Source organism: Mobula hypostoma, chromosome 22 (genome assembly GCF_963921235.1).
Source record: "Mobula hypostoma chromosome 22, sMobHyp1.1, whole genome shotgun sequence".
Taxonomy (NCBI): Eukaryota; Metazoa; Chordata; class Chondrichthyes; order Myliobatiformes; family Myliobatidae; genus Mobula; species Mobula hypostoma.
In genome coordinates this window covers 25886811-26840648 of record NC_086118.1, presented here as the reverse complement: position 1 = coordinate 26840648, position 953838 = coordinate 25886811, and the positions used below count along the sequence as shown (strand labels likewise).

The 953838-nt window shown below is 41.0% G+C and overlaps 5 protein-coding genes and 1 non-coding gene across 8 annotated transcripts; 5 read left to right on the top strand and 1 right to left on the bottom strand.

The window, feature by feature from the left end:
• Positions 1–14336: 14336 nt before the first annotated feature.
• On the bottom strand, positions 14337–14408 carry trnaq-cug (transfer RNA glutamine (anticodon CUG)). Its single transcript has one exon. It is a non-coding gene; the product is annotated as a tRNA-Gln (tRNA).
• Positions 14409–14857: 449 nt separating this feature from the next.
• On the top strand, positions 14858–95960 carry cfap52 (cilia and flagella associated protein 52). Its single transcript, XM_063030773.1, has 14 exons — positions 14858–14961; positions 22739–22938; positions 36500–36636; positions 43815–43943; positions 44733–44832; positions 47911–48027; positions 50189–50289; positions 51206–51376; positions 52679–52827; positions 52927–53072; positions 58128–58279; positions 73731–73833; positions 89127–89238; positions 95347–95960. The coding sequence occupies exons 1-14, from the start codon at positions 14901–14903 to the stop codon at positions 95520–95522; spliced, it is 1854 nt and encodes a 617-aa protein (XP_062886843.1). The 5' UTR covers positions 14858–14900; the 3' UTR covers positions 95523–95960.
• Positions 95961–167163: 71203 nt separating this feature from the next.
• Positions 167164–651892, top strand: usp43a (ubiquitin specific peptidase 43a). The gene is made up of 16 exons (XM_063074321.1): positions 167164–168080; positions 179637–179774; positions 289797–289882; positions 363016–363108; positions 446894–447029; positions 450716–450863; positions 564935–565067; positions 586261–586372; positions 598269–598372; positions 619593–619670; positions 624329–624458; positions 628551–628670; positions 633667–633895; positions 643119–643277; positions 648612–648770; positions 650106–651892. The coding sequence occupies exons 1-16, from the start codon at positions 167451–167453 to the stop codon at positions 651365–651367; spliced, it is 3717 nt and encodes a 1238-aa protein (XP_062930391.1). The 5' UTR covers positions 167164–167450; the 3' UTR covers positions 651368–651892.
• Positions 651893–685007: 33115 nt separating this feature from the next.
• On the top strand, positions 685008–787360 carry pik3r5 (phosphoinositide-3-kinase, regulatory subunit 5). Of its 2 annotated transcripts, XM_063074319.1 has the most exons (19): positions 685008–685202; positions 710274–710380; positions 728912–729012; positions 737139–737207; positions 738169–738307; positions 748233–748302; positions 750638–750812; positions 752826–752979; positions 759494–759577; positions 760556–761246; positions 762721–762865; positions 764848–764979; positions 768285–768413; positions 769672–769765; positions 776314–776390; positions 779032–779125; positions 779422–779504; positions 780823–780938; positions 782092–787360. In XM_063074319.1, the coding sequence occupies exons 2-19, from the start codon at positions 710287–710289 to the stop codon at positions 782237–782239; spliced, it is 2595 nt and encodes an 864-aa protein (XP_062930389.1). In that variant the 5' UTR covers positions 685008–685202; positions 710274–710286; the 3' UTR covers positions 782240–787360. The 2 variants fall into 2 exon arrangements, with proteins under 2 accessions (XP_062930389.1, XP_062930390.1); XM_063074320.1 differs by lacking the exons at positions 685008–685202; positions 710274–710380 and adding an exon at positions 721698–723013.
• A 36891-nt stretch (positions 787361–824251) lies between these two features.
• On the top strand, positions 824252–941576 carry LOC134360230 (phosphoinositide 3-kinase regulatory subunit 6-like). Of its 2 annotated transcripts, none has more exons than XM_063074317.1 (21): positions 824252–824384; positions 862478–862631; positions 872745–872828; positions 873583–873690; positions 878792–878883; positions 880394–880459; positions 881987–882119; positions 886500–886569; positions 891756–891939; positions 894332–894488; positions 895031–895117; positions 897267–897726; positions 899015–899117; positions 904813–904935; positions 906850–906960; positions 907597–907687; positions 920846–920916; positions 924683–924773; positions 926810–926880; positions 937555–937673; positions 940590–941576. In XM_063074317.1, the coding sequence occupies exons 2-21, from the start codon at positions 862619–862621 to the stop codon at positions 940741–940743; spliced, it is 2388 nt and encodes a 795-aa protein (XP_062930387.1). In that variant the 5' UTR covers positions 824252–824384; positions 862478–862618; the 3' UTR covers positions 940744–941576. The 2 variants fall into 2 exon arrangements, with proteins under 2 accessions (XP_062930387.1, XP_062930388.1); XM_063074318.1 differs by having other exon boundaries at positions 862478–862707.
• A 4618-nt stretch (positions 941577–946194) lies between these two features.
• mfsd6l (major facilitator superfamily domain containing 6-like) lies at positions 946195–952742 on the top strand. The gene is made up of 2 exons (XM_063030772.1): positions 946195–946313; positions 947465–952742. The coding sequence occupies exon 2, from the start codon at positions 947507–947509 to the stop codon at positions 949415–949417; it is 1911 nt and encodes a 636-aa protein (XP_062886842.1). The 5' UTR covers positions 946195–946313; positions 947465–947506; the 3' UTR covers positions 949418–952742.
• Positions 952743–953838: the final 1096 nt, after the last annotated feature.

The following is a 953838-nucleotide window of genomic DNA, read 5'->3' as shown; positions in this document are numbered from 1 at the left end:
GAGCAATCAATATGGGAAACAGAGTCATAGATTCAAAAGAAGATCAGGCCAAGGGTGGAGGTGAGGAAGCTTCTGATGAGTTTAAATTTGAGTCTCAGTGAGTTAAGGCAGAATGGGAAGCAGATTTGATGACTTTAAAAAGAACAAAGCTAATAGCTTTCTGGTGAGCAGGTGCCAAGGAAAAGCAGCCTGCGAAGTGAAAGTATCTGGTGTAGCAAATATAACAGAAAAATAAAGTTCATAGCAGTTCCCTGGATGTGAAAACACAAGAGGGGAAATACCAGGAACAGTTGTTTGAAAAGCAGGCAGGGATTCTGATGTATTCAATGGGCATGTGATCAGAGAACGATTGTAAGTGAGAAAGATGGGGACAATCAGAGACCAAAACTGAAACTTATTTAAAAGCGTTGCTGGATATGGCTGAGACTCCTTGAGTTATTTCCCTCAATCTTCATCAAGAAAGAAGATGCTCCTGGATTCTCAGCAAAGTATGACAGAACTGCTATTCTGCTTGGCTGAAAATTGATGCTGAAGAGATACCAGAAAGGCAAGCTGCATTTAAAGTGAATGAATAAGCTGATCTAAATAGGCTGCATCCTAGGTTACTGTGGAAAGTGGGGAAGGCAGGTGCAGAGGTCCAGGGATGGTGGAACGGAACTGGAAAATTGCAAGTGTACCTTCCTTGATCAAAAATGGAATAGAGATAAAACTGGTAATTAGAAACCAAACTTTTTGTGATCCATAGGTTCTTCAGAAGTCAAGAATAAGGTATTTTTGCTTACGCCTATTTTATCAAATGTTACAAGAACAAAGAACAAGAAGCACCATCAAGAGAACAAAGGAATCACCAGCCTACAATGCTGCCAGTGCTATGTGACAGTGATGGTAAGAATTGGAGGAGATGGCAGTTGAATGTATGGCTGAGGAGTTGGTGCAGGGAGCAGGGTTTTAGATTTTTAGATCATTGGGCTCTCTTCTGGGGAAGGTGGGACCTATACAGATTGGATGGGTTGCACCTGAACTCAACGGGGAGCAATATCCTTGCAGGTAGGTTTGCTAGCATGGTTTGGGAAGGTTTAAACTAATTTGTGAGGGGAATAGGACCCAGAGCAATAGAGCAGTGAAAGAAGTGCATGGAGTAAAGCCAGATCTAACATACAGAGAGGCTTTGAGGAAAGAGAAGCAGAATAAACGGTGTAAAGACAGTAAGGTAGAAGGGCTGAAATGTGTGTACCTCAATGCAAGAAGCATCAGGAACAAAGGTGATGAACTGAGAGCTTGGATACATACATAGAATTATGATGTAGTGGCAATTACAGAGACTTGGCTGGCACCAGGGCAGGAATGGATTCTCAATATTCCTGGATTTCAGTGCTTTAAAAGAGATAAAGAGGGCGGAAAAAGGGGAGGCAGGGTGGCATTACTGGTCAGGGATACTATTACAGCTACAGAAAGGGTGGGTAATGTAGCAGGATCCTCTTTTGAGTCAATATGGGTGGAAGTCAGGAACAGGAAGGGAGCAGTTACTCTATTGGGGGTATTCTATAGGCCCCCTGGTAGCAGCAGAGATACAGAGGAGCAGATTGGGAGGCAGATTTTGGAAAGGTGCAAAAAATAACAGGGTTGTTATCAGGGGTGACTTTAACTTCCCTAATATTGATTGGCACCTGATTAATTCCAGGGGTTTAGATGGGGCAGAGTTTGTTAAGTGTGTCCAGGATGGACTCCTGTCACAGTATGTGGACAGGCCGACCAGGGGGAATGCCATACTAGATCTAGTACTAGGTAATGAACTGGGTCAGGTCACAGATCTCTCAGTGGGTGAGCATCTGGGGGACAGTGACCACTGCTCCCTGGCCTTTAGCATTATCATGGAAAAGGATAGAATCAGAGAGGACAGGAAATTTTTAATTGGGGAAAGGCAAATTATGAGGCTATAAGGCTAGAACTTGCGGGTGTGAATTGGGATGATGTTTTTGCAGGGAAATGTACTATGGACATGTGGCTGATGTTTAGAGATCTCTTGAGGGATGTTAGGGATAAATTTGTCCCAGTGAGGAAGATAAAGAATGGTAGGGTGAAGGAACCATGGGTGACAAGTGAGGTGAAAAATCTAGTCAGGTGGAAGAAGGCAGCATACATGAGGTTTAGGAAGCAAGGATCAGGTGGGTCTATTGAGGAATATAGGGAAGCAAGAAAGGAGCTTAAGAAGGGGCTGAGAAGAGCAAGAAGGGGGCATGAGAAGGCCTTGGCGAGTAGGGTAAAGGAAAACCCCAAGGCATTCTTCAATTATGTGAAGAAAAAAAGGATGACAGGAGTGAAGGTAGGATCGATTAGAGATAAAGGTGGGAAGATGTGCCTGGAGGCTGTGGAAGTGAGCGAGGTCCTCAATAAATACTTGTTTTCGGTATTCACCAATGAGAGGGAACTTGATGATGGTGAGGACAATATGAGTGAGGTTGATGTTCTGGAGCATGTTGATATTAAGGGAGAGGAAGTGTTGGAGTTGTTAAAATACATTAGGACAGATAAGTCCCCGGGGCCTGACGGAATATTCCCCAGGCTGCTCCATGAGGCGAGGGAAGAGATTGCTGAGCCACTGGCTAGGATCTTTATGTCCTCGTTGTCCACAGGAATGGTACCGGAGGATTGGAGGGAGGCGAATGTTGTCCCCTTGTTCAAAAAAGGTAGTAGGGATAGTCCGGGTAATTATAGACCAATGAACCTTGCATCTGTGGTGGGAAAGCTGTTGGAAAAGATTTTTAGAGATAGGATCTCTGGGCATTTAGAGAATCATGGTCTGATCAGGGACAGTCAGCATGGCTTTGTGAAGGGCAGATTGTGTCTAACAAGCCTGATAGAGTTCTTTGAGGAGGTGACCAGGCATATAGATGAGGGTAGTGCAGTGGATGTGATCTATATGGATTTTAGTAAAGCATTTGACAAGGTTCCACATGGTCAGCTTATTCAGAAAGTTAGAAGGCATGGGATCCAGGGAAGTTTGGCCAGGTGGATTCAGAATTGGCTTGCCTGCAGAAGGCAGAGGGTGGTGGTGGAGGGAGTACATTCAGATTGGAGGATTGTGACTAGTGGTGTCCCACAAGGAGCTGTTCTGGGACCTCTACTTTTTGTGATTTTTATTAACGACCTGGATGTGGGGGTAGAAGGGTGGGTTGGCAAGTTTGCAGACGACACAAAGGTTGGTGGTGGGTTGTAGATAGTGTAGAGGATTGTCAAAGATTGCAGAGAGACATTGATAGGATGCAGAAGTGGGCTGAGAAGTGGCAGATGGAGTTCAACCCGGAGAAGTGTGAAGTGGTACACTTTGGAAGGTCAAACTCCAAGGCAGAGTACAAAGTAAATGGCAGGATACTTGGTAATGTGGAGGAGCAGAGGGATCTCGGGGTACATGTCCACAGATCCCTGAAACTTGCCTCATAGGTGGGTAGGGTAGTTAAGAAAGCTTATGGGGTGTTAGCTTTCATAAGTCGAGGGATAGAGTTTAAGAGTCGCGATGTAATGATGCAGCTCTATAAAACTCTGGTTAGGCCACACTTGGAGTACTGTGTCCAGTTCTGGTCACCTCACTATAGGAAGGATGTGGAAGCATTGGAAAGGGTACAGAGGAGATTTACCAGGATGCTGCCTGGTTTAGAAAGTATGCATTATGATCAGAGCTTAAGGGAGCTAGGGCTTTACTCTTTGGCGAGAAGGAGGATGAGGGGAGACATGATAGAGGTGTACAAGATAATAAGAGGAATAGATAGAGTGGATAGCCAGCGCCTCTTCCCCAGGGCACCACTGCTCAATACAAGAGGACATGGCTTTAAGGTAAGGGGTGGGAAGTTCAAGGGGGATATTAGAGGAAGGTTTTTTACTCAGAGAGTGATTGGTGTGTGGAATACACTGCCTGAGTCAATGGTGGAGGCAGGTACACTAGCGAAGTTTAAGAGACTACTAGACAGGTATATGGAGGAATTTAAGTTGGGGGCTTATATGGGAGGCAGGGTTTGAGCGTCAGCACAACACTGTGGGCCGAAGGGCCTGTACTGTGCTGTACTATTCTATGTTCTATGTTCTAAAATATAATTGTTGTCTTCTCATACTCAGATTAGGAATAACAAAATTCCATTAACAACAACCCATGAAATAGCCACATTCAAGTTGTGTGACACTTGCTACTGAAAGCTAAGAAGTGATATCTGAAATAATATGGAAGCAACTATACTGCATTATTGGAAGATTCACTGAGTACAGTAATTACATGTATATAGGTGATTATATAAAAATACAAGCAAGTGCAGGAAAGTTAAACTACAAGAAAATTATAATTCTACACCCCAATTCAAGAGTAGTGAGGAAAGTTCTAAAATAATCTTCAAGAATAGCATTTGAAATCACTTTGATTTCTAAAAAATACCAGCACAGGTTTGTTTATTAAAGGCAAATCATGCTTCACTAACTGATAACATGTTTTGAAGAAATAGAAAGGGTTGATGAGATAATTACTGCTCAAGTATGTAGACTTGCAGAGGGCATTTAATGAAGTGCCATCTGATAAGTTTTTTAAGAGGTTGAAGTCTATGAAATATAAGGAACTGTATAAATTAAAATTTGTATCTTGGACTGGAGGGGAGAACGCGCTGGGGTTCCCCTGGACTTGGTAGACAGGCAGGATGAATGTGCGGCTGGATGAGTAACTGATCCTACAGTACATCAGGAACAGAAGCAAGAACTGGCCATCCAGATACTGAGCCATCTTCACTGTTCTGCTGTGGCTGATCTTCAACCTCAGTGACATTTTCAGCATTAACGTCCTGAAATCTGTTGTTGTATTCATCCAAACTAGATATCAACTGATACTACGCAACAATCTCAGGTATAAAATTCCAAAGGTTTTCCATCCTATACAATCTGAAATTGTGCCTCCTAGTCCTAGACTTATCACCTAGTGGTGGGGCAGGAGGAACCTTCCCTGCATTTGGCACAGCAAACTATTTAAGAATGTTTCAGGAGATCCCTTCTCAGCTCTGAAAGTACACTCAGTGACCACTTTATTAGGTACACCTGTTTGTTAATGATCACTCAGTGTAGAGACCTATCTACTCAATCCTGCCCCATACTATTTGAGAAATACAATTGTCTTACAAAGTAGACAACTACATATCGTTCCTCATTGTAATCCATCTGTTGTATTGTCTACCACTCACTCCTATTTCTCATAACCGTTCAAAGTCTCTTTACATCTTCCTCCTTATTCTCAAATACACCCAGTTTTGTACTTCCAACAAGCTTGGAATTGCCTCCTTCAGTGAAAAACTGGAGCCCAAGCACTAATCTCAGAAGTCCAACCTGGTAACCTTCCTTCCTCCTAACCCTATTTACTCTCACAGTCAAGCAACTTCCAAGTGCACAATATTTATTGCTTCATCCTTGTCTTTTCTACAAGTCACATGCTCAAAGAATTCCAGCATATTGGTCATGCATTATATTCTTAAATCTATGTTGACTTTGCTCAATCCTATTACTCATTTCAGAGGGTTCTGTTACTTCACCCTTATGGATTTCAGGCTTTTCCCTGATGTTAATGTTGGTTGGTAGTGCTGCAAAATGTGAATTAATGCATTGTTGGTTGGAAATAATGGCAGTATAGTCAAGAGCGCGTAATTCTAACATGGATACAAGTTCATTGAAAAAGACATGAAAGTGATTAATAAAGCATACACAATCCTGGGCTTATGAGAGGTAGAGCAATAGCAAAAAGTTATGATGAACTTTAATAAAACACAAGTTCCACTCCAACGAACTGGGAGATCACTCTTTTCTGAAGTGTTGGTCTGCTGCATTCAAATCAGGTGACCCTAACCTTTACAAGGAGTCAAGGTAATTACCTCTGCAAAGTTATCAGAGAAGCTAAGAGACAGTACCAGTCCAAAATTGAGTCCTAGTGCAGCCGTCAGATATGTTGGGACTTACAAAGTGTAACAGGTTACAAAATGAAGTCGGGCAGCATAGCCAACAACATTCTATGCATGTTTTGAACAGAAGGAAATGGGTATGTCACCATCTAGCCCGAGATTCACCTGAATGTAAGATGTCCTGGATGTGTCTTTAAGTATATGTAAGTTTTCCGAAGGGTGAATCTGCGGAAAGTATTAGGCTCAGATGCTGTCCCTGATATGTCCTTAGATCCAACCAGATCAGTTGACAGGGGCATGAACCCTAATCCACTCCCTGTGTGCTCAAGACTGTGTGGCCAGATTCAGCTCCTCCATCTATAAGTTTGCAGATGATATGATAGTGGGCCTTGTATCAAATAATGATGAGTCAGAGTACAGGAAGAGGATAGAGAGCAACCTTTCTCTCAAAGTTAACAAAACAACAGAACTGGTCATTGACTTCAGGAAGGAGGAAGTGCACATGCTCCTCCCTACACCAACAGTGTCGAGAGCTTCAAGTTCCATAAGACCATAAGACAAAGGAGCAGAAGTCGGCCATTCGGCCCATCGAATCTACTCCACGAAGTTCCTAAGAGCGAATATAACCCATAACCTGTTGTGGTTCAACTACATCGATGTAACGGCCAATAAACTTTACCAAGGCCTCTATTTCCTCAGGAGGCTAAAGAAATTTGGCATGTTTCTGTCAATTCTTACCAATTTGTATTGATGCACCATATCTGGATACATAACAGATTGTTATAGTAACTGCTCTGCGCATGACTGCAAGAACCTGCACAGAGTTATGCACACGGCTCAGCACGTCGCAAAAACCAACCTCTCCTCTATTGACTCTGTCTATACCTCTCATTGCCTCAGTAAAGCAGCTAGTATAATCAAAGACCACACCCAGCCTGGATGTTCTCTCTTCAGCTCTCTCCCATCAGCAGAAGATACAAAAGCCTGAAAGCACATACCAGCACCAGGCTCAAGCACAGCTCCTATCCCACTGTAATCAGATCCTCGAACAGAACTCTTGTATGATAAAATGGACACCTGACCTCATAATCTAGCTTGTTCTGATCTTGTAATTTATTGTTCACCCGCACTGCATCTTCTCTGACTTTTACACTTTGTTCTGCATTTTAACTTGTTCTTCCTCAATGCACTGCGCAATGATTTATTCCATATGAACAGTATGCAGGACTAGCTTTTCACTTTATCCTGGTACAAGTGACAATAATAAACCAGTACCAACAAAATAATACCAAATGAAATAATATGTTCAGTACTGGGTAGCACAGTTCAGGAAAGATACGAGCGATTTTGAGAGGGTGAAGAAGGGATTTTACAGAATTATTCCTATAATGGAGGAGTTCATTATGTGGTGGACTAAATGAGCAGGGTCATTTTCTCCACCGAGAAGAGAAAATCCCCACGAAATCTGATCATTAAAACCATGAAGACTATTCTAATGAAAAACTATTTTCATTGGCAGAACGGCCAAAAATCAGGGAACATAGACTGAAACTTCTTTCAACAAAAGAACTAAATGTAACATGAGGAAAAATATATTTTCGTGACAGGTGTTATGTTTTGTAACTACAGAAACCTATCAAGAGAAAAACACAGGAGCCCGGGATGACTTGTCTACTTAGTTTTTCTTTAGTGAGGCTCTCATATATGAATGCCATTCATATACTTCTTATACATAACCCATAATGAATTATGTAAACAAAGATTGCTTAATCAAATAATATATTTACAAGATTACTCAAATATTACTGAAATATTAAATACACTACACTCTTCCCTGCTTAACTATAAACTCCAAATCAAAATAGAATTCATCTCAACTCAAATATGTAGTGTATTGCTCTCTAGTCATCTATGTATATTATACCATATAATACAACTACTATCTCTATAGATATTGACAGCATAGTGAATTTTAAATTGTCCCATTCAGGCCTGAAGATTAAATTTCTGTGGAGGATTTCTAACTCTTGTAGGGTAACATTTTTCCTGACAAGGGGGATCGCTCTGCTTGACGGGTGAGACTTATGTCTGTGAAACAATCTCAGGTTCTGGGGCCTCCTCTGTGGTGGTTGTAGGAGTTGTCTCTGGGACTGCCAGAAGTGGTTCTGAATACCTTTCTTCTGGATGTGTTGGCATCCCGAACAATGCACGGCAAGCCACTTGATCTGCTGATCTATCTCAGGCCACTAGAAAAAGCTTCGAGCCAATACTTTCATCTTGACTACGCCTAGAAGACCGGCATGTAGTTCCTCCAACTCTTTAGCTGTCAGTTTGAATGGTTCTAACAACGCTCAATCCCCAAATAAGGCAACCCCCATCAAGGGCAAGTTCATCCCAGTGCTGGTAAAAATGGGGGAAATGGGGCTTCTGCTCTATATTCCAGCATTTTCAGTGGCCCTGTAGACCTGAGATAGTTCGGAGTTTTTTCTTTCTGGTTTCCTTTTGGATCATCTCTGCCATAATAGGGAAATTTTCAATTTACGTCAAGGGGAGTGTTCACTTTTGTAAATTTTCCGGGTATTTCCTTTTCCAGGGCCAAATGGCACAATAAGTCAGCACTTCCATGATTAGTTGTCCTCTTGAGTTTGATCTTGAGTCCTCCAAGTAACAGAGCCCATCACTGCATTTGCGCTGCTATTAGTGGAACACCCTTCTGTGAATTGAAAATGGATACTTGGTTGTTACATACACCTGTTAGGGTGCATTCTCCAGTTACCTTATAAGGTAACCGTAGCCTTCAGCCAGGAGCAGATGTCATCAGATGGTTCCCAACCTTCACCGAATGTTTCGACCCTTAACTACGACACTCTCCAGTTGGTGGGCCGGCAGGGCTGGCCAAGTCACTGCCCATCTGCTCCTGGCTTCCAGCTTCCCTCCTCTCGCCTACTCCAAATCCAACAAGAGGCGCGTTCTGCCTCTTCCCCCAACCTACGAGCTGCTTGTTTTTCACTCCTTTCGTCCATGCCCAGATCTGACAACAACTGCCATGCTGATTTGGCTGGAAAACCTCTGCAGACGATCTCCACAGGGAACAACCACGCCTGCCATCCCTTGTCTTTACACTCCTGCAGTAAGGCTTGGTACTTCAAGGCCTTTCTCTTTTGGGCCTAGATGTTGATGACCAGTAATGAGGGTAAACTCTCGCCTATACAGCTACTGGTTAAAAAGTTTTACACCCAAAAGAACCTCAAGGCCTCTTTGTCAATCTGTGCATAATTTTTCTTGACAGCAGCAAGGGAACATGATGCAAAGGTTATGGGGAATTCACTTCCATCACTCATAACATGTGACATAACTGCACCCATACCATAGCGCAAAGTGTCACAGGCAAGTTTTGCTGGATGATGTGGATTATAAAGTGTGAGTGTAGTGTCTGATGCCATTACTTCCTTTGCCTTTTGAAAGCCACCTCACACTGCTTTGTCCATTGCCATTCCTTCCCGATCTGTAGTAATGAGATCAAAAGGTGGAGCACAGTAGACAGGTTTGGCAGGAACCTGTTATAGTACCTGACAAATCCTAAAACAGACTGCGACCATGGCCTTGGGGCGTCCGCCACTGCTTGAATTTTCTCAGCACACTTATGCAATCCTTGTGCATCAGTAGTGTCACCCACACTTGTTGCATCACGCTCTGAGTTCACAATCCTCTAATATTGTTAGCACTGTCTTGATGTTTTGGAGATACTCCTTGTCATCCTGACAACACTGAGTTCCTGGGCAGCCTTCCAGCACCTGGTTCATAGCTTTCTGCCAGAGTGCAGGTGCATACGTGACTCCAAAAATAACCCTATTATAGTGATAAACCCTTTGTGAATGCTCATGGTAAGAGCAGGTGTTTAGAATTGGAATACATTATTGGGAGTGGTAGTGGTGTCAGATTTCATCTTTGTATTGAAAAGGAGTGTAGGATAATTTTTAAAGAAATGGTAAGTTTATGGAGGGAAAGCAAGCAAGTGGGACTGAATTGATTGTTTTTACATTGAAGACACAAGAGACAGTTGATGCTGGAATCTGGAGCAACAAACAATTTGCTGAAAGAACTCAGTCGTTCAACCCACTGTACTCCTCCAGCAGATTGTTGTTCTTACATTAAACTGGTTTATGAGCTGAATGGTCGAGAGTACACTATTTCATTGTACTCACATTATGCTTTGAATTATTTTGGAACGTATTCTTTGTGTGCTGCTAAATTTAATTGAAAATAAAAAGAGCTTTATGGTAATCAAAGTATTTAGTAAAGGATCATCATTTTTTTTTAACTGCTACATTGTTTACTCATCTGAATTGTTAATTATCTTTCCTGTTATTTTGTAGCTACTCTTTGAATACTTCCTTGCTGCAACACGCATCAAAGTTGCTGGTGAACACAGCAGGCCAGGCAGCATCTCTAGGAAGAGTTACGGTCGATGTTTCAGGCTGAGACCCTTCGTCAGGACTAACTGAAGGAAGAGTTAGTAAGAGATTTGAAAGTGGGAGGGGGAGGGGGAGATCCAAAATGATAGGAGAAGACAGGAGGGGGAGGGATGGAGCCAAGAGTTGGACAGGTGATTGGCAAAGGTGATATGAGAGGATCATGGGATAGGCGGCCCGGGGAGAAAGACAAGCGGGGGGCGGGGGGAACCCAGAGGATGGGCAAGGGGTATAGTCAGAGGGACAGAAGGAGAAAAAGGAGAGAGAGAGAAAGAATGTGTGAATGTGTGTATGAAAATGAATAACGGATGGGGTACGAGGGGGAGGTGGAGCATTAGCGGAAGTTAGAGAAGTCAATGTTCATGCCATCAGGTTGGAGGCTACCCAGACAGAATATAAGGTGTTGTTCCTTCATCCTGAGTGTGGCTTCATCTTGACAGTAGAGGAGGCCATGGATAGACATGTCAGAATGGGAATGGGATGTGGAATTAAAATGTGTGGCCACTGGGAGATCCTGCTTTCTCTGGCGGACAGATCGTAGGTGTTCAGCAAAGCGGTCTCCCAGTCTGCGTCGGGTCTCGCCAATATATAAAAGGCCACATCGGGAGCACCAGACGCAGTATATCACCCCAGCCGACTCACAGGTGAAGTGTCACCTCACCTGGAAGGACTGCCTGGGGCCTTGAATGGTGGTAAGGGAGGAAGTGTAAGGGCATGTGTAGCACTTGTTCCGCTTACAAGGATAAGTGCCAGGAGGGAGATCGGTGGGGAGGGATGGGGGGGACGAATGGACGAGGGAGTCGCGTAGGGAGCGATCCCTGCGGAAAGTTGGGGGGGGGAGGGAAAGATGTGCTTAGTGGTGGGTTCCCATTGGTACAAGGATAAGTGCCAGGAGGGAGGGGTCTACTTGACTGCAAGTGCTGGCCCATTTATGAAGTGCTTCCTTTGCTCACCGGGGGCTTGCTGACCACCCTTCAACCAAGGATCTCTTTGGAGATATGTGAGTTAGGCATCTGAATGGTATAACCATTCCGTCGGATTTGGTGATGCTTTATCTTGGTGGAGATCTGGTTCATGTTGGCCTCCTCCAATAGGCTGGTGTTAGTGTGTCCATTCTTCCAGCTGATCCTCAAAAACCTTCATAAGGCTCTCTGGTGGTATTGCTCCTGGGCTTTCAAGTGGTCCATGATTCAGTTCCATATTGAAATGTTAGAACGAAGACTGCTTCATTTATTCATATGTTTTGGACGTGCCCAAGTCTTGGAAAATATTGGAAGGAAGTATTCCAAACTTTTTCTGTACTCTTTAAAGTAAATTTTAAATCTAATCCTTTGACTATACCTAATCCTATTTGGTATTGTTGGAAGGAAAGATACCATTTTAAAGACATCTGATCTGCTTTTATCCCTCTTATGGCTCGGAGGGCGTTTTTGTTTAAATGGAAGGATGCTGTTCTGCCTAATCATGCTCAGTGGTTATGGGATGTTATGGCATGCCTAAATTTGCAAAAGATTCGTTGTCCAGTTTCTGAATCTAACCGAGATTTTCAAAATTTGTGGGGGCCGTTTTTAAATTATTTTCATAATCTTTGACTTCTTGTTAAAGTACAGAAGTTGGTTAATAGTATATTTTATTATCTGATAAGTTTTTTTTCTTTTTTTTTCCCAAACAGCTTTGACTTTGGTAGTGGGTGTAGATCTTTTTTTAAAATAAAATTGTTTATGTTCTAATACACGAATTAATCTAATCTATATGAATATAGAGTATGGAGTTTGTTAATGTGATTCAATATACTGTATCTGGTATTATTATATTTTTGTTCTTTTGTTTTATGATATGTATTCTCTTGGACTCTGTATTCTTCTATATAGAAATCAATAAAAAATATTGGAAAAAGAAGGATGATTGCTCCATTGATTAAAAGATTTGTTTGGAGCTGTAGGTCACGGTCTTCAATGACTCTTTTCCTTAGTCTTGCATGGGCTCCACTAGCACTACTCAGGCGGTGATTGATCTCTGAGTCTATGTCTGCCTTTGAGGAGAGAGTGCTGCCTTGGCAAAGGCATTCAGGATACATTGGAGGTCTTCTTCGGAGTGTGCTATGATGGCATTTTCATCCACATACTGAACCTCCATGATAGTGGTTCAATGGTTTCATTTAATATCAGAGAATGTATACAGTATACGATCCGAAATTCTTACTCTCCGCAGATATCCTCAAAACAGAAAGACCCCAAAGAATGAGTGACAGGAAAAAAACGGAAGAGCCCCAAAGCCACCTGCCCCTATCTGACGCACGAACAGCAGCAAGCAGCACCAACCCTCCCCTCACTTATTTTCGTGGAGAACGTCAGCACTCTCACCACCCACCACGCAAGCAACAGCAAAGACCCAAAGAGAGTCTTTCGAAAACTACTGTTCATCGCAACAGTTCAACATCCCTCAGGCTATCTCTCACTGACAAGACAGAGTGAGATATCACTCCTTCCACAGCAACGGAGGCGCCAAACAGCCGCTGGCTCGATGTTAGAGTCTGTCTGTGGTGTGTTTTGATTTCGAGTTCCCCTGACTTGAGAACCGGTAGCAAACTCTTACTCACCATTGAGGGAGAGAGAGAGAACGATCAACTGAGTGCAGAGGCCTCCCACAGCCACACTCACTGTCACTTCAAAGTACATTTATTTGTCAAAGTATGTACGCAGCCTTGCGATTCATCCCTCACAGACAGCCACAAAAGAAAGAAACCCAAAAGAACCTGTTCAAAAAAAGACCATAAGACATAGGAGCTGAATGAGGCCATTTGGCCCATTGAGTCTGCTCTGGCATTGAATCATGGCTGATCCTTTATTTTTCTCCTTCTCAGCCCCCACTCCCCAGCCTTCTTTTATTTGCTCTGTATGTGTGTTTTTAAAAGCTTCCCAGTCCTCTGTCTTCCCATTAATTTTTGCTTTGTTGTATGCCATCTCGTTTGCTTTTACTTTAACTTTGATTACCTTCGTCAGGCACAATTGTACTAATTTGCCATTTGAGTGTTTCTTTGTATTTGGAATACACCTATCCTGCACCTTCCCATTTTCCCAGAAACTCAAGCCTTTGTTGCTCTGCTGTCATCCCCGCCAGCATCTCCTTCCAAGTTACTTTGGCTAACTCCTCACTCATACCATTGTAACTTCCCTTACTCCACTGAAATAGAGCTACATCAGACTTTACTTTCTCCCCATCAAATTTCAAGTTGAACTCAATCATATTGTGATCACTGCCTCCTAAGGGGTCTTTTAACTTAAGCTCCCCAATCACCTCTGGTTCATTTCATAACACTCAATCCAATATAGCTGATCCCATGGTGGGATTGTCAAATACCCAATGTGCAGAGGAAGAACAAATAAATCAGGCCAATAATAAAAGCAAGCAAGCAAAAAGCAAGGATGAAAGATCTTGGTCCAAAATATCGTCTGTATACTCTTTGCCACAAATGCGGTTTGGCCTGCTGAGTTCCTCTTGCATTTGTTTTGCTTGGATTTCCATCATCTGCAGATCTTCTCTTGTTTGTGGAAGCAAGCAAATAACTTTCAGAACTGAGGTCCACAAAGAGAGTCCGTTCAAGACCAGCAGTTCAGCAGCAAAGCCGTGTAAACATCATGGAACAGGTTCTTAACCTTGAACCAGTCGAGGCTGGAAATCCTGTTGTCCATTCCATACACGTTTGGGATTCCCCGAGGCAGCTCTTGGACAATGAGGCAAAGAAAGACCGCAATAAAGATGATTCCATTGGGTGGGTGTAATGTGATACAGGCCTGTTTGACTCCTGTCTTGAACAGTGAAGAGTTATGAATCAGCGCCGCTAACCGTAGCTATAAGTGATCTTCCAAATCACCGGTAGTGACTTTATTTGTAAGCATTTTGTCGATAGACAGACAGACTCAAAAGAATGGCGCAGGTTCATTAAAGGTTCCACCGAGATTTGAACTCGGATCGCTGGATTCAGAGTCCAGAGTGCTAACCATTACACCATGGAACCCCCGCTGTTAACATTCAGCATGTGTAGCCCTTTCGATAAATCATCGTCACAATGTTTCGTTTCATTTTATTTAGATTTTGAGATAGAATTAAACATTTCATTGCACATAAGCGTGCAAAGACATATTTTATTACAATTATGGCAGATCAGGCTCTACTGATAAATGGATTTTTTGTTTCAAAATGTGTGTATTCTTACAGGAACTCATGAATTATTTTCTGCTTTAACCTTTAAAAATTTAAAGGCTATTTCCATCATCTGAGTAGTTACTCACATGACTTACGCAAGAATTTTAAAATTTATTTTATCAGTCTGCTTGTCATTAGAACAGCGATCTCAGCGGGTCAACAATATGCAGCCCTCCCCAGTGCGCATGTCTCTGTGGAACATCATCGGAACGGGGCGGGCGAGCACTCAGTCGCACTGCGCATGTGCACGGTCGCCTAGCAACTGTCCGTACACAAGGAGCCGGCTCCCTCTAGCTCGACAACCATGGCCGGGGAAAACGGGGACCTCTCTCAGTTAGAGCTGGAATCAATCATAGGGTTCAACGGTAAGAGGGGCTGGCTGGCTGGCCGTGTGGTCGTTGCGATGCCTGAGTCCAGCTGGCAATAGGCAAGAGCCGGGTTCCTCCAACTGCGAGGGTGCAGCTGCCGACCCGAGACTCAACCCTTGCTGCAGCATCGTGATCTGCTACCTTAGATATTGCTTGCCTCCCTGTTCCCTACTTTTGTGACTCTCACGTGTCTCCACACTTTAAGGGAACTAAAGAAGCTCTTCTGAGTTTTGCGAGGGACGCATTAGAGCAGGCAGATTGTATTTTAAATTTTGAAACGTCAAAAAAAGATGTTGTAGATGTTGGAAATCTAAAATTAAAGCAGAAAATGACGGAAATATTCAGCAGGACAGGCAGCATCTGTGGGAAGAGAAACAGAGATGAAGTTTTGTGTCGGAGACCCTTCGTCTACCTGGGAATGAAATAAAATAAGCTTGTTAAGCTTATTGGAGCATTTTCTTTTTAAATAGTTAATTCACGAAAGACGAGCTAGATAACTGGAGGGCAGCAAGTGTAGTTCAAGAAGGGGGAGTCGGAATAAGTCAATTGATTACAGATGAATGAAGTTAACTTAGTAATACTGAAGTTATTGCTGAAAAGTTCATGGGACATGCATGATTAATCTATATTTGGAAATGTTGGAATTAATCTAAATTGTCAGCATGATTTTATTAGGGAAAGCTGTACCTAACAACATGGGCACTGTATGTATATTCTTTTAGAGCAGAAAAGCTCAGCAGGACTCAAACATTCAAAAACTCAGAAGGGAAAGCGGGAGAAGATGAATGGAGTAGTGATAGGGGATTGCATAGTTAGAGGAGCAGTTGGAAGTGAAAAAGGTACCCAGATGGTCTTTTGCTTCCCAGGTGTCAGGGTCAGGGATATCTTGGATTGTGTCACAGCATTCTAAAGGAGAAGGATGAGCAACCAGATGTCATGATACATACTGGTACCAATGACATGGATAGGAAATGGGTGGAGGTTGTGAAGAGAGAATACAGGAAGATAGGTAGAAAGCTGAAAAGCAGGACCTCCAGATTAGTCATCTCTGTCACGTACCAGTGAGGGTAAGAACGGGATGGTCGGCCAGATGCATATGTGGCTGAGGAATTGGTGGGGGTGACAGGGTTTCAGATTGCTGGATCATTGGGATCTCTCCTGGGGAAGGTACAATGTGGGTACCACTGAGCTGTGACCAAAAAAAGATCATAGCAGGAAGCTTAACATCCAAGGATACACATTCTACAATGGGATGAGAAAATGGCGTGGCTCTGTTGGTAAAAAAAAATGAAATCATTTCCTTAGAAAGAGGTGACATAGGATTGGAAGGTGTAGAATCCTTGTGAGTAGAGTTAAGAAACTGCAAGGCTGAAAAGACCCTGATGAGAGTTTTATATATAATGTGTCTCTAAACAGTAGCCAGAATGTGGGGTACAAATTACAACGGGTGATATAAAAGGCATGTAAAAAAAGGCTATTGTAGTCATGGGGATTTCAATGCGCAGGTAAGTTAGGAAAATCAGGTTGGTGATCGATCCTAAGGACACAAAATTCTAGAATGCCTACAATATGGCTTTCTAGAGCAGCTCATGGTTGAGCCCACTAGGGGAAAGGCAGTTCTGTAGTAGGTGTTGTGTAGTGCTTCAGATTTTATTAGAGAAGTTAAGGTGAAGGAATCTTCAGGAGGCAGTGATCATAATATGATAGAATTCACTCTGCGGTCTGAGAGGGAGAAAGTAAAGTCAAATATTACAGTGGAGTAAAGGGAATTACAGAGACATGAAAGAGGAGCTAGCCAAAGTGGTTTAGAAGGAAATGCTAGCAGGGATGATGGCAGAACAGAAATGGGTGGAGTTTCTGGGGGCAATTTGGAAGGTATCGGATAGAAACATCCTAAAGATGAAGTACTACAAAGGGAGGATGAGGTAACTGTGGCTTGACAAGGGAAGTCAAAGACTGCATATAAGAAAGAGAGAGGGTATTTAATATAGCAAAAATTTGTGGGAGGTCAGAGGATTGGGAAGTTTTTAAAAACCAACAGAAGGCAACTAGAAGAGCTATAAGGAAAGAAAAGATAAAATGTGAAGGAAAGTTAACCAATAAAATAAAAGAGGATACCAAAAAGTTTTAGATATATAAAGCATAAAAGAGGGGCAAGAATGGGTATCAACCGTCGAAAAATGACCATGGAGAGGTAGTAATAGGGGGACAAAGAAATGGCAAGTGATCTTAATAACTATTTTGCATCAGTCTTCACTGTGAAAGACATCAGCCGTATGCCAGAAAATTTTAGAGTGTTAGGAGGCAGAGGTGAGTGTAATTTCTATTATTAAGGAAAAGGTGCTTGGGATGTTGAAAGTTCTGAAGGTAGATCCATTGTTCTGAAAGAAGTAGCTGAAGAGATTGTGGAGGAATTACTAATGATCTTTCAAAGATCATTAGATTCTGGAATGGTTCTGGAAACTGTCACTCCACATTTTAAGAAGGGAGGGGGGCAGAAGTAAGGAAATTATAAGCCACTTAGCCTGACTTCAGTGGTTTGAAAAATGTTGGAGTCCATTATTAAGAATGAAGTTTCAAAATACTTGGAGGCACATAATAAAATAGTCCAAAGTCAGCATGGTTACCTTCAAGGGAAATCTTGCCAGACAAATCTGTTGGAATTCTTTGAGGAAATAACAGCCAGGATAGACAAAGGAAAATCAATACATGTTGCTTACTTGTCAGAAGGTCTTTGACAAGCTGCTGCACATGAAGCAACTTAACAAAATAAGAGTCCATGGTATTTCAGGAAAGATACTAGCATGGATAGAAGATTGGCTGACTGGCAGGAGGCAAAGAGTGGGAATAGAGGGAGCTTTTTCTGATTGGCTGCCAGTGACTACTGGTGTTCCACAAGAATTTATGTTGGGATTGCTTCTTTACATGTTATATGCCAAAGACTTGGATAATGAAATTATAGAGTCATGGAGAAGTACAGCACAGAAACGTGCCCTTCGGCTCATCTAGTCCACGCTGAAACCATTTAAATGGCCTACTCCCATCAACCTGCATCTGGATCATAGCCTTCCATACCCCTAATATCAACTTCACTTAAATGTTGAAATTGAGCTTGCATGCACACTTGTGCTGGCAGCTCATTCTATATTCTCACGATCCTCTGAGTGAAGAAGTTTCCCCTCATGGTCCCCTTAAACTTCTCACCTTTCACGCTTAGCCTATGACCTCTGGTTGTGGTCCCATGCAACCTCAGTAGAAAAAGCTTGGTTGCATTTACCCTATCTATACCCCTCATAATTTTGTATTCCTCTATCAAATCTTCTACATTATAAAGAATACAGTCCAAACCTATTCAATCTTTCTTTACATCTCAGGCCCTCCAGACTCAGCAATATCCTTGTAAATTTTCTCTCTACACTTTCTACCATGTTTGCATCTTTCTTGTAGGTAGGTGACCAAAACTACACACAATACTCCAAATTAGGCCTCACCAATCAACTTCAACGTAACATCCCACCTCCTGTACTCAATACATTGATTTATGGCCAATTGCCAAAAGCTTTCTTTATGATCCTATATACCTGTGATGCCACTTTCAACTAATTATGGACCTGTAGTCCCAGATCCCTTTGTTCTACCACACTCCTCAGTGCCCTACTGTTCACTATGTCAGACCTACCCTGGTTGGTCTTACTAGAGTGCACACCTCGCACTTGTCTGTATTAAATTCCATTCGCCATTTTTCTGCCCATTTTTCCAGCTGATGCAAATCCAGCTGCAAGCCATGATAGCCTTCCTCATTGTCCACTACACCCACAGTCTTGGTGTTATCCGGAAATTTGCTGATCTAGTTAACCACATTATCATCTAGATCATTGATATAGATGACAAACAACAAAGGATCCAGCACCGATTCCTGTGACACACCACTAGTCACAGGCCTCCAGTCAGAGTAACATCACCCCACCTTCTTTAATCTCTTCTGCTGTGTCACATCTAAAAAAAAAGAACACCGAATATTGAGCTGCCAGCCTTGCCCCTCCTGCAATCAAGTGGCTGCAACATCATAACTCTGGGTGTAGATCCATGCCTGAGCTCTTTCAACTTTCCTATGATACTTCTTGCATTCAAATATACACGCTCAACCTTTTGATTCCTGACTTTGCCTGAGGTCTTATCAACACCTGTCTCCACAACGTCTCCACTAACTGTTCTGGTACTCGGGTTCCTATCCTCCTGCAACTCTAGTTTAAACTCCACCGTGAAGCATTAACAAACCTTCCTGCTAGGGTATTAGATCCCCCTCCAGTTCAGGTGAAAACCATCCCTTTTGTATAGGTCCCACCTTCCCTGGAAGAGTACCCAGTGATCCGAAAATCCTATACCAACTCCTTAGCCATGTGTTAAAATGCATAATCTTCCTACTTCTGGCCTCACTAGTGTAAGGGGGTTTCGTCTTTTACTGCGTAGGCTAATTAAAATGGCTTCTTTGTTATGTTATACTTGGGAATGCTTCTTTGTTATATTAAACGCTGAGAAAGTCCTTCCCGCTAGCAGTTTGTTGATTGCGATAGTTGTTATGTTGTTGGTGTACCTGTAAGATATTGTGTGCGCCGGGTTTGGGGGGAGAAGGCGGGAGAGAGAGACAGAGGATAGAGCAGGTGCTGTGAGTCCGCTAACGGGGTCGGACCCCAAGCGGGGCATTCGGCGAGGAGAGGAGATGGAGATGGACTTGTGTGGAGCGTCTGATCGACCACCGTTGTTGGTCCCAGGCAGCCAGTCGAGGCGGTCTGAGGGGTCGCAGGGTGAAGAAGAAGGGTCCCGAGCTCCAACTGTTTGTGCATGAAGAGACTGAACTTTGATAAGTGTGGCGCCTTTTATTTTCCTTTTATATTTTATTCTCCATTAATTATATAGTTCCGATAATATCTATAAACTGTAAATCATTTAATCGTATCTGCTGTATTGTCTGTTACTTGGGCGGAGTGGGTTACATCACACAGCATCCACACAAACTATTGCCCAGTTTGCCGGGGCCGAGGGCTGTTTCCCTAGACGACAGCGAGCCGAGCAACCCTGAGGGTGGCCAGGGGAGCTACACTAGCATATGGCACGGGTAGCGATCTGGAAATGACAACCTTGGAGGTCTTGCCCTTTAACGTAGCACCTATATCCCTGAATTCCCTATGTAGAACCTCGTCACTCGACCTACCCATATCATTATTCCTACATGGACCATTACCTCCGGCTGTCACCCTCCCACTTTAAAATGTTGAGGATGCAATCTGGGGTGTTCATACCACCCAGGAATTTCTTTCTCGCCTTCAGATGGCTTTGTGGCCAAGTTTGCAGATGATATGAAGATAGGTGGAGGAGCAGGTAGCGTTGAGGAAGCAGGAGTCTGCAGAAGTATTCAGACAAATTGGGAGAATGGGCAAAAAGCGGCAGATGGAATATAGCTTAGGGAAGTGTGTGGTCAACCACTTTGGTAAAAGGAATAAAGGCATAGGCTATTTTTTAAGTGGGGAGAAAATTTTAAAACTCAGAGGTGCAAAGGGAATTGGGAGACCCTGTGTAGGATTCCCTGAAGGTTAACTTGGAGGTTGAATTAGTAGTAAGGAAGGCAAATGCAATATTAGCATACATTTTGAGAGGACTAGAATATAAGAGCAAGGATTTCATGCTAAAACTTTATAAGGCATTGTTCAGACTGTACTTGAAGTATTATAAACAGTTTTGGGGTCCTTATCAGAGAAAAGACATACTGGTATTGGAGAAGGTCCAGAGGTGGTTCTTGAGAATAATTTCAGCAATGAAAGGATTAATATATGAGGAGCGTTTGATGACTCTGGGCTTGTGCTCAATGGAGTTTAGAAGAATGAGGGAAATCTCATAGAAACCTATGAAATATTGAAAGAGTGGATGTGGAGAGGATATTTCCTATAGTGAGTGAGTCGAGGACCAGAGGGCCCAGCCTCAGAGTATAGGGACATCCATTTAGAACAGAGATGAGCAGGAAATTCTTTAGCTAGAGGTCAGAGAATCTGTGGAATTCATTGCCACAGACGGCTGTAGAGGCCAAGTCACTGAGTATATTTAAAATGGGGGTTAATAGGTTACTGATTAGTCAGGGTGGCAATGATTGCAGGGAGAAGGCAGGAGAATGGGGTTGAGAGGGATATTAAATCAGCCATGACGGAATGGTGGAGCAGACTCGATGGGCCAAATGGCCTAATTCTGCTCCTATTTCTTATGGTCTTATTGTCTAGGAAAACTGATCTGTGCTTCACTGAGTGGTGGAATTAAGGATAGTATTAAATTAAACGATTACAAAGTTGCCACCAATAGCAATCGGTCTGAATTTCAGGAACATTTTGGTATTCAGCAAAGGATGAAAAAGAAATTGATAAAGAAAGGGAAGGTGTTGTGATTAAAATATCAAGAAAGTTAAATTAGATTGTGAGAGGTCTTCCATGTACTCGCAAGGACAAAAGTGTATTCCTTGCGGATATAATTTGGAGAAATTGTAATGATGGAATAAGGAAAGGCAGAAATATTAAACAATTACTGGTTGTCACAGAAAAAGTCTCCACCAGAAGTCTGAGAGAATCAAGCATCCAGCAAGAATATAACACTGAAAGGAATTAGTAAAGCAAAAGGGCTGGGGAGGTGGTGAAACTGAAAGACCTGATGACCCATATTCTGGAGTTTTGAAAGAGGGGTCGATAAAGAGTGGGTACTTTGCATCATCAAATCATTGAATTGCTATAGTCATTCAGCCCATTGTGTCCATGCTGGATTACTTCCAGAGGAATTCATTAATTCCAACCTGGACTTTTCTCTGTCATCTTAAAAATATTTCTTCACAATATATTTATCAGACTTCCTTTTGGACTCACAATGAAAACTGCTGCTACCACATCCACAGGCAGTACATTCCAGATTCCAAATAAAAATTGCACAACTGCTATTTCATGATACTGTCATTAATTATCTTTCCATTGGTTATCATATTGCAAAATCCTGTAGATTGGGAACTATGTGTGTTAAGTGAAATCTATGTTGAGGGATGTAAGCACAAAGCAAAGAATAATAGGATTGAGCAAAGTCATTGTGAATTTGTTAAATGGAAATAATTTTCGTGGGAATTATTTACAAATACAATTATTAGAGTAAGGAAATACAGAAACCTGTGAATCTTCTGTATTTGAATTTTGGTGAACCTTTTTGGCAAGGTCCCACACAGGATATTGGTCAGAAACATCAGAGGCACAACGTATCAGGGGTAATCTATTGACATAGATTAAGAATTGGTTAACAGACTGAAAGTAAATGGTTAAAATGAACTTGCCATTGTCAGTTTCACAGGCTATGTGGGCGTCTGCAGGGGCCAATGTTTGGACCTTAGCTGTTCACAATCTACATCAATAATTTGTTGAGGGAATGAAATATTATATATCCAATTTGTTGATGATGTAAAACAATATGTGCAAGATAAATGAGTGGGTGAGAACACGGCAGTTGGAATATAATATAGTATCTCTCATGCATCATCATTACCTTTATTATATGTGTTATATTTTGTTCATTATGTTACTTACAGTATTTATTAATCTTTACATGTATATTATATTTCTTTGGACTATTTGCTATTCTTGGGATTTGCAACCATTTCTGGAAGTCCCTTCTGCAAAATATTAAGTGTTGAATGTAATCAGGGATTCTTATATCTGATTCAGATCAAACAGCACGCCACTCTATTTTTGTATTGCAGGCAAGGTGCCTAGTGGCTTATCTGTGCACCCTGATGGTGAAAATATAATTTACCCCCTGGGATGTACAACTATAATACAAAATTTGAACAGTAGCCAACAAGCTTTCCTGGAAAGTCACACAAACAATATCTCCTTTGTTACGGTTAGTAAGAGTGGAAAGTATATTGCCACTGGACAAGTCACCTACATGGGTTTCAAGGTAAGAATAATGTACTCTTTAAAAAAAGCAATAAATAGCAAATTCTAGAGATGTGAAATGAGAAAAAACATACTGTTTCATAGACTTTATGATGAGAAAATTTAATACAGTCAATGATGGGGAATGTAGAACATTAGGAACTTGTTTTTATTTTACAAAATGCCATGGTTTATGACAGTGAGTGGGAAGAAAATATAAATGGGATTTGTTTGTCAGGGATTATAAAATCTGTTACATTTTCATTTGCTATTCTGATGATTAGCTCTACAATCTTTAACCAGTACGAGTAACCATGTGGAATTAAAGTTATTTGCAAACAGAGGCAAATGGAAAGTATTTAGTTCTTAAAACCTATTAACTTATGGTTTTGGTTTTGCAATACGAAGCCAAAAGTAGGGATCAAAGATGATTCAGAACTTAGTTAATAATCATGAAATATTTGTTTTCCAGCAGTAATGCAGTGAAAAAACATGAAAGTTACAAAAAGAGTTCAAAATAGGAGCAACTAAGTTGTGTACATGATGTTGTGTATTTAATATTCAGTAGTATTTGAGTCATATTGTAAATATATTGTTTGATTATGTATCTTGTTCGATTAAATAATTCACTGTGTGTGCATGTCCATCGCGAGCAATGAGGACCACTGACATCCTTGGGTGGGCGTGTTTGTTATTTGTGTTTCGGGAGGTGATTGATGAGTCCAATCTGGGCTAGGAAGTACCTCCTGCACATGGGGTAAGTGTGTAAAGGTTCTGTAGTTGAGGTGCCTGCTGCTCATTCTTTATGCTGTTGTTTCAATGTTGTTACTTGCATGTGAATTTGATGGAAGTGAGGGAGAGTTTTCAAGTTGTCAACCTCACTCTCTCATCCTAGCCTATTTGGATTGAGTGGCACGATGAGAGTCAAGATGGCTGGAGATAAGTGAGGATGCAGTGGACGACCAGGGCTATTTATGTGTCTTGCCATGCTCTTTGCGCTCCATAACGTGTGCTGGGAAACCAGCTGGTGGTGGTGGTTTCCTCCATGCAGTCCACTGAACTCAGCCTGCACATGCTTTGGGTAGACAAGTCTGAAGTCATCGAGGGTTCAGAAAAACCCAACAGCCACTCTCACCTGGTTTGTCTGGCCTGTCGAAACTGTTGCCCAGGGTGTGGCCTCCGTTGCATGCAAACAGCTTACTTGGAGTCACAGGTGAGAACTGTGTGCCAGGTGAGGACCAATGGTGGAGGACCTACCTCGGAAGGTACGACAGGTCTTCACACAAGAGGTGCTACCCCTCCCTGACACCCCATACACCCTAATTCATTAAAGGTTATATGTAAAAATACGTGAAATGTATGGGTCATACATGTGATAAGAGCGTGCTTTGCTTAAAGTAAAAAACAAACTAAGAATTGCATCTCACGGCTTCCTTGTTTTATAAGACATAACAGTGGCGATGAGGAAGTTTTAAACAAATCCAAGATGACTACCTACCTGTTGAAATGCAGCCAGACATCTGAGTTTTTAAAAAAAAGCATTGCATGTTTTCTTCACAAAAGGAAAGGCGATTGAGTTAAAAAAAAGTCAGAAAGCAGAATAATTCATGAGTTCAGTTACAGTGAGTACCTGGTGATAATAATCATTAAAAAAAAGAGCAGAAATGGTTAGCTGCATCGGAAAGATTGTTATGTTTGAGAGCACAACATATAACTGGAATATGTATACTGAGCTAATTGGGCAATATTTTAAAGCAAATGGAATAGCCAATAAGAAACAAGTACTAGTTTTGCTGAGTGCATTGGGTGGAAAAACATATAGTTTGCTTAGGGGTTTGATGACTCCAACCAAAAAAGCTGAAATGAGCTTTACTGATATTATGAAAGTAACACAGGAACATTTATAACCAAAGCCATTGTTGACTGCAGAATGCTTTAGCTTCCATAAGCAGAATCAAAAGGAAAGGGATCAAAAGAAAAGGAATCAAAAGAAAAGTTCTATTCAAAAGATTCAAAAGAACATCTAAACAAGCCTGATGCATCTTGGAAACAAGTCCTGTGGACTGATGAAGTTAAAATAGAACTTTCTGGCCGCAATAAGCAAAGGTATATTTGGAGAAAAAAGGGTGCAAAATTTCATGAAAAGAACCCCCCTCCAACTGTTAAGCATGGGGGTGGATCGATCATGCTTTGGGCTTGTGTTGCAGCCAGTGGCACAGGGAACATTTACTGGTAGAGGGGAGAATGAATTCCATTAAATACCAGCAAATTCTGGAAGGAAGCATCACACTGTCTGTAAAAAAGCCGAAGATGAAAAGAGGATGGCTTCAACAACAGGATAATGATCCCAAACACACCTCAAAATCCACAATGGACTACCTCAAGAGGCGCAAGCTGAAGGTTTTGCCATGGCCCTCACAGTCCCCTGACCTAAACATCAACAAGAATCTGTGGATGGACCTCAAAAGAGTAGCGCATGCAAGACAGCCCAAGAATCTCACAGAACTAGAAGCCCTTTTCAAGGAAGAATGGGCGAAAATCCCCCAAACAAGAATTGAAAGGCTCTTAGTGTTTACAAGCTGTGATACTTGCCAAAGGGGGTGTTACTAAGTACTGCCATGCAGGGTGCCCAAACTTTTGCTTTGGGCCCTTTTCCTTTTTTGTTATTTTGAAACTAAAAGATGGAAATGAAAAAGTTTTCTTGCTTAAAATATTAAAGAAATATGTCATCTTTAACTTTATGCCGTTTGGAAATCAGTTCATGTTTTACTCGTTTAGCTATTCACAGTAACAGAAATTTTGACCAGGGGTGCCCAAAGTTTTGCATGCCACTGTATATATTTCTAGTAGTTGCGTTATATAGTATATTTTATTTATATACAGGTTTCCCCCGCCATCCGAAGGTAGAGTGTTCCTATGAAACGGTTCATAAGCCGAAATGTCATAAAGCGAAGAAGCAATTACCATTTATTTATATGGGAAAATTTTGTGAGCGTTCGCAGACCCAAGAATAACCTACCAAACCATGCCAAATAACACATAAAACCTAAAATAACAGTAACATATAGTAAAAGCAGGAATGATATGATAAATACACAGCCTATATAAAGTAGAAATACTTTTCCACAATCATTACTGAACTGTTCTCCGTAGCGAAAATCTCACGCAAGCGCCTTCGGCAGAAAATCTCACGCAAGCGCTGTTGGCAAAAACACGGCGCAAGCGCTCTCCAGTATTCTTTAAACTATGAAGCTGCCAAATCATATCAAATAACACATAAAAATACACAGCCGATATAAAGTAGAAATAATATATGTACAGTGTAGTATCACTTACCGGAATTGGGACACCGCAGAGCACACTGATGATGATGTGTTAGGCTGAGTCGGAGGTTGGGTGGTGCAGTGTCCCCCACCCTCCGGGCCACCAACTAATACATTGCCGCGAAGCGCACAGGGGTCCAGCGGTAGCCGGGACACACCCAGCACATCTTTAAGAAAAAAGCCGAAATAAACATGCTAATTAATTACGTGCTGCCGGACACATAATTGTCGGCCCAGATCAGTGCCAATTGCCGATTGCATCGCCTCTGATCTGGGCCAACAATTACGTGTGGGGCGGCACCTAATTAATTAGCATGTTTATTTTGGCTTTTTTCTTAAAGACGTGCTGTGTGCCTCCTGGCTACTGCTGCATTCTCCGCGAATCGGTACAGTATCTGTCCGCAACCTGGGTGTTGGAGTGGTAGGACACGGGGTGTCATCTCATCGTCGATCAGGGCAGGCAGCTCATGTTCTCCTATGCCTGCCCACCTCGATGTCGAAGGTCGAGGTTCGTCGTCTGCTGTGGCTGATGTGGAAGGCTTGCTTCACTGCTGAGCCTCGCGCATTTTTCTATCACACAGTTCTTTGTAAGGACTCAAAGAATCTTGCAAATATCCCCTAAACCTACATACCCTTTCAAAATTAAAGTCGTACTTTATCATTACTCATTCGGTTTGGATTGTTATCCTTTCCTCTTCCAATTGCATCAGCTCTTCATCTATCAGTTCTTGGTCATGGGATGCCAAAACCTCTTCAACATCATCTTCGTCAGCTTCCACAAGCCAAACTCATTTTGTCCTTGCTTCGTTCACCACGATCGAAACGCTTAATTATGTCTAGTTTTACGCTAAGTGTAACGCACTTACGAGCTCTTTCAGGCTTTTCCGATACCTTAGAACTCATCTTGCAAACGACTGCTCACAGGCTCGTGTTAAAGCAATGCTGGCGAGAATGCCGTTCCGTATCCGGGTAGAGCGGCTGCTCGGGGTGCGCGCTGCTTTTTATCCCGTGCTGATTTTTTTCGCTTGCTGAGTTTTTTTGGGAACAGTGAAAACACCTTCTGAAAGCGAAAACAGGGTACTAATGTAGGTCTTTTGTAACGGTGAGGTTTCGTAGAGCGAACGTTCGAAAAGTGGGGGACACCTGTATATATTTCTAGTAGTTGTGATATATTTCTGAACAGACAATGAACCAACCCATGAATACTGTCCCATTATTTTTGCTCTCTTTTGCATGATTTATTTATTTAATTTATTTTTCATATAAATATATTTAATGTATTTTTGATGTATTGCACTGTACTACTACTGCAAAACAACAAATTTCACATCATATGTCAGTGATATTAATCCTGATTCTGACTCATACCAAATCTCCTCAAACTCCTAATAACTTGGAGCCATTGGTATGCCTTTTTTTATGATTACGTCAATATGTTGGACCCAAGATAGAACCTCTGAGATGTTAACGTCCAGGAACTTGAAGCTGCTCAGTCTTTCCACCACTGACCCCTCAATAAGGATTGATGTGTGTTCTCCAAAATTCCCTTCATGAAGTCCACAATTAATTCCTTGGTCTTGCTGATGTTGAGTGCAAGGTTGTAATTGCAACACCACTTGACCAGCTAATCTGTCTCACTGTTATAAACCTGTTGTTGCTGTCTGAGATTTTACCAACAACAGTGTTGCGAACTGCAAATTTATAGATGGTATTTGAGATGTGCTTAGCAGCATGGTCATGTGTAAAGAGAGCAGAGTGGTGTGCTAAGCACACATCTTTGAGTTGAGCCCGTGTTGATTGTCAGTAATGGAGAGATACTCTTACTGATCTGCACTGAATTTGGTCTGATAAGGAAAATGAGGATCCAGTTGCCAACAGAAGTATGGAGGCCCAGGTCTAGAAGCTTGTTAATTAATAATGAGGGGATGATGGTATTGAATGGTGATCTGTAATCAATATACAACTATCTAACATACAGTATGTTTTGCTGTTATCTGGTTGCTCCAAAGCAGAGTGGAGCGCCAGTAAGATTGCATCTACTGTAGATTGGTATTGGCTATAGGCAAATTGTAGTGGATCCTGGTCCATGCTTCAGACAATAGTTAATTCTAGCCATAATCAACCTTTCAAATCACTTCATCACAGTAACTGAGTGCCACTGGGCAATAGTTGTTGAGTCAGCTCACCCTGATCTTCTTGGGCATCAGTACAATTACCGCTCTTTTGAAGCAAGTGAGAACCTCAGACTTTAGTGAGAGGTTGAAGATATCCTTGAACACTTCAGCCAGTTGGTGGCACAGGCTTTAAGTACCATTGGGACCCAATGTCTTGTGGAGCTTCACCATCTTGAAGGATGTTCTAATAATTGGTCTCCAAGATGGAGATCACGGTGATTTGCACAGATCTAGTGTTATTGTCCCTTTCAAAGCATGCACAACAAGCATTCAGGTTATCAGAGAATGAAGCATCACTGCCATTTATACTGTTAGGTTTCGCCTTATAGGAAGTAAAAATGGCATGCAAATCCTGCCATAGCTGTTGGGTATCTGATTATATCTCTAGTTTCACACAGAGTTGCCTTTTCACTGTCATGATGGCCTTCTGTAGGTTGTACCCGGAGGACTTGTTGGATTCTGCTCACTGGCCTTGAGTGCCACAGATCCAGTCCTCGGCAAAATGTGACTCTCCTGGTTCATCCAGGCTTTCTAGTTTGAGAAAACTTTTTTTTTCTCCAGGACACAGATTCATCCATGCAGGTCTTGATGAAGTTGGTGAATGCTGTGACATTCATTCAGATCTGAAGATGAATTCCTGAACATGGTGCAGTCCATTGATTCAAAGCAACCCTGTAAATGCTCCTCCGCCTCCGTTGACCATATCTTGTACAGTATATATATTGAAGGAACTATGTACTTCTGTTATGTTTGAAGTGTTGTTTTTTTATTCAATATTTCAATGAATGGCATTGTTGGGGAGATGTTTGCTGTGATCGGGGAAGTGTGCATGGGGATACAGGAGTAAAACATAAAATAAATTGTGGAATCCAGATATGACTTACTAACATACAGTAAGTTGTTATCTATTAATCAGATGTGATATATATGTTTAGAAACACACTACTGCTTTTGTTTGATGTGCATAGTTCATTTCACAGATTCCTAAAACTCCCATTATCTTCTATGCTCATGATTTTAGTGACAGAAACATTGAAAACATAGAAAACCTGCCGCACAATACAGGCCCATCGGCCCACAAAGCTAAGACCAAAAGATTTTCTGAACTATTGAATAGTATTCCAGTTTATACTTCAATACACTTTTAATTCACTTCTTCTAGGTTTTTTTTTCTGTAATCTCGGTAAGTTTAAAGGGAGTAGGGATAAGGAGTATAAGTTTGAAGGGAGTATGGGAAATAACTCTTTTCCAGCAAACCTGACCAACGGTTGGATTTGTCTAGATTTGCCATTTTACAGACACCTCCATGGCATCACTGACATTCTCAGGTTTCATTTCACAGGAGGAATTACAGGGTTCATCACCAACGATTAATGCCCTTAGGGTTTATCATGGAGCTATAGTCCTAATGTGATTTCTTCTGAGAATTTACTGTTTTCTATGCAGGCTGTAGGGTATCTCCACTGATATCTGTAGCTTTACATGATCTCAAATACAAGTTTACACATGTACACAGTCTTTTTTCACAGTCAGTCATGGCTGATCTCAATTTCCCAGGTGAGGATCATTGTAGGTCCCAGCTACAGATGCCATATATCATTTATAGCTGTACAGTGCTGTACTAGAGATATCACTCATGCTCTCCTCCCGAAGTGAAAAGTTAATCATTTCAACACAAGTTGATGAGAAAAGCTCAGCAGGTCAGGAATTTATGATGAAAGACCTTGGAGCTCAAATTTTAACTGTGTCCCTTTCCATAGACGCTGCCCATCCCTATGACTGTTCCAGCATTTTCTGATATTATTTCAGATTTACAGCATCCATGATTTTTAATGAGTTTCCACCCCTTCCAGCATTCTCATTCACAAGTCACTAACACACTCGCAGGATCTTTTTAGCCACAGTAGTGTATTAGTAATGTCAGTTTTACCGTTACAGTATAGCTTTACTAGAACTATTAATGATTTTAGAAAGCTGCTTAATTTAAAATGGACTTTCTCTTTCCTAAGCAGCAGTCTGAAGATCCTGATTCAATTTTGTCTCAGTAAGTCCTTGCAAAAAAGACTTTTGCATTATTACAAAATAACACTTAGTAAATCAATATTAAAGGATTGTACAATAATGTATGTTATTCTCCATTACTCATACACTTTTCTCACTTTTCATGCATATCTCTTGTTACATTTTAATCAATATCATTGGAGACTGAGTGCAAGTGTTTAGTTCTTTCCATTTCTAAACCTCACACATGAGCATCAAAACAGCTACCTAAGAAGGTTTGCAGGCAAACGCTATAATGGATGCACAGGATGGGAGTAATACAAAGGAGTTCAGAAGGAGACATAATAATTTTCTTTTAATTAAATGGAATACTTAATTATCAGCTGCAAATGGCCTTGCCACATGATCAAGAAATACATTTGTTAATCTGCTAAATCTGTAGGCACATCTTTAACATTTGGCCTGTTAAACTAAATAATTATTGATTATCACACTTGGGTTCAATCTTGCTCTAACAAAAGAGCATGGCATTGAAACTATACTTACATGTGCTTCAAGCAAACTTCTTCCACTATGACATTCAAATGATAATCGTTTCTAAAGTCAAAGTAAGGTAGGAGAAATACTTTACTTATATTTGACAACTTGTAGTGTAATGACAAAACTGAACTCATACTCACATTTCTAGAGGCTTCTTAACTTATTTGGGCATCACGGTTAGTGGTTAGCATGACATTATTACAGTTTGGGGTGACTGAATTTGGAGTTTAGTTCCAGCGTTGTCTATAAGAAGTCTCTGTACATCCTTCCCGTGGGATATGTGGGTTTTCCCTGGGTGCTCTGGTTTCCTCCCACAGTCCAAAGATGTACAGAGTAGGTTAATTGATCATTGTAAATTGTCCCTTGATTAGGTTGGAGTAAGTTGGGGTTATTGGGGTTGCAGGGATGATGTTGCTCGAAGCACCGGAAGGTCCTACTCTGTGCTATATCTCTAAATAGAATAACATTTAAAATACTGTTGGCTTTTTGAGTAAATCTATGGCATTGGTAACTGCTGTGATTTGGCAGGGGACAGAGAACAAAGTGTAGGAATTAATGACCATTTTTTTGGGTTGGAAGATTATGTCAACATGGATCCCTGCTGGGAACCCAGTTATTCATAAAGTAAAATCAGTGATTGGCATGAAGTTAATATTTACCATACCAAGATGAAGATAAGCCTTCAAAGGTATAGAGGTGAGTCAAGTCAATGTCAAACACTTGTGGAATAATATGAGGTCATCTACTTTGGAGGAAAATAATAGAAGGCTGTGTTTTAAAAAAATTGTAATGATTTTTAAAAAGCAGAATAAGCAGCCAATTGACAGGGACCCCTTCCGCAACCATTCACTCACTCACCACTGATGAGCAGTAACGACAGTTTATCATTGACAGGAACTGCAGCAATTCTCCAGGCACCTTAGACAACTCCTTCCAAACCTCTCCAGTACTATTACATAATTTCAATACTGTGCTGGCCAAAACTACCCACAGTATACCAGCTATAGCCGTTAACTCTTTGGAAATTTTTAGTCAAATTGGACAGGCATGATCACCCCTAATAAAGCCATACTATTTTGATTAATCCCTGCATTTACACATGCAGATTAATTCTGTCCATCAGAATTTTTAAAAATATTGCCAATCACTGACAATAGACACACCAGCTGTTATCACTTGGTTCATCCTTTATGACCTTTTCGAATAAATGCGCTGAGGTAAACATCAGCCCTTACTCAATGAAGCAGGCACAGAAAAACCATATGTCTTACTTCTATTTATTATATTCTAAAATTTCTTAGTCTATTTCTTTCATTCATTTTAGTCTATTTTTCATTGACATTTTCCATACCACAATTCCTGAGGAGACATTAAATTGTGTAGAGGGAGAGAAGGAGTTTTAAAGAGGCGAATGGGGCAGTTGGCACATTTTGTGTGTGACAGTTCCCCAGGAGACATTGGATTGTATAGAAGGAGAGGGTTTAAAAGAAGTGAGCGGGAGCAGTCAGCATATTTTGCGCATCACAGTTCCTGAGGAGACATTGGATTGTGTATAATCAGGTGCTTGGCAAATTCCAATAAAAAGAGCTTAGGTAGTTTTTATTTGTTACGTATTCCTTCTTTGTTTCTTACTGCACATTTAGAGCAGTGGGGATGCCAGGCAGGATAGTGGAATGCTCTTGCAGGATGTGGGAAGACAGACCTGCGGTGTCTTGACATGGACACCAGCAAGAAGTGTATCCAGCTGCAGCTTCTAACTGACTGTGTTAAGGAGTTGGAGCTGGAACTGGATGAACTCCAGATCATTCAGGAGGCTGTTGGGTTGATAGACAGGACATACAGGGAGGTAGTTATGCCCAAGGTGCAAGGCACAGGTAACTGGGTGAGAGGAGGGGGAAAAGGGGGTAGGTAGCCAGTGCAGAGTACCCCTGTGGCCATTCCCCTCAACAACAGATTGGATACAACGTGCTCTGGATACTGTTGGGGGGATGACCTAGCAGAGGAAAGCCGTAGCGGTCAGTTCTCTGGTAGTAGTATGAGTGGAGGGGTGACGAGGTCCTGCAAAGAGAGTTCAGGGAGTTACGTGCTAAGTTAAAGGACATGACCTCCAGGGTTGTGATCTCAGGATTGCTGCCCATGTCATATGCTAGTGAGGCCAGAAATAGGAAGATCATGTAGTTTAACACGTGGCTAAGGAGATGGTGTCAGATTTTTGGATCGTTATGCTCTCTTCCAAAGAAGATGAGACCTGTAGAGAAGGGACAGTTTACACCTGAACTGAAGGTAGACTAATATCCCAGCAGGAAGGTTTGCTGGTGCTGCATAAGTGGGGAGTGGGGGCGGTTTTAAACTAGAGTTGCAGGGGGATGGGAACCATAGTGCCAGAACAGAAAGTGGAATGGTTGTGGAGAAAGATGTTGCTAAGCGTTCATACAAAGTCAAGAATCAGGGTGGGACTAATGTTCTGTATATTTAAATGCAAGTATTATAAGAAAGGTGGATGAGCTTAGAGCATGGATCAGCACATGGAATGATGACGTTTTAGCCAATACTGAGTCTTGGTTGCTGGAGGGGTAGGACTAGCAGCTCAATGTTCTAGGGTTCCATTGTTTTATATGTGATTGAGTGGGAGGGGTGGCATGACTAGTCAGGGAAAAATATCAAAACAGTACTCAGACAGGACATGCTGGAGAGCTCGTCTAATGAGACTGTATGGGTAGAACTGAGGAATAAGAAAGGTAGGACCACATTAATGGGATTATATTATAGACAACTCAATAGTGCACGGGATTTAGAGGAGCAAATTTGTAGAGAGATCGCAGACTGTTGCAAGCACCATAAGGCTGTGATACTAGATGATTTTAACTTCCCACCTATTGACAGGGACTCCCATAGACATAAAAAGGGTGGTTGGAAAAGAGTTTGTCAAAAGTGTTTGGGAAAGTTTTCTTAAACTGTACATAGAAGTCCCAACTAGAGAGAGTGCAATACTAGCAACACACAAAATGCTATGACCCAAAAGGTTTTCAGCCCAAAACATCGACTATACTTTTTTCCATAGATGCTACCTGGCCTGCTGAGTTCCTCCAGCATTTTATGTGTGTTGCTGTCTTTTAAATGTTGTATTGTACCTGCCTCAACCACTTCCTCTAGCAGCTCATACCATACATGCCTTAATCTCCATGTAAAGAAGTAGCCCTCACTAACAGATTTGCAGATTTTCTCTTGTAGAGTGCAATCTCCTATTAGGGAATAAGACAGGGCAGGCGACAGAAGTCTGTGTAGGGGAATGCTTAGCATCTAGTGATCACAATGCTATTAGTTTCAAGGCAGTTATGGAAAGGATAGGTCTGGTTCTTGGACTGAGATTCTCAGTTGGAGAATGGCCAATTTTGATAGTATCAGAAAAGATCTGGCAAGTGTGGATTGCAACACGCTGTTTTCTGGCAAATGTGTAATTGGTAAGTGGGAATTCAGAAGTGAAAGTTTGACAGTACAGAGTTTGTATGTTTCTGTCAGATTTAGGGAACTTTGGTTTTCAAGAGATTGTGAGGCCCTTGTTAAGAAAGACCTGCATAGCAGGTAAAGACATTTAGGAACAAATGAAGTATCCGAAGAATATAAGAAACGCAAGAGAACACTTAGACAGGACTAAAAGAAGGCATGAGTTTCCTCCTGCATACAAAGTAAAGGAGAATCCTAAGGGCTTCTACAGATACATTTGGAGCAAAAGGATAGAAAGGGACAAAATTAGTCCTTTGGAAGATCAGAGTGGTAATCTATACATGAATCTGGAAGAGATGGGTGAGATCTTAAGTGGATTTTTTTTGCATCTGTATTTACTCGGGAGATGGACACAGAGTCTATAGACATGAGGCAAAGCAGCAACGAGGTCATGGACCCTATACAGATTACAGAGAAGGAGATGTTTGCTGTCTTAGGGTGCATAAACTTCCTGGCCTTATAATGTGTTTCCTCAGATCCTGTGAGAGGCTTGTGCAAAAATTATAGAGGCCCTAGCAGAGTTATTTAAAATATCTTTAGCCACAGGTGAGGTGCCAAAAGATTGGAGAATAGCTAATGTTGTTATATTTAAAACGTTACTGAGGGCTACTTCTTTACATGGAGATTAAGGCATGTATGGTATGAGCTGCTAGAGGAAATGGTTGAGGCAGGTACAATACAACATTTAAAAGACAGCAACACACACACAAATGCTGGAGGAACTCAGCGGCCAGGCAGCATCTATGGAAAAAAGCTGACATTTCGGGCTGAAAACCTTCAGCAGATGCTTGGGCAAATATATGGAGAGGAAAGGTTTAGAGGGATGTGGGCCAAATGGACCCAACTCAGATGGTCAAGATGGGCCTGTTTCCTTGCTGTATATGTTTAAAACATCTACACATGTATATAATGCAGAACTTCCATGCTGTCATTTTTAGTGTAAGCCTCATCATTCTATTTTCATTACATTGATATGATATCAATATCTTCCAGGTCAAATGTCTTCTTTAAAGTCAAAAAGGTTTAACACATGTCCTAATTCCTCAGTGTATAAAGGTAGGAGAGCCTTAAGCTGTGGCCTTCCTGTAATGTATTTGCAGACATCTCACCTCTCCCGGAAGTTCCTGGAGTCTCCCGCATATTAATAGTGGCTCCCTGATGCCCGCAAATTATATACAATGTCCCAGAAATCAATTTTTTTGAGAGTGAGCGAGTGGGGGGGGGGGGGAGGAGAGAGAGAGAGAGAGAGAGAAAGAGAGAGAGAGAGGAGGGAGAGAGAGAGAGAAAGAGAGAAAATGCCAATGCCGTGGGAGAGTGTTTCAAAAAAAGAAAATATAAAATGTACGTCACCCCAGACTACCCTAAAGTGTACCCCTGCCTAATAGGGGTCAAAAATAATGACAGTGTTGCTCACTGCACTGTTTGCAACAGTGACTTTTCTATTACCCATGGTGGGTTAAGACTGTAAAAGACATGTTGAGGTGAGTTTAACAGGTGTCATTTGTTCATTAGCATAGCTAACGTTATTTAAACTAGCTGGCTATTTTCAAAGGAGCTACTCTATTGCAGACATCCCACCTCTCCCAGAAGTTCCGGGAGTCTCCTGCAAATTGATTGTGCTACCTCCCTGAAATGAATTTTTGCGGGGTGGGATGTCTGTATTTGTAGTAGCTGAACAAAATGTCGGTGTTCAGTCATCCTGGATCATGGGATGTACTCATTACACTGGAAGACCAGTAAGTTTCAGCCAGATTGCAAGTGTGAGTGGTTAGTCTTCTAGCTGTAGTCATTATTTGCCTTTAATGTGTGTAACACTAAATAGAACACGGAGTCCTGTATTACACTGCTTTCTGAAATGCACCTTGACCTGACTGTTTTATCTCTTTTCAGAGCAAATCGGCAATACTCTCAAGTATAGATTTTCTTATCATTTAAAAGACACTTAAAGGGGGAAATGTAGAATATGCCCCATATAAAGTTTTAACATGGCAGTTAGTTAATATATCCTAGACTGAAAGCCAGGCATTCCTTTTCTTTCCAGGCTGATATCCTTATCTACGATTATTTTAAAAAAGCAGTTCATGCAACTATGACTCTTCACCAAGCCAAAGTTGAAGCATTAGCATTTTCCCCAAATGATCTCTATTTGGTATCTGTTGGAGGTCAAGATGATGGCAGGTAATTATGAGAATTGCCAATCTACATATATCCTTTAATAGACAGTACTGTAGAAAAGCTGCAGATGTAACAAAATGTCATTGTTATTTTTAATATAAGTTTGTGAATAAATTTAAAAGGTAGGGATAATTCATTTATTCTAGACTAACATAAAATATATGGAATGAAAATGGGAATTTACCAATATAATACACTTTTAATATTATTAATTTATCAATAGTAATTATTTACTGAATTATCTGTTGGGCAATCACAAGTGAAAATAGAAGACTGATCCAAATTCCCCAGGGTCTTTACCCATATTTATTCCATCAACATGATTATCTTGTCATTGGAACTCATCAGGCCAGGCAGCATCTATGGAAAAGAGTAAACAGTGGAAGTTTCAGACAGACACCCTTCATCAGGACTCCTGTTTACTCTTTCCCATAGATGTTGCCTACTGAGTTCCTCCAGCATTTTGTGTGTGTTGCTTTGGATTTCCAACATCTGCAGATTTTCTCAAGTTTATCATCTTGTCATTACCACTTTGGTGTTTTTGGGAGCTTACTTTTGCCCAGCATCCTCTATTACAACACTAACTGCACTTCAAAATATTTTGAGAGCTACAAAGATTTGACATGTGCCAAGGTAATGAAAATTGTCATCCAAATGCAAGCTTTTCTTAATTCAGTTGTTAAAATGTTTAGTCACCAATTAATCACACTATATTGTAATAATTTTAAACACTGATTTAGAACAAATTTATATTCATTGAAGAGCTACTATTTTGATGGGTATGATGAATGTTATTGATCTGCAAGTTGCTAGCTAATCTGCTGAATATTTGTTTTGTGCAGCGTTCTGGTTTTAGTTCAAGCATCTATGGTACTTTCACAGAATCATACATTTATTGTGAAACAGAAATGGGTCGTTCAGTGAATTGAGTCCATATCAGTTCCATGTAGTGTAGTGCAATCCAATCAGTTCCCTGTGGGTGGCTCTGCAAGTTCCTTTCCTTTGCATACTTCTTCAGTTCTTTTGTGAAAGCCATGATTGACCAGCTTCTATCGCCCTTTCAGTCCATGAGTTCTCATATCATTGCTACTCTCTGATTTGCCTTATATTTATTCCTCTTCAACTACTATTGTGGACTGCCAAGTAATCAATCATGCAATCTTCTGCTAATCTTTACTCTGCTTATCCTATCTAAAGTCATCATGGCTTTGTATAACTCACATTTAATGTTTTAAAGGTCTGATATATTGGAACAGTCCCTGTACTCATTTTATCTATGTTGTTAATTAATTATGCCCACTTGAAGGAAACTGGAACTGCTCAATGGTTTAAACAGCATCTGTGGAGGAAGACATGTAGCTAATGCTTCTAGTCAGTGACCTTTCTCCAGAACTCTGTTTAATGACTGATTCATTCATTTGACAGTATTCCAGTATTTTTAACTGTGACTTATCAACTAATTACTAATAGCTAGCCGTTCATGACCACACTGTGCTCTTTGGTAAATGGCAAGAAAAGGTTAATTTATTCAGTCAGATCAGTAAATTGGAAGTGTAAATGCTAATGCAATCTATGCTATTTGACATAAAGATGGTATGGTGAATCACTATTTAAACTTAAATATAGGCAATTATGAGGACATGAAAGCCACACTACCAAGAGTGAACTGACAAATTAGGTTAAGAGATCCTTCAGTTGAGAAAAATATTAAGCACAATATAAAGTTTAAAGGAAATGCATAATTACATTGGAAAGTGGCAGAAGATAAGATTGGACAGAAAATTTAAAAAATTGGCAGAATGTGACGTAGGGCAATAAAGAAGGAAAATATAAAAATGGACATTAATAAATTATATAGATATTTTAAATAGGATTACCAAAATAAGCATCAATCATATAGAAAATACACGTGAGCAATTAGTAATGAAAGACAAAACTGTGACAGATAAATTGAAAAAACTATTTTTGCATCAGTCTGCACAATAGGGGACAAAAGTAACCACAGAAACAACATGAAATCAGGATTTGGAAGAGAGGGATGAATTTGGGAAAATTATAGGCAGGAACTGGTACAGAACAAATTGCAGGTAGGCAAAGCTGTAGATTATACTGGACTTCATCCAAGGGTCCTAAAAGCTGTGGTTGGTGACATAATAGATTCTTTGGTTTTAGTTTCACAAAATTCCCTAGATTTGGGGAATTTTCCATCCACAGAAAATATTGTATGTTACTACTTTATTTGAAAAGGGAGGGAGACAGGAAGTGGGAAACTACAGACCAGTTAGTTTAATATCTATCATAGGGGAAATGTTAGAAAGAGTTATTAAAGGCATTATGACAGACAACTTAGGAAAAAAAATACGGCAGTCAGGCAATCTCAACTTGGTTTTGTAAAAGGGAAATCACCCTGATCAATTTACTGGAGTTTTACCAAAATTTTTAAATGGCACTTACTCAGCTGATATATTAAAAGTTACTGTGAAAAAAATAAAACAATAACATGGTGCAGGAGATAACGTATTGATGTGGATAGAAGAATGTGAAGGGCAGATCATGTCTAACAAGCCTGATAGAGTTTTTTGAGGAGGTGACCAGGCATATAGATGAGGGTAGTGCAGTGGATGTGATCTATATGGATTTTAGTAAGGCATTTGACAGGGTTCCACACGGTAGGCTTATTCAGAAAGTCAGAAGGCATGGGATCCAGGGAAGTTTGGCCAGGTGGATTCAGAATTGGCTTGCCTGCAGAAGGCAGAGGGTCATAGTGGAGGGAGTACATTCAGATTGGAGGATTGTGACTAGTGGTGTCCCACAAGGATCTGTTCTGGGACCTCTACTTTTCGTGATTTTTATTAACGACCTGGATGTGGGGGTAGAAGGGTGGGTTGGCAAGTTTGCAGACAACACAAACGTTGGTGGTGATGTAGATAGTGTAGAGGATTGTCGAAGATTGCAGAGAGACATTGATAGGATGCAGAAGTGGGCTGAGAAGTGGCAGATGGAGTTCAACCCGGAAAAGTGTGAGGTGGTACACTTTGGAAGGACAAAATCCAAGGCAGAGTACAAAGCAAATGGCAGGATACTTGGTAGTGTGGAGGAGCAGAGGGATCTCGGGGTACATGTCCTCAGATCCCTGAAAGTTGCCTCACAGGTGGATAGGGTAGTTAAGAAAGCTTATGGGGTGTTAGAACATAGAACGTAGAATAGTACAGCACAGTACAGGCCCTTCGGCCCACAATGTTGTGCCGACCCTCAAACTCTGCCTCCCATATAAGCCCCCACCTTAGATTCCTCCATATACCTGTCTAGTAGTCTCTTAAACTTCACTAGTGTATCTGCCTCCACCACTGACTCAGGCAGTGCATTCCACGCACCAACCACTCTCTGAGTAAAAACCTTCCTCTAATATCCCCCTTGAATTTCCCACCCCTTACCTTAAAGCCATGTCCTCTTATATTGAGCAGTGGTGCCCTGGGGAAGAGGCACTGGCTATCCACTCTATCTATTCCTCTTATTATCTTGTACACTTCTATCATGTCTCCTCTCATCCTCCTTCTCTCCAAAGAGTAAAGCCCTAACTCCCTTAATCTCTGATCATAACGCATACTTTCTAAACCAGGCAGCATCCTGGTAAATCTCCTCTGTACCCTTTCCAATGCTTCCACATCCTTCCTATAGTGAGGTGACCAGAACTGGACACAGTACTCCAAGTGTGGCCTAACCAGAGTTTTATAGAGCTACATCATTACATCGCGACTCTTAAACTCTATCCCTCGACTTATGAAAGCTAACACCCCATAAGCTTTCTTAACTACCCTATCCACCTGTGAGGCAACTTTCAGGGAACAGTGGACATGTACCCCGAGATCCCTCTGCTCCTCCACACTACCAAGTATCCTGCCATTTACTTTGTACTCTGCCTTGGAGTTTGTCCTTCCAAAGTGTACCACCTCACACTTCTCCGGGTTAAACTCCATCTGCCACTTCTCAGCCCACTTCTGCATCCTATCCTATTCTGCATGTCTCTCTGCAATCTTTGATAATCCTGTACAATATCTACAACACCACCAACCTTTGTGTCGTCTGCAAACTTGCCAACCCACCCTTCTACCCCCACATCCAGGTTGTTAATAAAAATCACGAAAAGTAGAGGTCCCAGAACAGATCGTTGTGGGACACCACTAGTCACAATCTTCCAATCTGAATGTACTCCCTCCACCACCACCCTCTGCCTTCTGCAGGCAAGCCAATTCTGAATCCACCTGGCCAAACTTCCCTGGATCCCATGCCTTCTAACTTTCCGAATAAGCCTACCGTGTGGAACCTTGTCAAATGCCTTACTAAAATCCATATAGATCACATCCACTACACTACCCTCATCTATATGCCTGGTCACCTCCTCAAAGAACTCTATCAGGCTTGTTAGACACGATCTGCCCTTCACAAAGCCATGCTGACTGTCCCTGATCAAACCATGATTCTCTAAATGCCCAGAGATCCTATCTCTAAGAATCTTTTCCAACAGTTTTCCCACCACAGACGTAAGGCTCACTGGTCTATAATTACCCGGACTATCCCTAATACCTTTTTTGAACAAGGGAACAACATTCACCTCCCTCCAATCCTCCGGTACCATTCCCGTGGACAACGAGGACATAAAGATCCTAGTCAGCGGCTCAGCAATCTCTTCTCTCGCCTCGTGGAGCAGCCTGGAGAATATTCCGTCAGGCCCCGGGGACTTATCTGTCCTAATGTATTTTAACAACTCCAACACCTCCTCTCCCTTCATATCAACATGCTCCAGAACATCAACCTCACTCATATTGTCCTCACCATCATCAAGTTCCCTCTCATTGGTGAATACCGAAGAGAAGTATTTATTGAGGACCTCGCTCACTTCCACAGCCTCCAGGCACATCTTCCCACCTTTATCTCTAATCGATCCTACCTTCACTCCTGTCATCCTTTTTTTCTTCACATAATTGAAGAATGCCTTGGGGTTTTCCTTTACCCTACTTGCCAAGGCCTTCTCATGCCCCCTTCTTGCTCTTCTCAACCCCTTCTTAAGCTCCTTTCTTGCTTCCCTATATTCCTCAATAGACTCATCTGATCCTTGCTTCCTAAACCTCATGTATGCTGCCTTCTTCCACCTGACTAGATTTTCCACCTGACTTGTCACCCATGGTTCCTTCACCCTACCATTCTTTATCTTCCACACCGGGACAAATTTCTCCCTTACATCCTGCAAGAGATTTCTAAACATTGACCACATGTCCATAGTACATTTCCCTGCAAAAACATCATCCCAATTCACACCTGCAAGTTCTAGCCTTATAGCCTCATAATTTGCCTTCCCCCAATTAAAAATTTTCCTGTCCTCTTTGGTTCTATCCTTTTCCATGATAATTATAAATGCCAGGGAGCGGTGGTCACTGTCCCCCAGATACTCACCCACTGAGAGATCTGTGACCTGTCCCCGTTCATTACCTAGTACTAGATCTAGTCTGGCATTCCCCCGGTCGGCTGTCCACATACTGTGACAGGAATCCATCCTGGACACACTTAACTAACTCTGCCCCATCTAAACCCTTGGAACTAATCAGGTGCCAATCAATATTAGGGAATTTAAAGTCACTCATGATAACAACCCTGTTATTTTTGCACCTTTCCAAAATCTGCCTCCCAATCTGCTCCTCTGTATCTCTGCTGCTACCAGGGGGCCTATAGAATACCCCCAGTAGAGTAACTGCTCCCTTCCTGTTCCTGACTTCCACCCATATTGACTCAAAAGAGGATCCTGCTACATTACCCACCCTTTCTGTAGCTGTAATAGTATCCCTGACCAATAATGCCACCCCTCCTCCCCTTTTTCCACCTTCTCTATCCCTTTTAAAGCACTGAAATCCAGGAATATTGAGAATCCATTCCTGCCCTGGTGCCAGCCAAGTCTCTGCAATGGCCACTACATCATAATTCCATGTATGTATCCAAGCTCTCAGTTCATCACCTTTGTTCCTGATGCTTCTTGCATTGAGGTACACACATTTCAGCCCTTCTACCTTACTGTCTTTACACCGTTTATTCTGCTTCTCTTTCCTGAAAGCCTCTCTGTATGTTAGATCTGGCTTTACTCCATGCGCTTCTTTCACTGCTCTATCGCTCTGGGTCCCATCCCCCTCGCAAATTAGTTTAACCCCTCCCGAACCATGCTAGCAAACCTAGCTTTCATAAGTTGAGGGCTAGAGTTTAAGAGTCGCGATGTAATGATGCAGCTCTATAAAACTCTGGTTAGGCCACACTTGGAGTACTGTGTCCAGTTCTGGTCGCCTCACTATAGGAAGGATGTGGAAAGGGTACAGAGGAGATTTACCAGGATGCTGCCTGGTTTAGAGAGTATGCATTATGATCTGAGATTAAGGGAGCTAGGGCTTTACTCTTTGGAGAGAAGGAGGATGAGAGGAGACATGATAGAGGTGTACAAGATAATAAGAGGAATAGATAGAGTGGATAGCCAGCGCCTCTTCCCCAGGGCACCACTGCTCAATACATGAGGACATGGCTTTAAGGTAAGGGGTGGGAAGTTCAAGGGGGATATTAGAGGAAGGTTTTTTTTACTCAGAGAGTGGTTGGTGCATGGAATGCACTGCCTGAGTCAGTGGTGGAGGCAGATACACTAGTGAAGTTTAAGAGACTACTAGACAGGTATATGGAGGAACTTAAGTTGGGGGGTTATATGGGAGGCAGGGTTTGAGGGTCGGCACAACATTGTGGGCCGAAGGGCCTGTACTGTGCTGTACTATTCTATATTCTATGTTCTGTGTAACAGGAAGCAGTGAGTAGACGGCAATGGGTCAATTTTTGATTGGCAATAAGTAATAAAATGAAGGTAATTTTAATGGCATTTGGGTGAAGTGAAAGGGTTACCAATTCCCATGCTGGCTTTGATGGACATTTCTGTCAGAATATTAATTTCCGTGTTATTATACTGCCCTGTAATATAACAAATGGAATTAAATCTGTGTTGTTGTAACAAAATTCAAAGTAAGGTTTGAGAAATCTTTTTTGAGAAATCTAATTTTTTTTAAACTATTCAAATGCTTGAGGTACTATAGTTTCTGTCTCTGCTGGACTTGATGACTGAAACAATGAAACAAATTAAGTTTTGCTTTGTCATTTTACAGTGTTGTTATTTGGAATGTTGAAACAAAAACATCTATCTGTGGCCATCCTGCTACTGTCCCCACTGCAGGAAATGCACTAGCTGTAAAATTTGCCAGCCACATGGATGATGTCTTCATTACAGCAGGAACGTAAGTTGGAAAAGACTTCCTAAGTATGCTTTGTGCTGAGTTTATTTGGAAATATACTGAAAATTTCTTTGTTAGTTTTCCTGTTGGCAACTTATACTGAGCTTCATTGAGAATTTCTTTTAATATATGCTGTAACCAAAACAGTGGTTTAAAGCAAGCAGAATCATTGCAGACAATCTGGGAACTCATAAAACACACACTATTATAAGATGCTCTCGATCTTTAATGTTATGAAAATTAAGTATTGATGTGCTAGTATACGTCAATACTTAATACATTCAGCACATTCCATTTAAGAAAATCCAGCTGTGGAAACTATCCTGTGTTTAATGTAATATAAAAATATAACAAGGGTTAAAAAATCCAGTACCATTCACAGTAATGTAACATTGCTAAAAATGTTAAATAAAGGATATTTAGAAATCACTTATAATGCTGATACTAGATACAGATAGCCTTTAGTATAAATTTATACCTATTTCAAATGGGAAGCAATGTAGAAAACTCAAATTAGATTTTTTTGCCATTTGTTTGAATTATGTTTATTAGCTGAGTAGGGTTTCAGTAAATCTTGCTTGGGAGAAAATAATAGAGGAAGTTTATCTATAATTGTCTTTTGAAACAAATCACGATCAATGTGCATTTCCATAGATTAAGCTGAAAATTTAGATCCATTCTTTGGCTGTAATTATATTGAAATGTTACAGGGAATTCTCTTCTAATTTATTGCCATACAGCTGCAAAATCACAAAAATAATGGAATTCTCCAAACTTGCTTTATTTTTGTAGTGGTACACTTCGTCTCTGGCTGCTGGATTTACCCAACAGAAAGATTCGTCCCACTGAGTGTCAGACTGGAGTGTTGAAAAGAATGATCAACTGTGTTGAAGTGAGCTGTAGTTTATAAAGTCCAATTTGTTAAAAGTACAGCTATAAATCAAATATTATCATGAATGAGTACTATTTTGCATCTTGTATTGTTTGCATTAATGCATTGTTTGAAACAGAAGAATGCTAGAAATTCCAGAAAATCCAGTTCCTTTTAATGGATGAATCAGATGTGTCTATCCTACCAATTGGGAAATTTACACATCTGATAATTTTCCCATGTGACCTTATTAGAACAGAATTTTACCTTGAGTTTGAAATTGATTTATTTCAATGCAAGACTAAGTTCTTAAATCCAGACAAAGAAAACTGTATATTTGAGGGCCAAATTGGCTGTGCTTGATTAAGGGTCTATTACAAATTATCATGATGGTACACAAGTAATGGTGAGCAATTAAAGAAATAATACCTGATTTATATAAAAAAGACTTGTTCCTCTGTGTTACAAAATCCTCAGGAGAAGTGGCCCATCTGTAGCTGACAGAAAAAAAATTAGGGAAGCACTAAATCAAATGGCCAAAAATATCAGTGGACTTGGAAGCACTGGGAGCAGTATAGAACTTGGTAAAGGAAGATAAAGAAACTGATAAAAAAAAAGGGAAGGTAGAATATGAAATATAAGTGGCAAGAAAAAGATAAGAATAAACTGAAAGTACTTTCTGCAGCTAGAAATCTAGGTTTATAGCTTTGGATATGCAACTAAGTACCTCGGGCATTTGACCCTTGGCTCCTTGATTCCGAGTTCCATGAACACATTTAATTACAGTGACCTCTAGCTCCAGCTTCATAATGATTCATGTCAACACCTCGCTCCTCCGACCTTCGTACCTACCTGCATTTCAATGACAACTCTGGTCACACAACTCTAGCTAACCTTGTAGATCCCCAGCAAGAATATAGTTGGGTGTAGTTCCAGACCAGGTACTATTGTGTCAGTCACACTTGTATTAGAGACACTGCGTTGAGTACTGATGAAAGGTTTACTTACTAACTTTATTCAAACTCTAACTGCAAGGTACAAGATCTCATAATCCACACTGTACAAAACCCATCAAGATACAAGGTCTTAGAATTGTGACGCTCAAATTGCTCAAATCCAGACTTGGGGCTCCTCTTTTCTGAGTGTTGGTCCCAGGTTCTTCTGCTCTTCTAGAATTCTGTAAGATAAACCTGTTTCTAAAACCTATTTCTAAAACCTATTTCCCTCTTCTGCCTTCTATAAGGAGATACCACATCAAATGTTCTTTTCCAGGTGTAACCCACTTTGTTCATCTTTGTCCTGATACAAGCAAAATATTGGTTGCTATAGTATTGCCTCAAATTTTCCACTGCCTGTCAAGTTCAGGGGAATCCATGGAATTTATTTCTATGTACTGTTTAAGGATCTTGTTTCCCACATGGATCTGATGACCAAATGGCTTCACTTAGGTATTTTGCTCTTTTAGCCTAGAGTTCTGTTTATTTATTATTACCATCTTTGAGACATGGCTGGCATAACAGATTCCTTGCAGTGGGCCCAGTTTTTCTTATTTCATCCAATGTATAGTTTCTACTGAATGTAACTAAGAAAATGTTGTGTTGCATTTTTGTCCCTTAACTCATGCCAGGCGAGATCATCCTATGCTTAATTAATCCTTGAGGTTCACTCCTTCCATTAAGTTATTATTAATCTCCTTGTTTACATTTTCTTAACAGTCTCAGAGAACTTCAGGCACTACTAGCCAACTTTGTATATGACAATGTCCAAACTCTGTTCTTTGATAGCTGTTTTAAACCCATTGATTATCGCAAGGGTCAGGAAAGATGTATATGTCTGGAACTGGGAACTGTGAGCATGGTTAAATGTTGGATGTTACCATGTTATAACCTTAACTCCTGTTGCGATTAGGAATTGTTGACTCACTCTACAGTAAATTGTATGTCTTATACTAGGAATACTGCTTTTCCTCTTTGAGTTTATTTATCCATTATATTACTCTTTTCTTTTACTTTGTCTAATATCGGAGAAAGTCAAATATTTTGTATGAAGTCAAAATATGAAGATGCTGGAAATCTGGAACATGAAAAGAAAAGCTAGAATCAGGCAGAGAGAAACATTGTTTGTGCTTCAGTGTTTCTAGAATGTTCTTATTTTGTCTGAGATATTTGGTTGATATTGATGTTTTTATTATGTTGTTCTATAATAGTGTAGATTTATTAACAAAAATTTAAACAGTACATTTTCCTGCTGCAGGCCAGGCATGACTCCATCAGATATGGACTTTACTTTCAGTATCTGTCATCTTGAAAGCCTATTAAGTATCTTCTTCAACTGCTCTGCCACCAGCCTTCCTTAGCTGCACATCCAGAGGGGGTTAATCTTTCAAATCTGCCTTCCGTCCCATTCATCCCTTGAACTGGAGACCCAGTGGAATCTGCCACTGGATTGCGTGAAAAGTATCCAGTGTTATCCTCAGGTGTTAAGAAATATCTAAGTGCATATTGTTATGGCACTGGGAAGCAAAATTGAGATTTTACTGCACTATAAGATTTTGGATGGTATAGCTGTATTTGTATACTATTTAGCTTTGCTCATTTTAATTAGAAATTATAATCATTTTATGTGATTCAACCAAAACAATGGAAGTTCAGATTGGATTCAGCCACATTCTTAACAGGACAAAGGCACCAGTCTGAGGCATTGAATAAAATGAAAGCAAGATAAATCAATCTTAATTGATTCTGTTTTTTATAAATTTCTTAAGTGTTCACTCTCACTTAAGCTACTTACTTGGCTAATGATTATTCAACAAAGCAGGCTCAAGGACCTGAGCAGCTTATTTCATTTCCTAAAGTAAGGGGTCATACTATTGAAGAAAGTTTTGCTTCAGTCACATTTCTATGTTATCATTTTTAAGTACAGAGCTGTCAAATGTTACATTAGACTGGAGGCAAAATACATCTAAATGTTTTTTCCTGTAAAAATAAAGCTTATGTAATTATTTAGCTGAAGGTATGTTTTTTTTTTCTGCTTTTAATTAAGTGTGACATTTGGAAAGGAAGGCTAACTGACCTGATTTATTCACTTGCCCACTAATAGGTGACAAAGGATGATAGTTTCTTCTATTGTGGAACTACTACTGGTGATATTTTGATGGTCAGCATGAAAACTGGCCTCCTTAACAATTATGGGCCTATTAAGAATAAATTCAGTTTGGTAAGTTGGAATAATTAGTATTTTTATAACAAAAGACATTGATTTATGTAGACAACAGGAATTCTGCTGGATGCTGGAAATTCAAGCAACACACATAAAAGTTGCTGGTGAACGCAGCAGGCCAGGCAGCATCTCTAGGAAGAGGTGCAGTCGACGTTTCAGGCCAAGACCCTTCGTCAGGACTAACTGAAGGAAGAGTGAGTAAGGGATTTGAAAGTTGGAGGGGGAGGGAGAGATCCAAAATGATAGGAGAAGACAGGAGGGGGAGGGATGGAGCCAAGAGCTGGACAGGTGATAGGCAAAAGGGATACAAGAGGATCATGGGACAGGAGGTCCGGGAAGAAAGACAAGGAGGGGGTTGGGGGGACCCAGAGGATGGGCAAGGGGTATATTCAGAGGGACACAGGGAGAAAAAGGAGAGTGAGAGAAAGAATGTGTGTATAAAAATAAGTAACAGATGGGGTACAAGGGGGAGGTGGGGCATTAGCGGAAGTTAGAGAAGTCGATGTTCATGCCATCAGGTTGGAGGCTACCCAGACGGAATATAAGGTGTTGTTCCTCCAACCTGAGAGTGGCTTCATCTTTACAGTAGAGGAGGCCGTGGATAGACATGTCAGAATGGGAATGGGATGTGGAATTAAAATGTGTGGCCACTGGGAGATCCTGCTTTCTCTGGCGGTTAGAGCGTAGGTGTTCAGCAAAGCGGTCTCCCAGTCTGCGTCGGGTCTCGCCAATATATAAAAGGCCACCTCGGGAGCACTGGACGCAGTATATCACCCCAGCCGACTCACAGGTGAAGTGTCGCCTCACCTGGAAGGACTGTTTGGGGCCCTGAATGGTGGTAAGGGAGGCATGTGTAGCACTTGTTCCGCTTACATGGATAAGTGCCAGGAGGGAGATCAGTGGGGAGGGATGGGGGGGACGAATGGACAAGGGAGTAGCATAGGGAGCGATCCCTGCGGAATGCAGAGAGAGGAGGGGAGGGAAAGATGTGCTTAGTGGTGGGATCCCGTTGTAGATGGCGGAAGTTACGGAGAATAATATGTTGGACCCAGAGGCTGGTGGGGTGGTAGGTGAGGACCAGGGGAACCCTATTCCTAGTGGGGTGGCGGGAGGATGGAGTGAGAACAGATGTACGTGAAATGGGGGAGATGCGTTTAAGAGCAGAGTTGATAGTGGAGGAAGGGAAGCCCCTTTCTTTAAAAAAGGAAGACATCTCCCTCGTCCTGGAATGAAAAGCCTCCTCCTGAGAGCAGATACGGCAGAGACGGAGGAATTGCGAGAAGGGGATGGCGTTTTTGCAAGAGACAGAGTGAGAAGAGGAATAGTCCAGATAGCTGTGAGAGTCAGTAGGCTTATAGTAGGCATCAGTGGATAAGCTGTCTCCAGAGACAGAGACAGAAAGATCTAGAAAACGGGAGGGAGGTGTCGGAAATGGACCAGGTAAACTTGAGGACAGGGTGAAAGTTGGAGGCAAAGTTAATAAAGTCAACGAGCTCTGCATGCGTGCAGGAAGCAGCGCCAATGCAGTCATCGATGTAGCGAAGGAAAAGTGGGGGACAGATACCAGAATAGGCATGGAACATAGGTTGTTCCACAAAGCCAACAAAAAGGCAGGCATAGCTAGGACCCATACGGGTGCACATAGCTACACCTTTAAACATTTATGTAGAGCCTTTAATGCATCAAAGCATCCCAAAACTCTTGGCAACTATAAAGCAGCACAAGTTTCAAATGCAAATATAAGAACAAATAATGGAAATGTTTAAAGAAATGTTGAAAAAGAGGTAAGAAAGTTTTTAATGACAAATTATGGGGGTTGAATAAAGGAAATCATGTTTGTCTGGAAATGTCAGGTCTAGAGCTAACACCAGCATAGATAAAGATGTCAGCAGTATGTGAGTTTAGACAGGATGGAGAAAGGCAATGGCTGGAGATAGAAGTACGTTTATTAAGGAATCCTGAAATATATGGGGAATAGACAAAAGTGAACATCTTTACTTAATAAGAGCATTATCTAGATAACTGGAATAATTATTATTTCTCTAGGAATATTGATCTTACAATTTTTCACACAGTAAAGTTGGTATTAGCTATAATTGTATTATTGCTGATGTGAAATTTAAAAATTATAATATTTAATCTGTTTTGTTATCCGAAGGGCGTTACTGCAATAGTAGAACTGAAATCAGGGGATCTTCTTGTTGGATCTGGAGATGGTATTGTAGCTCTATGCAAAACGCCAGGCTTCAAAACACTCAAGTATGTTGGAATATATTCAATTAGCTCTTTAGTAATTTTCTGTAATAACAATTTAACTTTCTGTGACAACAAGTGATAAATAGTGTTTTAAAAAAGGAATTTCAAAAGTGATTAAATGTTACAGTGTTTTATTAAGAAACATAAAATATGCACTTTTAAAATAGTTCAAAATCCTCCAGCCTGAGTTTAGCCTCATCATGTATGGCCTCCTCTACTGCCATGATGAGGCTAAACTCAGGTTGGAGGAGCAACACCTCATATACCGTCTGGGTAGTCTCCAGCCCCTTGGTATGAACACAGAATTCTCCAACTTCCGGTAATTCCCTCCTCCTCCCTTCCCCTATCCCTATGTCACTCTGCTCCCTCCCCCAGCTGCCTATCACCTCACTCATGGTTCCACCTCCTTCTACTACCCATTGTGTTTTCCCCTATTCTTTCTTCACCTTTCCTGCCTATCACCTCCCTGCCTCCCCTCCCCCACCCCTTTGTCTTTCCCCTTACTGGTTTTTCACCTGGAACCTACCAGCCTTCTCCTTCCCACCCTCCCCCCACCTTCTTTATAGGGCCTCTGCCCCTTCCCTCTACAGTCCTTACAAAGGGTTCCGGCCCGAAACGTCGACCGATCTTTTCCACAAGTGCTGCCCGACCTGCTGAGTTCCTCCAGCGTGTTGTGAGTGTTGCTTGTTCAGTTTTGATGTGCTTAAACTATGTAGCAAATTAAATTTGCAGTTAGCCTTTCAATAAAATATTTCTAATACATTTCTGTTTATTAAAAAATGGGTGTATTTTAATATTACTGATGAAAAAAAAGACTTACACGCTAATGAAACTAAACAAAGTTAGATGACCTGTACACAGCATATGTTATACTGTCCTGTCAACTATTGTAGATTCACAACCCTTTTATTAAATACAGAAAAATCCAGGTGGATGGTGGGATTACTTCTATCAGTCTACGTGGTCAAGGACACCAGTTCTTTGTTGGTACCCTTACCTCCCAGATATATCGATGTAACTTCACTGAGTTCAAAGAGGAGCTGATCACAACTTGTCACTGTGACTCTGTCCTTGACGTAACATTTCCCTGGTACGTTCATGAAACATACTCTGTTATCCATCTATATTATTTTAACAGAAAGAATTAATAAAATATTTTATATTCAGACACTTTATATAGAAACCACAGATTATTATATCAACAATTATTGAAGTTTTGATCTCTTTGTGTGGCAGAGGGAAAAATGCGAAGTTAGAGAATCAGGCTTCTGATTAGCTGAGAAATGCCGGAAACATAGTGTAAGAGTGTGATTTTCCTCTAGAGATACCAGTTGAATTAAAAAATAACAATGGAATTGAATTTCACCTGGATGTAATGTGCTAATAGCTGTCAAATTGACTGAGTCACTTAACTCATAGAACATTCACAGAGATAATGGTAGCTTTGAAAGTATAATAAAAATGCTGCTTGTGAGAGATGCATGAAAGTGAAAATTAAGGTTGTGATTATAAAGGTACATTCTACAATGACAGAATTCTGAAAGCCTTTGGAAAGGCACAATAGGCACTTTAATGCTGTTCAGAGTACATCTGATTTGTCACATTACTGCGAAACTTCCTTGATCCATACCAGCAGATTTCCTTGTATTGCAAAGCTCTGTAATACGTTTCCTCTTAACCATACTCTTTGAAAGTCCTTCTTCAAAGTCATTTTCAGGTGGATAAATCAATATCCCTCACAGCTCTCATTAGAAGGTCTATTCATCTCAGTTATGTTGCCAAGGACAAAAAAAACTTCAAGCTGTTGCATCAGAAGTTCAGTGGCAACCAAATGCTAGAAAAATAAAACACACTAAAACGTAGGAAGTCTGAAGCAATAATACAGAAGAACTATTGATTCCGGTTGAGATATAATAAATATAGAGTCTCATTTAAATAGGAAATTGGTCTTAATTAACATAGATAAGTATTAGAGATGGAAAAAGACACAAAATATCAGAACAGTGGTTCTCTGTTATTTAAAAAGTGAAACTGGATGTCAGTATTCTTTTACCTCCTGCTGTTGCATATTTGCATTACGATACGGAATATCAGCCCAGGTTGTCATGAAAGACTGGATTCTGATGACAGAATAGGTTAGGAGACAGATGAAGAAATCTAGTGTATAGGGCTACAAAACATTTTCAGTTTCTTAATCATTATTATTACATATTAATTCATTGCAATTGTCTTTCTTCCAAACCATTCATTTGACAATGAATACCCTTTGCTCATGTTTCTGCAAAAGATCTGAAAGATGCATACATTAAAAAAAAAATTACCATCCTTTGCAACTGATTTTGAAGGCAAGTCTTTAAAGATGGCAACTTCATTTTTTTTTGTTTCAAAATAGTGGAACATCAGACCTATTTGGAACATGTTCCAAGGCAGAAATAAGAATATGGCATACCCCTACCAATAAAGAACTACTGAGAATTGTTGTGCCAAACATGACCTGCAATTCCATTGAATTTATGCATGATGGGAGGAGTATTATCAGTGGTAAGAAACACATTTGTGAAAAATCAAATAAACTTAATTCTAAATTTGAATCCATTCTGCTTATTTAATACATAATTTTTCAATGTGGAATTTCCTTAGCTTGGAACGATGGGAAGATTCGAGCTTTTACACCAGAGACTGGCAAATTAATGTATACAATCAATAACGCTCATCATGAAGGTGTCACAGCAATTGCTGCCACTAGTGATGGCAAGAAAATGATCAGTGGAGGTGGTGAGGGACAGGTCTGTACAAAGAATAATCTTCTTGTGAACAGGCATTTTTAACGTAGTATTGCTAGTTTTCAGTTTTATGCAATTGAAAATTGTTTTTTCTTATAATGGGTGAAACCCAATAATGGCCTTTTTCAGGAAGACTTTTCATCTTTTGGAGTATTTGATGAGCCACATCCTATCATGAACCATTCTTCCAACCCCAACAGCTCTTGTATCATGTCTGCATGGCAAGACCTTTTTTTGGGTATCACTCTTTTTGGACCATTTTAGAACTTGGACCAGGGATGCATATCGTTGGGCAAATCCAGGAGAACGTTCTTATTTTAACAGCCAGGGAGTTCCAGAATACAAGGTGAAATCTATTTAAATCCTTGCATTCACTTTACTGTCCACCACTGCCATAGCACACAATCTCTAGAAGTTTGCCCAGTCTCGATCTATGTCCCCCATGGAGCATTGCTTAGGTAAATTCTTGTTGACCACTGCACAACAATGTTGGGTATTTCAATTCACCCATCCACCACCCACTACAAGAAAAGTGGTAGTAAATCCCAATTCTTATCGCCACTACCTGCCCCCCTTCACTTCAAACTCCTGCCCTCACCATTGCAACTGCTTCAACCTCTAGCACCTAACTTTAATAATAATGCCATAGCTTTTTGCAGCATCAAAGGAAATTGAATCTTGATACCTTAGTCAATGACTACTAGTGTGCCAATAAATCTATGTCATTCTAACCCATGGTTTAGGTGCACTAGAATTTCTAAGCCATAGAATTTTGAAGCAAAGTAGAAGGACATCTTGTCAATCATGCCCGTTTCTATACATTGAAGGAGTTATTTAAGTAATCTCTTACCCTTTTCTTTCCCCATTCCTCTGAAGTCTTTTCTTTGAATTTTTTGTTGAACTCCACAATGAAAGCTTGGCTTCCTCATCGACCCACACAATGTGGATTGGAAATAATGTCGCCTGCATGCTCACAATCAACACTGCACACTTCAAGGATGTGTCCTTTGCCCACTGCTCTACTCTCTACACCCGTAACTGTGTGGCTAGGCACAGCTCAAATGTTGAGGGAACACAAACCACGCCTCATCGAGGGATCAGCAGTGGAAAGGGTGAGCAGTTTCAAGTTCCTGGGTGTAAACATCCAAGTTCTATCCTGAGCTGAACAGACTGATGGAATTGCAAAGAAGGCATGGCATTGGCTATATTTCATTAGGAGTTTGAGGAGAATTGATATGTTGCCAAAGATACTCCCAAATTTCTTCAGATGTACAGTGGACAACATGCGAACTGGTTGCATCAGTTATCAGTGCCTGGTGTGGAGGGGGCATTGCACAGGATTGGAAATGATGCCTCCCCAGCATCAAGGACATCTTCAAAAAGCGATGCTTCAAAAAGGCGGCATCCATCGTTAGGGATCTCCATCACCCAGGACATGCCCTCTTCTCATTGCTACCATCAAGGAGGAGGTACACACTCAACATTTTAGGAGCAGCTTCTTCCCTTCTGCGTCAGATTTCTGAGTGGACAATGAATCCATGTGCACTACCCCACTCTTTTTGCATACTTATTAATTTTTAAAAATATATTTCTCATTTTAATTTATAGTTTTTTATTGTTATGTATTGCAATGTACTTGTCCTCCTTTCTTCCGTATTAGTATGTTGGGCACCTTCAGACCTGTGGGGCTCATCTTCTGGTGTCATTCTCATATATCTCTGGTTACTTTTATCCATAAGGTTTTCTTGGCAAGTTACTGGAGTGGGTTGCCATTTCCTTCTCCAGTGGACCATATTTAGTCTGACCTCTCTGCCATGACCTGTCCCTCTTGAGTAGCTCTACATGGTATAGCTCAGAGCATCACTGAGATACACAGGTCCCCTCACCATGACAAGCTAACGGCCCATGAAGAGGTCCAAGAAGGGAAATGCAAAGGAATGCTCAAATTACTGAACAATTTCACTAGTTTCACATGCTAGCAAGGTAATGCAGCAATGGCAAATTTAGATAGACATAACATTGTCTACGGAGATCCATATAGTCAAGTCTCTGATATTTCCAGTTGTGATGTATGGCTGTGACAGCTAGACTATCAGTAAGGCTGAATACGAAAGAATTGACACCTTTGAACTTGGATGCTGGAGGAAACTGTTAAGAATTTGTTGGACAGCAAGAAGATCCAACAAGTCAATACTTGGAATACAGCCAGATCGCTCCCTAGGAGGTTTGATTATGAGACAAATGCTCAAATATTTTGGCCACATCATGAGAAGATAGGATTCCATGGAGAAAACTCTTGTGTTAGGTAAAACAGAAGGTGAAAGAAGGAGAGGATGACAGTGTATAGATAATATTATTCAATGTGTATGACCTTGAGGAATCTTGGAGAGGCAGTTTCCAACATGAAGGCCGGGTGTGCAGGAGTCCGTGAGGTCACAAAGAGTCGGACTCAACTTAACGACGGAACATCAACAACAATTGCAATGTACTGATGCTGCAAAACAACAAATTTCATGACATACTGTATACCAGTGATATTGAACCAAATTTTGATTCTATTCTCATATGTGCTTCTTTCTCTTTTGTTCCTTCCTACTAATTGTCCAAGAGCTATGTTTTCTTGTTGCTATGCATCTTGCCAGTGGAAACAGTTTATCCTTTTCTTTCTAGGTACAAAGTTCTTCAAAACTTTGAACTGCTCCAACCTTCTTTCTCTAATCTTCTGTGCCGTAAAGGAGAAAAACCACGACTTTCCCAATAATCAGTGTAAAATCTATTTCAAAGACTTTCGCATTTTGTCAAATATATTTTGTCCAAAGTTGGAAGCATTGCTTCAGCTAAGTCTTACCAGTGCTCTGCAAATGCTTGGCATCTTTGCTTTTATACTTGTCTTTTAATAAAGATCGGTATCCTGTGGCGATTAAGTTCTATGGCTGATATCCAGTGGTATCCAATGATTGATCTCGAGATACGAGTTTGAATCACAGCGCACATCTTCAAGGATATGAGTTTAAGTACCGAAATAACTCTGGAAATTGGAAAGCTAATATCAGTCATGGCAATCATGAGATTGTTGTAAAAACCCATCTGGTTCAGAGAAGTAAATTTGCCATTCTTTTCCCTGTTTGCCTTGTATGTGACCAGACACAACAATATGGTTGACTCTTAATAATCCCCTGAAATGAGCTTGGAAACTATTCATTTCAGGGACAATTTCAGATGGGTAATGTATACTGATCTTGCCAGCAATACCTAGGTCTCTTGAATCAATAATAAATTAAACAGCATTGTTCTGCCACCCTCAAAGTTTTATGTGTATGAGCCAATTCAGATCTCTCTCTTTCCTGTCCACGTTTAAAATTCTGCCATTCACTTCACGTTGCTTCATCTCATTCCAATTTAAATCTGTCTCTTCACATTTACTGTTTTACCTTTACCACACTTCCGAGAATTACATCACCTGCACTATCTGAAATTATGCCCTTTTCCCCAGTACTAGCATATAATAAAATGAACTAATATTGTTTCCTATGTATATGCTGAGAAGAACCTATTCACTACTAGTTTTGTTTTCTGTTACTTGGCTCCCTCCTTACTTTATCCATTGTGCCACTGCCTCATTAGTCCAAAGCTGTGAAGACTCTATGACTTTGTGTGATCAAATTCAGTGAATGCATTTTGAAAAGCCTTATTTCACAAATTATACTTGTAGCCTCAGGCAGCAAATAAGTAATCACACTCTATCACGCATGAAGCAACAGGTCTTCAAATTCAGACAATCTTATTTTCATATGTTCCATCGTACATAGAATCATACATATGTATGGCTGCATGACGCACATCAACTTCTCAATAAATCTATATATTGTTGGTTATTACTCAAATACACTGCAGAAAACTCATTGACCCATATCCATGTTTATTCAGGACAAGGTGGTGCACAAACAGCAACTATCTGAAAGGAATTGGTCTGTCTACATGTTTTGATCTCCGAGGAGGAATTGATGTGGCCATCTTAATGGTGCCCACTGCTGAGGCTGTGATCTGTGAAGTTGATTGTTCGGAGATGACAGTGTCCTCATCCCATCTTGGATATCCAAAAATGTAACCTGCCCTGCAGCAGAGGACCTTGTAGCCACCAACTCAATTACTGATGCTTCAAGTAATGTAGAGGATAGATGTGTCTGGTAAAATATGGATATGTAGCAAAATAAATCTTAACACTGAATATCTGCAAGAGAGAGGTCTCTGCTACACTGCACTCCCTCTTCCAATAACAGTTCACAGTGAGCCTGGATAATGTAGACCATTTCCCACAAGCCACATCTTGGCAAAGGCAGGCTAACAATAAAATTCCCCATCACCTTCAATACACCAGCACACCTTTTTGAGATAATGAAGGAAGCTGGAGACCGTAAACTACAATAATTTCATGGTCTGCTCAGCAGAAGTGATATCTGCCCATGTCTAAGTTCTGAGACTTGATTACCAACAGTATCTCAAAACATTGAAAAAGTACTACCAATTCTGTTTCTGCAAAATCCTCCAAATTACTGAAAACTACTAATGTTAGTATCTCTCTCAAAGCAACATTCCCTGTACTGAAGCCCTAGTTACATTTGGTTGGTAATGTCGAGGAGGTTATGTCTCCTGCATGCCCGACATCAGACTCCTGAAATAAGCACTTCATTCTGAGCTCTATCGTAGGAGGAGATGATCAGATGCAGAATTTAGAAACAGATTTAAGTAGTGTTCTTAAAACTTCATTGCCTTTGGAGAAAGTCTGGCTTTAATTACTTGAGAGGGAGAATATGGGTTTGGGAACGTTAGGGCATTGGGCACATAAAGGCCCTGTGTAAATGGTGGATGGATAGATGTTTACAAATTGTACACAACCTAAGAAAACATTAAAACTGAGACTGTTCCAGTCTTTTTAAAGTCTTTCTAAATCCCAGCAGCACCATGACATTCTCCCAAATACCAGGTGGTCAATCATTCTAGTCAAAACAATCTTTAACCATCTTTAAAACAATTTGAAAACAATCTTTTTAATTTCAGGTGCGGGTGTGGGAGATTGGTTCAAAAAGCCAGAGGCTGATTGAAGCTCTGAAGGAACACTCATCTATGATATCATGCATTAAAGTTAAAAAAAACAATCAAGAATGTGTATCAGCAAGTTCTGATGGTACTTGTATCATTTGGGATATAGTGTAAGTGGCTTAAAATCTACTTTCATGATGTAAGGAATATAAATCTGTGTCTATTATAATATTACAGGATTAATCAAATTATTTCAAAGTTTTCAACTTCGTCTCATTGGGTTAATCAGCCATAATTTAACATGCTGTTTCTCTCTTAAAGAAGGAAATCTTGAATTCACATTCTTCTACAATCTCAAAACTGCTCAGTTGATTTTTTTAATCTATTTGACTTTTTTTATGGGTTGCGATGGTTGTAATACAGGAAATAGCGGTAGCCGATTTGGACACACAAAGACTTCTGGGATAATGACCAGGTTTAGTTGATGTAGTTTTATTTGATTCAGGGATAAGTGATGACTGTGAAAGGAGGACTAACATTAGAACTTTTTTTCAAAATGGTGCCTGAGACTTTTAGTTGTATCCTAGTAGAATAACTCACAATGTAACACTTCCTCACTGGAGTTTCAGCCCAGATTCTTTGCTTGTGGTTCTAAACTGAAGCTCAAGGCCCTAACTATTAGAATAAGGAGTGCTGCCAATTGAGCCATACGTAGCTTGCAGAAGTAAATCTTGGTTAATGACATGCAGGAAGAAGAAATTATGGTGGAGAAAATAGTTGAGACAGTGAAATAGTTTGTGCCAATAATAAAAATCTTAATAACCTGTGTTGGGGAATCAGGTTCAGTAAGATGAGGAACAAACACAGGAAGAGACATTTCAAGGACTAGAAGACTGCAGATCCATGTAATCCTGAACAGATAAATACTTTCCCAAACGGTGGATATGTTAATTGGCCATTGTAAATTGTCCCTTGTGTTTAACTAAGTCATAGGGTCTGTGGGTTGGAGTAGGCCTGTTATTGGGAATGTGGGATTAGTGTAAATGAGTGCAGACTCAGTGAGCCGGAGGACGTGCTCATATTCAAATTACTCTAAATTTATTGGCATGGTACATAAAAACAGGTATGGAAAATAACTTCTGGGCTTTTTTTTAAGTCATAGGAACAAATATTGGTAATTAGAGGGAACTTTATGAGTTATTTCATAAATGTAGGAAAACAATCAAGCAAATTAGATAGAAAAATAATAGTTTGGCTTTTAAGTTCAAGGGTAGAAGACAGGTTAGTAAGCAAGAGTGAGATGTGCTGTAGTTGTACAGATGGCTGCAGCTGAGGCTGGTTTGGTCTCCATAACAAAGGAAAGTGCTTTCCTTAGAGATTGTCTAACACAAATTCACTGAACTGAATATAACTGTCTTAACTACTAAAAATCTAGATCAATGCCTCATCTGAAAGGGTTCCCTACAGGTCACCACAACGGTAAGACTGCTAAACAGTTCTGCCCCATGAAGGCCAGAAGTTGGTTATCAGAGGCTAATTTGAGGCACACACCATTGGGAGCACTTTATAGGTAGTGGGAGCTTATCCTCACTACCACCCTGGCTATGACAACCATTTAGAACCATGATGGCTAGGGTCATTGAAAAAGGCTGCACCTCTTCCTAGTAGCTAACGGTGTCAAATAGGGCTGTGTCCTCGCAGCCTACTGTTTGCCATGATGCTATTCTCTGCTCTCACAGACTGATGCAGGAATAACAATTTGCTACAGGACTAATGGATGCTTCGTGGATCTGTAATGCCTCAAGGCCAAGACCAAAGTGCTGGAAGCAATAGTACAAGATTTCCTCTTTGCAGATGACTGCATCCTTACTGCGCACAGTGAAAGGGACCTGCAGGAGCTCGCTAACTGCCTCACTGTGGCAGCAAGATAATTTGGCCTAAATGACAGCCTGCAGAAGACAGAATTTCTACTTCAGCCCACACCCCATACCAACCTTCTGGAACCACAAATTGAGATTGAAGGCACACTTCTCAACAATGTTAACACCTTCACCTACCTGAGAAGCTGCCTCACCTCCTCTTGCAGTCTAGATTGAGAGTCTCAAACAGACTTGCGAAAACTGAGGCATCCTTTGTCAGGCTATGAACATGTGTGTGGGAAGAATGCGGCATCTGGCTGAAGACTAAGAGGGGAGCCTACAGAGCAGTCGTCCTGAATTCTCTGCTGTATGGCTGTGAAACATGGACCCCATACTGTAGGCACTTCAAGATGCTTGACCAGTTCCACCTGCGCTGTCTTCGCAAGATCATGGACATCTCGTGGCAAGGCAGGGTCCCCACCACAGAAGTGCTGCAACGGGCCGAGAACTCTTTCTCAGAGACACTGATCATGAGGGCTCAACTTCGATGGGTTGGACATGTGGTCCGGATGGAAGACAACTATCTTCCAAAGATCCTATTCTTTTCCAAACTGGCACATGGCACCAGAAAGCAGGGAGACTCCACCAAGCGCTATAAAGACTGTGTGAAAGTTTCCTTGATAGCATACAATATCCCTGTGACTGGTTGGAAGGCCTTGGCCAAAGACTGCAATGTCTGGCACCTGGCAGTCTACAAAGGCACTAGCGCATTCAAAGAGCAGTGGCTGAAGGACCTCGATCAAAAGTGCCAGGACCCCAAGGAGAGATGACCCGACCCTTCAATGGCCATAATGTGCCCGACCTTCAGGTGCATCTGTGCTTCCCAGTTCAGGCTTTGCTCTTGTCAGAGGTGTCACTGATGTCATCGTCGTTCCCAACGGATTTCCAAGAAGAAGAAGGCTGCTAAAATGTAGCTAAGATAACGTGCTGAAAGCTCTGGAGTGGAGCTAACTTCTAAGCATTTCTGATTGAAGCTTGCTAACACAATTTCCAGTGTTCCATGAAAACTTACAAATAACTCCTACAGTTTTTCTGGATTTCCCATTTTCATCCCATCTGCTGCAATCCAATGCATTTCATGTTGGGGATTTCAATCCAGCTCTTTTGAAGAAATCCACGCACAATTACCATCAGCATATAACCTGTAGCACCAGGGATCTCAACACTCTAGATCACTGTGATGCTACAATGAGAAATGCCTACTATTCCATACCCAGACCATATTTCGGGAAGTCTGATCACTTGGCGGTCTTCTTACCCGCACACAGGCCGTGGCTAAAGAGCAAGGCCCCAATGTGTCACCAGGTTCGGATATGACCCAAGTGCAGAGTGAGAGACACTGAAGCAGGTCGACATTTCACAGACTTTAATGTGAACAGTATTAAAGGGAAAAGAAAACAATAAACACTAGGCCAAACAGGGCCATTAACCAGCTCTTGAATGGAAAACAAAGCCGACAATACAGCTGAAAAAAAAAACTAAGAATAAAACGAATACTGTTAGTCTTCAGTCAGTTTACCCAACAGTCCAATTTCTCAGGCAAGACCGAATGCAAACAGGCAGTGAAGCATTACTGTGCTATGTCTACGTCTTGACAAATACAACAACGGAATGAATAGAGTTAAATACTATCACAATGAAATAACAATTAGCTGACTTATGCATATTTACGAGCGCAATTGCTGTATCTGCTGCGCTGCTGAATCCGTGGTTGTGACAGGACCCCCTCTCTAGGTGCAGCCCCTGCAGCGCCACAAACCTGTGTCTGCTGGAAGTCCCGGGTGAGGGACTTGTCCAAGATGTCCTTCAGTGATGCTGGTAGATAAGTGCCATGGTGGGTACTGCCAATATCGGAGCCAAAGACTTCCATGTAGAGACTGAAACAAGAGCTTATACAGAGGTAACTCAACCAAGTGACACAGTGAGAGAAATCGTTCTCATAATGAGGGCCCTCTGATTGGAGCTAATCGGGCATCTGCTTCAACAATAAAACTAGCACAGAATCCCTGAGCCTGTCAAAACAAACTTAAACTTAAACAACACACCCGGAAACTGTATTACAAAGTGAGTCGCTCAAGAAAAACACAAGGAACTCTTAAACCATTAATAACTGTTGTTAAGCAAAAATTAACCAATTCAGGCGATCTAAAAACCTCAGAGCCCAATGCTCTGATGCCCTGCACAGGACTGAAGTCACTACATGACCCCCCTCTCTGTAGCTGGCACCTGATGGCCTAGGAAGACCCTGAAAACTCGAGATCCCAGGATGACTCGAGAGACCTGGGAACTTGAGAAGGAGGCATGGAGAACTCGAGAGGCAGGGAGACTTGGCGATCCAGAGAGACTGAGACCAGGGAACCTCAACAGACTGAGAGACTGGGGAATCCAGAGAGACCTAGGAACCCCAACAGACTGAGAGACTGGGGAATCCTAAGTGAGATCAAGAAACCTCGGGCAGGGCCGAGAGGGAGGCGTGGGAGCCCTTGAGTTGGGGGACACATTGAAAAACCCTAAACACATTGAATAAGCCTTGAAAATGACCGGAAAAAGAAAACCCTGGGAACATAGAGAAATGTCCTTGGGAAACCGGAAACCTTGAAATCATGAAACTTGAAACCTAGAGAAGGAACCTTTTCAAATCTTGCTCAGTGTTTTATCTTTCACAATTTTGCCAGAGGCAATTATGATATACTCTCAACTTTACAGATCAAGACAGCATAGACAGATTTCTTTCATTGCTAAGCTCGCTGGTTCTCTGTAGATCTGTTTAATTTGCTACAGAAAAGTTCAATTTTCCCAGTCTGTACCATGACTTTCATCAAGAGGTTAAAAATACTCTTGATAGGGTTACTTTGCTTGTGTATTTTCACACTCCAGCCAGGGATCAGCTTTTGGAGTAGGGCTCTTCCAGAATTTACACTATTGACTTGAATGATGATTTGCTGAATTAATTGAAAAGCTTGCTTGAAGCGCTCATTGGTTATGCAGACCTGAGTCACGGGACCACAAAGCTGGGAACCTGGGTACTTGTGATTTGAAAAACTTGGAATGGATACTAGAGAAACACAATGTAGAATAGAGAAGCTCGGTATGTAGACTTGGGACTCTCGGAATGTAGAGTCAGGACGTGTACTGAGAAAAGAAGGCACCCTCTCTTCAAGCCACCAATGTCACTGTTCAAACTTTGCTGGGTCTTCTTACTTGGCAAGATTCTTCTGTCACGCTGGAGACAGAAACAAGAGTTCATACATAGGAATTCCAATGGAACATTGTTGCCTCGACGAATCAATCTGACCGATGAATCTCATGGCCAAGTTCAGCTGCTGTCTCTTCACTGGGTCTACCTTTGCGTGGTTGAGACTTGCTGCCTCCAGGTTCCGATATGGCCCAAGTGCAGAGTGAGAGACACTGAAGCGAGTTGACATTTCAGAGACTTTAATGCGAACAGTGTTAAAGGGAAAAGAAAACAATAAACACTAGGCCAAATAGGGCCATTAACTAGGTCTCAAATGGAAAACGAAGCCTACTATGCGGCTGAAAAGAACAACTAAGAATAAAGCGAATACCATTAGTCTTCAGAGTCAGTTGACTCAACAGTCCAATTTCTCAGGCAAGGCCGAATGCAAAACAGGCAGCAAAGTGTTACTGTGCTGTATCCAAGACTCGACAAATACTATGACGGAAGGAATGGAGTTAAATACTATCACAATTAAATACTAATTAGCTGACACTTGCATATTCATGAGCGCAATTGCCATATCTGTTGCGCTGCCGAATCCATGGTTGTGGCACAATGATTAGTACAACAAAGAGGTGATCATTGGAGACGGAGGAGCAACCATGGGATCGCTTTGAGTTAGTGGAATGGGCCATGTTTAAGGAGTCATCTGTGGATCTAAATGAATACACCACGGTTGTCACTGACTTCATAAGAACAGTCATAGATGAGTGTGTCCCCACAAAATCATTCAGAGTCCTCCCCAACTGGAAGCCCTGCATGAACCATGAAATCTGCAATGTACTGAGGAGCAGATCAGAGGAATTCAAGTCTGGTGACCAAGAAAGTTACACGAGGTCCATGTACGACCTCTAGAAAGCCATCTTTATACTTTATACTTTATTGTTGCCAAACAATTGATACTAGAATGTACAATCATCACAGCGATATTTGATTCTGCGCTTCCCGCTCCCTGGATTACAAATATTAAATATTAAACATATTAAAATAGTAAAAATTAGTAAATATTAAACATTTAAATTATAAATCATAAATGGAAAATAGAAAAATGAGAAGTAAGGTAGTACAAAAAAACCGAGAGGCAGGTCGGGATATTTGGAGGGTACGGCCCAGATCCTGGTCAGGATCCGTTCAGCAGTCTTATCACAGTTGGAAAGAAGCTGTTCCCAAATCTGGCCATACGAGTCTTGAAGCTCCTGAACCTTCTCCCGGAGGGAAGAGGGACGAAAAGTGTGTTGGCTGGGTGGGTCGTGTCCTTGATTATCCTGGCAGCACTGCTCCGACAGCGTGCGGTGTAAAGTGAGTCCAAGGACGGAAGATTGGTTTGTGTGATGTGCTGCGCCGTGTTCATGATCTTCTGCAGCTTCTTTCGGTCTTGGACAGGACAACTTCCATACCAGGTTGTGATGCACCCTAGAAGAATGCTTTCTACGGTGCATCTATAAAAATTAGTGAGGGTTTTAGGGGACAGGCCAAATTTCTTTAGTTTTCTCAGGAAGTAAAGGCGCTGGTGGGCCTTCTTGGCAGTGAACTCTGCTTGGATGGACCAAGTCAGGTCATTTGTGATATTGACCCCGAGGAACTTAAAGCTTTTGACCTGTTCCACCTGCGCACCACCGATATAAATTGGGTCATGCGGTTCGCTACTCCTTCTGAAGTCAACAACCACTTCCTTCGTCTTGCTGACGTTGAGGGATAGGTTATTGTCTTTGCACCATGCCACCGGGTTCTTAATTTCCTCTCTGTACTCAAACTCATCATTACCCGAGATACAGCCTACAATTGTGGTGTCATCAGCAAACATATATTGAGTTTGATGGAAACTTGGCTACACAATCATGGGTGTACAGTGAGTACAGCAGGGGGCTTAGTACACAGTCTAGTGGGGCACCAGTGCTCAGAGTGATTGTAGAGGAGAGCTTGCCCCCTATTTTTACAGCCTGGGTCCTGTCCGTGAGGAAGTTGAAGATCCAGCTGCAGATCTGAGTGCTAAGGCTCAGGTTCTGAAGCTTAGGAATCAGTTTATTTGGAATGATGGTATTAAAGGCAGAGCTGTAGTCAATGAAAAGGAGCTTTACGTATGCGTCTTTATTCTCCAGGTGTTCTAAGGAGGAATGTTGGGCCGGAGAGATGGCATCTGCCGTTGACTTGTTGCTCTGGTAGGTGAATTGCAAAGCGTCGAGGTTGACCGGTAGGCTGTGGTTGATGTGTGCCATAACCAATCTCTCGAAGCACTTCATAGCAATTGATGTCAGAGCCACAGGTGGATAGTTATTCAGGCATGCCACCTTGCTCTTCTTCGGCACTGGGATTATCGTTGCCTTCTTAAAACACAAGGGGATCTTAGACTGAAGCAAGGAGCAGTTGAAGATGTCAGCAAACACTCCAGCTAGCTCGCTTGCACAGGCCCGGAGAACCTGTCTTGGGATGCCATCTGGGCCCATTGCCTTCCTTGGATTTACCTTCAGGAAGGCCCTGCTAACGTCCTCCTCGGTGACGATGAATCTTGATGCCACCAGGTCCGGTTCATCCGGAGGGAGCAGGACGCTCCTCTTCTGTTCGAATCTTGCGTAGAATACGTTAAGTTCATCAGGAAGAGAAGTGCCACAGTTATTGATATTCCCAACCTTTTCTTTGCGCCCAGTGATCTCATTTAGACCCTGTCATAGTCTACTGGCATCTCTCTGGTTAGCCTGGGCTTCCAACTTGGCTCGATATTGCCTCTTGGCGCCCTTAACGGCTTTCTGGAGTTCACGCTTGGATTCCGTGTAGCGACTGGTATCCTCGGACCTAAAAGCCGCAGCTCTAGCCTTTAAAAGGGACTTGACCTCATAATTCATCCAAGGTTTCCGGTTAGGGAATACCCGGATCGTCTTGCGAGACACACAGTCCTCTGTGCATTTCCAAATAAAGTCCGCAAAGTGGGAATTCCAGACTAAACTTGGATCAATGAAGGATCTTCAACAGCTGTGGCAGAGCTTGCATGTGCAACCAGGTGATGTAAGTAACAGCAGGGCTTTGCTTCCAGATGAGCTCAATGTCTTCTATGCTCACTTTGGCCATCAAAACATGGAGGAACTATCAGGAAATCCCACAGCCTCCGATGATCGTGTGATTTCATTTTCTGATGCTGAAATCACGGAGCATCCTTCAGGAGGGTGGACTCACGGAAGGCATCCTTCTCAGATAGGATACTTGGCGGAGTACAAAAGATCTGTCCTGGTCAACTGGCTGGAGTGTTCACTGAGATCCTTAACCTTTTGCTTCAGCAGTCTGTGGCAGCTACCCACTTCAAGCAGGCTTTAATTATATCAGTGCCTAAGAAGAACATGATAACCAGCCTCAATGACTATTGTCTGGTAGCAGTTACATACTCTACAGTGATGAAGTGTTTTGAGAGGTTGGTGATGAAATATATCAACTTCTGCTTGAGAAATTACTTGGATCCACTCCAATTTGCTTACCAGCACAACAGGTCCACAGCAGATGGCATCTCATTGACTCTTCACTCAACCCTGGAACATCTAGACAGCAAAAATTAATACATTAGGATACTCCTTATTGAGTACTGCGCAGCATTCAATATTATTATCCCATCAAAACTACTCGATAAGCTTCAGGACCTTGGCCTCAATTCCTCCTTGTGCATTAGATCCTTGATTTTCAGTTGAAGGCCTTGGCGAGCAGGATTAAAGAAAACCCCAAGGCATTCTACAAATATGTGAAGAGCAAGAGGATACAACATAAGAGAATAGGACTAATCAAGTGTGACGGTGGCAAGTGTTTATGGAACCGGAGGAAATAGCTGAGGTGCTTAATGAATACTTTGCTTCAGTATTCACTACAGAAAAGGACCTTGGCGATTGTAGGAATGACTTGGTGAGATGTACCCTAGGTTACTGTGGGAGGCGAGGGAGGAGATTGCTGAGCCTCTGGCAATGATCTTTGCATCATCAGTGGGGGCAGGGGAGGTTCTGGAGGATTGGAGGATTGCAGATTTTGTTATTCATGAAAGGAAGTAGAGATAGCCCAGGAAATTATAGACCAGTAAGTCTTACTTCAGTGTTTAGTAAGTTGATGGAAAAGATCCTGAGAGGAAGGATTTGTGAACATTTGGAGAGGCATAATATGATTAGGAATAGTCAGCCTGATGCTGGCTGGTGGCACAATGACATCGGCGCCGGACCCGGGAGCGGAGGTTCCCGGGTTCGAAACCAGTCGGGTCCGCTCTCGAGTACACTTTCCATCTGTGCTGGGTTGAGTGTCGAGATTGCAGCTCGACGTTGTAAAATAAAAGGGAAAAATACTGCAAAATGTCTGTGTGAGGAGCGGTGCACCACACAGTCTCTCTCTCCGCCTTGTAAAAAGCCATGGAACGGACATCATCATGGACGCACACACACTCACGCAGATGCACGCACGCAGGCACACGCCAAAACAAAGGACTAGCATGGCTTTGTGAAAGGCAGGTTGTGCCTTACGAGCCTGATTGAATTTTTTGAGGATGTGACTGAACACACTGATGATGGTAGAGCAGTAGATGTAGTGTATATGGATTTCAGCACAGCTTTTGATAAGATACCCCATGCAAAGCTTATTGAGAAAGTAAGGAGGCAGGGGATCCAAGGGGACCTTGCTTTGTGGATCCAGTGCTGGCTTGCCTACAGAAGGCAAAGAGTGGTTGTAGATGGGTCATATTCTGCATGGAGGTCGGTTACCAGTGGTGTGCCTCAGGGATCTGTTCTCGGACCCCTACTCTTCGTGATTTTTATAAATGACCTGGATGAAGAAGTGGAGGGATGGGTGAGTAAAATTGCTGATGACACAAAGTTTGGGGGTGTTGTGGATAGTGTGGAGGGCTGTCAGAGGTTACAGTGGGACATCGATAGGATGCAAAACTGGGCAAAGTGGCAGATGAAGTTCAACCCAGATAAGTGTGAGGTGGCAACACACATAAAAGTTGCTGGTGAATGCAGCAGGCCAGGCAGCATCTCTAGGAAGAGGTGCAGTCGATGTTTCAGGCCGAGACCCTTCGTCAGGACTAGGGTCTCGGCCTGAAATGTTGACTGCACCTCTTCCTAGAGATGCTGCCTGGCCTGCTGCGTTCACCAGCAACTTTTATGTGTGTTGCTTGAATTTCCAGCATCTGCAGAATTCCTATTGTTTAAGTGTGAGGTGGTTCATTTTGGTAGGTCAAATATGACGGCAGAATATAGTATTAATGGTAAGACTCTTGGCAGTGTGGAGGATCAGAGTGCTCTTGGGGTCCGAGTCCATAGGTCACTCAAAGCTGCTGCACAGGTTGTCTCTGTGGTTAAGAAGGCACACAGTGCATTGGCCTCCATCAACGGTGGGATTGAGTTTAAGAGCCGAGAGGTAATGTTACAGCTGTATAGGACCCTGGTCAGAGCCCACTTTGAGTACTGTACTCACTTCTGGTCACCTCAGTACAGGAAGAATGTTGAAACCATAGAAAGGGTGCAGAGGAGATTTACAAGGAGGTTGCCTGGATTGGGGAGCATGCCTTATGACAATAGGTTGAGTGAACTTAGCCTTTTCTCTTTAGAGCCACGGAGGATGAGAGGTCACCTGATAGAGGTGTATAAGATGATGAGAGGCATTGATCGTGTGGATAGTCAGAGGCATTTTCCCAGGGCTGAAATGGCTATCATGGGAGGGCACAGTTTTAAGGTGCTTGGAAGCAGGTGCAGAGGAGATGTTGGGGTAAGTTTTTTTTACGTAGAGAGTGGTGAGTGCGTGGAATGGGCTGCTGGTGATGGTGGTGATGGTGGTGCAGGGGGACACGATAGGGTCTTTTAAGAGACTCCTGGATAGGTACATGGATCTTAGAAAAATAGAGGGCTATGGGTAACCCAAGGAATTTAAAATTGATGACCCTCTCCACCTCTGATCCCCAGATGAGGACTGGCTGTTGGACCTCTGGCTTTATCCTCCTGAAGTCCAGATCAGCTCCTTGGTCTTGCTCACGTTGAGTAGGAGGTTGTTGTTGTTGTGGCACCACTCAGCCAGATTTTCATAAGACCATAAGATATAGGAGCAGAATTAGATCATGTGGTTCATCAAATTTGCTCTACCATTTCATTATGGCTGATCCTTTTCCTTCTCAGCCCCAACCCCTGCATTCTCTCTGTAACTCTTCATGCCCTGACTAATCAAGAACCTTTCAACGTCTTCCTTAAATATACCCAACAACTTGGCCTCCACAGCTGCCCATGACAATGAATTCTACAGATTCTCCACTCCCTGGCTAAAGGAATTCCTTCTCATCTCCATTCTAAATGGACGTCCCGCTATTCTGAGGCTGGGTTTTCTGGTCGTACACTCCCCCACCATGAGAAACATTCTCCCACGTTCACTCTGTTGAGGCCTTTCAATATTAAATAGCTTTCAATGAGATCTCCCTCATTCTTCTGAATTCCAGTGAGTAAAGGACCAGAGCTGTAAAACGCTTCTAATACGATAAGCCTTTGGATCCCAGAACCATTTTTGTGAACCTGCTTTGAACCCTCTCCAATATCAGCACATCCTTTCTTAGATAAGGGGCTCAAAACTGCTCACAATATTCCAAGTCAGGCCTCACGCTGGTCTTAAAAGCCTCAAACTACATTCTAGTCCTCTTGACATGAATGTTAACATCGCAATTACCTTCCTCACCCCCAACTCAACCTGCAAATTAACATTTAGGGAATCCTACACTGGGACTCCCAAGTATCTTTGCATCTCAGATTTTTAAAATTTCTCTCCACTTAGAAAATAGTCTTTTGTGCGATGAAGTCTTTCCTAACAAAGGGGATCACACTACTTGGAACATGAGACTTGCAACAGTAAAAATAATCTTAGGTGCTGCTTCCTCCTCCATGGTGATTGTAGGAGTTGATTCTAAGATTGCAGGAAGTGGTTCTGACTCTTCTGGACACCTTTCTTCTCATTCCTTTATCTTCTTCTCGTTTGTGCATCTTGATCTTGCAGAGGTGCATTTAGTTCACTAGAATATTACTTATTTATCTTTCTATTGCTTCGTTTACAATCTGATCTTGGTTTCCACATCCATAACGTCATCTGATGAATCCTCTGTTTTTGTATCTGCACTGACTCCTTTCTTTTTAGTCTTCCGTTCATCCAGCTGGGCTTTCGTCTTTGCATCTACTTTTACAAGCAGCTTTTTTCTCCCATTTGAAGTTCATGCAATAAACTAACACATGCAGAATAGATTCAGATTATTTATATTCACAAAAGCTGAAAGCTTGCAACTTTCCTAAAGTTCCTTGATCTCTCTTCCAGCCTAAAACCAAGCCACATTTCACAAGTAACTGCCTGATTAACATATCAAAAGCTTTAAAAACTGTTGTAGCAGAGCACTGCTTTAGTCATTTTCACAATCTCTCTGAGCAGCATGGTCCTTCCTTGGTCCAATATGCTTTCCAACCAAAGGCACAGAATTTGGCATCAACACCTGTTTGCCCTCTGTTGGACCACGGTTTATGGTGTACAGCTTGGAGACAGTTTTGGCAACATCCAATACCTTTCTTAATTCCCCACAATGCTGGCCCTCCTGTTTTTTTTTACCACAATATGGCTTGTTAGTTTTGTATTTCACCATTAAGAATGTCATTCCCACGGGAGTTATCTTTTTTTCCAGTATATGTTCTTAGTTGGGTATCTGCAGGCTTGAGTTTAGTATCTCTGAAATGCCACTCAAGCTCATTTCTGGAATGACAGTAACAACTGAGCTCATCTCCAATTTCATTTTAATTGCCGTTCACTTCTGGCAAAAGACATATTGCTTGTCTGTTATTAATTTTCACACTGTACATCTCAAGCCCACACTGCCCTGCGTCACTCCCATCTTTATCAGATTTTTTCATCAACAGCATGCAGATTATCACTCTTTTCAAACTGCAACTTGACTTTTTATCTTTTTCTGTTCTCTGCGCAGTCCATTTATTTTTGGTTACCCAACATGTTCTTTGCACGTGTCCTACTCTGTTGTATTTTCTGCAAGTGTTGCCTTTAAATTTGCATTGGTCTGGTGTATGTGAGCTCCTTCCATCATGGTAAAACAATTTGTTCGGTCAAGTTGCCCTTTGTCTAGATGGTGCAGTTTTCATTGCTGACTGCAACTCTATTGCATCTGTCTGCAGTTTCCATTGATACAGCAATTTCAACTGCTCTTTTAAATGTGAGGTGCTTCAGTTAGGAGCCATTTTGAATGCTTTCTTGTAAGAGTCTACAAACTAAATAATCTCTTGGTGTATCATCAAGCCCATTACAGAACTGACAAATGCTTAGACAATCTCTTCAATTGAGCCACATATGGTGAAATGGACATGTTTTCTTTTTGATTCTGATTTTGAAACCTAAAGTGTTGTGCAATCAATAATGGCATCAGTTCTAAATGTTCCTGCATTACTTTGACAATATCATCACATTTTATTTCTGCTAGTTTATTTGGAGCAATTAACCTTTGAAGTGAATTGTATACCTTTAAACCCAATGCACTCAGCAAAATTGGCATTTGTTTCTCAATGGCTGTTTCATTTGCTTCAAAATATTTTTTCAGTATACACGAGCCAGTTATCTCTTGTGGAATCAAACATGCAAATCTTAACGATGTAGCCAAGCATTTCTGCTTTTTAAATGATTATTATCACCCAGTACCCATTCTTTATGAACTCTGAATTCACTCATTTACTGCCTTTTTTTAAAACCTGAAATGTACCGAGTTGCATTTTTTTACTTGCCATTCCTTGCTGTGCTTTTTTTTAGTTCAATCGTCTGTCTCACTGTGCTTCAACAGGTCGATAGCCATCTCAGGTTCATTTTTAAAATATCTCATCACCACTGTTATGTGTTGTAACTTCAGAACATTAAACTAATTCAGTGGCAGACATGGAAGTCCAAAATCTGAGCCTACCTTTGTGCTTACTTTAAACAAGATGTGCGCATATATATATAGAAGATTAGTCAAATACGACTGAAATATTAAATGCACAACACAGTGATGCTCCAATTTTCTACATGAACAAATTAGATGAGTTGGTAAGATAATATACAGTATTGCCTTATTACATGATTTTGATTTTTAAATTTTAGTAAATTGTTCACAGGTTTTTGGAATTTTCCTTTTGATTTGACATAATGCACAATGCTTTGTAGATTAGCTCAAAAAATCCTACAATATATTTAAAATTTAGAAAATGAGACAGTAAAATGTGAAAATAATTGTGGGGTCTTAATACTTTTTCAAAGCACTATATTGCTTATTTATTACTACTATTCTTCTTTCTTTTTGTATTGGCATAGTTTGTTGTCTTTCATTGATTCTATTATGGTTATTGGATTTACTGAGTATGCCTACAAGAAAATAAATTTCAGGGTTGTATATGGTGATAAATATGTATTTTTTCTTACAAACTTACTTCGAACTTGAACTATGCTGACTGTGGCGAGCTTTCCACTAAAGTAGAAAAAAGATTTTAATTGAGTCACTTTTCTCTGAGCATAACTTCTACATTTTTAAAAATACTTCTCATTTATTTTTACTTAAACATTATAAACAAGTTGTTGCCCCCATGTTATAATGTGGGAAATGCACAAAAAGATGTGCTCACATTTGCCTACCAGCAGATGGCAATAGTGACCATCTAATGTGAAATGTGCCTCTAAATAATTCCTCTCTCAATGTTGGAATCCAAGGCTAAACTGCAGGTATTATTTTTTGCAGAATAATCATTTGTTTTATATTATGATTCAGCAGGTAAACTCATATCCTTGCATCAAGAAATTGATATATGAGGTTGAATAATATCCAGATTCAAACTGTGGTGCATTTCTTGATTTCAGTTGAAGCAAGAATTCTTATAGAAATAAAAAAAAACAGGTTATGTTGAAATTCCTGAGCAGGTGAGATAGTGTTAATGTTTCAGGATGCTTACCTTTCAGCAACATTCACATGAAATTTCATTGACCTGCAGTGTGAACTCTTCCATACAGTTGCTGTTGGATAATTCACTACCACTATTTGCAACATTTTCTGTTTTTATGTCAGATTTTCAGCGTCCATAATGTTTTGTTTTTATACAGTAATGCTGTAATTAGCCTATTTACACCAGGAGGTATAAAAGCAAAATTAGATATCATCATTCTGACTCAACAATAATGATTGTTAATTCGAGGACTCCATAGTGGAAAGCTTGCCAAGAAATCCTGAATGAAAGGATTGTGATCAAAATGTGCTCTAATGAAAACAGTTTGCTAACACTCAATGCCTAGACTCAAGTGGATTGTGGTATTAACCATATTCCTGAACTATGTGGCTTTTTTAAGAAAAGGAACAAAACATTGAGAGGGTGAAGGGAAGTAAAAAGAATCTCTTTTTAACTGAGCTTTAACACTGTAAAAACTGTATTTTGTATTTTTAAATAATGTGTTTATTTTTACCAGACGGTATGCAAGAAATCAAATGATTTTGGCAAACACCCTTTTCAAATGTGTCTGTTATCATCCTGATGAATATCAGATAATAACCAGTGGAAAAGATAGAAAGGTAAGATCATTCATATTTGACATTCATTTAGTAGGAAAGATTTTCCATTAATAAAAATGACCATTTCAATGTAAGATTGTGATATATTTTAATACCAATATAAACTAAAAATGTTGCATTAAATAAGCATTCAATATTTTTCAAATGTTTTCTCACTGTATTATGAATTTTATTTTACCAAAAGAAAACTTCAGCAAAGCAAAAATTAACAAGAAGATAGAGGATTGGGAAGCTCTTAAAAACCTAGAGAGAGCAAATAAAAGAATCATTAGAAGGGAAGAGATGAAATATGAAAACAAGCTAGCAAACGTTATCAAAGTGCATAGTAAAAGCTTCAGGTCATTGGGTGTATTTAAGGCAGAGATTGATAGGTTTTTGATTGGACAAGGCATCAAAGGCTATGGGGAGAAGGCTGGGGAATGGGGTTGAGGAGGGAAAATAGGATCAGCCATGGTTGAGTGGCGGAGTAGACTCAATGGGCTAATTAGCCTAATTCTGCTTCTATGTCTTATGAACTTATGGTCTTAAGTTTCAGTGACAGTTTTATATTAATCTTTGAACCCCCTTCTTTCCGTTCTTCTGTTACTTGAAGACAATGAGTTTGTCTTTATGCAGAGTTAACCTGGTCCATGCTCTTTACTCTCTAACATCTCCATTTATGTATAAAGTTTGATAATGAGTATTATACTCTATTCCTCCCGTATGTGGGGTACCATATTTTTCATCCAAACAATGGAAGGAAGCTGTATGATGCAAGACGTAGGGTGAATGCACTCAGTCCTTTTGCCAAGGTTGTAGCATCAAGAACTACAGGGCATAGGTGTAAAGTGAGAGGAGAAAGAGTTAATGGGAACTTGAGGGGCAATTTTATTGCACAAAGGATGACATTTATTAGACCATAAGACATAGGAGCAGAATTAAGCCATTTGGCCTGTCAAGTTTGCTCTGCCGATCGATCATGGCTGATTTATTTTCTTTCTCAACCCTATTTTCCTGTTTTATCCCTGTGACCTTCATGCCTTTACTATTCAAGAAACTATAAATCTCCATTTCAAATATATCCAATGACTTAGCCTCCACACGTGTCTGTGGCAATGTACTCCACAGGTTTACCACCCTCCGGCTAAAGAACCTCCTCCTCATCTCATTTCTAAAGGGACATTCTTCTACTGTGAATCTGAGTCTTCTGGTCGTAAACTCTCTCACTATGGGAAACATCCTCTCCATGCCCACTCTATCTTGGCCTTTTAAAATTTGAAAGATTTCAATGAGATCACCTCTCATTCTTATAAACACCAGCAAGTACAGAGCCAGAGCCATCAAATACTCCTCATACATTAACTCTTTCATTTCCTTGGTCATTCTTGTAAACCTCTGGATCAGCTCCAATGCCAATATATCCTTCCTCAGATTTGGGTCTAAAGCTACTCACAGTACTCTAAACATGGTCTGGCCAACATCTTATTAAGCCTCAACATTACATCCTTGCCTTTATGTTCCAGTCCTCTTGAAATGAATCCTAACATTGCATTTGCCGTCCTACTACCAGCTCAACCTGCAAGTTAACCTGGAGGGAATCCTGCACTAGGACTCCCTAGACCCTTTGCAACTCCAATTTCTGAATCTTCTCTCTGTTTAAAAATAATCTATGACTTTATTCCTAGTACCAAAGTACATGATCATACCCTTTTCTACACTGTATTCTATTGATACCGTCATTCTTCCAACATTACCTGCCCCTCTACCTATCTTTGTATCATTTATAGGCTTGGCCACGAAGCCATCAATTTTGTCATCTAGATCATTAACAGGAACACTACAAGCCATCAGCAGCCAACCAGAAAAAAATCCCTTATTCCCACTCTGCTAGTCAACCAATCTACTTTCCATGCTAGTATCTTTCCTGTAAAACTATGGGCTGCTGTCTTGTTAAGCAGCCTCATGTGCTGCACTTTATCAAAGGCCTTCTGAAAATCCAAGGAAACAATATCCACTGACTCTCCTTTGTCTATCCTGCCTGTTATTTTCTCAAAGAATTCCAAAAAATTTGTCAGGCAAGATTTCCCCTTCAGGAAGCAAAGTTCTGCCTATATGCCCCCAAGTTCAGGACTCTACATCTTGCCAGCTAGCCTATAATTTCCTTTATTCTGCCTCACTCCCTTCTTAAAAAGTGGAGTGACATTTTTTGCAATTTTCCAGTTCTCTGAAACAATTCCAGAATCTAGTGATTCTTAAAATATCACTAATAGTTCCTCTTGTCAGAACCCTAGTATGTAGTTCATCTGTCCCAGGAGGAAAATATCTTCAGACCTTTCCACTCCCTGAGTGCATTCTCCTTTGTAATAGTGAGTACACTCACTTGTGCCTCTTGATTCTCTCAATTTTTGCTACGTTGCTGGTGTCTTCCACAGTGAAGCTTAATACAAAATACTTAAATCAGTTTGTCTGGCATTTCTTTGTTCCCATTACCACCTCTCCAATGTTGTTTTCCAATGGTCCGGTGCTCATTCTTGCCTCCCTATATTTCTGAAAAATCTTTTGGTATTCCTTTTTATATTATTAGCTAGCTTACTTTCATATATCATCTTTTCTCTCTTTATGACTTTTTTAGTTGCCTCTGTTGGTTTTTAAAAGCTTCCCAATCCTCTAGCTTCCCACTATTTTTTGCTATGTTGTAAGCCCTCTCTTTTGTTTTTATATTTTCTTTGACTTCCCTTCTCAGCCACAGTTGCTCATCCTCTCTTCTTCTTCTTCTTTGGGATGAACCAATCCTGCATCTTCTGATTTACTCCCAGAATTTCCAGCCATTGTTGCTCCACCATCATCCCTGCTAGTATCCCTTTCCAATCAACATTGGCCAACCCCTCTAATTCCATTTACTCAACTATGTTACCAATATATCCAATTTTAGCTTCTCCCTCTCAAACTGGAGGGTGAATGCTTTTATATTATGATCACTACCTCCCTAAGAATTTATTTACCTTAAGCTTCCAAATCAAATCGGGTTCACAACACAGCCTCGAATCCAGAATTGCCTTAGTGGGCACCACCACGTTGTTCTAAAAAGCAGTCTCATAGACATTCTACAAATTCAACCTTGGAGTTTCTTAACTCTATCCACAAGGAGTCTAAATTTTCTGATTCTACATCACTTCTTTCTAAGGATATGCTTTCATTTTTTTACCCATAGAGCCACCCCAATCTTGCTGCCTAACTGGCTGTCTTTTTGATAGGGTGTTTATGCTTCAATGTTTAGCTCCCAGCTGTGATCTTCTTTCAACTATGACTCTGTGATGTCCCCAGTGACATACCTGCCAATTTCTAGCTGGACTATAAGCTCATCTATCTTTTTTCTGTATACTGTGTGCATTCAAGTATAATACCTTTATTCCTGTATTCACCACCCTTCTTTTCAAATTTGTCTCCTGAAGTTAAATTCTATTCCTTTCAAAACTTTCTGTCTTATTCTTCATTCTGGAGATTTTAATAACTTCTCCTGCACTCTACTTCCCTTTTACTATATCCATACTTTTCCAAGGTATTGAACTCCCCCCACCCCAATGCCACTATTTAGTTTAAAATCCTATCCAGAAGCCTAGTTATGCGATTCAGGTGGAGCCTGGACCGACCGTAACAGCTCCCTCTTTCCCCAATATTGTGCCAATGCCCATGAATTCAAACCCACTTATCCCACACCAGTCATTGAACCAAACATTTAACACTCTGATCTTATTAACCCTGTGCCAATTTGCATGTGGCTCAGGTAATAATCCAAAGATTATCACCTTTTTTGGTTCTGCATTTTAATTTAGTCACAAGCTGCTCAAATTCCCAGAGCAAAACCTAAATACGAGAGATTCTGCAGATGCTGGAAATCCTGAGTAATGCACACAAAAAGCTGGAGAACTCAGCAGGTCAGGCAGCAGTTAACATTTTTGGGCTGAGACCCTTCATTAGGACTGGAAAGGAAGGAGGGGGAGGAAGAAGCCAAAATGAGAAGTTGGGCGAGGGGAAGCTGACAGTGAACCCAGATGGAGGGGCAAGTAGGTGTCTGGCGTAGGGGGAGATGAGGTGAGAAGCCGATGGTGGAAAAGGTAAAGGGCTGCAGAAGAAGGAATCTGATTTGAGAGAGAAGGAGGGAAGAGTGAGTGGTAAATGGAAAAGAGAGAAGGGGGAAGGAGGAACAATTACTGGAAGTTAGGCAAATCGATGTTCATGGCGTCAGGTGGAAAGCTACCCAGGTGTTGCTGCTCCAACCTGAGAGTGGCCTCACTGTGGCAGCAGAGGATGCCACGAACCCACATGTCAAAATGAGAAGGTGTGTGGAGTTAAAATGGTTGGCCAATGGGAATTTGGCAGAGTGAACGTGTTTTGCAAAACCTCTTTCATTGTTCTTCTTACCCATGTGGACCACAGCAATTGTATCTTTCTCCTACCTCTCCATGTTCCTCTGGAGGTCAAAAGAGATGCTTCAAACACGGACACTAGTCAGACAATAGAGCCTTTAGGACTCTTGATCTTTGTGAAAGCAAATTGTTTCTCTTCCCCTATGCTATCCCAATTGTAATTACATTTCTCTTCTTTCCCCTCTCTTGAATGGCCACATTTTGGTCATCCTTTCTATAGCCCCTATTCCCATCTACACAAGGAGCAAGAATCTCAAACCTGTTGGACAAGCTGAAGGGCTGAAACTCCTCTCGCACTCCCTCTTAGATCTCCCAATGTACTTTATTCACAGTCACATCCTCTTGTCCTGACCACAGACTAACTTTGAAGTAGTTAATCTTATTTCAAAGTGGTGCAAAAGGGACAGCTAGAATAACAGTCTTTAAAAGACGGTTGAACAAGTATATGGATAGGAATAGTTCAGAGGTATGGGCCAAATGTGGGCAAATGGGTTCAGCATAAATGAGAACCTTGGTCAGCATGTACAAGTTGGGCTGAAAGGCTTATTTTCATGACGTGTAATTCTATAACTAAAAAGCTGTAGCTAGTGCCCTGCTGAAATCAGATTACTCTATCAAAACTAGTATTCAATGCCTTTTCCTACTTATTAACAAATAAATCTGTTGGCTGAAGCTATTAAATATTCCACACCCTGCCATTTTCTTTGCTATCCTAATCTTTTTGTTTTAAAACAGAGAAGGTGGGGTTTCTCATAGAGCATTGATTTGGTGGAGTTACTGATTGAGCTCAGTCGACATGAATAGGACTGCAATATGTCTTTCTATAGATTTACCCTCACAAGATTCTTGCCACTCTCCACAAGTTTAAATACTTCAGTAAGAAAGATAGCTTAGTTTTCAAGACAGACAGTGATTCACAAATTGCAAATGAATAAGAGCAGAAGCTGAAACTGTGAAATCCAACTCATACTCTGCTTGGCTGATGTACCTCGAAGGCTGTCCTATAGAGTAACAACAGAAGAGCTGAGGAGCACTGGCAGATGTTGTCACCATACTGAAAATGCTATCAGAGAAATTGGAAAGATCTGATGTTAACATAAGTGATTTTGATGTCACTGGTCTTTGAGAGAGTGACTGCATTGAGAATCAAATGCTGGAATCACACAAGTGTGTGCATGACCTGGGAGATTGCATGCTATGATTGGCACTTGAATGGATATTTGATACCATAGCCTTGGCCATTCAGCGGTTCACTTACGTAGAGCAAAATCATAAACACTTCTTGATAGCAGGGAAATTCAGGTTCTCTTTAGATGATGATGCTGAAATGGCTTATTGATGTGGAGGCTGTGATCACCATGCGTCCACTTCTTGCACACAGCCTTTTCCCCAACTTTCGCTCCTCAATTCCTCCCATTTAGCTAGTACCTAGTATTTTTCAGATCCAGTAGCATTATAAGAGCAGCTTCACCAGAGCAATACAGAAGTTCAAGAAGGATGCTCAGAACCAACTTCTCAAGGGCTTTAGAGTTGTGTAGTAATTGTTGGTCTTGACAATGATGCCCATGAGCCTGAATATATTTTTTTAAAAAGCTGCTTGAGCCCTGATGGTTGTGTAGGCTTTTGTAAGCAAAACATGTGAATGTCGTTCAACGTGCTCAACAAAAGCCATAGCTCTTTATTGCCATTACAAAACAAACCAAAAGCAGCCGGGTTTCATTGACGTCATTACATGACTGTCTCTTAAAGTGAACACAACTCAATTACGGTGTTTGTGAATTACGTAGAATAGTTTCTATTATGAACAATATGTGTTCATCTATAAATCATTACATTACCCTACACAAGCCCTCCCCGCCCCCGCCCCAAGAATTCACCAAAACTGGCATTGTGAGTCTGTCTGGAGCTTGTATGAGCCATCTGGTTTGGGTTTTATGTGCCTTGGTTGGAGTAAAAACAGGTGCCTCTGGCTCATCCAGGGGTCTGCTGACATGCACTTGGTTATGTTGTGATGTAGGGGGTATGTAGTGGAGAGCACAAGACCTTAAGACCATAAGACATAGGAGTAGAAATAGGCCATTTGGCCCGTTGAGTCTGCACTGTCATTCAATCATGGCTGATCCTTTTTCCCCTCCTCAGCCCCACTTCCCAGCCTTCTCCCCATACCCTTTGATGCCATGTCCAATCAAGAAACTATCAAGCTCTGCCTTAAATCCACCTAACGATCTGGCCTCCACAGCAGCCTATGGTAACAAATTCCACAAATTCATCATCCTCAGGCTAAAGAAATTTCTCCACATCTCTGTTTTAAATGGACAACCATCTATCCTGAGGCTGTGCTCTGTTGTCCTAGACTACCCCGCCATTGGAAACATCCTTTCCACATTTACTCTACCTAGGCCTTTCAACATTCAAAAAGTTTCCATGAGATCCCCCCTCATCCTTCTAAAGTCCAGTGAGTACAGACCCAGAGCCATCAAACATACTTTGTATGTTAACCCTTTCATTCTCAGAATTATCCTTGTGAACCTGCTCTGTACCCGTTCCAATTCCAGCACATCTTTTCTTTGATGAGAAGCCTAAAACTGTTCACAATACTCAAGGTGAGGCCTCACCAGTGCCTTATAAAGCCTCAGCATTGCATCCCAACCCTTGTATTCTAGACATCTTGAAATGAGTGCAATCATTGCATTTGCCTTCCTCATCACCAACTCAACCAGCAAATGGTCGAATGTGCAAGTGCCATCTCCAATGGGATCCCACCACCAAGCACATCTTTCCCTCCCCCGCCCGCAACTTTCTGCTTTCAACAGGGATCGCTCCCTACGTGACTCCCTTGTCTATTCATCCCTCCCCACTGATCTCCCTCCCGGCACTTATCCTTGCAAGTGGAACATGTGCTACACCTGCCCCTACATCTCCTCCCTCACTACCATTCAGGGCCCCAAACACTTTCCAGGTGAGTCGACACTTCACCTGTGAGTCTGTTGGGCTGATTTACTATGTCCGGTGCTCCCGCTGTGGCCTCTTGTATATCGGTGAGACCCAACGTAGATTGGGAGACTGCTTCGCCAAGCACCTACGCTCCATCTGCCAGAAAAAGTGGGATCTCCCAGTGGCCACCAAATTTAATTTCACTTCCCATTCCCATTCGGATATGTCTATCTATGGCCTCCTCCGCTGTCGTAATGAGGCCACACTTGGGTTCGAGGAACAATACCTTATATTCTGACTGAGTAGCCTCCAACCTGATGGCATGAACATTCATTTCTCAAACTTCTGGTAATGCCTCACCCCCACCTCTCTTCACCATTCTCCATCCCCTTTCCCCCCTCTCACCTTATCTCCTTGCCTGCCCATTGCCTCCCTCTGGTGCTCCTCCCCCCTTTTCTTTCTTCCATGGCCTTCTGTCCTCTGCTATCGTACTTCCCCTTCTTCTGCCCTGTATCTCTTTCACCAATCAACTTCCCAGCTTTTTACTTCATCCCTCACCCTTCAGGTTTCACCTATCACCTTGTGTCTCTCTCTCACCTCCCCCCACCTTTAAAATCTACTCCTCTGCATTTTTCTCCATTCCTGCCAAAGGGCCTTGGCCTGAAATGTCAACCGTACTTTTTCCCATAGATGCTGCCTGGCCTGCCGAGTTCCTCCAGCATATTGTGGGTGTTCTGCACAAGGACTCCTAAGTCACTTTGCATCTCAGATTTTGAGATTGTTTTCTCCATTTAGAAAATAGTCTGCACATTTATATCTACTACCAAAGTGCATGAGCAACATTGTATTTCACTTGCTACTCTCTCGCCGTTTCCCTAATCTGTCTCAATCCTTCTGCAGCCTACCTGTTTCCTTAGCACTACCTGCCCCTCCACTAATCTTCTTATTATCTGCAAACTTGGCAACAAAGCCATCTATTCCATCCTCTAAATCATTGATATGCAGCGTAAGAAGAAGCGGTCCCAACACTCACTCCTGTGGAACACCACTACTCACTGGCAGCCAGCCAGAAAAGGATCGTCTGCCTGGCTGATTGTAGACTATTGGCCATTTTAGCAAGCTCCCTATAGTCCTTCACAGGTGATGAATGAGGAGTGTGCAAACTTGATCAGGCATTTGTTGCATAAAGGGTACTTTAAAAAAAATGATGGTGATTGCATGTGGTCCATTAGTTCTGAAGGCCCAGCATCACCCAGACCAGGCACAGAGAGCAATTGTTTGGCGTGCTCAGAATCAGAAAGTCCTGAAGATTGTAATAGGTGAGTTTTCAGAGTGGCATATTTATCATGCGCAGCATGAACTGGGCTTCCACCTGTCAAACCACGTGGTAGCATGCTGCTCCCAATACTCTTAACAGATTCAAAGCGACTGCACTGGTCAATATGTTGTTGAGTAATTCTGGAATTGCCTGAGAGCATCGGTAACCAATGTAGGATTTTGTTAATAAACCATGTGAGAATAATTTTATATACTTAACAAAAGCCGCAGACCTTTTCTTTGGGGTATGAACAAACCAAAAAACAATCACCTTACACTGACATCATTATGTTAGACACTCCCTTAAAGTGAACACAACAACTCAATGACGGTGTTTGTGAATTATGTAGAACAGTTTATATTATGAACAATAATAACCCATTACATTACCCCTGAGTTGAATGACATCTTATCATAGTGTAGGTGAAGCAGTTTCTGAGCAGTATCACCCAGAACTCCAGAACATAGTGTATAACAATCAAGAGGATCTCTGAAGTCAGGGTAGAAGTCTGTACAGCACCCCTCTGCTTCTTGTGAAACCACAGAGGTTGCACAACGTAAACGTAGTAGGAAGAGAAAATTGTATTCACACAACACACAGTAGTGCAAATACAGTGTTATGTGTTAAATTTTAAAAGTATTTGTTGACACCAATTTTTAAGGTGTAGAGTAAGGGGATTAGGCATTTTTGTGTTGAATAAATCTTGCAATAGTGGGGACAACTTGTGTTGCCACTGCTCTTGCAATACCTGACTATCTTCCTCCTTTTTGCTCTCCCGGTCCTCATCAGCAAGAAGAGTGCTCGTGGGATTGGTGTCTGCTGCAGGTCCATCACTTGCTGCGGTGTATTATTGTGTATCAGCAGCATACCACTACTACCACTCAACTTGTATATTACAACATAGAAGGAAGCTCTCATGCATCAAGCAGAGCATTTCCCTTCTCATTTTCCTACAGTGCTGAAATTTATTCTTGCTCTCGTATACCATTGAATTAGCTGGTATGTACTGAAGGATGCTGTTATGTTTGGTAGCTCCTGAAACTAATTGAAAGTAAAACATAGGGATTGGGATAATGTATCTACTTAGTTTTACTTTTAATGAGGTGCTCAAATATGATGTGGTGCCGTAATGACATATGCCAGTCGTGTACTTCTTACCTATAACCCATAATAAGGTTTCAAAGGTACATGTAATGTCAGAGAAATGTATACAATATACATCCTGAAATTCCTTTTTTTCGTTTCTTTGCAACCATCCACAAAAACAGAGGAGTGCCCCAAGGAATGAATAACAGTTAAATGTTAGGATCCCAAAGCCACCTCAACACTCCCCTCCCACGTGTAAGCAGCAGCAAAGCAACGATCCCTCTCTCCTCCACCAGCAAAAAAACATCAGCGCCCTCCACTGAGCACTCAAGTGTGCAGCAAAGCATGAATAAAGACACAGACTTGCAGTACCCCAAAGACTGCTTGTTCACCTGGTAATTCGACATACCACAGGCTTTCTCTCACCCTAATAAGGGAAAAAGAGGTGTCTCCATTTCATTATGTAAACACAAAGAATTCTTAATCAAGTAATATATTTACAATGTTACTCAAATATTCTGAAAATATTAAATACAGTACAGGTACCTCCATTTTTAATCTGGTATCTGAAAGAATAGACTGCTGCATGTTCATGACAACTCCTTGGGAATCTTATGGAAACTTACACGAATTTTAGAAATGTCATCTTATGATTGCAGACCAGGTGCAAGATGATGCATTGGAAGCACTTAAAGCTGATGAACACTCATGGGCACTGTGGGAGTTTCTTAATATGCAGTTGATGACACTTTGTACTGATGGGAAGCCAGCCAGAATCACAAACCCGAGCACTCTATCAGTCTGACAGTTCTCAGAACAAACTAAGTTTCTGCCAACTGTGGCAAACAATCCTTAACTCAGTCACGTTTCCAATCCATTTGTGTGCAGTCAACTGCAAGATCCTTAGCTTGATGACAGGTGTCAGTTTGACAGCCACCAGCAGACTGGGGCCATCAAGTCGAATAGCCAGCATGTCTTGTTCCAGAAGGCTGTAACTAACTGCCATTACCTGCTCTGCTTCTCTGATCCTCATGAAACATTGATGTTAAAATATATAGAGGCAACTGATTCTAGGTATATACAGCTGTGACAGCTGTACAGACATAGAACAAGTTGCCTCTGGAGATAACATCAGCACAAGAACTTTTCATAAAAGAAGACTCTAGAACACAGATGATGAAGAACTCCATAAACAGCTGGAACAGCAGAAACCTGCTTCTGTCCGCTGAAGCTTCCTCTCTTCTGCAGTGCTAGGTATCCAGAAAAGTAGGGTCCTACTTTTCCAGCTTTTATGGTGTTGTTCACCTTCCAAATTCTACAATCTTCTTTTCTAAGACTTTCCTGTGTTGATGTTATCTCCAGATTTTTGAAAGACAGCAGCAGGATTTGCAAACCCAGTTTTCATTTACATTCATAAATCTGACATAATTTTTAAATTAAGATTTCAAAACAATCTCTCAATGCCTCTTTGATAAGAGTGGCATGATCACTTATGAAAAGATTTGTAAAATTGCTGTGTTTACTTGCATGTCAGTTTTTCTATCCAATACTGCTGTTCTCTTTGGTTTATGAGTTGCAGTCCTAGGAAGCATTTGCAAACTGTTAAAATGAAAATTAATTAACTGCAGATGCTGGAAGTCTGAAATTAAAACCAAAATGCGGGAAATCTGGAGTGGGTCTGGTAGCTTCTGAGGAATAAAGAAGTTAATGTTTCAGGCTGGAAATCCTTTACTCAAATAGGGAAATTGAGAAAACAAGTTTTAAGTTACAAAAATAGTGATGGATAGTGCAGAGGGTGCATCTTAAATAAGGTGAGGCTGAGATGAGGACAGTCAAAGAAAAACTACAAACTAAACCCATGAAATGCAAAACTGTAGAGAATGTTAAGCAGGCCAAGCCATGCTGATGAAGAGAAACACTGAAACTATATTACAGATTGATGACTCTCAGCAGAGTCGGCCTATTCTGATACAAACAGAGAAGGTGAGTTAACTTAACTTCTTGAATTCAGTATTGAATCTAGAAGGCTGTACCTTGCCTAGACATAAGGTGAAGTGTTATTCACAGCCACATGTTGGGTCTCATTATAATATTGCGCAAGAGCAGAAAGAAATCAGGGTCACTCCTTCAGATTATATGCAGGTGTTCTGCAAATTGGTCACCCAATCTGCATTTTGTTCCTCCAGCAGTGAGACCACATTTTGCTCACTGAACACAGTATACTAATTCCTACAAATATTGCTCTTACAAAGCAGGTGTCATGGTGACTTCCAATCTACAGCCAGATGGGCTTGTTAAGTGTTGAGTTGGCAATGGGATTCATTTCCACAAGTTGACATTGGATGTATGAAATGGCATTATTTCTGGTGCATTTAAGCTGAATCCTACCCTACAATCTCCTGACAATCCCAAATCACCCGTGCCTCACCTATGCACAATAGTTAAGCTTTCCGCTGAATTGAGGTATCTGTATGAATGAATTCAATGCACGTAGTAATTCTTCCAGGGTGTTTTCATAAGATATAAGAAAAGATGCAGGCTACTCAGCTACTGTTCCCTGAAATCTACATTCCTGTACTCTTCCTCACTTCACCCAATTATCTCGTGTGCAGCAGTTGACTCTTTCAGACACCAAATCAAAAATAGAGGTACCCTTCAATACACACTAGCTAATTCAAGGGCATATGAACGTGAGAATAAATTCCAAAAATCTGTGTGGAGCTGCACTCCACTTGCAGGTAAGCTCCTTGTGCACACTTTGTTAATTACTCGCATACATCCATATGAACATAATAACTATATATGCATTAGTCCCATTATGAGACTACATCTGCTATATTATGCACAGGTATGATCTCCCAACCCAAGGAAGGATATATTTGTGATAGAAGCAGTGCAGTGAAGGTTCACTCAATTATCCCTAGGATGTAGAGATTTACCTGTGAAGAGATACCGAACCATCTGGGCCTGTAATATCTTAGCTATAGCAGAATGTGACATCATCTCATTGAGAAGTACAAAATACATAAAGCATTTGACAAAGTAGTTGCAGAGATGCCTTTCCCCAAGTAGGGTGTCTCTAACCAGGGTCTACCGCCTAAAATTAAGAGAAACCATTTCAGATTGAGATAAAAGGATATTTCCTCAACCACAGATTAGTGAATCTTTGTGAATTCTCTCCCCTAAAAGACTGCAGTGGCTAAATTCACTGCATCTATTCAAGGCAAACATCAAAAAAATTTTGGATATTGTAGGAATCAAGGAATGTAGGGATAGGGCTGAAAATGGCACGGAGGTAATAATGACAGAGCAGGCATGCCTGTTGCTGCTTCTACTTTTTATGCTGTTGTGAAGGGAACTTGCTCAAAGTACCATCAGTACAGTGTTATAGTCTTGTTTCTATGTATCTTTACAAAATCATTAGTTGTTCATGTGACATCATTGAATTTACAATTTAATTTGAAGAAATACTGCAGTTTGCATTTTCAGCTGTTAATTACTTAAAATCGTCATCATTAATCTCCTAAATCCTCCATATATTTAATTCATAACTTATGCGTTTGCAAGGGAGTGTTCATAATGATTCTTTTGTTATGCCTGGCTTATTCAAATTATCTGCTTCACAGAACATTTGTTTCTGATGTGCTTGAACTACGACACTCCCAGCCTATAAATTTAAGATACGAAATGTGATTATAATTAGTTGGTGTGTCATTCAGCAACCAATTTGGGAGAAATAATATGGACACAGCAATGTTATATGCCTTGCAAAAGTAAATTTTATTCTAATCACAAAACTAAATTTGCAGGTTCAAAATTTCCTGGAGTATTTCTGTAAAGCAATGGAATGAGTACAGGATTCTTCCAGCTTTACATACAGAAAATCAGTTGTAACTGATTTATGCCAGTGTTACCTCAGAATAAACATAAAACCAGGAGCTGGTTGTAACAGTCGACCCCACAATCTGTTCTGCCAAAACAATCATGACTAATCCAATCTTGGCTTCAATGCTACTTTCACACTCTCTCCCCATCTCTTATACCTTATAGTCTTCCTGTCTTTGCTTTAAATAAAATCCATGACTTCATCTCCACAGTACAGCTGTCTGCTGGAGACTTCCAAAAAGACACAAGGTTCTGACTGAGAGAGTAAATCCTTCCTCATCCTGTCTAAAAGGGTGATCCAATATTCTGAAGCTCTAGATAACCCCGCTCAAATATTTTCTACACATGCACCCTTCCAATCCCCTCAATCTTAAAAAATGTATCAAAACTTCTCTATGTTTATATTCACAACCCTTGCAATAAAGATAAGCATTTTATGACCTTTGCAATTACCTTATGTGTTTGCATGCTTTTTGTGTCTCTTTTATTAGAAGCCCTAGGTGCCTTTGTACCAGAAGATTTTATGGTATCACTTCATTAACCAATATTTTATTTTTACATTCTTCCCTTTAAAGCAGATAATGTCACAGTTCCCACACTATACTCCATCTGCCAACTTCTTGCCCACTCACTCAACCTATCCATATCTTTTTGTCCTTTTAGGGAGAACACACCCCTCATACTACAACACATCCTGCCCCCAATTTATCTCCTTAATGAAGTCTTGAATCATTCATCTGAATTTTGGTGCAAGATTCTGGTCTTTCAGATCTAAATTTTGGAAGTTACTGAGAGAACAGTGCTTGATAAAAAGATTGGCAAAGGAAGAAGCAAAATTATAAACAAGTATGAAAGCAGTACTTAAAATTAAACCATGACAGTAGGTCAAAGAGACAAAGTTCATGGAGCAAAGCCAGATCCTTTTACCCTTATCTTCTACTCTACTCTTTCCCATGGGTTTTGAGATGATTTTAGTTCCTCCCTCTCTCCCATCAGACAGAAGATACAAAAGCCTGAAAGCAGGTAGCACCAAGCTCAAGGACAACATTTATTCCACTATTATAAAACTATTGAATGATTTCCTTATACAATAAGATGGAGTCTTGACCTCTTAATCTATCTCATTATGACCTTGCACCTTATTATCTACCAGCACTGCACCTGCCTTGTATCAGTAACATTTTACTCTGTACTCTCAAATCACATTACCTTGTACTACCTCAATGTGCTATTGTAATGAATTGGTCTGTATGGACAGTATGCAAGACAAGTTTTTCACTGTACCTTGGTACATGTGACAATTATAAGCTAATTTATCAATTTAGGAACATGATTTTCCATTTTATCAAACTGTGTTCTATCAGAATGAGACTTTCATACTACCATTGCAGTTAGAAGATGTTATAAAATTACATCCTTGCATGTGATAGGAAGAAATATAATCCTAATTTATGTAATAGACTATTATATAAGAACTGACAGCTAGTTATTTCAATGGGAAATTACATGCTGTTTTGTGGAAAGATAATACTCACTATATGTAAGGATTACTTACAGTCAAAAGTTAAGTCAAGTTTATCGTCATTTAACTATAACAAAAACAAAATGATATTAATGAACTATTATTTCAACAATGTAATGCTACAATTTATTTTTATTTTAAGATTGGGTATTGGGAAGTATTTGATGGATCAGTTATCAGAGAGCTGGATGGCTCCTTATCTGGTTCCATCAATGGAATGGACATCACAGCAAACGGTGACTTCTTTGTAACTGGTAAGAAAAATCCTAAATATCCATGAAATAATTATCTGGCAATTTTAATCATGGGATAATGTAACCAGGCGGTTTAGAGTGTTTCCTAAATTTCCACGTTAATAATTTTCAACTTCTCATGATATTTTCTGTTTCTTTTAAAATTTTTAGTTATATTTCATGTATGATTTTGGCTTTTATTAGCAATTAGGATTGAATTGAATTTATTTAAATCTTACATCCGTCCCACAACGTGAGAGAGTAAAAATCTTTGCATTATGACTCCATCGCAGTGTACAGACATGTGAATTTATAAGTCTATTGGTTTGTAGAAAGAAGCTGTCCCATAGTATGTTGGTCCTGGCTTAATGCTTCGGTACCGTATCCCAGATGGAAGCAGCTGAAACAGGTTCTGGTTGAGGTGACTGGTGTCCCTGATGATCTTCTTAGGCCCTCTTTATGCACCTGTTGCTGTAAATGTCCTCAACGGAGGGAAGTTCACATCCACAGATGAGCTGGGCTGTCCATACCACTCTCTGCAGTTAGTTTTGAAATATAGTTCTTCAACCAGTTCTTACTGGTGGAAGTTGTCAGTCCCCATAGCCTTTGCAACCTCCAATATTTTTATCTGTTTCTTGATATCATGTGGAGTGAATCACATTTGCTCAAGTCTGGCTTCTGTAATGATGGCGACCTCAAGACAAAGCCAAGATTGTCTGTCCACTTGACAGTTCTGCCTGTATATGATTGCAAATGCTTTATTCTTTTCTTTAACACTTAGGTAATGTAGGATGTCATTCAGACTGAAACTGTTCTGACTGAGGCAGTTATGAATTAAATTTCACTGATTTGCACCAAGATTATTTCTCAATAAATTTATTTTAATAATATTAAATATCAGTCTTGGAATATGCATGCATTTATACATTAGTGCAATCAATATATATAGTATCTTAAAATAATATATAAAATTACAACCACAATATGTGGAGAAAATTCCAACTCTCTATGATATACAATCAGTGGCCACGTTATTGGGTATCTCCTGTTCCTAATAAAGTGGCCACTGAGTGTATGTTCATATTCTGCTGCTGCTGCTATAGCCCATTCACTTAAGGTTTAATGTGCTGTGCATTCAGAAATGCACTTCTACACACGTTGTAACATGTGGCTATTTGAGTTACTGTTGCTTTCCTGTCAACAAGAACCAGTCTGGCCTTTCCCTTCTAACCTCCTCTCACATCAACAAGGCTTTTTCGCCCACAGAACTGTCACTTACTGGATGTTTTTTATAACTTTTTCTTACTATCTTCTGTAAGTTCAAGAGATTGCTGTGTATGAAAATCCCAGGAGATCAGTCTCTGAGATACTCAACCCAACCCATCTGCCACCAAATATCATTCCACGGTCAAAGCCACTTAGAACACATTTCTTCCCCATTCTGATGTTTCATCTGAATAATAACTGAACCTCTCTTCTCCATGGATTGTCACCTCATCGCGGTGGAGAAACCTGTGTGGTCCTGAGATCCCGAGAGCAATATTGTCTGGAGCTATGCTCCTGGTAGGGTCACCCATGGTGGTAAGGTCGAGGGTGAGGTCCCTGACAAAGAACAATCCAACAAGACCTCAACGGTGGAACAGGCGGACGAAATTACTTCAAACTCAACGGCTGTGAAGGCGGATGAACAAATCCATCAGCTCCAATCATTGTGGTTTCCATGCCATTGGAATCAGTTGATTGAATTGTGAAGTATCGTGTGCTTCTTGGAGTGCAACATCAAGTACACATTAAACAAATATACGCACAGGCGTCTTTGCTCTGTACGGAATGAAGACCATCATCCTCTACCTCGAGGGATAGCCATGACGAACTGAACCTCTTGACCATGTCTGCATGATTTTATACATTGAGTTGCTGCCACATAATTTGCTGATTAGATACTTACATTAATGTGCGGGTGTACAAGGGTAGCTAATAAGTTTTAACACATTGGACTAATGTCAGTTCTAGGGGCTCAAATTTTCATTGCTCTAATTCAGTAATTGTAGAAATATCTTGTTGATTTACATTGGTGAAAGTCAGGAGCATGCTGGATGTTCAAGTGTCTCCAATGTTCTTCCTCTGGACCCAGCATTCAATCTAGAGGTTTTCGTAGCAACATAGAAGATAGCAACAGGAGTAGACTATGTGGTCCTTCAGATCTGCTCAATTGTTCAATGTGATCATGGCTGATCATCTGTCTCAATACCAAATTCCTAATATCTCCTCGTACCCTTTTCTGTCTTTAACATCCAGAAATTGATCTAATCTCTTAGATATATTTGGTGATTTGATCTCTCCAGACCTCTTACAGAATTCATCGAATTCACCACGGATTCCTCAGTCACTCATCCTGTAACCTGTGACTCTGAGTCCTTATTTGAGACAACAGAAAATGGAAGACATCCTCTTCACGTCCAGTCTACCTGGGCCTGGCAGAACTTTGTACTCTTCAATTAGATCCTCTCTTGTACTTCTAAACACAAAAAATACAGAAAGTTGATCTAATCTCTCTTCATATGGTAGTCCCACCATCTCAGAGTGAACCTTTATTACACATTATTTATGGAAAGTATATTCTTTCTTAGAGAAGGAGACCAAAATTGCCCAGGTGTGGTAAAAAAAAAATAAAGATACTACATGATTGTAGCAGGTGATCCTTGCTCCATACTCAAACCAACATACCATTTTCCTTTTTAACTATTTGCTGCATTTGCATGTTTTGTTTTGTGAATAGTGTACAAGAACACCAAAAATTTCTTTGGATATCAGCACAACCTACTGTAAGGCTATTTTAATATCACACCAACTTTCTATTTTCCCTTGCAAAGTGAACAACCTCATACTAATACATGTTTATGGTATTTACCATAACTTGCCTAATCATTCAATCTGTTTGGATTGCTTTGAAGCCTCTTTACATCCTACAGACAGTTTGCATTGAGCTGAGAGCCAGAACCTGCCATTTACTGTTCTTCGCTTTAAGCCAGCCATTGATAATGCATCCAGTCTGGCTTGAATCATCTGAATGGGGTCATCCGCCATTTTTATTTCATTGTGTGGTAATGTTCTAAATTCATTAGCAGCAAATATTACAATGTTTGTAATATTTTGCTCATCAGACTTCATTCTATAACAATCCAATCCAGCGGGTATCTGTAACTTTAGAGCAATTGGCATTTTGTTCAAGTAATAATGCATTGTAAAATGAATTGATACCAACATGTTATACCAACATGTCTCCTGCCCCACTAGAGGCCCAAATATACTTGACCACTGCTACACAGCAGCCAAGGATGCCTACCGTTCCGTCCCACGACCTCACTTCGGAAGATCGGACCATCAGGCCGTACTCCTCCTCCTGGCTTACAAACAGAAACTAAAGTGGGAGGTCCCGGTGTCAAAAGTGGTGTCGTGTTGGATGGAGGAAACGGATGAAGTCCTCCGTGACTGCTTTGAATCGGTGGACTGGTTAGTATTCAAGGACTCGGCAGCTAACCTCGATGAGTATGCCTCAGTTGTCACGGACTTTATCTGGAAATGCATGGAGGACTGCGTGTCTCGCAAGACGATCCAGGCATTGTCTAACCGGAAACCTTGGATGAATTATGAGGTCAAGTCCCTTTTGAAGGCTAGAGCTGCAGCTTTTAGGTCTGGGGATACCAGTTGCTACACAGAATCCAGGCGTGAACTCCAGAAAGCCATTAAGGGCGCCAAGAGGCAATATTGAGCCAAGTTGGAAGCCCAGCCTAACCAGAGGGATGCCAGTAGACTATGGCAGGGTCTAAATGAGGTCACTGGGCGCAAAGAAAAGGCTGGGAATATCAATAACTGTGGCGCTTCTCTTCCTGATGAACTTAACGTATTCTACGCAAGATTCGAACAGAAGAGGAGCGTCCCGCTCCCTCCGGATGAACCGGACCTGGTGGCATCGAGATTCATCGTCACCGAGGAGGACATTAGAAGGACCTTCCTGAAGATAAATCCAAGGAAGGCGATGGGCCCAGATGTTCTCCGGGCCTGTGCAAGCGAGCTAGCTGGAGTGTTTGCTGACATCTTCAACTGCTCCTTGCTTCAGTATAAGATTTAAGAAGGCAACGATAATCCCAGTGCCGAAGAAGAGCAAGGTGGCATGCCTGAATGACTATCCACCTGTGGCTTTAACATCAATTGCTATGAAGTGCTTCGAGAGATTGGTTATGGCACACATCAACCACAGCCCACCGTTTGACCTTGACGCTTTGCAATTCACCTACCAGAGCAACAGGTCAATGGCAGATGCCATCTCTCTGACCCTACATTCCTCCTTAGAACACCTGGAGAATAAAGACGCATATGTAAGGCTCCTTTTCATTGACCACAGCTCTGCCTTTAATACCATCATTACAAATAAACTGATTCCTAAGCTCCGGAACCTGGGCCTTAGCACTCAGATCTGCAGCTGGATCTTCAACTTCCTTACAGACAGGACCCAGGCTGTAAAAATAGGGGACAAGCTCTCCTCTACAATCATTCTGAGCACCGGTGCCCCACAAGGCTCTGTACTCAGCCCCTTGCTATACTCACTGTACACCCATGATTGTGTAGCCAAGTTTCCATCAAACTCAATATATGTTTGCTGATGACACCACAATTGTAGGCCGTATCTCGGGTAATGATGAGTTTGAGTACAGAGAGGAAATTAAGAACCTGGTGGCATGGTGCGAAGACAATAACCTATCCCTCAACATCAGCAAGACGAAGGAATTGGTTGTTGACTTCAGAAGGAGTAGCGGACCGCAAAACCCAAATTACATTGGTGGTGCGCAAGTGGAACAGGTCAAAAGCTTTAAGTTCCTCGGGGTCAATATCACAAATGACCTGACTTGGTCCAACCAAGCAGAGTCCACTGCCAAGAAGGCCCACCAGCACCTTTACTTCCTGAGAAAACTAAAGAAATTTGGCCTGTCCCCTAAAACCCTCCCTAATTTTTATAGATGCACCGTAGAAAGCATTCTTCTAGGGTGCATCATAACCTGGTATGGAAGTTGTCCTGACCAAGACTGGAAGAAGCTGCAGAAGATCATGAGCACAGCCCAGCACATCACACAAACCAATCTTCCGTCCTTGGACTCACTTTACACCGCACACTGTTGGAGCAGTGCTGCCAGGATAATCAAGGACACGACCCACCCAGCCAACACACTTTTCGTCCCTCTTCCCTCCGGAAGAAGGCTCAGGAGCTTGAAGACTCATATGGCCAGATTTGGGAACAGCTTCTTTCCAACTGTGAACGGATCCTGACCTGGATCTGGGCCCTACCCTCCAAATATCCGGACCTGCCTCTCGGTTTTTTTGCACTACCTTACTTTCCCTTTTCTATTTTGTATTTATGATTTATAATTTAAATTTTTAATATTTCTATGGATTTGTACTCCAGGGAGTGCGAAGCGCAGAATCAAATATCGCTGTGATGATTGTACACTCTAGTATCAATTGTTTGGCGACAATAAAGTAACCTATGATGTGCTTATATAGATGTTTCTTTCAAATATCCTTTTACTCAATATTCTTTCAACCTCACAGTCTAGAACCTCAGTCCCTAAAGAGAAATATAAACTATTAGATAACACAGGCAAGCCTACTTCTATTTGCTTTGATGGTCAGCATGGTTATCTCACTCCGCATTTCCAGCTATGTTCTTATTTGAAGGCTGGTAACCTTTTCTATGTAACTCTCTAATCGCCTAGATGAAACTCAAAAATGTCTAGGAATTCTACACTCCTGCTCACTGCTTGTTACTGCATGACATAAAAATTTGGAGCTACGTTGCTACTTTTCCTTTATTTCGTTTCTCATTTACATATTGAATTAATAATCATCCACTGAAGAAATATCCCCTTAAAATGACTACAAGGGCTTATAATGTGAAAATATTATTGTCGTGGGATAAATTAACAGTTCTATTATTAAAAGTCTTGTGTGTTTTTTTTTAAAACCTAAATTTGCTAATATTCAGCGTGCTTTAAAATTGTTACAATATATTTATAGTTTTATGCAATTTTATAACACTCATTATATTGTTGAATCTCAATCTGTTTAAATCAGGAGGTGAAGATAAATTGATTAAATTGTGGGGATACAATGAAGGTGAAGTTACACATATTGGAATAGGCCACAGCGGTAACATTCAACGTATTAAGATCTCTCCCAATTCGAAACACATAGTAAGTGTTAGTTCAGATGGAGCCATTCTGCGATGGAGATATCCTTATACAGACTAGTGCACAGCACACTTTATGACAAGTGTCAATATTATTTCAAAATGTTAGCTCATTTTCAAATATCAAACAGACAGTGATAACTTTTCAAGAAAATTGTACTCTGTATTTCAGGGAAATAACTTCTATTAACTGTTCTTGCAGAACATCATCTTCCTTTAGAAATTAATTATAATTCTATACCTTGGTCATTTAATGCTGAAGTTGTAATGTTGGAGTAATTGGAGTAATCTCCTACCCAAAAGATGCTAAGTAAATGACATGAAAGTTAAATTGTTAAAATGTATATTGAGATACAACTTGGAAAGTAATTAATCTTTTCTTTAATAACTTGTGATTATATGTTATGAACTAGATTTCTTGTTGCTGTGTATTAGCTTTTCAGTAGGATATTCAACAGCTGGTATCTTGATGTAGCTATGATTTTGAATGATCTCTCATTTTTATTACCATGCAATTTATGGAAGAAATAAAATAAAATTTGACATAATTATATTTGCTATTTTTAAATAATAACTTTTAAAAACATCATTTTATATATAAATAATTGGAAAATGTGGAAAATGTTTCCTCTGTATTGTATGTAATTAAACTTGTTATAAAATGAATTTATGATGTTTCAACACCAAGAAAATTTATCTTTATGCAATTATTGCTTTCCCATAGTCTCAGGGTGAAATAGAGCAAATACTGGAACAAAATAGCAAATAACTTTTTTTAATGGCTTGTATTGATCTGTGACCTGGAAATCTCAATTACCACTGGCTAAAGTGATTTGGTTCATTAAATTACAATAATTGATCGGCCTATTCAAGTTTACTTCAGGATGGATGAGCTGCCGAGCACCCAAAAATGCCAAAATAAGAAAATGGGAAAAAAAAATTAACCAGGCCTACAAACCATCAGCAGCAGGAAATGCAACTTGCATATGACCTCAGCTTTAGCATAACTGTCATATTAGCAATAACAGCTATAGTTAATGTTGGTGTATGTTTAGTAAGTATACATATTAAGAAACTCAAGGCTTTTAAACCAGGAAATGGCACCAATTACTAAATAACCTCAAAATAATGAGTCAGCTTATCAGTACTGAGAAGGGAAGAAATTTCTCTCCCAGAGGTTAATAAATCTGCAATTCTCTACCCAAATTGGTTGAGGAGGCTCAGTCATTTTTTATATTCGGAACAGCAAGTAATATTTTTTTTGGATATTAAGGGAATCAAAGTATTTCAGATTAGTACAGGAAAGAGGCACTGAAGGAAATTATCATCCCTGATCTTGATTAGTGATGGAGCAGAAACAAGGGAGTGAATAGCCTAGTTCTGCTTTTATTTCTGATGTTCTTAAGTCTTCATTTACTCTGCCTCTGTGAAATATGAATGTTATTTTCTCAACATAAACTCATGAGGGGCTGGCCAAGATTACTTATGTCTATTTCATTAATCTCCAGCTGCTTAATCGTATAACGTAATATAATGAGAACTCAAAAAGATACTCTATCCAAGACTGTAGACAGAATTGCAAATTATAAACTCAGGATGTTTTAACCTTCTTTACTTTTTATTATTTTCATTTGCAAGGTATGTCAATGTTTTTAATACCCTTGTGTTTCCTTGATCCATATATGTTTTTATACTTACTAATATAGGAATAATTAAAATGCTCTCTCAATTGTACAGGGGGTGATTGATAAGTTCATGACCTAAGAGAGAAGGAGATGAGTTATACGGCTGTCATTACATGCACGTGCAGGTCAACTCTTTGAGTGATTATGCAGAAAGTTTGAAGTTAATAACGCATCTCCGTCTACATTAGGCCACGAACTTATCAATCACCCCTGCTGTGGACCACTTTCTGGAGGTCCAAGACGTCGACTTCTACAAAGAAAGGATCCGTATACTCCACAAACGCTGGACTAAGTGTGTAAATGTAGGAGGGGACTATGTTGAAAAATAAATGTGCTAGGTTTTCTAAAATTGACTCCTTCTACCTTAGGCCACAAACTTATCAATCATTCCTCGTATATTATTGACTGATTCAATATGTGAATTTGACCTGTCAAATGTAGCTTTTATGTGCAGATCCATGAAGTATTGTTTGCATGGCCATAATGTCCTTAGTACATTTTAGGAAATTCTTTTTTGAGATTTGTTATTTGAGGCATAATGTCCATTTCTAATTTTGAGATATCTGTGAATTATTACAAATCTTTGAAATATGAGTGCTATTGCACGAACACGCGATAGATTCCTCTGCCAAGAAATCAGAACTGTTTCCAAATCACCTATAAAAACAACAAAAATTATCTTTTAGCGTTATTTCTATTATGAAATTGGACAGAGCACAGTATCATTTACCCTGATGCAGGTTTCGTTTGTCCATTGAATGTTCCACACCTCAGATTCAAATTAATTTATTTATCACAAAGTACTATACATTGAAACATAGAATGAAGTGTGTTGTTTATGTTAATAACCAACTCAACTTGAGGATGTGTGGGGTCAGCCAACAAGTGTGGCTACACATTCTGGCACTCGATTAGCTTGCCCACAACGTAGAGCAGAACGACACAAATCATCAGCAGCAACAACAACAAGCCCCTTTCCCACCCTCACACACACCCATTCACACACACACACACACACACACAGGCCACTTCCAGGCCTCTGACCACCAGTCCTTGGCCCCAGACTCTTAGACCACAGACACTGGGCCTCCAACCTCCACACCCTGTAGGTGTTGGGCCTCTGACTTTCAGACACGGTGACTTCAGTCTTCTACTTTTGGGCTTCAACCTCTGGTATTGGCTCTAGTACATACCAGTCATAGAATTTTGAACTCCAGGCCTTGCCCTCCAGACTCGCAAGAACCTCCAACCCCAGGATTTGCTGACTGGGCTGGGCCACTGACCCTCATGTTTCCTAGCTACATGAACCTCTGATCCCAGGACTCTCCGACCTGGGGTAATCACTAGCCCTCACTCACAGGGTCTTTGACCAGGGGCATTGCTGGTCTTCCTCTTCAGCGACTGAAATCCTGACCCCCCCCCCCAACCCCAGTGATTGCTGGCCTTTGACTGTGAGTGCTCCAACTTGGATTCCAACCACTATAAAACTATAAGACTGGATCAAATTAGGTCATTTGGCCCACTGAGTCTGGTCCACCATTCAATCTTGGCTGATTGTGCCCCTGACCTCTAACTCCTCTATGAACCTAAAAAAGCCACAACCTCGATGGACATCGCAGCTCAGCACCATCTTGAACAGAAGATAATGCCGTTAAAGTGAACAGTTCATTTCATTTATTTAACAACTTTGGAATGGTAGATTGTGATGTTTTACCTTTGTAGTTAAGTATTAACTTTGAATATGCATTAAGAATACCTAAAATTCATTTTCTAGACATTATTTTTCAAATGTAATGCTACAAAGTGAAAACAAGCACACTAAGCAATGAAAAGTATGAAAAAATATATTAAAATATTATGATATATTCATTTTGCTTATCAAGTGCTAAGACTCAGCTAAGCTATTTCTTTGCTAGAGGCATATCCCTGTCATAAATAAGGTTGTTTCACTACACACATTACCATGAGATGTGATTTATTTTAATCAGAGTGCCAATACTTCCACAATATTTTAACAGTGTATCACTGTAGGTTAAAATTCAATGACTGGATATTTTATTTCTCAAAAATAACAAGAAATGTGGTTTGCCTGAATTCAGTATAAATGTAAAAATATCTAGGAATATTTTAATAACCTGCTTAGTAAACAGATATGCAATCTGATGGGTGGCTAAATTAACTCAACCTAGTATACACCTAAATTTTATTTCTAACAAGAAAGCTTGTTTCCAGTTATAAAGTCAATTACTGCTGTGGTACATTTCCAATGGGAATGTTTAATTTTTTTTTCCCTCAAGCAGCTTGTACCCTGCCTTAAGTAGTTAGGAAATACTATAAAAGCATATTACTTTGTTTGGTTTATACTCAGATAAATATTTTATAGAGATCTCTAGCATTTGATTCAATAGAAATTGCAAGAAATATACAAATTATGCTCTTGCTGTTGGGATACTTCAAGATGGATGATTGCCATCATTTTCTTGATTCACTATTAAAATATATTTTGTGTTACAGAACAAAAATCTGACTGTAAACTGTTCCATTATCAGAATGGCAACATTCACAGGTGTTGTGAGCCCATTATCATAACAAATTCTTGCAATTTGATTTAGCACTGAGCAGACAATGATTGTTCCCTTCAGAAATATTAATCTTAGTAAAATTCTGGTTGTATAATGATTTTATGATGTGGAGGCCAAGCTCAGAATAACATCTAATATTGCAGATTCAAACAGAATTCCTTCATGTAATGTTAATTAAGTACATCCTTATTTGTTTTGAACACTACTGTCAGTGGATATGTGCAACAAATTGTAGAGTAAATTTTAGGAGATGAGGGTTGTGGCATGGAATTTCACCAAGTAAGAATGTGTATTGGTTAGTCTCAAGCCTGGCTGTGAAAGGAGGAGGATTGAGCAAACCCATCTAGTAAAAACTCAGAGCTACAGAGATGCCAACAGAAGCTCCAAAGACTGCAGCCCTAGGAGATGAAGGTCATCAGAAGATGGGCTACATCTGGGGATAACGTGAAAGACTGGCACGGGACAGGGGACTTTGGTGAGCTGTTGTTCCAAGATTCAAGTATATTTATTATCAAAGAATGAATAAATTACACAACTTTGAGATTTGCTTGCTCACAGTTAGCCACAAAGCAAGAAACCTGAAAGAACCCAATTAACAAAAAAGAAGAATACAAAATAAAAGATGCACAAGGGAAGGGGGAGAAAACACAAATCATGCAAATATTTGAAGCAAGCAACAACATTCCGAACCAAATTGAGTTCTCAGATCCGAACTCCAGAGCAGGCCCAAAGCCTCGCTTATCCGTTCATCAGAAAAGTTGGCACAGAGCACAGCAGCAGGGGCAGTCTTCATAGCATCAGAACCATGGAGAGAGGAGTGACCATTACGGAGAACGAGCAAAATTGGCTCTCACCTCAGATCTCGACACACTGTCTTTTCAATTTATCTGGGCCAGTTTTTAAATTGACCGAACAACAGAACAGCGAAAGTCTCCGGCAGCCTGGAGAGAGGAGTGAACATCGCAGAGAGTGAGCGAAATTGGCTCTCGCCTCTGATCTGGGCTGGCATTTAAGTTGTCTAAACAGCGAATTGTACCTCGCACTAAGGCCCAGCTGCAGTGAAAGGCTCTGGGCCTAGACCACGCTGCCCAGTGACTCACTCCAGGCCCAGATTTCGTCACCCAGCCCAAAGCCATTCTCAAGCTCTTCAAATCAGCTCAGCGCCCAACTTCGCAATCGGGCCAGTTGTATGGGCACCGAATCTCCTCTGCTTGACGGGTCCTGACTTCTCCTCTCAGTATGCTGAGCGATTCAACCTCACACCTGAGCCAGTTGTATGGGCATCAGAACTCCATCTGCAATGATTCTTCAACACACCATCTTGGCTCATCCCCTCAACTTGCTTCACTATTGCTTGCCCCTTTACTGTTTGCAGTGATAATTTAACACAATCTACAAAAAAGGTATTTTTATTGATGGTTTTAGTCGAATTTCTTAGCTTTTAACTATCAGAGAGTTGTTGCACGTGTTCAGTAGTGCCATCTTAACCGGAAGTTATAATATTGGCATCCTATGCCCCAGGAGGGGTGATGGGCTAAGAAGAAGAAGAGGAGTGCATATTGAACATGTAAACTAGCATGCTGATTTGTGGCACTCCTTAATTTTTCAGTGTCTATTTTCAATTTACAGACCTTTTACAAAATTATACCTAGAAATTTATCTGTACGAGATCAAAAGTTGCATTGAAAATATGACAAATTAAGTCAATTTTATACTCATTTTCTGGATGCAAGAACACCAGTCATTTACAGTGTATGTTCACTTTGGTCTGAGAGTCTCTTGTTCTCTAGAGCTACTTTTCTGGCATTCCAGCTCATCCAAAAGGCATTAAAAGTGGTACAGTGCTCAGAATTAGTCATTATTCAAACTCAGCTACATGACAGGTACTCACAGAAGAAATGGTTTCCAACTATTCTGCAGGCTGACAAGGAACCTATTTAAAGGGCCAATGCACTAAATTAGCATTCATTATAAGACGAAGTTATTCCGCACGGTCACAGTTTACTCTGCAAGCTGTTGATACTCAGTGCTTCCATCTTCAAAAAATTTGCTGTAATAAAAAGAACTTAGAATGTCCATTTGTCTCGAACTAAAACACTTTTTGCTTACACTCAGTGGCCACTTTATTAGGAACACCTGTACACTGCATGCTAATGTAAATACATAATCAGCCAATTATGTAGCAGCAACTCAATGCATAAAAGCATGCAGTTGTCATCAGGATGTTCAGTTGTTAGTCAGGCTAAACATCAGAATGGGGAAGAAATGTGATCTAAGTGACTTTGACTATAGGATGGTTGTTTGAGCCAGACAGGGTGGTTTGAGTATTTCAGAAACTGCTGATCTCTTGTGATTTTCATGCACAACAGTCTCTGAGTTTACAGAGAATAGTGTGGAAAAAAGAAACATCCAATGAGCCACTGTCTCACCAGAGAGGTCAGAGAAGAACAAGCAGAGTGGTTCACGTCAACAGGAAGATAACAGTATCTTAAATAATCACATGTTATAACAGTGGGGTGCAGAAGAGCATCTCTGAACACATAACACATCGAACCTTGACGTGGATGAGCTACAGCAGCCTTGAACAAACACTCAATGACAACTCTATTAGGTACAGTGGTGCATATGAAATGGGAATGCAACACACATCTACCAAGCACCACAGGCAGAGTACCCCTGTGGCCATTCCCTTCAATAACAATGCCCACCGCTTTGGATACCATTGAGGGGAGACAACATACCTGAGGGGCTGCAGCAACCAGGGCTCTGGCACTGAGTCTGGTGCTGTGGCTCAGGTGCGAATGGGGGAGGAGAGGACTGCAGCAGTGATAAGGGATTCTAGAGTTAAAGGAATAGATATGAGACTCTGTGAATGTGAAAGAGACACTCAGACGGTATGTTGCCTCCCAGGTGCCAGGGTCAGGAATGTCTCACATCATATCCACGGCTGTCTAAAGAGGGAAAGAGAGAGCAGTCAGAGGTTTTGGTACATATTGGCAACAATGACATAGGTAGGAAAAGGGAGGAGGTCCTGAAGAGAGAACTTAAGGAGTTAGGTAGAAAGCTGAAAAGCATGATCTCCAGGGTAGTAATCACCAGCGATGATAGGAATAAAATGATTTGGCAGATGAATGCGTGACTGACAAATGTGCAGGAGTTTCAGATGTCTGGGTTATTAGGTTCGCTTCTATGACCTGTATGAAAGGGGCGAGTCACACTTGAGCCCTAGGGAGACCAAAATCCTTGTGGGCAGGTTTACTTGAGCTGTTGTGGAGGGTTTAAACTAAATTGACAGAGGGATGGGAACCGGAGAGATAGGGCTGAGGATGGGGCAGTTGGTATAAAATGAGATGCAATCTGCAATGAGTCTATCAGGAAGGACAGGCAGATGACAGGGCGAAAGTGGGGTCAGTGGACTCAGTTGCCGTGTACCATGGGAACAAAATCAAAGAGTGATGAATAAAAAATTGAAGGTGTTATATTTGAATGCACGCTGTAGACTGAATAAGGTAGATGATATTGTAGCACAGTCAGAGATTGGCGGGTATGGCATTGTGGGCATCACTGAGTTATAGCTGAAAGAAGATCATAGTTCGGAGCTTAACGTCCAAGGATACTCATTGTATCAAAAGGACATGCAGGGAGGCAGAGCGAGTGGGTGGCTCTGTTGGTAAAAGTGAGATCAAATTCTTAGAAAGCAGTGACATATAATTGGACAACGTTGAATACTTAAGGGTAGAGTTAAGAAACTGCAAGGGTAAAAGACCCTGATGGGAGTTATATACAGACCTCTGAACAGTAGTCAGGATGTGGGCCATAAATTACAGCAAGAGATAGAAAATGCATGTCAAAAGGGCAATGTTATGATAGTCATGGGGGATTTTAATATGCAAGTCGATTGGGAAAATCAGGTGGTGCTAAATCCCAAGTAAGAGAATTTGTAGAATGCCTACTGGATGTCTTTTAAGAGCAGCTTGTTTTTGAGCCCACTAATGGAAAGACTGTTCTGGATCGGGTATTGTGTAAAGAACCAGATTTGATTAGTTTAATAATTCCATTTAATATCAGAGAATGTATACACTATGCAGCCTGAAATTCTTGTTCTTTGCAGACATCCACAAAAACAGAAGAGTGCCCCCACGAATGAGTGCCAGTAAAACATTAGAACCCCAAAATCCCCTACTCCCCCTTCCCATGCACAAGCAGCAGCAAAGCCTCAACCCCCCTCCTCCCCCACTTCCTTCAGCAAAAAAAGCATCAGCACCCTTCACCCACCAAGCAAGCAACTGCAAAGCCCCCAAGAAAAACTATGATCAGCAGGGAAACAAAAACGAATCATTCACCCGACAATTCAATATACCACAGGCTCTCCCTCTGTCCTTAATAAAGGGACGGAGAGGTGTCCCCACCCCGACCCCCTTCACAGCAACCAGGAAGACCAGCAAAGACAAACAACTCAATGATTTACATGATTAAATTCTGCCGTGTCACCTTTTCCCCAATTTAAGAATCAGCAACAAACTCTCACCACCAACAAGGGAAAGAGAGAGTGCATGATTCACTGAGTACAGAACCCCAACAGCTGATCCGCTGTTCCAATGTTCCATTTTCTCCCACAACATTTCAGTCAGAGGCACCAGCATAGAATTGGCTCGTCCCCAAGACCACGAAGCTTCAGAACCCCAAAGAGACGCTCATCTTCTAGGCCATGTCCTTGGAATGTCAGAAAAATGGCCAGTCGATGAGCCATAAAGAACTGATGTTTGGGTGTAGCCAGAACCCCATCCACCTTGAAAAGGAAAAAGAGAAACAATAAAGGTAGAAATTAAGCTGTTTCTGAAGATGAGCTGAACGGAGTCACCATCGTAACCCCGCTAGGGAGCTTAAAGTAAAGTAGCCCTTAGGAGGCAGTGATCATAATAGTCATAGTCATAGTCATACTTTATTGATCCCGGGGGAAATTGGTTTTCGTTACAGTTGCACCATACATAATAAATAGTAATAAAACCATAAATAGTTAAATAGTAATATGTAAATTATGGCAGTAAATTATGAAATAAGTCCAGGACCAGCCTAGTGGCATAGGGTGTCTGATCATCCAAGGGAGGAGTTGTAAAGTTTGATGGCCACAGGCAGGAATGACTTCCTATGACGCTCTGTGCTGCATCTCGGTGGAATGAGTCTCTGGCTGAATGTACTCCTGTGCCCACCCAGTACATTATGTAGTGGATGGGAGACATTGTCCAAGATGGCATGCAACTTAGACAGCATCCTCTTTTCAGACACCACCGTGAGAGAGTCCAGTTCCATCCTCAGAACATCCCCACAATATGATAGACTTCACCCTGCAATTTGAGAAGGAGAAGTTAAAGTCAGATGTACCAGTATTACAGTGGAGTAAAGAGAATTATAGAGCCCCGAGAGAGGAGCTGACAGAAGTTGATTGGAAGGGGGCAGTAGCAGGGATGGCAGTAGAACAGCAATGGCTGGAGTTTCTGGGAAAAATTTGGAAGATGCAGGATATATACATCCAAAAGAAGAAGAAATATTCTAAAGGAAGGATGATACAACCATGGCTGATAAGGGAAGTCAAAAACATAAAAGCAAAAAAGAGGGCATATAATAGAGCAAAAATTAGTATGAGGTTAGCGGATTGGGAAGCTTTTAAAACCTAACAGAGGACAATTTAAAAAGTAATAAAGAAGGAAAAGATGGAATACGAAGGTAAGCTAGCTAATAATATTAAAGAGGATACCAGATGTTTCTTCAGATAGATAAAGTGTAAAAAAGAGATGAGAATGGATATTGGATTGCTGGAAAATGATGCTGAAGAGGTAATAATGGGAGACAAGGAAATGGTGGACAAACTGAATAAGTATTTTGCATCAATCTTCATTGTGGAAGACACTAGCAGTATGCTGGAAGTTTGAGAGTGTCATGGATCAGAAGTGAGTGTAGTTGCTATTACCAAAGAGAAGGTGCTTGGGAAACTGAAAGGTCTGAAGGTAGATGAGTCACCCGGACCAGATGGGCTACACCGTAGGGTTTGAAAGAGGTAGCTGAAGGGATTGTGGAGGCATTAGTAGTGACTTTTCAAGAATCAATGGATTCAGGCATGGTTCCAGAGGACTGGAAAATTACAAATGTTACTCAAGAAGGAAGAGAGGCAGAAGAAAGGAAATTATAGACCCATTAGTCTGACCTCAGTAGGTGGGAAGATATTGGAGTCAACTGCTAAGGATATAGTTTCAGGGTACTTGGAGGCACTTGACAAAACATGCCAAAGTCAGAATGGTTTCCTTAAGGGGAAATCTTGCCTAACAAATCAGTTGGAATTTTTTGAAGAAATAACAAGCAGGACAGTCAAAGGAGAATTGGTGGATGTTATGTACTTGAATTTTCAGAAGGCCTTTGACAAGGTGCCACCCATGAGGCTGCTCAAGAAGGTAAAAGGCTATTGTATTACAGGAAAGATACTAACATGGATAGAGCATTGGCTGATTAGTTCAACCTGGATCGACAGTGTTTGGACCCAGGTCAGTGTGTTCGGCCCCAAATCAGCGTATTTGACCTGGGTCAGTGCATTTGGACCCGTGTCAGCATGTTTGGTCCTGGATTGATGGCATTCTGACTCGGGTCGATGGTTACGCTCTATGGAAGGGCTGAGTTCATGTGGCTGTTTTCATCGTATGCAGACGAAAAGACGTTTCCCCTATTCTGAGATTTTTGTGATTACTGGACTGTACTCTGTTTTGGTTTCCTGCTTTCTTTCTTGTGGCCAGTTGGTGGGTGGGTGATCTGTTAACTTTTGGTGGTGGGTGCTACTGCCGCTGTTCTTTTCTGAAGTGGGGGTGTCGGGCATCAGGGATTGTTGTGTGTAGCTGGCTGCTGATTGTTATTTTGGCTGCTTTTTTTGCTGTAAGGGAGGGGAGTATTTTGGGATCTGTGAGTTTTGTTTCTTCTTTTTCATGCATGGGGGGGAGTTGACATCTTTTCTTTCATCAACATCCATGGTCTTTCTATATTTCATGACTATCTGGAGTAGACAATTTTCAGAATTGTATTGTACATGCATACTCTGATGATAAAATGAACCTTTGAACCTTTAATTGGCAGGAGGCAAAGTGTGGGAATAAATGGAGCCTTTTCTGGTTGGCTGCTGGTGATTAATGGTGTTCTACATTGGCCTGTGTTGGGACCGCTTTTTACATTATACGTCAATGATTTGGATGTCAGAATTATTGGCATTGTGGCTAAGTTTGCCGATGATATGAAGCTAGGTAGAAGGACAGGTAGTTTTGAGGAAGCAGAGAGGCTACCAAAGGACTTAGACAGATTGGGAGAATATGTTAAGAAGTGGCTGATGGAATACAGTGTCAGGAAGTGTATGGTCATGCACTTCTGTAGAAGAAATAAAAATGTAGACTATTTTCTAAATGGACAGAAAATTCAAACTTTGAGATGCAAAGGGACTTGGGTGTCCTTGGGCAGGATTCCCTAAAGGTTAATTTGCAGTTTGAGTCAGTCGTGAGGAAGGCAAATGTAATGTTAGTATTCATTTCGACAGGACTAAAATATAAAAGCAAGAATGTGATATTGAGGCTTTATAAAGCACTAGTGAGGCCTCACTTGTGTATTTTGAGCTGTTTTTGGCCCATTATCTAAGAGAGGATCTGTTGACATTGGAGAGGTTTCAAAGGAGATTCTTGAAAATAATTGTGGGATTAAAAGGCCTATCATATGATGAGCATTTGATGGCTCTGGGCCTGTACTCACTGGAATTCAAAAGGCGGTGGGGAGGGGATCTCATTGAAACCTATCGAAGGTTGAAAGCTCTCTATAGAACGGATGTAAAGAGGATGTGTCCTATGGTGGGGGAGTCTAAGACCAGAGGACACAGCCTCAGAATAGAGGGATGTCCATTTAGAACTGAGATGAGGAGGAATTTTTTTGCTAGAGAGTGGTGAATCCATGGAATTCGATGCCGCAAGTGGCTGTGGAGACCAAGTCATTGGGTATATTTCAGTCAGAGGTTGATAGATTCTAGATTAGTCAGGGCATGAAGGGATACGGGGAGAAGGCAGGCGATTGAGGCTGAGAGGGAAATGGATCAGTCATGATGAAATAGCAGAGCAGACTTGATGGGCCTAATTCAGCTCCTGTATCTTATGGTCTTACTGCTATTACTAGGGAGAAGGTGTTTGGGACACTGAAAGATCACCTGGACCAGATGGACTGCACCTTAGGGTTCGGAAAGAGTTTACTGGGGTGATTCTGGAGACATTAGTAATGATCTTTCCAGAATCACTAGATTCTGTCATGGTTCCAGAGAAATGGAAAATTGCAAATGTCACTCCACTCTTTAAGAAGGAAGGAAGGCAGAAGAAAGGCAATTATTGGCCAGTTAACCTAATTTAAGTAATCTGAAAGATGTTGGAGTCTATTAATTACTAGGGATGAGGTTTCAGGGTACCTGGAGGCACATGATAAATTCGGCCAAAGTGGACATAGTTTTCTAAAGGGTAAATCTTACCTGACAAATCTGATGGAATTATTTGAGGAAATAACAAGCAGAACAGACAAAGGAGAATCGGTGGATGCCGTGTACTTAGATTTTCAGATGGCCTTTGCCAAGGTGCCACACAGGAGGCTGCTTAACAAGATAAGAGCCCATGGTATTACAGGAAAGATACGAGCATGGATAGAAGAATAGCTGATTTGCAGGAAGCAATGAGTGAAAATAAAGGGAGCCTTTTCTGATTGGCTGCTGGTGACTAGTGGTGCTCCACAGACGTCAGTGCTGGGACCGCTTTTTTTACGCTATATGTCAATGACTTGGAAGATGGAATTGATGGCTTTGTGGCCAAGTTTGCAGACAATACAAAAATAGGTGGAGGGTCGGGTAGCATTGAGGAAGCAGGGAGGCTGCAGAAGGTATTAGACCAATTAGGACGATGGGCATAGAGTGGCAGATTGATAGATAGATAGATAGATATCCTTTATTGATCCCAAGGGAAATTGGGTTTCGTTACAGCCGCACCAACCAAGAGCAGAGCATAAATATAGCAATACAAGAACCACAAACAATCAAACAACAATATGTAAACTATGCCAGATGGAAATAAGTCCAGGACCAGCCTATTGGCTCAGGGTGTCTGACCCTCCACGGGAGGAGCTGCAAAGTTCGATGGCCACAGGCAGGAACAACCTCCCATGACGCCCAGTGTTGTATCTTGGTGGAATATGGCCGGAGTCCAACAGCAAAAAGTTCTATATCCGGTCTACAAACACGTTCCTTGATCGTAATATGACCAGGATTGCACCATCCGTTGTTAACCGGAACAGCAAGCCCCCAACTCCTTTACGCTTACCGCTGTCAGTGCACTTCCGGTCAGCCGGAACGGTCTGGAAGCCATCCATGGAAAAGTTTTGATCGGGTATGTCCTTGTGCAGCCCCGTTTCAGTAAAGCACATAACACTGCACTCCTGAAATGTTCTCTGACTCCTGGCTAGCGCCGTCAACTCGTCCATTGAACGCACCGAACTCCTCTTCTCCATAAGTCTCTATTGTCTCGACCCGGTCCTCTTTCCTTGCCTTTGTGATCCCCCTCTGCACCCTCTGTGTGTTTTCCTCCAGATTTCAGCAGGGGTGTACGCCGCTCTGTTCGCTAAACCGGCCGGCATAAGCGCAATTGGCTGGTCCCTGGAATAAACAATGTGACCATACTGCTGCCCCGCTAATTAGACGTGTCTGAATGTAACTATTTCCAGCGCTAAAAACCCAAATAAAACTCTCTCCACCAGCATGTTAGAGAGGGTGCAGCTTCAACGTATTACCGTGAAAAAAAATACAACAAATAATGTAAGTTAAAAAAGTAAGAAAACTAGTCAGAATGGCTGTAACAGGCTGCATGCACGACCGGCGCATGCACACTATTGAATATGGTGTTGGGAAGTGTATGGTCATGCACTTTAGTAGAAGGAACAAAAGCATAGACTATTTTCTAAATGGACAGAAAATTGAAAACTGGGAGTCCTCTTGCACGATTCCCTAAAGATTAATTTGCAAGTTGAGTCTGTGGTGAGGAAGGCAAATGCAATGTTAGTATTTGTTTCTAGAGGACTAGAATATAAGAGTAAGGATGTAATGCTGGAATATCACTTGGAGTATTGTGAGCAGTTTCGGGCCCTTCATCTAAAAGAGGATGTGCTGACATTGGAGAGCGTTCACGAGGTTCACGAAAATGATTTCAGGAATGAAATGGTTAATGTATGAGGAGCGTTTGATGGCTCTGGGACTATACTCACTGGAATTTTGAAGAGTGAGGGGCGATCTCATGGAAACCTATTAAATGTTGAAAGTCCTGGATATAGTGGATGTGAAGAGCATGTTTCCTATCGTAGGGGATTCTAGCAGCAGAGGGCACAGCCTCAGAATAGAGGGACTTCCATTTAAAATGGAAACAAGGAGGAATTTCTTTAGCCAGAGGGTGGTTAATCTGTGGAATTTGTTGCCACCGGCAGTTGTGGAAGCCAGATCATTGGGTGTATTTAAAGCAGAGGTTTCTAGGTTCTTGATTACTCAGGGCATGACAGGTTATGGGGAGAAAGCAGGAGAATGGGGTTGAGAGGGCAAATAGATTAGCCTTGATGAAATAGCAGAGAGACTTGATGGGCCAAATGGCCTTATTATGCTCCTATCCCTTAAGGTCTTATGGCATCTACAGGACCACTTTCATTGTAGCACAGAAAGGCTCAGCATCTTATCCTCCTGGCCTTCATGGGGATTCCTGGCATCAGAAACCCTAGAGTGTTAGCCAGCAGCAGAGATGACCATGAGAAACCGAGGAAGTGGACAAAGAAATGTGAAGATCCAATCTCATCACATGTTCAACAACAAGAGCCCTACGTCATACTCTCTCAGCATCCTGTGAGACTATGTTCAATTGAAGAAACATTCTCATAACCCTTTTCACATTATCCTTTTCCAACACATTTATTCTCATATCGCACACACATTCTGGGCCTTTCAATCCAACAGAGTTCTATGAATACAATAAATTCCTGTTGCCTACATTTAACCATGCTTCAAATACATCATTCACAAACAAGAGAAAATCTGCAGATGCTGGAAATCCAAGCAACACACACAAAAAAATCTAGAAAAAGAGTACAGTCAACGTTTTGGGGCGAAGGGTCCCCCCAAAGTGTTTCGGCCCAAAACATCGACAGTACTCTTTTCCTAAATGCTGCCTGGCCTGCTGAGCTCCTCCACCATTCTGTGTGGGTTGTTCAGATATACCATGCATGATTTTAAGGAAGTTACCTGTCTTAAAGTGAAGCAGACACATTGACAGAAATAGTCGGCAGAAGCGACCACTTCAAATCTGATTCTCGGCAAAGTGTCACACTAGGAGCTCTCAAATGTCTCTTAGTCACCGTTGAACAGCTTTGCTTATTGTGTACATGCCTTCAGCTTTCAAACGTAACTCATCTGCATCTTGATGAAATCTGAGGCTGAGTACCTTCATAACAAGCATCTCTTTACATTTGTAAATCTCGTATATCAAATGGCCCACTTAAGAAAATACAGTCAAGTACACTTATGAGTATTTTGGAGCAGAACAATACAAAACACCAGAGCTACTCAACCAAAGGAGATAGCAATCTGCAACCTCGTTTTGATTCATTGGAATACCTAGGTAGCAGTTCTAAATATTCACCATTACACCTGTTCAAGATGTACACTCAATAACCCCTTGCTCTCTTTCGAAGATGCAGCTAAACTTCTAACAATGCAACTTATCAGCCTATACATTTAAAGACCTACCTTCATTATATATGTACAGTCAATGCAGGACTTTCCGTCGAGTCTTAGTACTTCAATCCATCTCCACCTTTCCATGATTCTTCAAACATCGGTAACTTTAATGGCAGCTTTCGAGCAGAATGTTTTGGCATGTCGGTAATTGCTGTTTTGAGACCATCTTCACATTCCCAAAGGCATTTAACTCAATGGCTACTGGGATTGTACTTATCATGGTATCGCTCCGTTCTGCTCTAGAATTTCTCGAGAAAACTTACCTATATTGTAAGCCACTTTTATTTCTAAAATATAATTATCATGCAATGATAGCATGTCAATTTAATAATAATAGGCCGTCATGGTGACACTGATCCTTTAATACTAACCTGGATAACTCTAAAAGGCTCAGCACTCGGGTAGTCCTCATCCAGTGAGCTGACTGTCTTTTCCTCTGAGTGACTGTCGTAGTCAAAGGGTCAGTCGCACTATGTGGAAGCACTGACCAATGGGCACCCTTCCATATTAGTTATTGCACTTGGTCCAAATTTTATATACCTAAGTGATTCAAGTGTACATCTCAACACTTCGTAGATGTTGTCACTGACCCAGATTTATCCCCCCTCTTAAGCAGTGCATTCTAATTATTTACTTCTATTTGAGCACAACAATCCCCCCTCATACTCTCTGTAAGCATTTTCCCTCTTATCCTAAATTTGCATCCTTTAGTTTTATTTATCCCTGATATCGATAAAAGATGGCTACAGCCTGCCCTATCTACACCTCTCATAATTTATACACCACACTTAAAACCTCCTCCAATCCAAGAAGAATTGACTTACTTTCTTTAGCCTCTTCTCATCATTGAACCGCTCCATCCCAGGCAGTATCGTGATGAACTGCCTTTGCGCCCTCCCAATTGTTGTCATACCCTCTTGCATGGTGACCTGAATTGTGCACAGTACTCCAGCTGAGAACTAACCAAGGTTTTATAAAATTGAGGTACGACCTACTTCTGCATTCAGTGTCCCAACTAATGAAGGTGAGTGTCACACTTTCTTTCCCAACCACGCTGCCACCTTCAAGGATCTATGGTCTTGTACTTCAAGGTCCCTCTGTTCCTCAGAAATCCCTAAGATCAAAGAAATACAGATTGGTCCAGTAGAAATATTGCCCACAAATGCAACACAAGACTAGGAAATTTTTACATGGTTGAAAACTGCATGGCACTGACGAAGGGTCTCGGCCTGAAACGTCGACTGCGCCTCTTCCTATAGATGCTGCCTGGCCTGCTGCGTTCACCAGCAACTTTGATGTATGTTGCTTGAATTTCCAGCATCTGCAGAATTCCTGTTGTTGGCACTTTAAAGGTTTTTTTTGTAATATGATAATATGGATACTTAGAAGGAAACTTTTAAAAAATCACGTACATTTGATTTCATTTATTAATTGAAGGGTATAATGAAATGCAGTACAACAAAGGAAATCTTCCATGATTTGTAAACTTTTTCTCATCTGTATTTATTACATCTGCATTGCAACAAAAGCTATGTGTACTGGAGTTACTATGTGGACCCTTGCAGCTTAGAGGGAACAGTGTACGAAATCCTACCCAGCAATGCCACACAATCTTGACTAAGTTGTCTGAGGCTCATGCGTCCCACTGTTGATGAATTCCTCTTCTTAAGGAGCTAAACTGCAAAGCTCTGGAGTTTTTTGTGCCAGTCTAGGGCACCACGTGCCTGGTTTATGATCTCTTTACATATAAATGAGCACAATAGCAAGGGATTGGTAAACATGACACTATTCTACTATTCAATAAATAATGGATGATCTTCCACCTCAATACCATTATGCCTACTGGGGCAGTTTCACAGTGGTAACCTCTAAAGACAACATTAAAAGTTTGAAAAGTAAATTCACTCACAAAAAGATTGCAGCATAGTTTATAAAAGAATCAAAGTATTTCAAGATCTACTGCAGCAAGAAATATCTACTCTGAACTAACTTGTGGGTTTCCCAAATATATTTCAACAGCATAAAGAATAAAACTGAACTTTTTTTTGCCAATTTACATCTATCAGAAAAGACATGGAATTTATTCAGGAAAGATAAGTTACATGCTTATATTGAATGAGATTAGATAATCTCATAGGAAATAACTGATACACTGCACAATCTTCATATCCAGCTAACATTGTTTCTAATTAAAGATGAAATGTAGAATCTCCAAACTTGTTTATTTAAATTCTTTCACCTATACACAAAAGACGGAATAGTTGCCAAATTATAATTGAAATTGCATGAAAGTTCCATCAGAAAGGTTTAGCCTTGTTAGAATGTATTCTGGAATTGTGGAATACAGCAAGTATTAGTTTCAATAGCAACCAGTCTTTAGATCTGAATGTGGATTATAGATTGAGTTTAAAATGCAGCTCAGGACAATGATGTTTTTGGAGCTGCAGATTGGTGTTGACTGCAAACCAGGAAATATCTCATTGACCTAAGCTGTCTGCATATGCATGAATGCAGCTCAGAGATAGAGGAACTTAACATTTATTTTGGGTGTCTGGAGTGTTGATGTGACGATCTAGGTGTCTGAAAATTATTTGTAATTCAAAGGAAGCATTGTGGATACATTCTAACTATAGGATTGTCCTGCAGATACCTTTGATCTTCAGCATATAAAAACATCATGTGATATTGTGTCAGAGAGCCTCTTCTTCCAAGATTGTCTCCAGTATGATGCCTGCTTGTTTTGCTGAGTAAAGGCTTCTGTATCCACCAGCTTCAGTGTCTCACCAGTGAATTCGTTCACAGTCCCAACAACCTCAAAATAAACTTATTGCCTCAGTGAGGGAGTCAGACAGTTGTTGACTCCTGAGCTTGGAATTATTCTCATTGGATATCTTCAGCTTCCACAGCCTACCTAAACTATGGTGATTTTGAGAGGGAAATTTTGGTTTATGAAAGACACATCATATAGCTGACACATAAAATGTTCATTTTGTGAACAAAGTGGCCCAGTGGTCTTGACTTTGTACACTTGTGGAGCAGGGTAATCCCAATGATGAAATTCAGAATGGAAAAATGGAAAGATGAATGAAATAGCAAATAAAAATACAAAACGCATTGTGATTAGCATACATATCTTAACTAAGAAATTATGCCTGAAGTGTGACTGTGTACATAGTAACTATGTTTATTTTTAAACTCTGAGTTGTTGGCTTCAAATTCTGTCCTAATCATTGCAATTCAAATTTCCTCCATATATTGGCTGTAAAAATATTATATCAGCTCGTTTTTATCTTGCATTCCGGTATAAAATGTCACTCATAGAGTCCTTCATAGAAAAGGCCATTGTGGGCCAGTGATTGTTGCTCTGCTCTGGGACTATCTTGTTCTTGACCCAAGAGCATCTAATATTCTGCTTTTCACTGTCAGTGCAACCACTAAACCTCTCAACCAGTGCTTTCCATATTCTCAACTTTGATAAGAAGTCAAGGGGAGTGCAAGTTTAAAATTCAAGCGATGTACTTCAAGGATGTGCAATTGTTGCTCAAATATTTATCATACAGAGTGGCACAATTGATTGATTGATGGGTTGGGATGAGGAGTGGACTGGGAGGTTGAGGGTTTGGGCAGGATATCCTGCTGGTTTTATAGTGGAGTTGTGTAGTAGATTGGCAGATTGGGTGGATGAGCTGCAAGAGAGGGAGAAGTTCATATATCAGTATAGTTTGTGGTGGGGGAGACTACAGTTGTGGATTAATGGTCAAGGGGGTGCTTATGAGAAATGCAAACTTCAGAGAGAGATGGGCCTCACAAGTGGATATGGAGTATGTGAGAGAGCCATTGCAATCTATTGAGAGGATCTTTCTGGGACAGAGTCACAATACTGAGTTACAAGGCCTAGAATCAGCACAACTAGTGACATAACATTGTGGCAGGCCTCCAAAGTACTGTGAAGAATTGTTTCTGCGTGTGTAGCCCTAAGAATCTGTGGCCCATATGATCATGGCCCTCAGTCCCCAAAGCAGCCATATTACAGGCTATTGAGGAGTCACTGCTGGGTTCCTCTGTATTATTGTGTGCCAGACACACTGAGAACACAGCAACGGTGGCATCCTCAGTCAGCAAAGTTTTCTTTAATAAATATTTTTGTTAATTAAATTGAGTTATATAGTTCGCAAAGACACGATGCTACATAATCCATTTCTTGGCAATTACAAAGGACTTAGGAGTTAGAATCTAAATATCAAAAACTATATTCTTATGATCAAGTAGTTCTGTAAGAGGTAATTACCACGTTAAAGATACTCACTAAGTTTTCATGGTTTTTTCACAATGAGACTAATTGGTAAATGTCAAAAGTTCACATCAGTTGAACAGATTACTAGAAAAAGCTGTAAGCTGTGTGAGCCGTGTAGCTGGGCTGAATCATTAACATCAAATGTATGGGAATCTTGGAGCTGGTGTCTTCTTCCCACCATAGCATTATCATTCCTACATAGATCATCTTCTTTGGAGATGGTCTGCATTCTCCAAACACTGTTCTTCACTCAACTGCTAATAGCACGTGAGGCTTGCATACCGATATGAGACTAATAGAAGTTCTATAAATGAAATGCCATTGCATAGTGTAGTCTGCTTGTGACTGACACTTTGTATACTCACAGCATTTTCTCCTTTTCATTATTTTCCATTACTGACAGCTATCTAGTGACCTCTGTTGGAGGTGGACACACTGAGATGTTGGGCGAAGAGGTGATCAGGTCTGTTGGCAATGACCTGCAGATGTTTACTGTCAAGGCTCACTCATGAATACTAAGTCCTTGGTGGAAAAGTTCAAAAAATGACTTTCACTTCTGAAACCAAGCCATATGATCCCTGTATTAATGGAGAGGAATGAGAAAATGACATAAACTATAAAAAGTAATGTTACCACTTTTATAAAAATACAGGTACATGCAATTCAGGATGTACTAGCATCATGGTTACAAACACACATACCTGCTTTGAGAAGAGATAATGTGGTTATTCCAAGTGTATCTCTATCTTTCTGCACAATGTTTAATCTTAATTTGAAGGATCATAATTAAAACATCAAAAATATTAGTTCAACTCTTCTGCTGAATTATGTGAGATCTCAATATAAAGAGGCACTAACAGGAAATTATCTTTTTATTCTCTGGGAAGTTATTTCGGTTTTACATTCTTATTTGTAATGTATGCTGTCAAGTACATCCCTAAGTATCGGAAGCAATTTTAATGAGTAGTGTTTTTGTGTCTCTAATTCAGAACAGTGTCATTTTTTCTGATATTATCTACATAAGTTAAATCGAATAATCTGTTGTAATGTCTCTATGCTCATGCCTTCCTAAGTATTTCTTAACATTGAATAGCACAGTTTTATCTTTTCATCAGTACTCAAGTCCTGAACATGATTAGCTAATGAGCAGAACATTGAATTATCAGCAGATACAGTCATTACCCTAAGGTGCTTGAATGATCTTGTCATCCAAATTGTGTATGCTAATTCAGCTTCCTTGCACTCCCTGATCCAGTTTCTTTGTTAAGATATTCATCAGCATTTAAATAAATGTATTTCTGAAAATAGGAACTAAAAGATACAATTGAAAAATATTTGTTGTAATATTAGTTACAAAATAGGGGACCGTGCACAATTCTGATTTGATAGAGACAGACATGAGAGCACAGTGGAACATCTGGAAAACTTCTGAAATGACTGCTTTGCTACCGCTGCTACTGTGTGGTAACCGGAATCTCCGGAGCAGAAGGCCCTGAAATCCTCAGCTTTGCGCGTTTCAGCGGCCAGGGGGAGGGCGGGTTGAAGGCGCTCGGGAGGCTGTATCGGAGAGGCTGCTCGGAAGCTCAGAGTTTTCAGACGGATGGACTCAGTGTCAGCTGGGGTCGGCTGCTTCCAAGGTATCGGCAAGTTGACGGTGCCTGGAGGTTTATGGCAGGGAATTTCTCCCTTTTGCCGCCTGCTATCAGGGACTCGGGAGTCAATCGACTCGGGACTTTGAGAACTTTTTTTAACTGTGCCTATGGTCTTTATCAAATTATGGTATTGCTTTGCACTGCTGTGACTTTATGTTATAATTATGTGGTTTTGTCAGTGTTAGTCTTTGGTCTGTCTTGTTTTCTGTGATATCACTCTGGAGAAACATTGTATAATTTCTTAATGCATGTATGCATTTCTAAATGACAATAAAAGAGGATTGAGTGTTCTCATATTCTAAAAAAAATAAGTCTCCCTCTGCCAAACATAGGTCTCCCTCTGTAACTCATGTAAGCTTTCACATAGTAGCTTAATGGTTAGCGCAATTACTTTACAGTACCAGCGATCACCAATGGGCGTTTGATTCCCGTTGCTCTCCCTGAGGAGTTAGTATATTCTCCCTGTGACCATGTTGGCTTCCTCCAGGGCTCTGCTTTCCTCCTACATTCAGTTAGGGTTGTGGGCCTGTTATGTTGGTGCTGGAAGTGTGGAGACACATGCGGGCTGCAACCTGCACAATCCTCGAATTGTGTCGGTTTAATGCAAAGCAATATATTTCACTATGCGTTTCGATGTTTCAATGTACACATGACAAATAAAGGTAATCTTTATCTTCTTTGAGAATCATTACAGTACTTTTGACATGTCCACAAAGATGCACTATGAGTTTACATTCACTTGTCAAGGCACACTGTACTGTACTTACTATTGGTTATCATGCCAAAGCAAATTTGGAAAGCAGCAACATATCCCATCTTATTGTAGGAAAAGAAATCATAGAATCTCAAGACTTCTGGCCTAGAAAGACCTCCATCTCATTTATTTTGGGTAATTAATTCTACTTAGGTTATTTCTGCTCAGGTAAGGAATGTGATTCATATGGTCCTTGATGAATAGTTGAACTAAGTAATCATTCAGATCATTAAACTCCGATTCAGCTCTATTTGCATCTTAGATGGTTTACAGTTTTTGTCCAACAGTGATATTATTTTATACTTTGCTTCTTCTAGATCCCACTAGTTTAATGTGTTTACTTCTTAATTCCTACTAATGGACAACTTTCCGTTTTCCTTGAGTTTTAATTTAGTTTGTTATTTCTTGTCCTTACATTGATTCATCTGTGAACCCTTTAGACAGATGCTTGTTTACAGTTACCTTTATCGACACGGTAACGCAGCGATTAGTGTCATGCTATAACAGCACCAGCGACCTGGGTTTACTTCCCACTGCTGTCTGTAAGGAGTTTGTATGTTCTCTCCGTGACCACATGTGTTTCCTCCTGGTGCTCTGGTTTTCTCCCACATTCCAAAGACATCCAGTTGAATAGATTATTTGGTCACATGGTGTAATTGGGCAGAAAGGGCTAAGAAACATAGAACACAGAACACAGAAAACCTACAGCACAATACAGGCCCTTCAGCCCACAAAGCTGTGCCAAACATGACCTTACCTTGGAAATTACCTAGGGTTACCCTATCGCATCCACCTCCACCACCGTCAATGGCAGCCCATTCCACGCACTCACCACTCTCTGCGTAAAGCACTTACCCCTGACATTTCCTCTGTACCTACTTCCAAGCACCTTAAAACTGTGCCCTCTCATGCTAGCCATTCCAGCCCTGGGAAAAAGCTTCTGACTATCCACGCAATCAATGCCTCTCATCATCTTGTACACCTCTATCAGGTCACCTCTCATCCTCTGTCGCTCCAAGGAGAAAAGGCCGAGTTCACTCAACCTATTCTCATAAGGCATGCTCCCCAATCCAGGCAACATCCTTGTAAATCTCCTCTGCACCCTTTCCATGGTTTCCATATCCTTCCTGTAGTGAAGTGAGGTGACCAGAATTGAGACCAGTACTCCAAGTGGGCTCTGACCAGGGTCCTATATAGCTGCACATTACCTCTCGGCTCCTAAACTCAATTCCATGATTGATGAAGGCCAAAGCACCATATACCTTCTTAACCACAGAGTCAACCTGTGCAGCAGCTTTGAGTGTCCTATGGTCTCAGACCCCAAGATCCCTCTGAGCCTCCACACTGCCAAGAGTCTTACCATTAATAATATATTCTGCCATCATATTTGACCTACTGAAATGAACCACCTCACACTTAACTGGGTTGAATTCCATCTGCCACTTCTCAGCCCAGTTTTGCATCCTATCGATGTCCTGCTGTAACCTCTGACAACCCTCCACACTATCCACAACACCTCCAACCTTTGTGTCATCAGCAAATTTACTAACCCATCCCTCCACTTCCTCATTCAAATCATTTATAAAAATCATGAGAGTAAGGGTCCCAGAACAGATTCCTGAGGCACACCACTGGTCACTGACCTCCGTGCAGAATATGACCCATCTGCAACCACTCTTTGCCTTCTGTAGGCAAGCCAGTTCTGGATCCACAAAGCAAGGTCCCCTTGGATCCCATGCCTCCTTACTTTCTCAATAAGCCTTGCATGGGGTACCTTGTCAAATGCCTTGCTGAAATCCATATACACTACATCTACTGCTCTACCTTTATCAATGTGTTTAGTCACATCCTCAAAAAATTCAATCAGGCTCATAAGGCATGACCTGCCTTTGACAAAGCCATGCTGGTTATTCCTAATCATATTATGCCTCTCCAAATGTTTATAAATCCTGCCTCTCAGGATCTTCTCCATCAACTTACCAACCACTGAAGTAAGACTCACTGGCCTATAATTTCCTGACCTATCTCTACTCCCTTTCTTCAATAATGGAACAACATCTGCAACCCTCCAATCCTTCGGAACCTCTCCCATCCCCATTGATGATGCAAAGATCATCGCCAGAGGCTCAGCAATCTCCACCCTCACCTCCCACAGTAGCCTGGGGTACATCTCATCCAGTCCCGGTGACTTATCAAACTTGATGCTTTCCGAAAGCCCCAGCACATCCTCGTTCTTAATACCTGCATGCTCAAGCTTTTCAGTCCGCTGTAGGTCATCCATACAATTGCCAAGACCCTTTTCCGTAGTGAATACTGAAGCAAAGTACTCATTAATACCTCTGCTATCTCCTTCAGTTCCATACACCCTTTTCCACTGTCACACTTGATTGGTCCTATTCTCTCACGTCTTATCCTCTTGGTCTTCACCTATTTGTAGAATGCCTTTGGGGTTTTCCTTAATCCTGACTGCCAAGGCCTTCTCATGGCCTCTTCTGGCTCTCCTAATTTCTTTCTTAAGCTCCTTCTTGCTGGCCTTATAATCTTCTAGATTTCTATCATTACCTAGTTTTCTGAACTTTTCATAAGCTCTTCTTTTCTTGTTGACTAGATTTACAACACCCTTTGTACACCACGGTTCCTGTACCCAGTATCCTTTCCCTATCTCACTGGAATATACCTATGCAGAACTCCATGCAAATATCCTCTGAACATTTGACACATTTTTTCCATATATTTCCTTGAGAACATCTGTTCCCAATTTATGCTTCCTAGTTACTGCTTGATAGCCTCATATTTCCCCTTGTTCCAATTACATGTTTTCCTAACTTGTCTGTTCCTATCCCTCTCCAATGCCATAGTAAAGGAGATAGCTTTTTGAACTTTTATATATTTAGCTTTTTTATATACTCTGCTATAACTCCAAATAACAATAAAAATAAAATTATTGTCATAGGAAGAGTGGCGAATCATAAAATAGTTCATCTTGTAACTTTATGGCTCTAACAAAGTAAAGTTCCTTTTGCTTTCTGAGACCAACTGATCGGTAGGGAAGCACCAGTTCATATTCTGTTCACTATATCTTTTCAGGATGCTCTGTGGCACCTGTTGATTGGATGCAATGAGGCCAAAATAGTTCCAATATGACCTTTGGTACTCAGTGTGTAAAAGCATGTATCAACAATGTTCCACAGGGAACCGCATTGCAGTAAGATCAAAGATCGTGAAAAAAATAAGTCAATGTCGGTTCCTTAAGCTGTGATAGAAGTTATGTTTATGTTGGCAGTGTATAAGCAGTAATATATTGCCAATAACACATTACATAACAAAAATTCAATATTCAATCAATTAAAAGTACTCTCTTGCCATCCGAACAATTTTCTAAGCACCCTAGGAGCTAACTTATGGCTTACCTGTACAATTCAACCAGCAGACGCCAATGTATTTTGGAGGAGGAATTGTAACTTAGAAATAATTGTCTTTGCTGATGAAATTTTGATGCATAGATCCCAACAAAGATAAATGAAAGGGAAGAATTCTTTAAATAATTAAAAATTCTGACAACTGTTATTAACGTGAAACGTTAACTTGTTTTTTTTTCCCTTCACACATTATATCTGACCTGCTGTTTGTTTTAATAATTTAAGAATCTATGTTGAAATCTCAAGTTAAAGATTGAAATAAAGAATTCTTTGTACAATACATAATTAGCAAGAATAATTCAAAGCTTTAAGGGTGTCATTCGAGTTTAAGGATGTCATTCCTTGGTGATTGTAACTTTCCAACATTGTTTATGAATGGAATCATTCTAGATTTTGAAATGTGACCAGTATTAAGTTCCTTATGGAAAGCACCCAAAACGTTTGACCTAAGTTAAACAATTTAAAGGCAATTCTACCAAATACTAACAAAGTGTGTGTAAACTTCTGACCCACTGGGAATGTGGTGAAAGAAATAAAAGCTGAAATAACTCATCCTCTCAACTATTATTCTGACCTTTCACATTCTTAGAATAAAGTAGTGATCCTATCTCAGCGGTCCCCAACCACCGGGCCGCGAGGAAATCATATGATTTAGCGATATGAATCAGCTGCACCTTTCCTCATTCCCTGTCACGCACTGTTGAACTTGAACGCACGTGAGGTCATTACCCATGCGTCATCCGTGTCAGCGCGGGAAGAAGATCAACTCCTCGAGCTTACAAATGATGGTGGGCTGAAAAGTACGTTTGACATAACATCTCTGCCGACATTCTGGATCAAAGTAAAGGCTGAATATCATGAGATAGCCACGAAAGCACTGAAAACGTTGCTTCCATTTCCAACATCATATCTCTGCGAAGCGGGGTTTTCTGCAATGAATGCAACGAAAACTTAATTGCAGAATAGACCGGACATAAGGAACCCCCTTCGAGTATCGTTGTCTCCCATTACCCCTTGATGGGACCATCTTGTTGCAGGAAAACAAACCCAGGGCTCCCACTGATTTAGCATTGGTGTGTTGCAATGATTTTATATGTTCATACAGGGAAAATATGTGCTGTGTGTTTAATATCCAAACGTTACTTAAAATGTTATGATACTATTGACTTATAAGTGACTTATAATTGGCTTACCACTATATTCGTGCGAGGAAAATATGCACTGTGTGTTTAATATTAAATTCGTTAGATAAACCCTTTTAGAAATGAAACTGAGTATATTAGCCACTTTTCACTTATATTTCGGTCGTGATTAACACCCCACCACCCCGAACCGAATCGCCAATTTGTAGAAAATGGCGGCATGTACACGCATGCGCACTGGTGCCCGCGCAAGGCTTCATGGTCATGGTAGTCTTTCTCGGGGTAAACTCAACGTATTTGACTGCTACTCTTGTTCGTTGGCAACCCTATCTCCCCCCCCCCCCCCCACCCCCGGTCGGCCGGTCCGCAAGAATATTGTCAATATTAAACCGGTCCGCAGTGCAAAAAAGCTTGGGGACCCCTGTCCTAACTGACCTAAGACAGGGATTGTTTTCTAGGATTAAATTTCAGGAATTGTGAAAAACTGAGTTTAAATGTATTTGGCTAAGGTGTATGTAAACTTCTGACTTCAACAGAACTCACTTTCAAGGACACTTCAACTCATGTTGTCATTATTATTTATTCACATATTTATTTATTATAATTGTTTTTGTATTTGCACATTTTGTCTTCTTTTGCACATTGGTTGATTTTCAATCTTTGTTTGAATGTAGTTTTCCTTGATTCTATTGTACATCTTTGTTCTGCAGTGAATACCTGCAAAAAATGAATCTCTAGGTGACATATACTGTACAAAATTCCATAACAAAATACTTCGAACAGATTCAGGAGAGGCTGAAAAATCTGGTATTGCCTATTAGTGGTAGCTTCTAGAAGGCTACATCACACTGAGAATGTGTAACTCAAGTTAAAGATTGAAATAAAGCCAAATCATTGTGTGAAGAATTCTGCACATGCACCACCATGCGGGAAAACAGCAATCGATTCTTATTCTGCATCCTTTAGAAGTCTAAAAATAATAATTTTAATAAAACCATATAGTGTAAGGAAATCTCAGTGAATCGTCCTTTAAATTCACTAAGGATAATTAACAATCAATAATTGTTTTATATAGCAGCTAATATAGTAAAATTAATATAAAAACTCCATTGGAAAGTTATGAAACAAATGTGACACTAAAATACCAAAGGGATATTAAGGTAGAAAAAAATTCACTATCTGCAGGTGCTGCAAATCTGAAATTAATAAAAAGCTGAAATGCTAAAACATTCAACAGGTCAGACAACATCTCTGAGTCACTGCATTTCCTTGAATCCTAGTATTTTGTTTACTTATTGTCACCTTGTACTTCAAACAAAGCTACAGCACAAATTATATTCAAGTTGAAGGGTGCAAGGCTTCATGCTGCCTGCTACCCATCTCCATTATAATCTGTCTCATTGCAGTAACTGCATGTACTGATGAGCAATTGTTATTAACATTCAGATTTTTTACGTTCTCTGAATATTAGCATGTGAATGATTAGTGAGTTTGCATGGAATTCCTTCATTTCATATTTTAGTGGAGACTTTAAACTTATTAATCTAAATTAATCTATATCCATTAAGAACTTGGTAAAATGTTGTCAACAACAATTACACTTTGCATTAACTTTACACACTTAATGTAATAATATAATTGTACTGTGCATGATTCACGACAGCAGGTATGATACTGAGCAGGAAATAAGTGCTGAGGAATTAACTGACTACAGGATCAATAAAGTAGAATTTGAGTAAGATTTGTAGGCTCCCAAGCTAATATTTCCCTAACTTTAAGGCATTTGACTATAATTACTCTCAAATGCTGTCAGCAAAATTAAATATCACTAAATAATGTTTCTGCTGTTTATTGTAAGGTAGCTGAGCGGGTGCGCGCCAACCAGCTTCCACTGCAGGTCTGCGGAATTCTAGCTTAGCTGATGTGAGATCCAGACACATCATCCCAGCACATGCAGGAGGTATTATGATAAGGTTCTGCGTTTTTTTCACAGCTTATGCTTGGCTTGTCTGAGCACCTAGTGAAGAGACGCGAAGCTTTCTCAGTTGCTCCTTTGCCCTTTTCTTTCCTCGAGGGTCAGGGATATCCACAAATTAGTGAAGATGTGACATTTTTTTCATGGAGGTACTGAGAACAACACTGAACTGTTTCCTGTTTTCTCTTGGCAATCTACTCCTGTGATGGAACTCGAAGTAGAGTGCATATGGATGATGTGGCCTATCTGTCACCAATGTCCCAAACGTATAAATTGAGAGTTAATGTTGTTGGTCTGAGTTAGGATGCTGTCACTGGTTTGCTAATTCCATCCAGGTAATTTGAAAGATTGGTGGTAGTTCTCCAGTGTTTTGGGTACAAATACTCCATGTCTCTAAAACATACAGGAAACGAAGCATCTTTGGTCTTCTGTAGCTCATCAGGTTAGTGCTAGGTTTTCAGTGTTTGAACACACTTCACGTCAGTGAGTCAAAGAATGGTGGTGGTTAATTTCATCTTCCTTGTCTGCCTTAGCTGGAAGGTAACTTCTGAGATATAGTAGCGAGTGAGATGCATTTTCTAGGGTCTCCAAGTGGACCTTTATATATCTGCTGGAGATGGTGTGCAGCAGAAACTGATTAGTAGAGGACCATGAATCTGCTGATATTTACTGAAATCCCCGTTCTTCAATGAATGCCTCAATAATGGCTTGAGCTTGGCCTGTAAATGTGCACGTAATCAAGTGCTCTCCGTACTTGCAGCTCAGTGACAAATAGGAGTGACCTTAATTTTGGATAGGAGGTGATGGATATTCAACGATTTCCCATTTATCCTGAGATTTGTTTCATTCCAGCAGGAAGGCTGCTGGAGGTGAGGTGGTATTTGGCAACAAGTGAGATGAAGAAGAGAGTTGGAGTGGTGATGCAGTCTTGCTGTGTCGGATCCATTGGCTTCTTTGGTCAGAATCATGGCTTGTTTGTTGTCATGTGGTAGATATTCTACGATTTTTCATTTATGTGAAAGGTGTAGATATATTTGGCAGCAACAGTAATTGGAACATCCCAGTGGGAAAGACGTGAATAATTAACAAACTGAAATGCCTCATCCTTCAGACAATCCCAGCAGTAAACTGAGATTCATTTACATACACTATCACTTCTGGGAATTTTGTGTGGAATATGAAACTTCAGATGGTTCTCTGATGCATTTCCCACTAGGTGCAACCTGCTTGTTTGTCATGTGCTTCCTTATGAATTCAGTGTTATTAATGAGGCTGACGTGGCATTTACTTAATCTGGTAAACTGAACTGTGGGCCACGCCAACAGTATACACAAAGCAATTATAAGAAGGGTAAAATTGCTCAGCTGATTAAAATATTGGCATCTTTCTTCTGTGTGTGACTGCCTTGACACTATTGTGGTATAAGTGAGCCTTTGGCACAGAGTCTGGCCCTGTGGCTCAGAAGGGCAGGGAAAGGAAGAGGATGGCAACAGCGATAGGGGACTCTATAGTTAGGGGGTCAGACAGGCGATTCTGTGGACGCAGGAAAGAAGCACAGATGGTAGTTTGCCTCCCAGGTGCCAGGGTCCGGGGTGTTTCTGATCACGTCCACGATATCCAATGACATAGGCAGGAAAAGGGAGGAGGTCCTTTAAGTAGACTACACGGAGTTAGGAAGGAAGTTGAGAAGCAGGACTACAAAGGTAGTAATCTCCGGATTACTGCCTGTGCCATGTGACAGTGAGTATAGGAATAGAGTGAGGTTAAGGATGAATGCGTGGCTGAGGGATTGGAGCACGGGGTAGGGATTCAGATTTCTGGATCATTGGGACCTCTTTTAGGGCAGGAGTTACCTGTACAAAAAGGAGGGGTTGTACTTGTTCCAGGGGGACCAATATCCTGGTGGGGAGGTTTGCTAAGGCTATTGGGGAGAGTTTAAACTAGGATTGCTGAAGGGTGTGAACCAAACTGAAGAGATGGTTGACTCACAAATAGAGAAAGCTTGGAGACAGTGCGAGAGGGAGAATAGGCAGGTGATAGAGAAGGGACGCACTCAGACCGATGGTTTGAGATGTGTCTATTTTAATGCAGGGAGTATTATGAACAAAGCGGATGAGCTTAGAGCATGGATCAGTACTTGGAGCTATGATGTTGTGGCCATTACAGAGACTTGGATGGCTCAGGGGCAGGAATGGTTCCTTCGAGTGCAAGGCTTTAGATGTTTCAGAAAGCACAGGAAGGGAGGCAAAAGAGGTGGGGGCATGGCACTGTTGATAAGAGATAGTGTCACGGCTGCAGAAAAGGAGAGATTGTCTACGGAGTCTCTGTGGGTGCAAGTTAGGAACAGGAAGGGGTCAATAACTCTACTGGGTGTTTTTTATAGACCACCCAATAGTAACAAGGACATCGAGGAGCAGACAGGGAGACAGTTTCTGGAAAGGTGCAATAATAACAGGGTTGTCATGGTGGGAGATTTTAATTTCCCAAATATCGATTGGCATGTCCCAAGAGCAAGGGGTTTAGATGGGGTGGAGTTTGTTAGGTGTGTCCAGGAAGGTTTCTTGACACAATATGTAGATAAGTCTACAAGAAGAGAGGCTGTACTTGATCTGGTATTGGGAAATGAACCTGGTCAGGTGTCAGATCTTTCAGTGGGAGAGAATTTTGGAGATGGTGATCACAATTCTATCTCCTTTACCATAGCATTGGAGAGGGATAGGAACAGACAAGTTAGGAAAGAGTTTAATTTGAGTAAGGGGAAATATGAGGTTATCAGGCAGGAACTTTGAAGCATAAATTGGGAACAGATGTTCTCAGGGAAATGTACAGAAGAAGTGTGGCAAATGTTCAGGGGATATTTGCATGGAATTTTGCATAGGTTTGTTCCAATAACACAGGGAAAGGATACTGGGTACAGGAACCGTGGTATACAAACGCTGTTGTAAATCTAGTGAAGAAGAAAAGAAGAGCTTACGAAAGGTTCAAAAAACTAGGTAATGATAGAGCTTCTACAAGTATGTGAAGAGCAAGAGGATAAGATGTGAGAGAATAGGACCAATCAAATGTGACAGTGGGAATGTCTGTATGGAACCGGAGGGGATAGCAGAGGTAATTAATGAATACTTTGCTTCAGTATTCACTACGGAAAAGGATCTTGGTGATTGTAGGGATGACTTACAGAGGACTGAAAAACTTGAGCATGTACGAGTGTAGATATTAAGAAAGAGGATGTGCTGGAACTTCTGGAAAGCATCAAGATAGATAAGTCACTGGCACCGAATGAGATGTACCCCAGGCTACTGTGGGAGGTGAGGGAGAAGATTGCTGAGCCTCTGGCGATGATCTTTACATCATCAATGGGGATGGGAGAGGTTCTGGAGAATTGGAGTGTTGCGGATGTTGTTCCATTATTCAAGAAAGGGAGTAGAGATAGCCCAGGAAATTATAGACCAGTGAGTCTTACTTCAGTGGTTGGTAAGCTGATGGAGAAAATCCTGAGAGGCAGGATTTATGAATAATTGGAGAGGCATAATATGATAAGGAATAGTCAGCATGGCTTTGTCAAAGGCAGGTCGTGCCTTACGAGCCTGATGGAATTTTTTGAGGATGTGACTAAACACATTGATGAAGGTAGAGCAGTAGATGTAGTGTATATGGATTTCAGCAAGGCATTTGACAAGGTACCCCATGCAAGGCTTATTGAGAAAGTAAGGAGGCATGGGATCCATGGCGACATTGCTTTGTGGATCCAGTGCTAGCTTGCCCACAGAAGGCAAAGAGTGGTAGTTGATGGGTCATATTCTGCATAGAGGTCGGTGACCAGTGGTGTACCTCAGGGTTCTGTTCTGGAACCCCTACTCTTCGTAATTTTTATAAATGACCTGGATGAGGAAGTGGAGGGATGGGTTAGTAAATTTGCTGATGACACAAAGGTTGGGGGTGTTGTGGATGGTGTGGAGGGCTGTCAGAGGTTACAGCGGGACATTGATGGGATGCAAAACTGAGAAGTGGCAGATGGAGTTCAACCCAGATAAGTGTGAGGTGGTTCATTTTGGTAGATCAAATATGATGGCAGAATATAGTATTAATGGTAAGACACTTGGCAGTGTGGAGGATCAGAGGGATCTTGGGATCCAAGTCCATAGGACACTCAATGCTGCTGCGCAGGCTGAGTCTGTGGTTAAGAAGGCATATGATGCATTGGCCTTTATTAAACATGGGATTGAGTTTAGGAGCCGAGAGGTAATGCTGCAGCTATATAGAACCCTGGTTAGACCCCACTTGGAGTACTGTGCTCAGTTCTGGTCACCTCACTACAGGAAGGCTGTGGAAACCATGGAAAGGGTGCAGAGGAGATTTACAAGGATGTTGCCTGGATTGGGGAGCATGTCTTCTGAGAATAGGTTGAGTGAACTCGGTCTTTTTTCCTTAGAGCGACAGAGGATGAGAGGTGACCTGATAGAGGTGTGTAAGATGATGAGAGGCATTGATCGTGTGGATAGTCAGAGGCTTTTTCCCAGGGCTGAAATGGCTAGCATGAAACGGCACAGTTTTAAGACGCTTGGAAGTAGGTACAGAGGAGATGTCAGGGGTAAGTTTTTTACGCAGAGAGAGATGAGTGTGTGGAATGGGCTGCTGGTGACGGTGGTGGAGGTGGATACGATGGGGTCTTTTAAGAGATTCTTGGACAGGTACATGGAGCTCAGAAAAATGGAGGGCTATGGGTAACCCTAGGTAACTTTTAAGGTAGGGACATGTCTGGCACAGCTTTGTGGGCTGAATGGCCTGTATTGTGCTGTAGATTTTCTATGTTTCTATAAATTAAATATTCTAATCCTTATTTTAGTAATCCCAGTTTCCAAGTGCAGTTTGTAATGGGTTCAAATGGGTTGTGGACTGAAGGAAGTGTCTGTTTTTATTTGAAATACTAGAAATTTCAGCCTTCCCTTTGAAAGATTCCCACTGTCAGGTACCAGAGAACTAGCTCAGAGAACGGTCTGATGAAAAAGCTTAATTGTAATTGAAGTCATCATCAATAATGTCTAGACTGCAAGAACAATTCTAAAAAAACCTTATTTCTCATTAATTTCACTGCACTCTTGTATTAATGACTGAAGTATTCACATTATTCCTAATGTAACCCATTTCCCTGTTCACTCATTCCTATTTGCACCCAACAGGAAATATTTTACTTTTGATCCTTTGTAATTTTTCTTGCATATTCCTTGAAACAGAAACACTTATTTCACACTTTGTTACCGAGTTTTTGATGAGATATCTTCAAGAAAAGGTATTCTTTGTTTTGGTGATGTTTAATAATCAGAGTTTGAGTACACAGGCCTTCCACAAATATCTTCCAGAACAGCTTGTTCAAATAGGGAATTACTGCACATGAATGTACACCACAACCATAATTTAAAAAAAAATCCCAGCCCACTGGTAATTGTTTCACAGCAAAATGATTTTGTTTAAAGTTGTGAAACTGGTATAAATTGTGGGAATGTTTGACATCATTGTTGCAGCCATAATGAAATGTCCGCTAATATATTTTCAGTTGATTCTTAGCAACAGCATTTGTTGACAATTGCAGACCTACCAAATGTTTTATTTGGAATGAAATATTTTAAAATAAAACTTTCTGACCTATTCCTTGCTGAAAAACAACCCAGCTGTATCTTCGATCTGCCTGACCGTTTTTGATCATATATCTTACTCCTAGAATTTCACTGTGTTGCCAGTCCTGTCGTAGTCTATAAGAAGGTAAGGAACAAAAATCACATATCCAGCTTTTAATTAAAAGCATTTTGACTCATAACACATTCTGAAACTAAGCGACATTATTTCAATTACTTCAAAGTTCTAAGTAAATTTATTATCGAAGTACATATACTGTATGTCACCATATTTGTATTCCAATGTTTTTTTGTTGTTCATGTGTCATGGAAAATCTATAAGGAATTATGGAGATATTGGTTTGTTTTAGTTTCTTTTTCACATTGATAGAAACTAACCTCTCGAGTCCTCTTAGAATTTTTTTTATGTTTCACTAGGGACATCCTTCATTCTTTTAAACTGAGGGACTGGAGGCCTAGCCTGCTCAATCTCTCCTTATTTAACATGCCTTCCATGGTGAATCATTGCTCTTTCCCTCTGTTGCAAGAAAAGGTAGGAATCCAAACTTGTACACAAATGTCCTGCTGTAGTTTCGTCAAAAGCCTGCATAAAAGAAGTGAGATGTTTTTACTCTTGTGATCAAATCTTCACCTAAAAAAGGTCAATACATCATTTGCTGAGCTAATTTTATGTTGGGCCTGTATGTAATTCAGTGTCCTGTGTAGAAGGACACCCAAGTCATTTCCAACATCAAGATTTCTCAATCTCTCATCATTTACTCAATACATGGCATTTCTATTTTCTGTGAGGAGAGATTAAGTCGCCTGAGACTGTACTCGCTGGAATTCAGAAGAATGACAGGGGATCTTATAGAAACATATCAAATTATGAAAGGGATAGATAAGATCGAGGCAAGAAAGTTGTTTCTGCTGGTAGGTGATACTAGAACTAGGGAACATAGCCTCAAGATCCGGGGGAGTAGATTTAGGACGGAGGTGAGGAGGAACTGCTCTTCACAGAGAGTGGTGAATCTGTGGAATTCTCTGCCCAATGAAGCAGTGGCAGCTACCTCAGTAAGTATATTTAAGACAAGGCTGGATAGATATTTGCATAATAGGGGAATTAAGAGTTATGAGGACATGGCAGGGGGGTGGAGATGAGGGCATGGCCAGATCAGCCATGATTTTATTGAAATGCAGAGCAGGATCAACAGGCCATATGGCCTACTCCCGCTCCTATTTCTTGTGTTCTTATCTTCTTATTCCTTCCTATCAATGTGGATAACCTCACATTTTTCTCTATTGTATTCTATCTGCCATGTTACTGCTCATTCATGTAGCTTCTCAACATCTTCTTGAGGCCTTTTTGTATCTTCATCACCACGCACATACCCACCTAGCTTTGAGTCATCAGCAAACGTTGAAACATTATCTTTGTTCTCCTCACAATATCTTTGATATAGAATGTGAATAAGTGAGGTCCAAACACTGACGTCGGAATCACAGTACAAGGCACAGCCTCCTGACCTGTTTAATCCTACAGTTTGTTTCCTGCCTATCAACAAACTCTCCGTCCATTCCAGTATATTATCCACAATTCCAAGTGCTCTAATCTCCTTCACCAACCTCTTGTGTGGGGCTTTATTAAAAGTCTTCAGAAAATCCAAATACAGCCACTGATTCCCGTTCGCTACTCCGATATATCGTCAAAACCCTCCACTCTTCAAACATGATTTTCTATTCCCAAGTATATTGATTTTGCTCAAGCATATTATTATCTTCAGAGGGTTGTGGGTGCATTGAACCAGCTGCAAGTGGAAGTAGTAGAGATGGTCATGCTTACAACATTTAAAAGGACATTTGGGCAGGTATATGGATAGGATAGGTTTCAGGGAATATGGGCCAAATGCAGGTAAATGGGACTAGTTCACTTAGCTCACTCACTTGGTCAATATGGGTGAATTGAGTCAAAGGGCCTGTTTCCATACAGTATATGAACACATACTTACAATTTCATCAGATACGTGTCTACAGTACATTGCATTTCCAGAAAACAGTCCATTTTGTTATTTTCTATAACATAAAGTCACATCATCTACACATGTATCAGGAAATAGGAGTCAAAAATATGCATTTATTTACTTCCGCATAAATACAGTAACAGAAAATTTTATTCCATATTTCAAATTATTTTAATATAGCAATTTGTAAATTTGGTTAAGTGCAACCTGAACAGCTGTAAAAGTGGGGATGGTCTTTACCATGGCCCAGAATAACCTCAATTTAACTCTGTAACACTGTAACAAGATAAGCGTCCTGAAATCTCCCATGGCAATAGTTTGGATGCTTGGACTTTTTCAGTTTTATTTTCTGCTTTAAATAAAACTTCAGGCTAGCCAGTTCACAGCTGATTTAGAAGATTTTCATGATAAGATCTGAAGAGCTTAAAGCAAATTGTGTGTGCATATGCTCCAAGATGCTGCAGTGGAATTATTCAAATAGATATTAATAGTCGTGCCGACTGCAGCTTTGATATATTATATGTCAATTAAAATTGTCTGGTTTGTGAAAATCTAATTTGTCACTGAGGGATGTGGCGGTAACAGTATCATCTGTCCAGGAGGTAAATAAGATTGCAGAGAAATTGGATCACACATCACTTGTTTTTTGCAGTACTCTATGATGCAAAATTGATCTTATTTGGAATGAATCACATTGGTGGCCTTCTCTGTGTGCTGCTGTGACCTTTGTAAATTGGTCTGAACCCTGAGGTCAGACTTTAGGGAGTGTTATAATGAGTTTTCACAGGACTTTTCTTCCAGGTTAGTACTCTTTTTTAGGAGGGATTTGTATTGGCATTACCAATGCATGCAGCAACATATAATGCACCTACACTCTTGTGGCCTCCTTGTTAGGTACTTCCTCTACCTAATAAAGTGGCCACTGAGTATATGTTTGTGATCTTCTACTTCTGTGGCCCTTTCATGTCGAGGTTCGCCATGTTGTGCGTTCAGAAATGCTCCTCTACACATGACTGCTGTAAGGTGTGGCTACTTGAGTTACTGCCTCCTTCCCGTCAGCTTGAATCAGTCTGGCCATTCTCCTCTGATCCCTCACAAGAACAAAACATTTCCCCCCACAGAATGGCCAACCACTGGATGTATTTTTCAGTTTTTTTGCACCATCTTCTGTAAACTCTAGAGACTGTTGTGCATGAAAAGGCAAAGAGATCAGCAGTTTATGAGATACTCAAACCACCCTGTCTGGTGCCAACAATCATTCCACGGTCAAAGTTACCTAGGTCACATTTCTTCCCCATTCTGATGTTTTATCTGAACAACAACTGAACCTCCTGACAACGTCTGCATGCTTTTACGCATTGAGTTGCTGTTACATGATTGGCTGATTAGATATTTGCATTAAAGAGCAGGTGTACTGGGTATCTAATAAAGTGGCCACTAAGTTGGTTCAGTTCTGTTTTCAGGCTGATGTTTGTAGTTAAGGCCACAGACATAACATCAAATTAAGAATGCATCATCGATCCTCTTGCTTTAAGTATTTGCACTTCACTAAGCTTTCTAGAAAAATAAGTATTTATACCCTATTTTAGTTTAGCTCAATTAGAATACATACATATTCAAGTGCACTTGAACATAAATGGATATTTACATAATGTTGGTTGTTACACTGACATACTAAATCTCAATTAAAATAGTCAAAAGTGAACAAAGATAATTTCCAGTAGCTTACAAAGACTTGGTACAAATGAGTGGCCTTGAAGTTAACCGAGTGGTACCAACAGACAAATTTTTGTCTGCTGCTTTCATGCAGATAGGAACCTGCTTTGCAGTTAATTTCCTCAGATAAAATAAGAGAGGAATTTTAAGTGAAGATATTACACATTTGCCTAATAATATTCTGTGTTATAACACAGTAGTACTTTATAACACAAAATCTTATTAGGCAAATGTGTAATTGTTGAATTAAATAATTCAAGGCACAAATATTTTGAAAGAGTGTCACTAAATTACACTGTACATTGAAGCAGCTGCTGCAAACATGTTTATTTCAAATCAATTATCTTGATTATTCATAATAGAAACTGCTTCATAAATCATAATAATAATCCTGTTGTCAAAGATGTGCATTGCTCTTGAGATGAAAAAATACTCTTGTATATTTATTGGTTTGCTATCCTCCGTACAAATAGCTATGATCTCAGCATAGCTCAGGAGTTTGATCCAGGGTGCCTATTGCTGGCAGCTATGCAGGGCATAAACAAATTCTGTCTGTCCTTTTTATGCCTGGCCTGCTGATTTGTGTCAGATGAGGTTTGTTGTAAATGAGGAAGTTTGATTTGATTCAAAGGTGTACTACCAGAGTTAAAGGCACTGTTATACATTGTTCATTTAGCTTCTGAGTTCACTATGATCATGCTTCCACAGGGCCTCACTCAGTACTTTGCATCGGCTTCGAAAAATACCCTCAGTTGCTGTAATTAGTGTTTTAATAGCACTGATGTTACTGCTGCCGAAGTCAATGCAGCATGATTTCTGGAAAGAATGAGGTTCATCTGCTGATCCTAGATAGAATTTTTATAAGGATGGTCAAAGGGTTTGGAATGAAGTAAAACAACTCCTTTGCTTATACTGTACACTCAGTGGCCACTTTATTAGGATGAGCTGTGCTGAATAAAGTGGCCATTCAATATATGTTTGTTGTCTTCTGCTGCTGTAGCCCATCAGCTTCAAGGTTCAACCTACTGTGTGTTCAGAGATGCTGCTCTGCACGCCACTGCTGTAACATCTGGCTACTTGAGCTACTGTCACCTTCCTGTCAGCTTGAACCTTTTGGCCATTCTCTTCTGACCGCCCTCATGAACAAGAACTGCCCCGCCGCTCACTGGATGCTTCCTTTTGTTTCTCGCACCATTCTCTGTAAACTCCAGAGACTGTTGTGCATTAAAATCCCAGAAGACCAGCACTATCTGAGATACACAAACCAGCCTGTCCAGCACCAACAATCATTCCACAGTCAAAGTCACTTAGCTCACATTTCTTCCCTATTATGATGTTTACTTTAAGACCATAAGACCAAAAGACAAAGGAGCAGAAGTCGGCCATTCGGTCCATCGAGTCTGCTCCACCATTTTATCATGTTCTGATCCATTCTCCCATTTAGTCCCACTCCCCCGCCTTCTCACCATAACCTTTGATGCACTGGCTAGTCAGATACCTATCAATCTCTGCCTTAAATACACCCAATGAATTGGCCTCCACTGCTGCCCGTGGCAACAAATTCCATAGATTCACCACCCTCTGGCTAAAAAAAAATTCTTCGCGTCTCTGTTCTGAATGGTCACCCTTCAATCCTTAAGTCATGCCCTCTCGTACTAGACTCCCCCATCACAGGAAACAACTTTGCCACATCCACTCTGTCCATGCCTCTCAACATTCGAAATGTTTCCATGAGATCTCCCCTCATTCTTCTAATCCAAGGAATACAGTCCAAGAGCGGATAAACGTTCCTCATATGTTAACCCTCTCATTCCCGGAATCATTCTAGTGAATCTTTTCTGTACCCTCTCCAACGTCAGCACATCCTTTCTCAAATAAGGAGACCAAAACTGCCCACAGTATTCCAGGTGAGGTCTCACCAGCGCCTTATAGAGCTTCAACATCACATCCCTGCTCCTATACTCTATTCCTCTAGAAATGAATGCCAACATTGCATTCGCCTTCTTCACCACCGACTCAACCTGGAGGTTAACCTTAAGGGTATCCTGTACGAGGACTCCCAAGTCCTGTTACATCTCAGAACCTTGAATTCCCTCCCCATTTAAATAATAGTCTGCCCGTTTATTTCTTCTGCCAAAGTGCATAACCATACACTTTCCAACATTGTATTTCATTTGCCACTTCTTTGCCATTCCTCCAATCTATCCAAGTCTCTCTGCAGGCTCTCTGTTTCCTCAGCACTATCGGCCCCTCCACTTATCTTTGTATCATCAGCAAACTTAGCCACAAAGCCATCTATTCCATAATCCAAATCGTTGATGTACAATGTCAAAAGAAGCGGCCCAACACGGACCCCTGTGGAACACCACTGGTAACTGGCAGCCAACCAGAATAGGATCCCTTTATTCCCACTCTCTGTTTCCTGCCAATCAGCTAATACTCTATCCACGTATGTAACTTTCCCGTAATTCAGTGGGCTCTTATCTTGTTAAGTGTGGCACCTTGTCAAAGGCCTTCTGAAAATCCAAATATACAACATCCACTGCATCTCCCTTGTCTAGCCTACTTGAACAACAACTGAACCTCTTGACCATGTTTGCCACATGATTGGCTGATTAGACATTTACATTATTGACAGGTGTACAGGTGTACCTAATAAAGTGGCCATGAGTGCTGTTATGTTTCGTAAACACAAAATACTCTGCAGATACTGGGGTCAAAGCAACACTCACAACACGCTGGAGGAACTCAGCAGGTCGGGCAGCATCCGTGGAAACGATCAGTCAACGTTTCGTGCCGGAACCCTTCGTCAGGGCTGTAGAGGGAAGGGGCAGAGGCCCTATAAAGAAGGTGGGGGGAGGGTGGGAAGGAGAAGGCTGGTAGGTTCCAGGTGAAAAACCTGTAAGGGGAAAGATAAAGGGGTGGGGGAGGGGAAGCAGGGAGGAGATAGGCAGCAAAGGTGAATAAGGAATAGGGGAAAACACAATGGGTAGTAGAAGGACGCAGAACTATGAGGGAGGTGATAGGCAGCTGGGGGAGGGGGCAGAGTGGTAGGGATAGAGGAAGGGAGGGGGAGGGAATTACCAGAAGTTGGAGAATTCTATGTTCATACCAATGGGCTGGAGACTACATAGACGGTATATGAAGTGTTGCTCCTCCAACCTGAGTTTAGCCTCATCATGGCAGTAGAGGAGGCCATGTATGGACATATCCAAATGGGAATGTGAAGCAGAGTTGAAGTGGGTGGCAACTGGGAGATCCTGTCTGTTGTGGTGGACGGAGTGGAGGTGCTCGATGAAGCGGTCCCCCAATCTGCGTCGGGTTTCACCGATGTAGAGGAGGCCACACCGGGAGCACCGGATGCAATAGATGACCCCAACAGACTCACAAGTGAAGTATTGCCTCACCTGGAAGGACTGTTATGTTTTGTAACTTCAGAAAATAATCAAAAGGAAAACACAGGAGCTGGGAATATATTTCATCTACTTAGTTTATCTTCTAGTGAGGTGCTCACATATAACCTGGCAGCATATTGGCATATACCATTGACGTACTTCTTACATATAACCCAAAATTAATTATATAAACAAAATAAAATGCTTAATCAACAATATATTTACAATGTTACTCAAATACTATGGAAATATTAAGTACACAACACTTCTCCCTACGTAGCTATAAACTCAAATATGTAAAGTATTGCTCTCTAGTCATTTTATATATAGAGTATGCTATATAATACAACTATTACCTAGACATCCACGGCATAATAAGTTTTATATTGTCCCATTCAGGCTTAAAGATTTTATCATTGTGGAGGATTTCTTACTCTTGTGGGATAATATCTTTCCTGACAAGGGGGGTACACTCTGCTTGGCAGGTGAGTCTTGTGGCTGTGAAACAATCTCAGGTTCTGGGGCCTCCTCTGTGCTGGTTGTAGGAGTTGACTCGGGGACTGCAGGAAGTAGCTCTGACAGCTCTGGCCACCATTCTTCTCTAACAGTTGCCTCTGCTGTCCTGAATTGATTGATGAGTTGTTTCCGGATGATATCAGGACATCTCCACTGTGGAGGAGAGTGGTCCAGTTCTGTTCTTAATCTTTCTAAGTGCCCACTTTTGATCATCTCTGGCCCCTCACCAGGACGGCTTGTCCAGGACCGAAGCATTGAATCTCCTTGTTTGAGGGGCCTTCAATTTGTCTCAGGTGTTTGTCATGCATACTCTTTCTGAGATTGGGTTGGAGGAGATCCAATCGTCAGTGTGAAGGTCGACCTAGGAACAGAATAGCCGGTGAGTTGTTGGTTGTGGAGTGTGCTACACTGAGATATCCGAGGAGGAAATTGATGAGCTTGTGATTCAGTGTCAATGTACTGTATTCTGCTGACATTGCTCGCAGTGTATGCTTTAGGCTCTGGACAAAGCTTTACACCAAGTCATTTGTAGCTGGGTGGTACGGTGCAGATGTAATTTGTCTTATTCCATTCATTTTCAGTAACGACACAAACTGTTCCTCAACAAACAGTGGTCCATTGTCACTGACTAAGTTTTCTGGAACACCAGGTCTTGAGAAGAGGCTTTTCAGCACATCATCAGTGTCTGAGGCTGTTGGGGAGGCTACTGGGACCACTTTTGGCCGCTGTGTAGCTGCATCCACTACTACTGTGGTAAACCATATATATATGTTGTAACTGGGTTAACTGTCTGGACACGCCCCTCTGCTCACTGCCCCTGTGGCTCCTCCCACAGAACCCTGAATAAAGGTGATTTTGCCATTGCTCCTCCTCTCGGTCCAGGGGCAGACAGCATGGAGGTCACGTTTTATTGTGAATAAAAACCTTTCAGTATTTACCCTACTTCAGTCTTTTGGAATTATTGAAGGTGCTTCAACTACCAAGAAACTTTTGCCCATGAATAGTCCTGCAAAATTCACATGAATCCTCTGCCAGGGCATTGCAGGCCACTCCCAGGAGAGGTGCTGCTCTTGGCATCTTTGGGACGTGTTGGCATCCTGACAAGGTGTTCGATCTGCTGATCTATCCCAGACCACTAGACAAAGGTTCAAAACAATGCTTTCATTTTGACCATGCCTAGGTGGCTGGCATGTAGTTCCTCCAGCACTTTAGATCTTAGCTTGGATAGTACAACAAAGCAGTCTCCACAAAAGACAACACCTGGGCAAGTTCATCCCAACGCTGGAAAAATGAGGGAACTGAAAATTTTGGCGCATTCCTGCTATTTTGGGTGGTCATATAGACCTAAGACAGTGTGGGGTCTTTTCTGATTTACCTTTGGATCATCTCTGCCCTAACAGGGAGACTTTCGATATGCATTAGGGAGAATGCATCAAGAAGTGTCCTCTTTTGTAAATTTTTCAAATATTTCCTTTTCCATGGCTAAATGGAACCATCGATGGAGTATTTCCATGATTAGTTGTCCTCTTGAATTTGGTCTTGCAATTGTGTCTTTCAAGAAACAATGCCAATTTTCACATTGGTGTTGCTGCTGTTAGTGAAACACCCTTAAGTGGATTGAAATGGACAGCAGTGGTTGATGATCAGTAATGAGGGTAAATTCTCTCCCATACAGGTGCTGCTTGAAACATTTTATGCAGCAATCCAGACTCAAGAAGTCTTTGTCAATCTGTGTGTAATTTTTTTTCTCTGCAGCGGTAAAGGAACGTGATGCAGAAGCTAAGGGGCGTTCACTTCCATCAGGCATAACGTGACATGACTGCACCTACACCACAAGGTGGGGCACCACAGGCAAGCTTCACTGGATGATGTGGGTCATAATCTGTGAATGAAGTGTCTGACATCACCATCTCCTTTACCTAATGTAAATCCACCTCACACGGCTTTGTCCATTGCCATTTCTTCCCGATGAGTTCAACGAGTGGAAACAGTAGCCAGGTTTGGCTGGAACTTGTTATAGTAATTGACAATTCCTAAAAAGGGCCGCAACCGTGACACATCCTTTGGCCTTGGGGCATCCACCTTTGCTTAAATTATCTAAGCCCGCTCGTGTATCCCTGTGTGTCAATGGTGTGACCACAATAAGTGATGCTTGGTTTAAAGAATTTATACTTGTTGTGTTGTGCTCTGAGCCCTTAATCTTCTAATTTTTTTGACACTGCCTTGAGATTTTGGAGATGTTCCTTACCATCCTCACCAGTAACTATGATGTCATCCAGATAAAACTGAGTGCCTGGGCAGCCTTGCAGTCTCTGGCCCATAGCATTCTGTCAGAGTGTAGGTGCAGATGTTACTCCAAAAAAAAAGACTATTTTAGCAATCAAGTCATTTGTGAGTGTTTATGGTGAGAAATACTTTGGATTCTTCTGCCATCTCCATCTGTAGGTAGACCTTAGCTAAGACCACTTTGCTGAAGTGTTACCCTGCAGAAAGGTTCGCAAAGATATTCTCTATCCTGGGTCAGAGGGTATTGATTTACTCTCAGAATTGGGTAAATGGTAACATTAAAATCTCAACAGATCCTGACAGACCCATCCTCCTTGGCTACTGGAACCACTTGCATTTCCCGTAGGCTCCATTGAACCTTGGAAATAACTCCTTCAGACTCCATGTGATCGAGCTCACTGGCTACTTTATCATGGATGATATAAGGAATTGCACGGGCTTTATAAAACCTGGGTGTGGCATTTCATGTAACACTATTTTACCCTTGATATGTTGGAGATTTCCAGTCTCTTCCTCGAACACTGCTGTGACATCATCCAGTACCTTTTTTAACTCGCTTTCAGTTAATCCTGATGCAGTGAATGTGGCATGCAACTATGCAACTAGTGGATGGATCTCCAAACAAATTGTATTTGTCTCAGCCACTCGTGTACCCACATTGCTGGCCCTCCTGTTTTTACCACATACCAGCCCAATGTGGCTTGTTGGTTGTTACGACTGCCATTCCCAAAGGAGTTATTTTTTCTCTAGCATAAATTCTTAGTTGAATATCTGCAGACTTCAATTCAGTATCTTAGAAATGCAGTTCAAACTCATTTTGAGGAATAACTGAAACAGCCAAGCAAGTGTCCAAATCCATTTTAATGAATTTGCCGTTCACTTCTGGTGTTAGGTGACAGGGTGGAGATATGTCTCTACCAAAGGAGGTGGAAGGTGCTCATTCCCTTGCTATCCTGCAGGTCACACTTGGGCAAGATGTAGCACCCGCTTAGTTCCCCGATCAGGATCATATGAAGCCATGGGAGCAGGTGAGGGATGATCGTATGAGCAACTGGTGCATATCACAAGTCCTGGTTATGTGACCCCTGACGGCAGACAGACAATCTCCAAAGAGTATTTACAATGGCTGGGGTCACCTGTCTTGTAAAAACACTGCCCAGAAGAAGGCCACGGCAAAGCATTTCTATAGAAAATTTTTCCAAAAACAATCATGGTCATGGAAAGACCATGACTTGGCATGTAAAGAACAAACTTCTGGTTTAAGCCACAATGTTTGTCTCCTGTTAGTTTTGATATTCTAAATCTCAAAGCTACCCCATCCTGTGTTACTCTCATCATTATCAGATTTTTCATTAACAGTATTCAGATTAGTGCTCCTTTTGAAACTGTAACTTGACATTTTATCTTTTTCTCCTCCCTGAGCAGTCTATTTATTTTTGTTTGCCCAACATGCTTTTTGCATGTTTTCTACTTTGTTGCATTTTCGAGGTTCACCTTTAAACCTGCCTTGGTCTGGTGTATGTGAGCCCCTGCCACAACAGTAACACAATTTGTTCAGCTGGGCAGGTCTGTTCAGATGCTACAATTTTGTTCACACTCACTTTCGTTCCTGACTGCAACTCAATTGTGTCTCTAGTCACTGCTTCCATCGATACAGTGATTTCAATTGCTCTTTTAAATGTGAGTTGTGCTTCAGTTAACAGTTGTTTTTGAATGCTTTCTTATATAATTCCAGAAACTAAATGATCTCTAAGTGCATATTAAGCCCATCACTAAACTGACATTGCTCATACAATTTCTTCAATTCAGCCACATAAGCTGAAATGGACTCCCCTTCTTTTGATTCTGCAAATGACACCTAAAGCATTCTACAATCAACAATGGTTTTGATTCTGAATGTCCCTGCATTATATTCACAATAGCAGCAAAGGTAATTTCAGCTGGTATGGTTGGAGCAATTAAACTTCTGAGCAAACTATATGCTTTTGCACCTATTGCATTCAGCTACACTGGCACTCATTTCTTATCGGCTATTCCACTTTCTTTAAAATACTACTCAATTTGTTCAGTATATGTCATCCAGTTATCTATTGTGCAATCAAACACATTTATCTTTCCAATGTAGCCAGCTTTTTATGCTTTCTTATTTGTTATTACCATCAACTGGTACTTATTGTTTATGAATTTGTGGCTGTATTTGTTGCTTATTTATTTCTTCCATTTTCTGCCTTTTGTTTAATGCTAACATCTCTCTCCCCTTCCAAAGAAACTTGCTGTGCTTTTGTGCTTTTTTTTTAACTTGAACATCTCTCTTCTTTTCTGAGCTCTGTTTCAACAGGTAGGTAGCCATCTCCGGTTTGTTTTAAAACTAGCTTGTTAACATTGTTATAGAGAATAGACAATAGGTGCAGGAGTAGGCCATTCAGCTCTTCGAGCCAGCTCCGCCATTCACTGTGATCATGGCTGATCATCCACTATCAGTATCTAGTTCCTGCCTTATTCCCATAACCTTTGATTCCACTATCTTTAAGAGCTCTATCCATCTCTTTTTTGAAAGCATCCAGAGACTTGGCCTCCACAGCCTTCTGGGGCAGAGCATTCCATATATCCACCACTCTCTGGGTGAAAAAGTTTTTCCTCAACTCTGTTCTAAATAGCCTACCCCTAATTTTTAAACTGTGGCCTCTGGTTCTGGACTCACCCATCAGCGGAAACATGCTTCCTGCCTGCAGCGTGTCCAATCCCTTAATAATCTTATATGTTTCAATAAGATCCCCTCTCAGCCTTCTAAATTCCTGAGTATACAAGCTGAGTCGCTCCAATCTTTCGACCTATGACAGTCCCACCATCCCGGGAATTAACCTTGTGAACCTATGCTGCACTCCCTCAATAGCAAGAATGTCCTTCCTCAAATTTGGAGACCAAAACTGCACACAGTACTCCAGGTGTGGTCTCACCAGGGCCCTGTACAGCTGCAGAAGGACCTCTTTGCTCTTATACTCAATTCCCCTTGTTATGAAAGCCAGCATGCCATTAGCTTTCTTCACTGCCTGCTGTACTTGCATGCTTGCTTTCAGTGACTGATGTACAAGAACACCTAGATCTCATTGTGCTTCCCCTTTTCCTAACTTGACTCCATTTAGATAATAATCTGCCTTCCCGTTCTTACCACCAAAGTGGATAACCTCACATTTATCCACATTAAACTGCATCTGCCATGTATCTGCCCACTCACCCAGCCTGTCCAAGTCAACCTGCATTCTCATAACATCCTCCTCACATTTCACACTGCCACCCAGCTTTGTGTCATCGGCAAATTTGCTAATGTTACTTTTAATTCCCTCATCTAAATCATTAGTATATATTGTAAACAGCTGTGGTCCCAGCACTGAACCCTGCGGTACCCCACTTTTTACCGCCTGCCATTCCGAAAGGGACCCGTTAATGTTCTGTAACTTCAAAAAGAAAAACATGAGAGCCAGGGATATGTTTTGTCTACTTAGTTTTCTTTTATTGAGGCGCTCACATTTGACCTGATGATGTAATAGCATATGCCAATCACATACATCTTGCATATAACCCATAATAAATAATGTAAATTACAAAATTGCTTAATTAAACGGTATATTTATAATATTACTCAAACATTACAGGAATATTAAATATGCTACGTTAACAGCTTGCTTTCTAGTAAAAGGGCACTTTAAAAGATTTGGAATGATAAGTGTTGTACCAATATTCGAAAAGAATGTCAGACACATAAGGTATTTGAGTTATAACAACACAGTTGTGAGTTGTATAGCATTTTCTGCTTGAGGACATTACAGGTTGATAAACTTGACAAGCTGTTGCCTAGTTCCTAGACAGGATAATGGAGTTACCCTGAACAGGAAAGGGTAATTAGTGCCCAGTCCAGTTCCAGTAATATGGCTGAATTTTCATGAGCTATTAATTAGACTGGAGGATGAAAAAGCCTCTTTTTCTAAATGCTGTAACAGAATGACACATGGTTCAAAGGTTCATTTATTATCAAAGCATGTGTCCATACAGCTCTGAAATTTTTTCTTCTCCAGATAGCCATGAAACAGAGAGAATATGAAAGTCATTCTGAGAGAAACATCAAACCCCCAACAGCCCCCCTGCACGAAACAAAACAGGAACATCAACCTCCATAATACAACCCCTCCTTCACACAAAAAAACTAACAGGATTAAACAGAACATTAAACCCTCAAACAGCCTCCCCTCACACAACAAACAGAAAAGGAATGGGCGATATAAAAACAAAGAATACAAAAAACCACAGTCTGAATGAGTCATAAAGTCCATAAACGCAACTGTCCAATCCATAAACACAGAACCATGATATCACCGACATTCATCGAAAGAGAGGGAGGGACACCACACGAGGCAGAGAGGCCTACCCTCCTGCCACAGCGAGCCACACAGCACTCTTCGGCAGCGATCAAAAGGAAGTCAGTCGGTGCTGAACTCTTGCTCAGCTTCCACATTCGCCTCCATGTCTCAACATTTTAATTGGTGATTAATGCACTCTTTAATTGGCAAGATGGAGTTGAACATCAGCTCACGCCCTACCTTGAAGTTTCTTTGTATAAAGGCCATCTGAGTATGCGCTTGCTTCCCAGAATCTACTAGGAGCCAGCAAACCACCGGATCACTCAATTGTCCTCCAAACTGTAAATCGCAGGCTCTAACAGTCCCAGAAACACATTAAAGGTGAAAAATAGATGTAAAAGAAATAAAAAAGACTTTTCTGTGGGCTATCTTGACAATGTCATCTGAGGGAGCGTTGTACACTGGCGCCATCTTGACCAGAAGTCAAGATGATAGGCTAATTTATGAAACAGAGCCCTATAGGATTGTAAGGTTTGTGTTGGGAACTGGTTAGGGATCGATCCTAAGGTAGAAAAGGAAAAAGTAGTAATTAATTGTAACAGCTCTTTGCTTAAACTGGTCTCATGAGGAGATCAGCAGCTAAACCTCTTCACTATCAGCTTTAGTCAGCTGAAAAGCTGGGCCCCCAGTGGTGAAGTGATTAAAATCATGGACATACCAAATGCCAGAATTGGGTAAGTGTAAGATAGAGATCGACTGGAAAAAGTTAAGGAAGAGAGAATAGGGGTGGTTGGGAATAAAATTGTGGCACAGAAGGACTTGCAAACAAGGGCAAGGATCTGAAAATCAAGGTGCTTTCAGAACTGGAGCCAATGTAGGCCAGGAAGCTTGCAGTTTCTGTTGAACAAGATTCAGACTGAATTAGATCACAGGCATCAGGATTATGAATGGGCTGAATTTTATAGAGGGGGAAATATAGGAGAACCATCTGAGTAACAAAAGCAGCAGAGGGGGATTTCAGCAACTTTGTGAGGAAATGGAAATTCAAACAAAAACACATGCTCTAAGTAAAACATCAGACTTTCAAATGGTCTAGCTTAGCTTCGGAGGTTTACTTGGAAACTAAGTCTGTTAAATTATCCAAAGACAAACCAACCTCCACATACCTAGTTGTAGGAAATTACTGAGCATTAAAACCGTGGGATGTCAAATGGTGAGGTTGAGCTGACTGTTACTGGTAAACATGTGGTATTTGTTCTGTTTCTCCAAGAGATTTTAGAAACATACAAACATAGAAAAGCTACAGCACAATACAGGCCCTTCGGCCCACAAAGCTGAGCCGAATATGTCCTTAGCTTAGAAATTACATAGGGCTACCCATAGCCCTCTACTTTTCTGAGCTCCATGTACCAGTCCAGGAGTCTCTTAAAAGACCCTATTGTATCTGCCTCCACCACTGTTGTCGGCAGCCCATTCCACGCACTCACCACTCTCTGTGTAAAAAAACTTACTCCTGACATCTCCTTTGTACCTACTTCCAAGCACCTTAAAAACATGCCCTCTCGTGTTAGCCATTTCAGTTCTGGGGAAAAAGCCTCTGACTATCCACATGATCAATGCCTCTCATCATCTTATACACCTCTAGCAGGTCACCTCTCATCCTCCGTCGCTCCAAGGAAAAACGGCCGAGTTCACTCAACCTAATCTCATAAGGCATGCTCTCCAATCCTGACAACATCCTTGTAAATCTCCTCTGCACCCTTTCTATGGCTTCCACATCCTTCCTGTAATGAGGTGACCAGAACTGAGCACAGTACTGCAAGTGGGGTCTGACCAGGGTCCTATATAGCTGCAACATTACCTCTCAGCTCCTAAACTCAATCCCACAATTGATGAAGGCCAATGCACCGTATGCTTTCTTAACCACCGAGTCAACCTGCGCAGCAGCATTGAGTGTCCTATGGACTCGGACCCCAAGATCCCTCTGATCCTCCACACTGCCAAGAGTCTTATCATTAATACTATATTCTGTCATCATATTTGATCTACCAAAATGAACCAGCTCACGCTTATCTGGGTTGAACTCCATCGGCCACTTCTCAGTCCAGTTTTGCATCCTTTCAATATCCCACTGTAACCTCTGACAGCCCTCCACACTATCCACAACACCCCCAACCTTTGCATCATCAGCAAATTTACTAACCCATCCCTCCACTTCCTCATCCAGGTCATTTATAAAAATCACAAAGAGTAGGGGTCCCAGAACAGATCCCTGAGGTACACCACTGGTCACTGACCTCCATGCAGAATATGACCCATCTACCACCACTCTTTGCCTTCTGTAGGCAAGCCAGTTCTGGATCCACAAAGCAATGTCCCCTTGTATCCCATGCCTTCTTACTTTCTCAATAAGCTTTGCATGGGGTACCTTGTCAAATGCCTTGCTGAAATCCATATACACTACATCTACTGCCCTACCATCATCAGTGTGTTCAGTCACATCCTCAAAAAATTCAATCAGGCTCGTAAGCTATGTTCCCTCTAAGCTGTGTGCGTGTGCGTGCGCACACACGTTTTTCAACCAGCGCACAAAGGAAATTAATGTGCGCACAAAAGGTTAGTTACCTAAAGTAATGTAGTAATTAATAATTATACTTATTGAAAATAATCTTTCAGCTAAATGTTTCTGTTAACTAGTTAGTCGGTTTTTCAAATACCACAATGCACGCCACTAATTTACATCACCTCACCTTTCCTGTTCCAGGATCCGGGAGACAATGTTTTGTGGAGTGACAAATTTAAAGTTTTGCTAAGCCAACAACGTGAAGGAAACATCATAGTAGATATAAGTTCGCTGTTGACTTTTATAAATAGTCTTTGTGTTCATTTAGAAGAAAGGTTTCCTGAAGATGATGTACAAGAATGGTCAGCTTTTGATTTCTCTGCAATTGCAGATTGTGACTTCACGTTTGGCGATGAACAAGTTAATGCCTTATGTCTAAAATATCATGATTTTCTAGCTGAAAATACTGTAATAGTTAGACAGTTTAATGATTTCAAATTTTCCATGCAAGAAAAAATTAAATCCAAACTGATTTCAAACTTTGCTCAAATGGTGGCATTTGTACTTCAAAATGAACAGTTTTGCAACCATGCACAGTTGATGGACATTGGGGGAACCTTTTTTGTGTCTAGTGTGGACTGTGAGCAAGATTTTAGCCTAATGAATCAACTCAAAAACAAGCTGAGAAACTGTTTAGGTGAATGTTATTTGGATATGTTAATGAGAATCAAAAGCTATCATAGGACCATAGAACATTACAGCACAGAAACAGGCCTTTTGGCCCTTCTTGGCTGTGCCGAACCATTTTTCTGCCTAGTCCCACTGACCTGCAGCTGGACCATATCCCTCCATACACCTCTCATCCATGTACCTGTCCAAGTTTTTCTTTTTGTTTTTTTTTTGTAATTTATTTTTTATTGAATTTCATCATCAAATATTTCCATAAGATGTATTTCAGATACTGTACATATATATTATATAATCATATTTGTCACAAATCCCCACATAATATTTATCTGATAGAAAGGAGAGGAAAGAAAGAACAATCGAAAGAAGAAACTATGTACAGAGTAGGGAGTGATTTTTTTTTTAACAACATATTCACTGACTTGTGAGAATATAATCAGGCCTTTGAGGTGTTATATAGTTAAACCATTTTTTCCAGTATGAATAAAATTGTTCCAACTTATGATTAATAGATGCTGTTATCTTCATTTTGTAAATATCCATTGTAATTTCAATCCATACATTTAGAGTTGGGCTTTCCTGTGATAACCATTTCCTGGTAAGGTCTTTTTATCAGCCACCAGCAGTACATTCATTCAATATTTATCTCTTTTCAACCAGCCTTGAGGTATATACCCAAAATATATAACCCCCCTGTTTGCTGGAGAAATTGTGGAAATCAAAATGCTAACCATTATCATATTTTCTGGGAATGCCCTGTTATCAAAGACTATTGGAATGGGATACATAATGTCCTACAAGACATCTTCAAATGTGAAATACCCTTTGAGAGTAAGACCATATCAATTGGATGGAAGTTCTATTAGTCTAGATAGAGTTTACAAAGAATGGGTAAATGCCAAAGACAAGGGAGAGAAAAAATAACTGAGTGACTTAAATATATTATTTTGTTGTTATTTGGTGCAGTTTTATGTCAAATATTTTGTAAACCTACATAAACTGTGCCATGCGTGCATTCAGTGCGCACATACTTTTGTCACAGGAAAAAAACTTGCACAACATAAGATTTTTGCGCACACTGGCTACTAAAAATTAGAGGGAACATTGCTCGAAAGGCACGACCTGCCTTTCACAAAGCCAGGCTGACTATTCCTAATCATATTATGCCTCTCCAAATGTTCACAAATCCTGCCTCTCGGGATCTTCTCCATCAACTTACCAACTTACCAGATTTTGCCATGAGAAGTTGGAAGGTGACAAGGATAGAATCTTGAAGTGGGAAGAGATGTCATGGGTGATTATCAGGCAAGAATCTGATAACTAAGAAACGGAACCAATAGTGGTCAACCCATCTTAAGTGTGGAGGTGTGGTGGAGGCTTTAGTAGTCAGCTGTGTTGTAGATAGCTGCCAGGTCAGTCAGAATGTCATTTGTAGCCTTGAAAGGATTATTTTAGTATAGTGGCAAGACTGAAGGGATCCAAATATAGGTGTGTAGGAAAGATGGCCTCAGATCTGAGAGGCAGCAAAGCTCTCAGGGACTGGATAGGAAAGGAGCTAGGAGATTGGTCTGAAAACAGTATGGGCCAAGAAACCAATGGTGGATCTTTGACAGAGGTTTTGAGAATGAGATGAACTACTCTATGACTCCGTGACATAGTTGTGTAAAGAAATAAAGCTTGAGCAGATAAACAGTACAGATGCTTCTTTGCTTCAAAAGGTAGAAACCACTAACTTTAATGAGAGAGAGAAGAAGCAAGAAACTGCAAAGCACAGAGATCACAGTAGTAGTTTGGCAGACAGTGCTTTGGACACTGTAGGCCTTCAATTCAAGTATAAAGCAGCAGACCACAGAAGATAGAAAACAGACGAACTGAGACGAAGTCATGCAGGTGAAGGAGTTTAATTGATTTAGTGATTGTAGATTGTGGAACGACATTGACGTCAGTCCCAGGAGTTTTTGTATTGACACTGCCTACTGGAACAAAAACTGTAAGAAAATCTTTGCACCCATTCAGGTAATTGGAGGGAAGATGATATGTTGAGATCTGTATTCTCACCAGTTGTACAATGGTGATTATGTTTTACAGATATAGTTTATTGATGCACCATACTTTGCTTTCCCCCAAATCTCTTTTGAGCAAAGTGCACAAACATTGAGTTAATGATTGGAAACATCCTGGTGTACGTATTTTATAGTTATTGTCACATTTCACAAGAAACATTGAAAAGCTTGTCTTACAAATTGCTTATGCAGATCAAATCATGACACAGTACAGTGAGCTAGAGTAAGGTAAAACAGTAATGTGGAAGAAAATGTGACAGCTATCAAAAACATGCACTACAGGTAAACGATAAAGTGCAAGATCATAACGAGGTTGATTGAGAGTCCAGGACTCCATCTTATCAAACAAGAGTCTGGTAATAGTGAGATAGAAGCTGGCCTTTAGACTGGAGGTACCTGATTGCAGGCTTTTGTATCTCCTGCCCAATGGGAGAGGAGAGAAGATGAGTAGGTCTGGGGTAGGGTCTTTGATTATGTTGGTTCCTTTCGTGAGCCAGCAAGAAGTATAGATAGAGGCCACAGAAGGGAAGTTGGTTCCTGTGATGTGTTGAGCTATGTCCACAACTCACTGCAGTTGCCATACCAAGCAGAATACTTTCTTTGGTTCACCAATAAAAATTGGTAAGAGTCGACGGGGACATGCCAAATTTCTTTAGCCTCCTGAGGAAATTGTCGGAACGTGAGTGAACTTTGAAACTATATGCTGGAAGGGATACAGTATGCAAAAGCAGCCTGCCCAGTAGATGCAGATCTAGTCGTAGAATCTCAATCACAAAGGACATCTTTGGAAGTGTGCCTTTAAATCCTTAAGTGCTTGAAGCAAATATCAAATACCTAAGTGAATGCGATCGTGCACCCTGCAGGCATGATGAGCAGCTTGGATCATCACATAATGGAAAAATTTGGGGGATTTTGGAATTGATTATTAAGTTGATCTATTTTTGGATGATTATTTGGCTAAGATTAGATCCAAAGGAGTAGGCGTGAGGAGGGAAGCTGGAAGCCAGGAGCAGATAGGCAGTGATTTGGCCACCACTGCCGGCCCACCAGCTGGAGAGTGTGTGGTTAATGGTTGAAACACTCGGTGAAGGTTGGGAACCACCTGATAACATCTGCTCCTGGCTGAAGGCTATGGTTACCTTATAAGGTAACTGGAGAATGCACCCTAACAGGTGTATGTAACAAGTAATCTCTGGTTTGTACCAGTGACTTACAGGAAAGACTGGATGGCAACCGAGGAAGGTCAGTGACGCTGGAGAGACAGCTGATCTCCAGGAAAAATTGGCACGGGCTCACAAGGCTAGCAACCTTGTGGGCAGCACTCGCAAGAGGGCACCACTCAAGCTACGATTGAACACAAAGAGCAATACCCCCAGAGTCTCCCGAGAGCAGGGGAGGATGAGAGACTCAACAGGACGGTCATACCGGCAATGGCCAGGACAGGAAACATGACTACGAGGAAGCTAAAGCAAACAGCACTGACCGAAGAGGAATTCACAGTAAGGTGTCATTGTGGGAAAGTCTGCTAAAACATCAGAGGGCTCAAGGTACACCAGAGCAAGACTAGATGTGGATCAATGGTGACCCAAGTGCAGCGCACGGACTTAGTGTCCGGTGAGACGAAGGAGAATTCCAGCCAGGAAGCACCCCACAGAGCTGAAGATCTCTCCGCTCTTGAGTCGCCTCAGTACCGAACAACAGACCTAGTGAGTCCCTCTTCGGTTACCCCAATCCATTCGTCAAGGAAAGACAGGATCAAATGGCCTAGATCGTCAGAACAATGTCGCCTGGATGCAGTTCGATGATGATCTAGATGGCATCCTGGAAGTTGCCTTAGCAGGTCCAGTACACAAAAAGTTCAACTGACTCACAGCCATAGCGTACAATCTAGCTAAGGAACGATTTGGCCCAATAGAGCGGAAAAGCCAGCCCGAGTTGCCGCGGCAACCAAATGGGAGGGAAACGGAGATTCGTTGCTTGAGAGGCGAATTAAAGGGGCTCAACAAGAGGTTTAAAACCAGCTCACTGGCCGAAAAAGATGGTATCAAGGACTTAACCAGTATGCTGTGGGAAAAGCTGTGCAAACTCCGGAGGGCGGAACATCTGCGTCAGCAAAGAAGGAAGAGAGAGAAAAGGCGAGCACAGTTTGTGAGAGATCCATTCAGCTTCACCAGGACTCTTCTCAGCCAACAAAAATCTGGTATACTATCCAGCTCGAAGCCAGAGGTAGAGGAATTCCTGCGGGAGGCACTCTGCGACCCATGGAGGGGGCAGGGACTAGGAACCAATCGGGCTGTTCCATCAAGTTGGAAATTGGCAGAGGGATGCTTTATTCCAAAGGAAGAGGTTTCTTCCACAATTGCCCACTTTAAGACAATTTCTCTCTTGGATGTGGACTGTAAGATTTTCTTTTTTGTGCTCGCAAGAAGGCTGACTTCTTACTTGACGCAGAACTGCTATATCAACACATCCATCCAGAAAGGCGGTATTCCAGGCTTTTCGGGGTGTCTGGAACACACCTCAATGATTAGCCATTTGATCCATGAGGCCAAGCAGAAAAAAGGCGACCTAACAGTTGTCTGGTCAGACCTCGCGTACACCTATGGGTCTATTCCATATGACCTCATCCTAGAAGGACTCGACCACCACTACATCCCAGTGGCTGTTCGAGACATGATCACCAGCTACCTAGGAGAACTCAAACTCAGATTTACATCAGCCCATTTCACAACTGGTTGGCAGGACCTCCAGAAGGGGATTCCAAAAGGGTGCACCATCTCCCCCATCCTATTTATTATGGGAATGAGCCTCCTATTATCAACAGCAGAAGATGTAACCCGCGGCCCAACACTGGAGTCGGGCATTGTTCAGCTGGCCCTACGAGGGCTCATGAACGACATCACTATAACAACTGTGTCACATGTCCAAGCAAGATGGGTATTGGAAACCCTGGACAATGTAGCCACTTGGGCAAGGATGTCCTTCAAGGCCAAGAAGTCCAGGTGCATGGTGATCAGAAAGGGAAAATTTAGCCTCCAGGTTCAGAGTGAGGTCATCCCTTCCATCGAAGACAACCCGATAAAATGCTTGGGGAAGCGGTTTAATGTGTCACTGACAGATGGGGCCAATGTCACCAATGCTGTGAAGCAGACAGACGAATGGCTGAAGAAGATCGACAAATCCCGACTTCCGGGTAAATTCAAGACCTGGCTGTACCAATACGGCATTCTGCCCAGGCTTCTCTGGCTCTTCACACTTTATGAGTTCCCCATGACTGTCGTGGAGGGCATCAAGAGGAAAACCAACAAGCACCTGCGGAGATGGTTGGGAGTTCTCCCAAGCTTCTCTTCAGTGGGCCTCTACATTCGGTCTGGGCATCTTGGGCTTCCCCTGTCATCTGTTGTGGAGGAATTCAAGGTGGCAAAATGCAGAGCCTTGTTAAGCTTGAGAGATTCCAATGATGTCTTGGTAAAGCAAGCAGGCATCACAACCAGATCTGGGCGCAAGTGGGCAACCAACGCAGCTGTGGAGGAGGCAGTGTGTTCTCTGAAGCCGCGAGATATCATCGGCAACCCCTGCATTGGGCGGCAAGGCCTCGGCTCAGTTCACTTCCAGAATTGGGGAAACGCAAGCATAAGGAACAGGCGAGACATGATACAGGCAGAAGTACGGATCTGTGAAGAAGAGAAGCGGATTTCAAAGGCAGTGGAACAAGGGTCCCAGGGTGCCTGGACAAAATGGGATCTGCCTAAACGCAAGATCTCATGGGCAGAGTTATGGAGACTGGAGCCCTTCCGTATTTCCTTCCTCTTGCGATCCGTGTATGACACCCTTCCTTCACCATTACATCTGTACACATGGGCGATGAGAGAGGACCTGAACTGTAAGCTCTGTGGTCAAAAGGGGATGCTGGCTCATATACTGTCCGGGTGTAAAACAGCTCTAACTCAAGGATGGTATAGGTGGCGCATGATAAGGTGCTTCTGGCTCTTGCTTGACACACTACAGCGAGAGAGATGCAAGAAGAGGACGGCTGGCACAGATTTGAGGAAGGCCATCACCTTCATCAAAGAGGGAGCTAGGCCTTTCGTAACCAAACAACCAAAGCCCAATCTGCTGCTAACAGCCAGGTCCTGGGAGATGAGGGTCGAAGTGGGAAGGAGGTTGCAGTTCCCAGATGTGGTGCACACAACCCTACGCTCGGACATTGTACTGTGGTCAACCAAAGACAAGAAAATAATTCTGATTGAGCTGACTGTGCCATGGGAGGAGGGATGGGAAGAGGCCCACGAGAGAAAGGCCTTGAAGTACCAGCCCTTAGTGCAGGAGTGTAAAGACAAGGGATGGCAGGCATGGTTGTTCCCTGTGGAGATCGGCTGCAGAGGTTTCCCAGCCAAATCAGCATGGCGGTTGTTGTCAGATCTGGGCCTGGACGAAAGGAGCTAAAAACAAGTAGCTCTTAGGATGGGGCGGGGAAGAGGCAGAACGAGCCTCTTGTTGGATTTGGAGTAGGCGAGAGGAGGGAAGCTGGAAGCCAGGAGCTGATGGGCAGTGATTTGGCCACCACTGCCAGCCCACCAACTGGAGAGTGTCGTGGTTAAGGGTCGAAACACTTAGTGAAGGTTGGGAACCACCTGATGACATCTGCTCCTGGCTGAAGGCTACAATTACCTTATAAGGTAACTGGAGAATGCACCCTAACAGGTGTATGTAACAAGTTTGGATAATTATTGGCTAAGATTAGACCCAAAGGCAAAGCTAAGCATTCCTATCTGTCATCTAGTACTTGTGAAGAATTCATTAATTTGATGAGGTGGAAAATTAAAATCACGTATGTAGCAGAACTGTAACAAGTCAAATACGTTTTATTGATCATGAATTTATCAGCAGATTTATTATATGTCGATCAGGTTACTTTTGCAGTCAGAATTGTTAATTCAAAGGAGGAATCTGTGGCATGATTAAGAATTAATGATTGCAGATGCAATTCTTGCTGGTTGTGTGCTTGCAATGGTGAACAATTTTGGAAATTCCCACTTGCCATGGGCATATAATGATGCTAGTGGTATGTCAAGGGAACAGTTTACAGGTTTACCTAAAGTAATTACGTTTATTAATATGCTACAGAAACTCAACAGGTCAGGTAACATCTGTGGAAATAAGTAATGTTTCAGGCCAAGACTCTTCATCAGTGCTGGAAAGGAAGGAGGAAGATGCCAGAATAAGAAAGTGGGGGGGAAGAGGGAAAAGTACAAGCTAGAAGGTGATAGGTGAAGCCAGGTGGGGGGTTGGGAATGAAGTAAGAAGCTGTGAAAGGTGGAAAAGGCAAAGGTGCTGGAGGTAAGCCCTCACCTGCATTCTCCATTTCCTGCACATCTGCATTCACCCCATCCTCCTGCCATCTTAACACAGATAGGGATCCTCTTGTCCTCACCTACCACCTCATGAGCCTCCGCATCCACAGCATCTTTCTCTACAACTTCTGCCATCTTCAAGGAGAACCTACCACCAAACACATCTTCACCACCCCCTCCCCTGCAAATCTCCACTTTCCACAGGGATTGCTACCTTCATGATTCCCTTGTCCATTCGTCCTTCCCCAATAATCTTGGTCATGGCACATTTTCCTGCAAGTGACAGAAACGCTACACTTGCCCATTCACCTTATTTCAGGACCCCAAATAATCCTGCCAGGTGAGGCAACACTTCACCTGCAAATCCATCAGAGTCATTGACTGTATCCGGCACTCCCAATGTGGCCTCCTCTACGTTAGCCAGACCTGATGTAAACTGGCGGAACTCCGCTCCATCTGCAAAAAGCCAAATTTCCCAGTGACCAACCATTTAAATTCCCATCCCCATTCCCGTTCCAGCATGTCTGCCCAAGGCCTCCTCTTCTGTCATGATGAGACCACTCCGTATGGAGGAACTACACCTCATATTCTTTCTCGGTAGATGGCACGAACATTGATTTCTCCTTCTGGTATTTTTATTCCCCTTACCTTTCACTCTTCTTCTATTCCTCACTCTGGCCGCTTACCTCTTCTTCTCACCTGCCTATCACCTCCACCTAATGCCCCTCCTCCTTCCTTAACTCCCATGTTTCACTCAACTCTCCTATCAGATTTTCTTCTTCTCCAGCCTTTTGCCTTTTCCACCTGCCACCGTTACTTGCTTCATTCCACCACCACCTTCTGGGCTTCACCTAGCACCATTCTCTCCCCATACCATCTTACTCTGGCATCTTCTCCACACCCTTCCAGTCCTGATGAAGGGTCTCAGGCCAAAATGTTGGCTGTTTATTCATTTCCATAGATGCTGCCAGACCGACTGAGTTCCTCCAACATTTTGTGTGTGTTGCCCTGGATTTCCAGCAGCTGCCGAATCTCTTTTGTGTTTATAATGCGACACAGTCCTTGTATTGCCCATTCTCTAAATTTAGTGAATTTTAACAGTTTTAACAATAACTCTTTGAATGCCATGTCCCTATCTAGCTTGTATGCTTTCTGTTCAAAATTCACATTTCACAGAAACATGTTCACTGAAGTCTGAGGCCAATGGCTCCTAGCACTCATGTCAGTTGGCCACAAGAGGGCGCGGTTGAGCAAATTCCAAGAGCGTGTCCAAACTACAAATCAACAAATTGCAGAGGATCTATCAAAATGGACAAAGAAGACACTTGACACCCAATTGGAAGCTGAGCAAGATGAAACTATTGAAAAACCCCCTCTGGCATCAGTAATGGATTGCAGATTTCAGTAAAAATCAAGAAAACCTGCAGATGCTGGAGATCTAAAATATAATTGGAAACTGCGAGAAAAAACTCAACAGGTTAGGCTGCCTCCTTCGGAACAGAAAATACTAACATCTGCCACAAATGAATGTTGGTTACATTTACTCTGATGATAAGACTTTTGATACAAGTGTGTCTGAAATGCCTCCCTTCTTCCTGAATTATAGTTTCCTCTCTTACCATTGTTAACAAAGCCCTTGACTGCATTTTATGCAGTTCCTGTGCCTCTGCTCTCGCCTCTCTACTCTCGGACAGCACAAGGATAGAGGTACCCTAGCCCTCACCTTCCACCCCACCAGCATCCACATTCAACTCTGCGATTTCCTGGATTTTCGAAGAGATTCCACCACAAGCCTCACCTTCCTCTCCTTCCCTCTTAGTAATTCAAAGACTGTTCCATGAATCCCTTGTCCAGTCCTATGTTCTCACCAATCACCCTCTACCAATGGTGCTTTGCCAGGCATAGCAGGCTATGTAGCGTTTGTCCTTTCAACTCTTCCATTCCCACTATCCAAAGATCCAAATTTCCTTGCACATCTTCCAATCTAGTGTACTGCACTCACAATGTGTTCTCCTCGATGTTGCAGAAATCAGACACTGATTTGGTGAACATTTTGCGGAGCGGCTATACTCAACTCAGAGCAATAATCCTGCTGGCTGCCATGACAACTCCCCATCCCACTCCTTGACCTATCAGTCTGAGGCCTCCCCCGAGTAACACTGAGGCCCAATGCAAGCTTGATGAAAAGAGCTTTATCTTCCAACTGGGCATGTCAAAATTGAAGTGAAGTTTACTGTTGCATCCTTCTGGACTCAATTTTGAATTCTGCAACCGCAGTTTGTATCCACCAACAATCTGTGATTATTGACACTGCTTAATCCCTCTCTCTCTCTTCTTTCTTTGGAAGTGGAGAATATGTCTCTCCTCACCTGCAGTTTAATGAGCTTCCTTTTCCATCCTTCTCTGTTTTAACAAAGAGTCTTCGATCTGCTATGTTAACTTGATTTCTCTTCCAATAGATGTGGCCTGAACGGCTGAATATTTCCAACATTTTCTGTTTTTAGTTTACATTCACCAGTGGTTTTGGAGGACCAGCAATTAGTGGGAGCAAAGTGACAGTGAGCCTCAATTCGATTACTGCACCTGTCTCAATCATTTAAGGCTTCCCTTTGAGATCAATTTCAGCATTTTAAAAGTGGGTCTAAGAGCATATTCAAGGCTGTTTCACAAAAGTATCAAAATGATCTATCTCTCTGTCTATCCATCCCATAATGATCTAATTCATATGCAAAATTAGAAAGTTTGTAGTTGAACATAAGAGATCTGAGAGAAAACTAAATGCTTGCATTGAAACCCTTGTGACCACATGGGTTTCCTCAGGATGTTTCAGTTTCCTCCCACAGTTCAAAAACCTACCGGTCAGGAGGTTACATCGGTATTTGTAAATTGTGCGGTGATAGGCCAGGGTTCAATAGGAGGGCTGCTAGGCGGCAAGGCTCATTGGGCTGGAAGGGCCTGATCTGTGCAGTATTTCTAAATAAATAGACAAACAACATTCTCTCAGTTGAGAATTATAAAGTTATAGAGGCCAGGACAGGATGTAGGTAACTGGGGACACCAGGAAGTGTGCCCAGCTGCAGCTCCTGGTGGACGTGGAGCTGCGTATGGACTTGCTATGGATCATCCGGAATGCAGTGGTTACTTCTCATTCACCCAAATTTGTGAAAGCCCGGGCTCACACTGCTTAATCTCTTCTAATACGTTGAGCCAACCAAATTGCAGCATATCACTCTGCAATTGGACCTTGGACTTTCTGACTAACAGACCCCAATCAGTTAAGTTAGACAACCTCTCCTCCTCCACTCTCACCCTGAACACCAGCGTGCCTCAAGGCTGTGTGCTGAGCCCTCTTCTGTACTCGCTTTTCACCTATGACTGCGTTCCTGTACATGGTTCTAACGTACTCAAGTTCGCAAACGACACCACGGTGGTTGGTCTGATCAGAGGGGATGACAAGACGGCCTACAGGGACGAGGTCCAGCACCTGACGGCGTGGTGTGCTGACAACAATCTGGCCCTTAACACCCAGAAGACCAAGGAGATCATTGTGGACTTCAGGCATGCCAGGAGTCAACTTACGTCCCCATCTACATCAACAGAACTGTAGTGGAGCGTGTATCAAGCTTTAAATTCCTCGGTGTCCACATTTCCGAGGATCTCACCTGGTCCCTGAACTCCTCCATCCTGATCAAAAAGACGCAACAGCGCCTTTACTTCCTGCGGAGCATGAAGAAAGCTCACCTCTGTCCCAGGATACTGACAGACTTTTACCACTGTACCATTGAGAGCATACTCACCAACTGCATCTCAGTGTGGTATGGCAATTGTCCCGTATCAGACCGCAAAGCACTCCAGCGTGTGGTGAAGATTGCCCAGTGGATTATCGGCACCCAATTGCCCACTATTGAGAACACCTACCATAAACGCTGCCTGGGCAGGGCGAAAAGCATTATCAGGGATGCATCTCACCCTAACCATAGACTTTTTACTCTCCTCCCATCCGGTAGGCGCTACAGGAGCCTCCACTCCGGCACCAGCAGGCACAGGAAGAGCTTCTTCCCTGAGGCTGTGACGCTGCTGAACCTCTCATCACAGCGCTAAGCAGTATTGCATCCGTATTGTACTGTCTCAGTACTTTTATATTTGTGTGCTGTAGCACTTCTTTTATTCGCAGTTATTTTGTAAATAACATTTCTGGTCAGATGCTAACTGCATTTCATTGGTTTTATATCTGTACTCGGCACAATGACAATAAAGTTGAATCTAATCTAATCTAATCCTAACATTCAACCTAGCAAATCTTTGTTACACGCTTTCTATTGCAAATATATCCTTCCTTAGTTAGGGAAATGTGACCTGTACTCATGACTCTTGAACTAATGCATTTACAATAAAGACGAGCATACAAATTGCCTTCATAATTGTCTGCTGCCGTTGCATGTTAATGTTCAGTGATTTATCTGCAAGGACACCTCGGCCCCTCTGAAAATCAATACCTTTTAGAAAATACTCTGTGTTTTTACTTTTTCCATGAAAATGGATGACTTCGCATCTACTCGATTAACCATGTTATTGTCCATCCACTTAACCCACCCCAGTCCTTATGAAAAATTCTACGTCTTCTCATGGCTTTGTTTCATCAGCAAACTCGCTGAACTTGTTGTGGTTTACCCCCTTGAGTTGGAATTGAATTTTCCTGACAACCACTTACAATTCAATTCCTTTGTGCAGAAGTCAGATAAATCTATTGCAAAATTACTGCATGTTTTAGCACAAAATGGCTTTCAGCCAGCATTCTCTAACACACCATATTGTTGTTAGACTTTTCCTGACCCTGCCAGTCGCCAACTGTGAAGAACATACCTTATTGATGAGGGCAGGGATAAAAATGAATCTGAGACTTAAGTTCTTTTTTTCTGAAGATGGTCGGATAAGAATTGGTACATAACATTGATTTTAATGCCATTATACGAGACTGTTTTTCTCTCATGGCTCTGATCATTCTGCTGGCACAAAAGATAGTTGAATGAGATTTATATTTGTTTTCTTTCACATTTCAGTTACAACATTATAAGAGAGTGATTTAGTATATGAAGTTTAGTTCTTGTTTGGTGTTTTAGATATTATTTAAAAAGAGGCATTGAGATGAAGGGAATCATTAGGCTAAGTGAATGAGCAACGATCTGGCAAGTGGAGACAATGTGTGAAGATGCGAAATTATATATTTTGGCAAGAAAAATAAAAACAGAATCATATGATATAAATAATGGCGATTGCAGAGCTCTGAGATGTAAAGGGATCTGGGTGTCCAACTGCATTATTCACAGAAGGTTAATATGCTGGTACAGTAATGATATTGTTTATTGCTTAGGAAATTAAACAGAGAAATGAGGAGATTGTGTTTCAGATAGGTAGAATGTCATTGTGGCCACATCTGGAGCAATAATGTACTGTATTGGTGTCATTTGAGAAAGAATGTTAATGCATTGGAAGGCTTACACAACTAATACATAGAAAGGGCACATTGCCTAATGAGGTAAGATTGGATAGGCCAGACATTCATCCATTAAAGTTTGAAAGGATGAAAGAGGAATTGTTTGGCACACAAAAAAAATCCCAAGGTACCTTGACAGGGTGGATGTGGAAAGGATGTTTCCTTATGCAGAAGAATCAAACTAGTGATAAATGCTTAAAAATAAAGTCCACACTTTCAAGTATATATTTTTTTCTCTTAGGATATTGTGAATCTTTGGAATTCGCTGGAAGGATTTTGGTAGCTGAGCCTTTGAGATTTTCGAGGAAAGACATGAAAGGTTATTGTGGCTACAGAGATGTTACAAACAGATCACCTTTGATCTTAAGGATCAGACTTGAAGGCTGATTGACCGATTCCTGCTTCTACTTCAGATTTTTCTGTGTATATTTGTGTGTTTTGTGAGAGTCTACCGCTATATTCCAACAGTACTACCTGTCATAAATTGGGGATAACTTTGTTGAGCACCTCACCCCATCCCTTCTTGGTGACCAAACATTTTAATTCCAATTCCCATTCCCATTCTGAGATGTCGGTCCCTTAGGGTGGAGGAGGAACATCTTATATTCTGTCTGGGTAGCCTCTTTCTCACATCTTCTTCTATTCCCTACTCTGGCCTTTTACTTCTTCTCACCTGCCTATAACTCTCCCTCCCTTTCTCCTAGTGTCCATTCCCCTCTTATATCAGATGGCTTATTCTCCAGCCCTTTATCTTTCCCACCCACCTGGCTTCACCAATCACCTTCCAGATAGCCTCCTTCCCCTCCTCACACCTTTTTATTCTGGTGTCTCCCCCCTTCCTTCTCAGTCCTGAAGAAGGGTCTCGGCCCAAAACGTTGACTGGTTATTCATTTCTATAGATGCTGACTGACCTGCTGAGTGCCTCCAGCATTTAGTGTGTGTTGCTTTGGATTTCCAGTATCTGCAGACTTTCTTGTGTTCATGATTTAGTACTCTTAGAGTTATGCTTGAGTTCATTGGAATGCCTTATATTTTTCCTGTTGCACTTTATTATGGTTATATTTAATGTAAAATGTGTATTAGAATGCTATGCATTTCTGCAATTTTCTCAAGGCAGCTGTTTTCGTAGTTCTGTGTGACAAAATTGAATAATTAATTTCAAGATGATGTATTCAGCTTTATGTAATAATGCACAATTTAAAATATTTAATGCCTTTAAGCATTAATACTTTTTGAAACCTCATATTTGAATGGAGTTGGTGGAATTGATGGACCTCTGATTTACTGCCTGCTCAGGGCCCCCAGATATCTGAATCTGTTTTCTTGTATCTGTGTTGATTACAAATGGATTAGAAAAGCCATATAAAATAGCAAGAGGAAGGGTTGGCTGTGATTTTGGGTAGGACAGTAGATGTATGGGGAGAGATTTAATCAAGAAAGGTTAGTGAAAAAAAAGAGAAACAGAAGCAAATAAAAATCCTTGAGAGGTTGGTCAATGAAAATGCAGAAAACCATTCATTAGGAAACTTGCCAAGTTGTCTGGTGAATGAGAAAAAGCATTTTAAATGAGAGGTGTGATGAATGAAATTGGGTTATCCTCAAGAGATGAGCAGGCTGAAAGGACTGAAGGAAGTGAAAACAAGGAATAACTTAGAGATAAATGCTGTGTATAACAATGTAATAGGTATTTAGTCAGGTGGGGAAACTTAATTCGATGGAATGATATTAGCTTTTCTAAGCCTGTCTCTATTGAGACCAAGATATTAACCACCAATCCACCAATGCTTGTGGTTGACAAGTCTCTTGCCCACCATGCACGACATAGAGACAAACGGAGGGATGGGATGCTAGCCAATTTGTGGAGCTTGCAAGTCTCAGAAGGGGGGTAGGTTTTTGAAATGTGAAGGCTGACTAATTTAGATTAGGGCACATTCACAGGGTGGGAAACAATAAGTCAAGGCACATAGGGGTGGTGTTTGCTCACAGGTCACCAGATACTTTTGGAAAAAGTCAGGAAGCTTGGAGGAAAGCTGTGGGATAATCCAAGTTGGAGACATGGATGGATGTAAGAAAGAGTGAAGGAGCCAGAAGGAAGAGGGAGAGAAGGGAGAGGGAAATAAGATTAAAGAGCATGGCTTCTGAGCAACAGCTAATGTAAACATGCATGTGGACACAGGGATGAAGAAATTAATTCCATATTAATTACTTTAAATTTGTAAATATGGCTGCTTTTAAATCATATTTTTCTTTGAAATTTGGAGAAAGTCTAAGAACCTGAAATCAACAGTAGCATTACAGGTACAGTGCATCAGATGTACAATATTCACAGGAAACTCATAAAGTAAATATAAATGTTTAAAGATATACAAGAAAGAACACAATTAGAACAAAAATTAATTGTAGTACAAAGTGGTCAGAAAGTTGCTACACTGAGGTAGGGATTATGTCTGTACAAGTTGTTTCAAGAATGGAATGGTTGAAGAGAAGTAGCTAACTTCTCTACCCACATTAATTTTTTTTTTATAAATTCCTGGCATCTGACAAAGAAATAGACTCTTGATTTTTAACCAAAGAAGGTGTGATTTCTTTCTTCTAAAGCTTGCCCATTTTACCTGCTCTTGCATTAAATCACTGGATACCATTTCTGAGCCATGTTCAGTTAAATCTCCCAATCTTCGATTTAAAGCAATAGCTCTCTAGTCAAAGAAAACATTTTTCTTCTCATGTTTGAGACTGTATTTTGATATAACATGGAATAAATTGGATAGCACTTGAAAACAGATGCAGGGATCCATATGAACAATTAACCCATTGCCCATCGATTGCAAACGACCCAGCAGGCAGAAGTTTGTGATGCCTGCCAATATGTATAGTTGCAGTGTGACACTATGCCAGCTGTTGAGAAGCTAGGGAAACAAATATCATCAATAGCATCACTTAAAGGAGCAGAGCATTGTAGCCTCAGTGGTTGTTGTTTGTGATTCGGATTTACAAACTAGATTATGGGAAACATGGGAGGGAGTGCACTCTTTGATTATCGCCCTTTGTATTGGAGGTATTAGTGGAGCATATGGAAAGGCAAAGAGATATTTTACATCCACAGAATATTAGGAGGCCCTCAGACCAGTGGACAAAGGTGTTTGGTGGCTTACAGATTAGTGTTATAAAAAGAACAATGACCTCATGAGACATGTTGTCAAGATTAGTGAAACCCACTTCCTTCCAGCTTCACCTGTACCCTCGGACTTTGGACTTTGTAGCATGCTCCTGCCATCCACTTCTCAATGATCCCTAGCTGCGAAAGCTTATCCCCAAGTTTCATGTGTTTCACTTCAGCTTATGTTGCTACAAGCCTCACATCTACATCTCATATCTGTGCCCATTGCTCCCTATTCAGTCATATTGAGGAAATTTGCACATTAGATTCCATATGATCCAAGCATTAGAGGTAGCACTGATTGGTAACAGTGAAACATTGTTGACGGAAATACAAATTGACATACCATAATGTTTAATCATTTTAAACAAATTACATGTAATCCCATCAATCCTGAGCACTCATGTATACAATAGTACTCTAACTTTTAGATTGTTGTTTCCTCTACTACTTCCATTTTGGCTACACTTGTGCCCTATTTTGTAAGGCTTGGATTCTCCTGTTCTAGTCTTCAACATGTGTACTGCTACCACAACCTTGTAATACTGTACTGTCTAATGATGCTATGAAACTATCAAGACTGCAGGAACACATCTATAAAAGACACCTTGAAAAAGGCTACTTATGGTATTACTCAGTTTCAGAAGATGAAAGAAACATTTGAAAAGTGTTGCACACTCGAGTCATTTGCCAAGAAAAGCAGATGGAGCACCATATATGACAGGTCACCATGCTGGTTTAATGGCATTTATGAAAAAAGAAATTCAAAGTCTGTTTGCAATGCATTGTGTAATTCATCATCAATATCTTGCAGCCAAAAACTTCAGTCAGTAACTTTTTTCAAGCATGACTCTAGTAATATCTGCTATCAACAAAATGAAAGCTCATCCATTAAATAGTAGAATATCTTGCCAGTTATGCCAAGGTAACGATGAAGAGTTTGAACGCTTGCTTCTTTACACTGTAGTGCATTGGCTGTCAAAAGGCTGCTGCTTAAAAGGTGTCTTTGATCTTTTTGACACTGGTTGAATTTTTGCTCAAAGTTGACAAGAGCTTCAAAAACAAGATTGAACTTCTACATGGAGATGTGGCATGACTAGCAGATCTGAATGACAAAATGAACATTCTACACATGAAACTACAGGGTGAGAATTTCAATTTAATCCAAGCAAAAAGTGCAGGGTCAACTTTTATCGGGAAATTGGAAATATATAAGCAAAACATTTGGGAGTAGAATGTTCTCACAGTTTCCCTGCGTGGAAAGTATAGCACTCTCTTTCACAAATGGTGATTTGCAAGAGTACTGCTTACACCTGTAGTCACTGAAGAAGAATTTTCAGAACCGATTCAAGGATTTGAATGATCTGGAAATTCTGGACTGGGTAATTAACTCATTTTTTTGCAAAGTGGAGGAACAAGGAGAGCTTGCAAGAAAAAATGATCGGAATTCAGAATGATGAAGAAGCAAAAATGCTTTTCAAAAATGTTGGCTTTTGTGGTATGTGGTTACACTGTCAAATGAAGTTTCCTGGTCTTTGGAGAAGAGCCAAAACTGCTCTTCATTGGATTTCCATCCTCCTACCTTGTTGAAAGAGGCTTCAGTGAAGTGGACCACATATTCATGAAAAACAGAAACCGCTTGGACATTTTTACATGTGGGGACTTAAGGCTTTTACTGTCACAACTTGATGGAAGACATGTTGGCAAGTTTGAAGGTGCTTTTTGGGGGTGTTGGCAAGTATGAAGGTGCTTTATGGGGGTGTTGGCAAGTATGAAGGTGCTTCGGGGCGCGTTGGCAAGTATGAAGGTGCTTTGGGGCGCGTTGGCAAGTATGAAGGTGTTTTGGGGGGCGTTGAGCTGAAAAAAAGGTTGGGGAACACTGATGTGCTGATATTGTGACAGAAAATAACCATTCCTATTTCTCGAAAATAAATTAAATTATATTTTCACCTTTTATCAATAAAATGGAAAACATTCTTTTGTTTTTAGCAATCTCTTTCTGCCTGTCCTGCTTTTCCTATGTTTTAACGAATATTTTCTGTTGAATTTGAAGCATTGCTTCATCGTCAGATCAGGTATGGCAGGCTTGGTTGAAGGAAGGATTTGTGGAAAATTCCTCAGACTGCCGTAAGTCCATCCATGTACCTGGTCACGTGCCCCGTTGTCGACCGTCTCTTGCCTCTTGCCCTGTGCAACAACGATAAACATCCGACTCAGTTTCACGAGACGTTGACCACGAACGATGGTTCATGTTTGTTGACCCCGTTGAACATAAGTGAAAAATGATTTTAAATGTACATAGTGTTGTGAACCTTTGTAGGAGAACATAATGTTTTCCCTTTCCTATGTACTGTGCATTTTGCCACAATGACAGTTGCTCAGCTTAATGTAAGCAGCTAGACCCCGGCGAACAAATTTATTAATATTCCTGGCGGATGTCTCTGTGATAGAAATTTTGTCTGCACCCCCGCTTGGACACAGATACAATCTCGTGGGCACGTCAGACAGTCCCAGTGATCGTGTCAGTGCAAGTACCGAGAAAGGGGCGCGTAGCCCCTAGGATACTGCGATACGGAGAGCCCTTAAAAGGCAACGGGGTGCCCTTCGATGGCATGAGTTGTATAAAACTACCGCATGCAACTCCATACTTTCGAAAAGGCGCCAGTGCGACTCCTACCGTTAGGTTGCATTAACTTTGAAGAGTCTCATTCCAAAGGTGGATTTCTGGATCTTGTGCGGAAAAGATGGATTTGAGTTGCTGACATCTCCGAGAGAGCGCCAACAGCCTTCATATCAACAAGTGGGAACGAACACTTTGAAAATCCCAGTCTCACCCAGAAGAATATATCGTGGAATTAGCTGAAATAGTTACTTCACATGTGCGCGCACACACACCACGTCATTATACCAAATGCATGAGCGTGAAGTACCCACGGTAGAGTCTATCTTGCTCAGGAAAACAAATAAGGAAACATAGCAGAGTGATTCTGCCTCTTGGAAATGAGGTGCTGTCAAGTTTTACCAGTGCCGGGCTGTCCGTGCTGAGGGACAACCGAACCTCCCAGCGGCCGGCCTCCCGTGATGGACTTGAAGGGTGAAGGGGGCCGGACCGGAGGGCGGAGCAACGCGGCACCTCCGCCAAACAGCTGCACCCATTTCAAATGATGGTTCAGCGACAACATGGAGTCAGGTAACAACACACCTAGCCTGCACTGGGAATTTTGTGAAAAATAAGGTGGTGTTGACTGGCGAGAGACCCAGCAATCGCTTCAACTCCGTTTTTTTTCCGGCCGTCGTATCTACAAGGAAGCACGCCAGCCCGTCTGGGTTCGGATCGAGCAAGGGAAGGAGATGGGATGGTGCGGGGGTGCGGCAGTGTGCTCCTGCCGGCAGATATAGCGCGCTGTGCCCAGGTGATGAAGCCACCGAGAGGGTGAAGCCAAGCGATGGAACCGGCCGAGGAGCAGCCGAAGGCGGCCAAAGCCGCCCTGAAGGCGAAGGTGTCCCGGTCCAAGCGGAGGAAGAGCCTGTCAGGCAGGCTGTTCAGGAGGAGATCGCTGAGGTCGGTCGGCAGCTTTGTGAGGGGGGTCTTCAAAACTTTGTTCACTTTGGCACCTTTCGGAGAGGCGGCGCCCGCTGAGGGAGGAGGGGGAGAAGCAGAGGAGGAGGACGACGGGGGGTTCGGGAACGGCGCCGTCACTCTCGCCACCTGCAGCGAAGCGGGCATCGAAGGGCAACAGGAGCCCGGCGCCGCCAGGACTCAGTCCCAGTCCGGGAAGGAGCGTGCGTCCTGGGGCCACGGCAATAAACTCCCCGGCGTGTTGGGCTTGAAGAACCATGGCAATACCTGCTTCATGAACGCCGTGGTGCAGTGCTTGAGCAACACCGAGCTGTTCGCCGAGTACCTGGGCTTGGAGCAGTATCGCTCCGAGCTGAAGCAACTGCGAGCCAATGGCACCCTGGGCAGCAGAGAGCCGGCGTGTCAGGACAGCGCCGAAGTGACCGAGCAGCTCGCAGTGCTGGTCCGGGCGCTCTGGACACTCGAGTACACGCCGCAGCTTTCAGTACAGTTCAAGGTAGGAGCTCCTCCCATTCGGGGAAAGATAAATGGGGAGTAGAATTATTATAGCGATGTTGAACAGCCAGCCAGTCAAATTGTTATAAGAAAGTTCAGGTATTTTACAACTACCAGACAAAGTAACTGCTGAGGAAAAAGTAGCGCAATTTATTACACCGCCGCAGTTGTACTGTGGTGGATATGAAATTAAATGTGTAAGTGGTCTAACACGTTTGAACCAAGGTAATTCAAGTACCACTGAAACAAACCCAATACTTCTAGGACGTGGAAATGAGGCGTGTGTTTCTATCGATGTGATGATGTGCAATATTATTTTCTCTCAGCACCTATTGAGGTGCTTGCTAAATTTTAAGGTTTAAAATCTGTTTCCCTACCAGTAACCGACTCAGCCAACTTTCAGAGCGGTGTGTTAATCTCCCAGTTTTGCTGAATGACTAATGCTGATGTGTAGCATTAAACACAATACTACAGTCTTCGTTTTATTGTGCAGCAGCATTCCGTGTGCAACCCCGCATCCTGGTTCCCCCCCGTCGTATCTAGCCTATCCATTATTTCGAATTTGCGTCAGTCACAGTAAAAATTATCCTACCAGCTATTTTTGGAGGTTGCTTCATTTGAAAGCAAAGCTGCAAGTTTGAAAAGTTAATTATCCTCTTCCTCCTGGTAAAGTAGGAATTGAATCTGCAACTCTTTTATTTTAACTCAAGCAACTGCAGTGTGGCAGGAGGAAATTGTAAAGGTGATGATGTATAGCCACTGATAGTGAGAATGAAAAGTGATACGAAATTTACTTGAAATGAGTGATGCCAGATTTACTTAAAATGGGCTTTTGATTGCATCCTGGAGTTAATTGTGTCAATTATTTGCCATTGAAATAGTTGCATATTTGATTCAGACCACTGTGGAGCTGTGATGTGGCGGGTCTTAGTTTAAATGCAGTTATTGCTCTCCCCAGCAACACGTGCATTTTCCCATTCATAGAGATCTTACCGGCCTCTAGTAAAACGTTAATATAGTGTTACTTAACATAAAATGAATTCAAAGTAAATTTTATTATCGAAATACATATGTAAGCTTATACAACCCTGAGATTCGTTTTCTTTTGGGCATACTCATCAAATCTATAGAATAGTAACTATAACAGGCTCAATGAAAGATCAACCAGAGTACAGAGGACAACAAACTGTGCAACTGAAAGTATAAATAAATAGCAATAAATAAGGAGAACATGAGATGAAGAGACCTTGAAAGTGAGTCTGTTGGTTGTGGGAACATTTCAATGATGGGGCAAGTGAAGTTAGCTCCTTTTGTTCAAGAGCCTGATGGTTGAAGGGTAGCACCTGTTCTTGAACCACGTGGCACAAGTCCTGAGGTTCTTCATAAATTAAGTTTTGGTTCTTTACCAAAAGGTACCTGATAGCAGCAGCGAGAAGAGAGCATGACCTGGGTGGTTGTGGGGGGGGAGATCTCTGATGATGGATGCTGCTTTCCAATTAGTGTTTTTTACACCACCGTAGTTGTGGGTGTGAATTGCAGATGGAAAAGATCTAACATTTTTGAGGCAGGTGAATTTGACATACCGTAGAAAATCAGCTGGGCTGATGTTTAGAGGACATGACATGAGGCATTTGCTTGGGCTCCCATTTTGAAACTGCGTCAGGAAAAGATTGTTAGCTTCCATTGATTTAACAAATTTCATTTTATGTCTTCGGTAGATCTTCCTTGAATTCCAATTTTTACATACTATTAGAAATGTTGAATACTTCCTGGAGTCAGTCTTTTGTTTATGTAACCTTAACCATTCCCAACTTCTTCAAATGTCAGATAATTATTGCTTTTAACATTTTCTAAAGTCATTGCATCAATAATTTTTAAACATCAGGCGGCATTAGTTCACAGTGAAGTTTTTTGATTTGCTACTTTTAAATCTCAGCAAAAAAACAATAAACCAAAGCTTAATTTATGCAACACCTTTCACATTTGAAACATCTTGAATGAGTTCACAATTATTTCATAATATAGATTGAAGTGGAGTGACTCAGCTTTCTGTCATCAGCACTTGCTGGAAGGTGGTTGGCAGCTGTGTGGAAATTGAAGGAAGTTCTGGGCACGCGTTGAACTTTTGTTTCCTTATTTTTTTGTTGCCTTCACTTCCAGCAACACGTGTGTCCCTCCCCACTGATATCCTCCTGGCACTTATCCTTGTAAGCGGAACAAATGCTTTTTCTATGGGACTGTACTCCTTGGAGTTTAGAAGAATGAGGGGGGACCTCATAGAAACATTTCAAATGTTGAAAGGCATGGACAGAGTAGATGTGGCAAAGTTGTTTCCCATGATGGGGGAGTCTAGTACAAGAGGGCATGACTTAAGGATTGAAGAGTGCCCATTCAGAACAGAGATGCGAAGACATTTTTTTTAGCCAGAGGGTGGTGAATCTGTGGAATTTGTTGCCACGGCGGCAGTGGAGGGCAAGGCATTTTATGGCAGAGATTGATAGGTATCTGAGTAGTCAGGGCATCAAAGGTTATGGTGAGAAGGCGGGGGAGCGGGACTAAATAGGAGAATGGATCGGCTCATGATAAAATGGCAGAGCAGACTCGATGGGCCGAATGGCTGACTTCTGCTCCTTTGTCTTATGGTCTTACACCACCACCTTCACTCCCATTCAGGGCCCCAAACCATCCTTCCAGGTGAGGCGAGACTTTACCTGTGAACCTGTTAGGGTCATATATTGTGTCTGGTGCTCCCAGTGTGGCCTCCTGTATATTGGTGAAACCTAGTGTGGATTGGGAAACCATTTCGCCAAGCACCTACACTCCATCTGCCAGAAGAAGAGGGATCTCCCAGCGGCCACCCATTTTAATTCCACTTCCCATTCCCATTCCAATATGTCAATCCATGGCCTCCTTAACTGCCGCGATGAGGCCATACATTCCATCTGGGTAGCCTCCAAGTTGATGGTATGGACATCAATTTCTCGAACCTCTGGTAATGGATCCCCACCCACCTCTCTTTCACAATTCCCCATCCCCTTTTCCCTCTCTCACCTTATCTCCTCGCCTGCCCATCGCCCCCCTCTGATGTGCCTCCCCCCTTTTCTTTCTTCCATGGCCTTCTGTTCTCTCCTAATGGAATCCCCCTTCTCCATCCCTGTATCTCTTTCACTAATCAACTTCCCAGCACTTTACTTCATTCCGCCCCCTCCTGGTTTCACCTATCACCTTGTGTTTCTCCCTCTCCTTCCCCACCTTTTAATTCTACCCCTCATCTTTTTTTTCCCCAGACCTGCCGAAGGGTCTTGGCCTGAAACATTGACCGTGCTTTTTTTTATAGAAGCTGCCTGGCCCACTGAGTTCCTCCAGCATTTTGGGTGTGTTGCTTTCCAGCATCTGCAGATTTTCTCTTGTTGGCAACACTTAGTTATTCATGCCCACCCTTGTCTGTCACTTACTTTTCTAATATCTAGTTACTGATTTTATGATGCCAATGGTTTCTATTTCCACAGATGCTGTCTGATTGGCTGTGTTTCCATTATTTTCCTTTTTTTGTGCCATTGTAACATCTGTAGGATCCTTTTTCATTATTTGCTTACATCAGTTCAAAGAGGAATGCGTGTCAACTAAAGTCACTATTATTCTTTGGAATGTGTTATGGAATGAGTCATAGAAACATGCAAACTGAAACTTTAATTTAGTTTCTTATCAGGTATCCTAAATAGTGTTCTTTTTGATTCTACCACCAATGCATATTGTAGGAAAATAAATTCCATTGACTGAAAAATAAAATATCCATTACTTTTAAATTTGTCAGCATTTCCTTTTCAGTAATAATTATATTGAACATGCAAAAGCATCATTTTTTTTTGCCAACAAAATCACTTTGTGGAGCACCTGCCTGAGCATATTCTGTTGCTTCAAATATTGGACATTGAATTCAAAGATGAATTTGTTTACATTTTTCTTGAATATTTTTAATGGCTGTTTGTTGAAGTTACAGTGATATAATTACTTGTCTAAAGTTCAGCATAAAGCAATACAGGCAGTTGTTATCCAATCCTTGCACTTACCTCTGTATAGATCTCAGTAAGGTGCTTGTACATTAATACACCTCTGCTTGTATAAAGGCAGACCTATTGAGGGACAATGGTGAAAAATTACTCTTCTAACTTTTCCTCCTCACTCCATTTGGTTTCCAGCTGTAGCCATGTTTGCCTGTAGCCAAACCCACACCTGGGCATCATTGCACTCACCCTGAGCAACTTTCCTTCTGTGTTTTCAGCTGTGTCCTTCATGTTCATCTTGAAACCATCTTTAACTGGAGCCCCAGATTTTCTACTTTGGAGCTGTTTAGCAGGATGCTGCCCGGATTAGAGGGCATATGCTACAACGAGAGGTTGAACACACCGAAGTTGCTTTCCCTGGAGTGGCAGAGGCTGAGAGGAGATCTGATAGAGCTTTATAAGATTGAGAGGCACGGATAGAGTACAGACATTATTATTTTCCTATGGTTGAAATGTCTAATACCAGAGGGCATGCATTTAAGGTGGGAGGGAATAATTTTAAAGAAAATGCAAGGGGCAAGTTTTTTTTAACAAAGACTGGTCAGTGCCTGGGATGCATTGTCTGGTATGGTGGTAGAGGTAGATACATTAGAGACGTTCAGGTAGATACACTGATTTGACGAAAATGAAAGGATATGGGTGTTGTTTAGGCAGAAGAGATTAATTTATTTGGATCAGCACAACTTTATGGGCCAAAAGGCCTGTTTTGTGCTGTACTGTTCTATGTTCACTTCCATCAAACTTGGTGAATAATGCTGTGTGTCTGTGTCCTGACCCTTTAACACTATTTTGTTTCAAGTTCATAATCATTTCCTCAGTTGGATTTTTATCCTACCGCTGCCCCAAAACAGCCCTGAGCAACGATGGTAGGATTGAGATTGTGGACATGATCTATCATTGATCCTTATCCAACATGACTGCTACCTTACTGCTGCCCATTTCACAGTGGGTAATACAGTTCTATTTGACATAGGTGATTGACTGAAAGGCTTTTTCTGTAATCACTGAAAGAATCTTAACAATCTTTAGCCCCAGTTACTTTAAAGTTCAGCCTCATAAATATGCAAACTAAATAACAGACTATACATTTGTCACTTGCTGTGTGGTGATTGTTGTTATTTATTAGCAATTTTCAGTGAGGTTACTGAAAACAAATATAGTGGATTTTGGTTAATTGAGCGATCGATTAATCAGGGGAGCTGCTTATTTAGGACAAATAAAGATATCGAGAAAACTGTCGGGATTCCCTTCATTTATTTGGGAAACAGTCTGCTGCATAATTGGGGCAAGAGACTGTTGCCAAACATGTTCTAATTAATGTCAGTTATGCATGGCCTAGACGCTACACTGTGTTTAGAGTGAATGGTTTTTAAATGGTGTCAGTTGTGTTTGCGCACAAAAAGCAAAGATTTTTCGTACTGATAGTTGGTGAGAAATAAGGAATAAGACAATTCTGAATTGTTTTGCTCACTGCGGTTTCAATCATTCAAGCTTGGAGATGCCAGAAACATCCAGGAGTGAAAACATAACGATTTCACTACTTCAACAAGTTAGCAACTATGGCTACGTCCACACTACGCCGGATAATTTTGAAAACGCCGCTTTCGAGTAAAAATGACAGGCGTCCACACTAAGCGTTTTTCAAAATATCTCCGTCCACGTTAGGTGGATATTTGGGCGAATCTCCTCCTACTGGGCATGCGCAGGACACAGAAAGCAAACGAAGAGGAAACGATATACTTAGTGCGCGTTCATCCAGTTACAGAGTAGAAAAACTTTAAAGGAATTGCTCTTGGCTGTCGCGCAGGAGGACTTAAAACTTAAAAAAAACAAATACTGGAGCGTATGGAGGCAACCGACAGGGAGTTCACGGACGGTATAACCCAGCTGACGACGAACATTGAAAAACTGATTAACTCTGTTGCATTAATAAAGCACCTTGTTAAATGTATAAAACGTCTGCATCAGTGTTATCTAGTATTTCCATACAATGTTGCATTAGGCTGTTACACATCTATTGTCAGAGAAGTACTTGCATAAATAGATAAACCACCTTCATACAAGCAAGGACAGAAAACAGGGCGAAGTGAGTATACTTATTCACTTCTTCACTTCGTTGTTAAAACAACGAACATCTGTTCCGGCACGTCATGACAGCGTTTTTAAATAGTCAAAAAAGCTCACTTTACAATTTAACTCTCATGCTGTTCACACCAACTGCGTGTTATAACAGCAATACGGCAGTGCTTGCGCAGTACCAAGCAGAAGCAGAAACAAAGCATTGTTGTTGTGTTGTCATGACAATGTTTTTAAATCTCTCCGGTTATCCCGTACACACTACGCCGGATATTAAGCGTTTTCAGATTTATTCACTCTGGAGAGTGTTTTCGAAAATCTCCGTTTTCGGGGGCTGAAAACGCCGGCTCAGTGTGGACGGGAGGGCAAAACGAAGAGAAAAAGCTTCGTTTTCAAAATTATCCGGCGTAGTGTGGATGTACCCTAAGAAGTGTTTGAAGGTATCGACAATCATCTTGAAAGTTACAATGAAAATAAAGATTTAGAGGGTGCATTCGTCGATTGCATTGTACAGTATCTACACTATCTGCTTCAGGTTTAAGATGGCGTTGGTGAAGTACAGTGACTTGTTGGCAGCAAACAAAACTACTAACTACTTTATTAATCATACTTTTTCTCAGAACCAATCACTGCAACTTCCCTTTTGCAGTTGAGCTTTAGAACCACTTGTATAACCTGTAAGAGGTGTTGGGCCTGAGAGCGAGGAACAACATGTATGGCTGATTTAAGCAACAGGCCAGATTCGAAAGGTTGGGTATGGGCTGAATTGAGGTGATGGCGCCCAGACCCCAGAGTATATTGAAGCAACAGGGCCCGGGTCTGAGATCGAGAAACGAGCTGATGTTTGGCCAGTTAAGTGCTGGGTCACATTGAAAAGGCCAGGGTCTTGGGGCTGGAGGAGAGGGATGGCCTGGCATTCAGCTTGCTGTTCGGTGAGGTTTACTTGTATCTGTGCTTAACTGAGGCTGTTGCCTGCAACTAATGGGCTCCTGAATCGGCTGCAGTGATGACTGGCTTCGTGGACGCTCTTTTGTGAGCTTCAGTTCTGAATGTTATTTGCTTTATTTTATTGTTTGCATAATTTGTTCTTTTTCTGCACATTGGGTGTTTGACATTTTTTTTGAATGGGTTTATTCGGTTTCTTTGTTTTATGGCTGCTTGTAAGGAGAGAAATTTGAAGGTTTTGCATTCTTTGAGCTTTGCACAATTCCTCCATGGACGGTCCCACGCCCGGATGTGAAAGGAGGAGGGTTGGGCATGAGGCTAGCAAACCCATCCTGCAAAAACCCAGAGCTAGAGAAATGCCAACCGAAGTTCAGAAGGCTTCATCCCTGAGAGGAAGGATAGATAAAGAGGGTGGGCTATACCGGCAAGCAACATGAAAGAATGACCCTGGACTGAGGGCTCTGGCGAGGGTCTGTTGGCAGTCTATGTCCCAGCAGGGGTGATACGGAGAAGAAGAAAAGCTGTAAACACGTCTGCAAAGATTTTATTCATTGCATACACTGGATGAATTCCTCCATCAATAACTATTCTTCTTCGGTTGTCCATCGAAATCGGATGACGACACCCACTCCTTTAACGGTGAGATCTTTGATGACTATACTGTCCTATCCTGGACCCACAAGCTCTATTGCAGGTGGGACATGTATATGTGGTAGTGGTGGCAACCATGGCTGCATTTCTCCTGGCTCTCTTCTGCTGTCTTCTGGTTGTTCTTTCCATCTCCAGAATACGAACCCCGCCCCTACACAGCTGTCGCCAAGTGGTACGGTCAGCTGCAACCTCCTCCAGGTCCTCGGGTCTGATCTTGCACTTCCTTAAAGCGTCCTTTATCTGATCCTTACAGCGCTTCTTCGGCCTTCCAGCTGAGCATCGACCATGATGTAGCTGGTCGTATAACACTCTACAGGGTAGCCGACATGGGGGCATCCTTATCATGTGCCCCAGCAACTGCAGCTGATGCTGGGTGATCATGGCCTCAATACTTCTGCAGTTGGTCTTTACAAGTATTTCAGTGTGAGGCTCCCGCTCACGGCAGGTAACTTCCAGGATGCGCTGGAGGCAGCTTATGTGGAAGCGCTCCAAGGACTTGATGTGATGGCTGTAGGTTACCCAAGCTTCACAGCTATAAAGGAGGGTGGTGACACAAACCGCTTGGTATACGGCGACCTTTGTGGAGGGTCGAAAGCTCCTGTTCTGAAAGACTCTACGCCAAAGTCTCCTAAAGGCAGCTGATGCCTGTTTAATGCGGCTCTGGATGTCGTTGTCAATGCCGCTATCCTCAGAGAGAATGCTCCCCAGGTATTTGAAATTTGGCACCACTGACAGCTTTTCATCACCAACAGTGAAGGTAGGTAGAGTGAGTGGGACACTGGTACTCCATTGGCAAACCATTCTGTCTTGGTGGTATTGACAGTGAGCCCCGTCCTGCTGTACGCTCTCACCGCCATAGCAAGGACAGTCTGAAGATCCTCTGGAGTATGGGCCACAAAAGCACAGTCGTCTGCGTACTCCAGCTCTAGGAGCCGTTCTCCATGGAGTTTGGTGGTTGTGCGGAGCCTCCTGATGTCAAAGAGGTTGCCATTTAATCTGACGTCCACTGCCACACCGCTGCTGCCTTCAGTCTCATTGTTGAGAAGCTTGGTAACACACAAGAGGAAGATGTTAAAGAGCACTGGCGCTAGCACACACCCCTGCCTCACCCCTGTGTGTACAAGGAAGGGCTTGGACTCTTGTCCTCCAATGGTCATCCGAGCAGTCATTCCATTGTGGAACTGGCGGAGGACGTTAACTAATTTATTGGGACAGCCAAACTTGAGGAGGACATCCCATAAGAGCTCTCTTTGCACAGTGTCGAATGTTTTGGGGAGGTTGACAAAGGCCATAAACAGGCCCTGATATTCCTAATAACTATTAGAAACTAATACACAGTTTTATAGTACTATTGGTAGTGTTCTAATTTGCTCTGTATTTCATTTAAGTATATAATTTGCCTTTTTATACTTATTAACTATTTCTGTGAAACTTTGGCTAATTGGGGCATCCACTTTTTGGGATCAAAATGTACCGGACCTGATGTGTCCATATTACCTGGAATCCACTGTTTGTTTAAATGTATGTCATGGTACCTTTTGTTTAAACGTATGTCATGGTACCTTTTGTTTTGCTGTTCTGTGGTTCCTCCCCCCCCCCCCCCATTCCCTATTTGTGAAATTTTCATTTTCTTTTCTCATCAGCCTTCAAGTTCATTTGGATAACAATCTGCTGGTATTGATCCATTGGCATGTTCCAGCAATATAGCTATTCCCTCTCCAGAGGTTCAAGGGCACTCAAGGGCAGAACCTTGCTATCCTAATTATGAAATCGTTTGTGGTTTCATTAAATTATTCTTATCTAGATGAATGGTTGAAATATTTACTACGTAAATCTTGAAGGACGAGAATACATGTGTTTTAGCAAATATCCACTTCGCAGTCCAGGTGAAGGATCCTGGCTTAAAATATCAACTGTCCATTTCCCTCTACACACTGCTTGCCCTGCTGAGCTCCTCCAGCAGTTTGCTTTTTGTTCAAAATAACACATTAGTAACATATATCAAGGAATTGATAGTGTAGCTAACAGATTTGCTTCAACACATCCTCAGTGACTGGGATTCAGTTCCGACTTCTGGTACAGTTGGTCTATAGCAGGAGTTTTTTTTTGTGCCATTGGCCAATATCATTAAGTAAGTGCTCTGTGGAACACCTGGTTTAGGGTTTGTGTTACCTTTAATTACTTGGGTTTCTTTCCACATCACAAAGCTGTGCAAGTTGGTATCTGGCCACTCACTGAAGGTGTGTGTTTGTGTGTTTAAGCTCTGGGGTAGTTGGTGAGAATGGAGGGAGTGTAAAATGAGATTAATGCAGGATTAATGCAATTGGATGCTGATGTGAACTTGATGGACTGGAGGGCCTAACTGTATGCTGGATAAATCTGAGAGTCTAAATTGTGAGGTTTGCTCTCAATGTTGAAAATTTTTATTGACATTATTTGGAGTTTTATTTTGTGAAGAAATCTAGTACATGCCACCCCTGAGTAACAAACACCTGACTTTCATAGCTGACTTGCTGAAAGTGGCCACGCATGTTGATATCATAATAAAGGAACACGTGGCATGCTTACCTTTATTAATCGAAGCATTGAGTTCAAGGGTCATAGGGTCATAGAGCACTTAAGCACAGAAGCAGGTCCTTTGATGCATCTAGTCTGTTCTGACCCATTGATCTGCCTTGTCCCATTGACCTGCACCTAGACCATAGCCCTCCACGAACCCCTCTCATCCATGTACCTATCCAAACTTCTCTTAAACATTGAAATCGAGCTTGCGTGCACCACTTGTGCTGGCAGCTCATTCCGCACTCTCATGACCCTCTAAGTGAAGAAATTCCCCTCGTGTTCCCTTTAAATACTTCACCTTTCACTCTTAACCCATGACCTCTAATTGTAGTCTCCCCAACCTCAGTGGAAAAGGCCTGCTTGCACTTAACCCCATAATTTTGTTTACCTCTGTCAAATCTCCCCTCAATCTTCTACATTCTAGGGAATAAAATCGTAACCTGTTCACCCTTTCCTTTTAACTTAGGTCCTCAAATCCTAGCAACATCCTTGTAAATTTTCTCTGCACTCTTTAAATCTTATTGACATCTTTTATGTAGGTGTGTGACCTAAACTGCACACAATGTTTCAAATTAGGCCTCGCCAACATCTTACACAATTTCAACATAACATCCAACTCCTGTACTCTATGCATTGATTTATGAAAGCCAAAGTACTAAAAGCTTTCTTTGTGACCCTATCTACCTGTAATGCCACTTTCAAGGATTTATGGATCTGTATTTCCAGATCTCTCTGTTCTACTGCACTTGTCAGCGCCCTGCTGTAAGTCCTATGTAAGTCCTATCTTGGTTGGTCTTCCCAAGTCAGGAATTTATTTTGCAGCTTTATAAAACTGTGGTTAGGCTGCACCTGAAGGGTTGCATTCAATTCTGGTAACTCCATTATAAGAGAATGTGGAGGTTTGAGAAGGGTGCAGAAGAGATTTACCAGGATGCTGCCTGTATGTCAAGTCAGTCAGTGGAAACACTCAGCTGGTTTGTCAGCATCCACAGAAGAGGTACCTAACATTACACATTTGCTTCAACATTGGATTCACTGAAAAAACTTTCTCTACTTCCAGGGCTTTCCACTTTTGTTTCCAATATCCAGCAATTAACTCTTGCCAGTTTTTTCAATCATCTTCACATAGATGGTGTTTCCAGGGTGGATGAACTGAATTGCTGAATAATTATCTCTGGGTTTTAACAACTATGCATACTCTTTTTTTTTAAACATTGTGATAAATCTTGTTTTAATGAGGAATGATTGTTTTATTTCAGAATATAGTTGCAAAATATGGATCCCAATTTCGTGGAAATTCCCAGCATGATGCACTTGAGTTTCTTCTGTGGTTACTGAACAGAATTCACGAAGACCTCAATTGTTCACCCAACAAAAAGGCGAAGCCTTCTGTAAAGGTACCTTAGTGCAAACTGCACAATTTATTTTATTGCAGAAATCACCGCTTATAATCCACACTTTGTGTTGTTTAGAGGGCGTTTGTCCTGTTGTTAATGTAAGAATAATAAAATAGTCTGATAAACTACCTCAAAATATGCCCTATAAGCCAGTTTGGTACATATGAATGATATGTTCTGGTAATAATTATCTCCCCCATACCACTTTATCTATAAATTTAGTGGAGAAATTTTACAGTCTCAGCATTAAGTGCTTTACTGTTTGCAATGCAGCCGCTCTGTAAAAACGTGAATAAAAACAGACAACGTTGGATATATTTACAAAATAAATGAACTCTTTTGGAGAGAGGCACAGAGTTAACATCATAGACCAGATTTCTTTCTTCTTTTTGATACAAGGCCATCAGCCTGGAATAATAACACGTTTTCCATGGGTTCTTCCTGACTTGTTATTTCCAACATTTTCTGTTTCTATGTTTAGATTTTCCAGCACAGTATTTTGCTTTAGTAGTTAAAATTTTGTTTGAGTAATCAATATTCACATGATGGTCACGTGGAGTGTCATGATTATTGTAGATAAAATATAAGCAATGAATGTAGTTCTTCTGAATACAAAGGTGAAGCATTATTATTTAAATGAAGTTATGGGTTTTGGTACTAAATTTATTTAGAACAGCAATGTCTTTGTTTTTTAACTAAAGTATGTTATAAATATTTGTCAATGATTAACCATTATTAATAGTGGCGTCTTTGTTTTTTAACTAAAGTATGTTATAAATATTTGTCAATGATTAACCATTATTAATAGTGGCAATGGTTAATGCAAAGCAAATTATCAGTGAATTCTTACTAAACGTTTGCAGATTTTGTTGGAAGAAACTTGTTTTTTTAATATATATTTATGAAAGAAAAATAGATGTTTATTGGGGTCTTAAAATAAGCATCCAGATCCGTTCAAAATTCTAATTTGTCATATCTGCCTTGATCACTGGTCATTGCCAGCATATACTTTATACCTTATTGTCGCCAAACAATTGATACTAGAACGTACAATCATCATAGCGATATTTGATTCTGCGCTTTCCGCTCCCTGGATTACAAACTATAACTAACTATAAATATACTAACCCACACTGCAGAATTGATGATGGTCTGTCTGTGTAAGTACCAACATGTGATGTCATGGTGTGCTTGTGGATCAGCACTATTCTTTAATACGTTTTCCACAGCCACCTCAACGGATAGCGAATTTGTGAGTAATCTCTAATTTTCATTTTGTTTTGAGGAAGGTGTGAATTAGCCATTTATTGTAATATTATCACAAGTTCAAACCCTTTAGGTGGAGGAGGTGAAAGTAAAGTATTTCAGACCATAGTAATCCTGCTGCAAAGAATCATGGTCTTTGACTTTCTTGGAACCGAGGTAAATGCTGTGGCAGGATCCAAAACTTCTAAGACTGTTTGTTTGCAAAGGCCCATGTACATGTGCTAACACACTTTTGCTCTATAGTTACCAGTGCAAACAATTGATTATTGGCTCATTATTCCTGCAAGTCAAAACTAGAAGAGTACCTTGCGTTATTTCAAATGTGCATTCGAATTCTGAGGATATTCAGAAATTATTGATGTTTCCATCTTTTCTGTGGAACTGAGAATTAAGTTTATTTTTAGTGTTTTATTTGCCCTATTGTAAAAGAACGCTTTCTGTAAGAACACAGTCATCACTTCATCCATGTAATAAACTTCAACATGTTCTTATTATGCTAGGCAATTGTTGCTGCCATTGATTTCATATGTGAGATGTCATTTATCTCCTATTTGGTAGAATTTGTATTTATTCAGGTGCTATGGCTTTGTAGCCCAGTGAGAAATTTGGAATGATTGTCTCCTGGCAAGGTACAGGTTGGTGGAATAGTGGTTTCCAAATTGTGAACAAATTCACAAAGTGTACCTCAAATCAAGAACGCAAAGGATGTGGTATCCACTTATGTGCTTTGCATGTAGGATTTGTTATCTGAAATAATTTGAGTTCTGCCTTTATCTAAATAAGTTTATACTTCAGTTCATCTTTGTTGCACATTCATTAATATATGTTCTTTGTGCTTAAGAAATAATTCCCAATTTTCTGTTAGGAAAACATGGATTTACACAGTGTGGAGATGAACATTGCATCTCTTTGCTGCAGCTTTTGTAGTAATTCTCTTCATTGTTACAGTATGACAGCTTTTAAATTGTTTTGGCTTTGTAGAAGTACTATTATCATATAAGCAAATTGACTTAATCTATTGTGACAAAGTTCAACAAATCACATTATTTGACTCCAGACTTACATGTTATGTCAGAAGCACATATGCATGATTTAGTGGAAGTATTGTCTTTCTGTTATAAAAAATATTTTTTTTATGAGAAGGTTTCCTAAGCAATTTTAGCCTTTTTTTTTGCCTTCAGTACTATACCATCTGTTCACCACTTATGATGAGATGGAAAGGTAGAGATATGGAAGAGATTAAATGTAGATATATGCAGCTCATGCACAAAGGAGGTGCAATGGGAAAATGGGATACTCCATGATTGGTGTTGCTTTAATAATGTTGAATAAAATCTAGCTAGTTAATAGACTTGATGCTCAAAGTATCAAATCTCTGTTAAAACAGCAAGGTCTGTAACCTACGGATTTATAGGAAAATATTGTCGTCATGATATTATTAATCTGCTTAAATCTCTCCTGGCATGCTGTGCAAATTGGGCCAATGAGGCTTGGGAGCTTATCCAAACAAACCTAACAAGCTGATCACTATTATTAAGGAAATTCTTCTGTGTTGGGGCACTTCATGCTTGGAAGCAGGCAAGTGAGAGTTAATGTTAGGGAGACATAAGCTTGCGATCATATTGGGAAAGTTAAAAGTGGAAACTGACTTCAAGTCAGGTTCTGTTCACAGTGCAGGGAACCAAAGTTTCAAACTCACAAGTAAATTCATGACTAACATCAGGAAGTTGCTTTTGTGACATAAGCATCAAATTTGAAAAAAACGACTTCCAGAACTGTTCCAATATAGAACAAGACCAAAACATATGTGTCAGTGTAGCTATCTCAGTTTTACATCTATCACAATGACTATCAACATTAGAAAAGATTTTAGAAAGTCTCTCCTTCGTTACATGATAATGATGTACAGTTTTAAATTGAATTAATGAATGGCTAGCACAAATTGAAGAAGAGTTAACCAACTTCAAAATCCGCATCCAATCCTCCGTCATAAAAGTCAAATTAAGTTCCTTTTCCCAATCCTGTTTAATCTTAGATAAAGGACGCTTATCCCATTGAAATAATAAATTACAAATTCTTCCAAATTTTCTCAATAAAATTAATCTACAACCTAATAAATTAACTGTGCTTTTTGGAATAATTCCTCAAAATATTCATGGTATTTCTGTGTCTGACCAACATGTTATTGCATTTGTTACATTGATAGCTAGGAGGGCCATTTTGTTGAAGTGGAAGGATACATCAGCTCCCACTTTGTCACAATGGTTCTCTCAAGTGATGCTATGTCTTAGTTTGGAGAAAATTAGAAGTCGAACCTTTGAACCTTTATTTGATTTTGAGAAAAGATGGGGCTCATTTGCTCGTTATTATCATTTGAGCTGATTGATATAATTTTTCCACGATCCAATTGTAAATTTTTTAGTATATTTTCTTTTCTTGCTGGCGGTTTGGTGTTTATTTATAGAAGCTTTTTGTATGACGCATGACTCCGGGGTTGTACACCTAATGGGTTCTTTTGTTTTCTCACTTTTCTGCTTAGTAGGTTTTTTTGTTATCACATTTTTTTTTCAACCTTTAAGATAATGTCTTTTTTGAGAGATTGTAAGTGTTGTTACTTCAATGTACTCATGTTATTTTCTCTGATAATATAACAATAAAAAGATTTGAAAAGAAAAGAAAGACATCAGCATTAGTTTTTGACTTTGTGTAGAATCTGATGTGCATCATCATGAAGTGTGTTTATTACTTTTGATTTATTTGCAAGAGAATAAAAATCGGGAGATGAAGATAAAACATCTTGACGAGTGTTGCTGACACTGTATATTGATATGCAAGATCAAAATCTGCTCACTGACTGAAAATACGGAGAGATTTCCAGTTAGCACATGGGCAAGAAAACATAGCATTTATTTAAGATTTAATAAGGGCGTTGAAAAGGGTGCACGGTCGCTTTAGATGCATGAACCAAATAGTACCTTTCACCTGCAATTATTCAATGACACTATTAATGTCGTGTTGCTCCATGACTTACCCAGTAGAAGGTGGATTTGCAAGTTGACTGGCTTTGTGTATACAGTGGTGCTAGAAAGTTTGTGAAGCCTGCAGAATTTTCTCCATTTCTGCATAAATATGACCTAAAATGTGATCAGATCTTCATGTAAGTACTAAAACTAGATAGAGAACTCAATTAAATAAATAAATCAACAAGTATAATGCCTTTTGTATTATTTATTGAGAAAAATAATCCAATATTTCATGTATTTGTTGGAAAAAATATGTGAATCTCTGGGGTAATGCCTTCTACGAAAGTTACTTGGAGTCAGGTGTTCCAATCAATGGGATGAGACTGAAGGTGTGGGTTGTAGAGGTGTTCTGCCTTATAAAAGCACACACAAAGTCGGGTTACTGACCGAGCCTGCTCTTCTCAAGAAAGATCTGTTTGTGTGTGCTGTGCCTTAATCAAAACAACTTTCAGAGGACCTTAGAAGAATTGTAGAGATGTATGAAGCTGGAAAAGGCTACAAAAGCACTTCTAAAGACCTGAATGTTCATCAGTCAACAGTAAGAAATTGTCTACAAATGGAGGAAACTCAGTACTGTTCCTACTGTCCCTAGGAGTGGGCATCCTGCAAAGGTCACACCAAGAGCACAATGTGTAATGCTGAAGGAGGTGAAAAAGAACCAATGGGTAACAGAAAAAGACCTGCAGAAAACTCTAGAGCTCAGTCATGTGTCCACTATAAGAAAAATACTGAACAGGAATGGTGTTCATAGAAAGACACCACAGAGGAAACCACCATTTTCCAAAAAAAAACACATTGCTGCACATCTCAAGTTTGCAAAAGACCACCTGGATGTTCTACAAAGCTTCTGGGACAATGTTCTGTGGACAGTTGTGACAAAAGTTGGACTTTTTGGCAGAAACACATATTGCTATGTTTGGAGGAAAAAGGGCACTGCACACAATTCACCAAAACCTCATCCCAACTGTGAAGCATGGTGGAAGGAGCATCATGGTTTGGGGCTGCTTTGCTACCTCAGGGCCCGGTCAGCTTGCGATCGTTGAGGGAACAATGAACTCAAAATAGTATCAAGAAATTTTACAGGAGAATGTCAGGGTAGCAGTCCGTCACCTAAGGTTTATGAGAAGTTAGATAATGCAACACGACAATGATCTGAAAGAGAAGAGTAAATCAACAACGGAATGGTTTAAAAAGAAGAAAATTAATGTTTTGGAATGTCTGAATCAAAGTCCTGACCTTAATCCTATAGAAATTCTTGTTGACTGACATGAAGCAAGCAGTTCATGTAAGGAAGCCACCAGAGTAGACAGTTTTGTAAGGAGGAATGGCCTAAACTTCCTCCAAGCTGATGTGCAGGACTCACTAACAGTTACCAGAAGTGTCTGGTTGAAGTTATTGCTGTACAAGGAGGGAGTCACACCAGTTACAGATAGCAAAGGTTCACATACTTTTTGCAACAAATATATGTAATATTGGATCATTTTGCTCAGTAAATAAATGAACAAGTATAATGCTTATTGTAGTTATTTAACTGGATTCTCTGTCTCTAGTTTTAGGACTTGCGTGAAGATCTCATCACATTTTTAGGTCATATTTATGCAGAAACAGAAAATTTTACGAGGGTTCACAAACTTTCTAGCAGCATTGTAGGTTGCCTCTGGATAGTGAATGGTTCTCTTTTTACAGATACCCATAAGTCTATTTTTTTTGTCCTTAAATTGAAAAGTGCAAAAAAAGGCTCCATTGTGTTGGAATGAATGACTTTAAAAGCACATAAGACTGAGGAGAAAGAATAGTTCCTTAAGGTGGAGAGTGAGAGGAACATAGAAAGGAAACTATAAATTACTTTCATTGTAGGACTGAACTTGATGTACATTGGATATTTGAGTTTAATAATATGGGAGCATGTTTGCATGTAAAGGATGACCATAAGTTGAGCATTCATAACATTGGGATGGCCTGTATTCCTTTACTTTTCTACTCTTTAAGCAACTGAAACTGTACCAAAGTGTTCTGTTTGAGGTTGTGTCATTTAAGGCTTGGTGAACAAACAAATCATACTGCATTCAATCTAAACCGCAGATTAAAAGAATTTTTTGCTTCAGGAACTGAAGGCAGTACTTTATAACAGGAGACACTAGAAAGTTTCAGGATGTTCTACTGTTTTGAAATTTATCATTTCTGAAGATAGTTTTGAAGATACTGGGACACAGAATTCTGATATTGTTGTGTTTAATTGATGGATATGATCTTTGTTTGTGAAAGGGTTTCATTTGGGATAATTTGGAGTCGATATTTAATTATGCACATAAACCAGCGAGTTTGAGGTTTATTTCTGGTGCTAACCTCTACTTGGATGATGTCAGTACTACAAATACTGGAGTTGTGGATTACTGTAAAATGTGGTTTCATATACACTCCTGTTAAGTGCTTTGGCAGGCTACTCTACACTAAAGACACAAAATAAATTCAAGCTGGTATTGGAATGCATGACAGTTTTCAGGGCGGTGTGGGGTGGGAAGTGTAATTGGAAGAAGGGATTGATAAGTTTGTAAACTTATCACAATGTAATCAATTAAGGGATGTAGGCATTGTGGACTAATCCAGTAATGACTGCCTGTTTCTAATTTGGGAAGATGAAAACGAGCCATCTGTTTGCTTTCTGCAAACCTTTTGATAAGAACACTCCCACAGCATTGTTTGGGTTAGTAAGTTCAAGGATTTGGACCTAGCAGCGATGGAGGACAGTGATTATATGCTCATTTCCCCCCACCCCATGGCCTTTTTTTTACTCAGTATCTCCCATCACCAGTAAAGAAATGTTACTATGACCTTAAAGGTTATAAACACATTACATGCTTGGCTTAGCTAACAAGCTACATCTATTGACTGAAAATATAGATCAATTTTGAAACTGGAAAATGTGGCTATGAAGGCAAAGTCTCCTCTCCATCAGAACATTGCTCAAGAGAGAGCCAAGTAACGCTGTAGTCTGCAAACTGATCATCGTGCATACCGACAATGGTTCCTCAATGTGTATATGAATATAGATGCATTAACTGAGGACAAATGTGAGCTAGGGTCTGGGGGTAACCTGTTGAATACAGATCAATAGTTAATAAGGACTGAAATAGACACAAAATGCTGGAGGAACTCAGCAGGCCAGGCAGCATCTATGGTAAAGAGTACAGTCAAGTTTTGGGCCAAGACATCGACTGTACTCTTTTCCATAGATGCTGCCTGGCCTGCTGAGTTCCTCTAGCATTTTGTATGTGTGTTACTTGGATTTCCAGCATCAACAGATTTTCTCTTGTTTATAAGGACTGAACGTATTTCAGATACAGAATGGTGTGTGACTTTTGGAGAGGAATAAGAATGAGAATCAGGAGCAGATATAGGCGCTTTGGACCTTCAAGCTGCTTTAAAATCTTATCACACCATTTTCTATACCCTGCAATTTCTCTAATATCCTAAAATCTATTCATGCATTTTGAATGCAATCAGTGACAGAATCTTCATAGTCCTTCATGGTACAGAGTTCCAAATGTTCACTGCCCTTTGAAATATTTCTTCTCATTTCTGTTGTAAATGGCCTTCGATTTATTTTGAGACTATGACACTTAGTTTTAAACTACTTAGCCAGGGAGAATCAACTACCCCATATCCAGTTTGTCAGACCTTGTAAGAACTGTACAGGTTTCAATAAGGCTGGTAGAATATACGGTTGAACGCTAAAGAATAGAGGCATTGTGTTGTCACTCCCTGTGCCTGTAACAGATATGCCACCCTAGGTGAATCTTTGCTGCACTCTTCTTGGAATGAATATAAATATATATATATTTTTTTCCCCATAGGTGGTCTCTTTTCCTTAGATGCTGCCTGCCCCGCTGAGTTCATACAGTGTTAAGTGCATATCCTTTTTTTTTGTTAGGTAGACCTGAATTATACATAATATTCCAGGTCTGGTCACTCCAAGGCCACACTATTACAATGTACACTATGTTTCCATAATTGTGTTAAGGCTTTTGTAATCAAATCCTCTTGCATTTGCAACCAACCTGCAAGTATCTTCCTATTTTTGTGGCACCTGCGTAGTACCCTTCAGTGGCTTTTGTACAAAGACACCCAAATCCTTTTGAACATTTCCCAATCTCTCAGCATTTTAACAACAATTGACTTTACTTCTGCCAAAGTTGATAACCATACATTTTCCCACATTAGATTCCATCTGCCAAGTTGTGACATGGTCATTCAGTTAATCCCTATTTCCATGAGGCATTTGCACTGTCATAACTCATTTCATTCCCCTCGTGTCATCACACTTGCAGGTGTTATATTTCTGAAGGTGTTGTTACCCTTGACTGTCAAAATGGTAGAGATTGTAGGTTTGGAACAGCCTAGTCAAGATAATACACTGCATTTGCAGATGTTGCACTCTGTTTCTTTAGCACATTGAAAGTGGAAGGAGAGAATAATTTGTTTTTGGTTTGAGAGCTTGATCAAACAGGGTTTGCTGTGGATAAAGTTGAGCTCCTACTCCCAGGTAGGTGAAGAATAGTTGATCATGCTCCCGACTTGTGTGATATTGATTACATGGTCAGGATGTGTGTTACTTGCCATTAGATAACCAGTTTCTGACTTGCTCTTATTTGGCTAGTTCAGTTAAAGGTCTTGCTTGGCGTATTAACTTTCAGGTGGTGGATATGTAAGGGGAATTATAATGTCCCCCATCAGTGATGATTATTGTCCAGTACTTGTGCATAGGAATGAATAAAGCTGGCTGCAGTCTGGCAACTGTGATAGTGAGGCCTCAAAAGAAAGTTGACAGGGTTATCCATCACCAGGCTGGAGCTAGTGCTGAGTGTTGTGACCTCATCCTTCACAGTCACATACAGGACTCTTCTGTCCTTTAATCCTACTATTCTTGACTGTTTAATCATTCACCTCCATTCAAGACCAAATGCCATGACAATATGATAAAACTGTGTATTAGTTCCTAATAGTTACCAATGGAGGAATTAATTTGCTGTGCTCTTTTTAATTGACTGTAAATAGACACCCAGCACGAACACCCAATGTAGATAATGGACTGCCTTCATGCAATACTTTAGATTATTGCATCCTCCAAATCTTCATTTTCACTGTGACATTTAAGATGATTGTCTATACCTTCATAACTTGTTGAAGTCGTGAAATTGTTTCATTTTCACTCCAAACAATTTCTGGCATCTCTAAGCCTGAATGCTTGAAACTGCAGCGAGCAAAACAGTTCTGAATTGTCTTTACTGCTTATTTCTCATCGACTATCAGTGGCAAAAATCACTGCTTTTTGAACACAAGCACACAAAACTGAATCCTTTTAAAAACTGATTGCTCTGAGCACAGTGCAGTGTTTAACAGCCCTGCAAGTGCACGTGACTGACCCTAGTTAGAAACTGTTTGGCAACAGTCTCCTGTCCCAATTCAGTGGCATATTATCCCAAATAAATTAAGGGAATCCTGGCTATTTTCTCAATTTAATTTTTGCTCTTTAAGAGTTGTCCAAAATAAATGCCTGCCTCGATGGCCCAATTAACTGGAATCCACTGTATAATATTTCAAAGGGCAGTGAATATTTGGAACTCTGTACCATAAAGGACTATGAAGATTCTGTCACTGATTGCATTCAAAATGCATGAATAGATTTTAGGATATTAGAGAAATTGCAGGGTATAGAAAATGGTGTGATAAGATTTTAAAGCAGCTTGAGGGTCCAAAGTACCTATATCTGCTCCTGATTAAGTTTCAGGTTAGAAACAAATCTGTCTTGATGTTTCCTGTTGTTGAATGTTCTACTAACACTCAATCCTTAACAGTATGCTTGTGTCAGTGGAGTCTTATTGCTCGAGGAGAGAAGGATCAAAATTTAATTTAATTTACTAATAGGAGCCAATCTACCCTTTTTCACTTTTGGCTGGTTGGAGCTATTTATTAGGAAATTAATCCAACACTTCATCTGTGAGGCCATTTTTCAGTCAGTGTTGGCAGGCTTTGTGGCTACGTTAAAATAGCCAGTTGACTTCACCTTCAGTGTCCTTAGCAGACTTAAATTTTGGATATGAGTGGTTGAATGAAAATGACACTAAAAGGAAAATGGTGGGGTGGAAGGGGTGGGAGATGGGAGAAGTGTTCATTCTGTAAGCCTTTGTGTACATATAAAATTTAAACAAAAGCTATTGTGAGAATTCTAGGTAGATTATATTCTTCCAGAAAAAGTAGTGAAGAATATCTACATAATATTGTGGCTGTCATGTGTACAATACAGACAGAAGTATCAATTTAGTGGTTTATTTTCTCACTGAATATGGATTATGTTTAGCATATTGGGCTGAAGTAAATTCTAGACTCATAATGTTCCATTCGCAGCCTTTACCTAGAGATGAAGGTCTTCCCTCCTGAGGTATGGAGAGTGACATGTTTTCTCTAAAACATTTCCTTTATTTATCAAATCCCTCGTACTTGCTTATGGAATGTTAGGCGAGTCGTGAAAAAGTTTCCTTTCTATTTTTGGTTGGCATTTACAACGTACAACTTTTTGTCTCCACTCCCCTCTTTGATTGATGCAGAAGCCATGTTTTAATCAGTACCAAAATTAAGGCATCTTAACCATTCTTGCAGCATTAAGTGCAATCTTTATTGTTTGTTAATGAATAGGATGTGTTGCCTTAGATTCCATCACATCAGTAATGTTGTAGCCTTTTGATACATGTGTGTTGTTGCAAGGGAATTTGGTTTTCTTATAATTATGAGGGTTGATATTGAATAGGCCGCTAACAACTCTTGGACATCTTCCCATTCTCAACCATGATGTATTGAGCAAATGTCATTGCTCAGATATTATTACTAATTTTATTCACAAACTGAGGGCATTTTCTGTGAGGATTTGCATTGTGTTAGCACTTAAATATTCCATGGCCATGGCAGGAAGCAATTGTTTGGTGCTTTCCCCACAATGTTATTTTTTATTAATTTTATTCCTGTTTTCACAAAACATAAAAACCTCACATTATCTGATTTTTCCATACGATGTTTGGTATTGCAGCCAAGCAAGTAAATTTTGATAAACCATTAATAGCAGTCTGACTAAAACAAATCACTGGACATAGTTTATTTCAGACAGAAAGGGATTTTCTTTGTCATCCTTGCAGCTTCAAAGAGTCAAACGATTACTGAATATTAACTCATTACTGGATCAGATTGCTAGAAAATACACTGATGCACCTAGCTTCTTGTATTTGATACCAAAATACTTTGTTGATCATTCAGTTCCTGCAGCCACTGAGAATTTGCGAGCGCTCGGGTGGGGGAGCAGAAAAGGAAAGAATAAGAGGAGAATTAACCCAATATGAACAAACCCAAAAGGTTTTCGTAAGCATAAAAATGTAGTATCAGAGATGTTCGAGAATAAAAAGCTCAAAAAAGAAAACTTGAAGTATTCTAATATATTGCATGAAAACAAATTTTAGTAAAAGTTCTAAAGAAAATATGCCCACAATACAAGCAGCACCAACAAAATGCTGGAGGAGCTCAGCAGGCCAGGCAGTATCTGTGGAAAAGAGTAAATAATCGACATAACCCTTCATCTTGTTCGTGATTCGACCTTTAAATCATTGTCTCTCTAGTTGTCCAATACATAAAATATATTGCTTATACACCACACTCCTCAAATTGTACTCTGTCCTTCCTCATTGATGTGGAGATGTCTCCCTTGTGGGAGAGTCTAGAACTGGGGATTACTGTCTAATAATAAGAGATCACCCATTTAAATTTGAGGTAAATTTTTTTTTGAGGAATCAGTCCCTTTGCAACACTCTTTCGTAAGGCATGGAGAAACATTCTTTAAATACTTCTAAGGTAGAGGTAGATAGATTACAAGGGGATGAAAGGTTACTGTGAGTATACAGATGCAGAGTTGAGATTGATATACAATCAACTATGGTATTAAATCACAGGGCAGGCTTGAGGGACAATAGTCTAATCTTTATTGTCATTTGTGTGTTCTAAACTACATCAAGGTTTTTACTGAATGAATCAATTTTATTCATTGAACTGATGTATAAATGCATAAATGTCATATTTTATTTAGGAGGCTTTGGGCTCCTGAGAAGGTATGATGGAACTCACCTTTATAAATCTAAAATGTACAAGTTACCAAGGCTACCAGCTTTGCGTTTGCACGTGGAAAGAACAATCTTGATTTTTAAATTGGTTCCTCTTCTGCCCTCGGAAACAATCAAAAGACCCTTCAGCAAGAAAATGCTTTTAAAAATAAGTGCAAATAAAATCACAGTGTTAAACCTGTGGTGCAGTTTTGAAAATAAGTATCTTAGTTTGCCATTTCTAATAGAGAGTTCACTCCCATTAAGCTAACATGCATTCTTAAAAATCCAATTTAAAGACGGCAGCACAGCTATTTTACCTTTTGGAGTGTTGCCCTTTCAATACTGAACACAGAACTCACCACATAAATACTGGAAACTAAATGCTCAGCTGCAAAATCTTCCCCAGGCCTCCGCATCAGAAAGATAGTTCCAGCTGCTACCATCCGCAAAACGGTACCACAGCATAAAAGCCAGGACCAACAAGCTCCGGGACAGCTTCTTCCACCAGGCCATCAGACTGTTCCAGCTGCTACCATCCGGGAAACAGTGCTGCAGCATAAAAGCCAGGACCAACAAGCTCCGGGACAGCTTCTTCCACCAGGCCATCAGACTGTTCCAGCTGCTACCATCCGGGAAACAGTGCCGCAGCATAAAAGCCAGGACCAACAGGCTCCAGGACCGCTTCTTCTACCAGGCTATCAGACTGATTAATTCGCCGATACAATTGTATTTCTATGCTACACTGATTGTCCTGTTGCACATACTATTTATTACAAATGACTATAATTTTCACATTGCACATTCAGACGGAGACTTAATGTAAAGTTTTTTACTCGTGAAGGATGTAACAAATAAAGTCAATTCAATTCATTCTGTCACAGTAAACTCTGTGCATTTCTTGTAAATGTGTATCAAAAGAGCACTTGTCTAATTATGAAGAGTTAGTATTGATTTAGCTGTGCTGTATTTATTCAGAGGAATGAGAGGTGTGTTGTTTTCTGCATAGAATGTGATCCAAGGGTAGCTGGTTTTGAGGGGAATGGTAATGAAGGGTTGAGGATGAGCTTCTATCTTGAAGGATCTAGTATTTTCCTGGTGTATATGATGAATAAAGTCTTTTCGGGCTTCTAGATGGGTACCGATGTTTCGATAACAAATTCTGCCATCTTCATTAAGGATGATGCCTGGGCATGTCTAGTCCCCAGTGGTACTAATACTCCCATCATTCCAGATTGGTTAGTCCTCATCCAATCAGGTTTCGGCTGTCCCAACTTGTTTACAATCAAATTCCAGTTCTTAGAGCGAGACCTTCATCTTTGTTAAAATTCATTTCAGATTTTATTTCAGACACTTCCCTCACCAGGCAGTCACAAAAGCCATTGGTGCGGCACAGTAGCTTTGTGCTGTCAAAGTCAACTCTATTGTCCGATTGGCTACAAGGTGAAGGAAGGCATTCTGTAGGAACATCGTCTTATTTCCTCGTAGAGACTCTGGGACAATCACACATGATTTTGTTCTTTTATTTTGCGCTGGATGCCTCTGTAGCGTTGAGGTTAGAGATGTGGGCCATTGTCCTGTTGAGTAAGTAGAAACCTACTGGGTCAATGCCAATGGAAGAATATGGATGGATAAAGTGGCAACTTACTCGGCCTACCCTGCACCCCCCCCCCCCGGTTCTTTCTGAGGCCAAAGGAAAACCTGAATGTGTAAAATCCCATGCACATCGAGAGATATTTGTGATGGCACTATTTTATGCAATGGCAGCAATAAAGCACCATTTATTTTGACTTCTTTATGGCAAAATGCTCCTTTTAATTGATGCAGTCAGAAGTTGTTTTTATTTGATGAAAGTGCGAGATTATCCAATTCTCGATAACATGCAACATGCACAAAATGCTGGAGGAACTCTGCAGGCCAGGCAGCATCTATGCGAAACAGTACTGTTGAGTTTCAGGGCCGAGACCCTTCAGCAGAATTGGAGAAAAAAAAGATAAGTAGATTTAAAAATTGGGAGAGGTGAGGGAGAAACACAAGGTGAAACCAGGACACAGACGGATGAAGTAAAGAGCTGGGAAGCTGATTGGTGAAAGAGATACGGGGCTGGAGAAGGAGGAATCTAATAGCAGAGGACAGAAGGCCATGGAAAAAAGGAAAGGAGGAGGGAGCACCAGAGGGAATCAGTGGGCAGGTAAGGTGATGAGGTGAGGGAGGGAAAAGGGGGTGGGGGGGAGGACATTACTGGAAGTTTGAGAAATTGATGTTCATGCCATCAGGTTGGAGGCTACTCAGAAGGAATGTAAGGTGTTTTTCCTCCAACCTGAGTGTGGTGTCATCGCGACAGTAAAGAAGGCCATGGATTGACGTATTAGAATGGGAATAGGAAGTGGAATTAAAATAGGTGGCCACTGGGAGATCCTGCTTCTTCCGGCGGACGGAGTGCAGGTGCTCGGCAAAAAGGCCGCCCAATCCATGTTGGATCTCCACGGTACACAGAGGTTACACGGGGAACACTGGACACAGTATATGACCCCAACAGACTCAGGTGAAGTGTCGCCTCACCTGGAAGGACTGTTTGGAGCCCTGAGTGGTGGTGAGAGAGGAGATGTAGGGCCAGGTGTAGCACTTGTTCTGCTTGCAAGGACAAGTGCCAGGAGGGAGAGGGATGAAAGGACAAGGGAGTGATCCCTACAGAAAGCAGAAAGTTGGGGGGGTGGGAGAGATGTGCTTGGTAGCGGGATCCCATTGGAGATGGCGGAAGTTCCGAAGAATTGTGTGCTGGATGCGGAGGCTGGTGGGGTGGTAGGTGAGGACAAGAGGAACCCTATCCCTGGTAGGGTGGCAGGAGGGTGGGGTGAAAACAGACGTGTGTGAAATGGAAGAGATGCAGTTGAGGGCGGCATTGGTGGTTTCTCTTGTTTGTGTCTAGATAATAAGTACTTTTACTGAAAACTTGAAGGAGCGTTTTTTCTTACAAATTTTAATCTTGATGAAGAGGTAAAGGGAATTTTAAATTAAAATGTTTGAATGTGCTTTATAAATTGAGAGTATATTCAAAAAGAAGATTGTTTTAAGGTGGGTGAAAAAGGGAACTAAGCTCTAGTTGCAGACAGAAGTTAGCTTTTGAATCAGATGTGTAAAGAAATAATGACGGGAGAATTTGTATTTAAATAACACTTAAATAACTAGGAAGTGGCAAAACGCTTCATCACTGATTCACAACTATTTTAATTTTGCCTCAATGTAGGAAAATATGGCAGACAATCAGCAGCATTAATAGTAATTGATTTGACTAGTGTGAGTGTGTGGGATAAATACTTCTAAAGATGCTGTGGGTGCTCTCTCTCTGTTTTTTTTTCCCCGTAATTACACAGGACTGTGCATCCTTCTGGTGGAATCCTGCCCTAGAGGCCCTCCATTCCATGAAGTTAGTATCTGGGCTAGCTGATTCAATAAGAAATTAGTTGGTCTAATTTCAAACCCTTTTTCCATGCATCAATTATGCCTTATTTGCCTTTAAGTATTTATCCAAAAAATACATTTGAAACTGTGTACTTTAGTATACATGGTTGGGATACACTGCCCTTTCAAGTGGTGTATCCTAATCTCTGTAAACTATTTTTTTCTTTTGTCATCTGTGATTTCTTTGTAAATAACTTTAAAGCCATGGTTTCAGGTTATGAACGTTTCAGTGAAAAGAGGCTACTCTTATTTGTCCATCTAATGCATTTCCATTTGCCTTTCTCTGCTCCAAGGAAAATAACGTTAATCTTCAATGATTGAAAGTGTATCACTAACTTCATCCATGGGATTGTTATAGTAAATCTCTTCTATATCCTCTCCAAACTCTCATATCCTTCCCAATGGGTAGTGCCCAGGATTAGGTAGGGTATTCCATGTAACACACACAAAATGCTGGAGGAACTCAGCAGACCAGGCAGCATCTATGGGGGGGGGAGAAAATACATTCGACATTTTGGGCTGAGACTCTTTGGCAGGACATTTTATCTGTGTTGCTTGGATTAACAGCTTCTGCAGACTTTCTTGTTTGTGAGAATATTCCACGTAGAACATAGAACATAGAAAACCTACAGCACAATACAGGCCCTTTGGCTCACAAAGCTGTGCCAAACATGTCTTTACCTGAGAAATTACCTAGGGTTACTAGACATCCCACCCTGCAAAAACTCATTTCAGGGAGGTACCACCACCATTTCAGGGAGGTAGAACCCCCACCCTCCCGCAGCCCCATATCTCCCTCTACCCCCCCCCCCGTCGACCTCCAAGGGTGTATGTAATACTTTCTTTAGTGATTTTGTCTAATCTGTAAACCAAATTGGGTATATGCAGAAAATGTGACATTAAAATATGTACTTATGTTATATTATCTTGTTTATTCTATTACAACTTTAAGCAACTCTACAGGGAGTTTGGCCTCCTCACATAGGACATCAATAGAGTAGCTCCTTAGCAGCTAGCCAGCTAGTTTAAATAACGTTATCTGTGCTAATGAACAAATGACACCTGTTAAACTCATCTTAACGTGTCTTTTACATTTTAACCCACCATGGGTAATAGAAAAGTCACTGTTGCAAACAGTGCAGCGAGCAACACTGTCATTATTTTTGAGGTTCACTGTAAAGCCCTTCCACAGAGAAAACTGATAGGTCTACTGAGCAGGGGTCTCCAACCTTTTTTGCACTGCGGACCGGTTTAATATTGACAATATTCTTGCAGACTGGCCAACCTGGGGGGGGCGGGGGGGGGGTGTTGATCACGACTGGAATATAGGTGATAAGTCAACTATAAGTAACTTATAAATTACTAATACACTCAATTTCATTTCTAAAAGGGTTTACCTAACAAATTTAATAACACAGCGCATATTTTCCTCGCATGAATATAGTGATAAGTCAATTATAAATCACATAAGTCAATAGCATCATAACATTTTAAGTAACGTTTGGATATTAAACGCACAGCACATATTTTCCCCGTATGAACATATAAAATCATTCCAACACACCAGTATCGCTGAATCAGTGGGAGCCCTGGGCTTGTTCCCTGCAACAAGATGGTCCTATCGAGGGGTGATGGGAGACAGCGATACTCGAAGGGGGATCCTTATGTCCAGTCTATTCCGCAATTTTGTTTTCATTGCATTCATTGCAGAAAACTCCGCTTCACAGAGATACGATGCTGGAAATGGAAGCAACGTTTTCAGTGCTTCCATGGCTCTCTCAGGATATTCAGCCCTGACTTTGAACCAGAATGCCAGCAGAGATGTTATATCAAACATACTTTTCAGCCCGCTGTCATTTGCAAGCTTGAGGAGTTGATCTTCTTCCCGCGCTGACATGGATGACGCGTGGGTAATGACCTCGCGTGAGTTCAAGTTCAACAGTGGGCATGACAGGGAATGAGGAAAGGTGCAGCTGACTCATATCGTTTCATATCGCCAAATCATATCGTTTCCTCGCAGCCTGGTGGTTGAGGACCACTCTTAGCACGAAGGGAGACCAATCAGGATGCTCACTCTTGCTCTCCCTCTCCCTTTCAAAAAAAATCGATTTCCGGGATATTGTATATAATTTCTGGTCTTCAGGGAGCTGCTATCAATATGCGGGAGACTCCTGGAACTTCCAGGAGAGGTGGGATGTCTGGGTTACCCATAGCCCTCTAGTTTTCTGATCTCCATACACCTGTCCAGGAGTCTCTTAAAAGACCCTATCGTATCCGCCTCCACCACCATCGCCGGCAGCCCATTTCATGCACTCACCACTCTCTGCGTTTTTAAAAAAGAACATCAACAACAACTTACTCCTTACATCTCCTCTGCACCTAATTCCAAGCACCTTAAAACTGCCCTCTTGTGCTAGCCACCAGCGCTGGGAAAAAGCCTCTGACTATCCGCATGATCAATGCCTCTCATCATCTTATACACCTTTATCAGGTCACCTCTCATCCTCCATCGCTCCAAGGAAAAAAGGCTGAGTTCACTCAACCTATTCTCATAAGGCATGCTCCTCAATCCTGGCGACATCCTTATAAATCTCCTCTGCATCCTTTTTATGGTTTCCACTTGGTGAGGCGACCAGAACTGAGCACAGTACTCCAACTAGGGTCTGACCAGGGTCCTATACAGCTGCAACATTACCTCTCGGGTCCTAAACTCAATCCCACTATTGATCAAGGCCAGTGCACCGTATGCTTAACCACAGAGTCGACCTGCACAGCAGCCTTGAGTGTTGTATGGACTCGGACCCCAAGATCCCTTTGATCCTCCACACTGCCAAGAGTCTTACCATTAATACTATATTCTGTCATCATATTTGACCTACCAAAATGAACCACCTCACACTTATCTGGGTTGAACTCCATCTCCCACTTCTCAGCCCATTTTTTTTCATCCTCTTAATGTCCCGCTGTAATCTCTGACAGCTCTCCACACTATCCACAACACCTCCAACCTTTGTGTCATCAGCAAATTTACTAACCCATCCTTCCACTTCTTTATGTAGGTCATTTATATAAATCACGAAGAGTTAGGGTCCCAGAACAGATCCCTGAGGCACACCGCTAGTCACCGACTGCCATGCAGAATATGACCCATCTCCAACCACTCTTTGCCTTCTGTGGGCAAGCCAGTTCTGGATCCACAAAGCAATTTCCCCTTGGATTCCATGCCTCCTTACTTTCTCAATAAGCCTTGCATGGGTTACCTTATCAAATGCCTTGCTGAAATCCATATACTGCTCTACCATCATCAATGTGTTTAGTCACATTCTCAGAAAAATTCAATCAGACTCGTAAGGTTATGACCTGCCTTTCACAAAGCCATGCTGACTATTCCTAATCATATTATGCCTCTCCAAATGTTCATAATCCTGCCTCTCAGGATCTTCTCCATCAACTTACTAACCACTGAAGTAAGACTCACTGGCCTATAATTTCCTGTGCTATCTCCACTCCCTTTCTCGAATAATGGAACAACATCTGCAACCCTCTAATCCTCCAATCCTCCAGAACCTCTCCCGTCCCCATTGATGATGTAAAGATCATTGCCAGTGGCTCAGCAATCTCCTTCTTCACCTCCCACAGTATCCTGGGGTACATCTCATCTGTTCCCGGTGACTCATCCAACTTGATGCTTTCCAAAGGTTCCTGCACATGCTCTTTCTTAATATCTACATGCTCAAGCTTTTCAGTCCGCTGTAAGTCATCTCTACAATCGCCAAGATCCTTTTCCGTAGTGAATACTGAAGCAAAGTACTCATTAAGTACCTCTGCTATCTCCTCTGGTTCCTGTTACGTGCTCAAGGAGATTTTTTTTTTGTGAGAATGATGTAATGGTCTTTTGGAGGTCACCTGATGTGATTTTCCCTCCGATGTGAGGTCACGTGATGACGTGCCCCATGACTATATAAGGGTCGACTCAGGTGATGCAGTAGGATTTTGAATTTGTAGATTTCCAGGTAGAACGTGTTGTGCCTCCGTTTCTGTTGCGTGTTTGTTTTTGTGACGTAGTTTCATTTTTAAAACAGAAGGTGCGTTCTCTTACAAGATATTGTATTATTGGACTGGGAATTTTTGGCTGGAAGTGCTAGTTTGCTCAATTCTGATATTTAAAGAGAGAGTGAAGAATTCATCGAAGGATGGAGAGAAGTTGGCATCGTTCGGCATTTTAATAAAAAATCAACCTTATTGAGTCTTCGTTGGAGAGAACCTGCATCGAGATAACTCTTGCAAAAGGGCAATGAGTTCATGCAAAAAAGTGCTCTCTCTCTCTAAAGGAATTTAAGGTCAGTCGATTTGAACTGTTTATTTTCGGCATTGGGAATCCTGTGGACAGAACCAGCAGTAAAGGTGTGTCTGTGAAGAAGTCCTTCTCCAGAGAAGTCTCTCCCAATTGAATGTGTAAAACTGTTGGACTTTCAAAGTTATCGCTTTATGAACTATATCTGACTGTATCACTTTAAGAACTAGTTTCGCATTTAACGCTTTAAGAACCAGAGCCGAGTGAAGTTGGTGAACGGCTGCGTACCTGTTTAACCTCCGGTTAAAGTTTTCCTTTGGTTTTTTTTCCCTATCGTTTATACATGTTTAATAAATGTTTGGTTGTTTTTATATAACCTGTCTTGATTAATATTCATTGTTGCCGGTTATGTAACATTCCATATACGCTTTTCCACTGTCACACTTGATTGGTCCTGTTCTCTCACGTCTTATCCTCTTGCTCTTGACATATTTGTAGAATGCCTTGGGGTTTTCCTTAATCCTGTCTGCCAAGGCCCTCTCATGGCCCCTTCTGGCTGTCCTAATTTCTTTCTTGAGCTCTTTCCTGCTAGCTTTATAATCTTCTAGCTTTCTATCATAACTAGTTTTTTGAACCTTTTGTAAGCTCTTCTTTTCTTCTTGACTAGATTTACAACAGCCTTTGTACACCACGGTTCCTGTACCCTACCATCCTTTCCCTGTCTCACTGTAACGTACCTGTGCAGAACTCCACGCAAATATCCCCTGAACATTTGCCACATTTCTTCTGTACGTTTCCCTGAGAACATCTGTTTCCAATTTACGCTTCCAAATTCCTGCCTGATAGCCTCATATTTTCCCCCTACTCCAATTAAACATTTTCCTAACTTATCTGTTCCTATCCCTCTCCAATGCTATGGTAAAGGAGATAGCAGTGTGATCACTATCTCCAAAATGCTCTCCCACTGAGAGATCTGACACCTGACTAGTTTCATTTCCCAATACCAGATCAAGTACAGTCTCTCCTCTTGTAGGCTTATCTCATGGTGTTTAGCTTGAATTTTCTACGGTTTAACATAATGTTCTAACTTTATAAGGTACAGGAGCATTGTACATGTGATATTAACCCTTGTGTTAAATTTGGCTTTTTCAGTCTCTCCCTGTTTTCTTCCATAAAAATTGTACTATTCCACATTTTTTTGGGTTGCATTTAACTTTCCATTCCAATGTGATCTGGAGCAAGCTATCTTTTACTTTTGTGTATTCTCTGCATTCAAAAGTTCATGACTAATTTGACCTCGAAATGTTTTCTTTCTTTCTTTTCCCCCCATCCCCTGTACAAAGATGTCACTAAAAGTATTGAATATATTCAGTGTCAGCCTCCACAGGTTTTTTTGGGAAGATAACTTCATGAGACAGATATTCTTCCTTCATTTTAGTGTGCTTCTTATTATCCTACTAGACAAATATATCCTGTCAAGCCTTCAGTGAACCTCCCTTGAACTGACTGAACTGGTAGCGTATGCCTACCTGGATACAAACACCAAAACTGCACGGCATTTTGGGTGTTGTCTCAGCAATGCTCTGTAAGTGAATACTAATGATCCTTTCTTTAACATTCCATTGCCTCTACAAACGGGTCAACATTCCAACTTCCTTCATAATAACTTGCTATACTTGTGTGCAAAAAAAAATTGTTTCCCGTATTAAGAACACTCAAATTGCACAATATAGAATAGCTAAGTCTCTTCCCATCAAAACAACCTCTGCTTTTCTCTTCTTTTCATTAGGACTGCAGCACTATACCCACATCATAATTCCAGTAAAATATCTGCCACCTCGCTTAATCTATGTTGCATCACAATTGTGTGTAAATCCTCGCAATGTGCTTTCGTCCTATCTCTTTGCATCTGCAAATCTTTCACTCAAGTCAATAATACAAAGAGAAAATGGTTGAATCTCTAATGCAGATTCCAGTAATATTCTATTCATTACATCTGGCCAATTGGAAAATGACCTATTTTTCGTGAGTCTGTTTTCCATAAGATGGCCAGTCACCTGCGCTCTGGATGACGCCTCGCCTTCTGCAGTAACTTGTTAAGTGGCATCTTTTCCAAGTGCCTTTCACAAATTGAAACACATCACTTACATACTGGTTCGCCTTTATCCACCTTGCTTGTTTGAAGACCTCCAATAAATTTAGCATATTGTTTCACTTTCATAACACTATACTGATTCAGCTTGATTGTGTTATGATTTTGTAAATGTCCCAGTCCTGTTTTTTTATATATGTAAAGTCTAGCATTCTCCTAATGGTAGACATTGGGCTAATTGAGTTAATTTCCTATATTAAAAAAATGCTGGTGAACGCAGCCGGCCAGGCAGCACTTTTTATGTGTGTGGCTTGAAATTCCAGCATCTGCAGATTTCCTCGTGTTTGAGTTAATTTCCTGCTTTTTCTCGCTCACCCTCTCTCAATCGCCTCTTTCTTGTATATAGAATCAATATAGAACCAAATTTGTTTTAGCTATATCTTCCTTTTGTACTAGTTCTTCTGCTTTCCAGGGCAGATAGGAATGTAGTTTATCATCTTCCCTGAAAGATCAGAAGTGGAGAGAGAGCAATTTCAAGTTCCTGGGTGTCAGTATCTCTGAGGATCTAACCTGGTCCCAACATATCGATGCAGCTATAAAAAAGGCAAGATGATGGCTAAATTTCATGAATGGTTTGAGGAGATTTGGTTTATCACTGAAAACACTCAAACTTCTACTGATGTATTGTGGAGAGCATTCTTTCAGGCTGTATCACTCTCTGGTATTGTGGGGGGGGGGGGGTGCTGCACAGAATTGAGTGGCTTCTGTAGTATCCAAGACACCTTCAAAGAGCGGTGCCTCAGAAAGGTGGTGTCCATCACTAAGGACCCCCATCACCCAGGACATGCCCTCTTCTCACTGTTACCATTAGGAAGGAGGTACACACTGAGGGATTCTGGAACAGCTTCTTCCCTTCTACCATCCAATTTCTAAATGGACATTGAACCAATGAACACTATCTCACTACTTTTTATTATTTGTTTTTGCATGACTTATTTCAATTTAACTATTTAATATATACTGTATATATTTTAAATTCAGTTTTTCTATAATTATCATGTATTGCATTGTACTACGTTAACAAATTTCACAACATATTCCAGTGATATTAAACCTGATTCTGATCTCTGGTGCTGAATTCTTTAGCATTGTAATGAAATAATGTTGTTCAGCAGGACTTGAGCCTATGATTTTCTGTCTCAGAATACTACATGTATTACAAAGATGCAAGTACTACAAGAATACAAGTGAAATCTGATACTTGCATAAAGCATCCCGTGGGATTGTACCTGAAACTGGACTTGTGGATGTTGCCATTTGAAATGTTATTGAGTTTCGTGGAATTGGTCGCTGTAACTTGACTATAAACCCATAATGAAATACATAAACAGCCTTCTCTTTGATATTCATTCAGAAATGCAGCAGAAGAAATTCCCAACATGAATCTTTTGCAATAACAATCCTGTTGTATCTGGAGACTACATATTTGTGCTCTCCGGAAAATAGATGCTCCCACGACACAGTTGTACATGTGACATGTTTAGCTACTGGCTCCTATAGTTGCTTCAAACAATAGTAATTACTGATTTATATGCTAATACTTAAGTTGTACAAATAGAATTTTAATATTTCTCATAGATGGTGAAGTCACTTTCCACTGCATTTGTGATATGTTTTCTTTAGTCCAACTAATACCCTACCGTGAAATTTTGTTCTTGCTTGTGAGGAAGGCATTTGCTATCTGAAATTGTTATCTGATATTTGTTGAAATATTCACGAAAGCATTCTTTGGCTTCTGTCATGTATTGTCTTGTAGTTAGAATTGTGGTTGAAACTTTAAAAAGGCACAGTTCTCCTATTACCGTGATATTTGTTACTCCCTTTAATTTCCCGTAAGTTTGATGCTTGGTGATTGTATTGCTTCTTGGAATGGGTTTTGGATTATTCTGATTTTTGTTTTTGTCCGTGATTAGACCTCAGGACTCCTGCAGCCCACTAGCCAATGCAGGGTTGGGAGAATCTGTCGTTTGAATTATTTATACAGTCAATTGTAAACCGGAGCACAGTAGAAATTGGAATCATTCCAATTTACAAGCAGGGTTTGCGAGAGTGCCTATTAGTTTTGTAATGAATGCAGAGCCACACCTTGGAATCTGGGTTCACATTGGCCATCCTTGTATAAAACCGATCATATGACTGGCAATGAAAGGTTACTTACATTAATTGATTTTTTTTTCTTTCTGTATTTTCTCATCTGGCTCCAGAGCTGAAAGGACAATTTGAAGCCTTAGTTAACCTTTATGTTAAACAATCAGGTGGTTATAACTATTATTTTAAAATTTGTAACTTTAGCATTAAAATAAAGAGATGCATTTTGAAGTGGATATTGATTTGTTTTTTAAAGAATAGTTTGGGTTCTTTCCTGCCTTACTCCTGTGTGCTGCAAATCATGCAGTGACATTTAACATATTCACTGTTTACGTTTGCTCACAGGTGATTCTCTGTTGCTGCTTCAGAATGTCTTGTGACCTCGTGTTATTCTTGGATTTTTTTTTTACATGTCTGTCATTGTCCAGAGGGTCACATTTGGAAGATTGGTGTAAGTGATATTCATGGGAAAAAAAAATGAGAGGCGAAGACGAATGAGGTTAACGTTTAATAAATGCCATCTTAAAGATTAGAAAGAAAATGATTAATTTCCTTTTGACCTTCAGTCAGGAATTTGTAAGGAACAGCCAAACTACTGCAACTTTTTTAGCACTGGCAATTGGCCTTAGACCATAGGCTATTCCCATTTGTAATTTGTGGTTTAAAGAATACAGTGCAGAACAGTAGCTCGTTAAATGTGGCAAAACTGCTTACAACAATGCATCTTCTTAGTTACTGTGATTTAATGCTGTGGTGGATCTGATGTGTATGCACATTGGCACAGCATTTTAACTTAATCTAAATGTGATTTAAAAGGAAACAGAGCCACACATTCTGGAGATATGTCGCGTGAGGCTGTGAGCCTGACATTTGGTGAAAGCTGTTTTGGAGCAGGAGTTGTAGATAATGTACTGAATATGCAGATTTGAGATTGGTCTGGCCACCTGGATAATTGATATTTTCAGTGGTTACTTTCATTTTCATTAAAGCAATATTGAACTAATTATGTAAAAAGAAATACAGAGATGGACATTTGAGAACATTAAAACACATTACCAAAGTGAAGAAGTGAGCAAAAGCAAGAAGTAGTAAAGGTGGTACTGGTCATTAGACGACACCTTCGTTTTGGTTGTTTCTGGGTTCAGGAGTTTGCTTGATTTACCTTTCAGCCATTTCTGTATAAATCAGTTATATCTGGAAACTGCATTTCAAGTAATATTTAAATTTCCCCTTCAATTCTAGTTTTGTCACTGGTGTTTGGCTTTGCGTTTAGAATCTAGTTTTTCTGTATTTGGCTTGTTTTGTTCTTTCACAGGCAACTCTGCCAAATGGAAAGTAGATCAGAGTTAATGGTTGAATTTTCTATAAATAAGTACTGCAACACAAGGTTGTGACCTGAATATTTGAGTAATGGAGCTTTTATTACATTGAATTACCTCAGTTACTAATCAATTCCAGGCTCTTTTCTAAATCTCATTTACAAACTCTGCTTAGGAGCAATAACAATCAGGTCTGTTCCAAATAAATGTCCAAACACCTAAATAGACATGATATACTCATTAAAATATTTAACACATTTTATTGGAAGGTAATTTTTTTGCCAGAATAAAAATTCTTTTAAGTGCTGGAAAAATTGCTCCATTGAAGGTAAATTTATGTTCTGAAATGTAACTTGTTGAAAGATTTTTCTTCCCCCACCTTGTTTCAGTTGAGCTGTCTTATCAGCTAATGGGTGACCAAATTGCTTAAGTTAGTTCAAAGTGCTTTGATAGGATTAATTTTGTGCTGAAAAACTGCACTGTGCCACAGCTAAATTGTTTTGATACATTATTAAGCATTAAAAAAAACTTTGCCTTTTAAAAAAAAAAAAATCATTTTCTAGATTATCTCATTTATTTGCAGCCAGTGACTGGCATGACCTTAGTTCTGTGCCAGTGGTTGTCAAATGCCTTGTCTTAGCTTCCTCGTGGATCTTGTATCATTCTTCATTGTACCCTATGTTTGAGAGTTCAGCAGTGGTTATGGGGATAGTTTTCTGTAATTCAGTGTATTTTTCCACGAGGGTCATGCATTAGTCACCTTATGCCAGTGGGTGGGGGAATGTGTGAGGGAAGCACATCGGTAAGGATTCAATTTTTGACACTTGTGTTATAAATTAGTCTGACTGCATTTCTTAATTAAAACTTAAAGATAAATTCAAATTCTGTCTTCATTCCATATAAATGGAATTGGACTCTGGAGAAGGGAATTGTATTATGTTCAGTTAGCTGGTAGAGTAGCTGAAGAATTTCATTATAATTAATAATTACATTCATTGAGGTTCTGTGCAGTTTCTATCCTTACGTTGTCCTGTTTAATTTTCCATGTATTTCATTTCTGCAGTAGAACTCGCCATGCAGCCTTGAACACTGGACTCTCACTGAATTTAAAAATGTAAAAATCTATACTCAGAGGAGACAGTGCAAGAATTCCCCTTTGCTTCAGTGCTCTAGCCAAGGATTTCAGTTTTTGGGGAAAAAAATAGTCCCCACAGTGATCTTTGTCCTCAACATGCTTCTGAGACTTGGCAACCACCTTATGTGTAGGTACCTCATGTCAGTTGAGTCATACCACAAGGTTCTGCAGATTTACTGCAAGGATAAGTGAACCAACAGTCCCCAGATTTGGGGCATGATATTCACATTCTCAACACCAGACCAAGGAAACAGAGAACTGTACACACATCTATCATGGGAAGAGATTACTAGATAGACCATTGAAAATAGTTAAGAATGCTTTTAAGCCTCACTGAGAAAGTTCCATTTCTCATTGTCTTTTGTGTATCCCTGGTCTGTTTTCGCCCGAAGTAGAGGAGCAGCATTTAGGATGGAAGCAGGAAGTAGGGCCCATGTGCAGGAGCACACTGGTCCAGTGTAAACATCCAGAAGGATTCATCCACCCATCCCAACTGTAGAAGAGTCTGTGCTTCTCCCACGGGTCGTATCAGTCACCACATAATGCCCAGAACCAGAGTGGAAGCAGATGAGCTGCAAGCCTGTGTGACTGACTGAGAGTTAGAGTTACCCAGCGTTCTACTTGTATGAGCATGGTGATTTGCCCAATGCTAGGTTGAAGTACAGCAAGAAAATGTAGGCCTGTGCTTTATAGTTGGTCTGGGTTGTTTAATACGCTTATGCACCAGAATTAGCTGCAATTGGAAATCAGTGTCAGGGACATGTGAGAACAGGTCAAGTGCAAAGGTCTGCTGGATGAGTAGAAATCATTCTGGCCCTTTGGTTCAGAGACGTGAGCTTAACATTCTACCATGGGAGCCAGGGAATATGAACTAAAATAATGAAATAAGTCTGCCATTCAACTGCTAGTCTCAGTTATGATGATCATGAATTGTGGTAAACAGGGATTGTGGTAAAAATGCTTCAGTTTTACTAATGTCCTTCAGTAATGGAAATCATTTGTCCTTGCCCAGTCTGACTTGTGTATGACTCCAATCTTGCCACCATGGTTGACTTTTGCTGCCTCGTTGGTTTGGGACAATAAATACCAGCTTTTCTGAGATGCAAGTATTGGCAATGAATTTTAAAAAAAAATCTTATTACTAAGCCATGTAGAGATTGAAATTGTGTGTGTGTGAGAGAGAGAGAGAATATGTAATGGAATGCCAACTAATTCTGTGATACAAAATGAATGGCACGAGATTAAAGGAAGAAAAATTTTAAAACTTGCAACAAGATTTTAAAAAAAAAGAATTCTGAGGCTCTGCATTTCATAAAGTTAACTTTCAGAGCCAGACCAGTTGTTTGTTGGTAGTTCAGACATGATGTCCCTACTTTAAAATTTGATTTGAATGATTAAACCCCAAGTATTTTGTGAATCATGTAAGAATATCAGCTTAGTGCCACTTCACAATAGTTCTGGTTGCTTGATGAGCAATGATTCTGCAGCCAAAATGGCACGTGGCAACTCCTGACTTCCATTTTTAGCTGTTCATGTGCACTTGTGGGATGTAGTCGATGGAGTTACCCGAATAACAGTGATAACTCAAGGTTCAGCTGTTATTTTGACTACAAAATCTTTGTACATCTGAGTAGTAAATAAAAATACAGAAAGTTAATTGATAGAAGCAAAAACAAGATTAGAGTATGGACAATCAAATCACAGTGTACAGTTGGAAAAACCTCTTATGAGGCATTGGGTCATCAGTGCAATCGTAACCTGTTTCAGTCAAATCATTTCAGTTTATTTCTTGCAGCAGTGTCCATAAGTGTATCGTGTTAATTGGTCTAATTATGAACACATACTGAGAACTGAAGTAAAAGAGCCAAGAACAGTTCTCTGATGTGTGTGGCAAAACAATCCTCATTGGTAACTCAAAATAATAAGCTGTGTGGTGAGAAACTTGAACAATATAATTGCATTTGTGTTTAGGGAAATATTCTTTCAGCTATCTTGAAGCCATGAACTTTGTTTTTATGAACTCAGAGCTGTAGTAGGTACCTATTGTAGTTTTGAATAAATTTGCCTCTGTAGATTGGCTCTAATGTAAAAATAGAATTTTCCATGCAGCAACCTAGTTAGTCATCTTTACAAGGCAGTGATATTGTTTAAGGGACTAACCCGCCTGAAGAACAATTATTCACAGGAGCAGAATTAGGCCATTCGGCACATTGAGTCTGCTGCACCATTTAATCATAGCTGATATATTTTCTTTCAACCCCATTCTCCTGCCTTCTCCCCATAACCTCACTCCATGATATTCCCAAGTAGATGTGTTGCCCCAACACATTTTGGATATAGAATCACAAAATTTAAAAGTCTTTTCATTTTAAAATCCATGGTTTCATTAACTAGTCCTTGTTTTTTTTGTATCTGTTATTTAAGTGGTGAGGAAGAGTTTAAAGAACAGGGCAGCTGATGTCTTGTGCCCCAAGTTATTAAACGACACCCTAATATCAATGCAATTCAAGTACATACTTTTGACCTCTGAAAGACTAGTGTTTGCTTTGGCTTTCACATCCAATGTAAAGAGATATTTTATCTTGTGAAGAGGCAGTGTCCAAGAAGCTGGCGTTCTGCTCTGGTGTCCCACTCACAGCAGGAAGATGAATAGCTATGTAATCTGTTTTAGAGGTGCTCTGAGAGATAAATGTTCGGTAGGAAACCTTTTTTTCTCTAAATACTCTCACGGCATTGTTGGCTTTTACTTGAGCAAACCTTTTGCTTTGGTTAAAGTTATGACCATCAGTTGATACTAGTGATCACATAGCACTTTTTTTTCTGGACATTCTTGTAAATGGATTGCTGATTATTGCTCCAAAGCAGCAATGCAGTTTGTGTCCTCTGTGTGTTCTGGGTTCTGGGCTGCTTTATTATCTTTGATTCCACTTCTCCCAAACCGTCTCCTTCCCCTCCCCCTTTGCTCATTTATTTGACTGATGGTTGCATCAAGTTTTGTTTTATTTTGTTGCAATCTGCTCTACTTGCGTGTTGTTGTTCAATTCAGTCTTAAATTGGTTTATATGCAGATGTTGGGGTGTGTGTATCCTAAGGCAGGAAATTAAGGTAAATTTAAATGGTGGCAAAAATAATAAGAGACTTTGATAACTTTTCAGGAAGCTATTTCCATAATAAAAAGGACAGACTCAAAACAAAGGTAATAAGAAAAAGTGAGAGATTTTTAAAAAAATCGGCAACCTGTCATGAGCTGAAATGCGCTGCCTAGGATTTGGTTCAATGTTACCCTTTGAAAGAGAAATAAATATATTTGGAGATGGGTTGGAAAAAATAGGCTGTGGGATTAATTTGATTAATCTTCTGAAGAGGAGGCTGTACAGTAGTATGATTTTAATTTTGAATGAACTTGGAAGTATTTGCAATAAGGGACTAATACTTTTCAAGTCTGTAGAATTAACCTGGTGCTACAGTATAAGTAGAGGGGGAATATCTTGCTCTTTGGCAAACCAACTAATTCTTAAGTCCTTCCATATTCTGACTCACTGTTTTAATATGCACAGTCATTAATTGCACATTGTTTGGAAGACATTCCCTTAAATCAGTTGGTCAGGACCCCCCATCAGCCAGAACAGGCCTTCTTCTCCTTGCTACATCAAGGACATGCAAACACACACACACACCATTACAGGCACAGCTTCTTCCCCTGCACCATCAGATTTCTGAATGGACAATGAACCCATGTGCCCTACCTCACTTTTAAATGTAATATCTTACTGTAATTTATAGTTTTTTATGTACTGCCGGGTACTGCTGCTGCAAACATATTTCATGGCATATGCCAGCGATAGGAAATCTAATTCTGATTAAGTATTAGAGGGAGAGGCAGTAGGGGAAAAACTGAAATTAAACATCATTGATACTCATCAGGCTTGGAAAACACTGAGTAGAATATAGCGTATCTCAACATGCTGACATTGTGAACACCCTTGGCTAGAAATCCAAATCACATCCGATTCTTCTTTACCATCCTAATGCTTCTAAAATCTTTCTGGGGACCACGTAGCTGTTACTTTTTTTTCACTCCTTCCTTCTACTTTTTGGTGTGGATCTAAGTAAAAGTGTAACTGCTGTTGATTAGAAAATCTGCAAACTATTTTTTTAAATTCATGTACTTAATGGGAATACGTTTTATCGCCTATTAAATTGAAGGGAATTGGTACCACCATCCTTTTTCAAAAGGCCATTAGTATCCAGCCATATGCTTCACAAATTATTAGTGGGTATACATTGACTTTTGCTCCTCCTCTGAGCATTGGCCAGCTGGTCCATTGCTATTTAAAGCAATAATTAGAATGATGAGAGTACGGGGTTAATCCCACTGGCGGTGTTCCTCAGGATTAAACAGAATGCTAATGTTCTAATTACATTGCAACTAAAATTAGCCTTTTGTTTAAGTGGTGGTTTTCATGGACTGGCATACTTGTAAGAAGATGTAAGATGATATAGAGGTGTTTCCTGTTGATGTGTGTCAGAATCTTTGCTGTTATATTCAGTTGTACTAACATTTTTCTCCAAAAGCGACTTGGAGAGGTAGAATAATGGACAATACCAGATTAATTTCTGCAGTTAAATTTGTCAGGAAAAATGATAAGGTATCTGTAGAATTATGAACTTCATTTTAAAATTCAGATTGATTATTTAGAAGAGATTTTAAAAATGGTGCAGAAGTGGTTGGATATTTCTTGGAAGTATTACAGGAAACAGACCATTTCTTGGATTGCAATCTAGAGGAAATATGACGAGTTCTGGAAGCCTGTTGTTACTGTTTTTATCAACACTGCCCTTGGCTCAGGCTTTCTTCTCTTTGATATTTCACTGTTTAACTCAGGGCTGATGTTTATTTTTTGGGGGGGGGGATTGAGTGCAGTGAAAATTATTTTCAGGCTCACTTACATTATAGGTTGCAGACGAGTTTCAGAAAAGTTTTCTTAAACTTTTCCTGTACCTTTGATAATTCAAGGAAGGATTGCTGTGAATCAGATTGGGGATAATCAAAGCAAAGTGAGCCTTGAATGGAAGGTGAGCATGGAATTTCCTTCCAAGGCTTTCCAAACTGTCTTGTGCTGTGTAAACACGACTGTCTCATAAGTAAGCAGTGATTGGTTGCTGATGGAGAAGAATAATTTCTCCTCTAATGCTCCAAAAGGAGTGTAACACAAAACTGGCATCATTTGATGTAAGCAACATACATCAAAGTTGCTGGTGAACGCAGCAGGCCAAGCAGCATCTCTAGGAACAGGTGCAGTCGACGTTTCAGGCCGAGACCCTTCGTCAGGACGAAGGGTCTCGGCCTGAAACGTCGACTGCACCTGTTCCTAGAGATGCTGCTTGGCCTGCTGCGTTCACCAGCAACTTTGATGTATGTTGCTTGAATTTCCAGCATCTGCAGAATTCCTGTTGTTATCATTTGATGTAATATTGTTGGAGAAATCTTGTCAGATGTTCTGGCATAATTTGCTTCAAAGTGCCAGGTCAGATTCTCACAATGATGTAGCAAGATCAGTAACTGGCTGTACCCTGTTTCATTTAATCTAGTTCAGGGTTCCCAGTCTTTTTTATGCCACGGACCAATGTCATTAAGCAAGGAGTACATGGACCTGAGGTTGGGAACCCCTGCTCTTGTACTTATTTCCATAAACGTCTCTGATTTAGTTTTGCCCCCCATTTGTAACTTTTTAAAAAACGGATCTGAATATTGCCTGGGGTGGTGGTGATGGGGCTCTTTTAATATGAGCTCTGCTTTTAAAACAGCATGTGTGACAGCCCATGAGCAGACAATTTGTGTCAAATTGAGTGCTGCTTCAGTCATGTCATACAGCTCAGTTCTTGCAGTGTCATGTACAGGGAGCTGGCCACCACCCTCTCTGCCCTTGTGAATGAGATTTTCACAGTGGAAATTCATGATGTTCACAGAAAGAGACCACAAGGCAGTGGCAGGGGATTTGGTGTAATTGAAGTAAAATTCTACGCTCAACATCTGCTCTTGGGCTCACTTTGTCTTAAAGCAGGACTAACGTACCACAGGAGGATTGAGAGAAACATGCAAATATTATAGAAAACAGACTATTTAATATTTTGCATCACTTCCATTTGCTACAGCTCTTAAAAGTAAAGTTCATATTCCAGCAGTGTGTTCAGGCACCAGAACCGCAGGTTGCATTTCAATACAGTACTGATTTATATGTGGTACTTTGTAATTATATTCTATGCATATATTTTCTGCATCATTGCGAATTATTTAATCACCAGATAATATCAAAAAGCTCTTTGCTGCAATACAAGTACTTCTTGAAATGTGCAGAAATTAAAAATATCTGTTAATTACTTTCATCCTTTCAATACACAAAATTGTAATTTTCACACAAGAAGCCCTGGACTGTGGTCACCAGGTTAAAATATATGTATAATATTTGCTGAAGAGGTTGAATTGGATTAAAAGGAGGGAGGGGAAATTTTTGTAATCTCCTTGTCAAAAGAAGTGCCAATTAAGTATTGCAAATGTTTAGTGTAACAAATAAAAGTTATTTAGAAACTAGACTTTTTCTTTAAACAAAGCCATGAAATAATTGTCTATTTTCTTTTCAATGAACTGTATCACAGAAGCTTTATTAAAACTAGGCTCATGTGGAGTGTGGACTGCTTGGGCTGAATAGCTTGCCATGTTCTGTAAATACTTGTGAAGTAGAAATGCTGTTAGCAGGAATGCATCATTTGTTTTGAATGGACAATAAGCACAGATCCCACTTGATAATTCCTGAAACACATTCCTAAAGGAGCTGCTGTGATGGACTTTGCTTTCACTGAATTAAACAGCCTCTATTTCTATAAGGGAATATGCCTCTCTATTTAACTGTTAACCAGGCTTGCTACTGCTTATTTTGTAAAGCTGCACTTGAGCTTTGTGTTAAGAATGCATCTTTTCACTTTCTGGTTTCCGCAGTTTTATTTTGTGTTTTGACTGACAAAGAAGCAGTGGCTAAATTCACCATCGGTAGTCTTGAAAACCTCTCATTTTTCTTTAAACAAAAAGACAATAATTTGAGAGAAAACTAGACTACTTCATGTCTGAAGGGGTAATTTAATTCCACTACCACTTCCCACCCAGGACAGCTTTACTAAACCTATTTCTATCAGCTTCACCCACCCACAGTGTGTGGGTGGTTGTGGGGGCTGGGGGAAGCTGAGAAACTGGTTCTTTTTTGCAACTCTCTGCTCTCCTACTTCCCGCCTACTGGGTTTCCCCATTTTCTTTTATATTGTGGGGCTTAATTGTGTTTTTCCACCAAATATTCCACCTTTTATTGCATGAATCTTATGGGACGAAATCTGCATTTCCTTTACAGGTTTAGAGTTCACCTCTGCAGATCCTACAAGTTCAGTCTTTGTGCACGTGTCTCTGAAGGTAGAAGTCACAAACGTGCTGGCATATTCCAGCTGACGAATCTGCCTGCACACTCTGTTGCTGGACTTTGCACAGTTAAATTGGCACAGAATCTGCAAGTTTGTTTATTGTTTAGAGCGGCTTGGGAGAGACCTAAGAATAAGATAAATTACATTTTAGAAAATAGTTTGTCTTTCCAGCAACATTTCAATGAAGTTTTTAATTTAGTGCAGCAAGAGCTTGACTCCTGTGGCAGACAGCTTAGCTGGCCAGTTGCTTTACTCTCTGTCAATAATTTTCTCGATGCTGGTGCAGGGTTCAATCTGAAATGTCACCCTTTGCCTCCACAGACGCTGCTTGACTTTCTAAGTTCCTTCCGTAGTTTGCTTTTTGCTCTGGATTTCAGCATCTGTAGTTTCTTGTCTGTATTTCCACACCCCGCCCCCGCCCCTGCACTAGTGAGTGTATTGTGGCCTACCAGTGTGACTTGCCTCATGAAACACAGTCATGACAGGCAATTGCAGCCAGGATGCTAAGTAGCACAGAGCTCAGCCTTCCATATCTGAATCAGATAAGTCACTGAGCAGTGTAGGTGATGGCCTGCTATAGTTCTTGTGATTCAAAGTGATTGTGCTGAAATTACTGCTGAAATAAATGCCCAATGCAAGGAAAATGAAAGCAAACAATTAACTTTTGATCCCTGAAATACAATAATAGAATTAGACCCAATAATCGTTAGACCAGAGATTCCCAACCTCTGGACCATGGACCCTTTGCTTAATGGTATTGGTCCATGGTATAAAAAAGGTTGGGAACCCCTTCCTTAAAGCGATCATCTGTGTTGGTTTGAGTTTTAATCAAGATTTGCAGTATTCATTTTTCATGTTGGAACAACTATAAGTAGCCAATATATTCCATATGTTTTGTACACAATATATCACGAAACTATTATCAGGGCGTATCATATAAGGACCTGGCTGGTGGTGTAGTGGCATCAGTGTCGGACTTCGGGACGAAAGGTCCTGAGTTCGAATCCAGCTGGCTCCCGTGCACGCTTTCCATCCGTGCTGGGTTACGAGCTGGTGATCTGGTTGGAAACTCACCTGCAGAAGGCAAAGGCAAACCACTGCTGTAACTTGTCTCGTACGTGGTTCCCCACTACGACAGAGAGGCGTGGAGGGAAATTGTCCGCAAATCGAAGAAACTCCAGATGCGACGTAACTTTCCTTTATCATATAAAGAAATATGATAACATATTTTGTATTGCCTGGAATACTGAATAATCCGTATGGACAGAGAATAGGAAGGTGATTTTCATACTCAGATTAGATCAGCCATCTTCTGCTTATCTACCTAATATGACAGATGCTCTTTTTTAGCTTTAACCAATTCAAAAAGGGTTGATAGCTATAATTTATAAACGGATACTGAATTTATGAATGATATCTAATGATAAAATTAAATGTGCTTGGGTTGGGAATTGGAAGTTCAGGAGTCATTTTCAGATAACAATGGAGTAAAATTCCTCATTTGGTTATAACTCATCTATTTGTGCCCGTCATTCCTTGATACAGTTCAAGGTAGTGCATCGGGCCCATATGTCAAAGGATAAACTAGCACGTATTTTTTCCAACATCAATCCTATTTGTGACAGATGTAATAGTGAGGTGGCCACTTTAACTCATATGTTTTGGTCTTGTATAAAGCCAGGTAATTTTTGGAGAGATGTTTTTAAAACATTATCAAAAGTCTTGGTTCTGGACCTACAACCTAATTTACTTATGGCAATATTTGGGATTATCCCATCAGAAGCAGGAAATATTCCTGTTTCTGCTCAACATATGATAGCCTTTTCAACTTTATTGGGTAGGAGAGAGCCATTTTACTGAAGTGGAAGGATTCTAATCCACCTACCGTCTTTTATTGGCTCTCCTCCATTATGTCCTGTTTAAGTTTAGAGAAAATAAGAAGTTGGACATTTGATATATCCTTTAAATTTGAGCAAATCTGGCGACCTTTTATCCAATATTTTCATTTGATTTGATTTTTTACTCTTCCAAATTTTTTTTTCAAAGACTTGGATTTGATCAGGAAGTCTTTCTTTTTTTTTTCCTGGTCGTATCCTCAGAATGGACTGCCCAGTCTCCTTTTTTTTGTATAGTGTAGTGTTCTTTTTTCTTCATTTAAAATTCAAAGTTTTTTCTTTCCTTTTCATGAACTGATAAGAGGAGAATTGCTGTTTTCTTTTTTATTATACATTATACACTAGCTTAACACTGTGTATATTTTGATAATGTCTTTTTCAATCTGTTTGTATTGTTATTGATATATATATTTGAGATAATTCTCCTCTTGTTTGTATTTATGTTCCTTTTAAATCAATAAAAAGATTAATAAAGAAAGATTAGATCAGCCATGATTTTGTTTGGCAGAGCAAACTTGAGAGGTTGGATTGCTTATTACTGCTTGTATTTATTATTATGAAAGTCATTATTGTTCCTATTTTATAATTCAGACATACTGAAATATTGATGATATCTTGCATTCTTTTAAAATGTTGTTTTTCTGAAGGTGGAACTTGAACAAGATAAAGGATTGCTCTCAGTGGGTTCCAGTAAGACCATGAGATCAAGAACCAACTGGTGCCACTCTGTCCCAGTTGGCCAGAATCCACTGTATTTGGTACCATTCTTACATCTTTGTTAAGAGTACAAGGACAAGGTTACTGACATTTCCAATTCTTGATCTGAATTGGAATGTTTCAGCAATATTGGTTTCAATGTCTAGCTTTACTGTATCATTACAAAGACCTGTCTTTTACTCTTCTATCTCCCCCTTTGGGGAAACACTATTGTCCAATGTCCACTATAAACTCATTAATTCCCACAGCTGCTTTGATTATATTTGTTCCCAAATAGCTTCTCAATCCCTCTTATCTATTGTATCTGTTTTAGTTCTAGTGGCTTCTCATTTCAATACTTCCAATATATTGTTTATTTAAGTTCTTAACCAAGATTTCCACCACCTGCCAATTCAAGGAAATATTCAATTTCCTGCTATTCTCTTTACATCTACTCTCCACTCCTCACCTTCCACTTCTTGGAACCACAACATGACTCTCCTTGCTTTCTGCTTTATCCAGACCATTTCCACCAACTCTTCCTCTCCCATTACAATACCCTATCACAACTTGCATGTCATAATTATTATGCTAAAATTCCCATGATTTGGGAATGATAGTTCAATATAATTTATCACAGGTTTTATGAATTGTATTCAAGATGAAGTAATCAATCGTTATTTGTGAACTGAGTGAAGAAGAATGCTGCTGTATTCTTCTGTATTTCTCCCGTCTAAGCGCACACTCAATAACGTGAATTAGTGGAAACGACAATTGAATAGAACCAAGTGAGTCAGCTCAGCTGGGACATTTAATTACTCTTTATTGCTGATCATTTTCTTGCTACAGCTGTACACTCTATTCTGCCTCATTGTTTTTTTTGTTACCCAAGTGAACTTTTAAGTATAGAATTATTTTTATGTTTTCTCTGAAAACCTTTTAACCTTTTACAAACAAGAGATTCTGCAGATGCTGGGAATCCAGAGTAACACACACAAGATGCTGGAAATCCAGGGTAACACACACAAGATGCTGGAAATCCAGAGTAACACACACAAGATGCTGGAAATCCAGGGTAACACACACAAGATGCTGGAAATCCAGGGTAACACACACACAAGATGCTGGAAATCCAGGGTAACACACACACAAGATGCTGGAAATCCAGGGTAACACACACACAAGATGCTGGAAATCCAGGGTAACACACACACAAGATGCTGGAAATCCAGGGTAACACACACACAAGATGCTGGAAATCCAGGGTAACACACACACAAGATGCTGGAAATCCAGGGTAACACACACACAAGATGCTGGAAATCCAGGGTAACACACACACAAGATGCTGGAAATCCAGGGTAACACACACATAAGATGCTGGAAATCCAGGGTAACACACACAAGATGCTGGAGGATAGAAGGGTCTTGGCCAGAATCTTTAACTATTTATTCCTCACCATAGATGTTGCCTCACTTTGAGTTTCTTCAGCATTTGGTGTGTGTTAACCCTTTACAAGCTTTAGTTCCACATTCCTTGATATCTTTGCAAAGCTAAACCAATCTGCAGCACTTACACTGAGAACTTCCTTTTATCACCTGATTTTTACACGATTTTAGACAAATGGTTGGTGGCTATTTATTTACCCTTGTACATTGTACTTTTGCAGTTCTTCAGTTTTATGACAAAGTGTACTAGTTTGCCAGCATAAGTCTTAAAGTCTTAAATTCATATTTTCAGTTGTGTTTTAGGTCCCTGTGCTCACTAATATACAATTTTTTTATACTTCTGTGAAGGAACTGGGGTTGCTCATTGTGTCTTTTTTTTTATGATACGCAAATGCAGGTTATTGTTCTCATGATTTGTTCTTAATTATTCTCAAGCATGGAGATGTTGCCAGAAGAATCCACATCCATTTGGTCTGCAGTATCCTGTGTGACCTGTTATTTGCTCAGCGGCCTGAAATCTTGAGTACAGTGTGGTTCTAGAGTTCCCCAGCAGCCTCCACATCCAGTATATCCTTTATTCCTTCCGACAGCTCCAACAGTCACACCTCCTTCCCCACTTGCTGCTTTCCACAGGGACCATTCCCTTTGACTCTCTGGTCTGCTCATCCCTTCTTGCCCTCTTCTCCCAGTCCCATGGCACGTTCTCTTGTGAACATGGGTGTTGCAACATTTCCTTCACTGCTATCCGGGGACCTAAACAGCTCTTCTTGATGAGGCCTCGCTCAGCCTGATGTTCTTCATTTAGTGCCTTCAATTAACGTGAACTCTAGGCACCCGTCTGTATCAACCCCATCTTTCAGCCTTCACTGCCGAGATAATACAAGTACTCATTTAGACACCACCTAACTGCTGCCAGCAGCTCTGCTACTCTCACTGATTCTGGCAGTGCAGTCTTGATAATCCTGCTCTGGGTGAGAAAGATCCCTTCCCCCTCTTCCCTCTTCATTAATTATCCCTTACTGTAAATCTATGTCTTCGTGTTTCATTCTCCCGCAGTCTGCCTCTCTGTGCCACCATATATTTTGTATGCCTTTGTCAGAATCAGCCATGATTAAATGGCAGAGCAGACTCGATGGGCCAAATGGCCTAATTCTGCTCCTATGTCGCTTCCTAACCTCTTCCACTCCAGAAAAAGCAGACATAGCTTCTTTGATCTCTCCTTATAACTAAAGTGCTTTATCTGAGGCAGTACCTCTGCTGCCTTCTCTCTAGTGCTATTATATCTTTCCTATGTGTTAAGAACAGAACTGCATGAAGTACTCTAGCTAAGTTATAAATAAAGTTTTATAAAGTTGGAGCATCACCTCCTGGCTCTTGTATTCAAGGTATTTAATGCCCCAGTGTCTCAACTTTTAAACTGTTACGGACTGAAGACACTAATTTAAATTGCATGGCCACCTTTAATACCTGTAATCTTATCAGGACTATAAGAAGAAATGAGAGATTCTGCAGTGCTGGAAATCCTGAGCAACATATGTACAGACACTCCTGTGCCTGCCTAACTAGTATCACTTTATGGATATACATACAATCAGTCTATGTATAGAAGCTACCTTGCATATTTATATTTTTGTGTTCTTTATCCCATGGTGTTATTTTTTGTGCTGCAACGGTTCCAGAGCAATAGTTATTTCACTTGTGTACTGGAAATGACAGGAGACAATCTTGGATCTTGAGTGGGTGCAGTTGGCAGTGAGTATTGATTTGATGGTGGTAAGCTGTGTTCACAGTTCTCAGTGATTTTGTTTACCTTTAAGTCACACATTGATAAGAACAGTTTTATCCTAATAAAAGCTATGTTAGGGTTTGCATCAAGAAAAACTATAGTTGCAAATTATTACAGGCATAACCAGCTAAAGATAAATGAAAGACTGTGTCATCGTGAGAATGTAAGTCATTTCTCCAGAGCCTGTAAATCCTTAACACTCAGCATGTGTGCACACAAATAACTTCTTAAGTTTGTATTACATTTTAAGATGGGGAAAGTGACATTGCAACTGAGCATGCTACTTAACGAGTCTTGGAATCAATTAGAATTTCACGAAACTGCTGAAAACGCAATGTAGACCTCACTTTAATGTTAAACATCACCAGTTCATTTAAGGTGTATCATAGAAGGTAAGGTTACTTAGCTGGGAAATTAAGATTGGGTGCTTGGGAGGATAGGAACACTTGAGTTTGGTATCTTTTGTAAGATGTAGAAATTAAATACATGGCTCAGCACTGCACTTGGGTGTGTGGTCTCTGAGTAACTGGTTTGCAGTTTCCCTTTTGAAGGCTTCAGCAAATGAATTTTGATTTTTCCATGGTGCATATGCATAGTATTGTAAAAGTTTATAGGGTTGTTTGTTGAGCCTGGAGGTTAGTTTGCAAACATTTTACCACCAGTTGAGGTGACATCGTTTGTGTGCATTTGCAAAAGGTTACATGCTGTTCTTGTACATGTATCAGCTAATTTTATCCCCAACTTAACTACAGTTGTTACACTTACCCTTGTCTGCACCTCTAGGTTTGGCTGTCCCAGCAATTGCCATTTGATCAAGCCTGCATAAAAGTGAGATCATTGGAAACTCTGCACCAAAAATTAGAATGGGATTTATTAACACTGACGTCTAATGTGAAATTTGATGTTTTCATAGTCATAGTCATTGTCATACTTTATTGATCCCGAGGGAAACTGGTTTTCATTACAGTTGCACCATAAATAATTAAATAGTAATATGTAAATTACATAAATTGGCTCAGGGCGTCTGTCCCTTCAAGGGAGGAGTTGTAAAGTTTGATGGCCACAGGCAGGAATGACTTCCTATGACACTCAGTGTTGCATCTCGGTGGAATGAGTCTCTGGCTGAATGTACTCCTGTGCCCACCCAGTACATTATGTAGTGGATGGGAGACATTGTTCAAGATGGCATGCAACTTGGACAGCATCCTCTTTTCAGACACCACCGTCAGAGAGTCTAGTTCCATCCCCACAACATCACTGGCCTTACGAATGAGCTTGTTGATTCTGTTGGTGTCTGCTACCCTCAGCCTGCTGCCCCAGCACACAACAGCAAACAGCCAGTGGATGGAGAGAAACGTATCCTTTTGTTCAGTGATGGTTTAAAATATTTCAGGGTTGACGAATGTTTTCAATACTGACACAGTCCTGGAGGCTATTTGCCCACTGCTAGCATTCGAAATCTGAAAACAAAAACAAAGTTAGTGAAACTATGCAGTCAATCCACCAGTTTTTATAATGGAAATCCCAGGATGAGGTTTTGGGTGTAATCATGAGTTGGTGTGAAAGATTAAGCTTGGAACACTAACCCATCTTCACAAGTGCTCAGTGACCTGCCTGTTTTCCCTCGCGTTCTGTTTTCATCCGCTGAGAGTGTCTTGGCTGAAGGAACCATTCTGTTCCTGTGGAACGATCTTTAATTCTGTCTGTAAGGGACTGCAGAAGGGATGGAGGCTGCTTGTCATTTTGACCACCCAACAGAGTTGTTGGAAAGCTAACTCTGTTTACCAGCTGTTGTAAACTGCTTGTAAAAAACCGAATCCAATGGGCAGACTTTGTGCTCTGTTGGACCACAATCCGGATAGTGAGAGTATAATACATACAGAATTCTGAAGGAACTCAGCAGGTCAGGCATTGTCTGTGGAAAAGGAATAAGCATTTAATGTTTCATGCCAAGATGCTTTATCAGGACAGGAAAGGAAAGGAAAGGGGAAGAGGCCGGAATAAGAAGATGGCGGGCAGGGGGAGGAGTAGAAGCTAGAAGGTGATGGGTGAAGCCAGGTGGCTCGGCAGTAGATGTACCTTTGCTTCAAGAAAGTCAGCAATATGTAATATTGACATCAACAGAAGTCTGATTGCTGAGACCCCCAAGAAAGGCTTTTGAAGTGCTTTGTGCAATGCACTCAGGAGAAATCGTCTCGGTGTTCCATTCCTGTTCAAAACTAAGCAGTGACACAATACGACAGATGTAGAGCATCATTTGTACTCAGTGAAACAGAATGATAATATTTCCATCATCAAAGTTGCTGGTGAACGCAGCAGGCCAGGCAGCTTCTCTAGGAAGAGGTGCAGTCGACGTTTCAGGCCGAGACCCTTCGTCAGGACTAACTGAAGGAAGAGTGAGTAAGAGATTTGAAAGTTGGAGGGGGAGAGGGAGATCCAAAATGATAGGAGAAGACAGGAGGGGGAGGGATGGAGCCAAGAGCTGGACAGGTGATAGGCAAAAGGGATACGAGAGGATCATGGGACAGGAGGTCCGGGGAGAAAGACGGCGGGGGGGGGTAACCAGAGGATGGGCAAGGGGTATATTCAGAGGGACAGAAACTAGGGTGCGGGTTTTCAGGAGGGAGATTGGGGCTTGGGGGTCATAGAATGAGGCTTAGTGGTTAGTATTTTAGGCACAAGTATGGGTAGTTTATGGGGCAGATTAAAGTTGGGAAGGCGTGGGAAGATTAGAGCAGTTTGGAGGAATCTTCAAACGGTGTAAGGGGATAGCTTGAGTACAACATTAGTGAGAGCAGTTACTTTGGGACTCCAGGGACAATTTGATCTTTGAAGGGTCCTAGACCTGACACATTAATTGTTTCTCCTTCTACAAATGTTATCTGACTTGCCAAATGTTTCCAGCATTTTCTATTTTTATTTCATCTTTTATCTGGAGTTTTTGATTTTCACTCAATATGCTGTACGTTGTCCTGGGGCGATTGTTCTCTGCTGGATGTGGTGCAAGTTATCCTGCTGTGTCATGACTTCGGAATTGTGTCAGAGGCCAAGGGCAACTTGTATCCAACATTCCTTGTAACTTACTATTTCTGGAGTACTGCAGAGGTATATAGGAATGGTCATCATTGTGTTTCACCTGCAAATTCTGTAAATGCTGAAAAAGATAATGTTATGTGAGTGAATATCCAGGGGCAAAATGCTGCATTCCATTGCCCCAAGCCATACATCTTTGAAAAGGCAGATGAATGCATTCTGTGAAGACACAAGAGACTGAAAATGGACCAACACACTGTCTGCTGGAGGAACTCAGTGTGGTCAAGGAACATTGGTGGGAAGGAAGAACTCATTAATATTTTGAGTCGAAACCCTGCATCAGGACTGAGACGGGATGGATGCGATGTCCTGTGCCGGGAGGAGAAAGGGAATGGCAAGAAACAATTCCGAGGTGACTGATGGACTGAGGATGGTGTCAGGTGACAGGCAGGTGGTGGGCTGTGGTAAGTTGGGGTGGAGTTAAAAGATTATGGCTGGTGAATGATATATAGAGAGGAAAAACTAAAACAAGCAGATGGAACAAGGTGCCCCCCCCCCCCCCAGGGATGCGAGTGTGAAGATAGGAGATAAGCAGGAACTCAAAACTCTACCCAAGCTGGATACAGATAAGTAAAGGAAATAAGAATGATAACCACAGCAACACACACATATTGCTGGAGGAACTCAGCAGGTCAAGCAGCATCTATGGAAATGAATAACCAGTTGGCATTTTGGGTTGAGACCCTTCATCAGGACTGGAAAGGAAAGGGGAAGATGCCACAGTAAGAAGGTGGGTGGTGGGGAAGGATGAGAAGCTAGAAGGTGACAGGAGAAGCCAGGTAGGTGGGGGGGGGATGAAGTAAGAAGCTGGGACGAGGGAGGATCTGATAGGAGAGGACAGTGGACCATAGGAGAAAAGGAAAGAGGAGGGGCATCAGGGGCAGGTGATTGGAGAAGAGTGGGGAATTGAGGAAGAAAGGGGGAGGAGGAAAATTATCAGAAGTTGGAGAAATTGATGTTTATGCCAATGGTATGAACCATTGGAGGAGGAGAAAGAGGTTGAGTAATGGTTGGAACCAGATTTTGGTGGGGGGGGTGGAATGTTGTCTGCAAAGTGGGTGGATGGAACTCCTGAAGCCCTTCAAACCCATCCACAAGTCAGGAATATAGGTACACTCTTCACTTCCCCAGTGAAGTGCAGCTCTAGCAACAGAATCAACGCTAAGCACCATTCGCAAGTGAACCCATGTCTACCACTCCATCCACCGTCTCATTTGTTCATACCATCCACCACAGTGTCTGTAGCGTGTACTCAATGCAAAGTGAATTCAGCAACTAACCGTAGTTTCTTTAAAAGCACCTCGCCAACCTGTGACATTGACCTCCACAAACCTGACTTGGGGCAGCAGGGACATGGAAGTTGCCCTGTGTTTAAAGTCCCCTCGATGTCACAACCATCCTGATATGGGCTTGCATAATCATTCTCTGTCATTGCTGTGTCTAAATATCAGAGCTCAGTACCCAGTAGTTTGGAGAAAATGCCCTTACCAGAAGGACTGCAGTGGGGTATAGGAGTGTGGATAGGGATGGGTAGTAATCAGCGACTTTTGAAATGATGCTAGTCTCTTGAATGAGGGAAAAGCCATTGATTTGTCCAATGAGAGTGATTGCATCATAATTCCTTCCTCCCTGCCTCCTTTCTGCTGTGTACAGAGTCTCCTGGTAACTGAAGGCACTGTGTCCTTAGTCCTTTTCTAGGCTCATAATGTTCCTTATTGGAACAAAATCTGAGCTTTTTTAATTCTGCTTATACAGTGCCTATAAAAAGTGTACAACCCCCACCCCTTGTTTTCATGTTTTCATGTTTTATTGTTTTACAACATTGTCAAAAAAGCCAAATTAAATCCACTGTGATTCAATGTTGTAAAACAATAAAACATGTAAGCTTCCGGGGTGGGGGGGGCGGGGGCGGGTGAATACTTTTTATAGGCACTGTATCAGATACTTGTATATCATCATCGGTGAGTTGCTTCCTTGTAATTACATTTGCTAAATTTTGCATTTCTCCCAGTAGAGGAATATAATCCCAAAGTCTTTGGTTCTTCAAATCCTACAGAGATGTGGAAGTCGAGTTTAGAAATGTGAATGCCAAAAATGGTTCCTAAATATCAATGTCTTGAATTTGACCTATAAAATGAATAGAGGTGATTGATGTACAAGATAGAACTAAAAAAAACTTGCATGAACAGGGCTTGATTTATTTCAGCATTTAGTGTTGAGATGTTATAGCAACATGCAATTAAGTCTTAAGTATGGTGTCTCTGCACTCATCTGCTTTCATTTGGTTAGAGCAAGGTACTATTCCATTTGATTTCATTTTCTTGCTGTATCTTGACTTCCAAAGCCCACATGAAGGATACAAGGGCCCATTGTGTTTTCTTGTGTTCTGTTTATGTGGGTATGCTCTTTGGTGAAACTTTAACTGGATTAATCCACTATGTTTTTGTTATAAACCTGTCTATAGGGCTTTCTGCAACAGAATTACTGATTCTGATGGTTGAACAACCCAATAGCCACCTTGAGTTCTTCCAATCAAGTAATCACTCCTTTGTAAATGGTGAGCGATTTGTTTTAGAAATCCCCATGCAATTGCTGGCAGATGTGAGTTAATTGTTTGCGATTGCTGTCCCACTTGTGACTGATGCCATTGAAGTTGTGTATTTTTTAAAATGAGAGCTCAGTCTGGTGCCCATTGAGCTTTCTAAAATCTGTTTTGATTGACAAGTGTGGTATCCAGGGCTTCCTAACAGAGATAAATAATGCAACCTCTGCTCAGTTTGGCAGGCGGTGTGTTTCAACTATTTAGTTCCATGTCATGGGCATAAACTGGAGCTCCATGGTGTTTAGAGCTCAAGCAGAGCGTATATCTTTAGCTAAAGAAGCCTGATGAAAGAAAACTAATCTCTGAATAATTTATTTTGTTTTATTTGAGAAGTTGATTAAGGTTTGTTAGAAAATAAATTATTTATTCTTCTGTATAATTTTACTTCTTACAAAGGACTGACAATACATAATTTGCCAATGGCTCATCGGTAAAAGAGCTCATTCATCTGATACAGTCGAAAGTGGACATTTTCTGGCTGGTTCAATTCTAGATTAATGGATTAGCTTACTGAACTTTGTATATTAAAAGGAAGCCAGAATTGTGCAGATAAAATTATTTATTACAATATCTGTGACTATCACTCAAAGGGTGAAGAATCATATTATTTAGTATAATGGGAGAAACCATAAAATAATGATTAAGATTATTTTACTGTTTCGATAAGAATTTGGTATTAGAACTTGTACCCTGATGCTGTTGATGATTCTGATCCAAAATGAAAGGTGCTTTGTCTGCCTCCATTTTCAATGCTGCAAAATTTTCATAAATCAGTGTGATCAATAATATTTTAAAGCATTGTTTATTAAAGACAATAAAAGCATTTTTATATTGAGTTGGAGATTGATTAAGGCTACTAAACACTACATAACTGTCACCATACCTGCACTCCTATAAGTAATCTAATTTTTGGAGTGATTGAATGTTAAGAAACGTAAAACTGTTTGCTGATAATTTGGAATATTGTCCCTTTATAAAAATTTTTTTTCCAGAAAAATTCGAGAAGTCATGTTGCGGCTTTACCAAATTCTAGTTGGGCTGCGTTTGGACAATTGCATTCAATTCTGATTTCCTTATTACAGGAAGGAGGCTTCAGAGGATGCAGAAGAGGTTTGCCAGAACACTCCCTAGATTAGAGGGCATGTGTTAACAGAAGAGGTTGCACAAACTTTGATTGGCTTTCCTGGAGTGGTGGAAGCTGAGGGGAAATCTGTTAGAAGTTTATAAAATTATGCGGGCTTGCTTAGAGCAGACAGATAGTATCTTTTTCCCAGGGTTGGAATGTCTAATGCTAGAGCGTGTGCATTTAAGGTGAGAGGGTTTAAGTTCAAAGGAGATGTGGGGGCAAGTTTTATTTTATGTAGAGTGGTAAATGCCTGGAATCGGCTGCCAGAGCAGAGGTGGGGCAGATATGAGAGAGGCGTTTAGACAGGCATGTGAATCTGCAGAGAATGGATGGATATGGACATTATGTAGGCAGAATGGATTAGTTTAAATTTGCATCATTAGTTTAATAACATCCTTGCCATACTATTCTGCGTTCTCATTCTAAAATTTGAAACTAGATCTCTTGGTGTTCTTGAACCCCGAACAAGTGAATATGAAATTAGGAACAAGATTAAGCCACTCAGCCCCTTGAATCCACACCGCCATTTAGTGATGGCTGATCTGGTTGTAACTTCAACTCTCCATTCCTGTCCATCTTCTCTAGCCTTTTCATGTCTTAACTTCTCAGGAGTCTGTCGATCTCTACTTACTTCCAGAATTCCAAAGCCCTACAGCAGTTTTGTGAGGGGGACAAACAATTACCTCACCCTGCCCTAAAATCCCAATGCTTTAGATACTCTCACTCAAGAATACAGCCTTCTAGTAGTAGTCATAGTCATACTATATTAATCCCGGGGGAAATTAGTTTTCGTTACAGTTGCTCCATAAATAATAACTAGTAATAGAACCATAAATAGTTAAATAGTAATATGTAAATTATGCCAGTAAATTATGAAATAAGTCCAGGACCAGCCTATTGGCTCAGGATGTCTGACCCTCCAAGGGAGGAGTTGTAAAGTTTGATGGTCACAGGCTCTGTGTTGCATCTCGGTGGAATGAGTCTCTGGCTGAATGTACTCCTGTGCCCAACCAGTCCATTATGTAGTGGATGGGAGACATTGTCCAAGATGGTATGCAACTTGGACAGCATCCTCTTTTCAGACACCATCGTCAGAGAGTCCAGTTCCATCCCCACAACATCACTGGCCTTACAAATGAGTTTGTTGGTTCTGTTGGTGTCTGCCACCCTCAGCCTGCTGCCCCAGCACACAACAGCAAACGTGATAGCACTGGCCACCACAGACTCGTAGAACAACCTCAGCATCATCCGACAGATGTAAAAGGACCTCAGTCTCCTCAGGAAATAGAGACTGCTCTGGCCCTTCTTGTAGACAGCCTCAGTGTTCTTTGACCAGTCCAGTTTATTGTCAATTCATACCCCAGGTATTTGTAATCCTCCACCATGTCCACACTGACCCCCTGGATGGAAACAGGGGTCACCGGTACCTTAGCTCTCCTCAGGTCTACCACCAACTCCTTAGTCTTTTTCACATTAAGCTGCAGATAATTCTGCTCACACCATGTGACAAAGTTTCCTACCGTAGCCCTGTACTCAGCCTCATCTCCCTTGCTGATGCATCCAACTATGGCAGAGTCATCCGAAAACTTCTGAAGATGACAAGACTCTGTGCAGCAGTTGAAGTCCGAGGTGTAAATGGTGAAGAGAAAGGGAGACAAGACAGTCCCCTGTGGAGCCCCTGTGCTGCTGATCACTCTGTCAGACACACAATGTTGCACGCACACATACTGTGGTCTGCCAGTCAGGTAATCAAGAATCCATGACACCAGGGAAGCATCCACCTGCATCGCTGTCAGCTTCTCCCCCAGCAGAGCAGGGCGGATGGTGTTGAACGCACTGGAGAAGTCAAAAAACATGACCCTCACAGTGCTCGCTGGCTTGTCCAGGTGGGCTTAGACACAGTTCAGCAGGAAGACGATGGCATCCTCAACTCTTAGTCGGGGCTGGTAGGCGAACTGGAGGGGATCTAAGTGTGGCCTGACCATGGGCCGGAGCAGCTCCGGAACAAGTCTCTCCAGGGTCTTCATGATGTGGGAGGTCAATGCCACCGGTCTGTAGTCATTGAGGCCGCTGGGGCGTGGCGTCTTTGGCACAGGGACGAGGCAGGGCGTCTTCCACAATACAGGAACCCTCCGGAGCCTCAGGCTCAGGTTGAATACACGGCAAAGTACTCCACATAGCTGAGGGGCTCGGGCTTTGAGCACCCTGGTACTGACACCATCCGGTCCTGCAGCCTTGTTTGGGTTGAGACGTTTCAGCTGTCTTCTCACCTGTAGAGCTGTGAAACCCACCGTGGTGGTTTCGTGTGGGGAAGTGGTATAGTCATGAGAGCAGAGTGGGGGACTGTGAGGAGGAGTAGGAGGGGAGAGTGGAATATGTGTTGGTTGGGGGCCGACAACAGATGACTCGTGTGGGATGGGCAGGGGCCATACTGTCAAATCTGTTAAAGAACAGGTTAAGTTCATTGCCTTCCGCTCTGTATGTGGCTTGTTGAGAATCTTCAGGATCTAGTGTCTGTTAAGTTCTGTCTCACTCTTCTAAAATCTAGCATACAGAACCCTCGCCTTTCCAAACTTTCCTCATTAAGACAATCCACTGATTCTAGTTAACCTCTGAAGTACTTGCGATGTTTTTTGCTCTTCATTTAATTTGAAACCAATACTGTACATGGCATTCCAGTTCGAACCTCAACAAGGCCTCATACGTAGCTTAGATGCCATCTGACTACTGACTAATTGAATACTTTTGCCTCACGATAAGCAATAAGCGTTAGTTTTCTCAATTACTTGTTGCGGCAGTGTAATATTCTTTTAGTGAATTGTGCATAAAAACACCTAAATCCATGTGCATAGTAGAACATTGCAATTTCTCTCTGATTATTTTTTAAAAATTTCTGTTGCCAAAATGGACAATTTCACAGTTTCCTGCAGATCTATTCTCACTGAATTACTTGAATGCCTTTTAAACATTGTGTCTTTTATACAATTTGCTTTCCTACCTATCTTTGTGTCATTTGAAATGTTAGCAACCATACTTTCAGTGTACTCATTGAAGTCATTAATTTAGATTGTACAAGTTGTGCGCTGGTGCCAATCCCCGTGGCACATCACTCATTATATTTTCTGCTACTACTTGCTGCTTTATTTTGGCCAGTTAATCTTTTCCTCATAATACCTTTTATGCCATGAGCTTTTAGTTCCTCAGTAACCGATGATGCGACATCTTATCAAAGGCCTTCTGGAAATCAAATTTAGTACATTCACCGATTTTCCCCTTTATCCAAGATACATATGGTTTCTTCAAAAAATTCTAATGAATTGGTCAAATATGATTTCCCTTTCAAAAACAGATACTGGCTTTTCCTGATTACTTTGAAATCTTCTGTCTGCTATAACATCTACAAAATAACATTATAACACTCTAGCATTTATGATTCTAACATTTAACATGTACTATGGAAAGGATTCTAACTGGCTGCATCACCATCTGGTATGGGTGGTGGTGGGGGTGGGTTGTTTACTGTACAGGATCGAAGTATGCTGCAGAAAGTTGTAAAATTGGTCATCTCCATCATGGCTATCAGCTTCCATAATATCTAAGACATCTAAACAGAGTGGTGCCTTGGGGAGGTGGTGTCCATCATTAAGGACCCCCACCACCCAAAGGTGCCTTCTTCTCATTTTTACCGTCAGGAAGCGGGTACAGAAGCCTGAAGGCACACACTCAGTGGTTCAGGAACAGCTTCTTCCCCTCTGCCATCTGATTCCTAAATGGACATTGAACCCATGAACACTACCTCACTACTTTTTACTTATTTCTGATTTAATTTAACTAATTATTTTAATTTAACTAAATATACTGTACATATATTCATATTGTAATTCAGTTTTTTCTCTATAATTATGTATTGCATTGTACCGCTGCTACAAAGTTAACAAATTTCATGGCATGTGCTCGTGATGTTAAACCTGATTCTGATTCTAATTGTGCTTCTGACGATTTATAACAACTGACTGACCAAGAGTTTCCTGATTTCTATTTCTTTTACAAAGTGAAGGAGTTATATTTGCTGCTTCCCAATCTAATTCCTGAAATTTCTGTTTCTTGGGAAACATGGAAGTGAGTAGAAACTCCCATTGGTAATAATTTCACATTTGGGTGCAAAGATATGTTCTAGGTAGGGCTTGCTTTGAGTGAATATTCTTAAAACCCCTTCCAGAAATCACTGATGCTTTATTGTATTGAATCTGATTTCTGCTTTAATATTCTAAGATCTTGTGTGACAGTTATGTCAATGTCAAGGGAGGTACTTCAAAAGCAACTCAGTTCAGTAGCAGAAAGGATGCTCTGTGGCATTTCAATTCTAGATTCCAAAAATCACTGCAGCTTTCATTTTGTTTCCACTCAGTGAGATATAGAGTAAATGTAACTGGGAATACATCACTAGACAGCATATATCCATTCAGATGTTTTGAACGAGCAGAATAAAATCAAAGTAGTTGAATCAGTCTCAGCCACTGCTGTAGACGTGCCAGCCTATAAGCTCGCTCTAGGGTAGTTTACGTGGCAGTTTTTGTGAGTGTCTGTCTGGCTTTGTGGTCCACCTGGTTTGTCTGGTATGCGCGATGCTGATGGAATGACTTTAGACGTTAAATGTCAGCTGAACAAAGTAAAATTTCATCAAATGTTTGAGTGGCAGTACACTCCTGATTTGACATCTAGTGTAATAAAAATGCTAATATTATCATTACATAATTGTGCACAGAATATAGAGGTTTTGGGTGTGGGCTCCCAGTTTTGTTGCATTTAATAGGTTGGTTGCAGAACTTCAGTCTTAAATTGTGTACAGCTTATCTCATTTTTCTATTGATGGTTATATAAAAAAAAAGTGTGTGTTTATTGTGAATGATGTTACCTGTCATTGCAGGGGGAGAAACAGAACTGTATTTCAATTGATAACCATGTATTATTAAAGCTTTCTTCAGTTACGACTACAAAATCAAGTTATTGTATATTGTTTTGCACTGCAAGTTATTTTGCCAGCTTGTTGCCTGGAGAATTTTGTAAAATGCGATCACAAGAATTTGCTCAGCCCAGGAAATTATTTTCCCATGATGTAAGGGACTGTGTACAAGAAGCTGTATTGTGACTGTTAAATCAGGGGGCCAGGCATGAGGGGAAATAGGCCGCATTTGTGTGAGGTCTGCAGACTAGAATAATTGATGGCGTATGAGGCCCAAGCTGGGATGCTGGGAGAGAGGATAACAGGAACCAGGTAGTGACAAAAATGGAGTTGAGGAAGATGGGCCTTTGAGGAGGGGTTAGTGCAGACAGCTTTGGAGGTTACAAAGAGTATTTTCAATGAGGAATGGGGACAGGAAGAAGGACTTAAAGATCCTACCTACAACAAGATGAGCATCTCTCTCTCTCTCTCCCCCTGCAGCATGGTGGGTAAATGTATGCTTTCTATAAATAACCTTTGTGTCAGGGCTGCTTCAGTGCATGAGGCCCGTGCTAAATGGAGACCTCGTGCCTGCTATGGCTTCGCTCTTGAAACCAAAATGTGTGCTGCCACTTTAGATGTCGCTGGGCACAGTCGTTGGTGCCATAGGACAGGGGTCCCCAACCTTTTTTGCACTGCGGACCACTTTAATATTGACAATATTCTTGCGGATTGACCGACCGGGAGCGGCGGGGGGGCGACGGGGTAGGGTTGCCAACTTTCTCACTGTGTTTACTCCAAGAAAGACTACCATGACCATGAATCCTTGCACTGGCACCTATGTGCCCATGCGTGTACGTGCCGATTTTTTTTCTACAAATTGGTTTTGGAGATTCTGTTCAGTGAAACTACACTGTACGTACATTATTTCTACTTTATATAGTCTGTGTATTTATCATGTCATTCCTGCTTTTACTATATGTTAGTGTTATTTTAGGTTTTATGTGTTATTTGGTATGATTTGGTAGGTTATTTTTTAGGTCTGGGAACGCTCAAAAGTTTTTCCCATATAAATTAATGGTAATTGCTTCTTCACTTTACGCCGTTTTGGCAAGGAAGGTTTCATAGGAACGCTCTACTTTAGCGGGGGAAATACGGGACAAGGGTGGTCCTGTATGGGACAAACCAATTTAGCCCAATATATGGGATGTTCCAGCTAATACGGGACAGTTGGCAACCCTGGGGGGGGAGCAGGGTATTAATCACGACCAGAATATAGGTGATAAGTCAACTATAGGTCACTTATAAGTGGTTAATACACTCAATTTCATTTCTAAAAAGGTTTATCTAATAAATTTAATATTAAACACACAGCGCATATCTTCCTCGCATGAATATAGTGGTAAGTGAATTATAAGTCAATAGCATCATAACATTTTAAGTAACGTTTGGATATTAAACACACAGCGCATATTTTCCTCGTATGAACATATAAAATCATTGCAACACACCAATATCGCTGAATCAGTGGGAGCCCTGGGCTTGTTTTCCTGCAACAACACCGTCCTATCGCAGGTTGATGGGAGACAGCGATACTCGAAGGGGGCTCCTTATGTCCAGTCTATTCCGCAATTTAGTTTTTGTTGCGTTCAATGCAGCAAACCCCACTTCGCAGAGATATGTTGGAAATGGAAGCAACATTTCCAGTGCTTCCGTGGCTATCTCAGGATATTCAGCCTTTACTTTGATCCAGAATGTCGGCAGAGATGTTATGTCAAACGTACTTTTCAGCCCACCGTCATTTGTAAGCTCGAGGAGTTGATCTTCTTCCCGCGCTGAAATGGATGACGCGTGGGTAATGACCTCGCGTGCGTCCAAGTTCAACAGTGGGCGTGACAGGGAATGAGGAAAGGTGCAGCTGACGCATATCGCCAAATCATATTGTTTCCTCGCGGCCCGGTGGTTAGGGACTGCTGCCATAGGACATGAGTGTAATAATGTTCTTTTGATTTTTTTTGTTTCTTTTGTAAAGTTGAAATGATGATGAAGATGACTTTTAATAAACTTTGAGGATTAATGCTGGTGTCTTTTGCAAGTTCTTGGCCTATGGCCAAGAAGGGCATTTGCAATTATGGCATTGGAAAGGTGCACTGAACATGCTTGAGTGAACACTACCACTACTTTTCTGCAACTTAAATTTTTTTCAGTGTTGAAATGTTTGCAATCCAATCAGTGGTGTCACCTATTATGTTATGGGTTAGGTATCCCGAAAGACGACAGCTAATTTCAAGATTGTCTGTTTTATCTTTGGGAATCCAGAGGTGGTCTTTAACGTTCAGCACTATTAGCTAAAGTGCTATTTTTTAAAAAAGAAATAAAATTATGTTTTCAGTTTATAGGATTCTGGAATTATGTCTTGATGTTTTGAGATGGGGCCCTGCAAATCTACCATCTTGTAATTAGCCCTCCTGCTTTATGGTCAGTGATGAGAATAAATGCTGTTTTTATTGTGAATTAAACAAAAATGTTGCAGAATTTTAAATATATTCTGAGGATATCTGAGAAGAGCCGGCCCATTCATCTTCAGTTGTAGAGGCAGTTCACTGATCTTAACAAATACTGAAGCATTTATCTACTGCTCTCGCAATGCACATGTACAAAGCTATGCGGTGAGTTAAACACCTTATCGGAGCCTCCTTCAAGGTTTTTAATGAGATCTTACTTTATGAAAACATATTGCTTTTTCAAGGGCAAATAGCGGTTGGAGGTGAATGTCTTTCCACCATGTGCTTCAAGTTGAAATCCAAATTTAACCCACACAGGAAATTATACACAAAAAAAAACTGCTTACTTACAGCTTGCAAAGATGCATACATCAGGATGCTCGTCATTGATTATAGAGCAGCATTCAACACTGTTATCCCTCAAATCTAATCAATAAGCTTCAGCACCTAGGCCTTAATACCTCCTTGTGCAACTGGATCCCCAGTTTCCTCAGTTGCAGACCCCAGTGAGTTAGGATTGGTAACAACATCTCCTCCCCAATCTCCATCAGCACTGGTGCACCACAAGGCTGTGTGCTTTACCCCCTGCTTTATATTTCATGTCTGTGTGGCTAAGTACAGCTCCAGTGCCATATTTCCGCTTGCTGATGACACCACTGTCATTATCCAAATCAAAGATGGTGATGAATCAGCATATAGGAGGGAGACTGAAAATCTGGCTGAGTGGTGCCACAACACACCAGTCCTCATTGAGGGATCAGAAGTAGAGAGGGTGAGTAGGGCTCAACATACTGATGCAATTACAATGAAGGCATGACAATGCTATATTCCATTAGGGGTTGGAGGTGAATTGGTATGTCACCAACAATACTCGCAAATGTCTACAGATGTGCCATGGAGAGTATTTTAACTGTTTGCATCAGCTTCTGGTATGGAGGGGCCACAGGATTGGGGGGAAAACTGTAGAAAGTTGTGAAATCTTCCAGCTCCATCACGGGTACTGGTCTCCCCAGCATCCAGGACACTTTCAAAGGTGATGCTTCAGAAAGACGGTATCCATCATTGAGGACCTCCATCACCCAGGATGTGCCCCCTTCTCATTGCTACCTCCAGGGAGTAGGTACAGGAGCCTGAACACACACACACTCAATGTTTCAGGAATGGCTTCTTCCCATCCACCACCTGATTTCTTGAAACTAATAAAAAGATTGAAAAAGTTAAGAAAGAAAAGAAAGATTTCTGAATGGACAGTGAACCCATGAATCCTACCTCTCTTTTTGCTCTACTTATTTAGTTTAATTTTCTCTTTATATGTACTTATTTTAATGTATAGTTTTTATTATTATGCATTGCAATGTACTACAGCTGCAAAACAACAAAATTCATGGCATATGCCAGTGATATCAAACCTGATTCTGGCTCTGATTCTGAACACCAGTCATCTTCTATTAGCAACCTCTGCCACCAGTTGTCCAGTGGTACTTGTAGCCTTAGTCCAGTAAAGTTCAGACAACAGGCTCAATTACAAAATTAGTGTGCTCTCTAAATAGTAGAAGGTAGAACAAGAAAATCCAAATATTTGTGTAGGGTGGAGGAACCAATTCATAAGTGATTACAATTGCACAGGCAGTTAGTGAAGATAATCAAAACGAATCTAAGGGATTGTTGACCTTCATAAACTACCTTGAAGACTAGAAATGTATGAGAAGAAATTATTACACAGTTAAACAAACCCTGATCAAACATCTCTGTATTGTTAGCAGAACCAGGCCCTGCTTCACAGGAAGTATCTCAGCCTAACACTGAATACAGATTGCATTTACGAGAATAGCGCTATGCTTGCAGGAGTCAAAACATAAAGCAATAGTGTAGAAATTAGGGCTGTGTTCCATTTAAGCTGAGATTGAAAGTTTAAAATTTAAGGATACTATATAGTGGAATGTTTTTATGGAGAGAAACTGATTTTGCAGTGCTGGAGTCCAGCATTGAGACATATAAACAGAAAAGTAGAGCCTTGACTCTGGAGAGTGAAATTGGGAAATAACCACGCAAAATGCTGGAGGAACTCAGCAAGTCATAGAATATAGAATAGTACAGCACAGTACAGGCCCTTCAGCCCGCATTGTTTTGCCGACCCTCAATCCCTGCCTCCCATATAACCCCCACCTTAAATTCTTCCATATACCTGTCTAGTAGCCTCTTAAATTTCACTAGTGTATCTGTCTCCACCACTGACTCAGGCAGTGAGTCTGACACGAAAAGTCAGACAGCATCTATGAAAAGGAATGAAGCGTTGACGTTCGGGCCGTGACACTTCATCAGGACTAGAAAGGAATGAGTAAAGAAGCCAGAATAAGATGTTGGGGGCAGGGAAAGGAGTATAGAACATAGAATAGTACAGCACAGTACAGGCCCTTCGGCCCACAATGTTGTGTCGACCCTCAAACCCTGCCTCCCATATAAGCCCCCACCTTAGATTCCTCCATATACCAGTCTAGTAGTCTCTTAAACTTCACTAGTGTATCTGCCTCCACCACTGACTCAGGCAGTGCATTCCACGCACCAACCACTCTCTGAGTAAAAAACCTTCCTCTAATATCCCCCTTGAACTTCCCACCCCTTGCCTTAAAGCCATGTCCTCTTGTATTGAGCAGTTGTGCCCTGGGGAAGAGGCGCTGGCTATCCACTCTATCTATTCCTCTTATTATCTTGTATACCTCTATCATGTCTCCTCTCATCCTCCTCCTCCCCAAAGAGTAAAGCCCTAGCTCCCTTAATCTCTGATCATGATGCATACTTTCTAAACCAGGCAGCATCCTGGTAAATCTCCTCTGTACCCTTTCCAATGCTTCCACATCCTTCCTATAGTGAGGTGACCAGAACTGGACACAGTACTCCAAGTGTGGCCTAACCAGAGTTTTATAGAGCTGCAATCTAGAAGGTGGTAGGTGAACCCTGAACCTTATAGGAGAGGAGAGTGGACCATGGGGATAAAGGGAAGGAGGAGGGGCACAGAGGGAAATGTTCTTTATACAGAGAGAGGTGAAATTTTAAATGAATAATTGCTAAGTAAAGGTGTTGATGGGGAACAGCTTATGTGGAGATGTCATACATCCCATATTGACAATGTCAGGATAGTGATTTTTGACATTGGACTAGTAGTAATAAGGCTTGGTCTAATTTCCCAGACATGCATTCATGTCCCACCGGCTCTTTGGGTAATTTAAAATCATCAATCTGAGATAAAGAAGATTGGAATTAGTAATGGTGACAATGAAACTAGAGACTTGCTGTAAATATCCGTGTATTTAACTAACATCCTTGAGGGAAGGTAATATGTCATGCTTATCTTGTCTGGTCTGTGTGTGACTCAGACATGCACCAATGTATTTGATGCTTTACCAGGTGCTGAAATGATTTAGCAAGCTGCTCAATTAAAGGGAGATGGAGATAGTCAGTAAATGGTGGCCTTGTCAGCTGCTCTCGCGTGCCACGAATGAACCTTAAATAAGTATTATGATCCATCATAGGAGAGCAGGCTCTGGGAACACAGATGCTTTCTCCACCTCCAATGGTAAATAATTTCTAAAATCTACACTCATTAGTAACTTATGTTTTCAAAAATAAGTGGACTTTAACCTTGTATTTGTTACTTAAGTCTGTAGGAATCTAATAAGTCCAAAGTTCAGTTTAACATTGTAACAGATGATCTTCGAAGCAATTGTTTACTCTGCTGGCTGACAGACACAAAATCAACCATTTTTGACTGAATATTATGTAAAATACATGTAAAAGTATTTTCTTAGTTTTTTAACAGTTCTCTAGTAATAATGGAATAAAGTTTACTATCATTCTTATCTGATGTCAAATTTGTGCAGTGCACTGACTTAAACTTGCGTTAAATCATAAAATCATGTAAAAATGGTACAATGCAGTAGTGATCATGGACTGCAGAAATCTGCTGGCAAAGGTGAAGAAGCTGTGTCTGAATAATTGAGTATGGATCTTTGGGCTCGTGCGTCTTTCCTGGTGGTAGTACTGTAATGAGAAGAGGGCATGTCCCTGATGGTGAAGGTCAGTATGATGGACATTCACGGAATAGTACAGCACAGGAATCGGCTCTTTGAACCACATTTGTTGTGCTGAATTTATCTATCAAATGCCCAACTAAATTAATCCCTCTGTCTACACAATGTCCATGTCCCTCTATTCTTAAATTTCCTCTTGTATGCTTCCATTGTATTTGCCTCCTCTACTGCCGCCCTAGGCAACACATTCCAGGCACTGAACCACGCTGTTTTTTAAAAAATGCCCCGTACAACTCCTCCCTTCCCCCCCCCACACCCACTACCACCACTGTAAATGCATGCCGTCTGATATTAGACATTTCAACACTGATATTGTCTGTCTATTGGTGCCTCTGGTGATCTTGTACAGCCTCCGCTGCTCCAGTGAATACAACCCAAGCTTGTCCAATTTCTCCTTGTAGCACATGCCTAGAATCCAAGCAATATCTGCTGTAAGGAAAGATTGGACATGTGGTCCAACTTGTGTTATAAAGCTGCAGCATCACTTCATGTCTCTTAAATGTCGTAGATGAGCGTGTCCCCACGAAATCATTCAGAGCCTTACCCAACTAGAAGCCCTGGACGAATCATGAGATCCGCAATCTGCTGAGGGTAGATCAGAGGCATTCAGCTGTGGCAACCAAGTAAGATACAAGAAGTCCAAAAAACATGTGAATTAATGAAGCTTCTCCATTGTTTCACTTATCTGAAAAGGGAGATATATCCAAATAAAAACAAGATGGCTTATCCTTAATCATATGAGCCCTATGGACCACTTTGAATTGTAGGAGGGAGTGGCGGGCACATAACGAAGTGCTAACCAATTTAAAAATTTCATTCCAAGTTCCCTCAGAAATTGAAGTCTGTAAATGTTGTTCCCAGAGATTTTTAATTTTGTCTAAAGGAGCATTTCTCATTCCCAACAACATGCCAAAAATATTGGATATTGAACCATTATGAAAGGATTTCAAATTAGAAATTACATCAAATAAGTCCTTATGGGGACTATTAGGAAATGAACATAATTGAGAACGCAGTAATTCTCTAATTTGTAGATATCGGAAAAAAGTGGTTTTTTTGGTAAGCTATATTTAGCTGACGATTGCTCAAATGAAAGGAGACTTCCTTGAACAAACAAATCCTGGAAGCATTTAATACCCAATCCATCCCATTCTTTAAAAACTGGATCGGTCATAGAGGGTTTAAAAAATAATTAGAAAAAATGGGACTTGAAAGAGAAAATCCCATTAAACCAAAATATTTTCTAAATTGTGCCCAGATCCTCAAAGTATGTTTAACTACCAAATTATCAGTTAATTTACTTAAGGATAAAGGAAGTGAGGATCCAAGAAGAGAAATGATAGAAAATTTATTAATAGAAGTAGCTTCTAAAGAAACCCATATTGGACAGCCCTCACGGTTAATATAATATGACCAAAACATAAGATTTCTTATATTGACTGCCCAATAATAAAACCTAAAATTTGGTAAAGCTAAACCGCCATTCTTTTTAGCTTTTGGAAGATAACTTTATTTAGTTGAGAATGTTTATTTTTCCATATATAAGAAGATATAATAGAATCAAGAGAGTCAAAAAAGGATTTAGGAATAAAAACGGGTAAGGCCCAAAAAAGGTGTATAAATTTAGGTAAAATATTCATTTTAATAGAGTTAATTTAGCCAATCAATGATAACGAAAGAGGCGACCAGTTTGATAGTGCCCTTTTTACATAATTCAGAAGGGTAAGAAAATTTTCTTTAAGTAGGTGTTTATAATTCTTAGTAATTGTTACACCCAAATGGGTAAATTGATTTCTTACAGTTTTAAAAGGAAGGTTAGTATTAATTGATACCAAATTATTCAAAGGAAAAAGTTCACTCTTATGTAAATTCAGGTTATATCCTGAAAACTGGCCAAAGCAAGAGAGTAAAGAAAGCGCAGGAGGTAACAAAGCCTCGACATTAGAAATAAAAAGCAATAGGTCATCAGCATAAAGCGAAACTTTATGGATAGTACCTCTCCTTAAAATACCAATAATATCATTAGATTCTCGAAAAGCAATGGCTAAGGGCTCTAAGGCCCGAGCAAAGGGCTCAAGGGACAACCTTGTCTGGTTCCGTGCTGAAGTTTGAAAGGTTTGGAATTCTGAAAATTAGTAAGAACCCAAGCAGTGGGAGATAAATAAAGTAATTTAATCCATTGAATAAAATCGGGCCCAAAATTAAGTTTTTCTAAGGTTTTAAATAAATAATTTCATTCAAGCTGATCGAAAGCCTTTTCAGCATGTAAAGGTATCACACATTCTGATATCTCCTTAGACGGAGAATAAATAACATTTAATAAATGACAAATATTAAAGTGGGAATATCGAAGAGGTCCAAGTACGATCTCTGGAAAGCCATCTCACGTGCAAAGTGGCAATCTCTGACAAAACTTAAATTAATGAATGATGCTTGTCAGCTGTGGCAGAACTTGACTGCTATCTCCTCTTACAAAGTGAAATCAGGTGACATAGTGACAACATTGTTTGCTCCCAGATAAGCTTAAAGCTTTCTCTCGCTTTGACCATCAAAACGTGAAGCTATCTTAATGAAATTCCACAGCCCCAGATGATCCTGTGATTTCAGTCTCTGAGGCTGACATGAGAGCATCTTTCAGGAGAGTAAACCCAGACAAAGCACCTGGACTAGTTGGGGTACCTGGCTGGGTGCTGACCTGTCCTGATCATCTGGCTGGAGTGTTCACCAATATCGTTAACCTCACGCTTCGGCAATCTGAGGTTCCCATCTGCTTGAAGAAGGCTTCAATTATACTGGTGCCTAAGAAGAATGTGGTAACCTGCTGCAATGACTATCGTCCACGATCACTTACCTCCACAGTGATGAAGTGTTTTGAGAGGTTGGTGATGAAACATCAACTTCTGCCTGAGAAGCAACTTGGATCTGCTCCAGTTTGTCCATTGGTGCAACAGGTCCACAGCAGATGCCATTTCATTGGCTCTTCACTCAATCCAGGAATATCTCGGCAGCAAAGGTGCATACATAAGGATGCTCTTCGTCAGACTATGGCTCAGTATTCAATACTATAATCCCCCCCAAATCTAATCAATAAACTTCAAGACCTTGACATCAAGCCTCAATACCCCCTTGTGCAATTAGATCTTCGATTTCCTCACTTGCAGACCCTAATCAGTTTGGATTGGGAACAATGTCTTCTCCTCAATTTTCATCAGCGCAGGTACATCACAAAGCTGTGTGCTTAGCCCCCTGCTCCACTCACTTTGCACCTATGACTGGCTGAGCACAGCTCCAATGGCATATTTAAGTTTTGCTCTTGACACCAGTGTCATTGGCCAGTTCAAAGGTGGTGATGAATCAGCATGTAGGAGGGAGATTGAAAATCTAGCTGATCTTCCACAACAACAACATATCACTCAATGTCAGCAAGACGAAGGAACTGATTATTGACTTCAGGAATAGGAAACTGAGGTCCATGAGCCAGTCATCGTTGGAGGATCGGATTTGGAGAGGTTCAACAAATTTAAATTCCTAGGTGTATCATTTCAGAGAACTTGTTCTGGGTCTAGCACATCAGTACCATTACAAAGAAAGCACAACAGCACCTCTGCTTCCTTAAGGAGTTTGCAAAGATTTGCATGATATCTAAAACTGACAAACTTCTATGGATGTGTAGTGGAGAGTATATTGACTGGTTGCATCACATTCTAGTGTGGAAACACCAGGGCCCTTGAATGGAAAATCCTGCACAAAGTAGTGCTTATGCCCCTGTCTATCATAGGTAAAACCCTTTCCACCATTGAGTACATGCACATCTATATGGACCACTGTTGCAGGAAAGAAGCATCCATCATCAGCGAACCCCACCACCCAAGTCATGCTCTCTTCTCACTGCTGTCATCAGGAAGAAGGTACAGGAGCCTCAGAACTCTCATCACCAGGTTCAGGAATGGTTATTGCCCCTCAACCATCAGGCTCCTGAACAAGTAGGGATAACCTCACTCAACTTCACTTGTACCATCATTGAAATCTTCTCACAGCTTATGGATTCACTTTCAAGGATTCCTCATCTCTTGTTCTCAATATTTATTACTTTTTCATTCGGATTTGTACAGTTTTGTCTTTTGCACATTGGTTGATTGTCCGCCCTAGTGGGTGTGGTCTTTCTTTGATTCTGTTAACGTCTTTGGATTTACTGAGTATGCCTGCAATAAAACTCATCTCAAGGTTGTATATGAATTCATATATACACTTTGAAACTCAGTTCCTCAACTAATAAAGACAAGCTTGCCATATGCAAGCCTATCAACCTTTGTATCCACTTTCAGAGAGTTATGGACTTGGGCTACACGATCCCAATGCACGTCTGCAGTGTTAGGGATCTTGCCATTAACTGTGTACTGTCTCTTTACTTTTCATTTTCTGAAGTGCAGCACTTCACAGTTGTCTGGGTTAAACACTGTCTGCCCTTTCTCCACCCATAATATCCAATACAGCTGTAATGGATTTGTATCCACCTGTATCCTTCAGCAGTCTCCTTTGCTGTCTACAACACCACCAGTCTTCATATAGTTGGCCCACTGACTCTCATAACTACCTTGACTATACCTCTTCTCAGCCCGCCACATGCAAAAATGCCATTCCCTATTCCCAGTTCCTCCGTCTCCACCGCATCTGTTCCGAGGATGAGGCTTTCCGTTCCAGGACCTCTCAAATGTCCTCTTTCTTTAAGGATCGTGACTTCCCTTCTGCCATCATCAATGATGCCCTCACCCGCATCTCCTCCATTTCCCGCACTTCGGCCCTCACCCCATCCTCCCGCAACCACAACAGAGACAGAGTTCCCCTTGTCCTTACCTACCACCCCACCAGCCTCCGGATCCAGCACATTATCTTCCACAACTTCTGCCACCTTCAACAGGACCCCACCACTAAGCACATCTTTCCCTCTCCACCCCTCTCCGCTTTCCACAGGGATCGGTCCCTCCACGACTCCCTTATCTGCACGTCCATCCCCACTGATCTCCAACCCGGCACTTATCCCTGTAAGCGTAAGTGCTACACCTGTTCCTACACCTCCTCTCTTGCCACCATTCAGGGCCCCAAACAGTCCTTCTAGGTGAGACAACACTTCACTTGTAAGTCTGCTGAGGTCATCTATTGCATCCGGTGCTCCCGGTGCGGCCTCCTCTACATCGGTGAAACCCGGCGCAGATTGGGGAACCGCTTCGTCAAGCACTTCCACTCTGTCCGCCACAACAGACAAGATCTCCTGGTAGCCACCCACTTCAACTCTGCTTCCCATTCCCATTCAGATATGTCCATACATGGCCTCCTCTACTGCCATGATGAGGCTAAACTCAGGTTGGAGGAGCAACACCTCATATACCATCTAGGTAGTCTCCAGCCCCTTGGTATGAACATAGAATTCTCCAACTTCCGGTAATTCCCTCCCCTTCCTTCCTCTATCCCTATTTCACTCTGCCCCCTCCCCCAGCTCCCTCATGGTTCCGTCTCCTTCTTCTACTACCCATTGTTTTCAGGGCTATGATGTCAATGCTTCCCCTCCCCCACCCCTTTGTCTTTCAAATTACTGGTCTTTCAACTGAAGCTACAAGCATTCTTCAAATCCTTCCCATTTCTTACATTCTTCAGTCCTGACGAAGGGTTCCGGCCCGAAACGTTGACTCATTGTTTCTAACTGATGCTGCCTGACCTGCTGAGTTCATCCAGCGTACTGAAAGTGTTGCTTTGATCACAGCATCTGCAGATTATTTTGTGTTTACTAACTCACCCACCTACAATTTAATCTAGGCCATTAATACACATCATAAACAGCAGATGTTCCAGTACAGATCATTGCAGAACACCCAGAAGAAGTCCATGAACCATTACCCTGTTTTTTTTTATGGGCAAGCAAATTCAGAATCCAAATGTAGTTCCCATACATTTTAATCTTCTTAATTAGTTTGTCATGGGGGGACCTCTTCAAACACTTTACTAAAACCCATGGAGACAGCAACCACATCCTTTTCCTTTGTCACTTCCTCAAAAAACTCAATCCAGTTAGTAAGGCACAATTTGCCCTGCACGGAGCCATGCTGGTTCTCCATAATTAGGCCCTGGTTTTCCCAATTGCTTATAAACCCTATCGTTGAGATTCCTATCCAGTAACATCCCTAGTCACCAGTCTGTAGTTGCCAGGATTATCCCCATTTCCCACTTTAAATAACGGAATAATATTAGCTACTTTTCAGTCCTCCAGTACCTCACCTGTGGCCAGAGAGGACATAAAATTGGTTAGGTGCCATCTCATTTCTTGCCTCTCTCAATAAACTGGAGTATATCCCATCAGTTCCTGGGGTCTTATCCTCCTTGATCTCTAAGTGACCCAACACTACCTCGTCATTAGTCTTAATGCCCGAGCAAGTTAGTGTGCTCCACACAGATCTCCCTATCATCCATGTCCTTCTTGTTAAATACAGATGCAATTAGAAGCTCTCCCACATACTATACTCCCAAACACACATTCCCTCCTTTATTCTGGAGTTTTCCTACCCACTCCCTAATTATCCTCTTGCTCTTAATGTAATATACAAAATGCCTTGAGATTCTCTTTAATCCTACTGGCCAATCACTTTCGTTCTCCCCTTGAGTTCTCCTCTGCCTTCTTTATAATTCTCAAGGCCTCTTTATGATCTTAGCTTTGTAAACTTTGCCTTTCATTATTCTTCTTGACTAAACTCACCACCTCTCCCACCCATCCGAGGTTCCCTTAATTTTCCATCCTTGTCCTGCATTCTTTCTGAAACATAGTTATGCAGTTAGTCTGTAAACTCACTTCCCATGTCAGATATGGACTTGCCCAAGTGCAGGAAGCTCTAATTCAATCTACAAATAATTTGATAGTTTCTTGGCATTGTGACCAAATGCATATTATATATCAAAGAAGACAGATATCCTATATTTCCAGATGCCTTTTAATGTTACAATTAATTTATCTTCACAGTAAGAGGAAAAATATTAAGTGTTATTAAGGATGTAATAAAATAACTTCTGATTATTGTGTACCAGCCTACTGAAGAGTTGAGAGTGTGTGATTTTACGCTGCAGCTGGGTTCATTATTCATCCAGTTACTGGAGTGAGACAGATGCACAGTGATCTCTACACTGCCTCTATGCCCCAGGGGGGAAAAAAAATAAAAGCTTTGTCCCTAATCTGTCTCACTTTACTGACTCTTTGAAAAACATTAAAATTGAAGAGATACAGAAATTCTTTGACTTTTCCTTTTTTTTTGTTTGTTCAGTTCCTTCACAGAATTTTAAGATGTGACAGTACTCCAGCTGAACATCAAAGTCATTCTAATGCATAAGCTACCTATTCAAGAAACAGTTTTTCGGGCTTCATTTCAAATGGAAGCAGTTCTGAATGGCTTTGAAGCATAAAACCTTGTGCGTTCCAGTACCATCGACAGGAGTTTTTGTTCTATTGTAGTGGATGCTAGATTAAGAGATTATTGGATTATGCAAAACTGTTGAAGAGTACATGTATATTTCTGAACAGCAATGTTGTAGTAAAACTCAAGATGAAATTGTTATTTATATTAAGTTAACACTTTTCACTTGTTTTGTATTTGAAAAAAAACCAACGTTGCAAAAGTCTAAACCAATTATCACATTTGTTTTGTGTTCTTCTATTCAACACTTTTACTACTCTCAATGGAGAGTAGTAAAAGTGAAAAACATTAAAATTGAAGAGATACAGAAATTCCTCCACTGAACTTGTCAAAGTAGAAATTCAACTAATTGGATTTCACTGGTTTAATTGTAAAGCAACTTGATTCTGGAGTAATGGCTGATTTCTCTGAGTTCATTCCGTAGCACCATGCAATACAAAGTTTTATAAAACACAGAACATAACACCGCAGTAAACACCCTACGGCCCTTGATGTTTGCCAACTTTTTAACCTACTAGGATCAATCTAACCCATCCCTCTTACATAACCACCCATTTTTTCTATCTTCCATGTGCTATGTAAGAGTTTCTTAAATGCCTCTAATGTACCTCCCTCTACCACCACCCCTTACTCACCATTCTGTGTAAAGGATTTACCTCTGATATCCCCCTGTACTCAAATCACTTTAAAATTATGACCCCCCCCCTTGTATTATTCATTTCAACCCTGGGGGAAAATGTCTCTGGCTATTCACTCTATTCAGGTCACCTTTAACCCTCTTTGCTCCAAAGAGAAAATCTCTAACTTGCTCACTCTATCATAATACACGCTGTCTCATACAGGCAGCATCCCAGTAAATCTCTTCTGCACCTTCTCCAAAGTTCCACATCCTTCCAGTGAGGTGACCACAACTGAACGATATTCCAAGACTGCTCGACCCAAGGTTCTATAGAACTGCAACTTGACCTTGAACTCAAATGTCCAACTAATGAAGGCCAGTGCGCCATGTGCCTTCTTAGCAACCCTATTAATTTATGCGGTAACTTTTAGGGATCTATGGGTGTCAACGCCAAGATTCCTTTGCACACAATTCAAGTAATTGTTGGCTCATTTAAGAAGTGTGATTCGATTTATTTTAAAAGAGGAAGATTCTGATAATTGTGATACATATTTTCACATCCACTGCCATGGGTGGGTCAAGTGTCGATTCTATATCTCAGTAGTAAAGATGTACATTGAGAATGGGAAAGAAGTGCAAGATGGTTCATAACTGAAATCCCATCATTATATTGCTAATCGATTGAAATTTTTATCGACTATTGAAGGTTAGATACTTTGGCATCAAGCCAATGTTTGATAACGTAAACTTGATCAAGTCACCTGGTAAAAATAAAGTTAATAAGAACCGGGGAAGTGCCATGCTTCTGGAGTTGTTCCGAATACAAAGCAAATTGGTTGGGATTGCTGGTGGCCAATCATCTTACCTGCATGGTATCACTGTGGGTGTTCCTTGGACTGATGTCTTTGGTCCAGGCTACTATGGCTAGTCTCATCAATGACTTTCCTTTTCTCCCACAAGGACAGAGGTGGGAGATGGTCATTTAGTGACAGCAGTATTCAAGTTCACTTACTGCTCCTCCTGAGAATGAAGTGGTCTCTGTCACGGGAAGCAAGAGATTTAGGTTGAGATGATAAGTTATGGATGAAATAGGATGACCATCTCCAAAAACAGTGAGTTTAAACTCCTCCTCTTGACAGTCAATAGCATTACCATATAGGTCCAGTCATTAGAGGCTAGTAAAGCAGATCAAATGTTGAGTATCTGTTTTAAGTGATTCCTTTGTTTGCTGACTCCTCAAAGAATTTCCGCCATTTGTAGTTAGTAGTTTGATGGAATACTTTGTACTGCCTGGACGAGCACTGTCCTTATGCTCATACCTTTGATGCCCCATTGAACAAACCACCCAATCCATGTGTTTGTTCTGTCACATCACTATCACACCATGGCTGCAGTTGTATGGTCCCCTAAATGTATCACAATGATTGCCAAGGCTGCTCTTTGCGGCACATCCCAAGCAATCATCTTTCACATTTAGCAACGCATGTGTAGGATGTTTTTGGGAGACCACTTGCAATTCCTTTCAAGAATCCACTCTGCAATAAAATACTCTGTCATCCTGATGATTAGGCACCTGTGCATCCACTTCACTGGAGCCCAGGTTCTGATTCTCCCTCAGGCTCACTGGGGCCCTGGATCCCGTGCGCCCTTCAGACTCACTGGGGCCCTGGATCCTGTATGCCCTTCAGAATCACTGGGGCCCTGGATTCCGTGTGCCCTTCAGACTCACTGTGGCCCTGGATCCTGTATGCCCTTCAGACACACTGGGGCCCTGGATCCCGTGCGCCCTTCAGAATCACTGGGGCCCTGGATTCCGTGTGCCCTTCAGACTCACTGGGGCCCTGGATTGTGTGCTCCCTTCAGACTCACTGGGGCCCTGGATTGTGTGATCCCTTCAGACTCGCTGGGGCCCTGGATTGTGTGCTCCCTTCAGACTCACTGGTTCAGGTGATCCCTTTGGACTCACTGTGACGCTAGTTCCCAGACTCCATTCAGAGTCACTGGGGCACTGGTTGCTGTGCTCCTTTCAGACTCACTGAGGCACTGGATGCTGTGTTCCTTTTAGACTCACTGGGGCACTGGATTCTGTGCTCCCTTTAGACTCACTGGGGCGCTGGTTGTTGTGCTCCTTTCAGACTCACTGAGGCACTGGATGCTGTGTTCCTTTTAGACTCACTGGGGCACTGGATTCTGTGCTCCTTTTAGACTCACTGGGGTGCTGGTTGTTGTGCTCCTTTCAGACTCACTGAGGCACTGGATGCTGTGGTTCCTTTTAGACTCACTGGGGCACTGGATTCTGTGCTCCTTTTAGACTCACTGGGGCGCTGGTTGTTGTGCTCCTTTCAGACTCACTGAGGCACTGGTTGCTGTGTTCCTTTTAGACTCATTGGGGCACTGGATGCTGTGCTCCTTTTAGACTCACTGGGGAACTGGATGCTGTGTTCCTTTTACACTCATTGGGGCACTGGATGCTGTGCTCCCTTTAGACTCACTGGGGCACTGGATGCTGTGCTCCCTTCAGACTCACTGGAACTCTGGTTCATGTGCTCCCTTTAGACTCACTGGCATTCTAGTTCTAATGCTCCCTTTGGGCACACTAGGGCATTGGTGCCCACTATCCTTTTAAACTGTCCTGTATCACTGCTGGGATACATTTTATTAAACAAAGATAAATTAGTAAGTTTGTTGGGGTTTTAGTTGGAGCAATGTCTATAGTCTGGCGCATCTGGAAGTTCAGATTCACCAAAGTCTCAAAGGTGTATTATTATTGAAACTTTACTGTATCTTGACTTGGAAATCTATCTTTAAGCCTCATGAACTTGGGCTGCAGAGCTTTCTGCTCCTTGTATTTGTGTTGATTGCTACTGATGCCAAGTACAGTAGTACAGAACAGCATTTTTTTCTTTAGGGTGGGTGTTTTCCCTTAGTGGGCAGGGTACATGCTTGTCTTTGTAATGCTAAAAGAAGAGGACTGAGGACTGGTGAAAGTATTTCGGTTAATTTTCTAGAAGCTTTTCAGAGCTGTGTGTGGAGTTCCTGCAGCATCTGAAACAGAATCAGTCCTCAGGGCAGATCTCAGGCCATTCCTGGTCTTACAGCACATTCACCTCTGTATTGCCTAGGTATCATGCTCCATGTTTTTTTGGTTTGATTATTTTTTCCTTGGTTTGGTGCAATGAAGCAGGGATAGGTCATTATTGAAAGCGGTCCTCTCATCATTAAGTTGGTAGATTTCCACTTCTGCATCGTTCGCAGTGAAGTCAAAAAGGTTTGTGCAATGAATGTACTTGTTATTCTATTCCTGTCAGCGAGTTCTGATTTTTTATCTATGAAAGCCTCCCTCAGTCTCTGACCCTCATGGCCCTCCTGCAGTGCATGAAGGCAGAGACGTGAAACAAGTATTGATCCAGCTCTTGTTCCTCATAGTTGAGAATTGGAGCATGATATAGAGAGCAAAGAAACTAACAGAAGAGAAAATACAACCAGATTTAACTTGCCCCTACACTTAATTATGTCCAACAAATTTTGTCTGGAAATTTGCTCATTGAATATGAATATCAATTCTAAGATTTTTTTTGTAGCTACTATTTGGCTCTATTTCTGCTTAAGTTGTCCAATGGAAATAAGGTACACTGTTTCAAAAATGTTTCCCCTATCAAGGTTATGGCGATTCTTCCAGGTGGAGAGGGGGCTGTGTAGACTTAGGTTTTATTTTTAAAATGCCAGAAAAATGAACAGTTGTTACAGCTTTCAACTTTTAATTGATGTCCCACTAGTTTTGTTCGGCATGATGTAACTGGTGGTGCCTTCTGCATTGGCCATTTTGGTGTGTCCTTTTTGTGTGGCTGTGATTTGGGTATAGTTTTTAGTTCATTTCCCGGGGAAAAGGCACGTTATTGCTAATTTTCTAAAATCAAAATTTTATAAAAGGAAGGGAAATGTACTTTTAAGTTTTCTGAATAATTGATTGCCTAGTCCTTTTAAAATTTTTTTTCTAGAAGTTGCCTTTGCACATGTAGTGATTAAATATATTGGTGATGGTGAAGGGCTCATTTTAGGGAAAATAAATGTTTATTTGTCAAGTTTTGATTCATACTTAATATGTAGACTGCACTGGCAAGATTAACCTTCATCACCTATCTCCAGTTGCCTTCTTGTATGAACTGCTGTGCTACATTTGACCATTACAGTCACAATCATATGGGTTATATCATAACTGTTTCACTAACTGTTTGCAATTCCATCGCACTGTTACGAGTCTTTATAGCACTTCTGATAATTTATTGTGGAAGGCTAGTGTTACTTGGATGGATAGCTGGGCTCCATTTTGATCTGTATTGGTTCTTCAGCCTCACTGTTCCAGATATTTCAACCTTTGTTAATCAAACTGACCTTCAATCTCAGCCAAAACTACTTCGTTAATAATCAGCAGCTGCAGTTGATGTAGCTGCTGATTTCATTTCTGGTTTTCTTCGTCCCATGCCATGTTTTCTTACTTGTTATTTTGCTACAGAGTACTTGATGAGTCAATCTTGTTGGAGTGCAGGCAAATGCTAAATAATGTAGCCGTTACGTTAAATAGCATTCAAGTGCTTCAGAATCAGTGCATCCTTTATTGAAGACAAACCATAACCAAATGGCACTTGCCTCATGTTTTGTGACAGTGATAAATCATGTGTATATGTGGATTTTTCATAAACAAATGTACTGCGTCACTTTTGCGTTCAAGAATTTTAGAAATTCAGTCTGTTAACTATGTTAAACCCCTTTAACTTTTTTGGGTTTCTGACGTTGTATATACTTTTTGATCTAAAGCAGGGTTTCCCAACCTGCGGTCTATGGACCCTTTGCCTAATGGTGTTGGTCCATGGCATAAAAAAGTTGGGAACCCCTGATCTAAAGAATATGTGACATTCTGACTTGTGTCTCCACATTAGTAGTTTGTTGTGTATCCGCTTGTACGATAAAATTGTCAACCTCTACTGCTTCAATGTTTTGATATATCTCTCTGCCATCACTAGATCAACGTGGATAAAAATGATTTTCCCTGGAGTAGATGATCTTTAGAATTGCAGACTTTTGGCATCTTATTAATTTTTCTGCTGTTATACTTGCTCCTAATCTTCAGTTTCCCATCTTTGAATTTCTTTACTTCTTCCTGGAGATTTGTTTGCCCACAGGTAGCCTCAAAGCAAGAAACCTAAAAGAATCCAATTAAAGAAAAAAATAATGAAAATAAAAGAACAACAGTCAATGCACGAGAGATAAAAATCGTGCAAACAATCGAAGCAAACAACAACATTCCGAACCAAAATTGAGTCCTCAAATCCAACTATTGCAATCAGAACTGAATGCAATATTCCATCTGAGGAAAGACTAATGTTTTACAAAGGTTCAACGTGACTTTCCTCTCTTTGTGCTCTAAGCCTCTGTTGACAAAGTGTGCAGGGTCTGGAACTCTGTACACCTTATCGACCAACTTGCCCTGTGACCTTCAGTGATTTGTACACGTGTGGAAGTTGCAGTAAGGCAAACATAATCTTGGGCAGTTCTAGTCAAGCAAGAGCTTTGAAGTGAAACCACTGGAGATACCTCTGCTCACTATAGACAAGAGTGTGTACTCAAACCAAACGAGTGAGGCCTCTGTAGTGAGCCTCTAACAGAAAGGTCTTCCTAAAACATAGCTTTCCTTTACACAATGGGGGTGGTGGGGGGTGCTGGAGACAAATGAGATAACAGCTGGATGTGAAACGTAACTTTTTAAGAAAGGAGGGAGAGAGAAAACAGGCAGTTGTAGACCAGTTAGTCTGACACCAGTGGTGGGGAAGATGCTGGAGTCAATTATAAAAGATGAAATAGCGGCATATTTGGATAGCAGTAGCAGGATAGGTCCGAGTCAGCGTGAATTTACCAAGGGGAAATCATGCTTGACTAATCTTCTGGAATTTTTTGAGGATGTAACTAGGAAAATGGACATGGGAAAGCCAGTGGATGTAGTGTACCTGGACTTTCAGAAAGCCTTTGATAAGGTCCCACGTAGGAAGTTAGTGGGCAAAATTAGAGAACATGGTATTGGGGGTAGGGTACTGACATGGATAGAAAATTGGTTGGCAGACAAGAAACAGAGTAGGGATTAACAGGTCCTTTTCAGAATGGCAGGTGGTGACTAGTGGGGTACCGCAAGGCTCGGTGCTGGGACCGCAGCTATTTACAATATACATTAATGATTTAGATGAAGGGATTAAAAGTAACATTAGCAAATTTGCAGATGACACAAAGCTGGGTGACAGTGTGAAATGTGAGGAGGATGTTATGAGAATACAGGGTGACTTGGACAGGTTGGGTGAGTAGGCAGATGCTTGGCAGATGCAGTTTAATGTGGATAAGTGTGAGGTTATCCACTTTGGTGGCAAGAACAGGAAGGCAGATTACCATCTGAATGGTGTCAAGTTAGGAAAAGGGGAAGTACAATGAGATCTGGGTGTCCTTGTTCATCAGTCACTGAAAGTAAGCATACAGGTACAGCAGGCAGTGAAGAAAGCTAATGGCATGTTGGCCTTCATAACAAAGGGAGTTGAGTATAGGAGCAAAGAGGTCCTTCTGCAGTTGTACAGGGCCCTGGTGAGACCCCACCTGGAGTATTGTGTGCAGTTTTGGTCTCCAAATTTGAGAAAAGACATACTTGCTATGGAGGGAATGCAGCGTAGGTTCACGAGGTTAATTCCCGGGATGGCGGGAATGTCATTTGTTGAAAGATTGGCGTGACTGGGCTTGTATACACTGGAATTTAGAAGGATGAGAGGGGATCTGATTGAAATATATAAGATTATTAAGGGATTGGACACGCTAGAGGCAGGAAACATGTTCCTAATGTTGGGGGAGTCCAGAGCCAGAGGCCACAGTTTAAGATTAAGGGGTAGACCATTTAGAACGGAGTTGAGGAAAAACTTTTTCACACAGAGGGTTGTGGATCTGTGGAATGCTCTGCCTCAGAAGGCAGTGGAGGCCAATTCTCTGGATGCTTTCAAGAAAGATAGAGCTCTTAAAGATAGCGGAGTCGAGGGATATGGGGAGAAGGCAGGAACAGGGCACTGATTGTCGATGATCAGCCATGATCACAGTGAAATGCGATGCTGGCTCAAAGGGCTGAATGGCCTACTCCTGCACCTATTCTCTATTGTAACCAACAAGTATGGCTGTATTGTCTTTACTAACTTCCGCTCGGTTTAGACTGATTTTTAACACCTTTATTGTGAATGACGATTGATGCTGCCAGGAAGGAATTTAAACACATACAATCTGCAAATGTCAATATCCATAACTGATAAGCCAATTCTGTATAAAAATAGAGGCGGTCTCTTCAGATTTCAGAACGGTGTCGGTGACAGGAGCCATGATCTTCTCCTTGTGCACAAGTAAAATAAAAGGACTGCTTGGATTATAGGGTGATATGTTCTGGGCCCCGTTATTTTAATGATCTTACTTTAGTATTGGCAATGACCCTTACTCCGACACGTGCGCACGGGTCCCTCTGATTCTGCACCCCTTCTAGAACAGTAGCCCTTATTCGATACTGCACTTAATTTAAATCCTCAACTGTTGAGGCAGGCTTTAAACTGTAATCACTGTTTTAATTAAATCTATAGATTACTAATTTGGTACCTTAATTGCTACATTAGCACTGCACCTTGCCTTGTTTGTGTTTTCCCCTTGCTTTACATGCTTACCCTGAACTGAGAAACGAGTTGGAGTTGAACTGCTTGTCAGACATTGCCAGTCAAGGAATTACACAGAGCAGGAGGAGGCCATTAGATTCATTTGCTTGTGTCTGTGCCGGAGCTGTCCAATTAGTTCCACACCCGCGCTCTCTCCCCGTGGTTTTCCAGTTTTGCTTTCTTTTCACTGACATTCACTTTGATTTAATTATGGGAGTTTCCTTGGCACTTTCAGTGCAGTGTGTTCCAGATCATATGGATCTGTAACGAGTGTCTTCTTGTTTTTTCTCTCATTGTTTAGTCAAGATTTTTATTGAACCACTCTCTTGTTCTTATCAGCTCTCCCCCCCCCCGGCATCACCAATGATACTTTCACTTAAATTACTCTCATAAAACGTTTCTTAATTTATAACACCTCTATTTAATCCCTGCCCCCAACCACCTTTACCCCGGGGAGAATTCTCACTGCTTCGTAAAGTAGATGCTCCTCGTTGCTGGTCAGACTGTGATAAATTTCTTCCTCTACGCTCTGAAACTCAGGTTAAGTGGCTTAATTCAGCAATCAAGATCAGATTATTTATTTATTATGTTGTTACCTGTTACTTGGTGAAGCTTTCATATTCATGCTCCCTTCTGCTAGGGAAGGAAGCCATTACAACCTATTAAATTTATGCAAACTAGCAGCGTAATCCTATTTCCCACTAGTGTTCCTTTCTATCTGTTCTCTCTCAATTCTCACTCTTCCTCCCTCCCGCCCAGATTTTGCGCACCAGGGGAAATTTACAATGGTCAATTAAGCAATCAACCTGCATATCTTTGTGATTCTGAGCCAGAATGTTCTGAGTTGAAGTCCCACTCGAGACTTAAGCACAAATATCTAGGTTGACAGTTCATAGCAGTAGTGAGAGTACATGCAAAGTTCAAGACCCACAGAACATCGCCGTGATTTACTGATGCCATCTCAGCATACTATATATTATTATTAAAGGTACATATGTCTTATGTCTGTTTGAGATACATATTTTTTATACTATCTGTATAAAGCAAGGTACAGTCTTTCAGATGAGATGAGGTGGACATCCAGAAGTCCATATTGATATCCAGAGTAACAAGGGCGATGCTTCCAATCCCCATGCCAATATTTGCCTCTTCCTTATCCGTTCATAATTACATTACTGCTTGTGAAACTATTTTGAATGCAAATTGACTGCAGTCCTTCCTATATCAGAGTAGTGACTACACTTCACCAATATTTCATTGGCTGCAAAGTGAGTTTGGATATGAAACTTATAATGCATATTCATGCCTCTTGCAAGCAGTGAATGCATGTAGATCATTAGGTTGAGAAAATAAGAAACTTGTTTTTTTATATGCTGTGAGGAGTTCCAGTGCGTGTATAGACTTTAAAATCAAATCACATTGAAGACAATTAAGGAATGTAATGTTGAAATGTACCTTTGAACTTGATCGGAATGGATTTTGATTCTCCTGTAATCTACAATGGTATGTAAAGGAGATGATCATCAACCATGCTTAATTGACTGGTTATAGTATTCATGGTCTCCAATGGTGCTGATTGTGTAGAATTTGATCACCTGAAGAACACAAGAGCATTACAGTGTAGAACATGTAACATGTTACATGTGGCCCAATTTTTTTTTTACTGAGTAGGCAACCCAAATGAATTTGGCACTGGTGAGATGAGCTAGATCATTTGAGCTTCTTGTTTCCGAAGAGTGCCTCTCAATAACAATCTTCAAGGAACTGGTGCATTTAAAAACTGATATTTAGAAACCCAATTACCCCTTTAATGATTAGAATTTGTTCATTCACACTCAATCAAAAGAACGCAGCAACGTTTGCTGGATGAATTCCGCTGTTGGTAACTATTAGGAGATAATACATGGTTTTATAGTACTGTAGTAGTATTGTTAGTGTACTAATTTGTTCTGTGTTTTCATTTAAATCCATAATTTGTTACTTTGTTAGGTGGTAGTTTGTCTTTTGTATACCTTTTTAACTATTTCCATGAAATTTTGGCGAATTGGGGCAGCCGCCTATTTGGTCTAAAATGTATGGTTTGGATGTGTCCCAATTAACCGGAATCCACTGTACTTTGTTCGTACATTGTTCCTGACAATATTTCCCTGCCATTATCTGAGAATAACCTTTCAAAATATTTTCTAAAAGCAGTCAAATTTATGTCAGATACTATATTGCTAAGATGTGCTCTGGAGACACTTATCTCTCTCTGTCCTTTCACCACAGTCACCAAACCATTACCAAACCAATGCCTGTTAACATTGTTTTTTAAGTATGCTCATTTTAGTTGGCAACTTTTATTTGAGACTTGCTGTGTTTTATATCCTTTTATTATTCCTTCATGCATTGTGCCCATTGATGGTTGGGCCTGTCTTTATTGCCCATCTCTGATTGGTATTGAACTCACTGGCTTGCTTGGTCAAATTGGAGGGCAGCTAAGTATCAACCACATTAATGTCGGTTTAGGGTTGCAGGTCGGCTAAACTGGATACAGACAGTAGATTTCCTTCCCTTAAGGGAGTTAGAGTGGTGGCTGGTTTTTTATAACAGCCTGATTATTTAATGTCTTCTATTAGAGATACACACATTGCACTTTTGGTTTATATAATTAATTACATTTAATTGCACTTGTTTCTGCAGTGGGATTTGAACTTCTGCTTCTAGATCATTAGTTCAGGTCTTAGATGTAATGTAGTTAATACATAAGTTCATGATGTAACTGCTACACAACTACACCCCATTAAAAGATCAAGCACCTACTGGGATTTGCAGAAGTCCAGTTTTACATCAGATTCACTTGACAACAATGTAGGTGCCATTGTTGAACTGACCTATTAATTCCTGTTCGTAGCATTTTACAAAGTGGATGAACCAACACTGAATTCTTTTATTTCACCATTTCCCCTTTTTTCATAGTGTGCAGAGAAAAACTGAGCATTCCTGCCAAAGTGCCTTATTCTATAAAATGTGCAAAACAAAGTCTTATATTGGTGGCATTATTATATTTGGTTGTAAAAGTGAAATCTGCTGTTTTTAATGTAACTGTGTCAACAACAGCTATCTACGATAACATTTACAGTACTGGAGTATAATTGTGAGTGACATTGCTATTAAATCCTGCTAAAAGTAGAAGAAGCCTTCTAAAGTGACTGACATTTTTCCATTTTTAATCAGGCTTCCTTTTCTATTGCATAATTTTTGCTGTGTGAAATTTGCAACACTTCTACTCTGGAAATCGCTTGTGATTTTTAATCAAAATATCCATCAATCACATTTCATAACACCATAGAAGAAGAGTATTTGGCCCATCATGTTTGTGCTGACCCTTAAAACAAGTCCATCCACTTCATTCCCTCTATTCACTCATATGCCTATCAGACTCCTGTGATTCCCCTACATTTGGGGTGTTCAGCTATTAACCTACTAACTAACATAGTCATTGGAGCAGGAGAAGAAATTGGAGCACCTGGGGGATACCCATAGATAATTCGCAACTTTCACACTGTCAGTGCCAGAGGCTAGAATTGAACCCAAGTTCCTGGAATTGTGCCATTGTTGTTTATCTTTAAATATGCATATATTCTGTATTAGATACAGTTGTTTCATCTAACATGTATCAAGCTTTATGTTTTGGAAAAACAATTCTTTGAGATGTGTCTAAGCGAAAAGCAAAATGACTCTTTAAAAGCTTCACTACAACTGTGGAGAAATGTTCACTTTATACAATGGCCTGATTGAGAGAAGGATGTCATTGGGCCATTGACATTGCTCAGGTGCCAAAAATAGGAGGTGACCATTGACAATGTTCAGCCAAGTCCAGCAAGGTCACACAAAGGTGGATCGACTGCTCGTCTACTGAGCAACTGGTTATGACCATTATCATTGTGAAAGAGCTTCAGGTTCTTGATGCTCCTCAGAGATGGGAATGCACTAAAACATCCAACTGCAGTAACATCAAGACAAAATTGCCAAACCACAGGTTCAATGGGCTTAGTGTATAGTGAAAGAAATGTAACCTCTCCGCTGTTGGTTCCGGTGAGAATCTGCATGCTGGTTGACCTTCAGCTGTAATTCCATCAGGAACATGATGCATTGAATCACTTGTTAAATGTATCAATTGTTACACCAGAAAATATCTCTCCCTTTTCTCTGAAATAGTTTCTTCTGATGGTCTACAGGAATTATTTTTTTAAACAACAGATGGATATTCATTTCAAATAAACAGCTGATATGCAAATATTATCGGTTGGAAGTGACTATTGACATATTTGTTGCTGTTTATTACAAATCCAATGGTTAGTACAGTTCATCCATAATTTTTGTTAGAAAGTTGTATACCATTAAGCTTAGGAATTAGTTGAGAAACTACTTCTTCCCAAATATGCTGTAACCAGGACTGCTAGGTGATAACGAATAAAACAAGTCCACCTCTTTTTTTTCTAATTGGAATTCTATTTCACCATTTTTAGATGGGTTAATTTGTCTAAATGTGAACAAAATTGAATGAGTTTGTTAATTTTTTAAATTGAGATCGATATTCAAAATCTTGCCTGCAAAATTCAGATCTATTGTTTCTCCTAATCCAATCACAGGTTTACATTGATTGATTTGCCTCGTTTGGGTATAATATAAATGAGAAATGGGGTGAAGAATGTGGGATTATTGCCTTTGTTGTTTAGATTTAGTTCTGGAAATGAGGATTATTTTGGGTTAGAGATGATCTTGTGTTTAGTAGCTGTGTTCAAGACTCATTAAGTATTTTTAGGTTGAGGACTAGGATACTGTAAAATAGTTGTTCATCTGTTCCTGCAGCCATCTTTTTCCATTTGCTACTTGTTCAAAATCTCTTGTTTGACTTCCATGACAGATAATGCTCAGGATGCGTATTGGTGAGAATCCTTTAATTTTTGCAACAGATTCGATCACCTTGACATAGTAGACCCATGGTGTTGTAGCTACCAATCAATGTAACTTGTTATTCACGTTTCTATGTCAGATGTCAGAGTCTGGATTGTGGGCCTGAGTCCTCAGTGAGAGAAATTCAGAAACTGAGATGATTGTTATCTTTATTGTATTTGTCCACGCATTCTTGGATTATACAAGAAAAACTACCAGATTTGGCCTGGAGTTTGCAGAACCTGTTAGACCTCTTCCCATTGCACCAGCCTTTGCAGATTCTAGTCAACTCCATGGGAAAGGCTTGATGTTTTAATGCCCTCCTCTTTAAATCTGTTTTCAATTTATTCTTGATCATTTCAAAGTTCAGAGTAAATTTATGAACAAAGTACCTGTATGTCACCATGTACTTTGATATATGTCATTTTCTTTCAGGCATTCACATTAAATACAGAGAAATAGTAGAATCAGTGAAAAACTCCATGTAGCAAGACAATCAACTAATGTGTAAAATACAACACGCTGTGCAAATATAAAAAGGTAAAAGAAAACCATAAATATTGAGAACATGAGATGAAGAATCCTTGAAAGTGAGGCCACAGATTGTGGGAACAGTTCAGTGTTGGGGTGAGTGAAGTTGAGTGAGGTTATCCCCTCTAGTTCAAGAGCCTGATCACTGAGGGGCAATAACCTCCTGAACCTGGTGGTGTGGGTCCTGAGGTTCCTGTACCTCCTTCCTAGTGGTAGCAATGAGAAGAGAGCGTGGCATGAACAGTGGGGGTTCTTGATAATGGATGGTGCTTTCCTGCGACAATGCTCCTTGTAGTTGTGCTCAATGGCTGGGAATGCTTTACCCATGATGGACTGGACCGTAGCAACTACTTTTGGAGGCTTTTCCATTCAAGGGCATTGGTGTGCCCATGCTAGGCCATGATGCAATCAGTCAACATATTCACCACTGCACACACACAGAAGTTTGTCAGAGTTTTAGATGACATGCCGAATCTTCACAATCTTCTGAAAGTTTACTACTGAGGAATTTAAAATTGCTGACCCTCTCCACCTCTGATCCCGCAGTGGACCTCTGGTTTCCTCCTCCCGTAGTCAATAATCAGCTCCTTGGTCTTGCTGACATTGAGTGAGAAGTTGTTGTTGTGACAGCACTCAGCCAGATAGATCTCCCTCCTGTATGCTGATTCATCACCTTCTTTGACTTAGCCAGCGAGAGTGGTGTCATCAGCAAACTTAAATATGGCACTGGAGCTGTACTTAGCCTCACAGTCCTAAGTATAAAGTGAGTAAAGCAGGGGGCCAAGCACACAACCTTGTATTGCACCCGTGCTGATGATGATTGTGGAGGAGATGTTGTTGACAATCCAAACTGACTGTGTCTGCAATAGAGGGAATTATGAATCCAGTTTTACGAGGAGGTATGGAGGTATGATTTGGTTTCTTCAGACTTGCAATTAACTCCTTGTTATCCCTGTTTGGTTCAAAGCTTCCTGAGGATACTTGATATATTTTAATGGTATCTCTGTCAAGAATTATAACAGACAGCTAATTATGCTTCTTGGCTTGTGATTTGATATCGTTTAACTATTAAATTCTGTTCAGTTTTAACTATTATTAAATTCTGTTCAGTTTAACAGCTAGTAGTTTTGAGTTAAATTTGTTGTTTAAATTTAACTCGATGCTTAGAACAGATATTTTATCTTCAGTTGCTCTTATGAATTTACAACGTGAATGTAGCATTAAACTGATTTTCTGAATGGTGGTGATTTTCCCACCATTAGATATGAATAAGAAACGGTTTGGTGAGAACCAAACCTTGAAAGGAAGGCTAAAAATTGCACCTGATTTGGGCACAAAGGGAAACCTGAGGGGATATTGTAACGCTATTCCATTTTGTCGCTTGAGAGAAAGATTGTTTTTGGCATTAAAAATATTTGAACTACTTTAAAACCACATAGACTGCCTGTTTGTAGAATCAATATGAGAGGATCAGGTTGTAGGTGCTGACAGCTTGAATGTGTCTCCTGTGTCTACTAATCTTTGTGTAACTGTGATACCATGGAATAAAAGATTAATTTACTAAAAGCAATAACACTGAAAGATGAAAAAAGCATTCAAATACCCACTAGGGATCTTGTATGATCGGTGGCAGGAAGACAAAAAACTGTTGGAATATTCCAAAGACATATTGAAATATTTCAGAGAAGTATTAGAATATTTTATTTAATGTGGGACTAGATCCAAATTGAATGCATACACTTCAGATGGAATGGAGATATTTGGAGAAATAAGCACACTTAAAGTAACAGTTGAAAATCATAAGCATTTAACTTTCTTTGTTAAGTGATGCCATCAGAACAGCTGCAGTTTTGAATTGCATTTCCCTTTTCTTCTGTGAGACATGGCTGAACAGGGTGAAACCAGGAGATGAATGGGGAACGGTATTGTCCTTCAGTTGTATGACTGAGATTACAAACTAACTGCACCAAGCTGAGAACACAATGATGAATATGAGAAAATTCCATGGACAGACCGCACTGTATCCTAGCATGGTTGCACATCACCACAATAAGCTGCTGAGTGAGAGTTCCTGCTTTGCTACTCTTCACAGTTAATTCAACAGAATTGCAGAATATTAATTCACACGTGGATTATCTCCTCTCAGTTCTGCTCAGTTCTCTTTATTGGAAACATTTTCAGAAAAAAATTAAACAGTATTATTTATGATGCAAAATTCAAATTATTAGCTAGCTTACATATGTTCAATACAATATAAAAGGAAACTTTTTGAAGCATATCGAGTGGACTGCATCCTAATACACTGTAAATACATTACCCTCTACACTGTTTCTATGTGGTCAGAGCCCACTGGTGTAACAGTGATGGGTTCAAATGTCTTTAGCCCAGATCTACTGCCAGTGCAATGCATGCTCTTCAGAAGTGCATTTGAAGTTCACTTTGACAAAGATTCTGACAATATTCTGCAGCATTTTTGCCGTGACACCTACAGTGTGCCTTTTTTGATAACGTTATTACCGTTTTTAGAAAGTATATACAGTGGATTAGGCCATTGGTTCATCTGGGCAGCTGCTGATTTGGGACAAATTGTAAAGGACAAAGTCTAATCAAGAAAATAGACAGCATTTCGTTCATTTATTTGAGATACTATGTCACTTAATTGAGACTGGAGACTATTGCTGAAAGCTTCTAGCTAGCATCAGTCACATGCACTTGGGTGGCCGTTTACTTAGAGTGTACGGTTTTTAAATAGTGCCAGTTCCGTGTGTTTGTGTTCAAAAAGCAGTGAATTTTCTCACTGATATTTGGTGAGAAATAATCAGTAAGGCAATTCAGAACAGTTTTGCTCCCTGCGGTTTCAAGCATTCGGACCTGGAAATGCCAGAATTTGGAGGTATTGAAAGTTACAATGAAAATGAAGATTGGTAGGATGCAGTCATCAAAAGTACTGTATGAAGGTAGTCCATTATCTGCACTAGGTGTCTGCACTGATTTTGTTCATTTACAGTCAAACCTCAGTGTACTGGATGAATTCCCCCATTGATAACTATAAGGAACTACAGTTTTATAGTACTGTAGTAGCTTTGTTAGTTTTTAATTTGTTCCCTATTTCATTTAAATACATTATTTGTTGCTCAGTTAAATGGTAGTTTGCCTTTTTTATTACTTTTCAACTATTTCCATGAAACTTTGGCTAATTGGGGCAGCCGCTTAATTGGGCCAAAATGTATTGATCTCGGTATGTCCTAATTAACCGGAATCCACTGTATTCCAAGTTCACATGCAGAGCATCTTCGGAGATCCAAGAACAGTGAACATATTTGATCAGTATCATATCGAATTGAAGACTTAAGAGGGGATAAAGACGAAAGTCTTTCCACTGGGTGCTTCAAATTGAAATCCAAATTACTTGTGCAGTAAATGACATAAAAAAAGCTTAAGTACAGGAAGTGAAGTTCATACGGAGTGAACTGCGCATGTAGTGGCCAGAACAATAACAGTGGAATTGTGAGATTGCAGCATCTGGAAAGCTGAAATAAAAGAACATTAATTTTCCACAGTTTCTGTTCTTATTATTGAAATTGTGAAGTATAGGTTAAATAACCAGGTCAAGGGAAATGAATGCATGGCGCGACAGAGTTTAAAGGTCTAAACTCTGGGTAATGGATGCAATTCAGGAGATAGTTAATATTAACTTGAAAACAGAATAGCAGATGGAAAGATAGTGGCTGAGATATGTTGTCACGTTTTTCAGTATTTCTTAAACTCAGATTTTTTATTACAGTAAAAGTGTGCTGCATTCTGCCGTTATAAACTTATACCTCTCTATTTTGGATGCAACTGTTATAGAATAAATTGCTTTTAGTAATACTGAACAAAACCCTTACTTACACTGTCACAGATGAGTCTCTTAGTCTTCCCTCCTACAATATATGTTATAAACTAAGAATAGCAAATAACTAATGTGTTAAAAGTACCATTTATGAATGGCAGTTATTTCAGATTTTTGTGTTTTACAACATTTTACTGGCTTAAAATCAGAAAGTTTCCATTATTCATTTTGTACAGTTGCATGATCGAAAGAAGGGTTGAAATAAAGAGCAATTTGGATTGAATGGTGGCAAGGTAAAATTTGGATCATTTTTCTGCTTGGGAAACTTTTGGAAATGATCCTATTGTAAAGAAATAATTTGAAGAGTTTGTTCCATTCTGTTTGCAATGATTTCTAAGTCTGCTAAGTCAAAGGGTACTGACCCAGAACCTAGTGCAGGAGTACAGCATTCTCTTTGAAAGAGACTGAGATACAAGCAGAATATCAAAGACACTGAGTTCTTTGTGCTTGCCTTATTGAGAAATTTGGTGGAGTGCTTAGTGAAGCATTTTCTAAGGAGTTGCAATCACAGTGATAGAAATTCTGCACGTTTTAATTGGAATCTTTCTTTATTCTGCAAATTACAAGTGCTATAATTCAAACAGTGATCAGTTAACAATGATTCGTCTGTAATTACAGATTTACATTGTTTTAATTACGATTTTCAACAAGAAGCAATTAATGAGTTTCAGAAATCTTTAAATGTACAGCAGTGAGGAAAATAGTAGCTAATTATAATGTTTACGTAAATGGAGAGAAACTATTTGGCACACAAAAATGTTTTTTTTTCCTCAATTTCTTCTTATTTTGTACTTTATAGACACACAGTTGATGAAATGGTTCTTGGTGATGAATGAAAATATGATTTCTTTACACCTACCTGTTGTTTTTGTAGAATTTGTTAACTACTTCAATCAGGCAGATTTTCTCTTATTAATGTTTACAACAGCTGGTTTTGAAGAGAATGGCAGGAAAGAATGTGTATTCTTAAGGTATTGTCCAGGTTGAAGAGATGAGCAATGCTGCAGATATTTTCATGATAACTATACTGGAAACTAATAGCAAGAAATTGATATTTAGGTCTTGGATTTTTACAGTTTCTCAAGTTGGAATAATCATTTACAAGTCATGCACACACAATGCACAAGCGATATGTTCACAAGAGGTATTCCAAAGGGACACTATAAAGTATTCTTAACCTTCAAACAGATAAAACTTCTAACATTTAAAAGAAAATGTTATAAATACTCATCAGATCAGACTGCAGCTGTGGAGAGAGAAGCAGTTAATGTCTCATGTTGCTGACTTTTCATCTGACGACCACCAAGTATGGAATCATACAGCTATACAACACAGAAAAAGGACTCTTGGTCCAACTCACCAGGTCCAACTGTGATGCCAATCTTTGCCCACAATGTTTGTCTACATTAGGCCCACATACCCTTTTTTTCTTCCTGTCCAGGTACTTGTCTAAATGCCTTTTAAACATTGTAATTGTATCTAACTCTCCCATCTCCTCTGGCAGCTTGTTCCAAATTACTATTGTACTCTGTGTGTGGGAAAGACCTGCTCCTCAGATCTTAAGTTTGTCCCTTCTCACCTAAACTCATGCCCTTGAGTGTTGGACTTCTGTACACAGGGAAAAGGACTCTGAATATGTACCCTGTCCATGACCCCCATGAACCTCTATAACCAGGTGTTCCAATCTGGGGTTCCTGGACCCCTCGGTTAATGGTAGGGGTCCGTGGCATAAAAAAAGGTTGGGAATCCCTGGTCTATAAGATCATTCCTCAGTGTCTGACACTCTACTGAGGACAAACCCAGCTAGCATATTTCACCTTGTAACAAAAGACCCCGATTCCAGCCAAAATCCTAGTGAACCTCTCCAGCAATTTTTGTAATGCTACCACATTCTTTTTTGTAAATATGGTGACAGCGAAGTCCACAGCAATCCAAGGTCAGCCAAACCAACATTGGATACGTCTGCAGCACGACATCCCAATTCTTGTACTCTTAGCCCCAGCCAATAAAGACAAGCATACCAAATGCCTCCTTCACTATCCAGTCATTGAACTGAATCACTAATATGGCTTTTCTTTCCACAGATGCTGCTTGACCTGTTGTGACATTTGAGCAAGTGCCAGAAATGCTCATGTCCAACATCTGCCTTATTTTACTAATGGCTTAAACTCCTGATTGTTAGAATTTTTAATTAATATTTTATAATCAGATTAATTTTTCTCAGGGACTTCATTCATTTAAGAGAATAGACTTGTCTTTGCTGCTTAATTCTCTTCATTGTGACAACTGCTCCAATAACTGAAAAGGTATTTATTTCAGTCTGTTTGTACATAGCCTTCATTGTTTGCCCAGGGAAATCTCACTTTTCCCTTTTGCTGCATTGTGGGATTCACGATCTCCCAATTCTGTCACAAAATTTAGAGCCAGAGGGCAAGTAGCAGAGTGAGGTTGGGATGTGATGGGTGAGGTAATTGTAGTGGTGGGGAGAAAGGAGTTTTGCTCAGCTGTAGTGTAACAGATGCTAATGCCCCACCTCCCCCTTGTACCCCATCTTTTATTTTTATACACACGTTCTTTCTCTCACTCTCCTTTTTCTCCCTCTGTCCCTCTGAATATACCCCTTGCCCATCCTCTGGGTTCCCCCCCCCTTGTCTTTCTTCCCGGACCTCCTGTCCCATGATCCTCTTGTATCCCTTTTGCCAATCACCTGTCCAGCTCTTGGCTCCATCCCTCCCCCTCCTGTCTTCTCCTATCATTTTGGATCTCCCCCTCCCCCTCCCACTTTCAAATCTCTTACTAGCTCTTCCTTCAGTTAGTCCTGACGAAGGGTCTCGGCCTGAAACATCGACTGTACCTCTTCCTAGAGATGCTGCCTGGCCTGCTGCGTTCACCAGCAACTTTGATGTGTGTTGCATGACACTAACGTAGTTCTTTTCACTAATTATACTTCATTAGATTTTGACAATTAAGCTATCAATGGCATCCTTAATATATCAGCTGCCATTGTTAAATATGAATGCTGTGGATTTTATAAATACTCTGGTTTAAAATGAAAAAAAAATGACTATTGCTTACTGACATATTTGGAGCCAGATTATTCTTTCCCACTGAATATATCCGCATAAGAGGAAAAACATACCAGAGGATGCTTGAAGTGTTCAGCAGATTAGGCTACGTAGGAGAGTTGATGTTTTAAGTTGACATTTTCATCAAGTAAATTAATCTATTTGCTGTCAAAATATTGTGATACCTTCCGTAGCTTCTCTTTTCTGCTGGCCCTTGCATACATCTAATTCTGTTTCTATTATGAACAGTTTAGTAGCTCCATAATTGGATTTGAGAAATAAGGGATCGTGTAAGTTGCTGTAATAAATACCCGTATCTCCTAATTGCAGAGTCTTTTAACTACTGTGTTGAGGTGTTTCAAATTGAACGACATTAAATCAATGTCAGCACTCCTGAAAGTTCCACAGTCTGATCAACAGAGTTAAAAACATGCCCTTAGCTAATGCCAGTAATAATTTCACTGTATTACAAATCAGTGCAATTATGATTTTGACTGCAACATTGGAGATGACAGAAAGCATCTATGAGCACGTTGAAATGCAAAAAAAATACTCAGCAGGTCAAGCAGCTTCCCTGGAGAGAATGTCTCAGGCTGATGATGTTTCATCAGAACTAGGAAGGAAATCAAACATGCTTTTAAGGGGCAGAGCAAGTGCAGGCTCGGGGAGACTCATGATGAAGATAATTGATTTACAGCTGACATGCTTGGAAGAGATGCAAAGAGGTGAATGCTAGAACCTGATGCAGTTGCTTGAAACCCATCATAGAAGGAAATTCTGCATGGGTTACTTCCAATACGGTAGTTTACTTTTGCGTTGCAAAGGTGTGCTCATATGTTAATTGCATACTATAAATTAGTCCTTTCTATATGTTGATGGGAATGTGGTATAGGGAATAATTTGTAGGGATACGGAGAAGTACGAAAGGAAATGATCCTGATGTGATGCAAGTGTGGCTACGTGGGAAGGTATCAGTGCAAGAGGAGTGACTGATGATAACAGCAGTAGTGTTGCAATAACAACCTCACACTCAACGTCAGCAAGGCCAAGGAACTGACTGTAGGCAATGAGAAAGGGAGCAAAGCAGATGGATGGGAAATACATAGATGTGAAAACGGATCTAGTGCTTTCCTGGCGTATATGACAACTAAACTCTTCTTGGGCTTCCAGCCCAGTACAGATATCAATTTTAACTGATGCTTCAATGACAAACTCGGTCGTCTTTATCAGGGATAATGCCTGTGCGTGTCTCGTCCGGTGGTATATATACCACCATCATCCATCCCTCCTGATTGGTTAGTTACTTAGGGTGAGACCTTTGTCTTTGTTAAAACTTTTCTTCTAGTTTTATTTCAATGGCTTCATTCCCTGGGCAGACCCAAGACACTTTGGTGTGGCACAGTAGTCTTGTGTTGTTGAAGTCAATCCTATGGCCATTGCAAATGCAATGTTCTCGAAAAGAGTGAAAGAATTTTAACAAAGACAAGAGGTCTTGCTCTAAGCAAGAACTGGAGTTTGATTGTAAACAAGGTGGGGCAGTGGAAACCTGATTGGATGGGGGCTAACCAATCAGAAGAGAGGGACAATGGGGTTATAAGTACCACTGGACCAGACGTGCCCAGGCATCATCCCTGATGAAGATGGCAGAGTCTGCCATCAAAACATCCATACCTGTATCTGACTGGGAGCTTGAGAAGAGTTTATTCACAGTGGATGTGTTTGAGAACCCCAAAAATTATCATTTAGGGAAACTGCGTATGAGGGGAAAAGGAAGACCTCTCAATGGCAGTAACATAGAAGTTATCATCATGTGAAATGATACAGTGAAGCTGGGGAAACCAGGGGAAGGGAAGGCAGATTATGTAGCTGTGGAAGCCTGTGTTCTTGTAATAGAATTGACACCAGCCTTCCCCTCTGAGTTGGAGGCAGGGAAGGAGAAATTAACTCTTCAGTTTGTAAGGCTGGCTCAGATTTTTCAGTTGTCACTTTAATTCCTCATTTCATTCATACCACTGCCTGGCTTCTTGTTATGAAATAATGAATCAACAATGTCAGATAACCAGTCTTTCCAGTTTGTATCAGAACTAACTAGTTTTGGTGAAAGGCCATCAATTTGTAATGTTAACTTTGTCTTTCTCTCCCCATCAATGCTTCCTGACCCGCTTAGCAAGTTCAGTTTTATTTCAGGCTTCCAGAACTGAAGTGTGAATTCAGCTTTGTTTTAATTTCTCCTTTCGATCGCATTTATTGCCCATCTCCATTTAGATCACTGCAATTGAGAGGCTTTTGCCCCCTCTCTCAACTTCATGCCTGGCACCATCACAGTTTTGTTATTCAGATTCTCTTGGGCCCCACCCTATCACAGACATCCCTTTTGTTGTCCCTGTCCCTTGTTCTTTGAAGTTTAAAATAGATTTGTTTTATTACTTTTCCTCTGTTCTTCTCTACAGTTGCTGCCTGACCCTCCAAGCAGTTCTTTATTTCTTTTTTAAATATCAGTTTTCACCATCTTCACCTTTCTGTTTTTTAGTATTGGCGTGAAAATGCCAGAAGTTCAATAGTTCAAGAGTTTTGTTTAATATCAGAGAAGTGATACATTATACATCCTGAAATTTTTGTTCTTCACAGATGTCCATAAGAATAGAAGAGTGCCCCAAAGAATCACGGGGTAAATAAGGAAAAGTAGCTTTTTGATATCAAAGGACATTGAAGTCACAGTGTGAACCTTCATTCCTTCTACCACTCTCTAACTACCCACTACCATTTTAAAACTCCCATCCTTTCATCAAGGTACTCCAAAGTCACTGCTTGTTTTTAACAACTATGAGCTTGCATGCTTCCAGCACCAACATAGCATTGCTCACAACTTGCTAACCCTGTACATGTTGAAATGCAGGGGCATCTGGAGGAAACCATGCAGCCTTGAGGAGAGCGTGCAAACTCCTTATAGACAGTAGCGGGAGTTGAACCTGTTCTCTGATAGAAACATAGAAACATAGAAAATAGGTGCAGGAGTAGGCCATTCGGCCCTTCGAGCCTTCACCGCCATTCAGTATGATCATGGCTGATCATCCAACTCAGAACCCTGTACCAGCCTTCCCTCCATCCCCCCTGATCCCTTTAGCCACAAGGGCCATATCTGACTCCCTCTTAAATATAGCCAATGAACTGGCCTCAACTGTTTCCTGTGGCAGAGAATTCCACAGATTCACCACTCTCTCTGTGAAGAAGTTTTTCCTAATCTCGATTCTAAAAGGCTTCCCCTTTATCCTCAAACTGTGACCTCTTGTTCTGGACTTCCCCAACATTGGGAACAATCTTCCTGCATCTAGCCTGTCCAATCCCTTTAGGATTTTATACGTTTCAATCAGATCCCCCCTCAATCTTCTAAATTCCAACGAGTATAAGCCGAGTCGATCCAGTCTTTCATCATATGAAAGTCCTGCCATCCCAGGAATCAATCTGGTGAACCTTCTTTGTACTCCCTCTATGGCAAGAATGTCTTTCCTTAGATTAGGGGACCAAAACTGCACACAATACTCCAGGTGTGGTCTCACCAAGGCCTTGTACAACTGCAGTAGTACCTCCCTGCTCCTGTACTTGAATCCTCTTGCTATGAATGCCAGCATACCATTCGCCTTTTTCACCGCCTGCTGTACCTGCATGCCCACTTTCAATGACTGGTGTATAATGACACCCAGGTCTCATTGCACCTCCCCTTTTCCTAATCGGCCACCATTCAGATAATAATCTGTTTTCCTGTTTTTGCCACCAAAGTGGATAACTTCACATTTATTTATCCACATTAAATTGCATCTGCCATGAATTTGCCCACTCACCTAACCTATCCAAGTCACCCTGCATCCTCTTAGCATCCTCCTCACAGCTAACACTGCCGCCCAGTTTCGTGTCATCCGGAAACTTGGAGATGCTGCATTTAATTCCCTCGTCTAAGTCATTAATATATATTGTAAACAACTGGGGTCCCCGCACGGAGCAGTGATCACTGGCACTGTAATAGTATTTTGCCAATCATTATGCCTCTGTGCTCTGTACTCAGCCATGGTACATATTTATTTGACACCTTTCACGTAGTAGAGTATCTCACAAGGCAAGTCTTTCTTTCTTTCTTGAGATATAGCGCAGAATAGGCCCTTTCAGCTCTTCAACCCATGACGTCAGCAATCCCCCGATTTTAATCCACACCTAATGGCACAGTTTACAATGACCAATTAAACTACCTACTGGTACGTCTTTGGATTATGGAAAGAAGCCCACACGGTCATGGGGAGAATGTACAAACTCCTTACCAGCAGCTGTGGGAATTGAACCCGGGTCACCTGTACTGTAAACCGTTGTCTAACCACTACACTACTGTGTCACCCCATTATCATGATCACAATTTATCACTGAGCTACACGAGGAGGTATTGGGGCAGGTGAAAAATATCTTGTTCAAAGTGGAAGGTTTTGAAGAGTATCTTAAAAAGGGAGAAAAAGAATATTGTGGTGGAGGGTTTAAGGGAAGGAATTTTGGTATACAGTGTGAGACACAAAACTGCAGATGTTTGAATCTGGAGCAAAAAACAACCTGCTGGAGGAATGCAGCGGCTTCCAAAATGTTGACTCCAGGAATGTTGCCTCCCCGCTGAGATCCTCAGCAGTTTGCTTTAATCGCTCCAGTACACAGAGCCCGAGGCAAGCCAGAGCACGGCTGCCAGTTTGAGAGCAATTAGCATCTATTTGTGGAAGCAGAACTTTCTGTCCTTACCATGAATGTGGGAGTGGCCGGATCACCATGCAGTGGAACTGAGAATTGGCCATAGCACAAAGAAAGTCCCTGTGCTGCCATGTGTGATCTCAGATGGATTGTTGCATTGTACTCTGCAGATTATGCAGAAATCCATTTTACTGCCACCTGTATGGCGCCAAGATGGAAAGGTTCATCTGTAATTGAACTCAATTTATTTGCACAAGTTCCACCTCCCTTGTTACCCTTATCTAAATGAAGCCTAGCCATAGAACGATAGAACGTTACAGCACAGAAACAGGCCTTTTGGCCCTTCTTGGCTGTGCGGAACCATGTTTCTGCCTAGACCTGCACCTGGACCATATCCCTCCATACACCTCTCATCCATGTACCAGTCCAAGTTTTTCTTAAATGTTAAAAGTGAGCCCTAATTTACCACTTCATCTGGCAGCTCATTCCACACTCCCACCATTCTCTGTGTGAAGAAGCCCCCCCTAATGTTCCCTTTAAACTTTTCCCCCTTCACCCTTAACCCATGTCCTCTGGTTTTTTTCTCCCTAGCCTCAGTGGAAAAAGCCTGCTTGTATTCACTCTATCTACACCCATCATAATTTTATATACCTCTATCAAATCTCCCCTCATTCTTCTACGCTCCAGGGAATAAAGTCCTAACCTATTCAACCTTTCTCTGTAACTCAGTTTCTCAAGTCCCGGCAACATCCTAGTAAACCTTCTCTGCACTCTTTCAACCTTATTAATATCCTTCCTGTAATTTGGTGACCAAAACTTGAAAATTTTGAAATTTTTGAAAAAAGCCTTGAAATTTCCAGTTAATCATCATTCAAGGGCTTTCGTTAGAGTGAATTTCACATTGCTTGCCCTTTTAGAGGTTGGGTGCTTCCTGTTTTCCACTTAAGTAGTTAAAATCTGACATTCTAATTATGTATTTTCTTCTGGATTTCACTTTCAGACAAAATACTTTCGGAATAACCACTCAGTCCTGAATCGTTTTAAATATTTCATTTGGATATTACATCCTCCCCCTCCCCCCACCACTGCCCCTCACACATTTAGAGAATTCAAGGCAAATTGATGGCTTCTAATGTAAAAATTTAACCTTTTTTTCTCTGGTATAATGCTAATAAAGTCCCCGAATTACCATCAGGAGGTGTAGTCTCCAATTTTCTAGCTGTAGCCATGCCAGGGTTTTGCTCAAGAGAAACAAAATTTTCTCAGTTTTCCACTCTGTTTATGTTTGAAGTGTTCAATGTCATAAATTTTGATTTCAAAAACAGAAGCCTACAGATACTGGAAATATGAAGAAAAACAGAAAATGTTCAGCAAGGCAGGCAGCATCTGTGGAGTGAGAAAGTGGATTAGTGAACTGGATCTTGCTGGACTAGACTGCAGCCTGTAATTTTCCACGAGGGTGCATCTAAATTTAAGTCTTGATGGGCCTCTGGATCCTGGGAGCACTTAACAAGGCATCATTAGGAAACTGGCTTCAGGCAATGCATGAGTCCCCACCCATCCTTAAACGCCCTGATAAACTTTGATCACTATCTAAACTGTAAATCTTTTCAGAGAAGTTTTAAACTTTATTAATATATAATATGCATCAATATATTAATATAACTGTTTAATTAAATCCAAACATTTTACTGACTTTTTGTTGATTTATGTTTTTACGTTTGTAAATAAAAACTCAGTTGCCTATTCCATTCCTGAAGCCAAGAAACCCGATTGAAATGTATGAGGTTTCTGATCCTCTGCCACATCTTGGTGTGGAATGGTGGCAATACTGTATTGTAGCTTTCCCCTGGGTGATCCTAGTAATATTGAGCTCTGCATGGAACCAAGAGACAGATGTACTGCTGCATGTCCCAATACATAGTTGGACCAGTCCAGAACATTGGTGTGAGTGGCTTGAATGCTAGTGATTCCCTTTTGAAATCACTGACCACTGCCAACGCCGTTAGGGCCAATGTTTTGGGGAGATGCGAGTTCCAATGAATGGCTTTCACCTGATACATATTTTCAGAGCCTGCTGCCAGTGTCAAGCTGCCCAAATTACTGCTGATACACCAGAAAAAGTGCAGGCTTACCTTTTGTCAATTCTCTGATTTCAATTTGCTGGTAACTTAGATTCAAACTGGCAAACCCTGGACGGATGATCCCTTTATCTTTGCTATATGTCACATAGCTCCTAACCAGACTTACTGCAAGGTGGATTTAAGAGACTATAATTTTTGCCAATAAATATTTGTTATTTATTGGCTATAACTTTTGCCAATAAATACCATGGGGGTGCCATGGTAGTGTAGCGGTTAATGTGACACTATTATAGCTCAGCGCTTTGGAATTTGGCCTTCAGCTCCGGCATCTTCTGTAGGAAAGTTTGTATGTTCTTCCTGTGTATGCGAGGGTTTCCTCTGGGTGCTCTGGTTTCCTCCCACAGTCCAAAGGTATATTGGTTAGTAGGCTAATTGGTGATTGTCTCTGTTTAGGCTAGCATTAAGTCTGTAGGTGCTAGGTGGCACAACTTCGTAGCTGGAAAAATGGACTGAAAAATGGCAAATGGAATTTCATGCAGACAGGTATAAGGCTTTGCACTTCAGTAGAACCAACCGAAGTAGGTCTTACACAGTGAATGGTGCGGTACTGTAGAGTATGGTAGAACAAAGGGATCAGGGAGTACAGGTCTATAGTTCATTGAAAGTGCCATCACAGGTAGATAGGGTCTTAAAGAAAGCTTTTAGCACATTGGACCATAAATAGTTGTATGAGTACAGAAGGTAGAATGTTTTGTTGAAGTTGGATAAGAAGTAAGTGAGGCCTACTTTGGAGTACTGTGTGCAACTTTGGTCACCTACCTACAGGAAAGATGTAAACAAGGTTGAAAGAGTAGAGAGAAAATTTACAAGCATGTTGCCGGGTCTGGAGGACCTGAATTTTAGGGAAAGATTAAATAGGTTAGGACTGTATTCTTTAGAATGTAGAAGATTGAGAGGAGATTTGATAGAGGCTTACAAAATTATGAAGGGTGTAGATTGGGTAAATGCAAGCGGGCCTTTTTCCACTGAGGTTGTGGGACTACAACCAGAGGCCATGGGTTAAGAGTGAAAGATGAGAAGCTTAAGGGAAACGTGAGAGGATACTTCTTCGCTCAGGGGGTAGTGAGTGTGTGGAATGAGCTGCTAGTACAAGTGGTGCATGCGAGCTCGATTAGTCATAGTCATACTTTATTGATCCCGGGGGAAATTGGTTTTCGTTACAGTTGCACCATAAATAATTAAATAGTATCAAGCCATAAATAATTAAATAGTAATATGTAAATTACGCCAGGAAATAAGTCCAGGACCAGCCTGTTGGCTCAGGGTGTCTGACCCTCCAAGGGAGGAGTTGTAAAGTTTGATGGGCACAAGCAGGAATGACTTCCTGTGACACTCTGTGTTGCATCTCGGTGGAATGAGTCTCTGGCTGAATGTACTCCTGTGCCCACCCAGTCCATTATGTAGTGGATGGGAGACATTGTCCAAGATGGCATGCAACTTGGACAGCATCCTCTTTTCAGACACCACCGTCAGAGAGTCCAGTTCCATCCCCACAACATCACTGGCCTTACGAATGAATTTGTTGATTCTGTTGGTGTCTGCTACCCTCAGCCTGCTGCCCCAGCACACAACAGCAAACATGATCGCACTGGCCACCACGGACTCGTAGAACATCCTCAGCATCGTCTGACAGATGTTAAAGGACCTCAGTCTGCTCATTTTCCAATGTTTAAGAGAAGTCTGGATGGGTACGTGAATAGTAGGGATATGGAGGTCTATCCAAAGACATATTTGATTGTTATAAATTACAGAATAAAATAAACAGTGGAAAATAAAGGAATAACAAAGTCGTGTTCATGTACCATTCAGAAATTTGATGGCAGAGGGTAGGAAGCTGTTTCCGATTTGTTGAGTGTGCATCTTCAGTCTCCTGTACCTTGTCCCTGGAGGTACTGCTGCAAGAAAATAGGTGCAGATGGTGAGTGTCCTCAGTGATGTCCTTAATGTCCATAATTATCCCAACTCTCAAGTTTGCAAATCCAATTGTAGAGCCTGGATCAAGTCCAGGAATTAATTTAAATAATGGGAGAAACCAGCTACTGAATGAGAAGCAAGTGGCGCTTTTCCCATTTTAGGTGTTTTCAGTGAGAGGTACCGCACTGAGACCAGTCCTCCAACCTACCACATTGAGCATTATGCATGGATTTTTAACACTAACCCTACCCAGCTCATTTTATTCTCCTCACGTCACGTGAATTATGCTTTAAACTTTTAAGTGCTTTTTAAAAATATTTTGCAGATTTAATAAAAAAAACTTCTGAGAGTTTGTTGGTTGAAAACAGAAATGGTGTTTGCAGACGTTGAGTTTAAACAGCAGCTTAGTTGAGCTGGAGTTGGAACTTCAGAGCTCTTTGAAGGACCCACAGTTGATCACGTGCTTTAGGAGAGGCACTGCCTTGGTGTGGAGCTCACTGCTGAGCTGAGTACCTGGCTCCCAGTGGACCTAGAAGTTGCAGGTGACCTTTGGACCACAGACAATTTGCCTTTAAGTAAGTAGAATACGGCATTAGAGAACTTACTAATGGAATTGCACTGAAGGTAAACTGCTCAGTTGAGCAACTTTTCTTTATGCTACCTATCAATCATAGCTGAAGCATTAAATATGAAGCATGGATGTATTAAACACAATCTAAACCTCTTACTTTTGGCATTCCTCATGATGTCTAATCTCTACATTTTCAGAAAAAATGGCATCATGTTGTCACTTACATTGCATCCATCAGAGCAGTGGTCGATTTTACCTTATGATAAGCCTATTGCAATATGCAGTAAGTCTGGATTATGACAACATGTCAATTCTAATGGATAGTTATTCCAGAGTCTCGTATCTATTATACGGAATTGCATGTTAACCATGCTGATGCCTAGAAATCAAGTCATGTAGGCATTTTTGCACCTTTGCCATTTAGTTTCCCAGAGAAAAATCAATCCTTATTAGTTTATTTAGTTATTTGGTTACAGTGCAGAGTAGGTCCGTGCTGCCCAGCAACCTCCCCAGCCTAATCGAGGTACAATTTACAATGATCTATTAACCCACCGACTGGTACGTCTCTGGAATGTGGGAGAAAACTGGAGCACCCGGAGGAATCCCATGCGGTCATGGGGAGAGTGTGCAGGCAGCAGCGGGAAGTGAACCCGGGTCACTGGCACTGTGAAGCATTGTGCCAACCACCGTGCTCCTGTGCCACCCCTTACAGCATGCCACAACTTGCAGAGATGCTGAAGTTGTTCAAGAGGTTGGTGAGCCGAATTTAGTATATTGTGTGCAGTTCTGGTCACCTAACTACAGGAAAGATAGCAATAAGCTTGAAAGAGTGCAAAGAAAATTTACACGGATATTGCTAGGTCTTGAGGACGTGAGTTATAGGGAAAAACAGAATAGATTAGGACTCTATTCCCTGGAACACAGGAGAACAAGAAGAGGTGTTATTGAAACACAGGAAAAACCACAGCTCAATATAGGCCCTTCAGCCCACAATGCTGTGCTGAACGTTTACTTACTTTAGAAATTACCAAGGGTTACCCATAGCCCTCTATTTTTCTATGCTCTATGTACCTATCCAGGAGTCCCTTAAAAGACCCTATCGTATCCACCTCTACCACCATCACTGCCAGCCCATTCCATGCACTCACCACTATAAGCATAAAAAAACTTAACCCCGACATCTCCTCCGTACCTACTTCCAAGCACCTTAATATAAAAGTCATGAGGGGGATGAATAGGATGAAAGCATGAGGCTTTTTCCCTCATGTTGGGTGAGTCTGGAACTGGAGGTCATAGGTTTAGGGTGAAAGGTGAAATATTCAAGGGGAATCTGAGGAGAAACTTCTTTAGTCAATGGGTATTGCAAATATGGAACCAGCTGCCAGCGGAAGTGGTAGATGCACGTTCGGGTGCCGTAGTAGTGCAGATAGTGCGACACGATTACAACTCGGGACATTTGAGTTTGGAGTTCAATTCCGGTGCTGTCTGTAAGGAGTTTGCATGTTCTCCCTGTGAACCATGCAGGTTTCCTCCGGGTGCTCTGGTTTCTTCCCATGAACTAAAGACATGCCTGTTAGTAGGTTAATTGGTCATTGTAAATTGCCCTGTGATTAGGCCAGTGTTAAATAGGTGGGTTGCTGGGTGGTGTGGCTCCTTGAGCTGGAATTGCCTGTTCCATGCTGTATCTGTAAATAATACAAATAATAGTGCGGGTTCAGGTGTAACAATTAAGAGAAGTTTGCGTAAGTAATTGGATGGGAGAGGTATGGAAGGCTATGGTCCGGGTGCATGTAGGTGTGTCTAGGCAGAAGATTGGGTCGGCATGGACTGGATGGGTCAAATGAGTGTATTAATACTCTATATGATTCCATGAGACTTGGGGATTTGGTGTTTGTTGGAAGTTGGTGCCTTTCTTTCATTGAGAAGTTAGGACATGTGCAGTTATATTGCTTACTCGAATGCCAGTTTGGCAATTGTGAACTGTGCACGCATGATCTGCAGGTAACATAGGGCATTTCTTTCAAAGCACACCCTCCCAGCACCTGAATCCTACTTAAAAAAGACCTACCTGCGAGGTCCCTGCAAATTGAGAGCAGGACAGGGAGCCTCTTTCGAGTTGGTCCCTTTTTGAGTCATGGAACTCTCCTTAGTGACAAGAAATATGAAGACTAGGTGATTCTCTGTGGAAGGTCTCTTCTTGGCTTTGTGCATTTTTGAATTTGTGGAAGTAGGATATTTCACACCCTACCTGCTTTGGCCCACTATTGTCCCTTTGCCAGTGTTCTATTGTCATAAAATTGATCTTGCGGAACTCTTAATATTTTTGATGTGAACTCATTATCTTGAAAAATGTACGTACTGTTAGAAGAACTTCAAGTTGCCATTTAATTGGGTGAGAACGGGGTGACAGTTTGCAGGAGTCTGGAATGAAATTGCAAGGGATAGGGGAAACAAGGGAACTGCTTGGTGATAATCAGTTGGTATGTTGTTATTACTGATAATAATGCACCAGTAGGGGTTTCTCATGAATATTCATGAAAGACTGTACATATACATCTCTGTTTTCCAGATGATGGTCTTTGCGGAGATTTCCTTATCTGCATTTCCAGGTTTGAATCTTTATCTTAAATAACCAAACGAATTTCAGAAAATGAAAGTATAAATTTGAATTAAGTCTTTGGTTTTGGAGCTCTCTTTAAGATCAAGTGAAACTTCAAATTTACAATGGATGAGAAATGGAGGGTATTTTTTCCCCCAGTGAGAACCTGATGATCTAAATATAGCATTGTGTGCCATCGGTTTCATTATTGGAAGCTGTTGGAGAAAGTGGTAGAAAAGATAACCTTTTAAAATGCGAAGAGCTGGAAAATGCAATGTTTTCCATAACAATAACAGAGAATCCAAGTAGTTAGCTGGTGACATTTATCATGCAGTTCATTCCATTCACTCTAAGCCACAAGTGACCACTGGGGTGCTGATGACATTAGAATTGTTTCCAGGATAGCACGAATAATTTGCTTGCCAAAGAATAACAGCTTTCACAAACTCTTGTGGTTTTGTAAATATAAACTAGGAAGCCAAGCTCTGTAGAGGGCAAATCCTAGGAACTCTTTCAGCCTGATAATTTAAAGTTTGAAAGGTAACCTACCCATTCTTTAAATTTGTCCATTCCAACTAATTCCTCCCCCCCCCCACTATTCCCCTTTCTGCATCCCCCTCTCACCGTAACCTTCCACCGGCCTCAGAATTTTGCAAAACCTCTACATTGCTCTATCTCCTCTTGTAGCTGGAATCAAATAGAGTTTTGTCAAATGCTCTATTTTCCTCAAAGTTCTTGGAATGTTTTGCCTGTGAAAGATTCTATAGAAGTGAGAGTTGCTTTTGATATAACAAACTATTGTTATTTGTCAGGTCTGAGGTTGCTCCTTGTATTGTAAAGGGTTAATCGTTATGCTTGTCAAATGTCTTCACTACCACCGAGGCCTTGGACATGAGGGAACTGGCTGCAGGAGCTTTGATTACAGCTGTGTGATACAATATAACTGTAAGAATGCAAGACCATGTGAATACAGCTGTGGGAACACGGAAGTCCAGGTGAAAGCACGTGAAGAGTGGTGACAAGTGATAATGCACTTTGAAGTGGTGATTGGTTCTGGTTTGATGGTTTGAGATGGTGCTATGTATTAGTCCACTTTCTTCAGCATTTCGTATCGATGGAAAGGGTTTAAAAGTAGAATGGTTGGGGACTTGAGGTTGGTTCTTTGAGGCCTCACTGAAGGGCTGGTTGTAAACAGCACTGCGGATCGGGTGAGTCGGAGGTGCGCTGCAGAGAAAGGGGCCTGTGCATAGCTAGATAAGTATCTTAATGGTTATTATTCTGTCCTAATAAATAAAGTTTTGTAATTCTAAATAGGTAATTGGTCTCTGTGTTTTTCTGCCTTATTGAGCCATATCCAAGAATCTTTTGGTGTAACGTAACATTTTGGTGTAGTTGGCAAAGGTTCTGGTGAGTGCGAAAGAAACCGATAAAGTTTACAAAAATGTGTAGGAGTAAGGAAATGTGGAGAGACCGGAGGGGTGACGCTGACATACCAGGAAGCCAAAACAGTGGCAGCGAATTGTCCAACGTGCCAGCTGGTGAAGCCAAAGGAATGTCCGGTGGGCCCCGGGAGCAAATCCAGAGTATAACGGGGCAGGACAGATTTGGCCAGTGGAGAACTTGAACTCCAGACCAGCAGGTCAGGGAGGGTTCCTGCTGTCCTGACATTTGGCAGTATCTGAACCCCCAAAGGTAGAGGAGGAAGTGGAATTGGAAGAGGAGTTGGGGAAGGCCTGAGAGCTGCTGGAGAGTGGGGCGACTGTAGTGCAGGGGCCAGGCAGTACGTGGCAGGTAATACTTCTGGGAAAACAGGGAATGGTGTGCCGGACTGATTAACTGAAAGGAAGTGATAGTGTGCTTCCCTCCATTACAGAAATGGCCATGGCATTGCTGCTGCTCCCTTGCTGGAACTGCGACGATGATCTGTAAGACATCATAACCCAATAACTTTCTCAGTGTCGTACAAATATGCTCATCATCTGAACACGTCTCAGTGTTGGGTATGCTCCCAGATTCTGACACACTCAAGCATGGGTGTAGTGATGCAGAAAGATGTAAACTCAGCCAGATCCATCACGGGCACTAGCCCCCCTCGCATTGAGGAACCCTCAAAAGGCAGTGCCTCAAGAAGGTGGCATTCATCATTACGGGCCCCCATCACCCCTGCTGATTGCTACCATCAAGGTAGAGGTACAAGAGCCTGAAGAAACACCCTCAAAGTTTCAGGAACAGCTTCTTCCCCACTGCCATCAGGTTTCTGAATGGACAATGAACTCATGAAAACTACCTTACTATTTTTTTTCTCTCTTTTTGCACTACTTACTTAATTTAATATATATATATATATATGTAAGTATTTCTTCTGTTAATTTAGTTTATTATTATGTACTGCACTGTGTTGCTGCTGCAAAACAACACATTTCACAACATATGCCAGTGATATGAAGCCTGATTCTGAATAACGCTGAATACTGGAGTAGAATGAATCCATCATGGGCCCCTCAGCATTCGCTGTTGATGGGACTGTAAAAGGGGCCAGTTTAAGGGATGGTATGTAACAACATATGATCAGAATAAGACCAAAGTACTAGTGCTGAATGCAATACTGCGATCTGGGAGTAATTGCCATTGTCGTTACGATGGGCAGTTTCTGACGGGGAACGACTTATGTACCTTGATGGTACAGAGCAGTGAAGTGGGAATATACTGATTTGGGGCAGGTTTGTTTCACGTGTTGAATGGCACATACCGGGTGTGCAGCTCCCAGGCCTACCCTCGGCTTCCCACATGCTGATCTGACTGCTGCTGCCTGGGTATCACATTGATGATCTGGCTGACCACCCAACCCGGAAAAGGGGTATCACGGAGGCTGATCGGTTCTGGGTGATAGCTTTTTCCCCCTATCGGTACTGGCCGGTTATCAAGGAAAGTCGTCCTGATAGCCTCAAGTTGTTAGCCAGTGAGACTGTACTGGCTTTGAAGCAAGCAGAGCGGGCACTGGTGCAGGTTTTAACCGAGACAGGAGCCGTGAGGACAGTGGCCCGAGAGTAGAATGGTATTGGGTTATATCGTAGTGAAGGAAGGAGGCACCTGCACCACTTCGGCCCGGAGTGTTGTACATACACCCCTGATGAGTCAGAGAACGTAGCACATTTGGCTGACCATATCCAACCATTGGTAGATAAGATGTATAAGAGATCAATTTCATAATTATTATACCCCGGGAGGGAGTTGGTGGCCCTTTGGAGTACCTGGAGTCTAGTGGGCTACTGCAGTGCACTGGGGTGTTACTAAAACCATTTTGCTTTCATGCTTAGTAGTTTTGCAATTTCCTTGTGATATGGCAGGGTATCTGCAGGAGTTGTATTAAAACCTGTGGGCCGGACCTAATGGGATTTCAACTTTTGACAGTGGAATGTGTTGTAAAGGGTTAGCCTTTGCGCTTGTCGAATGTGTTCACCACTGTGGCCTTGGGCGTACGTGAATTGGCTGCAGGAGCTTTGATGACAATACAACTACGAGAATGCAAGACGATGGGAGTACAGCTGTGGTGAGCATTGGGGCGGGACTCGTGAAGAGTGATGACAAGTTATGATTGGTTTTGATTCCCTGGTTTGAGCCCGTGTTAATGTATTGGTCCACTTACTGCACATTTTGTGTCAGTGGAATGGGATTAAAGGTAGAATGCTTGTGGGCTGAAAGGTATTTGAGGCCTCACTGACGAGCTGGTTGTGAACAGCACTGTGGATCGGCTGGAGTGGGAGGTGTGCTGCAGTGAGAGAGGCCATCCACACCGCGACAGGTATTTTAATGCTCCTGTTCTGACCTAATAAACGTAGTTTTGTAGTTCCAACTAGATAATTGGCATTTGAGGCTTTTGATGTAACGTAACACTCCTTTAACAGAAGAGTAGATATGCATGATCGCCATCACTTAAAACATTGCCATCATCATCATATGCCATCCCTGTTTGGAAATATACTGTATAATTGTTCTTGCATTGCTTTGGACAGAAATTCAAGCTTCATATCCTACACACCATGGTAGGAACTTCAGCTGGAGAATTGCTGTTCAAGAAATTGGCTCACCATTATCTCCAAGGACAGCTAGAGATACATGTGAAATCATGGCTTGGTTTGTTGAGCTTTCGACACTGTTCCAACATTCAGGTTCTTGGACATCATCACTGTACAGGACTTCATATGGGAGATCCATGCCTCCTCCATATACAAAAAGGCTTAGCAGAGGAAATACTTGTGGCATTTTCCCAAAACATACTGGTATAATTCTGCACTGCCATCATAGAGAACATCCTCACATCAGCCATTAGTGCTTGATTTGGTGCGACATCCTCTGACAAGGTCATTGGCTGCAGTCTACCAACACTGAAGGACTTGTATGTGTCCCGGACAAAGGAGCGATCAGGAAAAGTAATTGCGGACACTACTCAACATTGGGAAGGTGCTGTAGGTTTATTAAAACAAAAACTTCATGGCATCTCAAAAGTTTCCTGCCACGGGCAGTTAATCTTATCAACCATTCTTGTTAGCCCCCTCCTCCCATCCCCCCCATTACCTCAGTCATTGTGTTGGACAATAAACCACTTTTTATAATGTTGCTTTCAATGAAAATACATACTGGTATTTATGCATTAATGCACATTTTATTCCACATCTGTATTTCTAACTTATTTTTATATATTTCTTTGTTCTATACAGTTGCTAAATGTCCATTTTGTTGCATGCAGTGCCAACAGATCACAGCATATTTCTAAGGCATGCAGATCTACACTCAAAGGCCACATTATTAGGCACCTCCTGTACCTAATAAAGTGGCCACTGAGTGTATGCTAGTCGTCATCTGCTGTAGCCCATCCACTTCAAGATGCGACATACTATGCTTTCAGAGATGCTCTTCTGCTCACCCCTGTTGTAATGCGTGGTACTTGAGTTACTGTTGTCTTCCTGTCAGCTTGAACCAGTCTGACCATTCTCATTTGACCTCTCTCATTAACAAGGCACTTTATCCCACAACTGCGGCTCACTGGATGAATTTTTTTTCTTTTGCACCATTTTCTGTAACTCTATAGACTCTTGTGTGTGAGAATCCCAGGAGATCAGCAGTTTCTGAGATACTCAAATCACCCCATCTGGCACCAGTAATCATTCCACAATCAAAGCCATTTAGATTATATTTCTACTCCATTCTGATGTTTGGTCTAAACAACAACTGAACCCCTTGACAATATCTGCGTACGTTTATGCAAACTTATGTTACTGCCACATGATTGTCCAATTAGATATTTGCATTAGCAAGTAGGTGTACAGATGTACCTAATAAAATGGCCACTGATCCTTGATTCTGTATACAAATAGGAAAGTAAAACCTTGGATAAAGTAGAACACATTGTTTATTGGTTGTGAGAAAACAAAGCTTCATTGAAGCAAAATATGAAATCTAGTAAGAGAAGAAGAGATGCGCAAATTATGTATGCTGTGTTTGTCTAATTTTATGTCTTTGGACAAAATGGGTCAGGCGTACTAAGTGTAACATTGCCAAAACATGAGCAGAATGGACTCCACAATACTGATGCAAGTTTTAGGAGTTTGTTCTGATGCAGAAGTGTTCTAAATTGGGAACAGGACAGTTTAGGTTATGGCTGGTATTATTCCAAAAATATATATTAGCTCCTCCAAGAGAACCACAACCTTGTCACAGGATTTGGAGGATTGTGTGGCTCAATGGCCTGAGAGCTATGTTGGGTGGAGGCAGGGCCTTGTACTTTGGCTCTTATTAGGGTCACCCGTGCAACAGGTCAAAGGGCGGAGGCCAGACTGAGAGTGCTCCGCTGGTCCTCCAGTTTCAGGAGATTGACAACCCTGACTGGTCAAATAAAAACTTGTTAAGGGAACAAGTAATATATCAGCTCATTAATCTGTTTTAATACACATTCTTATTTTAGCATCTGCGTTATCGAAAGACATGCATCATGGCTTTGCCTATACTGCATAGATATGGCAGGCTCCAGGTTCTGAAGAACTACGTAGTGATTTTTACTTATGCTTAACAGCAGTATTTTGTACTCCATCTCTCTGAATTTCAGTTCCGTTGACTGCCATGGAACTGACTTGGGGTTGTATACACTGGAATTTAGAAGGATGAGAAGGGATCTGATTGAAACATATAAGATTATTAAGGGATTGAACATGCTAGAGGCAGGAAACATGTTCCCGATGTTGGGGGAGTCCAGAACCAGAGGCCACAGTTTAAGAATAAGGGGTAGACAATTTAGAATGGAGTTGAGGAAAAACTTTTTCACACAGAGTGTTGTGGTTCTGTGGAATGCTCTGCCTCAGAAGGCAGTGGAGGCCAATTCTCTGGATTCTTTCAGAAAAGAGTGAGATAGAGCTCTTGAAGATAGCGGAGTGAAGGGGTATGGGGAGAAGGCAGGAAAAGGGTACTGATTGTGGATGATCAGCCATGATCACAGTGAATGGTGGTACTGGCTCGAAGGGCTGAATGGCCTACTCCTGCACCTATTGTATATTGTCTATTGACTTGTGTATGGCATGCACTTCCATTATTGTGTCTTGTGTGCAGTGTTACTGACCAGGAATGAACTTCCAGGGAAAAGTACATGTTAACTTATTTTTTTGTGTGGTTACCAGATGCCATTTTTCATATTCTGATTCAATTGTCATTCAGAAAGTTTAACATGGAGCAAGTGTCATGTTCTGAATGCAGAGTTTACTGTTGGAAAGGCAATGATGATTCTAATTAAGCTAATTGATAACTTGTTATGGATAATTTAAAGAGTGAAGTTGATTAGCAGGCAGTTTTTTAACCTGATTTTCATTTGTTTTTCTTTTGCCTTGAGTTATGCAAATAGGTATTTCATTTTAATAAAGGTACTAGAAAGGTCATGGAATGTTGCAGTGAGGTGAGCAATGGAATCAGACTCCTGTTGGGAAGAAGTCATCTAAGTATGTCACTTCTCCCATAACCCTGTGAATGTATTCCCTCATAAGCATTTACTTACCCGTCTTTTGACAGTGAAAATCAAAAAAAAATTGCAGATGCTGGAAATCTGAAATAAGACAGAAACATAGAAAATCTACAGCACAATACATTCCCTTCAGCCCACAATGCTGTGCCAAACATGTACTTACTTAGAAATTACCTCAGGTTGCCCGTAGCCCTCTATTTTTCTAAGCTCCATGGATCTATCCAGGAGTCTCTTAAAAGACCATATTGTATAACGCTGGATAAATTCAGAATGACTGGTAACATCTCTGGAAAGAGAAAGAGGTCTTCAACTGGAAATACTAACTGTGGTTCTTTGTCTGCAGACGCTGACTTCACAGAAATAGGCCTTTTGGCCCATCTAATGCATGCCAAACTATTATTCTGCCCAGTCTCATCAACCTGCACCAGGATCATAGCTCTCCCATCCATGTAGTTATCCAACACTTTCTTAGGTTTTTCCAAGTGATCCCGCAACAACCACTTCCACTGGCAGCTCGATCTACACTAACGTCACCCTCCGAGTGAAGAAGTTACCCTCAGGTTCCCCTTAAACATTTTACCTTTTACCCTTTTCCTATGACCTCTAATCTAAACTCAGTGGAAAACAAAACTTACTTGCATTTACCCTATCTATACCCCACATAATTATATATACACTTTATAAAATCTCCCTTCATTCTTCTACACTCTAGGGACTAAAATACTAACCTGTTCAATATTTCCCTATAACTCAGGTCCCCAAGTTCCAGCAACATCCTTCGGTCTGTAGTCTTTCAACCTTAGTTCCTTAGTTTTGAAATCCCATATTAATATTTGCTGTTGAACCTGTTTTCATTTCCTTTACAGGAAGTGTATTTAACAAATATTAGCAAACAAAGCAGTAAGAGGAAGCAATTGCATTAAATTTGCAAATGCTGCCTACTGACTCTAGACATGAGACCTCTTTTCTACCCATATATTCTCTCTAGCCCAAACATGACATTTCCATCAAATGGCTACATAAGGTTCCTTGCATGGGGAAAAACACCTGGTACTGGAGTTTCCATTCCTGCTACCATTCGTGCAAATCTATCCATCAGTGGAACCTACATAAAAAAGTAATTCCTTAAAGATTTGCATTAACAAGATCAATCATCTGAAACTTGACAGCACGAGTGGTTATGGAGACTGCAAATAACTATAAACAAAACAAGCCATTTATGCTTTTTTTATGTAGCCACCTTCTTTAACACTAGACGTATTTTTTTTGTTATTGATTTTTAGGAACCTTGTATTCATAGGAGATATGTCTGTCAGACCAGTGAGATAATGTGCATGGCCTTGACTTGACAAACCTACTTGTCTACTTTTGCTGAGAAATTCCTTTCTCTTGTTCCACCATCTATTTTTCTCCTCTGGATCACTGTTTCCCCTTTATGAGATTTCATGAGGGCCCACCTCATCTCTCTTTCTTCATTATTCTGAGGAACCCTAATCAGGCTCATGGTGTGGGCACTGGATGGTGACATGATTTAGTTTAGTCCATAATCACCAGGGACCACCAGGATCCATGAGTATCTGTTTTGCAGGATAATCATGGAGAAACTCTCCGATGACTCAGCAATAGTTGGGTGTATATAGGGAAGATGGGAAGATGAATACAGGGTCCTAGTGGAGGTCTTTGTCAAATGCTGCAAGATGAACATATGCAGCTCAACATCTGTAAGACAAAGGAGATGGTGATGGACTTTAGGAAGACTAAGCCTGCACTGCTGCCTGTTACTATTGATGGCAAGGACGTGCATGTGGTGAGGACATACAAGTACCTGGGGGTGCACCTGGATGATAGACTTGAGTGGTGCACCAACACAGAGGCTGTGTATAAGAAGGGCCAGAGTTGCCTCTACTTCTTGAGGAGACTGAGGTCCTTTGGATTATGTAGGCCTCCTCTTCACATGCTCTACCAGTCTGTTCTCGCCAGTACAGTCTTCTATGCGGTGGTGTGCTGGGTCAATGGCGTCAACACTGGTGATGCCAACAGGCTCTATAAGCTGATTTGGAAAGGCTGGCTCTGTTAGAGGAGTCAAATTGGATACACTGGAGGCTGTGGTAGAACAAAGGACCCTACGGAAAATCCTGGCAATTCTGGGCAATGTTTCTCACCCTCTGCATGCCACCTTGGCTGAACAGAGGAGCACTTTAGTAATAGACTGTGCTGCTCCAGAGAGTGCTCTCTGTGGTCATTCTTACCGTCAGCCATTAGGCTGTATAATGAGTCAACTTATAGCTGGGGAAGAGATGACCCCCTCCTGGTAGACTGTTTAAGGTAACTTATTTTTTATTCTTTCTTACTTCTCTTCTAATATTTATATATCTGTGCACTTGTAATGCTACTGTGACACTGTAAATTCCTTTGGGATCAATGAAGTATCTATCTATCTATCAAAAAGGAAAACTTGTTTATTGAGAGACATCTTGCATAAGATTTTGTCTCCTCCTAGCAATGTGAATTTTTGATGGGACTCACAATCTGGTTTTAGCTGAGTATAATAAAACAGGAGTAACACACACAAAATGCTGGAGGAACTCAGCAGGCCAGGCAGCATCTATGGAGGAAAGAATAGTTGACATTTTGGGCCGAAACCCTTCGGCAGGACTAGAGAAGAAAAGCTGAGGAATAGATTTGAAAGGTAGGAGGAAGGGAGAGAGAAGGGGGTGGGAAATGGTGAAGGGAGTGGGGGGGGCGGGTGGAGGCATTACTGGAAGTTTGAGAAATCGATGTTCGTGCCATCAAGTGGTCAAAGATCATGTCAAACTTCTGGTAATGCCTCCACAAACACCCCCCCCCCCCGCTTCACCATTTCCCATCCTCTTGTCCCCTTCTTATGTTATCTCCTTACCTGCCTATCTCCTCCCTCTGGTGCCTTCTTTCTTCCATGGCCTTCTGTCTCTTTCACCAATCAACTTCCCAGCTCCTTGCTTCATCCCTCCCTCTCCAAGTTTCAAACCTATCATTTCTCCCTCCCCTCCCCCGACATTTCAAATCTACTCAACTTTTTTACTCCAACCCTGCTGAAGGGTTTTGGCCCGAAATATCGACTGCAGTTTTCTCCATAGATGCTGCCTGGCTTTCTGAGTTCCTCCAGCATTTTGTGTGATTTGCTCAGATTTCCATCATCTGCAGACTTCCTCTTGTTTGTGATAATAAAACAGGAGATCGCGACATGTACAAGATTAACCAAGTTTATTTGGCAGCACATTACCACTCCAAAGTTGGTTAGCAGTCCAGCAATGTCACATTTGTGGACCTTTTAAAGTAATTCACCTCATTTGCCTCTGATCAACTCTTTCCATGGTTAAAATATTTATTTATGTACAGTACACTGTATTAGGGATTAATGATTCTGCATGCCTCTATGAAACTAATTAACCCACCATCCCAGAACTCCTTGTACAAGGGAGTGTGTACATAGTATGCATGCGTTCCACTTTATTACCTCAATCCTAATATTTTACAACCCCACACCTGAGGCTCCCACTACTTAATATATTGTTGTGCTTTAGTTATTTAAATCTCCTGCTATTTATGGCTGCAGCAAGGACCTGAATCTTAGTTTAGACTTTCAAAGATGTGTGCACTGGCGCATGGAGGCACATATGATGAGATTAGTCAGGCCACCTCCTTGTAGTTTTGAGATTCTTGCTTCAGTGTTGTGTGCTTTCACAAGAGTAACCATTTTAACCTGAGGAAAGGTACTATACTGCATTCACCACACTGTTCCCTCTAAGCTGCGTGGGTTCGTGGCTGCGCAGTAACTGAAATGCTCCCACGCCATAGCCTTTGTTGCTGCACAGTAGGAATAAAGATAGATGAGAAAAAGTTTATGAAACGTGCAAGGTTTTCTATGTTGTTACTGTATTTCATTATATCCTTCAATTAATTAAAAAAAAGCAAAAGTATGTGATTTTTCACTTTTCATTCTAAATATTACAGGAAAAAAACCAGTTAAGGTGCTGTGTAATTTTCAGGGCTAGTGTTAGAGCAATCGTTGGTCCACTCAGCTGTAAAAAAAAAATCAGTGGGAATGTTGGAGTTCAGTATTCTGAATTTTCAGAAAGATGGAGTGTGAACATAATCTGGTCATGTCATTACCGTTTGCCTGATATACATTGGAACTATGCAAGATCATAGTTTTTGAAAATCCATCCACTGCTGTTTAAAAGAAGGCATTGTATGACAAAGATCAATAATGAATAATTTTTAAAAGAGTCTGTGAATAAACTTGAAATATAATTGTTAACACTTGATTTTTAATCATTTTTTGTTTCAGTCTTCCATTGGTGAAAATTCTACAGGAAGCTCCCAGCAGCCCAGAATTCAGAGTTTTGTTCAAGAACTTTTCCAAGCACAGTACAGGTAAATTAATCAATCTTCTTCCACACAAGAAGATTAAAAAAGAATAGGTTGAAGGATTTTATTTTATGCATCCCTGAAACACAACGGGTAGCTTATCAGCAGGGATTTGGAGATGACACTGCATTTTGACCTGCTAATCCACCACTCCATTGATGTCACGGATGGAGGATGGCACCCTGAAACTGCTGCACAATAAATAATGTTTCACAGTAAATAAATACTGCAGTTCCAGACGTGCCTGAAATTTGTGCGGAACCATGGGACCTTGGAATCCTTGCAGAGAAGAGCAGCTGTGGTGTAATAAGGAGGCTTGATAGAATTTTGTATCTCAGGAGCAGCTCTGAAATCCAAATACTTGCTGTTTCTTGTGGAGCGGCATTTTTCATTCAGCATGTTGTTGGTATGGCTAATTAAGGATGTTTCCAGACTTAACTAGTATGTAGGTGATTTTGTTCGGTACAATGGACAAGCACTTAGAACATTCCTCCCTTCAGCTTATCAAACAGCTGCTGAGACAAAACATAATCAGTTCAGTTTTCTCTATTGACAGACAATGTACTGGAAACGTTGTGCCCAAGTGTATTGATTTAGTTTTGTTTAAAGGCAATATTAATTTAATTATTGATGTAGATAAGAAAATCAGTCAGTAAGTCAAATTTACAAATTAAATTGTTTATTAAATATATGGAGAGGGTTTCTAGTTTAACAGATCTGAAACACCCAGTTGGGGAAACTCAATCCACATTGCCCTGAGTGTCACAATCTGCTACTCATAGTATATTACTGTCATTTGGAAGTCTGACTTAGTGATATATAGACCCTTAATGTTGCCAGGGCATAAACGTACCTGACAACAGCAATCTCAGTTAACCTTGTAGTCAAGTTGGGGCCAAAGAGGGAAGCTTGAAAATCATCATTCTTCTGGAGATTAGATTTTGAGGAAGGGGAGGCAGGAATGTGCTAACAGATTGTAAATGCACTGGATTCTTTTCATTGCACTGACGCACATTCCAGGCATGTCACTAGTAAAAGCTTTGGCAATTACATCTTCCAGAGCAAGGTAGTTTGCAATAAGAGGAGTTAATGCATTTACTTTATAGAAAGCATTTTGACTTTGCTTTATTATAAATTCCTGTTTCTCTTTAAAATGTGACTTTTTTCATATCATCATTGCCTGTGCGTACTCTGCATGATTGCCATATTGATACCTATGCTGAATCACACATTGAATGGTTTGCTGTCAGTTCTTTTCAGAAGGTCTTTACACAAAATGACTTGCTTGTCTTCTATTTCTCTTCAGGTTTTTTTTGCTGTATAAAATAGAAACATTGTGTATTTTAAGGAATTTTATTTTTGTATTTGAGATTTTACAGAATGCTTGAGTATACATTAATCAAGCTGAGAGTGTTTAAATTTAAAGGTAATGGAGTAATTACCTCTGCAAATGCTGCTTGTGTCATAATGTAGAAAGAGCCATGTATATATAATGAGTCACACTGAAGTTAATCAGTAACAGTTCTCACATTATTCAGTATTCTGAGACAGAGCAATGTTATGGCCTTGGTGCTTGGGAGTGTTGCATTATTTGGGTACAGTTAATTGTGGGAAGTCAGGTGGGAAGGCTGGTCAATTTTATTTCATTTAAATTAGTTGATATAGAATCATCTGTATATATCTCCTCCCTCATGTTTTAAGTCACACTTAGTATTACAGGTTGAGCACCTCTTTTCTGAAATGCTTGGGGCCGGAGGTGTTTCAGATTTTGGATATTTTTTAGGAATATTAGCATCTATATAATGAGCTACTTTGGGGATATTACACAAGTCTAAATCTGAAGTCCATTTACAGTACATATACAGCTTGTACATATATTCTGAACAACTCACAAAATGCTGGAGGAACTCAGCAGTCCAGGCAGCATCTACAGAAAAGACTGAACAGTTCTGATGAAGGGTCTTGGCCCGAAATGCTGGCTGTTTACTCTTTTCCATAGATGCTGCCTGGCTTGCTGAGTTCCTCTAACATTTTGTGCGTGTTACTTTGGATTTCCATCATCTGCAGATTTTCTTGATTTTGTGCTACATATATTCTGAAGGTAGTTTTATGTACTATTTTTAATAATTTTGTGCATGAAACTCTAATGTGTGCATTGAACCATCCGAAAGGTAAGCTATCACTCCCTTGGCTGCCCTGCTAGATAGTCAGTGGCTGTTTTGTATCGCAGTCATTCCTGACACTGAATTTATCTGCTGCTGGTAAGCAGGCTTTGTCTTACACTTGTTCATCACGTAATTGTACTGATGCAGCAGTTCAACATGTTAGATTTTCATCAGCAATGATCTTGGCAAACTCATCAATAAATTTCTCTGCTGCTTCGTGATCAGCAGACACTTTATCGCCACAGATCGTTAAAAAATTAATACTGTTCCTTAAATTTCTGCAACCAGCCTGCTGAATATTCACAATTGCCTTCAATTTTCAGTTTGTCGTGATAGATCTTTGCTTGTTTCATGATCAGTATACCGTTAAGTGGCATTTGCTCACTCTGATACTGATAAATCCACACTTTCAATACACAATTGAGATCTTTATATTTTGTTTTATGCAGTGTTTTTCTATTTTCATTAACTTCTGTTCATTACATATGTGAGGTCACTTCTCAGAACTGTCTGTGGTACGCAGAGACCTGTGTATCGACTGGGAACCTTCCTAGCACCTTGTGGAATTTTACATTTGTGATATCATGTCAGTGTTGAAAAAAATTTGGATTTCTTTGCTTTTTGGATTTTGGAATTTCCAATAAGGGGTGCTCAACCTGTACAAAGCGATTCAGTGGAATTGGGCAGAGTGGTCAATGTAATTTAGTAACAATGTAACTGATTCTAGAGAAAGTCCACCTCGTTTGTGTGTTGTCTTGTGTTTTTTGTGTGTGTACTTCATTCTAAATTGAATACCAATAATTTCAGTAGTTCATAATTTTCATGGAAGTTTCATTACTTCAGTGATGCTGTGACTCCTAGTGCTGTGGTTGGTGCTTAATTGATCACTCAAAAGGTCAAGCAGGCCAATCTGTTCTATCAAGGTGCCATTACAAATTATAACAATAATGGGCCACCATCGGTATTGTCCCAAGTGCAAGAATAGCCCAGGATGGCAATGTACCCAACTTAGTTGACCTTGCAAAGTGCTCTTTCCAAACCTCGAGGTTCTGTGTCAGAATTGGGAAAGCTTTTCCACAGACTTACCAAACAAGTCTAGCATGATCATACTCCCGGAATCATTTGAGGATCTTTCAGACCGCATCTCAGGCTGTTTCAGTGCCATTTTTGGGTATGTCCTGGCCCATTTACAAAACAGTATGCTCAAAGATGATGTATATTCAGAAAAGGAGGACTATAGTAATCCCCAGCATGTCTCCACACCCATGAAGTTTCATGGAACTGGATAACACATGACACATGCTTGCTACCCTCCTTGAGAAATGATTATACAACATAGATACAAGTCGCTTGGCCGACCATGTCTATTCCAACCATCAAGAACCTATACTAATCCTATTTCCCAACACTTGAATGACATTCAAAAGGTGCAACTTGAGTGTTGAGTATCTTGCTTCCATTTCCCCTTGAAGTACTCTTCTCCTTTGCTTGATGAATCTGTATACCTACTTGATAAATAACACCTAGAGAAAGCAATGATGGCAGAAATGATAGGACATTTTCATCTCCATTTCCAACAGGGATTATGTAGCTGCAATATATCCAAGCCAACTATGAAAGATGGGATTTAAATATATTTTTAAATATTTGAATCACTTGCTTATTATTTCATAAAAGTAGAAATAGGTCAAAATACTCAGCAAGTTAGGCTGCATCTATTGAAAAAGTAACATATCGGGATGACAATCTTTCATCAGGAAGGTTGGAAAATGCCCGTTTTAAGTTGCAGAGAAGGTGAGGGAACCATGGGAATGATGGGTGGAGACCAGGAAAAAAGGAATGACGTAAATAGCAGTGGTGTGTGCTGAGAACATGGTGAAGACTTGTTGGCTGTAACTGATCTATCTGGAAGAGAAATAGAGGGAGATGAATGAGAATGGAGAAGAGAGAAGCTCTGCTGGAACTATGAGGTACAGGACATAGCTGTTGCTGGAAATCTGAAGTTCTGAAGCAAATGAGACAGCTGGTCAACTAGCATCTATGGGGTAGGGTGGGACGAAATTTCCAAGTTGGTGACACAGAGTGATGACCCTGCATGATTTCAGATAACTATTTCACTCTGATTTGTGTAAGAAAGACTAATTATCTGCAATTGTGAGATTCAGTGTCAAGTCCTCATGATGGTAAAGTGGGAAGCTGTTACTCAGTGATTCATTGGGGTTTATTGGAAGTGTGAAGTCGAAGACACATAGAGGTCAGAGTGAGAACAAGAAGCTTAGAGTCACCTTTATAGAATGAGTGGAGGTCTTCTGCAAAGTGGTCACCCATTCTCCACTTTGTTTCCCCATTGAAGCTGAGACCACATTGTGAATAAAACAAAATACTGTACACTAAATTGAAAGGAGTGCTAGTGAATTGCTACTTCATCAGGAAGGAGTGTTTGGATCTCTGGATGGTTGGAAAGGAAGCGTTAAAAGAATAGGTGATGCATCTATAATTTGTATACAAAGGTGTGATTAGAAGATATGTACAGAGACATCCATTTTCTGCATCTCATGGGTCTAGTGTTGATACCTCTTGCTCATCTCCTTTCACTTACAACACTTCCAGACCTACCTTCGATGATTAGCAAGCATTTTGGGCTCATGATCTTGCATCAGTTTGTTGAGTCTGTTTCTCTTTCCACTGTTGCTGCCTGACTGTCTGAGTATTTCCAGTGTTTATTGCTTCATGGGAGTAATTGAGTCCTGGGGAAGATGGAACAAAACATTGAAGATAAGAGGAATGGACCAGTAAGGGAACAGCAGGTGCAGTGAGTGAAGCAGCCAGAAATATGGCATTTATGTTTTTAAACTTGACTGAAAATGTAATTGTTGGATTATGTATGATTAAAATAAAAAGAGTTTATTATGAATGCCTTTTGTAAGTTGTTCAGATTGTAAATCAATCCTCAGTGCAAAAACATTGTGTATCATTGGTCTTGTCCTCGATATTCCTATTTTTCTCACCTACGTTTCATGAATGATTTTATTTTGATTTTCTTTTGTGCATTTACCCCACCAGTGGTGGATGACTTGAAATCTTCTGCCACTCTAATTCCCTTTTCTCTTTTAAAATTCTCCTTAAACCCATGTTGTCAACCAAACTTTTGATTCTTCTTTGCTGTGGATTTGTTTTAGTCTTGCTAAGGAAATGCATGTTGTCAATGCTGCGTAATTACAGAAAACATGGCAATTTTGGTTTTACATTCATGATTTCCTGCTCACCATGCATATTCCTTTCGTGCTTGGATTTAAAGCAGAAAAAATGCAGAAAATAGTTAATAGGTCAGGCAGCATCTGTGGAAAGTGAAAGCAAGCTTGCACTTGAAGTTGAAAACCGTTGGTTAGAATGAAGACCCTTCACCTATTCAAGATTTCCGGCTGCTGCAAATTTGCTTTGATTTTTATTAGCTTAGGTTGCTTATTTTTTAGTACTGCTAATATAACTAATCCTGAAAATGCACTTCTATGTAAACTAACAGATACCCATGAATTGTTATGATTCCCGGTTATTTTAATCTCAGTTGTTTTGTTGTTGGTCAGTATAAAATCCTAGTTCTTCAAGAACCTTTAGATTTGGGGTAGTGGAGGTATAATTTGTCCATCAGTGCTGATCACCCCATCCTTGGCCAAGCTGTTCCACCGTGAACATGATCTGTTATGAGTCAACATGATTCTTTCAGATCAGGTCATGCATAGCACATACCTCCGCCGCACCGCTCAAGTGTGTTTCTGGGGTACAGGGGCTAGCGACCCGTGTGCCTGTCCTATGTACTTGCTATCGCTGAGCAGCAGTGAACCATCTGATTGGTCTATCAGAGTTCTCTTTGAGAACTAGTTGACTTGATCAGCTTTCTGATCTGGCTATTGTTCACGATTGCACTTAAATTATAAAAAAAAAAAATTCATTTTGAATTGTTCCAGTGAGCCTGCGTAGTCTGCTGCAGTAATGGCGTGCTGTGCCAATATGCTACCTCATCAGTAACAGGATGGACACTTAGTCTCATGCGGATATTTTAACTAGAGACCAGTGCAGGACAGAAAGCACAGGGTGGATGGTAAAAGTTGCTTGTGCATCAGGACACAGTAGCAACGTTTTGGATGACCATGTTTAATAATGAAAGGCTGAAAGCCTGACAGCAGAATATTGGAATACAGTGGATTCTAGTTAATTTGGACACATTGGAACCAGTACATTTTGGCCCAATTAAGTGGCTGTCCCAATTAGCCAAAGTTTCATGGAAATATTTTAAAAGGCATAAAAAAGGCAAACTACCTGTTAACTGAGTAAAAAATTACATATTTAAATGAAATACGGAACAAATTAGAACACTACCAATAATACTACAGTACTATAATACTGTGTATTAGTTCCAAATTTTTTTTTGGCAGAGTGTTTTTTGATTGATTGAAAATGAACAAAACCAGTGTAAACATGGTCTGCCTTCATACAATGGTATCAACGACTGCATCCTCCAAATCTTCATTTTCATTGTAACATTCAAGATAATTGTTGATACCTTGAAATTCTTCACAGTTTCTAACTTGTTGAAGTAGTGAAATTGTTTTATATCCATTTCTGGCTGCCTCTCGCATCTCTAAACCCGAATGCTTGAAACCGCAGTGAGCAAAACAGTTCTGTATTGTCTTGCTGCTTATTCCTTGCCAATTACTGCTGTTTGAACACAAAAACATGCAACTGACGCTATTTAAAAAGTGTTCACTCTAAGCAGTGTAGTGTCTAACAGCCACAAAACTGTACGTGTCTGACGTTAAGTAGAAACTGTTTGTCTACAGTCTCCTGCACCAATTAAGCATCATAGAGTCCCAAATAAACAAAGGGAATCCTGTATATTTTTGATTAGTTTTTGTCTTTGAGAGTTGTCCCTAATAAGCGGCTGCCCCGATTAACCGACAACCGAATTAACTGGAATCCACGTAAACAACAGGAATTCTGCAGATGCTGGAAATTCAAGCAACATACATCAAAGTTGCTGGTGAACACAGCAGGCCAAGCAGCATCTATAGGAAGAGGCGCAGTCGACGTTTCAGGCCGAGACCCTTCGTCAGGAATCCACTATATTTTAATTTAGGCATAATCTTTTCTTGTACTGCATAATCATTGCAAGCCACTTGGGAAATGTATAAGTGAATGAAATGTATTTAGATTGTGGATGGAGTTTTCATTTGCATTAAGTTAATTTCTCTGAGTATGCATTAATATGAGATGATTAAAATTTGTTGGATCTTGGAGAAATGTTGTATGCTTTTATTCAATCAGTTAAACCATTCAATTATTATTTTGACCCAAGCAAGGTATACTCTGAAGATTTTGTTGAAATCAAACTTGCCTACTAATGTACTACCCTCATTTTGAGCTGCAAATAAACCAGTGCTAATTATTTGATATGCAAATATTGCTCTTCTAATATCTGCCAGTATTTTGCATAAATTAAACCATAAAGAAAAATATATCTCTAGCTCTTTGCGCTAATGCATCACTTTTCTTGGAAGGGTATTGGTTGTCATGATTCCAGCACTTACACAAATTTGTTCAATACACTGCATCACTGCCAGCAAATTTATCTTTATGTGGTGTATTTATGACTGCAAACTCTCGAATTGCTTCCCACAATTAATAAGTAATTTTGAAGTGTCATTCACGGTTGTAGCTTAAGGAAATGGGTACTTTCCAACTGCCAGATCCCACAAACAACAATGCATCTGTTTCTGTGGAACTGGTTAAGGGGTGTGTTTTGCCCATATATTAAGGAGAACTTGTATGGTCTTTTCTGGGGTAAAAAAAGAGATGTTAGAAGAAGCGCTGGTTTAAGACTCTTCCAGAAGATGCAATCTTTCAACGGAGTTGTTCTCTTTAATACTATGCTGATCTTTCTGCTGAAATTATGTGCTGAAGTTACTATGGTTATTTTCTGCCACAGCACGAGTGCTACCAATAAGGGAAATTTTACCATCATTTTGTCCACAAGGGACAAAATCCTCCTAATAATTTCACCAAAAAATGTGGCATGTGTTTAATTTTTTTTCATTTGTACAGCTGATGTTTTGAGTAAAATCAATTAATAACATATAAGCAATTCTAAGCAAGCGGTCAGCGATGCTTCAGTGCAGAAGGATGTGTACGTAACATTGACTTTGGACAGGTCGTACTGCAAACCAGTGTAGAGTGCAATGCTTAGTTTATTCTGTATTGATTTGATAATTATCTGCCATCAGATTCAGAAGCCAATCTGAGGACTGTTTGTTCCAGTACAGTGAGTGCACCAATGATGCACAAATCCCAATGCTGTGTCATATCCAGCAGTTCTGACTGTGTTACCGAAGTATTGTAACATTACAAATAACTCTAAAAGCCTCAATAAATTCACCACTGATGAGCCGAAAGAGAAAACTGCCCTGCATTAGTGCTGCCTACCTGCCCAGTGCAAGGATTACATTATCAATGAATCTAGTATTTATGAATGCCTATAGGATGATATTTGCTTTGTCCTGAAAACTACATCTCAGACTCCATTATTTCCCTTCCTTGAGCTGTCTGCCCCTTTCTCCCTTACTGTTTGTCGCTTAGTATCTGCATCTGTGTCTGAATGTGTGGGAGCCCACCTAATGGCCCCTGCCCTGAAGCATTGTCAGATTCTAATACTACTCCTCTGAAATACTTGGGAAACTTTACATCATGAAGCTTTGAATTGTAAATATAAACTTCTGCTGATTTCATCTAGGAATTGAGTGTAAGCAACCATTCCCAGTAGAGTAAATAATGACAGCAACCTGTGTTTTGGAGCTCTCATCAAATACTGTATTCATACTTCAGCCCCCAACTCCAATTATGCCAAATGATTCCAGTTAACAACTATACCCTGATATCCAGCACCCAATTGCTGTGCACTTCTCACTTCTCAGATAATGCTCAGCTATGACTATAAAGCAAAACATGAAAAGAACTTCTAGGAACACAAATAGGACATGCTCTCTTCTTATTAGTGCCATCGGAGAGGAGGTACAGGAATTTGAAGATGCACATTCAACATTTTAGGAGCAGCTTCTTCCCCTTCGTCATCAGATTTCTGAACATACATTGAACCAACTTCTTGAACTCTACTTCATTATTATTGCTGTCTTTTTGCACTACCTATTTAATATTTTAAAAATATATATTTATTGCACTGTATTGCTGCCACAAAAAAAAACTAATTTTGTGACGTATCATCAGTAATATTAATTCTGATTCTGAATGGAAGTTGTTGAGACAGAGGTCAGATATAATGTCATTCAAACATACTATTATGCCAAACAGATGTGATTGCTTCACACCAATATCCTGTGACCTTTTTGTCTCTGGTTAGTTAATGAAGCAGCTTTTGACAGAGCTGTCTAGATATCAAAGTGTTTTGGTAATAGCACTGAAGTAGTCACTTTGCCACCATTCTGCCTGTGTTGAATGATAATGAATGTCATTGGTATGTAGCATTTTGGATAGATGCCCATGGAACTCTGCATTTCTGTGTACATTTTTTGAACTATGGAGTTGGACAAGTGTGCACGATTGCTCGTCAATATATCCAAAATTCATTCCAATACAGACATAACAATGGCTGCAAATGTCTTGCCATTTACCCAACACTTCTGACATGTACTGATGTAGTCTTCCCTTCAGAGCCAAGTGCAACAAATTCTCCTGTAAGTGTTTGGAAGATTCACATCTTCATGTCATGTTTTGGTCTATGGCATTCTAGCTTTTTGGCAGCTTGTATATCGCAGCTGATCAGTATGGAGGAACTGTAAAATAGACGGAAATGACAGAGGACAGAGAAGAGGAAAAATAAAAACATGCTGGAACTGTGGGATATAGAACACTGTAGTTCATGGTGATTTGAATTAAAAGAGAATTGTAGAGCAACATCTGTGAATGGAGAAAACCTGTTGTCATGTCTAGTGTAAGGCACTGCATTGCCGTACTTTGCATTGATTTCTGTTGACTCTCAGTATTTGCATTATTGGCACGTTGGTTCCGTTGATTTAGTTCTGAGCTTAACATTCAGTGCATTGAACATTACGAATCCGATAAGACAACACCCAGAGTTCCTCTGGAACAACAAGATCCTGGGAACTTATTGATGTAAGAGTATTAAATTAAAATATGAAGAAGTAATCAGAAATAAAGAAACAAAGTATTGTGCCTTCGCATCTAAGTGGTCCCATATTCTTCTACTTTATGCAACAAATAATTTTGTCGCTTGGCTGATCGTCTCAGCCTTGGTGCATTTGTTTCATCTTAATTTTTCGTTTGGGCAATATTTTGGCTGATTGCTTTGATCTGTCTTCAATAGTAGTTGGCCTGCTTGAGAAGTAGACATTGTGACATATCATTTTCCCAAGCACAAAAACTCTTCATTTTCTAAGTCTGGCCTGCTGTTCACTGATATCTTTGGCTGATATGTTATCCAACTCAACATACTTACATTTTCCTCCCATCTTCTCCATTTCAAAATAACTTATGTATTTCATATTTAAAGTTGATTCTTAGCTTAATATCAGTTCCTATTCACCAAAGAGAGTTCTAAATATTCAGCTTACTATGCATTTGAAATAATTTCTTAATAGCACTTCAGACAAACCTAACTGTTAATTTTGGACTGTTTCCAGTAGTATTAGACTCTTGAATGAAAGGAGACCATGGTTTTAAGAGTTTATCTACGCTAACACTTTCTCCTTTAATTCTTTGGCAACTTCAATCAAATTGCACTATAGCCATCTGGTTACAAGTTCTGTCCTTGTGCATTTTTACATGAATAGTGGAGAAATCTTGTGTTCATGAAGGTTATAGTAATTGAATGCTGGACTATCATATGGATACCATCAATGAGGTTCCTGGGAAGTTTTCAGTTTGTTCTTGGATTTCTAGGGAAGAATTATTTGAGCTATTTGCCTCATCATTAAGAATTCAACTAACAGTACTGAACCCTTCTCAGTAACTTGGATTGAAGACATTCAGGGACTTTGATGATGTTGGTGGCTGTCAGCAATTCTGGAGATTATCTGAGCAGCAATGTTTGGTTTATGACTGGAGATAACGGGGCATGCTAACCAATGAGCAGGATGTTCTCAATTGTAACTCTCACTTCAGCTAGCAGCTTAATATAGAGGATGTGATAGCCCTTGGCCCAGCTAAACTTAAGAAATCTTGTTTGGGTGGATGCTGCGTGATGTGTCCCCTGTTACAAATCCGTACCACGAAATAACAAATAGTACGCAATATGCGATTAAATGATTGAGCTTTATAATTCTGAATTTGACTATATGGTTAGTAAAGGGAAAAAAAGAAAATGGGCCCATTCTCAGGAAACAAGTCTATTGCGCAAGGGCGGAGCTCACTGATAAGGTCATTTGTCCACCATCAACCTCCTCCGATCGTCGCTGACCTTCGGACTCTCGCTGCAAGTCCACTCCATCTGGCGGTCGACCAACTCTCTCCATTCACGTCTTCTGTCCTCATCTCTCCCGACCAAAAAAACCCTGCGAATTCCCGGCTCCCAGACACACAAGAAAAACAACATCCTGCTCATTGGCTAGCATGCCCCGTTGTCTCTAGTCATAACCCAAACATTGCTGCTACAGAGAAACCATTACCTCAGCAGTGGAACATTACAGAGAAGCAATTACATTAGCAGTGAAACCTTACAGCGTGTTACACGTATGTCAGCTTCAAGGGAGAAGTCACTACTCTCATTGACTGCTTAATGAAATGGAGCCTGCCACGACAGTTTCCTCTGGGGTTCTCAGCTGGATGTGTTTGCATCTTTAAATGCAGAAATCACAAAATGGATGTTCAATTACAAGTGCATCTGCCTCTCATCCTTCCTCCCATAACATTTGTCTCCCCACTCCTTAAGTGAGTCAAGAAATAAATGCTTTCTGAAGTTCTCATATTCAGGTTTTAGACTAGTTATAGACTCTTAAACTTGTACCTAAGCCATTTATTTCTGCCAGTACTCTGGGACACAAACTGCAAGCATTTTCTTTTTTTAAAAAAAAACTGCATATTCCACTGTGGTAAACCCAAATTTAAAATACACTTGGAAATTAAAAATACATTTTTACCCCCTGTAAAACGCTTGTCCGTGTTTCACTTTCAACAACCATTTCCTATAAGCAGAGTACACACTCCCAAGGAAAATGAAGAAACCCATTTATTTTGCAATAACAATTTAGACTTAGCCATGCAAGCAAACTAGAAAATGAAGAAGGCAGAAACCAGGTGGCAGAATTGAGAAAAGTATTTGATTTACTAGTCATAATGTTGCTTGTTCCGCTGGTATCAAATGGGTCATTACGGCTGGTTTGCACTCCTTTAAACCTCAGGATGGAATTTTGACAGTTTTTATAGGAACCCTTGTTTAATATTTGTGGTATCACATTTGGTTCCTCTCTTATATAAATTTATTTTTTAATTACATCCATTTCCCAACACTGTATTACTACCTTTTCCAAAGATGTTACTAGCAGTCGGAAATCACGTAGAAACTTACTGGAGCATTTGTTAATTAACTTTGGTTCTGATCTTTCAATACACATTTTAAAGTTTAGTGATTTTCCTCTTTCTTTTCAACAAAGTCAACATAATTATGAGTTTAAAAGAAATAAATGGGCTCTACAACTCATGTTCTTGGTATTATTTATGTCTGTCTTATTTGCATAATTTGTCCTCTTTTTGCACATCGGTTTTAGTTATGAAATCATGTAGAAACTTATAGTTTTTAATAAATTCTATTGTATTTCTTCATTTTCTTATAAATGCTTGCATGAAAATGTATCTTAAGATAGTATATGGTGACATATAGGTACTTTGATAATAAATTTACTTTGACTTTGAAAAATGCGGGAAGATCGAGAATGCATTCATTTTGCAAACCGGTAAGTCCCCATGTTTAATGAAGCAGTTTTGGAAGTAATGACATTATAGAAAACTGTTTAGGTTTTCCTTGCCTACCCAAAAGATTGAGGTAAAGATATGATTTTTCGGATCATTTGCATACCTTCACTTCTTGCCTCACATAAACATGATTCATATTGACAAGCTTGACAATATCTGGCAGCAAAGTAATTGATGATTGTAACGAAACAATCATTGCTGAGTCTGATTCTGTCTATGTTTATGAGGACTGACATTATTATAGTGGCTGTCCTTCAGAAATACCTCACTGACTGTATAAGTTTTTGTTTGGAATTTGGAGTACCCTATTTAAATGCAAGACTCGCAGGTGTAGAAACTGTTGTATGTTCTCTAAAATCCAATTTAGAGGACACCAACAACTGCTTTGACTGTCTGATTGCCAAGCACTGTGAGACGCAGAATTGTCATTAGACACTTGATGCCCTGCACAGCATGTTAGGGAGTATTCTGGAGCTATGTGAATATAGAAGATATTAATTGAAACAAGAACCAGTCTTCAGCTTTTAATGTGGATTGTGAATTGCAAGCAGTAAATTGAAGATAAAAACATGCCTATGCACTGTCTGTGGAGCACAGGCTGCCCACAGGCTAAGAGATATGCCTTACAAAATAGTGACTGTGAGATGTTTGCAGATACATCTGCCAAACATTAAGACAACATGGCTCTGTTAATTGGTCTGCATCAAAGCAGGCAACATGAGCTAAGTTATTTGTACTATTGTGGCTTGAGTTCAAGCTGGCAGGCCAGATAGATATTGTCACTTAGCATATCAAACATGGTCACAGATGCAGGGAATCAATAGTTTTTTTGTATACTTACCATATTGTATACTCAGAGACAGCCCTGACAACATTAAATTTGGGTGTCTGGGATTTCTGACTTCAGAAACTTTTAGACATTCAATGAGTTTGTCCCACCAGGTGTGCTTGAACATTCAGAGGTGTCTCCCACTGTAGAAAGGTAATTCGAAGGAAGCATTACCACCCCAAAACATTGAACTAAATGATGTCATTGTAACTGCATTGAATTACCTGCGATTACCTTTGATTTTAAGGATGTAAAAACGTTATATACTTTTGGGTTTGTGAGCCTCTACTGAGTGTTTTCAGAAAAATGCCTGTTTGTTATGATGAGTAAAGTCTTCTATTTCCCCAGCTTCACTGTTGCTCTGATGACTTCGAACACAGTTACCTCGCAGCACACAAATTAAAATGTGTCAAGCAAAGATGAGGGAGGAGTAGTGAGGGCTGGATAAACATGGGCTTGGAGGGATGATTTGAAGGCCAGCTGGTTGTTGAACATCTGGAGTCAAGGGGATTTCTAATGGCAAAAGTGGTAATGGCAACTGGGCACATATTATTGTGTGTGGAGGAAATGTTCAGGGCTTGGGCAAGCCTGAGGTTTAGAAGGTGGAGGTCAGTGAGGCAGACTGGTGTTGGAGTTGGAAGGAAAATGTTGATGTAGTAGGACTAAGTTCACAAAGAAGAGGAGGTGAAGTAATGGGATTAACCTCAGGTATTTCATTGTTGAACACCTGGTTGTTCCAGGAAGGCACAATGGATGGGTTCGTTTTGGAACGAAGTGCGCAAATTCTCGAGGTAGTGCCTACGAGGAGAATAATTCCATTTGATGTGCATCTGACATGAAATTTGAGGCACATGCATGAAAATAACTTAAGATTGGATGTGGCTTGTCAAATTTGTTGTGTAGTTTTGTTCATTATGAATTTTTTTTTAAATGTGTGTAGCTGAAGAAACCAGTTTCCAAAATTTTAGACTTTTCTCTGTGTACAGGCTAGGAAGTGATAAACAAACTAAATTCTTCTCTGCAAAAAGCAGGGAACTGGGGCTGACTTGATAGTGATCAGCAGCTTTTCAGAAGGGTTTGGTAAGATATGCTTGAAGAAGTTGTTTCCACTTTCAGAAGAGATAAGATGATGTAAAATAGGAAGAGGAATACCAATTCTGCCATTCAGTACAATCATTGCTGCTCTGATCTTGGATTTTACTAGGACAGGATGAACCAAAGATCTTTAAAGTCAATGAAATATTTGCTATGTGTAACCAGTGAGGCAATATAGGAGTAATTATGGTAATCAAGTTAGCACTGCAAATTATCTACTTTAGACCAACTACAGGGCACTAGAAAACTCTATCTTCAAGGATAGAGAAAAAAGGAACTACCAAAACTTCTACTAATAAGAGCAGGATAATTTTATTCAGAACAAAATGCTATGAGTTGGAGGATGGTTGTTCAATTTCATGTTGTATATCATTAATAATGAACTGATTCTAATAAATTATGTGCATAAAGTAAGTGAAGACACAAACCTGTTTGACAGGGAGATTACTTGGTCATCTACTACCAACATTACATACAGACTTCCCACATATCGTAATTTGATAATGACCAGATAATTATTACGAGGTCTTTATTGGAAAGGCAACAGTAGATTAGATTATGAGAACACTCAGTCCTCTTTTATCATCATTTAGAAATGCATACATGCATTAAGAAATGATACAATGTTTCTCTGGAGTGATATCAAAGAAAACAGGACAAACCAAAGACTAACACTGACAGAACCACATAATTATAACATAGTTACAGCAGTGCAAAGCAATACCATAATTTGATGAAGAACAAACCATGGGCACGGTAAATAAAGTCTCAAAAGTCCCCGAGTCGATTGACTCCCGAGTCCCCGATAGCAGGCGGCAAAAGGGAGAAACTCCCTGCCATAAACCTCCAGGCACTGTCAACTTGCCGATGCCTTAGAAGCAGCTGACCACAGCCGATACTGAGTCCATCCGTCCAAGAACTTTGAGCTTCCGACCAGCATCTCCGATACAGCCTCCCGAGCGCCTTCGGCCTCACCCCATCGCTGAAACATGCAAAGCCGAGGATTTTGGGGCCTTCTGCTCCGGAGATTCCAGTTACCACACAGTCGCAACGGCAGCGAAGTGGGCATTTCAGAAGTTTTCCAGATGTTCCTCTGTACTCTGACGTCCGTCTCCATCAAATCAGAATTGTGCACGGTCCCCTACGTGACAGATACCAGACAACACCACCGAAGTGGCCGCGCGCGCTGCCGTCGTGCCACCATCTTCTCCTCCATTATCATCTACTGCTGTCTGAAATAGTTCAATGAAGATGTTTTATTCCTACCCGGACAGCTGGGACTTTGGTTTTTGTCGCATCAGAAAGAATTCTTCAATTGTAAAGGGCTTCCTCAATGCTGTAGTTCCTTTAACAGTTACGACAAAGAAATGAGTGAGGTAGGTAGGAGTGTGGGCTTCGTCAGATGATGAAATGAAAATTACACTCATTTATTAAAATTTGTTTACAAGTTGGAGAAGGTTTGTCATAATCATTGAAAGTGACAACTGGGAAGATACCATTATTCTTAACAAATAGTGGATGGATGCCATTGAGAGTGTTCAGCCAAGTCATGCTTGTGGGTGCAATAAAAGGAGAAAACAGCCTTTGGCATTGATAAAGTAACGTGATAGTAAGAATTAGCCCTCTTAAATTCGTTATCGTAAGCCAATAAACTGGTACTTGATTACCGTAGCACTAGAATGCTGCCTCGGAAAGGAAATATGACACTCTTCCACACAGAGGCACACAGTCCCAAGTTACTATTTTCTGTTGCAATGAGTTAGATGAACTACAAAGAGAATTGTTTTCAGAGATTGAGAGCAACTGCCTATTGCTCTCCAGGGACCAGATGCAGCATTTGTGTGTGCCCTGCAAGATTGGAGCCAAGGGCAAACGTGCAAGGTATGCACACGTGGAAAAATCGCAAACATAAGCAATAAATCAGCAAACAAGGACAAAGCAGCACTACACATGACTCTTAAAATATTGCTGATTGAAAGCTACTGTTAATCTGCATAGTGTCAGGCAAAGGATTTACAGGATTCCGGAAAGGCATTCCTGGGCTTGCCTGGGTCACCTGATCTGTTATCAGATCAATGCTTTCTTCAGTGCCTGATTGTTTTTGCTGACAGTCTTCCAGAGGTCAATATTTACAGGACATCCTGCAGGATAGTATAAATACATACACGCAAGAGGTACTGCAGATGCTGGAAATCTAGAGCAACTCACATAATGTGCTGGAGGAGCTCAGCAGGTCTGGCAGCATCGATGGATGGGAATAAACAGTTGACATTTTGGGCTGAGACCCTTCATCAGGACTGGAAAGGAAGGGGAAAGAAGTTGGAATAAGAAAATGGGGAGAAAGGAGGAAGAATTACAAGGCGGCAGGTGTTAGGTGAAACCGGGAGAGTTTTAGGGGGTGAAGTAAAGAGATGGGAAGTTGATTGGTGAAAGAGATAAAAGGGCTGGAGAAGGGGGAATCTGATAGGAAAGGGTAGAAAACCATGGAAGAAAGGGAAGGGGGAGGATCAACAGTGGGAAATGATGGGCAGATAAGAAGAGACGGTGTCAGAAGGAAACAAGAATGGGGAATGGTGAAGGTGGTGAGTGGGGGGAAATTGCTGGAAGTTTGAGAAATTCATACCAGCAGGTTGGAGGCTATGCAGACGACATATAAGGTGCTGCTCCTCCAACCTGAATGTGGCCTCATTGTGGCAGTGGGAGAGGCCATGGTCTGACATGTCGGAATGGGAAGTAGACTTGAAATGGGTGGCCACTGGAATTTTCTCTTTTTGTGGTGGACAGAGTAAAGGTGCTCGATGAAACGGTCTCCCAGTCTACATCAGGTCTCACTGATATACAGGAGGCCACACCGGGAGCACTGGATACAGTAGATCACCCCAATAGACTCTCAGATAAAGTGTCGCCTCATCTGGAAGGACTGTTTCGGGGCTGAATGAAGGAGGTGTAGGGGCAGGTGTAGCACTTGTTCCACTTGCAAGGATAAATGCTCAGAGGGAGTTCAGTAGGGAGAGATGAGTGGGCAAGGTAATCGCAAAAGGAGTGATCCCTGCAGAAAGTGGGAGGGGGGTGTGGGGGAGATGATTTTGGTGGTGGGATTGGAAGTGGAGGAAGTTGCAGAGAATTACGAGCTGGATGTGGAGGCTGGTAGGGTGGTAGGTGATGACAAGAGGATTCCTATCCCTGGTGTGGCAGTGGGAGTGAGGGTGGATGAGTGCGAAAAGGAAAAGATGCAGGTGAGGGCTGTGTTGATGGTGGAGGAAGGCAAGCCTCTTTCTTTGAAGCAGGAGGACATCTCATCCTGAGAACAGAGGCAGCCTAGTCGGAGGAATTGAGACTTCACAGTGTGGGAAGAGGGATAGTCAAGATAGCTATAAAATATTTAAATAGATGTACTAACTCCAGAGATGGAGACAGAGCGATCGAGAAGGGGGAGAGAGGTGTCAGAAATGGGCTAAGTTAATTTGAGGGCAGGGTGGAAGTTGCAGGGAAAGTTGATGAAATTGATGAGCTCTTTTTGGGTGCAGGACCAATACAGTCATCAGTGTAGCACAGGAAGAGTTGGGGAAGTGATGCCAGTGTAGGTTTGGATCATGGGCTGTTCCAAATGAGGCAGCACTTTAACTGCAAGTCTGTTGGGCCATCCACTGTATCCAGAGCTTGGGGTGTGGCCTCCTGTATGACAGTGAGACCTGACATACATTGGGAGACCGCTCTGTCGAGCACCTTTGCTCCATCCATCACAAAAAGAGGGAATTCCCAGTGGCCACCCATTTCAATTTTACTTCCCATTCCCATTCCGACATGTCAGTCCATGGCCGCCTCTACTGGCACGATGAGGCCACACTCAGGTTGGAGGAGCAATACCTTATATTCCATCCAGATAGCTCCAGATTGATGGCATGAGCGTTGATTTCTCGAACTTCTGGTAATTGCCCCCTGCTCATCTCCTTTGCCGTTCCCCATTCCACTTTCCCACTCACACCTCCTTACTTGCCCATCACCTCCCTTAGGTGCTTCTCCCCCTTCCCTTTCTTCCACGGTCTTCTGTCATCTCCTATTAGATTCCTCCTTTTCCAGCCCTTTATCTCTTTCACCAATCAACTTTCCAGCTCCTTACTTCACCCCTCCCCCTCTCCCGGTTTCACCGGTCACCTACCACTTTGTACTTCCTCCTCCCCTCCCCCTACCACCTTATTCCAACTTCTTTCCCCTTCCTTTCTCGTCCCGATGAAGGGTCTCAGCCCGAAATGTTGACTGTTTACTCCTATCCATAGATGCTGCCTGACCTGCTGAGCTCCTCCAGCACATTGTGTGTATTGTATAGACAGATATGATGGGTTTTGTAGTTGTAATGATGACAGAACTGTCACTGTAGCCATGAAAGGGCATCAAACGGATGGCAGCACAGAGAGAGTGAACATGCAGAAATTCTGAAGTTATTCTCAGTGATTTCCTGCTGTGAAACTGTGCCTCTTGACAGAGTGCATGGCTTCCCAGCTTCCTAAAGTGTATTCAAGGGAGATAGGTGATCTGTCAAGATGTGAGGAGAAATTTGCAATATATTCTTCCTGTCAGATACCCACTAAGTTTTTACACTTTTTTGCCTAAGGAATATGTAGGTTATGTTGTACTAAACCCAGATTACAATTCAGGAAAACCTCTGGTTCCAAAATATTAAACTAATTCATGTAGATTACAATCTGCTCAAATGCATTTATTTTCAGTGACTGCCACCTTTTCTTGTATCTGTGTAACCGTCTTCATGGTCTGTAGAGCACTTACAGAACAGGTTGTTTGAGCTGATGTGTTACCCATCCATATTCTGTAATCGGCTCTGAGCGGATGGCATCGGAGATGCAGGATGCCATGGGTCCTTTGGGGTTGGCAGAAAGTGGATGTGACTGGATGTTTGTAAGCTGCTTTCATTGAGCCCAGAAGAAACCAACATCACTTAACAACTTGCTGCTCGGCCCAGGCCAAGTTACTGCTGTTATAATTTCTAATCATTGGGCTGTATGGGGGTAAGAAATACTTTCAGAATAAGTTCATGCTAGAATGGAGCAAATGTCTGCTGAGACAGATAATGAAGTGGAAGATGTGAGATGATTTGAACTGTAGAGAAAATGAGTTTAACCAGGTGGGATTGAGGATACAAGTTTAACTAGGTGGGATTAAGGATACGAGAGTATCCAGGTGGGATTGAGGATACGAGAGTAACCAGGTGGGATTGAGGATACAAGTTTAACTAGGTGGGATTGAGGATATGAGAGTATCCAGGTGTGATTGAGGATACGAGAGTATCCAGGTGGGATTGAGGATACGAGAATATCCAGGTGGGATTCAAGAGTAACCAGGTGGGATTGAGGATACAAGAATATCCAGGTGGGATTCAAGAGTAACCAGGTGGGATTGAGGATACAAGTTTAACCAGGTGGGATTGAGGATACGAGAGTATCCAGGTGGGATTGAGGATACAAGAGTATCCAGGTGGGAACGAGGATATGAGAGTATCCAGGTGGGATTGAGGACACGAGAGTAGCCAGGTGTGATTGAGGATACAAGAGTATACAGGTGGGATTGAGGATAAAAGAGTAACCAGGTGGGATTGAGGATACAAGAGTATCCAGGTGGGATTGAGGATACCAGAGTATCCAGGTGGGATTGAGGATAAAAGAGTAACCAGGTGGGATTGAGGATACAAGAGTATCCAGGTGGGATTGAGGATACAAGAGTATCCAGGTGGGATTGAGGATAAAAGAGTAACCAGGTGGGATTGAGAATACGAGTTTAACCAGGTGGGATTGAGGATACAAGAGTATGCAGGTGGGATTGAGGATACAAGAGTATCCAGGTGGAATTGAGGATACGAGTTTAACCAGGTGGGATTGAGGATACGAGAGTAACCAGGTGTGTTTGAAGATACGAGAGTATCCAGGTGGGATTGAGGATACGAGAGTAACCAGGTGGGATTGAGATTACGAGAGTAACCAGGTGGGATTGAGGATATGAGAGTAACCAGGTGGAACTGAGGTTACACAGAGTATCTAGGTGGGATTGAGGTTATGGAGAGTAACTAGGTGGAATTGAGGATATGTGGGACTGATTGTGGAAGAAACAAAGTAAGCTTCTTTTTTCCTGTGCCTCCTTTCTTCTTTTAAATCTTGTAACATCAACATCCAAACTGGAATTCTAGCCTATGTAAAATGAAATGGAGGAAAAAGGTGAATCAATGTAAATGTGAGATTTAAGCTTGGAAGATTGAAAAGTCTGGTTCAATAAAACTTCATTAATTCTGTTGAAGGACTGAACACGCTGTGGACTGAAATGAAGATTGTATTCTATAAACAATTGCATGCCAATTCAGTGCAGTAAAATGTAGTGTTTTTGGAGTCCAAAATGGTTTTGCTTCAAGGGAGTTATCAAATTGTCAAAATATAAGTAGAATTTTATAAATGCATCTTAGAGTGAATCGTGTCTTCTTCTGTTACAGCTGCACAAAAGGGGATTGTGGCTGCTTTTCCATCCATTCAGGAAAAAAAAGTAGTTACTGCAGTTTTTTAAGAATGAAATCTTACTACCTCATATACATTTCCTAAACTTTAAGCTGATGTTTCGAATCATTTCCTTCAAAAACTTCTGTTTGTTTCAGATAAGTAAGCTTTTTTTGTTGAAGTTTTTAATTTCAACTGAAAAATACGGGGATTGAGAATTAATGTATACCAGTTATCATTCAACTGTTGAACAAAATTCAGTTCACTTCAAATTTGTTTATTCATTTGGTGATGCCAGCCAGAAATTTTATCTTTATAAAATACTCCGTTCGTTTGAGCAAGTGATTTAACAAGGTGGTGTTTGGTTCAGCTGGTTTTGATAAAATTGAATGTTTTGATTTGTTCATGAACTGGGGGATTTTATAGTAGGAAGTTATAAAATGATTTATCTGTGGAGTGAAAATAATTGGTATTTGCCTTATAATTCTCAGGCTGTGTGTTAAAGAAGCAAGTTGTTTAAATGCGAGTCAACAATAGGCCGAAGATATTGGTTGCTGCCAAGGGTGAATTTCAAAACTTAAGTATAGTTGTGTAACTTTTTTAACTTTTTCTTTCTTTCTCTCTCTCTCTCTCTCTCTAATGCAACACAGAAGATCCTTTTGAGAAGATTAAAGATGTCTTTATTTTTGAGCAGTTAATTTTATACAAGTGGACTCTCAGAATCCCACCTGGATCTGGTTGCACATGTGACAAGTAATTCTGTGATTGATCTCTATGTTAAGTACTTCAAAGTCTGAATTTTTATGGGTATCAGGATGTGATAATATTACCCATTGTTTGACCCCAGCACTGCAGAGGAGGATTTGAAGTGCCACTTATACGTCCATGTCCTGTTTGGATTCTGTTTAAAACCACCCATATCTCTTGAGGCAACTGCAAACCAGGGAACTTGCAACTGGGGTCATGAATGAGTTCCTTCAATTTCCTTGGTAGATGGTGATCCCACACTCACAACTCATGACTAATGTTATCAAATTAGTGACTGTAAGTTAAAAGATAACTCCTAATCAGAGGAACGTCTTTCGAAGCTTCATAGTAATAATTATTTTTTTCCTTTTGGAGGAGAAGGTGCAGAATTATTCACTATTGGATGAAAAATAGATGACTCGTTTACCCTAAACTCTTGCAATTGGACCCCTCCTAGAATCTGGATATGAAGCAAACCTCCCACTGTAGAAAATAGTTGCAGTAATGAATGCCTTCTCTATTGGAATAGCAGGAGAGATTACAAACCAACTCACAAGAGAACATAAGTGTGTATCTGGCAGGAGATAATATCATAGAAATTTTCAGAACAGGAAGCCATATATCTTCATGTCTGTTCCTACTGTCTGTTTGAACAATATTAAGTAAATCACACTATTTTCTCTCTGTTTAGGTCTATACATTATATACTTAATAGGGTTCAGACTGTGATTGTAGACTTTTTAATAAAGAAACCAAATTGGATTTGAACTCCCACATAGGCGAGAAGTGCCAAATAGATTAGATCATTTTATCCTTGGAAGTCATTCTGTATTTCTCACCAAAGCAAGAAAAGCTGTTTCCTTGGGTAGAGGAATACTTAAACTAGTTATCTTAACAGTACTGAGAGAAAAGAGTTGATTTAACCTCCTGTTCTGATCCTGATTGAGTTTTCAGTTAACTTCACTGGGGGCAGTGTTAAGTGGAGAGCAGCTGTTTTCTTGTAAAGTCAGAAAATTGAAGGCAGTCTGGTCATTGAGCTTCTGATTAATGTCTATAGTCAGCTGGCAGAAGAGTTGTGTTCAAAGATCCTTGAAACCTGGCTTCAGTTTCTTGGCCACGGCGGTGTATTATGGTTGCAAATGAAGTTGGCTCTTGGCCTTGTTTCTCTTGGTTAAACAGAAATACTTTTTGTATTGATTTAATGGTGATGGCTACAGGGTGCTCCTGAAAGTCTAAATAATGATTTAATAATATATTGTATTTCTAAATTGAACCATTTAGCACCTTTTTTATCCCTTGTGAAATACTTCCTGAAGGGATTGAGTAGGATTGTTCCCTTCTGGTATTAGATATTCTGAGGTAACACATGGGCCCAATGTGGGTCCCATGGATGCTGCCAGAAACAGGCCAGCAAATGCCTGAGTGAACGAGCAAGTGGATAATTTATGAGGTGATGTGTTTCTTCTGCCATCTGTGCTGGGCAGTTTCTGAGACTCAAACTCAAGGTTCTCAGGATCACCTTGAACGCTCCTTTTCCACTTTGAGAGAGCATGGGCTTGTGATTTCCACAGAGGCTGGTGAGGATGCTGCAGCTTTGAACAAACCCTTGGAAGCTTTTCTCCCTCTATCTTTCTCTTCCCTTGACAAGGCTTTGAGTTTTTCAGTGTCAGGTGTTAGACGTGCAAAGAGCATCATTTGTGATATTTATAAATGGTATGATTGAAAATGTAGGTGGTCTAATTAGTAACAATAGAAATGACACAAAAAAACTGGTGGAGTTGTAAAGAAGGTTGTCAAAGATATAGCAGGATATAACTCAGATGGAAATTTGGGTGCAGAAATGGCAGATGGTATATGATCCAGACAACTGTAGGATGTTGTGATTAGGAGGTCAAATGCAAGATGCAATTATAAGGAAAGGGTAGGATACTGAAGAGCCCAGATATGCAGAGAGATCTTGTGACACATCGACAGCTCTCTGAAAGCGGCAACACAAGTGGATAGAGTGATAAAGAAGCTGTAAGGCACATTTGCTTTCATCAGTCGGGGAATTAGACAGAAAAGCAAGGAAGTTGCATTGCAGCTGCAAGAAACTTCGGTGGACCACGTTTGGAGTATTGCATATAGTTCTTCCCTCACACTATAGGAAAGATGTCCAGATTTTGGACAAGGTGGAGAGAAGACTCACCAAGATATCACCTGTTTTGGAATGTATATGCTATAAAGAAAGGTTGTCCAAACTTGGATTGTTTTTACTGCAGTGTCAGAGACTGAGGGGCAACCTGATAGACCGGAAAGGCCTAGGTAAGGAAGGTAAGGTATTTTTCATGGGATTGAAAAGGTCATTGTCATATACTGGAGGGCAGAGTTTTGAGGTGAGGAGGGAAGTTTAAAAGGGAGTTGTGAGTTTAAGTTTTTTTTTCACACAAAGAAAACTAAGTGCCTGGAATGTGTGGCCAATGGAGATGGTGGAAGCAAGATTTTAATAGGCATTTAGACAGATTCATTATCAGGCAGGGAAGAGAGGGAAATAGCAGATGGCAGTAGTTTAGATTGGCGTCATGATGGACACAGGCATGGCAGATGGGCCTGTTCCTGTGGTGTCCTGTCATGTGTTCTATATTCTGTGCTGAACAGAGATGACTAATTGTAACTGGGAGCAGCCTCAGTTCTATCCTTGTCTCTGATGAACAGCAAGAATGTTGCAAGCATCACACTCTAGTGCTAGTGAAATGATCTGAAGCGAGTGATAATAAGTTACAATAATTTCTATCTTATTAACCTCTCGTTTACAAAGGAATTGTCTGTTTGGAAAACTTCCCCCCCTATGGAGTAGCAAGCACTATGATTCCATCCTATGTTACATTCTCTGTCATGAACAATCTGCTTTTGTTTCTAAGCAGTTGTATTTTTCATAGTTCATTTCAACGTGTATGGTCTATTCTTCAAATGTAAGAACAGCCTTTGCTTTAATGTCACTTCTAATGCTGCCCACGCGAGGACACTGATTTCAGAACTGTTGCACCCCTCCCAGCCCGTGATACTTGAGGAATACTGTATCATATTGTACAGTGAGCTTGAGAACAATGAAACGTTCTGAATACCTCCAGCCAGCAGCTTACCAGCAGTGGATCACCAAAGGGCAGCCTATATGTCAGTCTGAGTGCACTTCTTTTCATGAAATGACATGCATGAATTGTCCAAAAATCTGTCAAGGAATTGAATGAAAGCAAAATAGACATCTGTATTCCCACGGGCAAAGATCAGTTTTCCATTCATACAGATACACCACACGTGTTCTATGCATTATCTACCTGACCCACACAGACATATATTAGGCTAAAAGCTCGTTTTTTTAAAAAAAAGCAATCCTCTGCAAGAAATTGGTACAAATTGCTTCAGCTAAACATCATTGAAATGGGAATTATGTGATGTAAAGCTTGAGTATCAGACTAGCAGCTTGACTTTCACAGTGTCATCCATCCTCACATCTGTCAAACCTCCTTTGGATCCCAAATCTGTCAGAAACCCTATTCCTTCTCAGGGTTGTATTCAGAGGACCACTGGCCACTCAGCATCCCAGATGAGCTGGGGAATCTCAGTGGAAAGGGAAGCCTGCCTCCCAAGGGTCTTAGTGGGCCCTTAAGTTCCTGGTGGGGTAGGGAGGGATCCTCTTTGCCAGTCTGATGATGGATGGCTTCAGCAATTGGCCCAACTTCCATTGGAGGGTGGGAGTGTGGGAGTTATATTCACAACTGCTAGTCAGTGCTTCAAATTATGTGATGTATAAAATAGCTGCTATTGATGTCGCTTAACGTGAATGTCTTACACCTTCCATCTCATCACATTGACGGTACTCTGAAACAACAGACCATTCCTTCCTTATGCAAGGGAAGGAAAAGATAATGTTGATACCTTCCATGATTATCCCTTGATTGCCACCGCCTAATTTAAAAGAACTTAATTATATTATACTGTTGTTTGTGGAAACTTGTTGCATGTAAATGTTGAGCATAACGACAATAAATCCTTCAAATGTACTTAAATAAAAGCAGAAAATATTGAAGATGCTCAGCTGGATAGTTGGCATCTATGAATAGAGAAACAGAGTAAACATTTGAAGTTTCTTCTGAAGAACAGAAAAGAATAAACAGGTTAGTGTTAAATTGCAGAGAAAGGGAAGATGTGAGGGATAGGACACAGGAAATGTCTCTGCTAAATAGAAGTCAGTGTTGCCTGTTGATGAAATTAGCTGATTGATGGTTTATTGATGGCAGTTAGACTGGGAGAAACTGATCAAAGGAACATTAAAAATGTGAATTAAAGGCTTTTAGAAAGTGAGAATACAATCAAAAGAATGCAAAGGTTGTGGAATGCAGAGTTGCAGGACATGCCTGGCGTGTATTATAGGGGAGAGAAAAACTGAGCCAATATTATTTGATATTGAACCTGGAAAGCTGCAAATTGCCTCGACGGAAGAAGAAGTTTTACTCCACAAATTTGTGTTGGGCTTCATTACAATAGAGCTACAGGGCACAGACAAATGCTTAAGAAGGGGAGTAGGCTGAAGAATCATCGTAGGAAGCTGAGGATCACCCCTGTGGACTGAACTGGGGAGCTCTGCAGGGCAGTCACCAAACCTCCCATTTACTTCCTCCAGTGTAGAGGAGCCCATGTCATGAGCACCAAATGAAGTATACTTGATTAGAAGATGTGCAAGTGAAACACTGCTTCACCTGGGAGGGTGTGGTGTTTCTGGAAGAGAAAAGGTTAGAGGGCTGTGGTTTGGTTGTCTGGGGGAAATGGGTGTCAGAAGCAAAGGTACATGAGGGAGTGACGAAAGGAGTGTTTCAGTGATATTCTATTGTAAGACACATCTTGCACTCCCCTTACTTCCCTTTCAGCATTTTGAAATGATTATTCTTTTTGTGACTGCCAAGACTGTTCTTCTGGCTCCACCAATCACTTTTTCTTGCAACTGCATGAGATGCAATGCCTGTCGTTTTAGCTCCACCATTCCCAGTATTAGGGACCAGGTGTGGGAAGAAAAATGGATTCTTCAATTGGGAGGAAGAGGATGGGAAGAAAAGAATATCTCTAATTCTGAGTTATTTCCCCTTCAAACCTTTGTCTACAGGTAAAAGTATATATTCCTCTAATCACCTTAAAATTATGCCTCCTGGTATTAGTGAATTCCGCCCTGGGAAAAAGTCTTTGGCTCTTCTCTTGATCTATGCTTATACTGTACACCTCTTTCTAGTCACCTCTCATCTTCTTCACTCCAAAGAGAAAAGTACTAGCGAAAAGTACTAGCTCACTCACTCTATCCTCATCAGACATGCTCTGTAATCCAGGTAGCACCCTGGTGAACCTCCTCTGCACCATCTCTAAAACTTCCATATTCTTCCCACAATTAGGTGAACAGAATTGAACACAATATTCCAAGTATGGTCTATCCTGGATTTTGTAGATCTGCATATTCTCTTGCAGCTCATGAACTCAGTCCCCTGACTAATGAAGGCCAACACACCATACACTTCCTGAAAAACCTTGTCAAATCAACTTGTGTGGTAACTTTGAGGGATCTGTGGATGTGGACCCCAAGACCCCTCTGTTCCTCCACACTGCTGAGAATCCTGCCTTTAATCCCATATTCTGCCTTCAAGTTCAACCTTCCAAAGTGAATCACTTCACACTCTTCTGAGTTGAATTCCAGCTGTAATGTCTTGAAGAGCTCTACATCCTGTCATTGTCTCATTGAAACTTATGACAACCTCCGACAGGACCCACAACTCTACCAGTCTTCATGTCATTTTCAAATTTACAAATCCACCCTCCCACTTCCTCATCAAAGGCACATAAAAATCACAAAGTGCAGAGCTCTCAGAATCCAAGTTGAAGGAGGAGTGAATGCCATGTTACTGACAAATGGAGTATGCTCCTCTCCTTTCAGATTCCTTCTCCAGCTCTTCACCTTTCCCACACTCCTGGCCTCACCTATCACTTTCCTCCTTCCCCTCTCTCCCCCCCCCCACCTTTTCATTGCGATGTCTTCCCCCTTCCTTCTGAGGAAGTACCTTGGCTGGAAATGTTGACTGTTTATTCATTTCCATGGATACTGCCTGACCTGCTGAGTTCCTCCAGCATTTTGTGTGTTACAAAAGCAGTATGTTCAGTGAACAGTTATCATCAAACAGCTATAATCTCTGTACAAGAAATGAGGAAAAGAACCCCATTTTTGGTGCTGTTGAATTAATAACAGTATTTTTAAATACACTATTAATTTAAATAATAATACATTCATACCCAAAGCATTTAGACAATGCAAGTTTGTTGTCCTGTTCAAACTGTGATAAAGTGTTCAGAACTGAATTCCAATTGCAACCTAGCCGCAACTCTGTATCATAATTCAACCCCTTTGGAATTTAGACTTCTTGAACTAAATGTCAACTTGCTATTGGACTTTTAAATTACTTTTTTCTCTACCTCTCCACTAGAATTAATAGTTCCTGAACATGGATTCCTAAATCTCATTGCCCATCCACAGTTCCACAGTTCCCAAGTTCCCTTGGATCCAGTGTGAATCTGTCAGTCTCTTTGTAATTTTCTGTTCTTATCTGCACTGTTTATTAGGCTCCTAACTTGATGTTGTCAGCAACCTTCATTTCACAACTTTCTTTTTCTTCACTCAAGTCATTTGTTGATGCAATAAAAGGCTGAGCCCCCAGTGCGGGTTTCCAGAGACCACCATTCAGCATCTTCTGTCAGTTTGAGTCCATGCTCATTATTGTTACTCGCTTATACTTTGCTTCCTAACTGATATCCTATCCAAGGTAATAGGTTTCCTTTAATTGCCAACAATCTCTTGTGCAGTTTCTTGTTGAATGCCTTCTGAAAGGCCATTAAAATGTTACAGACAATATCTTATTTGCTGAATCTTTTACACCCTCAAAAGAATTAGCTTTGTTTATTGAACAAAGCTGCACTCTACACATCCATGCTATTCACGTCAATGCTCATTCACGGATTGTGAAATAAAACAGAAAATGATGGAAAATCTCAGCAGATTGGGTGGAAGCTGTACAAGAGAAACCTAGTTGATGTCCACCGTCGAAGGCCCATTTGTCACAACTTGCGTGTGTTATCAGCATTTTCTGCTTTTATTTGATTCCCAATATCTGCATTTTATTTTTGATATCCAGTATTTTATTATCTGTCCAACAAACCTGTCTGTAATTGTGACTCTTTATTCTGGGTTCTGTTATTATTTTCTCTTGTATGTCCCTGATGCACTGTTGTGTGGACAGTATGCAAAACAGTTCTTTACTGTAACTAAATAAGTGTGACAAAATAAACCAATTTACCAATTTAGTTTACCATTTTAGTGCAATAGTTTCATTTATACAACTAAATACAAAATTGACCGTGTCATTTTTAGATTTGTTAATTTACATTTAGAGTAATGCTGATTAAAGAAATGACTGGCTGGTCATGAATTAGTGAATGGCTTCTCTTTGAGTGGCTTGATTTCATTTTGTTTTGTTTACTAATATTTCCTTGAAGTGCATTCAGATATTTTCTAATTATTACTTTGATTTTTTCTTGTGTGTTGGTTTGTCTCTTCCTACCCTCTTGTTTTAGATTTCTGAATGGACATCTTATAGAAGTGTACTTGGTACAGTTTGATAGGATCTTTGCCTCTTCCTCTCCCCAGCAGTTATGTGCAGTGTCAATAGCTTTTTACAATCTGTAATTACTTCTGGAGTTACCAGCAACCCATAGAGCTTTGAGATGATTGAGAATTGATGCATGCTTGCAGAAGAGCCTGTGTCTTTGAGAATGTCGACCGCGATGTGTTCAACTATATATCAAGTTTGAGAGACTTATTGGAAGTTTGCATTTTTGACCCTTACTTATCAAAAATTAAACTGTTCCAGGGAACAGGGGTGGGGGCGATATATAACAGTAAAACAGAACGCTACTAAAACAATAAAGTCTTCCATAACTGTCAAATCTCAAAATCTCATGAGGGAAATTAAACAAATCTAGATTAACCATGAAGGGCTACATGAATTAATGACATTTTTATGCTGTAAGCCTAGAATGATGAAAAACTGATTTGGGTTTACACTGACATTAAATTTGATGCGTAATATATCAAGTCTGTCTGCCTTCTCACTCTTGCTCTCACAGTACCTGGATATGATAATAGCCTGGGTTCTGATCGCTCTGCTTAATGAATATTTGACATTTTAAAGTTTAAACCATTTTCATGCCAAGTGGAACATCAGAGGAAAGGGGCAAATCACAATCTGAGGGTAGAAAAGAACAGCTTAAGTTGGAATAGACACTTCCTCTGACAAGAAGTTCAGCACAATGTCACTAAACACTAACAAACTTCTACAGATGTACTGTTGAAACTATTTTGGCAGCTTGCGGTATGGTCTGGTACAGAATTCAAATGCCTGTGAACATAGGAAGCTGCAGAGAGCAGTGGACTTAGTTGAATGCACGTAGGCACATCCCTCCCCAGCATGGGTAGCATCTACACAAGGAAGTGTATCAAGAGGGCAAAACATCATCATCAAAGGTCCTCACCATCTGTGTCATGCCATCTATTTGCACCTGCTATTTACATTACAATAGACTTGGTTATTTTTCTGTTCTGATTGTGCTTTTTCTTTATAAAAATTGTGTACTAATGTTTAATTTTATTTTTGTAAATGTAATGCTGCTGTAAGTTTTTCGTTGTACCTGAGTGAACACGTACTTGTTCATACGACAATAAATTCAGCTTTTTGACTGCACCCACCATAAAAATCACCACCTATTAAGAGAATATATGGTTTTAAAAGAAAGCCAATTCTGTTATTCTGTAGCAGCTGAGAAAACTAAGGAACCAGACTGCTGTGCTGTGTGCCCCACCAAGTGATGGATATAGTTAAATGATAAAATAAAAGGTTACATGACGTTAGAATTTAGACCGTGCAAGCAAAATGAATGACTCTTTGATGTGGTAAGGCCAAATGAGACTTCTAGCACATTAAAAAAGAGCAAGTATGAAAGAGAAAACCAAATGACGGTCAGTACTTTGTCTGGAGATGAATTCTGAAAATAATGCAGGTTTTTGGGCAAGGCCATCCATTGGTCTGCAGTCTGTTGAATGAAGGCCTGTGCAACTTCATATAGAATATCTAATTGATTCTCAAAAATTATGCGATGGTGGATGGAGGAAGTGTAAGGAAACTGAAGCTTTGAATGAAAAGGGAAGTGAAGAATAATTTGCTTTTATGTATAGAAGTGGGTGGAGTGGTGGCTGAGGGGGTAATATAACACCAGGTGCAGAGTAGGCGAGGCAGTTTGGATGGAATGAATAGTTTCTTACAGAAGACATTTTTGTCTGCAGACATCAAAGGCTCGAACCAGTACAATAAAGGGGAAAAATCTCAGAATTGAAGCAGCTGAGCGTATCCAGGTCAATGGCCCCAGCTTGACGAGATTCATTATGCTGAAAATACTTGAGCAGTTAGGGAAGGGAGCGGGCTTGGGAATAGACAGATATGTGAAAGGACCTTTACCATTTTCTTTCATTTGCGTATCTTTTCCTTTCATGTCCTTCATCTTCACTGATATTGGGTTAATCACCGTTACCGGTTCTGCTCAGAATCTTTCCACGCGTTGCAGGTGTTGCTTCAGAACAGATGCACACAATTATAATAGTACTGTTGCTTTGGTCTACTCTTAAGTATGTGTTTCTATTCGAACGAAGAAAGATAAAGGCAGTTGTGTTAGCCAGAAACTTCAAAATTAGTAAATATAGTAATGAATGGAATTTCTATGATGCAGCTTTGACCTAGGTGAGACAGAAATAGGTAGTATATTATTAAAGTGACATTTTAATAGCTTCAAATAATTACCTTTAGAGTGCAGGCAAATATATTAATTTGCAGAATGTTATGTTTTAATTAATGCTAAATTTTAAATGTAACTTAAGCATTCACCTTTGATTGTTTACCTTCTCCTGCAAGCAATGCCACAGGAGATATCTGTATTAAAATAGATTATATCAATATTTGTACAAACTTAGAATTAATTTGTTGTGGCTGTTTTAAATACAGGTTTTGTTCTCATTCACAATGCTTTCAGTGAAGTTTTCAACAACAATAAAAACAACATCAGCATAGTACTTTGGTATAGTGAAACATTTCACAGCTCAATACTGAGCCTCCAGCTTTCAGGACAAATGACCAAAAATGTGGTTAAAAGGCAATGCACGAATAATCCTGGAGGAGCTCAGTAAGTCAAGCAGCATCTGTGGAGACAAGGAAGCAGTTGACGTTTCAGATTGAGACCTTACGATTCTCCTCCATAGATGCTGCCTGATTTGCTGAGTTTCTCCAGCATTTTGCGCTTGTTGCTCAAGAGTTCCAGTATCTGCAAAATCTCTTGGGTATACGTGGTTAAAGAGGTAGATTTTAAAAAATGTTAACAGAGTGGAGAGAGTTAAAGTGGATCCTCCAGAGTTTTGAGCATAGCAAATGAAGGCATCTCCAGCAAAGAAAAATGAAGAATGTTGATAAAATTATTAAGTATCCATAAAATAGGAAACTAATGGTGGAAGAATTTTCTGATGATAAGATCTTGTATTCATTTACTAATCTATTCAGACTGAAAGCTTCACTATTTGGGCTGAGCAAAGTCTATAAAGAAAATAGGCTTAGCCAAAATAGGAATAGTGTACAAAGGAAATGCTGGAAATACTCTACATCACACACAAAATGCTGGAGGAACTTAGCAAGTCAAGCAGTATCTACAGAGGGGAATAAACAGTTGAGACCCTTCATCAGGACTGGAAAGGATGGGGCAGAGGCCAAAATAAGAAGGTGGGGGAGGGGAATAGCTGGCAGGTAATAGATGCAAGTGGTAAAGGGTTTAAGAAGAAATAATCTGATAGGGAAGGAGGGTGGACAATGGACGAATCTGATAGGAGGGACTATGGAAGAAAGGGAAAGGGGAGGAAAAGAGAAGGGGTGAGAGGGAAACCAGAATGGGGAATAGAAAAAGAATGAAGGGATAGAGGGAGAGATTACTAGAAGTTAGAGAAGTCTATGTCCATGCTATTAGATTGGAGGTCACCCAGACAGAATGTGGGGTGTTGCTTCTCGAACCTGAGTGTAAGTCAACAGGTCAAGCAGTGTCTGTGGAAAGTGTGACGGTTCCTGATAAGGTCAAAGGCACTCTACAACTTTTATATTCCTTTGTTTATGTTTTTAGTTGCCCTCTTCGTCATCTCAACTGGAAGTCCATGTTCACAGCATATTCTGGCCTTGCTTTACGACAAAATATTACCTTTGTTTTATTTTTTCCCACTTCTCACCTTCTCTGGAACTAAAAAAACAACTTATTTTCTTGTTATCTCAGTTATGAAGAAGGGACTTCAATCTTTTCATGTTTCTCTAGCATTTTCTGTTTTTATTTCAGATTCCCTGCATCTGTAGTTTCTAATTTTTATTCATGGAAGAATTAAATGTTGTTTTTGCGGTTTTCCCCATTTGAACCTTATGGCTAGTCAAATCAATGAACCAGATACACAAAAGTCAGACCATCATCCCTTCTATTCAGAAGTTTTCCCCAAATTTCAGATTGAAGTCTACAATTCCATATTCTATCAATCATTTACTGCTGCTCTAGATTCTGCACATCCCTCTTACCAGCTTTGATCTTTTGTCACTCAGTAATTCCTGCCTTCTTCATGATCTTTACTGTTCTTACCTCCCCTCCTGTCTACCCCCATTTTCCCCAAATCCCGTTCCATCAGTATCATTTCAAATGGAAGGTTCTCTCTTTCACTTTCAGCTGATGTTGCCTGACCTTCTGAGTACTTAAGTACTTTCTGTTTTTGCTTTGGATTTCCAGCATACTTTATACTTTATTGTCGCCAAACAATTGGTACTAGAACGTACAATCATCACAGCAATATATTTGATTCTGCGCTTCACACTCCCTGGATTACAAATATTAAGTATTAAAAATAGTTAAAATTAGTAAATATTAAAAATTTAAATTATAAATCATAAATAGAAAATAGAAAAATGGAAAGTAAGGTAGTGCAAAAAAACTGAGAGGCAGGTCCGGATATTTGGAGGGTCCAGCCCAGATCTGGGTCAGGATCCGTTCAGCAGTCTTATCACAGTTGGAAAGAAGCTGTTCCCCGTACGGGTCTTCAAGCTCCTGAACCTTCTCCTGCATATGCAGGATTTTATATTTTATATTTTATTTTATATTTTCACAGTTTGATGGATCTTGCCTGCATGCTTACATTGGATTTTTCACTTTATCTGTTTCATAATTAATGACTTGTGGTACCAAATATTTAATTGAATTTGCATTTAAGATGAGGTTAGATTAGTCTAAGTGACAATGGTGATATATTACTGCATTAAACTGTTTTATGTGGTTTGAAAGCAAAATGGTAAAAAGAGAAAATTTTGAAAAGGCTCGGCAGGACAGACAACATCTGTGGAGAGAGAAGTAGTTAATGTTTTAAGTTAATTCCTTTCTAAAAAGACCAGAATTGAGAATGAAATCTTGTTCATAGTACTTAACCCTTCCCACTTTGTGGCCTTGAAGAACCCTCCTTGCCAACTGCAAATCAAATTGCGTTAACCTTTCTCTAGCACAGTTCAAGAACACTTCCATTTAAGGATAGGCAGCATATGTACTGTAGTTCTGCAGTGTCCCAGAAACAGATCGATCTAAATATTTAACATTCTCTATCCTTTAAAATAATAACATTAATATTCCACATTAATATTCTTTATTTTCCTTTCTTGAATTTAAAAAGGTAAAAAAGTAAAATAAAGAATGCAGTATGAAATTTATACAAAGCATTCTTCTGAATTGCTTCACAACCTGAAGTGGATCCATATGAGCATAAGACATAGGAGAAAAATTAGGCCATTTCGCCCCATTGAGTCCTCTCCACTATTTGATCATGGCTGATTTATTTTCCTTCTGAACCACGTTCTCCTTCTTTCTGCTTGTAATCTTTGATATCATTACTAATCAAGAACCATCAACCTCCACTTTAAATATATCCACTGACTTGGCCTCCACAGCTGCCTGTCTCAACAGATTCCACAGATTCACCATCATCTGGCTAAAAAAAACTGCTCATCTCTGTTCTAATGTGCGGCTGCGCTCTCTGCTGCTAGACTCTCCACTGTTGGAAACATCCTCTCCACATCCACTCTATCTAGACTTTTCAATATTCGGTAGGTTTCAATGAAATCCCCTTCATTCTTCTAAAACTCAGTGAGTACAGGTCTAGAGCCACCAAACACTCGTCATATGCTAACCTTTTTATTCCCGGGATTGTTCTTGTAAATCTCCTCTGGACCCTCTCTAATGCAGCACATCCTTTCTTAGATATAGGATGCAAAACTGCTTACAATACTCTAAATGGTCTGGCCAATTCCTGATAAAGTATCAGCAGCATTGCTTTTATACTCTAGTCCTTTTGAAATGAATGCTAACATTGCATTTGCTTTCATTACTACTGACTCAACTAGTAAGTTAACCTTTAGGGAATCCTGCACATGAACTCCCAACTTCCCAACTTTGCCTCCAACTTCCACCTTGCCCTTAAGTTCACTTGGTCCATTCCTGAAGCGTTTCTCCCTTTTTTCGATCTTTCTGTCTCCATCTCTGGAGACAGTCTGTCTACTGACATAAATCTATTGATTCCCTTGGCCATCTTGACATACCTCTTGCCACCCTGCCTCCTGTAAAAATGCTATTCTCTTTTATCAGTTCCTTTGTCGCCACTGCATCTGTTCCCAAGACGAGGCTTCCCTTTCCAGGACATCAGAGATGTCTTTCTTTGTCAAAGAATGGGGTATTCCTTCCTCTGCCATTGATACTGCCCTTACCTGCATCTCCTCCTTTTCCTGGATATCTTCCTGCTGTGTTAACAGGGATAGAGTTACACATCTTCACCTAACACCCCACACACCTGCACATCTAATACATCATTCTCCGCAACTTGTGACATCTTCAATGGGATCTTACCATCAATCGTATCTTTACATCCTCTCTCCCCCCCCCCTTGCTTTCTGCAGGGATCACTCCCCCTGTGATTCCTTTGTCCATTTGACTCTCCCCTGTAATCTCCCTGCTGGCACTTACTCCTAAAAGTGATAGAAATGCTACAGCTGCCCACTGACCTCCTCCCTTACCTCCATTCAGGGCCCCAAACAGTCCGTCCAGGTGAGGCAACACTTCACCCGTGAATCTGTTGGGGTTGTTAATTGAATCCAGTGCTCCGATGTGACCACCTCTATGACGCTGAGACCTGATGTAAATTGGGGGACCGTTCTATCCGTTGTAATTCCTATACTCATTCCCATTCTGACATGCTGGTCCATGGCCTCCTCCTTTGCAATGATGAGTCCGCTCTCAGGTAGAAGGAGCAACATCTCCTATTCTATCTAGGTAGCCTCCAACCTGATGGCATCAACTTTGATTTCTCCAAATTCCAGAAATTTTTCCCCTCCCTCTTCCTTCTTCTGTTTCCCACTGTAGCCTCTTACTCCTCCTCCATCCTGCATATCACTTTCCCCCGGTGCCCCTCCCTTTCTCCCATGGTCCACTCCTCTCCTATTAGATTCCTTCTTCACCTGTCCTTTACCTTCCCCACCCACCTGGCTTGACCTATCACCTTCTAGCTAGTCCTCCTTCTCCCTCCCCCCAACCTTTATATTCTGGCGTCTTCCCCTTTTCTTCCCAGTCTCTGTCCAAACTGTCAACTGTTCATTCGTTTCCATAGATGCTGTCTGACCTGCCGAGTTCCTCCAGCATTTTGTGTGTGTTGCACAGGATTTCCAGCATTTGCAGAATCTGTTGTGTCTAGGACTCCCAAGTCCCTTTGTGCCTCTGATTTTTGAATTTCTAATCCTATGTTAGTATGGAAAGTAGCAGTGTCCTACAAATGGCAATGAAACAAATGAGCAGTTAGTTTAGGTGCTGGTTGTAGGATAAGACTTCATCAGGGCAGTGGGAGAGCTCGGACTTGATCAGCGCAGTGTTCCTGTGCAGGATCTGAAAGGGCAAAGAGTTTAGCACCTTGTCTGAAGGAAGACTGCTCTGATAAGTGCAGTGCTCCCTGAACACTTCACTGAAATGTCAGATTGGATACTGAAATGTTTTTGGAATGTAGCATAAACTGAGAGCCTTTCAGTTCAGTGCAGAGAGACCCAGTTTTGGATTGAAATTTCACCTTTATCCTTAAGATGGCCAAGCAGACAAAAAACTGGGCTTCATGGGCACAAAGTGATCAAGTCTCTCAAACAGAGATTTTACATATATAATGGGAAATTCAGGGACAAAAAAACATAATACAGTAGTTTCTACTTTTAGTGTGGACTCTCCTTGTTGCAGGACATAAACTTGCACCTTAGCTTGTAGATAGTGATTATGCAGAGTGAACAGTGATTGGCCATTAGTCTTGGCAATGTATTATGCCGTAATAAAAAAACTCATCATTTACTTAGCTCAATATACCTGGCTTTTCCTCAAATCAATTAATACACATGATTAAAACAAGTGTCTTAATTTATATGTTTAAATGTGATTGTTACCTCTGCTCTTTATGGAAGAGATCCAATTTTTCACCACCCCTTTTTCAATTTTATTCCTGAAAAACTTTCTGGCTTTTGGTTCTGGATACACCAATCACTAAAAGTTATCATTTGATTATCTTAGTTATGCCATCCCTCCATGTATTTTACCTCTTGAAGTCCACATATCCATCTGATTCATTGCATTTCCAGGCAGAATGTGAGGTGCTGTTCTTATACTTTGAACCCCGGCAATAGAGGATACTAAGGACAGACAGGTGGGAAGGGGAAAGGGAAGGGGAAGGGGAAGGGGAAGATACATAGCTTGCAGTAGGGACTTCTAGCTGGCTACTACAGCAGACATCCTACCTCTCCCGGAAGTTTCGGGAGTCTCCCGCATATGAATAGTGGCTTCCTGATGCCCGCAAATTATATACAATATCACGGAAATCAATTTTTTTGAGAGCGAGCAAGAGAAAGCAAGAGAGAGCGAGAGAGAAAGCAAGCGAGAGCAAGAGAGAGAGAGAGTGCGAGAGAGAAAGCAAGCGAGAGCAAGAGAGAGAGAGCACGCACCATGGCAGAGTCTTCCAAAAAAAATGTTCACCCCAGACTACACTAAAGTGTACCCCTGCCTAATAGGGGTCAAAATAATGACAGTGTTGCTCGCTGCACTGTTTGCAACAGTGACTTTTCTATTGCCCATGGTGGGTTAAGACTGTAAAAGACATGTTGAGGTGAGTTTAACAGGTGTCATTCGTTCATTAGCATAGCTAACATTATTTAACCTCGCTGGCTAGCTGCTAAGGAGCTACTGTATTGCAGACATCCCACCTCTCCTGGAAGTTCCGGGAGTCTCCCGCAAATTGATGGTGCTACCTCCCGGAAATGAGTTTTTGCAGGGTGGGATGTCTGCAACAGACAGTAATGCAGCTCCTTGGCATAGCAGCTGCCAGTTCTACATACATGAAGCCCCTTGACTCAGAATCTCCAACTACTTCAAGGCAGCAGGCTCTTGCCTTGAAATTTTCAACTGATGTTTGGTTAGGAGATCCTTAACTCAGACTCCAATAAATTATTAACTGGTCTACAATATTTTGGAATTTCTGCCTCATGCTTCCGATGTAGGAGAGTGACTTTTCACATTTTCCAAATTAAGGCAGTGCTTTCAGATTCTGGAAAGGAATTGTTGATGAAAGTGCAGAGATTTTCAACGTTTTCACCTACTTCTTTTAAAATGCTGAAAGGGGAACTTCTTTTCTAGGGATTTGGTGCTAATTTGCCAGTTTTCTTCATTATTGTTAGTTTGCTTATGGGATTTTATTTTTGTTGTCCTTCAACAATGTTTTAAATTTAATTGGCAAATACATGGATAGGTAGGGTTTAGAGATATTGATAAGAAGTCCAGATCGAAGCCCAAAGGTTGATCAAAGGTCCAGGTCGAAGCCCGAAGGTCGATCAGGAGTCCATAAGTCACACCATGATGGCCGGAGTCTGCGTCTGCAAATCTCTGTGAGTCTGCTGAGGATGTTGGGGCCCAGCGTTTACAAATCCATGATTCTGGTGGAGGCTGAAGAAGATGGCCTGTCCTGGGGTTAGAGGACTGTGGATGAGAGGGCTGGAGGAATGGGGCTTGTTTCACTGTTGTTTCTTTGTTGCTTGTTATGTCCTGTTTAATTGGGTTCCGTGTTGCCCTGTCAAGCTTTGTGGGTGTGTAGTATTTGTGTTGGAATGTGTAGTGAAACTAACGGGCTTTTCCTGGCACATGCATGGGTGTGTTGCTTGTTAATGCAAATGACACATTTCAGTGTATGTTTTGATGTACATGTGATTTAAAAAATCTAATTCTGGATCTGATATAGGCTAAGTGTTGGCAAATTTGTTTGATTATGTTTGATGGGCACCATGGTCACCAATGAGTATTTGGACTGAAGGATTTGTGTCCATGCTATTTCACTCTATGACCATGACTCCTCCCTGTTTCCATATTGGTATACTTGAGATGTCCAATTCAATGTACTTTCATCTGCTCTGAGTTCCGATTCAAAGCCATTTCCATATTTTATTATTTAGTAATCTGAGTATTTCCTCTGGTGAGTTTATACCAGTTCTGCATCACGTTGAATACCTTGGAACACTTCCCACTGCTCTGCTGTGATTTCAGCTATTAGCACTTGTGGCTGATTCACTATGGATATTCGATCTCAAAACTGGCCAGTCTTGAATTTTAGTACCTAATACACCTTTCCTCTTTCCAATGACCATATTACAATTACAATTAGATCAATGCTCGTGAAGCGATTTGCTATTAGTGTAACTTGGCTCATCCCTCTTTTATTGTCTGAACCCATGATGGCTCTTAGAAATATTGCTGCAGAAGGTCCTTTTGAATACCCTCAGGAAATTTCCTTCATTCTGCCATGCTCATCTGCTTTCCTCAAGTTAAGATTTGCTGCTAAAACCATTTCACCTTTACTACGTGCTTGCCTGATCTCTCCATTAATACTCTGAGCAGCCAAGGGGGCTGTACACAATTCCCACTGCAGCCTTCAATCCTCTTTTATTTCTTTGTTCTCCCCATAAAATTTCCTCACTTGCTTCTCTGTTACATCTTATCATAAAAATGTCCTGCTCTCTGAAGAAAACAGAGTAATTTACATGTTCTGTAATTTAATAGCAGTTGTTGTACCTTAGGAAAAAAACCCTCGAAATTACATAGTGGGATAATTTCTTGCATCGTATTTTACAATAAGGGCTAGCACGTTTAACATAAATGCAGTAACATGATTGCTGGAATAACTAACACTGGAGCTCCAGACAAATATATTAAGTGTTAGTATATTGTTACCCTGTAGTGTTATTTCAGGGCAAAATTATTAGCTGCCACTTTGTTAGGGAATAAATCAATAGGTTAATGTAAAATTGAAAGCAACTGAAATTTCCATTAGTGACATGAGCTTATTTCTTGTCACGCTGAACAAGGCCACTTATAACTCTCTGATTTGTAATAATGCCAGGTGTCTGACCTTTATATGTAGTTGAGGTAATGGTGTAAAACAGTACAACTTTACCTTTCCTTGTTATTATGTTTTCAGCTTTTCCTGATTTTAATATTACATATTTGACTATGACAATTCATTGTTCACGACAGGTGTCCTCCCTAATTGGCAGGTAGCAGCTAACAAATTTTGTTCTTTTATAACTTTACTGCAGAGCAAGTATGCAATATTATGGATGTTCAGATTAGTGGGGTTGGTCAAACAGGCAGCATATTTAACATATTTAACAGTCATTTGAGGTAAAAAGTACCTGTGAGCTACTTCACAAAAGGTGGGCTGCAGATGATAATTAATATCAAGTGCATTAATTTGATTAAGAAAGATGCAGGCCATCTGTGCAGCGGATCGAATGCCAGTTTTCCTTCAGACATTATAGAATATTTCTTCCATGAATGACTTTAGGTTGAACTACAGGATGCTTTTTTGAAAAGTAAATATGTCATTAAATTGAACAGGCACTGGTTTTGGAAGGAAAACTTTTCATAGGAGAGGAAGTGACAGGAAACTGGAACAGCAGCAGGGTTGAGAATATCTACAGTTAGTGCAGGATACTACTTAAATAAAATTCACAATAACATCAGCAAGACGTAAGAGCCAATTGAGACCAGTAAGATGGTGGCATGTTTGGATGCAGCAGCTACTCTGGGTCTAATCAAAGGTATATTCATTCATCTTGAATGTCTTTTGTTACAATCACAAGTCACTGCTGGATACTATGACCAACAAGTACTGCAGGACTACCCCATGAGCAAATTGCTCGATAGTGATGGAGCTGGACTTATTGCGTACCATTGTTGTGTTGTCACCTGAACTTGTTGAGTGGTGCATGGTGTGAGTGAGTGGCTTGGGAGTTCTTATTGTGATTGCAAGATCCTGTTGATCATTGGTAATGTAGAATATTGCAAGTGCAGTTCACTGGTTCATTGATGAGACTAACGATGGGGCAGCTACGTTGTGGAGGTAACAAGGCTCACACTGCAGGGGCACCTGTTGTAGCCGACCAGGAGACTAGGATCCAAGGCGGTGTGGGAGAGCCTCTGTGGGGCTGCTGCACTCCATACTTGGGTTGGAGGCTGGCCTCTCCCATTGGTCTGCTCTCCCGTGCTCGCTCGGTGCTGCCCTCCAGTACCCGCTCAGTACTGCTCTCCGGTACCCGCTCAGTACTGCTCTCCGGTACCCGCTCAGTACTGCTGTCCGGTACCCACTCAGTACTGCTCTCCGGTACCCGCTCAGTACTGCTGTCCGGTACCCGCTCAGTACTGCTGTCCGGTACCCGCTCAGTACTGCTCTCCGGTACCCGCTCAGTACTGCTCTCCAGTGCCCACTCAGTGCTGCCTTCTGGTGTTCACTCTATAGAAAAAACAGCTGGACCAGGCCAATTTAATATCATTTCTACAGTTATGCCACTCAGTAACTTGGGCTATATTATGTTTTTTCCCTTGAGACTATATGTTTTTCTGAAATCGTAACATATGCTATTTCAAAGTTTAAAAAGTTCAAAGTAAATTTATTATCAAAGTACGTGTATGTCTCCATAAACATTCATTTTCTTGTGGGCATAGTCAGTATGTCCATAATGGAACAATAACCATTACAGAATCACTGAAGGAGCACACCAGCATGGGCATTCAACCAGTATGCAAAAGATTCAAACTGTGCAAATACAAAAGAAAGGAATAATAATAATAAACAAATAAGTAATAAATACTGAGAACATGAGATGAAGAGTCCTTGAAAGTGAGCCCATAGATTGTGGGAACATTTCAATGGTGAAGTGTTGAGTGAAGTTATTCCTTTTGGTTCAATAGGCTGATGGCTGAAGGGTAATAACCATGCTGAACCTGGTGGTGTGAGTCCTGTCCTTGCTGCTACGTGCAGTGTGCTGTGGGTAATGTGTTTTACACCTTGGCCCCAGAGGAATGCTTTTCTGTTTATTCATGTATAAACAAAATTCATGTACGGTTAAATGACAATTGAACTTGAACTTGAAAATTTGGAATATGTCAATAAATTCAATATTACATAGACCTACATCAAAGTTGCTGGTGAACGCAGCAGGCCAAGCAGCATCTATAGGAAGAGGCGCAGTCGATGTTTCAGCCGAGACCCTTCGTCAGGACTAACTGAAGGAAGAGTGAGTAAGGGATTTGAAAGCTGGAGGGGGAGGGGGAGATGCAAAATGATAGGAGAAGACAGGAGGGGGAGGGATAGAGCCGAGAGCTGGACAGGTGATAGGCAAAAGGGGATACGAGAGGATCATGGGACAGGAGGTCCGGGAAGAAAGACAAGGGGGGGGGTGACCCAGAGGATGGGCAAGAGGTATATTCAGAGGGACAGAGGGAGAAAAAGGAGAGTGAGAGAAAGAAAGTGTGTATAAAAATGAGTAACAGATGGGGTACGAGGGGGAGGTGGGGCCTTAGCGGAAGTTAGAGAAGTCAATGTTCATGCCATCAGGTTGGAGGCTACCCAGACGGAATATAAGGTGTTGTTCCTCCAACCTGAGTGTGGCTTCATCTTTACAGTAGAGGAGGCCGTGGATAGACATGTCAGAATGGGAATGGGATGTGGAATTAAAATGTGTGGCCACTGGGAGATCCTGCTTTCTCTGGCGGACAGAGCGTAGATGTTCAGCAAAGCGGTCTCCCAGTCTGCGTCGGGTCTCACCAATATATAAAAGGCCACATCGGGAGCACCGGACACAGTATATCACCCCAGTCGACTCACAGGTGAAGGTGCCTTTTATATATTGGTGAGACCCGACGCAGACTGGGAGACCGCTTTGCTGAACATCTACGCTCTGTCCGCCAGAGAAAGCAGGATCTCCCAGTGGCCACACATTTTAATTCCACATCCCATTCCCATTCTGACATGTCTATCCATGGCCTCCTCTACTGTAAAGATGAAGCCACACTCAGGTTGGAGGAACAACACCTTATATTCCGTCTGGGTAGCCTCCAACCTGATGGCATGAACATTGACTTCTCTAACTTCCGCTAAGGCCCCACCTCCCCCTCGTACCCCATCTGTTACTCATTTTTATGCACACATTCTTTCTCTCACTCTCCTTTTTCTCCCTCTGTCCCTCTGAATATACCTCTTGCCCATCCTCTGGGTTCCCCCCTCACTTGTCTTTCTTCCCGGACCTCCTGTCCCATGATCCTCTCGTATCCCCTTTTGCCTATCACCTGTCCAGCTCTCGGCTCTATCCCTCCCCCTCCTGTCTTCTCCTATCATTTTGCATCTCCCCCTCCCCCTCCAGCTTTCAAATCCCTTACTCACTCTTCCTTCAGTTAGTCCTGACGAAGGGTCTCGGCCTGAAACGTCGACTGCGCCTCTTCCTATAGATGCTGCTTGGCCTGCTGCGTTCACCAGCAACTTTGATGTATGTTGCTTGAATTTCCAGCATCTGCAGAATTCCTGTTGTTTACATAGACCTATGAAGTTTCAAATGGTTGTTTAAAGTAGCCTGACAGTGTCTCAAGATAGCTTGAATTAAGGACAAGGCTAATGTTCAAAACTGATCTGGACAAACTAGGCAGTTTGAAATAGGAACAAATCGAGATGAATTGTGGACTACCATTTCATGTCCAGGCTGGTAATGTGCATACATATAGCCTGATGCTTTATCGGACAAGCAAATCTTTTGAGGTACATTACCTTTTGAGATGCATTACCTATTTATATTTATTCCAAAAGTATTTTTGAGCTCTCATCTAAACTTTTAAGAAACAACAATATAAAACTGTATCCATGCTGAATTTTGTGTGGTAGGATACCAGAGCCTCCACGGGCACATGTGTCCCAAGTAATCCTGACAATTTAATAGGAAGAGTCATATAGAAGTCTTCTTCTAAATATTTTCTATACTGGAACATGGAAATCAGAAACTATGCTTCAAAATTGCACCTAAGCTCTTTTCTGTAAAGTTTGCTTCAATAGATTTATTAATAAGTTGTTGCAAAAGTAAAGATGGGGTATTAACTAGCAAAGCTGGGATTATGGTTCTCAAATTTTGTGTGGTGTTTAATCCAGTTTTAATTTTTGCCTCTGTCTGCTGCAACCAGCAGCACAACCTATAAATTTACAACTTGTCTGTCAAAGGATCGAAGAGTAACTAACATAGGAGGTACAGTGGCACACCAGTGGATGAATTCAGACGTGATCCCCATCGTAGTGGTGGCAGAGTGACAAGAATTTTGTCACAGTGAAAGGAAATCTGGGAGGCTTCATTATGTGATTCAGCTAATTTGCATCCAGTAGAGACCACCCATCAGTACTTTTTTGGTTAAGTTATGTGTTTGATCAAATAATCTGGTTTGACAGTCTGGTGCATTGCAGAGGAAGTGCTGAATGTGCTGCCACTTGAGTGACTTATTAGACTGTTGTGTACATACATCCACTGATGCTTCTGGACACATCTTCAGTGATGTTCCTGGAATCATCGGGTGTTTCGGGTCTTTCAACATCATACAACCTCCTCCAGATGACCCAGCCGGGGCTGATCAGACCCCAGCTTGTGTCCAGATGGCTAGCTACTTATGACTCCATGGCTCCCCTCTGTTGAGCCACAGCCATCTTGAGGCCCTCTCTGCCGCATTGGTGGTACTGCGGATGGCTCTCCCTCTCTCCCTCGAGGCCCAAAATGCTGAAGGCTCTCACTAAAGAATGGGCTACAAATCCCCTACAACCAACCTCCACTGGGAGACACCTCACTCTCCATCCAGCCTGCTGACAGTTGCTGACCAGTCCTGCGTACTTGGAGAGATTCCTTTCAAAGGCCTCTTCCAAGCTATCTTCCCATGGGACTGTCAGCTCCAGCAGCACCACTTGCTTAGTCAACTCAGACACTAGGACAATGTCTGGTCGCAGGATGGTGGCTGCGATATGGTTGGGGAACTTCAGCTGCCCTTCGAGGTCCACCAACAGCTGCCAGTCCCTTGCAGAGGTCAGAATGCCTGCAGATGTTCTTTTGGCAGGTATTGGCTGCTCCCCAGCTCTGACAAAGGCAGTGGTCTGCTTGGAGGGTTGGGTCCACTTCGCCCACTCAACTCCTGCGCTGATGGCTTCAGCGATGGTCTTCAGGACCTGATCATGCCTCCACCTGTACCGTCCCTCACCAAGTGCCCTTGCACAGCCGCTGAGGGTGTGCTCCAGGGTTCCTCGTTTGGAGCACAGTGGGCACACAGATGACTCTGCCTTGCCCCATGTGTGCAGGTTTGATGGGCTTGGAAGCACATCGTACACTGCCTGGATGAGAAGTTGGATGCGGTGTGGTCCGGCTTTCCAAAGATCAGCCCAGGTCACTTTCCTCTCAACCGCATTCTCCCATCTTGTCCTAGCTCCCTGTTGCTTCATTCCCACTGTCTTGCAAGCTCTCATCTCCTCCACTACTGCTCTCACCTCCTCCTGAACTAGACGACGCCTTTCCTTCCCTCTGGTGTCCATTTGGGGAGTTGGAAAGGATCCTAGCCCAGCTCGGCCTTGTGTGACCACTCCCACCAGCCTCCTGTGACGCAGCTTCACCTCTGCCTCCTGAACAGCTTCCTCTGCCCTCCACTTCCTGCCAGTACTTACTTGGATCCGTGCTCTAGCCACCTTCGGGTCACTTGAGTCCCTGTACTGCAGCACTTCTCTGGCTCTTGTTACCTTGAATTCTTCCTCCAAGGATTTGAATGGCAGTTGCAGTTTGTTGTGGTGTCCATAGAGTGCGATGCTGCTCAGGCTCTTTGGCAGCCCCAGCCATCTTCTGAGGTGGTTGCTAACCCTCCTCTCTAAGTTTTCGACTGTCGAGATCGGAACTGCATAGACGAGGAGGGGCCACAGGATTCTGGGAAGAATGCCATGCTGATACACTCAGGCTTTAAACTTCCCAGGTAGGCCAGACTTGTCCACAGATTTCAGCCAGCCCTCCAACTCGGTGCAGGTTGCCTGAATGGATGTTGTGTCCCTTAAAGAGCTGTCAAAAACTTTGCCTAAGCTCTTGACTGGCTTTTCTGTGATGGTTGGGATGGCTGTGCCTGTGATGCTGAACCGGAACTTGTTCTCCACCTTCCCTTTCCTCAGCACCATCGATCTTGATTTGGCAGGTTTGAAACGCATCCGGGCCCACTCCACCAGCTTTTCGAGCCCTTGCAGAATCCTCCGGCAGCCTGGGACTGATTCTGTGGTGACTGTGAGGTCATCCATGAATGCCCTGACAGGTGGTTGCCGTTGAGCGGAATTCATTCTGGGCCCTCTGCACTCTGGTTCAGCAGACTTAGTGAGCATGTTCATGGCTAGGGAGAACAGTGTCACTGAGATAGTGCACCCTGTGATGATGCCGACCTCCACCTTGTGCCAGGTTGATGTAATTGCTCCTGAAGAGACCCTCATCCTGAAGTTGCTGTAATAATCAGCGATAAGGTCTCTGATTCTGCTGGGGACGTGATATTTAGTCAGTGTGAGCTGCACCAGCTTGTGCGGAATGGAGCCATATGCATTCGCCAGGTCCAGCCACAACACTGACAGGTTGCCCTTGTTCTCTCTGGCCTCCCTGATGAGCTGTGTCACCACACCGATGTGCTCCAGACAGCCCGGCATCCCCAAAATGCCACCCTTCTGGACTGATGTATCAATATAGGTGTTCTTTGCTAGGTAGGTGCACAACCGGTTGGAAACTGCACTGAAGAAGATCTTGGCCTCGACACACAGCAGGGAGATGATGCAAAACTGATCTATCTGGGTGGCATTTTCCTCCTTCGGGATCCACACCCCTTCAGCCACTCTCCACTGTTCTGGGATCTTCCCCCTTCTCCAGAAGATTCTCAGGATCTTCCACAGACGAAGCAGGAGTTTGGGGCAGTTCTTGTACACTTTGTACGAGGTGTTGCTTGGTCCTGGAGCCGAGCTTGCCCTTGCTTTGCGGACGAACTCTCTGACTTCCGTTAGCTGCAGCTCTGACATGTCGAACTGCACTCCCGGTTCAGGTGGGTCTATTAGGATGTTGCACTCTCCCAACTCCTGCTCTCTTTCAGGATCAATGTATATCTTCTTCAGATGTTGGTCTATGTCTTCCTGCGAACAGGCCAGTTTCCCACTGCACTTCTTCCCCAGCAACTCCTTGGTGAACTTGAAGGGGTTGGCGATAAAGGCAGCACGTTTTCAGGCCCTTTCACGACGCCGCCTCCGATGCCACTCTGCCCGGCGGAGGACCCTGATCTTCTTTCATAGTATGCACATCAGCTGGGCCAAGCCAATGCGCTCCTCTTCTCCTGCCTCCTTGTATTGGGACTTACAGTGCTTTCATCTCCTGCTGGATGTTGTGGATCCTCGATGCTCTTTGGTTCTTTGAGTAAGATGTTTTGGAGCCTTCCTTCTCCTCTTCTCCAAACCGTTCAGCTGCGATACTGACGATAATTGTTGTCATGGCTTGCAGCTTCCTATCAACCCCTCTCTTTGCCGTTGCCTCCAGAATTTGGTTAACATCTTCATCAAACTACTTCCACAGTGAAGTCATGTTAGCTGTAGGCCATTTGATCTGCCTCCTGTTAGACTTTATGTTACAGGGATTAGTTTGCAACACTTGGAGGTTCCGGGCACTATGGGGAACTCCTGTAATGTCTTTTCTGATGAACGTTGTTGATATTTTATGAAATATAAGCAGAAAACATTTGAAGTGCTCACCAGGCCAGGAATTGTCGGTGCTGCTTGGAATGGTCAACGTTTCAGGCCAGTGATCCTTTATCTGAACCAGGAAAAGTTAGGAATAAAAGTTGATTTTGTTGTGGAGAATGAGGTAGTGGTGAAAGAACAAAGGGAGCACCTGTGATAGAGTGCAGACCTACAGATATGGAATGGCAAAGCGGTGATAATGCTTGCTGAGCAAAAGTGATGAAGGCTTCTTAATTGCAGTGGATCTAGAAATGAAATAACCTTTTGTGACCTGGCCAATATTTCTTTCTCAATTAATGTCAGACATATAGATTAAGTAGTCATTAATTGTAAATGGACAACGGATGAAGTTTTCTGTACAAAACAAATGTCATTATGGTTTAAAAGAATTTAACAATATCAAGTGCTTTGAAATAATTTAATGCGGAAGATGCTAACCCAGGATAATGTAAGATTTTATGGCCCTGCTATTAATGTTATTAACAGATAAAGACTGTTAGATTCTGAATCAGTTCATTGACTAATGAGTAAATGTAATGTAGAATTGCCTTTTGGTTTTACTGAAGGAATTGAAACTTTTTACAACAATGGAGACAATTTGTCAATAATTCATTGGTGAAGTGAGCTGATGAAATGTACATGGTGCTTGAGTAGTTGAAAATGAATTAGGGATGTACATGCATTTCCAGCTTCAACTTCTTGGGAGATAAGACCATACTACTTAGGAGAAGAATTAAGACATTCGGCCCATCAAATCTGCTCTGCCATACCATCATGTCTGATTTATTATCCCTCTCAACCCTTTCTCCTGTCTTCTCCCCAATGCAGAGATGCAAAGGACCCCCCCCCACCCTCTTTGATATTTCTCTCTTAAATTCAAATGCTGTATATGAAACTTAATTCTTCAGTTTGATTAGAATGGCTTCCAAAATTTGATAAGTTACACATTGCTCTTTTGTAGTTTGATGCATTGCAAATTACTCAAATGAGATAAACTATGCAGTTTGTTTGCAGGGGTAGGCAACCTTAAGCACAAATGATTTTCTAGCATGTGTTATTCATTAATTTGAGGCAAAACATAACTAGATGTATTTAAAGGATAATTCCCATATTTCAAGTTTTTTATGGCATTTATCTGGCCCACCGTTCGCTCATTAATACGCGATCCAGCCCACAGAGACAAAAAGGTTGCTAACCCCTGTTTTAAAGTGACATATTCATCTGTTATTGTATTTTAATCAGAACTTTAACAAGTATGGACAGAGAAAAGTAGTTACATTTATTGAGTGTGCTTTCACACATTATTGAAAGATTTTTTAAAAGACTTACTTTCTCAGCAAACAGTTATGAAGTAAACGTTCATTAATTATTTTATGGTGGTTGCTGAGGGAATGATGCTAGCTGTTCTGTTAAGCGGCGAGGGTATCATTAATATCAACTTGAACAGGCAGGCAGGTTTTTATTGGTTATATATTATTTCATGGCAAGATCAGCATTTATTATTGTTCTCAGTGTCCCTTGAACTGAATGGTCAATTAGGCTATTTTAGGGAGCCTCACTGAAAGAATACCACATTGGTGAGACTGGAGTCTCATTTACTGTATGCCAAAGGATGGCGAAGTTCCTTCCCTGAGGGAATTCAGTGAACTAGATCATCATCATTACAGATACCAGCCTTTTATACCAAATGCATGTATTTTTGTCTGAAGTACAGGATTACTAAACACTCAATGCTGCATCGGGCAGGATTAGTGAACTCCTGGTCCTTTACATGAATTTTGAATATTGCAGAGAAGAAATTTTAAATGGAGTTAATATGTTCAAAAATGCCAGGGCAGAATTTTTCTTCACAAAACATCAGTGTGCTGGCATAGTTATAATTGCTCTAGACATCTGCACTAGCAAAAATTAGTATTTACATAAAATCAACAACACGTGTATTTTTAGACAATTCTTGATTTTTGTCTGATATTTCCCATTTTGGTCTTAATAAAACATTAGTTAGTCTTCTAGAGGTCACATTTGAGTAATTTATTTGCCAATACCATTACATATATTTGTCCAGGGAGCAGTTTTACTTGTCATGCACAGAAATGTCGGTGTTTGTGAGAACCATTCTCTCTAAATTTACTTCCCATATCCAAAGATATGGCTTTGGATGAACAGGTGCCAGGCGCTCCCAGCCCTTATTTTTGTGCCAACATGTGTGAATTGACTGTTTGATCACCAAGATATTGGAGATAAACTTGAATCCATCAGGTAATTAAGCGATGATTCTAGAGGATGTCATTCTCCAATTACATTGGTTCCCAGAGAGATCACATTTGTAATTGTACATACAAGTCTGATCTCCCTACCCAAGGAAGTATATACTTGAAATACAGGAGTGCAGCATGGTTTCACCATATTGATTCCCAGGCTGTGGGGTTGGATGGGAAGTGATGGGCAGGTGGTATAGAGAAAGGAGTTGTTGTATGAGGAGCAATTCAGGCCAATATTAGAAGAATGAGATCCCACTGGAACTTTTACAAGGTTCACCAGATAAGGAACTTAAAACAAGGGTCACAATCTCACATTAGGAAACAGATGAGAAGAAATTTCTTCAGCCAGAAAATAATAACTCTTCGGAATTCAGCTGAGAGTGGTGAAAATTGAGTTGCTGAATATATTTCATGATACATTGATAGGTTTACAAATACTATTATAATGCCCTGGTTAAGATTTTTACTGCTAATGCTGTGGGGTATTTCATTTTGTAGCTTTCTGTAGAAGCAGTGTCTCCTGCTGGTAGTGTTTGGGCTTCAGTTAAAGGTAAGCGGCTGTGATGGTCAACTTAGGAATACTACAAATGGGAAAAGGTTCTCGAGGAAGCCAGGTGGAGAGCGATTAGTGATGGACACTGGTGGAGTTCGTGGTCTTTTGATAGGAGATGGAGAGAGGAGAAGTTTGGGAGAGATGCCCATAGGATCTGATCCGATGGGAAGGCACGATTCGATGGAGTCCAAGATGGGAAGTTCAACTGATGATTGGTGAATAGGAGTCAGTGCCGTGAGTAAGGGACAACCAGCTTTTGGAAGATATGAGCTCCAACACTGTGCACATTTAGACTGGTTTAACTATAATGAAACCTTTTATTTTTTTTCTCTTTTCCTTTTCCAATTAATAACTGTTTGATTAAGCTGAAATTAGTAAATACACATTCTTTATAATTGTATATGGTGGACGATCTGTTATTTCTTGGATAGTTGCATATGGGCAGCATTTACACAGCATTTGCCTCAAATCGGGGGTTCGTTAGTCGAAACATCCCGATTTTCCGGTTTGGTGGGACTCAAATCATAACAACCCTAGATGTACATTGTTTGAGAAAGATGGCTTTCTCACCACTGAGTCCAGTGGCTGTTAGCAGAGTCAGCCAACAAGACAAGTTTCTATACATGCCCGGTGAGGGGGCTTCACTATAAACATATTTATGAAAGGATTTGAGTTTAATTTGGGAAATTTTCAATAAGTAGAAAATCTTCCTTAATTTCATAGAGTAGCAAATCAGTTCCAAGAAGGCAAATGGACTTGTCATTTCTTCTGTTTGTGTTAGTAGTGTGTCACTGAAGGAGGGATTTTAGAATTTGAAGCGAAAAGCAATTCAGTTTGTCTCATTTGCCAAGTTTGCCTTAAATCTTTGATCTGTCTCTTTGAAAACTATCAATGAAATATATTGTAGTGCATACCAAGTCCTAACTGCAAACATCAAATGATGTTTGAGGAGTGTCATGATGAAGGGTCATTCACCTGAAGTACTAAGTTAGTTTCTTTCTCCACAGATGCTGCCTGACTGGCTGAACATTTTCAGTAATTTCTGTCTTTATCTTACATTTCCAATATCAGCAGTCTTTTTTTGGTTTTAGATTGTTAATTATGTCTTTGATTTACTTGTCTTTAGTGCTTTTGAAAGACCAAGGAACTACGTGCTGTTTGGAACTGGCATGAATGACGAGGTGCGATCTAGGGCAGTTCAGTCGTGATTGTGGAGGGCCAACACCTCCTATTTCCATATGTTCTTTTGCCAGACCTGCATGGAGTGTGGAATATGTTTCTAAATGATGAGGTTGTTTGACAGCGAGTTCGGTCAGGTGTGTGTCTGTGCTGGTTGTCAAAGCTTTTCTGTGAGATTTGTTTCCAGAAGGTCCTGTTCTAAGGAGGAAGTTGTTGATTGGTTTAGAGCAAGTTTAATGTTAAAGTTTCCAGTAGGTGACCTGTAATTGGTAAGTGCGGAACTAACAGGTAGGAGCGTGCTTAAGCATGGACAACTTGTCATTCAAAGGAAATCCTAGTCAATCTATATTAACTTACCAACATAACTTAAGTACTATTATGCTGTATAAGAAACAATATTTCAAAGGTACTTAGACAGGTTCATGGATAGGGGAAGGATATAGGCCAGACATGGGCAAGTGGGACAGTTTTGATGGGAATCTTGGTTGGTGTAGATCAGTTGGCTGAAGGGCCCTTTTCTATGCTAACTCTGTCTATGTTGGTGCTTAGTGATTGGGCCATACTTGCTGCTGCCAGATACTAGAAGCCCTTATTTGCTACCAAGATACTTACTGTACCTGAGCATTTTCCAGAGATTCCTAATGTTAACTTTCTGATTCAAAATATTGAGGTTCCTCAGAGCATCAAGGCCTTGTGGAAAGCAATTTCATCAAGTGGAGAGAAGAGGAAGGCAGAAGAATGATATCAGTCTGTGTCAGGTGGCAAAGCCAGTACACTTTGCTTTGCTAGCTGTCAATATATCAAGCAGCCTAAATGTCTGTGAATGTTGCAGCCATTCAGAAACGTTTAAAAACTATGAGAAAACGATTAAACAACTACAATGTGGAAGAAAAACACACTTTCAACAATTTTAAATGATCAAAACATTAAAGCAAATTCAAATATTTCAAGAAAATGTAACTTAAATCATGTTCAGTGTTCTTTCTCTCAGCCGTTCACCAAGGTTTACTGTTCCTGCAGAAGATCAGGGCTGCTACAGGTTTGCTGTGGCTGGGAAATTGACAGTGGAACTTGATGAACAAGTTTGGCTTCTGAATATCTTGATGCTTAAATGGAAAAATGTACATCACTTGTGTCATAACGATAAAATTTGATCCAGTACCTTCTGTTGTTGTCATTAAATTGACCTGCAGCATGACATTAACATCTAATCCTGTTACTAACCTGCATGGACATATGATGAATCATTTGATTCTAACCACAACAATAAATGAAAATCTGTCTTATCTCACACTGATGTTCCTGGATTTATAGAAGGATATTTTACACATTCATACAATACATTTGCGGTTTAACATGTTAAATTACAAGCTAATAACACCATAAGGCATAGGAGCAGAATTAGGCCATTTGGCCCATTGAGTCTGTTCCACCATTCAATCACAGCTGATCCTTTTAATACCCCTCCTCTAAGACCATAAGACATAGAAGCAGAATTAGGCCGTTTGACCCAGTATGGACTAATATTAATAATATGGATTAATCTTGTTTGAGGTAATTGATTGGAACAAAACAGTACAGTATAGGACGAGGCCCTACAGCCCACGATATCTGTGCTGACCATTGTGCCAACCTAAACTAATCCCATCTGCCTGCATACAGTCAGTGCCCTTCTGTTTCTTGCCTCATCTACATAAGTGCTGTAACGCCCTGGTACACTGCAGGTATTTCATTCCAGCGGTTCTGTAAGAGCAGTCTGTTCTGCCTTCAGCCTGGTTGGGTTTGAGCTAAGATAAAGGGCTTTGTTGTTCAATTTAGGAACGTTCGTGGAGAGTTTCCGTGGGAGACACTGGTGTGGGTCGAGGTCTTTTTGGGTGGGAGCTGGGAGAAGGCAGGAGTGAAGATGGCTGAGGATGCTGTCCCTGTTGCACAAAAGTGCTTTGTGTAGATGAATGGCTTCAAAGAGGAAGGACCAGTACTCTCCGTGAGAGCCGTTTGTTTGAGGTGGATTTTGAGCGACATCCGGAAAGTAGTGTGTGCTTTCGCGCAGACCGAGGGTCCAGCGCGTGAAGTTACAGACAAGTTCAAGCTAAGCTCCAACTTAAGTGCACATTTGACTCTTTAATTATCATGATCCCTTTTTGTTTTTTTCTTGATTTCCTTTAGTAACTCTCTGGCTAAGTTAACATTCATAAATATATTCCCTTTATAATTGTATGCAGTGTACGATCTGTTGTTTCTTGCCGACGGACGATTGCAGGGGGCAGTACATCACACAACATTCACACAAACCGGGGTTTCGATGGGTGAGACATCCCAACCTCACAGGTTTGGCGGGACACAAGTCATATACACCCAAGATGTATATCTTGAGAAAGGTGGGTTTCTCGCTACAGAGACCAGTGGCTGTTAGCGAGGGGCTAATGAGCCACATTTCCAGAGATGTCCAGTAAAAAGGGGTTTCGGTGCCTCTTATTAAACATCCCTATCATGTTACTATTACCTTCTTTGGCAGTGCATTTCAGGAACCTACTCATTGTTGCATTGCACATCTCCTTTAAACTTTCCCCTTCTCATCTTAAACCTCTCTCCGGTATATGACCTTTATTGCGCTGGTGACAAAGTCTTTGACTATCTATGCCTTTCATCTTATAAACTTAAATAACGGTGCCTCTCAGTCTCAGACTCCCTAGTGTAAACGGGAGCCACACACACAAAATGCTGGAGAAACTCAGCAGGTCAAGCAATATCTGTAGAGTGAAATGATTAGACAACATTTCATGGCCAAGAGCTTTCTTCCAGTCCTGATAGTTCTCTTCTATACCTTGTCCGAAATCTCCACATCCTTCCTTTAGTATGGCAACCAGCATTTGCACAGTGCTCCAAGTGAGGCCAAATTAAAGTATTCTAGAGCAGCAATACAACTTCCTGAATTTCTACTCAGTGCACTCCCAGTGCCCCAAGCAATGAGGGCAGACATGCTATTTATCTACTTTACCACCCTATCAACTCGTATTGGTGCTTGCAAGGAGCTCTGGTATTGCATCCCACGATCTCATCAGTGCTGCTAAAAATCCTGCCATTTACTGTGCACTTTCTTCATACACTTGACTTTCTAATAGGCAACACCTTTCACTTGCCTGCATTAAACTCCTTCTGCCAATTCTCTGCCCCAGTTTCCAACTGACCTAACCCTATTGTATCTTTGACAACCTTCTTCGCTATGCATAACTAAACTCATTTTCAAGTTAGAGCATAGAACATAGAAATCTACAGCACATTATAGGGCCTTTGGCCCATAATATTGTGCTGACCATGTAACCTACTCTAGAAACTGCCTAGAATTTCCCTACTGAATAGCCCTCTATTTTACTAAGCATATACCTATCTGAGAGGCTCTTAAAAGACCCTATTGTATCTGCTTCCACCACTGCCACCGGCAGTGTATTCCACACACACACCACTATCTGTGTGAAAAACTTAACCCTGCATCCCCTCTGTACCTATTTCCAAGTACCTTAAAACTATGCCCCCTCATGTTAGCCCTTTCAGCCGTGGGAAAAACCCTCTGCCCCTCATCATCTTATACACCTCTTTCGGGTCACCTCTCATCCTCAGTCGCTCCAAGAAGAAAAAGCCAAGTTCACTCAACCTATTCTCGAAAGGTACTCCCTCCAAACCAGGCAACATCTTGTAACTCTTCTCTGCACTCTCTCAATAGTATCCACATCCTTACTTTAGTGAGGTGACCAGAACTGAACACAGTACTCCAAGTGGGGTCTGACTAAGGTCTTATATAGCTGTAACATTACCTTACTGCTCTTGAACTTAATCCCATGGTTGATGAATGCCAACACACCATACACCTTTTTAACAACACTGTCAACCTGTGCAGCAGCTTTGAGTGTCCTATGGACATGGACCCCAAATTCTCTCAGATCGTCCACACTGCCAAGAGTAAGAGTCTTACCATTAATATTGTATACTGTCTTCAAATTTGACCTACCAAAATGAACCACTTCTTAATTTCCTGGGTTGAAGTCGATCTGCCACTTCTCAGCCCAGTTCTGCATCCTATCGATGTCCCGCTGTAAGCTTTGACAACCCTCCAGACTATCCACAACACCCCCAATCTTTGTGTCATCAGCGAACTTACTAATCCACACTTCTACTTTTTCATCCAGGTCATTTATAAGAATCACAAAGAGGAGGGGTCCTAGAACAGATCCCATATAGACTTCCATATAGAATACGAACCATCTATAGCCACCCTGTGTCTTCAATTCTAGATCCACAAAGCAAGGTCTCCTTGGATCCCATGCCTCCTTACTTTCTGAAGGAGCCTTGCATGGGGAACACACGCAAAACAAATTAGAACTCTAAGATTATTACAGTACTTACTCAGTACTATAAAACTGTAGTTCCTCATGGTTATCAATGGAGGAATTCATCCAGTGTACAGTGAACGCTGCTGTATTCTTTTATTTGACTGTAAATGAACAAAATCAGTACAGACACCTAGTGCAGATAATGGACTACCTTCATACAATACTTTAGATGATTGCATCCTACCAATCTTCATTTTCATTGTAACTTTCAATACCTTTAGATTCTGGCATCTCCAGGTCCGAATGCTTGAAACCGCAGGAAGCAAAACTGTTCTGAATTGCCTTCCTGATTATTTCTCACCAAATATCAGTGAGAAAAATCACTGCTTTTTGAACACAAACACACGGAACTGGCACTATTCAAAAACTGTTCACTCTAAGTAGAAAGTGGTTTTCAACGGCCACGCAAGTGCAGATGATTGATGCTAGTTAGAAACTGTTCGGCAACAGTCTCCTGTCCTAATTAAATTGTATAGTATATCAAGTCAGCGAAGGGAATCTTGACTATTTTCTCGATTAGATTTTGTTCTTTACAAGTTGTCCCAAATAAGCGACTGCCCCTATTAACCAATGGCCCAATTAACTGGAATCCACTGTATATGCTTTCTAATAGAAACATAGAAACCCTACAGCACAATACAGGCCCTTCGGCCCACTAAGTTGTGCCGAACTTACCCCTACCGTAGAAATTACCAGGAAATTATAGCCCGCTATTTTTCTAAGCTCCATGTACCTATCCAAAAGTCCCTTAAAAGACCCTATCGTATCTGCCTCCGCCACCGTTGCTGGCAGCCCATTCCATGCACTCACCACTCTCTGAGTAAAAAACTTACCCCTGACATCTCCTCTGTACCTACTCCCCAGCACCTTAAACCTGTGTCCTCTTGTGGCAACCATTTCAGCCCTGGGAAAAAGCCTCTGACTGTCCACGTGATCAATGCCTCTCATCATCTTATACACCTCTATCAGGTCACCCCTCATCCTCTGTCGCTCCAAGGAGAAAAGGCTGTACATTCCTAAACCAAAAGCCATGGATGAACCAGGAGGTACATCGTCTGCTGAAGGCATTCAAGTCTGGTGATCCAGGCCTGTACCAGAAAACCAGGTATGATCTGCCGAGGGCTATTTCAAGGGCAAAGAGACAATTTTGAATGAGGTTGGAGGCGACGTCAGATACACAACAACTCTGGCAGGGCTTGCAAGACATTACATTACTTCCACCAAAGCAAAACCCAATAGCATGAATGATAGCGATGCTTTACTACCAGATGAACTCAACGCCTTCTATGCCCGTTTGAAAGGGAGAATGCAACTACAACTGTGAAGATCCCTGCTACACCTAATAATGGTAATAATGTTATCAAAAAAGGCACACTGTAGGTGTCATGGCAAAAATGCTGCAGAAAATAGTCAGAAACTTTGTCAAAGAGGACTTAAAATGTACTTCTGAGGAATATGCATTGCATTGGCAGTAATTTGGCCTAAAGACATTTGAAACCACCACTGTTACACCAATAGGCTCTGACCATATAGAAACAGTGCAGAGGGTAACGTATTTACTGTGTATTAGGATGCAGTCCACTCCATATGCTTCAAAAAGTTTCCTTTTATATTGTATTGAAGATGTGTAAGTTAGCTAATAATTTGAAATATACATTGTAAATAATAGATTAATTGTTTTTGAAAATATTTCCAATGAAGAGAATTGAGCGGAACTTAGATGAGATGATCCACATGTGAATTAGTATTCTGCAATTCTGTTGAATTAACTGTGAAGAGTAGCAATGCAGGAGCTCTCACTCAGCAGCTTATTGTGGTGATCTGCAACCATGCTAGGATACAGTGCGGTCTGTCTATGGAATTTTCTCATATTCGTCATTGTGTTCTCAGCTTGGTGCAGTTAATTTGTAATCTCAGTCATACAACTGAAGGACAATGCTGTTTCCCATTCACTACCAATACTACTGCAGTACTATAAAACTGTGTATTAGTTTCTAATACTAATTGACGGAGGAATTATTATGTTGCGTTCTATATGTAAATGAACAAAATGAGCGCAAGACACCTAGTGCAGAAAATGGACTGCCTTCAGACATTGCTGTTGACGATTGCTCCACCAGATCAAATGTAACATTCAAGATGATTGTCGATACCTTCAAATTCTTTGTTGTGTCTAACTTGTTGAAGTAGTGAAATTATTTCATGTTCACTCATGGCTGTTTCTGGCATCTCCAAGCCTAAATGCTTAAAACGAAAGTGAGCAAAACAGTTCTGAATCATCTTATTCCTTATTTCTTCCCATCTATCATTGACAAAAAAAAATTACTGCATTTTTAACACAAACACACACAACTGACACTATTTAAAAACTTTTTGCTTTTGTGTCTGACGGCCATGAAGGGGCACATGACTGAGATGAGTTAGAAACTGTTTGGAAGCAATCTCCAGACCCAGTCTGGTGTAGTGTCTCAAATAAACAAATAAACAAAGGGACCCTCAGCTATTTTCTCAATTAGTTTTTTCTCTTTAAGAGTTGTCCCAAATAAGCAGCTGCCCTGTTTAACCAATGGCCCAATTAACTGGAATCCATTGTATTATTTAAAAGTGGGATATCGGTAAAATGCCTGCAGTTCTATTTTGATGCAACATGCTGAATTTATATTAGTTCAGGTCCAAATATTTTTTCTACTACAGAAGATTTATTCTTATTGCTGTATCATTCAGTGAGCTGGAAGCAGGCTGTGTGAGACACAGTCCTTTCTCCAGCAAATGGTATAGTGGTTTGCTTTGATTTAGTTACTTCAGTTACTCAGCCAGCTGATTCTTCTTTGGCGGTGATTTGGGATCAAGAACGACTCGCTTTCATTCTAATCTCGTGGGTTCTGAGGTGACTGATGAGGCCTTTGTGGGAACTGAAAAGTTTTCCACAGATGGGCCTGGTGATACCCGAAGAAATAAGCAGACGGATAGTTTGTAAGATGATGTACAAGTTTTTTTTCCATTACTGTCCTCCTGTTGCATAGACTTAAGCTTCTTGATACTACTTTCACCATTTGCAACAGTTCAAGGGGTCTGAGGAGTTGGTGCATTCTTTTTCAAAGGAGGCTTAAGAATATTGAATTTTTTTCCCCACTGCTTTCCTGATGACCTCTTCCTAACTTGGAAATGAACCTCTTTTTCGTAAATCTGGATATGTGAATGACAGGATTGCAAATGCAACTATCTGAATATAATTGGTTTAGTTCTGGAAATGTAGGCCTGGATGATACTGTTTCCTTAAAGTTCCTGTGCATTTAGAGTATCTGGTAGAGGCAGATTTGTGGCATCCTCCCGGTTCCTGCTGCAGGTCTCAGAACCAATTGGGAGGTGGGAGGTGGGGGGGGGGGGCGGGAATCACTCTGGCGGAGTCAACCATGAGATTTGTGTCAGGATTGAACCCTTTGTCTTCAAGCACTTGTTTAGCTCAGTTAACCAGGATTGGTGCATTTCTGGATGATGGAAAGTTTCATCAGTGAGGTCCTTCACTGACTTCCTTTCTCAGATAAAGGACATTGTTCAGATTTTCAGGCATTTTGGCATGCTTTTCGTTGAAGCTAGTATTGCACAGTGGGCAGGTTGGCCAAAGACCTTTTTTCTTGCAGGTGTTGATTGATCCAGTCATATTTCAGATTTCTTGGTAATTTTTTGCTCGGCTGGTGAAGAAACTAACATATGTGGAGAACATTCTCACTAGTTGCATCACCAGCTGGTAGGGAGCCTCCAATGCACAGGATCACTAGAAGCTGAAAAGGGTTATGGAGTCAGCCAGCTGCATCGCACACAATGTTCCCCACCGTCGAGGATATTTTCAAAAGGTGGTGCCTCAGGAATGAGTTCTCCATCCCTGAGGGCCTGCTTCATTTTGGACATGTCCTCTTTTAGTTACTACCATCAGGGACTCGGTACAGGTGCCAGACGACCAACAGTCAGCAATTCAGAAACAGCTTCTTCCCTTCCACCATCAGATTTCTGAATGGTCCAAGAACTCATCCCTTTGTTTTTCTGCACTATTTATTTATTTTGTAATTTGTAGTGTTTTATGCCTGCACACTGTACTGCTGCTGCAAACCAACACATTTTCATCATTTAACAAGGGATAATAAAGCTGATTCTGATTCTGATCCTGCCAGGACCTGGAGTATTTACCATATGGTTTTGTGCTTACCTCTCTGACAAAATAGGCTGCTGGGTGTGATTAGACTGTTCTAATCATTTTGCCCAGAGAAGGAGCTCACTATTTCTTCCTTGCCAATTACACCTTGGCAAAGCTGGTGTCGCTGTGTATCCTGGTACTATGTCCACCAGGAGGATCAGTATGTTTCTTTTTGGGATTTTCACAAGTTCCCTGGGTCTCATCCATAGGTTCAAGAGTTAGGCATTGCACTGATGACTATAGCACGATTATTCAGTGTAGAAGGAGGTGAAGGTCACAGGGTACTTATTAATTTCTGCAAAAATGTCAGACAAACCGATTTTGATGGTGAAATCCATTTCATGAAGGCGGCTTTCCTCTTCCATTTGGCCCTCTACAAATAAAGTTCTTGTGCTGCCTTGTCCTATAAGCAGGGCAATCTGTGCCCATTATGTCTTGCCTAGAGACAATATTGTAGCTGCTGTTCTTGGCCATTGGTCCAGATAGAAGGGTTTGAATCCCATCATTGCAACTGTGCAGTTATACAAATAAATGTATCTACATTAAAACATCTGGACAGTGTCAATAATGGTAACCACAGAACTGTTTGCTCAGTATAAAATCCCTTCAGGTTTTTTGATGACCTTGAGGAAGGAAGGTCTTCTTCATCTTCCTCGAGGCCCTCCGTTGTGGTTGACTCTAAATTGTTTTCTCAGTTCAGAACAATAAACGTAGCATTGTCACCAACATTCACTCACCTCAAACTCCTGCAGTGAGCAAAGTAATTTTCTCAGTTGATATCAGAATCAGGCTTAATATCACCAGCATATATCTTGAAATTTGATGCCTTTGCAGCAGCAGTACAATGCAATACATAACAATAGACAAATGTGAATTACAGTAAGTATATTACTATTTAATAGTAAATTAAATAAGTAGTGCAAAAATAAAAATAAAGAAATAGTGAGGTATTGTTCATGGATTCAGTGTCCATTTAGAAATTGGATGGCAGAGGGAAATAAGTTGTTCCTGAATCGTTGAGTGTGTGCCTTCAGGCTTCTGTACCTCTTTCCCGATAATAACAATGAGAGCAAGAAAACAAGTCTGTTGAAAAATCAAACTACCAGAACTTTGTCCAGTAGAAGCATAAACAAGAGAAAATCTGCAGGTGTGGGAAAATCAAGCAACACAAACAACATGCTGGAGGAACTCAGCAGGCCAGGCAGCATCTATGGAAAAGAGTAAGCAGTTGACATTTCGGACCAAGACCCTTCATTGGTCCTGTTTTTGTGTGTTCCATTAAAAGCATGGCATTTCTCAGGGAAAAATGCAGCACAAAGGACAGTTGCATATAAACTGTGTGCACAAAATAATTCTCAGTCAGCGAGCTTGATTGACGGTGGAGTTACTCATTCATCTCCCAATCAAGCTGTCCATTGGTTTGTCACCGGTACAATCAAACCCTGATGTGACTCCTCAGTAGAATGTAAATTCTACTGTTTCAGTTTTGAAATGATTGTCTTTGCTTTATTTGCAGTTGAGTAATTAAATGCTTCAGGAGTAATTTACACCTTTTATAATCAGTTTTAGTGAAGGATATTTTAATGAATGGGACATAACTGAAGAGGTAGGCTGAGCTTCACACAATAATTAATCACCCTGAGAATGTGTGGATACTGGCTTCTGGCCACTAGTAATGCAAGAGATTTAGTAGTTAATTGTAACATCTCGGGGGGATTGAAATTAGTTGACAGTCTACCAGCAACATGCTGTAAGTTTCAGTGAATGAAATTTGATGAATGAATGATCACTCCAGTTGATTAATTAAATTGCATTAAGATTAAACAATCTATTTTAATGACTTAGAAAATCTGTTTGTTCTCCGCAATGCCTGTCAAGCAGTGTGCTATCAATCAATCTCAGCGAAATAAAGGCTACCATTGATGTACTTGAGTTATGTTGGGAGTTGACACAATGTTTGTTATTCTATGAAGTGCCTGTTACTCAGCTATTGATCTGCGATGTTGAATTTCAATAAACTAATGTGTTGGAACATTCATCCAGTAGCTGCAGTGCTGCTTTGTAGTGTATCTTGCCTGTTAAGAAAGCAGCAAGGTAGCTATTGAATACTTGAGGAAGGTGGAAAATAGCCTACACAGACCTCAGAATGTCTGGGCTGAACTCTTCCGATTGGGCAGAACTGCAAACTACTGGCAAAAAATTCCAACTCTGTGTCTATTGTCGTAAACATGTTCAGGTGAAGCTGCACAGAAAGCACAATTGTTCTGTTAACTTAAGCCATTTTAGGAAATAACAATTACCTTTGAACTTATACATCACCTTTTATGTAGCAGAGCATCTGAAGTCACTTGAAATTAAAACTATTGGCATTGAGCCAGCTTGGAAGAAAATGCAGGTGACCAAAAAGTTCAAAGTTCAAAGTAAATTTATTATCAAATACAAATACAAACTGTATGTCACCATATACAACCCTGAGATTCATTTTATTGCAGACATTCATATTAGATACAAGAAACACAATAGAATCAATGAAAGACCACCCAACAGGACAAATTATCAACATGCGTAAGACAACAAACGTCAAACACAAAAATAAAAAAAATAGAAATAATAATAATAGCCTCGTTAGCTCTGTTTGTTCCTCAGATTTTACCAGCTTGAACTGAGAAAAAATAAATGAAAATAATAATAATATGCAATAAATATCAAGAACATGAGTTGAAGAGTCCATGAAAATGAGTCCATAGGATGTGGGTACAATTCTGTGATGGGGTGAGTGAAGTTGTCCCCTCTGGTTGAAGGGTAATAACTGTTCCTGAACCTGGTGGTGTGGGTCCTGATGCTCCTGTACCTTCTAACCTGATGGTAGCAGTGAGACAGCCTGGATAGTGAGGGTCCATGATGGTGCATGCTCCTTCCCTGTGATGGCACTCCATGTGAATGTGCTCAGTGGTAGGGAGGATTTTACCTGTGATGGACTGGGTGTATCCACTTCTTCTTATAGGCTTTTCCCTTCAAGGGAGTTGGTGTTTCCATACCGAGCCATGATGTAACCGGTCAATATACTCCCGACACATATCTATAGAAGTTTGTCAAAGTTTTAGATGACATGCTGAATCTTTGCAAACTTCTGAGAAATCAGAGGAGTTGCCATGTTTTCTTTGCAATGGCACTTGTATGCTGGACCAGGACAGATCATCTGAATTGATAACACTGAGGAATTTAAAGTCGCTGACTCTGTCCACCTCTGATCCCCCAGTGAGATCTGGCTCATGGACTTCTGGCTTGCCCAAGGACAGAGATTTTGAAGAAAATTCAAAAAGTGACAGATTTGCATAGGGAATTGAAGAAATTAGTTCCTTAACTACTGCAGCCACTGTTGTCAATCGTAGAAGAAATAAATTTGGATTTGATCTAGAGGCTAGAACTGGAAGACTGTAGTTATTCTGGAGGGGATGAAGGAGAACTAAGTAAAACTTCACTCAAGGATTCTTGTTCAGGATAAACAGATAGAATAAACTTTTCACACAGGACCGAAAGGCAGTAAATTCCATTTTGAAGTTTGAATTCTATAGCCTGTGACTTGTTCCTCCACCAATAACAGAACCTACTCTTAACTGATACCATTTTAACTGGTTAACTGATAAAGGAATAAGATGATCTGAGAGAGCAATAGACCCACGAAACCTGGATTGCACCATGTAAGTCAGATAGTAAACAATGTAGAACAGTTAGGCCGTAAGTCCTTTTACTGTGTTGTAAGTTCTGCTTGGGAATTCCATAACTCACTTAAGTATGTGCCTGGGCTGCTGGTGTCGAGAATTATTATTGAAAAAATTACTCTTTACAGAGGAATGAGATAAATTGATAATAGTATTTTTTTAAGCATTTGTTCCCCCTTCGGCAGTTCAAATGAAGGACCTAGACCTGAAACATTGACTATCTGTTTCCCTCTGTAGATACTGCCTGACCTGCTGAGATCCTTAACACCCTGTGTATTGTTGCTTAAGCAGCTTGGGTGTAGAGGAAGAATGCAGTGTCAACCAGATTTACAACATTGATAAAACTGCACACGTAGGACATTTTTGTTACAGGTGCATGCAGGTGTAACTGGAGAAACTTAACAAGACAAAGTAAAACTAACATTGATAAGGAAAGGTTACAGTTGTCTCAATATTTTACAGATCAAAAAAATTTCATTTTGCGGGCATTTGGCCAATCCTCACAACTTGTTTTGTAGTATAGAGAAACACCTGATTCTGCATATGCCCATTCACCTCCTCCCTCAGGGCCTAAACAGTCCTTCTAGGTGAAGCAGTACTTCACATGCAAATCTGTTGGGGCCGTCTGCTGTATCCGTTGCTCCTCTATGTTGCTCAGACCCAACGAAGATTGGCGGACCGCTTTGTCAAGCACCTCAGCTCTATCCACCAAAACTGGAACCATTTCAATCCCTATCCCCATTCACGTTCCGGCATGTCAGTCCGTGGCCTTCTCTTCTGCCAGTGTTGGAGGAGTTAAAGCTCATATTTCATCCAGGTAGCCTCCAACCTGATAGCATGAACATCAATTTCTCCAAACTCTTGTTATTCTCCCCCCTGCCCCCAACACTTCCCTCTTCTTCATTTCTCCACCCTGGCCTCTTACTTCTCCTCACCCCACCCTCCCACGTGCCCTTCCTCCTTCCCTTTCTCCCATGATCCACTCTCCGCTCCTACCAGATTCCTCCTTCTCCAGCCTTTTCCCTTTTCCAATTGTCACCTCCAGCTCCTTGCATCACCCCCCTCCCCCACCCACCTTGCTTCACCTATCACTTTCTAGCTCAGGGGTTCCCAGCCTGGGATCCACAGATCCCTTGCCTCGTGGTATTAGTCCATGGCATAAAAATGGTTGGGAACCCTTGTCTTGTCCTCCTCCCCTTCCCTGTCCCCCACTTTCTCATTCTGGCTTATTTCCCTTACCTTTCTAGTCCTGCTGAAGTGTCTCGGCCCAAAATGTTGATTTTTAAAATTCATTTCCTCCAGATGCTTGTGCATTTTGCACCATATTTCATCTGCCACTGCTTTTGTCCATTCTCCTAATCTGTCTGGGTCTTTCTGCAGACTTCCTACTTCCTCAACACTACCTGCCCCTCCAGCTACCTTTGTTTTGTCCACAAACTTGGCAACAAAGTCATCAATTCCATCATCCAAATCATTGACATATAACATGAAAAGAAGCAGTCACAACACCGACCCCTGATTACCAGCAACCAACCAGAAAAGGCCCCTTTATTCCCAATCCTTGCCTCCTTGCCAGTCAGCCAGTCTTCTATCCATGCTAGTATCTTTCCTGTCATACCATGGGCTGCTAAGCAACCTCATGTACGGCACCTTGTGAAAGGCCTTCTGAAAACCAAATTAAATAGCACCCACTGACTCTCCTTTCTCTATCCTGCCTGTTATTTTTTCAAATAATTCCAACTGATTTTCAGACAAGATTTCACTTTAAGGAAACCATGCTGACTTCAGACTATTTTATAATGTGTCTCAAGTATCCTGAAACCGCATCCTTAATAATGGACCCTAACATTGTCCCATTGTCTCAACCACTGCAGTCAGATTAATTGGCCAATAATTTCCTTTCATTTGCCTTCCTCCCTTCTTAAAGAGTGGATTGACATTTGCAATTTTCCATTCCTCTAGAAGAATTCCAGAATCGAGTGGTGCTTGAAAGAACACTACTAATGCCTCTGCAATCTCTTTTAGAACATTAGGATGTACTTCTTCCAGTCCAGGTGACTTATCTAGATTCAGACCTTTCAGCTTCCCAAGAACCTTCTCCTTAGTAATAGCAACTGCACTCACTTTTGCCCCTTGCCAATATCTAATTTCTAGGCATACTGCTGGTGTCTTCCACACTGGAGTCTGATGCAAAATACTTATTAAGTTTGTCCACAATTTCTTTGTCGCTCATTACTACCTCTCCCTTGTCATTTTCCAACAGTCTGATATTTCCTCTCTTTTACTTTTTATATATCTGAAAAATCTTTTAGTATTCACTTTTATATTATTGACTACCCTTACCTTCATACTTTACAGTCCTGATGAACGGTCTTGGTTCGAAGTGTCGACTGTTCACTCTCTTCCATAGATGCTGCCTGACCCACTGAGTTCCAGCATCTGCAAATTTTCTCATATTTTTACCTTGGTTTATCTTTTCTCTCCTTATTGTTTTTCTTTTAGTTGCATTGTGTTAGTTTTCAGGCTGGTTTCCGGCATTAGGCCGTTAAATCCAATTCCATTTGTTGGATTTTGAAACTGCTTGCCCTCCAGCATTTTAATGAAACTACATTTGACAGCAGAAATGCTGGGAACTGGCTTTCAGAAATACAGATCCTAAAATACTTAATTATGATTTTAGAATTAGGGTGCAGTTAACTTAAGACGATTTCTACAACAACTGTTATTTTCATGTTATTAAAGGCACCTTAATATGAGACAGGTAAGATTGGGTCTATGCACTCTTGTTTGGCAGTGAACTTCATTGCTATTTTTTACGGCAATTTGAAACTGGAAATTTATTTAATTTGGCTGTCTCATGGTGTTAATTAGTGTAAAATAAAGCTCACTATCCAAGTTATCAGTAATGAAGTATTTAGTCAGAGTTGCTGTTCTGAGTACTTAAACTTGTGGCCATGAATCTGTCTCCAACATTATGTTGAGTGCAGTATTTCTAATACCACTCGGCTGAGGGTAAAAACCTAAATGCAAAATTAGTGGCCAAAAATTGAAATGATCTGATTTGTGAACCAGTACAGCATCAGTTATAATGATTGGAACATTTGCTGCCATATAACGAAGGCATTAAACTTGAATAAATATTGCAATTTTATAGTTTACTTGACAAATTTGGAGTCAACAATTCAGATTTCAAATTTACCTTTTTGCAGAGCTATTTCTTACAATTGACTTGTAGCTCCCAAAGCAAAGATGCATACAAACTTGCCATGAGATATTGGCACCTGGGTCTGCTGAAGATCAATTTGGATCAACTTTATTTACCATATGCATTAACATGTATTTGGAATTTGCTGTGGTGTGTTGGCACGATTTGCAATGAAAACAACATTATTCTACTATTATAAAGAAGTAAGATATATAAAATTATGATAGAAGTATGGATATGGAGTAAAATGTACATAAATACCGGCATACATTTATAATGGAAGCTGCATTAGAAAAAGTGGTTTAGGGTGTTTACAGTGCAGTGACTGAGGAAGGGACATTTTGACATAAGCAGATTGAACCATTCAGCATATCAACATGGCTTAACTTGTGTTGCAGAAAAAACAGTTGTTTCATGTTCCATTGATATTGACTTCCTTCACCTGCGATGTCTGTTTCTCACATCCACCACATTATTTTTTTCTCTTTGACAAGATCTAGATCTTTGCATTAGACGTGCAAAGCCAGCACAAGAAACTTAATTTTGTGTATGCCAAACTGTGTAGCTTTTGGTTTTTGGAAACAGTTTGTACAGCTCTGACACAAAAAAAAACAATAGTAGCAAATCTGCTGCTTTCATTTTCAGCACAGGCAAGTCACTATGTACACCAGTCATTGAATGCTGTGTGACTGCTTTTTTTAATTGTATACCAAATTTGATATTCTATTTTGGAGAAATGTAGTATAATTATTTCTCGTTCTATGCTGCTTCTTTTCAGAACTCCTCAGTGAAACGATGTTATGACAGTAAAGATTATATGAACCACTTTGTGCAAAACGTGACTCAACCAGATTTTCTGAACTACCCACTTGAGAATTGGCTATAAAGAGGCATGTGTCATTAGTTGTGACATGCCTTAATGTACCATTGTAATCTAACTGTCGGCCTCAACACTATAAGGAAGCTGACAGATTTGTAATAAGGTTTGAATTTTTCAGCACTGTATCAAGATCTTCCACTCTGCAATGCTTTTGGAGATGGTCATTGCATTACATGTATTGAAATTTCCCAGGAATTAAGTGCTCCTTTAAGTTCTTTAAAGCTTTGGGTTTAGGGGATTCAAAATAATGCATTAAATTGAATCACACATTTACTGTTTGTATGCTAAAAGTGATCATTGTGAAGAAAATGGAGCTAGTATATAGATTTGTTGATCTGCTGTTTATACCCTGAATAAGCTTCAGGCTTAAATGTATAGAGGGGGTCTGATGAGACTTACGAGGGGTAATTGATAGGTTTGTGGCCTAAGGTAGAAGGAGTCCATTTTAGAAAACCTAGCACATTTATTTTTCAAACTAGTCCCCTTCTACATTTAAACACCTAGTCCAGTGGTCGTGGAGCGTACAGATCTTGGACCTCCAGAAAGTGCTGACAGCAGGGGTGATTGATAAGTTCGTAGCCTAAGGTAGAAGGAGATGAGTTATACAGCTCTTATTACATTCACATGTATTTCAACTCTTGGAGTGATTATGCAGAAAGTGTGAAGTGAATAACTCATTCCAGGTGATTGATAAGTTTGTGGCCTAAGGTAGAAGGAGATGAGTTATTAACTTCAAACTTTCTCCATAATCACTCAAAGAGTTAAACTGCATGTGCATGTAACGAGAGCTGTATAACTCATCTCCTTCTACCTTAGGCCACAAACTTATCAATCACCCCTGCTGTGGACACTTTCTGGAGGTCCAAGATCTGTATACTCCACGACCGCTGGACTAAGTGTGTAAATGTAGGAGGGGACTATGTTGAAAAATAAGTGTGCTAGGTTTTCTAAAATTGACTCCTTCTACCCTAGGCCACGAACATATCAATCACCCCTTGTACATCAACCTACTGCTTAATGGGTTTGTTTGTGGCAGATGGAACCACTTTAGCAAATTGACCAATAATTGCATTCATCAATATACAGTCTTTAATATATCCAAAGGCATTTCAAAGAGGGGAATCAATATGTTAGACAGCAAGTCAAAATATGGATGTTGGAGAAGCACTTCTTGATTTTCCAGACAAACACACATAATAGACGTAGGAGATTTACATCTTAAAGATTCGTACAAGACCTAATTAAAAATAGAACTAAACTATGATTGCTAAGTGGGAACTTGCATGTTATAAACTCCGTTTCTAAGGGAATAGCCTGCATCTGAATGCATGTTGGCAAAGTATGTTCTATTTAGGTGATCACCATCCGCCAGTCATATTAGGACCCCGCTTGAAATAGATTGGTACTACAGAGACCTTATGGTCCATTCATCTGCCATGGATCTTTGATGCAGCTATCAAAATTTATCTGTCTCTCATTTACTTCTTATCCTCAGTCATCCTTCTTTTCAAGAATATATCTCTCTGTTTGCATAGCAATAAGCTATGATGATCTGGTAACTCATTTACTTCACAGTTGACTTGAGTTTTTAGTTACAAAGTACTGAACATAATGATGAAGGGTCTTGGCCCGAAATGTTGTCTGTACCCTCTTCCACAGATGCTGCCTGACCTGCTGAATTCCTCCAGTATTTTGTGTGTGCTGCTCAGATTTCCAGCATCTGCAGATTTTCTCGTTTGTGATTGAATGTAATGTAATTAGCTTTTACTCTCTGCAGATGTTGTTCTCATTGTTTATGTTCCATACAAATCCATTCTGGGGATATATCTTAAATAAATTAACTGATGCAGTTGTAAAAAAGAGGTGATTAAAAATTCTTGATCATGACAAAAGAAGCTAGATGTTAACATATATAGGACCCTGGTCAGACCCCACTTGGAGTACTGTGCTCAGTTCTGGTTGCCTCACTATAGGAAGGATGTGGAAGCTATAGAAAGGGTGCAGAGGAGATTTACAAGGCTGTTGCCTCGATAGGGGAGCATGCCTTGTGAGAATAAGTTGAATAAACTTGGCCTTTTTTCTTTGGTGTGACGGAAGATGAGAGGTGACCTGATAGAGGTGTATAAGTTGATGAGAGGCATTGATCGTGTGGATAGTCAGAGGCTTTTTCCCTGGGCTGAAATGGCTAACATGAGGGGGCACAGCTTTAAGGTGCTCGGAAGTAGGTACAGAGGAAATATCATGGGTAAGTTCTTTACGCAGAGAGTGGTGAGTGGGTTGCCGGCGATGGTGGTGGAGGCGGATACAATAGGGTCTTTTAAGAGACTCCTGGACACTACATGGAACTCAGAAAAATAGAGGGCTATGGGTAACCCTATGTACTGTAATTTCTAAAGTAAGGATGTGTTTGGCACAGCTTTTTGGCCCGAAGGGCCTGTATTGTGCTGTAGGTTTTCTATGTTTCAAGATAAAAACATAAGAAATAGGAACAGGAGGAGGCCATCTGGCCTGTCGAGCCTGCTCTGCTATTCAATAAGATCATGGCTGATCTAGCCATGGACTCATCTCCACTTACCCTGCCTTTTCCCCATAACCCTTAATTCCTCTATCCAACCTTATCTTAAATATATTTATTGAGGTAGCCTCTACTGCTTCATTGAGCAGAGAATTTCAAAGATTCACCACTCTCTGGGAAAAGCAGTTCCTCCTTATCTCTGTCCTAAATCTACTCCTCTGAATTTTGAGACAATGTCCCCTACTTCTAGTCTCACCTACCAGTGGAACCAACTTTCCTGCCTCTATCTTATCTATCCCTTTCATAATTTTATATATTTCTTTCAGATCTTCTCTCATTCTTCTGAGTTCCAGCAAGTACAGTCCCAGGTGACTCGATCTCTGCTCATAGTCTAACCCCCTCACCTCTGGAATCAACCTGGTAAACGTCCTCTGCACCACCTCTGATCTGGGATAGTAGGCAGTTATTCAAGATACTTAGGGCCAGATATCGCTTGACGTGTTTCAGTCAGGTCTGGTGTTAGATTGTCAAAATAATTATGTCCAGATATCCTGAAACCTAGGCAGATTACTGGCATCAAGGGTACAGATATGACAGCAGTTGACTAAATGAGAAGTCTCCAAAATAATCATGTTGAGGGAAGGGCCAATAGCTAATCATTAGGGAACCTTTTTTAAGTGTCTCCAAAGGTAACTAGCTCCCTTCATCTATGGTGTTTACCCCTGTTTTGCATCAACTATTTTTGGATACAGTACAACCACCTTATAAGACCGTAAGAAATTGGAGCAGAATTAAGCCATACTTTGCCATTTGAACATGGGTGATTTATTTTTTCTCTCAACCCTATTTTCCTTTCTCCTCCATGTAACAGTTGACACCTTTACTAGTCAAGAACCTGCTAAATATAACCAATATCTTGGTCTCTACAGTTCTCTGTGGCAATTAATTCCACAGATTCACTCTCTAACTAAAGAAGTTCCTGCTCATCTCTGTTCTAAAGGGATATTCATCTATTTTGAGCTTGTGCCTTCTGTTCCTAGACTCTCCCTCTATTAGAAACATCCTTTCCTTGTCCACTCCATCTCGGCTTTTCTATGTTCAGTTGAGTACAGTGAGATCCCTCTCATTCTTTTAAACTCAGGCAAGTACAGGCCCAGAGCCATCAAATGCTCATCAGACATTAACCCTTTCATTCCCAACCTCATTCTTGTAAATCTCCTCCAGATTCTCTCCAGTGCCAGCATATCCTTCCTCAGACATTGAGCCCAAAACTGCTCACAGATCTCTAAATGTGGTCTGAACAATGTCTTATAAAGTCTCAGCATAAATTCTTTGTTTTTACATTCTACTCCTCCTGAATACAGGACTGGAATATAAAAGCAAAGATGTAATGCTGAAGCTTTATAGATTTTTGTTCTTCAACACATTACCAAGGTAAAATCTGTCTTTGTTAATTGATGTTGTTGCTGAGTATGTACAAATCAATATAGTGCAATAATGATTCTGTAAGATGGTTATGAGCTGTCACATTTCTTGTTATGTATATTGTGAGCATTTAACTTTTCTATTAACTTGTTCGCTTTTTTTCTCCTTCAGGTCATCTTTAACCTGCCCTCACTGCCTTAAACAGAGCAACACCTTTGACCCCTTTTTGTGCATCTCCTTGCCCATCCCCCTACGCCAGACCAGGTACATTTACTGACACTATTTATAATGCAGTTACTTTTTACTGTGACTATTTTTAGTCTGTTTTAGATGAGAAGGACAAAATCTATATAGTTTTGTTTTAGTTTTTTATATCTGGTAATGGCCTCATGTTCTTATTGTCTGCTTATAGGGAAAACGATGCTGTGCTTGCTTATATAGAAGAGAAATTTTGCATTCATTATTACTGAAGTAGCTGGCATTGTCCTATGTTTATCTAGCAAAGGGGAATTTCTTAGTGTGCATCAGCCTGATGCTGTACCTTACCAATTTTGTATGCTTTAAATTTTTGATATACATAAAGCAGATACCACCTTTATACCCAATATAACCACTAAATAAACATTATAATATTCACTGAGAATTAAAATGCATTATTAAACACTAAAATGTTTAAATATATAAAAGGAAAGAATATTAGTGATGTTACTTCCATTGAATGTGTTGATGCAAACCATTGAGGTTTTGAAATCGCACGGCGAATCTGATTAAGGAAAGGCTGCTTCAAACAAGCAAAGAAACCTTTGACAGTCTGAAAACTGACCACAATTTCCAGTCAGTGGCTGCTTTATTAGGCACACCTATGCACCTGCTCGCTAATGCACATATCCAATCAGCCGACCATATGGCAGCCACTCAATGCATAAAAACATGCAGTCATTTTCAAGAGGTTCATTTGTTGTTCAGGCCAAACATCAGAATGGGGAAGAAATGTGATCTAAGTGACTTTGACAGTGGAGTGATTGTTGGTGTCAGACAAGGTGATTTGAGTATCTGAAAAACTGCTGATCTCCTGGGATTTTCGCATACAACGTCTCCAGAGTTTACAGAGAATGGTGCAAAAACAAAGGAAAAAACATCCATTGAGCAGCAGTTCTGTGCAAAAACGCCTTGTTAATGAGAGAGGTCAGCGGAGAACAGCCAGACTGGTTCAAGCTGACAGGAAGGCAACAACAGCTCGAATAACCATGTGTTACAACAGTGCTATGCATTCTTGAGTGCATAACATGTTGAACCTTGATGTGGATAGTCTACAGCTGCAGAAGACCATGAACATCCAGAATACTCTCAGTGCTCACTGTATTAGTTACCGCTTGTAACTGGTAAGTGGCCACTGGGTATATAGAGACAATTATTGTCCCTTAATGTGTGCGTGTGTATAGGTATGTTTCTTTGACATCACCAACCTCACAAGGTGCAGATCTGCTGATAGGAAATCGGTGGATAATGAGGAAGCAGTATTGACATGTTTATATGCAATTTGAAATTTTCATTTTTGATCGAGCCACTAGATCTTCCTAATATCCAGAATATAAAGAGCTTTTAATTTCTTTAGTGTCTTTTAGATTCCTGGAATGTCCAAGGTGATTGACATTGGTTAACTCACACATGTACTAGCAGAGATGGCTGTGCATTTGTGCACAATGGTGCTTTTGAGATAAAACTCTAGTTAATTTGCTTTAATGGTTTGGTCAGTACACTGAATAAATTCCTGATTTTCTTTATAATTGCAATGAAAATTTTCACAAGGGCATGTACTCATTCATTAATGTCAATTGCAAACTAGCAGACTCACTAGCAGACTTCAGTTAATACAGCTTGGCAGATCTCCTCCTTTTCACCATCGGTGCAGGTGCAGCACAGGGCTGTGTACGTAGTCCCCTGCTCTGCTCACACGCTACCGTTCTTGGTTGAATCAAAGGTGGTGACAAATCTGCATTTAGGAGGGAGATTGAAAATCTGGTTGAGTGATGACACGACAATCACCCCTCTATCAACGTCAGCAAATATGAAGAGCTGATTATCGATGACAGGATGAGGAAGTCGGAGGTCCATGAGCCAGTCTTCAATAGGGGAATGGAGGTGGGAAGAGGGTCAGTAGATTCAAATCAGAGATTTGTGCTGGGACCATCACAAACTGCCTGTACTTTCTTAGAATTTTGCGTAGGTTTGGCATGTAACCAAAATTTTTTGATAAACTTCTATGGAGCTGTAGAGTGGGACTGATGGACAGGTGAAGCCAGCTGGGGGAGGGGGTGGTGGAGATAGCGACAGAAGACTGGGGGGAGTGGTGAGACAGCAAAGGGCTGCAGAAAATGGAACCTGGTAAGAATGGAAGGTGGTAAATGTAATCAGATGAAAGAAGCAAGATTGGTGTGGGAGGTGATAGGCAGAATAGATGGGCTGAGGAGAATGGTGTTTCGAAAGGAGGAGGTGTGTGAGAGGATTAGAGTGAATCAGAAGAGAGAATGGAACAGATGGGATGTGTGTTATCAGAAAATGGAAAATATACCATTCATACATTTGGGTTGATGTCTACCCAGTTAGAATGTAAGGTAATACACATAAAATGCTGGAGGATAGAAGGTTTTGGGCCTTACCCTGGGAATGGAGGAGGCAGGGCACAGAAAGGTTGGTGTGGCAATGAGGCGAGGAGTTGAACTGACATACAACTGGGAGTGCAGGATAGTCCCTGCAGACAGAGCAGAGCATTCTATGTATTGCACTGTCCTGCTGCCACAAAAAAATAAACAAATTTCATGACATATGTGAGTGATGATAAACCTGATTCTCATATGGAACTCCATTGTGGACTAAGAGTGGGGAAAGGGGCAGGGAGAGGGGAAGGGATAGGGAAGGAAGCATGAAGCATGTGAGAGAGAGACATTCTGTAATGATCAATAAATCAGTTGTTTGGAATCAAATGAGCTTGCCTGGTTTCTCAGGGCTAGGAGTGTCTGCACCCACGCCTCAACCCGCCCCTGGCACTCATTCTCTGCCATCTGTCCAACGCCTCTCCTGCAGCTCTCCACCCTCAGCATTCCCAGCATCCTTTGCTCCTACCAGATTTACAAACTCGCTCTCCGCTCCAAGCTGACAAATACAGTACTGTGCAAAAGTATTAGGTACCATAGCTATAGTACATATGTGTGCCTACGACTTCTGCACAGTACTGTTCTAAAGCAAATGCCAGCATTTATAATTGATTTTTCTATCTCGTACTACTGCATTGCAGTTATTAGTCTCAAGGTCGGTAATGCTGTTACATTCATATTACAGTACCTGTTTCCTGAATGTGATGCTTAAATAAAATATAGGTTCAATCAATTCAGTGCCGTGTATTTTGAGCCATTAGCGCAGGGTTAAGAAGCACGGAACTGCCAGGCAATATGGGAGTAATTAAGGAAAGTAAGACATTCTTGCCTCGAAATTCACCTCCAGTTAGAAGCACTAAACTCACCGGGCTAGAAATTGCATTATTGCTTTTTAGTGAGATTAAAACATCATTTCTGCTCATGCTAGTATTGTTTTTTGGAAGACTGAGAACTTTGCTTCTAAGGTTCACAGAACTGCTCTGTTAGGTTTCCTGTTATGTTGTCACACTGAAACTGACACCATCTCTTTCAGCGTGGCATTGTATCTTGACACAAGTTTTTGCACTTATACCAGAATTTAGCCCAGCAAATGCAAGTTCTGAAGCTGAGTTTTAAAGGGTCATGCCCAAGTGCAATCAACATTCTTCGTGCTGTTAGGGAGCAATGTGACTACAGAGAGGGAAAGAGAGTGCGCCCAGGGGCCAGAGAGAAGTGGACAGGTTGGTGAAGACGATTGCATGTCCTTTATGCAAGAGGGCCACAGATGTCTTCCAGGACTGCAGGCAGGTTCTTCTGAAAGGAAGTTGTTGGTAAAGTCAAAGTAAATTTATCATCAAAGTATGTACTGTATAGGTTACCATACATACCTTGAAGTTCATGTTCTTGCAGACATTTACAGAAAAATATAGAACTACAATAGAATTTACAAAAACATACATAAAGACTGACACTGTCAATATGCAAAAGAAGAGAAATCTTGAAAATATAAGAATACATGTATTAATAATACCGAGAACATATGTTGTAGAGTCCTTGAAAGAGAGGTGTAGGTTGTGGAATCAGTTCAGAGTTGTAACGAGTGAAGTTATCCACACTGCTTCAGGAGCCTGATGGTTATGGAGTAATAACTGTTCCTGAACTTGATGTTGTGGGATCTGGGCTCCTGCCCAATTGTAGTAGTGAGAAGAGAGCATGGCCTGGATGATGGATGCTGCTTTCTTGTGGCAGTGCTCCACGTATGTGTGTTCAATTGCAGTCATGAGGATGGTCTCTGAATGCTTACGTTTTGGGGAAATATTCAATGCCAGTAATTTGGCTTCCTTCTGTGAGCTGAAGGTAAAGTAGGTGAAGCCTTCATTCCTTGATGCTGGAGTTTGTGGGATTCCCTTCATGCAGCAGTGAACAACAAACTGTGTGGTGTGGCATTCGTCATGGAATGATCCTGAGGATGGGAAGATTGCCTTGATCTTCACTGGCAAATCAGTTCAAACATCTGAGGCACCATTTAAAGTCTCAGGGAGGACAAAGAGTAATCTTTGAGTAATTAATAACGATCATATTTCATACCTGTGAAATTTGAAAATATCACTACAGAGTCTTTGACATTGTTCAGTATGGGAAATTTACCCCGAAAAATAAACAGTATTACCGCAGCAGAAATTCACACTGAAGTTTCAGAATTGAATTTAGTGCTGGGCACTTTGACCTTCGGAAAAGTGTTAAGAATTGTTCTTCTCCAGTTCAAACATAATGTGAAACTCTGATAATTTGTCATTCTGCTTACTTACTTTGTTCCACAACTGGGCTGTTGGAAGTTATGCCTATTAGATTCATAGTCATACAAAAAATACAGCAAAGAAACAAGCCCTTTGGCCCATCTAGTCCATAGCAAACTGCCTGCCCCCATCAGCCTGCAATAACAAGCACCTTTCTCCCCACATACTATGTAGTAATATAGTACACTTAGACTTGTTCAGTTTAAAGAAGGTGGGAATTCGCCAAGCACTCCAGACCCTGGCACCCTGTGACAAACTGACCCAAGTTCCTGATACTGGTGCTCTGGACCCCAAGCCAGACTCATATCACATACATTCTGGACCCTGGCCATACAGTGTACCAGATCTCCAGCTCACATTTTGGTCTAATGAGTGAGCTCAGTACTGAGCCATCAAGATTTCCAAACAATGGAATGGCAAATTATTGGAATTTCCCTGTCTTTTGAAATCTAGACCTATTGTTTACAGTAGAATTGGATTGTTTAAACTGGATTGGACTGGACAGAGCTACTTTATGGCTTATTTTGGAGGATACCTTTCCAGTCTTGTGTTTTCATAATTAGACTAATTTGCAGCAAGTGCACCAGCTCAAGGGGTTCCTTAGAGATGCATGAAACACAAGTACTTACAAATTAGGATTCACCCTCTTTTGCTGCATTTCATCCTAACACACAGTTCAGGGACCACTTATATATAAAAAAAAGTGAAATTAAGAAAAATTTCAGTTTAAAAAAATGTTAAGATGGTTTGTTATGTTAGCATTCTGTACATCCTAAGCACACCTTCCATCAACTACTGCATGCAATGAACACAGTTGATACATCTTTGCCACCAACTTTAAGGGAAACAGGTCTTTGCCTTAAAATATTATCTCTCTCCATGACTGCCACAGTATAGCAACATAAAAGGAAATAAGGGACAACTTGATGAGAGGGAGCACAACTTATTTTTTATGGCCACCAGCAACTTCTACCCACTTCCATCACGTTAACATACTCGAGTCCCCTTCCATGATTGACCCCAACCCCACGGTAAGGCACGAGCTCATTGCTGTACAGAGGCAGTCAAGTCAAGTCAAGTTTATTGTCATTTCGACCATAAGCTGCTGGTACAGTACACAGTAAAAACGAAACAACGTTCCTCCAGGACCCTGGTGCTACATGAAACAACACAAAACTACACTAGACTATGTGAGACAGCACAAGGCTACACTGGACTACGTAAAACAAACAAAAACTGCACTAGACTACAGACCTGCACAGGACTACATAAAGTGCACTAAACAGTGCAGGGCAGTACAATAATTAACAAGACAATAGGCACAGTAGAGGACAAAATGCAATATAATAATAAATGATGTAGATGTCAGTCTAGACTCTTGTGAGTGTTGAGGAGTCTGATGGCTTGGGAGAAGAAACTGTTGCACGGTCTGGTCGTGAGAGCCCGAATGCTTCAGTACTTTTGACAGATGGCAGCAACATGTAATTGTGCTCTGTAAAGCTGCGATTAGCACTTTGAATCCTGGCACTGGTATGTTAGTTGTTTGATGCATTAAAAATAGGTAGGCAGATAAAGACAACAGCAGATCAGTGCTCTAGTAAAGATCCTTTCAATCAGCTTTCCTTGCTGACTTGCTTTAGATTTCTACCTTAATGTAATCAATGGAAAGAGGTTTCAGCTGCGGGAATGCTTAACTCCTTTGATTTAAGATCCCAAGTATTATTATGCTCCTAAAGGAGCTGCAACAGAATTGCATTTTTAGAGATTATATTCTCTGATGAAAAGATTAATTTACCTACCTGGATTAATTCAATATTTCCATTGGAAGAGACGCCAGATTGGTTTAGCCTCAAGACATCACTGTTCATGCGCATGTAGACAGATCTCTTTTCTATTTACTATCGATCTGAATATGTTTTTTAGTAGCTCATTTAGCATGGTGGCCTATTTTGTGTTGTTGCCCGAGAAGACATTGATAAGGATATAGGGAATGTCTTGGAGTTATAATTTAAATAAATAAGATTTCTTATCCAAATATTGGCTTGCCTTCTTATTATTTTCTTACTTTTTGGGGTGGGGGGTGTTAGTCTATGTAGATATTTCATTACATTTTCATGGGCAAATTCAGCAAATGTACAGCAAGCCTAGAAGAATATTTTATGTACAGAGTAGTAGAGTACAAGAAGTTCTGCTATAGCTGTAGAAAGTCTGCGATATCAAACTTCCCTGAGATGCCTGAGAGAAATGTTCTGGATTTGTCTTTATGTACCAACCCACTGGGTAAAGGTTTAATATCTACTATGCAGGGTAAGTTAGTGATTTTGAGGCGTGCTTCTTTCGATAAAGTTAGAACTGCCTGGGAACAAGATCTAATTATCTCTTTATCCGATGCGGTGTGGGATTTAATTCTTAAGTGAGTTAACTCAACCTCTCTATGTGCTCGCCATTGCCTTTTGCAGTTTAAGGTTGTACACAGGGTTCATATGTCTAAAACTAAATTATCGCGGTTTTATCCTGACATTAGTCCTGTTTGTGATAAGTGTAAAGGGGCTGAGGCTTCTCTTATTCATATGTATTGGACCAGTCCTAGTCTTGAGAAATTTTGGAGAGAAGTTTTTTTAACCCTGTCTCATATTCTTAACTGTCATTTAGAACCTAACCCTCTGGCTGCTCTTTTTGGCACCTTGGGTGAAATAGATATGCACTTGAGTACAACTAAATGCCGAACATTATCTTTTGCCTCTCTTTTGGCTAGACGTTTGGTTCTTAGGTGGAAAGATGCTGCCCCACCCACTCATGCTCAATGGCTTAATGATATTATGGCCTGCTTAGACCTCGAAAAGATTAATTATTCACTTCTTAATTTGGACATAAAGTTTCATAAAGTGTGGGGACATTTTCTTGAATATTTTCACAATGCTTCTTTAGGGTAAGTTTATTCATTTTTTTCAGCATGCTACAATCCCTTTCAGTGCTTTTTTTCTTGAAAGTTATACAGTTTTTTGTTATGAATTATACTATGCTTTTGCTAGTCGGCATTATGTTATTTTTATATATATTTACAGTTCTCGGGAGTTGAATGTTCTGATTGATTTTTTTTTAATATATGTAAAGTGGTTGGCCTGGGTTTTTCTTTTTTCAGTGGGAGGTTGGGGTGGATATTAATTTTACATAATTCTCTTTTGGATGCTTTTTTTTTCTTACTGTTATGAACTATATATTGGATTTGTTTGTTTTGCACTGTATAAATTTCCATTTTGTTGCTGGGTTCTTTGTAGTTTCACTGTAGAAATGTATAAAAAAAATTAATAAAAAAAAAAGAAAGAAAGAAAGTTTTGTTTGACCACATCTGTGCACTCTAAGCAGGTCTCAACAATTCCTTCCAAAGCTGTACTGATAACTTTTGAGGGATAGATTTATCTGAATGAAATACCGACTTCAGCAGCCAATTGAAAAGGAGTAATTGAGGGAAGCCAGTATCTTAGGTAGCAAAAAACTATTTCTTGCAAACACAAGGAATTCTGCAGATGCTGGAAATTCAAGCAACACACATCAAAGTTGCTGGTGAACGCAGCAGGTCAGACAGCATCTCTAAGTTCACCAGCAACTTTGATGTGTGTTGGTTGAAAAAAACTATTTCTGATAGTTGGCATATCTCAGCCTGAAATCCTTGTCTAAAAAAATGAAACCTTTAAGTAGTAAACACTCCTAGCTGCGAAGGGTGATGTCACGTAACCGGCAACAATGAATATAGAATTGAGTCAGGTTTTATAAAAACAAACAAACATTTATTAAACTCTGCTCAAAAATAGCAAAATGTATTTAAACGACTAAATTAACCGGAAGTTAACTGCTAAAAGGCAACTCTGGGACAGTTCTTAAAAGTGTAAATGTGAAGACAGTTCTTAAAGTGGTAAATTCGAACACAGTTCTTAGAATGGTAAATTCGAAAGTCCAAGAGATTTATACAGTCAATTAGGAGAGACTTCTCTGGAGAAGGATTTCTTCATAGACGCGATGTTTCTGCTGGTTCTGTCCAAAGGGTACACGACGAAGGAAATAAACGGCTTAAAAGGAACTGACCTTTTCCTGGCGAGCGAACCCTGCACGAATTTCCTTGCTCTTTTGGCAGGAGTTATCTCAGATACAGGCCACTATTTCTTGACTGAAGACTCAATAAGGTCGATCCTTTATGAAACTGCCGAACCTGACACCAACTTTTCTCAATCCTTCGAGTCTCGTACTTTTATAAAGGTCTTCACTCTCCGATACTGAACTGCAAATGTAAAACTAAAACTAAAACGTGGCAGATATTGTTGTAACTGCTGGCACAAAGGTTCTACCTTAAAATAGAAAGTAAAACTCCGGTTTAAAAACAAACTGCGCCATAAGACGAATATGCAGCATAACGGAGTAGCAAGCAACAACTCAACTGAAACTAACTGCGTCACACCAGGGGTCTCCCTTTTATACCTGTCGTGAACATGTCCACATGTGACCTCACACTGGCAGGAAAATTACATCACCCCACCATCACATGACCATTATCTCATGCTCATAAGATACTCAATTACATCATGCTCATAAGACAGTCACAAAATATCCATGAGGTATGTAACAGTGATAATATCTTGGAATTCTTCTGTAAGTAGTAATGCTTGTAGCTGAGCAGTTAGTTTTAAATCTGGTTGAGACATTTTTGTCAGCCATATGGGAATAAGCTGAGTACATTAGAGCAGTGGTCCCCAACCACCGGCCCGCAAAGCATGAGCTACCGGGCCGCGAGGAAACGACATGAGTCAGCTGCACCTTTCCTCATTCCCCGTCATGCACTGTTGAACTTGAACATAGGGTTGCCAACTGTCCCACATTTGCCAGGACATCCCATATATCAGGCTAAATTGGTTTGGCCCATACGGGACCGCCCTTGTCCCGTATTTCCCCCGCTAAGCTAGAGCGTTCCTATGAAACCTTTCGTGCCAAAATGGCGTAAAGCGAAGAAGCAATTACCATTAATTTATATGGGAAAAATTTTTGAGTGTTCCCAGACACAAAAGAACCTACCAAATCATACCAAATAACACATAAAACCGAAAATAACAGTAACATATAGTAAAAGCAGGAATGATATGATAAACACACAGCCTATATAAAGAAGAAATAATGTATGTACAGTATAATCGGAAAGATTAAGCCAAAACCGATTTGTGGAAAAAATTCGGCATGTACGCACATGCGCACACAGGTGCCCGCGCAAGGCTTCATGGTCACGGTAGTCTATCCTGGGGTAACGCAAGTGTCCTGGGATTTGACTGCTACTTTTGTCCCTTATTTGGGAGTGAGAAAATTGGCAAACCTCACTGTAAAAGACATGTTGAGGTGAGTTTAACCCTACTTGAACACCACCACCCCTCCTTCAGTTGGCCGGTCCGCAAGAATATTGTCAATATTAAACCAGTCCGCGGTGCAAGAAAGGTTGGGGACCCCTGCATTAGAGCCATAGAGAGACACAGCATGGAAACAGACCCCTCGCTGATTTAGTCCATGCTGGCCATCGTTCACCAAATTCTGATCAGCTCCCACCCTTGAGATTCTACCGTTCACCAATACACTTGGGCAATTTAGAATGGCCAACTAATTGACCCTCTGTCATGTCTCTGGGACATGGGAAGAAGCCGGAGGAAACCCACATGGTCAAGGGAACAGATAGCACTTGGGGTCAGGATTGAATCTGGATCTCGTGCTTTGTAGCTGGTGACTCTACCAGCTGTCCCACTATCTCTTTGCTGCTGCAGTTTCTTGACCTGTGCTCGAAGAATTCAAATTTCAATGCCTATAACAATCGGAATCACCAATATTTAATGCATGTACTGCATAACTTACAAGAGTTAAATATAAAGGAATATAGTAAGGATAGATTGTTATTTCTGTGCTGCAAATGATGACTATGAGACTTTTTCTGATTTTCTTTGGATTCATTTCCCCCCACCCCCAACCAAAAAAATGAGCTAATTCAGAAACAGTTTCATAGGGACCAGAAAAAGTGGGTCAACAGAGATGGTAACCCTAGTTCTAGATGCAAGGAGGAGGTATTAGTCTTTCCACAGTGATAGTGGAAAAGAACACTGTGTTGAGCTGACAATAATTAGTTCTAAATGTGAAGTAATTAACCATGATAATGAAATGAATGCAAACATTGGAAAAGGAGAAAGAAGTGAAGATTCCTGACCTTTGTGACAAATATTCTCTGGACTTTGCTCTACATTTCAGATTGGAGTATTAGAAAATTATAATGGTCGCCAGAGAAAATGGGAAATATGAATTTTCAGTAAAATACAATTAAGGAAAAGAACAAAAAGAAAATTAATTCTTCCTCCAAGAAAATGGGACGCATAATGAGAAAGGATTTAATTATGGTATACGTAAATGAGGTCTTGAGGTTAGTGGATGGTTATCTGAGATTCTGAGATATGAATTTGCATGACAATATGTAAAGTGTTTTCACTGTTGTTAAAAAGTCCTAAGGTACTTTATGGAAATCATGTAAAGAAATGATAGGGCAGGTGATTGGAGAGTTGGGCTTTAAGGAACATGATCAAGGAAGGAAAAGGAGAGCAGTGGCAGAGAGGTTAAGGGAGGCACCTGAAGGCAGAGGCATCAGTGGTGTAAGAAATAAAACCGAGAATGCTCCACATGCCAGAATGAGAGGAGTGCAAACATTTTGGAGGATTAGAAGTTGGAGAAAATTATTGAGATAGGAAGGGTGAAGGGATTTGAGACGAGAGTAGAATTGTAAAATTGAGCTGCTGCAGAATTAGGAGCCTTTACATTTTAATGAGCCCGAGGATGATGCTGGAGTGGAATTAGATGTGAGCTTTGGATGATCTCAAGTATTTGGAGTGAAGAACGTAGACCTCCAGGTGTGTGTGGAATAGTCAAGTCTAAAGGCGGCCAAAGCATCAAGAACTGAGCAGTGAGTGGCTGCGGCAGAAACAGACTGAGCTGGGGGTAAATTGCCATTTTTAGTGTTATGTGCTCCAAAGTTCTTTAGAATCAAATCTGGAAACAGCCTGATATAAATCTCAAGAAGGGATAGAACGAAATACACAATAGAGTTTGTGGAAGGTTTGAATAAGCTTCGGTTCAGCATTCCTTTTATTTTGTTGAGAAATTTTTTTTTACCTGGAGTTGTAGTAAGTAAAGATGACTTAGAGCTAATGGAGGAGTTGCAAGGAGGTATGAAGACTGGTGTTGTCACGACATGTGGAGAGATAGATCTGGCACTTTCAGAGAATGTTGCCTGAGAAATAGAAGGGCGACAAAGATAGATCTTGATTAAAGGAATGGGATGGGAAACCATTGCATGTAGATCTCTGACTTTGGATAGATGACAAAGACTTCAGGTCATTGGAATCCCACACAGTAGGACAATGCTGTGGAGTGCTTACAAGGTGCTATGATGGTTAATCATTTCAAAAGGTGCAGATAAGCCAAGAGGATGAGGAGGGAGAATTGCATCAGTCATTGTCACAGTGAAAGTGATTTGTGAAGTTAAATTCTCCTGAATCTGATTGGATAGATTTTTGCAGAGAGTTCTGGAAAAGATGGCTGTTGTGTGAGCAGGATGCAACCCACTAGGGACTTTAGATAGAGAATAGAGATTGAGTGATACTGACAAGGAGAGAGATGGTCGGGTTTGATTTCAAAAGGAAGAGGTTACCTGGATAAAATACTGAGCTACTTCAGCTAATTTGGAAGTCAGCACAGGAATTTGGAATAGCAATTTATTGGAAATGTGGTAATTGGATTATTATTGTCACATGTACTGATTCACAATAAAAAGCTTTGCTTTGCATGCTATCCAGTCAGATCATTAAAAATTAGGTACATGAAGTTAGTACAAATGGAAAGATAGTACCAAAATGCAGAACATATATTTACAATTCCAGGTAAGCAGATAAGGTGTAACGGCCATAACAAGGGAGTTGATCTGTATTGCTCAAGATTTCCGTTTAAGAGTGAAATAGAAGCTGACTATAAGCCTGTGGTACAAGTTTTTATGCGTTTGTATCTTCTGCCCAATGGAAGGGGGAGAAGTGAAAATGTTTGGGCTTCTTTGTAGAAGTGATAGAATTAATGAAGTTGAGTCTGGTTTTCGTGATAGACTGGATTTATTTCTTATTTATTTAGAAATACGGTACTGAACAGGCCCGGCTGGCCCATTGAGCCACAGCCCTAGCCTAACCGCAGGACAATTTACAATGGCCAGTTAACCTACTTATCAGTCCGTCTTTGGAACGTGGGAGGAACCTGGACCATCCGGAGGGAACCCACGCATATCATGGAGAGAACGTACAAACTCCTTACAGAGGGTATTGGAATTGAACTCCAACTCCAATGCCCTGAGCTATAATAGCATTGCACTAAGTGCTATGCTACCATGGTGACCCAGCTCTCTGCAAATTCTTGTGCTCTTGTGCAGGACAGCAGCAGGTGATTGGTCCCATGTTTAGAGAAGAAGCAAGAAGAACTTTGGTGCAAATTTGGTCAGGCGAACAACGGGAAGTAGCAAAGAAGTTCAAGGGCCCCTCACTCTTTTTGGTGCTGGAGATGACCTTTTCAGCAAGGAAGCCTGGGGTTGTATATCCAATCCTACATGAGCTTGGAAGGTTGGAATAGTGATCAGTTTTGGCAGACAAGAACTTTATGTCTCAAGTCACATTTGGCTGTGAGCAGTAAAGTTTTATTTGGAGTTTCAATTCTGTGTGGGAAAATTAATGAGAGCCAACCCAAGGGAACAGCCAAGATGCAGGATTATAATGTTAGTATTGCTATGAAGTGCTTCGAGCGATTGGTTATGGCACACATCAACCACAGCCTACCGGTCAACCTCGCCGCTTTGCAATTCGCCTACCGGAGCAACAGGTCAATGGCAGATGCCATCTCTCTGGCCCTACATTCCTCCTTAGAACACCTGGAGAATAAAGACGCATACGTAAGGCTCCTTTTCATTGACTACAGCTCTGCCTTTAATACCATCATTCCAAATAAACTGAATCCTAAGCTCTGGAACCTGGGCCTTAGCACTCAGATCTGCAGCTGGATCTTCAACTTCCTCACAGACAGGACCCAGGCTGTAAAAATAGGGGACAAACTCTCCTCTACAATCGCTCTGAGCACCAGTGCCCCACTAGACTGTGTACTCAGCCCCCTGCTTTACTCACGGTACACCCATGATTGTGTAGCCAAGTTTCCATCGAACTCAATGTATAAGTTTACTGATGACACCACAATTGTGGGCCGTATCTCAGGTAATGATGAGTTTGAGTACAGAGAGGAAATTAAGAACCTGGTGGCATGGTGCAAAGACAATAACCTATCCCTCAACGTCAGCAAGACGAAGGAATTGGTTGTTGACTTCAGAAGGAATAGCGGACCACACGACCCAATTTACATCGGTGGTGCGCAAGTGGAACAGGTCAAAAGCTTTAAGTTCCTTGGGGTCAATATCACACATGACCTGACTTGGTCCAACCAAGCAGAGTCCACTGCCAAGAAGACCCACCAGCATCTTTACTTCCTGAGAAAGCTAAAGAAATTTGGCCTGTCCCCGAAAACCCTCAATAATTTTATAGATGCACCATAGAAAGCATTCTTCTAGTGTGCATCACAACCTGGTATGGAAGTTGTCCTGTCCAAGATCGGAAGAAGCTGCAGAAGATCGTGAACACAGCACAGCACATCACACAAACCAATCTTCCGTCCTTGGACTCACTTTACACCGCACGCTGTCGGAGCAGTGCTGCCAGAATAATCAAGGACACGACCCACCCAGCCAACACACTTTTCGTCCCTCTTCCCTCCGGGAGAAGGCTCAGGAGCTTGAAGACTCATACGGCCAGATTTGGGAACAGCTTCTTTCCAACTGTGATAAGACTGCTGAACGGATCCTGACCCGGATCTGGGCCATACCCTCCAAATATCCGGACCTGCCTCTCGGTTCTTTCATGCACTGCCTTACTTTCCCTTTTCTATTTTCTCTTTATGATTTATAATTTAAATTTTTAATATTTACTAATTTTAACTATTTTTGATATTTTTAATATTTAATATTTGTAATCCAGGGCATGTGAAGCGCAGAATCAAATATCGCTGTGATGATTGTATGTTCTAGTACCAATTGTTTGGCGACAATAAAGTATAAAGTAATATTCTGAGCATTGAAAGAGAAGGTGTGTGATTCAGGGTGCGAGAATCAACTGCAGATCCTTTAATTTACATTTCGTTGGAAGTCTCAGTGAAATGTGCCTCTGGTTGTTTTGTGATTGTTGAATGAAGGCTGTCGTTTGTATGCACAAGTTCTAGTTTTGTACTGGCAATAGTTGAAATATACGATGCTCGACTTGTGAGTTATTGGGTGCATGACCGATGGTAGGAAAATGTAAGACGTGCTCAGGTGAGTTTTGCATAGCCATGCCTGGACAATTTCCCACTGGGGACAATTTCATGCAGAAGTGATTACTAGCACAATTTTGAACTGTGTAAAAATTGCTATTAGGCACGATCCGGACATGAAAAATGTGCATAGATGGGTCTGGTTTCTAGGTTAAGATGTTTCCTTTGTATTGTGAAGTGTGGTAATTACTGTGTGGATGAGAACATAAAGTAATTTTAAGAATGAAAGTGAATGCTATTAAGATATTTTTGAGTGGATGTTGGGCTGCACGTCTTGTGACCGAGGCACTTCTGTGCCTTGCAGTCCTGCTTCAATCATCCAGTTACTTTTGTTCACGAGTTCAAATGTTAAATTAAGTTGCAACAGTGTCAGATGAGTAAAGAATGAGCCTTTTCCAATGACCAAAATTGTTAATAATTTGGGAAGAAGTAACAGTAAAAACAAATACTGGGAATTTCCTCCCCTAATCTTTGCTTCCTCATCAGTAGCTGCTCATTAAGAAGAGTTCTATGACATGCTATTGGTCATCTGTTCACAACTTTCCATGTATGTTGACTGTAAACTTTCATCAGAAAACACTCCCGTGAAGAGCCTTGGGGCATTTCGCCATATTAAAAGCAAGTTGACGTTGGTATCATCAAACTCAGCCAAAAGGCTTCAATAAAAGGACAGTTGATCCTGTGCCAAATTCCCCTCAGAATCCGTGGCTCAGGAGTTACAGAGAGAATATATTGAAGCTTTGAAATGTTATTGAATTATGTACTGTTTTTAAAAGCGGCAGTAAATGATAGAGCAACACACACAAGATGCTGGCAGAACTCAGCAGGCTGGGTAGCACCTATGGAAAAGAGAAAGCAGTCAATGTTTCAGGCCGAGACCTGGTCTTGGCCCAAAACGTTGACTGTTTACTCTTTTCCATAGATACTGCCTGGCCTGCAGAGTTCGTCTAGCACTTTGTTTGAGTTGCTTTGGATTTCCAGCATCTGCAGATTTTCTTGTGTTCGTGAGCATATTGTAGATTGTTGTTTTAAATTTTTGAATGCCTCTGGATGGAATACCTTGTGAGGCCCTTACAAGTTTCTGGATTTTCGTTTCAGTTCCTCCCTGCATATATGGAGACCTCTGCGTTCATTATAACCCACCCAATCCCATACCCATAATAATTTCTCCACCATCTCTCTTTCTCTATAGTGGTGGTAGATCACAGAGAGAAAAAAATTTATGTTCACATTTGCTCAAATAAGATCTACTCTGCTACACATGAATTATCGATCTTTGCATGCAATAGAACATTGAGCTTACCTGGGGCCAAGTATCAATCTGCCTGTTACTTTATCCAATATAAACTTGTGCTGATTAAATTTCATATTTGTGAGAGAAACACATCCAGGTCCTCCCCCAGGTTGAGAATGCCTGACTTTTTTTACAGACTGCACATTAGGAACAAGTGTCTGGGAGACTGGCGAGATAGATTTGTTGGCTATTGTGAGTCTGTAGACTTTTCCTGCTGTGCAAGGCAAAATCCTTGCATCTTGAAGAGAATTCTGAATGGCTGAGTGATGCGCCTTGGTTTACACGTTACCCTTCATTGGCCTCTGCTTTTATTTTTATCTATTGCTGGGTAATTATGTTTCTGACTTCTAGTTGCTCAGATTACAAATGATTCTCAGGAATGGAACCCAAGGAATCTGAACACCCATACTCAACATTTTTAAAGCAGCTTCTTCCCCACCACCATCAGATTTATGAATGGTCTATAAACCCATGAACACTACCTCGTCCTTCAAAAATCGAGATTCAAGCTTATTTAATGTCACTTCCTGTACACAAGTGTAAGGAGAATGAAATACTGTGATTGCTACTCCAATCCGATGCATCACAAGAAAAACACAAAAAGATAAAGAACACAATAATAATGATTTTAAAAGAATGCATCATAAATATATATACTATACATAAGATAGCTTATATACATGTCCGCCCCGGCATGCGAAGCTGTCTCTGGTGGACTGGGCAGATGAGATGAACTACAAGATCCAACAGGCATGAAGGCTGTGCTGCCATGTTTCGTGGAGAGCCAAGAACATGTCAAGGCACAGAAGACATCATGGCTATCCACTGCAGCCAAGGAAATCTCCAGTTGTGACGATTTTTCGTACCATTGGACAAAGATTTTTGAGGCCGAGAGAGTAGAATTGTCCCAATGCAACTGCCTTTTCACGATAAGACTCCTCCCGCACAGATTTTCCTTTGCGCTGCTGATGCACAGACAAATGCGTCGTTGGAAGCGATGGATAACCAACACTTGCATAGATGAATTGAATGTTAATAAGGTGACTGATGGGAATAATAAAGTAGTCATGGAGTTAGTGGGTGGAGGAGTTGATCATCCTTACTGCTTATCGCAAGCAGTAGGGCTGATTAGCTCCTTTCCCCAGTAACTGTTTTCGAGTCTGGTGGTACTGGCGTGGGTGCTATGTAGCTTCCTCTCTGATAGGAGTGGGACAAACAGTCCATGAGTAGGATGTTCATGACGTTCCTGGCCTTTTCCGGCACCTTTCTGTATGCATATATATCTTTGATGTCAGGTAGGCTGGTGCAGGTGATGCGTTGGGCAGTTTTGACTACTCGTTGTAGAACCTTTTTATCTGCTGCAGTGAAGTTTCCATCAAACAGTGATGCAACTTGTTAAGATGCATTCTACTGTGTATCTGTAGAACGACTTGAGTATGGATGTGCAAAGTCCAGCTCTCGTCAGCCTGCTCTTTTGACCCAGTTATTTTTTTAAACTTACACTAATTTTTAGGCCCTGTACTGTAGAGCTGCTGCAAACCAACAACTTTCACAAAATACACAATGTCAGCAATAATAGTTCTGATTCTGATTCACTTTCAAACAGTGGGATGGTTAGGCATAGTGTGTACAATCTGTCAGACACAGGAAATGGAAGTGTATGAGCTATTTGGAGAGGCCTGGGGCTATTTTAAAGAAATTCTTCAGGATTATAAACATAGCTGGTCAGCACCCATAATGCCTCAGGGCTTTCTTACACAATTCCTGTTTGTACAGGGATTTTTACAACAATAGGCAGCAGAAAAGAATGTTTTCAAAAGTCCAAACAACTTTAAGAGGCAGTTAGAAACTTCACAATTGTATGCCACAGTATCAAGTTTTTTTTTTGCGAATGGCCCCATTCCTAATTTTCCTAAAACAAGGGGGGGGGGGAGTGGACACAGGTTCAAAATGTCTTTTTAAAAGAAATTTGCTAATCTGTTCCATTTGCCACATCTTCCCAAAGAAACTTATGTCTTAAAGCATTCAGTTACCTTTACATTTACCATTGAATCTGCTTCTACTCCCTTATTTCAGATCAGAAGTTTGCTACATTTATGTGGAAAAACCTCTTCATTTCACCCATATGAAATGGTAGTCAAAATACGGCAGAGTGAAAACAAAATGTTGGAAACACTCAGAGGCTCAGGCAGCACTTGTGAAATGTTTCAGGTTGAAGTCTCTTTATAAGAGTTGATCAACTGCGAGCTCCTGCATTCTTGAGCTTTTTTATTTCCAGGTGTTGAAGTTCAATTTGTAAAGCTTCAACATATTAAAACCTCTTCTCAAAGCACTAAGTGGTTTAAAAAAAGATCCTTTTCATATCTATGCTGCCTGCTTGAAACCTTGTCTACTGGGAGTGCACATTATAAACTGTTACTATTAATGAGTTGATTCTGATGAAAAATCACAGACCTGAAGCATCGAAGAGCTCTCTCTCTCTTACAGATGATGCCTGTTTTGCTGAGATTTTCCAGCATTTTCCACTTTTTGTTCAGGTTTCCAGCAGATGCAGTTTTGGTTTTATTTATTTTCGCAGATAGAAATGGAAATGGTTGTTAAATGCAAAGAGGTTCTGTGTTATCTGGCTTATAAATTAAGAATTCTTTTCTCTAAGTTGGTCAAGTGTGATAATTTTTAGTTTAGTAGAAATCTTGAAGGGGGGTGCCACATCTGTGAGTGCTGGCTGGTGCTTGGGGAACGGTGGATAGAACAGCTCTATCAGAACAGCCATCTGTTTTGAATCCATCCTGCTGGCAGCACTTTTGGAAACCAAGGCATAGACAAAATTAACCATGGTTGTGGAGAAGTCTGCGGCTCTTTTTCCATCCCACTTGTCGTAGGCTGGGAGCTTAATAGGGTCAAACACAAAACAATGGAAGCAATGAACAAGATCTAGAAGAGGAAAATGAAAATCCTCAGTCACACTGGGACAATGTAGAGGTCGAAGTTATACTATCTATGTTATCTGCATAAAGTGCATCATCTGTTTGGAATGTGCAAAGAATGTCATCAGGACAAACATTCTCTGTTCTAACACTCAGCTTTGCTGCCCTGTTTGTGAAACTGAACAGCGTTTACCAGAGTCGCTGAAATTTTAATATGTTATGAATGAGAAAAATCTTTTCATGGAGATCTTGACAATTGAAGAATGTATTTACTGGTCTGAAGCTCCTCCAACGTACAAGCTGTTTGTTGCCGGTTTTATCCCAAGCCTGTTGAGCCAGATCTTACTTATGTATGGTTAGCAATGGGAGTTGTTCTGTGGGCTGCTGCTGGCAAATGGCTGAATGATTGACCTGCATTTCTGGCAATGCAAACAAATGCAGGGTCAGTTTTTATCAAATTATAGTACTTTATCCATTGACCCCCCCCCCCTTCCCCCAAGGGAAACTGCTTGGAGAAGTAAACTCAACAGGGTATATTTGTACAGCATGTCGTATTATTTTTAGCATTCTTATCTCCGGGTATTAGACACAAAGAGAGATTGTTAAACATGGACTTCTTGTTCTGAATACCAGTAGTTCCAGTCTTTCTGCATTAGTTCACAAAACAGATTGATCCACATACTGGTTCTCATAAAAGAACTTGACTACCTGAGAATATTTCATTCCTTTCCCACGATAATGGATTATCACCTGCAGATAGTAATGAGCAAGCTTATAAAACACTTCAATATGTAATTTAAAATGTTGTCAGTCAAGGATGAGCAGTCTTAAACGGCTGTTGTTAATTTTAGAGTCCGGTTTCTTTATCTCCCTCATCGTTGAGTGGATTTTAAAACAACATATACTGAAGTAGTTGCTACCACCCTTCCAATTGTAGAGAGACTATTTGGTTCAATTCGGTTTTACTTCTGAATTTATTTCAATAACATCTACATGTTTAAGATAGATTTGGACAGCAGCTCCATTACCAGAGCTTACTAAAAATGTTTTGCTTGATAGGCAGTGCAAATGAACATACTTCAAAGTTGATTAGCAATAGATTGGTTCTGAAAAGCAATTCCTTGAACCTGATTTTATTTGCTTTAGCAGACATTGCAACTTTCACAGCTTGTCTGTGACTTAAAACTACAAATTGCATTGTAGTACAACATTTTTATGATGATAACTCAGCATGCCAAACCAGTTATCTGAGGCAGATTTTTTTAAATAAATGAAATTATAGTGTTGTAGTGCCCTGCACCTTTCTTTAAAACGTTAAGAAACCAACCATCTGAAACAGTCTGGCAAGTTCATACAGGGAAACTTAATAAAGATTTTTGCATTTTTTCAAAATTTAATATATGAGATTCCTTTTTAATAAGGAATTATAGTTTTTCTCATGGCTATTCTAGCAACATCCGAAAGAGGCAGCATTTATGTAATATTTGTTTTTACATAGAATTACACAGATGTGGTAACAGTCTAGTCATCCTAACTGGTCAGTGTTGGCATTATCCTCACGTGAATCATCCTAATCTTTTCTGCCTGACCTGTTCCATTATCCCTTTATCCTACTTCCCCCGCCTTTCTTTCAGTCACTTTTCCAACCGATACTTAAATATTTCTGCTTCAGCCACTAACTTAGTGATGTGTGCCTCCATCTAGCATGGGTTTTTATGGGGAAAATGTTTCTTCTTCTCTCGGTTCTAAATACATAAGTTCAGATTTGGTGACAAAAAAAAGTACTCTATTCATAATTTTATAAACTTTGATATAACCACCCTGATAACCTGTTCTGACAAAATAGCCTATTTTCACAAGTCTTTTTTTGTACGTGTCACTTTTTCCTCATGAGACTATCATCCCTGTGAACTTGTATTGAATCATTTGTATAGTTTTGACCTTTTATGTGCAGGTAGGATTAGGTCTTTAACCTATATGGATTTAACTTTAAATTTTGATCTTAAGATTCTACAGCCTAGAAATTCTTACACAACTTTATAATGGGCTAAACAACAGCAGATGAACCACACTGTTTAATGCAGGACTGAGGACACAAAATTTCTAGCAAGCAAGAAGTGCAATGCACCATGCTTGTAAGAATTCCAAATTCTGAGACTTCTGTCAGGTTATGTAAAAATGAAAAATATAGCATTAGCTTTATGTCACAAAGATTTAGTTTTATATGAATAAATTTTATTGACAGATATGTAGAATGTAAATAATGCTCTTATTTAATGATTTTGTTGGTTTATCCCTGTTCCTTTCAATAAAACTGTGGTTTGCCTCAAAGATGATCAAAAGTTTTTTCAGGACCCAGATGATGTGGTTTTAGCTGTGGAGATCAGTGGGGACATAGGTTTAGTGTGGCATGGGTGTGAGAGTGATTCAGTTTTTCGCGGGTCAGAGGATGAGATCAATATCTGAAGAAGCGATGGGTTTAAAGGATGAGAGGGATGGGAATTAGAAAGTGCTTTTAAAACCCAGTTGTCAAGGAGTACCCAATAGTAATATGGAAAATATGGACTGTTGTCTCACGTGACACTCACGGCTCATCCGAGCTACGGAATAGGCTCAGCCTCAATATAGAGGGCCATCCATTGAGAACAGAGTTGAGGAGGAAGTTCTTTAGCCAGTGGGTGGTGAATCTGTGGAATCCATTGCCACAAACAGGAGCAGAGACCAAGTCATTGGGGGTATATTTAAACTGGAGGTCGATGGGTTCTTGATTAGGAAGGGTGTCAAAGAGTACAGCGGGGGGGGGGGGGAGGCAGGAAAATAGGGTTAAGAGGGATAATAACTCAGCTATGATGGAATGGTGGAGATGAATTGATGGGGAGAAAGGCCTAATTCTGCTCCTTTATTTTATGGTCCTATGGTCTCATGTAGCATTGAATTGAGCAGTGCCATGCTTCCTCCCTCACTTGCCTTCATGCTTTGTTGTCAGCTTGTAATTCTTTGGATGCTGTTTCTTATATTACAGTATTCACTCTAAAAATACATTCCTGGACAATCATCAGTACATAACCTAGGGAGAACTGGAATGGAATAAAATCGTCATCATCCATATCCATACATTTTCAGCAGTCAGGTGCTGTAGACTGGTGTTGAGGGTTCTGAGGTGGGTATTGAGGTCACTGTGGGAACTGCAGATTCTTCTTAGAACATACAGTGGTTATCAACTTGACCTACTGCCTCACACCTTCAGTGACCTGGGTTTGATGCTGACCTCTGCTGCAATGTGGAGTTTTACTGCTCTCTTCCAAGTGCATGGATTTCCTCTAGATGTTCCAGTTTCCACCACGGCCCGATGATGTGATGGTAGGTTAATTAGCTACTGTGAGTTGCCCCTCATCCAGATGGGGAAGCCGGAAGATTGAGGGGAGCTCATGAGCATTTGAAAGAGAATAGTTTGGCACTTAAATGGGACTGTTGTGTGTTTTGTGAGACAATGGGCCAGAACTTCCTGGAAGTCATTGGGAATATGGATTTCTTCAGAGGCCATGAGCACATCCTTGAAATTTATCCTCTGCCACCCGGCAGTTGCTTCCTATGACTGAACTCAGAATAGAGTTTAATTTTGGGTGCGTGGTGCTGGGCATATGACTGATAAATGACTTAGTGTCATTTGTTCAGCTCAGCAGTTATATGAATCAAATGAGTCATCAAGTGATTTATTACTTCATCAATAATTTAATATAAATTTGTTAAACATGCGGGCATTTGGTTACTAACAAATGAGAAGGGCAACTTAAATCAGAATCCAAATGAACATTATAATGTGAACAAACTTTGAACTCTTTTATCTGCTTTTTCAGAAGGTGCCAAATTTTGCACATTCTAATCCAACATGTTCTGCTGACTTCATCTTTTCATTAATTCCATCCTTTCTCTTTTTATGATGCCGATCGTTCACTGTCGAGATGTTTTATTCAAATGTAGAAATGTGCTATATTATTTTAGATACCAAATGATCAGGATGCTTCTCTCCCTTCCACTGGTTGAACACCATACATAAATATCCACCAATTAAATTGTTACTGAACTCTCCAGGCATTAGACCTGTCTGGGTGTCAGTGGCATTATCTAATGTACTGTTTATCAGACATAAGATTACCTATTATTCATGTGCAAAAGTATACAATACATCTGGAAGAAAATACAAATTATATAATCTCAACTATTCTAAAGTGACTTAGTGGTCACTTTATTCAGTACTTTTAGATTAGATTAGATTAGTGGTCACCAACCTTTTTAAGCCCAAGATCACCTACCTCGACCTTAGTGAAAGGCAAGATCGACCTACTAAATCATTTAGAGAAAACACAGCTCAGATTGTACTTCCAATTTGAGGCCTTTTATTTGGGCTAAATGTATTTGAATTTCACGAAATACTTTTGTCAAACTTTCAAATTAGTTCAAACAAGAAGACACTGTAACTGGCATATCAAACAGGCCATAGCTGTCTTTCTTTAAGAATATTACAATACTTCACACCTTTACTTCTAAGTTTTATTATTTAGTTTTATTTCAGAACAAAGAATAAATGAATAAAAATTGACTGTTGCACTCTGTGATGACTGGGGCTGAATATTTTCTGCTAATTCCCTGAAATTTGCCTCATAACTATAGACAGCCAGTCTGAGACAGTCTGTGAGGTGTCTGTCAGTAAGAGAGCTCCTGTACTTAGATTTAATAATTTTCATCTGTGAAAATGCAATTTCACACAGATAAGTTGACCCGAAGTGGGCACTGACTTTTAGTGCACATGTGGTGAGATAAGGAAACTTCTCCCTGCTGACAAGCCCCCAAAAGTCACCATCCCCTGATCTTGCTTTAAGCTTGATGTCATTTTGAAAATCAATTATTTCCATTTCAGAATCACTTGGCACACCAAATATTTGCTGGAGTTTGGCTGCTATCTGTTCTATATTGATCGGCAGAAATGGGTTTGAAATAAATACAGCAATATCTTTCATGGCGTTTAACTCCCCAAAACACCGATCAAACTCTATTGCCAGTTTGTCTAAGTGAGCACAGTACTGCTCAGGGCGAAAAGCATTTTTTTCCGTGATGGCTGGTAACATTTTTTCCAAGTTGGGAAAGTGTGTCAGCCTCCCATTCTTTAGATTTGAAATCCAAACACCAAGCTTGGCCTTAAACGCACTTACTGCTCTTATCATGTGGGTTAGGTGTTGGTCTTTTCCCATGAGCTCGTTATTAAGTGTGTTAATGTAGCCGTTATGTCTGTCTGAAACCCTAAATCCAGTAGCCACGCATCATCTGACAGTTTCTTGTGCTCCTAGTTTCCTGTCGACAGAAAAGTCTTTATCTCAGGCAGCAAGTCAACAAATCATTGCAGCACTTTGCAGCCACTCAACCACCGAACATCAGAATGAAGAGGTACGTCTCCGTAAGCGGCATCGAGCTCATCCAATAACGCCTTGAATAAGCGGTGCTGAAGCGCTTTTGCTCGAATCAAGTTTATCAGTTTGACCACCAGTGTCATTACATGAGAAAAGTCCACGACCTTCCCAGCCAAGGCTTGCTGATGAATCACACAGTGACAATCTAGGAAGCTGGGAAAATCAGGGTCATCACGGTCACAAGTGCTATAAAACCAACACGCACACTGCGCATTGCTGGGGCCCCATCAGTAGTAATTGCCACCAGTTTATGAATGGGGATGTCATTTTCACAGATATACTTTTTAAACTCGTTGTAAATATCCTCACCTCTCGTTCTCTCCTTTAATTGCAAAAGCATCAGGAAGTCCTCCTTTGTTGTAAAATCCTGGAAAGCCATTCTGATAAATACAACAATCTGAGCTGTTTGCATTACATCCAGGGATTCATCGAACTGCAGTGAAAAATATTTTTCCTTTAACACTTGTCGATCCACGTCCTCTGACAGTGACTCTACCCTCCTTGTCACTGTTGCAGGGCCAAGCGGTATATTATGTATTGCGGTTGTGATGTCGCTTTTGTTTTTAAAGTAATTAAAAACAGTCTCTGTGGTAATGACCATTGCTTCCTTGAATAAATTGCTATCTGTAAAAGGCTTCTTGTGTTTAGCCAAAAGGTGACTCACACGAAATGATGCTTCAATAGCAGCCTTATTTTGAGCAGCATGTTTTGTGAAAAAGGATTGCTGGGCCTTCAACCACGATTTCAGCTCCTCAACTTTCCTGGCACGAATTGCGCTCTTTGGCGGGGTAGGTGTCTTTAAATTTCTGGTGGTTGGTGTTGTGATACCACTCCAGATTCCCTTTTTTAGTCAGTGCTTGTGTTTGGTGGCACAACATACATACACACTTGTCTTTCACCAAGGTAAATAGAAATTCCTCTTCCCTTTCTGGATGGAAGTTGTATGTTTTCGCCTTCTTTTGTGGAGCCTCCACCATGCTAGCTAGCTACCTTGCAGGATATCACGAGTGAGTGCCGTATATTGATGTTTGCGACAGTCTGTACTCTAATCTAATTGGTCACTTCGATGAAGCATAAGCTATGCTGAAAATGCGGTGCGTGGCAGGGGAGCTATACACACATGTGCACTGGGCAGAAAGAACGGAACTAAAACCCGGCAACCCGGAATCAATCTCTCTTTACAAATAGTTTCCAGTAGCGAAAATATTGCTATATTACCATTATCCTAATTAGTATTACTTATTTTTATAACGCTCACATTACAACAGTATTTGTGTATTTATTTTTCACTTTTTTCGGGATCGACTGGGAAAGTCTCAAAGATCGACCAGTCGATCGCGATCGACGTGCTGGCGACCCCTAGATTAGATTATGAGGACACGCGGTCCTCTTTTATTGTCATTTAGTAATGCGTATCATTTCTTAATGCATAATGTTTTTCCAGAATGATATCACGGAAACACATGACAAACCGACTTAAAAACTAACAAAACCACATAATCATAACAGAGAGTTACAACAGTGCAAAACAACACCGTAATTTGTAAGAACAGACTATGGCACGGTAAAAATCTCAAAGGCTTTTGAAAGTCCCATCATCTCACGCAGACGGTGAACCTCCAGCGCCGCCATCTTGCCGATGCAGCATACTGGAAGCATCCGACCACAGTCCGACTGTGAGTCCATCCAAAAATTCTGAGCCTCCGACCAGCTCTCCGACACCGAGCACCGAGCACCATCTCTGCTGAGTGCTTCAACCCCAGCCCCGGCAACAGGCAATACGCAAAGCCGAGGACTTGGGGCCTTCGTCTCCGGAGATTCTCGATTGCGCAATAGCAGCGGCAGCGAAGCAGGCATTTCAGAAGTTACTCCAGGTGTTCCTCCGTGCTTCTCCCGGCTGTCTCCATCAAATCCGGATTGTGCATGGCCCCCTAGTTAACACATAATCAATATCATTCGGAACGGCCGTGTGCGCTGCATCGCGTCGCCATCTTCTCCTCCCTCCTTTATTAGACTTCCTGTGTCTAATAAAGTGTCCACTGAATGTCTGTTCATTGTCTTCTGCTGCTGTAGCCCATCTACTTCAAGGTTTAGCTGTTGTATGTTCAGGGATCTTCTGCACTCCACTGTTATAACCCATAGTTATTTGTGTTATTGTTGACTCTGTCAGCTTGAACTAGTCTGCCATTACTCCTCTGATTTCTCCTGTTAAAAAGCATTTTGCCGCAGGACTGCTGCTCACTAGTTGTGTTTTTTTTTGTTTTTTGCAGCATTCTCTGTAAGCTCTAGAAACTGTTATGTGTGAAAATCCCAGGAGATCAGCAGTTTCTGAGATACTCAAACCATTTTGTCTGGCACCAACAATCATTCCACAGTCAAAGTCACTTAGATCACATTTCTTCCCCATTCTGGTGCACAACAACTGCACCTCTTGACCGTGTCTGCATGCTTTTATGCATTGAGTTGCTCCCCATGACTGGTTGATTAGATATTTGCATTATCGTGCAGGTGGACCTCATAAAGTGGCCACTGAGTACAGATGCAGAGTGGAGAGTGTCCTGACTGGGTTCCATCACGGCCTACTCTGGAAACACCAATGCTCAGAAGCGAAAAACTACTTCAGGAAGTGAAGAGGAAGTGGAAAAACCAGGGGAGAGAATATATTAGACGTAGTTCATACTAACATTTGTGGATGTGAGTGCCTCCTGAACTCACATCAGATGCTCAGACCACATTTCTATTTTGCTAATCCTTGTGGACAGATCACTGGTGAAACGAGTCAAACCGATTTACGAGGAGATGAGGATCTGGTCAGAAGATATTATCTCAGTACTGCAGGACTGCTTCAAAAGCACAGACTTCAGCATATTCAGGGAGCTGGCTGCCTATGTGCATCACGTCAACAGCGATCAATTTGCAGGGTCATTACATTGAGGACATTATAGTGATTAAACATTGCACCGCCAGGGCAAACCGGAAACTGTTCCTGACTGCAGGGGTTTGTGCACTGCTTAGGGATCGGGAGGCTGCTTTCAGATCGGGAGACAGGATGATTCTCAGGTCAGCAGGAGCCGCTCTTTCCCGTACCAAAAGGAAGGCATAATGTGAGTACGCACAGAAATTCACAGACACCTTTACGACACCGGGGGATGCAACACCAGTGGCAAAACATAACCGATTACAAATCCATCAAGGACAGCGAAGCCTCCCTTCCTAATAGGCTGAATGCCTTCTGTGCATTGAATGACGTGATACTGAGGAAAGTTCTTTCTCCCCCTGAGGAAAAAGCACCCTGTCTGGGCACAGGCACGGTGAGAAGAATCCTAGCCAGGGTAAAACCATGCAAAGCTGCGGGACCTGTGAGCATTCCTGGTCAGGTGTTGAGGGACTGTGCGGCCGATCTAACCGAGGTCTAAGCGGACAACTTTATCATCTCTTTGAAACTCTCCACTGTTCTTGCAGGCTTCAAGGCAGTCACCATCATTGCAGTACCCAAAAGAGTGATGGTAACTGTCCTAAACGATTATTGCCCTGTGACATTGACCTCAATAATTATGAAATGCTTTGAGTGGCTGCTATTGTATTATATAAAATCCCACCTTGCAGCTACATTAGACCCTTTTCAGTGCACCTACTGCTCAAACCAGTCCACTGATGATGCCATAGCCTCAGCCCTCCACGCCGGCCTGTCCCATCTATGAAGCAAAGACTCATATACGCTGGGTCGTTGTTCATCAACTTCAGCTCAGCATTGAACACAATTATCCCTCAGAAGCTGGTGGGCAAACTCTCCTCATTGGGACTCAGCACCCATCTCGTTAACTGGATCTTGGGCTTTTTGACAGAAAGATCCTAGTCAGTCCAGGTTGGGAACAACACCTCAAGCTCCATCACACCTAGTACTGGTGTCTCCACGGCTGTGAGCACAGCCTGCTGCTGTTCACGTTGCTTCCTCATGACTGCACTGCCGGTCCAGCTCAAACCGCATCATCAAATTCGCTGATGATTCTATTGTGGTTGGCCTTATCAGCAACCATGATAAGTTGGCATACAGAGAGGAAGGAGATAGGGAGGCTTATTAAATGATGCGAGAACAACAACCTGAGATGATTATGGACTTCAGGAAGGCACCGGTCGATCACTCCATTGTACGTCAATGGCTCTGCTATGGCAGAGCGAAGAGCACAAAGTTCCTTGGTGTGCACATAACGGACAATCTAACCTGGGCACACAGCACCATCTCACTGGTCAAGAAGGCACAGCAGCATCTACATTTTCTGAGGAGTTTGAGGTGTGCAAGGCTCTCCGCCCCCATTCTAACAACTTTCTCCAGGAGCACTATCGAGGGTGTCCTGTCTGGTTGAATTGTGTGGTACGGAAGATGCAAGGCCTATAGAGAATAGTAAAAACTGTCAAGAGGAACGTCAGGGTCTCCCTCCTCCTATTTGTGACATTTACCACCCATCCCACAATCTCTTTGACCCACTCTATTAGTAAGGAGGTACAGAAGCATCAGGACAAGAACACCTAGACTAGGTAACAGGCTGCAAAACTAATAAGTACCCTGCCGCCACCGAGGTCTTGTCACTAGCAGAGTGAGCTGTTACTATTTACGTGTGTTGAATTATGTTTGATTAACATTGTGGTAATATTTTTGGTTTATGTGCTGTGTGTGATATTCCTTGTCGGTGCGGAATGGTGTTTCATTTCGTTGTATGACAATAAACAATCAGATGCCAATCAACTTGAGGTTGAACATGATAACTCAGTACAGGAGGGTCAAAGAAAGGCCAAGTAAGATCTTTTAGATTAAAAGTTGCTTTCCCTTCACAAGTGTTCGCATTCAAGTGGAACAAAGAAAAAGCTGCCTTTTATATGTTGGCAGTTGTTCCAAAGGTCATTATGGTGACTCACTATTGTTAGAAAGGCGCATTTTTGTGGGTTATATTAACAAACTAACCTTCCTGAAAAATATCAAGTCAAAAATCAATTTACCAGTCTACTTCAGTTTTCTGTGAGATGTTTGATCGGTTTAGGTGCTCCGTGTCTTCTGTCATTCAGATGTGCAGTATTTGCAATGAAAAAATATGACAGATAAGATGCAATTTTTCTGCAAGACGTTAGAACTTTTTTTTGAGAATGTTTAAACTCAGAAGGTGATAATGAAGCGGAAAATAGCAAATGTATGTATAATTGAAGCCACTCTTGACAGATTTTTCAATTGGGTATGGTTTGATTCACAACACATAGTGAATAGAAAAAGATAATGCTGATAGAGCAAAACATGGTTTATTTTTAGTCTGAGTGCTTACAATTCTTATGATAGATCTCTGACATATTGTCTTTTAAGTTATAATAAACTTAGTGCAGGAGTTAAAGATTCTACTAGCCAACAGAGGAAGCTCTAAAATAGAATGATTCAGCAGAAATAAGAAATAGCTGATTGTTTTTTGTATTGACTGGACTATTCTGTCTATACAAACACTTGGAGAGTTGTACATTAAAATAGTGCACAAAGATGGGAAAGTACTGAACGTGAAATTTGGTCCTCCATACTTAAGTCTCCATTTGTTAGTTAATTGAAGTTCCCATCTTTTCAAAATGTTGATGTATGGATGCCATTTACAAATGAGGGAAGTGGTTTAGTCATCTTTACATCTTGTGTATATTGCTGACAGGGCCAGCAGTTATTGGTTATTCCTAACTGGTGTTAAGCCTTTGCCTTGAACAATGAAGTCCTTCTGGTAAGTATACTCGGACAGTGTTGTCACAGGTTAATTGGTCATTATAAATTGTCCCGTGATTAAGCTATAGTTAAATAAGTGGGTGATGTGGCTCTTTGGATTGGAAAGTCCTGTTCCGCACTGTATCTCCAAATAAAACAAAGGCAGTTCCAGAGTTTTGCCCCAGTGACAGTAAAGAAATGCTAACAAAAGAGCAAGCTGTGCCTTTCTTCAAGAGGAATTTGCAAGTGGTGGAGTTCCCGAAGCACAAACACAAATAATATGTCTGCTGTTCTTATCCTTGATGGTAGAGGTCATAGGTCGGGAAGTGTGGCTGGACAGGGCTGAGTGAGTAACTGGAGTATATTTGTTGATGATACTGTGCACCAACTGTGTGAAAGAATGACAGAAGTGTGAAGGATGGGTTCAAATTAGGAGTGGTGTTTCGTCCCAGATGCCACTGGATTGCTCGAGTATGTCTGGTCCCGTTGAGTTTCGGATGCATAGTTGCTGGTATATTTGGACACGATAAAATTAAATATCACGGGTAAGTAACTGGTTTCCCTGTTGTTGGAGATGCTCATTTTCCGACACAATATTTGAAAAATACTTGCTACTTCTCATGCCACACCTATCTTGATGCACAGAAGTGTCAGCTGATTCATTGCTGAGAATTTTTGAGTCTCATACTAAACTGAAGCTTTAACCAAAGCCCTCTTTCTTTCTACCAATGCCCTAAAACTCCTACACCCTTCTGATCATCCCTCATCAGCATTATTCAATCCAAACCTCTTACAAACCCCTCTCTCCTGAATCACCTACCTCTCCTGTCAATACCATCCTCATCTTCCCTAGTTATCTTCTTTACCAGAATTTACTTGTGGCTTCCGTTCTCCATATGGCCTCAGTCCCTGAAGAAAAATCCTTTGTGCAGCATTTATGGTATGAGGCTGCCCATAATGTCCTGAGCTTCATCTTTTGGGGGTCTTGTGTAGCATTTGCAGGTAGCTTGCAACTTTTTAGCAATGGGATATTATAGTAAGGAAATGGGTTTTAAAATCATAATGCCGATACTAACTCAATTTTTTTCCCACCACTTTTTTACAAAATGTGCCTGTCTGAGTTTGATTATGGCATTTGGAGTTCACACCAGTTTCAGCAGAGAAGCAGACAGGAATAACATTTCTGACTTGTTCTTAACTTCTCTCTGTTAGTATTGCCATGCAGTCACTCCAATGTTGCCTGGACAAAATTGACAAAGTTTGATATTAACGTTGGGTGGTGGGATGGAGATGCGTCTCAACCAAAGGAGGTATAGGCGTTTCTTCCCTCCGCTAGCCTGCAGATCACCCATGGGCAAGGTGTAGCACTTGCTTAGCACCTCCCCAAGCAGGGTCATGCGAAGCCATGGGAGAAGATGGTGGATGGTCACATGAGCAGCTGGTGTGTATCGCAAGTCGTGGTGACACGACCACTGACCCCAGGTAGACATTCTCTGAAGAGTATTGGTAATCATTGAGTATTGATAAAGACACTGCCCAGAAGAAGGCAATGGCAAACCACTCCTATAGAAAAATTTGCCAAGAATAATCATGGTCAAAGACCATGATCGCCTACATCATATGACACAGCACATAATGATGATCATCATGATGATATTAAAATCAAATGCCAATCCAGATAGACTGAAACTAGAGGATGTTGGGATTTGAGGCGAGAGTCGATTTTGATTGGTCTTCATGATGGTCACTCCTCTCTTCATGACGCTAAGGCTGTGAAGACTGCCTTGGCTGCTGTGCTCCGTGCCTGCTAACCATATGAACTGGTAAGAAGACTGCTCCAGGCTGCTCCAGGGTTTGGATCTGAGGACTCAGTTTGGTTGGGAATGTTGTTGTTTGCTTCAATTGTCTGCATGATATGTGTTTTGTTTCTTTCTCTTGTGCGTTGGGTGTTGGTCTTTTTTTTTTCTTCTTCTTTAATTGGGTTCTTTTGTGTTTCTTGCTTTGTGTACCTGTAGGCAAGTAAGTCTCGAGGTTGTATAATTTATATATTTTTTTGGTAATAAGTGTACTTTGAATAAGACCAAAAAGCCAGAATGTTTTACGCTTGGCTGTTTCTGTCATAATAACAGTTAGAGCATCTCTATGGGTAATACACTGACAAGAGGTGAGCAACTGGCTTCTGTGAAGAGCATGCAGTTCAAAGGAATAGGGGAATTTTCAAGATGATATGTATGTGGAACAGTAATGTTTGGATTTCCTATAAATGCAATCAAGCTATAATTATTTGGAGTAACATATCTTTAGTTGAATTTAATTGTGATGATACAGGTTTCCCCCGCCATCCGAAGGTGGGGCGTTCCTATGAAATGGTTCGTAAGCTGAAATGTCGTAAAGCGAAGAAGCAATTACTATTTATTTATATGGGAAAATTTTGTGAGCGTTCGCAGACCCAAAAATAACCTACCAAATCATGCCAAATAACACAAAACCTCAAATAACAGTAACATATAGTAAAAGCAGGAATGATATGATAAATACACAGCCTATATAAGGTAGAAATACTTTTCCACAATCATTACTGATCAGTTCTCCGTAGCGAAAATCTCACTCAAGCGCTGTTAGCAAGAACAGTCTCTCCAGTAACCTTTAAGCTATGAAGCTGCCAAATCATACCAAATAACATGTAAAAATACACAGCCAATATAAAGTAGAAATAATGTATGTACAGTGTAGTATCGCTTACGGGAATCGGGAAGACAGCACTGAGCACACTGATGGTGGTGTGATAGACTGAGTCGTCGCAGGTTGGGTGGTGCAGTGGCCCCCACCCTCCAGGCTGCCGAACGATACATTGCCGCGAAGCATGTAGGAATGCAGCGGTAGCTGGGAGGCACACAGCACACCTTTAAGAAAAAAGCCGAAATAAACATGCTAGTTAATTAGGTGCCACCCGACACATAATTGTCGGCCCAGATCAGTGTTGATTGCCGATTGCATCACCTCTGATCTGGGCCGACATTTACGTGTCGGGCAGCACCTAATTAATTAGCTTGTTTATTTCGGCTTTTTTCTTAAAGATGTGCTGTGTGCCTCTCGGCTACCGTTGCATTCTCCGCGAATCAGTATCTGTCTGTGGCCTGGGGGTTGGGGTGGTGGGACACTGGGGTGTCATCTCGTCATCGTCTGTTTCCATTAGAGCAGGCAGCTCATCTTCTCCTATCTCTGCCTGCCTCGATGTTGAAGGTCGAGGTTCGTCGTCTGCTGTGGCTGATGTGGAAGGGTTGCTTGACTGCTGAGTCTCGTGCATTTTTCTATCACATAGTTCTTTGTAAGGACTCAAACCATCCTGCAAATATCTCCTAAACCGACGTACCCTTTCAAAATTAAAGTTGTAATATATCATTACTCATTCGGTTTCGATTGTTATCCTTTTTTCTTACAATTGCATCAGCTCTTCATCTGTCGGTCTTGGTCATGGGATGCCAAAACTTCTTCAACATCATCTTCGTCAGCTTCCACAAGCCAAACTCACGTTGTCCTTACTTAGTTCACCACGATCGAAACGCTTAATTATGTCTAGTTTTATGCTAAGTGTAACACCCTTACGAGCTCTTTCAGGCTTTTCCGATACCTTAGAACTCATCTTGCAAACGGCTGCTCACAGGCTGATGTTTAAGCAATGCCGGTGAGAATCCGGGGGAAGAGTGGCTGCTCGGGGTGCATGCTGCCTTTTATTGCGCGCTGATTTTTTTTTCGTAACAGTGAAAACACCTTCTGAAAGCGAAAACAGGGTACTAATGTAGGTCTTTTGTAACAGTGAGGTTCGTAAAGCGAACGTTCGAAAAGCGGGGGACACCTGTATATCGAAAGGTTGAATAAATTGAATGAACTCGTATTTCTTTGTTATTGAAATAAGAAATTGCTGATACTGTAGCTGAATAATTGTATAAAAATGGTAACTTGCTGTGCTAATTTCATTTTTGGATCAATTGATATTTTAACCTAATTAATTTTAACTGCTGTGAAGGGATGATTAGGTAACCTAAAGGATTTTTGATTTTAATAACACATTCAACAGCCTGTCATTTGCTGACAAAATAATAGTGTGTGAATGCCACTTGCCATCATTATTATGCAAATCAGCCAGCAACTCTGTAGGACGAAGAGATACCCCGTGAATGCAACGCAATGCACGTTAATGGAAAACTTGTGCTGCTTTCGCCATTAGTGAAAACATCACTGTATCCTTAAACACCTTGTGAATTTCAGGAAGTTGTTGCATTTACCCATTAATTTCTCATTAAGCTCACCATGGAAAATTATCTAGTAATTAACTAGAATTACCTGACTAATTACCATTAACCCCTCTTGCCTAGAAAATAAAGTTAAAAATATGGACTGTTTATTAACTTTTCAAGTTATTTTAAATTATAATAATCTCACATGCAATAGTTTCTCCCCTTTTCAATTTCTGTATTTCATTCTCTATATTCCCTTACTTTATAGTGCTGATTTGATATTGAGTTCAGTCATTTTAATTCACACCACTCCTCACCTTTCCCCTGCTTATTTCATAAACCTCAACTCTTGTCGACTAAGTAGCTGGACAGTTGGTTTGTCTCTGTGCCTCACTAAAGTGAAAATTGCATTCATTGCATCCAGCCAACATAATTAAAGACCCCAGTCGCCCCAGATATCCCCTCTTCTTCCCACTCCCATTGGGCAATAGATGCAAAAGCCTGAAAGCACACACCACCAAAGACAAGTTCTGTTGTGAGTATTTAATATTTCATAATATTTGAGTAATCTTGTATATGTATTGGTTGATTAAGCATTCTTGTTCATTTAAATAATTCACTATGGGTTAGATTAGATTAGATTATGAGGACACTCAGTCCTCGTTTATTGTCATGGAGAAATGCATGCATGCATTAAGAAATGATACAATGTTCCTCCAGATGAATATCACAAAAAAAAGGACAAACTAAAGACTAAGGTTATATGTATAAATACATGAATTGCATACATCATCATGCTACCACATGATACATGTACGCTTCGCTTAAAGTAAACTCAAAGTTCAACCTGTATGTCGGACTCCCAAGTCTTCATTTGAATTAATTTAATGTTTTGAAGTTATAAAATATAACATCTTCTATTTGACAGTTATAAGAGTATTGAAAAATATTATAGTCTGTTAAGATGGACTCTTGACCTCACAATCTACCTCACTGATGCCTTGCACATTGTCTGTCTGCGTGATACTTTCGCTATAACTGAAACACTTTGTCCTGCATTCTTTTATTGTTTTCCCTTGTAACTCATCATTGTACTGTTATAATGAAATGATATGTACAGATGGCATGCAAAACAGTTTATCAGTATATTTCGGCACTGTGACAATAATAAACAGACCTGCCAGTTTAGCATTGTTATCATATTATAGTTATAACAGCCTAATGGACTAAAACTATTGAATCAGAAGCCAGCGTGAATAGCTCAGACTAATCTCAGTGAAATACATATTTTGGTCCATTAATTTTTTTTGAGATAAACTTGCACTGATTGCTGCTAGTCTAGGCAGCTAAGTAATAAATAATAAAACTTCTATTATTTTGCTGTCGATTTCAAGTAATCAATGTGTTCATGATAATTAATCTTATTTTAAACTGTGTGAACTAATATTTCAGGAGAATGGTGCAGTCTAACTTGTGTCTTTTTTTAGTTGCTCAGTCCAGGCGACTTACAGCAAACTTTGAAACATCCCTTAGGAATGTAGTAAAAATTCTTCAACCCACATACTTAAAAACTACATTACTTAGCTGCCAGATGTCCAGTACGATTCTAAGGGATTGTGTTGTCTTATTTCCACAGCGGGTTACTTTAGAAAACTCTTAGCAAATGTCCTTAGTGAAGTGTTTAACATGTTTAGTTCTAAAATAAGCTGCAGATTATCTTGGTCGTTTATGGGAGTATAAGTAAATTATATGTGGAATGTGTTAATGGGATTTATGGCATCTATTTTGCTAAGAGTTATCTTTTGCTGTCAGTTCATTATTGATGTTGGTTCTAGATTTCAGGAGGTGCACTTTAGTTGAATGGCTGATAAGGGAATGAATTAAACATGACAGAGGAAGTGTCTGGGAAATTGGAGTCTTAGTCCTTGATTACATATTTGCTATTGGGAGAACATTGCCCTGGTTTCTTTTACAACTCAGCCTCCAAATGTGGCAAGAGGGCCAAAGAGATAAATTTTAGATGCAGTGTCCAATTGATAGGATACTATCTTTAGACATTGTTCAGAAGATCCACAGCTGCAGTGAGTAATTCTTTCAACTTTAACCAGGATTTCAGTATCCTGCATTTGCTATGTACTCCAAAAGCACTACAGGTCTGAATGGTTTGTATGGAATTTTCTCTCAGTGCGTATACTCTGATGTTGAATTAGCAAAAGCATAAATCTTCCAGTGTGCTATTAGGTTAAAGGATCGCATCCTGGAAATTGGCTTATTAGAAAATAAAGAAGCATCTTTCTACAATATTGAACTCTAAAAGTACATATAAATACGGGACATAATTTATCAGCATTTTAAGTGAATGGCTAAAAAAATACTGTGTCAGTGATAATCAAGTTGCTGATATGGGCTACCTGATAGGTAAAGCTTGAATAATCACCCCATGGATCTCTGCCCTCACAAGCAAAGTACGGAATGAGTGATAGAAGGAAATTGTCCCAAAGGCAAGTAATCAGTGCAAAATCTTCTCTAAAGCAACACGCAATCAGCTGGAAGAACTCTGTAGGTCAAGCAGCATAACCATCTGAAATACTGATATCCACTGATGCTGTTGGACCTTCTCAGTTCCTCCAGCAGATTGTATGTTGCTCCAGATTCTAGGATCTGCTGTCTCTTGTGTCTCCTTCTCAAGTATCCTTGGCTACTCGGTGATTTGTTGAAACTTCAAAAGCATATATGCAACTTTATTAACTGTTCCTGATGCACTGGTTCATGATTTTCCCACTCCCAGCACATATCCTTGATAGATCAATCAATGTGGAGGATATCTGAGTCATTTCTACTAACTTCGTAAGTCCTTAAGGAAAATGTTTTTCAGAAATAGCACATTGAACAGGAGTTTGAGAGTGCTATTATTTGCTTGGGCAACCTCTCCTCTCTGAAGGAGCTCCAGGTAGGTAGATCAAGATCAGCTAGTCAACAGCTAATTAATCCCTTTCAAACACAAAAATGCAAATTGAGTTCAAGTGACCTTTTTCAAACAGAGCCACATTTGTATTTTAAATTCAGAATAAAAACATACAGTATATCTGAACTGAAGAAAGAATTCAATTTACCAAGCCATTTCCTATTTAATCTTATTCTATGAATTCCTCATTCAAGCATAAAGTGATCTGTTTAATTTTATTCATTGCTTATGCCACTATTATACCAGCTTTCGCAGAGCATCAATATATTTTAAAACTATAATCACAGCTCTAAAGTTTAACATTATTAGATTTAATTGCTGAAATATTTCAAATGGGTTGTGGTACAAAGATCTGATAATTGATGACTCCACAGCAGTTTTTTGAAATCAGCATGCAGGTGCAGCTTGAATCTATGTGTGAACATTGCTAGCAAACTAAGTATATTGTTGCTAAGTTTTTACGTGATATTGAGACAAATCTTTGCCATCATGAAGGACCAATAGCTCAGCACTTTGTTGAGAATTTTCAAGGCCTGCTGGAGGTGCCGCCTCAAGAAGGCAAGATCAAATATTCCCGTCCTGACCATGCCATCTTTTCAAGGCTACCATTGGGCAGGAGGTACAGAAGTCCAACACCACCAGGTTCAAGAACATCTGCTTCCCCTCGACCATTCAGTTTTTGAACTAACTCTCAGAGACCTAATCATTACAGCTCAGCAACAGTATGATCACCAGGATCACCTTGCACCACTTTTTTTGTTCTAGTTGTGTTTTTCTCGTAAAAATTGTATAGAACTTATTTTTTTTCCTGTGAATGCTGCTTATGTAGTTCTATGTACCTTTGATGTTGCTGCAAGTATGCCTTTATTGCATTTGTGCAAATATGTACTTGCACATGTGACAATGAACTGGATTTTGACTGTCTTTGATTTTAATGTCATTTACTTACATGGTGAGAAGCGTGCAGGAGAATAATTCGGTCACTTCTGTCCCCAGTAGAATTCTCAGGCAATCCTTCAGATGTCACTCTTAGAAAACATGTTGGAAGCTGTTTAACTTTGCCAGAAGGGCATTCCAATCATTTTTCAGGTTTTTTTGACAAATTATAGAGACCAAGGCAAGTACTCACCAAGATTAGTTAAGGCCTTGAGTGCCTCTCGCATCACCTTTTTATTCCATGCCCATAGTTTCATCAATCATAAAAACCTGCAGTAGCATACTCATGAAGCAAAATGTGGTGAATTATCATCGCAGACAGTGAGGAGGCAGGCAGAAGCGAGGCTGTTTCGGGGGAAGAGCTATGCTGGGGCATTGCAAGGTGCAACGTACTTGAGCCAGAGCTGGAGTCCCAGACGGAGTTCGTATCGCTGTCGGAGATGGAGTGAGCACTTTGGAGAGGAGTTGGTGCGGAAGAGTTCCAACGTCCTTCCACCTAACCCGGGCAAAGTTGGATCGTTCCAAACGCCGAGTGGGGCAGCCCAAAGTGTATCAGGGCACCAGGATCCAGGTCCTATTACCTGGCACTATCCGGTGCTTGGACAATTTAACTGTCGGCGCAGATAGAATGGAAGCCCAAGTGTTGGGTGCAGAGGTGAGGGTTGGGCTGATTTCACTCGCTCTTCCATGAACGTTCCTTCTTTTCTCCGCAGCACCAAGGCTGTGAACTGATCTGGCTGCTGTGCATTTCTGCCCTGCTGGTGTGACGAACTGGAGGACTGAAACTTGGCTCTACTCCTGCTGCTCTGGGAGCAGATCTGGTTCTCAGTCTAGTTCCGGGTGCTGTAGGCTTGCTTCTATTGTTTGCAAGATGTGTGTGTTTTTTTCTCTCACTTCCTTGGCACAGTGGTTTTTGGTCTTTTTTTAAATTGGGTTATTCGGGTTACTTGTTTTGTGGCTGCCTGTAAACAGACAGTTTTCAAGTTGTATAATTTATACATTCTTTGATAATAAATCTGCTTTGAATCATTGAATCTTTGAAATTCAGGTGCATGGGGAAATTTTATCTTCCACAGTATATGATTCATGAGTAAATATAATAAAACTTAAGCTAAAGTTTTGCATTTGATAATTGGTATCATAATATAAATGCAATCAAACAAAATTAATAGCCACATCTGGAGTGCTGTGTTGAGTGTGATTTATAAGTCCCCAAGAAATTATTGTTTATGATGGATGTACAGTACAACCTCAATTGACACTGTTTTGAGTTTTGAAACTTGAAGTCTGATCCAAATTGAAGCACTTAAGATGACAAATAAATTCGATAGCTTAGATCAGAGGAACTCCTGCTACCTGCGGGGGAAACCAGAGGACAGTTAAGGTTAGAGCGAGTAGCAAAATCAAATAACAAATTCTGCACATAAAAGGAAGTGAAAATCAGCTACTCTTTTCCACTAGCGCTTTCTGGGCATTGGGTTAACTGAACGCCAAATAGATTTTCAGGTTTGGGAAAAAGGTGTTAAAAGTGAAATGAGTTACACACCTGTCATGATCCAACTGAGTGGTGAAAATTGTTTGAGAAGCTAAGTGGGCTTCTGCTGTTCCTGTACCCAGAGCCATGCCGACTTACTTTGTGCCCTTGTCATTCATTCAGCTTGTTGGAGTGTCTCAATTTATTTTCTTCTTAGTTTTAAGATACTTAACTATCTGAATAGGTCTCTACTCAACTAATTAAGAGCTGCTAATAAAGTTATGAGCCCAAATTTAATGAATTGAATGCAATGCGTTAAGATTGAAATAAATTAATCTAGAGAATTAAATATTGGTAATCAATTAATAAACTGACAGTAACCTCAAGACTGTAATTCCTGAACTGGGAAATTTATTGTTATAAGTGAACAGAACAAATGCAGCCATATCAGAGGTTTGTGTAGCTCTAGTAATACTGGAGATCAATTATTACTGAACATAGTGCTCCTAATAGATTACCACAGCATATCGCTGAAGTTGGGAGAACTGTATTAACTGCTCACCCAGTTAACCTTCTCTGCACGCATTCAATAGAGCTGCATTGAAATTATACAGTTGCCTATCATGACTGTGGTCAATTGTACTGCTGAGGTAATTGCAAAGTTGAAGCACCGTGGATTCAGCAGGCCTTGAATTGGTTGCATTTGCATCCAACACTATCAGAAAGATTAGGCACGTCCATAGGATCAGCCCCTCCATTACTCCCTAACACCTTTCACATTCTTGCCAGTGTCTTTAATCAGGCTAGTTTGAAGGAATCTCTGCCCAGTTACCATCAGCACATCACTGGTAGCACCAGAGGACCCAAAACACTTGGCCACTGCTACACCACCATCAAAAATGCCCACCGTTCCATTACCAGACTGCATTTGGGAAATCTAATTATTTTGGGAGAACATTAAATGAGAGGAAGCTTAAATTCCTGGGCCATGTCATCAGAAAGGGAGAAATAGAATGCCTTACATTACAAGGTCGTATGCCTGGGAGGGAGTTAGATATGGCCCTTGTGGCTAAAGGGATCAGGGGGTATGGAGGGAAGGCTGGTACAGGGTTCTGAGTTGGATGATCAGCCATGATCATACTGAATGGCGGTGCAGGCTTGAAGGGCTGAATGGCCTACTCCTGCACCTATTTTCTATGTTTCTATGAAACGCGGAAGAGGAAGGCAAAGAAGAAAATATATGGACACTGTGAAAGAACTAACCGATCTAGGTGTGCGAGATATCATTGACGCTGCATGGGATCGTTCAATGTGGAAAGCCATGATCGCCCAAGCGTGTAACATGCAAGGCACATGAAGAAGAAGAAGAATTATTTTGGCTGCTCTTGTCCTGCCTGCATACAGGCAGAGGCTAAAGAGCAAGGCACCAGAGGTAAGGACAACAAAGAGGTAGGCCAGTGAGGTGGATGAGTGGCTGTGGAATTGCTTTGAGTCAGTGGAATGGACCTATTTCAAGGGCTCATTAGAGTACCTGATTGAATATGCCACAGTTGTCATGGACTTTATAAAGACACTTGTGAATGAGTGTGTCCCTACAAAAACATTCAGAGTCTTCCCCAACCGGAAGCCTTGGATGAATCAAGAGATCCACAATCTGTTGAGGGGATAGATCTGTGTTGTTCAGGACTGATGACAAGAGATCCAGGTACTCCAGAAATCCATTTCACATGCGATGTGGTAATTCTGGACCAAACTTGAATCACAGGAGGATGCTTAACAGATGTGACAGGGTATGAATGCCATCACCTCCTACAAAGCAAAACCAATACATGACAGCAGAGTTTCACCTCCAGATGAGCTCAATACCTCTTCTGCTCATTTTGACTGACAGAACATGGAATTACCTTAGCAAACTCCCATGTCCCCTGACGACCCTGTGATTTCAGTCTGAGGCCGACATGAGAGCATCCTTCAGGTGGATGAACCCACAGAAAACATCTGGCCCAGACGGTGCACCTGGCTGAGTATTGAAGACCTGTGCTAATCAACTGGCTGGAACATTTACTGACATCTTCAACCTCTTGCTTCAGCAGTCTGTAGTACCCAGTTGCTTCATGCAGGCTTCAATTATACTGGTTTCTGAGAAGGACATGGTAACCTACCTCAATGACTATCCTCCAGTAGCACTTACATCCACTGTGATGAAGTGCTTTGAGAGGTTGGCGATGAAACATATCAACTCCTGCCAGAGGAACAACTTGGATCTGCTTCATTTTGCCAATTGTCACATCAGGTCACCAGCAGATGCCATTTCATTGGCTTTTCACTCAGCTCTGGAACAGCTGGACATTTGAGGATGCATACATCAGGATGCTCATGATTGACTAGAGCTCAGTATTAAACACCCTCAAAACTAATCACTAAGCTCCAAAACCAAGGACTTGATACTTCTCTGTACAACTGGATCGTCAATCCATTGTTGTTACCAATCTGTATTGACCCAAGCCAATCCAGATTGGCAACAACATCTCTGTCACAATCATCATCAGCACAGGTGCACCCCAAAGCCATGTGCTTCGCACCCCCACCCCCACTGTACTCACTTTATACTTATGACTGTGTTGCTAAGTACAGTTCCAATGCCATATTAAAGTTTGCTGATGACGTCACTGTTGTTGGCCAAATGAAAGGTGGTGATGAATTGACATGAGGAGGGAGATCAAAAATCTGGTTGAATGGTACCACAACAACCTCTCACTCAATGTCAGCAAAACCAAAGTGTTGATATTGACTACAGGAGGAAAAAACCTGAGCTCCATGAGCCAGACCTCATTAGGTGATTGGACGTGGAAAGGGTGAGTAACTTAAAGTTCTTTGATGTTATCTTATTAGAGGATTTGCCCTGAGTCCAGCACATAAGTGCCATCATAAAGGAGATATGACAGTGTATCTACTGTCTTAGAAGTTGGCTCATATTGTGCATGTTATCTAAAACTTGGACAAACTTCTATAGATGCACAGTGGAAAGTACACTGACTGATGTGGAAACACCAATGCCCATGATCAGGGAAGCCTACAAAACATGGTGGACAAAACCCAGTCCATCACAGGAAAACCCTCCCCACCATTGAGGATGTCTACAAGGAGTGCTGCCATATGAAAGCAGCATCCATCATCAATGGCATCCCCCCACCCACCCCTCGCCTTGATCTTTTCTGCTTCTATTGGGGAGGAGATATAGGAGCTTTAGGTCCCACACTACCAGGTTCAGGAACAGTTATTACCCTTCAACCATCTGGAACCAGTGTGGAGAACTTCCCTCACCTCAACATATGGACTTACTTTCAAGGACTCACAACTCATGTCCTCATTATATGCAGTGCCGATAAAAAGTATTCACCCCCTCCTTTGGAAGTTTCTGTGTTTTGTTGTTTTACAACATTGAATCACAGTGAATTTAATTTGGATTTTTGACACTGGTCAATGCAAAATATTCTTTCGTGTCAAAGTAAAATCAGATCTCTACAAAGTGATCTAAATTAATTACAAATATGAAACAAAATAATTGATTGCATAATTACTCACCTGTTACAAGTCAGTATTTAGTAGATGCACATTTTGGCAGCAATTACAGCCTTGAGACTGTGTGGATAGGTCTCTATCAGCTTTGCACATGTGGACACTGCAACTTTTCCCCATACTTCTTTACAAAACTGCTCAAACTCTGTCAGATTGCATGGGGATTGTGAGTGAACAGCCCTTTTGAAGTCCAGCCACAAATTCTCAATTAGATTGAGGTCTGGACTCTTGACTTGGTCACTCCAGGACATTAACTTTGTTGTTTTTAAGCCATTCCTGTGTAGCGTTGGCTTTTTGCTTGGGGTCTTGGTGGCAAAAAATCTTCTCCCTAGTTGCAATTCTCTTGCAGACTGTATCAGGTTTTCTTCCAGGATTTCCCTGTATTTTGCTGCATTCATTTTACCCTCTACCTTCACAAGCCTTCCAGGGCCTTCTGCAGTGAAGCATCCCCACAGCATGGTGCGGCCGCCACCACGCTTCACGGTAGAGATGGTGTATCCTTGATGATGTGTGTGGTCTGGTGGCCAAAAAACTCAATTTTGGTCTCATCAGACTATAGAATCTTCTTCCAGCTGACTTCACAGTCTCCCACTTGCATTCTGGCACACTCCAGCTGAGATTTCATTTGCTTTTTTCACAGTGGCTTTCTCTTTGCCGCTCTCCTATAAAGCTGCGACTGGTGAAGCACCCAGGCAACAGTTGTATGCGCAGTCTCTTCTATCTCAGCTTCTGAAGCTTGTAACTCCTCCAGAGTTGTCATAGGTCTCTTGGTGGCCTCCTTCACTAGTCCCCTTCTTGCACGGTCACTCAGATTTTGAGGACGACTTGCTCTAGGCAGATTTACAGCTGCGCCATGTTGTTTCTATTTCTTGATAATTGACTTAACTGTACTCCAAGAGATATTCAGTGATATCACCTGTGCTACTGCTATTGCCATTGCCATTGCCCCAGCACACCACCGCATAGAAGATTATACTGGTGACCGCAGACTGGTAGAACATGTTAAGGAGCAGCCTGCATACTCCAAAGGACCTCAGTCTCCTTAGGAAGTAGAGGCGACTCTGGCCCTTCTTGTACACAGCCTCTAAGTTGGTGCTGCACTCAAGTCTGTCATCCAGGTGTACCCCAGGTACTGGTAGGTCCTTACCATATCCAAGTCCTCACCATCAGTAGTAACAGGGAGCAGAGCTGGCTTAGTCTTCCTAAAGTCCATCACCATCTCCTTTGTCTTACTGATGTTGAGCTGCAGATGATTCAGCTTACACCATTTGTCAAAGTCCTCCACCAGGACCCTGAATTCATCCTCCCATCCTCCCTTTATACACCGAAATATTGCTGAATCATCAGAAAATTTCTGCAGATGATACAACTCAGTATTGCATCTGAAGTTTGAGGTATACAAGGTAGATGGGAAGGGAGCCAATTATGTACCTAAATGCAAGCTCCTACTTTGGTCTTTTCTGGTTGAATACAAATAACCCAATTGCAAGCTGTGTGCTAACAGGCATGTGTTGGACTACAGTGGGTTTACAGCACTTGATTTTCTGGTTTATTGGAGCTTCTCTATTACTGTGGTTATATTGTTGCCAATATTATATTTTTCATTTTTAGTATTGAGTATATCAAAGGAAATTGAACTTTACCTGTCTTGATGTTTGCAGTGAGAAGACTTTGCCATAGTCATGCACTTTATTTATCCTCCGTTTTTGATGGCATAAATTGCTGTTTTGTTCTTCTGATGCACCCATATCCTCTCCATGTTTCCTTCGAAAAGATTTCTCAACACCCCTTGTAATGAACCAAGTTCGTAATTTGTATTTATTGATTGAATTATAAAACTATAGGCACTTAATGACTTGCATAATAGGTTTGTTTCCACATTTCTCTGAACTACGAGAATGTTGATTGCTTTCATTTAATCTCCAAGAATTCTCACCTATAAGGGAAATGTTACCCTATGGTTTTGTTTCAAATATTATTTGATGTCTTTCACATTCCTGGAGAGCAACCATTTTCAGTGTGACCTTTTCCATTGTTGAGTTCCATGTACACAGGGATTGGATTGCAAGCCTGTTTTTTTTTAGTTATACACAAGGATGAAAATTGAGAATATATTCTAGCAGATTGATTTTTGCATGGCCATTCATTTCTGTGGCAGGGCTTTTGATATATCATGTATGTAGCATGGAAAGCACTGATAAAGAAGCAAGAATCTCAAATTAATTTATTACCTCAGGGGCTCTCTAAACAGTGGCTTTGTAGTTAGCTGGAGGTTCATCTTTGCTGGAAAATTTTGCTCTCAACAGCTGGACATCAAGCTGAGTAAAGGTTGGTCTAACGTTTGGACCAGGATACAGCTGTGAGGCATGGCGACGGTTCAAGTGGATTTGTTAGTTGGGATGAGCTGTTTTTTAGATTAGATTATGAGGACACGCTGTCCTCTTTTATTGTCATTTAGTGATGCATGCATTAAGAAATGATACAATATTCCTCCGGTGTGATATCACAGAAACACAGGACAGACCAAGACTGAAAAACTAACAAAAACACATAATTATAACATATAGTTACAACAGTGCAACAATACCATAACTTGATGAAGAACAGGCCATGGGCACAGTAAAAAAAAGTTCAAAGTCTCTGGAAAGTCCCACATCTCACGCAGACGGGAGAAGGAAGAAAACTCTCCCTGCCATGCCCGATCACAGTCCAACTCTGAGTTCTCCGAAAACTTCGGAGCCTCCGACCAGCCCTCCGACACCGAGTACCGAGCACCATCTCAGCCAAAAGCTTCGACCCCAGCCTCGGTCGCCAGCAGCAGGCAAAGCCAGGGATTCTGGGGACTTCCCTCCGGAGATTCTCGATGGCACAGTAGCAGCAGCAGCGAACCAGGCATTTCAGAAGTTTCTCCAGATGTTCCTCTGTGCTTCTGACGTCTGTCTCCATCAAATCAGAATTGTGCACGGCATCCTACTTACAAATACGATATCATTTCACCGGAGAGCTGCGCGCGCTGCGTCACACCGCCATCTTCTCCTCCCACCATCTTCTCCTCCTGCAGTTTTAGAAGCAAATGAGAGAAGTCAAGGTGAAGGAGGTGATGAGAATATTGGCTAGGATGGGGCAAACAAGTTGATAGAAGGAATGCAAAGTTGAGGGGACCAGAATTGGTTGTGCTCCAAATCAATGTTAATAAAGTTTTTTTTTCAATCCTGATTGCAGCTAGCCTGACTCTTGCAATGTTCAGGGTAATAATATTTCTGGTTTTAAGCATTGAACAATCATTAGCTCCACTATTAACATATTGAAGTCTACTACCAGTTCAAGGTGGCAACAGTGGATGAAGCATCGTGGCAGTGAAGATGCACTGGATGAAGAGTGGATTTGGGTGTACCTTAATTTTAATGTATTTTAATTTGTGATGATCGAAATTTACAGTAATCTGACTGAGGAAGATAATGGTGGATGTCACTGTGAGAAGCCTGGATACATTCTGCTGCAATCCTGATCTTTTTGGATGATTTGATAACAGTCCACTGTGCTGAAGGAGTGGATAGTGTTATGTATGTCCACTGTGGGAAGAGAACTAGTTTAAGTCCAGATCACATGACAGTAATGAAGATCATATCAGGCAGGCAGAAGACACAGGCCAATGGCTCAATTTATGTACTTCTAATCTCTGCAGGGTTGCTATTGCTTTACAGGATTAAAATTACTTCAACGTTTTCAACAATCCATCTTCCTTGCATTAAACAAACCAGCATTTTGACAAGTGGTGCTTTCCCCAAAGGTTTATTCTGGACAAGCTCATAAATTTTCGTGGGTAAAGGAAGTAATTTTCCAGCAGTGCAATGGATCTTTTTCAGACTGTTATTGAAATTGCTCTTATGTTAATACTATAAATATTTGAGGACTATTTGCTGCTTTTCTCCCATCTCCTATTAATTGCATGACTTTCACATTTAACAGTTTCACACAGTTACAGCTATATAGGACCCTGGTTAGGCCCCACTGTGCTCTGAGTACTGTGCTCAGTTCTGATCGCCTCACTACAGGAAGGATGTGGAAGCCATAGAAAGGGTGCAAAAGAGATTTACAAGGATGTTGCCTGGATTGGGGAGCATGCCTTATGAGAATAGGTTGAGTGAACTTGGCCTTTTCTCCTTGGAGCAACGGAGGATGAGATGTGACCTGATAGAGGTGTATAAGATGATGAGAGGCATTGAGCCTGTGGATAGTCAGAGGTTTTTTCCCAGGGCTGAAATGGTTGCCACAAGAGGACGCAGGTTTAAGGTGCTGGGGAGTAGGTACAGAGGAGATGTCGGGTAAGTGTTTTACTCAGAGAGTGGTGAATGTGTGGAATGGGCTGCCTTCAACGGTGGTGGAGGCGGATCGATAAGGTCTTTCAAGAGACTTTTGGATAGGTACATGGAGCTTTAAAAAACAGAGGGCTACAGGTAAGCCTAGTAATTTCGAAGGCAGGGACATGTTCGGCACAACTTTGTGGGCTGAAGGGCTGTATTGTGCTGTAGGTTTTCTGTGTTTCTATGTTTTAACATTGGCTGATTATAACATAATCTTCTTTGGAAACTTATTCATTGGTGAACCAGTATGCTTCATCCTCAGTCTGTACCATTTTGCTGCAAAGATATGAACCAGAGACGTTCAACTCCAATCAAATGAATTCAAAAGTAAATAGTTCTGCCCTTTGACTTTACATCAAGAAAATTGTCATTGATTGTTGAAGTATTGTGGAGCATTCCAGTTATGAAATACAAGTCCTGCCTCCTTTGACCCAAAGAGTTAAAGATAGGGCGGTTGATATAACTTTAATATAATTTGAAACAAAATTGGTGGTTTAGATTCTATTCCCAATGTGTCTCACTTCATAGTAGAAAAATGAACAGGTAACCATGTAATTATGGCTAAGATTTACTATCAATTAAGACTTATTTTCTAGCTGCTAATTTCCTTCTTTTCCTCATTCGAAGGGTTTATTTCCATCTGGATTTCACTTTCTAGGGTGCCAATGCAGTCTTTCAACCTGAAATGTCAACAGTTCCTTTCCAGAGATGCTGCTTGACCTGCTGAGTTCTTTCAGCATATTGTTAGCTGACCTTTGATATCAGTTTGAAGTATCCTGATGATTATTGTCAGTTCAAGTGCAGAACGCTTAAGGCTGAACTGCGTCAAATGGACGCTGTAACCTACGCAAGTGGCCTACACGCGTTGTGAGCATGTATACTTGTGCGTTGGGGTGTCTACATCGCTCTGCATGCGCACACACCTGCCCGTGCAAGGCTTCATGGTAGTCTTTCTCGGGGTAAACAAGTTTAAAGCGAGTGTCTTTTTTCGTAAAAGCGAATGTAAAGCTTTATGGAAAGTATTGCAGCCAGAGTTCCTTCCCTGCCCTTCAGTCACCCAATGGGAAGCTATTGCAGCGTAGGAGGAAATGCGATGCTACCAAGTGAACCAATCACAGTGGTTGCAGTCTGCGTTGTTGCAACGCATAGTTACATTTTGGGAGAGGTGCGCGTCAGGCTATGGCGTAGGGATCCAAGTAGGCTCTGCGTAGGGTTCGCGGCTACGCCGTACCTACGGCGTCAATTTGACACAAAAGTATAAATCAGCGTTTAGCAATACAGAATACTGGACAGACACACGTCCAACAATTATCACCAGATAGAGAACACATTATGACTTATTTTTCGACATACCTGAAGATAACCGAGTTCTTGAGCCTGGAGTTAGCTGTTTGCATGGTTCAGCTTGATTACCTACAACATGTGTTAGCCCTAGGTTAATATTTGCAGAGTAATCCTTATATCAATTAACTTTAATCATTCACTTCAGACTACAATGCTCTCTCTACTTCACATGAAGAAAAGAGCACCAGCAGAGACAATTTCCCATTAACTCCTGGCAACATCAATTTTCTCAATATTCTCATTAATACTTACACCTCCTTCTGTGGTATATTGATCAGTATTTGACATACCACTGTAGCTTTGGTTAGTGAAGTCATAGTCATAGTCATACTTTATTGATCCCAGGGGGAAATTGGTTTTTGTTACAGTCGCACCATAAATAATAAATAGTAATAGAATCATAAATAGTAATATGTAAATTATGCCTGTAAATTATGAAATAAGTCCAGGACCAGCCTATTGGCACAGGGTGTCTGACCCTCCAAGGGAGAAGTTGTAAAGTTTGATGGCCACAGGCAGGAATGACTTCCTATGACACTCTGTGCTGCATCTTGGAGGAATGAGTCTCTGGCTGAATGTACTCCTGTGCCCACCCAGTACATTATGTAGTGGATGGGAGACATTGACCAAGATGGCATGCAACCTGGACAGCATCCTCTTTTCAGACACCACCGTGAGAGAGTCCAGTTCCATCCCCACAACATCACTGGCCTTACGAATGAGTTTGTTGATTCTGTTGGTGTCTGCTACCCTCCGCCTGCTGCCCCAGCACACAACAGCAAACATGATCGCACTGGCCACCGCAGACTCGTAGAACATCCTCAGCATCGTCCGGCAGATGTTAAAGGACCTCAGTCTCCTCAGGAAATAGAGACGGCTCTGACCCTTCTTGTAGACAGCCTCAGTGTTCTTTGACCAGTCCAGTTTATTGTCAATACGTATCCCCAGGTATTTATAATCCTCCACCATGTCCACACTGACCCCTTGCATGAAAACAGGGGTCACCTGTATAAGTGTTTTATATGTAAATAATTTGGATGATGGAATTGAAGGCTTTGTTGCAAAGTTTGCAGTTGATATGAAGATAGGTGGAGAGGCAGGTAGTTTTGAAGAAGTAGAGAGGCAACAGAAGGTCTTAGATAGATTAGGAGAATGGGCAAAGAAATGACAGATGGAATACATTGTCGGGAAGTGTATGGTCATGCACTTTGCTAGAAGACATGAAAAGGTTGACTGTTTTCTAAATGGAGAGAAAATACATAAAACGGAGGTGCGAAGAGACTTGGGAGTCCTTGTGCAGAATTCCCTGAAGTTTAATTTGCATGTTGAGTCTGTGGTGAGGAAGGCAAAAGCGATGTTAGTATTCATTTCAAGAGGGCTGGAATATAAAAGCAAAGATGCAATTTTGGGACTTTCTAAAGCACTGGTGAGGCCTCACTTGGAGTATTATGAGCAGTTTTGGGCCCCTTATCTTAGAAAGGATGTGCTGAAACTGAAGAGGGTTCAAAGGAAGTTCACAAAGGTGAGTGGCAGGATTGAATGGTTTGTCATATGAAGAACATTTGATGGCTCTGGGCTTGTATTCAGTAGAATTCAGAAGAATGAAGGGTGACCTCATTGAAACCTGTCGAATGGTGAAAGGCCTTGATAGAGCAGATGTGGAGAGAATGTTTGCTATGGTGGGAGAGTTTAAGACCAGAGGACACAACCTCAGAATAGAGGAGTGTCCTTTTAGAATGGAGATGAGGAGGAATTTCTTTGGCAAAGAACGGTGAATCTGTGGAATTCTTTGCCATAGGCAGCCATGGAGGCCAAGTCCTTGTGTATATTTCAGGCAGAGCTCGATAGATTCTTGATTGTTCAGGGCATGAAGGGATACGGGAGGAAGCAGGAGATTGGGCTGAGAAGCATATTAGATCAGCCATAATGGAATGGTGGAGCAGACTTGATGGGCCAAATGGCCTAAGTCTGCTTCTATATCTTGTGGTCTTATGGTCTTATATAGAACTAGCACTCTTCTATTCTGCTCCATGGCCAATAAAGACAAGTTTGTCAATTTACTGGCTTTGTCTTTGTGTCCAGGATCATTCTGTTCCTCTGTCTGTGCCTTTGCCTCAGTTGCCTCCCTCAGTGTGCCTTCTTGCATATTTCCACAATTAATTCCATTGCTACGTTTCTGCCCCATCCGTTGAATGTTCTCACCATCGTCCATCCACTCAATTTCAATATTGTGACTACCATATTTGCAATGTTTGGTTTTATATCTCAAAGGACAAAGTTCTGGGTCTCGTGGAACTCAACTTCATAAAGTTTTTCAGCCATTGAAATGCTCATCAGTCATTCTGTTTGCTTTCTTTGCAGAGCCACACTTGAAACCAGCTTGTTATTTTTTTCAGGATCCCTTAAATTATTCCTCAAAGTGAAAGCCCAATCTTTGGAACTTTGGCTAGTGTGCTTAAATTTATATAGACTGCATAAAATGCTGTGCCCTGATCAAACCTCTTCATTACCTCTTCAGCAAATTAAATGGCTAGTCAGACATGACAAGCCCTTTACAAATCTCTGCCTACTGAACTTGATTGATGTTGACTTGCACAGTCCCTTTGGGTTTTTTTTCCAGTAATTTTCCTGCCATCAGCATTTGGCTGACTGACATTCAGTCTATCCTTTGCTCCCTTTTTAAAACAATACCACTGCATTTAGCAATCTTTCAGTCCCCATGGTAGCCCAGGCAGATTGGACTGTGATGATCAGAGCATCTGGCATTTGTTCCAATGATTTTTAAGATTCTGGATACCGCAACATACTCCCTTTGAATGATGCTACAGTCACCGGTATTATCTCTCCTCTGTTTATCATAAACCTACACTTAAAGTTCTTCCTTCTCGGTGTATGTATCAACCCCCTTTTCGACAAAGTCAGACACCAAATATTCATTCAGAATGGTAAGTATGTCTTCTTTACCACCTGCAGAAGTTACTATTTTGGCCTCAAACAGGCCCTACTTACTTCCTTTGCTATCCTCTTTTCCAAACTCAATTCAGTTTTATTGCCCCACCCCTCCAGAATTTTTTAAGTGCTAGCAGAAGTAGCTTAAATAACCACTGTGTGGGGATAGTTGTAGGCTTTCCCTGAGGTTTAAATAGCATCCCATCTGATTTCTTTTTACTTTTTCGTTTTGAATCCCTGTACCTACGAAAAACAGGTTGTTTGCAGTATTCGATACGCAATGTTTTTAGTTTCTCTTTGTGTCCTATACTCCAATGTGCAGGGTGGTCTGGATGTGAGAATCCCTCCTTTTGTTTCTTCTGGAATTGCACTTGGTTTGAACTCTCATTATCTCTCCCTTGAATGCTGTGCACAACTCTAACACTGTTTGGGAGTGGGGAATGTAGCTTATGGTGATGGTATCCATTAGTCAACAGAAAGACTGCTCCACATTCTGCTTCAGTAAAAATTATTTCAAACATTATATAAAAACTTGTATTATATTGTACTCATATTGTGTTGTACTCAGTTTGTATCTCTGCGAGTGAGAAGGTCAGGAATTGTTATTGTCGCTGTTTCTGTGAGACAAGGGGTCAGGGATTGTTATTGTCACTTTTTTCTGCAAGTGAGGGGGTTGGGGACTATTATTGTTGCTGGGTTTTTTTGCAGTTGGATATTGGGGACTGTTACTGTCACTGTATATTTCCTGTGAGTGAGGGAGTCAGATTGTTATTGTTGCTGTTTGTTTCTGCGGGAGAGGGGCTGAGGGATTTTGGCACCTGCCAGTTTTGTTTCTTTTCTTTTTTTTGTGCTGAGGGGGTGGGGGGAGGGATTGATTTCATCCATACCTATGGACATTCTGTATTTCATGGCTATCTGGAGAAGACAAATATCAGAGTTGTATTGTACATGCATACGTTGACAATAAAATGAACTTTTGACCCTTTGTACTCAAAATTGTGTTCAACATGCTTTAACTACCTGGACAGATGTCAATACATTTCTTTAAAAAAGTTTTATTTACTTTTGAGTGAAGGAATTGCAAGACTTGTAACCACTTTGAGGGCCTCTTTATAATACAGCATAAACCAATTACAGTTTTAATTTCACAGTTGGAAGAAAAATATCAACACTTTCATGCGAATTGAGCAGTAACTTTTCATTTTCTCTTCATGCATGGCAGTGAAAGAATCTTGTTTGCCTCCTTGGTAGTCATGTGCAAGTGTGTTTGGAGCACCTTAATATAAATATTTCACATGGAAAAAACCATTATAGAAGATTATCCTGTAAACTTCAATTTCAGATCTTGTAATACTTATGCTTGTCGGCTGCTGTTGTTAACTGATGAAGAAGTGGGCAGCTGTTGGATTGCTTGGGCTATACACAGTATTCATAATATTAATAAAGGGAATGGCTCAGTGTAAGAGTTAAGGAAGAATCAAATAGCTTACTCAAATAGGCACATTAAAACAGCAATTCTAGATTTTCCAGCTGATTCATGGTTTGGGGGAGGGGTGGAAATGAGGTAGAGTTTGGGTATCAGCAGAAAATGCTAGAAATTCTCAGCATGTTAGGCAGCATCTGTTGAAAGTGAAATAGAGTTAATGTTTTATGCCCGTGTTAGAGGGCGAGAGGAGAAGATTTTAAGTGTAACATTGCTAGAAGAATATTGGCCTTGAATTCAACAGTAGCTAAAAAATCAAAAACGTTGCAGATGCTGAAAATCTGAAATAAAAACACAATATACTGGAAATAGTCAGTAGGCTAGGCAACATCTGTGGAAGGAGAAAGACAAATGGTCTAGGATGTGGAAAAATTAACTCAGTGATATTAGGTTGATGATTCTGCTGTGTGTGCTGCCTGAAACATCTAATAATTGCTGGGATTTTGTTTGTTGCTGGGCATTGCACCAGTTTCTATCCCAGTGGAGTCCTGACTAAGACTCTGCTCTTGCCTATTTGCATAAGCTCTATGAATTGATGCAAATGAGCAGCATCATTGATGAGAATTGTCTGGAGTAGGAGCTCAAAATGATTGAATTAAACTAGCTTAAATTGATGATTTGTTCAAGTATTTGTTGTGGTTGAAGGAATAGGCTAATCTCTCGTATCATTTCACTGGTGGCTAACAATAATGTTTGTCAAAATCAAAAGAAGTAGGACTTGTATTTCAGAATATTCCAGAACACATCATAACCTATAAAGATTCTCTTGATAGATTGTCAAAGGGGAGGGCTATTGTCTTGGAATTTATTTGATCTTAAATTGAAAGTACTTGTGGGGTCAATATGAGAATTGTTCAACAGCCTTTCACCTACCACCTTGTCTCCATAATATCTTGAAACACTGCTGTCCTTTGTAATACTGCATTCCTCCTTTTCCGATCGTTGTTTAGCCCCAGAGAGTCACCGTTGATAATACTTCTTCCCTTGTTGCCAGTGTCTGAAGCTCGAGAAATTTGTGCCTCTGCCTTTCTGTTGTTGTCTTCTTCTTTAATGTGATTCTTCGTTCAGTCAATGAGGTCAATTCTATCAATCATTTGATTGCATATCTTATTATGTGGCTCAGTATTAAACTTTATCAGGTAACACAGCTGTGATAAGCTTGCAATATTCACTGCGTTAAAAATTCATATGTAGACATGTTCTGTTTCAATTGACAGAACTTGGCACTACAGCTGCACATAATTGATCATAGATAATCAATAATAGATAGTTGGATTGTTAAATCTGTGTGCACTGCCAGAAACAGTCCAACAACAACCAAAGCCCACAGTAGACCTGGAGATACGGCTTTTTGGTTGCCATTTGTTTCTTAAGTGTTAGCCACTATTGTGCTTTTTAATAAAACTACCCAATAAAACATGGTGAACTCGGTTCTGATTCCTTCATAGTTTATTTGGTTAGGATTAAGGATTCTAGTTTCAGACTGAAGTGCTTCACTTTATTTTCCAATGGAAAATTCAATCATGTTATTTATTCTTTCCTAATGGGTCTTGCGTAACAAGATTATCAACTGACCCTTTATTTTGCAAATATTCAATCTGCCTTAATTAGCAGTTTAACGTATTGGTCAAAAACCATAATATCCTCACTCTGGATACTTACACTAAATTTGTCATCAGTGAAAGTCAGAATCCATTTATAATTTACAGGGTGTGTGGAAAGTTAGACAAAACAAACACATGGCTTTCTTCAGTTTATAAATAGAGGCATTGAATAAGAAAACAATGTGATCATGCTAGCACTTATGAATCACTAGTTAGATTTCAGGAGGGGCATTATGGACAATTCTAGGAACTGCACCAGGAAAAACATAGAGGCCTTGAAATCCTGTTGCTTAGCATGAGTTTTTGTGCTCTTTATGCAGTTGCTAGCTGGAACTAGGTACTTTGTGTGCATAGCACATTTCCGTAAATTCTATTATGATTGTCAGTGCTTGTGAGCATGTACTATGATATCAACTTGCATACAAAAAAATGAAGTATTTTTAAGACAAGCTGGCAGAACATCGTAGACCATTCTAACCTTAGAAAGGTGGAAAAAAAATTATGGAGAGATTAAGTCGCATTTTACCTGGGATGAGGGACTTTTGTGATGAAATTGAAAAAAGTTTGGATAATTTTTAAAAGCAAGGCTAGGACATGATTCATTACATGTTTTCAAAGTGAGGAGAAGGATTGATAGAGCAGATAAATTAAACTTGAGTTTTTGAGGATATAGAGTGTTGGATGCTGATTTTGTAACTGATGCTTAGAGTAGTGAGAAGTTTGGGAAATTATAAGCAAAAACAAGGGCTGTGAAATTAATCAGAGCTGCTCTTTCAATGAACTAGCACCGGCACAATTGCTCAAATGACCTCCTTCAAGCAGTAAGTTATCAATAGAGCAAAGACGAAGCAGCAACGTTTCAGAATGGCTAAACTCAAGGTGGATTGGGAGGTATCCTCATGATGTAAGGTGGGTTTTACTGCTCGCTGTTTGAATAGGCTTGAGGTTTCCTTGTTCAGGTTGAATAGAAAAGAGCATTTTATCTTTAATTTGAGGGATAGTAATACTGACAGACAAGTTTAATGAATACATGAAATGGTTAGTAAGCATTCTCCCTTTTCTTCCATCGGAGGTTTTTTCGTTCCCTTACTCATGTTGACATAATAATATGCACAATAACCGAGTAGCATGACATAAAAGAAGTAGTGAAGCAGAAAATGGAAATTTTCAACAACGACCAAGATCTTCTAATGAGCAAGGCAATAAATTTTTCAGCTTAATATATTGAAGTTGGCTGTTGTGAGTAATTATAAACTGAAGCACAATATTGAACTCTTAACCTCACAGTGTGGTGCATCAATACCTCTTCATCTGCAAGAGTTTGCAGTTTAAAGCAAATTTACTACTTTGTGTGTGTGTGTGTGTGTGTGTGTGTGTGTGTGTGTGTGTATCTGTCTGTCTGTGTGTGTGTTTAATCTTGAGATGGTTGGCTATTTCCAGACCTGGAAAATTGGGTCAAACACATGGAGCTGGCAGTGTGCAGTGTGCACTGAAGCTTTAGTATTGACTTCAGTTTCAGGTTTGTGGATCCTGATGAATTTCAAAAAAATAGTACTATGGTTCTTCTGATTTTATTGACTCAATGCCTTTCCTTCTCATCAACTGCAGTTAGTGTAACTTATCAGAAGAATTAAATATTATAAATGCCATCTTGATTAGAAACCTAATTAAGCAGGATCCCATCTTGCAGATTCCATCACAATCCCTAAAAACAATGGTTGAGTTTCTGGTAATGGCTGTCTGAGCCTGGGAGATTTGAATCTGCTGATTTTTACTTCATGTGGAATGGGTGGACCACCCTGGAGGTCTGGCGGAGACTCCAGAATCCAGCTCTACAGAGGCACATGTTATTGGGGCAGTTTCATTGCTGGATCTTGACGGAAGAAGGCTTTTTTTTGTCTGAATTCATGGTTGACGAGTTTTGAATTTCACTCAATGGAAGCTCCTCTATCAGTCTCTTGTGACTCTTTGGAACACAAAGCTTTTTTTATCTTCTAATTCTAATACTTGTGTGCACTTTGGCATCAAGTCAAAGCTGTCTACCAGGGTGCCGGCTGTTTCTACACATGTATTCTTCATGTATGCATATATATTCCACTTCATTTCTCATTCTCCGAACAAAAAGTAGTTTAATAGTTCAGTCAACACACATCAAAGTTGCTGGTGAACGCAGCAGGCCAGGCATCATCTATAGGAAGAGGCGCAGTCGACGTTTCAGGCCGAGACCCTTCGTCAGGACTAACTGAAGGAAGAGTGAGTAAGGGATTTGAAAGCTGGAGGGGGAGGGGGAGATGCAAAATGATAGGAGAAGACAGGAGGGGGAGGGATGGAGCCGAGAGCTGGACAGGTGATAGGCAGAAGGGGATACGAGAGGATCATGGGACAGGAGGTCCGGGAAGAAAGACGGGGGGGGGGGTGACCCAGAGGATGGGCAAGAGGTATATTCAGAGGGACAGAGGGAGAAAAAGGAGAGTGAGAGAAAGAATGTGTGCATAAAAAAGAGTAACAGATGGGGTACGAGGGGGAGGTGGGGCCTAGCGGAAGTTAGAGAAGTCAATGTTCATGCCATCAGGTTGGAGGCTACCCATACGGAATATAAGGTGTTGTTCCTCCAACCTGAGTGTGGCTTCATCTTTACAGTAGAGGAGGCCGTGGATAGACATGTCAGAATGGGAATGGGATGTGGAATTAAAATGTGTGGCCACTGGGAGATCCTGCTTTCTCTGGCGGACAGAGCGTAGATGTTCAGCAAAGCGGTCTCCCAGTCTGCGTCGGGTCTCACCAATATATAAAAGGCCACATCGGGAGCACCGGACGCAGTATATCACCCCAGTCGACTCACAGGTGAAGTGATGCCTCACCTGGAAGGACTGTTTGGGGCCCTGAATGGTGGTAAGGGAGGAAGTGTAAGGGCATGTGTAGCACTTGTTCCGCTTACACGGATAAGTGCCAGGAAGGAGATCAGTGGGGAGGGATGGGGGGGACGAATGGACAAGGGAGTTGTGTAGGGAGCGATCCCTGCGGAATGCAGAGAGAGGGGGGGAGGGAAAGATATGCTTAGTGGTGGGATCCCGTTGGAGGTGGCGGAAGTTACGGAGAATAATATGTTGGACCCGGAGGCTGGTGGGGTGGTAGGTGAGGACCAGGGGAACCCTATTCCTAGTGGGGTGGTGGGAGGATGGAGTGAGAGCAGATGTACGTGAAATGGGGGAGATGCGTTTAAGAGCAGAGTTGATAGTGGAGGAAGGGAAGCCCCTTTCTTTAAAAAATGAAGACATCTCCCTCGTCCTAGAATGAAAAGCCTCATCCTGAGAGCAGATGCGGCGGAGACGGAGGAATTGCGAGAAGGGGATGGCGTTTTTGCAAGAGACAGGGTGAGAAGAGGAATAGTCCAGATAGCTGTGAGAGTCAGTAGGCTTATAGTAGACATCAGTGGATAAGCTGTCTCCAGAGACAGAGACAGAAAGATCTAGAAAGGGGAGGGAGGTGTCGGAAATGGACCAGGTAAACTTGAGGGCAGGGTGAAAGTTGGAGGCAAAGTTAATAAAGTCAACGAGTTCTGCATGCGTGCAGGAAGCAGCGCCAATGCAGTCGTCGATGTAGCGAAGGAAAAGTGGGGGACAGATACCAGAATAGGCACGGAACATAGATTGTTCCACAAACCCAACAAAAAGGCAGGCATAGCTCGGACCCATACGGGTGCCCATAGCTACACCTTTAGTTTAGAGGAAATGGGAGGAGCAAAAGGAGAAATTATTAAGAGTAAGGACTAATTCTGCTAGACGGAGCAGAGTGGTGGTAGAGGGGAACTGATTAGGTCTGGAATCCAAAAAGAAGCGTAGAGCTTTGAGACCTTCCTGATGGGGGATGGAAGTATATAGGGACTGGACATTCATGGTGAAAATAAAGCGGTGGGGGCCAGGGAACTTAAAATCATCGAAAAGTTTAAGAGCGTGAGAAGTGTCACGAACATAGGTCGGAAGGGATTGAACAAGGGGTGATTAAACAGTGTCGAGGTATGCAGAAACGAGTTCGGTGGGGCAGGAGCAAGCTGAGACAATAGGTCGGCCAGGACAGGCAGGTTTGTGGATCTTGGGTAGGAGGTAGAAACGGGAAGTGCGGGGTGTGGGAACTATAAGGTTGGTAGCAGTGGATGGGAGATCCCCTGAGCAGATAAAGTCATTGATAGTGTGGGAGACAATGGCCTGGTGCTCCTTAGTGGGGTCACGATCGAGGGGTAAATAAGAGGAGGTATCCGCGAGTTGTCGCTGTGCCTCGGCAAGGTAGAGGTCAGTACGCCAGACTACAACAGCACCCCCTTTATCAGCGGGTTTAATAATAATGTTAGGATTAGTGCGGAGGGAGTGGAGAGCAGAGCGTTCCGAAGGAGTGAGGTTGGAATGGGGACAAGGTGCGGTGAAGTCGAGACGGTTGATGTCCCGTCGGCAGTTAGCAATAAAGAGATCCAGAGCAGGCAGAAGACCAGAGTGGGGTGTCCATGAAGAAGAGGAGGGTTGAAGACGGGAGAAGGGGTCATCGGTGGGGGTGGAAGAGTCCTTGCCGAAGAAGTAGGCTCGGAGACGGAGACGGCGGAAGAAAAGTTCCGCATCATGGCGAACACGGAACTCGCTGAGGTGTGGGCGAAGTGGGACAAACGTGAGGCCCTTACTGAGAACAGAGCGTTCTGCCTCCGACAGTTGAAGGTCGGAGGGGATGGTAAAGACCCGGCACGGATGAGAGCTGGGATCAGAGGGGGGAGGGGGGAGGCTGGGGGTGTCAATGGAGAGGGGAGGGTTGGGGTGGGAGGAAGATGGAGCCTCTGAGGGCCCAGGAGTTGACGGTGGGATCTGAGGAAGACGGGGCTGCGGAGTGGTGGTGGGGGAAGGGGAGACGGGAGTCACAACAGCAGCACATAAAGACCCGGCCTGGAGTTCAAGGCTGGAGTCGCAGTTGGTGGTTGCGCGATCGCTTTGAATGTCTCCATGGTCGTTGCTGGAGTCCGGGTTTTGAATATGTCCTGAGGTGTTGGAGCCACCGAGATCAACGGCAGGGGCCGCAACCAAAAGTTCATGCCTGCTAGCGTCGGGGCCGGCAGGCTCTGGAGTCCGTAGATGTAAGATCTTGCGATCTTTGCCTAACATGACAAAGTCAAAGAAACGGCGATTGCAGGCGTGGATCCGACGGAGGATGAAATAGCGGGTAGGACCATTACAGACGGCGAAGAAAGTGTCCCGAAGGTGTGGAAGGGAATAGCTCAGTAGTTGAATAGTTCCATTTAATATCAAAGACTGTGTACAATATACAACCTGAAATTCTTGCTCCTCGCAGACATCAGCAAGAACTGAAAAGTACCCCAAAGAATGAGTGACAGTAAAGATGTTGGAACCGCAAAATCCCCTACTCATCCGTCCCACGCACAAGCATCAATCCTCCCCCACTTATTTCAGCAAAAAGCATCAGCAGCCAGCAGCCACCACCCACCAAGCAAGCAATAGCAAAGCCCCCAAGGGAAACCATGATCTGCAGTACAACAAAAACGAAATCGTTCACCCAACAATTTGACGTGCGACAGGCTGAACTGAAATAGCAGCCAGATCTAAATTTCTGGGATAAAAGTAATGCTGCATTTCAATGTTTGCTGCAGGTACAAGAAATACAACTCTGTTGCCATATTCAAAGCAGTGTGAGTGTGAGAAGCAGGTTTAGAAAAGTAGAATTTTGTTGAACAGTTAATGCTTTCTTGGCGTCATATTGTGTTTAGAAGCTTCAGACAGGTTAACTAATTGGCCAGTTAGTGTCACAGAATTTAATACTGAAGGGGACATTCAACCTGTTGTGTTTATCCTGATTCTTATAAAGCTTCCTGTTTTAGTCTCACACCCCTGCTTTTACATTTTCTTCATCAATATTATGTGCCGTGTTGTATGACATGGGTGATCATGGCCTATGACCATTGTTGTTCTTGGCAAATTTTTCTGCTGAAGTGGTTTGCCATTGCCGCCTTCTGGGCAGTGTCTTTAAAAGACGGGTGACCCCAGCCATTATCAATACTCCTCAGAGATTATCTGCCTGACCTCAGTGGTTGCATAACCAACATGTGATATGAACCAGCTGCTCATACGACCATCCACCACTTCTCCCATGGCTACACCTTGCTCTTGGTTGATCTCTAGGCTAGCGGAGGGAAGGAGCGCTTTATACCTCCTTTGGTAGAGACATATCTCCAACCCACCACCCAGCTTTTACCATAAACTCTGCAAATTATTTCTCACCCCAAAACATATCCAAATGCCCTTTGAAAATTTCTGTGGAATCTGATTCTGCCTTCCTTTCACTAATATCCCTCTGTTGGGTATTTAAGTTCAACCATGTTGTAAGTCCAGCATCCTCAACTTTCCACTAACTGTTTCTTGCTGACATCCTTAAATATTCAGTCCTTCAGCATGTTGCTTTTAAGATTATTCCCCTTGCTGACTTCTACCAGTGCAATATTTGCCATTCCATAAAAACAATTTCGTCTTCTGACATTTAGTTAGGAGTATGTTTCTTTTCTCTTCCACTTTGTCAGGAACAGGGCCTCAGCTGAAGTAATCCCATGCGCAGAGTTTCCCTCCAAATTTGTGATAGAGGGCACTCAGTAAGTGCATTCTGTGTACACATACACATATAAACACACACACACACACACACACACACACACACACTCTCTCTCTCTCTCTCTCTCTCTCCCCCCCCCCACACACACACACTCACTCACACTCACACCCTTGCTGTTCTGCTGTCATTGTGCTGAGTGTGCACACTTCAAAGACTTACCCCCAATATATTCTTATAATGGGTTGGTTCTCTAGTGCTTTCCATGAGAGAGAGAGAGAGAGATATCATGATCATACTGGACCAAGTACAGAGCTTTTGTCGAATTTTCTGGTTGAAATTTTTGTAAATTTGATTATTTGATACACCGAATAAACACTCCTGCATGACAGTGCTTAGTAACTCCAGCCATCTTCTTTTCTTTGGTCATAACCCATGTGGAATAATAAATTCTTAACTAAATGTCCAAAATCTGTTCAAGTCCTTGACATTTTCCTCCCTCTTTCCAGCCCACTTCCATGCAGTTTTTGAATGAAAAACAGAATGACTACATCTTTTGAATTTTAGTGACTGCACCTTTTGCATGCTGAATGGGACCAGTGGATTTTAAAGAAATTCTTATTAAAGTCAAAATATGTACTGAAAGCCAAGAATTGACAGGGATGTGGGTATCTCTGTAACTGTAGCACTATATTCTGCATTATGTTACTGCTTTTCCCTTGTACTATCATGTACTTGGATTTTGAAATTATCTGGATGGCCAGCAAAATAAAGTTTCTAATTTTGTCTCAGTAAATTGACAATATTAAAGTAATTACTAATGACTGGTGGAGGTCAAAGCATCTTGGCCCATTTTTAGTTGTCAAAGTGTTTGAGATCAATGAAGGACTCATAATCAAATTTAATGAATACTTAAAAGTGACCTGTTGTCAATGAGAGACTGGAGTTGCATGTTGGCAAAAGCTGGTAAGGAAAGTATTTTTCCTCTTAGAGAAATTAGTGAACCAGTTAGGTTTCTTATGACAGGTAGATTTGTGGCCTCTTGCACTAAAGCAGTTCCAGAAATGTTTTAAAACTGAATTCAAATTTTTGTTTTGACCTGTTGATATCTAAACTTGCATTCATTGAATTTTTAAGCTCATAGCTTTAGGTTACTAGTTAGTGCCAAACAATATACTCCTGAATTCTTCAAATTACAGAAAAATTTTGAGTTTCTCTTGCCCTTGGCCCCAACCTGACTAATAGAATTAAAGTGGCTTTTAAAAGCTTTGTAAAATTAGGACCATCACTTTGAACAGCAAATTCTCTCTAATCATAGCAATGCCTCCCTAAGCATTTGAAGAGTGAGTTGATTTTTGGTCAGAAGCTAAGCTGAAAGATCAAGCCTTGTGGCTGAAGGATGAGATAAAAGAATGCTCAAAGTCAGGAAACAGCTTGCTTCAGTTCTAAACGGCTGAAGAGTGCACCAGAAGGGAGAATCTGAAATGGTTGAGGAGTGCTGCAGTTGGAAGCCTCGCAGGGAGGAAATGAGTGGAATGGGGAACAGAATGAATCATTGATGTTCAACAAACATTGGATGTGGGTAGGATAAAGTGGATGTAAGGACATGCATTTTCCATTTCTCACAGCATCTGTGGTGAGCGCAGGGTAAATCTTTCTCCTGACTGACTTACCTACCTGTTAGCAAAGCCCCATAATTTTCATTCTACATGTGTCAATCAGTGATTATAATGAAAGGCAACTTCACTCTGCCTCATTAAGATCAGATAGCAGTTAGAAAATGCTTTCCATTGGAATGACTCAGAATGCGAGAGAGGAATTGGCCTCATTAAGATCAGATAGCAGTTAGAAAATGCTTTCCATTGGAATGACTCAAAATGCGAGAGAGGGATTGGCTAATATGTAGGAGTGCCTTCGCTATGACTCTGAAAACAGTGCTTGAAGAGATTAAATCTGGAAGTCATGTTCATGATTAGTGGCTTCATATTCAATCAGGCTATTCTGGAGTTTTAAGTGTTTTGTGAGAAAGGAGATTCTGATGGAACATTTTAGAAAGCTTTTAGTTGAATAACTTTGCCCTTGATGTAATGATTTATTAATTTCCATGAAAAACCACAAACATCTCAGAGGTTCCAATGATTTTTATACCATGGATCCCTACCATTAACTGAGGGGTTTGTGGACCCCAGGTTGGCAGCCCCTGTGTATTTCTATTTGTTAAATATGTACACACATATTTCTTACATTGCAGAAATAGTCATTCTTTAAAGTGAGTTCAGTTGGTGCAGACTACAATAGGGCTTTTAAATAGTCCTACATAAATGCAAGTCTTTTTAATGCTGTCAGGGAAATTCTCTGACAGTGCAGCCTCAAATATAAGCAGTAGTTTCCTGCCACAGATATTGCCTATCGGCAATGTGAAGTAACTCAATGAAGTCCAGTGAAAGGTTTGCTTTCAGTACATTACACAAATCTAATCTCAGATGGGTAAAACAGTGCATTTGTCTGAGAGAAAGACACTGTAATCACAAGGATGTCATCTAATAACAGACAGTTCAAATTAGATTTAGCGTTTTGCAGTTCAAACCAAAAGTGATCTCTATCCTAATAGCCAAAAAGTTATCTCTACCCTAATAGCCAGGGAGCATTGGTGCTCTAGAAATCCTAATGGTTGACCAATAGAGAAGGATTGTTGAACACTTGGGAAACATTTGTGAAAGTTTGGAAGTGATTTAGTGAAAAACTGATAAAAGTTAAGAGTTCCCTTAGATTTCAATACTACCTGTATTTCAGAGCAGCTTATTTCATGTTAATTGTTTTGGGAATTTCTGAAACATATGGTTAGGTGTTACATTAATAGTAAGCTTTCTTGCAACATGTGTAAGCAAATAGCCAGTACAATCAGTTTTCAGGTGACGGTTGACTAGAGAGATAAAGCAAACAATGGGGAAAGGAGTTTAACTAAAATGGGACAAACTCAGATTTCAACAGGGCTCAAAAGGAAGCTAACATGAGAAAAGGGAGATTCCTAATCTCATAGATGGCAATAACATAACACAGAGTCACAGAATCATACATCATGGAAATGGGCCCTTCATCCTAACTCGTCCATGCTGATTAAGATGCTCATCTAAGCTAGTCTCACTTGCTTGCATTTGACCAGAATGCCTCTTGAACTTTCCTATCCACATACCTGTTCAAGTGGTTTTTAAACGTTACTGTTGTACCAACCTCAACCGCTTTCTCTTGAAGCCCCTTCCAATGTTGGGGTCAAAATGAAAAGCTGAATTGTCCATACCTATTTGTACCCAAAATTGATTATTTCTTGGTTTGTCCTCAGATCTCCAATTTTTTTAATATGCCAAGGTAGGGACACAATCATTTCAGCCAATTATCATATTTAAACCTGCTCGCAATCATTATGCTAGCTGCTTTGCTGAGGCAGCAAAGAGTATATTCAGAGTCCATAGAGTTCACAGTCATTCTAATATCATTAGACAGGAGTTGGAGACACAGAAGCTGTAATCTGGAACAAAAAAATTTCTAGCACTCCTTGTTTACTAACACTGTAAATCTGCCCTCACCAAAAGATCAGTTGCATATCAAGAAGGCTATCACTACCTCCTTGAGAGCACTTACGGAGCTTGAGAGCACTTACGGAGCTTGAGAGCATTAAATTTTGACCTTGTCAGTGATGCCCAGATTTTGAGAATGTTTGTAATGTACTAACTTTAAATATATTTCAATATTTTAAACTTTATAGAGGAGGAGATTGAGGTTTTTCTTCGTCTGGCGCACCAGATGGTTGGAATATTTAGGAAGTGTGCAAAGTAGGGGATATATTTAAAAATCTGAATGCACTAAGAGTAAATAAAACCTGCTGGATTGATTTGCTTCAGGAACCAAAAGGTGAAAAGGAGAGGACCTGACAAATCCTTCCGTAACTTCTGATGTGAGAAGGAAAACGAGGCTTGATGGTTTCCTAATTCTCATGTTGCCTGTAAGGAGAAAAAAGGCGAGGGAGATATGACGACAATGAATATAATTGTGTGAATCTGTGCTGAACATAGAATGCCCTTATTCTGATTCTTGTCTCCATATCCAGTTGGATTCATTAAACTCTCAGTATTTTGAGTTGCAGCACTTAATATCCAAACAGTATACTTACCTGATATTTTCAAAGCACACTTGATAAAATCCACTTGGATCTGAATAAAAAAAAATAAATCCCATCTGAAAGTGGGATTAATAAATAATTTTACAATTAAATTTGAGAAAATGTCACTCAAATTTCTCAGCAGAGAAGTTCTTTGATTTTTTGATGTTAAAACATCGATGCATGGCTCTTGATTACTCTTCAAAAATGTGTCTGAAATCTGAAAAATAGCGTTGTCAGGATTGTTGGTGTTAAACCACTGTTTAGGAACAGTAGGTATTACTGGATTATTTTCTCACAGTTACCAACACTTAGGCATACAGTCAGAAGCTCATTAGTCAGCTCTTCAAAGTGCAAGCACTTGACACAGCAGTTTACTGGACACTGCTATTTACTTACTGCAGCTGATTCCTGTGTGCACTCCAAGGTTTATTGACAAAGAACTCTGGAGCATTAACAGTGAGAGGATGTCTTCTCTTCAGAACAGTCACCTTGACAAATACCTTACAGTGCTGAAGCCAACAGCTGATGGCAGGAAGTTGGCAGGGAAGGATCACGGAGGACAAGGGTGCAATCTGTGAATACCTACACTTTCGAGAAGCTTGTAATGCTGCAGATTACTGTGTGAACTCAAGATGTTATTGTAGTGCAGGAGGTGATGAAGTGTGGACTGAAGTGTCATTGACCCCCCCCTCCCCCCGCTTATTACAAAAATGATTGGCAAACTAGATGTGAGCTGGAATCCTCCTAAGGCTAGGAAGTTGAAAATGAGTGTGACCTGATCCTCTTGGGTCCCTGTAATGCCTGGCAGATATATTCTCCATGTTCATGTTACAGGAGTTCTATGTCCTGGCAAATGGACGCTGAAAGACAGTCTTGGTTTTAGCAGTCTTGGTATTGAAGGATGCAGGGAAGGGTCGATGAACTGAGTAAGTGCTGAGGGTGTGGAGGAGAGTACAGCAGTCGGATTGTGGCTGCAGGTTGATAGTGATTTGCCCTTTAAGTGACATTCAGCATAAACCTTCAACATCAGTACAAGTTAATTCCTCTAGCAAAGAACAGCATCTGATGTTGTTCAGATTGATGTCGTTGCAATCTCACTGGAGATCCACTTTGGACCTTACACCATTGGGTAAGCTGGATGCAAGAGGGACTAAAATACAGGGTAAGAAAAGCTTGTCATGTAGCACTGTCTTCAGAATCAGATTTGGCATCAATTACTTTGATGACATTATATTTGTTGTTTTGGGGCAGCAGTATTCTGGAAAGGTGTAAATTGACCATAAATTACAAAAGTAAGTAGTGCAAAACAAAAAGATTAATGAGATAGCTGTTTATGTTTTATGGGTTTATGGACCATTCAGAAATCTGATGGTGGAGTCTGAATCATTGCGTGTGGGTTATCAGGCTCCAGAACCCTTTCTGCGATGGTGAGTGTCGTTAGTGATCTTGTTACAAACACCTGTTAGGGTGCATTCTCCGGTTACCTTATAAGGTAACCGTAGCCTTCAGCCAGGAGCAGATGTCATCAGGTAATTCCCAACCTTCACCGAGTGTTTCGACCCTTAACCACGACACTCTCCAGTTGGTGGGCCGGCAGTGGTGGCCAAATCACTGCCCATCTGCTCCTGGCTTCCAGCTTCCCTCCTCTCGCCTACTCCAAATCCAACAAGAGGCTCGTTCTGCCTCTTCCCCCATCCTACGAGCTGGTTGTTTTTTGCTCCTTTCATCCAGGCCCAGATCTGACAACAACCGCCATGCTGATTTGGCTGGGAAACTTCTGCAGCCGATCTCCACAGGGAACAACCATGCCTGCCATCCCTTGTCTTTACACTCCTGCACTAAGGGCTGGTACTTCAAGGCCTTTCTCTCGTGGGCCTCTTCCCATCCCTCCTCCCACGGCACAGTCAGCTCAACCAGAATTATTTTCCTGTCTTCGGTTGACCACAGTAAAATGTCCGGGAACTGCAACCTTCTTCCTACATTGACCCTCATCTCCCAGGACCTGGCCATTAGCAGCAGATTGGGCTTTGGTTGTCAATCCAACTTCTTGAGGTAGTGGCTCCTCAAGATGTACGTAATGGTAGGGAGGCTTGTGCCCATGATGGAGCTGACTTAGTGGTTTTTAAAATCTTAGTAACTTCCATCAAATACAAAATAGTATGTCCTTTTGTTTATGAATTTTCACTGGGTACACTTTTTTTGTATCTTTCTGATGTTTTTGGGCCCTCAACACAACATAACAGATTTGTATTATTCTTTGTCTCACAATTAATTATATAAAAAATGCATTTACAGGCATAAAATTGCAACAACAAATTTTAGAATATTGACACGTACATGGCCCTGACACAACTAGAAAACAAGGAAACTTATGCCAGAATGCTGTTTCGAGATTTCAGTTCAGTATTCAGCACTATTGTCCCACAGACCTTGGTAAATAAACTCCTACTCCTTGCTCGAAATAGACCGCTGTGCACTTGGGTGTTGGGGTTACTAACAGGCCTCAGGTAGTCAGGATGCACAGCTGCTCTTCCCTCCCCATTTTCCTGAACACGGATGACCCCAGGTCTATGTGCGGAGCCCATTGCTGTACATTCTACTTACGTGTAACTGCGCAGACAAACACACGGGCAATCACATGGTCAAGTTCAGTGATGACACAAGAGTGTAGGGGCTCACCACCAGCAATGATGAGATGGCTCACAGAGAGGAGGTGGAAGAGCTCGAGGCCTGGTGTCAGGCAAGTAACCGTTTCCTTAATGTCAACAAGACAAAGGAGATGGTTAGCAACTTCAGGAAAACTCGCACCACTCACACCCCCCGCCCCCTTTACATCAGTAGCACAGCAGTGGAAACTGCAAACAACTGCTGAAATGGTTTCCATTGCCTTTTTCTGGGCAGTGTATTTACAAGATGAGTGACCCCAGCTATTACAATACTCTTCAGAGATTGTCTGCCCGGCATCAGTGGTTGCATAACCGGGACTTGTGATATACATCAGCTGCTCACACGACCATCCACCATCTGCTCCCATGGTTTCACGTGACCCTGATGGGTTGGATGCGGAGGAGGCTAAGCAGGTGTTACACCTTGCCCAGGAGTTTACCTGCAGGCTAATGAGAGTAAGGGGTGCCTTACACCTCCTTTTGGTAGAGACGTATCTCCACCTCGCCACCCCATAATTTACAAATATTTATTGTGCTTTTTTAAAAATTATTACTGTGTTCATTATATTTTGTGTTTTTTTTTGGTGCTGCATTGGATCCGGAGTAACAAATTTTTCATTCTCTTTACGATTGTGTGCAGAAAATGACATTAAACAATCTTGAATCTTATACATCTGGCAATCTAAAGGCCTCAATGGGTATTATTACAGACACGTTCAGATCCCATAGATTTCTGAGTGTTTAAAACCAGTTAATTAAACAAATTTGAAATAAAATTCAGCATCAGTGAGGCTGAAACCTGCTGGTCCAATAATGTCCTTCAGTAAGGAGGGCTACCACTCATAAGTGGTCTGAGCTGCACACTGCACTGGGACTGGCACTGGCAATGGCACCACTCAGCAACCTGGCGAACTCTTAACAGCTTCTTGAATTGGCCCAATGAGCCACTCAGTGGCTGTCATTCAGAGACGGGCATTAAGTACTGGTCCTCCTGGTGACAAACTGCATCTTCTGAGTGGTTTGCACTCGCATTTTCTCTGATGCTGATGGAAATTGTGTAGTTAAGTACTTTAAATAGGCACAGGCGTGCAGACTAAGTACATACTGCATCTAGTTAGATAGCAACATGCAGTAAATGGATAATGAGATGCAGGTTTTAAATTACCATGATTTAATATAGTCTTTGTAGTTATTCCTAAGCTATGATAAAGAATAAGTAAGAAACAAAATTAGCCTGGGTAATATATTGCTCCATATTATGTCCTGGAGAAAATAGTTTTAGTATAATGTGTCTCATCTCCATTTGCTTTATTTTTCAGACTGAGCTCGAAAATCTGAGAAACAATTTCAAAGGCATGGTGCAATGCATTCATTTATACAGTATATTTAGGTTGTGAGGGCATAAAATTCTTTCATTATTTTACTTTGCATGTTTAACAAGAGGGCTTTTAATTATCTATCCACAGATTTCTCCTTGTAATGAAAGTTCCACTATAGGTATTTCAGGAGAGAGTTCATCATTAATTTTGCCTGATAATCGGACAAGTGCTCTCTTAAATCTTGCACCATTTATTGGATAATTAAACAAGCCATTGTGCCAGTTTTTCTTATCTAAACTGCTGAGAGCAAAGAATGGCACTGAGACTGATTCTATGGCATAATATATGTTATTTACATTTAAACCCGTTTCACTTAGGTCTGGGTGACTTCATTTGTGTTGTCCTTGGCAAAATTCTTGCCCAGTAATTTTCCGTTCACACAATCTTTAATATGTGGAATTTATACACATCTTGTTTTTATTTGCATACACATGAAGGAGTTGGTTGGAGAGATACATTAAAGTGGAGCTGCAGAGGAGGCTTGTCATTGCTTTAGGCATAATCTATGAAGCATTGTGTGAGAGAATAGATACAACACAATTTAGACAAAGAGTTCCCTTTGTTCAACTCGCTCTTTCATGGTGGATTGGGATTAATCCTCAATTTGATTTGCGTGTGTGTGGTGTTGTGTGGAAGGGAGGGTGAGAGAGGGATGGGGGTGGGGGTGGTCAGTGCCATTAGCTAATGCGTGAGAAACAGAAATGTGGTATTAATGTACTTGTGCATATACATAGGTGATAGCTGATAGTATTGGTGGGTGCATGGGTATGCGATGTGTTGACATCTAGCTGGTCTTGGGTATAGAACTTGTGATTGTGCTTTAGTGCATATTGGAGTGGGGAAGTAGGGAATGTAGAGGAGGACAGCTAAGTAGGCATAGATACCAAAGATAGTAGTGAAACTGGAACCCATGTGAAGAATGGAGGTTTTAATAGACTCTTTGTAACTGGCCAGATAGGTTTTGACTGCCTACAACTAAGATTGATGCAGTCCTCAGATCTCCATTCTGGTTTGCACGTGATGTCACTGAATGTGTTGCTTACTTGGAAGATCCAGGTGGAATTTGCAAAAAGTCCTGAGTGGTCTCAGATGAAAATCTCTCTTGCGCATTAACGAAAAGCTTTGGCCGTGCTATGTGCTCTAAGCCTATCTTCGGAAATCTAACATGAAGGATGGAAATCGATGCAAATCAGAAATATGTTTTATTATTAAAGGAATATGACTGCAGAAAAATGGTCAAGTCACAAATACATGTGCGTCATTCCTTACAATACTGATTTTACGATGATTAGTTCTGCACCGTACCTTTAAAGTATGTCATTATATTCATAATTTCATATTATCATAACAGAAAAGACCATTCATGTGACATAACATTCTTCATAGCTTTTTCTTCCCAGAATTGTTTCCTGGTGAATGTGGTCAGCTGATTTATTACTATTAAGCTTGTCAAGAATTCTGAAAATAAATCACAACTTTATTGAAAGCAGGTTATTATGGATCAAAATCTTTTGCTTATGCATCTTTATTATTGCAGTAAATGCCATATGAATATATGGCAGAACAGATTCACATACTTCATTATTAAGGTTCTTAAAAAAGATCACCTGTGATGCAGAGTCAGAGGACAAAGGTATCAGGACATTGATGTCCTTCTAACAACCTCTCAGTTTTTAAACCCGAAAGGAAATTGTGGAGAAATCTAGAACAACACACAAAATGTTAGAGGATACGATAGGGTCTTTTAAGAGACTCCTGGATAGGTACATGAACCTTAGAAAAATAGAGGGCTATGGGTAACCCTAGGTAACTTCTAAGGTAAGGACATGTTCGGCACAGCTTTGTGGGCCAAAGGGCCTGTATTGTGCTGTAGGTTTCCTATGTTTCTATGACTTAGCAGGTCAGGCTGCATCTATGGAGAGGAAGAAACAGTCAGTGTTTTGGGCCAAGATCATTCACCAGGTCTTGAAGGGAAGAGAGGAGAGGCCAAAATAAGGAGCACAAGCTGGAAGGTGATTGATGAAGCCAGCTGGTTGGAAGAGGGGTATTGAGATGAGAAGCGGGGAAGTGGTAGGTGGAAAAGGTAAAGTGCTGAACATGAAGGAATCTGATGGGAGTGGAGAGTGGAACATGGGAAACAGTGAAGGAGGAGGGGCATTAGAGGGAGATGAGAGAAAAGGAGAGGAGGAGGAGGAAGGGGGGATGAAAGGAACAAGAGAAGAGGAGAGAGGGAGTAATTACCTGAAGTTGGAAAAATCAATGCTCATGCTGTCTGGTTGGAATATGAGGTATTGCCCCTGCAACCTGAGAGTGGCCTCTTCATGGCAGTAGAGGAGGCCATGGACCAACATGTCAGAATAGGAATGAGAATTAGAATTAAGCCGGGTGGCCATCCATCAGCCCACCTTTTGTGGCGGGTGGAACGAAGGTGCTCGATGAAGCAGTCCCCCAGTCTACGTCGAGTCTCACCACTGTAAATAAGGCTGTACCAGATATAGTAGATGACTGTGACAGACTTGCAGGTGAAGTGTTGCCTCACCTGGAAGGACTGTTTGGGGCCCTGAATGGTGGTGAGGGAGGAGGTGTAGGGGCGGGTGTAGCACTTGTTCTGCCGGTGGGGATAGGTGCCAGGAGGGAGATCAGTTCGGAAGGACAGATTGATACAGGAATCATAGAGAGAGCGATCCCTGCAGAAAGCAGAAGGTGGCGGGGATGGCAGTGGGGGGGGGGGATGTAAAGGTGTGTTTGGTGGTAAGATCACATTGAAGATGGCGGAATTTGTGGAAAATGATGTGTTGGATGTGGAGGCTCATGGGCTGGTAGGTAAGGACAAGATGAACTCTATCCCTGTTACGGCAGCGTGAAGGTGGATGTCTGGAAAATAAGAGGAGATGCTTCACTTGCTTCACTTTGTCAGGGTCATCTACTGTGTCTAGTGTTCCCGGTGTGGCCTCCTCTGTGTCGAGGAGGCCCAGCTTACACTGATGGACTGCTTTGTCGAGTACCTCTGCTCTGTCCGCACCAGGGAGTATTTCCCAGTACCCAACCGTTTTAATTCCATTCCCCATTCCCATTCCGACATACCAGTCCATAGCCTTCTCTACTGCTACATTCAGGGCACTCTCAGATTGGAGGAGCAAGCCCTCATATTCCTTTTGGGTAGACTCCAACCCGATGGCATGAACATTGATTTCTCCAATTTCTGGTAATTTCTTCCCCCTCCCCCTTCTCTTTTCCATTCCCCGTTCTGCTTCCCCGCTTACCCCTTCTCTTCTTAACTGACTATAACCCCCCCCCTCTGATGCCCCTCCTCCTTCCCTTTTTTCCATGGTCCACTCTACTCTCCTATCAGATTCCTTCTTCTTCACCTTCACCTTTTCTATCTTCCATCTTCAAGCTTCTCAATACCCCTCTTCCACCCACCAATCTTCCCCATTCCCTGGCTTCACCCATCACCTTCCAGCTTGTACTCCTTTCCCTCATCCCCCATCTTATTCTTGCTTCTTCCCCCTTCCTTTCCAGTCCTGATGAAGGTTGTTGGCCCAAAACATCAACTCCTTATTCTCGTCCATAGATGCTGCCTGACGTGCTGATTTCCTCCAGCATTCTGTGTATGTTACTCTGGATTTCCAGCATCTGCAGAATCTCTTGTCTTTGTGGAGAAACCGGTTTGTCGTGGTGAAATGGGTGGAGAGTGATGAGAAGGAAGTTAGCCTGAGCTGTCTGCTTCTCCGCTGCCAGCCCCACCTAACATTCTTTTATTCTGCAGTCATACTTCTCAATTTGAACTCTTTTGTTTCTTACTTGAAGGGCAATTATTTCTGTGTGCTACAGGAATAAATTTTTAATGCTGCATTAATTCATTCATTTACAATGGAATGTATTAAAGCCATTGTGCTGTGCAGGGCTTGGAAACCAATAGGGAAGAGTATATCTGGAAGTGCAGGTGTGATGATTTTGTTTTTGGGGGGTGGATTGTGTGGATTGTAGAGTGTATATGAATCACTTGTAATACCACACCCAATAATAAACCATTAGATTGCAGATAAAGCCTCATTTTCACTTTGGCAGGGGTGGACACAAGGGGGAGCAAGGTTGTCAAAATATCAAAGTTCAAAGTTAAAACTTAATTTATTATCAAAGTACGTAGAACCCAGAGATTCATTTTCTTGCAGGCATACTCATTAAGTGCATAGAATAATAACCATAATAGAATCAGTGAAAGACCACACCAAGTTGGGAATTCAATCAGAGTACAAAAGGCAACACACTGTGCAAATACGAAAAAAAAGAAGTCGTAATAATAAATACATGCAGTATGTATCTAGAACATGAGATGAAGAGTCCTTGAAAGTGAGTACATTGGCTGTGGGAACATTTCAATGATAGGGCAAGTGAAGTTATCCCCTTTGGTTCCTGATGTTTGAGGGGTAACAACTTCCTGAACCTGGTGGTGTGAATTCTGAGGCTCCTGTACTGCCTTCCTGATGGCAGCAGTGAGAAGAAAAGAGATTGCGGGTGGGGATTGCACTTTATCTTTAAAGTTCCACTGGGTGTCCCTCCAGCATCTGGCAGATTAGAGTCACTGTGCACATTCATGCATGTCAATATTCCCAAGGTACAAGACTCCCTTCTCATTGAGATAAAAGTAAAAGTAGAGATTTACCATATTCTCACAAGATTTTAGTGACTGATCCATCTCCAGTTAGCAGATTGCATTTATGTACAATCACTTGGCCTCTTGGCCTCCTGAGACCAGACTGGCCACCTGCTTCTGCTGAACCCTAAGTGGGTGGAGTCCAGAAATTTTTCACTTTTGCGTTGAACTAACAAGGTGAGTAATGGGTGACAGATGCAATATAACCCACCCTTCTCTTTGCAAGTAGAACGTTACCTTAACCCACATCTTTGACACGAAGGTTTGCTTACGGGCCAACCTCACCCCACGTCATCAATGCAAATCTAATTCTATACCAACATTTGGAGTTTTTGATGTAGGTTTGAAGCTATTGATTTGCAATAGCTGGTTCCTTTGGTTGTTGTTGATCAAGAAAGTAAATCTATTGCTATTCTTCAGGTACCCAAGCATTATTTCTGAGGGATTCACAATTAAATTAACAAGGAACAAATTAAATTGTTCCTTGAAGCCACTTATATCCATCAATCTTTCGTGTATGGGACTCCATGTGAGAGAATGCAATTAAATATCTGCCACACAGCTGTTGATTACTCTCGTTGACATGAAATGCAGATTTATGATTTGGAACTGTTGGATATGATCGATTGGTTCATGCTCTGGTTCTGCAACAATGAATTCAAATTGGCTAATTTGGGATTTTTGTTCAATGATACAGCTATCAGTGGTTCAACTTATTGTTTACGAATATCATGAACCCTAAATTAAAGTTCATTTGATTTGATTTGGATCAGACAGCTTCATATCAGTAATGTGATTGACACTATTGCAGAGTTTTCAATTTCTACACTTGATTGTGGAATTTACTGTGCAGTGACAGGTCAGGACTTTTGTCTGGGTCATATATTTTTGATCATATACCCAGGCTAAGATGAAATGTGATCAATATTTCTGTAACTGAGGCATCTTACAAATAATAAAATAACTACATTGAACATTGGCCCTGCATATTAATTATAATTATCATCATAAGCTCCTCCATAATTTGAACACATCTTTGATTGCTGTTATTTGTTTACCAATAATGCAGGTTCTATTTCTCTGGCAACTTATTAGAGATTTGTACAAGATTGTCGCTACCTCTTTGGATTTTTCCCAGTTTTTAAAACCTCTTTAAATTACTTACAATTCTTTTTCTTCTTCCCCAACAGTAAGGAGATGCTTCTAACAATTAATTGGCTACAATCACTGAGCACACTGAAAGTTGTTCAAAAATCTATAAACTTTTCTGAAGACCATTCCACATCAGGCATAGACACTTTTTAACCATCGGATACTCCTTTAAATTGACCCTGTTTTCACATCAATAACCCTGCTACTTTTCAAGTATTCTTGCTTTTTAGTCATGTGTGTTTAAAATTTTATTTCAGTCCTTTGTTCCTTTCTGTAGCTTTGCTAAGTTGTTTTATGGCTTTTACCATCTGACATTATTGAAGTCCCTCACTTCCACGACTGTAAGTTGATGGTGCTGGGCCCATACTGCAAACTATCATTATCCTTGGTTCATCACTTGCCAACGTTCAGGGGTTACACTTAATTTCATGGATAAATGGCAATTTGAGTGAATATCCAGTGTAATTCTCTTAAAAGTGAGATTTGTTTCTGTTTGATTTGAATACTTTTGAATATTGATTATGGCAGTGTTTGAGGGGGAAAGTGATTGATGATTAGTGCCAGGAAGTCAAATGATAACATTTTCAAGGATATTTCCAACAAGATCTGGCAAATCTTATACAGGACCTATAGTGAAAACGTGCTGCGCAGGCTATTAGAAAGGAATACGGGCGTCTTTCCTTAAAGTTAGTGAGAGTTAGTGATGCCTCAGATCTGGAAAAGAAGACTATATTTGTGCATGTTGAGCGATATAAGACCATCATTCACAGGAGCAGAATTAGGCCATTTGGTCCATTAAGTCTGCTTTGCTACTCAATCATGGCTGATTTACTTTCTCTCTCAATCCCATTTTCCTGTCTTCTCCCCATAACCTTTAACACCCTTACCAATTAAATATATCGACCAACAGGAATTCTGCAGATGCTGGAAATTCAAGCAACACACATCAAAGTTGCTGGTGAACGCAGTAGGCCAGGCAGCATCTATAGGAAGAGGCGCAGTCGACGTTTCAGGCCGAGACCCTTCGTCAGGACTAACTGAAGGAAGAGTGAGTAAGGGATTTGAAAGCTGGAGGGGGAGGGGGAGATCCAAAATGATAGGAGAAGACAGGAGGGGGAGGGATGGAGCCGAGAGCTGGACAGGTGATAGGCATAAGGGGATACGAGAGGATCATGGGACAGGAGGTCCGGGAAGAAAGACGGAGGGGGGGGTGACCCAGAGGATGGGCAAGAGGTATATTCAGAGGGACAGAGGGAGAAAAAGGAGAGTGAGAGAAAGAATGTATGCATAAAAAAGAGTAACAGATGGGGTACGAGGGGGAGGTGGGGCCTAGCGGAAGTTAGAGAAGTCAATGTTCATGCCATCAGGTTGGAGGCTACCCATACGGAATATAAGGTGTTGTTCCTCCAACCTGAGTGTGGCTTCATCTTTACAGTAGAGGAGGCCGTGGATAGACATGTCAGAATGGGAATGGGATGTGGAATTAAAATGTGTGGCCACTGGGAGATCCTGCTTTCTCTGGCGGACAGAGCGTAGATGTTCAGCAAAGCGGTCTCCCAGTCTGCGTCGGGTCTCACCAATATATAAAAGGCCACATCGGGAGCACCGGACGCAGTATATCACCCCAGTCGACTCACAGGTGAAGTGATGCCTCACCTGGAAGGACTGTTTGGGGCCCTGAATGGTGGTAAGGGAGGAAGTGTAAGGGCATGTGTAGCACTTGTTCCGCTTACACGGATAAGTACCAGGAGGGAGATCAGTGGGGAGGGATGGGGGGGACGAATGGACAAGGGAGTTGTGTAGGGAGCGATCCCTGTGGAATGCAGAGAGAGGGGGGGAGGGAAAGATATGCTTAGTGGTGGGATCCCGTTGGAGGTGGCGGAAGTTACGGAGAATAATATGTTGGACCCGGAGGCTGGTGGGGTGGTAGGTGAGGACCAGGGGAACCCTATTCCTAGTGGGGTGGTGGGAGGATGGAGTGAGAGCAGATGTACGTGAAATGGGGGAGATGCGTTTAAGAGCAGAGTTGATAGTGGAGGAAGGGAAGCCCCTTTCTTTAAAAAATGAAGACATCTCCCTCGTCCTAGAATGAAAAGCCTCATCCTGAGAGCAGATGCGGCGGAGACGGAGGAATTGCGAGAAGGGGATGGCGTTTTTGCAAGAGACAGGGTGAGAAGAGGAATAGTCCAGATAGCTGTGAGAGTCAGTAGGCTTATAGTAGACATCAGTGGATAAGCTGTCTCCAGAGACAGCGACAGAAAGATCTAGAAAGGGGAGGGAGGTGTCGGAAATGGACCAGGTAAACTTGAGGGCAGGGTGAAAGTTGGAGGCAAAGTTAATAAAGTCAACGAGTTCTGCATGCGTGCAGGAAGCAGCGCCAATGCAGTCGTCGATGTAGCGAAGGAAAAGTGGGGGACAGATACCAGAAAAGGCACGGAACATAGATTGTTCCACAAACCCAACAAAAAGGCAGGCATAGCTAGGACCCATACGGGTGCCCATAGCTACACCTTTAGTTTGGAAGAAATGGGAGGAGCAAAAGGAGAAATTATTAAGAGTAAGGACTAATTCTGCTAGACGGAGCAGAGTGGTGGTAGAGGGGAACTGATTAGATCTGGAATCCAAAAAGAAGCGTAGAGCTTTGAGACCTTCCTGATGGGGGATGGAAGTATATAGGGACTGGACATCCATGGTGAAAATAAAGCGGTGGGGGCCAGGGAACTTAAAATCATCGAAAAGTTTAAGAGCGTGAGAAGTGTCACGAACATAGGTCGGAAGGGATTGAACAAGGGGTGATAAAACAGTGTCGAGGTATGCAGAAACGAGTTCGGTGGGGCAGGAGCAAGCTGAGACAATAGGTCGGCCAGGACAGGCAGGTTTGTGGATCTTGGGTAGGAGGTAGAAACGGGAAGTGCGGGGTGTGGGAACTATAAGGTTGGTAGCAGTGGATGGGAGATCCCCTGAGCGGATAAAGTCGTTGATAGTGTGGGAGACAATGGCCTGGTGCTCCTTAGTGGGGTCACGATCGAGGGGTAAATAAGAGGAGGTATCCGCGAGTTGTCGCTGTGCCTCGGCAAGGTAGAGGTCAGTACGCCAGACTACAACAGCACCCCCTTTATCAGCGGGTTTAATAATAATGTTAGGATTAGTGCGGAGGGAGTGGAGAGCAGAGCGTTCCGAAGGAGTGAGGTTGGAATGGGGACAAGGTGCGGTGAAGTCGAGACGGTTGATGTCCCGTCGGCAGTTGGCAATAAAGAGATCCAGAGCAGGCAGAAGACCAGAGCGGGGTGTCCATGAAGAAGAGGAGGGTTGAAGACGGGAGAAGGGGTCATCGGTGGGGGTGGAAGAGTCCTTGCCGAAGAAGTAGGCTCGGAGACGGAGACGGCGGAAGAAAAGTTCCGCATCGTGGCGAACACGGAACTCGCTGAGGTGTGGGCGAAGGGGGACAAACGTGAGGCCCTTACTGAGAACAGAGCGTTCTGCCTCCGACAGTTGAAGGTCGGAGGGGATGGTAAAGACCCGGCACGGATGAGAGCTGGGATCAGAGGGGGGAGGGGGGAGGCTGGGGGTGTCAATGGAGAGGGGAGGGTTGGGGTGGGAGGAAGATGGAGCCTCTGAGGGCCCAGGAGTTGACGGTGGGATCTGAGGAAGACGGGGCTGCGGAGTGGTGGTGGGGGAAGGGGAGACGGGAGTCACAACAGCAGCACATAAAGACCCGGCCTGGAGTTCAAGGCTGGAGTCGCAGTTGGTGGTTGCGCGATCGCTTTGAATGTCTCCATGGTCGTTGCTGGAGTCCGGGTTTTGAATATGTCCTGAGGTGTTGGAGCCGCCGAGATCAACGGCAGGGGCCGCAACCAAAAGTTCATGCCTGCTAGCGTCGGGGCCGGCAGGCTCTGGAGTCCGTAGATGTAAGATCTTGCGATCTTTGCCTAACATGACAAAGTCAAAGAAACGGCGATTTGGACCTTCTGAGGATCCCAGGTACTCACATTTCATTGACTCTGCCTCTCGCCGAAAGAAACGGCGATTGCAGGCGTGGATCCGACGGAGGATGAAATAGCGGGTAGGACCATTACAGACGGCGAAGAAAGTGTCCCAAAGGTGTGGAAGGGTCTGGGATAGGGACACCAAGTACCTCCTCATGGCAGAGAGCGTCGCCTTCAGAGCTTGACGGGAGAAGCGGCGAGAGGCAGAGTCAATGAAATGTGAGTACCTGGGATCCTCAGAAGGTCCAAATCGCCGTTTCTTTGACTTTGTCATGTTAGGCAAAGATCGCAAGATCTTACATCTACGGACTCCAGAGCCTGCCGGCCCCGACGCTAGCAGGCATGAACTTTTGGTTGCGGCCCCTGCCGTTGATCTCGGCGGCTCCAACACCTCAGGACATATTCAAAACCCGGACTCCAGCAACGACCATGGAGACATTCAAAGCGATCGCGCAACCACCAACTGCGACTCCAGCCTTGAACTCCAGGCCGGGTCTTTATGTGCTGCTGTTGTGACTCCCGTCTCCCCTTCCCCCACCACCACTCCGCAGCCCCGTCTTCCTCAGATCCCACCGTCAACTCCTGGGCCCTCAGAGGCTCCATCTTCCTCCCACCCCAACCCTCCCCTCTCCATTGACACCCCCAGCCTCCCCCCTCCCCCCTCTGATCCCAGCTCTCATCCGTGCCGGGTCTTTACCATCCCCTCCGACCTTCAACTGTCGAAGGCAGAACGCTCTGTTCTCAGTAAGGGCCTCACGTTTGTCCCCCTTCGCCCACACCTCAGCGAGTTCCGTGTTCGCCACGATGCGGAACTTTTCTTCCGCCGTCTCCGTCTCCGAGCCTACTTCTTCGGCAAGGACTCTTCCACCCCCACCGATGACCCCTTCTCCCGTCTTCAACCCTCCTCTTCTTCATGGACACCCCGCTCTGGTCTTCTGCCTGCTCTGGATCTCTTTATTGCCAACTGCCGACGGGACATCAACCGTCTCGACTTCACCGCACCTTGTCCCCATTCCAACCTCACTCCTTCGGAACGCTCTGCTCTCCACTCCCTCCGCACTAATCCTAACATTATTATTAAACCCGCTGATAAAGGGGGTGCTGTTGTAGTCTGGCGTACTGACCTCTACCTTGCCGAGGCACAGCGACAACTCGCGGATACCTCCTCTTATTTACCCCTCGATCGTGACCCCACTAAGGAGCACCAGGCCATTGTCTCCCACACTATCAACGACTTTATCCGCTCAGGGGATCTCCCATCCACTGCTACCAACCTTATAGTTCCCACACCCCGCACTTCCCGTTTCTACCTCCTACCCAAGATCCACAAACCTGCCTGTCCTGGCCGACCTATTGTCTCAGCTTGCTCCTGCCCCACCGAACTCGTTTCTGCATACCTCGACACTGTTTTATCACCCCTTGTTCAATCCCTTCCGACCTATGTTCGTGACACTTCTCACGCTCTTAAACTTTTCGATGATTTTAAGTTCCCTGGCCCCCACCGCTTTATTTTCACCATGGATGTCCAGTCCCTATATACTTCCATCCCCCATCAGGAAGGTCTCAAAGCTCTACGCTTCTTTTTGGATTCCAGATCTAATCAGTTCCCCTCTACCACCACTCTGCTCCGTCTAGCAGAATTAGTCCTTACTCTTAATAATTTCTCCTTTTGCTCCTCCCATTTCTTCCAAACTAAAGGTGTAGCTATGGGCACCCGTATGGGTCCTAGCTATGCCTGCCTTTTTGTTGGGTTTGTGGAACAATCTATGTTCCGTGCCTTTTCTGGTATCTGTCCCTCACTTTTCCTTCGCTACATCGACGACTGCATTGGCGCTGCTTCCTGCACGCATGCAGAACTCGTTGACTTTATTAACTTTGCCTCCAACTTTCACCCTGCCCTCAAGTTTACCTGGTCCATTTCCGACACCTCCCTCCCCTTTCTAGATCTTTCTGTCGCTGTCTCTGGAGACAGCTTATCCACTGATGTCTACTATAAGCCTACTGACTCTCACAGCTATCTGGACTATTCCTCTTCTCACCCTGTCTCTTGCAAAAACGCCATCCCCTTCTCGCAATTCCTCCGTCTCCGCCGCATCTGCTCTCAGGATGAGGCTTTTCATTCTAGGACGAGGGAGATGTCTTCATTTTTTAAAGAAAGGGGCTTCCCTTCCTCCACTATCAACTCTGCTCTTAAATGCATCTCCCCCATTTCACGTACATCTGCTCTCACTCCATCCTCCCACCACCCCACTAGGAATAGGGTTCCCCTGGTCCTCACCTACCACCCCACCAGCCTCCGGGTCCAACATATTATTCTCCGTAACTTCCGCCACCTCCAACGGGATCCCACCACTAAGCATATCTTTCCCTCCCCCCCTCTCTCTGCATTCCACAGGGATCGCTCCCTACACAACTCCCTTGTCCATTCGTCCCCCCCATCCCTCCCCACTGATCTCCCTCCTGGTACTTATCCGTGTAAGCGGAACAAGTGCTACACATGCCCTTACACTTCCTCCCTTACCACCATTCAGGGCCCCAAACAGTCCTTCCAGGTGAGGCATCACTTCACCTGTGAGTCGACTGGGGTGATATACTGCGTCCGGTGCTCCCGATGTGGCCTTTTATATATTGGTGAGACCCGACGCAGACTGGGAGACCGCTTTGCTGAACATCTACGCTCTGTCCGCCAGAGAAAGCAGGATCTCCCAGTGGCCACACATTTTAATTCCACATCCCATTCCCATTCTGACATGTCTATCCACGGCCTCCTCTACTGTAAAGATGAAGCCACACTCAGGTTGGAGGAACAACACCTTATATTCCGTATGGGTAGCCTCCAACCTGATGGCATGAACATTGACTTCTCTAACTTCCGCTAGGCCCCACCTCCCCCTCGTACCCCATCTGTTACTCTTTTTTATGCATACATTCTTTCTCTCACTCTCCTTTTTCTCCCTCTGTCCCTCTGAATATACCTCTTGCCCATCCTCTGGGTCACCCCCCCCTCCGTCTTTCTTCCCGGACCTCCTGTCCCATGATCCTCTCGTATCCCCTTATGCCTATCACCTGTCCAGCTCTCGGCTCCATCCCTCCCCCTCCTGTCTTCTCCTATCATTTTGGATCTCCCCCTCCCCCTCCAGCTTTCAAATCCCTTACTCACTCTTCCTTCAGTTAGTCCTGACGAAGGGTCTCGGCCTGAAACGTCGACTGCGCCTCTTCCTATAGATGCTGCCTGGCCTACTGCGTTCACCAGCAACTTTGAAATATATCAACCTCCGCTTTAAATGTACCCAATGACTTATTCTCCACAGCCGTCTTTGGCAATGAATCCCACAAGTTTACCACTCTCTGGCTGAAGAAATTCCTTCTCATCTCTGTTCTAAAGGGATGTCCTTCTATTCTGAGGCTGTGCCCTCTGGTCCCACGATTGGAATTATCCTCTCCATGACCACTCTATATTCAATATTCAGTAGGTTTCAGAGCGATTTCCCCCCCCCACCCCCATTTATTCTTTTAAATAGAATAATTTATTTCTCAGAATTAAGACAGGTTTGGCCTCAGTGCTCCCTTGCAAAGTTTCTAAATTGACTTTGTTCAATGTTGCTGGATGGAATGAAAGCCTATTCCCTTTACTTCATTGTATGGATCATCTCACTGAAACAATGCTGCAACTCTCTTTATGTACATTTATCTTACTAAATGAATTATTTCTGTTTACTTTCAGGGCTTTGAATGTCATTTTGGTTTTCCACTCAAAGAATCAAAGATACCTAAGGATAGGCTTGGCAATCCCACTCCTTGGAACTGTTGCAGCACTTCGAAAAATGGTGGCAGATGAGGGAAAAGTGACTCCAGATCAGGTACAGATGCAGTGTGAGGCCAACGTGATCAATAAATTGTCACAATTATGCTATTGGTGGACTAGTGCATTCATGTTATTGATTAATATTTCCTGTATTTACAAAAGCCAATTGCAAAATATCTTATCATACAGCACTGAGAACATTTGGTTTTATTCATTGGTATTGATTTTCACTAACTGCAGAGCAGACTAGAATTTCAAATTCAGACGTTGTGATGTCACTGGGTAGCAACAGCAAGTTTTAAATATACCCTGCTTGCCTATGGCCAATTCAATTTTAGCTACAGTGGCATGCAAAAGTTTGGACACCCCAGTCAAAATTTCTGTTACTGTGAATAGTTAAGTGAGTAGATGATGAACTGATCTCCAAAAGTCATAAAGTTAAAGATGAAACATTCTTTTCAACACTTTTAGCAAGATTAGTGTATTATTTTTGTTTTATACAATGTTAGAGTGGAAAAAAAGGAAAGGATTACTATGCAAAAATTTGGGCATCCCAAGAGATTTGAGCTCTCAGATAACTTTTACCAAGGTCTCAGACCTTAATTAGCTTGTTAGGGCTATGGCTTGTTCACATTCATCGTTAGGAAAGGCCAGGTGATATAAATGTCAAAGCCTTATAAATACCCTAACTCCTCAGACCTTGTTCCAACCATCAGCAGCCATGGGCTGCTCTAAGCAGCTGCCTAGCACTCTGAAAATTAAAATAAATGATTTCCACAAAGCAGGAGAAGGCTGTAAGAAAATAGCAAAGCATTTTCAGGTAGCCGTTTCCTCAGTTCGTAATGTAATTAAGAAATGGCAGTTAACAGGAATGGTGGAGGTCAAGTTGAGATCTGGAAGACCAAGAAAACTTTCCGAAAGAACTGCTCATAGGATTGCTAGGAAGGCAAATCAAAACCCCCATTTGACTGCAAAAGACCTTCAGGAAGATTTAGCAGACTCTGGAGTGGTGGTGCACTGTTCTACTGTGCAGCGACACCTGCACAAATATGACCTTCATGGAAGAGTCATCAGAAGAAAACCTTTCCTGCGTCCTTACCACAAAATTCAGTGTCAGAAGTTTGCAAAGGAACATCTAAACAAGCCTGATGCATTTTGGAAACAAGTCCTGTGGACTGATGAAGTTAAAATAGAACTTTTTGGCCGCAATGAGCAAAGGTATGTTTGGAGAAAAAAAGGTGCAGAATTTCATGAAAAGAACACCTCTCCAACTGTTAAGCACGGGGGTGGATCAATCATGCTTTGGGCTTGTGTTGCAGCCAGTGGCACGGGGAAGATTTCACTGGTAGAGGGAAGAATTAATTCAACTAAATACCAGCAAATTCTGGAAGCAAACATCACACCGTCTGTAAAAAAGCTGAAGTTGAAAAGAGGATGGCTTCTACAACAGGATAATAATCGTAAACACACCTCAAAATCCACAATGGACTACCTCAAGAGGCGCAAGCTAAAGGTTTTACCATGGTCCTCACAGTTCCCCGACCTAAACGTCATCGAAACCTGTAGACAGACCTCAAAAGAGCAGTGCATACAAGACGGCCCAAGAATCTCACAGAACTAGAAGCCTTTTGCAAGGAAGAATGGGCGAAAATCCCCCAAATTGAAAGACTCTTAGCTGGCTACAGAAAGTGTTTACAAGCTATGTTGCTTGCCAAAGGGGGAGTTACTACGTACTGACCATGCAGGGTGCCCAAACTTTTGCTTCAGGCCCTTTTCCTTTTTAGTTATTTTGAAACTGTAAAAGATGGAAATAAAAAAGTAATCTTGCTTAAAATATTTTAAAAATGTGTCAACTTTAACCTTGTGCCTTTTGGAAATCAGGTCATCTTTTGCTCGCTTAGCAATTCACAGTAACAGAAATTTTGACCGGGGTGCCCAAACTTTTGCATGCCCCTGTATATCACTTTAAATGAAATGAGCTGAAGCGAGGTGCCACAATACAATGGAAGACTGACTGTCCTTCTGAAGTGAGCTCAGCAAATCTTGTAGGATATTTGGTAACTGGCTCTGATCTGAATGGGAGCGGGTTAGTTGTTCACTTTGGCGCATTTGACAATTATCGTAGCAAGGAGAGAATAAATTGGGCAATCAAGGAAGAAGTAGAATTTGAGTGATATCTGTGGCCCTGGTAGCCACTTTCCACTGATGGAGGGTACTGGCTTGGTCCTGCTGAGGAAGAAGTTGCTGCAATGCATCTTGCTGATGGTGTCTACTGGAATGATAGTGTGAGGTAATGCAAGTGTACAAAGTATCGATCTAACTGCCTGCACGTTCTTGCCTTTAATGTAAATTGATTTCAGTCTTGCCAGAGTTCCTTGCACCTATCTTAATTCAGATGCCACCTTAATGAAAAAGAATCTGACTGATACACTGTTGTTCTGTACTTGTATCCATACTTACAGCAAGGCAGTGATAAAAGCTGGAAATGTGTACTTAGTTTATGTTCTTCCATTGATGGTCGGGTTATTGATGAACAGTTCATTTGATAGCACTTCTGTGGATCTTCCTTATTTTAATTAATGGCAAAAATATAAATAAACATGAATTAAAATTAAAATTAGCAGTGTATTTCCTCTTAGCCTCTGAATTATTTGTCACACATGGTAGGGAACTTAAAGCTAGGTTAGAGAAGATGGTTTAAGAAGATTTATATTTGTGTAATGTAGGGATAAATGCAATCATTGTTTCAATAACCTAATCATGAACAAACAGTAAACAGTAGCATTTCACAGAGGCAAATGGGATAGGGACCAAGGTGCGGTGGGGGGGGGGGGGGCGGTCTCTTCAAATAGAAAAAGCACCATTGAAAAATGTAAGAAGTGTTTAAGATGTGAGGGAATTGGTAGAGATTTTAAAATTAAGTGTGTTAGTTTTAGTAACAGGGTTAAATTAATGATGACTCAGCCCAGATTAGCAGTGTAAATGTCGACTGTTCATTTCCCTCCACAGCTGCTGCCTGACACTCTGAGTTCCTTCAGTGTTTGGCTTGTTGATAATGATGATTCATTGCTTATATTAGCTATAAAGAAGATTTGCACAGTATTTATTAATATCCTGTTATACAGCTTTATGTTTAAACTATTCGCTATGGTCGGAAAATTCAAGATAACTGAAATCTTTTGAAGAAATAATCTTGCTTTGAAATTCCAGGGCTCAAGTCACCAGACCTTCTTTTACCAGCTAGGCAAATCTGATTGTCATGGTTACTGAAGTGTTTAGCTTCAGCTCTGTACCTTCGTTAATAAGAGTGAATTGAAAAATGAGCAATGACATCAAATTGAGAGTTTGAAATAAGACTGGCCATTGGTTCTAAACACACTAAATGGTTCGATTAACATCAGAAGAACTAAATTTTGAAGGCAGAATGAAGCGCTGCTGCTACTATAAAGTGGAGTGCTGTGAGAAGTGTGCGTAGTCATTGCCTCATGGGAACTTGTCATAGATCCTCCTTTCTCAAAACTTGTGCTTGATAAAATACTGTGCTGTTCTCTACATAAATTCAAAAGTAATAATCACAGCATAAGGTAGACATATTGAGAGTCCATTGCCCTCCTTAGACGTTAACAGACCCGCTGAGTTCCTCCAGCTCCTTTGTGTGTATCACTGTATAAAAACTGCCGTTTTAAGTTACCCAGCACTTTCAATAATCTTCTGAGCATGGTTTCTTTATTAATGTTCCAGGTAATTTTAACAGAAGTTTACACAAACGGGTTTGAACGCTCCTTTTCGGATGAGGAAGATTTGAACACAGTTGGCGAAGGGGACATTGTGTATGCATTTCAGGCTCCGTTCATCCGAGGCAACTTTAGTGGCTCCACTCAACATACAGGTGTGTGACCAAATCGGATTTGTTCAGCTGTTAATATGATTCATTTCTATTAGATTTATGCTTAATATATTAGACAATTACACATGAAGACATGGAGATAATTTATGCAAAATTAATTGGTGGAAACTGTAACTGAATTGTCTGACCTTTCCACCAGTCTCTGTCCTCATAGTAGAAGCAAATGTTTTTGAGACTATGCTGCCTCTCTACATCCACCCCTTACGTAATACACCTACTGCTCCTTTACACAAGCATCAATACTAAATTAATGTAATTTGGCTTCACACACGTCTGCTGTGTCTACCCACAGTTGAAAAGCAGATCAAGGGTTTTGGCTGCTTAGACGACATTTGATTACAGTCCTGCTTCCTAAGTTGCATTTACACAGGGTGTTAGGTTTACTTTGGATCCAAGTGATCATACATGAGATTGCATTGTGCTGGTGCTTTTCTGTTCTCTTAAACAGTGACCACACTTTACATTAGCATGAGTTGACAAACTGTTTTAGGAGCTGAAGTACAGGTCCGGAGCTGAGAATTTTAGCTCATGGCAACAATCATTTATCATTTAAATTTACAGGTAAGTGGAGAATGTAATCTTGTGGCGTGAGTAAATCTACTGAAGAGGCAGTGATAGCTCATAGATTTTGTTTTGATCTTCTCACTGACACTATTGTGGTTGTTTAAGATCTCCATCTCCAGTGGGAATTCATAATTAGTAATGTTGATCGCTCACCACTTTGGCAAATGATAAATATGTGAGCAGGTTTATAGTTTCAGCATAGATTGATGCAGGCCTGATTTATCCTAGTGAGACCCTTCCTGCTGTTAGTGTTTATCAATAAATTGTTGGTTTTCTCGTCTGTGGCATGCACTCATTAAATTACACTTGTCACTTTATTGCATTTGTGTTTGAAATGGCTGACAGTAAGTGCAGGCTTTCAGTGTGTACTTGCAGCACTGATGCCTGCTGAGTCTGCATGCTAACAGTGTGTGGTCACCTGTTCTAAACCCAACATTTGTTGGGTGCTGCAATGTAATCAAAAAAAAGTACCAGTTTCAGATTTGAAGGCTCTGGCATTCAAAATTCATCAAGGACATGCTGCTTGCTTTAGGAACTCTAATTTATTCAGTCACTTCATGTTGAACGATTGGGGACGGAGCTGAGTACAAATTCATGCTGTGTGGAATAATTTTGTGGATATAATAATTATAATTATATAATACAGGACTGGAAATACTCTGGCATTTAACCATTGGAAAGTGTTATGTATCACACTGCTGCATTAAGATAATATATGATTTACTTCATGTACATTGGTAACTAAGGAGGCACAGATCCAGATTTAGAACCAATGTATAAAGTTTGTGTGAGGGGGTGGGATCGACACATGAGTGAACTACAGGTAGAAAGAGAGAGAAAGGCTCAGGAATAATTTCTGAAGCTACTGATGTGTGGATGCCGTGGAAACTGTAGATTCCTTTCACGTAAATGGTCAGGTCATCACCATTAATGATTTGTGTCGCAAAGAAAGGAGAAAGAAATTGAAATTATTCTAATGACCACTGAGATCTTGAAGGCAGTATTATTTTTTATGTATGACTTCTGTGCCTTTTCTGCTTGTATCTCTCAGTATTACCATACCTATACTGGTTACCCACAAATTGCAGTTTTACATCATGTTTAAACTTTATGCTATATTTCACTTAATAATTGGAAATCATGTAATGTTTCATATAAATATTCTTGTTTCAAGCAACTTCTTGCAGCACAGAGGTCTGATTTTCTTGCAGAATTATCACTAGTATCCTCTCTTACCTCATACACCTGCATATTTTCCTCTGTCATGTGTATTAATTTCCGGGTTAAAAGCTGGCATTGAATCTGTATCCATCTTACTGTTCCAAATCTTAGCCGCTTATGATACAAAAGAAGTTTCTTCATGCCTCTAACTATCTATGGTTGACAATTTAGTGGCATGACCAGAATTGGCCCTACGTGTCGATATTATGACCACGATTTTAAACACCACAATGTTTCGCAATTCTGTATAAGTGTTAGGAATGCGTGAAGCAGTTCGTGCTGCAGTTACATCATTTATGAAAATGGGGCAGCTCGGTAGCGTAACACTTTACCACGCCAGAGACCTGGGTTCAGTTCCTGCTGCTGTCTGTAAGGAGTTTGTATGTTCTCCCTGTGACCGCGTGGGTTTCCTCCGGGTGCTCTGGTTTCTACCACATTCCAAACACGTACAGATAAGTAGGTTAATTGGTCACTTGGGTGTCATTAGGGAATAACAAAATAATTATTGAATTATTAATTTATTAACTTGCAGGATGTGAGGATTAGCATTTAATTGTGGTTATTGACTGCTAGTGTGTGGTGGACAAACGAGCACTAAAGCATGACCTTTGACCATGAATCTTCATGCCTGGGGCAGGTAAACACAGAGTCACTGTACCATGGATGATGAATTAGTGGCTTGGGACTAGATGACACAGCCAATATAAAATTGGTGAGGAGTAGGGAAGAAAGGATATGAGGCTTACTGGTTACCTGTTGCTATGGGACTTACAGGAAAACTCCCACCTCTCCTGGCTGCACAATGCTCCCTTTGACTAGCTGGTTCTTAGTCATCCAATTGGGTTTCCGTTACTAACCTAACATTGCAAATTGGAACCTCACTTATGGCATTACATTACAATTTGTATAGGTAAATGGCTAAGCAACTGATTCACATTGGTGACTCTGGTAAAATAATACCATGCAGTCTGTCACTGTCAATGGAACAAGAAGGCAATTTATCCCTTCTGGGATCAATTACTGTTTCCAATGGCTGTAATTCCTTAGAACCACGCACCAATATATCTGTTCACTTTTACAATACTGTTATTATCCCATACACTTGAAATAGACCTGTGTCTCTAGTGAAATAGCTGATTTGAAGAATTCCAAAAGATCATATAGGGCATTAATCTGCAAATATTGACAACCACATGATTGCAAGGCCTAAATGATTTTTGGGTGTTTTCTTCATTTGGTCCATTATCGTAGTTGAAGAGCTGAGGTAAATGAGCAGCCTGCTCCCATGAATAGCCATTAAATGGCTCCTTTAGAACTGAGATGCTCCTGCGCACGAGAAAAGAAAAGATTGCAAGAATGTGAAGAGCCCAGTTGTACGTAAAGGTAATTTATTTCACTCTGTGACTTAGTTCAAAGAAAAAAATCACAGCTCTGAAGTCATCTATTGCAGAACAAATGATATGCCACATGGGCAGGTTCAAAATTTAAATATTAAAGAACAGATTTTGATTGAAATTATTTGAAATTCTAATCACTTCTATTTTATCTAGCTGCCTTGCGGAAACCAGATTTTTCTTTTCTGGGAAATCAACATAAGAGATACAAATTCATCCCAAATGATGTGTACAGGCACGTGGCAAGCTGCCACTGACGATCAGCCAGCAATATCACATAGATCACAAATCTGTTATTATCTGTTGATGAAAAATGAAACCAGATAGAGGGAGGTTAAGGTTGTTGCTTTCTAGGATTGATCTTCAGGTATTTTTATACTTCAATTCTTCTGGAGAAAGTCATCTCAATGCAGTGATCCTGACTTTTAACATTTGTCTTCCCTCTCTAATATTCCTAGTTTGTCTGATCTTCCTATAGCTCAGAATTGTGCTGCTTCAATTTCTTGACAGTGTGCTTTCCAGCTACTGGTGAATTTACAGCAGATGCCTAGAAGTATTAGGCAACCTGAGCAGGTGTGTATTGTCCAGTTTATTTTGCAGTGTGTGATTGATCATAGGACTATTTTTGGAGAAACTTAAATGATGTCTCCAACCTGGCCATGTCCGTTGCCAAAAATAGATCTGCTTTAAACGGAAGAAGCTACAGAAGTGAGAGAATGCTCTTTGCATGAAATTTGATGCAAAACTAGGAATTACATTTAATTGTTACTAGGATATTTTGCAGTAAAAGGTTAGAAGTGAAATAGGTAATTGTACAGCTAACATCATAAAGTTCGCTGACAGCTCTCTTAAGGGTGATGCTAGTAGTAAATACATTCGATAGCCAGTGTCTAATCATTGTTCTGCCTGGAGCAGGACTTCTGGAAATAGTACACCAAGCATACATATTGCTCCCCTCCTCACTAAGTCTGTTTTTACTAGGATCTCTAAACACCAACCTGGTTCATGAAGTTCAGCAAGACCTTAGCCCTACAGTTCCACCAGACATCGGGTCATCACTATGCAGAACCGCCTATCAAAGTCCTGATACAATTTGCAAGCCCTGATATTGATAGCATCGTGATACATTTATAAGACTGTGAACAAGCGACCACACATTTTTATTTAAGTTGGCAGAAAATTAAAAGTAACACCTTAAAACACTGGGAAAATACACTTAAATATAATTAAAATTAATTTATTTGAAACTCAATTTAAACTGGTGGATAACCTGAAACTTAGGAATGATTGGAATTGAAGAACCTGCGCCAGGTCTGATCCAAGTGAAATGCATGATGTGATCCGAAGAGTCCAACAGCAGAACACTGTCGGGATAATTCTGTGTGAGAATCAATCAAGAAATTTACAGCCCTTAGATAACATTCCGTTGTGGAAAGGAATGTTGACAAATCTACTTAGAACTGCTGTCATTTTGAAGGAAGTTCTGGGCTGTTATTCCTTCAACAAGTCTAAGAGTATCCATTAAAGATTTTCAGTAGACTATACATTTTCATCTCCAAATATTGATTCCAAATCAAAAGCTGCGGTGGAGATTGGAGTTGTCAAGGGAGTGTTAGTCACTGGCAACAAAAAGTGAAAATGAGGATTAAGAAAATTAAGTCCCTATCCCAAATGGGACATAAGGAATTTGTCATGCCTAGTTTACTTCCCTTATTAGCATGATAGGGCTAGGAGAACAAGCATAAAACATTGATCACATACCCACAAAGAAATCCAGATTTTTGCCTGTTTTAGGTTAGAAAATCAGCATATTTGAAAATCTGAGCTTTAAGATAGTCATCTTATCAATCAGTCTTAAATCAGGTTTATCATATCAAATGAATAGTTTAACTTCAGCCCAACTTAAGGTAAGTTCTATCAATAGATTAGTATTGAGCTTGACTATTCTCTCTTGTATTCTCTTCACCTCAGATGCAGTGCTGGGCTGAAAAAAAATCCTTTGCACTTAGAAGCAAATTTTGAATGAGCTTCTTAGGAAATGGGAGGTGGTATGTGTGTTTCAATTAGAATTTTTGCTTTTCATGTTCTGGCATTACCAGAATTGGACCTACTTTAAACCCTTTTTGAAATAAATCAGTGAATGGAATTCTAGCTTTTAGTTAGCCTATGGGATAAAGGTATTTTGAAAAGAGCCTTTCTTTGCTGACAACTTTGGTGAATATGAGAGATTTTGAAATCAGAGCATGGTTTTGAACTTGTATTGCCCCCTTTATGGTAGAACACTCAAGTGCTTTTGCTTTTCTCCAAAGATGGTGAAAAGATATGGATGTATAACTCTCAGTGGAACAATAGATCAGATACATACTTGTCAGTGAGCATGTAGTGTATACCAATGAAGAAACTTCAATGGGTTGGATCTTTGACCCCAAGAGATCAGACATCTTGTCTTCTTGACTACAGCTCCACTTCTGTTATATAATATTTTTCAGGTTTCTTTCTTTTGTTGCTAGTTATATGGATTGATCCAGGACTTTGGACATCACTGCCTTTCCAGAATATTGCTATTCTCTGTACTTGACCTCTATGTGAAAAAGAAACTTCCAGTGAAACAATTTGGAGCCTACCAAAGAATCAATGTAGAAATGCTGAACTGGATTTTACACCTTAGATGAGGAACTCTATCTAATGCATATGCAGTAAAATGTATTACTGAATGCATATTCAATAATCTTTAATACAGTTTTGTCTTATACCAAGAATGAAGAGTTGGCTTGCTTAAATTGCATTTGAACCAAATTTTAATGGTATGAGATAAGATTGTAATACTGTTTATTGAATATGCATTTCTTGCTTTTGGCATAACTCAATCTTTCAAAATAAATTTAACAACTGGATTAGCTTGATTGATTATTAGTTTTTCACATTTAATAATGTACGGCTGAACATGATGGCATCTTGGTAATTTCTGGTGTGTGATAGCAATGCAAGTAAATGGCTTACCCTGTTAACTTTGTTGTCCAGGACATATACTGGTGTATTACCTAATACCAGATCTAATTCATTACATGTCACTGAGCTGGAATAGAGGATTTGAAAGAATCAAAATTGCATGAGTCTAACCTAAACATTGGATTATGGGTGTACGGTGTGATAGACTAACTTGTAATGAAAAGCCTGCTTCCTTTCCAGGGGAAAATAAAATCACATTGTCTATTTACAGTTTTGCATTATTGCAAGGGGCTGGAGGAATGATGTGAAGGTAGAAACCAATGACAGTAGATAACTGTCCTCCTTGATTTTGTTTTTACTCCATTTCAGCAGTATTGACTACAGACACAACAGCAAATTGGAGAGGCATCAGGGACTGGGCTACAGAGTTTGAAGTGTAGCAGCGTCTGCCCAATCAAACACCCTACTCTGACAGAGAACTGCCATTTTGAAAGTTACCAGTTTGTCAAATTATAACATTTAATTTGTGTGCATTGAATCTACAACTCAGGCGTATCAGCAAACCTTCCTTGAAATATGTCTCTTTCTCTACTTTGCATGAGCTTCCTCCCACTCTGATTCATTCAGCTCATCATTTTGTTCTTTATGAATCTATGAAGCTTACTCATAAATGCCACCACACCATTCATCTCAGCAGTTCTCCTTGTTAACAATTTACACTGTCTAGATCAAGAGAGATTTCACCTTAAGCCCTTATTGGATTCATTTGTGAATACAACACTGCCATCTCTTCTCTGTGTATGTCCTTTCAAAATGCTTCAGAACTATGACAACATCTTGCATTACTTCAGCACCAATTTCTGGAGAAAAGAGCCTTGGCAATGCTGCCCGTCCTGATGTATACCACTGCGGTTTGAATTTTTAAGCTGAATCTCCAGTATCTCCTTATCTTTATATTTATATTGACATCTGAACACAGTTTTGATGGTTGTATCTCACACAAAATACTGGAGGAACTCAGGAGGTCAGTTGGCATCTATCACAATGAATACACAGGGCAGCTTTTCAGGGTGAGACCCTTCGTCAGAACTGGAAACGAATTGGGAAGATGCCAGAAGAAGGAGGTAGCGGGAGGGGCAAGTAGGACCAGCTGAAAGGTAATAGTTGAAGCTGGTTGGGTGGGGCAGTAGGGATGAAGTAAGAAGCTGGGAGGTGATAGGTGGAAAAGGTAAAGGGCTGGAGAAGAACAAATTCGATAGGTGAGGAGAGTGGGCTATGGGAGAAAGGGAAGGAGGAGTAGTAGCACAGGGAGTAGGTGAAGAGAAGAGGTAAGAGATCAGAGTGGGGAAATGAAGAAGATGGAAGGGGGAGGGGTGAAAAAAATTACTGGAAGTTGGAGAAATCGATGTTCGTGCCAACAGGTTGGTGGCTACCTAGGCAGAATATAGGTTGCTCCTCCTCCAACTTGAACATGTCCACTTTGTGGTAGAAGGGGAGGCCATGGATGAACACGTCAGAATGGGATTGGGGATGGGAATTAAAATGGTTGGCCGCCGGGAAACCCTGCTTTTTGCAGATGGAGTGAAGGTGCTCAACAAAGCGGTCTACGTCGGGTCTCACAATATAGCGATGATGGTTGTATGTAAGTTTAGCATTAGCTTATTTCTTTTCAATTTTATTCTTAAGAATCAAGGTATTGAAAGTGGCCCTTTGGCCCACTAAGCCTGTGCTGACCATCAATAACTCATTTACTGTCATTCCCATTCTTTTTATTCCTGGAGAAGTGGTGTTTTACTTTTGAAAGAGATGCTGCATTAATATGAATATTTTAATGCTGTGACCTTGGCAATGTATATAGTAGATAAAACAGAAACATAGGCTACAGAACCCAACCATGTTGACTCCTTTACTGCTCCTGTAGCACATTTTAATTCGCAAACTTGACATATTGTCACAGAGGGGGTTGTGAAGCAGTAACACTACCTACCCAGCAGGGTCTACAACCACTTCAGAATTAATATCACTGACAGAGAAGGTCACTTCTGATGCCAACTGCAACATTTTACAAGACTACAAGTAACACAATGATCTTCTCAAAAAAATAAAAGTGCTTAAATATACTGTATGCAAATAAAATGTATAAACATGCACATAGTTAATTTTGCAGTCCTTGGTTTAATATTTTTGGTCCTAATTCATGTTTTTACTTCTCTGCTGATGTATCAGATATATTTTTCATTGTATTTGGTACATTTGATTCCTTGAATTATTTTGTTTAATCCTTGAGCTACTACAATCAGGAGATTTATGTTATTAAGCAAACTGGCCCCATCTGCTTGGCTGTGAACAATGTCTTGTCACCTAAGTGGCTTCAAAACATTCTTTCAATATTAATCCAACTCTATAAATAATATTCTGTCAACAGATACTGGGCTGCTTTGAACAAATAGTCAAGCTGAGAGCAACCCATATGTTTTCTTCTTCTTCCTTTTGGAAGAATTGTGATTGAAGCAATAAGGTCCTGTTTTCTGTTGGATTCTGCCAGCATTCTAATGGATATGGTGCTTGTAGGAAAACATGGAACAAGAAGAATATGTGATCTCATTTGGATATTTTCTTTAATAGCAGGTATGCTGTTTAATAACCTAGAGACACCGGTGTTTAACTTACTGCTGCACTTGTGGAAGCTTCTATTTTGTACAGCAGTGGCAAAGAGTTGAGGTAAACTTCCACACAACCTTTCTAATCTGTCACTTTTTGAAACAAGTGGATCTGAAGAAAACTTGTAAATGTTTGTATTGCACTGATTTTCACATAACAGGTCTGAGTTGGTGTATAGTAGTAAGTGATAGTTAAAGTGCAGTGAATTATAGTCACAGAAAAGTACAGCACAGAAAAAGGCCCTTCGGCCCATCTAGTCCATGCCAAACTATTTAAACAGCCTACTCCCATTGACCTGCACCGGGTCCATAGCCCTCCATGTCCCTACCACCCATGTACCTATCCAAACATCTCTTAAATATTATATTCGAGCTCGCATTCACCACTTGCGCTGGCAGCTCGTTCAGGAGGTGAGGAGCAGTAAGAGACTGCTTGTGACTTTGAATTAACTACACTTTGGATTTAATAGAAATGTTCCATGTACAACTTTTGTAGAAAATTGTAACATTTTCTTAGAGCACCTCAAAAATAGTGAAGTATTGTTCTGAAATGTGGATGATTCCTCACCCACACCCCAACCCCACCACCACTCACCCTAGATGCTACTCAGCTTGCTGAGTTCTTCCAGCAGATTGTTCATGATCAGTGGCATGTTCACAAAAACACCACAGCGTACGATAATATTAACATATTTCACTCCATCCAAAAGTTCTAGGTAAACATCATGTCAGGGCACAAACATATTGCCTGATTCTTAATTTCTTGGACGACAACTCAAGACAAAGGGGCTTCTCTTCTTTCTAAAGTAACAAGTCCATGTTACATTAGAAACATCTGTTTTAAAGACGAGGTTGGCAAAGCCCATTGACAGTCACAGCAGAAGTGATTGTGGGGGTATTGGCACAAGAAATCTCAATGTGGTTGTTCAGTTCCTCATGTGAGGTTTATCGGCAATAGTAGAATAGTAGCCAGTGTGGAAATTGCAACAAGGCAAGGGTTAAGATATCAGAGACAGTGTGCAGACATTGTATAGTCACACTAGCTGACTATGACTACCCTAGGAAATCTCAGACCTTGAGAACCTATCTCCTCTTTTTTCTCCAGTCCTGCCGAAGGGTTTCTGCCCATAGATGCTGTCTGGCCTGCTGAGTTCCTCCAGTATTTTGTGTGTGTTCCTCTTTGCACAGCTTCTTTGTATGGTTTCTTCGCCAAGGCAACCAGACATACCAAGAGATGATTAAGGATACTAATGAAAGCTAGTTGCCATTTACTAGCCATTGGACAGTTATTTTACTAATTCTAAAACATTAGTGATCTTCAGCAGGTGAATTTACTGGTTACTAACACCTAAAATATGTATTACAACTGGCGCTTCTAGATGCAAATAATGGGAGTCAAAGCTGCACGAAGTTTCTATTGAAAATTGACAATCTTGAGCTATAACTTCTGAACAGTTTGGTGATAGGGGCTGAACTGTCCTTCTTTTGCACAAGTAAATAAAGTGCAATTGAAGAACCAGTGTAAATTATCAGAGATTAGGTAATCAGCAATGGCATTAGCACATCTGTGCCCTGGAGACCATTGTGACACAGTGCTAACTAAGGCCACACATAATGTATTCCAATAGCAAAACTACACTGTTAGTATGAAGAAACAAATATGTAGCCAGGCTATTTGTCAGTGAGAAAAAACTTGCATTTATTTAGCATCCTTTGCATGTTCTACAGTCAGTGAATTAATTTTAGATAAATATTTAGACAAATTTGACAGTTTAGGGATGGATATTTGGAGAATACTGGGAATGTTTCAGACACACTGATAGAGAGTGACAATGGGTATGATACATTCCACCCATCTCATCCATGCTAGATGGTACACACACGATTCTGAATAGAACTTAAATAAAGTGCATAGCTGTTTAAAATGTGTGATTGGTTATTAGAAGTCAGAAACTATGGGGAAAAGTACTCACAGAATCCACGTTTAGAAATCTTCTTGTCTAACACTACATTATTTCACAGCAAATCAAGTATATTGTCTTGGGTAGGAAAGTCTATTTAAATATCCTACAGAGAACCAGGATGTGCAGGGCAATGGAGGACTGGGGAAGATGAGGGTAATACTAAACAAGCAAGTTGAGGGAAATATTAGTGTTGGTAAGATAGGCTACAGTGATGGTGGCCATGACGTGGTGCTGTGAAATGGCTACAGGTAGGCAACTTTCTGCATGCTGTAGGTATGTTCCCACCAGTATCACGCACCACGATCACTGTAACCTAGCTTACCAGTTCTAAGACTTCTCTCAACCTACTCTTTGAGTATTACCCTCGTCTCCCCCAGTCCTCCATTGCCCTATACATCCCGGTTTTCTGCAGGCTGTTTAAATAGGCTTTCTTACCCAAGACTGTGTACTTGATTTGCCGTGAAATATGCTGGTCCATGCAGGTGCTGCCTTGAGCCTGAATCCTCTAATAGCTCAGAAGAACTGACAAAGGGTCAATAGATGCTTTGATCAAATTATTTCTCAGTTTTCCATATGTTGTGGCGTTGTTTCCATTTCTCTGTCATTGCCAGCTGTGACTCTTCAGTTATTACTTCTACTGTTTGTGTTCCTCCTTTTCTCTCCTGCATTCTCCAGTAGTTGGCTAGTCGATTGAGCGGCATTCATGTAGGTGACATTGATCCAGATTTTGTAGAAAAATATCAGCAATTCTGTACATAGCTGCTGACATTTCCTCATGTAAGGGTTCCCATACTTCAAATTATCTTTATCCCAGAGTTTATTCTGTAGTAAATCTCATCTGTACATGGTGGAGAGGATTTCTTGGATGCAAAGGTAACTTTCCAAATGGGAGGTATGTTTTTGGAGGAGTGTGGGTCTGAAATTAAGGATCCAATGATATGATCTTGAAGATGCCAGAAACATTGCTCAGAATTTGAGGTTGCTGTTATATTAATATATTCAACCTGTGCCCTCCTGGAACATAGCACAGTACAGAATGGGAAAAGGCCATTCAGCCCACCATGTGTGTACTGGTTGAAAGTTGTCTGTGACTCTCTCCCTCTTCCCTGCCTGTTGATGTATTTTTCCCCATGCTTCCTATATGATGCTTTTAAATTTGCTTCTACCACTTTCCTTGTTCTAGACCAGGGGGTCCCTAACCTATTTTGCATCACGGACCTGTTTAATATTGACAATATTCTTGAGGACCGGCTGACCGGGGTGGCGGGGGGGTGTTCAAGTAGGGTTAAACTCACCTCAACATGTCTTTTACAGTTAGGGTTGCCAACTTTCTCACTCCCAAATAAGGGACAAAAGTAGCAGTCAAATACGGGACACTTGCATTTACCCCGAGAAAGACTACCATGACCACGAAGCCTTGCACGGGCACCCGTGTGCACACACGTGACGTGCGCATATGTGACATGTGCGTACGTGCCAATTTTTTTTCCACAAATCGGTTTTGGCTTAATCTTCCCAACTACACTGTACATACATTATTTCTACTTTATATAGGTTGTATGTCCTGCTTTTACTATATGTTAGTGTTATTTTAGGTTTTATGTGTTATTTGATATGATTTGGTAGGTTTTTTTGGGTCTGGGAACACTCAAAAATTTTTCCTATATAAATTAATGGTAATTGCTTCTTCGCTTTACGCCATTTCGGCACGAAAGGTTTCATAGGAACGCTCTACCTTAGCGGGGGAAATATGAGACAAGGGCGGTCCCATATGGGACAAACCAATTTAGCCGAATTTACAGGATGTCCCGGCAAATACGGGACAGCTGGCAAACCCTATGTTCAAGTTCAACAGTGCATGACAGGGAATGAGGAAAGGTACAGCTGGCTCATATCATTTCTACATTTATCATGTATTGCATTATACTGCTGTTGCAAATGTAACAAATTTCATGACATATGCCAGTGATATTAAACCTGATTCTGATTCTCTGTCCTCTATTTGACACTTCCACCCGAAGGAAAAGATACTGACTATCCCTTAATGGATATGATCATGTTCAGTAACGTACTCTGAGTTTGGGTCAACATCAGTAACATTTGCACACAATAGGCTGTTAAGCCCGGTGCTTATAGATGGAATAAAATAAAATGTTTATTCTACTAAAATATTTTCCTATTTGAACAGTATGGTGAGAACTGTCGATATGAAATTTAGTTAAGAATTTTATTGTTTGCAGATAATTTGAATTGAGTGACTAAGTTAGAAAGGAAATTGTAGGCTATACAAAGGTGTACTTTGGATCATGAACAGGGTCCTGTGCGATGTCTCTCTTGCATTTCAAAAGCTTTCCTTCTTCCTCCATCTTATGCCTTTGGCATTTTTTACTCTCTTCATTGAGGAAGAAATAGTCACATATGTTATTCTAGTCACTGACTTGCCAGCTGGTCATGTTGTTGCATTTTCTGCCTGCAGTCATTGTTTTCGTACACTTTTCATTTGTACCCTGTCCATTCTGCTGTTCAGTTTTACTTAGTCACCTACTGAATTCAGACTCATTGGTATATTGGCTGTAGACATCCAAATGTAAAGTCAGAATAGAAATTGTTGGAAACATGGCTATCCATCAAACGAACAAGCAAGTACCATGATGAGGCAGCCTCAGGGTGGAGCAGCAACACCTTATATTCTGTCTGACTCCAACCTGTTGGCGTGAATATCGATTTCTCCTTCCTGTGAACTAATTCTGTAAGCTAATTACCCTCCCCACTTTCCTCTATTCCCCCACTCTAACCTTTTACCTATTCTCACCTGCCCACTGCTTCCCTCTGGGACCCCTCCTCCTCCTCCTCCTCCTCTTTGTCCTACGGTCCACTCTTCTTCCCTATCAGATTCCTTCTTTTCAAGCCTTTTACCTTTCCCACCCACCTGGCATTACCCATCACCTACGAGAAAATCTGCAGATGCTGGAAATCCCGCCGAAGGGTCTCACCCCAAAACATTGACTGTATTTTCTTCCATATGCGTTGCCCAGCCTGCTGAGTTCCTCCAGCATTTTGTGTGTGTCATCTATCACGTTCCAGCTAGCCTCCTTCCCCTTCCGACCCCACCATTTTATTCTGGTGTCTTCCCCCTTCCTTCTCAGTCGTGAGAAGGATCTCTGCTCGAAACGTTGACTATTCATTTCCAGAGATGCCGCCTGGCCTACTGAGTTTCTCCAGCATTCTGTGTGTGTGTTGCAGTAAATGGCATCAGTCCTTCCCCTTTCCCATGTACAACTCCCACTTACACTCCCACTTGAAGCTTTTAGCTATGTCATGTGTAGTGCTACACACACTTCACACTGAGACACTTCATCAGGCTTGAATGTTCATGAGTAGTGCTTCCTTTATGCCAACAATTGTATTACTGCAGACTCTTTTAAGGTTAATGTCTAAAAGATTGGTATAGAATGGGACCATTGTTTACTTGTAGGAGCTTTGAGTCCACTTGTTGCTAAGTTGATAAGCCCTTGAATAAGGTCTTATCAAGGAGCTCCAGCCAGGAAGTGTTTCTGTATTTTAATTAATACTGGAGTTAAGGGAAGCTGGAAGAAAAGTTGGTATCTTTTTTCTCTCTTTGGATGCTAATGAATCCTGCTGGGTCTGTTTATTTTCTCAATGCTCAGAAGTTTGCAAGATGAAACTGCCACGCTAATCACTTTGATAAACGTTTCAATATACAAAATTGTGTGGCTGCTGCTGTTACTGCTCTGTGCAAACTGTCTACTCTCCAAGTTGTACTGCTGACGGACCAAGTCATTAATTCGTACCAGCTTCTTCATCTGTTGGTCGACATTACATCTATTTAGGGTATCTTTGTAAAGTCCACACAGGTAGAGGCTTCTGAAAGACATCATTAACTGGAAGCAACACATGAAGAATTACAGATGATAGCAATAAATAAAAATGGCTAAAACTACTCAGCAGGCCAGACTGCATCAAAGCGGAAAGATAGTTAATGTTTCAAGTTGATGACTATTCATTAGAAATTAGAGTTTTAATGAAAGTTTAACCACCAGAAATGTTGGGGTGAATAGAGGTAGACCTGTCTGGCATCCCTTATTCATCTCTGGTGAGTCCTTGGGGCTAGATAACTCCCAATTCTTGGAGGTGCCTTTTGCCACTGCTGTTCTACATGGGGCAGCAGTCTGTGAACAGTTAAGCACTGCTTCTAAATGTCTCCATTGTCCTGTTGTGCTTCTTTAGGATAACTATTATCTGTTTTATTTACGTTGAGGTAGGTATTAGATTTACACAGCTAAGAAACAGACTGGTTGGCAAACTCAGCCACGCTGACCTGTCCAAGTGCTTTTAAAATATTGTAATTCTACCCACCTCTGTCATTTCCTCTGGCAGTTCGTTCCATATTCCTAACATTTCTATGTGAAAAAGTTGCCCCTCAGGTCCCTAATAAATCTTTCCCCCTCACCTTAAATTTGTGTGTTTTAGTTTTAGACTCCTATATCCTAGGATAAAGACTGCGACCATTCACCTTATTTACATGATTCAGAATTTTATATACCTCCATAACGTTAACCTTTGTCCTTCTACACTTCAGGGAATCGAGTTCCAGCCTTTCTGGGCTTGTCTTGTAATGCGAGTGCTACAGTTCCAGTAACGACAGCCTTGAGAATCTTTTCTGCATCCTTTACAGCTAATTGACATATTTCCTATCGGTGGGTGACCAGAACCCTGCACAATTTTCCAAGTATCGAGATTTTTAGTTGATTGAGCATAGTCCATAACCTTGGAGAATATCCAACACTCAGTTGTTAAATCCTATTCTTAACAACACACTTGTCCAGAAGGCAGGTTGTGTGGTGCCATGTTTTGATGCACTGCATAATTCAGTTTTAATGGTGAATAAATCAAAGGAAAATTGACTTATTATGAAGTTTTTATCTTAGATCTGTATGCTGCTTTTGGGATTTTCATAGTTATTTGCATTTCTCCAGTGTCAGTCATTTACTATAAACTCTAACATATACATTACACTGATTACAGTGTACTGATTGAACCTTCTTCCCATTTGGGAGGGTTCAAATTAAGAAAATGCTTTTTGGTTTTAAAATACATTTGGCTATTTCTCTGTGAGCTTTAGAAGTGAGCTTTATTTTGAAGTAATAAATAATGAAGCCAAGAGATTCTTAACAATTTCACTGTTGGAAGTAAAATATGAATAAACATGAAGATGCAGTTTAGAAAAATAAAATTTCTGCCAAACTTAATTTTAGCATAGCAACATACTGATGTACAAGTTGTAGAGCTCCTATTGTTACCTCTGTTCAAAACTGCAGGAAGTTTATAATTGCTCCCTCAGCTGTTAAATAACTTTCACTAACCATATCTCTTATTCCCAACCCAATTGGATAATGCTCCAATCAACTGGTTTCTTTTATCTCTTTCTTTTACCGCCAGCCATTGGTTGCATCCCTTCTCATAGTTCCCATGTACCCTTAAAAACACTGTTTCTACAATTTTACCAACAAAAGACTATTAACATCTTAAATAAGTTATATTTACACTCTGTGGCCACTTTATTAGGTACACCTGTACGCCTGCTCATTAATGCAAATATCTAATCAGCCAAATCATGTGACAGAGGCTCAGTTCATACAACCATGCAGACATGGTCAAGAGGTTCAGTTGTTCAGACCAAGCATCAGAATGGGGAAGAATTGTGATCTAAGTGACTTTGACTGTGGAATGATTGTCTGTCCCAGAGTATCTCAGAAACTACTGATCGCCTGGGATTTGTTTGTAGAGTTTACAGAGAATGGTGTGAAAAACAGAAAGAGCATCCAGTGAGTGGCAATTCTGTGGGCAAGAACGTCTTGTTAATGAAAGAGGTAAAGGAGAATGGCCAGACTGGTTCAAGCAGATAGGAAGGTGACAATAACTCAGATAACTGCGTTACAACAGTATTTCTGAACATACAGTATGTCAGTCCCTGAAGTGGATGGGCTACATCAGCAGAAGTCCATGAACATACATTCAGTGGCCACTTTCTTAGGTAAAGGGGGTTGCTGTAATATAGTTACGATTAGTGTAGTTGTTTGTGCAGAATAATCTTGTCATAACAATTAAAATTCTCGGAAAGCAAGAGCTTCTTGTCCTTCCTTGTGCGGTAGCTGAAGACTGAGTTTGCTGCATCACTTGGTATCAGCCTTCAAGAGGAGATGGCTGTCCTGTAATCACACATGTTCACGCTTCAAGAGCTTTGTGTGTCATGAAATGTCATTTTGAAAGCCAGGTGGAAGGAGACCATGTTTACAGCTACAATTGATGCTCAGTCCATAAGCTAATGGCTGTAAGCTTCAGTGGATCACTTGATCTTATCACAATACTGATGATCAAGTGGGGGAAAAATCGCATTTTTAATCACAAGTGGTTCTAAGTGCTGGTATTCTGGTTTTATTTGCACTTGACAGCTGTACTAATTTGAAATTTTATTTGATCTAAACAAATTCTCCCTCACACACAACTGCACATTCTGGACTGTCAGCACACAAGTTTGTGCACTTTTGATTCACTGGAAGTTATCTGTTGGCTTCACTTTGAGTTTTCAAATTGCTTGTTACTTTTGCATGAGACCATGAAAAGAAACTGAATGGGAAGTAGGGCATTCAGCCCCTTGTGCCTACTGAGCTATTCAGTAAGATCAGGGTATTTTTTATTAAGCTCAGCACCACTTTCTTGCACTAACCTTCTGTCCCTTGATTCTTTTTATCCCTTAAAAAATAACAATCTCTATCTTGAATATACTCAATGACTGAGCCTCCAAAAACAATTTTGAGTGGAGAATTCCAAGGATTTAGTGCATACTGGGTAAAGGCACTTCCCAACTTTGTCCTGGATTGCTAACCCAGCCCCTTGTACTGACATGTGATTTCTGGACACTTTTGATGGGATTCTGATGGCCCTTCAAGAATTAAATGAGACGTTCCCTTATTCTCTTATACTTGAGAGTGCTATGCCCTGGTCTACCTAACCTTTTCCTGTGACAGAGTTGCCTTCCTGAGAATGAACATAATGAACCTTTGCTGCTGACATTGACTTTGACTTTTGACTCAATTCCAAGTATGTCCTTCCTTAGAGAGAAGGTCACACTTGTACACAATATTCCAGATGGGGGTATATCAGGGCTTTATTTATTGTTGACACTCTGCCCCTAACATTTCACTGATATTGAGTTTTTTTAATCTGTAATTCTACCAAGATTATTGCCTTTTTCATTCTTATCAATTTGAACATCGACTGCTCTTATTTCTTCAGTGAAACCCCAGTGTTTCCTTTCTTTGCTATTGGTTACCATATGGATCTCTACAACTGGACCTTTTATTTATCAGCTCCAAGGAGAAATTCTTACAAGCACCAAGCAAGCAACACAGGATTCAGAACATGAGTTTGTGGCCAAAGAGAACAGTATGTAGCACTCCAAATGTGCTCAATCCCTATGGCGGAAGTTGCTCTTGCATTTCACGCAAGTCTGCCTTCACCCCATCCTCCCGCCACCCTACCAGAGATAGGGCTCCCCTTGTGCTCACCTTCCACTCCATCAGCCTCCATGTCCAGCACATAATTCTCCACAACTTCTGCCATCTCTAAGGGGACTGCCAAGTACATCTTTCCCTCCTCTCCCCCCCCCCACTTTCTGCTTTCCACAAGGATTGCTCCCTTGTCCATTTGTCCCTCCCTACTGATCTCCCTACCGGCACTTATCCTTGCAAATTGAACAAGTGCTACACCTGCCCCTACACTTCTGCCCTCACTGCCATTCAGGGCTCCAAACAGTCCTTCCAGGTGAGGCAACACTCCACCTGTGAACCTGTTGGGTTCATGTGCTGTGTCCGGTGTTCCCAGTGTGGCCTCCTGTATATCGGTGAGACCCAGTGTGGATAGGGAGACCGCTTCGCCAAGCACCTATGCTCCATACACCAGAAAAAGCAGGATCTCCCAGTTGCCACCCATTTTAATTCCACTTCCCATTCCCATTCTGATATGCCTACCCATGACCTCTTCCACTGTTGTGATGAGACCACGCTCAGGTTGGAGGAACAATACCTTATATTCTGCCTGGGTAGCCTCCAACCTGATGGCATGAACCTTGACTTCTCTTACTTCTAGTAATACCCCCCCCCCACTCTGTCCTTCACCATTCCCAATGCAGTTTTTCCTCTCTCACCTTATCTCCTTGCCCACCCATCACCTCTCTCTGGTGTCCTCCATCCTTCTCTTTCTTCCATGGCCTTCTGTCCTCTTCTATCAGACTCCTACTTCTCCAGTTCTCCAGCTCAGTATCTCTTTCATCAATCAACTTCCCAGCTCTTTAGTTCTTCCTTCCCCCTCCCAATTTCACCGTTCACCTTGTTTTTCTCTCTCCCCTCCCCCACCTTTAAAATCTACTCCTCAGCTTTTTTTCCTCCAGTCCTGCTGAATGGTTTAGGCCCAAAACATCGACTGTACTCTTTTCCATAGATGCTGCCTGGCCTGCTGAGTTCGTCCAGCATTTTGTGTGTGTTCCCAATTTACCAAGATCACATTCTGTGGATGCTAGGTTTTTAGTTGGGACCACAGATTTGTATTCACAAATAACAATACACGTCGCTTGACTTTAATTAACCAGTTCTATCATAGAACTGGATATTCACTTACCTGAAGGACCGAAATGTATGGAGTTAAAAGAACTTAACTTTAAACTGAGTTAAATCAATAAATTGAAAATGAAAATCAAATCACTTCAGCACAGTCAACACTTTGTGGATGCTGAACCATTTTGAATTCAGCAGGTAACTGCGGGTGTCTGTTGATACAGGGCAGCAGAGTAGCGAAACGACATGACGTTACCACAGCACGGTGTTAGAGGAGAATTCCAGCGCCGTCTGTAAGGAGTTTGTACATTCTCCCCATGACCGCATGGGCTTCCTCTGAGTACTCCAATTTCTTCCCACAGTCCAAAGACGTTCCAGTTAATTGGTCATTGTGAATTGTCCTGTGATTATTCTAGTGTTCAATAGATGGGTTGCTGGGTGGTGCAGCTTGTTGAGCTGGAAGGGCACGCTCTGTGCTTTATCTCTAAATTAATGAAATACTGGATAAAGGTGAATGGCTTCCTCATTCATGTCCATTTCAACAGTGGTATGGAAGCTTGGAAGACAACTTAGAAAAAAAAACAAAATAGTAAAAAATGAAATGAAAGAAACTTAATAGAATGTGAAGGAATACTGACACAATGGGGAAAGAACAGCTTTTGATAAGATTAAAAGATTAACTGGGAACTAAGACTAGCTTTACATCAGTGTAATGATGGGAGTAACAGGCAGACCATTTGTCCATTCATTTACTGTTAAAGAGCTTTACACATTGTTCCACGTGCAGTTCTGGATTTTTACAGCAAACTGAATTTTAGTTTAAGATATTCACGTCCATGACCAAATCCTGCTGGAAGAATTCTGCCCCCTCTGGTTTGGGTGCAGAACTTGAATTGTGAGAATTTTTCACGAAACTAAGCGATATTATTGACAACACTGTGTCAGCTGGATGAGAAAGAAGTGGGATCTTTAGTTTGATTTTTGTTTGAGTCAGTGCATTTGTTGAAGAAAATCAGGCATGCTTGTTTAAAAAAAACGTCAAATCTTTCTGTACTGACCATAAGACAAAGGATTAGAAGTAGGCCATTCGGCCCATCGAGTCTGCTCCGCCATTTTATCATGAGCTGATCCATTCTCCTATTTAGTCCCACTCCCCCGCCTTCTCACCATAACTTTTGATGCCCTGGCTACTCAGATACCTATCAATCTCTGCCTTAAATACACCCAATGACTTGGCCTCCACTGCTGCCCATGGCAACAAATTCCATAGATTCACCATCCTCTGACTAAAAAAATTTCTTCGCATTTCTGTTTTCAATTGGGAATCAATAGAGTTATTGAGTGACACAGAATGGGAACAAGCCCTTGGCCACATGAAGTCTGCACTGGCCATGAAACACCTGCTTAAATCAATCCTGTTTATTCTCCCTATATTTCTGTCAACATCCCTTGCTTTCTACCAGGAACCTACTCATTAGAGTCTAATTGTGAATGGTATTAACTATCACTCTGCATAAAAGCCACAAAGAGGGCACATAATAGAGCAGAAATTAGTGGGAAGTTAGATGATTAGGAAGCTTTCAAATACCAACAGAAGACAACTAATAAAGTAATTAAGAAGATAAAAATGAAATACGAAAGTAAGTTAGCCAATAATATAAGGAGGATAGCAAAAGTCTCTTCAGATAAATAAAATGTAAACGAGAGGCAAGAGTGGATATTGAAACACTGGAAAACGATGCTGGAGAGGTAGTAATGGGGTCAAGAAAATGGCGGATGAACTGAAGAAATATTTTGCATCTCTGGAAGACACTAGCAGTATGCAAAAGTTCCAGGTGTCAGGAGTCATGAAGTGTGTGAAGTTATCGTAACTAGAGAGAAAGTTCTTGGGAAACTGAAAGATTTGAAGGTAGATAAGTCACCTGGACCAGCTGGTGTAACACCCAGAGTTCAGAAAGAGGTGGCTGAGAAAATTATGGAGCCATCAGTAATGATCTTTCAAGAATCACTGGATTCTGGAATGGTTCTGGAAGACTGGAAAATTGCAAATATCACTCCACTCTAAGAAGGGAGAGTGGCAGAACAAAGCCAGTTGTTCTATAAGCCAGTTAGTCTGACATCAATGATTGGGAAGATATTGGAGTCGATTGTTAAGGATGTGGTTTCGGGGTACTTGGAGGCACATGATAAAATAGGCTATAGTCAGCATGGTTTCCTCAAGGGAAAATCTTGCCTGACAAATCTGTTGGAATTCTTTGAAGAAATAAAAAGCAGGGTAGACAGAAGAGAATAGGTTGATGTTCTGTTCAGAAGGCCTTTGACAAGGTGCCACATGTGAGGCTGCTTAACAAGTAGCATTACAGGGAAGATTCTGGCATGGATAAAGCAGTGGCTGATTGTCAGGAGGCAAAGTGTGGGAATAAAGGGAGCCTTTTGTGGTTGGCTGCTGGAGGCTATAGGTGTTCCATAGGGGTCTGAGTTGGAACTGATTCTTTTTACACTATATGTTAATGATTTGGATGATTGAATTGATGGCTTTGTTGCAAAGTTTGCAGACGATACGAAGATAGATGGAGGGGCAGGCAGTCTTGAGGAAGTAGGGAGGCTACAGAGGGACATGAGGAGAATGGACAACGAAGTAGCAGATGGGATACATTGTCAAGAAGTGTATGGTCATGTACTTTGTTAGAAGAAATGAAGGGCCTGGCTATTTTCTGAATGGAGAGAAAATACAAAAAAACTGAGGCACAAAAGGACTTGAGAGTGCTTATGCAGGATTCCCTAAAGGTTAATTTGCAGGTCGATTCTGTGGTGAGGAAGACAAATGCAATGTTAGCATTCATTTCAAGAGGACCAGAATATAAAAGCAAAATGTAATGTTGAGACTTTATAAAGCACTGGTGAGGCCTCACTTGGAATACTGTGAGCAGTTTTGGGACCTTTATCTTAGAAAAGATGCACTGAAACTGGAGAGGGTTCAAAGGAGTTTCATGAAAATGATTCTAAGATTGAACGGCTTGTCATATGAAGAACATTTGATGGTTCTGGACCTGTATTCACTGGAATTCGGAAGAATGAGGGGGTGACCTCATTGACACCTATCAAATGGTGAAAGGACTTCATAGAGTGGATGTGGAGAGGATGTTTCCTATGGTGGGAGAGTCAAAGACCAGAGGACAAAGCCTCAGAATAGAGGGGCGTCCTTTTAGAATAGTGATAAGGAGGAATTTCTTTATCCAGGGAGTGGAGAATCTATCAAATTTGTTGCCACAGACAGCTGTGGAGGCCAAGTCTGTATTTATATTTAAGGCAGAGGTTGATAGATTCTTGATTGTTCAGGTCATGAAGGGAAACTGGAAGAAGGTAGAGGATTGGGGCTGAGAGGAAAATTGGATCAGCCATGATGAAATGGCAGAGCAAGCTCGATGAGTCAAATAGCTTAATTCTGCTCCAATATCTTATGGTCTTATGTTTTTGGGATGTGGGAGAAAACCTATGCGGTCAAGGGGAGAACATGCAAACCCCACCCTGAAAGCACTAGATGTTGGAATCAAAACCTTGGTCACTGGAACTGTGAGGCAGCAACTCTACCAACTGTGCCACAATTACTGACCACTTTAAGAGAATGATACTTCCATTGTAAACCAACTCTGATTTCAGGACCACTCCATTTAGGTACTTTTCCATTCTTTTGCTCAGTCACATTCTCAGATTTATAATCCACCACTCCCCATCCCTTTTTCTTTACACTTTCCCTGCTTCTTTCTCTCTTCATTTGCTCCTTCAGGATGTTTCAGATAAACCTCAGTATATTCCCAACTTGATTTGATCAGGAGACAGGATTTGGATTTTGCATCGGTGGTAAACCCAGGAAGACCTATTCCTTGGCTTTGTTGAGTGACCATTTCTGGTGATGTGAAGCTAAGCTCTGAGTTTTAACACCATCAGGGTTACACTACAAATGAAAGGACTGACAACCTTTAATCCAGAATGAAGTATAAAAGCTTTCAGGTTTCTCTGATAATGATTTGAAATAAAATAAGTAGGTTTTGCTGTTACAGCATCTCAGTTGTTGCCGGGCCTCAAATGGGAAAAAAAATCAATGAATGCAGATGCATGGTTCTAGTCATGAAGTTCACATTACTGAATCAATAAAACCTTACCTGTGAGAATATGTTTTTCTACAAAAGTTTTTAAATTAAAAGGCAAGTTAGTATTTACAGAAGTTGCATGTGTTTTTTTCCACCATATGATGAAACAAACATAGAAAAAAAATTGCAACCCTTAGCAACACAGATGGTAGCGGAACTCAGCAGGCCAGGCAGCATCTGTGAAGGGAAATGGACAGTTTTCCTTCATCTGCCTGATCTGCTGAGTTCCTCTAACATCTTGCTTCAGATTCCAGCATCTGCGTCTCTTGTGTCTATAATTCAGACATTATCTTTCTATGCCTTGTATACTAACCAACTCAATGTATTTTGCTTTGGAGAGGTGTGCTGGACTGGAATTTACTGATACTTCCAATCTGTCAAAGATTTGTCACTCTTTCCTGCTGTGTTTATTTGGAATCAAATTGGTTGTGATATGTTATTACAAGGAGCAAACTACTCCCAATCTTGTGTAGGCTATCTTGAGAGAGTTAAGTGATCACCATTCCCTTTATCAACCTTTCTTTCTTTTGGTTATTCTCTTGATATATATGTAACTGGATAACAGGCAACTGACCTTACAGAGGACCAATTAATACCTCTGTTAGTACTCTCAATGTGTTGAGACAGCTTATTCTTCCTTCTTGCCATTGCTCTGTGTGGTACAGTCATAGTTTCATAGAGACTGCAAGTGATATTTCATCAGTTGCAAACCTGGTAGTTAAATGCAAGTGAATATCATTATTTTAATGATATGCAGACTTCTGTTCCTGTCTTTCTGTTGTCAATAAGACTCCTAAAATTCTCTTGAGTCACCATATTTCTTCTGACAGCTGGGATTTTGCTGTAATCCACAAAAGCATAATTAGGCAATTCGAGGGTTTGTAGGGAGATAGTAGGATGAAGTTACCACTGCAGCTAAAATGTTAAACTCAACCAAAGTTAAACAAATTTAACAGCATATATTTTAAATACTGTAAAATTTAGGTTTGGTTTGGAAAAATAAAGAGTGGAGTTCACTCTTCCATTTATACCAACCCATGAAAACTGCAAGATAGACAACACTGATCTTTTTAATGTCAAACTTCCAACATACACTCTCTTTTATTCAAGAGCATGCAGTATTATGTTATCTAGGGCATATGTTAATTAATTAAAAATGGAGCATGGGAAATAATGATTTACTTCTTGTTTTTTTTTCCAATGTAAAGAAAGATGAGATAGAGTATGGTTTACAATTCATCAGGTAACAGGTTATTAATTCAAGTGCAATTGTTATGATAATGCATGTTTGATAAAAAAATTGAAAATGCTAGAAACGTTCAGTTTTTATAAGCAATCATCACTGCTGGTACTATAACAACAGAAGAAAATGTGTGCCTTCAATATACAAAAGTTTTCGAGTCTTTAAGAGGTGTGACATAAAACAAAATTTTATTCCTAACTATGAGGATGTTTGGATAGATTTTAAAGAGACAGATGGTAAAGACTGGTGAACTTTACAGATGGAATCCAGACCCTCGGCTGAAAGCAGCCAGTAGATCATTGAACTTAGATACAATAGAAGCTGCAGATGCTGGAAATGTGGAGCAATGTTCATAGAATGCTGGAAGAACTCAGGAAGTCATGCAGCATTTTTGGAGGGTAATAAACTGTCAGCGTTTCAGAACATTGCTCATTTCCCGCTATCGATGATGCCTGACCTGCTTTTGGCCAAGTGCCTTGGGGGTTTGCAAGCTTTGTTTCTTTTTCTTTGTCATGCGGGAGGGAGGTTGATGTCTTTGAACGGCTTTCATGGTTTTTCTGTATTTCATGGCTAACTGGAGAAGACAAATCTCAGCGTTGTATTCTGTGTACATACCTTGATAATAAAAGGAACCTTTGATCTGCCTCTTTAACCTCTACCCAAACCTTCAGTATTTCAGTGTTTTTATTTCCCTCCATTTCAGTCGAAGCAAGCAGCTGAGAAGGAGTGAAGAAATCGGGTAGAAAAAGTCGTTTTTTTTTTAAACACTGCTCGGGGAGAAGGGTCTGCACTGCGCAGGCGCGTGACGTAGCGCGCCAAGGTTTAAAAAGAGAAATTTTCAACGGTTCTTGTTTCAGTTGAAGCAAGCAGCTGAGAAGGAGTGAAGAAATCGGGTAGAAAAAGTCGTTTTTTTTTTAAGCACTGCTCGGGGAGAAGGGTCTGCACTGTGCAGGCGCGTGACATAGCGCACTAAGGTTTAAAAAGCAGACCACCATATACAGTGGCCATCGTCGGAGTGGACTGAGTCAGAGTGGGACGGCTTTGGCTCAAACAGGCTTCGGCAAGAACAGGCAGAGGCCAGGGTAGGTTCCGGTAAGTTTTTTGTTCAGATTGTTTAGTGCAGTGAGAATGCCAGGCAGGATGTTGGAATGCTCCTCTTGCAGGATGTGGGAAGTCAGGGAGCCCTCCGGTGTCCCTGACAACGACACCTGCAAGAAGTGCATCCAGCTGCAGCTCCTAACAAACTGCGTTAGGGAACTGGAGCAGGAGCTGGATGACCTGCGGATCATTCGAGAGAATGAGGAGATTATAGATAGTAGCTATAGGGAGGTAGTTACGCCAAAGGAGCAGAGGACAGGAAATTGGGTCACTATCAGGCAAGGGAAGAGGAAAGGGCAGGCAGAGCAGGGTTCCCCTGTGGCCATTCCCCTCAACAACGAGTATACCGCATTGGATACTGTTGGGGGGGATGACTTACCTGGGACAAGCTGCAGTAGCCGGATCTCTGGCACTGAGTCTGGCTCTGCAGTGCAGAAGGGAGGGTGTAAAAAGAGAGCGGTGGTGATAGGGAACTCGATAGTTAGAGGTGCGGTAGGAGGTTCTGTGGTCGTGACAGAGAAGCCAGGATGGTTTGTTGCCTCCCGGGTGCCAGGGTCAAGGATGTCTCTGATCGCTTGCATGATATTCTGAAGTGGGAGGGTGATCAGCCAGATGTCGTGGTGCACATCGGTACCAATGACATAGCAAAGAAGAGTGAAGAGGTCCTGGACAGTGAGTATAGAGAGCTTGGTAGGAAGTTGAAAAGCAGGACCTCAAGGGTGGTAATCTCAGGATTGCTACCTGTGCTCCATGCCAGTGAGGGTAGGAATAGGATGCTCTGGAGGATGAACAAGTGGCTGAGGAACTGGTGTAGGGGGCAGGGTTTCAGATTTCAGGATCATTGGGACCTCTTCTGGGGCAGGTGGGACCTGTACAAGAGAGACGAGTTACACTTGAACTACAGGGGGACCAATATCCTTTCAGGGAGGTTTGTTAGTGCTATTGGGGAGGCTTTAAACTAGATTTGCAGGGGGATGGGAACCAGAGTGCCAGAGCGGACAGTGTGGCTGGGGTGAAAATAAATGATGTTGAAAGTTTAAGCAAATCCGCTGATAGAAAGGTTGTGAGTGGTGGTAAAAATCTTCTAAGGTGTATATATTTTAATGCTAGGAGTATTGCGGGGAAGGCGGATGAGTTGAGGGCGTGGATTGACACGTGGAATTATGATGTTGTAGCAATTAGTGAAACTTGGCTACAGGAGGGGCAGGACTGGCAGCTTAATATTCCAGGGTTCCGATGTTTCAGATGTGATCGAGGCAGAGGAATGAAAGGTGGGAGAGTAGCATTGCTTGTTAGGGAAAATATTACAGCAGTGCTCAGGCAGGACAGATTAGAGGGCTTGTCTACTGAGTCCTTATGGGTGGAGCTGAGAAACAGGAAAGGTATGGCCACATTAGTGGGATTGTATTACAGACCACCCAATAGTCAACGAGACTTGGAAGAGCAAATCTGCAGAGAGATAGCAGGCAACTGCAGGAAACATAAAGTTGTGGTGGTAGGGGATTTTAATTTTCCATACATTGATTGGGACTCCCATACTGTTAGGGGTCTAGATGGTTTAGAGTTTGTAAAATGTGTTCAAGAAAGTTTTCTAAATCAATATAAAGAGGGACCAACTAGAGGGGATGCAATATTGGATCTCCTGTTAGGAAACGAATTAGGGCAAGTGACAGAAGTCTGTGTAGGGGTGCACTTTGGTTCCAGTGATCATAACACCATTAGTTTCAATTTGATCATGGACAAGGATAGATCTGGTCCTAGGGTTGAGGTTCTGAACTGGAAGAAGGCCAAATTTGAAGAAATGAGAAAGGATCTAAAAAGCGTGGATTGGGACAGGTTGTTCTCTGGCGAAGATGTGATTGGTAGGTGGGAAGCCTTCAAAGGGGAAATTCTGAGAGTGCAGAGTTTGTATGTTCCTGTCAGGATTAAAGGCAAATTGAATAGGAATAAGGAACCTTGGTTCTCAAGGGATATTGCAACTCCGATAAAGAAGAAGAGGGAGTTGTATGAAATGTATAGGAAACAGGGGGTAAATAAGGTGCTTGAGGAGTATAAGAAGTGCAAGAAAATACTTAAGAAAGAAATCAGGAGGGCAAAAAGAAGACATGAGGTTGCCTTGGCAGTCAAAGTGAAGGATAATCCAAAGAGCTTTTACAAGTATATTAAGAGCAAAAGGATTGTAAGGGATAAAATTGGTCCTCTTGAAGATCAGAGTGGTCGGCTTTGTGCGGAACCAAAGGAAATGGGGGAGATCGTAAATAGGTTTTTTGCGTCTGTATTTACTAAGGAAGCTGGCATGAAATCTATGGAATTGAGGGAATCAAGTAGTGAGACCATGGAAACTGTATAGATTGAAAAGGAGGAGGTGCTTGCTGTCTTGAGGAAAATTAAAGTGGATAAATCCCCGGGACCTGACAGAGTGTTCCCTCGGACCTTGAAGGAGACTAGTGTTGAAATTGTGGGGGCCCTGGCAGAAATATTTAAAATGTCGCTGTCTACGGGTGAAGTGCCGGAGGATTGGAGAGTGGCTCATGTTGTTCCGTTGTTTAAAAAAGGATCGAAAAGTAATCCGGGAAATTATAGGCCGGTTAGTTTAATGTCAGTAGTAGGTAAGTTATTGGAGGGAGTACTAAGAAACAGAATCTACGAGCATTTGGATAGACGGGGGCTTATTAGGGAGAGTCAACATGGCTTTGTGCGTGGTAGGTCATGTTTGACCAATCTGTTGGAGTTTTTCGAGGAGGTTACCAGGAAAGTGGATGAAGGGAAGGCAGTGGATATTGTCTACATGACTTCAGTAAGGCCTTTGACAAGGTCCCGCATGGGAGGTTAGTTAGGAAAATTCAGTCGCTAGGTATACATGGAGAGGTGGTAAATTGGATTAGACATTGGCTCGATGGAAGAAGCCAGAGAGTGGTGGTAGAGAATTGCTTCTCTGAGTGGAGGCCTGTGACTAGTGGTGTGCCACAGGGATCAGTGCTGGGTCCATTGTTATTTGTCATCTATATCAATGATCTGGATGATAATGTGGTAAATTGGATCAGCAAGTTTGCTGATGATACAAAGATTGGAGGTGTAGTAGACAGTGAGGAAGGTTTTCAGAGCCTGCAGAGGGACTTGGACCAGCTGGAAAAATGGGCTGAAAAATGGCAGGTGGAGTTTAATACTGACAAGTGTGAGGTATTGCACGTTGGAAGGACAAACCAACGTAGAACATACAGGGTTAATGGTAAGGCACTGAGGAGTGCAGTGGAACAGAGGGATCTGGGAATACAGATACAAAATTCCCTAAAAGTGTCGTCACAGGTAGATAGGGTCGTAAAGAGAGCTTTTGGTACATTGGCCTTTATTAATCGAAGTATTGAGTATAAGAGCTAGAATGTTATGATGAGGTTGTATAAGGCATTGGTGAGGCCGAATCTGGAGTATTGTGTTCGGTTTTGGTCACCAAATTACAGGAAGGATATAAATAAGGTTGAAAGAGTGCAGAGAAGGTTTACAAGGATGTTGCCGGGACTTGAGAAACTCAGTTACAGAGAAAGGTTGAATAGGTTAGGACTTTATTCCCTGGAGTGTAGAAGAATGAGGGGAGATTTGATAGAGGTATATAAAATTATGCTGGGTATAGATAGAGTGAATGCAAGCAGGCTTTTTCCACTGAGGCAAGGGGAGAAAAAAACCAGAGGACATGGGTTAAGGGTGAGGGGGGGGCTTCTTCACACAGAGAGTGGTGGGAGTATGGAATGAGCTGCCAGACGAGGTGGTAAATGTGGGTTCTTTTTTAACATTTAATAATAAATTGGACAGATACATGGATGGGAGGTGTATGGAGGGATATGGTCCGTGTGCAGGTCAGTGGGACTAGGCAGAAAATGGTTCGGCACAGCCAAGAAGGGCCAAAGGGCCTGTTTCTGTGCTGTAGTTTCTATGGTTCTATGGTTCATTGATGCTGTCTGACCTGCTGAGTTCCATCAGCATTTTATGTATGTTGCTGCAGTAGGCCTGTGAAACTGGACAGAAACATCCTGGTGTACTGCCTGAAAAGTAATTTTAACTTGTAGTTCTTGCAGGAATTTTGTCCTTTCACTGAACTGTGGAGAAACTGATACTTTAATGAGGTTTTTATTGTTCCCAGGAAAGAGTGCCTGAGCCACAGGCAGGGACTGTTGTCTCAAACAATTGGTTGCTGTATTTGGATTCAGATTGTTCATCTGAAAAGGTATACAGTGTAACCAAATGAGAATCATGATGTTCTATCAATGAATGTTTTTTTCAACAAAAATAATCAGTAAGTTTGATTAATGTTTTACAAGGTTAGTAAGCAAATGAGGGTGATAAGTATAATCTGCCAGTGAGGTATGATTGAAAGAATCTGATCAGTACAAAATTCTTTTATAAAGTTTGGGTGGTTGTATTTTAAAAATATATTAGATTAGATTATGAGAACACTCAGTCCTTTTATTGTCATTAAGAAATGCATACATGCATTAAGAAATGATACAATGTTTCTCCGGAGTGATATCACAGAAAACAGGACAAACCAAAGACTAACACTGACACAACCACATAATTATAACATATAATTACAGCAGTGCAAAGCAATACCATAACTTGATGAAGAATAAACCATGGGCACGGTAAAAAAAAATCTCAAAAGTCCCCGAGTCGATCGACTCCTGAGTCCCCGATAGCAGACGGCAAAAGGGAGAAACTCCCTGCCATAAACCTCCAGGCACCGACCACAGCCGACGCTAAGTCCATCCATCCGAAAACTTCGAGCCTCCGACCAGCCCCTCTGATACAGTCTGCCGAGCGCCTTCGACCTCCCCCCCAGCCACTGAAACAAGCAAAGTGGAGGATTCGGGGCCTTCTGCTCCGGAGATTCCCGTTACCACACAGTAGCAGCGGCAGCGAAGCGGGCATTTCAGAAGTTTTTCCAGATGTTCCTCCGTACTCTCACGTCCGTCTCCATCAAATCAGAATTGTGCACGGTCCCCTACTTGACAGATAACAGATATTCGTCACTGGAGAGGCCGTGCACGCTGCTGTCGCGCCGCCATCTTCTCCTCCTCCATTCCATGGCTGGTGAGGTGTAGGGTTGAAGATTTATAATGTCAATTTAGCTGATCCTTTTGTGGGAAAAGATTGAACGGATAGTCAAAAGATTTCTTTTATGGGATATAGTACTTTGATAGAATGTAAAGTTAGGCACATAATTTTTAGACCACACTACCACTGTTCTTGTCAACAGATGCAGAGTTTTGGAGTCAAACTTTTAGGTATAAGCCCAAGAACTGGTTAGTTGAACTGCTCTGTAAGTTAGATTGACTGATAGAGTTACATTCAGACTAGAGTTTTAACTTGTTTTAAACCTTGTCAAGTCTAATTTCAAATACCAAATGTTGCTGCCTCTTCAGCTGTAACATCAAGTTTATGTAGCACTCCCTGTGCTTTGTGAAGAGTTCACTGATGGAATAAATCCAATCTTCGCCATTCTCCTGGCTTAATCTGTTCCAATGACATTGTCATAAATTGCTTCATGTGAGGAGAGAAAAATGACAGTGCTTTAATAACACTCAGATATTGATTTAGAGTTCGATGCCAATGATTTTAATAAAAGGTCTATTACCTAGGGAATTAAAAAGAGATGTCTGATTAGATGAGAGATTTACTTCCTTATTATAGCTTGAAAATAAATTTTTACTTTGGTGTCTGTTGCTGTGAAATACAGTTCGGGATTAGCACAGATTATCAAGTTTAAAGGAAGTTCATATAATTATAGGATGTCGTCTGATTATGTTACCAAAGCACACTTGGTTAGTAATGAGTGGAAGGTCTATTGGTTGTAAAATATATTACTTGGGTAACAAGAGTTCAAATGTTATTTTGCAAACTATGTGCTGACATTTGTCCGGTCACTGTAACTTTGTAATTCAAGTTCCCAAAGTTGTAAAGGGGAAAAAAATTGCTCTGGCATACATAACCTGAATTACAACAGCTAGCTCCATGCAACCAATGACAAACACGAGCCATTTCTGAGTAGATCCGAATTGGCAGGTGCACTAAGCAGAAAGTAAAGAGTTTTACTTGTGAAACTTCATTGGTCAGTGGGCTTTAGCCATGTCACATTTGTACCAGTTTTAGGGAAGGCAGGTTGTACAGATTATGTACAATGATTTCTACAGATCTTGGCATCAATAATTATTTTAACATTTGTGTGAATAAACTAAAGCTTGAATTTCACAGGTGATTTAACGTGGCACATTCAGCTTGTGAAACAGGATTCAATATGAAACTATGGAGATGAATGGTGAGGTTAGGTGTCCTGTAATATTTTGCTGGGTTCTGAGAAATGGACCAGGTTAAATGAAGCAATTATCAGTAGGGGAACAGCTAGGAAATTGCTATTATCGGATGGGGAATAGCTGTAAAAGTTAGTTTTAAGCTGTCTTCGTATAATCATGAAGTCATACCACAATGTAGTATCCTTTTTTTTTACTGTGCTGACATTCTCATGAACTCTTTTCAGATTCTACCTCTCAATTATATTAGGAGCGGTCTGCTGTGGCCAGTTCACCTACCAATCCATGAGCAGTGGAATCTCTGGGAATTAGACAAGATTATAGGGAGAATAAAAAAGTGTGATGAACATAGGACTAATGTAATGAGTCAACAGAGACTCATTTGGTGGAATGGCCTTCTTCTGTTCTGTATATCCCCCGGCTCTATTATTGTGGAGGCTCAGTCGTTGAATTCATTCAAAACCGAGATCAGTACATTTCTAGGTCTTAAAGGAATCAAAATTCTGTGGATAATTGCTGAAGTGGATCAGCCAGGATTCGCATCATGAAGACCAACTCCTGCTTCCAATTCTTCTGTTTGGGAAGAAACTGGAATGCCTGAAAGAAAGCCACATCTGCACAGGGAGACGTGAAAATTCCACACAGGTAGCATCCACAGTCATATCTGAACAAAGTCTGTCGTGCTGTGAGGCAGCAGCTGTCCTGGCTGGTTCAACCACAATAAAATGGTGTACTAATAACTAATGTATGTTGATGTCTTGGTGTCTGGTTACAGAACAGAATTTCCAATATTGCAAATGACACAGAACTCGTAGTGGTATGATGACCTGGTTGATGGAATTGGGGGAGATCACAAAGTAATTTTAATGCTGAATAATACATTTTGATAGGAAGAATGAGAAGAGGCAATAAAAACTAGAGAGCACAATTCTAAAATGGATACCAGAACAAGAAGATCTTGGATATATGGATGTAACTGGAAGTGAGTGGGCTGGTTGAGAAAGTGGTTAAACCAGAATCCCATATGGTCTTCAAAGTAGAGGCACCATCATTATCATCATCATCATCATCATCATTTTCACATGACTCAGGCAATCATGGTAACCGTGATTGTTCTTGGCAATTATTTCTACAGAAATGGTTTACCATTGCCTTCTTTTGGACATTGTCTTTACAAAGTAACACACATAGAATGCTGGAGGAACTCAGCAGGCCAGACAGCGTCTATGGCAATGGTCGACGTTTCAGGCTGAGACCCTTCTTCAGGACTGAGAAAGGAGGGTGATGAAGCCAAAATAAAAAGGTAGGGGTAGGGGAAGGAGGCTAGCTAGAAGGTGATAGGTGAAGTCAGGTGGGTGGGAAAGGTAAAGGGCTGGAGAAGAAGGAATCTGATAGGAGAAGAAATGAACCACAGGAGAAAGGGAAGGAGGAGGGGACCCGGGGGGAAGTAAGAGGTAGGTGAAGAGAAGTGAAAGGTCAGTGTGGGGAATAGAGGAAGAAGGTGAAATTAGTTTACAGGAAGGAGAAATTAATATTCATGCGGTCAGGTTGGAGGCTACCCAGACAGAATATAAGGTGTTGCTCCTCCACCCTGAGGGAGACCTCAGCTTGAGGGCATGGACCAACACGTCGGAACGGGAATAGGAATCAGAATTAAAATGTTTGACCAACGGAAAGTCCCGCTTGTGGATGGCGCAGGGGTGCTTGACGAAGCGGACCCCCAATTTACGACAGGTCTCACCAATGTTAGACGACCCCACAGATATGCAGGTGGAGTGTTGCCTCACCCGAACGGACTGCATGCGGCCTTGAATGGACGTGAGGGGTATCTTTGCAAGACAAGTGACCACAGTCATTATCAATACTCTTCAGATGTTATTTGCCTGGTATCAGTGGTGGCATAACCAGGACTTGTAATATGTACCACCTGCTCCTGTGGCTTCATGTAACCCTGATCAGGGATGGGGGGGCTGCAGTTGCAGCAGGCTAAGCAGCTGTTACACTTTGCCTAAGGGTGACCTTGCAGGCTGACGGAGTGAAGGAGCGCCTTACATCTCCTTTGATAGAGACGTATCTCAAACCCACCATCCAAGGTAGAGGTAGGAAGTACAAAAGCATAAAAAGTTAATGCTAAACATATGTAAAAAAAAACTGGAGTGCCATGTTAAATTCTGAGCAACCCACCTTAGGAAAGATATAAAAGTTTTAGAGGGGGTGCAGAGGCGATTTACTTGAAGGTTTGTGGAGTTGAGGGTCTTCAGTTATTTGTACAGACTGGAAATTCTGTGCTGTTCTTCATGGAGAGGACAGCCTACATGGCCATCTAATAAAGATATTTTAAATTGTGATTACTGGCAGAGTAGACAGAGAGAATCCCTTATCGTTGGTGAAGTTAAAAATTAGAAAATATACAATCAAAATAAGATGAGAAAAAGATGTTAGTGGTTTGGGTCTGGATTGCGCTGTCAAGACTAGTGACGCAGACACGTTCAGCTGCAGTGTTCATGAATGAGCTGGATAAACCTCCAAAAAAGTAAAAGAAAGGTTTCTTGTGGGAAGAGGATAAGAGTCGAATTAGCTGGATTTGTCTTGCTCCGACACAGTAGAACCTGATATGCTGAATGATCTTCTTCTGGACTGCAAACATTCTGTGATTCCATGATGCAGAGCTGCTTTGGCGATTACTACTAAATGATTTGATCCATTCTTTTGCCTTAGATCAAATATAAATTAATTCCATTATGTCACATTGGCAGCAGGGTCATTGTAGAAGTGCTGATATATTTTCTTTTAGTGATGGAAGTGCTGCTGTTGTTCAGCTAGCTTTGTTAGTTTCACTGTAAGATTCCAATTTTGTTCAGTTATTAGACAGGGATTTTGTAACTCAGCACAGTCTTTTAATAAAATATCATAAGTTAGAAATATGTAAAAGGCATTATTTGTAGATCTGATTTCTGAGTGATTCTAACATGAGCACATTCTCTTCAAAACATTCCATTTATTACTGTTTTGGTCCAGATTCAAAACCTGGGGTTCAAATTTTTGAAATGCTCTTCCTTAATAATAAAATAGGTTGCTTGAACATTAATTCCTCCATCACTAATTCTCATGAATAATTCAGCAGTGTGAACCTTCTGTATCTACAGTAAAATGAATCCTGCCACTTTACATCCTACACTGACGTCTTGAATCCAGCAGCCTGCAGTTGATAGCGTGCTTTGGATCATCTTGTTCTTGCTGCTGTGATGTTTGAGCCATTCTGGCACTGCATGCTTGCGTTAACATATTTAAAAAACGACTTATTAATTAATGCATCCAAGGATTAGCCATAATTAGCTGGGTAAAAGTAATTATATGAATAATCTGCAGTGTGTAAATTCATTAAAAGGCCTCTGCTATAGAATGCCCCAAAAGATTTAATATTTGCACATATCACAATATGTTCTTTAAGACTCCACACATCAATTCACAATGAAGTTGAGTTTATCCTGCCATGTGGCATTTGTATGGCTGCAGATGTACAATGTAATTCTTCAGTACATGTATGTACCTGCTGGGAGTTCATCACCTGGGCTGCAAGGAGGTTGGCTGATGCACTGTCTGAATCACGAGCTCTGTTACTTGCTTCACTCCATCTCTGGCTTTGCTATTTCGCTTGCAGGGATTGGTTTCGATGCTGTGCTTTGATTGCTCTTAAACACTTCAATCTTTGATTAGATGTGAAGTGAGGCATGAAAATTATTGCACTAAACATGTGCTTTCCCATCTGCTTTTGCAGCATGCCATTGATGTTTAATGTCTACCCCGCTGGCTAATATTCTCCCCATCACTTGCTTTTAACTCCTCCATGATCTTGCCCCTCCTACTCCCAGTGAATACTTCTCTGCGTCAAGCCCTTTGAAATATCTGCACCTTCCACGTCTAGACACTTACACACTTCCACCCTTACAGACCAAACCTTTAGCTAAGGAATTCCCTTGTGAAACCTCTTCTGTTTGCACCTCCTTTCCTTTGCTTCTTACACCTGTCTCTTTGTGACTTGGGGATTGCTATATTTTATTAAATAATCCTCGTGTACAGTGGTGCAGAGACTTTTCTGGCCACATTAATGCTGCTGCATAAGTAGAATGAACAGTTATAGTGTGGCCCATAAGACCAATTTGACAAGGTGATTGTTTATGAGTGAATAAAACTGGCACGTATCTTTCCTCAAAGGTGGTCAGGACATGCTGCATTGATTTGCACTAGAATAGAAGGTGATCTTAGTCATTTGCAGAGTGATGGAGTTTGTAAGTGAACTGCTCACGTTGACTTTGGCCATGCTATCAATTGGAGGGCTTTGATGTTGACATCTATTTGGGTTATTGACTCCCTGTCAATCTGATATTGAATGCCAAATCCTTTCAAAGTCAATACGATGGGTATTTAGGCCACAAGGATTATAAAAAAAGTGTAGTTTTCAATGGTGTAATATTTGAAAGATCTTCAATCAGAGGATTTAGTGTGTGAATGTGAGCATTTAGATTTCAGCATTAAGACCTATGCTCTTGCATTTCTGAGATAGACATGGAGGCATAAAAAGTGCCATTAATTTTGCTACTGGGAGCCTTCTGCCATTGCATTGGCTGTTGTTCTTTTACCTAGTAGGGGATGTTGTAATTCCTCACATCGCTACTGCTGATGGAACAAGAAGATCACATCGTTCTACAGATGCGCAGTAGACAGCACCCTAACAAGCTGCATCACTGCATGGTACAGAAACTTGACTACGACAGACAGGAATGCGCTGTAACGGGTAGTCATAACTGCCCAATGCATCACTAGCACCAGTCTACCCACCATTAAGGACATATATACAGAAAGGTGCTGGAAAAGGGCCAGTATCCTTATGAAGGATCCCACCCAGTTCATGGGCTGTTTGTCCTACTCCCACCAGACTCAAAAACAGTTATTTTCCCCAAGTGGTCCTGTCAGTCACCTTATGTGCAGCCTAGTTTAACTTTATGGACATACCATCAAACTATGTATATGAACTGTCTTACGTCATATGTTTATTGTGTGTTTTCATGATAATTGCTGTGGTGCATATATATTTGAAATCAAAATTTTAAACAGTAGTGAGAAGGCTATTGTCACACCCCTTCTCTTGCTAGAATCTGTGGGCTGAGCAACAATTAGAATCAGATTCAAATTCATTTTCTTTATCACATGTACATTGAAACATACAGTGAAATGTGTCGTATGTGTTGACTACCAACACAACCTGAGGATTTGTTGAGTGCAGCTTACAAATATGGCATGCCTGAAATGCTTGGCAGAACAACACAGAACACAACAAACATGAAAACAACAACAGCAAAACAAGCCCCGTTCCTTCTTCCCAATCATACACGAACATAAACAGTTCTCCAAATCCAGGACAGGCCATGGGCTCCAGCCTCCAGTGGAATTGGAAATTTACAGATATTGGGCTTCGGCTTCCCCAGTGGACTCGCAGAGGTTTGCAGACTCGGGACTTCTGATCAGCCTTTGGTACTGACCCCAGTGCTCTCCAGTGATGATGAATGAAAACTCTCGATTAGCTCCAGGCCTGGACTCCGGACACTCTGATCACCAAGACCCCAAACACTAGACCTTAATTACCAGATTCTTCAAAGAAAGGACCCCGAACACTAGACCTCAAATTCTGATCTCGCCGATTTGTGTACCCTAGTGGGTACCTCATGCCCACATGGAGCTCCAATCGTGGAACCCACTGATGATTCTCTGACCTGGAGAGCCGCCAGCCTTCATCTTCACTGGTCTGCCAGCGCAACATCCAGCCAAAGATGTTGCTGGTCTTCTAGAGGAGCAGAGGCCTAGACTGTTGCCTGACATCCAATACCCCCACATCACAGTCTAAACCTTAACTTGACACCTAATCCCCTGCTCTGTCCCCAAAGGCATCCCTAAAAATTAAAAAAAATGACTAAGATTGAACCAAGACCTCAACAGAGACCACAGCTCGGCGCCATCTTGAATGGAAGCTGAAGCAATCGATTGATGCCCAGTGTTTAGTTCGCACTGGAGTTAATGGGAGCCCCAGCATGTTCTAGCCCTGATACAGATTCCGATTCAGATTTAGATTTTTCTTTCATATGTACATTGAAGCATACAGTGAATTGCCTAAACAACCAACACACCCAAGGATGTGCTGGAGAAAAGTCCACAAGTGTTACTACATATTCTGGTGCTGACATACCATGCACTTAATGCTCAGTAGAACAACACAGAGCACAACAAAACAGAATATACCAGGCAACAGCAGCAACACAAGCATTGGACCTCCCTCCCTCCCTCCAAAGCTCATACATAGACCTCTAACCCCAGTATCGTGTTCGGCCTCTTGCCTCTTGTGGACTCTTGGATTCCCAGACATTAGATCTTCAGTGGACTTGCAGGGACTGCAGTTCTGCAGGGGACCCGAACTCCGGACTGGCCGATGATGGGGATCCGGACACTAGGCCTCAAATTCTAGTCTCACCGTTTCGCTTACCTTCGTATACCACTGTTGCTCGTATCTCTTGCCCACACAAGTTCCAATCCTGAAAGCTGACAACGACTCACTAACTTTGGCGGTAGGGGAAGTCAGCCCTCATCCTCACTCGTCTGCCAGCCCAACATCTGACTGTGATCGTATCGCTAACCTTGAAATGTGAAGCATAAACTTGGACTCCGGCCTGTCCTCTATTTCTCAAAAACTACTAAAAAACAGGTAACCCTGAGCTGCAACATTGACAGAGTCCACAGCTCAGCACCATCTTGACCAGAATGATAATAATTTTATAATAATAATAATTTGCCTAAAGGCACTTAATACATAAATAAGTTTTTCCATTAAAACAAGATAATGATTGTGTAGGCATTACTCTCTCCTGTCTTTTGGGATCACCTGCCAATGCAGCAATGATGGTAAGCCTGTCATACTGGCATATCCTTGCATTTAGTTCATTAAAACATGAGGTCGGGGTCCCTTAATCTGACAGCAGATCTGTCAATCTTTAATCCAGCTGTTAATTCCTTGCAGGCACTGTCATTCACGTTTCAATGTGAAACAGACAGTTGAGCTGATGAAAGGACATTGGCTCGGCATCTCTCAAGCTAAAAGCCCTTGTGGTGACTGCCAAGTTAATTGACCAGTACATGAAAAGAAGCTCACTGCTTGACAATAGTGTATTGTTATTATTGCTGAGGCAGGAGGTTGAAATTTCAACACTTACTCTTCAACACCATGAAAGGCATAATGTGGTAAAACAAGGCTTCGAGTCACAGACGATCATAAAAGCTTTTCTTCTGTGACTTCCCTGAAGATAATGAATGGTATCAGATTATGGATGGTGTTTGATCTGTACTAGGGAAAGATGGGGGTGAGGAAGGGTTGAGGTTGTGGGTTAAGCAGAGAGGAGAGGAGATGATGCAGAGGAGAGAAGATAAGCAAAGTAGCTGTAGAAATAATTGGGTGATGGTTTGTGGCCAGGTGGATGGTGAGTGAGATGGTGATTGGTGGGACTGGTTACCCATGAGGTGACTGGGGAGTGAGGATGGTGATGGTGGGGTGGTGGGGGCTGGTTACCAGTAAGGTGAATGGTGATTGGTGGGGCTAGTTACCAATGAGGTGATTGGTGGGGCTGGTTACCAGTGGGCTGACTAGGGAGTGAGGATGGTGATTGGTGGGGCTGGTACCAGTGAGCTGATTGGTATGGCTGGTTACCAGTGAGGTGATTGGGGAGTAAGGATGGTGATTTGCGGGCCTAATTACCAGTGAGGTGGATGGTTACTGAGGATGGTGATTGGTGGGGCTGGTTACCAGTGAGGTGATTGGTGGGCTGGTTACCAATGAGGTAGAAGGTGACTGAGGATGGTGATTGGCAGGGCTGATTACCAGTGAGGTGGATGGTGAGTGAGGGTGGTGATTGGTGGGGCTGGTTACCAGTGGGCTAACTAGGGAGTGAGGATGGTGATTGATGGAGCTGGTACCAGTGAGCTGATTGGTGGGGCTGGTTACCAGTGAGCTGATTGGTGGGGCTTGTTATCCATGAGGTGATTGGGGAGTGAGGATGGTGATTGGCGGGCCTGATTACCAGTGAGGTGGATGGTGACTGAGGATGGTGATTGGTGGGGCTGATTACCAGTGAGGTGGATGGTGAGTGAGGATGGTGATTGGCAGGGCTGATTACCAGTGAGGTGGATGGTGATCGAGGATGGTGATTGGTGAGCTGGTTACCGGTGAGGTGATTGGGGAGTGAGGATGATGATTGGTGGGGTTGGTTACCAGTGAAGTGAAAGGGGAGTGAGGATGGTGATTGGTGAGCTGGTTACCGGTGAGGTGATTGGTGGGCTGGTTACCAGTGAGGTGATTGGGGAGTGAGGATGGTGATTGGTGAGCTGGTTACCGGTGAGGTGATTGAGGAGTGGGATGGTGATTGGTGGGCTGGTTACCAATTAGGTGCTTGGTGGGCTGGTTACCAGTGAGGTGATTGGGGAGTGAGGATGGTGATTGGTGGGCTGGTTACCAGTGAGGTAGATGGTTATTGGTGAGCTGGTTACCAGTGAGGTGATTGAGGAGTGGGATGGTGATTGGTGGGCTGGTTACCAGTGAGGTAGATGGTGATTGGTAAGCTGGTTACCAGTGAGGTGATTGAGGAGTGGGATGGTGATTGGTGGGCTGGTTACCAGTGAGGTAGATGGTTATTGGTGAGCTGGTTACCAGTGAGGTGATTGAGGAGTGGGATGGTGCTTGGTGGGCTGGTTACCAGTGAGGTAGATGGTGATTGGTGAGCTGGTTACCAGTGAGGTGATTGAGGAGTGGGATGGTGATTGGTGGGCTGGTTACCAGTGAGGTAGATGGTGATTGGTGAGCTGGTTACCAGTGAGGTGATTGAGGAGTGGGATGGTGGTTGGTGGGGCTGGTTACCAGTGAGGTGACTGGGGAGTTTGGAAAAATTTGGGGGGGTGGGGACAGAGAATATTGAGTGTTTAATGGGAAGGACTGAGGTATTCTTGAGGTGATTGGAAGGTAGTGAGCTGTACTCTCTAGATTGGGCTGGGTGCTGGGAAGGTGATTGGGTGGATTCTGGGGAGGGGTGATAGGGATTATGATTGGGGACAGTTTTTACAGGAAGTTGATTGGGTGAGAGTGGAAACTGAAGAGATCAGACGCTGAAGGTTGCAGTTCAATATTTAGCTGTATCATATGGAGGTGACTAGAGAATTTTTGGGTTCTGGGTTTTTAAGAGAGAATTGTAGATGGTGGTGCTGTGGAGGTGACCATCTGGAGAACATCTGCTACAATATTGAAGATCTGTGCTGATAGCAAACTTGATATGCATAGTGAAATTGTGCACCATATCATTCGAGCATTGCTAGTTGATATTACTTATTTACTTATTGCCCATTACACCTGCTGGCGTTTAGGGAAGCAATGAAGGTCCTCCATCTCTGTCTGCCCTTGGCCATCTTCTCTATCATGCCCCAGGTGTGGTTCAGGGTCCTCATATCTGCCTCTATGATATGGTGCCAAGTTGTCTTTGATCTCCTGCATTTCCTCTGCCCTTCAGGGGGTTCAGTGCAGCCATGCAAGACTCATGAATGCCACATAGATGTAGAGGATTCCTCATTGCTGTTTCCCTGTTTCCATAGCAGTTTAGTTTGATTAATCATGGTTGTTATCCCTGAGCTGAACCCCACCCTCCCCCAAACCTGAAGGGCTGGTGTTCCACTCTTAGTCAGGCCTTCACTCTTTGACCTGTTTGGCATGGATGACCTTACCACAAGCCAAAGCTCCAGCCACCATAGCTCTCTGGGTCATTGAAACAAGCAAGCTTCTGAAACATGACGAGATCGTGATCCTCTTGGAGGATTGATATGATGAGCCACACTTCAAATCCAGACTGAATACCTGGAGTGTGGTGTGTGCGCATGCATAAAATATTCTTTTAAGGTTAAAGCTGTCAATCATTTTAATCCTCAGGTGGTATTTTACTTGTAGGTAACCTTGGGCATATAAAGCTGGAATTTATATCCCCCATGTTTTTTTTGGGTGTAACGCCCCCCCCCCCGCCCATTGGAAAATGTAATTGGGATGAAAATACAGAAATTAGGGCTCCTGCTCATGTTTGATGTCCTTGTTCTGAAATTTACCATCACCTGGAAAGTGTGCAGCTCAGTCATAGCATTACAGGCTCGCATATATTGGATTCAGAATCTAAATCAGGTTTATTATCACTCACGTACTCTGTGAAGCTTGTTGTTTTGTGGCAGCAGTACAGTGCAAGACCTAAAAATTATGAGGTCCCACTTGCCCTGCTCATTGGGACTGTTTGTCCCACTCACATCAGGGAGGAGGCTATGTAGCATCCAAGCCAGGACCACCAGACTCTAAACCAGTTACTTTCCCCATGCAGTAAGGCTGATCAACATCTCCTACCCACCAACTCACCCCTCCACATCCCCACCATCACTACCTACCTTCCTGTTAGTCACCTTATGTACAGGTACTCCTATGCCTAGCATCACTTTACAGACATCCAATCAATCTAGGTATAGAAGTCATTTTATGTATTATATTTATTGTGTTTTGTTTATTATTATTGTGTTCCTTATTGTGTTTTTTTGTGCTGCATCAGATCTGGAGTAACAATTATTTTGTTCTCTTTTACTCTTGTTTACAGGAAATGACATTAAACAGTTTTGAATTAAATAAGTAGTGTAAAATAGGAACGGTGACGTAGTGCTCATTGGTCATGGACCATTCTGAAATCTGATGGTGGAGGAGAAGAAGCTTTTTCTAAAGTGTTCCCTCCTTCATCATCAGACCGGCAGCTGATTGAAGTCTCTACAGCTCCAGTGGGTGAGGCATGCTGGGACAGTGGATGGATTCAACAGACATCTGGTTTTGTGGAAGTGAGAACCTTGGCCCGTGCATCAAGGGCCACTGAATTTGAGGGTTCACGTTTAAGGTCAACTAAAATGTTAGTACTAGCACACCAACTTCTTTTCCCCATAATAATGAGGATTCACTTTGCATTAAAGAGCTGTGTGATGTGGCAATGCTTGATACCTAGAAATCTGTTCTTACCTTAATACATGCATTCATTCTGATGTGGGTTATCAGCAATAGAATTTTTAATAAAATTCGTTATGCCTTTGAAGTTCACCAATGACAAGTATCATTCCCGAAAGAGAGTGATATACAATGGTAGAACGAATTTTGTTACTTAAATCTGAGCATGCACGCATAGTCAGTTACAAAAACCATAAGCAGGTAGCCAAGTAGTGGTAATAACCGTGGATAAATATTATTGTGCTTTCTCTCACTGTATTGCCTTGAGGGATTAATGCCAAATATGTTATACCAAACTAAAGCATTTCATATAAAATCTGTTTATGCCTTTACCTTGTTTAAAAAAAATGTCAATTCCATCCCCAGCTCTCTGTATAAAACCAGTCGCAGCAAGTCACATGACCTGAGCTAAATGTTGCCTTTCTGCACTCAAAATTCTTCATCAGTCGTTTCTGTGAACTATTGAGACAGCTTCCAGGTTACTTTTAAGGCTAATTGCACTTGAATTTAGTTTCCCATTGTTGAAGTGTTCTTGTATAATAAGGGCCATTAATTACATTCATATTGTTAAGCTGACTTGTGTTGAACCCATCTTATTATTCTGAGAGATATTCATGCTTTCACTGCAGCTTATTTGTTGTCTTTCACAGTTCAGAAAGCAGCTTTTCCACCATACACTCACTGTTCCAAAGCTGATTTCCACATAGCAGTTGCATTACCTTACTAATAAATAGGAGACCTGAAGACATAGGAGCAGAATTAGGCCATTTGGCCCATTGAGTCTGCTCTGCCATCCCGTTATGGTTGACCTATTATCCCTCTCAACCCTGCCCTCCTCCCTTCTCCCCAGTAACCTTTGACGCCTTGGCTAATCTGCTTTAAATATACCCAATAACTAGGTTTCCACCGTCTTTTGTGGCAATAAATTCCACATATCACCACCCTCTGTGTAAATTCTAAATGGACATTCCTCTACCTTGAGGCTTTAGATACTGGTCCTAGACCCCTCCACTATATGAAATATCCTCTCCACATCCACTCTGAATAGGCCTTTCAAAATTCGATAGGTTTCAATTAAATCCTCCAGCGAGTACAGGCCCAGGCCCATTAAATGCTGCTCATTCTTTAACCCTTTATTATCAGAATCATTCTCATAAACCTCCTCTGGACCCTCCAAGCACATACACAGTCCTTCAATTCCAGGATAGGCCGTCTTTGGCCTTCAGCTTCCAGTGGATTCACAGATTTGCAGATATTGGACTTAAGCTTCCTCAGTGGACTCGCAGAAATTTTCAGACTTGGGACTTCCAATCAACCTTCAATATTGTCCCCAGGATTTGCCAATGACAATGAATGAATACCACAAACTCCAGGCCTCGACTCCAGACCCTCTGATAATTAGGACCCTCAACACTAGGCCTTGATTGCTGAACTCTCCGATGCAAGGACCCTGAATACTAGGCCTCAAGCTCTGGTGTTTCGGATTCGTGTATATAGAAGCTCACCGTTGCTTGTGCCTCCCGCCCACGCAGAACTCCAATCCCAGGACCTGCTGATGATTCTCTGACTTGGAGGGCCACCCTCCTTTGCTCTCACTGGTCTGTTGATCCAACCACAGGTGCCCCACATCTATATTGCTGGTCTTTGAACAGCGCAGAGGCCCAGGCTCCAGCCTGACCTCTGATACCCTCACGTCCCTGTTCCTAAACCCTAACCTGACACCTAAAACACTGCTCTGTCCCCAAAACCATCCCCACAAATTAAAAAAGAACTAAGGCTGAAGTACAGCCTCAGCAGAGACCACAGCTTGGGGAACAACACTTTATATTCCATCTGGGTAGCCTCCAACCTGATGGCATGAACATTGACTTCTCAAACTTCCGCTAATGCCCCACCTCCCCCCTTGTACCCCATCCGTTATTTATTTGTTTATATACACACATTTTTTTTCTCTCTCTCTCCTTTTTCTCCCTCTGTCCCTCTCACTATACCCCTTACCCATTCTCTGGGTTTTCCCCCCACTCCCCCTTTTCTTTCTCCCTAGGCCTCCTGTCCCACGATCCTCTCATATCCCCTTTGCCAATCACCTGTCCAGCTCTTGGCTCCATCCCTCCCCCTCCTGTCTTCTCCTATCATTTTGGATCTCCCCCTCCCCCTCCCACTTTCAAATCTCTTACTAGCTCTTCCTTCAGTTAGTCCTGACGAAGGGTCTCGGCCTGAAACGTCGACTGTACCTCCTCCTAGAGATGCTGCCTGGCCTGCTGCGTTCACCAGCAACTTTGACATGTATTGCCACAACTTGGTGTCATCTTGAATGGAAGCCAAAATGTTTTGTTTCTGTTGCAAGTCACTGGATGTTGTGGGAGCCCAGAATCATACTCGGGAACCCCCTCTTCACCCATTCCAATGCCAGCAGATCCTTTGTTAGATCAGGGGCCCAAAACTGCTTACAATACTCCATGTGCAGTCTCATCAATGCATTATAAGACTTCAGCACTATCTCCTTGCTCTTATATTCTAGTCCTCTTGAAATAATTGCAAATATTGCATTTGCCTTCCTTTCCACCCACTCAACCTGAAAGTTAGTCTTTAGGGATTCCCAAGTTCTTTTGCACCTCTGATTTTTTTGAATTGTCTCCCCATTTACTCCTTCTACCAAAGTGCATATCTATACACTTCCTGACACCGTATTCCATCTGCAGCTTCATTTTCCATTCTCCTAATCTGTCTAAATCTTTCTGCAGCCTACCTGTTTCCTCAATACTACCTATTCCTCTACCTACCTTCATACTGTCATCAGACTTGACCACAAAGCTATCAATTACTTCATCCAAATTGTTGACATGTACTGTGAGAAGAAGCGGTCCCAATACCAATCCCTGCAGAACTCCACTAGTCACCAGCAGGCAACCAGAATAGGCCTCCTTTATTCCAACTCTTTGCCTCTTGCCAATCAGCAAATGGTCTATCTATGCTGGTATCTTTCCTGTAATACCATGGACTCTGATCTTGTTAAGCAGCTTCATGTGCAGCACCTTGTCAAAGGCCTTCTGAAAATCCAGGTAAACAGCATCCACTGACTCTCCTTTGTCTATTCTGCCTGTTTTTTCCTCAAACGATTACGACAGATTTGTCAGGCAAGTTTACCTTTTAAGGGAACTATGCTGACTTTGGCCTACTTTATCATGTATCTCCAAGTACCCCAAAACCTCATCCTTAATAATGGACTCCCAACATCTTCCCAACCACTGAAGTCAGGTGAACTGGCCTGTAATTTCCTTTTTTCTGCCTCCCTCCCTTCTGAAAGTGTGCAATTTTCAGTTTCCAGGAATCATTCCAGATTCTAGTGATTCTTAAAATATCACAATAAGCATTGAACAATATTGAACATTAAACAGTGAACACTGTATTTTGTTCTTACTTGTGACGAGTGCTTGTATTATTTTCATTATTTTACCATTTTGAACTGTTTGGGTCAGTTATCTCCCAGCCTTTTCCTCTTCTCACCTTGAAACCTTTGCTCAGGCTGTTCCTTGGAACCTGTCTGTGCACCTTGTCCTCAGCAGGAGATGATTAATTGCAACTCAGCCACTTGAAGGGCTTGGAGCTGAACTTGAAACTGACCACATTTGCTGTAATCTACCCTCCTCCTCTCCGTCCACTCCCCTCAACTCTATCCTTTCTATTCACCTCACTTTCCTCTTCTTCATCACCTGTCCCCTCAAATGCTCTCTAGCTCCTTAGCATCGCTCCCTTTCCCACTCTTTCACACTCTTTCACCCTATTCCTATTCTTCCCCTCCTTTCACCTGTCCCCTCAACATTATACTCCTTCCCTTTCCTCCATCCCCTTCTTATTTTTCCCTTTCTTCTTCCCTATCCTCCATTCCCCTCTCCATCCCTCTCCTTGCTTGTATCTTTTCTCTCATTCTACAACTTCCCCGTCATTCCTCTTTTCTGTCCTCCTTCTCTCCACTCACTCTCACCCTTCTTTCCCTTCGCCCTGCAACTCAAATAAAAGAAGAAAATGCAACAGATGCCTTTTTATCCAGACTTGGCTGGAAAGAAGTCTACGAACACAGCAGGGTCATAATCAATGGTATTCCATCACTGGCCAACAAGTTTGAACTTTTAAAGTGATAAGAAAGAAACAGATTCTCACATATACCATCAAGTGGTCTTGCCCGTGCCTTAGCATTGATGATATGCTTGTTAGAATAATGCATCAGTATGCTCTCTGATCTGTACACAGATGCTAACTGTAACATCTGAATTTCTCACTTGTCTATTTTGCAATTTAGCTGTAGATTAAGTAACATTTTTAGTTACTGACAAGTCTAAAGAACTTTTCCAATTCTTTGGATGCATTAACATGGTCTTGAAACCAAACAGTTAGTTGCAAAGCTGTATCTTTAGGAAAGAATATCTTATTCATAATGACACCCAGCAGGAAACTTGCAAGTAATTTCTACTGATGGTTTCATTTCCATTGAAGTTTAATAAATGAGATAATACCAAGTGAAACCAGAGCCAAGCATTGTTGTTAATATTAAAATGATTGCCTGCAGGTTGTAAATGATCTTTGATGTATAGTGTAGTACATAATATCCTAGCATGTCTTGCCAGGTCTCCACAAAGGATCACAAGTCATGTACAACTTAGCACACAATGGCCTGAAGTTTTGTTTGTTTTATTTATTTGAAGCCCAAGTTATTATTTTCCCAATTGAGCTAGCTGTATTCTGGAATATGTAACACATTCGGATTTGCCTCGTAAACCTGTTCAGATTCAGTGTTGTCAGCCATTCCTTTCATCTGATTTTTAGCTTCCCACATCTGGGTATTGTCTAACAGTGTCCTACATTTATGAGAACAACAGCAAGACCTGGGGAGTGTGTTAAAAAAGCTGCCTTTGGTGTTCCAGATTGGATGTTCATGCTGCCTCAAGCAGATGTACTCAGTCTGTCTCCGCAGAGCAAACCAGATTTGAACACTGAGACAAAGCTTGGTTTAAATTGAACCTTGTGCTACTTTATATGGATAGGCAATTGAAACAGCGAAACAGCGAAATCCATAGTGCATTCTATTGCTACTAAAACAGCTGTCTCTCTGCAAGAGCACATATTCTGATAAAACACTCTGAACAGTCATATACAACCAGTACAACTTCTGTTCACATACTTATACATAATAAAAGAAAATGTAGAGGTGCCAGTCCATACTGGTGAGAGCTCCAAGCTAATTTAAAAAAGACAATAACTCCCTTCACCCTGAAACAGAGGTTTCCTCTTTTAGCAGATTCCTGCTGTGAGTCTCTATTTGGTGTCTGCCCTGCTTTTATAAAAAAAAACTCCTCTCAGCTTGTAGATAGACTACCAAAGCCGTTCAAAGCCCAAGTATAAAGACATATACAATAATAATCAGATATTGTAAATGAATTGTCCATCATTTAGCTCTTAGCAAAGTATACTGTATTTAAATTGTAATTTTAATTTGCCCTCCAATCCAAAACCAGCTCGGGAAGCTCATCCCAATTAAATATTTTGGCCGTAAGAAGAGCCCATTTTAGCATACTTTATTGTCGGAATTCTTCTGTTGGGGCAAAAGAAGCACTTTATTCAATGCATGGCAAGGGTATTCCTTTTAGTTTCTGAATGAAATTTAAAATTTAATGCAGTGTCTCTAATAGTACAAATTGAAAATATTATTATTAAGGTTGGAAGACACATGAACTGAAAACTACAAATTAAAGGTTTCTAAGTGCAAGTCAATAGCTGGTATTTTTAAGGTAAATTTACATTTGCTGAGGATTTACGTTTACAGTGATACCACACAAGTATATAAGAAAAAGCCTAATGGGATCTCTTGTTAAGAAGTGGTGTTAGCAGCACTAAATCTGTAGTCATTGGTATCATGCGAGTTACAATAGGCAAAAATTTGACTGGAGAAGAACCATAAATACTGCAGCTAAAAGCATAGTTGAGAACCTGAGTATTCTTCAAAAGACACTTCCTACCACCTAAAGCTTTTCAATCATCAAAAACTTAAGACTTGGCTGAAGACTTGCCTAAGTAATTAGATCTCCAGCTACCTTCAGGAAGGTCAAACTGAAACTGCAGTTCATTTCATCAACAATATACAGTGCCTATAACAAGTATCCGCCACCCCCCACCCTGGAAGTGTTCATGTTATATTGTTTTACAACATTGAATCACAGTGGATTTCATTTAGCTTTCTTTGACACTGATCAACAGAGAAAGGCTCTTCCTGTCAAAATGAAAGCAGATCTCTACAGGGTGATTAAATTAATTACAAATATAAAACACAAAATAATTGATGGCATTAGTATTCACCCCTTTCAAGTCAGTATTTAATAGATGCACCTTTGGCAACAATTACAGCCTTGAGTCTGTGTGGATAGGTTTCCATCAGCTTTACACGTCTGAACACTGCAATTTTCCCCCATTCTTCTTTACAAAACTGCCCAAGCTCTGTCAGATTGCATCGGGATCACGAGGGAAGAGCCCCTTTCAAGTCCAGCCACAAATTTTCAATTAAGTTGAGGTTAGGACTCTGACCTGGCCACACCAGGGCATTAACTTGTTGTTTTTAAGCTACTCCTGTATAGCTTTGGCTTTAAACTTGGGGTTCATTCTCTTAGTGGAAAACAAATCTCACAAGTTACAGTTCTCTTGCAGACTTGATCAGGTTTTTCTCTAGGATGTCCCTGTATTTGCTGCATTCATTTTATCCTCTACCTTCACAGGCCTTCCAGGGCCTGCTATAGTTAAGTAGTCCCACAGCATGATGCAGCCACCACCAGGTTAATGAGGAATGGTGTGTTTTTGATGATGTGCAGTGTTTGTTCAGTGACTTGGAAATTTTCTTGTATCCATCTCATACCTTGTGCTTTTCAATAACCTTTTCATGGAGTTGCTTGGAGTGTTTTTTTTTGCCGTCACGGTGTAGTTTTTGCCAAGATAATAACAGTTGGTCCTTCCAGATACGGGTGTATTTTTACTACAATCAATTGGAACAGCTTGACTGTACAGTAGTGATCTCCATTTAACTAATTATGTGACTTCTAAAACTAATTGGCTGCACCAATGATGATCTGATGTATCATATTAAAGGGGGTGAATACTTATGCAGTCAGTTATTTTGTGCTTTATATTTGTAATAAATTTTGATCACTTTGCAGAGATCTGTTTTCACTTTGATAAGAAAGAGTCTTTTTCTGTTGATCAGTGTCAAAAAAGCCAAATTAAATCCACTGTGATTCAATGTTGTAAAACAATAAAACATTAACATTTCGAAGGGGGTGAATATTTTTTACAGCCACTGTAGTTGAACAACTGGTGAAGGCTTCTTTGACAGCAGCTCCCAAATTTGCAGCCACTCTGACCTAGTGGGACAATGACAGCAGGTACAGTGGTAAACCATTATTTTCAAGTTCCACTCCTGTCTATCTGTCTAGGGACCACATCCGATGCGGACTTTGGTGACCATGGTTTTCCACGTAGATCTATGCTTCGTTTTTTGGATGACTTCCATTTCCTCGATGTGTAGCCGTCTGGCAAGGCTTTTGATGTACATAAGCCGAGGTCTTCCTCTAGGTGTACTCCCCTCAATCTTTCCAGCGAGTATGAGTTTTTCTAGTTCATCTTTCCTCATGATGTGTCCTAGGAATCGGAGTTGTCTTTATCTTATTGTTGGTATGAGTGATCAAACTGCTTGGGCTCTTCTGAGAACGTCTTCATTTGATGTGTGTGTGGTCCATGATATTTTTAACATTCTCCTGTAGAACCATAATTCAGCTGCTTTAGTCTCTTTTCCTTTGCTGGGGAAATGGTCCAGCATTCACTTCCATAAGTCAGGATAGAATAAATGTAGCACTGCAGTATTCTGTTTTTAGTGTATGTGTTCATCTTTCTGTCTGTTAATCTGGTCTTCATTTTTTGGAAAGCTGCTTTCGCCATTGCTATTCTGTATTTGATATCTGTGTCGCACCTGTTATTAGGCTGCCAAGATATTTGAATTTATTGACTTGTTTGATGTTTGCATTTCCGATCTTGATCACACATTGTGGGATGTTTGTCTTTCTGGAGATGACCATGCTTTCTGTCTTGGTGTTGATTGAGAGGCCTCTGCGATTACTTTCTGCTGCCACTATAGTGAGTAGTTCTTGAAGTTTTGTTTCTGAGTCAGCTATTAGTACGATGTCATCAGCATATCTGATGTTATTTATATTATGGCCTCCAATTGTGAATCCTTTGATGTCTTTGATACTTCTCAAGATATTTTCACTGTACAGGTTGAATAAGTCTGGCGAAAGGACACAACCTTGCCTGACTCCTCTCATGATATTCACATACTCACTCACTTCTCCTTCTATTCTGATGGATGCTGACTGGTCCCAGTATAAGTTTCTTAAGAAACATATATCTTTCCCATCTATGCCAAGATCTTGAAGCATTTCCAGAAGATCTTGCTTTCTGACAGCGTCAAAAGCTTTGGTATAGTCAATGAAACATAGGTAGATGTCTTTTTGTACCTGGATGGCTCGTTCACAGATCATCCATAGCATGAAAATTGCATTTCTGGTTCCAGTGTTTTCCACAAAGCCGCATTGTTCTTTATTTATTTCTGGTTTTATACAGCGTCTTGCTCTCATCATGATTACTCCGAGAATAAATTTTGCCACGTGGCTCATCAGGCTTATTGTACGATGTAACTCACATTCTGTTGCTCCTTCATTCTTTGGAAGTGTGATGAACACTGATTTACTTAAATCATCGGGTATCTCCCCTTGATCATAGATTTCATTTGCTATTTCTGTTATTTTCTCTATTCCAAAATCTTCTAAGGCCAGTATCATTTCAACAGTGATGTTGTCTGGACCAGTTGCTCTGTTATGTTTTGTTTTATTTACGGCTGCTCGAATTTCTGATTTTAGAATGCTAGGTCCTTCAAGATTCTTCTTTGTGTTCGGTTTTTCTCCTCTTTCGTCTTCAAAAAGTTCTTTTATATATTCTGTCCAGCTGTTTAGGATTTCCTATTTGTTCATAATTAAGCTGCCATCTTTTGCCTTGATGCATCCACTTGCTGAGCAAGGTAATTTCCCCATTAGTTCTTTAATCTTATTGCGCATCAACTTTGTTCCAGTTCCACTCCATGCTACATATTTGGAACATATTGCAATTCCTTCATTGTTGTTCAAACTCTTATTTTATTTTCCAAGGGCTGTGTAATTCAATGGCTCATGCTTATCTTCTTGAAAACAGTGAGGTACATTTGTACTTCACAAGGCATTATTCGCAGTTAGTATTATTGATGAGCTGCTTTTATACAGAAGTGATTTTTAGTGCACAAGTAGGGTCTGGAGTGATGCACAAGGCCTCTCAAGCCTACCCTGCTAAACTGCTGCTAAAATGAATTTGGTCATTCTGGGGCTAGAAAATGAAATGACATTTTAACTGGACCGGCTTGTGTCTACCTGGGTTTCACTGTGCTTATCAGTTTCAGCTTCACAGTGGAAGCATGCAATATTAATTACTTCACTTTAAAATTAAAAAAATCAGTTCATCAATAATAACTGATTTTAAAACTTTGCTGAAACTAAGCTAAGGTGAGGTAAGCCATTGGAGTTTGACATCTCAGTAAGAAAGCTGGGATGCACAGCTATGCAATTTTTAATGTTTTCTGAATGCAGAAGTAATTTTATTACTGCACATACAGAGCAATCTTGTAGTGCAGTCCAATGTCCTTTCAGCAATGAATTGCTAACTTTTGTCATTGGGGATTGGTGCACTGATCTTAAATTAGAATTCTTAACAGGTTTTATATTAAATGTAGAGACGTCTGCCTGAGAATATATGTAAATGTTATGCAAATCGTGAATAAACTTATGTCAGTAGTGTTACAAAGGAAACATAATCAAAATTCATTGTTGTATATTTATATTTTACCTAGGATGTATGTTTTAAGAATACTTGCACTTCACAGTGTGGTACATTTTAGTTGTGCTTTTACATCAACACAATAAATTGCTCTGTCAACATCACCCATTCATTTTCATTAAATCAACATCATGTGGCTCTATATTTTATACTGCAGCCACCAGACAGCTTGGTGAAACAGCTTTCTGTTTCAATCCTGTCCATTGGATTGTTCGTTTGCTAAATGCCAGCTCAATCCTGCCATTAGTTGAATAAAAACAGAATATACTGGAAATATTCAGCAGGTCAGATATCACCTGTGGACAGAGAAACAGAAAAAGCATCTCAGTTGTCACTGCAGAGAAGGTGGGAAGGAATCAATAGGACAAATGGAATATTTCTCAGAGGGTGAGGTCATGGTATAAACTCCTGATGATGTGATTTGGAAGATAGGTTCATGAGGGCGGTTGAAAAGAGCAAATGCACACAAAGGACCTTGAAAGCTTTAACAATCCGAGTGAAGGGTGAAAAACTGAGCCAACGTTGCGTTTGGATGACCTGCAGCTGAATGGACCAGATCTGATACAAACTGAAATAATGTGCTACCTGAAGCTGTTAAGGAGTCTGCAATGCAGCAACACATCTAGGTGGAGGGTGACGTGTTGTCTCTTAAACTTCTTTTGTACCATTAACAAGTTGGTCAGAGTAGATTGGTCAAACTTACAGCTGCTCTTCAAACTGCAGTTCTTCACAACTGTGGGTTCTCACTTGCTGAGCGACCTAGCATTTTAGATATCTCGAGGAGTGGCCAGGAAGATGAGTGCCTTTGGGGTTTGGCCCTGTGGACGAGCTGGTTCCCTGCCACTTTCGCCGACTGAAGCGCTGCAGGAGATTGAAACATCGAGTCAGCAGTGTATACTGCTGTCAAAGTAAGCAACGCTGCAGATTGTGACATTGAAACAGTGAGCTCTTGGCCCCTCTCTCGCTGTGACAGGAACAGTACCTCTCCCTCGCTTGTGTGAGAGAGCCTGTGAGATGCTGAAGTGTTGGGAAAGACAGTCGCTTTTTTTATGGACTCTAGATTATTGTATCTGCGGGCTTTTCTATTGCGTGCGTGATGGGTGATGGGGGATGATGCATTTGCTGATGCCTGTGCATGGGAGGGGGAGGGCTGATGCTTTTATTGTGGCTTGTGAGGGGGAGGGAGCTTTGGGGTTCGAACATTTTCTGTCATTCACTTTTTGGGGTTTTTCTTCTGTTTCGGATCTGCAAAGAGTAAAAATTTCAGGTTGTATCCTGCGTACATTCCCTGATACTAAATTGAACCATTGAGCTATTGAGAGTGGGAGCAGAATAGAGACTTACAGTGGCTCTGTAAAATGGGCACCCAGATTGCATTTGTTTTCTCCCACATGGGGGAGTCCAGCTGGCAAGCCCCATGCGCAAGTCACTAGACTAGAGAAAAGACAAGTAGACTATTGCTTCACCCGGAAGCACTTTGGGGTGCCTGGAACAGAAGATGTGAAAGTATAGACAAGTGCTGTGAGAAGGGGAGTGGTTGATGGTGATGGAAATATAGGCCAGTAGCCATGAAAGGAAAGGTACCTGTGGAATACTGAAAGAGAAGAGAAGCTGTGCCTGGAGATAGACCCCCAGTGAAAGTAGCAATATTTGCAAAGGATGTCCTCTTGAATGGTGTGATCTATCCTTGCAGTCTTAGGATGGAAGAGGAGGTGGCAGGAGAAGACCTAAGAGAAATAGATGAAATTCAGTTATGGGATCTGTTAACATTGATGGAAGTGAAACCATGTTTCAGAAAGAATAAAGGCATCTCGGAGGTACCTGTGGAAAGACCTGTCACTCAAGCAGATACTACAGAGACCGGGGAATTAGAAGAATGGAATAATTCTAGTTCTAGTTATAAAGAATGCAAGACAGTGGCTATACATTTTTAAGAATTTGAAGAGATTTGGCATGTCAACAAATACACTCAAAAACTTTTGTAGTTGTACCATGGAGAGCATTCTGACAGGCTGCATCACTGTCTGGTCTGGAGGGACTACTGCACAGGACCGAAAGAAGCTGCAAAAGGTTGTAAATCTAGTCAGCTCCACCTTGGGTACTAGCCTACAAGATACCCAGGATATCTTCAGGGAGCAGTGTCTCAGAAAGGCAGTGTCCATTATTAAGGACCTCCAGCACCCAGGGCATGCCCTTTTCTCACTGTTACCATCAAGTAAGAGGTGCAGAAGCCTGAAGGCCCACACTCAGTGATTCAGGAACAGCTTCCTGCCATCCGATTCCTAAATGGACATTGAATCTTTGGACACTACCTCACATTTTTTTAATATACAGTATTTCTGTTTTTGCCAATTTTTAATCTATTCAATATACATAATTGATTTACTTGTTTATTTATTATTATTGTTATTTTTTTCTCTCTCTGCTAGACTATGTATTGCATTGAACTGCTGCTGCTAAGTTAACAAATTTCATGTCACATGCCGGTGATAATAAACCTGATTCTGATTCTGGTATTGTGTGAGGAAGTATAGTTGAGATGGCTTCACAGTCTGTGGGGTTGTGATAGATTAGTGACAAATATCCAGTCTCCTGAGATAGAGACAGATTTACAAAAAGGAGAGTGAAGAATCAAAGATGGATAATTTGAAAGTGAGAGTGGGGTGGAAATTTGGCAGCAGAGGTAAAGAAACTTTTGAGTATTGTACAAGTTCAGGGAGGAGACCTAGTTTGAAGGAAAACAAAGGCTTTATTTTGCCATTACTTGTCAACACAAGCTCAAATATCCAACTGTTCATACATGTAATTGAGAATATTTTAAACCTAGCAGATCTGACTTCACATGTGGGGAAAAACTAAATCACATCTCACTTGGGGCTCAGAATTGCATTTGACAATTTCACATCTCCAACTTTTCTGTTTGAGAAACAACTTGCCAGTTTTGCGATGAATATAGCAAAGCCTAGGAAGTTTATTGCGTAAAGTGTAGTGTTGGCGTTTTAATATTGATGACCTTTTATATTAGAGTTAATGCACCTGGCTCCGCTGCACTCGCTACAGATTTTGCCTGATGTGCTGACTATCCCTGCTGTTTTCATTTTTTGTTTCAGATTTACAGCATCTGCAAAGCTTTGTTTCTCAATACCCAGTGAGTTCTGAAAAGATTCTCTCTCTACAGATGCTGCCTGACATGCTGCGTTTACCCCACATTCTCTTGCATTTCAGGTTGCAGGCAACTGCTGTGTTCTACATCTCTTGGTACCAGTATATTTTCCCCTTTTACTTGATAGATAGATAGACATCTGTTAGTCTCGTGAGACCATGGATTTGTGCCTTGGAAGGTTTCCAGGGCGCAGGCCTGGGCATGGTTGTATGGAAGACCAGCAGTTGCCCATGCTGCAAGTCTCCCCTCTCTACGCCACTGATGTTGTCGAAGGGAAGGGCATTAGAACCTATACAGCTTGGCACCGGTGTCATCGCAGAGCAATGTGTGGTTAAGTGCCTTGCTCAGGGACAAAGCACTCAGCCAAGGCTTGAGCTAGCAACCTTCAGACGAACGCGTTAACGACTTGGCCACGCGCCACACTCCCTTTTATTTACACCTCCATTTGTAAACTATCTCTCCACCAATATCAGTCTGTGTCATACATATTTTTCCTTCTCTTTACCCTCTTTGATCTGCCCATCATAAATCCTCGACTGCACTCCACTTATTCTCCCTCTCCCTCGTCAGCATTTTCACTTATAATTATTAAATTTGGGAATTGGTTTCCAGATTTGCAAGTCATAATTCTTGAAATACAATTCAAGATATTTTTTGACCTTTACTCGGATTGAAAGTACAGCTGCTCCCCAGGATATTGCAGTGTTCACAAGTCAGAAATGTGGCCACAAACCAGGTTCCCACACGGCAGATGGTAACCGCAGCTGCACAGCAGTCAGCCAATCCATACCATTGATCTCCTAAAGGTTTCTAAGCAGGGGACACCTGCAGTTGATTCATCAGCCAGCTGTGAATGCCATTCCAGTTACCCTTACGGTAAATCCCTTCTTACTGATTCTTATCCTCATCAGAGGAACAGAGGTGGAGAAGGTTAGCAGCTTTAAATTCTTGATGTTACAGTTTCATAGGATCTGTCCTGGACTCAGCACGTAAGTGCAATTGCGAAGATAGCATTGGGAGTGCCTCTTCTTCCTTAGGAGTCTGCGGAGCTTCAGCATGACACCTAAAACTTTGAGAAACTTCTATAGATGTGTACTGGAGACTGTATTGACTGGCTGTTTCATGGCCTGATATGAAAACACCAGTGCCTTAGAATGGAAAATCCTACAAAAGATAGTGGATTTGGCCCAGAACATCATGAGTAAAGCCCTCCCAACCACTGAGCACATCTACTTGAAACGCTGTGGTAGGAACACAGCATCCATCATCAGAGATCCCCATCATCCAGGCCATGCTCTTTTCTCGCTGCTGCCATCAGATAGAAGGTACAAGAGCCTCAGGACTTGCACCACCAGGTTCAAGAACAGCTACTACCCCTCAACTGTGAGGCTCTTGAACAAAGGAGTAACTACACTCACTTGTCCATCCATTGAGATGTTGCCACAACCTATTACCTCACTTTAAGGACTCTTTTACTCATGTTAAGTAATTCATGATCTCGTTATTTGTTGCTATTCATTTATATTTGTATATACATAGTTTGTTGTCTTCTGCACTCTGGTTGATCTTTCATTAATCCTGTTACAGTTACTATTCTATAGATTTGCTGAGTTGCCCACAGGAAAATGAAACCCAGAATTGTATATGGTGACATATGTGTACTTTGATCTTATCATTTACTTTTTACTTTGTACTTTTTTTCCTATTTCATAATTTCCAATCTGTTTCTTTAATTATCACCAACTTAATTTTTCAATCACTATTTGAACTCCTCTTGGAACTCGGTTCTTTTGATTTTTCCTTTGGTTGCTTTTCTTCTTTCTGAAGGAGTCTGTTTCTGTTATTGAATCTTTTCCAGTTTGTGTACTATTCTGCCAAAAAAACTCGTGCATCATCTTTAAACTTCAAAGTGATTCAAAGCAACCTGGTTGGCTGACATATATGTTCCAGAGTGTGGCTTGCTCATATCATGTACTGGAGAGAAAAAAAAAAATCAGTGTGTAAACGTTCAAGATTTTATTGATGTCGTTTTGTGTAGCCAAAAAATTCTGCGCACCTGCATGAATAGCATCCATGATTACATGGTTCCATCTTGCAAAATTGTTGGTCTCTAACTTATTAAAGTCTGCCCTCTCCTGGCCAACCTATTGATGATAGAGACCAAAGGAGTAATTTTGATTCTGATCTGGGCCTTTCAAACTTACACATATAGATTACTCTGCATTACAAAAGTTACAATTTTCTATCATCTCAGAATATCCGTATTACTTGAATTTGTTAGATATACTGTAGGCCTTTTAACACGTGAAATAAATGTGATAATAATTCAAGTAACTCTATTTCCCATTGCTGCTGCAAGTCATCCACCTGTGATATTGACTCAGTTGCTTTCCTTCTCCATCAGAAGACTCTGATGAGCCAATTTCCATATATTGCACTTCTTTTTCATCTGATCTGCAAATCGACGATGCGCTGTCAAAGCAATCCTGGTCTCACTCTACCATAGATAATTTCCTCTATCCTCTCTAACCCTCCCACCACATTCTCTGCATTGTAAAGCTAACACATTTCTTTCTTTCCAGTTCTTACCTTTGATCCAAAATGTTAACTTTTTTTCATTCCACTGATAACTGCCTGACTTCTGAACGTTTCCAACGTTTGCTGTTTCTGTTTCTGTTTCACTTTTACAAAGTTATTGCCAATCATTCCACTCCCTTTACTATTGTGTTTGCTGCTCCTTGTTCAGCAAGTAAATTTAGTCTTCATATCTAATCACCAATTCATTCCTTATTTCTCAACTTAGACACTCTCATCCCCTTTCCCTCCTCATCCCCTCTGCTTCTGTTCTCTACTCTGCCCTCTAACCTTTTCTCACCTACCTGTCTCCTCCCCCTGGGCCCTGTCCTCCATTTCTTTCTTCTATGGTCCACTCTCCTCTCCTATCACATTCCTTTCTCTCCGGCTCTTTAGCTTTCCTATCAACGTAGCTTCAACTCTCACCTTCTAGCTGTCTGCCTTCCCCTCCCCCATCTTTTTATTCTGGTCTCTTCCCCCTTCCTTTCAAGTCCTGAAGAAGAGTCTCCGTCTGAAACATCAACTGTTCGTTTATTTCCTGCTGAGTTCCTCCAAGATTTTGTGTGTGTTACTTTGGATTTTCAGCATCTGCAGAATTTCTTGTGTTTATTCTCATTCACTATTCTTCTTGTAACCCAGAGATGTCATTTCCCATTTTTCCCACTTGCCCCATTCAGCACTCTCAATTATTGCTCTACCTCACCAACCAACATCTCCCACACCAATCTCGTACTCCTACCTCCTCTAAAGCCCATATTGCATTTTTTCTACCTCCCTTTCCCCAAAGCTCCTTACCCATTTTCCTTTGCTGGTGTCAACCTCCTTCTCCAGTTATCCAATTCTTCAGTCTCCATATTTAGGGATTCATCCTAATTTCCCAGATATTTGCACTTGTTCCTAACCATGCCCACTCCAGCCACCCCAATACATCAAGTTATGAAGCCTTGTGAAGGGAGGAGGTGGGCTTCTGATGCACTAAGTCAACACTGGAAATGGTAGCAACGTGCACAAAATGCTGGAGGAGCTCAGCAGGCCAGGCAGTATTTATGCAAAAGAGTAAACGGTTGACATTTCCGGTCAAGACCCTTCATCAGGACCCTGCTGAGTTCCTCTGGTATTTTGTGTGTGTTGCTGGGTTTTCCAACATCTGCAGATTTTCTCTTGTTTGTGACTGGAAATGGGTCCTGCATTTCAATTTATTTTATCATAAGATACAGCACAGAATAGGCCCTTCCAGCCTTTTGACCCACTCCAACAACCCCTAACAACAACGATTGAACTCTAGCCTAATCATGTGACAATTTACAATGACTGATTAACCTACCCGGTACATCATTGGACTGTGGGAAAAAACCAGAGCACCTGGGGCAAACCCATGCATTCAACAGGGAGAACGTACAGAGACTCCTTACAGGGGACCCTGGGATTGAGCTCTAAACTCTGATGCCCTGAGCTGTTATGGCATTGTGCTATGCTATTGTGGTGCTCATATTCAACTTTTTGTTCTTTTTCAATGAATTTCCAAATATTTTACAGTCATGATTTTATAAGATATTATTTTCAATAAGAAACATCATGAAGTGGGTGTTTAATTGAAGAATTTATTCTGCATTCTGTTGTCTTGCCTTGTACTACTTTAATGCATTGCTGTAATGAAACGATTTACATATATGGATGGTATGCAAAAAAAGTTTTTCACTGTACCTCCATGCATTTGACAATGAAATAATTTACCGATTTACCAGTATTGTCTCTGTTACCCATCTGTAGAACCACGGGAGAGGGCGAAAGGTTAATGAAATTAAAGCTTTGTTTCTATTTTGAGAAACCTCTGCTTTATGACAACAGATTTTCTCTGTTAGCTATGTTAAATAAAATCCAGATTTCTGGTTGGGTGAGCTGAACCATCAAATCCAAGGTAAGTACTGAACTATAAAAGAAATACCTTGTTATATCACTGTGGACTCAGCACTACTGTTGGCTTTTATATTGTACAAATCCTTGGCTCTTAAACTGGTAATTGAGATTTGATCCTCAAGTGATGTATATGGCTGCCATTCTAAGTTCAAGCACTTAAAATTATTTAACAATTCTTGTAGTGCTTTTGGGCAGATTTTAATTATTTTGAACTGATTTTTGCTGCAGCATGTTGGATGTGAATCAGAATAAAGACTAAAGAAAAAGAGTGAGAATGTATATCTAAATTGTTCTGGATCTGTTGTTTAAATGAACGAAAGCTTTGCAGGAAACACTGTACCTGTTATAAAGATGCCAAAGTTCTAGTCATCCTTCAGATTCATATTTTTAATATATTGGAGGTCAGGCTCTTGGTCCATAGTAGTGAATTTATAAAGACTGGAAAGAATTGTAGTCAGCCTATTTATTTACTGCTAGGTTTGGTCTTTTGAAGATGCAGAAGAAATATAAGAGAAAGGGAACCATAGCTTGAAAATTTTAGGAAAAGAAAGACCTTCAGAAGGACGTAATATAGGCAGGATTAATAAATTATGATACCATTATGATAATTGGTATTAGTTTTTGTTCTCAGTATTCTTCCTCTGTGCCTGAGGATGGTGAGTTTCTCATGGGGTCATATCCTGAGTACACCAGCAAATCAACTAGAAAGCAATTGTAATTTGTCTGGAATACTGTATCTCTCATTCATTGCTTACTCTCTGGCAAGCAAGCGGGGCCATTTTCCTTTTCCACCATTGGCACATTGAGGAGACGTAAAAGACTGTATATGGTGAAATATGAAACGTCGAGCAGGATACTAGAGGAGCTTCACAAGTCAGGCAGCATCTGTGGAGCGGAATGTACATTCAACATTTTGGGGTTGAGACTCCGCATACCGAATGAAAGATAGAGGGGAGGTACCTAGTGCAAAACGGTGAAGGAAAGGGGTGGGGCTAATGCTTGCAAGCAATAGGTAGATCCATGTCTCTCCCCATGTGTTACTTCAAAGTATAAAGTAAATTTATTATCAAAGTGCTTATATGTCACCATATACAAACCCTGACTTTCATTTTCTCACAGGGATACTCACTAAATCCAAGGGCTATAATAGAATCAATGAAAGACTGCACCGAACAGGGCAGACAAACAGCCAATGTGCAAAAGACAAGAAACTGTGCAAATACAAGGAAAAACTAATAAACAAAATAAATAATACTTAGTACATGTGAAGAACCCCCCCCCCCCCGAAAGTGAGTCCATAGATTGTGGGTACAGTTCTGTGATGGCACAAGTGAGCTTGAGTGAAGCTATCCCTACTCGTCCCGTGCTGATAGAGATTGTGGAGGAGATGTTTGCCATTCTGTGGAAGAGTAATAATTGGTCCTAAGCCTGGTGGTGAGAGTCCTGAAGCTCCTGTACCTTCTTCCTGAAGGCAGCAGGGAGAAGAGAGCATGACCCGGGTGGTGGGGGTCACAGACGATAGATGCCGCATTCCTGCAACAGCTCTCCATATAGATGTGCTGAATGTTGGGGAACACTTTACCCATGATTGACTGAGCTGTATACACTGCTTTTTGTTGTATTTTCTGTTCAAGGGCATTGGTGCCTCCATACGGGCTGTGATGCAACCAGTCAATATACTCTCCACTACAAATTTATAGAAGTTTGTCAAAGTTTTATATGTCAGACCAAATATTTTACAAACTTCTAAAGAAGTAGAGACGACGCTGTGCTTTTCTTTGTAATTGTACTGAAGTGCTGCGTCCAGGACTGGTCCTCTGAAATGAATTTAAAATTACTGACTCCCTCCACCTTCAATCCCCCGATGTGGACTGCATCATGGACCTCTGGTTTCTTCCTCCTGAAGTCACTAATCTGCTCCTTGGTCTTACTGACATTAAGAGAAAGGTTGTTGTTGTGATGCCACTCAGCCAGATTTTGTCTATATGTTGATTCGTCACCACATGTTATTCAGCCAACAAAAGTGGTGTCATCAGCAAACTTAAATATGGCATTGGTGCTGTGCTTAGCATGCAGTCGTAAGTGTAAAGCGAGTAGAACAGAGACCTAAGCACACAACCTAGTGGTGTACCTGTGCTGTTGGAGATGTTTTTGGCCAATCTGAACTGAGTGGGTCTGTCTGTAAGTGAGGATCCAATTGCACAAGGAGTATTGAGACCAAGCTCTTGAAGCTTATTCATTAGTTTTGACGGGATGATAATATTGAATGCTGAGCTGTAGGCAACAAAAAGCATCTTTGCTGCCCAAATGCTCCAGGTTGAGTGAAAAGCCAGTGATATGGCATCTGCTGTGGACCTGTTGTGCCAGTAGGCTAATTGGAGCAGATCCTAGTCACTTCTCCGGCAGGAGTTGATGTGTTTTATACCAACCTCTCGAACACTTCATCACTGTGGATGTAAGAGCTACAATAGTCACTGAAGCAAGTTACCACATTCTTCTGAGGTACTGGTATAACTGAAGCCTTCTTGAAGCAGTTGGGTACTTCAGACTGCTGAATTGAGAGGTTAAGGATATCAGTGAACCCTCCGGCTAGTTGATCAACACAGGGCTTTAGTACTTGGCCTGGTACCACATCTGGGTTGGGTGCTTTCCAGGCATTCACCCTCCTGAAGGATACTGTCGTGTCACCAGAGACTGAAATTACAGGGTCCTTGAGGGCTGTGGGAGTTTCTGAAGGTTCCTCCATGTTTTTGCAATCAAAGTGAGCATAGAAGGCATTGAACTCATCAGGGAGTGAAACCCTGTTGTCATCTATGTAACTTGATTTCACTTTCTAAGAAGTCATAACATTCAAGCCCCGCTACAGCTGTCAGGCATCCTTCATTGCTTCAACTTTAGTCCAGAATTACTACTTTGCCAGTGAGGTAACTTTCTGGAGATCGTACCTGAACTACTTATATCTTACTTGATCACCAGACCTGAATGCCTCTGATCTGACCCTCAGTAGACTGAAGATCTTATGGCTCATCCAGAGCTTCTGGTTTGGGGAGAATCTGAATAATTTTGTGGGGACACACCCATATATGACTGTTCGTGACAATTGTGGTGTACTCATTCACTGATGAGTCCTTCAGCACGTTCCAGTCCGCCAACTCCAAACAATCCCATAGCCACTTGTTTGCCTCCCACAACCACCTCTTTGTTCTTATCTCTGGCGCCTTGCTCTTTAGCCTCAGCCTGTGAAGGACAGCCATCTGGACATGGAACTGTAGGCCTTCCTTTTTGTAGTATAGCAGTGGTCTAGTGTGTTGGGACCTCTGGTGGTACAGGTTATATGCTGATGGTAATTGGGTAGAGATTTATTCCTCCACTCCCTTATTTATTGCACATTAATGCCAGCTGTCAATTCTTCCACTATGTGTCTAAAGTTCATAGCTTAGCAGTAGACTTTAAAATAGATAGATAGACCTTTAGAATTTCCTGTTCCTAATGCTCAGCCAATAACTATATTGAATAGTTGAAAGATTAGGAACAGCCAGTTGTATAGATCAAGCCAACTATGTGATGTCTGCACAAATGCCATACATTACTTATACTTAATGGATAGATATTTCCAGCTGTGACTGAGATATTACCGAACAGATGAAAGGTGGATTGAGTGCCATTTACTCCCTGCTTGGCTTGTTTAATGATTCCATCAGACATTGTTGGAAGAATGGAGAATGACAGTTTACATAAGGCAGGTGCCTCTGTAGCCTTGAACAAGGAAAATGTTTTTGTGAAATCAGTTCCGTGGAGACCTATGAATCGTAGGCTTTATTATTGAATAAAGTAAATTGCCAATAATGCTTCAAAGGACTCAGTATAAACATAGCTTTTTAAAATTGTAGTTGTATGTGACCATAAGTAAACAAAAAACACTTAATATAAGTGAAGTTTCTTGGAATACCATACAATGTCTTTTGGGACAGTTTACTTCCTCCATTAACTATATTGCTGATATATAAAGTGAGTTGATAATACTGAAGGGGAAAGCTAGTGAAATAATGTTATCTGGAGCTCTTGAAGTTACATTACAACATTTTTATTACAATGTCTTTAATTATTTCAGGTCAGTTTTCTCTACTCAGATATTAATTGACAGCAGCTCTCATCCCAATGGTGGGGAAATAAACTGCTATCAGTAGGAATAGATGGCCACGCTGATAACCACCGTGGATCTGTAATATACTGTTTCACACTTACTCATGAGGCACAGTGGATTATAAAATGGACAATGACCTGCAGCAATGGGTCTATACATTGTTTTTTCCCAAGGGACTGGGGAAAGGATTTGGGTTACAAAGCTGATTTCGGGGATTTTATTATATTAAATAGCATGAGTGTGATACCACACAAACTCACACTTGAATATACTTTTGTGTGCTCAACGCATGCAGCATTTCAATAATGCACGTCCAGGGAATGTGTAGATGAATTATGAATAAAAATGATGTAGATTGAAGACTTAAGGCCTGTACTCTGTCACTATTTGCTTATTGTTGATTGCTCTTCCTGCTGCACAGCTTGATGAGCAAGTGGGTAAAGTGTTATCAGGGTAAACAACAATGTGAAGGTGAGTTTACACTCAGAGCAGCTAGATCTTATTAAATGTCGGAGTAGACTTGAGGTCAGAGTGGCTGACTCCTGCTCCTCGTGCATTTGTATACAGTGCCATGCAAAAATGTTTGGGCACCCCTGGTCAAAATTTCTGTTACTGTGAATAGTTAAGTGAGTAGAAGATGAAATGATCTCCAAAAGTCATAAAGTTAAAGATGAAACATTCTTTTCAACATTTTAAGCAAGATTAGTGTATTATTTTTGTTTTGTAGAGTTTTAGAGTGAAAAACAGAAAAGGAGCACCATGCAAAAGTTTGGGCACCCCAAGAGATTGGAGCTCTCAGATAACTTCTACCAAGGTCTCAGACCTTAATTAGCTTGTTAGGGCTATGGCTTGTTCACGGTCATCGTTAGGAAAGGCCAGGTGATGCAAATTTCAGAGCTTTATAAATACCCTGACTCCTCAAACCTTGTCCCAACAACCTTGTCCCATGGGCTCCTCTAAGCAGCCGTCTAGCACTCTGAAAATTAAAATAAATGATGCCCACAAAGCAGGAGAAGGCTATAAGAAATTAACAAAGCATTTTCAGGTAGCTGTTTCCTCAGTTCGTAATGTAATTAAGAAATGGCAGTTAACAGGAACGGTGGAGGTCAAGTTGAGGTCTGGAAGACCAAGAAAACTTTCCGAGGGAACTGCTCATAGGATTGCTAGAAAGGCAAATCAACACCCCCGTTTGACTGCAAAAGACCTTCAAGAAGATTAGGAGACTCTGGAGTGGTGGTGCATTGTTCTACTGTGCAGCGACACCTGCACAAATATGACCTTCATGGAAGAGTCATCAGAAGAAAACCTTTCCTGCGTCCTCACCACAAAATTCAGCATCAGAAGTTTGCAAAGGAACATCTAAACAAGCCCGATGCATTTTGGAAACAAGTCCTGTGGACTGATGAAGTTAAAATAGAACTGCCGCAATGAGCAAAGGTATGTTTGGAGAAAAAAGGGTGCAGAATTTCATGAAAAGAACACCTCTCCAGCTGTTAAGCACAGGGGTGGATCGATCATGCTTTGGGCTTGTATTGCAGCCAGTGGCACGGGGAACATTTCACTGGTAGAGGGAAGAATGAATTTAATTAAATATCAGCAAATTCTGGAAGCAAATATCACACCGTCTGTAAAAAAGCTGAAGATGAAAAGAGGATGGCTTCTACAACATGATGCTGAAAATCCACAATGGACTACCTCAAGAGGCGCAAGCTGGAGGTTTTGCCATGGCCCTCACAATCCCCCAACCTAAACATCATCGAAAATCTGTGGATAGACCTCAAAAGAGCAGTGCATGCAAGACAGCCCAAGAATCTCACAGAACTAGAAGCCTTTTGCAAGGAAGAATGGGTGAAAATCCCCCAAACAAGAATTGAAAGACTCTTAGCTGGCTACAGAAAGCGTTTACAAGCTGTGATACTTGCCAAAGGGGATGTAACTAAGTACTGACCATGCAGGGTGCCCAAGCTTTTGCTTTGGGCCCTTCTCGTTTTCTGTTATTTTGAAACTGTAAAGGATGGAAATAAAAATGTAATCTTGCTTAAAATATTAAAGAAATGTGTCATCGTTAACTTCATGCCTTTTGGAAATCGGGTCATCTTTTACTCGCTTAGCTATTCACAGTAACAGAAATATTGACCAGGGGTGCCCAGACTTCTGCATGCCACTGTATATGTTGATCTCCAGGACGCATTTGATTCTTATAACTTAACCACAGTACTGTTCTGATAGGTTTGGTGTCAGGATTACAGGAGAAACTTGAAATGTGCATTGATGAGAACTGATAATGGTGACTGTGTTCTGTTTAATTTCCTTGGTGATAACTGTTTTGTCACTTTGTTAAAAATTGGAAACAGGCAGTTTGGGCAGTAATTGGCTGTTTATTTTATCTTTTAACTGTCTGGAGTTGGTGCGTGGCCAAGTGGTTAAGGCGTTCTTCTAGTGATTTGAAGGTCGCTAGTTCAAACCTTGGCTGAGGCAGCGCGTGTGTCCTTGAGCAAGGCACTTAACCACACATTGCTCTGCGACAACACCAGTGCCAAGCTCTTCCTAATGCCCTTCCCTTGGACAACATCAGTTACGTGGAGAGGGGAGACTTGCAGCATGGGCAACTGCTGGTCTTCCATACAACCTGACCCAGGCCTGCGCCCTGGAAACCTTCCAAGGCGCAAATTCATGGTCTCATGAAACTAACGGATGCCTATAACTGTCTGGAGAATTGTTCGTGATGTTGGTTAGATATCATTATCATAGCTGCTGTTGTCGTTCTATTGAATAGCCCTTCCATACTATGTCCATGATCCTGTCAAAGGCAGTTCTTCACTCTTGTGACTTGTGTGTTCCATCAAATGCATAACGTGCACTTAGCAATATCAAACCTAATGCAAGGCATGATGCAAACTATTATTAGTGTCCTTGGTATATTTTATGTCATTTTATTGATGCTTTGAATATTTCACAAATCTGAACATTTCTTTTCATATATTTTGAGTTTGATTTTGTCCTACTCTGGTAAGCTGTTTTAAAATTCGTGTTTTCACCATCCTTAAGTTTGTAAGCTATCCTAGATGTAAAATTCTTGAATGTGGAACATTCTAAATGATGACACGTGTAACCAGAAACACTGTGTTGAAAAGAAGTGTCTACCTATTAGTGCACAGGAGATGCCATCTCACTAGCTCTTCATTCAACCCTGTAACATCTGAACAGCAAAGACGCATACATCAGGATGCTCTGTATCAGCAAAAAGACTATGGGAACCAGAGTGCTCGAACAGTTAGTGGACAGATTGTGGAGTCAGATATTGTTAAGACCTCAGGCAGAACTAGGAACCAAAAAGTTGAGCATGGTATGATTAATGTTACATCGGTGATTAATGTAGCCATTGGTGAGACTTGGTTGCAGGAGGGGCAGGACTGGAAGCTCAATATTCCAGAGTTCAGTTGTTTTAGAAGCAACAGAGTGGGAGGAATTAAAGGGGGAGGGGTGGCGTTATTAGTCAGAGAAAATGTCAGGGCAGTGCTCAATCCAGTTCAGGACAGATTGGAGAACTCATCTAGTGAGGTGTTATGGGTAGAATAGATAAATAAGAAAGGTATGACCATGTTAATGGGGCTGTTACAGACCACCCAACAGTCTGAGGGATTCCGAGGAACAAACTTGCAGAGAGATTACAGATTGTTGCAAGAAACATAAGGTTGTTATAGTAGGTGATTTTAACCTTCCACGTATTGACTGGGATTTCCATACTCTAAAAGGACTAGATAGGATAGAATTTGTCAAATGTGTTCAAGAAAGTTTCCTTAATTAATCTGTAGAAATCCCAAAGAGAGCGTCTGTGATACTTGATCTACTGTAAGGGAATGAGATAGGGCAATTGCAGAAGTTTGTGTAGGGAACACTTTGCATCTAGTGATCACAATGCCATTAGTTTAAAAATAAATATGCAGAAAGATAGGTCCGGTCCACGGATTGAGATTCTACATTGGAGAAAGGCCAATTTTGATGATATCAAAAAAGATCTGGCTGGTGTGGTTTGCGACAAGCTGTTTTCTGGCAGAACTGTACTTGGTAAGTGGAAGGCATTCAAAAGTGAAATTTTGAGAGTACAAAGCTTTTATGTGGCTATCAGAATAAATGATAAAGATAACAGATATAGGGAACCTTGGTTTTCAAGAGATGTTGAGGCCCCGATTAAGAAAAAAGAGGAGGTGCATTGCAGGTATAGGCAGGTAGGAAAAAATGAGGTGCTACGGAGACAAATGCAAGACAACACTTAGGAAAGAAATCAGGAGGGCTAAAAGAAGACATGGGGTTGCTCTAGCAGACCAGGTGAAGGAGAATCCCAAGTGATTCTATAGACATGTTAAGAGCAAAAGGATTGCATGGACAAAATTGGTCCTCTGGAAGATCAAAATGTTAATCCATTTGTGGAGCCAAAAGAGATGGGGGAGATCTTAAATACATTTTTTACTTAGGAGATGGACACAGAGTCTATCGAAGTGAGGCAAAGTGGCATCAACTTCATGGATCCTATACAGGTAACAGAGGAGGAGGTGTTGCTGTCCTGAGGCAAATTAGGGTGGATAAAGCCTCAGGACCTGACAAGGTGTTCCCTCGGACTCTGCAGAAGGGAAGTACATAAATTGCCAGGGCCTAGGAGCGGTGTCTAAATCACCCTTAGCGATAGCTGAGGTACCAGAGGATTGGAGGATAACCAACGTTGTTCTGTTCCTCATGAAAGGCTCTAAAAAATAAACCACGAAGTTATAGACCAGTGAGTCTGACATCAGTAGTGGGAAAATTATTGGAAGATATTCTAAGGGATCGGATATATAAGTGTTTGGATAGACATGGACTGCTTAAGGATAGGCTGCCTGGCTTCATGCATGGTAGGTCATGTCTAACCAATCTTACAGAGTTTTTCAAGGAAGTTACAAGGAAAGTTGATGAAGGCAAGGCAGTGGATGTTGTCTACGTGGAACTTGGTAAAGCACTTGACAAGGTCCTGCAATAGTGGTTAGTCAAGGAGGTTCAGTTGCTTGGCATTAAAGATGAGGTAGTAAATTGGATTATATATCTGCTTTGTGAGAGAAGCCAGAAAATGGTAGTGGTTGGTTGCCTCTGTGACTGGAGGCCTGTGACTAGTGGAGTATCATAGAGATTGGTGCTGGGTCCATTGTTGTTTGTCATTTATATTAATGATCTGAGTGATAATATAGTTGAGCATGACAACAAGATTGGGGGTGTTTTAGAGAATGAAGAAGGCTATCATGGCTTGCAGTGGGATCTGTACTATCTGGAAAAATGGCAGATGGAATTTAATGCAGACAAGTGCGAGGTGTTGCACTTCTATCCTGGTTGGTCCTACAGGTCTTATGCAGTGAACGTTAAAGCACTGAGAAATGTGGTAGAACAAAAGGAACTGGGAATACAGGTCCATAATTTGTTGAAAGTGGCATCACAGGTAGGTAGGGCAGTAAAGAAAGCTTTTGGCACATTGACCTTCATAAATCAAACTATTCAGTACAGGAGATGAGATGTTATATTGAAGTTGTGTATGACATTAGTGAGGCCTAATTTGGAGTATGGTCTACAGTTTTGGTCACCTACCTACAGGAAATATGTAAATAAGGTTGAAAGAGGACAGAGAAAATTTACAAGGATGTTTCTGGGTCTAGAGCACCTGAGTTATAGGTAAAGATTGAATCGATTAGGACTTCATTCCTTGGTACGTAGAAGATAAGGAGGAGATTTGATAGAGTTATACAAAATTATGAATGGTATAGATAGGGTAAATGCAAGCAGGCTTTTTCCACTGAGGTTAGGTGGGACTACAACCAGAGGCCATGGGTTAAGGGTGGACGGCGAAAAGTTTAAGGGGAACATGAGGGGAAACGAGGGTCATTCAGAGGGTCGTGAGAGTGTGGAACAATCTACCAGCAAAAGTGGTGCATGCAAGCTCAATTTCAATGTTTAAGAGATGTTTGGATAGGTACGTGGATGGAAGGGCTATGATCCCAGTGCAGGTTGATAGAAGCAGGCAATTTAAATGGTTCTGCCCGGACTAGATGGGCTGAAGGGCTATCTATGCTGTACATTCCTATGACTGTGACAACTGTTTAGCATGCAGTACTATCATTGCCTCAAAACTAATTAATAAGCTTCAAGATCTTGGCCTCAATACTTCCTTGTGCAATTAGATTCTCAATTGATTCACATGCAGGCCCCAGTGCATTTGGGATTGGTAACAACATCTCCTCCACAATTTTCACCAGCACAGATGGACCCCAAGGCTGTGTACTTAGCCCCTGCTCTACTCACTTTACCCTTATGACCATGTGACTAAGCACAGCTCCAATGTCTCCCTCCCCACCACTGAGCACATCTACATGGAGCGTTGTCACAGGAAAGCAACATCCATCATTATGGACCCCCACCATCAGCGCTTGCTCTCTTCTTGCTGATATCATCAGGAAGAAGGTACAGGAGCCTCAGTACTCACACCACCAGGTTCAGGAACAGGTATTACCCCTCAACCATCAGTGGATAACTTAATTCAACTTCACTTGCCTCATCATTGAGATGTTACAACAACCTATGGAGTCACTTTCAGAGATTCTTCATCTCATGTTCTTGTTACTTATTGCTTTTGTATTTATTCCCTATTTATTTTTGTATTTGCACGCTGGTTGAGCTCCCAAGTTGGTGCGATCTTTCTTTGATCCTATTATGGTTATTATTCTGTTATGGATTTATTGAGTTTGCCTGCAAGAAAATAAATTTCAGGATTGTATATGGTGACATGTATGTACTTTGATAATAAAGTTACTTCAAACAAGAGAAAATCTGCAGGTTCTGGAAACCCAAGCAACACACACAAAATGTTGGAGGAATTCAGCAGGCCAGGCAGCATCTACGGAGAAAAGTACAGTCGATGTTCTGAACCAGAAGCCGACTGTACTTTTTTCCATAGATTTTGCCTTGCCTGCTGAGTTCCTCTGGCATTTTGCGTGTGTTGCTACTAAATTTACTTCATACTTTTTACTTTGAACTTTAATCATCAGGTATTAGGTGCATTTTTTTATTTAAAGCCAAAAGAATGTTGAATTTTACTTTTACCACATAGTTCATAATGCATTCTGTAGCTTATCAGTATGTCTCAGTAACTTTTAACTGTTGATAATTGTAGAATAGGAGGATACGTGGTACTGCATGAAATTTCAGAAAAAAGGCAGTGCCCTCATTGTCTATGGCCTTTCTAGGTAGCTGACAGAATCATTGAAAGTGACAGCACAGAAAAAGGTCAGTTAGTCTGTTCAAGCACTTCTCTCGCCAAACATCACCTCCCCATCGCATTTTCATTTCAGGTCTTTCCCATCTTTATGTTCTCTTGCAGGTTCTGAAAAGGGGTCTTTTCTTTTGAGTTCTTCGCTGCAAGGACATGTATTCATATTCATGAAAAGAAATTAACCAGATGATAATGAGCCAGAACTTTGAAGCATTGAGTTTCCTAAATGAAACTTCTATAGCAATGGAGGGAAACCAGTTTATTAAAAAAATTAAAATATTTAGCAATACGTATCTATTTTCAAAAATGGTCAGGAACAAAAACTAGTTTTCCAGTAGCATATCAGCTCTGACCAGATGAACAGATTTAAAATGTTTAGCATTGTGTGGTCAGAAGAGAGACTGTTAATCACCTGTTCAGGAAAGACAATACTTGTAGTGGGACACTTAATGCAGATCTGCTGAAGTGTTCGGCAAGTCTAGTGGCAAATGTCTTCTATAAACACAAAATACTCTGCAGATGCTGGGGTCAAAGCAACACTCACAACACGCTGGAGGAACTCAGCAGGTCGGGCAGCATCCGTGGAAATGATCAGTCAACGTTTCAGGCCGGAACCCTTTGTCAGGATTGTAGAGGGAAGGGGCAGAGGCCCTATAAAGAAGGTGGGGGGATTGTGGGAAGGAGAAGGCTAGAAGGTTTCAGGTGAAAAACCAGTAAGGGGAAAGATAAAGGGGTGGGGGAGGGGAAGCAAGGAGGGGTAGGGGAAAGCACAATGGGTAGTAGAAGGAGGCAGAACCATGAGGGAGGTAATAGGCAGCCAGGGGAGGGGGCAGAGTGAAACTGGGATAAGGGAAGGGAGGGAGAGGGAATTACCAGAAGTTGGAGAATTCTATGTTCATGCCAAGGGGCTGGAGACTACCCAAATAGTATATGAGGTGTTGCTTCTCCCACCTGAGTTTAGCCTCATCATGGCAGTAGAGGAGGCCATGTATGAGAATGGGAATGTGAAGCAGAGTTGAAGTGGGTGGCAACCGGGAGATCCTGTCTGTTGTGGTGGACAGAGCGGAAGTGCTCGATGAAGTGCTCCCTGATCATTTCCATGGATGCTGCCCGACCTGCTGAGTTCCTCCAGCGTGTTGCAAATGTCTTCTATAAATGGACTTCAGTAGTCCTTCCCCCCCCCCCGCCCGGCCGGCCGGCCGGCCAGCCGGCCGGCCGATAATACATAGTTAGTGAGCTGAGAATGTGTCCAGAGTTACTGTTATGCTGTTTGTGTGAGATGTGGGAATTTTGGGAGACCTCTAATCTCCCTGATAACTACATCTACATGAAGTGCACCAAGTTGCAGCTCCTTTTAGGCTGTGTTAAGGAACTGGAGCTGCAGCTGGATTATTTTTGGGACTTTTGCCTCATATGGGAGAATGAGGAGGTGATAGGAGCTAAAGGCAGGTAGTTACCTTTAAGTTGCAGGAGGCAGATACCTGGGTGACTCTCTGGAGAGGGAAAGGGAGTTATATACAGGCCTCCAAACAGTAGCCAGGATGTGGACTACAAATTAAAGCGGGAAATAGAAAATATATGTAAAAAGGGCAATGTTGCAATAATCACGGGGGATTTCAATATGCATGCAGGTTGTGAAAATCAAGTTGGTGCTAGATCTCAAGAGAGGGAATTTGTAGAATGCCTACAAGACAGCTTTTTAGAGCAATTTGTGGTTGAGCCCACTAGGGAAAATGACAGTTCTGGATTAGGTGTAATATAATGACCTGGATTTGATTCGGGAGCTTAAGGTAAAGGAACACTTAGAAAGCAGTAATCATAATAAAATAGAATTCACCCTGCAGTTTGAGAAGGAGAAGCCAAAATCGGATGTATCAGTATTACAGTGGAGTAAAGAGGATTACAGAGGCATGCGAGAGAAGCTGGCCAAAGTCGATTGGTTGTGGGCACTCACAGAATAGCAATGGCTGGAATTTCTGGGAGCAATTTGGAAGGTTTATGAAAGATACATTCAAAAGGTGAAGAAGTATTCTAAATGGCAGATGAGGCAAAAGTGACTGAAAAGGGAAGTCAAAAAGAATAAGTGTGATAGAGAGGCCTTATAATATTGCAAAAATTAGTGGAGGCAGAGGATTGGGAAGCCTTTAAAAAAATAAAAAATAAAAAAGCAATAAAGAGAGAAAAGATGAAGTAGGAAGGTAAGCCAGGCAATGATATGAAAGAAGATGTACAATATAAAAAGTTTTTTTCAGATATACTGTATAAAAAGTAAAGGAGAGACAAGAGTGAATATCAGACCGCTGGAAAATGATGCTGGCTAGATAGTAATGTGGGACAAAAAAATGGTGGACAAACTTAATTAGTATATTGCGTCAGTTTTCACTGTGGAAGACACTAACAATGCTAAAATGCGAGAGGGCAGAAGTGAGTGTCATTGCTATTATTATGGAGAGGTTGCTTGGAAATCTTAATTGTCTAAAGGTATATACATCACCGGGACCAAATGGACTACACTTCAGGGTTCTGAAAGAGGTAGCTAAAGAGATTGTGAAGGCATTAGTAAAGATCTTCCAAAAATCACCAGATTCTGGAGGACTGAAAAATTGCAAATGTCACTATACTCTTTAAGCGGGGAGGGAGGCAGAAGAAAGGAAATTATAGGCCAGTTAGCATGACTTCAGTGGTTGGTAAGATGATGGAGTCCATTTTTAAGGATGAGGTCTTGAGGTACTTGAAGACACATGACAAAATTGGCCAAAGTCAGCCAAAAGGGGAAATCTTGCCTGACAGATCTTTTGGAATTATTTGAGAAAGTAACAGGCAGTATAGACAATGGAGGGTCAGTGAATGTTGTTTATTTGGATTTTGAGAAGGCCTTTGACAGGGTGCTGCACATGATGTTGCTTAACAAGATAAGAAGCTATGGCATTACAGGAATGATACCAATAAGGATAAAAGATCGGCTGACTGGCAGCAAGCTGAGTGTGGGAATAAAGGAGGCCTTTTCTTTTTGGCTACAGGTGACTAGTACTGTTCCTAGTAGTGCTGGGACTGCTTTTCATGTTACATGTCAATAATTTGGATTAAGGAATTGATGGCTTTGTGGCCAAGTTTGCGGATGATATGCACTTATATGGAGGAGCAGGTAGTGTTGCGGGTGCAGGGAGTCTGCAAGAAGACTTAGAGTGAGAGAATGGTCAGAGGAGTGGCAGATGGACTACTATGTATGGTCATGCACTTTGGTAGGAAGAATTAGGCATGGACTATTTTCTCAATGGAGAGATAATTTTAAAAATCAGAGGTGCAAAGGGACTTGGGAGTCCTCGTGCAGGATTCCCTAAAGGTTAACTTGTAGGTTGAGTTGCTGGTAAGGAAGGCAAGTAAATGTTAACATTAATTTTGAGAAGACTAGATTACAAAAGCAAGGATGTCATGCCGCCCATGGAGCATTGTGAGCAGCTTTGGGCCCCTTGTCTAAGAAAAGACATGCTGGCATTGGAGAGGGTACAGGGAGGTTCATGAGAATGATCCCAGGATATAAAGGGTTAACATACAAGGAGTGCTTGGCTGTGGACCTTGCTGGAGTTCAGAAAAATGAGGAGAGATCACATTGAAACCTATCGAATATTGAAAGGCCTAGATAGAGTAGATATGGAGAAGGTGTAAACTATAGTGGGTGAGTCTAAGACCAAAGGGCACAGCCTCAGAATAGAGGGACAGCTGCTTATACAGAGATAAGGAATTTTTTTTTCAGCCAAAGGATGGTGAATCTGGAATTTATTGCCACAGACAGCTGTGCAGGCCAAGTCATTGAGTATATTTAACGTGGAGGTTGATAGACTCTTGATTAATCAGGGCATTAAAGGTTATGGGGAGAGGGCAGGAGAAAGGGATTGAGAAGTATAATAAATCAGCCATGATAGAGTGGCAGGGCCGGCTCATTTGGGCCAGATGGCCTCATTCTCCTCCTGTGTCTTATGGTCTTATTCGTAGTAATCAAAAGCCTGCTCATTCAAGAACAGGATGTCTCTGCGTAGTTGACAGGTTGATCAGACATCATTCTTGTTTTGACAGTTCTAGTTTTTAAGCACATTAATATCAGCATCACAATGAATGCATCAGGTCATACATCAACACTGCCATCAATATAATCTGCTCGGAGTAAAAAATATACTGCTGGAAAAACTCTGATGGTCAGGCACTATCTATGAGGGATGTAGTTTCTCAACCAAAAACATCAAATATTCCTCTGCCTCCACAGATGCTTCCTGAACAACTGAGTTTCTATAGCAGCTTGTTTTTACCTCAGGCATCTGTAGTGTTTTGTGTCTCTATAATTTGTCAGGAGCTGGCTTTGTGAATAAAATTCTTCCATCATATCCAAGTAAATTCTAAAAAAACCTGTTTTTTTTTTACTTTAATATTCCCCTAAAACTATCTAACATCAAACCAGCTATTCTAGTACATAAATGATACATAGATTTTTGATATTAGTGAATTAGTTTTTAATCAAGTTCAACCAAGGTCCAATTTCTGACACGTTGAAAATGATCTGTACCTTTACTATCCTCACTGTAATTTCCTTAACAATTTTCCGCTCATATTTGACATGGATTTAGTGTTAAAAGTAATGAGGTTTTGTAGAATTTTCATTCATATTCATGTCACATTTTTAATGTCTCCAGTAAGGAATCAACACCATTGAAAAAGTACACTCAAAATCTAAAATCTTCTGGATTAGACCATTTGCTTCATGTTATGAACTGCAGGAGCTAATGTATCCATCCCTTAAAGGCCATTGCATTATGATGCCATGCCTTGATCTCTACAATTGTTGAAATGGAATATTTATTATGTATTGTGTATGATCTATTGTCTCTCTTGAGCAGTATCATCCTGTTTAACCCGTTAAAAGTGGTTGCTACTAAAGTATGCATTTATTTCACCCATTTAAACTTGAATTTGTATGACTTTTCTGTAGAAGGGCCAGATGTGTGAGTAGTGGGTTCTACTTCTGATTGATTCCCATTTCATTTGCACCTTATGGGAAAGATCTATATTAAACATTCTTTGGGCTTCATCTAAGGCAAAGTCAGTGTTCAGGTTATCATTGTACAGACAAGTACACGTATACACAGGTGCAATGAGAAACTTACTCGTAGCAGTGTCATAGACGCATAGCATCATATGCACACATTCACAAGAAAAACATACATTCATCATAAATTAGACACAATTTTTTACAAGAAAGAGCACAACTAGAACAAAACTTCCATTGCTGTGCAAAGTGGTCTTAGTGTTGCGACACTGAGGCAGTAATTTGGCTTGTGCAAGTTGGCTCAAGAACAAAAAGGATGAAGAGAAGTAGCTGTTCTTGAGCGGTGTTGTGGGACTTCAGGCTTCTGTACCTCCTGCCCTGTGGTAGCTGAAGGAAGGTGGCATGGCCGGGATGAAAAAGATCTTTGATAACAGGTAACGCACATCAAAGTTGCTGGTGAACGCAGCAGGCCAGGCAGCATCTCTAGGAAGAGGTATGGTCGACGTTTCAGGCGGAGACCCTTCGTCAGGACTAACTGAAAGAAGAGCTATCAAGAGATTTGAAAGTTGGAGGGGGAGATCCAAAATGATAGGAGAAGACAGGAGGGGGAGGGATGGAGCCAAGAGCTGGACAGGTGATTGGCAAAAGGGGTATGAGAGGATCATGGGACAGGAGGACCAGGGAGAAGGAAAAGGGAGGGGGGGGGAACCCAGAGGATGGGCAAGGGGTATAGTGAGAGGGACAGAGGGAGAAAAAGGAGAGAGAGAGAGAAAGAATGTGTGTATATAAATAAATAACGGATGGGGTACGAGGGGGAGGTCGGGCATTAGCGGAAGTTAGAGAAGTCAATGTTCATGCCATCAGGTTGGAGGCTACCCAGACAGAATATGAGGTGTTGTTCCTCCAACCTGAATGTGGCTTCATCTTTACAGTAGAGGAGGCCGTGGATAGACATATCAGAATGGGAATGGGATGTGGAATTAAAATGTGTGGCCACTGAGAGATCCTGCTTTCTCTGGCAGACAGAGCGTAGGTGTTCAGCAAAACGATCTCCCAGTCTGCGTCGGGTCTCGCCGATATATAGAAGGCCACATCGAAAGCATCAGAGACACAGTATATCACCCCAGCCGACTCACAGATGAAGTGTCGCCTCACCTGGAAGGACTGTGTGGGGTCCTGAATGGTGGTAAGGGAGGAAGTGTAAGGGCATGTGTAGCACTTATTCCGCTTACAAGGATAAGTGCCAAGAGGGAGATCAGTGGGGAGGGATGGGGGGGACGAATGGACAAGGGAGTCGCATAGGGAGCGATCCCTGCGGAAAGCAGAGGTGGGGGGGTGGGAAAGATGTGCTTAGTGGTGGAATCCCGTTGGAGGTAGCGGAAGTTACGGAGAATAATGTGTTGGACCCAGAGGCTGGTGGACTGGTAAGTGAGGACAAGGGGAACCCTATTTCTCGTGGGGTGACGGGAGGATGGAGTGAGAGCAGATGTGCGTCAAATGGGGGAGATGTGTTTGAGAGCAGAGTTGATGGTGGAGGAAGGGAAGCCCCTTTCTTTAAAAAAGGAGGACATCTCCCTCGTCCTGGAATGAAAAGCCTCATCCTGAGAGCAGACACGGCGGAGACGGAGGAATTGCGAGAAGGGGATGGCATTTTTGCAAGAGACAGGGTGAGAAGAGGAATAGTCCAGATAGCTGTGAGAATCAGTAGGCTTATAGTAGACATCAGTAGATAATCTGTCTCCAGAGATAGAGACAGAAAGATCTAGAAAGGGGAGGGAGGTGTTGGAAATACAGGTATTGCCTTCTTGAGTCAGCGCCTCACGTAGTTACTACTGTGAGAGGGAAAGATACTCGTCAGTCCCATGTTATCATGGAATCACGTCAGAGCAACATCTCCCTTCTCTATGGCTTTGCAAATATTTCCTCAATCTCTATTTTCTAATTCCCTGTCACAGCAGAACCTGCCTCCACCACTACATCTTGGCAGTGCATTCCAAATCCAACCACAAGCAGCATTAAAAAAATTCTTTCTCATATCACAATTAATTCTCTTCACTTTTTGGTTTATCCCAGTGATCTCTGGTCTTTGACCCCCCCCCCCCCACCATTCCCCACCAAATCTAACAGCCTCGCACTATTAACTCTGTTTAGACCCGTCATCATTATATACTTCTGATAGATCTTTGGTCCATCTTCTCTGAAGCCAGACCGATCTTTTAGAAATATTTAGCATAACTTCTCTGCCTTTATACACCAAACCTCCTTTGATATAGCTGAGAATTATGTATAGTAAGTAAACCACTTTGTGAACTTACCTTTTCTCATTCAGTGTTTTCCTCACAGATGCTACTGATCCTGCACCCCTTTTAAACTAAGATACTTTGTTCTACAATGGTGCTAGATAGTTTGTGACCCTGTAGAACTTTCTCTATTTCTGTATACTGTAAATATGACCTAAAATGCGATCAGATTTTCACGATTCCTAAAACTACATAAGGAGAACCCAATTAAACAAATAACACAAAAAATGTTATACCTCTTCATTTACTTATTGAGAAAAATGATCCAATATTACATGTATTTGTTGGGAAAAGTATGTGAACCTTTGCTTTCAGTAACTGGTGTGATCCCCTTGTTCAGCAATAACTTCATCCAAACATTTCCGGTTAACTATTGATCAGTCCTGCACATCGGCTTGGAAGAATTTTAGGCCATTCCTCCTTACAAAACTATTTCTACTCTGGGATGTTGGTGGGTTTCTTTGCATGAACTGCTAGCTTCCACAACATTTCTATAGGATTAAGGTCAGGACTTTGACTCAGCCATTCCAAGACACAAATTTTTTTCTTTTTAAACCATTCTATTGTTGATTTAGTCTTGTCTTTCAGATCATTGTCTTATTGCATTATCCAACTTCTGTTAAGCTTCAGGTGACAGACTGCTACCCTGACATTATCCTGTAAAATGTCCTGGTACAATTTTAAATGCATTGTTTCTTCAATGATTGCAAGCTGCCCAGGCCCTGTGGTAGCAAAGCAGCTCCAAACCATGATGCTCCTTCCAGCATGCTTCACAGTTGGGATGAGGTTTTGGTGTTGGCGTGCAGTGCCCTTTTTCCTCTAAACATAGCAATGTGCATTTCTGCCAGAAGGTTCGACTTTTGCCTCATCTGTCCACAGAAAATTGTCCCAGAAGCATTGTGGAATATCCAGGTGGTCTTTTGCAAACTTGACATGTGCAGCAGTGTTTTTTTGGAGAACAGTGATTTCCTCTATGGTGCCCTTCCATGAGCACCATCCTTGTTCAGTGTTTTTCTTATGGTGGACACATGGATAGGTTCTAGAGTTTTCTGCAAGTCTTTTGCTGTTACCCTTGGGTTCTTTTTCACGGTACTGAATTTCCTCCATTTGTAGACAATTTCTCTTACTGTGGACTGATGAACAGTCGGGTCTTTAGAAATGCTTTTGTAGCCTTTTCCAGCTTCATGCATCTCTACATATCTTCTTCTGAGGTGCTCTAAATGTTATTCTGATCGAAGCATGGTGCACAAAAAGAGATCTTTCTTGAGAAAAGCAAGCTCTGTCAGTAACCTGACATTTTGAGTTTTGTTTCAAGGCAGGGCACCTCTACAACCCACACCTCCAATCTCATCTCATTGATTAGAACACTTGACTCCAAGTAGCTTTTGTAAAAGGCATTACCCCAGAGGTTCACGTATGTTTTAAAATAAATACATGTAATAGTGAATAAATTTTCTCCAAAAATAAATGAACTAGTATAATGTATTTTGTGTTATTTAATTGGGTCCTCCTCATGTAACTTTAGCACTTGCATGAAGGTCTGATCACATTTTAGGTCATATTTATGCAGAAATAGAGAAAATTCTACAGGGTTCACAAACTTTCTAGCACCACTGTACTTCACCTATCCTCATTTTTCTTCCCAAAATACATCACCTTGCTTGTCTCCATGTCACATAATGTGCAAAGCATCTGCTCTTTCATTCTAGCAGCCTGTTTATATCTCATATCCTCCTTGTTGTTGCATCATATTGCCATTGTTCAAAAATGTAGAAATTGTGGCTTACTCCCCTTTGCTGATAAGCCTTTTATATGGCACTTTTGCAAATGCCTTCTGGAATCATGTAAACAAACTGCATTACTCTCTTCAGGTCTGTTATCTCATCAAAAAATCCATCAAACTGGTTAAACAATTTATGCCCTTATCCAGTAGATATTGACTAGCTTCAGTTAATCAATGTTTCTGAAAGTTTTCTATCACTGTGAGAAAGTTGACTGGTCTGCAACAGCAGGACTTACCTTTATTCCTTTTTGAACAGGAGAGGAACATCTATCACTCTCATATTCTTCTAGAATCCCTTGGCTATCCAAAGAGCAATGAAGTATTATGCAAGGTATACCCATGCTGGTGTGAGCATATTCCAAATTTATGGTGATTACTTGGTCCAGCCCAGATCACAATTACTGCAGCGTAATCAGAAGATGTGCCCATTCACATCTGCTGTGCCCCAACACAAAGCTAAACATGTTTTTCAGTTAAATCTGGGGAAAAGTAGTCAATGAGTTAACAGGATCTTCCTGGGAAGTACAGGGGGAAATTGCCAGCTGTAATCCGTCAGGGCTTTTCAGAAATTGTTTCCTTGGTTAAGGCATCAAGGAATTGAAGTTGCAGATGTGAAGCAGGAAGTTCCTGTTCAAGTTCATTTTATTGTCATTCAACTGTACACATGTATACAGGTTTCCCCCGCCATCCGAAGGTAGAGCGTTCCTATGAAACAGTTCATAAGCCGAAATGTCGTAAAGCGAAGAAGTAATGACCATTTATTTATATGGGAAAATTTTGTGAGCGTCCGCAGAGCCAAAAATAACCTACCAAATCATGCCAAATAACACATAAAACCTAAAATAACAGTAACATATAGTAAAAGCAGAAATGATATGATAAATACACAGCCTATATAAAGTAGAAATACTTTTCCACAATCATTGCTGGCACTGTTCTCCATAGTGAAAATCTCATGCAAGCGCCGTCGGCAGAAAATCTCACGCACGCGCTGTTGGCAAAAACATGGCGCAAGTGCTCTCCAGTAACCTTTAAGCTATGAAGCTGCCAAATCATACCAAATAACATGTAAAAATACACAGCCTATATAAAGTAGAAATAATGTATGTACAGTATAGTATCACTTACCGGAATCGGGAAGACAGCGCCGAGCACTCTGATGATGGTGTGTTAGACTGAGTCGTCGCAGGTTGGGGTGGTGCAGTGGCCCCCACCCTCCGGGCCACCAACCCATACCGATCCACGAAGCATGCAGAGGTACAGCGGTAGCTGGGAGGCACACAGCACATCTTTAAGAAAAAAGCAGAAACAAACATGCTAATTAATTAGGTGCCGCACGGCACGTAATTGTCGGCCCAGATCAGTGCCGATTTCTGATTGCGTCGTCTCTGATCTCGGCCGACAATTAGATGTCAGGCGGCACCTAATTAATTGGCATATTTATTTCGGCTTTTTTCTTAAAGATGTGCTGTGTGTTTCCCGGCTACTGCTGCATTATCCGCGAATCGGTATCTGTCCGTGGCATGGGGGTTGGGATGGTGGGACACTGGGGTGTCACCTCGTCATCGTCTGTTTCCATTAGGGCAGGCAGGTCATCTTCTGTCTCTGCCTGCCTCAATGTCGAAGGTCGAGGTTCGTCGTCTGCTGTGGCTGATGTGGAAGGCTTGCTTGACTGCTGAGCCTTGTGCATTTTTCCATCATACAGTTCTTTGTAAGGACTCAAACCATCCTCCAAATATCCTGTAAACCGACATACCCTTTCAAATTTAAAGTCGTACTTTATCATTACTCATTCGGTTTTGATTGTTATCCTTTTTTCTTCCAATTGCATCAGCTTTTCATCTATCAGATCTTGGTCATGGGATGCCAAAACCTCTTCAACATCACCTTTGTCAACTTCCACAAGCCAAACTCACTTTGTCCTTACTTCGTTCACCACAATCAAAACGCTTAATTATGTCTAGTTTTACACTAAGTGTAACACCCTTACGAGCTCTTTCAGGCTTTTCCGATACCATAGAACTCATCTTGCAAACGACTGCTCACAGGCTCGTGTTTAAGCAATGCCGGTGAGAATCCGGGGGAGAGCAGCTGCTCAGGGCGCGCGCTGATTTTTTATCGCGTGCTGCTTTTTTTTCGTAACAGTGAAAACACCTTCTGAAAGCGAAAACGGTACTAATGTAGGTCTTTCGTAACAGTGAAGTTTCGTAAAGCAAACGTTGGAAAAGCGGGGGACACCTGTACTGCCAAACAAAACAATGTTGTTCTGGATCACGGTACACAACACAGTGCATATAAGTCGCATATGTAACACATAAAATAATATTACCACAAATAAATTAACAAATAATAAGGTATATATACGATGCAAGTTGAAAAGTAAACAGTATAACATTATTGGCACTTCATAAATGATTAGACTGTATGATGACATGGTGGCAGGGAGTTCAGTAGTCTGTTTAGAAGCTGTTTTCCAACCTAACAGTTCTGTCCTAATCGTATGGTACCTCCTGCCTGACGGTAGGGGGTCAAAGAGATTGTTGGATGGATGGGAGGGATCATTAACAGTGCTAAGGGCCCATATGCGCAGTGCTCCTGATAACTATCTCTAATAAATGGAAATGGGATCCGGTCAGCATCCCTCACAATCTTTGTAGGGACTTGAAGTCAGATGCCTTGCGATTCCTGCACCATGCGGTGATGCAGCTGGTTAGGTCACTCTCAATGGTGCAACTGTAAAAACTAGTTAAAGTTCTGGGGTGGGGCACCCTCACCAGCCTCATTTCTCCTCAAGAAACAGAGACATTGGGGAGCTTTGTTGACCAAAGAGGTGTTGTTGCGGGGCCAGGTGAGAAACTTGGGGCTCCTAACTCTACCCACAGAGGAGCTATGCATGTGCAGTGAGCCCGCACCTACCTAAGACTGCAGACGTCCGTGTTGAGACTCAAGTTGTTGTGTTTACACCATTCAACCAGTCACTCTGCCTCTGTATGCCATCTCATTGTCACTTTTGATAAGGCCAACCACTGTTGTGTCAGCAGTGGGCTGAACACATGGCCTGTAAATGACATGTGAAAAATAGGATCACCACAGTGGATGGTTGGATTTGGAACACGTTGCCTGAGGATCTGGTTGGAGGCAAGTTCCACTGAAGCCTTTAGAATGAAATTGGTTAAGTATTTGCTGGAGAAAGAATTGCGAGGCTCTGGAAAGTGGTTTGGTGGGTGGAACTAGATGGTTTCTCTTGCAGATGGGTCAGATATCCTCCTCCATTCTGTTCCTCTAGAAATATCATTCAGTTTACTTCTGTAGTGGCCATTGTAAAACTGCAGCACAGCTTTCAGTGGTTTATGCATTAATGCTTCCAAAATGTTTTGCTCCACTGTTTCATTAATTTAAAAAAAGTAATCTTGTTTTCCTTATCACAATAAAATACTTCACACTTATCTATGTTTGCATTCAGATGGCATTTATGTGCCAATTTTCCAAGTTTCTTTATGTATTTGTTTAAGTTTTATGAGAACATTTTGAACAGTTATTGAAGACTGTCAGTTTGATCTTCTTTTCGCTTTGATGAGAAAATTAGGTTTCAAGCATTAAGCTTATTGAACTTCCGCAAAATGAAAGTCAGTGGCTATAGATTCTTCTGCACTCTGAGTTTATATCCATACAAAGAAACCCTTTGTTAACTAGCAGTTCTCCAATTGCGAATCACTTATTTACTGATCTTGCTAACACAGGAAGAAAGGAAAATAAGAACGTTACAAGCAATGTCTCTGTAAGCTCACTGGCCATTTAAATCAACACACACAAAATGCTGGAGAAATTCAGCAGACCAAGCAACTGATGTTTCAGACAAAGACCCTTCAGCAGGTCTGGTGGGAAAAAAGATGAGGAGTAGAGTTAAAAGGTGGGGGGAAGGGAGGGAGAAACACAAGGTAATCGGTGAAATCAGGAGGGGAAGGGGTGAAACAAAGAGCTGGGAAGTTGATTGGTGAAAGAGATACAGGGCTGGAGAAGGGGGAATCTAATAGGACAGGACAGAAGGCCATGGAAGAAAGAAAAAGGGGGAGGAGCACCAGAGGGAGGTGATGGGGTGGCAAGGAGACAAAGTGAGAGAGGGAAAGGGGATGGGGAATGGTGAAGTTGTGGAGCATCACTGGAAGTTTGAGAAATCAGTGTTCATGCCATCAGGTTGGAGGCTACCCAGACAGAATACAAGGTGTTGTTCCTCCAACCTGAGTGTGGCCTCGACGCGACAGTAGAGGAAATCATGGACTGACGTGTCAGAATGGGAATGAGAAGTGGAATTAAAATGTGTAGTCACTGGGAGATCCCGCTTTTTCTGGGGGACGGACGTAGATGCTCGGCGAAGCGGTCTCCCGATCTGCATCAGGTCTCGCCGATATACAGGAGGCTACACTGGGAGCACCAGTCACAGTAAATAACCCCAACAGACTTACGGGTGAAGTGTCACCTCACCTGGAAGGACTGTTCGGTGCGACTGTTCTATTCCATCTGAGTAGCCTCCAAACTGCTGGCATGAACATCAAATTCTCGAACGTCTGGTAATGCCCTCTCCCCGTCACCATTCTCCTTCCCCTTTTCCCTCTCTCACCTTATCTCCTTGCTTGCCTATCGCCTCCCTCTGGTGCTCCTCCCCCCTTTTCTTTCATCCATGGCCTTCTGTCCCCTCCAATCAGATTCCCCCTTCTCCAACCCTATATCTCTTTCCTCAATCAACCTCCAGTTCTTTACTTCATCCCTCCCCCTCCCGATTTCACCTATCACCTAGTGTATCTCCCTCCCCTCCCCCACCTTTTAACTCTACTCCTCACTTTTTCTCTCCAGACCTGCTGAAGGATCTCGGCCGGAAACGTTGACAGTACTCTTTTCCATAGATGCTGCCTGGCCTGCTGAGTTCCTCCAGCATTTTGTGTTTGTCGTTTGGATTTCCAGCATCTGCGGATATTCTCTTGTTTGCCATTTAAGTCAGTGTACACTTACATAGTTTGTTACACGGTGATTTATTAGGACCAGATTGCATTGACAATGCATTTCATCTGGCTGAAGCTTTTATGGCCCGAGGATTCACTCTCCACATCTCTCATTCCCTGGACTATCCTGCTGGCCACCTGACAGTCTAATTATTCAAAAGTAATTAAATAATTGAAACAGTAAACTTAGTTAACATGCCTTTCTTTGTTCCTGTATTGGGAAACTCTGAAAATAAATGTTTTCTGATTATCAGTTTGAATTCTATAAATTAATCAAAAGTATCAAGATTAAATTATCTGCACTTGTCTTTTCCTGTCAAGGCCAGCAGCTCATTTACATCTGGTCCCTCAGCTCAACATGTCTGTGCTGTACCAGTACTCAAAGAACTGTCTGACAGGCTCCCCCATTTTCATAGTCTCAGACCCTTGAGAACATTCCAAGCAATACACAACCTAGTTGACTTTTAGTCAGATATGTTGATAACTTCTTGATTGGTTGGGGGATGAATGGATACGGGGAAAGGCAGGTGATTGGGGCTGAGAGGAAAAACGGATTATCCTTGATGAAATGGTGGGGCAGACTCGATGGGCCAAATGGCCTAATTCTTTTCCTATATCTTACATAATACACACAAAGACATCTTCTGGTCTATTGTTCATTTGCACAGAGAATGGCAGTCCAGCTGTGAGAAATGTTTTGGGGCAATAGAGCTAGACTTACTCTTGCAGCACTGGAGACAGAAAGAATCTTAGTCTGGCCTTATACCTGGCATTTATGTCCTTGAAGACGATGGATTGCTTGATGCAGAACACAATTATTATCAAATTATATATACTGTATCCACACTAAGGGAGCTTCAGGATCAATACCGCAGCAAGCATATTTCTGTGGAAATATGTACTTTGTTTGTGGCCAAAGTCCATTTCTGATCTCCATGAAATGAAAGAGGCCGAGTAGAATTGGTCGCAGATGCACACAGTGAAGGTGAATCACCAGGTCCAAACAGACATGACGTACTTGACAGTGACTTTGGAGAGAATCTTGAACTCCCACCCCCCTTAAGCAATGAGATGAGTCATCAAGTTTGCCCCTTCCCTTGAAGATGATGGTGCTGATATTCCTCCTTAGGTATTCTGACATGTTACCAGAGGAACTGCTTCAGTCCCAGGGAGGTAAGTATAATTTAGGTGGGAAACTACTGCCTCAGAAGTTTTATTTGCCTAACAGGGACAGATCGATTTTGTCGGATCATCCAAAATTAATTATTGATCCAGACTCTCCTATTTGCTGTTGCTTTAAGCCTGTAATTGGATAGTAAGTCCTGGGAGGTTGTAATATCCATGGTTTTCTGATCAAATAGACCAAATTAGAATTATATTTTCCATTCTATCATTTGCTTCACACAAATAGAATAAAGTTCTTAACCTTGCCATTAATTTAAGGACTGACTGGATTTGTACTCTAAAGAAAAAAAGAAATTCACTGCAGAAAGTTAAGCCTGGTAATAGAGAGAGTAAGTACCTTATAAATGGTGTGATAATTGGTAATAAAAAGATATTTAACCTCTCTGGCCTGCAAAGAGCACTATTTAATGGTCTTAGTCTCATTGCCTATGCAGCAATGGAATTGTAAAATTGTAATATTTTTTGCATTTATGGTTTTGTTTCTGGTCATTTTTTTTCTCTCTTTCTCTCAATCCAATCTTCCTGTCTGTACTCTGAGTAACATTATTTTCTAAGTTGTTTCCATCTATTTTTCTGTGTTTCTTGATGAAGCTGATAGTGTGTACTAGCTGCCCCATTGTCCTTATATTTCATTACTCCGGAAAAATGTACTGACAGAAGACAGCAGGAGAAAAGGTCAAACTTAGTGGGATGCTTTGCAAGATGCCAGATCACAGCAAGATCTAGTTCAGTATGGGTGATATTGAGACTTTAACAGTATGCATAGGGATTATTCTCTTTGCTTTCAAAGAGTTTTGCCTCCATTATTAAAAATTACTTGAAAGCATTTGTCAACTGTGTTTTTTAAAAATGTGCAATCAAAACCAAAATACTGGAAATCTGAAATAGGGGCAGAAAATGCTGAACACAAACAATAGCTGAGAGCAAATCCACAGAATGGCAATTGGAGGAATAGAGCCAGATGAAAGAGTGGCGGGGCATAGTGAATAATTAAAGGAAAGGAAAGCCAGGAGAAGTGTCAATGTGTGAGATTACTAGCAGAAAATGGAGGAAACAACTGGGAATAGGCAATTTGAGACACAAAGGCATAAAATCCTCATAATTTAAAAACGACTACAATGTGCCTATTTAGAGGAAGATTCAAGATTCATTTATTCTCAAAGAATGTGTACATTATACAACTTTGAGATATACTTGTTCACAGGTAGCCACAAAGCAAGAAACCTGAAAGATTCAAATTAAAGAAAAAAAAGAATAAAAAGAAAAGACCAACACCCGATGCGTAAGAGAAAGCAAAAATAAAGATCATGCAAACAGTTGAAACGAACAGCAGCACTCTGAACCAAAATTGGTTCCTCAGATCTGAACCCTGGAGTAGCCTAGAGTTAGGCACAAAGCCTTGCTTGACATTTCATCATATTAGTGGGCACAGAGCTCAGCAACTGGGGTAGTCTTCATAGCCACATCACCATGGAGATGATTATGCCGGAGAACAAGTGCATTTGGCTTTCATCCTGACCGACACCCTGTCTTTTCAGTCTACCTGTGCCAGTGTTTAAATAGACCCAATAATGGAACAGCAAAAGGCTCTGGCTCCCTGGAGAGAGGAGTGAAGATCGCCGAGAGTGAACAAAATTGGTTCTTGCCTCTAATCTAGGCCGGCATTTAAATTGTCCAAACAGCATATTGTACCTCGCATTAGGACCCAGCTACTGTGTAAGGCTCTGGGCCTAGACCATGCCGCCCAACTACTTGCTCTGGGCCCAGATTACATCACCCAGGCCGAAGCTGCTCTCAAGTTCTTCCAATCAATCTAGCGCCAAGAGCAATCCAGCCTCACAACCAGGCACCGAATCTCCTCCGCCCAGGCTCCAACCTCCTTTTGGCGCCACGAGCTATCCAACCTTGTACCCTTGCCAGTCATACGGGCACCGAATCTCCTCTGCCCAGGACCCCAACTTCTCCTTTCGGTGCCCCGAGTGATCCAACCTTGCAACCGGGCCAGTTGTACAGGCACTGAATCTCCTCTGCCCAGGCTCCGACTTCTCCTCTTGGTGCCCCAAACTATCCAACCTGGTACCTTTGCCAGTCATACAGGCACCGAATCTCCTCTGCCCAGGGCCCCAACTTCTCCTTTCGCTGCCCCGAGTGATCCAACCTTGCAACCGAGCCAGTTGAACAAGCGTCAGAACTGCTCTGCCTAGGCCCCGACTTCTCCGTTTGGCACCCAGATCAATCTGACTTCACTCCCGGGCCAGCTGTACAGGAATCAGAATTCCATTTGAAACGATTCTGCAACACACCATCTCAGCTCATCCTCTGAACTAGCCTCTCCATCGCTTATCCCTTCACTGTTTGCAGCGGTAATTGAACACAATTTACCTCCGAAAAGGTATTTCTAGTGATGTTTTCAATCTGATTTCTTAGCTTTTTGACGATCGGAAGCTGTCACACACATTTGGTCGCGCCATCTTAACTGGAAGACGATTAACCGGAAAATGAGCTCTTCATTGAGTTAACGTTGGGGTTTTTGTTGAAACTGCACCATGTCAAAGATAAGGAGGTCAGAGAGGGAATAGATTTCAGAAATAAAGTGATGGACATCTGGGATCAAGTATGCATATTGAAAAGGAGTGTATGGCAAAGCAGCCACCCAATCTGTTGTTGTTTTTTTCCCAATACAGAGAAAACCATATCATGAGCTCTGAATGCAATGCGCCAGATGTCTTAAAATGAAACAAAGGTAATTGGCAGATATAACGACATATTTTGCAATGCAAACTTTGTGAAGCTGAGTCAAATTTGCATATGTGACAATATGAAGCCATTGGTATTAAGGCTACACCTCAAAACTTCAGTAATAATGGACATGACATGTTGTTGCTCATAATCAGATATAGGGGAACACATTTGATACATAAGTGGGGAGGGATAAATTTTTAATTATCTTGAATACTTAGGAAATAAATCGAGAATCCCACAGGTACAGCAGCAACAGCTTTGAAGGTTCCTAGGAAAAGTATTTCCCTCTTTATAAGCTTCTAATGCATTTTGTTTTGTTCTCTCTGGAACAGTAAAGGCAAGGTTGGTTTAATGCAAACATAATTGTTTTATCAAATTTACTGACAAATATAGCAGTGAAACATGGATGTTCATTGACTGCAATGAAATTTATTTACCAGATTTAGTCATCTCTGTGATCTGAGCTTCCTTTTTTCCAACATCTGTTGCCATCGATTGTAAGTTCAAAGGGATTCATTAGCTGTAATATCACTGTGACAGCTTAAGTCAGAATCACATAGAATTCTCACAATCATCAATCCAAGGAGGAAAAAGCACTAATTTAATATATTTTAGAACTATTTTACATCGTACAAAATGGAGAACCATTACACATTTACTATGATATATAAAAAAACAATATTAACTCCAAAAATTAAATACAACAAGCTTGCATTGAAATATTGGCTTTCATTTTCACTAACCATTAAATGCTTTTAAAATATGGCCTCTTGCAGAAATATTCCTTGCTGGTTACAATGACAGAGTACCTGTTGAATTTAAATTAATGTCGTGCAACTTACATTGCATTTCTTATTCAAAGCATAATGAAATGTTTCACCCTAGTTTCATCAGAATAGATTTAACTTGTCGGGTTCACTTTCTGTTAATAAAATCCAGTGTTTCAAAATGTGATTTTTGCATATAATTTCTGGACCATAAATTAATCTATTAAAAGAAGTCCTTTGTTTTTAATGTAATGTATGTTTAAGGTGCTGAGTAGGGTTGTTAGTTTGTTTAATGTGAATAGCATGAAAGACCACACAAATAGCAAAGACTATTTAATCATGATTAATTTATTGATTTGTTGATTAGCTATGTCTTCACTCATAAAGAAAAATAATTGAAATGCCCTCTGTATAACTTGCTTTGTTTCTATTTCACTTTCTTATTCTTTCCTGTATATTTATTTACAGGACATAGGTGTGCTGGCCAAGACCAGCACTTAGTGCCTATCTCTAATTCTTTAAGAAGGTGCCGCCCTCTTGAACCTCCTTGAAGGTAGTCCTGTAATAGCGTAGCAGTTAGCGCGATGCTATTAAAGCCGGGATGTCAGAATTCAGAGTTCACTCCCGGCATTCTCTGTAAGGAGTCTGTACATCCCCCGCCCCACCCCGTAGAATGCGTGGGTTTTCTCTGGTTCTCGCCCACTGTCCAAAGATGTACTGGTCATTGTAAATTGTCCCATGGTTAGGTTTGGATTAAATTGAGAGTTGTCAGGGGTTGCTGGGTGATACAGCTCGAAGAGCCAGAGGTTCCTACGCCACACTGTATTTCTAATAAAATAACTACACTCCTCTTGTAGACAATTGTATGAAATAGAAGCAGAAGTAGTTCATTCGGCCTCTTGTATCATTTTCTTCGTGGCACTGCTTCACTTCACAAACACATCGTTCCTTGATTTCCTTAATAAATAGGATTTTACTTCTTAAAATTAGACCAAATGACAGGGAAGATATTGCAGTGTATTTCCAAGTCTGGATGTTGAGTGACCTTGAGGGTGATAGTTTCAGTGCCTTTGTCCATCTTAGTGGTAGAAGTCATGGCCTTGGAAAGTGCTCTAAGCATACGACAGCAGTGTGTCGGTGGTAGAAGGAACGAGTATTTAGAGGGTGGAAGGAAATGAGTGATACGTAAATCAAACAGATTGTGATGACTTAGATGGCTGTGTGGTTCTTGAGCTGAGTTGCAATCACCCAGAAAATTAAACAGTATTCCATCACAGTACAAATTTGGGCTCTTTTTATGTGTTGGAAAGGTGTTGAAAAATAAGAGAGTGATTCCAAGCAACACACACAAAATGCTGAGCTCCTCCAGCATTTTGTGTGTGTTGCTCAGATTTCCAGCATCTGCAGATTTTCGCTTGTTTGTAGAGTTACTCCAAGATTCCTAACCTCTGATATGCAATGTGCCACTGTACTTAATCAGTTGGTCCATTTAATCTTTCATATCATTTATGAAGGTCTTGAAGGTATTCCTATTGAATATCAAGAGTTCTGTAGTTTTCATTCATACAATTCTGGGACAGAGTTTTGAGACATCATGTCCGTGCAGACCATCAATATCCATAAATATTGATCCGTTTCATCAAGAACTTAATTGCCTGGCACCTCCCAGTTTTCACTTACTAGCCATGCCCGAATGTTGTCTGGGGCTTGCTGCATGTAGATTTGGACTGTTTCATTTTACAAGCACCTGAACAAGCACCTTTACATGGACCTGAACACAGTGGAATAATCTGTGAACACCTCTGCTTAGAACATGGTACAGCAGAGGAATGGAATATTTTGCCGAACTGACCTTAAATTCTCCTAAACTTAAGCTTAGCCTAATAGTGGAAGGAAGAAACTAATGAAGTGTTTAGGCTTGAAATTCTGTCCTGAGGAACTCCTGCAGTTAACGAAACAAAAGAATAATAGTCACATGAGGAACAGATCAGACAACTGCCTAATAAAAAAAGGGAGAAAAATGAAGAAATCTTTAAAAGCTGTAGGAACGCTGATGGGGTTGTTGGCAGAAGATAATATTTTGTTTAAGTCACCAGTCTAATGTGAAGCGTGTATTAAAGCAGACAGTAAACCACGTCACTGGAAGAATTATAAATGAAGGATGGCATCTCATTATCGAGGAGGGAATTAGTATCCAAGAGAAAAACCTCACAAAGGTGTTGGTGGCAGTTTCTTTAAAAAAGCAAAACATCTGCATTCCTAGATTGATAATTAAAATGTCAGGATTGAATATCCATCTAGTATTTGTTTTAAACAAACAACTGAATTTATTTTAACCTGATATAAATCTTAACATGTTCAGATTGAAGGAAAATCCAGCACCAGCCATCACACTTCTTACTTCAAGAGAGCAGGGCCAAGGAGCTGATTGTTAATTTCAGGAGGAGTAAACTGGAGGTCCATGAGAACATGACCTGGGTGGTGGTGGGGGTCCCTGATAACGAATGCTGCTTTCATGTGACAACGCTTCATGTAGGTGTGCTCAATGGTGGGGAGGGCATTACCTGTAATGTACTGGTCCATATCCACTACAATTTATATAGAAACAGAAATCTACAGCCCACAATATTGTGCCAACCATCTAACCTACTCTAGAAACTGCCTAGAATTCGCCTACCGCATCGCCCTCTATTTTTCTAAGCTCTCTGTAGCTATCTAAGAGTCTCTTAAAAGATCCTATTGTATCTATGTCTACCACTGCATTCCACACACTCACTACTCTCTGTATGGAAAAACTTACCTCTGACATACCCTTGTACCACTTCGAAGCACCTTAAAACTATGCCCCCTTGTGTTAGCCATTTCAGCCCTGGGAAGAAGCCTCTGGCTATCCACATGATCAATGCCTCACATCATCTTGTACATCTCTATCAGGTCACCTCTCATCCTCCGTTGCTCCAAGGAGAAAAGGCCAAATTCACTCAACCTGTTCTCATAAGCGCACTCTCCAATCCAGGCAACATCCTTGTAAATCCTCTCTGCACTCTGTTTGTATTGTATCCATATCCTTCCTGTAGTGAGGTGACCAGAAGTGAACCCAGTACTCTAAGTGGAGTCTAACTAAGGTAAAAATATTTTGTAGGAGTTTCTGTTCAAGGGCTTTATTGTTTCCACACCAGGTTGTGATGTAGCCAGGCAATATACTCCCCACTGCACATCTTTAGGAAATTGTAAAAGTTTTTGATGTTTTGCAGAATCTTTGCAAACTCCTCAGGAAGTAGAGACACCACTGTGCCTTCTTAGTAATTGTACTCATGTGCTAGGCCCAGGACAGATTACTACAAAAATAGTAAAACGAGGAATTTAAAGTTGCTGATCCTTCGATGAGGCCTGGCTCATGGACTTCTGCTTTCCTCCTCCTGAAGTCAATAATCAGCTCTTTGGTCATGTTGATATTGAGAGAGAGGTTGTTGTTAAGGCACCACTCAGCCAGATTATAAATCTCCCTCTTATATGCTGATTCGTCACCACACTTGATTCGGCCAACAAAAATGGTGTCATGAGCAAACTTAAATATGGCATTGGTGCTGTGTTTAGCACACAGTCATAAGTGTAACGGAGTAGAGCAGATGGCTAACCCCACAGCCTTGTGGTGTACCTGTGCTGATGGAGATTGTGGAGGAGATATTGTTGCCAATCCAAACTAACTAACTGGGGTCTGCAAGTGAGGAAATCAAGGATCCAATTGCCCAACTAAGTATTGAGGCCAAGGTCTTGAAACTTATTAATTAGTTTTGAGGGGAAGATAGTATTGAGTGCCAAGCTGTAATCGATAAAGACCATGCTGATACAGTGCCTATAAAAAGTACTCACATCCCCCCCTCCGGAAGTTTTCATGTTTTATTGTTTTACAACATTGAATCACAGTGGATTTAATTTGGCTTTTATTTTGACACTGATAACTGAAAAAGACTCTTTTATATAAAAGTGAAAACAAATTTCTACAATTTGGTGTAAATTTGTTTCAATTGTTAAACGCAAAACAATTGATTGCATAATTACTCGCCTTCTTCAAGTCAGTATTTAGTAGATGCATCTTTGGCAGCAATTACAACCTTGAGTCTGTGTGGATAGGTCTGCATATCTGGACACTGCAGTTTGTCCCCATTCTTCTTTACAAAACTACTCAAGCTCTGTCAGATGGCATGTGGATCATGAGTGAAGAACTCTTTTCAAGTCCAGCCACAAATTCTCAATTGGATTGAAGTCTGGATTCTGGCTTGTCCACTCCAGAACATTAACTTTGTTGTTTTTAAGCCATTCCTGTGTAGCTTTGGCTCATTATCTTCTTTCAAGTCACAGTTCTCTTGCGGACTGCATCAGGTTTCCCTCCAGGATTTCCCTGTATTTTGCTGCATTCATTTTACCCTCTACCTTCTGCAGTGAAACAACACCACAGCATGATGTAGCCACCACCATGCTTCATGGTAGGAATGGTATGTTTTTGATGATGTGTGGTGTTTGGTTTATGCCAATCAAAGCATCTAGTCTGATGGCCAAAAAGCTCAATTTTGGTTTCATCAGACTGTAGAACATTATTCCAGCTGACTTCAGAGACCCCTTATGCCTTCTGGCAAGCTTTAGCCAAGATTACATGTGAGTTTTTTTTCAATAGTGGCTTTCTCTTTGGCACTCTTACATAAAGCTGCGACTGGTGAAGCACCCGGGCAACAGTTGTATGTGCAGTCTCTCCCATCTCAGCCACTGAAGCTTATAACCCCTCCAGTTTTGTCATAGGCCTCCCTCACTAGTTCCCTTCTTGCATGATCACACCGTATTTGAAAACATCCTGTTCGAGGCAGATTTACAGCTGTGCCATTTTCTTTCCACCTCTTGATGATTGACTTAACTATACTCCAGGGGATATTCAGTGACTTGGAAATTCTCCTGACTTGTGCTTTTCAATAACCTTTTTGCAGAGTTGTTTGGACTGTTCTTTTATCTTCATTGTGCAGTTTTTGCCAGGATACTGACTCACCAGCAGTTGGACCTTGCAGATACAGGTGTATTTTTACTACAATCAGTTGAAACACGGTACACTAGTGATTTCCTTTAACTAATGATGTGACTTCTAAAACCAATTGGCTGCACCAGTGATGATTTGGTGTGTCATATTAAAGTGGGTGAATACTTATGCAATCAGTAATTTTGTGTTTTATATTTATAATTAATTTAGATCACCTTGTAGAGATCTGTTTTCACTTTGACATGAAAGAGTCTTTTTCTGTTGAACAGTGTCCAAAAAAAGCCAAATTAAATCCACTGTGATTCAATGAAGTAAAACAATAAAACTTGGAAATGTTGAAGGGGGATGGGGGCGAATACTTTTTATAGGCACTGTAATATACATCTTTGCTGTCCAAATGTTTCAGGGTTGAGTGAAGAGCCAATGAAATGGATGTGTTGCTCCGGTAAGCAAATTGGAGTGGATCCATATCACTTCTCAGGCAGGAGTTGATATGTTTCATCACCAACCTCTCAAAACACTTCATTACCAACCTCTGAAAACACTTTATCACTGTGGATGTAAATGCTACTGGATGATAGTCATTGAGCCAGGTTATTACATTCTTCTTAGGCACCGGTATAATTGAAGTCTGTTTGAAGCAGGTGGGTACCTCAGACTGCTGAAGCAAGTGGTTAAAAATCTCAGTGAATACTCCAGTCAGTTGAAAAGCTCAGTTTTTTAGTACATGGCCAGGTACTCCATCTGGGCTGGATGCTTTTCATGGGTTCCCCCTCCAGAAGGCTATTCAGCCTCAAAGACTGAAATCACAGGATCATCAGGGGCTATGGGAGTTCATGATGGTTCCTCCATATTTTGACAGTCAAAGCGGGCATCCAAAGCAATGAGCTCATCTATATGCAAAGCCCTGTTTGTCGCCTATGTCACTTGATTTAACATTATAAGAGGTGATATTCAAGCCTTGCCACAACTGTTGAGTATTCTTTGTTAATTCAAGTTTAGTCCAGAATTGCCACTTCTCCTGTGGGATAGCTTTCCAGAGATCGTACCTGGACCTCTTGTAACTTTCTTCATCACCAGACTTGAATACCTCTGATCTGGGCGTCAGCAGATTGCGGATCTTGTGGTTCTTACAGATCTGGGGGATTTTGTGGGGACCATACTGTATTCATTCAGATCCACTGATGAGTCCTTTAACACTGCCCAGTCCACCGACTCGAAGCAATCCAATATCTAATCCTTTGCCTCCAGCGACCACCTCTTCGTTTTCCTAATCTCTGTAGCTTTGCTCTTTAGATTCTGCCTGCATGCAGGTTGGAGAAGGACAGCCAAGTGATCAGATTTCCCGAAATGTGGTCTGGGCACAGAACGGTAGGCATTCCTTATCTTAGTCTAACAGTGGTCTAGTGTGTTGGGACTCCTGGTGCTGCAGGTTATATGTTGTTGGTAACTGGGCAGGGTTTTCTTCAAGCAGGCTTGGTTGAAATACCCAACTGTGATTCGAAATGTGTTGGGATGGACTGTTTCTTGTCTGGAGATGACATCATGCAATTTCTCAAGTGGTCATTATAGTCGGCCGCAAGAAGTATGTAAACTGCAGTCAGGATTATGGAGGAGAACTCCCTAAGTAAGTAGAATGGATGGCATTGGATGTTCAAGGTCAGGGGAATATGGGTTCAACAAAAAAACCACATTGGAACACCACTGAGAGAGTTTATCATGAAACACACACCTCCTCCTTTTGCCTTTCCTAAATCAGCAGTTTGGTCCATTCTGTAAATTAAGAAGCCTTTGGGTGTGATCGCTGTATCTGGCGTGCTGGTGGAAAGCTATATTTCGCTCATACATGGAACACAATAATTTTTCATTTCCCTCCGATACAGCAATCTTGTCCTCAGGTCCTCAGATTTGTTTTCCAGTGACTGCATATTTGCCAGCAGGATTCTGAGTAGAGGGGGCCTCATCCTTCTGTGGAACAGCCTGGCTGTTCACCACCGCCCCCGCCTCACTTCTGGCCATGGCGATGAACCTTTGTCCACTTACAGGTGCTGTACCTGCTTAGTCCACCAAGTCTTTCAGAAATCTGTAGATCATTAAGTTGACTTAAAAGTACATTGCTTAAAGGGAAATTATATGCTGCAGATTGCAGTGAGAGTAATTCTGCTGAGGTGAATTTAGAAGTATTGTACGTAGCCCGCAGAACGTTGCTGTGGTTCACCAGTGTCATCTTGATGAATCTGAATTTAGTCAAATGTGGCTCATTATGTAATTGTAATCCCAGACTTTTGTGTGCATCAGTGTATTCAGGGCATATTTCTGCAGACATACATTATTTATTTACTGAATTAATTTTACTTTACAGTAGCAGTCCACAGGTTAAAATTCTCAAGGTTGTTTCAAGCTCCAAGTAACAAACTATCAGTCGTGCAAGGTAAAGACAACTTAATATTTATTTGCAGTTTGTGCCCAAGACTCCACAAATGGAAGCATTCTCTTGCACCTGGACTGTCAGGTGTGAAGTGGTGACGTCTCCTCACATTAGACATAACTCGAGCAGCACATAGGCTTCTAAATGAATGAATGAGAGGGGAATTAAGTTAGATAGGAACAACATACTATGATTAGGAATAGTCAGCATGGGTTTGTCAAAGGCAGGTCATGCCTTACGAGCCTGATTGAATCTTTTGAGGATGTGACTAAATGCATTGATAAAGGTAGAGCAGTAGATGTAGTGTATATGGATTTCAGCAAGGCATTTGATAAGGTACCCCATGCAAGGCTTATTGAGAAAGTAAGGAGGCGTGGGATCCAAGGAGACATTGCTTTGTGGATACAGAACTGGTTTGCCCACAGAAGGCAAAGAGTGGTTGTAGACGGGTCATATTCTGCATGGAGGCCGGTGACCAGTGGTGTGCCTCAGGGTTCTGTTCTGGGACCCCTACTCTTTGTGATTTTTATAAATGACCTGGATGAGGAAGTGGAGGGATGGGTTAGTAAATTTGCTGATGACACAAAGTTTGGGGGTGTTGTGGATAGTGTGGAAGGCTGTCAGAGGTTACAGTGGGGCATTGATAGGATGCAAAACTGGGCTGAGAAGTGGCAGATGGAGTTTAACCTAGATAAGTGTGAGGCAGTTCATTTTAGTAGGTCAAATATGATGGCAGAATATAGTATTAATTTTAAGACTCTTGGCAGTGTAGAGGATCAGAGGGATCTTGGTGTCTGATTTTATAGGACACTCAAAGCTGCTGCGCAGGTTGACTCTGTGGTTAAGAAGGCACACGGTGCATTGGCCTTCATCAATCGTGGGATTGAGTTTAAGAGCCGAGAGGTAATGTTGCAGCTATATAGGACCCTGGTCAGACCCCACTTGGGAGTACTGTGCTCAGTTCTGGTCGCCTCACTACAGGAAGGATGTGGAAACCATAGAAAGGGTGCAGAGGAGATTTACAAAGATGTTGCCTGGATTGGGGAGCATGCCTTATGAGAATAGTTTGAATGAACATGGCCTTTTTTCCTTGGAGTGATGGAGGATAAGAGGTGACCTGATAGAGGTGTACAAGATGATGAGAGGCATTGATCATGTGAATAGTCAGAGGCTTTTTCCCAGGGCTGAAATAGCTAGCACAAGAGGGCACAGTTTTAAGGTGCCTGGAAGTACGTACAGAGGTGATGTCAGGGGTAAGTTTTTTACGCAGAGAGTGGTGAGTGCGTGGAATGGGTTGCTGGCGACGGTGGTGGAGGCAGATACGTTAGGTTCTTTTAAGAGACTCCTGGACAGGTACATGGAGCTTAGAAAAATAGAGGGCTATGGGTAACCCTAGGTAATTTCTAAGGTAAGGACTGGTTCGGCACAGCTTTGTGGGCCGAAGGGCCTGTATTGTGCTGTAGGTTTTCTATGTTTCTATGTACCTTGAGTAGAGTGAAAATGGCAAAGAGGGTAGTGTAAGGGGGAAATGGCAGTTATATTGTGAGTAGACTATAAATTTAAAGCTGTAATATTGGAATCTCTTGCCTAAAAATTGGATTTTTTTTCTATTTTCGGTGTGTTAAATGGGTATTTCTACATTGGCCAATACAAAGTTGAGGATTAGCGAAATTATTACAAAATTGAGAAATTCTCCCTTTCAGAAAAGATTATTCAAGTTTATCCCTTCAAGAAACATTTGAACTTGATTTACCTGTTCTCAGAGGGCAGCCAGTGCCTGAGGTCATGTCTGCACATTGATCAAGCAATCCCTCGATAGCAGTCGTTGAACTGAGTAAAGGGATGTGTGGAGAAAGGCTGCAGGAAGTGGAAAGTTCCTGAAGAAATCAGAAGCAGGTTTATTATTGTTGACATATAATTGTTAAATTTGTTGTTTTGTGGCAGTTGTATAGTGTCAGGCAAAAATATTACTATAAATTACGAAAATAGAGTAAAACACAAAAAATTAGGTCATGTTCATGGACTCGTGGACCATTCAGAAATCTGAGGACAAAGGGGAAGAAACTTTTCTTAAAATGCTCAGTATTGGTCTGCAGGCTCCTGTGGCTTCTCCTCGATGGTAATAACATGAAGTGGGCCAACCCTGGATGGTGAGGGTCATTGATGATGGATGTCGCCTTCTTGAGGCATCACCTCTTGTCCTCATAGTGGGCAGGGGGTGGGTCTGGGTATTGTACTCATGATAGAATTGGTTCAGTCTACTATTGTGTATTGAATATTTCAATACTATTTGAGCAATCTTGTGTGTATATCTAATATAACAGCCTCTGACAACCAAGCCCAACTCTTAGCCTTCACGTGTGGCTTAGCTAGTTGGCCCAGTGGAACAGTTTCTACTGACAAGAGAAGGGGCAAAGGCGGGCTTCTGGCGCCTCAAAACCAGTTGCTTTGGGCAGGTGGGGCTCATCAGCCTTGGACGGCATCCCGCCTAGGAGAAATTAAACTCTGATTTTAAACCTTTGTTGCCTTTGTGGCCATACCCACCCATGGGAAAGGCTTCGGGAGTAAATCCTGAGGAAGAAATCCGGAGCCAGTTGTTTACAACTTCACTCTGGCAGCCTCTGTGCCGACACTGGTGACAAGCTGTATTGGTGCTTGCCCTTCCCTTGGACTACATCAGTGACGTGGTGACAGGGAACCCACTGCATGGGGGTTTGTTTTCATTTGAATTAATTTAATGTTTTGAAAAAGGATCTAGTGCTTTCCCAGTCTATGTAACAAATAAATTCTTCTTAGACTTCCAGCTGTGCATAGGTATCGATTTTAACCAACTTTTTCATGACAGACTCTGCCTTCTTCATGTCTAATCCAGTGGTATTTATACCCCAGTCATCCGTCCCTCCTGATTGGCTAGTCCTCATCCAATTAGGTTTCCGCTATTCCACCTTGTATTTCTTACTTAGAGAGACCTTTGTCCTTGTTAAAATTCTTTTCCTTTAGTTTTATTTACCAGGTGGTCCCAAAAGCCATTGATGCAGCATAGTAGTTTTGTGCCATCAAAGTCAATCCTGCGGCCATTGCAAGTGCAATGTTCTGCTACTACCGATTTCTCTGGATAACAACAGATACACCTCCTGTGTTCCTTGATGTAGGTTTCCATTATGCGTCCCATCTGGCTCCATATTCACAGGGAATCCTTCTCATCTTTGACCTGCATAAGCTGTAATTTGAGCTACCTTATGGGTTTGTGGATGGTGTTTTTCCAGAATCCTGGCAATCCTTCCAGAAACCTTGGAAATATAGAGAAGACAGGCATTAGCGACAGGCTAACCCTCATTGTTAGGTTTCCTGGTTTTTCCGTCGGCCCTTTTAAGAGCCCAGTTGAGACGGGAAGGGAGGTGATACGGGGTGGTCAAATTACAGCAGGAAGTGTCCAGTGCAGTTTCTCAATGAGTAGGAAATCAACAGGAAATGGGTGCAAAGACTTCAAAACCTGCACACAATATCTTTTACATGTGCTTGAACCATAAATAAAATGTGCTAAATGGTCCGGAAGCCTTTTATTTAATCAGATAAGGACAAATAAAAACATAACACATCTTGCATTTCAATCATTCTGGTTCATGAATTTTCACAGAGGACCCTGTACCAAAGAGGACTATACTGGTGTTTCTAAACCAGAAAGCATGGATGAACCGGGAGGTCCATTCTCTGCTGAAGTCTGTAGCATTCAGATTAGGTGACCTTTATTAGAAATCAAGATATGTACTATAAAACTATAAGAGATGCTAAGAGGTACAAGTCTCAGTCCAGCAATCAGCGGTGGCAGGACTTACACGGTAAAACGGGTTACAAACCAAAGATGGGCAGCATTGCTGACAACAGCACATCCCATCCTGATGAGTTTAGGGAATGGCTATGTCAACACCCACACTACCAGTCTGCAGTGCACCTGAATCTACAGTCACCGTCACAGTAGTAAGATCAGTCTTCTGGAGGGTGTACCTGCAGTAAGCACCAAGCCTAGATCATATCGTTAGATCTTTTAAGGATCAGCTGGCAGGGGTATTTGCAGACATTTTTAACTTCTTCCTGCTTCAGTCCATGGTTCCTCCTGCTTTAAGAAGACCACTATTATCCCAGTACTTGAGAAAAACATGGTAATGTGCCTTAATGTCTACTGCCCTGTGGCTCTAACATCTACCACAGTGAAGTGCTTCAAGAGGCTGGTCATGGCACACATCAACTCCAGCTTTCAAGGCAACCTTGACTCACTGCAGTCTGCCCACCACCAAAACATGGTCTACGGCATATGTCATCTCCTTGGCCCTTTACTCCTCTCTGGAGCATCTAGACTGTAAGTGCATCTTACATCAGACTTTTGTTTATTGAGTACAGTTCTACAAACGTTTGTACTTTCAGTATTATCATTCGAAACAAACTTATTGCCAAAGTCCAGACCCTGGGAATTAATGCTTCCCTTCACAAATGGATCATTGACTGACTGATCAAAAGACTGCAATCAGTAAGGACAGATGGCACTACCTCTCCCATGATTACATTGGTGCTCCACAAGGCTGCATCCTCAGCCCCTACTCAACTCCCTGTACACTCATGACTGTTTGGCCAGAATCTGCTGTGCCACAGTAATAAGCTGAATCTCAAGTAACAATGAGTTCGAGTACAGGACGGAGAGAGAGAGCTTACTGACATAATGCCACGACAAGTTTCCCTCATTGTCAACAAAACTAAAGAACAAAACAAAACAAAAAGTGTTGACTTCAAGAAAAGGAGTGATGTACATGCTCTCGTCTACGTAAATGGTGTTGAGGATTGGAAGGCTTGGGAACCTCAGGTTACCAAGTCTTACCAAAGCCTGTCCTGGTATAAGTGAAATGTGATCTTTGACCTTGGAATGATTGTTGGTGCCAGGCACAGTGGTTTGAGTACCTCAGAGACTGCTAATCTGCTGAGATTTTGATGGAAAACAGTCCATAGAGTTTACAGAGAATGGTGTAAAAAAACATGAAGTGAGTAGCAGTTTTTTGGGCAAAAATGTGTTATTGAGAGAGTTCAGAGGAGAATGGCCAGATTGGTTGAAGCTAAGAGGAATGCGATAGTAACTCAAATAAGCACGTGTTACAACAATGGTATGCACAACACATCCATCCATGAAGTGAATGGGATACAGCAGCAAAATGCCACAAACATACAGAATAGAAATATACTCAGTGGCCACTTTTTTAGGTACCTCCCGTACCAAACTAAGTGCTACTGAGTGTAGAGTCAGGGATCACAGAAACAGGCTCTTTGGCCCATTGTCCACTCCTCTCATTTTAATCTCCCCCACATTCCCACCAACTTTTCTTGGGTTCTATTGTTTAGAGATTTTCACTGAGTTTTAAACAAAGCTTTTCAAATATCTTTACATCCTTACTTACTTTCTCTCTAGTTGTTGCAATCAAACTTGTTTGCTACTGAAAGGTAAATTTCCCTTCATTAGCATTTTGTAATGCGGATGGATTATTCAAATGACCTGGTCCTAATTAAATATATTTGCAGACAAACATGGATGGGATGACTCTCCCTGAGCTGAATATATACTTGGATAATAAATAAGCTAAAATATCAAAACTCTGCATAACTAAACACTCACGTTACTTTTAGCTTGAATGAAGCTTCATAACACACTTTTGATAACTTTAAAAGTAAATTATTTACTAACTAATGAAAGAAAACATATTTCTTGTGCAGATTGCAGTGTAACCTGATCTCTACTACAGATGGTCAATTGTCTTGTGTCATTTCAAAATTCTGCCAATCTTTCAACAAGAGCATAGAACATCTCCTGAAATAAAGCAAACCTTAGAATTCCCTCAGGGTCCTGGCAAACATTTATTTCTCAATCACCAATCACTAAACTAGGAACATGTCATGTCACTTGTTACTCTGTAGACGATGCCAGCTAATTTTTGTTATTTTATTGATGGCAGCGGAATAATTGTCAGGCATGGTCGTGAATGAGCTACCAATTTGCCGTTGCTCATATATGATTCATCCGAAATGCTCCCAGTCAAACAAATATGGACAGTGGTAAGAGGAAAAGCAAAAGATAGACTCGGAGGGAGGACAATACAGAAGGAAGACAAACAGGAGCAAAGATAGTGATGGGATCTAGCGAGTTAAATATAAGCATTGACTGATAATGTAACAAGTTTCCCAAAACAATGAATAAACAGAAAGTGGTCAGAGGTGATCTCAGCTGTATGATCAAGAGTTCATTAATAATGTGCTCAGTTGGGCCGGCTGGTGGCACAACGACATCGGCGCCAGACCCGAGAGTGGAGGTTCCCTGGTTCAAAACTAGTCGGGTCCGCCCCCGCGCACACTTTCCCATCTATGCCGGGTTGAGTGTTAAGATCGCAATTCGGCCTCGTAAAATAAAGGGAAAATACTGTGAAAATGTCTGTGTGAGGAATGGCGCGCCACACAGTCTCTCTCTCTCGCTCCGCGCCTTGTAAAAAGCCACGAAAAAGGCATCATCACAGACCCAGACGCACGCACAGACTCGTACGCACGTAGGCACACACCAAAAAAAATGTGCTTAGTCTGAGTTGTACCAGGATTACATGGGTCCAAACAAGGATAGAAGACCTGAATTCCAGAGGTAAGGAGAATAACTATTAACATCATGGCAGGATTTGGATGTGTGCTTTCCTGGAATCATGATAAAATTAACTAGTTGACAAATCAGCAATGGGAATATCAATAAAATGTGCTACCAATTGACTCATCCATTTTGCACAATTATGCAAAGTCAATCTCAACAACTGTAGGAACTGTGCAGTGTTCTGTTGTACAGATATTCAAATACTGAATGATTTTGATCTTATTTAACATAGATTTGCTTGACCTCTGCTGGTGCAAGTCAGTTGAAAGTAAGATTTATCTATCTGTTCCCAAATCAAAAAATAAAAGTTTATTATTTTACCCCTATTACTGGCCTAGCTGCATATGCACAAACTGTAATTGGAAGTTTGAATCCAAGCGTAACCTCCTGTGACAATTTCCAAAGTTGGATGTGTCAAAATCTAGACTTTTCTTCAGGAAAGATAATTTGGTAAGCAAGTATTCATACTTTCCATATCCTGACATCCAGATCAATGATGATAGTCGTTATTCTGACACCATGTCTGGCCATTGACCAGCAGGAATTTTTGAATAAATGCAGCCATAGGTAAAAGTTATATATTTATTTACTGCAAGAAAATCTTGAAGTTGCTAGCGGTTACTTCATAAATTGGTGGCAATCATCAGTTGTCCATCTTTCATTTTCACTGCAGAATCTGGACCAGTGTTGTTATTTGGTGGTTGATGCGATTTATTTTATGTTGAATTTTGTAGAAAGCAGATTGACTGTTAGCACAGAGAAGTGCTATTGTATAGCACATTTGGCACACACCATTAAGTAAATGGATTATTAACAAATTTCCATTGAATACCATTAAATTTTGATTACTTTTGGAGCAAATATATACTGTATTCTATTACTTTTTTGCTTTTTGATTAAAAGAAAATGTTTTCTATTTTGTATCTAAAAGTGTCAACAACTGGAAATGAGATCTCATTTATGTTTGGTTTTCATAATACATAGACAGGAAAACTGTAGGAGTGAGAAAAGGTACTGCTTGAAGTTGCCTGGGGTAATGATTGAAGCTAAAATGTTGCTTGTCTCAACAATATTTTTTTTAGTATCAAAAATAAGGACATTGATTTTCAGTGTATAAAAATGTAAAGTCAGAAACAAACGTGAGGTCATCAATTTTCAAGTGATATTTTCCAGTGGTTTGAAGCTGCGTTCTGAGAATACAATAAGTCAGAGCACCATGGGCTATTATGCCAACTGTAGTAGAGTGCATTTCTGGATACTTTATCTCTCCTACCCACCTGCGTTCACCTATCACCTTCTAGCTATCCCCTTCCCCTTGCCCCATCTTTTTATTCTGACGTCTTCCCCCTTACTTTCCAAACCTGAAGAAGGCCCTCAGCCCGACGTGTCGACTGTTATTCACTTTCATAGATACTGCCTGACTTGCTAAATTCCTCCAGCATTTTGCATGTGTTGTTCTGGATGCTGTGATACTGTTCAATCGTTGAATATAATCTAAGGCTGCGTGCCAAGGGTTTTGAAGACTGGCCAATTGTCTGCTGAAATATTTTGGTCACATACATAGGCCTACACACTCCATGAAGCAATACCCATTTGCACAAGTAGCCTTTTAGCACTTGCTTTTTTGTTACTTCAAAACACCCAGCTTCATATGAAGTACATTTTAGCTACCTTATATTTTGATGCTCTTTTCACTACATTAAAACACACATGATCTGAATGTTCCCAGTGAATAGACAAAGAAGTTACATTCTTTTTGCTCTCAGAATGAACGATAACTGCGAGAATTGTTCCAGTCAAAACTTGGGTAGTATTTGACCATACTATTTCTAAAGTTTCTGTCTTTGGTTCAGCTTCAAACTGTACTCAGAAGTATGAGCATGGGATTGATAGTTTATTGATTGCTCAGTTTCTGACAAGTGGTGTTGTCAGTCATGAAAATATGCTGTGCCGGTTAATTGTGAGTAACTTCAGGTTTGACAAGCAAAACAGCCAAATGACAATTTGAGAAGCCTTCACGAATAGAAGTCCAGAACTCAAAACACTTTCTTTTAACTGAGTAATGGAAACCTGATGAATAAGCTGTTGTCTTATCTCAATGGTACCACACTGAGTAGGATGGGTTGTGAGTCCAAATCAGCAAGCACATTATCTAATACTCAAATACAGTGATGAGCATTGAGTGCGAGAGGAACAATCATGTGGTTGAGATGTTAAACTGACATTAGTTATTTCATGCAGATATAAAAGATAACGTGACGTAATCCTCAACTAAGTTCCCATAGTGTCTGGGCTAACATTTTTCCCTTGTGATTAATTTGAACAGTACTTCATCACCAGATGCAAGATTTTGCATTTGCTCAGATTTGCTAAAGTGTATCTCTACATTGCAACAGGGAATGTTATAACAATAATTACAATAGTCTGGTCTTTGATTTTAAGAGTTTTTGAGTCATGAGGATATCAAGTCCTTTTCTATACGCAGTAATCTGGATCAACGCTGGCACACCTCAAGGATGCATTCTTAGCCCACTACTCTACTCTCTCTACACCCATGAATGTCTGGCTAGGCACAGCTCAAGTGCTCTCTATAAATTCGCAGATGACATAATTATTATTGGCAGAATTTCAGATGGTGATAAGGAAGTGTACAGTCGCGAGATAGATCAGTGGGCTGTCACAGCAACAACCTTGCACTTAGCGTCAGTAAGATCAAGGAATTGATTGTGGTCTTCAGGAAGGGGAAGTCAAGCAAACACATACCAGTTCTCATCGCGGGGTCAGAAGTGGAAAGTGTGAGTGGTTTCAAGTTTCTGGGTGTCCAACGTCTCTGAGCATCTATCCTGGGCTGAACATATTGATGCAATTACAAAGAAGTCACAAGAGCAGCTATATTTCATTAGGAGTTTGAGGAGATTTGGTGTGTTACCAAAGACACTCACAAATTTCTACAGATGTACCATTGGGAGCATTCCGATTGGTTGCATCATCATTTGGTATGGAGGGTCCACTGCACAGGATCGGGGAAAAAGGTCTGTAGAAAATTGAAAACTCAGTCAGCTCCATTATGAGCAATGCATTGAGGACAGCTACAAAAGGCAATACCTCAAAAAGGCAGCATCCATCATTAAGGATATTACCCAGGAAGCACCCTCTTCTCATTGCTACCATCAAGGAGGAGGTACAGGAGCCTGAGGATACACACTCAACATTTCAGAAACAGCTTCTTTCCCTCCCCCATCGGAATGAGTGAAGACATTTGAGCCAGTACGGAGATTGTTAGAGGCGCAGATGGATGTATGTTAGATGCCCTTGGGTGGCTGTTGTCATGGCAAGAGTTATGGAGGCGCCTGCTTTCAGCAGAGAAAAGGAAGAATGATTATCCAATGGGGAGAAATCAATAAACCTTTGGAATATGACAGGAACAAGAATTTTGTCATGTGTTTGCCCTTGGACTTGTGCCCCGTGGATTCTGAAGTACAGAGATTATTTCTTGGACTTTGGAGGATGAGGATTAAAATCAGGGGAAGGTGATGCAGAGAGGATACAAACAGGTTGGATGTTTACCTGACTTTAACCCCAGTATTATACTGTATGGGTGAAGACCAGCATATCCAAGGAGTGTCCATAGAGAGTGCACTGGAACAAGTGGTGCAGGTTCTCTCTCTGTGTACTGAAAGGAACGTTGTATCATTGACTCAGTAATCATGTCATAGAGATGATTCATACCCAAAGTGCATGTGGTAGAACAACCCATAACAATCACATAATGTTAAAACTAAAGTGTGTTAAGAGATAGGATATTTAGACGATCGCTATAAATCACTTTGCTGAAGCCTGACTAATGTCACATAAAGGTCTATTATAACTTCCTTGTTATTATATTCTATTAATCATCTCAGTGAGGAAAAGGCTTTTTCTGTTGGGCTTTTCAACCTTTCCAGTATCTGGTTCAGGTTTCCCTTTAAAATATACCTTTTATATTGCATTTCTTCTCTCATGCATCTGTCTTTATCTTCCTAGGGTTTGTTCCTTACAAATTTGAGATTTCCTGCATGTTCAAATCCAGGTGTGGACATGATCAGAAGGAGTAATAACCATATAACAATTACAGCACAGAAACAGGCCATCTCGACCCTTCTAGTCCATGCCGAACTCTTACTCTCACCTAGTCCCACCTACCTGCACTCAGCCCATAACCCTCCGTTCCTTTCCTGTCCATATATCTATCCAATTTAACTTTAATCGACAACATCGAACCGGCCTCAACCACTTCTGCTGGAAGCTCGTTCTACACAGCTGCCACTCTCTGAGTAAAGAAGTTCCCCCTCATGTTACCCCTAAACTTTTGCCCTTTAACTCTCAATTCATGTCCTCTTGTTTGAATCTTCCCCATTCTCAATGGAAAAAGCCTATCCACGTCAACTCTATCAATCCCCCTCAAAATTTTAAAAACCTCTATCAAGTCCCCCCTCAACCTTCTACGCTCCAAAGAATAAAGACCTAACTTGTTCAACCTTTCTCTGTAACTTAGGAGCTGAAACCCAGGCAACATTTTAGTAAATCTCCTCTGTACTCTCTCAATTATATTGACATCTTTCCTATAATTCGGTGACCAGAACTGTACGCAATACTCCAAATTTGGCCTTATCAATGCCTTGTACAATTTTAACATTACATCCCAACCCCTATACTCAATGCTCTGAGTTATAAAGGCCAGCATACCAAAATGTTTCTTCACCACCCTATCCACATGAGATTCCACCTTCAGGGAACTATGCACCATTATTCCTAGATCCCTCTGTTCTACAGCATTCTTCAATGCCCTACCATTTACCATGTATGTCCTATTTTGATTAGTCCTACCAAAATGTAGCACCTCACATTTTTCAGCATTAAACTCCATCTGCCATCTTTCAGCCCACTCTTCTAACTGGCCTAAATCTGTCTGCAAGCTTTGAAAACCTACTTCATTATCCACAACACCACCTATCTTAGTATCATCTGCATACTTACTAATCCAATTTACCACCCCATCATCCAGATCATTAATATATATGACAAACAACATTGGACCCAGTACAGATCCCTGAGGCACACCGCTACACACCGTCCTCCAATCTGACACACAGTTATCCACCACTACTGTCTGGCGTCTCCCATCCAGCCACTGCTGAATCCATTTTACTACTTCGATATTAATGCCTAACGATTGAACCTTTCTAACTAACCTTCTGTGTGGAACCTTGTCAAAGGCCTTACTGAAGTCCATATAGACAACATATAGAGTAATGATCCTACTTCTGCTGACAAAGGAACACCATAATTTGCATCCATCCTATCTGGAAAATCAACCCTCTGCTTTCCATCCTTTAGCTGGTTTTGCATCCATCCCATTGGTTCTCTTTAATCCCGCAGGTTTTCTACTTGTATATCAAAATCTGTTTGCTATATTTTTTCAAATGCTTTTTGAAAATCCACATATCATCACCCATGCCATTTTAATCAATATTTTCTGTTAACTCATCAAAAAGCTCCATTAGTCATTCAAATTTAGCCAGGTTTTAACAAATGTTCATTTATTAATCCTTCCCTTTCCACCTCATTGGCTCTTCACTTGATCTTGGAACATCTGGACAAGAAAGATGCATGTATAAGGATGTTCTTTTTTGACAACAGTTCAGCATTCAATACTACTTCTCCTCAAACCTAACCAATAAGCTCCAGGACTTTGGCCTCAAACCCTCCTTGTGCAATTGGATCTGCATTTCCTCACTTGCAGACCCCAGCTAATTCAGATTGGCAACAACATCTCTTTCATGAAATCCATCAGCACAGGTGTACCACAAGGCTGTGTGCTTAGTCCCCTTCTCTACCTGCTTTACACATACGAATGTGTGGCAAAGCACAACTCCAATGCCATATTCAAGTTTGCTGATGACACTACTGTCATAGGCCGAATCAAAGGTGGTGACAAATCAGTATATAGGAGGGAGACTGAAAATCTGCCTGAGTGGTACCATAACAACAACCTCTTACACAATGTCAGCAAGACCAAGAGGCTGATTATTGACTTCAGGAAAAGGAAAACAGAAGTTTATGAGCCAGTCCTCATCAAGGATCAGAGATGGAGAGGGTCAGCAATTTAAAAATCCTCAGTGTTATTATGTCGGAATGCAATTAGGAAGAAAGCATGGCAGCTCCTCTACTTCTTTTTGAGATTGCAGAGATTCTGCATGATATCTAAAACTTTGACAAACGTCTATGAATGTGTAGTGGAGTATATGTTGACTTGCTGCATCACGGCCTGGTATGGAAACACCAATTCCCTTGAATGGAAAATCCTAAAAAAAAGTAGTGGATACGACCTAATCCACCATGGGTAAAGCCCTCCCCTCCATTCAGCACATCTACATGAAATGCTGTGCAGGAAAGCAGAGTCCATCATCAGTGACCCCTACTACCACGCTCCTATTTAGCTGTTGCTATCAGGAAGAAGGTACAGGAGCCTCAGAACTCAAAGTACCAGGTTCAGGAATAGTTATTACCCCTTAACCATCAGGCTCTTGAACCAAAGCAGATAACTTCACTCAGCTTCACTTGTCCCATCACTGAAATGTTCCCACAACCAATGGACTCACTTTCAAGGACTCTTCATCTTATATTCTCGATAGTTATTGTTCATTTATTAATTATTTCTTTCATTTTGTATTTGCACATTTGTTGTTTTCTGCACTGTGGTTGAATTCTCAAGTTGGGCGTCTTTATCAGTGATACTGCTATGACTATTACTCTGCAAGAAAATAAATCTCAGGGTTGTGTATGGTGGCATATATCTACTTTGATAATAAATTTACGTTGAACTTTGAACTTTTTCAAGTGCATTATTCAGAATTGTCCATGAACATCTGGAATCATTCAGCACCACTCTAGATAAAACCAAGAAAGCAGTATGTATGGTTATTAATTAGATATATAATAGGGAGGAGGAGAAGATGGTGGCGTCACGGCAGCGCACACGGCCACTTCGGTGGTGGTATCTGTTATCTGTCAAGTAGGGGACTGTGCAATTCTGATTTGATGGAGATGGACATGAGAGTACAGAGGAACATCTGGAAAACTTCTGAAATGCCCACTTCGCTGCCGCTGCTACTGTGTGGTAACCGGAATCTCGGGAGCAGAAGGCCCCGAAATCCTCGGCTTAGCGTGTTTCAGCGGCCGGGGTGAGGTCGATGGCGCTCCGGAGGCTGTATCAGAGAGGCTGGTCGGAAGCTCTAAGTTTTCGGACGGATGGACTCAGTGTCGGCTGTGGTCGGCTGCTTCCAAGGCATCGGCAAGTTGATGGTGCCTGGAGGAGACTCGGGAGTCGATCGACTCGGAGACTTTTGAGACTTTATTTACCGTGCCCATGGTTTGTTCTTCATCAAATTATGGTATTGCTTTGCATTGCTGTAAATATATGTTATAATTATGTGATTCTGTCAGTGTTAGTCTTTGGTTTGTCCTGTTTTTCTGTGATATCACTCCGGAGGAACATTGTATCATTTCTTAATGCATGTATAAATTTCTAAATGACAATAAAAGAGGACTGAGTGTTCTCATAATCTAATATAGATATTGGGGCAGCACATTAGCATAATGGCTATCACAGCCCTTTACAGTTCAGGCAACCCAGGTTTAATTCCTGCTGCTGCCTGTAAGGAGCTCCTGTGACCGTGTGGGTTTCCTCCAGGTGCTCCAGTTTCCTCCCACAGTTCAAAGACCTACCGGTTGATAGGTTAATTGGCCATTGTTAATTGAATCATGATTAGGCTAGGATTAAAATCAAGGGATTGCTGGGCAACATGGCCAGAAGGACCTATTCTGCACAGTATCTCAATAAATAAAAATAAATAATAAATTATACAACAATAGATAGGAAAAAAATGAAATTTCACTTCAAGTTAATGATGGGAATCAGGTAAAAAGACGGAAGTTCAAGCTGGTGATACGCCATTTAGAAATGATGTCAAGAAAATCCTCCTTACACAAAAATGAAATGAATGACCACAGAATGATAAAGATAAAGAGTCCTTTCAGAGGACACAGGATGATAAAGATAAAAGAGTCTTTTCTACAGGAGAAAATCTACAGATGCTTGAAATAAAAGTAACACACAAAATGCTGGAGGAACTCAGCAGGCCAGGCAGCATCTATGGGAACGAGTACAGTTGACGTTTTGGGCCGAGACCCTTCAGCAGGACTGGAGAAAAAAGATGAGGGGTCAGAGTAAACGAGTGGGGGGAGGGGAGGGAGAAACATAAGGTGATAGATGAAATCAGGAGGAGGTGTGAAGGAAAGAGTTGGAAAGTTGGTTAGTGAAAGAGATACAGGGCTGGAGAAGGGGGGAATCTAATAGGGGAGGACAGAAAGCCATGGAAGAAAGAAAAAGTGGGCAGGCAAGGAGATAAGGTGAGAGTGGGAAATGGGAATGGAGAATAGAGAAGGGGGGGGCATCGATGTTTATGCTATCAGTTTGGAGACTACCCAGACAGAATATAAGGTGTTGCTTCTCCAACGTGAGTGTGGCCTTATTGCTTCAGCAGAGGAGACCATGGATGGACATATCAGAATGGGAATGGCCTGCTGAGTTCCTTCAGCATTTTGTGTGTGTTGCTTGGATTTCCTGCCTCTGCAAACTTTTTGCTTATTTGTGATTCTTCAAGAACATTGTTTTGCTACCATGAAATAAAATGAACTAAAATTTGTTATTACAGTTGAAGAATCTTAATAACATTATCTTCCTGCTCTACAGGGCGCTACCAGAACTCAAGTGCATCTTCCAATAACTTTGAAGGAAATCTAACAGATTTTGTTCAACATGGAGCTTCTGGACAAGTGCTTCTTCTCATCTGCAACACAGCAGGAAATAGCCAACAAGCAGTCAGGTAATGCCTGAAATTTATGCCAGCTGTGCTAAATTCAGTCAGAAGTTAATCATGTAATGTACTGTATTAAAAACACTTCAAATTCTCAGATGAAGCTTTTCCAAAGTTGACAAATACTGGAATTTGTTTTCTCTGAATGCATTGTTGGCAAGGCTAGGATTGTCTATTCCTTTTGGTACTTAGTACAATAACAGAGTATTGAACCACTCTGTACCTCCACATAGTCGGGAAATATACTGCTGGAATACTGAAGATACTTTCACAATGCAATTCGGTAAAGATTTCAAATGATCATGGCCCAGCAATAAAAGAATAGCAGTGTTCAAGATGGTTTGGTTTATAATATCAAAGAATCAAAGTACATTTATTATCAAAGTATGTATGCAGTATACAACCCTCAGACTCACCTTCCCCACACACAGCCACAAAACGAAGCCATGGAACCCTGTCAAAGAAAAACATCAAACGCCCTCCCATGCGTAAAACAAAAAAGTAAACCGTGCAAACAGCAACAAACAAAAAGTGAGCAGAATATAAAACACAAAATCAAAAGAGCCCTGGCATGTTCAGTTCAGCTCAGTAAACTATCTGCCAGTTGTGCTTATCAAAATCCCCCACAGTAGCACCAAAAGAAGTGACGAGAAACCAGAAACACATCATGATGTGTACTACAGAGTCCAGTCCACAAACTGTGTCACAATCTTGCTCAAGAAACAGAAATCTAGCACCATCTTCCAACAGCATTGAGGGAGAGGGAGTATTTGAATGCAGGGGCCTTTCTTCAGGAGGAGAGGGAGTGAGAAAGAGTGTCTGTCACACACAGACACTTTCCTTTAGCATCGGTGAGCGAGAGACTGGGAGACGATGCTGAACATATCATCACCTTCTGCCCTCACCAAGATGATATCAAACTTCCTCGATGCTTTAATTGGCGGGAACTGGAGTCATTAGTGGCCTTGGGCCCTGTCTCCAGGTTCTTGGCCACGTAGTTCGCTCAGAGCATAAAAGCACTCTCTTGGAGGTAGCAGAGCACCAGATTGGTCAGTCAGCCCGAAAGCACATCATTAAAATGTAGATCCTAGAACCACATTTGAAAGAAAGAGAAGACGTTAACAAAGTGAAAGAAGTAGTTTCATCTGAAGATTGTTGCTCTTGGTCATGTTGTTCGTTGGCGCCGTATTTTTCTGGAATATCAGGGGGAAATCTGCAGTTGATAGTGCTCCCATTTGTTTATATCCCTTGGTTTTCCAGGTCATGGTTGTCATAGCATTTGGTAGATGCAGTCAAGGAAGCTTGAAGCTCTACTTTACTACTGATGGAGGGTGAATTGAAATTTGGGGTGTTGGATAGCTATCAATCCAGTGGGAAAACGGTGATGAACTTCTTATGAGTAGTTGGAGCTGAACTTGTCCAGGAAGGTGGAAAATCCATCCTACTTCTGACGTGTGCCTTGAAGATGGTGCAAAGACTAGGAAATCAGGAAATAAGTCATCCACCACAGTGCTCCAGTCTCTGGCTTATCCTGTTAAGCTCCTAGTCAAATATGACTCCCAGGATATTGATGGTAGGAGGTTCAATAATGGTGAAGCTGTTGTCTGTGGTTGTTGGACTCAGCTTATTGGATGTGGCTTGAAAAGCAACCGTCACCTATAGTGTCAATTTTTAATAGCAGACTAATTTATTATTTTGTGAACTACAAGTGGAACCAAGCAATGTGCATTCATCAGCAAATGTTCCCAATGCAGAGATCTAAAGTCGTAACAAAAAGAAGATTTATGATGAAACAATTGATGTCCTGAGATTAAGACATTTGAATGAGTTATAACTGAAGGCTGTGGATTGTTCTACCCCACTGACCTAAGTCACAGGCTGTCTCACTGTCCTTTTGAGACTTATTTATGTTGGATCTTTGGAATTCACCTTAATCATAGGCTTGGTCTTAATGAAGCCTGGAGGGGAGTAATCCTTCCAGAACCCAAATTAAGCAGGTTATGATGAATCAATGTCTTCCAGCACTTTAATAATAATTAAGAGTAAACTGATCAGGTGGGAGGGATTTGTTCTGTGTTTTCTAGACAGGATATAGTTGAACAAATTAATATTTTTAGGTAATGTTAGTCTTGTAGTTGGACTGGGAGGTGCTGCTAGTTCTCGAGTATCTCTTCAACATGACACACAGGCTGTAGTCAGGCACATGGCCATTGTCATACCCCGTAGACCTGGCCATTTCTTGATAATCATGCACAGTGAATCAAATTATCTGAATACCAAACTTGTTAGATAGTAAGAACTATAGAGAGTGCAGATAGAACATACTCATGGCACTTGTGGTTGATGATGACTGCAAATGCTTCAACTCTGCCTTTGAAAATGAAGCTATTCATGGGGCTACCTCCTGACACTCTGCTGCCATTTATAGCTGTAACATCAGTACTGCAGAGCTTCAGTATAATTATCTGTTGAATGTTATTTTAATGATTTTAGCAATATGTTGTACCTTCATTAAACTGGTGCCTCATTTATGGCTTTGCCTAGTGTTGAACCTCTCATTGACCAGCAAGGCTTGGCAAGGTGTGGTAAACTTTGTAACAAGTTCTTCTGTGTTTGATGTGCATGCACACGATACACTGCCTCCCATTTGTTGTGTGCTAGCGTTTTTCAGTAATTCCATCCATTTTTAATGTTTAGTGTTAAAGAATCTGATGTAATGATTGGAGACAATCATGCACGCAGAGTGTAGACTTCAGAGAGACTGCAAGTTCTGTAGCTGTAAGGTCCCAAAGTCGAGCCCAGCACAGGATCTTGCGGACAGCATACTGTTTATTCAGTAGCTGTCTCAACATTGCCAACTACTTCTCATTAATTAATATTAGTAGAGAGAAAATCAGTGGTAGAAAATATGCATTAGTGGTACAAGGCCTTGTATAATTTTGTATTCATCTTCACTAACTAGGAAAGTGAAGAAAATGCTGTCAAGTAGGGTTAGTATATGTGGATAATAGGTGGGCCAAAGGACCTTTTTCATTGCTGTATGATCCTATAAATATAAATTTAGAATTTAATGTGATATTTAGTTGGAATGCCGCACTTGTATAGATTGTGATTCAGAATATTGAAGTCACCTGTCAGTTGTTCAGCAGTCTGGTAAATTGCTACCTTGTACTAAAAGTGGACAAAGCAGTTTTAAAATGGAAGCAGTTTAAAATCAAAGCTGTTCCCATGTTCACAAGTGTTTCCAGTGACGACGTGCTGAATTTATACCAGGCCTCTCTGTCATTGTTGTCACTGTGTTAGCTCCATGAGAAACGTATGATGCCATTAATCTTTTGCTGTACCTTTTTATTACTAACTATGATAAGAAAGAAATGGTATTTGTCTGCAGCAAGGGTTTTAGTCGTGGGAACACGGAGTGTGCTGGGAGCGGAGGAGTGTCTTCTGGTTAAGATGTTGATCGATATCTGCTTTGAGCAGTATGTGTGTTCCAAGACCAATGAAGAGGCATTTGAACTTTGTCTTCAGAACAGACCTTGCAATTTAGTTGTGTTGTTTGGATCGTTGTGATACATTTCATTTTACTGTTGTCCTGGCCCATTTCCTGTCATAAACATTGATCTGTTTTCATGTTCCTGAATAAATCATTTCAGAAGTTATGTCCTTTCCTTTCAAAAAGATAGAACACAGCAATGTGATGTTGTAAGGCTGCTCAAGATATAATTAGGTTACTTGAGAACCATCTTTTTTCCATTCATTGTCAGGCTAAATAAATGCAGGTTCAATAATTATAGACTCAGTTTAAATTAGTGTAAGCACTTACAAGAGATGTTTTAAATTAAACACCAGAAGTGATTAAAAATATACCATCCAAAAGAACTCTACATTTCTCTTGAAAGATTTTGATATTTTATCCTGCACCTATACTCAAGTTTGCACTGCCATATCGGATTCCCCTTTGAATCAAATGTCACATTTAATAACAATATATCTTTGGAAAGTATTTTATGATAAACAGGGTAAGGTTCAATTTGCTCTGATCCATCACTCTAAGCATCAAGTAGTCATCTTGATATATTGGTTAAATGAGATTCAATCAGTAAAATATCAATATTAAAATATTAATCCACAATGACTATTTTTTGTGTTTTCACTGTTGTTGTTTCGTAAGACAGTTGTTTTTCTCTTCACACTTGTAATTGTTTTTTGTCAAGCCGCTCTTCCAGCTCATGGCTGCATCAATGGACCACAGCAAAGCCGTCCTGGGTCTTAGTGAGAGGGCATGTTTGGACCAAGTGGAGGACATCCTGGGTTGGGGCACCGCAGGGGCAAGCTTTGTCGGGTGCCCCATCGGTGTAGTGTTTGTGCTGTTTTAGCACGTCGACTTCTGAGTCTATTTGCAGCTGTCCAGTTTTTCCAGGTAGTTGTAGTAAAGCCAGGGAGGAGCGAGGTGGGGTCATCGAACAGATCTCCACCGGGGAGCATGTTGGTGTGCCTGTATTGGCGCCATTCAGTGTTTTGGTCATTGGAGTCGAGACTTTTCAAGTTGTGGAAAGGTTTTCGGGATTTGAATCGGGAAGTTGGAGGAGCATTTTTGATGAGTTTACGAACTGGAACGTTGTTGGGCATATTTTGGATACGCTTGTAGAATTTTGCTGAAGCTGCTCTTCTACGGATCTCTGGGGATGCTATTCCTCTCATTGTTGGGAGCCATTGGACAGGTGTGGATTTTAGGGCTCTTGAAATTATTCTCTTGGAAGTATGGAGATGTGTATTGATGTTTGTGTGAGCACTTCTCTCCCAGGTGGGTGTGCAATATTCGGTGATCGAGAAACATAGTGCCAGGCTAGATGTTCATAGGACTGACTGGTTAGCACCCCATTTGGTTCTTACTATCTTCCTGATCATGGCCATTCTGGATTTTAGTTTCTTTGCAATATTTTGAAGGTGGATCTTGTATGAGAGAGTTCAATCTAAGTACTTTGGGTGCGGATTGTTGGGTAGTTGTTTGTCACTTAGTTTGATATTAAGTTTGGTTAGTCAGTTGTCGAGATGAAATATGGAAGTTACTGTGTTGTTGATGTTCATATTCAGGTACCACTTTGAGAAGCAGTTGGATAGGGAGTTAATATCTTGGGTAAAGTTTTTTTCAATGGATTTGACATCGTTCAATTGGAAGGCTATGGCCCAGTCATCAGCATATCCAAATTTAGCAGATTTGGTTTCAGGGAGGTCACTGAGGTACAGATTGAACAAGGTTGGAGCCAGAACTGATCCCTGGGGGATGCCATTGCAGAATTTCATAATGCGACAGGTGTCACTTCCTAGGCAGGAAAAGAAGGAACAGGTGCCTATCATTCTGTGGAGGAGACGTAGGATCTTTTTACATGGGGTGTGTTTAACTAATCTCTCTCTTTGTCCTTAATAAACTGGCTACAACTTCCTTTTCACTTCATTAATGATATTTTTCTTTTTCTGTCTATTCTGTCGGTGAAATAGATGGAAGTTTATCACTGGCATAATATTTCTATGGATAGATTATTGCAGGGTACTAATAGTCACCATAACCCTCAGGCTTGCCCGGCTCGTGTTCGTTTAGGGCAGGGGTGGCCAACCTATGGCGAATGCGCCAAAAGCGGCTCGTTGGATGGTTAGAAGTGGCGCATTGCACCTCAGTGATAATAATAAAAAAGTAAGCCTACTCCTGCAAAAAGTATTAACCAAAAACCAATTTGTAGAAAAAACAATCTATAACAGGAATTCAAGTAGCTTAAAGCTAGAAATGGGTTTTACTGAGAATAAATCTAAAACTTAGCAATTATTTTTAGCGATTTTATTATTTCGTGCACATCTTTTGGCGAATGTTTTCTTCTTTCACATTAATCTGTTTTCAATTTTAAAAAAATGTTCAACGAGTCAAACTAGGAAAGAAGGACTTTTGTTCTGCAGTTGTTCCATAACGGTTCAATACACGTTTGATACTTGTTTGATCCTGAGGCGCCAGGCGTCTGCACCAGCGGTGCGTCGCATGTTTTTGCCAGTCAGTTTACAATTGACACTCGTATGCTACGGAGTTGTGCTTTGTTTGTCCTTTGTGAACATTTGCAGTTTTGTACTTTTTCGAAAATTAAGCCTTGTTTTTACGTTCGGTACAAAAGAAAATGAGCAGAAGAAAAGCAGAAAGTGATAGCGTGAATTCAATTAACCGTGGGAAAATGAGTTCTTATTTATAGTGGGTCCGTCAGGAAAACCGTTGTGCATTGTTGTGAAAACATTTTCAGCCATGAAATTGATTAAAAACAAAACGAGGTCGCGATTGACTGATTCAAATTTGAAGAATTCTCTGCTGCTCTCAGTAACTAATTTAACTCCAAACATTAAAAGCTTGGCAAAATCAAAACAGACTCAAAAGTCTCATTAAGGTAAGTAAGGTAAGTAATGTAGAAAGCATTCTTCTAGGGTGCATCACAACCTGGTATGGAAGTTGTCCTGTCCAAGACCGACAGAAGCTGCAGAAGATCGTGAACACAGTGCAGCACATCACACAAACCAATCTTCCATTCTTGGACTCACTTTACACCGCACGCTGTCGGAGCATTGCTGCCAGGATAATCAAGGACACGACCCACCCAGCCAACACACTTTTCGTCCCTCTTCCCTCCGGGAGAAGGCTCAGGAGCTTGAAGACTCATAAGGCCAGATTTGGGAACAGCTTCTTTCCAACTGTGATAAGACTGCTGAATGGATCCTGACCCGGATCTGGGCCATACCCTTCGAATATCTGGACCTGCCTCTCGGTTTTTTTGCACTACCTTACTTTCTACTTTTCTATTTTCTATTTATGATTTATAATTTAAACTTTTAATATTACTATCAATTTGTAATCCAGGGAGCAGGAAGCGCAGAATCAAATATCGCTGTGATGATTGTACGTTCTAGTATCAATTGTTTGGCGACAATAAAGTATAAAGTATAATGATTATCTTGTTTTTATATTGTCAATATATCATGTAAAAATGCTAAAAGTGTCTATATTAACATAGTTTTACAAGAATTGAATGGGGGTACAAGAGTTGTATGGCGCATCTGAACTTGTGCGTGAAAAAATTGACACATGGAATGTAAAAGGTTGGCCACCCCGGTCTAAGGAAAACAGCTGTTGGCCCCGCCAAACTGAGAAATCACGTTTGTGTGGATGCTGTGTAATGTACCACCTAGTTACAAACCCACAACGCAAAATATCAGACAGTACACCATATGCAGTTAAATGATTGAACTTTATGATTCTTAATCTGAATATAGGGTTAGTAATGAAAATTTTTAAAAAAGGGCCAAATTCAAGGAAAAGTCAAAAGTGCACATTGGAGCTCACTCAGTTGCCATTCTTGCACCATCGATCTCCGAGCGTCGCCGACCTGCGGACCCTCAGATCCCAGTCCACTCCATCCGGTAAAACCTCCTTCCAAATTCACGAGACCAGAGTAACAATCTCTGATTGGCTAACATGCATACCGTAGTCCTGTTATCTCGAGCCATGACCCAAACATTGCTGCTACAGAGAAACCGTTACCTCAGCAGTGAACATTACGGAGAAGCCATTACAGTAACCTTAGCAGTGAAACATTACAAAGAAGCCATTACATTAGCAGTGAATCCTTACAGCGTATTACAGGTCACAGAGTCATAGAACAAAACAGCACAGAAACAGGCTGTTCAGCACATCTAGTCCATGCCAGACTATTAAACTGTTTAGTTCCATCGACCTGCATCCAGACCATAATCCTTCATAACCCTCCCGTTCATGTACCTATTCAAATTTCTAATAAATGCTGAAATGATCCTGCATCCACCACTTTCCGCTGGCAGTTCCTTCCACATTCTCATGACCCTCTGAGTAAAGAAGTTCCTCTTCATGTTCCCCTTAAACATTTCGCCTTTCACTCTTAACCTTTATTACTAATTTCATGCAATGTCACTGGAAAAAGCCTGCTTGCATTTACCCTAATCATACACCTCATAATTCTGTATTCATTTATCAAATCTCCCCTCAATCTTCTACGTTCTAGGGAATGAAGTCCTAATCTATTCAATCTTTTCTTGTAACTCTGGTCCTCAAGTTCTAGCAATACTCTTATAAATTTTCTCTACTGTCATTAAATCTTGTTGAAGGCATTCCAGCATGTAGCTAATCAAAACTGCACACAGTGCTCCGAGTTAGCCCTCACTAATGTCCTATACAGCTTCAACATCCCCACTACTGTTCTCCATACTTGATTATTGAAGGCCAAAGTGCCAAAAGCTTTCTTTACGACCCTATCTACTTGTGATGCCACTTTCAAGGAATTACTGATCAGTACTCCTAGATCCCTGTGTTCTACCACACGCCTCAGTACCTTACCGCTCAGCCAAATAAGTTCCACCCTGGTTTGACCTCCCAAAGCACAGCAGCTCACACTTGTCTGCATTAAATTCCATCTGCCAATTTTCAGTCCATTTTTCTAGCTTGTCAGTTTTAGGATAGTATTTTAATTAGTCGGTTTTAGACTATTTTGTGCTAGTGAAGTGTATTGACACAAGAAACATTAAAAATCAAAACTGAATTTTTGATATAATCTGTGTAATGCCCTAGTTAAGAAACTGTTTTATTGTATTACTACTGTTATGCTGTTAGGTATTTTATTTCCTGTAACTTTTCTGCAGTGTTTTCTGTTAGTTAAGCCTCACAGTCCAGTATGTTGGTTTCTGTTAAAATAAGGAGTTCACTTGCTCAGCTTAGGAATGTTGTGTCAGCCAAGCAGGTTTGTCTTGATAATATTCTATCCCGTGGGATGCCGTGGGGCACTTGAGAGAGCTTGGCGGCATCAGATTTCCTGGAGACGGTGGATTGGTTTTGGGTCTTTGTTGGGAGGTGTTGGAAGAAGAAGGAGGTGTGGGGAAGAGCACAAGGAAAGATGCTTGTGGAACCCTGCTCGAAAGAGAGACCCCATTGTAAGAAGTGTTTTGCGCAGATGAATGGCTCCAAGGAGAAAGTGCCAATATTTCTGAGTTAACCAGTTCAGTCGAAACCATCTTCGAGGGAAGTTTGAAATGTGGCTGGTGTCTTCCATGCCGAACATGGGTTCAGTGCCAAGAATAACTAAAGCAAAGCACCCGACTACCCGGCAATGAGCTCCAATGTTTATGTGCACATTTAGACTGGTTTAACTGTAATGGGCTTTTTTTCTGTTAACTGTTTGTTAAAGTTGAAATATTTGTAAATATGCTTCCATTTTAATTTTATGCCAGTGTAAGGTCTGTTATTTCCTGGGGAACAATAACTTTGAATGTGGTAGTGTTTAAACGGCATTCCCTTGCCAGAACATTCCAACTCTCCTGTTAGGTTGAACCCTAGCTGTGCGTTGCTTACTGAAGGTGGCCTTCTCACTGTTACCCATGCAACGCTGAGTCTCCTGGCTGTTAGCCAGAGTTAGCTAACGAGCAGAGTTTATTTTGAGCCTTAGTGAGAGGGTTACGTCTGTCTCGGACTTAAATGTATTTGAGGTTTGTACACTGATTAGCTTGATCTTAGCCTCAGGGAGGAAGACATGCTCCAATTGCCCTTAGTGCACCTGGGCTGAAGAATAATACATTTGAGCATGATGTTTGCTTCTGGCTTCCTCTTGTTAAGATAGAGTGTGAGGTTGCGTTCTGTTGCTGAACAATTAAATATCCAGCTGGCACTGACTGAGTTCACCATTTAGGATGGTACTAGAAGATCTCTTATCACCCGAGGAATCATATCTGTAATTGGAAGAGAAGAAAATCTGTTGCAAGGAAAAGGGAGAGTGAAGTGAAGGAGCATGCTGTATCAGAGCAGATTGTAGTCCTCCCATAGTGACTATAATTTGACATTGAATAAAGTAGTACTGGCTGAACTGAGACATTGTTTTGTGTGCCAATGGCAGGGAGCTTGTGACAAATGCTTTGCTGAAGGGAAGGGGATACGGAGAGCTTCCTGGATAATGTTAGGTAATTTGATGTACATTAGCTTTGTTGATTTGAGTTGAAAACAAATTGTGGAAGTGACGTTATTACTCAGTATCAGATGATATATAAGTGTTTTATTTTAATGGCAATTCTGCATCATATTTTTCTTGAAGCCCTCTCTATTTGCAAAAATCCCACCGAAGGACTTGGAGATAGCACCCTTTCAGTTCTCTCCCACTTTCTTTAAGTATGCAGAGTCTTAAATACATTTATTTAGTTGTAAGCACTGCAGGGATAGATTTATGGATGCTGTTGGGTATAAGTAACATAGGAGAATTTAGAAGAAAAGTAATGTAATAACATACTTTAACCTGTTCATTCAGTTCCTGAGCAAATTTGCTTGTCCAATTCCAGCAAAATATAGGGTAACATGAGCAGAATTTCACAACTTTAATAATTGTAGATTATAGGAGAAATGGTTGTAAATTTTTGTTATGTTTCTGGTGGGTTTAAAGTAATTTACAAACTCAGTTGACACATACTCTATCTTCAAGTGATCAAAGTATGCCAGTATCCTCCTTTTCAGTCCTACACCGTATATTCCCATCCAGTGCGTATAGGTGCTACATTAGACAGCTGCTAAAATTCCATTAAGGGCACATTTAATAGCCACAGTGGCTTACCCCGAGCATTCTGTTCTTTGGGAATTTGACTACTGATAGCTGGATCTTGGTGTACACCAAGGTAGTCTGTCTACATGGCATTGACAAGGTGACTGAAAATTGTATGTCTAGGAACAGAAAATTGGTAGCACAGAGACGCAAGAGTGCAGATGCTGAAATCTGGGGGAAAATAAACAAACTGCTGGAGGAACTCAGTGGATCGGGCAGAATCTGCAAAGATGATTGACATTTTGGAAAATTGGTACAAATGTTCAATATATTCATGGGTATTAAGTGCCAAATGCCCTATGTAGCAGACAACACAGCTGCATTCTGATTCCCATGTTCCGACTGCCACTAATGATAAAAGTGGCCATCTCTTGAACAGGTGAGAGTTTCTCTGCATGTATACAGAGGATGTAATGCTACTTTGAAATCTGTTTTCCACGAGGAGGACCCTGAACACCACAGGCGATACCAGCTGTAGCCAGGGGAATGTAGCTGATGAGCCACCTTATCAGTAGTCCTTGGAGAGTGAGTTGATTGTGTAAAAACAGAAGGAATTCTGCAAATGCTGGAAATCTAAGGCAATGTACACAAAGTCCTGGAGGAACTCAGCAGTTTAGGCAGCGCTTGTGAAAATGAACAAGCAGTCGACGTTTTGGGTTGAGTCTCTTCTTCAGGACTAGAAAAGAAGGAAGAGGGGATATGGATGCGGCCTGACTTGCTGAGTTCCTCCAGCATTTTGTGATTGTTAAAAATACAGTTCCTCCTTACAGTTCCGCTCCATCTTGCCCTTGCACCTCCAGGACTAAGCTGAGGGCTGATGCTGAGGTTATAGGCACTTAAAACACAGTATTAGTTCACCAGGCAGTCATTTGGAAATGGCCTGCATGCATTTATCTTAATGGACTTTCATTTAAATGTTGCCCAAGCTTCAGTATCTATTGACACTTCAAGCTGCTGTTTGAATGCAGGTCAAATTCCGAGCTCATTTTTCCAGCTATTTAAATTCATGTTTGGCAGACTGGTATGATAATTAGTGCTCATATAATTGACTTTCCAAAGATCTGAATGTACAGAGCTCGTATTGTGTGATGTTCAAAAAGCTTGTCCATATTGAAGATAGCTGGACAATTTCAATGGGAATACAGATGTCTCAAGTAATTATACAGTAGCTTTAAAGCTTCATTTATCTGTGAAATATCATTATGGTGTAAACAAAACATAGACTCGCGGCACTTAAAGTTCAGGAAATAAATGAAAGCATATGCATGTTTTAAGTGGTGCACATTATCCCCTAGAGTGAAACTGTTGGTAGGAAACATGCTGCCTTCTGTTATGTGATTTCTTTAAAAAAAACTCTTCAACCATACTTCCATTTTCTACTCAGTAATGGACTTGGTGCATTGTTCATTGTGAATACAAATTACAAATACGATCAGGAGCTCTTGTCATGGATCTTATTTATAAACTGTTGGCACAGCTCGCTGAAATATATGATACAGGGAACTTAAGTACTTAGAGAAAAAAAAATTCAAAAGTAAAAAAGATTTAGAAATGTCGTGATTTCCCAAAGGCATTTCGTGTATTGTCCCAACTATTTATAGCTTAACAGGTTTGTTTTGATTGGTATTTAAGTTAAGATGGATGACTATCTCCTCCCAGTGAACAAGATTATGGCTGTATCACCTGCCTATGGGAATGATGTTCACAGACCATTGTCCCATTGAGTACTTGTCAGCACTGCCTGTGGCTACTTCTGAAAATATTTTTTTTTATTTGTGGTTGTAGCTTCTTCCATCTGTTCTTTTTCATTCCATAATGACTGGGTTAATTCTCTAAGCACCAAAATGAGCTGTGCACTTCGACTACCTTCTGTGATTTTATGAGTAAGTTAATGTGTCTGTGCCACCACGTGGTAGAGCAATTTTGTCAGTCACATCATTGTGCTCTTTTCCATTGGCTTTTAGTTATCTATACTTCAAGTGCCTAGGCAATTCCCTCTTGAAAACTACAGTTGACTCTGTTTCCATCACACTACAGGCAGTAATTGACAAATCATGACTACTTACAGCTTTTAGCAGTTTCATTACCTCATCTCTACCTTGTTTCTTCACAAAATTATACTTTCCTTATATCTGCCATGGCTTAAGGCAAGCACAATTATTTTGGTGGTATATTTCACTTTTAATTACTTTTTAATCATTTCCTACAGCAACATTGCCAAACATCTTAATGTTAACCTTTAACTGTCAAAATATCAATTAATGCCTTAAGCACCCATTTTCAGGGCATTCCCCTTGGGGATGTGTCAACATTAATTGGAATTCTTTTAAAGCTTTATGTGAATAAATGTTAAACAATGTCATATCCATTTTTGGTTGCTAGAGCAAGATTTGATCTTATGTTGGAATCAAAAGATAACTTAGATTTATCATTTTTACCTGAAAGCCAAATGATTAAGCACAGCAATAAAGGAAAAGTGTGGGAAATATTTATTACATCAGACACATCCTGTCAAGAAATAATGAATGTTTCAGATTGATGACATGTTGAAGGCTTTTTGGAAACTCTGGTGTGGAAGGTGGCACAATCAGCTTGAATATGCAGCTCGTGTTTTCCATTGGACTACCTGTGTTGATCGGGTTTGCTTCACAATGACCAAACGGCTGTGATCCTGTTGTAAATATGGAGTAAGGCTTCTTCCTGAAATGACTAAGTAATAATGGAAAGTATATTTTTACTTCACATGCCTTGCACTCACATGGTGAAGGTTGGAAGACCAATACGGCCCTCCCTTATATGGGGCAGGCAGGATCACTGTACTGGAAAAAGAGACCCAGATCCCAAGAAAAGGAATGGAAAGAATTGGTCTGGTGAGATAGAAGAAGAAGAAAGCCCTTAACTCTGAGTGGAGACATCAGGACACCGTCATGACGGCGTTTTTTTTAGCAGGCTTTCTTATTTTTACGAGGCCAAGTTGCTAGCTCGACGCTCAACCTAGCATGGATGGAAAGCGTGCAGGGGAGCCGGCTGGATTTGAACTCGGGAGCCTTCGCTCCAAAGTCTGGCGCTGATGCCACTACGTCACCAGCCAGCTCTGGTAAGATAACTTTCATGATAATGTCTCAGGTGGCAAACTGCTAAGGGCTTGAACAAGCAAAGCTGGCTCAGCACTTTGGCTATTGGCAAAGCTGTGTAGTTTTAACAATATATAAACATCTCATATCCAAAGATATTTAAACTTTCTTAAAATTTATGTGAATACTTAAAGTTAAGATTTTAAAATATTCAAAAAGATAATTTTAAAACTTAATGAAGTAGTAATAAAATTAAACAAAGATAATTAAACCTCATTAAATAAAAAAAAAAGATCTAAAATATTTTAAAATAATAACTAACCTTTTTCATTCTGCTGATTGGGACTTCTCAGTGCATTCAGTAGAGTTTGACCACATTCAGTCCAGCGTCAGAACAACCAGATTCTGATTGTCAGATTAAGTCCTGGACTTAAAGTGAATCTGTTTAAGGGATGGCTAGAAGCTTTCAGTATCTGGCTTTTGTCTATAAAAAACATTTTCATATCAGTAGATAAACCATTTTTATCCCAGAACCTGTCCTTGTTTGTCATTTCAGTAATCTGGATAGGCTGCACTGGCATTCAGACCTACATTGCCTCTTTTTAGTAGACACAGGAATTTACCACCAACAAACTCTTACACTGTTGTTTTGATTTGGAGAAATGCGACCTGAACAAATGGCTATTTACACTTGTTTCTGCCTGCTCAGTATTTAAATCGGAATCCATTAAGTGAGAGCCAGAGTATGCCTCTTTTATCTTCTTCCAATTCCTTCTTGTTGTCTTTCTCCTTTGGTGGGGCCTCATTTTCTGGATATTCCAGCTGAATCAGCCAGCCATGATGAATTGTTCATACCTCAGTAAAGTTTGGACTGAGAACTCCAGTCATTTGGATACCACTGTGTTTCACTTCCCAGCTAATCACCACTAAGATCAGCAGTGATAACTTGTTGAGGAAAGAAACTAAATGCTCTTTGCACCTGGCACTCAGCTTCGCTCCAGAGAGGGCTGGTGTAGAATGGGAACTCCATCCATTTAGGTATACTGGACTTACTGAACTTTAATATTTTAAATTAATTATTTGTCCTTCCAAAATGTTTTATTAAATGTTATATTTTAAATTTTATTTAATTATTTAAATAAACTAGAATTTTTAAAATGCCACTTGCTATTGGAACCATTTAGGAACTAAAAATAAAATCATTTTAACCTTTGTCCCATAGGCAGCTATTGTCAGCCAAAGAGACATTCTGGAAGTTGGATTCCAGAATATGAAGGCAGAAGCTTAGTTGCTGCTCAAAGCAGCTCCAGTTTAGATGATGTTTTCAGTTTATTCAGTCCTTTGCATTCAGAGGAAGTGAAAGAAATTGAGTAGGATTGTGGCAACTTTGGTAAGGTGGCAGTGTGCTTAGTTGCAGCAGCCTCTGTAAGTCCAGCAAATAGTGCAAATGTTTGTATTAAACTTTTTTCTTGCGATTGCAAGACCCTTTTGGGTATTCGTAATTCATAAAATCCTAGAAGTCCAGTTCATTGATTCGTTGATTAATTGGTGGGACTGACGGTGGGGGAGCTGCATGCCCACAGTAATTGCGCGGATCAGTCCTCATGTCACAGCATCGCCTGTTACAGCCACCCAGGAGAGGAGATATGCGGGAGAGAATAGAGGAGTTGCAGGCACACTGGAACTCGTGCTGAGTTGGGGAGTGGCCCCTGTAAGCCAGCTCTCCCATTGATGCTGCACTCCAGCGCTCGCTCCCTGGAAGACAATCTGGATTGCTTTCATCTGCAGCTGACACAGCACAAGATGAGGAACTGTCGTGTACTTGTTCTTGCAGAAACATGGCTCCAGGACAACATCGGTCTTCAGACTACACTACTCAGGGGCCTGTAATATTATTTTGGGACGATATGTGTGTATGATTGTATGTACTGTGTTTTTCAGTTTGGCCCAGAGGAATGCTGTTTTGTTTATGGTATGTGTATGGTTGAACGACAATTAAACTTGAACTTGAACAAATCCATTCAGCTCGGAGGAACTGCAATACTAGAAATAAGTATCTCTCTGTGCATTGCGGGCGATAATGATTTATACCAACACCTCCTCCTACTGTTAGCTAAGGTGGACATTTGCTTACTCTTTCTACTTAATTTATTGTAAGGTATTAATGATTTTCTAAGGATTTCAATAAATTACTATTTTCTCGTTGGGAAACAGCTAAAAATTTCATCTCGACTTCTCGACTACAACTTATCAGAGTTTGATTTAAGATTAAAGATTAGTCTTATTTGTCATATGTACATCAAAACATCCAGTGAATTGTGTTGTCTTGCATCAAAACCAACCCAGTCCAAGGACTATGGCCGCAAGTGTTAGGGTGCTTCAGGCACCAACGCTGAATATCCACAACTCACAAATCTAACCGTACCTGTCTTTGGAGTGTGGAGGGAACCGGAGCACTTGGAGGAATCCACACATTATGGGGAGAGGGTAAAAATCTCCTTACAGACACCAGTGGCATTTGAATCCCAATAGATAATCACTGGCGTTGTAAAGCGATTGCGCAGAACACTGTGCTTTTGTCCCACCCTGGCTCCACTGGTGTAAAGATTTTGCATAACTATACAATACTTCACTGTATATCATATTGCAATAAATCATTTACTTCCCCATGAGGTATAGCACATTACTTTAATCTTACTCTCAGCTGCATTTGTTTATTTGAGTTTGGAGTGTATAAAGGGTTGCTTTTACAGCATCATGTTACAATGCGTCTGAGTTGTGGCTACCTTTTCTCACCCTTTACTACCTGCTACATTCAGAGCTGTCATAGGAAGGTGGTCATTAGTGCAATGATGCAGTTATTTTTATTTCAGTTCCTTTTTCTATGACCTGTAATTTAATAATAAAAATCCATCTCAAGGGAAAATCTCATTTGTCTAGCATTCAAAGAATACATAAATTAGTAATTGCATAAATTAGTAATTGCTCCATCACCCCGGTCTGAATAATTAAAGTAGTTGGAAAATAAATTCTTTTGCATTTTGGTCTTCATAAAATACTTTTGTAGTTCACTCTTTTGGAGAATGTAATTCTTATGGAAATGTAAAACCAAGCAAGTACCTCCTGTACCTGATAAAATTGCTACCGAGTGTCCGTTCGTGGTCTTCTGCTGCTGTAGCCCATCCACTTCATTGTTCAACATGTTGTGCGTTCAGAGATGCTCTTCTGCACACCACTGCTGTAACATGTGATTTTTCAGTTACTGTTGCCTTTCCATCAGCTTGAACCAGTCTGGAATCCCCCTCTGACCTTGGTTAGTATCAAAGCATTTTAGCCTACTGAACTGCTGTTCGCAGGATGTTTTTTTTACATCATTCTCTGTAAACTCTAGTGTTGTGCGTGAAAATCCTAGATCAGCAATTTCTGAGGTACTCAATGCACCTTGTTGGCACCAGTAAACGGTCCATGATCAAAGTCACTTAGATCACGTTTCTTCCTTGTTTTGATGTTTGGTCTGAGCAACACCTGAACCTCTTGACCATGTCTGCATGCATTGAGTTGTTGACACGTGATTGGAGGATTAGTTATTTGCACTATCATGCGGATGTACCTAATAAAGTAGCCATTGAGTGCGTAGTGTAATGTTTAATTTGTAGTCATTCATAGAAGTTCAGATGCCTATCTCTGTTACCCAGGATTAATAAATGGAAGGTTTTGATCTATGTTCAATCCTCATATAAAGAATAGTGTCAGGTTCTTGTGAACATTTTATCAAATTATTGAACAACTTTCCAGGATGTGGTTTAAGAAAATTCATGGGGTGTTATGTCAAAAGGTTCAAATGCCATGTGTTGGCGCGTGACCAAGTGGTTAAGGTCTAGTGATCTGAAGGTTGCTAGTTCGAGCCTCAGCTGAGGCAGCGTGTTGTGTCCTTGAGCAAGGCACTTAACCACACATTGCTCTGCGACGACACCAGTGCCAAGCTGTTTGGGTCCTAATGCCCTTCCCTTGGACAACACCGGTGGCGTGGAGAGGGGAGGTTTGCAGCATGGGCAACTGCTGGTCTTCCATACAACCTTGCCATGGATTTGCACCTTGGAGGGCATGCCCAGGCCTGCACCCTGGAAACCTTCCAAGGCGCAAATTCATGGTCTCACGAGACTAACAGATGCCTATATATATAATATTTTTTTTATATAGCAAGTTTCCAAGCAGTCTAACAGTAAATGATTTCATAATCCCTTAGTCATTGGTTACAGCATGAGTATTGGCTCGATTGCTGTAAGAATTTTTCCCATTGCCTTTTAAATCATGCAAGTTAAATGTCGTTGTTTTGATAAACACAGATTCTGCAGATGCTGAAATTCTAGAGTAATACACGCAAAATGCTGGAGGAACTCAACGGGTCAGGGAGCACCTATGGAAAGGGATAAAGAGTTGATGTATGTTTCAAGCTGAGAGTCTTCATCAGGACATGCCTCCGTGTGTGTGTGTGTGTGTGTGTGTGTGTCCTTTGTTAAATTTGCAAAAGCAATGAAGTGCTCTTTGCCAGATGTAAACTTTCATATGAGGGTTTGAATTCACAACCTTCTGTATTCAAGGAATAAGTCTTGCCACCACATAAATAAGTAAATGAAAGGTATGGTACAGCCGTGGCAGTCTTGAATCATTGGCAGGAAGGCTTGTCTTAACAAGCTTAAATAGTCCTTTTACCCTTATGAAAGCACATTTATAATGAGACGGGATCCTGAAGTACCCCTATGAACTGTGCTTTTGAAAAGAGAGAGAAAGAGAGTTATTTAACACCAATAGCTTGTTTGTAAAAAAGAGAGCGAGAGAGAGAGACGAAGACTAACGGTTGGACTGTCACTTTAAGGAACGAGAAAGAACTGGTTAACTGTTGGATTTCTGCTGAAGTGGAGATAGCACTGAGCAGCTCGTAAGTTGCCATGGTGACCGAAGGCAGCACAATTTAATGGACACTCGATGTTATGATTTTCAGCAGGTTGTTGATACTTTCTTCAAGGATTTTTGCCTGCTTGCATTTCTTTCACAGAGAGAGGAAGGAGGAGTTATTTGAATGATAGGTGGTACCCAGTACGGGGAGATAAATAGGAGGTCAGATGATACAGACCTCAGACACGTGTTTGAACACTGAATGAGCATTGTTGTGCCCGCAGGGAAAGTGGGTTTTGGAGGATTGATCAGGCGGATCAATCCATCGCTCTTGCAGTGGAAAGAGGTAAAGGGTTGACTGGTGGGGAGTTGTCCATGTGTCCACCCTCGCCTGGGGGATAGCTCCACCACAGAAAACCGGTCCCCTTTGTTAAAGTCACAGTCGGTGACTTTGAAAGGATTTTGAAGGACGACGAGAAGATTGATGGCGTCAGCTCACCTGAAGACTCAAATCTCTCCCTCTCTCTCTCTCTCCACCACTACTCAACTCAATACCATGAACTGAGCTGAACTGAACTGAACTGAACTGAACTTTACTCATCATCGTAAGACTGTATCTCTTTACCCCTAGACCTAAAGAAACTTGGTTTTTCATACATATATTTCCACACTTACTGATATACTTACTTATATATATAATCATTGCTAACCTGTTTGATTTATCTACATTTATATTACTGTATTGCGTAGTTACTAATAAATATTATTAGTTAGTAGCAATACTGGACTCCAAAGTGTTTTCTATCTCTGCTGGTTCTTTATTCCCATCACAGGGTTCGTGACAATAACAACTGGATTTTTTTCCCCCTGTAATGTTTCATTTAACTTGTCAAGTATAATTGCTGTGTGTTTGAGGAACTGCCACAAAAAGGTGCAGAAATCTTAGTCCACATTTTGAAAACAAAATATTGTTTGCTCTTCACCTGTGGATTAATTTCAGTCCTTTGGAGCCTTCCTCCTTCAGCCCTCACTCTGAATCCAGTTCTATGTTTTACCATGTTATTTGCAGATGGCTTCATATGGGTCATAGATCTGAATTATCAAAGTGTGCTGATGACAGAAATAGGCTTTTGAAGCTGTGAAACAACAGAATTAAATGTTAACTACTTTGGCTGCTATTTGATTATAGATAGAGGCTGAAGAAAGTTCTCACCTTGTGGACCTAGTGGCTCAGTAGTTGGATGCACCCTCTGCCTTTACACTGAACTGCACAGTGCAGCAAAGTTTGGAACACCTTACAGAAGAACTTGATCTCATTCAGCACGATGATGGGATTCTCAAAAAATAACATTCTAATCTGTACCTACAGTAGGAAGGAAGAAATTGTGTAGATGTTTTAATCTTCATTACTGTAAGTCACCAACCCATACAGTGGATTTGGCGATAAAGTATTTAGGTCATGTGTCCGCATCTCATTCCTGTGCCTCCAGTTAAATAACACATCGACACTTACTAGTTTGGTTGGATAATAACCATTCTGTGGAACTCTCCCTTGTCACAAATCACTGTTTAACTGCAAAGGGAAAACTGGAGGAAGTTGGTTTATATTGTGTTTAACACATATCTGTTCTTGATTTTCTATGTTTCTATGATAGAAAATGTGGATATTCATTTTAAGATAATTTGACAGAGTATTAGCATTCTAAAACACCTGTTGGCACCTGGTATTTTTATATCAAATTTTTGTGCATCACATTGTGTGTTTTGTCTGCTAAAGCCACTCTGAAAATAGAAATTATTTTTGCTATTTCAAACATTGATCTGTATACTAGTACTGAGTTATCATGCACTGGTCTTTGAGTTTTTGTATCTTTGGAGCCTGGCATTAAATAGCAAACCAATATAAACAAATGGATGCTATTTTGGATTGGAAATACCTTTCAATGTATTTTCACCTGTTGATCTCTTTAGAAACTATTTTTTCATATTAAAAAATTACACACAATAAAGAGAAGAACTCAATCCAAAATGTGAAGAACTAAACAGTAGTGCCTTCTAGTGACATATTTCAAAATTACAAGATTTTTAACATACAGTATTATTGCCTTGAGAAATGTATTCTTTAGCAACAAATTACCTCAGTCCTAGTATCAGTTGCAATTCCTGAATGACTTTATTTCTAAATGAAAATGTAATATATTACAAAGCAATTCATTTCATTTATTTATTTTTGATGAGTTATTTGTATAGATGTTCCGTACTTATGTTAATTAACAAAGCTCCCTTCACAAAGTGTGCAAATAAATGAATAATTCAACCCTTTGTGCTTTTGTACTGTACGCTAGAGAACAGCCACTAAGCTCTGCTCTCCCTTAACGATCTCACTGAGGAATCACTCTGTTGACAAGTTTACCAAGTCCTAATTCAGCTATGAAAGAAAATTACTTGCTGTAGTGAAACCTGTTCTGGTGATACTTTTGCTCTAATAGAATTGAAATGCATTTAACGTGTTTGTCTTGTTTCAACTGTACTAACCAGTGAGTATCTATTAGTCCATCATATTTTACTGAAATAATTCTCTGTTGATCACTTTAGGTTTGGTCCACCGTTTTTGTTACGGGAAGATCGCTCATTAACCTGGGAACAGCTACATCAGTGCATCCTCAACAAAATGTACTATCTGATGAAAAATGAGACACATTCACAGGTCAGTTGAGATAACTGTGAACTGCACAACTCAGGGACTCTGAAGTCAATCAGACAAAAATGAAAGAAAAGATATAAAATGTGGGTAGTAATTTGTTCAGCAAATGTCACTGTTTTATTTTGAGAACATCTGCCATATGATCTGATATGATTCAGATCAACATTCATATCTGGACTGTGTTAGAAGTGGCCAGCAGAAAAGCAGCATTGCAAAAGCAGTCATTTGGAAATGCAGTAGATGTGTTACAAAATGGAAATTATTCATATATTGTTTTACAAAGTGGAGAACTGGGTATTTTTGGACTTGAGCAGATTCCATTTATGTATTCTCATAAACAAAACTGACCAATAGGACCTCTGCTTAGCAATAATGAAGCAGTTCCACAGCAGGTGCAGCTCATCTCCTCGTCAAGCTGCACAGAAAACAATCAGATGATGTAACACCAGCTTTCATCCCCAGGGGAGGTAGGTGGGCTACACAACTGGAAGTCCTTGCGCAATATAAGTCTTTGCCTTTCCTCAGGAAAGTACAACTTCTAAATGTGAGCAAGAAACAAATTCCAATCATTGTTAAAATAAAACACAGGATATGTGCTCGCTCATAAGCCAGTACCTAATGTCATTTCATGAATAGGATTAATGTAAGCTGCCAACTCCTAATGATTGCTTCCTTTCTGAAGGATGAAAGATAAACTCTTGATCTCTCAATCTACATTGTCAAGCCCTTGCACCACACTTTCTGTATATCTATAGCATTATATTCTGCATTCATTTTATTTTCTCCCTTTTCTACTACCTTAGTATACTTATTTATTGAACAATTTGTGTTGTGTGCTGAGGCAGCAGGCTGAGGGTAGCAGACACCAACAGAATCAACAACCTCATTCGTAAGGCCAGTGATGTTGTGGGGGTGGAACTGGGCTCTCTGACGGTGGTGTCTGAAAAGAGGATGCTGTCCAAGTTGCATGCCATCTTGGACAATGTCTCCCATCCACTACATAATGTACTGGTTGAGCACAGGAGTACATTCAGCCAGAGACTCATTCCATCGAGATGCAGCACAGAGCGTCATAGGAAGTCATTCCTGCCTGTGGCCATCAAACTTTACAACTCCTCCCTTGGAGGGTCAGACACTCTGAGCCAATAGGCTGGTCTGGACTTATTTCCTGGCATAAATTTACATATTACTATTTAATTATTTATGGTTTTATTACTATTTAATTATTTATGGTGCAACTGTAACGAAAACCAATTTCCCCCGGGATCAATAAGGTATGACTATGAATTTGCCTAGATGACATGCATACAGTAGTTCACTGTTCCTTAGTGAATGTGACAAGAATAGAAAAAAATCAGTCATCTAAAGTAATATGCATAAATATGTGAAGGATTACTCCATGCTTCTGGAGTTTAGATGACAAGTACTTAATGACTTTCATTCGGGTATTAATTACTTAATTTTGATGTGGCTTGTATTGCACTCTGCACACTGGGCTTAGATGCGGTTATAGACAGGTGGTGAGAGTACGTTCTGAGAATGCACTAGAAATAGAAATGAACCCTACAACCTTGCTCGTAAAAATAAAATGTGAAATCTGAAGTATTTTTACCAGAAAAAGAGTTGAGGCTTCCTAGAGGTCACTCTGCACGCTAGTGCTTACCAGTTCAGAGTAGAGAAGATTTAAAATATTCAGCAATGCCCTTCCTATTAAGCATGTTTGCTAGAACTTGCATTAGGATGGCATAAACGCTATGCTGGTGTCTGAAGGAAAGGCAATTCAAATTGCCCGTAAGGTTCTGACTATTATTACAGAATATAATTTGGATTCATTCAAGGTTGCCAGAAAAATAATAGCGATCAATATCTGCAGGGACCTCTTGAAATCCGAAAATGTACCTGGTTTTTGATTAATTATTACTTATAAGTATTTAATTCTAGTGAATTTGTGAAGAAACCACTGCAATTCTTTTTGTTCTTATAACTTCCGTTACAGCTTCTTCTGCTTCCATGCATCTGGTTGTAGCTGGCAAGCACTTAACTACTTCCTCACTTGAATGGCATAATTTTCTTGCTAATACTAAGAGCAAAATAAGTTGTTTATTTGTTATGTGCCTGGACATGCAGTTGGGTGACTGTAAACTATCCATAGCTCTCCATTAATTTGATCATATTTTGACTGCCTTCCAGTCAGTACTTTTCCACGAATTTTCATTGCCGCTAAGTAAATGCATACCAGCAAAAGGATTGTAAGATTGGTTGAAATTCAGTCTGGGATTCCATCTTTAATCAGACCCTTGTTGCACATTAGATTGGATTTTCTGTAACTTTCCTCATTAATGAAAGAAAAATCATAGAATCATGCAGCGCAGTGTAAAGCCATTCAAACCAACCTGACTCTGCTGCATGTTTGGAAGAGTTTGTAAATGAGTTCCATTTTCCTGTTCTTTCCTCATAGTCCTGCAGTTTCTTTTTCCTCCATTTTGAATATATATATACTTCCATTTAGAAGGTTATTGTTAGATCAATTTCCACTGCCTTTTCAAGTAAAATCAATTCAGATCAGGCAATGAATAAATAAAAATTCTTCTAATTTTCTTTTTGACTTTTTTTTCTGCCAGTCATATCTGCAACCTCTTGTTCCTCTGGACCCTGGAGTCCATTTTGTTCCTTAAATGTGTTCTTACATTTATCGAAATTATGACTAATCTGTGACCTAACTCTATATTCCATAACAAAAATCTGTCACTTTCAGATTTAATATTGGCATTTATTTCACATTATGAATTCTATTATCTCTGAAACAATTCTGGTAAATCTCTTTTATACCCTCTTCAATTCACAGAATTGGATACCATGCATACTCTGATGGTGAATTGGTAATAATGGGCAGTGCTCAGCTTTACATGTGTGTGGCATAAAAGTGAAGAAAGATCATGCAGTAATTTAACTGTATATCATTTGCCCTTCTGTTATGATCTCTACAATGCATTGAACAATAGTTTGCTGCATGTAGTTGTTTGTAGCAGTGACTCGAACAAACCAACAAAACTTGGAGGCTAGGCACAGGGATGTGGGGAGTTAATTCTGGTTGAGGCATCTTCCATAGAATTCAATAATTATAATGTTCAAAGTCAAAGAAATGTATTTGATCCTTCATTAGTAACTAGCAAAACAAGCAAACTTAAAGCAAAAAAAACTAATGAAACTAAAACTAACAAAATTAAGCAGGTTGATCCAGAGATGCAACACACAAAAGTTGCTGGTGAACGCAGCAAGACAGGTAGCATCTCTAGGAAGAGGTACAGTCGACGTTTCGGGCCGAGACCTTCAGTCTCGCCCCGAACCGTCGACTGTACCTCTTCGTAGAGATGCTGCCTGGCCTGCTGCATTCACCAGCAACTTTTATGTGTGTTGCTTGAAATTCCAGCATCTGCAGATTTCTTCATGTTTGCATGATCCAGAGATGAGGGCGTTAGACTATGAGGAGTGATTGAATCGCCTGAAACTTCACTTGCTGGAATTCAGAAGAATGAGAGGAGATCTTATGGAAACATATAAAATTATGAAAGCAATAGATAAGATAGAGGCAGGAAAATTGTTTCCACTGATAGGTGAGACTAGAACTAGTGGACATAGCCTCATTTTGCGAAGGAGTAGATTTTTTTAAATATATAAAAGCTTTTTTTTAATTATATAAAGGGTAAAAGAGAGTTGAGGGTAGATATAGGACCAATACAAAATGACGCTGGAGATATTGTAATGAGAGGTGCAGAGATGACAGAGGAATCGAATGTGTATTTTGCATCAGTCTTCACTGTGGAAGACGTCTGCAGTATACTGGACATTCAAGAGGGTCAGGGAAGTGAAGCTTGTGCAGTGAAAATTACAACTGAGAAGGTGCTCAGGAAGCTTAATGGTCTGAGGGTGGATAAATCTCCTGGATCTGATGGAATGCACCTCAGGTTCTGAAGGAAGTAGCTGGAGAGATTGCGGAGGCATTACCAACGATCTTTCAAAAATCAATAGATTCTGGCATCATACCGGATGATTGCAAATGTTACTCTGCTATTTAAGAAGGGTGGGAAGCAGCAGAAAGGAAACTATAGACCTGTTAGCCTGACATCAGTGGTTGGGAAGTTGTTGGAATCAATTGTTAGGGATACGGAGTACCTGGAGGCACATGACAAGATAGGCCAAAGCCAGCATGGTATCCTAAAAGGAAAATCCTGCCTGACAAACCTACCGCAATTCTTTGAGGAAATTACAAGTAGGATAGACAAAGGAGATGCAGTAGATGTGGTGTACTTGGATTTTCAGAAGGCCTTTGACAAGGTGCTGCACATGAGGCTGCTTTGCAGGATAAGAGCCCATGGAATTACAGGGGAGTTACTAACATGGGTGGAGCATTGGCTGGTCGGCAGAAAACAGAGAGTGGGAATAAAGGGATCCTATTCTGGTTGGCTGCCGGTTACCAGTGGAGTTCCACAGGGGTCGGTGTTGGGACTGCTGTTTTTTATATGTATATAAATGATTTGGACTATGGTATTAATGGATTTGTGGCTAAATTTGCTGATGATACAAAGATAGGTGGAGGAGTGGATAGTGTTGAGGAAACAGAGAGCCTGCAGAGAGACTTTAGATAGTTTAGGGGAATGGGCAAAGAAATGGCAAATGAAATACAATGTTGGAAAGTGTACGGTCATGCACTTTGGTGGAAGAAATAAACGGGCAGACTATTATTTAGATGGGGAGAGAATTCAAAATGCAGAGATGCAAAGGGACTTGGGAGTCCTTGTGCAAGATACCTTAAAGGTTAACCTCCAGGTTGAGTCGGTTGTGAAGAAGGCGAATGCAATATTGGCATTCATTTCTAGAGGTACAGAATATAAGAACAGGATTGTGATGTTGAGGCTCTATAATGCACTTGTGAGACCACACTTGGAGTATTGTGTGCTGTTTTGGGCTCTTTATTTTAGAAAGGATATGCTGACATTGGAGACGGTTCAGAGAAGATTCACAAGAATGATTCCAGGAATGAAAGGGTTACCATATGAGGAACGTCTGGCAGCTCTTGGGCTGTATTCCCTGGAGTTCAGGAGAATGAGGGGGGAATCTCATAGAAACATTCCAAATGTTAAGAGGCCTGAACACATTTGATATGGCAAAGTTATTTCCCATGGTAGGGGATTCTAGGACAAAAGGGCACAACTTCAAGATTGAAGGGCGTCCATTTAGAACTGAGATGCGGAGAAATTATTTTAGTCAGAGGGTGGTAAATCTGCAGAATTTGTTGCCACGAGTGGCTGTGGAGGCCAAGTCATTGTGTGTATTTAAGGCAGAGATAGATAGGTTCTTGATTAGCCAGGGCATCAAAGGGTATGGGGTGAAGGCAGGGGAGTGGGGATGACTGGAAGAATTGGATCAGTCCATGATTGAGTGGCGGAGAAGACTCGATGGGACGAATGGCCTACTTCTGCTCCTATATCTTTTGGTCTTATTTAGGGTGGAGATGAGGAGGAACTGCTTTCCCCAGAGGGAGGTGAATCTGTGGAAGTCCCTACCCAATGATGCAGAGGAAGTTACCTCAGTACAGATATTTAAGACAGGATTGGTTAGATTTTTGCATAGTAGGGGAATTATGGGTTATGAAGAAAGGCAGGTAGCTGGAGATGAGTCCATGGACAGATTAGCCATGATCTTATTGAATAGCGGAGCAGGCTTGACAGGCCAGATGGCCTACTCCTGCTCCTATTTTTTATGTTCTTACAAATGAAGTTAAACACAAATGGTTAATTGAAAATTAAAGGTCAATAAAAAGACATCACCCTGACCTACTCCCTAGTCCTAAGCTAACCAGACTGATTCTAAAAAGTATGAACACGTAATTAAAACTCTTCACTTCTACTCCGTCCCCATCCACATGAGTAACTACCAAAATACACTTAATAAACATGGGACACGGAGTACAAAGCAGATAGAAAACAGATATATGGCTCCTACACTGTCTGTATTGCAAGAAGCAGCACTGGAGATGGTACCAGGGCAGTGGTGGATGCAATCCAAATCTAGAATGGTAGCTCTCCTTTGGTCAGATGCTTAAATTCTTCCTTAACATGTGAACTCTGATGGATGACTCCCTATCAAGATGAAGATTGAAAGCAGCTGCTGTGACATTGGTTGGGTTTGATTGCTTATTCTGCTGCTAATAGTTTATTCAGTTAACACAAAATAATCTGCAGATGCTGGGGTCAAAGCAACACTCACAACACGCTGGAGGAATTCAGCAGGTCGGGCAGCATCGGTGGAAAAGATCGATCGACGTTTTGGGCCAGAACCCTTCGTCAGGACAAAGGGTTCCGGCCCAAAACGTCGATCGATCTTTTCCACTGATGCTGCCCGACCTGCTGAGTTCCTCCAGCGTGTTGTGAGTATTAGTTTATTCAGTTGTCCCCTGTAGTAATATCAGTTGCATGTCAAAGAGCTCATAAAAGTTCTGTAAAGTAAGACAGGAATTGCACTGTCAGTTGAATAATTGAGTGAGAAAGAACTAAAGGCATGTGTGGAAGGCAGGGATCAATATCAAAACTGGAGCTCAGTGTGCAAATGCACATATCATAGTAGACGAGTTGGAAGCATGAATTCAGGTGAAGGGATATATTGTAGTAACCATCACAAGGGCATAACCACTACCTGAACAGCAGTAGGTGCAAGAACTTAATTATGATTGCTTTGGAGAGGCATATTAGTATTGATCTTGATGTGCACTTAAGTATGACTGGGAACTTATGCCTAGTAATTGGTTTCATCTGTTATGGGTGTGCTAAACATGTTTTGTGTGTGGAACTAAAACAAAATCAAAAGTCATCAAAAACAATTGTACACCCTTGTTTTAAGAGAAGACTGTCGTGCTTTTCTCCCATGTTGTTGCAGTCGAACACAACTTCTGCATTTACTGGTCGTCTTTCCTTGCTAAGCAGCCAGCTGTCAGAGTATTCATTTGTTGCCATGGAGACGAATAGCTTCATTCTGCTCCGACACTTTAAGATCTTATGGAGATAAAATAAAAGGCAGGTGGTGCTGCTGGTGAGAAAGCTGGGGGCAGTGGGAGAAGGAAGGAGCACACCCCACCCTTGTCCCTTAGCAGGACGTGGCAAAGGCCGACAATCTTTCGTCACAGGTAGCTAGAAGCCGCTGGGATCAAAGTAGCACAGGACCAGAGATGAAGCTTCTTCCACTGATCAGATCAGTGCTACTGATAATTATATTTTCCTTAATTTAAAATATCTGAGGGAGATGCTACATCCAGCAGTGATGACCCAGTCTTACATCTAGTTCCCAATGTTCTTTATGATCTGTTCCATTTTCTATTGTGAGTAAAAAAAAAACAAAAGTTGCGAGTTATAGACTATGCATCCAGTTTCTCTTGGCAAGAGCCATGCATATTAATGATATGTATCAAAATGATATGCATATTAATTTATCAAAAGGACAGGCAGGTAGGCAGAGGGGCTGGTGTGGCTCTGTTGTTGGCAAAAATTGTTAGCAAGAGGCGACATAGGGTCGGAAGGTGTTGAATCATTGTGGATAGAGCTAAGGAACTGCAAGGGTAAAAGGAGCCTGATGGCAGGGATGACAGCAGAACAGCGATGGTGGGGATTTCTGGGAGCAGTTTGGAAGGCGCAGGATAGATACATCGCAGAGGAAGAAGTATTCTAAAGGCAGGATGACACAACCATGGCTGAGAAGAGAAGTAAAGAAGAAGGGGCTGAGAGAGAAAGTGGATCAGCCATGATGAAATGACGTATCAGGCTTGGAATAAAAATGTGTGGCCACTGGGAGATCCTGCTTTCTCTGGCGGACAGAGCGTAGGTGTTCAGCGAAACAATCTCCCAGTCTGCATCGGGTCTGGCCAATATATAGAAGGCCGCATCGGAAGCACCGGACGCAGTATATCACCTCAGCCGACTCACAGGTGATGTGTCGCCTCACCTGGAAGGACTGTCTGGGGCCCTGAATGGTGGTGAGGGAGGAAGTGTAAGGGCATGCGTAGCACTTGTTCCACTTACAGGGATAAGTGCCAGGAGGGAGATCGGTGGGAATGGATGGGGGGAGCGAATGGACAAGGTAGGGAGGGATCCCTGCGGAAAGCGGGGGTGGGGGGAGGGAACATTCTCCTTGTTGAAATCCTGAAATATGTACTGCTTCTTCCTGCTATGTTTTTAACTTTGTGCTTTCAGTAGAATTGGGGGTATCCTGTCAAGTCTTACTCTTTGTCTTGTTTTCTTTATTTAACAGCCCTGAATCCCTGGTGTGTTTCTACACAGTCAGAGTGTTATCTCCTTGTAGTATTTTCAAACATCAGAACCAAATACAATTCAGCTACTAAATTCCAGTTATCCTCTATTTATCCAACATTCTCTCTGTTAAGAATTTCTCACAATTAGCAGTAGGCTTTATTGATATATTTGTAAAATTGTTTACTATTTGTAATCCTCTTTTGCATTCTTTAGTCATGCTCCCTTGCAGAATTCCTTATATTTTTCCCCATCCTTTCTTGTTTACTGCTCTTTTACTGATACTGGTACATATGGTGCTTTCTTCAATTTTAAAGTCTATCTGACTTGGTTAAGTGCCAGACAAATTGAAAATAGTGTTTTGGGGGAAAATTTCATGCCTTAAAAATATTACAATCATCTTTGGAATAATTGTGTAACTTTGATTCAGTGCTGTTGTGCATTAGTTGATGGAAGCCAATAAAAAGAAAAGCTATTAGGAGGACTAATGGATGAATTCAACACCTTTTGTCTCGGTGGCAGCCACGCTGTAGTACATTTCTTCTTGCAGAACTAGTAATTTAACCTGCACAATGCTGTACTGAACTTTATAAAATGACCTGGGTGCACTACCCCCATACATTAAAATCCCACTTTGGAGGTGGCAGCAAAGGTAATAAAATAAATTCTCCCTTGACAGCAAAGCCATTTAAAAAGTTTGAATGCATTGGAAGCATCTCAGGGAATTAACCCTAAAGTTGAAAACAACTACTTGTGGTGACTGCTTGGATCATTACACACATGGCAGGAAGGAATCTGTGCACTCAATCAAATTCATCTTGCATGTGAAATCTGACTTACAGATGACACCTAGTTTGAAATTGAGTGATATAGACACCAAGAAAACAAAGTTTATTAACTGTTATAGTTTGTAACTCCAAAACATAAAGCTAAATGAAAGCAAAAACACGGAGGCCAGGAATACATTAGTTTTGTTTTATTTTAGCGAGGGATGCGCATATGACATAGTGACGTAATGATGTTTACCATTTATGTACTTTTACATATAACCCATAATGAACTATTTAAACAAAGAATGCTTAATTAAGCAATATAATTACAATATTACTCAAATATTATGAAATATTAAAAACACAACATTAACTTTCTTTTTGCTACTGCTGCTTCTGTCAAAGTTGGTTACTGTTGCTTATCTCACAGGCAAAGATCAATCTGAATTTCTCTGCAGCATTGAGGAAATCTGCAGCACTCCCAGCAACATAAACAGTGCTTCTGTCTATTAATGAAAGTGTATTATGAATTGCACATCAGTGTATTGATCCCCAATTCTACTGCCAAGCAATTATTAAGTGCAGTCTCCATGCATGCTGTGAGAGGGCAGTCCCATCATGACTCACCATCAACACCTGGTCTGCAAGAGCACGAGCAATAACATATTAGCCTTAACATATTTTGATTTCTTTTAAATTAATAGCCAAATTTAAATTGCAAATTAACTTAGCTGTCTCCTGACGAACATACTGCTATCCTAGTTAATATTCTTTGAAAAGTAATGTGTTCCTTTTTTAAAAACAAAAGCCAACCGGAAATAAAGACAGTGTTACAACAGTATACACTAAATGACTCCTGCCAGAAAGAGTAAGATTGGTTAAAACTAGGGGTTATAAAAGAGTTATACTATCAACTTGGCTGTATTGAGTATTTCTGCTGCTTCACCGTTGAATTATACAACTACAAATGTAGTTTAATTAAAATCTGTAGACATTTAATTACTTCCATAAGCTGATGCACACTTGGCAGACAATATAAGAAGTGCCGTCTGAGAAAGAAAGCAATCTTACTGTGCTGATAACGTAACTGCCAGCTTATTTCTAAGATCATCCAATCTCTGACTGTGTAATTAGCTACATGTACATTGAAGTCAAAGAGAATTTAGATTGCAAGCCACATACAGAATTGATATTGCACTGATGAAATAAAACATTTCTGTGTTCACTGAGTGAAACCTTTTGACAGGCTTGATATGAGGTTTGTGTGAGTGACAGGAAATGGAACTCTCATCTCATGAAGTAATATGCAAAATCTGTCAAATTTTTAACTTGCATTTATTTGCAGCCATCTGGTTGAAATTTATTCAGTACCTTGAAAAGCCACAAATGAGAGCTGTCTCACATATTTTCCTCCACTTCAAGAATATTTTTCCCTTCTGATTCCCTTGAGGAGAATGATTTAAAAGTGTATCCTACACTGAGCTAAATATTCATGTATATTGTGCATTAAATTCCAAAATTAGCTTTCATTATCATACCTACAATAAGATGTTTGAAAAATGACTATAAATGTGGACAACACAATACTACATACTTAGTAGAAGCAATCAAGGATGAATTCCCACTCTGTTGACTCCACTAGATAGTAGGTTTTGCAGTCAATCTTCAGACATTGGTTTGGACAGAACCCATTGTCAACTGTTCTGATCATGGGGACCTGATCCTGTTCTCCACAGACATCAACATACTCCCTTTACCAGCAAGCATTGCTCAGTACATCTCACAATAACCTAGTTCGCAGAAATGGGCATAAAGTACTTTTATTCAGTGTGCTTTATTGACATCAGCCCGCCAGCTACTGTCAGGTAAGATTGCTGTTATTGAGAGGGAAAGAAACAGTCCACAACCATGACCCCTAGATGCTTAGGTTCCTCAGGATTGAAGATTGCGTACTTTTTGGTTCTGGGATGACTGACAGAGCTAATTTGGAAGCTACAGACTCTGCCATGGGCAGACGTGCCTGAAGGCTTAGGCAAGTGTAAAATACCATTTATGCTACAACATCACAAGTTAAAGTTTTAGTATAATAATCCTGAAGGTGTGAGAGGAAAAAATAGTAAGGTTTATTTTTAAATTAGGTTAAAGTTTTCTCCAAACTAGGAAGCTCTCACATCCCTGTGGATCCCAACACAGCAGTTGCATAAATTGACATACTATTCCATAATGTGCATTCAACAAGCTGTCAAGATGGAAATGACCAACTGTGTGAAACAAGGCTTGCCACAGGCATACCTGACTCTAGTTATTTTAATCACCGACAGTGATCTGATGGTGCTCAAATTCCAAAATAAGTCTTTTTGCAATATTTCCTGAGGCGTTCTTTCTTATGGAAACAAAATTTTGAAGCAATTTTATATGTTTTTGGCTTTGCTTTTGAAAGAAGTTTTTTTTTCAGTGCAGGTTATTGTTTGACAGGTCTCAATTGTACAACTGAGTTATACTTCAGTGATTTAGCTTGCACCAAATGTAAAGGACTTGCAGGAAATGAAGTTGGAAGTCTCAGTCTTATTTGTTGAGAACTTGTCTCCACTATGCCTAACTCATTGTTAATTTGAGATTTCTTACTATAAGACTGAGTAACAGGATGATGGAAATGGTGATCTGTTGTTGGAGACCCAGTACATTTCATATAAGGTAATAGATTTAATATAATAATGCAACTTTGGTAATATGTTTCTTCAAGCAAATCTGATTGATTTACTGAAACAGCAATGCTTTTTACAAATATAAAAAGTCTGCATGAGCATGACCAAACTTTTTCTTCTATGTCAGAACTTCGGACACTCTTTCCGAATACGAGTGGTTGGAGGATTGACAACCAACTGTTACCTCTCTTCCCAAGAAAATAGACCACTCTGCCAGCCAGCAGCTGACAGGTGAGATATACATTTACCTTATGATGCTTCCATTAAACCCGACTGATGGCTAATTTTCTAATTAACCTTTCTTTAAAATTTTTGCTGTGTTTAGACTTAATTTTAGCAAACTGAAATAAAAACAGAAAATGTTGGAAATGCTCAGCAGATCCAGCAGCATCTGTGGAAAGGGAAACAGAGTTAACATTTCAGATCAAAGACCTTTTATTACAGTTTGTAAGCTTGTTCATTTAATTCTTATTGTGCCTGCTGTTTCATATCAAACATAAAATGCCCTTGATAACATATCAAGCAAACTATCCTCATAATGAAAATGTTGTAGCAATACACATTTTCAAGAATACAGTCTAAGAAGAAAGGAATGAAAATATTTGCTCCAAGATTTCACCATGTAGGAATATATACATTTATTTGTTAAATTTGGAGTACTCATAAGGATTTTATATGCATTTAATATCTAATCTGATACTCCATTGCAGCATTAAGAGGGTGCTGCATTACTAAAGTTTCAGTTTTTCATATCATTCTGGTAGGATTATAATAGGATTTATATATCTTTATAGCTCAGACGTCATTTTTATTCTCTGTATGTTGAAGATTGCCTGTTGATACCAAAGCTGTCCTTTGTTTTGTAAAAAAAAAAGTTCATGTTGAATGCTGGCAAATTGGTAATACATAGACTGCCAGGCAACTGAATTGGATCTTGTTTCTACTGCGCATAACCTCATGAGTACTTCTGCCCATTCGGAATCTGTTTTCTTCATCAAGTTGCCTTTCTGAATCTCTATGTGTTTACCATCAGGACTCAGTCCTGATGAAGGGTCTCCGCCCGAAATATCAACTGTTTATTGATTTCCATAGATACTGTCTGACCTGAACTCCTCCAGCATTTTGTCTGTTTCTATGGTTTTCCAGCATCTGCAGAATCTCTTGTGTTTATGAAATTAACAGTTTGTTGTTGAAATTCATCACTGATGTTATTGAAAAAAGAAGATCAGTCATTTTGACTTGGACTGGCCTCTATGTGACCCCTGAACCACTAATGTGGCTGACTTTTAACTGTTCTCTACAATAACCCTGGAAACCACTTGGGTTTCGAAAAACAGGATACTGACAGTCTCACAGAAGAAATTAAAAATGGTCATGAAAGGTTAGCTCTGCTAGAAAAGACTAGAAGAAAAGGGAGTTATGTTTCTATCATGGGAGAAGTAGGAAGAACTCTGTGATGTGCTTCATCCCATTTCTATAAATGTGACATTGTTTCAGTAGCAAGCTCATTAAATCAACAGGAATGTAAAATGCACGTAGCATAAATTACACCTGCATGTTATAACACCGTTAGCACAATGTTGCAAGGGTGAGAAATTGTCAAAGGTAAAACAAAGCCAAATTTTCGCTCATTTTCAGCCCATTTCAGTCAAGCTCTCTTCCATTTCCATTGTCTTTTTGTCTTATTAGCCATTCATCCATGTGCCTATCTAAGAGTTTCTTAAATGTCCCTAATGTATCTGCCTCTATCACCACCCCTGGCTGTACATTTCGCACATCCACCACTCTCTGTATGAAAAAAACCTACCTCTGACATCTCTCTTATGCTTTCCACCGATCACATTAAAAATCTATCCTCTTGTATTAGCCATTGCCACACTGGGAGAAAGGCACTGGCTCTCTACTCTATCTGTGCTTTTGTCATCTTAAAAGCTTCTATCAAGTCTTCTCTCATCCTCCTTTGCTCCAAAGAGAAAAACCCAAACATGTTCAAACTTTCCTCATAAGACATGTTTCCCAATTCATACAGCATCCTGGCAAATCTCCTCTGCACTCTCTCTAAAGCTTCCACAATCTTCCTACAATGAGGTGGCCAGAACTGGACACAATATTCCAAGTGTGGTCTAACCAGAGTTTTATAAAGCTGCAACATTGCCTTGCAGCTCCTGAGCTTAATCCCATGACTAACAAAGGCTAAAATACCATACATTTTTTTAACCACCCTATCAACTTGTGCAGCAACTTTGGGATATCTGTGGACTTGGACCCAAGATCCCTCTGTTCTGTCACACAGCTAGAAGCCCCGCCATTAACCTTGGACTATGCTTTCAAGTTTGACCTTCCAAAATGTATCACTTCACACTTTTCTGAATTGATCTTCATCTGCCTCTTCTCAGCCCAGCTCTGCATCCTGTCAATGTTCCATCGTAACCTACAACAGCATTCTGCACTACCCACATCCTTCATGTCATCTGCAAACATACTGATCACTTACTCATCAAATTCATTTATAAAAATCACAAAGAGCAAGGGTCCCTGTGAGTCACCACTTTTCACGGAGCTCCAGGCAGAATACACTCCATCTACCACCACCCTCTGCCTCTATGGGCAAGCTAATTCTGAATCCACACCGCCAAATTTCCCTGGATGCCATGCTTTCTGATTTTCTGGATGAGCCTACCGTGGGGAACCTTGTTGAATGCCTTAACAAAATCTATATACACCACATCCACCTTTCTACCTTCTTCAGTTTGTTTTGTCACTTACTTGAAAAAGCGAAACAAGCTTCTGAGACGTGACCTTCCCCTCACGAAACCATGGTATCACTTATCAGAATGTGTTTCTTCAAGTGCTCGTAAATCCTGTATCTAAGAGTTCTCTCCTATAGTTTGCCACCGCTGATATAAGACTTCTTGGTCCTTAATTGCCACGATTATTACAATTACCTTTCTAGAGCAAAGGAATAACATTGGTCATCTTCCAATCTTTTGGTTTTACTCCTATAGAAAGTGAGGAAATAAAGATCATCACCAGCAGCGCATCAACCTCTTCCCGCACTTTCAGGTAACCTTGGGTAGATCCAGTCTGGAACCAGGGACTTACCTCTCCTAATGTTTTTGAAAAGTTCATACACTCCCCCTTTCTGAAGTTCGGCATTAGCCTAGGGTTTGCTGACCCCACACTCGTCAAGGTTCATCTCACTGGTGAATTCTGAAGCAAAGTATTCATTAAGGACCTCCTCTACCTCCTCCAACTTTAGGCATATGCTTCCTCTTTTATACTGTAAGGGGTTTCTTCTTTTATGTTACTGCGAAGGCTAACAAAATGGCTTTTTGTTATGTTATAATCAAAATGGCCCTTCTGTAATAATAACTGCGATGTAAGGAGTTCTCTCTCTCTCTGCTTGTTTGGGTTATGTTATTGATAAGAGAGGGAACTAGCCAATTGGGATAGATGTTATTCTTTCTTGTGTGTCTATAAGCTATTGTTTCGCGGGGTTTTGGCGCAGAAGGCGGACGGGGACAGAGTGAGGAGATGCGATGCTGTAAGTGGGGGTCCAAGGCCCAGGGTCTTTGGCGAGGAGAGGAGACGAAGACAGGCTTGTGTGGAGCATCTGGTCGACCACTGTGGTTGGTCCCAGGTGGTGGGTCGAGGGGGTCAGAGGGGATCGAATGGTGGAAAGAAGACTCCGTTACTTGAGCTTCAACTGTTGTGCATGAAGTGGTTGAACTTTGATAAGTTTGGCGTCTTTTATTTTCCTTTTATATTTTATCTCTGTCAATTACATAGTTCCAGTAAGTAAGTGTAATCTTTTAATCCCATATGGTGTATTGTCTGTTATTTGGCGGGGCGGAATACATCACATTGCATCCACACAAACTTGATTACCCAGTTTGGCGAGGCCAAAGGCTGCTCCCCCGAGACGAAAGCGAGTTGAGCGAGCCTGAGGCTTACCAGGGGGCTACAATACCTAGTCAGTCCTATTCTAACTTTAATCATCTTGTTGTTTTTCATGTACGTGCCTTTAAATTTCCACTAATCTTACCCGCCAATTGCTTCTCTTGGCAAATGTTAAAAATCCATTAGAAATGTTTCTGAAACTGTGAAGGTACAATTTCAGTGCATGAAATCGATTCTCTGTTTTGTTGCCATTGAGAGAAGCCACTGATTTTCAAGTATTAGGAAACAGGGTTGGAAAGCTGGTGCAGAAATATGAGAGTGAAAGGAGTGTAAGCTGACAACATGCATTAGTTGAAATCATTGGTCCAAATATATTTTTAAAAACTTCTTTTCTTTACTATCTTTTGACTGTTATGGATTTGGGCAAAGATACCAGGTAATTTATCTCGCCGGTGTTTCTGAACAAGGGTGAGCACCCTGTCAACACTAGCTGGATTTACAAACAGGAAAATCACACTTCATTTCATCAGCCCTGTAAAGAGAGCTCGTGTGCCTTGCCAGTCTTCTGTGTAGTGCATTGTTGTTAGCCACTACATGAAGAAATCTAATCTCATTTCTATCTGCTAAATATAACCAGGTTCTTTGTGGGCTAACTTAGTTCCTTTTGGTGGCGGGGGGAGAATTGCTGGTGTTATTGGGGAAATTTTATTTTATTTTTACTTATTGAGATACGGCATGGAATTGGCCCTTCTGACCTTTCGAGCCACAGTGCCTAGCAACCGCTGATTTAACCTTAGCCACATCACGGGACAATTCATAATGACCAGTCAACCTACCACCCGGTACGTCTTTGGACTGTGGGAGGAAGTTGGTGTACCAAGACGAAATCCACACGGTCACGGGGAGAACGTACAACTCCTTACAGCCATTGGCTGGAATTGAACGCGTGTTGCCGGTATTGCAGAGCATTGTGTTAACCCTATGCGACTGCACCACCCATATTTAAACTAGCTTGACAGGGATGTAATAATCTGAAGGGAGAACAGCTAAGTTGGAAATAGAAGAAGGGTTTCAGAAGAGGGGATAATTAGGAAGCCAGTAAAAATGGAAAAGGGAATAGTGACTGGTGTAAAAGTAACCACAGTGTATTGTAGCAGGCACAAGCTAAAATGGAAAATAGACTTGAAGTGCTGGGGGAATTCAAAGCTCTTTATCTGAATACATGCAGTATTTCCAACAAGGTAAGTGAGTTGATAGCACAAATAACAGGAATTCTGCAGATGCTGGAAGTTCAAGCAACATACATCAAAGTTGCTGGTGAACGCAGCAGGCCAAGCAGCATCTGTAGGAAGAGGTCCTGACGAAGGGTCTCGGCCTGAAACGTCGACTGCACCTCTTCCTACAGATGCTGCTGGGCCTGCTGCGTTCACCAGCAACTTTGATGTATGTTGATAGCACAAATATTTGGTTTGTGAGTTGATGAGTTATTTTGGTGTGATCTAAGAGCATTTAACATTTTGGAAGGATACACATAAAGGAAAAGGGGTCACAGAGGACAAGGAGGAGATCACAGCAATGCTAAGAAATTACATTGGTTCAGAAGATCAAGATGTTGAATTGGTTTGGTGGAATTAAGAAACAATAAGTTTTAAAATTTCGCTGTTGGGAGCAGAAGCTAGATCCCCTAACAGTAAATATACTATAGGAAAGGAAAGGTACGTCGCATCTGGAGTTTCTCCGGTTAGCGGACGATTTCCCTCCACGCCTCTCTGACATAGTGGGGAACCACGTACGAGGCAAGTTACAGCAGTGGTTTGCCATTACCTTCTGCCGGGTGAGTTTCCAAGGAGAGCACCAGCTCGTGACCCAGCATGGATGGAAAGCATGCAGGGGAGCCGACTGGATTCGAACTCGGGACCTTTTGTCCCGAAGTCCGGCACTGATGCCAGTACGCCACATAGGACAGAGTAAAAATCTAGATATGACTTATAAGAAAAATGGAAGACAGAAAGCCACTTAACCTGGCATCTGTCCTTGGAAAAATGTTAGAATCCATTATTAAGAAGGTAATATGAGGATATATATAAAAAATTATCAGTGAATAAAATCAAAACAAGCCAACATGGTTTTATGAAATTGAAATTGATTTTGACATATTTTCTACTGTTCTTTGAGTGGAATAAAGAGGGTGGATGAAGGGGAATCAGTAGATGGAGTATTTGCAGTTCCAGAAAGTACCACATAAATGATTAATCCAGAAGAGAAGAGTTTCACAGACGTCAGTGCTGGGGCCTCAATTATCTATAATCCATGTAAAGGATTTAAATGAGGGAACTGAATGGCCTGTAGCCAAATCAGTGATGCTACAAAGAGCTGTCAAGATGTTAAGAGGACACAAAGTCCCTGCAAAAGGACATAGTTAAAAGAGTGAGCCAGAAGTTAGCAGTTTGAGTATCATGTGGAATTTTTTTTGATTATTCACTTTGGAAGGAAGAATGAAAAATGGATACAAACAGAATGAGACTACGAACTGTTATGGTACACACATCCCATTGCATGAAAAACAAAAAAAAATGTACCATTGAGCTGCAGCAAGTAACAAGTAGTAACACTGAAATCACAAACTTCGGCCTTTATTGAAGGGACTTAGAATAAGAAGTCAGTCATTTCAAATCGAGGCAAAGAGAAATTCCCTTTCTGAGGATCATGAAGTTTTGAAATTCTCAAACCTAGAGAACTGGAGGGGCCAAACCAGTTAACATATTGAAGATGGATATAGTTAGACATTTGAAAGTACTGGGGAGTCAGGTAGTATGGAGGGAGATAGAGTAGTAGAATGTTTGCTCAATCATGATCTGATTGAATGTCAGAGCAGGCTTGAGGGGCCAAGTAGCTTAGTGCTCTTTTATCTTACGTCCTCAATGTATATGTCACACCTATATTGCAGGCTAATTGCATAGAAACACACACAAAATTCTACTGGAACTTAGCAGGTCTGGCAGCATCTATGAAAACGAATGAACAGTCAACGTTTCAGGCCAATACCCTTCTACAGGACTGGAAAGGAAGAGGGAAGGTGACAGAATAAAAAGGTGGGGGGAGGGGAAGGATAGTTGGAGGGCGATGGCTGAAATCAGGTTTGGTGGAAAAGGTAAAGGGCTGGAGTTTCTCCCTCATTTTGTCTGTTGTTTTGGGTTTCCAGCATCTGCAGAATTTCTTGTGTTTAATCACATAGAAGCCAGTTTAACAAGACATCTGAAGCTTCCTTCTGTATTATTTTAAGAGATGAGGTGAGACTAATTGCCCCCGACATCAAGGCAGCATTTGATCCAGTGCTGCATCAGGGAACTTTGGTAAAATTAAGATCAATAAATATTAGGGATTAAACACTCCAATGATTGTGATCAGACTTCACACAAAGTGGTTCTTGGAGGTCCGTCATCCTGTCTCCAAAACATGACCGTAAGGGTTATGCCATTAAAGTACCAGACAAGATGATTTTTAAAAAGAGTCCAAACAACAACTCTTGACATTCAGTGGCATTGCCATCACTGACACCCTCAGCATCAATATCTTGGGGGTCAGCATTGACATACTGGTGTGAAGAAAAACAGAATTTCTACACCAAGGTCTGAAAATGGACATCTATTTATTTTGTATGATAATATAAGGCAAGCTTAAAATCGTTCTAATTTTGGAGTTGTTGAGTTTCCTCATTGAAAATATCAATGACAATTTAATTATTTTCTGTAATCTAGCTTTCATCTTTATCTTGCCTTATTTAGAAAGGTGCTTGATTTCTGTTTTATCTCCCTCTTTTCCACTATAAATCCAATTTCCCTCTTTTAAGCACCCATCTCTTTTGAGATACTTAATGTCATGTCTATTTTCCCCCACACTTTCTTCCACCCCTCTGTTAACTTTATGACTTAATTATTGGTTTCCAAATGTTGTCGCCTTCCTCCATATTTTTGCTTCTGCCTCCTGTTACAGTCATGAAACTTCTTGGATCTAATCGTGTTCTCTGCAGGATAGAGAAAATTGCAGCATATTTTCATAAGGCCACATATAGGCCGTAGCTGTACAAGATGACTATAAGTAATTACTGCAAAGCACTCAGGCTTTATCAGTTCTGACAGCAACTGGGTTCTTTATTTGAATTTATCATGCAGTAGTTCAAATCTTTGGTTCAGCTCTTGGTTTGTAACTCATTGCAAATGTAGAGACAAGGTAAATTTACAAATTACATAGCGGATCAAAAGTCAAGAATTTAGAGCCTGGAGTAATATCTTCCATTTAATTTCAACTCATCATGAGCCTTTCTAACTTGCAGCATTGGCAGGCATATGATTGATGCAATTTTCAAGTCTTTTGTTAGAAATTTTCAAAAGGCAGTCTGTCTTTTGTCAGTACATGTGCAGAAGGTCTCTGTAGCCTGAATAGAAGGACAATAAAGTGGAAAATCCAATAGTTTTTTGCCATTGTGTGTTGCTTTAGAAATTTCTGTTCTTGCTTTTTAGATTCCAACATACCATCATTTATACTTGTGTAATATAGTTCACTAACATTTGTATAAGACAGGAATGTCCATCTCTGCATGAGAGAGGTGAATAAACACCACAGCAAATGGTCAGTAACTCAGGGTGCTGCAGTTTTCTTTTTGGAAACCCATAATGTCTAGTTCAGTAACTTTGTTTCTCCAGTAATCTGAAACTAAGCTATCTATATGCACTTTTAAATATTTACTGTTCATTATAACCTGTTTAGAATGAGAAATTCATATAACACTCAGTGGCCGTTTTATTAGGTACACCTGTACTCTTGCTTGTTAATGCAAGTGTCAGGCAATCATGTGGCAGCAACTCATAAAACCATGTAGACGTGGTCAAGCTGCTCATTTATTGTTTAAACCAAATATCAGAATGGGGCAAAAATGTGATCTAAGTGACTTTGATAGGGTGGTTTGAAACTGCTGATTTCCTGGGATTTTCAGGCAGATTTTCTCTAGAGTGTACAGAGAATGGTGCAAAAAGAACAAAAAATACACATCCAGGCATGGCGGTAATGTGGGTGAAAATGCCTTGTTAATGAGAGAAATGAGAGCAGAATAGCCAGACTGGTTCAATCTGACAGGAAGGCAATAAAAACTCAAATAAAAACACAATGGAGTGCAGAAGAACATCTCGGAATGCACAATATGTCAAACCTTGAAGTGGATGAGCTACAGCCAGCAGAATACCACACGGTGTATAAAATCTTCTACCTAATAAAGTGGTTATTGAGTGTCTATCTTTTTGTCTAAGTATACAGACACCGTGTATTGGATACTCGGAGATTATTCATGTTTCCATTGCTGAGGACTAAACGTGAGATTTTTAAGGAACTAATTTCCATTGATCTGGTGGGAACAGGATCTCATTTACTCTCGAGCATTATATACTGTTCTGGACTAGTTGATTCTGGCCTGAACTACTAATTGTATAGTATAGCTTGTTTTACAGGTCATAAAGAACAGGACATTCTGTATAGGAAAGTAGACAGAAAAATAATTTCCTCTGGCTAAAGTTCAGATTAGGAAGCATACTCTTAAGATTATAGCTAACTTATTAAGGTGATTTCAGGGATAATAAAATTTGTGGTGGAAATTTGAAATACATTCCACTAAAAAGCTGTTGAAGCTTGGGAAAATGGAGAACCTTAACTGGGGTTGATAATCATTTGTCAGCCAGGGACATAAAGGATATGCAGTTGGTGTAGATCAGTTAGGGCAGGTTCTAATTGCATTGTCAAACAAGCTCAAAAATCTAAATAACCCAATCGTGGATTTGTGATTCTCCTTTGTAACACTTATTTTCTCCTACTCTCCTGAGAAACTTTATTTGCCAACCAACATGAGCATTTTTTCTAAAAGAGAAATCAAAATGAAATTGAAATCCTGTCTGTCTTGGTCTTCGGGGAGTCTTGTTCATGCTCTGAGTTATTAAAGATTCTAATCACAGTTGGTGTTATGGTGCACTAGGTTCTATTTTATGCTATATGGTGCAATAATACAGCTCACTTGGACTAGGGATATCAGTCAGTTCTCCCCTGCCTGAAGAATGGTACTTGAACTGTTGCAATTAATGCGTAACACAGTGCCTTACTGTGACCTTACAGCAGAGCTGTTATACAATATTGACCTACCTTAGGTGTTTAATAATTAGACAAATTCAACTGCATGTTTTAAAACAGTTAATCTTGAAATAAGTATTTTGTTAAAGAGTATCATGTTATTAGATACACATAGAAAGTAAGATTTGAATTTCAGTTATACCTTTCGTAGCCTTTGGCCATCCTGAATTATGGTTGCAGCCAATAATATGGTGAACATTAAAGTTTACCCAACTTTCTTACTCTTTGTCTTTCATCCAGTTATGTTGCCCTCCTTCTCATTTCTCTGTTGGCTCATCTCTATACCTTTCATATAAAATTTAATTCATCGTTAACTGAACTAATGCAGAATGCCAAGAGACTAAGAAAATACAGCTATATCATACATGCTGGTTAACTAGGTAAATGTGTCACTCTGCAAATATACAAACATAATTCTATATACCAATTTTTTAATATTAATTCAGCTTGAAGTCTGAGCAGAATTAACAAATCCATACATTGCCTGCCGAGGAAGGCTGAGATATTTTTAAATGTAAATATTAGTTGACCACCAAAGTGAAATCCAGAGTAATTTTTATATAAAATCGTGACGTCATGAAAGGCAGGATAAATCCAAGCAACTCTTGTGCAAAAAATCACCAGAGTAGTTTTAGGAATGAGGAATTTTCAACAGAAGATTAGGTTGGATAAATTGCAGTCATTCATTTTGAAGCAAAGGAAGTCGAGATGAGATTACATGGAGGTGTAAGTATCATGATTGATTTGGATAAAGAACATGAGAAATAGGGAATGAGTGGGCTAATGAGTCCTTTGAGCCAATTCTGCCATCCAAGGTCATGGCTGATCTTCTACCTCGGAGCCATTTTCGTGACCCAGTCATACTTCCAATCACCAAAAATCTATTGATCTGGGTTTTCATTGAACTCAGTAATTAAGACTCCAGAGTCTTTCCGGATTAGAAAGTTCCAAACATTTACCATTTTTTGCATGAAGGTTGACAAAAAAGGAAAACAAAAAGAAATTACTCTGCTTAATTGCTCACACAGGTTGGAGACGCAGAATTAATGTTTTGGGGAATGTGAGGAAGAACGTTTTTGAACATTTAGTAATGACCTGATGCTAGCGTCCAACAATATTGTGAAAACAAAGTATATCAATGACGTTAGCAAGAGAGAGATTTCGAAAGAAGCTGAGCGAGGACAGTCAGAACATTCTGCGTGCTACACATCACTAGGAGACATAGGAGTGTGTGTAATTAGGCACTTGGCAAGGTACTATAGAAAGAAGTTAGGTTTAAGTGGAGTGGTCATTTTGGGAGTGGGTCAGTGTTAGAGTTGGGAGTTGAGGCTTTGTCTCATGGTGGCTTCAGTGAGGAAAGGCAGAGGCTGTATCTAATTTTTTTTGTTTTTTGTTTTGCCGTTCTTCCTTATTGCATGGTTAGAGCAGTAGAGGTGCCAGTTTGAATGCTGCTCTTGCAGGATGTGGGAATGCAGAATCGTCCCTGATGATTAAACCTGCAAGAAATGCATCCAGCTGCACATTCTTACAGACCATGTTAAAGAATTGGAGATAGACCTGGATGAATTGCAAAGCATTCGGGAGGATGAGGGCTTGATTGACAGGACACACACTGAGGTCGTTACACCCAAGGTTCAGGACAAAGGTGTGATTATTAGGGGGTGTAAAGGGGATAGGCAGCAATGCAAAATACCCCTATGTCCATTCCCCTCAATAGCAGGTATACCGCTTTGCATATTGTTGGAGAGGTTGATTTAGCAGAGGAAAGCCACATCAGCCAGGTCTCTGGCACGGAATCTGGCTCTGTGTCTCAGAGGGGATGAGGAGGGAAGAGGTGAGCTGTAGTGATTCAATGATCAGGGGAGCAAACAGGAGGCTCCGTGGACAAGAATGAGATTCCCGGATGATGTGTTGCTTCCCTGGTGCCAGGGTCAGGGAGATCTTGGTCCGTCACCACAGCATTACTAAGTAGGAAGAGGAGCAGCTGGATGCCGTGGTCCACGACAGCACCATTGACGTGGGCACGAAGGGCGATGAGGTCCTGCAAAGTGAGTTCAGAGAATTAGGTGCTGAGATAAAGAACACAACCGCCAGGGTTGTGATCTCAGGAATGCTACCCATGTTACATGCAAGTGAGGCCAGAAATAGGAAGACAATACAGTTTAACATGTGGATAAGGAGATGGTGCAGAAGGGAGGGCTTCAGAGTTAAGTATTATTGGACTCTCTTCCAGGGAAGGTGGGACCTTACAGGCAGGTCAATTTGAACCTGAACTGGAAGAGACTAATACCCTTACGGGAAGGTTTGTTACTGTAAACTCTGGGGGACGGGAGGTTTCAGCTACAGTTGCAGGGGGATGGGAACCAGAGCACCAGAGCAGGTAGTGGTGTGATTATGGGGAAAGGTGTTGTTTAGCCCACATACAAAGTCAGGAATCGAAAAGTTGAGCAGGTGGGACTAGTGTTTTGAGGAACTAGTGTTTTAGTGTATATTTCAGTGCAAGGATTATTGTGGGAAAGGGCACGGATCAGCTCTTTGAATTAATACATTGTAGCCACTAGTAAGATTTGGTTGCAGGAGGGGCAAGACCAGCAGCTGATTGTTCCAAGGTTCTAATGTTTCAGACATGATAGAGCAGGAGAGATTAAATGAGAAGGTGTGGCATTACTGGTCAAGGGAAAATGTCATGGCAGTGCTCAGACAGGACTGACTAAAAGAGCTTGTCTACTGAGGCTACATTAGTAGAACTGAGGAATAAGAAAGGGGTGACCACATTAATGGAATTATAGACCACCCAATAGTCAGCAGGATTTAGAGGAGCAAATTTGCAGAAGGATTGCAGACTATTGCAATAAACATAAGGCTGTGATTGTAAATTTAACTTACTACACATTGATTTTGACTCCCATACTGTACAAGGGCTGGATGAGATAGAGTTTGTCAAATAGGTTCAAGAAAGTTTCCTTAATCGATACGTGGAAGTCTCAACTAGAAGGAGTACAATAACTAGACCTCCTATTAGGAAATGAGACAAGGCAGTTGACAGAAGTTTTCTTGGGGTAACACAATGCATCTAGTGATCATTAGTTTCAAGATAATAATGGCGAAGGACAGGTCTGGTCCAAGGGTTGAGATTCTAAAGAAGCCAGAGAGTGGTAGTAGATTATTGCCTCTCTGACTGGAGGCTTGTGACTAGTGGTACTCTGCAGGGATTGGTGCTGGGTCTGGTATTGTTTGTCATCTATCTCAGTGATCTGGATGATAATGTAATGAACTGGATCAGCAAATTTGTGGATGATGCCAAGATTGTGTTGTGGTAGACAGCAAGGAAGGCTATCAAAGCGTAGAGTAGTATCTGGACCAGATGGAAAAATGGGCTGAAAAATGGCAGATGGAATTTAATTAGATTATGAGAACACTCAGTCCTCTTTTATTGTCATTTAGAAATACATACATGCATTAAAAAATGATACAATGTTCCTCCAGAATGATGTCACAGAAAAACAGGACAAACCAAAGACTGACACTGACAGAACCACATAATTATAACATATAGTTACAGCAGTGCAAAGCAATACCATAATTTGATAAAGAACAGACCATGGGCACAGTGAAAAAAAGTCTCAAGTCCCGATCGACTCCCGGGTCCCCGATAGCAGGCGGCAAAAGGGAGAAACTCCCTGCCATAAACCTCCAGGCACCGACAACTGCCAATGCATTGGAAGCAGCTGACCACAGCCGACACTGAGTCCGTCCGTCCGAAAACTTCGAGCTTCCGACCAGCCCCTCCGATACAGCCTCCTGAGTGCCATCCTCTGCCGAGCGCCTTCGACCTCGCCCCAGCTGCCGAAACAAGCAAAGCCGAGGATTCAGGGCCTTCTGCTCCAGAGATTCGGGTTACCACACAGTAGCAGCGGCAGCGAAGCGGGCATTTCAGAAATTTCTCCAGATGTTCCTCCGTACTCTCACGTCTGTCTCCATCAAATTAGGATTGTGCACGGTACTTTACTTGACAGATTACAGATATCATTCACTGGAGAGGCCGCACGCGCTGCGTCACGCTGCCATCTTCTCCACCTCATGCAGGCAAGTGTAAGATGTTACACTTTGCGAGGACAAACCAAGGTAGGACTTACATGGTGAGCGTAGGGTACTGAGGAGTGGCATCAAAAATAGATAGAGTCATAAAGCAAGCTTTTGGCATATTGGCTTTCACAAATCAAAGTATTGTGTACAGGAGATGGGATGTTATGTTGAAGTTGGATAAGATGTTGGTGAGGCCTAATTTGGAGTATTATGTGCATTTCTAGAAAAATATCAATCAGATTGAAAGAGTGCAAAGAAAATATACAAGGATGTTGGCAGGATTTGTGGACCTGAGTCAGAGGAAAAGGTTGAAAGGTTAGGACTTCATTCCCTGGAGCATAGGAGATTTACACAATTATGAGGGATATCTGAGGTTGGGTGAGACTGCAACTAGAGATCATGGGTTAAGGGTGAAAGGCGAACTGTTTAATGGGAACATGAGGCGGAACTTCTTCACAGAGTGGTGAGAGTGTTGAATAAGCTAACAGTGAAAGCGGTGGTTTCAAGTTCAATTTCAACATTTAAGATAAATTTGGATAGGTACGTGGATGAGAGGGCGTACGGAGGGCTATGGTCTGAGTGCAGGTTGATGGGAGTAGGCAGATTAATAGTTCAGCATGGACTAAATGGGCTGATGGACCTATTTCTGCGCTGCTGTGCTCCGTGATTCTCTCTGAAAAGAAAATTTATAGGCACTTGAAGGAAGTGAACTTACAGGACTCTGAGAATAGAAGTGGGTCTGAATACCTTGCTTTCCTGACACCTGCTTAGATCTCCTTTTACATTTATAGAAGTGTAAGTCTTTGTATGATTAACCAGTTAAATTTTACATATTGTGCTGTTTTATGTGTATTTGGTATATTGCCTACCCATTTTATCACACAGATATATTATGTATGTGAATATTTTTAATAAAATGCATGCATATAATTCCATACCGAATTAACTTTTATGAATCCTGCAGTGAACTGGAGATCATTTCTATATTTCTCCAACAATAAATATGTCCACGGTAGGATAGAAATTTAATTAGTTGCTTATATTTTATACTGCTTTCCATTGGTCAGGCACTAGGATTATTGTGCTGGTTATACTGCGATTTCTGATGATTTCTTGATAAATCACTTCAGCCCCACCTACTGGCAAAGGGGCAATTATGTCAGACCGATGCATTTGAAATCAGGTATTTTTCACACAATGGTTGAGGATCAGTTCTTCAACTGAGTGCTGGTGTTCCCCAGTGTGATCTCCCAACCTGCATTTCATTTCTCCAGACTAAAGAAGTCTTCAGAAGTCATTATACTTCCTGTTGCTTGAGACCTTAATTCAACTTCCCACTCCCAATCTGCCCTTCCTGCCTGCAGCCTCCTGAAACTGTTATAACAAACCCAATACCAACTTAAAAAACAATACCTCAGCTTCCTTCTGGATTTATTGCAACCAATATGACTTAATGCCAAATTCTCCAACTTCAGATAATTCACTCCTTCTTTCTCTCTGCATCAGAACTAGCCATTTCTGTCTGCCATTGTTTTGGCGCTTTGTTTTCCCCCTCTTTGTGTAGTCTAGCCTGCTGAGGCACATCCAAGAGCTTTACCATTGTCAATCTAGTACACAAATAAAGAAATTTAACCTGACCTCAACTAGTAACATTAGGTCATCCAGTGTTAGCCTGTCAGAGATATTTCCTTTGTTCTGTCTATCTCCTCCCACTTTCTCTGCTACCTAAACTAACTTGTTATCTCCCTTTCTTAATGAACAGATCTGGACCTGTACATTAACTGTTTCTCTTTCCACAGATGCTGCCTACTTAACTTGTTGATCGTTTTCAGTAATTTCTGTTCCTGTTTCAGATTTCCAGCATTTTGATTTTTGAAGGCAGGATGAATTTTGACTAATGACTTCTTAATTCATCAGAATATCTTGAATCTCTGTAAGACTTTATTAACTCGTCAGGATACCTCGAGGTATTGTACGACCGGTAAATTTTCAAATTCGTCGCATTTATGTTTCTTATCAATAGTTGTGACAAATGACATGGCTTCATCAGAGAGGAATTAGTTTCTTTGTTTTTATTGCCAGGTGTAGGGAGGCCAACCAAAGGAAGCTTTCTGATCTTGCTACCCTTTACATCAGCCTTTTACCTTAAATGCCACATGCTTCATCTGCTTCTAATGAGATCAGGCCCTTTTGCCTTTAATTTGCATACTAATGATTTATCTATCAGCAAATTTCTCCTCAGTTCTCTCTATCCCAACAACTTCTCATTTTTCAAAGGACCTCGGACACATGGAGGTGAAGGTAGCTTGATGTCTTCTATTTCTGTTATTATTTTTCCAGTCTGGGTGGGGTGTATGTGCACATTCAGGAAAAAGCAAATTCGTATCAGTAAACAGCAAGGGTTCATTGATTGAGAATACGCAACATAGTGTTCGCATTGAGAGTCAGTGAGAGAACATCAAGTATAAGTTGTTTATTGTCATTTCAACTGTATACATGTATACCGCCAAATGAGACAATGTCCCTCCAGACCAAGGTGCACAACGCAATACTTAAAAATCACACACAACACGTAAAGTAATATTACTACAAATAAATTAACAAATAATAAGGTGCACTTATGTCACAAGTTTAAAAAGTAAACAGTATAACACCACTCGTGATTCATACATGCAATCTCATGGCCTGGGGGAAGAAGCTATTTCCCATCCTTCACAGTTCTTGTCCTAATGCCATGGTACCTCCTTCCTGATAGTGGGTGGTGGTCAAAGAGGTTGCATGTCCCAGCATTGTGTAATGAGAAATTGTTAGTTCTTGTCATTAAGGAATATAGATAATAATACAATAGAACAAAATACACGCAAAATTCCAGATACAGTTCACCACACAACGAATCAGTGACAAGACCCTCACCCTACAGTTGAATTTCCATAATGATGACCAATCAACTGATTGATAAGGATATAAAAGTCAAGCGTTTGGAAGAAACACAACACGTGAACAGCGCACTGAGGATGTCTCCTCATATGGTGATGAAGCATTTGCTAATGGATTGCCAAGATTGGAGAACAACTGATCCAAATCATCAACCACCTGGGCGACACATTTCCTGAGTTATTCCCATACAATAGAACTTGTATACAGGTTGAAGGTGATTTAATTCAATCCAAAACTTGAGGCCATAATCAAAAATAAAGCCAACTATGAAGGTATGAAGTGCAAGTTGGTTATAGTAGATTATAGAGAGAAAAGGAAATAATAAGCCATTTATTCTGACATCATTAAGTGCTGGAATCTATTACTAAAAAATTGTTACCAGTTTACTTGAATAATAATAAATTGATTTAGTAGATTCTGCATGGATTTATGAAAGTGAAATTTGATGTTTTTTTTATCTTGTAACTTGCAAAAGTAAGGGTGAATTCACTGATATGGTGTGTTTGCATTTTCAGAAGGTGTAAAAAGATAAAGTTATTGTGACTAATATAATGATACTGTGAAACAAAAATCAGTTTGTGGGAAGAAAATGATGAGTAAAATTAAGTGGAAGGCTTCTGGGTCATTACAATATCAATGCTGGGCTGCAGCCGTTCACAGTCTACGGTATATCAGAGATCTGGTTAAGGGGACCAAGTATACTATAAAAAAGTTTCTGGGTAGTGAGTCTGATTTAGAGAGATTTCAGCAAATTATATACAGGTTAGACAGGTTGAAGGGAGAAGAGCATGCGTAGAGTCATAGAAAAGCACAGAGCAGAAGTAGGCCTTTTGGCCCATCTAGTCCATGCCAAACCATTTAAGCTGTCTACTCCCATCAACCTGCATCAGGGCCATAGCCCTCCATACCCCCATGTACCCATCCAAACCTCTCTTAAATGCTGAAATCGAGCTCGCATGCACCACTTGTGCTGGCAGCTTGTTCCACACTCTCATGACCCTCTGAGTGAAAAAGATTCCCCTAATGTTCCCCTTAAACTTTTTACCTTTCACCCTTAACTCACGATCTCTAGTTGTAGTCCCACCCAACCTCAGTGGAAAGAGCTTCCTTGCATGTACCCTTTCTGTACCCCTCATAATTTTGTATGTCTCTATCAAATCTCCTCTCAATCATCTACGTTCCAAGAAATAAAGTCCTAGCCTATTAACTCTTTCTATATAACACAGGTCCCCCAGTCAAAGCAACATCCTTGTAAATTTTCTCTGTATTCTTTGAACTATTTTTACACCTTTCCTGTAGGTATATGACTAAAACTGCGCTCAATGCTCCACATTAGGCTTCACCAAAGTCTTGTACAACTTTAACATTACATCACATTTTCTGTACTTGATACCTTGATTTATGAAAGCCAAAGTGCAAAAACTTGGCTTATGGACATGTCTTTGCTTCCTGTTCTGATTCCCTGACTTACTGAATGGGTATCCATGGTGGTAATGGCACATTCAGAGAAGTGTCACTTCTGAGGCACCCATGCAGTCGTATCTCAGAGGGTAGTCTCCAGATTGAGGAAGCACTCGCTGTTAGTGGTAGGACATCCCTTGGATTTTGGAGTGATCTGGTGAGGTCTCCTGTTGTCAATAGTACGCTTCTCTAAATAGCAAGTGAAGTAATGAACTAGCAGGATGTACTGTTTGTTCTGCATTGGGGTTAAAGTCAGAACTTTTGGCAGAAATGGAGGCAGTGTAAATAGCTATGCCATTAGTTACATATCAAAAGCTAGGAACAGGTCATTTGAAATGTCCAATCCTTCCTTTCACTGCATAGGTCCTACCCTGGTTTAGCTGTACACAATGCGACATCTCACACTTATCAAAGCTGAAAGCCATTTGCCATTCCTCACCCCCGTCTTCCTAACAGATCAAGAGCTCCATGTAATTCATTGTAACCTGTTTCACTATCAACAAAGTTGCAACTGGATTCACCTGGGAGATGTTCAGTAAATGGATTTGCTTCAATTGAAATGATTACATAGCACAGCTTTTTTCCCTCTCAGCTGTACACAAGTCATTTTATAAGCCAAACATTTTCAAAATCTTGATCTTATTTTCACACTTTTGCTATGTTCTGGTATACCTGCTGCAAATGTAGCCAAGGAATGTTTATTCAGCTGCCTGGGGTTGCATTTTGCGTAAATTCTCAGCTTGGTGATATTTTCTCTGCAGGCAGATCCTTACCCAGATGATTCAAGGTTGCCTTTTCCCTCAGTTCTTGGCTCATGAACAAACTTGATGCTGCTTGACACTGAAGTGAGTTTCAAGTGCCTCTATCTACGTGCTGCCAACAGCATCTGCTGGCCTCCACCAGTATCACATCCACCGCTAGCCATTGACTCTCGCTACTGCTGATCCTCTCTTTGCCAGCCACAGAACTCTTCCATATGCTTTGTAAATAATCCAAAATTCCTGGCCTGGCTACTGCCTCACCTACCTAAGTTCTTACCACATTTCATTTGGTGCCCTATTTATTTATTATGGAGTTCGGTGTCCTAATTTTCCTCTCCGACATATTGACAGTCTAACTCGGCAACTTCACGGGACTTGTGTGCCCGTTGGTCTTCTCATTTTTTGTCCTTCTAATGTTGCCTTCTTTTCGTTCCTCTTCATGATGAAGACTTTTCAGCTATTGTACCCTACACGTCATTGTCCTCAGTAATCTCAACATTCACCGGTTTAATTTTGTTTTCAGCCATTCTTCCTAATCCTCCTTACATTCCTAATTATGTTGCATCTTTAAAGCCACAGAGATATTTTATTACATGAAAGACTCTATTTAGGATGATAACTGGAAGTATGACCAGAAATAGTTGTTCTGCACTGAACCGCTATGTGCAGGAGATGCGCCCTAGCTGTCAGTTTGTAGGTGAAGTACATTTCTACTCATGCAAGATTAGCTGTGAGTTTTCAAAAAACCTATTTTTGCTCAAGTTTGGTCAGATCCGCAGCTACCTTGTGTCAGTGATGCCAAACTAAATTTTGCACTATGACACCCATATAATGTGAGTGCAGCTAAAAGTGGATCCAAGTGGTTCTTGGATAATGCAATTGAGTCAAAACCAAGAACTGTTTTGCAGCATTCCAAGGTAACCCACTGACAATTGGATAATTACTGTGGCTGAAGGAAAACAGATTCAGATTCATTTATTTATCACAAGTACATCGCAACATACAGCAAAATTCATCATTTACGTTATCAACCAACACAACCTAACGACATGATGGGGGCAGCCTACAGGTGTTGTCACACGTAACGGTGCCAAAACAGCATTCCCACAATGCTCAGTAGAACAACGTAGAACACAGCAAGCAATGAAACTACAACAGCAAAACAAGTCCCATTCCTTCCTTCCACCCTCTGACACCAGCTTAGGCCATCTTCAGCCTCCAGGAGACTTGTGGATTCACAGACATTTTGACTTCCTCAGCAAACTCACAGAGACACTCATACCCAGGCTTCCACAGACTTATGGACTTACAATCAATCTTCAGGCTTAAATCTTTGGTATTGACCGGAGGACTTGCCAATGACGATGAACGATGGCCTCAAACACTAGAGCTTGAACTCTGGTTTCACTGACTGGCTTACTAGGGGGTCACTGGCCCTAGTGCTTACTGCTGCACGGAACTGCAATCTGCCAACGACTCGCTAACCTGGGTGGAGGGGGCAACAGCCTTGTTCCTCACTGGTCTGACCTACGACCACTGATATCTGACAGCTGTGTCACTGACCTCCGAATGTGGAGTGGAGACTTAGACTCCAGCCTGACCTCTAATTCCTCCACATCCCTGTCCCTAAACACTAACCAGACCAAAACTATCCCTTCTAACCTAAAAAAGCAACTAAAAAAATCTGAGGCACCAACTTGAAGGGCCAGCCTTTTCTTGACCAAAAAGATGATGATCGTGTTTTGTTTATTTTCATGTAAGCTCAAAACCGGAAGTAAAGCCAGAGAATGAGGCAGGCATTATCTACAGTGAAAGGAAAGAAATCATCTGATTGGTTCTGTTGTCTTACAAGGGAGAAGCCTTGGACCCTTCCCAATCAGGCTTTAATTGAAAGCTATCACAAGAGTACTCCATAGAGGAATTCATTAATATCAAACATATATTACTGTGTACATCTATTTTCAAGCATAGCACCTTTGAGAGACTGGCAATGGGGCAGCTGTGTATTTGTTGCACTCTTTTAAAACGTGTATTAATTTGGTGTGTGGAAGAATAATTTGCTTTGGTGGTTTTTATATAAGAACCACACATGAAAGATCTGTCAGTAATTCCAATGAATTCTTGTTATTTTAAAGGGCATTGCGTTCTTGTGGTCCAGGTGGGCCCCCGCATATAAAGCTTGTCCTAGAGTGGGACCAAAGGACAAAAGACAGGTAAGTCAGAAGCTACAGATATTGAAGAACTAAGCTTTGAAAATAATAAAAAAACGTAGGCGCAGGAAGTCTGAAATAGAAACAGAAAATGCTGTACAGGAAGTATATGTGAGAAAAGAAACAGTGTTAAGACTTCAGGTTAAAGATCCTTTGTCAGAACTAGAACAGGGAGGTTAAAAGGGTAGCTTTAAGTATCAGGGAAGGTAAGTAGGGCAAAGTAAAGATAGAGAAAATTTAATCTTGATAACTGAGAAGTGTTGCATTTTAGTAGGTCAGAAATGTCATATGCGCAATGAATGGTAGAGTTCCCGAAGGTGGCAGCACAGATAGGTAAGGTGGTAAAAAAGACATACAGGATGCGAGCCACCAATAGTCAGGACATAGAATATAAGAGTTAAGGTACAGCTTTATACAACTTTGATGAAGCCGCTGGAATATTGTGAACACAAGAGATTCTGCAGATGCTGGAAATCCAGGGGCAACACAAACAAAATACTGGAGGAACTCAGCAGGTGAAGCAGCAGGTATTGAAATAAACAAACAGTTGATGTTTCAGGCTGAGACACAACATCAGGACTGGAAAGAAAAGAGGAAGAAGAGGGAGGGAGAAATATTACTGGAAGTTGGAGAAATTGATGTTCGTGCCATCAGGTTGGAGGTGAGGAGAAGAGGCAAGAGAATGGACGAAGGGGGAAGGTGGAGGAGAAAAGGTAAAAAAGAGAAAAAAATACTGTAAGGGGAAATCAATGTTCATACCATCAGGTTGGAAGCGACCTAGAAGGAATATGAGGCCATGGACCAACATGTCGGAGTGGAAATGGGGATTGGGATTAAAATGGTTGGCCACTGGGAAGTCCTGCATTCTGTGCATGGAGCGAAGATGTTTGAAAAATCAGTCCCCCAATCTACATGGGGTCTCACCGGTGTAGAAGAGGCTACATTGTGAACACCAGGTATAGTAGATGACTCCAATAGATTCGCAGATGAAGTGTTGCCTCACCTGGTAGGACTGTTGTGGTCCTGAACTGAGGTGAGGGAGGAGGTGAATGGGCAGGTGTAGCATTTCTTCCACTTGCAGGGATAAGTGCTAGAAGGGAGATTGGTGTGAGGGGTGAATGGACAAGAGAGTCATGGAGAGAGTGATCCCTGCAGAAAGTGGAGAGTGGGGGGGGGGCGGAGAGAGGTAAAGATGTGTTTTTGGTGGTCAGATCCGTTTGGAGATGGCAGAAGTTATGGGGAATGATGTGTTAGATGCGGAGGCTCATGAGGTGGTAGGTAAGGACAGGAACTTTATCCCTGTTAAGGCTGTGGGAAGACGGGGTAAGGACAAATGCCTGGGAATCCCTCACCACATTCAGGGTCCCAAACAGTCCTTCCATGTGAGGCAATGCTTCACCTGCAGGTCTGTTGGTGTCGTCTCTATATAGTGCTCCCAATGCGGCCTCCTCTATATAGATTGGGGGACTGTTTTGTCGAGTGCCTCCTTTCCTCATTCTGCAAAAAGCAAGATTTCCCAGTGGCAAAATTTTCCATTTTAATTCCAAACCCATTGGGCATGTAGGTCCATGGCCTCCTGTACTGCCACAATGAGGCCACTCTCAGGTTGGAGGAGCATTCTGGGTAACTTCCAACCTGATGGCATGAACATTGATTTCTCCAGTTTATGGTAATTTTTCTTCTCTTCTCTGCTGTTCACCTGCTTATCATTTTGTCCTGTTACTCCTGCTCCTTCCCTTTCTCCCACTGCGTTGTCCTCTCCCACCAGATTCTTTCTTCTCTGCTCTTTACTTTGACCTCCAATCACCTCTCAGCTTCTTACTTCACATCGCTCACTCACCCATCCACCCAGCTTCACCTATCACCTTCTAGCTTGTACTCCTTCCACTTCCCCCCACCTTCTTATCCTCACTTCTTTCCATATCCTTTCCAGTCCTGATGAAGGGTCTTGGCTGGAAATGTTGACTGTCTCCATAGATGCTGCCGGAATTGCTGAGTTCCTCAAGCACTTTGCATGTTTTGCTCTGGAATATTATGAATAGTTTTGATCACCACAGTGTAGAAAAGCCATGATGGCTTAGGAGAAGGTGCAGAGGAGATTCACCGTGATGAAACCTGGGATGGAGTGTCTCAGTTATGAGGAGGGACTAGATAGGTTAAGATTGTTTGCTTTATTTGGAGAAGGGAGTAGGTGGAGTGGGGGGCAGTGGACATGATTGATACGTATTATTAGGGCTTAGGTAGTGAGATCAGAACTCTTCCTCATTGCAGAGGGGACTATAGCCTGAGAATATAGTTTTAAACCAAGAAAAACGTTTTCAGAAGTTTAGATAAAGGAGGAATTTTTACAACTGTAGGGTGGTTGGAACCTGGAATGCAGTGCCTAAGAGACAGGGTCTCTCTCAACATTTAAGATTCACACTTGACTCACCAAGTCATAACAGGCCAGGGATCAGGTGCTGGTAAACAGGATTAGTATAGATGGGTCCATGATGGCTAATGTGGACAAGGTATTTAGAAGGGCCTGTCTGTGGTGGGAGGGATGGATAGGACAAAGGAGTCCACGGGGAGATTCGAAAACAATGGAATGGAAACATGGTTGAAAGTTTCAAAGGCTCATTTATTATCAAAGTATACAACTCTGAGATTCTTCTTCTCCAAATAGCGACAAAACAAAAAAAAAGGCACATGATCATCATTCCCCCAACCATCCCTCCCCCGCATGGAACGCAACAAGAATACCTTTCCCCCAAATCCATTTCCCCTGCACAAAAAAAAATGAAAAAGAATGGGTGAAAACGCAGAATGTAAAAAACTATAACACTGGGAAAAAAAAGTCCATAGTCCAAATCCATATCTGTATCCGTAAACGCAGAAAAGCCTTGGTAACATCCTCTGGGTATAGCGGCAGGCCATACAGGTTCCCCTCTCCAGTAGAAGATAAATCCCACCAGCGATCAGAAGGCAGGTACACGGAGCCTACCTTCTGCACCAGCTATAATCGGTACATAGGACATTATAAATTAGGTCATGGCATAAAGTTTTAGATGATCATTGTTTATGCAAGGTAGGTCATAAGAGTTGGCTTGCAAATGCAAGGAATAGTCAAGTATCGAAAAAAACAAAGGGTAACGGAATTGACCTGGTTTGCTGTAGGAATGAGTCATCCAGTCAAATAAGTTAATGAGGGCAGTTAGAGGGTGATTGCACTTTATTGTGTTGCTCGTATCGCATGGCTGCTGATGTGGGCAGGGTAGACTGGATTACCAGGGGAAAAAACTGAGCCAGCATCACAGATTGATGACCTTGAACTAAAGTGACCTGTTCTGATATAAATGTAGAAAGCGAGTTAACTAAGTTTGGAGAACTTGAAGTTGGTTCTGGAAAACTGAAATGTGTCCAGATGAAAGGTGCGATGCTATTCCTGAAGCTTGAAGTGGATCTTGTTGTTACAGTACAAAGCTCAAGGACAAGTATATCAAAATGTGAGTGGGAAAATTAAAGTGGCAAGCAACAGGAAGAGCAGGGTCATTCCTGCAGACTAAATGCAGTCTGTTTGGTTTCTTCATTGCAGAGGAAACAACGATATAAACATCAAAGGCAGTATACTATATTTGAAGGAGAACAAGTGAATTGCTGCTTTAGCTATCTACTTGCGTCCTTCTGTAGCATCAACCTTGGTCTTTTATCTACAGATTTATGTTATTAAAATGTGGTAGAATGTAAATGAGCAGTATGCACGAACTGAAAGAACCAATCCTGACACATTATGAATATGAGTTAGTGGGAACGTTGCCAAGCAAAATAATACAATGCTTCTGATAAAAGTAAAAATAGTAAAGTTCCTTGCTGATCATAAAATCTTGCATAGAGTCAATAGGTCTAACAGCACTGTTACAAATTCTGATCTGACATTAATACCCACATGAGTTTAATGGTTCCAAGAGACCTCTTAAATTTTTATCATCTTGATTTCCCTACACAAGATCCAGAAATGTAAAATGAGATTATCTTGAATTCAGGTCCATAACTCTTGCTTTGTAGAGGCACTTGTAGTCACAATAAATGTAGTCCCAAATTAACACTGGATGAAACGATTTGGGATTCAGTTGAATAGCTTTTCAGTCCCATAACAGGTTAAACATACAAACCAGTGAGTATGTTAAGAGACATTTGGTGCAGCCAATGTAATTTTTTATCCAGGTATCTCTACTGTACTAAGATTACTTTAAGAGCATACATTGATGTGGGGCTTGATTTTTGAGCTCAGAGGAAATGCAGGCTGAACTAACAACTATCACCATGGAGACAAGACAAATCAAAGCTATAGCTATTTAAGATTATAGTTATTCAAGATAGCAAACTCTTGACAGCAGATTCAAATACAGGAATTGTGTGGACAGTTTTGAATTAATGGAGATTGATACCGGTATAAAATAGGTTGACAAGAAAAATTAAAGGACATATAAGAGAACTACATATTTGGTAAGAGACTGCCTGAGGAATACACAGTTGTGTTTGATGTGATATGGTATAAGGATCTAAGGACTGCAATGGTCTTCCAGTGTTGTATGTTCCAATACAGCTATACTGCTCTGTAGGAAGTAAAACAAGATTTATTGAAGCTTGTAACCCCATTGGAATATTCCTTTACTTTTCAGCGTGTTTGGAAGTATTCAGGAAGAAGTAATCCAGGATGCAGAGAGCGTTCGCATCCAGCAGCAGGCACATCAGCAGGCACACAGCTGTACATTGGCTGAATGCTTCGAACTTTATACAAAGGAGGAACAAGTAAGAAGAGTGTTTGGGCTATATGACTTGTAGACCATGATATATATATGCCATACCTCAATGCTGCAGGTTTAGAAATCTTCTTAACATATTGCATTAAAATAACATTGTGCGACAGCTAACAACATTTCCAATAGCCCTGTAAACACTGCAGTTTTTAATAGAAATGTCTCCAGAACAGTATTGCAGGTTTCTCTGTGTCACGTAATGCTGCAGCAGCATCAACATTCACTGATGTTTGATTCACTGGGTGTCTCTTGTAAAAGAGATATTGGAATCACTGGTCTTAGTAACAATGAGCATGAAACCAAGACTGTTGTAAAAACCCATCTAGTTCACTAAGGAAATTCACCATCATTGCCATTCTTGTCCACTTGTGCTCTCTCATCTGCAGCAATGTAGTTTATTTATTTGGAGGTGTAGCATGTAAAGGCCTTCCGACCCAATGAACCGTATCACCCAGCAGCACACCTATTTAATGTTAGCTTAATCACTGGACAATTTATAATGATCAATTAACCTACTAACCGGTATGTTTTTGGAGTGTAGGAGGAAATCAGAGCTTCTGGAGGGAACCCCGTGATTAACAAACCCTTAGCGACAGCGCCGGAATTGAAATCTGAACTCTGATGCACCGTGCAGTTATAGCGTTGCTCTTAACGGCTACGCTACCATAGCGCTTAAATGACCCAGCAAACTTCAACTCAAGTTCAAGTTAAATTGTTATTCAATCATACACATGAATACAGCCAAACACTGCAGTGTTCCTCTGGGGCTAAGGTACAAAACGCAGTACCAACAGTCACACACAGCATAAAGCACACGTTAATATGATAGTAGAAAAACATACAGTTGCAAAAACTATTTTTTAAAAAGCGTATTAATAATATAACCCAAGTCTGTGATTGTTGTGGCCTGTAGATTAATGGTGCATGGATGTTTTCCTGGAGCCACTTTTCTGCAAGAACAGTCCGCAGCAATTCCTCGTCTTACGCAGGTGCGGACGAACACAGCCTGGCTTGTCTTTCCAGGAGCGATCCCTGGGGAAAAGCAGCAAAAGGATGGACCAGTCCCCAACTCAGTACGGAATCCAGCGGCACATGGCCAGCTCCAGCCTCTCTTTCCGGGGTGGCCGCAACAGGCTACCCCGACGCTTGAGGTCCTAGTCCACGCCACAGATGAGGCCATGCAGCAACCCAGCCGTCAGTCACGCCAATGAATCAATGAATCAGACTCGCAGTATTTTACACAACCAACTTTTAGCAGAGTCTTGTGATCACAATGAAAATGTCCAAGTCAATCATTTCCACTGTTGGCTGGATCGCCCACCACTGTTGGTGCCTTTCTCCTGAGGTGGCTGAGGCAGGCTGCCACACAGTGCACAAGTCTAGTTCTACTACTGTTGAGTAACTTGCTAGTTCGGTAGACCTGCCATACTCACTGTTCTTAATATCCAGCAGTGTCTTGCGAATGTAAAAAAAAGTTGTAAAGGACGAACAATTGCACCTTTGTTTGGACCCAGAGAGGCCGCTGCATCAGAGCGCGTCGCCATCTTACCGGAAGCCAGACACAGCTCCACGGCCGCACATTAAAGAACATATTATGTGACAAGCAACACTCTTCCAGCTACAGGGCATGATACTGCTTAAAGCATGGATCCTGCAGGGATCAGTTGTGATGCTTGGGGTTTTCAGGAAGAGAAAATTCTCAGGTTGTACTATGGAACTAGGCAGGCTGGTGCAGAGCAGGAACGGTGCAGGGATCCACGGTGACCTTCCAGAAACTGAGTTAGTCACCCCTGACAGGTTGTTACTTGGCAGGCATCTGTAAGGAAGGTTACAACATGAGCGCAATGTATGAAGGCCTGGCATACAGGCAAATCTCCAAGCCCCCTCTGCTTTTGAGCTCCAAAAGAAAATAAATAATGTATTCTATTCTTCAGTATGGAGCTTGAGTAATCTCCTTTATCAAGCTTGAGCAGCAGCCTGTTTAGACATGGCAGAGTGATCCTGAGGCAAGGAAGCTGAGGGTGACCATGACCTTATTCTCCACACATAAAGTAGTCTAGGTTCACCTGAGCGACTGTATTTGAAGTCATAGGACTTGTTTTGTGAGGGAGAAGTTCTGCTGGGTTTTTTTTAGAGCTTTTGGGCTGAAGGTGACATCAGAAATGAAGATAACCAATTAGCTTTATTTCAAAGTTCAAAGTAAGTTTCTTACTCAAGTTCATATATATCACCATATATAACCCTGAGATTCATTTTCTGGTGGGTATTCTCAGTAGATACAAAGAAACAGCAGCGAATCAATGAAAACTCACACACAAGGCAGGCAAACCACCCAAAAGACAAAAAACTCTGCAATTACAAACATTAAAAAATATAATAAATAAATAAGCAATAAATATCGATGTGAGGAGTTCTTGAGAGTGAACCCATAGGTTGTGGAAACAGTTCAGTGCTGGCTGAGGGATAATAACTGTTCCTGAACCTGGTTTTGTGGGCCCTGAGGCTCCTGTACCTCCTCCTGGATAGCAGCAGCAAGAAGAAAGCAGGGCTTGAATACCGGGGCTCCCTGATGATGGATGTGACACTGCTCCCTGTAGATGGGCTCAGTGGTGGGGAGGTCTTTATCTGTGATGGTCTAGGCCGTATCCGTTATCTTTTGTAGGCTTTTCCATTCAAGGGCATTGGTATTTCACGCCAGGGCGTGATGTAGTCTGTCGATACACTCTCCACCACACATCTGTAGAAGTTTTAGGTGACATGATGAATCTTTGCAAACCTCTTAAGAAAATAGAAGCATTGCCGTGCTTTCTTCGTAGTGGCACTTATGTGTTGGACCCAGGGCAGATCCTCTACAATGATAGCGCCAAGGAATTTAAAGTTGCTGACCCTCTCCATCTCTGAGCCCCAATGACGATTGACTCATGGACCTCTTGTTTCTTCCTCCTGAAGTTAATAATCAGCTAGTTAATAATGCAGAGCTGTAGTCAATGAAGAACATCCTGATGTATGCATCTTCACTGTCCAGATGTTCCAGAGTTGAGTGAAATGGCACCTGCTGTTTACCTGTTGTGACGGTAGGCAAACTGGAGTGGATCCAAGCCCCTCCTCAGGCAGGAGTTGATATCTTTCATCACCAACCTCTCAAATCACTTCATCATAGGGGATGTAAGTGCTACTGGATGATAGTCATTGAGACAGCTTATATCACATTCTTTTTGGGCACCATTTGTCACATTACATCAAAACGTATAGTGAAGTGCATTGTGTGCGTCAAATCGAATCAGCGAGGTTATGCTGGGGCAGCCGCAAGTGTCATCACACTGCTGGTGCCAATATAGCATGCCCACAATTCCTAACCCTATCCCTTATGTCTGTGGAATTGTAGAGGAAACCGCAGCACACAGAGGAAATTCATGTGGTCGCGGAGAACATACAGACTCCTTAATGACGGTGGAGGGAATTGATTGCTGATTGATGATCCCTGCTGTTGTAATGCAACTGCACCAACAGTTACGCTACTGAGCCAGATATTACTACTACTATTGAGTGGTGGGGAGGAAATAAAAAGAATCACACACTGTATATCTTTAAAAAAGTCATTGATGGAAGCTAAATTTTGCATCCTACAAAGGAAATTCTTAACAATGCATCTGGACCTTAATTGGGTTTAGTTTGGCTGCAGGAAAGTCTTTAGTTTACTCTTTTCTCCCATATCATTGAATTGTTCCTCATAAAATCAACCATTCCCTATGGAGGTTTGAGCAAATGGCTTGGTGTCGGATCTCGACCATGCCAGTCCCCATGAGGTTCATGAAAATAGGTCACCCTTCTGTTGGTGCTTGTGAGTTATTGGCACCCAGTTTCCAACAGTCCAGCTGCACACAGCACTTTACCAACTGCTGAACTGCTGCTCATGAATTATTGTTTGTTGATCACTGATGTGGCATCATGTTGTGGCATAGTACTTGTTGCCACATTTGAGGTACAAAGAATGCACACCCTAAACATTAGATCCTATTTTCTGGTACAAGCTATTTCTCAATGATGAAAAGCATGATAATGTGAGTCATTTCTTTTTCTACAGCTGGCTCCAGATGATGCCTGGCGGTGCCCCCACTGCAAAAATCTTCAGCAGGGAATGGTTAAGCTTAATCTATGGACTTTGCCCGACATTCTTATAATTCACCTGAAACGATTTCGCCAGGTATTTATGATAAAAAAAAAAGGAGTAGTTATTTATTTAATATTTATTATTTGATGTGCACTGACTGTCATTGGATGCCATGGTTAAGTGTGTTCTTATTGGCTGTCCGAGCAGTGCACCATTTTGTAAAGAAATTTGTTTCGTTCTGTATTTTTCAATGACTTGGGCCACCAAAATGTGTAGCATTGCTCTTTGTGAATGAGAATGCATAAACTTAAATTTGTCCCGCATTTGAGTTGATTGTGTGCTTAATAATGATGTATTTCAGTCTTGCTATTAAATTCTACTTCTAAAATTAGTGTAAACAAGTTAATGTCTTTTTATTAAAATTGCATCACAATCCAACACACATGTGACCTGTGTACAACCTACAGCCCGTCTCACTGCATGCAGTTCCCATCCATTCAGATACAGAGCATCCTCTGAATGTAAGACCCTGAAGCTCATTTCCCAGAAAATCTTGATGGCCATTTTTCCCTCAAGACATTTATTGACTTTTGGAGTAGATTTAAATAAATTACTATTAGTTGAAAAATATATTTAAAAAAACAGTTTAGTACTGAAGCAAGTAAAATTTTTACCTTCACATCTTTCGTCGGAAGAGCAATGACCATATTCAAAATGGTGTTGCTGCTCCTGCACCAGACAACTTTGGTGTGATGCTGAGGATCCTCTTGCTGAATCCATCCAGCACCTCTGCTCTAATGCCCTACCACTGGGATTGGTGGACACTTGAGCAGTGGAACAAGAGATCAGAACAATATTATCTGATTCTTCTCATCTCGGATTTCTATGTTTGACCACGAGCAGGCGTCCAGGTTGTGTTGAACATGGAGTGTAGGGAGCTGGTTGTTCTCAGTGGAAAGATTAGTCCAGCCTATTATCTCATAATGTGACATTAAAACAGTTTATGTCATTATTTTGAACACTCCGTGGGTACTGTAATTTGCACATCTGTTTAAGAGATTGTACAGGACATGTCTTCAAGAATCATTTAAACAATTACAGCAGCTATCTCTGACTCACATTTGCATCTGGCAAAATTCAGAAATGCTCAACAAGGAGGTGGTTGTCACTTTTCTAGGGTTGTATTACGGACCTCATAACAGTGAACACAAGATAGAGGAGCAGAATTGTAGGCAAATAGCAGAGCAATGTAATAAAAAGGAGAGTTATTGTCCAAGGAGATTTCAAATGCCTGGATGCTAACTGGGATTATTTTAGCATAAACAGCTCGAATAGGTTGGGTTTTTGAGATGTATGCTGGCGAGCTCCTTGTTACAGTAAAGAGATAAACCAACAAAGGAAGGAGCATTCTTGGACAGTGGGAAACATAACTGGTCGAGTGGAGACAGTGTGAGTGGGGGAGCATTTTGGAAATAGTGACCATAACTTCATATATTTCAAAGTGAGTGTGGAAAGGTAGGGGTAGACCAGTGATAAAGGTGACAAATTAGGGAGGGGAAGTCCTATGCCATTAAAATAAGGTTGGAGTTAATATGCCCAAGACTGAGAGCCTTGCAGGTATGTCTTCCTCTACACTGTGAGAATCATTCAAGAGTTCAAGGCCAGCATATTCCTCCGAGGTGAAAGCCAGAGGAAGCAGGTACAGGGAATTCTGGATGTTGAGGAATATTGAAGGTTAGGTAGCGTATGGCTGGTATAGAGAACTAAAGAAGGGGAAGGTCTGCTAAGCTACAGAAAGTATTGGGAGGCAATTAAAAAGAAAATAAGGAAGGCATAGCGGTATGATGAATTATCACTGGCAGACAGGATTAAAGTAAATTTTATTATGTTTTATAATTTTATTAAGGGAAAAGAGTTATTAGGCAAAATATCAGCCCCACTAAAGACAATGGGGGCAATCTATGCATGGAATCAAAAGGTATAGGTGAGGCCCTAAATGAATATTTTTCATCAGGATTCACAAAGGAAAGGGACGTTGTAGATGGTGTACAGCAAAGAAGAAAATGAAATTCTATTCAGGTCTCCATAAATAAAACAGAAGCACTCCATTTATTTGGGTTTACAGGTAGATAAATTCCCAGGGTCAGCTAAAATTTCTCCTAGGCTGCTATGGGTGGCAAAGGAAGAAATTGTTAGAACTCTGACTGAGATTTTTAAACCTTCACTGTCTATCAGATGACTGTGGGACAGGCTAGGTCTGTTTGTCTGGAGTGGAAGAGGTTAAGAGGGTTATGGTTGAGGTGTATAGTTATGAGGGGCATAGATGGGATAGATTGTGGGGAAAATTGGCCCCTTGTCAAAGGTAGGTAAAACTAAAGAATATAGGTGTAGAGTTAAGTGTAAGAGCCTTAGAGGGGATCTGATTAGGGTCATTTTTATCCATAGATTGGTGAGTACTGGGAATGCACTACTTGGAAGTGTGGTGGCAGCAGAATTGCTGGCAGCACCTAAGAATTACTTACATGATAATATGAATCGTTTTAAGTTTAGAAGACCATGGGCAAGCGTTGAGAAGTGGAATTAACATGGATGGGCAGATAGCCTGTTTGCATGCTGTACGTGCTGAATGCGTGGAATGGGCTACTGGCAACGGTGGTGGAGGCAGATACGATAGGGTCTTTTAAGAGACTCCTGGATAGGTACACGGAGCTTAGAAAAATAGAGGGCTATGTGCTGATCTGATGGGGATTTGGGGGGTGGGTGTTGAGCACAAAGTCTCTCTTTATGCTGATGATCTTTTACTTTTTATATCAAATCCAACTACCTCCTTACCCCCAATGTTTTCACTCCTTAACAAATTTAGCCAGTTTTCCGGTGACAAACTTAATTTACATAAGAGTGAACTCTTTCCAATAAACAGAGAAACACAAATATTAGAGTTTCACAAACTCCCTTTTAAAGTAGTGAATAATCAATTTACTTGCCTTGGCATTACAGTAACAAAGAATTATAAGCGTCTTTTTGGAGAAACTTTTACTGATCTCTTAAATCACAGTACAGAGTTTACTACAGTGGTCACCCCTGTCCATGTCCCTAATGGGTCAAATTAATGTCATTAAAGTGTATATCCTTCCTAAATTTTTATACTTATTTCAATCTTTACCAACTTTTATTTCTAAAGCTTTCTTCGACTTGTTAGACTCAATTATTCCATTGACTAAATAAAGCTCACCTTCAAAATCCTAAAAGTGTAGGGGGTATAACCTTGCCCAATTTCCACTTATATTACTGGGCAGCCAACATACGTTGTCTTACCTTTTGGTCTTACTTTCATAATCAGTCTGACTGCCCAAATGGGTGGCAATGGAGTTGAATTTTAATAAGATTTTCTCCATTTCCTTGGATCCGCACTTCCTTGCCGTCCTCCTAAACCAATTGATAATCCTGCTATCAGGCACACTCTGAGAATTTGGGCTCAGTTTAGAAAGTATAATGGTCTTCACGGTTTCTCTCTCTCTAGTCCTATCTTACATAATCATCTCTTTCAGCCTTCTATGCATGATTTAACATTTCAAGTCTGGCACAGACAGGGCATCAGATGTTTTGAAGATCTTTTCATAGACAATTGCTTTGCTTCTTTTGAACAACTGTCTGTAAAGTTCAACGTACCGAACACTCACTTCTTTAGATATCTCCAAATTAGACATTTTATCAACCCTTTATTATCAAACTTCCCTAAGGTATCAGATAAAAATGATGTTGACTTGTTTCTTCATATGAATCCATTGTGTAAAGATTTAATATCTACTATTCGAGATAAGTTAGCGACTTTGAGGTGAGCTCCCCTTGACAAAATTAAAACTGCCTGGGAGCAAGATTTAAATTTTCCTTTGTCCAATGATGTATGGGATTCAATTCTCAAGTCAGTTAATTCAACTTCTTTATGTGCTCGCCACTGCCTGTTATAGTTTAATGTCATACACAGGGCTCATATGTCTAAAACTAAATTATCGCGGTTCTATCCAGATATTAGTCCCTGTTGCGACAAGTGTAAAGGGGGTGAGGCTTCCCTTATTCATATGTATTGGACTTGCCCTGGCTTGGAGAAGTACTGGAGAGATGTCTTTCTAACTTTATCCCATATACTTCATTACCATTTGGAACCTAATCCTCTGATTGCTCTTTTTGGCACCTCAGGAGAGGTTGACACACACCTGAGTCCGACTAAACGTCGTACACTGTCCTTTGCCTCTCTTTTAGCCAGATGCGCAGTCCTTCTTCGGTGGAGAGATGCTGCCCCACCCACTCATGCTCAATGGCTCAGAGACATTATGTCCTTCTTAGACCTTGAAAAGATCCATTATTCACTTCTTAATTCGGACATAAAGTTCCAAAGGGTGTGGGGACCTTTTCTTGAATATTTTCATAATTCCTTCTTAGGTTAAAGGTCCATCCCTTTTCATTTCTTCTGCATATAAATCCCTTACTTCCAGCTTCTTTTGGTTAAGATTTACTGTTTTTGATGTGTAAACATACTATAGCCTAGCTAGTAGGCAACATACCTTCTTTTTATAAATACAGCTCTGTGGAGATAAAAGTTCTGATTAACTTTTCTATATATTGTAAGGTTGGCTTGGAGTTGGGTAATGGGAGGGTGGGGTGGTAACTAACTATATATGATTCTACCATGGGTGCTTTTTTTTAAACTGTTATGAACTGTACATTAGATACCTTTGTTTTGCACTGTACAAATTTCTTCTTTACTGCGTTTGTTTTCCTTCATTCTAGAAACTAATAAACATATTAAATACAAAAAAAAGATTGTGGGTTTAATAATCTTTCAAATAATACAAAGTTGTCAAAATACAGTTATAATTTGTTTTTGCATCAGTATTTTCATGTAACTAACTGGGACATGAGGGAGAAGAAGACATTTTTATTCTCTCCCCATGAATTGTGGGAACTGAAAGGATTATGACAATAATTTGTTCATAATGATGCTGACAAAATTTTTTTCAAAGTTTTTCTTTATTAAAATATCAGACAGACATACAAGTTTAATATATGGTATTATGTTTCCATTTTTCAGGTGGGAGAGAGAAGAACCAAGTTGTCCACCCTAGTGAAATTTCCACTCATTGGCATTGACATGGCACCACATGTAGTGAAGAGAAATCAGAGCACTAAAAACTTCTTAACCCATTGGTCACCATGGCGACGCCCACGTACTCCCTCTGGGAGTAAAGACGAAAGCTTTGTGTATGACTTGTATGCTGTGTGCAACCACCATGGGAGCATGCAAGGAGGTCACTATACAGGTAGGGTCTCGTTATTCTGGCACTTTGGCGCAACATATCCTTGATCAAGATTGTTACATTAACTTATGCAAATGTCACACAACAGGACAGCCTTAAGATCATTAAAAATAATGCAGGGTCTTGTCCTGAAACCATTCTTTTGCCTCCACAGATGTTGCTTGACCTGCTGAGTCCCTCCAACCGTTTATGTTTGCTCAGCCTTAAGATTATGTGTAGATTGAAATGTGCCCAAAACAAACAAGTATACTTCAAGTTTTAATCTTCCTCAGCAAATCAAATTTAACTGGCCTGATTCTTTTTCGTTAGCCTTCAGCTTTTGTGGCCTTAAAAGGGGCTGGCTTACTCCTGTGTTTATACAGAGGATCATCTAATGTATTAACTTCTGTTGAAGGCTAAATACAGCCACCTTAACAAGTATTTTTAATAAGTGCAACCAAGAGAGCTGGTTAGTTGCACAGCTTCAAAGCAGATCAATGCCAGATCCTGACATGAATGAGGACTTCTGATCCCCTATATCTGCAGCACCAAACAACTATTAAGAAATAATTAACCTGGACTCGTATTTGCTTAGAAATACTTTGTGGCTTTTGGCAAGGTTTCAGTTTAACCAACAAGTGTTCTTTTGTGCATAGGCACTGGTTTTCTTAGAATTAGCAGAACACGATCTTCCGTGAGCAACTTCAGTAGCAAGCTGTTTGCTCACGTTTCATTTAGGGCTTTTATTTAGAGCATGCACTTCCTTCAAGCACCAATTTGATCCATTTTGGCTATCACATTTAATCCCTTGACTTCTCACAGTTCACAATTGACCTTCAAGTCTAAGAGCTAACTTCTTAAAAATATATCCCTTCACAGAATCACAGAGTCATACAGCACAGAAACTAGCCCTTCGACTCAAGTGGCCCATGCCGACCAAGATTCCTATTAAACCAATTCCATTTGGGCCACATCCCTGTAAACCTTTCTTATCCATGTACTTGTTCAAATACCTTTTAAATTCTGTTAATGTATCTGCCTGAACTACTTCCTCTGGCAGTTCATTCCATATACAGGTCAATCTCTGTGTGAAAACATTGCCCCTGAACTTCTTATTAAATTTCTTCTCTCTGACTTTAACTTACGCCCTCTAATTCCTGATTCCCTAAAACTAGGGAAAAAGACTGTGCACATTCATCTTATCCTTGCCTCTTTTATTTTTATACACCTCTATCAGATCACCCCTCATTCTCCTGTGCTCCAGTGAAAGAAAGCCAATTTTATCATTGCTCAACCTCTCTCTATAGTTCAGTCCTTCAGGTCTTGGCATCTTCATTAAGCTCCTCGGCACTCTTTCCAGCTTATGGCATACTTCCTGGAGCAGGATGACCAAAACTGAACGCAGGGTTCTAAATGCAGCCTCACCAACGTCTTGCACAACTGCAGCATAACCTCCCAACCTTTATACTCAATGCCCTGAATGACGAAGGCCAGTATGCCAAAAGCTGCTCTCCCCATCCTGTCTAACTGTGGTGCCAGTTTCAGGAAATCATGTACTTCTACTCCTTGGTCCCACTGTTCAGTACTCTACAGGGCCATACCATTCATTGTGAAAGCCCTTTTCTCATTTACCTTCCGAAAATGTAACACCTCGCAATTATTATTCCTTAGCCTACTTACCCAGCAGATCAAGATTCCTCTGTAATTCCAAATACGCTTCTTCACTGTTGATGAAACCACTTTATTTTAGTTTCATCAGCAAACTTACCAACTACGCTAGAATAAGTGGGGCAAGGGTTGATGCTGCTCGTGCATGGGGGGGGGCACGGGGCTTTGTGGCTCTTACATTGGCCTTGGGGAACACCACTAGTCACAGGTCTCCTGTCCAAATCAACCTTCTACCATCTCCCTCTGCTTCATACCTTCAAGCCAATTCTGTGTCCAACTAGCTAGCTTTCCTTGGATGCCTTGAACTCTAACTTTCCACCTTATCAAAGGCCTTACTGAAGTTTGCATATACTCCATCTACTGCCCTGCCATAATCGATCATCTTGGTTACTTAATCAAAAACTCAACCACAATTCTTCAGCAATGATCTCCCACCCACAGAGCCATGCTAACTGTCCCTAATCAACCCATATCTTTCCAAATGCTTGTGTTTCTTATCCCTCAGAATCTCCTCTTCTACTCACCTACTGGGCTAAATATTAGGCCTAATGGTCTGTATTGCCCAGTTTTTCTTTGCAGCCCTTCATAAATAAAGATTCAACATTAGCCACCCTCCAGTCTTCCTGCACTGCATCTGTCACTAATGATGTATTATTATATATGCATGTATTTCAGCCAGGACTCCACAATTTCTTTTCTAGATCTCCACAATGTTCTTGGAAGTTCTTTCCACTTACAGTATAACTTTTAATTTCTTGAATTGTCACTGTTATTTTAACAAAATCATGACACTAATAATACTTGAGGTTATTGCTGCTTGCAGTACCTTTAATTGATTGTGTTGTAATGTGTGTAAAAGTGGCCATTGTACTCCTCAGTAATTACAGTCCTATATTAACAATTAATTGTGGTTCTGTTTACAGAAGTCCATTTCCGTATTTGGTCACATGCAGCTTTGCAGCTGTCAATTGATTAATTAACTAGCATTACATCCTCAAGACACAGTTTGGACTTCATTTAGCTCTTTCATGCAATGATAAATACATCTTCATTTTACAGACCATGGTTCCTGGGACAGCAGGATGGCAGGCAGTTAATTAAATGCCAGCCACTCTGCAAAGATACGCTTCAAGATCAGTCAGGAGTTTGATAGGAACTGACATAATATGCCAAGTGGGATTAGTAGCAGCACTGATTTTTTTCAGCTTTACAGACAGCTCTAGATCTGAGGAGCTTGTGAAGCAGATTCAACTGTCTGGAGGAAGAAGTGGGCAGCAGTGCCTGATGCAAGACTTTGGGACAGCTTATGGGAATCTCTAGAGAGATTTCAGGAACTGAGAAAAGATACCTCAACGTCATTTGAGACTGGAGAGAAGCCAGTGCAGTATTAAAAGTTTTGTCAGCACTGTCAGACAGGATTTGCAGGGCACCTACAAAACTGCAAAAAGATTGAAGGGGTGGGGGGGTTTGGAATCTGATCTGACATTGACAGGATTGAGGGATGGGAGGATTGGTAGCACTGATAGAGGGTGGGAAGAGCTACCTCTATTTGGGAGACTCATTTGCAGATTGTGTCCCACCGGCCTCCTGAGAAGGCAAACATTGGAAGTAGAGCACAGGCCAGGACACAAGAGAATCTGGAGCAGCAAGCAATCTGCTGGAGGAATTCAGCAGTCAAGCAGCATTAGTGGGAGGAAAGAAGATGTTAACGTTTCGGGTTGAAACCCTGAATCCAGACTAAAGTTGGAGAGGTGAGATGGCCAGCATCACAAACTGACAAATTTAAACAACCAAAATAAAACTCTGGCCCTTTCTCTAAATCTGATCGTACCATTTCTGTACACAAGATGGTGGTCTAGAAATTCAACCATATTGCACTCTTCCTCAGTACCCTGCACATGAAATAAAGCATCTTTTTTTGTTTTGGGAATGTGTCATGATTCCAAATGTTTCTAGGTTTACTTGCATCACTGCACCATCAGTCACATATTACCCATTAATATGCTGCACATATTACCCATTCAGAGCGTCAGAGCGTTCACAGGATGTGGGCACAGATGGTCATGGCAGAATTTATTATCTAACCGTAAAGTTCCACGGAAAAGAAGAGGCATCAAAGAATTAACCATATTGGAGAGTCTGGAGTTGCATTTAGGCCGCACTGGGTAAGGAACACAGGGTTCCTTCCTGGGAATATATTAATGAATTGGGTAGGTTTTACATCAGCATAGCAGTTTTAGTATTAATTTTACTCAGGCTAATTTAAATTAAGTTCTGCTTGAGTTCCCCAGATGCCCCAGGTGGGAAGTGCACTTGTGCTCCTAGATTGTTGGTTCGGAACCCCAACTGGGGGACCCTAAATACAACGAAAGCCCAGTTTCTAGACACAGCTGTCTTAACTTGAATAGTTATCAGCTTTGTTAAATTATACAGCAGCTAAGCACAGCAGAATCGGGCAGTAGTGAATGTAAATTGAAATATTGAACCAAAGTTGCTGAATATTGACAAGGAACTTGACCACTGGTGTGAAACATCAGTTTATTTGACATGGTTCTTTATTCTCTGAGTGTATTGTTGTCTGGTGATGAAATATTGTCTCTTACTGAGAGAATCCCAGTCAACATGAGATGTGATAGGCTCAGATACTGTATCCAACATTGGTATGCTGGTCATATCACAGCACATTATAAACCCTTCAAAGAAAAGGTACCTGTATCAAGAAAGAGAGTCACTATAGGGTTAAGACTTAAGGGGTTGAATAGAGTCATTGTATGTCATGTTTCTGATACTCCATTACAAAGACAATTTTTGGGGACTAGTGTTACAGGTCCTCCCAGCTTACGAATGCTGTTCAGCTGGGACATTCCAGTAGGATGGATTTCCCTGTTGCTACCGGGCTTCTTCTGTTGAGTGTGAACTCAGTCCAACAGCCACATGTCCAACTTGCAGACTTTTCAGTTCACGAGTAGTCCACAGGAACTGAACCCTGCCAGAACCTAGGAGTGACCTGTGTTTCAGGATCCGAATCGGAATCAGGTTTAGTATCACCGGCATAGGTCGTGAAATTTGTTAACTTTACGGCAGCAGTACAATGAAATACATGATAAGTAAATATGGAGAAGAAAAACTGAATTACAGGAAGTATATATATATATATGTCTATTAAATAGTTAAGTTAAAATCAGCAGTGCAAGAAAAAACAGAAAACAAATAGTCAGATTGTGTTCCTGGGTTCAATGTCTGTTTAGAAATCCAGAGGAGAAGAGGGGAAGAAGCTGTTCCTGAATCACTAAGTGTGTGCCTTCAGGCTCCTGTACCTCTTGCCCGATGGTAATAATGAGAAGAGGGCATGTCCTGGGTGGTGGGGAGTCCTTCATGATGGATGCTGCCTTCTGACCAGATCTCTATATTATACAGCTACAATGTGATTGATTCCACAATAAATACCATGGACTAGAGCAACTATATCATTGCAGGACAATCTACTGCTTCACCACTATTTTATATAAGAGTGATTATAAAACTGTAGTCTGCCTTAAAAGCAAGTAGAAACGTACAACCAAATAGCTCCTTAAGCATTTCATCAAGTACCAAAACTTGGCTTTTTATGCTGTGCTATTACCAGAGTTGTAATAACAACAGGAAGTCATCTTATCAGATTGCATGTGGAGGAGTCTGTTATCGACTATTTCCCGATCATATCTACACCCAACAAACCACACCCCTGTGCGTCTTTCTTTCTCTGCATAACAAATTATGAAAATGAACTTGCACATCTTTCACAAATTCTAAAGCAAATTTTATTTTGCATCCTGCTACACGGAGAGGGAGGAACCATCAGTCGGTAAATGTGGTTAAAGACAGATGTACGGCTTTACAACTTGTACATAAATGAAGACAAAGGTGATGCACACTAAGTTCAGCATGTTATTTCCACGGTAATAAAAGTGTAACTTTCTCATTCCTCCTTGCAGTAGCCTTTAAATCAGCTGATCAGTACCTTCTCCTTCCTCACTTCTCGATTGTTTACTGGATGGTTTACCTTTAACTCCAGTTTTATATTTTGAATTATAGTCAAAATATCCATAGCAATGACACTGAGAAACCATGAGGCTTTACCCTGGTTCTTCCACTTCATTTATAATGACAGACCACCAACGACAATCTGAAAACATTTGCACTCTGTAGCCACTTTATTAGGTATAGGAGTGGAGCCCAGTGTCGTCTCCTGCTGCTGCAGCCATCCACTTTAAGGTTTGGTGTGTTGTGCTTTAAGAGATGCTCCTCTGCAAACCACTGTTGTAATGCAGTCTGCTGAGTTCCTCCAGCATTTTGTGTGTGTTGCACCATTGTAATGTGTAGTTATTTGAGTTACTGTCACTTTTCTGTTAGTTTAAACTAATCTGGCCATTCTCCTCTGACCTCTCTCATTAACAAGGCGTTTTTCCCCACAAAACTCAAAGGTTTCAAAGGTATATTTAATGTCAGAGAAATGTGTACAAATATACATACTGAAATGATTTTTCTTCGCAACCATCCATGAAAACAGAAGAGTGCCCCCAAAGAATGAATGACAATGAAATGTTAGAACTCCAAAGTACCCCCCCCCCAGCTTCCCTCCCTCCCACTTGTAAGCAGGAGCAAGCAACAATACCCCTTCCCCCACCGGCAAAAAAAAGCATCGGCACCCACCACCAAGTACTCAAGCGTGAGCAAAACAACAGCAAAGCCACAGACTTGCAGTTACCCCAAAGACTATTTGTTCACCCGGTATTCAACATACCACAGGCTCTGTCTCTCCCTAACAAGGGAGAAAGAGGTGTCTCCATTTCACAGCGAGAGGGGAGACAATACAAACAACCAGCTGGTTTACAATGTTAAAGGTCCATTGCGTCGTTTTTTCTGAGCTCTGTGCCCAAAGATCTTGGGTCTCTGGGCACACAGCCAGAGATCTTCCATCTCCAATGACACACTGATCTTCTGCAGAGGCACGGACCTCTGACCACCCCATCTCCAGAGCCACAAAATCTCAGTCTTCCAAAGGCGAGCGAAGCTCTTAGGCCAAGCCCTTGGCGTGCCAAATAACAGCCAGTCGTGAAACCCCGAGAGCGGGTCCCATTCCTGCAAAGAACCATAGTCAGCATGTAACTCCAGGTTGCTGTCTTCAAAAGGACCTTGAAAGGGAAAAACATTAATGATGGAAATAGAGCTGTTTCCGATGATGCAAGCAAAGGAGTCGCCGTTAGGCACCATTAACCCTCCTAAGCTCCTCCCCCTAACTGGCACTCACTTGATTTTTTTTTTGTTTTTCTCACCATTCTCTGTAAACTAGAGACTGTTGTGCATGAAAATCCCAGGAGATCAGCAGTTCCTCAAACCACCCCATCTGGCACCAACGATAATTCCATGATCAAGATCACAGCAATGGAATCTCTTGACCATGTGTGCAAGCTTTTATGCATTGAGTGGCTGATTAGATATTTGCATTAATAAGCAGGTGTAAAGGTGTACCTAATAATGTGGCCACTGAGTATATATCAATGCAGGTCTACCCCTCTGCTATCTTTCACTGACTCTCTGTCAGATTGCTAACCTGACAGAAATGAACAGCAATCGCACAACCAGTGGTATCTGGACAACAGAATCTAACGCTAACATGTCAGCGCTATTAGTCGCACCATTGATTCAAGTGGTGGCTTTATCTGATTTCACAGACCTTCTGATCATTTGAAAAACAGTTTAAAATGTTTCTGGTAGACTGAGACTGTCATTGTTGTCTGGGAAAGTGTTTGGCTTAAATTTGAACATCAGGGACAGAAAGATCCGTTTCTGAGATGCAACAGATTGATTTTGTGTATTATGAAAACCAGCTTGCATCCATTCTTGTTAATGACCTTTATTGTGCTTTGTAACTGTTAGAATGCAAATTCATGAGTTGAATGTTGGAAATATTTATACATTGTGCCTTTGTAGAATATGAATAACAAGATTCCAATCATCTGTAGTTACTCGTAACAAACAATCCACTGAATGAATTTAGTAGGCCAAGCAACATCTGTGCGGCAAAAGGATTTTCAACGTCTCAGCTTGCAGGATTGTAATTGTAGACTCTTGTGAATCCATCTATATTTGTTATCTATTATTATGTCTTTCTCAACATAAGCATTTCCCAAGGTGATTTGTAATCAGTTAATTGTGTACGTCATATGGTATTTTGGTGAAGTACACCGTCCAATTTACAGAAAGAAAGAACAACGATAGCATCGACTGAATGATACATTCATGGTGTGACACCGGGGCAATCCCCTACACTTCCCTACATATCCCCATGTCCATAACAGATGAAATGGGGTCTTGCTTACCACCTTATTTCAAACACAGTATCTGCTCAGTCACTTAGATTATTACTGAAATTAAAGTTGCATCAATGACCTTCAAATTTGGAGGAAATGGTCTTATCAACAAATAAAGATTGATGTCATATGGACTGATTCAGTCGGCTAGCGCACACCTTATCTATTTTGAAACTTCAAAACACACTCTTATGGCCTGCTCTGTGTAGTGACTGCAGAATCAAGAGGATATCTTGTCCCTAAGGTGCAACATTTTTGGAAGAGTAACGGTGATGTTGAGTGATAAACCTGTGTATAAGTTATGTGACTCTTTTTGGTTGGCACCATGGGACAGCTTTGGTGGTATGTTAACAATCCATGCCCATAGAGAGGTGCAAGCTAAAGTCAAAAGGGTAACAGGCGTATAAAGTTAAATTTTTAAAGTTTGATTAATTTTTCTCTCATTCATAAATCTTTTCAAGCACACACTATTCCTGTCAAAGGAGAAAATGAAATGAGTTTAATCTCCAACTTAGCTACTCTAAAGAAAAAAACATTTTTCATTTGCACTGTACCCATCAAAAAGACTAAACTTGCAAAACGTTCTGAGAACTGGTAGGTCAGGGCAGGGTGGGGTGAGAAAGCTCAAAAACATCAACGTTTAAAGTTTTAAAAATCACAAAATATCAACATTGACTTTCATGAGAAGGCCAGTAAGACCATAGGACGTTGGAACAGAAATAGAGTCTGCTCCAATGCCTGATTTATTATCGCTGTCAATCCCATCCTCCTGCCTTCTCCCTGAAAGCTTTGACACCCTTATTAATCATGAACCTATCAACCTCCACTTTTAATCATACCAAGTGGCTTGGCCTCCACGTCTGTCAGTGGCAATGAATTTCACAATTTCACCAGCCTCTTGCTAAAGAGATTCCTTCTCATCTCTGTTCTAAACGGACATCCTTGTCTTCAGAGGCTGTGCCCTCTGGTCCGAGACTCACTTAACAAATGGCCTTCAGCTTCCTGCCGATTCCTTGAGCTTACCAAGTGATAGAAAGCTATATGTGGGATAAGATGGAAGGTCCAAATGTTTGCGCTGCTTCATTAACTGTGTACATATATTATAATTGCAAAATAAATATCTTAAGAGATTTTAACTACTGAATGAGCCTATTGTGCAATTGGAAAGAAATGCATTGGAACAGCTATTTGCTTCTGATTTATTGATTTCACTCTGTGTTTACCAGCATTCTGCAGAAACTCTGTGGACGGGCAGTGGTATGGTTATGATGACAGTAATGTAGAATTGATTCCAGAAGAAGAGATCTGCACACGTAGTGCCTACATACTCTTTTACCAAAAAAGGAACACCATTCCACCCTGGTCAGCCAACAGCTCTGTAACAGGTGCGTGGAGGTTTGTTACAATCATGACATGGTATTCAACGGGCCACTCTTTTCAGTCTAATGTGCTTGGAAGTGTCTACAAAATACGCAAGCAGTTGACCAAATTGGTTTCCTGATAACCTACAAATTGATCATGAAAGGAATGAATTCAAGCACAGGGTGAGTAGAGAGGAGCAGGAGAAGGAGGGTGTGTTAATGATGATTGGGAGAAAGGATCAGAATTAGGAGGCCAGAAAGAAAGATAATGAAGTTAATGGTGAAGAAATTGGAGAGAGAAATCTGCACTGTTGAGAGATGGCAAGGTGGCATTAGAAAGAGGTTTGCAGAATGGGAAGATAATTGGGGAAGGGCAGAAAGAAGAGGGGAATGGTGAGTCGTGAATGGGGAGATGTCTTTTAGTGGCATAATGCTGGTTGGATAATCAGTGCATCGACACCCAGAGACTGGGTGGGATTGATCATTGACAAAGGGAGCTTACCTGGTAGAAGACTTCCTGGTAGCAACCCAGGTAAGACTGAGCACCAAAACTGGTCTCACCCATTAGACCTGCTTCAATCTGTCAGGCATTTCATTTTCAGGCCCAATCTCTTCATAAATTTTGCAGGTAACAACAAAACAAGTTTTTGCGCTGCTTGCGTTCAGTGGCTTTCCTGCATATCTGTGTTGTACACATGGAGAACTCTCACTAGAGCTGTGACTTGAGCTCCAATTATGACCTCATAATGCCAACTTTGGACTACACTAGAAAGGTTGCAGAGGAAATGTCTAAAAACTTCTAGAATTGAAAATTGTAATTATGAGCATAATTCAAATAATATAAAGTTGTTAGAACACAGGAGACTGGGGGCGACTCAATTGTGGATTATACAATTATGAAGAATCTAGACAGAGTCAATAAGAAAGATCTATTTCCCTTCGCAGATGGGTCAAAAAGAGTTGATGTAACTGGTAGAAGGATTAGAGGGCAGGTGAAGAATTTTGTTTTCACCCAGAGTGTCATAGTGGTTTGGAACTTGCTGTCCAATGGTCAAAGCAGAAACCTTCAGCACAATTAAATAGTAGTTGGATGTGTAGTTGAAGAGTCACAAGTTACAATGCCATGGATGTGGTGCTGGTAGATGAGAATAGGTTTGAAATGTCGCTCAGAGAAATTTGGTTATATATACCAACCAAGGTTTCTTTTTAAGGAATTCTATTTTTTAACATATGAAAAATGTTGTGCATGTAGTAGAATATGTAGTTGAGTTAGCACACAACACAGAAAAGGCATAGACTATTGTTTGTACGTGCTACAAATATTTTGACAAGCAATGGCTCTGCAGACAAGTGAACACAGGATGTTACACTTAAGCTTCTGAAATTAAAGATAGGATTTATTTTGGGTGTTGGTTCATGCAGAGTGACTGAGCTAGGTTTAGAGTACTTGAACTGCTGAGGAAGAGGACGTGAGATAGCATTGAGCTGGGAAAGTGGTTGATTGAATTGGGTCTTGATTCATGTTATAGATTGGTCACATTGAGTAAGGTACACTTCTGTCAAAATTGGTTAATGGTAAACAAGCTAACGCCAAGATGTAAGTATGTGGCTATGTAGGACAACAGGTTGTTGTTATGAGCAAAAAGATACGTGAGATAATTTGCAACCTTGGTGAAGAAAGATGCACCCACAAAATGGCTTTATCAATGTACAAGTGCTGTGCCACATGCTTTTAATTTTGAAAAGCAAGCGCAGCTATCACTGAAGCACCAGACAGTTGTTATGTTGCATAAATCAACAATATTTTCACAGAAACAACAAATTACCAATAGATTTTGAAATGGAAATTCTTGATGAATTTTGCACCAATTTTACTTTTTCGTGCTGAACACTGAAAAGTTGACTTGATCTGTCATCCTGAAAGTTGATCATTAATACTGATAACATCTGCTGTTAAGGAACATTTGAATACAACTCTTGCCTTAATGAGGCTGCCTTTTCACATTTGAGAGACAAATGAGCAACTAGCCATACCCATTGTTAACTATGATGATACAATAATATATATGCATTTTATATTTGTAGGACAGAAGTCTCAGAGCAACTTGCTTTAGCTGGGTGTCTGGTTCATTCACAATGATAAGGAGTTAAGCAGTAAGGCCTTCAGTCACTGTTCAAGTTTGCTTGCAGATCTGTAGTTTCCTATGTAATTGCTGTGACACATTAATAAAGTATTTTTCCAAATCAACAAAAAATTATTTCAGAATAAAATCCAAGTGCTTTTATAAGTTAGATTTTTAGCCACGAAAATAACAGAAATATGGAGCTCCTGCTTATAAGTGTTTTTAGTTAGTGTAAACTTTGCCAATTAGTGAATGAAGTATTTGCTCTTCACCAACCTATTCCTGAGAGCTGCCTTCTTCAGAAAGAAAATTGGGTCCTGTTTTACATTTGCAGATCAATTTTACATAACTGAGAAGTGATCTGCAGAACAACCAGAGGTTAAAGTGATGGGGATAAGCCCCTTTGTTCAGCTTCTTTTGCGGGCCCACTTGTGGCTTAAGATCTCTATTGGGTCTGTGGGTTTCTGTAAATAAAATAAAGTGAGGCATTTTATGTTTAAAGAAACTTGTAACACATTTCATTGAACTCCAAAGCCTACACAACAAAAGTGCACTAAAAAAATTTTTCACACAATAACGTCATCACATCAGACCAGCCTCTTAAAGCGAAACCCCACCTCAATATTGGTGGTTATGAATTTTGTACATTTCACCCAGTTATGTTAACCTACACAGCCCCCCCCCCCCTTAGAATTCACTAAAACCGGCATTGTGAGCCTGTCTGGAGCTCGCATGAGCTGCCTGGTTTGGGTCCTGTGTTCCATGGGTGGAGGAATTACAGGTGCTGCTGGCTCGTCCAAAGGTGCATTGATACGCTCATGGTTATGTTGTGATGGCAGGGGTGTGGCAGCGGAACACTGCTAATCTTGGTGGGCCCGTTTAAGGCGACCTACCAAAATACACTTAGGTTTACCCCTCTTGTCTATGATAGAAGTCTTTTTGCCCCGTAACAAAACGGGGAACGGGTCATCGTAAGGGGGCCCAAGGCAATGTTGGTGTGCATCATGACGGACAATAACAAACAAGGCAGAATGTAGGTCAACAGGTACCCAAGAGTGCTGTAAGACATGCTTGTAGTTAGGAATAGGTGAAAAGGAATTGTATTTACTGAGGAGGCTGGAATACTGTTGAGAGGCCAACAAGGCAGTTGTAGCATTAGGAATGAAACCACCTGGCACTTGTAACAGCAGCCCATATACTATCTCAGGTCCTTCTTTGGAGCAGCTCTGAGCTCCAGAACGACCCATGGGAGCCGACAACAGTCAGGGAAGCCCTCAGAGCAGCCTTTAAGGAGCGGTGAAACTGCTTGCATGGGCCATTGGACTGCGGTTGATACGCCGTGGAGTGATGTACCCTAACGCCGAGGTTCTGGGTCCTCGCAGCCCGGAGTTCTGAAATGAATTGGGGACTGTGATCAGAGGAAATAACAGATGGTGTGCCAAACCGAGCAGCCCAGCTGCTGATGAACACTTAAGCCATATCTGCGGCTGTTGTCGATGCTAGAGGGACGACTTCTGGCCACCTGGTGATACGGTTCACCATGGTAAGGAGGTGCGTGAAACCGCCGGACGGGGAAGAGGACCAGCAATTCACATTGACATGATCAAATCATCGCTCAGGGACCTTCTGAACATGATGATTAATTTTTGCCTGATGACACTCCACGCAAACCGCAGTCCAATCATGCACGTCTTTTCTGAGGCCATGCCAAACAAACTCTAGTCCAACCAGTTTCTGTGAGGCCTTCTGGCCCCGATGCGAGAGGCCATGTATGGAATCGAAAACAGTCTGTCTCCAGTTTGCGGGCACGATGGGACAATGGCAAGCAGTTGAGGCATCACACAGGAAAGAAACCCCAGCCCTCCTGAACTTAATGTCAATCAAGCGCAAGCCCGTGTCTATTGTTGGGTAAGCCTGGACCTCTGGGTCGGTAACTTGGTTGGCTGCCATGCCGGCATAAGCCACCCCTATGTGTACAGGCTCAATGGCGGCCGTGAGAGGCAATCGACCACAACATTATTTTTCCCCTCGTTGGAGGCCTTGCTGACGGGGCTTATTGAGGTAGAGAAAGGAGGAGGAATGATGCACCACTGCCCAGCTGAGTGTAGACTATCAGCCATTTTAGCAAGCTCCCTATAGTCCATCATGGGTGCATTAGTGAGGCCTACGTGAACTGGATCAGGCATTTGTTGCATGAAGAGTTCCTCGAAATTAAACAAGGATGTTGATTTGCCAGGACAGAAAGTGTGTGGTCCATTAGCTCCAAAGGCTTACCATCACTGAGACCAGGTAAAGAGAGCAACTGTTTGGTGTGCTCAGACTCCATTAGTCCAAAAGTCTGTAAAAGGTGAGTTTTCAGCGATCAGTATTTATAGTGTTCAGGCTGACTCACCACTCTCACAGCCTTGGAATTGCTGAGCGACGCTGCCACGTAGAAATATTCGGTGTTGTCAGCGGAGGTTTCTCGATGGGCGAGCTGGGCCTGTGCTTGTACAAACCAAGCAATGGCATTTTGCTCCCTAAACTCCAGCAGTTTCAAAGCGACTGTGTTGGCCAACATACTCAATAACTCGGGAATCGTCCTAGAGCATTGGGTTTAACAATGTAGGTTTCCAAAAAGTGAGGCGTTTTATGTTTAACAGAACCCCTAACACATTTTATTGAATTCCAAAACCTACACAGAAAATGTGCTAAAAGCCTTTTACATAATATCATCATCACATCAGACCAGCCTCTTAAAGCAAAACCCCAACTCAATGTCGGCGGTTGTGAACTATGGACATTTCTACCAGTTACGTTATCCTACAGATCTCATAAGACTCTGTGATACTTCCTTAGCCTGGACTACCTGTGCCCTTACACTCCTCATTTCAACCCTGATCATGGGCCCTTATTTCCAACACCTACTAACCCATCACCACTGGCCATGCAATAAACCTGTCCATCAGCTGGACAGGAGGCATAACATCACTAGGACTTCCACGCTCAAGATAGCCAGGATCTTCAGCCTAATACAGCATCACTCACAGCTAAATTTGGTAAGTTATTTAGGAAATTATGAACATCAACTTGTAAAGAAGGGGAAGCTAACGAACTAATTGCTCATTTCATCCCAAAATGTGATTGAGAAATGTAATTTCCAGATTTGGCCAGTGTTGTAGCAGACCCAGAATGCTTCATAGAAGTGCTATGGTTTAATCTCGTTGATCTTATTTAATTATTTCTTATCATGCAGGTTCCACAAGTTCATCAATCTCCGATCATTGGCTTAACCGGCTAACTGGAGACAGCAAACGAGGGAGCCTAGTATCTCGAGGGTCCACGAATTGCACATCCCTTCCTTCATCTCCAGAATCTCCTGTCTTCCCTGATAATCCGATAAAGGATAAAAATGGTACGATGAATTCAAAGTAGGGACCTCTGGTCATTACTGCTAGGGGCAGGGAGAGAATTCCTCAGTACTGCTTAACCATGACTGAGGACACAAGGGAATACAGATGCTGGAATCTGGAACATAAAATGAATTTCTAGGGGAACTCAGCTGGTCAGGCGGCATCTGAAGAGAGAAACGGACAGTTGATAATTCTGGCTGAGACCCTTCATCTAGACTAAAAGAGTGAAGGGAGGATAGTCGGTAGGAAGAGGTGAGGGGGAAGGCTGGGGTAAGAGCTGGCAAGCGGTAGATGGATCCAGAGGAGAATAGATTGATTGGCATTTGAGTCAGGTGGGGGAGGGAAGAGTGGAGAGACCAATAGAGGCTGGGAGATGATCAAAGGGTTTAAGATGACGGAATCTGGTAAGAACAGGGATGGTGGGAAGTTGAGAACAGTGGGAGAGGGGGAGGAGGATAGAAGTTTGCAATGAGTAGACGGAGTAGGTGAGGAAATAGAAGGATACTGGGTTATAGGGGTCATTTGGAAAGAAAGGGGTATATGAGAGGACCTGGATAGTTCAGAAGGAGACAGAAAGAGATAGAGGGTAGCACATTACCTGAAATTTGGGAATTTAGCATTCATTCCATGGCATTGTAGACAACCCAAGTGGAGTATGAGGTGCTACTTTGTTAGTTTGCATTTGGCTTCACCCTGTTAGTGGAGGAGGCTGAGGCCAGACAGATCAGTGTGGGAATGGGGAATGGTAGTGGGAAATTTAAAGTAAAAAACACACAGCCATCTTCTAGTCCACAACATGAAGTTCAGGATATGAATTGTAAGGATTCTCTTTGTCACTCGCATGTGCAGCAGATCTGAATGCCACTCTGCTGTTGTAGATCAGTAACTCAGCGGCTTTGACATCACCTTTTCTGAACTGACTGGGCACATTGAGCTAGAAATGGTCAATTTAGGGAACAGGTTGGGAGGCACACCTTCTCTTGTCAAAACTACTAAACTGCCTGCCCCATAAAATCCACCTGAACTATCTGGAAGAATCGGCTATTCCCACAATGGTCTTATTAGCACCTCAGAACCCATCAAGTTTGCAGGAATCAGTTCATCTTCAATCCCAAAAACAGCTGAAGAAGAAAATATTCAAGTACAAACTCTTGACCCTCTTCCATCTTGTAGTTTTCTTTTCTTCATATAAATGTCATTTTTGCAATTTTGTAAATTTGTTACTAGTAAAAATAATATTCTCTAGTGTGCCAGCTTTTGAAAATATTAACTAGAGAAAGTAAGTTATTTAAGTTGTTTGGAAAACACTTTTACTGACAGTCTTCTGATCTTCCTAGGAGGATTTGAACTACGTCCTTTTGTACGTGGCATTCAAGGAAGGAGCATTAGTATGAAAGGATCATCTTCTGCTGCTGCACCTAAAAATGCAATTCTTAAAAACACAACTCTACGTTGGTCACTGGGATCCAAGGACAGACCAAAGTCAATGCCTGGTGCCCTGGTTGAGTATTTGGAATCCGGCCGTAGACCCAGGTGCACAAAAGAGTCCATTGTCCCAATAATGACAGGTTCTACTGACCTTGACTCTTTGCCAACCACAGACAAGCCAACACAGCTTAATTCAGATAGCTATGTTGACAGTACAAAGCAGACAGGAATGGGATTGAGTGTAGATTACTGCATAAATACTGCTGGAAACAGGGATGGAAATGCGCCCATTGAGCGAACCTCCGACTCTTCAAACAACCTTCAGAGAAGCTGTAGCAAAGAGAATTCCATAGATGAAAAGACGAGTACACTGAAGAGAAATAGTAAACAAAGAGGCCCTGGAACCTTGCAAAGAAAATCATCGAAACTAACAGTTGATAAATCAGAAGGATATAAAGGTACACCACCTGTCAAAACAGAAGAACCTTTACAACCAAGAGATGACAGAATAAGTAAGAGTATTAGTGGATATAGTATTGGTTCTGTGAGCAGCTTGGCTCTAAGTGACACTTTGAAGAGAAGAAAAGGACATCATGGTGTTGAGAAGTTGGAAAAATCTCCCTCCTTGAGGAGCACGGATGTTGAACCAATTTCAGCTTTGATCTTTCAAGAAGCAGAGAAGGATAGTAAAACTGAAGAAGCAAAGCTGAATGATCGAAAGTTTACATTTTTGAAAACAAACTTTTTGAGGAAGGATTCCAAAAAGCAAAGTGAATTTGACAAATGTCGGACTGTTGAAAATATCAGTGGATCATCTAGAATATCTCTCTCCAATGGAGCATTGAGTGGTAAGCAGAGGGCAGACTCTATAAATGAGTGCAGGGCAAAATTAGATGTAAATGGAGCCAAAAACACTGCAAAATATAGAGAAGGATTAAACAATGGCAGACTTGGTATTTCAGGACAAGAAATTCGACGATCACAGAGCTCATCCAATATAGTGGTCAAAGATGACTTGATCTTGAAGAGATCAACATCACTTCAGAAGAATGGACCAATTTCTCACCAAGCTAGAAACCTGCATATGGAAAAGTATGGTACAATGCAGAGGATGAGATACAGTACTTCTTCACTCGGAAGGAAAAAACCTGTGCCTGAATCAAGTTTTTAACAACTGTGGATTGAATGAACATATGAAGTGATTGTAGTTTTATAATTAGCTGCACTATTTTTCTGTTCCTTGTTTTACATTCTTCAATTAATATCCAATATTTGTAAGTAATGTTTGAAATTTTACACCTATCTAAAGACAAATGTAAGATTATATAGATTTGTTAACTTTCTGTGATATGAGCTCAGATGTTTCCCTTTAATATAATTGGCTTATTTTAATCAGAATGCAATAAGATTTTAATGTAGCTGAAACTCAGATAATATTCAAAATCTACAGCAAGCTTATTAACAAATTTTACTCACTAATTTGTTATAAAAGAATACTTTTGTAAAAAAAAAAGTTTGTATTGTAGATACATTTGAATGGTGTAGGTATAAACAAAACTATCAATATTTACTGAAGAGGAAGTCTTTTTGCTGCCTAAAACTGAATGTCATCTGTTAACATCTATAATGTATTAAACCATCTTTATGTAAAGGAACATGGCACAAAGTTTACTATCGATTAAACATTATCAGAGTACTGAACATTTATTGTAAAGTGCCTGTTTTATTCAGGAATGATCCAAGTTCTTCAAACTTTAAAGAGTCATTCTTCCAAGGTTACTTTCATGATGCTCATGGTTAATGTTTGAACTGACATCCACAAACCCATCTGCTGATGCTCTGCCTAAGTTGCGATTCTTTTTCTGCAAGTTTGTTCAAGATATTTCAACTTTACGATGAGATTGGTCTTCACTCTAGACTCCTACAAATGCAGTCTCCAATCAGGAATGAGGAGAGAGAGTTTTGGCCAAGCCAGAGTACAATTCACAATAGAATACTGCCTCACGCAGAACTGCAGTTATTTCAAACAGTCGAGGATTCAGCCCAGTACCTTAGGTTCCTTAATGGACATGGTATTTGGTTGCTGAATCATCAGGTGTATGTAGGCGCCAGTCCATTTGGAACATGATCTAAGTGCTGCTTATATTAAAGTAGTGAATCAAATCATAGTATTTGGAGACATAGGAGCATAATTAGGCCATTTGGCCCATTGTGTCTGCTCTACCATTCCATCATGGTTGATTTATTATCCCTCTCAACCTTATTCTCCTGCCTTCTCCCCGTAATCTTTGACACCCTGACTAATCAAGAATCTATCCAACTTCGCTTTCAATATTCTCAATGACTTGGCCTCCTCACGGCATTAAATTCCATAGATTCACCACCTGGCTTAAAAAGATCTTTCTCATCTCTGTCTGAATGGCACATCATTCTATTCTAAGGCTGTACCCTCTGATCCTAGACACTCTCACTATAGTAAACATTTTCTCCACATCCAGTCTATTTAGGCATTTCAATCTTCGATAGGTTTCAATGTGATCTCCCCTCATTCTCATAAGCTCCAGTGAGTAAAAGCTCAGAACAATCAAACACTCCTCATAAACAAGAGAAAATCTGCAGATGCTGAGAATTCAAGCAACATACACAAAATGGTGGAAGAACTCAGCAAGCCAGGAAGCATCTATGGAAAAGAGTAAACAGTGGATGTTTCGGGCTGAGACACTTTGGCAGTACTGGAGATGTTAACCCTCATATGTTAACCCTTTTATTCACAGAATCACTCTCATGAACCTCCTCTTGATCTTCTCCAATGCCAACACATCTTTTCTGAGATAAGGGGCCCAAAACTGCTTATAGTACTCCAACTGTGGTCTGACCAATGCCTTATAAAACCGCAGCATTGCATCTTTGCTTTTGTATTCTAGAACACTAATAGGCACTGGCAACCAACCAGAGTAGGCTTCCTTTATTCCCACTCTTTGTCTCCTGCCAGTCAGCCAATCTTCTATCCATTGTTAAGCAGCCTAATGTGCATCACCTTGTCAAAGGCCTTACGAAAATCTAAGTAAACCAAATACACTGGTGTGTCTGTTGTTTCCTCAAAGAGCTCCAATAGAATTGACAGGATGAATTTACCTTTAAGGAAACAATGCTGACTTTGGCCTACTTTATCATGTGCCCAAAATCTCATCTTTAAGAATAGACTCCAACATCTTCCCAACCATTGAAGTCAGCATAACTTTCCTTTGTTCTGCCTCCCTGCTTTCTTAAAGAGGGAGGTGACATTTGCAACTTTCCAGTCCTCCAGAACCATTCCAGAATCTAGTGATCCTTGAAAGATCATTACTAATGCTTCCACAATCTCTTCAGCTACCTCTTTCAGAACCCTGGCATGTACTTCGCTGACTTATCTACCTTCAGATCTTTCAGCTTCCCAAGCACCTTCTCCTTAGTAATAGCAACTACAAGCACTTCTGCCCCATGACACTCTCAAATTTCTGGCTTACAACTCTTGTCTTCCACAGTGAAAACTGATGCAAAATTGTTACTAAGTTTACTTGCCATTTCTTTGTTACCCCATTACTACCAGAACAATGTCAATTTCCAGCGGTCCGATGTCTACTCTCGCCTCTCTTTTACTCTTCATATATGTGAAAAATCTTTTGGTATCCTCTTTTATGTTACTGCCTAGCTTACCTTTATATTTCATCTGTTCTCTCCTTATGGTTTTTTTAGTTGCCTTCTGTTGGATATTAAAAGCTTCCCAATCCAGTGTTTTCTCAGCATATATGACTAATAAACCTTGGGCTTTCAGCTGGGCACAGTTATTGATTTTAACCAACGTTTTGATGACAGAGTCTGTCATCGAATTGTCAGTTAAAATGGATACCTGTACCCAGCTGGAAGCCAGGGAAGAGTTTAATTGATTCCCAATCCACTAACTTCCCATTAAGTTTTCCTATATTATATGCCCTCTCTTGCTTTTATGCTGTCTTTGACTTTCCTTGTCAGCCATAGTTGCCTCAATCACCCGTTAGAATACTTATTCATCTTTGAGATGAACAGTAGCCATCTTATGCCTTCTGAATTGTCCCTAGAAACCCTAGCCTTCATCACTGTTAGTGTATCCTACCAATCAACTTTGGCCAGCTCCTCATTTTTGTTCCTGTAATTTCCCTTACTCCACTACAATACTGCTAGGTCTGACTTTACCTTCTCCTTCTCAATTTGCAGGGTGAATTCTATCATACTATGATCTCTGCCTCCTAAGGGTTCCTTTTTCTTAAGCTCCCTAATCAAATCTGGTTCATTACACAATACCCATTCCAGAAATGCCTTTCCCCCAGTGGTCTTAACAACAAGTTGCATTAAAAAGCCACCTCATAGGCTTTCTATAAATTCCCTCTTTTGGGATCCAGCACCAACCTGACTTTCACAATCTACCTGTATATTGAAATCCCCCATGACTATTGCAACATTTCCATTATTACATGCCTTTTCTATCTCTCACTGTGATTTATATCCCACATACTGGCTGTTTGGAGGCCTGTATATACTGTAACTCACATCAGGGTCTTTTTACCCTTACTGTTTCTTAACTCTACCCACAAGGATTCTACATCTTCCAAACCCTATGTCACTTCTTTCAAAGGGATTTGATTTCATTTTGTTTTAGCAACAGAACCACCTCTACCTACTTGCCCACCCTTTCAATACAATGTACACCCTTGGATGTTAAGCTCTTAATTATGATTTTTCACCCCACAACGTCATACCTGCCAATCTCTAACTGCAATACATGATCATCTACCATATTCAGTATACTGTGCACAATCAAATATAACATTTTTCAGTCCTGTATTCATCAGCCTTTTCAATTTTGCCCCATCATCTGCCTGAAACTCCTAACAGACTCGCTACATAATGCACACCACACCGTCCTCAGCCGAAGCACTCTGGTTCCCATTCCCCCGCCAAGTAAGTTTAAACCCTCCTAACAGCAATAACATATCTGCCCACAAGGATATTGGTCCCCCTAGAGTTCAGGTCTAATCCATCCTTTTAGGACAGATCACACCTCTCCCAGAAGAGTTACCAATGATCCAAAAATCTGAAACCCTGCACCACTTCCTCAAACATTCATTCATTTGTACAGATATCCTATTCTTTTCCTGACTCACAGGTAGTACTGGGAGTAATATCGTTATTACTATCAGTCTCTTCTCTAACTCCCTATACTCACTAAATTCCTTTGCTTTTTATAATGTATCTGGACTTGTAGAGCAGCTGGTGCAGGAATAATGTTTTCTCTATTACTGCTTTGTGATTAGATAAGGAAAAGTTCATGGCAATGGCATACTATAGTTGTCTATAAGAGGGAGGGAGGAGAAGATGACAGTGCGATGCAGCGTGCACGGCCATTTGGAATGAATATCGTATGTGTAACTAGGGGGCTGTGCACAATCCAGATTTGATGGGGACAGCTGTGCGAAGCACGGAGGAACACCTGGAGAAACTTCTGAAATGCCTGCTTCACTGCCACTGCTACTGTGTGATCGAGAATCTCCGGAGACGAAGGCCCCAAATCCTCGGCTTTGCATATCGCCTGTTGCCAGGGCTGGGGTTGAAACGCTCGGCAGAGATGGTGCTCGGTGCTTGATGTCAGAGAGCTGGTCGGAGGCTCGGAGTTCTTCGGACGGACTCGGAGTCGGACTGTGGTCGGATGCTTCCGGGATGCTGCATCGGCAAGTTGGCGGCGCTGGAGGTTTACCATCTGCGTGAGATGATGGGACTTTCCAGAGACTTTGAGACTTTTACTGTTCTTATCAAATTACGGTATTGCTTTGCACTGTTGTAACTATATGTTATAATTATGTGGTTTTTATTAGTTTTTAAGTCAGTTTGTCATGTGTTTTTGTGATATCATTCTGGAAAAACATTGTATCATTTCTTAATGCATGTATTACTAAATGACAATAAAAGGGGACTGCGTGTCCTCATAATCATAATCATAATATATACTTTTTCCTATAAATTTCCAAAATAAGACATGTGGAGCCAATATTTCCACTGGAGACACAAGGGACTGAAGCTGCTGGAATCTAGAGCAAAAACAGTCTGGGGGAGGAACTGAGGACTGGTGCAAGGTTTCTTCCCAAAATATCAGCAATTGCTATTCTTCCACAGATATTGCTTAAAACACCGAGCTCCTCCAGCAAGTTGTTTGTTGCTCCAATATTTTCAGAAACAGTTACATGACCAAAAATAGTGAGAACAAGAAGGTGTAGAAAATGTAAATAAATAACTGAAAGTTCAAGTGATAAGAGTGGACAGGGGCTGCTTATTGGAAATTATGCAAAGGTTCACCCAGAGCAGTTCCACCCCCTCCAAACTGCAGTGTTTCTGCACTGGATCAAACATGACATTACCCTGACTGCGTTTTCCAGTATATCACACCTCCTTTTGTAAAGACATTAAGATTGAACTTGGTAAAATGTAATAAATTCTAAGAAAAAGCCAAAAGTAAGACAAGAAAATACATAAATAGAAGGTATCTTATTCAATGTGTCTGGATTTGAGGAATCTGCAGCTTGTAATATAGTTTATTTTGTCTTATAACTTGCAGATATACTGTATACTCAGCAAAGCTCAGGATTACAGTGACAAAAAGCTGCAATAGAATTGCATGAACATTTTAAAGCTATGGTTAAGAAATAAAATTGTTATCTTAATGTGTGTAAGTTAGCAATAGCACATTTTCCGAAAATAATTTCAGAAGATTGATGATAAGTTTGCCTCTGAACCATACTCAGATGTGTGGACAGATCAATTGTTTTACAGCTCTCGAGCGTAGCAGTGCAACAAAATGATAGAATGAGTGGGAACGCCATCCTAACTGATTGATTGTTCCAGTACTGTATGAAGAGTGCCCGTGATAATCCAGTCAGACATCAAAGCAATGGCAGCAAAAACAAAATAAATTTTCTTGATATACAAAACATCTTTTTTTCAGATTTTACCGTCAATAATTGAAAGGCATTCTCAAAAGCTGACATATTTTATGTACTTTCATGCATAAAACCCTGATAATATATCCTAATACTTTTTACTTTAAGAAAGCAGTTTTAGATGCAAATTTGAGCATCGATAACTGACGGCTTGGTTGACACTTAACCCAGTGCAGTAGATAGTGATACGACTGGATAAGAATGGTTAAAAATACTGCTTAATAAATATACAGCTGCTATTTATGGTCATCCCCAATTGAATTGTAGTTTATTATAGGAAATAAACATTGATGTATTTGTCCTAATTTTTAATAAGCCAAAATAACAAAAGTGATCCAAAATTACTTCTTCACTCAGAGTGATGATAGTGAGCCATGAGCTTCCAACAGAAGTAGTGTTGGTGAGATCAATTTCAACATTTAAGAGAAATTTGAATAAGTACGTGGATGAGAGTGGTATGGAGAGATATGGTCCATGTGTAGACTAGGCAGAGTAACAGTTCGGCATGCACTGGGTGGGCCAAAGGACCCACTTCTGTGCTGTGGTGCTCTAGTCAAAGTTGAAAAGTCCAGTCCTACTGAATACAATGAGCGACAAAGCAGCGAGGTTCCTGGCTAAGAGTCCAGGATGCAGTCGGGAAGGTACAGAGCACCCAGTGAAGCATGAAGACACTGGAATGTCTAAATTTAGTCGCCTTCACTGGGAAGTGTAGAACTGGCAGGTGTGCAACAGACACCTGTCGCTTTTGAGATTTTTTTCCAGCAGTCTTTCAATGCCACACACATTTCTAAACTGAGTTCAGTTATAATCTTGTGAGGATTTACCCTTCTTTTCTGAATTTAGGCCATTGCTCTGAATGGAAACAAAACAACCGATAAGATGCTACTGTGCTATCTTACCTGTCTTATAAGTATGTAAATAGCATGGGATAGGTGTGTTAAGAATAGAAGAAATAAACTAAATAGAAGCATGCTCTAGCAATTCTGTGTTGTAACCAGTTCTACTGCTAGTAGTTGTTTCAATGCATGCACTGGTAGATAGTTACACAGTAATAGAAAATTATAAGTTTTAATGAATTTGACTAATCGGGACAAAGTTATAGTTGGTTAAGTATCAAGCAAGATCAATGTAGTTACCAACAGCAAAGATGCTGATTGTGTTGTACACCCTTGGAGACTTTACAAGCCTGCCATTTTACATGACTCACTTTTAAAGATTGAATTGTATTTCCAGTTAGGACAGTGCGCAACTGGAAACTTTCAGGCATGGCATAACCCTGTGGCTGCTTCCCTCATTCTGGGCGGAAGATGGTTGGGATGTTGACTTGTTCTGATAAGCAATGTATTTTGTAGATGGTGCACGCTGCAGCAATAGTGTGTAGATAATGACAGAGATAAATGGTCAGAAATAAGGATGTGGTGGCAGTGCAGGCTACTTAAGTAATGCCAGAACATTATTCATAAGGCCATAAGATATAGGAGCAGAAGTGGGCCATTTGGCCCATTGCATCTGCTCCACCATTCTGTCATTGGCTGATCCAACTCTTCCAGTCATCCCCACTCCTCTGCTTTCACCCCATACCCTTTGATGCTCCGGCTAGTCAAGAACCCATCTATCTCTGCCTTAAATACACCCAATGACTTCGCTTCCACAGCTGCTCGTGGCAACAAATTCCACAGATTTACCACCCTCTTTCTAAAGTAATTTCTTCACATCTCAGTTCTAAAAGGACATCCTTCAATCCTGAAGTCGTGCCCTCTTGTCCTAGAATCCCCTACCATGGGAAATAAGTTTGCTATATCTAATCTGGTCAGGCCTTCTAACATTCGGAATGTTTCTATGAGATCCCCCCTCATTCTCCTGAACTCCAGGGAATACAGCCCAAGAGCTAACCCTTTGATTCATGACACAAATGAAGTAATTGCATTATATATTTGTGCCTTGTAGATGTTTTGAAGTGACTTTGTAGAGTGAGCAAGTGACTCACCCACTTCAGAATTCACATTCTCTGCCCGGCTTTTCTCAGAGAAATTCATAAGGCTTATTCATATAATTTTCTAGTCAATGGTCACCTAACCCAGTACAACCATCACTACCGCCAAATGTTAGGTATTGATGCTAGGGGAATCAATGGCAATAATTCTACAAACATAGAAACATAGAAAACCCACAGCACAAAACAGGCTCTTCGGCCCACAAAGTTGTGCCGAACATGTCCCTACCTTAGAAATTACTAGGCTTACCCATAGCCCTCTATTTTTCTAAGCTCCATGTACCTATCCAAAAGTCTCATAAAAGACACTATCGTATCTACCTCCACCACCATTGCCGGCAGCCCATTCCACGCACTCACCACTCTCTGAGTAAAAAACTTAACCCTGACATCTCCTCTGTACCTACTCCCCAGCACTTTAAACCTGTGTCCTCTTGTGGCAACCATTTCAGCCCTGGGAAAAAGCCCCTGACTATCCAGACGATCAATGCCTCTCATCATCTTACACCTCTATCAGGTCACCTCTCATCCTCCATCGCTCCAAGGACAAAAGGCCGAGTTCACTCAACCTATTCTCATAAGGCATGCTCCCCAATCCAGGCAACATCTTTGTGAATCTCCTTTGCACCCTTTCTATGGTTTCCACATCCTTCCTGTAGTGAGGTGACCAGAACTGAGCACAGTACTCCAAGTGGGGTCTGACCAGGGTCCTATATAGCTGCAACATTACCTCTCGGCTCCTAAATTCAATTCCACAATTGATGAAGGCCAATGCACCATATGCCTTCTTAACCACAGAGTCAATCTGCGCAGCTGCTTTGAGCATCCTATGGACCCGGACCCCAAGATCCTTCTGATATTCTGTTGAATATCAAGAGAAGGTTAGAATTCCTCACATAATGGAGATGTTTATTGCCTGGCATTTGAGTGGCATTTGGCACCAGTCCGTGTCTGAATATTAAAAATTAGCTTTAATTGTCACATGGACACGGAGAGAACAGTCCGTACAGACAGCGGAGGGAATTGAATCCCAATCACTGGCACTGTAATGCGTTATACAAACCACTTTGCTACCATGCCACCTATGGAATTGTCTTGCTGCATTTTCACATGAGGAACTACATTATTAAAGGAATTTGAAAATTAAGTAGAATATTAGTAAAAAATGGCCTCAACTATAGGGATATGTCTGAATGTGACACATGTCATGATACAATAGAAAAGCAGGAAATTAGGCTCAAATTACAAAACACAGGTATTTCACTGATGGAGTATTGCGTCCAGTTCTGGTCTCACAGTTTAGGTGGGATGTGAAAATCATAGATAAGAATACGGAAATGTCTTGATAGAGTAATTGCAGGGTTAAGAAATTTGAACCGCAGTATTGCACAGGATAAGCTGGGGTTGTTCTCCTTGGACAGTGAAATTTGAAAGGAGATTGGCTGGAGGTGTACAAGATTATAACTGGTAGACTGAGAAATATTTGCATTAGCAGATGGTTCAAAGGAATACAGATTTAAAAGTTTGGTTAAAAGCTACAAAGATGCTGTGAGGAAAGCTTTCATTACTAAGCAAATAATTGGGACCTGGAAGTATTGACTGTGAGCTGGTGAAATCAGAATTAATCAGTACCTTCAAAAGGCATTGGATTGACAAGAATGATTAGAGCTATACAGAAAGATAGGGGAATACAACTGAAGCAAAAATCAGAAACAAGCATCAACCGAGCAGTTTGTCCACTCCTGTGAGGTAACATTTTTGTGATGTTATGATTCTCTTAAGTGCTTTATCAAATCAACCTTGTGAATTTGTCTGATCACTGATTTCCCTTTTGAGGTAGATCTGTATTTTTGTCTGTGGATGCATTATGTCAATATTTCAAAAGTTCATTTATTATCAAAGTTTACACCTCTGAAATTCATCTCCAGATAGCCAGAAAACCACAAAAGCAACGAACGGAAGCACGATAATCAAACCCCAAATTCCTCCTCCCTGCACACAAAAAAACCAAACAAAAATGGAACAGGTACATTGACCCCTAAATCCCTCCCACACAGAAAAAACTAAGAACGATCCAGCGAGAAACACAGATTACAAAAAAAACCCGGAAGACTGAAAAAAGTCTACAGTCCAAGTCCACATCTGAAACGCAGAAAACTGGGAAACATTCTCAATTTTTCACAAAAGATATGCTGAATTTATTACAAATGTTCAGATAGTCATAAATCTCCTGTTCAAATGTTTCCAGCAGTGGGCCAGGGGTCAATTTTCACTCAGAAATAGCAAAGAATCTCAGTTCTCAATTGATGATATTGCCCCCAGATAAGCTAAATTTTAACACCTTTTGTGTTTCCTAACAAGATGAATGATTATACACAATACTCAGAATAAAGAGCACCCAGTGTGGGTTCATCATAACATAAACTATCTGAGTAAAGCAGACAGTGATATGGTCCTGTTCTTGGATTGCAGAGGTTTGGCCAATAAACCATTGAATAGCAATACTTTGAAAATAAGTAAATCTGGCAGTCTGTGGGATAGCAGCAGAAAATTGCTATGGTAAATGCACAGTTGTAAATCCCAGCAGAATTTCAGAGCTTCAGAAATTCTTAAAGAATCATATTAGAGATTGTGTTAAGTCCAATAGAGTTTGTATGAAATCGCACAGCTCTAATGTGTACGTAAACTTAATTTCATAGTTCTTGAGGATCCAGTTATTACAGCAGATGCCTGGTGCTTATCAAACCTTTACTTGTTATTTTGGAGAAATGCTTTTCTTTCGTTCTTTGCTGTGATGCCGTTGTGCCTACCTCCTCATCCAAAGGTTGGCTTATCTCTCAGCCAGATCATTTGCCTTGGTTTTGAGAGGAAGCTTTCCCCCTGACCTGCTGCTGTACCAGTCCAGGCAAAATCTCACTTCCGTTCACAGCCTGTTTGATATGGATGTGCGACACCTACAATAAAAAACAGAAGATACTGAGCAGATTGGGCAGCAACTGTGGAGAGAAAAAATGAATTCATATTGCAGCTTAATGGCATTTATTTCCAATTATTGCATTTATTTCCAATTTCCAGCATCTGCAGTTTTTGGCTTTTCAATGTCACTGGTTTGCAGCCTCTGACCTCAGTTGAAGTTCAGGGTTTATTCTGTACGTTTCATGTGGACCAGCACCCAGCCATGGCTGATCCTCAGCCTCAGCATCCTGCCTTCAACTTGATTCCCAACACTTATTTGTGGCACAAACCCAAATACATTTCAAATTCATGGTCTGCCATCTCCGTTGGTTAACACAGTTCTGCCTTGTGATATCCTTGATCTGCAGCAAGACTGCTAGAAAATTCTTGTGCAAGCTTCCCCAAGGGTCTACATTCAAAATGTTTCTGGCTTTTATCTTAAAATAGTTAGCAATATTAAGTTGGAATGTATAAAAATTAAATATCCGATTCACCAAATGATTGAACACAAGCATTTGAAACCAGGAGAGGACTTGCTCCATCACAACTTTACAGCCAATACAATCGAAAGCTAAAACCTGTAAACTAAGTTTCTCTATAATATTGGTTCCTCCATGTCATCTTTCCATTCCTTGCAAACTATACCACCTATTTTAAGATTATTTATCATTAATTTATTTAAGATACTTTGATAAAAGAAGATGAAATATCGAGAAGAGAGAACAAGGAGACAAAATGCTTCATTGTGGTATTACAACTACATATAAACATTATTTTTGGAGGTGTGACATATTTTAGTGTGATGTTCATTTGATTGCTTTTAGACTCTATCACAAGGAACTCCAGACAGCAAGCACAAGGATAGATAATATGAATATTGACCATCATTTTGAAGAATAATGATTCTGCTTGTTGCAATTCAATCTCCAGAAGAAGTCTGGTATTAGACCACAGGAATTATTCAGTGTACTATTTGTGCATTTTAATTGGAATTCCAGCATTATCAACTAACCTTCTTTATAGTTAACCTGGCAGTATTTGATGTCATATTTGAGTTAAGAATTTGGAGAAAATTTCATTTGTAATTTTTATTTCCACATGCATATACATGAATAAAATCCTCAGATTTTTGCTTAATTTTTCAAGTTTTTACACTTCATGTTCAAATATAAGTGTATTATAGTTAAAGAAGAATGTTCAAACTTATTAATCCTTAATTTAATAGATACAAAATGTGCACAGGAAGTTAATGTCTAGACAGATACCCAACCTTTGAAAGTTCAATACAAGATAAAGCAGATGTGTGTTAAGTATCTACTGCAGAGCAATAGAGTACTGCTGTTCTTTTTTCATACAGTAAACGTAGTCTTGGGAATTACAGTCTCATCTATTCAACTCTGAACAAAAGGTTCAATACTTTGTGATATTGGGCAGATTTACTGTATCTTGTGACATTGTCCTGTTTGTTTGCCATGCTCATGCATGCTATTTTGAACAGATTTAGCTTAGGTTTTAAAAGCACAACAACAGTTGTTTGAGATGTATTCGTAATAACAGCACAGCAATGGCAAATAAGTATTTTGGATCTTGGCCAATGATAACGTTAGCAACATGTCTCCTTAGTGAGATGCAAAGATCAAGAAATAAACTAAGGACTGAGCAATGGGAGAATACCGATTCATTCAAATCAGTTACAGAAAGAAAACAGGCAGAAAATTTAAATTATGAGAGAAGTAAAAAAAAACATATAAAGCTTATTGAAAAATTGAGACTTTAACACTTCCTAAGAGGTATTAAATTAATTTGTAACAAAAAAGATTAATTGACAATAGTTAATAATTATCAAGTTATTAAAAGTACACTTAAGTTATTAATTGCTAAACAATATCCTATAATGGGTTAAAGAAGCAATTAAAATGGAAATGCAGAAAATTCAAAAAAATTAATGGCGAGAATAAACAGATTTACTCTATTCATGAAAATAACAACAGAAGTGAAAATTAGCCAACAACTGTAGCAATATACAATTCATGGAGGATTTCTTTCTTGCAACAAGCTACTACCAATTTGAATATCTATGATAGCATATATATCTCACTTCCTACAGTTTTTCAACAAAGTTAAGGTTCAATTAATTAATGATTCTCTTGAAATATGCTCATGTTAATACTGACATTAAACTCCATTGCAATTAATTATGAAAGTTTATAAAAGTAAAACCATTTTTTCTATTTTGAACAGGAGTAGCATGTCTTAATTTTTGGAATATTGAAGTTTAACTGAACTAGTGGCCTGTAGTTATTTTTGTCATGTGGGAAAATATGTTTAGTCTATTTGCACACAGCAAGGATCTGTGAAATTGATCGTCACTATCACAGGTCACTTACCATTATAGTCAGGGATATTGGACATTGCTAGGTGACCCGACATTGTGCTTAACATCTTGATGAATGCAGGTCATTAGGGTGAGTTTTAGGTTCAGCCTCAAATGTACACTTCCAGTTCATTGCTGGACTGGCCCAGAATCAACTCAAGTGAATAAATGAGTAGATGAGTTTAATCTAGAGCTTCACACATAAAAAATGCTGATGAACGCAGCAGGCCAGACAGCATCTATAGGAAGAGGTACAGTCAACGGTTCGGGCCGAGACCCTTCATCAGGACTAACTGAAAGAGGAGATAGTAAGAGATTTGAAAGTGGCAGGGGAGGGGGTGATCCGAAATGATAGGAGAAGACAGGAGGGGGAGGGATGGAGCTAAGAGCTGGAAGGTTGATTGGCAAAAGGGATACGAGGCTGGAGAAGGGAGAGGATCATGGGACGGGATCATAGGTGTGTTGCTTGAATTTCCAGCATCTGCAGATTTCCTCGTGTTTGCGTTTTTGATCTAGAGCTTGTTGGATTCTGATGTTTTAATTCAAAGTTCTTTTAGAAGCCAAAAAAGAGGCACAAACCTGTTACTTCATGATCATTTTATGAACGATTGTTTTATTAAGAAAAATTGAAGCGGTATGTGATAGGTGTTTGCTAAGCCAAGAGAGAGAGAAAGAGATGGAAGAACTAAGAAGATGAGGTCCAGCATGGAGCAACTCTTTTATGCTATATAAATAAGGAAAATTCCATTCAAATATGTAGATGTAAGTTAACCAATGAGAAAGCACTTATTCAAATAACGCAGTACCGAGAGACGCTTCCAGAATTATACCAACATAACCACTAGAGTCATATTAAACTGTTATATACATATAAGAACTACCTAAAATACAAGTAGATAACTAATCATTAAACTGCAAAGAAAATAACAATTAAATAACATGATCTAAGAATTAAACAGTTTGATCTAGCTAGGTCTACATATCAACACATCCTGGTACCCATTCTACTATTTAGATAGTACAAAGTTGAAAAGACTCAGCTCTGCACATTTAACTTCCATGAAATAGGCTTAATGGACCAATGGCACACTCCAAGTCGACCTTAGCATTACTTTTTAATTAAGATTAATTAACTCATGAATAAAGGTGAATTGAGTGCAAGTAACACACCAGATGGAGAATTAAGCTTGTCCAACAAGCCTACTTTGGTTGTTGTGCACGATAATAGTTTTTGACGATTCTTCATGAACTACTCCATCTTACGAATGTTTTTCAGTGAAACATTCTGCTTACACAAGCTCTGATGTTTCACTTCTGGACGGGGAAAAGTATCCATGTGGTGTGGTACTGGGCTTCCTCCTTGTGTTTTATGTATTCTGCCATACTTGTTCCACTTGCTAAGCTTGACATAAAGGAATTCGAAGGAATGGATGTAAGGCTCTCCTGGTTTCAGTGGTGGTTTAGGGAGCTAGATAGAAACTTTATTGATCCCAAAGGAAATTACAGTATCACAGTGGCATGGGAATTTCACAGACATACAAATATTAGAAAAGAATTAATAAAGAATAAAACAAGTTACCACAAACAGTCTAACAGGAGGAGTAATCACTTCTCTGGCTATGGGTTGACTCATTATGGAGCCTAGTGGCCGAAGGCAAGAATAACCTCAGATAGCGCTCTTTGGAGCAGCACAGATGTCTTAGTCTATTACTAATAGTGCTTCTCTGTTCAGCCAAGGTGGCATGCAGAGGGTGAGAAACATTGTCCAGGATTGCCAGGATTTTCCATAGGGTCCTTTGTTCTACCACAGCCTCCAGTGTGTCCAGGTTGATTTCCATAACAGAACCAGACTTTCTAATTGGTTTATTGAGCCTGTTGGCATCACCCGTGTTGATGCCATTGCCCCAGCACACCACCGCATAGATTGTACTGGCAACAACAGACTGTTAGAACCATGAAGAAGAGGCCTGGATACTCCAAAGGACCTCAGTCTCCTCATGAAATAGAGGCAGCACCTCTGGCCCTTCTTGTTGGTGCTCCACTCAAGTCTGTCATCTAGGTGCACCTCCAGGTACTTGTAGGTCCTCATCACATCCACGTCTTCACCATCAGTAGTAACAGGGAGCAGAGCAGACTGAGCCTTCATAAAGTCCATCACTATCTCCCTTGTCTTACTGATGTTGAACTGCAGATAATTCAGCTTGCACCATTTGACAAAGTCCTCCACCAGGGCCCTGTATTCATCCTTCTGTCCCCCCCCCCTTTGCACACCCAACTATTGCTGAGTCATCAGAGGATTTCTGTAGATGTCATATAACCATATAAAATTACAGCACGGAAACAGGCCATCTTGGCCCTTCTAGTCCATGCTGAACTCTCACTCTCACCTAGTCCCACCAACCTGCACTCAGTCCATAACCCTCCATTCCTTTCCTGTCCATATAGCTGTCCAATTTAACTTCAAATGACAACATTGAACCTGCCTCACCACTTCTGCTGGAAGCTTGCTCCACACAGCTACCACTCTCTAAGTAAAGAAGTTCCCCCTCATGTTACCCCTAAACTTTTGCCCTTTAACTCTCAACTCATGTCCTCTTGTTTGAATCTCCCCAACTCTCAATGGAAAAAGCCTATCCACGTCAACTCTATCTATCCCCCTCATAATTTTAAATGCCTCTATCAAGTCCCCCCTCAACCTTCTACGCTCCAAAGAATAAAGACCCAACTTGTTCAACCTTTCTCTGTAACTTAGGAGGTGAAACCCAGGTAACGTTCTAGTAAATCTTCTCTGTACTCTCTCAATTTTGTTGACATCTTTCCTGTAATGACATCTTTCATCTTTAACATTTGCACACAAGAGGTCCGGTGTTTTACCTAAAGTATGTGACTCAGTGTTTTACCTAAAGTCTGAAGTTTACAGGATAAGCAGGAAGGGAACCAATATAGTATTGAAGGCACTTGAGAAATCAAAAAAATGATCCCCACAGTGCTGCCCTGCTTATCTAAATGGGAGTAGGCTCTGTTCAGCAGGCAGATGGCAGCATTGTTGACTCCAGTGTGCTGCAGTTAGGCAAACTGCATGGGATCAAGGTCTAATCTGACCAGGGGTTGGAGGTGAGCCAAGACCAACCTCTCTTGGGTCTTCATGATGTGTGAGGTTAGGGCCACTGGACGGTAGTCATTCAAGATTTTCAGTTGGCCCTCGTTGGGCAATGGGACCACACACGATGTTTTCCACACAGTCAAGACCATTTCCAGGCTGAGACTCAAACTGAAAATGCATTGGAGAACTCCATATAGCTGCTCAGTCCACTCTTTCAGGACCTGGGGGGTTCCCAGCATCCGGTCCCAATGCTTTGCCATGTCTGAGCTTCCCCAGAGCCCTTCTCATGTGCTTAGTAGTGAAGGTGAGTCCATGATGACTGGGGAGTTGGTGGAAGGTGGAGATCAGTGGGGGTGAAGGTGAAGATTGGGACGATAGCAGTTAGTATGTGGAGGTGTGGACAGTAGCTACGGGATGAGGAGGGGATGTAGACGGTTGTAGCCTGTGTTGTTCATCTACGTGTTGATCTGAAGGGGGAGCAGGGAGGAGGGGAGGTGTTGGTGCTGAGGGAGCATTGGTGCCTCGGCACCTGGACTGTTGTGCCGAGAGGGGTGTGAATACAAGAGGGCAATTGCAAAACCCATTGGTTTAACTCATGCAACACACATCAAAGTTGCTGGTGAATGCAGCAGGCCAGGCAGCATCTATAGGAAGAGGCGCAGTCGACGTTTCAGGCCGAGACCCTTCGTCAGGACTAACTGAAGGAAGAGTGAGTAAGGGATTTGAAAGTTGGAGGGGGAGGGGGAGATCCAAAATGATAGGAGAAGACAGGAGGGGGAGGGATGGAGCCAAGAGCTGGACAGGTGATAGGCAAAAGGGGATATGAGGGGATCATGGGACAGGAGATCCAGGAAGAAAGACAAGGGGGGGGCCCAGAGGATGGGCAAGAGGTATATTCAGAAGGACAGAGGGAGAAAAAGGAGAGTGAGAGAAAGAATGTGTGCATAAAAATAAGTAACAGATGGGGTACGAGGGGGAGGTGGGGCCTAGCAGAAGTTAGAGAAGTCGATGTTCATGCCATCAGGTTGGAGGCTACCCAGACGGAATATGAGGTGTTGTTCCTCCAACCTGAGTGTGGCTTCATCTTTACAGTAGAGGAATTCACAACTGTATTCCGAGGGTCCACAGCTAGGCTGGTTGAAGCCAGTGATGATCTTCATGCCTCTCCACACTTGCCATGTGGTACCCAAGCTTGTTCTCCAGCTCTCTCCTGTATTCCTCTTTGGCCACCTTGATCTTCTCCTTTAACTTCTTCTTCACGTGTTTCAATTTCTCCCTGTCCCCTGATCTAAAGGCCATCTTTTTGTGGTTGAGAAGAGCCTTTAGATCACTGGTGACCCATGGTTTGTCGCTAGGGAAGCAGCAAACAGTCCTTGATGTTATTCCAGTGTCCACACAGAAGCTGATGTAGCCAGTGACACAATTAGTAAGTCCATTAATGTCCTCCTCATATGATTCACAAAGCACATTCCAATCAGTAACTTCAAAGTAGCCTTCAAGGCCTCAATGGCCTCTGGAGACTATTTCTTTACTGTCTTGGTGGTAACTACTGTTGCTGTACTTTGGTCTTATATAAGAGCATGAGGCGAACCAGATTGTGATCTGATCTGCCAAGTGGGGGGAGAGCTGTGGAATCGTATGCATCTCTAACATTGGCATACAAGAGGTCCAGTGATTTATTTCTCTTGTATGACACTTGACAAACTGATCGAAGGTGGGTAGGGCTGTCCAGAGAGAAACATGGTTGATATCTCCTGATACTGCAACAAATGCACTGGAGTGTAGACTCTGGCGTTTCGCAATGGTAGTGCGTATGATGTCACACACAGCTTCGGGAAGGCGGAACGTAGACAACGAGCCCTATGGCGTGGCTGAACTCACGCGGTAGATAAAACAAAGACAGTTTTATATAAATTTTGTGATTGGTCTGCTGTTCAGGTGAGACTGAGTTGTTAAAGGTGTCTTTTTTGCCACTTGCTCAAAAACAATAAAAGACCAATGCATTTATCCATCCGTTACCAAGCACACATGTTGCAACTAGAAATCAAATGGTTGTTTCTTGAATAAAAGTGGTTGCTTTCTCACGTAGTCACATAGACTATTCCATATCTTTGTATTTCAGAGAATGTTAATGTAAAGCTGCTGATTTTAGAAGGTGCACATTAGCATGCTGCATCAATACTCTAACCCTAACCCTAAACTGTTGTGCATGCTGCCTGTTGGAGTTCTCTGATAAAAAGCTCCTGTTCTTCAAAAAACTGAAAATGAAATTGAGTGGGCTTCTGAAGGGAGTTGTTTCATGGTGGTTATTTTGGTAAATGTCAAATATACATATCAGCAAAGGACTCGAAAGGTGCCAGATTGTTTCTTCAGACTGGTCATCTGCTTTTAACCATTGGTACAGTACTGATTGTCAATGCAGATATAAGGAAGGCAAGACAAAGACTATACTTCATTCGGAGTTTGAAAAGATTTGGTATGTCAACAAATACACTGAAAACTTCTATAGATGTACCATGGAGAGCATTCTGACGGGCTGCATCACTCTCTGGTATGGGGTGGGGGGGGGGGCGCGCAGGGAGCTACTGCACAGTACCAAAAGAAGATGCAAAGGGCTGTAGATTTACTCGGCTCCATCTTGGGTACGAGCCTACAAAGTACCCAGGATGTCTTCAAGTAGCGGGGTCTCAGTAAGGCAGTGTCCATTATTAAGGTCCTCCAACACCCAGGGCATGCCCTTTTCTCACTGTTACCATCAAGTAGGACGTACAGAAGCCTGAAGACACACACTCAGCGATTCAGGAACAGCATCCTCCCCTCTGCTACCCAATTCCTAAATGGACATTGAACCCTTGAACACTACCTCACTTTTTTAATATATATTATTTCTGTTTTTTTGCACAATTTTAATCTATTCAATATACGTATACTGTAATTGATTTATTAATTATTATTTTTTCTTCTATATTATGTATTGCATTGAACTGCTGCTGCTAAGTTAACAGATTTCACGACACCTGCCGGTGATAATAAACCTGATTCTGATTCTGATTCTGCTGTTCATTTCCATCCAGGGTAAGTATTTTCAATTCGGGATGTATTATATTGAAAAAACAATTATTCATTGCCAGTGTCATATTAACGTTGCCAACTTCCTTGCTGTTAATATATATTTCTAGCAATTTCTGTAACTTATTGATACAATAATATTGCCAATCTGTCTCTGTAGTCAAAACACCAGGTGCAGAACTCATTGACTTTATTAACTTTGCCTCCAACTTTCACCCTGCCCTCAAGTTTACCTGGTCCATTTCCGACACCTCCCTCCCCTTTCTAGATCTTTCTGTCTCTGTCTCTGGAGACAGCTTATCCACTGATGTCTACTATAAGCCTACTGACTCTCACAGCTATCTGGACTATTCCTCTTCTCACCCTGTCTCTTGCAAAAACGCCATCCCCTTCTCGCAATTCCTCCGTCTCCGCCGCATCTGCTCTCAGGATGAGGCTTTTCATTCTAGGATGAGGGAGATGTCTTCCTTTTTTAAAGAAAGGGGCTTCCCTTCCTCCACTATCAACTCTGCTCTTAAACACATCTCCCCCATTTCACGTACATCTGCTCTCACTCCATCCTCCCGCCACCCCACTAGGAATAGGGTTCCCCTGGTCCTCACCTACCACCCCACCAGCCTCCGGGTCCAACATATTATTCTCCGTAACTTCCGCCACCTCCAACGGGATCCCACCACTAAGCATATCTTTCCCTCCCCCTCTCTCTCTGCATTCCGCAGGGATCGCTCCCTACGCAACTCCCTTGTCCATTCGTCCCCCCCATCCCTCCCCACTGATCTCCCTCCTGGCACTTATCCGTGTAAGCGGAACAAGTGCTACACATGCCCTTACACTTCCTCCCTTACCACCATTCAGGGCCCCAAACAGTCCTTCCAGGTGAGGCAACACTTCACCTGTGAGTCGACTGGGGTGATATACTGCGTCCGGTGCTCCCGATGTGGCCTTTTATATATTGGCGAGACCCGACGCAGACTGGGAGACCGCTTTGCTGAACATCTACGCTCTGTCCGCCAGAGAAAGCAGGATCTCCCAGTGGCCACACATTTTAATTCCACATCCCATTCCCATTCTGACACGTCTATCCATGGCCTCCTCTACTGTAAAGATGAAGCCACACTCAGGTTGGAGGAACAACACCTCATATTCCGTCTGGGTAGCCTCCAACCTGATGGTATGTACATCGACTTCTCTAACTTCTGCTAATGCCCCACCTCCCCCTCGTACCCCATCTGTTACTTATTTTTATGCACACATTCTTTCTCTCACTCTCCTTTTTCTCCCTCTGTCCCTCTGAATATACCTCTTGCCCATCCTCTGGGTCCCCCCCGCTCCTTGTCTTTCTTCCCGGACCTCCTGTCCCATGATCCTCTCGCATCCCCTTTTGCCTATCACCTGTCCAGCTCTTGGCTCCATCCCTCCCCCTCCTGTCTTCTCCTATCATTTTGGATCTCCCCCTCCCCCTCCAACTTTCAAATCCCTTACTCACTCTTCCTTCAGTTAGTCCTGACGAAGGGTCTCGGCCTGAAACGTCGACTGCACCTCTTCCTAAAGATGCTGCCTGGCCTGCTGCGTTCACCAGCAACTTTGATGTGTGTTGCTTGAATTTCCAGCATCTGCAGAATTCCTGTTGTTTGACCAGGTTTAAAAGCCTTGTTTACCCTTAGTTCACTGCTGCCAAGTAGTATATCTGCTCCACAGGGTATTTTTATAGCATCAAAGCAAGACATAGATCTTTAACTGTATGTCTATGTTTCGTATTTATTCTCCACCCACCCACCCCAATGTGCTCCTTATTTTGCCTGTTGATTGCTCCATGTTATATTCTAAATAAGCAGGTATTGCACCAATATTCTTGAATCTTACGTGCAGAGTAACTCATCTGAATTTGCACAGGAAGGGCTGTACCTTGTTTGGAGCCATATTTTGAAAACAGCATTCTCTCTCTTGAATGAGATGGTGCTGAGTGTTTGATTTATGCAGAATTCCATTCTCCTTCATCTATTCAATGCAATGACAACAAGGATTTCATCAAAATCCACATTTTTGTACTTTTTAACAGAAATTATTCTTGTGCTAATCCACTAGGTGGTATGCTCGTGCTAACTGGTCAATGTTGACAGGAGAGAACACACGATATACAAAATGTTTTAAAAAAAAGGTTTGGCAGTACAGCCCTTCAGGCCTGCTTTGTTTGAAAAAACAACATTACCACTGATTTTCATGCTCCATTTTCCCGCTTCATTTTTGTGTGCCTAAAATCAAATTATAACCAAAAATCTGTCGATCGAGCTTGGAAGTAGTTGACCAGAGAGCTGGCTGCTGTGCAGTATTCTGGAGATTCATAATCCTTCGAATAAAGAAGCTTCTTCTGAGTGACTCTATCCTGAAACCACACTACCGACCCCTCATCTCCACTCATGGCAGTTTCATCCATCCACTTCCTGGTATTTCAGCTAGAACAAGTCTTTATTATCAAACCTATCAAATTCGCTTGGAATCATTAATTTTAATAAAAACTTTCCATTCTTCTAAACTCCATGAAGTATATACTCATTTCTTTTCATGGAACAATCCTCCTGTCACAGGAATTAATACATTGAGATGTTGTTGCACTAAATACAGTGCATATACTTAGTGGCCACTTTATTAGATGCCTTCTGTACCTAATAAAGCGGCCACTGTGTGTTTATTTATGGTATTTTGCTGCTGTAGCCCATCCACTTCAAGGCTCAACGTGTTGTAGATTCAGAGACTGCCTTCTGCACATCACTGTTGTAACGTGTGATTATTTAAGTTACTGTTGCCTTCTTGTAAGCATGAACCAATATAGTCATTCTCCTCTGATCCCTCTCATTAACAAGGCATTTCTGCCTACAGAACTGTCACTCACTGTGTCTGTCCCGACACAGACTGGGAGACTGTTTCGCTGAACACCTACGCTCTGTCCACCAGAGAAAGCAGGATCTCCCAGTGGCCACACATTTTAATTCCACGTCCCATTCCCATTCTGATATGTCTATCCATGGCCTCCTCTACTGTCAAGATGAAGCCACACTCAGGTTGGAGGAATAACACCTTATATTCCGTCTGGGTAGCCTCCAACCTGATAGCACCAACATTGACTTCTCAAACTTCTGATAATGGCCCACCTCCCCCTTGTACCCCATCTGTTATTTATTATTTTATATACACACATTCTTTTTCTCTCTCTCCTTTTTCTCCCTCTGTCCCTCTCACTATACCCCTTGCCCATTCTCTGGGCTTCCCCCCTCCCCATTATCTTTCTCCCTGGGCCTCCTGTCCCATGATCCTCTCATATCCCCTTTGCCAATCAGCTGTCCAGCTCTTGGCTCCATCCCTCCCCCTCCTGTCTTCTCCTATCATTTTGGAACTCCCCCTCCCCCTCCCACTTTCTAATCTCTTACTAGCTCTTCTTTCAGTTAGTCCTGACGAAAGGTCTCGGCCCAAAACATCGACTGTACCTCTTCCTAGAGATGCTGCCTGGCCTGCTGAGTTCACCAGCAACTTTAATGTGTGTTGCTTGAAATTCCAGCATCTGCAGATTTCCTCGTGATTGTTGTCACTCACTGGATTTTTTTTTCTCTCTGTAAACTCTAGAGACTTCTGTGCGTGAAAATCCCAGGAGATCAGTTTCTGAGATACTGAAACCACCCCATCTGGCAATAACAATCATTCCATAGTCTAAATCATTTAGGTCACATTTCTTCCCCATTCTGTTGCTTGGTCTGAACAACAACTGAACCTCTTGACCATGTCTGCATGCTTTTTTGCATTGAGTTGTTGCCACATGATTGGGTGAATAGATGAGCATTAACAAGCAGGTGTACAGGTGTACCTAATGAAGTGACCGTTGACAGAACTTCCACTGAGATCTCACAGAGCCTTCTCCAATTCTTGCTTCTGATTGTATTCCTTTTGCAAGAAAAAGTCGTAATGCATTCATGTTACCTCATTGTGTTTTATGATTGAAGGTACTCAAGTCCATCTGAATGCCATCATTTAATAATTTCTCACCACTTCAGGTTGCTTAGCCTTTCTACTTATTGAGGTAAATAGTCTCACATTTGCCTATGATACCATTTTCTGCTACGGACCAAGCAAGTTAACTAATTTATTTTGATATGCCATTTAATTATATCAGATAACGACCTTGCTTCATTAGTGTCTAGCAATTCCCTCCAGTTTGGGCTTCAATATATAATTTGGAAATACAATGTAAAGACCATAAGAACCAAGAATGGATTACAACCTTGGACAATGGTTTACCTGCTATTTTGTCCAATTATGGTATTATCCTCAACACTCATTCTGAGACCAGGTAACAACAAATTAAATTGTAACCTCCCTCTTAATATCACCAGTCTTTTAATGATTGTTCAGCCAGATGTTAATTTCTATTGTTACGAGAATACACATAAAATTAAGATGTTTGCTGGCCTGGGCTAGCATCAGTGGCATCAGCAGTTGGTCTGCCACCTGCCCTCAGGGGAAGGAGAGATAAGGAACAATGGAGCAGCGTCTGGAGATGTGTAATGAAGGGATGTGGGAGAGAGAGCTGTCTGGAGCGGCTCCCCCCTTTGAACCCTGAACTGTTTGAAGTGATGGACAGGCGATACCCCAGCAGGGGGATAAAAAGGGACAGGTTCGCTAAGACAGACACACGCCACCCGAGATAACAAGACCCTGGAAGCGGTGCGCCTCTCACGAGTGGGTGAGAAGTGCCAGACAACGACAAGGGTGAAAAGGTACGATCAGCGGGAACCCGGTGTGTGTCCGCCCTTGCCTGGGTGCCGGGTTCACTGCAGAGGATCGACCGCATCTGGAGGAGGGGTCACAGTCGGTGACCTCAGGTGACATCACCAAGGACCCGCCCAAAAGCTGTTTGTGAGTCATCTCGCTGGTCTGTGAGTGAAGCCGTGTTCTGAATGATCAGTTGTTCCTATTCTATGTCTCTCTTCCCCCACCTTGTCCATCGCCATGGCAACGATTACTGCGAACTGAACTACTAACTGGACTGAACTTTGAGTCATTTTGAAATTGGTCATTTACCCCTAGACAACGATAGAGCTTGATTGATGCTGTTATCTTAATTCTGTGCACATGTGTGGTTATCATTGTTGAATTGTTGCATTTATTATCCTTTCGATTACTGTGTTGCTTGTTTCTTTAATAAAACTTTCTTAGTTCTAGTACTCCAGACTCCAACTGAGTGATCCATTTCTGCTGGTTTGGCAACCCAGTTATGGGGTACGTAACACTATATTAAGGCAAATTGGCTTCGATTAAGCTACTATGCATTTCTGTCACAGTATCTGACTGATTTATAGAAGTTAATGCATTAAAAAACCCACCTCAGCATCACTTATCATTTTCATATATCTACGTATTTTACAGGATTACATTTGACTATATCAACTTTCCCTTCTTGCTGTTTGTTAATACCATATTACCAACCCTTTGTGTCGCAGCAGCTGAACATTCAATGGAGTCAAAACCACACGATATTTACACACAAACATTCAAAGTCAGAAATGTCGATGACAATTACAATTTCCTGCAACCAAGTTTCTAAGGAAACCATTTTGCCGAGTCCAATTAAATGGAATCAGAACTGCAATTCATGCGTATTATGTGCAGCCCAGCAATCGCAAAATATTGGTAATGAGTAGAGGTTAAGACACTGGAACATATGATAGTTATCTCATTAGACGTACTGGAGCCCTGACATGGAGAGCTAACCTTTGAAGAGGGAGGCCATGTACAGCTAATCTCCAGGAAGGAGGGATTGTCTAGGAACCATGCCCTCACTGATCTGAATGACATTAACGTCCTGGCTAAAAAAGGTAAGAACTTGCCTTATTTTAATGTGTATTAGTTTGTTGCTATTTTAAAGCTTTTAATTAATTTATTTTTAAATTTTAAAATAATTTATATCTCTTCAAATGATTTTAATGTCTTTACAATATGAGGCAGCTAAATGCTGTCAAAATGGGCTTGGACATTGTGGGAATGGAGCAAGGTTGGGCATTGTAAGGGTGGGGCTGGTTTAGATATTGTGGAGGTGGGGTTTGTTTGGCCATTGTAAGCATGGAGTTGGTTTGGACATTGTGGAAGTGGGGATGGTTAGGAATTTGTGGAGGTGGGGATGGTTTGGACATTGTAGGGGTGGGGATGGTTTAGATATTGTTGGGGTGGGAATGGTTTGGACATTGAGGGGGTGGGGATGGTTTGGATATTGAGGAGGTGGGGATCGTTTGGACATTGTGGAGGTGGGGTTGGTTTGGACATTGTGGAGGTGGGGATGGTTTGGACATGGTGAGGTTGAGGATGGTTTGGGCATTGTAGAAGTGAGGCTGGTTTGGACATTGAGGAGGTGGGGATGGTTTGAGTATTGAGGGGGTGGGGATGGTTTGGACATTGAGGGGGTGGGGTCGATTTGGATATTGTGGTGGTGGGGCTGGTTTGGACATTGTGAAAATTAGTTGGTTTTTGGGCATTTTGGAAGTGGGGCTTGTTTGGACATTGTGGAGGCTGGGTTAGTTTGAACATTGAGGGGTGGGGCTTGTTTGGACTTTGTGGGTTTGGGGATGGTTGATATCTGCTCCCTTGCTCCTTGGTTGCCAGCTGTGGAATGTCAGATCGTTCGGCTCTTCAGATTTGGGGCAATTGTCCCAGTTTGACTCAGAGCAACAACTGATTTATTTTAATTTGTCCTCCTTTCATGTTGTATATTATTATCAACAAATTCATTTCATCTGCCTTGTATTAATTTCTAACCCCAATTCAGATTTGCTGCCTTGCTGTTACAACTTAGGATCTTTGTTAATTTTTATCTGCTACAATCTAGAATTGGAAATCACACAGAACATAGAAGAGTGTAGCAGAAGAAAAGGCCTCTTGGCCCACAACATATGCACAAAACACAATGCCAAATTAAACCCAATCGTCTTCTACCGGTACCTTAATTTCTGTTTACATTTATTAGCAATATAAGTTATTATTTGAATAAACTTTGAAATTAAAATATGTTTGGAAAACCAATGGAGATGTAAATATTTTAATATTTTATCTTCATTTTTTTCAAACTGATATCATATTAATTTGAGCTTTTGGGGATGGTGCTGTCAATCAAGTTTGGCAAAAATCACTTGTGTTTTGTAGTATGTGGAGAGTTTCAGATGTCCATAAAGGCTGTCACTGAAAGGCAACAACTGTTGTAAATCTATCATACATCTCTTAACCTTCTGTTTCTATTTATATTTGCTTCAGTTTGCTCTTCCAAAGGTGTTCTCCTCTTATGGTAAATGACAGCCACAATGAAAACTTGTTAACCATTCTTCATTGTGAAGGAGAATGAACATTTACATTTGTCTCCAATCAAAGCTGGTCTTGTGCTTCCATGACACTATACAATGTGTCCGCTCCAGAAAGTAGTTGGAAAACAATCATGAGTCTTTTCTACCAACTCCTTTGGAATCGATATAATTCTGGGACTGCCAACATTTAAGTTGGAATTAGCTTGTTCAATATAAAGCAAGAAGGTCTGTTTAACTCAGCTCTAATTCTTCCGAAATTCATGATCTTTTCCATATAAAATGCAAAGGAAACAGTCACCACCAACACTACAAATTTTCAGTTGGAAATGCATCTCCTTTCTCTCATCATTTTTGGGTCCAAATGCAGAGACTCCTAATTCTGCAGAACCATGAAGGTACCTTGACTAGAAGGACTACTTTGATTCACAATGGCACATCACTCTCATATATCATCACTACCTCACAGAAAATTAAGGATGGGCAATAAATACCAAAATACCACAGGCTCATGTTCCTTGGAATAATGGAATATACTCTCTAATTTCAAAGCTAAAATACACAATCCAATTTGTTGTAAAGAAATGTTAAAAGAAGCAAGAATTTCACCAAATATTGATAAGTACTGATCAAGGTTTTATCCATCGAAGCACATTACATCTGTAGAAATTGTTTACAAAACTAATCCATTGAAATCGGTGCAGTCAATTTTTAACGGTGTATTTCTGTGGTGGAAATGTTTACAGCAGTTTTCAGATGGTTAGCAGAAGTTCAGAACTGCACGAAACAGTTGCAAATACTTGTCTGGTTTCACGTAGCTTCCTGTTTTTTGAATATTATTCTCACAATTCCTGTTTCTGCCAGTTAGATTCACCCAGGATGCACTTTGCTCTCAACATTAGATATGCAGTTTCCTAAAATAATTTCCACAGATGTTGGTATTAATTAATTTCCCTTTTATGTTAATGAAAATTAATAGGTAGACCATGTGGTTGTCTTTTAGTTTGAAAGATACAACAGCATTCTGTATGACTCATTCTACACGAAACATATTGAAAGAAATCAGTCTTAATGTTTTCTTCCATTTGTGGAAATCCTGGCAGTGAAGTTGAATATAGGCCTTTGATGAATTCCAAAAAGTAGCCACAGCTTTTCTATCATCATTGAGGAATCATTGTGCCTTTTAAAAATCATCAGCTTGTTTGTGTCTCTTGTAAAGAAGTTTTGGAATTGATAAAGCCATTCTGAAAGCACCTTTCATTACAATTTATAGTATTCCTTGAAGATCTAAATCATCTGAAAGCTAACAATAATAGAAAAGAGGATTTATCTTTGCACATTTAAAAACCTGTGCAGAGCTCAGAGTTTGGGGATCCTGGCGAAACGGGTGTTAACGCAATCACAGCACAGATGACTGGCTGAGCAGTGGCAATTAGGTCACATGGATTTGCAAGGATTAGGTGCTTCCTTTGTTCAGGGATTAGTACATTTTATTGGAATGCTATTCTTGAGATCTCCTTTGAGAAACTCCATAAATCACAAAGGTTCCCACCTGGACTAAAGAAGATACTGAATCACGAAAGTAAAGGTGAATCATACAAGTAATATTCACCATGCCATGCTTTATATCGTATCTGCTCATTTCATTTCGGCTTGATAATAAATAAATAGACAGATAAATAAGCAAGGAAGTAAGTAAGTAAGTAAATAAATAAATAAATAATATTGATTGATTGAGATGTAGCAGGGAATCGGTCCTTCCAGCTGTTCAAACTGCACCACCCAGCAACCCCAATTTAACCCTAACCTAACCACAGGACAGTTGACAATGACCAATTAACCTATCAACAGATACGTACTTGGAATGTGAGAGGAAACTGGAGCACCCAGAGGAAACCCACGCGGTCACGGTGAGAATGTACAAACTCCTTAAAGGCAGTAGCCGGAATTGAACCCTGGTCACTGGTGCAGTAAAGTGTTGTGCTAACCACTATATTACCGTGCTCCCCCATGCCGTACCATGTCTTAATGAGGATAAATTTTTGACTACTTCTTCCTAAGGAAAGTAAAAATTCCAGAATCATATGCACATTATTCTTTTCCTGTCTGTAAATAGCTGTTTTCCAACTTGGCTTGTGGAGACAAAAAATCCCTCATTGTGATACAGCCAGGCTTGTGGAAGACAGTGAATTTACAGTGACAGAAGATGTCTCTGGACTTCAATGGCTTGATTGTCTACATTGTCTTGGGTCAAGTGTCTGTGAGCAGATACAACAGCATTGCCAGAGAACCAATGATAGGGTCCAAAGAGAGGTCAATACCTTCCAGCTCCATGGTGCCACTGACCCTGTCCTAGAAGGACTCCCAATGAGCTTTGTCCTGTTATAAACTGCAGTCTTCACAAAGAATACGATCAGTTCCTGGATAGTGCCACTCTGATCTCTGATTGTGGTTGTGCGTTGTCAAGGAGCAACTCTCTGATCCAGCAGAAAACCAGTTTGCTTTAGGTGGCAACAGGAATAACTGAGAAACACTGAAATGAAACGAGTCTGTAGAAACGTATTGACATCAGGTGGCAGGGTAGGGTGGGGGCCTCTTCTGTTATCTCGACAGACCCACAAACTTGCATTATATATGGAACTGTAGTGGCAGTCAGGTGCTCACCATACCCCGACTGTGATGGATGTGTTCCAAGCCACCAGTAGATTAGGAGAGGACCTAACTATGCAAAATGGTTAATTTGGCAAACATATCAATGGAAATCCACAGAAGACTTCCTTATTATAGACCTCACTAGAGTCTTTAAGTGCATGACATCTACTTCTGGGGAGCTGATAAACTAACTTACCTACACCTGTTCTGGTAAAGGTCTTTCCTCATTATTTGTTAGTGTCTGAGACGCTACTTGGTGGTATCGGGCGTTGTCAACATAGTCCTGCTCCTCCTCAAGGACATTCCTCCTAGTTGAAAGGATGGGGTGGGATAGCTGGACAAGTGGTCCTGACTGCACTGCAACGTCAACGTGACCTGAGCATACACAGGCAAACCTTCATTGCTGGCAGAGAACTACCTCACTCTCCAATGAGATAGATATTCACTTTCTGGGACCAAGAGGCTTATCGCTTACCTTAGGCTCCCAGCACAGCAGCATGATCTTTCCATTAGGGTCAGAGTTGCTAGTGACAAAATTAAACTGTTCACAATATTCCTTGCTCAGCTTCATGTTGTAAACAAGAACCAATCTTCCGTTCTTAATGTAGGCTGCAGGCAGCAGTCAATTTGAAGTTAAAAGCCTAGCTTTGAAAACAGCATTGTTTACAGAGCAAACACGAGGAAATCTGCAGATGCTGGAATTTCAAGCAACACACATTAAAGTTGCTGGTGAACGCAGCAGGCCAGGCAACATCTATAGGAAGAGGTACAGTCGACATTTCAGGCTGAGACCCTTCATCAGGATTAAATGAAAGAAGAGCTAGTAAGAGATTTGAAAGTGAGAGGGGGAGGGGGAGATCCAAAATGATAGGAGAAGACAGGAGGGGGAGGGATGGAACCAAGAGCTGGACAGGTGATTGGCAAAAGGGATATGAGAGGATCATGGGACGGGAGGCCTAGGGAGAAAGAAAGGGGGAGGGGGGAAACCCAGAGGATGGGCAAGGAGTATAGTGAGAGGGACAGAGGGAGAAAAAGGAGAGAGAGAAAAAGAATACGTGTGTGTGTGTGTGTGTGTGTGTGTGTATGTATATGTGTGTGTATATATATAATAAATAAATAACAGATGGGGTATGAGGGCTACTGATGTCTACTATAAGCCTATTGACTCTCACAGCTATTTGGACTATTCCTCTTCTCGCCCAGTCTTTTGCAAAAATGCCATCCCCTTCTTGCAATTCCTCCGTCTCTGCCGCATCTGCTCTCAGGATGAGGCTTTTCATTCCAGGACGAAGGAGATGTCTTCCTTTTTAGAAGAAAGGGGCTTCCCTTCCTCCACCATCAACTCTTCTCTCAAACGCATCTCTCCCATTTCACGCACATCTGCTCTCACCCCATCCTCTCGCCACCTGACTAGGAATAGGGTTCCTCCTGTCCTCACCTACCACCCCACCAGCCTCCGGGTCCAACATATTATTCTCCGTAACTTCCGCCACCTCCAATGGGATCCCACCACTAAGCACATCTTTCCCTCCCCCTCTCTCTCTGCTTTCCGCAGGGATCACTCCCTACGGGACTCCCTTGTCCATTCGTCCCCCCCATCCCTCCCCACTGATCTCCCTCCTGGCACTTATCCTTGTAAGCGGAACAAGTGCTACACATGCCCTTACACTTCCTCCTTCGCCACCATTCAGGGCCCCAGACAGTCCTTCCAGGTGAGGCGACACTTCACCTGTGAGTCGGCTGGGGTGATATACTACGTCCAGTGCTCCTGATGCGGCCTTCTATATATTGGTGAGACCTGACACAGACTGGGAGACTGTTTTACTGAACACCTATGCTCTGTCTGCCAGAGAAAGCAGGATCTCCCAATGGCCACACATTTTAATTCCACGTCCCATTCCCATTCTGACATGTCTATCCACGGCCTCCTCTACTGTAAAGATGAAGCCACACTCAGGTTGGAGGAACGACACCTTATATTCCGTCTGGGTAGCCTCCAACCTGATGGCATGAACATCGACTTCTCTAACTTCTGTTAATGCCCCACCTCCCCCTCGTACCGCATCCGTTATTTATATACATATATATATATTCCTTTTCTCTCTCTACTTTTTCTCCCTCTCACTATACTCCTTGCCCATCCTCTGGGCTCCCCCCTCCTTTCTTTCTCCCTAGGCCTCCTGTCCAATGATCCTCTCATATCCCTTTTGCCAATCAACTGTCCAGCTCTTGTCTCCATCCCTCCCCCTCCTGTCTTCTCCTATCATTTTAGATCTCCCCCTCCCCCTCTCCCTTTCAAATCTCTTACTAGCTCTTCTTTCAGTTAGTCCTGACGAGGGGTCTCGGCCTGAAACATTGACTGTACCTCTTCCTATAGATTGTTTACAGAGCACAGCTGCTTGAGAGATAAAGTTTGCAAAGTGAAATAACACTTTCTTATCTGCATTAGCCAAACACAAGACAGTGGGGTTATGTCATGTACCATATCAAACATGGTCACAGGTATGATCAATCAATAATTGGGATATTTGTGTAGTCAGAGAGTCAGCATTAATTTTGGGTGTCTGGAATCTCTGTCCCCAGAAGCTTTTAGACCATCTATGTGAAATACTTTGTCACAACAAACGTATCTAAGAAACATCACATGCAAATAATGTCCACTAGTAGCAAAATAGTATAAATATTTGAAAGCACTGGGGATTGTCAGGAATGACAAGGAGAATGACAGAAAGAAGAATTACAATGCGTTCTTCAACCTTCAGTTTCTGCAACAGGTAGCTCACTTGTACCATTACAGCTGTGCTGAAACAAAAAAAAAAGAATTAAATGGGACAGAACGTCTGGCTCCAAAATAAACACTAAATTTGGACATGGAAAATCTGCTCCTATCCATTCAAGCTTGCGAAGTCTTCCTCATACGCGTGTGAAAACTGGTTTCCTAAATTAGTAAGTGTTGCCTCACGTATCAGTCAAGCAATATCACAATGTAGTTGTATGTGCAGAATCATATCTTCCAAACTGTGTGCCTGACACAGTCCCATCACAATTCCCTGGTTACATCCAGTCCCAGCCCACCTTTCCAAAAGCAATTAAGAATGAGCAATAAATCTAACCTTGCCAATCATGCCCCTATCCAAAATTAAATGAAAGCAGTACTGTTACTAAACAGTAAGCAGTCCTGCCAAAGGATCTTGGCCCGAAACGCTGACTCTACTTTTTTGTCCATGGGTGCTGCCTGGCCTGGTGAGATCCTCCAGAATTTTGTGTGTGTTGCTTGGATTTCCAGCATCTGTAGATTTTCCCTCTATGCTTTGACTAAACAACTACCCTAATTAATTTGATACGGCTGACTGTGACGGTGAGGTGTTGAGGGTGTTAGTGTTATATTGGGGTAGCTAGAGAGATGGCTGCCATAATGTGGGAGTGTATGTTGCTGTGGTGGAATCTGCACATTGCAAGGAAGAATTTGTCAGCTGCAATTATAACAACCAGAATGCTCCACCTGACAAAATGAAAAGAGGTCATGGGATTTTCCTTCCACATTGCTCCCTATTCCTTGTCTCTGGTGTAAACTGATCCAACACCTTTTACCAATATGCTTCTTTTCCTGGAGGCCAAGCACATGTTGTCTCCTCCCCTCCACCTTGTCAGCTGGGATGATCTGCTCCCTGTCCCGGGAGCAGTAATCTCCTTAGCTGAGGTTCCCCTGCAGCTGTCTGTGAAGAGTTGACTATCAGACGCATGTGGTTTCGTGAGCAGGTGTTCCCGAAGGTCTGGTGCTCTCATGTCAAGTGGTAGACAAATGGTTTGACAGGTGCGCATTATTGCGGGATTTATGATCACTTATTGGGCTGTAGTGAAGGAAATTATAAAATCCATACTGAAAAGTGCACTTGTCCCAGGATCGCAATAGAATGTTGTATCCCAGAGGAACCGGTATGAACGGGCATAGGCTCACAGTGCAAGCACAGGATTAGTGCTTCTGTTTAGGGAAGAATAAATTTCTGGCTCATGATTTAATAATTTATCAGGAGCCCTTCTGAATTAGATATTAAATTTAATGAAACAATATTGAAGTACAATAAAAATCGGGGTTAATTTTATTCGAATTTATCACCTGTGCTGCATGTAAAGTAAGCACCGAATGTTATTTAAAACAGATCCACAGGAGATCAGTATCACATGAAAAGCAGATGAGCGATTGGATTAGAACCTTAAACTCCACACCCGCTCCTGACCAGTTAGCACCCTCCACCCCCACTTCCTGTTCTTGAGGCTATATATTTTTTTCAGTTCCTGTTTGTTTTAACTGCATAGATATCAGACAACTTACAGACGGTGGATTTCAGATCCTAGCAGCATTTTCCTTTTACTGAATATCTTCTTCATCAAGGATGTGGTTAAGTTCCAGCTCACTGGGTCAGTACACGGGTGCGAAGCTACACTGCAGTCAATAAAAGAATTAAAGGAAATTATCTGAGTGGGAATGGGAAGTCTCCAGATGTCTTGAAAACTACAGGTTAGTTTAGTAACTTGGTTCATTACATTGTATGCCACCGTGAAACACTTAAGTAAACAACAATGAGTTCTTGGAACTTAATATTGCAGAGAATTAAAATAATATAGGTATATCTCTAAGATCATATGTGACAATACCACTTAAATGCTCCTTTAGGGTACATCTTTCTCAGAAGTTTGACCGCATATTAAACAACAAATTGTTTAAATATCTCAGCCTATATTGAGCTAGAGGTAGGATAGGTCTGGAATGAGGTGTAGAAGACAGGGTATGAGATAACACATTTAGGATTGTGATGAGGAGAAATTTCTTCACTCAAAATAGTAAACGTGTGGAGTTCTCTGCCACAATTACTGAACATCCTTAAGGAGGAGGTGGATCAATCTGCAGACACGAGAAGCTCCAAAAGGTATGGAGAAGAAAAGGAAACTGGTATTGAGACACAAGATACGCAGTGATCTCAGTGATTGGTAGAGAATGGTTGAAAGGCCAAATAGCCACCTGCCACACCTGTTTTCCGTGTTTCTATGTTTAACAATACACTGTGACCACATATTATTTCAAGGTCGTGTAAATTTAAATCATGACTTATTTTTTCAATTTAGTACCTTCAGAAGCAATTTTAGATTTTCAGCACCCACCAACACTCAGAACTATAAGAACGCTAAACTTCACAAAATGGAATATATTGTCGCATATTACTTTCACTACCAGTTCCTAAATTTTAATCCATTGTGCACGTGTGAGAATATTTTCACTTCGCCTGAAGTGGTTCAAAATGATCCATTTTAATGAGGGTGACTTAATCTAAATCTGACCAGGCCTCTGAGTTGCGGAAGTAGTGTAATTATGAAGTTATGATATGGAACCCCAATATAAAAGTGAAAATAATTCAACAGAAAATAGCGAGCATAATTTGGCCGAGCATGGAGTTTGCATATACCAAAAAGACACTTAATGGCACAACAGAGGGTGCAGTTAATTCAGTTAATTAACTGCATCCTCTCGTTAGAAAATTCATATTCTTTAAAAAAGGACATATCATAATTTGTGCTTTGAGGGTGGATCTTAGCAACATCTTACTTACTGCCTTATTCCTTTGACTGAATGGGAAATGTATTCCCTGATTGTAATATTTATCCCTGTAGAAAGACTTTTTAATGGCTTGTTATTCATGAAAAGTGTGGGTTTGAAGCTGAATTTTTGATACCTACATTACTGGGGATTCTCTGTACCAGGCCTGAAACCAGAGATAATGAATTACTCTCTTGTGGTTAACTGGAAGCATTTCTGTGATTCTTCAGGAAGGATCATTATTTTTTTAACTAATTGAAAGGCAAAGCTAAATTGTCCAATGAAATTGGACTGATTAGTTTGGAAAATTGTGGATCTTTTTTGTCTAATTGTCAGAGATGGCAATACACCATAAATCTTCTCATTATGTTATCAGGTACATCAATATTATATTCAATTTGCAGATGCACCTGAACAAAATAAGAATTATTCTACTATCGGGTGAAAAGCTTCATCTACACTAATTGTATGCACTGCAACCACTGAGGTCAAATTGGCTTAACTCATGGTTCTATACACTATATGAATAAAAAAAACAATCACGTTAGATTGAAAAAGGGTTGCAATATGTTCGGATATTGTTTTAGAGAACAAAAACAGTTTCATAAAGAACATTCATAATGCATGCTATCTAAGAGTTTGACTACATAGAAATACTAGACATTAAAATAACGCCAGAGAACTTTTTCACATTAGTGCCAGTTTGCTTGAAGTGCAAACTGATCATTATTTTTCTTCTGGACTCTTCTATCCCTGCCTCCTCTCAGTTACAACAAAAGATTTCCTACATTCTACTCTGCGGAAAGTCAGTCATGCTAATGTTCTCTGGCATTATTTTAATGCCTAGTATTTCTATGTATTCAAACTCATCACCACCACTTGGATGGCAAGTGTCATAGAGATAAAGGAATGTCCACTTGCATGTGGGTGGACTGTGCAAAACTAAGATGCCAGTTAGGCCAGATTCAGAAACAGCTGGCAGAGGTGCTGCTCTCTGCAGCTTAGCCCTCGTATGTAATAAGCCAGATATTCTAAAACAATTATTAATAGCCTTTTGTCTTCCAAGCTTCTTCGATAGGAATTTCATAGTATTGAGATTGAACAGATGAAGAACTCAGTGCAAATGAAAAATTGGAGACTTGAAACTGCTGATTTTTTAATTGTCAATTTTACACTTTCACGATGACAGAATACCCATTTGTCCTTTCCCTTTGATCATACCCACTGTTTGTTAGTAGTTCTACTTTCGGCTTGTGTTAAGTGATGGTCATTACCAGAATATGGGGAATCTATTAAATGGACTTCTTTGGTGATTTGTTGTTGGAGTTATTCTGTCTAGGGCAGTGATCAATAAGCTTCTGGTAAATGGCCCTGACTAATTTTGTGTGACCAGATCTGTCCTTCTCTTTCTGGTGAATGACTTTTAGTTCTTTTCTTAGTATGGTGAAGTTACCGCAAGTGTGACCACACCAACAGTTACCGTCTCATCCAATGACTGATGTGTGGAATGAAACCCTGCCTTTAAAACTTACTTCGATATTCTAATAGACTGCAACTGAGTACGTGTGTTGAGCAAAGACAGACTGTATAGGACATTTCCATAAGTGTTGTCTAATGCATAGATTTTGGTCAAGTCTTATGCCATTACTGCAGAGGAGATTCCCTGTTAATCTATTATGTAGCATTCTTAAATGGACCTAGACCTCTTATTGCTGGCTGCTGGGTTCATTAGTAACATAAATAGCCTTGGAAATTGCTTTATATTTACTGAGATACAGTGTAGAATAGGCCCTTCTAGTTCTTTGAGCCACACCACCCAGCAATTTAACCCTAGACTAATCACGGGACAATTTACAATGACCAATTAACCTACTAACCGGTACATCTTTGGACTGTGGGAGGAAACCGGAGCACCCAGAGAAATCCCACACATTTCACAGTACAGACTCCTTACATATGGCGTCAGAATTAACTCCAAACTCCGATCAGCTGGGCTGTAATAATGTACCGTTAACTGCTACGCTATAGCCATGTGTTATGTTTTGTAACTCCAAAACATAAAACAAATTCAAAGAAAAACAAGGGAGCTGGTTCATTTTTTAAATTCAAAACGAGGCACACACGTATAATGTGGTAACATCATGACATATGCAATTCATATATTTTTACGTATAACCTGCAGTGAACTATTTAAATAAACAAGAATGCTTAATAAAACAATATATTTACAACATTACTCAAATATTACTGAACTATTAAATACACAATATTCCTCCCTGCTTGGCTATAAACTCCAGCTCTATATAGAATGCATCTTCAACAATATCGACAAATACACCATTTAATACAACTAATATGTACAGACGTCCACAGCGTAGTAAATTTTAAATTGTCCCATTCGGGCCTCAAGATTTAATCACTGTGGAAGTTTTCTTACTCTTGTGGGATAATGTCTTTCCTGACAAGGGTGATCACTCTGCCTGGCAGGTGAGACACGGCTGTGAAACAATCTCAGATTCTGGGGCCACCTCTATGGTGTTTGTAGGAATTCACTCTAAGAATGCAGAAAGTGGTTCTGACAGCTCTAAATACCCTCCTTCTGGGTGCGTGGCTCATAATGTGTGAGTACACAGCCGGATGTCTCCATTTCCTTTACCTTTTGGAAAGCCACCTCACACTGCTTTGTCCATTGCCATTTCTTCCTGATCTGTAGAAAGTTGTTCAAAGGGTGGCGCACGGTAGCCAGGTTTGGCAGGAGCCTGTTATAGTCATTGAGAAATCCTAAAAAAAGAATTGGACCTGTAATACATCCTTTGGCCTTGGGGCATCCACCACAGCTTGAATTTTCTCAGCACACTTGTGTAAATCTTGTGCGTCAATGATGTGTCTATATAAGTGATGCTTGGTTTAAAGAAATCACACTTGTTGTGTTGTGTTCTGAGCCCATAATCTTCTAATCTTTTTAACGCTGTCAAGATTTTGGATTTTGTAATCCTTACTGGCAACAATTATGTCATTCAGATAACACTGATGTTATGTCATTCAGATAACACTGATGTTATGTCATTCAGGTAACACTGATGGCCTGAGCAGCCTAGTGGCACCTGGTCCATCGCTTTCTACCAGAGTGCAGGTACAGATGCTACTCCAAAAATAAGCCACGCATAGCAATAAAGCCCTTTGCGAATGTTTATCGTGAGAAACACTTTGGACTCTTCTTTCATCTCCATCTATAGGTAGGCCTCAGCTAAGTCCACTTTGCTGAAGTATTTCCCACCAGAAAGGTTGCAAAGATATCCTCTGTCCTGGGCAGAGTGTATTGATCTACTTTTGGTACTGGACTGATGGTGACCTTGAAATCTCCACAGATCCTGACAGACCCATTCTTCTTGAAGACTGGGGCCACCGGTATTGACCATGGCCTCCACACAGCCTTGGAAAGAATTCCTTCAGACTCCATGTAATCTAGCTCACTAGCTACTTTATCACAGATAGTATAAGGAACCAGACAGGCTTTGTAAAACTTGGGTGTGGCATTTTCATTTAACACTATTTTACCCTTGATATGTTTGTATTTTCCAGTGCCATCCCAGAACACTTCTGTGGCATCATCTAGTACCTTTCTTAATTCGCTTTCAGTTGACTGTATTGCAGGACATGTGGCATGCAGCTGGTGGATGGATCTCCAATCAAGTTGTAGTTGTCTCAGCCAATCATGTCCTCATCATGCTGATCCTCCTGTTTTGACCAAATACTTGTTAGTTGTTGTATTTCACTGTTATGACTACCATTTCCACAGGAGTTATTTTTTGCATCAGCATAAGTTCTTTGTTGGATATCTGCAGGCTTCTGTATCTTTGAAATGCCTTTCAAACACATTTTGTGGAATGACTGAAACAGCCAAGCCAGTGTTGAATTTCATTTTAATTAATTTGCCATTTGCTTCTGGTGTAAGTCATATTGCTTGTCTGTTATTAATTCTTGTATTGTGAATGCTAAGGCTTCTTAGTCCTCTGTTATTCTCATCATTATCATACTTTTCATCAGCAGCATGCAGATTAGTGCTCTTTTTTGAAACTGAATCTTGACTTTTTATCTTTTACTTTGCCCTTTGCAGTCCATTTGTTTTTGTTTGACCAACATGCTCTTTGTATGTGTCCTATTTTATTGTATTTTCTGCAAGTTCGGCCTCTAAACCTGCACTGGTCCAGTGTGTGTAAGTGAGCATCTGTGAGTTCCTGAAGAAGCACGTGCTGGCTCTTTTATTCTTGACCATTTCTCACTGTGCTCTTCTTTTTAACTTGAACACCTTGCTGCACCTTGACATGTAGGTAGTTGTCCTTGTTGCTGCTGTTATTGCTTTGGAACTCTAAAACATAAAACTAACTCTAAGGATGACAAGAGAGCTGAGAGGTATGAGTCTTAACAACACACAAAAAATGCTGGTGAACGCAGCAGGTCAGGCAGCATCTCTAGGAAGAGGTACAGTCGACGTTTCGGGCCGAGACCCTTTGTCAGGACTAACTGAGAGAAGAGATAGTAAGAGATTTGAAAGTGGGAGGGGGAGTACCTCTTCCTATAGGTGCTGCCTGACCTGCTGCGTTCCACCAGCATTTTGTGTGTGTTGCTTGAATTTCCAGCATCTGCAGATTTCCTCGTGAGATACGGGTCTTAGTTCACTTTTTCACTTTGAGAGAGGTGCGCGTATATAATGTGGTAGCCTCATGACATATGCAATTCCTATCACATATTACATATAACCCAAAGTAAATTATTTAAACAAACAAGAATGCTTAATAAAACAAAATATTTACAATATTACTCAAATATTACTGAAATATTAAATACATAACTGCATGTATTGCAACCTTACAGATGTTATGGATAGATGCATCTACCTTCTGCCTGAAATGACTTTGAAGTGTGAAAATTCAAAGCTGTGATGACTTAATTTATCAGATGATTTGTAATGTCAGCTGTGGTAGTAAGCAATAGGTCTTGTTGAACAACATGGCATTTTGTAGATTACAGCAGGATCCAATGAGAATCTTAACCTTCTCCACCAATTTTCCTCATTGAGATTTCTGGGAATTTGTAAATCCTAGGAACAGGTTCAATAAGTCTTTCTACTAATCCCCTTTATAGGGTCAAATGCTGTTTCTTGAAAATGTGGATTCTGTGCATCTCCCTGCACCTAGACGTCATATGACACATTGGTAATAAGAACTCTTTACCCTGGAAGATAACATTACTGCCTGTACAAGGTCATAATGTATCCTGTCACTAAGAATTCTATCAATGTAGGATCAGAATAGAGACAAGTTGGTAAACCAATATTAAAAAAATCACTGCAGATGCTGGAAACCTGTAAAAAAACAAAGGACAGAAAATGTTAGAACCACTCAGCATATCAAGTAGCATCTGTGGAAAGGAAAAGAGAATTGACATTTCAGATCAAAAATCCTTTGTTCTACCGTAATGGTTTTCCCAACATGACAAATTCAGATGAATCTACCTTAAGATTTGAGCTTGAGTTACCAATTAGAATCAGAATCAGGTTTAATATCACTGGCATATATTGTTACGCAGCAGCAATACATTCCCATGCATAATAATTTAAAAACTGTAAATTACAGTACAAGGTATAAAGCTAAGTTAAAGTTTGTTAAATTAGTGCAAAAAAAGTTAAATTAAGTAAGTCGTGCAAGAACAGAAAAAAAGTAGTGAGATAGTGTTCATGGGTTCAATGTCCATTCAGAAGTCTGATGGTAGAGGGGAAGGCTCTGAATCATTGAATGTGTGCCTTCAGCCTCCTGTACCTCCTCCCTAATGGTAACAAGGAGAAGGGGGCATCATGTTCTGGGTGATGGGGGTCCTTAATGATGGATATTGTCTTTTTGAGGCATTGCTCCTTGAAGATGTCCTCACTGCTGGGGAGGTTAGTGCCCATGATGGAGCTGGCTGAGATTACAACTTTCTGCAGCTTTTTCCAATCCTATGTGGTGGCCCCTGCATGCCAGGTGATGCAGCCAGTTTGAATACTCCCAATCTTACATCTGTAGAAACCTGTGAGTGCCTTTGTTGACATACCAAATCTCCTCAAACTCCTAATGTAATGTAGCTGCTGCCGTGACTTCTTTATGACTGCATCGAAACAAGGATGGTGGAATTTATTCCAGACCGTGAAATTTCTACCAACAATGTGTGCTGCCAAAGTCTCTCTAAAATGATTATGTGTCCTCTGGAAACTTGATCTAGTGGTGCAAGTTGAGCTTGTGATATTTGTAAGTTGTAGGTGCCTCAGCAGATAACCCAAAGTTTACAAATTGCTTAGTGGACTCTCAAAGGTCCTTAGGAACTACAGTTGCAGGCTATCAAACTGAGTCTCTAGGCAAGAACTGGGCGGCTGATATTCTTGGGCATTGCTGTTAAAAAGGCTCATAAGGGTGGCTTCATTGTTGAGAAACATGTAAGCTGGTGTAAATTTATCAAATTTTATATATTCAAACTTGGAACAAAGTAACAAGGAAGTGATAGTACAGGTAGTCCCTATATTACAGCAGAGGTCCTGTGAATTTTTCATAACTCAAAGAGTTCACAAGTTGGAAACTGAGTCGCTGTGTTACAATTTGATCTGTATAAACAGTATGCAAGACAAGCTTTTCACTATATCTCAGTACATGCGACAATAAACCAATTCCAAATTCCTGCAGCCCAGAGCAGCCAGTAAATCAACCCTGTTGTCTCCCATACACACAGTCTGTATATAAGTCAGGAACACCTGTAGCATTTCAGTGCACATTTGGTGCAACTTCTCATCTTGACAATGAACATGACAGTAACAACCATTCCTTTACTTTCCCAGTGCACAAGCATTATCAGCCAGTTACACGTCCTCCATTTTTATATTCAAAGGTTCCTTTTCACGCGTGCTATATATTTCAATGTGTAAACATGTCAACCATTAACACTGTGAAAGGAATGTATACTGGGTATTGAGCAATGAGGAAGGGTTAGTTAGTTAGCACTCTTGTCGTGCGAGGCCCCTTGGGTAAGAGTGACCATAATATGGTGGAGTTCTTCATTAAGATGGAAAGTGATATAGTTAATTCAGAAACAAAGGTTCTGAACTTAAAGAAGGGTAACTTTGAGGGTATGAGATGTGATAGACTGGCAAATGATACTTAAAGGCTTGACGGTGGATATGCAATGGCAAGCATTTAAAGATCGCATGGATGAACTACAACAATTGTTCATCCCGGTTTGGCAAAAGAATAAACCAGGGAAGATAGTGCACCTGTGACTGACGAGGGAAATTAGGGATAGTATCAATTCCAAAGAAGAAACATACAAATTAGCCAGAAAAAGCAGCACACCTGAGGACTGGGAGAAATTCAGAGTCCAGCAGAGGAGGACAAAGGGCTTAATTAGGAAAGGGAAAAAAAGATTATGAGAGAAAGCTGGCAGGGAACAGAAAAACTGACTGTAAAAGCTTTTATAGATATGTGAAAAGAAAAGGATTGGTTAAGACAAATGTAGGTCCCTTAAAGTCAGAAACAGGTGAATTGATTATGGGAACAAGGACATGACAGACCAATTAAATAACTACTTTGGTTCTGTCTTCACCAAGGAGGACATAAATAATCTTCCAGAAATAGTAGGGGACCAAGAGTCTAGTGAGATGGAGGAACTGAAGGAAATACATGTTAGTAGGGAAGTGGTGTTAGGTAAATTGAAGGCATTAAAGGCAGGTAAATCCCCAGAGCCAGATGGTCTGCATCCCAGAGTGCTTAAGGAAGTTGCCCAAGAAATAGTGGATGCATTAGTGATAATTTTTCAAAACTCTTTAGATTCTGGATTAGTTCCTGAGGATTGGAGGGTGGCTAATGTAACCCTGCTATTTAAAAAAGGAGGGAGAGAGAAACCGGGGAATTATAGACCAGTTAGCCTAACTTTGGTGGTGGGGAAAATGCTAGAGTCAGTTATCAAAGATGTGATAACATCACATTTGGAAAGCGGTGAAATCATCAGACAAAGTCAGCATGGATTTGTGAAAGGAAAATTATGTCTGACTAATCTCATAGAATTTTTTGAGGATGTAACTAGTAGAGTGGATAGGGGAGAACCAGTGGATGTGGTATATTTGGATTTTCAAAAGGCTTTTGGCAAGGTCCCATACAGGAGATTAGTGTGCAAACTTAAAGCACATGGTATTGGGGGTAAGGTATTGATGTGGATAGAGAATTGGTTGGCAGACAGGAAGCAAAGAGTGGGAATAAACGGGACCTTTTCAGAATGGCAGGCAGTGACTAGTGGGGTACCGCAAGGCTCAGTGCTGGGACCCCAGTTGTTTACAATATATATTAATGACTTAGACGAGGGAATTAAATGCAGCATCTCCAAGTTTGCAGATGACACGAAGCTGGGCGGCAGTGTTAGCTGTGAGGAGGATGCTAAGTGGATGCAAGGTGACTTGGATAGGTTAGGTGAGTGGGCAAATTCGTGGCAGATGCAATTTAATGTGGATAAATGTGAGGTTATCACTTTGGTGGCAAGAACAGGAAAACGGATTATTATCTGAACGCTGGCCGATTAGGAAAAGGGGAGGTGCAACGAGACCTGGGTGTCATTATACACCAATCATTGAAAGTGGGCATGCAGGTACAGCAGGTGGTGAAAAAGGTGAATGGTATGCTGGCATTCATAGCAAGAGGATTCAAGTACAGGAGCAGGGAGGTACTACTGCAGTTGTACAAGGCCTTGGTGAGACCATACCTGGAGTATTGCATGCAGTTTTGGTCCCCTAATCTGAGGAAAGGCATTCTTGCCATAGAGGGAGTACAAAGAAGGTTCACCAGATTGATTCCTGGGATGGCAGGACTTTCATATGATGAAAGACTGGATCGACTAGGCTTGTACTCTCTGGAATTTAGAAGATTGAGGGGGTTCTGATTGAAACGTATAAAATTCTAAAGGGATTGGACAGGCTAGATGCAGGAAGATTGTTCCCAATGTTGGGGAAGTCCAAAACGAGGGGTCACAGTTTGAGGATAAGGGGGAAGCCTTTTAGGACCGAGATGAGGAAAAACTTCTTCACACAGAGAGTGGTGAATCTGTGGAATTCTCTGCCACAGGAAACAGTTGAGGCCAGTTCATTGTTTATATTTAAGAGGGAGTTAGATATGGCCCTTGTGGCTAAAGGGATCAGCGAGTACGGAGAGAAGGCAGGTACAGGGTTCTGAGTTGGATGATCAGCCATGATTGCACTGAATGGCGGTGCAGGCTCGAAGGGCTGAATGGCCTACTCCTGCACCTATTTTCTATGTTTCTATACAACTTTAAAATGGACTGCACTTAGTCTCCTAAACTACTTCAACAGCACCTCCACATCCTGAACCTATAACCAAATAGAACAAGGACAGCAGGTGTCTAGGAACATCAACACCTGCAAATTTCTTTTCAAATCCTTCACCTTGGAAACAAATTGCTGTTCCTTCGGGGCTGCTGGGTGTAAATCCTGGAACTCCTTGGCTGCAGTTTGGGGGTGTCTTCACCAGGACAGCAATAGTGGAGTGAAATCTGTATTTGGGATCAATAACATCAGTTGTTACTCTTATTGCACAAGCTGTAACAACTGAATTGGAAAATAGAAGTGATCTATGTCACCAGACACAAAATTAACGTCTGGAGTTACAATATATGATTACTTGAGTCATCAAAGCTAAAACAAATGGATTTATTACAGAGGGAGTGAATTTAAGACCTATTCATTTAGATAAAACAAAAAAGTATGGTTTTTAGAATATGCTACGTCCTTGAAACAGGAAGTAATTTGAAACTTCCTCTTGGGACAAGAGTCATTTCCCTTTTTCAGTTGGCAAGAGCAGTCCATTGGCCCTTCGCTACAGAAATGAAGAAGTCGGACAGCATGGGGAAAAAAAATCATAAATTAGGTGACATGATTCATCTTGTTGCCCTACTTTAAACAATCTGCATTTGTGCAAATTTGGATTGAGATTACAGGAGCCAGCAGACGAAAACAGAGAAAAAAAGACTGTCGAAGCTGGAAATGTGAAGTAAAAAGAGAAAATGCCAGGAAAGACCAACAGTTAAGGCAGCATGTGTGGCAAGAGAAACAAAGTTAAGATTTCAGACCCCTGTCTCTTCCTCAGAAAGGGCCAAATAAAGGATCTTTGATCTGCAGTGTTAAGTCCATTTCTTTTTCTACAGCTGCCTGTGTGTTTCCAGCATTTGCGGTTCTTTGATTTTCATTTACTGCAGAATTCTCTGCCACTTCTCTTACAAGAATGCCACTTGACGAAGTTCTCCTTTGCTCTCTGGTGTTACCTCCATCTGTGTCTTTTGTCATCTTTACCTTCACCAGTTTCAGTTTCTCTTCTAGTAAGCTGCTGACCAACAATTGTTTTTACTGTCACACCTCTTTCACACAGCCCCTGACTTCAACTCGCCCCATGTGGATTCCAAATGAAATTCTAACTGACACCAACTGGATCATAGGCATGTTCAAACTATCCAGTATTTCTATAAGCTATATTGTTGACACATCCTGAGGTCCATTTTAGTACCGTGCATAAATGCACGTATGTTCTCTGCAGCAACACCACAACACTAATGCTCTATCTCAAAGCTGTCATCATCCACAGTTCCAAATTTGTGCTGGAACCCATGACTTTTTCCTTTCAGATTTTAACATTTCCAAATCAGCTCTTGAAATATAATGTCCTTCCTGGCCTTCTTCCCTCTTCACTTTCCACTGACCCCCTACTTCTCCCATTTCTTCTCACTTCCTGAAGTACTTTCACTATCTCTTCTCATCTTTTACTAACTCTGACCTCGAGTGATTAGCAGTCGGTCGAGACCATATATCCTCCCCCTACTTCTTAACCTTAATTATTTCTGAGTCTGGCATGAACCCTTCCTTAACCTCTGTGTCTAATTGTTTGTCAGGATTCCTGGTGTCAGACTTCCTTTCATCTCCAAAGGTCCAAGTCCACTTGGACACCTCTCTCTGGTCTATTACTCACACTAGATCTATTAATTCCAAACCACCTCTAGGACATTAAATTTTTCTGATCACCCACTAACCTCACTTTAACTTACTCCCTTCTGACCTTGCCAACAGGGTTGGTACTGTTGTGGTCTGGTGAACTGATTTCAATCTTGCTGAGACAAACATAAGCTGTAAGACCCATTCCTGTATCTCTGTCTGAACCATGATCCTTCCACTGAATTTCAAGTTGCTGTCTTCCGGGAGACACTGACTTCATTTCCTCAGGAGATCCTCTGTCACAACATCTCAGTCTCATAGTCTGCTTTTGCTTACAGCTCAACATCCACCAGGTGGTCTGTTCAGGAAGACATAGTGTTTCACCCTGCTCCTGGTCCACCAAACTAATTTCTTTGTGTATTGACTCCACTGTTTCTCCCAGTCTGGCCCTTCCTACTTACATTTCCAAAGCTCTGATAGTGTCTGACTCTTTCCTGTTCACATCTTGATGTACAATCCCTTTATGACTTAATCCTACACTGTGATGCTGTGAGGGCCCTCCACTTCTTTCTTGAAGAGACCCAGTCTGATCCCTGTCAGCAGCACCTGGCTGAGCTGCTTCTTCCATTGAAAAACTTGTCCTCAGCTCTATTCCCTTTTGCTGGATTAAAGGAAGTCACAAGGGGCCTACTTGCACCAGTCATTTTATAAGATACAGGGACCAGTCTTTGTCTCTATTCTATCCCTTTGCTGAACCTCTTTCCTGACCTATCAGTAGCCTCGTTGCTGTTTTCTGCACTCACTCTCTCAGCATTCATTCCAAGTTCTTCCCTGCTCTTGCCTTCACATGGCCCAACCCTTCTATCTCTGGGTCTTGCCGTCTCTATTTCAAGAGATGAGCTAGCGTCAAACATCCATTGCAAATCTACTGACTCCCGCATTATCTTGACTACACTTCCACTTGTAGGTCTTCATTTTATTTTCCCACTTCTGCTATCTCCATTGCGTAGTTTACAGCTGCCTCTGAACTGTTCCTCCTTCCTAAACTGTGGTTTCCCCTCAGCACCAGTGGAGCCGTGTGTTATCTATTTAAAGTCCTCTGCTCTCATCCTGACTCCTCCTGAGCAGTCACAAGCAAGACACAATCTGCAGATGCTGGAAATCCAAGCAACACACACAAAATGCTGTAGGAACTCAGCAGGCCAGGTAGCAGATATGGAAAAAAATTACAGTCGACGTTTCAGGCCGAGATCTTTTGGCAGGCCACCTCTAGAACATTAATTTTTTTGATTATCCACTCACCTCACTCTAATCTACTCCCTTCTGAACTTGGCAACAGGGGTGGTACTGTTGTGGTCCCGTGAACTGATTTCAATCTTGCAGAGATCAAACATAAGCTGTCAGACCCATTCCTGTATCTCTGTTTGAGCCATGACCCTTCCATTGAATTTCAAGTTGCTGTCTTCCAGGAGACACTGACTTTATTTCCTCAGGAAGGATCTCCTGTCCCAACATCTCAGTCTCAGAGTCTGCTTTCGCTTACAGCTCAACATCCACCAGGAGGCCTGTTCCCTGCTGAGTTCCTTCAGCATTTTGTGTGCCCTTGTAAGCAGTGCAAGGATAGAGATCTCCTGATCCTCATCTTTAATCCCACTAACTTCCACATTCAGTATATTATCCTTCGCAATTTCTGCCAAATTCAGAAAGGTTCTACCACCACACCTTTCCAACTATACCCCTCCTTATGACATTCTCCATTCAACATGTGCCCCAATCCTTTTGTCTCTTCTGTGTCCAGTATCCAGTAACCAAAATATTCTTCTCAAGCCAAGCAGTGACTCATCACCACCTCCTCCTAGGCCAGACTTTGCACTCACTGTTCATAATGACAGTCCACTCCAAATCAGATTTACCAAATGTAAATTGGGCGATTGCATTTCACAAGCACCTGTGTACATCTGCAGGGACGGTTCCATGCTTTCTGTTATATAGTCAGAGATTCATAGAAACATACAGCACAGAAACAAGCCCTTTGGCCTATCTAGTTAGTGCTGAACCATTTAAACTGCCCACTTCCACCGACCTACTCCAGGACCATAGCCCTTCGTACCCCACTATCCGTGTACTTATCCAAACTCCCCTTAACTGTTGAAATCAAGCTGGCATACACTGCCACTTTAATTCTTCATCCCAGTTCAATATTGCTGCTTGTGGCCTCCTACACTGAGATGTGGAAGTCATTTTTTTAAAATCACAGCATTGAATGAACAGCCAGTGAAGGTGGTGTAAGCAGGTATGATAACAAATCTTAAGAGGTCTTTAGACAGATACTCGAACAAAGAGGGAATACAGGCCATGTGCAGGTAGATGAGATTAGTTAGGTTGTCGTCATGGTGTGCACAGACATCATGAGCTGATGGGCTTGTTCCTGTGCTGTTTTGTTCATTCAGTGGCTGCTTTATTAGAAATACCTGTACAGTTGCTTGTTAATGCAAATAACTAATCAGCCAATCATATGGCAGCAACTCAATACATAAAAGCATGCAGACCAGGTGAAGCAGTTCAGTAGCAGTGCAATTTCATCAGTGTTGATCACAAATGAATATCTAAATAATAAATGGGGATCGTATCTGAAGATTTTTACTGATGGCTCAGTGGGCCCAGAGAGCAGCAGGGCAGGATTTGGGATGTATGTGTCTCAACTTGGAGTTAAGATTGGTCACTGGGTTTCAGATGGTGTTTCTATCTTTGCAACAGAATTATTAGCAATCCTCTGGGCCTTATGGTGGACGGAAGACTCTTGACTACGTAGGGTTAACATCTATTCGGATTCTGCTACTGCCTTGGAGGCTATAAAAGGGAATAAATCAAAAGCTCGTCCTGACATAGTTATTGAGATTCTCTTAATGTTGTTCAGAGTGGGGAAGATGGGTTGTGCAGTTAGAATTTCATGGATACCTGGGCATGCTGGGGTGAAGGGAAATGAAATTGTGGTTGGCATTGCAAAGTCTTCCTTACAGAGCAGGCAAGTAGAAATTAGAGTTCCCCTAGGCAGAGCAGAATTGAGAAGCAGGATTAAAAAAGGTACAGAGAAGAAGTGGCAGGAAGATTGGAAAAATGAATTAAGGGGCAGGCATTATTTTTCTAGTCAGCCACAGGTTAAAAAGGTCTCAGACTGTTACCTTTTAAGTCATAGAGATATGGTGAAATTAACAAGACTCAGCTTAGGGCATTTTGGACTAAACTATTATTTAAAGATATTAGGAAAACATCCTACTGGATTATGTGACTGTGGTAGTCCAGAGACAGTCCAGCATGTTTTGATGAGCTGTAATCGATACAAAATTGAAAGAAGCATGTTGTTCAAGAGGCTATCTGGCTTAAATTTATTTTGGTTTTCTATTAAATCTTTGTTTGGTCATCAAGAGAATCAACATCTGATTGAAGAGTCTATCATTCAGTTTATATGTGAGACTAGGTTGTATTCGAGAATTTGAGTTCCTTGAAGTTCTATAATTAATTATATATCCTGCGGAGGGCTGTAATACGCCTAGATGCGTCTAAACAGCCGGAAATAGAAGAAGAAGAAGAAGCAGTTCAGTTGTTGTTCAGACCAAGCAACAGAATGGAGACGTAATTTGATCTAAGCGATTTTGATCATGGAATCATAGTTCGTGCCAGATAGGGTGATTTTTGTATCTCAGAAACTACTGATTTCCTGGGATTTTTGTGCACAGCAGTGTCTAAAGTTTACTGAGAATGGTGCAAAAGAACAAAAAATAACACACAGTGAGCAGCAGTTCTTTGGATGAAAACTCCTTGTTAATGAGAGAGTTAGAGGTTAATGGCCAGAGTGGTTCAACTGAGAGGAAAACTTCAAGTTGACAGGAAGGAAGGTGACAATAACTCAAACAACCATATGTTACAACAGTAGTGTGCAGAACATCTCTAAATGCACAACACATTGAACCTTGAAGCAGCAGAAGACCACACTGACTTCCACTCCTGTGCCTAATATACTTAGTGTACGTTTAATGTTAATGCCTATCCTCCAAATCTTGCTTCATTGCTAATATAGCATCTTTCAAAATTTGGTGAATCAAACTGTCACTGCAGGTAGCATTGATGCTAATTCTGATCTTGTGCAAAATACCACAAAACCGACCAAGGTACACCATCACAGTGTTATTCCAAATAAGATGCATTAATATGATAGGGTTGGACTTGTGCAGATGACAATAAACTCAACTGTTGACATCTATAGTCCATAGGTGTCTTTTTCAGTCTTGCACGTTGTTGCCCACAGGGCTTGCGACTTTTAAAATGTTTTGGTAGTGCTTTCCCTGTTTTGCCTTTTATCTCACACTTCATCGTGTGCACTTCCTACTATTGGCCAACCACTATTTTTGTCTGGCTTTGAATAGTTCCACAGCTTTGCATAGCTGGATGAGATTTCCAGATGTAATTCTGTATTATGTGTTAGTCATATCCTCCGATAAACTTTAGGATTCCACAAAGAGTCTTGCCTCCGATAGGCAAATCTTGCAAATTTCCAAATAGATAGATAGATATTTTATTGATCCCAAAAGAAATTACAGTGTCACAGTAGCGTGACGAGTACATAGATATACAAATATACACATATTAGAAGAGAATATTCTTCAAAAATCTGCAAATATTTACAGCTTTGTTAAGAAAGTATCAAAGGTTTCTCTCTATCCGACAATTTCATTTTTGGGTGGGCTGCAATGGTACTTGTCATGCCACCAGTCCATTTTCCAGATTCACATGACAGGGTTTTATGGCATAGTTCAATTATCTGTCCTTGCAACCAAGGAGATATAATCTTTACTTTCATCTGTTCTGGTTTATCTGGTTTATGTTGTTACATATACATAGGAGTATTTTTGTGCAAGATTTTTTCCCTCACTGTCTTCAGTCTTTAGAAAGGTTATTTGCTTGAGTTTGATAAAGGGACATGCGCACACACACACACACACACACACTTAACTGCCTCTTTCCACTAACGCTTCCTGGCCTGCTGAGTTTTCCCAGTGTTTTCCAATTCTGTTTCAAAACTTGTTTTTCTTTTTCATTATTTGTTCAATTCTTATTGGGAAAAGCTGAGTGTATGGTAATCCAAGATAAATGCTTTCCTAACAGAAGTGGAAGCAACTTATTCATTGGCATAAATTGTGCACCTGATTTTCTTTTTTTTGCTGTTGGAAATGTAGTGATGATACTACACATGTAAAGATCATACAAGAACAGTGAGTTTTTTTTTCCCACTGAGATTTGGTGGGACTTCAACTAGAGGTCATAGGTTAAGAGTGAAAGGTGAAATGTTGAAGGGGAACATGAAGAGAAACTTCTTCACTCAGAGGGTTGTGAGAGTGTGGAATGAGCTTGCAGCACAAGTGATGCATGGGAGCTCAATTTCAATGTTTAAGAGAAGTTTGGATAGTTACACAGATAGTAGGGATATGGAGGGCTATGGTCCCGGGGCAGGTCAGTGGGAGTAGGTAGCTTAAATGGTTTCAACATGGACTAAAATGGCCACAGGGCCTGTTTTTGTGCTGTGCTTCTCTATGGAATTTTCACAAGCTACTGGTGAAATGCTAATCTTTCAAGGTAATGAGGCAACATCCTAGTCTAGATGAAGAACCTGTGCTCCAGAACTAATTGCACCTCTAGCCATTGTTATAACAATACCTATCAATGCAGACAATTGTTTAATAATATCCTGTTCACAAAATGCAAGATAAATCCTACTTAATTAATTACTACCCAATGTCTGTTATTAGCAAAGTGATTGACAATGTCATTAATGGTGCTATCAAGCAGCTCCTATTCACCAATAGCTCCCAAAAATGCAGGGAATTAATCAAAGCAACACACAGAAGATACTGGAGGAACTCAGCAGGCCAGGCAGCACCTATTTTGTTTACAAAATTATGAGTGGTATAGGCAGAGTAAATGTGAGTAGGCTCTTTCCACTTAGATTAAGAGAGGTAAGTATAAGAGGACATGGCTTTAGGGTGAAAGGGGAAAGGTTTAGTGGGAACTTCTTCCCTCAGAAAGTGGTGGGAGTGTGGAACAAGCTGCCATCTGATGTGGTAAATACGGGCTCACTCTTAAGTTTTAAGAATAAATCGGATAGATACATGGATGGGAGAGGTCTGGAGGGTTATGGGCTGGGAGCTGGTCAATGGGACTAGCGGAATAAAGTTTCGGCACAGACTAGAAGGGCCGAATGGCCTGTTTTCTGTGCTGTAGTGTTCTATAGCTCTAGGTATAATTAGATCTGTAGAGTGATTGCTCCATTGTGTGTTATTTTGTTCAAATGTCTCCAGGTCCTTTGAATTTACATGCTTTGGTATTAATCTGATGATTTTTAACATATGTTTCTTGAAGGCAATACATCCTTATTCATCCTTGTGTAATGCCTGAATCAGAACTCTGCATGATCAGAACTAAACACCTTTTGTTTTGTTCTCTAGCTTCCTCAAAATAGAGGCTGAAGTTTTGAACCTTTTCATTATGTTTAAATGACATTTTTATTTTATTTGGAGCTCCAGCATGGAATTGTCTCTTCTGGCCCAAAGAGCCTGCACTGCCCAGTTACACACATGTGACCAACTAACCTACTAAAGTGTACATCTTTGGAATATGGAAGGAAACCAGGGCATCTGAAGCAAACCCAGCGGTGGAATTGAACCCAGGTTGTTAGTGCTGTATTAACATTACACTAACTGCTACTCTACCGTGCCACCCCAGAAAGAGGGGAGGAGAAGATGGCGACATGACGCAGTGCGTGTGGCCGCTCTGAAATGATACCGTATTTGTAGGTAGGTACCATCCACAATCCTGATTTGATGGAGACGGACGTGAGAAGCACAGAGGAACATCTGGAAAAACTTCTGAAATGCCCGCTTCGCGGCCGCTGCTACTGTGCGATCCAGAATCTCCGGAGGGGAAGGCCCCAAATCCTCGGCTTTGCCTATCGCCTGTTGCTGGGGCAGGGGTCAAAGCGCTCGGCAGAGATGGTGCTCGATGCTCGGTGTCGGAGGGCTGGTCGGAGGCTCGAAGTTTTCGGATGGACTCGAGTCGGCTGTGGTCGGGTGCTTCCAGGGTGCTGCATCGGCAAGTTTGCGGCGCTGGAAGCTCATGGCAGGGAGAGTTTTTCTTCCTTCTACCATCTGCTTGAGATAATGGGACTTTCGAGAGACTTTGAGACTTTTTTACCGTGCCCATGGTCTGTTCTTTATCAAATTACTTTATTGCTTTGCACCATTGTAACTATATATTATAATTATGTGTTTTTTGTCAGTTGTTCAGTCTTGGTTTGTCTTGTGTTTCTGTGATATCATTCTGGAGGAACATTGTATCATTCCTTAATGCATGCATTACTAAATGACAATAAAAGAGGACTGTGTGTCCTCATAATCTAATCTAATCTAACATGTATGTGCAGCCTTAGACATTTGAGATCTGTTGCTCCTCCAGATCTCATACTGTTAATATTATATTCAGAACCAATGTCTATGATCTTAGAATTTCCCTTACTGACTCAAGCCAGTTTTGCCAGCTCAACAAACCTATCTCTTCACCCAGTAACTAATAGTCTGCCATTGGAGTCAAAACTGGATCCTCACTGTTTGCAATTTAGATGGAGGAACTGAGTCTTCTGCATTCAATTTTACTGAGAGACTAGGATAGGTGGGAAAGGTGATTGTGAGGAGGATACAATTGATTACAAATAGAACTGGACCAATTTCCCATGGCTAAAACTTGACTATATTTAGTGCTAAAGACCAGTTGGGTCACCACATTATTTATCAATATTGGCCTAAATCCAGTTTGAAATGATTTATACATATCAACAGGTAATGAAACAAAACCAGTGCAAGTCCCAGTGCAAACCCACCTTCCTAACAATGCCTTAATATCCAGGGATTAGACACGCCACTCCACAGTAGCTACGCCCTTTGGTTGGGTGGGGCTGTAAGGTAGAGGAAAAAAGTTCCTTAGGGGATTTTAAAGTTCTGGTTAATGAGATAAATAACCAGAGAACGATTCTGTCCAGCAGGTGTTAAGGCGACCTAGTACGCACTCCATAAGAAGTCCTGCAGGATGTGGCGACAAGAGTTTCTACCTGTGGTGAAAATCCCCACACAATGGAGTAATGCTAAAAACCATGATGTCAAAAGCTATATTAAAACAATTGGTAAAACACTCTTTATACCTGTAGCGTGGGGAAGAAAACGTGTCTTATGTGGAAGTCTGATTCCTTTAAGTATTCATCTGGAAGTATGAAGATGCTGCAGGATATATTATTCAATGTTTTTTAAAATTCAGTCAAATGGACCTCCACAGCAGAATGCGAGGGAACTTGATCTGTCATCTGACCTCTCCTGGCCTATATTGATGGATTGTGCTGGTGATAAGCTTTGCATGAAGAGGGGTTAACACAGTTTGCAATGAGAAATTTTATTTTACTGGTAGCTTATAAAAGTTGCCTCTCAGTTTGGAAGGCCTTTATCTCCTGTAGAGATATCACCTGTCTCCTGTGCTCTTCTGAGAGTTTAAACGTTACTTCCCTATAGCCTTTTCCTTCTCCCTGTATCTCCCGCTCTGCCTCAAGTAGATCAGGTTTCAGGGCACTTCTGAAATGATGCAGACAGCAAAATCTCATTTCGAGGATATCAGTGAAACCTTCAAACACTTTCCTCGTACCTGTGTTGCTCTTGGCTCTAATTTTGGTGGTCGCAGCTCCTGAGCTTTGACAGTGTGAGAAGTGGTGAATTAGACAGTATCTCCACTAACAGACTGCTCCAGTAGCATATTCAGTGAGGCACTCATGGAATAATGCCCCAGAGGCTAAATGGAAGAGAAAATAATTGTTTTGTTTTAGCATATTCTTTGCATGTAGAGAAGCCATCAGAATAGCCTATGGTTAGTTTTGAAAGTTCCCAGTCATGTATCCCAATGAGAACATGATGTTCCTTTATATAACAAAACTAGTGACAAATTAATACGCTATATTATTTCTGAATGATGACTGTAGTACGGAACATCTTGCTCCCAATTTATTTTGGTACAGTGGAGATGTACATGATGCAAGTAATCATCAGTAGTGTAATCGGTGCTGAGAAAATATCAGGCAAGTTAATGAGAAAAGCCAGATCTGATCGATGTTGCAATTTAACTTGGAAATGTTCTCCATTATAATCCACTTAAGGTAAAATCAGAATTGTAGCACATAAGATCTGAAGGACAGGAATTTGAAGTCCAATTTCTAGGGCAGAGTCTGCAAAGGAATATAGATGAATTGATTGGTTGAGCAAAAATTTGGCACTGTGGGTTCTATCAGTCGGCAGCTGCAGTTTCAAGATGATTTCAGGATGTATGTTAGGATGATTTATTAAGCTCTTCTTCTGCATATGGAGCTCGTGCTAAAGGAATTAAGTGTGAAAAGCCACAGAGTCAGCTGTTTCTGACAACAGTTGAGATCAGTTGCTATAGAAAGTTTCACTAGTCAGCACAATTCAAAATGCTTCTTTTGTGCCAAATGATATCGAATTATCTTGTAGTTTGAAATGATTGATTTAAAATTAACAGGAATATGAAATGTAGGACAAGTAGTAATTAATATGGTGAAAGAATTTTATTTAATTCATAAATGTAATTCATCTAATATTTTAGTTACTATTCTACCCAATGTTTGTTACAAGGGTCATGAAAGGAGGTGGTTTCCAAGGGGAAATTAAACATTTATTGGCATCATATATAAATCGCCTTATTCACTAACATTTTCTAAGGAATTATCTCAAAAAAACATCTCTACTATTGAAGAAGCAGCCTTCACCCACCTACTTATCAGTCTCTTTGAAAAGTCAGACAATATTATTGTTTTATTTTATGTTACAATCTTCATGTAAGGACTGGCAGGGTAGATGTTGTGAAGTTCAAGCTGGCAAGCCTAGACTGGGGGTTTGGGGTGGGGGTGTAAAAGGGTTTAAGATAAGGGGTTCACTATTTATGACTGTGATTAGGAAAAATATCTTCATGCAGAGCATGTAAATCTTTGGAATTCTGTACCTCAGAGAACTCTGGATGATCAGTCTTCCAATACATTCAGTACTGGATTGCAGGACTTGTGCAGAGTTGATGTCTTCATGCAGAGTTTTGATGTAAAACATCAACAATTTGTTTAGTTCCGCATATGGCGCATAACCCATCGAGTTCTTAACACCATAGGACATAAGAGCAGAATTAGGTCATTTGGCCCATCGTGTCTGCTCCACCATTTCATCATGGCTGATCTAATTTTCCTCTCAGCCCCAATCTCCTGCCTTCTCCCCATATTCTTTCATGCCCTGAGCAATCAAGAATCTATCAGCCTCTGCCTGAAGTATACATAAAGTTTACCTCCACAGCTGTCTGTGGCAAAGAATTCCACAGATTCACCACTTTCTTCATCTAACAGAAAGTCATAGTTCCAGATTCTACTCTCTTGTATCACCATATACTGTATTTTAAAGACCTCCACTGAAATATTATAAGCAACACACATAAAAGTTGCTGGTGAATGCAGCAGGCCAGGCAGCATCTCTAGGAAGAGGTACAGTCGACATTTCGGGCCGAGACACTTCCTTAGTCCTGACGAAGGGTCTCAGCCCGAAACGTCGACTGTACCTCTTCCTAGAGATGCTGCCTGGCCTGCTGCGTTCACCAGCAATTTTTATGTGTGTTGCTTGAAATTCCAGCATCTGCAGATTTCCTCGTGTTTGCGCTGAAATATTATAAGTTGTCTTAGGCACCTCCTTGAAACTGTTAGTTTAATGCTAAGCTTTCCCTTTGAAAAATCCAATTCAGTCCTCAGAAAATGAGTGATTAGTGTGCAACTATTGCAAAGACCACAAGTCAATGGACAAACATAACTTAAGAAGTTAGAACATCCAAGCATAGAACTTCTGTTTGCAGTATTATGTCATTGATAGTAAATGTATTTTTATGAGATTACATTGCCCACTGATTCCACTAAAATAGTGGTCAAAAGAGCATGCTAGAAGTATGGCCTGATAATCAGTTAATATTGAAAGGTAGGAGTGAATCTTCACTTAGATGGTAATGTACTTGTCTCTGAGTGAACATACAATAGGCAGGAACCTGTGGTGTACAACCTCAGAAAGTGGTCTGTATACATTCAGCAATTTTGAACACAATGTTCATGGTCAAAAAGAGTGATCACTCCTTGAGAAAGGCTATTATATGAGAGCAACACATTAATCAAACTAAATAACTTCTGCCAAACTTTATCAGCTTCCTTGCAAAGTGGGGAAATCTTCATAAAGCTGGTTATAAAGGATCTTCTTTGTTTAGTATTTGCAACATGATTTCTTTTATACATACTGTTAATATGTTACTTCCCATTGTGTGTTTAAGAGAAACTCACGTTTCTCAAAGTTCAGCACTTCTTCAGTTCCCTGTGAAACACTAGGAGGTTTCAGGGCAAGTTAATGATGTAGTAGTAGCAGACAGTAACTTCCTCAGTTCCATCTTTATTTCTGCACATAGGGTCACTGAAGAAGATTAGACCAGACACAACAAAGCATTATCATGATCTAGAATGCACTTCCTGAAAGTATTGTGCATGCAGATGCATCTGTGGTTTTCAAAAGGAAATAGGACAAGTATTTGAAGTTAAAGAACATTCAGTGGCCACTTTTTTAGGTACATCTGTATAACTACTCAATAATGCAAATATCTAATCAGCCAATCACTTGACAGCAACTCAATGCATAAATTCATGGAGATATGGTCAAGAAGTTCAGTTGTTGTTCAGACCAAACATCAGAATGGGGAACAAATACAATCTAAGTGACTTTGATCATGGAAAGATTGTTGGTGCCAGATAGGGTGGTTTGAGTATCTCAAAAACTGCTGATCTCCTGGGATTTTCATGCACAACAGTCTTTAGAGTTTACAGAGAATGGTCCCAAAAGAAATCCAGTGAGTGGCAATTGAGTGGGTGAAGAGACCTTGTTAATGAGAGAGGTCAGAGGAGAATGGCCAGACTTTTTCAAGCTGACAGGAAGGTGACAGTAAATCAAATAACCATGCATTACAACAATGGTGTACAGAAGTGCTTCTCTGAATGCACAGCACATTGAACCTTGAAGTGGATGGGCTACAGCAGCAGAAGATCACACCAGAATCCACTATTGTACCTAATAAAGTGGCCACTGAGTGTAATTGTTGGGTTTAGGAGAAAGACAAATGCGACTAGCTACTTTGCTCCTAAGACATGGGTGGTCCTACTGAATTGAATTATACCTGTCGGCCTGGCATTGTTCTTTGAATCTATTTTATGATTCATTGGCAAAAGATTGGATTTGTGAAACCCTCTGCAGTTTCCAGTTTCTTATAATCCTCACACTCAGCCATTTTTATTAGAGTTGATAAATCGGTTCTAACTAAAGAAAAGGGAATTAAGATCTTAAACGTTTCAGTGTCCTCATCCTGTTTATCAGAGTTGCCTGCTTTGAATTGGCTGCATCTATTGATCAAGGATGGAACAATTCTTTCTTTCCTGTGTTTCTTCGGTATGGCTTGTCCAAGTATAAAATGTTGAAATCAACACATCGTTGTAATGTTCTTCTTGACACAGTATACTCAACACCATGACATCAGTTTTTAGCTCTCAGTGTTACATGGGAATTCCTGACTTCAGTAAAATTACTTGAGATTATGAAATTAAGGAAATATCGTCCTTTCCTCCACACAAAAAAACGCTCTTTAAAGGACTCAAAAAATGAGAAAGACAAATCAGAAGACTGAGGCCTCACAGCAGTGGCTCTAAGATTTTAAAATCTGGATTGCTGTAATTCTCCTTTATTATTTTATGGTCACTAACCTGAATACTGTAGTCAGTTTTTCTCGGTTGGAGTACCAGTGGAATTCTTTTTTGTCTTTGGTTTCTTTAGGAGCTGATATAAAATGCAGCATACCTCCTGTACAGAGGATCGTATCCATCACGCCCTGGAGAGATGTTTGCATGGTCTCGACAGAAGTTCCTCTTCTAATTGGAAGGGTAAGCCTCTCCATTTTAAATATATATTCCTGTTGTATGTGAGACCAAAGAGGTTCTTCAGATGCTGGAAATCTTGAACAACACACACAAGATGCTGGCAGAACTCAACAGGTTAGGCAGCATTTATGGAAGGAAATAAAAATTTGATGATTTGGATCGATACTCTTCATCAGATGCTGCCTGACTTGCTGAGTTCCTTCAGCACTTTATGTGTGTTGCTCCTGTTAAATGATTCTGGTGTGTTCGTCTTTCTGAATATTAACTGTTTAATCATGCTTTTCAATAGGATTTACAATGCCTCAGTTAAGATTATGAGCTGGCTGAAACTTTGTTCTCAAAGGGAATTTAATAAATTGTGAAATTGCTGCATAGAAAATATTAAAATGAGATAATTGATGGATGAAACTGTAAAATCATCCTATTTTTGAACGGATTGTAGATATGCACTTTCCTCTGTATTACACTGGTACACTGCTGGTCTAAACAGGAAATGATAAGGGCCTGGTGTGACACTGACCTTTATAACAAAAATCTGCTTAAAGTGGGACTCTGTCCTTGTCACAACAGAATCAGGCGAGGAATGAATTCACAGCATTGGTTTTGTAGATATTCATATTGAAACTTGCTGATTTGATAGGTGCTCATCATTTTCAAACTATGCAATATCCTGAAATATTTCCACATCTCTTTTGGGTGCGTAATAAAAATGAGATCATTCAAGAAAATTAGATATTTCAAAATATTTTTTGTTTTTATATCAGAAGTTCTGATTTTGTTTTTGAAGAGCAGGACAGTTGGGATTACTCAGTGTTTTCCTTATTATCCTGCCAAATAAGTCTCTTCAGATAAATGTCCAAATGTTGTTTGACTGTTCCTGTGGAAACTGCTTCCTCCAGACTTTCAAGTGGTGATTTATTTTGATCTCATTCACATTCTGTATTTGCTAAATTTTCCCTCAAGTTCCTTATAAATCAGTGATCTGTAGATCCATTTGCAAAAGGAAGTAATTTCTCCCAAAATGCTCTATTCAAGCCCTTCATAGTTCTGTATACAGTTCTAAATTTCCCTTAATCTCTTTGCAAAGGGGAACAATCCCAGCTTCAGTCCAGCCAGGGATTTAATGCTGCTCTTTGGTGTTTGTATTAATTGTCTCCACTTAGAAAATTCCTTTGTATTTTCAGCAATTATTCAGTATACACAATCAAGTATACACAATATTTGCTCAAAGTACAAAGTAATTTTGTTTAGTGAAATTTTTTATGGAATGAAGTCGGGGTAAAATTCATTGTGGGTATCTTGATGTGTGTATTCTGATGTGCAGACAGAGTCATGTCTTTTATAGAAAAAGTGGCTTTCACATCAGAAACACACAGAGTCATAGAAAACTACAGCATTGAAACAGACCTTTGGCCCATCTAAACCCCCATGCTGAAACATTTAAACTGTCTACTCCCATCAACCTGCCCTGGGACCATAGCCCTCCATACTCCTACCATCCACGTACCTATCCTAACTTCTCTTAAAAGTTGAAATCGAGCTCCCGTGCACCATATGTGCTGGCAGTTTGTTCCACACTCTCACAATCCTCTGAGTGAAGAAGTTTTCCATCACGTTTCCCCTTAAGTTTTTCACCTTTTACCCTTAACCCATCACCTCTATTTGTTGTCCCACCCAAACTCAGTGGAAAAAGCTTGCTTGCATTTACCCTATCTATACCCTTCATAAATTTGTATACCTCTCTCAGATCTCCTCCCAATCCTAACCTATTCAATCTTTCCTCCAGACCTAGCAACACCCTTGTAAATTTTCCCTGTACTCTTTCAACTTTATTTACATCTTTCTTGTAGGTAGGTGACCAAAACCGCACACAATACTCCAAATTAGGCCTCACCAACTTCTTATATAATGTCATATCCGAAACAAAAACATAAATCACACATTTTTGAACTGTGGAATTACTGTCGACATTCTTACTCAATTTCCTCCAGCTTCTAAAATTTGTGAATGTGCATATTGAAAAACCGCTGTGTTTGCAAATCTTCCCCTCTCCTCCATCCTCCAACTGCCCACCTTTTCCTGTTCTATTTAAATTAAGCAGCCTGTCAAAGGGAGAACCGTCCCTCTTTATTCTTCCATCGTTCTCAGGTCAGAATTAAACTGTATTTGCTGCAAGTTTGTTCATCTTAGCTGCGTTTATTCTGAAGCCCGCTGGCATCCTGCCCACAAGCTACTTACTTTGTGTGATTAATCTTCTGCTTCCTGTATCAAGTATTAAGTCCAGAGAGAAAAAAAATGCTTTTATTACCATTCCACAAGAAACTTTGCCAGGTAAAGTTTGTCAGAAAAGTATTAATTCACTCCACTATTTGCCTCCTGCTATTTGCCTAATTGCCTTAATCCCTTCACTGTTATATTTAAAAAGCAATCTTATTTTTCTGCACTTTGCAAAATAATCTTATCAACAGTTTAATTGCCAGATATGATTGGAGATAATTATATTGTGGTTCATAAAGGTCACCAGATTGCTTCAGGGTCCCCAGTGCACATTTTCTCCTGCGGAGGGGAAAGTGCAGTGACATCCAACAGCTCAGTTTAGAGCTAATATCAACAGAATCCAAGGTAGCCCTTTGATAATGTTAGCTCGTCGTGCAGTAGAGAAAGTTAATTGTGAATTTCTTGCAGAGGCAAGGCTTGAGAGTACCGCACCAGGAGAACCTAAGTCACGTTTAAAGTTTTCTGCAAATCCTGCTTTCGGTACCATTTGGAACCACAACCTAGCCCCTTTTCCCACCTCTCCAACCAATCCAACCCACTTCGCCACCTAACTCTGATCTTGGTCCCGTCACTCTGTGGCAAATTATGAGCCAGGCTAGCACCCTTCCCCTCACAGCGAACTGTGACACTCAGTGTGGGTGGGGCCTCAAATGAACTGTATATGCAGGGCAAAACCAATAACTGAGGCCTAAAGCACACCAGAAATTTACAGTGGAATCTTACACCCAAAGCATACATTGGCAACATGTGTATCATTAATTTTCTGATTCACAGAGCATTGACTGTGAAATTGGTCCAGGCATGGCACAATTTATTTGTTAATGTTTGTGAATAAGACAATCATGCAATACTTTCATGTTTGTACTTACAGCCATTGCACCAAAGAATTCACTTAAACTTGCTGGACGTAACTTACCTTTAAAACACTTGGCCAAGTAAAAATAATACAATTGTTGAGGGCACTTTGAGAATGTCCTTGAAATATTTTCTCTGTCATCCTGGAAACCTCTGGCCAAATTGTTTAGAGTACTTGTTTCCAGACAGGCAACATGTCCTGGTCTCTCTTGGTGAATGAGTCCCTCACATGTGGAGATATTGGTTTCAGAGAGGATGCTGATGATAGTTCACTCATCTGACCAATTAATTTGGTGGATTTGACAGATACAGCAATGATGGAACTTCTCCAGGGCTTTCTGTGTATATGTTGTTTTTCTTTTTTATAAAAAGCCTGTCCAATCTTTCCACATAGCAAAAATGTCTTCTTGTTTTTGGGCCTTGCTCTCAGGTGCCTGAGGTTCTGTCCAAGAATGTTATATTTTGCCATTAATTACCACTCTGAATTTCTTGGTAACCCTCAGTAAACTCATCCCAGTTTTTAATAGAATGATGAGACTTTCAGTCAGGGACTGCAGGCGCCCTGCAGCTCCTGTTGGATTGGAATCATCAAGTTGTTTATGAGGTGCTGACCATGTACAGGTATTTTGAGGACTTCTCGAGTCTTTCCACATTGATTTTGCTGCTGCAGTATTTGATAGCCATTTTTGTTTAGTGATCGTGTTGGTAGAAATAATTGACTGGATTAAGTAGTGGATTGTCCAGTACTTGTTGGCACCAGCCAGGACTCAGTCATGGGGATATCTCCATGGTCCCTCACTCTGTCAGTAATGTAATCTAGTAATTGCCAATACTTGGACATGAGGTCTTCTATTGGTAAAATGGGGTACTGGTGTGACAAGACCATGTTCCAACCAGAGGCCACTGTTGGAGTTAGTTTTCCCTTCTCTATTTTTGCCTGTCACAACTTCATAGAGATTTGTGCCTTTTTTTGACTCTGCCACTGAAGGAAAATACAACACTCACAACACGCTGGAGGAACTCTGCAGCTCGGGCAGCATCCATGGAAAAGATCGGTCGACGTTTCGGGCAGGAACCCTTCATCAGGACTGTAGAGAGAAGGGGCAGAGGCCCTGTAAAGAAGGTGGGGGGAGAGTGGGAAGGAGAAGGCTGGTAGGTTCCAGGTGATAAACCAGTAAGGGGAAAGATAAAGGGGTGGGGGAGGGGAGGCAGGGAGGGGATAGGCAGGAAAGGTGAAGAAAGAATAGAGGAAAACACAATGGGTAGTAGAAGGAGGTGGAACCATGAGGGAGGTAATAGGCAGCGGGGGAGGGGGCAGAGTGAAACTGGGATAAGGGAAGGGAGGGGGAGGGAGTTACTGGAAGTTGGAGAATTCTATGTTCATACCAAGGGGCTGGAGACTACCTAGACAGTATATAAGGTGTTGCTCCTCCAACCTGAGTTTAGCCTCATCATGGTAGTAGAGAAGGCCATGTATAGACATATCTGAATGGGAGTGGGAAGCTGAGTTGATGTGGGTGGCTACTGGGAGATCCTGTCTGTTTTGGTGGACGGAACAGAGGTGCTCGACGAAGCAGTCCCCCCAAAAAATTCAAGGAAGATAGGAACATGGGCCAGAGATTCCTAAGGTTGCACATGACTCCCTTTTATTCCCAACTGTTTCTTCCAGGTTTGGTTTGTGTGACCTGATGACAATGGCACACTGGTTCCACAGTAGAGTGAGCCAGAGGCCGTGTTTGCTTATCCAATGGGAATGTCACTGAGCAACAAGTCAGTGTCGGTTCTCCCTTAAATAACATCATAAAAATGCAAGAGTATCAAGCAGATCGTGCATATTTTCATCCCCCTCACCACAAGTACATTACGGATTAATAGATTCCATTAAGCTCATCGTTATTTTGGGAAATAAATCTGGGCTATTGTTGCAGGTATATCGCTGATTGGGTGAGAAAAACATGTTTTTCAGCGTCATGAATGCTATTGCAAATCCAAAATAATGTCTGAGGTCTGTGTGCGCGCTTTGAGGATGCAATGCCTCATTTGTCATTGCGTCTACTGTAAGAATACAGAGCACAAACATCATGATACTAATCAAGCAACACTGATTTGATGCCACCTCGTCATTTAAACCTTCAAGACCCAGCTGATGACTTAAGTTTGAGCAACTGAAAGCTTGTTAAGCCACATTAAGCACCCACACACCCTCCCATCAGCATTATTTAAAAGGACTATCAAAGGCATGCAGGCTTGTTGCTGTTTTATTTCTTCCTGTTGCTGAGACAATTCTGCAACTCTTGGTGCTTCTCGTGGTCGACTGCTCTTTTGGATGCCTACAGTGGTGCTGCAAACAAAGTAGGTTCTGCTGACTTCAAGGCTTCAAAGAGTTTGCTCGCAGTCAAGGCATCCAAGTTGGAATTGGGAATGAATGGGTGGTCATATAGGATGGGAGTAGTTGCTGGAGGAAGCAGGAGAAAGGCATCTGTGTGATGGCAGCATTATTTTCTGTGGTTGTGTGGGGATTCAGCTTTATTTATTTAGCAAATATACATTGGAACAGAAGTGTGAGATTATATGTTAACTGGTCACCCTAACTTATCTATGTGTGCAGGAGCTAACGGAAATGTGGGGAAAAATGCGATTAGTGTGGGATTGGTATTATTTACTTCTTTATTTATTTAGAAGCTGTTCCAGCTCAGTGAACCGCACCACCACGAAACACACCAATTTAACCCCAGCCCAACCAGAGGGCAATTTACAATGACCAATTAACCTAACAACTGGTACGTTTTTGGAATGCGGGATGGAACGGAGCTCCCGGAGGAAACCCAGGCATTCACAGGGAGGAACGTACAAGCTCCTTACAGATGATGTCAGAATTGTACTCCCAACTCCAACAACCCGTTGTGTAATAGTGTCACACTAACTGCTATGCTACCAGGTGGAGCAAAATAGATGGAGTGATCATGGAGGGTTTTGTGACTGCCCCATGGTGTGAGATAACCACTGACTAAATACACATTAATTTCTGTGTGCTACATGTTGTTTCTGACATGTATTGGTGCTGAAGGATATTCTACTGACTCAATGACCATAGGCCTTATGCAGTTGAATGCTTCTTACCCAGGCAAAAGTCAATCTGTGGTGTTATGCTGCTCCAGATGAACTTTAGACAATGCATGATGACTGGTTTCTGGGCAATAAGAGCTATTATCAGAAAAACTGTACTCAAATTACAGTGAATTCAATCATATCACAACAAATTTGTTGATATTGATTAGTTGCGGAATGATGTGCTCTAGATAAAGCACGCAAGGGAAACCCTCTTCTAGTCCATTAGGTTGCCTTTGGCAATGGTGGTTGCATGTGCCACAGATTTATTACTGTGAAGAAACAAACCTTGTTAAGATACAACAGAGAGGAAACTAAGGAACAGGAGGTGGAGGAGGCAATGGAAGAGAAAGGGTGTCTGCAATGTCAGACATTTCTTTCTGGCAATGCTGCTCATAAAGAACAAAATCAAGCTCAAACCTTCAACCCCAGATTCTCGGTCAGCAGCTCATTCTCCTTATCTTCCCTCTTCTACTAACCATCCCTGTATCCTCTCGGCCACAATTCAAACATGAAAGCCATCACAACGTGAATATTCCAAGCAAAGATATAATTCAAAGCCCTCTTTTTTGCATGCACCTTTTGCATTCTGCTCTTGTCTGCTTTCCTAGTGTTTTTGCTTGTTCTATTCCACTTGAATTGAATTGTCTTTATTTCTTACATCCTTCACATACATGAGGAGTAAAAATCTTTAGGTTATGTCTCTGTCTAAATGTGCAATGTGCAATTTATAGTAATTTGTAATAAATCATATGTACAACAGGACAGTCAATATAGCATAGAAATAAATTCACACTGATATAATTGTATCAGCTTGTTGTCCTGATGGAAGAAGCTGTCCCGGAGCCTGTTGGTCCCGGCTTTAATGCTGCGGTACCGTTTCCTGGATGGTAGCAGCAGGAACAGTTTGTGGTTGGGTGTCTCGGGTCCCCAATGATCCTTTGGGCCCTTTTTAAACACCTGTCTCTGTAAATGTCCTGATTAGTGGGAAGTTCACATCTACAGATGTGCTGGGCTGTCCACACCTCTCTCTGCTGAGTCCTACGATTGAGGGAAGTACAGTTCCCATGCCAGGCAGTGATGCAGTCAATCAGAATGCTCTCAACTGTGCCCCTGTAGAAAGTCCTTAGGGTTTGGGAACTCATGCCAAACTTCTTCAACCGTCTGAGGTGAAAGAGGCACTGTTCTGCTTTTTTCACCACACAGCTGGTATGTACAGACCAGGTGAGATCTTTGATGATGTGTATGCCAAGGAACTTAAAGCTGTTCACCATCTCAACCCCAGATCCATTGATGTCAGTAGGGGTTAGCCTGTCTCCTGCAGATCACAATCAGCTCCTTTGTTTTTGCGACATTGAGGGAGAGGTTGTTTTCTTGACACCACTATGTCAGGGTGATGACTTCTTCTCTGTAGGCTACCTCGTTATTATTTGAGATAAGGCCAATCAATATAGTATTGTCAGCAAATTTAATTAGCAGATTAAATTGTCATTAGTATACAGATAGTAAAGGAAGGGGCTTAGGACACAGCCCTAAGCGGCTCCTGTGTTGCGGATCAGACGGGCAGAGGTGAGGGAGCCTACTCTTACCTCCTGCCGGTGATTTGACAGGAAGTCCAGGATCCAGCTACACAAAGGCAGGGTGAAGGCTGAGGTCTCTGAGCTTTTTGTCAAGCCTGGAGGGAATTATGGTGTTGAATGCTGAACTGTAGTCTAAGAACAACATTCTCACTTAAGCATCCTTCTTCTCCAGATGTTTAGGGATGGTGTGTAGAGCTGCGGATAATGTGTCATCTGTCATTCGGTTGTGTCGGTAGGCGAATTATAGGGGGCCCAGTGTGGGTGGTAGCATGCTGCAGATATAGTCCTTCACTAGCCTCTCAAAGCATTCACTAATTATTGAGGTGAGTGCTTCAGGACACCAGTCGTTCAGGCATGTTACCTTGGTAGTTTTAGGTACGGGGACAATGGTGGATGTTTTGAAGCAGGAGGGCACTCTACACCGGGAGAAGGAGAGATTAAAAGTGTCTGTAAACACACCTGCCAGTTGTGCTGCGCACATCCTGAGTACCCGCCATGGGATGCTGCCTGGTCCCGCAGCCTTGCGAATGTCCACTCGTTGGAAGCACCTGTGAATTTCAGCCTTGGAGATGACCAAGGTGTGGGTCGCTTCGACGGCTCTTCTCGCGGGCTCAGTGTTGGCAACATCGAACCGAGCGTAAAAAAAGATTTAGCTCATCTGGGAGAGAGGCAGCAACGTTGGCAGCACCACTGCACTTAGCTTTGAAGTCTGCGGTGGTGTGCAGACCTTGCCATAAGCTGGGGGCTTAATCACTGTTACCCCACTGGCTGAGGAAGGCATGGTGGAAGATCTCTGGTTTTCAGTGGAGGAGGTTACAGACAGGTTTGGAAGATGGCCTTCTGCGTCTACAGACCTGGAATCGTCAATGACGCATGGCATCTTTCTGACATGTTCGGCAGCAGAGCTGGTTGTTTGGCAGATGGTACCAACAGGAAAAATGGGGAAATAGCGGAGAAGGCAATCTTGAGAAAAGTGGTCTATGATATCACTGCCAGATCACTGGCGGTTTTCCCTCAGCTATTGTGATAATCGGCTGTTGGATATGTTGGACATTGGTAATACTACCATAAAAGCTGAGATTGCATGACTTCACTCTCAGTTTCAACCACAGTTGAAACTCCTTCCCACTTTGATAGGTAGCACTTGTCATGCTGTTGACTAGCTGCTCAGCCGTGCTCAGTATGAATCAGAATCAGGTTTAATATCATTGGCATGTGACGTGAAATTTGTTAACTTTGCAGCAGCAGTACAATGCAAAATATGATGATAGAGAGAAAAAAAAGTACATTACAGTAAACAATATATATAATAGTTAAACTAACTAAGTAGTGCAAGAAGTAGGAAATTAAAAAAAAAGTAGTGAAGTGGTGTTCAAAAGTTCAATCTCCGTTCGGAAATCGGATGGCAGAGGGGAAGAAGCTGTTCCTGAATCGTTAGCTGTGTGCCTTCAGGCCTCCGTACCTCCGTCCTGATGGCGGCAAAGAGAAGAGGGCATGTCCTGTGTGGTAGAGGTTCTTAATGATGGGTGCCACCTTTCTGAGTGGTGCCACTTCATTGCTGAGTCCTCACAAATGGACTCCCAAGTAGGAAAGAATGGGTGGGAGCTGGGAGATACAAGTCACAGGGGTGTGTTGAGATCAGCTCAAATTGGTCCATCATCTTTAAATTCATTAGATTTTAAGCTATCAATAACCTGAAATTGGCATAGTACATTTACTTATTTTATCATCAATAATCTATCTTCCTTCACTTTTTGCAAAAATTTTACAGTCTCATTTATGAAAGTATAAGGTTTTTAATAGAGATTACATAGCAATTGGAAATGATGTCAGACAAAGAGTCCTAGGGTAATATTTTGAAATGCTCAGTTTCACAACACCACTGAATGTTGTCAGTGCTCTTACAAATCACAGTTCGACTGCCAGTTACTTAAATATTGACGTACTTTTTCAAAAGATGAGGAAAGCCTAGCTTCAGTAAGCTTGGTAGTAGTCGATTTCCAAATAACAGGATGCAGGTAGATTGAATGAATAGCTGAAAACATGGCAGGGTTTAAGACTATAAGACCATAAGACATAGGAGCAGAAGTAGGCCATTCAGCCCATCGAGTCTGCTTTTCGCCATTCAATCATGGGCTGATCCAATTCTTCCAGTCATCCCCACTCCCCTGCTTTCACCCCATACTATTTGATGCCCTGGCTAGTCAAGAACCTATCTATCTCTGCCTTAAATACACCCAATGACTTGGCCTCCACAGCCACTCGTGGCAACAAATTCCACAGATTTACCACCCTCTGACTAAAGTAATTTCTCCGCATCTCTGTTCTAAATGGACATCCTTCAATCCTGAAGTTGTGGCCTCTTGTCCTAGAATCCCCTACCATGGAAAACAACTTTGCCATATCTAATCTGTTCAGGCCTTTTAATGTTTGGAATGTTTCTATGAGATCCCCCCTCATTCTCCTGAACTCCAGGGAATACACCCCAAGAGCTGCCAGATGTTCCTCATATGGAAAGATATAAGATCATGCACTTCAGAAAGAGGACTCGAGGTAGGCTATTGTGTAAACAGAAATTACAAATGAGTGAAGTACAGAGTGACCAAGAAGTTCTTGTACATGGAATACAGACGTTAACAATCAATGCTGCAAGTAGTTAGGAAGGCACATGATTAGCCTTTATTGTCACGGGATTGGAGTTCAGAAATTGGGAAGTATTGTTTCAATTGTGTAAGGTACTGGTGAAACCATGCTTGGAAAACGGTGCACTCCTTATTTAAGAAAAGATATGGTAGAATTGAAGGCAGTCGGTTGAGATTCACTAGGCAAATACCTAGGATGAAAGGAATGTCCTATCATGACCCATTGAAGAAGTTGGATCCATGTTTTGGAGCTTGGCAGAATGAATGGAGATCTTATTGTAATAGGAAACAAAACCCTCGGAGAGCTTGACAGGGTTGTTGCGGAGAAGCTTCCAGTCAAGCGAGAAGACGTACTTGCGAGATTAGGGGGCAGTACTTTGAAATTAAGGTGTATAGGAATTTCATCTGACAGAGGCAGGTGAATCACTGGAACTTTCCACCCAAGAAGATTGTGGAGGCTTGATCACTGGAGATGTTTAAAGAAGTGAATACATTTTTGAAAGATCAGGAGATTCGGGGTTATGGGGCTCTGGCACATAAGAAGAGATGAGGACTGGGATATATCACCTGTACTCATAATGAGTGGAGGTGCAGGTCTGATGGACAAAATGGATGACTCCTGTTCCTATTTTAGTATTCTAGTGTTCTATTTCTTCTCAACATATTAACTAGGCTTTGAATGATGCTGCTAACATTGCTTCTTTTGGAATGAGGCCAATATAGAGATTGCATTTTGATCTTTATCACATTGGATTATAATATGAAGAGCTGTTCTCCAGGTAGATGAATCTGACTAAGACACACCATTGGGATTTCATCACAATGTACTGTACATAGTTAATAGTGAATGAGCTGAATTTGATTATGAATAGGTTGTGGTGAAAATTGTGAATTTTTTTTTCACCCAGTTCCGTTGCTGCTGGGAGGTTGGTTCTAGTTATGCCTTAAGGCATCAGGAGGAATGAAATTTAATGACTTTGAACTTCCATAAAATTCAATAAAGTTTAGCCATGTTTACATTGGCAAGTTTGTAGTGGATTGATGAATGCTTAAATTTAATAACACTCACAAATTTGGGTTAAAATAATACATTCAGCATATCTAAAAAGGCTGGACTTGAAACTTAACCTCATGAACTTTTGAAAATGTATTGTTATTCAGTTATCTGTTCACCTGCTCTGTAGGCAAAAAGTGAGGGAATTACTCAGCAACAGTAAAACTGTAACTATAGGAAGCATGAATCTGACTGAGGATGATACACACTGGTTTCCCTTTCCCTTATATGAGGGAAATACCTAATCTCTTCTTCCCACATTTTTCAGATAACATTGTCAAAGCCAAGAAATCCCCATGTGCAAAGTAATTATGAATGCAAAATGGCTTCTCACTTCACAGTTCCTCATTGTGAATAGTCCAGTCAATCAAAACTGTAGTGAAAATGAAAAAGATACGTTTCATTCATGATGCTTATTCTGTGTTCTTTATGTTATGTAAGAACTGAGAAGAAATGAAAATAAGACTAGCAGAATTTGATAATTTAGTACGATTTAAGCTTGTGTTAAGTGGGAAGTGGAGGTAAACAAAGAATAATAGTTCTTCATTGGATCATATGTTCTGCAGTGAGATAACGGTGCTGGTTTGGAAGTCTAAATAAACAAGTGTTTACTCAATGAGCGACCATTTTAATTAGCATAGGTCTTGTAAATATGCAAATGAAAGAAGTTTAATGTTTTTCTCAAGCACTAATTCCACCTTTTCCACATTCCACATTAGGCATGACAACATCCCTCTCACCACTAGTAAATTTTATAGGAGGTGCTGTCCCAAGAAGCAACATCAATCATAAAAGATCCCAACCATTTGCACTTTTGCCCTCTTCCTGCAGTGCTAGTCAGCAGGAGGTTTTTGTTTAGCGTGTCGCACCAGACAGTCAGCCATACTTGTCTGGCGCGTGGTGTCAGGATTGGTCTCCTTTCAGATTAAACAGGTCACGATATGAAACGTTCCTGACTCGACCCTTTTTTTTTCACGAGGCCGAGTGGCTAGCTCGACGTTCAACCCGGCATGGATGGAAAGCGTGTGCGGGGGGTGACCCGACTTGGATTCAAACTTGGGAGCCTTCGCTCCAGAGTCCAGCGCTGATGCTGATTGCGCCACCAGCCGGCCAGCAGGAGGTAAAGAAGTCTGAAGTCCCACATCACCAGGTTCAGGAACACATTCCTTTCCTTCAGCCATTCAGTTCCACAACTAACCAGCACAACTCTAATCATTGCAGATTAGCACCACTTTGATCACTTTGCACAAAATAGAGCCTTTTTAAAAATTATATTTGTATTTTTCTTGTCAGATTGTGTATAATTTATGCTTTTTCCTGTGAATGGTGCTTACATGATGCTATGTGCCTGTAATGCTGCCTCAGGTAAGCTTTCATTGCACCAGTCAATCTTAGCCTAAAAGGGGCACTGCTCAATAGTCTTACAACAGGGAGATAGAAGCTGTCCTTTAACCTGTTGGACTTCGACTCTTAAATCTTGGCCAAAATGTAATACACAGGTTGTATGTCCTGAGTCTTCCATTTTCTGATTTGACAACATATTGTAGCACTTTATTGACTGTCCTACTTTATTTACTGTATCTAGCATTCCCATTTTCTTTTTGTCCCTCTTTAAGCTTGTTCAGCCATCTATTTTTAAGAACACAAATACTTCTCTCTAGCTATATCCCCTCTGCCACTCTTTATATTTTTCCTTCTTTATGTGACTCTGATGCCATGAAGATATACTTAAGGCAAATGCTAAACCAGTGGCTTCCTTCAGAATATGGCCTTTCACATGATCAATATTGATAATCTATCATCAAATTCAGATAACAGTAGGTTAATAGATACATTTAATGTCAGAGGAATGTATACAATATACATTTGAAATTCTTAAAGATAGTGATCAAAAATGTTGTTTTAAAGTGTGTAAATTAAACCAACCAATGCTATTCAGTTAACTACATTAGTAATTGTGATATTCTGCTGTAGATATTTTTCAGAAAATTAATAATATTTTGTCTCTCAGTGAATTTGCATTCATTATACTCTGATTAATCACACTCTCTGTGGGTGTAAGATGGGGAGATTGACAACCGGAAAATGTGTACATATTTTCCTCATTGAAATGATGTGTGATATTAATTATCAGTGTTACAAAGACTATGTTTGCTAAATGCTTTTTGATTGTCAGTGATAAAAGGCCATGTTTGCCAAATGCTATACACAATGTTAATTCATATTTCTATTTAAATATAGACATCCTCTCCTTTTCTAGGAACACATCTGACCCTGCGATATCTCTCACTATCTATCATGCATAGCCATGCATGTTTTGGTCTAATGTCAAAGAGTGGTAAAGACAAATACAAGATTGGATAAAAATGAAGAAATGTTTCTAGAATACTAATCCTTTATTAATTTACAAAATAAAATATGGAAAGTAGAGTTTTGTAGGGTTAATTTTTCACATTTAGTGAAATAGTTTGTATTCTTCATATTTTCTTGTTTTCATAATAGAACAAGGTTTAAATTGCTGCCTTGTCTCAGCAGTACCATACTGAATAAGGAGGTTGTGATTTAATGTTCCCCTCTAAATCAGTGAGCAGGTTGTCTAATACCCAATACAGTGATGAGGGAGCATTGATGTGCCTGAGGTACACTCATTTGGATGAGATGTCAAGCTAACGCTTATTATATCAGTTGGATGTAAAAGATAACTTGAAGTAATCCTTGACTATGTTATCTTAGACCCTCGTGATTAATTTGAACAGCACTTCATCACCATTTGCAAGATTTTTGCAATGGCTTAGATTGGCTGGTGTATCTCTACATTGCAACAGGGAATGTTATAACAATAATTACAATAGTCTGGTTTTTGGTTTGAGACTTTTTTGAGTTTTTTGTAAAGATATCAAGTACTTTTTCTACACACAGTAATCCGGATCAACACTGGCACATCTCAAGGATGCATGTTTAGCCCACTGCCCTGTTCTCTCTGCACCCTTGACTGTATGAATTGGCACAACTCAAACGCAATCTATAAATTTGCTGTTGGCACAACTATTGTTGGATTGTTGGCAGAATTTCAGATGGTGATGAGGAGGCGTAGAGGAGCAAGGTAGATTAGCTAGTCGAGTGCTGTCTCAGCAACAAACTTGCACTCAATGTCAATAAGCCAAGGAATTGACTGGGGACTTCATTAGGGGTAAGTGGACGGAACACACATCGAGCGATCAGAAGTGGAATGGGTGAGCAGTTTCAAGTTCCTGGATGTAAACACCTCCTCAGATCTATACCGGGTCAAGCATATTGACGCAATTACAAGGAAGGCATGACAGCGGCTATATTTCATTAGGAGATTTGGTATGTTACCAAAGATACTCACAAATTTCTACAGATGTACCATTGGGAGCATTCTAACTGGTTGCATCACTGTCTGGTATAAAGGAGCCCCTGCATGGGATCGGAAAAACCCGCAGAAAGTTATAAACTCGGTCAGCTCCATCACGAGCCCTAGCCTCCTCAGCATCAAGGACACCTTCAAAAGGTGATCCCTCAGAAAGGAGGCATCCATCATAAGGATCTCCATCACCCAGGTCGTACCCTCTTCTCATTACTACCACCAAGGAGAAGGTAAGGAGCCTGAAGACACCCACTCAAGATTTCAGGAACAGCTTCTTAACCTCTGCCATCAGATTTCTGAATGGACAATTAACCCATAAACACTTGCTCAGTATTTTTCCCTCTCTTTTGCACTGCTTATATGGAAAACAGCAAGCACAATGAATATTTTCACTTAAGAATGTTAATAAATGCATTCCAAAGGACAAAAACAGTGTAAATTTAGCTCTAAACCTCCAGTAATGAAGTCTATAATTAGTGCTTTGATGGTAAGTAAGACTACTCTTGGCTACATTAATTACTCAGCACTGTAACTACTGGTTTGCATTTGACCATCTGTGTGGAAAATGGGAACTGGATGGAAATGCAATTTTCAACATAGTTATACTTTAAAATAGACAAATTTTTAAGCATGCATCAAGTCATTACTTCTTTGTATTACCCCATGACAAAATAAACCTTTTCCCTAAATGATCCCAAATCAGCAGTTTCCACAATAATCATCAAATTTCCAAAAGATTAAGCATTACATAGATTTAAAGTAACATGTATTCTGCCACTTCAGTTGATTTCATCAAACAGTTTTATTTTAAAGGTGAAACCGAGGAGTTTTGATGTTCAGGAATGGCTGCCCTATTAGCTTCAGGTGCTCCAAAACTCAAGCTTTGTCTGCAATTCCTGTTTGTGCCTTGAGCAGCACTTTTTTGCCATTTCTTAGCATTTGTTTTTCTTTTTACGAGGCTGAGTTGCTAGCCCAAAGCTCAACCCAGCATAGATAGAGAGCATGAAAGGAGCCAGCCAGCTTCGAACTCGGGAGCATATGCCTCCTAGTCCCACACTTATACTTTACTTTACTTTATTGTCACCAAACAATTGAGACTAGAACGTACAATCATCACAGAGATATTTGATTCTGCGCTTCCCGCTCCCTGGATTACAAATATTAAACATAGTAAAATTTAGTAAATATTAAAAAATTAAATTATAAATCATAAATAGAAAATAGAAAAATGGAAAGTAAGGTAGTCCAAAAAAACCGAGAGGCAGGTCCAGATATTTGGAGGGTACGGCCCAGATCCAGGTCAGGATCCGTTCAGCAGTCTTATCACAGTTGGAAAGAAACTGTTCCCAAATCTGTCCGTACGAGTCTTCAAGCTCCTGAGTCTTCTCCCGGAGGGAAGAGGGACGAAAAGTGTGTTGGCTGGGTAGGTCGTGTCCTTGATTATCCTGGCAGCACTGCTCCGACAGCGTGCGGTGTAAAGTGAGTCCAAGGATGGAAGATTGGTTTGTGCGATGTGCTGCACCGTGTTCACGATCTTCTGCAGCTTCTTTCGGTCTTGGACAGGACAACTTCCATACCAGGTTGTGATGCACCCTAGAAGAATGCTTTCTAAGGTGCATCTATAAAAATTAGTGAGACAGGCCAAATTTCTTTAGTTTTCTCAGAAAATAAAGGCGCTGGTGGACCTTCTTGGCAGTGGACCACTACACCACCGGGCAGCAATTCATTGCAATTAGCTGATGATAATCAGAAAACTTCAACAAGCCTTAAAAACTGGATGTGTTATTCTTGGGCATTACGCAGCAAACATAATAAATTAGTTCAGATATATGTCCTATAGTGTCACCTGACATGTGTTTTCATAAAGTAATAGAGGCATTTTAATAAAATTTGTTAAATGAGCTAAGTTTTAATGCAAGTCTTAAGAGCTAAAGAGAGAATGATATTTAGGGAGGGATATCAGAAGGTGCAGTGATTAGTAGTAGAAGCATTAAACATGGGAATGAATAAGAGACGTGTTTGTCTCCTTCTTATCTGGTGACCATCACTGGGAGAAGCTACCTGAAGATAAAGGATGAGCAGGATCTAGATAACCATTTTACATATTGAAGCTGCTGGAAATGAGAATCAACCCGGATGCAAAGCATATGACCAGCAACTCTGATGTGTGTTGCTTGAATTTCCAGCATCTGCAGAATTCCGCGTGCAAAGCAGATGGCCAGTGTTCGTGGCCAAGTTTGTGGGTGATACGAAGATAAGTGGAGGAGCAGGTAGTGTTGTGTCGGCAGGAAGATTTGCACAGATTTGGAGAAGGTGCAAGGGAGTGGCAAATGGAATATAGTGTCAGGAAGCGTGTGGTAAAATCACTCATGCCCAGCTGCAAAAGGAGGAGGGTTGTGTGTGGTAAACCATATATATATATGTTGTAACTGGGTTACCTGTCTGGACATGCCCCTCTGCTGACTGCTCATGTGGCTCCTCCAACAGACCCCTGAATAAGGGCGATTGGGCTATTGCTCCTGCTCTCAGTCCAAGGACAGATACTCAGCATGCTGGAGGTCACATTTTACTGCTAATAAAACCCTTTCAGTATTTACTCTACTTCCAGTCTTTTGGAGTTATTGATAGTGCATCACTGTGCATGGAGCTAGCAAACCCAACACATAAAAACCCAGAGCTACAGAAGCTCCAAGGACTTATTCCCTGGGAGAGGAAAGATTTTTAAAAATGGGCTACATCTGGGGAGAAGTTGAAATACTGGCTTAGGACAGAGTATTCTGGTGAGCTGCTGAATATAGGCATAGACTATTTTCTAAAAGAGGAGCAAATTCAGAAATCAGAGGTGCAAAGGGACTTGGGAGTCCTTGCGCAGAATTCCCTAAAGGTTAACTTGCAGGTTGAGTCAGTTGTAAGGAAAGCAAGTGCAATATTAGCATTCATTTTGAGGGGACTAGAATATAAAAGCAAGGATGATAAGGCATTTGTCAGACTGTACTTGGAGTACTGTGAGCAGTTTTGGGTGCCTTATCTAAGAAAAGATGTGCTGCACTGGAGAGGGTCCAGAGGAGGTTCATGAGAATTATTCCAGGAATGAAAGGGTTAATGTATAAGGAGCGTTTGATGGCTCTGAGCCTGTACTCACTGGGGTTTAGAATCGTGAGGGGAGATCCCTTTGAAACCTATTGAATACTGAAAGTCCGAGATAGACTTCCTAAAGTCAGCAAGTGTAGGACAAAACAGCACAACCTCGGAATAGAAGGATGTCCCTTTGGAACAGAAATGAGAAGGAATTTCTTGAGCCAGAGGGTGGTGAATCTGTGGAATTCTTTGCCACAGATGCCTGTGGAAGCCAAGTCATTGGCTATATTTGAAGCAGAGGTTGATTGGATCTTGATTAGGCAGGGTGTCAAAGGTTATAGAGGGAAGGCAGGAGAATGGGGTTTAGAGGGATGATAAATAAACCATGATGGAATGACAGAGCAAAATTGACAGACTGAATTGTCTTATGGCAATTTCTTCCATTTTTCTTTTGTTTCCATTCAAAAGGACAATTACAATTGATCCCAGCAAATTAATGCAAGGAGTTACTCCTGTTCTTACATTGTGAGTAAACCTGCTTTTCTTTTTCAGCTGGGCTCTGTGTGAACCGTTGGAGCCTGGAAGAACTTGTAAGCAGAGATCCCCAGAGTTTCCTAATCCTGATTGAAAAGATTTTGCTCAAAACTAAAGAGGTAAGCATATTAAAACATCAGCATCAGGGAGGTTTTGGGGGATTTTCTAACTCTGAATTAGGAGATTTGACCTATGAAATTTATAGCATGTTAATCAAGAAATGAAACAAAGTACTAGTTTGATTTTATGTTCACATGTATCTTTAAAAGGCAAAGTTCCAAATCTGTGTCGCAAGCAGTATTTTGCTTGTTGTTGGGCATCATGAAATGAGTTTTTCATTGGAGACTTGAATCTGAGGATTGTAAGTTTATAAAACAATTTTTACATTAGTCATGTGATATGTTTTCACTTGATAATTATCAATTTGGACCAAGATATTTGGAGTGCAAGAATTTAGAGAAATAATGATCAAGGTTATGTTCTGTGATTACTAATCTGGGGCTTTTTTTGCCGAAATTACAGACAAAAACAAATATGTGTAAGAAACTACACGAACAGTTCTGTCATAGGGAAAATAGTGGCTGTGAGTGTTCAGATGTGGGAAATTTCAGCTCTCAGTACTTGATGTTGGACAACCATTCTGTCAAATTTGATGTGGTAGATAGAGTCTGCAGTGAAAACAAAGGTCATTTCAGATGAATTTGTCAAGATAAATATTGAATTACCAGCATCTGAAAGTTAAGTGTTGAATCATTGTAAAATTGAGAAATGTACCAGTTAGAAATGAATATTCTCATCTTCATTTTGTTGACTTAGGTGTAACTATGGCTTGCTGCTGTGAAGAGCAATGTGCAAGAGCATAGTAAGGGCATTGTGTTAGAGATGTGGTGTTGCTGCTCTAACTCCATTCATTAGGCTCCTGAACTAACATGGATACATTCAATGGCAATTATTTATTTATTTGTTGAGCTACAGCATGGAATAGGCCCTCGCAGCCCTTCGAGCCGCACCACCCAGCAAACTGCCAATTTAATCTGAGCCTAATCCCGTGACAATTTACAATGACCAATTAACCTACCAACCGGTAGGTCTTTGGACTCTGGGCGGAAACTGGAGCACACAGAGGAAACCACAGGGTCATGGGGAGAACATACAAACTCCTTAAATGTAGCAACTGCTGCAAACTTTACTTTACTTTACTTTATTGTCTCCAAGCAATTGATACTGGAGCATACAATCATCACAGTCATATTTGATTCTGCGCTTCGCGCTCCCTAGATTACAAATCGATAGTAAATATTAAAAATTTAAATTATAAATCATAAATAGAAAATAGAAAAGAGAAAGTTAAGGTAGTGCAAAAAAACCGAGAGGCAGGTCCGGATATTTGGAGGGTACGGCCCAGATCCGGGTCAGGATCCGTTCAGCAGTCTTATCACAGTTGGAAAGAAGCTGTTCCCAAATCTGGCCGTACGAGTCTTCAAGCTCCTGAGCCTTCTCCCGGAGGGAAGAGGGACGAAAAGTTTGTTGGCTGGGTGGGTCGTGTCCTCGATTATCCTGGCAGCACTGCTCCAACAGAGTGCGGTGTAAAGTGAGTCCAAGGACGGAAGATTGGTTTGTGTGATGTGCTGCACCGTGTTCACGATCTTCTGCACCTTCTGTCGGTCTTGGACAGAACAACTTCCATATCAGGTTGTGATGCACCGAGAAGAATGCTTTCTACGGTGCATCTATAAAAATTAGTGAGGGTTTTAGGGGACAGGCCAAATTTCTTTAGTTTTTTCAGGAAGTAAAGGCGCTGGTGGGCCTTCTTGGCAGTGGACTCTGCTTGGTTGGACCAAGTCACGTCATTTGTGATATTGACCCCGAGGAACTTAAAGCTTTTGACCTGTTCCACTTGTGCACCACCAATGTAAATTGGGTTTTGCGGTCCGCTACTCCTTCTGAAGTCAACAACCAATTCCTTCGTCTTGCTGATGTTGAGGGATAGGTTATTGTCTTTGCACCATGCCACCAGGTTCTTAATTTCCTCTCTGTACTCAAACTCATCATGACAGGGGTGGGGGGAACCCAGAGGATGGGCAAGAGGTATATTCAGAGGGACAGAGGGAGAAAAAGGAGAGTGAGAGAAAGAATGTGTGCATAAAAATGAGTAACAGATGGGGTACGAGGGGGAGGTGGGGCATTAGCAGAAGTTAGAGAAGTCGATGTTCATGCCATCAGGTTGGAGGCTACCCAGACGGAATATAAGGTGTTGTTCCTCCAACCTGAGTGTGGCTTCATCTTTACAGTAGAGGAGGCCATGGATAGACATATCAGAATGGGAATGGGACGTGGAATTAAAATTTGTGGCCACTGGGAGATCCTGCTTTCTCTGGCGGACAGAGCATAGGTGTTCAGCGAAACGATCTCCCAGTCTGTGTCAGGTCTCGCCAGTATATAGAAGGCCACATCAGGAGAACCGGACGCAGTATATTACCCCAGCCGACTCACGGGTGAAGTGTCGCCTCACCTGGAAGGACTGTCTGGGGCCTGAATGGTGGTGAGGGAGGAAGTGTAAGGGCACGTGTAGCACTTGTTCCGCTTACAAGGATAAGTGCCAGGAGGGAGATCGGTGGGGAGGGATGGGGGAGATGAATGGACAAGGGAGTCGCATAGGGAGCGATCCCTGCGGAAAGCGGGGGGTGGGGGGGAAGATGTGCTTAGTGGTGGGATCCTGTTGGAGGTGGCGGAAGTTACAGAGAATAATATGTTGGACCTGGAGGCTGGTGAGGTGGTAGGTGAGGACAAGGGGAACCCTATCCTTGTGGGGTGGCGGGAGGATGGAGAGAGGGCAGATGTGCGTGAAATGGGGGAGATGCGTTTGAGAGCAGAGTTGATGGTGGAGGAAGGGAAGCCCCTTTCTTTAAAAAAGGAGGACATCTCCCTCGTCCTGGAATGAAAAGCCTCATCCTGAGAGCAGATGCAGCGGAGATGGAGGAATTGCGAGAAGGGGATGGCATTTTTGCATAGACAGGGTGAGAAGAGGAATAGTCCAGACAGCTGTGAGAGTCAGTAGGCTTATAGTAGACATGAGATAGTTTGTTCTTGAATTTCAGAATATGCTGAACCATATCAGAAGAAAAATCAAAAGTTGGGACCAGGATTTTTCCAATTAAGGGCTGCTGATTTTCTTTTTTTTAGGATGTCAAAGAACTAGCTGAGTTCATTTCTGGTGACTATTCATAACTTTCATGGTCACTGTCACAAATATTCATTTTTTTGCTTTGTATTTAAATTCCCCAACTTCCTTGGTGAACTCTTGTCCATCTAAGTTTGTTCCTTAATCTTTCATAACCTAACATTGTATTGTTTTTGTCACCATAATCCAGACTAAATAGTTTCATATCACTGAGAACAAACAAACCTTAATAATTACAGAGTTATATGAACACAGAACATAGAACGGTACAGCTGAGAACAGTCCCTTTGGCCCGTGATGTTGTGACAACCCTTTAACCTACTCCAAGATCAATGTAACCTTCCCTCCCACATGGGCTTCCATTTTGCTTTCATCCATGTACCAATGTTTTGTAAGTAACTGAAATATTTAAAGATCAATTTTCCCAATTTGAAATTTTTTGCAAAGCTGCTGAAAGTTCGAATATATTGTGGGGCACGTATTCTGCACATATGCTACTGTGTCTTTATCTTCAAATGCAAACTGGTTGCAAATTTGCAGCTCAGTGATAAACAACACTTTGAATCAGGTATACCTTCCTGTAAGGTCTGTGTGAACATTCTTGGTAAATGGTTCACCGCAGAATGCTTATTTTCGATGGTTCATAGTTTTTAGATGATGTCATAACCACAATAAGTAAAGCAATACCTTACCCATGTGTTTGTTAAGTTTCATCTGGCCTCTTTCAGTGAACACGTTGTATAAATGAGTACTAGAACATCAGCATGAATTGTCATCCATTATGGACAATCTGGCACATCCTCTCCATGACCTACTGAATAAGCAGAGAAGCACCTTTTTGAACAGCCTCATTCAGCTCCACCGTCACGAGGATCGTTACAGAAAATCTTTCCTATAAAATGCAATAAGCATATAGAGCAGATCATCTCTGTGCAACAAGTAATGATAGAGATCTAGAAGATTATAAGGCTAGCAGGAAGGAGCTTAAGAAAGAAATTTGGAGAGCTAGAAGGGGCCATGAAAAGGCCTTGGCAGACAGGATTAAGGAAAACCCCAAGGCATTCTACAAGTATGTGAAGAGCAAGAGGATAAGACATGAGAGAATAGGACCAATCAAGTGTAACAGTGGAAAAGTGTATATGGAATTGAAGGACATAGCTGAGGTACTTAATGAGTACTTTGCTTCAGTGTTCACTACAGAAAAGGATCTTGGTGATTGTAGGAATGACTTACAGCGGACTGAAAAGCTTGAGTATGTAGATATTAAGAAAGAGGAAGTGCTGGAGCTTTTGGAAAGCATCAAGTTGGATAAGTCACTGGGACTGGATGAGATGTACTCCAGGCTATTGTGGAAGGTGTGGGAGGTGAGGGAGGAGATTGCTGAGCTTCTGACAATGATCTTTGAATCATCAGTGGGGACGGGAGAGGTTCCGGAGGATTGGAAGGTTGCCGATGTTGTTCCCTTATTCAAGAAAGGGAGTAGAGATAGCCTAGGAAATTATAGACCAGTGAGTCTTACTTCAGTGGTTGGTAAGTTGATGGAGAAGATCCTGACAGGCAGGATTTATGAACATTTGCAGAGGCATAATATGATTAGGAATAGTCAGCTAGTGGCTTTGTCAAAGGCAGGTCGTGCCTTACGAGCCTGATTGGATTTTTGGAGGATGTGACTAAACACATTGATGAAGGTAGAGCAGTAGACGTAGTGTATATGGATTTCAGCAAGGCATTTCCATGCAAGCCTTATTGAGAAAGTAAGGAGGCATGGGATACAAGGGGACATTGCTTTGTGGATACAGAACTGGCTTGCCCACAGAAGGCAAAGAGTGGTTGTAGATGGGTCATATTCTGCATGGAGGTCGTTCACTAGTAGTGTGCCTCAGGGATCTGCTCTGGGACCCCTGCTCTTCGTGATTTTTATAAATGACCTGGATGAAGAAATGGAGGGATGGGCTAGTACATTTGCTGATGACACAAAGGTTGGGGGTATTGTGAATAGTGTGGAGGGCTATCAGAGGTTACAGCGGAACATCGATAGGATGCAAAACTGGGCTGGGAAGTGAAAGATGGAGTTCAACCCAGATAAGTGTGGGGTGGTTCATTTTGGTAGGTCAAATATGGTGGCAGAATATAGTATTAATGGTAAGACTCATGGCAGTATGGAAGATCAGAGGGATCTTGGGGTTCGAGTCCATAGAACACTCAAAGCTGCTACACAGGTTGACTCTGTTTAAGAAAGCATACGGTGCATTGGCCTTCATCAGTCGTGGGATTGAGTTTAGGATCCGAGAGGTAATGTTGCAGCTATATAGGTCCCTGGACAGACCCCACTTGGAGTACTGTGCTCAGTTCTGGTCGCCTCACTACAGGAAGGATGTGGAAACCATAGAAAGGGTGTAGAGGAGATTTACAAGGATGTTGCCTGGATTGGGGAGCATGCCTTATGAGAATAGGTTGAGTGAACTCAGCCTTTTCTCCTTAGAGCGACAGAAGATGAGAGGTAACCTGTTAGAGGTGTATAAGATGATGAGGGGTATTGATCGTGTGGATAATCAGAGGCTTTTTCCCAGGGCTGGAATGGCTAGCACGAGAGGGCACAGCTTTAAGGTGCTTGGAAGCAGGTACAGAGAAGATATCAGGGGTAAGTTTTTTATGCAGAGTGGTGAGTGCGTGGAATGGGCTGCTGGCAACGGTGGTGGAGGCAGATACAATAGGGTCTTTTAAGAGATTCCTGGACAGGTACATGAAGCTTAGAAAAATAGAGGGCTATGGGTAACCCGAGATAATTTCTAAAGTAAGGACATGTTCAGCACAGCTTTGTGGGCTGAAGGACCTGTATTGCGCTGTAGGTTTTCTATGTTCTATGTTCTAAGTGAACACACATCATAGTACCAGTGACTCTGTTTTATTATTTCGTACATTATTGCACTTTGGTATGCATTTTATGTTACACTATTATTGTTCAATATTTATTATTAGTTAAGCACACTGCTAAGTGTGTTTTTAAGTGTTGCTGTAACAAAAGAATTTTCCACTTGAGATCTATAAAGTATTATTATTAGAATATGAATTATCCTGCAACAATATTGAAACTGATAACTGGTAAATATTGAGAAACACCATTCAAAGTACTTGTTTAAACAAAGTTAAAACACAAAGTATTGCCAATATTGCAATAGAATGGATTAAAGTTTGGTTAAAGCACAGAAAACAAGTTGAAGTTAAAGGGTCATTTTCAGCTCGGGAGTTTATGACTAATGAGATACCGCTGTAGATGGTACTGCATCACAAGCTGTTCATAATCTTGGGTGATGGGATGAAGGCTTCTCAGATTTGTTGATGCAGGAAAATGACATGGAAATATGGGCCATGAATAAATTGAAGACATCTTTTATGGGGATATAAGTGGGTCTATAAGTCAGCAAGGATATGGCAGATGGAAAATTGTGAGCCATCCACTTTGATAGGTAAACAGGAAGGTAGTGTATTTTCTATATGATAAGAGATCAAAAGTTGTTAGGAACCAGTGTCCTTATTGGAAATTAACATGCAGGTTCAAAAAGTAGTAATCTAACTGTAAAATGACATAAGCAATACCATAGGAGTAAATGATGAAAAAGTGTTCAAAATCACTAATGCATTCATGGTTTAAGGAATTATAAGAATCTTATGCTGCAAACCTGGATTAGTATAACTCTATTTATATCCATTATTGAGTCTTAAAAGCAGGTGAAACACAACCCTTGCTGTGTTTTGCTATTATTGCACATTTCCTGGAGAAACCACTAACATTGCAACATTGGATCAGGAACTCTGTGGCGTGTTTCACCAAAACTTCCTTGATGCCATTTCCCTGTTGGGTCTTGTGCACGCAATGATGTCATTAATGTGTGAGTACGTTTTGTGCTCTTACCTGCAAAAAAACGGATTAAGTGGGCCATTGTTATTAGCGATGGTACAATGAGTTGATACGTTGTGATAAAAGTAGTGAAATGATTTTTGTCGTAGTCTGGGGTCTGATTGTAACCTCGTACTCAGCCCATTCTGATTGCTGCTGATCGCGACTCCTGCCTCCTTCCTGATTGTGGACCTAATGCTCCCTGACTAATCTACCTCCCCATATAGACGTTCCATGGCTCTGGGGGCCTGCAGGTTTCCCCCTTCCCATCGCCCAGTCAATTTTTCATTGTCCTTCTTATTTAGTCCTTCCTCCTTCACATTTCCCCCATCCTAGCATGCTATTTCCTGCCCGTGTCACTCCACCCAAAGTTAAGCTACTATGTAGAGATCCTTTAACAGGACTGGGTCATTGCACAGATAATCTGCTTTTGCAAATTTTTTTTTTCTCTCTCTCAGTGACTTCAGATTTGGCATGAGCAGTACATAAGCAATCATTTAACGGACTAAAACATGTACATTTCAGTGCATCGATTTTTCAGTATGAACTTTGACGTTTTATATTTAAGCATTAAAATCATGTTTTAGATTGAGTTTACAGCATCAGATCAGGCCATTAATTTCAAATGAATTATTATATTCCATGTGCCTCACAGGGATGTTTCCTTATCACTGTGCACCTCTTCCAGGTAGGAAACATGTGGCGAATCTGTTCTCAGACATTCTCTCATGGGTCCGATTGATATAGGTAACTTGAATAAGGACCTGCACGTTTACTTATATTATTTTTACCTGCGGTAGATTGGCATGTAGCTAGGTTGACTGCTAACTGCAACTAATTTCTCCCCTGCCTGCAATTGTAATAAATTTCTGAATACATCTTCACAACAAACCAAGGAAGTCCCCTCCCATTATGTGGTTTGCACACATTAACCTGCATCCTGCCCGTTCAAGAAATGGAAAACACAATCACACAATACCCTTTCTAGGCTTTCATATTTTTTTTAAAAAAATGATAAACTGCTTTTGAGCAACTGAGACACAAATAAGTGTCAATTTACTCACAAGTATTATGTACCCATTTGTTTGTATAACATGGCTTTGGTAAATGGTAAATCACTTCAGATGATAATAAAATGTCTTACATGTATGAATAATGTTTTGCAGGTGCAAGAGATGTGTCAATATGAATTACTGGTGCCACTGGCTTTAATGTTTTATTCTTCCGCATTGCGAGTGAGTACTGAAGATATGCCTCATAGCGGATGACTTGTGTTGTGTGATGGTACTTCATAAGATTTAGGAAGTTAGAGTGATTCATAAAATAATCAATTTTTCATCGTGACCGTTTTTGTTTAGTTTTTTTCTTAAGATGGCTTCTTCTCTAAGAAATATTCACACACCTATTTTCTATTACCAGTGCAGTGAACTCCCTTTCACTTCTCCTTTCTGGCTGTCCTTTCAGTAAATTCCTTCGCTAATTTCTCAGCCTCTCATTATAGAGAAGGGACAACAGAGAAACAGGCCATTCAGCCCACTGTGTGCATGTTGACTAACGAACACCCTAATCTTACCGTAACCAATTCCTCTTTTCCTCATATTCTCCTCTGATTCTACCAATTTACAATGGCCAACAACCAACCAACCTGTATATTATTGAGTGTGGGAAGGGCTGAAGCACTTAGGAGGGAGGGACAATGGAGGCAGGGAATGTAGGGGGAACCCACATGGTCACAAGGAGAATGTGCCCATTCCAAACTGATAGTTACAGAGGCAGTAGCTCTACAGAGGGTGCCATTGTACCACCAGGATTTGTAGATCAGAACATTCTCCATCAGATCCTCCAAAACATCCTTCCTTTCATCCAACTTAATGCCCCCTATCATTCTTTAGACTCTGTTTTGGTCACTGTGAAGTCCCCTCAATATAATTTGCTACATTAAAATAATATACTACATTTAAGAAGACTATCAAGAAGAGCAACCTAAGAATTCTGTTGCAATTTCATGTTTAAATCGTAGAAAGTTACAAGTAAGTCAATTAATTTCAAATATTTTACAAGTTATTATGAAAATAGGATGTTTTCCAATTAAATGCACTTTCTTGAAAATATTGCTGTTTCAAAATGATTTTCAGTTTTTGTATTATATATTTAGCCTTTTCACATTTGCTTCATTTTCTGTCTGGTGGCTTGCAGACGCCATATTTTCCTCCAGAATCTAACCTGCTACAAAATGCATACAGCATCTACCACAGTCTCATGACTTGGCCTCTACCTTATTGTCACATCTGTAAGGAGCTTCTGTCATTTATTAATGATGAAATGAAGGCACCAGGTAAGACTAGCTATGGACAATGTAACTATTTTATCGGGCAGCTAATCATGTATTATTTGCTTAAGTTGTTTATGATTTTTCTTATCAAACTTCCATATCACAATGCTTGTAATATTGTGGTGAGCAACACCAAACGTAATAGATTAAAGGCTTATAGTTCAGGTTTTCAGCCCATTGAATATGTACCAGTCATCAAGTTTCCACTAGCATTAATCCTATATCAATTCCATTTTAGTCTCCCAAATACCCACATTTTTCCAATCACCAACACAGAAGGGGCAATTTGCATTAATAGTAAACCTATGTCTTTAGGATGAAGGAGGGAACTGAGACATCCAGGGGAATCCCATGTTGTCACAGCCAGAATATGCAAACTCCTCAGGGTCAGTATCAGAAGTTTGCATTGAACCTGGGTCCCTGGAGCTGTGAGACAGCAGCTTGACTGATTATGCCACTGAGCCACCTGTTGGAAAAGATACACTGAGACAAGCAAGACCTGCAGATGATATGGATCACCGACCAGAAGCAGACCCTGATCATATTCTGTGATTTGGTGAAACATTAAGTGGAGGTGCCTGAGGAGTTTCTGAATTCTGGTTGGGCTTTAAGTATTCATATTTCCTTATGACACAGAAAGCCACTTGGCCCATCGTATTTATACAATCCCATCAGTACTAACCGATACAGAACTGTACAAAAGTCTAAGGCACATGTATATAGCTAGGGTGCCTAAGACTTTTGCACAGTACTGTATTTGCCAGCATGGAGCGGAGAGCGAGATTGTAAATCTGGCAGGAACAAAGGATGGTGGGAATGTTGAGGGTGGGGCACTGCGGGAGAGGAGTGGGACAGGCGGCAGAGGAGGAGTTCCAGGGGCAAGGGGGTGGCGTGGGTGCAGACCAGGCAAGGTCATTTGATTCCAAACAATCGGTTTATTGATCATTACAGGATACTGTATCTCTGGTGCTTCCGGTTTCCTCCCCTCTTCCTTCCCCTTTTCCCAAATGTGATTCCCCTCTCCCTGCCCCCGTCCCACTCTCAGTCCCCCATAGAGACCCATATCAGAATCAGGGTTATCTTCACCCAAATTTGTCATGAAATTTGTTTTTGTTTTGTTGCAGCATTACAGTACAATACATGAAATTACTATAGTACTGTGCAAAAGTTTCCCCACTGATTCTCCTAAAACCAACACACGACTAGGAATGTGGGAGGAAACTGGTGCACCTGCTGGAAACCCACATGGCCAAAGCGAGAACTTGCAAATTCCACACAGACAGCATTCGTGGTCAGGATGGAATCTAGGTCACTGGATCTCTGTTAGCAATCCCACTGTTCCCTCATCCGGAACATTCAATGTAATCTCCTTACTTCCTAAACCTCGTAGACAATTATGTCTCGCACAGCAAGCTCATAGTCATAGTCATAGTCATACTTTATTGATCCGGGGGGAAATTGGTTTTCGTTACAGTTGCACCATAAATAATTTAAATAGTAATAAAACCATAAATAGTTAAATAATAATATGTAAATTATGCCAGGAAATAAGTCCAGGACCAGCCTATTGGCTCAGGGTGTCTGACCCTCCAAGGGAGGAGTTGTAAAGTTTGATGGCCACAGGCAGGAATGAATTCCTATGACACTCAGTGTTGCATCTCGGTGGAATGAGTCTCTGGCTGAATGTACTCTGTGTCCAACCAGTCCATTACGTAGTGGATGGGAGACCTTGTCCAAGATGGCATGCAACTTGGACAGCATCCTCTTTTCAGACACCACTGTCAGAGAGTCCAGTTCCATCCCCACAACATCACTGGCCTTATGAATGAGTTTGTTGATTCTGTTGGTGTCTGCTACCCTCAGCCTGCTGCCCCAGCACACAACAGCAAACATGATTGCACTGGCCACCACAGACTCATAGAACAGCCTCAGCATTGTCCGGCAGATGTTAAAGGACCTCAGTCTCCTCAGGAAATAGAGACGGCTCTGACCCTTCTTGTAGACAGCCTCAGTGTTCTTTGACCAGTCCAGTTTATTATCAATTGGTATCCCCAGGTATTTGTAATCCCCCACCATGTCCACACTGACCCCCTGGATGGAAACAGGGGTCACCAGTACCTTAGCTCTCCTCAGGTCTACCACCAGCTCCTTAGCCTTTTTCACATTAAGCTGCAGATAATTCTGCTCACACCATGTGACAAAGTTTCCTACCGTAGCCCTGTACTCAGCCTCATCTCCCTTGCTGATGCATCCAACTGTGGCAGAGTCATCCGAAAACTTCTGAAGATGACAAGACTCTGAGCAGTAGTTGAAATCCGAAGTGTAAATGGTGAAGAGAAAGGGAGACAAGACAGTCCCCTGTGGAGCCCCAGTGCTTCTGATCACTCTGTCGGACACACAGTGTTGCAAGCACACGTACTGTGGTCTGCCAGTCAGGTAATCAAGAATCCATGACACCAGGAAAGCATCCACCTGCATCGCTGTCAGCTTCTCCCCCAGCAGAGCAGGGCGGATGGTGTTGAACGCACTGGAGAAGTCAAAAAACATGACCCTCACAGTGCTCGCTGGCTTGTCCAGGTGGGCGTAGACATGGTTCAGCAGATAGACGATGGCATCCTCAACTCCTAGTCAGGGCTGGTGGGTGAACTGGAGGGGATATAAGTGTGGCCTGACCATGGGCCAGAGCAGCTCCAGAACAAGTCTCTCCAGGGTCTTCATGATGTGGGAGGTCAATGCCACCGGTCTGTAGTCATTGAGGCCGCTGGGGCGCGGCGTCTTTGGCACAGGGACAAGGCAGGACGTCTTCCACAGCACAGGAACCCTCCGGAGCCTCAGGCTCAGGTTGAAGACATGGCGAAGTACTCCACATAGCTGAGGGGCACAGGCTTTGAGCACCCTGGTACTGACACCATCCAGTCCTGCTGCCTTGCTTGGGTTGAGACGTTTCAGCTGTCTTCTCACCTACTCAGCTGTGAAGCCCACTGTGGTGGTTTCGTGTGGAGAAGGGGTATAGTCATGAGAGCAGGGTGGGGGACTGTGAGGAGGGGTAGGAGGGGAGAGTGGAATATGTGTTGGTTGGGGGCTGACAACAGGTGACTCATGTGGGGGATGGGCAGGGACCACAATGTCAAATCTGTTAAAGAACAGGTTAAGTTCGTTGGCCCTGTCCACACTGCCTTCAGCTCCTCTGTTACTAGTTTGCTGGAACCCAGTGATGGTCCTCATCCCACTCCAGACCTCTCTCATGTTGTTCTGCTGGAGTTTCCACTCAAGCTTCCTCCTGTACCTGTCTTTAGCCTCCCTGATCCTGGCTTTCAGGTCCTTCTGTATTGCCCTCAGCTCCTCCCTATTTCCATCTCTAAACGCCCTCATTTTAGCGTTCAGGATGTCCTTAATGTCCTTTGTTACCCATGGCTTGTTATTTGAATAACAAAGGACAGTCCTTGTCGGAACATTGCAGACCCAGCTCTACTGGTGCCCTGGTCGTCTTTTGTCCTTGGGCCTTGGGCAGAGTAGAATTTTGTAACAAAGCAATATTCATTGGCTTTCCAATCCTTGCACATCTAATGCATTTTTGTGGACACTGAAGAATTTTCTCTGAGGAAAGAAATCTAGGAGGAGATTCAGTGGAGGTTTCAATATTTATGAAAGGTTTCGACAGAGCGGAGACAGAAATTGTGTTATCAGGAGTGGGAAAACTGTAACTCGAGGCCACCATTATAAAATAATCACAAAAAAGTTATGAAGAAAATCTAGAAGCAGCTTACTTACACAAAAGTTGGTATGAATGTGACTCCTTATCGCACAGAGGCAAATAGTTTGGATGCATTGGAAGAGAGGCCTGAGAGATGTAAGTGGGAAACACTGGGTTACACTGACAGACTTCACTGGAAAAGGAGAGATAATGTTTGGATAAAGCATAAACATCAGCCATGTAGAGCAGCATTTTCTAGCGTTTGGCTTCTAAACTCCTGTTGTTTCCTGAAATGCAGCAGTTCTGAAACTATTCATTAACAAAGAAATCTGAGGAACTGATTTCTCATTCTTTGTTGCATTCCTCATATACATGGGAAATGTGTTTATCCACACCAACTTTCCTCAGATAGTCACACCAAGAAAAATCATATTTATTTTCATCGAAAGTAGCATGAACTAACTCAAATATCTATACAATACCAGTTTGGAGATTCATGGCTTACAACATGAATTTTAAAGATGTTCTGAGAAAAATAGAACATCCTGTATAAATATAGGAAGTGCTTGTGGTTGATCTGCCTTAACTAAACAATGTTATATCAGTCACAGCTTTCAAAAGGCCTTATGCAGTATGTGCTTTGCATTTTCACAGATCCAAACAAACCTTATTTAGCTCCCAACAAACTGAATTATTGAACAAGAATCATTGAACCCCAGAACTGGATGAAAGAGGAAGTGCTTCAGTGCAGTTTGCTTCTGAAACAGTACTCCAATTAATCCCTCCCCTTTGCCTTTTCCCGTGTCCCGAAAGATTTTTGTTTTCATGCAGCTCACTCTTAAATGCCATTATTAAATCTATTTTCAGCACCTCTTGAAGCAGGCATCTCAGATCATTTAACTTTCTTTCTAAATGTGGGTGACACGGTAGCCCAGTGCACCAGTGACCCGGGTTCAGTTCCCGTCTTTGTCTGTAAGGAGTTTGTATGCTCTGCCTGTGACCGCATGGGTTTCCTCCAGGTGCTCCGGTTTCCTCCCACATACCAAAGATGTATGGGTTAGTAGGTGATTTGGTGACATTGAGTGCAATTGGGGAGTGCAGGCTCACTGGGCCGGAAGGGCCGGATACTGCGCTGTATCTCTAAATAAAAAAATAAAATAAATATACAGAGCGTCAGGTCACCTCCGGTTCCTTTGGAGCTTCCAATCTGGATGCATATCAGCTTGTTCTGGCACCTCCTCTGCCCAACCCTGCAAGAGAAAGCAGCGGGTCGTGATCATGCAAAACCAGCCTCCCCTCCACTGCCTCGGTCTCCATTTGCTTCCAGAAAGCAACCAACATAACCAAACACTGCTCCCGCCCCTGTCATTCTCTCTTCACCCCTCTCTCGTTAGGCGAAAGATACAAAAGTCTGAAAGCACATGTCACCAGACTCAAAGACAGCTCCCATCCCACTGGTTTCAGATGCTTGAATTGTCTTCTCGTACACTAAAGCTGAATTTGCTATTTCTCACTCTACCTCATTGCAGTCAGTTTATTTGCTTTCCTGCATTGCACTCTCACTGTACACTAAGCACAATATTATGCATTCTATTTTCTTTTGTGACCTTGATGTATTTATATGAGTTTTTCAATATTTCAGTAAACATCCTTATCTTTATTTGCAAAGCTGAAGAATGGGTTTGGTGTCTCGCAGTAGCCTGTTTGATGCTGCCTGCCACCTTCAAACATGATACACACACCAGGTTTCTGTAATCCTGCTCCATTTATAGAGTGAACTATCTATTTCCCATTTCCTGTCCCCATTCTTCCATCCACTTCACCCTTCCCTCAGCTAAGTTTAGCTTGGCCAGCACTTGGTCCTTCCTCTGTTTGTCGCTATCCTCCTGAAGTCAAGTGTTATTCTCATCAGCAGTATTTACAGGCTTTGTGACATCTGCTAGCTTTGAAAACATGTTCTGTAACCACAGGTGCAGATTATAAATCATTTACAACTCAAGTAAACACTGATCGCTGGGGTCACCTTTCCAGTCCAGTCTGAAAGTCACATCAAGGTTTGTGGCCAGAGTCCTCTGAAGAGATGGGAAAACATTCCACTTAGACTGGATGTCCAATCGACCTTGAATATTGTCATCCTTTTCAGTGGCTCCTTCTTATTTTTCATATCCAAACCAACTTGTTTATACTTCTTTTCTTGCTGCAACAATAGAAAACAAGTACAATTTTTTAAAACCTCAGTCGCACCCTTTGTTTCAATAAGGTTTCTTCTCTGGTCAGTAATCACCCCCACCCCACTCCACATCATGTGATTGTTGCTTTATTATTCATGCATGCTTTTTGTAAGACATTTAACTTCCTTTGTACATTGTCTGCAGATCTATTCTCAATCATTCTTCTTCCCTTTGTTATCTGTTTTAGTTATCATATAAAGTATTCGCTATTCAACTTGGTTCTCTGCTGAATAACAAGTTTAGAATTATCTTCCTTTTTCTGTTTCAAAATAATAATTATATCTTTAATCATCTAGGGAACATTGAATGTATTTCCTCAGTTCCCCAGTGTGCCTAGTCTTTGCCTGAACTATACCTTCTTTCAGGGCATCCCACTGGACTTTTTTACGGTTAAATTTGTTAAACTTTGATTCCTTTTTACTGAGGCCAAATTCTTCTGCAAGATATTGGAAATCAGTCATGCTTCAGTTGAGTAATTCTGCAATAAGTGTTTCCTTACTCTTTCCCACAGCTACTCTAATCCCGATGATGCCTGTTTCCTAATCACAAACAAGAGAAAATCTGCAGATGCTGGAAATCCAAGCATCACACCAAAATGCTGGAGGAACTCAGCAAGCCAGGCGGCATCTCCGGAAAAGAGTACAGTCAACATTTTGAGACGAGAGCCTTTGGCAGGACTCAAGTAGGGGTCCTGCTGACGGGTCTCGCCCTGAAACGTTAACTGTACTCTTTTCCATAGATGCTGCCTGGCTTGCTGAGTTCCTCCAGCATTTTGGTGTGTTGCCTGTTTCCTCGCCTGTTTTCTTTTATGCAAGAACACCCAGTATTGCTTCCTTCCATATTGAGTTGACAGTTCCATGCGAATTCCTTCCCTTTCTGTCCTTTACATTGTCAATTCTCAAATTTATATTTAGATAATTGAATATCCCATTATTGTTATTTGAAAGTTCTTGCATGAAAATGTTCTTCTCTGTCTTCTTTCGATTAGTTAACTTTCATTACCTGAAAGTACTAGGGATAGGAAAAGTGGTAGCTCCTTAGGGCTGCTTACTTTTAATGATAAACCTTTTCCCTTTGGACTCCAAGGTATATCTAACTTTCTGATTGCTGATGCTAAACTTTCATTCAATACCTCTGCCATAATCTCTCCACTGTTACCGTCCTTATCTTTCTAATATGTCAGGAATATTAAGTGTCTATTATTAGAGCTTGTCTGTTATTCAGTGTAGGCACTCATGTATTAAATCTGGGCATTTGTATTATAAACACTGTCTAGACTAATTCATTTTCTCCCTGTCTGTTTCCATTTCTGAAACTGACTTTAGTCCCTACTTGTCTGACGTAATTCTCTGACCCCCTTTCCCACGCTTAATCCAGGTGTCACAACTGTGAACCGCAGATAAAATTTCATCTTCAGACTGATTATGCCTTTGAAAAAAAATTGAAGGTTCTAGTTTAACCTTTCTTGTTCCAAGATCAACTGATTGTTGCCCTCTTAAAGCAATTTACATGCCATTTGTCCAAATGAATGAGTGTTTTTCTCTGAACATCTCATTAGTGTTTGTTAACTAATGTTGGTTCAATTGATTTTTAATTAGGAGAGCAAAAACAGCTTTTGATAAAATGTTTATTCACTTTTGCTCCTTCCATCTTAAACTCATAGTTTCTTTTCAATCACTGGAATTGAATTAAATTCAGGCTTATGGATTTTTGCTCTGGCTGGCCAACAGGGCCCCACAGACAGTAAACCTTGGATTCTCATTATGAAGATGACAGCGCTCTTCATATTCTTCACCTAAATACCTAGCTTAATCTGTAAAACTCTACACACCAGCCCTGACTGTATCCATGCCTACAATATAAAAAGTGGGAGAATATCTGAACTCTTCATTAGCGTCTGTGGATCTTTATCACCCATTACTGTTATGCAATCTGGAGCTCATAGATGTGTAAACTTCCTTGCATTTCAAGGACTTGGCCAGTGATGGCAGTGTGATTGTTCTGGTTTGATGTTGGTAACAGAATCTCTTGAGTTAATTCTGTGGTCTCCAATTTCACAATTCTCCATTTGAATTTGTATGCATGTATGCAATCAGTGATGTTTCTAGAATACCAGATTGTAACTTACTTCCCACAATTCGATGATCATGAATTTACCGAATTTCATAATTTGAAGTGAATGACATATCCGTTAGATGCTAAATCTCTCGGAAGGTACATCAGAATTATAAAACAAGATGGAGCGACTAAGCGAGTTTTTCAACCTGTTTATTTACTACATTTTGTCCAGGTTGCTCCATTCCACATGTAAGTTCCCCATGGACCCATCTTTACTTGTCTAGTTCCTGCCGCCATAACCATACATCCCTTCTTCCCTAACTCCATATCCAGTGGTCCTTGAATCCACCAATAATGCTGACTTCAACCATGACTGGCATCATGAAGGATTAATTTATTTTACATGAAATGTTTGGAGGACATTTGGAAGATAAGAGTTCAATGTGTATCTGCAAGCAGGTTGGCCCTCCCCATTCTGAATTGTAGCTGGACATAACCAGAATCTATTCAAAGAAACTGCAAATTTACACCCCCAAAGCATAATTTATTCCTCTTATCCTAAGTTAAAATCTTAAAACAGGAAGCAGAAGTGAAAAATTCCAAACTATAGAAAATCGGGTATGCAAATAATCTTTATCAATGGCAAACAACATGCTGTTTATTTAGGGGAATTCTCAGTCCTTTTTATACAGTTTAGATTTATCTCCTGCAACAGAACATGCCTTGTCATGCTGTCCTTCCTGATAATCTCTGATAATGAGATTCAAAATACCCTGTAATTATGCTGTGTTTAGTCTTTAGTTTCATGGGTCAACTGGGATCATTTGAATGTTATAAAAGGAACGTGAACATCCCACATATTGAGGCCATTGGTATACTGAATCAACCGTGTTAGACAGGCCACAGACTGCCTAAAATGCACTCTATTTCTTATCTTTTATAGGAAGAGATTACCAAATGGATAAAGAAAAATATTCTGTGTTTTGCTTAAAGCCTCCTCCAAGAGCTCTGTCAGGAGTTTGTACATTTTCTCCGTGACCACGTGGGGTTCCCCCCACATTCCAAATGAGTACTGCTTAGAGTTAGCAAATTGTGGTACTGGAAGCATGTAAAAATTTTGATCTGACCAGTACACTCCTCACTGATTTGCTTTGATGCAAACAGTGCCTTTCATTTTATATTTTGACGTACATGAGACACATAAATTGAATCTGTACCTTTAAGAAATGCCATATTCCCATTGAATCCTGGGGATTTCTGGCCCATATTTGCTAAAAAAAAAAATGAGGAGCATTTTGGGATGTTACTGAGAACATTGAGGCCATGCTATAGAAACTCACATAATTCTTGCATAAGTTGGAAGGTTTAGATCCTCTCATAACTGCTGCAGAGGTGCATCACTAGCTATTGGCTGCCCAGCTCATGCAGAGACTGTAATTTCCACTTACTGGCCTCAAATCCCACTCAGCCAGTGTGAAAGCAAGTCACTCTCAAACCTGAGGGACTGCCTAAGAAGAAAACTTGGGGAATATAGCATACTGCTCCTCAGTCATCTGCACGACACTGAAATACTGGGATACTTAACAAAATAGTCTTTCGGACTGACAAGAAGTTTCAGAAAGATTTACTTTCTTGGTATTCACCAGATTTTACATGATAGAAGAAGGTCCTTAATATTTTTTTGAATGGGATTGATGAATAACAGTAATGTTGATGGTATTCAAAATCAGGAAAAGTTTTAGAAATGGAATTGAATTATTTCACAGTTCAGGATGAACAGATCTCCCATAATTTATATTTCAGAATATACTGCTCAATGTGATGTTTCATGATATTAATAAATTATTTTGAAAACTATTTGTCTTCTAATCGACAGTGATTTTAATTTGAAGATTATTTTGCCTCTTAAGTTTTACTCATATTAATGAAATTATTTCACCTTTAGGAATCTCATTCCAGAGGCTGGTGAGAGCCGAACAAGGATTGACAACGAAAAATCTTCAAAATAAAACACTGTAAGGGCCAACTGCTTCAAGGAGTACTTTCAACATAAATGTAACATCATGGCCAAATACTTCAATCTGACTAGATCGTCCCTTTTTTTTTGACCTTGTCAAAGTATGTTCTATTGAGGGGAGCGGAGCAATGAGATGTTTGCAACATAACAGGATAAATTTCTTTACATGTTTCTGTATGTGCTTTTCCTTTCCCTGTGCTAAAGGAAGTTCTAAGTGGCAGTGTACATGATGGCTTATAAGCAGATCTGAATTATAACATTTCACCTACTTGGGTGCACATATTTAGAAATTCAAAACAATACAATTTTACATTGCTCTGGGCAGCCACCCAATGAATACTCAATATCGAAGTATGATTGAGATCCCAGTGAGGGTAGATACTGTAATCCGCAGTAAAAAAAAGAAACTGCTGCAAGGACTCAACTGGTCAGACACCATCTGTAAGTCAGAGAGATGGGTGATATTTCCGGTCACAACCCTGCATCAAATAAGGCCATTGTCATTATGGAGGAAAAATGCAGCAATGATCTATTTGTGAAAGTCCTTGAATACTTTTTTTTTGTCTCAATTCTGCCATCTACTGGCCTTGTTGCATTGCTTTCTTATTGAATGCATAGCTTCTCCTTTGAAAAAATTAATTGTTCTGGATTTGAAATTTTTAACCTTTTATGAACTTAAACCAGTTTAATGAAATCTTGAGGCTTACTGTTCCAGTGGATCCTTATGCAACTTCAGTTATTGAATTCTATTTTAATTCAAAGTTCTGTGTTTTTAAATTATTCATACAATGTTTGCTTTGAAAAATTACAGACTAGAAATTTTGGAATAGTGTAATGTTTTTGAACATAACATGGGCGCATTTTACCTTGAGTCTAGTTATCTGCTTTCTAAAACTTTCTGGGAATGCTGTAAACCATTTATCCCAATGTAAAGAATGGAAATGTAAAAAAAAATATGCTTTTTGAGTATCTGAACTAACAGTAGAAAATGCTGGAAGCACTCAGTAGGTCAGGTAGTAGCTGAGAAACAGAGTTAAAGGTCTTTTCATCTGGTTCTGATGAATGGCCATGAACCTGAAATGTTAACTCTGTTTCTCTCTCCATAAATGCTGCCTGGCCTCCTGCATTTTCTGTTGTTATGCCAGCTTAATTTGAGGGTACTAGCAATTGTTTCATACCTTGAAAGAGCCACCACACTTTCTGGACCCTTGGTTCTTTTGTGCACGATATACTTCGACAAATTGAGTCTGGGTTATCTGTATATAGTAAAGGAGTAGACGGAGATTTCTAAGCATGTACAATGATGAGAAAAACAAACCACAGGTGTTTTGACATTGTGCGCAGGAGAGAACTGAAGCCTCCTCCACCATTGTTTAAAAACTGCTCATCATTTTCTCACAAAATTATTGAATTCAGTTTTGTAGTTTTCTCAGCATTCTTAACAACTTCCCAAGTTTCCCCTCACCCTTCCACTTCTGTGTTCTGCAGGCTTCTCCCATGCATCATACAGATGACACTTCCCACGCTCGATTGACCTGATGAAAGCATCCAACCCCTATTCCTCACTAACATTAATTTGCACGACTGACCATCCTCAACCCCAGTTCCTATTGGTGCCTTTTTCTTCTGACAATCCCGCCTGGACCCCAGCTCCAAATTCTGTTCATCCCTCCCAGATTTTCTACCATCTCTGCCCTAATATCTCCAATCAGCTCCAACATGGCAACCCACTACAGAGCGCCACCTTAACATGGCAGAAATTCCAGCAGGTGCATTTCCTTCTAAAGTCTTACAATATCAGCTAAGGACACAGAGGAACAAGACCAGAACTAAAGTGGCAATTAAATAAAGGATTTCCAAGTTTAATTGTATTCTTTCAGCTACTTCAAGCAGTCAGCTCTGTTGTTTGGAGCTCCATGTCTTAGCTCAGGCATCAGTCCCCCTATCACTGAATTTTAAATTTCCACAATGTTTTCTTCAGACTGAATCTTTCAACTTCTCAAGTATAACATCTCAGGGATGAACCCTGGTTTGGACGCATCTTTGTCTTCATTATTTACGTTAGCAGTCAGGATGAATAGACTAAGCTAGATTTGAAACAGTAATTCAGTGCTGAAGTAACAGAATGCTTGGCCCCTTGACACACCCAACTCACAGCCGGCAAGTCTTGATTCTTTGCTACTTTTTTCATGCAACAGCTTCCAGTTAAATTAGATTTAATGTCAAAAATAAAGACACCTTTTCCAAATATTTTTCTTCAAATCCTTTATTGTCATGGCAATTGAATGTGTGCCTGAGACCTCATATATATTTTTCTTTTCTCTCCCTTACAGAACAGTCCTTCTGCTTAATTCCTCTGAAGTATCCAGTGACTTTATGTCAGTCGCCAAGAAGATAAGCAGCAAACGTCAGCCCCCAGGAGATTCTTACATCACCCTGATTAAGCACATGTACCAGGCAGTTTTTGGTGCTAAGTACAACTTGAATGATATTCAAAGTGCCCTTGAGGTAAAGAAGCTTCCTGTTAATGGGAATGAATATGAAATGATTCCATTATGTGATGACGGTGATTTTAAATAATAATACACCCTTGAGAAGAGCAGCAGAATTTTTATTAAGGTTATATAATATGATCACATTGACTCAGTCCGGATGTTACTCACTCATAGAATAATGTGAGGTAGATTTATGTTAATGCTGAAGGCCAAAAGCATGTAGATGAAATAAATCAAATATGAATATTGACACAGAAAAAGAGACAGGTAACTGAATGAACCAACCTGCATTGTCCTTTCAAAATAAAACATTACAGATGACAAAAATGTGAAGTAAGAAGAGGAACACGAGAAGAACTCAGTAGGTCAGGTCACCTGTGTCCAATATTTGTTGAATGTTGACTGTATGAAAGAACCACAAGTAACAAAACCCTGAGTAAGAGCTGTCCACTTTTGGGATATGCCCTGATACAGTATTACTGAGGACTTGTTGTGTAAGATTCTGATCTAGTGTAATGCATTTATTTAATTTCAAATTGCATCATGGCCAGTGGTTGCTTTACTGGACTAGAATTCAATTTGCACCGGTGATCCAGAGTTCAACTCACAGAAATAAAGCAATCCTCCGATGGTGAAATCCTCAAATAATGTAGAGAACAGTTTTTGGTCTACAGAGAAGAACTGTGGCAAGTTTTCCAAATGCTTGGAACAACCTACCAGCTGATTTTCTCATAAAACTGCACGATGGTGTACCTGAGAGAATTGATGCAGTTTTAAAGACAAAGCATGGTCACACCAAATACTGAGTTGATTTACTTTTTAACTGTTCTTTATAGTAAATTTTTTGATATTTAGAAACTTTTCATTTCATTATTTTTGAAAGCATCTTTGCACTAGCTTTTTTTTACATGTGCTTAGGACTTTTGCACAGTACTGTACTTGTAATTTATGGTTTTTATTGCTATGTATTGCAATGTACTGCTACCACAAAACAACAAATTTCACGACATAATGATATTCAACCTGATTCTGATTGTAACAACTCTGAAGATCAATCTGTAGATTTGTACGATAAGGTGGATTCTTGGCTTCACGATCTACCTCGTTATGATCTTGCATTTTTTCATTTACCTGCACTTTTTTTTCAGTAGCTTTTGCACTTTATTCTGGATTGTTATTGCTTACCTTATTCTAGCTCAATGCACAGCATAATGATTTGACCTGTGTGAGCAGTACTCAAGGTTACTTTTGGTACATGTGACTATACTATGCCAATGCCAATAAAAACTGGCATTTCCATCAATCCCAATAACCTCAGAATGACCAAAACTGGTTTTTCACTGGCCCACTTCCATCCATGTAGGTTGTGGAGGGAGTTTCATGCATAGCATTTCCATAGGATGTGAAGTAATCTGATTCTGGAATGGAAGAGTCGTCTTGCACAGTCAATGTCAAGGGCCAATGGTGTTGGTTGGCATGTGGTGTTCTCAGGGACCAATGGTGTTGGCTGACATGTGGTATTTACAATGGAGCTTCTGCAAGTGCTGGTTTAATGGCAATGTGCCCCTACCCACGGCCACTGTCACTAGTTATCAGCTATAGTTTCTCACTAGTCTTCACCATTGCTGAAGAATTTGATTTCCCTTTCACCTATATTTTTAAAGCTGAGTTTTGGCTCCCCGTCTGGTCATTAGCTGGAGCCACTTCCCTTCAATTCATCCTTGAGAAAGAGGCAACCCTACTTCTGAAGAGTGATCAGCAACATTTTGCAATCAATATGGTTGCCAAATGGCACGTAGCAGGAGCCCACAAGAGGGACCAGTAACATCTATATTACTGATGCTAGATCCACAATAAACATGGGTCATTTTAGCAGGCAAACTCTGATGTTTCATTTTGCATCCATGTGAACAGTCAAGTGGTTATTTGTTATTAAGTTGTGGTAGATCTATTACTACTTAACCTTATCAGTAACAATATTCCTTACATTAATTGTACATGAAACTGTTCTGCCTTTTTTTTCCAGTGTAAAACTGCAAGTGAACTCCTGGAAATTTTTTCAAACTGTTCTGATACTATGGAAATTGCAGCTACTACGAAGGACGTTACCAAAGCCAAAGAACATTTAGTGGCCAAATTAGAGGAGTTTAAAGAAAGATACGGGCTTCTCGCAAAATCAGGTATGTAATTCATTGCCAACATCATGAATAATTTGCATTTTATGCTCCAAACCTATTGCAAGCACATAGAGCAAGAAGTGCTGTGAAGGTAAGAATTAGAAGCATTTTCATAGGCCATATTGACTTTTTAATCTTCCTCCAATGTTCAACAAAATAATTATCACCTTCTGTACTTATTAGATTTCAGCATAGGTAGCTTTTCTGTTCCAGCTTCTATTCTTCAGCTGCGGTCTTCATCTCTAGCCTCCCCTCACCCAGTCTAGCTCCACTCTCTTTCTTTTTGTCTGCCTCCATTCACCATACACTTGTCTTTTGTCTCACAACCCTGCCCCTTCCCCTACTTGGCTTAATTTGCCCACCATCAAACACCTCCCCCCCACCTCGCTCTCCCCACAGTAAACTAATCATCACTCTCTCCCCACCCCCACTCTAGTTTTATATCAGCTGTCTGCTCTCTTCCTACTCAGTCCTAATGCAGAGACATTGACCTACTTAATTCTTCCTGCCCATCGCTCCAGATTGGTCACTTCTGTCTTAGGTAGAATAATGACTGACTTAATCTTGACCTCATCATCACTCCCCTACCTGTTCCTCGCAATCTCTAACTCTCCCGTCGGACAGAAAAATCATCTCAGACATGATTGTAGAGCCCCCTCCTGGTTAATGGAAAGGTAAAGTTCACAAATAATCATTTGTATTGCAAAAATCTCTACCAGAAGGTACAGTAAACCTCAACTTTCAAGGCGTATATGCTGTAAAACAGCCATGGATTCTGAGAGTCGCAAATCACACAATCATGTGTTGTGCTGGTAATGTTCTGTTTGCTGTTCAGCTATCAGCTGCCATGGATGGTGGAAAAGTCAAGGGCTAGTCGCTCCTCATTTTAAGGATGAAGTGCATCAAAAGCAAACGGTACTTGATTTGATAAGCTGAGAGATGCAATTCATTCATCAAATGGCCATTATTGCCAGGTGGAAGAGCACGGGTGTTCAAGAGAGCTGTTTTCACCATTTTAAAAGCCTTCTTCATATAACAATCTCCTTTCCACTGACCTGACAATTAAATACAACTGATGTTCAGGGACCAGTGTTTGAAAGATAGTCTCCAAATGCTCTCACGTCCCTAAATGCAATGAATCAAACCTTGATATGTGCTAAAATAAATTAAACAAAACCCCTCGTTGTCGCAAAGATTCATCAAGTGAGTGTCTGCTAGGCAGGGGAGAGTTGCATTGAGTGATTTGCCCTCCAGAATTCTTTGGGATAGTAAAAGAAGTTCTTCCTTAATCTCAATCTTAAATAGAAGATTGAACTTTTGTTCTCAATTCCCCAATACATGGAAACATCTTTGTAGAATCATGCCATCTGCATAAACTTGGAATGAAGGCAAAAGATGTGATAATTTTTGAGGAGAACCGTTAGCATCTGAATAGGGCGGGGTTGGGGTAGCAGCTTTGCAAGGGTGAGCTGGGATTTTCTGATCAACACAATCTTCATTACAGAAAAGTGAACAATATTAAAATAACCCAGATCAGAACAACTAGGCTTCAGACTTTTTCCTTTCAGTTGATGCTGCACCACCATTATTTATTATCTAACCTTCCCAATGATTTGCTATAAATTTTCTACAATATTACTAGTGTTATTAAATCTGTGTTGATCAAGCAATGACAATGGAAACCATTATAAGGGCATGAAATTAACAAGTTCCTAAATTCTTAACAACTTTGAGTACATTAAGTTTGAACAAACAGTACTGGTTTATGCCTTAATAGCCTTCAGAAAAAAAATATATTTTTAATTTCTTTGTTTTAAATCTCCTTGTCCTACTGCCAAGTGCAGGCACCTCCTTAATCTTCTGGTCCTTGAGCCAACCACAGGTAAAATGGGGCTAGCTCAGATAGGCAACTTGGTTGGGCAATTTGCTTCTGTGCTGTATAATTCTATGACTATGGAATTCCAGTTGGAGCCCTTGAAAATGAGTCCAAAGATTGTGGGAACAATTCAATGATAGGTCGAGTGATGTTATTTCTTCTGTTTAAGAGCACGATGGTTGAAGGGTAATAACTATTCCTGAGGCTCCTGTATCTCCTTCATGATGGCAGCAGTGAGAAGAGAGCACGGTCTACGTGGTGGGATCCTTGATGGTGGATGCTGCTCTCCTGCAACAATGCTCTGTTTAGATGTACTCAGTGGTGGGGAGGGCTTTACCTGCGACGGAGTGGGCCATATTCACTACTTCTGATTTTCCGTTCGAGGGCATTGGTGTTTCCATACCAGCCCATGATGCAAGTAGTCAAGGTACTCTCCACCATACATCTGTAGAAGTGTGTCAAAGTTTTAAAAGTCATGCTGAATCTTTGCAAGCTTCGAAGGAAGTAGAGGTGTTGTCACGCTTTCTTTATAATGGCACTGAACGTGCTGGGCCTAGGACAGATCCTCTGAAATGATAACACAGAGGAAGTTCATGTTGCTGTCTTTGTACATAACATGTACTGTGGTAGAGTGAAAAGCTTATCTTGCACACTTTTTATACAGATTTGATCATTATACAGGACATTGAGATGAATGACAATGTAGAATGAAGTGTAAAGCTACAGAGAAAGTGCAGTGCAGGAAAAAATAAGATGCAAATCATAATGTAGATTGTGAGGCCAAGAGTCCAATTTATCATACTCAGGACCTATTTAGTTGTTTTATAACAGTAGGATAGAAGCTGTCCTTCAGTCTGGTTGTATATGTTCTCAGTCTTTTTTATCTTCTGCTGAATGGAAAAGGAGAGCAGAGAGAATGTCTGGGCTGGGTGAAGCCTATGATGGTGCCGGCTGATTTACTGAGACAGTGGGAAGTATTACACAAAGCGGAAGGCTAGATTCCATCATGTACTGAGCAGTGGCCACAACCTTCTGCAGTTTCTTGTGGTCACATGCAGAGCAATTGCCGTATCAAGACCTTATGCATTCAGAGAGGATGCATTCTATGGTGAATCAACAAAAATTGGCTAGGGTTGATGTGGACATGCCACCTGAGGAAATAGAGGCATTGGTGAGCTTTCGTGGTCGTGACATCTCTGTAGTTGGACCGGGACATGCTACTGGTTCCTCCCACCCTCATATTTCATGCAGCAGTTAGCAATTCACTGGATGCAAGTAAGTCTATCAAACAGTTTATTTTTGCAGACCTTTTGTCTTATGATTTTCTACCTCAGTCAAAATCACGTCAGTGTTACGGGTTTAATACTAGAGTTCAATGTCAGTAAACAACAGGAATTCTGCAGATGCTGGAAATTCAAGCAACACACATCAAAGTTGCTGGTGAACGCAGCAGGCCAGGCAGCATCTCTAGGAAGAGGTACAGTCAACTGTCAGTTAGTCCTGACGAAGGGTCTCGGCCTGAAATGTCGACTGTACCTCTTCCTAGAGATGCTGCCTGGCCTGCTGCATTCACCAGCAACTTTGATGTTCAATGTCAGTATTTCTTTTGCTCAAGATAACGATTGATTCTGCCGAGATTTTACAAATATCATAGTAGCTAACACAATTATTCAGACAAAATGTATATCAGGTGGTGAATGCCAAATATGAGTCTTTTCAAGTTTGGTCCCTTATTAAGTGTTGGCTCTTGGTAGCCGCAAATATACCTGTAATCGGTTTCAGTGAACTGGATTTCCCTTTCCTGATCACAGTCCAATTCCAAAGCGCACTTGTGTTTAACAGCTCAGGACAAGCCCAAGTTCATCTGTCTTGGCCCACAAGTTGGCGACCAGCCTCAGAGAACATACATTTGAGCAGGGTAATAGGCATGGATCCACTTTGAACCATGGCCCAGGCAAAATCTTGGAGAGAACGAGGAGGTAGCATTCTTGTTGGGGGGAAAAAAAGACATTAATTTACCTCAGCTTCAGTGATGGGAGTGATGCTGGGTTGGCTTGATGTGGTGGTGGTGGGGAGGTAGTTGTTGAGAAGACAGGCTGTGTGTGCATTGATTAAGATATTGGATATTAGTTCAGCACAGATGGTGACAGGCACACACTTCAGTGGTGGGTAATGAGATATATGATGAGACGGAGCATAGAGCTGACTGCATGAGTTATTGTCATATTATTCTTCCCTCTTAATCTGTGATCATAGTTAACATTTTACAAGACAGTTTTATTCCTAAACATTGAGATGTTGTTTCCCTAGATCACCACTTAGTGGTGATATTGATTTTTCAAACAGATACGACACTGAATGACACCTCAATCTGGTTAACAGAGCTTCTTGAATTCTGCATTAAATCAAACACAATAGTAAGTTACATAATGTATCACATTGCTTGAAAGCCTCAGCTCTATAAAATCAAAGTACACCCATAGAGTTAGTGCCTGAAGCTGAAGTACATAAAATCTCAACATAGTCACATGTAAATTTCTATTTGTGCATCTATTGTAACAGATACCATATTTATATTAATGAACAATATTGGCAAATCTTCAGCCCTTGGCTACACTACCCAATGTAGCCACTAGGGGTGATGAAGAGCTATACATCCAGATCTCTAACTGATCTGCAATTGCAAAACAGTCTTCTGTGTGAAGCATTCAGAACTAGTTTCAATAGGGAAAAAACGAGGAAATTGCTTGAAATCGGGTATAATTCCAGTGGTATGCAGCACCAGAGAATCTGAGTCCTCATCCTAAATTGGTTGACTGGATTAATTTCAATTCAAAGGTACAGAGTTTTATTTATTATCAAATTGTGCACCTCTGAAATCCTTCAGTTCTCCAGGTAGCCATGAAACCAAGAAAGAAGAAGAAACGAAAGGCAGCATTATCATCAACCCCCGCCAAATCCCACCTGCCCACAAAAAAAGAATGAATAAAAACGGAACAGGCATGTCAACCGAAAGTCCCACCTCCCCACAAAAAAAGAACAAACAAAAACGGAGCTGGCGCATCAAACCCTAAGTCCCCTCTCCCACTCAAAGAACGAGCAAAATGGATCAGGCACATTGACCCCCCAAATCCCTTGTCCTGCACAAGAATGGAACAGCCTCATCGATCCCCAAATCCCCCTCACTGCACAAAAAATGAACAAAATGGATCAGCCACATTGACTCCCCAAATCCCCCACCACCCACAAAAAAATATCAAGATCATCGGGCAAAAAAGCACAAATGTAAAAACTATAAGACTGAAAAATAGAGACTGTAGTCTGAAGTCCAAATCCAAAATGCAGAAAAACCCTGGACAATACACTCCGGGCCCAGACACATTTAGTTAATAGTTCATAGTTAATATACATCACCATATACAACCCTGAGATTTGTTTTCCTGTCGGCATATCGCAATAAATCCAAGAATCAATAGAATCACTGAAAGACTGCACCCAACAGGATGGAGAAACAACCAATATGCTAAAGACAATAAACTGTGCAAATACATACAAATAAATAAATAAATGAGACCAGATTCCATGTTTGTCAAGCCCTAACCAATTTTGGGTGGCAAAACATAATTTTTCTATATTTGTACTTCAGAATATAGAGAAGTATATTTTATCTTTGTTAAAGGTATGGTGTACTGTTACTATTGTTGATTTTCTATCCACGAACATCGGTAGCTGGGCTATTAGAGAGTTTGCATGCACTAGTCTGCTGGCTGTCCTGGGTAAAGTCAACCAAGGATGTGGGTGTTTTTGAAAGATTCTAATTACTTCAAAAATTACAGCCATTGTGAAAAAGGGACACCTTTATAACAATCTTACTCAAGACCTCTGGGGTATTGATGTACAGAGGGTTCTTGAGGTCCAAGTCCACTTTGGTTCCTGAAAGTAACAACACAATTAAGTAGGGTGGCAAAGAAGGCATGAGGCATATTGGCCCTCATCATTTGGGGCACTGAGTACAAGAGTCAGGAAGTCATGTTGCGGCTGTATAAATCTTTTGATAAAGCCACATTTGGAGTATTGTGAGCATTTCCTATCACCACAATACAGGAAGGATGTGGAGGGTTTGGAGAGTGGTGAATCTTTTCTGCACAGAATGCTGTACACTTTAGACTTTAATGTACACTTTAATGCTGGCCAAATTTAGATAGATTTCTGTCTGAGTGGAGACCATATATAGGTTTATAAAATCATGAGCAGTACCGATAGGGTAGATAGTCTTTTTGCCAGAGTAGAAATGACAAGTACTAGAGAACACAGCTTTAGTACAAGAGGGGGAATGATTAAAGTAGACTTATGAGCAGGTTCCCTTTTTTGTACAAAGACTCAAGTTGGTGCCTGGAATGTATGCACTGCCAGGGTTAGTGGTGGATGCAGATACAAGCATTTAAGTGGCACATGAACAAGCAGATGGGGTTGATTTAATCTGATATCATGGTCAGCACAGGCATCTCATTCCAAAGGCTCTGTTCCTGTGTTGAGCTGTCCTATGTTCAATCTAAGTACGGTTTGAAACAGAATTACTTATTGGTTTAGTATTTGCCACTATATTAAATGAAATGTCTATTTTCTTGTTACATTCAATAGCCCAGAATGGGATGGCTAAACTGCAAACAATTCCACTGCCAGTTGCAAATTGCTACAGTTATCACTGGGACCAGGACAACTTCGGTAAGCACACAGCAACACAATAACATTCAAGCAATTCTATATATCAAAGATTTAACAGGGGCAGGGGAGCTATACAATTAATGCTAAGACTGCAATGTGGATTGAATTCAAACCCTTGTAATAACCTACACCTCTATGTGCTTGTTTATGCTATCCTATTAGCATTGAATTACTCCTCAAATTGTGCAAATTAGCCTCTTCATACCTTGACAAATATACTTAAATTTTGCAAGTATGCCAATTCACAATCTAACAAATGAATGGATAGCTTATTCATTTAGAATTTGTAGATTGAGGTGAATTAAGATTTTTAGATTATCTTTCACTGATTCGTGTATAATGCTACCCGAGTCAGTTTGGACACAAGTACTTTTCAATCTTTCACCATTTAATAAGTATTCTGCCTCTCCTTATTTCTACCAAAGTAAATTACTTCACTATAGTCCGCCGTGTTCATTTTTCCTGTCTATATTCCCCTCAGTCCTCTTTGCATCTTCCTCACAGCACACATTGAGTCAGCAGCAAACTTGAATAAATTACACTATTCATGAACTTCTAAAATTGTAAAGCTTCACTGCTGCAGCAGTAGGACTAACTGAAGTAAGATTAAAAAGGACAAAATTAACTGTACTGCAGTGCAAAGATGTGAAGAGTCCTGTTTATTTAACTATTTTGAAGCTGTTTTCCACTCAATGGCTCACAAGCAATGGCAACAGTCATTTTTCCCATGGGTTAAAGTAGGATTGGTAGAGACGGGGTGCTCAATGGCCAACATCACTTTGATGGGCTGAAGAGCCAATCTCTGTGCTGTATCGCTCTTTGATTCTGTAGCTATACTTGAGACAGACAGAAAAAGCCCGATTTAACGCAACACTCTAGGTTTAGGGTGAATTATTGAAATGGCGTTCTTGAATCTGTCAAATTTTCGAATCAATTTCTCTGCCACAAGATAATTCAGTATCTTAATTTTTATTATAGATATTTTAAAGGACGTTCTCCTGAAAGAGTGTGAGATTCCTGACAGTGTCGTACTTCCTTTGCACAACAAAAATAATGAGATGGAGGAAGACAACAATGTTGAGGAAGAGGACGATGCAATCGAAAGTGAGCGCGATTCTGTGCTCTCTACAATATCTCTAACATCCAAGGACTATATGAAATCTTTCGTCTCAAATCTCTCAGATTATATGGACAGTGGTTATGTAGAAGATGGAGATGAAAGTTCATATGAAACAATAGGGATGTTAGAGCAGAAAGAAGAAAAGCAAAGTACTGTGGGAAATAAATTGGCAAAAAAACTAACGAACTTCTTCAAAACCAGAAATTCCCTGACACACAAAGCAGATCCAAAATACAGTTTAAACAATTCTTACTCAAATCTTTGTAAAGGGATAACTGTGTCAGGCTCCCTACCTCTTCGTCGAGCAGAAAGTTTGGGCTGCACTGAAGTGAAATCCAAACCTCCAATGAAGTCCAGGCGCTCAAACTCATTGCCACAGCATGCAAGCTACAATTGCCAGTCTGAACGATATTTACAACAGTCAACATGCTTCAAACGCCGGCCATATCTCAGCTTTGAGGATGATTGTAAAACCATGACACTGCGTGTTGTTGTATTTGGTACTGACAGGATTTTAGGAAAAGTTGCAAGAGCCTACAGCAACCTTAGGTAAGAGATACGTACTTCTTTAACCTGTCTAGTTCTGTATAAAGTTAACATCTTTTTCAGAACAAACACTAACCATTAATGGTCAATTTAGGGTTGCAATCTATTTCTGTGCTCCTATAGATAACAGCACAGGAGAATTCAACTTGTTTAAGATTGTCAAGTGAATCCAGAGATCAAATCAAATCCATTGCTAGCTCTCCTGCAACATTCTCTCTCCATGTGAAATGTGATCTTTGGGATTTCAGGATGGAGCTGAGTGTGCATCACTCCTCTCCAAATTGATTTTACATTTGTTATTTTAATGGATGTAAAGTCCTCCAAGATGTGAAATCACCATGCTTACAATGCCAGTATTCACTCCTACTGGTAGAAGTGTAGCTTTGTATTCTGCAGCTTACCCACTTCATCAGTGGGAGATGATGTGTATCTTTGGAAATTCTTCTAAAATCACACAGTATATGATGGCTCAGAATAGTATGTTTTCTTATTTAGTTATTTTAATTTAAATTTGTGGACACATTAAATTGCCTGCAATAATTAATAATCTCTCATCCGAGCCCAATATCATGTCTGAGATTATGAAGTTCTAGCAACAAGCCTTGCGTTATATTATATTGGAAGAGTTATATATAATAGTCTTGAGAGTTATACAAGTATTTTTTACTTTGTCCTTCACTCTGCATGTTCTACATGTGTGGTTTGAAAATAGAAAACCTGGAAGCTTTGTCTACATCTCTGATTGTGCCTACACACACGAAACATCGAAGTCCTAATAACAAGAACAAGAAACACAAATTCCATGTCATTTCTTCTTGGAGTAAATGAGCAGAAAATTAATAGCATAACAAATGAGTTAGGATTGTGACAGCAAATCACACAGACTTTTAGCTGTGTTAAAGTTCTGTAGAAATCAAAGACAGTCAAGTAAATTCCATGGAAATCACAAAAATCACCCTGACGGAAAATGACTAATGTACTTATGAATGAATCTAAAAAGCGATGTATTCTTGTCAAAAGAGCTACCTCATCAAAGGGTGAAAAGTTGTTCAGAGAATTCCCCCAAAGCTGTAAACAAGTCACATTACCATTGTCCTCAGCTGTCCTTGGCAGTGGATAACCATAACTGTAACATTAGCTGACCTACAGTTTTTTCATCTTGCCTACTTTGAAAGGGTTAAAATATTTTATAACACAGACACAAAATGCAGGAGGTCATGCATCATCTATGGGAAGAAATATAGAGTCAATACTTCATGCCATGACCCTTCATCAGGACAGTCCTGGTGAAGAGTCTTGGCCCAAAATGCCAACTCTTTATCCCTTTCCTTGAAGCTGCCTGACCTGCTGAGTTCCTCCAGCATCTTGTCTGTGTTACTCTGGATTTCCAGCATCTGCAGAATCTCTTGTGGCTAAAATCTTTTGGCTTTTTTAGAAATTTGGTGGATATCAAATTACAAATCTTTTCATTTTTCAGATTACAAGAAAGCAAAGCACCTTTTTTAACAAAATACTTCAAGATGCAATTCTTTCACATTCCTCTCCAAAGAAATTCAATCAGCAGCCCTGTGCAGAGCACAAACTTACCCTCAGACAATCAACAAAAACCATTAATGCAAATGGTAAGTAATTTGACTTCTGTTGCATAGAACAGCAACTAATAGTTGGATTGCTTTTAGACTCAATTATTAATGACCAATTTTTAGGTAGCTGTGTTTATCTTCCAAGCCAACAAATGGTATTTCATTGAAGTTATCATTACATTAAGGATATAAATTCAGCAATATTCTCCCTCAGACTCTCCGGCTTCCCAAATTTTCTGGAAAAAGAAAATAGTTCCCCAAAAAGGTGTGCCTTCAGGGTCCTGTACCTCCTCTCGAAAAGTAAGAATGAGAAGAGGGCATGTCTTGGGTATTGAGGGTCCTGAATGATGGATGCTGCCTTTTTGAGGCATCACCTCTTGAAGATGCCCTGGATGTTGGGGAGGCCAGTGCCCATGATGGAGCTGAATTTACAACTTCCTGCTGCTTATTTCAGTCCTACGTAGCGCCCCCACCCCCCCTATCAGGTGATGATGCAGCCCGTTAGAATGCTCTCCACAAAACACCTGTAGTAATTTGCGAGTGTCTTTGGTGATAAACTAAATCCTAAAGAAATATAGCTGCTGTCATGCCTTCATTGACCTGTTGAGCCCAGGAAAGATCCTGAGAGAGATTGACAGTCAGGAATTTGAAATTGCTCACCCTTTTCACTCAATGCGGACTGGTGTGTCTTCCTTCATCTTACCCCTTATGAAGTCCACAGTCAGTTCTTTCCTCTTACTGAAGCTGAGTCCAAGGTTTTTGCTGTGACAGCACTCAACCAGCTGATCTATCTTGCTCCTGTACATCACCATCTGAATTTCTGCCAACAATAGTTGCAAAATGTTAAAAAGTAATAGAAAATAGCTTTTTACTTCCTGCTTTCCTGGTGAACTCAATTAATTTCCATAGCCGTTGATCTAACGATTACTTTTCTACTGTTGCTTACCATGGATTCCCATAATTTTCTGGAACAAAAAAAGAATACTTTCCCAAAAGGGTTTCTTGAGGTCATAGACATTTTTGTTACAGTGTGGAATTCTAGACCAATTTTAAGTGGCAGTATTGGAGTAGACTGGATTTGTTTTCTCAGGAGAAGAGATGGCTTGAGAGAAATGATAAAAATTTCTGATGAAATGATTAAATTGCTTTCTAATTATGCATTTGCATTTCTATCAAACTCTATAACATGAGCTGGGAGAAGATCTGTAGGTGCTTTAAATTTCATTGAGTAAATCCACTACACAGGCAAAGAGTAGAGAGAGATAACTTGGAGAAGCTTAAGTGAGAATTGGATTTTTAAGTCAACTGTGTATTTCAGGAAATGTCAAAATCAGCTTGATTGATTTTCTATTTTCCTGTGCAGGTTTATAACAGACACCAAAGATCAGCCATCAGCTAGAGAAATCCCCAGGTTTTCTTTCGTAAAGTCAAAGGGACAGAGTTGTAGAGCATGAAAGCAGGCCTTTTGGGTAACTGGGTCATGCTGATCACCAGGCGCACATTTACTCTATTTCCATTTGATTTTCTCTACATTCCCATTAGCTCATTCCAGATTCTAACACTCACCTATATAGGGGCAATAATGGTGGTAATTAACTAACCAAGCAGTACAAGTTTGGAATTTGGCTGGAAACTGCAGCACCCAGGTGAAACGCAGGGAGAACGTGCATAACCCTAATGCAGACAGTACCAGAGGTCAGGATCAAACTCAGGGGCTGGAGCTATGTGATAGTAGGTCTACCAGCTGTGCCACTGCGCTGACTTTCAACGTGGCTTTGTGATCTTCTCTAAGAACAAGCAAATAAGTGCACGTGGAAGACATAAGGGTTTTCTTCCCAAGCAATAAATGGGAAACTCCGGTGTAACATGAAATTTGTTCACTTATTTGCTTAAACTTGAATTGAATGCTTATTGGTGCCAGCAATTCCGAATATGTTTAACAAAAGGAATAATTCAAGATGAAATGCAGTTGCATAGATATTGTTCTTCAGTAGCTTATTTTGGGTTTATGATTACTTTAGGATTTCAGCTCACTTGAGCCTGCAGAGAAAGATAGCACCAATAACATTGCCCGATACATTGGCATGTTGGATTCTTGGTATGAGAGAAATATTCTAGATTTACTGACCTTGCCAACAACTCTTCTTTGCCAGGTAAGCATAAAGGCACTTAAATGCACAGTTAACATCATGATTATTTGTACTGTACTCAGAGTTTTTATTCTTTGTTCTCTTGCTAAGTTTCCATTTCTCTGTATTTGCCTTCCTCATGCATTCAAAGGGAAACAACTACGTTGCCCAGATCTTCCCCAGATGAGCTTGCTACTTAAAGAATTCTTCTTAATTATTTGATTTTTGTATCTGGTGAATATGGAATTGGAATTAGATTTGGTTCATTTACTGGGATACAGCGAAAGCTCGTCTTGCATGCTGTTCATACAGATCAAATTATTACACGTTGCATTGAGGCAGAATGAGGTAAGGCAATAACAGTGCTGAATGAAGTAGAGCAGCTACAGACAAAACGTAATGCAGAGAAGCAAGATCATGATGAGGTAGATTGTGAGGTCAAATGTCCAACTTTTTGTACGAGAGAACCCTTTTATCGTCTTAAAGCAGTGGAGCAGAAGCTGTCCTTCAGCCTGGTGGTAAAGCTTTCAGCCTGTTGTATCTTCTGCCTGATGGAAGAATAGAGAAGAGAGGATGACTGGGAGGATGGGGTTATTGAACATGCTAGCTGCTTTGTGAAGAACTGAGGAAAGAATTGATCTGCAGTGACAAGACAATAGTTGGTGAAATAAATAGAATACAAATCCAACTTTATAGCTGGTTCAGGAAGTTGTATTTGATTATTTAAATGTGCTGCATGTCCAGATACATTGTACGAAAATCATTTGGAATATTCTAGATGCCTTAACTTTGTTCTCTTTAAACTGTTTGTAATTTGTGGTCCCGACAAATACCGAGTTCAGGGTGACTGTTGGCCCTGCTTGAATATTGGACCCTACCACTAGAAATATTATTAATAATTGTCTCTGCTGTTCGTAGGATACCAAGATTGTACCTCATTATCAGCTTTTTCTTGATAGGTCTATTTTGGGAAGAGATACTGCATACTCTGCATTTACAATGTGAAATCTTCCGTCTTTATCTTGTACTAACTAAATGGCTAGGATTTCTTAAAGGATCATTTCACAATTGTACTGCTTGCTTTTTATTCCTATTATTGCATGACAACAAACAGCACATTTGATATGTATTTTCCAACAATATAAGGTAATTGTGAATTGTTAAAATGAGAGCCGCATAGTTGTGATATTTCGATAGATGTTTTATAAAATTTCCGTACCATTCATTCATGCCAAACCTTCTACTTAATTAAATGACAGTTTGACCACAGCCTTGGTCTATGACTCATTCTCTGCATCCACTACCAGGCCATCAATCCCCTGGTTGCGTTTTCTCATAAATGCTATAGCAGTATAATGATGAGTAAAACCATAACTTCAGACCAATGCAAAAGATGTCAGAAGGCAGTCAGTACAGAGTCCAGGTCTCCCTCAGCCTCAATTCTGGCACTACTGGCCCCATTCATTTTTATAGATGCACCATAGACAGCATCTTATCCATGTGCATCACAGCTTGATACGTCAACTGCTCTGCTAAACACCATGAGAATTTGTAGAAAGTTGTGACCACAGCTCAGTCTATTATTAAAATGAGTTACTCTTTCATTGAATCTGCCTATACTTCTTGCTGCCTCCAGAAAGCAGCCAACAGAACATAATCTAAAAAAAACATAATTAAAGGCCCCTTCCCCCTCAGTCATTCACTCTTCTACCCACTTCCATTGGGCAGAAGATACAAATGTTTGAAAACATGTACACCAGGCTCAGGGAGAGTTTCTATTGACTGTAGACACTTCGAACTGACTGACTGTGATGAAGATGAATTTTTGATCTCTCAGTCTATCTCATCGTGGTCCTTGCACCTTATTTGGCCACTCTGCACTTTCTGTCTAGCTGTAACATTATATTTGCATCCTGTAACTGTTTTCCCCTTTGTACTTTTATTGAAATAATCTGTCCAGATGGCATGCAAGCAAAAAGCTTTTCACTCTATCTCGATTACATGTGACAATAATGAAGCCAATTATCAATTACTAAACCCACTTAACATCTGGTTCAAATCTTTCCCACTTTCCTTTCTTTGTCCTTCAACCTGCCTCTGACTTGAGAGACATACTATGACCTTGTTGCCAGTCCTAGTCTCTCAGCTCTCATTTAATCTAGGGTATTCATGGAGGGACACCTAATAAAAGTACTGTGTGCCTCCAAACCCTTGTGAGAAGAAAATGCACAAACAAGAGGCATAAAGATGGGGTTAGTGAACTATATGTGGAATAGAAAAGGTATTTTTAAAAACTGCAGGCACTGGCAAACTGAAATAAAAGTAGAAAATGCTGGAAAAGCTCAGCAGGTCAGGCAGCTTCTGTGGAGAAAGAAGCAGTGGGTATTTGAAGTCTTGGATCCTTGAGTGGAAATGGGAAACAGAAACAAGTTAGCCTAGTAGAGAAGTTGGGGAGCGTAAGAGATAGAGCAAAAGGAAATTTCTCTAATGTAGTAAGTTAGGGGGTGAAGTTAAGATAAAATTAACCTTTGTGTAATTTGTTGCTAATGCTGTATAATCTGTGTAAAGTGAAACAAATACTGTACAACTGATGATTCTAGTTTCCCACATTCAAGGCAGGAAGATGGGCTCCAAAACTGGAGAAGTTGTGCAGCTTAATTGTAATGCAAACTATTATCAGTGCATCCCACAAAATTGGTTTTAAGGATCACTCTTATGGAATGTGTGAACTGAAAGAGGGAGGACCTAACGAGAAAGCAGGAAGGTGAAAGAATGGGCTTGGTTGATTACAAATAAAGAGTCACAAAGATTCCAAAAAATTGGAAGCTTTCTCTTGACAAGAATAAAGCAAGAGATGGAAGGAGATGCAGCGGGGTGGGGGGATTGGGAGAAACACAATAAAGGCTGATTTTTAAATTGTTGCTGGCTATTGTCATGGACCTACTGATGCTCACCACTAAAATCGAGGCGAGGAGACTACAACTAGCGGGGCACTGTCTACGCCACCCCGAGCTACCTGCCAGCCTAGTCATCATATGGGAGCCCAAGCATGGGAGGATGAACCCTGGGCGCCCTCCCAAGACTATGGTCAACACGCTCATTGAAGACAGCAGCGCGGCTAATGTAGATGAACCAAACACACTGATGAGGGAGAGGGAGAAGTGGAGAGTCCATCATCGTGCCCGATGCCAGCCCCCTAGGCCTGAGTCGACGTAGTAGTAGTAATCATGGAGGTGTTTACTGAATTACTAATAAACATTAAATGTTATTGACTAAAGTTTTCTGATGAATCTTACTGCTACCATATCTTTGTAATCTGTTTCCTGTAGGAGCCTTCCAAGCCGGAGAATTGTCCAGCTGAAAGGGTACCAGAGAAACTTCCCATCATGGCTGACCTTATCCTTTACTATTGTCGAAATGCTACTCACCCAGTGTTAATCCAGCTTTACCAAGCAGAGGTAAATCTTGCACATGCATTTGTCAAATTTGCACTTTTTGACAATGACTAAATGATGGGAAATCAGAGATCAAAGTCTGACCAGGGCAAGATTATATTTATTTCTAGAAGCAAAATACACTGCCACTTTAATCAATATAGTTGGCGCATTAATTTGTATATATATTTATGTCTACGTGGTTTGCATATTATATTCTGTTAAAATGTGTATTTTGGGAAATATCTGTGTTTTTATGCAGTGTAAAGTGAGTTTTCCATTATTTTACTCTCTAATAGAACTTCCTCAGATAACTTTATTGCATTTCCTGAACTGCCTGACTGAAACGGAACATTAGAGCCCAAAGTAACCTTCCATTTCACAAATCAAGAGATTTACTTGTGGAATGAAGAAAGAATTGTTTATAGTTATATAAAGGTTGTGGTGCAGATCTGATCACCCAGACAGCTTGGTGAGCCAGTAATTAAAGATTCACTACCATTTTCTCAAACTATCAAGGTGACAAAAAAAAACAAAAGTTGTCAGCGTAGGAGACTCCCTGCCTGTCTTTGATTCTCCGCTGTCCCAATAAAACAGTGTAGAGCAGAACTTTCTGAATCCACTTGTGCAAGACTTGGCACAATGGTTATACTTCTCACATGAGTCATCGGGCTGTGAACTAAAGGACCGTCAGAGACCTGAGAACATGCTATCAATTCAGGGTAGATGGTGCTGAGCTGAGATTACTGCTTTACTAATGAGTGGGCATAAAATATCCCACACCAATATCCATAATAGGGCAGAAAGTTCTCCCTATGCCTAGGCCTAATATATCATCTCTATAGTAACAAATCTTTTGTTTCAAACTAAGTAATGCAGTCATTGAGCTAATATCTAAACTCATGACATTACTTCCTTTTTTCTTCTTTCAGATTGGACTCTACATATAAAAGAATTCATAGCTAATGCAACTCCCCCAGTCAAAAAATGATAAATGACTAATCAGTTACTTTTAGTTCAAAAATTGCAATATAACTTTGATTCAGCAGTCTTTATTGCCACGCGCAATTTAAGCATCTATTCAAACCATCCACACTATTCATCTGCAGTTAATCCATTTCAGGTATACAATGTGAACCAGTTAAATTGTTCAGTCTATCCCCTGACAATGTTGATTGACTTGACTTGTTCTTGACTTTTTGCAAAGGCAAGTTAGAAAAAATTGTGTTTTTAAGCATAAAATATGAAAATAATTAGGGTGAATTACTTCTTTGTTTGGCAGTTAACGCTGGCTGGAGGAGAAAAGAGATCTGAAGTGTTTGTTTATTCCCTTGAGCTTGGACAATCAGCAGCTACAAGAGCAATTAAAGCTTCAGGTGTGCTTTATTTTCTGTGATTTCAGAAGAATTGTTTCCTGTATCTTTGAGAAAGGCTGATATGCTACCCTGGTAGGTCTATATATATCCAATTAGCAATTCCTTGATGCTTAGATGGAGTTGCCCTGGAGAACAGTTGGAAGTTTGAATACACAGAGCCTGCCTATCCCCAAAGGCCATTAGGGTGACCATGAAAATAATCATATTTTGCTACACTGGGATTATCTTTTGATTATATTTTTGAAGTCAGTGATAACCTTTAAATGCAAATAATGATATTCAATGAGCTCATTCACTCTCTTTATTTTATGAAAGTGTGAATTCTTCTCACAAAACCTTTCTCAAATAGCTGGAAATGTAGAATTATGAACTGTAGTGTTATATTTAACTTAGTTTTACATTTAAACTTCTGTCTAGCCAGAATTCTAACTGAGATTAGACCAGTTTCGTTTTGTTAAAATATGCTAGTCCGTTTCCGGTTGGCAGCAACATGGAGCAGTCGCAGAGAACGAGCACTCCATCCTTCTCTTTATCTCCACACTCCTTCTTCCCCCTTTTTTCATACCACACTGTTGGACCTTTTGCTCTTCCCCCTGCCTGCGACTATGCTCGCTTCACAATGACCTCAAGGAGTACTAAATCAGGGAAACAAGACGTTTTGGCGGCTGGCTTGACGGTAGAGGCTATCTCTAGACCAACACAGTGAGGCGTTAGCGGCCGAATTTTAACCTTCTTTCAACCTGCTGGAAACGAAACTCGACCAAATCCAAGGCAAAGTGGAGGACCATGGACTCTTGAGCTTGCTACGAACGATCTGAGCCAGTGTGTCAGTGAGCTGGAAAACATCTGCTCCAGCTTGCGTGAAAACAATATCAAGCTATTGGCTTAAGTTACTGACCTGGAGGGCCGGAGCAGACGGCAGAACCTACGCATCCTGGGCCTGACGGAATCTATTGAAGGCGGGCGTCCTACTGAATTTTTTTTCCAGTCTGCTTTGTGAGATCTTCGGGAAGGAGACGCTGCCATCCCCGCCGGAGATTGATAGAGCCCACCGTTCACTAGAAGCTAAACCAGCCCCAGGACAGAGACCGCGTCCGGTCATTCTTCGCCTGCAGCGCTACCAGATTAAAGATCTCCTGGTTAAAGAGGCCTGGTGGAGAGGGAAGCTAGAATACCGCGGCTGGCAGATTTGGGTTGTGGAGGACTACTCTCCCAATGTTTTGAGCCTGTGAGCTGAGTACAGAGAAGTAATGATGGAGCTATACAACCGAGGACTCAGGCCTTCCCCACTATACCCTGCATGGCTCCATATCACACTTCCCAGCGGTGACAAGAAGTGGCTACGCTCAGTAGACGAAGCACAGAAATGCATCGACAGCCTCCCCACTACACCGAATTCTTCATAAAATAGTTTTCTCCCATACCCTCTGCCAGGTAACGTTAGCAGTGCTTGGATAGTCATGTCTGGTCTGATTTGGCTGGGTTAGGTACTGACTACCACGATAGGTGGAACAATATTCACTCAGACTGCTCTCTCTCTCGACAGTATTTCCTTTTACCTCCAATTCATGGGAAGAGCACTGGGTAAAGTCTGTTTTTTTTTTCAAATATCTGTTTATGTTTCTCTTTTATGTTTTATCTTTCAGAGCCATGTTTAATAAACTTTGGGGGAATTGTTTTGTCTCTCACTAAGCACAATGTCAGTTTAGGAGTGTTGAATGCTTACTGTTTCCTTTAAATATCAATAACGGAGTTGAAGATGATGCTACGAGTGATAGAAAGTTGTACTGTTGGGTGATTATTGTCCTTAAGAGCTTGCTGCTATGTTCTCCGGCAGCCGGCTTGTTGTGGGTTTGGGTGGGGTGGGGGTAGGATACACCAATGCCGGTACTGTTTTTGGAACCCTTAGAAGTCCTTGTTATACAGGATTCATTTCTGCCCTGTTTCTTTTTGTTTTACATTTTTGCCTCAGAGCTGGTACCCGAAATCTTGACACCACTTATGCCTATCAACCTGTATCTCTTTTAAAGGAGAATAGTTAGTACAGTAAATTTTGTAAGCTGGAATGTCAAGGGGCTGAATCACACTGTTAAAAGAAAGAAGGTGTTCTCACATCTCAAACAGTTTAATACAGCAACTGCATTTCTACAAGAAACACACATTCGCAGTTCTGACAATTCCTGTCTTATGTCACGATGGGTGGATCAGTACTTTCACTCCACTTTTCAGGCTAAAGCTAGGGGGTCTCAATTCTCATAAATCAAAACATTCCCTTTGAGTTCCACAATACAGTATCAGATGCAAATGGCTGTTTTGTCATTGTCTCAGGGAAATTGTATAATACATTGGTAGTGTTGGCTAACATATATGCTCCTAACTTGGATGATGTGGACTTCTTTGAATGTTTTTTTTCTGCACTGCCTGATCTGAGTTCATACTCTCTAATACAAGGTGAAGACTTCAACTGTTGGTTAGATCCAATGCTGGATCGATCGTCTCCTATTCCCAGAGTATTAGGCAAATCTGTCTTATTAATTCAGTCCTTCCTCTCCAACTATGGCATTTCTGATGTATGGCGCTTTCTCCACCCAAATAAGAGACAATATTCTTTTTTCTCACACGTCCATCATGCCTTTTCTAGCATTGACTACTTTCTAATTGATAACCAGCTGATTCCATCGGTCCGTTCCTGTGTTTATCAGAGTATAGTGATATCAGACCATGCTCCAGTTGTCCTGTCTATAATTCTTCCTGGCCTTCCTCGAATAAATAAGCATTGGCATTTTAATTTGAACTTACTGTCGGATAATGATTTTGTAAAATTTATGGAGGACCAGATAATCTTTTTCCTTAACACCAATACGTCACCTGAAACCTCAAGCCTGGTTGTTTGGGATGCTTTGAAAGCATACCTCAGGGGTCAAATAATTTCCTACACTACGAACATGAAAAGAAAGACCCATAAAGAATGACTAGATCTGGCCAATCAAATTAAAGAAATAGACCAACAATATGTCCAAATTAAAAATCCGGAGCTGTACAAAAATCAAGTGGAACTCCAAACTAAATTTGGTCTTATTTCCACTAACTCAATTGAATGTCTACTTTTGAAGAGCAAGAGCCGGTTCTATATCCATGGTGACAAATCTGGCAAATTTTTAGCCAATCAATTAAGGGGCCTCAAGGCCAAAAAACACGTCACAAAAATTCGAATGCAAAATGGAAGCATCACCTCAAATCATTCTGAAATCAACGACCCATTCAGGAAGTTTTACTCCCGACTTTACACTTCTGAATCCCCAAATGATAACATTTTGGTCAAGAATTTTTAAAACAGTTTAAATATCCTCACACTTTCTCCTGATCTCAAAATGAGACTGAATGAGCCAATATCATTAGAGGAAATATCCTCAACCATCTCGTTACAGCAGACTGGTAAATCTCCAGGACCCAACAGGTTCCCTGTAGAATTCCTTAAATCATTTTTGTCACTGCTCTTACCTCAACTAACCTTGGTTCTATCTGATTTGTTTAAACAAGGTAAACCGCCAGCATCATTTAATGAGGCATGCATCATTCTTCTAGCGAAGAGAGACAAAGATCCAACAGAGTGCTCCTCATACAGGCCAATATCTCTGTTAAATGTCAAAGTCAAAATCTTAGCTAAAGTTTTGGCCCGTAGACTGGAGAACATCCTACCTGCAATTATTTCTGAAGACCAAAGCAGTTTTGTCAAAAACTGCCTCCCTTTTTTAACGTACGCCGTCTATTAAATATTTTATATTCACCTTCAGTTGGGATCCCTGAATGTGTCATCTCCTTAGACGCAGAGAAAGCGTTCGATCATGTGGAATGGAATTACCTCTGCTGTTATAGAAAAATTTGATTTTGGACCAAGTTTTATCATGTGGGTTAAACCGTTATATTCACATCCCACCGCCTCTGTTTTGACCAACTCTCAGCAATCCCAACCTTTGAACCTCAAACGTGGAACCCACCAAGGGTGCCCTTTAAGCCCTTTACTTTTCGATCTGGCCATAGAGCCACTGGCGATTACATTCCACAGTCGTGCGGATCTGATGGGGACTTGGAGGGAGGGAGTTGAGCACAAAGTCTCCCTTTATGCTGATGATCTTTTACTTTTTATATCAAACCCTATCACCTCCTTACACCCCCATGTTCTCACTCTTTAACAAATTCAGCCAGTTTTCAGGATACAAACTTAACTTACACAAGAGCGAACTTTTTCCAATAAATGGAGAAGCACAAGCATCAGAGTTCCATAACCTCCCTTTTAAGGTAGTGAATAACCAATTTACTTACCTTGGCGTCACAGTAACAAGGAAACATAAGCGTCTGTTTGGAGAAAATGTCATTAATTTGTTAAATCATACAAAACAGAACCTAGCACAGTGGTCACCCCTGTCCATGTCCCTGATGGGCCGAATTAATGTTGTCAAAATAAACATCCTTCCTAAATTCTTATACCTTTTTCAATCCATACCAACTTTCATTCCTAAAGCCTTCTTTGACTTGCTAGACTCAGTCCTATTGTCCAACTTATGGAAGGGCAAGCGTCCCCGACTGAACAAAGTCCGACTTCAAAAATCTAAAAGTGTTGGGGGCATGGCTTTGCCCAATTTCCGCTTATATTACTGGGCAGCTAACATATGCTGTCTCATCTTTTGGTCTCATTTTTACAACCAATCTGACTGCCCAATATGGGTGGCAATGGAGCTGAACGCTATTAAAAGTTTCTCTATCTCCGCACTTCTTGGATCCGCACTCCCTTTTCTTACGCCTAAACCAATTGTTAATCCTGTTATCAGGCACACCCTGAGAGTATGGGCTTAGTTCAGAAAGCATAGTGGTCTCCCTGGCTTCTCTCTTTCAGGTCCTATTCTGTATAATCATCTCTTCCAGTCTTCTATACATGATCCAACATTTCAAGACTGGTACAGAAAGGGCATCAGGCTCTTTAAAGATCTCTTTATAGACAACTGCTTTGCATCATTTGAACAACTGCCTGCAAAGTTTAGCCTACCCAACAATCATTTCTTCAGATATTTGCAAACTAGACATTTTATCAGCCCCTTGATATCAAACTTCCCTGAGGCACTCGACACAAACATCGTCGATATGTTTCTCTGCATGAATCCATTGCGCAAAGGTCTAGTATCTACCATTTGCGACAAGCTAGCGGCCCTGAGGCGAGCTCCCCTTGACAAAATTAAAACTCCCTGGGAGCAAGATCTAAATTTCTCACTGTCAGACGATGTATGGGATTCAGTTCTTAAGTTAGTTAACTCAACCCCTTTATGTGCCCGCCACTGCTTGTTACAGTTCAAGGTCGTACACTAAATTATCTCGCATTTACCCAGATGTTAATCCCTGCTGCGACAAATGCAAAAGGGGCAAGGCTTCCCTTATTCACATGTACTGGACATGCCCTAGCTTGGAGAAATGCCGGAAAGATGTTTTCCAAACTCTATCCCAAATACTTAATTATAATTTGGAACTTAACCCTTTGATTGCTCTTTCGGTGCCTCCGGAGAGGGGCACACGCACCTAAGTCCGACCAAAGGTCGCACATTGTCTTTTGCCTCTCTTTTGGACAAGTGCACAGTCTTACTCAGGTGGAGTGATGCTGTCCCATCCATCCACGCTCAGTGGCTCAGGGACATCATGCCTAGTCTACACCTTGAGAAGATCCATTATTCAATTCTCACTTCGGACATAAAGTTCCAAAAGGTGTGGGGACCCTTTCTTGAATATTTTCAGAATTCCCAGCCAAACTAAAGGCCCATCCTTTCTTCCTTTCTTCTGCACATAAATCCCTGACCTCCAGCATTTCCTGGTAAAATTCTACTGACCCAGACTTGTAAACGTACAACAGTCTATGTATTAGGAAAATACACCTTTTCTATACCAATGCAGCTCTGTGGGGACAAAGGTTCTGTTTAACCCTTTTTGCTAATGTAATGATGGCTTGGAGATGGGGATTGGGAGGAGTGGGTCGGGGCAGGGAGGCAACCAAAGCATGACTGTACTATGGGTGCATCTCTTTCATAGATGTGAATTGTACATTTGATACATTTGTTATGAACTGCACAAACCTCCTTTATACTATGCTCTCTTTATTTAAAAAACTAATAAAAATATTAAAGAAAGAAATATGCAAGTCCCTGTTTGAAGTCAATTCAGTTAGAATTCCTAGAATAAGCTTCGTAATGATTTTGTTGTGTTGAAATAAGAGATCTATAATGAAGCTGGGTGTAACTGTTCAGAGGCCATGAGGTGCGACCACATCCTATGCCTGTACCAGCCTAGATCCCAGCAGCTTATTCAATTATAGTAACTTCCTGAATGTTGAAATGCCAACTTAGAGCAATTCAAAGTTATAATTGAGGAGATCTGAATACTGACCAAATTTATTGTATAAGCTATATTGCTAGAAAAGGCAAAAGAACAACTGCACAGCTTTATTCTGTTGTGATTTGCTGATTTCTGTATTTAATTTGATTTTTATTTATTCTTAAATAATATAGGTCCCGGATGTAAAAGACTTGGGATTGATGATGACAGAGAAGCGGTACCATTAGCACTGCAGATTGCCTATTGCAAGGTACGTTGTGATATGTACCCTTCAGTTAGAATTCCTGGAAAAGTTTGGCATAAGTTTCAGAATTAAATTGTAACTTGCAACAAAGATGATATCATTGGGAAATGAAGTGCATGGCATACTAAGGAAGAGTGGTATGATGTCAAACTGGAAAAAAAGGCACTTAATATCAAAGATGAACGAAAGATGGAGAACTATTTAGAAAAAAAGCAAAGGATGACTAAAAACATAGAGGAATAAAACGTGAGGATTAACAAGTAAGAAATATAAAAACAAACAGAGGGTGCTCCTACAAGTCTATAAATAGGAAGGACACAACTAATGTAAATGTTGTCCTTCAGGATAATAAGACTTGGGAAGTAATTGTGGGAAAAACTAAATAGAAAAGACTTTGAACAAATAGACATATTCGTGCATGCTTCTGACTAATAGTAGAAAATCGGGAGTAAAAGGGAGGGAAGAGTTTAAAGCAATCATCGTTCCACAGAAAAGGTACTGAGTAAATTAATGGGAATAATGATTGACAAAGGCCCTGGATTTAGTGATCTACTTCTTTGGGTCTTAAAGGAACCAGCTGCAGAAATGGTAGATATATTGACTAATATTCCAAACTTTCCTTGATTCTGGGTGGATCCCAGCAGATTGTATAATATAAGAGCTCTATTCAAAAGAGGAGGAGTGAAGAAGGCAGTTAGGTATTGGCAGTTAAACTGATCGCCAACATTGATAAGCTGCTGGAATCCCTATCAAAGAAATAGTGATAAGACACTTTGCAAATCATAGCTAAGTTGTGAAAATGAAATAGTGTTTGAAAAATAGCATTAATTAAAAGGAAGCAAAAAGGGCAGGTAGTAGGCAGACTACTTGTGGACTTCTGAAAGACAATTCAGTAAAATTCTGTATTGATCATTACTGCACAAAGGAAGAAGTCCTGGAGCAACAAGAAATCTGTTAGAGAAACTCAGCAGGTCCAATGTGGGAGGAAAGGAATTGATGATGTTTTGGGTCGAAGCCCTGCATTAGGACTGCATTTGCTGTTACTAATTTTAATTACTGATTTTATCTGATATTAATATGTGTTGTAGATTTCATGAAACAGAAGTATAGAAATCATATTAATGATGTTGGGATCACATTCAGAAAAAAATAGTTCCAGAATTCAAATAAGTAGAAAGAGTTTACTAGAGCCTCTATAGCAGATTTATATTAATGATTTAGATCGCTGGCTGAGCAGCCACTATGGTTCCTGTTCCTGGACTTGCAACTGTAGAGGTTTAATGATGAAGCAGTCATGGTACAAGTCAAAGTTTAAAAAAAAAGGATGCTTCTGTAATATTTTTGATTAAATATTTTAAGATTGAGTGATACTTGATCATTTAATCTGGAACACATAATTTAAATGCATAATTTTTAAAGATATATATCTGTAAAAAGAGGAACTGGAGGAATTGTTCCTGTTTTCATGCAGTCTATTTTGCAATAAGTTTTTGCTTGCAACGCAGCCTCCTGTTCATTGGAAAGCTAACTGTCTGAATAGCTGAAGCAGTTACATTATGCAAAAAATGAACAGAATAACATTTAATTTTAATATCACTCCCGAGTTGACAAATGTACATGCCCTGATAATCAAAAGTAGGAAAAATGCTACACAATATAGAAAGTAGTATTTATAACTGTTTTATTTTGCTCTTTAAGAGCTGCAGAAATAAAATGCACACCTTGGTTTAAATTGAGCTTCAACTGAGTTAGAAGGTTTCATGTTTGTCTAGAGACCTGAGCACTTTAAGAGAAATAGTATACTGGAAATACTCAGCAGATCAGGCAAATCTGTGGAGAGATTGAAAGTTGAGACCCATGGCATTTGATCAGAACTGTGATATGTTAGTAATCGCATTAGCAAAAACGTTAAGTTGTAGTGAAAAGTGATGATAACAAAGGCAATGTCTGTAACAGTTTGGAGACCAGGAGAGATTAAATAGCACAGATAATCTTAGTGCCAACTGAGGAAGGGTGATGAAGGTTTATTCATTACAACTGATCTGTAACTGGGATATAGTAGAAGATGAATAGGGACAGAGGATAAAAGAAGGTCTGGGATCATGGCCAAATGGACCTGCCGGAAATCTGAAATAAAAGTGAATGCTGGAAACACCCAGTAGATTGGGCAGCATCTGTGAAGGTAGAACAAATCAAAACTGAATTACTGCTTATAGTTTGATGACAACTCCTCAGATCTTGTCGTACATAAACCAGTAGAGAAGCTATCAAAGATTATATTGTCAATGAATATAGCAGTAAGATTAGTAACTCACTTTCACATTCTTTCACATTTGAAATAAGTTTTTATCCATTTTAAATTAATGGTGACAGGAAGAGATCAGAGAACATCCGTAGATGATGAAGGTTCACTGAAACATTAACTGTTTTACCCTCCCTACCGAGTGTTTCTAACATTTTCTGTTTTTGTTACAGCTTTCCATTTTCTGCGAATTTATTTTTGACTTTCGTATAGTGATATGCTGCTCTAAAATTGCAACACCAAAAATTATTGTTCAAACACCTATTTTAGAAAGAAAAATCTGTCAGCAGCATGTCATTTATCTCACATTCTAATAGTTTATAATCGATGTTTCTCTTCCACTAGGCAACAGTCAGCAGAAGAAACCAATGGAACAATGTGGAGAAAAAATGCACATCTGTAAATCTAAGCAAGGCTTGTAAGAAATATGACGAGCTAGGTAATATTTATAATGCAAACATGTTGCTTTTCTGAAATGAAAACAGGACCTTAGCCTTTTGCTGCTGCAAAAAAAAAATGATAATGTGTAAATAGCGTGTAATGTGATAATGTGTAATTTGATTCATTCTATGCCAGATCATTACTTAACAGTTTACAGATACAAGTGCTATTATTGCCATTCAGCCCTCATACACAAGATAACTACATATTTTAAACAAAATTCTATATCTTACAGTTTTATTATTTTTAGCCAAAATAACTAGCTTCTAAAATAAATTCCTATATTTTTGTTAGAATCTAATACAGAGTCTCTTCATCTTTCCATGACTGAGGTCGTAAAGCGTCAGAACTCAAAATCCAAAAAAAGTTATAATCAGGTAAGCATAAGCTTATTTTGCAATTAAGAACTCAAGGAATTTGCTTTGAAGAACCGCGATTGATGAGAAAAGCTTAGCCACTGCGTTGGGTAATGCAGGAAATGAAACAATATTCAAAGATGTTTTGACTTACTATTTCACTGACATTGAACTTTGTGATCTGGTGGGGAATATTATCTACTGCAAGCCCAGATCAAGTGCAATACATGGTCATAATATACACAGGCAATAACATACAAGTTCTTGGTGTCTTCTTATTTATAATGGGAATAATGAAATCTTTATTTAAAGCACAGTAAATGACATTAGCATATTTAACTGAAATGAAGTTGCGGGTTTTAATTGTTTTATGGTATTGGCAGCAACTTGCCAGAAGTAACGTGCTTTTAGTTGTATCTGTTTATACAAAATGGCATGGCTTGTTTTGATAAAATCAACCCCCAAAAAGTGTAAAGAATTAGGTATTAAATCATGTCATTTACATATTAGCAATGGAACAGAGCTAACACATAGTTAATTTTTTTATAACAAACTTTATGACGCTCCAAATAAATGATAGTTTATATTGTTGCGAAATAGAATTTCTGAAGTAAAAATCCTAAATTTTTGCCAATTGGAAAGCTCTATGTGAATGTGTTTGACATAGGCAGAACTAAATATTTCTGCTGGGTGAAGGAAATTATCAAACAGCCTTCCAAGTCTGCCTCAAAGGTAAAAAAAACATATTTCACCCCAATTTCTATTATTATCATCTTTCTGCAAAATCTATTCCCCGTAACCTCAATTTTTCATGTTATCACTGAAGTGCATTTCTAACATTTGTGGTTATCCTGATGCACAAGTGACCTTTATTCCCATATTACACTTGACTATGATTGCCATGGGTTTTCTGCTAGTAAGGATATCATGGCTGGGTGAAGCACTGATAACTCTCAATCATCATCCCATGAGTAATTGATGTGTGCCACAGAGAAGCAGGAAGTGTACTTGATAATACCCTTCAAAATTTAGGCACTTCATTGAGACTTAACTGAGATATAACATGCATTTAGCCAGCACAAACAGGAAAAGCAGAAAAATATTGTATCTACCATCCCAGAGGCAAAAATTTGTTACGTTTGTCCAAGGGAAATAAACATAATTTATAAATAACCTGAATTAAAGTTTATGGTTGCTAAGCTAAAGCAAACAATTGCTTTAAAAGGTAAATTAATTAATGGTGAATAGTCCATTTGGTGATAAATACATCTTCCACAGAATGATTGTTCAATCTATATATGATCACAATTATTTCAAATGATTTTTTCTGATATTTCAGCAAATAAATATAACACAGATCAAAATTGACAAGGTACAGATAATCGGAATTAATAATACCACATTTGCAGTTTGTCTGGACCAGGATGAAAAAAAAGTTATTCAAAGCGTAACCAGGTGGGAGAATTATTTCATCATTTTCACCTGTTAATTTTTTCAAATTCATTTTAATATATAAAAACATGGTCTTACTGTGATGGTTTGGTATTACTTTTGTGCAGGTATAACATTTCAACATAATGTTTTGTAGGCATCCGCATTTTTTTTACAAATTCAGTAAGTAGGTAGTCAATCCAATCTCTGGGATCTTATTTGAAGCAGTATTGATCAGGACAATTGATCCTCCAATGTGTCATGAATTACTTAACACCCTTTCACGTTATTTAATATTAGTTTAACTCTCCTCAGAGTACACGCCTATAATAATGCAGTAATCCTGTCTCCCCCAGTTCTGTTCCGGATGTTAGCCTTATTTACATGTAGGGAGGCCAGCATCTTTAGACTTCTGATCCAGAGACAATAGTGAGGAGACAACAAAATCAGCCTTCAAGGGTTAGCTTAGACAGCTTTACCACTGTATTCCACAATCTCCAGTGTTCGATTTGCAAGTTATTGCATTATTTTAACTTCACATACGGCACATCCACTGATCAGAATCAATAAAATGTTTTTTGCTTTGGTATTTTTTTCATAGATTCAGGATTAAAAAGCAGTTATAAGTGATAAAATTGACACTTGTGGGAGCCAAATACAAGAAGCCCAAATAACAATGGTCACTAATATCATAAACAGAGTTTAGAAAACTTTATTTAAGAGAGTGATAAGAACCCGAACCTACTTTACACCTCTAAGTTACCATAAAGGCAATTGACTGCATAAATGTCATCATGTTGGAATAGTGACATGTATTTAGCTTTTTCTATATTTATCTCATGTTCTGTGTGTTGGTACCTTGTATCTTACTGGGACAATCACAAATACATACACAGTGATAACTAGGAAATTGCCACCTTTCAATGTAGGATCCTCTGTATCCCATACATATGTACTTTGTAGCCGATGAACAATCATGTGACAAGTTGATGCGTTGTTATACATAAGCATCTTAAAAACAAGTTAAGTATTGCTGGAACATCAGACATTTTTTGGTGAAACTGTATTAAATTGTTCAAGCAGTAACATCTGTAACATATTAGTTTAAGATATGCCAAGTTTTACTAATTTGAATATTTTAAATGAAATGGTATTTATTAATCTTTGTTTTGTTTAGGTGTGAGGTTTCTGTATGTTACAAGCCTGAAGACAGGATGCCACAGACACTGAGCAAAAAAACTTCATTCCAGAAATGGCTGCATACATCAAAGTCCTACTCACTTCTCTGCCTTCCAATTGTAACCTTCAGCGGAGCTTTACCTTAGGGAAGGCAGATAATGACTTATTGTCTCTACTGACCAAAAATACTGCCAAAACAATGGACCTGATTTTATATTTTGTTCTGGCACTATTACAACTATTTATTAGGCCATAAAAAGGCACTACCAATTGAAATTGAACTCCAACTGGTAGAAATGGTTTAGCATAAGCTGTTTAATGTCCATTGCAAATGGGGCTGCTTGCGAAGGAAGAAGGAAAATGGTTCCTTGATAAGTTGTGGCTATTTGTTCCCATACTATTTCAGAAAATGAAACTTTAAGTGTCATAGCAGAGGCCAGCTTATGCTACAACTTAAATGCAAAGTAACCCATTCTTTTTTCATATTGATGAACTGAAGCAAATGGTGCATCTAGAGGTCAAAAGGTTGATTGAATAACTTAGCTAAATTAGAATTAGATGAGGATAAGAATTTGGTGCAGAGGAAAAAAAGGTGCTTCTTTTCATTTTTAACACTTTAAGCAATTAGAAGATAAAACAAAATTCTACAGAGAAAGCTTAAAGGTAAATACTGAAAGATTTAAATAATGCAAAAATAAAAGATTAGGGTATCTAAATTACATTTCACAAATCACAAGGTTTACCATCAGCTTCCATTGAAATGAGGTAAATTTCTGGTCCTGATGATACTGCACGACCATAGTTGATAGGTTGTCGAGTAAAATGGATTTATCAGTCCTTTTGCAAGTAAACATTAAGAAAATTACTTTTCGTAGGTATAGATATCAAAGCTGCACACAGTACTCCAGATGATGTCTCACTATAGTTCTCTCGACAATGGTAGCAATTTCTTCTCACTTTTGTGCTCTAACACTCTTACAAAAAATGCTCAGACACTGTTATCCCTTCTTGAGTTGCTTGCTCCTCTTCTAAATACGTTTTAGCTCAGGTTCTTGCACTAACTGCATATCCATACATCATTAAATATTGGAAAATAAATGGAGGAGGAAATATACAAGTAAACTGAAGACATGTATTAAAACATAAAATGATGAATTATTCCGAAATTAATTGGCCGGAACAAATGATTACCTGTATAAAGGAAATTTCTCCCTGCAATATGTAGAGGACTCCTTTTGAACTCAGGATTTTGATCAACAAAAATGGAAGACTTTATTATTGAAGTGAATAATTAATGAAATAGACATTTAGATATTAATTCAAAGAATATAAGTATAAATGAAGATGAGGTGGTGGATTGGGCGAAATTTGATTGTGAGATATTTAGATTAAAAGTTGAAAAAGTGAAAAGGATGAAGTAGCAGCAAAACCATACTACAGAACACTGTACTAAACAACATACCAAAAGCAAACCTATACACTGAATGAATAAGGACATAGAGGAAAATAACTGAAGATAAGCAAGATAGACAGCCATGTAAAAGAGCAAGAGAGATCTTGTCAGTGATGAATATGATTAGATCCAGTGAGAAGTCAACAAGAATAATCTGACCATGAGGATCTTTGGATTAAATTATCAAAGGACATAAACTGGTAAAAAAATAAATGTAGCACATACATTTAAAGCGAGCTGAATGGATATAGATTCAAATTAATAGGAAGGATAAATATGATGGGCAAAGACAGCAAAACGGCAGGAATATTAAATAATTACTTGGGTTCAGTATTGACCCAAGAGACAGATCACATTGCCAAGTCTTTGGAAGGCAAGATTAGAATTAATATAATTACATTTAATCCAAAAGGACTAATAATATTAAATGAAATAATCAAAGTCAAAGTGAAAAATCCTTCAATCCAGAGCATTTCTCAAAAGGAAAGTTAGTCAAGACATCAGATAATACTTGATTCTAAAATAGATGCAGGCCAGAAAGCAGGCAGATAGCTAACACCTTCTGCATATCTGAAAGGGAGACAGAGTTTCTCCAGGGATTAGAGACCAGTAAAGGAAACATAGAATTCCACTAAAATAACAAAAATAGAAAGATACTTGCAAATAAATATTCTTGTAATTAAAAGACTGCATGGATTTCATGAAAGAAGTCTGGTCTTATCAATCTCAATGAATTCTTCAACTAGCTGAGAGATGGGATAATTAAAGGTGGTGTAATTAATCTAACATACGAAGAGCTCCCAAAGGGCTTCTAACTACTTTATGATAGATTGAAATATAAGGTCAGTGCATCTATATTAGATTTTGATATTAAAAATTTGTTATAAAATTTGTAGATGACACCATGTGTCAGTAACAGCAGTGGTTGTGAATTAGGGAACGGTAGTGCGGTTTTGAGTGGTGACTTTGAAGAGATAATGATAAATAAAGGGTTAATTCATAAATTTGCTGAAGAGGAACATGAATTAGTAAGTTAATCACAACACAGATAATAAGAATAATGAGGAGTTTACAACTCATTTGGTAAAATTGTACTCATCAAAGATGGTGAATCTTTGTAACCCGGGAGTATAAATACAAAAATTGCTAAATATAGCAAAATTGTTATTAGATTCATTAAAAGTGCCAAACCAAGCACTGCTTTTTTGCGTCTCAATGGATATCACAGAAAGATAGAAAAATTATGCTAAGCTTGTATCAAACCTTTGTGAGACTTCACCTGGAGTATTGCACACGGTTCTGATCTCTAAATACATTCATGGAATGAATATTGATACACTGCGAAGGATGAATAAATGTAAAGTTATAATCAGAATCAGTTTAATATCACTGGCATATGTCGTGGAATGTGTTGTTTTGCGGCAGCAGTATATTGAAATACATAATAATAGAACAATCAATCACATTAAAAAGTGTATATATAAAATTTAAATTAAGTAGTGCAAAAAGAGAGCAGAAAAATAGTGAAGTAGTGTTCGTGGGTTCATTGTCCATTCAGAAACCTGATGGCAGAGGGGAAAAAGCTGTTCCTGAAAAGTTGAGCATGTCTACGTGCCCCTGCGCCACCTCCTTGATGGTGCCAATGAGAAGAGGGCATGCCCTGGATGATGGGGGTCCTTAATGATGGATTCCGCCTTTTCGAGGCCTCGCCTTTTGAAGGTCCAGTGTCTATGATGGAGCTAGCTAAGATTACAACTTTCTGCAGCTTTTTCTGATCCTGTGCAGTGGCCTCTCCATACCAGATGGTGATGCAACCAATTAGAATACTGTCCACAGTGCATCTGCAAAAATTAGCGAGAGTCTTTGGTGACATACCAAGTCTCCTCCAATTCCCAATGGAATATAGCACTGTCACGCCTTCTTTGTAATTGCATCAATATGTTGGGCTCAGGATACATTTTCAGAGATGTCAATGCCCAGGAACTTGAAATTGCTCACCCTTTCCACTGCTGATCCTTCGACTCCCCCCTTCTTGAAGCCCATAATCAATTCCTTGGTCTTACTGACATTGAATTCAAGGTTGTTGTTCTGACACCACTCAATCACTCAAGATCTATCTCACTCCTGTACGCCGCTTCGTCACCACCTGAAATTCTGCCAACAATAGCTGTGACATTGGCAAATTTATAGATGGCATTTGAGCTGTGCCCAGCCTCACAATCGTGGATGTAGACAGGGTAGAGCAGTGGGCTAAGCACACATTCTTGAGAAGCACCAATGTTGATTGTCATTGAGGAAGAGATGTTATTTTTGATTTGCACTGACTGTGTCTCCTGGTGAGGAAGTCAAGGATCCCCTTGCAGGGGGAGGTAGAGAAGCCTTGGATTTGGAGCTTGTTGATTAGAATTGAGGGTATGATTGTGTTGAAAGCTGAACTGCAATCAATAAACAGCAGACTGATATAGGTATTGCTATTGTTCATGTGGTCCAAGCCCAAGTCGAGAGCCAGTGAGATTTTATTGACCTATTGTGGTGATAGGTGATAGGGTCCAGGTTCTTGTTTAGGCAGAAGCTGATTCCGGCTATGACCAAGCGCATAAAACACTTCATCACTTTAGATGTGAGTGCAACTGGTCAATAGTCATTGATACACCTCACTCTGTTCTTCTTGGATACTGATTTGATTGTCGCGCTTTTGGGGCAAGGGGGACCCTCCCTTGCAGCTATGAAAGATTAAAGATGTCCTTGAACATTCCTGCCATTTGGTTGGCATAGGATTTCAGTACCCAACCAGGTACACCATCATGCAAGGGTTCACTCTCTTGAAACGCGTTCTAACATCGGCCCCTGAGACAGAGGTCACAGGGTCACCAGATGCGGCAGGGATTCTCACAGATGTAGTTTTACTCTCCCTTTCAGAGCATGCCCAAAAGATGTACATCTCATCTGTGAGTGAAGCATCACTGCCACTCAAGATGTTAGATTTTCATTTGTAGGAAGTAATGGCCTGCAAACCCTGCCTGAGCTGATGTGCAACCAATTCTGTTTCTAACTTCAGTCGGATCATGATACATCAAGCACTCTGGATCTCCCTGTAAATGAAAAGAGAAAGCTGAAGTGGGACCATCCAGAGGGCTTTAACATTTCTGGGTAGCAAAATCAGGAGTGCATTACTCTAACATACGAAATCTTCCCTTGTCTGTAAAGCTTGCATCTTCCTCCAATTCTTTTCCCTAGTAATTTGCATCAACATGTCAACTGATTGTACTAGAATTTATCAAATTGCTCCGTGTACATTTTGAATATGAATGTTACTCTAGATGATCTACATGTAGTAATTTTTAACCTGGTATTTGGAGGTTTGGAAAGGTTAAACATGATGGAATTGTGGCCAGGCTGATTGTTATCTACTGCCAATCCAATCGAAAGCAGACTGGGGAAAATTCCTGACTGTGTTAAACAAATCTGACCTCTTTTCGATTGACCACTTTCATTTGATGTTTGTAAATAGAATATTATAAGCCAGTGGCATGATGTGTCTATTCCTGTCTTGGCAGAGATAATATAACATGTGCAATAAAATATCCTGACTTCTTACTAGTTCTGACTTCTTGCTGGTTTTCCCCAGAAGCTGCAGAGAGTGCATTGGCAGTTTATTACTTTCCCTTATTGAAGGGCTGTACATAAAATGTCCAGTGATTCAGATGAATTGCACTGCTTTGTGATACCCGATTGCACACTAAACTGTAAATATTTGTATAATTAAGGTACACTATACGATACTTTACTGCAGCATTGATTTGATAATATTAAAATTTACACAACATGTGCAAATGTGTTTGATTGCTTTTGTTAAAATATGATGCAATCTTTGATTGTACCTGAGAATTAGTGATTGGATCTGATAGCTTTGGAAAGGCAGGATGAGAAGAAATGTTTAATGGGTTCTGAACATGGGAAATGGATCAATGCTCCTTAATGCCATGTTCAGTCAAATATTGTATAACAAGGTTATTTCTCTCTGTGCCTCTGGAATTCAGCGCTCTTTTCCAGATTTGCAGATAAACTTACATGATCTTTTCCTCTCCATCTGTCTGTGTCAGATGTAGTATCTATCCATGATTGCATTGATAGCACTGCCCTTGTGTAGTGGAGCACCCTCTGTCTTGTTATGTGACACTATAATAATGTTAATAGTTCTAGCCACTTAAAACTGGCCATCCATGTGGTGCTGCAGCTGGAGTGTGCTTCACTACAGTTTTGGGACTCCACATAACCCCCTTTCTAGCATTAGATTGGGCCTAAGGAGTGAAATTTGGTTCAAAGAGTGTAGAACAGCATGCAAGGAGCAACATCAATCATAACTAAATATGCAGTACCAGACTGAAGCTGTAACACTGGACCAAAATGCATCTTAAACAGCAAAAACACATGCAAAGGACAGAGGAAGGCGATCTTAAAACCTAACAGATCAGGACAAAGTTCTCACATGTCACCATGAATGGTGATGGAAAATAAACAGCCACTTGGAGAAGGAGGCTTTAAGGATATTCCTGTTCCCTGTAATGGTGGCTTCTAGGTTGTGAGTCCTAAAGAAAAGTCAATGCATTTGCAATCATATTTTAGTAGAAGTTCTGAGTGGATATCACCCTTCTGAGAACTGCACCAGATAAGAAACTGACAAGACCCAAATATATCAAAGTGTATTTCAGAGGTGAGGTGAGAGTGTGAAACCTTGGGGCAACAGCCTTTCAACTAATGTCGTATCAAGGTATGAGATAAAAGAAAAACACTTCAATATTTAGAATCGTGATGCATACAGAGCGTGGTTGCTGGATATTAATCATTCTAGCTTTAAGATTTCAATATAGGAGTTTTTTAGGGGTCAATATGTTTGGCCTAATCATCTTCACCTCCTTCATCAAAGATCCTTTTTCCATAATATCATAAGTTTGAACATCCACTGCTCATTGTACAATGTTCAGTAGCATTTGCAGCATCTGAGCAAATGAGGCAGTGGGTGTTGTGTTTGACAAGATCTAGATAGCATTCTGGCATGAGCTGATCAATGATAGCTAATTAACAAACCACAAAAAAAGGCTGGAGCTAACCATTTACATTAAATATTAATAGCATCAACACCTCAAAGTCACCATAAGCCAGAAGTATAATTAGACAAGCCATATAAATACTGTAGCTACAGGAACAGGTCACACTTGGTTATCCTGCAACAAGTGACTTAAGTTCTAACCAACAAAACACCCCCCTCCCCATGCCTTTACACCATCTGCAAGGCACAAGTCAGTTGTGCAATGGAATACCCTGCACTTCCTGGATGTCAATTATGATGGACTGTAGGGTATGGTGGGTTTCAATTTGTAAAGTGTCCTTAAGCAGCTGATTCCCTGATGGGTTCTTTGTGAGCTCGCGGCAATGCTTCTGTTGGCACTGATGTTTCGGGGACAGGCTGCTCTGGGGAATCTGGCATCAGTCTGTCCAATAGTTCTACCGTGTGGGATGTGAGAACCTTCGCAGTTTCTGGCTTGAGTAATGGTATAATCTAATAGGTGCCTGTGATTGGACTGGCTGGTATTGCAATTATACTTTGTGCTTGTCTCTAATGAAAAGCCATCCAACTTAGCCATTTCTCCTCCCTGCTTTTTCAGGTGAGAGCCAGGGAACAGTCATAGGCCCATTAGCCCCTTAAAGCAGCCCTGCCTTTCAGTAAACGCAAACACGAGGAATTCTGCAGATGCTGGAAATTCAAGCAACACACATCAAAGTTGCTGGTGAACGCAGCAGGCCTGGCAGCATCTCTAGGAAGAGGTACAGTCGACGTTTCAGGCCGAGACCCTTCGTCAGGACTAACTGAAGGAAGAGCTAGTAAGAGATTTGAAAGTGGGAGGGGGAGGGGGAGATCCAAAATGACAGGAGAAGACAGGAGGGGGAGGGATGGAGCCAAGAGCTGGACAGGTGATGGGCAAAAGGGATACGAGAGGATCAAGGGACAGGAGGCCCAGGGAGAAGGAAAAGGGGGGGGGGGAAACCCAGAGGATGGGCAAGGGGTATAGTCGGAGGGACAGAGGGAGAAAAAGGAGAGAGAGAGAAAGAATGTGTGTATATAAATAAATAACAGATGAGGTACGAGGGGGAGGTGGGGCATTAGCGGAAGTTAGAGAAGTCAATGCTCATGCCATCAGGTTGGAGGCTAGGCCTGCTGCGTTCACCATCAACTTTGATGTGTGCTGCCTTTCAGTAAGATTGTGAGTAATTTGTGACCTAACTCCATATACCTGATTTTTCACTAATATTTTTATTACATTTGGTTAATAAGGATCAATTTAACTCAAACCAGAAATCACAACCGACCAAACTTGCAAAAGAGAGTTCTACATTTTCTTCCACCCTACTCTTGCACAAAGGTTCACAGAAATAATTTCACTCCAGTAAAGCACACGCAAGAGAAAATCAGCAGATACTAGAAATCCGAGCAACTCACACAAAATGCTGGAGGAACTCAGCAGGCCAGGCAGCATTTGTGGAGAAAAGTACAGTCGATGTTTCGGGCTGAAACCCTTCCTATGGAAAAAAGTACAGTCGACATTTCGGGTCGAAATATCGACTGTACTTTTTTTTCATAGATGCTGCCTGGCCTGCTGAATTCCTCCAGCATTTTGTGTGTGTCACTCCGGTAAAGCTTAGCTTTTGTTTTGTAAATTATATTCCTACTTTTCCCCAATTACAGTTACAGAAATGGCTTTTCTCTACACAGCCTGTCTCTCAGTTGCCTTCTAATATCTCAGAAATTTCAGTTGAATCATTACCTTATTTTCTCAGTTTCAGGGAAGATATTTCAGTTTCTGAAAACTCTCTTTTTGGTTTAACCAAGAAATGCTGACGACAAAGCCAAATACACTTTATCTAAGGGCAACATCAACCACATACACACCATACAGGATGGTGTTCACAAGGCTGTTGAATAGGAGAAAGGCCTAAAACTTACAGTGAAACATTCCCTCAAGAAACTTCACTATTGGGGAAGTAAGTAAGGTGTTGGGATGCCTTGCCTTGATACTTAAAATAAAACATTATTTTCTGTAAAATCATTGGCCCCATTATGAATACGACATTTAACATAACTCTTCTCCCATGACATGCAATTTAAGATTTCTAAAAAAAAAGAGGTTCAGCGACAATGATAAGATTGAAACCTAGATTAATGGAGATCTACGGACAGGGCTTCTGACTTTGAATAAATGTAAACTGGGAAATTATTGGATTGACTCAGTTGCATTTAGAAAAGGATTGCAACTTATCCAAAAAAAATTCAAACAGCTCAAAAAAAATCAGCTATGCACTCTCCTCCACAGATGCTGCCTAACACACTGAGTTGCTCCAGCAGTTTGTGTTCTGCTCCAGATTCCAGCATCTGCAGTCTCTTGTGTCTCCATTACAAATTGCTGCAGTTGGATATATTGGTGAAGATAGGTGAATATAAATGCACAGAACTAGAGGGCACTAGAAGGCAATGTCAATATTGTTTTCTTTTAAGGGAGATCTGGGTGCATTTTCTCAAAGACTGACATCTCTGATTGTTAAAAAGTAGCCCAGTCATTTGCTGTGATGTCACCCAGTTGCTGGGATCCCTCCAGTCTTTTGGGAATCAAGGTGAAGTTTTCCTGACATGAGCTAGATTAGCCAAATATTTTCCTCCGAGCCAACTATATTTAATGATGCATTTGAATTAAAAAGGAAAATAAACAGAAGAAAGAACATCTATATGTGATGATTTTAATATCACTGTTTTGATATTCTTTCTTATTTATTGTACTTAGGAATATTTTAATGCTTATGGAATGATAAGCGCTAAATGGAATGGTATATCATAAAGGTTCAGCTATTCAGATTCTACACTCTTCAACGTAGTGCACTAATTACAAGTCAATTCATTATCACACATCCATCCAATGGGCACCCTGGTATAGGTTGGTTGGCTCATTCATTATGTGCCATATCATGAGATGTGGGCAATCATGGTATTCCTATGACCATGATAGTTCTTGGCAAAATTTTCTACTGAACTGGTTTGCCATTGCCTTCTGCTGGGCAGTGCCTTTACAAGCCCGGTGACCCCAGCCATTATCAATACTCTTCAGAGAATGTCTGCCTGGCATCAGTGGTCGCATCACCAGGACTTGTGGTATGCACCAGCTGCTCATACGACCATCCACCACCTGCTCTCATGGCTTCACGTGACCCTGCTTGAGGGGCTAATAAGGTCCTACACTTTGTGAAGGGTGACGGGCAGGTTAGCGGAGGGAAGGAGCACCTTACACCACCTTTACTAGAGACAGATCTCCACCCCACCAGCCAATATGTTGGTATTTATAGTGAAATAGATCAAAGGATATGTCGCCAGGCTGAGCAAGATACAGAAGATGAGCAGTTTGTTAAATCTATACAGTACTTTGGAGACAGAAACCACAAGTGCCTGATCTTTAGCAGACAGTGGAGGTCCTTAATAAATATTTTCCTTCAGTATTCACCAGTGAGAAGGAACTTGATGAGTGTGAGATCAGTGTAGAACAGGCTGGAACATGTTGAGGTTAAGAAAGAGGAAGTGTAGAATAAGGGACATTGACATTTGTGAGAACAGCGGAAAGGAGGCTGATATGCTGGAACGTGTTGATGTTTATAAAGATGAGATTCCGGAACTTTAGAAAAAACATTAGGACAGTTAAGTCCCCAGGATCAGATGGAATATGCTCCAGGTTACTACAGGAAACAAGGAAAGAGATTGCTGCATCTTTGGCAATGATCTTTGTGTCCTCACTAGCCACAGGAGTTGTAGCAGATGACGGGAGGGTGGAAAATGTTATTCCTTTGTTCAAGAAAGGCAATAGGGATAATGCTACAAATTACAGACCAGTGATTCTTACATCAGAGGCTGGCAACTATTAGAGAGGGTTCTTATAGGCACGATTTAAGAGTGTTTGGAGAAGCAAAGTCTAATTAGGCATAGTCAAGATGACTTTGCGGGGAGCAGGTCATGCCTCATGAGGTCTGAGGAAGTTACAAAACAAATTAATGAAGGTACAGCGGTGGATGTGGTGTATATGGATTTTAGTAAGGCTTTCGACAAAATTCCTCATAGTGGGCTCATTCATAGTCAGGAGGCATGGTAGCCAGGGAAAATTAGCTGTATGGATTTAGAATTGGCTTGCTTGCAGAAGGCAGAGGGTGGTAGTAGGTGGGCTGTATTCTGCCTGGAGATCCAGAAATAATGTTGTTCCACAGGGATAGGTGGGATCCATGCTGTTTGTGATTTTTTAAAATGGCTTGTATGAAGAAGTGGAAGGGTAGATTAGTAAGATTGCGGATAAAATGAAGGTTGGTGGTGTTGCTGGTGGTGTTGTGGATAGTGTAGAATGCTATCGTAGGTTATAAGACCATAAGATATAGGAGCAGGATTAGGTCATTTGGCACATCAAGTCTTCTCCGCCATTTCATCATAGCTGATCCAATTTTCCTCTCAGCCCAATTTCTTGTTTTCTCCCTGTATCCATCAAGCCCTGACTAATCGAGAATCCATCGACCTCTGCCTTAAATATACATAAAGATTTGGCCTCCACAGCTGCCTGTGGCAATGAATTCCACAGATTCAACACTTTCTGGCTAAAGAAATTCCTCCTCATCTCCGTTCTATTCTGAGGCTGTGTCCTTTGGTCTTAGACTCTCCCACCATAGGAAACATCCTCTCCACATCCACCCTATCAAGGCCTTTCACCATTCGATAGGTTTCAATTAGGTCACCCCTCATTCTTTTGAATTTTAGCGAATATAGGCCCAGAGCCATCAAATGCTCTTCATATGACAAGCCATTCAATCCTGGAATCATTTTCATGAACCTCCTTTGAACCCTCTCCTGTTTCAACATATCATTTCTAAGATAAAGGGGGCCAAAACTGCTCACAATACTCCAGGTGAGGCCACACCAGTGCTTTATAAAGTCTTAACACTACATCGTTGCTTTTATATTCTAATCCTCTTGAAATCAACACTAACATTGCATTTGCCTTCCTCACCACAGACTCAACCTGCAAATTAACCTTTAGGGAATTGTGCACAAGGACTCCCAAGTCTCTTTTGTGCCTTGGTTTTTTAAAAAATTTTCCCTTCACTTGGAAAATAGTTAACCCTTTAATTTCTTCTACTAAAGTGCATGACCATTCACTTCCTGACACTGTATTCTATCTGCCACTTCTTTGCCCATTCTCCTAATCTGTCTAAATCCTTTTGTAGCCTCTCTGCTTTCTCAAAACTACCTGCCCCTTCCCTTATATTGTCTGCAAGCTTTGCAACAAAGCTTTCAATTCAATCATCCAAATCATTGACATATAACAATATTGACTATAACTATTGACATAGAATTGGTCCCAACACAGACGCCCGTGGAACATCACTAGTCATCGACAGCCAACCAGAAAAGGTTCCTTTTATTCCCATTCTTTGCCTCCTGCCAATCAGCCACTGCATTATCAATGCTAGAATCTATGTTATAATGAGACATTGACAGGATGCAGATCTGGGTTGAGAAGTGGAAGGTAGAGTTCAGTTAGGAGAAATGTGAAGTAATGCACTTTGGAAGGTCAAACGAAGGCAGAAAACAAGATTAATTTCAGGATTCGCAGCAGTATGGAGGAACAGAGAGATCTTGTGTTTGACACCCATAGATCCCACAAAATTGTCATATTTAAGAAGGTGTATGATAAGTTGCCCTTCATCAGTCAGGGGTTTGAGATCAAGAGCTATGAGATAAAATTTCAGCTCTATAAAGCTATGGTTAGACCAGACTTGGAGTTTTGTGTTCAGTTCTGACTGCCTCATTACAGGAAGGATGTGGAAGCTTTAGAGAGGGTGCAGAGGAGATTTACCAAGATACTGCCTGGATTAGAGAACATGTCTTATGAGGAAATGTTGAGTAAGCTAGGGCTTTTCTCTCTGGAGAGGAGAGTGAGAGGTGACTTGATAGAGTTGTATAAGATGATAAGATACGTAAATAGATTGGACCACTTTCCCAGACCAACAATGAATATAATGAGAGGACTTACTTTTAAGGAGATTGGAGGAAAGTATGTGGGGGTGGTGGTAGGTTAGAGATGGGATTTTTACACAAGAATGGTAATTGAATGGAAAGCTATGCCAAGGGTGATAGTTGAGGCTGATACATTAAGGACATTTAAGAGACTATTGTATAGGCACATGCATGAAAGAAATACGGAGGGCAACGAGGGAGTGAAGTGTCAGATAGTTCTTGTAGTCAATTAAAAGGTCACCTCAACGTTATGGTTTGAAGGGCTTGTACTGTTTTCAGCGTTCAAAATTCTATGAGAAAATATAGCCACATAATAGTGTCAAACACCCGTGTGTTTGGGAGTTACAGTTTCTTCGTTTTCTGCTATTTCCATGCCTGTCTTCTGAGGGGGCTGATCCCGGCTCTGGTTGCTGAGATATTTTTAACTCTTGAAGGTTTATGGGCGGTACATGTGAAGCAGCAGAAGGGGAAGGGCTCGGTTTGGGGTTCCTGATTCCATTTCCTCTGACATTATTGATCCTTTTCGGGGTTAATCCTAATTCATTTTTACTATAATGCTGAAAATTTGTGAATGGTAAGATGGTGTAAGTTCTATTATCGTACCTAAAATAGCACCTGGTGGTATTCAAAATTTGGAATTAATAAATCTCAATGCGACTTAAATTAATCACTTATAAATGCTCTATGCTCTCTTTATTGTCTTTTTTAACTTGACTTTATCTTTAAGCTTGATTGGTTCAGGAGAAAACTTCTCTCCACAGATGCTGCCTGGTTTGCTGAGTTCCTCCAGCAGTTGGTTTTTTGGACAAATTGCAATTCTTTTATAAATGTAACAGACCTAATCATATCCCTTCAGAGTTTACATTTATCCATAAAATGCCAAAGGCCCCTAACACTGTGCAGAGAACTAACCATCTTAAATTACATTTCAATTCTATGGACCCTCTCTGAACCTTCAGAGTTCTTATAGCGTTTGTAATGGAGGGGGGATGGATGCTGGATGCTGGATGCCGTATTCATGATCAGGCTTGACCAAGGGTTGACTCATGTGCAAGCTCATATTCAAACTTAGTGGAGTGAGATCCTCTCTTCCTTAATGTAGAACTTCCTACCTCTCTGATCCAATAATCCAGTAGACATTATGTTAAGCTCTGCCATCCACTATGTTAATGGGGAAAGTATCCATAGCTCATTTATGAATTACTGATTCATCTCTGGCATACTTCTCAATAATAGTCTCCAGGATTCAGCATCTACCTATATAGGTGTGGAAATTATTCTACCACCTTGTCTGTTCATCATGTCACTGATAGGTGTTCATACATACACGAGGTAGAACCAAAATCAGGTTCAATATCATTGGCATATGACATGAAATTTGTTGTTTTACAGCAGAAATACAATGCAATACATATTTAAAAACACAAATTACAATAATATATAAAGTGGATTCTGGTTAATTGAGCCATCGATTAATCAAGCCAGCTGCTTATTTGGGACAACTCTTAAAGAACAAAAATAAATAGAGGAAATAGCGTGGATTCCCTTCATTTATTAGGGCCACTATGCCAATTGATTGGGTGGGAGACTGTTGCCAAACTTTTTCTAACCAGCATCAATCATATGCATGTCATGTGGCCATTAGACACTACACTGGGCAGTTTTTAAATAGCATCATTTGCATACTTATGTTTTTGTCACCGATCATTGGCAAATAATAAACAGTAAGACAATTCAGAACTGTTTGCTTGCTGTAGTTTCAAGCATTCAGGCTTGGAGATGTCAGACACAGCCAAGAGTGAAAACGAAACTATTTCACTACTTCCACAAGTTAAGAAAGGAACTGTGAAGAATTTGTGGCATTGTATCAAAGGCCTTCTGAAAATCCAAGTACGCAACATCAACCAATTCTCCTTTGTCTATAATGTTTGTTATTTCTTCAACAAATTCCAACAGATTTGTTGGGCAAGATTTTCCTTTGAGGAAACTATGCTGACAATGGCCTATTTTATCACATGCTTCCAAGTACCCTGAGACCTCATCCTTATTAATTGACTCCAATATCTTCCCAACCACTGAGGTCAGACCAACTGGCCTATAGTTTCCTTTCTTCTGCCTCTCTCCCTTTTCAAAGAGTGGAGTGACTTTTGTAATCTTCCAGTCTTCCAAAACTATTCCAGAATCTAGTGATTCTTGAAGGATCATTATTAATGCCTCCACAATCTCTTCAGCCACCTCTTTCAGAACCTTGGGGTGTACACCATCTGCTCCAGGTGGTGTTCACCCCAGTCCTTCAGTCCTTTCAGTTTCCCAAGAACTTTTTCTCTGGTTATGGTAACTTCACACACTTCATGACCCTTAACACCTGGAAATTCCACCATACTGCTAGTGTCTCCAACAGTGAAGACTGCCGGGAAATACTTATTCAGTTCATCACCCATTTCATCCCCAGCATCGTTTTCCAGCAGTCCCACTCTCGCCTCTCTTTTATACTTTATCTATTTGAAGAAACTTATGGTATATTTAATATTATTGGCTAGCTTACTTTTGTATTCCATCTTTACCTTCTTAATGACTTTTTTAGTTGCTTTCTGTTGGTTTATTAAAGCTTCCCAATCCTTTAACTTCCCACTAATTTTTGCTCTATTCTATGCCCTCTCTTTGGATTTTATGTTGGTTTTGATTTCCCTTGTTAGCCATGGTTATGTCATCTTTCTTTTTGAATACTACTTCCTCTTTGGGATGTATATATCATGTGGCTTCTGAGTTGCTTCCAGAAATTCCAGCCATTATTGCTCTGCCGTCATCCCTGCCAGTGTTCTTTTCTAATCAATTCTGGCCAACTTCTCTCTTATGCCTCTATAATTCCTTTTACTCCACTGTAATACTGATACATCTGACTTTAGCTTCTCCTTTTCAAATTTCAGGGTGAATTCGATCACATTATTATCACTTGTCCCTAAGGATTCTTTTACCTTAAGCTCTCTAATCAATTCTGCTTCATTGCACAATACCCAATCCAGAATAACTGATCCCCTAGTGGATTCAACCACAAGCTGCTCTGAAAAGTCATCTCAGAGGCACTCTGGAAACTCCCCTCCTGGAATCCAGATTTTCCCAATCTATCTGCATATTGAAGTCCCCCATGATTATTTTAACATTGCACTTTTAGCATGTATATTCTATCTCCTGTTGTAATTTGTAGACCACATCCTTACTACTCCCATGAGGGTCTTTTTATCCTTGCAGTTCCTTAGATCTATCCATAATGATTCAACACCTATGTCACCTCTTTCTAATGATTTGATTTCATTTTTTTACCAACAGAGCAATGCTGCCTCCTCTGCCTTCCTGCCTTTCCATTTGATACAATGTGTATCCTTGGACATTAAGCTCCCAACTATAAGCTTCTTTCAGCCATCATATGATGCCTACAACATCATACCTGCTAATCTGCAACTATGCTGCGAGTAGATCTACCTTATTCTATATACTGCACACATTCAATTACAACACCTTCAGTCCTGTATTCCCCCTTTTCGATTGTGTCCACCTTTTAAGTTCCAACTCATTCTGTTGACTGCAATTTTTCCCCGTCAGCAGTCTCTCCTCACTACACATTGCCTCTGTTTGTGAACCTAATACCTCATCTTTAGCAGAATTATCCGCTTTTCCTACTATACTCTTTGCATTCAAATATATGCAGCTTAGGACACTAGTCACACCATGCTCAACTTTCTGATTCTAAACTTTGTCTGAAGTCTTACCAACATCTGTCTCCACAAGCTCTCCATTAACTGTTCTGACACTCTGATTCCCATACCCCTGCAGCATTAACAAACCTTCCCACTAAGATATTAGTCCCCCTCCAGTTCAGGTGCAAATTGTCCCAACTGTACAGGTCCACCTTCCCTGGAAGTCAGCCCAATGATCCGAATGTCTTATGCCCTCCCTCCTACACCAACTCCTTTGCCGTGTATTAAACTGTATAATCTTCCTAGCTCTGGCCTCACTAGCATGTGGCACGGGTAGCAATCCTGAGATCACAACCCTGGAGGTCCTGCCCTTTAACTTAGCACCTAACTCCCTGAACTCCTCATGGAGAACCTTGTCACTTATCCTACCCATGTCACTGGTACCTACATGGACCACATCTTCTAGCTGTTCACACTCCCACTTAAGAATGCTGAGGACTTGATCTGAGATATCCTGGACTCTGCCTCCGGGAGGCAACGTACCATCTGGGAATCTTGCTCTCACCGACAGAACCTCCTGTCCGATCCTCTAACTAACGAATCCCCTATCACCACAGTGTGCCTCTTCTCCCCCTTTCCCTCCTGAGTCACATAGCCAGACTCAGTGCCAGAGACTTTCCTCTGTTAGGTCACCCACCCCCCCATTACACTGCACTGGCTACTTAAACCCTTTTCCCCCCCTGAGTGTCATCCAGTCTCCTGTGTCCTGCACCTTGGGTGTAACTATCTCCCTATATGTCCTATCTATCACCATTTCAATCTTCTGAATGTTTTGGAGTTCATCCATTTCCAGCTCCAACTCCTTAATGTGGATTATTAGAAGTTGCGACTGAATGCACTTCTCACAGCTGTAGTTGTCAGTCTCCCTGCCTTCTCACATCCGCAAGAGGAGCATTCTACCCTCCTGCCTGGCATCTCTACTGTCCTCACTGAGCAGATATAAAGAAGAGAAAGAAAAAGAACTTGAGCTTTTCTTTTGCTTTCTCTGACTGAAACCTCTCTTCATAGAAGCCTCAAAGAACTAAAGCCTCAAGATCACCACTCTGTCCAGTCAGATGACAGCCTCTACAGTGCTTGCCCCTGCCTTCCTTTAATCTGATCTTGCTAATCAATCCAATTAGTCGCTGGTCAAAGCACTTTTTCGCCGTAGCAACCCGTTGCTGCCTTTTGTACTCAGGCAGTGGACCTGATTGAAACCTTCTCCTCTCAAAACCTTCAATGCTGGATTGGTAACTGGTCAAACCTCTTTTTTTTGGCAGTGATTCAAAGAGCTGATGAGACAGCCATGGATTATGCAGAACATGAATATTGAGCATATCGGGAGTATTCAGGATTGGATAATCCAGGGAGGGACAAGCCAGACTTCCTGAAAATGATGAAGAAAAGCCTGAGGTCAGCCTACTAGGAAGTTTTAGATTTAGGGATAGTGGTGAGGTCAACCTACTCTGCAATAGTTTCATTAGCCGGTCAGATAGACCAAAGGAAGTTCAAGAGAAGTCGTAAGTGCCCATAGTGAATGCAGCTGCTGTGACATCACAGAGGGTTTTCTTTGTGTGCCAGCAACCAGTGCACATAGCAAGGAACTGATGGTATAGACATGGGAGGGTAAAGGAGTTGATATGTTACAGGTGCAGGGACATGGTTGGAGGTAGTGTCCATAAAAAAGGAAAGTAAAACAGATGAAAGTCACACCGACAAGCAATCTCTGACCCCATCAGTGCCCAGTCTGACCAATCTGACTGTCGAACAGATCATAGAGCTGGTGAAGATGGCTTCTAGGTCAGAAAAAGATGTGGTGGCAGCTCCCACTGCCAGTGCTGGTAACCCACGGACGTACACAACAGCATTGTTAGGGGGCCAGCAATGTGATATGTTAGTTGACACAGGGACATCAGTATTGATAACTGACCTACCCTTGCCAACAACCAGACAGGCTATTTCTATTTTGGGTGCAGGAGTGAAAATGGTGAAAGCTGAAAGAAGTGAGTCGCAAATGTTCGAAATCAGCGGGGTGCAGCTTCCAGTGTATATCAGGGTCTGTCCAACTAATGAAGGAACCATCTTTGGAATAGACATCCTAAGGGAAGCAGGGCCCATTATAGATTCAGGAAATGGAGAAATAATATGGACAAGCCAGGGGCAGTGAACACGTACAACCAACAAATAGCCAGTGTGGCCACAGCAGCTGTGAACATCAGAGACTGGAGTCAGGATGGTGGCTATGGGTTACTTTGTCAGCAGTTCACAGCAGTGTGGACAAGACACAAGCAAGACTGTGGTTGAGTAAAGATAAACCCAGTTAAATAGAGGGGTGCCTGCAGAAACCACATAAGCAGTTGTCGTCGTCGTCGTCGTTAGGTCGCATCTGGAATTTCCAGTTGGTGTACGATTTCCCTCCATGCCGCCCTGACATATTGGGAAATCATATACTTGGCAGGTTACAGCAGTTGTTTGCCTTTGCCTTCTGCCGGGTGAGTTTAAAGAGATCACCACCCCTTGCGGTGGATGACCAGGACGTCTACGTGTCTTGTTGTGTTCTTAGTGCTCCACCAACACCTGCTGGGCCTGCCTCCTTGACCGTTGGACCATTAATCGGTCTCCTCCGCTCAATCCGTCAGGGCCGGACTTCACACGCTGGGACAGACAAATCCCCTACCTCATCAAGGGTCGAAGGTCTGTCGGCTACCCTCACCTGGTTTGGCCTATCTGCTGAGACGGTCAACCGGGATGTGGCCACTGCGGGTGCTACAGCTACTTGGAGCCACAGGTGAGAGCTAAGTGCCAGGTGGGGACCAAAGGTGGATGAGCTGCCCTGAAAAAGGGCATGGCAGGCCCCCCACCAGAGGTGCTACCCCTCCCTAGACACTCATACACCCCACATAAGTAGTACACTATAAAAACTGATGCAGAGACAGCCCCTCACAAGTAAGTTAGGGACACTGGAATGAATCCAGCAAGCACCATCCTAACAAAGGGGGAGGCACACGAGTGCAAAATGGAATCAAATTTTCTTATCAAAAAGGCTCAGCAGAGGTTGTATTTCCTACGTCAACTCAGGAAGTACAACCTGCCTCAGGAGCTGCTGATTCAATTCTATTCAGGAATAATCCAGTCTGTTCTCTGTTCGTCCATCACTATCTGGTTTGGATCAGCTACCAAACAAGACAAGAATAGACTCCAAAGAACCATCAGGGCTGCAGAAAGGGTTATTGGTGTGAAGCTGCCCTCGATCCAGAACTTATATGCATCTAGAGTCAGGAAGCGAGCAAGCAGCATCATTGTAGACCCATCACACCCTGGACATCACCTGTTCCAACTCCTTCCTTCTGGTAGGCGCTTTAGATCACTGTATGCCAGGACAAAGAGGTACAAGAACAGTTTCTTTCCGTATGCCATCAGTCTTAGGAACACTTGAATTTTAGCCTATTATAAACCAAGTTCACCTGTACATACACAGGTATACCTCATTGTATATAGTTCACGATTATTTGCACTATTGTTTTGTTTGCTTTTTGATTCTGTACGGCGAGAGCTCAGGGAAACGGGCATCAAATTCCCTGTATGTGTCCACATACTTGGCGATAATAAAGGATTCTGATTCTGAAATAGAGCAGAAGGAAGATACCGGTGTGATAGAAACACTTCTTAAAGGGGAAGCAGAGGAAATTTTTATGGATGGGTTTCAGAGGTACATAGACGGGAAGCCACAGACTGGGTGGGCCATGGTGAAGGAAACATGAGAAGAATTAGCTTCAGGAGCACTGCCGGGGGCTGCTCAGCTCAGGTGGCGGAACTGGTGGCCCCAATAGAAGCACTGCGCTACAGTAAAGGCAGACGGTATGGCTTCGGGGTGGTACATGATTATCTGATGGCAGGGGCACGATGAGGATTTGTAACTTTATCAAGGGCAGGTATTCAGCACGGGTGCCCAATACAACAGCTAGTGGAAGCAATGAGTCTGCCAGCCAAGGGGTCAGTAATTAAAGTAAAAGCTCACCAGAAAGCGGACAGTAAGGAACAGAAAGGAAATGAGTGGGCAGACATCAGTGTGAAGAAGGCAGCAGAGGAACAAGAGGCAATTGCAATTGTAAGCATACAAGAAGAAATGACTGAAGCCATTTTTCTAAATTTATATGAAGAGGTGGAGGCAGAAGAGAAGGAGAAATGGAGCAAAGGAGGGACCAGATGGGAGATGGACCCATGGGGAGGAAGAAGTCGTGGTGGCGCCATCATGTATTAGGCAGATATTTCTGAAGTTTTATCTTGGGGTGATGCGTCAGGGAAGGCAGAGCATGATCACAACCGTCCGGTGGTGGCTGGGATGGGCGGGGATGATGAGAAATTCTGCTGCCGTTGTATCATTTGTGCCCAGCATAACCCTGGTAAGGGCATAAAGCTACAGATGGCAAACCAGCCATGGCCGAGGGGGCCCTGGGAAAACGTCCAGATGGAATTCAAGGGGCTTCTGCCAAAAATGCTGGGGAAGAAGCCGTTGTCTTGTAATTATGGATCACATCACCGGGTGGGTAGAGGCTTTCCCAACAGGGGACTGCACAACCAGCACGGCTGTGTATGGATGCTAGTTCAGGAAATACTCTGAAGGAGGGGAACCCCAGTCCAGGTGGACTCAGATCAGGGAGCACATTTCACAGGGAAAGTGATGAAGGAAGGGAGCTGGCTCTTAGAGATTCAACAACAGTTCCACGTACCCTACCACCCTCAGAGCTCAGGGACGGTAGAAAGGATAAATCGAACAACCAAGAATACCTTAACCAAAGCTATAACTGAGACAGGAAAGATGTGGGCTGATAACCAGGAAACCTGATGAGATTGCAAGCAATCCCAAAATGCACACTGGGTCTCAGCCCCTACGAATTATTGATGGGGCGAGCAATGCGACTCCCCTATGGGGTAATTATGGGTTGTGGTGAGCCTGGGGCCTACAGCAATAGACTGACACTGTAATGTATGGACCTATTTCTTTTAGAACAATGATCTCCCCCTTAGCACTACGCATTGATCTGTTGTCTGCACCTGCGGTGTTGTCTACACACTGCGCACTGTTCTTTCTCTCCCGCTGCAATGTGAATACACCAGTTAAAGCCATCTCCCACGCCCGTGCTTTTATTTAATATATATGTAGATGTGCACAGACACAACAGACGCAGTATGTGAAAGGCCTTTGTCAGCAACTTAAATTGTTGAAGGACCCAGAAAAATAGCAGCAGCACATTGCTGATCAGAGAGAGTCAGAGGGAAAGGAGATAGTCCTCCCACAAGCAAAATGCTGGAAGAGCTCAGCAGGCCAGGCAGCATCAATGGAAAAGAGTACAGTTGACGTTTCAGGCCGAGACCCGTCAGCAGGAAGTCCTGCCAAAGGGTTTCAGCCTGAAACGATGACTGTACTCTTTTCCATAGATGCTGCCTGGCCTGCTGAGTTCCTCCAGCATCTTGTGTGTGTTGCTTGGACTTCCAGCATCTGCGACTTCTCTTGCTTGTGATTAGTCCTCCCACAGCCAGGTGACCAAGTCATGGTGAGGTTGCTAAAAGGGCAGGGTTTGCTCCCAGATGGTGCTTGTGACAAGTGACAGTTGTGTCTGTGTGCAGATTCAGTGAGGCAGCCAGTGGAAACACTGGACCCAGGTTCTACCATATGACTCACCTCGTTGCCCCCACAGATAGAGCGGGGGTCAAGTGTACCCAGTAACCATGTAATTGCAGAGAACCTAAGATACACCAGACCTGGCCACAGTTGATGGAAATACACCCACAGCATACGCGAAGGCTGACGACTCCAAGAGTGTGACAGAAACCTGTGAACAGCATGCTGAAGTGTGATTGTAACGGTATTCTGCAATGAAGCTGGTTGCTGAAGGTAGTTGATTAGTTGAATAGCATAGAATAGAAAAATTTTTTGGGAAAGTAAATGGGGAGGGATTTAAGTTAAAGCAGAGACAGCAGGTTGCACAACTTTGATGGCATGGCAGAATGAGAAAGATTGCACACGGCATCTCTTGGCAGTCACACCCAGCCTGAATGTGGAGTGATTACAAATGAGCTGGGCCCTTTCAGCAGTTGGGCTAGCGATTGACTGGACAGTTTGGAAGTGGGTGCCACCGGGGAGAGGCTTTTGCAGTCACTCAAATGGAGACCACCCCAAACCCTCCTGTGCGTCGATGAGAGGGCCTGTGAGCCTGATGCACTTACCTCTCCGGTGTGCCTGGAAAGAGGGTTTTAGCTAGAGAGAATGAAGGGTTGAAGACAAGGAATATGACAAAGCTGGATTCAGCCAGCAGGGACCGAACCAAGAGGCATATGAATGAAGCTGCATTTCTAAAGACTGTTCAAATTTCTGGTACAATCTCTCTGCTTGGCATTTTGTAGGTAGCCTTTAGGAATGATAGGGTAGATGTAGATGCACATAAAGTAACTGGGGGAAATTCCGAGGCAGGGCATTCTTGCTTGAGTAGATCCTCCTTAAGGTTGGCCTTTCCTGGTACGATTTTATTTTTGTCCTGGAGTGCCAAGAGGAGGGACTGTTAGAGTGATTTTTGGGGTTAGCACATACAGCAATTAACTAACCAACTTCAGCCACTAGCCTTCAGATTCGAACATGCATTGAAGATCACATCTAAAATGCAGACCAGGCAGACAGGAAACAGGTAATTAACTGTCTACAAGCAACACACATCAAAGTTGCTGGTGAACGCAGCAGGCCAGGCAGCATCTCTAGGAAGAGGTGCAGTCGACGTTTCAGGCCGAGACCCTTTGTCAGGACTGTAAAATTAACTGCCTACATACTGTTTGCCAGATTCCAATCAACTTCCCATTGCATGAATATGACAGTAATTAACACTTATTTTGCATGTGATAGTAGGAAGATCCAGGTATTTGAAACTGTTACATGTAGTTCAAATGAAGCACTGTTAATATGTTTGAATTGTCCTGAATTTTCTCTGATCTTTAGCACATAGAATCTGTGTAGTGTTGTGGGTCAACCAGACCTTTTTTAACCGTAGGTGTCTCAATATGATGCCAGCAGTATCATGCTTTGTTGAATAAAGAGGCTACTTCATAGCTACCAGTACCTTCCTCCGGTGACTTGATTCACACAACAACAGATTTAATTGAGTATGCCCACAAGAAAATGAATCTCAGCGTTGTACATGGTGACATATATGTAATTTGATAATAAATTCACTTTGAACTTTTGAACTTTGAACTTAGAACTTTGAACTTCGAGTGCAAGGTTGTTACTGCAACACCACTCAAGCAACTGATCTATCTCACTCTGGTACGCCTCCTCATTACCATTTGAAATTTTGCCAATAATAGTTGCACATTTATAGATGGTGTAGGAGTTGTGCCTAGCCACAGAGTCATAGGTATGAAGAGTAGAGCAGTGTTGACTGTAAGCGAGGAAGAGTTGTTATTTCCGATACGCACAGACTGCGGACTCCCGCTGAGGAAGCCAAGGATCCTATTGCAGATGGAGGTACAGAGGCTCAGGTTTTGGAGCCTGCGGATAAGAACTGAAAGTATGATCGTATTGATCACTGATTGCACTGGTTGCTGTGAGCCAGCTCTACTCCTGCCCCTTTCTCTACATGTTGTGCTCCATTGTCCCATTAGGAGCAAGGAAACAGGCTGCTAACTGTGTAATGCTGCGTTGTGGTGGATTCAGGGTGCAATATTTTGTAACTCCAAAAACTAATTGAAAGAAAAACGCATGTCCCCTTATAGCTCTCTTAAATCCATTCTTAAGCTCCTTCCTGAATACATTGTAATTTTCAAGATTCCTATCTAATCCTTGCTTCCTAAACTTCAATTGTGCTTCTATCTTGCTTTTGACTAGATGTCCCATATCTCTTGACAACCATATTTCCTTCACCCTACCAACTTTTCCCTACCTCAATGGAACAAACCTTCCAGAACCCCATGCATGTGTTCCCTAAACATTCTTTACATTTCCATTATGCATTTCCATACATAAATCTCTTCCCAACTTATGCTCCCATGTTCTTGCCTAATTCTGTAGGTTTTCACAAATAAAACAAGGTGAGGCATTTTATGTTTAATGAAATTCGTAACACGTTCTATTGAACTCCAGAACCTAAACATAGAACGTAGAACATAGAATAGTACAGTACAGTACAGGCCCTTTGGCCCACAATGTTGTGCCGACCCTCAAACCCTGCCTCCCATATAAGCCCCCACCTTAAATTCCTCCATATACCTGTCTAGTAGTCTCTTAAACTTCACTAGTGTATCTGCCTCCAGTACTGACTCGGGCAGTGCATTCCATGCATCAACCACTCTCTGAGTAAAAAACCTTCCGCTAATATCCCCCTTGAACTTCCCACCCCTTACCTTAAAGCCATGTCCTCTTGCATTGAGCAGTGGTGCCCTGGGGAAGAGGCGCTGGCTATCCACTCTATTCTTCTTATTATCTTGTACACCTCTATCATATCTCCTCTCATCCTCCTTCTATCCAAAGAGTAAAGCCCTAGCTCCCTTCATCTCTGATCATAATCCATACTCTCTAAACCAGGCAGCATCCTGGTAAATCTCCTCTGTACCCTTTCCAATGCTTCCACATCCTTCCTATAGTGAGGTGACCAGAACTGGACACAGTACTCCAAGTGTGGCCTAACCAGAGTTTTATAGAGCTGCATCATTACATCGCGACTCTTAAACTCTATCCCTCGACTTATGAAAGCTAACACCCCATAAGCTTTCTTAACTACCCTATCCACCTGTGAGGCAACTTTCAGGGATCTGTGGACATGTACCCCGAGATCCCTCTGCTCCTCCACACTACCAAGTATCCTGCCATTTACCTTGTACTTTGCCTTGAAGTTTGTCCATCCAAAGTGTACCCACCTCACACTTCTCCGGGTTGAACTCCATCTGCCACTTCTCAGCCCACTTCTGCATCGTATCAATGTCTCTCTGCAATCTTTGACAATCCTCTACATTAGCTACAACACCACCAACCTTTGTGTCATCTGCAAACTTGCCAACCCACCCTTCTACCCCAACATCCAGGTCGTTAATAAAAATCACGAAAAGTACAGCTCATACAAAATAGCTCTAAAAACCTTTCTGTAACAACATTAACAGCTCAGACCAGCCCCTTAAAGCAAAACCCCAACTCAATGTTGGTGGTTGTGAATTGTTTACATTTCACCCAAGACCTTGATGACGAGGATGGTGTCTACATTCGATACCACACCGATGGCAGCCTGTTCAACCTGAGGCGACTACAGTCCCACACCAAAACACTGGAGCAACTCATCCGAGAGCTACTCTTCACCGATGATGCTGCCCTTGTTGCCCACACAGAGACAGCCCTGCAGCGTATAACATCCTGCTTCGCAGAGGCTGCTGAGCTCTTCGGACTGGAAGTCAGCTTGAAGAAGACAGAAGTTCTCCATCAGCCCACACCTCAGGAAGATTACCACCCTCCCCGCATCACCATCGATGAGGTAGATCTGAAGACAGTCCACCAGTTCAACTACCTGGGCTGCACCATCTCGTCAGATGCCAAAATCAACAAAAACATTATGTCCATACATGGCCACCTCTACTGCCATGATGAGGCTAAACTCAGGTTGGAGGAGCAACACCTCATATAACGTCTAGGTAGTCTCCAGCCCCTTGGTATGAACATAGAATTCTCCAACTTCCCGTAATTCCCTCCCCCTCCCTTCCTCTATCCCTATTTCACTCTACCCCCTCCCCCATCTCCCTCATGGTTCCGCCTCCTTCTTCTACCACCCATTGTTTTCAGGGCTATGACGTCAATGCTTCCCCTCCCCCACCCCTTTGTCTTTCAAATTACTGGTCTATCAACTGACGCTACAAGCATTCTTCAAGTCCTTCCCCATCTTTCATTCTTCAATCCTGACGAAGGGTTCCGGCCCAAAACGTCAACGCATCATTTCTGACTGATGCTGCCTGACCTGCTGAGTTCATCCAGCGTACTGAAAGTGTTGCTTTGATCTTTTACAGCATCTGCAGACTATTTTGTGTCAACAAAAAGATTGACAACAGACTGGCAAAGGCAAACAGCGCATTCATCAGGCTGTACAAAAGAGTCTGGAACAACAAGCATTTGAAGAAAGGCACAAAGATCAGCGTGTATGGACCGTTGTACTGACCACCCTCCTGTATGGCTTCGAGTCGTGGGTCACCGACCATCACTTCCTACGACTCCTTAGCGTTTCCATCAGCGCTGCGTCCGCACCATCTTCAACATCCATTGGAGTGACTTTGTCACAAACATCGAAGTCCTCGATTAGGCAGAGGTCACCAGCATCGAGGCCGTGCTGTTGAAGACGCAGCTGCGCTGGGCAGGGCACGTCTCCAGGATGGAGGATCATTGCCTGCCCAAGATTGTGCTGTATGGCGAACTTTCCACTGGCCACTGTGACAGAGGGGCACTGAAGATGAGGTACAAGGACTCTCTGAAGAAATTCCTTAGTGCTTGTCACATTCGCCATTGCCAGTGGTTTAATCTAGCCTCGATCGCGAGGCCTGGCGACACACCATTCACCAGTCTGTCTCCTCCTTCGAGAATGCGCGCAGCGTTGGCATTGAGGACAAAAGGAGAAGGAGGAAGAATCGTGACACAGCAGCACCAAACCTAGAACAGAATTTCCCTTGCAGCCGCTATGGCCGGGCCTGCCTGTCCTGTACTGGCCTCGTCAGCCACCAGCGAGCCTGCAGCAGACATGGGCAGCCCCCTTCCTAAATCTTCGTTCGCGAAGCTAAGCCATGATGATGATGATGACATTTCACCCAGTTATATTACCCAACATAGTCCCCCCCGCTCAGAATTCACTAAAACCAGCATGTGAGTTTATCTGGAGCTCAAATGAGCTGCCTGGCTCAGGTCCTGTGTTCCATGGGTGCAGGAAACGCAGGTGACTCTGGCTCATTCAGAGGTGCGTGTGTTGACACGCTCTTAGTCATGGGCATGGCAGCGGAATTCTCCAAACCTTCGTGGGCTGGTTTAAGGCGATCTATTGGAATAGGTTCAGGTTTACCCCTCTTATCTAATGACAAAAGTCTTTTCTCCCCATTCGAAAACATGGAATGGGCCATCATAAGGGGGCCTAAAGGGGATGTTGGTGTACGCCATGGCGGACGAAAATGAGGCAACAGGAACCCAAGAGTGCTGTATGCCATGATGGGAGGTGGGAATAGGTGAAAAGGAATTGGATTTATTGAAGAGGGAGGAATGCTGCCATGGCATCAGGAATAAAATCACCTGACACTCTTAAAGGCTGCCTGTATACCAACTCTGCCACGGATGACTGCAGGTCCTCTTTTCCGGCAGTTCTGAGCCCCAGCAGGACGACGGGAAATGATCATGCCAACACTCATCGGTCAGGGCCCCCAGAACGTTCTTTAAGGAGCGGTGAAACTGCTCACACAGGCCATTGGACTGTGGGTGATACGCCATGGTGTGATGTAGCTTCATGCCGAGGTTCTGAGCCATCACAGCCCGAGGTCTGAAATGAATAGGGGACTGCGGTCAGAGGAAATATCAGGGGGGGGTGCCAAACCAAGCCATCCAGGTGCTGCTGAACGCCCGAGCCTCGTTTGCAACTGTTGTCAGTGCTAGAGGGATGACCTCTGACCTTCAGGTGGTACAGTCCACCATGGTAAGAAGGTGCGTGAAACCAAGGGGTGGAAGAAAACCATCAAGGTCCACGTTGACATGATCAAATCATTGCTCAGAGACCTCAAGAGGTGCCAATGGCACCCGAACATGACAGTTAATTTTTTTCCCGCTGGCATTCCATACGGGTTGCAATCCAATCGTGCAATCCTTTCTGAGGCTGTGCCAAACAAACTTTAGTGCAACCAGTTTTTGTGAGGCCTTCCAGCCCGGATGCAAGAGGTCATAAATGGAGCGGAAAGCAGTCTGCCTCCAGTGTGCAGGCACAAAGGGGCAAGGACGGCTGGTTGAGACATCGCACAGGAGAGAAACCCCAGCTTCCGCAAACTTAATGTCAGCCAGCCACAGGCTAATCTCTGCTGTTTGGTAAACCTGGACTTCTGGGTCAGTAACTTGGCCAACTGCCATGCTGGCATAGTCAACACGTTATGTAAATTATGTAGGCTTATGTAGGCACGTTATGTAGGCTGGCCGTGAGAGTCAATCAGTCAAGGCATTATCTTTCCCCTTGATATGTTGTATGTCAGTTGTGAACTTGGACATGCAGGCCAGGTTGTTGTGCTGCCATGCGGACCGAGGGGCTGATATTTTTGGCCATTGCGTGCATGAGGGGTTTGTGGTCAACGGACACTGTGAAATGGCGACCCTCTAGAAGCAAACAAAAATAGCAGAAAGCCAGATAGATACTGAGAAGCTCACAGTCAAATGTGCTGTACTTTCTTTGCAGCCGAACAAGGCAAGTGGCTGCCACATGCCTCTGACCAGCTGTTCATGCACAGCACCCAGAGCAAAGTCTGGGGTGCCAGCAGTAATAGCTATGGGTGCATTGGGAAGCAGGTGCGGCAATAGAGTTGCGTTAGAAAAATCTCGTTTGGTGTCATCAAATGTCCTGGTTGTGCCCACTGACCAGTCAAGCACTTGATTAGGGGGATTACTTTTAAATGCAATATACAGAAGGAGCTTAAGTTCAGCATCTCACAGAATGATGCGATGATAGAAATTCCACATGCCTAAAAACTCCTGTAGTTTTTTTTGTAGTGCGGGGTGGTGAGAAATCCATACTAGCAGCTACTTTTGATGGGAGGGGTTTCGCACCTTCTGCGGAGATGTGATGGCCAAGGAAGGCAATGGTTGACAATCCAAACTGGCATTTAGCATGGTTAGTAATCAACCCCGTTGGCTTTAGCATTCGAAAAGTGTGCAGAGATGAGATACGTGTTCAGATTTGGATGCACTGGCAACAAGTATGTCATCCAGGTAAACAAAAAGAAAATCGAAGCCTTTTAATACTGAGCCAATCAGCCATTGGGAAATCTGTGCAGCATTTTTCAGCCCAAATGACATGCACAGATACTCAAAAGGATCAAATGGGGATATCACAGCTGTTTGGGCAATGTCCTCCAAACACACAGGCACCGGATAATATCGAGTTTGGAAAAAATTAACTTTCTGGCTAAGCATACTGAAGAGTTTTGGATGTGTAGGACCGGCTAACGATTGGGGAGGCAGGAGCATCATGGTGGCTTCATTAAGGCATCAGTAATCGCCACATGGAAGCAACCACCATCAGACTTAGAGACCATATGGAGGGGTGAAACCCAGGGGCTTTTTGACCGGCATACAATGCCGAGTCTTTCTATGTAGGCAAACTCAGCCTTCATGGTTGGCAGCTTTTCTGGATCTAGTCTACACGTGCGGGCATGGATTGGTTGGCCAGTTGTGGGACTGTGATGCTCTTTACCATGTTTTGTGACTGTAGTTGAGAAGGTGGGCTTGGTGAGGTCTGGCAATTCGCCAGCAATCGAGTGAACTCACATTCCATGGTGCATGTGCTTGACAGAATCATTGTGGGGAACTTTCTGGAGGAGCAGGCTAACAACCCAAAATCCTTGACATCCACAAGCTGGCAGTTCTTAAGATTGACTAACATTCCTTCGGCTCACAGGAAATCCACATCGAACAGAGGTCCAGGCACTTTAGCCAGGACAAAGTCCCCCGTGTAATGTCACCCACTGAAGCAGAGCTTCACCCGTGATGTTCCATAAGCCTGGATCTTGCTGCTATTGGCGGCCTTCAGTGAGGTCTCATTGCTCTTCAAAGTTCAAAGGTTAATGTATTATCAAAGCATATATCCATATACAATACTGAAATTTGTCTCCTCTAGGTAGCCACAAAACAAAAAAGGAACTTGAAAGTCATTCAGAGAGGAACATCAAACCTACACTGCTGCACACAAAAAAGAAAACGGCATCCCAATCATCAACTCCGAAGTCCCCTCTCACCCTGCACAAAATCAGAACAGGAACATTGACCCCCAAAAAACAACCCCTCCACCACACAAAAAACTAACAGAAAATTAACCTCCAAACACCCTCCACTCACACAAGAAAACGGAAAAGGAATGGGCAATAAAAGCACAGAACATAAAAACCATAAGTCTGAAAATTTCCACAGTCTATAAGCACAATAGTCCAATCCATAAACACAGAACCACTGTACCATCCTCCGATATCACCGACATCATCAAAAGAGAGGGACACCGTATGAGCGCAGAGGCCTACCTGCCTGCCACAGTGATAGGCCACTCACAGACTCCTGCTCGGCAGTGATCAAAAGGAAGGCCTCGTTGTCTCAATTGTCCTCAATGCTTTAATCGGCGATTAACGGATGCTTTAATTGCCAAAATGAAGTCGAACTTTGGCACACGCTTCGTCTCAAAGTCTCTTCGCATCGAGACTGTCCGAGTGTGTGCTCACCTCCTGGAATCTTCAAGGAGACAGCAAAGTGCTGCGTCACTCAAATGATCACCAATCTGTAAATCCCAGGCTCTAGCAGTCCCAGAAAAACACTTAAGGTGAAAAACAGACGTAACAGAAGTAGAAAAGGAAATTTTTGGAGTTATCTGGAAGATGTCGACCAAGGGAGCGTTGTACACTGGCACCATCTTGAATTAAAGGCTCTGTGCCTTTTCAACAATAAGCGATGTTGGCAGCACACTCACTTGAGCACCCATGTTACACAAGAAGAATCGCCCTGAAAGGGTGTCCGTAATGAACAGTAGATGACCCTCTCCAAGTCTATGGTAAGGATCAGGAAGTTGTGGTCACGGTCTATGAAATGTTCACCCCCTGCGAAATCGGACACCTGACCAGGTTCATTGTCTGATACCAGATCTAGTATGGCCTCTCCTCTAGTCAGCCTGTTTATATATTTTGTCAGGAATCCTTCCTGGATGCAACAAACAACTTCTACCCCATCTAAATCTTTTGCACAAAGGAGGTGCCAATGTGTATGAGGGAAGTTGACATCATCCATGGTATCAACCCTGTTATAGAAACATAGAAAACCTACAGCACAATACAGGCCCTTCGGTCCAAATTCTGCCTCCCAATCTAACCCTCGGGTCTCTTTTGCTGTCGGGGGGGGGGGCGGTGCGGCTTTCCCTTGGTAGGTCGATTCCCCTCATAATATCCAAAGCGATACACATGATACACATGTTATAGAGGGGAATGGCAACAGTGTTACTCTGCAATATCTGCCTATTATCTTTCCCTCTGCTTTCTCAATCTATATGTACCACTACTTCTGGCTGCTCACCCTCCCCTTTTTAGAATGCTCTGAACCTGATATGAGACATCCCTGACCCTGGCACCTGGGAGGCAACATACCATCCAGGAGTCTCTTTCACGTCCAGAGAATCTCTTATCTGCTCTTCAAACGATGGAATCCCCTATAACCACGGCTCTTTTCTTCTCCCCCTTTCCTTCTGAGCTACAGAGCCAGGCTCAACGCCAGAAACCTAGATGCTGTGGCTTTCCCTGGTAGACTGTTCCCCTGAACAATATCCTAAGCGGTATACCTGTTACAGAGGGAAATAGCCACATAGTTATTCTGCACTATCTGCCTATTCCATTTCCCTCTCCTGGCAGTAAATATATTTTCTTATTGTTTGATATGAAAATAATTTGTTGTAATAATTTGAAAAAGCATTCAAATTTTGGCAAAAGCATAGCAATGAAATGGTACAGAAATCCTTGCATAAAGGTTTAAGCTTGAGTGATACAGGAAATAACTATGAAACTAAAATAAACTTAATTTTAAAAACAAAAAGGTGTTGAACCTACTCAGTAATTCAGTCAACATTTATGGAGAGAGAAACATTTCAGGTTTATGATCTTTTATCAGAGTTGCAAAGTTAGAGAACAAACTTCCTTTAAGTTGCAGAGGAGGGGAGAGGTTTACAGAACAATGATCGAAGACTGCGTGGAGAGCAAAAGAAATAGATGGTGGTGGCAGTTAAAAGAGGATAATGAGTGCTTGTTAATTATTGTTTGGGATTTTTCTGGAGTTAGGAAATTATGGATATAGGATATTAACTAAAATGACAACCAGCCTTCAGGAAATAAAACTTGCTCATAATTTAGCTTCAACTGATACTTTAAGGCTATTGAAACCAATGATTGGATGGGAGACATTCTGGACCATTGAAACTATACAGGAAAAGTCAATCAAGAAATGGTCAATTTGTGGTCATTGTAAACTTCAGGGTGAGATCAGGGAAGGCATTATGTAGCATTGTTAAAGTGGCATCCCTGCCAATTAATGCACAATTCAGGACAGATCTGTTTTATCACTGGCCAACTGTATATTCAGGGATCTTTCCCTCAAACAAAGGAGTTTATTTTGGGTATCTGGAGATTTGCTCAGGGGCTTTTGAACCAGCCACGAGTATTGAATATTCAATGATGTTCTGCGAGTTGGGACTTGCTAGCATTGTAAATATATAATTCAACAAAATTGGCTGTCTGCATTCAAAATATTAAAGTTAAGTAGGTAATTATATCCAGTGAAACTGTGGTTAATCGTTTATGTTCAAGAAGTATTGAGCACTATGTCAGGAGAGGAGAACTAGATTCTCTGTGGAAGATCCCGCTGCTGTTAGTAAGGAGCTTGCACGTTCTCCCTGTCACCACTTGGGTTTCCCCCGGGTGTTCTGGTTTCCTCCCACATTCCAAAGGCATATGGGTTAGAAGGGTAATTGGTCAGATGGGTGTAATTGGGCAGCACAGGCTCCTTTGATTGGAAGTGCCTGTCAACATGTTGTCTCTCTAAATAAAAATAAAATAAATCAAAAAGATCTACAGTGTGAAATAAAGATTTTTATATATCCCAGTTACAGCTGCCACATGGCTCACTTTAGTCAGTCACAGCAATTCTAACTAAACTGTCTGGAGGAGATGAACTGGATATAGAAAGAAATAAATGAGGGCAGAGGTGAAAGCTTTGTAAGACATATGCTAGGACCGTGAGCTGCAAAGTACAACACTGCAGTTGCTAGTAATCTTAAATGCAAGAAAATAGTGGAAACACCTACCAGCTCCTGTGGTGGAGAGAAATAGAATAGGCATCACTGATTTCATGGGACTTATCAGTTCTCATGCAAACTGTAGCAGTGTTTACCTGAAATAGTTGAATTCAACATTGAGTTGAATGTACCTGGAGCAGGGGTTCCCAACATGGGATCCACTGACCCTTTGCTTGATGGTATGGGTCCATGGCATGAGAAAAGGTTGGGAATCCCTAATCCAGAGGAAAGGTAGGGTACTGGTCCTTGATCTCACAGCAAAAAGACAGAGATTGCGTCCAGAGTGGAATTGAAACTGAGAATCCAAGTAATGCCTGACTGAAATCTCCTGGTTGCCCTACTGAAATCTCCTGGTCGCCTTACTGAAATCTCCTGGTCGCCCTTCCTGGCTAAAAGGAAGTGTTCTACAAAGTGGTCGTCATATCTGTGATTGGCTTCCCCAAGTTATAGTAGAGGAGACCACATTATGAGCACTGAGTATATAGAATGGAAGAAAAACAAGTGGATTGCTACTTCACTTGGAAGGAGGTATCTCTGGATGGTAAAAAGTGAAAGAATAAAGGGTCAAGGGTGCACCTCCTCTGATTACACGGGAGGGTGCTGAGGGATGAGGTGTGTTGGTGGAGCTAGAAGAAGTGAGTAATGCTAAAGGGGAGTGTTTGGAAGGATTGGACATTACAGAGGATGATCTGTGAACGTAATTTCTGGTGCGGTGGAAAGTAAAGACATGTGATTCCTATTCTTGTTCTGCGTGAAGGAGAGAACACAAGGACAGAACGGCAAGAAATGGAACAGATACAGAAGAGATAATAATAAAGAAGAATTTGTGGTTAAGGTAAAATGAATAGAAGATGGAACTGCAAATATGGAGAATGTTATCATCAGAGTGGAATTTAACAGAAACACAGAAACTGGAAGAATTCAATGGAGTCCTCACAGGAAACAGCTGGAGAAGAGGTATAATCAGGATGGGTGTGTAAGACATTTAATTAATTTTACTCTGACTTATCCCCTGAAATGGAGATGGAAAATTTGGGTAATGAAAAGAAAGTTCGATGTGTTAAATCCTCATAGAGGGATTAGAAGTGGAGAGAGTGAGCAGTTTCAAGTTCCTGGGTGTCAAGATCTCTGAGGATTTAACCTGGTTCCAACATATCGATGCAGTTATAAAGAAGGCAAGACAGCAGCTATACTTCATAAGAAGTTTGAAGAGATTTGGTACGTCAACAAATACACTCAAAAACTTCTCTAGATGTACCGTGGAGAGCATTCAGACAGACTGCATTACTGTCTGGTATGCGGGGGTGGTGGTGGGGGGGTGGCTACTGCACAGGACCAAAGGAAGCTGCAGAGGGTTGTAAATTTTATCAGCTTCATCTTGGGCACTAGCCTACAAAGTACCCAAGACATCTTCAAAGAGCGGTGTCTCAGAAAGTCAGCGTTCATTATTAAGGACCTCCAGTACCCAGGCCATGCCCTTTTCTCACTGTTACCATCAGGTAGGAGGTACAGAAGCCTGAAGGCACACACTCAGTGATTCAGGAACAGCTTCTTCCCCTCTGCCATCTAATTGTTAAATGGACATTGAACCCTTGAACACAACCTCACTTCTTAAATATATATTATTTCTGCTTTATTGCACGATTTTAATCTATTCAATATACATATAATGTAATTGATTTACTTATTTATTTTTATTATTATTACTATTTTTTCTTTGATATTATGTATTGTATTGAACTGCTGCTGCTAAGTTAACAAATTTCATGACACATGTCAGTGATAATAAACCTGATTCTGATTCTTTGACTCCTGCCTTACCGCACTTACATGAAACAATTATCATGTAACAGTCCATGAAGTCTTGGGTGGAAATTGGCAGCAAAACATAGAAAACATAAAAAACCTACAGCACAATACAGGCTCTTTGGCCCACAAAGCTGTGGCAAACATGTCCTTACTTTAGAAATTACTTAGGGCTACCCATAGCCCTCTATTTTGCTAAGCTCCATGTAACTATCCAGTAGTCTCTTAAAAGACCCTATCATATCCGCCTCCACCACCGTTGCCGGCAGCCCATTCTACGCACTCACCACTCTCTGCGTAAAAAACTTACCCCTGACATCTCCTCTGTACCTACTTCCAATCACCTTAAAACTGTGCTCTCTTATGCTAGCTATCTCAGCCCCGGGAAAAAGCCTTTGACTATCCACACGATCAATGCCTCTCATCATCTTATACACCTCTATCAGGTCACCTCTCATCCTCCTTCGTTCCAAGGAGAAAAGGCCGAGTTCACTCAACCTATTCTCATAAGGCATGCTCCCCAATCCAGGCAACAGCCTTGTAAATCTCCTCTGCACCCTTTCTATTGTTTCCACATCCTTCCTGTAGTGAGGCGACCAGGATTGAGCACAGTACTCCAAGTGGGGTCTGACCAGGGTCCTACATAGCTGCAACATTACCTCTCTGCTCCTAAACTCAATCCCACGATTGATGAAGGCCAATGCACCGAATGCCTTCTTAAGCACAGAGTCAATCTGCGCAGCAGCATTGAGTGTCCTATGGACTCAGACCCCAAGATCCCTCTGATCCTCCACACTGCCAAGAGTCTTACCATTAATACTATATTCTGTCATCATATTTGACTTACCAAAATGAACCACCTCACACATACCTGGGTTGAGCTCCATCTGCCACTTCTCAGCCCAGTTTTGCATCCTATCAATATCCCGCTGTAACCTCTGACAGCCCTGCACACTATGCACAACACCTCCAACCTTTGTGCAATCAGCAAATTTACTAACCCATCCCTCCACTTCCTCATCCAGGTCATTTATAAAAATCATGACGAGTAGGGGGTCCCAGAACAAATCCCTAACATACACCACTGGTCCAAACAGAAAATGACCTGTCTACAACCACTCTTTGCCTTCTGTGGGCAAGCCATTTCTGGATCCACAAAGCAATGTCCCCTTGGATCCCCTGCCTCTTTACTTTCTCAAGAAGCCAAGCATCAGATACCTTATCACATGCCTTGCTGAAATCCATACACACTACATCTACTGCTCTACCTTCATCAATGTGTTTAGTCACATCCTCAAAAAATTCAGTCAGGCTTGTAAGGCACAACCTGCCTTTGACAAAGCCATGCTGACTATTCCTAATCATATTATACCTCTCCAAATGTTCATAAATCCTGCCTCTCAGGATCTTCTCCATCAATTTACCAATCACTGAAGTAAGACTCACTGGTCTATAATTTCCTGGGCTATCTCTACTCACTTTCTCGAATAAAGGAACAACATCCACAACCCTCCAATCCTCTGGAACCTCTCCCGTCCCCATTGATGATGAAAAGATCATCGTCAGAGACTCAGCAATCTCCTCCCTCGCCTCCCACAGGAGCCTGGAGTTCACCTTGTCCAGTCCCGGTGACTTATCCAACTTGATGCTTTCCAAAGGCTCTAGCACATCCTCTTCCTTAATATCTACATGCTCAAGCTTTTCAGTCCACTGTAAGTCATCCCTACAATCGCCAAGGTCCTTTTTCATAGTGAATACTGAAGCAAAGTACTCATTAAGCACCTCTCCTCTGGTTCCATACACACTTTTCCACTGTCACACTTGATTGGTCCTATTCTCTCACATCATATCCTCTTGCTCTTCCCATATTTGAGGTAACTAAAAAGACAATACGCGGAGAAAAAATGAGGTACGAAGATAAACTAGCCAAGAATATAAAGGAGGATAGTAAAAGCTTCTTTAGGTATGTGAAAAGGATAAAAATAGTTAAGACCAAAATTGGGCCTTTGAAGACAGAAACCGGTGAATTTATTATGGGGAACATGGAAATGGCAGACGAGTTGAACAGGTACTTTGGATCTGTCTTCACTAGGGAAGACACAAACAATCTCCCAGATATAATAGTGGCCAAAGGACCTAGGGTAATGGATGAACTGAAGGAAATTTATATTAGGCAGGAAATGGTGTTTAATAGACTTTTGGGTCTGAAAGCTGATAAGTCCCTGGGACCTGATGGTCTGCATCCCACGGTACTTAAGGAGGTTGCTTTAGAAATCGTAGATGCATTGGTAATCATTTTCCAATGTTCTATAGATTCAGGATCAGTTCCTGTGGATTGGAGGGTGGCTAATGTTGTCCATCTCTTCAAGAAGGGAGGAAGAGAGAAAACAGGGAACTATAGACCGGTTAGCCTGACGTCTGTGGTGGGAAAGATGCTGGAGTCAATTACAAAAGATGAAATTACGACACATCTGGATAGCAGTAACAGGATTGGTCCGAGTCAGCGTGGATTTACGAAGGGGAAATCGTGCTTGACTAATCTTCTGGAATTTTTTTAGGATGTAGCTATGAAAATGGATAAGGGAGAGCCAGTGGATTTTAGAAAGCCTTTGATAAAGTCCCACATAGGAGATTAGTGGGCAAAATTAGGGCACATGGTATTGGGGGCAGAGTACTGACATGGATTGAAAATTGGCTGGCTGACAGAAAACAAAGAGTACCGATTAACGGGTTCCTTTCGGAATGGAAGGCGGTGACCAGTGGGGTACCGCAGGGTTCAGTGCTAGGACCGCAGCTGTTTACAATATATATTAATGATTTAGATGAGGGAATTAAAAGTAACATTAGCAAATTTGCCGATGACACAAAGCTGGGTGGCAGTGTGAAATGTGAGGAGGATGTTATGAGAATGCAGGGTGACTTGGACAGGCTGGGTGAGTGGGCAGATGCATGGCAGATGCAGTTTAATGTGGATAAATGTGAGGTTATCCACTTTGGTGGTAAGAACAGGAAGGCAGATTATTATCTAAATGGAGTCAAGTTAGGAAAAGGGGAAGTAAAACGAGATCTAGGTGTTCTTGTACATCAGTCACAGAAAGCAAGCATGCAAGTACAGCAGGCAGTGAAGAAAGCTAATGGCATGCTGGCCTTCATAACAAGAGGAATTGAGTATAAGAGTAAAGAAGTCCTTCTCCAGCTGCACAGGGCCCTGGTGAGACCAGACCTGGAGTACTGTGTGCAGTTTTGGTCTCCAAATTAGAGGAAGGACATTCTTGCTATTGAGGGAGTGCAGCATAGATTCACAAGGTTAATTCCTGGGATGGCGGGACTGTCATATGTCGAAAGATTGGAGTGACTGGGCTTGTATACTCTGGAATTTAGAAGGCTGAGAGGGGATCTTATTGAAACATATAAGATTATTAAGGGATTGGACACGCTGGAGGCAGGAAGCATGTTCCCGCTGATGGGTGAGTCCAGAACCAGAGGCCACAGTTTAAGAATAAGGGACAGGCCATATAGAACGGAGTTAAGGAAACACTTTTTCACCCAGAGAGTGGTGGATATATGGAATGCTCTTCCCCAGAAAGCTATGAAGGCCAAGTCTCTGGATGCCTTCAAGAAAGAGTTGGATAGAGCTCTTAAAGATAGTGGAATCAAAGGTTATGGGGATAAGGCAGGAACTGCATACTGATTGTGGATGATCAGCCATGATCACAGTGAATGGCGGTGCTGGCTCGAAGGGCTGAATGGCCTACTCCTGCACCAATTGTCAATTGTCTATGGTCTAATGAATGCCTTGGGGTTTTCCTTAATCCTGTCCGCCAAGGCCTTCTCATGGCCCCTTCTGGCTCTCCTAATTTCATTCTTAAGCTCCTTCCTGGTAGCCTTATGATCTTCTAGATCTCTATCATTACCTTTTTTTGCAAGCTCTTCTTTTCTTCTTGACTAGATTTATAACAGCCTTTGTACACCCCAGTTCCTGTACCTTACTATCCTTTCCCTGTCTCATTGGAACGTACCTTCGTAGAACTCCATGCAAATACCCCCTGAACATTTGCCACATTTCTTCCGTACTTCTCCCTGAGAACATCTGTTTCCAATTTATGCTTCTAAGTTCCTGCCCGATAGTCTCATATTTCCCCTTACTCCAATTAAATGCTTTCCTAACTTGTCTGTTCCTATCCCTCTCCAATGCTATGGTAAAGGAGATAGAATTGTGATCACTATCTCCAAAATGCTCTCCCACTGAGAGATCTGATACCTGACCAAGTTCATTTCCCAATACCAGATCAAGTACAGCCTCTCCTCTTGTAGGCTTACCTACATACTGTGTCAAGAAACCTTTCTGAACAAACCTAACAAACTCCACCCCATCTAAACCCTTCGCTCTAGGGAGATGCCAGTCGATATTTGGGAAATTAAAATTTCCCACCACAATAGCTCTGTTATTATTACACCTTTCCAGAATCTGTCTCCCAATCTGCTCCTCAATGTCACTGTTACTATTGGGCAGCCTATAAAAAACACCCCGTAGAATTATTGACCCCTTCCTGTTCCTAACTTCCACCCACAGAGACTCTGTAGACAATCCCTCCATGGCTTCTTCCTTTTCTGCAGCTGTGACACTATCTCTGATCAGTAGTGCCATGCCCCCACCACTTTTGCCTCCTTCCCTGTCCTTTTTGAAACATCTAAAGCCTGTTCACTCGAAGTAACCACTCCTGCCCCTGAGCCATCCAAGTCTCTGTAATGGCCACAACATCATAGCTCTCAAGTACTGATCCACGCTCTAAGCTCATCCGCTTTGTTCATAATACTCCTTGCCTTAAAATAGACACATCTCAAACAATCGGTCTGAGTGTGTCCCTTCTCTATCGCCTGCCTATCCTTCCTCTCGCACTGTCTACAAGTTTTCTCTATTTGTGAGCTAATCGCCTCTTCCTCCATCTCTTCAGTTCGGTTCCCACCCGCCCCCCCCCCAGCAATTCTAGTTTAAATGCTCCCCAATAGCCTTAGCAAATCTCCCCGCCAGGATATCGGTCCCCCAGGGATTCAAGTGCAACCCGTCCTTTTTGTACAGGTTGTGTCACACCCATAAGAGGTCCCAATGATCCAGAAATCTGAATCCCTGCCCTCTGCTCCAATCTCTCAGCCACGCATTTATCCTCCACCTTATTCTATTCCTATACTCACTGTCGCGTAGCACAGGCAGTAATCCCAAGATTACTACCTTTGAGGTCCCGCTTCTCAACTTCCTTCCTAACTTCCGGTAGACTGTTTTCAGGAGTTCCTCCCTTTTCTGACCTATATCGTTGTTACCAATATGTACCACAACCTCTGGCTGTTCTCCTTCCCACTTCAGGATATCGTGGACACAATCAAAAACATCCTGGACCCTGGCACCAGGGAGTCAAACTACCATCCGTGTTTCCTTCCTGCGTCCACAGAATCGCCTGTCTGACCCCCTAACTATGGAGTCCCCTATCACTGCTGCCACCCTCTTCCTTTCCCTGCCATTCTGAGCCACAGGGCCAGACTCTGTGCCAGAGGCATGGCCACTGATGCTTCCCCCAGGTAGGCCATCCTCCCCAACAGTACTCAAGCAGGAGTACTTATTGTAAGGGGGACAGCCACAGGGGTACTCTCTAGTATCTGACTCTTGCCCTTCCCTCTCCTGACTGTTACCCATTTATCTGTCTCACGAGGCCCTGGTGTGACTACCTGCCTATAGCTCCTCTCTATCACCTCCTCACTCTCCCTCACCAGAAGAAGATCATCGAGCTACATCTCCAGTTCCCTAACCCGGTCCCTAAGGAGCTGCAGCTCGATGCACCTGGCGCAAATGTGGCCGTCCGGGAGGCAAAGGTGATGAAACCTTTGAATCCTGTATGAGGAAAGGAAAAGTAATTAATATACTCTTTAGGGTACTGGAAAAAATGCGATGGAGGATATTGAATGGGACAGAAACAAAGATTGCACCACATAACAAATAACATATTATGACAGCTGTAACACATCTAGGTTCCCATGGCTACCTTGATTTCAAGGAAGTGAAATTAAAGGAAAAGTTTTTTCAGTTTAAGAACATGTTTTGTCTGGTGAAAGATATCCATTCAAGGAAGAAGCAGGTGGCACTTGGGGCATCCTGGTATGGGATAGAAGAATAGAGGGAGCAAACATCTGTAGAGGAAATGAGCCAGTTGGTTTCATATCAATAGCACTATATTTTATATTATTTCAGAAAAAGAAGGAAACAGCCATAAGCAAAACAGAATAAAGTTATCAACTTTATCTCTTTATAACTTCATCAACATCAAATCTGCACAGTAAGCCTTTTCCTTTTTCCTATCCACCTCTCCCTTTCCGCACCTGTCATCTGACACAGACAATTTCTGCGACTTGAAAACAATTTACATTTCATTCCCAGTTCTGATCCTAGGCTCCTTGATGTGAAACGTAAATTGCTTCATTTTCCACAGACGTTGCCATCTGCCGAATGTTACCAGAATTTTTTTTTCATTTCGTACTTCCAGCATCTACTGTACTTTTTGTGTTTTCAGACAATTCTAATTTTCTGTCTCTATCTGGCACAGATTTATTTTTAAAGTTGACTTAATGGACATGTTTCGATGAATTTCGCAGAAATCTGCCCTGTATTATAACTTCTAAAACGATGTTTAGATGTTTTCAACTGAAAAAACTATGGAGCGTTCGGTGAACTTCAATTTTGGATTGGGCTGCAGTTTGATTAAACCCCGCACCACACAAACGCCGCCAAAGTTATAACATCTTTCAAAGCTGGGGGATTCTGGAATTGCTTGTTTAAATCCAGGCGTTGTCTCTGATTTGAAAAGCATGCACAGGAAAGTGACAAAAATATCGACTAACATTCATTCTGCGAGATGTCTAAATTTACTTCCTGAAACGAGTTCGACCAATGAGAAGCTGCGGTTAGATTCACTGCCATTCTCTTACACCAGTGAGCTCGGCTTGTTGTCCGACCTCGCTCATAGTAAGTTGAGATGTGTCTTTGGGCTTTCGATCCAGAATTGATTAGGTGTGGCGTTGGCTTCATTAAGTCGGAACTGGGAATCAAAGACAATTGCAACCTATTGACATATTCATCCAGTGAGTTATGTTTTGATTCGATTTATGTTTTGGTGTGAAGCTATTGATTCTCCCTTTTGCTGTGCAATCTTTATTTTAAATCGCTTCATAATTCGGCCCAAGTCGTGGTCACTCGTAGGATTGTCTTGAGAAAGATGTTTAAGTAATAGAAAAACAATGAGAACAAGTGTAAGTGAAGCCATGCAACTGTTTTGGCTTTGTTATTGTTGTTCAGAAGCACGGTCCCTGTCGGCAGCTAAAAATTTTTTTGCAGAAAACGTGTGGTAAATAGATTCTGTCATGATAAGTAAACGCCCAGATTTCTGGAGGTGCCGTTTGACTGTTAAACCGGCGTCATTATCACATTTGGTTCTCTCAGCGGGGTGGAAAGGTTAAGAGCAACTGAAAATATCACCATTGCATGTGTTAAAACTGTACTTGAACAGTTTAGCTCGTAGTCTAGACAGGTATTTTCAACTGGCGTTATCGAATATGTCCGACTTTACTTTGGAGATGTTTCGTTATTTGTGCCCAGCCCGCGATTCTTGGTTAACTTACATCTGCTTAGCGATGGCAAACTGGCGTTTCCATGGGGAAATGTTGAACGCTTTAAAAGTTAGTTTATGGTAAAGTGACACCTTAGTGATCATAAAATTATACACAATACGTCAGACTCCCGACATAAGTAGCTGGTTTATGCACTCCAAAAGGGTCTGAGTCTTGCTTTCCTATTCAGAGTTAAATAATATTGATGTCAAACGCGACTGTTGCTGGTAGCACGCTTGGGTGAAGAAGAAATTTTGATTAGGATTTCTACTTCTGATATGTGAAGAGGGTAGAGTGTAAGGAATATGAGTGTGTATGCCAGAGAGGGAGTATTAGGTAATCAGCCTACCAGTCCTCAAACAACAGGAGTTCTGCAGATGCTGGAAATTCAAGCAACACACATCAAAGTTGCTGGTGAACGCAGCAGGCCAGGCTGCCCGGCCTGCTGCGTTCACCAGCAACTTTGATGTGTGTTACCAGTCCTCAAGTGGTTATTTATTCATATGTTGACGAGTCCTGTGTCCCAAGAGTGGTTACCAGCAGTAGTGAAAGACTTGGTCCAACACCTGCTGGTTCTGCACAGGGGTTATTACAGTATATCTGAAAGAGAAGTTTTTGGCTTTGAAATTGTAACTTTTTATTCCAAGCCCTGAGAATCCTCATCTTCTAATGCAGACTGGAGTTTCCAAAAACAGTGCTTTATGTCAACAGAAATACAGTATTTAGCAGATCGACTTATTGGATCAATATAAGACTTAACAATTAAACGATGCTTTATAATAATGATATGCTAAGATTCCCAGTGAAGACATAAAATACAGAAATCAAAAAAATTCAGAACCTAAAATGAAAAGAGAAATGTTTGAAATACAAATGTTTGTACTTGGGGGTAGCATCTGTGAAAGAAGTAGAGTAGAGCTACTAGGACTTGATGTTTCAATCCCTATGGTAAGTTGGCACCCTCGATGTTGGCAGTGGGCTTGGGTTCATCAGGTGGGCACCCTCCTTCTTTGACGTTTCGTTGATAAGCCCACGACATCCCCAGAGGGCTCAACGGTGCTACCTGGCGTCCCAGATACACCCCCCTCAGTTCCATACACTCCTGTCTTCATGAAGTGAGTTTACGTTTCAGCTCAATGAGTTCTGGTCAAAGACCATTGATCTGAAGCATTAATTTTGTCTTCTCTCTCTCTACTGCTCTGTCTCTCTCTATCTTAATATTAGCTCTATAAAATTCTATAGTGCATATACAGAAACCTTGCTTTAATGCAGTTTTTATTTTTGGGGAATACACTCTTAGATTTTATGCCTTTACTTCAAATAAATTCTTAATACAACTGAGACAACTTGAACTTCTAAGACACCTGGATTTGTATATTTTCCCAGTTTTGATCAGGAGCATTAAACTGAAATGTTAACACTTCTTTCTCTGTCTACAGATGGTGTTTGATTGCTGAGGGTTTCCTAATGTTCTGGTTTTTATTTAGGTTTCCAGCTTCTACAGTTCTTTTTACATTTTTTTGATAAGTTGATATGATCTTGCTGAGATACCTGACTTCCTACACTTTGAATTAAGCTTAATTAATATGTATGCATAACAGATTCTGGTTGTGAAATTTTCCACTAAGAATGAGCAAATTTACAGTGAGGATACCACAATTGAGAATATCATGTTAATATTCAATTTAGTTGGTTTCACAAAGGATTTAGCAGGTAAGTGCATTGTGTTGCATGACATGTCACTGAATTAAACAAGGTGCAATGTTTTGCATTCAGTTCCTCAGCACATGTAGGTATGGTGAAATGCAATCAGTCAGCCTTCGGGTTTTGGCCCAAAACGTCGACTGTACCTCTTCCTAGAGATGCTGCCTGGCCTGCTGCTTTCACCAGCAACTTTTGTGTGTGTTGCTTGAAATCAGAGCATCTGCAGAATTCCTCGTGTTTGCGCTTCCCATTATCTGTTGTTAAATGAAGCGAAGTCTGGGGGTATGTTCAGATATAAACTCAAATCTGACCTGACAATGTATGAAGCAAAACTAATGCAAGCCTCAGATCCTATAATATTCCTTATTATCTGACCTGTCCTGAACTTGGAGTATATAAGTGGGTTAAATTGGGCTTGGGTTATATACCTAGGCTGTGGTGAAGTGTGGCTAATGGCAGTGCTCACTGGATAGCTTTATACCTAAAGAATTCTCACTGGGCAAAGAGCAAAAGCCTGTTAGGACTGGAACACACACCACAGAGTAAGCTACCAAAGTCAGGGGGAAAATTCAGTGGCTCACTGTTGCAGAAACAACAAAGCTGGATATAGTTAAACTGGGGCCTTCTTAGTGCAAGAGGTTTAGATGGGATAGAATTTGTAAGGTGCATCCAGGAGGGATTCTTAAATCAATGTGTGCATAGTTTAACAAGAAGAGGAGTTGTACTAGATCTGGTGTTGGCTAATGAGCCTGGCTAAGTGATTGACCTTTGAGTGGGTGAGCAGTTGGGGAACAGTGATCACAACTCCTTGCGTTTTAAGATAGCTGTTGTAAGGATAAGTATAGACATTGTGGAAGCGTATTAAATTGGAGCAGGATAAATTATGAGAGCATTTGGCAGGAACGAGAGAGAGTTAATTGGAAACAATCGTTTTTGAGCAAGTTCATATCCGACATGTAGCCTTTGAACTACTTCACTGAGTATAGGACAGGCAAGTTCCAATCAGATGGAAGAACAGGATGCAAACGTAAAAGAACCTTGAGTGTGGTGATAGGTGATGAATTTAGTCAAGAAGAAAAAGGAAAAGTATGTTAAGAAGCTAGAATCGAACAGATAACTTGAGGATTATGAAGAAGCCAGAACAAAAACTCGAAAAAAGAAATTAGGAAAACCAGGAGGTACAATGAAAATTCCCTGGCAAGTTGGAGTAAAGAGAATACCAAGGCATTCTATACATACATCAAGAGCAAGAGGGTAAAGAGGGAGGTGATGAAGTCCTTAATGTGTACTTTACATCAGTATTTACCAAGGAGAAGGACATGGAGGATAGGGAGAGCAGTGCCAAGCATATTGATATGCTAGGGCATTTTGGGGTAAAGGAGGAGGTAGTGTTGAGTCTTTTAAAGAGGATTAATGCGGATCAGTCCCCAGGGCCTGATGGAATATACCCTAGTTTATTGAAGGAGGCAAGAGAAGAGATTGCTGGGGTCTTGACCAATATCTTTGTGGCTTCTCTAGCCACATTTGAGGTCCTGGAGGACTGGCAAGTATCTAATGTTGTTCCATTGTTCAAGAAGGGGACCAGGGAAAATCCTGGAAACTATAGACTAGTGAGAATCACGTCAATGGTATGGAAGTTACTGGAGAGAATTCTTAGCAATAGGATTTATGAGCATTTGGAAAGCCATGCCCTAATTAGAGAGAGCCAGAATTGCTTTGTACAGGGCACGTCATGTCTTACGAAGGTACTTGATGAAGGTAGAGCTGTTGATGCTGTCTACATGATTTTAGTAAAGCATTTGACAAGGTCCCTCATGGAATGCTCATCCAGAAGATTAAGATGCATAGGATCAATGGTGAATTGGCCATTTGGGCTCACAACAGGCTTGCCCATAGAAGACAGAGGGTGGTGGTCAAAGGGATTTATTCTCGTTGGAGGTTTGTGATTAGTGGTGTTCCTCAGTGATCTGTACTGGGACCTTTGCTGCTTGTGCTGTATATTAATGACCTGGATGAAAATGTAGGTGGGTTGTTTAGTAAGTTTGCCAAAGGTATGAAGATTGGTGGTGTTATGGATAGCATAGATGACTGGCAAAAAATATCATTCAGGTGCCTTGCCTTTTGGCGTGGGCGATCATGTCTCTCCATCCATCACGGTCCTTGACCCTCTGAATTGTAGTTGTTGCCTCCCCTGTTTCTAACCATGATGTTATTCCATCTATCATTTTCATTCTCTGTCTGCCCCGCTTCTTTTTCCTTCCAGCTTTCCAGTTGTAACTAAATATCCTAATGTCTCTCCTTGCATGATGTGTCCAAAGAATTCTGATTGCTGCTTTCTGATTTTTTTAAGTAATGTACGTTTTGTTTTCGTTCTCTGTAGAACTTCTTCGTTGTTATCTTGTCCGTATATGATATGCATAGCATTCTTCTGAGGAACCACATCTCTGCTGCATTGATTCTTTTTTCCACTGCATTTGTGATGGTCGATTACTCGCAGCCATACATCGATATAGGAAGAATGTAGCAGCTGAGAGTTCTAAGGCGGATGTCAATTGCTATTTTCTTGTTCGTTAGGATGTTTCTCATTTCTGTAAATGCTGTTCTTGCCATTGCTATTCTTGCTTTTATGTCTGTTTCGCATTTGCCATCAAATATTACCCATGATCCAAGGTACTTGAAGTTGTGAACTTGTTTCAGGATTTCATTTCCCAATACGATCCTACAGTTTGGGATATCAGGTTTCTTTGATATTACCATTACTTCAGTTTTCTTTTTGTTTAAGGTTAGGCCAAGTCTTTCGCTCTGTGTGTTGATGGTAGATACTAGTTTCTGTAAATTTACTTCACTGTTTGCTATCAATATTGTATCATCCGCATAGCATAGGTTGTTGATATTGTATTCTCCTATACTTATTCCATGTAGGTCTTGTATGGTTCTCATGATGCTTTCACTGTACAAGGAGAACAGGTCTGGTGATAGAACACAACCCTGTCTGCCTCCTCACTTTATTGGCTGATATTCACCAATCTCATTGTCTATCCATATGGCTGCACTTTGTTGCCAGTAGAGTTTCCTGATTATTCTTAGATCTTTTCCGTCGATATTAATATCTTTAAGCATTTTCATGATGACTTGGTGTTTCACTGTGTCAAAGGCTTTTGTGTAGTCAATGAAACAGAAATATAGGTCTTGTTGTACTTCTATTGACCTTTCGATATTTCTGAGAATATAAGTGGTGTTTGATGTTCTCTTGCCTTCGACAAAGCTGCACGGTTCTTCACTGATCTCTGATTTAATTTTGTTTCTTATTCTGAGCATGATGATTCTAAGTAGAATTTTTGTGAGGTGGCTCATTAAACTAATTGTTCTGTGTTGTCCACACTCTGTTGCACCTGGTTTCTTTGGCAGTGCAATGAATACTGCCTTTAAAAGATCTTCTGGTACTTTGCCACTGTTGTACATTCTATTCAATAAGATTGTTAATTTCTCTACACCAAAATCTTCTATCGCTTCATACAGTTCAACCAGAATGTTATATGGTCCTGATAATTTCACCTTTCGCATTTTCTTCATAGCATTTTCCACTTCTTCTTTCAGTATTGCTGGGCCTTCGTTGTTGTTGCCAATATCAAAGTTGTCCTCTCGGTCTTTGTCGTCGTATGGGTCTTTGATGTATTCTGACCATCTTTGCACTATTTTTCCTTTTTCCATAATTGTAGAGCCATCTTTTGCTTTTATACATCCTGTTGTTGCCCCAGTTTTCTTCCAATTAGTGACCTCTTTGATCTCGTCGTGCATACGTTTGCTGTTGTTGGTCTTCTGCAATTGTTCTATTAACTCACATTTGTCCTTAAGTCACTTTTCTTTTGCTTCCTTGGCCGTTATCTGTGCATGCAAAGATATGTAGGCTTTTTCGTTTTCCTTACATTTTCTTCTTTGTTCCATAAGATTCAGAATTTCTTCTGTCATCCATTTCTTTTTAGCTTTTTTCTGTTGTTTGGGGATCACCTCTTGTGCTGCTTGTGTTAGCTGTCTCTAAGGTTTTCTCACTGCTGTTCCATAATAGTGATGCTTTGTAGAGCCTTGAATTTGTTCTTCACTGTTATTTGGAATTCATTTTTGAAGTCACTGTTTTTTCTCAAAAGTCCCAAATTCAGCTTTGGCTCTACTCTTGGCCTTTTAAGCTTTCTGAGTCTCAGGTACTTCACGCTGATTATTGATATGTGATCACTGTAGCAGTCTGCACCCAGATATGTTTTGCATGATTTCAGAGCATTTCTATATGTTTTGCATGATTTCAGAGTATCTCAGATTACAATCATGAACTCAAAAAAATATAGTGAGATGTAAATCATTTGCAGATATGGGCAGAGAAATGACAGATGGAGTTTACCCTGGCCAAATGTAAACTGATGCACCTTGGTAGGTTAAACGTAAGGCGATAGTACACAGTTAACAGCAAGACTTTTAACAGTGTTGATGAATAGAGGGATCTTGGGGTCCAAGTTCATAGCTCCAGGTTGGTTAACAGGGCATATGAGCTGTTTGATTTTATTAGTTGAGGCACTGAGTTCAAAAGTCAGGAAGTTAAGTTGCAATTTTATAAAACTCTAGTTATTAGACAACATCTGGGGTATTGAATGCAGTTCTGGTCACCTCATTTTAGGAAAGAAATCAAGGGTTTGGAGAGGATGCAGAGGAGGTTTACCTGGATCAGAGCGTATGTGCTATACAAGAGGTTGGACAAACTTGGGTTGTTTTCTTGGAGTGATGGAGGCTAATGGAAGATCTGATAGAGTATTGTAAGATTATGAGGGGCACAGACAGAGTAGACAGTGTTTAATAACAGAGGGCAGGCATTTAAAGTGAGAGGGTTAATTTCAAAGGAAATGTGAGAGGCAAGCTTTTTTACACTGAGTGGTAGGTGCCCACTGTCTGGGGTGGTGGTAGAGGAAGATACATTAGGGACTTTAAGAGATGTTTAGACAAGCACTTGAATGTGAGGGAAATTGTGTAGGCATAAGGGATTTGTTTGTTGGCCATTTGTTTACCGGTTATTTGGTTCAGCACAATATTGTAGGCTGAAGGGTCTGTTCCTGTGCGGTACTGTTCGATTTTCTATGTTCTATATTCTGATTGTGTGTGCTGAGAAGCCTTGGATGTCGGTATGTAGACTTAGAAGGTAGATCTGTAGCACAGGGATTAGAGGGCCGGTCATATAAATTTGAGGTTGTGAGTTCACATTTCACTGGGACTGCAGCTCTTCCCTGCAATATGTGTATGGGTTATCATATTTAAGGAGGTATGTACTGGCTTTGGACTATATATGGAAGATATTCCAGGTTGAGTCCCGTGGCGAAAGTATTGACTTATAAGGAAAGACTGAACAGATTTGGCCTGTAATTTAGAAAAATGAGAGGAGATCTTATTGAAATATGTAAAGCTCACAGGGGACGTGGCAGGATAGATGTTGAGAGACTGCAGGATAATCAAGAATTAATGAGCATAATTTCCAAAGAGGAGATGATCCATACTATGTGGAAATAATGAGCATTTTTTTCTCTCTTAAAATATTGTATTTCTTTGGAATTTTCTACCCTAGAGAGCTGTAGAGGCTGAAGCATTAAATAAGGTTGAGGCGGGCACATTTTGAGCTATATGGGATTGAAGGCCAATGGTGACCAAACAGGAAGATCAGATTGAAGACAGAATTGGATCAATCATGACCTTACTGAATAGTGACCTACTCCAAGTAACATCATCTAACGATTACACTTAATTTTGAATTGCCATCTCTACCGGTTTGGGCAATGCAGCAGATATATTAAAAGTAGTCCTACAATTCATATTTCCCCTCCTTCTCATGCAATTATCTGCAACACAATTATTTGTCTCCTCTTTCTAACTATTGGCGTTTTCTTCCTAAGTGGTATCTTGCTTTCTCTTTGTTCCATTTCCCAAGGGGGGGCGGAGAACATCGACTCAGACCTTGAGGGGCCTGCGTTGGGCATTTTCATGCCTTACAAGGTGCAGATTGGAAGTCTGTGTGGGGCGCCACTCCTCACACAGACACTAGAGCAATATGTGGTTAAGTCCCTTGCTCAAGGGCACAAACACGCTGCCCCAGCTGAGGCTTGAACTAGTGACCTTCAAATCACTAGACGAATGCCTTAACCACCTTGACCATGTGCCCAACGAGGTGAAATGTTAAACCAGATTTCATACATTTGCGAGGTAGTTGTATATCATAGGGCAGATGAAATTGTCCAGCATTCCCAATGGGATAAAAAGCATGCTGTTTTTATCTTTCAATTTAATTAATTAAATATACAACACAGGAACAGACTCTTTCAGCCCAATGGGCCTGCATTGTCCAATTACACCCATGTAAATAATTAACCCATTCTAGCCTGTACATCTTTGTAATGTGGGAGGAAACCCACATGGTCATGGAGAGAACATGTAAACTCCTTATTGGCAGAGGTGGGAGAAATTAACCCTTTATGACTCCTCAGTTGGGTGCAGCATTTAAAATGTATTTCATTCCTCTCAATTTCCTGTCCATTCCTAAGTTTTTGACTTTGACTCAGTTGGGAATGACACTGATAATGTTTCCCTTTATTAGACTTGCTGGATGGGGGACAAAGCTTTCCATTTTTTAAATTAGGCCAAGCCTGACAGTTTGAGAACGAAAGCAGCTTAAGGTTACAGTTGCGATGATATAATAATAATAAATATGTAAATAAACATTACTGAGAACATGAGTTGTAGAGTCCTTGAAATTGAGTTCATAGGTTGTATTCAGTGTTGTGGTGATTGAAGTTGTCCATTCTGGTTCAGAAGCCTGATGAATGAAGGGTAATAGCTGTTCCTGAATCCGGTGATGTGGTTCTTGTACCTCCTTCTCCAGGGTAGCAGCAAGAAGAGAGCATGGCCTGGATGGCGGGAGCCCTTGGTGATGGATCCTGCTTTCTTGTGGCAGTGCTGTTTGTAGAGGTGCTCAATAGTTTGGAAGTCTTTCCTGTGCAGAACTGAGCTATATCCACCACTTTTTGGAGGATCTTTCATACTTGCACACAAGTGTTTCCACACCAGGCTGTGATGCAACCAGTCAGGATACCCTCCCTTGTGCATCTATAGAGGTCTGTCAAACTGCCTGCATATGGTGAGAAACCCTTACTTCCCTGCCTGTTCATGCGTCTGTCCAAATGGTTCTTAAGTGAAGGAAGAAACGAGAAGCAGCATGGAATTATTTTGGACACAGCCAGAGACAGCAATAAGAAACAAAGTTGAAAGGTAGGGAATGAATTGGGAAGATGGTCAATGGGGTAAAAAAAAAACAAATGTGAGACATTGGGAGTTAAATTTTAGACCAAATACTTTTTGGCATTGCTGCGCTTGGGCAAAAGCAAAAGGAAGAAAGGATTTGGAAAAGATGGCAAGAGGAAAGATAATCAGTACATGGGAAGCATGCTATTGCAATCTAGTAAGACTGGTTTTCAAGATGGCACCGGTATCTGGCGACTCTGCGCATGCTCTCCCGAGCAAACTACACTATCCTGAATTTGTATCTTAAAGGTTGTGAATTTTAATCCTACCATAAAGAAATAATCAATTTTAGCTGGAGAATGGTGAGTCTATGGAATTCGTTGCCATGGGCAGCTGTGGAGGCCAAGTCTGAATGTATATTTAAAGCAGAGGTTGATAGATTCTTGACTGGTCAGGGCAGGAGGGGATACAGGGAGAAGGCAGGAGATTGGGGCTGAGAGAAAAATTGTATCTACCATGATGAAATGGTGGAGAAGACTCAAAAAGGCCAGATAGCCTAATTCTGCTCCTGTATCTTATGGTCTTATGGTTAAATTAATCTGACAGTAGGAAACAAAAATAACACCAGAAAATAATCTCAAAAGTGAAGATTGGTAAATAACAATTTATTGATTGCTGTCCTTCAAAAGACCCTTAAAACCATGAACAGCAAGTGTTTTCAAAACAGTTGGTTGACCTTCGAGTAAGGCAATGTTAATTTCCTAATTGTGTCATTTGTCTCACATGGTGCAGCCATCTCACAGCTTCCAGTGATCCAGATTCATTTCTGACCTATGCTTTTATCTGTGTTCTTCCTGTGTTTTCCGTTTTCCTTCAATAGTTCAGAGGTATTGGTCGGTAGGTTAATTGATTATTGCAAATTGATCCTAGTGCAAATGGCTGGACTACAGGGAGAAGGGGTGTTAATGGCCACATGGGAGGGGGCAGGCTATAGTGAAATAAGTGGCTGGATGGGGTAGATGGAAGTGTCTGGAATTGTCTCAATGGACAGAATGGCCTCATGTCATAACATCATAGAAAAGAAAAAATGAAATAACCTTAGTATAAGTTGCTGGATAGGCAAAGGCAGCAGATGTATGGGCACACTACCACCAGCAGTTCCCCTCTAAGTCTCACACTATCCTACATTGCAAATATTGTCACAGCATTGTGGCAGGAAGAGCTGCTGCCTCACTGCCTCAGTAATCCAGGGTCAAGCCTGACTTCCAGCATTCTTTGTGTGGAGTTTACACATTCTCCCTCCTCCATGTTGGTGTTCTCCAGGTGCCCTGGTTTCCTCCCACATTCCAAAGGCCTGTGAGTATGCAGGTTAATCGGATGCTGTAAATCGTTCCCAGTAAGTAGTAGAATTTAGAGGCGTTCCAATGAAAATATGGGGAGAAAAAAAGGGATTGGCTTAGGACTTGTTTCTGCACTTTGTGACTCTGTAATTCTATTCTTTTGGGGTTCATTTGTTATGTTTCAATAATTGAGCTCAGTTTTCATTCCTAAATCAAAAAGCAGGCTTATAGGTATGCATTGAAGTGCCACAGTGAGATCTCTAGATTGGTTTGAAAGACTTCAATGAGTAAGAGTTATACTGGTTAGAGCACTGTTTGAAAGTCTGAAGAAGAGTTCTAGTATAGGCAACTCAAAGGTTAAGAAGTATGCAATGTAAAGCTTGAGTGCTATATGTTAAACTAGGCAAGTGGAGGAAGATTGCGCAGCTAACCACATGTTGAAAGAATGGTGGAGGAGGAAACTTTTACTGAGGCACTGTGACCTGCTTTAGAACAGTGTATGGTTGTGCAGGAGGGAGTTACTCCACTGACAGAATCACTTAACAAGGAAACTGAGGATAAATGATAAATAGAGATTTTACTGGCAATGGGCATATTTGTAAAAAGAGTTTAAACAAAAAAAAATCATTCAGCTGTTCCAACACATTTCACAAGTAACTACTTTTGAATTAACCGTGCAATGGAAGAAATAATAACCAATTTTCAAACAGTAAACACAAACAAAAATGCAATATATAACTTGGAAATCTGTTTGGTTGAAGGGTATGAGTTTGGCCAGGACACTGCGAATAATCTCAATCTCTATTTTGCTTTAAATGGTGCATTGGGATTGCATACATTGAGTTGAAATTGAAGATGTGGTCACATAAACTTCTCTGAAATGTGGTATCACTGATAAATTTGTACTTCCTTAGTAGAGGGTTCAAATGACAGCCTAGATTATATGCTGATACATCTGGAGTGATGACTAAACCCTTGACCTTCTGACTCATTGGTGGAAATGCTTCAGAAGCTGTGGCATATGAATGCGAATTTAGACCAGTGGACTGGAGCATCAGACCTTGGGCCATTGAGTAAAGAGCTTCTGAACAAATTTAAACAGGCAAGCGTAAGGAGGAACACAGAGAGGCATTTTATAAGAGGTAGATTAAGGAGTAACTATGGGATAGTGGAAGAGAAATGATTAAAAAAAAGTACAGGGAGAAAAGGCACCAGAGAATTTAAATGCCAATGATGAGGATGGGAATATTCAAGATATGATTAGTAAATTTGTGGATGACACTAAAATAGGCATGCTGTAGACAGTGAAGATGATTATCAGCATTTACGGAGGGACCTTGATCAACTAGGTAAATAGTCTGAAAAAGAGTTTAATTTGGTTAAGTGCAAGGTGATTTGTTTTTGGAAAACATGAGGGTGTGGCATTCACAGTGAATGCAACAAGGTTCTGGGGAGTGCTGTAAAACAGAATACCAGTGCTTTCGACTGTACTAGAAGTACAAGTACATGGTTCTCTGAAAGTGTACTAGTAGGTAGACGGGGTGATGAATAAGGCTTTTGACACACTGGTCTTCATCAATCAGGGTGCTGAGTAAAAAAATAGTTGGGAGGTTGTGGCGCAGTTGTATAGGACGCTGGTGAGGCCACATTAGGAATACCGTGTTCAGGAGAATGAAAGTGATCTCAAAGAAGTGTACCAAATTATGAGAATCACAGATAATGTTAGTACTCCCAGTCTTTACCCCAGTGTTGGGGAATCAAGAACTAAAAAGCTTAAGTTTAAGATGAGAGGTGAGAGATTTAATAGGAATCTGAGGGGCACCTTTTTCACCTTGGGGATGGTCTGTTTATGAAGTGAGCTGCCAGAGGAATTGGTTGTGGCAGATATATTAACAACATGAAAAAGAAGCATGGACAACTACAAAAGATTTAGAGAGATATGGCCAAATGGGACCAATCTGGATGGAACTATTTGTTTGCATGAACCTGATGGGCCAAAGGGCTGTTTCTGTGCAGTATGTATGACTGTGATGGGAATTTAATTTAACCTTTAATGTCAGTTTTTTAAAAAAAGTACAGTTACTTAATGAGGGAGGAGTATCTTTTTGTAGTGATAAGAACTGTAAGTTCTAAAATGGCACCTGTAGAAAGAGAAACCAAGTTAATATTTCAGTTTGGGATGCTTTGCTAGAACTGACAAAAGGGTTTTGGGTCTGAAATATTGACACTTGATACAGATATAGTTGACCTGCTGAGTGCCTACAGCATCCTTTTTGCTTCTAATCTACATTTCCAGCAACTACAATTTTAATTTTCATGCGCCGTCCCAGCATTTAATGCTCAAATCTGTAATCCATGTGAGACGTTTGTAGTATTCTCACTTGGACGGTTAATTAAAGTGGCCCGATCTCGGCAGATGGTGTTAAACTCTATAAACTGATAACCAAATTAGTAATATTGTTGTATGTACTTCCTTCTCAGTAAAAATGTGGCTTGATGTCGGGGGAGAGCACTGCATGTTATTCTATTTATCAGGCCTTCATCCTGGTCAGCATCAGATCAATTTCTTGGGGGCCAAGAGGTCAAAGAAAATAAATGTCCATTTTGTGCTTTTAATGTGACACTAAATAAGGTGAGAACCAGAAAAGGGTGTGGCATGGAAATATTAATTTATGTAGAGGACTAGTTTTATGTCAGGTCGTTTTCCTGTGTGGTCCGTTATTAAAATATATTCCAAGTGAGTGTGGACTGATGGAAATGTAATGCCAGGAATCCATGCAAGGTTTATTTCTCACAAAATTGACTAAGTAATTACTTGCAGATCGGTTGTTAGAAATGCTGTCTTTGTAACGTTTGTGTAATTGATGAATTTGGTGGTTGTGATGCAGTGAGTTGTTCAGGCCGTGTTTGACAGGCACATAGTTAGTGAGGGAGCTGCACTGAGATAAAGCTGCATGCCTGACCATTCTGTATTCTCCTGTTTGTTATTATTGTGGGTGCTTGGCATTAGTGAGCTTGTGTAACAGTGTAAGAGTCGGAATTTGAAATGAAAAAAGAAACCTGTGATGGTAATATTCCAGTGATTTACAGGGATTTGAGTATGGGACTAGTAGCAGCCAACTTGCCCTCAGGCAAAACAGATTTTCAACCCACACTAAATCCTTGTTATCCAAGAGACTACACGTACCTTGCCTCCCAACACTTGGTATCATGGCCTTGGGACGAGGCACAGTCCTTTTCTCTCCTGCTCTCAGGGATTAACCACAACCTCTTCCTGTGACCCCCCCTCCCCCCACCCACCCAACGTACACTCCCTGGGGTCCACGCACACCACAGATTAAACCTCCTGATATATTACAAATGCACAAAGAGCCAATCCTGGGATACATTGCCAGGCGCAAAACCTATATCCTGAGGAGACTGTCATTCAGTTTTGAAGGGCAATTAACTGAAATACTTTTAGAACAACTACCAAGGTCACCATTTGAGGATGAATGGAGATGCCTTTGTGGCTCACTATGTTCACCTATCAGCACAATGCCCAAATCATACTTATTTCAGGATTTGCCACATTCTCAAATGGCCAACATGAGCTGAAGTTGGCAACATTCTACTCTTACCTTGTCAATTTGAAGATATTGTAACCTTACTATTCGTGAGAGCAACATGGCATACAGGTATTACTTTCAAAGCAACACATACAAAATGCTGGAGGAACACAGCAGGACTGACCTACTTTTTGTGTGTGTTGCTCTGGATTTCCAGCATCTTCGGAATCTCATAGCTTTATATTACTTTTAGAGACCTGGAATCAACAATGGATGTAGCTAGGGTAACCAAACTTCTTTGTTTATTCCTCAACAGGGTTGCTTGTCCTGTTCACAATCGACCTCTTTGGGAGCTAATGTCTCTTTTCATAATCTACAGGTGTCAGCAGGATGTGGAGGGATTAGTAGAATTGTTGGTTACTGGTAGTTTGGAAACACCAGTCTAAAATTGTAAATGTATTTTTGGGGAAAGGAAAAGTTTCAAATTAAGATTGTTGAGCTTTGTATCTCAATATTGGACGTGAATTTGCTTTGCCAGCAACTGAACAATTGGGAATGGAAAACTGATACTTAACTCCGGATTCAAATTACATGGAATAAAGAATCATTTTGTGGTTTTTACCAGGAAATAGATACTTGTGTGTATGCTACAAGTAGTCATGGGCAACCCAGTAGTTTAAAAGGGGAATAGTGCAGTCAAGATTTCACTGAATTAGTTTACGTTGAAGTAAGTGGTAAATAAATTAATTAACTGTGTTTGTTATCCATTTACAAAGATGTTCATAGTGAACCCTTGGTTACATTAGGGAAGGTTACCATTCAAATGTTCACAGAAAACATGCATATATTTGAAGTTTAATATGGAGTCATGCAGCACAGAAAACAGTTCAAAGTAAATATTTTTAATCGAAGTACATATATGTCATCATATACAACCCTGAGGTTCATTTACTTGTGTGCATACTTAATTAGTCCATAATAGAATAATAACCATAATAGAATCAATGAAAGACCACACCAACCTGGGCCTTCTATCCAACTGATCCATGCCAACCAAGATGCCTATCCAAATTAGTCCCATTTGCCTGTACTTGGCCCATATTCTACTTTTTTTTCAGAAATTGCTATTATACCTGCCTCAACTACTTTCTCTAGCTGCTCATTCCATATACACACCACCCTTAAAAAATTAAAACTGCACCTTCTGGATCTGGTGACCCTGTGATCTGTGAATAGCATGCCGACGTCAGAACATCTTTCAAGAGGGTGAACCCTCGCAAGGCGTCAGGCCCTGATGATGTACTAGGTAGGGCTCTGAAGACCTGTGTCAACCACCTGGCAAGTCTGTTGAAGGACCTCTTGATGCACTATCAATTACTCCAAAAGACTGGAAGTAGAGTAAATACTAAAAGGCTTTTACTAACAGTAAAATGGACCAACGTCCGAGCTGAATATCTGTCCTGGACTGAGGGAGGAGCAGTGACACAATCGCCTTTATTCAGGGGTCTGTGGGAGGAGCCCCAGGAGCAGTCAGCAGAGGGGCGTGTCCAGACCGGTAACTCAGTTACAACCTATATACATGGTTTACCACACCTCTTCAATCTCTCAGTGCTGCAGTTGGATGTTCCCACCTGCTTCAAAAGGGCAACAATCATACCAGTGCCCAAGAAGAGCAGGGTGAGCTGCTTCGATGACTACCACCCAGTGGAACAACTTCTGTAACAAAGTGCTTTGCGAGGTCATGGATAGAATCACCTCCTGCCTAAGTAAGCACCTGGACCCACTGCAATTAGCCTACCGATATAAGAGGTCTACAGTGGATGCAATCTCACTGGCTCTCCACTAAGTCTCAGATCACTTGGACAACAGCAATACTACATCAGGCTGATGTGCATGGATTACAACTCAGCGTTCATCAGAATAGTGCCCTCATTTCTCATCAATAAGCAAGAAAACCTGAAACGCTGTACCTCCTTTTGCAACTGGATCTTTGATTTCCTCATTGGAAGAACACAGTGTGGATCAGAAATAATATCTCCACCTCGCTGCCAATTGGCACTGGTGTACCTCAAGAATGTGTACTTAGCTCACTGCTCTACTCTCTCTCCACCCACAACTGTGTATCTAGGCGCAGCTCAAACACCATCTATAAATTGGCCGACAGCTCAACTATTGTTGGCAGAATTTCAGATGACGACAAAGAGGCATACAGGAGCAAGATAGGTCAGCTGGTTGCGTGGTAACAACCTTGCACTCAATGTCAGTAAGACAAAAGAATTGATTGTTGACTTCAGAAAGGGGAGGTCAAGGGAACACACCACTTCTCATCGAGGGTTCAGAAGTGAAAAGGGTTTCAAGCTCCTGTGTGTCAACATCTCTGAAGATTTATCCTAGGCCTATCATATTGATGCAATTACCAAGAAGGCACAACAATGTTGTATTCCAGTAGGAGTCAGGGGAAACTTGGTATGTCATCAAGGACTCTCAAATTTCTACTGATGTACCATGGAGAGGATTCTAACTGGTTCCATCACTGTCTCGTATGGCAGGGACACTCTACAGGAGTGGAATAAGTTGCAGAAAGTTATAAATATACATAGCTTCATTATGGGCACCAGCCTTCTCAGCATCTAGGCCACCTTCAAAAAGCGATGCCTCTAAAGGGCAGAGCCTGAACACATAACTCAATGTTTCAGGCACAGCTTCTTCCCCTCTGCCAACAGGTTTCTAAATGGACAATGAATCCATAAACGCTACCTCACTTTTTTCCTCTTTTTATGCTAGTTATTTTTATATGTATATATATTTCTTAATGTATTTTATAGTATTTATTATGCATTGCAATGTACAGCTGCTACAAAACAAATTTCATGACAGTTGAGCTGATCTGGGAGTGAAGCATCATAGCTATTCATGATGTTAGGTTTCACCTTGTAGGAAGTAATGGCCTGCAAACCCTGCCAATTCAGGCATGTATCTAATTCCATCTCTAACCTCAATCAGAATTGTTTTTTCACCCTTAAAATAGCCTTTCATAGGCCGTACCAGGACTTCTTGTATAGCTCTGCATCAGTGGTCTTAAATGCTACAGATCTAGCCCACAGCAGACTATAAATCTCGTGGTTCATCGATGGCTTTTGGTTTGGGTATGTCCAGTATGTCTCCAAAGACACACACTCATCCACAGATAGAAAACATAGAAACATAGAAAATAGGTGCAGGAGTAGGCCATTCAGTATGATCATGGCTGATCATCCAACTCAGAACCCTGTACCAGCCTTCCCTCCATACCCCCTGATCCCTTTAGCCACAAGGGCCATATCTAACTCCCTCTTAAGTATAGCCAATGAACTGGCCTCAACTGTTTCCTGTAGCAGAGAATTCCACAGATTCACCACTCTCTGTGTGAAGAAGTTTTTCTTAATCTCAGTCCTAAAAGGCTTCACCTTTATCCTCAGACTGTGACCCCTCGTTCTGGACTTCCCCAACATCGGGAACAATCTTCCTGCATCTAGCCTGTCCAATCCCTTTAGGATTTTATAAGTTTCAATCAGATCCTCCCTCAATCTTCTAAACTCCAATGAGTATAAACCTAGTTCATCCAGTCTTTAATCATATGAAAGTCCTGCCTTCCCAGGAATCAATCTGGTGAACCCTCTTTGTACTCCCTCTATGGCAAGGATGTCTTTCCTCAGATTAGGGGACCAAAACTGCACATAATACCCAGGTGTGGTCTCACCAAGGCCTTGTACAACTGCAGTAGTACCTCCCTGCTCCTGTACTCGAATCCTCTCGCTATAAATGCCAGCATACCATTCGCCTTTTTCACCGCCTGCTGTACCTGCATGCCCACTTTCAATGACTGGTGTATAATGACACCCAGGTCTCATTGCACCTCCCCTTTTCCTAATCGGCCACCATTAAGATAATAATTTGTTTTCCTGTTTTTGCCACCAAAGTGGATAACTTCACATTTATCCACATTAAATTGTATCTGCCATGAATTTGCCCACTCACCTAACCTATCCAAGTCACCCTGCATCCTCTTAGCATCCTCCTCACAGCTAACACTGCCGCCCAGCTTCGTGTCATCCGCAAACTTGGAGATGCTGCATTTAATTCCCTCATCCAAGTCCTTAATATATATCGTAAACAACTGGGGTCCCAGCACTGAGCCTTGCGGTACCCCACTAGTCACTGCCTGCCATTCTGAAAAGGTCCCGTTTATTCCCACTCTTTGCTTCCTGTCTGCCAACCAATTCTCTATCCACATCAATACCTTACCCCCAATACCCGTGTCCTTTAAGTTTGCACACTAATCTCCTGTGTGCGACCTTGTCAAAAGCCTTTTGAAAATCCAAATATACCACATCCACTGGTTCTCCCCTATCCACTCTACTAGTTACATCCTCAAAAAATTCTTTGAGATTCGTCAGACATGATTTTCCTTTCACAAATCCATGCTGACTTTGTCCGATGATTTCACCGCTTTCCAAATGTGCTGTTATCACATCTTTGATAACTGACTCTAGCAGTTTCCCCACCACCGATTAGGCTAACCGGTCTATAATTCCCTGGTTTCTCTCTCCCCCCTTTTTTAAAAAGTGGGGTTACATTAGCCACCCTCCAATCTTCAGGAACTAGTCCAGAATCTAAAGAGTTTTGAAAAATTATCACTAATGCATCCACTATTTCTTGGGCTACTTCCTTAAGCACTCTGGGATGCAGACCATCCGGCCCTGGGGATTTATCTGCCTTTAATCCCTTCAATTTACCTAACACCACTTCCCTACTAACATGTATTTCCCTCAGTTCCTCCATCTCACTGGACCCTCTGTCCCCTACTATTTCTGGAAGATTATTTATGCCCTCCTTAGTGAAGACAGAACCAAAGTAATTATTCAATTGGTCTGCCATGGCCTTGCTCCCCATAATCAATTCACCTGTTTCTGTCTGTAGGGAACCTACATTTGTCTTAACCAATCTTTTTCTTTTCACATATCTATAAAAGCTTTTACAGTCAGTTTTTATGTTCCATGCCAGTTTTCTCTCATAATCTTTTTTCCCCTTCCTAATTAAGCCCTTTGTCCTCCTCTGCTGAACTCTGAATTTCTCCCAGTCCTCAGGTGAGCCACCTTTTCTGGCTAATTTGTATGCTTCTTCTTTGGAATTGATACTATCCCTAATTTCCCTTGTCAGCCACGGGTGCACTACCTTCCTTGATTTATTCTTTTGCCAAACTGGGATGAACAATTGTTGTAGTTCATCCATGCGATCTTCAAATGCTTGCCATTGCATATCCACCGTCAACCCTTTAAGTGTCATTTGCCAGTCTGTCTTAGCTAATTCACGTCTCATACCTTCAAACTTACCCTTCTTTAAGTTCAGAACCTTTATTTCTGAATTAACTATGTCACTCTCCATCTTAATGAAGAATTCCACCATATTATGGTCACTCTTACCCAAGGGGCCTCTCACGACAAGATTGCTAATTAACCCTTCCTCATTGCTCAATACCCAGTCCAGAATAGCCTGCTCTCTAGTTGGTTCCTCGACATGTTGGTTCAAAAAACCATCCCGCATACATTCCAAGAAATCCTCTTCCTCAGCACCCTTACCAATTTGGTTCACCCAATCTACATGTAGATTGAAGTCACCCATTATAACTGCTGTTCCTTTATTGCACACATTTCTAATTTCCTGTTTAATACCATCCCCAACCTCACTACTACTGTTAGGTGGCCTGTACACAACTCCCACCAGCGTTTTCTGCCCCTTAGTGTTATGCAGCTCTACCCATATCGATTCCACATCCTCCTGGCTTATGTCCTTCCTTTCTATTGCGTTAATCTCCTCTCTAACCTAACTAAGGTCTTGATGAAGTCAGTGACAACTGTGGCGTATTTAATCAAGCTGGAAGACGAATCCCTGAATACTGTCCAGTCCACTGATTCAAAGCACCTGTAAACGCTCTGCTGCCTCTCTTGACCTTACCTTCTTGGTCCTCACCACTGGTGCTGTGGTCTTTAGTTGCTGCCTATATGCTGGTAGTAGAAGTGCAATACTGTGCAGAAGACTTTTGCTGTGCTTTATGTTTGTTAACACGGACCAGACAGTGAGTTTGTAAATCTGGCAGGAGTAAAGGATGATGGTAATGGTGGGGGTGGAATGCTGCAGGAGGGGTATGGGACAGGTGGCAGAGAAGGAGCGCCAGGAGCAGGGGAGGGGGTTGTGCGGGTGCAGACACACCCAGACCTGAGACACCAGGGAATGTTATTTGATTCCAAACAATTGGTTTATTGATCATTACAGAATGTCTCTCTGCTGCTCCCCACACCCTTTCCCCACCTCCCTTCCACTTTCCCTAATGATTCCCCTCTCCCTGCCCCCTTCCCGCTCTCAGTCCACAACAGATCCATATCAGAATCCAGTGTATCATCACTCACATAGGTCATGAAATTTTTTTTTTTTGTTTTGCACCAGCAATACGTAAAATTACTACAGTACTGTGCAGGAGTCTTATGCACCCTAGCTGTATATCTGTGCCTAGGACTTCTGCATAGTACTGTATAGCCAGGTGATTGGACTTACCAAAGTGTGGCCGTGTGATGGCAGAGTAAGCGTTCTTGATGGTGGTATTACAGTAGTCAAGTGTTTTGGCTCCTCTAGTTCGACAGGTGATATGTTAGCAGCAGTTGTTCGGAGACTTCTTCAAGCTGGCCTAGTTCAGATCTCCTGCAATGATAGGGAACGCATCTTTGTGCACAGTTTCATGCCTGCTGATAAGTTGCTCAGCTTCTCCAATGCCTGCCTAACCTTGACCTGAGGTGGAATATATACCACTATCAGGATAATGGCAAAAAACTCCCTCAGCAGATAAAATGGATGATATTTGACTGCTAGATGTTCCAGTTCGGATGAGCAGGACTGAGAAAGAACTGCCATGTCTGTGCACCACGATGAGTTAATCACAAAGTACACCCATCTGCTCCACCTTGGAAGACTGCGCTGCCCTGTGTTTTGTGGAGAATAATGAAGCTAATTGAGAAAGCAGCTAGGATTTCCTTTGTTAATTTGGTATAGCCCAGATGGTGAGGATCCTTAATGATTCCGCTTAATTGAGACAGGAGACTGTTGCAGAATAGTGTCTAATTAGCATCAGTCACATTTACTTGTGCGTCTATTAGACACTACACTGTGCTTAGAGCGAACAGTTTTTAAATAGCGTCAATTGCATGTGTTTGTGTTCAAAAAGCAGTGATTTTTGTTACTGATATTTGGCAAGAAATAAGCAGTAAGACAATAAAGAGCTGTTTTGCTCTCTGCGGTTTCAAGCATTCAGGCTTGGAGATGCCAGAAATGGCCATGAGTGAAAAATGAAACAATTTCATGACTTCAACAAGTTAGGGACTATGAAGAATTTGAAGGTATCGACAATCATTTTGAATGTTAGAATGAAAATGAAGATTTGAAAGATGCTATCATTGAAAGCATTGTACGAAGTTGACCTATTATCTGCACTAGGTGTCTGCACTGATTTTGTTCATTTATAGTCAATCAAAAGAAAATTGCAGCATACACTAAACTCTACCGATAATTATTAGGAAGTAATATACAGTTTTATAGTACTATTGTAGTGTTGGTGGCACTCTGACTTGTTCTGTATTTCATTTGAATACGTAATTTGTTACTCAGTTAAACAGTAGTTGTCTTTTTTTTTATACTTGTTCAACTATTTCCATGAAACTTCACTTTATTAGAAGAGCCGCTTAATTAGGCCAAAATGAACTGGTCCTGATGTGGCCTAATTAACCAGAATCCACTATAAACAAATAGTGCAATAAAAAGGAGTAATGAGATAGTGTTCATTGTTTCACGGACCATTCAGAAATGTGATGATGGAGGGGAAGAAGCTCCTTCCTGAATTGTTGACCGTGGCTCTTCTGGCTCCCGTATCTCATCCCTGATGGTAGTACTGAGAAGAGAGCATATCCTGAATGGTGAAGGTCCTTAATGATGCACTACCTTTTGGGCATGTTCTCTATGGCGGAAAGGGTTGTGCCTGTGATATATTGGCTGAGCTTACCGCCCTCTGCAGCCTCTCTCAATCCTGTGATGCAACCAGTCACAATCCTCTCCACTGTACGTCTGTAGAAATTTGCATGTCTTTGGTGACATACCAAATCTCCTCAAACTCCTAATGAAGTAGAGTCATTGGCTTCCCTTCTTCATGACAGCATCGTTCTGTTGGACCCAAGACAGACCCCGATTTATGTTGACACTCTAGAACTTAAAGCTGCTCACCCTTTCCACTGCTGAACCCTCAGTGAGGACCAGTGCATATCCTTTTGATGTCCACCATCAGTTCCTTGGTTTTGCTGATGTTGTGTGTGACATTGCTGATGCAACATTACTCAACCAGCTTATCTACCGCACTCATGTATGCCTCCTTGTTGCCATTTGAAACTCAAAAATTAGGGCAATCTTGTTGATGAGCTTTTTAGAACATTTGTGGCAAGTAGTACATACTTAAGTTGTTTTCAAATTTAAAAAAAGCTTGCTTAAATATGATGTAAATCCTTTTAGTTAATCCTGGGGGAGTATATAGCATAGAACAGGCCTTCCATCCCAGCCACTCCTTGTAGCCTTTGTACTCTGTTCAATTTTCCTCCTTTATTCCTCTTTGAATTCTACCAAGATTACCTTTCTCCCTCGTATGCAAATATAGCTTCCCTTTAAGGTCGTCAGTAGGATTTCCCCTGACTATTACCTGTGGTAATGAGTTCCACATTCCAAATGCTCTTATTGAAGAAGTTCTTTCATAATCAGAGGTAGAGTACAAGTGAACAGCTAGCACTTGTGCTTCAGTTGCCTTCTTGGTTGAATTGTTCAGCTGTTTATGCCTCATCCATATACAGTCGTTCTCTTTCCATATAGTTCTGTACTTTGTCATAGAGTCCTAGAAAAGTACAGCACAGAAACATGCTTTTTGGCTCATCTAGTCCGTGCAGAATAATTAAAGCTGCCTACTCCCACTGACCTGCATCCAAACCATAGCCCTCCATATCCCTACCATCCATGTACCTATCCAAACTTCTCTTAAACATTGAAACCACATTTCATTGGTTCTCTCAAACTATGTTGTGTATAAGCTTGGAAAAAATTAGAGGTGTTGTTTATGATCCCTGTATTAAATTCAAAAAGACTTGGAGGCCATTTATTCAACATTTTCATATGATGTAATTTGACTTTTTCCAAACTTATTCTATTTCTTTGTAATATATTCGAGAGGAACGGAATCGGCAACACTAATGGTTCTTTTTTTTTTAATGATGTTACATAACAGCCCATGTCTTTTTGTTTCTTAGTTTAGTTGATTAACACTGTTTAGGTTAGTTTTTTTGGGGGATATATTTTTGATTTTTTTTTCTTTTTCATGATTTTTTTAAAGATTTTTTTTGTTTTATATTGTTCATCTGTCTCCTATATGATTGGGAGATTTAACACTCGTGTCAACTGGGCTTATATTTAACTATGTTAATTATAACAATGTATTCCCAATAATTTTGTATCAATATTATGGTATGTTTATTATTATGAAACTAATAAAAAGATTGAAAAAGAAAGAAAGAAATCAAGTTTGCATGCACCACTTATGCTGGCAGCTCAATTCACATTCTCACAACCCTCTGAGTGAAGAAGTTTCCCCTCATGTTCCCCTTAAACATTTCACCTTTCACTTTTAACCCATGATTTATAGTTGTAGTCCTGTCTAACTTCAGTGGAAAAAGCCTGCTTGCATTTACCCTATCTATACCACTCATAATTTTGAATACTTCTATCAAATCTCCCCTCATTCTTCTACATTCCAAGGAATAAAGTCTGAACCTATTCGGTCTTTCCTTATAACTCAGGTCCTCCAGTCTTGGTAATATCCTTGTAATTTTTCTCTATACTCTTTCAACCTTAATTACAACTTTCCTGTAGGTAGGTGACCAAAACTGCACACAATACTCCAAATTAGGCCTCACCAACATCTTTTACAACTTTAACAGAGCATCCCATCTCTTGTACACAATATTTTGATTTATGAAGGCCAATATAATTGTCTCAAAAATTTTTGAATGTACAATTGGCTTCTCTCACCTTTTCAGGCAACATTTTGCAAGGTGTATCAACTCAACTTACAAAGAACAGCAGTTTCTATTGGTAATCACCTGATTCCACTTTTCTGTTAACGAACTTTCTGTCTCTGAACACAATTTCCCTTACCAACTCAATCAGCATGATCAATGATTCTGAACACTCCTACTTAATCCTCTGTTAACCACATCTTCAGTCTCTTCACATGTTTGAAGTACTTCATCATTAGGATGGTTGGCGTAAAGTGGCTTAATTTTATCTGTTTTATATCCATTCATCTAGTTTCAATTACATCTGAAATTAAAACAAAGAAGTTTTGATAGTTTGTGGTATCTGTGGTGAGAAAAACAGATTTAATGTTTCAGGTCAATGGCTGTTCTTTAGAATGGATTTATTTAAAAACAGGATATGTTTAAACTTGCAGAGTGCCAGGGGAATAGATGATGGGAACTGTAGAACATCAGGCTGGAACATAGTGGAGATAGCACAGATTGGTCTGAGAATCATAAATACAGAAATAGACACTTCGGTCCACTGAGTCCATTAAACCACAATTTATACTAATTGATTTAATCTCCATATTCCCATCAACTTTCTTCCTCCACTCCAAACTTTCCCACTTACTTTCAAACCAGAGACAATTTTACAGTGGCCAATTAAGTTGCCAATCCTAGATTCTGTACCTCCTGTCTGATGTAGCAGTGAGAAGAGGGCATGAAATGGATGGTGGAGGCATTTGATGATAGATGCCACCTTACTAAAGCAGCAAGATACATGGGGAGAGTGCTGATGGTCACATCAGGATAAGACAAGGAAAGTTTAACAGTTGCATTGTGCCATTTTCATTTCAGTAATTAAACTGTACTTTTTGAATTGGAAGGTTGTTGATTCCAACCATATGCCAATTTCTTCTGATTCAGAATAGTTTCGTTTATTGTCATGCACTGTAGGGTGCAATGCAGTTCCTTGCTTGCATGAAATTCACAGAGCAAGTACTATACATGATAGTAATAAATAAAACAAGAAATGCAGCAATAAGTTCAAAACAATGAGAGCAAACAAAATAGTTTGTTGTCTAGACTACTACTGAGTGCATTTTCCAGGCAGCAGTGTTGCTTCGTCAGTGGTGTTGACTGCTGTCAACCCAAAGGTCTGCAAGAGTCTGTCAAACAGGGATGCGCTCTTAGCCCACTGCTCTACCCTCTCTATACCCATGATTGTATGGCTAGGCATAGCTCAAATGTCATGTATAAATTTGCTGATGATGCAACTATTGTTGGCAGAATCTCAGATGAGTGTAGAGGAGTTTGTTGAGTGGCTCACAGAAGAAACCTTGCACTCAACATCAGCAAAACCAAAGAGCTGATTGTGAACACAAATCAATCCCCATAGAGGGATCAGAGGCGGAGAGAGTGAGCAATTTCAAGTTCCTGGGTGTCAGTATCTCTGAGGACCTAACCTGGATGCAACATATTGATGCAACTGTAAAGAAGGCAAGGCAGTAGCCGTATTTAATTAGGAGTTTGAGGAAATTTAGTTTGTCAGCTAAAACGCGTGAAAACTTCTAGAAATGTACCGTGGAGAGCTTTCTGACCGGCCTGCAGTACTGTCTGGTATGCGAGGTAGGGTTACTGCACAAGATCAAAGTAAGTTGCAGAAATTTGTAAAATTAGTCAGCTCGATCATGGGTACAAGCCTCCGTAGTATCCAAAACATCGTCAAGCAGCTGTGCTTTAGCAAGGTGGCATCTATTACTAAGGATCCCCACCACCAAGGACATGCATTATTACTCAAACACGAGGAATTCTGCAGATGCTGGAAATTCAAGCAACACACATCAAAGTTGCTGGTGAACGCAGCAGGCCAGGCAGCATCTCTAGGAAGAGGTACAGTCGACGTTTCAGGCCGAGACCCTTCGTCAGGACTTACTGAAGGGAGAGTTAGTAAGCGATTTGAAAGTGGGAGGGGGAGGGGGAGATGCAAAATGATAGGACAATACAGGAGGGGGAGGGATGGAGCCAAGAGCTGGACAGGTGATTGGCAAAATGAGTATTATTACTATTGGGAAGGAGGTAGAGACTCAGTGACTCTGGAACAGCTTCCCCTTTGCCACCTGATATTTAAATGAATGTTGAACCCATGAAGATTATCTCACTACTTTTTAATTTCTGTTTTTATTTGCATTACTTATTGTAACAACTATTATATATATATATACTACATTCAGTTTTTTCTCTCTATTTACTTATCATGTATTTCATTGAACTGCTGCTGTAAAGTTAACAAATTTCTTGACACACACCTGTTTTATTAAACCTGATTCTGATTTTTCACAGACATAAATTATTTTGTAGCACTATTTGAAATGCCAGCCCAACACAAATCTCTCAATTTAGAAATTAATGAGCCATTTTTTTTCTGTCACTGGGACTTGTGAATAGACTCCTGTTTGCATACAAAGCCTCAATGCCCCAGAAATAATTAATTGGCAGTAATGCACTCTTTTGCTTGAGGGTGTGAATCCTATATCAGTACAAATTCACCTTCCTTTCCAAAGGGAAGTTTCATGAAGCCATCAAGAAGTTAAAACTTTGACAAATAAAGAGTAGTGGTTGTAAGGAGTTCACCAAGTTTCAGGGTAATTGCCCTGTTTTTAAATGATTCTTTTTTTCTGCATTTTCAGCTTCCTTTAACTTGTCAGATGTTTTCTCTTAAAGGAATTCAAAACCAGGCATAAACAAACAAAATTAATAGGTCAGCGAGTTGCACTCTGAGTAGTTTGTAAGAGGCTGGTGCTAGATCTGCAAGAAGTTACTGAGTAAGGCTGCTGCAAGGCAACCAAGAGATGCAAAGGCTGAAAGGCATTTCGAAGTTACAACATTAAATGTAGTCAACCAGCCCAAACAGTCCCCATTATGATTTTTGTCCCCGTGATTTAAATAATATGAGGAGGAAGATGAGATTCCTAATGGGAGGGATAATACTGGACTGGATATGTGCAAGTGATTTTTGGGCAAGTTGGAGTTTGTGGGAAACACAAGGCACAATGGATGCTGGAATCTGGACCAACACACTGGTCCTTGGGTTGAGATTCTAAATTGGAGGAAGGCCAACTTTGGTGGTATCAGAAAGGATCTGGCAAGTGCGGATTGGGACAAGGTTGTTTTCTGGCAAAAATGTATTGTGGTTATTGAGAAATATTGAGGCCCTGGTTAAGAAAATGAAGGAGGTGCATAGCAGGTATAGGCAGGCAAGAACAAATGAGTTACTTGAGGATTATAAGAAATGCAAGAAAACACTTAAGAAGAAAATCAGGAGAGCTAAAAGAAGGCATGAGGTTGCTCTAGCAGTTAAGGTGAAAGAGATTCCTGAGGGCTTCTACTGATTTATTTATAGCAAAAGGATAGCAAGGGACAAAATTGGTCCTCTGGAACATCAGAGTGGTAATCTATGTATGGAGCTTAAAGAGATTTTGAATGGATTTTCTTTGCATTTGTATTTACTTGGGAGATGAACGCAGAGGTCATGAATCCTATACAGTTTACAAAGGAGGATTATTTTGCTGTCTTGGATAAATCCCCAGGACCTGACAAGGTGAGAGGCTAGTGCAGAAATTGCAGAGATCCCTTGCAGAGATCCTTAGCCATGGCATGAGGTGCCAGAGGATTAGTGGATAGCTAATGTTGATCCGTTGTTTATGAAAGGCTCTAAGAAAAAGCCAGGAAATTATATGCTGGTGACCCTGACATCATCAGTTGAGAAGTTATTTGAAGGTATTCTATGGGACTTGATATCTAGGTATGTGTATTTGGATAGAAAGGGATTGATAAGGGATAGTCAACATGGCTTTGCGCATGGTAGATCATTTCTAACCAATTTTATTAAGTTTTTCGAGGAAGTTACCAGAAATGTTAATGAAGGCAAGGCAGTGGATGTTGTCTATTTGGACTTTAGCAAGGTATTTGACAAGGGCCCACATGGAAGGTTGGTCAAGAAGGTTCAGTTACTTGGCATTCAAGATAAGGTAGTACATCAGATTGGAAGTTTGCTTCATGGGAGAAGCCAGAGGATGGTAGTAGATGATTGCCTGTCTGACTGGTGGCCTGTGGCAGTGGAGTGTCACAGGGATCAGTGCTGTGTCTGTTGTTTATATCAATGATCTATCTAGCTGATAATGTGGTTAGCTGAAACAGCAGATTTCTGGATGACACCAAGATTCGGGGTGTAATGGATAGTGAGGAAGGCTATCAAAGCTTGCTGTGGGATCTCGATCAGCTGGAGAAATGAACTGAAAAATGGCAGATGGAATTTAATGCAGACAATTGTGAGGTATTGCACATCTGTAGGACCAACCAGGTTAGGTTTTGTATGCTAGAGACTTTGGAGGCATATCAAATCTCTTCAAACACCAAATGAAATACAGTCACTGGTGTGCCTTCTTCAGTGTGTTGGGCCCTGGATAGAACCTCTAGGATTTTAACACCCAGGAAATTGATGCTGCTTACCCTTTCCACTGCTAAACCCTCAATGAGGTATGCTCTCCCAGCTTCCCCTTCTTAGTCTGCAATCATTTCCTTGGTTTTGCTGACAATGAGTGCAAGGCTGTTGTTGTGACACCATTCAACCAGTCAGTCTATCTCAACAGTGGTGCCATCGGCAAATTTGTAGATGGCTTCTGAGCTGTGCCTAGCCACACAATGCTGAGTGTAGAGCCCTGAACTAAGCACATATCCTTGAGATGCACCTGTGTTGATTGTGAGTGAGGAGGAGATGTTTTTACCGATCCATACTGACTGTGGTCTCCCGATGGGAAAGTCAAGGATCCAATTGCAGAGGGAGGTACGGAGGCCCAGGTTTTGAAGCTCGTTGATTAGTACTGAAGGGATAATGGTGTTGAATGCCAAATTGTAATTGATAAACAGCAGCCTGCCATATGAATCACTGCTGCTGTTGTTATGGAGCCAAAAGCTAACAGCCCACATGATGGAAAGGATTTGAAGTTTGAATCCACATTTCAGTTTTGAAGAGATTTACCTTGAGTGAATACTCGAGAGAATGATGTAGTGAACAGCATTGTATAATAATATATGACAATGACAAAACAGAAATAATATTTACACTTGCTGAAGTTTCCATCCTTTGTGTTTTGTAACAAACTTGTAGAATTTAAGGAAAGGCTGAAAGGATAGAACTTTGTGGCATGTGTAAATTATGAAAAACTCTGTAGGACATGACTAGCATGTTCAGTGATAGTGACCTTGTTGAATTCTGATGGGGTTTGACATGGTTGATGTTTCTCACACTGAAGGCTGCGCTTCAAACCTGTGTCATAGTCTCCAAATAAAGGAATCAGCCATTCGGGATGGAGAAATGGAATTCTTGTTATGATTGTACTACATCGGTGAGGCCACCCACCTGGAGTACTGCACACAATTTCAGTCTCAAATTTTAGGAAAGCAGATATTAGCATTGGGGGCAATCTGAAAGAGGTTCACTAAGCTAATTCCTGGGATGAGAGGGCTATTAGGTCTCTATCCTTCAGAGTCTAGAAGAATGAGAAGTCATTGTACTAAAGCATACAGTATATCTTGGGGGAGAGTGGGGGGTGGGATGAGAGAAATATGAACGAGGGGTCGAGTTTGGGGAGGGAGGGGCAGACACTTGAAACAGGTGTGTAGGTACTTCTCACAGAAGGTGGATCTGTGGAATTCTTTACACAAAGGATTGTGGAGACTAAATTACTTAGAGGTATTTGAAAAGGTAAAGACATTTTTGAAAGATTAAAGAATCGAGGGTTATAGGGATTAGGCGCTGAAGAAGAGACGAGGTCTAGAACTGATCAGCCATATGCTGACTAGCAAGGCAGATTGCAGGGCTGTTGATAAATGGTACTGAGGTAAAAGATCAGTCATAATATAATAGCATGGCAGAGCATGCACAATGAACTGAAAGTTCTATTCCTGTTTCTATTTCTTTTGAGTCTATGTTCATTACAAGCAGATCTGAAGGTTCTTAAGATGTTTAGAACAAGAACATTAAGGTACTGAAAATAGAATCCAGTTTATTCACAAGAGAAAATCTGCAGATGCTGCAAATCCAAGCAACACACACAAAATCCTCCATCATTTTGTGCGTGTTTCCAGTTAATTCAAAGAGATTCAGCTGTAAGGAGCTTGCAAAGACCGCAGCAGTTATCTTACACAGTGTCATTTGTTGATAGTCATATTTAAATGGTAGAAAAAGCAAAAAAATGTAATTTAATTGCTACATATTCCATTATTATCAATGCAAAGATTTAGATATACTGTATGTGTTGTTTTATTCACTATGAATTCCAGTGCTTGTCTGTAAGATCTGTAAAATGATTTACAGTTTAATCTGAGGTTTGAGAGAAAGGATAATATACTCATTTCACTTAAAGATTTTCAGGATGCAAAAAAGAAAAATGGGCAATGTTTATTCTCTGTATACTCCTAAACATTAAAATCTTTTTTTCCCCATAAGGTCTATATCTGATTGTGTTCTTATTTGATGATGGTCTTCACATTTTTTCTTATATTTTGGATGTGCTATTTTTCTTGCATTATTTGTCTCCTGTGTAGAGTGTCATTTATAGACGGGAAAACCAGTAAGCAAGATAACATCTAATTACTTCATATTCTTATATATAACTTAATTTATATTATATATAAGGTAATTTATATTACATTATTATAATATCTAATTCTTCTACTGATATCTTCCCCCTTCCTTACCAGTCCCGAAGCAGAATCTCGGCCCAAAGCGTCAACTGTTTATTCATTTCCATAGATGTTGCCTGACCTGCTGAGTTCCTCCAGTATTTTCCATGTCCTGATCTGATTTATATTGTATTACTTCCAGCAATCTTTCAAAATACTTTTCATCTCCTGCATAAGTGCCGTTTAATTTTTAGAGCGATCAGAAGAAAATGGTTTTCTTGTGCCTTTCTAAGATATTTTCATGTAGCAGGCTAAAAAATGACATTCCCTGTTCACTCCCACCATATATGCTAGGAGCAAAATATATCTTCCTGCTATATTTCTGTAGTCAAATAGATTAAGGTGATTAATATATAAAAATAAATAACACAATGTATGCAACACACATCAAAGTTGCTGGTGAACGCAGCAGGCCAGGCAGCATCTCTAGGAAGAGGTACAGTCGACGTTTCGGGCCGAGACCCTTCGTCAGGACTAACTGAAGGAAGAGCTAGTAAGAGATTTGAAAGTGGGAGGGGGAGGGGGAGATCCAAAATGATAGGACAATACAGGAGGGGGAGGGATGGAGCAAAGAGCTGGACAGGTGATTGGCAAAAGGGTTATGAGAGGATCATGGGACAGGAGGCCCAGGGAGAAGGAAAAGGGGGAGGGGGGAAAACCCAGAGGATGGGCAAGGGGTCCCATGATCCTCTCATATCCCTTTTGCCAATCACCTGTCCAGTTCTTGGCTCCATCCCTCCCCCTCCCGTCTTCTCCTATCAGTTTTGATCTCCCCCTCCCCCTCCCACTTTGAAATCTCTTACTAGCTCTTCTTTCAGTTAGTCCTGACGAAGGGTCTCAGCCCAAAACGTCGACTGTACTGCTTCCTAGAGATGCTGCCTGGCCTGCTGCGTTCACCAACAATTTTGATGTGTGTTGCTTGAATTTCTAGCATCTGCAGAATTCCTCATGCAAAGTAATTGGTCTCTTTTGCCAACTGGGACTTTGGAAGGCCTTTAATGCAGCCATTGTCTGCTGCTATCTGCAAAAATTTCATGGACAGTGATAGGAGCTCCGCAATCACTATTCTTTGATGTGAGAAAGAGAAAATATGATATTGAGTGATTCACACATTACCCCCACACCCCTTGTTTGAGTTTCACCATGGATTTCAGATCTTGTATAACCTTGCCATTCTTAACCTCACATACTCTCCATTTCCCTGGCTCCCTCGTACACTGAGCCCTTTAGTGAATAAACTATATCTACATTCACTGAAATTGCTTGACCTGATTAACTGAGCATGCAAGAGGCACAGGAAGCAAGACTTAGAATGTCTTGGGGAGGAAAATGGTACGTGAGTTTAGCCTAGTGACAAGTAGGCAGTCAAGCACAGTATTTTCCATCTCCGTCAAAGTACACCACCTTTATCTTTCTCAAACTACATGTTCAGGAAGTTCACATGTATGCACTGTCTTAAAGCTGCAATATTTCAAAGCCAGTATTAGCAGGTGATGTTAATGTTTGGTTATAATATGAGTGAAGTGGGCAAATGCACAATAATATAAATAGTGCCTTGAATATCTTTGTGAATAATAGTGTTTAAGCTATAAAAGTAGCTCGTTTAAGCATGGATATTACTAGAGATAAACAGGGTTCCAGTCCATACCAAATAATCTGAATACTCTCAGATAATTTTTTATTGTTCTTTGAGGTCTGAACCTGGAGAATAGCACCAGGAGAATTTTCTTATTCCTGTTTAGAATTAGATTAGATTAGATTAGATTAGATTCAACTTTATTGTCATTGTGCCGAGTACAGATACAAAGCCAATGAAATGCATTTAGCATCTGACCAAAAATGCAAAGAATAGTGTACAAGGGAGCCAGGAAAGTGCAGAAATGCAATAGAATACTGTGGAAGTAATGGCATTTGCATCAATGTTACATGTAAGACCTCAGTTAATATCTGATTTGAAAGATAGTGCTTCTGGCAATAATGTATTGCCTCAGGACTGCACAGATGCATCAGCACAGATAATGGTAACAATGGTGAAAACCAACAACTTTCTGACTTGTGAGAATGCAATACCAACCAAGCAAAACTAACACCCCAGTGTGGAATTTTCAGTTAACAATCTCCAAACCTCTTCCTGCTTCATCACCCAATTAGTCCTCACCCCTCCCCATACACAGAGTGCCTCCACCACTCCATCTGGACCACTGAATTTTTTTCTTTCTAATTCATTTTACGTTTTGGATGTTAATCATTACTCAGAATTATTCATAATTCAGACAAGTTTACGCTCTGAAGTAAATGGTGGAGGAACTCAACCGGACAGGCAGCAGCTATGGAAAAGAGTAAACAGTTGCCGTTTCGGGCCGAGACCTTTCATCAGGACTGGAAAGGAAGGGGAGAAGTCAGAGTGAGAAGGTGGGGGAAGGGGAGGAAGGTGGTAGGTGATAAGTGAAACCGGGAGAGGGGGAGCAGTGAAGTAAAGAGCTGGAAAGTTGATTGGTGAAAGAGATAAAGAGCTCGAGAAAGGTGAATCTGATAGGAGAGGACAGAAATCCAAGGAATAAAGGGAAGGAAGAGGAGCACCCAATGGAGGTGATGGGCAGGCAAGGAGATAAGGTGAGAGAGGGAAACAGGAATGGGGAATGGTGAATGGGGGGGAACAATTACCAGAAGTTAGAGAAATCAATGTTTGTGCCATCAGGTTGGTGGCTACCCAGATGGAATATGAGGTGTTGCTCCTCATTGGAGCAGTAGAGGAAGCCAAGAACTGACAGGTTGGAATGGGAATGGGAAGCAGAATGGAAATGGGTGGCTACCGGGAGATCCTGCTTTTTTCTGATGGACGGAATGTGGGTGCTCAGCGAAGCGGCCTGCTTGGAAGGCCTGTTAGTGGAGGGTAAAACTTGACATTGTCCCTAATCCTGGGATAAGATGCTGGAGGAGTTTTTTGTATAGAGAAGTTGTCCTGTCTTCATAGCATTGCTATTTTGGCTTTCCATTGGCAGGTTGTTAGAACCAACTTGACTCATGACCTCAACGTCACTGTAGTTGCATATTCTATGCTGCTCAGAAGATACAGTTTTAATATTACTGTACTATTCTAAATTTATCCATTAATCTCTTGGCTGCAGAATATTGTTTTATGTTGAAAATGGTTGAAGAAGTTCAGAAATATAGAATGGTACCAAGTTTGGATAACTATCGCTGAATGCTTAGCTTTTATGTTAAGCCAGTGAACTTGCAGAGGCAGCAACCATGCTAGTTGTCCGCAGAGCTGGAAAACTGAGAATCAGACTTTTGCTACCCTTTTGATTCTGCGAAGAGGAAGACTTGTTTTCCCTCAGGATTTCAAATCTTTCAAAATCTCCAGCCAGAGAGCTGTAGATGGTTGTGTTTAGGATGTGCAACTGTAATTTGGACGGTAGGTATGGAGGAGGCTGAGGATTCTGGGGGTAGGCTGGAAACTGGAATTCTAGACGTTTATCATCTTAGCCATGAGCTTACTGAATAGCGGTGCAGGTTGAGGACCATTCTGCTCATTCCTTCTCTTATTTCTTAGCCCCACTCAATAAATTGCATGAATACTAGCCCATGATCAAATAATATATTGTAGAACCATATAATCATTACAGCATAGTTGGAGGTCATTACAGTCTTTACAGCATGACTGGAATAAAAGATGAGTCAGAATAAGAAAGTGGGGTGGGGGAAGGGGAGGAAGAACCACTGAAGATAGGCAAAATGGGGGGGGGGTGAAGGAAAGAGCTGGGAAATTGATTGGTGAGATACGGGGCTAGAGAAGGGAGAATCTGATTAGGAGAGGACAGAGGGCCATAGAAGAAAGAAGAGAGGGAGGAGCACCAGAGGGAGGTGATAGGCAGATAAGGAGTTAAGGTGGGAGAGAGAAATGGGAATGGGGAATGGAGAAGGGGAGGGGCATTACTGGAAGTTGAGAAATCGATGTTCGTGTCATCAGGTTGGAGGATACCCAGATGGAATATAAGGTGTTGCTCCTTCAAATTGAGTGTGGGTTCAGCCCAGCTATTTTATGCTGACTACTGGGCACCTTTCTGTACTAACCCCATCACACAGCACTGGTCTACAGCCCTTTATGCTGAAGTGATTTGAGTCTTCATTTAAACATTTTTCTAATGACATCAGTGATCCAGCTTCAACCAGTATATTCCAGGTACCTAGCACTCAGTGGGTGAACAAGGGAAAAAAGTACCTTATATTCCCTTGGAATCTCTTCCCCCTTACTGGAAATTTAGGTCCTCTGGTTTTATCGGCCTCTGATAAGGGAAAAAGTTTCCTGCAGTCTATCTCTATACCTCAATCATGACCCACTTAATCCCCTCTGCTCCAGAGATACTGACCTAGATCCTCCAATCTCACTTCAAAGCTGAACTGAAGCTCCATCCCAGACAACATCCCAATGGATCTCATCTGCATCCCCTCCAGCACTATCACTTCCTTCCTATTCCTTGGTGACTAGAAAGCTTAAAATTGCTCCAGATGATATCTTACCAAGGTTTTATAAAGTTGGAGCATATCCTCCTACTTTTGTATTCAGTGCCCTGACTAGTAAAGGCCAAAATCTCACATGCATTACCAATCATACTACCTACCTTTGTTACCTCTTCAAACATCTATGGACTTGTACACCAAGGACCTTTTGTTCCTCAGTGCTCTTCAAGACCCTTCCATTCATGATGTATGTCCTAGTTTCGTAAGTGCTTTCAAAATGCATCATCTCACACATTTCTGGATGAACCTCATGTGCGATTTCACCAACACATCAATTTCTCTACCATCCACACTATGAACAACTCCACCAATCTATGTTAAGCCTGAAAATCACTGATCATACCCCCGATCCACATCCAAATCATTCCTGCTTATCATGAGCAGCAAGGGTCTCAGAACCAATCTTTGTGGGACACCTTATGTCATTGGTATCTAATCATTTAAAACAATCCTTTCCCATCATCCTCTAGATCCTATCATGTTTGGATCCAGCTTGACAACTTGTCATTGCTTTCATGGGCCTTAACCTTTTGAACTAGTCTATTGTAACTAAATTCCATGTAAATCACATCTACTGCTCTTGCTTCATTAAATCACTTTGTTACATCTTCAAAAAATTCAATCAAATTGAAATCAGACTTGATTTGTCCTTGATAAAGCCACATTCACTGTCTGTGATTAGCCCCTGCCTTTCCAAGTGATCTTTTATCTCCCTCATAATTTTTTCCAGAACCTTCCCTTGCCAAGCTTTTTCCTGCTGCCTTTCTTGAAAAGTGAGATGATGTTTGCTGTCATCTGTTCATTCATTTGTGACCAGTGAAGATTTAAAAATGTCAAGCAGATCCCCAACAATCCCACATCTCCTGCTCTAGCTTAGGATAACTCTCATCCGGTTCTGGGGGTTTAATCCAACTTGGCAAGTGATCAGGAACCTCTTCTTCATGGACTCGCGACTCTGACTCCCTTGTTGAAAACAGCTCAAATTTTATCATAATAGGCAAGATGCTGTAAATGTTTCTCAACATAAAGCAGAACTAGACAAAGTGACACCCTGGTCAATTCATTGCTGATGGGATCAATTCATCTACAGTTGGAAGGAAATAGTGATGAAGAGGAAACAATGATGCAAGAGAGACTGACATCTGCTCGAACTTCAAAGTAGCTCTTACTGTCAGAGTGAGTCATTACTATAAATATAGAAAATCATAATATCTTGGAATCCACTTTATGCAAAGCAATCTCCATTAAAAAGAAACAGGATGAAGAACAAATTGATTGAAAGATTAATATTGTTGAGAGCTTCGGGCAGTCTATCCAGAGTTACAGGATCATTTACATCCAGTCAAGAGAATAAAAGAGGTTTCAATTTAATAGTTAGCCATTTCCTTTCTTTAAAGTATCTTCTAAAATTAGCCATTTTCTTTCATATTATTCTGTCAAGCTGTATAAATGTTTCACCTATTGCATTTAGAGTAATAAAATAAAAGACAATTAATAAATAAAATAATTATGGATTGTTGAATAGTTGTTCAGATTCATTTTCGTTTCTAAAGTTAACATATTTCACTTTCCTGCTTGCTTTTCTGATCCAGAATGGAATCTAGTTTTTTTGCTACGTATAAAACCGAACTATCAGTTACTACAGGTCAAGCAGCATCTATAGAGAGAAACAGAAAGCCAACATTTCAGGCCAAGATCCTTTGTCAGGACTTTAAAGGAGTTCAAAGCTCATTAGAGAGGAAGATGAAATATAAATCAAGGAATTTAAAGAGCAAATTTCTTAACAGGTAATTTAAAGATTGAGTAGGAAGTTTCCCTAATGTCCCAGTTACTTAATGCAAAAGTCATGCCTATTTCAATCCCAATCCAAACAGAGTGACAGAGATTTGATGCCAGTTCGACAATTTTTTATGCCACGCCCTACGGTATCACTGTGTAATAGTGAGCTCATTTCTTCCTACACATGTGGGGAAAACCATATAAAAAATGTGCTGTTTTCACTTCCCCACCACCAGCTTCCTGTGTAGTGTACTGTACTGAGGACTGTATAGTTGTACTATACTGTAGACCTGGCTAAGGTATTTCCCTGTAAAATCTGGCAATTTCCTCTGCAGCTATATGCTTGCTACATTTTGTATGTACACACGCAAAACAACAAGATTATGTTGCAAGGAATATTTCATATAAAAACATTTCTGACTACTGAAATTAAGTGTGTGGGTTAACAGGTAGTCTTACCTCAGACATACACTATATGCAAGCGCTCTGCCAAAATAAAAACGTTTGTTCTTATTTTGTAGGTTGCACACTGGGACAAAGAAGCTAAGCATAGACATCTTCTGGATGCACAGTCACAAATGAAATAATAGCAGGAAAACTAAGCATTTGGACCAGTCTATGTTGCTACTTGATTGCACTGAAAACACTAGCAACACCTTTGCATGGAGTCAAGAGGTTCGTTCAAGTGAAGTTTGGCTCACATAAACTGTTACTTGCTGTATGAAGTCTGATGCTGTGCTTAACTGATGTGGTTAGTCCCTTTAAATTAGATTTCTTTTATAGAACCCAATGCCTCAGATTGAATATATTTTCACCCTGATAATTGAATGTTGATTCCTGGTAGGATGACGGGTACACTTTAAATGGAGTATATTATTGTTTGAAAAATTTGGGTTATTCTAGAATATTTCTGAGGTTGTTAAGGGAACTGCCACTGGATGGGCTAAGGGTTATCACAGAATATGTGAGATTTGCAGAGCATATTATGTGTTACAGTATGAAGTCTGATCGTAACAGAATATGCTACGGTTCTTGAGAGTTGTTTATGTTAATTCATTGGAGGGGGATGTTGCTCTAAATTATATTTTTTCAACAAGGAAGTGTTATGAGGTAGGTGAATTATAATTATCATTTCAAGCGGACTAGAATATAAAAGCAAGGATGTAATGCTGAGGCTTTATAAGATATTGATCAGACCACACTTGGAAGGGCATTGAGAGTAGTCTTGAGCTGAATATCTAAGAAAGGAAGTGTTGGTATTGGAGAGAGTCCAGAGGAGGTTTATGAGCATTTTCCCTGGAATGGAAGGATTAATGTATGAGGAGCGGTTGATGGCTGTAGACCTGAATTCAAGGTAGATTAGAAGAGTGAAGCCTACAGACCATCGAAAGGTCTAGATAGAGTAGATGTTGCCAATAGTGGGAGAGTCTAGGACCAGAGAGCACAGCCTCAGAATAGAAGAACATTCCTTTAGAATAGAGATGAGGTGTAATTTCTTCAGTCGGAGGATAGTGAATCAGTGGGATTCATTGGCATAGATGGCTGTGGAGATCAAATTATAGGATATATTTAAAGCAGAGATTGATAGTTTCTTGATTAGTAAGGGTATCAAAAGATACAAGGGGAAGGCAGAGAATGGGTTGAGAAGGAAACTAAGACAGCCATGATAGATTGGGGAACAGACCTGATGGGCTCCCATATCTTAATGCTCTTACAATTTGACAACTTTATAAGATATTCTGGATCCTTTTCTTGGTAAATGGTTGAAGGAACTCAGGATATTTCACTCTCTGCTTTGTCATCATAGTTCTCATAAAATTAGTGCAACTGCTGCACATCCAGACATCCCACCTCTCCCGGAAGTTCCGGGAGTCTCCTGCATATTGATAGTGGCTCCCTGATGCCCGCAAATTATATACAATATCCCAGAAATCGATTTTTTTTTGAGAGGGAGAAGAAGAGCGAGAGGGAGCATCCTGATTGGTCTCTCTTCATGCTAAGGAGACCTTCGGTTTTCTCTGTGGGCGGGCTTTACAGTCAACCTCAAAAATAATGACAGTGTTGTTCGTGCACTGTTTGCAACAGTGACCTTTCTATTGCCCATGGTGGGTTAAAATGTAAAAGACATGTTGAAGTGAGCTTAACAGGTGTCATTCATTCATTAGCATAGCTAACGTTATTTAAACTAGCTGGCTAGCTGCTAAGGAGCTACTCTATTGATGTCCTACGTGATGAGGCCAATCTCCCTGTAGACTTGCTTAATGTTGTAATAGAATAAAAAAAACGACTCCATGATAATATAAGTACATATTTTTTAATGTCACATTTTCTGCATATACCCAACCTGGTTTACAGATTAGACAAAATCACTAAAAAAAGTATTACATACACCCTTGGAGGTTCACCGGGGGTGGGGGGGGGAATGTGGGGTTGTGGGGGCGGGGGTGCTACCTCCCTGAAATGCGTTTTTGCAGGGTGGGATGTCTGCACATCACAGAACTTTATGTACAGACAGCTAATAGATGGGTTCTGTTTTTATAGGTGTCGGAAAGTTGATTTTATCTTAAGTTGAAAAGTTCAGAGAATTGTATTCTCTGTGCTCTGGGAACTTAAACAGTCTTTTACATTGGTTTTCAAGTCTTTACTGCGATAGTAGGCTGCACCCATCACATTGGCCATGCATCCAGGATACAATCATCATGACTGAGTGTTTCTGCAAATGGCACTCGTATGAAAGAAGCCCACAGGTTAGGCTGAAATTTAGGGCTCATGGTCACATTAATTTAACCCTGTCCTGGCTGAATAATTATTTTATATTTAAAAATGAAACAATTTTCCCTCATTCAAAATCAAATGGTGGTGAGTTGAACACAATAATTTTAAAAATGCTTATTTTTGGGTAGTCACAATTTTAATCAAACTGTAACAAAATAGTATTAAATCAAGGAATAGCTTTTAAGGGAAAGGTTTTTATTTCAACTCTTTGAAAACATAGTTCATATGACAAATTTGGTTTTTGGTCTGGAAATTGTGGGGATATTTACGTAGTGATAGGGAAAAGATACTTTTCAAATTGATGCAACTTTTGATCTAATTAATGTCAGGATTACCACTTGTGCAAAAGGACTAAAGAAAAGAACTCATGTCTAATTGACTTTGGGGATAATATCAAGTTCTGGGAAAGAATATATAGTTGATTTAGGAAAGCCTACTAAAGACGTAAATGGCACATGGATTTAATTTGAGCATTGCTTTCAAAGAGCAGGCATTGAAATAACAGGCAGAAATCCCCCTTCTGTGTTGTGAGATTTAATGGACACAAACTCAGAATCAGTGTCAGGTCTATTATTACTGACATACAGTATGTCGTGAAATTTGTTGTTTTGTGGCTGCAGTACGCTGTAAAACATAAGTTACTATATTTTACAATAAAAATTAAAATTAATAAATAATGCAAAAGAGGAATAGTGAGGTAGTGTTTATGGCTTCATGGATCATTCAGAAATCTTACGGCAGAGGGGAAGAAGCTGTTTCTAAAACGTTGAGTGTGTGTTCTCAGAATATGTTTCATCAAGTGCTGACAAACTTTATTTCAGCTTTTGAATTTCAATTCCGCAATAAAAAAAATATATATAGCGGGCATTTCCCTTGCAGCTGCAGTAAAGCATAGTTGTGAAAATCCGAATCAGGTTGAATATCACCAGCAGATGTAATGAAATAACTTTATGGCAGCAGTACAATGACATACATAAGAAATAAATATAGAGAAATAAAACAGAGTTACATTAAGTATATGTATATCTGCTAACTAAATAATTTAAAATAAGTAGTGCAGAAAAAAAACAGTAATAAAAAGGTAGTGACGTAGCATTCATGGTTCCTTTTCAAAATCGGATGCCAGAGGGGAAGAAGCTATTCTTGAATCATGAGTGTGTGCCTTCAAGCTTCTGTACCTCCTTCCCTATGGTAACAGTGTGAGGAGGTCATGTCCTGGGTTGTGGGGATCCTTAATGATGGATGCTGCCTTCCCAAGGCATTGAAGATGTTTTGGATTCTACAGAGGCTGGTACTCACGATGGAGCTGACTAATTTTACAAGTTTCTGCAACTTATTTCGCCCTTATGCAGAAGCTGCCCCGTACCAGCCGGTGATGCAGCCAGTCAGAGTGTTCTCCACATATATTTGTGGAAGTTTTCAAGTGTTTTAGTTGACAAACCAAATCTAGTGAAACTCGTAGCTAAATTTAGCCATGGTTTTGCCTTCCTTATAGCTGCATTAATATGTTGTGTCCAGGTTAGGTCTACAGAGATACTGACACCCAGCAACTTGAAATTTGTTTTTCAGCAGTAATACAGTGCAAAACATTAAAAAAAAACTGAAAGTTACAATGAGCAATACGTGAAAAATAAATAATGCAAACAGAGAGCAAAATAATGAGGTAGTGTGTATGGGTTTCATGGACTGTTCAGAAATCTGATGGCAGAGTGGAAGAAACTGTTTCTAAAGCACTTAATGTGCATCTTCAGGCTCCTGTATCTCCTCACTGATGGTAGTAATGAGAAGGGGGCACGTCCCGCGTGATGAGTGTACTTAATGAATGGATGCCGCCTTCTTGAGGCACCATGTCTTGAAGATGTCCTCAGTGGGGGCAGGGTAGTGCCCGTGATGTATTTCACTGAGTCTACAACCCTCTGCAGCTTTTTTCAATTCTATGGACTGGAGTCTCTCCAGGCAGTGATGCAACCATTTAGAAAGCTCTCCATGGTATGTTTGTAGAAATTTGCTAGTCTTTGGTGACATAACCAAATCCTCTCAGACTCCCAATGAAATATAGCCATTAACGTGCTTCTTCATGATTTCATCTATTTGAGATGTTGATGCTTTGGAGCTTGAAGCCCTTACCCATTCCACCGCTGGCCCCTGAATGAGGACTTGCGTATGTTCTCCTGACTTCCCCTTCCAAGTGCACATGCGCCGGTCGTGCATGCAGCCGGTTACAGTTGCTCCGTTTAGTTTCTTACTTTTAAACTTTTTAACTTAGGTTATTTGTTGTATTTTTTCTCATGGTAACACGTTGAAGCTGCATCCTCTCTAACATGCTGGTGGAGAGAGTTTTATTTGTTTTTTTTAGCGCTGGAAATAGTTACGGTCGGACACGTCTCATTAGCGTGGCGGTAGGATGGCCACATTGTTTATTCCAGGGACCAGCTGATTGCGCTTATGCCGGCTGGTTTAGCGAACAGAGCAGCGGACACCCAGGCTGAAATCTGGAGGAAAACACACAGAGGATGCAGAGGGGCATCAAAAAGGTGAGGGAAGAGGACCGGGTCGAGACAACAGAGGCTTATGGAGAAGAGAAGTTATAAGCCGTGTCTCCCCTCTCTCATCATGGGCAGTGTGAGATCGCTTGGTAATAAAATGGACGAATTGACGGCGCTTGTCAGGAGTCAGAGAACATTTCGGGAGAGCAGTGTCATGTGTTTTACTGAAACGTGGCTGCAGGAGGACATACCCGATCAAAGCGTTTCCATAGAGGGCTTCCAGACCGTTCGAGCTGATCGAAATTGCACTGAGAGCGGTAAGCGTAAAGGAGGGGGGCTTGCAGTTCTGGTAAACAACAGATGGTGCAATCCTGGGCATATTTCAATCAAGAAACGTGTTTGTAGCCCGGATATTGATCTTTTTGCTGTTGGGCTGCGGCCATATCATTTGCCAAGGGAAATCTCGCATGCAATTGTGGTTGTTGTGTACATCCCTCCCTCTGCCAACCCGACATCGGCGTGTAACATCACTTACACCGTCATAGCCAGATTACAAACCCAGCACCCCAGTGCCCTCATTACCATCTCGGGTGACTTCAACCATGTTACCATGGCTAGAACACTGCCCAACTTCACGCAGTATGTGAGCTGTACAACCAGAGGGGAGAGGACTCTGGATTTGATGTACGCTAACGTTAAGGATGCAAACAGCTCCTCTCCCCTCCCCCCATTGGGAAGGTCAGATCACAGTCAGGTGCATCTAAAACCCTGCTGCGTGCCTCTGGTGAAGAGTAAACCTGCAACCTCGAGGACAGTGAGAAAATGGTCGGAGGAGGCTTATGAGGCGCTCCAGGGTTGTTTTGAGGTGACAGACTGGCAGGCGCTCTGTGAGTTACATGGAGAGGATATTGATGGGCTCACAGAATGCATCACTGATTACATCAACTTCTGTGTGGACTGCAATGTTCCGACAAGAACTGTCCTTTGTTATTCAAATAACAAGCCATGGCTACCAAAGGACATGAAGGACATCCTGAACGCTAAAAAGAGGGCGTTTAGAGATGGAAATAGGGAGTAGCTGAGGGCAATACAGAGGGACCTGAAAGCCAGGATCAGGGAGGCTAAAGACAGGTACAGGAGGAAGCTTGAGTGGAAACTCCAGCAGAACAACATGAGAGAGGTCTGGAGGGGGATGAGGACCATCACTGGGCTTCGGCAAACTAGCAACAGAGGACAGGGCCAACGAACTTAACCTGTTCTTTAACAGATTTGACATTGTGGCCCCTGCCCATCCCCCACATGAGTCATCTGTTGTCGGCCCCCAACCAACACATACTCCACTCTCCCCTCCTACCCCTCCTCACAGTCCCCCACCCTGCTCCCATGACTATACCCCTTCCCCACACGAAACCACCATGGTGGGCTTCACAGCTCTACAGGTGAGAAGACAGCTGAAACGTCTCAACCCAAGCAAGGCTGCAGGACCTGATGGTGTCAGTACCAGGGTGCTCAAAGCCTGTGCCCCTCAGCTATGTGGAGTACTTCGCCATGTCTTCAACCTGAGCCTGAGGCTTCGGAGGGTTCCTGTGCTGTGGAAGACGTCCTGCCTCGTCCCTGTGCCGAAGGTGCCGTGCCCCAGCGGCCTCAATGACTACAGACCGGTGGCATTGACCTCCCACATCATGAAGACCATGGAGAGACTTGTTCTGGAGCTGCTCAGGTCTATGGTCAGGCCACACTTAGATCCCCTCCAGTTTGCCTACCAGCCACGACTAGGAGTTGAGGATGCCCTCGTCTACCTGCTGAACCATGTCTACGCCCACCTGGACAAGCCAGCGAGCACTGTGAGGGTCATGATTTTTGACTTCTCCAGTGCGTTCAACACCATCCGCCCTGCTCTGCTGGGGGAGAAGCTGACAGCGATGCAGGTGGATGCTTTCCTGGTGTCATGGATTCTTGATTACCTGACTGGCAGACCACAGTAGGTGTGCTTGCAACACTGTGTGTCCAACAGAGTGATCAGCAGCACCGGGGCTCCACAGGAGACTGTCTTGTCTCCCTTTCTCTTCACCATTTACACCTCGGACTTCAACTACTGCACAGAGTCTTGTCATCTTCAGAAGTTTTCGGATGACTCTGCCATAGTTGGATGTGTCAGCAGGGTAGATGAGGCTGAGTACAGGGCTACGGTAGGAAACTTTGTCACATGGTGTGAGCAGAATTATCTGCAGCTTAATGTGAAAAAGACTAAGGAGCTGGTGGTAGACCTGAGGAGAGCTAAGGTACCGGTGACCCCTGTTTCCATCCAGGGGGTCAGTGTGGACATGGTGGGGGTTACAAATACCTGGGGATACGAATTGACAATAAACTGGACTGGTCAAAGAACACGGAGGCTGTCTACAAGAAGGGTCAGAGCCGTCTCTATTTCCTGAGGAGACTGAGGTCCTTTAACATCTGCCGGACGATGCTGAGGATGTTTTACGAGTCTGTGGTGGCCAGTGCTATCATGTTTGCTGTTGTGTGCTGGGGCAGCAGGCTGAGGGTAGCAGACACCAACAGAATCAACAAACTCATTCGTAAGGCCAGTGATGTTGTGGGAATGGAACTGGACTCTCTGATGGTGGTGTCTGAAAAGAGAATGCTGTCCAAGTTGCATGCCATCTTGGACAATGTCTCCCATCCACTACATAATGTACTAGTTGGGCACAGGAGTACATTCAAGCCAGAGACTCGTTCCACCGAGATGCAACACAGAGTGTCATAGGAAGTCATTCCTGCCTGTGGCCATCAAACTTTACAACTCCTCCCTTGGAGGGTCAGACACCCTGAGCCAATAGGCTGGTCCTGGACTTATTTCCTGGCATAATTTACATATTACTATTTAACTACTTATGGTTTTATTACTATTTAATTATTTATGGTGCGACTGTAACGAAAACCAGTTCCCCCCGGGATCAATAAAGTATGACTATGACTATGACTGTGACAAAAAACACAATCAATTCTTCAGTCTTACTGACAATGAGTGCAAGGTTGTTGTTGTGACACCACTCAACAAGCTGATCTGTCTCACTCTTGTACGTATCTTTTGCTTATGGCTCGCTTTGCTCATGGGTTTCAAGGTCATTGTGGTGATGAACTTTATGCACTGTCAGATGCTTGGAGTGAGCAACTGTCTGAAACCTACAGCTACATGAAGAAAGTCCCTGAAACTTAGAGCAGAATAAGATTCGTTCTTTCTCATGGAGGGCAAATGGGTTGGTGTAGGCCACAGGTTTTACACATGATTCAGGTGACTTTGCCTTGTGAGCATCCCACATCAGTTCTTGGATGTACAGCAGCTGAGTGGGATTCAGCTATGTAACCATCTGATGTCATCTAAGTCACTGTCTGGCACTTTGTAAGCAATTGTGATACCTTAATTCTGTGGCTGTCTGCTCTGCAATCTACACGTGCTAATATGGTAAAGAAAATGGTCACAGATAGGAGAGGAGGAGCATCTTGACCTTGGTGTGAAACCCTCCAGCAAACATGATGAAATCAAGTTCAATGCTGCCTTGTAAGGTGGGATGATGCAGGCCATCATCATGCTTAAATGATAAAGTTATAACCATTCTGGAGGAAGCTGTAGTACTTGGCTGAGCAGATCTTATGACATTTTCTTGACTGCTCCCTTGGAGCTCTGGGGCTAGAGTCATAAATCGAACAGCACTGAAATGGGGCCTTTGATCCATCTCATGCATGCTAACCATGATCCCTATCTGCACCAATCCCATTTCCTCACATTGGGCCTAAATTCCTCTATGCCTTTCCTATCCAAGTACCTGCAAGTCTTCTAAAACATTGCTAATTGTATTGGCTCTTCCACCTATAGCTGGAGCTCTTTCCAGGTATTCACCTTGATACGAGAAATTTACCCTTGTTACCTCTTTTGAATTTCTCAACTCTCTTCCTCAAACTGTGCCCTGTAGTTCTGGATACTCCCTTCTGGGAAAAAAAAACAAATATTCTGTCTATCTGTCCTATCTAGGCTGCAAATAATTTTATAAATTACTTATTGTCACTCTGAGGCTCCTGTGTTCTAGTGAGAATAAATCCGGACATTCGGTATAACTGCGGCCCTGCATTCCAGTCAACATCCGTCTGCAGTCTCTCTACTGCGGCCACATCCTACCTCTTGTGTGCCAACCAGAACTGCACAGAATGCTCTTAAGTGGGTTTAACCAACGTTTTGTACAGATGCCGTATGATATCCCAGCTCTTGTACTCAATGCATCAGCCTATGAAGGCAACAGTAGAAAATGCCTTTTTCACTTCCCTATCCATGTGCTTTGCCACTTTCAGGGAGAAATAGATTTGTACCTCCAAGTCTCTTTTAACATCAATGCTGTAAAGATTCCTGGCATTGACTCTATATGTCTTACAAGAATTTAATCTCGCAAAGCTCGATAACAGGATTAAATTCTATCTGGCACTGGTCCAGCCAACTTTCCACGTGATTTGGGTCCCACTGTACTCTTAGCTATCTATGACTGTGCTCTGTGGAGCCACTTGGTCCTCAAACATTGAATTTGACACAATTTTTGTGTCACCTAAGCTTACTAATCATACCCCCTACATTTCCATCCGAAGCATTTGTATATTTTTCAAACAACAAAGTTCCCAGATTTAGACTGACACCTCCCTGACAGGAGTGGCAGAAGTCTGGGATGGATGACTCATTTTGAATCGCAGTGCCGCCATAAAATGCTGACCCGTACTCCATGGACCCACTCAGGTTCTCAAACATTGGATGCATTTGTACTGCATTGAAGCAAAGGTAGCAGTTACAGTGGATTCACAATGTGTTAATGAAGTTACCCTCTACTTGCAAGCTGGAAAGACAGATTACAAGCTCCATACAAAATCCTAAGCAAGATTTAGTGTGATGGATTTTTTTTAGGCAACATTGCATATTTTGGCAGACTTCCTGGCACTTTGTGGTGCACCCATTTTCCACCTTCTATGGGTAGCCCATCAAAATCCTTGCCCCTGCAGCAGAACTAATTTTAAATCTCATCATGCCAGGACATAGTAACTCTTACTTTTTTGTTGGACACTACCTGTGTCTATAATAGAGCAGCTGAGCAGTTAATCACCAACTCTAACCTTGCCTTTGTACTGGGCTGACAGTTTTGAGTGTTAAAGTAACGGTACGATTTCCTCTTCACATCCTCACTCTTCTGCTGAGAACCAATATTGCAGATTCAATGGTAACTTTCAAGAGTAAATTTGATTCTTCCAGGGGGAAATACAGTTGAAGGACTGTGGAGTAGAGGAGCCAGAGAACTGTTTCTCAGAGCCAGGCTAGGTACAAGAAGGCAAGATGATTCCTTCTATCCAGTTGTTTTTTTCTGAAGATTTGAAAGATAAGGTTTAAAAGCACTGCTTGATTTTGTCTTTCAGAGAGAGGAGGAGGTTCATTCATTTTTTTCTCTGCTGATGCTGTACTTATGAAATGATTTTCAATGTAGCTTATTTGTTACAGTGAAGAATCCAGTGATGAACACTGGGGCAGTATGGGAGAAAGTTTGTGCAGGAGAGACAAGGGTATCGCAAGAACGTTGCACAAGTAAGTGACCTGAATTTTATTTATAAACAAGAGAAAATCTGCAGACGCTGGAAATCCAGGCAACACATACCGGCTGAAGGGTCTCGGCCGGAAACATCGACTGTATTCTTTTCCACAGATGCTGCCTGGCCTGCTGAGTTCTTCCAGCATTTTGTGTGCGTTGCTTGAATTTTGATTAAATGGTTAGCAAGAGCTCTCAAATCCTCAGAGGCGCTCTGCTTTTATATATCAGTCCAATAACAATACAATGAGTTTGTGGTTGAATGCACTCATTGGATTGGAAGGGCTGTTACCATGCTATATTTCTAAATAATAAATATGATAACACTGGGGAATACTGTCATGATTGGCCTCCTACATTGGACTCCAAACAGAAGGTAGTAATGGAGCAGAGTGATAGATAGAACAATGTTTGTCCTTCAATCTTAATGAAGAAGTGAATTTAAAAAAACTTTATTTTACAATACTCTTAATGAATTAGGACATAGTATCTTAGAGACACTATATTAATGCAAATTATGTATTGTTATTGTTTCTCATTCTCTTCATCTACTTTCTATTCCTATTTCTATTACCTATATCTTATTTATTTTTTCCAATCTATTTTCTAATCATTACCTGCTGCTCCAGATACTTAATGAAAAGAGTTGGGGTAATCTCTGACCATTTTCTATTGGTATGAACACATTTACGTGGCAACTAAAACTCTGAAAGATGCAACATATTGCAAGGACATCTGTTTTAATTCATATAGGTGGAAGCTCCAATATCGCAGCCAATACTGAAGCTGACATCCAGCGCAGCGTGCAAGCAATAATACGGGAACTGGATCAGGAACATCCAGCATTCCAGTGCAGTCGAGGTAGGGGGTTTGTGGTATCTGATTCTTAAAGTCATGGTTAATTATTTCAAAGTTAACATCTCACATAGTGGTTATTAAAGCTTAATTCATCAGTTGAAAGCTTAAATGACTGCTACAAGGAATTTTTAAGGCAAAAAATTCTAGCTGATTTGAATGGTAGTTCTATAGTCAGAATCAGGTTTAATATGATTGACATATGTCATGAAATTTGTTAACTTTGCTGCAACAGTACATTGCAATACATAATAGAAGAAAAAAAGTAGTGAGGTAGTGTTCATGGGTTTGTTGTCCATTCAAAAATCTGATGGCAGAGGGGAAGAAGCTGTTCCTGAATCGTTGAGTGTGTGCCTTCAGGACCATGTGCCTCCTCCCTGATGGTAGCAGTGAGAAGAGGGCACATATTGGGTGATGAGGGTCATTAATGATGGATGCCACATTTTTGAGGAATTGCTCCTTGATCATGTCCTGGATGCTGGGGAGGCTAGTGCCCAGGACATTAGGTGGAGCTGAGTGAGTTTACAACTTCCTGCAACTTACTTTGATCCTGTACAGTGCCCCCCACCCCATACCAGATGGTGATGCAGCCAGTTAGATTGATCTCCACTGTGCATCTGTAGAAATTTGCGATTGTTTTTGGTGACATATCGACTCTACTCAAACTCCTAATGAAATATAGCCACTGTTGTGCCTTCTTTGCAACTGCATCGATATGTTGGATCAGGATAGATCCTGAGATGTTAACACCCAGGAGGTAGAAATTGCTCACCCTTTCCACTTCTGATTTCAGACTTACTTTACAAAATATTTCCATTTCCCTGTTAACCTGTTATATAACAGGATTACTGATCTGAAAGGACACCAGGAAGAGCTGCGAATTGTACCAACATCACATAGAGAGGAAATTGTATAGTAAAGACAGTTTGCCCCCCAGAAATTCAGAAATTGAATATGTGTGTACTTTTATAACATACCCAAGAAAACGAGAGCCTTACAAGCTCTAAGTTTAGAGGGTTTGGGGATTGCAGGGGGTATATGTCTATTCGCTGAAGTTTAACAATATCTTCTTTGACCCCCTGCACTTCTTGACAATCCACAGGTTAAGATATTCATAGTAGTCATGAGAAGGGACTATTGCATTGAAAATTAAACAACCGAGTGTGCTTCTGCTATGTAATCAATGAAGCTGCTATTTGAAGCCTCACCATATGCTGAGGGAATTTCCTTTTAATATCTGATTGGCTTGTTTAAAATCTGTATTTTCCCATCTAATTTATTTTTGTATACGCTTATTGTAATTGTTAGTTTTTATTGTTGTTTATTGCAATGTTCTGCTGCTGCAGAACAACGTCACAACTTATGCAGGTGATATTAAACCTGATTCTGATTCTGATCCTGAAAACGCCATTGTGGATATGTAATTCCATTCAAATCCAGCCTTTCACTTGAACTGCATTGAAAAAACACCCCTGTGTAAGTGCAACTATTGAAACATCAGTAGGTTTGATCTCCAGAATGTAATTCAAGGAAATGAGTGGAAAATGTTAAAACAGTGCTAGATCAAAAAGGACGCTGCAGTTTCAGTTGTTCATATCTAATAGGCGTTTACCATGAAAGTAAGATCTCTTCAGCCAAATAGGTACAGCACTGAGGGAAAGCTGACTGAGTCAGTACAGGTTGGCAACAACATCTCCTCCATCAGTACAGCTTCACCATCAGGTTGTGTGCTTAGCACACTGCTCTACTAGCTTTATACCTGTGATTGTGTGACCAAGTAGAACTCCAATGCCATATGTAAGTTTGCGAATGACATCACTGAAGTCGACACGATCCAAGATGCTGACGATTCAGCCTAGGAAGGAGACTGAAAATCTGGTAGTATGGTGCCACAAAAACAGTCTCTCACTCGAAGTCAGCAAAACAGAAGAGCTGATGATTGACTACAGAAGGAAGAACACGAAGGTCCATGAGCCAGACTTCATTAGCGGATTACAGGTGGAGAGGATTCATAGCTTTCAAATCCTTGGGATTACCGTATCAGAGATTCTGACCTGAGACCAGCGCATAAGTACTCGTAGAAAGCAGGCATGGCAGCGCCTCTACTTTCTTAGAAGTTTTTTTTTAGATTATGAAGACACTCAGTCCTTATTTATTGTCATTTAGAAATGCATGCATTAGAAATTGATACAATGTTCCTCTAGAATGATATCACAAGAAACACAGGACAAACCAAGACTAAAACTGACAAAACCACATAATTATAACATATAGTTACAACAGTGCAAACCAATACCGTAATTTGATAAAGAGCAGACTATGGGCACGGTAAAAAAAAAAGTCTCAAAGTCCCGGTAAGCCTCATCATCTCACGCAGACGGTAGAAGGGAGAAACTCTCCCTGCCATGAACCTCCAAGCGCCGCAAACTTGCTGATCCAGCACCATTGGAAGCACCCGACCGCAGCGGACTCTGAGCCTCCGACCAGCCCTCCGACACCGAGCACCATCCTCTGCCGAGCGCTTCGACCTTGCCCCAGCCACCGAGCGACAAGCAAAGCCGAGGACTCAGGGCCTTAAGCTCCGGAGATTTCGGACCACACAGTAGCAGCGGCAGCGAAGCAGGCATTTCAGAAGTTTGCATAGATTCTGCATCTCAACTAAAACTTTGATAAACTTCTATAGATGCTCAGTGGAGACTATCCATCCATCACAGCTTGGTATGGAAACATCAAATACCAGGAACAAAAAGTGCTAGATACTACCCAGTCCTTCAGAGGCAAAGTCCTCACAACCATTGAGTGCATTTACATGGAGGGCTGCCACAAGAAAGCAGCATCCATCATCAAGTCCCCCACCATCCAGGCCATGACCTATTCTCTCTGCTGCAATTGAGCAGAAGGTACAGAAAGGAGACTTTGGATCCACACCAACAGGTTCACGACCAGTTATTATCCTACAACTGTCAGGCACCTGATCCAGTGTTGGTAACTTCACTCACCTCAATACTGAGCTGTCTATAGACTCACTTTCAAGGACTCTACAACTCAAGTTCTCAGTATTATTTACTTACTTGCTTTTATTTGCATGATTTGTCTTCTTTTGCACATTGGTTTGTTACTCTTTGTTTATGTATAGTTGTCTTTCATAAATTCCATTGTAGTTCTTTATTTTCCTGTAATTACCTGCAACAAAATGAATTTCAGGGTAGTTTATCACAACATATAAGTACTTTGATAATAAATTTAATTTGAACTTTTGAGCCTATTGCCAGAAGTTATGCCTCACTGCATCATCAACAGATGAGCCTCCAAGATAGCTTTGTGTTAAAAGGGCTTGGCTTGTAGCCGAGATAGAGAGAGAGAGAAAATGCGTATCGAATTGTAGGTTGTCATAATAGTGTAACTGTAAGGTGAAGTAAAGATTGTCCACCCCAGAACAAGTTATTTTGATCTTTCATTACTTACTACAATTTGCAGCCAGCAGTAATTTAGGTACTAGTTCACTCTAAATGCGGCAATTTAATCACAATAGTTCGGATTAAATTCAAAAATTGAAATCAGAAAATTTTATAAAATCTATTTCAAACTCTAATAAAAAGTCTTTAAACAATTGTAATTCCCTATATCAAGATACACATTCACCAATCTCTTTGGCATCTTTAGTCATTAAATATTAATGAAGACATTTGTTGGAATGCTGGGTGCAATTTTAAATGGACAGCCTTTAAAAGGGACAAAGGTTGTTGGGAAGCATAGTGGAAAAGTGACGAGGATCATGCAAAGACTTAGTGTGCAAAGTTTGTTTATATATTAGCCATTGGAGGGAAGACATTACGAATTTTAAAAATGGTGACGCAGTGAATGACGTTCAAAGTAAATTTATAACCGAAGTATACGCGTCACCATATACAACCCTGAGATTTGTGTTCTTGTGGGCATTCTCAGTAAATCCAAAAAACATAGTCGATTCAATAAAAGACCACAGCCATCAGGACGGACAAACAACCAATGTGCAAAAGACAACAAACTGTGCAAATAGAAAAAAAAATCAATAAATAAATAAACATTAAATATTGAGAACATGAGGTGAAGAGTCCTTGAATGTGAATCCGTAGGTTGTGGGAACAGTTCAGTAATGGGACAAGTGAAATTGAGTGAAGTTATCCCCACTGGTTCAAGTGCTTGATGGGTGAGGATTAATAACTGTTCCTGAATCTGGTGGTGTGGTTGTGAGACTCCTGTTCCTTTTTCCTGATAGAAGCAGCGATAAGTAAGCATGGCGTGGGTGCTGTGGGTCCTTGATGATGGATGCTACTTTCCTGTGACAGTGGTCCGTGTAGATGTATTCAATGGCAGGAAGGGCTTTAACCCTATCGGACTGGGCCGTATGCACCTCCTGGGAGCATCAAGTTACTTAATTTGCCCAACTTAACACATGTAGTAGAAATAAAATTGGCTCCTCGCAGAACCAAATTAACATTTGAATTTTTTGTATAGTTATGTGTAGAGACAAGTGTAATTGTGCTTTACAGGGAATGTTCCCAGCATAAAATACTGGATGAGTACATAATTAAATTACACCCAAATATCTTCATTCTTTTATTCCCTTTTGATGATCCACGTAGCCAAGTACAATAAAGTTGTAGATACATTACCAACTATACATGAATATTTTTTCCAATTATTCTGGTTCAATATCAATGTAAAATCATCACCAAAATTTTAGACAAAGCAAAAAACATCTTTTTTTTGGATATTGTACTTATTTTAAACATTTTTTATTTACCCCATTATAAACCATATTGCATTTATATTTTATTGAAAGCAATTATCTTAACACTAGTGTATGTCATGTAAAAATTGAAAAGCTGCAGTTGAATGAGCTTAGATATTAGAATCCACTTATCATGAGTTACAGCTATGTGGTTAAAACGTTTTTTTTCCCTTTACAGAGAGAAGCTATGAGCTAAGTTTCACACTTTCCTGGGAAGCTAATTGTTATGCTGATTTCTGCTTCTTTTTAGAATAGTTTTTTAAAACTTTTTATTGACTGAAATTGAGATACAGAAATATTTATTGGAATGATGACAGTCCTTTCTTTTTACAGGTATGTTTAGGTGGACATTGCATAAGAAGACTGAACGAGACCCATACAGCAGCAATTTTCTGGTTAAAATTCTCATTGGTGAACTGGAACTGGTGAGAAACTATTTAAAATAAAACATGTAAAAGATAGATAGATAGATAGATAGATACTTTATTGATCCCAAAGGAAATTATAGTGTCACAGTAGCATTACAAGTGCACAGATATACAAATATACGATAATTAGAAGAGAAATAAGAAAGAATAAAAAATAAGTTACCTCAGTCTTCATGGTCAATGATCATGAAGATTGATAATCCCCTGGTAATGCATGATATGAATTGTTCTACTACGGCAAGCTGCGCCTGCACTGTCTCACACATACACCACATATACTCATTGTCAATGAATTCAAGTCACAGCATATTGTTTTCAGTGGTTCAAAAAGAACATGCTCCTCGATCAGAAATCATTGCAGTTCATATTGTGAATAGGAATTCTCCTTTGAATTCAAATGTACTGTGACCAATAGATCCAGTTTTAAAAACATAGGTTTTCTGCAGTCTGTTTTGCAGCTAATGTAAAAGAAAGTAAAAATGCTTTAGAGACTAATCCTGTCCATTGATTTCAGAATCAGAATCAGAATTAAAATCAGATTTATTATCACTGGTATGTGTCGTGAATTTGTTAACTTAGCAGCAGCAGTTCAATGCAATACATGATAATATAGAAAGAAAGAATAAATAAGTAATTCAACTACAGTCAGTATACGTGTATATTAAAGTTATATTAAAAATAGTGGCAAAACAGAAATAATATATAAAAAAAAGTGAGGTAGTGTTCATGGGTTCAATGTCCAATCAGAAATTTGATGGCAGAGGGGAAGAAGCTGTTCCTGAATCGCTGAGTGTGTGCCTTCAGCAGTAATTTCATCAGTGTGTAATTTCGACAGTAATCTCAATATATTTTGGCTTCTAATTAAAGACCATGGCAGTAGGAAGCATGTTTTAGAATCAAGAATAGAAATATTGTACACATTTGGCAAAAATTAACCGTGAATGTTTTGGCCACATTATGAATTTTCTTTTGTAGAGATACGGTACAGTAACAGGCCTTTCCGGCCTGCTGACCAATTGCACCCATGTCACCAACAAACCTACCAAACTGTACATCTTCAGAATGTGGGAGGAGACTGGAGCACCCAGAGGAAACTCATGCAGTCATGGCAAGAATGTACAAGCTCCTTACAGACAGCAGTGGAATTGAACCCATGTTGCTGGTGATAGAATAGCTTTATGCTAACCTCTGTGCTACCGTGCCATCCTAATTTATAAATATTTAATAATTATATTTATATTTAATATCAATAATATATATTTATTGGTCAAAGGAGATACAAGGCGTAAAATTGCCATTAGAAATCGAGGGTGAAGCCTGCTTGCCAGTTTAATAGTCTAAACTCTGACTTAAGCCATTGTGCAAGGCTAGATTTAGTCAAGTGGTATTCTCAGCAGCACTGTGAACTTCTGAATGAATGAAGATGAGATGCCTTTAATGTATTATTGAAAAGATTTTTAAGTACTGATTCTTGAGTTAAAGTAACTGGATTTTTTTTCTCTTATAGGCAAAGAAAAACAATAAGCACTACATTTTACCTTTACTGAACATTTTAATGTATGCCATTATTCAGGTGGGTACAGAAAGACCAGTGGTGAGTATTTGTGTACAGATTGAGAGAAGCATAAAATAGTTGACTTAATAACATTTTGGATTTAGCAAGTGTGTGTGTGTGTGTGTGTATGTATGTGTATGTATATATATATATATATATATATAGCTTGTGCCTCCACTGTCCTTGCCTTAATAAACTATCCATCTTTTACCCCTGCAGTTCTCCTATGGAGACTTTCAATCTCGCAGTAATGTAAGGGATAACGCTACACAAAATTTACTTAGTTATTGAGATGCAGTGCGGAATAGGCCCTTCCAACCCTTCGAGCCATGCTGCCCAGTAATCCCCTGATTTAATCCTGGCCTAATCATGGGACAATTTACAAAAGCCAATTAACCTACCAAATTGGTATGTCTTTGGACTGTGGGTGGAAACTGGAGCACCCGGAGGAAACCCAAGGGGAGAACATATGAACGCCTTACAAGCAGCAGTGGGATCTGAACCCGGATTGCTAGTATTGTAACCCGTTGTGCTAACTGTTACATTACCATGTTGCCCCACTTCTTTAAAATATTATTTACTCAGCTACTTCACAAATTAGAATTTACTTATTAATCCAATTATTTTTTGGATATAGGTAATACCCTGTTTTTATTTCATTGGCTCTCCTCACCAAGTACAAATTTCCATTGGAAATTGCACAGTAAAATGTTACTTTGAAGGTGACACTGCTATGAGAGGCAGTGGACATGATGAAAGGGGAAGGGAGAATTGGAGGCAAAGTGGTCACCAAGTTAGATTTGTATAACTCCTAGTAATAAAAGAATGGGTCTTCTTAGTGTGTTAAAAAAAACAGGATAAAATCAAACCGTACAATGTATAGTACAAACCACATTATTGTCAAAAGCTAATTTCAGTTTCAATATAATGCTTCCTTCTCATTGGGTTTCTCTGCGGTGTATGTTTTCTATTCCATATTATAATGTTGATGTAAGATGAATGATTGATACACTCTAGGAAACCCATTGCTAAGTGCAATCTAGAAGCACCAGTCACAGTTACTGCAAGTTTTTCTTCAGTCTTTGGCATGACCACACATGGAGATGCCTGGATTTTTGCAGTGTTTGGTTGGACTTCTATAAATTTCATTTCAGTACACACTGCCCCACACTGTACGGGCAGAAGCAGGTTGGTTCTGCTGTCAAGGGTCCCACGTCATGGGTTCTGGGGCTGGGGGATAATTAGTAATGAATGTAAGCCTTGTGACAGCTCTTTCTGTCAGAAAACCTTGCCTTTGACCTACTTATGACAGTTTACTGCAACCTGTCTGTTCCTCTGTCCACTTTGCACAGTTGAATATTGCAGCGACAGGGCCTCAAATCTTGTAGGTGGCCCACAATGCGTTTTAAGAATGCATGTTCCTCTTACTGCCACAGTTTACTAAGTTGTTTTGCATTGGCTATTTGAAGTGAAGTGATGCCTAAAAGTTTTCTTACAAAGCTTGTTAAGAAATACCCCATTGTCATAAACAACTTTCTTTTCCAGGCTGCATATATTCCTGATAATCTTTATGAAAAAACATATACATTTTGCAAAGGGCTCCTATCCTTCCCCAAGCCCTACTGTACAATTGGACATCAATATGCAGTCATGTTAAGAGCTGAAAGAAAAGCGCCAGGTATGTGGATAAAATCTAAATAAATCCTGAACCCTTAATCTTTAGTGATGTAGACTGCTGTCGCCTTGGTCTAAGCATCACTGCTGGCTTTATTATTGATCTTTACTTTGTCATAAGGCTGGAAATGAGGAGGTTTGCAGAAGTATGCATGATGTTCCATTCACAGCTGTCCAGAATATGAAATAATTCTCTGACCCATGCAGAAAGACGGCACAGAATTCGTGGTTGGGTTGCTGAGAGCCAAATAGCATACAGTATGTGCTTACAGGTATCATGTATGGCTTTCCTTGACATCTAACAGCATTATTTGTTAAATCACCCCACCATCAACATCTTGGCATTTATGAGTGTGTGTGGTTACAGGAAGGTATCAGGTTTTGTGAACCAAGTGATTCATTTCCTGCTCCCCAAACACTTCTACCCAACCTGAATGAATGTATTTCTAACAACAGTGAATAAACTCACTTCGGTCCATGTCAAGATGCACTAATTTCACTTCTCAGCTCTTGTACAAAAGGTGCACTTGAATCCAAGGGGGACCAATATTCTTGCGGGCAGGTTTACTAGAGATGTTGGGAGTAGCTTAAACTAATATGGCAGGGGAATGGGAACCAGTACGATAGAGTTGAGGATGAGCCAGCAGGTTTACAAGTAGATGATGGGTGTAACATGAATGTAAGGAAGAACAAGTCAATGATTGGGTACAAATGCAGACAGAGTAAAAAGTTAAATTGTACCACAGAGGCAAAATTCAAAAGGGTAAAGAATGCAGGACTGAAGTTGCTGTATTTAAATGCACGTAGCATTTGGAATAAGGTGGACAAACTCATGGCGCAATTAGAGATTGTCCAGTATGATGTTGTGGGCATCACTGAGTTGTAGCTGAAAGGAGGCCATAGTTGGGAGCTTAACATCAAAGGATATACTTTGTATCGAAATGACAGGCAGGAAGGCATAGATGATGGTGTGGCTCTGTCGGTAAGAGATGGAATTACATCTTTAGAAAGAGGTGACATAGGGACAGAGAATATCGAATGTATGTGGAGTTAAGGAACTGCAAGGGTAAAAATAGCCATTATGGGGATTATATATAGGCTTCCAAATGATAGCCAAGATGCGGGCTTGAGATTGTAAAGGAAGCTGGAAAAGGCATGTAATACAGGTAATGACACAATTGTTATGGGGGACTTTGATATGCAAGGGGATTGGGAACATCAGGTTGGTGTCATATCACAAGGGAGGGAATTTGTTGAATGCCTATGAGATGGCTTTTTAGAGCAGCTTGTGCTTGAGTCTACTTGGGGAAAAGCTGTCTTAGATTGGGTGTTGTGTAATAACCCAGATCTTATTAGGGAGCTTAATGTAAAGGTACCCTTTGGAGACAGTGATCATAATATGATTGAATTCATACTGCAGCTTGAGAGGGAGAAGCATAACTCACATTGTTGTGAGTATTGCAATGGAATAAAGGGAATTATAGAGAATGAGCGAGAAGCTTGCCCAAATTGATTGGAGGAAGATACTGGCAGGAATAACAGCAGAGCAGAGATAGTTGAAGTTTTTGAGAATAGTTCAAGGTGCAGGATAGATATGTCCCACAGAGGAAGAAGTTATTAAATGGCAGGGGAAGGCAACCGTGGCTGACAAAGGAAGTTAAGGACTACTTAAAAGCCAAGGAAAGGACATATAAGATAGCAAAGGTGAGTGGGAAGTTGGATGATTGGGAGCTTTTAAAATCCAACAAAAGGCAACTAAAAAAGCTACAAGAAGGGAAAAGATGAAGTATCAGGGCAGACTAGCCAATAATATGAAGCAGGATACCAAAAGTTTTTTTGTTATACAAAGAGTAAAAGGGAGGTGAGCATTGATATTGGACCACTGGAAAATGATGCTGGTGAGGTAGTAGTGGGGGACAAAGAAATGGCAGATGAACTTTCTAGGTACTTTGCATTAGTCTTCACTGTGGAAGACATTAGCAGTGTGCTAGAGGTCCTTGAGTGTCAGGGAGTAGGAGTGAGTGCCATTGCTATAGCAAAGGAAAAAGTGCTAGGCAAATTCAAAGTTCTGAAGGTGGATAAGTCACCTGGGCCAGACGGACTTCATCCCAGAGTCCTGAGAGAGGCTGCTGAAGAGATAACAGATGTGTTGGTCTTGATCTTTCAAGAATCACTTGATTGTGACGTGGTCCTGCAGGACTGGAAGATTGCAAATGTCACTCCACTCTTTAAGAAGGGAGGAAAGCAAAAGAAGGGAAATTATGGGCCAGTTAGGCTAACCTCAGTCGTTGGGAAAGTGTTGGAGTCTATTAATAAGGATGAGGTTTCGAGGTACTTGAACTCTAATGATAAAAGAAGTCAAAACCTGCATGGTTTCTGTACGGAGAAATGTTGCCTGACAAATTTGTTAGAGATCTTCGAGGAAGTAACAAGTAGGGTGGACAAAGGAACGCAGTGGATGATATTTACTTGGATTTTCAGAAGTCTTTTGATAAGGTGCCACACACGAGCTGCTTAACAAAATCCTATGGCATTACAGGAAAGATACTGGCATGGATAGTGGAATGGCTGACAGGCAAGAGGCAACGAGTAGGAATAAAAGGGTCCTTTTCTGGTGCTGCCATTGATTAGTGGTGTTCCTCAGGAGTCAGTATTGGGACCACTATTTTTCACGCTGTTTGTCAATTATTTGGATAATGGAATTGATGCCTTTGTAGCAAAGTCTGTGGAAGATACGAAGATGGGTAGTGCAGAGGAAGCGATGCAATTGCAGCAGGACTTAGACAAATTGGAAGAATGGGGAAAATGTGGCAGATGGAATACAGTATTGGGAAATATATGTTAATGCATTTTGGTAAAGGGGATAATAGTGCAGACTATTATTTAAATGGGGAGAAGGTTCAAACATCAGAGGTGCAGAAAGACTTAGGAGTCCTCATGCAAGACTCCCAGAAGGTTAATTTACAGGTTGAGTCTGTGATAAAGAAAGCAAATGCAATGTTAGCACTTACCTCAAGGGGAATAGAATATAAAAGCAAAGAGATCATTCTGAGCCTTTATAAGATATTAGTCAGGCCACACTTGGAGTATTGTCAACAGATTTGGGCCCCCTATCTCAGAAAGGATGTGTTGTCATTGGAAAGAATACAGAGGAAGTTCATGAGGATGATTGCAGGAAAAAGGGGTTAACATATGAGGAGCGTTTGGCAGCTTTGGGCCTGTACTCACTGGAATTTAGGAGAATGCGTGGGGATCTGTTGAAATCTACTGAATGTTGAAAGGACTAGATAGGGTGGATGTGAAGAGGATGTTTCCTATGGTGGAGGCATCCAGAACTAGAGGGCACACCCTCAAAATTAAGGGGTGACCCTTTAGAACAGAGGTAGAAAGGATTTCTTTTTTTAGCAGAGAGTAGTAAATCTGTGGAATGCTCTGTCACAGACTGCGGTGGAGGCCAAGTCCGTGCATATATTTAAGGCAGAAGTTGATCATTTCCTGATTGGTCAGGGCATCAAAGGATGTCACGAGAAAGCAGGTGTATGGCGTTGAGTGGAATCCACTATCAGCCATGATGCAATGGTGGAGCAGACTTGATGGGCTAAATGGCCTAATTCTGCTCCTATGCCTTATGGTCTTATGGTCTGGCTGGTGAAATATATTTTTCTGTTGGACAGACCGTTACACTAACTTGTACAACCTGGACCATTTTTAGCATATTTCAAACATGGTGTTTTCTGATTATTAAGAAGTTTATTCTGTCAAATGTGTTTGCATCATCAATTATTAAATATACATTAAAGATTAGCTTTATAACCAGAGGAAGGGCAGGAGAATTTGAAAATGTGTGGAAACCTTTATTGGAGTTTCTTGGATGTCAAGGTGCACAGTCATTTTGAAATAGCTTTGTGTTGTTGAGTGCTTCTACATTTTTTTTCTGATGTGTTTTTATTTTACTTCTTTGTTAAATATGTGAAGCATGTGAAATGTTATATTTCTTTTCCTTTGTTGATTGTGAAAAACATGAGGACATGTTTCACTATTTAGTTTAATTATTATTGTTTATTTGTATATGTGAAATATATGTAAAATTCAATAAAAATGTTGTAAAGATTAGCTTTGTTGAATGTACATCTAAATTTGTTAAATTGCATTGTTAAATTCACATTGCTAAAAATCATGGCATTTCTCAGAAAATAGGATAAATTTCACTGTTTTAAGCTGTTTAGAAAAGTGATTTATTTTGACTAAAGATATTTGAGAAATTATATTGTCTTTAGATATGAAATCACAAACTGTTAAGGACATAAAGGATTAGAACAAAATTGATTAACGTTGGCTTTCAATGTGTACCTGTTTAATCTAATTAATGACCATTATATTACAGGCATTTTGTACCAAAGGGCAGTTATTTCTGAACATGGGCTAAAAAATGACACTTTTTCACACCGAGAAAAGTAAGTATGATCAAATAGATGACAAATTAATAACAGCTTAAGGCAGTGCTGCAAAATCAGTTTAGTTCTTTGCTCAGTGTTGTAGTGGCTACTCAAAATGATCTGGGGACCATAGGCGAGGAGGCAGAAATGTGCTTAAGAACCTGCTCCTGAGGAGTCTTTCGGGACTCCAGATTTTTCATGGAATCAAAGCATTCCCAGTCGGTTGCTTCTAAGGACAGTTATTATTGAGAACAGAGCAATCTGCAGAGAGGCTGTTGGCCACAGTCCAAATTTGTACTGCTCCAAACAGAGTTTAATAAAACAAAAGAAACAAAACAAGCAGAATTCTACCAGAAACAAGGGAAAATCTGCAGATGCTGGAAATCCAAGCAAAACACACAAAATGCTGGAGGAACTCAGCAGGCCAGGCAGCATCTAGGGAAAAGAGTAAACAGTCAACGTTTCGGGCTGAGACGTCGACTGTAGGAAGGATCTCAGCCAGAAACATCGACTGTACTCTTCCAATGATGCTGTCTGGCCTGCTGAGTTCCTCCAGCATTTTTTGTGTGTTGCTCAGAATTCTTTCAGGGTTGTCCCTGCCCAGTATCATAGTAATGTCTCCAAGTTGAGCAGGTAGAGAAGATTTTGCAGCCCCGGTTGGAATAGACATCTGTTCCAGAGCCTGCAAAATCAGTTGCCATTTCAGGCCAAGAGACCCACCAAACGTTCCAGTCATTACCCTCATTACAGTACACCAAGAATAGGGTAGGAAATTCTATTCTGTTTGGGTATCCACCAGTTCTGACTGTAAGGTCAAGATGAATGAATCCTTCCTCCTGTTACTTAAGTGGCTTGGTACAACATCAATGAATTTCTTGAAGAGTGACACTTAATTTAAAGAAGTTGAACCATAACATTGTCTGTGAAGACTCATTGACTCTCAACTGCCTCAGCACAAGATCATCTGAACGGGCTGCAGGTGTAAACAGTGCTTTGCAGATATTGAATTGCATTTATTTTGTATGCATTGAAACATTTTATTGACCTCAGCGGTGGATTCTTTATATTTCTTCTTCCTACATTGTGGGGGTATTAAATGCAACAGCATTGTGCAGGTATTCTTACTCCTGGAGAAAACTGGAGGGGTACGTCTCAGGCTTTTCATAAGTGGATCTGGCCGGTTGCTAAGCACTACTAATGCTCCTCTTGTCAGGTGTCTCATTGACTAGGACTTGCAAACCTGTTTGAGTAAAAATAAATATCGATTCCACTTCCCTGAAGCCAAGTAGTGTTGTAGCTGTCTGCCTGCTAGAGGAAGAGAATATTTGATGTTTTTATTTATTTTTTTATTGAGATACTGTGCAGAGTAGGCCGCCTGACTCTTTCGAGCCACGCTGCTGAGCAACCCGTGATTTAATCCAGGCCTAGTCACGGGACAATTTACAATAATCAATTAACCTACCAACCAGTACATCTTTGGACTGGGCAGGAAACCAGAACACCTGGAGGAAATCCATTTGGTCAGGGGGAGAATGTTCAAACTCCTTACAAGCAGTGATGGAAATCGAACCTGGGTTTCTAGTCCTGAAAAGCCGTGTGCTAACCACTATGCTACCGTGCCACCCCAGTTTGTTATTCATGTAAACCTCTCAATGTTATTGCAAATGCCTTTTTGACTAATTTTATGATTTATTTTTGCAGGGTATATGATATGATACTGACATGTTTTTTGACATTATTCCCCATTTAGAGTGAAGCTAATCACAAAGTATTAAAGTCCAAACTACCAATGTAATTGAAATAGTAAGGGAGAAAATTGAAATTTGTTTGTATTTAGGATGCAGCTATTTTGGAAGATTTGAGGTTATAGGAAAAAGGAAAACATGAATTTCAGGAGTTTCAGTTTTGAGACTGAAGGTAACAATTCTCATGTCCAATGAGTGGGTAATGTAAAAATATAAAAAGTGTTTAAACATTGTGCTTAAATCTTAAAACGACAAAGAAAGAGATTTATTAGAACACTAACAACAGTAGGAACAAAACAGGGCGAGTCACAAGATAATGAGAAAGCTAAGAGTTCTGGTGAGGAAGTTTACTTTTCCCTCTACTTAGCTTGTGAATACAAATTACAGATTGTTATCTGTAAACATCCACATGGGCTCAGGTATTATGGGAAGTTTGACCTGTTACGTACCCCGTAACTGGGTTGCCAAACCAGCAGAAATGGATCACTCAGTTGGAGTCTGGATTACTAGAACTAAGAAAGTTTTATTAAAGAAACAAGCAACACAGTACTCTAATCAAAAGGATAATAAATGCAACAGTTCAGCAATGATAAACACACATGTACACAGAATTAGGATAACAGGATCAATCAAGCTCTATCGTCGTCTAGGGGTAAATGACCAGTTTCAAAGTGACGCAAAGTTCAGTTCAATTGAGTTCAGTTCAGTTCACTGTAATCACTGCCGTGGGAGATGGACAGTGGGGGGGAAAGAGAGAGAGAGCAAAAACAAATGAATATTCAAACGGCTTCCACACAGACCTTCGATATTCTTCGCAGTCAGCTTTCGAGCGAGCCCTTTGTGATGTCTTCTGAGGTCACCGACCGCAACCCCTCCGTTTCCAGATACGATCGTTTCTCTGCGGTGAACCTGGCACCCAGGCAAGGGCGGACACACACCAGGTTCCCGCCGATCGTACCTTTCCACCCTGTGCGTCTATGGCTTGGTCCCGCAACCAGCCCTCCAAAACCTCCCACCGACTTATGGGAGGCCCACCGCTTCCAGGGTCTCGTTACCTCGTGGTGTCGTGTGTGTCTTGCCTTAGCGAACCTGTCCCTTTTTATCCCCCTGCTGGGGTATCGCCTGTCCATCACTTCAAACAGTTCAGGGTTCAAAGGGGGGGCCGCTCTTGACAGCTCTCCTTCCGTCCCTTAATTAACATCTCCAAATGCTGCTCCATTGTTTTCCTTATCTCCCTTTCTCCTGAAGACAGGTGGCAGACCAACTGCTGATCCCACTGGTGCCAGCACAGACAGCTAACATCTTAATCTATGTGTATTCTAGTCACAGACCTTATTTCCCTAATTCTGGCGAATGTACAGTGTGTGTGTGTATGTAAACTTTTGCATGCCACTATATATATATATATATATATATATATATATATATATATATAGTGGCATGCAAAAGTTTGGGCATCCCTGGTCAAAATTTATGTTACTGTGAATAGTTAAGTAAGTAGAAGATAAACTGATCTCCAAAAGTCATAAAGTTAAAGATGAAATATTCTTTTCAACATTTTAAGCAAGATTAGTGTATTATTTTTGTTTTGTACAATTATGGAGTGAAAAAAAAGGAAAGGAGCACCATGCAAAGGTCTGGGCACCCCAAGAGATTGGAGCTCTCAGATAACTTTTACCAAGGTCTCAGACCTTAAACAGCTTGTTAGGGCTATGGCTTGTTCACAATCATCGTTAGGAAAGCCCAGGTGCTGCAAATTTCAAAGCCTTATAAATACGCTGACTCCTCAAACTTTGTCCCAACAATCAGCAGCCATGGGCTCCTCTAAGCAGCTGTCTAGCACTCTGAAAATTAAAATAAATGATGCCCACAAACAGGAGAAGGTTATAAGAAGATAGCAAAGCATTTTCAGGTAGCTGTTTCCTCAGTTCATAATGTAATTAAGAAATGGCAGTTAACAGGAATGGTGAAGGTCAAGTTGAGCTCTGGAAAACCAAGAAAACTGCTCATAGGATTGCTAGAAAGGCAAATCAAAACCCCCGTTTGACTGCAAAAGACCTTCAGAAAGATTTAGCAGACTCTGGAGTGGTGGTGCACTGTTCTACTGTGCAGCGATACCTGCACAAATACGACCTTCATGGAAGAGTCATCAGAAGAAAAACCTTCCTGTATCCTCACCACAAAATTCAGCATCAGAAGTTTGCAAAGGAACACCTAAACAAGCCTCATGCATTTTGGAAACAAGTCCTGTGGACTGATGAAGCTAAAATAGAACTTCCTGGCCGCAATGAGCAAAGGTATGTTTGGAGAAAAAAGGGTGCAGAATTTCATGAAGAGAACACCTCTCCAACTGTTAAGCACGGGGGTGGATCAATCATGCTTTGCGCTTGTGTTGCAGCCAGTGGCACGGGGAAGATTTCACTGGTAGAGGGAAGAATGAATTCAATTAAATACCAGCAAATTCTGGAAGTAAACATCACACCGTCTGTAAAAAAGCTGAAGTTGAAAAGAGGATGGCTTCTACAACAGGATAATGATCCTAAACCCACCTCAAAATCCACAGTGGACTACCTCAAGAGGCGCAAGCTGAAGGTTTTGCCACGGTCCTCACAGACCCCCAACCTAAGCATCATCAAAAATCTGTGGATAGACCTCAAAAGAGCAGTGCATGCAAGACAGCCTAAGAATCTAACAGAACTAGAAGCCTTTTGCAAGGAAGAATGGGCGAAAATCCCCCAAACGAGAATTGAAACACTCTTTGCTGGCTACAGAAAGTGTTTACAAGCTGTAATACTTGCCAAGGGGGGTGTTACTAAGTACTGACCATGCAGGGTGCCCAAGCTTTTGGTCAAGCCACACCTGGATTGTTATGTACAGGTGCAGTCTTCCAACCTTGTGATTGAAATTCATCAGGTTGATTTCTATGAGGAAGATTGGGTTGTTCTGTGAGAAGAGGTTGAACAGTCTCCTCAGAACAAAAGAATGAGAAATGATGATCTTGAAATCTGTAACATTTTTAAAAGGCTTATTGCCATAGAGACTGGGATAATGTTTCACTGACTGGGTTGTCCAAAACCAGTGATCAGTGTCAAAATAAAGCTGGCTATTTCACACTGAAATAACAAAAAAAAAATTCCTTCATTCTGTGGTAATAAATTTTTGGTATTCTCTGTATAAGAGGACTGTCAAAGCTCAAGTTCCAGTATATCTCATTCAGAGATTGATATGTTTTTGATTATTCAGGAAATCTAAGGCTATTGTGCGAAGATAACACTGAGGGAGCAGATCGATCTTACTAAATAGCAGCCTAATTATGAGGGCTGAATGCTCAAATCCTGTTCCAATTCTTAATTATAAAGGGGGAGCAATGTTTTTGTGATGTTGCCCATTGAAGGATACCATTGCCTACCAAAAGTATTTGGAATACTTTGATAGCATTGATGTATTTTCCTTTGGCAGAATTTTCATCTTTGCTGATCCTGATCTTATCTCTGAAGAAGTCATTAATGCTCTTCACAATGAGATCCGCTCAGTGAGCCTCAGTGACACATCTGCTGATTATATGAGTCATATTATAAAGCACAGCATTCAAGCAACACTGGGAGAGAATTGTGACATCAGCAAACTGGATGAAGCCTTGCAGGTAGGCATGATGGTCAAATACATCCTGATACTTAGTTGACAAATCCCACGGGTGATTTTAAAAAATCTTCAAACATTAATAGAACATTATTTAATCATTAATGTTAATATGTAACTGAACATTAGATAATAGTATGGAGTGATTACACTAATATGTATCAGTTAGAGGAAGAATACATTTTCATGGTGCATTCTCATATCATAATAGTGTGGCTTTTACAGCTTCTGCCAAAGCTAGAGAAGACAAGTAAAGAGACCTTTAAAATGTGCCAATCACCTGTGGTCTTGCACACGAAGAGTCAATTCAAGCAGAATTAAAGAGTGAAAAGGACAATTGAGCTGCAGCACACAGTTCCCATTTAAGATCTGCCACTTCGATTTATAAAGTTTGAAGTTCAGATAGCAAGACTAAATCATGTTACTAATGAGATGGAATTAAATTGTATATCTCACACATTATTCTGTTCTGCAAGTTTGAATATGGGTTTAATGCCAATAAAGCTTTGACATTTATTAACCAAGTAATGTCGGAAAGAAAACTTCTGTTTAAAAAAGTTGTGCGCTCAATTGATTAAGCAATCATAATGCAATCTCTGCTCAGACACCACAGGTCAAAATAGTTTACAGTTTTGGCTGGAAGCATTAACCTGAGCTTAGATGTTTTAAGAAAACCCAAGGCCAAGTTGGAAAAAATGAAAACGTGAAAAACATGCAACAATAATTTAGTATAAGCATAAAGAAATTTTTTTTAGATATGCTAGAAACCTTCAACTACTCTGGTGAAAATGGGTGATGAAAAATATCAAGAATTGAAGTCATGCGTTTTCATGGATATTTTGAGATATTGATGTAGAATTTAAGAAACACCCGAACTATCTTTAAAAAGTGGTATACATTTGTAAATATTTAAAACCAACTACAGTATAACAATGGACTAGACAATTTGATCACATTCTAATTGTTTTCAAATGTTTCTACCATTCAGAAACATTTCTAAAAACTGACTGCTTTGACAATCTACCGAAGGAGAGGCATAGCTCAGTTACCCGTCAAAAGATTTTTTTTCAACATTTTGATGTGTAAGCTTTTTGTTGACTGTAACAAGAGAGGAAGATGTACGTGTAACATTCTATGCATTCTATAGGCTGTCTTTGGTAGGAAGACGGTTGGCTTTTGCAAGAAAACTATTGTGAGGAGATTCGAACAATGTAAGTGAACGAGTGATAAGTGTAGGCAGCTCAACACTTTCAATGAATTTTGGGACATTGTTTTGTTGCTGTTGGCTCCATGATATAAGACCATAAGACATAGGAGCAGAATTAGGCCATTTGGCCCATCATGTCTTCTCCACCATGGCAGATCTACTATTCTACTCAACCTCATTCTCTTGCGTTCTTCCTGTAACAAGAGTGGTCAGTTAATTTAAAATTTTTGATAAAATTGTCCGGCTGTCATTGGTAGACAATAAAATGTTTGAGTTAATTGGCACTTTAAAAAATACTTCCACTCGGTGGCTTGTAATTACACTTTACAAAAGTAAGCCTTTAATTTTGCAATGATTTAATTTCTCTTAAAATGTTGAGTGAGCTTTACCCTCAATGATTTTAAGCCCCTGACGTGAATCATCATGTTCTGCACATTTAATAGGTTTCTAGTTTAGAATTTTTAAGATGTTTTAGCATGTGCTTCTGGAATATGGTTTTGTTGCTTTTAGTAAGAATGGGGTATCAGAAGATAAAGTTTGTGAGTATTGAGCAAACAACTTTTGTGCCATTAACTTCAAATATGAGAGCATTGTTCCTTACTTTTTAGTTTTAATTAAACTTTTGCAATAAACTCTTATTATTTTAATTAGAAGTTTTAAGATGTAGTTTGTAACTGTGATGATCCATTATCTCTTTCAAATGCATGTACAAAACAATTACTTCCACTTTGACTTTTTTGTATGTTTGTTTTAATAGACATTGAGAAACCCTGTATATTTGTCAGCTCTCTATACCTCTGAGGCATACTGAGTAGTTACAGTTAATTTTATCTTCTAAGCTTATGAGATGTTGCATCACTGTTAAGCTAGATACACATCACTAGGACTGAACGTGTATACCACGGTGTGTGTGCTTCAGAAGGTCACATACTCATTTATATATGTTCACACTTCTGGTGGTGTGGAAGAATTCTGAGTTATTTTCTCCATTTCATGTGTATTAATTGATGGACAGCAAGAAAGGGTGCAGGATATAACCTGCACCATCCATCAAAGCTGGACTTAAATCCTTATGCTTAATCAAAGCTTATTGGACAGGTTTATTCTTCAACTGAAGTACTACAAAGGTGGTTGTGATTTTAAATATTGTAATATGACCCCACTGACTATTAATAGCATTGCTTCACAGAATAAACCCTATAACATGATTGAGCACTATTTCCAAGAAGTGGTTGCTGTCACCGAGCAGTCATGTTTTTCTTCAGAGGAAGTTACTACAGCCCACAGGAAGCACAGTAGCAAATTGCAACAACTTTACAGGGCAATAATCAGCTCTGCACAACAAGGTAGGTTAGAGTAGTTGTTTTGTTACTCATCTGAAAGGGGGTTATGATATTTGTTCTAGCAGGAATAATGATCTGGGAGACAACAGGTAAAAATATTCCTTGGCAGCTGGGCTATTAAAATTTAGTTAAATGTAATAATCTAGAATAAAAGACTACTTTCAATAGCTGTGACTGACTGTATCTGGATTGTCTTGAAAACCTTACTAATTCCCCATTCTCAGCTGGGATATAAGAGCCATTGTCCTTACTTGGTTTGGCCTAAGTGTGATTCCAGTGTCAGAGCAATGTTTAATTGCACATTGAAATGCCCAAGGGGCCAGTCAGTTAATAGAAATGAAGGATAAGCACTATATGCTGAGCTTCCCAGTAATTTATAAATCTTGCTCATGGATTAAAAGATCTGTCCATTTAATTCAAATGTGTTGAGTTGTTATCGTCATCACTTTCAACAATAAAATGTCATACAATGCAATTCCATGACCCATTTTTGAAATGTTTTTTTAGAACACTGAGGTAGTTTTCTCTTGATTGGTATATTTCAGTGTCTTCTTCAAGTGAAAGGCTACAGAATATTCCACTGCCAAATCCAAATATCAGCTTTTTTATGTGGAAGGAAGATGACCTCCTGTGTGAGTATACTTTGGTCTGATACTGTGTATGTGTGGATTAAAAATGATGATTTAGTGGAATAATTATAAAATTATATAATTATAAAATTGGTTTATTATTGTCACATGTACTGAGAAACGATGGAAAGCTGGTCTCGCATATAATTCATATAGATTAGATCATTAGACAGTACAGTGAAGTAGAATAAGGGAAAACAAAACAGTACAGAATAAAGTGTAAGAGATACAGAGAAAGTGCAGTGCAGGTGCAAGATCAAAACAAGGTAGATTGTGAGATCAAGTATCCAATATTTCAAATATTGCCTTTTGAAGAAAGATTGGCAATGACTGGTTTACAGCTCATAACAAGGAAATCTGAAATTCAATGCAGTGATTTATGTTCTGCTTCCAGCAAAGATAATAAATTTCAAATATGAACAGTGATTTCTCAAATTTCTGGTAATGTGCCCCCCATCTTCACCATTCCCCATTCCCATTTCCCTCTTACCTTATCTCCTTACCTGCCTATCACCTCCCTTGGGTGCTCCTCCCACTTCCCTTTCTTCCATGCCCTTCTGTCCTCTCTTATCAGACTTCCCTTTTCCCAGCTCTTTATCGCTTTCACCAATCGACTCCCTAGCTCTTTACTTCACCACTCCCCCTCTCTCAGTTTCATTTATTAACTACCTTGTATTTCTTCCTCTGTTCCCCCCACCTTCTTACCCTGATATCATCTTTTCTTCTCTAGTCTTGATGAAGGGTCTCGGCCTGAAACATCAACTGTTTACTCTTTTCCATAGATACTGCCTGGTGTGCTGAGTTCTTCCAGCATTTTGTGTGTGTTGCTAAGATGGGAATGGTGTGTTTTTTCCCCCAGTACTGAAATCTTACTTGGTCCATTGAGAAATTTTGCCTTTCTCCCTCCTCAAAACCTCTATGTAAGGCATTTCACTACCTCACTATGAAAATTGTATAAAGAGAGATTAAAGGATTAAATATCCTTTCATCTCTCCATGCACATAGACACAAATGCATGCTGATGCACGTACACATACATCTTCGACAGTTTAGTTTTTGCACACAATTCTATTGATTGACATGCCAAATAACCACTGCTGGTTATTGTGTGAGGTTCATGAGCCAAAAATGCTCCGATTCCCACACTGAAGTAATTTTGCCTGAGAACGTTGTCATATAGGACTGCTTTTTCAGCACTCTGTGAATGAAAATGACTCTTCTCCTAAGGTAGGGTGTAAATTCATGACTTTCCAGATTGAATTACACCACATAATTTGTTTAGTACATTTCCTCAAAATGCACAGATGACTATTTCAAGTATTAGGTATACAGGTAACGTTTGCCCCTAGCAAAAACTTATTTAGCTTACTGATGGGAGAAGTTTGGGTAAAATTGATATAAAGTGCAACAATTGCTGCTACTTTTCTACCCAGGCTTGTTCTGCAGTTGCATGATTTAAAAGGATCCTTCCTACACAGGTCACTGCTCAGTGCTGAGAATTTGACTCATGTGGTTATCCTACCTCTTCTACAAACATTTCCCCTGAATACTTTTTGGAGCTCCCTAGTTACAAACCCCACTCCAGCCATCATTTGCAATTCTCATTAGTACCAGAAGCAGATCCTTTCTCAAAACTAAACCTCCGCCCTGCATCCATTTCTAATCAGCAACATAGTTGACTGTTTTACAATTCTTCATTTCCTGAAAAGGCCCTGAAGTTATGTGATTTCCTTTGCATTCTTTGTACCAGTGTTGCATATAAAGTCTTCCCTGATGAGTGAAGCTAATTCAATAATTTCCTGTGCCTTTGGCTTCATTGTCTTGTGGTGAAATGATTGAATGATGCACTATTGGAGGGACAAAGAATCTTGTTCAATTTGCATCCTTATCAAAATTCCAATCTATTTTCATTGTGTTCGAACGATGGTGAACTGCTTAAAATTACAAAATAGTGTGAAGCTTATTGGCTTGAATCTTAAATTGTTTCTCTTTCCACATATAGATTTACTTATAATTATTTGTACCTCTTGTGCTGCCTAATGTGAAGACAAATTCCTAACTTGCTGCTATTTAAAGTTGATAGAATATCCTGTAAAATTACCCACTTAGATTGTTTTGCCTCTTACTAATACTGTTGGTTTGTTTCTTGCAGGGAAGGAACTGGTGCAATTTGCTAAAAATCAACTTGATGGTTGCCAGGATTTCATTTACAGTGACTCAGACACTTCTGAGCTGAGTGAAACAACAGATGGTCGCAACTTTGAACAAACGCGATTGTCAGTTCTGTCAACAGACAGTGGCATAGTTAGAGATTGTGGGGATCCGACTGTTGGAAATGATGCATCACCTTCGAGGTCCAGTGACAGGAATCAGACCAAACTTTCCAGAAAAGGCTGTGTGAAGAAAAGAAACCACGATTCTGAAAATGTGCTGTGTTTTCCAGATATTTATGACAATAATGCAACAAGCAATGATATGACTCTTCATCGGAAGTTTGGTTGCAATGTGATGTCATTTGGCATCAAGCATCTGAAGCCCAACACTGCCCGAGTCATAGTAATTGGAAATGACTGCATTTTGGGAAGATTAGCGAAGGCTTTTCATTCCTTGAGGTATTTATTAAAATAAAAGCCAGAATTTGTGAAAGCAATGTTTAAAATAGAAAAAGCTCCACTTGTTGTGGGGATCCACCATCTGCTTCCAGCTTTAGTCTCCTCAATATCAGTAAGACTCTAATAATCCATCATTGTCCGAACTCACTGCAGATCTTCTGGTCAATTGGATGTGATATCTATCAAGTGCTTCTGTTAATTTACTTTTTTATTTGATAAACAGAAGGATAATATTTTTCATTGAATCAGGTAAGTGGGATAGGAGTTCAGGAAACAGGGCCCTGGTTAGCAAAATGGTGTGCAGGATCCAGCATCCTGGAGCAAGGGAAACAGGGCCCTGGTGAGTGGATAAAAATGTGAGAAATCAGGGTCTTGATGAGCGGAAGGAAGTGTAAGAGTCAGGCAATGGGATCTGGGGTGTTATTGCATGAGAGGAGAGTGGGGAGGGAGTGTAGTAACATTACCTTTCAAGACAGATGCAGAACCATCTGGATTTCCAAATAGGTAGAGATAATCAGAATTTTGCTGTATGCAGTTTGTCTATTAATTTTTATATTAAAATATGTGGTATCATTTATTAATTAAATCATTTCTGGCCTTCTCCTTTCAAAGAGCAATGTCATTCCTACATCTACCCTGTAAACACCTTGAAAACTTTGCTTGTCCACCAAACCTCCAGCATCTCGGTCAGGCTTCACTAAAGTCAGTTCTTAGCATCCAAATACTGCCGTCTTAGTTGAGACAATTTTTGAAAATGCCTTTTTTATGTTGTGGGCTCATGTTACACTTACGATGAGAGATTCACATAATTTTCAAGTTTGGAAAAACCATCACAATCAGCCCCTGTTATAGCAATTAAGACATTACCATCTCTGTTAAGACAGTAGAGCAGAATTAGGCCCATTGAGTCTGCTCCATGGCTGATTTAATATCCCTCTCAACCCCTTCTCCTGCTTTCTCCCCAAAATCTTTGATATCCTTGGATGTGCAAGATGTGCCATTTAAAATTTTCAGACATTATGGTCAGAAACTAGGTTTTCCATTTAGTTATATTTTGATAGAATCAACTCCTATTAACATTTCTACTCCCAGAAAAACTCTTTCAGAAATGTGACAGAAGTTCAACAATTTCCCTTTCCATCCATTGATTTCTTTTCGTGAATGTACCAATGAATTTATGGTCACAAGTAAACGAGTTTGAAATGTTATTAAGTTTACTCACTGCTGTTAGATAGATTTGTCAAAATCAGTAACAATGCTACAAAATCAACATATTTGTGTTTCTTAGGAAAAGAGAAGCACGAAGAGGCATTCTGACTACAAAACTGAACTTGCTGTTCTACTACATTCCTGTAACTAATGAGAAGCAGAGACCCATGTGTGCTGGGCAGGTGTGTCTGTTCTATATGTCACTTACTTCCTGAAATACAAGCTGCGACAGGAAAACAATTCTGATTATTACTAATTGGATATAATTGTTCCTTGCTAACTGCATACTACCACCATATGGTCAATTCTCTACATGCTAGCATGCAATTTACAGAACAGTTAATTTTATTTACTTCTTTCTGTGGTGTTAGACTATCACTGGCAAGGCTTGTGTTTATTACCCATCACCAATTGCCCTAGAGAAGGTTACAGTGAGCAGCCTTCTTGAACCACTGCAGTCTTCTGGGGAACATCTATCTGTACATTCGTTTAGATTTTATACAGTGAATGGTGGGTGCATGGAATGCCCTGCCATGGGAGGTGGTAGAGGCACGCACATTAGGGACATTTAAGAAACTCTTAGACAAGCACATGGATGATAGAAAAATGGAGGGCTGTATAGGAGAGAAGGGTTAGATTGATCTTAAGCGAGGCTAAAAGTTTGGAAACAACATCATCGGCCGAGGAGCCTGTGCTGTAGCGTTCCGAATTCCATCTATGAATTACATAGAATAGTCCAGCACAGTACAGGCCCTTCGGCCCACAATGTTGTGCCGACCCTCAAACCCTGCCTCCCATATAAGCCCCCATCTTAGATTCCTCCATATACCTGTCTAGTAGTCTCTTAAACTTCACTAGTGTATCTGCCTCCACCACTGACCCAGGCAGTGCATTCTACGCACCAACCACTCTCTGAGTAAAAAACCTTCCTCTAATATCCCTCTTGAACTTCCCACCCCTTACCTTAAAGCCATGTCCTCTTGTATTGAGCAGTTACGTTGAATCGTTACGTTGAATCAAATTGCTCAGTCAAATATTTTTACTTATAATTCACATGAACCTACTCCTGCCAGCACCAATTTAATTGCCAGCAAGAAAACTAATCTCAGGGTTGTATATGGTGACATAAAGGTACTTCGATAAGAAATTTACCTGTAGCTGTCAACTTTCCATGCACTGAATACATTTGCATTTTGGTGGTAGAGGTCACAGGTTTGGGAGATGCTACCGGTGTATCTCTGGCACACCTCCCAAACCACAGCCACTGAGCAATTGTTTGGAATGGTTGATGAGCTAGCAGTAGAGCAGGCTGTGCACTCAAAATATGAACTCAGCAGGTCCGATAGCATCTATGGAAATGAATAAACAGTTGATGTTTCAGGCCTAGACCCTTCTTCACAACCAGAAAGGAAAAGGGGAAGACACCAGAATAAAAATGTGGGGGGAGGGGAAGGAGGCTAGCTCAAAGGTGATAAGTGAAGCCAGGTGGGTAGGAATTATAAAGGACTGGAGAGGACAAGTTGTCTTGGATGGTGTTCCATCTCTTAAAAAATGTCAGAGCTGCATTCACCAGGCAAGTCCTTTCAGGCCCTTTGAAGGGTTTGCTGATTTGTCAGAGCCAATTTTTTTTTAAATTTAGAGTTACATCATTGTAACAGGCTCTTCCAGCTCAACAAGCCTGTGCCGACCTATTACACCACTGCGACCAATTAACCCACTAACCCATATGTCTTTGGGATGTGGGAGGAAACCAGGGTACTCGGAGGAAATCAACGCAGTCCAAGGCAGAACGTATAAACTCCTTACAGACAGCAGGAGGAATCGAATTCGGGTCACTGGCGCTGTAAACTGTTACGCTAACCACTATGTTACCATGCCACCCCAAAGTTTATGTATGTTCAGCTGCAACAAACAACTTACTTGCAGCATCACAGGCGCTTTGCAGCAGATAGACAACATTCTCTCAAACAAGTATATGCAGTTCCTATAATACTGTAGTTCTGTGGGCAGCACAGTAGCATACTGGTTATTATAACACTTTGCAGAGTTACTGATCAGCGATCGGGGTTCAATTTCTGCGCTGTCTTAAAGGAGTTTGTATGTTCTTCTCTTGACCATGAGGATTTCCTCTGGGTGCTCCAGTTTCCTCCCACATTCCAAAGACATATAGGTTAGGGTTAGTAATTGTGGACATACATAGCAAATTTTCAGACTGTTTTGGTCACTGACACAAACATTTCTCTGTATGTTTTAATATGCATATGACAAATAACTCTATAATCTTTCTCTTTTTAACCAAGCTCTAAAATCACTTGCTTTAGCCTTAATACTCTTTGAATAAAATAAATTCATACCAGTCTATCATTTCTGCTGTGTTCATTATTTTCGCCCTGCCTGTCTTTGCAATAAGACTTACCTGACTTAACCTCTATCTTCTCTTTCAAGGCTCCACCTGTTCTGATTCCCTCTCCTCTGCCAGGCTGGGTAGACCCACTTGAGGAACACCAGCAAATCTCACTACCAGGATATTAGTACATCTCCAATTTAGGTTTAGACCTTCTTTCTTGTATAGGTCCCACCTGTCCTGGGAGATATCCCAATGATTCATATACCTGAAGTCCTCCTTTTTACACCAAATGTGCATTCAACGGTCTGCGCAGATTCAGCATGTCATCTAAAACCTCGACAAACTTCTATAGATGCACAGTGGAGGGTATCTTGACTGGTTGCATCATGGCCTGGTATGAAAACACCAATGCCCAAGAACGGAAATGCCTATAAAAAGTGGTGGATGCAGCCCAGTCCATCACAGGAAACGCCCTCTCCACCATTGAGTATATCTACAAGGAGTGCTGCCATAACAAAGCCCCATACATCACTAAAAACACCACCATCCAGGCCATGCTGCCTTCTTGCTGCTACCATTAGGAAGGAGGTACAGGAGTCTTAGGTCCCATACCACCAGGTTCAGGAACAGTTATTACCCTTCAATAAAAAGGCTCTTGAGCCAACATGGATAACTTCACTCACTACGATACTATACTGGTCACTGAACACAAACTATGGACTCGCTATCAAGGACTCTACAACTCGTGTAACATACACACAAAATGCTGAAAGAACTCAGCAGGCCAGGCAACATCTATGGAAGAGAGTAAACAGTCAACATTTTAGGCTGGAGAGAAGGGGAGAAGTCAGAGTAAGATTGTAGGGGGAGGGGAGGAAGAAGTACGAAATAGCAGGTGATAGATGAAACTGAGAGATCGGGAGAGGGTGAAGTAAAGAGCTGGGAAGTTGATTGATGAAAGGGATAAAGGGCTGTGCAAGTGGGAATCCAATAAGAAAGGATAGAAGACCATGGAAGAAAGGCAAAGGAGAGGAGCACCAGAGGGAGGTGATTGGCAGGTAAGGAGATAACATGAGAAGAGGGAGACAGGAATCGGGAATGGTGAAGGGAGGTCAATTACTATAAGTTTGAGAAATCGCTACCCTGACAGAATATAAGGTGTTGCCCCGTCTACCTGAATGTGGCCTCATCGTGGCAGTTGAGGAGGCCATGGGCTGACACGTCGAATGGGAATGTTAAGTGGAATTGAAATGGGTGGCTATAGGGGGACATTGCTTTTTCTGGCGGACAGAACGTATGTGCTCAGTGAAACAGTCTCTCAATCTATGCTGGGTCTCACTAATATACAGGAGGTCATATTGAGAGCATCGGACACAGTAGATGACCCCAACAGGCTCACAGGTGAAGTGTCGCCCCACCTGGAAGGACTGTTTGCGGCCATGAATGGTAGTGAGGAGGAGGTGTAGGTGTGTCACTTGTTCTGTTTGTAAAGTTCAGTACCAGGAAGGAGATCAGTGAAAGAACAATAGAACAAGGGATTTGCATAGGAAGTGACCCCTGTGGAAAGCAGAAAGGTGGGGGGGAGGAGGAATAGACTTGCTTGGTGGTGGAATCCCGTTGGAGATGACGGAAGTTACGGAGAATTGTGTGCTGCATGTGGAGCCTAGTGCGGTGGTAGGTGAGGACAAGAGGAACCTTATCCCTGGTGTGGCGGTGGGAGGATGGCAGATATGTGTGAAATGGAAGAGATGCAAGTGAGGCCAGTGTTGATGGTGGAGGAAGGGAAGCCACTTTGAAGAAAGAGGACATCTCCTTTGTTCTGGAATGAAAAGCCTCATCCTGAGAGCAGATATGGTGGAGCCAGAGGAATTGCGAGAAGGGGATGGCATTTTTACAAGTGACAGGGTAGGAAGAGGTATAGTCCAGATAGCTGTGAGAGTCAGTGGGTTTATGAAAGATGTCAGTTTATGATAGACTGTCTCCAAGGATGGAGATAGCGAGAACGAGAAAGGCGGGAGAGGTTTTAGAAATGGAATAAATAAATTTGAAGGCAGGGTGGAAGATGCAGGCAAAGTTGATGAAATCGATGAGCTCCGCAGGAAGCAGCACCAATGCAGTTGTCGATGAAGCGTAGGAAAAGTTGGGGGAGCAATACTGTTGTAGGCTTGGAATGTGGACTGTCTAATGCAGCTGATAAAAAGGCAGGCATAGCTGGGACCCATGCAAGTGCCCATGGCTACACCTTTGGTTTGAAGGAAGTGGGAGGAGCTGAAGGAGAAATCATTGAGAGTGAGGACCACTTCCATCAGATGGAGGAGAGTGGTGGCAGAGGGGAACTGGCTGGGTCTGTTGTCCAGAAAGAAGTGGAGAGCTTCACATACACTATCTGCCGGAAAAAGCAGGATCTCCCTGTAGCCACTCATTCCAATTCCACTTCCCATTCCCATTCTGACATGTCAGTCTACTGCCATGATGAGGCCACACACTGGTTGGAAAAGCAACAACTTGTATTCTATCTGTGTAGCCCCTAACATGACGGCATGAATATTAATTTCTCCAAATTCTGGTAATTGTCTCTGCCCCCTCCACCATTCCCCATTTCTGTTTCCTTCTCTCACCATATCTTCTTACCTGCCCATCACCTCCATCTGGTGCTCCTCCCCCTTCCCTTTCTTCCATGGTCTTCTGTCCTCTTCCATCAGATTACCCCTCCTTCAGCCCTTTATCTTTCACCAATCAACTTCCCAGCTCTTTACTTCACCCACTCAGTTTCATCTATCACCTGCCTTGTTCTCAGTTTGTTTGTTTATTTATTCATTCATTCATTATTATTTGGCTCTTTTGTATTTGTATCATTTGTCTTTTGTGTATTAGTTGCTTGGCAGTCTTTATGTGTAGTTTTTTATTGATTCTATTGTATTTCATTGCATTATTGTGAATGCCTGCAAGAAAGTGAATCAGCATAGTATATGATACATATACATACTTCAGACTAAATTATGCCTCAGTATTATCATTGAAAATCTTATATGCATTGTCAACAAGGCTATACTGTTCTTCATTATTTGAACACAAGTATAGATGGTTATTAACGGGCATAAATGCAAATATTTGATTTAAATAAATAGGACATATATTCAATGATTTTTTTATTGGCTTGTGCATGCAAGGACTTCATTAACGCAGCCTTTGGATAATCAGAGTGTTGCTAATAGAACCTTTAGGATTTCACATTTACTGACATATGCAATTTCCACACATTTCTAAAAATTTCACCCCATGATATTGCTGAGCATCAACTGCTAAGCATTGTTTGGGACAGTATCATGTTTGGAATATAAGAACTAACTGAATTTAATTAAGAAATTCCAGCCCTCTTTATAGGATATTGATGAAATACTCTGGTAGATCCAAAGAAGTTAATATTGACTGTGTTGCAGTAAGTTAATAATGTCATTTTGAAAAAAATTAGATGTACTGTTAACACTTCTTAATTAGTAAATACTGAAAACTTTATAATTCATTTTTAGGTCAAACATTTACTACACCATGACCTTTCTTGTGAGCTGTCCAGGTACTTGGGCAGCGTAGATCCATGGTATAACAGCAATATCAACAGCCTGAGCAACATGATACCTGAACTGGCTAAAATGGTAAGGACATGCCTTTTGGATCTTATTGTGTACACAAACAAATATTACATGCTATGGAAACAGATTAGTAGGCTATTTGTGAAAATGACAATTTCCTCCTCCTCGAAGTTAGTGTCCTTAGATTTTTTTTCTGTTGCCATAGGTACTAAATGCTGTATGCTCACACTAATAGAAGTAGGGCCCACAAAGCTCCTAACTTGCGTGGAACACACACAAAATGCTGGAGGAACTCAGCAGCTCAGACAGCATCTATGGAAAAGAGCAAACAGTCAACGTTTAGGGCTGAGACACTTCATTAGGACTTGGGTAGCAACATAATGTTGACTGTTTACTCTTCCATGGAGGCTGCCTGGCCTGCTGAGTTCCTCCAGCATTTTGCGTGTGTTGCTTTGGATTTCCAGCATTTCCATATTTTCTCATGTTTGTGACACTCCTAACTCAGGTTACTGATTATTTTATGATTGGTTGATTAAGTGCTAAGTCAATGGCTTCATGAATCTATAACCCTCTCTGGCACCAAATACATTTCTGCAAAAAATTGTAAATTTATAATTTTGTGCTTTTTGATAAATGAAGTAGAATACTTTTATGTAAGTAAGGTCTGTTGTTACATTTCATACCTCATTATTTGGGTGCAGTTGTAACTAATTTTGTGATAATTGCATGTTTCATTTGGCAAGCACAAAAATCAACATGGCAACAGTGCTAATTAATTGCCTTGTGAACTAGTTGTCAATAAATGAGAAAATGGACTGTCAATATGTGCTAACAGTAATGTGCATCGTCGCTGCTCTGACAATGCACATTACTGTTAGCACATATTCATAGTCTATGTTATCTTAGAGTGTCTGTCATATATTGAAACTGCAAAATTGATCATTTTTAATAATACTTGAAGTCTTAAACTCATCTTTCAGAGAATAAATTTGGAACTATAAAAGTGCAAAGTGAGAAAATATTCTAATATGATGTAAAATCAAAAAGGGGGGTGCAAAATAAGAGTAGCTTCAAGCAAAAAGGCTGATGCAGTACTTTTGTAATATGGCCCCTGATTTTAAATCAAAGATGTAGCTTTGAGTTGAGATTGAGGTGAATGTGTCCAAATGATCTCATTTGAAAATATATATTTTGTTTATAAAATAACCTCTTGTGAGCAGTACTGGATTTATTTTGAAGAGGATTTCAACTCTTATTTATAATCTGGCTACACTGATAAACAAAACGTTAATGTGAGATAAAATTACAGTCTTGAACAAATGTGCGTGATCTTAGGGGTTCAGATCAATCTATAAAGCATTATTTAATAAGCTGATGTGTGATCATATTCCTTTGTCACTATTCTAAGACATTATCGCAATCAAGATTTGATATACTGTATTTGTTAATGTAAAAGAAGGATTTCAAAGTGAATACCCAACATATAAATTATTAACAATGCTTTGTCAGTCATTTAGTTAACACATAAATTCATTAATTTTCCATTTCTGGCTGGGTCATTCATATTACACCATCCAATATAATATGCTTGTTCTAGTAGTTAAAGCAGAACTGTTGGGAACAGCTTTAGAGTTGTGTTGAAGAAATAGCCATTTTAAGTTTGTGTTAATTGCAGCAGTAAGCTTGGTACAAAATAATTGCAAATGCTCATTGTTGTGTTATTTATTTTGGTGTACAAAATGCAGCAAAGTACTGTACTGTATGTCAGACAAATTAACAGCAAAACTAAAGTACAAAAGAAGCTAATGAAGCAATCAATACGCAAATAGCTCAAAACCCTTACAATTAATTGGTTAATTATGTTTTAAGTGAGGAGTTTTTAGATTTTTAAACATTAACCCAACTAAAAATAACAAATAAAAATCAGATTTATATCTCCTGCTAGTTAAGCTAACAAGCTTAAAATGATTTTTGCAGTCTACAACACCTGGACAACAGTCTGGCGCTGATCCATTTATTGTGGATGTTGCTTCATACTATGTACGAATGGGGTGTCAGCCTGTTTGCTTTCAAATCTACAGTGTGAAGGTATGTACTTTTATTCCAATATCAAGTGACATATTTGACCCAGTTACATAATACTACAACTGTACTTCTGTTGAACTGACCAAAAATTGAACAACGTATGTAGATGCTGAATGAGGTTCCCACTTCATTAGAAAATTATTTGTGCCTGACCACTCAGCCATATTTTCTGACGTGGCAATTTAGGTTTGTATGTAGAGTGACTTTTTTAAAGTCTGTGTGAACCTTTGCTCTAATAGTTAAGACACTGGTATGTTGCTGATTAACTTTTGGGACTGCATATCTTCAAGTTCAAAATCTATTTTTCACCATTTACAAAGTGACACTTCACAATGCACCAGCAAGCCTCCATGTTTGCTTTTTAGTCTTTTATGGCTTGTGGATATCGTTGGCAAGGCCAGCACGGACTAGGCATGATGTCCAAGGCAATTTGAGAGGTGAGTTAAGTGACAACTGTATTAACGTAGGTCTGTACACCCACATAGTCCAGAATTGGCTAGATTTTCACAACCGTTGGTTTCACACGCATCATTGCTGATAGTAGATTTAATTCTATGTAGTTTATTTGGTCAAAAGGCAAACTGAAATTACTCAGTTAAATTTTATTTATAATATTTTCCGTTTCCTTTTCTGCCACAGCTTACCTTTTCAGATGAAACAGAGGAAATTGTAGATGATGTATTTCTTATTCAGCTTGAGGCTCAGTTTCCAGAACAGAAGTGTGCCAAAGGTAAGTTATTCTTCTAAAACTATCAGATACTTCATTGCTATAGAGCAATTACTAAAGTGTATTGACATTATTGAGGAGGAATTCTTCACCTAGGAATAACAGTTCCATTCAGTTACACTGCGGGAATAAGTGACAGTTTTTTTTAAGAGATACAGCAAGGTAACAGGCTAATGAGCTGATGCCGTCCAATTACACCTATCTAACCAATTATCCTACTAACCTGCGCGCTTTAGAATGAGGGAGGGAACTGGAGCACCCAGAGAAAAGCCACGTGATCAGATGGAGAATGTATAAACACCCCATAGACAGTGGTGGGAATTGAACCCTGGACACTAGCATTGTAAAGCAATGTGCTCACTGGTTCACAACCATGAGGTTATTCATTATGAGGTTAATATTACACAAGTAACTACTTTGCTTTAAATTTGAAATGACAATTTATTGACTATTCAAACATAAACAATTATTCTGTCTGAAATGAAGGAAAATATGAATTGAATTTAAATTACAACATTAAGAAATAAGTTACATCATCTGCTACATCAAGATCAATTTAAAAGTTGTGGAGATGATAATTGAGTAAAAGTTATTTTAAAAAACTGCTATTAAAATGGTTCATTCATTTCACTCTTCTGTAAGCTGTTTACCCACAATGAAGTTACATTGCTACTGAAGCATGCTGCTTGCTGCTATGTGCCATCTACTGGTAGAAATTAAACAACGTTGATAGTCCTTCAGCAGGTAACTATGGGCTGAGGTCACTGAACTTGCAAATGGGACACAAATGGAGGCCATTCAACTTGACAAGTCCATGTTGGATGTCAGAAGAATTCTGTGAGTTCCATTCCCCCCTACTTGTCTTGCCTGCATCCCTGCAATGGTACCTTTTTGGACTGTGGGAGGAAACCAGAGGATCTGGCGAAAACCCACGCATTCCACGGGGTGGATGTACAGAGATTCTTTACAGAAAGGCACCGGAATTGAACTCCGAACTCTGGTACATTCCGAGCTATAATAGCATAGCAGTAGAACTTATTCTATCTTACATGCCCCAGGGTGATGAATGTACAGAATTTTGTTGCTGCAGAGTCCTGTGGAAGTCATGTCAATATGTGTAGTTAAGGCAGAGATTAATAGGGTCTTGATTGATAAGGGAGTTAAAGATTATGGGTAGAGGTCAAGAGAATGGGGTTGAGAAAACATATCAGCAATGATTGAATGGTGGAGCAGACTTGATGGGCCAAATGGCCTAATTCTGCTCCCATATCTTATGACCTTGTATACATCAACTCCCTTTTGCTTCTTTTGCCAGCTGTCTACACAAATGGGTAATTTACAGATGTGATGACCTACCTGCATATCTTTGGGATACTAGATACTACAGAAATTGACTAGTTGGATATACTGACCAACTGGTAATCTTTGTGTATGTTCAGATATCTTATTTGTATGATCAATTACCAATCACCGATTACACTATGATAATACAGGGATTAATAACCAATAAAATCTTACGTTAAAGACAGTAATACTTCAGAGTTGGTAAAATAATGGACCAATAGTAAATGTTACCCTAGAATCCTTCATTTGTATCATTACCTTGTCTTGATGTGCCAAATGACTCCCGTCCCTCCTGTGAAGAAGGGAGCTATGCTCTTCAAAGACCTTTCTTGTCTGGATTGGCTGCACACTGTCTCTAAATTATCCTTGCCTGCATATTGCCTTAACCCTTGCCTTGCCATAACTTCCACAACAGCTTTCTTGAAAAGCTTCTTAGCATACCTACAAGGGAAATTGCTACCTCAGATCCGGTCCTGTGCAATGAGACAGGTAAAATTAACAATCTTGTAGTTGGGGATCCTCGGGATTAGATTAGATTATGAGGACACTCAGTCCTCGTTTATTGTCATTTAGAAATGCATGCATTAAAAAATGATACAATGTTCCTCCAGTATGATATCACAGAAACACGGGACAGACCAAGACTAAAACTGACAAAAACCACATAATTATAACATATAGTTACAACAGTACAAAGCAATACTGTAATTTGATAAAGAACAAACCATGGGCATGGTAAAAAAAAAGTCTCAAAGTCCCGATAGCCCCAACATCTCACGCAGATGGTAGAAGGGAGAAACTCTCCCTGCCATGAGCCTCAAGTGCCGCAAACTTGCCGATGCAGCATCCTGGAAGCACCCAACCACAGTCTGACTCTGAGTCCGTCCAAAAACTTCAAGCCTCTGACACCGAGCACCATCTCTGCCGAGCGCTTCGACCCCGCCCTGGCCGCCGAGCAACAAGTAAAGCCAAGGATTCGGGGCCTTCCCCTCCGGAGATTTCGGATCACACAGTAGCAGCGGCAGTGAAACAGGCATTTCAGAAGTTTCACCAGATGTTCCTCCGTGCTCTCATGTCTGCCTCCATCAAATCAGAATTGTGCATGGCATCCTACTTGACAAATAACAGATATTCATCACCAGAGTGGCCGCGCGTGCTGCGTCGTGCCGCCATCTTCTCCTCCTCCTCCTCCTCCAGCCTCCAGGAGAGAGTGATCACAGTATGATTGAACTTTACATACAAATGGAGGTTGTAATAGTTCAATCTAAAATCTGTATGTTCTGCCTAAATAAGGGAAACTACAATGGGATGAGGTAAGAGTGGACTAGCATAGACTGGGACGACAGCTTATATGGTAGGACACTAGGAACAGTGGAAGATCTTCAGAGAATCTTACATGGTCCTCTACAAAAGTACATTCCAGTTAAAAGCAAGAACAGTAAGAGTGGGGAGAGCCTGTCTTGGATAACAAAGGGAAAAAAGAAAGCATCAAACTAAAATCTCACGTATACAAACTTGCTAAGTCATGGGAAACTGGAAGATTGGGAAAACTTTAAAAGGTAGCAAAGAGCCACTGAGCGAGCAAGGAAGAAAGGAAAAATAGATGATGAAAATAAATGAGCACAAAATATAAAAATGATATTAAAAGTTTTTATAATTATATAAAGTGGAAAAGGTTGGCTAAAGTGAACGTAGATCCTTGGAAAGTGAGAAGGAGGAGTTAGTATTGGGAAATGTGGAAATAACTGAGGCCTTGAATGACTATTTTGTGTTGGTCTCCATAGTGGAGTACACTCCTAATATGCCAAAAAGAAATGTTATGGATGCGATGGGAGGTGAAGATCTCAATTCAATCATCGTCACTAAAAAGGTAGTGATGAGCGAACTAGTGTGCCTAAACTTTGTCTACATTTATGCTCTAAAGGTAGACAAGTCCCCTGATCTTGATGGGATGCATCTCAGAGTATTGAAAGAAATGACAGAAATTGTAGTTGACGCATTTGTGATAATTTAAAAAATTCTCTGGACTCTGGGCAGGCTCCAGCAGATTGGAAGACAGCGAATGTCACTCTATTTTTTAAAAAAGTATGCCGGCAAAAGACAGGTAAATATAGAGTAGGTAGCTTAATGCTGTACTTGGGAAAATACTTGAAACTATCATTAGGGAAGAAATAGTGAGACATCTGGATGGACGTGGTTCTATCAGGCAGACACAGAATGGATTCATGAAGGGCAAAGTTAGTGGAGTTCTTTGAGGATAAATTGAGTGCAGTGGACAGAGGAACAGATGAGTGTTGTATATTTAAATTTCCAAAAGGCATTTGATAAAGTGCTACATGAAAGACTTATCCGTAAGAAAAGGGTATATGGAGTTGGGGGATAATGTGAATAGAGGATTGGCTAACCAATAGAAGGCATTGGGTTGGGATAACTGGATGCTTCTTTGGTTGGCAATCAGTGGTGAATACAGTGCTGCAGGAGGTGGTCTGGGCCCACAAACAGTTCACAATATATAATTAATGATTTGGAGGAAGAGGCTGAGTACAGTGTATCTAAGTTTGCTGATGACATTAAATTGAATGGAAATGCATGTTGTATAGAGGATGTGGAGTGTCTGCAGAGAGATATAGATAGGTTAAGTGAGTGGGTGAGCTTTTGGCAGATTGAGTGCAATGTTGCTAACTACAAGGTCATCCACTTTGGAAGGGAAATAAAAGATCAGATTATAAAGATTCAAAGATTTATCTACAGTTATCGAAGTACGTAATGCAGTATCCAACACTGAGACTCATCTTCCCACAGACAGCCACAAAACAAGGAAACAACATAAGAACCCGCTTAAAGAAAGCAAACACTCAACATGCAAAAAAAGAACAAATTGCCCAAATGGCAAAGAACAAATGAAAAACACAGAATATAAGACATAAAACCATTGAAACTGATTATATTTTAAATGGTAAAAGATTGCAGCATCTTGTTGTCGAGAGGGACTTGGGAGTACTTGTGCATGAATCACAAAAGGTTTGTTTGCATGTGCAATAGGTTATCTCAAGAAGGCAAATGAAATGTTGGCCTTCTTTGCTAGAGCGATTGAACTTAAGAGTAGGGGAGTTATGATGCCACTGTACAGAGTAGTGGTGAGGCCTTGCCTGCATGTAGTTCTGGTCTGCTTACTTGTAAAGCACCTTCACTCCATCCGTCAAAAGCTGAATTTCCCAGTGGCCAACTATTTTAGCCTTATCCCCATTCCTGTTCCTCATTGTCAATCCATGGCCTCCTCTTCTGCCATATGAAGCCACTTTCAGGGTGGAGGAGCAACAGCTCATATTCTGTCTAGCTAACCTTCAAACTGCTGGCATGAACATCGATTTCTACCATTATTTTTTTTTCCTCTTTTCCCTACCCCCTTCCCTCTTCTATACCTCACTCTGGCCTCTTACCTCTTCTCACTTGCCTATCACCTTATCTGGTGCCCTCCTTCTTTCCTTTCTTCCAGGGTCAACTCTCCTATCCTATCAGATTCCTTCTTCTCCAGCCTTTTACTTTTCCCACCTACCTGGCTTCACCCATCATCTCAGAATCAGAATCAGGTTTATTATCACCGGCATGTGACGTGAAATTTGTTTACTCAGCAGCAGCAGTTCAATGCTATACATAATCTAGCAGAGAGAGAGAGACAAAAGGTAATAATAATAATAAAACATAATAAATAAACAAGTAAATCAATTACATATATTGAATAGATTATTTTTTAAAAGTGCAAAAACAGAAATACTGTATATTTTAAAAAAAGTGAGGTAGTGTCCAGAGCTTCCAAGGCCATTTAGGAATTGGATGGCGGAGGGGAAAAAGCTGTTCTTGAATCTCTGAGTGTGTGCCTTCAGGCTTCTGTATCTCCTACTTGATGGTAACAGTGAGAAAAGTATACGCCCTTGGTGCTGGAGGTCTTTAATAATGGACGCAGCCTTTCTGAGACATTGCTTCCTAAAGAAGTCCTGGGTACTTTGTAGGCTAGTACCCAAGATGGAGCTGATTAGATTTACAAGCTTCTGCAACTCCTTTCAGTCCTGTGCAGTAGCCCCTCAGACAGTGATGCAGCCTGTCAGAATGCTCTCCATGGTGCAACTATAGAAGTCTTTAAGCGTATTTGTTGACATGCCAAATCACTTCAAACTCCTAATAAAGTATAGCTGCTGTCTTGCCTTCTTTATGACTACATCAATATGCTGGGACCAGGTTAGATCCTCAGAGAACTTGACACCCAGGAACTTGAAGCTACTCACTCTCTCTAGGTAGCTTCCTTCCCCTCCCCCACCGCTTTTTATTTTGGCATCTTCCCCCTATCTCGTCCTGACGAAGGGACTCAGCTCAAAACATCGAATGTTTATCTATTTTCATAGATGCTGCTTGACCTGCTAAGTTCATCCAACATATTGTGTGTGTTGTTGAGGAAAGACATACTGGCTTTGGAGGCAGTGCAGAGGAAGTGAGGAGGTTAACCATTCAGGAGAGATTGAGTTGCATCTTCTTCAGAAGAAGATTCAAGCTTATTTAATTTCATTTCCAAAACACAAGTGTATAGGAGAAAGAAATAAGTGTTACTCTGGATCTGATGCAACACAAAAGAAAGCACAATAAGAATATAAAAAAATATAAAAAATATAATTTAACGCAAACAACAGGAATTCTGCAGATGCTGGAAATTCAAGCAACATACATCAAAGTTGCTGGTGAACGCAGCAGGCCAAGCAGCATCTATAGGAAGAGGTGCAGTCGACGTTTCAGGCCGAGACCCTTCGTCAGGACTAACTGAAGGAAGAGTGAGTAAGGGATTTGAAAGTTGGAGGGGGAGGGGGAGATCCAAAATGATAGGAGAAGACAGGAGGGGGAGGGATAGCTGTGATAGCGAGTCTGAGTCAAAGTGTGGTCGAAAAGTTGAAGAGCCGAAGAAATTACAGATGGGGAGCAGTGAGAGATGGTTTCACTGAACTCCCGTCGAAGAGAGGATCTAAACTTCTTCGGTGTAGGCATCACCGGAAGAGGCTTCGCAGTAGTGAATTTAACGCAAACAACAGGAATTCTGCAGATGCTGGAAATTCAAGCAACATACATCAAAGTTGCTGGTGAACGCAGCAGGCCAAGCAGCATCTATAGGAAGAGGTGCAGTCGACAACTTCTGCCACCACCAACAGGATCCCACCATTAAGCACATCTTTCCCTCCCCCCATCTCTCTGCATTCCGCAGGGATCGCTCCCTACACAACTCCCTTGTCCATTCGTCCCCCCCATCCCTCCCCACTGATCTCCCTCCTGGCACTTATCCGTGTAAGCAGAACAAGTGCTACACATGCCCTTACACTTCCTCCCTTACCACCATTCAGGGCCCCAAACAGTCCTTCCAGGTGAGGCATCACTTCACCTGTGAGTCGACTGGGGTGATATACTGCGTCCGGTGCTCCCGATGCGGCCTTTTATATATTGGTGAGACCCGACGCAGACTGGGAGACCGCTTTGCTGAACATCTACGCTCTGTCCGCCAGAGAAAGCAGGATCTCCCAGTGGCCACACATTTTAATTCCACATCCCATTCCCATTCTGACATGTCTGTCCACGGCCTCCTCTACTGTGGAGATGAAGCCACACTCAGGTTGGAGGAACAACACCTTATATTCCGTCTGGGTAGCCTCCAACCTGATGGCATGAACATCGACTTCTCTAACTTCCGCTAAGGCCCCACCTCCCCCTCGTACCCCATCTGTTACTCATTTTTATGCACACATTCTTTCTCTCACTCTCCTTTTTCTCCCTCTGTCCCTCTGAATATACCTCTTGCCCATCCTCTGGGTCACCCCCCCCCTTGTCTTTCTCTTTCTTCCCGGACCTCCTGTCCCATGATCCTCTCGTATCCCCTTTTGCCTATCACCTGTCCAGCTCTCAGCTCTATCCCTCCCCCTCCTGTCTTCTCCTATCATTTTGGATCTCCCCCTCCCCCTCCAACTTTCAAATCCCTTACTCACTCTTCCTTCAGTTAGTCCTGACGAAGGGTCTCGGCCTGAAACGTCAACTGCACCTCTTCCTATAGATGCTGCTTGGCCTGCTGCGTTCACCAGCAACTTTGATGTATGTTGCCTAAAAAATATAATAATGTAAATATATAAGATAGCTTATATTGACCTTTAAAATAACGTGAGGCACAGGAGTGACTCTACATAAGGTGACTGACAGAAAATGATAAAGTAGTGGTGGTGGGGTGATTGGAGGGGTGAGTTAGCGAGTGGAGGTGTTGATCAACCTTACTTCTTGGGGAAACTAGCTATTTTTGATTCTGGTGGTTCTGGCATGGATGCTATGTAGCCATCCTCCCTGATGGGAGTGGGAGGGTGAGCAGAGTGGGTGGGATCCTTTATGTTATTACTGGCCCTGTTCTGGCACCTTTCTCTGTACAGTATACGTCACTGATGGTGGGAAGGCTGGTGCCAGTGATATATTAGGCAGTTTTGACTATCCATTGCAGGGTGAATTTATAGAAAAACATGAAATTATAAAAAGAGATAAACTAGAGGCAGGAAGTTGTTTCCACTGGTGAGACTTGAACAAGGGGACATAACCTCAAGATTCAAGGTACAGGTAATAGATTTAGGACAGAGATGAGGAGAAACTGCTTTTCCCAGAGATCAGTGAGTCTGTGGAATTCTTTGCCCAGGGAAGCAGTGGAGGTTACCTCATTAAGTATATTTAAGACACCATTAGATAGATTTCTGTATAAAAAGGGAATTGAGGGTTGTGGTGAAAAGGCAGGTAGGTGGAGCTGAATCCATGGCCGGATCAGCCATAGTCTTATTGAATTGCAGAGCAGACTTCATAGGCCAGATGGTCGACTCCTTATGTTCTTATGCAGTCTCAGTGGCACACTACAGATGATAATAACTCTTATAAACTTCAATGGGTAGAGTGGGGGACAGGGGATGGTTTCCACTTGTTCCCTGGCTGGTGCTTACCACTCAATTTGCTTTGATAAAGTACATGATTTAGTCATTTTCATATTAGTTAAAGTTTTATTTGTTGAAAAGCCTGACATATTTCCAATATTTTAACACTTTAATCGATAGTAAATTGGTTTTAAATTGCTTTGGGATGTCTTGAAGTATTAAGGCACGATTTCAGTGTGAATCTTTCAGGCTTAAATTTATTATTAAAATCATCCTTAATAACATTAAATATGTTTTGTTTTCAATCAAACAAATTCCAGAACAGTTTGAAGATTGTGCTCTTTTATTCATAGAGTCAGTGAGTAAAACAGCATGAAAACAGGCTTTTCGGCACAACTGGTCTACACTGACCACAGCAGCCTGTCTGCTAGTCCCAGGTGCCTGTGTTTGGCTCATAACCCTTCAGGCCCTTCCCCTCCATGTACCTCTTAAATGTTGCAATTGTAACATTTAACTCCTGCTTCAACCACATCCTCTGGCTGCCCATACCCCTGTATAAAGAAGTCACAGTGCATTATCATAAGGGAGAAGGAGTATTGTAGATAAGGGGTTCCCAAAGCTGCTTGTGATATTAAAGCGGTCCTCTTTTCTCCTACAGCCTCTTAAAAACAACAATAATTTTGATTTGCTGTGTTACATTCACCAAAATTATGCCAGTGTTCCTTACTCCCCATTTCATCCTGCTAGTTGACTGTTACCCATAGGAAGACCAGAGGGCTGACAAAGGAATATAAAAGCTGAACATGAAACTGATGGTCCTAGAAAACAATGAGGAACTTAAATGGATCACACAGTGTAGCAGGGAACAGTGAATTCTTGGTTCTGTAGTTTAACAGAGAGAGATTGGGATAAGCATGTAGCAGAGAGGTAAAGAGGGACCCTACAGAGTTGGTACCAGGCAGCGAAAGTCTGTACAGGCTCAACCAGCCCAAGCCACATTGTACGCTAAGGTAAACCACAGTGAACACTGGACACAAGCCTAGCAACAGCTTCATAAAACTCCAAGACTGGAGCTTGCATTGTACATAAGGTAAAAGCAGAACTGCATACAGCTGACCTAAAACATGGGTGCTGTGATCTTGTCACTTCAAAAGGCTATGTATACACAGCAAATGTGGGGTAGAGGTAGTGGGGGGAAAATAGATAAAAATAGCATAAAATACTGAAAACTTTCGATCGGGGAGCATATGTTCTAGGACAAGTGACTCCCCTGTTGATGCCAACTTGTAATAAAGAAAAAACTTGTCCGGAACTGAACTCCGTGTGAATCCTTTCTGTCTACACACAGGTGGGAGAACCACAAAGCTTTTCAACTCCCTGATTTAGTGTTCAAAAGCAATCAAAGCAAACATCAAGAAGTTCCTCATCCACAATAGTGTTCAAAAGCAAGAGAGAGTTAAAGGGAAATGTGCCAGCTACAGGAATGTACGCAGATCTATTCCTTCAGTTGCTAATTTGTTCTGATTTATATCTAAATGCAGCTCCAAAAGCTAAGGATTCAGAGAAACCTCTTGCCTTGGGATTCGCCAGTTTCATCTTCCAAGCCAGAGTATGAAATAAACTTTTGCAGAGGGAAGTTTTTGATCAGCAGCTTTAAGTTAGAGGATGCTCAAAAATGTGCATGAAAACTGGCACATTCATGATCCAAAATCCTTCTATTGCTAGGCCAGACAACGTGAAGACACAGAGAGCACAGACTCCCTTAATTTCTTATCTCATATCTAAGAAGTTTAGAATGGCAAGTGGGAGAGATTGGACCAGCTGTTTGTTCTAACTGAGAACATTTCAGAATGTGGAGAGAAGGTCCTCACAATGCTCCCTATACGCAGAATGGTCAGAAGAAACATGACGTGTCTCCTTTGACCCTTACCAATTTTTTACCATTGCATCATAGAAAGCATTCTACCTAGATACATCATGGTTGATACGGCAATTGCACTGCCGTGACAGCAAGAAACTGCAGTGAGTTGTGAACACAGCTAAGCACATCACGGAAACCAGCCTCCCCTCCTTTCGGCCCAAAACGTCAACTATACTCTTTTCCATAGATACTGCCTGGCCTGCAGAGTTCCTCCAGCATTTGTGTGTGTTCCCCTCCATAGACTCTGTCTATACTTCTTGTTGCCTTGGTAAATCAATCAGCATAACCAAAAACCTCCCTTCGGGCAGTGGGTACAAAAGCCTGACAGCATGTACTATCATGTTCAAGGACAGCTTCCCTCCTGCTGTTATAAGGCTACTGAGCAGTTCCTTAGCATGATAAAAATTGACTCTAACTGCACAATTTGCCTCATTACCTCCTTGCACCTTATTGCCACACTTCATTCTGCATTATTTTATTGTTTTACCTTGTACTACGCCAAAGCACTATTATAATGAATTAGTCTCTACAAACATTATGCAACACATTTTTCACAGTACATATCGGTACATGTGACAATAAAAAATAAATTTACCACTTTGCTGCATAACGTGGATTACAAGATTCTGCAAAAGACCATCACCAATCATGGCACGTATGGTTTGAAGTGGTGATTCAGCTAGGTTAGATATTCTATATTCTGCAGATAGATCGATCTCTGCCTGTTCTGACCTTCTGCTATTCAGAGATACAGTTATCTGTACATACAAAAAAGTGGGCGCTTGCTTAGTCAACTTGGATCAAGAGAATACTTTGAAAGAATATCACATATACTCAGTGGCTACTTTATTTGGTACACCAGTACTCCTGCTCGTTAATACAAACATCTGATTAGCCAATCATGTGGCAGCATCTCATATCATACAGACACGGCCAAGTGGTTCATTTGTTGTCAGATCAAACATCAGAATGGGGAAGAAATGTGATCTAAGTGAATTTGACCATGGAATACCAAAGTTGGTGGGTTTGATGGAATGGTTTCAGTATATGAAGAACTGCTGGGATTTTCACGCACAACAGTTTCCAGAGGTTACAGAGAATGGTGTGAAAAACAAAAAAAAAGTCAGCAGCAGTTTTGTGGGTGAAAATGCCTTCTTAATGAGGTCAGAGAATGGCCAGACTGGCTCAAGCTGACAGGAAGGTAACAATAACTCAAATAACCACACATTAGAACAATGGAGTGCAGAAGAGCATCTCTGAATGCACAACATGTTGAACCTTGAAGTGGATGGTCTACAGCAGCAGAAGGCAATGAACATACAGAAATACACTCAGTGTACCTCCTGCATATAAAAAGGTGACCACTGAGTGTATATGCATGATGTGTATGTTCTCCAAAATGGTGTCTTGTGGAAGGAGTCCACAATAGGGTGTGATTGCACAACACATCCATCAATAGTGAGGTACTAATGAATAGGTAGGGAAATGGCAAACAGTAGAAGAACTCAGATGCAAATCTCCAGAAAAATGTTAGTCATTATCCCAATCACTAGCTTTGATTGCATCAGGCTGGCAAACACACACCAAGTGTTACTAAAACTGAAAATGCCACTCACTAGGCAGGGAACCATGGAACATGTTGATCGTTCTAGTGTGATATAGTCATGTAGAAAGGCCACTGCACCTGCTGGGATTTATTTTAAACTAGATGTACATGCTGGGAGTGGAAGGGGAATTTCCAGGTGACTTATCAGGACAGGAATTTGTAAAAGGTTTGATATTTAAAAGAAATTCCAAAGGAATTCATATCAAAATAAACCAAAAACACAGCTGCATACATCAAAGTTGCTGGTGAACGCAGCAGGCCAGGCAGCATCTATAGGAAGAAGCGCAGTCGACGTTTCAGGCCGAGACCCTTCGTCAGGACTAACTGAAGGAAGAGTGAGTAAGGGATTTGAAAGCTGGAGGGGGAGGGGGAGATGCAAAATGATAGGAGAAGACAGGAGGGGGAGGGATGGAGCCGAGAGCTGGACAGGTGATAGGCAGAAGGGGATACGAGAGGATCATGGGACAGGAGGTCCGGGGAGAAAGACGGGGGTGGGGTGACCTAGAGGATGGGCAAGAGGTATATTCAGAGGGACAGAGGGAGAAAAAGGAGAGTGAGAGAAAGAATGTGTGCATTAAAAAGAGTAACAGATGGGGTACGGGGGGAGGTGGGGCCTAGCGGAAGTTAGAGAAGTCAATGTTCATGCCATCAGGTTGGAGGCTACCCATACGGAATATAAGGTGTTGTTCCTCCAACCTGAGTGTGGCTTCATCTTTACAGTAGAGGAGGCCGTGGATAGACATGTCAGAATGGGAATGGGATGTGGAATTAAAATGTGTGGCCACTGGGAGATCCTGCTTTCTCTGGCGGACAGAGCGTAGATGTTCAGCAAAGCGGTCTCATCCCATGTCTTCTCCTATCATTTTGCATCTCCCCCTCCCCCTCCAGCTTTCAAATCCCTTACTCACTCTTCCTTCAGTTAGTCCTGACGAAGGGTCTCGGCCTGAAACGTCGACTGCGCTTCTTCCTATAGATGCTGCCTGGCCTGCTGCGTTCACCAGCAACTTTGATGTATGTTGCTTGAATTTCCAGCATCTGCAGAATTCCTGTTGTTTGCGCAAAAACACAGCTGGCTTTTTTTGAACTCATCTATGTTTAGATGTTTGAATACTGAGGTTTAAAGAATCCCAATGTTCTTAAAAAATGTTTTAATTTTTTTTTAATAAGAGGGATAAATCAAATGTTACAATTGTGAAAGTTGAAAGTGACATTTCAGTACAATGTACATTGTAAGAAAATATAAAGTTAGGTTTGCTGATGTGTTTTCGTGAAGGCAGCGTTCCTTAGTTTAAATCCACCATTTCATTGACATTTCAGTTTCATATACTGATAATGAGAAACATTTCGCTATTTCCTTGCAGAATCCACACTGGTGAGAAGGAGGGCACTATCAGAAGGAATAGGTGGACAAATTACAGTTACGTACAAAAAGGTAAGAGGCAACATATCCTTTTGTCATTGTGTAAGCATGAGCTGCTGTCCTATTTAAGAAGCAAATTGAAATTATCAAATGAAGTTGTTTTACTTATTTATAGTGAAGATGATAGGATAGATGTTTGTCCTTGGTTACTTGTGTATTCACCACCAATTTCTACATCTAATCTCCCAAATTAATATTATAATATGAAGAATACTGATAAAATAATTGGTGAAATGATTGAACTTGGATTAATAATTGTTTGCATTTATTAGGGTTAATCCTAGGGTCTAAGTGTTATGTTGATTACAGGGTTAGGAAGATGCAGGTTCCAAAGACAGAGACTGATATCACAAAAGAGGAAATATTGGCAGTCTTGAAGTGCATAAAGGTGTTTAAATCACTGGGGCCTGGCCATGTTAATCCTTGTGGGAAGCAAGGCTAGAGCCCTGGCAGAGATTTTTGTGTCTTCCATAGCCATGGGTAAGGTACTGGAAGTCTAGAAAGTAGCTAATTTTTGTCTTTGTTGAGGAAGGGCTGCAAGGACAAGCCAGAGAGCTATAGGCCCAGTGAACTGAACATCAATAGTAGGAAAGTTATTAGAGAAGAGTCTAAGAGAACAGTCTGTCTTCATTTGGAAAGGCAAGGATTGTATAGAGATAGTCAACTGTGAGGGAATTTGTGTCTTACAAATTTAATTGAAACTTTTGAAGAGGTGATGAAGTGACTTGATGAGAATAGGGTAAATATAGATGTGAAGAAGGCAACTAGCATGTTCACTTTCATTGACAAAGAATTTTGCATATAAGTTGGGGCATCACATTATGGCGGATAGTCATAGGATAGGCCGGCTGGTGGCGCAATGACATCAGCGCCGGACTCTGGAGCGAAGGTTCCCGAGTTCGAACCCATTCGGGCCACCCCCGGGCACGCTTTCCATCCGTGCCGGGTTGAGTGTCGAGCTTCCAACTCGGCCTCGTAAAAAAAAAAGACTGCGCTGTGAGAAGGATGTGGGGGACCACTCACAGAATCTTTCCTTCAAGACAACCACTTGAAAAGTGGTCGCCGAGGCTCTGGCAGAGTATGGTACACAAAAAAAAAGTCATAGGATAGCGAAGTCTAAAACTAGAAGGCATAGGTTTATAGTGAGAGGGTTAACGGTTTAATATAAGTCTGAGAGACAATGTTTTGACACAGAAGCTGGTGGGTATATGTCACAAGCTGCCAGAGGAGGTGATGGAGGTGGGTATGATTGCAATGTTAAGGCATTTGGACAGGTATTACCGATAGCAAATAGGCCAAATGCAGGAAAATGGGACTACCACGGGAAGGCACCTTGGTCAATACAGACAGGTGGGCTGAAAGGCTGTACATCTCCATGTCAGAATGTGCTGGAGCTAATCAGAGTGTCAGAATACCTTGCAGATAGAGGTGAGGGCCAAGAACTCTGTAGTGATGAAATCTTGTCACGTGATGTATGTACTTGTATGGTTTTGAAGTTAGCAATCAAGTGATAAGTGAAAATTGATAAAACTGCCAATCTGCATATCCTGAAGGAGTTATTTGCTACTCTTAGAGAGAAGGCAAATAGCTGAAGCCAGCTTCTTGATGCAGCCACTTTCAACATTTGTACATTCCTCTCCTCCTCCCCCCACCCTCCATTCTAAATTCATATTGTCAAATCTAGGTTATATTCATTGAGAATGAGTGGAAGATCTGGGATAACAAGTGTTGGCTGTATATCCAACACACCCTCTTGGCAAATGCTATTTCTACCTCGAGCACCAGATATTCTTGTGTGGTTAAGTATTATCAGGAATATTCAAACAAGCAATATTCTTGAATGTACAAACATAAAACAGGTTCTCCCCAGCTTACAGATGTACAGCTTATGGACAGCCTGTACACAGGAACAGGATTTCAGAGGACGGGCAGAATGGATTTACCAGTTCTGCAGGGCTGCAGCCATGATGGGAACTCGGTTTGCAGCTACATTTTTGCTTAGATTTTGAACAGTTTACAGGGACAGGAAATGGGTAAACCATTCAGCTCTTCATGCCTACTCTGCTATCACTTTTTAGATCATAGAGCTAGCTTTAAAATACATTCATTTGTGTATACTTATTTAGACATGGTTGTAAAGAGGAAGGCTAGTAGGAGGTGATGCATTTCCATCCTAACTGCATACATTTACTTGGTGTTCATTTTAATTTTTCCATCACAACTAATATGCAGGAGGGCTTTCTGAAGAAGAAAAAAGATTATGCCACTGGACATTTTTACCAAGTAATTGGATCACACATTTTCAGGTGACAAATAGATGCTGATTGATCCAAATGGGATGCAGTATACACCCACTTATTCAGCACCTTCAGGGTTCTGCAGGCCATGTGAAAGCACTGGAATCAACCATCATGCATTTGCCAAAACTGGTGGATAGCTAACTTCCTGTGCAGGTCCAGTTTCTGGTATGTAATTATGCCAGACCCCCAGTAGGAACTCTTAAAGGGAGTAGTGAAGGTTGTCAGGCAGACTCAGCGGAGCTTCAATTTGTGAGTAATGGATTGCTTCCCAAGCTGTGTCACTTAGTTATACAACGATAGCACAAGAAGGCAACAAACTTGCATTTAAGCAACGCTGTTTATGACCTGAGAATATCCAAACTCACACTGTTTATTCACAGATCGAAGCACAAACAGAATTCTAGCATCTTGCTAATCAGACGTAGCTGAAAGCTCAATGCAGGAAGTGACTTCATCAACAGGAAACAATGATCAATGAAATCTGATGAAAATACACCTAACAATCTTTAAAAAGTTTATTACAAAGTATTTTATGAATTTATGTAATAATTCAAATAGTTATATGAGAAATTTACAATTCCACAACTTTTAGGTATTCCACAACCTCAGCTTTCACAAATACCATTAGTTACAATTATATATTGAAATTAACTTGCTTTATGTTGGTAAATACATTTAAAATGGTATATTTTCATACAATATTATAGCACAGTACAGGTCCTTCAGCCCATGATGTTGTGCCAACCTTTTAACCTACTCTAAGATCAATCTAACTCCCCCCCCACTCCATTTTCTATCATCCACGTGCCTAGCTAAGAGTTTCTTAAAAATCCCTAATGTATCTGCTTCCACTACCACCCCTGGCAGAGCATTCTAAGCTCTCACCACTCTCTGTGTAAAAATGAAACTTACCTCTAACGTCCCCCCTCCCGCTATACTTTCCTCCAATCTCCTTAATATAATGCCCCCTCTTATGAGCCATTTCGACCCTGGCAAAAAGTCTGTGACTGTTCATTTGATCTATGCCTCTTATCATTTTGTACACCTCTACTGATAAAGTCACCTTTCATCCTCCTTCGCTCCAAAGAGAAAAGCCTTTGCTTGCTCAATTTATACTCCTAAGACATGCTCTCTCCTCCAGGCAGCATCTTGTTAAATCTCCTCTGCACCCTCTCTAAAGCTTCCATATCCTTCCTGTAATGAAGTGACCAGAATTAAACACCATTTTCCAAGCATGGTCAAAACAGGATTTATCTTGCACATTTATAAAGAAACTTATGTTTATATAATGAAGTAGATATAATTAAATTTAGTTTTTTTCTTCAGCAGAATTTATTATATACTGTACATGGCTGGCAAAGTACTATGAAAAAAGGAAAATCTTGATATCAAACCCATTGCCTTTAATGTTTATTGAAAGCATTTACTTTCAAGGTAGACATTACATCCATTACTTTTTTTATCGTTTGCCATTTTAGATTGCATTGAGCAACAGGGAACATACAAAACAACTTGCAAGTCATTGCACTAGCATAGCAATTAAAGCAATTCCCTCAAATGGAACTGAAGGTATGTCATGAATCCATTAGCAATTGTGATAACTTAGTTTGCAGATAACCAATGTTTGTTATATGTATAAATATAAAAAGCACTACTTTTTTTGGATACTGCAGTTATTTAATTTTAAATTAGGGCTATGTTTAAATTATTTTTCCCCTGTATACTTCCTCCAAATGCTGCCTATATTTTAACAGCAAAGAGAACAAGACTAAGTACATTTATTATCAAAGTACATGTATGTCACCATATACTACCCTGAGATTCTTTATTTTCCTGTGAATGTCTGTACAGAAAAGGGAAATACAATAAGATTATGAAAAACTATACGTAAATAAAAACTGACAAAGATTTCCAGTTTGTTGCCAGTGTTCCTCTTGGTTTAAAAGAAAACAGAAACCAGCTTATCAACTTACTGCCTTGAAGATGGCTCTTCCCACTTGACAAAAGCTAATCTTGTTTGAGCATCAAGTGACAAACTCCCTATAATTGCCTGAGAAACATGAAAGGAGACAGGGTTGATGATTAATAATTTTGACTCTTTTAAAACAGAGTTACTATTATGACATGGAGTTAGAAATTGAAAGGGGCCTGTAAAGTGCATTAAATAAATGGTGACAGTGATCCAACCTGCATGAGAATCTGTTATTTCTGTTGCAATTGAGTAGGGCATCATGCTGAAAGGAATCGGTCTTCCCCTCTTAAAAGCCTTCCCACTGTGCCCTTAGTCAAAGAAACTAAGGGAAACAGGCAACTTTTGGGTCTGAATGAAGAGCACAATTGGATGGCTGGAGGACGGTGTATGTTCCTGTGATTGCTTGTTAAGAGTAGAGAGAGAGAGTCAAGGAATCAATCCTGATTTTGCACAAACTTTTGATAGCGTTTCCAAAGAGCAGTACTATTTGTGGACTTAGCGAAGAAATGCTTCCAGTGCTGGGATATGCACTGAAAGATGCATATGCTAACATATACGTACTTTGATAATTTTATTTTGAATTTTATTTTACTTTAATAATATCATGAAAGTCTTCACTTGGCTCAGTGGTTTATGAGCCATGCGTAGGTGATCTAAAATCCTGGAAGTGCAATCCCGCTGCGCAGTGGATGCTATTGAAAGCCATTATACATTTCCAGGCTTTTTCATTACAATAGGGTACATGGCAAACCCAGAAGCAAAATAGTAGACTCTTGTGGATCTCACATAGTTCACTTGTAGAATTTTATTATAAAATTTGAGACAGGTAACAAACTGAAACATGGTGCCATGTAATTCGATTTATAGGGCAGGCTTTATTAAAGTGTCAAGACGTTTCTTGCATCTTTTACACCTTAAATAGTTAGGTGCAACTTACTTCTACTTTATCACACTGAACAATCCTGAAATGGTTGGGTAACTGTTACCAAATTAGTAAAGTTGGACCCTTCCATAGGTCCATTTAGTGATAGGTATATGTTATTTCTGCATTCTCAGGAGGTCTTTGTGTAATGCATGGATAATAGAACAGATAACCATTTAATAATTATAAAATAATATAATAGTGATATGAAGTTTAGTAACTATAGGGTTTCCTGGTTCAAATCACATTAATTTGCAGTCCTCTTCCCCAGCCATGCAAAGAGAAAAACAGACCTGATGGTACAATATATAATCTCACTAGAGATAATGACCATGAGTTGAGGACATATTTATGATCATGTTTTATAACTCTAATTTTATTTATATAACATTTAAATTTGGATCAGAGAAATATGAAGTTTGTCACAAAATAATTATGACAATTATTATGACAAACAATAAAATTAGGTTTGGAAAAGCTAAATTGTTAGTTAACCAGATTATATGGCCACTGTTCTTTGAACAATATTTGCAGAAATCTTATAATGACACAAATTGAAAAGAAATTGAAAACATTGTAGAATTATTAGGAAGTCTGGCAGATCATATGAGAACATGTTATGGACTGAGTATCAACGACATATCGCCATAAAATATTTCTGAAGATATTTAATTTCATAGCCTCAGAGTGCAATGCAATTTTATTTTGCAGATCTTGTCTGTCTGGCTGTAAGCGTATCAGAAGTAACAAGTAAGACAAACCTATCTGGAAAAACATCTTCGGTTAGTGAAAATTATCATTAAAAAAAAGGACATATTTAACGATAGTGTGATGAAATCGACTTGCAGGTTATCTGGAAGAATCATCTTATTTTTTGCTGTGACATGTAATCTACCTTGACTTCCACTTAAGTGTTGATAATTGTGGTTAAAGCTGCCTTTGATCAGATGATAAACCAAGATTACATTTGCCATTTTAAATAACATTTTTCACTCAGTTTTGTTAAAAAAATCATCAAAATTATGAAGTGGATTATAATATCCCCCCTTCCCTTTTGGAAATTCTGTTAGCACGTGTAACTTTTGTTAATAACCATGAGTCTTCAGCTGATATACAGTATTATACGTTAAAACAAAATTTAATGAAATAAACAGAAAGGTCTTCAGCAGTCATAATACTGTGCAGCATTGCACTTTAGGAAACCTCTCTATGGAAGAGTTAGGTTACCCTTTCTGCATCTAGATATCAAATATATAGCTGGCTGTACCACACAGATGTAAAAGATTTCAAAATGAAACCTGATCTGGTCCACAGTTCAGACTTGCATGCTGATACACATGGAATCAGAATCAGAATCAGGTTTAATATCACCGGCATGTATCATGAAATTTGTTAATGTGGACAGACCAACACTCAAGATAGCAGGAATTTCCTATCAATAACCACTCCACCAATCCAAGAGGGTGGAGGAAGAACTTAACAGTGGGCACAAGGCCATAGGGTTAAACAATAGATGGAAGACTGATCAAGCAACTGCTTTTTTAAAATTCTCACAAAACACAATGTTTATTTACTTATCTTTCCTCTGCCTGCATCTTCTTAAGCCCTGGCAGCTCAGTAGGGCAAGTCTGGGTCTTGAATTTCTCTACTCTCTCCCAAGTACCAGTCACAGGAAGGTGAGAGGAAGATGAAAGCATCAGAGGGATCAGGCCACAAAAGGCTGGACTATTCAGATACATCAAAAAGTGTTTTGCTCCTTCCCCTTCCCCCAGGTTGTTACACAATGCATAATTCATTGGTCCCTGATGACTCAAACCAAGTGGCAATTTTTCCAACACACAAAAACTGCTGGTGAATGCAGCAGGCCAGGCAGCATCTATAGGAAAAGGTACAATCAATGTTTTGGGCTGAGACTGTGAGCAAAATCGAGCTCACAGGACTTCACAGTTGAAGTCTGTTTTGTCATCACCCGGAGTCTCAGGTATAGCTTACAGAAGTGGTCGCAAATCTAGCAGTCACGTGGCTGAATAAAATATAAGTTCACATCCCACTCATGAAAAACTGAAAAAGGCCTGGAAATAAAAGATGGAAAATTTATGAGGTTCTTAGATGGGCACATAAATCTACTGATTATAGAGAGATATGGACATTGTTTGCCATTTAATTACTAGCTTAAGTAGTTAGGTACAATATTGCGGGCCAGAAGGCCTGTTCCTGTTCTGTGTTCTACCTCCAGATGCCTTCAGAGAAATATCATAAAACTTTGCACAAAGTGACATAAGGAGATAAGATGACTGGTAACAAAAGGTTTAGACAAAGAGGTAAGTTTAAGAAGTTTAAAAGAAGAGGTAGAGTTGAGGAGTAGATTCTACAGGAAATTTTAATGCTTGTGGCCAGGACTCTGGAAGGAAAATGGATTTGAAAAACTACGATGCACAAGTCATTGACCAGAAATGAGCTCCAACATCTGATGGTTTTAGAGCAGGAGGATCTGAGAAAAAAATGGAAGGATGAGCACATTAAGGGAATTAAAATGAGGTGTTGTCAGATCAGGAAATAATATTGTTTACAAGCACGGGGATAATGAAAGAACAAGATATGGTGCATAATAAAATAAGGGTAACAAATTTTGAATGAGGTAACTTTGCAGAGTTGAAAAATAGAAAGTGGGAGAGGACTGGACAAGTCAAACCTAGAGTAACAATTGGGAGTTGCAACAATAGATAATCCTAGGCCAGAATGGAGATAGCAGTACTGAACAAATAGATCTACTGGTCTTCAATGGTTCCTACCACAAAATGCCTATTGAATTTTTCTTATGTAACTAGCTCATTAATATACTCCAAACTTGAGCATTTATATCTTTTCTTATGTTTCAATGTAAAAAGTGAATGTTTCAAATAGAAGGCTTCCATCATAATCAAGCAGACTAATTTTAACTGGCCAGAACTACTGAGATATTTAAAATGGGGCTACAAGTCTCTTAATACTCTGATTTTATAAGGCACTTTCCTTGAATAATGGTAATTCCAACTTCTTTCAAACTGTAAATGTATTGATTATGATAATTAGCGTGTATAACTCCTTGGGGCTCTAAACACAATTTTAAGACACTATCACTTAGGAAATAGATTTCATCTTTATGAAGCAATAAACACATGCCATTGTGGGTGGGTCACCTGTAAGTAAAAGATTGCAAAACTGGGCAAAAACATTTTTCAAACAGATCCATGCTGAATAGTTGCCAAAGATCAGTGCTTTTGGAGCTCACAACTTTGAGTATCGTTGTTATGCTGACCACTGGGAAAGTATTGAGACTTTAAAGAATCTCAAGCCAGTTGCATGAATAGTAAGAAGAAAGGAACATTAGCAAGGGAGGATGTGGTAGTTACCAGCAGCGTCTGTGGTAAGCACTCCATTCCCATCAAAGATCCAAGGTCCTGATCAAGTCCTATACCATAATTGGGATGAGGTGATCAGCCTGGTAAATGTAATGTGGCAGCATCTTGTACCAAAGTTCAAAGTAAATTTATTAACGAAGTATATATGTGTCACTAAATACTACCCTGAAATTCATTTACTTGCAGGCATTTACAGTAGAACAGATTACTTCAATAGAACCAATGAAAAACAAAGATTGACTAATTGTGCAAACACAAAAAGAAATAAATAATAATAATAAAATAAGTAAATAAAACTGAAAACATGAACTGTAGGAACCTAGAAAGTGAGTTCAGTGGTTGTGTTCAGTGATCAGTTCATTGTTGTGGTGAGTGCAGATGTCTATGCTGGTTCAGGAGCCTGATGGTTGAAGGGTAATAACTGTTCCTGAACTTGAGTGGTATGGGACCAGAGACCCCTGTACCTTCTTCCTGGTGGTAGCAGTGAGAAGAGAGCATGGCTCGGATGGTGGGAGTTCTTGACGATGGATTCTGCTTTCTTGTGGCAGCACTCTTTGTAGATGTGCTCAATGGTGGGGTTTCGGCGGGGGGGGGGTCTTCATGTGATGGACTGGACTGTATCTACTACCTTTTGCAGGCTTTTCTGTTCTTGGGCATTGGTGTTTCCATACCTGATCATGATACAACCAGTCAGGATACTTCCCACTGCTCACCTATAGAAGTTCGTCAGAGCTTTAGATAACATACTGAATCTGCACAAATTTCTAAGGTAGTTGAGGCACTACCATACTTTCTTTGAAAAAACATTTATGTGCTGGTCTCAGGACAGATCCTCTGATATGATAATGCCCAGGAATTTAAAGTTACTGACCCTCTCCATCTCAGATCTCATAATGAGCACAAGCTCATTGATTCCTAATTTCTTCCTCCTGTGGTCAATAATCAGCTCTTTGGTTTTGCTGACCTTGAGTGAGAGGTTGTTGTTGTGACTCCACTCAATCACATTTTCAATCTCCTCCCTGTATGCTGACTCGTCACTGTTGTGACAGTGATCAAAGTAATTAGAGAGATATTGATGCTGGTGATATAGAAATCTTCATACATCACAAACAGCAAACTGTCTTCTGGAGATAGAGTCTCACAAATTTAAAAGTACATCACATTTTATACCCTTAAGATCAGTGGTAATGTTAGGTGATACAATGCAATTTCAATGACTACAATAATATTGTAGTGTTCAATATTTTGTGTTGCCAATGCTTCTTTTAAATTTCATATTTAAAATCTCAAATGCCTATGAATTTCAAACACCTTTGCTGGGGCAAAGTAATACACAAATAAGTCTAAAAGCTTCTGAGGACAGAGATCCCAGACACCCAAACCTGTTGATAGATCAGCTTTTTGAGGTGCTAAGTGATAATACCAGTCTGGTCTGAAAGCTTCCTTTAACTGAAGTCACAATGCTGCAAATTACTTAAACCCATAGTTGCCTGAATTGATGCAGGCCAATTAACATTACTCCATTCGTTTAATGTTTGGCTGATGTATATGCGGATGTCTCATTATCACCTTTTTGCAAACCATATATCTTAGGCTACGTCCACACTAGACCGGATAAATTCGTAATCAAAGCTTTTTCTCTTCATTTTGACCCTCCGTCCACACTGAAACGACGTCTTCCTCCCCCAAAAACGGAGATTTTCTAAAACGCCCTCCAGAGTGTGTAAATTGAAAACGCTGATTGTGCAGAGCAGTGTGGACAGGGTAAACGGATATTTTTAAAAACGCTATCATGGCGTGCCGGAATAGATGGCAGCAGCACGGCATTTCATTGTTTTCTTGAACGCAACCCCCCACACAACCTAACAATTTCAGAACAGACGGCAATGAGACTGAAGCCAGAAGAGTTAGAAATGTACTCACCAAATACTTTGACCCATAGCTTACTGAATAAATAAGTATACTCACTTTGCCCTGTTTTATGTCCTTGCTTGTATGAAGGTGGTTTACCTATTTATGCAAGTACTTCTCTGACAATAGATGTGTAACAGCCTAATGTAACATTGTATGGAAATACAAGATAACTCTGATGCAGACATGTTTTATACATTTAACAAGGTGCTTTATTAATGCAACAGAGTTAGTCAGTTTTTCAATGTTCGTCGTCAGCGGGATCATACTGTCCGTGAACTCCCCGTCGGTTGCCTCCATACGCTCCAGTATTTGTTTTTTTTAGTTTTAAGTCCTCCTGCGTGAGAGCCAACAGCAATTCCTTTTAAGTTTTTCTAGTCTGTAACTGCACAAACGCGCACTTTCACAGCGAGATTCGACACCAAACATGTCGCTTATTTTCTGTAGATATGTCCTGTGCATGCCCAGTAGGAGGAGGTTCGCCCAAATACCCGTTTTAATGTGGATGGAGGTATTTTCAAAAATGCCTGGTGTGGACGCCTATTGTTTTTACATGAAACCAGCGACTTCAAAATCCGGTCTAGTGTGGACGTAGCCTTAGTCTGTAGGCCAGCCTGTGCTCCACAAACAGTATTGTTTATTAGCAAAGGTGTGCTTTTAACTTCTTTACTGCTTGCAATTCACAATAAAAACTGAAGACTGGCACATGCTTTATTTAATATTCACTAACTCCAGAACAGTCATCACCTTTGAAAAGTGCAAGAGGCTGCAAACATATTCATCAGGATTTATTCTGGCTTCTACCCCCTTACTTCCAGTCCTGATGAAGGGTCTTTACTTTTCAGGTACATAATGCAAAATGCTACATTCATCAGTGATAGTTCTCCATTTATATAGAGTAATTAATAATTAGTCTGGCAGATGCTAAGACTAAAGTTACTAGTGACCCTTTAATTCAAGTCTCCACCAATGTAAGAAGGCATTGTTTATCACTTAGTGACTAAGAGAAGAAGGTTGTAGATTCCCTTTGTGCTATATTTATGTTGGTGATTTATGGAAATGACCAATCCCCTCATGATTATGGAATTGGGTGCAAAAGTGGAGCAATATACATACTGTGTTAAGATGAATCATGCATGTAATTGCTCAGATCTTTTCCCTGATAGTACTATTTAATCCAGAAATGATTCCATGCACAATTTACCCCAGGTATTGTGCATAATTTCAACATAGAAAATATGTGCCATTAGGTCAAATTAATGGGCTACAGAAATAAATGCTTCATTCAAGTAGCCAGTCAAAGTTAAGCAATGTTCTCTTTATCTTTTAATGTACTGTATGGAGGGAAATGAACAGTCAACAGTTTTAGGCCAAGACCCTTCATCAGGACTGGAAGGGAAAGGGCAGAATCCAAAACAAATTCTAATCAATATGTCTGTGGCCTCCTGCACTTTGTAGGTTTAAGAAACCTCAGCTCCATTTGGGCAGGTTGCAGCTTCCGGACTCAATATAAAACTAAACTGTTTCTTTGAACTGTGACCAACGTTTTACAAGTTTTTACATGTTCCTTTGTTTTATCTCTCTCACTTCCCTTCTTAACCTATCAGATAACTTTAGCAACAATTTATCACCTTTAGATCTGTACCAGAACCACTCGCTGCCTTTGTTCTCTCCACCGCTTCCTACTCCCTCTGAAATATAAAACCTTACTTTTGTTTATCTTTTCCATTATTTTTAGGAACTTTATGAATGCTGATCTTGGTATCTTTTTACCATTTGGCCTTTTCACATTCTAATTGTGAATAGTTATAGAGGAATTGAAAACATTAAAGAAATAATAATAGAAATTAAATTGCAGTTTAGCAAAACATGTTTCCAATTGAAGATTTAAATACAAATTTTGGGAGGAAATTTATGTAGACCTGAGGGTCTCCTTCTCTACTGTACAATTCTATGCAATGAAATCTATGTTCTGACCATTAATGATGCAATGCAGTACACGTGAAACTACCTCAGAATATTTTAATTTGCCATTTTCCACAATGACGTAGTTCATTCACAAACAAGAGAAAATCTGCAGATGCTGGAAATTCGAGCAACACAGACATAATGCTGGAAGAACTCAGCAGGCCAGTCGGCATCTATGAAAAAGAGTACAGTCGACGTTTCGGGCCTGCCAAAGAGTTTTGGTCCAAAACATCGACCGTACTCTTTCCATCGATGCTGCCTGGGCTGCTGAGTTCCTCCAGCATTTTGTGTGTGTTGCTATGACGTAGTTCATTCTAGGTTGTCATAGTTGGGGGACATTTTGGGTATAAGCTCCCACTGCCTATTAAATATTCCCAATGGCGTGCATCTCAAATAGCCTCTGACAACCAAGTCCAGCTCCTGGCCTTCACATGTGGCTTAGCTACTAAGCCCGGTGGAACTGTTTCTATCAACAGAAGGAGGGACAAAGGCAGGTAACTACCTCAGGTAGTTTCTTCAGGTAGATGGGGCTCGTCAGCTATGGTTGGCAGCTCATCTAGGAGAAGGAAAACTTAGCTCAAGCCTCCACTGCTTTCCGGCTATACCCCCTCATGGGGAAGGTACTGGAAGCAAACACTGAAGAAAATTCTGGAGCTGGAGTCCCTAGGGCAGTGGTCCTCAACCTCCGGGCCGCGAACCGATACAGTGCTGCAAGGAATGCAGTGGTGGCCGGAACGCACCCAGCACGTCTTTAAGAAAAAAGCCAAAATAAACAAGCTAATTAATTAGGTGCTGCCCGGCACGTAAATGTCGGCCCAGATCTGGTGCACCGCTGCATTCTTCGCGGTAATGTATTGGTCCATGGCCCTAGGGCAATCCTACACTGAGTTCAACAATGACTTGCATATCACGTAGACAGCTAGATCGCAACATCCATGGTCATCCCTGAACAATGGAGGGTCCCCATTCAGTCTTGGATCACCTGGTCAATAGTAATATTTAAGTCAAGCTGCTATTTATTGACTATAGCTCAGTGTTCACTACAATCAATCGCTCGTTTCTAATCAAAAAGCTCCAAAACCTGGGCTTCTGTAGCTCCCACTGCAAATGAACCCTTGGCTGCTTCAACAAGAGACCACAGTCTCTGCAGATCGAAAATAACTTCTCCTCCTCGCCAACAGACAGTACTGGCACACCTCAAGGATGCATGCTTAGCCCACTGTTCTACTCTCTCTACATCCACAATCATGTGGCTAGGCACAGCTCGAATGCCATCTCAAAATTTGCTGATGATATAACTATTGTTGGCAGAATTTCAAATGGTGACAAGAAGGCATGCAGGACAAGATGGATCTGCTGGCTGAGTGGTGTTGCAGCAATACACTTACACTCATTGTCAGTAAGACCAAGGAATTGATTGTGGACTTCGGGAAGGGGAAGTCAAGGGAACATACACCGGTCCTCTTCGAGGGATCAGAAGTGGAAAGGGTGAGCAGTTTCAAGTTCCTGGGTGTTAACATCTCTGAAGATATATCCTGGGCCGAACATTAATGTAATTACAAAGAAAGCACAACAGCAGCTATATTTCATTAGAAGTTCGAGGAGAATCAGTGTATAACCAAAGGCACACACAAATTTCTATAGATGTACTATGGAGAGCATTCTAACTGGTTGCATCACCATCTGATCAGAAAAACCTGCAGAAAGCTGTAAACTAAGACACTGTATCATGGGCACCAGTCTCCCCGGCATCCAGGACATCTTTTAAAGCCGATGCCTCAAAAAGGCAGCATCCATCATTAAGAACCCTCATCGGGACTGTTGTAGCGTGGATGAAATCACCGGAGAGATAGGGTCACTGGTAGATACAAAGCAGCTTCTTTATTCGACACAACAAGGTACAGCAGGTATCATATGGACGGAGACGCTTTCAGTAGAAAGGTCTGCTAGCCCAATGTGGGCTCGATATTTATATGTTAAACACAAAAGGGCAATTGCTATTTTAAAAGTTATAGACAATGCATAGACAATATTTCCTTTTGAAGCTACATACAAAACATTACACCTTCTGACTTCATCCTTTCCTTCCGATGCCAACATGTCTGGGTTGGTATCCACAGCCTTTAGGAATGCAAGTTAAATCCACAATACATTTATTTGGCATTTTATGTGCTAACATAGAAGACAATTCATATCTTTGAAGTATAGACAATACTGTCTTCAAAACTACCTGTAAACTTCACACTTCCATCCGCAGCGTCTGGCTAGTATCCCGATATTCACAGCTTTTAGGAAATGCATTGTTGTGAACTCAATCCACAGTACTTTGTCAAATAGAAGACTGGTGGCCAGAGTTATCTAAGTGTAAATGAATCATCTACCCAAAAACTCACTCTAACAAGGACACTGCCTCTTCTCATTGTCACCATCAAGGAGGAGGCACAGATTCCTGAAGACATTTCAGGAATAGCTTCTTCCCCTCTGCCATCAGATTTTTTAATGGACAATGAACCCATGAACACTTCCTCAGTATTTCCCCCTCTTTTTTGCACTACTATTTAATTTACTATTCTATGAATACTTCTTGTAATATGTAGTTTTTATTACCACTTATTACAATGTACTGCTGCCGCAAAACAACAAATTTCACGCCATATGCTGGTGATATCAAATCAGAACCTGTATGATCCTTGCCAAAACTGTTGTGTTCTGCTATATACAGCACAGATGGACCTGCTAAGGATCATGTAAGAATATTTTTATGTGCCAGTTGTCTTTTCCTGGCTAGTATTGTGTATTGAGAGGATCAGCTGGTGTGTGCTGGGGCTGGGGGTGGGGGGGTTGATTGTCGATCCTTTTTACAAAAATCTTCCCTTAGGACAGGGGTTCCCAGCTTTTTTTATGTCATGGACTAATATCATTACGCAAGGGGTCTGTAGGCCCCAGGTTGGAAACCCCGTCTTAGGGCAATTCTTACTCCTACTGCTTTCCAGGATTTACCTCATGGACCTCTTGATGATTTTGTTAGCTGGCTAATGTCTTTTGTTTTTCATAGTACAGCACACTTAACACAGCAGTAGTCTCTGGGTCTGAACGTCCTCCTTATCCCAACCCCAAGACAGGGAACACGTGTGTTTTTATATTTGAAGCAGGTAGCTCCTTCCATCTGTGGTTAACAGCCAAGGTTGGAGAGTGCATTGGTTTGAGGAAGTGCAAGTAGAGGATTGTGATTGGTCCCCTGGATCTACTCCTGCAGGTATATCCAGTTGTTTAAGCAGTTTGGCAGGGTGAAGGAAATTTGCGTTATTCCAGAAACCATGGGTACTTCTCATGAGAGGATCCTTCTAATGATTCACAGTGATCTGCACGTTGTGGACCTGGAAACTTTTTCCTTTGAGAGGAGGTTTATGTCATTGAGCACATATAGTCAATGGCTGTCCACACTTGTGGGAAGCTAGTAGTGCTTGCAAATCTCACTGCCCAATACTCCCTCTGTTCCTTGCTGAAATGAAATTAGGCAAAATAATTTATTTTGTGAATTAAGTGTTTTGTCTGATGCAGGAGTAAGCAACAAATTAGGAGAAAGCTACGGATACTTAGAAAGATCTGTTGCAAGGATGGAGAGAGTCAGCATGACCTTGGCCTCCCTGGAGTGTGTGGTCAAGGAACAAGAAGTTGGCCATAAGTTTTGCCAAAAAGTGTCAATTACTTAAGTTCCAGTAAAATAGAGTCCCTCTGAATACTTTGTTGGAGTAGGCCCTTTGCGAGTGGGTGCAACTTTGCCTCTTATTCCATGACCTTCCATGATTGGTCAGTTCTTTCTGAAATGGTGCCTCCCATAAATGAGTTCTGCCAATGATATCTCCACTGAGGCACCCATTGACTATCTTGGCAGCTAAATTCAGGGAAAATAAAATCCCTGGCTATACTACACTCTGTAGAATTCAGAACATTTTTGAGCATCTTACAGTATATTCTAGGGATATCTATTCAGATCATCCAATATCAGCAAGATTTCCTTTGAGTGGAAAAAGAAACACTTTAGTATGAGGTGTTTCTAGTCCGTTGAGACTGTTCTATGATGACTATGATGTCAAGCTTTTAAGTTTGTTTCTCTGATGACAAACAGGTATTAGTTTTTCAGCTAATAACCCATTCACTAACTATTTGCTACAGGCTGGAAATGTCATGATGCGGACATCTTATATAAAAATTAAAGTCCAGGATAACTGTGGAAAATCTATGACGGTTTGTCTAGACAAGGATTTTCGAAGGGTATACAAGGATGTTATCAGGTTGGTATATTTATATAGTTGTAATATTTCTGACTGTTTTTAACCAAGTTTAAATAAATAATTACTTTAAGTGTCTTGAACTCTTAAAATTTGGATTAGTAAATTTTAATTTCTTCATTCTACACACCATAAGAGTGACTATTATAAATAGTATCCAAAAACTGAGGGCATGATTTGCTGGACATCTTTGCTTTCTATGTGAAATCAAAATCGGATGGATCCCAGTGATTACAAAAGAACTTCATGCTTCATTTTTGAATATTGCAATTCTGAAAGGGTGAAACTTTTAGCATTCATGATAACAGGAGTTGAGTGAAGTCCAGAGAATCAAGTTAAACAACTGGTGACAAAAAAAAAATCCCTGGCTGTACTACACTCTGTAGACTTTGGAACATTTTTGGGCATCTTACAGCAAACTCTAGGGATATCCAATCAGATCATCCAATATCAGCAAGGTTTCCTTTGAATGGTAAAACACACATTTTAATATGAGGTTTTTCTAGTCCCATTGAGACTGTTCTATGACACATTATTTGCACATCCAGTAGCAGACTCCTGAACCAGATACTCTATTTCAAGACCTGTCATGGCAAGACAGGTCTGATGTAGACAGAGGAAAAGGTTTATTAATTCCCTGAAAGTTTCCTTGAAGAAATGCCTCATCTCTTCTGACTCCTGGAAATCTCTGCTCCCATGACTACTCAAAGCAGAGAAGCATTTGAAATAAGGCCATGCATTGGGGCCACATGTCAGCCTTGAGTCAGAACCAGTACACAATCTCACCCACCCACCCACCTACCCCCTCAACAATTTCCTGCCAACTACAGAGAAATCTGCAGTTCCCACAATGACCTCATGAATTACTTTTGGCTCCACAAAACTAGAGTAAAGGCAACCTGAGCGTTACCAAAAAGGAGTTGGAGGTATGTACAATTCCAAAGGAGAGAAGATGCACATGCTCATTAATTAAATTCTGATTTTTCCAAAGGTGGTTTTGAAGAGGTATAAAACATAATGTGCATTTCTATGACTTTCAGAAAAATGGCTAGAGAAAGGGATTCAGAGTAAGGTCAGAAGTTCTCCCACTCCCTTACAGCACACCGTATTGGCTATATCAGATAGGGTTGTGTTGTTGCATGGACAGGAAGGGAAAACAGGAAGAAAATAACATGGGAGTGGGGCAAGGGAGCTTGAGTCATGAAAGAAAGGAAGTGCAACATATAATAATAGTATGTAACTGATAAGGGTTGGAACCTTGTTTGATCTGACACTGAGCGCTGAAGTAGAATGACACAATGCAATATTCCATTGAAAAAAAATTGAAGGATGGTGAAGAGGGAATTCCAGAAATAATGTAAATTATCAAAACATTGCCTGAAATTTGCAGAGTACTGCCTGTATATCCTTGTATAAGTGCCATCAAGTTCAGGGTTTTCATGAAAGTACAGAAGTTCTGAACCAACTGACCACATCGCCAGTCTTTTTCTAATCACAGTCCAGTGTTTGACTTCTCATGGAATTCAACATTAAAATTGCACCAATTACCCAAAACCTACACTGACTAAAACAGTTTTCTGGACAGACTGATATAGAGACCAAGTCACTATTCATTTAGATAGAGTGGAAATGAATGGGATCAGATTTACAGACCAGCTACCTTATTGCTGCTGGCCCTTCCGCTCAGCGTGTTTGTGCTCTGCCACTGGACCCAGTGGTGGCGTGGGAGATCAGATGAGCTGGAAGTCTGAGATATGACGATGCTTGAACGGCTTTCAGCTAGATACTGCCTTGTAAAATCATGAATAAAAGCAATGAACCTACCATTTATATGCCAAACAAATAATATTTTGAATAATTATTTGAATACAGTATTTTCATCATTTATCTCTAGTACTATAAAATAATTATACATAGACAATAAAGACAATTTGAACCTAAGAAATTATGATCTGGACTACTATTTGGTGAACACCATTCCCTAAAGTATTTTGGAAAGAAAAAGTATTTTTGGGTCACTACCTAATTGAGAACAACATGCAGTTCTGCAGCCTGAACATATTTTAGCTGAAATATGTGACAGCATGAAAATTACATGAGTAATATAACTGCTTTGTCATTTTTAGGGTGTCTTAGGAGAGGCTGAAGGGAATACAATATGAACATACAAGCTTAGTGTTGGCCATTGCTCAGCCTCAATTCAAAATCAGAGGATCTCCAAAAAGGATAGCTAGCACCTTTTGATAATATTGCAAACACGAAGAAATCTGCAGATGCTGGAAATTCAAGCAACACACACACAAAATGCTGGTGAACACAGCAGGCCAGGCACCATCTATAGGAAGAGATACAGTTGACGTTTCGGGCCGAGACCGGCAGGACAGTCCTGATGAAGGGTCTCGGCCCAAAACGTCGACAGTACCTCTTCCTATAGATAATATTGCAAAGCTGTCTCCTAGGTATCTAGGTGGAACTAACTGAATGAATTATATGAGTGATGGCACAGAGGAAAAATGCTGGAAACACTGCAGGTTAGTCAATACATTATGGGAGAATCCATTTCAAATCAATGATCTTTTGCAGAACCTCCCCTATTGTATATTGTATTTGGTAGTACTCAATTTCAGTGCTGAGCTGATTTAAACTGGGTGAAGCAGGAAATAGATATAAATTGTCTGTAAATATCGATAAAAATTGTAAAGATTCCTCCGTAGTTTCTCATCTCCAGAGAGTAAATCCACAGGTTTTTTTTTACTTGATTCACATGTACTTTTTGATTTAATCTTAAAATATGATTGTTATTTACATTTTAATTTCAAATCAACATTAAAAAAAGATTGCATGAAATGAGTAGCTTATTGTTTGAACAAGTTTGGAAAATATTGCTCATTAACTTATTTTTTTTTAAATAAAACACAGCATTGACGTGTCTCCCTGTCTGGAACCTGGATACTGTTTGCATAAAATGAGGACATTAAGATTTAATCAAACTGAAATTGAAAATATTGGATTAACGAAGTACATGCCAAAATGCCTGTTGTTACCCCTCAATACCTTTGCAGGTATCCTGTAAGATAAAGTAACCAACGGAAAATAATTAACTAATTAATTGCTTGAAGAAACAAATGATTTGGAGCTGCTAGAACAGTAAAGCAAAGAGGCACAATAATTACATTCAACTGTTGAAGAACATCTTCTGGAGAGGGAACAATTATTTTCAAGATTTGACAAGCACAAAAATCATTATTCCTGTTATCAGGACATCAAGATGTTGGTGCTTGGGGGAATATTATTTGGAAATCGAACATTTTATTTGAACCAGTTCAAGAAGGTCAGAAGAAGACTATTGCATAAAAGGGAAGTCAGAAGAAAAGACTATTGCAATATTGACGGGAACATTTCTAGAGCTCGTGTGCTTGTTACTGTCTACTTAATTCGCATGCATACTATTGAGTTTGGAGAATGGTGAACATTAGCCAAACTTTAGATACACCTTACAAAATAAGTTTGGGGAAAAGTACAGAATTATTTATGCAGGATTTACACGAGATTACTTCAGTTATTTTTAAATAAAGCCTTTCTTTAAACTTTGGATTGAACATTAATAAACCTGTGATTGCAAAGTTCACTACAAGGATAAAATGTGCTGCACATTTCAGGGGGAGAAATGATTTACTCTCAATTTCTGGTAGCAAATTCATGAACATGCTCTTTATGCTTGTAAGTATAATTTCACTACAATGAATAAATAAATCTTCCTCCATAAGATTTTACACTGTAATTCCATTATGCTGTTTAACTTGCCACTTAGCTATATTTCTAACATCCTCGTGTCTAACATGTACAAGTTTGTCTTAGATGTATAGTATTTATTATATGGTCCTGTAAAAATATTTTACATTAAAATATCACTATGCTTAATAGAACTGAAAGCCTTGTGTTTATATTATTCACCAATAGTTTAATGAAATGTGCAAGTTTTAGGGAAGGTGGTTGCTGATATCATACTAAGTACTTTATCTCTGCATATCTCTATGTCAATGAACTCCATTGTGGGTGATAGATGTGTGGGGGAAAGGTTTTGCAAAAATTGTGCATAAAACTAGAGGAACACTGCATTATATTCTGCCCAATGCCACGAACATTGATTTTCTAATTTCAGGTAACCTGCACCCCCTCTTTTTTCCTGCATCCACCCACTTCTTACACAAGTCATTCTTTCCAACAGCTCCCCCAAGCCCTGATAACCATCTTCTACCCACGCTCCATTACTTCATCCACCTGTCACCCACGCACTGAATCTATCCCCTCCATCTACTGTACCATCTGGCTGCCATCCCACCCTTATCTGGTTCCACTCACCACCTTTGATCATCAGATTCCATCATCTACAGACCACTGTTCTCCCCACATCACCTCCCAGCCTCTGTCGCTATCTCCACTCTTCTCTCCTTCACCGAGCGCTATCTATCCATCAACTTCTCCTCACCTGAATCCACCTATCACTTGTCAGCTCCTGACTCAGCTCTCCGTCTGCTCTCCCTCTCACTTTATACTGGTTATATCCTCTTTACACTTCCAGTCCTTTTGTGGGGGCTTAACCAAAACATCAACTATCCCTTTGCCTTCATAGGCTCGCTGAGTTCTTCCGGCAGCTTGACTTTTGCTCCAAGTTCCAGTACTTGTGGACTCTTGTGTGGAGTACAGTCTGGGAAAATATAAAATTGCTCATTTTGAAAGGAAGAATGCGACAACCGTATTACAGTGGGCTATCAGTTAATCAGGGCAGCCGCTATTTGGGACAACTCTTAAAGAACAAAACCGAATCAAAATAGCTGGGATTCCCTTCATTTATTTGGGACACTATGCTGCCTAATTGGGACAGGAGACTTGCTGAACAGTTTCTAGCATACACTTGCATGGCCATTAGACACTACACCATGCTTAGTGTGAACAGTTATAAAATATCAGTTTGTGCTTAAAAAGCAGTAATTTGGCCAATTCTTTTTTGCAAATGTCAAGTTTTGCCAACTATGGCAAGAAATGAGCGCTAAGAAAATTCAGCAGGCCAGGCAACATCTCTAGGAAGAGGTACAGTCGACGTTTCGGGCTGAGCCCCTTTGTCAGGACAAACTGAAAGAAGAGATAGCAAGAGCTTTGAAAGTGGGAGGGGCAGGGGGAGATCCAAAATGATAGGAGAAGACAGGAGGGAGAGGGATGGAGCCAAGAGCTGGACAGTTGATTGGCAAAAGGGATATGAGAGGATCATGGACGGGAGGCCTAGGGAGAAAGAAAGGGGGAGGAGGGAAGCCCAGAGGATGGGCAATAATGGATGGGGTACGAGGGGGAGGTGGGGCATTAGCGGAAGTTACAGAAGTCAATGTTCGTGCCATCAGGTTGGAGGCTACCCAGACGGAATATAAGATGTTGTTCCTCCAACCTGAGTGTGGCTTCATCTTTACAGTAGAGGAGGCCGTGGATAGACATATCAGAATGGGAATAGGACATGGAATTAAAATGTGTGGCCACTGGGGATCCTGCTTTCTCTGGCGGACAGAGCGTAGGTGTTCAGCAGAACAGTCTCCCAGTCCGTGTCGGGTCTCGCCAATATATAGAAGACCGCATCGGGAGCACCAGATGCAGTATATCACCCCAGCAGACTCACAGGTGAAGTGTCGCCCCACCTGGAAGGACTGTCTGGGGCCCTGAATGGTAGTGAAGGAGGAAGTGTAAGGGCATGTGTAGCATTTGTTCCACTTACAAGGATAACTGCCAGGAGGGAGATCGGTGGGGAGGGATGGGGGGAATGAATGGACAAGGGAGTGCTTGAAATTCCAGCATCTGCAGATTTCCTTGTGTTTGCGCTAAGATAATTCAGAACTGTTTTGATCACTGCAGTTTCAAGCATTCAGGCTTGGAGATGTCAGAAAGGACTGTAAGTGAAAATGAAATGATTTCACTATTTCATCAAGTTAGGAATAATGAAGAATTTGAAGGCATCAACAATCATCTTGAATAGAACATAGAATAGTACAGCACAGTACAGGCCCTTCAGCCTACAATGTTGTGCCGACCCTCAAACCCTGCCTCCCATATAAGCCCCCACCTTAGATTCCTCCATATACCTGTCTAGTCATCTCTTAAACTTCACTAGTGTATCTGCTTCCACCACTGACTCAGGCAGTGCATTCCACGCACCAACCACTCTCTGAGTTAAAAACCTTCCTCTAATATCCCCCTTGAACTTCCCACCCCTTACCTTAAAGCCATGTCCTCTTGTATTGAGCAGTGGTGCCCTGGGGAAGAGGCGCTGTCTATCCACTCTATCTATTCCTCTTATTATCTTGTACACCTCTATCATGTCTCCTCTCATCCTCCTTCTCTCCAAAGAGTAAAGCCCTAGCTCCCTTAAGCTCTGATCATAAAGCATACTTTCTAAACCAGGCAGCATCCTGGTAAATCTCCTCTGTACCCTTTCCAATGCTTCCACATCCTTCCTATAGTGAGGTGACCAGAACTGGACACAGTACTCCAAGTGTGGTCTAACCAGAGTTTTATAGAGCTGCATCATTACGTCGCGACTCTTAAACTCTATCCCCCGACTTATGAAAGCTAACACCCCATAAGCTTTCTTAACTACCCTATCCACCTGTGAGGCAACTTTCAGGGATCTGTGGACATGTACCCCGAGATTCCTCTGCTCCTCCACACTACCAAGTATCCTGCCATTTACTTTGTACTCTGCCTTGGAGTTTGTCCTTCCAAAGTGTACCACCTCACACTTCTCCGGGTTGAACTCCATCTGCCCCTTCTCAGTCCACTTCTGCATTCTATCAATGTCTCTCTGCAATTTTCAACAATCCTCTACACTATCTACAACACCACCAACCTTTGTGTCGTCTGCAAACTTGCCAACCCACCCTTCTACCCCCACATCCAGGCCGTTAATAAAAATCACGAAAAGTAGAGGTCCCAGAACAGATCCTTGTGGGTCACCACTAGTCACAATCCTCCAATCTGAATGTACTCCCTCCACCACCACCCTCTGCCTTCTGCAGGCAAGCCAATTCTGAATCCACCTGGCCAAACTTCCCTGGATCCCATGCCTTCTAACTTTCTGAATAAGCCTACCATGTGGAACCTTGTCAAATGCCTTACTAAAATCCATATAGATCACATCCACTGCACTACCCTCATCTATATGCCTGGTCACCTCCTCAAAGAACTCTATCAGGCTTGTTAGACACGATCTGCCTTTCACAAAGCCATGCTGACTGTCCCTGATCAGACCATGATTCTCTAAATGCCTATAGATCCTATCTCTAAGAATCTTTTCCAACAGCTTTCCCACCACAGACATAAGGCTCACTGGTCTATAATTACCCGGACTATCCCTACTACCTTTTTTGAACAAGGGAACAACATTCGCCTCTCTCCAATCCTCCGCTACCATTCCCGTGGACAACGAGGACATAAAGATCCTAGCCAGAGGCTCAGCAATCTCTTCTCTCGCCTCGTGGAGCAGCCTGGGGAATATTCCGTCAGGCCCCGGGGACTTATCTGTCCTAATGTATTTTAACAACTCCAACACCTCCTCTCCCTTCATATCAACATGCTCCAGAACATCAACCTCACTCATATTGACCTCACCATCATCAAGTTCCCTCTCAGTGGTGAATACCGAAGGGAAGTATTCATTGAGGACCTCGCTCACTTCCACAGCCTCCAGGCACATCTTCCCACCTTTATCTCTAATCGGTCCTACCTTCACTCTTGTCATCCTTTTTTTCTTCACATAATTGAAGAATGCCTTGGGGTTTTCCTTTACCCTACTCGCCAAGGCCTTCTCATGCCCCCTTCTTGCTCTTCTCAGCCTTCTTAAGCTCCTTTCTTGCTTCCCTATATTCCTCAATAGACCCATCTGATCCTTGCTTCCTAAACCTCATGTATGCTGCCTTCTTCCGCCTGACTAGATTTTCCACCTCACTTGTCACCCATGGTTCCTTCACCCTACCATTCTTTATCTTCCACACTGGGACAAATTTATGCCTAACATCCCGCAAGAGATCTCTAAACATCAACTACATGTCCATAGTACATTTCCCTGCAAAAACATCATCCCAATTCACACCGGCAAGTTCTAGCCTTATAGCCTCAGAATTTGCCTTTCCCCAATTAAAAATTTTCCTGTCTTCTTTGATTCTATCCTTTTCCATGATAATTATAAAGGCCAGGGAGCGGTGGTCACTGTCCCCCAGATGCTCATCCACTGAGAGATCTGTGACTGTTCATGCCCGGGTAAATTGCATCCTAGATGAGGAAATGTTTTAACTTGGTTGGTGCTCGTTATTGCTGTTTGCAGTGTTTTGTTCTAGTATTGTAATACTTGAAGTAAACTTATTTTTGTGAGGAAATAAAACAAAAACCAGGTGACTGCTACCTGCTGCATCAGCATCGACCAGACTGGGGAACGAGTACAACATGGTACCATCACGTGAGCGCGGGAACGAAGAAGGTGGGGCTGCGGCACGGCAGGAGGGTTCGGGCCGCGCGCGTGTGCGCGCGTACGCGGACGGTGTTGAGGGAAACGTTCACCGTGTCGTACGGCGCCTGCGCGCTGGTCTGAGCGTGTCTCTGCTTCAGGTAGTGTCGATGGAGGGTCGTGGGGTGACGGTTGTGGGGGCGTGAGGATTCGAGCTTCGCGCTGACGGCGAGCTGGGGAAGGAAGGGCCGAGTGCCATACAGCTTGCCGTAAAACGCGGGTTTTGTGGTATCTGCGAAAGGGTGGGGAGTGATTAAAGTTTTCTGGATGTCGGAGCCGGGGCTGTGAGTGATCTCTTTTCAGCCCTTGGCCGAGCGCTATTATAGCCCAGGGTAACCCGGCCTGTCGGCGGTTTCATCAGTATCAGTTCGGCAGGTGCTCCGGAGACCCAGTCAGCCTGGGGGCAGAGCCAGAAGGACGGCGTTTGCAATGGCGGAACCGGACACAACACAGAACAGGAAAATAAATTGGTTGATACGTATTGTACATTGGTCGGGGTTAAGATATTTGGGACGAGAGAGAGAGAGAGGTGCTGGAAATCTGGAGCGGCAGATAAAATGCTGGAGGAACTCAGAAGTCACACAGCATTTGTGAAGGGACGTTAAATCACTCCCTATGAAGGGTCTCAGCCCGAAATGAGACTGTTCATTACCCTCCATAGATACTTCCTGACCTCCTGAGAGTCTCCAGTAGTTTTTTGTTCCTTAATGTTTATGTGCTTGCCTTGTAGCAGGTGGAATGAAAAATAAGACCAACAGCAGAGGCCGCGAGTTTATTCCAAGTTAAGAGAGCCAGATTTCTCTCTAGAATAATGTAAAGAGTAGGGGAGGTATCTGCATTGGTGAACTCTAATAATTCTCTGATTCAAATTCACTTTGAGATGAGGTTGAGGAGACATTAGATAAAGATTTATGGCTAATAGTGGAGAAATTATTGTTGAAAGTTATGCAGGAATGTCCAACATGTGCATACAATTTTTAATCATATTTATGAACTTGTTTGTAAATAATGTCACTCAGTTATATCTTCTATTAAGACCATAAACTCTCGGAGCTGAATTAGGCCATTTGGCCCATCGAGTCTGCTTCACTTGAATGGATCATCATGGCTGATCCATTTTCCCCCTCAGCCCCAATCTCCTGCCTTCTCCCTGTATCCCTTTATGCCCTGACCTATCAAGAATCTATCAACCTTTGCCTTAAATATATGTAAGTATATATTATTAAATAATCAATGTTCCTGTTTTTTTCAGATGGCCAACTAGGGATGTGTGGTGGAAGATAAAGCTTGAACTATGAAGAGGAATAAACAGTGGAACATCAGCAAAGCACTGGCTCTTGCCAGTTCCTATCATTTTCTCTATTGTGCAGCCAAAGGCTGTATAATTCCATTTCTTACCATATTCTTAAGACAGCTTGGATTGACTGCACCATTTGTTGGGATTGTGATTGGAACAAAGTTTTTCATATCCTTGATTTGTACTCCCTTCTGGTCTTACTGTGCTGGACGCTATAACAAAAGAAGAATGCTTGTGTTTTGTTCCTTGATTTCATCTATAGGAGTCAGCTTTCTATTTACACTAATTCCACCTGTGAGTAAGGAAATTCAGTACAAATATTGTAACACAAGTATGTATGCAAAAACCAATTGGAATCAAAATACAGCAGAAGACAAAAGCCACATGGGTGATCTTGCATATACCATGCTTCCAGGAACAGTAAATATTATTGTGACAAGTCATCCTAGTTCAGAACTCCATAATATACACAGTACTGAAATGAAAATGAAACTCCATTTGTTGACAACTGTAGAATCACCTATTAGAAATTCAACCAAACAGCCATCTGAGAATATTACAACTTCTGAAATCTCTACTCAACCATCAGAAGAAACGGGAAGTGCAAACAATATACACCATCTTCAAGCAAAACAAACTCTGCCTAGTAAAAGCTCTGGTTATAAAAGAACTGTGGAAAAAACTACCAAGCAATTTCCTTTGCTAAAAGAAAGCAGAGAGGAAAATGGCATTTTAGATGTTCATTTCAGTACACCAAATGTTCCCCTTGTAAAAAGGGATGTTACACTAAAAGCTAGCTTTGAAGATGGGAATAAAAATCAACAGCTCAATTTTGCACCAAATTCTAATCTTAAAATGCTCGATAACTGGCAGCAGACATTGGTGCTTATTCTGCTAGCTGTATCTTTATGGGAGGTTCTAGCATCAACACTGGATTGGGTTACAGATGATGGGCTGTATGACTATTTGGACTTTGTGGATGCTGTTGACCGCTATGGCAGACAATGGATTTGGGGACACTTGGGTACAGCTGGAGCAGCTTTTAGCATTGGTATCCTTGTGGACAGGCTGGACTGTTTCCTCAATACACATACCTCAAGAACTGCTGTGCACTTCTATGCTTATGCTGCAGTACTTTTATTGGCACTTATTGTTGGAGTGTTACATCCAGTACACACTGCTAAGAAAAATGATGCAGTCAACCAAACTTTTAAAGGATTGCATCTATTGGGAAGTGATGGAAGAGCTGTCTTGTATGCAGTTACGGTCTTGATCACAGGAGCTATTGGATCTACAATAAATAACTTCCTATTTTGGCAAATGCAGGACAAAGGAAGCAATGAGGCATATATGGGTACTGCTGTGGCAATTGGGTTTCTGGCTGAGTTTTCATTTTTCCATTTCAAAGACAAAATGTTAAATATCCTTACAATCTCCGGAACAATTGGATTTGCCCTAATCTGTCTAGCAGCTCAGCTGCTCTACTATTCATTCCTATGGTCTTCTTGGGCAGTATTGCCTATTCAAGTTTTAAATGCATTTAGCAATGGTGCCTTGTGGTGGGCTGTTCTGAGTCAGTCTAGTGATATAGCTACTCCTGGCACTGAAAGAACACTCCATAAGATCTACCATTGGATATCTTTTGGTCTGGGTGCGTGTTCTGGCAGTTTTTGCAGTGGCTTCATTGTGGATAGTTTTGGCATAGAAAGGCTTTTTCAAGCATGCTCTGTTACTGCCATAGTTTGGGCAGTGTTTTTTCTCATTATACAATCAAAAATCCCTCGACAAAAGAGGTTAAACTACTCACGACTGTTAGCTGATACTAGTGATCTGAGTGACTCAGATGATGAGCAAAATAATGACTGGCTTGTTAAAGCTCTGAAAAATGATAACTTTTTAATGAAGTGACCAGTTTACTTATTTTGTGTTCCCTGCTGAATAAGCAAATCTTAAATAGTTAGCAAGTATTGTCAGGTTCATTTAAGAATCCAGACCAAGATGTGGGATAGGAATTTTTAAATTTGATATCCTAGTTTCTATTAAATGAGTAATGCTATTGGATATTGCAAACTAATTCTATTTCAGGGGGCTTCTCATTCAAATAAGCACTTTTATCTGCAAAACTGCAGGATTTTTTATGAAAACAAATTATGGAAAATAGTTTTTTTGAGTAACTAGAATATTTAAAATATTCCTGTAATAGAGAGTGAATATGGGTGTAATTGTTTATGCAGTGTCTCTGATATAAAACATGCCTATATGATGTACAGTGAACAGTAGGAGGAACAGAAGTATTCTACACTGAATATATTATGATCCATAGTTTCATTGTATTAAATACGGAAGTTATGCCATACAAAGTTCACCACTTAAAATATAAATATCTACACAAATAATGCATTTATGAAGCACCTCCACATTATGCTCTCAGGGTAATCGAAATGTCACAGCCATTGTTGTCTTTGTATCTGTCTCAGTACTCCTTTCTGCCCTTATTGAACATGTGCATACTCTGGCTCACTCCTTTTTATTTGTGTGCACACTTGTATTTGCGTCTCCTTCACTCCACTGTCATGCTTTAGAATACCCTTGAATATATCTAAAGACTGTGTTCAGTTTCTTGCTTAGTTGCTCAGCATCTATGGTGGAGTTTTGGATCAAAGTTCTGGTTTATCCCTTTTTTCTGGGAATTGATGTATAATATTGTGATGGCCTTGTGGGTGGAGAAAAGCAATTGCAGTGTGTTTAAACAATAGGGAATTGAGACAAGTTTTCATTTAAAATGTCAAGTAGATGATTCATGTTTTTCAGTCTCTAACGAATTTTTACGCAAGGTCATACTTGGAAATCTTGGTTAGAATATATCTGTTCAAAGCTGCTAATGTATTAACGTTAAGTACATCTACTTGCTAGATTTTTTAGTGGGAGTTAATACTGAGATCTAAAATTTAAAAATATAATAAGTTGTTTGAGGTATAATTTAAGCCTGTCAGCAGATGAAAAGATGAGGCAAGATTTTTGGGTGAAAGTGTTTGTGATCAAAGTGATCCAGTAAAGGAAGTAGAGATTTAACACAGAAAAGATTTGACTATTTAATAATATGCATACGCTAATTGCAGTTATTAGCATAATGCTGTTCAATTTTAATAAAATGTTTAATGTTTTCTTGCCTTAGATGTCAGTCAAGCATTAAAGCAAATTTATGTTGCACTATTTTGCTAGTTTTGTTGAGGATTAACTTTGAAGTAAAATTTAGTTGAATGGTGAAGCCATTTTAGCTGCTGATGAGGAAGTGCTTTCCCTCTTCCATCATGTAAATTTTCTACATGTTGTGCCTTTTCCTCAACAAACTTCAGGGTAATAGATATCTCCACAATCTAATGAAACAAAGCTGTTTCTCTGCCAATAAGTCACATAAGCAATCCACTTTTAAAAATCTGTTGATTTAAAATAAATACTTTGTGCTTCACCATATGCATTCCAGCTATGAAATTTTACCAAACTGTACTAATTTTCTAATAAATATGCCCGTATAGCTAATTTTCTTGTGTTAAAAAGTAAGTATCTTGTGAAATCATTTTCACACCTTCATATCAGCAGGGAACTTTTAATTTACAGAACTTCTGAACATTAACATTCCACATTTTTATATGTAATTTTGAAATGAGAATTTTTGCACAGGAACCTTATGCCACAGTCTACTAGCAAGCCAAGAAATAGGCAGAGGTAGATGGGGAACTTCCTTTCATTCTTCCTCAAATAATTAGTATTTGCATGTAAATATATGGGAGTTTTCAGTACTATTATGGTTGTGTTTGGAAAAAGGACAACTATGTAATATCTGCACCATATATTTAAGAATACATTGCTTAACTCTATAACATCCCCTTTGTTGATTGAGAACAACAGTGAAATAAAGGTCAATGATGCCTTAAAATAAACAAACCTCAAATCCCTCCTTTAACAGTACAAGTTGAGGAACTCTTGTTTCTAAGGCTGAGTTCTTTAAACAAGTAGTTCCTTTAGTGAAGAGAGCTACTCTTAAATATACTTACCTGACGTTACTTCCTCTTTTTTTTTAAAAGTTAAAACTAGTTCTGGAAGCAATGCACCATTCTAAGGTCATCTATATTATTAGTAGGTTCAAGTCAGGTTTAGATCTGCACCTATGCTTGTCTCTCTGTCTGGTGGGGAAGAACAAGATGTGTTTTTTTTAAACTGTAGAAAGCATTAGCTTAAATTTAGTTGAAGTTTACTCCACTGGTATGAGGTTGAAAGGAGGAATGATTATCTTCAAATTATATTAAAATGATATACTGTAAAATGTGATTTGATTTGAATAACTTTTTTTCACTGGTAAAATAAAGCTGAATGTGCCTTGCTGTGTAAAAAGGATAGCATGTTTTTTCCTTACCAGGTAAAAACTTGGAGTGGGTAATTAAAGCTAGTTAGTAACCACTATTGTGTAATATTTGGTTATATATTCTTATGATCTTTGAAGGTTAAATATTAGTAATGTATTAGATTTATTTTGTTGGTGACTGGATATGATAATTTTAAATAATTAATTTTATTAAAATTATTTAATCCTGTTTCATTTGCTGAGTTTGTCAGTTTTATTAATTCAGTTAATTTCTGTTGAATAAGCCTGGTTCAGATTCTGTGTTGGTGTAATGTTATAGGCTTAAAAAAAAGGACATTAATGCATTTTTCAGCTGCGTTATCTATCTTTGAGTATATATTGAGATTTTAACCAACAAGTGTAGCATAAGCCAAGGAAAATTGGAATCATTTTGGGTTCTTCCACCTATAAAAGGCAGCTTTGATTAACTCTACAATTTGAGGGTTTGTTAAATTTTTTAAATTTTTCTTGAGTTATTTTTTAAGCAACCGGAGAAGCCATTAAGTTACATAGTCTGCCATTTTCTTTGGCTCCATGTTCTCAGCAGCATATGAATGTACACTTTTATGACTACTGGTTACCACTGTGCAGCAAAGTGAGTTTTATATGATTGTGAAGTTTTATAGGTTATTAAGGTTGTGGTCATCTTATAGCTGATTGTTTTAATAAAGTCTTAATATTGTTGTAGTAAAGTCACTTTTATAGATTTGTATCTGAGCTTTACTTGAATGGAATCTGTGGATATCCGTAGTTGAATTAATAGCTGGCAACAGATTATGAAATATGATTTTCAATTTCCATTGTTTGAATGCCAAAAGGCACACCAGCAGGAAATATTTTACTAAGAATCCAGTTTGCATTTGGAACAAAATTTTTATGATTTTAAAATAGTTTAATATAGACACAGTTCTATCACATGGAAATGGATTTTGTTGGTCTGGCCTTCAGTTATGTATACATGATTTTTCTTGGGCAACAATAGCCCAGACTTTGGGGTACCTGTGCAGAAATCTCGCGATTGTCATGAATTCATAGTTTAGAGAGGGATTGAATAACTGCAGTGACTCCTACCATCACTGAGCAGATTGGGTAGGTATTTGTTATCTTACATTTTAATTATCTAAATAATTGTATTTTGAAATGACTAAAAGCTTTAAGTATTGTACTCTTTTAAGTTATAGTTTTTAATAGCTGTTTTTCCTTTGAATGCCCTGAGAGAATTGTCTTTAACAATTTGCTCTACATCTAAAGTGATTTGGCTTATTCGTTTTACTTAGCAGTTGGTTCAGATGCTCAGTGTTGTACTGCAACAAACAATAGCTAATCACAAAGAGCCCTACCAGATTTACCCTGTATGTTTGCAAAGGGAAAGTTATTTCAGACAGCTACATCATTTATGCAACTGGCAATCCATCTTCCATGAATATGTTCAACTTCTAAACAATACACAGTGATGTCTTTGATGTAAAAGCTCAGAACTTGATCCTGCTAGGCAGATCCCCCTAGTAAGAATTGTACTCTGTCATCACCCCATACTCACATATGGTAGTTGTGGATGTGAATGGGCTGTCCCTGGCCCAAAGCATTGCAAAATTATAATGGCCTAAGAGGCAACATACCTTTGGCTACACACTGAGGCTGTGTCTACCAAAGGATACCCCTAGAAACTCTCGAAGGCATCTTGCATCAAGCTTTGTCAACATTCTGTAGGTCGTTCAACATGGTCTTTAAATTATTCTAATCTTTGGAGATAATTAAAAGTGAAATATTTCAATTAAAATTAACCAAACTAGTTGCTAAAATAATTGAAAATATTAAACTAAGCAAAACATTTTTTAAACTTCTCAATAGAAAGTTCAAAGTAAATTTATCATCAAAGTACACGTACGTTACAGTATAGAACTCTGAGGTTCATTTTCTTGTGGGC

Coding starts and splice junctions, on each gene's coding strand:
- cfap52 (XM_063030773.1), top strand. CDS start 14,901: ATGGCCGGGGAAAACGGGGACCTCTCTCAGTTAGAGCTGGAATCAATC. Junction 53,073..58,127: donor GTGGAGGTGGTGAGGGACAG/GTCTGTACAAAG, acceptor TTTTAATTTCAG/GTGCGGGTGTGGGAGATTGG. Junction 89,239..95,346: donor CGGTGACTTCTTTGTAACTG/GTAAGAAAAATC, acceptor TGTTTAAATCAG/GAGGTGAAGATAAATTGATT.
- usp43a (XM_063074321.1), top strand. CDS start 167,451: ATGGAACCGGCCGAGGAGCAGCCGAAGGCGGCCAAAGCCGCCCTGAAG. Junction 450,864..564,934: donor TGGCTCCACTCAACATACAG/GTGTGTGACCAA, acceptor CCTGCTCTACAG/GGCGCTACCAGAACTCAAGT. Junction 624,459..628,550: donor TTTATACAAAGGAGGAACAA/GTAAGAAGAGTG, acceptor CTTTTTCTACAG/CTGGCTCCAGATGATGCCTG.
- mfsd6l (XM_063030772.1), top strand. CDS start 947,507: ATGAAGAGGAATAAACAGTGGAACATCAGCAAAGCACTGGCTCTTGCC.
- LOC134360230 (XM_063074317.1), top strand. Junction 873,691..878,791: donor AGCATTCCAGTGCAGTCGAG/GTAGGGGGTTTG, acceptor TTCTTTTTACAG/GTATGTTTAGGTGGACATTG. Junction 904,936..906,849: donor TACCTGAACTGGCTAAAATG/GTAAGGACATGC, acceptor TGATTTTTGCAG/TCTACAACACCTGGACAACA.
- pik3r5 (XM_063074319.1), top strand. CDS start 710,287: ATGCAGCATACCTCCTGTACAGAGGATCGTATCCATCACGCCCTGGAG. Junction 750,813..752,825: donor ATATTCAAAGTGCCCTTGAG/GTAAAGAAGCTT, acceptor TTTTTTTTCCAG/TGTAAAACTGCAAGTGAACT. Junction 779,505..780,822: donor CCAAAAAAAGTTATAATCAG/GTAAGCATAAGC, acceptor CTGATATTTCAG/CAAATAAATATAACACAGAT.